At 38.9% G+C, this 1059860-nt stretch overlaps 4 protein-coding genes and 2 non-coding genes across 12 annotated transcripts; 2 read left to right on the forward strand and 4 right to left on the reverse strand.

The window, feature by feature from the left end:
• Positions 1-1318: 1318 nt before the first annotated feature.
• Mrpl3 (mitochondrial ribosomal protein L3) lies at positions 1319-36319 on the reverse strand. Its single transcript, XM_020185909.2, has 10 exons — positions 36073-36319; positions 34975-35159; positions 33914-34005; positions 33706-33804; positions 26379-26478; positions 25078-25138; positions 13578-13686; positions 9486-9563; positions 7052-7129; positions 1319-3201 (listed from the first exon to the last, which is right to left on the reverse strand). The coding sequence occupies exons 1-10, from the start codon at positions 36162-36164 to the stop codon at positions 3049-3051; spliced, it is 1047 nt and encodes a 348-aa protein (XP_020041498.1). The 5' UTR covers positions 36165-36319; the 3' UTR covers positions 1319-3048.
• Positions 36320-56283: 19964 nt separating this feature from the next.
• Cpne4 (copine 4) lies at positions 56284-717876 on the reverse strand. Of its 5 annotated transcripts, none has more exons than XM_074059820.1 (16): positions 717861-717876; positions 683794-683831; positions 419429-419609; positions 193820-193891; positions 190387-190461; positions 184280-184363; positions 181229-181318; positions 114023-114121; positions 109623-109709; positions 104980-105039; positions 94861-94994; positions 77666-77720; positions 74236-74287; positions 71802-71935; positions 63844-64080; positions 56284-58032 (listed from the first exon to the last, which is right to left on the reverse strand). In XM_074059820.1, the coding sequence occupies exons 2-16, from the start codon at positions 683829-683831 to the stop codon at positions 57898-57900; spliced, it is 1533 nt and encodes a 510-aa protein (XP_073915921.1). In that variant the 5' UTR covers positions 717861-717876; the 3' UTR covers positions 56284-57897. The 5 variants fall into 5 exon arrangements, with proteins under 5 accessions (XP_073915921.1, XP_073915917.1, XP_073915918.1 ...); XM_074059816.1 differs by lacking the exon at positions 717861-717876 and adding an exon at positions 216311-216487 and having other exon boundaries at positions 683794-683829; XM_074059817.1 differs by lacking the exons at positions 683794-683831; positions 717861-717876 and adding exons at positions 216311-216487; positions 541334-541463.
• Trnac-gca (transfer RNA cysteine (anticodon GCA)) lies at positions 716142-716213 on the reverse strand. Its single transcript has one exon. It is a non-coding gene; the product is annotated as a tRNA-Cys (tRNA).
• Positions 717877-719012: 1136 nt separating the features above from the next.
• Positions 719013-719084, reverse strand: Trnac-gca (transfer RNA cysteine (anticodon GCA)). The gene has a single exon. It is a non-coding gene; the product is annotated as a tRNA-Cys (tRNA).
• Positions 719085-777435: 58351 nt separating this feature from the next.
• Positions 777436-849905, forward strand: Acp3 (acid phosphatase 3). 2 transcript variants are annotated; one of them, XM_074059826.1, is made up of 11 exons: positions 777437-777643; positions 796913-797008; positions 799764-799850; positions 800669-800821; positions 804727-804825; positions 817781-817873; positions 820007-820139; positions 824447-824529; positions 826766-826869; positions 837142-837311; positions 847363-849905. In XM_074059826.1, the coding sequence occupies exons 1-11, from the start codon at positions 777530-777532 to the stop codon at positions 847479-847481; spliced, it is 1251 nt and encodes a 416-aa protein (XP_073915927.1). In that variant the 5' UTR covers positions 777437-777529; the 3' UTR covers positions 847482-849905. The 2 variants fall into 2 exon arrangements, with proteins under 2 accessions (XP_020020259.2, XP_073915927.1); XM_020164670.2 differs by lacking the exon at positions 837142-837311 and having other exon boundaries at positions 777436-777643.
• A 61659-nt stretch (positions 849906-911564) lies between these two features.
• Positions 911565-1030112, forward strand: Dnajc13 (DnaJ heat shock protein family (Hsp40) member C13). 2 transcript variants are annotated; one of them, XM_020172670.2, is made up of 56 exons: positions 911565-911729; positions 928160-928240; positions 936234-936309; positions 937073-937222; positions 937648-937689; positions 941150-941350; positions 943038-943244; positions 943344-943439; positions 943772-943863; positions 946354-946520; positions 946628-946707; positions 946792-946961; positions 947393-947492; positions 948760-948867; positions 949537-949692; positions 951031-951087; positions 952754-952875; positions 955392-955467; positions 955689-955784; positions 956552-956695; positions 959893-959975; positions 961318-961471; positions 964097-964200; positions 964285-964444; positions 965831-965893; positions 967102-967203; positions 969235-969339; positions 970465-970667; positions 971688-971772; positions 974395-974549; positions 975034-975079; positions 977198-977352; positions 981551-981752; positions 983669-983784; positions 984575-984653; positions 986043-986178; positions 989466-989650; positions 990095-990169; positions 991166-991285; positions 992207-992386; positions 993432-993599; positions 1000527-1000640; positions 1001898-1002014; positions 1003005-1003182; positions 1004265-1004356; positions 1006091-1006190; positions 1007948-1008022; positions 1008357-1008469; positions 1015301-1015470; positions 1015634-1015676; positions 1016014-1016187; positions 1018674-1018853; positions 1019150-1019290; positions 1020833-1020976; positions 1023249-1023348; positions 1029246-1030112. In XM_020172670.2, the coding sequence occupies exons 2-56, from the start codon at positions 928173-928175 to the stop codon at positions 1029350-1029352; spliced, it is 6732 nt and encodes a 2243-aa protein (XP_020028259.2). In that variant the 5' UTR covers positions 911565-911729; positions 928160-928172; the 3' UTR covers positions 1029353-1030112. The 2 variants fall into 2 exon arrangements, with proteins under 2 accessions (XP_020028259.2, XP_073915009.1); XM_074058908.1 differs by lacking the exon at positions 951031-951087.
• The last annotated feature ends 29748 nt before the right edge of the window (positions 1030113-1059860 follow it).

The following is a 1059860-nucleotide window of genomic DNA, read 5'->3' on the forward strand; positions in this document are numbered from 1 at the left end:
TTGTCACCTTGGCTCTTTCACTGATGTGACATTTTAGCAGCAGACTGGTGGTTATTAGTGACTTGTCAAACTCTCTGTTTGAGGAAGGGAGAAGACAAGCATACCAGCAAGGGAAGATAGCAGATTCAATGCTTTTGCAGTTAGCAGAAAAAAATGAACAGTCAGCCAATAGCTCTGATGCCATCTTTGCTTCATCATTTAAACTCATCGATATTCTAGGAAATTTATGTTGGATGCTCACAAAAGCCATTTATTATGTTCATTCTGACACAGTCCCATTAATATAGCCATCCATGTATCTTTGTGAAGACTTCTGTGATAGAGTTAGTTCCTTCCTAAATGAAGCAAATTCAGTGCCACATCAGAACTTGATGGATATCTTATTCTTTTTCTTTAAAACAACAAACTTTCTGACTTAAAACATTCTTGCTGCCCAGTCTTTTTTTTTTTTAAGAAATCAAGATTACAATAGCTGCTTTCACTCTCCCCGTGAAGTGCCAAAAAGGAACAATTACACACCTCCCATGCCAAGAAGGTTCTTTGGCCAGTTGAGTTAAAATCATTTATCGTTTTTATGGTGGTATGGACCATTCATTAAGATGAATTTGGCCTGTCTAACTTGAACAGACCACCTCATTAATCTAAAAAGAATGAAAACAATGCATGACAAGGACTGCTGTAAGTTCTTTGCAAACAGCATTTAAGAGCAGAAAAGCAAATGATGAAATTGAGGCTGACACTTAGAATTCTGGCTATTTTCCGAGGGGACAAGGACACTTTGAGTCCTCTCATTTCAGGGATTTCTAGGCAATTACTAGGGGCAGAATCTGAAAGGCAGGCATCATTTGTCTGGTAAGGCATGCTCTGAAAGACCACTGTCATTTCCTGGGCCAAGCTGGTAGAAGAGGCCTTAAAGCAGAGACAGCAACAAAAGTGGAAGATGAAGGGGAAGTGTCTGTTACAGTGTCAGTCTCATGGAAAATTCCTGAAGGCAGTAGAAACTGTATCTGACATTGTCAAGTAAGCTTTCATATGAAGAACTTCCTATGAAAAGGAGTAGCCATAAAATGACACACATGATTACCAAGCTCCTGAAGATGCCTGTCCACGATAGTCTCACAGCGTGGTGGTCTACCTCTGTCTGCCTATCTTATGCTTTCTTGGTTCAGCAGTTTAGCAAAACAAGTATCAGCCACATGCCCTACACCTCATCACTTAAGGGCTCCACCATAAATCTATTAAAAAGTCAAGATAAACAGCACAAGTGTGTTTTTCCTGACAAATTTCCTGCATAAGTATAGAGCACTTCCAGAACAGGTAATGATGGATATTTTTAATGCATATCCTACAAGGGAAAGGAATCAAACTATGGAAAAGAAGCTAGATGGCAGACGAACATCACATTGCAGGCTAGGAGACAATTTTGCAAGACTCAGTGCCACAAGAAGCAGATATTGTATTTCTACTTTGACAATGAGGACAGAGACACAGTTGCTCACAGTATTCACTGAAGAGCTCCAAACAGATTCAGTCAGTAATTTGAATGCTTTTCCTTCCCAGGGTGGGCTTTTCCTGAGACACTATGGGCTGCATCTCTGTGAGCAGTGACTTAGGATGAAGGTCCAGCCTTGCTGGAAATAGGAAAGGCTCTGATTTTGACACATTCTTTTTTCAAAGAGTGGTTCTTCTGACTGCTAAAACCATCAGGCAAGATAAGTTCCTGATGTAAAGGGACTATAACAAACTGGTGGAATTTGCTATGTAATATCAGGAACCCTTAATACTGATTTTACTTGCCTGTGTGTGTGTGTGTGTGTGTGTGAGACTGTATGTCATAATCTCCTCAAAGTGAAAAAAGAGAAAAAAGCATAGTTCCACATCTATTTCCATCACAAATTTACCTGTGGAAATAAGCTGTAAAAGTCATCCTTGTATTCTACTCTTGTTGAACCTCAGCATTAAAGGCTATAGGAAGCACTACTTTTAACTCTGAAATACTTGCTATTCTGCTAAATCACATACATGATTTGTCCTGTGCAAGAAATCCTTTCAATGATAGTTTGGCTTTTGTGACAACTGGCACCATCCAATCTACCCAGGCCAGGGCCATTGTGGAGACAAGGCTAACCAACATTTTAGCTTTGGCTACCGTAGCAGGTAGTGTAAGGGTTCTAGAAAAGAAGAAGGATGACTCATACTTAATGTAACTCTTAAAAGCAGATATCCCTGACCAGACGACTTTCTTTTTTGCTTCTGTTTTTTTTTGTGATAGGGTGTTGCTATGTAGCCAAGGCTGATCTGGAACTCAAGATCTTCCAGCCTCAAGACTACAGAGTGTTGGACTTAGAGCTGTCTGCCACTACACCCAGCTACCAGATGGCCTCCCCGAGGCCTGTAGAATTATAAAGGTTAAGTATTTCCTCTATTTTATTATATCTAGCATCAAGTATACTAGAACAAATGTCTAGGTTTGATTGAAGTTTAGTTACAAAATGTTTCCCCATTGCAAGACAAAATCTACAACAGTAAATCAGGTTCAAGCACAAATCAGAATCCAAGAGGGCCCCACTTCTGAGAAATGAATCAGCGCCATACTCTGCACTGCTCAGAGCAGGGATTTAGTACCGCCAGGGCTCCAGAGAGGTGCACAGAGGTGAGTAGGCCAGGGTTGGGACTATGCACTCCACATTCAGCTTTGATTTAGAATAGATGTGTTCCTATAACTTAAACAAAATCTAACTTTCTCTCTTTAAGGTTCTAAGCTCAGAGAATGAAAGAGAATGAATTCCACAAATTACAAAAATTTTGCTAATATGCAAACTGTCATTTTTAGCAAATCCAATCTATGTAAGTGGTTTATTTAATGTGGTAAATTTTCTAACAAAATTCAAATGAGGAAAAGTGATGTACTTATGCCCTTTGATAAAGGTGGGAGGTGCGGTACTGTGGCTGAGAAAGGAGAGTTCAATTCCTGCCTATATTATTGCTCTGGCTTGTCAAAGCTCACAGAACATGTGAGACCAGTGTGTTCTGTCATGTCCAGTGGTGTCAGGCAAACGTAATAGAAGGTGCACTGGGCTGCCACACATTCTCGTCATATAAATCTTCTGGTAGTTCCTCTTCATCTCCATCGGGAAAGTACGTAGGGAATGGGAGATCTTTACAGAGATCCTTATACGCAGGCAGGTTAGAATCTCTGACCTGGGGGGAAGAAGGCAAAAATCTTACTAATAAGTGCTACCAATTAAGTTATTCAGGGGTAGCCTATTTTGCTTAGCACTCAGAACCAAGTCATCTGTTCCTACCTTTTAAAACATGAATAACACAACTACTCCATACAGAAGGTAATAGGAACTCAGTCAACACATTCCTTTTAATTCTGATAAATCTGACTAATCCAATAAGAAACACAATCTTTCTGAAGTAACCAGCTACCTCTTAAGAATTAAATCACCAATTTTAACTTTATATTTTTTATAACTTATATCTTTCACTGTCCAATAGGACAAATCATATTTTAAAATTACTATTCAAATATCAGTTATGTCCAGATTCATCAATACCTAATAATTATCCATTTTATATTTCATATTGTCTATTTTAGTTATTTTATACTTTTTATAATGTAAAATTTTTGAGTTGAAACTGTTTAAAAACATAAAACTTCCTAGCATTTTTGTTAATATTAACTCAAAAGAGCACATGACCAAAAGCACCACCTGTTATTAAGGAAATTAGTTTACATTCAGTTAACAGCATTCTTATTGAGAAGTTAAAAGACAGAATAATATGGATCCAAAACAATAAACCTGTTAAGTCTTTATAATAGCTCAATTAACTCTTTAGGGTGTGAAAATTCTAATTATTTCTGTGAATTCACAGCCAAGGGAAATTTAGCACAGATGTGATCTAAAATGTTGGGTTTTAGTTTTGGGAAGCATTATTGGGGTCTTCAAAGCTTATGACTCATTCATATCCTTTATTCAAAGAGAAAAAAACAACACAAGTAATTATATACACAGAGCAAAATATGGCATATTCATTGTGGCAATAAGAAATGAGTAAGTTAGTTGAAATAACTATGCATCTGCTAGGAACAACTAAATATGGAAAATAGGTTCACTTTAATGTTTCTCATTGAAATTGTTCTAAGAAATTACCAGTAAGTTGCCCAGAAGAAAATGATCTTGTTTAATTTTTTCTAACTCACTAATCTTGGGTTGAACCTTAACAAGGAAAAATCCCAATAATGATAAAACTTTCTGTGCTAATTTGATAAAAATTGTCATAACTGATTCAAACAACCAATTCTCAGTTACCATTACACTTTTTTAGATCCATCATACCTGAGGAATATTTCAGACAACAAAAGCACTGATACTGTAAGTGCACATGCTCAGTACCATAATTTATTGATTTGAAACGTAAATGATGACATCTCATCTAAACCGCTGGACTTGGTAACACTAAGTTTTCAAAGTGTGAAGCCACCTTAACAGACATAAGACTGTATGGTGTGTGTTGCTGTGTCTTTGGTCTTACCCTGGCTTTATTACTTCCTTGCCTTCACCAAGACTCCTTCAGCTATCTACCTCATTCTTTTTATATTTATGTCTATTGATGACACAGTTCAAATTCTTTAAAATCAGGCACATCTGAAAGTAAACCTAAATTACACATTAGGACGTGGGACAAGTGCAAGTGACGGTGCTTCATGACATGTGCTAAACTATGCTGCTTTATACATCTGGTGAATTCAAACAGTAACTACAATTAAAAAAACTCATGCTAATCAAACAGGCTGGCCACCCCTCAGACTATCTTTAGTGACCAGCATTTTAGAAACAAGAGTTATGTGTAGTCCAGATAGTGAGGAAGCAAAAGCTCCAGAAAGGTGAAAGGATGTTAGGAAGTTGTCTCCCCACTAGGCCCAATCTCCAGGGCAAGGGAGCCCATTTATGTGCTTCCCATCACTGGGAGGATGGAAGCAATGAGGTAAAAAGACAAAGATATTCACAGTTAGAACACAAACCCACCAAACACAGCCCCATCTTACTGTATGCAACAGACCTTTGCTTAGTTACTAAAGACACTTATTACAAAAAGTCGAGAGTTACAAAGGATAATTATAAAGGGACCACACTTTAAAGTATGTACGCATGTACGCATTTTTAGGATGAATTTCTTTTCATTGAAACACATTTGTTGGTAATATATTCACTAGTGTGTTAAAGGTTCAAAGTGGATGACATTTTTCTGATGCTGTTTCTCAAAATCTACATGGACTCGTCTTTCAGAACCACTGTTAGTTTATCTTCCAAATATTGTCAGTGATAGCAGATTGTCATCAGTTACAAAAGTGGATAGTTTCTGGGAGCAGTCTTTTATTGAAGTGGGTGGTAAATCTGAGCAATGAATGTTCCTGGTTATAAAACATTTAAGGCAACCGGATCAAAATAGCTCTGTACATACTACAGATTTTTTAAGACAGTTGACTTATCCAACCCTGATGGTGCCATAGAAGATGCTGGTGTGGTCATAGCAGTGGTAAGTAAAGTTCAGTTACAAAGCCAGTCTAGAAGCCAGGCACTGGTGGCTCATGCCTGTAATCCTAGCTACTCAGGAAGCTGATATCAGGAGGATCACGGTTCAAAGCCAGCCCAGGCAAATTGTTCTGTGAGACCCTATCTCGAAAAACCATTCACAAAAATAGGGCTGGTAGAGTGGCTCAAGGTAAAGGCTCTGAGTTGAAGCCCCAGCACTAAAAAAAAAAAAAAGAAAGCCAGTCTAGAGCCAGTGTGCCGGGCTGGGGTGTGGCTCAAGCAGTAGAGCACCTGCCTAGCAAGCCTAGCAAGTGCAAAACCCTGGGTTCAATCCCCCGTGCTCCAAAAAATAAAACAGAAATAGAGCCAGTGTGCAGTAAAATGGGCAGAAAATGGAGGACTTAACAACATTTAATGATTTATCTGCTACCTAGCAGATAAGTATATTAGGTTGTGATATTTATAACCTATAATAAAACTGAATGTGGAATAGGGATACAACGAATTATGAAGTTAAAACATTATGTAAGACTGGGTCATTAGGGGATTAGAAACTTACTTAAAATTATAAAATTGCAAACAGCATCAAAAAACAATGTGCAAAATTCATAAAAAACATTTTTTTCTTTATGAAAAGAGTTATCTAGTCAAGAAGTGAAGTGTTTCAGAAAGGGAAGCCTATAAAGGAAAACTGAAGTACTGTTAATTTTTAAAAAGTTAAGACTATGCTAGTAATGGAACTACTTTAAGAAATGAGAAGTGGTAGGTATTACCTACCCCCAATTTTTAAAATCTGAGGTTTTAAATTTCAAATCTTTTTTGTTGTTCTTGTTAGAAAAAGTTAATGAAGAATGTACTTCTGGAACTGGCTGACATCCCTTCTACTATAAGCCTATTTTCAGAATGAAGGACTGAAAACTCAGAATTGACAGCATTTGTTTTATGCTGGCCCAAATCCCAGGCACAACCTGTATTTTATGTTACTTAATGGAAATAAATTTCTGAAAGCTTAAGAGTTTCACATCAAATCCATCTGCACAACACGTTTGCTTTCTTTTTGAATTTTCTAAAGTGAAAGTATGTATTTCAGGAAAACACTTAAAGGCATAGCAAGAGCAATACTGGCACTGATAATAAAAACGTCACATCCTAACATCCACTTTTCTGGATGGTCAGCTTCCACCTCCTCTGTCAAAGTAATTCAAAAAATGGAAACTGTTGTTTTTTTTTTGAAGGACCAAGAAATATTGATACATTGGCAATAGCTTTCCTAATACTGTCTTTCTCTTCTCGAAGATCGTTCTGCTCAGTGGCTCTCCCTCCTGCATGAGTTCTTGGTTTTATGGACCTAAGATTTAGCTTCTTTTGTAGTGTGTTACCCATCCCCTGCTCCACTCCCAACCCAGGTGCTACTAAAAAGAAAGAGCTGGTGGAGAACATGGTGAAAAGCAGCCACTTACATACATATCTATCTATGTGAACTGCAGAAGACAGAGAAGTATGCATACCTTTACTAAGCAGTTTTTATGTCCAGGAACAGAGCCATTCACATAGATTACGTTGTGCTTTGTGTTTATCCTCCACACCTAAAACATAAAATAAAGCCAACTTTTAAGAGTTAAAACTTTGAGAAGACTTTTATAGCAAAGCAAACAATTACAGTAAAGCAATTACTTGCTTTTTTCTTACTCAAAGCTAAGAAAATAGCCTAAAAAATTATCATATTGGCACTTCAAAATGTCAAATAAGAACAGAAAACTCCACATCCAATTCGATGACAACATAAGACCCTAACAGACACATCTTAACGGAAGTGGTAGAAAACATTCATTTTAAATATGACTTGACCAAGATTATTTGAATAACTCAATGGGGGTTATTATTAAGAATAACAAGTGGAAATTCAATTTTCAATTCAGTTAATAACAGCATGTTACAACTAGAAACTGAAACTCCATAATTCACTGGATCTGATTTCTAAAATAAGTAGGTTGAGCAGGTAGCCTTCAAAAAGATCTTCACATGGAAGGGAAAAAAAGATACAAATGGAAGAGAATGGTCAAGAAATGATACTGAGAAAATAAAATATTTGGGGAGGAAATCAAGTTTTACCCACAGCTGATATTTGACAATGTTATAAAGAAAAATGTGACAAATACTTGGTTTCTGCTGTGAATGAAAATAATAGAAGGGAAAACAGGTAATTACTCAATGTGTATCAACTTGACTAGATCAAGAAGTAAAGTAGTACTTCTGGGCGTGTCTGTTAGGGTGTTTTCAGGGATCAGAGTGTGAAGGATACACCCACAATACGGGTAAGCCCACCCAATTGGCTGGGGGTCTGGATAGAACAAAAAAACGCAGAGATTTCCTCTTTCCTGGAGCTAGAACCTTTTCTTCTCCTGCCATTGGACATGAGAACTCCAGGTTCTCCGGAATCTGGACCCAGGATTTATATCAGTACTCCCCTCCTATCCCCCTGGCCTGGTTCTCCTTGCCTTGGACTGAGAGTTATGCTATTATGTCCCTGGTTCTGTGGCTTTTGCACTGAGTCATGCTACTAGCACCCCATGTCTCTAGCTTTAAGACAGCCTGCTGTGGGATTTCTCAGCTTCCATGATGATGTGCACCAATACTCTTAATAAATATTCTTTCATGTATCTATCATATCATATCCATCCATCCATCTGGTTCTGTCTCTCTGGAGAATCTTAATACAATTATATAAAATTTGAAAACTTCTCATCAAAATCTATACATAAAATATGTATTTTATGTATGATACAATAGAGCCTGGAGAACACACACCAAAACACAACCAGTCTCTATCTTTGGGCATTGTTCCTAACAGGTAGTTTATTTTCTTTGTACTTTCTATGCTTTGAAATATACATGCATATATATATAGACATTAGTTGTTTGTTTTAATGAAAGTATAATTATACAGCACCCATTATTACAACTCATTTTCACTTAGATATTACATTTCTTAAATTAGTAGAGATTAAACTTTATATTATTATCCTTAAAATACATATATGTTTAGTAATAAAAATGAATGTATTATCCACCACCCACCCCCAACTCACACACACACCTTTTTTGGTGATACTAGGGATTGAACTCAAGGTTGAACTCAGGGCCTGAGTGTGCTAGGCAGGCTCTCTACCACTTGAGCAACACCCCCAGTTCTTTTGCTTTCAGTTTGTTTTTCAGATAGGGTCTTAACTTTGCCTGGGTTGGCCTCTGTCTTGAACTGGGATCATGCTATCTCTGACTCCTGAGTAGCTGGGATTAAAGTTGTATACCGTCATACCTAGCTCAATTTTGAGTTAGGGTCTCCAGAACTTTTAAAGGACTGGCCTTCAACAGTGATCTTCCTGTCTCTGCTGTTTCCCAAGTAGTTGAAATTATAGGCATGTGCCACCCTACTTGGCTCCAGAATCCTTTTTTAAGTGCTATCTTTTCCCTCTATTGTGGCTGTCTCCTTCTTACCTACCTCCCCTTTTACCTGTCCACAATTTGATATAAAAATCCAAGACCACCTGGTACACGATCTTCCACTTTTCTCTGTGACTATACATGTGATAACACACATGTGCAGAGAGCGCTCCTTTATTTCTTCATGAAAGGAGAGCAAGACCCTTAATACTCTGAATCATTTTTTTTCATGCACTATCTTGTGTAAATCTTCCAAGTAGAACACTAGAGCATTAATGCTTCATTTAGTGGGTGTACATTCCATGGCTTGGATGTTAAATGGATGCATTACCACTATTCCCACATGACTATGCTTCTACAATATCCCACTCCACCTGCACAGCCTCTACTCCTTAGCTGTAAAGCCTGTTAGAACAGAAGCACACAAGCACACATCAAATAGCTATTCTGATGCCTTTGCATTTAGACAACAGAACTTCCTAAAGTCACTTTACTACTCACCTTCAATCCATATGCTGTTCTATCTACATTTCCCATTTTTCCAGGCATTTTAGTTCCAGGCCAGACTCTGGCAACATCCTAGATGAGAGAACCAAAGTTAACACTTCTCAGTACTCTTGATTTCAAACAGTATCAACCAAATCACAATGCACACTAAAACCAGGCATTAACAAGTTTTATTTTTTCCCCTTCTTCTGCTAGGCCCAGTAAAGAACTGAATATGAATTTAGATGCATGTATTTCTAGAGGATTAGACTGACAAAACACATACAGACTAAGAAACAGACACAGGAGAAAACCACAGTAATGAGTACTAACCGATTTAATACTGGTTGAAAACTTAAGAAACAGCAACAATAGTAGTAAGTAAAGGTAATGCACACATGCTACACCAGCATTCAAAGACAAGTCGGGGCTGGGAAAGCTTCTCCTGCCATATATACTCTCAGCTACCCTACATCAACAGCTGGGATTCCCAGTGGAAGTGCCTCATCATAGTATCAGTGTGACCAACACTGCTCAAAGGACAATTCTGAGTACTAAAGACTGAGTATTACCTTTCTACATAACATATGCTAATAAGCACAGACCTTACATTACTAAAAAAGGACTAATTCAGCCTCCCTGGTCAAACTCACACTCTATAATTGGAATATACAACTATACTCCACTTCTAAAGCTTATGAAGGCACCAATTAGCAAATCTTAACAAATCTTAATAAACACAGAACAGTATATTTCAAGACAAATAACTAACTTCAGGAACAGGTTCTTTTATAGGCCTAATTTTTAAATTTATTAAGATACAATTCACATACCACATATTTCACCCTACTAAATGGCTTAAGTATATTCAAAGAGCTACTTATCAACCAAATCAATTTTAGAACATATCAACCCAAATCAGAAATTCAATAGATATTAGTGGTCACTCCCTCCATACCACAGTTACGAGATCACAAATCTAGTCTTGTCTCCATAGATTTGACTAGTTCGCGTATTTCATATAAATGGAATCATAAAAATCTGTGGTCTGGCTTCTTTCACCTAGCACAGTGTTCTCAAGGCTTGCTTATCTGTGTTGCAGTGTAAGTCAATTCCTCACTCCATTTCATTGCTAAATATTCTACTGCATGAACGTATCAACTTTAATTACCTATTCATGACTGATAACCATCTGAATTGTTTCTTTGTAGCTACTACGAGTACTGCTGCTACGAATGATGACACAAAAGTTTTTGTATGCATGTCTTCATTTTTTTTGGGTACATACCTAGGAGCAGAATTGCCAGGTCATACAGTAAAGTATTGATGCAAAGTGGCTGCATCAATTTACTTCTGGCCACCAATGTATGAAGGTTCCAATTTCTCCACATCCTTTGTTATCACAGACCTTTTTAACTACAGCCTTCCCAATGTGTGTGAAGTGTTATCTCATTGTGGGCTTTTTTTTTCTTTTTTGGGCAGTACTGGGATTTGAACCCAGGGCCCTGGGTTCAATCCCCAGCACTGAAAGAAGACAGAAAAAACAAAGCAAAAACCAAAAGCATCTACTTCAGAATTACAAACTGCACTTAGTAGTAATGTCTCCTTAAATCTGGAGTAGCTGCTCAGCTTTTCCTTGTCTTTCACAGCTAGCTACTTTAGCATATGGCTTGCTGGGATGGGTTCATTTTAGGTACTTTTTTTCCTTTTCCTCTTCTTTCTCTTTTTCTTTTGCTGCATTGGAGATTAAACCTGGGCCTCACACATGCTAGGCAAAGTGCTCTACGACTTGAGCAATGTCCACAGCCCTTTTGTTTTTGTATGTGGGGCTCGAATTCACAATCCTCCATCCTAGTGCTGAGACTGGAGGCATATGCTACCATGCCTGGTGTAGGCAATTTTGTTTTGAGACCATGCAGATATCTAGTCCCCCAAAAGCTTTACCATTGTCTTAGCAGTCACTGATAGATCCTGGTAAAATCAGACTCCTATGCATCATTCTATCATTCCTTCTCCATCCAGTAGCTGACATTATACTGTAAGGAAGAGCATTCCTCTTTATCCTACCTAAGACGCCATGGCTTCTAATTATACAATGAGTTCTGTTACTATCATTCTGTAGTCTTAAGCCTAAACTATCCCATTTTTGCCAAATGGGAGGCTGTTTACATTGGCTCTGTGTCCTTTTTATGTGTCTATCGTAGTTTAATCGCTTCCTTATTTTCTTGTACAAGATGCTTTGGGCTCATCTTGTGTTCTTCCAATTATTCAAGGAGCAATAATCCTTTCAGTGGAGCATGGTGTTTAGAAACCAAGCCCTGAGCTCTAGGTATGCTCATTGCAAGAGAATAGCCTTGTTTCTATGTCATTCCAGAAGAGGGAAAGACAAGATAAAATAACATACATCTACATCTATTTCCCTTCACACATGCACACACACACACACACACACACACACACAGTGAACAAATGCACACTGATACCTACAATTTGAATTCAACACTGTAAAATTCACCCTAATTTCCCTCTTTTCATATTTTAATGTCCTCTAATAGTGAAGAACTTCGCTCCAGTATCAATATATTTACTTTTCTGCTCAATCCTCCAAATCACAGAAAATTACTTCAGAATTGCTTACTGATAACAATGCAAAAAGCAAACTTAACTAGAATTTAACTTTTGTTCAGAGTACATTTTAAAATTTAGACTCACATTAAGTAACAAAAAAAAATTACTGCATTCAAAAGACACTTGAATTGATATCTTTCCTTCTTCAGAGTGGTTGTTACTCACTTGCTGTACTTATGTTCATTTTCCTGGTTGTTTTGTGATCCCCTATCATTGTTTTTATGTTGAGTAAGTGAAACATGAACATGGTTTGATTTCAGAAGTAAAAAGGATAACAAAAGAGTATATCTGGGGGAGTCCTGCTCCTGCCTTTCCTAAGCCTTCTAGTGTTCTGCCCATCTCTTGTAGGTAAATAATCTCAGCAGCTTCTGGTTTATCTTTCTGGACTTTCTTTTTGCAACGCCCCCCCCACCCCCCCCACCAAAAAAAAAAAAACCCATGATACATATATTCCCTGATATACTGCAAGTCATTTCATTTCTTTCATAATCATTTAATTCTTTTTTACAGCAGCATAGTAGTCTTTGGAGTAGATCTACCAGTTTATTAATCCAAACTTCCAGATATGGACGTTTATGCTTATTAATTACAAATAATGTTGCAATGACTAATTTTGTGTAAATGTATTATTTTCGGAAGAGTATCTTCAGGTTAAGTCCCCAGCAGATTTATTTGCTGCTTAGTTTTATTAGATACTGTGACATTCTCCTCCCTAAGGGCTACACTATTTTGTATTCCCATCAGTGATGGATTTCAGTGCTTGTCTCCTGGCATTCTTGCAAACACTCTTTTCACTTTTTGTTACATAACATGACCAAAATTAAGCAGCCTGATAATATAATCTGCTGGTGAGAACTCAATAACTCAGAGTAGCTTTAATCTGTATTTCTCTCAGGAAGAGAGAACTAGACAGTATTACTGACCTTTAGAGGTCAGTCGACCTTGCATTACTAAGGCTGCGCAGAGGAACAGAATCCTGGGCCCTCTATGCTGTGCTCTGGGAGAGAAAGACTGAATTAGTGATGCCAGGGTCTGTCCTCCATTTCTTATGTCTCTTTTGTTTATGTCTCCATTTACTCTTTGATGCTTTTTGCCTGCGCCCTGGTATTAGTCTTGACATTTTTACCCAACAAACAAGTACATGAAAAACCAGTGGACTCAGATAAAAAGGCAGGTAACCCCTCATTTCTAATTTTAGAATGGAAGATAGAGCAGGGATTTGGCAGGGGGTGAGGTGTTGAAAATACTGGCCATAAGCATGTGGGATAAAACTAAACAACTCAAGTCTGGCTCTGGAAAATGTGTGAGGTCAGGACCATGAAAGGGTGACAAGTGCTAGGACTAGTACCTGACAGCACCCTAGTACTAACCTAGTAGACAGTCAGATTAAAATTATGAGGGAGACCTCAAGGAAGGCTGAGCACTGTATTGCATAGGTGAATATTTATTATTAAAAGGAACATCACTAGTTATACTCACACCAGTTGAAATAGCTCCAGGTCTCCTATGGGTTTTCGTTTGTCCATGAGAAGCAGGCTGGCCTTTAAATCCCCATCTTTTCATGACGCCCTGAAAACCTTTACCGATACTGAACAAAACAAACGTTAGAATTTACATAATGACCCAAGTGTAAAATATTCCCAATTGCACTTTTCTTGATAGTACTGCAGAGTTTAACAAAGCTTCTTATCTAAATAACTAGAAATACCTATACAAGCCAGACTGCAAATTAACATTCCTTTATCTGTTTCCTGTTTTGCATCTCTTCCTGGAGTCTATTTCTACATAGAAGGATTAATTCAAGATGCTGAGACAAAAGCAAGCCACGCACTGGGAGTTTTATCTGAACAGGAAGTTGTACCACCATAATCCTGTGGAGATGACACAGTGAAAGCAACAAAGCTCTGTAAGTTCCAGAGCAAACACAGCAGCTGTGTCAGCAAGCCACTAAGATGGACCCTCCGGCTCCCTTGCTCGTGCTCATTCCTTGCTGGCTCTCTTGCAAGTCTGGGTGGACCTGGTGACTGGTTTCTGATGGATGAGCATGGCTGAATGAGGAGATGTGGCTCCACCTTGGTATCCTCCTGCTCAGAAGCTCTGAAGGAAGCAATTTTCACTGTGCAAGCTGTCCTCTGAGAGGTGCGTGGCAAAGATGGCTCCAGCCAACAACCAAGACCTGAGGTCCACCAGTGGCCATGGTAGTGAGCATGGGGACAGACTCTCCCCAAGTCGGACCCCAAGATGTTTGCAGCCCTGGCACAAACCTGTGACTGCAGCCTTGTGAGATCCCAGGCAGGGGGTATGACAATCTCTGACCACAGAAACTGTGAGGCACCAACAGATACTAATATAATAGAAGACTAAATAAGAAACAAATAATGCTGTAAATGCTGAACCAGTTTTATTTTAGAAGACAACAGGTGGATCTTCTCAGGGTTGAAGAGGAAATTAATGGAGAAGTAAAAACAGAAAAACAAGTTCTAAATAATCTGAAATCACTCTGCTTTCAAACTTTGTTAGCTAGAGAAACTCTGGCATAGGTGGAAAGCAAAGAATACTAAGGTTGACATGTCAGGAAAGTCTGAGAGCACACAGTACAAACATGACGCAAGGACTAGAAGGACCCACGACACTGTACTGGACATAGATGGATATTTCTTTTTTTTTTTTTTTTGTGGTGGCTCTGGAGTTTGAATTCAGGCCCTTGGGCTTGCTGGGCAAATCCCAACCACTTGAGCCATGCCCTCAGCCCTTTTTGCTTTTAGGTTTTTTTTTCCAATAGGGTCTCACTTTTTGCCCAGGGCTGGCCTCAGACTATAATCAACCTACCTACACCTCCCATGTAGCTGGGATTATAGCTGTGAACTACCATACCCAGCTTGTTTGTTCAGACAGGGTCTCACTAACTTTTTGTCCAGGCTGGCCTGGAACCATGACCTTCCTCAGTAGCTTAGATTATAGGCATATGCTACCATACTAGGCCTATATCCTCTTTTTTTTGATGTAATTGGTTTTCTTTTCTGTAAAGGCACCTTTTTATTATTATTATTTTAGATATATGCAGTAAAGTACACAAAAATGAACATTTTATTTCTTTTTTTCTATATCCTCTTAAGATAAGTATTTTTTTCATCTTCTGGTAGATGCCAACGTATTTTTAGTGTATTGCTGCCTAATCTCAACAAAGCTAGCTGTGATTACACAGTGCACTGTTCAAACTAATTAGGAAAAGAAAAAGATGAGGAGAACCCATGCTATTTTCATAAGGACTTTGCTATGCATTAGTTAACAAAGAATTAACTGACAGGAATGGATGGAAGAATGCCTATATAAATAAATTTAAGATAAATCAATATTCAATATAAAAATTATAAATTATATGTATGACCTAATGTAGGCATATATAATCAAATCATTATTTATTTATAAATAATTAAAATGTAGCTTACACTGCTTTCTTCATATTAATTGATTTTAACACTCTAATGATACTACATAATTCTTTTTCTTTGCCCCTAAACCTCAAAATAATGCTTATTCTTGATTAAAGAGCTAAAACAGAAATTCAACATATATTCAATAAAAAACTATAGTATGTTTTTAAAAAAAGGCTGACATCTAAGAAGAGAAGCTATGATAATCAAATGCTGACATTATGCTCCAGAAATTTAACAAATATTTCCACTTACCAATGAATTTTACAACATATTTGGAAAGCAAAAGGTTGGCAATGCAAAAATGAAAGAAACACTAAAGAGTCATTTGGATCTATTCTATCATTTGGCAAATAACCCTTAAAAGAAGAAAAAGGAGAGGACTGGCAACATTAATCTAAACCTTTAAAACATTCCAACACTGTTCACTCTTGATACAAAGTTTTACTAGTGCCTCTGAGTTCACAAACTCATTCTCTCTTCCTTAAAAAGACAAATGAGCCATGTACCAACAAAATGCATGCCAGGTAAATTACAGAAGACAAGGGAACTCATTGTAAGAGTAAATGATTATAAGATGAAAGTGGTATCCTGAAAGTGCTAATTATGTTGGCTAATTACAGATTGTTTTTCAATCTAGCTCCAGAACACATCACGCAGTTCCACTGTGTACAATGGGAATCTCTTCAATAAATAACCTTTAAACAAAAGGCTAAAGCACAAATGACCTGACAAATTACTGGCTTACTTCAGTGCAGGAAGAATAGAGGGCACCTGTTGATCCATGGGCGGCTCAGGTATCTATTCTATTACTTCCCTCAATTGCACCCAACTTGAGAACAGAAATAAACAAAAACAACAAATGAACTAGTAGTCTGTACTTAGCACACTGAGCGGGGCACATTTCAGAGCTCATAGAAAATACAATCATTTTACAGAAAATTATACACAACACATTGCACACATGCTTTATCTCCTCTACCCTTTTCCCACTGAAGCTTTTAATTAATTGCCACAGAAATAAATCAAATAATGAAAATTCAAATAAAAAAACACAATGATAGAAATCCCAGTTTTAGTGAGATTTATCTGACAATGAAGAAAGCATAAAAAGTATTTTACTTAGAGCAATTATAACTGTGAAGCTAAAACACATGTCGAGCACTCATCTGACTGAGAAGCCTGGATCATCTGTGCTTCCCAGCACACCCTGAGTGCACTGTGATGCAGAGGGGCAAGACTGTGCATGCCTCAGCCCACTGCCGAGCCTAGAAAAGTCGGCAAGTACCTGTCACTGCATCACTGGAACAAAGAGATTAGTTTCTGTCCCTTTGTCCTGGTCTCCAAATGTTGTATAGCTGGCATGCCTCTTAGTTCAGAGATGGAAGAAAAGGTATTATCTGTAAAAATCTTCTAGAAGGCAATGCATAATTTAATGTCTGCCAGTGCATTCTATAAATCTCCACAGAGAACACTACTTTGGGATCAAATTCCCTTGCCATCTTGTGACAAATGCCCAAATGCTGACGGTAAACACACAGGGTTTGTTTTTTCTTTGTTTTGGTGGTACAGGGGTTGGAACTCAGGACCTGGTGCTTGCCTAGCACTCTACCATTTGAGCCACACCATCTCCCACCCTTTTTGGCTTTAATTATTTTTCAAATAGGGTCTTGTACTATTTTGGCCAGGCTGCCTCAGGCCAAAATTCTACTACATATGAATCCCAAGTAGCTGGGATTATATGCAAGAACCAACAAGCCCATCTTGTTTTTTGAGATGAGAGTCTTGCTAACTATTTTTTGCCTGGGCTGTTCTTGAAATTGCAATCGTCCTTTCTCTGCCCCTTAAGTAGCTGGGATTATAGTACCGAGCCCAGCTCTACACACAGATTTTAAAACACATGCCACCACGTACTGTTTCTTTATTTTGTGAGACAATGTCTTTCAATGCATGATTGTGGATTATTCGTACCTGGGGACAAAATAAAGTGTCCACGAGCTGAGGAGAGATCATACATTGGCTCTAAAACTCATCTATTCTGAATCCCCTGAGAAATCCTTCCAACGTTCCCACCTGAGTCTCTTCCTTGCCATTGGCTTTTTCTACCTTCTCTCTCCTCTGTACAGCTCTTTCTTCCTCTTTGAGATGCCAACTGCTTCTCCTTTACCCACTATTCACCCTCTGTAATCTGTCTTCCTCTCCAATTACTCTTTGGAAATCACTCTGAGGTTAATCTCCTAATTCAAAACTCCTTTATTAAAATAATCTTTATTAGGGAGGTTTTCAGACATGTTGAAGAGCAGAGACTCATACAATCAATGCATCCATCACCCACTGTCAATTACTGACTCAAAGTCTGTCATATTTTATTTGTTCCTATTCCCCTGCAACTCTAGCAGGTTATTTTGAAGCAAACTCTAGGTATCCTATTCAGTTAATTAAAAAACATTTCAATTAGATCTCTCTCTAAAAGTTATCGCCCTTTAAAGAACAAAACCATAATACCATTATTAAAACCTAAAGAAAATTGGCAGTTTCTTAATGTCAGATATGCATTCAGTGTTCAAATTTCCCTGACCTCTTTTAAAATAGAATCTCTCCTAGGTTGTCCTCTATCCCTCTTTTCTTGTCCTCCCACACCTGCCATTATGAGCATTTCTGTTCAACTACCCAATTCAGTGTTCCTTGGTAAACCTACCTGATCAGTGATGAAACAGCTCCTGGGCCCACAAGTCAGTCATTGTGGAATTTTCCAGTTTCATTGTGTTCCACTCATATATGGTAGAAGCTGACGTGGCATGTCTGCCTGGCTGTAACTTTCTAAGACGGTATGTGACAACATGACCTGAAATGTAGGTGCTGGGTTTCTGTCTAAAAAACCATAAACCTCTTATGGACATCTGGGAATGCTTTTATTGCCCAGAGGCTGCTCTGAGTACACTGCTTATAACTCTTCTGGCAAAAAATCCGTCATTCAATGGTATAAAGAGCCAAGTGTGCAGTGATTCCTTCAATCTCCTGGCTATCCTGAATAAACTCAGAACACCACATCTGCTGTGCTGGGTGCAATCTGCTCTTCTCAAAAAAGGAAATTCAAATAGCCCATTCTGCAGTATCATGGAAGGATAGAACAATAATCTGAAGGGCTTCAGCCATTCAACGTTCTTCAGCAGATTAGACACCATATTGTCCCATGCTGTGAAACTATGGTCATGATTTCTTCACTAGTATAGATAAGGGTGAGCTACTTAGAAAACTTTGAAAACAGATTTTTAGAATTGAAAGAAACCTTAGAAACTATTTAGCTCCCTGCCCACATGTTAAAGATAATGAAATCTAAATGTAAACTAGTTAAGCCACTTGATCAAGGTCAAATCCCTGCAAATAAGCAACTGGCCATACTTTTAATTCAGGTCATATTGTCTCTTGAGAAACTGGCTAGAGCAAAATATAAAAATATCCAGCAAATCAGCCAGCCAAAGCTATTTCAAGGGCATCCTCATTATTCTATATATTCTATATGTAGTATACAGTATGTGATTTTAAAGTTAGCTAGACTCTTTTTTATAAAGATACAATTTTGCCATATAAAAGAAAGTCTAAAGCAAGAAGGGACTTGATGTATAGAAAATACCAGATTGAATTCCTAATAACTCCATGTTTCCTGTTAGTTCAAAACATATTTCTTATTGAGAAAAATATGGAACTTTCCTTTTCAAATTTAAACAAAAGCAGTGAGGTCTACCATAGTGACAGTAGCCAATACCTGAGCACTTATTACATGCCAGGCGTGAGCAAGAGCTGCCCATGAATCTCAATCAGTCTTTACAACATGACTAAAAGGCAGGTGCAGGACTTACTCTTATGTTAAAGATGAAGTGATAAAGAGATTTAGAAACGTGTCTAGGTCACAAGCAGTGACAGGCCCATTCTTTTAGCCACTACCCTAGACCACCTCTTATTTATTAGGACTTACTTTGCTCAAGTTGGGTAAAAAAGTTACATAGGGAGGCAATTATATATACCCACAATAAAAAGTTTTTAGGCAACAACAAAATGTAACCTTAACACAACACATTCTAAATCCCAGCTTCTTCTCAAGAAGAATCCCAGACATTCACTTTGGCTGACTGATTTAAGAGGGATTATTTTTCAGAGATGAGTTTCTCTACATTCTAAGCATTCATCATGAAAACTGTTTCACTGATGTTTACAATACTGCTCTGAATAGCTAGGAAATAAAAGTTACTTATTAAAAATGAAATAAAGTTGGTAATGGACAGGACAGGGCAGTCATCATGTCCTAAAGGCAGCACACACCTTGATTTGCTCTTGCAGAGTTTACAGAAGCACTCACCGTCAGGAGAGCCATGAGCCAGGGCAGAGTTCTGTGGTGTGCAGGCAGCCCTCACTCAGCACAGTGCAGGATGCATAGTGTCCTTGCTCTTCCTACCCAGCTTTAAGACTGATGGGTAACAATACTCCTTAGTCCACTTTCATGTTTTAATGAAAGTCCAAACTAACTGAATCACAATCAACATGCAAAGGTGCTCTATCACTTACCTAATGTCCCCCACCTACCTTTCTTAACTTTTACTACTAATGAGAACATTATCAAGAGAAATATTTTTCTTTTTCCTTTCTTTTAGCGGTATTGGGATTTGAACTCAAGGCCTTGCACTTGGTAGGCAGGAGCTCTACTTCAGCCTCTAGCCTCTTTTGTTTTTTAGCTATTTTTCGGGTAGGGTCTCTTCTCTTTGGCTGAGCCAGCCTCAGCTCTTACCTACGTCTCCTGAATAGCTGGGATCACAGGTGCTCATCACCACACCTGGCTTTAGTTGAGATAGGGTCTTGCTAACTTTTTGCCTGGGCTGGAAAAGAGATCCTCTGTATTTCTGTTTCTTGAGTAATTGGGATTTTAAGTATAAGCCACCATGCCTGGCCCTATTTTTCTGTTTTGGTATCAAACAGCAATGAGTATTTAAAGAGCACTGACAACTTTAAAGTAGTAAGATTATGCCTGAAAATATGTGGGCTGTTTCAATTAGTCCAGGCTTGTAGCCAAGATTTTTAGACTATTCTTCCAGAGAAAAAAGCAGTCTTTTAAGTAACTGAATAAATGGTCTTCTGATTTTAATATGAGCTTAAAATTTTAAATAATTAACAAATAAATAATTTTAGACAAGTGGAAAAAATTTACTTCAGGCATGCCACAGTTGAGAATTCAAAGTTCAGTAAGACACAGGGCAGGAAGTTCTCCGTGCCACTGTTATGGACACTGCACCACCACCTCTGTGCTTCAAGTCCTTTGAGACAGAGACCAGCATTTTCCCCTAAACACAGTAAAATGCATTTTAATAGTTTTATTTTTGTTTGTTCTTTGCTTCAACCTTTCTGCAGTTTCTTCTTTTTTTTTTTTCAATTACAAATTATAATAAGCACTGCTAGGATTCCACAGAAAAAGTGGACTAAACATCCTATGTTGAAGGAAGAACTGACAGTCATGCCTCATCTTACCCACTGCTTATAGTTATAAAGGATCTAGAGCTGTTTCCCTCTCAAAATTGAGACCAGAAGAAAGGGAAAATATCAGACCCCAAACCATCATTCTATTAGATGGAACAGAATCCCTGGCACAGAAAAGCCTCCAAAATATACTGAGTTGGGGGCAGGAACACGAGTCATCATTATATATGCTATTTTAGCATTTTTACTAAGACTGAATTACATTAAACCACCGTATTTCCAAGAATAGGCTTTATTATGTTAATAGTGTAATGAACTGTAAAGTTATTCTGCTAGATGGTTTTATGTATGAGATGTAGAACTCTTTCCCAGAGAATCTAAATTGAACCTGTGTTCTCAGACCCTTTAGGTAAAAAAACTATTTTGGGTATGAAAGCAAAAATTAAAATGAATATATATAGAGAGAGAGAGATATACTCATCTCAGACTCCAAAGTGACACTGGTAAATTTACCTGCTTATATAGAAAATTATAACCAAATTTAGTACAAGTCAATTCACTGTATCTTAACACAAACAGATTTTCTATTGTAAGTATCAGAAAATGAACATTTACAAGTTTTAAGAATGCTTCAAGAAGCCAATACTACCGGTCCTCTTTTTAAAAAGGTTTGCAATTTCATTCCCGAGGCGAACAGAGTCTACTAATACTGTATTTTCTTCAAGTAGACAGTGTTTTTCTTCTTTCAACATGTGTTATTAATTTAGATACTTATTTCTAAATCATGCTTAAATTAGCAATTAAAATGGAAGGCACAAGGTAAAAAATTATTTAAAATATAAGTATAGATTTACAATTATATTTTACTTTTGTTTCACAAAGAGACAATGAAACCTATTGCTAAGCAGACTGATTTTCAGTTTTGTAATAACTGAAATATGAATAATAAAGAGACCCACTTTGGCAATATTCTTTGACACTGGATTAACTTAACTTGCTTGCTTTAAATGATTAAAAATGTTCCAAGTTAATCAGAACTCAGGAAAGAAAGCATTCTGCATTCTGTACTAGGTGAAGGATGGTAAAGAAGAGCTGTTTAACTGTTTTCCAGTCCAGTGGTTCTCAAAGTGTGTTCCTGGGCCAGCATCCTCCACACACCTGGGAACTTGTTAGAACTGCTGGCAGCTCTGTGGATGGGGCCTGTCAATCTGTGCTTAACAAGCTCTTCAGGAGACTGTAAAGTGCACTCAGGTGTGAGAGTCACTGCTGCAGCCTGCAGACACAGGTTTTCCCAGCAGCCCCCAATCTGCACAATGGCACTGCACAAATTTTTCCTCCAGTTTGTTTGCACTTCTAATGAGATTAATAATCAAGAAGATAGAGCTGAGAAGTCTCAACATTTTAAAACAGGGGGCTCAGAATGGAGGAAAAAGTAGAAACTCTCTAACCCAAATCAGTCACAGTGTAAGGGACTGAGAGGGACACAGAACCTATACCCAAAACAAGATATTTATGGTTAATAAAAAGAACATTCTCATTGTCCGTGAAGGACTTAAACTCCAAGCAGAGGGAAATGTCCCCAAATGAGAATCACCAGGGGAGGGCCATTCAGTTTATAGAGGATAAAAGAAAAGCAGGCAAATGCAGAGACGTGCATGTGGCCCTTCACACACACTGCGGCCCAGGGACATTAGTGACAAGGCAGAGGCAGCAGCAACCAGGACTAGTATGCAGCTAAGGAGCCAGTGCTGCGCTCGGAGGAAATCAATTCAAGCCCCACAGGAAAAGAACAATAGTCCTATAAATTTACAAGCACTTAAAAGCTTCTTAACAGATATAATAGCAGGCCAGCTATAAGAGCTATAGTCACCAGAAACACTTAACACAAGTCTACATTAAAAAAAAAAATAGTCCAGTTCAATCTGGTCTTAGGTAACTCTACATGAAAGTATGTATACCCCCGGATGCAGCGCACCCCCGTGTGGGGTAACCCCCATACCCGTTACACAAAGTCAAACAAGACTATAGTGCAGTCTGTACGAAACAGTAGTGAGGATCTTCTCCAATGGGGCTCTCCCTTCTCCTCGAGTTAACTGTCAGTACTTTACGTCCCAAGATTACTCCCCCCGGCTTTTATGGCCTATTTAGTCTTGAGGCTGGCACATGGCTTTCCATGATCTTGTTTTCTAGGAATATGACCTTAAGATATAAGGAACTTTTCACTTTATATTCACAGGAAGGCTGAAGTTTTAAAAACAACTTTTTAAAAAGAAACCAAGGAAACTCACCAGTAGCATATGAGATGGAAGCATTTATTGAAAACAGGCATTTGAAAAGCTAAGCTCTAATTCAAGCGCATCACAAGCCAGACCACAAGACATCTGCTAACAAAAGCCACTGACTGCATTGCTTCTCAGAATATTCTGTACAGCTTGTAAAATATATAATGGAATTCACACAATATTGACTGTCTATAAACCAACAGAATGACTACAAGGTATTTTATTATATGTGATTAACTCAGAAATTAGAAAGTAAAAAAAAAAATCTGATTCACAACACACACACACACACACACACACACACACACACACACACACATACACACACACACCCCCTTCCTACCTAACCAAATCAATGAAAGCTCCAATATTTTGAGTTCTTGAAAAGAGAAGTAGAACAAGCATGGTTACCAAGACACAAGTGATTTTAGGGACCCTAGTAACTAGGGGCAAGTCCATGACAAATCCAAGGCAAGAAGGAAAAAAAGGGACAGCTTCATAATCTCCTTAAAAAAATCATCCTCCCTCCTGCCAACCTATGCCACTTCATTTCTAAATAGTCAAACAAAGCAGCAGCATCTGCAACAGTGAAAATTTCAAATTAGGTGACAATGATGAAGAAATGAGTATAATGGCCAGCATTAAGGAAACTGAGGCTGGCATTCACCTGGTTACTCTGGATTAGAAATTGATGTTTGAACCCTGGCACCTTAAAGTGAAGAAAGAAACAAAACCGACAAGACAAACCCTGCCCTGGCTCAGCTGCTATGATCATAAGGTTATCCCAGAGCGCCTATGGACCCATTTCATCCTAGTCAGAATTCTCCTGCAGATACTGTCAGGTGACAAAAAGGAGAAAACCGAGGCACAATGAGAAACGAAATGATCATCTAGGTCGTGAGAACAAGAATGGACAAGGATGAAGTTTCATTTACTCTAGGTCGAATGAAATCCAAACTCTTAGGCTGAACAAGTTGCTACACAAACATATACAAAAGGTTATTTTGTTCCAGTGAAGTAACCTAAACCAATTTTTGAAAGGCTACTTCCCTAAGATCTAAATGCTACAAGGGGTTCATCTAGCCAGTACTATGGCTTGTGGCACAAATGGCAAAGTATGAAAAGGCCATAGTGCTGAAAATACCACTGCTCAGTATATGACTCAGCATTTCTATTAGAGTGACAATTAAATGTTGGTCTCTACTACATTGAATCTTTTAAGTATAAAATACGTTTTGCCTCCATTTTCAACGGCTGCTACTGAAGAGACCTAAGGAGGAGTGCTATTATTTCTTCTTCCAGTTTCTGACTGGTTTTTAACATAGGTTCAAAAGTTGTTTATAGTTACTTTGAGAGAGCTTAAACATAACCACCACTTTCACCATAGTATAAAATGTTACTAATCTAAGTACTTCCTACAATTAGAAAGAACACCCCCAAACCAAATAACCTCAAAAATACTCCACTAGTATTGCTCATGTGTATTTCACCAAACTGTATGTCGTCTTTGGTCTTTAAAACAGAACTGGGTCCAACTCACAAAGAATCTAAATAATGTCACCTTCCTCTTAGCCCCATTTCCAGAAGCATACGTCTCAGTCTAGAAGCAGAAAGCTGATGTAAACTCTTCATATACAACTAGTCCAGTGCAATTTAAAAACCAGTAGTTAGACTAACAATTAGGACTATGAGAGTATCTGTCCTTTATTCACTGACCTGAGAGAGTTTACTTCTTTCAAGTCTGTTCTTTTCTAATACGAGAGGGAAAGAAAATGAAGAAAATGGCTGAGGACCTACGTGTTGGCTGTGACATCCACATATTGTCCTGGGCGAAAGTGAGCAGCATACAGAGGAGTGCCTTCATGAAAAGAAACGGAAAAAATCAGTAATTTGTCAACATAGAGACAACTATATTAGATAAAAAATACATCTACCTATTGGACTTCAGAAAATAGGAGATTCTTTTTGGCAATTAAAAATATTAGAAATGCCCAAACAATGAAATTATTCAACAAACATGTCTTTTAGTTGACTATGCACAGGCAGAAGAGCAAGGTGGCCTAGTACAAGGCTCACGGTGCTGGAGTGGGCCACCAGACACGACTGGCTCATGGGCTGGTGCCTGTGTAGGGGTCAAGGTGATGCTGGTCAAAAAATGATTCCCGTGACAACGCAAGTGCTGGTAAACACACAAGTTTGATCATTCTATGATTCTTGGCTGCTTTGTTAAAAAAAGTATACTCTTTCAATTAAAAATATTATCTATTTCACACAAGGCAACAAACACAAGAGAACTAAAAACATGCTGATCTTGAATCAAATCTTTTATCACTATTGAAAAAAAGCAGGAAATATAATTATTTGAACCCAACCCCTCATATGCTGGGTAATGATCATGGTATTTAGAACTACTGTTTTATATTTAAGGTAGAATATATGCCCATATAATCAGTCTCATATAGAACGATCCAGTATCTCGACTAATTTTCATCCTTGTTATAGTTTAATTCCATTTACTTCACCTTCAAGTTATTCTATCTTCTTGTTTAGAACTCAAGTTCAAGAGATCAGGGAGCTTTTCTGATGTTGCAATTGCATGAAAATGATGTATTTTAGTAACTTAACCAATGCAATTACATGCCGAATCTTGCTTTTTGACATTCTAGGGAGAGGTAAAATATTTTGGAATTTTTAGTTAAGAATCTTTACATCAAGTTGTACCTGATGTATTTTCTCACTCTCTAGGGAGAGTCTAGCTAGGCTTCACTTTAACAGAATGCCAGTCTGCAAATAATGAACCTCAAATTTTAAAGTTAAGAGTATTTATTTGGAGTGGCTTTTTAAAATGTGAAGCTTTCTACATTAAAAACAAAAGTGTTTCTCCCTTTCTCATGGAAAGCAAAGAGTTTCTTACAGTCTTTTCCACTTAGAAGAGACAAAGATTTGTTTGTTCCTAGTGATTAAATTAGATACGGTTCTGTATTTAAAAGTGTTTAGGACTTTGTATTTTTGGATTTAGCTTTATAGAAAGGGCTAACATTAAACAAATCATATATTTGGATATTTTTACCTCTCTCCTCTCCCCAACCTCAGATTACCTGGCTTAATTATAGCATTATCTGTTACATGAAAGATCTTAACTTTCTGTTTTGGCGGCAGTCCAAGTTCTCGGTAAAATTCCAATATAGATGTAGGTTTCTAGAGGAAAAGCAGTACATATAAGTAACACATTAAATAATAAATGTGGAGTTGAATGCATAGACAGCCAAACCAAGTTATTAACTCCCTGCCCCAAAGAACAATAAAGCACACAAAGAGCAACCAATTCCCTTTCTTTAAGGGAGGCGAGAATTACATCAACAACTCAACATACTCTGAACAAACAGCGTTGCAGCTCAGCTCAGGATCCTACCATGAACATAATATTTCAAAACCAGAACCCTGCAAAAGGCCTTTGTTTTATAGGAAAGGAAACAGTTGTGCTCTGCTCCTGTTTGAACTCTGCCTGTCCACTCCTAGTTCACATGAGATACACACGGGGAGCTTTTAGAAAATGCCAGTGCCATTGGCCCTCTGCTTGCAGATCGTAACTTCACCAGTCTAGGGTGGGACCCAGGCATCAGCACTTTTTAGAAGCACCTCAGTTGACTCTATGTCAAACACAGGCTGGAAATCATGTTGACAGAGGGTGAACTGTCCATGCTCTGCTGACATCATTGGCTCCCTCTCAGTTTCACCTCTTCGATGGCATCCCTCCTGAAAGTGTTTCCACTCTCTACTACATCAGTCTCTCCCTTTCTATGGGAACCTTCCCATCAGCATAGGAACATGTCACAACAACTCAGATTAGAACCTCTCCTGGACCGCATATTCTCTGGCTAATTTTTCTGTTCCCCCTTAAATCAATGCCCCTTGGCCTACTTTCTCTCCACTCCTTCTCTGGACCCATGTTAATCAGGTGCTTCCAGCCCCTAACACAATAAAAGCACCTTGGCAAGGCGACCAGCAAACTCCACACAGCCAAATACTCTCGTCAGTACTGGATCTTGCAGCAATGCAGGACCCAGGGGGCCCTTGAAAGACTTTCACTTGGCTCTGGGCACTGCTCTCAGTGCCCACATTCACAGCTGACTTCACATTTCTAATTTCAATTCCAAATTCACATGCCCAGTGGCCATCTCATCAGCTCCACCTCAACCTCACACAGCAACTCAAACCTGACACGTCTAAACTGACTCTACTTCTTCCCCAAGCCTGCTTTCCCCTGGGCAAATCTCAGTAACTGGCAACTTCTGTTGTTTAGGCCCAAAATCTGGTAGCTACCCTTGACTTTTCATGTCCTATGCTCCATTTACCAGTAATCACTGAAGATCCTATTAAAAATACAGCCCACACCAACCACTTCTCACAACAATTTTTTCCTTGATTGTTTCAGCAGCCTGTTCACTGATCCAAGTTTCCACACTCCTGACTCTGTGGTCCACTCACAACTCACAGGCTGCATGGTCAAACTATATCATATCTCTATAATGCCTTCTGCTTCAAGCAGAATCAAGTCCTACATTCATGGCTTACAAAGTTCTACACAATCTAACATCATCTACTCTCCTCCTAGCACATCTTACTTCACATGAAATGCACTCCCTTACTGGTCTGAAAACCTGACTGCAGGTCCTTTGCACATTCTATTCCCCCTGCCTACTGTGCTTTTCTGCCAGATTTTTGACAACTTGCTCCCTTACTCAGGCCCCATCTGAATACCAACTTACTTTTCTTGAATTTATCTAAAATAGCACCACTTTTGTCACTTGCCAATACCTCAGCCTATTCTTCAAAGCTTTTATCTCCTTATATCATGATACAGTTTTTATGGTCTGATCTTCTATACAACACTCTCCCAATCTCACCAAAATATAAGCTTCCTAAAGAATGAAACTTGTTTTAGTTATTTCCCAGTTTTTGCTAGTCTTGCTGCTGTCTTCTTTTCTCCTCCCCCCCCATAACCTCCCCCTTTGTCCTGCTACTATAAATACCACAATTAAGGTCCTTGAGAATAAAACTTCATAGACATCTTATTTTCTTACAACAATGCCTGGGTATACCAACTTTATCTTTTACAGTTTTGATAGAGATTGCTATAGGACTTGCCAAAAAGTTGTACCACTTTACATTTCCTGATGTGAAGAGTGCCTCTTCCATGACAATATAACCAACACAGGTGTACCTACCTCCCTGCTGTTTCCTCTCCCTCCACTTTTCCTCTAACCATAAGCAAAGCACCCACAGGCCCCCAATGTATATATGCACACCTGTGTCGTCTACACCATTCACGACTGTAAATTACAGGCCTAAAATACATGTCATGATTTACTCTGAGAATGAACAAATCTGTAAGAAACTATCATGAAACCAGACCAATAGTGGTTTGTAATCAAAAAGTAATAAAAACAACAATTGAAAAACCCTAAGCAGCTAAAGATATCACTGATTACAAAACACTCCACCCCAAATTGCAATGAAGCATCTACATAACCAGAATTACTTGTAGAATATATTTGTATCCTCAGCAAATTCAGTTACTTTTCAAATTTAAAATGTAAACTGGGCTGGGGGGGTGTAACTCATTGGAGAGTGCTTTACTGGTATGAGAGAGACCCTGGGTTTGATTCCCAGCACAATAAATACATAAATAAAGTCAGACAAAACATAAACTGTTAGCACTCCTTTAAAAGAACTTCATAATTTGTCTTTAGTTGACCTGAATTTGGGTGGCACTAGCCTGGAAGCCCAGAACATTCACCTCTGCATCAGTCTACTCCCCACTAGGAATCTCCCTGAAGCTCTCCAGTAGGGCTGAGAAGACTTGCCCTGGAGTCCGATGAAGGTTGTTTGGTACCTCATAGAATTTTCAAGAAGCTATCCAACCACCTCAAAGAGCAACAACACTAATTTGGTCCAGTTCCTCTCTACGACTTCACTTTTCTCATGCTGTAATTACCAAAATCCCTGTTCTTCATTTTCAACCAAACTCACTTCTACAATAAGAGCAAACAAAATTTTCATTTAAAAGGTGGGCTCCTCATGTATTAGATTTAAATTTATTAAATTTCAGAAGACATTTCAAACTTATTTTTGTATGCACATATTTTTGCCTGTTAAAAAAGCATATTTTATTAATATTTTTTGAGTATGATCAGGAAACGTCTGAGAAAAATCTTTTACTTTTTTGAACACAAAATAGTACAAGATGAACATCTTAAGTCAACTCTACACCAAAACATAAAAAAGAACTAAGGAAACATATATTTCTTACCTTTAAATTTTACTAAAACTGAAAATTTTTTTCCCTTAAAATTATTAATTTTATAAAAGTAATTAGGTCTCAGTCATGAGAAAAAACAAATGCTCAAGCTGAAACCAGAAGCAATGTTAACAGAGTTTCTTTTTTTCTTTCCTTTTTTAAATTTCCAAATAAATGACTTCAAAAGGCAATTTAAAAGACTGACAGCACTGTCACACTTGGGTAATCCCATCGATGAGGTTGCATTTTTCCCACTCTTCAAAGTTCTCTACAATTATCCTTCCCACAATGAAAATGCTTCTCTGCTCCTAAGATGAACTGATTTAATCAACTCATAAGGCCACTTAACTCCCTTATGCAAAAACACTATGTACCACATCAGTTTTTATTTATAAGATACAAAAATAGCAAAAGCATACTAGTCTAATTCCTTGGACAGATTAAAAAAAAAAAGTTCTAGGCTTAGTATAAATAAAACCGATTTAATTAATTTATTTTTGAGTGCTCAGCTATTTGATATTTTGTATTTTTAGGTCTTTTTTTGTAAAAAAGAAAAACCCACTATAATTAATCTATTTGCAGTTTTCCTGAGGGCTAAAATATGCAAGATAGAGTTTGTGTTCTTTCAGCTTGAAAAATCTCTTTTCAAATAAAAATGTCTTACTTATGAAGAATTCTTATAGTGCTTCCTACGATGGAGAAGAGAATACTTCTTTTTTGCTTTTTTTATTAGAGCACATTAATTATACAGAGTAATGGGTTTCACTGTGACAATTTCACACATGGCTTTAATGTATTTCCATCATGCCGCCCATCACCCTCTTTTGCCCTCCTGTTCACACCCCCCTTCTCTAACAGTCTACCAAGATGGGAATAGCTTTTAAAGTTTATTAAGCTGAGTGGTCAAAATCGACCACAATAGAATATAGTATCCAAATCTCCAAGTGGCACTAATGTGCTGTGTGTTCACTGTGATAAATCTATAAGAGTTAGCTTAAAAGAAAAAAAAAAATATTTGGATCACAGTTTGAATATAAAAGTGCTGTACTATCATTTTTGTAATATTCTAATCATTAATAAATACTGCTATTTATACTAACATTGTTAGCATTAATAAAGTTTTATCTATAATACATCTGCATCACTAAGCAAATTAGAGTACATTAAATTGAGCTCCCAAGTATACTTTTTTAACTTTTAGTTTCTTCTTAAGAACTAAAATATTCAGAGAACCAATGTGAGACTTTCAGAATCAGAAGAGAATTTAAAGGCCATCAAGCTTATTCCTTGTTTTTATGGGTAAGAAAATGGGGATGTTCAAAAGGTGAGTGAAAAGAGGTAACAGCAGCCTACACCTAAGGGTTTTCCCACTACCTCATATTTGAGGAAGAAAGTTCACAGATCTGTTGAAGCAGAGTAAGTTATCTCAACATAATTCTTGATTTATATATATTTGTATATATAAATATTTATACATATGAATACATATAAATATTTATACTTATACTCATAAGGTCATGAATTTACAAAATCGATAATGACAATAAAAAATTAAACTAGTTGTTACAAAAACAGCACTATGAATTAGAAAGCAGTGGCACCTGACAAGCCAATTATACAACGAGAGGCTGGTATGCACTGATGCAACTATGAAATTCAAACATTTGATACTTTTAAAAGATTCCATAAAAATCTTAATGTGTGTTTGTTTTCTCTCATGTGTGAGGACAGATCCAAAACATAAACATGATTATTTACAAACTTTTATGCAGAATATGTAAGAGTGGAACTATGCTACGGAACTCAGGGAAGAAAGGAAAGGAAAGAGAATGATACAGTGTCAACAATATCAGCATCAGAGTACATAACATCTGTGAAGGTAGAAAGTATACCAACAGGTACTGAAAGCTGTTAAATAAAGGGAGGTGGAAGGGAAGGAGTAAGGGAGAGTAAGGGAAGGGGTCGAACTGACCAAAGTAAAGTATACATACAGAGGGGATACACTGAGAAACCCCTTTGAACACTGACTCAGGAATTAATAACAAAATTAATAACTGGAAAATAGGTACAGTGTGTAGGAGGAACTTGTGGGAGGAGGGTGAATGGAGGAGATGAAGGTGAAGGAATATGGTTGATGTGCTTCATATACGAAATAGAGCAAATCAGACCTCTTATAATTACTTTAAGTGAGGCGAGAAGGGGGTTAAGGGGGAGAGATGGTGGGGGCAATCTAACCAACTTACAATGTAAACCTATTTAGAATTGTCACAATGAATCCCTCCTGTAAAACAAATGTACCCTAATAAAAAATCTCAATGCATTTCTAATTACTGTGGAATCACTTAGAATCTGAGTTTGTTAGTCAATTAACTGTCAAGAATAGGACCAGTATTACCACAAAACCTTACTGAAAAACAAATGGACTATGCTACCAGAACATAAAAATAGTTAATTTACTAACACTTTGGGAAATAGGCTGGCTTAATAAAACTTAATAAAATAAAAATGATTTCAACCACTATCTAGTGGAATAGTATTTCTCACTATCTACAGGGCAACTCCACATGGATTTCTGTGAAAACCTTTCCTACAAAGATTCCCTTTCCTGTCCCTGTCCCAGCTTAGACGTCAGCACTGACCCAGCTCCGAAATGCTTACTTGGAAACTGCCCTATGCCTGTGTCGCACCTCCCTCCTCCCCATCTTAGTTCTTTACAAATCTCTAATCCTTTCAATCCAAATACAACTCTCTTGGTTCAAAATGCTTAAGCCAAAACTTCCTGGAAGTATTCCCCCAAATCAGATTTTCTATATTTTAGTTAAGCAAAATAACAATTTGATTGGGTTACTGTCCTGGTTAAATAATCCAGAAAGCTCCTAGAAGTCCACAGGATGCAGCTAAACTTCTTCACACTCACCTAGAGAGCTGTACTCCCTCACTCTTGCCCACGGGCCCCACCCACACCAACACGCGGTCACATCACCTATCTCTTCCCAAGCACACAAGCTCTTCCACTCTTTCTGCAGAGACTACTCCCTCTGGCAGGCCTTTAACACACTTGTTCCTCTTTGGCTTCCTCTCTGTGAACCCTCCTGGGATTGCCCCAGAATTGGCTGACTCGAGTTCTGTGGTTGCTGGATTCACACTATTGTATTGGGATGGCTAATTTATTTGTTCATTTCTCTTACCAGCTTTAGAGTTCCCAGAGGATGAACTTAGGGCTGCTGAGTCTGTCACTATTCTTCTCAGGTGGTCCTGAGTGAGTTACTTGCTTGTTTTAGCCTTTGAGTTTAAAAGGTCACTTAAGGTAAAGAATGTAAAAGGCTCAATGCTTACGTGACTGGCAGGTAAAAAGTACTCAATACAAGTTAACTGTGATAAGGAACCAGCAACCATACAAAGAAACATTTGCTAGTTCTGACAGCCTGATAGTAGGGGTTGCATCCTAATTTTTTGTGCATCTTTGTTTCATAAACAATTTATAACAAAAGAAATGTTTGCTTAGAGATACACAATACATTCTAGTAAACCTAAAGATGTTGTGTTACCCAGAGTGAAAACTATCAATATTTCTAGAAAGGTTTTCTGCTTTTAATCAGAGGATATTAACTGGGTAGATTTTTCTAGCAAACTATAAATTTGGCATTTTATTAGTATTCAATGTAGGAAAAAAATCTGATATGGGTTCATATACAGCTTTCTCCCAAGTACTGAAAACTCCTTCTGAAACATACCAAATTAATCCTCACAGGCTATTGGTTTTAAGTGCTAAGATGATTTTCCACAGGAAGAAAGAATAAAGCAAATAACCAAATCTACTGAGTGTCTACTATATTCCAGGCACATCTAAAAACATTCATTTATCCTGTGACAAACCTATTAGGTAAGTAGTATTTTCATCTCCTTTTCATAGATGTGCAAACACTGTATCTTAGAGACGTAAAGTTACTTGTTCAGATAAAAACACTGCAACAAAGTTGGGCTCTGAACTCTTGGGAAAAACGGCTCTACTAGACTGACTCCCTTCTCTAACTTTGTGGCTATGGAATATTCTCAAAACATAAAGGCATTTAGATCTGAAACTAATGAAACATACAATTTTAGGAATGAAAATATATCCTTACATGGAAGCGTGAAACAGTTTTTCCTCCTACACTTAGGGCTGCCATTTTTCCATTATGCTTTTCCTTTGAAGTATATTTTAAGACATGACAGTCTTGAACCTGAAAGAACAAACAAAAAAAACACCCCAAAATTTGTGGTAAGATTCACAAAGTTTGCACAAATATATCATGGCACACATACAGATCACCTACATGTTCTGTTTCTTACCTGAAGTAATGTGACCACATGCTTCTTCCCATCCTTGGTCCATAATGGCATCATGCCCAGCTTCAGGGCAATAAGGCCAACTCTAGAGGAACCTGGAAATCAAAACCAAGTCAATACTAACTAAATCTTTTTTAACATCTGTCAACACAACGCAACAGTCTTTCCTAAAATTAGGTTTCAATATAAAGAACACACGTATAAGAAGTATGCAAATATATTCAAAGAGTAAAATAAGGTTGTTTTTTACAGATGTAAGGGCCTACAACTATGCCTGGCATAATATATTAGTGCTAAATAATCCTTTCAATTGAACAAATGTAAGAGAACTATACAAAGAATGTGGATAAACTAATATATTCCAGTTTTAAAAGTTTTAACACAGGGCATATAAATCCATCATAATACTTTTCTAGTATCAATTAAATTATTAATTAGAAAACACCTGCTACTCAAATTTTAAGACATAAGCTGGAACTTCAGAGATGCCACATATTGCTAAAATATGTCAGTCTCTTGGACTGGGATGTGATATTTAGATTTGTTGCATAAAATATCAAAGTTGCTCCACAAAGTTTTGCCAGGATATAATTTAACTGTTACAATAAACCCCAACCAAAGACCACAGCAGGAAAGGCCTTATTATTCTGGTCTAGCCTCACGTGGAATTTGTATCCCACCGGACACAAGGAACTGATTCTGGCAAACCTAAAATACTAGAGCATCTCAACTGAAGACAGCTGTGTAACTAACTACAATTTATATCATACTTTTCCAGCCTTTCTTTCCTGATTCATTTTACTTCTTTTTATTTGAAGAAAACAAGAGAATGGACACAGAATGATGCTCCTTTCACCAACAAAACAGCTTCTCAAGGTCTTTTACTAACAGTAACTTAGGAGGCTGGGAATAACTTGCAAACCAAATTTCAATGAAACAGACACACTTAATAGATGAAAATTAATTCAAGGGATGAAATATTTATCAAGCAGTCACTGTGATTTTGAATGTGTCCAGCCACATAGTAATGAAGGGATGAGAACTCATCAAACACAAAGAATCACCTGGTTCCCAAGGATGTATAGGCCAGGGTTCATCTTTCAGAGGACACAATTTACTTGCTAATTGGGCTTTATCTTCATCAGAGACCAACTGCTTAACAAATGAGGCATTTTCTTCAGAAAGATGCTCATCCCACCAACTACCACTCTTGCCATGGAGACTTCTAACAAAAAGCCAGATGTTTGATCTGAAAAATAAAAAATAAGCCAAACCGTTTAAGGTAGGGAGGGAGGCACATGTTAAGACAGTGTAGTCAAAGCCTTAGGAAAAGGTTTGAACTGTTTATAAGCTTCTTTCCTGACATTCCTTATGAATGACGCTCACATTTTAACTATGGAAGAAGAGTTCTTCATCTTCTACCATGTGATAAAAGGGGAGAAAACAGTCCTACCTAAATATAGGCGAGGCCATTAACCTATCTGAATGTGTAGCTTAATAGTTTTATATTCAGTGGAGGTGGCAGATCACTTGTTTTTCCTCATACTCACCTCCTTCCTGTAATAACATGCCCTAAGCTTGGAGAAGTAAAGAAACTGGGTGTGCAAAGTTAAAAAACCCACGGAAGACATGATCTCTGACCAACTAAACACACAAGGAAGACTTAAGTGGGCAGAGGTTGGGAGGGAGGTATGTCATTCTTGCAAGGAGGGGGTCAGAATCGAAGTAAAGTTCTCTGCAGTCTACTCTCCTTTAGAGTTCCGACTGATTTTCCAATTACTAGTTGAGAGGTTTGGGGCAAAAGACCTCCCCTCTCTAGCTTCCGTTTTATCTGTAAAACTAACATGATAGTAGCTTGATCACATGAGGCTACGTGATATAAGGCGCCTAATACACTTAACAGAGTATCTAGCACATGGAACATACTAATAGTAAGATTTTATTACTGATTATTGCTGTTGATAATGTTCGCAGCCAGCCGCCAATTCAAGCATTTAAAAAAATCACCTCTTCAATCCCCTACAGGACGCCTTCTTAATGTTCCTTATTTCGCTGCTCGGAGTCCCTTCTTTCTCCAGCAGCACCCCCCGCGCCAAGCCACGCTCGGGGCCACGGCTATGTAGGCTGCACTCCCCTACACCCCATTTCTGGCCGGTACCCACCGATTCCCCAAGCCCGGGGCAGCACCAAGGCCGCCGACGCCGCAGCCCAGCACCTGGGCCCCGGCCCGCGCCAGCTGCGTCCAGCCTGGCATGGAGTGGCCGGGGAGGCTCGGCTCACAACACCTCGGGGCGCCCCGCCGCGGTGCTTTCAGCACGTCCCCACTTTGGCAGCACGCGTTCGCAGGAGCCTTGAGACAGCAGTTGCAGCAGCTATCCGCCAATGCCCTCCAGGACGGAAAGAGAGTCGCCGAGCCACTTCCGGCCCGTGTCGCAAAAGAGTTCCGGGTACTAGCGTCAGATCCGGAACTAGAGTTCCGCCTCCAAAATGGTCCTGCTTTGTGTACAGGTTGGGATAGAAGGGCATGGATTGACTCACCTTTTCAGTGGTAAGAAAGGAAGGGATGTTCGGAGTTTAAATTTTAGAAGACTGAGAGGAACAAAAGACATCTTCCTAAGGAATTTAAGGGAAGATAAATGACCTTCTGATAGTGTCTTCTGTGGGGTGACTTATTATGCTAAGTAGCGCTTTGACAATCTTATATTGGTTAGTCCTCAAAACAGTCCTCCCTGAAAGGAGGTTGTAATTTTTATATTATAAGTGAGAGAAAACAGAATTAGAATTTAGGTGCAGGTCCGAAACAACACATACGGCAGATGGGCAGAGTTGACACTGCAGTAGGGCTGCTATGTACTGGACTAGAATGTGACCAAAGTGATGAAGTGTGGCTTTCCACAGCTGGGTCACAAAATTTTTTACTACTTCCATCTTAATCTCTTCAATTGCTTCCCCTTGGGAGAACAGTGGTCATGTCCTGCAGAGAGTCGTACAGCTCTGAAGAAAACCAGGCATGACTGAGCCATCTAGAAAGTGGATTCACTAGCCCCAAGCAACACTTCAGATGACTGAAACTCATGAAAGACCTTGAGCCTGAACAAGCCAGCCTATGAGGCAGCTCATAGGTTTCTGACCAGGCACAATTGTTAGAGAAAATAAATGACTAATGAGTTGTTACCAAGTACTGCAGTAATTTGTGATGCAGCAATAGATAGCTAATGTAACTGCTATTCAAATTCTTATCCTGTGATCCGGATCCTGCTTGATTACCATGTTTGTGCCTTGGACATTCAGTCTACTACTTCAAAAGTGCATTTCCTTGTTTTTCAGATGAGTGTTTGTAGAAATTCAGAAATAACTTTAAAGGTTTAGCTTTTTCATCCTACTCTTTTTTATTAAAGGTCTGGATAGCCTGTCTTACAAGGACCCTTAGAGGAAAGGGCCAATTTCTGGCTACTACTTGGACTTCAGTTAGACTCATTATCTTAGCTTTGCTTGCCCTTCCATTCTATGAATTGCTGTTGTACTTACCTTGGACACTTCTCCATAACACTTTGTTCCTTGGAGGATAGATTTCTTTTCTTCATCCCAGCCATGCTTCCTAGCTTCACAGTTACTTAAAAAAGCTCCTTCATTGAACAAACTTGATTTGAAGTGTGTTAAAGAAGCTGAGAATAAAAGGAATTCCTTTCTAATGCCAATAGATAACATCTCTCCTTTTCTTTCTCTCTTTCTCTCTCTCATACTGGGAGTTTGAACTCAGGGCCTAGCACTTGCTATACAATCACTCTAGCAGTTCAGCCACACTTTCCTTTTTGCTTTAGTTTATTTTTCAGATAGGGTCTTGCACTTTTTTTGCCAGAGGCCAGCCTCAGACAGCAATCCTCCTACCTCTGCTTGTGTATTTAGGATTGTAGGCATGAACCACCCTGCCCAGTTTGTTCTTTAAGATAGGATCTCTAACAATAAAGGAAATGAAAATTAAAACCACACTAAGATTCCACCTCACCCTCATTAGAATAGCCATCATTACCAACACGACTAACAACAGGTATTGGAGAGGATTTGGGGAAAAAGGAACCCTCTTACACTGTTGGTGGGAATGTAAACTAGTACAACCACTCTGGAAAAAAATTTGGAGGCTACTTAAAAAGCTAAACATTGATCTACCATATGATCCAGCAATACCACTCTTGGGGATATACCCAAAAGAATGCGACACAGGTTACTCCAGAGGCACTTGCACACCCATGTTTATTGCAACACTATTCACAATAGCCAAGTTATGGAAACAGCCAAGATGTCCCACTACTGATGAATGGATTAAGAAAATGTGGTATCTATACACAATGGAATTTTATGCAGTCATGAAGAAGAATGAAATCTTACAATTTGCAAATAAATGGATGGAATTGGAGAACATCATTCTGAGTGAGGTTAGCCTGGCCCAAAAGACCAAAAATCGTATGTTCTCCCTCATATGCGGACATTAGATCAAGGGCAAACACAACAAGGGGACTGGACTTTGAGCACATGATAAAAGCTTTAGCAAAAAGGGAGGGGTGAGGATAGGTAAGACACCTAAAAAATTAGCTAGCATTTGTTGCCCTCAACGCAGAGAAACTAAAGCAGATATCTTAAAAGCAACTGAGGCCAATAGGAGAAGGGGACCAGGAACTAGAGAAAAGGTTAGATCAAAAAGAATTAACCTAGAAGGTAACACACACGCACAGGAAATTAATGTGAGTCAACTCCCTGTATAGCTATCCTTATCTCAACTTGCAAAAACCCTTGTTCCTTCCTATTATTGCTTATACTCTCTCTTCAACAAAATTAGAGATACGGGCAAAATAGTTTCTGCTGGGTAGCGAGGGGAAAGGAGGGGTAAGGGAGAGACCAGGGGGAAGGGGGAGGGTGTAAGGGAGGGGATGGGGGAAGAGGGGAGAAATGACCCAAACATTGTATGCACATACGTATAAAATAAAATTAAAAAAAAAAGATAGAATCTCGCCAACTCCTCTGCCCAGGTTGGCCTTGAACTGTGATCCTCCTACCTCTACCTCACAATTAGCTGAGAGCTGAGAGACATCACATCCAGCTCTAGAATTTCTTGTACATATAGTGTGTGATAGTAAGTGCTCAGTATTGTTGTAGTCCAACAGCGAAAGACAGCCAGAAGAACGCCTGGACTCATATAAAGTTAAGTTTAATTAACTTGATGCAACAAGAAGGAACATATACCAGGGGGTGGCTCTATATGAATGAGTGGGGAGGGACTTATTATAAGATTTGGACTTACACTGGGTAATTTTAAAATACCATCAGGGAAATAGGGACTTGTTTTTAGAATGAATGCTATGAAGAAGCAAAGAGTTCAGCAATTAGACATTTCAGACTTTGTTCTGGAGATAGGAAGACCAAAGTGGGATTGAGAGTGATGTTGGAAAGAAAGCAGTAATCACACAGAAGATGGAATTATTTGTCATTTTGTAGCTGTGAAATAGCCTACAATAAGGTCTGTTAGAAATATTATGGTGGGGCCAGTGTGGTGGCTCATGCCTGTACTCCTACATTGGGAAGATTGTGGTTCAAGGCCAGCCCTGACAAAAATTCAACTCAACTAATAGCTGGGCATGGTGGTACATACTTGTCATCCCAGCTATGTAGGAAGTATATATAGGAGGATTGTGATTCAGGTCAGCCTGGGAAAAAGTGAGACTTTATTCCAAACATAACTAAAGCAAAAGGAACTGAAGGCATGGCTCAAGTGGTAGAGTACTTGCCTAGCAAGCACAAGGCCGTAAGTTCAGACCTTCGTACTGCTAAAAAAAATTAGGTTGATGCTCTCTTATAAATATTATAGTCTGTTTGCTAACAGAATTCATTTACACTCTCCCAGTGTATTTTCTCACTTAATCTTTGAAACAACTTTATGTGACAATACTATAATTATCTTAACTTTACGGTTGAGAAAATAGGCAGAAAGACTACATAAATTAAATAAATTAATTACCCACTAGCAAGTGGTAGAGCCAAGATTAAAGTAAGTAGAACTTGTACTCTTAGACATTTTGTTTATTTGTGTCGCTTTGGTAAATATGTTACTACCTTTGCCTTTGAAGTTCTGTAAGAACAGAGAGAGGAATACTGTTAAGTTATCTATCACACAGAATAGTCTATGAGGATCAATGAAGCAGCTATTCAGGTTAACTTTTGCCCCAGAACCAAATTTTTCCTGGTCCAGTATGAGTACCTTGAGTCAATGAAACCTACACCAGGCACCAGTGCTAAACTAAATTATAGCAAAACGTGATTTGTTTGCTGTCATGAAGCACATGTTTCCCGGTTGCCACCCAGGACTGAGAGGTGCCTTCATCCTTGCTTTAGTCAATATAGTATGCTGTTCATTGACAAGTACCAGGCCCAGTTCCTGAGGGTTTCCCTAGGGCACTCAGTCACTGATCTTAGGTTCACCATCACTTCTATGTTACTTTTCAGAAACTGCCTTAGATCCTGGGACCACTTTGCCTGTCTTGAACTTGAATTCTTCATTGGAACAAAGATAATCTCCCCAGTCTGTTTTTGGTTTTAGAACTCTATGATCCTTGCTCCACTAGTTCAGACCAGAAACTGATAAAATGAGCATTCTCTTTATTAAATTAAGCACTAAGAACATGTTCATTTCTGAATTACTGCAGCAATGTCTAATGAAAGAGAATCATCATAGATAGAGAAACTTTCAAACCTGCCATTTGGCTCTACTGTTAATTCTTACAATGTTTGTGATATGTCCTATATGGTTGGCTTATTGCAGAATAATAAAATTGTCATTATTGGATAATTTAAATATTAGTATTTATTTGTGCTGTTTCTTATTTCATAACATGAAATACTTGAAATTAAAAATCTTTTAAAAATGAGTTTAGACTTTTTAGTAAATTATCCTGAACCTTCTTCATTTTTCCCAAAGTGGTAGGAATTTGTCATATTTAAAAATTGGTGGAGATGTTATGAATTTGAATCAAATTATCTGATGGTAGAATAGATAAAACATACCTTAAGAAATGTTGATTTGAGATTCCATTACAAAAATGGAACCATATTTAAAAATCTATGGATTCTACCAAGGCAAGACCCCACTAAACAATGAACAGATGCTAGAACAATGAAGGACAGGAATGTAAAACAGATCATGGTAAGAAGAGGGTATTGAGGAGGGGGAGGGTAAATGAAGAAGGTAAAGGAGGGCGTGTATGGATGAGGGACTTTTTATACATGTATGAATGTGGGGCATTGAAACCTGTTGGAAGAATTTTGAGAGGATGCAGAAGGTAAGAAGGAGAATAATAGAGGGGATGAACCAAACCATATATGTATATGGAAGTGTCACAATGAAACCCCTTGTTTAAGTATTATATACTAATAAAAAGTTTTAAAAATCTACAGCTTTCAGTAAAAAAATGAATTTTGCTTCAATGTCCTCCATCAGACCCAAGTCACAATTTGCAATTTCAATATAATGCTTTTTAAAATACAATTTCTATTTGTAAATTTCTAGGTCAGCCTACAGACTTTAGGGTTTTAAGAAATTACCAAAATGGAAATACATTTGACTGAAAGAAAGCAAAACATGATACATAAAGGGCAGTGTGGCTGTGTAGTGACTTGGGCTCCACGTTTCTCAGCACCCCGTCCTTCTCCGTTGTCCTCAGCATGGTTCTGAGCCTTAGTGTAATCCTACCAATGAGGATGTCTTTGAAGTTTTTATTACTGAACAAAAATGTTGGCAGCAGACAATGGAGCATAACATGTCAGGGAGCTAAATACTTTCAGTTGAGTGCATCTTCTCCCCAGTCTTCCTTCTGATGCCCGTGCAGTTTTTGCTGCTCAACAATGTCTGTAGAGCAGCAAACATTCTGGTCATCTGGAGCCATAGTCAGGGTGTCCCCTCTGAGCCTAGCAGATAGGGAGTTTGGAGAAATTCCTAAAGACTGAGTTCATTTGGGAGTTTGAATCCACTTGGAGAGTGCCTAGGGGCCTCAAAAGAATGACAAATAATGAACACTCTCTTGCTCTTGCTAAATGGTGTGTAGTAGTCTAAGTGACTCACATAGAATAACTCATTTAATCTTCACCCATAAAGTGGGTTGTAGTATTGTCACCCTCATTTTACAGATGTGAACACTAAGGCAGGTGCAGGCTACCCTGGGCAAAAAGTGAGACCTTATCCCAAACTAAACCAAAAAGGACTGGAGGCGTGACTCAAGTGGTAGAGTGCCTGACTAGCAAGCACAAGGCCCTGCACTTACATGTCTTAGGTAAGTGGTGGAATCAGGAGCACTCCCCCCGCCCCTGCCAAAAGAAAGGAAGGAAGGAAGGAAGGAAGGAAGGAAGGAAGGAAGGAAGGAAGGAAGGAAGGAAGGAGTGAGTAACTTTTAGGTACTTGCAAGTACAAATGGCTGACTACCATGGCAGAGTGAAAAAGCTTCAGATTATGTTTGGCTGGTTTACAGGAGAGACAATAAGATTTATTCCATATTTTCTTTTGCTCTCCAGTGCAACTTCTGGATAAAGATCTAGTATCTGCCCCCTTTAGAGAGACAAAGGACAGGCCTGAAGGATTGTATATGCCAAAGGACCTAACTATGACCCAGCATGGAAACAAAATCTGGGACAGAAGGGGAAATTTACCATCAAACAGGGTGAACAGCTGCTTTAAGTTCCCCTCCAACTGTGCTTGTGCACTCCAGTGACAAGTTCTGAGCAGTTGAGGTGGGCTCAGGAGGAGGAACAGGCAATCTGCAAAGGACAGGGAGGGCACGCCAGACTGCTCAGGGGTCATGGAGTGACCGTGGTTCTTCCATCTGTGGTATTTAGACTCCAACCAGGCCTGGCAGGATTGTCATGGCAACTTGCCCGTCTGTACCGCTGAGCTGAGACAGGATTCCCTTAGAAACCGAGGAGCCCAGGAGATGATGCTTAAAATAATCTTTTATGTCCAGGCAGAAATGCCTTTGCAGTTTTATTAACCATGAAGCATCATGGGGCATGGCTTTCACAATCACTTTATTTCAAAATGGAACAAAATGGCTTTTTAAAGTAAGAATTTCCAATCAAGGCCTAAATACCATCCTCACTCCACACATCACACCGAAGCCAGTGAGCATCCTACCTGTGTTTCGGAGAGTTGCTTCTGGTCACTATTATATAAATTACCTTCAAATAGAACAGGCGATCTTTGACTGAAATCACCGGGCTTCATCTCATCTCTTTTCTATTTCCTATTGAAGTCCCAGCCGTCTCTCAGTAAGGAAAATAGTTACGCTTCACAAGAGTTTAACACTTGGGTCATTTAACCTGACAGCTCCTTGCATCTGAAGGCCCTGGCTGCTCACACCTCCTCTCCAATCTTCCCTCATCTGCAAGGCCTGACCCTGCATGATGACTCCCTCATAATTGATGACCTTGGCTATTAATTCCTCTTGTCTCTTAGCACTTATCACATGTGTATATATGTTCTTGTATGGCATCATTGTCTTTTATCACAAGCAGTGAGAAGATTCAAGTTCATAAACCATGTCTTCCTAGTAAAATCGTAAACTCTTTAAAGGCAGAGTCAGATATCCTCAGATCTCCCAGTAACTCCACATATAAAAGAGTTTCAGAGATACTTGGAAATCTTAGTGGTGAGTAAGGGTTGTCCAACTCTGAGAATTTGCTAGAAAAACTACTGAGCTGTGCATGTTGGAAGGATGACTTTCATGGTATGTGAATTATACATCCACAGCAGGAAAATCAGAAAAATGGGGACATATGATATGAAATCCTGAGTGTAGCCAGAATTAACATACCAACAGGAGTCGAGGTAACCCCAGAACCACAAGTAGAACCCAAGTTACTAAATGCCTACAAAAAAAAAAAGAGGAAAATGTTCTGTCTTGCCCCCTGAAGTGATCCTTCTGTCTTCTCATCCACCAACATGAGGAGAAGCAGAGGGCTTGCTATATTCATATAATGGGTAGGAGTAATCTTTCTTTTAGAAATGGGCAGTCTGGGTTCAGATCTTATGTCTGCCACTATTTCACTCAGTTTTTCTTAGCTTTCTGTTCTGTGAAATATGATAAAAAATACTTCTTTCACAAGGCAATGGTACAGGTTAAATGTGATGATACATATGAAGTGCTTAAACTTACTTGGCATATATTAAGAACAGAAAAAATGCTGACTACTATCACTAACAATATTTATATTCACTTTCTGTTAGATATTACAATAATTATTTAAAAATCTTCATTTATCCTTTTCTAACTTTCTAACAAGATGTTAGGAGACCTCTTTGTCATTCTTTCAAACCTCTATTGCTCTTTCCTCCACCTTTGCTGACTTCCTTTTAATACTATGGAGATACAACATATAAAAAGGAAATATTTTTATTGTTTAAGAATGGGATTCTTTTCTGGCCAAGATACAGAATGCTAAGCCTACCTCCCTTGCTTCCTACCATGTCTTTCTGTTTCCTTGGAATTCACAAACTCCAGTTCAGGAGCCTTGCAGAGAAGGCCAGTTGTGAGTCTGTAGACAGTGCCTTAAAAAAAGCTTCTGGCCAGCCATGGTGTCTCATTTCTATAATCTCAGCTACATGGGAGGTTGGTATCACAAGGATTGTGGTTTGAGATCAGCCCGGACAAAAAGCTAGTGAGACCCCCGACTCCACTTAATCAATAATCTGGGCATGGTGACACATGTCTCTTATCCTAGCCACAATGTGAGAGGAGGATCACAGTCTGAGGCCAACCCAGTCTGGGAAAAAATGTAAGACCCTACCTGAAAAATGCCTAAAGCAAAACAGGGCTCAAGTGGTAAAGCACCTGCCCAGCAACTTCAATGTCCTGAGTTCAAACCCCAGTATGGTATAAAACAAACAAATAAATGAAGACAGTTTCCCTCATGTGAGTCCTTCATTATGGGAACAGTAATTTGCTTGAGAGGATATGGGCTCTTTGGCAAAGAAACTTGTATTATACTGTAATGCAGTAATAAAAGCAATGAAGTACTCATAACAAAAATTTTTGAACTATGCATACAGTGTCTGGTCTTATTCCATCTTGCAAATATCATTTCACTTAATCTCCACAATCTATAAGGAAAGTTCTGCCTCTGAAAACTGTCCAAGACCACAAGTCTAGTAAAGCCCTATATGCAGGAAACCTGATTTAGAATCCAGGTCCTAATTCCCAATTCTATTTCAGATGATGATCTGTCTTTGATTTCGATGTTTTGGAAGTCTGAAAGTGAAAGTTATTTATAAAATGTCACCTTGCTGAAGCTATGGCCAGCCAGAATGGAGGAAATGATCTTTAAAATGAAATATCAACTAGATTGGAAATGTCTAAATGCAAAATGCCATTATCAGTCCTGCAAAAGGAAGCTTGGGACTTGGTCACAGAAGAAAATAAAATTTATCAGACATTGAGTCTTGGGAATATTGAGTTTATCACCTAAAGTAGGCATTTTCTCCTAGGGGCACAAGGGAAAGTCTCAGCACTGGACACTTGAGAGGTCACAAGCAATAAAATATTTCATCATGCGTACTTTCTTGGACTCTAAAACAGAGTGACTTTCCCTGAAGAGGAAAAAGAAGCCAGTCTGTGGAACAAGAAGTCACTTTCCCTCCAACTTCCCTCAGTGCCCACCCCTTTAAGTATCCTGCAAATTTAGAAAACACCTTAGTCACTATGTCTTTCTGTTTCTAAGAAAATGAGGTTCAATTTAATTGTCTCCGTTGTTTCATGTATGTAAGTGTGATTTATATTATTTTGGATACTGAAATAAGAAACTGTTATAGGCCATTATACAATGAATACCCAGGGGAAGAGTAGGGAGTAGTCAACAGAGAATAGTGGGGGAGGAGAACACAGTGGGTTTCCCAAAGGTGGAGGATAGGAGGACACTATATTGACCCATCCTTTTGCCAGTTCTCTATAGTAACAAGAGAATGATTTTATTCAGGCTACAATAGATTGTCTGTATCCCCTTTATTTCTTTTCTGGCTCAGTTGAGGGAGTGAGGTTGAGACTGGTGAATGGGCCACATGTTTGTTTTATGTAATAAATAGCCAAGCACATGCAGTGCTCCAATTCCTATGTACATCAGTTGCCTATCTATGTGTTTAATTCCATTGGGGGAAATAGACATGTACCTGTTCGCCAAGGTCCTAGGACAGAACACTCATCATAAAATATCATAGATAAGTAATATCATCATATTGACTCATACCTACAAGAGTTCAGGGACCAAAAAGAAAGCCAGAAAATGGGCTTCCTTTGTGACTGGTGGAGGTGGACCAAAAATGCCATGAGGAAAAGGCATGGAGGCAGAGACAGAATGGTCCTGCTTTCTTCTGCTCTCCATATTTCCTTTCTGTCCAGAGCCAAGTTGCATTAATCAGAAATCTTTGGTTGCAAGCAACACAAGTCTGGCTTCAACTGGATTAAACAAAATGAAAATTTATGGTCTTTGGTGTCTTAAAATTTCAGTGATAGATCCAGCTCTAGGCAAGGCAGGATACAGAGTCTGACTCAGCCATCAGGGTGCTTTCTTTCTCTTTGTGGTTTAGGCCTTGTTCCAATGAGGTGGCAGGATGGCATCCTGCACATGCAGGTTTGTGTCCTCCCCATGGAGTATTCACAAAGGAATTATCTTCTCTCAAGAGCTCCAGAAAAAGTTCTGGATTTGGATTCAGTGGTAACCACTGAGCTAGTCTCTGTGTTGAGAGTCATCCAATACTATAGATTTCCATTTTCCCAGTCTATTTATTGACTATTTGCCAGACTTTTGTCTTCTAGGCTATACCACTTTCTCATTGCTTTACAAAATTGACCTATAGACCTGTTACTATATGACATTTATTATTCTAAACACTTTTAAGTCTTCACAAGAGCTTCAAGAGCTTTACAGGTGGGAAAACTGAGGGTCTAAGAAGCTAACTAAATTTACATTCTCTGGGGAACATGTTTCTGCTTAACAAAAAAAATTGCTGGGCTCATAATGATTTTGTCCTCTTTTGGAGAGCCAGGCCTGCTTGTTATCCATTCTTGCTAGGAAGGATAAATGTACTTTTTAGGATGGACAGAGATCTACAGAATGGTAGTTTAGCTAAGCTCATTTTGATTTGAAGATATTAAATAAAGAGACAGACAGAACGTGATGGTAATTTCTGCACTGTGACTACATTTAATGATATTTTTAGTCACTTTCAATTCATTTGCTTCATGTTAAACCCTACATGAATTGGTTTAGATTGTGAAATTATTTCCTCAGCCTGGTTCAGTCCCTGTGAGCATACATTTTTAAATTTTATTCCACACTCCAGTCCACCTGGGTTTGACATTTGGTGCTCTGACTGCTTTTCATGATGCAGGGATTGCAATCCCTGCGGATCCTAGTGTTGCCAAGGATTTTCCTTTGTGCTTTTAATGAATGCAGAAAGTCCTTTTTAGCCTTGTTATGTTAGGTGGAAAAATTGTTCAATATGCAAGAGGGAAGGAGAGAGCTTCCTTCTGAAACAGACTAAACCTTCTAAGCATTAGGGAAAGAAAATTCTTTCTTAGAAACCTTTCCCTGACCATTATGATGGGAGCAATAATGGAGGAAATGGTGTCTACTTATCTTAGAGGGATGGATCTCTGACAAACAAGGTTCTGCTTTCAATTTTACAAAAGTGGAAGTCGATGTCATATGTGTACATATAAACATAAATGGACATTGTATACTAGAAGAAACCAACATATATATATGTACATATATATATGCATATATACACACCCACGAATTTTTTTTTTTGATACAGGGTATCACTATGTAGCTCAGGCTGCCTTTGAACTTGTAATCCTCTTGCCTCAGTCTCCCAAGTGCTGGGATTACAGACCTGAATTACTACATCCAATTTAAGAAACCAACATATTTTTGAATTGTCTTTTTTTCCCTTCATAAATTCCTGGGCAATACTTGAGAAATTATTCCAGAGCTTGAAGCCATATTTTTTTTTGTTCTGACAATGAGGCTACAGTTTTAGGACCCCACTCTGTTCTTAGAAGTCAAACAGATAAATATCAATTGGCAGCCTGATGTTTCTTTATGAACACACACCAGGGATTTAAAGTTAAAAAACCTCTATGAGTTTAATCAAATAAGATATACATACAAAACTTCAGTGTTGTTGGTGAGCTTTAGAATGTATTATCTATTGTAAAGACCAAAATAGGTCAGGGTCTCACACACAGTTAAAATCCAAGTAGGGTGTGTGTATGTGAGTGTGTGTGTGTGTGTGTGTGTGTGATGAGTAGCCTTGAGGCAAATGGCAAAAGAACCTTTAAAATCACAGTGGGAAGAACATTTAGACACTGAAGAAGAAAGGAGAATGCAAGTGTGGGGATAAATGGGTATTATTGGCAAATATTAGATTTTTGTAAATGTTTAATGAAGTGTTCCTTTTTTTCTAGGAGTTACTAAACTAGAGATAAATTTCGTTACCTTGACTATTACCTATGAGACCTGAATGAATTTCTGCCTTGTCCTTATCTTGTTTATCTTTGAGACTTTCCCAGGAATGCAGGGAAGGTCAGAATTTCCTCTTCAGGTGGGCTAGCTGAAACTGGTTAGATCTAAGATGGCTGCCAGAGTGACCTTCAGACAACCTCTAACTTCATTAGAATGCCATCTGCATCTAAATGATATGCCCCCCAGTGTTGACCATTGCCTTGGGAATAACTGGAAAGAGCCATAAAAGGAGCAAAAAGAAGTAGCACCTGTATTCCTGGAAAATCTCTGTATTCCCAAATACATAAACAGCCCTCTTTTAACTATTCTATCCCTTCCTCTCATTTCTTTCACCCGCTATCGGTACCCTCTGACCCCCAAGAGCTGAGAAGTTGATTTATGAGTTTATTTTTCCCACTTTTCTTCTTGGCCAAGAATAAAAGTCTCCTTCACTGCTCAATTGGTGATTCATCTTGATACTGACTCCACAATTTAAAGAGGGTAAAAGGGCCCAGTCTGGGGGCAGAAACTGGTAACAATTTTATAACCCATTACTTCTTATAGAAAGCACAGTATTCAGTTTTAAGTGTATCTATTTTCCATCATAATTTCCTTCGTTCACTCCAAGTTCTCAAGAAAGCTTTACTAAAAACTACTTAGTCTGACCTTGGATGTATTTGGGGGAATTAAGAAAGGAAACAATCCATGGTGAGTGGCAGGGATGGTGGGGGGTTATGATTGAAAGAAAACTGTCCAGTAATGTATTAATTATCTACCTGGGCAGGAGGTAATTAACAGAAGAAACTGGAGTGACATTCAGAGCCTGAGGAGGTGGGGATGTGTTTGGGAGGGGAAGTAGATGAGTGGCTGTATTGCCCGTTAATTGAATAAAATGGGGTGTGAGAACATTTTATTTTGTATGGGTTTTAATGAAGGTGAATTCACAGAATGTAACATAAGCAACATAGAATTACCTGTGATACACAGTGTTGTGAATCACTACCTCTTTATATTTTCAAAACATTTTCATCACCCTATTGGGGGTTTTTGTGGAGGGCTGGAGAAATTTGGGAGATATTAAAAGTATGTAATTGCATTACACAGACCTTGGAAACTGGTCGCATTCTCTTGTATTTTAAGCTTATTATACTTAATGTGTTTGCCTGGTAATCTTTGTGCTAAACTGAGAATTCTGGTAAAACAAGTTAACACACCAGGATTTAATTTGTGCTTAACAGTTTCATTTCTAAGACTGTGGTGTGGTTCTAGGGTACAGCTGGTTCCCATCCCACCAGAGGAACAATGCCTCTTTATTGATTTGTTCCTTCATACTCTGATCTGTACTGAGCACCAATGACAGGAATTGAGTATAAAGATAAGGCTTTTGGGGGAGTACATACATTCTAGCTGGAAGAGAGATTCTGACAAATGAAGGGGGAAATCACAGGAAGAATACTTGGCTAAGTCTGAAACAGAGAGGGTCAGGTTGGGAGGGTTTCTGAGAGGAGTTGACACTTGACATGAGACTTCAAAGAGAAGTAAAAGACTGGGTAAAGGAACGGCATGGGAAATCTTTAACAAATGCCATATTTAGAGGTTGTTAGATGGCGGGATTGGGTGGGCTAGCTGGTGATGGGCAGAGAAAAGTGGGCAAGGGCCAGATGAAAGTCAGATTGCTGTTGTGTTCAAGGTCATGTTCAAGCATTGGAATTTCATTCTAAAATTGGTGGAGAGTCACTGAAGGATTTTAAGCAGGCAGGGAGATGCTTGGATCTATTTTGTAACCACCACTAAGGCAGCAGTATAGATGAAGGCAATATCAATTACAGAAACCAACTAGGAGGCTTTGTTATATTCCCTGAAAAGAGCTGACAAGGATTAAACTAGAGTGATAAGGGGTAAACTAAGTCAGGGCCAGTGACTATAAAACGTGTAAAAATGATGATGATAATAATAAGTTTTACAATATATGGAATACTTGCCACATGTCAGATGGCATGGGTGTTATGCTGAAGGCTTGAAGGATTTATTTCTCCAGGTACTGAGCCCCACAGACAAACTCTTCTGAAATATCCTCTAGTGAAGAGAGACGCCTTGCTCCAAACCAGCCCTCTTTTTGAGGCATTTGCTGGCTAGGCTATCAGGGAGAGAGGGGTGCAAAGGCCTGACACCCTTTCTCCAAATTTGGATGACTTTGAAGGCCAACTCAGCTTCAAAGATCCTTATGGAGGCTGGGCACCTGTGGGTGATGCCTGTAATCCTAGCTACTTGGGAGGTTGAGATTGGGAGGATCACAGTTCAAGGCCAGCCTGGGCAAACAGTTCTCGAGACCTCATCTCCAAAACAGTCCAAGTAAAATGGACTGGAGGTTGGCTCAAAAGGTGGGACACTTGTTAGGGAAGCTCTGACTTCCAACTTGAGTCCCACAAAAAAAAATGGAGTTCATAGTTCCACATTCTTGCATTTGCATCAGAACATCATCCTCTCCTTTTCTGGGGGTAAGACGGTGGATTAGCAACTATCTCCATGAGACTCCATGAATTAGAATAGTAGGGTAACAAAGGAGAGACTATATCCCAAGGAGAGAAAGAGAGCAAGAGCATGAGGAACCAAGAAAGAGGTGACAGGACAGCCAAAAAGCAATGAGAAACAAAAAGGATACATAAAGAAAAGTAGGAAATAGTTTGCAACTCCAACCCTGGCCCTCCAGAAAGGAAGGGGAACAAGAAGCCCCTACTACAAAGTAAGTCAGGCAGTCCTGGTAACAACAGTCTTGAAGTTCTGTTTCAGGAGAAACCCATCATTTAGGTAAGCCTTAAGTCCATTGTGGGGATGTGGTATGACTGACTTCTCCAGGATGACAAGCCAGCATTGGAGAAGAAATTTATTTTGTCACTCCCTACATCTTATAGCCAGGTGTCATCTTGAAGGGGACTTGTTCAAGACTCAGCTACTCTGGGGACTCCAAAACAGAAAACAAATTCAAGCCAGGAAGTTGGGGGTTACCCCAGTGTAGTGCCTGGGTGGGAGACAGCCAGGAGACACAGTTGAGGAGAGAGGGAGGGTCAGGTACAGACCTGCTGAGAAGTTAAGGCAGCAGGAAGCGCAGGCCACGGAGGGTGCGGTAGTCACTGGCCCTCTGTGGTGAGAGCCCCTATCACCTGCAGATCACCATGGAGACTGAGAGCTCAGAGTGAACTGGTGGTTTCTCAATATCTTGGCCTCTGGAGCTGCCTTCCTGACTTGTGTGGTTTGCTGTTGGTTGGGACTAAGAGATCTGAGACCAGCTCCAGCCCCTTCCCTCCAGCCCTGCTGATCTCTTCTGGGATCTTAAGCAGAGGACTCTACTGAATCTTCTTGGACTTCTGACTCACAGAAACTGTGAGATAACAAGTGAGAGTTGTTTTAAGTCACTACATTATGGTCGTGTGCTATGCAGACCATAGTATAGAGCAAGCAGTTCTCAAAGTATGTTCCCTAAAGGTCCCTGAGACCCTTTCAGGGAATCTGTGAGAAAAGAGGTGTTTTCATAATAACATTAAGATGTTATTCACCTTTTTTTCTCACAGTATTGATATTTGCATCTTTGGTACAAAAGTATTGGTAGGTAAAAATGCTGAAATGTTCACTCAGAGAGAGCCATACCACACTGTACCAGGGTTCATTGTATTTTCAGTGTCTACACTTGCAGGATAGAATGTGTAGCTTCACTTAATAGCGTTATTATTGGTTTCTTTTGGTAGTACTTGGGTTTGAACTCAGGGCCTCACACTTGCTAGGCAGGCCCTCATTTAATAATGTTTTTGATGGTACAAGAAAAGCATTAATTTCAGTAAATCTTCACCCTGGAGTCCATATCTTTTTCATATGTTGGGTGATATATTATAAACACCTCTAAAGTGTACTTGCTGATTTCAACCTAAAATGGTTTTGCTGCCAGTTAAAGCACATGGGTCACTGTATTTTGAGCTGAACTAGCTGCTTTTTTCCCCCCACACAAAACCATTCTTTCTCAAAATAAGAAAAAAAAAAGCTTGACAGTTATTCAGATTTGGGCATTTAGGAGATGCTTTCTTGAAAATGAATGAAGTGAACCTGTCATTTAAAGAAAAGCATCTGACAATATTTGTTATTAATGATAACATTTGAGTTTTCTAGCGAAGATTAGAAAATTTGGAAAAGCTGAATCTGCCGCCTTTATTTGACAGATTCTCAATAGTTGAGAAGACTGGTGTGATTTAGCAGTGATACTACACAGTAGTAGGACGTGATTTTGTTGATGTTGTAAAATAAACTATGTAAGCATTTGGGATATTTTACACATCTGAGCAGACCAATATTTTCTAAATGACCAAAGAATGATGTTACAAAATTCTGCGTGGGTAAAGTACCCACTGAAATGCCATGAAAGCCAGGTGTGGTGGATTATACCTGAAATCTTAGGTACTTGAGATGTGGAGGATTGCTATTTCAGGCCGGCTGGTGAGACCCCCATCTCAATGGAAAAAAGCAAACTGGGTGTTGGGGAGCATGCCTGTCATCCCAGCAAAGGTGGAAAGCAAAGTGAGGAGGATCGAGGTCCAGGTCAGCGAGGGCATAAAGCAAGACCTATTTCAAGAATAAACCAGAGCAAAAAGGGCTGAGGGACTGGCTTAAGTAGAGCAGCTGTCCAGAAAGCACGAAACTCTATGTGAAAACCCCAGTATTTCTTCCCAAAGAAAGCGAAGAAAATGCTAGGAAAATGTTACTGGTATAATTTCATATTCACATTAAAGAAACTATTGCTGGTTAAAATTGGATGTGGCAAAAAGAATAATCTCGATTATCTAAAAGAGCTAAAAAATAGTCTTCACCTCTCCAACTGTATGTCCACGTGAGATCAGATTTTCAACGTAACTCCTTCCAAAACTTCATTTTGCCTGTTGACCAACAACTCCTCACCTCCCCGCTCTGTTACCTTCTTACCCTCTCCAGCCTCTGATGACCACTTTTCTACTCTCTACCTCTATCAGATCAGCTATTTTAGATCCCACATATGAGCAAGATTATTCGGTATTTGTCTTTCTGTGCCTGGTTTATTTCACTTTACACAATGTCCTCCAGGTTCACCCACATTGTCTGAGGACAGTTTTGTCTTCAGGGGCTGAAGTACTCTATCACAGACATGATAAACGCTGGGAGGAGTGGAAATGTGTTGCCCCAGTTTGATTAATACATAATGTGCACATTTATTGAAACATCACACGGTACTCCATAAATATGCATTATTATTATGTGCCAATTAAGCAATAAAACTTAAAAAATCATTTCACAACAGGTTGATCAAGAACAAATATGAGAATCTGTCTTTTATTGAGCAAGACACTAAAGGTTTGCAAAATTAAAAGGCAATGCTACTTCTATTTTTTAAATACAGTTTTTAGTAAAATATTTTATTTGTGTTAGCATATAATGGGTCTATTATGATTTTAATAAATATATTACATTTTCTGTTTCAATTTCTATATAACAAATAGCAAAAGTAGACATTAATCACAGAAATAAGATCTCCTTAGGGTCTTCAAGCTTTTTTTTTGGAAGTACTGGAGTGTGAACTCAGAGCCTTGTGCTTGCCAGACAGGTGCTCTACCACTTGAGCCATGCCTCCAGCCTTTTTTGACCTGGTTGTTTTTGGAGATGGGGACTTCCTTTATGCCCCATCTCTAGCCCTTTTTCTTTGTTATTTTTCAGATAGGTTCTCCTGTATTTTCCTAGGACTGTCTGTAGACCACAATCCTCTTACCTATCCCTCTTGTGTAGCTGGGATTGCAATTATGAACCACAGTGCCTGGCTTGTTTGTTGAAATAGAATTTCTACTCCGTTTTGCCCAGAGTCATCTTAAATTTTAATCCTCCTAATCTCTGCCTCCCAAGTAGCTAGGATTAGAGATGTAAACGACTGTGCCCAGCCAAGAATTTTAGTAAGTATATATTTTCTATTGATATCTGATGCAGAATAGGATATACACAGATATAACTCAGTATTTCCAAATTGGTACTTCAGGGTCAATGTAAACCCAGAGCTATTTTTCACTTAACTGTACAGCTTGGCCCTTGTGTTTTTAAAACTTGTCGAATGTTGAATGTTTTTAAGAGAGATGAAAAGGTTTCATGTGAAACAAAAGACTTTTCAATCACCTTGAAATTTTGGATGGCCTGGCTGTATTGGCCCACATTCTTTCATGAGCCCTGGATCTGTGTAATGGCTGCCCTCTTCTGCACACATGCTCTGCACGTTCCCTTTGTCCTCACCACTCTGCTCCTTGGGTCCCTTTGTTTAAACTGGTTCCTTCTGTGTGATCCACATATCTGGCTCAGCTCCTGGAAGGATCTAGATTTGTAATGTCTGGTCCATAGGGTCTCCTTGATGGCAAGAAGGAGGGAAGAGCAGGTTGTATCCTGAAGTTCTTCTACCACTTCCAGGTGAATGTTGTACATCATAAAACGCCCAAAGCCCACAACAGGAAGCATTATCAAATGAGACAGATGTTTTCAAATCTGGGGCAAAAGTATATTTTAAGGCTAAGTTCTCTCAATTTCCTAACCATAGTAACCTGATGCCTACTATGGCAAGTGAATGAATATACTGTCAAGAAAGTAGCTGAAATGGGAATTCTGCAATGAGTTTGGGGTTAGGAGCTGGAGTGTATATATTCAAATTCTGAGTCTGCCCTTTGACTGTAACAAGTTACCTAAACTATGTCCCAGTCTTCAAAGTGAGAATGATGAGTACTACCTATCTCAACAGGGATGTTAGGAAAATTGGATGAGATAGTACACAACAAGCACTTGGAGCAGAGTCTGGTACAGAGTATCTCCTTGTTGTACACTGGATGTTTGTGCTCCTCCAAAATTCATATATCGAAGCCCTAATACCAAATACAATGTCATTAGAAGGTATTATCTTGAGGGATAGATAATTAGGTAGTGAGGGTGGGGTCCTTGTGATGGGATTAGTGCTCTTATGAGAATAGACCAGAAAGCTTGCTTTTTCTCTCCATCATGGGAGGATAGAGCAAGAAGCTGGCCATTGGTAAGACAGAACACGAGCTCCCGCCAGGAACCAAAGGGCTGGCATCTTGGTCTTGGACTTTCCCAACTCCAGAACTGTGAGAAATAAATTTCTATTGTTTAAGTCATCCACTTTATGGTATTTTGTTACAGCAACTGGAGATAAGAAACCCTTCAATAATTGTTAAATACTATTCTTGTTATTCTTTTTAGTTGAACTTGAGACTATGAAGAGGGAAATAAACCTCCTTAATGTTTTGCCAAGCAAACTGGACTCTGTCCTTACTACCTCATATCACAGATCTCAGGGATTCTGACATGAGTGTAGAGATCCCCAACAAATATTTGAGAATTACACGGTGCATGTATCATGGTGCTTGTGGATATCCACAAACACTTAAACTACCATTCAAATCTACAGTGGATTAGAGATTGATCTTAAAACACATTAACAAGTCTCTTCATTTATTCACTCATTTTATTATTTATCCCTATTCATTAAACATCTATTGAGTACTTACTATGTGTCAAGTACATAGACATGAAAGTTTGTGTCCTGGTTTGGGGCTAGGAACAGCCACCAGACATTTCTGTACTACAGAACCTAAATATTCTAAATATTTTAGAATATTATAAATATCCTAAATATTTGAATGCCTGGCTTGTTAGAAGCAATTATCCACATGTTTCTATGAGACATGGAAGAGCTGTTTCTAAACCAAGACAACCTCACCTGCATGCAATGCATCATTGTTAGGAGAAGAGAAAGAAGACCATAGCTCTTAGGAAAAATTCTGTAAGTACCCAATTTATTCATAAAACAATACAGTTTAAATATTTATGTTTTTTTTCAGTCATACAATTTTTTTACCATCATTCCCAAAATATTATGCACTTAGTTGACATGTATTTGCAAGATTAGGATCTGTAATTATAACTCTGGAAACCATACAAGGCATTTGATTTGCTTATTAATATTGTTCTCCCTCAAACAAACAAAAAACACATTTATTCTACCTTATGATTTACTTTGCCATTTCTTTAAGCAAAAATAAGTTCTAGTTTATGCCTTTTATGCTTACAAAACACTTGTCCATTTCTCTGAAAGAAAATTATACAAGTGAAACATTCATTGTTTTCCTTTCTAGCCAACATATATTCAAGCAAAACACCTCCACCCTAAACAATTCCAGGCATTTCTGCTTACAGAGTTTGCACTCAGGAATGACAAAAGAAGCCCCACCACTAAGCTAAAAGATCAAGTTAGCAGAACAAATACCTAGGGAGCCATGTTTCTTGGGTCCATTTGCCATGGACAAAATTCCACTGTGGTGGTTCCAGTGAAAACTCTTGGAGGTCATTGCTAGAGATTGACATAAAAGTGGAACTATCCATGCAATGTTATGTGATGCTTCCTTTCAGAGAGCAGAAGCAAGCTAAGAGGAGCACTTCCTAGTCTTGTTTAAGGAAGAGGTGTGACTATAAAGCAGTGAGACTGATGTGAGGTGTGCAGCTTCTGGAATCAGTCTCAATACTTTCTATTCTCACCTCTGAGACAGGCGGGACCTTGATGCAATTGGCAGGGAAGAGGTGCCATTCTCAAGCAGAGTAGGAGCTGTCCTGTTTTAGATAGTCTCTATTATATGACACAGTAAAGTTGAGAACCTCACAGGTCTTAGTGCAGTCTAAGGAATACATTAACATCACCTGGAGCCTTGGTAGAGATGCGGAATCTTGAGCTGTATGGAGACTTACTACATTAAAATCTGAATTTTAGCAAGACTCTCAGATAGTCTGTGCTCACAGTTAAAGTGTGAGGGCTACTGGGCTAAATGCCCCGGACCCACTTCCAAAAGACGATCTCTAGGTGGATAGACTTCTTTAGTAGAGAGACCATTATAGCAGGGAGGAATTATAGATAACAACTGGAAAAACAGTGTGAGGTTATTTTTATTATTATTTTAAACATGCAAAATACAGTCCATGCATCTGCCATTTTGAAAGTCTCTCATCCTGTAGCAGATAAAACCAAATATGTTTTGGCTATCAACGTTCAATAAATGTTTCAAAATGCTTTACAGTGTAAAGATAATAAGAAATTTAGCAAAATTCAACAAACCTGTATAAAAAACGGATACATATCCATTTTATTTCAAGGTGACATGCTGTAAAGAGGAAGTTATTATTATTTGTATTTCTCTGTAAAAAGTCTTTAACAATACAAGGGTTTGACAGATCCAGGCCTTGGGTCTACACATGCAAAAAAAAAAAAATGATCAGTTAGTTAAAAATCACCAAAACGTGCTATTTTAAATGTATATTATTAGTTTTGAAGTACAGGAGTAGAAGTATTAAATATTATCAGGAGGAGTATTTCAGAACTCTGTAAAAGTGTGTGGAGTTCATGGTGCTAGAGTCCTGGAAGACTCATACACTTCTGACGAACATTTTGGTTTAATCCCTTTTCCATTGTAATAGTCCACGACTTGGTTTGGGACTTCAGCCAACACACTCTTTGCAAGGGCAGCTGGAGATGCCTGCAAGGGAAAAAAAATTACCATGACTTTGCTTCTAGGTCAAAGGAATATGATCCAGACTCAGCCTCAAGGATTAGAGTCCTGCTCTGAACAGCTGGCCTCCACCCATTCTTTCATTCATTTCATTTCATTTCTCTACTCTATTTTTCCATCTTGGTCTCAAAATATAAAACTATTTACATCTGAAGATGGGTGAAAGTTGGATGGCACAATGAATCATCCTGCATGTTTGTTTCTGACTTACATTCACCTCTAGACTCCTATTTGCTCTAGGCACTATGCTAGAGTTTCTGGTCTAAGATTGTTGCTATCAGGATGGTTATAATCCTGTCTTGCACAGCCAGATGAGGTAGTACATGCTATGTGCTACAGGTACTACAGACCAGCATCACATTACGTGGGTGTTTACCAGCAATGTAGACTCACAGACCCAATCCAGAGCTCCTGAATCAGAGTCTGCAGTTTAACATGATGCACTGGTGATTTCCAATAATTCACAAACACTGTGAGTCTAAGTTGTCCTGGAGGAAATACAGGAAATGGTATTTAACTCAGGCATATTTTTAAAATGTGGAGAAGGGGTAGGGGAGTAGCATTTGAGTTTGATCATTCTAGGGACAGTTAGTCCACTAATGAGGATGAAGAAAGAATGTATGTGTTGGGGGTGGTATTCGGGATTGGTGGGCATTTGGTTGGACAATGAGCTTTAGGCTACAGCTTTGAATACCACTATAATTAATCGATCCTAATTCTATCAGCATTATGGATCTGGTACCTGACTTGGGGGAGGGGGAATGGGATCACATGATCTACAGTGATGATTCTGCAACAAAGAAAGGTGAAGGTTAATAGAAAGTGTGGACTCTGGAGACATGAGAACTGGATTTCACTCCTGGCTCTGGCATTTAGTACTAATTACACAACCTCTGGGCAGGCAGCTTCAATTGGTGGAATCTCAATATGAGCTATTATGTTGCTTGATCCTTTCCCCCAGTTCTTTTTGCTTTTTTGTTTGTTTATTTCAGGTTGGGCCTTGTGCATTTTACCCAGGCCTTTCTTGGACTTCAATCTTCAACCTATGCCTCCTATGTAGCTAGGATAACAGGTGTATAGCACTATGCCTGGCTTGTTCTTCAAGATAAGGTCTCAATAACTTTTTTTTTGATCCAGTCTGGCCTTGAACTGTAGTCCTCCTATCTCTACCTCCAAGTAGCTGGGATTATAGGCATATACCATCATACTGTTTCTGAAGAGATTGGAAGCTTGCACAGGGTGATCAGTTAACGAGTGCTTGAGATTCCCAAGGAAAAAGAGGGCTGGTCTTAGTGAGTAACAGTATTTATAGTTCTTTCTTTCCTATGTGGCCTGCCACTCAGACATTCAATGTTGCTAAGCCCCAATGTTCTCAGAGGCAAAATAGGAAGAGAAAAAAGACTTCATTCTATCTAATGGAGTCTCAAAATAACAGACATGTATCCTTAAAAAAATCTGAAAGCACTCTGAAGAGTTTTTCTAAAGTGAACCCTCATAGTTTGAAGATGTGGTAGCATGTGGGAAATTTGACCTCCAGATTTTTTTTTTTACCTTATAAATGACTGCTCAGTATTATGTGTTAGACCATGGTCTGTGTGTACATGGGGGCAGATACAAAATCATTCCCAGCCTCTCCCTCCCATCTTTCATATAAAGGTTAGAAAGCCAAACACTTGATCTCCTAGCCTCCCCTACATCTACAGATTGCCATGTGATCTGATTTCACCCATTTTGAGATATAAGTGGAAGTTTCCTAGACAATGTCTCTTGAAACTCTTTTCCTGGTAAGGAGACAGACATGATTGGCTTTACTTCTCTTTCTCTGAACTAGAATATGATTTTTAGAGCTATAGCAGCTATTTTATCATCATAAGAGGCCATTAAAGGAAATCATAAAGGGCTGACCCTGTCACCCAGAAAAGGAACTGCCAGTAGCCATTAGTCCCTAACTGCTAGCTACCTAAGAAAAATACATCTGCTCAATCTTGGCACTGTTGGCATTTGGACTGGTTAATTCTTTGAGTGTGGGACTGTCCTGTATAGTGTACAATTGTTACCAGCATCCTTGACCTCTGCCCACTCAATGCAAGATTACATCACACATTGACCCACATTGGTCATCATCAAAAATGTCTCCAGATGTTGTCAAATGTCTCCTGGGTAGTAATGTTCCCCTGGATAAGAACAATCATTTAATCTACTGTAAAATGGATCTGCAGCCAAAATATTCCTGTAGAGAGTTATCAAATAGACCCCACTTTGATGATGGAAATATTCTGTCTCTGCTGTCTAATATGGATATCACTAGCAACAGACAACTAATGAACCCTTGAAATGTGACTACTGTGAGTGAGGAACTGAGTTTCCAGTTTTACTTAACTCTAATGAATTCAAATGTAAATATCCACATGTGACTAGTGACTACCCTATTGGAAAGCATAGGTCCTAAGTGAGTCTCCCACTCCCTTGCATATCTCTTCTGGTCATAAGCACCTTGGCTGTAGGGACGTGGGTGAGTTGGGAAAAGGTCAAGAATATGAAATTAATTGGTAATAACAATAGTAAAAACTGAACATATTAATTACCTACATGAACCAGGGACTGTGCTAAGCTTCACATAGACTCTATCTTTAATTTTCAATGGATGCAGCATTTCCATAATTTTACAGATGAAAATCTATGGCTTAGAGAGGTTAAATGACTTGCCCAGAGCCACACAGCTTGGAACCTGGACCCTATGGATTTTCAAGCTTTGAGTTATCATTCAGAGCAGAAAAAAGAGGCAACTCATGGGTTACTGGCTTAACGGAGATAATATCAGCTCCTCTCCTTCCCTGTTATTTATGGCTTATTGAATTTTGAGTAGATTAGCTTGGATAATGAAATGGTTTTCAAAATCTAATTTGAAATCTATGAAGATAATGCAGGTGAATATGCTCCTGGCATTCTAACTTAGTCCATCATCCCCAGAGTGGCTGGAGCCCCGAGACTGTGAGCAGCACCCCACTTCCTTGCCCTGCTTGGATCACCTCCCTTGTTGCCAATGTCCTTTAACTCCTGGCTTACCAAGTCTCTGTCCTTCCCCAAATACCCAGCTTAAGCTATAAGGTTTTCCTTGTGGCTATTTCTCTCTGGTCTGAAGTCCTGTAGAAATAATTTACTTCTCAACCACCCATAAGTTGCTTAGCATGTAGGTTTTCTGCTCATATCTTTATTCCAATCATACAATTCTTCAGTAAATTCCTTGAGGCATGCATTTTACTGTGGTCCCAGTACATGTCTTGGACAGCAGGCCCTCTGTGAGTGTTTGGGGAAGAGGAGGAGCCATGGGGTAGAACATTTCATGGCTCATACATTGTTCTTGCACGTGTGTGCAGGTACTTGCATGTGGCAAGCAGGAAGAGGGTGGAGAGTGGTCAGGTCAGTGGTGTGACTACGTCTTTTGCTGGGCTGACAAAAATGAGGCAGGGCATCAAAATCTAGAATATTCTCCCTCTGCCTTGGACACCTTGGGAGGTAACTAGCTTCATTAAGCATAACTACAGCAAATTTGGCCTGCTCTAGCAGTCATTCCTTGTAGAAAATGCGACTTCTTGATTCCAAGACAACTTGAGGGCTTGGTGAGCCTCTTTCATTTAGTGAATAGTTTTGTTATGATCCCTGATCCTTGGGAAAGTGGAAGGTGGGATACAGTAGCACAGTTACCCCTCATCCACATACACTGCCCTGAGGGCTGATGGGGAATTTGGCTCCTGCTGTTGCTATTTGAAAACTCCCTCTGCACTCAACTCTGCAGCCAGGGATTGATTTTCTGCCCCTTTAGTGATTTTAATTACATGCATCCATCCTTAAAAGGAGAACAGTAATTGTCTGAGCAAATCCCATCATTCAAGGAACCCTGGAGTGTGCAGTTCCTTCCCTGTGAGGTCATGCAATCTAGGGCTCAGCTGAGGTTGTCAGGCTGGTGATGTATTTGAATGCTCACTGGAAAGCCTGTCCCAAGAAAACAGCAGAACAAGCTGCATTTCTGGATAGCATATGCTAATGGCTCTACATTGGGACTGTCAGTACCAGTGTGTCTGGGGTCCCAGTGTGAGTCCAAACTGGATTCAGATGTGCCTAGACATATCTGATAAACTGGCTGTGAAGAATGTCAGGGACTCATACGAATGAGAGCCTTTGATGGGAGGAGAAAGGCTTTTCCAAATAAGTATCAGGCATGAGAGCTTGGAGTCTGCACAGCCGCATTCCTTCCTCCCCTTGACCTCAACAGCTGACAGAGCCCCAAGCTGAGAAGAGCTGCTATGGAAGCTAACAAAGGTGTTCCCAGCAGGGGTCCATGAGATGTGGGATCACAGACTTCCTTGCGACAGTGGTTAAGGTGACAGAGGAGACTCTTTTTTTTTTGCAGTACTGGGGTTTGAACTCAGGGCCTACACCTTGAGCCACTCCACCAGCCCTTTTTTATTTATTTATTTATTTTTGAGGTAGGGTCTCATGAACTATTTTGCCCAGGCTGGTTTTGAACTGTGATCCTCCTGATCTCTGCCTCCTGAGTAGCTAGGATTACACGTGTGAGCCACTGGTGCCCGAGTGGAGGAGACTCCTTTGTTTCCCAAGGCTACTGTGGAGCAATTTTAGGATACTGAGGACTTTCATGAGCCCTTCCTGCTGGGGCAGCTTGAATTTAGTCTCCAGCTCCTTGGGAGTAGTGATGATACTATGTGTCCCCACAGCAGAGCAGAAGACAGGGCTCCAGTGAGCAGTAGGGGTGGGGGTCATGCTCTCTCAGGGAGCTTTCGCAAAGGCTATAAACCAAAAGAATTCAGAGGATGATCTGTGGCCATCCACATTACTGACATGGACTCCTAGACAAGGCTGGGAGGCTCAAAGGAGGTGTCTGTCTGGGTGGTGGTAGTTCCATAGGGGTGGAGACTTCTGGGAATTTTAAATGTGTTCCTTTATCCAGGGACTTAATCATTATCTAAAATTTGGAAATACAGAAAAATTGTTACAATTGCAATATCATAATACAGCATTGTTTAACGGGTCTATTTCATCACCAATGGGAAATGTAATATTGCCTTACTACTTATTATTGAAAAGTCCAAGAATGTACAGTTAGATGTTAATTGGTGGAAAACTGACAGGATATAAATGCTTTCTGTCTAGTAGAGAAGGTAATTCAAAGATTATATATATTTTTTCTGCTGTTGGACATCAACCATCTAACTTATCCCATCATTTCCTCCTCACTGACCATATAAAGCTGTTTTACATATTCCTCTGAACTAGCTTGGTCATCTTGCTCATGAGTGAGTTAAATAAGTCTTTGGTGCTGCTTACTGTATATTTATGGAGGGTTTAGGTTTCTAATTTTGAAAACAATCTTTGCCAAAACTAAAACAGACTTATGCTAGGTCACGTAGCTTGACAAACAGGTCCCAAACTGAATTTCAGCTTATCCTTGCTACTTTGGTCAGGTGCCCTTGGGCAGGTAGCAAGTTGTCCAACTCTAAATGTTGACCTTGGGAGCACTAAACATTCTAGGTTATAAGAATGAGGGCAAGCATCAATAAAATTTTGGCATGATTTCTTACTTGTAACTCAACTTATACTCCTTTTTCCAAAGGGTCGTGCTCTACATATCCTTGTTGGAGAGACAGCCAGCCCAAGTAGACATGGCTGTGTTGTTTCAAGAATGGTAGGTCACTAAAAACATTGGTGGACATGAGTCTCTTCTCTCATAGAAAGTGCCCCCATGATGCATATGCTTACGTGTTTGAAGTTCCTGAAGGGCACAAACTGGACAATATCTCGAAGGACAGGCTCTCCTTTGGGTGACCTCAGAATCCCATCATCACCATCCAGCATCTGCATGTCACTGAAGTCAGCATTTCCCACTCCCACGATGATGACAGACATGGGGAGATGGGAGGCATGGACGATGGCCTCTCGGGTGTCAGCCATGTCTGTGATGACACCGTCTGTCAGGATCAGCAGGATGAAGTATTGCTGTGGTCAGATGTCAGGTGATGATGGGGGATGAGGAGGTGGGGGAGACAAGGACAACACAATATTAGTTAGGCACCTGAGTGGGCTTCCTTGCACAGTGACTGCAGCAACGGTGACAACACACATTTTTTGAGTGTCTTGTTGGGTTATGATAAATGGAGTTAAAGGTAGGAACAGTAATTGTATCTTAGTTATAATGATAACTTTATTAACAGTTACAAAGCACAATGTTGTAGAGAGAGGGAGAGACAGGGAGTTAGGAGAACTGGCTTTATTCTGTGGGACCCAAGAAGACCCTTAATGCCTCTGGGTCTACGCTTCTTCATTTCCCAAGTGAGGGGTGGGACAAGGTGATTTCTATGGCTCTCTTCAACTTGAAGATTTTTAAGAGTCTAAAACTGTGCGGTCCAACACAATAGTCACTAGCCCCATGAGAATACCGAGCTCTTGAAATGTTGGTCAGAGCCATGGTAGAACTGAATTTTTAGTTTTAATGAATTTAATTTTAACTTTAAAAATGGATACCCAATTCAGTTATGGGACACCTTTTAAGTATGCTTGGAACAAATCAAGTGCACGAATTGACATTTTCAACTATTAATTTATAGTGTCTGAATAAAGATTAAGTATTTGTGATATCTCAGCACCCAAATTGACACATGTTGAGCATAAAATACACATGGATTTTAAAACTTAATGCAAGAAAAGAATATAAAATATTTCATTGAGTTTTATACGTGTAGATGCTAAAATGACAGCATATTGGCTATTTTGGGTTTTAAGTAAAACACACTATTAAAATAGATTTCCATTTTTTACTTTTTTTAATGTGCCTACTGCACAAATTAAAATTATATCTAGCCAAAGTGCATTCTATATATGTATGAAAATAGCATAATGAAACCCACTAAAACTGTTAAAAAAGGTGGGTTAAGAAAGAGTAATATAGATGGGGTGAGTTTGATCAAAGTACATTATGTGTATGTATTTAAATATCACAATGAAACCTCTGTATACAATTAATTTATGCTAATAAAATTTATTTAAAAATAAAACTGTAACTTGATTCAGATTATATTTCTGTTAGCTTATACTGGTCCAAAGTCCAGTTAGGAGAAAGGGCTGCTGTCTCCCCCTGAAGGTCATGTGCCAGGGTGGCAGCCCTTCTCCAGGCACACATGCAGAAGACCACTGTGCTCCCATGGCTTCCTGCTGTAGGTTCTGCTTAAGTCCTGGCCTACATCTCTCTGACCCCTCTCTACCTGGAGAGGCTGGCTTTGGAGCACAGGGAAGATTTGGGAAGCATGTTAGAGTCTGGTGAAGGAAGTCTTTGTGAAAGTGAGCATCAATGTGTCAGGAGAGACACCTTGATACCCTTTACTGGTGAGAGGAGGGAAGATCAAGGAGATGTTGCTCAAGCCAAACTCAAAAGAACTTCCAAAATAATCTGGCCAATATGCCCAGCATCTGCAGGGAGTAAATGTAAGGAGATTCAAACACTCTGGGGTTGGCGTATAGCTCAGTGGTAGAGTGGTTTCCTAGCATGTGTGAAGTCCTGGGTTTGATCCCAAGCACTGAAAAAATATCTTGCTGTATTTCAAAGGAGAAAGGCTTATCTATATTGTGAAAACATCTCGTTTTGAGAATCATACACTTCACAAGTTGCAAATAGTCTGGCAGTGCTAAAGAATTTCCTCTTTTTTTCTGTAGTCTGAAAAAATGTTTTTAAACAAGAAAATATGAACTGGAGGGAAGTGAAACTTACTATGTGATGAGGATAGTCTCATATTCTGAATGCTTTCCATGTAGTTTCATGGAAAGATCAATTCTGTACTACATGCGTAAACTAACCACCCACCTCTAGTCCCACCTGACTCCTCAATTTGCAAATTCATTCGAGTTATATATTTGCACCCATATTTATGCTTTCTGATTCTAATTTATTCACAAAGAAGTTGTCCTGTAAGTTTCGAGGACTGTTTAAGTAGGATGAAGTAACGGAGAAGCTATGGAGGTACAGAAAGAAAGGACAGAAGGAGGCAGTTTTGGTGGTTTGGGGATGGTAAAAGGGGTACAGAATATACTGGAATCATTATTTACCCTTCCAAGGGTGTAACTTGGCAGGCCAGGGCAGATGCCACATCTGAAAGGAGACAGCTTCTGATTCCTTGTTCTACACCCTCCCCTCAATCTTGTCTTATCTGATCTTTATAGTTCAGAAGGTGGATTTCCCTTACCTGATCTATGCCTCAAGGAGCAAAAAAACCTGATAGTCACACCACTACATCAAGAAACTTTAATGTTGTAATGGTCTAGAGCAACAGCTGGAAAACTATTTTATGCAAAGGGATGTTAATAAATATTTTATGGATTTTGCAGGCCACAATGGTCTCTGTCATAGCTAGCTAACATCAGTGGCCACTGTTGTGTGAAGACAGCCCTAGACAAGATTTAAAATGAATGGGAGTGGTGTGTTCTAGCAAAACTTCATCTATGGACACTGAAATTTGAATGACATAATTTTCATGTGTCACAGAAATATTATTTTCTTTTGTTTTTTCAACAATTAAAAAACATAGAGACCATTCTTAGCCTGCAAGCTATCGAAAAAACAGGCTGTGGGGTATGGTTGGTGACCCTTCATCTAGAGTAGGGTCTCTTAACATGGATCTATGAACCACTGAAGGATTTCTATGAACTTGCAGCAAATTACATTTTTATCTTCACTAATCTCTGATGGAGATTTATCATTTTTTCAATTATAAGTAGCAAGTTGTACTTAAGATTTAGTTGTCAATAGAAATCACAATATTTTCCTATTATATTACAGTGGCAATAGATATTACTATTATGCCTATTAATGCCTAAACACCACTCAGGAATTACAGAATTATTAGGCTATCTAGTGGTTCTCATAATTTAATATGAAAATAAAAGAACCATTATATTATATTTATAATGCTTCCATGTCACATTTAAAATATTTTGCTAGTTACATTTCAATATAATTGTTTTACTTTTTATTTTATTTTGTGCTCTTAAAAATACTTCTGAGAAGGAGGCCTATGAGTTTTACCAGATGTTAAAGGAGTCTATGGGATAAAAAGATTAAGAACCCCTGGTTCTCAAGAGGTTATCAGGATCCTAGAATCTGATCCTTCCAGGTTTAATGTAGCTGAAGGAAATAAGCTGCAGACTGCTGTACTGAAACCCCGAAGGAAATTTCCAATAAAGCTAGCAGTATGACAGTTGCTTCCAAAGTCAGGTTGGGAAAACATTCATGGATGCATTACAGCCCAAGTTCCTATTTAGATCAGGGGAGGAGGCTTTTGTTTTGCTTCCAGAAGAGTTCCACAAAATCAAGGAGAGAATCCTATAGCAACAACACCCTAGACCAGTTTGCCTAAGAACTTTTAAATTCATGGCATTTAGCAATCTTAATAACAAGAGACCCTGGACCACAGACTGCTCAAATAACAGGAGAAATCTCTGAGGAGAAGCATTTATTCCTGGCCAAGAGTGGGTCCTTTATCTGGCGATCTGTGGATCGGATGCTTCTGTCATACGTTCCCATCTCTTGACCTGTGTTTTCAGAGAAGACCTGTTTGTCCCTAAAGGAGTGAGGGATGGCTAAAACTCATTCTGGCTTATATCAGCCCCAAATCCACACCTAGGTCAATCCTGTTCTCTTTACTCTTGTAGGCCTTGGTACTCCATAGGAGATAAGAGTATCTCTGGGATGCTTTGGGAAGCTCTAGGAATGCCTTAGCTACTCTTGTGAATAAAGAGGGTAAAGGGGAACAAATAAATTTTCACTTTATCTGCTGGCTGAGATCTGGCAAGAATAGTTTTTTTTTTCTTTTTAATTCTATTTTGTATGTTGGGTTTCTGAGGATTCAGTTTGTGATCAGAGGGAGATTCATGAAGAAAAGACTTGTAGGGCTCGTGCACTGCTAGAGAGGTCTGTTTTCATGGCTGAGACTTGGTGGTGGTTTCTCAAGAGAAGTGGAAAGATGAGCAGAGAGGAGCATGGTTTTCTTAGCCTCCATACCTGGGAGAAGCTTGGCCTGCATCAAGCCCTCAGCACCTCTGCTAGAGGAGATCATAGGTTACTAAAGCACCCCTGCCACAGTCTGAAAGGTCAACATGTTCATGTTATTTACCATTCTGAACACATATCCTAGGAAACCTCAGCTTCACAGAGGTCAGAGATCAACTGTGCAGGGTTTCAAGGGCCCTTTGTAGTCAAATCACTGGCTAATGATTCAAGAACATAATGTAATGAGCAGAGGAGGTAAGAGAAAATGCACACAGATCAGTCTCATTTGTTTCTCAAGGACAACTCTGATGGATGTTGGGTGGGAGACTGAAAATGTGGCCAACGATGTAAACAAAGGAACATTAAAAAAGTATTAGTCTATAATAAAAATTTGCTTTATACTAATCCACATTCATTAAGTGACACAAGCCTGGGAGAGCTAAAGATGCTACTGAGATGTTAGGATGAGAGTGGAACAAAATGAGGGTGGAACCAAAGGCATGCAGTCACTATCATCCCCTCCAGGAACCTTGGGAATTCTGACTTTTTCCAACAGGAGAGACTTCAAATTATCAGGAAATCAGGAGTACCATATTTTCTAGCATATGGATAATTTGCAATATTTAAGATATGAACTAATTTTACAAAGAAACATTTAAAGCACTTTCATCACATGCATATGAAAAGTAATTTTACTGTGTTTTCATATTCATTCTTTAAGTATTTATTGAGTGTGCACTCTATGTGGCATTGTTTGGTGGAACAGGGATATGCCAGTGAATGCAGTCTTCTCATTGTAGATTGATTTTCCATATAAAAGTACAGGAGACATAAAATACACAAGCAAGCAAATGCATCTAAAGTACTTTAGGTGGAGACAAGTGTTACAAACAAAAGTAGAACTGAGATATGCTGGGAGTGTGTGAGTTGACTATTCTAGATAAAATAACCAGGAACAAATTTCAGAGGAGTTGGTAGATGAGCAGAGACATAATGAAGGTAGAGAATGGACCATGTGGAAATTCAGGGAAAGAGAAACCTTAGCAGAGAACAGAAAGAAAAAAGGCTTGGAGGTGGGAAAATGTTTGGTATATTTGAGAAAAGCAAGAAGGCCAGTGTGGCTGGAATATAGGGTGCAAAAAAAAAAAAGTGATGGGAGTTAAGATCAGAGAGGTAGGCAGGGGATACGTCATATAGAATACAGAAACTTTTAGAACATATTTGGGAATTAGATTTTATTCTAAGCATGGTGAGAAGCCATAGGAGAATTTAGATGAAAAGAATGACATAATGCTAATTATGGTTTTAAAAGATCATTCTGGTTTGTGTGAAGCATAGATTGTAGTCAGACAAAAGATGAAGCAAAGAGTCCATTTAGAAGGTTTTGTTTTAGCCCAGATGAAAACAGTTGGTGAACTAACATAGATAGCACCCATGAAGATAGGAAGAAGGGGATAGGTTTTGAAAATAGAGTGCCACGACTTGCTGATAGATTGGATAACGTATACGGTAGCCAGATTTCAATGTGGCACCCAGTAATCCTCGCTCATAGGATAATATCCTTGGGTATCCTTTCCCATAACTAATTGGCACGGTCTGTGTAACAACAGGATATTGTAGAAATGACGGAAATGACAGTGTGCCACTTCTGAGGCTAAGTCATAAGTGACTTCTGCTTTGCTGCTTCTTAGGTCATGTATGGACCACTCAGGCTGCCATGCCATGAGGTACGTAAGCAGTTCTAGAGTAGTTCATGCATAAAGAACTGAAGCCTCTGGCCTGTTATACGGCAGGCACATGACTGAGCCGTCTTGATTGTAGACCTTTAGTGAGTTTCAGGCCATTCCTCAAAGAACTCCAGTCCTGGACAATACCTTGGCCACAATCTCAAAAGATACCTAAGTCAGAACCACTCAGGTAATCAGTGCCTGAATCTCTGGCCAACAGAAAATGTGTGGGATAACAAGTGTTTATTACTGTTTTAAACTTTTAAGTGTTGAGGCTATTTTATATGCAGCAAAAAGTAACTAATATAGGACATGAAGGAAAGAAAGGAATCTATTTCACAGTTTTGGCCTAAGCAATAAGGTGAATGATAGGATCATTGAGACTGGGAAGACAGAGAAAGGAGGTGATATGAGGGGGACAATAGGAGACCTGATTTAGTTATGCTACATTTGTATGATCAGATATCCAGATGGAAATGTTGACTAAACCAGTGAATGTAAACCTTCAGCGTTCAGGGATAGGTTGTACTGCAGATATACTTTTGGGAATTATAGCACACAAGTGGCATCTGACACCATTGTATGAACAAAATCACCACAGAAAGGTAATAGGTCCAAGGACTAAAGATTTCAGATTTAACTTCAGAAGTAAGAAGGAGAAGGAGGCAGAAAAATATACTGATAGAGTGGTGAGTGAGACAACAGGAAGCCCAGTTTCCACTGGTAGGTACTAGAAGCCAGCTGAGGAGGGTATTTCAAGAGGAATGTGAGTATCTGGATCAAAAGCCACTGATAGGTCAAGATAAAGACATGTTTGAGCATGGGTTTGGTAAGACAGAGGTACTTTTGACTATGACAAGTATATTTTTCAGTGAAATACTGGGGAAGAAAGCTTGATGGGTTAGGGAAGAGGAATTAACAGGAGGAGATATGGATATGGTGAGTACAGGCAACTCTTTTAATGAATTTGCTTTAGAGGGGGGGTAAAGTTAGGGACATCTGCTAAAAGGTAAAGTAGGGTCAAGGGGGAGATTTTAACTTAAACAGGAGATACTATGGAACATATTCTTGCTAATGGGAATGAGTCTTCAGCAAGAAAAACTAGATGATAAGGAGAAGGAGTGGGTCAATGTCTTTGGGAATTGAGAGTGGACATATTCCAGGGCACAAAAGTAAAGGTTGACATTAGGTGGAATTGTGGTCCTCAATCCTGTCTAACATGAGGGAAGGCTAGGAACATCAAGTAGGTTGGATAATTTAATGTAAGTAGATGAGGGAATAGAGTACTACTTTTCTTTATGTAAATGTACTATCTAGGTTCCAGGATCAAATTATGCAGAGAATTTCAGACATCATAATATTTTTGCTCAACTTGAAAAAAGTCATATAGCTAAAAAGAAATGTATTTCTACCACTAAATATAATACATCAGACAGTTATCATGGTAATGTATTTACTTTAAAAATATTAGGGAAAAGGTTCCAACTCTTTTTGGTCTTTTACGCTTAGTTTGTATTTTCTCATAAAAAAGAATCAGAAACAAATCTTTTCTGTGATTCTGTGATGTTTTACATTGTTGTATTTTATCTCCAGGAGGTAGAATTATCCATTATTTTATTTCTGTGGTGTGTCACTTCCACCTGTAGTATGGGGACATTGGAAAAGATGCTTATTTGGGGGCTTCATTTTTTTCCAGAGACAGGGTATGAGTGCAACATACCTCAGTGAATACAGTAGCTTCCATTGTTAAGTGTCAGCTCTAAGTCTCACATCCCAGCAGGAGTGGGCTTGATTTTCTCAATTTTTCAGATAAGGAAATTGAAGCTAGGGGAAGGTTAAGCCATTTTTCCAAAACCACATGGGTAGGAAATCTGGGGTTTATTGTCAGACTGGGAAGGGTGTCGTGGTGAGGAAGGGTAAACTCCCAGTAACAGGTGACCTGCCCTTCTCCTTACCGATGCCTCCTTGGTATTAGTCTCCTCTGATGCTGACTTGGCAACCTTCTGAATGATGGGAGCGATGTTGGTGGGACCATAGAGCTGGAGCTTAGGAAGACAGCTCTGATAAGCTTCTACAACTCCTTGAATTCCTAAGGTGAAATTGGCAAAGATCAACAGTTCCACAATCTCTTTGAATATATTTACAATTCAACATGCACAAAAATAAAATTACTTTCTCCAAAGAGTCCATTAAGAGTCCTTAAAAACATTATTTATGTTTTTAAGATAAATAAAGAAGACTACATTCTTACACTGCTGCCTGTTCCCCAACTGGAGTCATTCTCCTCTTTAAAGTCTTAAGTCAAAAGCAACCATTTTCACAAACTTTGCTCTGATAGCAAAGATTTTATTGGATCCTCATGGTATAATGAAATAGATGTTATATCCATTTTATAACTGAAGAGAGGCTTACAGAGACTAAACAATCTGTCCCAGGTGACATAGAAAATGAGTTGGAGACTTGGGACTAGTCCTAGGTCTGTATGACTCTAAGAGCCAATAATGAAATTGGCTTCAATGATACTATAGTTTCACACTACCTTATTGACTTTGTAGTATCTACCTAAGCCACCTATAAGACTTACGTGTACATATGACCACTTCTCCAGATGTTATACTCCTTATATGAAAGAATCATGATTTACTCATTTTTATATTACCCAAAAGAGCTTAACACAGTGTTGAGCACAAAACAAATGCTCACCAAGTGCATGGCAAATGAGCAAAGTGGTGGATATACTTATCTATGGAGACTGTGACATAGATGGGTGATGTCCATCATTATGGTCAACCTCTCATTTAAAAGGGAGTGTCCATCCTGAGGCCACATGAAGCAACCCTGCCTATGCAGCTTCTCCATACATGATGAGTACTGATGAGTTTCAACGTGATTGAGTGTCCTGCTATAATCCTGATCACAATAGCAAGAGTACCATTACAAATCATTTTTCTTCAAATGGTTCCTCTTGGTGAGTGGACCTGTGTTACTTCTTTCTTCCTATTTCAGCTCATCCTCCAATCCCTTCTATCTTGCTCCTGATTTTGGCCAGGGATCTATACAAGCCACTCTTGAGATTGTTCTCCAGTGCCACCATGCACTGCAAATCAGCTCTTGGTATTTTTGATGAGAAAGCTCTGTTCTGTTCTACCTTACACACGTTTCTGACTTCACTGTAAATGCCCCACATACTTTGCCCCTCTCAAAGTACAAATGCCTACAGTTTCATATGCCTGCAGATGTCAAATCATTATACAGTCAGGTTCTGAAGTTAAGTGATGCTGGATGGAAGCTCCTTATCTTTTTCAGTTCTTAAGTTTTTGCTTAAGATAAGCAAGTATGATTTCCCCTTTAAAAACATCAGGCAAATGAATTCAAAGAGTGTGAAATGGTAAATATTAGATTATGTATTCATTCTGCTTTGGATGAAAATCCCTCTTATACTTAAAGAATGAGTGTGGTTGGGGAAGGGGGACTCTAAACCATAATAAACTATGGGTGATGGATCAGAGGAGAGAATGATGGCAGAATGGGGATCCATCATAGAGGTTACTATGTTCAGACCCAATGATATTGATATATTCTTGGATGCTCAGTGTCAAATTTGTGAAAGAAATTGCAGAATCTTCTGCATACTCTACCAGATCTGAATTAACTCTGGTACAGCCCCCTTCCTCCTTGACAAGGAGGAGGAGGAAAATATGGACATGTTTACTTTAAAAATGTCTTAGGATTTTCATAGTGACCAATGCACTCAACTCTATTTTCTACTGAGAAAACAGGAAAAATAATTCTAGGACAAGATTTATCATTGTAATTATCTTCATTGTTTCAGCATCATTTTGTGGACTCATGTTGGGAAACTTCTGGCCGAAAATAATGAAACATGGACCAGACCAAGCCTTGAGAAAGCTCTTTCTTGCACAAAGTCATAGAGGTACTTGGTCAAAATCACTGAGGTCACATACTTTGCTGTCATGCTGAAAGTGAAAGTGGTTTCCTTATTTCTCCCTCTCTTTATACCTGCAGAGAGGAAGGTGTCAAAAATGAATACTTGATGAAAACTTGGAAAGCAGAAAGAGGATTATTTTATCATTCATCAGTTGAAATTCCTTTTTCTTTTTTTTGGCTAGTGGAATCCAGGATTGAGACCAATATACTTGCAATAAGCTTAAGATCCCTTCTGCATTCTTTTTTCCAACACTTATTCTTCTGCTCTGTTATTGTGGCTCTCTGCTGACTTTGGAGTAGCATGGTTTATTTGGATCCAGAAAGTCTCCTTCTCTGCTGTGGGCAGTCATAACAGATATGCTGCATTGGTGGAGAAAAACTAAGATGGGAAAAGTGCAAATGGAAAGGCTAGAAGATGCTAGCTTTTATACTGTGATTTACCTGCACATTCAGGATTGTCTTCATTAAAGTTGATTGCAAAGTCATGAGAGACCTAGACACCAATTAAAATTTAAAAAAGGGAGAAAGGAGAATTACAACTTTAATCCAGCAAGCAGGCACTAGGGTTTGGAGTTTGCAAACAAATGTTGTTACATTCATTATGTGTTAAGCAGCAGGAACCATTTTAAGCTCTTACACAATCAATCTGAGATGGAGGGTGAATTCTGAGCTCCCTGTGGAGTTGAGGTGACAGGAAGATTTTCTAGAATCAGATAAATGCTGGCAGGAGGGGAAAATAAAGCATATAAGAAATCCAAGAAAAGACTTCAGAAAAGAATATCACTCCAAATAATTTCTACATAGAACTGGCTACAGAGTGGAGTCTTAGATTTGGGTGAGCTCTATTTGGATCTGGTGATTTAAAAAATGATAACTCAATCACCCAAGCTATCTGTTCCACATGGTATTCTTATAGAGGCTCCAGCTAAACCGTTGACATTTAAGCCTCATTCTAATGTGGTATACAGAACTCCAGGGCAGGAAAACTTTTGCATACATCCTGGTAAAATATACTGCATTCTGTTTTTGAAAACCTAATATAAAGAGATATGCCCTATAATCTTCCAACACAAATCTCTCTACCTGGCAGGATCTATGAATAAGGTCAAATAATATTGTTTACTTTTTTTTTTCTTTCAAAAAACTTAATAAAAGAAATGGAATGTTCTGGCATCTGGGCACTTTTTATTGAATCATTTGGAGAATTACATTTTAGAGGCTATTTATGAGTACTGGCTCCCTCGGGTGATATAAATAGGCCACTATGTTGAAAGATACCTCTTTCTTAGTGGAAGGTCATAGGTAATGTGGTTGGTGCTTGTCTTGTATTCCTTTACTCTTAGCACTTTCAGGAAAGTCAGCTGAGTTCCAGCCATTTTTCCTGTTTTATTTACCTTAGATTTCTTCTGGTCTCCAGAGCTTGCCTTGTCCACCTAAGTGACAGACTACAAGTGTTGGGGGAAATGTCCCTTAGCAACAACACTTGACAGAAGATGATACATAAATACCCAAGCTCCCTTATCTCTTGGGGTCTGTGTGTGGTCCATGTCATGTTCCAGGGCACCCCAGCAGGATTAAGTGCCAGCTGCCCACAGTGGTAACTGGTTTGATGAAAAACCCTATATTGACTTTCTTCTTTTTTTCTCTCTTTGTTGAGATTCCTTCCACCTCTCAAATGCTTGCATCCAAATCCTTACCCCAAGTCTGTTCCTGGGGAAGTACAAACTAAGACAGGGTGCTTTTATCTCAGTTTTAACACAGAATCAGAGTCTGTCCTAAAGAAGTAAGTCATGGAAGCCTTGTGAACTCTCTAGGGGACACCTTAGCTGCTCACATCATTAGGGTAGAAATGGAGTATTTGAATGGCTTTTGGGGGTTATAAATGGAGAAACATTAGAAATTGGAGATACCTGTTGGGACAACAGGAAGAGCAAGTTAGCTGACAGACAGGATATTCAGAAAAAGAAGGGCTGGAACAAGGTGTGTTACACACTTGACAGTCCTGCTGAATCAAGTTAATGCTACCTAACATGGGTGTGTTAGAGGAAGCTCAACAATCACTCTCTTAGCTGTTGAGGTGTATTATGGTTTGGATATGAACTGCCCCACAAAAGGACGATGTATTGAAACCTGAACCCTAGCTGATGGAGTCAATCATTGAAAGGTGACTAGATCATGAAGTCTCTAACCTAATCAATGGACTAACCCATGGATGGAGTCATAATTTGATGGCATTATTTGGAGGAAGTGAGAGGTAGTCCTGATCAGAGAAAATAGGTCACTGGGGGCATGTCTTTGAAGGGTATCTTGTTCCTGGACCCTTACTCTCTCTGCTTCCCAACCACCATGACGCAAGCAGCTCTGCTCCACTATACCCTCTTTGCCACATGTCACCACAGGCCCACAGCAATGGGACCAAGTGACCACCATGGATTGAAACTTCTAAAGCTGTGAGCCAAAAATATATCTTTCTGCCTTTCAAGTTGTTCCTGTCAGGTATTTGTCACAGTGATGAAAAGTATGAGTAATATAAGATGCACACCAGTTTTGAGGCTCAGCAGTTCTGTGAAGTAGGTGGGTACCTGCCTACCTGCCCACATTCTGGAACTGATACTCTCATATGAAGGGGATTGTATCTCCTCAGCTGTGGCTAATTCTTATAGAGGTCAGCTGTTAAGTTTAGTGTTGCTGGAACTTTCAGTTTTTCAGAAGCCAGAGAGCTGTCATTTTATATAAAATTACCTAATTCCCTAATAAACAAGCATGTCAACTATGCTTTGTGGCCTGAATAATGTCTATAGGCTACCAATGAACAACTTCTATTCTACATTCTTCTTTTCTACATTCTTTACTTCTAACAAATGCTTCTAGGATTCTGTAGTTATGCCTAGCAGGGAGGCCATACAGTGTGGAATACAAAACAAGAAGGAGGACAGGTCAAGGACATATGCCACTCCATTTACTGCTCACACAGAAGTCACAGGGAGATGGACTATTTAAGAAAGGACACAGAATGGGAAGGCCTTTGGTCTGACAGCTCTGGTGAAGTAGAAAATGTTGACCTTTGCTCCTGCCCTGTGGCTCAGACACAGTCAGTAATAAAGATACTGATGAATGGGCAATGCTACTTGCTCATCACTTGGAGCTCAGCAGTATTAGTGAGGTGGAAGCTGGGACAGGATGCCTGCTGCCTCTTGGAGGTCCTGCCTGCCTAGTAGAGATGAATTATTGCGGAGTGTCCCACAAGAGCATTTGGTAGACCAGGATGCCTTAACTCCTTGCTAGTACATACATTTCTATGCATAATCTTTGCCTTCTTTGTGTCTTGAGAAATCATTTAAAACCATACAGAATTTCAATGTTTTCATGGGAAACTTCAGCTTTTTAATTCTCTAAGCCATAATGCTCCTTTCTTCAGTGCTTCCCCATGTCTCACATACAAGACTGGCACTCAGAGACTTGGAATGAGGGAGTCTGGAGACTTTGTCATCATGACCTTTCACAATTGACACTGTCAATAGGATTTTCCCTAGTGAGAGCTGAATGGATTGGTTTTGAGCTCCTGGAGGTAGACATTTTGAGTGCTTTCTCAGTCTCCAATCATATCTATAGGGAGTCAAACAATGGAAACCTTCAATTGAACTTTTAGGAGATTCACCAAAAAAAACCAAAAAAAAACAAAAACAGTAATTGGATTTCATCACAGAGAGGATCTGAAGAGCTAATTTTACTGGTTCTAAAGATCATTTCTGATTCTCTAGGTCTACTACTAGACTTACTTCAAGAACCAAAGGAGTGGAACTGCTGCATAGGAGTTCCAAATTACCCTGGGACTAGAGCAAAGTCAAAGATCCCATCTCTATTCACTCACCGTGTACTCTGGGGGTATCCTGGCACCAAACCCAAAGGCTGGGAACATTTTGTCACTGAAATTAAAAAAAAAAAAGAAGTTGTGAGAGTCATTGGAGGTCTACTGTTGCCTACCACATTATCCCACATTTGCCATGGGTCTGCTTGCTGGGAGAGTTCTCAGGCTACACAGCTCCAGCAGCTGTGTGAAATCTTCTGACTTCAGGACCATAGGGAGGTCACCAGGATCGTCAGAAGCGGAAATGGGTGCTATCCACTACTGAACCTTCAGTGCCTTCACATCATTGCCTGGTTTGAAAGATAATGCCTAAGGATCCAAAATGGCAGCTGGGACACAGATGCAGACTGGATGAACTCCGTGAAGCAGGGACCTTTATGAGACCCTGGAGATACACTTGACTGAGGTAAAGCACCAGGGAGAGCTGAAACTTCAGCACCCTTAACCCCTAGCCCATGGAAAGCTTCTCCACACCATGATACACTGAAAGACAGGTGGGCCACCACCCCCATGCTGCTGCCACCCGCCCACCAGGCTACCTCCCACTGGGGCCTCCACCCTGCAGACCCACCAGGTCACTGCCCACCAGCCTGCTGGCCACTGCCCACCTGCTGGCCTGCTGGCACACTGGCCACCAACCTGCCCACCCACTGACCCAGCAGCTGCTGCTACCTGCCTGCTGGCCCACCAGATGCCAGCTCCAAACGTGCTTGAGAGACCTTCAGCAAACCAAACAGAATACTTTTCTACTGGAGCCACATTTGGCAAAAAAAAAAAACCCCAAAAAACTCAAAAGAAGAAACAAAACTCTGAAACCCTGAACCCCAAGTCCGTAAAAAGCTTCTCTATGACACGTTGCACTGAGAAAACAGGAGGGCTCCAGCACCTCCAGATGATAGCTCCAACCTGCCTAGGAGACACAGACAAACAGGACTGGATGCTAAAGGAATAACACCAGAACTACTGAGACTGAAATTCTACTGTTCTTGAACTGGGAATTTTTTTTCTTTCCTTTAAGTGTTTGTTTGTCTTGTTCACTGTTTTATTGTCCACCATCTCTCCCTATTGATTTCTTGGTTCTCCATTTTTTTTCTTTTTCTCTTCTTTCTTGGTTTTATTAGTTTTACTATTGTAAGTTAGCTAATACTAAATTACACATCGACCAGGGACAGAAACAGTACCAAGTGGAATGATGGGAAAATGAAAAAGGGATGGAAAACATTCTCCCCCCCAAAATAAATTAGTATGGGATTCAGAGGGAAATATGGATACCCAGATCCAAACTTCAACAAAACAAAGATAAACTGTACCAAGGAACCCAATGAAGCCCACAAGAACATCCTCAAAAAAGAACTTCTGCAAGTAATCAATGAGAATTTCATGGAGCTATTATTAGTCATGGTAAACCAAAATGTACAGGAGGCACTCAAGAAATTCCAAGACAACAAAAATAAAGATTATGAGAAAACACAAAAACAAATAAATGAACTCATAGGAGCCAAAGTGAAACAGAAGACACCATAAATAGAGAGATAAATGAATTAAGGATGAAAAATGACAATATTAAAGAGGAAGTGACCCATGATATGCAAAACCTCAGAAAAAAGAATGAAACACAAATACAAAACAAAATGGAAGGCCACTCCAGCAGACTAAAACAAGCAGAGACAGACTCTCAGAACTTGAAGATGAAATAGAAATTAAAAGAAAAACGGAAGAACTATTAGTCAGATAACTCAGGATCTGCGAAAGGAATATGCAAGAACTCACTGACTCCATCAAAAGACCAAACCTGAGAATCATGGGCACTGAAGAAGAAGAGGTGCAAGCAAAAGGAATTTGTAATATATTCAACGAAATAATAACAGAAAATTTCCCAAATCTAGAGAAAACTGTGCCCATTCAGGTACAGGAAGCCTCTAGGACACCAAACAGACCTGACCAAAATAGAACTACCCCACGACATATTATTAAAACAACAAGCACAAAGAATAGAGGAAGAATATTGAAGTCTGTAAGAGAGAAAAAACAAATAACATACAAAGGTAAACCCATCAAAGTCACAGCAGATTTCTCAATGGAAATCTTAAAAGCAAGAAGAGCATGGAGTGAGGTCTTCTGGGCACTGAATGAAAATAACTTCAACCCTAAGATACTCTACCCAGCAAAACTATCATTCAAAATAGATGGAACAATAAAAGTCTTCCACGATAAGCAGAAACTAAAACAATTTATGACCACCAAGCCACTAATACAAAAGATTCTTCAAGGAATTCTGCACATAGAAAATGAAAGCAAACAAAACCATCAGAGCACTGGCAGTACCAAACCACAGGAGAAGGAAAGACAAGGAAACACAGTAACATTGATTCAGCTGCACACAATCAAACCCTTAAATAACAAAAACAACTAAATGACAGGAATCACCACATACCTATCAATACTAACACTGAATGTTAATGGACTTAATTTCCCCATCAAAAGACACCGCTTGGGAAACTGGATTAAAAAGGAAGATCCAACAATCTGCTGCCTACAGGAGACCCACCTCATCGACAGAAATAAGCACTAGCTGAGAGTGAAAGGCTGGAAGAAGATTTACCAAAACATTGGCCCATAAAAACAGGCAGGAATAGCAACACTTATCTCTGACAAAGTAGACTTCAAACTTACATTGATCAAATGAGATAAAGAAGGACACTCTATACTAATAAAAGGGGAAATAGACCAAAAGGAAATAACAATTTTCAACCTATATGCACCCAACATCAACGCACCCAATTTCATCAAACATACTCTGAAGGGCCTAAAAGTGTATATAGACTCCAACACAGTGGTAATGGGAGACTTTAATACCACCCCCCATTACCAATAGATAGGTCATCTAAACAAAATAATCAATAAAGAAATTCTAGAACTAAATTGCATCATAGATCAAATGGACTTAGCTGATGGCTACAGAATATTTCATCCAACTTCTGCACAACATACATTCTTCTCAGCAGCTCTGGAACCTTCTCCAAAATTGATCATATCTTAGGGCACAAAGCAAGCCTCAGCAAATATAAGAACATAGAAATAATCCCATGCAATCTATCTGATCACAATGCACTAAAACTAGAAATCAACAACAAAAACAATAGAAAAAAACATGCAAACAATTGGAAGCTGAACAACACATTGCTCAATGATCAATGGGTCACTGATGAAATAAAAGAGGAAATTAAAAGTTTCCTGGAAGTTAATGAAAATGAAAACATGACATACTGGAACCTATGGGAAAGAGCAAAGGCAGTCCTAAGAGGAAAGTTTATAGCCATGAGTGCATATATTAAAAGATCAGAAAGACCTCAAATCAATGACCTAATGCTGCATCCAAAACTCCTAGAAAAATAAGAACAAGCAAATCCCAAAACAAGCAGAAGGAGAGAAATAATAAAAATAAGGGCTGACACCTGCACACCCATGTTTATTGCAGCACTATTCACAATAGCCAAGTTATGGAAACAGCCAAGATGCCCCACTACTGATGAATGGATTAAGAAAATGTGGTATTTATACACAGTGGAATTTTATGCAGCTATGAAGAAGAATGAAATGTTATCATTTGCTGGTAAATGGATGGAATTGGAGAACATCATTCTGAGTGAGGTTAGCCTGGCCCAAAAGACCAAAAATCATATGTTCTCCCTCATATGCGGACATTAGATCAAGAGCAAACACAACAAGGGGATTGGACTTTGAGCACATGATAAAATCGAGAGCACACAAGGGAGGGGTGAGGATAGGTAAGACACCTAAAAAATTAGCTAGCATTTGTTGCCCTTAACGCAGAGAAACTAAAGCAGATACCTTAAAAGCAACTGAGGCCAATAGGAAAAGGGGACCAGGAACTAGAGAAAAGGTTAGATCAAAAAGAATTAACCGAGAAGGTAACACCCACGCACAGGAAATCAATGTGAGTCAATGCCCTGTATAGCTATCCTTATCTCAACCAGCAAAAACCCTTGTTCCTTCCTACTATTGCTTATACTCTCTCTTCAACAAAATTAGAGATAAGGGCAAAATAGTTTCTGCCGGGTATTGAGGGGGTGGGGGGGAGAGGGAGGGGGGAGAGTGGGTGGTAAGGGAGGGGGAGGGGGCAGGGGGGAGAAATGACCCAAGCATTGTATGCACATATGAATAATAAAACAATAAAAAAAAACACCTAAAAAAATAAAAAATAAAACTAAAAATAAGGGCTGAAATCAATGAAATAGAAACAAACAAACAAAAAGAAACCAAAGAATCAATGAAACAAAAAGCTGGTTCTTTGAAAAATTAAGTAAGATTGACATACCCCTGGCAAATCTGACTAAAATGAGGAGAGAAAAAACCCAAATCAGTAAAATCAGAAATGCAAAAGGGGAGATAACAACAAAAACCACGGAAATCCAGGAAATCATCAGAGACTACGCTGAAAACCTATAGTCTAATAAATTTGAAAATCTTAAAGAAATGGACAGATTTCTAGATACATATGATCATCCAAAACTGAACCAAGGGGAAATTAATCACCTAAATAGATCTATAACACAAAATGAAATTGAAGCAGCAACAAAGAGTCTCCCAAAAAAGAAAAGTCCAGGACCTGATGGATTCTCTGCTGAATTCTATCAGACCTTTAAAGAAGAACTGATACCAACCCTCCTTAAACTGATCCATGAAATAGAAAGGGAAGGAAAACTGCCTAACACATTTTATAGGGCCAATATAACTCTCATCCCAAAACCAGACAAAGACACCTCCAAAAGGAGAACTATTAGGCCAATTTCCTTAATGAACATCAATGCAAAAATCCTTGATAAAATAATGGCAAAATGAATCCAACAACACATCAGAAAGATCATTCACCATGACCAAGTCGGCTTCATCCCAGGAATGCAGGAGTGGTTCAAAATATGAAAATCAATGAATGTAATACAGAGCATTAATAGAAGCAAAGACAAAAACCACTTGATCATCTCAATAGATGCAGAAAAAGCCTTCAACAAGATCCAACGCCAATTCATGATAAAAGCTCTAAAAATCTAGGAATAGAAGGAAAGTACCTCAACACTGTAAAGGCTATTATGAGAAACCTACAGCCAACATCATACTTAATGTTGAAAAACTGAAACCATTTCCCCTAAAATCAGGAATGAGACAAGGGTGCCCACTATCCCCACTCCTATTCAACTTAGTCCTGGAATTCCTAGCCAGAGCAATTAGGCAAGAAGAAGAAATAAAAGGAATACAAATAGATAAAGAAACTGTTAAAATATCCCTATTTGCAGATGACATGATCCTATACTTTAAAGACCCAAAAAACTCTACCTAAAAACTCCTGGACACCATAAACAGCTATAGCAAGGTGGCAGGATACAAAATCAACTTACAAAAATCATTAGCTTTTCTCTACACCAACATTGAACAAACTGAGAAGGAATATATGGAAATGATTCCATTTATAATAGCCTCAAAAAAATCAAATACCTAGGAGTAAACTTAACAAAGGATGTGAATGACCTCTACAAGGAGAACTACAACCCCCCCGAAGAAAGAGATCGAGGAAGACTACAGAAGATGGAAAGATCTCCCAAGCTCATGGATTGGTAGAACCAACATAGTAAAAATGGCTATACAACCAACAGCAATCTACATGTTTAATGCAATTCCCATCAAAATCCCAATGACTTTCATCACAGAGATTGAAAAAATCTACTCTAAAGTTCATTTGGAAACACAAGAAACCTTGAATAGCCAAGGCAATACTCAGCAAAAAGAGCAATGCTGGAGGTATCACAATACCCGACTTCAAACCATATTACAAAGCAATAGCAATAAAAACAGCATGGTACTGGCACAAAAACAGACATAAGGGCCAGTGGAACAGAATAGAGGACCCGGATATGAATCCACACAAATATACCCACCTCATTTTTGACAAAGGTGCCAAAAACATATGATGGAGAACAGACAGCCTCTTCAACAAATGTTGCTGGGAAAAGTGGTTATCTGTCTGCAAGAAACTGAAACTAGATCCATATTTATCACCCTGTACTAGTATCAACTCAAAATGGATCAAGGACCTTAATATCAGACCTGAAACTCTGAAGTTAGTACAGGAAGGAGCAGAAAACACTCTGGAAGCAATAGGTACAGGCAAGGACTTCCTCAATAGAACCCCAGCAATTCAGCAACCAAGAGAAAAAAAGAACAAATGGGACTTCATAAAATTAAAAAGCTTCTGCACAACATAAGAAATGGTCTCCGAACTGAAGAGACCACTCACAGAGTGCAAGAAAATATTTGCCAGCTATACACCAGACAAAGGATGGATAACCAGAATATACAGGGAACTGAAGAAACTAAACTCTCCCCAAATCAATGAACCAATAACAAAATGGGGAACTGAACTAAACAGAGCTTTCTCAAAAGAAGAAATTCAAATGGCCAAGAAACACATGAAAAAATGCTCACCATCTCTACCCACAAAGGAAATGCAAATCAAAATCACACTAAGATTCCACCTCACCCCTGTTAGAATAGCTATCATTAAAAACATCACCAACAACAGGTGTTGGTGAGGATGTGGGGGAAAAAGGAACCCTTGTACACTGCTGGTGGGAATGCAAGCTAGTGTAACCACTCTGGAAAAAAATTTGGAGGCTTCTTAAAAATCTAAACATAGATATTCCATATGATCCAGCAATCTCACTCCTGGGGATATACCCAAAGGAATGTGACACAGGTTACTCCAGAGGCACCTGCACACCCATGTTTATTGCAGCACTATTTACAATAGCCAAGTTATGGAAACAACCAAGATGCCCCACCACTGACGAATGGATCAAAAACAAGTGGTACTTGTACACAATGGAATTTTACTGAGCCATGAGGAAGAATGAAATCTTATTATTTGCAGGTAAATGGATGGAACTAGAGAGCATCATTCTGAGTGAGTTCAGCCAGGCTCAGAAGACCAAAAATCATATGTTCTCCCTCATATGCAGACTTTAGATCTAGGGCAAATGCAGCAATGTTGTTGGACTTAGGTCACATGACAAGGGTAGAGCACATATGGGAGGTATAGGAATAGGTAGAAAACCCAAAACATGAAAGCGTTTGATGTCCCCACTCCAGAGGAACTAATGCAGAAACCTTAAAGCTACAGAGGTCAACACAAGAAGAGGATCAGGAACCAATGTAAAGATCAGTTAGAGATGAATCAACTTGGGTTGTAACACATGGGTACATGGAAGCAATGCTAGGAATCTGTGTAGCTAACCCTAACTCAACTAGCAAAAATGCTTTGTCTTTCTTATTATGCTTATGTCTTCTCTTCAAGAAAATTAGAGATAAGGGCAGAACAGGTTCTGCCTGGAAGTGAGGGGGTTTGGAGGGGAAACAGTGGGGGCGGGGGGGGAGAAATGACCCAAATAATGTATGCACATGTGAATAAATGGATAATAATTAAAAAAATAAGTTGTGAAGTTACTTCATTTGTTCATCTAAGGAGGAAGAGACAAATGACTTCACTAGGACATGTTGCCTTGCCAAATGCTGACTCGTGTGTCTTGATTATCTGTAGCAATGGGAGACAGAAATAGCATGGGTAAATAATATCAAGAGATATTAATTAGTATATAATATATAACTTAGGCATTAGTATTTAACTTCTTCCTTTAACTTTCTAGTAGATTTAATACCAAAGAATAAAATGGCTCCAGAATTTACACACATTCCTATCCCATCCTGACTTTGTTTCCTTTGAAAAGCGATCATGAATTAGGTAACTTCTACAGTTGATTGTGGTAAGTTCTTTCAGATACATAACCTTGCTGTTGTTTGTTTTCTTGTGGTGCTGGGGATTGAATCCAGGGCCTTGGGCATGGTAAGCAAGTGCTCTACACTGAGCTACGTCCACAGCCACAATCTTTAAAAAAATTTAAGGCAAGAGACTATTATTCACCTTTGGTGCATGGGTAAACCACCTTGAGAGGTAGCTTTCCCAACGTGACTTGCCCATGGTATGTAGTTAATTAGAGCTAGGGTAAAAATACAGATAAGCCAGAATCCAAGGGGATATTGAAAAGCAGTGAGAAACTTGTAAGGCATTTATCTGGTAAAGACTGGCTTCATCATGGATTCATTTTGTCTATCACCTTATCACAAATAAGCAGTGGTAAATTATCTACATGTCTTTACTTATTTCCCGAACTCAAAGGGACCTTTGTTTTCAATATAAATATCTTTACATCTCCACTGTTCTCTGCCCCCACCCAAATCATTTACTTACCACAGAGTATGCATTCAACAAGTAGTCAATGGCTGGATAATCCATGAATTTAAATCATTAAGATGTGACAATATAAAGGGGGGGAATGTTTGTGAAAAGTCATTAGAGTCACATATACACCCTTTGTCTTACTTTTGCACACTGGAGCTTACATTCTAATTTATTCATTCATGTGCATTATATCTTAACTTTAACTCTACTGTCCTAAAGGCAAGAGGATGAGGAAGAGAACAGGTAACATTTCACACATACAAGGTGCCAGAATTATGCTAGGTGATGTACTTATTTATCTAATTTTTATAGAACCCTGGAAGCTTCACTTAATTATCCCCATTTTACAGATGAACAAATGGAATCTCAGAAAGGCTGGGCAGGTGACCTAAAGTGAATACCAGAGAGGACTGTGTGATTCCAAAGTCTGTGCTTTTCCTATTACACCATTGTATGTACATATGTATGTATGTATATGTATGTAAGTGTGTATGTATATGCATGTATGCATATGTATGTGTATATGTATGTATGTATATGTATGTATGTATGTATGTATGTATGTATATGTATGTATTAAACATCATTTTCTATTGGCAAGTCCAGTAACCAGGCCCCTGACTAGGTAACAAACAAGATTCTCCTTGAAGAAATTTCATGCTGTCAGAGGTGTTGCATGGGGCTCTGGAATATTGATTTTGGCAGATAGCATGTTCTTCTTCTGCCATTTACCTTTTATTCCCTCTTCCAGTAAGAACACAACTGATATTTATTCTTGGAAGAATTCCTACATTTGTCAATTCTTGGTAGAGTAAGTCAAGGAGGAAAAAGAACTCAGGTAACAGCTCACTTCTGAGCACGGAGATGTTGCACCTCGGTGGACAATCGTCTTGGTTTGATTGACTTTGACAAAGTCAAAGCAGCAAAGCCAGATTCTGACTTATCACCTCCTAACTGATTTATAAGTTATTAGTAACAAATGATGGCTTTGACAAAACTTTACCAAAACACAACCAATTTGACAAATTTGGGGTTAGAGATACAGAAAAGTCGGAATTATTCAAAATCAAAGTCTGAATTCTCCAGACCATCACCAGCTCCCTTTTATCCTCATTGCTGTGTCAATCCAGGCTTTGTTGTGCATTGCATCTAGCATGTATTAAAGTATTATTGATGATACTCACAACAGCTTATAGAGGATTAGCCACAGCTCTGAGAAAATGTACTCTGGTCCTTGGAAATATTAAAGTACCTTGCCTCAGCAACTCCTCCTTAACCAAAACAAGGCCAGTGGGTGTGAGGAGAAACTTTTAAGCTAATTCTAGAAGAAGACTTTTCTGGGAAGAGGTAGAGGTTGGGTCCTGATTTTTCCAGTTCAAAGACAGCTCAGAAGTCAGAACCAAGGAACCTGGGAGGCTTCATATCCCATATTTTCTTCTTTGATGAGTTTATGAGGGGTGAGATCCAATATTCTATCTATTTCTAATCAATAAGCCAGTGTCCCAGTCTTAGTGATATTCCTTCTATACTTTTAAAGCCACCCTTGGGGATTTGAAGTTTGTTGAGTGTGATGCATGTTATATAATTGGGTTTCAAGAGTAGGAAGGTAGAGAAAAATATCTCACCTACAAGGGGAATAATTAATGAGTCAGGAGAGATAAATTCTCTGAAGTTAGCCACCACAAAACTTCTAACTAATGAAAATAGTAAAGAAAAAAATCCAAACCTAAGCACAATAGATTTAAATGTCCATTCTTCCTGTTTAAAAATAAAACCAGGCAGAAAAGGAATCTTATGCAAGAAGTAAGAGAAGGCACTTTGAGCACAAAAGAAAGCGTCAGTATGCCAACACTTCAAAGAACTCAGCATTGGATTCACTTGGTACTGAGCAAAATGGCCATTTAGGAACTGTTGGGAAAATGATTGGCAAAAACTGCCAATCAGAAAATTTCAGGGGTATATTACCACATTAGAAAAAGCAGTATTTCTTACCATCAGAATAAAATAGTGTTAAATACAATAAAAGAGCTCATGTTCTTCAGTGGTAATGAGTAAGCTGTCTGTCCTGAATGTCAGAGGAAATGACCATGGTCAAATGATCTTCAGATGGAAAATTCCTTTTCAATAACCATTTTTATCCTCACTATTAAGGAAAACCTTGAGATATAGCAAGAGGTTAATAAAAGAAAGACAAACTACTCTATCTGTAAGGAATTGGAGACTAACTCAGAGCTGGTTAGCATTTCAGAGCCCTTAGACATTTAATAAAGACAGTTCTTCCCAGTAGTCATCTTAAAACTATGGTACCTAGAAATGCAAAGCCCTTCTGGGGATATGAGAATATGGCTTTTTGGGAAGGGAAATTAGTATTCAGTTCTGCTTCCACATATACTCTCTACTGGGACTGATTTTCTGAGAATGTCTGTGATGGAGAGACCTGTTTTCCATGCATACCTTTTCCCTCACAATTACCCCCTTTTTGTCTATTCTGACTCACTAGTACCATGGTGTGCTGCTTAAGAGTATAAAAACTCAGCAGCATCAAATAAAGTGGCAATTCTATAGGTGAATGATTCACTAGGAAACACATCCTTTTGTAAGTCAAGTCATTGTAAATTTTTCACTTTAAACATTTTTAGGAAATGGTGTTGGAGGTATAACTCAATGGTTGAGCACTTGCTTACTATGTACAAGCCCCTGGGTTTGAACCCCAGCACCACACAAAAAAAATGAAGTGCTAATGTCAGCTGGCAGATTATGAAAAGTATATTTTGATGATTGATCATTATGTGATTGAGAGGTATATTACTCAGAATTGAAAGAATTAAATAATACTCCTGGTCAAACTCTTTCTACTTTTATATGATTGTTTATAACAACAAGTTTTCTTAGTATTTATATTGACAAAGAGAAAAAAATTGAATTAGAATTGATGCTAGCTCTCCCACTCTAGTAGTAAATGGCTCTCATCCACAGACATGTAAACTAATTGGGAGAAAATCCATGATCTGTTTCATTAAGAGCTGACTTCCAGTAAGTTCTTATTCTTTTAAGAAATAATTAAGTACTGAAATTCCACATATATATATATATACACACACACATATACACATGTTCTTTTGATCAATTATGCACTAATGATAAGTGTAATATTCAACTCAGAAGATATTTTATTACTTATTTACTTATTTATTGTGGTACTGGGGTTTGAATTCAGGGCCTATACCTTGAGCCACAACACCAGCCCTTTTTTGTGATAGGGTCTCACAAGCTGTTTGCCCAGGCTGGCTTCGAACCATGATCCTCTTGATCTCTGCTTCCTGAGTAGCTAGGATTACAGGCGTGAGCCATTGGAGCCTGGCAAGAAGATATTTTAAAGATACTTTGAATCTTTTCATCATAAAATATATTAGAAATTAAAAAGTTAACCCTATATGGCATTCATATTTTCATTATAGAAATGTGTTACACAGAGATTGATAAAATGATTTCAAACAAAATTTATTAGGATATATTAGAGTGAACTTTTTTGGAGGACGGGAATGAAAAATGAGTTGATAAAAAGAAGAAACAATCAAAATTCTTGTCAGGTGCTAGTGGCCCACACCTGTAATCCTAGCTACTCAGGAGACAGAGATCAGGAGGATCTTGGTTTGAAGCCAGAGCTGGGGCAAATAGTTTGAGAGACCCTATCTTGAAAAAACCCACAAAAAAAAAAAAAAAAAAAAAAGGACTTGTGGAGTGGCTCAAGGTAAAGGCCCTGAGTTCAAGCCCCAGTATCAAAAAAAATATCCTCCAAAACAAACAAATAAGCAAAAAGCAATCAAAATTCTCAACAGCAACTGAAGAACTCATGCAATTATTTTTAAAATGGATAATGGTGGATATCAAGTAGCTAGGACATGTAGATTCTACTGGATAGTTAGAAGAGTGCTAATAGTTTATTTTTAGATGTCCGTATTTATAATACTCCAGAATTTTCATTCTTCATTACTGTTTAAACTCAAGATAAAAACTGTTAGATTTCAATGGAAAAAATGTGTGAGAGCTACACATTTTTACAAAATCCTTTTCAGGGTAAAATGAGCAAAAAATATATTGATTCAAGATGACCTTTAGCTCTGGCACTATAATCCTTACTCCTTTTGTGTTCAGTTTATTTTTTCAAAAATAAATTTAGAGTCTTAAAGATAATGCCTTCCACCATTTATCATTGACCACAGGCAGAACCTGTGCTAGCTAGCCACTTTGTATCTAATCCTACCAACTGCTCTGCCAGGAAATTAGATACATCTTCAATTTGGAATAGAAGAAGTCAATACCCAGAGACTATATATTTCATGACAAAAAAGGTACCAAGCTGGGATTTGAATCCAAGTCTACCAGCCTTCAGGACCCCACACTTCCTTCTATTACCACTGTTGACTCTGTCCTCCATAGGAGGCTGGTCTGGTCCAGTGAATCAGAATAATAAGTCCATTCGTGTTTTAATAACAAAAAGGGCAGAATTCTGATTGGCTCAGAAATCACTGTCAGGCCTTTCTCCTTGGCCACCCCTCTTTTGGGAAGGCCAGAGTTAACCCCTCCCTCCTTTATGCACTTCCCATTCTTACACAGGGAAGGCTATCTTGGCCATGCTGGGCTGTGACTTATTTACATGTCCCTGTGAGCCACTTGGGGGACAATTGTGCCTTATTTTTTTCTGTCTTAACAGCCTGGTACTTAGATACAGATGGTGCAAAGTTCCTTAGCCATTCCACTTGACCCATCACTCCCAATTAACTCTAGTTTTCAACCCTAGATACCTAGTAGCATAAAACATCCAGATTCTTATGTGCACACCAAACAATTAAATATAGTCTCTGAGGTGGGGCCCAGGTATCAGCACATTTAAGTCTTTCCAAGAGGTTTCAGTGTGTAGCCAAAGCTGAGATCCCTTGTGTGGTGTTGGCAGAATGGAAAAGACAGCACTGTGATATGACCCCATGTTCTGATTCCTAGCCCAATGCTGCATCTTTCAGAATACCTGTCACCTTGGGCTTCAGCTCTAACTTTGTCTTCCAGATTAGTACCTAGCACACTGTGGAGGAAGATGCCTGCCTTGGTCTCCTTTGAGATGGCCACTTCCATAAATTGACAGTCTGTGCTTCCAAGCAGTGCAGTGTTTTTATACTCTTATGATAGCAAGAATTTTTTCAGTCATTTCACTAAAGGACATTTCAGGTGATCAGAGGCCCACATCCCTCCTGGTCACAAGAAAAGAATGTCACCTTGGCCTTGGGCAGTGTAAGAAAACCGTGATGCTTACAGGAACTGGGGACATGCTTATAACCAGTAGGGAGTGCATGACCCATGTGTGCACATGGACACACATACTCAGAGGTCCACATTAGTGTTTGTGCATGTATGCACAAGTGTTTGTGCTTGGGAAGGCAAGGCATTGGTGTCTCTTCCAGAGGCTGAGGGCCACCATGGGCTGACAGGATTGTCTTCTGGGCTTGGGACCAGCTATTTTGTGGTGGTGGTGGGGGAGCTTCCCTTTAAGGCCCTCTGAGAAGAGCCTTTTGCATCTCTCAAGCTGTTCTGCTTCATGGATCACCTCATAATGACCCAGTAGCAGTCACTGTACAAGACGGAAAGAAAACTCTCAGCTGTCAGAGGCAGGGAGGAATTTCTAAGGCTCCTGGGGATTAAAAACCTCTGTGTTGCTGCAGGAGGGGGATTGATGCCTTCTGTCAGTTTTTATTCAAGTGTTTCTTTTTAAGCACCAACTTCACTGACTTAGATGCGAGGATAAATTAATTCCAAAGCCCCGACTTGAAGTTTTCTGACTCTGTCTGTCTATTGTCCCTCCACCCACACAAAGGAGAAACTAAGGAACCTTGTCAGGGTTTAAGAGAGAAGCTTGCATTACACATCCTTCTAGGGAGTCTCTTAAAAGAGTGTTGAGTTTTTTCCAGTCCTCTTTTTCTTCTTTAGTATTTGCCCATCTTAGTGTTGAGCTGGCTTCTTCATACAAAATGAATAAATAAATAAATAAATAAATAAAATCACATGGCTCCTCTAAGACACAGAAAGTTGATTTTCTTGCCATTTGGAGGTGATAACTTCAGACTTACCCTATTAAAAATTTAGAAAGAATCATTTATGAAGATTCTTCATGTAACTCCTAAGGTGGTGTATCTTCTTTTCATATTGAATCTATACTTTTTGAGGGAATATGAAATACTCCTCAGACTTTGGTTCAAATTCCCAAGGGATGAAAGCTTTAAAAGAGGTGCATGTCACTCTGACTATAGTATTTACATTTTGCACTGGAGCTACCAGGAAAAGGAGTTGCTTACCAGGGGGTGTCTGATAAAAGCTCCCTGATAGTAGTGAGTCTCAGGTAGCCAGTAAGTCTGCTGCAGAATGACCATGAGTGCTCTGTGCCTTGGAAGCTCCATTTTTGGACAACATGCCAGTTTTCTCTTGGAATTAATTATCGAATGACTTTCTTCAATGTAGACTCAGAGACTTTTTTTTTTTCTATTATGATATCTACTGCATTATGTGTTGAGTGCTTTTACTTAATCTTTTAATTTTTTTTGAGACAGGGTCTTGTTATATTGCCCAGGCTGGCCTTGAATTCCTGGCCTTGAGGGACCCTCCTGCCTCAGTCTTCTGAGTAGATGGAACTATAGGGATGCACCACTGTACCACAAAAATTATTACTATTTTTTTCCTTAGCAGTACTGAGAATTGAACTTAAGACCTTGCATTTTTAGGCAGGTGCTTTGCCACTTGAGCCATGCTCCCAGCTCTTTTTGCTTCAGTTATTTTTCAGATAGGGTTTTGTGTTTTTGCTGGGGTTGTAATCCTCCTACCTTCACCTCCCAATTAGTCAGGGTTATAGACACGCACACATCTGGCTTGCTTGCTGAGATAGGGTCTTGATAACTTTTTGCTTGGGCTAGGTTCACACAATGATTCTTTTACTTCTACCTGCTCAGTAGCTGGGATTATAGGTATGTACCACCACTCCCACTCCCAAACTATCTTTTTATATGTATTTCAAGATTTAAAAATTAAGAATAATCCCTCCCTTCCTTCTTATCTCTTAATATGTGCACAAATGATTATACCATATTATCAATATGTATGTGTCTGTGTCTGAAGGTGAAGGGATGGAGATGATTGCTGTTTTGTGTCTTGGGGAAATCTGAAGAAGTTTTGACATAATATAGATGCAATTGGTCAGACTTTTTTTCTCCCCTAGTAGAAATCTTCATCTGATATGAACCGCTCTAGGAGTCCTCCTTATATTGGGACTGAAACTCAAGTTATCTTCAGAGTTAATATCTTAAGGTTAAGTATAAGAAGTGTCACTTCTTATATCCGCCCTAGATGTGCAGGAGGGGAAACGTCAGAAAGGTATTGAACATTTAAAGCTCTTACATCTTATTGGACTGGATAACTCATTGCCAAATTGCCCTCATGCCTTATTTGAGTTACTGGTGGTGACAAGGCTGAACCCAGAGATCCCAGTATGTAGGAGACCGATTGGGCCTTTCCCATAACCTGTCCTGTAGGTATCTCTGTGCACCAGGATGTCATTTCCTATGGTGTGTGAGTATCAGGTTTTGAAGTGGCCATTATCAATTATGAAATTAGAAAGAACAGAAATTATGCTGTCCTATGGAATTTCTGAAACCTAGAAGATGGTGTCTCCCCCCTCCCTCCCTCCCTCCCTCCCTCTCTTCCTCCCTTCCTTCCTTCTTCCTTAAATCTGGAGGATAGCCTTCCTTCCTTTCTTTTTGGTGGTTCTGGGGTTTGAACTCAGGGACTGGTGCTTGGTAGGCAGGAACTCTACCACTTGGACCATACTCCCAGCCCTGCTTTATTTTATTGGTTTAAATGGTCAATTAGTTGCTGTTAATTACTAACTAGACTTGTTTTACAATCACACCAGGGAGCCAACTGAGATTTATAGATGTTTATATTTATATTAGTAAAGCCTTCTTAAACAAATACCGGAGCTCCTTCACCTCTATCTGAAATACTGGAATGGCAGAATAAATCCAGTTTAATGTAATTTATGTAAATTACTTCTCGCAGGAAATACTCTTGGTGGGAAAGGTCAGTGTTTACCATTAAGAAGAAATAAATAATACTGATCTGATCTCAAAATCATGTTTATGTATGCACACACACACTTCCATGGACACACAGATGTACACCTGTTAAAGTTGCCAGTAGCTGTCAAAGTAGTAATTTTGAATTTTGAATTTAACCTATGGGATGAGAGATCCAGGTGTATATCCTGACTCCAGCTGCATATCATTACACAAATGACTTAACTTTCCGCTATAGTTTTCTGCCTTTAAAAAATAATACCTACTTTATATGAGTTCATGTCAGGTTTACATGCAATAATGTTCAAAAAACTCATGATTCTAAAACTCCAAGTACACACAAATTATCTGGGAATCTTATTATGATGCAAATGCCAGTTTAGTAGGTCTGGAATGATGCTAGTCCAGGATCAAATTGTGAATGGCAAGGTACATGCCTACACCTTAAAAAAAATGGGGACTAAAATTGGTATGCAGTGGTCCTGAGTGCCAACTAAAAGAAGAAAAAGGAGAAAACATTTTGTTTGGTAATTGAATTGAGAAAGGCAAACAGTTTCTCAGATGTGGAAATGATGAAAGGTTTGGGATAAGGATAAGGATGTATTATGTTCTCTAAGAACACACACACACACACACACACACACACACACACACACACACACACACACACACACACACCCACCCACCCACCCATACTCTTTTGCCAAGGATCAGCCAAGGGCTATCTGAATCCATTTGAGAGATAAGGCTACAGTTAACCTCAAGTCTCTTACCTGTCATAATCTTGGCAAATCTCCCCAACAGCCACCAAGGCCTTCAGGTATTCATTAGGCTGGTAAGGGTGGATATAGTGTAGGGAACAGCTGTTCCTGGGGTCCCCATTTGAGGCAGTGAAATCTATAGCTACCTGGGAGAGAAAAATAGAAGGGTGGGTTGATTTAAAATGAATGCATCACTTAGGAATCACAATCAACTATGAGAAAGACATGGCTTCAGGTGGAAAAAAAAAAACCACATTTTCTGCCATTAAGAAAAGTAAGAGAAGAAATTCATTAGCTTCCTGAAAAACTAGATATTAATTTGGTTGAGGCCATTTCTACAGTCTTTAATGCTCCTCTCCAAGGCGCTCCCCTCTCTCTGTCCAAAGTGGAACTTGAGATTGACATACAAGTCAGAAAGCCCAGGCACTGTTGATCCATGTCACCAGGCAGCAAGAGTAAGGACAGAGTATCTGTCTTCCAATTTCACAATTCACTAAGAAAAGACTTCTGTGCTCCCTGACTGAACAATTCCATCTATGAGGCATAGGTAAGATCCCCTAAAACCAAATTCTGTGTTGAAGTACAGTCTCCTAACAAAGCTACTGTCATATTTTCATGAGTGGCCAGTGCAGAGAGATGCACTGAAGTAGTTATAACAATTTTTCTGCAAGAAGAAACTATGCAAGGCACTCAACTTTTTGGTTTCCATTCATGCAAGAACTCCTGCCTGTAACATAGAAGATTCCTAAATATTTTGACATTGTGAGTGAGAAATGGAGAAGGGAAACTTGTCTTGCTACCAAGTAGTCATTATCCTTCAACTTTCTAATTTTTTCCTGACCCCCTCAACTCATAATCATCCAAATAAAAGTTAACTTACCAAATACTTAGCAACAAAAAAACCAATAAGACAAATGCTTAAGCCTGAGGGCTTTGGGATGAGAAGAAATATTTCTTCTAGTTTCCAACAGCACCACCATCTAAATTAAAGTCAACTGAGTTAAAAACCTCTCAAAATCTGCTTCAGCTTGGGGTGGGGGAGACTAAAATGAGAATTCAGAAGGAAGAAGGAATGCCCATGTTGCATCTTCTTCTTCTCTCCAGTGTAAAGTAGAATGCATTCACTGGCTTATGAATGACAGGAAGACTATTTTCTCATATGATCTTGAGAAATCATAAGATTTGGGAAGTCCCATTTGTGTTATCTTAGAAAATTCTATTAAAGCAAATAACTGCAATGTGTCATTGGATTTATTAAAATGGGGCATTACTTATGGAAGGACAGAGAAAAGATGTCATGTATTTATTTGTGCTTTTGTAAGGAGTACAGTTTATAGGAAAAATATTTCCCATGTCTAATATTGTAACCCCAACTCTGCAATCAAATCAAAGAGAACAGAAAAGAAAGGTAATAGACTAATTGTCATTCATTAATAACCTCTTTTTCTTTCTTTCATGAAGTTATTTTTTCATTACTAAATTCTTTTCCCTTTTCTTCCTCACCTCTCCATAAGACAATGTTGAAAATTAATTTAGGCAGGACTCAAACTCTTTTCAGTATACCCAGATGTTTTTGTAAGGGGTACTACTAGTAATAGGTGAGTACTAAGTGTATGAACAGAAAGATCTTGGGAAGGTACCTCCCTGGCCCTGAAATGCCCTGACTTTAGATGACAAAGGGAAGGGAGGAGTAGCTTTAGTTAAATTCTTCCCTTTGCCAGGCACTGAACTAATTGCTTTATAGGCATTATGCAATTTCATTTTCCCAAAAACTGCTAGGTAGACATCGCTTTTCCTTTTTATTGATGATAATGGTGATGCCCAAAGGTGATGAAATTCTCATAGGTAATACAGGGTGAAGTTGGATTTAAATCCAATTCTGTTGCCTTCAAGACATTGCTTCATAGTGTTATACACCAAAAGGAACATGTAAATCTGTGACCAGCACACTAAGAATTCTCATGGGTTTAACAATTCCCATAAAAAATGGAGGGGATTTGGTCTGTAGTTAGGAGACTAGCTAGGAGGGAACAATGGTAATTGAGGGAAGACTGGCCCTGAATCAAACAGCTCTTTGTGATGAAAACAGTTGTAAAGGGCAGGCAAAGGACATAAAAACGTGTGCGTATGTACGCACAATAGCGGGAAGGTATATAAATGAGGATGAATGGAGCTGACTCAAATGCCAATTAAATGCAATTTTTTTTTGAGATGGGCTTCATCTTGAAAGTGAAAGGCAATTCATTGGAAAGAGGGAGGAGACAATGGGCAAGCATCCTTTTAATCAAGGACTATGATGGAAAGGTAGTGATGGGGAGGAACCCACATGAATTATGTGTACAAGAAAGAGGTTCAAAACACCCTGGAATCTACCCATGAGACCTTGGGTAGACAGAGGTCAAATGCATACATTTCAGGAAAATGTCTCTAAGACGAAAGCTCAAGAGGTGCATGAGAGATGGTCTTTGAAGAAATCTTATTCTGGGGGCCTCCTTTGCTAAGTGCAACTCACAGAGCTACCATTCCCCACCTCTTTCTTCTGAAGAGATGCATGTACGGGATAATGGCACATCACACATGTATACATAGTATATACAATGTAAGGCAGAACTGGGAAGGCCAGGTATGAAGCCACTCCTTTCCCTCCTACTGAGGAAAGCACTTTGAAACTCTCAGAAATTCCAAGCTGGGCGCAGTGGCCCTCACTTGCAATCCCAGCACTCAAGAGGCTGAGGTAGGAGGATCATGAATTTGGGGCCATCCTGGGCAACACAGTGAGACTCTACCGCAAAAAAACCCAAAACCCAAAAAACAAACAAACAAAAAAACAAACCAGCCAACCAAAATCCCAGAACTCTGGGAAATTCTAAAGAGTATGAAGATGTTGCATGAGTATTACCTTGTTTCTATTCTAATTTATCTAAAAAAATAAATCATTGGGAACTGTTGATGCTTTGTTATTTATTATTTTTTTGGTGCTGGGAATTGAACCTAGGGCCTTATACATGCTAGACAAGTATTCTGTCATGGAGCTATGCCCCTGACCACAATACTGTAACATAAGTCTTATGGTTCACCTCACTTGTTCATGATGTCCCTAATCATAGATCACCATACTGCTTACCACGGAAACCATCACACCTGCGCCTCTTGATTCTTCAGCTGACATCCCATCCCATGTGCTGACTATCTGACTGAGACTCCTGCAGTACCAAGGTTATTATTTGTTGATAAAGACATGCTAGTGTCTTGATATGAAACTAGAGAATCAAGTCAGGTAATATAAACCAGAGAATAAGTCCATAAAGAAAAATGGCAACTAAAGAAAGAGAATTGTCACTGTTATTCTTCCCAGGCATGGGCAAGGTCCTCTAGGCATGCAGCCAGCAAAGACCAACATCTGGGCCTGGGTGTATCACCTGGGTGAGTACATTATGTATCCAGAGAAGTATGTTTCCTGTCTGGATGGGGCCACAATATGTTTCAAAATAACTTTAAAAACACATTACAAAGCCAGGGCTAGAGTAAGGGAAAGAGGTGCCTAGGATATAAACCGCAAGGATTCACCTGTCCTTAGCTGATGCTACACCTGCCCTGTCTGGAGAGTGAGTGAATGCCTCCTTAAATTTTGCACCCCAGTTGCTTCCCTTGCTTCATCCTCATCCTGACCCTGCTATGTCATTTCTATCAAATCTTCATGCTCAGGCTTGGAATAATTTCCTTATTTTTTAACAAATTAGGATGGGACAGAGATGATGGTGAAAAAGGGATTGTGACTGAACGCATAAAGGGTAGAAGTGGAATAGGATTTGGTGACATATTTGATGTGGAGTAGGATGTCAATCAGGGAAAGGCAGCGGCCATCTTTTGGGGGGGATAAAGAAGGATAATATATTCTGAGAATAATTAAACTGTGAAGTCAGGGTGAGAAGGTTAATTCTGGGCTGCCTGTTCTTGATGGTGCTGTATAAAATACAAACATGCTTGAAAGAAACTTTACTTTTTATAGACAGAACTCTGACTGTTTCTACTTTTCCTATGGGAATTATCTCTGTGTCTATGACACTCGGAGAGGCTATTTGAGTTCAGGAGACTCTGATGTAGGTATAGGGGAGGGTATAAATTAAAAAGAAAATGAATGTAAAAGGAAATAATCCAATAAACCAATCCTAGCCCTTTCTATAGTTCTGATGGCTTATAAAAATAATATATTTTCCCAAAATGTGACTAGATAGCAATGGACAGCCTAAGTACATGGCAGCCAAAAGATTTTTTTCTGTCAAATGACAGAAAAAGTCTCCTCATGAAGATGGAGATAAACTCTCTATCCTCGGGGGGTGGCCTTCTACTGGAAATTCTCTGTGCTCTTTCAAGTTAGCATTAGTGGAAGGAGAACAGAGCGAAAGGTTAGATTTATTTTAGAAAGCAACAGGGAGGCAGTGAAAGATGGGATTTAGTTGGAAATAAAAGCAAGAAAATGACTGAAAATGCCATTTTGTGGAGGTGGCTGCAGACACCGGATTCCCGAAGGCCAGGGAGCTAGCAGAACTACTGCGTTTTCATTTCCTGATATGAAGCATTTACGAAAACCTGTGGTTCTGGCATGTGCTCCAATCTTCTCAGTGGGAAGCCTGAGAACAGGTGCCCATTGCTTTTTCCTTCTGCCCAGGGGGCCACTCTCATTATTAGGCAGAACTGTAGAGCAGCTTTGCAAAATCTTATAGGGGAAAAAATGCAAAATGCTCTTTGGATGCCACTGAGTCCCCAGTGCATCTCGCTGCATCTGGGAAAAGGCTGGAAGTGAGTGAAGAGCATCTTTCTTTGGGCAGTTCTGGCTTCCTCCATGAAGCAACTCAGTTTTCCCTTCATGTGACTGATGGGCCATTTGAGAATCTTCTGATTTCTAAGGGAAGCCATTGTGAAGTAGCCTCTCTCTCTGTCTCTGTTTGTCTGTCTGTCTCTCTCTCTGGTGCTACTAGGGGTGGAACTTAAGGTCTTGTACTTGATAGGCAGATGCTGCACCATGTGAAAATACCTCCAGCCCTTCCTTTCTTCTTTACTTATTTTTCCAATAGGGTCTCATGGTTTTTGCGCAGGCCAGCCTGGATCATAATCCTCCTAATTATGCTCCCATGTCATTGAGAAGATAGGCATGCACTGCCACACCCAGCTTACTGATTGAGATGTGGTCTTGCTAACTCTGCCCCTCCCCTCCCCACTGAACTTGAACCGTGATCCTCCTGATAGCTTCCTGAGTAGCTGGGATTGCAGGTGTGATCCTTCACACCTTGCTCTGAATGTTATGTGAAGTCCATCTTTATGATATCACACTCTGAGGCAGCTTTAAAAATGTTTTGTATACAATTTGGACGTACATAATGAGCCTTGTATGGGAGAGATTGTTTACTCTGTACCATTTCTTAAATGATAGGCTAAATTTATATTCTACTCTGTTCCCACAAAACTCCCCAAGAGGGCTGTGAAATTGAAAAATAAGGAAAGACCCCTGAGTTCATCTGGCTTGTTCTCTGGAAATGGCAAAGGCTTTGCCTCTTCAACCAGGTATATCCTGGCTTTAGTCAGAGTTCAGCAGGTAGGACTCACTCTCATTTCTTAGAGTACAGCAGTATCCAGTCTGGGACATAAAATAAAGATTTAAAAACTAAGCTAGGAGAGATGGCGTGAGCAGTAAGATGCATGTATGTGTTAGGGTTAGAAAAGACTCCCCACGGGAAACTTTGATAGATAATGGAATTTTTAGTCTGGAGGATCAGTCTGAAAGAAGCCATACTCAGCTTATTATATCATCTAATATTAAATGTAGATTATAAAGTCAGCGGCAAGGGAAAGAGTATAAGCTTCAATTTTTAAATTACAAAGGAGACAAATGGTTATCTGAAAATAATAAAAATGTATCACATGAGATTCTTCTAGCCTAGTATGTACTTTTTATTTTCTTTTCTAGTTATTTTATAAAATATTGTCTTTATCAATTTTATGCTGCTATAGCAGAATACCATACACTGGGTAATTTATAATTGACAGAGGTTTGTCTGGCTCATGGTTCTGAAGGCTGGAATGGCCAAGAGAACAATGCTGCTATAAGGCTGCCTCATCCCATGGTGGAAGGCAGAAGAGCAAGAGATGGTGAGCATGAGCGAGAGACTGAATGTTCAGACTAGTGCACTTTATAACTGATATTAATCCATTCAAAAGGGTGGAACCTTCTACCTATGACCCTCCCACTGGACCCCACCTCCCCACACTTGCTGTGGAAATTAATTTCCCAATACATGCCTTTTTAGAATATGCTTAAACTACAGAGTGTGTCTGTCTGTCTATGTATCTCCACACATATACATATCATATATATACATGTATATGCAAGGTGTGTGTATATTTAGTGTATATTACATAGTTGTAATTATAGATTGGCTCTGCTTTATATTCCTTTCTATTTTAGTTTTTAGCCCAAGCTGGCCTTAAGTTCACTACATATTTCAGGCTGACCTCACACATGCAGTCCTCCTGCCTCCCATGTGCTTGGATTATAGATATGCCCCACTGAGTCTGGCTACCTTCTGGGTATTTTTTTTAATTTTTGCCATTTAACACCATGTCATAGACACAGCCTCATGTTATTACCTAACAATTCTACTTTTAATTTAAAATGGCTTTATCATAGTCCATTTAAAGGAAATTTTGTGATTTATATTTTATTGTTGGACATTTAAGTTGACCGCAGATTGTATCTGTGAAAAGCTGTGCTATAATGAACATTTTTGTGCTGCTGTAAAAGCAGCAGCTTTCAAAGGAAACTTTAATCTTTCTACCATCTTCTTTCTATATACCTTATGGTGTCTGTCTCTTCCGTGCTGTCTATAATTTTGTGTTTTGTGTGTAAGATTCTAGTATCTGGTTTTATTTTTAGTTCCAGAGCCATATGGTAAACCCAGTCTCTCTCCTTGTCTCTGTTCACCTCCACTTACCTCTTTCAACACTGTTACGTTGCAGTTGCTCTAGGATTCACATGAGATAGAAAGCTGGTCCTCGGGGGTGCCTGGAACCTCCCAAAATTGAGTGCAAAACTGAGTTTGTGTATTTTCTCGTGAGAGCATACAGGTCCATGTATCAGGATCTCAAGTGTTCAGGTGGCCAAATAAGAATACTTAACACCATTCATCTCTTTCCCTTCTCTTGTGCTAATGATCAGATTGTAGCTCAACACTTATCCTCTTAATCCTCAAATTGCCATCTTCTTTTTCCCTCTGGCTTTCCCTTTGCTGTCAACCTTTTTGAATGAAAACTATTGTTACCTGCTATGTTCACTTCATCACCTTCTGCTTACATACTAACTTCACGGTCTCACCTATTTCATTTTGCTAAAAGTGTGCTTTGGAAGATGATCTATGTCTGCTCATCAAACAATCTTGTCAATTCTAGTGATTCTTCTTCTTCCTGACCCTCTTTAGCAAGTGGAATCGTTGCCCTTCACCTTGTTACTTTTTGCATTACTATATCTCCCCAGACTTCTGCTCTCCTGGTATCTATTCTTTTACTGCCAGGTGGAGGTCCTCTATAATTTCTGTCATCAGGTGCCTTTTCTTTCTGCATTTTTCTCTTTGACTATCTCATCCAGATATGTCTAGCCCCACCCCTTTCCTGAAATCTAGGTCCATCTTTGTAAGAACCATCTTCATTTAAAAGTGCTTTCAACATGTCTAAATCCAAATTTGTCCTCTTTCCTACAGCTCCTCTTGACATGTATATTTCCATGAACAAGACTACCATGCTCTATCAGTCGGGCACAAAATCTTTGCGTCATCCTGGGCTCGTACTCCTGTGCTCAGGACGACCCACAGGGCATATTGTGTGCCAGTGGGAGATTTTGCCTTGAAAGGCTCAGAGGTGTAATTACTGCAGCAAAAATACTTTCCTCCCTCGATTTCCCTTTGTCTATCTCCATGCCAGGAAGTTCTCCTCTCCCCACGTCTCATCTTTCTGCTGTTCCCCTGTCAAATAAAATAAACACTTGTAGATCAAATAAAAAGGCATGTCAATTTTTATTAACTATTTGAATTTTAGCTTATTATTTATATTAAATTGTCCTGCTTGAACAATAAGATTTATAATGAGAAAGATGACTTAATTTGGGAAGCAAGTGACATTGAAGTGACTGGTGGGGTGGGTTTCTTTACTAGAACATGCAGAACTCCTAGCAATTCTCTTCTAAGTTTTCAACCTGAAACCTACAGGAGGAAGGGCTTTGTGGCAGGAACTATTGATGGTCTGGCCCCTGCTTCTCAGTGTTTATTAATACATTCCCCAACTCTTCTCCTTCCTTGCTATCCCCACTCACATCTCCCACGGGATCTTCAGAAGGCACTTGAGGGGATAAGAAGATGGAACAGGGGTGCTTTTGGTGATGAACACTGAGGTGGCACCTCATCAACTGGGGAAGGACAGAAGAGTGAGAGAAGAGAGGAAAACAAAGCAGGGAGGACAATTTTCCTGCATCCAGCAGGCCACAGGCATATGTGAGTCAGGGTGTGGAGCTGGGAAGGCTTTGGGGTTAAACTTCTGGGGCTTTGATTGAGGCTGATCCTTTGCAGCACAACTCCAAGGGCAAAGCAAGCCACTGAAGGTTGAATAGTTTCTGAAGAGTATAGAATCTACAGAATCTAAAACAAACTGAAATCAATAGAACTTTCCCTTGAAAATCTATAAATAGTTTCCTGAAATCATTCTTTTGTCTAATATCTTGGGAAACTATTTCCAGTAGCTCTCCTTTGTGACATTGCTTGCTTCCCTACTTCCCTGTGAATAGGCCCAGAAGAACAACTAGCCTAGAAGACAGCTGGGGTCAGGGGTGTGCGTCCGCAGTAAACACATTTGCTATGTTCTGTATGTACCAATGTGCATGGAGGAGGTCTGAGTGGCAGTCTTATTACAGAATGTTAGGCTTTAAAGAAGTGACCAAATAACTAGCTCCTGTCACTATTGGAGGGTAAGTGAGCAATGCCCTGAGTTTAGGCAGGGTCTACGTAAACTTTTCTAAGATTAGAGAGGTCTCTAGCTAGGGAGAAGCTGGCTTATCAAGTGACCATTTGTCTTATCCCCTTGGGAATCTCCCTTTTAGTCTTTTGAATACCATTCTCTGGGCCAGGAATACATTGGTTCTGTCAAATCTCTTTGACTCAGACCTGAACAAAAACATCAAACCCATTTTCCATGCTTTCCTCATGTGACTGAGCCAGTCTAGGTAATTAAAGAGGGCTTGGCTTCATGAGTACACTTCTGTAAGATGAGAAGCAAATACTGCACAATGTGTCTATTACTTTCCCATAGGTTTTAGCTCATCTACTTTTGCCATGTGGGCATTTTCTTTCTGCAGGTTACATCTGCTCAAACCCAGGAAGATTTTAAATATTAAGTGAATGAAAGCAAGCTGTTCCAGGGCAGATGCACTCAGAACCTTGACCTACCTGGGCACTTTAAGAAGACTCAGCCCATCCATCCAAAACACATATTAGGAGAATATCAATCCTATGGGCTAACAGGGTACATATAGAAAATGATCCTTAATCCACGGGCTGCAACGAGACACCTATTCTGTTTTCAACCTGATTTTAGTCTTGTTTCACAGTCTTTTTCATTGCCTGAGTAATCATTTGGATGGCATACCCTTGGAAATGACCCTTAGTTCTGACATTGGTAACTGTGTTGTGGTCCCATGAACACAAACAAGGCAACTGAGTTGGTTCAGTGGAATGTACTAGTATAGTTCACTTCCTACCCATCCTTCTCACCATGTGATGGAATCTGGCAATCTATTCACTTCTTCATGCCTGACAGTTACTGAAGGAATAGGAAGCAATAGGAGGGCTCCCCAAACCACCTGAGGATGAGTGAGATGAATTTTCTGATATGATGTTGAGTACCATACTGACTAAAAAAAATCCAGGAGTATGAACTCATTTTAAAAGTACAATTTCATTCAATATTTCAGCAATAAGTTTTGAATAAAGCTAACTCAGGGTTTTAATAGGTTTCTGTATCTCTAAGCCCCCAAACGCAATGCCATTCCCCACTCCTTACTCACTGAGTATGAACAAACATGAAACAACTTACTGTAAACTGGATCTGACATCCGCCCATGATATAATCCAAGAAAGAGTGCATCTTGTGGATCTGGATAGGAAGGAAAAGTGAGTTAGGAACAGCATGATCTGTTTCTTTACAGAAGGAAGGCCTAAACTTTGGGGATAGAGTGTTAACCAGAGAAAACAGCAGTGAGAGATCTGTGGAAGAATGGGTCAATCGATTTTGTTCCATTAAAAGAGAGAAATAAAGCAATGTCAATACAGACCAGCCCATGAGAGCTACAAATATCCATCCCCTACTCCTACTTCTTTTGGTTTATACATAGTTTTAATCATCTTTGCCTCTGGGGTGAGACCAAAACTATATTTTCAAGCATCACTACTGTTTTGAAATCAATAATGTCTCAACTTTCACTTTAGTGTTTCTTCACTGTGTCTAAGTCCTAGTCAAGGAAACATTCTTAATGTGGAGGTAATCTGGATTGATGGCGTTAAGATACATTTACCTGAGAAGGCTTTTATTGATAATGTCCAGTTAAAAACATCCCATGACATGAACAACAATGACTAGCATTTATTGAGCACTTACTCTATGTCAGGGACTTAATATCCTTTATCTCATTTAATTTTTAGAACATCCCTATGACAATGGTATTATTATTAGTAGTATTTATTATATCCATTTTAAAGATGAGGAAATCAAGGCTAAGATCACATAGCCAGTAAATGGTGAAGTTGGGATTCATATGGAAATATGGATGGTAAAATCCAACCTTTTGATGGATGTTGCCTTCTGTCAGTTGCCACCATCTGTTTTTTTCATGAAACTTATTGATTTCTGGACTCAATTTCTGCTTCTTTATGATTCTTCTACTTAGCTCCTAGTGATATTCATCTATTTGTTTATTCAACAAGTATGTATTTAGGACTCACTATGTACTAAATATTAGGGATTTAGTGATTAAAGAAACAGACACGGTAGCTGGAGTCATGGACCTTGCAGTCTGGTTCCTTCTACCTGCAGAACCAGTAACTGATTTTCTTCCCTTACTTCTAGGATTCCATCTGATGCTTAGGGGAAACTTCTCTGTTGATTTCTGGAGATCTCACCTCCAGGTGTATACATCTACTGGCAGATTTTCTCAAAGTGGTGTTCATTCACTTGGCCCTGTGAATAATGCCTGCTCGTGGAATACTTTGCCTGAAAGTATCAAGGAAGTAAGAACTTGGAAGTGAGTGAATAAGAGAGGTCACTGAGCACTTTCCTTAAGATCACCTTAAGGAAAATCAAAGCAGCTATTTGCACAGTCACTTTAAAGGGACAATTGAATTGGTTCATCCACATTTTTTTTCTCTTGCTTCTCTGAGCACAGAGATGATCATGTGGAGGTTTTGAACATACCTAAGATTTTTTTGTACAGGTATAATGAGTAAATGTGTACTACCCATAGGGCCAAATTAAGCAGCAGAGGGAAGAAGAGCCATATATTTGAGTGATGCACAAGTGCTCATTATCTTTGCAGAAGAGGAAATTGTGTTTCTAAAAAGAGTTTGTTATATACAGGACTCCAAAGGATGGAAGGCATGTCATGCCCCAAATGGGGTCAGTCAGGAGACAGAAGTGAGGGGAAAGTTTGGATTGTGATTTTCACAGAAAGCAATGGGTGAGGCAGGGTATCGAGTTAATCAGATAGTTTTAATTATTTCAGCAGTTTGGAGCTATTGGGATGGTCTCTAGTTGTGTGATATCTGGTCCTGGGGTGATGTAATGCAGGAGGAATGTTGACTTGGTGTGTGAGCATTCAGTAAGGAACTTAGTATGAGGATATGGACTCAGGATTGATGAATTTGTATACTAAAGACATGCTAGAAGGCATGTTATTTGCCATCTCTAGGAATTAAATAATCCCAAGTGAAGCAGTTCCTCCCCAGGTATACAAGGCCCCAAGATGTCAAAACATCAAAAAATATGGAAAATAAAATCTTGATTAATTCAATGACCTCAGATGGCCAATCACAATACAGTATCCCTTAATCTCAGTGATTGGTTCATGGGGTCAGCATGTGATCCAAGCCAGACCAATGAGCCTTTTCCTTTATTATCTTTTTATATAAGGATGTGGTCATACAGCTTTTGGCTGCCATAGAGAGACTAGTCTAGGAGAAGGAATCTGATCTACACACACACACACACACACACACACACACACACACCCCACAGAGTCTACACTTCAGAATAGTTTGGTGTGTGATTTCTTGTTTTGCTTTATGTTGGTCTGAAAGTGACATGAATTCAGTAGAAATCATAATTTTAATTTGAATATTTTCCCAGGCTAAGGATATGCAGTATGATACTCTCAGATGCTGTGTAGCACTAGAGAACCCCAATTTCCAGTTAACCAAATAATCATGAGGGTAAATAATCAATACTCTGTGTTGCTAAGTCAAATCTGGTAGCTCACATGTATTAAATACATTTGCAATTTACAACATTTGCAACTTCCTATGGGTTTATTGGGAGGTAACCCCATCATAAATTGAGGCTCCTCTCTCTCTCTCTCTCTCTCTCTCTCTCTCTGTGTTTAAAATCTGGATAGCATTTAAGTCCTATATGGTGGAATCAGACAGACACAAGTTAACATCTAAGTTCTTCACCTACAGAGCAGGAGAAAATATTTGCCAGCTATACATCAGACAAAGGACTGATAACCAGAATATATAGGGAACTTAAAAAACTAAATTCTCCAAAAACTAATGAACCAATAAAGAAATGGGCACGTGAACTAAACAGAACTTTCTCAAAAGAAGAAATTCAAATGGCCAAAAAAACACATGAAAAAATGCTCACCATCTCTAGCAATAAAGGAAATGCAAATTAAAACCACACTAAGATTCCACCTCACCCCTGTTAGAATAGCCATCATCAGCAACACCACCAACAACAGGTGTTGGCGAGGATGTGGGGGAAAAGGAACCCTCTTACACTGTTGGTGGGAATGTAAGCTAGTACCACCACTCTGGAAAAAAATTTGGAGGCTACTTAAAAAGCTAGACATCGATCTACCATATGATCCAGCAATACCACTCTTGGGGATATACCCAAAAGACTGTTACTCCAGAGGCACCTGCACATCCATGTTTATTGCGGCACTATTCACAATAGCCAAGTTATGGAAACAGCCAATATGCCCCACCACCGACGAATGGATTAAGAAAATGTGGTATCTATACACAATGGAATTTTATGCAGCCATGAAGAAGAATGAAATGTTATCATTCGCTGGTAAATGGATGGAATTGGAGAACATCATTCTGAGTGAGGTTAGCCTGGCCCAAAAGACCAAAAATCATATGTTCTCCCTCATCTGTGGACATTAGATCAAGGGCAAACACAACAAGTGGATTAGACTTTGAGCACATGATAAAAGCTTTAGCACACAAGGGAGGGGTGAGGATAGGTCAGACACCTAAAAAATTAGTTAGCATTTGTTGCCCTTAACGCAGAGAAACTAAAGCAGATACCTTAAAAGCAACTGAGGCCAATAGGAAAAGGGGACCAGGAACTAGAGAAAAGGTTTTGAAGGTTAATTCTTCAAAAAGAATTAACCTAGAAGGTAACACACATGCACAGGAAATTAATGTGAGTCAACTCCCTGTATAGCTATCCTTATCTCAACCAGCAAAAACCCTTGTTCCTTCCTATTATGGCTTATACTCTCTCTACAACAAAATTAGAAATAAGGGCAAAATAGTTTCTGCTGGGTATTGAGAGGGTAGGGGGGAGAGGGAGGGGGCAGAGTGGGTGATAAGGGAGGGGGTGGGGGCAGGGGGGAGAAATGACCCAAGCCTTGTATGCACTTATGAATAAAAAAAAAGCCTTCAAAAATATCACAGGTGAGTGACATATCCTCAGTTGTTCCATATTTTAATGTAATTATTGATAGGACAAGTAGTACTTTCTCAATTCCATACAGATCTATGCTGAATAAAACATTTGGCTTGATAAAAAAAAAATCTAAGTTCTTAAACTTATCACCTGTGTGACTCTGAGCTACCTATATTACCTCATTTGAAAGTAGAAATCTTGGGGTTGTGATAAAAAGTTAAATGGGATTTATTGTAGTTATTCTCAGATACCATTCAACTAGCACAGGAATTACTCTCACATACAATTTTAGAAGTTTAATAATTAGCATATGGAATTCTCTATAAGGCTGGAACTCCTTTGGGAGGAATTTCAAAGCTCTTTAATCTTCTTCCATTGTCTGATTTTCATGTTACCCTTTCAGCACTAGTAAGGTACCATATATGAAACTCTAAACACTGTGACAAGCAAGTAGTAGGTATTGCAGAAATTTTGGATGCCCATGTAGGGATTTTCCTACAACACTTTCCTGGGTACAGAATAGCTTGACCTTTGACCAGGACTCCCCTGTCTTTGGGGAAAGGACGGTCCTTGGGAAGGGGATAGTGGCAATGGGCTACCATAGCTCCAAGACCACCCATGATTACATTTCTGTTTGTATATCCATTAATATATTGCTTTTGTGTATTCTGTCTTTCAAAGATCAGTTCCTTATGATATTCTCTCCCTCTGACGACACCATCTGAACTCTTCCTCCTATGAAGTCATAGCTTCACAAGTCTTGGAAGAGAAGCCTACATACATACCTTGCACTGATTCAGAATCACCATGCCTGAATTTTTGTAATTTTTCTTCTTGGCTTTGTACTTGGGGTTGATGCATTCCCATTGTACCTGCAACAAGAAGAGTGATAGCATGAGAGCCTGCTCAGGAAGAAGTCGAGTCACTCAACGAGGCCAAACTCTTAGCTGTTGCTGTGAAAGCACTAGACTGGAGGACTGATGAGTGGTCTCTAGGTTGTAACCCTTGCATCTAGGGGAGCTGTACAGGGGAATGATTGAGAGTGAGACTCTGAAATCATACTACCCTGGTTTAAATTCCAGCACCTTCATTTCTCAGCTTTGGAAAATTAAAATAGAGCTTATAATGGTATCTATCTCATAGAACTACTGTGAGAATTAAATGATTAATCTATGTAATAAATTTTAAACCATAAAATGTGGACTATTCATAAGGTCAATTTACGAATGAGAAAATATCTGTAGACATAGGATTGAATGATGCACAAGTGCTAAAGTTTAGTACCTGAGAAATGACTTAAAATTGAAAAATTCAGGAATGCTGACTATAGGAAATTAACACTGTTGAGTTTCCACAGAACTTCAGTGATAACTAAAATGATGGACTGATACATGTCATAACAGTGACACTACAGATTAGAGCCTTGGGAGTGGCTGGGAACTGAGGAGCTAGCTGGGCGCTAAAGAACCATGTAGGTGAACAGCTCTCAGCCTTTCTGGCCTATGGAAGATTTCACAGGACAAAATAAATTGTGAGCCAAACATCCAAGAGTCACTGCATGTTCTTGCCCATGAACCTATGGGAACTGAATCCTGATGTTTCCATACAGCAGACAAAATTTCACTCCTTGACTATCGGAAGTGTCTGAAAATGGAACAATTTCGGAGGCAGATATGAATGGGGTAGACTGGCACATCAGTGAACTCCAATGAGCTATCTATTCATCTTAGTGTCCATGCCTTTGTATAATTCATTCCCATGTGGTGCTGAGCTTACTCATGTGACTTGTCTTGGCTTAGGGGACATTAGCAAATGTGATATGAACAGAGACTGGAAAAGTGCCACTGCACTGGGGCTTCCTTTTGCTTCTGGGAAGTTTTCACCACTATGCAAAAAACACTTATGTCAGAGGGTAAAAGAACACATGGAGAAATGTCCCAACCACCTCTGGTGCCCAGGCACAAATGCATGAGAGTTCAGTTGGCACTATGAGAAGCAGAGAGGAATTGTCCTGGGTGAACTCAGCCAAAATCATCAACCCATAACCCGATGAACACATAATTATTGCTGTTTTTAGCCAGGAAGTTTTGAGGTAATTTGTTACTTAGCAACAGATAACATAATAGTTTCTCATGGAGGAGGTTCTAGCAGGAACTGGACAATTGCATTCAGTGGTCTGGGATTCACATTCATATTAGCTTCACTTCAAATCCTGGCCTGTTGGCCACCATGCCTCACTCTAGTAGGGTCTCAGAAGCTCTTTTATTTAATCTTATAAATTTTCCCTTTGATCTTCTCAAACAAAAGATTTTTATGAAAGGACTCAAGAATTAATGAAGAATCGATGCTATACCTTCAGAACCATGACCTCCATAGGGGAAGGAAGCTTGAACAGTGGTGCCTCCTCTTTTCCCCTCTGATGCTACTACACACTGAGATTCCTCATGGTTCAAACCTCCACCATGAGATGAGATGAGGATAGTCCTCTCATCTATCCTATCTTCCTAGGTTATTCATACATTCTTTCCACTTTAACTATTGTTTCTTTGTTGATGGTTCCTAAAATACATTTACAGGTAAGTTCTTCCCAGTGCCATTTTTCTCAAAACCTAATTCTGTAATTTTCTTCACAAGTGGATCTCCCTGCTACAAAACTTCCTCATCTGAGGTTCTATCTTTCCTTGTATCATCCTTTTCTTCCCTCCCTTCCTTCTGACATCCAGTATCTCAACAAATCTTATAGATCCCATCACCAAAATGCATCTTAAATCTCTTCACCTTTCTCTGTCTCCATTACCATTTATTTATCCAGGTCAGTGTCACACTTTGTCTTATCCACAGCAGCAGTCTCCTCCTCATAGATCTCCCTCCTTCACTCCTTTGTTTCTAATTGACATTAATCTCCACAGTAGGCAAAGCAATCTTTCAAAACATTAAGACCAGTCATACCACTTCTTGCTTAAAACCCCTCAAAGGACTGCCCAACAGAACTGTCTCACTCTTGGGAATATTCTGTCCCTGTATGATCAAAAAGGTAGTCCCTGGCCACACAGAGCTGGTGAGCACTTGAAATGGGGCTAATATGACTGATGAACTAAATTCCTTTTACTTATTTTTATTTTAATTAATTTAAATTTAAATTGTCACATGTGGCTAGTGGCTACTGTATTAGAGTATACAACTTGGGTGTGCCTTCATCATGTTTAGAAGAATCTATCAGAATCTGCTTTCTCTGGCCTCTGCCCTGTCTTTAACCACATCCCATGCATGGCTTTATTGCTCTCTCTGCTCCAAGCGCTCAGTCACTAAGCTCTTTCTGCCTCAATACTTTGAAGTGCTATTCCCCTTGACTCCAGTGCTTTTCTCTCAATCATTGCCTGTTTGGCTTCTTTTAATCCTTAAAATGCCTCAATTTAAATGTCACATTTTTAGATCATCTCTTCTGACACACTGTTTTATAAATGAGTTCTGTTTTTTTATAGCATTTGTTATCATTTAAGTTTTTTGTCTACTTGATTTGTATGTATATTCTGCCCTGACTCCCACCAGTCTGTAAGCTTCAGGAGGGCAGAGACAATGTAGGCATAGTTAATCATGGCACACTTAGAGCCTGGCACAGTACCTAGAACTTTGATCCTCACTAAATATTGCAGAATCAATAAAGAAGAGAAGAGTTTCCACTGTGCAAGTGTGTCAGCAAGGGGCTGGTGATTTAGTTAAATGTTTCTGGCATCTCACTGACACAGAAAAGTGCAGTAGCATATGGTCCATGTCTTCCGTTGGACTTAAAGATTTATCTGTTTGTTTGAAAGCATTAGGCTTTGATGGTTTTCAATAATGACATATGTTATAATCCTACTTTTAATGCCCTCTTAGAAACAAAAAATGACATACTTCCTTTATTTATTGATTTGGCTATTTCTATTTGTAGAGGTGAATAAGATAAAACTTTGTAAGATACTATAGAACTCTAGCAGGTGGTGTTGATAAACCGTCATTGATTTATTAGCTCAATAGGGCCTGGTTGTGTACATTTAATAGAGTAACAATTTCTCTGGTCATGTTCCTTATTATCCTGGGAGTGATTTCACTTCTAATGTAGTGTCCATGAAACTCTGTATGCCTGCTTGTGGGAGACGGTCTCTGTGTGTTTGACAAGTTTCTTGCAATATTACATACATAAGTCATTCATGAATATATTGTGGGACATAAGTCAGTTACTACTGTGGGAAACTATGTTTATTTCTACTGGGAACTCTGGGAAACCACACCGAGCCCACAGCTCAGAGCTTTGCCACCTGAAGGGCAATGGAGCTGGGATATTTATACTTCATTTTCCGTTACTTCTTTGTTGACAGCTGCTTCCTGAAAGGTGTTAGATCTCCCCCAACATTTCCTGCTTGCTTTGGGCATCAGCAAAACAAGCTCCAGCAGCCAGACAGAGCCCTTAGAGAAGGAGACTCAGGTACTGAAGGTGGAAAAGGGGAGGCAAATACTGAACAGGTAAGAGGAAAAGGTGTGTGTGTGTGTGTAAGAAACACAGAAAGGGTTTAGCTTTCTGTGTATTGCAATGGGTCTCTGGTATGTGGTGGGATATGGATTCATGTCTCACTATCAAGTGTGTAAGAGTGAAATTGTGAAACTAGATGAAAACCTGGTGCCCATAATAAAGATTTGGAGAATTTCAATCATTTCTCCAAAGCATTACATGTATTATCAATGTCACGAAGTCACGAAAACGTAGAGCCAAAAAAATTACTACTGCTTACAGCAGGTGTTTTGGAAGTGCTAGCTGTGTGCTAAGGGCTCTGCTAGAACCTAACATGGATTGTCACATTTAATTTTCATGACACTGTATGAAGTAGGTACAATTACCACCCTCATTTTTAGGTGAGAAAAAATGAGAAAAGATTGAGTCACTTTCCCAAGACTATGTAGCTAAAGGAAATTAGAAAATTTCTCATTTAACCTCTCCATTTAACTGGTGGAGAAAACTGTAGGGACAGTGTCGTGACTGAAATTGCATAATTGCTTTGGATTAAGCTAGTTCTAGAATCAAATCCCACCACACTCACTTTCTATAGACCTGATCATGCCTTGATGCTTTGTCTCTAGCTGTTTCCTTTGGCATTAACCACACACCATAAAGAATGCCTGGAGCAATACCACAATGGTTCGCACATACCTGTTTCCCTTCCATTGCTCCTCTCATCTCCTTGAATGTCGAGGTGAATTCTCCAATGAAGTCATGCTTGCCATTGGAGTCCCAGTCCCATACTATGCACTGCGAGAGAAAAGAGTTATCTTTTTTCCTCCTTTAAATGAAGAATGCTGCCATAGCTACAAGCAGTGCGAACTTTATGAGGAAGAGTAGATGGAAGACACTGGGCTTGGAACAAAAGCCTAGCAGTTTGGGGTTGTGTCATGTGGGAGATGATAATCCTTTGGCTTTACAGCCTTTTATTTAGCCTTTTTGACCACAATCTACAAACAGATGCAACAGTGACTGCAATAATTTGAGTATTTTTTTCTGAAATGCCATACGACTCAAGTGAGACCCAAAGAAATGGCAACCTGGGACTTGAAGGCAGGTGTTTTGACTCCAGTTGGGTGTTATTTCCTTAGCATAAATAGACTCCCTGGTTTACAGCTGGAGCCAAATGTCTGAGTCCAAGCCTGTAGCTTCCACAATGGAAGCTTCTGTTAGGGATTTCAATGGGGTTGTATTAATCACATTTTTCCCTTCCTCCCTCCCTTCCTCCTTCCCTCCCTCTCTTCCTTCCTTCCATCCATCACTTTTACATTTACTTACATGTGTATACATTGTTTGGACCACCTCCCCCCTCCCCTGCTTCCGGGCAGAACCTGATCCACCCTCTTCTCCGATTTTGTTGAAGAGAAAACATAAGAGATAAGAGATAATAATATAAGAGATAATAAGAAAGACATTGCATTTTTGCTAGTTTGAGATAAAGATAGCTATACAGAGAGATTCCTAGCATTGCTTCCATGCACTTCTGTATTGCAACCCAGATTGGTTCATCTCTACCAGACCGCTTCACTACTTCCTAGTCCCCTTCCTATAGTGGCCTCCGCCAGTTCAAGATTATTATATTCGTTCTACAGTGAGCACATCAACCATATTCAAATTTTAGGTTTCCTTCCCTTTCCCTATTCCTCCCATGCACATTTTCCCCTTAGTGTGTGACCTATGTCCAATAATATTACTGCATTTGTTTTGGGTCTATAATCTGCATATGAGGGAGAACATGCGATTTTTTGGCCTTCTGAGTCTGGCTAACTTCGCTTAAGATGATGTTCTCTAGTTCCATCCATTTACTTGCGAATGTCAAAATTTCATTCTTCTTTGTAGCTGAGTAAAATTCTATTGTGTACAAATACCACATTTTCTTAATCCATTTGTCAGCAGTGGGGCATCTTGGCTGTTTCCATAGCTTGGCTATTGTGAATAGTGCCGCAGTAAACATGGGTGTGCAGGTGCCTCTGGAGAAACCTGAGTTGCATTCTTTTGGGTATAATCCCTAGGACTGGGATTGCTGGATCATATGGTAGATCTATGTTTAGTTTTTAAAGAAGCCTCCATATTTTTTTTCCAAAGTGGTTGTACTAGCTTACATTCCCACCAGCAGTGTATGAGGGTTCCTTTTTTCCCTGCATCCTCACCAACATTTGTTGAAGGTGGTGTTATTGATGCTAGCTATTCTAACAGGAGTGAAGTGGACTGTTAGTGTGGTTTTGATTTGCATTTCTTTTATGGCCAGGGATGTTGGGCATTTTTTCATGTATTTTTTGGCCATTTGGACTTTCTCCTTTGAAAAAGTTCTGTTTAGTTCAGTTGCCCACTTCTTTATGGGTTCATTAATTTTGGGGGGAGTTTAGTTTTTTGAGCTCCCTGTATATTCTGTTTATCAGTCCTTGGTCTGATGTATAGCCAGTGAATATTTTCTCCCACTCTGTGGGTGGTCTCTTCAGTTTAGAGACCATTTCTTTTTTTGTGAAGAGGCTTTTTAATTGCATTCAGTCCCTTTGTCCATCCTTTCTCTTAGTTGCTGGGATGCTGGAGTTCTACTGAGGGAGTCCTTACTATACCTATTGTTTCCAGGGTATTCCCTGCTCTTTCATGTACTAAATCCAAGGTTTCAGATCTGATATTAAGGTCATTAATCCACTTTGAGTTGATACTAGTGTAGGGTTTTAGGCATGGATCTAATTTCAGTTTTCTTCAGGTAGATAACACTTTTCCCAGCAACATTTGTTGAAGAGGCTGTCTTTTCTCCATTGTATGTTTTTGGCGCCTTTGTCAAAAATAAGGTGGGTGTAGGTGTATGGATTCATATCCTGTCCTCTATTCTGTTCCACTGGTCTTCATATCTGTTTTTGTGCCAGTACCATGCTGTTTTTATTGCTATGGCTCTGCAGTGTAGTTTGAAGTCGGGTATTGTGATACCTCCAGCATTGCTCTTTTTGCTCAGTATCGCCTTGGCTATTTGTGGTCTCTTGTGTTTCCAAATGAACTTTAGGGTAGATTTTTCAATGTCTGTGATGAATGTCATTGGGATTTTGATGGAAATTACATTAAACATGTAGATTGCTTTTGGTAGTGTAGCCATTTTTGCTATGTTGATTCTGCCAATCCATGAGCATGGGAGATCTTTCCATCTTCTGTAGTCTTCCTTGATTTCTTTCTTTAGTGGTTTGTAGTTCTCCTTGTAGAGGTCATTTACATCTTTTGTTAAGCTTATTCCTAGGTGTTTGTTTTTTTTGAGGCTACTGTAGATGGAATTGTTTTCCTATATTCTTTTGCAGTTTGTTCATTGTAAGTATACAGAAAGGCTACTGATTTTTGCAGGTTGACTTTGCATCCTGCTACATTGCTGAAGCTGTTTATGGTGTCTAGGAGTTTTGGGGTGGGGTCTTTTGGGTTTTTGCAGTACAGGATCATGTCATCCACAAATAGGGATACCTTGACTATTTCTTTACCTATTTGTATTCCTTTTATTTCTTCTTCTTGCCTTATTGCTATGGCTAGGAATTCCAGGACTATGTTGAATAGGAGTGGGGAATAGGCATCCTTGTCTCATTCCTGACTTTAGGGGAAATGGTTTCAGTTTTTCCCTATTGAGTATAACGTTGGCTATAGGTTTATCATAAATAGCCTTTATAATGTTGAGGTACATTCTTTCTATTCCTAGTTTTCTTAGAGCTTTTATCATGAAGTGGTGTTGAAACATTTTTCTTTTTCTTTCTCTCTCTTTTTTTTTTTTTGGTAAGACTGGGATTTGAACTCAGGTCTCTGCACTTGCAAATCAGGCACTCTACCGCTTGAGAGCCACACCTCCACTCCATTTTGGTCTGGTTATTTTGAAAATGGGGGTTTCACGAACTATTTTCCCAAGCTGGTCTTGAATCACAATCTCCCCAATCTCAGCCTCCCAAGTAGGTAGGGTTACAGGCGTGAGCCCCTGGTGTCTGGTTAACAAACTTTTCTTCTGTTTTCATGATGGCAAAAGAGTAATGCCAAAAGAAATGAGTAAGAACTAAAAACTGTGAGCCCTTCAAGGCATAAGGATAAGGCCCAGTGAAGAGCACCTGCCTACTATTTGGAAAGCCCTTGCTATGTTCCTCAGCACCGCCCCCTGACCAAAGTAAAACCCTTAATGGTGACCCACATGAACAATGGAAGATGGGGACCAATGAGTCACACTGGTAAATATTCATCCATCACATGGAAGCCACAACTGTTCACGTCCAACAAGAGAGCTCCTCCTAACACTTCTAAGACTAAATTTTAGCAACACTTTGTAGAGCAATTGGATTAAATCAGTTGCATAGCTTGGCTACATGGTTGGGTGTTGAGGAAGGTCCCTATTGTGTTCTTGGGTCCGGAGGGTGTACTCAAGTCTTAGAACTTTAGACATCACTTTTATATTTCAAGTCAATGGTGTGCAGCAAAGATGTCGCAAACCTTAAATAAGATCAAGAGCAAGAGCAAGGCTTAAGTGGTAGAGTGTCTGCCTAGCAATTGCATGGCCCTGAGTTCAAACCCCAGCACTACCTTAAAAAAAAAGAAAGAAAAAGATCAAGGTAGCAAGGGGGATGTTTTACTGGGAGATCTTCATCACAATACCAGGGTTCTAAATGACAGCCTGTTCTTCATTGAAGGGGCAGATTCCACTGACTAGTCCTGCCTGAAAATCTGATTTTAAATCAGTTCCCAGATCATGTGGGATCCCCATGTTTCTACAAGGAAATGGGTCCAAGCTGAAACAGAATTTCCCCCTTACATATATTCCTACTCATTTATTTTCCACCACAGTTAATTGCACCAACACCATCTAGTAGCTATAATCAGAAAGCAGGGCACCATTCTCAATATGCCCTTTTTCCCTCACCTTTCACATTGGGTCTTCTCCTCTCTGTCTTCTAAATATGGCTGGACTCTAGCACTTCTCTTCATTCCTACAGTTCCTTCTTAATCTGTTACTACAACAGCTTCCCAGACCATCTCCTTGCCTCCTTTGGATTTCCCTACCACTAGAATCCACTAATTATGTTCATTACCTGCTTCAAATAAAAATAAATACATGCTAACAGCTCTTCCAAAGTATTTCACAATCTGACTCCCTCGATATTCCCAAACTTACCTTTTGTAACTCATGCTTACATTGTTTTAATTTCCTAAAAAAAAATATGATGTTGGTAGTAATAAAAAGCATTTGCTAAGACTTTCCTTTGAGGCATATTAAAGAAAAACTAACTTTTCAGATTCTCCTCTCTCTCTAAACATAGAGAATTTGTTAGGTAATTCTTTTGCTTTAAAGACATTAATAAACCTTTCAGTGAGGAAAGAATGCCTTAGAATTAATTGTAATAGAAGAGGAGCTAAAGAAAGCTAAACAGTTCTGATGAAAAATGTAATGGTCAGGTTGAGTTTTTCTTTTGTAACTAGAGACACAGACCTGAGACCAAAGGTGTGGACTGAGGAAAAATTAGGGTAGGTTTCATCAGAGGTCTGAAGGATGATGATGGTTTGGATTTTGAGTGTCTCCAAAAGGCCCAGGTGTTGAAGGCTTGTCCCCTAGTCTGTGGCACTATTCAGAGGTGGTAGAACTTTTAGGAGGTGAGGCCTAATGGAAGGAAGCTATGATATCTAATTTTCCTCACTCGCACCACCTCCCCTTTCTCATTAACCATGAGACCCCAGTCAATACGTTACCCATAAGAGTATTATGCTGATGGTGAAGTGGAGAATGGAGGAGAGATACATGTTTGGGGATAAGCACATGAGAGGGCAATGTGAGGTGACCCAGAGAAGTAACTGAGAATTAAGTGGGAAGCCGGGCAGGTGAGTCCTAGGAGTAGAATTTTGCATAAATGCCGTAGAGATTGTTTTAGTAACATGGGACTAGAATTCAAGTTCTTTCACTTAGAGTTTAAAAGAAAATTTGATCATAGAAAATTGAACAATTACAATTAAAATTCAGTTAAAATCCTTATTCAATTCATACTTTTGGGGGGAGGGGTTGAACTTTGGGCCTTGCACTTGCTAGGCAGGCACTCTTCCACTTAGGCCATGCCCCCAGCCCTTTTTGCCTTTCAGACAGCATCTCACACTTTTAGCTGGACTGTCCTAGGACCATGGCCTTTCCACACTCACTCCTGGGTAACTGGGATTACAGATGTATACCACCACGCCCAGACTGTTCTTAAGATAGGGTCTGGCAAAATTTTTTCTTTTTGTCATGGGATGGCCTTGAAATGCGATCCTCCCATCTCTCTCTCCTATGTAACTGGGATTAAAGGTGTGAACTACTATGCTTGCTGCTCCCTTTTTGTCTGGTGCTGGGGGTTGAACCCAGGGCCTCCTGCATTGCTAGGCAAACACTGTACTACTTCATTATGTTCAAAACCTTTCATTATTTTTTTAAAATATGAGACAGGGTCTTGCTAAGTTGCTCAAGTTGAATTTGAACTTGCAGTCTACTTGCCTTAACTTCCCAAGTAGCTGAGATTCCAGGCATGAACCACCATGCCCAATTTACATTAATGTTTTAGTCATTATATGCTTACTCAATTGGCAGATGTTAAAAGTAAATTATTATCAGATGAAGGTCTGAAAATTCTTTGGATTAAAAAATTACCCTCTCACTTATATAGTGCTGTGACTGTATCTGGTTTTCTTTCCAGTAACATAGGATTAAATTTCTTTGTCCCCTTGGGTTTGGTAGTAGCCATATGACTTGTATTGGGTAGTGAAATATAAGGAACAGCTATTCAAGAACTTTCAGAAGGAAGCTTTAAGAGGTGGAGTGTGACTTACAGGTTTATTTCTTCGTGTGCTGTGGTGGTCAGTAACATTACTGTTATTGTCATCCTGTTTACCCATGATCTACATATATGTACATTAGAAATAAGTCCCTGTCACTTTCAGTCACTAAGAATACTATAGCACAAACTCATCTAAAAGCTCTTTAAATATTTAAAGCACAGTCATAGGAAAAAGTATCACAATTTACTTTAACTCTAAAGTGGGAAAAACAGAATTTTGAGAGGAAGTGAACAAAGAAAACATTTACCAATAATTAGACCTGCTAAAAACCAAAATAATATATTTCTGAAGGACTACACATTATTGCTGGAAATGTTCAAGCAGGAACTTCAGGACCACATGCAAACTATATAGTGGAGAAAGTCAAATAAAGTTATACAAGGAAGTTATAAAAGACTTCATGGGATGCTTTTGAACTTCCTTCTAACATAGAGATGCTAAGCTTAGTTCTAGTTGCAAAGAGTATTAAATAAAGTCAATGAAAGTCTTACTTTGTTGGGTTCAAATGCTAAGCAGTGCAATGTAGCTTTGGCAGGAATTTTGAGACTCTCTTTTTAATTCAAAGTAGAATGAATGGACCATTTGGAAAAAGTTGTAGAACACTGTGAATTGATGTGCTATAACAATAAGGTGTTTTTTTCTCTGTTTGCCAGCCCCTCCTTCCTGACCTTGACACTCATTTGTTATGTGGAACAAGAAACAGAAGAAAATTTGCAGGGCATAAAAGCAGCATGGTCCTGGGACCACATCGTTAAGCCTCATAACTGTGTGCAATAAACACAGCCCACCAAGTGGGTAAATATGACCCTTAAAGACTCACTCTTCTACCTTTGGGAGGAGCAAATAAAAAGGCAAAGGGGACAGAAGAAAATAAAGAGAAGTGGAAACAGCCTTTTTAACATTATCCTGAATTGGCAGAGAGCCGGTGAGGGGCCACATGTCACTCCTTTGTCCTGTCTTAGATTTCCCATCATGCTTGGGTTAGTTATTCTCCCTCCTTCACCTGCCAACATTGACATTCCAATGTTTGTGATATACTCTGGAGCTAGGGAAGAATGGGAGTGACCACAGAGTCCCCCTGAGATGGAGGATGAATTGGACTTGCAAGCTCTCCAGTTGGGGCCTCCCAGAGCTGCCACCATAGCTTCCACGGGCCCCACTTCTTCAGTTAGCTGGCATTTCTCATCAAGGCAGTTGCAGAATTTTGTTTTGACCTTCCTCAGAAGAAATCCCAAAGGAAGGAAGACATGGTTAAGCAGACGAATAAAAACACTGTCTTCCCTTTAGCCCTGCCATGGAGCTGGTTTATGACAGCTTTGATGTGGCTGACAGGGAAACGCATCTTGATGAAAAGTAAACAGATCAACTACCCTGCAGAAAAGCGGAGACAGGCAGAGGTCTGGGTGTGAATCCATAAGGAGTCCCTGACACATCTGTGAGAGCTCAGCATTGCAACGCTATCTGCAAGCCAGAAAATTCTCACAGCTCCCAAAGGAATTTAGGTAAAGAATCTTAAAATGGATATACTTGACAGATGGTCTAGTCAACTCTCTCCTTTTAAAAAAAGGAAACTGATGGCATAGGTATGACTTTTATAATTTTACCCAGAATAGTAGAGACTAAAACCCCAGTCTTCTGTCTCCCTGATTTCATCAATACCTCAGAAATAGTAAGTGATAACTGTTAAAAAGCATATGGTGCTTTCTGTGTGCCAGACACTGTTGTGAACACTTCATACATATCAGAAATGATATCCAAATGCAGAAGAATGAAGCTGGACCATCTCACACCAGAACAGAAATCAATTCATCATTGGTAAAAGATAAACATAAGACCTGTAACTATACAAGTCCAAGAAGAAAGCACATGGAAAATCTTGACATTGGTTTTAGCAATGATTCCTTGGATATGTCACCAAATAGCAAAGGTAAGAAGAGCAAGAATAGACAAATACAACCACAACAAACTAGAAAGAATATGCACAGCAAAGAAAATAATAAAATGAATGAAAAGGCACCCATGGAACAGGAGCAAATATTTGTAAGCCATTTATCTCATAAAGGTTTCACTTCCTAAGTAAATAATTTCAACTTTATAGCAAAACAAACAAATAAACAAAAACACAGCAAATAACTTTATTTTTTAAAATAGTCCAAGGACTTGAACAAGAATTTCTCTAAAGACACACAAATGAACAACTATGGACACAATAAGATGCTCAATATCATTAATTATCAAGGAAATGGAAATTAAACTACAATGAGCTATCACCTCATAAGTTCTTAGGGTGGCTATTCTAAACATACTCAACAGATAACAAGTATTCAGGAAGACATGGAGAACTTGAATCTTTTGTACATCATTGGTGGGAACATAAAATTGTGCACCAGTTATGGAAAATAATATGAGGATTCTCAAAAAATTTAAATAGGAATATCCTGTTTTATATGATGTAGCAATCTAACTTCTGGGTATATATCCAAATCAGGATATATATCCTTTGAAATCAGGATGTCAAAGAGATTGCTAATAGTCAAGACATGGAAACAACTTAAATATCCACTGATGGGTGAATGGACAAAGATGTCAAATATCTATGTCAAAGAATGCTATTTAGCCTTTAAAAAGATGGAAATCCTGTCAGTTTTTGACAACATAGATAAACTAGGGGGACGTTAAGTAAAATGAGCAGTCACAGGACAAATTCTCTATGACTCCACTTACACAAAGTGGGTAAAATAGACAAACCCAGAGATGCAGAGAAGACAATGGTGGTTATCAAGAGCTGGGTGGGGTGCAGAGGGCAGCTGGGGAATTGTTACTTAATGGTATAAAGCTTTGCTATGCTAGATGAGTAAGTTCTAGGGATCTACAGTGCCCGTACTTAACAATACAGTATTGCACATTTCAAGTTTAAGTGGGTAGGTCTCATGTTTAGTGGTTTTGAACTCAGGGTTAGGTAGGCATTCTACCACTTGGGCCACAAACCAGTCCTTTTTCTTTAGTTATTTTTGGAATAGAGTCTTGTGTTTTTGCCCTAGCTGGCTTGAGCCTGGATGATGATCCTTCTATTTATGTCCCATGTAGCTAGAATGATAAAAGTGAGACACCACACCCAGCTATTGACTGAGATCCGGTCTCACTAACTCTTTGCCCTGGCTGGTCTTGAACTACTATCCTCCTGATCTCAGCCTCCTGAGTAGCTAGGATTATAGGCACCAGTCACTGTACCTGGCTATGTTAAGTGTTTCTTACACATGGGCATGCATGCATGTGTGCACACCACACACACACACACACACACACACATGAAAACAACAACAAAAACCCAAAATAAAAGGACACAGGAAACTTTGGGAGGTGTTAGCTATGCCTATCATCATGATTGTGGTGTTGGTATAACAGTTGTTCTCATATATCCAAACTCATTAAATTGCATATATTAAAGAAGCACAGTTTATAGATTTTCATCAGTAGTCTGGGTGGGCCTGATACAACCCATTGTCTTAAGAGCAGAGCTTAGACTTCTCTGAGAAAATTCTGCCTGTGGACTGCAGTTTCTGCTCTTACCCTGAAACTTCCAGCCTGGCCATCCCGATGGTGGTATAGACTTCAGACTTGAGTCTAGCAAGCTCCCACAATTGCATTAACAAATTCCTTGCAGTAAATCTCTTAATACATGTACACCTCCTTCTGGGGTGGAGCCCTGACTGATCAAAGCTGCATCAACTTCTCATTTGCTGTCAGGTATCTACAATTAGAGTGAGCTTTCTTGACAGACAAGGGTCCTCTCATGCTAAGGTGGCAGCATTTACAGAACACTACTTTGTCTTAGGCACATCCTAAGCACTTGACCTGCTCTGACTCATTTAAGCCTCACAGTACCCCTACCTGATGTGCTCTTATTATCATCTCCCCTTAATGGATGAGAAAACTGAGACACAGAAAAGTTAATTAAGTCCTGTTGTCATAGAATACTCAGGGTGTTTAAGGTACTACTGAGTTTGACATCAAGTTCTAAGGATCCAAACCTGATCCAATTCATGGTGGGAAGATACAAGCTGCCCAAACTGTGATCATAACACAATGGAGCTGTTGCAGAATTTGCATAGCAAAAAGATGCCTGTTTTTCTTACTTGGCTTTTTTTTTTTTTTTTTTTTTGATGGTACTGGGGTCTGAACTCAGGGATTCATTTGTGCAAGGCAGGTGCTCTACCACTTTGGCCATGCCTCCAGTCCTTTTTGCTCTGGTTATTTTGGAGATAGGGTCTCACTTTTTGCACAAACCAACCTGGACCTCAATCTTCCCATTTGACATCTCCCACATAGCTGGATGACAGGCACAGGCTGTCATGCTCAGCTTTTTTGCATTAAGATGGGTCTCTTGAACTTTTGACCTAGGCTGGCATGGAACTGTAGTTCCCCCGATCTCAGCCTCTCACGTAGCTTGGGATGACAGGCACATGCTTTTGCACCCAGATATTGGTTCAGATGGGGTCTGGTGAACATTTTGCTCAGGATGGCTTTGAACCACCATCCTCCCAACTTCAGACTCCTAAGTAGCTAAGATTGCAGGTGTAAGCCTCCGGCACCTGGCTTTACTGGCTGTTAATATTGTAAATTGTTATTCATTCAGTTAAAGTAGGACTCTCTAATGTTTTTCTCCTAGCTCCTTAGTCACACGACCCCTAAGTTTCCATTGTATTCTATTTATAACAGCTTCTATGTATCTCCAGCAACCTGGTAACCATTGATTTAGGAATCTATAGCCACTACTTGAAAGAAACTTCTGAACACTGAGATTTCTATCAGGGTTTGACATAGTTCTGGGGCACAAATTATATATTCAATGAGTGGATAGAAAAGGCCTTTCACTCTGAGTTGAGTTGATGGCAGTTCTCTGAATATTTAACCTCTAGAAGGAAGGGAAGGCATTGCAATTATCTGGTTAAGTATTATTAAAGGAAGTGGGCCAGGAGGAGTGGTTCACAACTGCAATCCCAGCTACTCAGAAGGCAAAGATTGGGAGGATCATGGTTCGAGGCCAGCCAGGAAGAAGGTTAGCAAGACCCTATCTCAATCAATAAGCCAGGTGTGGTAGTGTGTACCTGTGGTCCCAGATATTCAGGAGGCAAGATTGTATCTGAAAACTAACTAAAGCAAAAAAGGACTATGGATGTGGCTCAAGTTGTAGAGCATCTGCCTACTAAGTGCAAGACTCTGAGATCGAACCCCATTGCCAACAAAACAAAACAAAATAAATAAGGAGGCAATCTCTCAGGACAACAAGCCTTAGCAGTTATAAAACAGGGGTTATTGGGTTATAGGCAGACATAGATTTCCTGAAGCTGGGAAGCAGGAGAACTGAGTTCTAGTCCTGGGTCTGAGGATAAAGCTGTGGGACCGTGGCACATTTTCAACTTCTTCATGCCTCAGTTTCCTCCTCCATAACATAGGAGTCTTGGAATGTACACTCTGTGAAGTCCTTTTCAAATCCCCAATTTTCTTTTCTGATGGAACTGGAGACCATCATCTTAAGTGAAGTTAGCCAGGTCCATAAAAGGCCAAAGGCTGCACGTTTTCTTTCATATGTGGAATATAGGCCCAATAAAAATACACCAATATGAAAAACAGGTCACACTAAGGGAGAAGGAAGTTAAGAAGGTGAATATAGTTGATGTACTTTCTATACAAGAATGAATATAGAATTTTTAAACCTGTTGAAATCACCATAAGAAGGGGACTAAGGTAGAAATTAGAAAAATAGAGGGGATGAACCAATTCGGGTTATAATACAGAGAGATATGGAAATGTCACAATGAAACTTCCTGTATAGATATCCTAAACAAATAAAAATGTCTTTAAAAAAAAAAAAACAGGGAACAGGAAGGTAAAACAGGTCCTGCCTGGAGGTTGTTACCAGTAGGAAGGGGGAGGATGTAATGAAAGGGTGTAGGAGGGAGAATATGGCAGAAATATTATGTACTCAAGTATGAAAATGGAAAAATGAGACCTGTTGAACCTGTTCCAGGAATGTGGGGAGGGGGGATAAAGGAGAATGATGGAGGGAGTGAATTCAACTATGACATATTATAAGAACCTTTGTAAATGTCACAATGTACCCCCCAATGCAACAGTAAGAAAAATAAAGAAAAAAATAATTCAACCATAAAATAGATAAATAAATAAATACTGTTCCTTTCCAAAGTCTGAGATTATCATGTTAAAGCAATAAAATTGTTAACTATCAATACCTGATCAATATAACACTATTTCCCTTGGTTTTCTTTTGTTAGAAATCTTTATATCCCTTGGATTATCTCATGGTAATCTTCACAAGAACTCCATGAGATGGGAAGCTCCATTTTTACAGATGAGGATCCCCAAACACAATAAAGAAATTGAAAGTCAAAACACAGAGCTAGCAAGTGTTGAATTGGGCTGGGAACCTGGCTCTGTTTCTTCATATTCAGGGTCCTTTCCATGATTCCTCACAGCTTCACCACTGACTTCTGCCAGGTACCTTTCTAGTAGCAGAATTTTCCTTCTTCTTTTTTAATAACCAACTCAAGACGTCTGACCTCTCACAGGATATGAATAAACTTACACGCACTTAAATTTTTTCTTGGATAATAAGAACTCTTTAAAATTGTCCAGAGTGATCAATTTGGGAAAAGCCTTACTGGGCTCCTTTAAAGATGGTATTACCCATCTGAAACATCAAAATTAAATGCTAATGAGGCGAGTCTTGTAAGAATCAAACTGTGTTCCCATATTGCTCAGTCTAGACCAGCCTCCTAACTGCAGACTTTGGTAAATCAAGTAACAGCCTATCATTTTATGAAGCGTTGAGGCTTTTGAAGCATCACATATATATATGATAATTTCATCCACAATATAGTATTTGGGATGATTTGTTTTTTTGTGTAAAAATTCAATGACAACCTTTCATAAAGAATTAGTCTCGTGGTTTGCATAAGAGTAAATATAAAATATATTCTATATATGAAAAGAAGGTATACTATATGTATATACATCTATGTATCTATGTATCATCTATTTACCAATCAATTATCTATCTATCAGGTTATTTGGAAGTTGGGATTTGGTTGGTTCAGAGTGGGGGAGGAGGACCCAAGCTTCCTTGATTACTTGTTTTTCATTTTATTGTTATGACTCACTGCAGACCTGGCAGTGGCCCTCTGACAGGAACCTAGCTGTGAGGATGGTAGTTAAAAGTAGCTCCTCTATTTGCAACATGAACCCTCTAATTTGGATTTCTAAGTTTGACAGAATGCCACATGAAATGAACATGGAAGATTTCAAAGCAGAGGGAAGACTCAAGCTGGACTCTGTGAAGTTCTATAGGAATTCACGTAGGAAATTCTGTAGCACTTGAAGGAGAGAAGAGCTTCCCAAGTCAAGATTATGTTGCTACAGTTCCCAAAATAGAGGCAGGCTGGAGCCTCAGTCATGTCCCTCGGTAGGATTTTCCCTCTGCTGATGGATGGACGGAACTGCTGGAACTGTCTGTACAAGAGCTGAGTATCTTCTGAGAGACTCAACCCAAGGTGAGGAGAAAGTAGGCTGATGCAAAGGGTCCAGAAGCAAAGAGTTGGATACTGGAGGAGTGGGATAAAGCTGACTACAGTCTGGTGACAATCACTCAGGCTTGTCCTCAGGCTCTATCCTAATAGACTCATGTCTCAGTTTAAGAAAGGATGCTATAAGCAAGAAGAGAGTTTTAAAAAGCAGTTTTCAGCTGGTGGAGTGGCTCAAGTGGTAGAGTGCCTGCCTAGTAAGTGTGAAGCCTTGAGTTCAAATCCCAGTACCACCAAAAAAAAAGAGTTTTCACAAAATGGTTGGTGTACTTTATATTCTTGTATAAGATAGAACAACAAAATCTTTTGTAATTGTTTTAAGTATGAGAAAGTGGGCGGGGGAGGGAGAGAGAGAGAGAGAGAGAGAGAGAGAGAGAGAGAGAGAGAGAGAGAGAGAGAGAGAGAGAGAGAGAGATATGGTGGAAGCAAACCTAACCTATATAAAATGTAAGCATACTCAGAAATGTCAAAATGAATCCCCCCTGTACAACTAACCAACTAACGTATGCTAATAAATATGCGTTGGATCAAGTGAACAGAGGGAGAGGTTTTGAGGCACAAGACTCTCAAAAAGCAGATCTGGGCATCCTGAGGGCTAAGGTGCATCTCCATGCAATGTGAACAGTGCTTGGAGGTTGAAGTGAAGGAGAGGGGCAGTGGCTTCAGGGATGTTTGGCAGCCACAGAAGGCACTGGCCTTCACACACTAAGGTATCCATGTACCAGGGCAGCATGAGAGAGAGAAAATGGAGCTGAAGTCTTTGGGATCCCTGTAATGTAACTTCCCTTGGCTTGAAAGTTAATGGTTCATGTGAGCTTACACTACAATGGAAGTGGAGAAGGAACCCCAGTTGACTTCAAGAGCCTTCAGAAGCAGGAGGCAATACACAAAAGAAGTGTGGGGGCACAGTCCATGCAACAAAATAGCTGAAGTGACTTGGGGATGAGCTTTGCAAGATTGTTTGAAATTTGCAAAGAATTAATTGAAGGGTTGACTTTAGTGGGTGCTATAGCTCTTGCTTCAGTTGATGGAGCAAGATCATCAAATGTAGGCTCTTCCACCAGCTTTTGTTTTAAGAGATACAGTAAACATACTGAGTATGCTACATTTTTTAATGCCAGGAGCAGATCTCATAGGTGTTTGTGCATGGTCATCCACCACCCATTTTCTGTGCCTGTCCTGCCTTCTGTAGATGAGCCCTGCCTCAAGAGAAAATAAGGAGAGTCTAGGTCATGAAATCCCAAGCTATGGAGGAGAGCTCTGTGCTACCTTGGGATTATATCACTTTTCTTATCAGCATTATGTGTCCAGACTGATGGAGCTTCTCTAATCCTGAAACTCAGAGCACAGTTCAGTGGGAGGGGCATCTCCAAGCTCAAGCTTTCTTTTTAGACTAGGGTCAGCATCATTTTCCTCAATCTGCTCCTTATACTTCCTCTTTTCATAGATTCGTCACTTTCTGGCTGTGGACTTTGCTACTTTTTCTGTTAAATGTGTTCTAAATTTAGATTTTGCACTTATCTCACTGCATTTTCATTAATGGGGTAAGGCTTCCCTTTCCAAAATGAGAGAGTTAGTAGACTCTCTAATTGGTCAGCACCTCCAGGAAAGAAAACATTTTGATGACCAGAGGATATTGGTAGTGGGCTGGTCTGGTGGAGACAGCAACTTTCATTCAGAATTCCAAGTTGCCTCCCTTTTACTGGGTTACTGTATATTGCTCCCAAGTCATTTTGTCTTTGTGTATTCAGTTTATTCATCCCTAAGGTAAGGTTGGGTTGACATTCCTTCCTACTCACTGGGATTTATTACACACACACACACACACACACACAGAGAGAGAGAGAGAGAGAGAGAGAGAGAGAGAGAGAGAGAGAGAGATCATCAATGGACCAAGTATTGTGCCAGCAATGGGGATAAACAAATGAAAGACTTAGTCCATTCCCATAAGATGCTTATGATAGAATTCAGGAAATGGACATGGAAATAAATAAGAGTGGTGTACAGTGGAAATGGCAAAAATGGGTTTGCAGCCAGGGGCCAGTGGCTCATGCCTGTAATTCTAGCTACTTGGGAGGCTGAGATTGGGTGGACTACAGCCTGAGTAAATAGTTCATGATACCCCCATCTCCACAGCAAAATGGACCACAGGTGTGGCTTAAGTGGTAGAGTGCCTGATTTACAAGCATGAAGTCCTGAGTTTGAACCTCTGTCTCACAAAAAAAAAAAAAAAAAAAGGAGTTTGCTCTAAAGGTGGTTTGAAAGTGCTTACTGCAGACAGTTAGGGAAAGCTTTCAAGAGCAAATAAGAAAGTAGTACCTGGCATATACAAGTAAGACATCTCTCTATCTCATTTACACAGAAGAACAAATGGCTAACATCAGATCCTTTCCTGAGCATAATGTGAGGATAGAGAGAGCAGAAGAGCATGCTGGGTGCCCAGAGAGACAACTGGGTTATTCACAGATATTTTCTCTTCTCTCTTGTTTACATGTGAGCCTGCACAGAACTAAAATGAAATTTGCCTGAGTGTCTCCTCTCCCCTCAAACTATGTGCCTCAGAGATGGCAAAGTATCTTAAAACTCCTCTACAGAACCTTGTGCTACGCCTCAGTGAATGTCCCAGAAGTCAAGGATGAGGATGCTGTGGTGAAACTGGTACAGATCTAGGAAGGCACAGAATTGGGTCTCCCTATGGCATTTGATGTTAATCAGCTGTGAGACATTGGGCAGGTCATCCCACCTCTCTGGAGGCTCTCATCTGCAAAATGACTATCTTGCATTGGAGGAACAGGAATTAAAAATTTTATGCCTAGGAATTTAGTATACCTAAGAAGTATTTGTTAAATTTCAGATTTCCAGGCTCTTCCTTCAGCAATTCTAATTCAGTTGTTTGGAATGGGGTCACAAGAAGTAAGCAACTTGCCACTTTAGATACATGAGGTTTCTAGACACACTGAGTAACACTGAGAAGAAAATCCAGAGGTCCATGGTCTGTGACTATGAAGGCAATAATTACAATTATATCTTGGTTCACCTGGTCCTCTTCGCTTCAACAAAAACCCAACCACCAAAAGAAAACAACATTCAAGTACCACCGTGGTTCCTTAATGATGATTCAATGAAGCATTGCTCTAAGTAGACGAACAAAATCCTAAAATATTACATTCATGAAGCCCAGACTGAGAGATGCTCAGGAAAGAAGAGCTATGGGGGTGTTAGCTTTATCTTGCTAGTTCACACATCAATGTTTTTCTGGATTGCAGCCAAGCATGGAAATATTCCAAAGGAAGTGTGTCGCTTTTGGAAGCTTTCCTTGGAGATTGATAGCCTTGGGAAGCTTGGCTAGTTCAGATAAGCTTCCAAGGCTACCAAATTCTTGTCTAAACCTTTTTAACTTCACACCTCACTACTCTTTAGGGAGATTGAAACCCCCGTGTTTGTGTGGGCAACGTGAGGAGGCAGGCTTTGACAGTGATTTATGCCTCAAGCGTCCAATGAGAGCTCTTTGTTATCAGTCACTTGGCACTGGTTCAATCTGTTTCACTCTCTTCTACCAAGTTTAAAGATGTAAAATCTATCTGAGAACCTGATATTTGATCTGGAGACTGATAGGAGGTCAGACTCAGAACACTTCCTTATATGAATTACAAGTATGAATGTAATCCCTAGTCAATGTGGAGATATTCAATAATACAAGTCAGTATAGTTGGTTGTGGGATTCATACTACTTTTAAAATATAATGAAACTCTTTTATGAGGAGCTCTGAAATTACAAGGGTCTCTGCTTTATCTTTAGTGTCCTTCTCTTTCTCTTCCTTTTCTGTCTCTCTTCTATTATTCTGTCTCTCTGTTTCCTAGAGCAGCTTTGAATGACTTTGGTCTAGTCTATAGTGGGAACCAGAAAAATTGATTGTGAATCCTTCTGCCCATTTTATGATTTTCTTTCATTCGTTATCAAACCTTTATTGAGTACCCATAGTACATCAGGAAATGACCTAGGAATGGTACACAGAGGAAGAAAAAAAGATACATAAGGATGGTACATAGATCAATAATGGAAAAGATAGGAAAGATAGATGGATTAACCTTGGATAAAGCTTATATAGTCCATTGGCAAAAGCAGACAATAATTACATAGAAAAATTAAAGTTAGGATATAACAGAGATTGAACAAGTGTATTATTTTGATAAATGAATGACTGAATGAAACCAATGAGTGAAGGGATCTTTTATGTAAAGATTTTGGAGCACTTTTCACAAATGTTAACTAATGAGTCTCTCCAAAAATTTTTTTAATTTCTATTTTTTAATTAACCAATATTAAAAAAAAAATCCCTATTTCATTCAGAATCTAGGTTAGGTATATAACTCATAACCACACAGCCTTTTAACCTCAGAGTTACAAGACAGAAACGTAGTTCCAGTTTTAGGGTCCTATAGTCTGAGACACAGTATCCACATATACGCTACCAAATGAAACAGGTGTTTCTCCACATCTCATACTGGACTCAGTGAAGATGGAGGTAATTTGGAGATAACAAGTCAGCATTTTGATTGAGTTACAAAAAATAAGTATTCTGTTAGTTCTCACTAGGAGCATTGGTTTTTACAATGGCCACTTCCTGGCTGAAGGCTCTCTTATGTAGAGATAGAAAGATTAGACACAATATCCCTCAAGTTTCTGTCTTTCTCTTAAAATGACTGAAAAATCACATGATTTCCTTTTCCATCACTAATGTTATTCCCAATTGTGAGAAGGATTCAGACCTGATCAACTCTGGGAATAATCATTACAGCACATTCCTTATTAATAGAACCACACGGTTCTACATTCTGCTTTTTCTGTGTCATTGAAGAATTTAGATAGTAAAGACTCACCAGATTCACAGTTATGCTAGACAGCAATATTGGAAGGCAAATTCTAAAACCATCCTATTTTGTTTCTACTTAATATAGATCTAACTCCTACAGGTGTTGAGCTTTCCTCTGGAAACATCGAATTAAACTTTAAAACTGCAAAATCTGATTTGATTTTAGCTAGAAAGGGAGGGAAAGATTTACCCAGTGAAGGAAAGATTTCTTAACCTTACTGAAAAAAGACAAACTCTAATTTAATGAGAAGCTCTTAGTGAAAGCTTTTTGGCTGACTAAATGTAGGTGGTGTGTGCAATGGAGGCTCCAAGTATTGGAGGTTAAGGTCACAACTCCCCAGTTGTCTTGTAAAGTAGCTTTTCTTGGTGATACCTAATAAATATATGTCTTTTGTCCTCCCCACTTACTTGTTGCTAATATAGTCAGTATTATTTCTGTGTACCAAGAAGTCACTGGCTAAATCCTCTAAGAACATCTTGTTTAATTCTCATGGTAGACTTGAGTCAGGGTTGGTAACCACATTTTGAAGGAAATTGAAGCCAAGGATATTAGCTAATGTGCATTACATTGCCATTATTGACCATCGAATGACTTCTTTTTCTTAGTATCTGCTATGTTTTATCTAATTTTCTGGGCATTTGTTTTTATGAATGAAGTCAAGCCACACTAATGTATTTACCAAGTCCCAAAGCATTCTATAGAATTCCTCCATCAGTAATTCAAAGATGTAAAATATTGTAAACAGAGGAATGACATAGTAATGAGATAGAAATTGAGAAAGATCTTCTGGCTGTTACATGAGTAAGGGGGTAAGGGAACAGAAGTCCAGTGAGGGCTTGAGAAAATCTGCACTACTGGAAAGAATGTGAAACTATTAAGGAAATGGAAGCTAGAGGTTTAAATCTCTAAGTAAATGAAGGAGAAGAAAAGCTGGAAGAAGAAATTTAGGATTTCCCTCAAACAACCAGCCTCGGTAATTGAACTGAGAGCATCACTCTTTTAGATAGGGATCACAGGAAGAACAGACGTAAGGGTGAAGGAGTAGTTAGCATTTGACCACAAAGAGTGACACATTCTTGACCTGTAATAAACACTATGATTCTCTAAACCCATGACAGGTAATCGTTGCTTCTTCTAGCAAAATGTCTATGTCTCTGTTTCTAAATGAGTCAGGCTGCTTGTAGTTTATTGACTGCTGTAATTTAATGCCTGGAAAAAACATCTCACTGGGTCCTTGAGGAGGAAAGGGTTTTTGAAGACAAGAAAAGAACAGATAATCCCATTTGTATGGCTTAATAAGTCTGGTCTGGAAACCACAAGCAGTCAGTGTGGATTCGCAGATAGTCGGGAGGAAATCTTGGCACAGCCAGGTACTTTGATTACTGTGTATTTCTAACATAAGCTGGTTCACTGGCTTCTCTTGTTTTAATTTTTGCCCAGTGTAACCATCATAGGTGTTTTGGGACTTGGAGGTATTTAAAAAGTGAACAAAACAGATCCTAAAAGCATGAGGAAATTAACGGCTCCTAACAAACCACCCAAAATTATCCACCTGAAACAGTTTTGTTGCTATGTCCAAGTCCATAATGGATGCTTAAATTGGACTGATCACCCATCCACCAGACAATATAAAAGAAACTCAGGCATTCCAGCCAGATTCACAAAAATTGTGGTAGACCCTCTTCGATTCATCACTGTTACTGATCTTGGACCCTGCCCTGGTCTAGCGGCCATGTTTCCTTGGCTTGCTTAGGCTGGACATTTCAGAACTTTGATGTTCAGGATTTTTGAGGGCCTGCCTAATTCATAGGATGCTCTTGCTGATGGTAATTTTTTGGGGTAACAATTACATCTGAACCAAGTGTGGATCTGGGTCCTCACTCAGAAATTGGTTTCTGACTAGAGCCTCATGTAGACTCACTCCAGCCATTCATTAAATAGAAATAAGTAGAAACCAAGTCTAGTATAATCCAACATTTCTTTTGTAATAAGTTCTATTTAGTTTAGTTTGTGTGTACGCCTGTACGTGTGTGTGTGATGGCTTCCCTGCATCTCTTAGCCTCTCTGCATAGATTCAACCACTTGTGGCTAACCTCATGGAGTTGTAATGCTTACTTACCTAATGTGTCTAAGACACTTTGGAAATTCCTGGACAAAATGAGAAAACAAAAATTGACCCTAAGTTGTTAGACTAAAATTGCTACCATTGACACCCTATTTGTAAAAAAAAGAATTCTCCTCTTCTAAACAATAATATTTGTAAACAGACATTTGGGTAGAACATGTTCCTGAGAGTTAAAAGGATTTTATTCTTAGAGTCTACCAGGAAGACATCTTGTTCTTTCATCTAGGTGGAGACAGACACACATTTGCAAGATGAATAAGCAGAGCACTGAGATTTTGACAGTGTAAGTAGGGTCACTGACCTAGCTTATCAGGCTTGTTACCCAGGTAATTGAACTTTTTCTTCTCATTCAGTTTCACCACTGGACACACCAATGGCTTTATCTGTCTTTGGGGAGATTAAACAGATCTTCTTTACCTTTAAGTGTACACCCATCCATTCTCTGATGGGAATGGCCCTCTTTGTAACAGCCTCATCAATAACTACATAGGGAGAACAGTAAAAAGATACTGGAACCTGATTAGACATTTATTCTGGATGTCATAACATTTAAAGTACTTTCAAAGATGGTATTTAATAAATGGACTCAAGTTTCCATCTAAATTTCATTCTCCATATTGAGGTTATCATTTAGAAAAGCAAAAATCTAAATTTATTAATCCATAGAGTAACAAAACATTTTAAAAACTCACTTTGTTGAGTACTTGTTCTAGGGTTTATTTTATAAAGCACTAGTTCTATGGGAGGTTAATAGGTATTGATGGAAAATTAAAAGGTCCTGGGTCCTCAGATAAGTTGGGGTTATCTTGGGATAATAGAAGTCAAACCATTTTCTATCTTGCAGGAACTCTGAGTCTTTGAAATGCCAATGTGCTGGGCACATTACTAGGGTGACATAAGTCAGCCAACAAAAGCACAAAATTTAAGGAGATATTCGTTCTAAGGGCCCTGTAAATACAAGCCTGGCACTTGCATGAAGCTGAGAGTAACAGCTTCCTTAAATTTTGTACCCTGTGCACCTGTTTGCTTTACCATGTGCACTGTGAATAATTTTTAAGATCTGGGCATAATATACAATTATCTCCAACTTATTTGGCCAAGGAACTTTGTGTGTGTGTGTGTGTGTGTGTGTGTGTGTGTGTACATTTAGGTAAGGCTGGTCATGATACTAGTGTCTTATAATAGGAAGTTTGAGGAATAAGTTTACTTTTTTGCACTTATTCAATTAATACTATGAGGTCCACTATGTACAAAATAATGGTAAGGCACTGAATATATGAAAAGGAAAGCAGTCCCTTTCTTGCAAATGTTCAAATATAGTAGGGAAAAAAATCAGCCCAAATAAATCAACCACACAATCTGGTAAGTGTTATGCTTTGAGGTGCATTTAATGTGGAGTTCTGTGGGATTGGAGTAGATGACATCTAGCTCAGCCAGGAGTCTTCCAGGTACAAGGAATAACAAGTGTATACCAGGCATGCTGTGGTATTTAGGATCCACAGAGTGCCAGGGGAATACCAAAATGTGCCAGGGGAACACCAAAAAGAGAGAGCAGTGAGGACTGAAGAGGATCAAAATTACACACACTCACACACACATACATATATATTTGGGCATATTACATATGTATATATGTATACATATGTATACCTATGAAGATAGCATAATGAAACCCACTGAACACTGAACAAGAGGGAAGGAGGGGGATAAGGGAATGTAAGGGAGGGGTGAACTTGTTCAAAGCACAGTGTGTGCCCTTATGGAATTATCACAATGAAACCTTCTTGTACTATTAATGATCCTAATTAAAATGTAAAAAAAATTAACAAAAAAGAATACTTACCAAACCAGGAACAGGAAGAAGACTAAACTCCTTACCCTGGCTCACAGAGCTTTGAAGGTCTCTCCTTCTGTCCCACTATTTCCTCCCTTTCTCTAGTCCTTCTCAGAACTTCAACCATGCAGGCATTGTTTCATACTCTTCTTGTGCCAGAGCTGTGCCTCATGCTCCTTTTTTGTACTTGGACTGTGTTTCTCTCCAACTTTCTCTAGGTATTAGTCCTCAAATTTCAGATAGCTGCTCAAATACCCCTTCCTCAAGTACTCAAGCTATATGTACCCTGTTATAAATGTTCCTCTCTCATATCCTTTCCCTTCAATGCATGTTTGGAACGAGATGTTATCATGATTACTTGATTTCTGTCTCCTCCAAAACTTGCAAGTTAGTTCCATGGGGCTGCAGCCACTTCTATTTTACTTTCCATTTTATTCCTAACAGTTAATAGAGAACTTTGTGTGTTCGGGATGCTTAATAACTATTTGTTGAATGACTGGCAGAGTTGGCTAGTTATACACAGATATCTGTGCTCCTCTTGGCTAGTTCAAGGTTGTTGTTAGATGGGCTACATGTCCTACCCATGTGACTAGTGACCATCAAGGAATGTTACATGTTTCATCTGTGGACTGCAATAGTTAAGAATGAGGTATGCTTTCTGCACTCTCTTTTCCTATCCATCAACATGATGGGATGATGAAACCATATGGCATTTGCAGGCTGGATCCCTAAATCACTGCCCAGGGGAAACCCAATTAGATTTTCCTTGACTGGGAAATAAATCTCCAATTTATTAAGCCTCTGAGAATTTAGTTTTAAAAATACATGCAAATAATGAATGTAAAAAATGAGTGAAAGACCAAGATATAATGTAGGTATTACTGGAACAAAATTGGTTTTTTAAAGATTTCAACAACATTTGGTGAAAAGGAACTGGGAATTAGTAGAAACTTTGGCACCATATTTGTGCTTTTGCAGGCTAACTGTGTACTAAAATGACTACAGCTTTAATTCCAAACCACAATTTTTAACTATTCTCCTCTCATCCAGTTGAATTAAGAGCCTCTACTAGTTTGTTACAAATGAATTCTTGGGCTAGATGGACAAAATTCAACTTTTAGAGCCAAGATTCTCATGCTCAGAGTGAGTGCAGTGAGGTCTGCATAATTCCTGTAGAAACAGTGGTTTACCAAGATTTATTTTTTGTTTTAGTGTGCAGCACATTGCACTAGTATATTCCTTTCATTAAATCAACTTCCTTCCCTCTTTTCCTTCTTTTCATTAATATTTTTTTGAAGCCTAATCATGGGCCAGGTACACTGCAACTGATGGATGATACCATGGTGAACAAGTCAGGACTTCTGCCATTCTATAACCTGCAATCTACAGGAATGACAATTAACTAAGCAGATAGAGTACAGCATGATAAATGTTATGTGTGCTATGGGAACACATTTCATGTGTTCTTCACTAAGAAGATACTGTTAATATGCCCCAGCCATGTGACATTGGATTCCTTTACCATTTTGGGGCACATCATCTCCTGATATCCTTCCTTTCTTAACTCTCAGCACATATGTCACTTTATTGGAAGACTGTCCCAGGGCTTCCAGATTGTTTTCACTGCATGTATAATACTTAAAGTGCTTGGGAGAAGACCTTTACCAGTGAGCAATACTCACTGGGGTTTAAATATCCATTTCTGAGATGTGACTATGTGGTCTTCAAATTTCCCTGGCAAGGTAGGAACAAAATTCCATTTCCTGGGATTTTTTGCTTACTACCCTGTCCTTTCTTTGCTTTAAATCCCTTCTTTGGTCCTTATATTCTACTCCCTTATCAGTTATTACTAGGAGCATTTCCACATGAATTCTTATCTCAGATTGGCTTCTAGAAGGTTCAACCTAAGATAGACATCTCACCCAGCTGAAAAGCCAGAGAAGACTTAGAAGAAACGTCACCCCAAATGATGTTAGACTGATGAGAAGAGACATTCCAGATGTATAAGGAGTGGTGGAAAAACAAGCGTTGTATGAAGTGGGCGGCATATTCAAAGTCTTCTCTTGGATAGGCTACAGCTGGGTGAGAGCGGCCTCCTAAATCCATCTTATTTTTCCATTTTGGCAAGCGTTATAGTGATCTTACATTTCCTTTAAGCTCTACATCAGTGATAAAAAATCTATATTTCCTTGCAACCAGCATTTATTATTAAACTATATTTATCCCTCCTCTATTGACAAATTCATTGCCTATATTGGCAAAAATAACGTCTTGGCAACAAAGGAGAATGGATAGTCCATTACACTTGGTGATATAAATTACCACTGATGGGAAAGCTTCATGTTCATCAATACTGATGTGGCTATGCCATCACTTTAATAGGTGAATGCTAAGGATCATTACATTGTGTATTGTTTGCCATACCATTATGTATAATAGTGCCCAAGAGTAACATGTAATTAACTCAGTGACTGATTGACAATGTAAACTGCAGGATAATCAATCATATTGTATAAATGCTTGTAATGGAGCTACATGTGGGCTGTGAAGGTTGACTTGTGATGTTTTAGTACTTTCCTGTCAGATAGTTGCTCTGGGCTTTTGAGAAGCCCAATGGCTAGAGGGACCTTAGTTTCAGATTTAGATTTAAAGCTGGTCACAGTATCTCAATATTCACTACAATCTTACTGTCTAGCTTGATCTTTTACTTATACTTTTGTAAAGGTGACCAAAAGGTAATCTTTCAGTTCCTCTTTGTCTGGAAAGGATTTCTCATTTTAGGTCTTCCCCATTCATGACTTTTTTCCTTTGATCACTAGTTCCTGCTTTCACTTATCTTTCTTTCTGCTATTTGCCTTTAAAACTAGCAATGTATACTCTTCGGTGATAGTTTCTTCGTACTAAGGCTATTGTATATAACTCTCCTCCTTGAGATGAGTGGGAACCAGAAATGCTTATTAATTAGCTTTGCCATGAGTAAGGGTAGATTAGACCAAAACAGATTTTACTCAAGTATAGACTGTTTTCTGGAGTTTACAGTGGCCTAGAAAGGCCATCTGCTGTATCTGTGATACTACTTTAGCAACTCCAACCTCTGTGTGGCCACAAGGAAAACAGAGACAACTGTTGTAACTCATCCCAGAGAGAAATACGGCTAATGAAAAATATAACTTCTTTATCAGTGTGAGTTTCTTCCATGTAATTATTGAGGCTACTAAGTAATATTCTAACTTATTTGCCTGTAGTTATTGGGACCATGGTTAGATGGGGGGCCATCTTTAAAGTGGGGAGGCATTATTTTAAGTATCCATCATGGGAGAGAAATCAAGTTCTTTGACTTGTGAAAGAGAGGATTCTGCATCTCTCTTTTGGCATCCCTTAGTAGATTTAGTCTAGGATGGCAAGTTCCTAGCATAGGCATTACCACTCATCCCCACAACATACATACTCTATCCTACCCATCCACTTATCTTTATCCATTGCAGGTATCATCAATCAAATATATACTTCCTTTGCTGATAGAACATCAGACTCCTCAACCTAGCACCCCAATCAGCTATAATCTATTGATCAGTGTTGGAGTAAAAAAAAAAAAAAAACCTATTTCCTACTGTTGGTCTCAAGTATGATGAGTCAGGATACCTGTGTATATAGGACACACTGTAGCATGGATGCTAGGAGAGAAAGAACTACTGGAATGCATCATCTCATACATTGGGGTAGAAAAGCAAGTGCTGGAGAGTGAGTCATACTTTGTAAATCAGCTCTACTAATTTACACTACTCTTGATTTTATTTCGTCTTTGTTCTCCATGGTCTTTCAGTGGTATTTGGCTTGAATGTTTTGGCCTTGTCACAGCTGGGCCTCAGAGTACTCAGAAGAGTCCATGGTTGGGTCAGAATTAAATGGGAAGTTGAGTTACCTTGAAAATAAAGCACACCTGAGACTGCTAATTAGGAAATTGAGGTCCTGCAGTTCAGCTGCTTTTTCTTGCTCTGAGATTCTTCCTCCTACTGACAACCTTAGTGATCTTGAGTGCTATTTTATTAACAAAGACAGCTTTCCTTTTTTTACTTTGTGAAGATTATCAAAAAGTCATAATGGGGTAGCAAGAAACTTCTTCATTCACAGAAATTGCTATCCATCTCTCTTCCTCCCTCTTTTTCAAGCAGTCATACATTTTTATGGCCATTTCTTCTAATCATTATATGTTACTAAAGCCACATGATCAGGAAGCAAATGCCAAGGTCTCCTAATGACTCAAGACTCCAATAAAACGATGATTTCAACAGTAAGAGTTTTCGAATGAGCACAGGAATTTTGCTGTCCACTTTCTGTCAGGTTTAGCTTTTAAGATGCTCTCTGGAGCTTTGATCTATGAAGAGGAGCAAATTGGAAAACATCGGCTTTGCAAAATGTTTATATTTGCAAACAGTCACCCTGTCAGGCAGGTATGTGCTCTGTAAACTAAGTGTGGTTTTGACATGTGACTCAAAAAGAATTTTAGGCTGCTTCTTTTGGCAAATGTAGTTTGGCATGCAATCTAGTTCAGCTGCAAAATTTGGACACATAATTGCTGCTAAATGGACCATTACTATTCTGTGGGGCTCTCTGGTCATGTACAAATCATTTATTTGGCAGATTCTTTGCAATCCTACTCATTGAAGGCATCCAACTGGTCCTTTTGACCCTGATTTGGATTCCTGTTCTTCTTTTTTAAAATAAAACCTTTTATTTTGAAATAATTCTAGGCCTGTCTATTACAATACCATCCTGAATGTGCCCAATCTTATCTGAAATAATTCTAGGCTTATAGAGGAGCTGCAAAGAAGAAAATTTGCATATACCTTCTCACCCAGCTTACCCTAATGTTAACAATATCCTATATAATCATGATATAATGATTAAAATCAGGAAATTAACATTAAAACAATATTGACAAAGCTATGGTCTTATTTAAATTTTCCCACAGGTGTTTCTTAAAAGCTCAACTATAACCCCAACTAAAAGCAAGGGGGTACTAAGGCAGACTGTTTAAGATTTATTCTTAACTAGAAATATAACTACCACCAATTACACTGCTGGGTACAAATCCAATGGGATTTAAATTTGTATGTTGAAGAGAATCTGCACTCCTATGGTTTTTACAACACTTTTTACAACTGCCAAGATATGGAATTAACCTATTGTCCATCATGAATGGATAAAAAAAATGAGGCACAAGTGTTCGGGGCATGGCTCAAGTAGTACAGTGCCTGCCTAGCAAGCATGAGGCCCTGAGATCAAACCCCAGTCCTGCCCCTCCAAAGAAAATGTGCCATATATTGTTATGGTTCAGATCTTAAGTGTCCCCCCAAAGCTCTAAAGCTTGGACCCCAACTGATGATGGGTAGGGCCAAGTTGGAGGAAGGTGGTCAATGAAGGCATGTTCTTAAAGTGGATATTGGGACCCCAGCCCTTTCCTCTCTTTCTTTGCTTCCTGGATGCCATGAGGTGAGCAGTTTCCTTTACCACGTGCTTCCACTGTGATGTACTGCCTCGCCTACAGGCAAAAGGGCGAAGATACCATAGATTGCAACCTCTGAAACCAGGAGCCAAAATAAATCTTTTCTCTTTTAAAACTTTCTCAGTTATTTTGTCACAATGGTGGAAAGCTGACTACAACATATAAACACAACAGAATATAGTACGGTGATAAAAAGAATGAAATTTTGTCATTCCCAATATGAATGAAGCCGGAGGACATGTTGAGTGAAATAAATCAGGCAAATAAAGGCATGCTGAAGCATCTTACTTCTATGTTGAAACTGAAAGGTTGCTCTCAAAGTAGAGAATGGAATAGTGGTTACCAGAACCTGGGAAGGGTCTGAAGAAAAGTGAGAGGATGGCTAACAGATACAAGAATGAAGCTGGGCAGGAGGAGTAACTTCTAATGTTTGCAGCATAGTAGGAAAACTATTGTTGATGACAATTAATTGAATATTTAAAAATAGTTAATTGAACAGATTTTGAATGTTCCCAACACAAAGAAATGATAAATATCTAAGGGACTGATATAGCAGAAAACCCTGATCTGATCATTACACATTACATACATGTACTGAAATATCACACTGTACCCCATAAATATGTACAGTGGCTATGTGTCGAATAAAAATAAAAATATATTTTAAAAAGTCAGATTGTAAATACTTTGTTTACTAAGATATCTATGGATTTGCATTTGATATGGTGGCTGGCCTCCACTTGGATTCTTCCTTAGCCCTGTCTGGAGAAACATACAACTACTTTTATTCAAAAGGGTTATCTCTGAGATTTTATTGGTTCTAGCTCAGGTCAGTGGGTAAAAGGATTGAAGGGAAGAGGAATAAAAGACAGATAAACTTACTGTGAAGGTATAGAATCCATTCTGTAGATGTCTACAGTATTAGCTTGTTCTTTCAACCCAACAACATACTCCCAACATATGTGTTTGGTAGGCCATCAGGAACCATGCTTCATACAAGTGAGTTTGAAGACATGGTTACTGCCCTCAAGAAACTTGCCATGTAGTGGGGAGAATAAAATATACTGGCAGTAACCTAAAAAGACCAAAGTGAAGTTGTGTGATAACTCACTAGGAATTGCAGAGAAATTTTGAGTGCATAGGAGAGCAAGGTCTCCTGTGTATCCTCATTAGATGTGAGGACCAGGACTATGCCTTGCTTGTCTCTAACTTGTCTTGGGAAAAATGTATGTGTTTAATGCATGCTTGACAAATGCTGTTGAGAAGGAATGCAGAATGGTTTCCTGGAGGAAGCCATTTTGGAAGTGGATCTGAAAGGAAGTGTGACAACTAGGTTTATAAGAAGTAGGAGAAAACTATATGTAGGAAAGTGAACAAGCTTAGAAATTCCATGTGTGTGTGTGTGTGTGTGTGGGTGCTGTTGGCCCACAACAGGACAGAAAACAGTCAAAGAGAACCATTGAGCCCTGATGGGCAGTGCTTCCTAGATTTGACTTCCACTCAGAAATAACTAGAAATGTAATTTTACTACCATTCAGATGTAACTACAGACACAATACAGATTCCTGTTCTTGGCCAGCTAAGTGGAGGGATGGAGGGAGGGAATGGGGGGGAGGGACTGTATTGCTTCCATAGGCCATGGAGAGTCTTTGTGTGTTCTACAGCTCACACAAGTATCTTAGATCAGTGTACTCAGACGTTAGTATGCATAAAAATCACCTGGAGGGCTTCTTCCAACACAGATTTCTGGGCTCCACTATAAAGTTTTAGATTTAGCAAGTTTGTGGTAAAGCCTGAGGATCTGCATATCAAGTAAGTTCTCGAGTGGTGCTGATGTCATTGTCCTGGGAAGGCAGTTTGACAACCACTGACTTTACACATAATTCCCATTCCCTCATATTTTTACCATTACTCAAGACATGGAGAGAACCAAAGGTCACAGGATAGCTGTGGTAAGCAAAGCTTTTAAGAATGTTTGCTGAATGCAGCTGTGTCAATGATGCTGGTGTTGGGAGATATAAGATTCCTGGAATAAAATTGCATCAATTTCCAATTTAAAAATCATTATACTCTGGATATTACTATCGTTAATGCTTGGAACTTAGAACATTTATTTTGGGCTAGAGGTGTGGCTCATGTGGTAGATTGCCTGCCTAGCAAGTACAAGGCTCTAAGTTCAAACCCCAATAACATACACACACAAATCAAAATCCAAAAACAGCAACAAAAAAAAACACATTTATTTTTCCGAGAGCAACAACATAAATTGGGTTTAGGTCTCCAGCTCAGCACAAAAGTACAGGTCAGCTGGAATACATCCAAAGTCTCAGTTCTGTGGCAATAGCACTAGTTAAATCAAATATAACCTTGAAATTGTGTGTTTCATTCTGTCCAGCAGATGATCCTTAAAATGTATGCGACTAGGCTGGGTACGGTGGCTCATGTTGGTAAACATAGTGATTCAGGAGACAGAGATTTGGAGGATTGTGGTGCAAAGCTAGCAGGGCAAAAAGTTAGCAAGATTCCATCTCAACAAGTAAACTGGGCATTTCAGCAAGCAAACTGAAGTATCAGCTGTTCAAGAGGCGTAGATAAGAGGATCATGGCCCATGCCAGCCCTGTGGGAGGGGGGGAAATGTGAGAGACTGTATGGAAAATAACTAAAGCAAAAAAGAGCTGGGTGTGTGACTGAAGTGATAGAGCACTTGACTAACAAGGATAAGGTCCTGACTTCAAATCCCAGTATTGCCAGAAAATAAAATAGAATTTATGTGACTAAAATATTTTGATAAATTAAGTTGTATTTTAACATATTAGGAAATTCAGTAATTAAAGGATGCTCAGTCAAAGAGTAGTAACATATACATAATTCCCTTATGTGTTTTCCAAGTTGAAATTTATTTTTAAAGTTTCTTATAGAAAAGGAATTTCAGTTTATATGGGCTCAGGCTCTGTTATGGAACTGACTTTGAACCCTTTACTGGACAGGCTAGGCTTTAGAATGGCTGCTACTTCGACAGCTCCCTTCTGAGGAATCTTCTCTATGTAAGGTTGACCAGGAGTCTCTGAGTATCATTCATCATGGACAATGGAGATTATCAGAACAAATCAGAACTTGAGACAGAGAAAAAGAATAAAGTAGTTGGTTCCAAGAGAAGAAGCTGAAGGACTCAGGGAGAATAGCTGAGTTGTCATAACATGGAGCATGAGAACCCCTGCTGCTCAGGAGGTTGACCAGATGACCCAGTTGCAAGGGCTGCTCTCAATTCTGAATGCTTTTTAGAGTTATGAAGTACTTAATAAACCCTGTTAATGACTGGCTGCTCAGCTTCCTGGAACCCTGGCAGTGTGGCAAAATTCACATCTTCAACTGTTTTCATGTGAATTTTTGCATAACCCTCCCAAACAGCTACAATTCCCTTTAACACAAAACAGCCCAACCAGCAAGAATGCTTACAGAAAGCTTCAGTGGTCGATCTGGCACAGAGCTGATACTGCTTAGTATCGGTCCTCTCCAATCTGCATTTTAGGACTCTGGGTTTAGGCTTTCTCCCTGCAGAATTAGGGTAGTATTTCTCTCCTCCCCGCTCCCCGCTCCTCACTCCCCGATCCCTCTCAACTGATGGATCAGTAAGGTGAAACCTGCACAGCTTTGAATTCATCAGCACTGAAGGCACATACAAATGCTAAGGAATTAAAGAACAGACACAACATAAAAGAGAAAAGGAGAGTGAGAGTCAGAGAGATCAGCCCTCACCACAAAGGAAAGCACACAAAGGATGAGCTCTAGCTAAAAATAATTAGCTTTGCCAACTTTTGTGAGGCTTTGGCCAAATTGTCCAGGTCCACCAGGGACAACAATCTCAGTGATAACACAAGCCAGAGGAAAATGTGCTGGAGATACTCACCTGTGCTGTGTATTGTAGATTTATAGGCACTATTGATGAGTGCAGGGAGGAAGCTGGTATTCTTTGATTCATTAAAAGGAACTTACTATGCCTTGTCTTGAGCTGGTCATAGAAATCTTAGTATCTTATGCTCAAAGACAAGATACTGTGGATCATTCCACTCTGAATCTCCTGAGTGCTGAGATTATAGGCATGCGACACCATGCCAGGGTCTGAATCTCTAATTTTATTTATCTTATTTTTAGTCATACTGGGGTTTGAACACAGAGCCTCACACTTGCTAGGCAGGTACTCTACCACTTGAACCATGCTACCAGCCCTTTTTCAATTTAGTTATTTTTTAGATAGGGTTTCACACTTTTTAAACAAAGCTGGCTTCAGACTGTGATCCTCTTATCTAAGCCTTCTGCATAGTTGGAATTACAGACATGTACCACCATACTCAGCTTATTGACTGAGATGGGGGGTCTTGCTAGCTTTTTGCCCAGGTTGGCCTTGAACCTTGACTCTCCCTATTTCTGCCTCCCAAGTGGCTGGGATTATAGGCATGTACCACCATGCCCTGGTAAATCTCTATTTTAAAAAACCCAATAGTCTAGAAAGACAAATCACTTAACCAACACCAGAAAATTTATTGAGGTTAGCATTTCTTTTAAATACTTGTTCTAACTGCTCTTATCTCAGAAATAGTTAAAAAAATCATCTTACTGACATATTTAATCACTTATTTTGTGGGGTCTTTTATAATAGCTTCAATGCTGTCACATATCTTGTCTCATCTGACCCTTTCAATGCCTTATCAATAATTCAGGCAGATGGAAAGACAAATTTCCATTTTACAGATGAAGAGGCTAAAGCTCAAAAAGTTGACACCACTGTTTCTGGAAAACCAGATACTCTGACTTCTAATCCAGATTCTTTTCCAATGGATAACATGCTTAAAAACAATGTGTAGACTAAAATTTGCAATAGAATCACTAGTTTTATCATAACTGTCACTGGCATTCCCTTGTCACACCCCCTGTGTAGTAGCAGAAGGTCCCTCTTAAGGATGTCTTTTTTTTTTTTTTTGGTGATAATGGGATTAAATTTAGCCTTGTACTTGCTTAGTGCTCTACCACTTGAACCATGCCCCCAGGCTTTTTTGCTTTACTTTTTTTTCAGGTAGGGTCTTGGGCTCTGGCCTGGGGTGGTCTTTTCCTTCTCCCTCTGTCCCCTGAGTAGCTGGGATTACAGGAGTAAACACCATGTCAGTGCATGAACAATGTGTTCTTTGTACCTTCAGTTCTCTGCACAACACTTTGTAATTTCAGGTCCTCAAATGAAATCAGAATTTCCACTGGGATATAAATAGGATAGTTTTGAATGGTGGTAACTTTGATTTCCAGCAAACCATTTCTCCAAGGAGTTAAAGGCTTTCATTCTAACTTTTTGCTTGATTTCTGGGATCACTTTCTTTTGAGGCTTCTGTTTGATACCAGCATCAACCCACCACCACTTGAGCTATTACTTTATTCATTTATTCAATCAAATGTGGACCATTTCTGGTGTAACTACTATGTGCCAGTTACTGTGTTATGCTAAAGATACAAAGATAATAAGGCATGGCACCTCTTTTTCAGGAGTGTAAAATTTAGTGTGTGTGTGTGTGTGTGTGTGTGTGTGTGTGTGTTTGGTGGGGAGAAATAGGGGCACAGGAAAAATAATGGAAATGGAAGGAATTTCTCAAAAGATCCATTATGGGAGGCTTTGGGTGACTAGCCAGGTGTGGGAGAGAGAGTATTAGCATGGTTTGGGAGGGAAAAGGAAGCACTTAATTAGACTGAAGACATTAACTCATTCCTAAAATTTATTTTTAATTCACAAATAATAATTGTGTATATTCATAAGACATAGTGTTATTCTTAAAATCTGTTTATACAGTGTAAGAAGATCCAATCAAACTAATTATCACACCAATCACCTTAGCAACTTAGGATTTTTCTGTGGTGAACATAATAAAAATATATTCCTTTAGCAATTTTGAGATATAAAATGCACTATGTTTTTAGTTTTCGGTGACAGGGTCTCACTTTGTAGCCCAGGTTCACCTCAAACTCATAATCCAACTACCTTTACCTCCTAAGTGCCAGCAGCACAGGCCTGTGCCACCATTCCTGGCTTACAATGCACTATTATAACTGTGGTCACCACGCACACGTGACACAGTTTTTGCTTGCTACCATTTGTGCTCCAGAGAACTGTAATTGTCGTTCAGTTTTCCATGTGTAGGCTGTACATTATCTGGCCCTTCTTACAGCATTTCTAAGATCATCTTGGGATAAAAGTGCAGTTATGGAAGAATATGTTCTCTCTGCATTTCCCCCAAGCTTCCAGAAACCTGTTCTATTTCTGCTCTGTATCCAAACCTGCAACATTTTTGTAAGACTTTTCCCAGGGCCTGAAAGTTCCAGCAAGTCCACATGTGTTCATGGAGTTTGGGGTGGGAGGAAGCAGAAGGAGTCCCTACGCCAAGGAGGAAGATAACATTGGTTTATGAGTACTGGTTCACTGGTCAACAGAGAGTGATTCATATCTAAACTCTGGTATAACGCAGAGTTTAAGGATCGTCCAGTCAGAGGGATGTTGAACACTGAAGAACATTTCGTGAGAAGCATCAGCATCCCCAAAAGATTGGGGAAATCCTAGAGTCCCCATAATGTGTACAAGACCCTAAACAATGTAACCCACTACTGACACCTGACCATGACACTTGGCATCCTCCCTCTCATTCATTCTGTTCTAAATACAGTGGCCTCCTTAATCTTCCTTATATTTGTCTAGAATGTACCTGTGACTTTGTACTTGCGATTGCTCTGACTAAAACATGTTTCTCCCAGATTTTGGCATAGCTCACTCTTTTCTCTTCTGGGTTGTGCTAATGTATCACCCTCTAAGGAGGCCTTCCAAGTACATCGTATTGACACAATTGCTTTCTACTCTACTTTCTTTAGCCTGCTTAATTTTTCTCCATAAGAATTACTGTCATCTGGGCTGGGTGTGGCTCACAAGTGTGAGGCCCTGAGTTCAGAACCCAGTACCATCAAAAGAAGAGTGATCACCATCTGTCATGCCATGTATTCTGTTTAGGTATTTATTTTTGGCATGTCTCCTTTACTAGAATTCAAAAACCACGAAAGGAATTAACTAATATATTCTCAGTGCTTATAAAAATGCCTGGTCTTAATAAATGTCCAACAGAAATTTGTTGATGAAAGGAAGGAAAGAGGAAAGAAAGAAACAAAGAGAGAGGGAACGAGGGAAGGAAGAAGAAAGAATGAAGAAATTCTAAGAAAAAGGATGTTCAGTTCATGTTGAGGGAACAACTGCCAAAAAGGAAAGGGAGTGGTCTTTAAAATCTAGTGACTCCCACAGCAAATGCTCAGTGAATTTATCATAACAGAATGCAGCACATGGCCTGTGCTATGTAACATGCAGTCCTGTGGTAACCCTGTGAAAGGAGATGCAAAACCTCAAACATGGCATCAGCAGCAGAGAGCCCCCATCCATGAGCCATTTGTAATCTCAGCCTTCTGGTAGTAAAACTGTCATTTTTATAAAACTTACTTATTTCCTGGAGGTGCTGCCTAAAACAATGGTTGACACAGCTGTGAGAGAAGATTAGCTTTCTTTGTGCAGCTGGGTGCTCTAAGAAAGGGAAACCTTTGTGGGCAGTTCCCAGTAAATGAGAGGAAGTTATGTGGCAGGGAAAACTCTGACAGTCCATGTAATTCCTAATGACATTGACAACTGAGTGGATAGGGAAGGTCCTGGCAGAGGGATTAGCCAAGTGTTTTTGCTTGTCATTCTATGACATTTGCAGAATTAGTCAACATTTCTCAGTTGTGAAAACCACAAAAGGGCAGGTATTGTGGGGAGAGACATGAAGGGCAGAGAAAGGGTAATTCATAATTATTGGACTCCAGGCTCTATATATACAATGAAATGTATACCTGTCCTATTCACTTCTTCAAACAGCCTGTGAACTCTTCAATGTACAGTCTCAGAATAGCTAAGAAACTTATCCAGCTTTACCAGCTTGAACTGTGCTCAAAGATATACCTAATTTTAAAGCCCAATACCTAAGCCCATCCTGTTTCATCATACCAGTCTTGCTCATCTTTGTCTGATAATAAGAATAACTTTGGGGGAACTTTGCAATGCATCACTCTGCCTTGACAAGTGGCTTTGAGGTTGGAGAGATGGGTGGGAGGGATGGAGAGATTGAGGAAGTAGAATTGACAGCCTTGGCTGTGTCTACAGGAGAAATAAAGTCTTCGATCTTTGATCAGCATTTTTGCCCAAAGTTCCATGGGTGATAAGCCCCTGCCTCACAACAAAATCCTCCTCTAGTACAAAAGCAGTGAATGGCTATTCTTCCATGATCCCTTGGGTGTGAGCATGCAGGAGAACTTTAGCCAGGACGCAGCTGTACTGCTCTGGTTGTATAATGTGTTGGAGATGACTTTTATAATACTTATCAGTGAAAAAATGCAAAAGGGTTTCTGGGAGATCAGCCAACTATCATGTCCCTGTTTTCAGAACACAAAAATTATTGTAATTGTTTGGTTGATGAAAAACATAACGATGATGCATTGCAAGAATATGATTTAAAAGAGCTTCTTGGAATAAGAAATTATGTAAAAGTTTTTAAATTGACAAAATTGTGGTAGGGTAAATAATTTTTCTTTTGACACAGTGGGACACTTTTTCCTGAACTTTTTGGCCCAAGTTAACCTGTTACTTCCAGGCCAGATATATGCTAACTTTTGGTCATCAGTAAAGATAGATTCAGTAATAGACAGAATAATGGTTCCTCAAATATATCCACATCTTAATCCCTGGAAGTGGTGAATATGTTACCTTACATGACAGATGTGATTAAGTATCTTATTATTATTATTATTATTATTATTGCTGGTGGTACTAGAGATGAACTCAGGGCTTCATGCTTGCTAGCAGGCACTCTACTACTGGAGCCACACTGCCAGCCCTTTTAAATTTGGTTATTTTTGAGGTAGGGTCCGACTTTATACCCAGGTCAGCCTGGATCACCATCCTCTTATTTGTGCATCCCCTCATAGCTGGGATGACAGGTGCACACCACTATGCCCAGCCATTTGTTGAGATGGGATATCAAGAACTTTTTGCCCAGGCTGGCCTGGAACCAAAATATTCCTGATCTCTGCCTCTCAAATAGCTAGGATTACGAGCTTGAGCTCTCGTGCCTGGCAAGTATCCTGAGATAGGAAGATTATCTTGGATTTTCCAAGTGGATCCAATATAATCACAATAGTCCTTATAAGTGGAAGGAAAAAGGGGGTAGAATCAGAGAAGGAGATGCTATCATAGAAGTGGAGGTCAGAATGATGTGACTGTTGGAAGAGGTCAGAAGGCAAGGAATGCAGGCAACCACTAGAATCTGGAAAAGGAAACAGATTGTCCCCTAGAAACTCCAGAAGGAATGCAGCTCTGTTGATACTTATTTTAGCCTAGACTCATTTTGGATACTGACCTCCAGGACTGTAAAATAAAACTTTTGTGTTGTTGGAAAGACCAACTTTGTGGTAATTTGTTACAGTAGCAATAGGAAATTAATGCACCAATATCAAGTGATCTTGACTGTCATTTTCATGTTGAGAAGGAAGGCTCTTGTGGTCAAGTGCGATGCACAGGAAAAGTCTCTATGAGGTCTAATTAAGACTCAAGGTCGAAATCTATGGTGTTGACAAGGGCTTAAATCCATCGCTGGGCAAATAAGCCCCTATTTCCTTCCCTTGACTGTGAGACCCATGGAGTTTCTGTTACTTATAATGGCCAGTGACAGGTGCTCCATTTCATTATTTTCCCTATGGTCATTTGCTCATACCTCTCTATTTTTTTTGGTGGTACCAGGGTTTGAACTCAGGACCTCATGTTTGCCAGGCAGATGCTCTATAGTTTGAGCCACTCAGCCAGCCCACTCGTACCTTGATGTTACCTACCACTTTAGGTATCCACTAAGCCAATGTTCCTAAGTATTTGCAGCTTTTGTGACTAGCTTTAGAGACTCTTCCCCATCAATCTTTCTAGTCTATAGATATTATTCTAAGGAAATTAACATAGGTATTTCACAGAAATGATGCAGTTAAATGGCACATGTCTGTGTGTCACATCCAATGTGTTCTTTTATAGTGACAATCAACATGCTTCTTGTGCTGAGACCCATGTCTCATGACTTTCTCTATACCTCAGAGAAAGATTTTCACTTGTAGGTACTGGGCTTTTTTCTAGTTTCACCACTCTCAGGAACCTTGTTCAACATCACTTCTTTACTCCCCATTTTTGCTTTAGAAAGTGTGCTCCGTGCCCTACTGGGAAGGTGATTCCACCTGCTGTGTACACTAGGAAGAGTGTCAACATGAATTTGTGAATTAGAATACTGATCACCTGCACATGTCCTTAAGATTATTGTATGGTGAAACTTATCATAGAGCTATTCTTAAAGTGTGCCTCATTTAAAAGTCAGGAAGGTCACCTCCTAGACCTACAGATATGAACAGATGTCAGCTGATAGACAATAGCTGAGGGAGACACAGCAAAGGACAAGTGACCAGTGCAAAACAGTGTAGGAAATAGAGATTCATCCTGCGTAACTTGTTTGATATGTAGGTTCCTACTTCTAGAAATATATATGGCAACACTTGCCCAAGGGAAAGGGAGTAGGTTGACTTGTGGGTGTAAATACAGCATGGGATAGTCCTATAACATAAGGAAAGGAGGATAATTGACAGGAGAGGCTGGGCAATTTCCAGGGCAGGTCAGAAGCAATTGTTCTCTGCACAGTGACAAGGGTGGGGATGGTCTGCAAGGCTCATATTGAAATTAATGGAATTTGCTTCTGTCCATATGCTGAAGGTGTTGGTCCTAGAACACAGAATCTCATCAGAACTCAAGTTGGGTTGCATTATGACCTTGGCCTGTTGCTTGATGGCCACAGATAGTTATCTGGAAGAGACAGAGTTATAGTCCAAATTTTATTTAAACCCAGATCACAGGCCACCCTTCATAGAGGAGAACAGATACAAGAATGGAGGAGGGAGTAGATAATTAACAGGAGTCTACAAAGAGTTAATGCAACAATTCTCTGTCTGCAATGTTATAGAGTTCCTATTTCTAAACTTTTGCCACATAATCAACTCTATTTTTATACCAGCTTTTTATGTCACTGAACTCTACTGTAGTGATATACTTGAACTAAAAAAATAAACCTGAACTTTTATTTTTATGCAACTAGACAGATGGAGTGTGCTGAAATGAAATCCCTTACTGGATGATGATTTTTGCTCAGGTTATGAAAAGTTGTGATGGCTACTGTGAATAAACACTAATTCTGCATACCCATACACACCAAAAAAATCACATATGCAATTCTGGGCCACTGAGGTCTTTTCTTACTGGGCATGGGGAAGCCAACAGAGCATGTCCCAAATCATTCCTTTTAAGAGCTGATACTGTTGCTCTGATTTTATCTCCTCACTCCTAGGAAGTGCTTTTAAACTTTTCATTTGCAGTCCTCCCTCTTCAAAGTGATTTATGCCTTAAAAAAGGTAAGATAGGGCTGGGATGTACTGCAATGGTAGAGTGCTTGCCTAGCATGCACAAGGCCCTGGGTTGATTCAAGCACCATGGAAAACAAAAACAAACAAACAAAAAACTGAAAAAGCAAACAAAAAAAAGGTAATATAATCTGCTGAGTTAAGATCCTTATTACTCAGATTGTGGCTGGAATGAGTGTGATCTGGCGATTGGCAGCATTGTGACCAGAAGTGTGTTTGAAATACTGTGTTAAGACCCCACTCCAGATCTACTGAACCGAAACCTTCCTTTGAAGAAGATCCCTGGGTGATCTGTATGCACACCGCAGCTTGAGAAGCACTGGTTTAGGCTATCAGTTGGCTGAATTAGAAAAACCCGTTTGCAGTGGCTCCACTGCTGAGCCTATTCATCTATGTAACAGGTAATGAGTATCTACTCTGTGTTAGGCACTGCCCTAGCTTCTATGGGTAAAAAGTACACAGGGTTTCACTCTTTTTCTTTCAGTTTTTAAGTGGTGTTTATTCACTACCTTGCCCTGATCTCTAACTCTGCCAGGCCTGCCCCTTTCTTACAACCCTCCTTAATTTGGGGTGCCTGGCTTTGCTTTGGCCTCTGCTATGGTACTCTTCCTTTTTTGGTGGTATTGGGGTGTGGGTCACCATGCCCGAAGCCATTTTTTGGATCTGGTTATTTTGGAATAGGGTCTCACATTTATGCTACAGTTGGCCTGGACTGTGATCCTATTTATACTTTCTGCCTGGCTGGGATGACAGATGCATGCCACCACACCCAGCTTTTACTGGTTGAGATTAGTGGCTCCTGAACTTTTTGCTCATGCTGGCCTCTGAACCATGATCCTCCCAATCTCTGCCTTCTGAGTTGCTATGCTACTCTTTCTGAGTTTTGTCTCTCAGTTTGGATATTGTTCCCTTTTATTCTGCCACCAATTCACTTGGATTTTCTGCCTGACTTGAGACATGTTTCTGACTGTTGCCCTGTGTCCTGTGAGTCAAGTGGGCAGAGGCTGCTCAGACCCTCTTTTCTATGGCCATGTTCCATTGCTATACTTGCCATGGGAATACATTTGACTCCAGCTGCTACTGAGATCTGGGTCCAGATTTCTGGGAGTTGTGGTCCCTAGAGACTTCCAGGGTCATTGCTCAGGGTCAAAAAAGGCAGGAAAGCAAAAGGTCTCATGTCCTCACTGTGCAAAACAGATCTCTTCTTCCAGAGCCTCTTTCTTCTCATTTTAACTGTTTCTCTTTAACAGCAGAGCAATGAACCCTAATCGCTTATGAGAATTTCAATCAAAGGTGGAACCCAAGGTCATGGCCTGAACTGAAAATCCCAGAGCAGCCCATGGAGCCCCAAGTTGAGAATTTAATGCTAAAGAATTTCAAGTTGGTTGTTATTCATGTGAGTGGAAGCAACAAATACAAGTCCTTCCCGGAAGAACTTGACTTGCACCTGTGTGGTCCAATATGACAGTCATTAGACATTTAAAACAATGAAAATTAAATAAAATTTAAAATGCACTTCTTTAGTTCCACCAGCCACATTCAGGTGCTCAAGAGCTATATGTGACTGGTGATGACCATGGTAGATCGTCATCAGAAAGTGTTCTTTGAATAACCTTGATTAACAGCAGGTCACATGGCATTGATTTTAAGATGTTGCCTGATTTCTAAACATAACAATATTAATAAAATGTGTGTCTTAGACTCAATAAAACACAACAGAGATAGAAGTAGGGAGGCAAGAACTTCTCTTGAAGACTAGGCAAGTGTAAGAATCAGGCTTAGGATGACCTGGATCTGAGTCAAGTCATCCAGAGGCTCAATCATTACTCTTTCCCCAGCTTCCTGAGCTTCCTGACCTGTCAGAAGCCATGTGGACTGAGAGTGTACTATGTGTGACTAACTGGGGAATTAGCACAAAATTTCATTACTTGGATGAACTTTGAGGCCCTTGTTCTGTGGAAATTAGAATTGAATGCAGAATGACACACTTTTTTGATATCTTTTTTTCCACAATATGGCTACCTTTAACCTTTTGAAATTAAATTCATTTTTTATAAAGCTACTGGGTAATCATTAGAGTAATATAATCATTTCCTGAGTCCTGAGGGAAGACAGAACCAGTAGGAAATTCCTGAGCAAAAGGTTTTAAAGAGTGGTTTTTCTACTCCTCTAGCCTTCCCCTAGCCTTCATCCTTTGATGTATCTCTCTGAGGATTTTGGGGTTGATTTGGTATAGAGTAGTTTTATGTGGGGAAATGTATACTCCTAGAAAATGTGGCTACTATTTTGAGTCTGCATAGTTTTAAAACTGTAGAATGACTTAACACATAATTCAATTTAACAATGGAAATATTTAATTTTATGAGAAATTACTTTGTGACTGTTTTTTTTTAAATTGCTACTTTTTCTCTCCCACTCCAGTGTATCACCATATACAGAAAACTAAACTTATTAACATTTTAAAATTCAGTTCATAATAAGGTATAACTGAAGAATGATCCCCATCTTAAAGTATGTTTTAATGAAAGCATTACCTCATATAACACAAAACAGTTCCTAGAGTGTAACAAAATATTTAAATAGTGGCTTTTATGTGTGTGAAAAGTATGGGGGTTGTTAAGGAAGCAAGAAGTTGCAAATTAATGGAAGACTTATGGAAGGAGATTCACTGTGTGCCTACCATGTGCCAGTTCTGTGCTAGGTGCCTTACATTGCTGACATTACCTCATGCAACTCTAAGAGGCAGATTATATCTTCATCATGAGTGAGGAAACTAAAACTAAAGGAGTTAAATACATTGCCCAAAGTGACTTATCAGGAAGTAACAGAGCCAGACTTTTGTCAACACCACTATACTGAAAGTACTCTTGTCAATGCAGAGGTCTGATCAATGACCTCACAATGATAAACCCAATGGACAATGTTCAGTCCCTCATCTTTGTTGGTCTACTAGCAGCATTTGATGTAGTTGACTCTCTCCTCCTTAACAGACTGTCTATGCCAGATTTCTAGGGCATAAACTATCTTGAATTTCTCCCATTACTACTAGACACACACATTTCTTTAATGGCTCCACCTCGCCTTAAACCTATAGTGAGAAATTCCCCAAAGCTGAGTCCTTGAATACCTTTTCTTCTCTGGTGGAGCACATGGCTTCTCTCAGGGTTTCTTAACTTCAACATTATTGACATTTTAGGGTAGTTAATCCTTTGATGTGTGGGGATATCCTGAATGTCATAGGGTGTTTAGCAGCGTCCCTGCCTTTACCCAGTGGATGCCAGTAGCTACCACCCCAGTCATACCAGTTAAGAACCATTGCCCTAGGTAGTCTCATCTAAGCCCCAAATCCCCAAATTTATATACCAAATATCTTCAATTCAGACCTTTCCCCAAAATGCTGCCTAGTGTCTCTCTCTGTTGGATATCTACCATTTGGACCTCCATCTGCGTCTTCTATCACAAACCTGCTCCTCTGCAGTCTTCCCATCTCAGTTGATGCCAACCCCATGTTCCAAATGCTCAGGCTGACTTCTCTTTCCCACACTCTACATCCAGGAAATCTTGTTAGTTTTAATATCAAATTATACCCAGAATTCCATCTAATTACACCCTGACATTTCTATCACCATGTCCCTGTTCCACTCCACTATTCACTGTTGCCTAATTATTTCCTTAGCCTCCTGTATGCTCTCTTTGCTTCCACTTTTGCCCCCATATAACTTTATTCATTTTCCTGCCCCTACTTCACTCCTGCCCACTATATTTTCCTTAGTGGATAGCTGGTCAAATGATGTTTGTGTGGAAGAAGGGGGCATAAGGGGAGATGATCACTGCAGCAATCCGTTCCGCCATCTTGTTCTACTCCTCTCCCAGGTACCCATTCTTCTCAAACAAAAAATCATTACAAAAATTATTTTCTGGTTAGGGTTAGTCTAAAAAAGCAAACCTAAGGAAAACCAAAGAAGTCATATAATGAAGACCATGTTCTATGACTAAATCTTCGTATATCTAAATATTTAGAGAAGTCTACCAATAGAAATAACTCATAGATTAAATATAAGTGAAAAAAGAGGTATAATAATGGAAACTGAAAACTATTTGGGACTAAATGACAATGAAAACACTAAATATTATAATTTGTGTTATATGACAGAAAATCCTTCAATGAAAATTTAAAGCCTCAAATATTTATATTAGTTACAAAAAAGCTAAAAATGTATAAGTGAAATGCTCAACTTAATTTTTTTCTAAGAAAAAGAACATAATAAGTTCAAAGAAAGCAGAAGAAACAAAAAAAATTGCCAGATATATTTTCACTTCCTCTGCTGTACTTAAAACATTATCTTAAAGGCTATAGAGGAGTCGATGCCACTGTTGTGGTTACTAGTCACCTAGGTTTGTCATTTCATTTGCAAATATGAAACTGCATAATTATTTCTATGAAAAAAATTAAAAATAGAATTGTGAGGCTAAAGAGCTTTTCTATGCTTATGGCCTTTAATATTTTGGGGGAAAGAGATGGCTAGCTATACTGACCTCGATTTATGTTGAGATTATATTCCAATGAAATTATACCTCAACTCTTGGTACAATCCACTCCTATTCTTAACCTTGTTCTTTGTGTGGGTATAACAATGAATTCTCGCTACCAGCATGCATGCACTGGAAATATATTTAGTAATCCCATGAACTTTGCATATGCTAAGCATTAATTATAGACTTTCTGCATTTGTAATATAGGAGTGTCAAGATTAGCCAACATTTTGCCAAAACTTTACCAATAGGAAATCTAGATTAGAAGAGTTCTTTACTTTGGACCATTTCCCCAGATGCACTGTCAGAATCAGTGAATAAAATAAATAATCAAAATAACTTATTATCATAATCTAGTTTTGCTTGCAAAACAATTCTAAGCATAGTTAAATCCGGATCTCTGGTTAAAGAGTCACTAATATTTGATACTTTCATATTTCATAGTTTGTTTGCTCACCTCCATTATTGTTTTGGTGTATTAAGAGTTTAAACTCAGGGCTATGCTTGCTAGGCAGGTACTCTACCACTTGATTCACATGCCCTGCTCTTTTCTGTTTTAGTTATTTTTCAGATAGGGTCTCACATTTTTGCCCATCCTCTGACCATGGACCAATAGTCTCCTGCATAGCTGGGATCACAGGCACATGTTGTCATATCCAGCTTGTTGGTTGAGAGGAAGTCTTGCTAACTTTTTTTCCAGGCTGGCCTCAAACCACAATCCTCATGATTTCCACCTCCCAAGTAGCTAGGATTACAGACGTAAGTCACTGTATTGGCCTCACCTCCCTTCTTTTTTGTTTGTTTTTAGATGTCTCTTCATTGTTTATTCTCTCTCACAACTGGAAGACATCATCAACCCTCCTCACTGCCTCTCTTCCATTCTTGAGGTGAATATTTCAGAATGAGTAAATATGATTTCTTTGGTGTTAAATCTACTCAGACCTTCAACACTGGTATTCTTGAGCCTGATGACATATTATATAACTAGAAGGATGAATAGAGAATAGGATGGCAAAGTCAAAGCAATGTTCTTTTTGAATTTGTGTGAGACACTGCCTGAGGTTTAAAGAATCTCTAGCTATGGTTTAAGAGAGACCATTCCCTGCTTTTTGTATCATTACTGCATAAGCTGAAATCATCTTAACTGAAATAAGGTGAGTTGGTATCCTTTCTCCTGGCCTGGGAAATTGCTGAACACTTAAAACTATCTGGAAAAATCAACTGACAACACATCAGATGCAATTACATATTAGCCTTTAAGGTTCAAATTCCTTTACTGATACCTTATCCTTTTGGAAAGCATGACAATGACAGCTCTGTAATGTGTGGCTTATTACTCAGTCATAAAGATCCAAAGTTAATGTTTATTTTTGGAAAACTTGTGTGATTTCTGTTGAGAAACTGTTGTTTGTAATTCTATGATTTCTCTCAAAATTTGTATCCAGTAACCTTTTCCCATTTAAAATAGGTTGTGAAAAGTTATAGGAAACCTCTGGTCCTAGAACGATTTAACACCCATTATGAACAGAGAGCTTCTAACTTTGTCAAGTTCTCCTAACAACTGATTTATACATAAACACTCTTGGATATAGGGTTGGCGGAGTAGCTCGAGTGGTAGAGTGTCTGCCTTATATACATGAGGCCCTGAGTTCAAACTCAATACTGCCAAAAAAGAAATATTTAAACTGTATATAAACACTTTTGGACTTACTCCAAAAGTGCCCCACAATTTTTATCAATGTAAGTTTTCTAATAGTCTTCAAAAGTGTAAAATTACCTTATCATTTAGTGGATTATTGTGTAAGATATTAGGTCAATGTGTCTAGCATTAAGAGTATTTAATGTAAACCCCCTCCTCTCTTGCCAGTAACCATATTTCAAGTACTTGATAGCAACATCTGTCTACTGGCAACCCTATTGGGCAGAACCAATACTGAACATCCCATCGAATGCACAACAGAACATTACAGAAGTCTTCGTGGCCATTGTTGTCTGGTATCATCAATCTAATATTCCACAAAAAGATAAACAGGATTTAATGTGGGTAGCAAACTCAAATATGTTCAGAGGACCAGGAAGGCAACATGTATGTACAAAGCTAAGTGATGTATGACTATAGAGACATTTGCTGCCTCTGCTGAATTGGACAGTACAGAGTGGCATAGTCTGTACCATTGATTCTCAAAGTTTAGCATGCATCAGAATTACTGGGACGCTTGAATTTTTGCTTTGGTTGGTCAAGGGTGGAACTTGAGATGTTACATTTCCTACAGGTTCCCATCAGGTGATGCTGATACTGCTTGTGAGAGTAGCAGTTCTTTTCAGCTTAGGTTATTTTCTGGGTCCAGTGTTTCGAAGTAAATTACATTTATGCTCCTAGGAGAACAGGCTATCCATATAAAGAAGTAAAAGATCCTAAAGTTAGGACTATCCTCTAGCCCTGGAAGAACAGAAAAGGTCTAAGGATGCTCTGAACTCCATACAAAATCAACAGGAATGTTAGAGGGGCAGGATCAAGGTAGGCAAGGACCATGGGTGTGATTGAAAGCCTTGATGTCTTTCAGTAATGGGCAGAAGCAAAGACAGCAGTTATCCCAGCTTCAGATAACACAACTTCAGCTCAATAAAAAAGTCTCAGATAAGGAAGAAGAGACCAAGAATAACGCCTAACTAACAAGAAAAAGCCTCTGATGAGCTGGGCCTGGGGACTGGTTCCCAAGAGAGATGCTGGATGTAACAAACCAATATTGCCTAGAGGAGGGAACTGGAAAACTAGAAGACTGAAATGCCCGGGGTTGAAGCTCTTCTAATTGAAACAACAAAGGATGTATTTAATTATTTTTCTGTTATTGTCAGTATCCATACATTAGTGATGTAGCCCCTACCCTGAAATGACATTAGAACTGGCTTGTTGTCTACCCAGAAGATCTCTTGATTACTAAATACAGATATATCTTTTAGGTATAGTCATTTTTTTCTTGGTAACTCTCACACCCTTTGTAGGAATGGCTGATGCTTCAGATAACCCACTTATGTTTCATTTCATTTGATGTCTGATGCACAAATCATCACTTTTGTCTTTTGTTTCTGGTTTTACTGGGGTTTGAGCTCAGGATCTTGAGCTTGCTAGGCAGATGCTCAACTACTTGAGCCACCCTCCCATCCCTGTTTTGCTTTATTTCATTTTCAGAGAGGGTCTCACATTTTTGCTGAGGGTCAGACTCAGACTGTTCCTTCTACCTATGCCTCCCAGTATCTGGCATTACAGGCTTGTACCACCACTCCCAGCTCTCCAAAAGCATCTTAATGAATGAGCCATCAAAATGTCTCATACCAGTAGTTTAGCTTATGCTTCTTGGCCACATGCCACATACTGTGTTTGTTGCTTGAATTTCTTCCTTTAATCTACTATGCTATGAGGTTGGTACTCTTTTGTATCCATTTTATTAATGATGGTGGCCCAGAAGTGTCTTATCTAGAGCTATATAAATTTTAAAAGATCCAAAGTTTCAGGATACAGTTTTGATAAAGTAAACAATGTGTTGTTTTTTCATTCTTTGAAGTCTCAATGTTGAGGCACCTGTTTGACCTTTACTATGTGGCCCTGACTGCTAAGAAGACACTTCTTAAAAAAAAAACAAACAGGCTCCTTAGAGAAATCCAAGAAGTGTTTTTAGACTTTCTTACTGACTAAAAAAAATGTCACTGAGAAGTGAGTGGGGACAGGTATTACCATCTTTGTTTTGTAGGTTATACAAGTTTAACACAGGATGGTTATTTCTCCAATGTCACATGGAGGAGTTTTTCAATTGTGAGCAGATCTCACATCTTGACCTTGGAGAAAGACTCAGAAAGCTTATGAACCTGCCCAGGAAAGACCTTTCTTTTCAACAGCTGAAGGGTATCCAGTTTCTGATGCAGAGGTTGCTTTGTGCAGAAAGTGGTTAGAGTCTCACTATTTGTGATTCACTCAGGACACAAACTCTGTGGGAAAAGGTGACAAACTATTGAACAGATAGAAGAAAAATAGCAGAATATCTGTCACTGCATATCAGTCCAGGGTACTGAAGGGTTCTACTTACATTTCTCTTAACACATACAATATCCCAATAATAAAGAGTCAAGCCAAAGAATTTTTCCCCTTTATGCCAACCTATTTCTTACTGCAATACAAATTAACAGGAAAGAAGAAATTGCTTTGTTTTTCATTAATTTTTACGGTAACCACCTATTCTACGAAAAAAGTAAAATTCTTTCTCTTACACATTACCATGGCAGACAAACTCACAAGGTCAAATTCTGTCCTTGGGAAAGCTAATGACAAAGCATCTCCCATGGCTCAAGGTCCAACAGATAACTCAGAGCTAAATTCAGAAACAGTGAGTCCTGCTGAAGATAACCACAGTGGATATAATACTAAGAAGCCATCTCTACTCTGAGCCATTAGTACTCTTTGAAATTCCCTTTAGAAATTTGGAGCAGAAATAAATGTTTAGATTAAAGAAAAAGACACATAAAAGTATGTCAGAATGAGGAGATGGCTGGGTACCAACTCTGGGCTCCACTGTAGCTTGGGAACATCTTTGCTACCTTGGAAATCATTGTAGATGATGCAGAACTTTGGTCCACAGGTGGCACCATTCTGTGATTTGAACCTCCACCCAGTGTTGAGGAGCAGAGCTCAAAGAAAAGATGGAGGAAAGAGGACTTTCTACGCCACCCATGGTGTACAGATTCAGAGGAAACTGTGAGGGGCAAAATAGCTCCTGTCTACTGGTAAGATGCTGCATTAACCACACAGGAGGTTCTACATTGCAAATGGCAATTGGAAGGAAGGATGGGGCCTGAAAAAAATGCTGCCAAGTAAACAAGAAACTAAGCTTTCCTGAAGGTCAACTCTTAAGTTTTTCCAGTCTTTCTTTTGGGAGCACATCAGATACATCCCAGCACATGGAGATGTCATGAGAAACCCCAGAAAATCTGATTGTCCAGGGTTGCTGCAGAGACTGCTTGTCTTGATTTGTACAGCAGGACCAGGTTATCAGTAAAACCCCAAGAATTGTGTACTTACCAGTGGAGAAAAATGGTAGGGAAGGGAAGTGAGAGGAGGAAAGCCTGGGTATCAGATAGCATGCTTTTCCTGCCCTCCCTAACTTCCAGTCCTCCCATGTCCCCTATGTTCCCTTACCCCATCTATGAGTCCAGGGAAGAGATTTTTGGATTTAAGAACAGGGCACTTAGTCAGATTAATACAAAGATATTGGAGGAGGATGGGAAAGCCTGGGCTTTAAACAAGTCAGGTGACCTGGTTTTGAATACCAACACTGACCTTACTGGTTACTTCTCTTGAGGCCTGACTGGAGCAAATGACAAAAACCAAATCTTACCCTGCAGGGCTGATGGGAGAAATTACTCAAGATAGAAACTGGAGAGGAGTCTTGATTCCCCCCACTTTCCTTTCTCCCCTTTCCCATCTGGTATCAAGGCAATTACCATTCCATGCAAAATTTATTGCCAAAATAGGTTTCCAAATGATTCCTTTCTTCTCATAGCCTTGATGTCATTGCACTTCAGGCCCTCATCATCTAATGTCTGGACCAGAGCAGCCCAATAACTGGTTTTTCTTTCTTTCCTTTGCTCCTCTTCAAGGCTATGCAACCAGGTTAATCATTAGAAATATATCTCTTCTCTTATACCTCAGGATGGGTGTCTTAAAGATTTTTCTTTTTCTAGTATTTCTGCCTTAAAAAAATCTGTCTTAATACACATGGAAATTAGGTTTCCCTATTATACTTTGACTGTTCTGATGGTAAAGACATTCATCTTTGTAAACCCAGAACCCAGCATGGTGCTTCACAGAGAGGAGATGACTGAAAAAATGATCACATATTCAATGTAGTTAGGAGAGTTGGTACTTAAAACATAGTCTGCAAACATTACCATTTTTAAGGAACATAAGTTTAAATATTTGAAATTGAGATGGTTCTGGAATTCTGAATTTGATATCTTTAACCATTAGTCTTTCATGTAGACTAGTCAGGTTCTCTTGGAATATAGTAGGCAGTCTAAGATTTGTTGAATGAATGGGTGAATAAATGAATAAATCAACCCTGTGAAATTAAGGCAAGTAGCATCTCTATTTGATTAAGTAAGAAGGTGAAGGTCAAGGAGTATGGTACTAAGCCATGAACCAATTACCTGTAAGAGGCTGGTGGAGCCAGAAGCCAGTGCTGTCTGTTTTCTAGCCACTCCCATTCAGTAAAAGTCTCTCTCACTACAGTAATATAGCAGGTAGTTTAGGAGGCAATGAAAACCAAGCATTTTTCTTCTTGACTTTGTGCTCATGGGTTTGATTACTAATGGGTTTTCAAGTCCTGGAATCTGGCAACAGATGGGTAACAGCTGCTAAGATAGCTGTGCCCAGGTGAAACACTGACTTGCAAAAAACAGCCGATTTTGGGACATTGTTCTGCAGTAGAATGAAAGGAAGTTCACCCCAAATTGCATCTTAGAACTCCAATGTTAATTAATGTTGAATTATTCAACTGTCTGAACTCTCTAGTCCAGTATCTCTACAACCCTGATAGATGGCTTTCCCACGGACACCTTCTCATGAATCACAACTATACACAGAACCTACTGTCATCCCTGAAGGGATGCAGACCTTCAAATACATCGGTGCTGTCTCAGAAGCATCAGAAGAGCGTGAATGGCACTAGTGGAAATCCAGCATCAAAAGCTGGATCAAAAGCCATTATGGGAGGCACTATCAGGAGAGAGTAGAGCATGCTAGAGTTCGTTTTATTTCCTGGTATACAATATGGTCAGTTGACTGCAAAAAGAAAGCTTTTCTTAAGTCCGGGCTGGGGTTCAAGTCCCTTACCTTTCATCTCTCTCTATGTGACCTGGGGAAAGTTGCTTAATCCTACTAAATCTTAATTCCTCACCCTCAAAAGATGTACGGCACCAATATTAATTCTTATGCGAAATGAGATCTTGCAGGTAAAGGGCTGAGTGCCTACATCCTTGTAGCTATTAAAATTCTTCCACTAAAAAATAAAGCATGTAAAACCAAGGGGATGCAAAGACCATCCACTGTGTATTTATTTCCTATTGTTATATAAGGATTTACCACAAAAGAACACCCACTTGTTACCCCACAATTTCTGTGGGCCAGAGTCCAGGCATACTTTCTTTAGGTGCTCTGGTCAACTGAAGCTGAAGTCTAGGTGTTGGCTTGGCCACATTTTCATTTGGATGCTTCAATCTGCTTTCACCCTCTTCAGGCTTTCAGTATTTGTGGTTCTGGAATTTACTGCAGCCTATTTCTGAAAAGCCAGCAAGAGAATCTGTTGCTTGGAGTCTCTAACTTCAGTAAAGCCTAGGTTCTCCTCATACATCTTACATGATTAGGGCAGGCTCTCCAATATAATCTCCCTTTGATTGAGTCAACTGGTTAGAAATCTCAATTACATTTTCACCTTTGCCATATAACTAACATAATCACAAGAATGATACCCGATCACTTTTGTCATTATCTACTGGTTAGAAAGTCACGGGTCCTGCCCATACCCATGGTGAGGGAACTGCACAGACATGAACACTAGAGGGTAACAATGATGAAGACAACCCCTGGATGTGGGTACCACATTGTGGTAAAGGAAGAAATATTTAATTTATATTTATTTTTACTATATCTTTAAAAAATTCTATTGGAGAAATTTGAGATATACAAGCTATATTTGTATATCTCAAATATAGAGATATCATTAATAAATATGCATATGTTGACGGGTATTTTTATTGATAGGAATATATAATAAAAATTATAAGCCATTGTAAACATCTCTTTTTCCCACTTTCTGTCCACCTTTGCTATCCTATGCAAATAACTTAATCTATGCCTCACTTTCTTTATCTGTAAAATGGGAAGAATAATTCCTGCTCTGCTCTGACTGCCTCATAGGTAAGGCTCTGAAGAGAAAATGTTGGGAAGGATTAGCAAATAGGCACAATCCATATAACACAGGCAGAATAACAAAAGGGTTTTTATCATCTCTGACTTGAGACTCAAAAAAGTATGAATGAATTGTTCAAGATACTTTCTAATTTTTGTCCTACCTCATTTCTCTCACCTATATGCAAGGTCTTCCTGAGATAGTTACAGCACTGCAAGGTTCCCACAGCTTTTTTAACAAGCTTAAGAACCACCCTTGAGGCTCCTGTTTCCTGATTGTTCAATGCTAAGAGCACTTCACCTGAAATGTGATGGGTGATAGTAAGTCACAGGAAGGTCACTGGCATTTTTCCTCTCCCCTTGTCCATCAGTCACACTCAGGGTGACTGATACATAAATTCTCCATTTTGTCTTTCTCTTGCCTAGGGATAAAGATTAAACCTGTTCCCTCATTTTAGTCCTTGTGCCACAGTGGTAGCTCTAAAAAAGAAAATATAGCCTGGAGAAGGACCATGGGGTTTTATGAAATGTTAGGAGGCTCTGAGTGGAATTGAGAGTCAACCAGACCCGGGCTTCAGGTTCTGTCCTTAAGAGGTCTGTGAAAATTTTAGAGGCCAGCTCAAACCTGCTCTTCAGTTTCTTTCTTTGTTAACCATGCAAGTTTGTTATGTGGATTAGAAAGAAATCTAGGAAAGTAGCTGGCATAGTTTCTGGAATGCAGCAGGGGAACATTAATGGCTTAATGATTGTTATCTGTCTGTAAGTTCAGATTCAAGATCTGTCTGACTTCCAATTAGCTGTGTGTCCTACAGCAAGTCATTTCTCTTTTTTTGGCCCACGGGACTTTTTTTTTGGCGGGGGGAGGGAGGTAAAGGGATTAGAATACCTTTTGGTTTCTAGCATATGATTCTAAGGAATCCTAGGCTTCAAATCCTAAGCACTACTGTACAGTGTTCCACCAGATCTGGGAGAACACTTTTAGGCTTTCCCTATGCCCTTTTCCTCACTTGAAGAGTGAGTATTTATGTTATCATTCTTAGCTCATTTTATTTGAAAAACAGCCTGTGAAATCACGCAAAGAAGTTAGGTGCTATAGCTAGTCTCAAACATATACTTAATTGCTGTGCAATGTAGCTTGTCATTGAAGAATGAGCAACATTACAATGTAGTATATGACAAACTAATTTTAGAAAACTAAGACAGATTTAAAAGGATGGCAGCCCTTCTGTTTGTTTGTGTTCATATCACTAAGCAATCCCTCCACTGCCAGGTTACTTTAAGCCTATGTAAACACTGGAATTTAAGAGAAAATAAGCCAAATTGATCCATAGTGTATTTCCTAACTTTGTATATTATCATTATACAAAAATAGAGTATGCTTGCCCATCACCAGGAAAACCCACTGGGACTTTAAAAATAGTAATTTCAATTTTGAATTTTCAAATAGGAACTAAAAAGGTCTAAGCAAATATAACAGATTGGCAGGTATATTAAAAATGTGTGTGTGAATTTTTAAAGTGTTTTCTTTTTCCTTGTTGCAAATGTGACACATTACTAAGGTAGAAAATTAAAAAATAGCATTATGCTTTAACCACTGAGAAACATATACTGTTATCATTTTGGTGTATTTGATTCTAGTCTCCCCACCCCCGCCCACACACATACACAAACACTTACATGCATGTTCAGACAGAGACACTCACAATTTATTTAGCACCTTTCACATTTATGACTTAGCTTAGCTCTTTTTTGGAAAGTCAAACTCAAGTAGCCAAGTGCTATGTTTTCAACTGTCCTGGTTTGCCCAAGACTGAGTGTCTTCCTGGGATATGGGACTTCCAGTGCCAAACTTAAGACAATCCTGGGTCAAGTGCCTGCCCACTATAAACAAAAACCTGAATTCTTCTTTCTCATCCCAAAGCCCCTATTCCTTAAGGTCTATCCATGTGACTATGTCAGGAATCAGGACTAATTCTTCAGTTTTTCATCATCTACTTTATATCCCATGGGTGATCTGGCACTGAGTTTCATTCATCCCTGTCTGGAAACTAACTCTTACTGCTATGACTTCCATCTGCTCTCCTACGTTAGCCTTACCGTCAGTCAATGCAAGCTGAATACAAAACATGTACAGCATTCAACATGCAAGAATGCAAACATCATCACATGACTCTTCTACATAGAACCTCTCCAGTCCCCCTCCCCATTGCTCTCAGCATAAAAATAAGTGGAAGTTCCACAACCATGACATACCTCACCAACTTTGTCTCTCTTATTCTTTCTGAACACATTAAAGCGATACATCATTGAGCCTATTAACCACAAACTTCTAGGCCTTTGTACAAACTTCCAGGACAGGAAGCCTACTCCAAGGAAGCCTACTCTGATCCTATAAATATTTCATACTCTTTCAAGAAAGTTTATGCACCTTACGTACCAACAGAATTTTGAGAACTACTTGGCTGAAAGAGTCTTAGGACACTTTCAGACTGGGTAGTTATCTTCCCCATATCCTTAAGAAAAAATATCCCAATGAGGAAGAATGGTGGTGCATGTTTGTATTACCAGCCACTTGGGAGTCTGAAGCAGAAATTGTGAGTTCAAGGCTAGTCTGAACAACACAGTGTGAAACTCAATCTCTAATAGGAAAACAAGTGGTCTATAAGTGTAGCTTACAGGTAGAGTGCATGCTCAAGGTTCTGGTTTAATCCCCAGCACCACCAAAACAAAACAACAATAACAACCCCTCTTCACAAAACCTCCAAAAAGGGATTACATTTTCTTAATCTATTAAATTATGCAGTGGTCCTTCATTTTAACTACACATTAGAATCACCTGGAAGCTTTAAAATTTTTCTGATACTTTGGCCCTCTGCCCAGAAATTCTGCTTAATTGTTCCAAGGGTCTAGGAATCAACAGTTTAAGGCTTCTCAGAAAATTTTAGTATATATTCAAGGCTGAGAAATACTACTATAGTTAGGCCACTATAGTCCCCTTGGTATTTACACAAATCTTTTCTTCCATCCTGGGATTAACTATGGGCTTCCTCACTTATTGTTAATCAAAACCCCCAAAATCTCCCAGGAGAAGCTTTCCTACCTGTGCATCAAGGGCTAATTTTAGTAGAAATGAAATGATATTTTCACAGCCACATTTCTCAATGAAGCCTATTTCTCAATTGGACCAAACTCAGGAAGGGTTGCAATGAATTTCACCCTTAAATCCCAACAAAGAGGGAAAGACTGAAGATACAAGTGAATATTATAGTGGTCTCAGCCAGGGACAATTTCATCCCCTGGGCATTTGGCAACATCTGGAGACATTTTTGGTTATAATGACTAGAGAATGCTACCCTCAAGAAGTAGACAGAAGCTCACTAAATGTCCTGCCACCCAGAGGAATGCTTAAATGAACTAAGATGCACAGTCAGCCCTCCTATGCAAAGAATTATCTAGTTCAAAATGTTAGTGTTGAGGTTGAGAAGCCCTGATGGAGAGTTGACTCTAAAGCGTCCTTCTAGCTTTAAAGTACTTATGCCAATGACTAACTGAGGAAGAGTCTTTGAGTAATATGAGGACCTAGAGTGAATGTTAGTTTCAGAAAGAAGGAAACAGTGGATGCACATGTGGAGTTAGATGAATTTAGGGAAACATGTTTTGGGGGTTATCTCTTAACTACGTCTTCTATGTTATTGGTTCTCTATACATGAACTCTGAACCAACAACATCAGCATCATCTGGGAATTTGTTACAAATGCAAAATCTCAGGCCCTTCCCCAGACCTACTGTATCAGAAACTCTAGAGTTGGGGCCCAGCAATCTGTGTTTTAACAAGCCCTCCAGGTGATTCTGATGTTGGTAGAGTTTGATGGCATTGCTGTGGATCCTATGCTGGCCTCTTTTAAGGTCTGTTGTGGATTAGTACATTCTATGCCTTCAGGAGTCAATTTCATTATTGGAAGTAGCAGGGTTGAGGTAATTGTAAGAGAGTTTATGAAGAGAGCCAGCTGGTCTGCAGGGGGAGATGAGCTGGAGGTAATGCTTCCTGACAAATCCATTTGGTGACTGTATTCTTTCATAGGGTCGCTGTCATAAAGTGTTTTAAATGCTAGTGCAATCAGGCATGCTGGGTGGTCAACAATTATAATGTTGCGTACAGGTTTAATTGCCAAGGAAAAGGAAAGGGAGGGGTAGAGGGAGATAAGTAAGTTGTAGAAAGTTCCAAGGATCACAATGTACAAGATTTGGCCCTTTATTTTCTCACTCACTTCAAGACTTAATTGAATCCTGTTTGTCTCACCCACCTCACTTCCCTCTCCTGATTTATTCTACTGAAAATCTTACAGCTTAAATGTAAGCCAGGATTTATCATTCTTAGCACTAGACTTGGTCCTTGCTATTTCAAAGACTGTTCAAAGGACGTAAAGTACAAACCCACGATGTATGCCAGTGAAATAAAAGGGACCTGACATTTGGAAAATCCACAAGGCTGCTTTTTTTCCCACTCTTTTTCTGAGAAGAATTTAGGACGCTTTGTTGTCCAAAAGCTATGCTGTGACAGCTATCTATGACCAAGATACGGTTTCTTCTTTTTATGACATTCTCTCCAGCCCTTCATTTCCAAAGGACAGTTTTCTCCTGTTAACTTCTTTCTCATCCAGACTCTTCCCTTCTTTCCTTTCCTTCTTGTAGCCTGGGGCTGGTGGAGGGAAAGATATGGTTAAATTTGAAGGGATAAAACTGTTAGGAGGGGCTGCAATGGGCTATTCTCCAAGATACAACAAGAAAAGAAAGTTCCCATAGTGAATTTAGACTTGCCTTAAATGAAAGGAAGCATTCCAGGCCAAAAGGGTCTGATGGAAATATTAGCCTAATAAGCAGGTCAATATATGCAAGGGTAAGCATGAGTAGAAGAGAGAGGTATTTTTCTAAGGATCTTTAAAAGAGCAGACAAAATAGCAAAACCTGGCTGGGATGTAACTATGAGCTTGCACATGTCCATCCATGCATTCACTCATTCATCCACTAAGCAGATAGGTATTAAGAATATGCTCAAAGTATATTATATGCATGTATAGAAATACCATAATAAAACCTCCTTATATAATTAATATATCATCATCATCATTGTCATCATCATAGAATTTACTACACATATGCCAAGTACTGTTTTAGGGCTGAGGATGTACAGGTTTCCCTTGGACCTTGACACTTGTATTCAGTAGAGGAGACAAGCCATAAACGTGTAAACAAATAAGCACGGTGATTACAGATGATGGTAAGAGCTATGAGGTAAGATAACAGAATGAAATGGGGAGAAACTGGAGAGAGAAATGTATGCATGAATGAGGTGGAGCAGCATCTCTGAGGTACTGAGTGTCAAGCTGACATCTGACAGTTAAGAATGTGCCTGCCATAGAGAGATGAGGATGAGGTATCAGGGGACATATAGGAATTTTAGGTTTACATTAGACTCTAGAAATATGAACTCAGAGGGTTACTTGAGCCTAAGAAAATTATCTGTCATCTGGGAATAAATCTAAAAGAGTGATTGCAAGTCCTTTCAATGACACACTGAAGCTTTGTTGGCTCTCTAAAGGATGATTTACTTCTCTACAAGAATGAACCACTCCTTGGTTTTGCTATAAAGAGTTCAGCCTCTGTAAAGTTATACATGTTGGACTACACACACACACACACATGCATGCATACTCACACATGCACGCACACACATGCACATGCACACATGTGCGATGTAGTGATTTCTGTCTGACAGCAAAGATGATCTTGCCTTTTATGGCTTATGGCCCTGAAGGACACTAACCAGTTTTGCATTGAGAAATCTTAGTCCTGCTTAAAGGAAGACTTTGTAAATAGAATTCTTCAAAATGTTCTTGGAGAAGAGTTTTATCATCATGTCATTGATTTTCTCATTAATTAATGAACTGAATAAATTTTTTGACAAATGTTCATTTGGTAGTCTAGTGAGAGTCATGCTTTTTAACTTTTTGAAAACTATACTTTGACATGACTTGCCATGGTACAACTCAAGGTTCTGGAGTCCACAAATTAGCTTTGATGAGGCCATAAAAGCCTAAAATTAACTACATTTCTAAGAGCAAGTATCTTATGAACTTAATCTGACTGTAGACTCTTGGGTTGTTGAGTCAAAACTTCAGGCTAGAGTAGACTGTCCCGAGGCTCCTTGTATGCTCTTGTCTTAAAATTTTCCACGCTCACTGAGTAATCTTCTGGTTACTAATTCTGCTTCTTAAGTGTTCATGTATCAGGGAAGAGGTCCCTTGGATAAAGCATAAGGGTTATGGTTCTGTCAAATCAATTTATTAATTAATTTTTTATAAATTAATATACTAGCCTCCTGACTTATGAATCTACCTCTTTCATGAGTCAGTTCTTCTACATTGAATCAAGTCTGGATGATGGGACAAATCTGGGTTTCTGTATCAGTAAAGAAGCTGGAGAATGGACCAGGTGAAAGGGGACCCCAGCTGGAAATATCCAGCAGCAGCAACCTCTGTATAGGCAACATGAGGAGGTGGCTCTCTATCTTTGGCCTATGTTTCTGTAACTCCATGGGGGCAGAGGTGGAGCTGATCATCACGCTAACTTTCTTCCTTTTGTTGGTGTGGTCCCAAAAGCATTTTGAAATGAGTTCAAGGTCACAAAGGAAGGAAATTCACATGCTCTCAGAAAGCAAATAATTCATTTCTTACGAAGTTAGTCAACTTGTCCTTTCTGACATTGATTCAAATTAAATTTTTGTTACAGGGATGCCCTTTATTATTGCAGAATTGTTTAACCTAGGAGAGTTATAAGGTTCAATGAGAAAATTTAAGCAAAGTGTCCAGTACAGTTCCTAGTACCTGTAAAATGTTCAGTGAATGTTAGTTGTTTTTTTTACAGTTCAGAGAGAGACAATACAGCATGGGAAACAGGTTTAAGCTTAGACAGCATGAATGTAACTGTGTAATCTTTAGCAATTTTGTCAAATGCAGAACCTTGAATCCCTCAGCTATAAAATAAGGGGATAATATTAATGAAAAGGAATAATTATTCAGATGAAGAGAATATATCAGTTTTCTCTCAATTCAGAAGCCTCCTTGATTCCTGCATTACTTAACACTCTTTAAGCTGGTCACTTCTTTCCCTGTGGCAATACAGATTACAGAGCTCAGGAAAGGAGCCTGCTGGGCTCAGGGGTGCCATTTACTTAAGTGAAATCAAGTATTACTGCACCATGGCTGATCCAATATAGAGACACTTCAATGAGTCTTCAGTCCTCTAGTAAATTCCTAGACATTTAGGCACAGTGAACTATTCACAGGTACAAGTACAGTAACCCTTCAATCCAGGAGACCATAAAGAAGCACTGGAATCTTAACAGATCTCAGGAAATTGAAAGACCATGAATTATCCAACTTTTTTTCTTTTACAATTATAAGGCAGAAGAGATGGAAATAAAACTGCTTTCAATTGCCTAAGGATATCAGGTTACTAATTATAGGTGTTTCTAACAATACTGGGCATAGTTATAGTTCTGGATACTCCTCCAGAGTTTTGCACCAAGAATCAGGAAATGTTGAAATAACCGATGGGTATTTAATTATTGAAGTCTCTGCTATTGGGGTATTTCAGGTCTCAACTGGGGCACTATCAAGAACTGAGACCTGGGGTGTTGGAATCTGAATGAGGTTGATTCCTTTTCAAGCAGTAAGAGACAGAGTATTTGTTAGAGAATATCAGGATGAAAGAAAAAGGAAACAAATGTGGCAGCTAAGGCTATAGAGTTAGAGGCAAAATTGTAGGCCCATAGGGATCCAGTAGTTAAGAGTCACATGGGGCTGGGAATGAAGGAGAAGGCCCAAGGCAAACTTCAAGAACACACTTGAAGAGTCAAATTCACTTGGTATAGAGAGTCCAAAACATAGTGAATTTGTGGAGAAAAAACAATTTCAATTCAAGATGGCCTGGACATACATGAGAAGAGAAAACATGGATAGTTGAATACAATTGAAGGACAAATGTAAAGGATTTTATACAGAGGTAAGAACAGAATGCACACATCCATATACACTAGGCTTTGCAGTAAGGTAGCAGAAAAAATGCCGATCTACCCAAGGGGGGGTACCAACGGCAAGTATGCTAGGTTTGCAGAATCTGTAAGAAGACACCACTTCTCAACGTGAGATTTGCCATGGCCTACACCAGCATTGTTTATTAGAGTTGTTAAAATGAAGATTCCAGGCCACTGGTTTGGGATTCTGATTCAACAAAGACCTTTTCTGATTGGCCAGGAGTCCAACTTTGAGAGTGTCAGAAGGCAACTTGTAAATGTGCCTCTTTTAGTTCAATCAGCATGACTGCCCAAGAGGGAGGTAGGCAGAAAGATAAGCAAGATGAATCATGGGTGAAAATGTCATTTGTTGGTGGCTTTAGATTTGAAATTCGGTTTCTTCTTATCCCTTCATGAGTTCTGGGTCTTCTACTTTGGCTTCAGGGAGATGCTTCGCCTTCCATTCTGCATCGTTGTGTTTTGTTTATGCCCAACTCATCATGACCTCGGTTAATAACTCAGGCCTTTCTCCTGCATCAGGCATGGGGGTAACTGGACAGAGACATAATGGTTCCCTATAACCTTTGTTCTCTCTTCAAGGCAACTGGTTTCCATAAACCCTACTCAGAGAATGCCAGATGAACTCTGTATAGGGGAGTCTTCAAGGTAACTATGTGGCTTAGATATTAGAGGAAGAGAGAGAAAATGACCCTTTAAATGATTAAATGGCCTCAGGGTGCAGACATGGTGTTTGTCAACATCGTTCTGGCATGTCATTGTCCCTCAATACTAGATACAATTAGGGTGTTAATAAATATTTGTTGATCGTGCCTTCTGACCCTCTTCTAAGACTCCTGTCTGGAAGAATCTATACTGAACACCACACTGATTCATAAAAAGTCTGCACTGAGTGTTAACAATGTGCTGATCAGATCAAAGGAAATGATTAATGCCATATTTCATTGACTCTAAGAAGTAAATATTTTCTTATTAATCAGTATTGATAAGAAAGCATTGTGTTAGTTTTATTGAGAGCATATTTTTCTTAATGGCACATCAAATAATTGATAGCATCTCAATTTTTCTATTAAATGTTAGAACAATAGTAAATAAAACACTTTTGTTGAAAAAGTTAAGGGATATGCTTATCAAGATGATTTATTCCTGGGTGCTGGTGGTTCACACCTGTAATCCTAGCTATTTAGGAGGCATAGATTAGAATTGCAGTTTGAAGCCAGCCCAGGCAAATAGTTTGTAAGACCCTATCTCCAAAAAACCCATTGCCACCCCTCCCCCCTCAAAAAAAGGGCTGGCAGAGTGGCTCAAATGGTAAGAGCACCTGCATAGCAGGCGTGAGGTTCTAAGTTCAAGCCCCAGTGTTGCAAAAAAAGAGATGATTTATTTTCTAATACATGAAATATAACAAAATAGAGGTAGCATAGCCAAATAAGAAGACCATTAAATTTGACATTTGCCAACATGACTTTTAAAACCTTAATTTCATCTGTAAAATGAAGGTTAATGGAATTTACTTCATGGTGTTTAGAAGTAAATGAAATTATGATTTTGCTAAGGGTTTCATTAACTCTAATATTCCATAGAAATCATAAATAATGCCATTAAATTACTAATATTAAATATAACACTAAATCTATTCAAGAAGAAGTTTAGTGTCTTTTATATAGTTTAGAAGATATTTTAGCATGTGGTGGTGTTGTTTCTAGGGGTTGCCATAGCAAACAAGAATCCTCTCTGAAAATTTGAGGTATTTAAGTGTTTTTAATATTCCAGGAATTTAAGATTCAATAGATATGACTGAGAAAGCACTGTGCTTGGGACAACTTCAAAGTTACTTCAGAAAATAAGCCAGGCGTGGTGGCTCATACCTGTAATCCCAGCACTAGGGAGACTGAGGCAAGAGGATTATGGGGTTCCAGGCTAGCTTGGGCTACACAGTGAGACCCTGTCTCAAAAAAATCATTCCATTCATTTGAACTGCAGCCATTGAGAATTAGATTTCTAAGGAATTTGTCTGTTGTTTATGGTCTTAGTGATAACTGGTAGGATAGCAGTTATAAGCATGTTTAATCCTTTTATATCTGGGTATATGCTAAGAACATTATAATAAAAATAATTTAAATATAAAAAAAAATCATTCCAGAAAGCAAGGAGACCATCAAACACTACTTAACTAGGTTATATCAAAAGAACTCTAGAGCCAACTTAAAGGAATTTTCATTGGTCAAATGTGGAACAATTCAATATTTCAAAGAAATAATAGTAATGGAAACACTAATAGAAAAAAACACACAAATTTTTCATAATACTAAGGACTTTCTTGCTAGAAAACAGACCCTGAATCTGGTCATATTTTAACTACCATTTACAGGAAATGGAGGATGTTAAATAAGAAATGCAAAAGAATGACCTGGTTTCTTCATTAAGGAAATTGCAAGCAAAAAAATAAAAAGAGGGAGGGACAATCAATCAATTAAAAGAGACTTCAGAGACATCTCATTCAAATGCACTGTGTGGACCTAAGAGTAACAGAGGTGTAAGTATGACCACGGTATATCATACACATAAAGGGAAATATCACAACAAAATGTACAATCAATGCACACTAAAGAAAACTTGGAGAAAAAACAACAACAAAACAAACAAAACCCAACTGTTTAATAAATGAGAGAATCGGGCAAATAAGAACGAATGTCAGAATATTGAATGGTATTAAGAGTGTGCAGGTTAAGTTCTTAGGAATGGCAGGAACACTGTGGTTGTGTTTATGGAAAGATTTCTTAGCCTATGTATTGAAGCGTTTTCAGATGAGATGAAATGATAATGATGTTTGGCCCGGGCACTTTTTTATTCGTGGTTCCCTTTTACCATAATGGGTTTTCATGGGCTCTGAAACTTACATCATTTTCTGATGTAATGATAACATAAAAAGCTTGCTTCTCCACTTTCTGATGTTTATAGAAATTGGAATAGTTTTGTATGCTTCTAAAAGTATTGATAGTCTGCTTGCTGTGCTTAATGGACGAGCTGACCCTGGTCTGGATTTGTTTTAAAATGATCCAGTGGTGGGAAGAGAGACAAGGAAAATGGGTGCCTGGGGACTGGCTGACATAAAATTTGCCATGATTAATAACTGCCAAAGCTGTGTGATAGTTGTGAGGGACACCTCATCATCTTTCACACGTGTTTGAACATTTCCATAAGTAAGTGAAAATTCAACTTTGGGAAAAAAATTTAAATGTTATTTTGATTTCTCCCATAGAAAAGAAATACAAATTAAATAAAACAAAAAGTTAGTTATTTAAACTTGGTGTTTGTATGCCTTTTGAATAAATGATAATTAGCGATAGCAAGCCTTTTTTGGGACAAAGACCTAGTTATTAAAATTTTGCTAAGATTTAAAAATCTAAACTGACAGAATTTTTAAAAAAATTCACTTCCTAACTTTTAAATTATCTGGGATTTTTGGTGGCATTGGGGTTTGAACTCAGGATTTCGCATTTGCTATGCAGGTACTCTATTACCTGAGCCACTTTTCCAGCCCCTCCCCCCTTTTTTCCTGGTTATTTTGAAGATGGGGTCTCTTTTTGCCTAGGCCAGCCTGAATGGTGATCCTCTATTTTAGGCTTCCTGCTCTAGCTGCCATGACAGTTATGCCCCCGTGCCTAACTTTTTTTGCCTGGGCTAGTCTGGATCCATGATCCTGCCAATCTTAGCCTCCTGCAAAGCTGACGTACAGACATGAGCCATGGGTGCCTGGTATCTAATTTCTGAGTGAAGGATGGTAAGAAAAAATAACAGCTACATGGATAGAGCTGCTTCCTGTCAATATGGTACCACTTTATTTGGAGGAGAAGGCTATATGAAAATTTCATGTCACCTTTGTAATAAAATACCCAAATAAAGGGTTATACAGCAAGTCCATTCTGTTTTCAAAAAAGCTACATTTGGTTATTGTGAGCAGGTGAGTGGCAATATAAAGCCAGTATACAGGGGTGTGTAGATGTACTCTCCCATAGTAAGGCTCAGACATGCCGTGCTGACCTCTCTGTGGCTCCCTTGCCTTGCCATACATTAATTCCAGAAATAGCTACTGGGTATTGACTTTGGGCCAAGCCCTGTGCTAGACGTTTGGATGGGCTATGAAAAAAATGGATCCTTCCAGTAAGGAGCAAACTGGAAAGAAGAGATGATCAGCTGGAGAGATGGAAAAATAGACAATTATCTTCAAAAAGGATGAAAAGTATTCCAATGGTTAGGTAAGTGAATTAGGCTGGAAAGCATCTCACACATGTTGCAGAAATCAGGAAGATTTTCTGGATATGGAAAGATATTTAAGAAACCCAAAAGGAAAGCAGCATTCTCCAGGAAAAGCAGAAGAATAAGGAAGGCATCCCAGGCAGAGAGTTAGCCCAAGCAGAACTCTGCAGGCTGTGGAGAGTGCTATATGGGTATGAGCACTGGTCAGAGGAAAGGTAGCAATGGAGAGATAGGAAGGGAAAGTGGGGTATGGCATTAGGTCATGGAAGGGTTGTAATGAAAGGAGCAAATGTTTACTTCAGGGTTTCTTGAAATGTGGTTCCCCCACTAGCAGAATCAGTATCACCTGAGAATTTGTTAGACATTCTGATTTTCAGGCCCACCTTACATCTATTGAATCAGCAAGTGGAGGTGTGGCCCAGCCATTGCTATTTTAAGAGGCCCTCCAGATAAAGTGGATGCACCGTAAGTTTAAAAAACATTTGTCTATACCAGTGATCCTTAATTAGAAGTGATTTTACCCTCTAGGGAACATTTAGCAAGGTCTGAATACGTTTTGGGTTGTCAAACTGATGGGGGCAGGAAGGAGTATGTGTAACAATGTGTGTTGGTGTGTGTGTGAAACACTGCTAAGCATCCTATAACGCTCAGGATAGCTCCCCACAGCAAAATCCAATCCTATATGTCAATAGTGCAGCTTTTGAGAAACTTTGACCCTTCCTCCCTTCATTCCTTCTTCCTGTTTATCTATACATCCATCCATCTCCTGTACTGTTACTTGTTCTATAGAGATCATAGAGCACTTAAAAGGCCACAAAGTGCTCCTTTTCTGCATTTTTATTCATCCAATTATAGAAAACCTTCTTTCATCCACTCACTAACTTCCCATGACAAAATGACCTATAGTTAAATGAGGTATTACTTTATTTCAGGCCAAAGGGGACTGTTGCTTCTCCTACAAATTGGATAGCATTGCTCAGAGCATAGGTGGCATTTGCTACACCAGGCCTGAAGCTATAGCTCTTGACCGTCTTGCTTAGGAATTTCCACATGCAGACCCAAACAGCCAGGAATTCTGATTTTGTCATGAGAGTTTCCAACAGGGTTTGAATTTTTGCACGTACAGGAGATATTAGGCACAACTCTGACATGCTCCTCAAAAATATGGAAGTAAGCATTAGTGGACATAATGGTTCAGTTGCAAAGTCTACACAGAATGGGTTTAAGCAAAGAATTAAAGTCACCTTAAAGGAGCTAGGACTAATGAACAAGATAGGATTCTAACCTAGTTGAGAACATTGACAAGCAGAAGAAATTTATGTATCAGAACAAGGTTTGAGGAATGAAAGGAGTAACGGAAATGTAAATTTACAAAGGCAAACATCATGAATGCCCATCTCACGCTTTCCGGGGAATAGGTGTCCTGAAAGATCAACATGAATGTTTACTCTGCATAAGGGACTGTTATTCCCATGTAGAGGTGGAGAATCTGAAAGCCTTTCTGAAGGCTGAAAGGCTGAAATCTGAAAGGCTTTCACAATCCCAACCCACTGACTGTCTCAATTATCTGGCATCAAGTTCTGATTTCAGGCCATAGCAGTCACTTTCTTGTGGTTTGCCCAAAATGCAAAAGGCCCTTGTGAAGCTGATGTAACTGCTAACTCTGCTTGATAGTTGTATTTCACAGTGAACATTAATCAATTGACTCTTTTGTTTACAGGCAACAGTGAATTCTTAAGTCATCTGAAATTGATGAAATCAATTAGCAACATGGAGCTTCTAGGTTTCCAAGGGGGTGTATCTCCTGGAGTCTGATTCTGGTATTGAGCTCAATGTCTTCCTTTGGTGATTCCTGACCTTCACAGTGACATTGTCTTCCAATGTTTACATTCCCATAGTGCTCAAAGTATTTGTGGTAGGTTCATAAAAATGGCCACTGTATTTTGCAGCTCCTCCATCAAGAAGTAGAGTCTACCTCCTCCCCCTTGAATATGGATTAGCCATGTGACTCGTTTTACCTTATAGACTATGGAGGAAGTAGCCTTATATGAACCTATGCCTCACAAAGGCCTTGCAGTCTCTTTTTTATTTCTTGGAACTCCAGGTCACTGTGTATATAAGTCCCTGGTAGCCTGTGTGTATGAATCCAAGGTGAGAGTCATATGGCTCAACCACCCCAATTAGTCCAGATGACAGCTAGCCAACCCCCATAAACAGGTCCACCCTGCTTATTGGCAGCTGTTAATGCCTGAAAGAGTCCAAGGAAAACCAATCTAGAATCACCTAGAGTCGCTCAGCCCCATTTGCCAATATACAGAATGAAAAGCTAAACAAATGGCTGCTGTTTTAAACTATTCACTTTTGGTGTAGTACATAACAATAGATAATCGATGCAGAAAAATTTCATTTTTTAGTAACTCCCAAATATACTCTGAGGTTATTACCACAGTTTTGTTTCTGAGAAGCCATGGCCTTTGTCTATTGACATAACAATCAGGATTTATTTTGGACATAATTAGGATTCATTTGGGCTATTGTGTGAGTTTCAATGGCTCTTGCAGATAATATAGCCTCTCCTTCTTCCATTAAAGGGTAAAAGATAAGAAGGTTGGATAAGTGGTACAGAAAAACTGGGTTTGCCAATTTTCACAAGAGGAGAATGAGTAGGGTTAAATACATTTTAAAAATCACATTTCTTGGATATGGATCTGACCTTCAGCCGGCGGTCTGGATCTCCACTGCATAGAGAATTTACTGATACTTTGAATGACTTCCAGGCTGGGCTTAAGTTATTCATCACAACCTGGGAAGAGAAAGAGAAGAGTGATGAGTGGAAGAAGAAATGCATGACATTTTCACATTTCAACATAAAAACTGCTTGAGAAGCCATTGTGATACTTATGAAAAGGACAGTTGTCTGGAACAGGTGCCTTAATGAAAACGTGGACTGGTAAATCTTTTAAAAGTGCCCAATAAGCAGATCATTATGGGCAGAACTCCTGTGGTCACTGGCCTGGCTGTTGTTTCGTAAGTAATGACAATAATGACCAGCATGTGGACAGTAAGAATGATCACTTCCATATCACAAGGGCTGAGATTAAGGAGGCTGCCTCTGGCTATAGATAAAGAACCCCTAGGTCTGCAGACCACTAGTCCTCTGGCAGGAATTTCCTTCACTTTGAGTCAGTAGAGGTAAAGACTTTTGGCAAAGGCGGAGGGTATGGGTGATATTCCATCATCTGTGACCTTGAGTCATATTGGATTATGAGCCAGAGAAGTTTGTAGAAGAAAAAATTACAGGAGCATCCTTATATTAGCTTATCACTATCAATTAGAATATCCTAGAAAGGCACAAAAGGGCTACTCTTCAGATTACAAAGTCTGTAACAACAAAACCCTTTGAAAAGCAGCTTACCATCATGAACTCAGCTAAATCCTGCACACGAATCCTTATGAACAAAGTCTTATCCTGGCATCACAATGATGTGAATAATTCAATTTAGCTCAGCATGTGTAAGTGGCTTTCTGTACATAGTATTATACTCAATTTTCTAAGCAGGAGCTCCCAAAGTATGTTTATTGAAACTTCAGACACTATAGCACCTGGAAACTTCTTAAAAACAGAAATTCTTGAGATTCACCCAGTTCTACTGGCAGACTCTATGGAGGTGAGACTCCTAGGTAATTCTGATGCATAAAGTCTGAGACCCACTGCTCTAGGGGACATACAAATAAGGTTAATTGTGTCACATTGATTTTTTTTCCTTCTGAAGTTATTAGGTAGTAGAAGTCTTAACGTCTTTTAAAAATTAATTCTCTATCCAAATGACATAATTATTTTGTCATTCCCTCTTCTACTGGATTCCTTAATCTAACTATGAATTGTTGATTAGATTGTGGGCTCATTATTATATTTATTTTAATGTGTTAAAGTACAGAAATAATGTTCCTGGATGAGTTTGTCTTGTCTCCTGATACCCTGAGGATGACTGAATCATAGCGAGAAGGAAAATTAGGCAATATGGCTTGGGTTAATTTTAATTTCTCACTGTCTTATGAACATGCTAAGAAGTGAAGATGTTTCATGGTAATAGTTTTGGGAAAGTTAATAGATCGATATTTCAGCTAGAATTTACCTCTGAAATTTCAAATTTGTGTTTGTACATGCTCATGTATGTGTACATGTGTGAGTTCCCCAAGGCAAAATACTGTTCTAGTAATGCCTGGTGTTTATTTCAATATCTACTAAGTAAGAGGAAAAATAAGTGTTACATTGCTTAATCCATTGGAAAGCTTTACAATCAACAATCTTATGAGATTCTAGGAACTCCTCAGCACTGGGGTAGGAAAGAAAGTTCTAGAGATTCTTGGGAATAGGAGAATTTACCAGTATTTATAATGAGGAGAGAATGCTGTCAGGAGCCAAGGAAAAGAGGATCTTCTTTCCTGATTAAAGTTCCCATTCACTGAGTACAGCAAAAAGATGAATTGATACCACTACTGATCCTCCCCAAAGTTTATGTACCTCTGCCCAAAGCTAATGTCTCCACAAGAATCTTTATGTATGAGGGAGACTTAATTTAATGGTGGTGACCGGCATCCACTCAGGGCAACTGTGCTAGCTATTCTTCAGTCTGTTCCTCAGGGATTAGGTTCCAGACAATCACAGTGTTCTATAGCATGAAGTGGACATACTATTTATACTCAACTCCATCCATTCACTCATTCTTTTATTAAGTCCATTTTATTAGATGCCATGTGCCAGATGATATCCACAACTACCCCATCCAAGACTATTTAATTATTGTCTATATTAGGAATGACAGGAAACATCCCTCTAACAACATTTGCAACTCTTGTTATTTCAGGAAAATAGGATCGGATGTATAGTGTGACCAGGTGGGAACATGGTACTCGCACCGTCCCTTGAAAATCATGGGGGTTTCTTCTTTCTTACTTGTCATTGATACCTACACAGAAAAGGATCTTCTCAGGGCTCTAAGTCATTCAACAGAGTTGTTCCATTTCCTACTTCAGAATGCACTACAGGATCCCTCTTGGACTGGCTTGTAAGTAAAATAAAATAAAAAATGGAGGTAGGGTTTGTTGCTGATTTTGTTTATGCAGTGGGTAACAGAAGTTAGAGTAGGGAGGGATATATTTGGGGCCACATGGAGAAAGAGGAGGGAGGGTCAAATGAATATAGTTTAACTAAATGGCTTTGTGACAGGGCAATGGCTCATGTGATAGGTCTGACATCAATCAATATATGTATTTTCCATGGGGAAACAGTTTGACTTCCAAAATTACAGTGAAGTTCAGAGTGAAACAAGCACAAAACAAACATTACTTCCACTCTTTGCCAACAGTGAGACCTGAGAAAATTATATAACCTCCCCAAAGTTCAGTTCCTTCAACTTTAAAGTAATAATAATACATGCAAATCACTTAGGACAATGCATGACACCTGATCATCCTCATTAAATGTTAGCCAGAATTTATATTTTGATCAGAAATAAGTTGTTGGCTATCTGTGCTGAAGGTAAAGAGCAATGGAAAATTGGATCTAGAAGGCATTTTTCTCTTCAAACATACAAACTAAGAATAAAAACCCAAGCCAAAAGACATAGTCACCTTGAGGTCAGTGAAGACTCCAGGTCTCTGCATATCTACAGACTTTAAGAAATATATAAAGTGCTTCTCAAAACAGATAAACTGATCATCTTAGGAGATGGAATGGCAGAATTGAAGTGATTCTTCTTACCTCAGTTCGGTGCACGAGCTGTTGAGTTGCATCATCATTCATGCGAAAAATTTCCAGAAATGGGTCAGATTTACTGAAGAAATCCTAAAATACAGAAATGGCAACATGTTGGATTGTTTTCTACTGTATTTGATCTTGTCCTGATAAAGTAGGGAGGTTTAATCTACAGAACTCTTCTCTCTGATTTTGCATTGTCTATATGTAGAATGGAAGCCAGGTCTGTCATATATTCCTAAATATCTGCCAGGTTTTACCCAAACTCTTCTCCTCTTGCCCTGTGAGAGTGAATACCACACTTTCTTGCTGTGTCTTCATTCTTCTGATCTATTCTTGGCCAGAATAAACTATATCTGAACTCTAAGTCCTTTGTGAAGTAAGTACTTGGTTAGTTGAAGTCTTCTTCAAAGATCAATTAAAATGCCAGTTCTTTGAGAAGTGATCTGCTGTCTTAAACATGCTAATTATAGTTATTATAGGGCCATGCTACTTTAGGAGCAGAGGTGAGTGGACAATCTATATAGAACATCTGAATCACCTTGGTGGCTTTCTCCTTTCTCCAGTTTCTTGGTCCCTTATCTTGATTGCTTGAGGACTCCCAAACAGATGTCTTTTGTATTTTTCCTACTGTCTATAGTTATTTGCAGTGGGATATTGATGCAAAATAAACAGGTGATTCATTATTGGAAGCAGAATCTATCTACATCTTCCTTGCAAATTTGTTTTTACCAAGTAGATAATAAATATTCAGAGAGGAGGGATTGTCTTATTTTCCTTTACATTTCTAATCAGCATCTTTCATAGTATCTAGATTCTAGTAGTATATAGTATATATTGAATGCACAAATAAATGAAAGAATGGCACAAACACTTGTAGGATAGGAGGCTATCTGTGTTATAGCTCTATTTATCACACTCCCCTGGTACTTCACTAGGTCAGTTTTATTTTCAGAAATCTCAACTGTAACAAAACAGAATTTGGTCTACATTTGTCTTAACAGTCATCTTTTATCCCCAAAAGGTAACAACCCAGAGTCAAACTCATTATTTCCCTTTGTGTACTGTTTGGTCTCTATCTCTAAATTTGCCCTGACCACCAAAGCCTTTACCAGCCAACCTAGTCTTGAGCTCTGCAAAATATTTGCAGGGCATATGCTGATCTTTTGTGCTTGATATTAATACACAAGGAGAGCAAGTGTCTGTTCTCACTCTCCAAATACCATTCACTTTGGTGTTTAGGACAAGTAAACAAATAAACATAATCCAGGGTTAAGAATGAATGGATAGAGAAACGAGCGAATGTATGAGGAATCTTTAGAGAAGGGGAAGAAATTGATGAATTTTGACTGGAAAAGATGAAGAGGGTGTGTCTAGGATGAGAACAGTCTGAGAGAAAATGTGAAAGAGTAAACAGAGAAAGAGATACACACAGGGGCTTAATTTGATGATAGCATTAAGAATGTGCAGGGGAAGAATTAGTGACAGTGCTAGCAAAGTCAGCTCTATGATGAGAGGAGCCTTAAATGCTATTTGGCCTATATGCTGGCCTGGGAGGAAGTAGGGAGCCATTGAAGGATTTTGAGGAGGAAAATAATATGATTGGCTATATAGTGGAGAATATCAGTGTAGAAGCTTTGTGGGGTACCCCCAGAGAGAAAAGACATGGTTGGTAAGGATAACTGTTTTATCCTTTGTTTTCCTCCCTACCCAACCAGGAACTAACCACTAGGTGTCACAACTCCCAGAGTCTGGAATGGCCCCTTCTGCTCTCCACCAGATTATGGTGACTTTCATCTTGTCAAGAACCCACGACATTTACTTTCATCACAAGCCTGCCCCAAAACTTGCCTCTTCCCCCAATTGCCCATTCCTCTCCCAGACATACTCCTAGCTGATTCCTTCCTCTGCAGTTGTCAACACATATTCCCCTCAGGCCTAGTTCTACTTCCATAGTCATCTTAAAAAATTGTTACCTCCCTCTCTTCTCCCTTCCCTAATAGATCCAGGCCATATTAGCTTGTTCTTATGTATGCTTAGGCTCCCTGCTTTGCCTCCATAAATAGATCATTGGTCCCTCAGGGGATGTATTTATGAATTGCACTTGAAAACTGCTGACCACAGTGAAAGAGCTCTGTCAAGTATTTTTCTTTTTATTGATAATTTAAAACTTTTATTAATATCACTTTTATTTAAATATGGAAAATGTAGAAAAATAGAAAGATGACAAAAATAAGAGGGGAAAAAAAACCTCCATAACACCACTCATAATTCTACAAAGATCAGTTGTATTTTGGGAAAATGTTTTCTACAAACTAGATATAATTTTCTTTTCTTTCTTCCTTTTGTGTATGTGTGTGTGTGTGTGTGTATATATATATATATATATGTACATACACACAATTAAGTTTTAAGTATACAAATTATATTTGTATAATTATACATATATAATTATACAAACATAATTTTCTTTTCATTGTACCTAAATAGTTAAATGAAATTTTACCTAGATTATGACTATATATGGACACTTAATATTTTATACAAATTTGTAGGGTACAGTATAACCTGATAGGTAATGAGCAAATAAGAGTGATTGCTATTTTCATCCCCCTAAGCATTTATTACTTCTATGTCTTCACATTCTTCTAGTTATTTTGAATATATCAAATTCTATAGCCACTATACTGTGCTATAGAACATCAAAACTAACTCTTCCTATCTGACTATATTTTTGTGCCTGTTTTTTAATCTCCCTTTATCCCTTCTCTTGTTCACAGTGACCACTATTCTACAATCTCACTTAATAAAATTTCTTATTGGAGGATAGGGACTATATTTTCTTTTCATATTATATGCATATATGTATATTCTATATGCAATTTATTGTTCTGTTTCTTTCATTTGATAATCTGCTAAAATTCTCTATTTCACATTTTTTAAAAATGTTATTTAGGGTTAGCATGGAGTTATAGTGAGAAGGGCATAGCATAAGTCAAGGAGAAATGGGCCTGATAGAGTATCTGTCTTTCTGTAACTGAAACTCTGATGTGAAGTCCCTTGGACTTTAGTCTTGCTCTTAAATCCTGACTCTACCACCTATAGCCTGGATGGTTGGGGGCAAGAGATTTAATTTCTCAATCTCAGTTTTCCATCCATCAGTGGAAAGAGTGGACTGTATTTACTAATATTACTACATTATAAAAATATTTTTAAAAATATTCATTTGTAAGATACCTCACTACTGATGAAATGGATCAAGAAAATGTGGTATTTATATACAATGGAATTTTATCCAGTCACAAAGAAGAATGAAGTTTTGTCATTTGCAAGTAAATGGATGGAACTGGAGAATAACATCTTAAGTGAAGTTAGCCAGGTACAGAAAGTCAAATGTCAGTCACATGATCTCTCTGATATGTGTAATATAGACCTAATACAAATACAGCAATACTATAAAACAGGTCATGCTAAGGGAGATCACATATGAGAGGGGGAGGGTAAAAGAAGGAAGTTTAGAAGGTGAATATGGTTGATTTTCTCTCTATATAAAAATAATATAAAATTTGTAAACCAGTTGAAACTACCATAAGAAAGGGACTAACTAAGGTATAAAGAAGAAAAATAGAAGAGATGAATCAAATTGGGCTATAGTACATATAAACATAGAAGTGCTACAAGGAAACTCCTTGTGTAGCTATCTTAAACAACCAAAAATGTCATTTTCTTCTTCTGCTGCTGCTTCTTCTTCTTCTCTTCTTATACAAAATTGGAGAACAGGAAAGCAAAACAGGTCTTGCCTGGGGAGGTTGGTAACAGTGGGAAAGGGGAGGAGATGGAGAAATGGTGAAGGAGGGTGAATACAGTGCAAATACTATGTACACTATGTACACATGTATGTAAATGGAAAAATGATATCTGTTGAAACTATTCCAGGAATGGGAGAAGGAGGGGATGAAGGAGAATGGTGGAGGGGGTGAATTCAAGTATGATATATTTGATATATTGTAGGAACTTTTGGAGATGCCACAATGCACCTCCAGCCAGCACAATAAAAAAATTAATTTGTCATATTATTTAAAAAAATAATAAAAATAAACGCACTACATAACAAAAATAGCATTTTAATGGAAAATAATTAATTTTGTGCATTCAGAAAATGTTGAGAATGACATTATTTGACATTTTTGCAAATCAATTTAATGACTGGCTTATCCAAGGAAGCAGAGCCTCTGTTTTGTTCTCTGAATCACTAAGGCATCCAGACAAGACACCATTACATCATGAAGGACCTTGGGTCTATAGCACTGGGCACACTGAGGCTCAGTAGTGACCAGGGTCCTGGGCAATCAGTGCAGTCTGTGATGGGAACGGCCATTTAGAACCATATGAAGTGCTACACAGGCTCTTTCAGTTTTGTGAGCACACTACATGGTAATCACTCCAACACTATAGCACCAATGGGTCCACTAAAAAATGCTGACGTCCCCTGGCACTGTAACATAAATCAGAGGACAAATTAGAGGTACTTAAGACACTACTAAATGGAGAGACACATTGTAAGCCATAAGTGAGCGGCTTAAAACTGTTACATGCTCACTTGATGGCTTATAATGGCACCAGGGAAGACAGTGCAGAGCAGTTTTGTGAACTCTGCTGAAACTTGGGGAGGTGGTGGAAGAGAAGGAGCATGGTAAGTTATGAAGAAGTGAAGGTTAAAAGTTCACCTGCACACCGCAGTTCAGCACCCCGCTTGTGCTGCCGTCAACAGATAGTAGTTTGCAAAGGTTTTACCCAGTCTACACAGGGTATTAAAAATATCAAAATGCAGTTCATTTATAAGGATAAAGTCTTTTCTGGAGTCCCTAGGCAAGATGAAGTACTCTTCCCAGGACAGTCTAACTATCCATCAATTATCAAATCCTATCATGGATATAGCATTAATTTGTTATTTGTTTTTTAAATTTCTGTTTTACTTAGATGAAGGATTCCAAATTATGGTGGACCAGTGGCATAACTGGGACACACCTTGTGCGTAACAGATATCCAGCACAATTTGGTAAATGAAGGATGAATGATTGGATAAGGTAACAAATAAAAGAGACAACCAGAAGATGCATAAATGGGCCAAGTATTTTTTTTTTGTAGTTGAAAAGTCAACGAGGTAGGCCATGATATAAACTGCTAAGACTTTAAACAGTTACCTAAGACCCTGCTTTAAAACCCGTAAGTCATTCTTTAAGCAAAGTGGTGTTACATCCAAAAAAATCCCAATTCTTATTCTAGGAAAATGGAGCCCTATGTGGATATATTCATTGACGTGTAGGGCTGCTCTTGGGGAGAAAGGGATATTAAGGCAGGGTTCTTCCTGGAAAACATTGGTCTCTCCAGTGGCTGACTTTGGCTCCAGAACTTGCCAATGGCCATATTAAATCTACCTTAGTCTATGTGACATTCCTGGAGACTTTCACCCACAGTTCACTTCTTCTCTCCTTCATGCAGGGCCAGACTTTCATTATAGTCTGTTGGTTTTCTCCAACTTTCTCTTTATGTCCCCACATGGGCATTTCTGCTAATAAAATCCTCCTGTATTTAATCTTGCCTTGGTGTTTATTACTCAGAGGCTCTGGACTAACATATGGAGTAACCCTTAAACAAGTTAATTCACCTTTGAATCCTTTTCCTCATCCTCAGAAGTGTTAATAATACCTGTTAAATGGGACTTGTACATGATATTAAATGTGATAATGCATGAAAAGTTTTTAACCCTGTACTTGGAAGGCTTGGATGTTTAATAAATGTCTTCTCTTTCACATTGTCTCCTTACCCTTACAATATCCCTAATGATGGGGTAAAATCATATTTTCCTGTGGCATTTGGAAACAAATGAAGCCTTGACATAATAAAATTGTCCTATTTTAATTACAGTCACTTCCCCTTCTCATTAACTGCTTCTCAATTTGGGGAAAGCCTTATTTTGAACACCTCTCTGAAATCTTTGATCTGTTTAATAATGTGGGTTGAAAGGGAAAAATAGCTGCAGGGAGAAATCTGATTAAATTGTGTGCTATCTTTATTACTTCCTTCAGTAAGGTTAATACCAAACATTTTACCTTATCATCCAATTTCCGTGCATTGAATGCAAGCTCTACGTAGTCATCGTTACCAGATAATTCCTCAGCAATCACCTAAAGGAAAAGCACATATCAGCTTCAGTGGAGGATGGATCCCTTAGCCCAGGAACCCTTGAGCAAATTTAGCTCATATTGTCTAAAAATCAACAAAACCAGATGTTAGGCAAGAGTCTTCTCATAACCCTAGTGAACAAACGTGGTACACCATTTCCAGGCATTAATGGGAACTGAGAAATACACAGCAGTAGACAGCTAGATTTCATTTGTGCTGAGTTTGACGATATGAGAGATGGGAATGCTGCTGGAGGAAAAGACAACAGGAGCAGCAGTTAGGAAGAGCTTTCTTTAGAGATTTCATGGAACACTGGATAGTTCTTCCATAAATAATTATAATTTTTCTCATTGGGAAGTTACAAAGAAGAAAGAACAGCCACACTTTTCTATTACTTTGAATGTGACCCAAAAGGGATCTGGGAATAAATTGGTCTCTGTGTCTGTTCCAGACCTATGGTTATATGGTGGCCAAATAAACTTTCTAATTCCTATTTTTTTCAAAAACTGTTCTGGGATCTCTGTGTTTCTCTGCCTCTGTCTCTTATACACACAAACACATATGGGGGGAAGGGAGGGAGCTAGGAAAGGAGGGAAAGAGAGGGAGAAGGAGGAAGAGATGGAGGGAGAGGTAGGAAGGGAGGGAGAGGAAAGAAGGGAGGGAGAGGGAGAGGAAGGAAGGGAGGAAGGGAGGGAGAGAGGGAGAGGAGGGAGAGAGACAGACAGACAGACACACAGAGAGATATGTCTAACCCTAAGAATTCTTGACAAACATTTTATATACGAGAAGAGATGATACTGTCCAAGAAGCTCTCTTATAAGAAATCACTTTCCAATGTTTGATAGCCAATGACTCTAAAACCTTGGAGGAGAACTTGGTGGAAAAAGTCAGGGTAAAGACAGAACCAACAAAAGTCCAGAGGCCATTCTAGTTGCATATAAACCACTGATAAATAATATTAGGATTTTATCATGTATTCAGGAACCACAGAATACAAACATCCTTATTTAATTGGTTATTTTAACACACTGATATTTAATTCATTTTTATCTCCACTCTATCTAAGCTCAACTTTTCCTTCATGAGCTGTTCTGAATACTCACTGGTAGCCACTGGAAAACATAAGTTATTTATATCTAATATTAAAGCTAAAAAGGCTATCTAAAGAGGGATAGACCCAACAAAGAATGAGTTACTGAGAGCTGGAAACATGAGTCCAGGGATATAGGAAAAACTCAAGAACTGCATGGTAATTCAAGAATTGTGTCTATATTTTTTATTTGGTTTTCTTTTGTCCCTTCCCACCTAAATGCCTCCTTTTATACTCCATTTGAATAATGTTTAAAGTTCAATGAATTATGTCTAGAAAAACAGTATAACTGAGTTACAATTCTAATTTTGTATCTTATAGTCCACCTAACTATTTTGTGGACACAGACACCTCTGGGAAGCTGATAAAAGTTTGGAGCTTTTCTATCTCCAGAGGCCTTGAAATTTTCACACACATTTTCAGATGTTTTTGGAAGCTGTTGAAGCCACTGTTTTGATCTGAGGGACCAGGATTGGGGAGAGGGGGGCAGTATGTTAATATTTAAAATTAAGATGAAGAGGAATGTGTAGAGGAATAAAATCTCCAACATGTCTTAGAGAGTAGGTAGCAAGACAAGATTTTGTTCTTTTGGGAAAGGACCATAGCAAATTTCATTCCTGGGTCCTTTGTGTTTGTGGCTTTGGAAGTACACCTTTGAATCCACGGCTTTTTAGAGCACTGTTGGGGTCTTCAAAAAACACTTGATTCGTCACTGAACATGTCAGTATTATTCAAAATATTGAAGCAACAGGGTGTATATTGAAGCTGGGTGTGTAACTTGGTGGTAGAGTATGTACTTAACATGTGAAGCCCTGGGTGCAATGAATCCCCTGAAACGGTAAATGAAGAAATAAATAAAACACCTACGCAACAAACTCAGGTAAGTTCTTATGCGAATGGTCACAACATTCACCACTGGGAATTTTTTCCTTTAAGAAATGATTTTAAGCCAGGATGGAGGTACACATTTATAATCCCAGAATTTAAGAGGCTAAGACAGGATGGTCATGAATTCAAGACCAGCCTGAGCTACATATCAAGACCATGTCTCAAACAAGCCAAGGGGGCTGGGATGTACTCAGTGGCAGAGTGCTTGACTAGCAGGTACAAGGCCTGGGTTAGAACCTCAGCACCACATGTGTGTGCTTTTCTTTCCTCTTCTCCTCCTTCACCTACCCCTTCCTCCTCCTCCTCCTCCTTCTTCCTTCTCTCTTTCTGTCTCTTCCGCTCCACCCCACAGAGCTAAATGGTAGCTCCACTTTCTCTACATTTCTCCAAGGTTATGTGTCAGACTTTCACCTATCAGAATTTCTACATGAAAATTAGGGCTCTAATTAGAAATACTTCCAGCATTTCCCAGCAGAACATAGCATGTTCTCTGCAGTCTCCGACATGGTAGCTGCTAGTCACATGTAACTGTTGAACATGCAACACTAGGCTAGTATGATGACTAGGGAACTGATTATTTGTTTTTATTGAATTTAAATACATTTATTTGCTTAAATGATCATGTGTGTCTAGTGGGCACAGAATCAGACAGCATAGCTCCAAATGATTACATCAAAGAGGAATGCTACATGCTGGACACTTTTTTCTTAGGCAACAAACCCTTGGACTAAATACTATTAAAATTTTAATCCTCAAAAAAAAAAAAAAAAAAGACCTAAGCCTAAGAGAGAGAGAGAGAGAAAGGGAGAGAGACGAGGGAGGGAAGAGGGGGAGGGGAAGGGGGGGAGGAGAGAGAGAAGAGGAGAGAAAAGAGGGGGAAGGGGAGAGAGAGAGGAGGAGAGGAGAGGGGAGGGGAGAGAGAGAAGGAGAGGAAGGAAAGAAGAGAGGGGGAGGGGAGAGAGAGAAGAGAGACCTAGACAATTCCATATTCTTTTTTTTTCTTTAATTATTCATTTATTCACATGTACATACATTGTTTGGGTCATTTCTCCCCCCTGCCCCCCTTCCATATTCTTAATGTGTTCAACATCAACTTTCTCCTCTACTAAAACCTATATTGTAATTACAGAAGTGCTTAGAAAAAGTGAGTAATCTCACTTTTAAATCCTTTTCCTCACCATTTTTTCTAAAGTAAGAGGATCAAAACTGTATTGTCAAGAAAGAGAAAGAGGGGAAACAGAAAGAGGTGCCTTGGACAAGGTCAGCATCTACAGCATCAACCCCAAGTAGGCAGAGGGTCTACCTGCCTTGTGGACGTGCTAGCCCATAGGTCACCACACGTGGGCAAGTGGGCTGCTCATGGGCAAGTGGGCAGGACTTACCGTGATGGAGGACTTCCCTGCTGTGTTCCCCTGCTTCAGCAAGGACTTGGACAGCTTTCTCTGGGAAACAATCTGCACAAAAGAAAATAAAAAGAGATACTATCATGTAATTGCAGGTTTATTTTTAAAATATTGTCCTCTACAAAATTCTGCATTTACAACTCTGCTTGAAATTATGATGTCAATTTCCATTTATATTCCCAGTTTCATCCAGGTTATTCCCTTTTCTTTCTTTTCTCCTATGGCCTGTGATGAAAGAAAGTGAGTGAGGAATTACAGATAATTAAGCTACAATTAAGGTAGCTTAATTGTTGCTGAAGCATTTAGATCAAAATTATATGGGTGATGTTGAACTCATACATTAAGGTAATGTAAATGACCCTTCAGGATGTTCTTACATTAGCACCAAACCTGTTTGCAAAGTGGGGGATAGGGTGCAGGGAGGAAAGGAGCCAAGTGTCTAAATATGCAGTTTCTTGTCTACATCCTCTAGAGCTCTATTTTAACATGTTAGTTGGAAGCTATAAAGTAAGTCATCAGGAAACTGATGCTCAGACAAGCCAACAGGAGTAACTGGGGTCCTCTTCACAATCCAGTGTCAGTGCATACTCACAAGAACAAAAATCACCATCATCATCATACTGGAAGTTATTCTTAGAAGAACCTGCCTGTTCTCTGATTTTCCTCTTTCTTCCTGTGTTGAAAGATAGGGTTGGTAGGACATTGAGGTCTGGGTGGATATGCAACCCATGATTCCCAAAGGAGAAAAGGATTCAAAGAATCAAGTTTAAGCCATGCTAATTATTAAGGAGAACCGTGTCACCTGTTATGGTGGGCAGTTCCTATTTAAGATGGTCCACTCTGATTCCTGAATCCTAGGGGTGGAATGGACCCAGTGACTTTCTTCTAATGAATGGAATACCAGAAAAATGATGAGATACAATTTCTGAGATTAGGTTACACAATTCCTGTGACTTTCATCTTGCTTGCCATGTCTTCCTTTCTGAGCCCTTGCTCTGGTAGAAACAAAGTGACAAGTTGTGAGTCAGCTCTGTAGAAAGCTCAAGTGGAAAGGAATTGAAGTCTTCAGCTAACAGTCCATGAGGACCTAAGACCTACCAACAGCCATGTGCATAAGCCCACACATCCACCCTTCAGCTGAGTCTAGGGATGACTGCATCCTGATGTGGAGGATCCAGAAAAGCCATACCCTGATCCCTATCACAAGAAATTGTGAGATGTTTGTTTTTTAAGCTGTCAAGTTTTGGGGTAACTTTAATGCAAAGATAACAATACATACATTCTTCACAGAATGATGGGAAAGAAAATCTCCATGAAAGGCAGGGAGAAATTCTCATACTGTATATTTTTGTCTGCGTGTTAGAATAATGGACATAAATACCAAGAGTGTTCTAGTGCCAAATGCAGAAAAGTCCAGAAAACTTCCCCAGGTCAAACAGACTTAAGGATCCTGATGCTCTGTCTGCTATAATCCAAAGAGGAAATTTCTGTAAAAAAATCACCTGGTGGTGATGATGATGATAACTGCAATGATGCCATCAATAAAACTCCATTTAAGATGTACATAATGCGTGGTATATGCTTTATTCAATTCTACAGATATTGATTTAGTCCTCATTGTATGCTAGACTTGGTGCTAGGTATGAAGAATAGAGTAAGCAAAATAAGATATCACATCTGACCTCACAATCCTCAGAGGATTGTGAAAGATTGGGGAAGATAAATGAATAAGTGACAAAACGAGGGTCACCTGGAAGCAGTAGCTCAGTCAACATATGATTTTTTTAAAAGGCCACCTATCCCATTTCCCAAATAAATGTGGTCTTAAATATATTTCTTTTGTGTGGGGGCTGGCACCAGTTGGAGGGGGAGGATATAAGGAAAGGAGGATATAAGGAAGAGTGAATGTGGTGGAAATTCATGTACTCATGTATGAAAATGGAAAAATGAGACCTGAAACTATTTCAGGAATGAGGGGAGGGGGGATAAAGGAGAATATTAGAGAGGGTGAATTCAACTATGATACATTGTCACAATATACCCTCAGAAAAACAATAATATAGTAAAAAAGTAAAAAGAAAGTATGATAATAAAAAGTAAAAAAAAAATATTCTTCTATTGTTTCTGTGTTTCATCAACATTAGTTACCCACCCCATGGCTTGGGTTGACTCCAATGTTCCCTCCCAGGACTATAATAACCAACTTGTTGGGTTACAGGTAAGGGCAGACTATCTTTACAGAGCACTCTTTCAATACCACCTTACCATTCCTCAAGGAAAAGCAAGGGAGACTTAACCCATGGAACCCATGGCCACAGTTTACTGTTCTCACTCTTATCTAGAAATACCACCAACATCTCCATTTGTAGGTATGCAAGTACACTACCATGTACTGGTTCCTGCCTTTTGTGCCTGCTAGGCAGAAAAGAGAGTTCCAGGAAACATGCCTTCTTAGGAAAAGGGCATTTGGGTATACAAGTGGTTAAACAAGCAGACAACGAAACAAACTTGTTCTATAGTCTCCAGGCCTCCATCTCAGCTCCAAAGAATAAGTAACAATTAGGGCTTCAAAGCTTTTATGGCAATAATGATGGACAAGCAATGAGCTGTCATTCATGTTGCCATTCTTAGGACTATTGGGCAAAAATAGCAGGGATGCCCAGCTGGAGTGGTGAGCTACAGAGGAAAGCCTATTTGTTGCAAATCCTACCTACCATGTATACTTAATTATTTCATAAGCAAGTGAACCAGGCTGAAAAGGACCTTCGGTCTTGTCAGAGAATGAGGAAGTCAGAGTGACAAGTACTCACCCTGGCCGCAGCTGACATTTGAGGCCAACAAATAGTAAGGTCTGCCTGGCATCAAGGCTAAGGGGGATGCACGTGTCAGAAGTCCTCTAATTTGATTTTTTCCACCCGATCATGGAGTCACAGCTGCAAACCTCAGTATTCATTAACAGGGTGAAGTGTAGAGGGAGGAAATAGGAGTTGAAACACTCTTTCTAGCAAGGTTGGACCTGAGGCACATCTATCCTATTAGGTTCCTGATCTGCATCCCGCACAGGGATCTAAGAGAAGAAAGCGCATGTTCTCCCATAAAGTGGATAAAACACAGGCCTTCATTTTTCAGGGAAGTCTGCACTTTCATTGAAATAAATGGGAACAAAGCCAGGCGAATACCCTACCCCTCCCTCTGTGTGTGTGAGTGTGTGTGTGAGTGTGTGTGTGTGTGTGTGTGTGTGAGTGTGTGTGTGTGTGTGTGTGTGTGTGTGTGTGTGTGTGTGTGTGTGTGTGTAGGGCTAGGGATCAAACCCAGGGCCTCACACATGCTAGGCAAGCTCTCTACCATTTGAGCTATACCCCTCACCCCCAGCCATTCAGCCACTATTTGAACAACTATATATTCAGGGAAATTTTCCCCCAAATTCTTCAAAACAGTCATTTTGGGGATTAGACAGTCTTTTTTTCATGAAACTGTGGTCAGTGAAAAAATCTTCAGAATTCTTTTTAAAATTGTTTTAAAATTGTTACAATAACAAATATTTATTGGACACCTCTATATGCAGGTGCTGGTTCATAGGCTACCAGGGTGTACAAGAAACAGATTGAACGCATCTTTACAATACAGTACAGTCATGTCTCTTATTAGCCTGAATTTATAATCCCCCAAAGCATATATTATAGAACTTTTGTTTCTTAAAAGTAAGCATGTATTAAATGAACAAAAGTCTTTGTGTAAATACATTTAGAAGCCACAGACATTTAACATCTCAACTACAGGACATCACAGAGCTGTGGTTGTGAATATCCTTGAGGACAAAGATGTGACATGTGTTCCTTACATGATTTGGGCCCCAGAATCCTTCTATCAAAAAGAATATCCAGTGTCCTGCAAACTACTGCTGTAATTACTAGGATCACTACTGCAGAGAACAGCCAAGGTGTCCTGATAGCTTGACAGAACTAGTCCTGCTTCTAACAGACACATCAGTCATTTTTTTACCTAAAGTTTTTTTTTTTTTTGGTTTTTTTTCCTTAAGTAGCCATACCTGCTGTCCAAAGGCGCAGCAAGCAGGAAGTGGTGAGGACTGACACCTCTTGAGGGGGCAGACCTAAATAGATGATTGATGGGCTTGATGCATAAATACTCCAGCTCCTTTGCCCCCAGAGTGAGGGGTGACTTTGATGTGTCTGTACTACACAGATGCCCAGATTTTCCAATTGCACCCAGTGGTAATTTGTTAGAGCATGCATCCTTATTTTATTGCCTGCTTTTTCTCTCCCGTTTTACTTCTCTGCTCTTCTCCCGGTGTGTCTTTCACCTTCCAAATCATCTACCTACTCTCCAGCATATAGGTGTGATTCCAGGGGAGCACAACCAAGACCAGTATTAGATAATTTGTGGAGCACTCCATACATGTTACCTCATTTCATGGCATTGAATGACCAAACTCTCTCTTGTCTTGGGATGAGGGAAGTGAGGCTTAGAGAAATAAAGGAGTTTGGCGAAGGTCATTCACTTAATGTCATGGTCTGAATTGTGTCATTCCCCAAAGGCACACATTGAAGCTCTAATCCCCAATGTAACTATCTGAAGATAGGACTTTTAAGGATATAATTAAGGTCAAATGAGGTCATATGGGTGGCGCCCTAATCTGATAGGACTAATGTCCTATAAAAAGAGGACGATGCAGGAGTGTACACATATACGTGATCTTCCTCTTTCTTCCTTCCCTTTTCTCCCCTTATTCATTCTTTCCATCTTCTTTCCTTTCGCTTCTCTTCTTCCCTCTTCCCCTTTCTTGCTGTCCTCCTCTCTCTCCCTCTTTGTTCTTCTCCCCCTCCAGAGGTGCTCACAAACAAAAGGTCTTGAGAAAAGGTGGCTGTCTGCAAGCTAGGAAGAGAGTTCCCAAAATAAACTATCCCTGATAGCACCTTAATCTTCAGTTTCTAACCTCCAGAACCATAAGAAAATAATTTTCTGTTGTTTAAACCACTCAGTCTATATTTTGATATGGCAGCCTCAATTGACAAACATAGCTTGCAAGACTTGGAGTCAAAATTCCTTCATCGCAGATTTTTATTGAATATTTATTATGTGCTGGATATTGAGAATAAAATAATGACACCATGCAGGGATACCACCTTCTCAGAGAATCACAAAAAGCACGTGTCAAATTCAACTTTGCAGAGTGGCTTGGGAGCTCCTTAGAAATGCAGACTCCCAGGCTCCAGCCTAGATCTGCTGAATCAGAATCATGTTTTGCATGCATATGAAAGTTGAGAAACTCTGAGCTGGAAAGTGAGAATGCATGCAGACAAACAATTTTAGTGCAAAATGATCAGATTTAAAAGATGCATTCCAAAGGGGGTTTTAAATTAATCTGTTCTGCTGTAGTTTTGCTATTGGAGAAAAGCTGCAGGGATTTAGAAAGACACAACAGTGAAACTCTCAGGCACGCAGGGGAGAGAATGAGCTATGGGCCTGTGTGCTTACATCTGATGTAAATTCAGTACAGTCCTTATTTCTCCGCTGGAGACACACAAAAGAACCACCCTAGGGAAAATGATTTGGAATGGATAACCCAGGTAATGAGATCAATGGGTAATCTATTGGTTTGGGCTTCTTATCTTAAGCTTTCTATTAAGCAGGGTTCTAATTACTTTGAATGTAATTACAGGCTTTTACCCTTTCTCTGACTTCATTAGCAAGAGATGAAGTAGAGGGAGAGTTTCAGAGAGGGAGAGAGGGATTTTAAGGACTGTTTGTGTATTAATTATCCACCTTTGCCTTACCTCTTGGGTAAGGCCCTATCACCATCACAAGTGAGCTGGCTCAGTTATTAGTCAGAGGCCAGCTGATACTGCACCTTAACCCACCCATGCCCTGTTCCCCAGCCATGCCAAAGGACAATCAGGAGGAAGAAGAAAGGGCAGTAGCCCAGTGTCCAGAGCAGATCATTCCATTAGGTCAAGGATACATGGCAGCTTTTCCCCTGTCACCTTTTGTAGGTTATGAGTTGTCTGCAGTGAGGCTTGCAACAGAATATCAGCAGCCCATAGAACCAAGGGGGACTAAATGCATTCTGTGACCTGTTTTAAGTGAAAGAAGCTGACTCCAGCTTTAAGTTTGACTAATTATATTCATTCTTACCAGTTAAAGGTCATATAACTGTCAGAGTCATAATAGGTAGTTCTTTGAGATCCCTTACTATGTGACAGCTGCTATAAAGTGCCTCACATGTACTGATTCATTTAGTTCTCATGGCAGCCCTACGAAGTAACCATTACCATATGCCCATATACAGATGAGAAAACTGAGGTACAGAGGTATATTAGTTTGCTAAGGGCACAATAACAAAACATCACAAACTTAGTGACTTAAAACAATAGAAATTCACTCTCTCTAGGCTCTGGAGGGTAGAAGTCTGGGATCAAAGTACTGGCAGTGTCATGCTCTCTTCAGAGCTCTAGGAGAGACCCTGAATCTTGTCCTTTCTAGTACTGGTGGCTGCTCTTGCACCTCTGCTGTGGCTGTTTCACTTGACCTCCTTCTTCACATGGCCCTTTCGTCTTCTGTGTCTCTCCTTTCTGCGTCTCTCGTAAGGACACTTATTACTGGATTTGGAATCTATTTAGCTAATCCAAAGTGATCTCATCTTTCACTTGGATCTATAAAGACTCTTTCTTTTTTTTTTTTAAGGGGCTACTACTTGCCCATACCAGAAAGGCTAGGTAACTCACTCAAGTTTCCATAGCCAGTAAGTAGCAGAGCTGGACTTCAAATCCAGACAGTCTATCCCAGAGTTCATGTTTTTAACTGAGACTCTCCTGTCTCCCATAAATGACAGAGGAAGGGCCGGGGCTAAGCCCTACCAGATATACAACAAAGTGATTCTCAATCACTTCTTGGCCTCAAGAAGCTTACCAAGGAGGAATGTTTCCTCTTGCTCAGGCCACTGAAAGTACCACCTAAATCAACCCCAAGCTTCACTCTCCTTAGATAACCCAGAACAAGAATCACACAAAAGGCTCTGATTGCTGGCCCTGGTGTGGGGCGCCTTACTCTCTGTGTACCTCAGTTTCCTTATCTGTGAACTGGTAATGAGATTATCATATGCATAATAAGTATTAATAAAAATCCCAGTATTAGACATACAGGTGCTTAGGAAATCTACTTTTCTCTGCTTTTCTCTCCCATCCAAGTAATCCCCAGTTAGAGATAATTATAGTCATCTATTGGCTCAGTATGGGTCCTGGCAGTGGAAGGGGTATTGAGATAATAGAGGCATTGAAGACACTGAACTGCTGGGGCTTCATGATTGATTGACAGATGGGTTAGCGAGTAAGAGGCAAGAGAAAAGGCTCCTGGGTCTCAGGCCTCTCACACTGGGAGGATAAAGTGTCATTCACCAAATGGGATACAGTGGAGGAGGGCAGGTAGAGGATTTCATGGAGAAAGCAAGAGGAAATACTGTGCTTGCTTTTGAGCTGTTAAATTAGATGTCTGTGACCCATTCTAGTAGACGGTGTGTAGAATACATGAGTCTTAGGTTCAAAGTCATGTCCTGACCTGAAGGTCCCTAATGCACAGATGGTCAATGGAAGGGCAGGAGTGGATAGAAAGTGTATGAAGGAAAAAAAAATGCAGAAGGGCTGAGAGTGAGGCAGCCTCCAAGAGAAGACTCTCAACAATACCTCCTCACTCCACTCTGCCCTTAGCCCCTGAACAAACCTTCTGTGGGGAGTCAACCTCCAGTGAAGTGACTGAGGCATGACATTCAGTACCCTGTATCCTCCTTGCTCAGCTTGGGCTAGAGAAAGCTGTGTGTGTGTGTGTGTGTGTGTGTTGGGGGAGGTGCAGATCCAGTTCAGGACAGGGACAGAATTCTTCTTTGTATGGGGACAGAAGCTTCAAAACAAAACAAGATGAAAAGTTGGAATTGTTACTAAGGATGCAAGAAAAAAAAAAAGAGTACTTTAATGCCTTGTATAGGACTGGGTAAATTGTTACAATGTTTCTATACAGGTCTTCAGCAATTTATAGCAAAGACCTTAAAATGTATGCCCAAATATTCCACTGCAATTTATTCTAAAAGAAATCAGTGTCCAGGGGGCAGAAAGGTATATATCTTATGATGCTCATAAAAATGTTGTTTATAATTCTGGCAAACTGGAATAGCCTTAGTGTCCACAACAGAGGATGCACTACACGAATTTTATTATTATAGGCTTCCTCATAGCCCTTAAAATAAATGATGCAAAAGTTTATGTACTAACATTGAAAGATGTTCATTATGCATTTTATACAAAAAAGGCAAGCAACAAAAAGCACGTATAAATGATCAAATGTTTGTTTTTTTAAAAGAACTGTATCTAGATACACCATTTTAAAAATCTGTAAGAATATGCACAACAATGCTTGCTTACTAGTTATCTCTCAGTTGTGGGATGAAGGGTGGCTTTATTTTTTCTGAGTAGTTTTTGCCACAAGCCAGTAAAGCCATTTCCTATAAATAATGAGATGGAGGGAGGGAAAATCTTGCATGGCTTAAACTGATGTCACGTGGAGGTTCTTGGGGATGTGACCCCTACAACCTCTCCCAGAGCTGAGAGAAGGTCTGGGGAGCAAGAGATTGCAGCAGCTGTCCAGAGTCCAGTATCTGATGACCTGCAGATATAAAAGCTTCATCCCATGGACCCACGGATGGTGCAGGCTTTGCAGATGCTGTTTCTCAGTGATCACCTGTCTCCTAGGTCTTGTGTTTAAAGTGCTGGTAAGGAGGCTAAACATTCTGGTCAAGGCACAGAAGTGCTTAGTAGTTGAGATGAGGATATTGTTTAAGAGTTAGAAGGCCTACTTGAAAACTGTGTGCACATAAGCAATCGCTTCAAGGTTCAGGTGCTTAGCAGAAAATGAGGACATAATGGTACTCACCCCTCAGGGGTTTTGTGGGGATTAAATGAGATAATTGGTGCAAAGCTTTCAGCATAGGGTCTCACAGCAGTGTTAACTTTTTATTTTTATTGTTAGCATTCAATAAATGCATTATTCATTGAGCAAATAAATGAATACATATTGACTTTTGCATTATTGTTATGCTTAATGACTGTATAAGCAAAATAAATCCACGCCAAGGGAAAAACAAGGCCTCAACACTCTACACTGCTTACATTCTGTGGCTTAGGAGTAGTTCAGCTAAATACCCCCGAGTGCGGTATCCATTTGCAGTTGGGGTGCCACAGATCAACATGAGCTGGGAGGGGACTTTTTAGATAGGAGTCAATTTGCCACCTTGTGGGGAAGGATGCTTCATGCTTGACCTCTGTGAGCAGTTTCACAATGACAGCATTCAGGAAGAATTGCTACTCCTTTTTTCAAACTTACAAAGGGTTGTAGAACTGAATGCAGTTGGATGAGCGATGCCCTATAATGGGGACACCAGGTGCTGAAATGAGATAAGTTAGGTTTGAATTTTAGCTCTGCCAATTGCCATTTATGTGATCTTGGGTAAATGAGTTGAACTCCAGGGGCTACATCTTAATCGATCAAGTAGAGACAACAGCGGCCCTATTTAACACAATACCTCTGATACAATAAGGCCCCCTGAAAATTGGTCTGTCTCTTCTACTGAACACTTATGAGGAAGTCAGTGGGAAGACTTGGGCGATTTTTTGAAGGGGTCTTTTTCTTATTGAGCATACCAAGCAGAAGCCCAGAGGTGGCATAGCTAAGGCTAAGGAAAGTTTAGTACTCTTGACTGTGAATCTAAAAGGCTGGGTTTGAATTTTTGCTGTGCCACTTTGAAGGTTTATAATCTTGGTCTAGTGATTATGATGATGGTAATTCTGACAACACCAAACTTAGGAATGCCTAACTTATGATTAGCTTTTTATAAATGTTAGTTATGAAAGTGATTTATTATCACAAATTGATCATAAAATATATTGTCCAAATGGGGACACTTGAAGTGAGAGGACATGGCGTTAATAATTAAAGCAAGACATAGGGTATAAATTCAGATAGCCTGGACACACTAAGTCATAGGCTGCCATATTGTTATGAGGATAGTCATATGAAAGGGTGAAATCTACCTCCCTGGAGGAGCAGGAAGACACTAGGAGCACTGGGGAGCAGTACAGAGACTCCTGTGATGGCAGGGTCAACCAAGTTACCAGAAAGCCAGTTCCTGGGATGCAATGCCAATTCACAAAAAAATGAGAGCAGGATTTTAAAGAAAAGGAAATAAGGTTTATTATTCGTTGGACAAAGAGGACAGGGAGAGTCAACTCATCAAAGGTCTGTCATCCCATTTCTGAGAGAAAATGCCTGCTTTTTAAAAATGAGTTGGGGGTGGGGCTCACTTTGTGTATGTAATAAAACACATGCCCTAGAATAGGTGCTGGCCTTGGTTCTTCAGGTTGTCTGGAACCACAACTCCAAAGCTGTATGTTTTGGCTGACAGGCTTACTGTTCTGGTGGTCAGAGAGAGATAAGAGATAGAAGACTGCCTGGCTTAATCAGGGGAAGAAATGACCCACACAACGTATGCACATTTGAATAAGTGAATAATAATAAAAGAAAGTGTAAAGGGAGTTAACCTTGGACTCTCCAGCATGTAAACAAAGAGGGAAAGAATGTCAATTTTTTTTCCTTTTATTCATATAAGAATGTCAATTTAATTAACAAGCACAGTAAACTGGCCAGCATGCAAGTTGGCTACACCAGAAGTTTTTCTTGTTTGTGGTCCTGGTTACATTTTCCTACTATCAATTTATTCTTTCCATTTCCATGGAAAAGAGGCATTGCAATCATCTAACTGCTTCCTGCCTTTAGTTAATTCATGGGCCCAAGTAAGGAGTCAATGCTCCTCAGCAAAAGCAGCTTTTAAGCACTGCTACAACTTCACCACTGCTCTTCTTCCAAAACCCAAGCAGCCCTGCTTCCACTGGAGCCCTATCAGCAAGTTAACTGCAATACCAGTTTTCCTGGATTGAATTTCAGCAAGAGAGACTTCTGCTCCTTTGTTTCTGATGATGGGCTAGGGAAAATGCCCAGATCTAAGCCTTCAGGTGGGCAGATGCTAAGGAAGCCAGAGTAAGGCCCAGTAATCAGCCCACTGGGGCCTCTGAAGAGCTGGGGCTCAGGAGTGTGCGCCTTTGCTGACTTGTGCAGGTGCAGTGATGCTCCAGAGGCCCATGTTCCATCCAAAACAAAGTTAATTAGTTCATATCCTGGCCTCATTTTGCCCTTGGATCTGAATCCAAGACTCTTGGGAATGACTTTGTAAACCAAGTAGGTATTATTTCTCTGTCTCTAAACTTTATTAGGTTAATTCAAAATACAAACATTCTCTTTCTCAAATTAGGCTTGAACTGGAGATTCTAGGCTTTGGGGGACTCCCAGAACCTCTTTGCAGATCTGGTGGTTTTTCTTTCACTTACTTGTGATTAGTGCTCCAAGTCCTCCAAGGTCTGTTTTGTAATCAGAACTAATATTGCAAGAGATCAAAGACAGATTAGCCAAGCCAACTCTCCTCCCTGAGGCCTCAGGGATCGGACCAAGGTTTTATCTCAAATATTTTCAGAATGATTTTTCAAAAACCTTAACAAATACCTCCCCCAAAAGTTTCCACCAATTTCCCACATTGGAATTCCTTACAGGTTTTCAAAGTTCTTCAAGAGTTTGCTTAAGAATCTACAATGTATGTGCCCTTTCCTTCATATGGATCTGAATGCTTTGAAGGCAGCACACAGATTGTACTATGATGGTTTTATTAACACTTATGGTGTCTTTTCTGATTAAAGATGTGATACACATTCCTTTTAGGAAAACACAAATGTGACATTACAAGTCACATATAATTTCACAGCCTAGATGTTATCACTATTAGCATTTAGAAAATAGTCTTCCAATAGTCAGCATGGTGGCACACAACTAGAATCCTAGCACCTGGGTGACAGAGGCAGATGAAACAGGAGTTCAAGGCCTGCCTGGGCTACATAGTAATACTCTGTCTCAAAAAATATGTATTCTTCCATGATTTTGAAGAAATGGGTACTTTAACTACTATTACCATATTTTTCTGCACTTTTGGGACAGAAGACTGGAGAGTTTAGTCTTCTTATAGGTCAATGTTTGATATGCAGAAAAGTTTATGATCATTAGTAACTTTATAGTTTAAACAAAATAATTCTGGGATCTTCAAAATTTTTAAGATAATTGTAGAAAACTTTGTAAATAGTTTCAAATCTTATTTTTCAATAAATACAAAGACTTGGCAGAAAATTGTTTGGGGGGGGAGCAAATGTATTATTTGGTGAATTGACTTTCCAGTTATTGGACTTCAGCAAATTGGCTGTTTGGCATATTGATAATTCATGGTGTTTATGGTGTTACAGTGTCTCGTGCTTAAGGGATGGGAGAAAGACAAGGTATTTTTTAATCTAAGACACTCAAAATGCTTTTGATTGAGCAGGTGCAGTAAGACAGTGTTTGTAGAGAAAAGGCAAAGGTTGAAAGGTAGAGAGTCGGCATAAGCACCAGAGACAGGGTTCCAGGCTGGATTTACAGCCAGTAGTTCTGAGCCAGGTAGATGTGACACTGGAATGAAATCTGATGGGAGCTGCAGAAGCATAAGCTGTGGTGGTTCCAGGCTGCTGCCTTCAAGAAAAGGTGGCATATATGTAGCTCCTTACCTGGATGGGGTAGACTGGGTCTGAGTGCCTTGAACCATCCTGGCTTAAGAGGAAGCAAAGAAATTTTCCTAGGATCTGAATGTAAGAAGTTTATTTGCCTGACAAAGGTATCAAAGAAAAAAGAAACATTAATTTTGTTCTTCTTGGAGAACTAGGGGCTTACTCACCCACAACCCCTCTTTTTTAATTCCACCTGCCTGTGGGCAGAACAGTCAGCACTAGGAAGAGGCAATACTTCCAAAGGTTCCTCAGCTAGTCCATGGGAGCTGAGATGATGTGGTTTACTTATGACATCCTTCATCACTCATGTGACTGCAGCTTGCAGTAATTCTGCAAAATTAGGGAAAGTGTTTCCTATGAGAAGCAGGGGGAAAATGAGTTGCCTGCTATAATGCACAAATTTGACTTCCTGGACCATCCATTTTTAGCCTTGAGGGTATCAGATGTTATACAAAAAACATTGCTAACCTGTGAAACTTGCTGTGGGCATTGCAATGAGCTTCAATAGCATATTTGTTGTCACCCTACCCTCTGTGTCCACCAACCAGACCATCCTAACCCCAGGCCAAATTTTCATTGATCATGATAGCTTGCAGTGGTTTGCCAGTTCTTCAAAGGTTCATGGATTGACATAATCCTAACATTCAATTGTGTCAGAAAAGACACCAACAGCCTAGCTAGTAGACCCATTGAATGATATTTAATGGATGGAAGAAACAAACTCTTGCAGTTAAAATCTCCATCAAGAACATAAATGCCAAGCCATGAATATGTTCTGTACGTGTAAACTTTAGGAAAATTTTTTTCTGCTTTCCAGATGTTTTCTTTGTCCTCCTTAACATTTCCAGATCACTTCCTAAGTCATTAATTCCTTTCATAATTTAAACTAGTAAAAGAGAGTCTAAGATTCATTAACAGGCACTGGTGTTCTCAAGGCATGGTCTCTGCTCTAGAAGAATTAGCATCACCTGGTATGATCTGAGAGTTAATATTACTAATTAAGATTGGAATAAAAGAACTTTTGCTTGTCAATGGCTCATGATTACCAAGTGAAATCAGTAGTACTTGACAAATTAAGGTCAATGAAACTGATGCTGTTTGTGAATTTATTATTATTCAACAAAGTCTGTCATTGTGGAAGGACAAGAATTGGCACCACCTGTGAACTTAAAAAATTCAAATTATGGGGTCTCTCACTAGCTCTTCTGAGTCAAAAACTCCAGGGGTAGGCCCATGAATCTGTATTCTAATAAGTTTCCAGGGGATTTTGATGCGTGAGTTTGAGACCACTTCTGTGAGGGTAGATGGTATGTGATCATCTCTCAGGAATAAATGTCAGAGCTCCCCATCCCCCCAGCCCCCAGACAGTCTAGGGCTCTTTCAAGGGGTTACAGATTTTCCTGTTTCACTTATGATAAGAGAAAGCAGGAAGTGCCTGGTTTTAACAGATGCCCTCAGAACTGTGGGGGAGAAAACACACTGAGGAACAGTCACACGGCAATGAAGAGAAGAGGATTTTATATAATTTTAAATGTCCTCTATGCTATGAAGAGAAAATATCTCCAAGTAAAACAATGGGGACCCCAGGGACAGCCACTGAATTTAGATCATGGGTTTGTTCAACATGAGGGTGAAAGGAAGGGACCGCTTTTGGGTGCTGAGTAGATTCTGGTTTGGGGAGGTTGACAGCCACACTGACACTTTTTAAGAAGGCATGTTATATTTTCAAATCAAATTCAGCATGCAAATCTCCTTGAGAGAAGGTAACCAAGGCTATCTTCTATAAGAGGATTTGTGGTTTGCCTTGATTAGGTCTATATAAAACAAATTTAAGGAAAAAAACCCCACTAAAATACTAGCAAGGTCATCTCCAACTTGGCTTTGCATTAATAGATACTATCATTGAATTTATACTAGTTAGGATGAGCTAGCTATTAGAATAAGTGGAAAAGATCACAAAAGGCTTTGGGGCTAAAAATCTGTATTCAAGTATCAGTTCCACTACTTTATAGCTGTGTGACTTTGGATAACTTACCTATGTTACGCAGTCTCAGTTTCCTCTTTTGTAAAATGGCAATAGTGAAAGAGCCTATGTCCCCAGGATGTTATGCTGACTAAATGAAGTGAGGTACAGCAAGTCCCTAGCCCACTACCTTGTAACCAGTATAGGCCTTGGGAAACTTATTATTTGTATTGCTCATGACCCAGGACCCAATGTCTTTGGTGGATGAAGTTTAAGATATGGGAATGAGTGAATGAGTTATAAGCAGTGAAAGGGAAAATGAAAGCAGCACAGGAAAGAGCAGCATGCTGTTCTAAATGGTGAGGGATCACATCTCTCCCTGGCATACCCTCTGTTGGATGTAGCAGAAGAGGGACTTAACTGCTATCTCCTTTTGACAAGAGAAATCCAAGGATTGTCTCCAAGCTCTCATAGAAGGACTACACAGCTTTCTGAGCACTGAGCGTCCCTGTGATTTGCAACTTTCTCCATCCATCTGCCAAGAACATACAGTTCTGTCTTGAGTCCTCTCTGAGGACATGAACCCTTATTTGTTTTGCTTGGCACTTTTGCTCAGTGTGAAGTCACTTGCTGTGCTTGTACCCCACTTCATGGCCAACACCAGTTTCTAGCATGCTGAGGGTTGATACTTTCCTTTCCTAAGCCAAGAGCCCTGCTGTCTCTCAAGGCAGAGTGAGACTCTGGCAAATGCAGATGGACAGAATAAGCCCTCATTAAAAGTTGGAGGAGACAGGCTGGAAAGTGTGAGTTCCTGGGAGCATGGGGACATTTACTCTATCTTTCCTTTGGGACCTTAGTTGTAGCAAGATAAAGATTGGAATATCTGCCCAAATTATTTCAGTGATCTGATTTAAAACCATTTTTTCATAAAAGTAGTATGAGGAGAGTAAATATTAGAGCACATACTTGCACAAGCAAACACATACACTTTGAGTCTTTTGACTAAATACTCAACAAACTTGAGGCAAAATTTTATGTTTAATTTTACTGATCGCCTGGGACATGGGTATGCTTTCATATTGCCACCTTTTAATTTCCACCTTCACTCACTCTTCCTACCATTTCCTAGATTCTTATCACATTAAAAACAGTTCCTACACAGTTTCCAATAACAGCTAAGTGCTCCCTGTATAAAACAGACTCTGCCATGCACTTTATATGCAAAATCCCACTTGGTCCTCAGTATTCTTTGAAGTCAGCACTAATGTCTCCATTTTGCAAATGAAGAATTTGATGCTTAAACATCAGCAGGAATTTGTCTCTGGATAAACAATCTGAGGAGGACAGTAGCTGGGATATGACCCTAGGATGCTGGGCTCCATAAATTTTACACTTGAGCATTATGAAACTGTGTCTCAGACCCTGACCCTTTCCCAAAGATGTTAACATCTGCATCTAGCCATTCCCTATCTACCTTACTTACATAAGACAAGAAATCTTATTTCCCTACTGCAGCTATGAAGAAGGAAAATGTTGATGATTTTTGTGTTTGCTTGATCATACTAGAGAAAACATGATTTGGAGAAAAGAGAAAATTTCCCATTCATGCCAAAGTATCAAGATTTGTGAAGCCATGAAAGGAATTCTGCCCACCCTTCTCAAAGCTCTCAGTGTAAATCCATCTGTCTGCTTTGTTATGCTATATGTAGAAACCACTCAACAAAGGTTTTTGCTGTTGATGCTAAGACAACATTGAGTTCACAGTTTTTTTTTTTTTTTGACAGTATTAGGATTTGAAGTCAGGGCTTTGTGCTTGTTAGGCAGGTACTCTACTGCTTGAACCACACTTCCAGCCCTTTTTGCTCTGGTTATTTTGGAGATTGGGTCTTGCTTTTTGCCCAACCATGATCCTCCCATTTTATGCTTCCTGCCATAGCTGGAATGACATCCGTGCACAAACACAACCAATTTTTTTTTCCCATTGAGATGGGGTATCACAGATGTTTTTTGCCCAGGCTGGCCTGGAACCACAATCTTCTTGATCTCAGCCTACCACATAGCTTGGGATGACAGGCACCACTGCACCCACCTGTTGGTTGAGATGGGATCTTGCTAACTTTTGACCAACTGGCCTCAAACCACATTCCTTCCACTCTCAGCCTCCCAAGTAGCTAGGATTATAGGTGTGAGTTCCCAGTGCCCAAAAAGTTCAGACTCTAATATGAAAGACAGTGAAGAAAGATGGCCTTACATACTAAATGTTTTTTTTTTTAAATCCATTGACTTGTTCACATGTGACATGTTCAATAGATTTTCTCCCCCAAATAAAAAGTAATACAGTCTCTTTACAGAATTGCACCCACTTTTGTGCTACTTATTATCATCTATTAGGAGTCATTTCCCAAATCCACATTATCTACTCTAGATCAAGGTGGTCATCTGCCATGGGCATCCTCCTCTGATTTCTCCACAAACATCCTGAGCTTAATTACCAGATAGGTATCACTTTCTACCCCACTCCATTCCTCAGGACAGCCAAAGGGCTCCTCCAGCTACCTAAAGCAAACACCTGCACACACCTCCTCCTTCACCTAGTCTCCCAGGTTGTTGACTCTGACCTTGAACAGAATCTCCCTCTTCTGGGTGTCCACTTCCATCGCTATGGCCCTCCTCACTCCTTTCCTATTGCACTACTTTTCCAAGCGGTTTTCCTGCCTCCACACCCACCCTCTCCCATCCACACTTCACGAGAATGTCAAAGGCCTTTTTCTAATATACACACACCAGGACCTCGGTACGTCAAGTCCAAACTCTCCAAATTTTCAAGAAAAGCACTTCAAAGCGTCATGGTCTTTGGCTAGAGGTGCAGCTCAAGTGGTACAGCACCTGCTTTGCAATCACGAAGCCCTGAGTTCAAATTCCAGTCCTACCACCGCCAACAATAAAGCCTCGTGAGGTGGCTCCTTTCCTGTGTAGCAACCTTCATCCTCTTCTCAACCTCACTTGACCTTCCAGCTAAGTTGGGTAACTTAAGAGTTCTCTGTCATTCCCCTTATGCCCCTGTACTTTGTATGTGTCAGTCATTTTGTCTAGAGGCCTATTTCTTTTCTCTACTGGTGAATTCCTATTCATGCTTCAAGATTCAAATACAGACTCATTGATCTTGTGGGAACTCCTTGGTTCCTGCTAGGTAGAGGTAAGACTTTCCCCTGTTGCTCCCTGAACACATTTCTATTCTAGTGCTTACTAGTGTGCCCTTTGATTATTCATTTACAGAGCTGTCTTTCCCAATTCATCATAAACTCCTCTGGGGCAGGGCCTCCATCTTTTTCATCTTTGTGTCTCTAGCACCTAGTGCAGTACTTGGTATGTCCAGGGAACCTGGTAAACGCTTATTGAAAAGATTGATCAAATGAATGAGTGAAATTTATCATGGTAAAAATGTTACATGTCCTTCTCTGAACCAATCACTGTAGCCATAAAAAATGGGAATGGGATCTTCAATTAGTGCCAAACACTAAAGTGTGGGAAAGGCCAGTCCCAACAATCACATAGCCAACAAAATGAGAAGGTGGTTACCAAGGAATATGAAAGGTGTCTAGGGCTGGGCATGGTGGTATACTTACTTCTATAATCCAAGCTACGTGGGTGGTAGAGATAGGGGAATTGTGGTCTGAGGCTAGCCCTGAGCAAAACTGAGACCCTATCTGAAAAATAACTTGAGTAAGCAAAAAGGAATGGAGGTGTGGCTCCAATGATAGAGCAAGTGCCTAGCAAGTGCAACATCCCAAGTTAAAACTCCAGTGTTGCCAAAAAAAAAAAAAAGATATCCAGCATGTCACCTGGAGGTGTCAAGTCTAGCTCACTGCTCATTTGCTTTGAATTAAGAATCAAAAGCTCCTGACTTTTGCTCTTGGCTTGTTAAGACACTGACTCATTCTGACTCTCAGTTTTCTTAACTATTTTTAACCTCACCTTCAGTACTCACTCTACATATTCCTCATCTTGAGAGATTAAGAAAGTTAAGTAGAAAGCTCAGTTTCCTTTTGTTTACCCCATTCCGTCCATCCCAGTCTTGTTTTAGCTCCTCATATTTGGTATACAGATTGTGATGTGTCTAGCTCAAGGAATGGAAAAACCACATCCCAAATGCCTTTAACATTCTCCCATACTACAGAGTCTACAGGTAGACTGCAGGAGGTGAGACCCATGCCTCCATGTCTTTTAGCTCTGACCTCCCTTGAGGGTTGTTCTCACCCTCAACCTTGCTTCAAGATGGCTACAGTGGTTCCAGAAACCACAGACCGAGGAGAACTCCCCCTTCTTGTGGTTCTATAGGCTAGGGACTTTCCAAGAAAAATCCTAGTGTTTTACTGGTAAAACACTGGATGCACCCCTCAGCCAATCTCTGGCAATGACAGGTATGTGACTTATGTGGTTGGCTGAGATCACTCAAGATTCACTTCTGAGCTAGGGATAGTGCTATTTTGTACATGGTCCCAAGGTAGAAAATAATGAAAATGACAAGAATCTAAGATAGCAGGTGATTGAGCACTGGATAGTACAAACAGGTGCTATCAGTGCCGTCCTACCACTGGGCCCCATCACCTGAGTGACCATTACTGACTTCTGACCTCCAGCCCCTCTACTTCTTTGCTTGCAAGTCCTTGCCTGCTTTTCTGCCCACACTAGAAACAGCCCTCAATCAATGAATGATGATAGCATTTATAGGCTCAAGTGTATAAATGCCACAATTTCTGCATCCTTAGGATGAGATAACTCTCTAGTGTTTTTTCTACCTTGGCTTCCAGAATGTCCCAAGCAGAATTAAGCTCCAACTGCCCACCATGGCAGCAGGCTTGACCACACAGTCTTACAGGCTGCCTTACTTTCCTTGGCTTGCCAAAGCATTGTGGTGTTTCCTTTACCATTTTTCACTTCCTATCTCAGAATTGGCATCTTGGGAAAATCAAATAAGATGCTTTGTACCATATGTCAAACTCCTTCCTGAGTCCAGAGGCTTTGTGTATAAGGTTTCCATCTGCTCAAATGTGCTCCCTCTTTCTTTTCCCTATTTCAGTGTAAATGTCATTTTCCTTGGGAAGCCTTCATTGACCTCCCACCTCCCCACCAACACACCTGATGACAGATAGCCAAAGCTCATTCTCTTATTTTGTGCTTTTTAAAAAAAAATTTTTTTAATTATTTATTTTTTTGTTAGCACTGGAGTTTGAACTCAGGTCTGTACGCTTGCTAGGCAGGTGGTCCTATTGTTTGAGCTACTCTGCCAGCCCTCTTATTTTGTACTTCTGCTTAATCTGCTTATAATGGTTGTAATATAATTAATTGTGTAACTACTTGCTTTTCATTTCTAATCCATTTAGACTGTGAGGTACTTGAGGACTGAGACTCACCACCGTATTGCTGGCAATTTACCATAATGGCTGGCACAAAATAAGGGTCAAAGACTTACTAGCTTTTGGATGGATGAGGCTTGTGAGGGGACTAAAGATATGAGTTTAGGGTCATTTTCATAGACAAAGTTATCAAAGCTTTCAGTTGGGGAATGTGGGGACTCACACCTGTAATCCCAGCTACTCAGAAAGTGGAGATCTGGGGGATCACAGTTCAAGGTCAGTCTGAGAAAAATGTTAGGGAGACACCATCTCACCCAACAAGCCAGACATGGTGGCAGGTGCGTGAGGCACAGGCAGAAGGTTCCTGGTGTGAGTGAGTCTAGCCCCAGGCAAAAATGGAAGACTGTACCTGAAAAATAACTAAAGCAAAAAAGGGCTGAGGATGTAGCTCAAGTGGGAGAGCCCTTGCCTAGCAAGGACAAGGCCCTGAGTTAAAACTCTAGTATTGCCAAATATATATACTTATATGCGAGCATATATAACTCAAAGCTTGAGATGAAAAAAGACCTTTTATCTGTATGACTCCTATATAGATCTACATTTTTTTCTTATAATAAAATATAGCTTATAACTTTTATGCAAAGGAGGGAGGCCCACTGTCTGAGGGAGAATCTTGGCATGATTTAATTATATATATAAAGGTAATTTTAATTATCTTTTAGGGGTTTTGGTAGACAATGGATTCTACCCTACATCCACGATTCATTCATTCAAATCCTACCTCATAGACACTATACAAAGCAAGACCCTAGAATTATTTGCCTTCAACCTTTTTCAAAAGTCACTAGACAGACTATATTAATGGAAAATATTCTAGGATTTCAGTTTCTCTCTGTCTCCCTTAGCTATATTTCTACATTGTGCTTTTGGCTTTCATTAAAGGAATAAGAAACAATCCTAGTTGGTATAGTGGTTCAAGCAGTAGAGTGTCTCCTGCCTAGCAGGAGGCCCTGAGTTCAAACTCCAGTACTGCCAAAAAAGAGAAAGAAACAATCCTATTAAATCAAACACTGTATATACTGGAAAAGAGAGACTGAGGACCTTGTCTATTTTGTCATTTGGTACTCCCATGGGAGAAATTTCCTTCAGTGATAAGTGGCATGAAAGAAGATTAAATATAAACAAACACACACATGAGTACATGGCTATCTCTTCGCTAGCACACTTTCACAAATCCCTTCCCTCCACAGAGGGTGAATCTGGGTTTTGTGGGGTTTTAGGCTTAAAGAATTTAGATTCCCTCTTTGAGAAAAAATTACAAAACTACAAATAAAAATGTAAAAGAGCCAGGGGCGAGACCTGAGTAAGGGTCCCTGAAATTTAATCCATGGTTTCACAATGGATCAGGATCTGACTTTGATCCAGTGATGCTGGTCTCTTCCTGTTTCATACTTTGGAAACATTCATTTGACCTCTGGGATTTGTTTACATTGCTTTCTTACTGGGAAAGCCTCCTTCCTTCTTCCTCTTTCATCCCTGGGCCATATTTTTTCAAGTTTGGTTCCATAATGCCTACTTTGATTCTCCCCACAGAAAAGATCTCTCTTCCCTGAAGTCTCACAATGCTAGGTTAGAGCCCGGGATATCTGTCATGAAAATCTATTGGATTGCATTTATCACCTCCTCCTCAGCTCAAATGCCCACTTTCTGGGCACAAAGACTGTTTTTGCCTTTAGATCCCTTTCAACACTTACAATGGTTCTGGGTAGAGCAAGAGAGGAGAATGGAAGGGAAAGGATTGCAGAAGCAAAACAATGGGGTCCAGGGTCAGGCAGGTCTGTCAAGGGTCCTGGCTCTGCCACTTCTGAAGGTGGGGTCTTCAGGATCTCACTTAGTCTCTCTAGATTTGATTTCTCACTGATTAAACAAACATATATTTATTTCACATTATTGTTAGAATTAAGTTAAAGACTCATTCATTTCCAAGTATTCATTTAGCTCCTCTCTTGGGCCATTTTTGGCAACAGAGACTTGGAATAACTGAATGAGAAATGCTCTCTGAGTGAGGGTTCTTGCAGTTGGGTTGGGAGTTGGAAATTTGTAACGGATAAGGATAAGGCTGTAATGGACACAAGGGCAGAGCATGGAGTCAGGTATGTGGAAAGTACCCAACAAAGAGTTGATCAATACATGACTGACACAATGAGGACATTCAGAAGAGATGATTAATTTTGCAAAAAGAAAAAAAGAAAGAAACTTCATAGATTTGTAGGATCATCCATATATAATAGATATGACAGTGTCAATGGTGTATAAATGGTACACATTAAAGAAAAGCAACAGGAAGAAGAAAGCAAAGATTATATGAGAGATTAGATGAGAGAAAGAAACAAAAGGGGAGGAAGAAGAACCCGAAGGAGGGAGAAACAAGAAGGGAAGTCTTTTGACTCGCCTGGCCGAGAGTGCACTCCATGCCCCCGAGGAAGTCAGCCTCCTTCAGTCCATTGTGGCTGCCAATATCATGAACTTCGAACCTCAGACGCTGAACCTCTTCAAAATAGAAGTCCACAGTAAAGAGTTTGGAGTACACTGGGTTTATGCAGGTACGAATCACCTCTGTCCTGTCCACCTGCAAGCACAAAGAGTAAACCTATGAGGAACAGGACATTTTGTTAGTATCCTGGAAGCAAGTTAATCTTGTGGTGTGTCCCATAAATGCCCTCTATAAAGACTTCGGGGCTGGCAATTTGAAATGCTTCCTTTAGGAAATGAGCCAAGCTTCAAGGTAAAAAATCTTAGAAGACATAATGAAGATTCTGAAGTTTTGTATTGGAAGGTTTGGAGTATGCTATGTTATTAGGGGATATGTATTAGGGAAAGATGGACAGCCTGGAGCCTTTGTGTAGGAGAGTCTGGAGGCACATTTGGGCTCAGGAGGAAAGCAATCTGTAATCAATTATTGATGTCTGATGGGCACAGTACTGAAAAAGTGGCAGGGTAGGTGTCTCATTTTACCCAACTCTACTCTACTTGGAGTTTCCTAACTCAAGATTCCCAGCATAATGAAATAAGCCAGACTGAGAAAGACAAACATTGCATGTTCTCTCTCATATGCAGAATCTAGATCTCAAAAAAGGAATGACATGAGTGTAAAGTGGAAGGATTGTTTGAGAGAACAGCAGGAGGTGAAAGGAGAGGATGAAAGGGGTAAATATGATTGACATACGTCATACACATGTATGAAAATAAAATAATGAAACTCTTTTTAAAATTGCTTCAAAGGGTGAATATGAAGGGGTACTAGAGGGAGTGAATTTGAAGTACACTATATATATGCGTGGAAATATCACAACAAAGCCCCTTTATTCAATTAGTATATGCTAACAAAAAAAGAGGATGTCAGTTGACCCCTATTTTAAGACCACTTTGGAAAACCAGTTATTCATTACAAAATTATTTGTTATATCTGGTTAAAATAAAATTAACTAGTCTCCGTCCAAAAAAAGAAAGACTAGCGGATGCAAAGTCACTTCTTGCTCTAACATTCCTTTGCATTCTCTGATAGTAATTCCCCATTTGTTCCCCTCTCCCAGATTCATATCTGCCACTTTCTGTCCTATTTGGTAACCCAGGATGGAATTTCTTGGGCTTTCTTACCCTCTGGGTTCTGAGTGGAGTCAGTCAGAGGGAGGCCTTGGCAGAAAATGAGGATGTGTGAGAGCAGAGAGGTGCAGCCCTGCATACGAATTCTGGTATAGACTCTTCCATCCAGATGGATTTTGCTGGGCTTTGGTAACCCAGGCCCTCTCTCCACTCTCTTGATTGAGGGATAAGTGATGGCTTCTTGCTGTTGCTACCCATGATGTCTCAGGTGCCTCACCTTCCTCCTGTGACTACCTTAACCCTTCGGGTTAAAGAGTTGACCTTTAACCCTCAGGTGATGTCAATTGTTTTCTACTGGGGTCCTTGTCACTACGTTTTTTTCTTCTGCATTGGTCACAAGTAAAAGTACGCAGAACCATTTATATTCTTTGAAGCCTTTGGGAGCCAGTGATTATGAATTCCAGATCCCACAGCACCTTTCAACATCAAGGATAGGAGATACTTATCCTTCATGGTTTACACATCAGCTGGAACCTATATATTCCTGATGGCTTTCACAAAGAAGCACAGTTTATCGTATACTTCCCAAGTATCATTTCTTAGCACACACTATAAAGACATTTCTTTTACTTTCATATAAATAAAGGGAAGGCAGTCCTCAACTTCCCACTTCTTTGACCCACAATGAAAGTCTGATCCTTACTCTAGCTTCCCCTGGCATCCCTCTTAGATGCAATGCTTGACCCTTCCATTCCTTTATACGGCCCTGTGTGAGAGAATGTCTTTTAAAGGACAATTTACTTGGGGGAAATGGACAATCCAGATCACAAGAAGGACAATAAAGTTCTTGTTATGTCTCTATCCATCAGATAAGCAGACAGAAAACCAATCTTCAGTCCACCGTTGGTTGGGATTTTACAAATTATTCTTTAAAACAATGGTTATTTGACTACTCTAGCTTCCCATGAAGACCTAGCTTCTATTTTAGCTGATATATATCCCCTCATTTTCCTCAATGTGCCTGCCTGGTACCTAAAAGCATGTTTTCAATGTTTGGTCCAATTGTATGGGATAATGAGTCATATAATCAGAGATTTAATTGTACTCATGTGGTGACTTTGGATAGAGGATTTCAAAATTATCCCCAAGAAATAAATTTTATATTCTTAGGACACAGAAAAAAAAATCTTCTTGTTGTTGGAAGAAGAGAACTCTAAGTAGCTTCAGATGATAAGAGATAGGAGATGGGAACTCTCAACTTTGTTTCTCTGTTTTAACAATTCCAAATGACACAAATGTGTTACTTCTTGACTTTCAGATGTAATTCCCATGTAGAAACAAAGTTCATGTTGGCATTAAGCCACATTCCTCAGACATGCTATCAAGGTGAGCTTCCAGAATATGTAACACTGACTAATTGGTATTTCTTGTTTCCTTTTGTGCGGTACTGGGGTTTGAACTCAGGACCTTGTGCTTGATAGGCAGGTGCTCTACCACTTGAGCCACACCCCTAGCCCTTTTCTCCTTCAGTTTACTTTTCCAATAGTCTCACTTTTTTTCCCCAGGGCTATCCTCAGACTATGATCCTCCTGCCCATGCCTCCATTGTGGCTGGAATAATAGCAGTGAATCACTACAGCTGGCTTGTTGGTTGAGATGGGTGTCTCCCAAACTTTTTGCCCAGGCTGGCCTTGAATTGCAGTCCTCCAGATCTTTGCCTCTAGAGTAGTTGGGATTATAGGCAAGAACCACCATGACCGGCTTATTTTTGAGGAAATGACAAGATGGAAAGAAATTAAGCAATACACATTTGACATACAAAATAGATAATTTCCAAGTATACTCTTGGGCCAATGAGAACCCCAAGAGTGGATGATAAGGAAACTGTTTGTCATGCTAAATGCATGTTAAAAGTAAAATATGTTCTAGAATGCTCTGCATTCCCAGTCATTACGACAGATGCATTATCTTTTCTGGTTTCACCTGAAACAGAGGCTCTGACAGTTCCTGTTTCCCATTGAGAGGTGGCAAGGTCAAGGTGGCTGCTTCCAAAAAACTCATCCTCTTTTACTGGTGCTACCAGATATGTCAGAGTCATCTGGGGGAGCTTTCTTTAAAATTCAGAGTCCTGTTCCTACCTTTGGTGATTTTGACCAACGAGTAGAGGACTGGAACCAGAAACCTGCCATTTAATGTGGTGGTTCAAGCTTGAAATCCTAGCTACTTGGGAGGAGGAGATTGAGGGGTTAGTTGTTCTAAGCCAGCCTGGGCAAAACTTTCATGAGACCTCATCACAACCAAAGGCTGGGCACGTAAGCATTTGCCTGTCGTTCCAGTTATGCAAAGAAACATAAATAGGAGGACTGAAGCTCAGGCCATCCTGGCCATAAAGCATGACCCTATCTCAAAAATGATCAATGCAAAAAGGGCTGGTGGTGTGACTTCAGTGGGAGAGCACAGGCCTAGTCAGCATAAGGCCTTGAGTTCCACCCCCAATACTGCAAAGAAAAAAAAATGTGTCCTAGGCAACACTTATGGGGAAATAATGGTCTAGGGGAGGTAAGGAGATGTAGGATCTGTCCTTAGATCCCATGTTTTTTAAGTTTATTTCAATCTTGCTGGCTCTCTGCTATCCACTCTATAAATCTATGAATACTTATCTCTGTCTTTCCTAGTCATATGCTCACCTTGCTTTACAGTTTACACAGCATGTTCATATCCACTTTAAAAATTTGATTCTTATACCAATCACATGATACAGCCTTTGTACATACTCTTTTACATATGAGGACATTCAAGGTCATATGGCACAAGGTACTAGGTGGGTACTTGAACTCAGCCTTCTGACCTCACAGTCTGTGCTGCTTCCCTTAGCTCATGTTTATTCATAGACCTCCCTAAGAAGAAAGGCAGAACTTAGCCAGGTTGTGGTCTGGTGGTGACAGATTCAATCATTGAATATTGTTTTTGGTGAGATGCTCTTTTAAAGATTTCATCTAAAATATTTCTTGGTGTGGCAATAGCTATACTAAGTTTTATAATGGCTAGTGCTTTCAGAAGCCAGCTCTGTCATAAGCATCAGTTAAAAACCAGCATTATTGCAGTATAAGTGAATCTAGTAAACCACATCTTTTAACGTGTGCAATTCGTTGTGTTTTGAAAGGTGTATATGCAGTAGGGTCTTGGTACTGGTGGGGCTATGGTTGCAAGGAGGCCGCCATTGAAGGAAAATCACACGTGCTCAGGATACACTGAGCTCAGTACTGTACTGTAGATGCTCAATTCATTTTCCCCGTAACGCCGCCCAACTCCCACTAAAGGCATACCGCCTTTCAACAAATCTCAAATTTTCACTTGTCACTTAAAGTAAGCACATGTGTACCTTTTGTGGCAGCCTGGGAGTATTACTGTAACATTTACCTTGCTTTTGGGTTCTGTTGGCTTTTGGGGAGGCATATGGTCACAAAAATAAGGGCAGGGAAACACTCAGATGATCACACAATGATTTCAACAACCAATAAAAACGCAGGACTGACTGAGGGCTTTTCAGCATCAACTGTGTAACGTGCACAGCTTAAAATTTTTTTACATTTCTTTACATTTTTCTTTCTTATTATTATTTGATTGTATTTGGTCAAAATCACACATAACAACTCCATGAATAAGGTGGGCTTATTGTACTTGCAAAGCCATCACTACAGTCAAGACACTAACACATGCACACCCCCAAAGTGTCCTTATTCCCCATTACAACCCTTTCTTGTCAACCATCTCCCCTCATTTTCAAGAAACTATCTTCTTTCTGTCCATATAGATTCATGTATCCCTGGAAATACTACATAAATGGTATATAGTATGTGACCTTTTTTTTGTCTTTTCTTTCATTTGGCATTCATATTTTGAGATTTATCTGCTATCATGTTAATGGTTTATCTTTTTGACTGCTGAATAGTATTCCACTGGTGGATATGTGGGGTGTTTCCAGTTTGGGGCTATTACACATGGAACTGACAAGTATCTTCAAGTACAAGCCTGGACATGGACATATATTCCCTCTTCTCTTGGATAAATCCTAGACGTGAAATAGGTATGTGTTTAACTTTTCAAGAGCTAAAAAGCATTATTGTGGTCTTAATTTGAATTTTCCTAAAGCTAACAGTGTTGAGAACCTTTCCATATGTGTATGTGCCATCTCAAAATCCTCTTCAGTGAAGTGGCTGCTCAAATCTTTTGACAAGCACTCATCTTTTATCTTTATGATCACACTATCAGGTAGGTGCCATTATGAACCTGTCTTACTAGGAAATAGGGAGATCCAATACCTTTTCCAATTTTACACAGCTTGCTAGTAGCACACATGGATTTGAACCTAGGAAGTTAAGCTCTAGTGCCTGTATGCTTAACCTCTGTGATATACAGCCATGCAAACATGAAGCTTCTCCTTATGAACCCTGCTGCTCAAAGTAACTCACAAAACAGACAGCAAACAAAATGTGTCACTATTGGAGACAGTCCATGAGCAGGGCTGTAGTTGTGTCTCTGGAGATCTGGTTTGTCTACTGGGCATGTCAAATATAAAATTGGGGCCCTGAACACTGCTCATAGAAACTGGATTGTGTCTGGGGCAATGTCAACGTGCCACCAATAGACAGTGTAAGACCATGCACACAATAGTCATCTACTTACTCTCTAGGACTCACAAGGGCTGGAACTGTGACAAGGTTGTTACTTCACTTATGTCCTGTTAAGTGAAGTAAGCCAGGCTCAGAAAGACAAAGGCCACACGTTTTCTCTCATATGTAGAAGATAGATCCAAAAGATAAACATTTATACAACATGATCATATAGAAAATCATATGTAGAACATGGTTGTAACAGTGGAACTACTCTATGGATCTTTGGGAAAGAGGGAAAGGAAGAGAGAATGACAGAGCATCAATAATATCATAAAACATAACATCTGTGAAGGCAGAGGATATAAGGACCTGTATTGGAAGCTGTTGAAAAATGGGGGGTGGGAAATAAAGAGGTAAGGAAGAGTAATGGAAGGGGTTAAATGGACCAAAGTAAAGTATATCCATAGTGGGCATACACTGAGATACCCCTTTGAACATCAACTTAAATATTAATAAAAAAGATAGGACTGTGAAATAGGTACAGTGTGTATGGGGGGTTACTTGTGGGAGGGGGAGGGTGAATGAAGGCGATTAAGATGAGGGAATATGGTTGATGGACCTCATGTATTTACATGAAATAGAACAAAGAAACCTCTTGCAATTGCTGTAAGTGAGGTGGGGATGGGGTTGAGGGGAAGAGATAATGGGGGTGATAAAACTAATGTATAATATAAGTCTAATCAAAATTGTCACCAAGAATCCCCCCTATATAAAGAATATATCCTAATTAAAAAAAAAGTGTGTGAGAGATAAGGGCTGAAAAAATCAATGTTAGCAGTAGGGAGGAGATGAAGGCAGAAGCCAGAAATGGATGTCAGTCATTCAGTGCTGAGGTGTCCTGGAGCTGTTCAGGGCCTTATGCCCAGGGTAACAACTCCTGCCGATAAATGACTTCATAGGCCAGAGAAATGCACCAGGGTCCTGGGCAGGTTTATAAAAACTGATTTCTTTAAATATTTCCTCCATATTTATTTAGGGAGGATAGAGAGAAACTAATTTTCTCTGAATAAAAGGATGGAGAACAGTTTCCATGTTCAAAAATTAAAGGATTTATTATAGGCAATTTTTCAAACCATGTAACTTTCAAGAGGATGCTTTAAACCACGTAAAATTTAGATAATAAAACAAATCACTACTCCATCAGAAATAACATCACTCAGTTTTAGGATTTCAGCTGCTTGTGGCCCTACTGACACTTGGATCTCAGATTTTTACTCTTTACAACTATGAGAGAACAAATTTCTATTGCTTACAACACATATTTGGTGGTTTTTAGTTACACCAGCCTTAATAAACTAATGTACCATTCTACCTCTCCCAAGAAACACCTATTCAGGCACCTCCTGTGGATTTATCTCCAAAAAAGGTCACTGGTGGGTGAACACCAAGCAGTAAAACCTTCAACTGCTCTAGATTGAAGTGAACAAGGGTTCTAAGTGACTTTCTCCCACTATCAATTCATTGAATCCTCCCTTTCTCCTCCTGCAGTGTGCTTGACCTGGTTCTCAATTACAGGAATCCTGGTTCTGTTTGTGGAGCCATGGGATCCACCTGCTGGAAGCTGGAGCTAGAAATTCCTTTCATCATTAGACATCACCCAGGGCTTGTGCTGTGCAAAGCAGATAGCAGAATTGGTCCACCTTGCCAGGGGTGTGGTTCAGAGGTTCATGAACTGAGCATTACCTGTTGATGATAAGGTCCCCAGTACCAGTGATGGCTCCTAGTTCTTCTCATCCTTTGATAGCCTTTTCATCCCTTTCTGGTAGCTGGCTTCATGCATACAAACTTGAGCTAATCCTGTCTGGGATGGCATGAAGCTCAAATATATCTTTAAGTACTGACTTCCTCACATCCTCCACAGCTGCTCCCTTTGCCCAAAGTGAGTGCTCAGTTTATGAGACTGAGTCTTTTGATTTCTGCTCCATGCCTCATTGCCTTGAGTCCAAATCCACTTAAGCGTGGGAGTCCTGCCACTGTATTAGTGCTGCCCAACAGAACATTCCATGGTGTTCTGCAAGATCCAAATGGAATAGCAGCAAAGCAGCCACATGTGGACAGTACTATTCTAGCCTGTATGAGCTCTATCTCCTGAAGACTAATGAACTCCTGTATCTCACACACACACACACACACACACACACACACACACACAAAACTAATTATTATGGAGAGTCCTAGCTGATTTCAATATGGGGATCTCAAGGTCAATTGACTTAAGAATCTTTGGGGGTGGTGAAACACAGACATCAACAGTTTAAAAATCTAACCAGGTGATCTCAGTAAGTAAAGTTTAGAACCAGTAATATTATTTACCAACAACTAATGGTCCAGTTCCAAAATGGATGAAGAACAGGAACCAGGGATGTTGTACAACCTACTCTGAGTACTAGATTATGTATACAAACACATTCCTATATTGTTGGAAGCTGCCATCTTGACTGCTGCTCACCTCACTATAGGGATTTCCCTAAAAGCTCTTTCCAAGACATAGCACCTCTCCTAAAGAAGACATATCTATTCAGCTAACATCTCACCATAAATATTTCAAACAAGGGCATTCTGAAACTCAATAGTCCAAATGCTCCTTAATAGAGAAAGATAATCTTCAATACAGTCAGCTGGGTAATGGATCCTGAAGATTCTTTTCAGTATGACTGTTAAGTGTCCAGCATAACATCTCCCCATCTGCAAACATTCTCTTCCTTCTCCTATAATATTTTGCCCCTCAAGTTCTTTCTACTTAGCTAGGGCCCCTGTCGAATGGCTCAGGAGAAATCTGGATGTTCCAGGCTAAGAGGACAAAAGAAGATTCTATAATAAAAAAGACAATTCTGTTTTTCTCTCTTATATCAACTGCCTTATGTTCCCTACTGCTAAAAAGCAGGCAAAGCCCACCATGAGCAAGAGCAGGAAGGTGTTGGGGTGCGGTTAGTTCAAGCTGCAGTCAGATTCTCAGCAGATGGAAGCTTGGAGGCTAATCCCACACAAGTGTAAAGCAATTTGCACTTTATTCAGATGTTGGTTATTAATAGGATGCTCCCACCATCTCATCTCTCTCCAGCTGCAGGGTCTTCCAGAGAGGTCATCCTGGCAGAAGAGCCTTGGTTTTCTTATTAATTGATGTTCAAAAATAGTGCAGAGAAACTCATCGGCAGGAATTGCATGTGCACTCCAAGTCCTGCCCATTAGACACAGGTTGTGAAGGTGAGCTTGCTAAGGCCTGCTTCACTCTCCTCACCACAGGCATCGCCATGCAGGGATAAAGTGATGGGAGGTGCCATGTAGCTTGGGATCAGCTGCCCTAGGTTCCAACTTGCCCTACCCCAACTCCTTTAGAATAATCAGTATCTATTCTGCTTATGAGTCAATTCCTAATTATCTAAATTGCAAATCAGTCATACGATACAAGTAGACCTTGACCAAATGCCATAGACTACCTGCTGCTGTTTCCCACAGCACTGTGTTATTAAGCAGGGGGCAGTTGTCTTTCCCTGATGCTTTGCTTCTACTATGACAAAGGCAGGGTCTCAGATGGATGTTAGCTGTAATTTTAGCTGTGGAATTTTTAGAGTTCACGAAGGCTGGGAACAGCATCAGGTTCTTCCTGCCTCTCAATTCTGAGTGGGAACACATATTTGGGACATATCTGTAACTGTCTCTGAACTAGTCTCTGAACAATCGTTCTCTGAAGAGAATGATTGCTTAGCAAAGCCTACCCTAGATATAGGAGGGGTGTAGATGGCTCCTGTGTCACATGTATGACATTCTTCAATGTTTAGTAGAGGAAACTGAAGTCCACCGATCTTAAAATGATGTTCTCAAGTTCTGGTAGCCACATGTTGGCCTTTTGGCTATAGATCTAGCTAGGTCTCCTGACTTCCAGAGCAGGTTCCCCATTTCGTGATCAAACTACTGATTCCATGACTTTCTATACGGGGTGCCTACAGGACCCAGGGTCCACATTTCAGTATCACGGTTTAAACATAAACACACACACACACACACACACACACACACTCAGACTTTTTGAGTGGTTTGTCAATGAAGCCTAATTTTTCACATCAACTGAAACAAATTCTAAAAACCAAAACATAAAAAGAGGTAATAGCCTGGAAGGAGGCCATCCTAGGAAATGGGGTAGCCCAGCCACCTTACTACAAAACCATCAGTGGAAGAAATTCTTAAACCAGGCCAGCCTGGGATTACTGGCTAACAGGGTAGGACATGATCAACCATCACTGTGTGTCCTTGGAGTAGGATGACTGACACTTTGAAGTAGCACTTCCTTAAGTTCATGAACACTAGCTCTCCAAGCAGCTCCTAGAAAGGTTCTGCAGTCAAACAGTTTTGAAAGCCCTTCTCATGGTACCCTTTTCTTAGAAAGTCATCATAGTATTTCTAATAGTTTCTAATTTTTTAGCCTTTTTTTTTCATTTTTAAGGAGTTTGCATTAAAGTGCAAAATGCAAAATTAGACATGTCCACTAAATGTCATAGAGGCATTTTCTCTGAGAGAAAAAAGTTAAAATACAAATGGGGCAAGTTAACTTGTATACCCCACACTTGGAAGAGTGCCTGCAAAATCACACTGCCTATTCTGTATTTATATATCAAAGTAGTAGATAAATGATTAGCTTGTGGACGCATAGGCTCTGCCTCTCTTTAGCCTGGGTGTCTTTCTTGACCAGCTTCTCTCTTCTTCCTCCTCACTGAAATGTTAAGCCTCTATCTGAAGCCAAACATAGATTACTACAAATTCTTCTTATCATGAAACTCTAGCTCAGAAGTTAGAAGACAGAGATACCTAAGTTTCTCTAGGGTGCCACAGTTCCCAAACTTCTTTTCATTTCAAGAGAGATCACACCGTTTTGTGAGATGCCTGTCACAGTATTTGCACAGTGACAAATCTAGGGTGGCACTCATGTGACATCCATAGCCGCACACCTGACTTTCTTCCCACAGTAACTCAGTAACCAACACCCACTCCTTTGGCCTCATTTCCATACAACACTTTTTATTTTGCTAGTTCCTGAAAGACTTCCCTTTGAAGTCAAACAATTTGACATTTTAGTGCAGTTGATAATTTAAAAGTTGAGAGAAAGCATGGTGGGGTGGATACCCAACACTTAGGAACATTTCTCTTTCTTGTATCCTGATTATCTGGACCTTGTGTCTACTCCCAGGCCAAGTAGTAGAATGTTCTAGACTATTATAGGTGATGATAACTCCCTCTTCATTCCAAAACCCACAGAGCTCTCCAAAGGCAGGTTTTCCCCATCCTATTTTTGTTCATTCCCATGTAAAGACCAGAAGGATTTCCTGATAAATGAAAAGGATTGGTAATCAGAAGAATAATCTCAAGGGATCTTTACTTCACAGTCAGCCACTCGGGTAGAATAAATCTTTATAAATGACCACAGGTCTGTCATAGATAATGTCTTTATTAGAAGAGGTAAAAATTCTTCTCTTTTTCTCCTTCCCACTCTTGAGTCTACTTCCCTTGTCTTTAGATATGCACATTCATCTGGCAATGGACCGCTTTTATGAAGTCCTTTTAGAGGCATCTCTCACTGACGTGTGGCACCATTCTTCCTCATTTGTCATTTTTTTTGACAGTTCTAGGGTTTGAAATCAGGGCTTTGTACATGTAGGCAGGAACCCTACCCCATCCATTTTTACTTTAGTTATTTTCAAATAGGGTCTTGTGCGTTTATGCCCGGCCAGCCTGGAGCATGATCTTACCATTTATGCTTCTTTGTAGTCGGGATCATGTCACCACAACCCAGCTTTTATCGGTTGATATGGGTTCTCAAAAACTTTGTGCCTGGGCTGGTCTTGAACCATGATCTTTGCAATCTTTTCCTCCTAAGTAGTCAGGATTACAGGTATGAGCCACTGTGTCCAGTTTGTCATTACTTTTGTGGTACACTGAAGAACTTATACTGCTAGGTTCTTCATAAGGTCAAAAAACCATTAGCAAGTCTGGCCAAATGTCGAAAATGGTAAAATTTCCCGTCATACTATCACCACCAACAGCATCATTAAAATGACCAACAAGCAATCAATATTTATTACATGGGTACATTCCACAAGCCTGGGTCTGAGCAAATCCATGATTACAAAGAAGCAACAGTAACAATAGTTGATTGCTTTAGAGCCTGTTATGGACTCTCTGCTAAATTCCTGACGTTCATTCTCTTTTTGAAGCTAAACAACAGGCTTCTAGGATGCCCCCTTGGTCAGTGATTAGAAGGTTCAGGAAATTCAATCCGAACTATGATTTTAAATGAAGAGTTAAATGAGGGTGAGTATGGGTTGATGTATTCCCTGGACGTGTATGAATATGGAACACTGAAACCTGCTGAAGTCATTGTAAGAAGGGGGAGGGGGAGAGGGAGAAGAGTGGAGGGAATGAACGAAACCAGGGAACACTGTATGCATACATGGAAACATCACAATGAAAACCCCTGTACAACTATGATATACTAATAAAAATATTTAAAATTATATGACTTTCTTATAATAACATCAATGGTTTCTTTTTTATTATTATTGCTTACTAGGGGTTCATTGTGACATTTACAAAAGTTCTTACAATGTATCATAGTTGAATTCACCCCCTCCATCATTCTCCTTTATTCCCCCTCCCCCTTTTCTTCTTTTTTATATAGTTAAAGTGAGTTCTTTGCAAAATGTTTCTGATTAGCAATTTGTACTAATTTCCATGTACTCATTCATGGAAGATTTAATGAGTGTGCATATGTGATCTTTCTAGAACTAGAGTAGGCACTAGAAGTCCAGAATTAAACTAGATATGTCACCATTCATCCCAGAGCACAGCCCGATGTATAATAGATGCCCTAGTCTAGGTTCCATTCATTCTATTGAAAATCTTGGACACACAAGAAAGACAAGCTGTGTGGCAGTGACTACTGGCAACATGGTGGTGCCTTGCAGTGGACACATGTCCACAGCGTCTTCAGGTGTACACTGTGCACTGCAGACACAAGTGCCTCTTCATTAGCCCATTGTATACAATTTTTCTGATATGGCAGCTATTTCAGGACTTGGGTTTTCCGGGGTTTTTTTGACTTGTTTGTCTGGTTTTTGTATTTGTTCAAGGCTTTTAGGAATTAATATACAGAGACCAGATTGAAATTGATTTTGGCCCCATAAAGAGAAGACCTTTCTTACAATTAGAAAAAGTGAAAAGAAAAAAAAGAAGGAACTGAAGAAAGAATAAAGACACCATGTAGTGGGCCTGAAGAAGAGATTTAAGCAACAGTTGAAGGAGAGAAGAGGAATGGACCAAAATTCTTAAGGATTTTTCCAGGCATGATTTTAATTCCATAACTGAATCCAAATTCAGGTTTTTGTTTTTGTTTTGGGCAGTGCAGGTGCTTGAACTTAGGACCTCACCCTTGCTAGGCTCCACCACTTGAGCTACTCCCCAGTTCTTTTTGCTTTTACTTATTTTTCAGATAGGGTCTGGCTTTTGCTTGGGCTGGCCTCAGAGGAAGATCTTCCTATCTATGCCTCCCTTCTAGCTGGGATTACAGGCTTAACCAACCACATCTGGCTTGCTTTTAGAAATGGGGTCTTGTTAACTTTTTGCCTGGGCTGGCCTTAAGCCTCAAACCTCCTAAGTAGCTGGGATTACAGATTTGTACCACTAGTTCTGGCCAATTTTTTTTTTTTTTTTTTTTTTTGCTGTCTCTGATAGCCAGAGAATGGATGGATTTTAATTATCTAGAGGTTATATTTAACGGTTATCAGTTGCCTGTGGTACATTTCCAGATCCCTGACTTTTTCTTGATCTAAGGTGAACTCATTTTTCTTGCTCTAACACATATGCACAAACATATACAAAAAAACAGAATGTGTGCATTAATCCTTCTTTTTTGGTTTTTATATTTTTTATGCTTTGACTTCTTGGGCCTTACTGACCCTGGCAGATTGCCCTTCCATGACAAGTCAATTCTTAGTGACAGAAAAGTTTACATTTGAGTTTGCCTTTCATTTGCAAACCAATCCAGGGCCCATTCCCCCACCGCCTCCTTTACTCAGCTCTTAACCTCCAGGTCCAGCATTTCTCTGTTCAATCATCCACAGCCAGGTATCAGACAGCTAGACAGTACTTCTGCCCTAGAGCCCTCTGAGATGGTGCACCTGAGCCCCTCCTAAACCCACTAATCCTGCCTTGCCTCTTTCTTCCCACAGTCTTTACCCCCACCCCCATTTTCCCTCCTCCCTCTGCCTCCTGATGACCCTGGTGATTCTCTGTGGCCCTGCATGGTGTTTCTAGGAAACTGAGAGTGAAAATTTCTTCCTCCATGACACTTTCATGTCTGCATGTCTTTCTATACCTGGTTAAAACAAACCTGGAGAATCCTTAAAATGATCTGAGAACAGGAAGGGAGATAGTTTGGAAATTTACAATTTAGAATGGAAATTTAGGTATTATTTTGTGGCTCCAAGTTGCTTTTCCCTGCCTCTATCGTTCATAAAGGAAAGAAGCTGATATTTATTGAGCACCTGTTACATGCATTTTAATTACCATACACTAGGTAGAGCACAACGCCATTGCAAAGTAGATAAGTCAGAATCTTCATTTTTAAAGTTAGGAAAATGACACTTTGGGAAGTTTAGAGACTGGTCAAGGTCACACGTTTAGCACCTGAAAGTACTGAACGTGAAGCCAGGTGTAAGTTTTTCTTTCTTTTCATAATACCCCAGTTACTTCTCTCCACACCAACTACGAAGCCTGCCCTGATTCTGCTTCAAGGTAGCAAATACAGTCAGATTGGGAAGGAATTCTTCTCATGTCCTCTCCACAGTGCTAAGTGGATTCATGAGACAAGGCAGAGGCTGGACTTGATGGATGGAAGAAGCAAGTTCATAGCCAAGCATTGGGGAGAGGATAAATTAATAAGGTGCTCAAGCTTAAACTGGAAATGTGCTTTCAGACAGAGTTTGCCTGTGGCTGACAGCACCAGGTGTTTCTGGCCCTGGTCTCTGGCAGCAACTCTGAATCTGTGGATAGCTAAACACACCTTTACTCAGCTCTCCATGTTTGAACCATATAAAGACTAATTCTTAGACTGCTTTTTTCTTTCTCTGAACTGTCTTCCTAGGTCATCTCATCCAATAACATGGTTTTAAATAAAATGTACCAATTGATGACTTCCAAACTCATATCTCAGGCTCAGCTTTCTCCCTTGAACATCAGCCACACATATATTAACAGAGATGTCCCCATTCTATTCTGTGCAGTGGCACAGAGGTTTTGCCCAAAGGGAGACCCAAGCCAAAGAGGAAAAGTCTGCCTGAGAGCAGTGATAACAGTTATAATAAAGCCTGGAGGAGTTCACATCAAAGATATTAATTAGGATCAATTAAGATCAAGAACGATTAAGAGAGGGCTGGTAGTTCCACAACACTCAGTGCAAAAAGTCAGGAATGTAACAGAGACCAAGAAAAGAAGCAGACTCTCCTCCCTGGAGTCAGAAGCTGTGTGCCTGCTCTGACCTCCACCCACTCAGGAAGTGAGCTTGATCTACCCTTGCTCTTTTGTCCTCCTGCTTTCTTGCCCTTCTGCCTTCCATCAGGGAGTGATTCAGCCCCAAAACCCTCAGTAGTGTCATGCTCTTGGACTTTTGGCCTCCGGAACTAATAGTCAACATCTATTCTTTTTAAACTATCCAGTCTCAGGCATTCTGCTATAGAAACAGACAATGGACCAAGACAAGACGAAGATCTGAGCTCCAAGTCTTTTCCTCATTGAATCCTTTCCTTAGTATTCCATCAGCAGTTCCTATCTCTATTTTCGGCTTTAATTTTTCTCAGCATTTATTACTATCTAACAAAACATAAATTCTATGTTTATATTTTTCTGCTTTCTTGCTTGTTTATCCTAATGAAATATAAAGTGCAGGAGGAAAATAACTAAAATACTTAACCACTGATTCAATATAGGTGTTAACCAATCAGAGTGGATAACTGATATGAATGACAGATATAAGTATACCTGTGGGAACTGGCTAAATATCAGATCCAAATTTATGTCATTAAAAATCTGACAGTTGGAATAAGTTCTCATATGGGGAAGAAGGAAAAAAAAATCAGAGAAATAAGTGTTCTGACAATTGCATGTTCTTGGGGCATTGGAAGTAGGGGACAAAGACAACACAGTGTCATAGAGAAAAGTCAGTATTTCAATTCCAAATGATAGAGGAACATGTAGAAATAGGAAAGCAAGAAAGATGGTTGGCAGCCAGTCTTGGTTGTTCTCCCATTCTTCTTCCTGCAGATCCAACTTCCCACTGCAGAGCCTGGACCATCCTGGCTTCCCTTATAGGCAGTGGCTGAGCACACAATCCTGTCTTGGCCAGGGGAACTGGAGGAGATAACTACTGCTGCTTCTGGGAATATATATTTCCTTCCTGATAAAAAAGATATGTGCAAGGGTGGATGGTTTTTGCCCTCCCTTACTTTGGACATTGTCATTTGTCATGTGAGGCTGTGATGCTTGAAGGAAAAGCTGTCATCTTGCAAACTTGAAGGGTGTGATGGTTAATTTTATGTGTTAATTTCACCAACTAGGCCATGGAGTATCCAGATATTTGGCTAAACATTTTTCTGGTGTGTCTCTGAAGGTATATCTGGGTGAGATTAATATTTCAATCTACAGACTAAATAAAGCAGTGTGGAGGGACTCAGCCAATCCATTGGAAGGCTGATTTCACTCCTTTTGTCTGTCTTTAAGCTGGGACAGACTTGGACTGAACTTACATCACAGGATCTCTAAGTTTACAGGTCTTTGGAATCTGACTGTTAATTATACCATGGACTCTCTTGATTCCCAGGTATTTATACATAAACTGGAAAATACCATCATCTCTCTTGGGTCTCTAGCTTCCAACCACAGATCTCGGGACTTCTCAGCCTCCATAATTTCATGAGGCAAATTCTTGTAATACATTTCTTTATGTGGGCCCACACACACACACACACACACACACACACAAACTCACAAAGATACATATGAATGTACACATACCTTATCCTCATTAAATAGGGATCTTTTTTCTTTATATTTAAGAAAATTTGTACAAATTAATAATTAGCTATTAGGTAAACCTTAATAAACTTCAATAGTGGAAATTCTACAGGATATATGCTCTGAACAAAATCCAATAAAATTAAAATAAGGAATTAAAAGTGACCTTAAAACTTACTTGTTTTGAAATTTTATTTTATGTTTTTGGTGGTACTGGAGTTTGAATTCAGGGCCTCACATTTGCTAAGCAGGTACTCTACCACTTGAGCCACTCCATCAGCCCATTACTTTGAAATTTTAAAACAAAGTTCCTTGATAAATGTAGTGTTAAAGAAGAAGGAAAAAGGGATATTTTCAACAATCTAGAAAACAACTGAAAGAATGGCTCTCATCAAAACCTACAGAACTTGGGGAAAATTCTACCTTAAATGTCTTTATTGCTAAGGGATATGAAATAAAAATACAGAAACATAATATTCAACATAAGAAACTAGAACAATAAAACAAGTCAGAAAAAACTATGACAAAGAATTAATAAAGATAAAAGCATTTACCGAAATAAAATACATATATTAGAAAGGGTAAGTAAATTCAGAAGGTGGCTCTTTGAAAAACAAAATAAAATACACCAACTCCTAGCAGTCTGATTACAGATAAAAGAGAAAGAGCAATCACAGATTCAGAAAGGATTAAAAGAATATTATATGCAAGTTATTTCCCAAAGGGAGATGATGTCTTAGGAAAATATAAATTACTCAAATTTATTTAAAATACAGAAAACTTGAATAGATCAGCTGTAAACAAGCCTGTGAAAGTGATAAGATCTACCACAGCAAAGGGCACCAGGATCAGATGGGTTCACAGCTGAGATTTATCTAACCTTTACAGAACAGATAATTATGGTGTTACTTCCACTGTTCCAGGCCAATGAGAAAGCTAGGCAGCTCACCAACTAATGTCATGGAACAAGTATAAATTTAATAGCAAAACTTGATAAAGAACAGTAGAAAAACAGAAAAGTACATGTCAATCTCATTGAGGAACATGGGTGCAAAATTCTAAGTAAAACATTGGCAAATGAATCTGGCAGTTTGTACAAAAATACACTCTGATCAAAAAGAGTTTATTACAGTCATGTAAAAAGAGTTAAATATCAGGGAATTTCCACTAGATTGTATGACCCTCCCCCCCAAAAAAAACTAACTAAAATAGGGATGTCTGGAAACCAACTTAAAGGAATCAAAATTGAGTCTAAATAGAATAAATGAAACTATTAAATTCAACAGAATAACAAAATTATTATAATTAAAATCAGTAATTAGAGAATAATGCCCATTATTATCATTCAATATTGTCTAGAATATGGTTTGAAAGCAATAAGACAAGAAAATTGAAAATTTGATAGATACTTAGAAAAATATCTAAAATGACTTTCTCTGTCTCTGTCTCACCCAGCCCCACCACTTATAGAATTAATATCTCTGAAGAACCAAGATACTCAAAAAAGTCAATATTAATAAAAGGATTTGAAAAGGAGCTTGAAAAGAACAAATAAGGATTAAATACAAAAATTTAAAAAGCTATTGGTGTTTAAAAAAATTAACAATAAGTGCATAGAACTGGAAATAGGGGAAATAGTGTGCTTATTAATAGCAATAAAAGATTTTTAAAATATTATAAATTTATCTTGTTTTCCATTTGAACTTACTTTATTTATAGATTTGCATTAGATTGTAAGAAACAATACAGACATCTTATTAATCCTTTACTCAGTGTTCCCCAACAGTAACAACCAATGTATATATCAAGACCAAAGTACACTATCACAACCATGCATTGACATCGATGCAGAAAATCACAGGGATCCCTTGGGCTGCTCTTCTATAGCCACACCCTTCCCTCACATCTCCACACCTTTCTTCACTGCTGCTATCCCCTGATTTGCTCTCCATTTCCCTTATTTTGTGAATTAAGGACGTTATTTACATGGATTCACATGGGATGCAAGCTTTTGGGATTGACTTTTTCCATGCAGCATAATCTTCTGGAGGTTCAACCAGGTTGATGCATGTATCCGAAGTTTGTTCTTCTTTATCACGGGAAACAATTCTGTAATATGCATGTACCATAGTTTGTTTAACCAGTCATCTGTTGAAGAACATCTGTTTCCAGTTTGGGGCTACATAAAGCAATATAAACACCTGTGTATAAGTTTTTGTCTGAACACAAATCTTAATTTCTCTGGGATAAATACCCAGGAGTGGAATTGCTGAGCTGTACGGTACTCGAATGTTAATTTTTACAGAAGTTGAAGTGTTTTCAAGAATGGCTGTTCTGTTATACATTAGCAAAGCAGGCAGCAGTTTCTCTAAATCCCACATAGTATTTATTGTGTCATAAATTTTTATTTTAACTATTCTGGTATGTGTGTAGTGTTACTCACTGTAGTTTTAATTTAATGCCTCTAATCCTTCATGTGCTCACTGCCACCTGCATGTCTTCTTTGGTGAAATGTCTCTTCATGCATTTTGTTCATTTTCTAATTGGATTGTTGTTTACCATTGAGTTTTGGAATTTTAAGTATATATATTCAGAGTCTTTTTCAGGCCAAAGTGTTTAATTTTGAGTAATTCCAGGTTATCAATATTATGCTTGTGTGGATTTTTCTTTTGGTGTCCAGTCTAAACTCTGCCTAGCTCTAAGTCCTAAAAATTTCCTGACTTTTTCCTAAGAGTTTTATGTTATGCATTATATATTTGTGCTTGTGCATAAAATCTGTGACTTATTACTATTTAATTTTTTAAGGTATAGGACTTAGGTCAAAGGTTTTGTTGTTGTAAATTTGTCCATGTATGTCCAATTGCTCCACAACACTGTTTGAATTGCTTTTCTACCTTTTTCAGCAATCAGTTGTGAACACTTCTGTGGGTATATTTTGGGTTCTCTGTTCTGTTCCATTGGCTGTTTGAGTACTTTGCCAGAGCTCCATGGTCCTGACTTCTGGACAAGTAAGTCTTGAATTTAGCTAGACTGGTTCCTCCCACCTTTTGAAATTGTTTTAGCTATCCTAGTTCTTTTACCATTTAGGACAATTCTTCACATATCTGTAAGAAAAATCTTGCAGACGTTTTGAAAGTAATTGTTGTAAACATGTTTATTGTTTTGGAAAAAACGGACATCTTCATTATGTTCAGATCTTTAATACACAAACATGGCATGTATTTCCACTTACTTAAACAATGGTACAAGGGGACTTAGGTCTTCAAAAGTCTCCCTGGACTGTTTTTACAGAGACATTCACATCATCTATAAATGAGAGAGTTTTATCTCTCCTTTCCCCATCTGTATTCCTATTTCCTTTTCTTGTCTACTGGACTGGCTAGATCCTCCAGCACTATGTTGACTGACAGTTGTGAGAGCAGACAGCCTTGTTCATATCTTCAGGGAAAGCATTCAGTCTTCCATCATTAAGAATAACATTATCTAGAGGACTTTGTAGATGTTTTTTATCAAGCTCAAGATGTCTTCCACTGCCTTGGCTTTCCAGACAGTTTTTGTCATGGATGGTGTTGAATTTTTGTCAATTTGATGGTGGTGGTGGGGATATTAAGTGATGTGATCAAGTGAATTCTGTACGTCAGCCATTTAATACAAAGTACAATGTTATGGTAATATAGATTGATTTTTAATTTTGAACCAATCTTGCATCCCTGGAATAAATCCCACTTGGGCATGCTGCACAATTCCTTTTATATAATAAATTCTATCTGCATAAGCTAAAGGTTTTGCATTGCTATCATGAGAATTATTGGTCTCCTTGTGCTTTCTTTGTCTGTTTTTGGTATTAGCACAAATATAAGCTTCGCAAAATAAATGGAAATGTGTTCCTTCTTCTTTTCTCTAGAAGAGATTGTGCAGAATGGAGTTAATTCTTCTTTAGATATATGGTAGAATTCTCCAGTAAAACCATATGGTATTGGAGATCCTTTCTGAGAGTGTTCATTTACAAATTATCTACTTCATTTTGGGTTCTTAGTTTAAGTTTGTTTTTGATAAAATGACCATTTTGTCTAAGTTATCAGATTTATATGTGTAAATTTATTTGTATTATCACCCAATTATCCTTTTTTATTTTTTATTGTTTATTCATTTATTCATATGGGTATACATTGTTTGGACCATTTTCTCCCCCTTCCCTCTTCCCCCTCCAATTCCAGGCAGATCCTGTTCTGTGCTCTTCTCTAATTTTGTTGAAGGGAAAATGTTAAGAGATAATAAGAAAGACATAGCATTTTTGCTAGTTTGAAATAAAGACAGCTATACAGAGAGATTCCTAGCATTGCTTCCATGCACTTCTGTATTACTATCCACATTGGTTCATCTCTACCAGACCTCTTTACTACTTCCCGGTCACCTTTCCATAGTGGCTTCTGTCAGTTCAAGATTACTTTGTTCACTCTTCTACAGTGGGCACATCAAACACTTTCAAGATTTAAGTTTTCTTCCTTTTCCCTATTCCTTCTTACATGTTCTCCCCTTAGTGTGTGACCCATGTCCAATAATATTACTGCATTTGTTTTAGGTCTAAAGTCCACATATGAGGGACAACATATGTTTTTTGGCCTTTCTGAGCCTGGCTAACTTCTCTTAAGATGATGTTCTCCAGTTCCATCCATTTACTTGCGAATGACAAAATTTCATTCTTCTTTGTGGCTGAGTAAAATTCCATTGTGTTTAAATACCACATTTTCTTAATCCATTAGTTGGTAGTGGGGCATCTTGGCTCTTTCCATAACTTGGCTATTGTGAACAGTGCTGCAATAAACATGGGTGTGCAGGTGACTTTGTAATAACCTGAGTCACATTCTTTCGGGTATATCCCTAGGAGTGGGATTGCTGGATCATACAGTAGATCTATCTTTAGTTCTTTAAGAAGCCTCCATATTGTTTTCCAAAGTGGTTGTACTAGCTTCCATTCCCATCAGCAGTGTATGAGGGTTCCTTTTTACCCACATCCTCACTAACATTTGTTGTTGTTGGTGTTTTTGATGATAGCTATTCTAACAGGAGTGAGGTGGAATCTTAGTGTGGTTTTGATTTGCATTTCCTTTATGGTCAGGGATGTTGAGCTTTTTTTCCTGTATTTTTTGGTCATCTGGAGTTCTTTCTTTGAGAAAGTTCTGTTTAGTTCAGTTGCCCACTTCTTAATTGGTTCATTGATTTTGGGGGAGTTTAGTTTTTTGAACTCCCTGTATATTCGGGTTATCAGTCCTTTGTCTGATGTATAGCCAGAGAATATTCTCTCCTACCCTGTGGGTGGTCTCTTCAGTTTAGAGACCATTTCTTTTGTTGTGCAGAAGTTTTTATTTTCATAAAGTCTCATTTGTCCATCCTTTCTCTTAGTTGCTGGGTTGCTGGAGTTATTCTGAGGGAGTCCTTGCCTATACCTATTGCTTCTAGAGTGTTTCCTGCTCTTTCCTGTACTAATGAAGGTCTGATATTAAGGTCCTTAGTCCACTTTAAGTTGATACTAGTATAGGGTGATAGGCATGGATCTAGGTTCAGTTTTCTGCAGGCAGATACTCACTTTTCCTAGCAACATTTGTTGAAAAGGCTGTTTATTCTCCATTGTATGTTTTTGGTGGCTTTGTCAAAAATAAGGTGGGCATAGCTGTGTGAATTCATATCCGGTCCTCTGTTCTGTTTCACTGGTCTTCATATCTGCTTTTGTGCCAGTACCATGCTATTTTTATTACTTGGGTAGGTAATATAGTTTGAAGTCAGGTGTTGTGATACCTACAGCATTGCTCTTTTGCTGAGTGATCCTTTGGCTATTCACGGTGTCTTGTGTTTGCAAATAAACTTTAGGGTAGATTTTTCAATCTCTGAGATGAGTGTCATTGGGATTTTGATGGGAATTGCACTGAATATGTAGATTGCTTTTGGTAGTATAGCCATTTTTACTGTGTTGATTCTATCAACCCATGATCACGGGAGATCTTTCCACCTTCTGTAGTATTCCTCAATCTTTTTCTTCAGAGGTTTGTAGTTCTCCTTGTAGAGTTCATTCACATCCTTTGTTAAGTTTACTCCTAGGTATTTGATTTTTTGGGGGGGTCTATTGTAAATGGAATTGTTTTCACGTATTCTTTCTCAATTTGTTCATTGTTGGTGTACAGAGAGGTCACTGCTTTTTATAAGTTGATTTTTATATCCCGCAACATTGCTGAAGCTGTTGATGGTGTCTACGAGTTTGTGGGTAGAGTTTTTTGGGCCTCTGAAGTATAGGATCATGTCATCTGCAAATAGGGATACTTTAACAATTTCTTTACCTATTTGTATTCCTTTTGTTTCTTCTTCTTGCCTTATTGCTCTGGCTAGGATTCCCAGGACTATGTTGAATAGGAGTAGGGAGAGTGGGCACCCTTGTCTCATTCCTGATTTAGGGGACATGGTTTGAGTTTTTCTCCATTAAGTATGATGTTGGCTATAGGTCTGTCATATCTAGCCTTTATAATGTTGAAGTACATTCCTTTTATTCCTAGTTTTCTTAAAGTTTTTATCATAAGTGGTGTTGAATCTTACCAAAGGCTTTTTTTCTGCAACTATTGAAATGATCAAGTGGTTTTTGTCTTTTTTCTATTAATGTGCTGTATTACATTTATTGATTTGCATATGTTGAACCACCTCTGCATCCCTGGGATGAAGTCAACTTGGTCATAGTGAATGATCTTTCTGCTGTGTTGTTGGGTTAGGTTTGCCATTATTTTATTGAGGATTTTTGCATCAGTAGTCATTAAGGAGACTGGCCTATAGTTCTCCTTTTTGGAGGTGTCTTTGTCTGGTTTTAGGATGAGTGTAATACTGGCTTCATAGAATGAGTTAGGCAGTGTTCCTTCCCTTTCTATTTCATAGAAAAGTTTAAGAAGAGTTGGTATCAGTTCTTCTTTAAAGGTCTGGTAGAATTCAACAGAGAATCCATCAGGTCCTGGACTTTTCTTTTTTGGGAGACTTTTTAATGCTGCATCAACTTCATTTTGTGTTATAGATCTGTTTAGGTGGTTAATATCCTCTTGTTTCATATCTTATCTAGAAATCTGTCCATTTCTTCAAGATTTTCAAATTTATTGGAACATCAGTTCTCAAAGTAGTCTCTGACGATTTCCTGGATTTCATTGGTATTTGTTGTCATCTCCTTTTTCGATCCTGATTTTATTGATTTGGGTCTTTTCCCTCCTCATTTTAGTCAGATTTGCCAGCAGTTTGTCAATCTTGTTTATTCTTTCAAAGAGCCAGCTTTTTGTTTCACTGATTCTTTGTATAGTTTTTTGGTCTCTATTTCATTAATTTTGGCCCTTATTTTTATTATTTCCCTTATTGTGCTTGATTTGGGTTTTGCTTGTTTTTGTTTTTCTAGTACTTTGAGATGTAGCATTAGGTCATTTATTTGAGATCTCTCTGTCCTTTTAATATATGTACTCATGGCAATAAACTTTCCTCTTAGGACTGCCTTTGCTGTGTCCCATAGGTTCTGGTAGGTTGTGTTTTCATTTTCATTAACTTCAGGAACCTTTTAATTTCCTCTTTTATTTCATCTATGACCCACTGATCATTGAGCAATGTGCTGTTCAGCTTCCAATTATTTGTGTATTTTCTGCTGTTGTTTTTGTTGAGTTCTAGTTTTAATGCATTGTGATCAGATAGAATGTAGGGGATTATTTCTATTTTCTTTTATTTGCTGAGGCTTGCTTTGTGCCCTAAGATATGATCAGTTCTGGAGAAGGTTCCATGGGCTGCTGAGAAGAATGTATATTGTGCAGCAGTTGGATGAAATATTCTGTAGACATCAGTTAGGTCCATTTGATCTATGGTGTGATTTATATCTAGAAATTCTTTATTGATTTTTTGTTTGGATGACCTAACTATTGGTGATAGGGGGGTATTAAAGTCTCTCACTACCACTGTGTTGGAATCTATATGTGCTTTTAAGTCCTTTAGAGTATGTTTGATGAAATGGGTGCACTGATATTAGGTGCATATAGGTTGATAATTGTGATTTCCTTTTGGTGTATTTCCCCTTTTATTAGTATGAAGTGTCCTTCTTTATCTTGTTTGATCAATGTAGGTTTGAAGTCTACTTTGTCAGAGATAAGTATTGCCATTCCTGCCTGTTTTCGGGGGCCATTGGCTTGATAAATCATCTTCCAGCCCTTCACCCTAAGACAATGTTTGTTTCTATCAATGAGATGGGTCTCCTGTAAACAACAGATTGTTGGATCTTCCTTTTTAATCCAGTTTACCAAATAGTGTCTTTTGATGGGGAAGTTGAGTCCATTGAGATTCAGTGTTAATATTGATAGGTTTGTGGTGATTCCTCCCATTTAGTTGTTTTTGTTGATTAAGGGCTTGATTGTGTGCAGCTGAATCAATGCTACTCTCTGATTCCTTGTCTTTTGTTCTCCTGTGGTTTGATACTACCTGTCCTCTCATGGTTTTGTTTGCTTTCATCTTCTGTGTGCAGAATTCCTTGAAGAATCTTTTGTAGTGGTGGCTTTGTGGTCATACACTATTTTAGTTTCTGCTTATTGTGGAAGATTTTAATTGCTTCATCTATTTTGAATGCTAGTTTTGCTGGGTAGAGTATCCTATGATTGAAGTTATTTTCATTCAGTGCCCAAAACACCTCACTCCATGCCCGTTTTGCTTTTAGGTTTCTGTTGAGAAATCTGCTGTGATTTTGATAGGTTTACTTTTATATGTTATTTGTTTGTTCTGTATAGTTGTACCAACATTTCTTCAGTTTTTTTTCTTTAATTTCTATTTCATCTTTGAATTCTGAGATTCTGTCTTCTACTTGTTCTAGTCTGCTGGAGTGTCCTTCACTGTGTTTTGTGTTTCTGTTTGATTCTTTTTTTTCTGAGGTTTTCCATATCTTGGGTACTTCCTCTTTAATATTTTTTATTTTCATCTTTATCTCTCTATTTATAGTGTCCTCCATTTCACTTTGGTGTTTATTTAGGGAGGCTCTAAGTTAATTTATTTGTTTTTGTGTCTCATGTTCTTTATTTTTGGTGTCTTGAAATTTCTTGAGTGCATCTTGTACATTTTGTTTAACCATGTCTAGTATCTTCTCCATGAAATTCTCAGTGATTTCTTGCAAGATTTCTTCTTTGAGTGTGTTTTTATGGGCATCACTGGGTTCCTTAATGTTTTTTATCATTGTTTTGTTGAGGTCAGGAAGTGGGTATCCATTTTCTTCATTTCCCTCTGAGTCCTGTGTTAAATTATTTTTTTAAAAGAGTGGTTTCCATCCCTTTTTCTTCTTCTTCCCATAGCTCCACTTGGTACTGTGCAACTATGTTCTTGATATGCTAGTTGGTGGTTTTGTTTGCCTGCTTTCTTTCCCTTGAGTTAATTTTTGTGTTGTAGCTGTATTTGTTGTTAGCTAGGTTGGTGTGCTATTTCTGTCCCTGGTCTGGAGGTGTAACTTAGCAATAACTAATTCAGAGGTTCAATACCCGAACAGTTGTTTACATATTATATAGAAGACCCCTTGGTGGTAATACCTATAAGCAGTAGAATTTCGGGGTTTAACATTTGGTAGGCCATAGAAATTTGGGGAACTGGTTAGGGTGCCACTAAAAGGGACAGTGGGAACTGGGGTGGGTGAGTGGGGGAAGCAGTGTGGGGGCTGCTGGGTTGTGGCCCTTGTGTGTGTTTAGGTGTATTTCTGTTGTGGTGTAGGGTGCTTGTGTCAGGGATTGCAGGGTGTTGGGGTTGTGTAAAGTTGGTACAGTAGGTTGGTCAGCAGGTGGTGAGTGTGTAGGAAGGAGGGGTAGTCTGGTGACAGGTTGGGAGAAAATGGGAGGGGAAGGCGAGGGCAGGGGGAGAGAGTGGATGAGAAGGGGCAGAAAGAGTAGTTGGGAAGGAGAGCAATGGATTTTATCATAGGAGAAAGAGGGAGAGTGAAGGGGGTGAGAGGGGATAAGAAGATGGTGATGGTAAAGTTGATAGTACAAAAATAAAAAAGAAAATAGGAATAAACATTTTAAAAAACACAATCATATAACAAACAAACAAAACAAAAACACCAGGTTCAGGAAATAGAATTTGAGTCTTAATTTAAGTTCTGCAGTTACTCCTCCAGCATCCAGTCCTGGTACTGGCATATAAGCCGAAGCTCTGATGTGGTCTCACCATGTGATTGGCTTGTGAGTAGTGTTTTTTTCCCTCTGTCTACCAGTTTAATTGAAATTGTGAGATGCGGTAGGTTTGCCAGATCATGCAGGGTGGTCAGAGCTATTGTTTTCCCCAGCTGATAGCTGTGTTATCCTTCAGCTGCAGCTGTTTGCTCAGCTCCTCCTCCAGCGAGGTGGGGCAGTTCAAGTTTGAATGCTGCCCTCTGGTTCAGGAGATCAGCTCTGCGATCCACTACTCGCCCTACTTTGGAGGTGGCATATTGCTGTGTTTGTTTACTGAGAGTTCAGCGCTGGGTGGTTATTTTTTTGTCCTGCCCCCTTTCTCCAGGGTAGGTTCAGTGTTCCACCCACCCCTTTTGCTGTCCATGTTTGATTATAGTGCACTTTTTTTTTTCAGTTTTGTTGGAGGGATCCACCTGCCCAGGCGCAGCACTGGTTTATGTTCCCCAGGCAGGGCTCGGGGGCTAGGGGATTCCCACGTGGTCTGTGATGCTCATCTGTTTGTTCTTTCAATTGAGGCACAGGCAGGTTTGCAGCTGGTGGTGGCAGCAGCAGTAAGAAATGGCACCAAATTTTCTCAGTGTGGCGTGGGGAGGCTTTCCATGGGCTAGGGGTTTGATTTTGAATGATTCTTTATTTCCGCTTAATGGAAGGAGACAAGAAGGAAAGAAAGAAAACAAATTGCATGGGGGAGGAGGGTTTCCCTGGGGCTGGACCCACCTTGCTGGCTGTGTTGTGGGTTACAGCCATTAGGTGCAATTAAAGGGTGATTTGAGGGTCAGTCTTTAGTTTTTTCCTGCACCTGATGGCAGTTATTATTTTGGCTAGAAGCAGTCAGAATTATCCAAATGTGGCTCCAACATCTCAGGGAGGTTTTTGGAGTCATGGAGCTTAGGCTTTCTGCTTCTGTATCCTAGTTGCCATCTTGGATCCTCCCAATTATTCTTTTGATGCTTGCAGGTTGTGGATGATATCTCTTCTTTCTTTTCCTAATATCAATAATTTGTGTCTTCACTCTTTTTTACCTGTCAATCTTTCTAGGATTTGTGGATTTTATTGATCCTATCAAAGAATCAACTCTGCCTCATTGGCTTTCTCTTTGTTTTTTTTAATTTTCAATTCATTTCTGCTCTTACCGCTACTATTACTTTGGCTTCATTTTGATATTCTTTTTCTAGGTTTTTGAGGTGGGAGCTGAGGCTATTGATTAGAGACTTTCCTTTTCCCTAATATATGCTTCAGTGGTATAAATGCCCAACTCAGCACTTCCTTAACTGTGTTCTGTATGCTTTCATGTTTTATTTTCATTCAGTTCAGTGTATTTTATTCCTTTCTTTGGAACTGCTTTATGTTCCAAGATAATACAATTTTCAGGCTATGGATAATTTATAAGTATATTTTCTACTTTTCCAGTGATTTTTTTCCTATTACCTTTCTCTTCCTGCTTTCTAGTTTGATTCTATTGTAGCTGGAGGTTATAGTATTATTTCAAATTTTAAAAATTTGTTTTGTGATCCAGAATATGGACCATCTCAGTATACGTTCTTTGGATGCTTATTAAGGAAGTATATTTTTCTCTTTTGGGGAGGAGAGTTCCTGAATGTCAATTAGATCCTGTTTGTTGATGGTGTTACTATGTTCTTCTCTTTGGTGGTTTTCTACCTAGTTATGCTATCAATCATTGAAAGAGGGTCTTGACGTCTCCATTTATAATTGAAGATTTGTGTATTATTACTTTCCATTCATTCTGATTTTGTTTATTGTAACCTGGAGTCTTTTTTTTAATGCACATTTAGAATTGTGTATTCTTGATTGATGTTTTATCACTTTATAATAGTTCTTTCTTTCTCTGGTAATTTTCTTACTCCGAAGTATATCTGATATTAATGAAGTCATTTCTGGTTTTCTTTGATTAATATTTGCTTGCTGTATCTTTTTCATCTTTTCACTTTTAAACTGTCTATATTGTTATATGTGAACAGAGTTTCTTGATCTGTCAAACTTTGTCTTTAAGTTGGTATATTTAAACCATTTACATTTATTTAAATTATTGATATATTAGATCTTAAGCTTGCTGATTTATGGGGTTTTTCCCTCTGTTTTATTTTTCCTGTGGGTTACTTGAATATTGGTGTCATTTTACCAGGTCAAGTGTAATAACAGAGACTTTCCTTCCCTGTATGTCCCCTTTCAGAATCCCTGTTTATAATAGAATTTTCCTAAATATTTGCTCTGCATACACTTATGAACCATGTTAGAGTATTGTAATTTTGCCTCAACTGTCAAACATGATTCAAGAGGACAGTCTATTGTATTTACTTACTTTTTGCTTAATGTAATATTTTCCTCTCCTTTCATTTCGTTCCCTTCTCTTCCCTTTCTTTTTTTTTTCTTTGTGGCAGTCTGGGGTCTGAACTCAGGGCCTCATACTTGGTAGGTAGGTGCTCTACCACTTGAACCACATCCTCAGTCCTTTTTTGGATAGGGTCTCACAATTTCGCCCAAGGCTGGTCTTGGACTGTGATCTTCCTACCTCCCTCATAGCTGGGATCACAGGCATATACCACCACACCCAGCTTGTTGGTTAAGATGAGGGTCTCATTAGCTTTTTGCCCAGACTGCCCTCAAATTGCAGTCCTCCTGATCTTTGCCTCCAGAGTAGCTGAGATTACAGACATGACTACCATGCCCTGCCCAGAAAAAGTCATTCTTAACAAAGTCTATAAACACCAAGGTTTATAGACAAATATAGACATATTTGACCATATAAAATATTTTTAAAATATATGAACCAAAAAATCATAAAGTTAGTACAATGAAACATTGAAAGGGTGTAGGAGGGTGAATATAGTGCAAATACTATGTACATATGTATGTAAATGGAAATGATACCTGTTGAAACTATTCCAGGAATGGGGGGGAAATAAAGGAGAATGATGGAGGAGTGAATTCAACTATGATATATTTGATATATTGTAAGAACTTTTGTAAATACCACAATGAACACTGACCCAGCACAACAAAAAAAATTAAAAAAAAAAGGACTGCAGGTGTCATATAATTCAGATGACCAAAGTTAATACTACTCATTTATAATGAAATATTGACATTGAGAGAATGTTAAATAATCCAGCAGAAAATAGAGTTGTGGAGATAAACAGATAATTCATAGAAATGAAAATCCAGGTGGCCAATGGATTTTAGAATGCTCAAATTCACAAGTGCACAAAATTCCAAACTGACATAACAATAAGATATCACTTGATTTCCACTATACTGGCTAAAATTCAAAGAGTGATCATACCTGTTATTCTTGAGGTAGAGTACCAAACAGCTTCCACACATTGGGGGCTGGGCATGTAGATATTATAGCTTTTGGGGGCCATAAGCTGTTCAGATACATTTAAAATTTTGAATGTATATATGCCTTCCAAGTTTTGTACCTGAGAATGTATGCATTGATATGTAGAAAATATGAAAAAATGTGTAGATTGTAGCACTATTTTCGGTACCAAAGTGAAAATGTTACGATTCCCACCAACAAGAGCATGGGAAAGAATGAATTATGGTTCATTCACACCATGTGACATTATGTAGCCATTTAAAACAAATTTATTAGTAACACAGCAAATGACTCGCAGTCATTTCCACAAGGTAGAAGTGATGCATGATATGCCTGTGTTATATAAATCAATGATCAGTATCCATGTCACTGGGCATATCGACATCTGCGTAAGATTATATGAACAAAGAGAAAAACCTAGAAGGTTATATTCCAAGATGTTTACACTGGAAATGAGAATATACCATGAGAATGAGGAAGATAAAAGAGGAATCAAAGAAATAAGTACAGCAAAGTGCTCTGAAAATAAGTGAAGATTAGGTCAGGCTTATATATTTATACATTATGTGTGTGAAAACTGTGTATTTGAAAAAGTCAAAAATTAAATATATACCTTAAGTTACCATCAAGTATAGATACAGTCCCAGTAAAACACTAACATAATCCATTGTGATTATTTGACTGAGAGTAAGCCCTCATTCAAGGGACCATGTTGTATTGAAAATGAGTGATTTTAATGACAAAAATAGCTTCCAGCAGCAAGAATGTAAGTGAACTCACATAAATTGGATGCTCCTGTGACATAAAGCTGTGGGCCGTGGCTCCAAACTGTATATGCAGTGACAACTCAGGGTGCAATACCAGATGCTTTCAAGGGAATATAAGAGATAATTGGCATCTTCTGGATACTTGGGTATATACTAGCTTGAAGTAATTTACATTTCAATATCAGATCACTGTACCTCATTCCTGTCAAAGTCCTAACATCTCTTTAAGACTAGAATTCTGGCGGTTCCTTAAGTGTGGAACAGGAAGTGATGTCAGGGTTTGAGAAGCTGTACAGTGACCAACAGTACACACCCCACAATCAAGTAAACATAATGATTAAAAAGTGAAATTAAGGCTATTTAAAAACAATTATTGTATAACTTTTTCAAATGGCTCGGTCAGTTATTTGATTAGTTAATAAATAGTTAAGGACTTTTTAAAGCTTGGATACATGTAAGAAAATTGCTGTGCAGCTAAGCGAGTTGAGAGCGTCAACTATCATGCAATGATACCCACTAAACCACTGGCTAAGGAAGAACAGGCAGCCAAACCTCTATGGAGGAAGAGGCAATTGTTGAAACTACTATGAAAACAGCTATGAGGATCTGTGACAGATGACCTTTGCTTAAGCAAAATAAATTCTTTCCTCTTTAAATCTCCAAAAAATCAAATTAAAATCCACCACTGCTACCACTGACTTCACTCATATTTACCCTAAGGAGTTAATTGATATTCCATCCACTGCTTCTGTTATAACCTGCAGGGATGAAGGAACACAAAACAATTACAAATCGATTACTGTTACATTGGCTTTTCAGGAGCCATAAATCTGAGAGTTGCTTTGCTAGGAGATACGATAACTTTGACAAGTTTCTTAATATACAGAAGCCAGACATCAGATGGAGTCACAATTTGTACATTCCAGTGTTGATTACTTCCTTTGTGTGATTTGCAATGGGAATTGTTAAATACAAAGGCCTCATGTCTACCTTGTTTTATTATTATTAAATAAGTCATATGAGGATCATCTGCCCCATTGCATTAGCCATTTTTATTCTGCAGATTGTCAGGGTTGCTAATATTTCAAAGCATTTCCCAGAGAGACTCTCCAATACAATTTCAAAATGTAAAACTTCCCTGGCAAAGCCAAGAGAAATTCTTGCTGTTCTGCTTCCAGAAAGTCTCCATTTCTTTCTGCGAGAATGACAATATCCTCATTTAAGTCCTGATCCAATTATCCTGCGATCAGTAGTGCATCCAAGGGCAGTGCACACCATGCCAAGTGTTATGCTAGGGTTTTATGGGTGACTACAGACTGTGGGTAAAAACATTACAAAAAGCTTTGGCATTTAAAACACTTGACATCTCACTTGCCAAACACAAGAAATGTTGATAGAGTCTTGGAAATTAGATCCTCAAATCTCCATTCATGCTAAAGTACTAATGAACTCATAAAATTAACACCTTTATATTTCACCTGCTCAATACCCCCTTAACTAAGAAAAGGCTAGTTTTTTTTTTCTCAAGAGCATTTGTTCTTCTTAGCCTAGGCTCCCATTTTCACTTTATGAATTCCAAAGCTTCAATGTTCACCATGCCCTCATAGGAGCCCACCTGGATGAAAACCTCACTCTCTAGAGCCAGAATCTGAGATTACAGAGTAGAGGGCAGAGCTGCTTTTACTTTGTCACCACTTAGTCATTCCAAGATTACCTTTGCCTAAAAAGGTAAATTCTATTATCATTCATCCAGCCTCTGATGGGAAAGACAAATGGTGCTAGGCAGCTGGTCTGCCTCAGTGGCTATATTTGGCCAAGAGATGGCAAGAGAGGGTTACCTCAGTAGGGATAGCTGCCTCTTAAGGGGCCCTCATTTGAGACTGGGCCATTGGTGAAAGTGTAATGCAATAGCAAAAGCCTGAGTGTAAGGCCCAGGATTAGGAACTGAAACATGACTAACTCAAAGGGAAAGTCAAACAGGCTGGGATTCCAGTGGACCTCTAGTCAGCTGTGGTCAAGAGATGGGGCTGGGGCTGGGTGTATGGAGCAGCGATAGAGTGCCTGCCTAGAAAGCACTGAGCCCTGTATTCAAATCCCAATGTCACCAAAAAAATAGTAATAAGGTTGGGGGGGTGGGCAAACAAAGAGGAAGAACAAAATTAGGAATGATAGTCCTAGCACTGGTTATCAGGCAGTAAGGAACAGGCCAGGTGGATGTTTTGGCTGCTGAGCTTGGTGGGGCCTGTGGGCAAGAAGTTGGTTTTGGAGTGATGGCCTAAGGCTACCATTTATGAATCAGGGTATATTTGATACCCTACAACTCTGCCAAGGTGGCCATCATTATAACTCTCACTACAAAGCCAGCCAACTTCATAAGTTTGTTACTGAAACCTAAGGAAGTAGAGTTCTTGAAATTTCCCTCTATTCTTTTATTTACTGTGGCCAAGCCAAAGTCACCAATTTCTCCTCTTTCTCCAAAGCTCAACTTCCATTTTATAAAGTAGAGATACGAATATTCATATAACGGTAGAGACAACTGCCCTTCCCTGACACAGACAAGTAAATGGAGCTCAAGACTCAAGCAAGAAGGAAGATAGATGAGACCTCTAAGAAGTTATTTTATAAGAGAAACAAAAACACGATGGGGGAGAAAAATGTGAAACTGCAATCAAGTATTGATATTGACTATGTCAACTGCTTCATTATTGCTAAGATAATGAGTACAATATTGCATAAGGGCTTAGGGAAATTTTATAAGTTCTTTAAAGCATCCTTTAGGGAAGATCTTTTAACGACATGATTAGCATTAATGAGAAATGAGAAAATTTCAGGACTATTCTGCAAATGAGAATAATTCTTTAAGACACCTCCTAAGCTGTTCTAAAGACAGCACTTTAATATCTTTCAAGTACTGTGGAGGGCAAAGGTCATCAGCATTATGATGTTATTAGTCCTCTATTTCACAGGACCAAGTCCAGACAGCTTTGCCACTTCTGGAATAGTACTTCCTTCATTGTAAGGAAAATGCCCTGGTCATTGAGACCTGCTATGATACCCACTTATCAAAAAACCTTATGACTATCTTTGATGCATCTTGGCCAGAGTAAAAATAGTGTGGATTTTTTTAAAGTGTCAACTGTATCAATATTGAAACCGCCACCATGGCTATTCACCCCAGAACAATGTTATTGAAATGAAATTCAAAACCTCAAGGCCTCCCTAAGTAATGATTGTAGGAGTTTGTCTGAATTATGAGAGGAAAGAGGACTAAAATTTTTTGAAACCTCATTAAATGTTTATGTAACTCAGTTCTCAGGTTATCTCCATGAAGTAGCCATCCTGTCACTATTTTCTTGTTAAGAAAAGGAGGCTCATGGAGGTTTGTAACAGGTTGAAGAATGTATAACCATTGATATATTTGGTATTGGAATTTGACCCCTTTCTATAAAGTAATTCGTTTGTAAAACAACAACAGACAAATAGATACTATTCCCAGTTTCCCATTCACTAATCAAACTCATCTGATGTGTGTATCTAGGTTATACTTTAGATAGGCACCTTAGCTTCAAATGTAGCAGAAGTCTGGCCCTCTCTCCAATTTATTTCCCCAAATCACCATCCACAAATACATGACATATGCTCATTTGCATAGTTCATGATATGGTATAAATCATTTTGCTTACAAGGATAATTTGTCAAGCAAAACTTTGGAAGTTCTCATCTGTACTCCACGAACACCCAGATGTTTCATTACCAGGAAAGCTTAAGTACATGGCAACTTTTATTTTTAAAAGGGAAATTTGGAAATGTAGCCTAAAAAAGAGCAGTCCTTTACAAACTGAGATGACCAGTTCTATCTGTTTTCATGTCTTAGGGTGGTCATTGGGTCAAAGGGATGGTGGGTGAGACTGGGAGATTGGCTTGGCCAAAGCAAGGACAGGAGATTCAAGATGATTTAACCTTCTTAGCAGTTGGATCAAGAATTCCCTAGGGAAAAAAATGTCTTCCTGGCTAAGAGGATATGCGTGATTTAACTCTCAGGTAAAAGTTGAGCCTTTCTGGCTTGAATGAGGATAGAACTATTTAGCCTGAGATTTGGGGTAAGACTTGCTTCTTTCTCCAAAGAAAGAAGAAATGGTAAGGTAGAAGAAGACAGAGTAAGAGGGCATAGAATATGAAGTAAGCAAAGGACTTTCCACCTCATTCCCCATCCCAAATTTATTTTATTTTTTTAAGTACTAGAGTTTGAACTCAGGGCATTGTGCTTGCTAGGCAGCTGCTATGCCACTTAAGCCACAGGTCTGGTTTTTTTTTACTCTGGTTATTTTGGAGATAGGGTCTCACTTTTTGCCTGGGCCAGCCTGGACCACAATCCTATTTTATTTTTCCTGCTGTAACTGGAATGACAGATGCATGACATACCACATCCAGTTTTTTTTTCTAATGAGATGGGATCTGGCAAAATTTTTTTCTTTTTCTTTTTTTTGCCAGGGCTGGCTTGGAACCATGATCCTCCCAATCTCAGCCTCCCACACAGCTTGAGATGACAGGCATGCTCCATTGCACCCACCTATTGGGTAAGATGGGAGGGGTCTTAATAACATTTTGCCTCGCCTGGCCTCGAGACATGATCCTCCTGATCTCAGCCTCCTAAGTAGCTAAGACTACAGGCATGAGCCACCAGTGCCCAGCTTCCTACCCTAATTTTTAATCAGGTTACCAAGACCACAAAACACTGGAGAAAAACAGAATTTTAAAAATGAAAATTTATGAAAAGTTGAGCTTATTCTGTGGAACAAGAGACTGGTAGTACCAGAAAAAGGTCAGGGTTAACAGAAGCAGAGATCATAAGAAAACATGTTTCTTAGCACTGTTACCAGTGGCAGGTGGTGAGGCCATAGGCCTCCTACAGGACACAGATCACAAAATAGCTTGGGTCATATTTAACCATGTACCTGCAGTAGCTGACACCTGCACTTGGTGCCCTCACAGTTTTGGGTTCTTGCTGTTTCTGATTCTATTTGCTTCTCTTGGGATCCTAGGATTGTTACCACCCTTAGTGATGACATAGGTTAACTGTCAAGAGAGAAAGAAGCAAAAACAGATGTGGAAATGGAATCAGGTAAGATGCCTAATGTTTCTCAAAAAAAACATGACTTTCTAGCTAAGGGGGGAAAGAAAACTATGTTAGTACTATTTCAATGCTGAAAATAACAAATTAGGAGATCTTTTGGAAATAAATGACTGGATTACTATTTATAGTCAATCAGAGAAGAAATGATAACACTCTAATGGAGTTTTCCTGCTTGGTGAAATATAATGAGTGATACATCATGGTATCCATCATATTAAGGATCTTTCTAGCAATTTTGATGTTCACTTAAGAAGGAAACTTATTTTTTAAAAAATAAATGTCTCCTGGACAGGATGATGCAAGAAAGAATAAGCCCTTTTGACCAGGCAGACCAGTAAACAAGGAATAGACAAAAAGCAAATGACAGAGGAATAAAAATGAGTGGAAATACCACACACCTCTCAATACTAACACTGAATGTCAATGGCCTTAATGCCCCAATTAAAAGACATAGATTAGCAAACTGGGTTAAAAACAAAAGCCAACCATATGTTGCTTACAAGAGACTCATGTCACAGAAAAAAATAAACACTTGCTTACAGTCAAAGCATGGAAAAAGGATTTCCAAGCAAATGGACCCCATAAACAGGCAGCAGTAGCTATAGACATAGCTGACAAAGTTGACTTTAGACTAAAATCAATCAGAAGAGACAATGAAGGTCACTTCATATTAGTTAAATGAACAATTTATCAGAGGAAATATCAATTCTTAACATATATTCACCAAACATAAGGGCACCCAACTACATTTTAAAAAAACACTAATGGATTTAAGAGCACAGGTAGACCCTAACATAGTGATAGTGGGAGACATGAATACCCCACTGTCACCAATAGATAGGTCATCTAGGGAAAAGATCAATAAAGAAACTTTAGAGCTACTGCACACATTAGACAAAATGCACATAGTAGATATCTACAGAGTATTTCACCCAACAACCATTCTTTTCTGCAGCTCAAGGAACTTTCTCCAGCCTAGTCATATTTTAGGACACAAAGAAAGTATCAACAATTCAAGAAAATTGAAATAACCTCCTGTATCATATCAGATCAGAACAGAATAAAACTAGACCTCAATAACAAAAGAAGCCACAGAAAATATCCAAACCCATGGAGATGAACAACACACAGCTGAATGACTGATGGGTGACTGAAGAAATAAGGGAGAAATCAAAAAGTTCCTAGAATGTAATGAAAATGAAAATACAATGCATCAGAATCTGTGGGACACAGCAAAGGCCATGCTAAGGGGAAAGTTTATAACTATAAGTGCCTACATTAAAAAACAAACTTCTCAAATAAACAACCTAATGATGCACCTTAATCTTCTAGAAAAACAAGAACAAACCAAACCCCAAACTACCAGATGGAGAGAAATAATAAATATCAGGGCCAAGGTGAATGAGATTGAGACCAAAAAAACTATACAAAGAATCAATGAAACAAAAAGTTGTGATTCTTTGACAAGATTAACAAGATCAACAAGTCCTTAGCCCATAAGACAAAACAGAGGAGGGAAAAGACCCAAATTAATAGAATCAAAGGCGAAAAAGGAGACATAAGCATAAACACTAATGAAGTCCAGAGGATCATTAGAAAATATTTTGAAAACTTATGTTCAAGTAAACTGGAAAATCTAGATGAAATGGATAAATTTCTAGATGCTAATAACCAACCAAAATTGACTCAAGAAGATATTGACTAACTAACTAAACCTATTATAAGCAACGATATTGAAGCAGTAATAAAGAGTCTCCCCACAAAGAATAGTTCAGAACCTGATGGATTCATGGCCAAATTTTACCAAACCTTTAAAGAAGAACTATCATCAATACTCCTCGAACTTTTCCAGGCAATAAAAAGGGAAGGAACACTACCAAACTCATTCTATGCATCCAGCATTACACTCATTCCAAAATTCAACAAAGATGCAACAACAACAAAAAAGAGAATGTAGACCAATATCTTTAATGAACATAGATACAAAGATTGTCAACAAAATACCGGCAAACAGAATTCAACAACTCATCAAAAAGATCATATACGATGACCAAGTTGACTTCATTCTAGGGATGGAAGGATGGTTCAACACATATAAATCTCTAAATGTAATATAGCATATAAATAGAACAAAGTACAAAAATCACATGAGCCTCTCAACAGATACAGAAAAAGCCTTTGACAAACTTCAACACTGTTTCATGATAAAAGCTCTGAAGAAACTAGGACTAGAAGGAATGTTCCCCAACATAGTAAAGGCTATGCACAACAAACCTATAGCCAACATTATACTAAATGGAGAACAGCTAAAACCAATCATGATAAAGTCAGGAATGAGACAGGGATGCCTGCTTTTCCCACTCCTATTCAATATAGTTTTGGAATTCCTAGCCAGAACATTAAGACAAGAGAAAAAAAATAAAAGGGATTCATACTGGGAAGGAAGAAATCAAGCTATCCCTATTTGCAGATGACATGATCCTATACATAAAAGACCCTAATAACTACTCTACCAAAAACTATTAGAAATCATAAACTCATTTGGCAAAAGAGCAGGACACAAAATTAACATACAGAAACCAGTAGCCTTACTATGTACCAACAACGAACGGACCGAGAAAGAAATCAGGGAAACAATCCCATTTACAATAGCCTCAAAAATAATAAAGTACCTCGGAATACATTTAATGAAGGAAACCAAAGACTTTTCAATGAAAACTATAAGCCACTGAATAGATAAACTGAAGAAGACATCAGAAGATGGAAAGATCTCCCATGCTCATGAATTGGTACAATCAACATTGTGAAAATGGCCATACTACCAAAAGCAATCTACCTGTTCAATGCAATCCCCATCAAAATTCCAATGACATTCTTCACAGAATTAGAAAAACCAATCCTAAAATACATATGGAAATACAAAAGACCTCAAATAGCCAAAGCAATTCTGAGCTTTTCTCAAATAGCCAAAGCAATTTTGGAGGGATCACAATACCTGGCTTCAAACTATACTACAGATCCATAACAATAACAACAGCATGGTATTGGCACAAAAACAGACAGGAAGACCAATGGATTCAAATAGAAGACCAAGACATGAATCCATGCTGCCACAACTAACTGATTTTCAAGAAAGGAGCTCAAAATACACAATGGAGAAAAGGCAGCCTCTTCAACAAATGCTGCTGGGAAACTGGATATCCACATCCTACCTCTTACCCTGCACCAAAATCAATTCAAAGTGATCAAAGACCTTAACATAAGGAATGAAACTTTGAAATAACTACAGGTAGTAGTAGGAAATACATTGGAACAGATAGGCACAGGGAGCAACTTCCTAAACAGAACTCAAAAGGCTCAACACCTAAGAGAAATAGTGAACAAGTGGAATTGCATCAAACTAAAACGCTTCTGTACAGCAAAAGAAACAGTCACTAGACTCAAGAGACTGCCCACAGCATGTGAGAAGATCTTTCAAAGAATCAACACCCCAATGAAGAAATGAGCACATGAATTAAACAGGAAATTTTCAAAGGAAGAGGTAAAATGGTCAGTAAATATATGAAGAAGTGTTCAACTTCCCTGGCTATAAAAGAGATGCAAATCAAAATTACACTAAGATTTCATCCCACCCCAGTTAGAATGGCCATATTCAAGGGCAATAACAACAACAAATGCTGGTGAGGATATGGTGAAATAGGAACCCTTACAAACTGTGGTGGGAACGCAAATTAGTACAACCATTGTGGAAAGCAGTTTTGAGATTCCTCAAAAAGCTAAAGATAGAACTGCCATATGATCCAGTGATAACACTTCTGAGCATCTTACCCAAAGGAATATAAGTCAGGATACAATAGAGACACCTGTACACCCATGTTCATTGCAGCACTATTCACAATAGCCAAGCTATGGACACAATCCAGATGCCCTACAATTGATGAATGGATCAAGAAAATGTGGTATATACAATGGAGCTTTACTCAGCCATAAGGAATGATGACATGTGGTTTGAAGGTAAATGGATGCAATTGGAGGACATCATGTTAAGTAAGCCAGGCTCAGAAAGACAAAGGCCACTTGTTTTCTCTCATACATGGAAGACAGTTCCAAAAGGTAAACACATATGCAAAAACAAACATGACCATATACAAACTCACATGTAGAACATGTTTGTAATAGTGGAACTACTCTATGGAACTCAGGAAAGGAGAGACAGGAAAAGAGAATAATAGAGCATTACCAATATCATAAAACATAACATCTGTGAAGGTAGAGGACATAAGGATATGCACTGAAAGCTATTGAAAAATGAGGGATGGCAGGTAAAAGGGTAAGGAAGAGCAATGGAAGGGGTTAAACAGACCAAAGTAGACTCAGCAGGGACACAATGAGAAACCCCTTGGAACATCAATCTAAATATTAATAATGAAAGACAGGCCTGTAAAATAGGTGCAGTGTATGTTGGGGTACTTGTAGGAGGGAGGAGGGTGAATGAAGGAGATTAAGGTGAGGGTATATGGTGGATGGACTTCATATACTTATATGAAATAGAACAAAGAAACCTCCTGCAATCACTTTAAGTGGAGTGGGGAGGGGGTCGAGGGGGAGAGATGTAGGAGTGATTTAACCAATGTACAATATAAGCCTATTTGGAACTGTCACGTGAATCCCCCCTGTACAATGAATATACCCTAATAAAATAAAATAAAAATCTCCTGCCCCTTCCATCAAATCCTTACTCTCTCTCTCTCTGGTTAAATTCACTAATCCCAGGTAATGAAATGATAATCTGCTTGAAGTTACCCTTTGCCTCTATATATTAGAATATTAAGGGATGCCAAGGAAGAGAGTGTCTTAATCTACTTTATAACCTTTCTGAAATCCACTCAAGTGCACCTACTGGACATTCAAGTTGATAGCTACTTATTACTCTCCAAGTTCCTTAATAAGCACTTTATATACCTGATACCAGCCATCACAAGATGAATACCTAGAAGGAAGGTGGAAACTTTATCTCCATTTTGCAGATGAAGAACTGGAGGTCATAGCCATTAACTTACCCATTTGTTCACTGATTAATGTTTTCAATAACTTTGCAGAGTGCCTACTATGTGTCATGCACCATTATTCTTGCTGAAGATACAACAGAGAATATAACTGAAAAAGTCCCTAGATTCATGGTATTTTTATTTGAGTGGGAGATGCAAATGACAAACTAAATTGTAAGTTATAAAACATGTTGAGTGATTATGTTATTACAGAGAAAATAAAACAAGAAGAAATGAAAGGAAGCATTTGGTGGGTGGAAATTTAAGATAGGGAAGTCGGGCATTGATGGCTCACTCCTCTAATTTTAGCTTCTTGGGAGGCTGAGATAGGGAGGATCACACTTTAGGACAGTGGAAGGGAAGGCAGGAAGGAAAAGGGAGGGAGGGAAGGTAGGGAGGAAGGAAAGGAGGGAAGGAAAGAAAGGAGGGAAGGAGGGAAGGAAAGAAGGAAGGGAGGAAGGGAGGGAGGGAAGGAGGGAAAGAAAATGGGAGACCCCATCTCAACAGAAAAAAGCTGGGCATGGTGGTGCATGCCTATCATCCCAGCAATGGTAGGAAGTATAAAATAGGAGGATTGATGTCCAGACCAGCCAGGGCAAAAAGCAAGACCCAATCTCCAAAATAACCAGAGCAAAAAGGGCTCTTGGTGCAACTCAAGCAGTAGAGCACCTGTCTAGCTAGCACAAAGCTCTGAGTTCAAACTCCAGCACAGCCAAAAAAGAAAAAAAAAGATAGGGAAGACCTTTATGAGACATGTTAAGTCTTCCAAACTTTTGACACTCCTATTAAGAAGGGGTCTATCTACACCCTTCTCCTTGAATCTGGGATGTTCTGTGTCTTCTTTAACTAGCAGCATTTGCAGAAGTTACGCTATGAATGGTTGTGGCCCTAGCTTTCAGGTGACTGGAAAGTTGCACTTTGATCTCTTGGCATGCTGAACTGCCGTGGAAAAGATTTAGTATGTTGAGAGTGCCATGCTGAGAGGAAGCCCACATTATGTGTAGCAAGAATTATGTGATGGGGGAGGGGAAAGAGGGAGAGGGAGAGGGAGAGGGAGAGAATGAATGAATGAGAATGAATATTCCAGCTGTTCCAACCCTCAGATCAGGTCATCCCAGCTATACCCCAGACCTCAGGGTATGGGAGACAACCTGTCATCTCAGTGTCTTGTCTGGTTTCCTGACCCAGAATCATAGTCATTATAAATTATAAATTTATAAATTACTATTCTTTACACCATTGATTTTTGAGGCTGTTCATTACACAGTGACAGATAACCAGAAAAGCAGGTAGTTTTTGACTAATGGCAGAGGAATAGGAAGTGAGCAATTATTATTTATTCATTTCTTTTTGAGAGGCGAGTGGGTCTCACTAGAACTCCTTAGTGTTCTACCTCAGCCTGGAGTAGCTGAGACTATAGGTGCATGTCACTGCACCCTGTTGAGAGGGCGCTATTTTAAATAGAGCACTCCAGAGACAGAAAATAGCATCTTTGGAGGCCTTGAAAGGGCCTACAAGTTTTATCAAATGGCAAGACGGCCAATGTGACTAGACCATATTGAGTAAAGAGGAGAGCAGAATGAAAGGGGGTCAGAAATATATAGCAAAAGGCTATAGACCTTGTAAATAGTTTCATATACTTTGAGTAAGATGAACAACGGGTATAGGAAAGCTCAAGTGGAAGAATAACATGACACCAAAAATACTTCACTAGTATTCCTTAAGGATCTGTAAGCCAACACATAACATGCCCTCGTTAAATTTAAAGAACCCAGAGGCTAAGTGACAAAGCCAGAACATGGTCAGCTGCCTGTCTTAACCAAGGCTGTGTCCTTAATCCCTGTACCATGTCTGCCTAAACCAGAGAGTGATAAACTACTCAGTGATGCCTCATTCCTTCACTTAGGTGTAGTAATTAAGATGTTTTGCTTAGGACAAACAAGGAGCTGCTTGCTTTTGTTACTCAAGTTGAGCATTAAACAACATGCAGTGGGGGAACAGAAATCAGTGGGATAAAACTTCATTAACCTTTGTCCATCTTGTGATGCATCTTTGATAAGGCAGTTCTATAACTGCACATGTTAAAATCAGCATTGGGTAGGGTAAACTGGAAAGAGACCTGGTCTGTGGTTATGTGTTTATGTTTTTGTTTGTTGTTTTGTTTTGTTTTTATGAAACATTAGCTGACAAGATACTCTGTTAACAACCACCACCACCACAATAAAGTATATCTGTGTGAATGTATGTGTATGGCCATAAATTGTATCAAAAAAGAGGTAAAATTATACATTTTATGTCACCTTCTTAAAGATCCACAATCAAGTTCTTTAATATACTTGGAGAATGCTTATCACTAAAAGCCTGTGATCTCAAAGGTATAGTTTATGATCTTTCAGAATATGTGCTTACTTCATTGTTTTGAGTTGAGGTAAACAATTTATCATAGAATCACTTATCAACCTATCATTTATCATATAGCTTTATCCTTTTAGCTTGTCTAGACTGTAGTTGGTGCTCGGTACATGAGTGTCTGCATTTTGTTTCATTCTTTCTCTTGCTGACCATAGTACAAACACAGTTTTCTGTGTCTTTGTTTTTTGATTAATAAGTAAGACTGAACAATCCTGGTTTTGAGCACTATAAATGACAAGCAAGTTTATTGTAGGTCTGCAGCCTTAGTGCTGCCTCTCCATCTGTGTCGGCAGTCAACATCAATAGTCACCTGTTGATCTGGGTGGTTCTGGGGAGGAAATGTATCAGAGACAGAGGTTACTCAATAACCTCATATGGACCAAGAGCTTCACCGCCTCTCTTCAAACATTTTTCCGAGCAACTTAAAACAGATCCTATAATGAGATCCATGCTGTAACTTTGTCTCAGAGAATAAAAATTCATAGGTATATGACTTAAAGGGGGTTAATAAGTTCTTATTAACAGGAGAGAGCTGATACTGGAACAATATTAATAAGACCTAGAAAATGACTTCTTGAAATAAAAAGATTTGATAAGTACAATTTCATTCTTTTTTAGGATAATATAAAAAATATCAAGTGAGTTCCCCTTTATGTTATAGATATGCATTATTTTTTCCTTGATCAAGTTTTAATAAAGCAAAGGTTTATTATGGTCTTTTTGTCTTGACAAAGCTTGTAGATGTCAAGACAGGAGAAAGAGTCACACACAAAAGTGACTAGAACAACCCCTGTGAGATTCCTATAAGGAAGGCGGTAAGGCATAAAAGAACATATATACTATAAGATGGTCTCCTTTAGGAAAAAAAAACCACACATGATCTTTTCAATATAGGACACGAATCACTTAGAATCCCCTTCAGAAAAATAACATAGATTTACCCAAGAAGTTCTGGATTGTTGCATGTGTCTTTAAGTATGATGAAGTAGCCAAAATTTGATTCACCAGTGCACAATGAGTTTCTCCTCCTTAAACTGAACAAGTAACAAAATAACATGATGAATGTGATTTGGCAACTGGCTTAATATGAGATAATATGGTCCAAAGCTGCCACATTCAAGCAGCCTGCAGGTAATGCTGCTGATCTGTGGTTCCTCCTTCCTAAGTACCTGCTATGGTAAACCTCATTGGGCTCACTGGGCTCATGTGTAGTTATAACAAATTAGATTGTTAGTCCCCCAAATCTTCCATTTATTTCTGAAGATATCTCCTTGTAGTTTAGCTCCAGTTAATGATAACCCTAAATGCAATATTCCCAGTTATTATTTCTCACTTTAAAACAGGGCCTAAGTGGCTAACGTTCCCTGGTATAGATAAAGTCCTAACCCTGCTAATGAGATCATGATGGAGAGAACAAAGAGGCCATAGGAAATTGTGCCTCTGGCTTTTTGATCAGATCATATTTGCCTCCCAGACTTCACCTGTCTCAGGCAGGTAAAAGATGTAAAGGAAATTAGCTGCCAACATTAAGGAAGGAATAACAGTATATCTCCTATACGGGATATATTTTTTGTCGGAAAATTTAGCAGTATGTAACAGAAGATTCAACTATGTAACAAAAGAACTATTCTTGTGTTCTTCAATTTAATATTAAGGAATTTATCTTAAGAAAGTATTCAAAGCGGAACATTTTCTATAATAGACTAATAAAGGAAGAAAAACAGAAACAACTGAAATGTCCAATAATGTGGGTTTAATTAAATAATTGTAGCACATGGAGCATTATATTTTCATGGTACATCCTGTGTATCAGGATCTCTAAGAATTATAGAGTTTAATTTATTTAATCTATGCAGCAACCCTATGAGGCAATGCTATTACAATCCCTGTTTTATAGATGGGTAAATAAGTCACAGCGATTCAATGTCTTGCCCAAGGTCACATGGTTACTAAGTGGCTGACCTGGCATTTGAACCCGCCAAGTGGACTCCATAGTTCGTATTCTTAATCTCTACTTCTGCTGTCTCACAGTGATGTTCAGTAAGTATAGTAGGAAAACATATTATCTCATGGAAAAATGTTCAAAATATGTGTGAGTGGAAAAAAAAAGCTATAAAATAGTTTGAACAGTAAGACTCTGGTTTTTATATAAAAAATAGATGCATTTATAAAAAGAAGCCTTAAAGGTCTACCAAGATCATATTCTTAGATGATATATGAATCTAATAACAGGCTATTTTGAGTAGTATCTTTGGATTCTTCTGAAATTGCTTTTGCTAATCTTTTAGTTTTAATCATTGTTAAAAAGACCATGTGCTGAAATTTTAAACCTCCTTAAACATCAAAGTGGAAATTTAAATATGAGGAATATAATTAAATTATATGTGTATACATATACACTCAGTATACATTTGGGAATCTAATGCTAGCCATATTGTGGTGAAAATGCTACATTTCTGCATTGCTACTGGCTGAATAACTTTTTACAACTCTCCATAGAAAATAATCTGCCAGCATAAATCAAGATCCAAGAAAATGTTCATTTCCTGTTACTCTGCAGTCCCACTTCTGAAAATTATCCTATGATCAAAATTCAAAAGAAGAAAACTGCCATATGTACTTAGCAAGAAATACATAACTGAAATACTTAATTTGTTATTCACTGGTAGAACTCTGAGAGCCTGGGCAGGCTACCAGGGGTCCTATTTGTACAGCCTCCCAGCAGACTCATGAGGAAGATGACTAGACACACCGAAGGGCTCTGAAATTGTTTAACAAAGGCCTCATGTCAGTGTGTCACTCCAGCCAGGAAATGTGCCCAGACATGCTTAGAATATATATAAATACAGGACACCAGTGCATTGTGGGAAGGGGAAACTCCTGAGTATGATACTATGTGTTGTCATTGTCTTCCCTTCAAGGGTCTTGCTTCAAGCTTCTAGTGGACCTGAGAGTAGTGGAAAGAATAAACCAAATAAGAGAGTATAATATAGGATCACTGTGGGAAACCAAGGGACCAAGGCTTCCTCCCTGTTTTGGAGTTTATGACCATTAGTGGAGAAAGAGCCCCTTCCTTCTGAGAACTAAAAATACACTTTTTTTCCTTTCTGCCATAAATAGTACTGGGAGCAAGCACTTTTTCCCCTTCTGAATAAACAGAAGTATTTTAGCTGATTGCTTTAGGACCACTTACATTTGGAAGATGGGATTCTAAACCATCAGAACAGCCTATTTACGAGGACTAAAGGCTTATCAAGAATTGCTTTGGGTCATTCACCATCCTGTGCCCACCGAAAAGGAGCTGTTACATCATAAACCCTCCCCAATCACAGCCAGTTTCCCTGCAATACCTATAGCAAGTTACCCAGCTCAGACCGTAACACCTTCTAGCAGTCCATCTCTTACCCACCCTACTACGTCCAGGTCACTGCTAGGACTCTGTCCAGGTGTTGTTCTGCCTCACTTCAGAAAATCTAAATAGCTTTACTTGATCTGTGGGTTTTCTGGAGGGCTAACAGTTGACTTCTCTCAGATGAAGGAACAAGAGAAGAGATTGAAAGAGGATCTCTGAGTTGCTGGAAGCAACCTTGCTAAGCACAACGCAAACCTAGAGCCCTGTGAAGGATGGTTACTTCATTAGAAAGTAAGCAAAGAACTCTGAACCAGAAGTGGTGAAGAGTGGTGAAGCTTCATCAACTTGCTGCCTGCTATGGCTTGGATATAGTTCATGCCCTCCAAAAAAGTTTCATGTGTTAAAAGCTTGGTCCCCAGTGTGGCTCTGGGAGGTAAAGTGGAACCTTTAAAAGGTGGGAACCTAGAGGGAGGCCTTTAGGAAACTGGTGATGTGGCCTTGGGAGGGGTGGTGGGACCCCAGCTTCCCTGCCTTTCTATTTGGTAACGTGATTTGTCCTTGTTGCATATGGATCCAACATTGCTCTCCACCATGAAGTGACGCAGACTGTGGGAAGGGAAAGAGTCCACGCCATACTGTTCAGACAGCATAGAGTAAAGTTACTGTTACACACATTAATACTGGTTGCCAAAAATAGATCTTATTTCATGCTCTTTATCTGTGTATGTTTGATTCATTTTCCCCATAACATCAACCAACTTCCACTTAAAGACTTACTGTTTTCAACAAATCTAAAATTTTCACTTTATCACTTCAGCTAAGTACATTCATTTTTCCCTTGCTTTGGGGTCAGGATTTGCTTTTTTGGAGGCATATTTTCATAACGTGAAGGGCATGGAGACACTCAGCAGATCACACAACTAATGATAATGTGGGACTGACTGAGAGGTTCTCTTCATCAAGTGAGCTGCACAGTGCACACATGGGAATGTAAAATTTTTCTTTTTGAAATTTCTTTTGACTTTTTGTTTTTCTCCGACCAGGCTTGGTCAAAGCCATGTGTAATAAATCTACAAATAAGGCAGGCTTACTGTACTCAAGTGTTCACCTTATTTCACTACCATTCATTATCATTCTTCCCATGGTAGAATTCTGCTAGGTGCCAAAACAGGGCAAAAATTGGGTAGCTTAATTAAAGATATTCATTATGATATTATTTATAACAGGAAAAAAGTAGAAGTAAGCAGTGGGGTGTTGGTAAATTTGTAACATTTGCCAGTTTTCATGGTGTAAATACACAAATCATAGCCAATTTCCAACTACCAGTATGAAGTCATTGAACTCACAAGTAGGGAAGAGATACACACATCTTTCAAGAGCTGGTATAACTAGCTCAAGCACAACACTGCTTGCCAAAGAAGAATGGCTTTGCAGGATCTCCCTTGTTAACATGATATGATGCCTTAAAAACTAGAATTATAAAGACTAGATACAGCTTTACAATGCTCATAACAGCAAATCTTATCTATGATGAGATGGCAAGACACAAGTTCCCTTTATTTTAAGATACATGGTTTTGCTCATTTTCTCTACCCATGATATCTTTACCATTGCATTTAATGCTGTTTCTTTTTTTGTCCTGAAAAGCTGTTAATAAGTCAATGATACTCATTATAAGCAATGCTGCTCTGAACTCAAGGATAAATTGCAGATAAAATGATGCCAACATTGGGATGGGGTAGTAAATGAACAAAGAGAAAACAGTTTGATTTCTTGCTGAAGCAGGGCTATAAGCAAAATGTTTCCTCTCATTGGATGTCTGTTTATGTTGCATGCATAATCAATCATAACGAAACATTAAATTAGAATCTAAACCTGGCCTAATTTTAATGCATGTGTATAAGGAAGGAGAAATGCCTGCCCACCTCCCCTCCTTCCACTTTGGTTTGTAACGTAACTGTAGCATTGTAATTATGGGGCAGTAAGGGCTCACAGATTAGAAGGTTCTAAGTATGTTAGAGAGAGAGAAGATGAAAAAAAGAGCAGGAGAAGGAAAGAGAGAAGAGGAGGAGGAGGGGAGAGAGACAGAAACGGAGAGAGAGAGAGAGAGAGAGAGAGAGAGAGAGATTGAGATTGTGAATACTTGTTTAGACATTAAGGAAAAGATCCTTTATCATTTGGTTTGCTCCCTCCATCTAGGAGTAGTAAACTATATTGCAACATGTATTTCAAACTGGCTCTTTAAAGAAAACTGAAGAAAAAAACAGTTCAGACTGGTTAAAACCAAGCAATACTCAAAAAAAAAAAAGGCTGGACCTGTCTGAGCCTTATGAATGGTATTCTTTCATACTGCCAGTCCATTTGGGTCTCTGGCTGGGACACTGATAGGGGACTGGGGGAGATAACTGTGACCCTTTCCACTTTGGGGCAAGGAGAGGACACTGTCCACACTTTTTCAAACATAAAAGGAAAACAAGTCACAGCCACAATTTTTGTCTCTGCTGCCTCATTGAATATTTCTTCAAAACAATAGGTTCAGAGCCAATTTGCCTACCAAATGGATAGTTCAGAGCCAGAAAAAGAATTATTTTCAATTCCCCAAACCCCCTCTCCCTAAACACTCACACTCAGATTTCATGGTATGCATATATGTTTCAGGAGAAACAGATTTTGAGTGTTTGCACATGGAAGATCAAGTGCCCTTACCAAATAGATTCTGCACCCTATTCTATCTGGAATCCAAGTGTCCAGTTAAGGGTTATCAGGGTCTCAGGTTTTTCTGGCATCTTGTTGCCTCATTTGTTCACTCAAGTCTAGTTAAGATGAACACAGAAAAAGGAAAGCAGCTCGATGCAAACATCAGCTGGGATGTTAGAGCTCTAAATGCTTGGTGGAAGAGGAGGCTGAGACTTACAACTATAATCAGGTTTAACCAATTTTTCATGTACCAGAAGTTTTGGTGCTCTCCTGCTCCTCCACAATTCCTGTAGAAAACCAAGAGGTGATTTTCAGGAACACAGACACTGACTCTTCTAGAACCTATTCTGACTTCTGGTTCATTGCTTCAGTCTCTAAGGATGCTCAGAAAGAGAAATTCTGTTGGATGTCAGGAATTTTAATTCCTCATGTTGTAAGGAGAGATGAAAATGAAAACAGATTCTTAGGGAAAACCGGTACACCAGAGATGGGAAAAAAATTCCTATCATCAGAGTAGTATCCCAAGCCCAGAATGAATCCATCCAAGGGGATAAAATTGAATCAGAAACCCTTCTTTGTTTAAATGCCCGTTCTTCATGTTGATCTTTTCTTTTCATCCAGTGCTGCTTTGGTATCAATCAGAATCTTTTTTTTCTTTTATTACTCATATGTGCATACAAGGCTTGGGTCATTTCTCCCCCCTGCCCCCAACCTCTCCCTTACCACCCACTCCACCCCCTCCCTCTCCCCTCTACCACCTCAATACCCAGCAGAAACTATTTTGCCCTTATTTCTAATTTTGTTGTAGAGAGAGTATAAGCAATAATAGGAAGGAACAAGGGTTTTTGCTAGTTGAGATAAGGATAGCTATACAGGGAGTTGACTCACATTGATTTCCTGTGCGTGTGTGTTACCTTTTAGGTTAATTCTTTTTGATCTCACCTTTTCTCTAGTTCCTGGTTCCCTTTTCCTATTGGCCTCAGTTGCTTTTAAGGTATCTGCTTTAGTTTCTCTGCGTTAAGGGCAACAAATGCTAACTAATTTTTTAGGTGTCTTAACTATCCTCACCCCTCCCTGTGTGCTAAAGCTTTTATCATGTGCTCAAAGTCCAATCCCATTGTTGTGTTTGCCCTTGATCTAATGTCCACATATGAGGGAGAACATACGATTTTTGGTCTTTTGGGCCAGGCTAACCTCACTCAGAATGATGTTCTCCAATTCCATCCATTTACCAGCAAATGATAACATTTCGTTCTTCTTCATGGCTGCATACAATTCCATTGTGTATAGATACCACATTTTCTTAATCCATTCGTCGGTGGTGGGGCATCTTGGCTGTTTCCATAACTTGGCTATTGTGAATAGTGCCGCAATAAACATGGGTGTGCAGGTGCCTCTGGAGTAACCTGTGTCACAGTCTTTTGGGTATATCCCCAAGAGTGGTATTGCTGGATCAAATGGTAGATCAATGTCTAGCTTTTTAAGTAGCCTCCAAATTTTTTTCCAGAGTGGTTGTACTAGTTTGCATTCCCACCAACAGTGTAAGAGGGTTCCTTTTTCCTCCCGCATCCTCACCAACACCTGTTGTTGGTGGTGTTGCTGATGATGGCTATTCTAACAGGGGTGAGGTGGAATCTTAGTGTGGTTTTAATTTGCATTTCCTTTATTGCTAGAGATGGTGAGCATTTTTTCATGTGTTTTTTGGCCATTTGAATTTCTTCTTTTGAAAAAGTTCTCAAACAGAATCTTTCAATTTTAATAAACCACAGTACTTAAAGGAACGTGTACTGGTTGAAATTCGGCCAATACCACGCAAAAACTGCTTTTATCAGAAGGGTCCAGAGAGATGTTTGCTGAACAACTTCATCTGAAACAGGTTGGGAACAACTCCCTCAGATAAACTCTTAGAAGGTCTGAGAAAAGGAGAATTGATTTCCTTCTGTCACTGTAAAGGGTTTTCTTTTCTATCCTCTGTAGCAAGAATTCAATGCCATTTCCTGCAGTACAACCAGACTGGACATGAACACTGAATGAGATCCCTGGATGGAAACTGAAGCCCCCAAATAGGCAAAGTTCATAGCAAGCCTACCTCTAACCCTCTCAAGCCAATTTGCTTATTCAAGGAAAATGCTAAATTGGTTGTATCTTCTAGACAGAGAGAGAGAGAGAGAGAGAGAGAGAGAGAGAGAGAGAGAGAGAGAGAGAGAGAGAGAGAGAGATATGTTTCAAATAAGCAAAAACGTTATTATAAATTATATTATAATCTTAAAATTATGGCTCAAGGGTCTGAATTTTCATCAGATGTTTGTAAGCCTTGATTTCATTCAAGTGTGTGTTCATCCATTAGTGCTACCAGAAATACACACATTCTGTTGCCTATGGAATTTTCCAGTGCTTATGGATTTTCTACTGGTAAGTGAGATAAGTTATTTATTTCAACAATCTACTCCTTAAATATGCATAATTACATAGCAAATTCAGGGACGAGACTTGGGGAACTCTAAAATCAATTTGCTACAGAAGTGAAAATGGAGAAATACTATAGTGTTTGTTTCCCTTAGGGTTGTGGGAAGATGTGAAGAAAATTCCAGTGCCAGGTTCCCTTCCTCTGACGATCTGTGAGACATGACCATCTGTAAGTGAGGATACCCATGTGTGTGAAGAATATGTATGCATTAAATCCAACAGTTAATTTTTGTAGACAAGATGGCTAACAGCTGATTGGTCTGCACTGCAAAGGAAAGATTCTTCAAGCTTTTTCTTCTCAGTAAGGAGCTTAGACCTGAGTTACAACTAAAGAGAAATGATGTGTTGAGACTCCAAGCCACAAGGATGTTAGCATATCTGAGGAAAATCCAGTGCTTAGGTGCTCATGGAGAAGCTGAAATAAAACCCAGGGCAGGCAAGGCTGTCCATATGCTCAAGAAAATTCTTAATTACGTTCTATCTGCTTACTTCTTCCTGCTCTTCTTGCAGTCTTGATGATCCCAGAATTTACATGACAACTACTAACAAGGGGAAACAAGGGGAATGGGGTTCTCTTTCTCCTCTATTTCGAGTTGAACTATGACCAGTTATTTGCCTGGTCATATGTTTGAAACAGCCCTCCACAAAAAGTCAAATAATTAAAATTGCATTATTAGCTGAGCATTGCTTGTTTGATCTCACCTACGTTTGAGGAGGGTGGTTAATAGAACCAATTATTCTCAGAATTAAACCATTCTCGGTCTGGTCTCCAAAATGCTCAGGAGGTATTTGCACAGTTCATGATATATTCACTTCAGTAAAAACACAAGAACCTTAAGCCTTAAGATGACTTCAAGTTATTTAGTGTCTATATATCTGGAGTGTGTTTACTTTTTGTTCACAGCACAAAATGCATTCTGTGCACTGACTATGATAGCATGTGAAGTCACAGCAGTTATTAAATTCCAAAGTTTGTATCAGTGTATTAAAAATGCTGAAAGGATTTTGAGTGGGGCCTTTCCTGTTGCCCTGGAGTTATCTAAAGCTGAGGATAAAAATATCAAGTGGCCAAAAATTTAAAGAGAGGAGTAAATTAAAAGACAGGTGCCCCCTTTGAGAACATACCCAAATCTGCAACTATATCTAAAGACTTGATAGAAAGGAAGGGAAGGTCAGGAGCACTGGAGCTATACTTTGTGACTGGTGGGGAGTTTGGAGCAGCAAGAGAACTGTTATCTGAGATTGGTGGCTAGCAGGAAGGGGAGACAAGTATCATGATCCTTGGTTGAACACCTGCTTATGCACTGGCTTCATATTTCCTTGGTGTCTGTTACTAATAGGAGAGAGTTGGAAGGAAGGTTTAGAGTATTGAGGAAATCTATCGTTGTACAGAGATGGTGGCCATGAGAGTGACTTTCCTATTGTTGCAGTGGCCATTCTGGTAGCAGACATTAAATTATTTTGTGTGTATTTTGCCCTTGAGAATGACACCTGGTAGAAGCTCCAGGTGGCTTACGGGGTTTAGAAGGGCACTATTCTATAGGCCAGAATGAAAGTTAGGTTCGTATGACTCGTGGGAAGCTGGGTTCCCATACCCAGGGTTTATGAACATCTGATTACCTGTAAGCATGGAAAGACAATTTCTAAAGCCAGTATCTAGACATTTCTGCTACCATAGGACAAGTTTAGGCTGTGCTCTTGCTACCAAAACTTCTCATCTTGGGAAACCTTCCTGATCTGCCTACCTAACTGTGTTGAAGTCATGACTTGGATTCCTGAATCTAAGCAGCTAAAGAACTCTCACCACTTAAAATCCATGTATTGGAGTTTATTGCCTGATAAAATATATAGTGATCACACATCTTTGCAGAAGTAGTATTTCATTTCTTTGACCAAACCACAACACATGAAAATCTATTTATTAATATTATGGCTAAAAGTAAAGCCTGATGTCCACTATAGTTATTATCTTGATTATGATTCCTTATTTAAATATTTCATGTGTGCAAGTTTTGCTCCCACGGGGGTATATAGCGGCATTTATCAAAGTTCTTACTCCCACCAAGCTTTAAGCTGTCTATGAAAATAAGAATCATGACTGATGTCTGTGACCTAATGCCTCTATCCCCAGTGTCTAGGGAAGAGTTTACCACAAAATAGATGCTTGATAAACATTTGTTGAAGAAAGATCAAAGAGATCTCTAAAATGCTAAAAATGGATGCACACATGTTAAAAAAAGGCATACAGTATGGATTTACTTATTTATAGCAAGGGATGAAGAAATTTGAATCTTGACTCTATACTGATTTTTCAAAATCTCCATCCTGAGTCTAGGTGATACTATATGGACATAATTTTACATGTACCTGATTCCATCTCAGACCCTTGCTGTGCAGTTACAGATAAGCACTGGGTTATTCTTTTCTTTCTTGTAACACACACATTTCCAGATAGAATCATTCTTGCCCATGGATCTACATTGAGTTCATTTGATTTTTAAGAAAGTCATGTCCCTTTTCTGAGCTACTACCAGCAGCACCCATCATTAATAAGCAAACAAGGAAGCAATGGATGAATGAGGCCAGAGTGAAATTCCTGGAGGGAAGCTCAGGAGGCTTAGCAGGGTTCTTATCCCCAAGAGCAGGTGTCCTTGTTCTGTACAGAAGTTGGACCACTACAAGTGGTAACATCACAAGAGTTGGCTGAACCATCTTCACCACCCACACCTATGTCATGCCAAGAAAGTGATCAGCATGATCTAAATGTTTAATAAGTGCATATTACATAAATTGGTATTAAAGGGAGTGACTGAGTGAGCTGTTAAGAGGCTTGTCCACTCAATGTGGTTGTAGAACTTTGGTCAGTGTCTGCAGAGTGTGTGATATAAAAGGTGACATCTCCTTGTTAGCCATTTGCAAAGAAATTTCTTTTAGGTCTGTGACAGCATTAGTATCAATGAATGAATCTCCTCCTCTAACAGACTTTTTGGGATAGACACAAGTGCCATAATGTACTCCTAAATAAAAATTATTGATGTGAAGTCACCTGGTTGTTCTATACAGATTTGTGAAACACAGATGGCCTGGTGATGCCCTGTCAGTTAAAAGGAATGAGCACACTGGGGAGGGATGCTTACCCCAGATTTTACTGTGTGTGATGTATTAGCATGTTTCTGCCATTTGTGTTCCTGTTGGCATCTTGTTCCTTTTGAGCACTTTTGATTTGCAGCCTACATCATTAATGTGTGTTGTGGGGAAAGCCTGGACTCAGAGGAGTCTAAGCACTGCTCACTGAGGGTGGAGCTGCTCCTGCACTCATATGTTCCTACATAAATTGTTAATAGATAACCAAGAGATTGTGTCACCTTAAGGACTAACCTCTAGAATGCATTCACTCTTTGGACTTAACTAAGAGACAGAATTATTTAAGCATCTTATTAAGTGTCTAGTACATCTTAGGCAATGCTGAATGTCATGGAATCTAGTGTAGGCAAAATATCCTTGACCTTCAATTTGGAATCTCATAGCCTGCCAGTGAGGCAGTATAGCAGTTAAGATCAAGCCAAGGTTTGTTAGCCCAGCATTTTAATCTTTGTCAAGAGAAACACAAGGAATTTTAAGGAAGATTCTCTAGCTATTGTCAGCAAGACTTATCTGTTCTCTTCTTACCAATGTATAAGTTATGTTTGTTTTTAAAAAGACAAATCAATGCTATTAATTAATTAATATTTGGAAAAGACTGAAATGTGATAAAAAAATCACCTAAAACCCAATCATATCATTACAGAATTGTGTTATATCTTATATCAACTATTTTGTTAATTATACAAAGAATGTTGTTTGGTCCTTGATTTTTAATAGTTATAAAACCTTGTATCCTGTTTTTCTACTTCATATGCTAATGTGAACATTTTAACTTGGTATGAAAACTCTTTATAAACATTTTAAATGTCTACCTAACATTCTATTAAGTAGCTTAACCAAACATATCAAACCACGTTCTATTGCTGGATATTTTCGGTTACTTCTAAATGTCTCCTCACTTAATATAACAGGATGATGCATATCCTCATGTCCAATATTTTTCCACAATGAATGATTCCCTGAAGCACAGTTATTGGCTCATAAACATGTAGTCAACCTACTTTCCAAATAATCACATGAGTGAACATGTTTATATCTCAGTGAGCAAAACATGGGAACTGAAGTGCTTCAACTTTCTATGGTTGCACAGAAAGGGAAAACTTCTAAGTATTAACCAGTTAAGCATCCCTGGATATTTCATCTCCAAATATGTGTTCTGAAGCATAGTTAATCTTTCAAATACCATTACTGAGATATCATGGATAGGTGGGGTAGAGAAGGGAATATCTTTGCTCAAATAGAGACTGCGTGCAGTAATGAAGTGTTGTAAATATAATAGCTTATATTGACTACTTCTTGGACTTTTTTCATGAAATAAAACTATGAATATTAGTAGAAATTCTGGCATAATATTACGGGAACTTTATATTTTTTTTACTTTTTTTTTTCAGCACTGGGGTTTGAACTCATGTGTGTTAGGCAGATGCTCTACCATTGGAGCCATACATCCAGCCCTTTTCTCTCTGGTTGTTTTGGAAATGAGGTCTTGATTTTTGTCTAGGCTGGCCTGGACCACAATCTTCCTATTTTATGCTTCCTGCATTAGCTGGGATGACAGGTGCATACCACCACACCCACCTATCTTTCATTAAGATGGAGGTCTGGTAAATGATTTTGCCTGGACTAACCTGAACTCCTGCAATCCCAGCCTCTCACATAGCTTGGGATGACAGACATCAACATTGTGAATAGCTATTGGTTGACTTGGAGTCTCTTGAACTATTTGCCCTGAAACCACAATCTATCCAATTTCAGCTTCCCAAGTAGCTAGGATTACAGACATGAGCTACTGATATCTGCCTTACATTTTTTACTTTTTAGGTTAATTCTGATTTCAGATGATTTCTAGTCTTTTCAGGAGAGAAGTTTGTCAATTTTTAACTAAAGGTGATTAAAAAAAAAACCAGTCATTCCAGAAATACAAAGAACTGAGTAATATATTGTCTGTCAAAGTAAATTTGTTACCCTGTGTCAACTTAAAATAGGAACACAGTGATGTGACAGGTGATCATAGCAGTATGCTGACCACAGCACTATTACCAAACTTGGCGCCTTATGCATGCTAGGTGAGTCTTCTATCACTGTGCTACATCAAGCCCTTAGGTTTTTTTCTTCTAGACAAGTAATTAACTTAAGTTGGAACTATACTGGACTCAATACCTTGGTAACCCAGTAAACTATACTTGAATCTACTGTCTTGAAAAGATGGGGAGGTGGTTTCATTGGAGTTTTGCTGGCAGAAGATCCCATTCCTAACACAAAAGAGGTAATTGAATTTCATGCATAAAAACACAAATCTATACTTAATCTTTTAGGTAATTCTAAACTTTACAAGGGAGATGATGTCTAAAACTATCTTCTCTGAGCATCTTTCTGACATTATCTTGTGTTGATCTTCACAGAAATCACATGGATAGGTTTTACTTTCCTATTGTACAAATGAGGAAACTGAGGCTCAGTCTCACCAGATACTAGATTTCTTGTCCAATAGCAAGTCTTCTCTTCTTCCTTGTCAACAGGGTTTCTGCTTTATCCAGTAGCTGGGGCTCTCATAGAAGGTGGCCCCCACTCAGAGGTAAACCATGATCAGTCAAAACTCAAAATGGTAATCTCATTCTCTTTTGCCAGTGGTTGACTCAGAGATGAGCTTCTATATATTTTTAGGGGGGGGTCAGTCCATTGAGGAATTTTGCCATATATTTTTCACCATGGAAAAAAAGATAAGCAGATGGAAAGGACCTCTTTTTATTTGGTGGACACAAGAGAGTGAGGACACAATGCCTTATGCTGTGGCTGCCATCTTGATACAACGTGGAACCAACCTGAACATGAAAGCTAGAACACTTTGGGTGAGAGGCAACTAGATGAAAGTACCTAAGTTCATAGGACTATTTTTAATTAATAATAATTAATAAATACTTGAATGTTGTCTTAATTGTAGTCAAAAGCATTCTAGCTGCTGGAAATAAGATTTAAACCCAAACCTGAACAACCAACAAGCCCATGAAATTACCAAGGCAAGGAGCCCTGGGATTTCTTCTCATTGGTGCTTGAGAGGTTGCTAGGAAGACTAAAAGAAAGCTAAGATGGAAAGACTCCATGCTACCCTATACTGCCACCACCACTGCCACCATCCCTGTTTCTACTCATAGAGATTCTGAATTAGATACTACACTTAAAATACTTTTTCTAATTAAAAATAATATAAAACCACAGTACTCTCGAAGTGGATTTTTTTCAGGCCAATTCTAAGCCAGTGGTTGTCTTTTGCTTAAGAGGACCTTTCTCAAAATCTTGGTTTAATTAATGTTCACCTCAATTATTTTTGTCTGATGAAGGGTGAGGCAAAAAGGAAGGAAAGATCCAACCCAAAGGATGTTTAGAAACTGTTCTTAACTTTACCTAGTCTAGTTTATTTTTTCTTGCTTAAATCTGTTTCCACATGTTATAAAATAAAGAGCCAAACAAGCTTGTTTCTATTCTAGCTTTCATTTTTTATTTTTTGTCTCTTCCTCTTTTCTTCTAGGGAAAGCCTTGATGAGGAATGGAATAGCCCAGGGTCCTACAGAAGAAGAGAAGAGAAAAGGGGTGGGGGGGGATACACTGGGGCTATGAGGCAATAGGATAGACTACAAGTTCTTTAAAGACTTGGATTCTGTGGTAGAAAAACGGAAAAATGAGACGTGTTGAAACTATTCCAGGAATGAGAGAGGGGGAATAAAGAAGAATGATGGCGGAGATGAATATAACTATGATATATTGTAAGAACTTTTATAAATGTCACAATGTACTCCCAGTATTTCAATAATATAAAAAGAAGAAGAAACAATTTGGATTCTTCTTCAAACAGGTTTCAATGATCATTTTCTTTTGTTCTAAGAAATTAACCATCTTTGGTGGGGAAGAATTTTAGTTCATGTAAAATAAATGTCTAAAGATGCTAGAGAATGAGAATAAGGAGAGAGAGAAGGGAGGAAGGGAGAAAGGGAGGAAGGGAGGAAGGGAGGGAGGGAGGGAGGGAGGGAGGAAGGGAGGAAGGGAGAAAGGGAGGGAGGGAGGAAGGGAGGGAAGGAGGAAGGGAGGAAGGGAGAAAGGGAGGAAGGGAGGAAGGGAGGGAGGGAGGGAGGGAGGAAGGGAGGAAGGGAGGGAGGGAGGGAAGGAGGAAGGGAGGAAGGGAGAAAGGGAGGGAGGAAGGGAGGAAGGGAGAAAGGGAGGGAGGGAGGAAGGGAGGAAGGGAGGGAAGGAGGAAGGGAGAAAGGGAGGGAGGGAGGAAGGGAGGGAGGGAGGAAGGGAGGGAGGGAGGGAGGGAGGAAGGGAGGGAAGGAGGAAGGGAGGAAGGGAGAAAGGGAGGGAGGGAGGAAGGGAGAAAGGGAGGGAGGGAGGAAGGGAGAAAGGGAGGAAGGGAGGGAGGGAGGGAGGAAGGGAGGAAGGGAGGGAGGGAGGGAGGGAGGGAGGGAGGGAGGAAGGGAGGGAGGGAGGGAGGAAGGGAGGGAGGGAGGGAGGAAGGGAGGGAGGGAGTATTGGAAGCATTCTTTCCTTCAATTTAAATGCCAGTGTACATTCTTCAGACTTCTCCACTGTGACAAAATACCTGACATAAATAACTTATGAGAGGAAGATTTATTTTGCTTTTGGTTTTGGGGGTTTCAGTTTATTATGGCAGGGAAGGCACGGTGGAACAGGGCTGTTCACCTCATGGAGGACAGGAAGCAAAGTGAAACAGTAACAGGAAGTGGACAGGGCAAGATATAGGCCCCAAAGATAGATCCTCACTAACTTATTTCCTCCAACCAAGCCATACCTTCCATAGTTTCACCACATCCTAATAGTCTATTCAATTTTGAATCCAGCAATGGATTAAACCATTCATTAGGTCAAAGCCTTCATGATCTAATCCTCTCTGAAAAGATCCTTACAGACACACCAGAAGTGTTTTACTAACCTCATATTTGGTTCTTTTTTGTTTTGTTTTTTTTTTGGGGGGGGTGGTACTGGGATTTGAACTCAGGGCCTCACACTTGCTAAGCAAATGCTGTTACTACTTGAGCCACTCTATCAGCCCTCCTAGTTATTTCTTAATCAAGTTGACAAGCAGGAATAACCATCACACATTAAATGCATTCTTCAATATTGAAGTATGGCAAGAGGTAACCTGGTTTCTATAGACTAGTACTTTTGGATGCAGGTGAAAGGGGGGGAGGGAGAGAGCAAGAGGGGGAGGGGGAGGGGAAGAGGGGGAGGGGGAGAGAGAGGAGGGAGTGGGGAGAGAGAGGAGGGAGGGGGAGAGAGAGAGAAAGAGAGAGAGAGAGAGAGGGAGACTGAAACTAAGGATTAAGGTTCGTGTTGGCAATTTGCATAGGGTACAGAGAAAGTCTAAAGAGAAATCCAGATATACTGCAGCTGAAAACCAAGGAGAGTTCAGAAATTTCCCTTTTCCTTTTTTCCTTTTCTTAATCTACAATCTCAGATTTCAGAACTAAAAGGAGGAAAAACCAGCATGATTAATCTCTCCCTGTATTTGGTAGAAGAACAGACTGTGCTGGTAAGAGAAGCTTTGGTGGGCAAATAAATACATAATAAGTACACCAGTCTAAACCGGCTATTAAACTTCCTGAACCTCATGCACAAGTGTGATCCAGAGGTGAATAATGTGAATCCAGTCTCTGGGTTCAGGTGTCCTCTTTTTGGCTTAAATATTCTTTTTTATCTCCTCCCTGGATTACCGTGGAATATCTTTTGACCTGGCCACTGTCTCACTCCCATCCAAACTTCTCACTGGCTGTCCAATAAGTTTAACAAACCAATGAAACTGATGATGATGGTAAATTGTCTCTTAATATATTTGTCAGGGAACTGATATCTATACTTCCTGCAATGAGACTGTCTTCTCATAGGTCAGGGATCCAAAGTTGAAAGACTTTAAGAAACTGATGAAAGACCAGGATTCCAGTTGGTGGAGTTCAGCAACTGTGCTCTTTTCATGACCTACACCTTTCAAAGTCCTGATCTGAGAGCATCTGACAGGAGAGGGTAGCAGAAGATAGCATCTTTACTCAACATTTACCTCAGCATCCTGTCATCACTCACAAGGGATACAGAGAGTGTGATAATGGGAACTTCATTTCAGATGAAACCATTCCAGTCAGCTTCAAATGGATGTATTGAAGCCAAGCAAGAGAAACACCCTTAGAGATAAAGCAGATGCCAATTTCAGAAAGGCCCTGAACAAAAGCACTTAGACTGGAAGCAATCAGAATTTCCAAAGCCAAGATTTTTTAGACAAACCATTGTAAAAACCATTACCTCCTGTAATACATCACATCTATTGCATCTTCTTGGACAATGGTCTTTTGTTCATCAGGAGCTGACAGTTCATTAAATGCCTTTCTTTGGGGAGAAAACACCTCCTCAGCCTCCACCTGCCACACAGATATTTAGGAAGACCTGTTAAACACTAAGAAACATATTGAGGTGAGTGTATAGACTGAATTAAGGAGTGACAGGGTAATTCATTGAGTTTTACATCAGTTAATGCTTACCCCTGTCTCCTGGTAGGTCAGGAAGGTTGGCTAGAAGCTGCTGTATTTTCCTATTTTCTGCCAAGGAATGCATGTTTTTTCTGTCTTCAGATATCCAGCCATTGGATTATAACCCAAAAACAGACTTGGCCTCATCCAAGATGCATTCTAAAATGCTCATATTAGTCTTCCAAAAATGGGGCTTATATTATAATTAAGGTACATTTTTAATGTTGAAGTGCTTCCTTTTTTACCCTGAAAGGTGGGTGGTGAGGTGACATTATAGTAACTCATGTGTCTTTTCTCTATAATGATTTGAACCTAACCTCTCCCTGGTACTCACGAAGTAGCAAAAGCTTTCAACATATTCTGGGTACAGCTAGGGCTATATGAGAAAGAAATGTCAGTGTTCGGCATTGAGTTTGTAAGTAGACTTTAAATCAGAGACAACAGCAGTTCAGGAGTTTTGGAATTTATTACTATTATTTTCAGTTTCAAGAGTCCAGGAATTTCAAGTAACAAAAGTAAAGTTTATTATAAACAGAACTAGGGAAGAAGAGCTAGAGAGTAGGAATATCTCCCCAAAGGATAGCTAAAGGCAGTGCTGCTAGGAGATGGATCACACTAGAGAGACAGGACAAGAGGGACCCAGGGAAGACTTAGTAACTTTATATTAGACCCTTTTCATCTGGAGGTATGGTGGCTTTCCTCCCTGAAAAAAACACCTCATTACTAATTGCTATAGAGACTTAATATTTATTCCAAAATTCTGTGCAAGCCCATTGGTCCTACCTTTATAGCAACACTGGAGAACCTCAGCCCTGAAAGACCAAGAGTGGCTCTTTGGGCATAGAGGGATGGTGAGGATATGGAATGGAAAGCACCCAATACCTATTTTCAGGTGAGGTCGGAAGCTACCACATAGAGATGTCCTCTTGAACAGCCTGGAAAGAAGCACTGCCCTTCATTGCAGCATTGAAGAATCACCAATGCACAATCAATGGGCCCATGACACACTGAGGGAATATCAAAACTGTGTCTTCAGGAAAGGTACTCACATTGACTCTGCATGACTTCCACCCAGTTCCCAAAACCAAGTCCTTAACCAAGACTTAGCTTTGCTTCCAAGTGACTGTGTTGTCCATCTTCACAAGTCACGCTTTGCATAGGGAATCTGTCCTGGTCTTGCCTTATTCTCTGGGGTCTGAATCAAAATCAGTCCTGTTCCCTGAGAATCAATGATAGCTTTGTCTTTGTCCACTGGAGGTTTTTGGGGTGCTTACTCCTGCCCTTCTTTCCTAGGGACACTGTGCTGCTTCATGCTGGATCTTCCTAGGCCAGCTCCTTGCCTCTTCTCCTATTGTATGTCCCTCCCAGGAGTAAATGGTAACTCAGGCCTTGTGAAAAGGGGACCTTCCTAGACAAAGTATGACTTTGGAGTAAAGTTAAAATACTAGTCTGGCTCCTATGAGTGATGTGATACTGGGCAAGTCATAAAACCTTGAACCTCAGTGTCTTTACCTGTAGGGCAGGCATTATAGTCATTACTGCCACAGGAAATACACAGAAAGTATAATTTAAGGCATGAATTAGAGGATGTAAATTCCATCCATAATCAGCTTCTCTGGTCCAACTTTACCGTGTGATAGATTAGAAAATTTGTTTCTTTCATAGAGTGTGTTAGCCATAGTTTCATCACTGTGACAAAACACTTGACAGAAACAACTCAGGAGAGAAAGAATTTTTTCTGGATCATGGTTTCAGAAGTTTCAGTCCATCATAATGGAAAGAACATGGAGGAGAAGAGTAGCTCATACCATGGCAGCCAGGAAGCAGAGAGAGAGAGGAAAGAACTGGGGACCAGGTATAACCTTCAAAAGCATGACCCAAAGACCTATTTCCTCCAGCTAGGCCTCACCTCCTAAAGTTTCCACTGCTCCCACAATAGTGCCACCAGCTGGAGACCAAGCCTTCAACACAAGAGCCATTGGGGCATTTCATATCTAAATTATAACAGTGTGCCTTGAAGCAAGCTGGACACTGTGCGGCATAGATAGTTTCTGTCCTTCCTTCCTTTCTCTCACAGGAGCCAGGGCACAGCACAGGGAGATGAGGTGTCAGGTTATAAAGCTGGAGGGTCATACAAAAACACAGGGAGGGCTTCATCCCAGGAATGCAGGGGTGGTTCAACATACGAAAATCAATAAACATAATAAACCACATTAACAGAAGCAAAGACAAAAACCACTTGGTTATCTCAATAGATGCAGAAAAAGCCTTTTATAACATCCAACACCATTTCATGATAAAAGCCCTAAGAAAACTAGGAATAGAAGGAAAGTTCCTCAACATTATAAAAGCTATATATGACAAACCTATAGCCAGCATTATACTTAATGGAGAAAAACTGAAACCACTCCCTTTAAAATTAGGAACTAGACAAGGATGCCCACTATCCCAACTCCTATTCAACATAGTACTGGAATTCCTAGCCAGAGCAATTAGGCAAGAAGAAGAAATAAAAGGAATACAAATAGGTAAAGAAACTGTCAAAATATCCCTATTTGCAGACGACATGATCCTATACCTTAAAGACCCAAAAACTCTACTCAAAAGCTGCTAGACACCATCAATAGCTACAGCAAGGTAGCAGGATATAAAATCAACATAGAAAAATCATTAGCATTTCTATACACTAATAATGAGCAAACTGAAAAAGAATGTATGAAAACAATTCCATTTACAATAGCCTCAAAAAAAATCAAATACCTAGGTGTAAACCTAACAAAGGATGTGAAAGACCTCTACAAGGAAAACTATACACTTCTGAAGAAAGAGATGGAGGAAGACTATAGAAAGTGGAGAGATCTCCCATGCTCATGGATTGGTAGAATCAACATAGTAAAAATGTCGATACTCCCAAAAGTAATCTACATGTTTAACGCAATTCCCATCAAAATTCCAATGACATTCATTAAAGAGATTGAAAAATCTACTGTGAAATTTATATGGAAACACAAGAGGCCACAAATCGCCAAGGCAATACTCAGTCAAAAGAACAATGCAGGAGGTATCACGATATCTGACTTCAAACTATATTACAAAACAATAACAATAAAAACAGCATGGTACTGGCATAAAAACAGACATGAAGACCAGTGGAACAGAATAGAGGACCCAGATATGAAGCCACACAACTATAACCAACTTGTCTTTGACAAAGGAGCTAAAAATATACAATGGAGAAAAGACAGCCTCTTCAACAAAAACTGCTGGGAAAACTGGTTAGCAGTCTGCAAAAAACTGAAACTAGATCCATGTATATCACCCTATACCAAGATTAACTCAAAATGGATCAAGGATCTTAATATCAGACCACAAACTCTTAAGTTGATACAGGAAAGAGTAGGAAATACTCTAGAGTTAGTAGGTATAGGTAAGAACTTTCTCAATGAAACCCCAGCAGGACAGCAACTAAGAGATAGCATAGATAAATGGGATTTCATAAAACTAAAAAGCTTCTGTTCATCAAAAGAAATGGTCTCTAAACTGAAGAGAACACCCACAGAGTGGGAGAAAATATTTGCCAGCTATACATCAGACAAAGGACTGATAACGAGAATATAGAGGGAACTGAAAAAACTAAATTCTCCCAAAACTAATGAACCAATAAAGAAATGGGCAAGTGAACTAAGCAGAACTTTCTCAAAAGAAGAAATTCAAATGGCCAAAAAACACATGAAAAAATGCTCACCATCTCTAGCAATAAAGGAAATGCAAATTAAAACCACACTAAGATTCCACCTCACCCCTGTTAGAATAGCCATCATCAGCAACACCACCAACAACAGGTGTTGGCGAGGATGCGGGGGAAAAAGGAACCCTCTTACACTGTTGGTGGGAATGTAGACTAGTACAACCACTCTGGAAAAAAATTTGGAGGCTACTTAAAAAGCTAGACATCGATCTACCATTTGATCCAGCAATACCACTCTTGGGGATATACCCAAAAGACTGTGACACAGGTTACTCCAGAGGCACCTGCACACCCATGTTTATTGTGGCACTATTCACAATAGCCAAGTTATGGAAACAGCCAAGATGCCCCACCACCGACGAATGGCTTAAGAAAATGTGGTATCTATACACAATGGAATTGTATGCAGCCATGAAGAAGAACGAAATGTTATCATTCGCTGGTAAATGGATGGAATTGGAGAACATCATTCTGAGTGAGGTTAGCCTGGCCCAAAAGACCAAAAATCATATGTTCTCCCTCATATGTGGACATTAGATCAAGGGCAAACACAACAAGGGGATTGGACTTTGAGCACATGATAAAAGCTTTAGCACACAAGGGAGGGGTGAGGATAGGTAAGACACGTAAAAAATTAGTTAGCATTTGTTGCCCTTAACGCAGAGAAACTAAAGCAGATACCTTAAAAGCAACTGAGGCCAATAGGAAAAGGGGAACAGGTACTAGAGAAAGGTTAGATCAAAAAGAATTAACCTAGAAGGTAACACCCATGCACAGGAAATCAATGTGAGTCAATGCCCTGTATAGCTATCCTTATCTCAACCAGCAAAAACCCTTGTCCCTTCCTGTTATTGCTTATACTCTCTCTACAACAAAATTAGAAATAAGGGCAAAATAGTTTCTGCTGGGTATTGAGGGGGGGGAAGAGGGAGGGGGCGGAGTGGGTGGTAAGGGAGGGGGTGGGGGCAGGGGGGAGAAATGAACCAAGCCTTGTATGCACATATGAATAATAAAAGAAAAAGGAAAAAAAAATCAAATACCTAGGTATAAACCTAACAAAGGATGTGAAAGACCTCTACAAGGAAAACTATACACTTCTGAAGAAAGAGATTGAGGAAGACTATAGAAAGTGGAGAGATCTCCCATGCTCATGGATTGGCAGAATCAACATAGTAAAAATGTCGATACTCCCAAAAGTAATCTACATGTTTAACGCAATTCCCATCAAAATTCCAATGACATTCATTAATGGATCAAGGATCTTAATATCAGACCACAAACTCTAAAGTTGATACAGGAAAGAGTAGGAAATACTCTGGAATTAGTAGGTATAGGTAAGACTTTCTAAATGGAATCCCAGCAGCACAGCAACTAAGAGATAGCATGGATAAATGGGACTTCATAAAACTAAAAAGCTTCTATACAACAAAAGAAATGGTCTCTAAACTGAAGAGAACACCCACAGAGTGGGAGAAAACATTTGCCAGCTACACATCAGACAAAGGACTGATAACCAGAATATATAGGGAACTTAAAAAACTAAATTCTCCCCAAATTAATGAACCAATAAAGAAATGGGCAAGTGAACTAAGCAGAACTTTCTCAAAAGAAGAAATTCAAATGGCCAAAAAAACACATGAAAAAATGCTCACAATCTCTAGCAATAAAGGAAATGCAAATTAAAACTACACTAAGATTCCACCTTACCCCTGTTAGAATAACCATCATTAGCAACACCACTAACAACAGGTGTTGGCGAGGATGTGGGGAAAAAGGAACCCTCTTACACTGTTGGTGGGAATGTAAACCAGTACAACCACTCTGGAAAAAAATTTGGAGGCTACTTAAAAAGCTAAACATTGATCTACCATATGATCCAGCAATACCACTCCTGGGGATATACCCAAAAGACTGTGACACAGGTTACTCCAGAGGCAACTGCACACTGATGTTTATTGCAGCACTATTCACAATAGCCAAGTTATGGAAACAGCCAAGATGTCCCACTATTGACAAATGGATTAAGACAATGTGGTATTTATGCACAATGGAATTTTATGCAGCCATGAAGAACAATGAAATCTTATAATTCACAAGTAAATGGATGGAATTGGAGAACATCATTCTGAGTGAGGTTAGCCTGGTCCAAAAGACCAAAATTCGAATGTACTCCCTCATATGCGGACATTAGATCAAGGGCAAACACAAGGGGATTGGACTTTGATTACATTATAAAGCGAGAGCACACAAGGGAGGTATAAGGATAGTTAAGACACCTAAAAAACTAGATAGCATTTGTTGCCCTCAGCGCAGAGAAACTAAAGCAGATACTTTAAATCAACTGAGGCCAATAGGAGAAGGGGACCACGAACTAGAGAAAAGGTTAGTTCAAGAAGAATTAACCTAGAAGGTAACACACATGCACAGGAAATTAATGTGAGTCAACTCCCTGTATAGCTATCCTTATCTCAACCCCCAAAACCCTTGGTCCTTCCTATTATTTCTTATACTCTCTTTTCAACAAAATTAGAGATAAGGGCAAAACAGTTTCTGCTGGGTAGCAAGGGAGTGTGGTGGAGAGGGAGGGGGCGTGGGAGGGGCGTAATGGAGGGGGTGGGGGAAGAGGGGAGAAATGACCCAAACGTTGTATGCACATATGAATAAAACAACAACAAAAAACACAGGGAGGCACACCAAGCAGGGGGCAAACCAGACTGAAGCGCATGGGGATAAACCGGAAGATTCCTGGGAGATCTGGAAAGCAGAGAGGGTCATGACTCTTGGCTGTAGTGAAAGCAAGTTTGCCCAGGGGTCTCCTAAAAGTTGCATGAACAAATCCAGCCAATGTTTTTCTGAAGTAGAAAGGGAGGAGAAAGAGAACAATTCACCCCTACTTGTTGGATAAAATGAAATTGGGTCTAATTTGGTTCCATTTTGACCAAGACCTCAAAGATTCTAAGTGAGCAGTAAAGACAACATTTTCCCCAGTGTTTTGCATAAATTGCCTACCTATGGCAGGAATCAGGCGGGTCTCAGAAAAATTATGCTAAAAGGACAGAAGATCTGTTGGAAGAGACATTTTGTCCTGATTCTACAGGATGATGATGTAATAAGTATGGACTTTTTTTTTTATTATTATTGTTGTACTGGGGATACATTGTGACATTTACAAAAGTTCTTATAATACATCATAGTTGAATTCAACCATTCCATCATTCTTCTTCATGTTTCCTCCCCCCATTCCTGGAATAGTTTCAACAGGTCTCATTTTTTCATTTACATACATGTGTATATAATATTGGCACCATATTCTTATAAACCTGGACTTTATCTTGGGTTTAACAGAGTTAAAGCTTCCAACTTTATCTCAGTTATTTAAATACTTTAAATGAAATAGGCCAGGAATGAAAAAATAACCAATGAAAAATAAAGAAGCAAAGGCCATTTGGAATGTTATGGCAGAGCAATGTACAGAATCCTTCTAAATAAAAGACTGAATGAATAAAAGTGGTTGGAACTTAAAGCATTTACAGCTAGGGTACACAGAGGAGTCCAAATTCAGGTTGAATGAAGCCAAAGAAACACATTCATTGGATGAGGATGCACAAGTGGAGACTCAATGCATGCTCTCCTTCCTAAAACTCCTCCTCTGGGTCAAAAAAGAATAGTATTTTGTGTTTACATGTCAAGTGAGACTCTTATTAAATGCACCATCTCAAAGACTTCTGGGCTTGTCATTTAAGCCAAGGAGCTTGGCAAAAGTTTCAACCATTTCAGACACTCATGTCTTGATCCTTGGGTAGCTGGCTTAAACTTTTTAAGTCATTTTCCTCATTGTTCATAGCACTCAAAAAGACCATGCCCTACTCTGGGAGCTTCTTGAAGCAGTGATGGGTTTTTTAGATCTCCTCCTTCAAGTGTCTACCATTATCTGTGACACAAAGATATGCTCAGAATTTTTCTATCAAATGACTGTGTGAATGAACGAATGGGTGAAGAGTAGGAATGTGCTCCTGAAGTGCTTTGAAATAGTTAGCTGTGTTAACAAAACACTACTACTTTTTACATTTCTGCCAGTTTTAATTTCTTCCCCTCATTGTGACTTCAAGCACCTTTGGAACTCTAATGATTTCAAACAGGAGCTCAAATAACTATGTAGTATGTAAAGGAAATAACAAATTTGGTCCATTCCAAAAGTTAGTTTATAAAATTCACAATAAAAATGCAATATATTACTGAAAGGAGACATCCAACTCCCAAATTTCTATATACTATTACTGTTTCAGGTCAGATTTAATATTATTTAAAACCTAATTTACAATTATTTCAAACTATATTGAAGTGTTTAATAATTTAATCTGTATCCTTTATATATGCAATGCAATTTGGACACATCTACATAAATTCAGCTCAGTTTATCTTACCTAGTTTATTTATGTCTCATACTTGCTAGGCAGGCACTCTACCCCTTGAGCCACCCTACCATCCCTGTTTTGTGTTGGATTTTTTGAGATAGGATTTTGTAAACTATTTGCCCAGGGCTGGCTTTGAACTTCAGTTCTCCTGATCTCTGCCTCCTGAGTAGATAGGATTACAGGCATGAGCCACTGGCACCCAGCTGATATCTTATCTAGTTTAAATAATACACATACACAGTAGAATTAATGGTTTTTATTTATTTTGAAAATACTCACTTTACTCTAAAGGTGTCACACATGTTTTCTGGAATTAGGCAACTAGACTTAAGACATTTACATGGTGAGAGACATGGCAGCTAGACGATGAAGATCCAAGGTTCCCTTGATCGAGAATAATGAATGGAAATGTAGATCCCTTCATAGTATTTGCTCTTGATAGTTTCTTTACAGCTGAAATTTTCCCCAAAAGGAAATGGCAAAACCCATCTCTCCTCAGTGAAGTGAGCCTTCACAGGTTTCATGAGTACCTCTTGGTTTGGAGGCTACAAGGTGTTTGGCCTCATGCTGCTGACCTTAGATAACTGGGCAGTAATAGGCAAGCACCTTGTAGCCAGTTCTGGGAGGGGCTCAACTCTGGTTGTCAAGGAGATGATCAGCTTATGGTCCAGGACTCCTCGGTGGGAGAGAAAACCATGTCACTGTACACTGCTTAGCTCCAGCCACCCTTGATGGTAGCATTGTCACTGATGTGAGGACCCATGAAACACTATGCTGATTGAAGGTAGAATGGCAAATGCAGGTTATAGAATTAAGACTTTTGGCTTCTCTAAGTTCTATATCCTGTGAAAATAAAACATGGACCTCTACTTACTAAAGTGCTAATTTCTAGTGCTTGAGCATCACATCTAATGTTCTCAGATACCCTTTGAGATAGACCTAGTAGTGGACAAGGGACATTCTTTTCGGCCACCCTATGTGTGCATTGCACACACTCCCTTTCTATGTTTAGCCACCTATAAATCTTGGTGTGAACTTTCCCAGCTTCCTTTGACAGTCAAAACAGGCATGGGACTTGTGTTCTGTCAATCAAATGACCTGGACATTATTTTGATTTACTCAGTAACCTGAATAAATCTCCCTTTCTCCCTTTTCTCTGGGAATGGTGGCAGTAGGAGTTATCACAGGATGGAATTCCCAGCACAGAACTGGCAATGGTGCAAAGTATAGTGTCTAATGCTGAGTGACTGATTTCTTTATGATTCCATTTCTGTATCCTGATTTCCAAAATTGCTGGGTGCCTGAAGTCTAGCTCCCTAGATATCCTGGGTTCTCTAAGGGCTACCAATACCTTTTAAATAAGTTTAAGTTTAAGCCAATACCATTTGACTTCATGGTCTGTGCTCTTAAACCTAGTTATGGGGCCAGGAAAGAGAGATAAAGCTGCGTCTAAGGCAAACTAATGCAGTTAAACAAGACATATGTTACTTTTGGCACACTGGCCAGACATTCTGGCCAAAGAACAAGAAAGCTAATTCTGGTGATCTCCTATCCCACAGAGATCCAACCAGGGAACAATAGAATTCATTCTCCATTTCAGATTGTCCAGCATGATTTATTTCTGTCTGTTCAACTAAAGTATGGTGAGAAGTCTTAGAGTCTAACATCATAAAAAAGAAATTGAACTTCCTAGAGAAAATTTGTTGGTGCTGATATTTTAGGGCAAGATTATGATATTTAGGGCAAGTATTTTAGGGCAAGTAATAAATACTTAAGGTCATAAACTCTCAGGACTGGAGTGTTCTTAAAAATGAGCTGGTCCATCCACCTGACCAACATTATTGAGCTCCTGCCCTCCTGCCTGACATTTTTCATGATGGAACCACATTACCTCTGGAACCACCTGTTCCATTTTCAAATGTTTCTGATTATCAGACAAGTTTGCCTTTGAATAAGTCAATACTGATCCCCCACAGGATTCCTTTTCATTGGTTCCTGTACTGATACTTTATAGAAAATTAAATCTCATTTTTAGCTTTAGAAGATTTTTGGGTGTCTCTGTTTATAGCATCTTTACCTCCTGTCCCAATCCACCTCTGATTTATGCTGTATCTATGTTACATAGCCTCAAACTCTGTTGAATCTGTCTGCTTTTCAGCCCATGAACTTTCTCTAAAGCTAGGAGAGTCCATGCAGAAGTCAATCAGAAAGGGCTGGTAGTTTATCACTCCTAGGGATAACTGTTAACCAGTGAGAGTCAGGAACTGATGGGTGAATGTCCTGATCTCCTAGGCTTTGGAGGGAAAATTCAGAGGGATATTCTACATAGCTGTTCAGAAAGTCTCCAGGGGCACTGGGCTCCAACTGACCATGGTAATGACAGCTTTTTGCTATCCTTTTTTTCTTCCCTATCTCATTCCTTCATTCCCATTTTTGGAATCACCTCCAACATAAAATATCTCCATTCAAATTTTTGACTTAGGATCTTCTTTATTTTTTTCTTTTATTTGTTCTAGGGGTGCCATTTTAAAAAATGCTTACAATATATCTTATATTTGCTCCGTCCATCTATCACCTCTTTCCCTTTCTTAGAAGAGTTTCAACACGTCTCATTGTTCCATTTTCATACATGAATACATAGTATGTCCACCATATTCATTCTTTTTCACTCTTTCCTTAATCACCTTATACCAGTGTGTTGGTGCCCACACACTGGTACCAACCCCTGGACAGGATTTGTTTTACCTTTCTGTCCTTCACTTTTTAAAAAACATTTTTGTTTGTATATGACAGTTATACAGGGAATTTCAATAAGATTTTTTTCATGTATATGAATATATACATGTGTATTATATTCTGAATTGGCTCAAAACTAAGCATTGATTACTGATATGTCTATTTGGGGTTAAGAAAAAAATGGAATTAGTAACTAATAACCTACTGTCCAACTATTGCTGCATTTGCTGTCTCACATGAAGACTGTGGAAAGAGATTGGGTTTTGGAGACAAAAAGGTCTGTGTTCAAATCCATGTTGTATCTCTTATCACCTTATGGTTAAAGTGTCTAACTTCTTAAAGCCTCAGTGTCCTCATCTGTAACATGAAGTTAGTAAGACCTAACTCAGAGACTTCTTTTGTTTTGTCAGCACTGGAGTTTAAACTCAGGGACTTGCACTTATTAGGCAAGTGTTGTTCTACCACTTGAGCCATACCTCTAACCCTTTTTGCTTTAGTCATTCTTCAGATAGGGTCTTGCTTTTATCTAGGCCAGCCTCAGACCACAATTCTACCTCTGCCATCGGCGTATTGGATTGTTTTTTTTTTTTTGAGATAGAATCTCACTAATATTACCCCGGCCCCCAGATGGTCTCAAACTGTGATCTTCCCATCTCTGCCTTCTGCACAGCTGGGATCACAGGAGTATACCACTATTGCCAGCTTCAGAGACTTCCTGTCATTGTGAGGATTAAATAGCAGACATAAAGGAAGCTTTCTTTTTAATGTTCAAAGCTCTGAGAAGGAGGTATTGCCCGTTCCTCAGTTGAGCAAACTGAGGTTTGGGGAGATTAAATAACCTTTCCCCTTTATCACCCTCTTCAGCTATACTGGCATTTTCTTTTTCAGTACTGGGGACTGAACCTAGGGTCACCTACATGCTATGCAAGTACTCTACCACTTGAGTCATGCCCCCAGCTCTTTTATTTTTTGTTTCTGAAATAGGGTCTTGCTGGCTTTGCCTAGCTGGTCTTGAACTCTGAATCTTCCTTCTCTGCCTCTTAGGTAGCTGAGGTAACAGGCATGTGCCATCATGCATGGTTTATATTAGCATCAAACACAGCAGCCTCAGTCCTGCCTGGCTTTGTCTGTTCCCAATACCTACAGTTGTCTTCTCCCTGAAACCCCCTTGAGTATCTCATTCATCTCCTTCCTGTTTCTGTTCACTTTTCACCTCTTCTATGATGCCTTTTCTGACCACTCTACTAGTTACATCCATGCCATGTCTCCCCCAATCTACAGCGCTTCTATTTCTATTCTGTCTTATTTTTGCCTATTGCTTCTCCCATTACTTTGGTACATGCTTTAAAATGCTTCTTTTAAGTTTCTTTCTCATTGTACATTACTTCCAGTTCTTTGGGTACAAATCTGACAGTTTGTTAACATTTGCCAAATCTCCTGCTGGCTTAATTCCCTATGTTTTGTAATTTTTACTATGAGCTCATCTTCATCAGGAATTGTGTTCCTTGTGAGTCTGGAGTTGTCTCTGGTAGACAGGTTTTGTGTTTGTTCTGCCAAGACCCTAAGAGAGCCATAAGTTCTAGACTACTTGTTTTAAATGTATATTCAGATAGTATAACTACTCTATTTTTACTTATGACTTTAGGTATATAAAAAGTTTCTGAACGCTTCTCTATGTCATCCCCTCCCTTTTTTTTTTTTTGGTGGTACTGGTGTTCGAACTCAGTGCTTCATGCTTGCTAGGCAGGGACTCTACCACTTGAGCCCTGCCTCCAGCCTGTTCTGCTCTGGTTATTTTGGAGATGGTCTCAGTTTTTGCCCAGGGTTGGCCTGGACCATGATTCTCCTATCTATGCTTCCTGCATTAGCTGGAGTGATGGCACATGTGCTCATCTTTTTCTGGTGAGGCAGGGTCTCACAAGCTTTGCCTGGGCTCACCTGGACTGCAATCCTCCTTATCTCACTCTCTCGTATAGCTGGGATGACAGCTACTGGTTGAGATGAGGTCTTGTGAACTTTTTGCCCAGTCTGGCCTAGAACAACAATCATCTTGAACTCTCCTTTTTTATTCTCTAATCAAGGTTCTTCTGGAGTTGCAAGGCCTGGAGCCTCTTCTTTTATGCTGAGTGGAGGGTTCAATACTAGCTCTCCAGTCTGCCAAGCTCCTAGTTATAGCCCACACCTTTATAAGCTGGTCAGCAGCAGCTTCTGCCCAACGCTGTCTTTTTTTTTTTCTCAAGATCAACTCTGCATTCACTTTATACTCTTATTAAATTTTGTTACCTGTGTTAGGAGAAGGGCAGGGTTCTTCCTACATCAGATCAGTTTGCCACAGTGACTGAAAGACTCTAAGTACTTTGCATATGCAATCCCTTATCAGATATGAAACAGCTTCAGACAACATGAAAATTCATGTACTATGGTTTGACTAAGACCCCTTCAGAATTCATGTGTTGGAGACTTAATCCCCAAAGCAACAGTGTTGGGAGGTGGGTGGTTTTTAGGTCATGAGGGCTCTGCCCTCAGGAATAGACTGATGCTACTGTAATGACTCTTAGGGGTAGGTTCATTCTTTTCTGCCATCCTCACCTTCTGCTATGTGAGGATGTAGTAAAAATGCCCACATCAGATGCCAGCCTCTCAATCCTGGACTTCCCAGTCTCCAAAAATATGAAAGAATGAATTTCTGTTCTTTAAAAATTACCCATTCTCAGGTAATGTGTTATAAACAGCACAAAATGGACTACGACATCATGTCAGACACTCAATAATAACAGACACTGATATTGACTACTGACATTTACAGAGGGATTCCTTTGTGACAGATAAAGTTAGAGGCTATTATATTATATTACCTAATTTAATTATCCAAACAACTATAAGATAGGCACTATTATACCCATGCTTGGAAAGTTAGAGTAACTTTCCAAGATTACACAGCTGGTTGTTGCTGAGGTACATGGAATAAAGCAGGGGCTAAGCTGCTGAGATACATATCCTGACTTCACCATTTTTGATGTGTCTTATTTTCATCAAGATACTTAAAACTTTTTAGGGAAAGTTTAATAATATTCAGTGTGAAAATTAATCCTTTGCAGTGTGAGACTATCTTTATAAAGTGCCTAGTACAGTGCTTAGAACACAGCGTACCCTGTAAATGTTAGATGTTATTACATAGCATGCATTTAGAGATTGTATTTCTTTTGTGCAGGGAACATAGAAAACCCTCCCTTGGGCATTACTTCCCGGGAACCAGCACATGCTCTGACTGCCAGGCGGATCCTTGCACACCTTCTGTGAGCACATCAGTTATTACCAACTTGAACTTCTTCCTCTCTATTTGTATCTTCACACATTTTAAATTCAAATGACTTGCTAATTGATGCACCCACCATGCTCCAACTCATTTCCTAGTACACCAAAGTCATTTGTAAGACTTCTCCTGGATCTCCAGAATTAAGCTCCTATAGACACCTTGGAAGGACTGATTTGCCACATTGGCCCAGACCAATACAAGGGAAGGGAGGATTGGGGGTTGGGGGAACATGTCATAGGTTGGGTTCTATAGAAGCAGGTGTTAAAACAGATTTAGGGGTACCGATGTTTATTGGAGATTAGTGTATGTGAGAGGAAAGGGAAAAGCAGGATTCAGGGAGGAAAAGATGAGCTTCAGTGAGGTGGATAAAATCTTGACCCACCTGGTAGATAGATGTGGATCAAATATGGCCATCAACGCTGCCCTGCATTAGGCCCCATAGCAAGGCTTTTGTATCTTAGCTGCACTCAGTCACTGGATGCTCCAGAAAAGGCCTGTGCTTTGGTGAGGTGTTGTGCAATCCAGGCTGACCTGGAAGGATTTGGCAACTGGAGGCTGTCCATGATATTCCTTCCCACAGGCGGGCAACAACCTTTCTTGAAAGAGAATCTGGGTAGTGCATCTATCTTTGTGTCTAACATAGAGGAGATGAAACTAGACACAAGAGTCCATGTCTTCTAATGGAAATGTGAGTGCATTACCAACATGACTGCTTTCCCTCTTCCTGCCATCATGTATTAGAGTTAACTTGGAAGTGTAATTTTCCCACACTTGGTCATGAATTCCCAGAAGCAGAAGTTGTGGATGATGTATCTATAGACTCCACTGCACATATCACAGTGTCCTTTGGATCGTGAAATTGGAGCAAGTAAGTTAAAAACTTTAAATGAGGGTAAAATTGTACTAAGGGCCACAGGAAAAGGGATTGTCCAATATAACATTTTTTAAACAATTGCTTGAGGAAAATAAATTACTAATTAGCACCTACATCACCCTATGCACTAATATGAATGGAAACTACTAAAAGTATAAATATAAAAATTGAAATCATAAACATCAGAAAATATAGGTAAATATGATTCTGATGTTCAGGTTTTCAAATTTTAGAAGGAAAGGAAAAATCCATGAACTAAATTCACAGTATACTTACATAACTTTTAAATTTCCACATGTTAATAAAAAATGTATTTCTTCTTTTTTTCTTTTGTTTTATTTTCTTTTGTTTTTTTTTCTTTGTATGTGTGACATGAGCTCAAACACACAAAGTAGCCCAGGCTGGCCTCAAACTCACCATCCTCCCAACTCAGAGTCATGAATGCCAGGATTATAGGCATGCATCAACTATACCAAACTTATAAGAAAATGTTTTAAAAATTTAAAGACAAATGAGCAAATGGAATTAAAAGGTGAAAGACAAATGAACAGCTGGGAAGATATTTGTAACAGACCAAATCTTATTAATGCATAAAGAATTTATATAAATTCATTAAATTAATAAAAACAGCATTATAGAAAAAAGGAAAAATGAATATACAATTTCAAAAAGTAAAAATGACTAAGAGCTACATAGAAAAAGTTTAAGCTCTTTAATAATCATTGGATTATAATTTTATAACTGAAGGGAAAGTTTTTCACATACCTAAGAGACATATTTTGAAAAGAAAATACTGTTGACAAAGGTTGGGGAGATGGAATTTACATCTAATATAAATTTGGTAATAGAATTACTTTATACAATTTTCTTAAGGACATTTTGGCCACATGCATACAAAGCCTTTGATGCAATGATTCTAATTTAAAACACTTTCCCTAAGGAAATCATCTGAGATGTAAACAGTGATAAAGTCAGCAATGGGGGAATTAGGATCAAATAAATTACAGTTTACTCACTTAATATGTAGCTATAAAAGTCACACTGCTGAGGAATATTAAATGAAATTAGAAAATTCTCAGGTCATAATGTAAAGTGTAAAAAAGTCAAATATAAACAATATAAGTCTAGATTTACTTATAATGTACATATACATTAATACCAGGTGAATATAAATTAGCAATCAGTATGTCAGAATGATGACAATTATGGTTTTTCTTATTTATTCTTTATTTCAAAATGTTCATACTGTGTGCACATATTCAGGTAACTCACACATTGTCTTTCTCTCTCTCCCTCTCCCTCTCCATCTCTATCTCTCCCTACTAACTTTCTTTGCTTTCTCAGCCCCCAGGCTTTTAAATAAGAGGTCAGTCATAGAGGAAAGTTTACCCTGATTCTGTCCTTGCCCTGGTCATAAATCTTGGGCTAGTCATCCTTGAAGAAAGGCTTCCCTAACCTCTGTCCTTCCTTGGTCAAAATACTTAAGAAACAACATAAATTTGGAACTACTGCATGTATATAATTTTAAATTCCAGGCCAAAAAATTACTAGATGGGTGTTTTTTTTTTTTTTTTTTGTGGTACTAGAGTTTAAAATCAGGGCCTCATGCTCACTAGGCTGGAACTCTGCAACTTGAGCCATGCCTCCAACCCTTTTTTGCTTTAGGTTATTTTTCAGATAGGGTCTTACATTTTCGTCTGGAGCCAGCCCTAGACCATGATCCTCCAACCTCCACATCCCACATAGTTGGGATTTCAGGTATGCACCACCCTACCCAGCTTATTTGTTGAGATGCAGTCTCACTAACTTTTTGCCTGGGCTGGCCTCAAACCAAAATCCTCCTGATCTTCACCCAGGCTTATAGACACGAGCCATCATACCTAGCCTCTTAGCTGGATGTCTTAGACAACTCCCTTGTACTCTTAGAGACTCACTCTCCTCCTTTTCAAAATGAGATTATAAATATCTACCTAGTAGTACTGTGGTAGGAACTGTGTAGTGTAATAGCTTGAAACACAAACTCAAGAGTTCAAAACGTGACTCTGCTACCACTAGCTGTGGAACCATGACCAAGTTATTTAGCCTTTAGGCAACTTAATAATTTTATTTAATGGGTATTACCCACTTTATAGGCTTTAGAAGAATGATGCAGGTTCATAAGTACTTTGAGCAATCCAAGTACCCAATCCTAGAACCTGCCACACACTGTGCTAGTGTTTGCTATGATTATTCAGTGAAGTATCTACCATAAAATCCACTGAAGAGAGGCAATTTGGTTAATCAAGCATTTGGGTGCTCCCTTTGTGCTAGGGGTCAGAATAAGAGAAACTTCTGCTTTGAAGAAAGTCATGGTTTTGAGGAAGAGGCATGGACATAAAGAAAAATATCCCAGGAGGACAGAATGAACTAAATTGTAATTCTGTACAGGGCACCTTAAGATCATAAAAAAGAAGAAGGTATCTTGCTTTGCACAGATACAGATATGTCCTATTCTTTAAACAAGGTTCAAAGAAGGAGAAGATACTGACTTGAACCTTAAAGCACATAGTAGGCACTCAATCCATGTCTGTTTTCTTCCTCTATCCTTTTCAACCTCCTTCCCTTGTCAAGTCCTGAAATGGAGACTGGGTGGCAAAAAAATAGTAGAGGAAGTAGGGAGGATCATGCTTGTTTTCTCCCCAATTCTACCTCTCCACTGCATCTTAAGCAGTCTGGCAGTACAATAGCAATTTTGTACTCATTTGTGCACATTTGTGACAATTCAAGGTCCTTTTTCTTTCTTACTGCCAGGCAGGTATAGGAATTATGTTTTTTTTTTTTTCTCCTTCATGAGTTGCTTTGACCTTTAGTGAAAAGCTATGCTAACCTCCATGGTCATAAAGAAGTAAACACTCATGTCTTGTTGTCACAGAGTTTTAGGAACACAGGAACATCTGAAAATTAGCTTAACCAAAGCTCACTGTACCCTGGGACTTTTCTGAGTTTTGCATGGATATATCTCACCCCAACATAGCCAGTTTCATTTACCATGCATTCCTTGCCTGGTTCTAAGTGACACCTTTCTTTGGATTCCAATTTAGAAGTTCAAATTTCTCCAATACAGGTCAAGAATAGACCTAGTGAGATCTATTTGTGGAAGCTCAATACTTCTCTGTCTGAAAATCCCACCTTTCTTTTCTTTATCTAAATCTTGCCTGTCTTCTGAGACACTGCTGTGGCATTGTCCTCTCTATATTTTTTTATGGCTCAAGTAGGTGCTCCTCAGCCATAATCATCAGAATTTACCCTACTGGTAACACAGAATAATAATAACACAGAAGATCATAAAAATTGTAGGGTAGTTATTAAGCCTTTTATCTGTGGCTCAGTTCTAGAATGGTGGTGATCTGGCATATAGGAGGTATCTAATCAATGTTTGAGAGTGAATGAATGAAAAAAAAAAAAAGAACTTCCCAAATAGGATGGGTACATAATGTAACATAAAGGTAGTAGAAGTCCTAGGACAAATATATCCCCACAGTGTGGACACCATCCTGGACTACATCCAGGATGCACGAATTCAAAGATGAGGCTTTAGTACTGAGAGTTGAAAATATTTATCACCCGCCTCATCAAAAGCATCCAAAATTCTCTTTTTAATTTATATTTAATTTATATTTCATTAGTTAAGGAGCAGACAATTATTTTTTTTTTCATTTTTCTTTTATTATTCATATGTGCATACAAGGCTTGGTTCATTTCTCCCCCCTGCCCCCACCCCCTCCCTTACCACCCACTCCGCCCCCTCCCGCTCCCCCCCTCAATACCCAGCAGAAACTATTTTGCCCTTATCTCTAATTTTGTTGTAGAGAGAGTATAAGCAATAATAGGAAGGAACAAGGGGTTTTGCTGGTTGAGATAAGGACAGCTATACAGGGCATTGACTCACATTGATTTCCTGTGCATGTGTGTTACCTTCTAGGTTAATTCTTTTTGATCTAACCTTTTCTCTAGTTCCTGGTCCCCTTCTCCTATTGGCCTCAGTTGCTTTTAAGGTATCTGCTTTAGTTTCTCTGCGTTAAGGGCAACAAATGCTAGCTAGTTTTTTAGGTGTCTTACCTATCCTCACCCCTCCCTTGTGTGCTCTCGCTTTTATCATGTGCTCAAAGTCCAATCCCCTTGTTGTGTTTGCCCTTGATCTAATGTCCACATATGAGGGAGAACATACGATTTTTGGTCTTTTGAGCCAGGCTAACCTCACTCAGAATGATGTTCTCCAATTCCATCCATTTACCAGCGAATGATAACATTTCATTCTTCTTCATGGCTGCATAAAATTCCATTGTGTATAGATACCACATTTTCTTAATCCATTCGTCAGTGCTGGGGCATCTTGGCTGTTTCCAAAACTTGGCTATTGTGAATAGTGCTGCAATAAACATGGATGTGCAGGTGCCTCTGGAGTAACAGTCTTTTGGGTATATCCCCAAGAGTGGTATTGCTGGATCAAATGGTAGATCGATGTCCAGCTTTTTAAGTAGCCTCCAAATTTTTTTCCAGAGTGGTTGTACTAGTCTACATTCCCACCAACAGTGTAAGAGGGTTCCTTTTTCCCCGCATCCTCGCCAACACCTGTTGTTGGTGGTGTTGCTGATGATGGCTATTCTAACAGGGGTGAGGTGGAATCTTAGTGTGGTTTTAATTTGCATTTCCTTTATTGCTAGAGATGGTGAGCATTTTTTCATGTGTTTTCTGGCCATTTGAATTTCTTCTTTTGAGAAAGTTCTGTTTAGTTCACCAGGAGCAGACAATTATTGCAGGTTTAAAAAAATAAGACAAATAGCCTGCTGACATTTAAAAACTCAAATTCTTTCTGAGACCTAAATGCTGGGAGGTATTTTTCACATGGGACTTACATGGTAGCACGGAGTAAACAAAAGTCTCAGAGTTATACAGAAAATAAGGCAAAAGTTTTCATATGTCGGTCTTTTCTAAGCAAGCATCAATAATTGTGACTCATCAATAACTGAGGAACTAAATTTTTAACAATAATTATTTCCATGGTGGTGATGGTTACATGACAATGTGAAGTTACTTATGCCACAGAAATATATGCTTTTAAATAGTTAAAATGGGAGGGGTTGTGGGATTAGATGGTGAAATAGAAGCTTCCTTCTGTGTGACTCTGTGAATTAGAAGAGTTGGAGTAAGGAAGGACAGAATTTATTCCAAAATGAGAAAGAGAGGAAGAACATCCAAAATCATGAATGAGGTGACAGAGCAGCTGAAAAGCAGGAAGTTGGAGAAAGGATACCTAGGGAGAAGAAGGAAACAGCCTCACAAACCATCCTGGGCTCACCAGAGCAGGGAGGAGCCCAAGGGCAATCACAAGGCAAGTCATGCAGTCCTAGGTACACTATCAGTCCTGGCTGCAGGAAAAGCCAATAGTTCTTGCAAGTCTTAAATCCAATGTGGGGATTTGGAGTGATGGTGACTTCTCCTGTTTGGCAGGTAAACAGTGGAGAGGAAATCCATTGTGTCACTTCCCATATCTTTGAGAGTTATGGCTGGGCACCATCTTGAGAGGGGGACTATTGTCTGAGAATGAACTACTCTGGGGACCTGAAAACAATAAGCAAATGCAACTCAGGAGGCCTGAGGGCACCCTGCCACCATGCCTGAATAGGAGATGGCTACAGAGGTAGTTGTGGATTTGGGTAAGGTCTGACATGGACTTACTGAGAAATTTAAGCAGCAAAGAGCTCAGGTAGTGAGGGGAACAGTTGTCAGTGGTTCTGGTCTCTGTAGCAAGAGATGAACCCCAGCACCTGAGGATCACTGTGATAAGAGAGTTCTGAGCCCACAGCTGGCAGATTGCTCAGCATCCAAATATCCAGGAGCTGCTTCCTGGTGGTTGCTGCATACAGTTGACTTCCTGGTGGGACTGAGAACTATAAGCCCAGATCCCAGAAATCACTCTATTTCTCCAGCCTCCTCCCTCCCACAGAGTGGTTAAGTGCTGGATGGGATCTGAAAACTCTGAGACAAACAGACATACTGCGGGGGGGGGGGGGGGGGGGGGGCGCGGGGAGGTGGTATGTTGGTTCTTCCCTTCTAGTGCAGAACTCAGTGCTCTGTTTGCTTCCCCTGCTACCACATGAATTCAGGGGACATCCCCAGGCTTGGATGCTTGCTACCTCTGGGAGTTGAGGGAGGGGGAGTGGGAGGTAGAGCAAGTGGGAACTTCCCTGGTTCACAGGCTTCAAAGCTCCTTGTGGCCAACAGTGGCTTCCAGTATACAAAGAAGGGAACCTTCTAAAGTGAATGCAGCTGAGAAGCGGACAAATGACCCTTAAGTGGCCCAGCCTTTCATCCATATACAACCAGACACAGTTGATGCTATTTCACTGATTTGCTTTCTTTTCTCTGAGTGGTATTAGACTGAGTCCTCAAGAGAAGACCGCTTACTAAGAAGTTAAATGAATAAACATGGAAGAGATATCCATCCCAACAGATGAGCAAATCACAACCTAGAAACACAAAAAGTATGAAAAAGTAGGGCAGTGTGACTCCCCCCAAAATCTCCTAGCTCCTCAATAACCAAATCCAAAGACAATGAAATGGCTGAAATGCCAAATAATTTAAAAAATTATCAATGACCTCATAGATGAGTCAAACAAATAGCTGAATGAATTAAGGAAGTTAATTAAGACCTGGATGAGAAAGTGACCAATACAGATAAGACATTCAACAAGGATATTGAGACCATGAAAATAAATAAATGAGAAAAACTGAGCGTGGTATAACTCCCAACTATTCAGAGGATGGAGATTGGGAGTCTCATGGTTCAAGGCCTGCCAGGGGGGGAAAAAAATCAGGTGAACAATCCCATTTACAATAACCTCAAAAAATACTCGGAAGTAAACTTAAGTAGTGAGGTGAAAGACCACTACAATGAAAATTTTAAAACACTGAAGAAATAAATTGAAGAAGATAGTTGAAAATGGAAAGACCTTTCATGTTCACGGATTAGCATATTACTGAAGGTAATCTACAGATTCAAAATGTCCATCAAAATACCAATGATATTCTTCATGGAAATAGAAAATCAATTCTAAAATTCATATGGAGGCACAAAATACTAAGATAACCACAGCAATCCTGAGCAAAAAAGAAAAATGCTGAGGGTGTCATAGCAGACTTTAAATTGTACTATAGAGGTACGGCAATAAAATCTGCATGGCATTGGCACTAAACAGGCATTGAGACCAGAGTACTAGAACAAAGACCCAGAAATAAGCCCATGCAGCTATAGACATCTGACTTTTTACAAAGATGCCAAAAACATACTTTGGAGAAAAGAAAGCCTTCTTAACAAACGGTGCTGGAAAGACCGGATCTCCCCATGTAAAAGACTAAAACTAGACCCCTGGCTCTCACCCTATATAAAAATCAACCCAAAATGTATTGAAAAACTTTACTGTGAAACTTGAAACTTTGAAACTACTAGATGAAAATATAGGAGTACACTTGAAGATACAAGCATAGGCAATGACTTTCTGAATAGGACTCCAACAGCTCAGGAAATTAGAGCAAGAATTAACAAGTGGAACTGTATTAAGTTAAAAAGTTTCTACATAGGAAAGGAAAGAATTATCAGAGTAAAGAGACAACCTACAGTCTGGTATGGTGGGCTATGCCTGTAATCCCACTTACTGGCAGAGACAGAAGGATGGCAAATTAGAGGCCAGCCCAGGCAAAGTTGGCTAGATCATCTCTCAAAAACAAAGTACACACAAAGGGCTGTAGTATGACTCAAGTGGGAGTGTGTTTGTCTAGCATGCAGAAGCCCTGAGTTCAATCCCAGAAGATGGAGAGGAGGAGAGGGAGAAGGAGAGGGAGAGAGAGAGGGGGATGGTGAGATGGGGAGGGTGAGATGGAGAGGGAGAAGGAGAGGGAGAGAGAGAAAAGGATAAGTTACAAATCTTTGCCTGCTGGCTATTCATCTGACAAGGAATTAATATGCATTATATAGAGTTCAAAAAGTTAAACACCAAAAAGAACAAACCATCCAATTAATAAAAATACAAATGAATTGAATGGACAGATCTCAAAAAAAAAATTCAAATGGCTATAAACACCTGAAGATATGTTCAGCTTTCTTAGCCATAAAGGAAATGCAAATCAAAACAACTTTGAAATTCCTTCTCACCCACCCCAGAGAGAATGGTAATCATCAAGAAAAGAACAACAAATGTTGGAAAGGATGTGCAGAAAATTTTTAAATTGTAGGAATTGCTATGGGTATGACTCAAGAGGTAGAGCCTGCCTAGCAAGTGCAAGGCCCTGAGTTCAAACCCCAGTACTAAAAAAAAAAAAAAAAAAAGGGGGAACAAAAGATTGTAGAAATGGCAAAAAAAGAAGGGGCTGAGGGGAGGAGGATGAGATGCATAAAGGAGGGGGTGAATAGGATCAAAATATACTGCATTTGTGTAGAGAAGTATCACAAGACTCCTCACTGTCTGTAATTAATATTTGGTAATAAAAATAATTTTAAAATGGTTAATGGTAATTTTAAAATTTATATACTTATAATTTCTAGTGATCACTTTGGAATTACTCTGAATACAGACTGCAGCACTCAGTGGCCCAAGAGTAGTTATTTAGAATGAAGTTTTGTGTACTTGGTGCACAAGGAGACGAAAATGCCCACAAGTACTGAGTCTTCTAACTTGCTTGTTTATATGCCCTTAAAAGATCTTTGAAAAGCTATAGGCTCCACTTAAATCTCCAAGCTGGTATCTAAAATCTTTCATCATAGGTTTCAACAACAATTTCTATAGTGGCTAGACTAGTTCACATTCTCACCAACAGTGTAGAAGGGTCATTTTGCCCAGCATTTTTTTCCCTGACAATAGTCTTTCTCTCTGGTTGAAATGGAATCTCAGTGTTGTTTTTATTTTTGTATAATATTTAGCACATTTTAATCCTATCATCTTTTTTTTGCCAGTACTGAACTCAGGGCCTCATGCTTGCTAGGCAGGCGCTCTTCCACTTGAGTCATGCCCCAGCCTAATTTTACCATCTCACGTCTATTTGGACTCTAAAGAGTATTAATTTGATGCAATAGTGATACAATGCTATGACTGATAGAAAAAAACACAGACAAGTTCTTCTTTAATGAGTTTTATAACTTTAATTTTCCTCTTTCAAATTATGCTTCCAAATTACCTTCTTCATAGAATTTTAGCCTAATAAAATATAATTTCATGCTTTTAAATGTTTCATTGATCAGTTTTTCCTACTTCTGCTACAAAAATACATCTATAAATATAAATCTTTGAAAACTCAGCTCTGTTACCCTAAGTGTTAATGATTTTCATTTGGATTGAGCTATCATTTACAATTATGAGTGCAAAATTGATCAAAATAATGAATTAAAATTTAAATAAGCCAGGTACTGATGGCTTATGCCTGTAACTCTAGCTACTTGACAGACTGATAAAGGGAGGATCTCAGTTTGAGGCCAGCCTGGGCAAATAGTTCTCAAGACCCCATTTCCATAATAACCAGAGCAAAACAGACTGAAGGTGTGGCTCAAGTGGTAGATTGCCTGCTTTGCAAGCACAAAGCCTTGAGTTCAAACTCCAGTCCCACCAAAAAATAAAGATAATTATTAGAGCTAAAATTATAATTCAAGATCCTTTCTTCATCATTTCTTAATAAGATGAAAGCTGACTGCTCCCACAATTACTTCATGTATTCCTGTATGAATATAACCAATAGCTAGACCAAATGAGATTCAACCTCAATTTCATTCCTATTTTTCATTTTTTATAAATGCTTAGAACTGAAAACCTTTCTTTTATAAATAAATCGATAGGAATGGAAGCTTTGCAATAGTGGTGTTAATCAATTTTTTTGCACTCCCTCTAAGTTGGGTTAAAAACCACATAGTGATTTATCATCAAAGAATATTTTAAATGATCCAGTAAGTGACAAGTTAATTAGCTCCACCTTCAATTTCACAGAAAGCAAAAAACTAGAGAACCCATCTTTCAGAAAGATTTGTTGATTACAGAGTTAGGCTAGTCACCCATTTTCTCATTGCCCACACTATGTTAAATGGCCCCTTATTCAGCATTTAGGAGTTTTTTGGTAAATCACAGAGTAATGTACCATAGACAGCATCTCAGAGATGACAAATTCCTATGTTCAATAAAGTGGGAAAAATGAACTGTTCGTAGTTCAATCCTAGGAAACAGTTCAGATAGATTTTGAATATCAGTAAATTAAGCCCTGAGCTACTCACTGGAAAATCTTCTCTTTCCCTAGAAATATATCTCCCCAAGATTGAAGACTGCTGCCCTAACTCAACCACTCAGCAGTCCGTGTAAGGTTGGAGGAGGAAGAAAATTTCTGACACATTTCTTGGATGGAGTAGTTCATGGGGATTTCTGGGGAGCCCCTCCCCTGGCACATGTGACCTGGGGCCATGTTGGTGGCTGATTTCATCTCTTGAGCCATCCACAGCAAGACTCATGTTTTCTCTGCTATTTCAGCCATTGATTATCAAACAGGACTCGTTTTTATTATAAGGAAAGATATTATCAGAGATAGCATTAACTTATTTGGCATGTTGGACTATAATTTTTTCAGTAAATATTGACCATTTTCTGCTTGAATCAGAATGAAAGGAACAAAGGGAAAGCAACTGCTAGGGAGGATTAGCCTGGGATGAGAGGTGGACAGGAGCTGATGATAATGATTTAGCTTTTGACTGTCAGAACATGGATTCAGCATTGTTGTTATTTAAAAGTTTATGCTTGCCTTATACCCTCACACCATTTCATATCTGTTTTCAATCAATTTTTTTCTTAGCACAAAAATCAAGGCAGGGAGCGATGGTTCATGCTTGTAATATCAGCTACTTGGGAGGTAGAAATAGGATTGTGCCAGCCAGGACAAAAAAGCTCAACCCTATTTCAAAGAACAAGGTAGTTATGATGGCTATAGTACCAGCTGTGGGGGAGGCTGGTCTGAGGTCAGCCTGGGCAAAAAGCATGAGACTTCTCTGAAAATTAACTAAAGCAAAAAATAAAAGAAACAAGCAAGGGGGAAGCATGACTCAAGTGGTAGAGCACTTGCCTAGCAAAGCCTCGAGTTTAAAACCAATCAGCAAGTTCATGTGTAATAAACTCAATAAACTCTGGTTTGATTTCTTCTCCCTTCTCAGGAAAGATATTTTAACATCAGAGTGTTCTGTACAGAACCATTATTCTCAATTTTAATTTACCCTCAAATCACCCACTTGCCTAGGATCCCCTACATGTTACTGTACCCCAAAACGGTATCCACATTTACTCTTGAGGAAATCTCAACCTATGGCTTGAAATACCAAGGCTATATTGAATAAACTCACAAATTTCTCTGCATAGTCCTGATCTCTCTTCTAAATTTAAAATGAGGATGCACAATTGCTAGCCAGACAACAAAACTTGGAAACTTCAAATGTATTTTCATCATAACATGCCAGAAACAGAATTTTTTTATCCTATCTTGCCCCCTTGCCCCTAAATACTTACTTATTCCCAGAGTCCCCTTTTTCCATAATTGTCACAATACATACTGAGTTGCAAGCAAAAATACATGAGTCACTCATCTTTTCCCATACGTTCAAATCCAATTCATCAGCAAGTGAACATCTTGGGTAATATGACAAACTCTTCATAGTTTTCTACCATTCTCCAAATAAAACCTAAACTTCTAAGCATGGCCTATAGGACTCTGTATCAGTGATTTTTAACCTGTAATTAAAATCACCTGAAGAACTTAAAATAACAAAAGCAGCAGCAGCAACAACAAAAGCCTATCATCAATGCCTGGGTTCTGCTTCAGACTCACTGAATTCAAATCTGTGCAAATGGAGCACCTGCATTTCTGATATGTAGTGGTGTTGACACCCACTGCCTTGACGTATGAACTTCGTCCACTGCTCTGACTCTGTTTCCAATCACTGTCTCACTCGTTGAACTCCAAACGTACTGATCTATTTCTTTTGTTTGTCTGGTTGTTTTTGATCACACTATGAGGTTGCCCCATGACTTTTGCACTAGTGGATTCCTCTTTCTGAAATGCTTTGCGCCTAGACTGCCACGTTCATTGAGCCCAGTTAAATCAGATTACTATATTGGCTGTCATCCAGGTCTCAGCTCAGACCTCACATCTTCAAAGGGTCACAGAGAAGAAGACAACAGATTTGTCAATCTTTATGTCTATGGATATGAGATCAGAGTCTCCCAGTTAAGAGTTACCCTCCTGCATTCACCAGCCACTTGAATTTCATTTTCTGTGATTTCTATGAGCTGGTTATTAGGGGACACCCTTCTAGTTCCTTGACTGTGGGATGCAGCCATCCTAAGAAGCAATAGGATTTCAGATTCTTAACACCAAAGCAGGAGCTACCTCTGATTGCCTCTGAGGAAAGACACTCCCTCCTGGGATATATCCAACAGACAGGTCTTTATCCTAAAGTGACTTTTCTCAAGAGTTAGTAGTCATTGAAAACCCAGCTCAGCTTTGGAAACTACTTGTTTAGGATGCATTTGATTTGGGTGTAGAGAATGAAAGTGAGAAGGAGTTTGAACTCAGATGTCCATCCACAGCTCTCTCTCTGTGGGCCAGTATTTCCAGTATCTTTTTCTCTTCTCCTCCTTCTTCAGTACTGAGGACTAAACTCAGGGCCTTGCACTTGCTGGGCAAGCACTCCACCACTTTAGTCAAACTCTTACTTCTTTTGTTTTTTAGTTTGCTTTTCAGATAGGGTGTCAAGCTAACTTTGCCAGGAGAGACCAGTCTGTGATCCTCCTACCTCTGCCTCTGAATAGTTGAGATAACAGGTGTGTATCACCACACCTGGCTTCCGATATCTTAATAGGACTTGCATTGATAAGGAGCACTATACCTTACAAAGTACTTGTACCAATAAATGTCCTCCTTTATGTTCACCCTTAACTCTTCGGGTCTTTAAGACTTGGGCCAGGGTCACTGCATTTGAGTGTTTGCTTGTGTCCTGTAAAAGCATGCCTGCAATGACAGTTCTGGGAATGAAATCCAGCCGGTTCCCAAACCCAGGGACAGTGATCCCAGTCAGCGGAAAGGTTATCATCTCAAATTCAAACAATAGAGGGGGTATTTTTTTCACTTCTGCAAAGGCACCATCTATGGTAGCAGTAGCCAGGATAGTACTGTACTATTATTTTTGTTTGCTTATTGCTTTATTTTGAAGTAACAGCACTGTAGTCCAGAGAGGTGAAGAACTGTATCCCAGTAGGAAACCTGTCAGGGAGTCAAAAATATGCTAGTGAGTATACATGCACACTCCTAGAGTTCTTCCATGGTCACTTGGAAATATTCTTACTCTTACTTGGGGAAGATTTCCAAACCTACATGGCAACAGAATTCCAGAATATTCCAGAGTGAGAGGCCTCATCCCCCAGCACACAGAGCAGAGTGTCAACACAGATTCCAATCCCACAGGAGTCTTTTAACCCATTAGGGTCCTTTCCCTCCCAAGCCCCTGGAAACTGAGAGGTCACCTCAGCACCAAGTCAGTTTCTTTTGGGCTCCAATGTCTTTGGCTTGAGGAAGTGATAAGAGATATTTTTTTATAAATACAACGTTTTCTTTTTTTCTTTCATCACAGCTGTATAAGGTTATTTGAATCAAAACCATCTTGTGAGATAATTTCTGCCACATTAAGCCATTGTGGAAGCTTCTTTAGCTTTATTAACTATGCAAGGAAGTTAGTTGGTCACTGTGACCTCTCTTTTTATCAAACTTGCTGTTGAATCAAATGCCTAACTTGGATGAAATCAGGTGTCCTATTCCCTAGGACTTGGTTACAGACACATGCACTGACTGGGCCTGCCCCTACTCAGGTCAAGAGCACACAACTAGCTCAGAGTTTTCTACAAAGAGGAAATGTTTTCCAAGCCTTAGGTCTGCTATCTCTGGAGGAAGTGATGAAGGTTGAAGGAAGGACACAATGGAAACATTTTCACTAAGTCAGTTCAAACTAGAATAAGTCACTGCCATACAACTGTGGTCTCTTCCTACCCAGGTTCCCCCGCCTTCTCCACCCCCAGACCCTCATCAGTAAATGGATTTAACCTCATTTGTGGCTCTCTAGGGAGAAAGCATTCAGTCACAAGCATCCCATGGTGCTTCCTGTTCCTGGTACAAAAAGCTGCAAATGTCGTCACCTTTGCAAATGAACAGAAGCCTCCCCTCTCACAGAGCATCAGTGCAATGGTGGCTCAAGGAAGCAGTGGCAGGAGCTTCCTCTGCTGCCTTTCCTGTGTTGTTGGAATAACACACACATATTCCTTTTATCTAAAGATGTTGGGCAAGTTTAACTTCCTTTGTAAAGATAATAACTTCTTGCCTCAACTAGAAGACGATTTTTTGATTCTTTGGAAAAGGGCAGAAGGGTTCCTATTGACTCCTTACCAGGTCAGTCACCTCTAACCTCTGGACATATCTTACTTCAGCTTCACTCCACATGGAATAATTCAACTCTCTAGGTCACCGTGGCACTGGTATTTTTAGCTACGGAAGTCTGGATTCTGGATGGAAATTCTTGTGGAGGACAGTCCTCTTAACTGAGGCATGGTGGGAACAAAACACAAAGAGACAGGTGGGATGAGGAAGTAATGGCTGAGCATGTAAAAATGTTCATTTAGATTGTAACCGTGTTCCCAGGCCCACTAGAAAGACAATCAATCAACAAAGCCCACGTAGACCAAGTAACTCCATAAAAGCCTGTCCCAATCCCCATATCAGGGCAGAAGCACCCTCTTGTTGTTCAACTGCCTACTGCTTTTGTTAGCAGTGTCTTAAAAATGTCAAAGGTGCTCAAGTTGCTTTTGCTGAAAAGCACTGACTCCTTACTTGAGCCCACAAATGAACCAAAACCAGGAAAAGCTTGGCATTTTTATCTCCATCTTGTATCTGTTTTTGCTCTAAGCCATTCTCTTTACAGTCAATTTACAATCACCTTGGATTCCAAAAGGACAAAACTAATAATATCTTTATGACTACCACCTGGAGCTGCCACCCTCCCAGTGAAGACAATTATCCCAAGAATCCTCTCAAACAGGAAGTTATCCAGGTGATAACTTCCAAAACTGGACCAGACCATCTGCCTGACTGGGACTGCAGTCTCTGCCAATCAAGAAACCACCAGACCACCTCCCTGACCAAGATTGTGTAATTAATCTCCTTTCTCTGCCTTCACCATGCCTCTTTATTTGGCATATGGAATTTCAGGAGTTTGGGCCTTGGGTTCAAAACTCCAGTTTCACCAACACTGGTCATTCCCCAGTGAAGTTAGAAGGTTTCCATTTCTTGGGTATCAGAGAACCAATACCCTTAGGGTAAAAGACCTAATAAATAAATGCTCATTGGAAAGGGTTCTCCCCACTGAGGAGACCTGGTGGGACCTAAAGATCGGGAAATAGAGGGCCTGCCCACTTCTGGCCTCCAAGGGCATGGGATCTGTCTCTACCATCTGCTTCAAGTCTCCACTTCCAACATATGGTACAGCAGGCAGTGGCAGCTTGTCTTGGGAAAATCTGTGTATATCATGGGTGACTCTTTCCTTCTGACTTCTCTGACACTATTTTCTTCTGATCTCCTCAGAGAACAAATTTTCAACCTTTGGAGGACAATCCAGTGCCTGTGGTGAGTCTCCTCTCTCCTATCCTTCTCAGATCAGGACCTGTGTACCCTGATGCTACCTCTGGAATACTCTCAACTCTGAGAGTTGCTCTCCATCACCTGAAGTCCTTCTCATAAAGTAGGATGTCCTGTTAGAGATTGTGCCTCAATGTTTTTCAGATTTCTTGGGTTCTTTTTCTTCCAGTGGGATGCCCTGATGAAACATTGGGTCATTGGTATGCCTTCCCTCTCCCCTCCCCAAGCTGCCTCAATCTATTCCCCAGACACTGGGCAAAGTTTGATCCTCAAACTCTCAAAACGAAATGCCTGTTCTTTCTTAACAATGTTGCCTAGTTGGCCACCACACAGCCAGACCAGGCAATTTGCCCCTAAATGGCACCTTCAATTATAATACCATCCTCCAACTTGATATTTTCTACTTCTGCCATAATTCCTCCAAGTTGTCAGAGGTTCCTTATGTCCAGGCTTTCATGTTCCTCTTGCAGGATCCACACATGTGGGAAGGATGTCAAATGTGTCTGGACTGTCTTCTAGAGCCTCTAGGTTCTTAGGGCATTTTAGATGACACCTAGTTCTCCTGTCCTACCCAGCCACTTGATATATCCCAATTCCTCTTCCCTTTTCTGCTCTTCAACGGCATCAGCACCTCCATCTTATTCAGATAACTCTGAGCCTCTGTGTCTTTCACATTACTAGGTCAGAACAAAAATTTAAGACTTAGAAGGGCCCTAGAGAAGGACTTTACTTCTTCCCAATGGTTGCCAATGAAGAAATGGGTACCATCAGAGTTCATGTCTCCTTTCCCAGGCTTAGCTCTCTTGGCCAGGAATCCTCCACTTTTATTAAAGAATTCAAGGCCCTCTCCTTTGACCTAACTTAGAATGATATATATTTTTTAAATGTGCTGGGTGGGAGTACACTGTGGCATTTATGAATGTTCTTATGATATATCAAATACATCATACTTCAATTCACCCTCTCCATCATTCTCCTTATTTTCTCTTCCCCCATTCTTAGAATAGTTTCAATAGTTCTCATTCTGCCATTTACATACATGTGCACACAGCATTTGCACTATATTCACTTTCCCATGCCCTTTCCCCACTTCTTCATCCATCCCACTGGTACCAATCCCCCAGGCAGGACCAGTTCCACACCCCTTCAATATTTGTAAATAAAGAAATGACATTTTTTTGTTTAAGATAGCTGTACAGGGAAGTTTTTTGTGACATTTCCATTTATATATGTATTATAATCCAAATTGGCTCATCTCCTCTTTTTCTACTTATGATGGCTTCTATAGGTTTAAAAATTTTATATTTATTCTTGTATATAGAGTACATCAACCATATTCATCTTCTTAACTTTCATCTTTTACCCTCTCATATGTGACCAAACTCTCCTTAGCATAATCTGTTTTCATAATATTGCTATATTTGTGTTAGGTCTATATTCCACATATGAGAGAAAACACGTGGCCTCTGGCTTTCTGAACCTGGCTAAGTTCACTTAAGATGATGTTCTCCAGTTCCATCCATGTACCTGCAAATGATAAAATTTCATTCTTCTTTGTGGCTGAATAAAATTCCATTGCATATAATCCCACATTTTCTTAATCCATTCATCAGTAGTGGGGCATCTTGGCTGTTGTCATAGCTTGGTTATTGTGAATAATGCTGCAATAAACATGGGCATGCAGGTGTCTTTTATTTTTTAATTTCTTTTATTCATATGTGCATACAATGTTTGGGTCATTTCTCCCCCCTTCCCCCTCCCCTCTCTCTTCCCCCCCCATCCCCACACTACCAGGCAGAAACTATTTTGCCCTTATCTCTAATTTTGTTGAAGAGAGAATATAAGCAATAATAGGAAGGACCAAGGGTTTTTGCTAGTTGAGATAAGGATAGCTATACAGGGAGTTGACTCGCACTGATTTCCTGTGCATGTGTGTTACCTTCTAAATTAATTCTTCTCAAACTAACATTTCCTCTAGTTCCTGGTCCCCTTCTCCTGTTGGCCTCTGTTGCTTTAAAGTTTCTGCATTAGTTCCTTTGCACTGAGGATATCAAATGCTATCTTGTGTTTTTTGGGGGTTTTCTTGCCTATCCTCATACCTCCCTTGTGAGCTCTCACTTCATCATGTGATCAAAGTCCAATCCCCTTGTTGTGTTTGCCCTTGATCTAATGTCCACATATGAGGGAGAACATACGATTTTTGGTCTTCTGGGCCTGCCTAACCTCACTAAGGATGATGTTCTCCAGTTCCATCCATGTACCATGCAGGTGTCTTTGTTGTAACCTGACTTACATTCCTTCAGGTATATTCCTAAGAGTGGAATTGCTGGATCATATGGCAGTTCTATTTTTAGTTTTTTGAGGAGCCTCCATACTGTTTTCCACAGTGGTTGCACTAATTTACATTCCCACCAGAAGTGTATGAGGGTTCCTTTTTCTCCATATCCTCCCCAACATTTGTTATTTGTGTTCTTGATGGTGGTGACTCTAACAGGAGTGAGGTGGAATCTTGTCGAGGTTTTGACTTGCATGTCCTTTATGGCCAGGGATGTTGAACATTTCATGTGTTTTTTAGTTAGAATGATTTCTTAATACCTGCTGAATTCACAAAGAGATTCTACATTTCATCCCTGGCTGAGGCATGTATAGATGAGGCTCATGTCTGCAATGTAAGTAATCCCCTTGGCTCTCCTGCTACCCTCAAGACCAACCCCCATTGGGTCTACCAGGAAGGGGCCTCTGGTAGGAAGCACCTAAATTACATGATCACTTGCCTTTTGGAAGGTAAGAAAAAGGTGGTAATCTAGTCAGTCAATTACAACAAATGGAAGAAAGTCACTCGCATCCCACTGAAAATCCAACCTTATTTCATTCTAGATGGTTTGAATCCTGAAAAACCAGGTGGCCTTATTGTCCTTGTCATGTATTTTACTGGTCATTCAAGGATGGCTCTCATGGCTCCTTCCCATCTTGGAATTTATAGTTTATCTATTACTTTTATTACTGGACCTTGCATCTTAATATTCTCACCAAGAATTTATCTCCTCTAGTCTCTCAGCCATAAAGCTACAGATAGTGTTACAACATGGGTTCCAGTTAATACCATCTTGTAACCTCATACTCCTCAGCTCTCTGGACTAGGATCCATAGGTTTTATTTTGTTATTCAACCAGATCCTTCTGTATCACTGTGGATTGCCCTATAACTCCCTGCAAATAGACAGGAACATCTCTATGACTCTGTCCAGCTTGAAGTAGTTCCAGAAAATGAGATCTCTGACCCACTTAAAACATGATTGATTTTGTTGTCCTGTCAGGGGATGGAGAAGAAGTGAAGGAAAATCCCCTTAAGGTAGCATGGCAGGAACAAAATACCAAGAGCCAGATGGAATGAGGAAGTAAGGGCCAAGTACATGCAATGTTCAGTTAGATTCAAACCATGTTATAAGGAAGAAACAACTAATCAATATTTAATATTTCCTGAGCAAGGGTCCCCAAGCTCAGGTAAAACAAAGCATCTGGGTAAGGCAGTACAGGATATCATCAATTTCCTGGGAACCAGCACATGACATCTTGAGCATGAATGATCCATGCTTGTGACATCTTGAGCATGAATGATCCGTGCTGGTGACTGGCTCATGTCACTGGCTAATCCAGGCTGATAGGTCATACTGTGATGGCCACCCCTCCTCGGTAGCCAAAGGTGTTCACTGGAGATTATAGTAGAAACTTTTTACTTGAATTGCATTACAAGCTTACCAAATGTATATCCTAGGAAGGTCTAAACTCAGGAATATCTATAACATGTTTTTGTCCTGTTCTTAGGATTCAGGAACAATGGAAATGAAGAAGCTCTAGATACAAACTTTACTGATACCTCAAATTCAATAGATACAGAAACTGTATCTATTTTATTCTAGTTGGGAATGATGAGAGAGTTGGTCATTATTCACTAATGATAGAAAAAATGTTTTGTCATCAACTATATTCATCATAGCACATCATCAATTCCTTTTACATCAAAACCCACTGAATGAACTATGTAGACAGGCCTGTCTACAAGCGTACTCAGTGAGTGAGTATTAGTCAGCTCAAGCTGCTGAAACAAAATACCACACTAGGGGTTTAAACAACAAAAATATTGTTTCCATAGTTTACAGGCTGGAAAATCCAATTTAGACTAAATCAGCTAATTTAGAGCCTGGCAAGTGCTCTTCCTGGTTTACAGAGAGCCAAGTTCTTGCTGTATTCTCAGAGAGTTAACAAAGAGAGCTCTGATGTCTCTTTCTCTTCTTATAAGGGCATCAGCCCAATTGGATTAGGGTTCCATCCTTATGGCTTCATTTAACTTTCATAACCTCCTCACAGGCATTATCTTTGAATTTAGTGATATTTAGGGTAAGGTATTCAACATATGAATTTTACAGAAATGTAAACATTTGATCTGTAACATCCAGTAAATGGCAAATTGTAGAAAATATGACCCCAGATGCTCTACCATTGGAATTATCATCATAATTATGAGAATAGTCTTCCAGGGCATCATTCCCAGAATTCTACCAACTAGGATATGTTTTCAGAGATGTAGACAGCTGCCAATGACCACCTACTCTGGTTTATAACCTAAAATAAATATGATTTCTGCCTCAAGAACATCACAGAATAAGAGAACTAAACATACAATAATAGATAATTATAGACACAATAAGTGCTCTAAGTCTGATGTTAAAATATGTATAGAATGACTTGAAAATTTTTGCCAGGAACATCATGTGACATTGCCTATAGGGGAGGGGGTCAGGACTAGTGAGAAGATGCTAATTGGCACTGACCTTTAAGGTACTTCGGGATAAATTGATCTTTCAATTATCTCCCAAGTAGACAAATGTTTGGAAGCAAGAAGGAAGTTACTTCTAATTCTCTTCTTGGCCTTATCTAATAGTTGGTTGAATTGGGACACATTCATGAACATTAAGTTGTAGAAAAGTAGTGATGTTTTGGTAATTTGGCATCAGTGCTACCAGCAACAGAAGTCAAATTTCACAAAAAAAAGTATTTGCTGAGAAGTTTTTATGTTTCCCTCTTATTTCTTTTTTAACCAAAAATCCAAAATAAAACCAATAAAATTGTGTAAAGTTTAAGATTACACTTTGGAATTTAAATTGAACCTTTGTGCCCCACAGTCAATTAAAGACACTTTTCTCTAAGCTCTCCTGACTAGGCATTTACAAAGACCTTCAGATATATTTATTCACTTTGTGGAGTTTTGAAAACTGGCTCTAAAAGAAGGAAATGTCACAAATGTTACTGTAGGTATGTTTTTAAACTTTTTATCTCTTGAGAGACTGGATATAGTTGAGTTAGAAAAGAAACAGAGGGCTGGATGGATCTCTTCCCAAAGTAAAAATAAACTCATTAATGGTTAAACAGTGTGTCTTTAAGGCCAAGGCAAGGAGCAGAGCTGGAATACCATCATAATAAACTCATCCAAGCAATGACACCCATAAAGTTAACTCAGGTTCAGGATTCTCCCACAATGCATCTTCCAGAGTCCATCCTTTAAGCAAGAGTGGCAGAATTAGGATTTATGCTGAAAAAGATCATTATTTTATACCTGCTCTAGCATATTGTTTTACTTTTAATTTTGTTTTAAAGATGTTTGTTTACTCCTCAGTCTCCAAATTTTATTATGAAATAAGTTGAAATAATTTTTTTTAGTAATGCCTTCCTCCAGTTCCCAAGACTGAGGCACCATCAATAACACCAAGGACACATCAATCACTGTTTTAAGTGGCAACATGGACTTACTTTACCTGGTGAACTCACCAGTCACACATACCCAGAGTGACAATCCAAAGGCATGCAATGTGCAGGTTACCCTGGGGTTAATAAAGAAGCAGCCAGTGCCAGCAGTTCTGGGTACTGCTTTCTCCTTACCACCAAACAACAACGCAAGGCTTAGGAGTGGAGCAGGCTTTGATTTCTAAGAGCCTAGGTGTGAGTTTTCAAGTAACTGTGTACTATTGGTGCGTTTATTCTGTTCATCTTCTCCTTCCAGGATCCTTTCCTAACTACCCTAACAGAGTTTGTGTTCTCATGTAACTATTTAGATTGTTATTTCAGTTCCTATTATATCACACATTTACAGACCTCTTTATAGGTTTCTAATTCTTTTACATAGCAAGCTGCTTCAGGACCACTTAAAAACCTGTATTTCATAAGCTCCTTATAAGTGCCTATCATAATGGTTGTTCAATAAAGATTTACTAATGATAGATGGATGGATATTCCAGAATGGGTGTTGTATGGGGGGGGTTGTTGTCTAACAATGAAAATGACAGAAAAAAAGTAGATTTTCATAAATAAATCTGACCACCTTGCTAATTCTGACACATTCTATTAATACATTACAAACGGAAAAGGAAACAGTACTCAGAATTCTGATCTTAAATGTATCAATATGTTAATTTCATAGGTGCCTAGAATGTCAGGGGTAGACTTGAGCTATTACTTGCCAAAATATTTAATGGGTAATAAAATAGGGTCTCTTTCAATTCTCATTAATATAATAAGTTTTCTGGAGTTATCAACTCCATATGAGACTTTTTCACTGTGTGCCGCCCACAAATGTCCACACACAAATCTGGAAGGAGGAGTTGGAGGTAATCCGAAAAGAGAACATTGAGGTTACATTGTGGAAGCTTTCAATGTCATTCCAAGGGTATGGCCATAATTCTATGATGGTTTTTGATTCCATGAGGAATGGAATAAGATATTTGCTCTTGGGGAGCTATGCTGGTAACAATGGAGGAAGGTCAAGACCAAAGGTAAACATGTGTATGAAGAAACTACTCAATCCTCTATGAGAAACATGAAGGTCTTTGTGAGAGTGGAAGGAGAAAAAAGCATGGAATTGTGAGTGATTTTAGGGATGAATATATCAGATCATCATAGCAAGGAATCATCTAGGAAGATTCCCAAAGAACTATACCATGTTAGTCTGTAAAAAAGTAAGTAGAGATGAGCAAAAGTACAGAGTTTAATACAACAGAAGGGGCTAATGACAATTATAGTAACTATCCAGAACCCTGTAATATAATGTGCTATATGAACATATATTTACTCAGTTAGCACTTGCTGATCATCTCCATCATTTGTTCCAAGGGCCTGGGAGAAATGACTTGTTTCCATTAGTAATGCCCACAGCAGGTCAATCAATCAGCACTCAGTCAGTGCTTGGAATTTTGTAAGGAGCTCCTGCTGCTTTCCTGATTGAAATGGGGTCAGGTTTATTTTTGTACTTTACTGCATTTTCCAATGAATTCCAGTCCAATCAATCCAGGCTTTATAACCACTGCCAAAGAGTTGAATCTGTAAAATCAAGGTGGAAAAAGTTGCCTTGTGACCCTAAACAGAAACATAAGTGAAATCAAACCCACAAGTCTCATTTGCTAAGGTGTCTGCCAAAGTCATGTCAACAAAAGACAAACTAGGAAGACCAGAGAATTCTGGGTCATTATTTTCACCATGGACAGGTGAGTCACTAGTCATGAGCTAGCTCTTTCAAGCACATGGCATCACAGAGCAAAGCATCCCAGGGCATAAATGTACTACAGTTAATTAACTTTTTCTCAAGAGTCTGTGTGCTAACAAGTGTGAGCATTTGCAAATGCTCAGTGTCAGGTCTTAGTCTGGGTACATTGCCTAGTGGTACTGACCATAAGCCATGCTAGGATTCAAAAAGAGCTAAGACTGAAGCCAACAAGAATTTAGAGAGACAGACATGGCTAGGATCCCCAGATGAGGCGGCAATAATAATCTATCTTACAGCTCATGCAAATAGGATGAGGGAAAAGACAAAAAGGAGGTCAATTTCATGCTAAACCAGGATATATATATACAAAGTGAGAGAGAAAAAGAGTAATGCAGAAAATAGGACTGGGGTGTGGCTCAAGCAGTAGAGTGCCTAGCAAGTGTGATGCCCCCGTTTCAACTCTAGTACCAACTACAACCAAAAAAGTCCCTTGAGGCTGGGTGTGCATTCTAGCTACTTGGGAGATAAAGATTATGAGGATCATGGTTCAAGGCCAGCATAGACAAAAAAAGTCTGTGAGACCTCATCTCAACCAATGGTGGTCACAAGTGGCATATGCCTTTCATCTCAGTTACGTCAGAAGCACAAATAGGACTGTGGTGCAGGCCAGCCCAGATATAAAGGGAGACCCTATCTCAAAAATAACCAAATGGGTGCCAGTGTCTCACACCTAAAATCCCAGTTTCTTGGGATATTGCAATCAGAAGGACTGTGGCTTGAGGCCAGCTCAGGCAAAAAATTGTTTGTACGCACCCAATGTCAACGCACCCAATTTCATCAAACATACCCTGAAAGACCTAAAAGCATATATAAACGCCAACACAGTGGTTGTGGGAGACTTTAACACCCCAATATCATCAATAGATAGGTCATCCAAACAAAAAATCAATAAAGAAATCCAAGATCTAAAATATGCAATAGATCAAATGGACCTAGTAGATGTCTACAGAACATTTCATCCAACCTCTACACAATATACATTCTTCTCAGCAGCCCATGGAACCTTCTCCAAAATAGATCATATCCTAGGGCACAAAGCAAGTCTCAGCAAATATAAGAAAATAGAAATAATACCGTGCATACTACCTGACCACAATGCAATAAAAGTAGAACTCAACAACAAAAGTAAAGACAAAAAACATGCAAACAGCTGGAAACTAAATAACTCATTACTTAATGAAGAATGTATCTTCGATGAAATAAAAGAGGAAATTAAAAAGTTCCTGGAAGTCAATGAAAATGAAAACACAACCTACTGGAACCTATGGGACACAGCTAAGGCAGTCTTGAGAGGAACGTTTATAGCAATGAGTGCATATATTAAAAAGACTGAAAGTTCCCAAATCAATGACCTAATGATACATCTCAAACTCCTAGAAAAACAAGAACAAGCAAATCCCAAAACAAATAGAAGGAGAGAAATAATAAAAATAAGAGCTGAAATCAACGAAATAGAAACCAAAAAAAACCATACAAAGAATTAATGAAACAAAAAGTTGGTTCTTTGAAAAAATAAACAAGATCGATAGACCCCTGGCAAACCTGACTAAAATGAGGACAGAAAAAAACCCAAATTAGTAGAATCAGGAATGCAAAAGGGGAGATAACAACAAACACCATGGAAGTCCAGGAAATCATCAGAGACTACTTTGAGAACCTTTATTCAAATAAATTTGAAAATCTAAAAGAAATGGACAGATTTCTAGATACATATGATCATCCAAAACTGAACCAAGAGGAAATTAATCACCTGAATAGACCTATAACACAAAATGAAATTGAAGCAGCAATCAAGAATCTCCCCAAAAAGAAAAGTCCAGGACCTGATGGATTCTCTGCTCAATTCTATCAGACCTTTAAAGAAGGTCTGATAGAATTATCCTAAACTCCTTAAACTCTACTCAGAAGCTTCTAGACATCATCAATAGCTATAGCAAGGTAGCAGGATATAAAATCAACATAGAAAAATCATTAGCATTTCTATACACTAACAATGAGCAAACGGAAAAAGAATGTATGAAAACAATTCCATTTACAATAGCCTCAAACAAAATCAAATACCTAGGTGTAAACCTAACAAAAGATGTGAACGACCTCTACAAGGAAAACTATACACTTCTGAAGAAAGAGATTGAGGAAGACTATAGAAAGTGGAGAGATCTCCCATGCTCATGGATTGATAGAATCAACATAGTAAAAATGTCGATACTCCCAAAAGTAATCTACATGTTTAATGCAATTCCCATCAAAATCCCAATAACATTCATTAAAGAGATTGAAAAATCTCCTGTAAAATTTATATGGAAACACAAGAGGCCACGAATAGCCAAGGCAATACTCAGTCAAAAGAACAATGCAGGAGGTATCACAACACCTGACTTCAAACTATATTACAAAGCAATAACAATAAAAACAGCATGGTACTGGCACAAAAACAGACATGAAGAGCAGTGGAACAGAATAGAAGACCCAGATATGAAGCCACACAACTATAACCAACTTATCTTTGACAACGGAGCTAGAAATATACGATGGAGAAATAGCAGCCTCTTCAACAAAAACTGCTGGGAAAACTGATTAGCAGTCTGCAAAAAACTGAAACTAGATCCATGTATATCACCCTATACCAAGATTAACTCAAAATGGATCAAGGATCTTAATATCAGACCCCAAACTCTTAAGTTGATACAGGAAAGAGTAGGAAATACTCTGGAGTTAGTAGGTATAAGTAAGAACTTTCTCAATGGAACCCCAGCAGGACAGCAACTAAGAGATAGCATAGATAAATGGGACCTCATAAAACTAAAAAGCTTCTGTTCATCAAAAAAATGGTCTCTAAACTGAAGAGAACACACACAGAGTGGGAGAAAATATTTGCCAACTATACATCAGATTTAAAACTGGGGTGAACACAGGACTGGAACTGAAAGATTTTCAGGTTACTTTGTTGGAGCATTTTCTCAGCTGTATGTCCAATTTGGTTTTGGGGGAGGTAGTAAGAGGGAAAAAAAGAGAAGTGTATTGAAGTCAGACAAATTTGAATTGAAACTCTGGCCTCACCATTAGCCATCTGGGTGACCTTGGGATTGAACGAGTTGCCTAATCTTCCAGAGGCTTGGATTTTCACTTGAGTATAGGCATAACTGTACCACTTCTTGACTGTTATGAAGATTACATGACATGATGTAAGCCTAACATAGTCCCTAGCACGTAGTAGGTGACAGGAAATGTTAACTCTTTTATCTTCCCCTCTTCAGTTTTCAAATCCAGTTAGTCCCACTGAATTTTAATTCATTGTTTCTTCTCAGAGAACAAAAGTAAAAGGAAATTTGACTGATTATCACCTCCATCAGGATTTTTACACTGAAGAAAATCTCTGCATCTAGATTTGTTTTTTCCTTAAAGGAACATTTACATCTATATCTACTTCTGTATCTATAGATAGAGATACCTATATCTATATGTGTGTGTGTATAGTCTAAATTCTGCATATGAGACAAACATGCTATATTTATATTCCTCACTCTGGTTTATTTCACTTTAACATGTTGGTCTCCTTTCCCATCAATTTTTTTTTACAAATGACATAACTTCATTCTTCTTTAGGACTGAATAATACTTCACTGTATTATTATATATATACCATTTTCTTTATCCATTCATTTCCTGATGGGCACCTAGACTGATACCATAACTTAGTTATTACAAATAGCACTGCAATAAGCATGGGTGTGCAGGTGTCTCTATTACGTACTATCCTGAATTCCTCCTGGTATATGCCCAAGAGAGGCATAACAGGATCATATGGCAGTTCTATTTTTAGTCTTTTGAGGGACCTCCATACTGATTTCCATAGTGGCTGCACTAATTTACATTCCTCACCAACAGTGTATAAGGAAGGGTTCCTTTTCCCCTGCGTCCTTGCCAGCATTTGTTACTTGTCTTTTTGTGGTTTGCCATTCTGACAACAGTAAGATAAAATGTCAATGTCAGTTGATTTTCAGTTTCTTTATGAGTAGGGATATTGAACATATTTTCATGTATTTATTGACCATTTGTACTTCTTCCTTTGAGAATCGTCATTCAATTCATTTGCCTATTTATTAATTAGATTATTTGTTGCTTTAATTTTAGTTTTTTGAGCTCTTTATATATTCTGATAATAAATCCCGTCAGATAAAAAGCAGGCAAAGATTTTCTCCCATTCTCTATGCTGTTTCCTTTATTGTGCAGAAGCTTTGTAAATTGATACAATCCCATTTATCAATCCTTATTCTTATTTCCTAAACTACTGGAGTCTTATTCAGGATATTCTTGATGGTGTCTGCATCTTCTAGTCTTTCCCCCATATTTTCCTCTATTCATTTCAAAATTTCAGGTCCTTACATCAGGGTCTTTTGTCTGTTTTGGATTAATTTTAGCACAGGGCTAGAAACAGGGTTCTAATTTCAGTCTTCTACAGGTGGATATCTAGCTTTTGCAGCACCATTTGTTCAAGAGGTTGTCTTCCCCAATGTCTGTATTTGATACCTTTGTTGAAAATCAGATGGCTGCAGCTGTGTGGGCTTCTCTGGACCTCCGATTCCATTGATCTATGTGTCTGTTTTTGTGCCAATACCACACTGTCTTTGTCACTGTGGCTCTGTATATTATGACACCCCTGGCTTTGTTCTTTTTCCTCAGGATTGCTTTGGCTATTTGAGATCTTCTATGATTTCATGTGAATTTTAGGACCGATAATTTTTTTATTTCTGTGGAGAATGTCATTGAGATTTTGATGGGGACAGCATTGAATCTGTTAACCACTTTTGGTAGTATAGCTATTTTCAAAATATTCATTCTACTGATACATGAACATGGGAGGTCTTTCCATGTTCCAGTATCTCTTTAATTTCCTTATTCAGTGTTTTATAGTTTTCATTCTGGAGGTGGTTCACCTCAAGTTTATTCTTAGGTATTTTATGTTTTGAGGCTATTGTGAATAGGATTGTTTTCTTGATTTCTTTCTCCGTCTTTCTGCTGTTGGTGTATAGAAAAGCTACTTTTTTGAATGTTGATTTTGTATCCTGCTCAAAATGTTTATGAGATTGAAGAGTGTTTTGCTCTTTTTCTTTTTTTTTTTTTGGTGGAGTCTTTTAAATATAGGATTATATCAAATGCCAATAGCTGTACTTTTACTTCCTCCTTTCCTATTTGTATCATACTTTACTTTTTTCTCTTCCCTTATTATTTTGGCCAAGAATTCAAGTACTATATTAAATAAAAATAGAAAAAGTGGACAGCCATGTCTCATTCCTGATTTTGGAGAGTATACTTTTAATTTTCCCCCATTTAGTATTACTTGGCTACAGGTTTGTCATATGTAGCCTTTCTTCATTATGTTAAGATACATTCCTTTTATACCTAGTTTCTTTAGAGATTTTTATCATGAAGGGATGTTGAATTCTGTCATAACCTTTTTTCTGCACCTACTGAGATGATCATGTGATTTTTCTCTTCATTCTCTTTATTACATTTATTGTTTGGTGTTTGTTGAGCTATCCTTGCATTCCTGAAATGAAATCAACTTAATCATGGTATCTGATCTTCTTATTGTGTTGTTGAATTCAGTTTGCAAGTATTTTATTGAGGATGTTTGCATCTATGTTCATCAGGGAAAATGGCCTACAACTTTGTTTTTTGTTGCATCCTTACCTGGTTTTGGCCTTAGTGTAATATTATCTTTATAGAGTGAGTCCGGAAGCATAATTTTTGGAATAGTTTCGGCAGCATTGGTGCTTTTAGTAGTGAATCTGTTTGGTCCTGGTCTTTTCTTTGCTGGGAGACTCTCTATTACTGTTTCAATCTCATTGTTCATTATAGATCTATTTCAGTTGTTTATATCCTCGTGGTTTAATTTTGGTAGGTCATATGTGTCTAGAAATTTATCCATATCATCTAGGTATTCCAGATTTTTGGAATATAAGTTTTCAAAATATTTGCTAATGGTCCTCTGAATTTCATTGTTATCTGCTATAATCTCTCCTTTTTCACCTCTACTTTTATGAATTTGGGTCTTCTCCTACCTTCCTTTGGTTAATTTAGCTAAGGGCTTGTGAATTTTGTTTATATTTTCAAAGAACTAACTGTTTGTTGATTTATTATATTGCCCCTTTAGTCTCCATTTCATTAATTTCTGCAATAATTTTTTATTATTTTTCCATCTTCAGATTTGGGGTATGACTAGTTTTTGTTTTTCTAAGAGCTTGTTGTACATCTTTAGGTTATTTGACATCTCTCTGATGTTCTAATGTAGGGACTAATACACACTGGATTTTATTGTTACCAACATTTATATTCTTTGGAACTCAATTGTATGCTATAAGCAGAACCAAAATGAAATTCTGACACTGGAAGAGAAATGTTAATGTCAAGAAACAGGAAAGTATTATAAAAATGCAAATTATAAATATCTGTGGAATATGTGATTTCAAGACTGCTCACAAACCTACTTATATCTCCCCCAAGGATAACTTCAGCCTTATGGATAAATGCCTAGCATCCAGATGCATTTACATCTTATCACACTTCCCTACACAACCTGACTCTCACAGCTAGAAAAATAGTCAACCAAGACCAGGACTAAGTGATCACAAAAATGCATTTTTTCTTTTTACCCTTCTCTGTGCCCAGTATCCTTTAGAGTGTGATTTTTTTGAAACTCATCTCATGAAAAGGTAGACTGTATTTCTCCATCCCTTGTATCTGGGCTGGACTGGAAACTTGCTTTAGCCATTGCAGTGTGGCAGAAGTGGCAGTGTGCCTGGTCTAAGTTTAGGCCGTGAGAGACATGAATGCTTCTGCTCTTTCTCTTGGAATGATGCCATTGTCATGTGATCAAGCCCAGGCTATCCTGCTGTAAAGGAAGAGACTCATGCCCTGGTCATCCCATTGCCCTTGTCATGTGCCACTGAGTACAGGCATGTGAAAAATCCTATCTGAGACCAGAAGAACTGCCCAAGTGAGTACAGCATGAATTGCTGACCTACACAATAGTGAGTTGCATAAGTATCTGTTCTTTTAAATCACTATGCTTTGGATGGTTTACTATTTAAGGAAAAGATCTAGAAACAGTCTAGATTCCAAAATGAGCAGAATCCTAAGTACTTCCCAGATTGATTTCCCTCAAATCCAGCCAGGAGAATTCTCATTGCCCATTCTATGATTTTTTTAATCATCATTGTCATCTAATAAATACATGGCCGCATTACAAACTACCTGCTGCACAAATGAAAAATGTGCATTTCCCTGGAAGGGCAGTTGCTTGTTTTCCTTGGTGCCTTGGGGAGAAACATTTTATGGATCGCTAATTTGAAGTAAAATCTTGCGAACATAACTTTAGTATGGAGCTCTCATGCTTTCCAAGTATTTGTGGCAAGATAAAAAGGTGGATGAAAACATAAGCCTCAACAAAACTATAAATGTAAACAACTTTACACTTCTAATTCTGAGTTGTTCTTGTCCCTGGACCAATGTGCTATTCTAGTTATCTATATATGTCCAAAAGATAAAAACCCTAAATTTAATGGTATAAAACACTGATATTTATTATTATCTCTCACCATTTTGGGCACGGGGGAGGCTTATGTAGATGATTCTTATTCAGGGTCTATCCTGCAGTTGCAGCCAGATGGTGGCAGGAGCTGAAGTCACCTTGGAGACTGCCTCAGTCACGTCTGATGGTTGATGCTGGCTGCCAGCCAGAACACCTACAAGTGGTTTCTTCACATGGCCCAGGATTCCTCACAGCATGGTCACTTAGAACCAGGAGCCAATGATCTAAGACAGATCTAGGCAGAAGCTGTAGTTACTTCATTGCTTCAAAAGGCACTTCCACTTTACTGCACTGGATCTGCCAGTCACAGTCACAAAGCTGTGCCCAGATACAAGGAAAGGGGATGGAGACGCTACCATTCATACCTATTGATGTAGAAAAGTCACACTTCATGAACAGCATGTGGAGTCTGGTGTAGTGGTTCACACTGCTTGGGAGGCAGAGATCAAAAGGATTATGGTTTGAGGTCAAGCTGGTCAAAAAGTTCTACCACCCCATCTCAATCGGTGATGGTGGCACACACCTGTCATCCTAGCTTTGTGGAAAACATAAACAGGAGAACTGCAGTACAGGCTGACCAGAGCATAAATTCAAGACCATATTTGAAAAATACCTTAAAGCAGAAATGGCTGGGGGTGTGTCTTAAGGGGTACAGTGCCCCTAACAAGCCCAAGGCTATGAGTTCAAACCCAAGTACTATCAAAAAAGGAAGGAAGGAAAGAAGGAAGGGAGGAAGGGAGAGAAGGAGGGAAAGAGGGAAGGAAGAAGGAAGGGTGAGCATGTAGGGTACAGCAAAAGTTTCTCTTCCCCAAGCCAAACACAAGCCTTACAAAGTCACGAGTCCTAGGCCATGTTGTTCAGGGAGAGGGACACCATGTGTTCTTGCAGGCCAGTGAATTTGTGGTAATTTGCTATAATAGCAATAGAAAACAAATATGCTTTCTCCCCTCATCCACAAAGCTTTAATCATTACCTAGAGAAGACTGTACCAGTATAGCCTCATTTGGAAAATAAAACTTGACAGATGTGCATATAAATGATGGGAAGTCATAAAATTCTAGAGTTCATTTTACCTTTATGAACATGCATCTGGAATTATGGTGGCTAATAATTTAGATATGAAATACTGTGTGACCATATCCAAGCAGGTCTTGGATATAATTAGACAGTTGAAACTTCATCTGAATCTTCCTAAGAGCACCTTGGAAGTAAATGAGAACCTTTCTGTTGGCTGGATGCCATCCTTCCACATGCAACTAAATGACATTTAATTTAAAATATGAATCTTCACCTTAAAATATTAATCAGAACATAGTAATTTTACAGTTGCCAGCCTGGAGCATGAAAACACAGCCAACCCAGTCAGCTGATATTAAGACTAGGTTTAAGAAAAAGGTGAAAAAATTTTAAATGCTTATCTCTTAGACACTTTAGAAGCCATAAAGTACAATAAAGTTATTCTGTCATTCTTCTGCTATTGTTTCTAGCAGTCTATGTACTTCATATCTGTTGCCTCTGAGGAAGGATATAAAATGATGAGGGGAGAAAGAATCACAGTCAAGTCTTCCAGGATTTCTTTCCCAAACCATGACATCTATTCAGGGAAATGGATCAGGAGTGAGAAAGCTTCTGGTTCTCAAAATTTGTTAACAGAAGCAAAAGGTAAAATGGGGGTTCCTCTTACACACACAGTTAGAAGAAGAGGGAAGAGAAAAGAAAGGTGTGCAAAACTCCAGAGCACAGGGACCTCATTGCTGGCAAGGTCATGGGTTGACAGCACATTCAGAGAGACACAGGAAGAATTCAGAGATCAGCAATCAGTGGTCCATGCTGTCAGTGGCCTAGGAGGCTGATGCCATAGTACACAAAGGGATGATGTCTGCAGTGGGTGTAGGTAGGAGGAGGTGGACACCTTGAGCAAAAATTTCTCTGCCCCAAGCCAAATACTGAAGCTTTTTAAAGTCACGAGTCCTAGGCCTTGTTGTTCAGGGCAAAGGATATTATGTATTGTTGCAGGCCAATGAATTTGTGGTAATTTGTTATAATAGCAATAGAAAACAAATATGATTTCTCCCTCATCCACAAAGCTTCAGTAAATATTTTGAGAAAAGTGAGAGATCAGAATATAAAGGGTCAAACCACAACTGTGTGGTAACAAAAACTGAGTGAAACTAAAATTAAAGACACCAGGGTTAATGAACAACCAACAGCATATGTGCTAATAAGAAATCAAATGTAGCCAAACAAATCATAAGCTGCAGTGTTTACTTATACAAGTGAGAACAGGTCACAATCACCCAATAGATATTATAAAAAAAGCAATAAACAACTTCAAATGGACTACCCTAAAAAAAAAAACCCAGCATTTTTAAGGGTCATTAGATTATTACTTTATGTTGGTCTAAGTAATCAGGATATTAGATTTCATTTCTGTATTGGTCTCAAATCTTCTTTTGTGATATACATATACACACACAATTATAAAAGAGTCATGGTAAGAGGAAGAAAAGGAGAGGAGAAGGAGGAAGTAAAGGAGGAAGAGCCAGGAGAAGGAGGAAAAGGTAACAGAAAGAGGAGATGAAAGTGGCAAAGACATAAAGTATCAAGACGGTAATACTCCAAGAGTAAGAACTGAAACCATAAAACTCCTAGAAGAAAATATACAGGAAAATCTTTAAATTTGTCTTGGCAATAATTTTTTGAATATGACACCAAAAGCATAGGCAAAAAAGCAAAAATGAACAAGTGGGGACCACAGAAAACTAAAAAGCTTCTGCACAGCAAAGAAGCGTTAAGAAAATTTGAAGATAACCTCCAGAATGAGAGAAAATATTTGTAAATTCTATATCTGAAAGGGATTAGATATCCAAAATATACAAGGAACTCATAACTCATATAACTCAACAGCGAAACAAAAAAACCCAACAGAATGAAATGTGATTGAAACATAGGCAACAGACATTTCTTCAAAGAATATATGAAAATGGCCAAAAGGTCTACGAAAATGTGGCTCACCATCAATAGTCATCAGAAAAATGCAAATTAAAATCACAATGAGATAGCATCTCACATCTGTTAGGATGGCTATTAGCAAAATAAAACAAACAAAAATACAAAAGTTAACAAATGTTAGTGAGGATGTAGAGAACAGGGAATTGTAAAGTTGGCGGGAACATTATGGAAAAGAATATGGAAGTTCTTCAAAAAAATAAAACTAGATCTACCATATGATTCAGCAAGTCCCCTTCTGGGTAAACTCTGGGTTTATATCCCAAGAAACTGAAATCAGGACCTGCCAAACAAGTCTGCTCTTCCATGTTTATGGCAGCATTACCCACTATTGTCAAGACATAGAAGTAACCTAAACACACATTCATCGAGGGGAATTGATAAAGAAATGTGATTATTCAGTTTAAAAAAGAATGAAATCCTGCCATTTCTAACAATAGAGATGTACCCAGAGAGCACTGAGCTAAGTGAAATAAGGCAGCCACAGAAAGACAAACACTGTATGATCTCACTTAATATGTGGAAGCTGCAATAGTAAAACTTAACAGAAGCAGAGAATAGAATGCTGGTTGCCAGGGAAAAGAAGAAGACAGTGGAGAGGTGATGATTATGATTAAAGGTAATTTATAAGATAAGTTCTTGAGATCTGCTATATAGCATAGTAACACAGTGCCTATAGCTAACACTACTATATCATATACTTTAAATTTGCTAAGAATGTAGATCTTATGTTGAGTGTTCTTAGCATATACACAAACTAGTAGTAATAATAGTAAGTAATAGGGGAAAACTCCAAGAGGTGATAGATATATTTATGCCATTGACAGTGGTGATGGTTTCACAGGTTTTACACTTTTTCCCACATTCACCAAGCTGAATGTGCACAGGGCTGGAGCTATAACTCAGAAGTAGAGTGCTTGCCTAGAATATTGATTGGTTGCCTAGCACAAGTAAGGCCCTAAATTTAATCCTTAACACTGCAAAATAAAATAAAGTAAAATAAAATAAACATGCACATCTTTTTATATGCAAGTCATACATTAATATTCTGGACTAAATATATACCAGGGTGTTCATATCTGGAAACATCTCATTGGAACTTTGGGTCATGGAAAGAGAAATGACAGAAAGACAACTCAGCAGGAAGACCTCCTTGAACAAGCTGAGTTGTCTATTCTATATTCAAAGCCACCTTTCAGAAAAGTCCACCTTTCCATGTTTTCCTTCTGACCCAATCCTGCCTCTCATTCTTTTCTCTGAAAATGTTATTCAAATTAGCCCTTATATAAAAGTTCTTAGTCCTCTGAGTGTTCCAGAGGGAGGCTATTATGTAGATTTTCTCAAGTTAACAATTAGTATAGTGAATCAAGATGAACACATTCCAAAATAAAGAGGACACCAAGACTTAATGAAGGGTTGGTGTCTTGTTAGGTACTGTGCTAACAAGTTAGCTGAGATCTCTGTTAAACCTCTCATCTTCATCTGATAGCTATAAATATCCTGAGCAGCAAACTGAGTCCCGAAAAGGTTAAGCATATTGTTGAAGGTCACACAAAAGTAGGAGCAAAGAGTAGGAGCATGACTTTTCAGAGAGGCAGTGCTGATATTCAAGCATGGGAGTGTGAGCTGTCCTTGGAGGAGGGCTTGGAAATCAATAGTGCTTATGAGGGATTTCACTGTGCTGCCTTCCTGGGTGTCTTTGGGTCAATAAAGAACAAATTGGAGAATTTTACTCCAATGACCTAACGTATGGTTAACGTATTATCTAAATCAGCCAGGAATGCAATTATGATCCAGTGTTTGTGGTTCCCCAAGAGGAAATAAAGAAGATGGAAATTAAGCTGGCTAAATTGAAGGGGAAAAAAAAAAAAAAAAACAAAAAACACACCACCACAAAGTCTGAAAAGTATAGTTCTATAAAAAGAATCAGTAAAGTTAGAGATATTAAGATGAAAGTAAAGGGACTTAACTTGGAGAGGGAAAGAGAGGTGCTACACAAATGCTCAGGAAAGGGAAAAAAAAAGTCAAAGGTAAATATTTTGCACATATTTACTGGATGCAAAGCAAGATGAATATCCAGTCAAGGCAGAAACCTGGGCTCAGGGACAAAAACAAAGACACAAGAGTTGGTCGTTTTGTCAATTAGTCTAAAGTACACCTTCTCCTTCTTCAAATAAAAAACAAAAGGATCTAGGCTTTTCTGAGCTCTGCATTGAGCCCATAGTCCTGGTGAGAAATATCAAATATCACGTGGAAATGTACACTTGAGAGTATGCACTGTATTTTAGTCATCCCATAACACACTGAGCACTTACTGAACTCCAAGCACTGTTGGCCACACTGGTGACCTACAGGAGAATAACATACAGTCCTTCCCCACCAGAACTCCCAAAACAGAGCATTTCAAGAGCTAGGCAAGAGTTTGGGCTCAAAATAGGCACAGCGATGCAAAGGAGCCTAGGTAAATACTGCATGTCTTTCTAAATTGGGAACCATTTGATTTAGATCTCACAGGATACCGGGGGTTTACCAGAGAGGGATAAAGGAGAAAATCAATATTTTAGGGAGTAATTCCACCTCAGAATATACTCTAAGAAAATAGAGTATTTCTTTTTTAAATAGATGCTTATGAATATTTAAAGCAAACTCATTCTGAGGTTAAAATCTTGAAACAATCAGTATGAACCTATTCTAATATCTTGACTTTGGTGGTAGCTACACAGATCTACACATTTATCAAAACTCATAAAGCTATACACTTTAAATGGATGTAGTTTGGCTTTTCTCTTAGTTACTCGTAGAAACCTGAAAATTAGAAAATTTCAGATCAGTTTAGATTTATCTTGATCTCAAGAGAGTTAATTCCTGGGTCACTCCCATAAAGAGGTAGAATTCTAATTCCCATTAATTTATGGGGAAAAAATCCTCATAAATTCTCTTTGAAAATGTGCTAAGAAAAAAGCAAAGATTAAACTCTTCTCATGTTAATAACTTCCAAAACATTTTTCACATAGCTTAACAGTGAGAGAGGGTTCTATTCACTGTCACTCAAGGTATCAGATTCACACAGCACTATCTCAAACATTGGTAACCACAGTTCCAGAGAGAAAAGAGCACTCAGCAGAGTCTTTCACTGGGGGGAAGTGATCCATTAGTCATAATTCACTTACCAGTGTTAGTCACAAAGGAAGCCCAACCAATCATGTGGGCCTAGGAAATGCAATCCTACTGTGTGTCCAGAGATATACATAGAACGGGAAATAATTGCAAACATCATTCATGACTGCCACAAGGGCTCTTCTTTCTCCGTTCTTTTTGAGACATGAAATACTGAGATAAGATTTTAACACTACCTTCAAATGCCCTCTCAGAAAGGCAGACTATCAGAGTATAGGGCATCAACAATCAGGAGATGGTATAAAGAAAAGCAACACAATTTTAAGAGACTAGTGGGTCTGGAAGATAAAGGAAGAGTTGGAGAATTAAATATGTATAGTTCGACTGAGCAGGCCCAGTAGGGAGCCACAGTGGGTGGCAGAGGGGGACTTGGTTGCAATCTAAAAATATCCATCAGCTATAAAGATCAGAAGAAAGAATTATTTAGCATGAAAATCAGAAAGAGTCATTAGACATTTTAGAAAAAGATATGAAGAATTAGGCTCTAGGAACATGAAACTGGACAAACAGATAATGCTATAAATAAAAGATAGAGAGGCATTCTTGAATACTTTTTACTTGAGAAGCCAGGAGGGAGGAATCCAATGGATGAGATTGGCAAAGGGGATGAATTTAGGGAGACATTCAAATATGGAGATGAAGAATCCTTCAAATAAACCTGACCTCCTTTGTTCATGCTAGAGACTCACAATGGTTAGCTGGATTCCAGATGGTGGGAGCAGGACTAGAGACTGTAATCCTCTTAATAACATTTTTGAGAGTTTAAAGCAAGTGCAGTTTAAACCATGGAGCACTGTTCAAGGAGCCCTCCCTCTACTCTAGTATTGGAAGAGTTCAGAATCTGATTATATAGAACACTTGGACAATGTTTGGATGAAGGATCAGAAATTCACTGTAAATTATAGCTACTTAAAGTGCTTCTATAAACATTTTAATAATTTTCCAAGTTTAGAGCTATAGGTTTTAATATGTTCACCACTAGCACAGATACTTAGGTACTGACAGCTCTTTTCAAACCTCCATGTGGTCAAGAGTGCTTCAGAGCTGGCAGAATCTAGAATTGTGTCTCCCCATTCCTACCATGTCTGTGTTACCTCCTATCAGAGACTTTTCTGATTCATTTGGAAAAGTTTAAAATTGAAAAATGTTTTGGAAGTTATTAACATGAGAAGAGTTCAATCCTTGCTTTTTTCTTAGCACATTTTCAAAGAGAATTTATGAGGGTTTTTTTCCCCATAAATTGATGGGATTTAGAATCCTACCTCTTTATGGGAGTGACCCTTGAGATCAAGATAAATCTAAGCTGATCTGAAATGTTCCAATCTTCGGGTTTCTATGAGTAACTAAGAGAAAAGTCGAACTACATCTATTTAAAGTGTATAGCTTTATGAGTTTTGATAAATGTGTAGACCTGTGTAGCCACCACCAAAGTCAAGATATTAGAATAGGTTCAACTTTCTTTTCAAAAGGATTCCTGTTGTTTCTGAAGACTTAGACTTGACTAATGTGGAGGGAAGGGTGTTTTCAGCCCAAATCAGTAATCTTGGGAAGGGGTGAGGAGATGAGAGCTGATTTACACTGCAACTGTAGTTCACTGCATCTGAACAGGTTGTAAGGCTGGCAGAAAAAAAGAAAAGACAAAGCAGGCTTAAGAGTGGGAGGTGGGGGGATCAGGAATGTGGGAGTGGGAGCAGCCATAACTTGCAGTTTGCAAAATTAAATGCAACTAAAGGCTTTACTTATGACTTACAAAGAGGAGAGAGTTGCCCAGGTTTATGGGGGGAAGAGAGGGAAAGGAAGAAGGGAGTGTTCAAGGCAAAGGGAATAGCCAGAGCAAAGTCCTTAACACAGAATGTGTTTGATGTTCTCAGGAACAGCAAAGAGACCTGTGTGGCTGGAGTACAGTTAGTGAGGGCAAACAAAAGGAGAAGAGGTCAGAGAGGTTATGGAGAAGTCAAATCATATTGAACTGAGGCAGCTACTGGAGCAATTTGATTGTCATTACTTCTCTACCATGTCACGTGTAGGTTACAAGACAGACAGCCCATGGCCAGCAAAGGTTAACAGCCAAGGGAAAAAAAAAATGTTAGGTAGATATTATCTTTGTCTGAGATTCAAAACAATGGAATAGCAAAAGCCAGCGAGAAATGAAAGATAGGCCAGAACACAGAAGTTCCAGGAAAGAAGCCAGGAGGCCCAGGAAACAAAATTGTGTTGCTGGTGTTCATCCCAGAAGCTGAAGAGAGAAACGCTGTCTTGAGCCACTGAAAACAGATGCAGAAAAGTCCTTTCTCAAATAAGAAGCATTTTACCACCTCCCCTAAATGAAAAGAATATAAATAATAGAAATGCTGCCTACCCACATCTGAAAAGTTGCCAAATCCTGTTTTGTAAGAATCCCAGGATCTCTTCAGCATTCTAATCTTAAAACGCGCCATGTCACTTGATGCAATTTCAACCAGTAGGTCTCCTTTGAGCCATAGCTCCATTTTCAAATGAACACCACAAATATAATTGTTTTTTAAAAAGAGTCATGTGATGAGTTGATAAAAAGGCATAAATTTCTCAATTCCATGCTGTCAGTGTCAAGAAATTGGTTTCTTTTCTATAATACACAAAACCGCTTTATTAGTTGAGTATATAAAAACGCTACAGGATTTATGTTCTTTCCCTAACACACGCGTGGGTAACTCCCATTAGTAGCAACAGGAATTGCAGGAGCCCACAGAAAGAAAAATTGAAACTTCATAGGGTAAGGTGACAAGAAGCAGCAGAGACATCCAGTGGAGTCATCTTCTTAACATTATAGGATTGCTTGCTTGTGCCTTAGTTTCTCCATCTGACTAATGGGGATGAAATTTTGTACTCTTCTGTCCACAAACTGTAGGATAAGGGCAGTTCAGGGTGCATACTTATCTCTACAAATGCACTGACCACATATAGACTCCCAGTGTCGTTTATAGTCTCACTACTCAAAGTGTGGTCCTTGAACCAATAGCATGCACATGAACTGGGAGCCTGTTAGAGAGGCAGAGCCTGGGTGGTGGTAGGTGAAGGTGGGGGTCTATGCCTAACTTGTTGAATTAGAATTTGTATTTTTACAAGAGCTCAATCTTCTACATTAAAGTGAGAGAAAAGAAGTGCAATCTAAGTCTATCTAAAACTGAATTTGTACTTTCCAACAACTCTATGTGGGAGATAACATCATCTCCATTTTATCGATTAAGTTCTTGAGGTTGAACCTTGACAGGACTTGCCACAAGTAGTAAAACCAGGACTCAAACTCCACAGACTTTGATTACAAAAGATACATACTATTTGCAGGCACACCTCATGATCCCATGATACATGTGCCTAAGAGAACAAGGCTGAAGGAAGAAATAGGAGAAATCTTACTTTATGCACCACCCCTACAATGTTCAAAATAAAAGAAACAGGCCACCATTAGCCTGGAGGAAGAACCATTTGCATGTATAAGAAGACTGTACGATCTCAACACAGGCAGATATAGTGGGAAAAATTGTAATTAAAGGGGAAAAGTAAGTATTCTGAGAGCCACAAACCAATACCCTGCCCCAGTTTGCTTTGTACAGTAAAAGGGGGCACATACATACACACTTTCCTTAAAGCCAAATCTTGCTCGGTGTGAATATGTATAATTAGATGTTCCCTGGGAGTGAGAAATAGTAATTAATTCAGTGTTAAACATCACAATCTATTACTTGAACTCCATGGCAACCATGGTTGCCAATAGAGAAAAAACAAAATTTTAGAGCCTATTTTTAAATAATTACCTTGAAATTTTTGAAAATGTGTAAAAGCTGACACTTTCTATTGTTAGGCTAAAACAATAGGCATTGACTCAGGGAGTAAAGAATAATGCTAAGGACAAAGGCAAAAGGAAAGGAACTCTCATCAGAACCAACCTCAATAATTATGTGGACAGTATGATTCTGTCCAAAGAGCCCAGCTGCTCACTGAGACAGAACACTGGACTTTAAAGCCAAGAAGACAACTTGAGAGACTTGATCTTTGCAATCAGTCTGAGCTAGGTCTGAACCAGCTTTGCTACTTGATGTATTTTCTTAGAGATAATTTTCTTAACTCCCCGATTCTCCATTACTTCATCTGTTAAGATGAGGGAAAATAGGTATCTCATAAAGTTCTTAACAGAATCAAATGTAAAACACTCAATACAGAGTGCTGGTGACTGGGTTCCCCTGGAAACAGATTCTGAGTTTAGCATTCAGCGTATTTATTGGGGAATGCCCTTGGGGTTAATATCTGTGGAAGGGAAAGGAAGAACGGAAGCAGATTTGGGCAGAAGTTGGTTATGATGAAAGCCCCATGACACCCTCATGGATGACTCTGTAGCTAACATGGCCTGATCTGTTTAACAATGGGCTGAGATATCCAGGGCATTTATCCTACCTCCATCAGCCCATCAGTAGACATGGGCTACCCATGACCTTGAACAGGGCCTGCAGTTGATGCAATCCTTGTAGGGACTGACAGCTGACAGCATTCTTAGCAGCTGTGCCATAAATCATTTGAAGAGGAATCTGAGGGCTGTACCTCAATATCCACCACATACAAGGCTTTATTTTCTTTGAATATGCAATCCTTACAAACATCTCTTACTTATAGAGATTCTGATGTCCAGGAAAAAAGCCATTATATTGAACATCACAACAACCTTCAATATTTTGTTAGAGTCTGGGCTCTGAAACCCATACTTACCTCAATGTTTCAATAATTCTAATTTCCTCACTTTACAGTTGAGGAAATATATACAGAAAGTAACTAGAAATAGCCAATTCTGGTGAGCAGTTGACGGTTCAGGGGCATTATACAGGACAGGTTTTTAATGTGCTTCTTGTCACACTATTCCTGTTTGTCTAACATTGATTCAATCCATCAACAATTGAACAACAGAGCACTCAGGGGAACTGTTTTCCCTTTCTTTCCATTTGTTGGGAAAGGTGATTCATATATCTTGCCAACTCACTTAAGCTTTATGCTACAATGTTTTCACATTTAAAAGTATAATCAAGAACTTTCTTATTCCCACCCCATCTCCCTCCCTGAGAACTGCACAAGAAAGAGGAGATTGCGATATAGGATCTACAGAGTCACTTTCTTCTTGAGAATTCTTCAGTGATAATTCAACCTATTAATTGAGTATAATATATAGTTGGAGATAAACTCAGAATAAAGATCTAGAACAGATACAGGATGCTATGTTATAGGTTGCTGGGTTAGAACAGTTAGGGATTCTTGGTTGCAAGTGACAAAATGAACTTTGACTAATTACAAAAGGGCATTTGTTGGAAAATACTGTAAACTTAGGGAATCCATGGAAGGCCAGTGGACTAGATTTGGGAACTGGCAGAATCACACGACCCTGGAGGGTGAGCAAACAGGAAGCCATCAATCTCCTTATTGTAATAAATCTGGACAAAGGCTCACCATTCTGCTGATGGAGCCAGAGTGATAAATAATCCCCAAATATGCCTTCCACACTTCATTTACTCAACATAGAGGGTCTGGAGAGAAATCTGTTTTGCTGTCCAAGGATAGTTCAAGACAGCAGGATCCTTTTGGTTTCCACTGTAGACAAGGGCACATGAATTTTTCTCCTACCAAGACTGCACAAATAGGGAGAGAATTTGTTCATAAAAGTTAATGGGAATGAGGAAGTATCTGTGACTACCAGATAAGTTTGCACACTATACCCACAGTTTACTCACTTATTCCTATGTCCACAGATCAAATCAACTTAACTTTTGGTATTCCTATGCTAAATTCTTATGTTAAATTCTATCAGTACCCTATTTCCCAGACTTTTGGATTTCCTTGTCTGTATATCTTCCATTTATATTTGATAAACTCACTTGGAAAATAGGAAAATTTGGCAAGCAACCATGAATAGCACTTCAAGAGATAGTAACAAAGGTGTAATGTTAAGTTCCATTTCCAGGAAGTAAGAAAGATTGGGTAAATATCACAAGGAAATTGGTATTTTTACATATACTCATAAAAACCTGTAGGGAAAGCAAATTAATTCCCAGTATCAGTGAATTTGGGCAAACTGGGTTTACAACATAGAGTAAAAGTTAATGGAGTTCATTTATAGAACCTAAGGAATAAAGCTAATTTTTTCAAGTTCTAAAGTAAATCCTGTAGACTTTTAATTTCTTGTCATACTACAGTAAAAGGTATTTTGGCTGCACCTTTGTAGGAGTGAAACATAAAGAGTCTTTTTGTAGGACTTGGAATTTGGTTCTTCATAAAAATTCCCAGGGTGGCTTTTATGTGTTCCTTAATCTGTTTGCCCAGTTGACTGGAAGAGTAGGCCAATGCTTAGCTCAAAGAGATGACTTCCCAAAATTATGAATGAATGAGGGCTGTAAAAAATTCCTTTTCTCCTTAAGTATTTACCCCTTTCCAAACCCCCATGAAATTGAGAATTCATTAATTCATTAAGGAAGTAAGAATTTCATCATGAGTTTGTTATTAAATTATCAAAATTGATGCCCTTACCTACCTTGGGGAGTTGACTGGATTTTGGACCTATGCAGGGAACTGAATGTTTGCCCCAGTACTATCTGACAGAATCTGAAGGCATTTAGGTTGCAGAGATGTAACACATATCCAGGTCATTGCCTCATTCTTGCAGTCCCAGAAAAATCCATCAACCTGGGGTCATTTGGAAAGTATCCCTGTTTCATATACTTAAACTTGTTATTTTTGTCCAGTACTAGATTTCCAAAATAATCTCCCTACTTCTACACATCACACATTTTCTTATACCGGAAAAAGTGGCAGGAAGTTAATATTTATTGGGAGCCTACTACATACCTTGTATTATGCTGGTGCTTCATAAGTTCTGACTGCAACTCTGCAGGATGCTATATAAGTCCTTGGCTTATTTCTACCAAAGGAATATTTAGAAAGGTCAGTAACCTGCCTGAGGTCCCACAGCCTGTAAGTGGCACTGCTGTATTTGACACTGACTCCAATGCCTGTGGGCCTTCCATAAGGCACTGCCAAAAAGCAACAAGTTGGACAGTGCTACAGTCCAGATTTGGACCTTTGTACTGTCACATCAATACAGACACTGCCACCATGAGTTGCTGGGATTGAAATGTATCATAAGTTCTCAATATAGACAAACTCAGGACTTTCATTTTCACTTATGTGGCAATTAGAAGCCTTCTTGAAAGCCAATGATAGAGGACAATCTTTGGAGCATCACTGAAGCAGTCCCTAATGAATACCAAAGAAGTAGATTTATAAAATCACATTGCATCCATACTCTCCTTAAAGGTTAGGGATCTGTCTTGAAATTCCTTAGCAGCTTTTAGTGTTAAAGTAATGAATTTTCCAAATGTTATGAAATTATTTAGAAATAGGGATCATTTGAGTAGTTATTGCTGCAGATTCTTAAAATGAGCCTCAGAAATGGCAGGTAAATGCTGGCAAAACCACTTTCACTGTTTTGAGAGCTGATGAACAAATAAAGTAGTAATTTCTGTGAGTTTCTAAGGCAGACCTTTATCTCGGAGATTGTGAGCACAAAGAAATATACAAGAAGATTTTCTTCTCTCACCAGTGTCAGTTGCTTCTGAACTCTTGAATACTGTAAACTGAGTATTAGCACAAGGTTCAAGGTAGGCTAGAGTACATGCATTCACTGGGTGGAGGCTGACGACGATGGATTCAGGTCACCAAAGAAAAGGCCCAACCAAGGTCCCTGGTCTTCCTAAAGGCCATGGCAGAGATCTCTTGGTCATCTCAGTCAATGTTGCCCAGTCTCCAGTGGCAAACCCAAGGTCACAGGTCATCTACATTAGCAGGGCAGTGAGAACCAAAGCATGACCCAGAGCCCAGACCCTATGCCCCAGGTTTCAGGTGGACACTGTGTCAAACCAAGAACAATCCAAAGAAAAATGAAAGAGACCCAGAAAACATGCCTATGAAAACAGAGAGCTTTATAAAAGGTTTTGTTTTTCATTCCTGAGAAAAAAATTACCTAAGTGAATATTTTCGGATGTTTAGATTTAAAAAAGATCTAAAATTTCCAGTATTGAGCTAGGTGCTCAATACGAGTCCTGGATTTGTATGAGTAATCAAGTGAAGTCAGTGGAAATTTTAGGGAGTTGGAAGAGGACAGAGGGAGGGAGGAGATCATGGACCCTGGAGTTCAGTTTGATTTATATAAGCTATGTCTTGAATAAGTTGCTTAACTTCCTTAAGTCTCTGTTTCTCCCCCTATTTTGCAGGGTTATGGGTGAAGATGAAATAATACTGAGTGTGTGGTGCCTGTGTGTGTATGTGTCTGTGTGTGCACATGTGAAAACTAGTAGGGAGTTCGGCCTGTGGAAGATAGCCAACAAACACATTTTTTGAGCTCTTCATGACCTGAGGAACTCTAGAGAATCTTCAAACAACACAAAGCATTAAAGGATACAGACTATGACACCTGAGGACAGGTGCACAGATTGGAAAAGAGATTTGAGGATCATTTTGTAATAGAAAGTTTTGAACCAGAGTCACAGAGAGGCAGAGTGGGCTTGAGGGAAGCTTAGAACAAAGCCTTATTTTTCTTTACAGATAAGGGCTGAGAGGACAAAGATGCATTTGCCTAAGATCATGCAGGGCAACTCCAGGTCTTCTAATTCTGTCCAATGACTTCTACCACCTTAAGCTGCATATCATTTCAAAGCTTTGGTGAGGTTGCTTTGCATCCATTCTTTTCCAATGTATAAGTCAGAATAAGAGGAAGCAGTTAAACCAGGTGTGGTGGTATACACCTGTAATCCCAGCACTCAGGAAGCAGAGGCAGGAGAATCTCAAGTCAAAGGCCAGTCTAGGCTACCTTGTTACAAACAAACAAAAATTTAAAAAGAGGGGCTTAGGAAGTGGAGGAAATGGAGCTGGGATCAGAGAAAATCTCTAAGCAGCTTTTAGATTCAATTTGTCCTGGGGTCCCCACATCTCCTTTGTGAGATGAGGTTTCTTGCAACAGATCACTCAGACTTGAGGAAAGTGAAATAAATAGAGAAAATTATGCATCTTGTTCATTAAGGCTTCTTCTCTAAGCCTCATTATAAATGCCTGTATTCTACAGAACCATTCTCTGAGCGTTTAATAGCTTCCCCACCTTATAAATGGAAACACACACATGTACCACATCTTTTATCACATCAGGACTTTTGAATGGCTTTTTCATAGTCACCAGAACCCAATGAGTTTTCTGTCTCCTCAGATAGCCTAAGTTTTCTTTCTTCATGCTAATTCTTTATCTTCACTGTTCTTTGAAGATTGCTGTAGGTAATCTGAAGTTTTAAAATGTTCTATCCCATTTTAAAAGGGAAGATTTTGAATTATCCTAGGAAATCATCTTACTGGATTAAAAAAAGATGCATCTAAAACTTTTGTCTGAGACAGCTATATGAAAGAAGAAAGAAAAATGTCTTTAAGGATGACCACTTTAAAGAAAGCACTATCACACTCTTCAGCTCAGACCCCAATTTCTTTTGTGCCCAACCCAACACAATGGAATACCTAAAATGTGTGCTAGCACAATCAGGCTTTGTATTGTAAAAGTGATCAATTAATTACAGAGTCTCATCAACTTCACCTGCTTTACTAAACACAACCTTGATTTGCACACTCTCAAGGTGAAATGCATCTGTGATAAACCCAGAGGACAAAGTAGTCAACACAGAGGATGACAGTCACATAGGCTTACCTACAGTACCAACCTCTCCCCTTATTTCATATCTATTTGTAGAAGAAAAGCAACAATGAACAAGTAGGACATAGCAGATAACATAGCAAGACAAATTTTATGATTTAAACATCATCAGCATAATGTCAGGCCACTGAAAAATAGAGAAGAGTAAATCAAATCCACTAGTTTATTTGTTTCTTATCTATCTATCCATCCATCCATCTATCCAATTTCAGTCTTGAGGCCTATTTAATTATATCCTAAGGAAGGAGCTGAACTGGGACTGAAACAAAGGAAAGTGTGATTTTCAAGTTAGAGTTGTAGAAATAAATGGGGAAACCAGTATGAAAAAAAGAAAGAATTTAGATAGACTGAGATAGAGTAAGGCATAAGTACAGAGTAATTCTAAATGAACTGCAGAGCTATGCTGTGTCATTGGTACTCTGTATGGTTTTCCTAGACTGATGACATAAGAGATTCAAAGAAAATTCTTTGAGGCATGCATGCGTTATGCTCTTCATGAAGATAAATAAGTGATTCTTTTCTCCAATGACCTCACATTTCAAGATACAGAATCAACAATTAAAGCAGTCTAACATGATAAGTCATAAATATGGTGATGGCGTCCCTATTAGGTCTGGAATAATCCAATATAGTATTGTACTGCATAGATACTAAATTTCCCTAACCTAATTTTCTGATTGCTTCTCAAATTTTATTCCCTTCACTGATCTTTTTGTAATCGAAGGCATAATTTGCCTACAATAAAACTCATACATTATAGGATCACAATGAATTTTGCAAATGGATATACGAATATAACTAACACCATAATGAAGATATAGAACATTTCCATCATTCAAGCAAGTTGTTTCCTGTATTAATTTATATTACCTTAGCTTAGTTTTGTTTGCTTTTGGTTCATGTAATTAGAATCACACAGCGTGTACTTTTTAATATTTGATTTCCTTTAGTCAAAAAATATCTGTGAGATTCATCCATGCTAATGTATGCATTATAGTTTGTCCTTTTGATTGCTGGGTGGTGTTTATTGTATGAATATACCACAATTTGTTTATCTACTCTCAGGTGAAGGCCATTTGGATTGTTTCCAGTTTGGACTATTATAAGAAAAAACTGTCATAAACATCCTTCTAGAAGTCCTTGTGTGGATATATTTCTTTCTCTGGGATGAATGTGAATGAAAGAATTGTTGGGTTCACATATTGTGTTCTTGAACTCTCATTTCAATTTATTTCTTGGTGCTCTTGATCATATCTTTGAATATTTTTGTTAAAAAAAAGTTTGGCTGGTGTAATATTTCTTAAGAAATGGTGTATTTCTTGAGAATATACAGAATATCTGTTTTTATGTACATGGATAATACACTTTTAAAACCAATCCCCTTGTCTCTCAGTCACTGTTAACATCATTGCTCTAGAACAGACCTCATCACCATTCACCTGGAATACTTCACCTGATACAGGAGGCAGTATGTGTTCACCATTATGATTCCAGTGTTGGGCACATGGCCAAAGATGCATAAATACTTGTCAAATGAAATGTTTGTTTCTGCTGAATCACCTAAATTGACATTACACTGGGTAGCTGAGTTACTCCCTGTTATCCACATCACAATCTCATCAGCGAGTTGCAAGATGAAAAGTTACAGACACCAGGACTTAACATTCAAATCCCAAATGCACATAACAAGGCAGTGAATGCAAGAAAAGATGTGCAGAATACTAACTATATAATCCTAGAAAATGGTACTGTAACTACATTATTAAAAACACAAGTTAAGGAGTAAAGAACCCAATGGAACACTGTTTAACAAATTCTGAAGATACTAAGAATAAATCAGAACTGACACCCCATCATAAGAGGATGGGGAGAAATTGGTTGGATTTATGTGTCATCTGTTGCTGGGACAACTTTACATACATCACTGCCATCAGATCTGTTTGCCAGCAGAATATGGTGTTCTTTTTAATCAACTTGGTAGGTTATAATTTTTAGGACTGAAAACTAACAAGATTCTATGTGCATGTAAACACACACACACACATACACACACTGTGGCAGACTCTAGCAAGAAATGGTGTTGGTGATGGTCATTTAGATTTACTTGGCTATACAAGTAAAACCCAAGTATTTCACAGACTTTTTCTCTTGAATTAACTTTAAATATTTATTAAAATATGGTTGCCCAACTGCCAAATACTTATTGTGAATTCATGCCTTTGGTACTGTGATTCCTTCCCAGGTTTTATCCTACCCTTTTTAAAATTTAATTTTGATTTATCATTCATTAATAATATGAGGGAATTTCACTGTGAGAATTCCATACATATGTACAGTGTATGTAGAACAAGTCCACCCCTCAACTATATTCACATTCTGCCTCTCCTTTTTTCCCCTACTTTACAGTGTTTGGTGGGTCTCCTTATGGTTGTCTTTATGCATATATAGGCAGTGTATAATTGTACAGAGTACTGGGACGTTTTCACACCTGCATAACATACTTTTATCCTATTTACCTCCTCTTGTCAAATTCACCTTCAATTTTTAAGGCATTATTTACTGGCACAATATATCCAGAATATGTCTACTTTTCTCCACCTCCACCCTGTTCCAAGCTGCCATCATCTCTTGCCTATATTACTAGGAAACACTTCTATCTGGCCTCCCAGCTTTCATCCTTACCTCTCAGCTTACTGTGAACCCAAATGATGATGTGGTACTTTTAAAAGAGAAGAGGGATTATAATTACTGCACTTCCTCTGGACTCTTTGCCTCCTATAATTGGGCTTCATTATGCCCTTACTCCACTCCCTGAGCCTCCCTGATGACTCTGAACACATTGGGGATGTTCTCCCTTTGGGACTGCGCTGGAAGTTCCCTCTCTTTACCCTTACTTACCACTTTCAAGTCTGCTCAAATGTCACCTTCTGAATGAAGTCCACCCTAACCATTGAACTCCAGCACCCTCCTGCTTTCCAGTTCTCTTTATCCTGAAACATCAATCCCATTCTATCTTTGTACTACTTATTGATTCTTTCTATTACTTACTAATTCCTAAAGGTAAGCTCTATGACTTTGTGTCTATTTTCTTTGCTGATTCATCGCACCTATCCAATGCTCAAAAAACAGTAGGAATAGACAATGGTTGAAGAAATGAGGAACCTCGCATGACATGTTCCTGGGAATGAAAGTCTCCCTTCAGGTTAACGTCAATATGGAAAGTTTAGAAAATTCATAGAAAGATATTGTTGGAATCATTGTTGGAGGTCAATTTGCAACTTCTATGTAGAACTCCACATAAAACTTATCTTATATGGAAGTAGAGGAGGGATTTTAAAGGGAGAAAACCTACAGTATCCTTGATAGCTCACTTAGTATATAACATTGCTAGAAATTATGCAAAATTGAGAATTTTTTAAAGTTTTTCTTTACAGGAAAAACATTGTAGTGTTCTGGTACTATTTTTCTTTTCTTTTTTTTTTTATTGTGCTGGGTGTGGTGCATTGTGGCATTTACAAAAGTCCTTACAATATTTAAAATAATAGTTTTTCAATGGTCTATGGCATGGGATGAAATGTTGAGAAATCCTAGAAGAGATTACACATCATATCATTCAAGCATTAACACTGTTTAAGAAGTTATACCACAATATTGAAAACAAAATATTTCTCTCAAATCAATCTTTCCTATATTACTAATAGTTGTATTTACATACTTTTCTTTAAACTCACACATTAAAAATTCAATTTATCTACGAGCTGAGAATGGCAGCCACTCTAATCTCAGCTACTTGGAAGGCAGAAATAAATAGGAGTTCAAAGACAACCCAGGAAAAAAGTTAGTGAGACTCTATCTAAAAAATAAGCTAGGAGTGGTGGTGCACATCTTTAATCCCAATTATTTGGGATGTGAAGCAGAAGGATCATGGTCTAAGGTCAGACTAGGCAAAAAGATAAGACCCTATCAAAAAAAAAATTAAAGCAAAATGGGGTGAGGGCATGTCCCAAGTGGTAGAGTGCTTGCCTAGCAAGTGTGGGGCCCTATACCAGTATTCAGCAACACCAAAAGAAAAAACTTAAATATATCTAAGCACTGACGTTTTGTTTCTTTGAATAATGAACATCTATATCACTTGCCATAAACAGAAGAAAAAAATTAAAATGCACCTAATAAAAAAAACGATTAAATTCTAGCTAGACATTGTTGTGAGTCCTGTGCTCTGAGTCTGAGGTCTTCTCTTGTTAAATATGAGGAACATACAATGTTTTAAAAGGAGCCAGGCATGATGTTACATGTCTGCAATTCTAGCAGAAGCCTCAAGAGTTAAAGGCCAGTCTTGACTACATAGTAGGTTCTATGCCAGCTTGGGCTACCTAGCGAGAACTTGTCTCAGAAATACAAAAACAAAACAAAAATGTCATAGGTATGAAAACATGTAACATGAACTTCCTTTTTTACATCATCAGGATGAAAGAAATTTAAAGAGATAACTGTCTCACTGTGATATTCATTATGTCCAGATTTCTACTAAAATCATCTCTTCTGATCTTAGTGACAGGGTGGTTTAGTATGGACCTTGCAATACATCACCTGCATTGAAATGACCCCACCACTTACTGCCTCTTGCCTAGAGACATTACCTCTACATGTTTCCTTTTCCTTCAACTATGACATGGCACAAACAATGCTTAGCTTATGGACAGATGTGACAATCATATAATATCATGTATAAAAGAACAAGTAGGGGTATTTTTTGAGGGGGTGGTTCTGGGGTTTGCTAGGCAGGCACTCTACCTCTTAAGCCATGCCTCCAGCCCTTTCTGCTCTAGTTAGTTTAGAAATATGTCTTGCTTTTTGCCAAGGCTGGCTTGGACCATGATATTCCTATTTCATGCCTTCCTCCACAGTTGGGACAACACTGAAATGGGGTCTCACAAACTTTTTTTTTTTTGCATAGGCTAGCCTAGAACTACAATCTTCGTGGTCTCAGCCTCCCATGAAGCTTGGCATGACAGGTGCATGCCACCATCCCCAGCTATTATTTGAGATGGGGTCTTGGGGACTTTTTGACTGAGCAAGTGCTGAACTGTGATCCTTCTGGTCTCAAGTTCCTAAGAAGCTAAGATTACAGGTGTAAGCCATCAGCATCTGGCTTAGATCAAATGTTTTAATATTAATCCCCTTTTTGGTCAAAAAAGATCCTTGGCCTAATTTCTGTGACCCATATCCTCTCTGATCATTCAGGCCACCATGAGTCCTCACTATGAAGAGAAAGCCCATACAGAGTTCAAAGTTTTATTTCACATGCTTATGGATTATATTTTATAATTGACATATACCAACAATGTCATTATAGTTTTAACTGTGTTTGTTATGGATTCTCTTACATGGAAAGTGTATGTGAATGTTGTGTCCTTCTCAACAATTTTGCATGTTGAATTCCTATCCATTAATGTTTCAGAGAATGGGAAAGAAAGACAGAAGACTGTTGAACTTGTTGGATTTTACAAGAAGACCATAAAGCTAGTGTGCTACTTTTCAAGATAAAGACAATGTAGAGATCACTATTTTGGATTTTAAATGGGGGGAACCATTGCCCTGGTTTTAACAGGACAGATGGTTTCTTTGCCTAGAGCTAAGGGAGCTTGCAGAGTTCTGGGGACACAAATGATGCCTGGGTGGACCAGAAGGGAAAGAATTGAGCCAAACAGGGCTATTCTATAGTCTTAAGATCTCATGGATTTTGCCTTGTGGTTTGGACTTACTTAGGATTTGTTACCCTTTCTTCTTCCTACTTCTTCCTTTGGAATAGAAATGTCCATCCTATGTCTGATTACTATATTTTGGAAGTATATAAGTAGGCCCTTGGTATCTGTGGTTCTAAGGAGACCACCATTGAGGAAAAATCATGAATGTTTGGGATGCATAGAGTTCGGAACTGTACTGTGGATGCTTAATTCATTCTTCCCACAATGCTGCAACTCCTTCTAAAGACATGTCACCTTTCAACAAATGTGAAATTTGCACTTTATCACTTATTAAACACATTGCATGCCCTTTGGGGTAGGGGAGGAGCATTATTACTTTTACCTTGCTGTACCATGGGTACCACTTTCTTTTGGCAAGGCAGGGTTTCAGAAAATTAAGGGCAGGGAAACCCTCAACAGATCACACAATGATTTAAACACAACTGATGATAACACAGGACTGACTGAGAGTTTCTCTACATCAACTGAGCTGTGTAAGGCATGTGAGAATTAAAAATTTTTGATTTTGAATTTTCTTCTGATTTTTTAATATCTTTCTTTGACTGTGCTTGGTCAAAACCACATGTAATGAATCCACAAATAAGGTAGCTGGCTATACTTTGATTTCATAGATTCAGGGCTGGATACAAATTTGCCTCACAATGAATTATTCCTGAGACTCACCCATATCTGATTTAGGTGATAATTACAGAAGACTCTGGACTTTAGACTTTAGAGTTGATACTGGAAAGAGTTAAGTCTTTTGAAGCTCTTCAGATGCAATGAATTTATTTTGCATGTGACAAAGATGTGAGTGTGGGAACAAGCAGGAACAAAATGGTATAGATTGAATGTTTGTCTCCCCTCAAAATTCATTTGCTGAAATCTTGACTCCTTAGATGATGGTACCAAGGAGTAGGGCCATTGGTTGTTGATTCATGAAAGCAGAGTACCCATGCATAGGATTACTATAAAAGAAACCTCAGAGAGCTGCCTTGTACCTTCTACCACGTGAAGACAGAGCAAAAAGGTACCATTTATGAATTGGCAAGTGGGCCTTCACAGACTTTTAACCTGCTTAAAAGTCTGGACTTTTACCTGGACTTCTCAATTCTCATAGCTGTAAGAAATCAATTTCCATTGTTTGTAAGCTACCTGGTTTATATTTTGTTAGAGACAGCAAACCTAGCCAGTTTAGAATAGAGAGTGACAATAAATGACAGGTGCTGAGTGAGATGCCTTTGGGAACCGATGAGCTCAGTCTCTGTAACCAAAACTCCCACCTGTACCAGAAGAGGTGACCCAGAGAATCATGACATACAACTTGTTTTGGCAATAATGGCACCAATACGTTTCAGTTCTTACAGCACCCTTAAGCTTCTGTTTCCCAGGGTCACAGTCCTGCCTCAAGTCTAGCTTGAATTCCCCTTCTACCCCAACCTCCAATCAGCATGAACCATAAGATCCTAACCAATCAGATCATGCCGAGTCTCACTGAGGGTATTTAAGCCCTTGCCCTTCTCTCTCTCTCTCTTTCTCTCTCTCTCTCTCTCTCTCTCTCTCTCTCTCTCTCGGCTCTCCCCCTCTCCCACCTGGCAATAAAGAATCTCTTGGCCAGATCACTCCTCTCCACGTGGTCACTTTGGGGCCTACATTTCCCTACATTTGGTGCCATGACTCGGATTGGGTCTCCCCACTAATCCTGGTGGGACTCTGATTCCGACTCACCCCACGACCACCCTTAGGATGTGACTGGCCAGGACTCATCTTCCTGATCACCCTTGCTCGCATCCAACACTGGACATCCTTTTGGTGAGTCCACATACCCTTCTTGGGCTCCCTTTGCGGTCTCTCCCTTCGGTGTCTCTAGGGTTTAGAACATTTCCCCTGTTTGGCTATCTCTGGGGCTCAGACAGTAGAGGGGTTCCCTTTGCTCTCAGGCTTGGGTCTATTTTTTGTCGTGGGTCTTGGAGACCCCTCGTCAAAAAGCCTGGCGCCAGGTAACCCATAGCCCTCAGGCCCTTTGGCCTTGCATGCCACTAGAACTCAGTGACGACTGATTCTCGTGCACCATGTACTGTTCTCAGGTATTTGAGTCACACGGGGATGCCCCACAATTCATAATATCCTCCCATTATAGCCGTCTGGGACCAGGTCCCACAGTGGGGGCCCGTCTGACTCCCCACTGACATGCCTCCTCAATAATCTGGACACCTTGGGTTTGACCCCAGATACAAAACCAAAAATTTGATCTGCTTTTGCACTCAGATCTGACCCACTTATCCTTTAGACAACCAAAGTCACTGGCCCCTTTTCAGGTCTTTAGATCCCAACCTTTTATGGGACATATAACTACTGTGAGCGATAGGGATGATGGGGAGAGATTCCATATATCCAAACTTTTCATACCTCCATTAAATCTGGCTCTCTGCACCACTTACAAACTGAAACATGTGCTTCTTGCCCTCAAACCCTCCCTCTATACTTTCTGTTCCGCTGCACAGATTCTATTAACCTGTAAACCAGTTTCTAAATCAGCCAATTCCTCTCTCAAACCTCCTCCTTCCCCATGTAAACAGACTTCTTGCACTACTTACCATACCCATCTCCTCCTATCCTCCTGAAAAACTTTCCCTGTCATGGAGTTAAGCAAACCACTCCTTGCCAATTCTGGCCTCAAGGCAGTTCCAGATCTGGGAGAGCTCATGCTCCCTTCCTGTGGGCTGAGACCAAGCCCCAGATTTATTTGGGTATGCCTCATGCTACATTGGTGGAGTCCTATTTGATTATGGCATCTGAAGACTGCTTCTCTTCTCCCCCCCACCCCCATCTAATGTCCCTTTATCCTGAGACAGTGACCGGAGAGTGGAGGTTTCACATTGTTGAAAGTGTTCCAGTACCAATCAATGGGAGCAACCTAGAGACACAGGTGATGGCTAATCCCATAGGTGTATGTCATGCCTCCAGGCTCTGCCTTCCCCTCCCTTACCTAAGATGTCAGCACACCTTTTCTGCCTCCTCCATGGTCTCACCATGTGTCTTTGTCTCTGTCTGCTTTCCCCTCCTTGGGCATACTGGGACCCTGCCTCCCATGAAAAACTTGTAGCATAAGTTATTCCAACTAGTTTGCCAGGCCTCTCAGTCTAAAGTAACTTTAAGTCAGCTGCTTTACAAAAGCACTTACAAAACTGCAGCTGCCACGCTCATGCCCTAACTCCGCCCCCACAAGGGGAGGAGGGAAAGCAAACAGGGGCACCTGTGCACAGGATGCCAGCTTCTGGACACAGCAAAAATGCCTGCCATAGCTAAGAAAATCCATAGAGAGGACCCAGTACATCTGGGGTCACCAGCCACACATGAAGATGGCTGTGGCCTGCTGCCACTTCCCCTAGAATAAACACATGCAGAGTACACAGGAAGGGGGGAAGGGCGACAGGCTGCAGGATCAGGCCTAGTCAGTCAGGGTCATTTGTTCCAGGTGTGTTTGGAGGGAGTGGTGCCTTGCACAAGTCCTGCTCCTAGCCCCTCCTCACACCTCAGGGCATCAGACCCAGCCCTTGTAAGCCAATTCTTAGCTCAAGGTTATAGTTCCAGAAATAACAAAATAGACATTACTTTGGTTTCTAAACTTCTCATTTACAATTTTCTATACCTTTGGCCTCAACATAAATTTTTCCCTCCATTCCAAGATGGCGGCTAGAGGTAGGACGCAGAAAGGAGCCTCCTATAGTGAAATCTTGGAGAGACACTGGAGACACACTTTGCAGGCATAATCACTGAGAAAAGGCATAACTTTGACCCCTCCACACCTCCAGCCGGCGCAGAGAATCTCCACTTCACGTTAAACGGAGAAACGAGGACGGCCCCCGGGGCCGCCAGTGGCCGGCACCCCTGGGAAGACAAGGACCAGGTGAGCTTCGTGGTACCATGGTTCTCCCACAGACAAGCCTGTGCCAGAGCAGCATAGCCCCCTGGACAGACTGACCTCCACCCAGGGAAAAAAAGAGAAACTGAGTAATAAGCAATAAGAACAATTAAGACACGCTGGAAGGAGGGTGGGGCTTCCTAAGCGCTGAAGATTGGGGGAAGGGAACCCTTCCCAGGACTGTAAATAAACAAGCCGGGCGGGCAGAGAGGCTCTGGCGGGAGTGGGGCACACACCCAGCAACCAGGAGCGGGGAAGCTTGTGAGAGTGGTGGAGGGAGGAAAACTCCACAGGAGAGGAGGGAAGACCCACTTCCCAAGTGAATTGTAAATAAACATGGCGGCCGGCAGGAGCAGCAGCACCGCCCAGTAATCAGGAGCAGGAAAGCTTGTGAAAGTGGCAGTGGGAGGAAAACTGCACAGGAGAGGGGGGAAGACCCACCTCCCACATGAACTGTAAATAAACACGCAGTCCTGACAACGCGGGGGCAGTGTCACCTTTCCCAGTGCTTGGAAAGGGGAAAGCCTGTAGCAGAGGCTCCCACACAGGAGAGCTCTGAACAAACAAAGCCTGTGGGACCAGGTGAGTGCTAAGTTCACCTCTGAGATCTGCATAAATAATGCTGCCAGCTACAGGCTGACAGGAGCGGGCAGGCAAGCCACAGTTGCAGATACCACTCTCAGAACGGTCTCCAGACTCTTTTTTTCTTTTTCTCCCTACTTACAGAACAACATCTGAGGCACCAACTCCAGGACTGGAGATTGAGACTGACACCCAAATTATTAAGACTGAAACTGCATTGCATATAAACTTGGAAGTTTTTTGTTTTTAATTTTCTGTTTTCCATTTTATTTTAATTCATTTTTATATATAGATATTTCTTTCATTTACTTATTTTTTATTGTTCTTATCTTTGATTTTCAATCCTCTCTCTGTCTCTCTAATGTCTGTTCAGCTTACTGTCGATTAGTACACTAACACTCCCTGTTTATACCTTTGAAACTCTCTTGTCTGATACCTTGTTCTGCTTTCTCCCTCTTGTCTGTATATTTGTTTTCCCCCTTTCTTTAACTTCTTGCTTTCCATCTCAGCTCACCCTTCCATTCGAAATATTACCATTGTTATTATTACAAGCTAGAAAATACTTAATTGCACACAGTACAGGGACAGTAACAACACCAAGGACAATGACGGGAAGACAGAAAAAACAGGGAAACCAGTTTCCCCACAGCAAAAAATTAGTACAGGAACCAGAGGGGAATGAAGAGAACAGAAACTCAGATCCAGACTCCAACAAAATGAAGATAAACTATGCCAAAGGACCCAATGAAGCCCACAAGAATAATTTAAAAGAAGACATACTACAAATACTCAATGAGAATTTTATAGAGATGATACTGGATAGGGTCAACCAAAATGTACAGGAGACACTCAAGAAATTCCAAGACAACAAAAATAGAGAATTTGAAAAAGCAAAAGAAGAAATAAAGGAAACCATAGAAGCACTGTATAAACACCAAAGTGAAAGAGAGAACATGATGAATAAACGGATAAATGAACTCAGGACAAAAATAGACAACATTAAAGAGGAAAACTGCCAGGATATGGAAAACCTCAGAAAAAAGAAAACAGAATTGCAAAACAAAACGGAAGGCCAATGCAGCAGAATAGAACAAACAGAAGACAGAATCTCAAAACTTGAAGATGAAATGGTAATTAAAGGAAAAACCGAAGAACTATTAATTAAACAACTCAAGACCTGTGAAAAGAAAATGCAAGAACTCACTGACTCCATCAAAAGACCAAACTTGAGAATCATGGGCATCGAAGAAGGAGAAGAGGTGCAAGCGAAGGGAATGCGTAATATATTCAACAAAATAATAACGGAAAATTTCCCAAATCTAGACAAAGATATTCCCATACAGATGCAAGAGGCCTCCAAGACACCAAACACACCAGATCAAAATAGAACTACTCCACGACATATCATCATTAAAACAACAAGTTCAGAAACTAAGGAAAGAATATTGAAGGCTGTAAGAGAGAAAAAACAAGTAACATACAAAGGTAAACCCATCAAAATCACAGCAGACTTCTCAACAGAAACATTAAAAGCAAGAAGAGCGTGGGGTGAGATCTTCCAGGCGCTGAATGAAAATAACTTCAACCCCAGGATACTCTACCCAGCAAAGCTATCATTCAAAATAGATGGAGCAATAAAAGTCTTCCATGATAAGCAGAAACTAAAACAATATGTGACCACAAAGCCACCACTACAAAAGATTCTGCAAGGGATTCTGCACACAGAAAGTGACACCCAACTACACCATGAAAAGGCAGGCAGCACCAAACCACAGGAAAAGAAAAAGCAAGACAGTAGAGAGTAACCTCAACTTAGGTACACACAATCAAACCTTCAAACAACTAAGACAACTAAATGGCAGGAATCACCACATACCTATCAGTACTAACGCTTAATGTTAATGGACTTAATTCACCCATCAAAAGACACCGTTTGACAAAATGGATTAAAAAAGAAGATCCAACAATTTGTTGCTTACAGGAGACTCATCTCATCAACAGAAATAAGCACATGCTTAGGATGAAAGGCTGGAAGAAGATTTACCAAGCCAATGGCCCCCGAAAACAGGCAGGAGTAGCAATACTTATCTCTGACAAAGTAGACTTCAAACCTACATTGATCAAACGAGATAAAGAAGGACATTCCATACTAATAAAAGGGGAAATAGACCAAAAGGAAATAATAATCATCAATCTGTATGCACCCAATGTCAACACACGCAATTTCATCAAACATACCCTGAAAGACCTAAAAGCATATATAAACGCCAACACAGTGGTTGTGGGAGACTTTAACACCCCAATATCATCAATAGATAGGTCATCCAAACAAAAAATCAATAAAGAAATCCAAGATCTAAAATATGCAATAGATCAAATGGACCTAGTAGATGTCTACAGAACATTTCATCCAACCTCTACACAATATACATTCTTCTCAGCAGCCCATGGAACCTTCTCCAAAATAGATCATATCCTAGGGCACAAAGCAAGCCTCAGCAAATATAAGAAAATAGAAATAATACCGTGCATACTACCTGACCACAATGCAATAAAAGTAGAACTCAACAACAAAAGTAAAGACAAAAAACATGCAAACAGCTGGAAACTAAATAACTCATTACTTAATGAAGAATGGATCTTCGATGAAATAAAAGAGGAAATTAAAAAGTTCCTGGAAGTCAATGAAAATGAAAACACAACCTACCGGAACCTATGGGACACAGCTAAGGCAGTCTTGAGAGGAACGTTTATAGCAATGAGTGCATATATTAAAAAGGCTGAAAGTTCCCAAATCAATGACCTAATGATACATCTCAAACTCCTAGAAAAACAAGAACAAGCAAATCCCAAAAGAAATAGAAGGAGAGAAATAATAAAAATAAGAGTTGAAATCAACGAAATAGAAACCAAAAAAACCATACAAAGAATTAATGAAACAAAAAGTTGGTTCTTTGAAAAAATAAACAAGATCGATAGACCCCTGGCAAACCTGACTAAAATGAGGAGAGAAAAAACCCAAATTAGTAGAATCAGGAATGCAAAAGGGGAGATAACAACAAACACCATGGAAGTCCAGGAAATCATCAGAGACTACTTTGAGAACCTTTATTCAAATAAATTTGAAAATCTAAAAGAAATGGACAGATTTCTAGATACATATGATCATCCAAAACTGAACCAAGAGGAAATTAATCACCTGAATAGACCTATAACACAAAATGAAATTGAAGCAGCAATCAAGAGTCTCCCCAAAAAGAAAAGTCCAGGACCTGATGGATTCTCTGCTGAATTCTATCAGACCTTTAAAGAAGGTCTGATAGAATTATCCTAAACTCCTTAAACTCTACTCAGAAGCTTCTAGACATCATCAATAGCTATAGCAAGGTAGCAGGATATAAAATCAACATAGAAAAATCATTAGCATTTCTATACACTAACAATGAGCAAACGGAAAAAGAATGTATGAAAACAATTCCATTTACAATAGCCTCAAACAAAATCAAATACCTAGGTGTAAACCTAACAAAAGATGTGAATGACCTCTACAAGGAAAACTATACACTTCTGAAGAAAGAGATTGAGGAAGACTATAGAAAGTGGAGAGATCTCCCATGCTCATGGATTGGTAGAATCAACATAGTAAAAATGTCGATACTCCCAAAAGTAATCTACATGTTTAATGCAATTCCCATCAAAATCCCAATAACATTCATTAAAGAGATTAAAAAATCTCCTGTAAAATTTATATGGAAACACAAGAGGCCACGAATAGCCAAGGCAATACTCAGTCAAAAGAACAATGCAGGAGGTATCACAACACCTGACTTCAAACTATATTACAAAGCAATAACAATAAAAACAGCATGGTACTGGCACAAAAACAGACATGAAGAGCAGTGGAACAGAATAGAAGACCCAGATATGAAGCCACACAACTATAACCAACTTATCTTTGACAACGGAGCTAAAAATATACGATGGAGAAATAGCAGCCTCTTCAACAAAAACTGCTGGGAAAACTGATTAGCAGTCTGCAAAAAACTGAAACTAGATCCATGTATATCACCCTATACCAAGATTAACTCAAAATGGATCAAGGATCTTAATATCAGACCCCAAAGTCTTAAGTTGATACAGGAAAGAATAGGAAATACTCTGGAGTTAGTAGGTATAGGTAAGAACTTTCTCAATGGAACCCCAGCAGGACAGCAACTAAGAGATAGCATAGATAAATGGGACCTCATAAAGCTAAAAAGCTTCTGTTCATCAAAAAAATGGTCTCTAAACTGAAGAGAACACACACAGAGTGGGAGAAAATATTTGCCAACTATACATCAGACAAAGGACTTATAACCAGAATATATAGGGAACTTAAAAAACTAAATTCTCCCAAAACTAATGAACCAATAAAGAAATGGGCAAGTGAACTAAGCAGAACTTTCTCAAAAGAAGAAATTCAAATGGCCAAAAAACACATGAAAAAATGCTCACCATCTCTAGCAATAAAGGAAATGCAAATTAAAATCACGCTAAGATTCCACCTCACCCCTGTTAGAATAGCCATCATCAGCAACACCACCAACAACAGGTGTTGGCGAGGATGCGGGGAAAAAGGAACCCTCTTACACTGTTGGTGGGAATGCAGACTAGTACAGCCACTCTGGAAAAAAATTTGGAGGCTACTTAAAAAGCTGGACATCGATCTACCATTTGATCCAGCAATACCACTCTTGGGGATATACCCAAAAGACTGTTACTCCAGAGGCACCTGCACACCCATGTTTATTGCGGCACTATTCACAATAGCCAAGTTATGGAAACAGCCAAGATGCCCCAGCACTGATGAATGGATTAAGAAAATGTGGTATCTATACACAATGGAATTTTATGCAGCCATGAAGAAGAACGAAATGTTATCATTCGCTGGTAAATGGATGGAAATGAAGAACATCATTCTGAGTGAGGTTAGCCTGGCCCAAAAGACCAAAAATCGTATGTTCTCCCTCATATGTGGACATTAGATCAAGGGCAAACACAACAAGGGGATTGGACTATGAGCACATGATAAAAGCGAGAGCACACAAGGGAGGGGTGAGGATAGGTAAGACACCTAAAAAATTAGGTAGCATTTGTTGCCCTCAACGCAGAGAAACTAAAGCAGATACCTTAAAAGCAACTGAGGCCAATAGGAAAAGGGGAACAGGAACTAGAGAAAAGGTTAGATCAAAAAGAATTAACCTAGAAGGTAACACACACGCACAGGAAATCAATGTGAGTCAATGCCCTGTATAGCTATCCTTATCTCAACCAGCAAAAACCCTTGTTCCTTCCTATTATTGCTTATACTCTCTCTACAACAAAATTAGAGATAAGGGCAAAATAGTTTCTGCGGGGTATTGGGGGGGGGAGAGGGAGGGGGCGGAGTGGGTAGTAAGGGAGGGGGTGGGGGCAGGGGGGAGAAATGAACCAAGCCTTGTATGCACATATGAATAATAAAAGAAAAATGAAAAAAAAATTTTTCCCTCTAAATATTAACACTAGTTGCCCCATATGGTACTGTTATTGGCCTGAAATGCCCTCTGAATGCCCTTCTCTAACTTTAACGTTTTGTTCTTTCTAGGTGGGACCTGCATCTTCCAGTCTTCTGGCTTGTAGATATTAAAAGCTTTGTACTGAGGCCTGGCCTTAATATGCCTTTGGTGACCAAGAGAAGTGGCCTTCACAGGGTTCCTTAAATTACAATACCACACTCCAATTAGACCTTTTCTATAAAAGTAAAAGTAAACTGAGGTCCCCTATACAAATTTCTACCTTCTAAGCCACTCCAATACTCAGATCCTCTTAACGAGTGCTTCCCTCTTCAACAGGCAATGGTAGGAAGAGGGCAAATCTATGTCCCGTCCAGTTATCAGATCTAAGGGAAATTTAAAAACATCTAAACAGCTGTACTGATGCCCAGACAAATACATTCAAGCCTTTATCTGCCTACATTTGCCTACAACTTGGCTGCTCTGTGCTGTTCAAGGACAGTTCGTCAAGATTGGAGAAATTGTCAAAGATCACTGGTGACTCATGAAGAACACCCAATGTTTCTAATCCTCCCCTGAAACACTCATTTCGTCATGCTTTCCTCTTCCACTGTGAGAGCCACAAACAGGCCAGCACGAAGAACTGACATTCGAAGTATATTTTCCCCCATCTGTACAAAAGCAGGGACAAGAGTAGGGCTAATGTATGTCTTTATTTCATATAACTATTAAAGTAGTCCATTAAAATTATTTGAATAATTCAAAGAATTCAGCAGATAAACAAGAATATCTGCAAACTGAGAAATACAATTAATTTATTTCTTCATGAAACACCAATTTTAATTCCACATTTAGAAAAGATAAGATGACAATAAATATTCATATGTGTTGCTTTTTTAAACAGAAGACCAAAACCAGAGAGAAAAATGCAAACTACAGTGAAAGCCTGTGGTTTGAGTACCCTTTTCAGATTTTATAATCACCTTTATCTTTCTGCATGTTCTCCCTTTATTAGGATCACAGGAAAGCCAGACTTAATTATTTCCTTTTAAATTATATTTCTTATTTCTTTTGTTTGGTTCATTTACTTGTTTATTCTTTTAAGATGTGGATTGATGAAGGAGAGGTAGAAGAGTAAAACCAAAGAAATTTTATGTCACCTTTTATGAGAGAAAGTTAGGTTTTATTTTCTGATTTAGATTCTAAGAGAGGGTTTGTTAGGCTTGAAGGTGTGGGCGGCAAAGAAATTCTCCTTCCAAGGAAAAAAAGAGCTTATTCATTCAGTAATTATATCTGTTAGTACAGAAAGAGAGGATCAGTAAATAAACAAGGGTGCTGGGACAATTAATTAACTCTTTGGAGGGGAAAAATCAAGTTATATCACTTCTCAGCATAGAATCAAAATAGATTCAAATGGACTATGATTTAAAAGTAAAATAAATGAAGTGGAAGAAGATATAATTGTCTATCTCAGTGTATAAAAAGAAGAAATCACAGCAGAAAAAACTACAGATTTATAAAAAAAAAAAGAAAACAAATGCTGGTGAAATGACTCAACAATAAAGACACTATAAACAAGTAATATATGTAAATATATAAAGAATCCATATTAAATAATATGAACATTTAGATCTCATTTGAAATTTGGCAAAGAGCATGAACAAGTCATCAAAAGAATAAAAATTAACAAGCATAGAAAACAACTTCTATCTTATTAGTAATAAAAGTATAATGGTGGGACTTGTGGAGTGGCTCAAGTGCTAAGAGTACTTGCCTAGCAAGCATGATGGCTTGAGTTCAAACTCAAGTGCTACCAAAAAAAAGAAAAAATTATAGTGATAGTAGTGATAGATTTTGGTTTTGATCAAGATGGTATATGCAGGCTCTATTCTACTTCTGCAAATTTCATCTAAACCTAATTATCCAGAAGAAAACATGGAATCAAGAAGTTGGTTGGGCCAGTGACAAAGGAAGACTTGGTGAGAGTTCCCATTACATTTTTTGCTACAAAAAAATAGTCCTAGGAAAAGCCTGCTCTCACTATACAAAGAACTGAGGGGCTCTGCAGAAAGCATCCCTTTAGCTCTTCCTGCCCTATTAACACCTCAAAAGAAGCAGCTCCCCCACCCCATACATCTTTGAGTATAGGTGATTCCCTTTTCTTCCCTCTCCCAAATAAATGTACTCTCCAATCCCTCTATCACTCTTCCCTTCATGCAGGATCAGACACCAGTGGAGAGGTGGTCACCCTGTGCCTCTCCTTGGCCTTGCTGCCGTAGATACAGCAGTGCTGTGGAGCTGGACAGGATGATTCAGTCCTTCACTAAGCCAATGTAACTTGAAGCAGTACCTTCTACCTCCCTCCCTACCAACCAGAGAGTTGCCCACTGAGAAGAGGGAGCAAGAAGAAAAGATCCCTTCAATTTGTGTCTGAACTCCCAGGCTCACCCTGAGTGGCCTATTCACGTAACTGCCCACAACCAACACAGCAAAAGCACTGAGAGCTGGATTATGGCATAAAATATTACCCGGGGGGTCAGCTTGACATCTGAGCAGTACACAAGTTAGGCAGATCACAAGAGCACTTTAAAGCTTTGAAAATAATATGAACATCGGAACCACACTCCCTATGATCACAAATACAGAAATTATCAACATATTGGGAAATACATAACAGGAATAATATACCATGACCAAGTGGAGTTTATTTCAGGATGCAAAGTTGGCTCAATACTCAAAAATCAATTGATGTAATCTGTGATACAACTGAAAGGAAAAAATCCATACAATCATATTTATTGAGACTGAAAAGACTCTGGCAAAATTTAATACCCATGCATGATGGAAAAAAAAAAAACCCCAAAAACCTGTCAACAAAGAAACAAAAGGGAACTTCCTCAACATAACAAAAGAAAATCCTCAGAACCACCAACAGCTAATGTAATGGTGCCAGACTAAATCTTTCCCTAAGATCAGAAACAAGGCATGATGTCTTCTCCCCACCACCCTATTCAATAGCACACAGGATGTTCTAATAGTGCAACAGAGCAAGCAAAAGAAATATCGTGGAGCTGAGTACAGAGGTTCACACCTGTAATCCTAGCTACACAGGAGATGTAGATAGGAGGATCACAGACCAGGACTGACCTTCAGATATACAAGATCCTATCTGAAAAAATAACTAAAGCAGAAAAGAGCTGGGAGTAGGGTTCACCAGGCAAGGTTCTGAGTTCAAACTCTAGTACTGGAAATAAAGAAGGGGTAGGGGGGTGGGGGAAAGGAGAGAGAGAAAGAGGGAGAGAGAAGAGAGAGAAAGAGAGAAAGGCAGAGAGGGAAGGAGGGAGGAAGAAAGGAAGGGAGAAAACCAAGAGGGAAAGTATATAGAAAACTCAGTGATATACAAGTATGTTAGGCTTGTACCAAAGTAAAATTTCAACTTGATAATTACACTAAAGTTATTTATATATGACATTATATTTGGGAAAATGGATATATGCACATATGAAAATGTCACAATGAAGTACATATTTTGTACAATATAAGCTTAAAAAGCCAGTGAAAAAAATTATTACTCTAAAAATCTTACCTTGAAACAACTATGAAAAATAAGCCTAATGATGCTAATAAGAACAAAAAAGGAGTGTGTGGGGTATACATGAATTCTCTGCACTACATTTTTAAGAGGTTTTTCTCCCCTCTTCTTCTGTAGTGCTGGGGACCAAACCCAGGGTCTTGTAGGTGCTAGGCAAGTGCTCTACCACTGAGCTATATCCCCAGACCCTTTTAAAAGCTTTATAGATGTTCTTAAAAGTCATTTAAAACCTGTAATTGAATGATTTTTTAGAAATTTACAGAAGTTACAAAACCATCATTATTATTTTTTAAACATTTTCATGGTCCCCAAAAGGCACCACCTGTTCATGCTCAGTCACCCTGTTCTCCTTGGTGCCACACTACTTTCTGTTTCTACAGATATGCCTTTTCTGTTTCTGTACCATTTTTGTAACTTCTACATTAATCCAAAATTACTTCAAAATTAAATGTTAAAAATAATTTAAAAACCTATGACCTTAAGATTTGTCTTACTAAGAAATTTAGCGAAATTATCAGATACTCATATCAATTTTCTCTAGAGCTAGGAATGTTTTAAAGACCTCATATACAATGCATGTTAGGAAAAAAAATACAAATGACAAGATTATTTTGTTTTCCTGTTAGTGCTTAGAAGCACTGGTTTTAAAAGAACACCCAAGATAATTCAACATAGAACAGAGAAAATTCAGCTATTACTGGTGACAAATTCACCCCATAGGGACCAGTAATAAGGAAACAGGGCATACAAGACATTTAACTATTTTTACAGTTGATATTACATGATATTTTAAAATAATTTCCATAAATTTTAAAAGTTAGATGGTAGTTTAAGGAAAACAAAATTAAAAATTCAGATTAAAGTTATAATAATCATATTGTTAAACACTACATGTTTAAAAACACTGTAGTGCAGGCCAAGTTGAAAATTGTAAGTCCACATAATGGTCTTTTAAAGGTAATCTTTAAAGATAAGATCAATGAACAAAATATAACACGGGAGATGCTGCAAACTGAATTTAAAAGCTAGGTATGAGATTATACATATATACATAATACATAACATTCATATTTTTAATTATGCTAATTAATGTTTAATTAATAAAATGATAGTAATTATATTTCATACAGATTATATATTTGTATATCCATGTTATTTTTATTTATAAATACTGAAATACATGAATGTTTGAAATATATTTTTATATACTTAATATGGTATTTTAATATATTTAATACAATATTGATAGTGGGAATATGGGAGACATTTCTTTCATGCTTTGTGTCACAGATGAGAGCAAATTTATGTGTAACATATATAAGCAAATAATAATTTTAAAATTTAAAAGAGACTATTGACTTGAGTGTAAGGAGAAGTGGCATTTGGCTATAGGGTTGATACTGCCACAGAACCTCAGGCAAATTAAAACCTCCTAGCTCTCAATTCTGTCACCTGTAATAGAGGCTTAAATTATGCCATTTCAAAGTTCCTTTACGGTTCTATTATTTTACATTTCAATTACCTAGCATGTTGAGATGTTATACAATGCAATGTAATACAGGTAAGGTAGATTTAACCTCAGGACCTAAATTGTAGTCAGGAAGAAATAATTCTAACAGGTACTTAGAAACTTTTTTTTTTTTTTTTTGTTAAAACGTTAACTGGAAGCAGGAGAAAAGCCTGGCATCCCTGCCTCCATTTTCTATCTGTCTCTTTACTCTGAGTCTCTTTCCCAATGTCACCTTGGATTGTAGGAAGGACAGTACTGACTGATAATATCTTTATGACAAGGGAAGGAAACTAACCCCAAGAAAAAGAACATCAGAGCCTCCTGGGACAGACCACCCCCAGAATGAGGGCAATTACTTACACCAATGAGGTCCAACCCTAGAGTAGAAGTAATCATCTCATGGGGACCAGATTGCTCCCCTCAAGTGATAACAGCAATAACTTTACTTGAACCCCTCGCAGTACCAGAAATGAGATAATAATCAGCCAGGCTACACTTTTAATTACACACACTTCTCTTCCCCTGACCCAATTCTTCCTTTATTTAAACCTAAAGCTTACGTCTGTACCCCAAAGATGGAATGAAATGCTTATTTTGCCTGTTCCCATGGCCCTGTAATAAACCTCCTTTCTCTACCTGTCACCACTGCTGTCTAATTATTTGGGGTATTGGGTGAGTGGGTAGAAATGGCAAGTTGGACCTCTGGCTTAGAACTCTGGTTATGAACTGGGTAAGTATTTAAATCCATTAAGTATGTGGAAGAATTCTGGTGCGTGCCATGAGGGGTTGGATTAGCAAAGGGAAAATACACATCTGGCAGGGTTTGTAGGAACATTTTCACGAAGGCGTTAACATAACCGGCCTTATCTCTTCCATTTCTAGTTCAGCTGATTTTTCTCTATAATTTTCTCAATTAATTTCCAGTTTCATTCCATGAGTTGTTTGTATCACTATTAGTTTTTATTTCAGTTTCCTCTGCAGTGAGCCCTGTCAACAGCCAAAGAATGACACAGAACTAGAGAATTGGAATCAAAAAGAACAAATCACAGCTCAGTTAACAAAAGTGTTGGCTAAATGCCGGCCTCAAGTAGGAAACAGTCAGCCAAAATATTTATCAACAGGATTTGAATTCTATAGTTTGATTTAAATTTATGCTCAGCTGAGTGTGTGGTATATCTAGCTGGTTAACTCTAGATTTTTAATCAAAAGGCTGACAAAGCAGCTAGACAAATATTTGTGTTAGTACTGCAGTTACTAACTCTTAGATATTACCCAAAGCCTTTGGTAGCCCTTCTTGTCCTTCAGGGTGTTTACTAACTAACTTTTTATGCCATTCCAGTTGACTATTCCTACATCTAGTTGGGCTTCTAGAACAAAAATTCTGACTTGTTAACAATCTAACTCTCTGTAGGAAATGCGCTTGGAGTTGTTTTTCAGGAACACTGACACAAGCAGGCATTCACATTATCCTAAAAGGGTCTTGGGTGTGTCATTTATCTAGTGTGGGACCTCCATCCCCTTGGAGAAACTTCTCCAGGCATGAGGTGGCTTCCTTTACCCTTTACTTCTCTCCCTCCTGCCTATGCCCACACATTTCTCCTGAACACAGTTCATGTCCAACCTAGCACTGCTCCCTAAGGAGGAGAAATGCTGCCCTTTGGTTCCTGAAACAAATATAGTGCCATTGCCATAGTGAAGTTAGAATGGTTAGATAGGAGCCCTTCAGTTACTGCAGAAAGAGAGGAGTCACATATTCAATATCAGGTTTTATGTTTCAACTGCTGGTTGGGGAGAAAAAAAGTAGGATATCAATTTTTGGTTTAGATTCCCATGAGGAAATGATTGTTCCCTTCCAAAGGCGTATTAGTGTCCCTCCTTCTCACTGCTATGGGGCAAAGAAATTCCTGAATAGGAAAAGAACATAAAGTATTTATATGTGAACACAGAGTACTCAGAGAATAAGACGAAATTACTAAGTAAGCATAGTGGTGAGAAACCATATTGTTGTGATGGACACAGAGATGGACCACTCAGATCTTCTGTCATGCTTATCACCCCAGCAGAAGGGAGTACTGTCAGTAGATAGTCCCTAACTGTCAGCCTCTTTGGGGATCACCCCCAAAGCATAGTTGGCTGTATATACAGAGAAGGAAATATGACATGAAGTTGAAGGTGGTTTCCTGCCACATTGGGAGGAATTGTAAGTTCTGCCTGGGGTAGAGATGCCTGGAGGTGGGTGGGGAATGTGGAAGATGGGTACTGAAACACAAGTTGAAGCCCAATCCCTACTTTCTTCTTTAGGAATATATGGAATAGAAAGGTGCTTGGGGCTTTGACAGAGTGGCTGTGCCAGCTTGTTCACCATAATAGAACAGAAATAGCAGAATTTCATCTTGAAGAGGATGAGAGAGATGAAAAAGCCTGTTTCAGTTTTCCAGTGGCATAATATGGTTGTCAGAAGTTTCCAAAAGGCCAATATGGTAAACAAAACCCATACTTGGAATGAGGAGGGCATAGAAAGAAAGTTGGCAGAGATCATGACACCAGCAGATCCTGGAGCTCCACCAACGACAAACTGGGTGCAATGACAAGACACAGTGGAGTCAGGCTTCTATTCCAGAGGGGATCAGCAAGAATCCAGTGACTATAGAAGAGCTGGAAACCCTCTAACATACAGGTATATAGAGCCCTTCTGAATCTAGGCACCATATTAGAAAGAGGAAAGAAGAGGTTCCTTGAAAGGGGACGATCCTTTGGGTAAGAAGTTTGCTGGGCACTTGTGCCTCGGCTACTGAGCAATCCTAGTTACTGAGGAGGCAGAGATCAGGAGGATCACGGTTCAAAGCCAGCCCCAGGCAGATAGTTCTGCAAGACCCTATCTTAAAAAAACCTATCCAAAAAAAGGGCTGGTGTAGTAGCTTAAGGTGAAGGCCTTAGTTCAAAAAAAAAAAAAGAAGTTGTTTGAAGTATGAATTGACTGCATTTAAAGCCTTCATTGATTATACCTAAATGATTGTACTAACGAGGAGGGTCAAGTAAGGTTACTTCCAATAGGAAAGTTAGTGTCTTTTTCACCACCATGCAGAACTAGGGGTTCAAAGCAAGTTATGAACTTCTGTAAACAAAACAAGTCATATCTTTTTACATCTGAATTGTTATATATATGTATGAAACATATGATTCTAATAGACATATATCTTCAAAGGGTCTCACAATGGGAAGGATCAGAGCTGCATAACATTCACCCATGGGACAAATAAGGCCCATAAGAAGAAAACACTACATGGGTGCTTGAATGGCTTATACCCAATCTCACCCCTTCTATCAATACATAAAGGAGCCACCATTAGCCACATCTGCCTCTTGATTTCCCTGTTGGCAAAAATAAGTAAATCCCATTGACATTCATCATAAAACACATTAAAATGCTAAATGTCAGTAATTAGATTCAGAGAAAACAAGTCTTATCTCTATCACTCTCATCTCCCTACATCATGTGTGATATGATTCTGAGAGATTTCTGGAAGGCGGTGGTAGAGGGGAAATATGGTTGGCAAAAGTCTAGAGAGTCTGCAAATTATTTATACAAAAACTGAGTGGGACAGGGCTTGCTATTTGAATTATGCATGCTTCTGTTTTATCAAATCCCTTCCACCCCCACACATATTCCAGGAGTTGTCGTCTCTTATTTACACACCGCAGGGTACATTGCTCAAATAAAGAGGGCAAAGTGATATGGGGCACACAGGAGGAGAAAAAAAAAAAGAGTATTTACCCAGAAAGTATGAGTATTTATTAATCAGTTCAGCACATTTTAGATACATTTTTAAAAGATGAAATAACGTGTGTTGACAATGTCCACAGTGAAAGGAGCTAGTTTCTTCCTTAGTACTCAGCAAGCTGTTTGGACAGGCAGCACAGTATTTCTACCCTACACAGTATTTCTACACTAGTTCAAATTTTGTACTAGTTCCAGTTTATTTCTTTGTGGTATTGAAATATGAACTCAGGACCTTGAACTTGCTAGACAAGTGTTCTACCCCTCGAGTCAGGACCCAGTCCTTTTTTAAATTCACTTTTTTAAAGTTGTTTTTTTGTACAGGGTGTCACTGTTTTGCCCTGGGCAGATCTTCCCACCATGCTGGTGAACTACAGGCAGGCACCACCATGCTTGGGTTATTTGTTGAGATGGGATTATCCTAGCTTTTAGCCTGACTGGCCTTAAACCATGATCCTCCTGATCTTTGTCTCCTGAGATTACAGGAGTGAGCCATCAGTTCCAGCTTTTTGATCTCACCAGCCTCAGTATTCTCACATGCAAAATGGGGATGATGAGACTTCCCTTCCAGCAGTGCTGTGACAGTGAAGTAACTCACCAGCCATAAAGCACACTGTCAGGCCTTTCCCCCATACCCCTGAGTCTGTTTTTCCAACTCTGTATTATTAGAGGAGACTGAGGGCACTTTTTCCATGAAGCCTGTACAAATAGCATTGATTTTTTTTTTTTTCCCCAACCTGGTCAGAACAGGGCCTTGACATACATCAATGAGTGTTCCTTGAATAGAGCAGTTGGAAGATACAGAAAACATGGGGTAAAATGAGCAGTGAGGAAACAGTATAAGGATATAGAAGAAAAATTAATTAAAGCAAAGATTTTTCCCTATATTCTCTTATACAGTTCCTCCATGACCCAATTTCATGTTCTAGCCACAGCATCTACAAATGCCTGTTCACTCTCTGAGAACTCTATTGTATTTTATTTGAGTTGCTTAGATACAAAAAGTAACTCTTCCCTTCATAAATGAACCCAAGAATCACTGTTTGTTCTCATTGTTTATTGAAAGTCATGCATTGTATGTATCAAACTGTGAGCTGATTGAAGTGAAAAACTGACATTGTGATATTTGTTAATATATTATTTCTGTTCACTCTATGCCAGTTTTAAAAGATATTATCTCATAAATACTCCCAAGACCATCAGTCTAGTTATTATTATCATTATTATTATTATCCCCTTCTTATAGACAGTTAATGTAGGCTCAGGAAAGAAAACTATATTGAAGGCCACAAGGAGCTGTGAAGGAACAGAACGGTGTTTGAAAACAGTGTCTGTTCAGTGACCTAAGCTGTAAGGGACTGAGCTGTGTAACCCATAACTCATGACTCGTTCCACACCAGAGTCCCTCATGATGCCTGGCATGGAGTAGATACCCTATTCATGTGGGTTGTTTGATTTCAACCTTTTTCTCCCATTTTTAAATTTTTAATGCAGAAGCTATTGGTATATTATAGTTTGGATCCAGAATGTCTCCCAAAGTCTCATGGGCTAAAAGCTTGGTCCTTGGCGTGGCAATTTTGAGAATGGAAAACTTTCAGAGATGGAGCTCTTATTGAAGATCACAGGCCATTGAGGGTGTGCTCTTGAAGGAGACTGTGGGACAGCAGTCTCTCTTTCTCTCTGACCTTGCTCCCTGGCTGCAATGATGTAAGCATCTTCCTCTGCCACATGCTCTTGCCATGGTGTCCTGCCTATGACAGGCTCAAAAGCAACAGTGCCAACTGACTTTGCACTGTAACCCTACAATTATAAGCCAAAATTAACATTCATACCTTTACAAGTTGATTATCTCAGGTATTTTGTTACAATAATGGAAAGCTGATCGTCAGTGTAAAATGCATCACATCTTTCTCAGCTTCCACCTTCTTTCTCTTTCAAAGTTCTTCAGAAATGGCTCCCATGTAACTTTAAAGCATACTTAGTGCACTGTACAAGCCACAGTCTCACAAAATCATAGTCTCTGTGAACTGTGAGTTTTATCTCTTCTGTTCCTCCCAGTTTAATACCTTCACTGTATAATAATAATCTCTCTCCTTACTAGTTCTTCCATAGTACGTTTCAACACTAGTAAGAGAAAAAGATGATTTGGGGAAACATCTAACAGAATAAAAAATAGACTTAGTATTTCAATTCTATGTATACTCACTGGATAGAAGATTTGCTGAAAGTCGATTTTAATTGATTTAAAATACTAACTCGTCATTACATATGACTGCAGCATTATTGTAACCTCCACTAACTTAAACGTTAATTCTATGCTAGGTGTCATGCTCAACCATTGAAACATATTTCCCCACTTAATCTTCACAATGACCTGTGAGGTGTCATTAACTCCATTTCACAATGAGGAAACGAAAGATTAAAAGAAATAAATATCTTACCAAGTTCATATCCAAGTAGCAGACCCAGAACTTGAACTCAGTTTTCTCTGATATCAGAGTTTCTGCTCTTTACTATGGAGTTCAGCCTTCCAGAGTTTTGCTACTCACTCATGAATCAAATCTTCTGATGCATAATTCCAGTAATCTACTTAACTTCAGCATAAGAAACATACCACATCTTTGAGAATCTGTAATAGTCAAGAGGCATAGGATGAAATGTGCTCCAACAGTATTTTTCTGCTATTGCCATGTACTGCCTTTAACATCATAGGTATGTAATAAATGTTAATTGTTTGGTTGAAAAATTCATGAACAATCAATGACACAGCAACTTTATCAGGAATAAAAATGTTGGCTCATACTCTTACTAGCCCCAAAGACTATGAAGATATTGTTCAGCTATCCTCTAGCATGTAGTGCTCAGAGAGTGGACACTAGCTTGATTCTACTTCCTTTTAGGATATTTAAAAAAAATTCCTGAGTATTTAGAGGCTTTATGTTGTGATAAAAATTTAGTGATAATGAATTGAGGACTGAATCTTTCTTCATTATTTTTTACTGAAATGGGATAAACCTTTCAGCATTATTGTCATCTCCACTAACTTATACTGAATGTTAATTATTAATTAGCATCAATTATTTAATTATCTAATTAATTAATCAATGTTATTAATTCTATCCTAAGTGTTGAAAAGTTAACTGATTAAGTACTTAAGCCTGACAGTATAGCGATCAAGATCACAGGAACTAAGAACCAAATCGCTTGAACTCTAATTTTTATAAGCTGTGTAATTTAGAGGAAGGTACTTAACCTTTCTGTGTGTATTTCCTAAATATAAAATAGGGAAAATCAAGTACTTAGCTCATGGAGTTATTGTAATAAGTTAACACATGTAGATTACTTAGAAATTTTTGACAATTAGTAACTATACAACCTTCAAGAACATTTAGTACCTTTTCTATGATGGCGTTTTCTATGATGACCTGTGAGGTGTCATTCCAGAGGTATAGGTCCTCTGGAATGAGCTGGTATCTTCTTCTCTCCTTATTACCTAGACTTCTGTCCCTTTTTTGTGCCCATACTGGTGATTGAGTGAGTTAAGGGCTTGAGTTCCAGTCCTCAGACTTCTATGACTCTTGAAGGAATAAACAGAAACCACCTGCATGTCTAATATCCTGGATTTTTCTCTATCTCTTTATTATACTTTGCCAGAGCCCTATCTGTAAAACCCATTGCATCACTCGAGTTTCCACAGCACAGTCTGCTCCTCCTCATACCCATTCTTTGCCTGCTGACAGAGGAAAACTCTCAGAATAGATGTAGAAAGAATGGTGCTAAGGGCTTGCCTTGTTCAGAAGATAGAAGAAGGTTATGAACTAGGTTAGATTTTATTAGAAATATTTAGAGGTAATGGCAAAGATGGGATAAACCAGCCACTTTGTGAACTAATATCTACACAATAAAGAGACAGATATTCCATTTTAGCGTTCAGAGCCTAGTAGGGAAATGAAAAAGTATTCCTTACATTTGTCACAGCAGTGAATGGCTTCAGATGGTAGGATGCTCATTGAGAGTCTTAATTCAGCTCTGCAAGCTGGACCTAATGCAGCCCCTCCATGTGGATACAGGGCTTCCTCACATGATGACAGCTGAATTCCAAGAGTAGGCACCCCCAAAAAGCCAGGCAGAGGCTGCACCTCCTTCCATGATCTTACTTGAGCAATCACAAAGTGTCACATTCACTATATTCACAACCCCACCCAGATCCCACACTTAGAAGTGAGGACATGAAGCCATACATTAGGAAGGATATGTGGGTGGCCATGCAATCTGCCACACTGTCCTCAGACTCAACTGACTCGGTCTAATGACCTCCCAGACATAATATCACAGCCTCACTGGCTCCTCAGGCATGCATTCCTGCCATTCCTCTTCTAGACGCACATGTCCTGGAGCTGTGGTCCCAGCTTCCCTCTGTGGCTATGCCCTGGTCCAGCTGCCTGCCTGCATTTGGCTTTACTCATCACCACTGTGGCCACTCAGCATCAGCTTTGTCTTATATAAATGTTATTATACATGTCCTCTATCTCCCTGTCTTTCCCTAGGAAACAAGCAAATTCTCTTTATTTCAATATATTTAGCCAAAACTGGTATAACTATTTCCAGAAGCTAATGTTCTCAATAATTTATCTTCTTGCAATTCCAGGCATATATGATTAAATATAACTGAATGCACTGCTGGCCCTGTGTATTAGAGAATAAATCTGATTATTTTTTGACTTGAGGCAGAACTGGAAAAAGAATGTGGAAGGCAGAAAGTAGTTGATTTCAGGGCTGCTGCTAGTCAGGTGTTACAGTGTCAAAACAATAGGGGCTCATTCAAATCCCACAGATACTGGGTCCATCCAGGTGCATGCAATGAGTGCCAAGAAGCAGCACAGGAACCTGGGCACTACATGTCCACTTGAGAGACTCAGTTTATTTGAAAACTGCTGCTGTTTCAAAAGAGTACCAAAAAACTCAAATAATAAGAGAAAACAGATGCTAACTGCAACAAATAAGCTATTGAACAAGTTGTAAGGAAGAAAATGATGATTACGATCTTAAAAAGGTAACTTCATTATTAAAAATCCTTGGATTATACCAACAAGAATAAAGAAGAAAATTAAAACTTTCCATTTGGTCATAACCTAGAGATACACTTACATACATTCAAGTGAACTTTTTTCCTGGCAATTTTGTGTATTCTACAGCATATTTTTTTTCCTAATGTTAACAGAAATGGGATATTACCCCTACAGGTAAGTATCTTTCTCTTTAAACAATGTCATTTCATGATCAGTGTCATTAAATAATGTTTGTAAATCACACTGTTACTGGCTGAACGCTGTGGAATTTTATGAACATAATTTATGTACGCTTCCCTATTGTTATATGTGTAGATTGTTTTCATATTTCCACTGTTGTAAATAGAATTATGGGGAGCAACCTTCTCTATACATAAGGTTTACATATTCATTAGTTCCTATTTCCACTGACAACCATAAGGGGTTTAGAGCATCCCTCCCCTGCACTCTCAACAATACTGGAAATTATCATTTGTAAAAACCTAAGCAATTATGATAATTGAAAATTGTATCTTTTAAAAAGCTACATTTATTGGATTATTAATATAGAATACTTTTAATGTATTTATTAGTCATTTAAGAGTCTGCTTTAGGAATTATCTGTGAAATTATCCATAGCCTCTGCACATGTGCCTATTGGAGTATAATAATATTTGAAGCATGGATTTTTATATCAGTCAGGGATTGTAATTATGAGAGGGAGGTAAGGGGGAGGGAAGAGAAGGGAAGGGAAAGGAAGGGAAGGGAAAAACAGGGAAGGAAAGGAAAGAAGGGAGAGGAGGGGAAGAGGACAGGAAAGGAGGAAAGGAAAGGGGAGAGGAAGAGAGGAGAGGGGAGAGGAGAGGAGAAGAGAAGAGAACAGAAAAGAGGAGATAAGGTGAGGAAGGACTATATTAAAAGAATTTGAAGTAGTTGATATGGTCTTTAAGAAGGCTTGGAAACCAATCTTGAGGCTAAGCAGTCAGGAAAAATAACTAAAGACTCCCTTTTCAACCAATTTTAGTGAAGAAATTGCTGTCCTTACAGCAACTGTCACTAGACAGAAAGAGCTATTTCTTTCCCCTGTCTCATTTAGCTATCATTTGAGCCAAATCCAGCTCTGGTATGACCAATCTAGAGAGTCTAAGACTAATGGGAAAGAAGAGGTGTGGTCCTCTCCCCAAACTCATAAGGTTTGGATTTCTCAAACACAGAGATGCCTGGAGAAACAGACACCTGTGATGATATGGCAATATGTGTGATAATCCAAAGGTAAAAACTATCTCTTGGTGACATCTGTAAGGATGATTTCATTTATTTAGCTCACTAAATGATTAGAAGTGAATCATGAGCAGGCCTCCCTCTATTCACCACAGCACCTGAATGGCACCTTATTTAAATTTGTGCAATTGATTAAGATGTCCAGATCCAAAGGGAATACAGTGTCATGAAATTCTCTTTTGAGAAAAGGCACCAGTGACTAAGTTTTCTCATCCACATAGGCCAGTAGGCTAGACCAAGTCAACCAGCAGATGTGCACAGGAGAGACCATATACTCATGCTATTGACAGTCATTTGTCTTGCCATTTATTTTATGTAAGGAGACAGGAGAGCCACTGGAAACAAAAACTTACAGCATAATCAATCACATACCTTTCTTTTTCTTTCATTTCACAGTTACCACTGCTGCCAAAAGCCTTTCTGCTATGGTCATGGGCTTTTCAGGCCTCGACCACCTTAAATTAAGCTTTTCATAACTTCAATGTTAAGGTAAGTGACATTTCTTGGGATCCTACCATGTCTATATCTACTTGAAAAACTCCAGGTCTTTCAAAATCTAGGTTGTTGCTAAGTATATTTTGTTTTAGTAACTTTTATGCTACTTAAAATGGTTCAAATACTTCTCCTTAAAGAACTCAAAATTGTGCTGGGAGATTTCCATTCTCCCTTCCTGAGACACTCTCTGTCAAACATCCATCTTGTTCTCTGTCAGGAAGGCTGACTTGCCTCCTGCTTCTAACTGGGTTTGGCCACAAATGGAGATACCAAAAGGGAATGGAGGAAAGGAGAAGGGTGAGGCCAGTATGTACTCTCCCAGTCCGTCCCTGTGTCTCCCTGTTCAGCAGTCCCTCCACATAACTGTCTGTCTCTAGTCCTATAAGTAGTCTCTTCCTTTGCCTCTCCAGGATCCACCAGGCCTTGGTATCCCACTCTCACTTCCCCTTGGGCACTGCACAATTCCCAACTCTGTGAACACTATACAAATCATGCAAGTGACATAGTACTTCTTTTTTGCCATGACCATCACTAATATAACAACTAATAACATAAGAGTATTCTGCTGCTCAAAGAGAGAAACATTTTTTATTTCTAAAATCCTATTACCATGTCTGTAATTCATTTTTTCATGAATCTAGATCCATTGGTAGATAGAAATGTGATAAAGCAAATAAAGTAAAATGAGCAAATAAAGTAGAATATTGGTGGCAAACACACAGTTGTTCATTCTAACTTTTTTTAATATTTTCTGAATGCTTGAAAATTTTCTCTGTAAAATGTTGGAAAAAATCCTAGCACCTAATTCTGGAAGAGCATTAAGACATCAAAAAGGAATGTGACAGGTTTGATGAAAATGATTATTGGTGAAAAAATATGAAGCATCATAACTGACCTAAGAAAAGTAGATAATCAATTACTGACTAATAACCATTTAAAGAAATTGAAGAAATTATCAAAGTATTACCCTGTAAAACAGGCTAGATCCTTATGGTCTTATGAGTGACTTATTTAAAGTGTTAAGAAAATTAATCAACCTGATAACTATATAAGCAGTATAATTTTTGTCTGTATTTATTCTTTGGGGAAGATCCCCAAAAGTGGAATGACTACTTTAAAGAGCAGGAAAATATTCATGTATCTCAGCTGTCACAATGATTTTAGTGGGGGAAGACTAGCACAGTATTATCATTTACACAGCTCACCCTTGCTCTTCCTGTCCTGTACCTCATCTATTTTCTCAGATTGCAGGTGGTGCCATGCCATCTCCTCTCAAGGTCCTCTTCTAAGAAAGACACTGGTACACATGTGTGACATCTATTGTTATACACTCATGATTTGAAAGAATGCACTGGAAAGAAAGGTAACTCATGAAGAACTAGTATGCCAATTGCAGTACTACCCTACAAAGCAGTGGTACAGAAATGATTTGTAGATCTCCTTCCTAAAATAGACAGGTTAAGGGAGTGAGGGGGGCGCTGTCTCTTCATTAGTCTATTGTTTAAAACTTTTGCTTCTATAGCCTAAGCATAATTTTCAAATTCTCTGAGGTCTGATAATTCTAGACACTCTTTCTAATAACTATCTTTTCCTCAATTACTGAATTCTCAGATGTTCCTACATCAATTTCCAGGATAGAGACAGCAGACAGGGAGAGGAAAGCATGTTCAGAGGTTGCACAATAAGAGGAGAAGTGCTATAGTTTTATAATAATAGGACTGGCCAGTCCATAGCTATTGCAAAAAATAGTAACTAGAGTCCAGAAGTATTTGGGTCTCACAGCACTTAGATATGACATGTCTGTACTAAGTTGTCACATACCATCAAACTCCAGATCAGCTAACTTGAGGATAGCTTCACAATATTGTCACCACTGCCATTTATCAATATGTACATGGGTGGTCCAAGGTCCTGGTAACAGTCATAGATGGCAGGGCAGGCAGGACTGTGTATCTGGGGAGTGATACGTAAGGACCACCGGACCCATTTGCCTCTCCCCTGCCATGGCTGAGGATGACTGACAAAGACCCATCAGACTAATAGGAGTCAGCCTGGGTCAGCACACGTGACATTAAAAAGCAGATGCACTGACAGCTAGGGAAAAATAGTCTCCATGCAACTATTAAAGGAACAAGGAAAGCAAGGGAGAATGGAAATTCAGGATCTCGAAGAGGAAGCAAACAAGCTAGGAAAATGCATATTGTAGCATCTTAACACACACACATATGTTTTGGGAAAGCATCAAGAATGGAATGTGAAAACATGTCAACTTTGGAGTCAAGTCTGGGTTGGATTAACAGTGTGGTCACTTGCTTGTTATTTTACTTGCAAGTTATTTGTACATAAACCTTTTTGAGCATCTGGTTTCCTATCTATGAACTGAAACACCTACCTAAACCACAGCCTTTTTTGTAATGGTTATTTTAAATAATATATTAGATGTCATACAATGGCTAGCATAAAAGATACTCAAATATTTGATGTCTACTGTCACTCAGATATCAGCTTGGGTCTCTCACTGCTCATAACAACTCAGAGTTCCAACTCCATAACTGTGGAATATGAAAGGTCCCTAGACATTTTTTAAATTCTCAGAAATGCATGTGCGTATTTGTGTGTGTTGTGGTACATGGACAGGAGGAAATTCATTCAAATCATCAAGGACTCCTATGTGGTTCAGGCTCATCTTAAAAGCCTGGGTTCAAGTGATCCTTTTACCTCAGTCTCCCGGTAGCTAGGACTGTTAGGCCATTTCTCTTTATCCTTAAGGTCTCTTTCCAACCCTCCTACCTTCCTACAAGTATGTCCGTGAGCAGGAGGATGCTCACATGCTCCTAGAAGCAGGTGCTGTGTCTGAATTCTTTCTAGTCCCTGTGGAACTCTACGTAGAGGGCAGCTATGCTCATCCAGGGTCACACAGTGGGCAGCTGGTCTAACTGCACCTGCTGCTTGCACAAGGTGGGTGTCACTTGTGGTACTTTAGACTTCTAAACTACCTCCTTCCTCACCCTTGCAAAAGACTTCCAAATCCACTTCCTGTCAGATCTGCCCCCCTATGTTTAGCCTCTGGGTCTTCTCCATTACCAAGGTAAAGAATGAAATTCTATGATCATTGCTAGACAGGCTTTAGTGTAAAGGAAGATTCTGCAATTTAGGAAATCCTTTTAGCTTTTAAGACCATACAAAATTGCACACTAACTCTTTCCTATTGCTTTATAGCTTTAATAATCCCAACTTTCCTTAAGGCAAAGGTTTCTTCTAGTCCAAAACTGAAGTCACAGTCAGATGCAAAAGTAGAAAATATATGAATATGTTCCAAAATATTCTCATTGTCTATTTTCTTGGGGTCTTTTATTCCATTCTTTCCCCCTTTCTCCCCATGTTATCAATGAATAATAATTGTCACTTAAGAGAACATTAGTCTTAAGATTACTTCCTTCAAGCCTACACCATGTGAGCAAAAATGGCAATTACAGAGGGTAGAACTTCTTCTTAAATATGAGAAAGGAAAGGAGGGATCAAACCAAGACAATGAGTTGGAGTTTGTCAAGGAGGCTTCTAAATTTGGTCTGCTATGAATTCAAACTGGGACACTGGGAGTTTCACATCTTGGCCACATTTTCAGGCAATCAGTAATTAAAAGTACATATATTTTTTAAAAAGCTCTGAAGATTTGTGCCCAACCCCTATTTGGCTCATCTGAACACAGCAGCACTTGTGATATGCAAAATTCTTTAATCACTCTAAATTGCCCAAGCACAAACCAAGCCAAGAGTGTCAATTGCTTCTAAAATAAGATGCAGGTGCTCTGAAAAATCTACAGGCAGTCGGCTCATTTAAAATTACTCTTCACTTTATGTGCCCATAGGGGAGGGAGAATTAAAAGAGACATTTTCCATCACAGCCTCACTAGATAGAGAAATGACAGAGGGAGGCGGAAAAGGAAGAAACAAACAGAAATACCATCCAGCTCTTCTTTGTTTAGCTGCCCAATCAGGAGGAGGATGAGAAATTCAGTCAATGGAGCAGCCCCAACCAACCAGAATGCAGAAGGAGCCTGGCCTGAACCATTTGGCTCTCTGTCAGCCACAGTCACCTGGGCTAAATAATGTCCATCCTATACCCATGCCATAGTTTCTGTGGTTAATTTGTTCCACAGCACTGTTGCAGCAACAGCAAACTGATACAGCACTAAACCCAAGCTTCCATGAAGTTGAAGTTCCATGGCCACTATTTTAAGTGTTTCACATGTCTTAACAATCCTGAGTCTTCTCTGTTCATTTTGTAGAGTGGTTAACCAGACCCAAATCATACATCTAGTAAATAGCAAAGCAAGAATTCAAACTTGGGTAGTCAAGTTTCAGAGTCCTTCTTAACTACTCTGCTATGAAGTTTCGGTTAAAGTTAAATATATACATGCCCCATGATGTAGAAGTTCTGCCTCCTCTACCTCTCCCTATACCTCTGTACAGGGTAACATAAGAACCTTTGCTCTAGAAGAACCATTTATGATGCTGGTGGGGATGTAGACTAGTACAACCGCTCTGGAAAAAAATTTGGAGGCTACTTAAAAAGCTAGACATCGATCTACCATTTGATCCAGCAATACCACTCTTGGGGATATACCCAAAAGACTGTGACACAGGTTACTCCAGAGGCACCTGCACACCCATGTTTATTGCGGCACTATTCACAATAGCCAAGTTATGGAAACAGCCAAGATGCCCCACCACTGACGAATGGATTAAGAAAATGTGGTATCTATACACAATGGAATTCTATGCAGCCATGAAGAATGAAATGTTATCATTCGCTGGTAAATGGATGGAATTGGAGAACATCATTCTGAGTGAGGTTAGCCTGGCCCAAAAGACCAAAAATCGTATGTTCTCTCTCATATGTGGACATTAGATCAAGGGCAAACACAACAATGGGATTAGACTATGAGCACATGATAAAAGCGAGAGCACACAAGGGAGGGGTGAGGATAGGTAAGACACCTAAAAAATTAGCTAGCATTTGTTGCCCTTAACGCAGAGAAACTAAAGCAGATACCTTAAAAGCAACTGAGACCAATAGGAAAAGGGGAACAGGTACTAGAGAAAAGGTTAGATCAAAAAGAATTAACCTAGAAGGTAACACCCACGCACAGGAAATCAATGTGAGTCAATGCCCTGTATAGCTATCCTTATCTCAACCAGCAAAAACCCTTGTTCCTTCCTATTATTGCTTATACTCTCTCTACAACAAAATTAGAAATAAGGGCAAAATAGTTTCTGCTGGGTATTGAGGGGGTGGGGGGGAGAGGGAGGGGGCAGAGGGGAGAAATGAACCAAGCCTTGTATGCACATATGAATAATAAAAGAAAAAGAAAAAAAATGATGTTGGTAAGTGGGAACAACAAATGAAAATGTATACTGCATGAGACCATTTATGTTATTATTTTGGATTCCTCCAGGTTCCAGTAAATATGTATGTATGTAAATATATAAGAAAAATCACCAATTGGGTAGCTACTTGGGAAGTGACCAGGAAAAGAGGCAATTCAGAAGGATTCAGGCATATTCAATAGTGTTAAAGCTTTAAAAATTAGATTGTATTTGTGTATTTCTCATTTAATTAAAAGTTAATATTTTCAGTCTCCCCTTAACAAAATAACACAATGGAAACTCCAAAGGCTGATTTACAGAATATCTTCCAAAAGTGGGCATTATGACAAATTGCTATAATCTTAACATGCAGGAGGCTGAGGCAGGAGGATTGTGAGTTTGAGGCCACCCTGGCTACATAGCAAGACCCTGCCTCCAAAAATCAAGGATTGAGGATGTAGCTCCATGGAAGAGCACTTTCCTAGCATGCATAAGGCCCTCAGTTTGATCCCCATCACACATCCACATGCACACACACGCAAATAAATAAAACTATTCCCTGAGCTTAACACTAGCTGTGTAACTGTTGGGAAGAGGAAATATAACAAGATGAAAAAATTAGACCTAGAAAAATCATCAAACAGATAGGACCACTACTCTCCAATTAAGTCATACACACATAAATGTTTTTAAGGGGAATATGTAAGCACACAAAGGTTTGATTTCTACTCTCTCATCAATATAGACTGTTATAAAAACTTTATATATCGTCATTTCATGAGAGTTGGTGATAGAAGACAGAAAAACACGTATTCCTGTGCTAATAATTTTAATGTCTCCAGACAACTCCCATGAAAGAGTGAGAATTAGAAAGAAGGCAGAGCAATCCAGCAGAAGAAACAGCCAGCAGGGCTTGAAGATAATCTGGTTTCTATTCCTGGCCTTCCTCAATTCAGTCACCACCTCTAGTCATAGAGAATTTTCTAAACAAAAGGGGTCTTCGCTGGGCACCCATGGCTGAGATCAGGAGGACTGTAGTCTCAGCCCAGGCCAGACAAATAGTTTGAGAGACCTCATCTCCAAAATAACTAGAGCAAAATGGACTGGAGGTGTGGCTCAAGGGGTAGAGTGCCTACATTGCAAGCATGAAGCCCTGAGTCCAAACCTCAGTCTAACAAAAAAAAAAGGGGGGGCGAGGGAAGGAGAGAGAGGTATCTTGTAGACCAGATAGCTTTGCTATTTTACACATAAGGAAGCAGAGACAGGCAGAGTGTGTTGTCCAAAATCTCTTGCTAGCAGGAGGTCCTGAACTAGGATTCTAGTCCTCTCCTGATCACTACATGGTCTGATGATGACTCCTTCATTCACAAGTCAATATGGAGATATGGTGACACCTGTCCTCACCATGGCAGTTGTAATGGCACATCTATACAGGGCACTCTGACCTATGCAAAGGGGAATTCTTTAAACCTTACTATTTCATTAAGCAAAACTTTCTTTTGAAAGACATTGAAGAAATAAGGCACATTAATTAATTTGCTTATTCATGAATTATTAAAATGTTCTCTATGTACTTATTGACTGATGATTCATTGATAGGCAGTTTTAGAGACCAAAAATAAATTCCCTTCTCAAAAGTTAAATCTACCAAAATAATATGATGTTTGTTTGTCCCTTAAATATTGGTGAACATGAGCAAGGTAAAGAAGCCAATAATATATAAAAAGTATCATACACTTATGACTATGTGGAGATCATAACAGGAATACAGAGTTGGTTTAATATTTGATGATGAATCAATTCACTGTATTTACCAAGCATGTGTGAGGCACTGAGCTCAAAACCCAGTAACATGCACATACACGATCACAAACACATACACACAAACACACAAGAATAAGAGAGGATAAAAACAGATCATTGTGAGAAATGCAGAAAAGGCATTGAACAAAATTTAAAAGACTATTTATGTTTAAAGCTCTCAGAATACTAGAAATAAAAAGGATCTTACTGAGCATAACAGAGCACATCTATGACAAATGAAGAGCTAACATATTTAATGGTGAAACACTGAGCACTTTTCCAAAGATCAGGAATTAAGCAAAACTTTCTAATCTCACAAAACCTATTCAGCAGTGTGTTGGCTGTTCTCATCAGTGCAACAAACAAAAAATTAAGTCAGAAAGAACAACTGTCATTACTCACATGCAGCATTATTGTATACTCAGAAAGTCATATGTAATTTAAAAAACAAACAAGCAAAAGTAATTAAGTAAATTGGTAAAGTAATGGACTATAGTGGCAATGTGTAATTTACTATATTTTCTATAACAAATAATTCAAAAATAGCATAATTTAAAATAACATGAAAACAAGACACAGGAATTAATTTAGCAAAACATGTATAACCTACCTAGTAAAAACTATAAAAATTATGTAGAAAAACTTTAAAATTTCTGAAGATAAAACATGTTAAACAATACATTTAAGGTGTCAATTTTCACTAAACTGGTAGATTCAAAGCAAACTCAATCAATGAGTTCATTTTTCAGATGGAATTGCTCAGTTGACCTTATATGTTCTATAAAAAAATATGTGATCTAGAAGAGTGAAAACAACTGTGAAAAATAAGAATGCTGGAGGGCTTGGGTAATCTGAATTCAAGATCTATCATGAAAAGTCAGTAATCAAGAAAGTGTGATACTTGTTTAAGGATATAAAACTACAAAAATGGTAAGGAAAAGAGTCCATAAATGAGTTTACACAAATACTTTAAACTGATTTTCCACAAAGGCAACAAAGCAATTCAATGTGAAAAAAAATAACCCCATGAAAAGTGACTGAGCATAATGTAGTCATGAGGAAATACAATTTAAACCAACATAAGATAATATTTCATGCCCCCTGGAATGACTAGAATATAAAAGATTGATAACACTAAATGCTGGCAAGGATGAAGAATGACTAGAATCTTCATTTCTGCTGGAGGTGTAAATGGTAGTTCTCACTTTAGAGAACTTAAAAAGTTAAAAATGCATTTAATATATGACTTTGCAATTTCATTTCTATATCTTTGCGCAAGAGAAGTAAAAATGTTTGCTCACTAAAACACCTGTATAAGAATTTTCAATAGCAGCTTTATTCATCATAGCTGTTAATTGGTTACAGTACAAATGTCTATAAACAGGGGAAGGAATTAAAATATTTTATATGCAAATAATGGAATACTACTTGAGATAAACTATAGATACACAAAATAACACAGATAACTATCTCCAAAGCATCATGTTTAGAGAGAAAGTAGCCAGATACAAAAAAAGCACGTTCATAAGAAAAACTAATCTGTGGAACCAGGAATTTGCACAGAGGTTGTCTTCATAAGGCGAGGGGATGGAGGACTTTCTGGGGGTGATGAAACTATTCTATACATCATTTAAGGTAGGTGTTACATAAGAGTACAGAATCATGAAAACAATATGCATTAAACTGAATAGATCTGTGCTCTGGATGAAAATTTTATATGTAAAATTACTTCCACTGGAAAAAAAAGGGTAAAAGAATGTTCCCCAAATCCCATTGAGGAAAGATAGCTATGCATTCCATTTCAGGGTGAAGATCCGATCTTGGCATGGCAACCCAATGCAAAACCTCTATATTTTTCCATTTCATTACCAAAATTAAGTATTCAACATCACTAAGTAGAAACTCTCTCCTCTTCCCTTCACTGTTTCCTTTCTCTGTCTCCTCTATTCTCCCTCCCTGCCTCCATCTCTTCTTTTCCAGTCTCTCTCCCAGAAAACATACCCAATGTCACATACCTAACAAATAGCAAAGATGGAATTTAAGCCATGCTGCGTTGCTGAGTCCATGTTCTCCTCCACAATGATAGATGATCACAGTCACTCAGTGGAATAAGATGACATGGGGTTTTTGTAGATTATTTCTGTTTACAACATATAGTACTGCAGGTATATGTATCAGCCTTCCCTGACTTCGACCACGTATACACATCACCTTAAAGTATATGTCACCTGCAAAGATTATGCAATGAAAGAAACAAAGATCGAAAGTCATAGTCTGGGCTGGCAGAGTGACTCAAGTGGTAGAGCGCCTGCCTAGCAAATGTGAGGCCCTGAGTTCAAGCCCCAATGCCACAAAAAAAAAAAAAAAACCCAAGTCACACTCTTCCATCCACTTGTTCCTTCTCATATTCTTTAAGCAAAAAGTTATTGAAACATATCTTTTGCTGATCCCAGTAACAGATTCTAGGGTTTCAAAACTGTATTCAAGGGACTTAAGGTCAATGGATATTGTATGTTTTCAGTACTAAATTTATTATGGTTTCTTTCTCACCCTGAAAACCTTAGGAGGAACCCTGCATATATATATAAAATAAAGGATGGGTCCTCCAGTAGCAATTTAACCATTTACCACCTGACGAAAAGAGTTCGTCATTTATAGTTTCCAAAAACAAGTCAGTGGAGTCTAGGATGGCCAACTCTCTGGCAATCAAAAGAATAATGGAAAATGGGAAACAGAAAACTGGATTACCTTGACTTTGGGAGCATTTCTCAGTTCCTCCTGAACCTTCCTTTCTTCATTTTAAACAAAGATTTGGTGTCTAGAGATCCTCTAAAGCCTCAGAGATGACATTCCACAGTTCTATAGAATTGGTGCTTGTTAGCTTCATGAGGGGATATTCTTTTTGGCCCCTACTTTCTGGGGGAGGGTCAGTGAAAGAAATGCTGTGGGACAGCAGAGGGAAGTCCTGTTATGGCCCCCTTCCTTCCCATGCTGAATCAATTATACTCCTACGTAACGATGTTGTAGAATCCACTGAGAAATCCAATATAACCCTCATTTCTCCTAACAACACAGCAATTTCCAGCAGGTGTTAGATGACTTAAAAAAATAAAAAACCTCACACCAGATGTAGCCCATATAAATACTACCACACAGGTGCTGGGAGGAGAGTAAGTTCTCCAAATTATGCAAATAAGTCTTTCTTGACAGCTCAACTTTTTTTTTTTTTAGGACAGCTGAACACATTTCTTTAGGGTTTTTAAAAATCAATTTAAAAATCTCCATTGTCTATGTTGGTGAGTTAAGTCACATCACACAATCATATCTTCAAATTTCTGTCAAATTCTTCAAGCCAAGAAAATTATAGGCTTGATCATGATTTGTACTCAGGCAACATAATAAATGGAAAAAAGATTAATTTCATGACACAGTTAATATGAAGGCATCATTTTGAACTCATTTTCATAATCTTCTCTCATTCAGCCCTATCAACAAATCCATTAATGGAAAAGGTCATTGAGTGTCTCCTTAGGTATACTGTTCTTTTCTAGATGGACTCCATGAATCACTGCTCAAAAGAAAAGCAACCAAGGAAAAAGAGAAGAGAACAGAAAAGCCAAGAGTATCTACATAGAGCTTTGGATCAGAGAAGTTGGCTGTGTTTACAAAGGCGTAGTGTTTGATATTTACTGAAAGCACCAAGGGAGATACTTTACTTTTACTTGTTATCCATGCAGAGTCTTTTTCAAATGAGCATGGAAGGCATCCTATAATCATATCACAGTATTCTACAGTTTTCTTAAAGGTATTTTAGACATTTTTTTCCTTCAGATGTCATCACATTAGTGAAACATTTAGCAACAATTACTGTCAAACTCTTCCCCTGGTTATAGCAACTTAAAATCATCAGCTTCTAAGCCATCATATAATCATCACAGCTTTAACAGCAAATGAGCAAAGCATATCTAGGAGTTGAGACTATAAAGCAGTAAATCTCAATACAGAAACCATTAAAACCAATCTTTATAACACTGCCATTTGCCATCAGTCAATTCTCCACAATGGGATGCAACTTTTTTGTATTTTCAGCAACCTTTCCCTCTTAAGAAGTGTTTCTCGCCCATGGAAACACTTAGAGAGCTTCAAAAGAAGAATAGTAATATCTGGAATCTACCTACCAAAATTGGAATCTCTTGAAGATGAGGACCAGATATTAGTGTTTTTTTTTTTCCAGAATCTCTAGGTGATTTGATATGTAACTACAATTAAGAATAATATCTAAAAAAAGATGGTGGAACATGAGGATTTTAGAAATCAAAAACATTAACTATTTACCACTTTCCTTGTAAGGACAAGTTTACACAAACCAACTGGTGATAGCACTAGAAGTCATAAATAAATTTCAAAAGAATCTTAAGCTAAGAGTGACCATACATTCTAGTCTGTCCAGGATAATCCTAGTGTTTGTGTGTTGGTTAGGGTAATTACTAATAGTACTCCTTTTCACTCTCAAAAATGTGTGTTGAGAATTATTTGGTGCTTATGAAGCTAGACACAAATCTCATCTGGGCTCCTTATCTTGCTCACCCTCAAATGACAGCATGTCAGTTGTCCTCAGGATGCTACTCATTTCCCAACGCTCATCATGTGAAACCACCCGCAGTTGACTTCCTTTTATCTGCCTTTGCAATTCAAGCTAGTCCTTGTCTTTTATCCGACTTTCCCTCAAACTTAGCATCTATCTCGGCTGTACATGAGAAACTCCTGGGAGAGAGGAGTTAAATATCTCTACACTCAGGCCACACTCAAGCTAATAAAAGTAGAATCTCTGGGGACAGAACTTATACTTCAGTAACTTTTAGAGGTCTGTAAGTAATTTGAATGTACAGCCAGGACGAGAAACCATGCTGTTCAGGTGACTCCAGTGAGCATCAATGAACCGTGTCCACCTCAGATAACACGGGTCCCTGGATTCAGGCCATGATTCTGCTGATAGATACACTTCTTCAGTTTATCAAGAACATATACTGGAAGACAGTCTTTGAGCAATTTCTAATGGAAAAGATTCAGAGAAACACTGACCCTGCTAAAGAAATCACAATGACACTGACTCAAGGGGCCTATATAAAAAAATGAAAAAACAGAAAATGTCAATGCAAATCCATCCACAGAATGACTCCATCATTCCACACTTTCTCACTCAGTAATGATTTCCCAAGTCCTTTTCCTTTATCTCAAACAAAACACTTTCTCCTGGGTTCTGGCTGTCTTCCATGTGAATAGAATTATGACAATCCCAAACTCATTATTTAGGCTAGATAAGGCACTGTTCACGTTCTTTGTCTGTAAAGTTATGCTGGTATATCACACAACACACAACAAAGCATGACAACAAATGCCTCAGATTCCACATTTGGGAGAGAATGGTGGTCATAATGAAGTCATAACTCCACCAGAGTTAACAGATTCTAAGGCTGTATACCTACAAAAGTCAAAGTGTTACTAAATTACAATGATAATGTTTTGGAAATAGTTCAGACATTAACTGGGATTACTGGTTGTATTGAACCCAAGAAGAAGAGAGATCACACATTCACACCCCAAAACGTAATTCAGCTCATTTTCATTATTGCGTTAAAAAAAACACATAAAAGAAATGTCAGGATTTCAAATGGGGAATTGTCAAGACAAAGACTTCATATTCCTCTGCATTTTCTGCCCCTGGGATGTGTATCACTTGGAATTAAGACATTTGAGAACTGTACTTACTTCCCCTTATTAAGGCTCTGCACACATTTTACTAAGGCTCTCAATGAAAAGAGTGTGGACAATGTTTGAAAGAATATAGAACTTTAGGTTAGGCAGACCTCAGCTTGAATCCTAGGCCTAGGTTATGTGGCTAAGTCAGGCTTTGAGTCTTGGTCTCTTTCTACATAGAGGTTGTAGTCTTATGGAACAGAAGATGCTAGAAGAGTAAAATAACTTGTATCTTCTGTGTGCCAAGCCATGCAAACAAATAACAACAACGTGAATAAGCCACAGTGCTTAGCACACATAAGATTCTAACAATTGACATGGGAATCTGATGGAATAAATAATGCCTATTTGGTTATTGTCTTTATCCCTGAGAAGAACCCTGCCCAATTTCTGGACATCACTATGAATACTACTCTCCCCAGCTGTTAAATTTTAATATTTGAATCTCATGTCTGGTATGCCCTACTTACTTTGTCATCACTTACTTTCTATCCACCTCATAAAAAAGGGTTTAATTCTTGAGTACAGTCACAAAAATTTGACATTTACCTCTAAGTTAGTATTTCTGAAACATACATGCACCTAACTCACCTTTGCAGAAAACCACACATTTGGAGTTAGGTAATCATTGTGAAACACCATTTAGTGAAGACATTTTTAGAGGCGTGGTTTACTTTTATTTGATTCAGTTCAACACAGTACAATTTAGTTGACACAAGGTTATTCAGTATTTACCCTTTGCCAAAAGTTGTTGCTTTCAAAGAGTGCATAGAATAAATGCTCAAGACTGAGTTTGATTCTTCTGCAGAAAACACTCCTGGTTCAAGGATTGAGTCAGTATTCAAAATTGCAAAATGCCTTTTACTTTCTGTGTAAGCCATCTTATGACTCTGAGTTTGGGACAGTTCATCTTTTTAAAAGAGAAATAAGATTTCAGAAATTGTTACACCTGAAAACATCACTGAAACATTGACTTTAAGATGATAACAAGGAGGTCCAAAAGCATAAAAAACAGGCAAGTTCTGACCCAAAATTTCAAAAAGTGATAAAGCAATAAAGCTATGCTAGAGTTTTCTAAAATAGTAAAAGAAGGAGTTATACTGCATACTAATGAAGAAAAGTGAGGACACTAATATTTAGACATCATCACACCACTCAGGATTAAGCAATATTTATCAAGTCAAATTCTTGACACAGATGTTTCCCAGTGGCTCTTTCCTTTGTAATTTGTTCTTGCATTCTACAATCCTCTACACATAAATGTATAGCTTCAAGTAGCATAAGCATTTTAGTACATTATAAATTTATATTTAAGGCCCTAAGCTATCTCTGCACTCTAGAAATCCACTTGTCTTCTTAATGTCTTTGGTATTTCAAGTTTCTCAAGATCTCTGACTCTTGAGAGTACCATGTCTCTATCTACTCCTACAAAATTCTCAGTCATTTTCAGCTCCTACCTTCTCCCTACTATACATGTCAAGATAGACTCCTAGGCTGTTAATTCTTCTGTAACTATAGTCCATTCTCTAATTCAGTCTCCTGTTTGTTGCCCAATTATCCTACCAGGCTCTTCAGTGGTCTCCTTACATGTAGTTTCTGCTCATCTTCCTACCTTTTATATGGCCAATAATTACTTATCAACAACTCTCAGCTTTCCATATAATTTTAATTCTTTCCAAACAAATATCAATGACATCTCAAAGACTTAAATAATGCCTTCCACCATCTGGCCTCAGTTCCCCTGTATAAGCTCATCTCCCCTCCTATCAGAAAATCATTTTTTTCCCAATCTTTCCATGCCCTTTCAAGCTCTTGAACTTTCTAAAAAATAATTCATGTTAATCCTTTTCAAAATGCCCTTCACCTCCTACTTTGTATGATTAAAAGCCATTGTATCCTTAAGACTCCCTCTCAATCCTCATCCTTTTTGATTCCTTCTCTGGTCTCTCAGGCAATTTTTCCATCTGTCCTTTATATTGTCATGCATAATTGGACTCATCACCCTAAATAACAATTGTTTTTTATAAGCCTGACTCCTCAGCAGTCACAGACTTATTCATCTTTGTGCTGCTGAACTCTACCAGCAGCAGCAGTCAAAGCATAGCAGAGAGCCTAGAACTGAGTAGAGATCCACTGCACTACACATCTGTAGATGAGAAAGCAAATAATCAGGTGTACAACTTGGGTTCTTCAAGAAGCACAGACAGATCCTAGCGCACAGGTGTTAATCAAGGTGTGTCTTTGGGATCAGTACTTGTGTAAGGGGAGGAGAGAAATCAGGAGTGGGTGACAGGAAAAGCCAAGTTGTGATGGGGGCACAATGACAAACCACTGACACTTCTATGAAGCATGCTAAATGGTCCTTTGGAGTTGTGCCAAGCTGGGCCAATATGGGTACTTATCTATGTTTCCATATTACTTCTTGAATGTGGGCCACTACCAGAAAAGGTGTGATCCTAGGTAACAAAGCTTTCTGAAGCAATTCTTGAAGTGGCTGGGAGCCAGCATTTTCTGCTGAGAGCATGTGAAATGCCAAGGCAACAAGTTCTTCTATATACAGGACCTGGTGGCACCACAGCATCCAGCATAGAGGCTGGGTTCACTTCATTACAAACAGATCTGTTAGGAATTGCAATTAGCTGACTGAGCATGGCAGAGTCCCCTGCAATAGTATGCAAACTCAGCAGAGGCATTATTGAGATAGGAGGTTACTGATAATAGTTAAGTGTCCAGAATTCTGGTTCTTTGGCCTCTACAATCCTCTAAGCTTTTCTCTCATGGTTGAAGAATGGCTGGGAAGGCTTCATCCATTGTGTCCACATTCTGGGGAGCAAGAAAAACTAAGAAGAAAAGGTTGGTATCTACGGGAAGCCAAACTTTTTCAGAAGCCTGCACTCAGATTTCTGTTTACATCTTACTGGAGGGAACACTATAGCATGACCAGCCTCACCAGCCTCAGAGACAAGGGAGGCTGAAGCTAATTTTTACAACTGGATGCAACTGGCCTTCTCTGACATGCTTCCAAAAGAGTTCTATTACTGAGAGAAGCAAGAATGGATATTATGTAAGCACTAGGAAATTCTGCCATACAAACACAGGTTTAAGAATCCAGGTTCAAAAGAAAAACAAGTGAGATATAATGGGACTGGATAATGTGGAGACAGAGAAGATTCACAAATTGCTGTTTTGTAAAGTGACTGTTCCTCACACAGCAGAGCAAAATTATATGAATTAGCAATGCTTGCCAGGGGAGATTAAGCAAAGAGAACGGTATACAACCTGGCACAGCAGAAAACAGATTTCTAGGACAAAGAATCAAAGTCATTTTAAAGAGGGCAAAGAAGAGAGTAACAAAGAAAAGGGCAAAATAGGAACAAGATATCACCTCACATTAAAACAAAACACCATGCATAAAACACAAAGCCCAAGGATTTCAGCGACACTCCTTAGAACTTCAAGTGAGACCTCGGAAAGACAGCTGGTGGTGCTGAGAGTGTGTTTAGAGCTTGTTGCCAGTGCTCATAAATGAAACTAAAGGTCACATTCTGAAGATAGAAATAGGCTTCCCTGATGTGAGGATGGAGCTGCAAAGAGGGTTGTGACACTCAGGAGGAGCTGACTCCCCCGAGTGTCTCCCCCCACCCCACACGCCACCACCTCCTTGGCAAGCTGTTACCAGAGTGGGTAAGAAAAGCTACCGTGATAAAAAGCACCAGGAGCTGGTAAACCTAGAATCTCTGAATGCAGAATGTCACAACCAAAGGGCAAGCAAAATGTCAAACAGATCTCAAGAACAAGTAAGAATGGAGCTATCATATAGCCGTGGGGTGGGCAACATCAACTGTACAACTAAGAAGAAAAGGATTCATAGGAACCTTGAATGAACCATCTGGATCCTGAGTTTTAATCCTGACTCTGCCAATAACCAGCTTTGTGACCTTGGAAAAATAACATCTATACTTATTTCCTCACCTATAAAATGAAAAAGATGGACCCTCTGTCTCTTTGTTCACTTCTTCCTCTATGTAGATGGATAATGAAGGCTGCATTTTCCTCATCATAGTTCTTCATAAAATCCTTTATAACTTTTCTCCAGAACAAACCACTACCTAACAATTGCCCTTTGAGAAACAGTCCCAATTCCTTTAGTCTTTATTTTTCTAGATTCCTACTCATAAAAATAGCATCAGTGATATTTTAATAATAAAATCTACCAAGAGCACCTGATTTAAAAGTGGGTAAAATGCATTTGTATAAATCATCTCACTTAATCCTGATGATATTCAGGTGCTGGAAGGCATCAAAGACTTGTGACTGGCCCCCAATCTCTATTCTTCTCTTCAGAGGAAAAAGTTCCTTATTTTTTACCTTGGTACCTGATCACCTGAGATAAAGGCTTTCTTTCCTACCCTCTCTCACTGCAGTTAGGCGTAACATCTTTTTAAGTTCTGGTGGAAACACTGCTATAGTTTCCAGAAAGATGGGCTCTTAAAGGGAGGCAGCCATAAGCTTCTTTCCTTTGCCTCATTCCTGCTGGTTAAAATACAGATTGGCAAGTGGTATTCAGGCAGATCTTGGATCACGTGGAGAACAGTGATTCCTAATGACTTCATAAATCTGCTCTAGCAGGCTCTGAACTTCCTTATCACATGGGGGAAATTCACTTTATGACTTCACTTGCAGCCCAAATAAATCCTAACAGATAGATACAAGGGTGGGAATTACTAGTTTGATATTACAGATTTTCAACTTCAGCTGAAAACTTCAATAGGGCTACCCTTTGAACACAGGACGACTTTGACACCTAAACCCAACACAGTTCCCACTTCTCCCTAAATAGATAAAAGACGTAAGATGAAAGACAAGCCTCTAACACAGGACTGGAACATCAGGAGCAGCTCATGTTGCCTCCTATGACAATGACAATTACCTCTCTAGAATTAAGGGAGATATTGAACATCATCTCTATGAAGGACTCTTATTCTCCTCAAAGTACCTAAGGAAGGACAAGTTGTATATGAGATCATAGCAGCAGAATTAAACAATAAAAACCCCACTAAAATATCTTCAAAGGCTTTTGAGAAGTAAACCAAAGCTTCAAGAGGATTTTTCAGGAAACAGAAAAAGACCATTCCTCCTCCTTCTCCCATGTCCTCAGCCCTTCAACACCAGCTCAAGTCTTGAAATAAATCACCTGGATAAACCCTATTAATTGCACACAATGCAGAGATATGTTGAGTGGGTTCATGAATTTCCCATTGTTGACCTGCCTTGTAGTGCTATGTCCTGAAAGCCCTCAGCAGCTGAAGCATAAAGAAGAGGAAATGTTATTCCAGGATGGTTTATATTAAGACTATTAATTTCTTTTGTCATTTTAGATAAAACTCCTATATTTCTAACAGTAATGATATTCTTTTCTGAGAAGTAGATAAATGGCACCTATAACACTCAAAATAGCCAGGATGGACTATTCACAATGAATAGCAGAAGCAGCCAAGGCGCATTAGTTAATTCAGTTTTCCATAATTTAAGGAAATCCTGCAGGTCATGTATTCTCAAATTCTGCATATTTTATAGCCAGGGAATATTTTTAGACAAAAACATAAATAAAAGATGTCCTTGGGTATTTGAACAATGCATTGTATGTGCTATATTTTATTGTGGTTTTTTTTATCTCTTCATAACACAATCATAACTACATAGATGATTATAGTTGTATCTTGAGAGAAGAAAGAAGGAAGAGAAGACAATTCCAAGATCCATTAGCAAGGACTCTGCCTTTATTAATCATTCATAAATACTTTTATTCATATTTATTGTGAGCCTGTGGCAGATAAGGCAATCTGTTTGAAACTGGAAGTATAGTGAAAGCAAGACACATATGGCTCTTTCTCTCAGGGGCCAGCAGTTTGAAGGTCAATGCAGATAACTAATAAACAAACAGTAAAATATGGTACTTTGTATGACATGCGAAGTATAAGAAAACAAATTCAGGACTCCTTAACTTGGTAAGGAGTAAAGGGAGGACAAAGTTTGGTAGGAAGGACTTAGAAATGGTTCCTCAAGGAAATGACAGCTAAGTTACCCTGGTGATGATGGAAACTGGGTCCTCACCAGGAGGGCAACAGTTCAGGAGCACCTTAGTGAAATGGGTACCATCTTAGGTCCTTCTTGGCCCTCTTACCTCAAATAGGCAAACCATCATCACTTACTAATTTGTTCATGAATTCAGTCATTAAATATTCACCAAGAATCTACTATGTGCCATGCACTATACTATAACTGTAGAGCTCTAAAGGATGAATGAGACATGGTCCTTACCTTCAAGGAGCAACCAGTCTTGTGAACAAAGACAGACCTTACAAAAATTCTTGCTATGAGGGCTTCAGCTGCTAATAATCAGGAATGAATGAGACATCATGTGGCCAATAAAAACAAGTAGTTATAATACTGAGAGAAGAGGACAAGAAAGAGTGCAAGGATCAAGGGATAGGGGAAGGCAGTCAAAGAGAATAGAAAAATCCAATAAACTCTGCATGAAAAGATCAACAGAAGGGGCTGTATTTTTCTTCTTTTTAAAACCAGCCAACTTCTAAACTACATTAGCTTTGTGGGGAGCACATTGTTCTCCCAACAAGCTTCTTTAGCTATTCTGGGAAAGGATGCTAATTAATGATGGCACTACCAGAAGGTTTCTATTTAGGAATCATTTGACTTAGGGTAGCAGACATCATCACATTCAACCATGTTAGAGAAGCATAAGGAGCCACCCTCTGGGAAGGTGGGATCATTTCACCTGGAGAAGAAAAGGTTGCAGGGGATTCAATAACTGCCTTCTAGGAGAAACCCAGCATTTGAAAAAAGCCCTCTGGGAAGAGATCCTATCAGTATTTAGTGTGGTAGGGGTTGAAAAGAGATAAGAGAGATCAATCATTAAACCACGTCAATAGTCTAGGAGAATGTTCCAAGAAACTAGAAGCAGGGCACAGAGCAAAGGAAATATGAAGGAATGAAAATAGGAAGAAATATTATGGAGATAGAAAGTGATCTATGGATAAGTAGGTAGAGCAAGAAAGAAAGACCCAGCAACATCCAAATACTTCTAATTGGTTCTTCCTATTGGATTGTGCCAACTACTCTAAGATTCCACCAAGGAAAAACAGCATTAAAGAATGTGCTTCCTGTATCCTAGGTGGTAATTTCTGTAGAAAATAAGACTGTTGGTATTAGACTCCCAGTAAGAAGAGCTGATGGCAACTAAAATCAGATATACCAAGGAAGGTAGAAGAGTCTCCTTTAAAAATAGGATTGTGTTATCAGATGCCAGAAGGGAGAATGATCTTCAGAATGCCAACAACAGCCAGATGAGGATGTCTGAAGCAGGTTGCTGATATCTTCACATTCTCTTCCCACCTTTTCCTACCCAGAACCTAGAAACATGCCCTATTATGGAGTCCCTTATTACCCAAAACACCTCAACACTTCCTGTGGGTCCAAATAGAACAGAAAGTAGGACACTGGGTAGAAGAGTCTCAAAATATCATTTCTCTCAAGACCCCATATCTGAAATATAACATCTTCAGTCTGACTGGCACAAACCATTGTTTCCTTGTGACAAAAGAGGAAGCTAAATGGAAATTTCAAAGATAATATATCTAAGACTTCTCACCTGAAATAACATTTTCTTCTTTATTAGCCAACTCCTTATAAGCACTCAGAATCCAGCAGAGACACTATCATCTCCAAGAACTGTTTTCTAACCATCCCGTACCTTAACCCCAGGCTAAGTTAAGATGCTATACCAGATTACATGTTCCAAGATGGCTCTACCAATATATACCCACCCCATATGCTCTTCTTATACTGTCATGTTGACACTTCTCTGACAAGAGATGGGATCTCCATTTCCCTACTTTGGGCTGTGTGCACTTTTGTAATTGCCTTAATCAATAACAGATGTTGGAAGTACATGATTTCTGAGGTGTATTATTCAGAATTCCTAAAACACAAAAAATAATAACAAAAACAGAAACCCTAGAACCAGTGGGGTGTGTATGTGCATGTGTGTGTTTGTTCTAAGGAATTAATTCATATGATTATGGAGTTTAGAAAGTAGCAAGATTTGTAAAACTGGAGAACAGGATTAACCAATAGTATCGCTCCAGTCTGAGGTCTAAGCACTTAGAAAGCTGATACAGGAATTCCAGACTGAAGGCCAGAAGGAAGAGCTGGTATTTCAAGTTCAAAGGCAGGAAAAACTTCATGTGTCAACTTGATGGAAGCCATGCTGTCAACTGATTAGATGAATCCCACCCACATTAAGAAGAGCAATTTGCTTTCCCTCAGTTTCCCTCAGTGTACTGTCTGTAATGTTAATCTCACACTAAACATCCTCATAGAAACACACAGAATGTTTGACCAAATATCTGGGTACCCTGTGGCTTAGTCAAGTTGACAAATAAAATTAACCATCATATAAGACTAGGTAATAAAGGTAATATAGTTTTGGTCTCATGCATGTTCACTCATGTTCTCTCTCTCTCTCCCCCTCCCACTACCTTGGGAACCAACATTGTGCAGTAGATGAGACCACATAAACAGATCACATGTAGGTATTTTAAGCAACAACACTAGTTAAGACCATATTACACACATGGGAGACCAGACAATTTCTTCTCTCACCTTTCAAATTATCTAGCAAATTTCCAGATATCACTGAGGAGGGATGAGCTATCTTTGACTTGCCTTGTCTTAATTATGGAACCCCAGAAAACATGAGAAATACAGAATTAACTTTTCTTTGGGGCACTAAGGTATGAGGTAAATCTCTGCACAACAACAGCAAATGAATAGAATCTACAGCCTTACCACCCTGAATGTGCCCAATCTCATGATCTCAAAAGCTAAGCAGGATCAGCCCTGGTTAGTAGTTGGATGGGAAAAAATGAATTGAGATGCTATCATATATGGTCCTATAATATAAATTTCTAATAAAATAATAGCTCTTATTACATTATGTTGTCATTCCATTTGCTTGTACTGTCACAAAATTGGGAACCCTCATATGGCTAGGACCATGACTTTTTGCCTTTATATCTCCAGGACTTGGGACAGAGCAATCAGTATATTTGTAGGTTAGATGAATTTTTCAACTCATTCTGGTCTATCCATCCTTGGCATTGTGCATTGCATGCACTGAGAGGTCAACATAAATAATATTTACTGAGCTTCTACTAACATGAGCAATGTTCTAAGGATTTTATGAGTATCAACTTATTTAATCACACCAGCCCTCATCATACAAGGAAGATGGTTTTACTAAAGAAACTGGAGGCACTGATATACCATGAGGGCAAAGAGTGTCTTGAACTCTAGTCAGTAGCAGAGTTAAGATGAAAACTTAAGAAGATCAAACTTTCAGATTCTGTGACAGCCTGAGGTTTTTTTTGGATTGTTTTTTTTTCCTTTTTTTCAAATAGGGTCTCACTATGTAGTTTAGACTTTCTTGATACTCACAATCCTGCTTCAGCCTCCCAAGTGGTGGGAATATAGGTATGTACCACCACCATACCCAGCCTCAGCCTGAGTTTTAACTACAATATTAGAGATCACAGAGTAAAATCCCAGAGAGTAAAAGAAATCTACCCTCTCCTGCCTAGGACTCCTTGTGGTATGAGTCTAAAATCTGATTCCTTAATTATTGGTGGCAGCAAACATTGAACACTTAGCTGACCTACTGAAAGGCTGCAGACAGCTCATGTCCATGGCAATCAGACAGCTTTGGGGAAGCAGATGAATATGACAATTCCTAAACTCTTATCTCTCAGTTCCAAACACATTCCTCTACATTACTTTGTGATGCTGGGGTTGGCAGCTCTGAAAATCTCTTTCTGCTTTGTAGCCATTGGCTCTGTCAACCAGGATCACTAGACATAGTGCAAGACTGAAGGAGGAAACTTGTTCTTCTCAGGTCCAGTGCTGCTTCCTTTCCCATGAGCATCAGCGATCTTCCTTCACCAACACTTCCTTCCTCACTCAGTGATGGCATTTCATTCCCTTGGCAGCTGCAGAATCTTCTTTACCATTTTCCAGCACTCAGAGATGACACAATCCCTTCTCAAAGGTCCAAGTTTTGGTTAATAATCCCAACTTTTCCTCTTTTTACTCTGTCTCACAGATGGAAGTTGCTTCCTCCAGTTGCCGTCTTTTTGATACCTTAGTGTCTTCCACTTCCCTTTTTGAATTTTTAAGATCCAGTTAAAAAAATTCTTTATATTAAATTTTCTCTCTTAAAATAGTGTGGTTGGTCAGGCGTGGGAAAGCATGCATGTGATCCCAGGTACTCAGGAAGTAGAGGTAGGAGGATCATATTTTGAGACCAGTGTCTGAAAAACAAACTAAAAGGACTGGGATGTTGTTCAAAGGGGAGAGCACTTGTCTAGCAAGTATAAGGCCCTGAGCTCAATACCTGGTATTGCACCAAAAATAAATAAATAAATACGAAAAAAGACAAATGTGTGGTTTCTGTCTTCTGACTGGACCTTGATTGATATGGTAAGGATGAAAATACTTACTGATAAAACAGTTCTGAGGCTCAGCCAGAGAAACCTATTTTTTAGGCCACTGTAATACTTGCACCCTTCTTAGAGCTGATGCCTTATCTGAACATTCTTATCTTTTTAGATTGAGCCTGAGAACCCACTGAGGTGCCTCTTGATCCTGGAACTTCACTGTTATAATACAAGATAACAGGTGTGATTGTGCCCTGGGGGCAGCAGGAAGGTGGTGGTGACCTTCTGTGTCTTCTCCCTGGCTCCTTAGCTTCCTCTTTCACTGCCTGTTCCCTTCCTGCCCTCTCAAGTCACTCTTAATGGAATGACTGGCCCAACAGACAGACCCTGGGAAGAGGAACAGAGAACCACGTCTCTACCCCTCCCCACTCAAATCATTTCTCTTTACTGAGGCTTTGGCATCCATAATACAGAGGGTGTCTCCTGTGGAATGTACCATTTGACCATTTAATTTTGACTTAAAATCACTTCAGTGGCTTATGGTCTAGGATCCTCTCTCTCTCCCTCCCTCTCTCTTTTTCCCTCCCTCCCTCCCTTCTGCATTTGGTAAATGTTTATTAAGCATCCACCACCAGATATCGAGCAAAACACTGGTAATAAATCAGGGGATAATGTACAGGTCCCAGTCCTCAAGATGCTCTGGCACATTTATAAATGGAGATCTTTAGAAATTACATCTTTCTCTTTCACAGTGCATACAGGCTGCTGAAGAATTGGAAGCAAGACCCCTTTGTTGACTGTGTAACCTTGGTAAACCACATGGTCTATGAGTTTTGGTTTCTTCAGCTATGAATGAAGGCAACAGCACAATGTAGCAGGGTTGTTGTGGAGATTAAATGAATATATGTTTATAAAAGCACTGCATGCAAATTGAACTGAATTTGAAAGAAAATAATGCCATTTCATTTCCCCTGCTATATTTAATATGCTCATTTAATTTACAAAGTTTTTCACTAAAATGATTAAATTGCATCTTTATGTTAAATAATTAGATTTAAAAATTCACATCTGGAGCTCCTTGCAACAATGGAAGAAGATGGAAAGATTTTGGCTTAAAGTCAAACAAAACAAAAAAGGAAAATTACATGCACGTTACCGATGACTATTTCTCACATACCCATCTTCACTGTCAGACCCACACTCCTACAGAATATATGGAATGATCCTGAAACTAACATTTAAAGCCTTCCTTGTTGGTCTTGACTAAGGAGATTTGACAACATGGTGCCACTGAATTGTGACAGCAAACGTATGAAGTAGACATTACTCCTATTGTATAAGTAAGGAAACTGGAGGCTGAGATGCCCACCAACTTGCCCAGGCTTGCTGAGCAAGTATTTAAAAGATTTGAGATTCCACCTTTAGACTGTCAAAACTCTGAAATCCAAGGATTTTCTTCACGGTATGTAGCATCTAACGCAGAAGCCACTAAAAGCATTTTATCACTAAAACTATTAAGTGAAAGATCCTATCTCTAGAGTGCTAAAAAAAAGATTAATGTATTTATGAAACATTAATTATGTTAATTAATGTATTTGCCTTTTGACATAAGAAATTTACTAGGCTTTTATATAGGCTTTTATTCTTAGCTTTTTGTTCATTGGTATTTTTCATTTTATTCATTAGTGAAGTTTAAAATAGAAATGAATTACCATTTAGGAGATAAACAAGGTCCTATATTTACTAATAAAGAGCAAAAAGCAAATATTTATCTGGTTATAAACAAAACAAAATTCCAAGTGCAACCAAATAGAAGGCATGCCCTTCATTTTTTTTGTGATGACTATTTATTGCTGTGAGACATTCTTTTCATTTTCTTCATTGATTGTGTGTATATGGTGTGCATTACCATCAATTTTACTAAAGGTTAATCTGTGTGGTAACTGACAGAAGGTGGTTGAGCCTAATGAAGCATGAGCCACATAGCACCAATCAGAAGGAACAGCAAGAGACAACCTAGCAAGTATTGCCTAAGCCTGTCCCCAAGGCTAAAATGAAGTTTATTGAGCCATGCCCTTTGCGAATTCTTTTCTGATGGTCTACAGCAGACACTGTATGTTTGTTCCCTTGCCACCAAGCCAACACCTTCTCCTTTGCCTTCCTTTTCTTTAGGAGTTTCAAACCCAAACAGTAATTCCTCAGCCTTTCTTTCAGCTAGTAGTAACTGATAACTCAGTGGCCATCTATCTGACCACTGAGATATAAGCAAAAATCAACCCTTCCTACAGAAGGATTCTGGAGACCAAATTGTGTTCATTAAAAAAGGGTTCCAGACATGGATAGTATAGCCTTCTTCCCACTTTCATTTTTTTCTTGATAGAATGTAGATATGATGTCTGGCAATTCAGCAACCATCTTGTGTTCAGGGACAACACCTATGAAGACAAAAAGGTGCCAGATTACTAAGAATGGGATAAAAATAAAGAAAAGGACTATGAGATCGTGATGGTGACATGGGATAGCAGACCTAATACCCAGAATTTCTTGTTACATGACAAAACTTGACCTTATTTAAGACCCTCTAGTTCACGCTCCTGCTATACACAGCTGTTACATGTTCTTGGCTGGTATACAGATATAGTTAGGTTTACTATGAACCTAGGACATAATATAGATGATGGTTGTAATAGTTATGATTCAAGAATAACACCCTGAGGCCAATATATCTGATGAAGTATTCAATATCCTTAGCCTTAAAGGAAATGCAAATCAAAATGACACCAAAATTCTATTTCAACCAAGTCAGAATGGGCTATCAAGAAACCAAGGAATAACAAATGGTAGCAAGGATGCGAGCAAATATGGTGGGAAGAGGGGAGAAGGGAGAAACCACTGTTAGTCTAGTCGCCATGGAAATCAGTATGGAGTTTCCCAAAGAAACCGAAAATACGACCAACATGATCCTGCGAGACCACTCTTGGGCATATTCCTGAAGGAAAGTAATTCTATACACAGTGGAGATAACTTCACACCCATGTGTGTAGCAGCACTATTCACAACAGCCCAAAGTACATAATCAGCCTAGGTGCCCATCAACCAGTGAATAGATAAAAAATGTGGGATATATAAACAATGGAGTATTAATCAGCTCAAAAGAACAATGAAATTGTGTCACTTGTAAAAAAATGGATGGATCATAATGTCAAACAAAGTAAGCCAGGCTCAGAAAGACAAATACTATGTTTTCTCTCAAATGCAAAATCTAGATCTTAAAAAAGGGAACATGAACATAAAAGGGGTTCTATTGGGAGGAATCAGTGGGAAATGGGAGGGGAAGAGAAAAGGAGGAAAATATGGTTGAAGTACATGCTAGGCGTGTATGAAAATGTCACAATAAACCCATGTTAAAAATTTGCAAGAAAGTTTAAAAGGGAGGAATGAGAGGGGTAAGAAAGTGTAATAGAGGGGGTGAGTTTGACCAAAGTATATTATATATGTGTACAGAATTAATCACAATGAATCTCTTCACTTTGTAAAATTAATTTATGCCAATAAAAAGAATAGCATTTTAATAATAATTATAATAGCACAAAGATTCATAGTAAAAGGATGATAGCAAAAATGAATGAAATAGCTAACAATTAACCAGTGTGCTGGTTATTATTACAATAGATCCAGGGCTGAAACAGATTAAAAAGAAAACCATTGGGGGCTGCATATTGTTCTATTCTATGGCTATATAATATTAATTTATCCATTCTATTGCTGATGAACATTTGGATTCTTTATGGTTTAGAGCTATTAAGAATAATTCTACTATGAACATTCCTGCAGGTCTTTTTTAAGGGTCTCAATGTAGCCCAGGATGGCCTCAAACTCACTGTGAAATGCAAGTGAAAAAAATCTTGAAGTAAAAATTTTATCATAAAGAGGTATGGCAAAAAATTCTCCATCTTCTTATTCATAAAGAATATGTGGATTAAAATCTGATTCAAGTAGTGACTTCTATACAACCTTCCCTGGCTCTTCTTCCCAATCTAGAGTTGAATATAATTCTGACTCCTCCACCCAAATTTTTAAAGAATATTTTAGTTCACATATCTCTTTTCCCTTGAAGAACATAACTTCATTTCCATACTGAGTGACAAGGAACGTGCACAAGGTATGGTAGGTATTGAATAATTGTCAGTGAGTACCTAATGTTTTTTAACTGGGAGTTTTGAAAATGATGACTTTCCCCAAAACATCAGCTTAAAAAATGAAAGAAATGAAGTCATCATTCCACCTAAAAAAATGGAGGAAACATTCGCCTGGCCAGAGTCCCTATAAACACACACACCCTTATTTTTTTAGTCTAAAAATATAAAGTAGCAGGCAGATATGTAAATAAACAAGTCTAGAGATCTAATTAATGTATAGCAATAAGACCACAGGCAATGAAGTTGTGCTGTGTTTAGAATTCATGTGAAATGAGCAGATTTTAACTGCTTTTGCTACCCAAACAGAAAAAAAATTGAGTAACTATGTAATATGATGGGTATAGCTTGTTTCACTATAGTAACCTTTTAATATCTATAGGTGTCTCTTAATATCAGGTCGTATATCCTAAATATGCATGACACATTTATTTTTAAAGAGTTGTTGGTAGAAGAGGTTAGCGGAAACTTGATGCCTTCCGAAGAATTCATAAGGGTTTTCACTCTGAAGATCAGTGGCACAGAGAGAGTAGAGAGGAGGCAATGGAACTAGGCAAAAGGAGAAAAATGACAGAATGTCATGTGCATAGAACATGAAAAACAACCATTCTTTGGATTAAAAAAACTGGGGAATAAAAGGTCACTTTACACACAAAACATATGATTGATTTTTTTTCCCCTTTCTTCTGAGCCAAGAATCTGGCTCATTATGTTTTTGAAGTATAACAACTTATCTTCTGGGTTGCATTCTGAGAAAGAGAAAAGCAGCCACTGACATCTGGGAGCTGCTTTGGTGCTGCCAACCTGACCCAGTGCAGCTTAGAGCTCACCTGGTACCCACACCTGAGTTTTTGTGTTGTCCTACTGGACAAAGAAGATTTTCACAGAACACCAACATAAAACAAGGTCATCCTGTGTCCAAAATGGAGCAAGACAAAAACTAGACTGCTTTGTAATCATACCTGAATCAAAGACATAAACCATGTCCAAACCACAAAAATGTCTAAACATCTCCCTATCTTGGTTAAGATGCATGAAATCTTCTCCTTTACCTTCAGCACTGGTCTATTCTTTTGTCCTTGATAATATTTCTTAAGATTCTCAATCATAAAATTATCCTGTCTTTTTAAACTTCCTTAACCTCTCCCTCAAACACCTAACACTGAGCCAAGTTCTATAAATCCATTGATACTCCCTTAACAAGATGCTTGACTGGGGTGTATTCTCCCCTGTGGCAACGAGCATTAAACTCAACATGTTGAGCTGCAGGTATATTCTTGGAGGTCTTTGGCTGAAAGATATAAGCAATTCTTTAATGTTCATGTTTTATTCCCTTTTTATTATTTATTTATTTTACCATTTCTACATGTACTTGCATGGGTATACATTATTTGGGCCACCTTAATGTTCATGTTTACGCATGTAAAGACTAGCTTTTCCAGGATGCTAAAATTTGCACAAAGGTATTAAGTTATTTTGATGAACACCACAGGTCTATATCCTAGTATTATAATAGCTTACCATTTTCTGTTCCACCTCAGGAATATTTTAGAAATCCCCAGAAGAAATGATGATGGAAGACATTATTGTTAAAGAATAAGAAAAAAAGGAAGAATGGCTAGGCATGGCGCCTCATGCTTATAAACCCAGCTATTTAGAAGGTGGAGATTGGGAGGATCACAGTTCAAGACCAGATCAGTCAAAAAGTCATCAAGACCTCATATTAAGAAACAAGCTGAGAGTGGGAGTGCATGCTTGTAGGCAGGACAGCCTGATCTGGGTAAAAGGTGAGACCCATCTGAAAAATAACTAAAGCCAGAAGGGTTGGGAACATGGCTCAAGTGTTAGAGCACTTAGTAAGTACAAGGCCCTGAATTCAAAGTCCTGTACTACGAGAGAAAGAGAGAATATGAATATGAGAGAGAGGAGGAAGAGAGAGAGAGAAGGAGAGAGGGAAGGGAAGAGGAGGGAAGAGAAAGGAAGGAAAAGAAGGAGGGAAGGAGGGAAGGAGAAAGGGAAGGAAAGAAAAAGGGACGGAACTATGAGGGTTTGTTTCCCTACTCTCCTGTGGGGAGAGAAATAACTGTCTTTATGGTAGAGGCTGTGCTGCAGTGGTCAGATTTTTTTCCATGGAAGCAACACATTTCCTGACACCCTAACTCAACCCCATCATTTCCACCAGTTCTCTCCATACAAAGATTTCTCCATGGAGCTGTCACAATATTTTTCTTCCCACTAAGAATACCAGAATGCTTTTTCTTCTCAAGTTCTTCTTATGTTGCATAATGTGACGGGTTATTAAATCAATTTCTCTTCCTCTCTTTAAATAAAGCACAGCATCAAACACAGCAATCCTTCAGAATTAAAGATGACAACTTAGAAACGTTTGGATTCATCCCTCAACTCCAGCACACACACACACGCACCCAACCCACATTGCTCATGTAAACTCACACATTCTGTGAATTAGAGTATGAATTCACTGTTTTAATTAGATTCCAATTTTATTATAATATCAATCTTATTATATTACTACATTAATAATTGATACACTCATTAACAGGATGACACTTTTGGAAGGAGGACAGAAATACTTAAGTGAGTTTAAGTCATACCACACCATGATATAATGCATTCCATGATGAAGGCAAGTTGGGGATGGCAAAGAGCTGGGGACCCTATGTATTATACTCAAAATATTCTAGTTATTTACTTTGAGAGGTAGTTTTGGGGGCTGGACTCAGGGTTTCATGCTTACTAAGCAAGTGCCATACCACTTGAGCTACATCCACAGCCATTTTCAAATTGATTATTTTTTAAGATAGGACCTCATTTTACTCCTGGGAGCTCTACACCATGATCCTTGTTTCCCTGTTAGCTGGGGATGACAGGCACACACCGTTGCAGCCAGCAATATTTGGGGGGGGGGTCTTACAAAGTTTTTGTCTGGGCTAGCTTTGAACCATGACCCTCCAGAGCTCTGTCTCCTGAGTAGCTAGGATTGCAGGTTTGAGCCACTACATCTGGCAAAATATTTTAAATCTTCTTTAAAGAATTGCCTCTATCCCATTTCATATTTTGCTGGCAGGAATAAACTGGTATGATCATTCCAGATAGGGACTTGGGTAATTTTTTTAAGTTTAAAAAAACGTGTATAGACTTTGACCCAACACTTTCCCAAAGAAAGCAATTATATGTTCACATAAATATATTAATATTGATGATAAAGCACGGTGCTAGACAGTATTTTGTGATTAATTTTCATAACTCTATAATGCATGCAATTTTTTATCTCCACTATATGGATTAATAAATGGAGGTAACTTATTTGCAGAAGATCTTATAGCTGGTAAATAACAGAGCTGGAATTGAAATAGAGACCATCTGTCATCATATCAGTACACTCTTTTCTCTTGTAACATTAGAAGCATGTTCACTGTAGAATTACTGATAACAACTCTCAGCCAGAAACAGCCTGCTCCTCCCACAGTCTTACCCACTATCATTTGCCTTCTTGTTCATAGCTATGGAATCATTAGTGACTCTTCCTTTTTTCTCATCCCTTCCTTCCAAACCATTAGCAAAGTATACAGGATCTATACTTCCGATGAAGTTCATTTATAATTTCTCTCATCTTCACCATGGTTATGTGATTGAGACTATCACATCCCTCATCAGGACAAATACAGTAGCCTCTTACACCCTCTTTAGCATCTAGAGTTCTCTCTGTATGCTGCCTGACACACACAGGCAGTGATGTCTCTTAAAATGTAAGCCACTTCTCTGTCATGAATGGCTTCACATCATATACAGAATAAAATCCACAATCTCTATCATTGCCTACAAAGCTCCACACGATCTGACCCTTAGCTGTCTTCCACAGTTCATTTCCTCTCATTCTTTTCTCTCTCTTTATAATTTGGCAGCAGAGTTTTGAATTCAGGGTCTTGCGCTCACTAGGCAAGCACTCTACCACTTTAGCTACACCCCAAGCCCTTTTTGCTTTAGTTATTTTTTCAGACAGAATCTCACATTGTGGTCCAGGCTAGCCTCAGAGCATGATTCTTCTACCTATGCCTCACGTGTAGCTCAGATTACAGATGTGCACCACAAGACCCTGCACTACCCTCCTATCTCCCTGCTCTTCTTTTTATTTTTATTTATTTATTTATTTTTTTCCTTCTGATTCCTCTTTCTTTTTTTTTTTTTTTTTTTCATTTTTCTTTTATTATTCATATGTGCATACAAGGCTTGGTTCATTTCTCCCCCCTGCCCCCACCCCCTCCCTTACCACCCACTCCACCCCCTCCCGCTCCCCCCCTCAATACCCAGCAGAAACTATTTTGCCCTTATCTCTAATTTTGTTGTAGAGAGAGTATAAGCAATAATAGGAAGGAACAAGGGGTTTTGCTGGTTGAGATAAGGATAGCTATACAGGGCATTGACTCACATTGATTTCCTGTGTGTGGGTGTTACCTTCTAGGTTAATTCTTTTTGATCTAACCTTTTCTCTAGTTCCTGGTCCCCTTTTCCTATTGGCCTCAGTTGCTTTAAGGTATCTGCTTTAGTTTCTCTGCGTTAAGGGCAACAAATGCTAGCTAGTTTTTTAGGTGTCTTACCTATCCTCACCCCTCCCTTGTGTGCTCTCGCTTTTATCATGTGCTCATAGTCCAATCCCCTTGTTGTGTTTGCCCTTGATCTAATGTCCACATATGAGGGAGAACATACGATTTTTGGTCTTTTGCCTGCTCTTCTTTTTAATTATTATTGTTACAAGAACACTTAATATGATATCTACTTTCTTAACAAACTTCTAAGTTCACAATATTGTACATCAGATCCCTAGAGTTTATTTATCTGGTAGAAATTAAACCTCATTCTTTAATTAGGTAAGCAAGAGCCTTGCTATGGCCTCTACCTATCCTTCTGTTGGAACACTCTTTTGTTCACCTGGCTCCCTCCTTACTCATTCAGGCTACTGTGCAAACAGTACTTACTCAGAGAAGTCTCCCTTGTCCACAATTTGAAAACTAGTCTCACCTATCATTTTCCACCCCTCTTCCCTGTTACAGTTTTCTTCATAGCACTGACTAATGTCTGACAGGATCATACATTTATTGTTTATTTTCTAGTCTTCCCACTAGCAACAAACTGACACCAAGCTGTATTCCCAGCCCTGAGAAAAGTGCCCGGCATATTGTGGAAAGTCAATGATTGCTGAATGAATCAAACAACAAACCATTTACACAGGTCCCCTTAGCAGACTGGCAAGTGAATTATGGCTCACCCTTAAGATGGCTCGCTTTGTACCACTGAGTTGTACTGGAAAATATGTAAAAGGTAGTTGGAAAAATCACAACACAGTAGATAGGGAGTGGGCAAGAAAAAGGCCAATTATCCAAAGAAAAGGAAACTACATTGTTGAGACCTGGTAGCTTGCAGATCCATGGGTATACCAGTCTCTAGGCAGGGAACAGGACTTACACAATGGGCACCTGCAAGAAAGAGCTACACATGTACTATTCTTTATTATGTCTAGTGGTAGTAACATATATTTGCATTTTCTTAAAACTGGTATTCAAAATACCAGAAGAGAGACTTCAATTCATCTTTTCTTTCTGCCATCCTTATTTAAGGTATGCATTTCCTAAGTTTAATCAGGAAGAAAATGTTTCCTTTCACAAACCCTTCATTTGTACCTTTCAAGGTTCTAAGAGCTTTTAAATGAAAATTGAGATTATGACTACAGGCCTCATACCCATATCCTTTAAGGGAATCATGGATCATATGATAATATGATGTGCTCCTTAGATAATTAATGTTTCCAAGTATATTCTATGGCTTAACTATTGGCAAAAACTGACATTCATCTACTGAGAGAGAGGGTCTACGTCCTTGCCTTGGGACTGCCATGTGTCCACGTGTGGTTGCTCTAATTATTAGTTCTAGACTTTCTGTGAGTGAAAGTGACTTCAGATGATTTGAAACCCTGGCAAATTACCTGAGCTTTTAGTGAAGTCCTAGGCATTGTGGAATAAGAATAAGCCATTCCAGTGTGCCCTTTTTCAAAGCCTGATACAAAAGCCATACTTATAATAAAATGGTTGCTTCAAGCTGCTACATTTCAAGGTAACTGTTACATAATGGCAGTAACTGGCTCAATCTGGATGAAGCAAATCTTCAATAGAGAGAGGCTTTAAGTTCCCCCACTACATATCCTTGTTTTTCAGAAGTTGGCTTGAAAAGAGTAGCCTTGACCAAAGGATGCGGGGTGGGGGTGGGGGGAGAAAGGTATCAAATCTTCTTCCTTTGATACACTGTTCTAAACTGTAATCTTTCAGTAAGAACTCATCTACTGAGTCAAGAAGAAAACATCTCAGGCTAAATTTTCAGATGAGAGGAAACTCTTGAAATACCAAGTATTTGAAAACAGACTTTCCAAGATATGTAGTTGAACATTTCTGAGCTTGAGTCAAGATAAAATATTTAATTAGCCTATAAACTGACCCCCAAAACATCTGGTGCTTCCAGAAGGAAAGGATTTTCTTGTCACTTTTCTTCTAAGTCAGCCAAACAGTAGAGACCAATGTTGGAACAGAAGCAAAAACGGAAAAGGAGGTTATCAGTGTGGCCTCTCTGAGATTCTGAGTTTATAGATTAGAGAACATGGACAAGTAGAATGAACTTGCTCAAAGTCTATTCATCTTCTTCAAAATGCAGAGAGTGGAAGGGATAAGGAGACCTAGATAATTCAGATCAATCAAAGTGGTTAGTCAGAGACTAGGTAGAAAGTTAGAGACCCATTAAATTTTCTTACTGTAAGATCTCTTATTTTACAAAAATAAATCAGATCAAGAATATCTGGGCTGGGCATCAAACCAAAACACTTACCTCTGGAATTAAACACACCTCAGTGTAGCCATGACATAATCATATTTCCATATACTGAGTACTAAGTGATCTGCCAGCTACATTAGTCTTGTATGCATTACCCCTTTAAACATAATAGCATTTAATATTAAGTGCTTACTGTGCACCAGGTCCTATGTTAAGTGATTCTTTAGCGTCACTTTATTTCATCTTCATAATGAACCTGCACAATAGGTCTTATTGTTTCCTTCATATTATAGATGATGTAAATGTAGGCACACAGAAATTGAGGCATATGTATAAGGCCATACAGATAACCAAAGCATTCTATCACCATAGCATATATCTCTAGCCACTTCATTATTCTTTTTTTTTAAATTAGGATATATTCATTTTATGGGGGGGGGGAATTCATTGTGACAATATCAAGTAAGCTTTATTGTACATTGGTTAGATCATCTCTACTGTCTCTCCCCCTCAATCCCCTCCCTCCCCCACTTAAAGCAATTGCAAGAGGTTTCTTTGTTATATTTCATTTAAGTGTATGTAGTCCATCAACTACATACCCTCACCTTTATCTCCTTCATTCACCCTCGCCCCTCCCACAAGTGCCCCTCCCACACACACTGTACCTATTTTACAGTCCTGTCACTCATTATTAATATTTAAGTCAATGTTCAAAGGGGTTTCTCAATTTATCCCTGCTGTGAGTATACTTTACTTTGATCCATTCAACCTCTTTCATTGCTCTGCCTTTTCCTTATACCTCCCAGCCCCCATTTTTCAACAGCTTTCAGTACACATCCTTATATCCTCTATCTTCACAGATGTTATGTTTTATGATATTGTTGATACTCTATTATTCTTTCCTTTCCTTCCTCCCCCAAGTTCCATAGAGTAGTTCCACTGTTACAAGCATGTTCTACATATGAGTTTATATACAATCATGCTCATTTTTGTGTATATATTTATCTTTGGATCTATCTTCCATATGTGAGAGAAAACATGCAGCCTTTGTCTTTCGGAGCCTGGCTTACTTCACTTAACACGATGTCCTCCAATTGCATCCACTTACCTTTAAAGCCAAGGCATTGTTATTCCTCATGTACAGCCTCTTCATTATCCTACCAGCCAATCATCCAATCTTTATAGCCACTCAGAGATAAGGCAGGATGAGAGGCTCAGAGAAGATAACTGACTTTTCCAAGGTCACATATTTAACCTGTGTTGAACCTCCGCCTTGTCCCAAACTAACCTCAGATTAAGCCAGGCTGCCATGATAGCTTCCTGAGTTTTCTGACAGAGTAATTTCAGGTTGAACTGAAGTCTAATGTGACACATCACAAATAGTTTAGTTTGGTTCTGAGACAAATCTGCTCAGGGTTTATATTTCTTCTTATGGTACTCTTTCTCTGAGTTCTCAATTTTATTTTTAGGAATGGAACAATAGAATTTCTTTAAACCAAAATCTTATCTAGAACCCTGATGTGCTAAATGGTTTAAAGTGACATTTTATTAATATAACGTGGAATTTCTGTCACTACAATGTTGATCAGTGGGAGTACATTCTGAGAGTTAGTGGTTTCCAAAGTACTGAAATTTAAGAATGTGTGCATCACATCGATGGCTAGTTAACCTTTGGCAAGAATATACATTGGAGAAAGAGTAGTCTCCTCAACAAATGATGTTGAGAAAACTGGACATTCACATGCAGAAAAATGAAATTGGGCCGTTATCTTACACCATCACAAAAATCAGCTCATATTGGATTAAACATAAGACCTGAAATTTTAAACTTCCAAAAGAAAACATAGGGGAAGAGCCTGTTGACGTGGATCTGGGGAATGATTTATTTTGGATGTGTCACCAGAAGCACAGGCAATCAAAGCAAAAATAGACAAGTGGGATTATATCAAACTTTTTAGTTTTCACACAACAAAGGAAAACAGCAGAGTGAAAAGGCAACCTACAGAATGGGAGAAAATATTACTAAATCATTTATCTGACAAAGAATTTCCAAAATATGTTAGGAACTACTAAACTCAGTGGCAAAAACAAGCTAAAACAAAACAAGTAAAACAATTAAAAACCTGATTTAAAAATGAGCAAAGTATCTGGGTATTTTTGCAAAGAAGGCTTAAAAATGGCCAACAGGTATATGAAAAGGTGCTCAATATCACTAATGATCAGAGGAAAACTAATCAAAACCACAATAAGATAACACCTCCCACCTGTTGATGGCTGTTATTTAAAAAAGATAGCAAGTGCTGGCAAGGTTATGGAGAAACTGAAATCCTTGTATACTGTTGATGGAAATGTAGAATGCTGTAGCTGTGGAAAACAGCTGGGAAGGTCCTCAAAATATTAAAAATAGAACTACCATATGACTCAGCAACCCCACTTCTGTGTATACATCCTAAAGAACTGAAATCCATATCTAGTAGAGATATCTACATTCCTGTATTCATTATAGCATTATTTACAGTAACCAAGATATGGAAACAACCTAAAGGTCCATTCATGGATGAAAGGAAAAAACATGGTACAAACATACAATAAAACATCACAAGTATCATAAAGGGCATTTTATCATTTGTGGCCTGGAAGATATTATGCTTAGTGAAATGAGTTTGTCACAAAAGAACTGGTATTAAATGAGGCTCTAAAATACATGAGGCTCTAAAATAGTCAAAGGTATAGAAGTAAATAACAGATAATGGTTGCCAAGGAGAGGATATGGGGAGTTGTTGGTCAATGTGTATAAAACTACAATGACATAAAATGGGTCATATCCAGAGGGGTATTATCCACGTAGTACCTGTCATTTCTAATAAGGCATTTATTTACAATTTTGTTAAGGGGATGGATCTCATGTTTAATATTATCACTACAATAAACAAACTAACAGACAAAACCTAAGAGAAATAAAGAAACTTTTGGAGGTGATAGATGTATTTATTACCTGGACTGTGGTGATATTAACATGAGTGTATATACATATCTAAACTCACCAGGGCATATACATTAATTGCAAGCAGTTCTGTATGACAATAATATGTCAATAAAGCTGGGGTTTGAACAAAGGAAAGTATGTGTATTGTTCTCTATTATATATTTTATGTATTAAAACATATTTAGGAAGTATCTTATATCTTGATTGGGATAATGGTAGTTAGGCTTCCCCCCAGCACACTATTTCCAAACCCTGAAATTCAAGCAAACATTTTGGCAACTCGGAATTGGAAGCTGAGAATTGTCTGTGTCATAAAGTGCAAATAAAGACATTGTAGAGTTCCAATTCTCCTTTCAGGAATTTCAATTGCTAAAAGCCCATATAATCTCAGAGCCAACAAGGAAAATTTGTGACCTTGTCTATATTCAATTGATTTTGAAGGAGGCATTGGTAAAAAACAAATGAAGGAAGCTAGGTTTTCAGCAAATAATTCACTATCTTTTTCTTATGGTCTCAGTGAGAAACCTAAAGAGGAAGATAAAGTGAGACAGGGCCAGAAACAGAAGAGAGACCATGACAGCCCCTTTCTTTCTGACACTGAACACAGCTACAGCATTCTTTTTGCCTCAGTCGCTCCATGTGAAGGAGGAGGGGGGGCAGGGAGAGGGAGGAAGAGAAGAGAGAGAAGAAAAGAGAGGAGATGAGACTAGACAAGATGAGAGGACGAGACAGGAAGGGGAAAGAAAGAAGAGAGGAGAGAGAGGAGAGAGGGATATATAGAAGTTTAAGACCAAAAATATTTAAGAAAGGAAAATTAAAGCCAGTAAGAGCTTGGTTAGGAACTACACCATAGTTGTCATCCCTGAATGGCAGGAAGTCGCCTTCAAACATTCTACAGTTTACATACAAACACTTAAACAAAAACATTTAAATCAAATTTCTTGCCTCAGATATCAATAATCCCAATTCCATATGAAATGGGAAAGTCTAACAGTATAACTGAGTGTTAATGAGTTGAGTTTTCTCTCTCCTAAATGAGACCAGGATGTCCTTGAGAGCTCAAGTCTCCTTGGAGGTGACATTGAAAAATGGACCAGGGAAATGATATCCATCTAACAAGTCAATTACAGCATCCACAGTGCCATGCACTGTGTTGAGCACTGGGATGCAAAATCAATAGTGTGGTCACAGCTTCAGTGTTCCAGAATTCACTTTCCTCGTGACCTCCAGATCTACCTCCATGTTCTACCTCTAACCATAGGACTCTTGTTTTAGTTCGCAGAAAAGTTGGGGATTGAGCAGCCCATCTTTATTTAAAATGCATTTTTCTAAAAAGAAATATGTTTAACAAGAATAGCACTTACTCTGTGCCAGGCACTCTTCTAACCAAAGTATGTGCACTGGCTCATTTAATCCTAATAAGGTAGGTACCATTATGATATTTTAACAAAATCAGGGGCCTGAACTATCAACACCAAAACCTTCATCTCATTATCTTAAGAAATTAAAAATAGCTTTTCTCTATAAAATGTTCAGGAATTCGCACTCTAAAATCCATGGCCAGGAAAATGAGTCTTTAACTTTTTAGGGAAGATGAAGAGTTAAGCCCAAAGATAGGCTCAATAGAAGTGAATGTTCTCCCAGAGGTGGTAGGGTTCTAAAGGGTGGGAACACCAATACCACCTGCTCCAGATCAGCACGTAGGGTGTGATTTAGTTGTGGAAGATGAGGAACAGAACAACCGCAGGTGCCTACCACTACAGGAGAAGAAAGCACATTAATTTTATAGACTAGAGGTATTATGTTGGGTTGTTTTTTCTCCACAGAGAACACAGTGAGACAATATGGACAGTGGAGACACAGAGATAGGAGTTCATCTCCTAGCACACTTCTCATTAGTCTGTGACCTTGGACATGGACTTTTCCTATGTAGCTATCACTTTCCTTACTTGAACAATGGGTAATCATGGTCTCTGGCTTATAACACTGTCATAAGGATTGTATATACATGAAAAGATTTTGCATGTACACATAAAATGGTACTAGATAGTCTCAGAGAAGGGTAGTGAAAGCTATGTTTCTATACTATATACAAGATTTATTTCCCAATTATACTTCAATAAAGATGGAAACAATAACACATATAAAGTGCTTAGAAGAGTGTCTGATATGCTGTGTAAATACTCCCAATATATTTAATTAATAAGTCACGATTGATATCATTATTAATAAATCATCATTCTCATTAATTTTAACGGTAAAATAGATTGAAAATTACAAAGGAAGAATGATTAAGGAGATGGTTTTCAATCATCCTGTGAGTCACACAGGAAGGGCATGAAAAACACCTCTTTTGAGATGTTAAAGGGTGATTAAAGCAAGAGGCAGAGGTACTCTAAGTCTTAGATGCTCCTGTAGTTTTTCCCTTAACCTGTAATTCCATCTTTCAAATGATCAGCATGGGCACATAATTAAATCAAGGTACAGTACAAAGGCCATTGGTGGCCAGAGCTCATTCTGAAAGCCCAGCATGTAGCTAGCCACTTCTTCAGGCCGAGGAGCAGTGGAACCAACATCCTGGTGCTTTTTCCTCTATAGGAGGCCAGACATTGTTACCCTTCCAGCTGATAAAGCTGTCTTCAGAACATGCAAGAGAACTGATAGCCAACATAAATTTCAATTCAAATACTTTTTTCTCATTGGCCTGAATTTCTCATCTTGTACAATTCTGCTTTCAGATACCATGACATTAATGATTTTGAGATTTTAATTATAGGAAAAGCAATTAGTCACATACTATGCAACCTGATAATCTTCTTTTCCTATATCCACGTACATGGTTTATAGATTGAACACTATGGACCTGTCAGTCTCTGGTCACAGGAACAAGAGTTTGCTGCAAAACCACAGTGGAAACTTGGCAAATAACTAAAGAAAACTGTTTTGGTTTTTTTTTTTTTTCATCATCTGTCATGCTAGGCGTTAACCACTGAAATGTTGCAAGTCAACAAAGTATGAACAGAAAACCTTTCGAGAAAGAAGCTTGTCAGTGATATCCAGAGGGGATGTTTTAATTGACTTAATTTTCATTTTTCAACTCTCTTCCGTGTCTAGAGCTAGAGTTTAACTGTCGTTGCAGGAGTGTATTCTAAATTCAGAAACCTCCAGGGTGCATTCAAGTAGGACAAGTGAGTGTAGAAGGCTGACCAGTGGGAAAAAGAGAAAACACACATTCTGTTAAGAGGGGAAGGTACTCACTATTGCTGGCTCTCTGTTACCAAAGGATTAAAGGTTCCATGTTACCAGATTTTCTAGGTACTCAAAACACCCAGAAATCTAGTTTTATGAAAAGCTCCCTAATCTTTTAAAGTGTCAGCAGCCAACAAAAAACTTGCTAGAACACCATTAAAACAGACAAATATATGCCTGTAGGATGGAGTTGGTAAAGTGAAAAGAGCATGAATGCTGGAATGAACCGGCCTTCGGCTTTACTACCTACTAGTTGTATGAGCTTGAGGAATTTCTTAATTCTGCCTAAGCTTCAGTTTCCTCATCTGGGGTAGTAAAGCATACACTGCAGAATATTTGCGAAGGTTAAAGAGAACGTATATAAAATGACTAATATATAAGGGTATCAACACATATAAATGGCTACTTTAAGTCTCTTCCACAATGTTCATCTTACCTGTCCCATTTTCATAGAAATTCTAGGCTTTGCAGGAATGGAAAATTGAGTATCTCAGGTACAAGTGAAATAATTCTTTTGAACTCTATCAGTTCACTAGTTCAATTCACTACTATCCTGAGCATCAAGGAGACATATTCTACAGAGCTTTCCCATGAATCCTCTAACAAAGGAAAGATTGCTAGAAAAGTTCACAGCCCATTTCTCTGGGAGTGGGCAAGCCCACACATGAACACATTCTTCGCCTTCTGTTCGTTAATGGGGAAGCTGTACCATATAGCAACCAAACCTTACATATGGATAAGTGGGAGTAGGAAGGAAGAAAAGAAGATGGAGAATAGGGGAGACATGGAAGAATAGCTGGTTTTCAGCCCCATCCCATATAAAGGTTTCCTAGACACCCTTAAGCCTAGACTATTCCTAAAGGATAAGGAGTATAAGAGATGAGAAGAGGCTTAAATCAAGGCTTTGTTTTGAACTCTCTTTCCCATTAATGGTCATCTGACTGTCTGAGCCTCCAGCCCTCTGTCTCTAAGATGGAATGAATTCTACTGGACATTGAGGTCTGTAAGGACACAAGCCATGCTTTTTTTATGGTGCTCAATACATGGTATGGTAAATTTCAATCAATGATACTTTTTCACAGGTCTCTATGGACGGCAAATGATATAATGTAAGAGTGAATATACTTTGTGAATATAAGGTGCTATCTGGATATTTTGTTATTATAAATAATATTTTATCAGAGTCCATTGATAATTAAAATGCTGCATGTTACCACACCAATAACTACTAGTAATTATCAACAACAATTCACCAAAGCCTATGATTCATCATAGGAATAAAACATTATACATGTTTTCATATAGTATGGATCCAAGGGTAATTAGTTTTCAAAATTACTCAGAGCTTTCCAGGAAGGAGCAAAATAATTGTGTATTAAAATTAACAAGGGAGGGGTGAGGATAGGTAAGACACCTAAAAAACTAGCTAGGATTTGATGCCCTTAATGCAGAGAAACTAAAGCAGATACCTTAAAGCAACTGAGGCCAATAGGAAAAGGGGACCAGGAACTAGAGAAAAGGTGAGATCAAAAAGAATTAACCTAGAAGGTAACACCCACGCACAGGAAATCAATGTGAGTCAATGCCCTGTATAGCTATCCTTATCTCAACCAGCAAAACCCCTTGTTCCTTCCTATTATTGCTTATACTCTCCTCAACAAAATTAGAAATAAGGGCAAAATAGTTTCTGCTGGGTATTGAGGGGGGGAGAGGGAGGGGACGGAGTGGGTGGTAAGGGAGGGGGTGGGGGCAGGGGGGAGAAATGAACCAAGCCTTGTATGCACATATGAATAATAAAAGAAAAATGAAATAAATAAATAAATAATAAAATTAAATGAAAAAATGAATTAATGTTGAATGGAGCAACATCCTAAAAGTCTGGAGTATAATTTGGGTTTTCTCAATTAGACAAGAATGTTACCATTCATGGGATCTGTGCCAATGGCCAGTGAATCATTAGCTTGACTCTATACCAGGGACAATACCCAACCATGCCCAGACAGACAGTATATGTGCTAGGGAATGGAATGAAAGACTTTAGTTCACAAGGGTCTTTGCCTTTTGAATCTGAGGAGTTTTCATTTATCCCACTTGGTTAAAATATTTAGCTTCAAGAGTTATTGGACATATCAGTACTCACCAGAGAGGAGGAAGAAGCCATTTCCACTCATGGGAAGATGAAAAGCAATCTAAATTATCTTTACACTTAACCATTTACTGCCATCATTATATCTCCAGTAGAAAGTGCAGTGGAGCAGTTAATAATAGGAGTGATCTTAAATTAGGGAAAGTAAAAGGGAGATTTGGAATGTATTTCCACTTGAAATGTATTTCCAAGTGGCAAATTTTCTGTTTTATCAGTAAAGATTATGGTCATTACTAAAGATTTGCTAAAAGTTTTCACCCAATAAAAACATAATTCATTTCCAAATTCTGGAAAGAAAACAAAAGCATCCTCTCTGAATTCTGAATCTTTAAACAGGTCCTAAAAACTGCTTATCTGCAAAAGCAACAACATGCTGTACATTTCAGAACAATTGATTTTCTATACTTCTAGGACACCCTGACTCATTCTCAATGGTCTTTACTACTATTAACAGCTCAGAAGGTCTGCTTGTAGGTTTATTTAAGTTTATAAATCACTCTTACACTTTTATTATCCACTTTAGAGGTCAAATGTTCTCTTCCTTTGCAAATAGATTATAGCCAATCAAAAGAGCAGATGTGTCTTCTTCCTGGAGACAACCCAACTGAAAGCAGTTATAAATGCTACAGCAATGATCTACGTTGAATACCAAGGCATCCCATTTTTAAGAACTACAGCCCAGAAATCACAAGCAACAAAAATGAAATGTCAAATTATAATTACACCCCCCCCCCGCCAAATTTCAACTTTTTCTCACACTAGTCAAATTCCGTAACACACTGAAAATCCTCTAGGAACACACTAGCTACTTACATTTATAAATGAATTTAAAATAAAGAATTAAGAAGTTAGCTCTTAGTTATACCAGCCAACTTCCAAGTGATCCATTACTGGATTTACAGCATTTCCAACATGGTGGGGAGTTGTACTGGACAGTACTGCTCTACATAGAGCCTATCTTTTGCCGAACTTTAAAATTTTCTCTGAAAGATAAGCTCACTTTGCTTTTATGTCTCTCTCACCCTGATAATCCTTAAAAATCTCTTCATTATATCATTGGCCATTTATCTCTTTGCTCTCAAATGTATTCTATAACCTACAAACCTTGCAAACTGGCTTCCAGCAAAATTTGCCAATGGATGGGAGATCAGAAAGCAACAAAAAGGGAGATACCAGAGTATCTCGAACTGCCTTCTAGGCAATATTTCCACCCTACCTACATCTCCTCCATCTGTCCAGCTCCCAGCAGATAGGCCCTCCTCCCACAGACCCAGGTTCTGCTAGGCAAAGTAGCTGCTTGGTTCTGGTACTGCTATCTCCTCTTTTGTCCAGCAGTGTGTTGATACATTTTTAACAACTGGCTCTCTGTGAGGGAAAGGTGGCCTGGTTTGAAATGTTCTGTGAATGTCTACGGTATAAATGCCAGTGAGAATGCAAGAAAAAGAAATTCTTAATACACTGCTGGTGGGAATGTAAATTAGTGCAGCCACTATGGAAATCATTATGAAAATTCTGCAAAAAACTAAAAGAAGAAGTACCATATGACCCTGCTATACCACTTCTGGGTATATACCTGAAGTCAGCTGACAATAGAGAAACCTGTATACCCATATATATTGCAGCACTATTCATAAAACCCAGGTCATGAAATCAGCCTAGGTGCCCATCAGCCAATGAATGGATAAAGAAATCTTGATATATATTATATATATGTATGTATATATGTGTGTACATATATATGTATGTGTATACATATGTATGTCTATATATACACATATGGATAATAATGGGTACTATTCTGCCATATAGAAGAAGAAATTATGTCATTTTTCAGGAAAACGGAGATCATGATATTAAGCAAAATAAGACTCTGGAAGATAAGCATTGTATGTTTTCTTTCACATGTGGAATTTAGATTTTTTAAAAGACATGAAAGTAGAAGGGGGACACTTGTGGGAGGTCAGAACCAGTGGGTGAAGGGAGTAAGAAAAGAGAGAGTAATGGTGAATGAATATGATTGAAGTACACAGAAATCAAGTATAAAAATGCTGTAATGAAACCCATTATTTTGTACAATCGGTAAGGAAAGACTTAGACTTTCTAGATAAAGAAAGCAGTGAATCAACTTACATAGTGGCACAAGTTTCTTATCTCACTGTGAAGTTTGTAGAGGCATAGCTGTATGGAGACCACACTGTAGGTAACACTGTCATAGTAACACTGTCATAGGGCACTTTGGAAAGATAATTTGGCAATGTGTGTCAACACCCTTAAAACTTTCCTGTCCTTCCTCTCAGAGTTCAACTTCAATAGAATCTCTTCTGGGAACACATCCAGAAAGGAAAGTCTTATACACAAAGATACTAATCCAAATATTACTTTTAAAAGGGCATTTTGTGCAGCAATTTCAAAGTTAAAAAATAGGAAAATGATGAAGTAAATCCATTTTATGAGATATCATGCAGCTTTAAAATTAAAATGATCAATATTATAGTAATATGGGGAAAAGCATATACTACTATACAATAAAATCAGGAAGTAAATATTTACATATATGATAAGAATAATGGAAGAATATGTATGACAAAAGAAAAAGACTGAAACTCAATATATATATATATAGAAAGAGAGAGAGAGAAAGAGTCAAATTATGTAAAAGAAGTATTAGGAGACAAATACCCTTCCCCGATTTTCAAAAGGTGACCTTTCTTTTCCTATTGTAAGCATTCCATTTAGTTTTACTAAATTAAAAACAATAAAAAATAAGACCCAGCACACATTAAGACACCAGTGAATCACAGCTTATTTTATAATATTAAGATTACATCAGCCCTGAGGTTAAATTAAGATGCCCAACCTGCCAGTCATTCATTCCTTCCGCATGTTGCCACCTTACCTGAATTTCATCAACTCATGAACAGCTATGAAACTTCCCTTTCAGAGGAGAGGCTCATATCACATGTTTCCTTCTACCATAGAGGGGAAGATGCTATAGGACCACCTTCCAGAATAACTAAGGGCTTGAAGAATTGGCCCCAAGGGATCCAAAACAGGTAGCCATCTCCTCTGGCTCTATTCATAAGGTATTCAAACACCTTCTCCAGGTTCCGCTGAGTGTGGGGTTCCCTTCAGAAGGGAACTGCTTCCTCAGCTACACCCTCTGCTCTCCTCTGTCCCCCAGGCCCCATCCACCTCAGACCAGACCTATAAAAGCATTGTTTACTTAGATCAGGTACCACGAAGCAACATCCAATTTGTTTTGATTTATAAACAAACAAACAAAAACAATCAGCAATGTTGCCACACAAGCCACCAAAGACTGACATTTGTGAAATAGCAACAAAAATCTCAGATCTGGAGTTTGCCTGAGTTTAAATATTGGATTTTCTACTTACAAGCTGAAATCTCTTGATTGGCACCCAACAGAGTTTAGCTAATATTGTTTTCAATTGCCATTCCTAAAAAAATAAATATCATGTAATGTGTCCCCTGTAAGGCAACCGTTTCTGTTCTCCCCTGCTCATGTCTACATGAGCATTAGCCAGAGAAACATCCAGCCAAGTGCAGCAAAGTTGACATAAAGAACCCCACTGTTTTCCCCACAGATTCTCTCTATTGGGTCCCAATGGATTAAAGTCTAACTAGAAAAAAAAAAAGTAAATTCTTCCCAAAATAAATTTGAAATAAAATACCAAGTCATCTCTTGACAATTTGTGAGCCCATTACTCTTTGGAGAATGATGCATAACACCATTATTCCCTTCACACCATTACCCAGTGAGCTGCTATGTGCCAGGACAGCAAGCAGTATGTGTTAGGACACAATTGGAGTGGAGACTCCACGTATGAGTTTTGAGGATATCTGGATATGGTGTCCTTTGGTACCCAGCTCCTTCCTCCTACTTCTGCCACCCTAATCTCTATTGCTCATAATTTTCAGCCTTCATCTCTCTCTAGTCCCCAACCAACTCAGACTGAGGTGACACACCCAACTCAGCCCCATCAACCCACGGAGGTTGGAATGTATCACTGGGTTCCATCACCACTGTAGGGTTCCCATGTGGACCTCTCAGACACCTGGTTATTAGATTCACAATGCTCCTTAGAACTTATGTTTCTCCAAAGACCTGTGATTTATCCTGTGCCAACTTTCCTCCCATGGTCTTGTTTTGGGCTTTGTCAGAAGATTGATCTCCATTTTTGGTCACTAGTCTTCATTTTGGCCAACCATCCTTGGCAATAAGCACCCCAGCCCAACTCTTAGGACCAGAGTTGCACCACCCCATCAACTGCAAACTAGTGGCCAAGGATTCCATAGGACTGACTTGCTCCTAGTTCCCTCTCTCAATCCAGGACCTATAGAAAAATCCTCACCCCTATGCTAATTCTGTATAAGTAGGTACTTCTCTCCTAATCCCCAAAATTTACTCTCTTGGAGCTGCCATTCCCAGAATTCTGATTACATCTAATCTGCATTCTACTTTGACCACAAGACTTTATTTCTGGAGCCCATTTTGTAACATCAACCTGTGATCTAGATACGTATCTGTTCCTGCCAATCTTGCTGCTTGTTGCCCTTTACCAATGACTAGGCAGGGGACAAACAGTGTATTATGGTTATTTCTTTGCAATTAGCAAAAACACTCTGAAAATTTTAGGCTCATGAATTAAAGGTAAATGTCAAAATATCCACAGTATCAAAACGGTCACATCAAAACATCATGATATAAATAGAAACATGATCAAATTTTCCATCTTATCAAAATAAACCACCTTAAGATAGAAAATGTCAAAAAAAATTGAGCCAATCATTTAGCCATGCTTCTGTTTGAGCCATGCCTACCTCAAACCACTGCCCATGGGACTGCATCTTGAGGATGACACAGGGGTCTGGTTTGGAAAGAGCATCTCTGTCAGAAATGCCTTTGCACGCCACACGCAGCTCAACTTTGGTCAGGCAGGGGCTGTTAAAGATTCCCAGTGTGTTGGCAGCTGACTCATAAATGTTGCTCATCTTCTTCATTCTGTTTTAGGCAAGAAAAGGCAGAAAAAAAGACATGCCAGTCACTGCAATATTTATCAAAGAAGAAAGCCTCCCAAGTGCCATTTAGGAAATTGTTCAACACACAGTCTCAAATATTGAAGATATTTATTATCTCACTTTTCATCCGAGTAGCACAGTTTCAGTGAAACAAATAAAAAAAAAATAAACAACAAAAAAACCCAAACAGATGCTGGTGCATTTGGCTAAGAGCACTATTTCCCTGTATGATTTGCATAGTAAAAATTTTTAGTCTGTGAAATAAAATTAATGAATTAGTGCAATAGACTGTATACTGTAATCCAATTCTACATTAAGTACATGGCTGGTGTGAATTTTTACAGAGTTGCTGGCTAATCAATTTAATCACATCTCAAGTTTTTACAAGTCCCTAAAAATCCAATTCTCTTCCTGTGTGATGAAACAGGGAAGTATATATCTTTCTACCTGAAAAAGCAGTCTGATTTTCTACCCCTAAACCCTGGCCCAACTTCTCAAGATACACTCAGCAAGCCAGCTTCAAGACAGGCCCAGGATCTGATTTTCTGCCCCAAGTGCCTAAGTCCACTCTCACCTTTTCCTTCTAGGTGCCCATCTACCACATCAGAACTCAGAGCAAAAGTGGGCAGTGAGAGGAGAAGAACAGCATGGAACTTTTGATTGCGAGCTCATGGAAAGAGCAGCCACAGAAAGCACTGCAGGCCCCTGGCCATCTCCACAGGAGACCCCTTACCCTAACACTCTGCATTCCACAGGCCCAGGGCTCTCCTCCCTCTCTGACAAGGACTAGACCTGCAAAGACATTGGAAGATTTTCTCAAGAGAGAAATTCATTCTCTTCCCCATAGAATTCTGTCTCCTTGTACATTCAATGGGGAAAACACCAATGAATTCTACCACCTCACAAGGCATTAGGGACTTAAAGTGAGATTTTTTTTCATGAATAAGATGGGGACACTCTTTCCCTATCTCTTTCCCTTCCCTCCAGAAGTACTTAGCTTCCCTCTGGTGCTCAGGCCTATAACAGTTCAAGTGAGTATACCATGCTACCTCTTTTATAGATGTGACACTGTGCCTTGGTGTCCCCCACACACATACACACAGACCCCAGTCAAGTTTTATTAGGACACAGGCATCCTCATTGATTTACATATTATTTGTGCTAGTTTTCATTACAATGGCTGACCTGAGTAGTTGAAATAGGATTGCATGGCCCAGAAAACCTAAAATATTTACTCTGGTCTAAAAATGCTTGCCAATTCCACTCCTAAAATATCAGGGAAGGTGAATTTGTGGCTGAGAGGAATTTCAATTCTATCTTAAAACTGCTGTGGAATTAGTTTGAGGATGAGAGGTGCTCTATCTTCTACATCTTCTACCAGGCTGAGTGTTAACAGGGACTTTGGGACATTTGTTTCTCACATATTAGAAAATTCAAGCTCAGAGGATTGGTGGCTCGCCCATGTCACATAATAGAGCTGGGGCTGGATCTCCCAGCCCCATGCTATTTTCACGACATGTAAAACCTTCAGCTGGAGAAAAGTTCAAATCTACCAAGGAACAATGGATGCAATAGTTCTCCTTACATTATTTCAATCTCTATACAGTGTCATACTTCTATTCTAAAATAAATTTTATTTAAATATAATATGCACAAATCATAATGTCACAGCTTAATATCTTGTTGCCCTTCTATTTTTAAGTGGTGAGAAGCACAGGAGACAAAGCATACATGAACTGATATTTACAACAAAGTAAAAGAAGGGAAGGAATCAGCTAAGAAGAAGGCACCTCTGTGTTCAACAGGTTTAGAAGTACGATGTAAACTCCCTTTGTCAACCTTTTATCTTTTTCATTAGAAATATAACTGTTGTACAGGGGGATATATTGTGAGATTTATATATGTATTTACAATATATCTAAGATTCACCCCCTCCATCATTCTCCCTCATTTCCCCCTTCTTAGAACAATTTCAGCAGATTTCATTGCTTTATTTTCATACATGAATACAAAATACAACCCACCATATTAGCCCTCCATTACCTTTTCCTTATGCCTTCTGTCTTCCCGCTGATACCCATCCCTGGACAGGACATGTTTTACCTTTCTAGGCTTCACTTTTTAAAGTGCATATTGATAGCTCAAAGGGGGTTGGCTTGGTATTTCAGATAAGTGTCAAGTTTAATCAGATTAACCTCTATTACTTTGTCTTCTTTGTTGCCCTACTTCCCTCTCCTACCCTCAGACAGACCCACTAATACAGTCATGTGTTCTCTCCCCTCCCCATGCTCTCCATATATGTATATGAAGATATCATAGATGTATTTATGTGTACATGTATTTATAGGTTTAGCTTTCATATAAGAGGGAAACACGTGACTGTTGACATTTTGAGCATGGCTTTCTTCACTTAGCATGATGTTCTCCAGTTCCATCCATTTACCTGCAAGTTTTTTAATAAGGATGGCTTATTCTTCAAGCAGTATCTTCCTAAACTCTGCTTTTCTCAATGTACTGTTTCCTTAGAATCCACATTGCTCTTCTACCATCTTAGTACCCCTCTCCTATCTCTTCTAACTATCCCTATGCCAGCTCCTGGCATGCCCAGTCCCTTCTAGATGCACTGACTCCACTCTAGAAAATAAACTCTGTAGAATGGGATGTGTTGTATAACACCAGTCTCAATCGCAAGGTAAAATGGCAAGAACGGCAGGTTTTTTTTTTTTTCCTCCCAGAAGATTTTTATTTTTTATTTATTCATATGTGCATACAATGTTTGGGTCATTTCTCCCCCCTTCCCCCTCCCCCTTCCTCCCTAACCCCACCGCCCGCTCCCTCTCCCCCCCATCCCCTCGCTACCTGGCAGAAACTATTTTGCCCTTATCTCCAATTTTGTTGAAGAGAGAGTATAAGCAATACTAGGAAGGACCAAGAGTTTTTGCTAGTTGAGATAAGGATAGCTATACAGGGAGATGACTCACATTGGTTTCCTGTGCATGCATGTTACCTTCTAGGTTAATTCTTCTTGATCTAACCTTTTCTCTAGTTCCTAGTCCCCTTCTCCTGTTGGCCTCAGTTGCTTTAAAGTATCTGCTTTAGTTTCTCTGCATTAAGGGCAACAAATGTTACCTAGTTTTTTAGGTGTCTTAGCTATCCTCACCCCTCCCTTGTGTGCTCTCCCTTTATCATGTGATCAAAGTCCAATCCCCTTGTTGTGTTTGCCCTTGATCTAATGTCTGCATGTGAGGGAGAATATATGATTTTTGGTCTTTTGGGCCAGGCTAACCTTACTCAGAATGATGTTCTCCAATTCTATCCATTTACCAGTGAATGACAACATTTCATTCTTCATGACTGCATAAAATTCCATTGTGTATAAATACCACATTTTCTTAATCCATTCGTCAGTAGTGGGGCATCTTGGCTCTTTCCATAACTTGGCTATTGTGAATAGTGCTGGAATAAACATGGGTGTGCAGGTGCCTCTGGAGTAACCTGTGTCACAGTCTTTTGGGTTTATCCCCAAGAGTGGTATTGCTGGATCATATGGTAGATCAATGTTTAGCTTTTTAAGTAGCCTCCAAATTTTTTTCCAGAGTGGTTGTACTAAGGAATGGCACTTTTAAGGAAACACATAGTTTCAGGTTCAAATCTTGATTCCTTCACTCACAAGCCATGTGATATTGAGCAGGGTACATATCTGATAGTAATACCTAGAGAACAATTGTGGTAGAGTATAAAAAATAAATTTGTAAGGTGATCTATACAATGTTTGGTATACAGTAGATGTTCTAAAACTGGCAGCTATTATTCTTATAATCTGATTTCTCTGAAGATGAAGTCATTCATCTCTCACTGCCAACTAGAAATCTCTTATATTTCTCCCTATTACTTTAAGACCAAAGTTCAACTCGCTTCTTTAAGATTTCTGCCTCTGAAGCTGTCACAATCTGGGAAGCCACCCTCTAAGAGTACACTGCCACTTCTCAAATCAGCAGTTTATCTGCAGATCCATATATATGAGCCAGTACTTCTCACAGGTTCACAAAACAGACCATAAAACAATGGTGCTTGCTCCATTACTGTTGTGAAGCAGCTTTATCGACTTCTGAAGACAGGTAATTTATATTTCAACCAGTGTTCTTTCCAAGACATCAGCCTACTCCCTGGTAATCACATATTCCATAGAAAGCCCTCTCTCTGTCCACATTACAGATAATAATGTCCTATGTGGTTCACTATGTGCCTGATGGGACTGCAGGAACCCCACAAGTGAATGGAGTCAATGGTCTCATGTTCCCTCAGTTATTCATTTACAGATGATTACAAAATTTTTGCTTTATATGTACCTGATTAAGATGACTTCAAATGAAATTTGAATCATTTTAACTATCCCACCTCCACAAATGGAATACTGCAAAGAAGTCTCTGATTGAGTATAATATAGCGATACAGATTTTAAAAACTCCATCAAATGCCAGAGGTGACACAGCTACAACTGGTATGAGGTTCTAATCATCCATCTTACCTATTTAAAAATAGTGGCAATATAATCACATGTGCCAAAAAATTCCCCCCAAAACAATTAAAACTTATCCAGGCTTCCTAAAATATGGATTAGCATACACAATCACTAATGGTATATCTTACATTAAGTATGTGCTATACTCAGAATATTAGTTAGCAATTTTAAATTTTAAATAATTTATGAACAAGTAAAGCAAAAAACCTGGTTGCACAATATTCAGAGATTCTTTTATATCAATGGAGTATACAATCCAGAAGTTCAATGGATCATTCCTTTAAACAGCGGGACGGACTTAGACAATTTGGCAGGGAAATGGAGATGACTGGATGAACATTTATTAAAGATCAGTCTGGTTTCAGTATGATGGTTGGTGTAGAGGAGAGAAAAACACCTGTGATTATCTAAGGCCATTATTTCTCCCTACTCTGTTGATTCTCTTTCCTTCCGTCTGCTCAGGGTCCTCAAAAGCTGACCTCCATCAATTGCCAGTATATTATAGGCACATTTGCACTTTGATTTCACTAAACGGATGTAAACGTGGGAAAGAGAGGAGAGACAACATTGTTTCTTCATGGTTCCTGCCTTGATTCATAACAGTGGCCAAGCTAACAACCATATCTCCAAGCCTTCAGCTCTCAGGAGGTCTTAATAACGTCCTGCCCTTTCTCCTTCAGGCTTATGGACAGCAATGAAATCTTGCCAGTCAAAGGGTGGACATCCAAAAGGCAAAGCCTGAAACTGGGACCCAGATGACTTGATTAATCAATCAGAGGAGAGAAGAGAAGTGAGAGAGGCAAGGGGGTGGTCTCAACTTGAGTCCAGATTCAGCCTTGTTTCATGAGGGCTCTGGAATGTCACTCAGGTTAACTCCATTTTAAGGAAAGGGGTTCAGCATCTTATAGCCCCATGTGAGTCTGTCATGATAGGGAAAATAGAAATTCAACTTTGGTACTCCTTTCCATGCTGAGAGCAATCAGGAATTCCCCAAGAAAATAAGAGCTATTAGCCATTAGGAGCCAAGATTCACTGCCACTGGGGAATGGATGCACAAAATAGATAAAGAGTATCTGAGCAGAGTATCAACAGGGTCTATTTTACCACAGTCATTGGTTTAGTTGCCTCCCTTTCCTTAACTCTGATCATTTGACTATAAATGACCTCTTCACTAAAAACTCTTAAATCAACAGAGATAAGTCTATTTCCTCTGTGGAAGAGAACTACACTACAGTAGTATAGCTGGAATGAAAATCAGGAGCAACAGGGAAGAAGCTAAGAGGACTACCTCCAGTTATTCAAGACCTGGGGAAACCCCTCTCCTTGAGTGTGGGTAGGATCTGCAGCTTGCTTTTAACCAATAAAATATGGCAAAAGTAAGAGAATGTTTGTTTGACAATTGGGATACTTTAGATAGTAACACCATCCTGCTAAAACCCTCTTTCCCTTGTTGGCTTTGAAAAAGTAGCCACGTTGGTAATGTGGACAACACCTAACAAGAAACAGTCTCAGTCCTCTAGGCTGGAAGAAAGTGAATTCTGCCAAATAACCTTATGAACTTGCAAGCACATTATTTCCCAGTCAAGCCTCATATGACATGGTTGCCCTGATTGATTTCGAGATTGAGGTCTGGAAGACCCTGAAACAGTGAATACAACTAACTGTGACCATACTCCTGATCCACTGACACTTGGGGTAATAACTATGTGCTCTTTTAAGCTACTTAGTTTCTGGCAATATTGCTATGTAACAACAAATAAATAATACAAACAGATTCATGAAGCATTCCCAGGGTGTGTGTTTATGAATGCATGTATGCATGTGTGTGTGCCAATATATACATACATGTTCTACTCTGGGCCAGGAATGATTTCTTATATCTCATTGCATCTCTAATTGTGCGCATCAATGAGAGATTAATATTTGTAAGTAGACTGGTGAAGAAACCATCCTAAACCTTCATCTCTGGGGGAAATGAGTACAAGAAAGAAATGTTGGGCTACTGAAGATAAAATTTCCAATTTCTCTCAATTATACTGAGGGCCTCTGGATTCTCCCTCTGACCATGCACAAATGAGAGCCCTGATCAGATAGACTAGAGTTCATGAATTCCTGAGCCTGCCCAGGGGAACAATCCTGACCTTGACTTTGGACGTGGTACTAGGCCAGTGAAGTCAAATTATTTGGTCTTGGTCCAGCTGAAGCTCACTGCTGAAAAGTGATCACAAAATATGGCTCTGTCAGTGAGTGATCAGCTGCCTCCATGGCCCCAGATAAGTGGAGTAAACAAGTAATTTCACACTCTGGTAGAGAACAGGATTAATATGACCAGATTATCAATACATTTTCCATGGCCTATTTAAATCCTCTTTGTTTCCTTTCATACAATACCCTGGTTTTACAGAGACTAATGTCTGCTGAGAATTATTTTTGATGAAACTGACTTTTGGCCAATTTTGGAAGTAAATTATAATTGTCCTTTCACTCAGATAATTTAAGTAAGTTATAAAAAACCACCACTTCAGCATCTTCACACTCTCTTACAGGACAAACTGATCCTGAAACTTAATTAGTTTTTGAATGAGTTGCAAACACCACCAAGACAATAGAGAACTCAAGAGGGAAGGAAATCAGCTTGAGTTCACAGGGGAACCAACTGAGCAGAGCTTGTCTTAAGACTGTTAAGAGTAAGTGCATAATCACTGTTCTGCTTGCCTTGGCATTATTCGGCCTTTTAAAATGCTGCAGTACATCCAGGGAAGGTGGATGTACTGGATGTCTATATAGCACAACATTTCCATCTCAATTCAAGAAATACATGGGAAGCATCTGCGAGGTGCCTGCTGAATAGTGGAGGCATTGAACATTCATTCACTCAACCAGACATAAGCCATGTTTTATCCCACTGAGTCCACTAATCCATTTCCTAATCAACATTCCTTAATAGTGTCTTAGACCAAGAGTAGATGTACTTTAGATTCATATGTTGCAAACACTGTGCTGGATATTATAAAGTATGGTGGTGTGGACAAGATGAGACAATCCATATACCTAAAAGTTTGTATTCTGGAACCTCTCAGAATATGAAAGGGTTTCTCAAATCATATGAGTTTCTTGTTAAACTGTAGTTTCTGTTCCAAGAGTTTGAAGCAGGGCCCAAGATGCTGCTCCCAGATGTTGTTGATCCTGCTAGGTGTAGACCACACCTTGGGTAGCAAGACCATGTAGAAACCAAACATCTATCCAACAAGCCAAACTGCCCCCAAGTTTGCTTCTTGTCAGATCTGTTACTCATATATAAGAGGCAGGAAGGTGCAAGAATGAGTATGGATCTAGCACTGGAGTGCCAGGGTTTGAATCCCAGCTCTACAACTCACTTGTTATACGACCTTGGACAATTTACTTGAATATGTGCCTTACCATCTTTAAAAGGGGATGATGTAGTTCCTCCTTTAAAGAGCTGTCTTCAGAATTTAATGAATTAATCCACATAAAGTCCTCAGCAGAGTGCCTGGACCATAGAGAGTATTCAGTAAGTACAAACTATTATTGTTGTTTCTAACTACACCACTAACTTCCTACAATGCTTACCAAGCCCTTACATATCTGCCAAACATTGGACATTAAGTCATCAGACCATCAGGATCATCCTATGGTAGGTTCTATTAGGATGTCCATTTCATAGACAAAGAACTACAGCTTAGTCAAGAACATTAACTTGTTCAAAGCACATTGTACACACATATGGAATTATCACAATGAAATCCCCTCATATTCTTAATATGTGCTAATTCAAAAATAAATGAAATTTAAAATAAGAAAAGTCCAACTGCACACAGCTATTCAGCCATAAAGTGATAAAACAAAACAAAGACATGCACTCATGTAATAAAAATGGAAAAATGAGACCTGTTGAAACTATTCTAAGAAAGGGAGGAGAGAGGATAAAGGAGAATGATGGAGAGGGTGGATTTAACTAAGATACTTTATAAGAACTTTTGTAAGTGACACAACATATCCTCAGTACAATAATATAATAAAAATAAATAAAGTAAAATAAAACAAAGACAGTAACTTCAAGGGCTAAATTTAAGTCTTTAACTGCTCTGGTGCACTCTCTCTGGAGAAGCTATTTCAAAAAGTCTCCATAAAAGGTAGCAAGTAGGGACTTAAACCACATACCTCCCAAAATTCTCTTGACTCACCTGGGCCCCCTAAATGTCACATGTCAACAGTTCTCCTCTCTCTCTCTCTCTTCCCCCAAACTTCCAGCACCCTTCTCTCTCAGTCCTCTGGACTTTTAAATTCTCTTATGCTACTTTCATAGAAAGTCCTTAATTTTTAGAATTAATCTGCCTTCTGGGTTTCTTTCTTCTTATAACTTTAATCTTTACTGACTCAGCTCAATCCCCTTCACCTCCTGGTTAGGTAGTACAAATACTTGTTCTTTCCAAGAGGGTCAGTGAACAAGAAAAGCTCTGAGTATTTTTGTTTTTTGGTATCATCAATCATACAATGCTCTTCTCATTTCTTTTAAAAATAAAGGAAGAACCAATACAGTAGATTAGAAGCAACAAGCATCTTCCAGATTCTCTGCAACTCAGAACGAAAAGAGCCAGAAAACAGCTTCTCAGTGAGGCAGGTGAATGAGGAAATGCACTACAGTTCAGTGCTGAACAGACAGCAAGTTATAGAGATTCAGAGACAGTGACTATTGGAACAGAGGGCGAAAAAGATTGTATCAGCACTGAGCAGATGAAGGTGTAGCAGAGGGGAGGGCTACCAGAAAGACAAAGGAGGAGACATGTAGTAGACAAAACTGATACAGAAACAGATGCAGAACAGAAAGCATTCTGCACTTAGCTGATCTGGAAGCTACAATAAATGGTCAGTGTTTGATTTCTTATATTGCAGAAGGATTGGCACTTGAGAAATGTCCTGTGTTTGTCAGTATAAAAGTGTAGGGCTGCAATTGGGAATAATTTTGAGAAGGTCATGCCCACATTTGCTGCTTCAGGAAACATAAGTTACTAAATTTTCTTTTCCCCTGGAATTCACAGCAAATATTGCCTTAATGTTCCAGCCAGCATCTATCTTGTGGTCCCATCAGAAGGCCACTAAAGCAAGCCCACCCAAAAAAATATACAGTGAGATTTGGGTTGACAACATGGAAGGGAGTGGAAGTCATTTCCCCTTTAAGACTAGCAGCTAACCGGACACCTGTGGCTCATGCCTGGAATTCTAACTACCCAGAAGGCAGAGATCAGGAGGACCATGGCTGGAAGCCAGCCTGAGCAAATAGTTTGCAAGACCCTATCTCACAAAAACCCAACAAAAGAAAAGGGCTGGTGGTGTGGCTCAAGGTGTAGGCCCTAAATTCAAGCCCCAGTACCACAAAAAAACAAAACAAAACAAAAAAACTGTAATACACCATTGAATATTGTTTGCAAAGATTTTTAAAAGAATTTATTAGCATAAATTAATTGTATAAGGGGTTTCACTGTGATATTTAGAACATGCATATAATGTGTTTTAATTGACTTCAATCCCATCTATATTACTCTTTCTGAACCTTCCTCCTTTCTCCCCTCCTTTTTAAAAGTTTTGATGGATTTCATTGTGCTATTTTTGCACATATGTAATGTACTTCTATACTATTTACCCCTGTCACCCTCTCCCTTCCCCCTCCTCTGAACCACTGCTTACCCCTCTCCCAGTAGACTCCCCATTTTCAAGGATTTTATTGAAGATTTTTGCATCTATAGTTGTCAGGGAAATTGGTTTATAGTTTGCACTCTCTCTTTCTTTTTGTTGTGCCCATATCTGATTTTGGTCAGTGTATACTGGGTTCATAGACTGAGTTTGGAAATGTTTCTCCCCTTTCTACCTTATGAAATAATTTGAGGAACATTGGTATTAGTTCTTCTTGAGCTACTCCATCAGCCCTTTTTTTGTGTGCTGGGTATTTCTGAGATAAGTTCTCTCGAACTATTTGCTCAGGCTGGCCTTGAACTGCAATCTTCCTGACCTCTGCCTCATGAGTAGCTAGGATTATAGACATGAGCCACCTGCTTCTGGCTTGACCATTTCTTATTAAAATGATTTATAATTTTCTAGGAATTTCTTTCTAGATCATACAAAGGCAACCTTTAACCTTCATGTTGTAGTTTTACTAAATTTCTAAGGTAAATTTCTAAGGTATATATAAATCTAGCAGTCCTTAAAAATTCTTATTTCTTTCATCCCTTTATTTCCCAGGCCACTCAATTCAATTCTGAACTACTATACTAGTTGGTACTACTACCAACTAGTAGTTGGTGAAGCTACTTTGCAAAGGTAACTTCACCAACAAGTTGACAAGTCTGGGAACTCTGTGTTCCTACTCTGATTATATCAAATGCTGAGTTTTTGATAAGCTTCAAATGGTGGAGCTATAACACCTAGCAAGCACAGAGGTACAAACCATGTGAATCACAAAAGGATATGGTTTTAATAAATAATATGACATTTGAACATGAATTGACAATACAAAAATTGTCATATGCATTCAAAATTGAAAATAAGCATACATAATTTTTTCTGGAATACACTACACCCAAATCATTCAAGTATAGAGAATTACTATTTCAGGCATTTTTTAAGCTTTCTAATTTGATACAACAGAGAAACCAAACAAGAAAAAAAAATCCAACAGAGATCCCATTTCCTGAAAAACATCATTCTTGGGAAAATGCACATAATGTATCAGATATATTGACATTCTTAGAAATTTCTGGGCTCATAACTTTGGCTCTAAGAGTGACTCATAAAGATGAGATTTTTCTAGAAAGCAATTATGCCCACTGCATCATATATTAACTTCATAGCATTCAAATGCCACCCATTTTTGGAAGAACTGCATGTATAAGTTTAACCAGATAATTATAAAGGCTGACATAAACTTTACAAGTGAAATTGAAACTAAATATCAAGGGAGATACTATGAATGACTGTCTCCTCCCTGTTGCACCAACCCCTCCTTTTCCTATTACATCGAAGGCAACTATAGTTCCTGAATGAGAGAGAAAAAGCAAAGGCAGATAATGGTTTATTATTTTGGCACTGAAAAAAATGTCCTCCTGTTTCTCTGGCAACTAAATTTACTCAGGAGAAAAATCAAATTCCAGTCTTATTTTGTTCAGTTATTTTCCCTTTTAAATGTAATCATCGGTTGGGTTTTTCCATTCATGTCATGTTAACAGGAAGCTGGGGGTTCAAAAAAAATGGATTTTGGGCTTCTGGTCTCATACATCTGACTACACTTAAAAGAATAAAAAGAGCAAGGTTATTTTTGTATTCAATAAGAGAAGCTACAGAGAGCATACAAAGCCAGAAGCCAATTTCCTTGAGAAACCACAATAACTGATCTACTTATAGGGTCTTCTTGCTCCTACACCGATTTAAGACTTGCTTCATCTGCTTTTAATTACATCCTAGCATTAACATGCTTTTGTTTAACTGGCAGAGGACAACATGGTATGTTTTGGGGAAGAAGAGGGGTTGGGTAGATAACAAAGTGTAAAAAGAAATACCTTTTCAGGATATGGAACACAATCTCTAGTTTGATGCTGCCTTATAGAAATATGTGTGGTGACCGAAACATTCCCAATCTATGCTGGTCAAGACAGTGATCACTAGCTACATGAACTGTGGCTAGGATGACTTTTAAATTTTATTTCATCCTAATTTAAATGTATATAGTCATCTGTATTAGACAAGCATTATTAATATCATATTGGACTACTGCCCACATTTTTTTTCTTCATTTTTCCAGAACAAAGCAATTCATGAAAACAAGACTCTTTTATGAGAAATCTGTCCCCATTATTTGGTGGAGACTGGTTGCAAAAGTTCTAAAAGTGCTTAGGTCCAAATTTGGCTCTTGGCTTTTCCTGGTCTGCCAGTTGATGGGTAGTCACTGTCTGAAGTCATGTGTGGAGACAGACAGCAGGAGAAAGAGTGACACGATTGGTTTACAAGGGCTGGAAAGATAATGGGACACTCATTAGGATTGAGCTTAGAGAAAACACTGGAGTAAAGCTCTCCTCACAACTTCCTAATATACCACTACCTCAATGCATAGTGTTTCTACCAAAAGTTTCAAAGTAGAATATAATAAGCTTTGTGTGAAATGCCTTCCTTTAGATGAAAAGAAGAGACCAGAATTTATGTAGCATTAGCATGTGAACTGGGTGTGTTTTGGGGACTGGAGAGAGGGGTGTTTGAAAGGGAGGACATGTTGGAAGAGAGCATCATGTCTTTCCCAATGATCGATCATGTGGTTAGCCATGGTGACATGAGCAAGATAGAAGCCACAGCAGATATGGAAGGAGCTGTGTATACCTGTGAGCATTCACACATAGAGACAGGACTTAAGGAGTACCAGGTGGAATCACTTTCATTGTAACAATGTGAGAAATGTATTTTTCTCCGCTTTGGTGGCACTGGAGTTTGAACTCAGGACTTCACACATGCAAAGGAGGCACTCTCACTTGAGCCAAACTTCCAGTACAGAAATGTATATTCATTGGCGGGATATGGTGGGAATGGATAGAAGAGAAAAGCAATAGTCTTCCCATTAGCACAGAGAAATTTTAGCAGCCTCTGGCAGCAGGAGAGGATATTAGCTGAATTGACCAAATCAGTACACCAGGGCAAGCCTTAGTGGGAGACACCATCAGAGGAAGAAGAAATTTAGACAATTTCACATGTGGCAGCTGAGAATTTTATGGATTTCTTATCCTTATCAAATGTGAGGAAAACTGGAGTACAAGAAAACCTGCAGCCTCCACTGTGGGTAGAGAGAGACTGGAAAAACAAATGCCAGATGATGAAAAATACTAATGGTGACAGAGATGCCAGTCATAGTGAGTGTTAGGATGTGATGTGTTCACCCCTGTACGAGAAGCTTCAGTTACACTGTCACGTTTAATCTTCTCAAGACTTATGGGAAGTAGCTGGTGATATTATTTCTAGTGTATAAATGAAAAAAATGGGGTTCGGGAACTCTCTGTAAATTGCCAGGTCACATAAATCAAAAAATGGAGAAAGCAGAGGTCACTAAGATTTTTAAACTGAAAAGTTCAGGATTTTGTCTGTAATGCCATTTGCCTCCTCTTGGGCTGCTTAAGATCTAGGTTCAGTATCTGTTTCTATTTGAGTCCCTTAATGCTGGAAGTCCCAGAGTGTTACATCTCATTCATTCATTCATAAAATATTTATTGACTGCTTCAAGTGTGTTCTGGGAATCACGCTGAGTACTAGGAGATACAAAGATGAAAAGACAGGGCTGCTACCTTCATGATGCTAACAGGCTGATGGGGAAAATGACAGACGAACAAATATTTATAATAGATTAACTTTGTTTGTTCTGCCATCTGCCATATTTCCATTAAAACAGACATAAAGACACTCAGGAACTGGCTCCAGCACTGGAAAGGAAAGACAAGCACGTAGAATTTCTTCTGTTTTCTACATAGCATTGTACTATGGAACTACTGTCTCTATGAAGTATTAATGAATATTCTCAAAGGAAGCAAATGGTAGATTTTCAAACATAAATCAGGTGTGTTTATACCAGGACATTTGGGAGTCATTAGTATGTGAATCTCTAAAAAGTAAGTATACCACATAATACTTTGTGAATTTATTTAATCACAGAAAAAATAATAGGACATATTAGAATATAAATGATTAATGGAACGGAGGGCGGGGGGAAACTTGGGAACAAGGTTGAGGCTAAAGGAGAGTAGGCATATTGTATTTGAGGGTATTTTGTTTCCCATGAAAAGCATTGTAAGAGGCTAAGATAAAATTCACCAGGAAGCACAGCAGTGTGGAGATGTCATCTTTCACTATAAGGAAGGTGAGTGCTGAGGTTCCAGTTAAGTCAGAGAGCTCTGGCCTCAGGTGGCAGACCTACTCTAGGCAAACTATGACTATAATTGTAATCACTATTACCTTGCATGTCTTCAAAGTCCTGGTGGGTAGATAGCAAGGTCTGCTGGGCTAAGAAGCTTAGACCAGGTACTTGATATCAAGGTCACTTTCAGAAAATCAACTGAGAGATGAAAAACTAAATGGCTAGTGAAGAGGATTGGTGGTACTTCCACTTTGCCTGTAAATTAGCAAATGCCAAGCTGAATAGATTTCTTCCCAATTCTGAGTAAGTTAATAGAAAATAACAACAGCAGCAATGTATGGCCTAAGAAAAGAACAAGGATAAACTAAAATGTGACCAACTCACATGATGGAAAGCCATATAGCAATAAAAAGAAAGTTGCCTCAAAAACACTCATTGTCATGGAGAAGTCTCTTTAAGATAATGTTGAATCAAATATGCCAGATACCAAGGTGTATGTGTTGTATGGCCCCAATTATATAAAGCTCAGAAACAGGTCAAAATTAATTAAAATCAGAATATGATTGAAATCAGAATAATGATATCTTTTATGGAGACAATGATGGGATGGATAGTAGAGAGGCTTCTTGAGTACAGAAAATTCTATATGTTGCTTGGGAGCACTCACCATGTAAAAATTCACCAAGCATTACACTTGTGATATGTGCACTCTTCTATGTGTGTGTTAAACTTGGATAAAATTTTACTACAAAAATAAATATGACAAATGTGATGGCACATGCCTGTGATCACAGGTACTCAGAAGGTGGAGGGAGGAGTATCACAGTTTAGCTCTGATAAAGCTAGTGCAAGATCCTATCTGAAAAACTAAAAGCAAAAAGGACTAGAAATGTGGCTCAAGTAATAGAGCACTTACCTAGAAAGCATGAGGATCTGAGATCAATCCCCAGTACTACAAAAATACATAAATGAATAGATAGATAGATAGATAGAACATAGAAAGTGGATGGCAGTAATAAGGCCAGTGTAATCAATAGATTCATAGTCATAAAGAAGGTAAATTCCCTTACTAAAGGACAAAGAACTTTTGTTTGTAGTATCTAAGTAGGTGAAACTTAATAAGGAAAACTATAATAAATGAATGAGTGAATGAATAGACACATAAAGAAAAATAGACAAACTCCAACTAAAAGAAATTAGGACTGGTAGTAGTGACATCAGACGAAATAGGAACTAAGGGAACATAAGAGTCATTTCTTTCATTTGCCCTAACTGGGATCCACTGGGTATTTATTCCTTATTGTAATCAGCATGCACTAAGTGTTCAGATATGTTTGCCAAATTATTAAATTCAAATCTGAGGAAGATTACTCTGTCCAATCCTACTTTGGGTATCTAAATACTACAGGCCAAAGTCCAATATTTCAGCCTAGAATCAACAAGTTTCCTTTATCAACTTCAGTCACTTTAAATTACTCTATTCACATTACTCTTTTTCACACTTTCTCTCCTGAAATGTCCATAGAAATATATGAAGTTTACTTCACATAAAATCTTACTCATTTATTCTTATTTGATGGCCCAATATTAATTTCCTGACAAACTTTTCATACTTCCCCCATATTCTTGATGGTCTCTGCTTAATTTGAGTTTCTCTGGTCCTTATTTATAGTCCTCCTACATTAGTTATCACACACATGCTATAACTACTAGTTTATGTGTCTGCAAAGTCCTGGTGAGTACACATCACGAACTATTCAACAAAGACTCAAAACAGAATAGACTGGAATCGGTGTCTCCTAAATCAACTGATGAAAGGCATTTTGAGTGTGGGTTACTTTAAAACCAGTAGCACTAATTGCTGATAAAGAAGAAAGTTCTAAAATCAGAAAGAAGAACTGGAATAAACAGCCAGGCCCTTAACATGTCAGGTGACTAAGAAATACAAGAAGTGTGATGTATGCTGTCATCTAAGAAACAAACTTTATGTCAGGATAAAACTCCAAACAGGAGGTTACTTTGCTTCCACTTTCCTTCCCTCTCTTCTCTGCATTATGCTTTGCCTTGATGCAGCCTCAAAGACAGATTTACATGGTAAATGGCTGAACAAAAGAGAACTTTTTGTGGTAAATGCCTACAGTGCAACTGAGTAATCGGGAGTTAAGTCAACAAACAGAACAGAGGCTTTCTGCTCCAACCTCATGGGCTGACATCAATGCTTCACAAAGTTGACACTATTGCCAAAGGGTGAGGATTTCAGCAGTGACATCTTGGTCTCTGCATCCCAGAAGCACAACTCCCCAAGAAGAAACAATGCCACTTCCAGTTAGAGATCCCCAATTCATTCCTACTTCCACAAACTACTGGGTTAGAAAACTTGGGCACATTCTCCCAGGTCCCTAAGACTAGTCTATCTATTTTGCTGGAAGCCAAAAGCCCTGGCAGCAAACAGGGCAAATTCTCATAATTTTAGACCATTAAAAGGAATGACTATGAATATGAGAATATTCATAGTCAGGAATATTCTCCTTTTATTCCTAAAACCATTAAAATTCAACTTGTCAAGTAATTATTGAGCTTATACTCTATTACATGCCATGAGGGGTGCTGAAATAATAACATGTGGTCATTGCCTTTGAAGAACTTTCAGTGTGACTGACTAAATAAAATATTATTCAAGGAAGGCACTAGAGTAAGACATTTAAATGGGTAGGCTTTTGAATCTGACACATGCAAGTTTGTGTTTGCATGTTGGATCTACAACTTCCCAAGTACAACTACAGGTAATATTTACTTTGGCTTCCTCTGCTGCAAAAATGGGACTAATAACTGGGCCTACTTTAGCATTGTTGTGAAGATGCAGTGAGTAAAAATGCATACACAGAGCACAGAATAAGTATTAAATAACCACGATGTGACTAGTGTTCATATGAAAGGAAGTTCTACAGGAGATATGTGATGAATTGTCAAAGTAATTAGCAAAGACCAATTAAGTGATCATAAGCTTAGGGAAGACAGAGATACTCTAGTCCACGGTATAGTGAAGAAAGAAGAAAGTCAGTTTTTGTCAAGCAGACTTCTTTATGCCAGAACTTGTCTTAGGAGTTATGCATTGAACCATCACCACCTCAACTGTAAGACAGAAGAGACACCTCTTAAGCTAAGCTCAGCAGCCTTATCTGAATTTGAAGAGGTAAAGATAGGAAATGCCAATCTGTATGATCACTCAGCAAAAAAGTGTCCTGAACAAAGAAGTAATATGCTGTGTTTAAAAGTTTATAAGATGCTAAAATTGAAGACCATCACTTAGATGGAGCAGGATAGAGTTAAGAGTGCCCTGGCAATCCACAGGCTTTAATTCCTAGTTGTTAAATAATTCCTCTGAGCTCCAGTTTTCTCATTCCAAAGAAGAAAATAACAACTACCTCTCAGAGGTATTGTGAGATAATAGACCAATAAAAGAACTAATTGAAATAACCAATACAGTAGATTCTCTAAAAACATTACTTGTTTCATTTCTCCTGTCTGTGCCCAGAATACATCAAATGCCAAATGATCACCATAATTTTAAGATCATTTAAGAGAACTTTGATTCAAGAAAAATAATTGTAAATAAGGGCTAAATTTAAATCTAGTCATGTTAAAAGTTATATATTTTGGTTTGGGCCAAATACTTTAGATCAAATAGGTTCAATTATAATTTAAACTGGTTCATTGACATGAAGGACATTTTGGCAAGTTTGGTAAAGAAATTTGCTTTGGGGGGGCAGATAAAAATAGCTTCATTCTTGCTTGAAAGTCAGAGTTTTGCTCAATTAAAAAGTCTATTATTAGCAATTTTTTGCTTTATTAGAGTCCTCTTTCATCCCTATAATAGAGCTAAAGCAGCACAGGTTAGAGAGAGAGAGAGAGAGTGTGTGTGTGTGTGTGTGTCTGTCTGTCTGTCTGTCTGTCAAATCTCAGCAAACATTCCATTTGCCTGCTCAATACACTTATAGTCAGGCAGAGCCACATGACTTGTTCTGAAAAGCAATGTACTTCAGAAAGAAGGATATGCTGCTCCATGCCAGCTTGACCAAGGAGGTAGTTGAGATAGTAAAGCCATAATATCAAATAATCTAGAGTCACTGAGTCACTACTGAGTAGTAGCTCTAGATAAATACCTGGACTTACAAAAGAATTTATATTAGTGAAAAATAAAAATCTGTGTGTCAGACCAAGGAGATTTGGACTTGTCTGTTACCACAGCATAATATAACTTATCCTGATCAAGACAATGTCTGTATCTATTTCTTTTTCTTAAATCAAATGAAATACATGTTTGTGGGGGAGTGAGCAAAAGAAAGTGAGAGAAAAAGAATGTGAAAGTATGTGCACTATCTGATAAAAGCACCACAGTGTGAGAATGTAGACATGATTTAGTACTCTGGTTGGTAAACCTAGCTCCTAGACTTGGGAGAAGGTCTTCTGATGTACATTATGTATAGTGACAACTAACACTCTATCAGTGGCTATTTCTAGAATGACTTTGAGGTAGAAGGGTCCTTGGAAATCCAATTCTTACTTTTTATTAATCCATGCCTCAAGTTTTTCTGTGATTTCTCTTATTGTTCCCCCAGAACCACCTAATGAGTACCTGTTACCATAGCATCACAAATGTACCATTTATTCAAGGATATTATCTCATGTGCCATATTTGGTTACTCAGATATTTAAGTACAATTTATATTTTTATAATATTTTTCAGAAATCAAATTAAGTGATGTTTGTGGCTTAAAACTGGAAAATATTAAGAAAGCATAGGGGAAATTAAACCATTTGTAATTTTACTATCCAGATAAAAGCTATAATTACTTTGGTATATTTTATTACAGCCTTTTTAATGCTTATACATTTTAAATAGAATCATGATCTGTACATAGTTTTTGTGCTGCTTTTTAACCTGGAAATATATGAAGAAGCATACCTCGGTATTATTTTTTATAAACATAGTCTTAATATGTTGACATATTATATTTATCCAACTAATATCTTTTCCTTATATATTCTGTTTGTTTCAAGTAGGTTGCTACTTAAATAAATTTCATTGGGCACACATATTATTTATATATATCAATGTCCCAAAACCCAGCTTCACTCCAGATATCAACTTTAAAATATTATTGCCAATTCTTTAAAGCAATTTGACACTCTTGCTTTGTATCATCAATGGAGATAAGGGTCCATATGGCCTGTGAGAAGCCAGGAGAAGTACAGAAAATCCAACAGGACTAAAGAAAGTTCTGCAGAAAAGATTCTTCACATAGCTGAGTGGCTTTTGCCAACTAAGCCTCCAACCCCAAGGAAAATGATTCCCATTTCTCAAGTTTATATTTTTCTAATCCTTTTCTCTCCACCAAGAATGACAAAGAGACCAAGGGGCCAATTGGCCTCTACTCATCTCTCAATTCAAAAGACTAAAAGGACCCTCCTGACTCTTATGTGGTCCAGCTCATTTCAACAGAGGAGTGTAGAGACAGATTTGAGTCTGTGATAATGTTTGCCTATGGTGTCTTTCCTGTATTTTATGTCTACTGGGGACCACCCAAGAACATCAAAGGAGCAAAAAGTCCAGAACCCATCCCATCAGAGACACAGCTAACAACATATTCACCTGATGCATCCTGTCACCCTTATGACTGCTAAATCCTCCTCTGCTCCCTTTCTTGGACAACCAGTTATCTTATCCTCTATCCCAATCTCCAACTTTAGCAGTGAATAGAGAGTAGGAGGAATAAGGCGAGAGAATGAAGACACTTGAGTTATACTACTTGATTTAACCATTAACTTAGCTCTAATACTTCACTAAGTATCAATGATATCACCACAAAAATGACCAAAAAGATTCAAAAGCAAAGGATCTAGAATGCAAAAAAAGGACCAAATTATCTTCAAATGTATAGAGCAGTGGTTCTAAAAATTTTGCTGCATCCAGGAATCTTTTGGAAATCTTTAGGAAAGTACTGTGCTTCCTCCAGACGTTCTCATTAATTGCAGTGACACTGGAGCATTTGGATTTCTAAAAAACGCCTTAGGTGTTTTTGAAGATGCATCAAAATTACGAAACCATTAGGACAGAGATTTGTTACAGAAGGATGCATTTAGACTAGTTATTTTCAGTCCCTGGAAAGGATAGGATGGGAATAATGATGTTATAAGCAATGCTTTTCGGATGTAAAGGAGACTGAATCCTTGAACAAACAATGCATGTAAGTGTGAGTGGTATCAACAGTTATGACAGAACAACTTGCTGGTTATGTGTCTCTGGGACTCAAACAGCAGGGTCATAGCTACAACCTCCCCTCGACTCCCCTTCAGCTCCTACGTATGGTCACCCTTCCCTGGCTCTTCAAACCATACCAAGACCTTGAAAGTGGCAATTATGAAGAACAGCTCATGCTTCCACAGACCTTGTTTTTCTGGCACAAGCAGCAATTACAAGATGTTCCTCTGCACAAGGGACTTTTCTATGAATTCAACTTCATAAAGAAGCTTTACTCTCAAAGCCTGAGGATTCCTTCTACTCATTTGTGGTTTGCAAGGAGTGTCTGTCTGTCTCTGTCTCTCTCCCCCTTCCCTTCTCCCCATAATTTTGCAAATTCCTTTGGCTCAGGATACCGTCCATTCCCCCTGACACACACCCACACAGCATATCATGCCACAGTTCAACTCAAATATAAGCTCCTCCCTGGAACCACCCAGAGCCATCCCTAGGCTGAGTTGACTGCCCCACCTCAAGTCTCCCATAGCCCCCTGGGTGACAGCAGTACAGTTAGCTCATTTGATCACAGCTACCAATCACCTTGTCATCTTCTTCCCCAAAACTGTAAGCTCTGTGAGGGTATGGCTCCTCCCCCAGCTTTTCATCTGTGAATCCCGATCAGTGGGTGCATGGCATAAAATAAACTTCTCATGCTACAGTGCCCATAGAGTTCTATTTGGGGAGAAAAACAAAATGAGCTTTTTACCTTTCTACTTGAATGACAAAACATACACTCTTGTTTTAGAGATAGGGGGAGAAAAATCCAAAAACATAACATGTATTTGTGGAGCATTTTCTTATGGCATACCTGACACTATTCTACTATTATAAAGTACACACATGCACAGGTAATGCCTTGAATCTTTGCATCAGTCCTCTGAAGGATGCAGCAACACATAGAGGATAACATCTCCTACTGGCCAACCTCTCCAAGGCCAAGTAGCAAATGAGCACTTGAGTGGAGAAACACACAGGCATTCTGAAGGATGCTGGAGTGCCTCAAGTAGGACAGCACTTGCCTAGCAAGTGACCTGAGTAGTTCAGTGGGAAGCTTAAAATGGTTCAGGCTGACCAGGGCATAAACCAAAACCCTATCTCAAAAATAACCAAAGCAAAAAGGACTGGGAGCATGGCTCAAATGGTAGAGCAGGAGGTACAACTACCAAGTCCCTTAGTTCAAACCCCACTGCTACAAAAATAAACAAACATAGGTATGACTTTTGGTGATCAATTACCATATCAGCACTCATTTTTTTTTCGTTTTTCTTTTATTATTCATATGTGCATACAAGGCTTGGTTCATTTCTCCCCCCTGCCCCCACCCCCTCCCTTACCACCCACTCTGCCCCCTCCCTCTCCCCTCCCCCAGTACCCAGCAGAAACTATTTTGCCCTTATTTCTAATTTTGTTGTAGAGAGAGTATAAGCAATAATAGGAAGGAATAATAATAGCACTCATTTATTGAGATTCTCATGGACGTTAGGGAAAGTGACCAATCTTCCACTTTCCTGAACAGGAAACAGAGGAAGTTAGAAATCAGATCAATTTTTTCCTATCTGCAGAAGGATCAAAAGAGAGAGCAGTAGAAATAATGGCCTCAGGCCTTGGGAAATTCATCTCTGAGAGATGGCCCAGAAGTAGGGAGATTTGCTCAGTTCTGGAGGTTTTAATATCAAGTAAGCCATTTTAGGGAAGAGGGAAAGAATTAGGTATCAGAGAGAGGTACATGGACTAGTAGAAAGCCTCTATGTAACTGAGTTCTTTAAACACACATAAACACACATATACCACGTACAGCTTATTATATCCAAGTTAAAATATGTTATTTTTTAAGGTAAATAATAAGATGGCCAACTAGAATGAGCTGTTGGGCTCTCTCACTATAATTAACCATAGAAAATTTACATAAACAAGAGGTGGGTGTGGGTCAGAGGGAATTATAGAAAAGTAGTGAGAAACCCCAAGAGGAGGGGGTGCTGGCAGTGAGGAGATAGGAGGGAGAAAAAAACTTGTATGTGTTTTTGCTGCCTTTCCTCCAAGTTAGCATGTGGCAGACACTATAAAAAAGACAATTAGCCAATAAACATTTGTTGATTAATAAAGTATTATTAAAACAACTGCACCACAAATTTTAAATGCATATAATTATAACTGGGTATGTAGCTCACACCTGCAATCCCAGCTACTTGGGAGGCAGACATCAGGAGAATTGTAGTTTCAGGCAGATCAGGGTAAAAAGTTAGCTAGATCCCATCTCAACAAACAAGCCAGGTATGACAGTGTATGCCTGAAATTCTAACTACAAGGGAGGCATATGTAGGAGGATCACAGTCTATGTTCAACCCCAGGCAAAAAGCACAAGACCCTACCTGAAAAATAAAGCAGAAAAGGGCTGGGAATGTGGCTCAAGTGGTAGAGTGCCTACTTAGTGTGAGGTCCTGAATTCAAACCCCAGTAATGCCAAAAATATGAATAAAATGAATAATACTTACAAGTACACCTGAACACAAAGATCTGAACACTATGAAATAAGATAATAATTACAATGACAAGACATAGGTAGACATATCAGAAGAAAAGGAGAGTAAAAATATCTGTAAATGAATGTTTTTGAGGAGCAAGAGTTGGAGAGCCTGCGGAAGGAAGCTGATATCCTGGGGTCATGTTCTTGCCAGATACTTTCTGGTAAAGGGGAACTCCACCTTGTAGGCTCAGCTATTATTTTAAAGTTTGTCTCTGCAAACCTCACTAGCAAAACGTCAGACTATTGATCCCATTCATTTAAACTCAAACTCTCAATTTTGAGTGAGACATTTTCCATTTCTGTCCTGTCTCTCCAATTCCTTGAATGTACTGGGTTATGTGGGTCAGAGTTCGGGAGCTTGAGCAAAGGGGTGGGGATCTGAGGATGGACAATGGCAGAAGAGGCCCAGTGCTGACTTATCTATGGGATTAGAAGGTAGAGTGGGAGAAGCAGAGGGAGTAAGCTGTACTGACAAGCTTTGCACACCTTGCAACTAACAATAGCTAGTGCCACAGAATGACTATCCAGAAACTTTATTTCAAAATTCTCTTTATCTCACTTAACTCTAACCACAACCTTATAGGTGGTTACCATCATTTATAGATGGATAAGTTGATATTCAGAGAGTCTTTTTTGATGTCACTGTCTTGTTTTGTTTTGAGATAGGGTCGGGCCTCAAACCCAGGATGCTTCTGCCTTAGCCTCCCAAGTGCTGGGATTACAGGTGTGGACCACCATACCTAGCTCTTTTTCGTTTGCCTGTTTGCTGGCTTGCTTTTGGGTTTTGTTTTGTCTTTCAGAGGGTTATGCAGCTGTCTGGTGTCAATGTCTTGTTTGCAACTCTGTTGGCCAAAACACAAATGTGATCATTTAATTCCCCTTTTTATAAACTCCTCAGTATGACCCATAGAGCCTTCTCCTATCACATCCTCCACAAGTGCCTTTCCTGTGGAAAACCAATCATTTTCTACACACTCGCAATGTCTCAAACACTCCTCTTATGACATCTCATCTGCTGTTATTGATCTGGTGTCTACCCCAGACTAGGTGTTGTTGGAGGGCAAGGGTGTGGAGTGTTTGTATTTTTATTACTTTATCAAGTATAGTACCTGGCTTAGAATGCGGCTCACTCAATGTTTGTTGAATGGAAAAATGAATGAAAGAAATCAAGTCAGGTATAGTGTTCCATGCCTATAATCACAGAACTCAGTTGGCCTAGGCAGGAGAATCACAAATTACAGGCAAGCCTAGGCTCTATAGAAAATTCAAGTCAAGCTTAAATTGCTTAGTGAGACCTTGTCTCATAAAACATACATTCAGCAGGGTAGCTTATCTTCTGATCTAGCTATTTCATTTTTCTTTACCTATCCCTGGTTGCCACCTCCCCACTATGGCTTTTTGGCTTTGTCTTTGTAGTAGGAACTAGAAGTCGTTGGGTTGAATGGAGAAAACAAAGGACATCCTTGCAAGCAGGCAAGAAAAATATTTTCATTTTCTTTCTTATTTGCATTCTTGATATCATTAGCTTTCTATATAAATATCATGCAAAAAACATATTAGATATCAGCAAAGGATAAAACCCTAAGAGAAAATGCACTGCAGTATCGATGTTAATTTACTTCAGAGTCATAAAGTTATAGGTGATGATTAATGTGCATTTTAGTATTTTCTAAATTATAGGTAATGAGCATGCATATATTGCTTTTGTAACAAAAAATCAGTAAAGATTATGTTTAAAGCATTCAGCAAACTCTGTAGAGACATGAGTTCTTGTATAATACTGGATGTTCAAAATCTAAAATAAGCATGTATTCATTATAGAAGACATATCATATCAATGATCGAAAGTGTAGATTATTTAAAATTCATAAGAGTGTGCTTTTCTAAAATAAATTGGCTGAAATAATTGGAGTTTGCATTTAACATAAACACTTTGTAATTCATTCTTTAAATCTGTTTGTCCATGAAATCTTAGAATTTCATCACGAAAGCAGTCCAAACCTATTCAATGGAGCAAGGCACCCTCAGTGCCTTTTTCTCTTGCCATTCAACAATGCAAGTCTCCCAACTACTACAGGCAGGAGTGTGAATGGGAAACCTCACCCTGCCTGGGACTGGTCATAAAAATCATTCCCAAGACCTGAGGCTGTGTCTTTGGGTATTGTCACCACAAGGAAGCAAGCCAATGTCTGGTGCATGTCTGCAGCTGGCTGTGCATAAAAATACAGACATTCTGGAGTGACCACTCTGTAGTCCACTCTCAGGTCAGACCAAGCTGGAACAGGTGTAGGAATATTACATCTCCAGGCATCAGCCAGGGAAGTTGTCAGAAACTTTTCTTTCTCTGACACTTCTGTCAGGATGAGGGGAAATTGAAGGGAATGAACAGCAGCTAGTTGTTCCTGCACCAAAGCCTGGCTTCTGGTACTGACAATGAGTGACAAGGCTCTGGATAAGGTTCAGAAGACAGGGCCAATCCTAGGAGTAGCTGGGGAAAGCAGAGCTGGATAGTCTTCAAGCAATGGCTGCAAAGAAAATCATCCCGATTTCTTGTGGGCCCAGGAGAGGAAGCCTTGAAGATAGAGGCAGTACCTCCAGCCCCTCAGATGGTTAAAATTTCTCAGTTTATCCAGATACAGACTTGATGTATCCTGCTAGACTCCCCCCTCCTTCACAATTGCTAGCCCCCAGCTGTCCTTACACACACACAAAGACTTGCTGTGCTCAGGGAGACACCAATGAGACAAAGACTGCTATTTATCTATCACTCACTCATTCATTCACTATGTCAGATAAGAAGCACAGTGGTCACCTTATTATAAACTCTAAGCCCACCATGGACCATAGGTCTTAGGTGAAGACCAGGACTCCAATGGCCTTTGGTACCATCTAAGTATCCAAGCTTCCTTACGTCATCATTCTGTCAGTCCACAGATGCTTGCTGAGACATGAGCAAAAGATACAAAGTTTCTGCCCTCATGGAACATTATAGCATCTGGTTTCCTGGTAAGAAGGATGTTCTCACTGAGTATTTATTGAATTAATAAAGTAACTATGACCTTGAGTCTCTTGTTCAAGGCATTGTTTTCTTCAAGTAATGGTTGGTTAGCATCAGCAAGTAGCCAACCTTGACATTCTAAGCCAAGCCAAGTTAAACTTCCATCCTCCTCCTCCTCCCTTCTCTCCATGTACCCTTAACACATACCATCTTGCCTTACAGTTTTCCATTCACCAGTCTGTCTTCCCACACTCCCAGGTAAACTGCATGAGAGGAATTTTGTTCCCTCTTCTAGACCAATATCTCCTTCAATGCTTAGGACGTTATAGACATTCCAGAAATATTTTTGAGTGGGTGAATGGCAAAGATAGTTTTGAGTCACACAACAGGACCAATTCCATCCAAACCAAGATTCAGTAAGGTTTGACTGGTACCCTTCCACGAACTGTTATATCTCCATCCTTCTATTTTGTATAATGAATAATAATAACTATCATGCCTAATACAGAGTGAGACTTAATATGAACCAAGAATTGTGTTAAGCACTTTAATTAACTTCTCTAACTCCCTGAGGTCTCAGGTGAAATCCAGGACTCTTAGATGGTCTTTGGTACCATCTAAGTATCCAAGCTTCTTCACATCACCATTCCATCAGTCCACAGATATTTGCTGAGACATGAGCAAAAGATATAATATCTCTGCCCTCATGGAACATTACAGCATCTGGTTTGAGGCCTGGTAGGAAGGAAGTTTTCACTGAATGTTTATTGGATTAATAAAGTAACTATGACCTTGAGTCTGTTGTTCAAGGCATTGTTCTCCTCAAGGTTAATATCAGCAAGTAGCCAACCTTGACATTCTAAGCCAAGTTAAATTCTCATCCTCCTTCTCTTCCCTTCTTTCCATGAACCCTTACCACATACCTGTGTATGCATGCGTGCATGTGATCATTATCAATTATCAATGAGGAATTGAAGATCAACTTAGTTGAGGCTTGCTTATGTAACTTAGTCACAGTTAGATGAATGCTAGTACCACAAGTTGACATCAGGGTTTGCTCTAACTGGCCTCCCTTCCATGGTCTTCTGCCCCACTGCATATCACTTGTCTCATTCCATTCCTCTCTTATTCCTACTTAACCCACAGCTGTGGAAATTGAGACAGGGATGACACCAATACAGGTTCCAGTGGCTTCTAGGTAGCTATCTCAACTCTGGGTCTAATTTAAGGATGGATTCACTCCCTCTAAAATTTTTCCAACTCCTCCTGTTCATGTTATCTCTTTCGTGTTTGATAGCCCTCTCCAGTTTGTAAACTTGCTTATGATAATCTGTCTGCTTGAAATTTCTGCTGGAAAACATACAGAAATTTAAAGCATCTTCTCATGATGAGATGAACAGATTAAATTCTGAGCCAAGAAGGTGCTTTGTAAGTGACATCCACGGCTTCTCAGGTAGGAAGGGATTTCAGGTTGGTCCTTTGTCTCATTTCTTCCCCTTCTCCAGGTCTGCAGATGTTGTTCTAATGCTCATTCTCTCTTCCTTATAACACTGAACCTTCTGTGTCTCATTCTCTCCTGTCTAGTTGTCTTTATTGGAAATCTCACTAACTAGACTTCCTATCAAAAATATGTATTTGCGACAGGAGTTTTCACCTTAACAGTCCTGAAGATGCAAGGCCTTGTGGTTATTGACTGAATCTACATTAAAATCATTGACTGCCAAATGAGGTTCTGGGAGACACTTTTTTTTTTTTTATAGTTTTTACATTTACTCATATACATTGTTTGGACCACCTCCCTCTCCCCACCACACCCCCCACCGCTAGCTGTCAGGCAGAACCTGTTCCACCCTCTTCTGATTTTGTTGAAGAGAAAACATAAGAGATAAGAGATTTTTTAAAAATAGCAATTTTGCTAGTTTGAGATAAAGATAGCTATACAGAGAGATTCCTAGTGTTGCCTGCATGTACATGTATATTATAACCCATGTTGGTTCATCTCTACCAGACCTCTTCACTACTTCCTGGTCACCTTCCCATAGTAGTCTCTTCCAGTTTAAAATTACTATATTCACTCTTCAACAGTGAGTACACCAACCACATTCAAGTTTTAGATTTCCTTCCCTTTCCCTATTTCTCCTATGCATGTTCTCCTCTTAGTGTGACCCATGTCCAATAATATTACTGCATTCGTTTTACGTCTATAATCACATATGAGAGAGAACATATGACTTTTGGCCTTCTGAGCCTAGCTAACTTCACTTAAGATTATATTCTCCAGTTTTAGGACACACATTTCATCCTACTGTGTTTCAATGGCCGTCACAAGAGCACCATCTACAAGATGCACACCCTATGCAGGTCCTCCTTGGCTACCAGTGCTACCGTAATGTGCTGTAGAGATTCTGTGTGTACACAGTGAACACGCATCATCAAGGAGGTTCTTGTCAGTGACATCATTTAACTTAACAGATAATCAATCATGTCAAAACATTAACTCTTTCAATGGGTGTTATGAGAGGTGGGGAAAGAACCTTAATATTCTAGTCAGAAAGACTAGAATTGACCTAGCCTGTGGAGTCAGAAAACAGATGACACACTCAAATTAGGGTAAGTGTGATGCAGGGAGACTTCAAGGAATATTATAGTAACCCTTAGGATTACAAGGTTTACTTTGTATTATCCTATTACAAAGGATAATACAAGGGAGAGAGCTATGTAGAAGAAGCTTCCTTGAGAAGATCAGTACACAGCCAGCCCAAGAATGACTTTGAAGGGAAAAGACCAGAGGAAAGACCCTGTGCTCATCCTTTCTTCTGATGTCTTGCTGTAGCTCCCTACTAAAAACCAACTGGAGGGCCAGATGCAGTGGCTCACACCTGCTATCCCAGCTACTAGAGAAGTGGAAATTTGGAGGCAGAATCAGGAGGCTCATGATTAGAGTCCAGCCCAGGCAAAAAGTTAGCAAGATGCCATCTCCACAAATGAGGTTGGTGTGGTGGCAGATGCCTATAATTGTAGCTATGTGGGAGGCATAAGGAGGAGGATCACAGTCTGAGGCAGGCCCAGGCAAAAAATGTGAGAACCTATCTGAAAACAACCTAAAGCTAAAAGGTTGGAGAAATGGCTCAAAGTGGTAGAACAGTAGCCTAGCAATCACAAACCCTAGCACTGTTACAAAACAAACAAACAAAAACAATTGGAAGTCAAAGGACTTATTTGTTGGTGGGATTATTTGTGGGGCAGTTGTATAAACTGTGAAAATAAATGTAAAGATAGCCCATTGCACGATTTTCAGTGGTACATTTTACACAGATGAGCGTGAATGATGCTCCCTGGATCACTACAATAGGGCAACCCTACAAAGCAGCTGGCCCTGTACTTGCTGCATAGTAAATGCTAAGTAAATACTCTTTCAACTGAGGCAGACTCCATTAACAGTGCCCAATTATATGTTGGGGGGGGGGTTGGACTCTCACATAAAGGAACCTAAGAAGTAGGGCTGCCACAACTTAGTGACCTCATTCCCTTAAGTAGCAAAGGACATACTGAAAGGTGGGAGGAATCTCAGACTTGACTCCTGTATTCATAGAATATTCTGAAATGGGTGCTTTCCAATTTTTTTGCTTCCTATCATATGCTTTTTTCTCTCCCAAGGTGAGATGAAGAGTGGAGGAACTGTTGCAAGGTGAGAAGGAATGAGCTCACACACAGAATCCTAAGAGTGTTGATTAGAAATATTTCCAATCAACACATAGGCCAATATTCCATACAGGAAATATCACTAACTGGTATTTTTGCAAAAGCTACTTACACTTACTCATTCCCTGTAATTTCAGCAAGGTTTCAGTCATGGTGGGAAGTACAGTCAATGAAATTCACTCTACATCAGGCTAGAAAGATCTTTTGCAATACGCTCTTGAAACCTCAACCACTACAGAACAAAGCTCAGATGTGGGATTAGAGTAGTGTAAAACATCTCAAGAAAGGAAATTTTACTGAAGAAGAAGTTGGTGAACCCATTTAATTAAAAAGTCAGGGAGGAGCTGAAATATTTTCAGGTGGAAAAGAGTTAACCTTATTGTCACTAGCAACAGTCTTTTTCAAAAGCAACTATATGCATGAGAGGTCAACCTTCGCCCCTAATTATCTCAATGGTGTGCATCCTATACATGCATTTTTGAGACTGTGTCTTATAACTCCCACATGAAGTTTACGCAGCTTCTGAGGACCCTGCCAACTCTGAGAAATGAAGAAATTGAATCTTTCCTCTAATCGTGAAGACCATTAATGTCCCCATCCCCATTTCACTCCTACCTCCATTTCTCTCTAACCATTTTGCAACTCAGAAAAAAATTCCAAGAAAAGCAATCTACAGTCAGCAGGCACATTCTGTCACTGAGACAAATGTAGAGAGTAGTGAAAAAATAGGTCACATAATTGTGCAATCCTAGAGAAATCACTTCACTTCTCTGGACTCCAAATTTCATATCTGTTCAATAGGGGGTTTGGATTAGTGCAATAAGGTATGGACCAATTCTGACATTCTATGATTCTAAGAAAGAAAAAATAATTCCCTTGGTACTTACATGTCAAAGCTTATTGGTTTTCAAAATACTACCTTTTTCTACTACTAGCTTGGTACCACCAATACAAGTAAGCACCAGTCAGATGTGGCTGTAGCCACCCCAATAAAAAGATAGCATCTCCAAATACACATAGCAGTCAGGGGACAGGAAAATGTCAAGAGACTTGCTAAATGATGATAATAACTTTGGACAGAAGAGGAAGTTTCCAAATGTGATCAGTGTAAACAGAAATATATACATGCTGATAATCTGAAAGCACTCTTTACCATAAAATCGCCTGGTTCAATTACAAGGTCACAGATTAGAACCCTGAAAAAAATCTGGTTAGCTGATATATAATGGATTAAGCTACTAAATATCTCTGTGTGAAAGCAAGGTCTAGTGTGGATCCCCTTTCAATATCGAGTCAATCAATATATAACGGGTTCCTGCTTTATGTTATGTTCTGTGAGAGGTATAGAGGTTAAATAGAAAGCATGACTGACTTGGATCCCATCCTCATGAAAGAGACAAACATTAAATACAGTTGTAAGAATACAAACACATATCTACACACTTGGATATAGGCTATGAAGAATGATAAATAGTGTAATGAAATACCATAAAAGGGATACTTTCTGAAGTCAAAGAAGAATTTTCCAAAGTAGGAATGTTGACTTGAACCTGGCAGCTGAGTAGGAGTCAGTCAAGAGTTGGTAAGAGCATTCAAAGCAGAAGGAAGAGTATATGTAAAGTCTCCAAGCTGGTATTTGAAGTTGGTCAACATGACTGAGACAAGGAGAACAGGAAGAAAATGAGGATTGAGAGGCAGTCAAGGGTCATACCATGTTTTGTAGATTATGTTGAAGGTCTTGAATTTTAAATGAAGGGCAAACGACTTGACACCATTCAGGCTCATAAGGAGTCACTCAGGAGCATAGAGAATGAGTGTAAAGAATGGATCAGGAAGGAGCAAGCATGGAAATGAACAGTGAGCAGGTCTCTAAAGCAATCAACTCAAGAAATGACAAAAGTTTGAATAGGAGCAGTAGCAGAAGAGGAGAGAAATAGGGATACTTGAGAAGTACTCAGCAGAAAAACTGGCAAGTTTGGTTGAAAAAAAAAAAAGAGAAGGGATCTATAGGTCATGTGTGGTGGTTCATGCCTATAATCCCAACACTTGGGAGGCTAAGGCAGGAGGATTGCAAGTTCAAAGTCAGCCTAGTCTACATAGTGAATTAGAGACCAGCCTGAGCCACACATCAAGATCCTGTCTCAAGAAAAGAGTAGAATATATGAACAAAAGATGAAGGCGATCACAAGAAAACACTTATATTCATGGCATTAGCAACTAGATGCATAGAAATGTCTTATTCTGAGAGATGAGACACTGGGAAGGAGAGACGTAGGAACCAGAGATGGAAATCAAGACTCTTGTTTCCATACAACTATGTACAATGCTGCTATGAAGTAATTTAAGATAAAGACTTAAAAGTAACAATTTCAATTTAGGAGGACTATTGGTGAATTTAACAAGATCAGTGTGAGTGGAGTAACAGGTACAGAAGCCAGATTGGAATAAATCAAAAAGTAAATAAGAGGTAAAGAGGTAGAATGAAGGTATACATGTTTTTAAAGGAAATTTGTTATAAAATGTTACAGAAAGATCAAAGATTAAGAAAAGGTATTCTGAAGATTAACTACACCATGACATGGATGAAAGCTGCTGGGACAAATCCACTTAGAGAGTAGAGACTAAGTTGCAAGAGCTGGAGGGAATGCCTGCTAAAGCAGGGGCAGAGAAGACACCTGGAGCGCCTGTGGAAGCACGGTAATCAGAAGAGGGATGCTCCTCCACTGAGCAGCAAGGAAGGAAATGCAGGTAGTTTTGTGGATATGATGGTGGGAAGAGGGAGTTTAAGGATGTTAGGAGACTGAAGGTGATATAAAATAAGTCTTTCACGATGAAGTTGAGTTTTTACTCAACAAAGAAACTCAACATGATATTTTGACACTGATGAGGGCTCATTTGGTGGTTGGCCTCATGAATTGCCAATGATACTATTATTCCTCAATGTTTGATTTTCTCAAGAGAACTTGAACCAGCTCTTTGAATGAAAGCATGTAATTGGGCTTGTTTGGGTAAGGTCAGGCAATTGATATGGGTAGACAGAAGGACAAGGCAGTTGAAAGTATTTGCAAACGACAGAGAGAGATGAAAATGATGGCTTGTGGTAAACAATCTGGATAAAATTGAAAGGACACAAGAATGGACTGAAAATGAATCAATGACTTGGACATCTTATCAAAGTCACAGAGTCATTGTTTAGAGACAATCAAGCAAGGGAGCTAAAATTGATTGAGCAATACTACAAATGAGGCATGTTAAACAGATGACCAAAGTCAAGAGCAGGAAAGACAGACAGGATAAATGAGACAGGAAAAAAGCAAGATAGATAGGAAACAGTTAAGCAAGTAGGAGTCCTTTTGGTGATGTCCAAGTAGGCATCAAATATTCTAGAAGGGTAGCAGAAGGTAAGTTGTTGAGGAAGACTTTGGTGATTGAAACAGTGTGAGCAGAAGCTAAAGGAAATGAGAGCAAGGCTTTATAATGGATATTTAAGAAATAGGCTCTGCTTTAGGAGGCTATAAGGGAGGTGCTAGCCTCAGGGGTCATTCTAGGAAAGATAGAAGAGGGTATATTTGCATAAATTAAAGATTTAAAGAAGCTCTTTGTTTGGAGAAGTCTGGGGAATACCAATCTGAAATGGATTGTTGTTGTTATTTGTTTTTTGGTTCTTTGAGAGAGATCAGAGTTTTTGCATCTTTAAGGGGGATATGTGTTAATAAAAAGGTATAAATTGCCCTTGATGCATTAAGAAAGCCTGGGAATGATTAAGGCTGGACAGCCAATGCACACTACAGGACTATGGGCTTTTGCTTTGCTTTGCTTTGCTTTGCTTTGTTTTGTTTTGCTAACAGAAATAATGTTTGGAGCTTCTGATATGATCATGACTGCATAAGTCAACATTTTTGTTCTTCTTCTCATGAAAATCATAGAAAAGTAACAGAGAATAAAGAGAAAACTGTCAAATTCCATTTTCAGTGAGTCCAGAAGATGTATTTAATTCTCAGAGCCACAAAATATACAAAAGAGCTACCAAAAGCAGCTGAAGAAAAGCAGAAGCTGTTCTGGGAAGAGGAAAAAAATGAATAAACAGAGTGATGGGAGAATTCAGCATTGACAGATTTCAGAAAGATTAGTAAAATTCATTTGAAAGTGATTGCTGTGTGATGTGCAAAAGATCTCTCTCCATTTTATCACACTGGATATGGGTAGGCTGAGCAAGGCCAGCAGCCAAGGTCCAGCTACATGAAGTCTGATTCAGAGAAGATGCTGAGGTTACACAGAAGCACTAGGATGAATCTCTCTGGGTAGCAACAGAAAAAGAGAGAACCATTGGGTTGGGATGCTTATAAGTCTACCCTGGATCCCTGCCACCACAATGAGAAATTTTCAGTGCATAACTAATTCAGGAAAATCTGCCTTGCTCATGGAAGAGTAAGAAAAAGTGAACCAGCATGAATATGATGCCAAGAAGATTATTTTTTAGTGTGGAAAAGAGCAGAAAAGACAAACTTACAAACATTGGTCATTAGAGAATGTCATGGGCACAAATTTTAAACATTTAATGAAATAATCCTATCTACCAAGGAAGAACATGTGGCAGAAATAGAAGATATCAGAAAAGAAGCAGATAACCATGAGAAGGAAAGAGTTTGCAGAATGTAGGAGGGAAAAAGTCACAAAGAAACAATTAGAATGAAGAGTCGAAGAGTAGACATCAAGAAAGCACAGTAAGGAAGGAGATTAAAAATGGGTAAGAAGGGGGAAAGCACATAAATACAAAGAAAGGTAAGGATTAGAGAGAGAATGAAAATAAAAGACCCAACCTAGTCATACTCAGCTTCCAATGAATAAAATTAAATGAACTAGGACCCGGGAGAGGCTTACGTGATAGAGCCCTTGCCTAGCAAGCATGAGGCCCTGAGTTCAAAGCCCAATACCATCAAAACAAAACAAAAAACTAAAATAACAAAAAACCCTAAATGAACCAAATAACATTATGAAACAGAATGACTAATTAAAAACACAACCAAGTAAACTTTCCTGAAACAAAAGCACTGAATATACTTGTTGAAAAGGTACTGTATACATGAGGAAACTTGCACAAATATAGTCAATTCTGAAACATTTCCTAGTAAAGTTTATCACACTCTAAAAACTTAATTTGGAGAATTATGCAAAACAATAGGATGGATACAAGTCAGACTGGCATCAGATTGTTCTGTATGAACAAATTCTATACCAGAAGACAGTAAGGCAACACTTACAAGGTTTTCAAAGAATGAAATAATGACCCAAAGATTTTAGATATAGGGAAATTGTCCTTCCAGTATAAACATCATTGACAAATGATTGTGAATTTATAGGAATTAAGGATATATTGTATTTACAAGCCTTTCTTGAGAAAATACTAAAGGACAAATTAGTCAATTATGAAATGATTGAAGAAGCTATGGCAAAGGAATAAGTACACTGAATGCATTTAAATTTCTAACTAACACTAAAATAAATGTGAGCACAAGAGTACTAGGACAGAATCCATATGTTCATAACTTAACCATATATGCAAATAACAGAAATTGGAGGGGGAAGGAGGAAAAGGGGTTTTGAGATGGAGAAAGATCACAGATTTCCCATACGAAGCGTCTAACAAGCATTGTATCATTTAAAATTCTCAAATCAGGTATTGAAAATATAGCCATATTTAAAAGTACAAAGTTAATCAGCACAACATATAACATATAATATTATTGATTAAGTCAAATAGTAAAAGAGAGAAAGAAGAGGGGAAAATATTGAATATGCTCCCTTTTTGCTACTAACTGATTTTGGTGAAATATTTAAGAGTGTTACATACCTGTACAATTATCAAGACAATATGAGAATTTTAAAAGATCTCTTAAATATCACCACTATAAGAGGAAAAAGGAAATGGTCACATTTGTAAGGGTGTTTTTCAAGACTTGATAAAATAGCAAACAATTAGAAGAATATGGAGGCTTAATTAAGAATAACTCAACCCAAAAGATAAAATCAAGATTAAGAGGAAAACTCAAGAGACATCTCAATAATGTCAGGAAACAGTGATGCTCACTGTCATGAGTGTTCTGTATACTTGTGAAATTTAAACTACACTAAAATACCTTTCAAGAGATCCCTTATTGGTATATGGGAACATAGGTCCTACCCTGCTCCACTAATGGAAGTGCAAAATTGATTTCAAGTTTAACCTGGGAGAGTTAGCAATACCATTCCAAATTGTAAAGTTATACACCCCTTGATGCAACAGTTCTACTTCACACCTCTGTTCAAAATTAATGCAGCATTATTTGAAGTAACACAAAGAATCTAAAAGTTCAACAATAGAGATTTGACTAAATAAGCCAATGACCTACCCAAATAATAGATTACTGTGCAGCTGTTAAAAGAAAAAAGAATAGTAATATTTGTTTGCACTGATATGCAGTGGTCCCCAGGATGTAATATTATTGTTAATTTTTTTAAAATAGTGTACAGAACTGCTATCTTTGGTGAAAAGAAGAAGAAAATTGTAAAATACGTATTTATATCTGGATGCAAATTCCAAAAGAAACTCTGGGAGAGTTTTAAAGAAATTATTAACAGTGTGTAAATTTGGGGAAGTGTTTGGGATTGCTGGGTGAGTGGGTAGAGTGGAACTAAGATTATCCTGGTCTACCCCCGAAAGTCCCAGTTACACTTGTTGTTACAGATACCTTCTATACTCTTAAAATGGTCTCAATCTGGGTAAGAAGTTATAGGTTATTAATTCATACAAGAACTGGTAGCCAGTGGTTGCAAGTTATGGGGAACTTACTCTGTGTCAGACACAGTTCTTAACACTTAACATGGATTTAATACCCTTGGCTCATCCTCTGACCAATGGTGGTGTGGTTGGTGGTTCATTCCATCCTTGTTTTGATCTGGTAAGATGAGACAAGTGAATTGTGAAAATAATAGTTAACTACGTTTCATAGGGCACTTACTGTATCCTATACACTTTACACGCTTCATCTCATCATCTAATCTGGTTATAATCCTTCTGGATAGTTAGTAATAGTGTTCCCAGTTTACATGTGAAGAAACTGAGGCACAAGGAGGGGAATAACATGGCCAAAGTGACACACCAGGCAATAACCCAGCTGGAGTTTGCACCCAGATTGTCCTGTGTTTAAGATGTGTATGTTTGTTTTCTAATCCCATCCTTGAAGTTTAATATAAGTAGTAATATTACTTTTAATTGACAAGCTTAATTCCTCATAACTAACTCATGAAAATAATGCATTGTATGGTCTTCTAGATTAATCATAGCTACCAAAAAGTACCCATGCTGCATACTAACCAGCATATACAGTATGGTGCTAATTATGTAACTCACACACACAGGGAAAAGAAAATTAGCAACTCACCAAAGAAATGTGGTTCTGATTTGCAGAATTATGAGGAACTTTGTTTTTGTCTTGATATTTTTCAGTATTATTCAATATGTTTTGTGTTGACCATGTATTATCTTTAATATTTTGAAAAGAACTTACTTTATATTTAAAGGAAAATATATGGACTCTGAGATTGGAACTGCTGGCTATGTGGCTTATAAATGGAAATAAAGAACAGCATGGCAAGACCAAAATTAATGGCATGTATATTGTTTGCAACGTGCAGTTAGAAACATCATTTCGAACTCTACCCCAAAGTTGAATGCAGTCACAATTTGATTCTCTTACAAGGCTGCTATCTCTTCTAGGCCAACTCTAGGATAAGGAAAATTGAAGAACTACTGACCCAGAGGAAAGGGCCACTGAATGCCAGGCATACAGTTTTGTGAAAAGGAACAGATATGCACAAGCACAGATGAAGACACAAAGGTCTTTCTTCCTCACATCCCAGCTGACCCGCCTCAGAAAACTGATGGAGAGCAAGTAAGTCATAATTCTCAAGTTCTCCTGAATATTCCGAATACAACGTCATGCTAATTTGTCTTAGGAAATGGTATTGAAACTACACATGTTGTCACAGACTATGAGGATCAGGATGGATCTGAATAAAAAAATGAAGAAAGAGGAGACCAAATTAAAATTTATGGAGACCTAGAATGTTTCAAGGCACTATTAAGCATTATTAAAGTTAATGACTTGTTTTTAATCTTCATAATACCTAGCGACTGGAATTCTGGACCTGGCTTGTGCTAGCTCCAAATACTGACTATTACATTTTCAGAAATTTTGCAAGTTGGTTGTTCAATAAAGACATTATTGAAAATTAAATTATATAAACTTTATGCTTCCTTAAAGTCTAGGATAACAAATATTCAGAGTTCCTCGCTTCCTAATAATTTTTGCTACATTTTACTATTATCTATGCTTTTAGGATGACTTACATCTACTATATACGTAATGAGGAACGAATACTCTATATTCATGCTATGATGTTCCATTGGTATCTTGAAGGCTGCCACAGTGGGAGTATTTGTGTGACAGTCCATCTGTTGCTATTTACTACTACTTTAATGCAAAATATCATAAAAAGTGATGTGATTAAAGGTTAAAGAAAGTTAAAACTTCAGGTTCAGAAGATACAATTTGTTCAAAGTCAAAATTGAGTCAATTTCTTTCTGAGTCTTCTTATCCTGGCACAAATTAGCTGTGCAATAAAAAAAATAACTATTTCCTCTTAATGTAGGTAAAACAGCATAATACCTTGCTTGGCAAGAAAAGACTTTTATTCTTTTATTAAAATCTAATACAGGCAAAATTAATTTATAGAAACTTTCAAAAGACTGCCTAAATTCTCTCAGGTTACTACAATGTTATACTAAATAATGCTTTATTTAGGGTATTTTTTATTCTTAAAATTTGTTATTGCTGTAGATGGGACAACTATAGCTAAAAATTGAAAAATATTTTAGAAAACATGAAATAATTCCAAGCATTTGACAAAAATTCTACTTGCAAACTTTACAATATTTATGAGCAAATGAGATAAGAGTCTGTCAACTGAGCAAACTAACACTTATTTAACGAACATTTCTTATTTACAATGTACTTGCTTTCTCTTACCTCAAAGTAGGTCATTTGCAACAGAAAAATGAAAAAGCATATTGCCTCAGTATAAAATTAAAAGTGACCATTGTGAACAATCTGGGAAGTTTTAGAAATCCAAACCAAAACTGTAAGGCTGGGTATGTAGCTCAGTGCAAAGTGCTTATCGAGCACGTGTGTGAGACCCTGGGTTTGAACCACAGCATTCCCAACAACAACATCTAGTCTTGCCACCCAAAGTCCACTGCTGCTAACACTTCGTCAGGGTTCCTTCCAGGCCAGTGGATGTGCAAATATGTGTGTTTATGTGTAGTATGGTACCTGTATATACATGTTTGTATATGTGCACATACATGCATGTGTGTATAAGTGTGTGTGCACCTGGACCATCATTTTGCTTTGCTGGGTTAAGAAGTGAAGACCAGGCTCTCATTCCAATCCATTTTACTGGAGCCCCATGACACTGAGCAGCTCTTAAATCTTTCTCCTCTACCTGATGAATCTTCCTAAGGCAGCAACCAATCTCCCTCCCCAGAAATTGCCTCCATCACCCTAGAGTCTTTCCTGTGGCCAAAAGATAAATTTGAGTAAACTTGGTGAGGAAACTATTTGTCTCTCTTAATGTCTATAAAACATTAGACATTTGCCTACCCAGAAGCCAGCTGAAAAGAAACATCAGTTACCTGGTCTACAAATGATCTCCAGGGTCTCTTTCTGCCAACCTCAACAGAGTGCAAAATTGAGGCTCAGTATGCAGGTTCTCAAGCCCAGAACACTAGATTCTCACCCTAGCTCTGCCCCCACTGAGTGGCGTGAACCCAAGACAAATTATTTAACCTCTCTGTGTCTCCATTTCTGTAGCTGTATGTGGGGACTACAGACACATAATCACTTAATCAAAACCCCTGGGGTCAGATGTGTTATGGAAATGTGGGGTTTGGGAATTTGCAAAGGTAATAAAGTAGACATAAAGCATAACCTGCAACACCACAGAGGGCATTATATCATCTATTGTATATGTGGTAATGTCCCCAGAAAGGTCTGAGCAGCACCATGAAATGAAATACATTTCTATTGCTGCAGTAAAATGTGTAGGTACTAGCCAGGCATGGTAGTACCCACTTGTAATGTTTGCTACTTGGGTGGCAGAGACAGGAGGATTGTGGCTTGAGTCCAACCTGGGCAGAGTTATCTGAAGACCCTATCTAAAAAACAAACTGAAAAGGAAAAAAAAAAAAAGTACTGGTGGCATAGTTCAAGTGGTAGAGTGCTTGCAAGTGCAAGGCCCTGAGTTCAATCCCCAGTATCCCCAGTGTGGATGTCTACACTTAGTAATGTAAATAAAGCCTATTTATTTACTGTTTAGTCTCCTGTCATTTCAGGTCAAAATTTTTCCATCAAGTGAGTTCAAAAGTCTTGTCAAATCTTACTACAAATGAGCTTGGAATTTGGGAGGAGGTGTTTCAGGGTGTTAGAAATTTTAGTCATGCATAAGGGTTTGTGGACCTGTCACACATCACAGTGTTGTAACTGAGAAGAGAAGAATGCTGACCCACTGCAGAGCCCCGTGCAGACGCATGTGCTGAGCTGTTACTCAGAAGCAACAACTGACTGTCTCCAATGTCGGCATCATTATTCTTACTTCTTATAGCTAGCTTTTCCTCTCTGTTGTCACCATAATTTCAATTATTTCTGATCTTCATCATTTTTCTTTGTTTTCAGATAGAGCCTGTATAAGCCTAGGATAACCTTGAACTCATGATCCCAGCCTCTGGAGTGCTGGGATTACAGGTGTATACCACCACATACAGTTTAACCTTCATTGTTTCTGACCTGGATTCTTCCTGCAGCCCATCAAGCCATCTTCCAGCCTCCAGGCCATCCACTGTCACCACAGGATCATTTGGAAAACACCAATGTGACCTAGTATTTCCCCTACTTACTTGCTACCCTCCACTGGTTTCCTGCCATGGACCTCAGGAAGTTTAAGATGTTTGGTATGATCTATACAACCATTTCTCACTCTGACCTAGACCTCCGATTCCTGCCATATTTCTTCCTGTATTTTACGCTCCAACAACCCTTCTGCCAGTCCCTCACAAGCACCACACTAATTCCTACTTCCTCTCTTTGCAGCCATGTTTTCTCCCCCTGTGGGGCTCATCTCTGTCAACCACTGATGAGCCCATCATTAGCAGTTGAAGTTTCCTCTGGGCAGCACCTCCTCCTAGCAGTCTTTCCTGATGCACTCAAATACTCAAATACCCTGCCACCATTTTCCTCTCTGTATGCTCTGCTACCTACACATTTTACTTCTACATTTACTACAGTGCATTGGAATGTCTCAGCTTCAACACCAAATCTTCATTATATAGCCATTGTCAGCATTCAAAATGTTTACAGAAGTGGCTGACATGGTGGTGCATACCACAGAAACCCCAGCTACTTGGGGTTGAAGGCCAGCCCCAGGCAAAAAGCATGAAATCCTACCTGAAAAAGTAACTAAAACAAAAAAGTCTAGGGACCTGGCTCAAATGATACAACACCTGCCAAGCAACCACAAGGCCCTGAGTTCAAACCCCAGTACCACCAAATTTTTTTTAAATAAAGAAGATAAAATGTTTAGAGAAGTCCAGATTTATCACTGTATTAGAAGGCTATCTGAGTACAAATGGCTAATTTACTAACATAGCAAAAGTTCGCTCTTTCTTCTCTTCCTCTTCCTTTCTCTCTCTCCCTCTTTTCCTCTCTCCCTTTCCCATCTTCCTTTATCTTCCTTTTTCTCCTCCTCTCTGTCCCTCTTTCTCTCTTCCTTTTTCCCTCTGTCACCCTGTCTGTCCCTCTCTCCCACCTCTCTCAAACCCAGAAAAGAATCTGTGCAGGGAAAGCCCAGACAGGTGGGTGTCATCCCTTCTACAGCAGAAGGTGACAAATGACTTCTTGACATGAGCATTTTGGGGAAGGATGGGCTGCTGTGTTCTCAAGTGATGTCCAGAAAAGCTGTTGAAGTGAGAAAAATGGTTGAGACACTGCAGGGTGCTGTGTGGCTTTAAGGTCTTCGCTGCCCATAGGTTGCTTCTGGCTATTACTGTTATTAATATTTTACTTTCCACAACAGCAGTATCAGCAGGGGAAGTGTAACGGCCAAGTCTCTCCTCAGGCCATCAGCTGGCTACCTGCCATGTCCCCAAAGCCCCAGACAATGAGCAGCTGCTGTTCGTCTGCCCCCTCCAGATAACACGGGAGGAAAGGAGCCACTTCCAGTCTGTCTGTGTCTACTTAGTGGGTTTGCGTGGTGAGATTTAAATGAAACCAATTTACATCTTAATTTTTTCCCTCCTAAGATAGAGTTTTTCAAAGATGAATATTTCAGTGCTAGAAATGTTACAATCCTTCCAAAAGCTCCAAACGCCAATGTGCATGGAATGATGAAAGAAGAGGCTTGGCAATAGAAAGTGAAGTGCCAATAGAAAGTAAGAAATGAGGAAATTAAGTAAAAGCCACATATTTGCACACCCAAGCTGGCAGATGTTTCTCCGTGGACAGCTTTAGCGAATATGGCATGTTCGTGCAGTGCCTCGCTCCAAGCGTGGGGAGTAAGTTCTTATGTAAGTGCTTGAATACAGCATGTGCATGATTTAGGGCCACTAGGTAGCCATGTGGCCTTTGGGAAGGTAGTTTACTCTCTCTGAGCCACAATTCACTCTATATTCCATACCAAATACTTTTTTTACTTTATATTTTTGCTTTTATTCTCTGATCTAGTACTCCCAAAAAAATGAGGTGATGAAGATTATATTAAATCCATGTTTGTACACGTGGTCCAGAGAGATTACAAAATATACCCTGCATCACACTGTAATGACCAGGTGTGCTGTTTCAGTTGCAAGAAGCATCATTGGACATCCTCCAGCTCCAGGGTTGTCAAATCCAAAGCAGCATTCATCACTAAGGACAGATGTTTTCAGTGCTATGAGTAGCCAGTGATGGAAAATGGACTGGGGGCTGGGCAGGGTGGCCCATGCCTATAATTCTTACTACTCAGGAGCTGAAGATCAGGAGGATCATGGTTTGAGACTAGCCAGGGCAAAAAGTTAACATGACCCCATCACAGACAACAAGCTAGGTGTGGTGGTGTGTGCCCCTGATCCCAGCTATGCTAGAGGCATAGGTAGAAGGATCATGGTCCTGGCTGGCCCCAGGCAAAAATTAGAGACCTTACCTAAAAAGTAACTAAAGGACTGAGTGCATGGCTTAAGCGGTACAGCACCTGCCTAGCAAGTGCAAGGCCCTGGGTTCAAATCCTAGTACTGTCAAAAAAAAAAAAAGGGAGGGAGGGAGGGAAAGGGGAAGGAAAGGGGAAAGGGAGGGAGGGTCCCACACAATGTGGACCCCTCTGCTGAGAAGCCTTTGCTCTGAAGTCCTTGGTACCCAGCTGAGACTTTCTCCTAGCTGCTCTGATGTCTGTGGCTCTTCCTGTTCATCTCCTCTCTCTTTTATAAGTGCCGGGCCAGCCAATCTGAAAGCTCTCTCCACCTACTCTGTTCTCTTCCCTGTTTATTCTTTGTAGTCATTTCCCTCAAATAAATCTGTCAAGACTATAATTCTAGCTTGGCATATGTTTTTGGAGGACCAAAACAGACACAGACATAATGAATATGACCACTGAGTAAAGTCCCATTAGGGTGAAATGAGGGTATAAATGGTATAATGAAATAAATCATATTTAGAGTGAAACATTAAAGACATTTAGCAAACATTAATTCATCACCTACAATTTACTAGGTTCTGAGTCATGAAAAAATCTGTTATTACAATTACAGTTCATTAAATTATAGAAGTTTTACCTTAGGAAGTAAGAGAAGATTGTGAGATTATTATTTTAGTTTTGCAAGGAAGCAGTCCCCGGCCAATAGATTTAAAATTTCAGAGCAGAAAGGGAAGGGTGAAGGGTGGGTGAATATTACTGAAGTATGTCATATGCATGATTGAAAGAAGAACAATGACACCCATTCAAATGTTTAAAATGAGAGGGGGATAAGAATGAGTAATAAAGGGGTGAATTTGATCTAAGTACATCAAGTACCTTATATGCATGTATGGAAATATCATAATGAAACTTTTGTACAATTAAAAGATGCTAATAAAAATAGAAAAATAAAAAATAAAGGCATATCAATTTGTTTTTAATTTCAAAGCAACCCATCCCCATGGCTTACTGCTACCATGTTCTTTTTCTCCTTGACTTTCCATACTGCTTACTATCTTTTGACATGGGATATAATGTAAACAGCTATTCTGTTTATTGAACGTCCTTCCTCTAAAAGGCCAGCACTACAAGGGAGCTCCGTTTAATGAGTGTACCACAATGTATTTGCTCTTCCCTCAGGAAGGACATTAGGGTTGTAAGCATGTTGCACCATTACAAACAACGAACACTTACACACATGCGTCCTTGGGCATATGCAAGGGTTTCTCTATGGCACACAGAGCTGATTCTTGTTATCTGCAGCAGCTACTTTCTATTAAGTCACTGTGACACTGAACTAGCTAACACCAAACCACCGCTGTCAGGAGAAACACAGGGTTAGGTGCTGGAAAACCTCTGGGATTTTAAGTGAAAATTCTATTGGAAATATTGTTAAAATTACATCGACACTATTGGTTAATTTGAGAAGAATTAACATTACTGAAGGATCAATCACTGCCTTCTTTTAAGGGTTTAGGAATTGTAATCTTCTCTGTAAGAATATAGTACATTTTGGGATTAAATTTATTCCTAGGTATTACATAATTTGTGATATTATAATTACATGCTTAACCATAATATATTCCAATTGATTACTGCTGGAATAAGGTTCACTACTGATTTGTGTGTGTGTTATGGGGGTTTCAACTTAGGGCTTTGCACTTGCTAAAAAGATGCTCTACTGCTTGAGCCACACCTCCAGCCCTTTTTGTTCTGGTTATTTTAGAGATAAGGTCTCACATTTTGCCCAGGATGGCCTCCTCCAGGATCCTCCTGTTTATGCTTCCCACAATAGGTGGGATGACAGGCATGTGCTGCCATACCTAGCTTATTTCCCTCATTGAGATGGGGTCTTGCAAACTTCATTTGCCTGAATTGACCTCAAACCATGATAATCCTGATCTCAGCCTCTCAAGTAGCTGTGATTACAGGTTTGAGCCACCATGCCTGGCTCATTTTTTATATTATTTTATCTTTAACACTCTGAACTCTCATTACTTTTCATTATCATTGACGTATTCTGAAGGTTGTTTCCAACATAGATTTGGCAGAAACTATATTCTCATTTTGAATAAGGACTCTCCTCCCCACCCTGGCCACTCCTCACATGCAACAATTTTAGCTGAGCACGTCACCAGCAGCTACAAACACTGCTACAACAGCAAAAACTACAAATACAAAATCCCATCTCCCTTATAGTCATGTGGCTAAGTCCTCTGTTTGTTGCTTTTCATTTATTTATTTGGTCCTGGGGATTCATCCCAGGACCTCATGCTGTTAAACAGGTGTTTTGACACTGAGCTACACCCCCAGACCCACTATTTTATTTTTAAGTGGTAAGCCCAGGATCCCCAGCACAAGGTGGAATGAGGCATTCTTGTCTTATACCTGACTCACTGGGACTATCTCTAAACTCTTATCAGTATGAAATTCATGATAGCTTTTAGATAGATTTATCTACTATGCTATATAATTTCCCTTTTTTTCTTAGTTGGCTAAGAGATCCTTTTTGCTTTGGTTTTATTTGTTTTCATCATAAATGTTACATTGCACCCAGTGCTTCCTCTATGCTTTATTACATACATTACCACCTGAAAGTTTGGTGTGACTTACTTTCCCTAAGATGCCTCTTTCTTCTCTCTCTTGGTTGCTACCTCAACTTCCCAAATCTCCCCTCCATTTCTGAGACTGGTTGGAGGGCTTGGAATCTGGCTTCATGAGCAGCAACTAAGTTGGAGATAAGTCTCTGTGGAGTGAACTTTGGTTGATATGAAGTAAGAGTCAGGAGGAAACCAGACAGGTAAATTTCACCTTCCTTTGCCCTTCTATGGTGCAGTCTCCTCTGACAAGCCTTTTGGAGATGTTCCCATTTGGTGAAGGAGTATGATTAAGGACCTGCAGCAGAATGTCACTGCAACTTGCTTAGAAGTGGTGGCCAGTACAGCAACACAACTATTTCACATCTTTTTATTTTTCTCATACTCACTGTTAGAACTTGTGCTTCTCAAAGTATCAACAGATTGGACATGGTGGCTCACACCTGTAATCCCAGCTTCTTGGGAGCCAGAGATCTAGAGCATCATAGCTTGAGGCCAGCCTGTACAAAGACGTTAGTAAGACCCCATCACAACAAACAAAGCTTGGCATATTGTTACACATCTGTAATCCTAACTATGTAAAAGGCACAGATAGGAAGATTTAGGTCTCAGGCCAGCCACGGCAAAAACAGAAGACCCTATTCAACACCATTCCCATGCCTCTGGCTCTATCTTCCAGTAGATTAAGCCCAGAATAAATTTTATTGTATCTGCTGAAACAAATGTTAACGTTTTTCTCTTTTAATCACTTTCAGATATTAATATGGTGATACATATTGGGACATAGATCTACCTTTCCCTCCTTCATTCCTGAGATAAACTGTGACATTTTTAATATACTAGAGATTTAAAATGCTAGTATCTTATTTAGGAATTATTCACTTATGATCCTAAGTGAAATTAGTCAGAATTCTTTTCTTTTACCATCAGTAACCAGTTGCAGTATCAAGGTAATACCTGTCTGTAAAATGAGTTAGTGACTTTTTTTTTCCATTTTGTGTCCTCTGAAACATGTGTAATTACCAGTTTCTTAAGGTTTGATAAAACTGTCATTCAAATATTATTGATTTTATATATTTTTTATATTTAAGAGATGTGGGATTGATTTTGACTACCAAGTCAAATTCATTAATGGATACTGGTTCTCTGAGGCTTCCTGTACCTCCTTTAGTCAATCAAATCTTAAGTATTAGAATGACTTACATTTAAAAATGTAGTTTGAAGAGCTGAGAGCATGGCTCAAGTGGTAGGCCCTGAGTGCAAACCCAGTATTCCCCCCCACCAAAAAAAAAGAAAAAACAAACCAAAAAGCACCTGAGTTTGGAATTTATGGAACAAGGCATACTCATGTCTTGTGATTCAGAGAAAATGCAATTGTATGTGATTTTTAAACTAGAATTATTATAAATGTTTGGAAAATTTATATATGTGGATGGAAGTTCAATACAGCATTGATTATAATACCAATAATCTAGAAACTACAAAAATATCCAGAAAATGGGATTGTTATTAAAAATATGTTAAATCCACCAAGTTGAATACCATGTAGTCAAGTTACCTTCTTGAAGAGTATTTCGAGATTATGAGGAAATACTTTGTGTCGGCAAGTGAAAAATATCAGGGGCCAAGTGTGGTGGTGGCACGCCAGTAATCTGAACTGCTCGGGAGGCAGAGATTAGAAGGATCACAGGTCTAGGCCAATCCTGGGGAAAAAGTCAGTAAGACCTTCATCTCAATAGATGAGCCAGGATGGTGGTGCACAGCAGCTATGCAGGAGGTGTAGGTAGGAGGATCACAGTCCAAGGCTGGCACCAGAGCCTTTCTGAAAAATAACTAAAGTGAAAAAGGAATGGTGTCATGGCTCATGCATTATAGCTCCACCCTAGCAAGCATGAGTCCCTGAGTTCAAACTCCAGTATCATCAAACAAAAACCCAACTTAGCATATTACTTAATTGTGTTTGCAAAGAGGGAGAGGGAGAGAGAGAGGAGGGAAGGAGAGAGAGAATGAGAATATTAGTCCTCAAAGTTTTAACTTGTTATAGTCTTCATTAAATTTTTATACATTTTAAACCCGCTGAAATCACCATAAGAAGGGGACTAAGGTAGAAAGGAGAAAAATAAAGGAGATGAATCAATTCGGGTTATAATACATATATATGTGGAAATGTCACAATGAAACTCTGTTTAGCTAGCTTATACAACTAAAATGTCTTTTAAAAAAAAAAAAAAGGAGACCAGGAAGGTAAAATAAGTCCTGTCTAAGTTGGTACCAATGGGAGGTGGGAGGAAAGGGTGTAGGAGGAGGGTGAATATGGTAGAAATGTTGTGTACTCATATATGAGTAATGAGACCTGTTGATACTATTCCAGGAGTGGGGGGAGGGGAGATAAAAGAGAATGACAGAGGGGTGAATTCAACTATGATACATTGTAAGAACTTTGATGAATGACACAATGTACCCCTAGTATAACAACAGTAAAAAAATAATAACAAATGTTTATACATTTATCTTACTATGAAACTAATGATACTTTCATCATCAGAAACAGAAGATGTTGAACCATTTTTAAGAATACCCATCGAATGTGTTACAGCCACACTTTGTTGGAGAAGAAGTCTTTTGCTCAGGAGAGTATGCAGCTGGTAACAGAAAAGGGAGATGTTTAAATTTTAAATGCAATGCAAGCCTTTCACAGGGAGGGGAACAAATCCTGAAACAGGAAGTAACCCACCCCAGGTGGCTCTTCTGACCTCACAAGTCCAAGCTCCCTCACTCACAGATGCTTGTCAGACTCCTGCTAACTGTGGGAGACATTTCTGCTGCACAGAGGAGCAAAGCTTGGTTGGCACAGCCCCTATCATCCAGAAGTGTGTTCTAGAAAGGGACTTTGGATTGCCAAATGATTCTTCCACATTCTTCTGGGCTGTGGACAAGACAGAGCCAGTTGGATATAAGGCTGAGTGGGCAGAATCACAAGGTGAGAAGATTGGAAGTTTTATCCTGTCCTGGGAAGTGGAGATTCTACACAGCGCACTTTGGGCTGGGGGAAGAAAAAATGTGAGGTAGGGAAAGTAATTGTTGAAGAAGGAGGGAAAGAATACCTCCAAGTTTGATAGGAAGTGACCTAGGTGGAATAAGCACAAAATAGGACTTCAGAAATAAAACACAGGATTTCTCAGGGAAAGACTACCAAAGGCCTGAAGTGTAACTAAGTAAAAATGATAAAGACAGGTCACTTTACAGAGTGACTTCTAGATTATACCCATGTTTATTGCAACACTATTCACAATATCCAAGCTATGGAACAGCCTAGGTGCCCAACAACCAAGAAATGGATAAAAAAAGTGTATGCATATATGGATATATTCAGTCATAAAGAACAAAATTATCTGTGTAGGAAAACAGATGGAACTAGAGAGAGGATCATGTTGAACATAAGTCAAACCAGAGTGATAAACATCACATTTTCTCTTATTTGTGGAATCTAGACCTCAATAATATTGGTATTAATATTTATTAATTAATGATATTATTAATAATACATGAATGGAAAGGGGGGGGCTGTTGGGGAGTAGGAGCCAGCAAGAGGAGAGAGGTAAGAGGAAAGGACAGGGTGATAGGAGCAAATATAATCAAAATACATTTTATATATATGCATGAACATAACATAATGAAGCCTATTGTAAAATAAAGGGGATGATGGGGCCAGGGGGATAAGAAAGAGTAGCAGAGGGGGTGAATTTACTCAAATTACAGCATAGCCATATAGGGAAATATCACAACAAAAGCCCTCTATGTAATTAATTTGCACTAATAAAATTTAACAAAAAAAATGCTAAAGAATTTTTAAAAATAAAAGAAACTCACAGATAAAGTTTCTTTTTTTTTTTTCCTAGTTCTGCTTTTGGTAAGAATGGAGCCAGCCTGGCCAGAAATCCACTTTTACATACCCCACAAAGGTCTCAGTGTGGTTCTCAGACTGTTGTGTCAACTCACAGGTGCGTTTGCCAGATACGCCCATTTCCAGGGCCCACACCAGACCTGCTGACTGAGAAATAGTGGTCACAGGGTTCTGGAAGCTCCATGGCAAGCCCTCCCACTGACCCAGGTGCACTTGAAGCTTCAGAAGTGCCACACCATTCCAGACTGTGATCAGGAGTGACATTCTAACTCCACTGTACCAGCTGTGTGACCTGGGCAATTTATGAATCTTTCTAAGGTAGAAAGTAGGGTTGATAATAAGAACCCTCAGTCTCCTTAATCTTAGAGGGTTTTATAACGAATAAGATGAGATAAATGCAAGAAAAGTGTCTAGTGCAATAAGGGATCCATAAATTATACCTGCAGCCTAATTTCCTGACTGCAAACTGACCATAGGCTGTGAATCAGGCAAACCTATTATCTCTGTGTTTTGGGTGGGCCAGGATGACCCCTCCCTGTTTTAACAGCCATCTCAGTCACCCAGATCCATTATCTTTGACCATGTGTTCCTCCAGCTCTCCAGTATAAGAGAGTGTAAGTCTTAGTATAAGACTAAGAGGTGGGGCCACCATTTTGAGTCTTTGCTCCCATTTCCTGCATGAGATACAGATTCCCTGTATCTCTCTCTTCTTCCCCTCCCCACCTTATCTATACTTTATCCTGTTATCCTTGCTAAAACTAGGAAAAAAAAAGTCCTCCACCCTAAACCAAAATCCAGTTTCAAATACAGGATTTGGAGTAATGAATCCAAAAGTCCAGAGGGACTGATCATTACTGATCAATGAAGACATCATAAACATCAAATAATGGGAAGATGAATCAGTGAAATATTATGACATTTAAGCAGTGAGGGAGAGGGAAGAGCAGGCTTCTTCTAATCAAAACCAGAGAGAAAAGCCGCAGCAACCTCAAATTCTAAGGATCAGGACTGAAGCAATGTATTTCCGAATAGTTGATCCATCATCCAGGCCAATGCACTCTCTTCACCCACGGAGTGCTAGGCATGACACCGAGGTAGAGACACTGGCTTCCCAAACACTCTCATCCAAGGACAGCTGTGGAGCTCTATCAAGACACCATCAGACTATGAAAAGTAGGAAAACTGAAAAATTTCATCTAAAACAATATACTTATCTTTCACTCAGTGCAGCTTACTTGTATAACTGCCTAAAATACAAAAGTCAATGTCTCTCTGGAAAATCACAGGTTGCAATTTCGGACAATCCCATATTATTACCCTTCTCCCGCCTTCCCCCAGCTGTCCACTCACACGCAAAGCCACATAACTGAAAACATAATACAGTCTCCTGAGTGACACTAAGCTATGAATATGAAGGTCAACAGAACTTTCTTTCTTTGGAATGACTAACCCCATTACTGTAAGAAATATATCATCTGAATATTTAAAACCTATCACAACTTCAAGTAATAAGTCATACTACTGGGTGCTTCTAAAGATTTGGGTCATTAAAATGACTCAAAAACAGTCTTGAAAAGAATTATGAGACTCTGACTGCACTGTTAGGCATATAAGGAAGAGGGAGATGGGGGAGAATTAAAAATGAGGGGAGAGAGCGACAGAGACAGGGAGACAGAGACAGTCATGCTAAATAGGACAAAATAGATATATAATCATATTATTTCATAAACCCTTATTGCTTGGAAAACGCTGATAATATCTTCTGACAGCATTTATTTTCATGATATATTTGACTTACTTTTCAATCCAGAGTTGATTTCAAATAGGTCAGTCTCATTACCATAATTTATACAAGAACAAGGAATGCAACTTATAGTCAGTACTTTGCAGACAGATGCGACAAACTCACAGAGGTACCACAGGAAACAGAAGTCCAGAAATATTCTATGACTACTGTAAGACCAGGGGGATAGCTAGGACTAAAGTCCTATTACCTGGGTTTTTGTTCTGGGTACTTTCCTTCTAACAAGAGGAAAAACAAACAGAAAAGGAAACTGAAGCAAAAACTCTTTAACTGTCTCATACAGAAACTCTTTGTATTGAAATTAAATCTTTTTATATCCTAGAAGATTGCTCTTCAGGAGCTCCTCCCTGGTGCTGTAGAGAATTTAATCACTCTGAGCCTCAGTTTCTTCAGTACTTAGACAGCAGGAACTCTGGTCACCTTCCAGAGATGCCATGAGAAGAAACCCTTGAGACGGTACCTGGCCTGGGAACCCACCCAAAGTTGTGTTCAGGAAAGATGCTTCATCTTAAGGCAGAAAGAAAGGCGTTAGGTCACATGCACAGTGCGTACGCTGGGTTGCAGCCTTTTTCAGTGAGTGGTCAGCCACATTCTCTCGAAAGGAAATGTCATTGAAATGAAGCAGGCTCTTCATGTATTACCCCATGACAAGCAAGCGTGTCATATTCCTCCAAAAGAATGCTCTTATCACTTCTCTGTCCTCTATCCTTACTTTCAAGACCCAAACCTAGAAGACTAAAGGCAGAATATGTAGGAGTGGTGGCACCTCACAGTCCCTTGTTATAGTCCTCACGATATGAGGATTAGGTCTTTCCAAAATAAAGGCCAGGAGGTGAAAGTGTAGAGACCTCTGTGATGATATCACCAACTCACACAAATTATCTCCAAACAATTTTCCATTTCTCTCTCTCTTTTCTCTCACCCTGACCCAGGGTGTGTCTAACATTTGAGGCATGATAGTTGTTATCAATGTTGGATGGATGGTTCGTTGAAAAACATAATTGGCTCCTGAGAAGATCCTCACTTTGGCTATCCCCTAACAGGTCTTATGGCACTATTTTCATCACTGTCACTTCTCCTTTATGGAGGGCATTTCTGAAAGTAAAAAAAGCACTAGCCTCCTTGAAGTTCTCAAAGTCCCCCTTTGATGAGAGCCATCTTCTTACCTAGACAACTCCTATGTATTCACATTTACACGCACAGCAAGTTTCTCATGATTCCATGATGATCAATTTCTATTTTCTCCATGCCTACCTGACAGGTGCACAGTCAAAAGTAGCTCAGACATCTTTCTCTCTCTCTGGAGTGTTACATGCTTCAACAACCACTCTAATGACCACTGGAATCTGATCATTGCTTTATTTTCATTCAGAATTTGGTCTTCTCTCAGCTCCTCTGGACCCATTTTACACACTATGATCAACAACAAAATACATGCTTCCATGCCCCAGATCAAAACAAAGACCATCCTTGTAAGTGACAGCCACAAAAGAAGAACACAGAATATCCCTCTTTCCTTTCCACTCAATCACCAATATTTGGGAGTGTCCCAGGAACTTAGGCATTTACAATTAAATGTCCACCTAAGCCATGAAATCTTAAATTAATAAATGGACCCGTGGTGGAGAATGTATCTCTGGAGTCCCCCACCCCGCCCAGCCCAGCCCCAAACTTTAAGAAAAAAATTCCCAGTGTGCAAATACATTTTCCTAGGAGAAAGAATAGCTTTCAGCATGTTTTCAAAGAGTCCCTGATTCAAAAAAAACTGTCATTTAAAACAGTTCCAAACCCTGCCTAAAATAATATATATTTATACCTGAACAAGTTCCAAGAGTTTGCTACTTGCTATATAGAAGTGTTTTTTATAAAGCACTCTTGATGTGCAAGCATCAAGAGTTGTGCCATGTGTTAATTTACAAGTAGACTCTTCAAATGTCTGTAAGCCTTTTCTTAAAAGGATGTGTCTCTTCTTTCTCAGTGCATAATGCACTCTACAAGGACACTGGAGGCTGTTTCTTGATTTTTTTTCTTTGTCCTTGCAGACAAAGAGTGATGCTCAGAACACAGTGGGAACTCTGTAACTTACTAATCATCTCAGTGTACTTCAGAGCCCAAGTCTAAGGGCAAGAAGTGCCTCCTCAAGATGAACGTGACCCCAAAATACAAATACGATTATTAAGCTCCCTTTACTTCCTTATGTCCTGGCTAGCTCTTAAATGACATACTTGCTAAGCAACATGTCAAAACAAAAAAGCATACACTTTGAAGTACACCTAAGGACATGAGTTCCAGGCTCTCTTCTCCAATTACTAGCTGTGTGACCATGGAAAATTGTTTGACTTCTATTCTACTGAATTCTACATACAAAATGGATTTTGGTTAGGGCTTGGGGATGTAGTTCAGTAGTAGAACACTTGCCTAGCATGTAGGAGGCCCTAGGTTTGGTCCTAACACCAAAAAAAGGGGGAGGGGATTTTCGTTAGAATTCAGTGAGCCTCACCTGGCAAAATGCCTGCCACATAATTGATGCTTCTGGTACTAACTGGAAATGTTCATGGAGGTTGTACAGCTTTTCCCCTTACAGGCAACACTCCTCCCGCCCTCTTCAAATTGAGTGTAGGTGCACAAGGCTCATTTTGGGCAGTGGAGTGGGAAGATAAGTCATCTGTTTCTCTTTGAATGAAGTTTTAAGAATCATCATATGATGGGTGTAAAGGGGGAGTGTTGGGGTGGGTGATCCATAGGAGGGGGAGGGTGAAAGGGGAGGGGTGGGGGAGGGTGGTACATACTTATAATTCTAGCACTCAAGAGGTTGAGGCAGGAGGATCTTGGATTCAAAGCCAGCCTGAGTTACAAAGGAGACCCTGTCTCAAAAAAAACTAAGGGTTGTGGATGTAGCCTAGTGGTAGAGTATGTGCCTAGCATGCAAAAGACCCTGGGTTAGATCCCCAGCATTGGGAAAAAAAAAAAAAAAAAAAAAGTTCTAACCTCAAAGTTTACTTTGACATGAATGCTTGTTTTCTTGATGAAGCATTTGGTTAAGGAGCATATAATTTGGTACGATTCCTTAAAACTGCATTTTTATGTAAAGACAAATTGAGGTAATAAACTACTATAATCTTCCCTCATGACACACTTTGTAGATTCTGCTCTCCACGTTTTTTTTTTCTACTTCCAGAAATCAAAAACCTCCAGAATTTGACAGTTTCACATTAGACTCAACTATATAGTAAGGTCATTTACCACAGATTTTTTATGTTAAAGTTGCCTATATGGGTTTTATGCATATAGGTGTTAAGAGAGAGCTGTTAAATAGAAACAATCAATTTGAGAAGGTTGGGGCATATTCTGATTATATATTGCTGTTTAACAATCTTCCTCCATAACTTAGTGGGAAAAAGCCAACCACTCTTTGGCTGGTAGAATGGCTCAAATGGTAGAGCACTTTCCTAGCAAGCATGAGGCCCTAAGTTCAAACCCCAATACCACACACACACACACACACACACACACAATTTTATTGCATCTTATCATTTTTTGTAAGTCAGAAGTTTGAGAAGGGCTTGCTGGATGATTCTTCTGCTCCCTGTGGCATAGATGAGGTCACTTAGTGATGTCTACCTGGAAGCTAGGCTGTTCTAAAGATTCAAGATGGTTTCTTTCACATGTCTGGCCTCTTGGTGGGGATACCTGGGAAGCAAGGCTCAGCTGTGTCTGCTAAACTAGAATGCCAAGATGGTAGTCTCAAGGTAGCTGGATTTCTTTCAGGGTGGATCAGTGTTCCCAGAGAAAGTGTCCTAAGTCATAATCGGCAAGGGTTCTTATGATGTAGTCTGGAATTCCTGGAACTGCACTTCTGGTGAATTTTATTGGTCAAAAAAGAGCAATTGGGCTTTTTCCAAGTCACATGCAAGAAAGAGTAATTACATGTCTCAATAGAAGGACTAGAAAAGCATTTGCAACTGTCTTTCTTATACCATGGAACAGCAACCTCTTGACTCCCTGAGATATCATTGGATCCAAAACCCACTAAATTAATCTTTAATTCCCTTATAAGTTTACCTGTCTTCTTTCAGTCACAGGTTATTTGAACTAATTTATAAAACCCTACTGTGCTGGGCATTTTCCTTGCCCCTCCAACTGTTTTCTATCCCCTTGCTCTGTTCCCTGGACATCTAACCAGTATGGGTTCTGTAAGTGCCTCCTTTGTCCTTGGGTTTGCAGCCAGATGCAGTCAATGACAGGCACTGGTTGAGAAGCAGAGAACAAGAAGAGCGTGTCAGGGGCAATCCCAACCCCAGCTTCTAGATCAGTGTGGTTTGTCACCATCCTCTAGGTAATCTAAAACCACAGATCCTGCCACACAGTCCTCTCTAAAGTGACAGGTATGTCCCCTTGTTACAATAACTTCTCACACTCCTTGTGACTTCAGACTTAGGTGTGCTTTGCATTTGTTCCTCTGCATTTAGCTCAGTGTCTAGCACTTGGTAGGAGTTTAATAAATGGATGGATGGATGAGAGAAGGGAAGAAGATACACATTTAAGAGAAGAGAACTGGGATTAAGGAAACTTCTTAAATTCCTATCCTAAGGATCAAAACAAAGAAAAACACAAAAAGCAATGCCTACCCTCTCAGAAGAAAGTAAATTCTGTTGTCTTAGAAACTTCAAAGCCAGGGAAACTACTAAGAGTTATACATCAACACATAGAAGTCTCTATACCACCACCAAGTACACACTCCAGTATGACTGATGAATTTCCTGAAGTCTATCTAAGAGTAAGTAGGATGGGGAGAAAGACAAGTTTTTACCCATCAAGAATCAATGTAACAATATTGATAGAAACAGTGATGGTGATAAGACATGATGTTTATGTCTGACATCATCCTAGTATGCATCAGGCATGAACTATTTATATGCATTAATTTATTCTTCAGTATAGCCCTACCTGAAAGACACTATATCACACTTATGAGCAGAGAAGGAGGATCAAAAAGACCAAGTAATTTTGTCAAGCTCTCCCAGAAGAGCTAGGGACAGGGCTCATATTCAAGCCTAGCCAATGTGAGTCCAGCATTTATACTTTCCACTCACTATCCTGAACAGCTTTCCCCACATGGGGATATACTGATTCTGAAGAAATCTAGAAGGGATTTTTTGAACAGTTTTAACAAGGGAGGAATGAACATGAATTTTTATCTCTAAGGTCAATTAATCTCAATATCTATTTAGCAATTACTAGGAAGAGGAGAGATGTCAAAAGCATTTATCTTGTCCAAAAAAAATTGCTTCAGCAATCATGGCACTTGGTTTTTTTTTTTACTCTAAGAATTGAGCACAGATTAGCAAAATGCTGAGTCATAAAGCCTATATTCCTCGTCACCCTACCCTGACTCTTCAAAATTCGCTCTTTCCAGCTGCAGGGCCGGCCACCTAATTTGAATCACCATGGCAACCAGAAGCAAACAGGATGCACCCATGTAAACAGGAAGGGCAAGAGCTATCATTAAAATCCTGTTATGTAGAAGGGGACCTTGGGAGAAAAACTGTCCTATTGAAGACTTTTCATTTTAAAAAGAGAAACATCCTTTCTTTTGCCAAAACATTCTGCTTGCAGGTCTTAATATACTTGTTTCTTTTTTTCTACCTGGAAAAGGCTTATAAAAGTCCTTTGCTTCTGCTTCCTTTCACAATTGTACATTGTAAAATCTATTGTGCACTTATATGTATACGTGTATTTATATATGTGTGTATATGTGTACATTTATACATGCATAGGTGCATGTATGTATACACATGTGTAAATGAACAGGGATATAAAAGATAACACATGCATACCTAAAACATACATAGACATATACAGCAATTTCATAACCTGTCTTCACCATAGGACTCTCGGCTGAAATGTTTCTGACAGATAACCTCCTCATCTGACAGATAAGGAGAGTTCCCTGGGAAAGAACAGCAAGCAGCATCTCTCTTCCCTTCCTCTAATGAGAAAATGGCCAACTCAGAGGTGATCTGACTCATTACAGTTAACACTGGTAGAAAAAGGTCTCTACTTGCTCCTCACCTTCCCCATGCTATGTTAACAGGGTCAGGCCTGTCTGCTCATTGTCTACTCTGTCACCTCAGACTGTTCAAAAGGAATGCAAGAAAGAAATAGAGAGGGAATGGTGATTTTTTCCCTAAAAAAGTTTGATCATTAATTTTTAGTTGTGGCTTTGAAACCACAGTCCAGTTGAAATTGGGGCCTTTGAGAAGTTGGCTGAATTTCTCCTGCAAGAAGGAACTGCCTGTCAAGTTTTAACTAGGCTCTGAGGCTTGAATGAGATGGCTTTTAAATGTCCCTTTGAACTCTGAGTACACAAGTCAAGAAAACCTAGCCAAGGTCATGAGGAGAAATAATAAACAAAGCAGTCAGCCTGTGGGAAATACAGAGATGAAAGCATGGTATTCATAGCATGGTAGCAATAAAGCCTGGGATATCAAGTCAGAAGGCTTTGCCCCTCACTCAGGCAAAGGCTATTGTTTGGATCTGCTATGTCCCCCAGTGGCCCATGTGTGAAAGGCTTAGTCCTCACCTTGGCACTATTAGAAGGTGATGGGATGGGGACCTTTTGGGAGGTATTCTGGTCAAGGGGGGCACACCCTTGAAGGAGACAGGACCACAGCCCCTCCCTTTATCTCTTTCTTGGTGCAACTATGAGGTGAATGGCATTGCTATGCCATGCTTTCTTGCCACATGCTGTCCCCAACCAGAGGCCCAAAAGCAATACCCCCAAATGAGCATGGACTAAAACCTCCAATGAGTCAAAACAAACCTTTCCTCTTATAAGTTGATTATATTGGGTACTTTGATACAGTAAGGAAAGCCGGCTAACACAGTGAATAACCTAGGTGTAAGACTGACTTCTCTCAGATGTCCAGTCCCTCCAGTTTGAGAATGATGGGTTAGATTCAGTTACCCAAGGTCTCTTCCATTGCTAACAGCCCAGGCTTCTGTGCAAACATTGTAAAACACTGACAATTGATGCATGTTGCTTCTGCAGGCCCTGAATGCCTACACTGCAGAAATAAACACCCTGAAAAGAATAGATGGCTTAGTACATTTCGCTATCCTAAATGACTGTAAAGTAAGGAAATCAAGATACAGATTGCAGGTTCTGAGTGACTGTATACACAGCGGGTATAAAGGAATTTCTGCATGCGTAGACATGCATGTCTAGTGTACATACTCATCCAACAAATACGACAGGCTATGAGGAAATAGCATGCAAAAAGGATAGCCAGATGCAAAAAAGCCTGAGACCCTATCTGAAACATAACTAAAGCAAAAAAGGGCTGGGGGCATGGCTCAAATGTAGAGCTTCTGCCTAGCAACCATGAATCCCTGAGTGCAAAGTGCAGTACTGCCAGGGAGGGAAGAAGGGGGGAGCAGTGAGAGTGAGAAGGAGAAGGAGAGGGAAAGAATGAAATGTCCACAGATAAAACAGGTAAAAAGGATTATAACATACCCAAACTATACAACTGTGAAGTAAATAATAGTAAGCAAAATAATAACAACAATCTACCATTATTAGTCCTTATTCTAAAAAGGAATATTCTCTCATTCTTTCCTCTGGGCCCCCTCCCTTTCCCATTCTATACCATTCAATCCTAGGAATGTGTCTCTAGGATCTTAATTAACTGCAATGAATGTTCACACTGGGAAAGAAGCCTGAACTAGGAGGAAGACTTACTGTTGTGAGTTTAATTTTTTTAATATTATAACCATGATTTACTTTTTCTTTTATTCATATGTGCATACAATGTTTGGGTCATTTCAATTGAACAAGAAGTTTAGTTCATATAAAAACAAACAAATAAATGAAAATCTAACAACAATGGAAGACTTTATTAAAGTTCACACAAGCTATTTTCCCTCTAAGAGTTCAATTAGCTGTGTGGCTAACTGGGTCTGAGATGACTCTATGAGAAGAAAAGGTTTTTGTTGCTGTTTGAGTTTTGCTGTTATTGTTTTTGGTTTTTTTAAGATAATGAAGGGGAAAAAACAGAAAGGGAAGGGAAGAGAGGGAGGGGGAAAAAACCTTCTCTAAAGAAGTCTTCTGAGGTAACTGTCAGAAAATTATGTCTACCATGAGGCTGTACAACACCCAAGAGAAAAAGCAATTAATGTGAGCTCAGGGAGGGAAATCATACAAATAATCAAGGAAATTACTTCTGATTTAGCGCCAAAGGAAATGATCTGGTTCTATAATGGCTGGGGAAGGATTTGGCAGTTGGCTTCCAAATATCTGAAAGGGATAAATGCTCAACACTTAAAAACATCAGATGTATCTAGAGTGGCATCCCATGCTGAACACCAAATAAATTCATATTCGACAACTCCCAAAGAAGAAGCTACCTGCCCTGTTCCGCAACCACCCCTCCACACACTGACAGAAGCCTCTCCTCAACCATCTCCTCTTTTAAAGAGCTAGAAAAAAGGATTTTGAATGTTTTCAGCATAAAGATATGATAACTGTTTGAGAAAAGAGGTATTTACTCTGATTTAAACATTGTGCAATGTCTACCTGTAGCAAAACATCATATGGTACCCCACATGTATGCATTGGTTAGATTTTTTTAAATTAAATGCTCCTTACATTATTACTGAAAACTTGTATCTGCCTCACTGGGTTCCACTTATCAGTGTAGGCTAGGAGATAAACTGCCTTACTACTAAAACTTTATCCATCCAGCTCTCATAACAGAGAGCCATTTTAAACTAGTTAAAAGTCTTAGCTATTTAATTTAATTTAGTAAAAACACAAAGATACAAGGAAAATTTTAATTTAACTGAAGTTAATGAAAACTTGGGAATTCATAAGAGTCTAATCGATCTTTAAGGATTCATTGCATACTTTCCAGAAAGCAGTTGCAAACATACTCAAATCTTTGAACTTGCAAGAATTGAGTGCTAGATTTAGAAACTGAAGGAGCAATTGGTTTTTTCAATGTAATTATTATTTGCTAAGTTATTGTAAACAACCTCTTCTCCCTTGTTATCCTTTTACCATGATTAGAATTCATGGCTAACAAAAGTTCATAACTTTATTACTTGTGTACTTTATTGCTGGGATCTCTGGCTGTACATTATCGGTATTTGCTTGTATGAATATTTTTTGTTTACATATTTAAAAGTATATATGGATAGAAAAAAGGGACAAAGTTTACTTTATTGTGTGTATAATACTTAAACTTTGAATTGACTCATAATAAAACTATTTCATATATATATATATATATGCATATACACTATCTAGACACATTCTGCTCATCTTTATGGATGCTCTGAAATGTATGCATTTGTTAAGGTGATAAGTAATGCTGACCTGAATAAAGAAAACCTTTCTTCAAAAAGAAAGAGATGAGACAATCATTTCCTAGTATGTATGTTTAATTGCCTCATCAGTTTTATTTTCCAAACCATCTCAAAAATTTTTTTGCTCAAACTAGAAAATACTGAAATCAACACATATTAATATTAAATAATTTTTGGTGAATTTTAGATTTTTGGATTAACAACCCTCAGCCTATAAATATATAAGTTCTCAGGTACTCGAGTTTAGAATGTTGGGTGTTAGCTTTGATTCTGGATCTGTCTAAATTTATATTTTTTAAAAATGCAGTTTTTTTTCTACTAGTAGGATCTTCCTAAGACATATACAATTTTGCACTGCAGTTTAAAACACAAAACCTGGTAGTACTAATTTACATTTACATCAAACTGAGAGTGTTTAATTGCTAGAATGCCACATTGCATCTTTAAAATATATACATATTATAAAATCCTTGGTCTGGTGTGAAGCTACAAAAAAAGACTTATGTTAGGTAGCCTAATTTATATTTTTTAAAGCTGCTCAAAGTTCACAATATGCATTAAATTCTTGGAATTCCAAAGTCTTCCACTTAAATATTTACCCAGTTATAATTAGTTCAACATTTCAAAATCAATACCTTATATATGAGTGGAACTTAATTTATAAGATGATAAATTAGGGAGGGCAAAAAACACCTTCGCCCCTGCAAAATTTGACATGATCATTCCTTGGATTTGAGAACAAAGAAGAATGATGTTTTATATAAGCATTTTCCACGGATTGCTTTCTTTCGTGGCTGAGGAGGCCAGGAAACACTCCAGGATATCAGGGGCTGGTATCAAGACTGTCTTCCAGGAAGACATCAAAACTAACTATGGCAGCCATGTTCTCCACTGAAAACAAGAACTTCATAGAAGCCCCAGAGTCAGCTGAACCACATCACTGAGTTTAAGGTGCCTATCTAGCAAGAGACACTGTGTCTTCAGACCACAAATTACTGCAGAGCTGAGGATACAGGAAAGGCGCTAGGTAATCATCAACCCTACAGTAAACACAGGAATCCTGCAAAAGAAACAAGAAGCCCCTACTCTGTCCTCTGGTAGAAGACTCAGCTGCTCCTATGGAGACCTCAGCTTCCAAGGCAATCCCTCTTCAAAGCACTGCTCCAGGCTTTCACCACAACAAAATCACTCAATGCAGACTCAGGGAGATTGTGCTGCTTTCAGAGACCATACAAATGGCTAAGACCCAACAAAGACCTCTAATACCTCATAGCATATGGTCTTTCTGCTGAGCTGTGTTGTCCCTAGATAAACCTATCTTTTATCATGGTAGAGTTAAATGACTACAACAATGCTGTTTCCCAAGACTAAAGGATGAAAAATAAAACTGCATAGGGTTCCTTGTGATTTTAATCCCCAAAAGCAGCAATGTTTGTGCACGCAGAAAAAGAAAAAAATGCCACAGACATTTGTGAACATTAGAACTGGGAGGAACCTTAGGTGCTAAAGAACTAATCTCTGTGCCTCTCTCACAGTAAACTCACTTCTGCTGTGGGAAACTCTTTCATACACAGTTATGACTTGTGTTTATTGAGCTACCATAGACATCAGTGTCCATGTCCCCTTGACTCTGAACTATTGCTATAAATGCCAGCCTTCCTTCCAAAAGCCATTATGTATATCTCTTCACTCAAGGACTTCCTCTCGTCACTGGATCCTGCTCTGCTTATACATGTGGAATGTTGCTGTGCCAGAAAATTAGGAACTAGTGACTAGGGCTGGCAGTGTAGCTCAATGGTAGAGCACTTGCCTAGCATGTGGAAGGCCCTGGGTTCATCCTTAGCACTGCATAAACAACCAAGTGATAAATAAGAAACAATGACTGACAAGAATTGGAGAACATCATTCTGAGTGAGGTTAGCCTGGCCCAAAAGACCAAAAATCGTATGTTCTCCCTCATATGTGGACATTAGATCAAGGGCAAACACAACAAGGGGATTGGACTTTGAGCACATGATAAAAGCGAGAGCTCACAAGGGAGGGGTGAGGATAGGTAAGGCACCTAAAAAATTAGTTAGCATTTGTTGCCCTTAACGCAGAGAAACTAAAGCAGATACCTTAAAAGCAACTGAGGCCAATAGGAAAAGGGGACCAGGAACTAGAGAAAAGGTTAGATCAAAAAGAATTAACCTAGAAGGTAACACACACGCGCAGGAAATTAATGTGAGTCAACTCCCTGTATAGCTATCCTTATCTCAACCAGCAAAAACCCTTGTTCCTTCCTATTATTGCTTATACTCTCTCCTCAACAAAATTAGAAATAAGGACAAAATAGTTTCTGCCGGGTATTGAGGGGGTGGGGGGGAGAGGGAGGGGGCTGAGGGGGTGGTAAGGGAGGGGGTGGGGGCAGGGGGGAGAAATGACCCAAGCATTGTATGCACATATGAGTAATAAAACAATAAAAAAAAAAAGTTGGTGGATAAATACATTAACCCCCCTCTATCTTCTAATGAAATAGCTTTGAGATCCATCTTTCCATATTGTTTCTGAGTTTCCCTGTGGGTCTAAGTTCTAATTGTTCACGGTGTATTTTTTTTCTAATCATGTCCCTTTTACTGGCTTTATTCCTTTTCCTGTTTCACTTCCCCACCCTCCCACCAGAATTTCCTGGGATGTCTTCTGTCTTAGTTTGGGCTGCTGTAACAAATTGTTAGAGAATGGTGGCTTATTAACAATAGAAATTTACTTCTTCAAAATTCTAGAAATGGAAAATACTGGAGACACAATGCTAGCATGGTTGGATTCAGGTGAGAGCCCTCTTCCGAGAGCTAGGCAACTCTCTGGGAAGTAAGGCACTAATCCCATTCATGGGGGCTCTACCCTCATGACTTAATTTATCTTCTGAAGGATCTACCTCGTAATAGCATCACATTGCAAGTTAGGATTTTAACATATGGATTAGGCGGAGCACAGACATTCAGTCCATAACAACCTCTCAAACTGCTTACACCCAAATTCTCATCTTAGGATCTGCTCCTGGGCCCAACCCAAGACACTATTACTGTGCATTAGATTTAAAGCTTACATCCTTTCCTCTTTTATCTTCATTAATCCTTGCAAAACCCCACAAGTATTTTTAATACACACTTTACAGGTAGGGAACAATAAACTTACATTATAACTTGCCCAGGGCTGCCCAAGTAGGAGTTCAAGAGACAGAGTTGAAAAACAGACCCGAATCCAAAGTTTCTCTTAACCACTAAGCATCCTTTAGCTGTGCTGCCTTAGAGGTTAAAATACAAAATGACTGCAAAATATCTTGGATGACTTTGTAATCAGTGGAATTCAATGATCAGTAAACACCCAATAAATCATCTGTCCATCAACTCCAAGAGAAGTCTCGAGTCAATGAAAAGCTTTACAGGAGATTGAGGCAGGATAGATCAGGGAAAATGAGGCATGGGAAACAACAGCCAGGAATTGAGAGATAAACACCATATTGATGAATAGCCTGATTAAAAGCACATGTGTGCAATTTTCTTTGCTTTAAGCCTTACGCTCCCTCAATAAGCTACAACTTTTAGTAAAAAGTGGGGTGGGAGGGGAGGAGGCGGTGGGAAGAAAGAAAAAAGAGCAGCTCTCTCCCTCTGACCTTGCCCACTTGCCCAAATAATTAGTGCACTCTGGGAACTGAGCAAAAATATTCTAAACAAAGACACTTATCCTTGGGGGAGGTGGGCAGGCAGGTAATACTTGGGAAAATGACTCCTTTGATCACAAAAGTGTTTGCAAAGGAAAATATTTATCTAAAGGAAAATATTTATCTAAATAGCTATCTTAAAAGGAGAATCTGGCAAAGCCCATTCTTTTTTTAAAGGGCTTATCAGACATCTATGTTATAATAACCCAAATGTAATAAATGGACCTACCTTGGTGCTCAGGGCCCGGTTGACAAAACAGTGTAATAGCAAGAATGTTTAAACAGGTGGTTCACATCTGTAATCCTAGCTACTCAGGAGGCAGCAGCAATCAGGAGGATCATGGTTTGACGTCAGCATGGGCAAAAAGTTCACATGACCCTATCCCGAAAACACCCAGTACAAAATTTAGGTCTGGGGAGTAGCTGAAGTGGTAGAGTGACTACATAGTAAACATGAAGCCCTGAGTTCAAACCCCAGTACCACCAAAATAAAATAAAGAATGATTAAATGTACCAACTGTCCAGAACAAAAGGGGGTACTTATTGTAGGGCAAATTTGAACCAAACCCCCCAACCTACTTTTTCACTATAAATATCCCTGATGTTAGAGCACTCATTGCACCTGTTATCAGGTGCGCCTATTTCCATGTCTGGGTTGTTAGTATCCTTTCTTTGCTTGGCTTTACTAATAAATTTTCTTGGAGTCTAGTTAGATATGTCCTAAAATTCTTTTTTGTGACAACATCACGAATTCCGTACCTAAGAACCAGGCAGAGATCTCTTCCCTTTTGGAGAACTGTTACCCTACTGTTTCTGGTAACAGGATGCAAATATACAAGCTATCACTTAGTGTTGCTTCTTGGTCTAGGTACAGCATTGTGTATGACGGCCTAACCAAGGTCAGATTTTAAAGATTATTGGCAACATAATTCTAAGGGTTTCCAACCAAGCTGGATGGAAGAAACATAATAGTCATGCTCACCTTTTTATAACCCACAAAGACTGGAAGCATTGCCAACATTACTTAATTAAACATTGTTATCCACCAAACAGTAAGTTAGAGGTCAGCATAAGTGCAATCTTGTAAGGATGACAGCAACAATAACTTTACAACTACTTTTGACTAGATCAAGCCCTCCTCCTCAACAGTATTTGCCTATAGGGAGTGTGTGATGGCAAACCAACTCTCTAGAAGAAGGTAAAGGAGGAAACAAAGCCTGATTGGTAGTATCTTCTGACTTCTGTTGTGTAAATACTCAACGATGATGGTCAAGTTCAAGCTGCCAACATGATGTCACTGAATGCACAGTTGGAGAAGAAGAAGAAAAAGTGGATACAATCTGCCCTCACAAGCTCCTATGAACCAGCCCAGTGCCTACGGGATGATGTTAACAGCTCTCCAAATGGCATAAGTTCTAGGGAAGGTGGAAGATGAGAAAAGAAGTAAACAAGATGCAACAAAATCTGCTCTAGGCAAGATCTGCTTCGTTCTGAGAGGTAATGACCATTCTTTCCTAGCTTGGACTAGAGAGACAGGGGGAACTAGGCAATGTAGAATTTAGGAGATACAGAGCATTGTTTTTCAATTTTTGCTGCATATTAGAATCCCTTGAGAGTTTTTAAATGCTAATGCCTAGAACTCACCTAAGTCACTTAATTAAGGCTAATTAAGTCAGAATCACTGAGAATGCTACCCAGGCACTGGTTGATATCAATGTGCAGCCAGGAGTAAGAATGAATGCTTCATAGCAACCTTTCTTAAATTTGGTGTACACACAAGTAACCTGGGTATTTTGTAAAATGCACACTGAAAATATAATGCAAAAGACGTTGGTACCATATAAGTTCCAGAACATGAAAAAGCTAATAGGCTAATAATAACAGAAGAAAGACTAGGTGATCACCTCTGGGAGAGTATTGACTGGAAAGAGGAAAAAGGAAGCCCTCTTGGGTGCTGGAAATGTTCTGCCTTTGATCTGGGAAGAGGTAACTTGGGTAACAAGGTACATGTAAGTTTATAACACTTAATACGTTTGTTGTATACACACTATATCTCAACAATAAAGCAGTGGTACTGAAGAGGAAGCTTATGGGTCCTGAGAGTCTAGACTTCTAACAGCCTCCAAGCAGTACTGTTGGTCTGACCCTACTTTGACTTTCAAGGCTCTAGGGTGAGGAATGCCATAGAAGTCAACTTCCTGTTTCTGTTCACTCAGTGCTGATCACATGCCAAACACTGCTGTGGACCCTGTAAGTATCAAACAGGGCCATGAATAAGTGCTAATATAACAGGTACTTAGAAACTGCTTTTGCTGAAAAGCACTGACCCCTTACTTGAGTCCACAAATTAACTAAAAACAGGAGGAAGAACTCGGCATCTCTGTCTCCATTTTGTCTCTGTCCTTGGTCTGAGCCATTTACCTTGCAGCCACTTGGAGTCCAGGAAGAATAAGACTGATTAATAACATCTTTGCAAGGAGGATGAAGGAAACTGCCCCTAAGGAAAACAACAGCAGAGCCTCTGCAGGACAGACCACCCACCAGGTAACAATGACCTCCTTATCCTGACCAGATTGCTCCCCTCAAGTGATGACAACAATAACAACTTTACAGGAACTCCTTCCAAAACCAGGACTGAGGTAATTTGTAATCAAACCATACTTTGACCAGAACTACTAAATAAATATACATACTTTACTCCTGCCCCAAATTCTTTTTCTATTTAAACCTAAATCTCATCTATACCCAGAGGCTGGACTGAGTGCTTACTTTGCCTTTCCCTGCAGCATGACCACGTCATATACTAAACCTCCTTTCTCTGCCCTTCACCATCACTTGTCTCTTTAATTGCCACGTAGGGGCACATGGCTGGACCTGACATGGAACCCTTGGAGTTGGGCCTGGGGCATAAAATTCTGGTTTCACTAAGGCCTGTGAAGAAGCATTAGGCATATGGTGTCTTTAAGGAAGTCACAGGCTACTGAAGTCGATCAATTAGTATAACAAATGCATTCACTGATTACAAATACCTCAGTGAGTGCCTGTCCTAATAAGCAGGTGATTAGACATGAACAAGTGAGGAAAGATGCCTGCTACCTAGCCATCCCTTCTTGGCTATATAGATATTAGATCATGACGTGTATATTTATTTATTCCCCCTAATGGAAATAAATGCTATAAGAGCAGAGTTAAGTTGAGTTGCTAAAAGGCCAGTGTGGTCAGAAAACGAGGAGTGATGGTAAGCACTAAGCAAAGAGGATGCTGATCCAAGCTGGGGCGAGAGAAAGGATGGCCTGGTGAGCCTCAGTAAGGATTCTGGACTCATCTTAAGAGCAATGGGAAGCCTTTGAAAGGTTTTAAGCAGGGGGGTGGCATAATCAGATTTGCATTTTTAAAAAGATCACTCCAACTGCAGTGTGGAAAACCTATTGGAGGGGGTCCAAAAAGAAGGCAAGTCTAGTAGACCAAAGGAGAGATGGTATTAGCTCGGACAAGGGTGGCATCTGTAGAGACAGAGATGGACCTAGTTTACATACGTTTATGAGGGAATATGGACAGATCTTCATTGCAACAAGGACTTAGAGGCTGCTTTTGCTAAAAGCAATGACTCTTTACTTAGGACTACAGGTGCCCATGGGGAACTAAAAGATGGATAAAGCTTAGCATCTCTGCCTTCATTTCATATCTGTCTCCTTTACTCTGGGTCAGATTCCTGCTTAATTTGCACATAGGCATGTTAATCATTTAGGAAGTATTCATATAAAGCTGGTAATCTACCCCTCCAAAGCCAAAGACATCAAGGTAAGAGTAACTAAAGTATTCTTGTAACGAATGCTAAAAAGCTGCTTTTGCTGAGGAACACTGACTCCTCACTTGGTTCCATGGATTAACTGAAAGCAGGATAAAAGCTAAGCACCCCACCCTTCATTTTGTATCTCTGTCCTTTGCTCTGAGCCATTCTCTCTGGTGGTCACTTTACAGCCATCTTGGAATCTAGGAAGGACCAGACAGGAGACAGGCCTGGTGTCAATTAGTCATGCCCCACCTGACCAGAGACCATGAGCTGCCGGAGCACCAATGACTGCCACTTGCCACCTATGACCACTGGAACACACCTGTGACTGGACCTATTTAATAATTGTGCATCCTTCTCCCCATGCTGGGAAGCCCGAGGTTAACACTTTTTTTTTTTTCCAATTAAACCAGGCAGTCTTCTCCCCACCCATTATCTCTCTCTGTCTGACCACTGGGAAGAAATAAACCTCTGTGAAAGAAGACATATAAAAAACTTCAGAGATGTGGAACCAGTTATCCAGAAGATTAGAACCAAGATCACCATCCAGTATGTGGTGTGTACTCTCAAATCTATCCCAGAACTGAGCTCCTGGGCTTTCCCTTAAAGTCCAGACATTCTCTCTTAGAAGTAGGAGGATAGAGCTTTGAGGTTTAGATCTTGCTGTCCTCCTCTTCGTCTGATGAATAATAACAATAAACCTTATTATTTTTCCTTCAAAACCCTGCTCTCATGATTTGTGAATTGGCATTGAGAGGCCAGGGGACCAAACTTTTAGCAACATTTTCAACAGACTGCCAGTTTTTACAATAGCCTGGTCCAGAAAACCTGGATGGCACCTGAAAGTCTCTAGTCATTGCCCCCAGCCTGCCAGGAACAGTGAAACTTAAAAGCAGAGCACACCATGATGAGGCTACCCCCCAAAGTAGGAGCCATCATCTCACAGTAGCAATCAAACTGCTCTCTCAAGCAGTAAGACTTCCCCACAGCCTGACACAGCTAGAACTGAGATAATGAGCAACCAAATGACAGTTTAACCAAGACTTCTTGAGAATGCATCCTTCTTGCCCCTCTTCCCTGTATAATATTGGAGCTCACGTCAGCACCCCAAAATACAAGGTGGAAGAAGACCCCCTTATCTTCCTTATGTAGCTAGAGTGAATAAATTAATTTCCTATCTGTCGCCATTTCTTTTTTCCTTTTGATTTCTGGGGTGAGTAGCAGGATCTAATTTGTTGGAACTTTCCGAAGTCAGGTCCTATATTGTGTAGGACTCTGGTAACATGATGATGGGCTGAATATAAGGATATTGAAGATAACTCTGAACCTCCTAATTTTCACTACTATAAAAATCCGTATGTCATTCAAAAAAGTGGGGAGGACACTTTTTCACATATCATTTTCACATTCCAGGCTTGCCAGAACAATCCCAATTTCTTTATTCTTTGGGTTATATAACTCGTCAAATATAAGGCTGTTCCTAGAAGTTAATCTAAAACCTTAAAAAAGTTTGACAGCAATGGTTACACCTTTTCTATAGTCAGCATAGCTGTATAGAAGAAGCAGATTGAGACAACCATGGATCACTACAATTCTAAGCCCATTCTAGCCATAAAAAACCCCCATAGCATAAATGTTAAACCCAAACCATCCTTCTTCCTATGCTTTCCCTCTATCTCCCCTCAGCACTCATAAACTAATTGCTAACTTACTATATATGGAGACGTGCTTAGGAGACTTATAATTCTGTGCTTGGCCAGCTTGCAAGGTGCTGACTTCCTGGAGTAGTGCATTTCAAAGGTGAGCTCAGAGCCCCCAGCCTGATGACTAGAGGAGCCTCACAAAAGGAGCTGATGGGGCAAGTGACCTGTAAGAGACAAGCCACAGACCTGGATCACGATTGTGCTTCCAGAGCAAATGAAGCCTTTTGAGCTCACTACCAAAACACGGGAGTTTAGAGTTGACTGGGGCCCAAAAAGTCCCTCAGGTAATGTAGGTTTTATAAGGCACAAGATGCCACTATGGAATATAAAATATTGAGCTCTTATCAAACACTGTGGGGAGGAGGTCACTAGAGGCTTTGATCACAAGTGCACTTATTAAGAAATAATAAACAACAACAACAAAAAACTAATGAGCATTAACAATGGCTAAAACACTGCTAGTTTGGGGATCCATCCATAAACCAACAATCCTACCTTCAAGTTGGCATAATTTACCAATGAAGTAGCTAAAGAACAAAAGAAAATCTAAAGCAGGAATGAAATTAGTACTAAAAAGAAAGAGGAGCAACTTGTGTGAAAGACAGAGAAATAACTTTTTTTTTTTAACTGGGGAGGCAAGAAAGATAAAGACAATGAAATTTAAAGTGGTGATAGCTAAGGAATAAAACAAATTTTTGAACATAGATAGAGCATCTTGTCCAAGACAAGACCATGTCAAAAGCATAAAGAAGCAAAATTACATTGAAACTTCAGGACGCAGGGAGTAGTGTAACATGGGCCCTAGGAATTAGGATCTTCGCATAAAATACCATGCTGGAGTAAAAATGGCCCACACCAAAAGTCCTGACGCAAGACGACTCATTTTTCAGGAGAGACTATCTCCCAATTCCAGTAACTGGAGCTCACAGCTAAATCTACATATAAGCATATTTTCTGGCTCTTGTTTCATTTTTTTTCTGTAAGTTGTAACATTGTTATGGGCAAGGGGAGTCAGATTCAGAAATCCACTGGCCTTAGTTTTGACCAAAACTATAAATAAATTTACTTTCCCATATATATGGAAATATATTCATATAAGTATGCATAATAAGTAAAAAAAATATAAGTAAGCAAATGGCCCTTTCCTCTGTCTGTGGTGAGCATGCAAGACCCAGAGCCAGGCTTCATGGCCTTGTACTCTGGTCACAATACTCTGGTGTGAGAAAATTCTGGTGGCACCAGGACGAAGAAGCTCGGAACCAACCATGGAGGGCTGAGAATCCTGGGCTACAGAGGATGAGATGGGCTCTGAGAAGCCACTGAAGGCTGTGTACTAGACCATGGGAATAATATAAATAGCATATTACTGTCAATTTTTAGTCAAAGCCTGTGTTTTCCCTATGTGAATTGTGATACTTATGGTTTCCCTGACAACTTTGTAAATCAAAGAGACATTTAAAATTGCATATCTTCATTTATCATTTTGCATTTTATCATGTCTCTATAGACTTACATGACAACATTCCTAAGAAATACAAACTTATAATATATTCATGTCTCTAAGTGAAAAGACCCAGTCAGTAGTTTTAGTTTTATGAAAGAATAATCTCAATCTCTAAATTCAGATTGTGCATACTAAGACTTTTTATTATCCTTTAACTTTTTTCCTTGGTTTAAGGACTGACTTGAGTTTTGACTTCTACCCAATTTTTCAGTGACTAAGACCAAACAGCTATTGTTACATAGAGGTGGAATAAATGTTTGCTGTGCTGGAAAGATTATTATTTCAGGTTCTTTTTCTCTTTAAAATCCTCCAACATACACAATAACAAGTGTATTGTAGGAAACTTCAAGGACATCTTCAATAAGACATATAACAGAAAGGCTACTTGACTTTATAACAACACAATGAAATACAGAATGGAAAATGAAGTGTGTTCATCTTTTATTTTTGATCTTTTATGAAAAAGTATCTGAATATCTGACTTGGAAATTCATTCTTCAAAACTTGATTTAAAGAGCTGAGGCAGGAGAATTTCAAGTTCAAGGCCAGCCTGGACTGAGATCCAGGTCATTCAACAATGATGTATCAATCATTATGTCCTTTTTCTCTTTCTGTCCCAGGGTGATTTGCCCAGGATGTCCACTGATAATTCCAGAAAAGGAGGATAATGGAGGCTGGAATGATGATAAATCAGATGACAGAGCTAGAAGAGGACCCATTGCACTAGACCTAGAGAGTAAAGAAATGCATCACCTTATAATAATAATGAGTAGGTCCGCACGGCAAATGCTGTTCTCTTCTACCTCACTGATGTGAAAAGTACTACAGGTGCTACTAATATTCTACAGGAAAAACATATTTGATATATTCCTTTGCTATGTGAAGTTAAGCAGACTGATAAATGCTACCTACATTCAAGACCTTAAAAAAGAGCACAGGACATGTGCAATTTGTATTTCACAAGAATGGTCACAGAGAAATATTGCTAAAGTTGTTACAGTGTGGGCTGCCTGAGCAGAAAACATCTGTTTTTATGCTGGAAGGAATGGGGGAAGCATGTTTTCAGAAACTAAAGCTCTTGCATTCCCTAAAATGACTTTGTGAAAGCAGGAGTGTAGGTAGGGACTCCAACATCCTGAGTGCATCAGAAGCAAAAAAACCCAAAAACCCTCACACTAAAAATGAACTCTGAAAAAACTTCTAACCTACAAAGAAAATTATCTTTTGCAGTACAGTAACTACGAAAATAAATACCCAAAGCTGTGTTAATAGGTAATAGGCCCTCACTTTAATATATTACCGCCATAGTTCTTAAATATTACTTGTGAGATAGTATTTCATGATTTAAAAAAAACACCTGTAAAGACTAGGTGTGGGGTTGCATGCCTGTTGTCTCAGCTACATGGAGGCAGAGGCAGAAGGAAGGATGATGGTAAGAGGCCTGCCAGGCAAAAGCTTGAGATCCTATCTGAAAACTAAAAGTAAAAGGACTAGAGGCATGGCTCAAAGGGTAGAGGGCGCTTGCCTAGCAAGTATGAGGCCATGAGTTCAATCCCTAGTACCACAAAATAAAGGAATAAATGGATAGTAGGTACTTAGGTAGGTAGGAAGAAAGATACATACATACATACATAGACAATCCTGAAAGTCTCCAGAAAAAGCCATTAGAGCTAACAGGTGAGTTTGGCAAATTGGCATGATACAAAGGCAATTTTTAAAATTATAAGCATTTCTACAGCCAGCCACAGAATGGGAAATTAAAAGCTTTAGAAGCATTATTTATGATGGCACTAAAAATACAAAGCCAAAATCTGAATGAAATCTAAATTTAGATGGTCTAAATCTAGCCAGATATGCCCAAGATTTGTGTCCTGAAAAGTAAAAAAATATGGAGAAAAATCAAAGACCTAAATGAGTGGTGGTAATGTGTAGCTCCCGTTCTGTGCATTGTTAAGATTTAATAATGGTGTGTGGCCTCGATGTGATGACCAAAAATACTAGTAAGGTGAGTTTTGTGGTCCTGTTTTGTAAAGTATAGCCTTACATTTCAAGAAATTAAAGATAACCCCAAGTTTTAGGTGCAAGGTGATTATTGTTTGAAATGTCAGTGCCTTGCTTCTTTCTCCAAGTGTGGCTCATAGACCATCACCAGGCAGCAACTCCCATCCTGCTAAGTCTGAATCTGCATTTTAACAAGGTCCTAGGCAATTCAATTCACATGCAGGATAAAGTTTAAGAAAAGAGATGGTATGATTTTGGCCTCCAGCCCTTCCCCAAACAAATTGCTATTATACACTTTCTCCTCATTTAAGCAGCAAAGTGCAGGTGAAGGAAAGTAATTAAATTCTTCTGAAGGTTTGTTTGTTTCTTGGAGGGGTCCCATACACTAGACCCTAAAGCCATCTGTAAGATCTGAATAAGCTAAAGCAAGTAATTAGCTTCATTAGCACTTACTCCTCCCAAAGGGCCTAAACTTTTAGAGTAACAGACTCCATGGTGTTGGGGTGGGGCATAAGACAGATTTTTAAAAGCCTTTTCAATAATGAAACTGCCATTTGTAATTTTAAAAACCAGTTGGAAATGACAAGAAGGCCTTAGCCAAAAGCACAGGCATATCATTCTTCCTTAACTGTCACCCCACAGTAATTTCTTCTAAAGCAGAACTAGTATTTTATATCTTCCTCAAAGCAGAATCCACACACACGTATGCATACCTGTTACTTTGAGGATGTTTCAACACACAGCTACTTCATGGGTTTAGCCATGATATTTGAGGCCACACTACCTTAGATATTGCTGTCAAATTATCACTATTTCTTTAAGTTAGTGTATTTATTTCTAAACCTAGGATCCCAACATTTTCTCCTCCTTTGTCCCTAAATGATGCCAACCCCTTCCAGATTTTGGACAGAACTTTTGCCTTCCCAAATAAATCTTCTGTTAACTTCATCCAGATTGACGATGTTTCTTGACTTTCCTCTAGAAAGTTCATTTGCAAAATGGGTCCAACGATGACATGGCATGTCTTGGTACCTCCACTTTATTGGACATTACCTAAGCAACCTACCTCAGTGTGAGACAAGATATCGTAAAATGAGACCACCCTGGAATGACACCAGCCAATCTTTGGTCAGCTGAAAAACACTGATAAAATGAGAAGAGCCAATGTGGAGCACCTAGCACCACAATGACCCAAGACCTTGGCATGGAAATCTTCAGCCTTCTTTGTGGATGAGCTAATCCTGAGACATCATCTAACAAGAAATATGCCCAACGCCTTCTTAGCATTTGCTATTCAGTGGTCTCAAAAATCCATCACTACGACATGGTGTGTAAGAGAATCTCAATTATCCAGTTCCACAACCAGATTATTTCTAATAAATGAATTACCCTGGAGGCACATTTAGCAAGCAATGGCTCAGAAATTTCAGTATGTCATTATGTAAAGGAAACATGATAAAGAAACAGCACCTCTGGTCAGTAAACTATCACAGTCACATGCGTGAAAGTTGGGACTCCAAGGTTCACGCTGCTGAATTTGCAATGCCTGACACTCCTCAGCACACTGTATTTTTTTTAATACGCTGTTGATTGAACCAAACCTCAGCTTTCTTCCCTCTCAGAGTAACTGGCTGTGACTCATCCATTTGCCCAGGACACCATAAAATGCTCTCTGTGTTTTGAAGACATTAAGTGCCTGATTTAATCCACGTGTCTTCCTTTAGAGTTTTAATTATTCATTTCTCCATGAGAGCAAAAGGTTGGATGCCGTGGGTTATTTATAGCTGGGAGATGGTGGAAGAACACAGAGAGGAGGAGGAGAGAGAAGAGAACCAGAGGAGAAATTCCATTAAAAATAAAATGAACTCAGGCAAGAAAACAGAGAGACTGGAGATGAAAGAGTCAACAAGTAGGAGGGAAAGGAATCATTGCATGTGGTCAAGGCAGAGAAAGACGAAGGCTAGAAGGAGAAACTTGATAATGACTGAGTGAAATAGAGAAAGTATATAAAGAGAGGAAAAGGAAGAAGAACCCATACACAGGCCGCACAGGAAAATCCTTATACCACAGAGCCTGGAGAACAGCGGTGTTTAATGCAGTGTGCTGACGCTTTAATCATACCTTTCAACTCAGATCTCATCTACTTTCAGAGCCCAAAAAGTGAGATGACCAGATTTGTCTGGTGGGTCACAACTGCAAGCAGATATCATACGTTTGTAGTGACTATGTAAATCCCCAGGCTCATGGGATTGCATTGTGACAGTTTGTAAGGAAGGAGCTGCTATTTGGGTTAGGAGCATGTAATGAAGGAGTGGTTACATCTTTTTGAAAAAAATGTCTTCCTGTCTAGAAAACAAAATGCCCAGAAACTCAGGAGACCTAGAAACTTTGTGCCAGCATTTCTGAAATATAAAAAAAATATATAAAGTATCTGCTTATAGAACTATGGGGACCTACATGTGGATGAAAATAACTGGGCTACCAAGAACTCTTATAGGGACACGATAATATATTGTTAGGCCTGGGGTAGAGGGGCCATAATAAATGCCAATACTAGCATTTTTACTGGAAACATCTCTCTCTGACCCAGGTATGGAAAGAATCCTTTTCTCCACCATGTTTTTTTGTTTGTTTGTTTTTGGATTTTGGGTTTTTTGTTTTGTTTTTTGCAGTGCTGGGATTTGAACTCAGGGCCTATACCTTAAGCCACTCTACCAGCCCATTTTTGTGATGGGTTTTTGAGATAGGGTCTCACAAACTATTTGCCTGGGCTGAGTTTGAACCTTGATCCTCCTGATCTCTGCCTTCGGAGTAGCTAGGATAACAGGGGTAAGCCACCAGCACCCAACTCCACTATGGCTTTGATATAACCTATTGTCATAGAAAGGCCTCTGGATTCTAGAATCCCTCCAACTTTTAATTTCCCAGGATATTAAAAGTCTATTTTTAATCCAACAGTGGAAAAGGCAGACCACTTAAGAATGAAATGTTCAGACATTCCAACAACTACTGTTATCCTAAACACAGAAACAAATTTTGCAGATCAGGTTTCAGCCCAAACAGCTCCCTCTCCTTCCCAATCCCACTGACTTGTCTTCACAGCTGAAGATACTCAACACTATGAGCATCAACAGGCAAGGAGACTCCTGGAAAACAGTCCACTTAGGGAATGCAGCATCTAATATTTAACTTCCCCCAGTACTTTCCCTCCAAGCTGCAAGCTATGTAGCACTGATCAAGTAAATGAAATTCCATATGCTTCATTTTTCTTTGCTTATATGAACAAAATGAAAGGACTAGCCTTTCATTTTTCAGGTAACATAACTGTTTCTTCAAGGACCTATAGGTAGAGTCAGTGGAACTAATATACAGTCCCTCATTTTTTTTTTAATTTTAAACATGGAGCCAGAGCTCTTTTTATGACATGGAATATGGAGACATTTTTATAGATGTGGAGGAGCCATAATAGCTGGAATGTCCAGTATGATGACAGATAGGAATATTTTTTAAAATGAGGTTGGTGGTAATAAGGTGGCCAGGTTTAACAGGGACTTGAATGTTAGACCACAGTGTTAACATGATCTTGCAAGCATCGGAGAAAGACAGAAGTTTTTTGAGAGGTGGTATAATGAGAGTGCTGTTTCCTGAAAGCAATTTGCATTTCTGGGATAACGTGCCGTCAGTGACAGAACATTAAGAAGACAGCCATTTGAAAGTGACACCGTGAGTTTCATTTGCTGCCTGTTGAGTTTAAAAGGTGGGCAAGCCATTCACAGAAAAGCACTTTTCTGTGAGTGCTTCAGATGCTGAAGTCAGAAGAAAAGGTCAGTCCTTGGTATATCAATTTAGTCATCATGTGAATTTGTGTCATAATGAAACTCAAGAGTAGCTGGACAGTAAATCTGTTAGTGTCCTTCAATTGCAAACAAGAGAAACCCACTGAATTTTACTTAATAAATAAATTTACTAGAAGAATGTAGAGTAGCTCACAGGATTAAAGGACCTCCGCAATCTGGTTGGAAGAAGCATTTGACTAGAAACTGCATCAGTGTTCCTGTCCTGGGTTTTCCATTCTTATGAAGCTTTGGTTAACTTACTATTTCTTAATTCCCTGGTCTTTAAAAAGGAGAAAGTGGAGCCAAAAGATACAGAAAACTCATTTAAAAATTTTGTTTTACTTTGCTAATATTATTTTTCTTTTTTAAAATTAGTGTACTTTAATTGTACAAAAGGGCTACACTGTGATATTTCACACGTGCATATATTGTACACACTGATCAGATTAATCCCCTCTACTGCTATCTCTTTTCCACATCCCTTCTCTCCCCTCCCTTTCATTCCCCCAAATAGTCCCTCAACTAGTCATTATTATGCTTAATGGATTAAGCATAATAGATGTAAAATGCAGTATATAAGTATAGATAGGTAGATAGAGGTATAGTTTAGATTCTGCCTCAGAGAGAACATGCAGCCTTTGCCCTTCTGAATCCAGCTTACTTAGCTTAATATGATGATCTCCATTTCCATCCATTTTCCTGTAAGCACCATAATTTCATTCTTGTTTATGCTGAATAATGCTCTATTGTATATAACTACAATATACAAAGGGCTCAAAAAACTAACCTTCAAAAGAATCAACAACCCAGTTAATAAATGGGTAAAGGACCTGAACAGACAATTCTCAAAAGAAGTAAGTAGTACAAACAACCAACAAACACATGAAGAAACGTTCAACATCCCTGGCCATCAAGGAAATGCAAACTAAAATGACACTGAGATTTCATCTCCCTCCAGTCAGAATGGCTATTATGAAGAGAACAAATGCTGGTAAGGATGTAAGGGACCCTTAGACACCGTTGGTGGGAGTTTAAATTAGTACATCCAATATAGAAAATGATATGGAAATTCTTGAAAAAAAAACCAATACAAATGGAATCAGAACATAATCCAGTGATGCCACTCCTGGGCATCTACCCAAAGGAATGTAAGTCAGCATACAAGAGAGACACTTGCACACTCATGCTTATTGCAGCACGATTCACAACAGCCAATGTTTGGAATCAACCTAGGTGCCCTTGAATTGATGACTGGATAAAGAATATATGGTGTATATACACAAAGGCGTATTATTAAATTTGTTATATTCAAATATTTCTATTATTACAAAATATTCCTATGACACTAGAAAGGAATTACAAAGAACATGGGGGAGACAAAATTCAATTAAAGGCCATTTTTTTGTAATACATCATACAATGGAAGTTATCAGTGAGGATATCCACTTGTCTTAAGAGTTATGTCTCAACTCACCAGTTAGCACTTCTAAACTGTGTAGTTTCAGACTAGGAATAATCTCATTTCATAGAAGTTAGCTCTAAACATAAAAATTCAAGTTTCCCAGAGATGTTATTTCCATTATGTTTTAGCTTCTAAAGTTGCAGCTGAGAAATCTAACCTCACAGTCTGATTCTCTTTCTTCTTTGGCAGTTACTTCATACCATTTGGAAGCTTTTGATAGTTTTATCCATATTTTGAACTTTAAAAGCCCAAGTATGTGTCTTTTTTTTCCTTTAAATCCTGCCCAGAATTCAGTAAAGACTTTTAATTTATAGATTTGAGTCCTACTTCAAAGTAAGGAATTTTTCTTTATTTTTTAAGTAACTGTCCCTCTGCATCTGTTGCTCTGTGGACCTTCTAGAATGCTTATGTTAGCATCCTAGGACTGTGTTCTGGGTAGTTTAGTATCCTTCATTATTTGCATTGTTAGTCCTTGCTCTGAAATATTTCTTGTCATCACCTTCTAGTCCACTCTTTTATTTCTTTATCACAATTATTCTCTTTCAGTTGAACTATTAAAGTTATTTCCAAAAGAATTCCAGCAAGTTCTTATGTTGTAAGCAAATCTTGCTAAATATTCTTATTATCATTGGTCATCTTGTATTTCTAGAAGCTTAATTTCACTAGGAGACAACGAAGTATTCTGTTTGATCCTTCTACCTGTGGTCCTATTACTATTTCCTCTGACTTATCATGACTGACAATCTTCCCATAATCCTCCTACTCTCCAGCAATCCAATTAGAGTTACCGTAGATAAAAGGAAACTTGCCAGTAATGGATTATGCAACCATCACTGTAGACCAGTGAAGACCTGAGAGCAATCACCTGTCTTTTCATTATCTTGGAGGAGGGCTCTCTGTTGCCAGCCTTCTGAGCTGCATGAATTAGTGATGCCCAGCCTCATGAATTTGGAGGGCTACATCCCACTTACTTAACTCCCTAGCAATTACTCAGGGTCCACAAAGATCCATCAGGCTCTCCAAAGATTACACTTGGACTCTTTCCTTTAAGTGGTCCTTTCTTCTTTCTTAGGTCCGTCTCTGGCTGTTCTTTACTGCTGGTCTCTCGGCCTCTGAATTTCCTAGAACCTGTCCAGCCCAAGGGGAGACAAAGTCTGGAGCTTGCTCTCTTATCCAGAAATTACAGGAAAACTGACCTCAGTTATGTCTCCACTGCCTACCAGTTTATCAGTCACTTGACCCAGTAGTAATAGTTAAATGGGAATCAAGAGGGGATAATATGGATCCACCTCTAGGCTGCCATCTTCCCAGAATTCTCCGCCTCATAGATGTGCTTTAATCTCAAATATTTAAAAATTAAAAGCAAACACATCAAAGTCCAAATTTCTAAAGGACATAATGTAGAATGGTTATTCACATCACAGGATAAACTCTGCTGCAAAATATTACATTGCAGAGAGGCTGACACTGCCTTAGAATTACAAAAGCCTGATATTCAAGAACATCACGAATGCTTCTTTTTTCATAGTTCTGCTTACCATAGAAAGAGTAGTTCACAGAAGTTTTCCTTCAAGTCTCATTCTTTTGCTCTAGATTGTCTTAATGCTAGTAATATATCTTTCTTTCAAACTAAGGAATTTGCTAGACAGGGTTTTGTTCAACTTGTGCACTGAACAAGGCCTTAAAAAATATGAGCCATTTCTTATTATGAGAAGACATGCAAGTGAAAAGCATGACGGAAGCGGCTGATTGAATTTGGTCTCCAACCAAGTTGAATTCTCCAGTGGGGCAAGATGAGGGGTGAAGGGTGCAGCATTAGCTTTGAGCTATGTAAAACTTCAATTATAATTTCTACCTTTCCTTTCTTTATAATTTTGATTCTAAGATTCAAGACCCATGCATACCAGTGGGTGATGCAAAGAGAAGTGGCTGCTGGGAAGATTGTCTTCCAGTGTTTCCATTGGTTGTCTATTCCATGAGGTGCCAGAAGATTCAAAGATTTCCTTCTCGATTCACATGATAGGAGAGTTCAATTTTTTATTCCTACATGACACATTAAAGTCAGTTAAGCTGAGAAAGGAAGATTCCAGATATAGATATTTTCAGGCATCCTTTCACTCTTGTCCCTCTCTACAACACTAAGAATTTTAAAAGCAAGGAAATGCTGACTTTTTCTGCCCTTTAACTTCAAAGATCTCCTGTTGCTGTGGCTGCAGGCACCCTGGATAACAATCCATGAGCAAGACAAGAAAACCATGTCCAATTGCAAACCCCACTGTGTGTACTAACTACCCTGTAATGTTAAGTGCTCCTTCCTTCATCCTTACCCCCATAATCCAAGTTTGGAAAGACACATTTTGGTACCATTAAAAGGCATATTAATAAGACAATCTGTTTCACAGGAGTTCACAAGTGTATTTTTCAGTTTACCATTAGCAAGTTCTCTCTGGATATCAAGACACATAGAACAGATGCCTCTCATCCCAGCTGCGATCCATTAATGCCTAGGTATTGAACTAGATTAAGTACCTTCATATGCCAAAGCACATGAAGTATGCATTCAGAGTAACATTTCCTTCCTTCCCTCTTTCTTTCCATCCCTTCATTCTCCTTCCTTCCTTCCTTTTCAGTGCTGGGGATCAAACTTCAAAATGCAGGGTCTCAGGCATGCTAGGCAAGCTCTCTATCACTGAACTACATCCCCAGCCCAAGAGTTGCACTTTCCTGAGATTTTCTGACCCACCAAGAAATGTACTCATTTATTCACTTACCAGATACACTATGAACACTTCATATGTGTTGGGTACTAATAATACAAAAATAAATTAGATGGATTAGGTTCTAGCAATTTAGGATTTCATTTATTCATTCCTAAATTCACTACTTTACCGAATATTTATTGAGTTATCTACTATATATCATGCTATTTGGACCACAGAACACTCTAAACTATTTAAAAGCTAAACTATTATAGAGAATTTTAGATTATGCAATGACAATAAACAAACCCAGACAGGCCCTATCCTGAGGTTATATTATAATGAGGGAAAATGAAATTATCAGATGGTGAGACATGCTGTACAGCTGCTAATTAAAATAAGGTTGTGTGCTAAAGAGGGATGGTGTGATTAATTTAAAATAGGTGGTAAGGAAAAAGGGTGAAGTACTGCATACACAGAGAATAGCATCTAGACAAAGAGCTTAGTGCAAATGCTTTAATGTAAGAAAAAGCTTGATAAGTCTGTTAGGGAAAGAAAGGAAGTGTGCTCTTTGACCTAGAAATCTCAATCCAAGGTATTTATCCAAGGTGAAAAAGATAGCCTTTGAACATGAACATCTATGAGCAGCAACCTTAGTCATGACACCCATCAAGTGGTACAAGGAAAAAGAACAGTTTTACAGCCACACAGTAGAACAGTATCAGTAATAAGAATGAATGAATGCAGAATCACATGGCTGCATGGCTCAGAACACTGGTGTATGATGTTGTAGAACAGGCAAAAGACTGCTGGGAAAAAAGTCAGAATGGTGGCTGCAATATTGGTCTCTAATTCAATATATGCTGATGTGATTAGGGGGAAATGTGCTAATGTCTGCAATTTACTTTGAAATGCACCAAAATAGAAGATGAATTAATAGATAAAATGGTGACACGTGGAGAGATGCAAAAATAAAAAATTAAAATTGTAACAGTAGAACTAAATTGTTACATACATTGGTGTTTGCTGTACAATTCTTTAAGCTTTCCTGATAATTGAAAATTTTCTCATTGTAAAACCTTGGTTAAGAAGAGAAGGCCAGTACACCAGGAGCACCCTAAAGTGATGGCAAAAAGTCTTGATCAAACAATTCACACAAGTAAATATATTTTACTCATGTGGTTTTGGGTTGAAAATATTTCTTTTCCTCAAATCCAATTGGTTGTATGACTTCTAATTAGTAAGCGATAGATCCTATAGTCACTTAGGATTTCCTCAATGCAGGCTGATACAGCAATAGCAGTCAATGAACACTGACTGTGATTACAGCACTATGTTGAAGAAATCTGGGAAAAAAAGTATGAATTATTTATTCCTGCTAACAAGAAGCTTGCAAAAAATATTTGGGAAGATTAGACTCACTCATGAAATAATCAGAGAACAAGATAAATCAGAAAAAAAAGATAACACTATCATAAAAATGGAATTTAAGGAAAAGACTTACAGAGAGGAATTTCTGAGTAGGTGCAGAAAGATATTTGTCTATTACATTCAGTTATGGAATTTAGGTAACAAGTGGCAAGAAGGCAGGGTGAGGTCTCCCAGTCACAAGGTGATGCTCATTAAGTGCCTGCTATGTGCTAAGCTGTCTAAGCACAGTATATTACCTTAACAAAGATTTATTTATCTCCAGGTATTAGAGATAAAACAGGGCACACAATTTCTTGGCCTCATGATCTACTAGTGGGGGAAGTGACAGCCGATAAACAAGATAAATAAGTAAAAATATTAGATAGTGATAAGAGCAAATAATATAACAGGAAGAAGGACATAAAGCGTTAAGAGAGGAGATAAATTTTTAGAAGAGAAATTCTCAGAATTTAGAAGGAAATTCTTGAGCAAAACTCTAAAGGAATTAGAAAGCTAGCAATTTGGGTGTCCAAACAAAAAACACTCCAGGCAGATAGAATACACAAGGGCAAAAGTCCTGAGGCAGCAGCACTTCAAATATGCTAAGCAAACATAAAAACAGATACATTATTACCTTGTTTAATCCCCACAATCCTCTGAGCTACATACTACAATCGCTCACATTTTACAGATGGGAAAACTAAGATATAGAACCTTACTTAGCTCTGCTTAAAACAAAGCCTGAGTAAAATTAGCCTTGGTAATCTCAAAAGAAACCTGCATAAATATACAGTTTTCGTCCTCTGCTCTTCACTTTGGTGATAAAGCCAAGTGTTATAGGCAGGTAAGGATCTGAACAGGATCACCTGATCATAAAAGCAAAGCAAATTCAATTAAATTTTGATTGCCAAATGACTTAGACTGCTAGAGAACAAGAAGGTCGACTAGGTTGACCCAAAGATTACTTGATTTGAACAGATGAGGGTTATGATTAATCTTAATTCAGAAAAACTAAACACTTTCACACAGGGGCAGAGGGGAAATCTTATCCAAGTATGATGAACAGATAATGTCAGAAATGTGGTTATTTTAATCAATATACCACAGATGAAATGATAAAGGCAATCTGGCTACAAATGAAAACTATAAATGCATCACAAATATGAATAGCAAGTATTTCCAGAAGAAACTCAAAGCTGTCCTGGACTACAAGAGATGCCTGAGACTTACCATTCTCAGAATTAAAAAGAAAAGAAAAAAAAAAAGAATTCCATCTGTACTGAGTACATGACTTAAAGCCATGATTCTTCCTGTCTTTTATCAGCCTATGCTAATTGTACAATGGGATTCCATTGCGATAAATCCATACATGCGTATAATAAGTTCTTTGGTCAAATCCACCCTCCCCTATCAAAGTACCCCATATGCATGTATGAAAATAATGAAGCTTGTCAAAAATTGTTTAAGAGTCAAAGCAATGATTCTTGCAAATGTCTTCGGTCTGTATGGTGGAGATGGAAGGTGGGTTTTAGGTCTTTCTCTTTCCATCCACTTTACAAATGAGACTCTCTCCAGACTCAAAGACTAACTGCATATCCAGGCGTCACACTTGAGTCCACTCAAGTTACAGGTTAGGGAGTTGTTGAAGGTTATTTAAGGTTTCCCCGGTGCAATAGTCAGTTGTACCAATATATAACTGGATCCATTTTTTTTTAACTTCCCAAGCTTAGCTGCTGCTAAATACAAGGTTTGATATTGTTGTTGTTTTTCTATTTGTGGACCTTTCCAAACACTTATTTTTCTTAACCACATTATGTTGTTCCCAGTGAATCTCAGCTCCTTTCTGAAGGATGAGATCATCACAGACACAGCCATGCCAGCTGATAAAAATCTATAAGGCTGACAATCTTGTTGTCACCTCTGTGGTAATGGCCCCCATGTCTGATTTCTTGGCTTCTCTTACTTTCTCCATCCATCGTTTCAATAGCACACCATGGCATTCATAGGAGAGTCTCAAGGTCAAGGACCAATTGCTGCAGAAATGGGGATATTAAATTAAACCTAAGCCTTGGCAGAAAGCCTCACAGGAAGAAAAGGCTAGTGACAGGGACCAAGGCTCTCATTAATGTGTGGCCAACTTGTCCCTTCCGTGAGAATCTTGAAAGGAATTGAACTCTGTTTTAAGCAGGAATATAAGGCAATGAAATTCCAGAGTAATTTCTTCAATTCTTCTCGCCACATCTTAACTCAAATGCATAATTGTTTCCAAGTTCATCCTAACAGATCAGTGGGGGGGAAATGGAGAGAATGACAAGAAGTCTTTATTAAGTACTTGCTTGCCTTGTCCCGCAGAAACTTACAGTCTATGAAATGCGATGTAGAATTTACAGGAACAAGTGTGTTTCTATTAAGCCTGTAGAAAATCAGCCAAAGGTATTCAGTTAATTGCTCCCAATTTTAAAACAAAAACAAGATGGGGTCAATGGTTCATGTCTGTAATCCTAGCTACTGCCCCGGGCAAAGTTAGTAGCAAAACACTGTCTTGAAAACAAAATAAAAGCAAAAACTCAAGTGGCAGAGCACATGTATAGCATGCAATGCCCTGGATTCAATCCCCAGCACCACAAAAAGGAAATAAAACAAAAAAACACCATTGATAAATCCCTTAAATAGGTATTTGTTGCTGGGCATAGTGACTCATTCCTGTACTCCCAGTTACTCAGGAGGCAGAGACCAGGAGGATCACAGTTTGAGGCCAAGCCAGACAAGAAGAAAGACTCCCATTTCACATGCAAAGTGGTCCGTGTCTGCAATCCAACTATGCAGGAGGCATAAGCTGGAGGATCATAGTCCAGGCTGGTCTGGACGAAAAGCACAAGACCCCATCTGAAAAAGTAATATAAAGCACAAAATATTGAAAGTGTGGCTCAAGTGGTGAGCACCTGCCTACCCCAATATCACAAAAAGAAAAAAGCTATTTGTATATCAAAGTGTATTTAAAACCAATATCCTTGGCAAGAAATTTGTGTAGAGGAACATATGAAGAAGCCAATCTTCCCCAATATTCTTTTGATGGACTGATGATCTTGATGAAGACAAGAGCTGTCAGTGAAATTCTCCCTTCTCATAGTGTAGTCCTCAGCAGGCTTGGTATCACCAGAAACATACAATCTTGAGCCCCACTCCAGCCATGAATCTGAACTTTAACAAGCTCACCGGGTGACTGGCACGCACCTTAGGGTTCAAGAAGCACCGAGTTAAATGAATTAACTATGGGTTCTGAATGGAACCTGCATATTCACCCATCCTTGGCAAATACACATTGCAATGGCTTCTATATGTGGTGACATCATGGATGGAAGTGCACACCACCCTCAGAAGTGCATGCATCCACATGCATAGTGCAGATGATGTCACAGCTCCTGAATTAGGGACACTTTGCAGTTCAGGGTGCAAGGGAGAACTGGGTCAGTTGTCCCAGAGAACAACTTAGTCTTTTTATCACATGGCCTTTGGGATGTCAGTCTAAACAGCCTTTTCATAGAGCCCCCATCACACAACTTATACTGTACAGATCCCAGAACCTTGCCTAGATAATTCGACCCTGAGAAAAGGTGAGTGAGGTTCAGCTTCCCTTTTCATGATTCAGACAGCAGGCATGTGATAATCTTCTCAGTTGAGGATCCCTCTTTCTCCTACTTCCACAGAAAGCAGCCATCCTCACTGCCTGATTCTGGGTGACAGGCCAGTCCTTCTGCTCGCCCAGAACACCCTACAGTAGGGTGAGGACTCAGTGGGAATCAGACCCCAATGGGTGCATCACCCTTGCAAAGCACAAGCCATTCTAAAGCCACCTCCTTAGTACATTTTCCAAGTGGCAAATGATTAAATTAAAATTCAAGTAATGTCTCTCTTCTCCATCCAAGTTTATTGGAATCTGGGAAAGTAAAAAGTTGCTTGATGGAAAGGAGAAATGCACATCCTGATTAAAAAGACACGGCTGCTGACAGCTGGGGCCATGGAAGCTGAGCTGCTAAAACTTGCCAGCACCGGCATTTTAATTGCAAGATGGCCTTCCTCAGAAGATGCTCTGAATTAACTAACCTGGGAGAGTGATGAGGCGGCTGGGTGACCCTAATTAAACGGGATGTTGTGATGGGAATGAAGGTCCCTTCATTTCTGAATGGCTTCCCCCTCCCTGCCTGCCTTCTACACCCTCCTTGAAGCATTTTGTTAAGTTCTAAATGGTTTCAGAAGGGAAACAGAGCAAGCAGACAGTTGATATGAGCATGACTTAACTCCCTTCTGTGATAATTATTTTAAAAGTACTCTTTAATATCCATTCTATATCTATAATTATATGAAATGTATCCTTTCTTATTGTACCATTCTAAGCAAACAAAAGCAAATGTTTTGGTATATGTCCTTTTTTCAAAAATTAAAAAAGTATCTAGAAAACAAAAGTAAACATTAAACTTAGAAATATTAGCTATTAATATTTTGATGTATTAGTTTTCAATCTTGGAAGTACATGTGGGGGAGGGGGATGGCGAGAGAGGAGAGAGATAAGGAGAGAAGAGGAGAAGGGAGAGACTGACTACTTTGGGATCATAATGTCTATGTAGTTTTATATTCTCGAAGTTCATTAAGCATTAGATTGTGAAGGATTTTAACATCTGGTGGAAAATATTTTTATAGTTATAAAAATATAAAAATGTCAGTTGACATTCAAAAACATCAAGAACTCAAGTTAAGCCACGTTTTGAGATAACATTAAGAAAACAGAACAATTTCTTGAACTAAAGCATTCCTGATGGTTTGTAAAAACTGTTTTGACGGGGGGGGGGGGGGGCGGGGGGGGGATGGGGGAAGAAGAAGGAAGGAAAAGAGAGAGGGAGGGACGAAAAAAAAGTGCAGTTAGTGGTATAACCAACATTGAGAAACTCCAAATAGTGAAAGCTGGACCTAAGTTACTAAGCTTAAGCGTATGAATTGAAATTAATATTTCATGCCTAATGGAGCTGCAAATCTATGAGACTATTCTGAAGCGATTTCATGGTATTATGACTATTACCTGAGATCCTTTCTATGACTTAGTGGTAGCATGAAGAACCAACACCACTGGCGTAGAGCCTTTGGAACTCATTTATATCCAACTTTCCTCTCCTTATCATGCAAGGGAGAATTCCTTTTGTCCACCTTCTCTGTAGCCTACTGGACCATATGACTAATATGGTATGACGTGAGGAGAAGAGATTTGTCTCTTCAATGGCTGATGAAGAATGGACGCAGAAAGTACCCAGCTGGCTTTGGTGACTATGAAGGAGGCTAGTGTTGAAATACCAGAACCAAAGACCAAGGCCGTTTCTTGGCTCACTGATAAGGAGGACAACTTCCCTGCAGAGCCACTCAGTTTTACTGAGCCATTTGGGTTATTTATCAAGTTGGTATGATCAATCTGTTCTGACGAGTCGCCCAAACAATGAAAGAAATGTTCATTTCCATCATATGCACATTATAACTGCATGCTACTGTGTCTTACAGAAGGAAGACAATAACCTACTCAAACATTCTTCTCCATCTGTTCACCTGACGAAACAGGGTTGGTGAGAAGGTGTGAAGAGTCCAAAATCACAGATCAGGGATGTCAGATGCCAGGGTCACTTGACATTCACCCATTCAATGTTTGCTAAGCAACTACTATGGAAAGCCCACTTTAAAGGTGGTTTGAGGGGTGAGGCAATTAACTAGGAACAGTTCTTTCCTTCTAGAAGTTCAAAATCTAACAGGGAAGAAAGCCATAAGAGTATAAAGATGGGGCACTTCTAACAGCCATGTGAATCTGGGAAAGCCATTTACTCCCTTGGTCCTCCCCGTGTGTCCAGTAGAGATAAAAACAGTACTTCCCTCACTGAAGTGATACAAGAATATAACATCTAGCATAATGCCTGACACACAGTAATTATTCATTAAATACTTACGTTTTTACTTGCCAGGAATATTAATATTACTAACACAGAGTTTATTCCTTCTTCTATTTAAGGAAATTGGTCTCTCACTGACAGGGAAAATACGTAGTATTACAGGAAAAATATGAGTTATGCAGGAGTTAGCCCAGGAATGCAAAACATGGACATAACACCCTGGGATACGAGATCTCTAAACATCTTAGTTCCCTCGTCAATACAATTGAGGTAATAATGTCTTCCCCTCATGGGATCCCTGAGAGGATTCAAGGAAATCAAGCATTTAACTTAGAAATGTAAATCGTTTCTTCACTTTTCTCCAGTTTCCTTAAGAAAGATGAAAAAGGTTAAGTGTGATAGTTTATGCCTATAACACCAGCTACGCAGAGGGGGAGATTGGAAGGATAATGGCTCTAGGCCAGCCTGGGCGAAAGTTAGTCAGACCCCATCTCTACCAATAAGATGGGTGTCATCCCAGTTACATGGGTGTAGGTAGGAGGATCATGACCCAAACTAGCCTGGACAAAAACATAAGACCCTATTCAAAAAATAACTTAAACAAAAGGACTGATGGAGTGGCTTAACTGGTCAAGTGCTTGCCTAGCAAGCATGAGACCCTGAATTCAAACCCTAGTACCTCCAAAAATAAATAAAAGAAAAAGATGAGCAGCACAGAAAGTATCTACAATTATAGGTAGATCAACACTAAGGATCTATAGTCTCTGAAATTCCAAGGGAAGCTTACAGCATAAGAGCCAAGATGCTTCCAACACAGGTGTCACAGTCTCTTCTGAAATCATCAAACTCAAAATTCTGTTTTCTGAAACTTCAAAAGTGTATTCATTGTTATGCATTGTTACCCATAACTTTTCTTTAACCTGACACAACCTTTCCTTCACTTACTGTGGCTCTGTGGGATGAGCTATTGTGTTGAAACATTAATTGAAAAATACATGGTCTTAACAAGGAACAAACAATGAGAAGGGACTGTGGCTTCCCCTGGTTACACTGGGGCATGACACAGCCAGACCTCACAGGGACAGTATAAAGCAGGACTTGGCATTTCACAGTCAACAAGACTTTAGAAGACACCAACCTGACATTGTATTACCCCATTTACTGCTGACTCCGAGATGGGGAGATATTAAAAATCAGTTATAAGAGACAGATGTGGTAGCTCCTGCCTGTAACCCCAGCTACTTGGGAGGGGGAGATCAGGAGGATCATGGTTCAAGGCCAGTCCAGATGAAAAGTTCATGAGATTCCATCTCAACATAAAATCTGGGTTCAGGGGCTCACACCTGTCATCCCAGCTCTGTGAGAAGCATAAGTAGGAAGACTGCAGTTCAGGCCAGCCTAGGCAAAAACACAAGACTCTATCTCAAAAGTAACCAAAGCAAAAAGGGCTGGAGGTGTGGCTCAAGTGATAGAACGCCTGCCTAGCAAGCATGAAGCCCTGAGTTCAAACCCCAGTACCACCAAAAAAAAAAAAAAAAGTTATAAAAGACACAGCACATCAGAGCTGGATATAATTTCCCCATGGAGAAAATGGTATCAGGCTATAACATCAGTCTCTCACTTCTGCTGCTACTCTTTATTTTTAAATAAGAGCTATGGTGTGCTCAGCACCTCTACCAGGTGGATTTTTCTAGGCTTTTTTTTTTTAAATCTTCTCTTCTTTTAAGGAGAGGAGAAAGAAATACCCAGAGGATGCTGTGTTTCAAGTGAGAGAAAACAGGACAAAGGTATATAGACCTTGTGATTTGAAACCCAAGAACTGGGAAATAATAATTTCAGTGTCTTTCTTCTCTTTTTTGGTCCCAGAAACCTAAGCATTTGATTCAGAGACAAGACTCCATCAAGTTAAATCTTTAAGGGATTGTTTTTCCCCATTCTCCAAGCAGAAGCTCTCAGTCACACATCCCTATACCAAGAGAGAGCCTCCTCAGTGACTGCCTTCATGAACCTGGGTAAGTAACAACCTAAGTCCTAAATTTCATGCCTGCAAGATAGAGAAGACACCATTTAAAGAGAAGAGTGCTGAAAGGATTGGGTGAGATTGCATACATGAAGTGCTGGGCAATGTTGCAATTGACGGTCTCCACAATTTGAATAGTATGTCCTGGAGTTGTGCAGTGTGACACCTACACAACCATACATGGCTGTACTTTCCTTCATTCAATAGTTCATTCATCCAAATCTTCACATACTGTGTTCCAGGCACCGTATTCTCAACTTCCCTTAATGAGCCTTAATGAATTATTCATCCATAAATTTATTCTAAAACAATTCTTGGAGTGTCATGACACCTGTCATGATTTTGTGTTTTCTGTCTCAGAGTCAATCACTCGTGTGCCAGTTACCCAGCACCCATCGTTATTGCCATACTCCAGGCCTTGTTCATCATCACATCTTGTTTCCCTAAGCATCCAGCACAGAGCAGGAAACAAAGTTTGTTCATGATGGACATATCCAATGCTGAAGGCCACACGTGTCTCCTGGAGGCAAGTGAAATCCATAAAGCACAGCTGTGTGTTTTCACTGATGAATCCCAGTCCCTAGATTACTGTCTTGCACAGGGTAGTTGCTTAGGAAATGTTTGTGAACTGAAGAATATGTTGGAGCCATTAAGGATATTATGTGAAAATAATGAAGATTGACGGCAAAATGGAAAACGTCAACACTCAGCCCCAAAGTAGAATACAGTGAATATATCAGTGAATATACCGGATATATTCAGTGCCTAACTACTGAAAGTAACCTTAAAAACTCGACTCTATTTTAGACTTGGTACTTGTTTTTCTTAAGATTTATAAGAGGGGACGGTAGTGGTAATAATATTACTCATCAAGAACCTTCTATGATTTGCAAATTCTAACACATGATCTCCAAACTTAACTACTCATTGTATTTTAAAGGTCAAGGGAATAGGCCCAGAGACATTTTACCTGTAGGAAGTGACTTAGCTGGAATTTAAACAGGTTCATCTGGCCTAAAACCCCATGATGCTTCATGTGGAGAAGAGGATTAACTCATGGACAGTGCACAATGTCAGTTTCGTTCAGGATATGCTCACATATGCTTCTCCAAAGAGCTCACTGAACTTGACTTCTGAAGATTCTCCCTGGACGCATGTATGCAAATATCATAATGAAACGCTTGCTAAATAAAAAATAAATTAATTAAAAAGGTTTTTTTTTCTGGGTGATTTTATTTATCTCCTAGACCTTATATTCTTAAAAGTAAATCCCACAAAAATTATCAATTATCAACATCCCTTGATGTTGACAGCACCCAGGAGGGAGATGTCTCACTCTGGACATGATTCTAAAAATTCACGTGCCATCTGCTTTTGGGGTACATTATGCACGTGACTTTGCATATCGTGGGATTATTAAACTGACCTACTAAGCAGCCTAGACACCTCTTCTCTGACCAATACACAGGCTGTTAGTTGCTTGTTAACCTAGAACTTTTCTTTTTTTTTTGGCAGTACTGGGGCTTAAACTCAGGGCCTAATGCTTGCTAGGCAAGTTCTCACCACTTGAGCCACATATCTAGTCCTTTTTGTTGTTAGTGTTTTTCAGATAGGGTCTTATGTTTTTGTCTAGGCTGGTTTTAGATTGTGATCCTCCTACCTTCACCTCCTAAGTAACTGAGCTTACAGGCATGCAACATCGCACACAGCCTGGCCTAGAACTCTTCAACTGATAGGTTCCACCTTCAGGGGACTGTGGACACAGAATGCAGTGGGTCACTGCTGAACTGACCAAGCCCTCTTACCTAATAGAAGGTACCTGACTGGAGTCAGAAGTAGGGGCTGATGCTGGGCCACATGGATGCTCCATGTCTGTCTCTGTGGCAGATGTCAGGGTCTGCAGGGTGTTTTGCTATAAGAATAAAATGCAATTGCTTTGAGGCACTAGCCCTGTTCCCCCAGAGCATTGAACTGTGTGGTAGCAAGATCTGCAAGGAAGCCCAACCCAGCTTCTCCTGGGGGAGGGAAGATCCTATCTGCTAAGCTTTCAGAGCTCTGCACAACCTGCCCCCTTCCCTCCATGCTTGTTAAGTGCCCAGCATGGCTTTCAGGAGTCATGTTGATGCCATATGTTCATACTACTGAAACATTTTACTGCCTGAGCAGACGCACTTAGCACTTCAAATCTGGTTGGCTCTTTTTTTTCTTTTATTATTCATATGTGCATACAAGGCTTGGTTCATTTCTCCCCCCTGCCCCCACCCCCTCCCTTACCACCCACTCCACCCCCCTTTCCCCCCCACCCCCTCAATACCCAGCAGAAACTATTTTGCCCTTATTTCTAATTTTGTTGTAGAGAGAGTAGAAGCAATAATAGGAAGGAACAAGGGTTCTTGCTGGTTGAGATAAGGATAGCTATGCAGGGCATTGACTCTCATTGATTTCCTGTGCGTGGGTGTTACCTTCTAGGTTAATTCTTTTTGATCTCACCTTTTCTCTAGTTCCTGTTCCCCTTTTCCTATTGGCCTCAGTTGCTTTTAAGGTTGGCTCTTAATACTTCCTTAGGAGCCTCCATGCTTCAAAGAGAGGGTGTCTAAGAAATTTGGGGAGATGCCAACAAGGCAAAAGGTTCCTAGTGACACACTCCAGGATGTCAGCCAGGCAGGGAGAAGGGCCCAATTCATTAATAACACTATTTTAGTGTGAAAGGAAGAAAACAGAAGACAGTAAGGAAATTTTATATGTAGAGACATTTTCTTTAATGGCAAATTAACATGTTGGTTGTATGAATGATTCTCACTTAACTAAGGCCAATTTTGCCCCTGATGTGTTTAGCAAAGTCTGGAGATATTTTGGGTTATTATAACTGAGTGCTGGAGCACTAAGTGGGCTGCTACTAGTACCAAATGGATTACAGGGGCCAGAGATTCTGCTAAACATTCTATAGTGCCCAGGATGGCCTCCTATAGCAAAATGTCAATAGTGCCAAGGATGAGAAACCCTGGGTAATGTTAACTTTGAAAGATGCAGAAGCATCCTTCTAACAATTAAATGAGCCACTTCCGAGGGATGTATGAGGAGAGGAAAATACTCTCATCTGAGTATAAGATCTGGGTTTGAATTTTAGGTGCAGGATGTCTAGCTCTATGACTTTGGGCTGGCTGGCTATCTATCTGCAGCAAACCTCAGTTTCCACTTTGGCCAAATGCATAGCTAACATTGTGTGAAGTTAAAATTACAAGCATTTGGCACCATGTGACACAGTGCCAAACCACAGCACTGATTATTAAGGCCTAACAAAGTGGGGGGAAAGGTACAAATGGTATTCTAGAGAAAAATACTAAGTCCTTGGACAGCTTGAGGGAACCAGGGCTTGAGTTTGCTCAGATCTGTTGCCTCTCTTCATAGACCATTCTTTGGCTCTAGCAAGGTGAATCTTAGCAGTGTGTACTCAAAGCCCACAGGGAACCTCCCTTTGCTCCACCCAAGAACCCAAACACTCATAAGTCCAGGTGTCCTATTTTTAGAGGCCAAATTTAACCTCAGTGATGGCTTGGTAAGGGAGAAAAGATTGTCAATATGTAGGATTTAGGCTGATGTCATTGTTCTAGAGCATGGAGCCAGAGGGGCTATGACTTCTCTTCATGGTTCTAGAGCTGAGCAAAACCAAGCCAGCCTCAGCCACACCTGCCTTTGGTCTGACATACACACACCTTTTTATAGCCACCATTTGCCTTAAATCTGTCATGTCCAACTCCCAGAACCCTGTCCTTAGAATAACCTGAGAGCTCCCTACTCTCTAAGCCCCATGGATTTCCTGAGCCATGTTTCTTCCTGCTGGCTTCAAAGGCACCCCAGGCAAGGGAAACCACAGAGCACTGCTTAGCCAGCCCACACAGATGGCCCCAGAAGGCCTCCAAATCAGAGAACTGGAAGATGCCTTGGGAATCATCTAGCTTGGTTTCTCTGAGCAAGCAGAATGGAAGCTCATAGAGAGGAAGGAGCAGGATGGTCACCAGCCCATAGGGTGTTCTCATGCAAATTAGCAATGTTACCTTGTCTGGTTGGGATCAATCCTGAGTCAAGGGAAATTGCTTGTTGACTGTAAGTGGTCCAGACCTCAGGCCAACACAAAAGGCATCTCATAAGCGTTTTGCTCAAAATCACAAAATCGAGCTGGCACAGAGTTGGGCTCACCCTGATAACCTCTAAGAAGAGATAACATTAGGCACACGTGGAAAATAAGTAGCTCTTAGACTCTGTCTTGTTGTTGTTGTTGTTGGTTTGTTTTGGCAGTACTAGGATTGAATTCAGGACCTTGACTTGCTAGGCAGGTACTCTGCCACTTAAGCCTCACCTCCAGGCCTTTTTGCTTTGGTTATTCTTGAGATAGCATTTCACATTTATGCTCAGGCCAGCTTGGGCTGCATCCTTCTATTTATGATTCCCATCTAGCTGGAATGACAGGCGCATACACCATGCCACGCCCAACTTTTATTGGTTGAGATGGGGTCTCTCCAACTTTTTAACCCAGGCAGGTGTTAAACAGCGATCCTCCTGATTTCTGCCTCCTGAGTACCACCACACCAAGCTGACTCTTATTATCTTTGCAAAGAAATTCATTGGCTCAAAGTGTGAATTTCAGACTTCATTGTTAATAGTCTTCCTCCCTTTAATGATAGAAGGGGTGGGGGGGGTGCAGATTCTTTAAGGACATTCTACATTTTGCTGGTGGCCCAGAAAGGTAGAGAAGGGTTCTGGAAGCTGGGGAGGAGGACTCTAGTCATCTAGTTCAAAATCAGTGCTTAAAAATGCAAGGTCAAATCCCAAAGGATGGCTTTGTTCTGAAATTGTAGAAAGCCAGCATGGCATAGCTTTGGGAGAACAGAGCCTCATTTCAAAGACATACATTCAATATCCCATCATCAGAGTATTTTCTACTTTTGTGATGAGAAAAATATGGCACATTTTTTATGGGAAACTTCAGTCGGAACTAGAGCAGTCATCACATACTAAAGCTTAGGCAACAAAAGCCTGTGTCAAAAGTATGCTAATGCATTGCTCCTTTTTTCTACAGGTAACTGTATTACTCCCACCCTTTCATATCCTGAATTTCCCTGTCATGCCGTGCCTTCTGCCCCCACCACATTACCTTAGGAGGGTTTCTCCCTTTTCTTTGTGGGATTGACGTGCTTAATTTTTAGGTCAAGTGTTAACAAAATTTTTCTATAAAGGACTAGATGGTACACTTTTGGGCTTTGTGGGCCATATGGTCTCTATTCCAAGTACTCAACCTTAACATTGTAATACAAAAGCTGCCACAGACGATGCATAAATCCAAGGTTATAGCTGTGTTCCAATCAAGCTTTATTAATAGGGACAGGCAATAGACTGCCACCTAAAAAGAGGCAGTAAGTTAGATTTGGTTCCTTGGCCTTAGCGAACCCCTACTCTAAGTGGTGCAGGACATGCGTGAGCAGAATCTGAACTCAGCTTTTAGAAGCAGGCTGGGAAAGCCACCAAGAAATCATATTCCTGGACAAACAGGAATTTGGAGCAAAGGTGGCCATTGTGAGGATTGCTCCTCTAATTCTACCCTTCAGCATCGTAAGTGGGAAGTACCATGTAGCAAAAGGAGAGACTTATCTACAGCATGGGTAGGACATTCTAAGATATATCTCCTCGACATGTGTGTCAGCACTCTGACATTAATAAATTGATAAGATTCCACTAGTCAGCCTGATCTCTTCTCTCCATTTTCCCAGGACACTATAGGAATGATCACCAAAAAGAGGGTCTCAGTAACAGTAGTATATTAAGAATTTTTATTTGTTGTGTTTATTTAGGCAATTACATGGAATTATGCCTAAATAACTAGAAAGGTTTTTTGGTTTTTTTTTAAGTGAATGGAACTCAACAGGATTTCTCTGAGACCTAGGGTTTGGAAGACATTAAATTGACTAGATGTTTTACCCTTTATTTGGAAACATGGCATCTCTGCAACATCTATACCCAACAGACAGTCGGTATCATAATTCAGACATCATAATTAATTCTTTGCTAGATACCAGACCACAATTTCCTTCCTTATATTTGAAAAATGTCCAGTTTCCTGGGTTAGACTATAATTCCTCCATGATAGCAATGATATTTTGAACTTCTGAGTGTTATTATACCTGCAATGTCCCTGCAGTCTAAAATACAGTTGCTGAAATACAGAGAACAGTTATTCCATGCCAGGCACTATTCAAAGGTGTTTTATAGCCCTTCTAATTTAATGTACATAGAACAACCTATGAGTTAGGAACTATTTTTATTATTATCCCCTCTTGATAAATAATGGCACTGGGACACAAAGAGGTTGAATAATTTGTCCCCAAATCACACAGCTACAAGTGTGAAGCCAGGATTTGAATCTAGGTATCCCAGCTCCAGAGCCTGCATTCTTAACTTGTGTGTGGTACTGCTTCCACCAATATGGGTGATCAATAAATGGGGTTGAGGTCAGTATTGACTCTGAGAGGTGGGAAATGAAGAACAAGGTCTGAGTTGAAGCTGAGGCAGACTGTACACAATTGCCAGTCATTCTGTGCTGCTCTCTCCCAAGATGAGAATGTTATACTGTCCCTAAAGGGAAGCTGGGCTCTAGGGATGCTGACTGCCATAGGAAGAACCACACAAAGACATGTCTGCAAGCCCCTTCTTGCTGGCCGTGATGTTCATGCCTGTAATCCTGACACTTGGAGGATGAGGCAGGAGAATTACAAGTTTAAGGCCTACTTTGGCTACATAGTAATTTGAAGTCCAGCCTAGGTTACATAGTGAGACCCTGTCTTGAAAGCAAGGGAAGGGAAGGGGAGGGGAGCATAAGAGGGGGGGAAAGGATAGAAGGAAAGAAGGAAGGAAGGGAGGAAGGGAGGGAAAGGATAGAAGGAAAGAAGGAAGGAAGGGAGGGAGAGAGGGAGGGAGCAAGGAGAGAGAGAAGAGAGAGAGGAAGGATGGAAGGAAGGAAGGAGAGAAAAAAAGGAAAGTAAGGGGAAAAAAAAGAAAGCCCTTCTTCAATTGCTTATGTTGGAAGACCCTGGGAATATGCCTACAACTGGTAATAATGCATCCTCTCAGAGCCCTCCCTTGGGGACATGAGTCTAGCCCTCTCTATGGAGATATGGGTCAAGCAAATAGCCCCTGAGCCAGCCTTTTCCTCCCCAGCTCTCTATGTGCATCTCTCCTTCTCTCCAAAAGCCTGCCTCTGGGAAGTACAGTGATCAGCACCTTGAATTTCCTAGTGGTTAGGATGAGGGCGAGGAGCTGCTGAGAGGGAAGAGGAGGCTCCCAATGATGGCTGTGTGCCTTAGATCACCGGACTTTTCCTTCCTCAATTCCCAGATTGTGTCACTTTTGCTGAAAATACATTTGATTCATAAACTATTTTAATCTCTTTTTTATTTTCTAACTTGACATTTGGGAGTAGGAAGTGTACTTTAGTTACAGTTTTGCTTGAATTCCATGGTATATGGAAAGAATTATACTTTTATTGTCTTTTAATGCACTGTGTTCTTGGCCTTTGTCATTCACAAAACAGTTTTTGAGCTAGTGGATAGCTTTTAATTATTTTACCATTATACACCTCCAAAGTCATTAGATCATGTTACAATAATAAAGTGTTCAAGAAGTCTCACTGTGTTTGACCAAGAATATTTGTAAACATTCTACAAAACTTTTTATGAAAACTCTCTGTATTCTTGAAAACAATTTTATCCCGCTTTAAAATATTTCTTCAAAATTCAGTTATATCACTCCTAATGGAATATGGGACAACACTGATTTGCTCTTTATCCTTACATTCTTTGCCTAACATGTTTTCATAATAGAGTGCAAAGATTCTCCACTACTAATTATTTCAAGGAGTTAGTGTCTATACCAGGATTCTGATGTATCTTTAATCTACTATATTACCTTGGCCCAAATCACTTCACATTCTGGGCTTAGGTTTTCTTTGTTTTTAACACAGGGAGTTGAATAAAATAATCCCCAAATTGTATCTTGTCAATAGCATTTAAGGAGCGCTCACAGTGTAATGTATAGTTATCATCAGGGACATCTTCCCCCTTTCTTTCTCTACAAGGTGACTCTTTTGACCCAGTTTCACCTGATAAAGGAAGAGAAGGAAAGCTCAAATAGACTATAGGAATCACCTGATTGCCTTAGAAGGAAAAGAAATCTTTTATTCCATCCCCAATGCACAAACTCACACCTAGCACACACATCATATGTGATTTGATGTTGAAATATGAACTTTTCAATAATCACTTGAAATGCACCAATGAGAACATTTGTATTCTAAGCATCTATCAAATATTTAATAAAAAGATTATTTCCTTTACTTAAGGGCAAAAATCGAAAGGTCATGAGCAGAGGGGACCTCAGCCACTCTGCCTCCCAAACAAGGCTTCCAATAGGGCTGAGCAGTCCAAGGATCAGATGGAACAATCACAGAGAAATGCCAGCCTCACAGGGAATAAACTTAGAATCTTCAACCAGCTAATTGACAACACAGTCAACATGGATTTCATGCAAATCACTTCCACAAAAGACCCAGACATAGGGCTAAGACCAGAGATTATTAGGCACTGGGTATTGGTCTTTCTGGGTGCACAATTGCATTCTGATATATCTATAAATGCTGTCTTCACTATTACAGGATGATGTGTACATTGATTCCACTATTTTCAGGTTATGCACTCGACTCAGCCTGCGCAAAAATTCATTTGACAATTACATTTGTAGATGTCAATTAAAATTTCTTCCCATAACATTTTCTTGTGTTATTAGGCATGTCACAACAATATTCTGATTATTTAGATGCATTCACAATATGAGATACTGTCTCATCTATAAACCCACTTATCTGACTTATAAATGTCTTAGTAATAAGAAGATATTCCCCTGTAGGTTATATATTTTGAAACTATGTAATTTGAATTGGTTTCAGTTTACATATTTTTAATGAAAGCCTCAAGAATACAGGCTAAATGTATACATCAATGAGTAGGTAAAATGGGAGACTTTTTTGGAACTATAGAATTGGATAGTGTAAAAGACAAGAAAATCTAAAATCTTTTCAATTTTAAATTGCTGTAATAAAGAGAAAGCAAGGAACTGGAGGAGTGGCTCAGTGGTACAGTACTTGCCTAAGAGTGTGAGAGGTCCTGGGTTCGATTTCCAGAACTACAAAAAAACCAAACAAACAAAAAACTGAAAACATAAACAAAAAAAAAAATCCAATGACAATCAGGTATGGACCATCCAAAGTATAAATTCCAACCAAAATCCTTGACCTCCAGGCTGTCTGCGTTCTCTGGTTGGTCAGACCATTAGCTTTGAGTGTTTTGGCTCACCCAAGAGCTGACAAAAATTAAAAGTTAGAATTTCAAACACCAGCCTAAGAATCCTGTTCAATGCTCTCTTTCCAACTTAGTCTTCTATTGCAAGCAGCTTTTTTACTTAAAGGAACCAATCTACTGATTAATGTAGAGCCTTGAAGGGATTGGATGATTCCCCCAGCTGGAGAGAACGTGGGGGAAACTATAAAAGAGAGAACAGTGCCTAGTATTAGAGGAAAATTCCATCATGGAGCCCTCAGAGAGGAAAATACCTTCCCCTGAAAAATGAAGGTGACAAAAATAAAGACCAGTACCACAGAGTTTTATTTATATCAGTTCCCCTTCCTGGATTGGAATATTCACTTCTCTGAATATTAAAATCTAATTTGGAAACTTTGTTTAAAGTCTTTCTCTATGAGACTTTCCCAGTTCATACACCTCACCCATTCTTAATACTCAAAAGGCTTATCCCACTCCTCTAGCAAAAATGCTTACCCTGTCCTGCATTATCGCACATTATTGTTTTGTGACATCATGCAATTCTTACACTATTATTTAGCTTTTCACATACTTGTACTGTGATTGCAAAATGTAATTTTAACCTTTCTGAGAGTGAAGTCCACCAATATTTTAGCTTTCTTCTCTAACACAATAAATAACGCATAGTAGGTGTTTGATATATGCCAGCTGATTATAACATTAAGGAAGAAAGCAAGGGGGAAAAAAGGAGATGGAGAAGGTAACACAGGGGAAAAAATGTCCCTCAGTAGCATGCAGATAGACCTGTTGTGAAGGATAAGGTATTAAAATTCCATGCAGCTAAGAACAATCATCACCTAGTAGACAAGTGAGAATTCCTGTGAATTGAAGGAAGGAGTTAAGGGAAGAAAGAATGGATGGAAGGAAAAGAAATGATAAAAGGAAAGAAAGTGAAAAAGAAAAGGATGGAAGAAAGGAAGGAAAAAAAGAGAAGAATGGAAGAAAAGAAGGAAGGATGGAATGAAAACAGAAAGATAGAAAAAAAACAGGTAGAAGGAAAGATGAAAAAGAGAGGGTAAAAGGAGTGAAATGAAGTAATAGAGGAAAAGTCTTACCCTTGCCCTTCTGGGTCTTCCATTTTTATTCTTATTCCTTTTCTATTTCCAGAAACAGCTCTTGGTGCCTTATGGATGCCCGGCACCTAGTTGCAGGCTCGTTGGTGCACCTGCATATAGCTGTGTGTGAATCACCTCCAATACCAATTTGTTGTTCACTAGCCAGAACCCACCATCTCCTGTGTGTACAGAGCCACAGATCCTTGGAAGTCAGCCCCAAGAAAGCTGTGTTTCATGGCCCAGGGAAAAGAGCACTGTAGGGCATATGGGCAAAAGTGTGGGCACCACTGGCCTTCCACCAGGAGCTGCAGGGGAAGGGCTTCTCCTCTTATTAGTCCCAAGGCATCACATGACATGCTCAGTCCAGTAGCTTCCCAGGCAGCCCATCAGGGAATCTGGGCTCAGAGACTCCATGGGGGTAGAGAAGTGCCTTTGAGGATTTTCACTGGCATGGAGCCATGGCCCCCTCACTGCCAATTCTAGAGGCCCTGCCATCACTCCTTTACCCACCCCTGATAACCCAAATACCCAACACAGGGTGTGCCCCAGACAACACAGGAAGATGGGTCACCCATCTCTTTCAAATATACAGCTCTTTCATTAACTTAAAAAAAAAAAAAAGCTTTGGCTTCCCAAAATGTCCCCATCCCTACTCTTCCTTTTTCCCTCTATCAGAAGTGCAATGACATGGTGATTGTAAAAAGGAAGTTTGTTATAGAGAGTACATCCACTGCCAAGACAAGGAAGGGGCTCCTGATGGGAGAAGGAGAAGGTGTCCACTTCAGGGAGGAAATTGGATGCACACTTGTGTGTACAAGTATGTTTGATTTTTAGATGAGAGAGTTGATAGTTTTGAGCAGATTCTCCTCAGGAATTGTGACCCAAACAAGATTTAAAAACTTCCGCTCTATGCTCTGAGGGGGAGCAAAGCAAGTTGTCGGGGGCTTCTTAACCAGGAAAAGAGTGCTTGGTTAGTTTGCCAACAAAAATGCATTTCATAAAAATGTATTTTCTAGAATTAACCTATTTTGCTAAAAGGACAAGTAAAATTTTAAAGTAGGAACTTTCTTCCCTAGCACCCCTCATCTCAGAGATGAACCCATCTTTCCATGTATCTGTGCCCAGCATCTGCTAGGGAAGGCCATTTCAACTTGTGACACTTCATTAAGCACATCCCAGATCCCTAAATTAAAGTAACCAATTCTGAAAGGAAAAGCCTAGGAAACAGGATCACTGCTAAACCAGATTCATGCTGCAGAAACAAGATAAGCAGTTGCAGAAGAAATTGTGGTTTTAATCTACCACGTCATTGTCATGAACTTAAAGTATCACTGGAAAAATAACCAGGAATATCTGCCTAGTATTTAAGTAAGCCCTACTACAGCACTGTGGGGACATGAAGAGTGATTCAATTCCTACAGAGGAAAACGAAGCCCGCAAGAATCAGGGCGATGCACTTGAGCAAGCACAAAAACATGAAATAATGGGAAAATCTGCTTTACCACTTTATTTTGAAAAAGCAGTTTGCAGGCTCCGCAGCTGTTAATCACTGTTCGCATATGGCATGGCTGTCACCTTTTTGAATCGTGTTTTATCTTGAAAAGATTTTCCTTTATTACCCTTCCTTTTGCACATTCCTGAGGAGTTGTGAAACAAGAAAATAAGAAAGACTCTGAGGTTCACAATGCCAGGATCAACATTTACAAATAAGGCAAGCAAGAGAGTGTGTGAACATTTTAAATTATGTCCAGTTTTGAGAGAACAATTCTAGCATCTTCATTTCCAAGCTGCAGAAACGGTCTTCTCTCTCACAAAAAAAAAAAAGAGGAGCTTCTATTCTTAACTTTACCTTGAATACACATGACATTGTCTAAGCCCTTCATAGAAAGTAACATAAATACTCATATAGATGTTGTTTTGGGTCAAAAACTTAAATTTGATTCAAAGGTATGAGGTTTGATACCGCATACCTTTGAAAAATAAATTTGATGGATGTAGATATACATTCTAGGACATCTATGTAACTCAGAAAAGATTAATAATCATATACTTAAGATATTTCCATTTACTTTTTAAAACAGAATGATAAAAGCAACCAATAGGAAACTCAGGTTTCAGAAAAATTTGTCACAATGATTCCCCCTTACTGTACTATAACATTCCCCTTACTTATCATTGATGAACTGAACAAAAAAAGCAACACCCCTCTGCCTCTAGTTCCATGGCTAATGGTTTTCAAAAGTTCTAAGAAGGATTAGTAGTTCTCAGAAACAAAAAACACAGAAACAAACAAATGCTATTCCTCAGCCAGGAGGACCAAGCAAGGTCTATTTATGGAACATGCCTTGGTGTCTGTCTGTCGGTCGATCAGTCCTATAGCTTATATCTGCTGGGGAAAGCCATTCAGATTTGTGATACTTCATTAAACCCATCTGCATCACTATCATGGCTTTCTAAAGTAAAACTTAAAGTACAAGAGCCAGAAGGCAGCACAAACTGCAACACTCCAGTGTGAGCCCCACCCTATCCCTCCTACTCCTCCCTTCCCAAATGGGAAAATGTGACATGGGTCCTGCATGTGAATCCAAGAGCTTAGGAGAAGGGTTTCCTACCTCACCCCAGGCTCTTCCTAGCCTGTCTGCTCTCAGTCATCCATCCTGCCACAGCAAGTGAGTCACTTACCAAGGATGGAAGGCAAGGCTGCTGTCTGAACTCCAGTGCTCTGGAGGCTGGGATGTTTGACAGGAAAACCCTGCAGCCTGCGATTCTGATACAGAGGCTGGGATTCTACTCTGCCTCTCAGCAGAGACTGCATGTTTCCCTCCCAAATGTCTGAATTAATAAATGATAATCCCATGGTCAAATCTATGAAGCTAAGCAGATGGACACCCTTGCTATCTCCTCAGAAAATGGGGCGGTGGGAACTCCAGTTCCTAAGGGGCATAGCGTATGCTTTGAGTTGGGAGGTGGTTGTCCAAATCACACTACAGAGCACAAGCCTCACTCCCAAGATGACAAGTTTCATTTTCCTCTGAGGGTAGAGGGCAATAAGAGCCAGGTGATTGCCATCACTTCTGTCCCCTTCATCCACCAACAAGTAATCAATTTATAGCTCTCCTCCACCTGCAATTTTGGAAACTAGTAGAAGTGTGATTTCCACCTGTGATTTTGGTACATGAAAGAAGGCACCTTAGGCACCAGCAGTAGGTGATTACAGGGTGCTGTAACCCAAGCCTTGACCATCTGGATTGTGCCCACACACATTGAAAGCAATCTCAAGAGCTGCTGAACATAAACAATAAATATATTCTTTGACCCCAGCTCCATAAACCAACTCAGAACAACCATCAAATATAATTTTGATGCTCTTAATTCCTAAATCCCGTTGTTTCTCTCCAGGTAAAACAATTGTTAACACAGTAGCAGCAGATGGTCATGCTCTTTGTATCTGCGTAACAATTCCAGCTGATGCTAACTGAATTTGACTGATGGCAACTCAGGAGACCATGGCTGTCACTTTGGCACACTAGGGCTCAGAGATACCAAGGGTGTCTTCTGTTTCCCTCCCCTTCCCTCTTATTAACATTATGTAGAATGGTCATGCAAGAAGGATTTTTAGCGAGTAAATAAGATACCTTGATTTTATAAGTGGGGACAGAGAACCTAGGCCATACATCATTCATCGAGAACTACACAATCATTCAGGTCATAAACCCCTACTGTGTGTACCATCCTCACAATGCACAACAAAGCTCTATCACTTAGCTATTTGGCCCATTGTCTATATTTTAAAATAATATCCCCTTGGATATTTTGAAGCCTATGTATATTTCCTATCTGGAGATGGCCAAATAGAAATATACTCCAAATGCAGGACTTAATAAAAAAAATTTTTAAAAAACTAGATAGTAGGCTTTGCAGGCAATTTGTTCTTATTGCAATTATTTGGTTCTGCAACTACAGTGTGAAAGAAACTATATCAACACCAGGTATGACTATATTCCTACATAATTTTATTAACAAAAAACAAAAGGCCAAAAGCAAAACACAAACTAAAAAATTATGTACACTAAATTGACTGTAATTTGTGGATTGTGACTCTTATGGATTGCATTTGACAATGACCTTTTAGGGCTGCAGATCTCAAATTTACCTTAATCAATATTATTTCACCTCAAACCTTCCTTAGATTCATAAAAGTTGATGTATATGTATAGAGGAAAAAAATCACAGAAAAAAGTGCCTAAAGAGTTACATTGTTAGTAGTTATTGGAATTGTTCATAAAACACAGGAAGGGACTGAGAATCATAAAAAGAACTGTCCTGGACCATTCAAGCAAAGGAGACAGAGGTTTCCACCTAAGTAATGAAGCTCTGAGCCTCCCTAATTGAGCATCTCTTCATCCCAGTTTAGGGAAGATGAAGTTCCCATGATATTATACAAAAGAATGCAAGTTCTCATCATCTCATTCCTACAGAAAAAAAACTCTTGTCCATTCCTGCCACAGGCACCAAGTCCACTTCTGGGCTGCTCGGTGTGGTCAGCAAGTCAAATACAGAGCAATACATAGAGTCAAGAAGCAGGTCTGAGTTTCCCTGAGCCCTGTCCTGGGTAGGAGTGAATGGATAAGGAGCAGGGGGACCAGGCTACCTTCCTTTTTTGTGCCTGCTTTAGAGAAAAGGGCTTCTCAAAAGCAGCTCTAGCAATCTGAAAAGCCAACAGTGTTCATCATTTAAAGTGAGAACATGTATCCCTTGCCTGAGCCCACTGAGTCAGAATTTATAGAATTCTCAGCAAGTACCCAACTTAAAAACAACACAAGAAACTCAGCTAAAAGATTTCTCAGGAGGTGACTCCTTATGGGATACATCCCAGACTCCTACTTGATGTGACATGAAAAGGATATGTGACTTGCCAGTATGATCACTTGTGTTTGGATATCCCTACAAGTGTTCCTCTCCAAACTGTATTTTAGAAACACACAGGTGTCATTGCCAAGGGATCCATGATACCTGAGGTCAACTTCATGGTGAATTCCAGCTTCTGCAGAAAGTGACAAATGGTCATCTAGCTTTAGACTTTGGGGGGGGGGTTGTTTTGATGATGGGTTGTGACTGTGACATAAAACATCTAGACAAACATTTTAAAGTTGTCCAGTGAGCCAGATGTTTGCCGTCAAAAAGATCACAGTCAGATAACTATCTTATTCCCTCTTTTCTAACTGCCTCATCCAAAGAGCTTTTTCATCTAAGTAAACACAGTAATCTTGCTGCAGTATCCCCCTTCCTTCATTTGTTTCTATAAAATTAAAAGGACATTTGAATTCATTGATCATCAATTGAGAACCATATTGAATTATGTCAACTCCGATTTGGTTGATTTTACTCAGTAAAACTTAATGACACCATAAAGCATTCAGAGCCAGCCGGAGCATCAACGTGTCTGAACAACCACAGACCATTACACACCGAAGGAAAATATCTACTAGAACTCCTCATCCATTCCCACTAGATAACGAATAAAAATGATGAGAAAAGGAAGTATTTCAATCATTAACCCACTATTAAACACAATTCAGCTGTCAGCATTACAGAAGAGCCTCTGGTAGTGGTTTGAGTTCTATCATTCATCTGTCTCTCTTACTGAAATAAAGCAACAGAAGTGGCACCTGCTACCTAGGCTTCCTGGCAGTGAAATCTACCCCAAGGAGCCAGGATGTATTGCTCAGCACAAACTTCTATAAGCTGTTATCTTTCAAAATGCCCTCACCCAGGATAGAAATACTGAAATGGGCAATAAAGCCACATCTTAGTTTGTTCCAAGACTGGTCCTTTAGTTGCTGCTTTTCCTTTAAGCAAATAAATAAATTATATTTAAATATTTAAAAGGCCAATCCAAAGCAGGGCAGCCTTTTCCTTAGAAAGTTACCATCACTAGCAAATGCAGGATAAGGTTTAAGAGAGACCCCTGTGTTTGAAAGATGTAATATTTAGGGGATAAGAAGTTTATCACCTTTGATGGCTACAAAAGTCATCAAAACAGTTAGGGCTCAGCATTAACACATGACGTTCTCATTGGAACAATGCTTACTACGAGTTCTTAAAGAACAAAATGGCTTTAATTTGTCATACAGTAAATACTGATATCTTAATACACACGCAAAAAGTTCTTTGGGATCTTTAATGATTTTTAAGATGGAAAGGAGCCCTGATAGCAAAATGTTTGAGTACCTTTGTTTTAGTAGAAGGATTGTACAGTGTGGAAAAAATTGGTTTTTTTTGTTTTTAAATTTTATTGTTTCTACATTTATTTACATGTGTAAACATTATTTTGGCCACCTCCCTCCTCTCCTGCCTCCGGGCAAAACCTGTTCCACCTTCTTGTTCTCCAATTTTGAAGAAAAAACATATAAGATAAAAAGAAAAACATAGTGTTTTTGCAGTTTGAGATGAAGATAGCTATACAGAGAGATTCCTTGTGTTGTTTCCACACACATGTGTATTACAGCCTGAATTGGTTCATCTCTACCAGACCTCTTCACTGTCCAAGTCCCTTCCCATAGTGTCCTCTGCCAGTTTGTTACTATTTTTGCTCCTATACAGTAAGCATATCAACAACATTCAAATTTTTGGTTTCCTTCCCTTTCCCTATTCCTCCTGTGCACATTCTCCCCTTAGTGTGTGACCCATGTCCAGTAAGATTACTGCATTTGTTTTAGGTCTATAATCCACATATGAGGGAGAACATGCAATTTGGGGGTTTTGTCTTTTCTCCTCTGTCTTCCATTTGCTGTGTAACCACAGCCAAACTACTTAGCCTCTCTGATCTTTCTTTTTCTATAGATCAGACTAATCACCCTTATAACTATTTGCTCACTCATGTCTTACCTGAAGAAATATAGCAACCAGAGGTCAGAATTACATCCATCTTGTTCATTCCATATACAAAGAGACTACTACAGCACACTGCATGATACATGATATGGTCCTAACAGATAATGGTGAATTGATTGACAGAGTGGCACTGAGGATTAAATAGGACAATGTGTGTAAAGTACCCAGTGAGGCACCTGGCACACAGCAAATGTCATAGGTGCTTAGTAAATGTCAGATTCCTTTCTTCACCACTAAGGCTACTCTCAGATGTACCACACAGGAGAAAAATGCACAGCTTATCTACAAACATAAACACACAAGGCATTGGCTCTCAAAGTGTGGTTGCCAAACCAGCAGGATGGGCATCACCTGGGAAGTGATTAGAAATACACACTATTGAACTCCTCTCCTAGACCCACTGAATTTCAAGGGAGGGCATTGCTCTTCTTCAGCAAGCCCTCCAGAAGATTCTGATTCCTGCTCAAGTGTTAGATCTGTGGCTTGAAGACATGCAAGGCATTTCTAACCCCCTGAAATGAGAGTATACTATTCTGGTAACAATTCAGATATTCACAGCAGAAAAAGAAAATGCCCAATGTGTTGTCAGAGGATGGCAGCCTAGGATCCTTTCCGGAGATACTCAATGTCAAATACAATAAATGCTGTTGCTGGACTGGCAGAGTGCAGCGATTGATTTTATATTCAGGCTGTGAACCTGGGGCCAGTGCTAAACATACCTTACATTTGAAATAAAACTGAAAGCAGCAGGAAAAGAGGAAGTTATATCTTACAACTCAGCATAAGCCTTGAGTCATCGTTTGTGGCTAGGTGTGGGAACAGAAAGAGGAGTAAGGAGGGAAGAGAAGGAAGGAAAATGGTTGTGTCCAAAACTGTAAATGCTAAAGATTCCTACCTAACATAGCTTCACAAACACGTTCCTAGCTTCTACAACACCCCCGAAACACAGCAAACCACTACCATTAGGGCAATTAATTACTCAAAACTAACTTTTGAGAGATGCCACAAGCCAAAAATAGTTGCAATATGAGTCATTCCCAGGTGTCAGAAAGCTACACCCATGTGTTACCAAGGGCATAAGTACTATCATTATTTCGATTTAACTTCTCTAGAAACTAAGTTTCCAAAGAGTAAGAACTGGGATTTAAATGCAGGAATGTTTAACTCAAAATTTATACCCTTCATGAATTTAAAAAAAAAGATCCTATCTGCCAATATGTAACAGAGTGCAGTCTTGCAAATATAGTGCAGCACAGTTGAGGTAACATCTATGATCCAAAGTCAACACATAAAAGAAAACACGCATATAGTTACAATAGTCCTTGAAAATATGCCACAAATTCTTAAGTTCAATATATATTGTATTATAGATATAACTGTGTGCATTATGTATGTGTATAACTTCATACGCTCATTTAGATATCATTCAGGACAAGCAAGCAAAATGTAAAAGGATCTTTAGCAAATGACAGGGGAGGTAGAATAGATCTTGAGTAAGTCCACACTTGGCCAGAGCGCAGTGTTTGCTGGGAAATGCACATGGACACAGGGTAGCAAGTGAATACAGCTGGCCCTCTGATCTGTAGATGAAACCAACTGCAGGTAGAAGTTTAAAAAAAATGTGTCTATACTGAACATATACAGACCTTTTCACCATTATTCCTTAATCAATACAATACGTGAACTATTTATATAGCCTTTACATGTATTAGATAGTATAAGTAACCTAGTGATGATTTAAAGCATACAGGAGGCTATGTGTAGATAGATACAAACACTACACCATTTTATGTAAGAGACTGAGCACATTAGTATCCACAGCGGGTCCTGGACCAATCCTCCATGGATACCAAGGGATGACTGCACTCTATGCCCCAAATGGAGTCATGTCAAGAAATGAAATGTACAGCTGCTACCCAGAAGAGCATGCAATATGACAGGGAGTGAGCACATGCCCCCATGTCCATGTTATAAGGCAATGATGCAGGGTTGGCTCAGCATAGCCAGGTCATGGGAAGCTATGAAAAAAGGAATTAAGTTCAACTTAGAGGATCTGAGCCTAAGTAACAGCACTAGTCTTGGGACTGGGAGTGCCCTAGATCTGCTTTGACATTGAATCATTTATAAAACCACACTATTCATATCTAACCCACTATGTACTTTTAGTGACCATATTTGTGTTTAGGTTTAAATATTTGAATAATTTTATCCTTTTTTTTTTTCTTTGGTGGTACTGAGGTTTAAACTCAGGGCTGCACACTTGCTAGGCAGACACTTAACCATTTGAGCCACTCTGCCATCTCCTTGAAATTGCTTTTCAAAAAGTACTATCACCCCTCTCCTTAAATTTTTAACTCAGAAAGAGCAGACAGCAGGAGTGGGAAAGTAGGAAAAGCCAACACAGTTCCTACTTATGATGGGCCAGGTCCTCTTCTACCTTTTATACTTTCTTCCCCATTTTTACAGATGAGGAAGTAAGATACAAAGAATTATGTAATTTACACAAAGCAAATTAAATGGCAGGGCTAGGGTTTAAGCCAAGTCTGTTTACTTTGAAAGCCTAATCCTTTATCATAATAAAAACTCCACAAATATTTACTTGTCTTTATCAAACTGCATGCCAATCCAGTGATTGCTTGGTACATTTCCTGAAGAAGAGTAGAAAAGACAGCCGAGATCATTCATTTCGCCAAAATATTTTGAGGAATTACTAAGCACCTGGCACTGTGTGGAATTTGGTTATTAATCAGGGAGAGTCCTGCCCCCATGCAATGTGTACAATGAGAGGGGTGGGATGGGGTGAGGTGCGGGTCAGGAGAAAACCACAGGCCACGGTAAGAATCTTCTACTGGACCTCCAACCAGGACCACCAAAATTGACTCTGCTGTTACTTCACCTTTCTGGGTCTTTGTTTCCTGATGTGGAAAAAGGGAGGTGTGGCCCTATTCTTATGTATTCATTTTTTTCCTGTCTCTTTAAAATTAAATCAGGCCAGTAGCTATGATGAGTGGTATTAGCAGCCCCTCGAATCAACTGTTTCCACCTTTTCCTTTGGTGTCCCTTTTCTCCAATTTTCTTGATTGGCAATCAATAAAATCACAGAATTTAAGGAGCACCATGGAAAAGTCTAACCATAGCTTCTCTGGGCCTCTGAATCTTCCTGGACAGATAACAGTAACACAGATAATCCAAAGTGCCTCTCCCTGATTTTACATCAGCACAATATCAGATGCAAACCTCTTTGATTTTTTTCCATTCTGTAGCTGGAATTTTTGTGTTTAAGTTACCTGTTGAATTAATATCACAAGAGATAACAAAGACATCAAAGCAGGCATCTTGCAGCTCTAGTGCCTGCTAACAAAAACCTTTTTAGTCATTTTAATAATGATAAAACATTTCTTTTGCATTCTACTGCCCTTATTACTTTTTATTGGCATTTGTATTAAGTATACTTCTCAGTATTTAAAAAATAGAATTTTTATTGAGATTGTTTCAGATCCACAATATAATGATAAGGTGTCTTGGGGGGGGGGTTACATTTCAGTTGCATTTCATTCAAAATTATTTTCTCATATAAATTTGCACTAACTTTAGACATATGATGCTGATGAAATTAATACATAGAGGGCAGAGGTACAAATTGATTGGATTTATGAAGGTCTATTTTCAGTGTTAAATATATATGTGTATATGCACACACACACAAATACACTAAAATGCCTGATGAATGACTACCACTCTTCTTTCCTCTCCCTCAGAATTTACTCTCCATCGACCTGGTTCCTTGAGCTACAGGTTGGTGAAGAAACACCTGAGTGTAACAGGACTTGTAAGGACCATTCTTCAGGTTCTTTGAGACAAAGCAAATGGTTCTCTTACCTCTTACCCCAAATCATTCTTTTTTTTTTCTTTTATTATTCATATGTGCATACAAGGCTTGGGTCATTTCTCCCCTCTGCCCCCACCCCCTCCCTTACCACCCACTCCACCCCCCTCCCTTTCTCCCCCACCCCCTCAATACCCAGCAGAAACTATTTTGCCCTTATTTCTAATTTTGTTGTAGAGAGAGTATAAGCAATAATAGGAAGGAACAAGGGTTTTTGCTGGTTGAGATAAGGATAGCTATACAGGGCATTGACTCACATTGATTTCCTGTGCGTGTGTGTTACCTTCTATGTTAATTCTTCTTGATCTAACCTTTTCTCTAGTTCCTGGTCCCCTTTTCCTATTGGCCTCAGTTGCTTTTAAGGTATCTGCTTTAGTTTCTCTGCGTTAAGGGCAACAAATGCTAGCTAACTTTTTAGGTGTCTTACCTATCCTCACCCCTCCCTTGTGTGCTCTCGCTTTTATCATGTGCTCATAGTCCAATCCCCTTGTTGTGTTTGCCCTTGATCTAATGTCCACATATGAGGGAGAACATACGATCTTTGGTCTTACCCCAAATCATTCTTTCACCTCTCTCCTCACACTTACAACAACAAGTTTTAACACTTCTTCTCGAATGCCTGACTGCTCCTCAAGCCTGTGACTTTGAAACTTAAGAACTCCATGTTAAGCTGGGCACCATGGGTTCATGTCTATAATCCTAGCTACTTGGGAGGCTGAGATTGGAAAGATCTCAATTCAAGGTCAGCCTGGGCAAAAAAGTTTGTGAGACCCCATCTCAACAGAAAAAAAGTTGGATGTGCCTGCCATCCAAAGAGAAGCATAAAATAGGAGGACTGTGGTCAGGCTGGCCTGGGCAAAAAGCAAGACCCTATCTCCAAAATAAGCAGAGCACAAATGGCTAGAGTCATGACTCAATCAGTACAGTGCCTGCCTTACCAGCACAAGGTATTGAGTTCAACTCCCAGTACTGCTGAAAGAAAGAGAATGAGAATGAATAAAAGAAAGAAGGAAAGAAAAGAATGTCACATTTATCTGAAGTGCCATCATTTGGCATAAATGCAATTATTCAACAGATGAATGAATGAAACCTTTCTGCTGAAGGAGAGGGAGTCTGGAGCCTGGAGGAAGAGGCACAGAGCAAAAGGAAGGGATGGAATTTCAGGGAGGATGCCCAAGAGAATGAGCAGAGCATTTCCCTGCTGCTAACATGGTAGGCAACTTTAAACACTTCACAGTTGCAGCCATTACTAGCCCCATTTTCCAGATGCTAACACCCATCCAGGGGAAGTGATTCATGCAAAGACCAATAGCTCAAAAGCTATTGATCAAACCAGAAGTTTCTGGATCCACAGTTCTCCTTATAACAACAGTCTAGGTACAAGGAAACAAAGGGCAGTCAGTTAACAAATAGGTTTGACAGTTCTGAGAGCAGTCAGCCCCTCCTGACACCGAGAAACCTACCAGGCACTAAAAGAGACCCACCAGGAGTGGAAGGCAAAATCTTTGGTTCCCTCTCAACAGTGGGGCAATCCAGGCTGGTGTCAGAGGTGCCAGGAAAACCAATATCTCATACCTGGGCACAATTCTGTGCTTCCATCAAACCCCTTCCTGAGCCTAGAAGCCCAGCTCATGGTCCCCACCCCCGACACCACCACCAAAGTGGACAGTGCTAGTGCTCCAGCGCCCTCTGGCGACAGCATATTCAAATGCTACCTAGGTCTCCAGCCTGTCCTAGACTCACTGGTACCTAGGCCTGGCCCTGCCTTGTGTCCCAGTCAGCCTCCTTCTTTCTGCTCCCTCTCTCCTTCAAGAAGCAATGAATTCCCAGTAGAGATTTGGATCTTCAGATAAGGAAGGTCTTTTGATTGATGCATCTTAAACCTGAAAAGGTTTGTAGAGTTAAACTGAAATACTGTATTTCCCCTGATGTTTCCAAGGAGAAATTTCTATAGTTTTCTAGTAAGAAAAATGAAATTAGATATATTATGTTCTGAGTCAGAGATGTAATAGCAACATTGGAGAAACTTTGGGTTTTTTTTTTTTTAAAAAAAACCAGATCTTTAATTTAAAACAGAGTAAAGATCCCCTGTGGATTCCTAGAACTATAAACATTTATCAAATCTATTTGCTTACTTTATTGACCCAATTGTGACATTTAAAACAAATCTACATGGTGCATGGGTAATTCTTTACAAAATATGCACATTAACAGAGAAGGCTGCAGACAACTTCGTACAAATTTAATCACATCTATTGGGTAAATATTGCACTGGCTCCAAGAGGTGGAATGTAATAAGTACCAAGCCTGCTCCTCTAAACACTTCAATGGAGGTGGGAGCCCCCCCCCACCATCATCTCCAACTCCATGACGACGACCAGTACTCATGGCGCCAGACATTGGCACCACCACGGTAATTATCCCAGAGTAACAGTCTCTCATGAAAGGAATAATCAAGAGGGTTGTTGAAAGTCTCCTGATCTTCAGCAAGTCACTTCTCTGAGTTTCAGTTTCCACATCTGTCAAATTAAACATTCAGATAACAGATTGTCCTCAAGCTTTCATCCAGTTCTGAGAGTCATGGATTCAAAGTGATAAAGTTGCTCTTCACAGTTTAGAAATGAATCCACCACAGATCAGCTTAAATTGGCTCCCCCAATCCCTTGGTGCATACCAAAATCACAGGGCTGGAATAAACTTCCCTAAAGAAGACATCCTTATCACTCTTCTTTTCCAGACCTGCCTCCAGGCCTTCAATATTTTCTGAGCTAAAAGCTAGTGGTCCTTAGGAGCCTTTCAAACAATGTAGCAGCAGACAAATGAAGGATTTCCCAATTCTGTGAAAATATGTACTATATATCATAGATTTAATAGTTCATAGAACAAACAGAAAGCACCCACATAAAAGAAATTTCTAGTTTAGGAAAGGATGAAAGCATATGTAGGTACTATTAAGTTTTAATTATGCAGTCATAAGTGTTAGCAGATATTCACTGGGTACTATAGACTATATATTTCAAATAGCATACAAAAGACAGTGCATCTCACCTGACCCAGTTATTGAGCTTGATATTGAACTCGGCACCGACCACCACATAAATACATTATCCAAAGAATGAATTTATAATCCCAACCTAAAAACATGCTCTCATCAAAAGAAAGAAATACTCTTGGATGTTTAGGACATTGGAGAAGAATTTAAATCTATTATCAGTTTTTACCATCTATTTTCAATCTGGAGAAAGGCAAAATCTCAGTCATTATATGTTGGAAAGTCAGCGTTAATACACCAAAGGATGGTCTTGAATCATATGGCATTTTATTTGGAATGCATTTACAATGTTCTGTCTTGATATTTTGTAACTCTAGTGTACTGGCTACAGTTGCCAAGGAAATACGACTTTGGGTTACTGTGCAGATCCAAACTGGGGGGGGGGTTGTTTTGTTTTAAAATAGTAACAAGAATGGAAACATCAAATATAGGGAACAAATCTCCATCCTTTTCCTCTTCAAAATGCATGAAATACAGATCTTCTTGTCACCTGTCTGATTAAAAAGTACAAAGACTCAGTAAATGATTTTTCCTAACTATGTGAGAGTCCTGTACCCAGTCATTATGTGGGTATCCTTACAGTGTGCTTTTCATTCCTTGTTCTAATTCAAACCCCTCTGAAAGTGTGGGGCCCTGATTATGTGCAATACAGGTTGCTCACTTCCAACATGTTTACCTTTAAATGGGCAAGCTCTTTCTTTGGGTGGCCATAATGGTTCATGGTGTTATATTTAAAGAAAATTTACCAAGTGAAGCCAGAAAAAAGCAAGGAGCAAACATTACAAACACATTCATTTGAGTTCCAAGAGATTCTAATGCAGATGTGAATAAAGATTCCACCACTGACCCAATTTTCCATCCCTCATAGTCAGCTGTTAAGGTGTTCAGTCACGATGATGGACTCAATCTGATGAATGTGAAGAATCAAAGCCTTCTACTGCTTCTTGAAATACCATATAAAACTCCTCCAGAAACATTTAACATCTCTGCTCCCTAGTAACTAAACTGAGATACTTTTAACTGACAATCCACACACAAGTCAAGAAATACTTTAGAATAAGACACCTTTTAATTAAAACCTCCAAAAGCAGGATCCCCTTAAGGCAAACCCGATAATTCAAACAAAATGCCATGTTGCTACTAAACAACCAGAGATAAACAGAAAGTCTCTTTCATCTCTAATTACAATTAAGAAACAACTCACAAACCTTGGAGCAAGTATTCTAAATAAATATTTAGAAATTCTACTAAAGTGGTTGTCTCACGTTGGGAAACTCATTGTGCCTGTTCCCAGTGATGTATGCTAGTCCTGTGTCAAGAAGAATAAAAGGAGGCCGACAGCTCCCAGGAAAGGCCCAGGTTTGATGGCCATTAGAGTTCTCCCATGAGAACCCTTGGTTCCATCATAGGCAACTTTTTCACACAACCACTGAAAACTGGATTCAACATCCACTCCTGTTAGGGACCAATGTATTCTTTTATGCAATGCTCTGGGGGAATCACCCCTGTTCTGATGTGGCTTGAGTTTGAAACTGTGAAACTGTCAGAGTCTTCCTGTCAGAGATAAATGAGGAAATCTGGTACTTTATTGGGAAGCACTACTAACACAGGCATCCTGTCTGTATTTCGCAGTGCTCCCTCTATTTTTATCTGCTTCTCTGTGTGTGAAAACCTTTGACCAACTCTGAGCTCAGAACCCTCATCTGCTAGCTTCACTTTGGCAGCCCCTCTTTGAAATTGGGCTGGCAAATCAAATGAGTTCAACCCAGAGCAGCAGCTCAGTAAGAGAATTGGAAACATCAGAAGTTATCTAATCACAGCCAAAGTCATCCTGAGCTCTGTCTTATCTTCTGGTTAATAAAAAAGAAATGGGACCTTCCTAAACTTGAAGGGCATGGAATAAAGTTGTCTCTTGTCTTTGGCTTTTGAGTGGCTGTGCTAAGCAGTTTAACAAGTGAATACAAACTACAAAACATTGTCCGTGAACTCACAACACTTATATTCTAGGAATGTTGGGGCGAGGGGTTGCTTTTTAGTTTGTTTTAAGAAAAGCAAAAAACAAAAGTCTTTGAAGATAGAAATTGTTAAGAAGGTAATAGAGATGAAGAGTAAGGATAAAAATATCTGAAGCTAAGGTAGATTTTGGTTTTTAAAATAAAGGCAGGGTGTAGTCTCAGTTTAAGAACACTTAAGTATCTTGTAACAGCTCAAAATGCTGTTCAGGAAACAGAAAACCAAGTAAGCCGAGAGAAACCAGGATAGTGCTTTTTAAATTCCTACAAAGCAGCAAGAAGGTGAAGAGTTTTTTTGCATAGCTTTGAACACCAGTGTAAAGGTGCTTAGGCAGCTCCTCCCAGGAGGCACTGAGCAACTATGGAATCAGCAGCAAGCATGGTGGGGGCGGCTTTTATATTTCTTTGCAAAGTTTCCCACAGTATGCCCCTCCTCCCTACACACACACACACACACAACACGCAATTCTGCTCACCCTTCCTGCCTCCACCTCTCAACCCCCCCACAGGGAGTCCTTCCTAACTTCCTACCCACGGATCATCTCTGTAATCTGTGAGCTTTTTTCTTCTGGAATTTGGCAAGTTCTGGAACTACAAGCCAGTCCTGGATTACTCCCCCCACCCCCAAGTGGGATCTAGAAGGCAGAATAATGGGACCTAGGGCCTTAAAGTCCACGTCCTGTAACAGAAAAACAGGATCTCATTTCCCTAAGAGTATTCCTCAGGATTCAGCACCCTCCCGACCTGAAGGCAATCCACACTCTTCATTTGGAGTAGACCACCTCCTGTCTGCACTGCATTCAGTCCTAACAATTCTTGGGCATAATACCACGCAGAGTCCCGAGCAATTTAGTCAGCTCTGGCTTGGCTTCAGTGGTCTCTCTAATATCGGCCCCCACCGCCATTTGCCTCTTGCTACTTATCTAACAGAAGAAGTGCTAAGGGATTAAGCTGAATCAAGGCACTTGCAAGCCTATTGATTAGTTTTAAGCTTGAGAGCCACGGACGCAATTAAACATTATTGGGATCTCATGGTAAGAGGTTTGGGGAAAGCTCGAGAAGCTGAATCCAAACGGCAGATAGGTTAAAACATTTAAATAGCATAACACCTTTCTCGCTGTCGGAAGGGGAAGCTGCAACTTGAACCAACTCTAATCCCCTCCCCATTTTCTAAAACAGGCAATCCCTCCCCCACCCGCGCAGGGCTTCCCTGACCTGGCCCTCACCCTGGTGCGCTATGGTCCCTCTTGGCGGTCTTCCTCTCCACTCCACCCGCTCCACCCCACCTGGACGAGTTAAGGTCTGAAGGCAGGACGAACGGAATCAAAGTTCCTCTGGATGAACAATTGCTTAGAGCTGCTTCTTAAAACAACAGCAATGATAAAGAAGAAAATCTGAGCGAAACCCAGCGCATCCTAAAAGTTGGTCTTGCTACGCAGCAGCTCTAACAGACTTGGTAAATCACAGCGCCCCAAAGAACGCAGGAATCAAGAGTTGGCATTTACTCACCTGGGTGTGCCAATCTCGAATAGGAGAGAGAGAATTCAGCCCGGGACAATGTCCGTCCCGTCTCCAGGATGCAAAATCCGGCTTTGGGGTGGAGGTGGTGGTGAAGTGGGATAAGAAGGGTCTGACTTCCCTGCCTCCCTTGTCCTCTGAGGCCAGTTCAGCAAGAGCGGATGGAAGGGACGCTGAGAGCGGAGTTTGATCTCTCTGGAAACCCTGACTCCATGCTCGGCGATGGGGGCGGGGAAGGGGGGCGGCAATGTGGAGGACTAGCAGCGCGGCTCTGCTAACTCTAGAGAAGAGAGGAAGGAACTGGGAAAAGAGGGAGGGAGAGGCAGGAGCGAAGGAGGAGGGGAAAAAGGGAAGGAAGAGAGGGGGGAATGAGAGCGGGTGGCGGGGAGATGGCAGCTTCTCACTGAGATTTCCACCTTCTGACGAAACCCATGCGCCCAGCAACCCCGCAAGACACTAGTTTGGAAACCTCCGCGCGAGCGCCCCCTGGAGGTTGCGGCGGATGCGCGCAATGCCCGGGGACCCGGAGTCCGCGGCCCCACCCTGCACGTGGCGTTGGCGCTCTCCAAGGTCCTGCCGCGCCCACGGTGCGCGCTTCCTGCTCAGCTTTGTAGCGCATGCCGGGGCTCTAGGGACAAACACTTAAGTCCTCTCACTGCTTGGTTTCATAGATTCCACCATGAAGGGGTTAAAAAAAACCTCAGGGGCAGGGAGAAGAGAAGGGGAGTTACACTTTAAATTTTTTTTAAATTTTCACCCATTCAAGGAAACTTCCTGGATGGATGCTCCATTGTCAGAATGGAGGTATTGTTCGCTTTGTGTCTGCAATAATGCCTGGTATATGACAGGAGCCTGGTCGCTTTTAGTGAACAAATGTGTGAAAAAACGAACTGGCAACTGGTGCTTTCTGCATCCCATAACGTCTGCCTGAATGCATTATTAACCTCGCAAATAAAGAAATGATTAGGTATTACCTATGTTTAAAAATAGATAAAAACGTATAAAGGGTAACACTGCCACATATTATGAAGCACTTTAGGAAGAAATGGTGCTGTCCTATTCTAAACTTATGAACAGTGAACAAGCAAATGAACAGTGAAGGGGCCTATTGTGCCTTGTTTCTGATTGTTTCTGCAACCATAGATAAGCTACACAACCAAATTCCCCTAGCATATAGGTATTGTCAGATACACAAACTGGACTTCAGACTCCATAAGGTAAAATCCTTAAAAGACTCTCTCTGACTTTGAGATGGCATAAAGGGGGCTACAATCTAACATGGACAAGTATACAGAGAGATGGGAGGGTCTTTCTCCCCCACCACGTTAAAGCACTGCCAAGGCCTCTTCTCAAGTGATGTCGTTATCAGCCAGGAACTTTTTGCTAACTACCATGTTCCCAATTTCAAAGAAATAATAAGAGAAGGAATAGGAGCCCCATTGGTGGTTCTGTAAAAGCAATTGGGAAGTCTTTGAGAAGCAGAGGAATAGCTTCAGAAAGGAAAAAATCCTATTTCTCTTCCTCCATTCACCTCTAAAGCCCTTCTGAAATAGTGTAATACTAAATTTGAACCAGAAAGAATCTTTAGGACTGAAGCTCCCACATAAATCTGTGAATTTGCTTTGATTGGAAAAACTTGGGTTGTGTGGCTATGCACAAGCCAGCCACTGAAGCTTTTGGATATGAGATTACAATAATGGATAAGACCTTCCACAAGGTCTGTAATATGCAATGTGCTTACAACACTCCGGAGCTAGGGTTGAGCCCCACCTGAACCATGTGCACTGCAAGAAAGGAATAAGGATTGTTCTCCAAGTAATACTCGTTTTCCTGCTAGGAAAAGGATAGGTGCTGGGAAGGCAAAAATCAATGTATGTTTGCCAATGTCTTCCAGGTTTTATTAAGAGGTAACCTTGGGGATCAACTTGAAGCTTGTATTGGACTGAACTAGCAAAAATTTAAAAAGGGAACATTTCCTTGCATGTTGGTTGTGAACTCTAACATCTAAGTTCCATGAAGGTAGGTGATTTGTCTGCTTTGTTGCCGTGTTCATGATTACAACTCCATTGCCAAGAAAAGTATCTGCCACTTAGCATGCCATCAATAAATATTTGTCAAATTAGAAATGCTTTGAATATCTTAGAGATCATTTACCATAAATGTCTTATTTTATAGGTGAGATTAAAAAATTGAAGATATGTTGAGAATGCACTGTTTCCAGGAATCAGCTAGGCAGCCTACTTACCATCCCATTTAACTTTTACAACAACCTGCCCAAGTAAGTTTTATCATATCTATCCAAGAAAACAAAAAGAAAAAAAAACCTCTGGCATTTGAATGGCTGGAATGACCAGACTGGGACACAATTAGTTTTGGAAGGACAGCACATGTTAACTCAAGCAGGCTCTGAAGGGGTAACTAAGAATGACTAACGTATAGACCATAGAGTAGAATTAGAGTCAAAGCCCACAGAGAAAAATCCACTACAGTTATTTTTGCCCTTCCCCCCATGTGAAAAGCATAGACATGCAAACTAAAGACAACACCACAACTTATGACAAAAATGGTTTCCGCTGCCAGCAGGCTTCAGCTCCCTAATTAGAAACAAACAGTTGCCTGCAAGCAAGTGTGCAGAACACACGTGCATATTTATGCCAGATTTTTTTCTCAAGACATGACACTGAAGGTAAATTCAAAGAGGTTCTTCGCAGGGTACATAAGGAGAATTTACTCATACCTCTCATCTAAAATCAACAACTCATCTGTACAAATGAAGATTTATAACCAACTAATAAAATTCTGTTCTCAATTACTGCTCCCATGGTAAGTTTCCCACACCTTCCAGAGTCCCCTCATCATTGTAAAATAAAAAATAAAAAATATCCTTGTATCACTCACCTCCTCCCAACTCTCCTTTTTGTGGATTCTGAACTGCTGGGTTCTACAGCCATGGCCAAAGTTATCTAAAGCCAAGTCACAGAGCCACCATGGTACTGGCGTTCCCAAGCTCCAGCTCTGGGTAGATTGGGTGTCTGAAAACATAAGGGGAGGCATCCGCTCAGTGTCCTGTGCCAAGATGAAAGGCATCTCACCCATCAGGGTGACAAGTAGAATACTGGAATGGAGCCAGGGAACAAAAGGGAAGAAATGTGGATTCTTACCATTGCAGTCAATACCATTTCTTTTTAAGGATAGCAGATGATGAAGGGGAAGAACAGGCAAAGAGTCATTGCCCTGCATCTAAAACCTTGGATCTTTCTCTGAATGAGTCAGGGTGAGCATTTTGTTTTGAAATTGAGTTTGTTTTCTTTTTTCCTCTCTTTCTTTTGAGCAGTAGGATGGTTACATACTCAGCTAGTCAAGAGGACTGCTGCAAATAACAGGATTTATTTTTGAGACTGTGGATCAAATAAGAACCCCGAATCTCACCCCAGTGTATTTTATAGCTCAAAAATGTGTTCTTTTTTTCTATTCCATGTGATCTTGAGAAATGACTGATATATCTTTCTCTGAAATTTCTGGATACTCCTGAGGTGGGTTGCTTTTCTGGAAAGCAGAAAGGAACACTGCAAGAAAACCCTTGTAAGACACTAAGGGTCAAGGGAGAACTAACACACATGTTCCAAGCAAAGGCAGGGCTCCCATATTCTACTTTCTGTCATTCCTTTACATGGGAACCTTTATGACACATGGTACCTCTAACAGTAAACCTTATACTTTTGTCTGCCAATAGGTGGCATCAAAATCTCTCCAGCTTTTTGTTTTCTTTTCCTTTCCTTTTCCCTTTTCTTCTTCTTCTTCTTTTTCCTCCTCTTCTTCCTCCTCTTCCTCCTGTTCTTCCTCTTCTTCTTCTTTCTCTTCCTTCCTTATTCTCCTCTTCTCCTCCTCCTCCTTTCTCTCTCTCTCTCTCTCTCTCTCTCTCTCTCTCTCTCTCTCTCTCTCTCTCTTGGCTTCTGTCTCTCTCTCTTTGTCTCTGTCTCTCTCTGCTTCTCCTTCCCCATTCCCTTCCTCCTCTCTCTCCCTCCCCCCTCTCAGAGGCCTTGCTATGTAGCCCAGGCTGGCCTCAAACTCAAGATCCTCCTGTGTCAGTCTCCTCAGTGCTGGGATTATAGACATGAGCCATGGTGCCTGGTTCTTTAGTTTTTCTTTCTTTCATTTTAAAAACTGTAAGCAGAAGACGTATTCTTTCTGAGGTTTTCCAGATAATCCCACCTATCTATTAATGAAGCTTCTCATTCACCCCTCCTAGCCTCAGTTTCCACATTGTATAAGTAAGGTACTTGGGTTGAACTCTGCTGTTCAGCTACATCAAATCTTCCCAGACACACCAATTCTCATGCCTGTGAGAATTCCATAGGACTCCACTCCGCTAGACTTCAGAGATACTAGCATGTAACTATCCTTCTGTTGCAGACCTATTATTTGCCCTGTCTATATTCATTCCTGTTTGGTTTTCTTACCAGTTTTAGCAATGTGCTAAACCACAAGCCTGCATTTCCCTGCCTTTATTGCAGATGGGATAGTCACGAGACCAAGGTCTAGTCCTTTGCTTTTCAATATGGCAGCTACTGGATATGTGTATCAATTTAAATTTATTAAAGTTAAGTACAATTAGAAATTCATTTCTTCAGTTGCCCTAGTCACATTATTTCATCACTTTTTTATTTACTAGGGTGTTTTGTGACATTTACCAATGTTCTTGCAACATATCATAGTTGAATTCACCCCCTCCATTGTTCTTCTTTATCTCCCCTTTCCCCATTCCTGGAATAGTTTTGACAGGTCTTATTTTTCCATTTTCATACATGAGTACATAATATTTCTACCATATTACCCTCTGACACCCTTTCTTTATATCCTCCTCCTTCCCACTGGTACCAACCCCCCAGATAGGACCTGTTTTACCTTCCTGTTCTCTGTTTTTGAAAAAAGACTTTTCTGTTTAAGATAGCTATACAAGGAATTTCATTGTGACACTTCCATCTATATATGTATTATAACCCAAATTTGTTCATTGGCTCATCCCCTCTATTTTTCTCCTTTCTACCTTAGTCCCCTTCTTATGGTGATTTCAACAGGTTTAAAAATTCTATGTTCATTCTTGTATAGAAAATACATCAGCCATATTCACCTTCTTAACTTCCTTCTTTTACCCTTTCTCCTGTTAGTGATCTATCCTTAGTGTAACCTGTTTTTCATAATATTGCTTGTATTTGTATTGGGCCTATAGTCCACATATGAGAGAAAACATGTGGCCTTTGGCTTTCTGAACCTGGATAACTTCAATTAAGATGATGTTCTCCAGTTCCATCCATTTATCTGTGAATGACAAAATTTCATTCTTCTTTGTGGCTGAATAAAATTCCATTGTGTATAAATACCACATTTTCTTAACCCATTTGTTGGTAGTGGGGCATCTTGGCTGTTTCCATAGCTTGGCTATTATGAATAATGCTGCAATAAACATGGGTGTGCAGGTTTCTTTATTGTAACCTGACTCACATTCCTTCAGGTATATCCCGAGGAGTGGTATTGCTGGATGTTATGGCAGATCTATGTTTGGTTTTTAAAGAAGCCTCCATATTGTTTTCCATAGTGGTTGTATTAATTTACATTCCCACCAACAGTATGAGGGTTCCCTTTTCCCCACATCCTTGCTAATATTTGTTGTTGTTTGTGTTCTTGATGATAGCCATTCTAACAGGAGTGAGGTGGAATCTTAATGTGGTTTGTATTTGCATTTCCTTTATATCCAGGGATGTTGAACATTTCTTCATGTGTTTTTGGCCATTTGGATTTCTTCCTTTGAAAAAGCTCTGTTCAGTTAATTTGCCCATCTCTTCATTTGGGTCATGCATTTTTTTGGGGAGTTTAGTTTTTTGAGCTTCCTGTATATTCTGGTTGTTAATCCCTTGTCAGATGTATAGCTGGCAAAGATTTTTCTCCCACTCTGTGGGCTGTCTCTTCAATCTGGTGACCATTTCTTTGGTGGTGCAGAAGCTTTTTAGTTTCATGTAGTCCTATTTGCCAATCCTTTCTCTTAGTTGCTGAATTTCTATTTAGGAGGTAATTGCCTATGCCTATAAGTTCCAGTGTATTCCTTGCTCTTTCCTGTACTAGCATCAAAGTTTCAAATCTTATACTAACATTCTTATTCCACTTTGAGTTGATACTTGTACAGGGTGACAGATAGGGATCTAGTTTTGATCTTCTACATGTGGATATCCAGTTTTCCCAGCAATGTTTTTGAAGAGGCTGTTTTTTCTCCATCATATGTTTTCTATCCACATTTTAAATGCTAAATAGGCATGTGACTAGTAGCTAATATGTTGGAGAGTTCAGATATAGAACATTTCCATCATTGCAGAAGGTTCCACTGTATAGTGCTCATTGGAGTAGTTTTGATGAGAATTTCAGAAAGGAGGGAGACAACCGATGCAGCTACACACCTTTATAACTTTACCTCCTTCCATCTCTCCACTGGAGGTGAAGGTAGGGTATCCATCACATGACCACAAACAGTACTTACCAAGGAAGACTAAGTAGGAAGATAAAAAAGGACCGGGTCTTTGATATTATGAAAGCAACCTTATTATCACCAGTCTTATGAGAAAAATTAACTGAGAAAATCCACACTTGATTCAAGTCACCATTTTTAGCCAAGTAAACAGCCAAATATGACTTTTAATTGCTACATCCTCAGAAAGTTACTTGGACAATTTTCTATTAATAGCTTTGGATAAACAGGTTTCTTGGGTGGGGACAGGGGGTGGCCCTGAAATGATAGAGTGCCTACCTAGAAAGTACGAGGCCCTGAGTTCAAACCCCAGTGCTGAAAAAAAAATGTTTCTTTCCAGTTACCTTTACTTTGGTCAGAGTTGAGGACAAGACTCTAACAACAAGAAATTAATGTATGTGCCACTAGAGATGAATTTTCAATCATTCATTTCATTGTGTCAAATGGGTCAAAAGGAGTGCAGGTTGGCACCAATGATATCCAATTTTTCTAATATTTTGTACTGTGGCCGAAGATCAGCTATGTATTTTCCTGGAGAGAAGGTTGGTGTGCATGAAGAGAGAAGTAAAACTATTTAAGTTTCTACTAGGTGCTAGAAACTTGGCTGAATGACTTGACAACATTGTCATGTTCAACTCACAGGACAATCAAATAATGTAAGTATTCAGATTTCTTCTTTTTGCAGATAAACTGAAACTTACAGAAATTATCTTAGCAAAATCAACAAAGCTAGTTAGCTATAGAAGTGAGTTTCAAATCCAGATCTACTTGATTTCATGATGAAAATTACAATTAGCCATGATTTCATAATGAAATTCCACTGGTAAGTGTTATCAGATTCTGGTCCATACTTAACTTATTTTGAGGCTGTGAGTCCAGTTACCCTATGAGACTTAACTCTTTTCTAACACAGAAACAATATATTTATCTTCATCTTCATGAACTTGGGGATACTCTCAATATCTATGAAATCCAGTCTTCTCTGGCAACTTTGGAGACCCTTAAAGCTTTTCTTACTTCCAGAAACAGGGGTCTTGGATGGAAATTACCCTCTATTTTAACACAACTTAGATGCCATTCCTACTGCAGTCTGGAACAGGAGCAGAGAACAACTTGGAGGACAGAAAAATATGAAAATTGGAGAGATATTTTTAAATTACAAGTGAACTTAAATGGTTTCTTCTTTTGCCATTCATAGAAGGAAGCAAGTCAATTATGTTGTTTAGGACTTTATTACAATTTGTGAGATAATTCTAAAATAATAAGAAAGTCATGTAAGACCCCCCCCAAAAAAAAACTCTACTCAGAAGCTTCTAGACATCATCAATAGCTATAGCAAGGTAGCAGGATATAAAATCAACATAGAAAAATCATTAGCATTTCTATACACTAACAATGAGCAAACTGAAAAAGAATGTATGAAAACAATTCCATTTACAATAGCCTCAAAAAAAGTCAAATACCTAGGTGTAAACCTAACAACAGATGTGAAAGATCTCTACAAGGAAAACTATACACTTCTGAAGAAAGAGATTGAGGAAGACTATAGAAAGTGGAGAGATCTCCCATGCTCATGGATTGGTAGAATCAACATAGTAAAAATGTCGATACTCCCAAAAGCAATCTACATGTTTAATGCAATTCCCATCAAAATTCCAATGACATTCATTAAAGACATCGAAAAGTCTACGGTGAAATTTATACGGAAACACAGGAAGCCACGAATAGCCAAGGCAATACTCGGTCAAAAGAACAATGCAGGAGGTATCACAACACCTGACTTCAAACTATATTACAAAGCAATAACAATAAAAACAGCATGGTACTGGCACAAAAACAGACACGAAGAGCAGTGGAACAGAATAGAAGACCCAGATATGAAGCCACACAACTATAACCAACTTGTCTTTGACAAAGGAACTAAAAATATATGATTGAGAAATAGCAGCCTCTTCAACAAAAACTGCTGGGAAAACTGGTTAGCAGTCTGCAAAAAACTGAAACTAGATCCATGTATTTCACCCTATACCAAGATTAACTCAAAATGGATCAAGGATCTTAATATCAGACCCCAAACTCTAAGTTGATAGAGGAAAGAGTAGGAAATGCTCTGGAATTAGTAGGTATAAGTAAGAACTTTCTCAACGAAACCCCAGCAGCACAGCAACTAAGAGATAGCATAGATAAATGGGACCTCATAAAACTAAAAAGCTTCTGTTCATCAAAAGAAATGGTCTCTAAACTGAAGAGAACACCCACAGAGTGGGAGAAAATATTTGCCAACTATACATCAGACAAAGGACTGATATCCAGAATATATAGGGAACTTAAAAAACTAAATTCTCCCAAAACTAATGAACCAATAAAGAAATGGGCAAGTGAACTAAACAGAACTTTCTCAAAAGAAGAAATTCAAATGGCCAAAAAACACATGAAAAAATGCTCACCATCTCTAGCAATAAAGGAAATGCAAATTAAAACCACACTAAGATTCCACCTCACCCCTGTTAGAACAGCCAGCATCAGCAACACCACCAACAACAGGTGTTGGCGAGGATGCGGGGAAATAGGAACCCTCTTACACTGTTGGTGGGAATGTAAACTAGTACAACCACTCTGGAAAAAAATTTGGAGGCTACTTAAAAAGCTAGACATCAATCTACCATTTGATCCAGCAATACCACTCTTGGGGATAAACCCAAAAGACTGTGACACAGGTTACTCCAGAGGCACCTGCACACCCATGTTTATTGTGGCACTATTCACAATAGCCAAGTTATGGAAACAGTGAAGATACCCCACTATCGATGAATGGATTAAGAAAATGTGGTATCTATACACAATGGAATTTTGTGCAGCCATGAAGAAGAACGAAATGTTATCATTCGCTGGTAAATGGATGGAATTGGAGAACATCATTCTGAGTGAGGTTAGCCTGGCCCAAAAGACCAAAAATCATTCTCCCTCATATGTGGACATTAGATCAAGGGCAAACACAACAAGGGGATTGGACTTTGAGCACATGATAAAAGCTTTAGCACACAAGGGAGGGGTGAGGATAGGTAAGACACCTAAAAAATTAGTTAGCATTTGTTGCCCTTAATGCAGAGAAACTAAAGCAGATACCTTAAAAGCAACTGAGGCCAATAGGAAAAGGGGACCAGGAACTAGAGAAAAGGTTAGATCAAAAAGAATTAACCTAGAAGGTAACACACATGCACAGGAAATTAATGTGAGTCAATGCCCTGTATAGATATCCTTATCTCAACCAGCAAAAACCCTTGTTCCTTCCTATTATTGCTTATACTCTCTCCACAACAAAATTAGAAATAAGGGCAAAATAGTTTCTGCTGGGTATTGAGGGGGTGGGGGGGAGAGGGAGGGGGTGGAGTGGGTGGTAAGGGAGGGGGTGGGGGCAGGGGGGAGAAATGACCCAAGCCTTGTATGCACATATGAATAATAATAATAAAAAAGAAAGTCATGTAAAGGAAAAATATAGAATTTAAAGGAGAAAATTAGAGGAAAACAATGCCATTGCAGAACTTAAATTCACATTCTGCAAAAAGCAGAATTGACAGGGTGAAGAACACAGATCAGTGACAAAGTAGGTGATGTTTATGATTACCTGGATTGTAACAGAGAAGGTCTGAGCATTTTTAATCATTTATTAAGAAAGCAAGAATGTCTTTTATCAATACATTGCATAAAACGTAAGTTATTATTTAACCAATATTGTTTAACCTGGTGACCAAAATAAGCATAAAATCAAGGGGAGAAAACATCAGTCCCACCCCTTCATGAATGCAGTGAAAATATTTTCAGACCTATTTGAAAACCACCATACCTTCAGTCCTACAAATGTTCAATCCCATCCAGGTACCTATTTCTTATATACCCTCAGTATATCAAAAGTAGATGAGAAGTATATGAAAAGAGAATGTTCTAGACACATGTATATACCCCCAACAGTAGCTGGGAGTCAGCTCAAATATCTATCTGGTCTCTTTTACTAGCCAACTGAGTCCCAAGTTTTCACTGTGGCCCATCAGTGTAAGTACAGGTTCCTATACCACCTTTTCTCCCACATCTGAACATTCACTGCCTCACTCAAGAGTACCTCTCTATCAGCAAGAAGAAGGTAAAGTGTCCATCTCCAGAAGGCTTTAATCAAAGGGGCCGTGCAGAGTGCATGTTCAATTCTATTTCCTCCTTTCTCTCCCTGTGAATTTCACCAGAAACAGGAGGCCCTCCCCAGCCTCCTTCAATGTCCTCAGTCACCTAAGATGGCAGAAAGAAATCTAGACCACACAAAATTCTCTTCTGTGCTTTCCTGGATTATTGTCTCTAGCTATGTCCACTTTTTTGTTGCTATAACAAAATACTACAGGCTTGGCAAATAATAGAAATTTATCCTTCAGAGTTTTGGAGACTGGGAAATCTAGAAAAGAACAAGGCACCAGCAGTTCTCTGTTGTCTAGAGAAGTCTGTGTCTATCTGCTTTCAAACTAGCACCTTGTTGCTGCATCCCTGGAAAGGAAAGAATGCTACTTCCTCATCTGATGGAAGAGAAGAAAGGGTAAAAAAGATTAAAGAACCTCAACAAACTATTGTCAACTTACCTGAAGCCTCTTCTAAAAAGGCCTTCATCCCATTCATGGGGAGGAGCTCTCATGACTTAATCACCTTCCAAATTCCCACCTTTTGAGATCATTGTATCCCTGATAGGCAATACAGGTAACACTTGTATTGCCTGACTTATCAGATAAGTCAGAGGAAAAGAAAATGAACAAGGAAATAGAGACAAAGTAATTGGGCATCATGAAGAAAGGAAAAAGAGAATAAATATCTCTATTTTATAATGTCCTGTGAAGGAAATAAAAAGGGTCATAAGAATACAGGGAGTTTGTTAGTTTTTTATTATGGTGACAAAATATTGAAGACAAATAACTTAAAGGATGAAGTATTTGCTCCAGTTCATGGTTTTAAGGTGTTTCAATCCATGGTTAGCTTGTTCCATTGCTGGGGGCAATGTGGGCAGGAAGAGCAACATGGATGCAAAGGCCTGTGGTGGAGCAAAATTGCTAACCTCATGGTGGTCAGAAAGCAGAGAAAGAAAATGCCTGTGCACTTGTGCAAGAGGGTTTTCTCCCTTCTTCCTCTTTACTCCATACAGACACCCAGCCTATTGGGCAGTGATGCCCAGATTCAGGATGGGTCTCCCACCTTAGTTAATCCTGTCTGGAAATGCTCTCAGCCTTACACAGAGGTGTGTGTCACAATTCTCCCAGGTGCTTCTCAATCCAATCAAGTTGACAATCAAGATTAACCATCACAAGGAATAACTGCGAAATGCCTCTTCAGAGGATGTTCAAAAGGCTTCTTGGAAGACAGAGCATTTGAGCTGACAACTAAAAAAATCAGAATGACCCAACATATAAATACCAGAGGGAAGAATAGACCTGGCAGAAGAAACAGCAAGTACAAAGGCCCAGAGGAAGGAAAAGGCCTTAAAGGTGAGTTTTGTTGTTTTTTGCAGTTCTGGGGTTTGAACTCAGGACCTACATCTGGGGCCACTCTACGAGACCTTTTTTGGTGATGAGTGGTTCAAGATATGGTCTCCCAACTATTTGCCAACGGCTGGCTTTGAACCACTACCCTCCTGATCTCTGCCTCCTGAGTAGCTAAGATTATAGGAATGAGCCACCAGCACCTGGCAATGGTCAGTTTTAATAGTATGGAGAAAAGATAATGAGGGAGTTATGCCATGTCAGACTCCTTAAAGGATAAAAGGAGAAGGAAGGGTGAAAGGGGTGTGGAGCCTTCAATAGTATGGAAGACTTGTTCATTAAACACATTTCGTGCATCATGTCTGAACCAAACACCACCCTAGATATTTGGGTAGACCAAATATTTCCCTCAATCATCAGGGTATTACAGTCTAGTACAAAACATATGACAGAAAAAGAACCCCAGAAGGGTCATCAATGGGAGCCCCCTGATTGAGAATTGACTTCCATCCATAGACTAGAGACAAGATCAGCTTCTATTGACATCAGTAGAAAGGAAGGACTCTGGGCTGTGAGCCCAGGCAACCAACACGCAGAAGGTTATTTCTGGAGGAGGGAGTCCATATGTGCACAAAGAGATTAAAGAAAGAACAGGCTTTGCCTCTGCAGACTCCCTTCCTCCATATGACCTGCTCTTCACATCACTTCTGTTTGCTTGACGATTCTTCAAGTTTGGACAGCATCTATAGTTACCTTTTGAAATCCATTCATATATGTTATTTGGTTATATATTATTTATTCCTTGCAATAAATTTAGGAGGCATTAGGCCAGGCATGGTGGTACACATCAGTAATCCAAGCCAACTGGGAAGTGGAAATAGGAGGATTGCTGGCCTGGATAAAAATGTGTAAGACCCTATCTGAAAACTAACCATAGTAAAAAGAGCTGGACGCATGGCTCAAGTGAATAGTGCTTGCCTATCAAAGACAAGGTCCTGAATTTGATCTACAGTACTGCCAAATAAAAAAATTAGGAGTCATCATTAACCTCATTATGTAGAACATGCCTTTAAAAACCATGCAGCCCTCCTATCAGGAATAGATCTATAGGAATAGATTGCCCCAGAAAGAGTATACTGTTTCCTGGGTCACAGGGTCAACCTTTATGTAGCAATGAACACTGGATCCTATGGAAACAGGGTAGTCTGATAAATCAGCAGGGGCCAGGCCATGAGGCAGTCAGGACAGGCCGTGGGGTGGTGTGGGGAGTGCATTATGAGAAGCCTAGGCAAGATGCAGCACAGCTGCTTCTCCTAAATTGCTTACGTTCAGAGAAGGAGGAACACAGGTTTCCCTTGTTACAATGTCACGCCCCTCCCCAAGAACTGTTGCTCCATCTCCTTGTTTACCACTGGATATAAAGACTTGCAGAAGGAGGATGCAGGTTTTTTTGGTTTTTTTGTTTGACTGGTGGGCTGCTTCAAGAATGATGCTGCTACTGCAGCTGAGTTATGCTAGAGATTAAAGGGAACATGGGACAGTGCAGGTTTGCACTGAGAACTTTAATACAGCGGCTTTAGAAAAGCTAAGCTAAAGAAAAGCTAAAGTGAATATGGGACAGTGCAGGTCTAAGGACCTGGACTTTAAGAGTTATGCTAATGCAGGTTTTAGATGCAGCTGCTGTTGTTTGTCTGCAAGTCTGAGGACAAAGACTTTGAGATTAAAGGGAACATGGGACAGTGCAAGTCTGAGCACTGAGACTTTAAGAAAGCAAAAGAGAAAACATGGGACAGTGCAAGACTAAGGAAAAAGACTAAAGAATAGAAAAGAATACTTTAGAAGGAAGGTTTTAAAGAAAGACTTTAGAAGCAAGACCTTAAAGAATAAGAGAAAAGAAGCAAAGTAAATGAAGAGAATAATAGAGAAAAGAAGCAATGAGGCTGTTGTGTGTCTCCATCCGAGCACCCAACACACCTGACCCCAACTTCCTGCACGTCTATTTGTCTATCTTTGGTCCTTTCTGCATCTCCCATCACCCCCAGTTAGGTTCAGCAGTAACAGGAGCAAGAGAAAGCTCACTCCAGGCTGGAAATATCTTCTTCACAGGATTGAGGTCAGGTGGTATTCAGAGATTTTATATCACATGTACATACAGATATTTTTAATTATTAAATGAAACCTTATCCTATATCACGTTTTGCAGTCTGCCTTTTTATGTCTGTATAATTTAGAATGGCTAGAAAATATCCCAACATATGGGTATAACAAAATAGAGACTAAAGTGGAGTATTTGTACTAGACACAATGATTTCATTAGCATGCTTTTATATCATGTGCCCCTGATAGAATGTGACAAGAATGCCAGGACGGGTTTAGGGGTAGAGGCTCCTGTCTTTCATCCTAGCTACTTGAGGTTAAGATCAGGAGGATCATAGTAGAAGGCCAGCCCTAGCAAAAAGTTCACAAGACTTGAGTTCAACCAATAAAAACTGAACAAAGAGGTACATGTCTGTCATCCTAGCTACATGGGAAGCACAAATGGGAGCCATCTCAGCTGCCCTGGGTATAAATGTAAGACCCTATTTGAAAAATAACTAAAGCTAAAAAGGGCTGGGGGCATGGCCCAAGTGGTAAAGCACCTGTGTAGCAAGTGTAAGGCCCTGAATTCAAACCCCGGTACCTCAAAAAAAAAAAAAAAAAAGGCAAGGAAAGCACGTCTGAGGTATTCATTCTAAAAATCCATGACTCCAGTCTAATTACAAGAAAACATCAACCAAACACAATTGAGAGGCATCCTATAAAATATCTCACCAGTTCTCCTCAAAGCTGTCTACATCATTAAAGACAATGAAAGAATGAGAAACTGTCACAGTGCAGCTGATACCAAGGAGACAAGGATAATTAAATGCAATGTGATGCCCTAAATTGGATACTGGACGAAAAAGAGGACAATCAGGAAAACTAGTGAAATTCAGATGAAGTCTGGATTTTGCTTAGTAGAAATGTTCCAATGTTGGTCCCTTAGTTATTACAAATGTTCTATGGTAATCTGTTAACACAGGGGAAAACGGGTAATAAATACATAGGAACTCTCTGTACTAGCTTCAGAACTTTCCCATAAATCTGAAATTACCATAAATTAAAAGTTTATTTTTTCAAAGAACAACTTTTTTGCCTGTTTCCATAGAATAATAAAATTTGGGTAGTTGAGTTGAAAGCACTGCATAAATTTCAGATTTTCAATGCATTTTGTGAAATTACCAGGATGATAATTGAATTTAATGCATCATTTTTGCCTACTTTTTAAATAAAGACCTTCCTTTAGCTGCTTGGCATCTTTAAATTAAATGTCTTCTTGGCAGATTATGCAGGAATACACTCCCCAGTTAACTCCTGGCAGAACTCAGAATATTGGTGAGAACTGCCAGAGAAAGAGGACCCAGCCTACCCTTCTCAGTCTGGCTGGTTCTTAGTAGGCAAAGGAATTAAGAAATGGCTCAAAAGAAAAAAAAAAAAAACTTCCAGAAACAAGGCCAGAAAGACAGAGGGAGTCATTTTTACATAGTCATTTTTCTGATTGCAACTCTGCTTCCTGTGCTGTTCCAGCAGTGCTGCCTTTAAAGTGAATCACCGGTGATCAAAGCCAGACCAAAATAACGCATTGTTCCTCTAAAGAAGAGAGAGGTGAAGTCCTATCATTCCGAGGGTATTCTTGGAGGAAAAAAAAAAAAAGAAAGAAGAGCAAGAGAGAGACCACATTGCCTACTGTTTTTTAAAAGCAAGGCCTATAATTTTGCTCTTTTGAAAATCTTTTTTAAAAACACTTGCCTATTGAAAAAGGCATAAGTAATGCTGACGCATGTATTAAAAAGTTTATCTGTTTTGTTTCTACAACCTTCTCTATTGCAGTGTTCAGTGGATGACATTGTGTCTGGTCTTGTTAGTATTTACAGGAAGGGAGAAATTGACAGGTGTTTGGCCTCTGTACATCAAGCACTGGTAGGCACCTTTGAGTACTTTATCAAATTCCCCCAACGATGTAGGATAACAGGATAGAACATTCTAAAAATGATCATTCTTTTTTCTCCCCCTACTATCCCAAAATCCATGCCCTCTGCAATGTGCTTCTGCAGCCCTTTCCACCCAGTAGGGAAGTCTGTTTCTCTACCCTCTTGAATCTGGACTGGCTTTGTGATTTGCTTTGGTCAAGAGAATATAGTAGAAGTGATGTTGTGCCAGTTCTGTGCCTAAACTTGCAAGAGGTCTGGCATAATTCCACCCAGCCACCACGATAACCCTCCATGAGAAGAACATTATCTTATTAGAGAGTAAGTGAGTGATGGGCCAGAGAGGAACCATTGCAGCTGAAACCCAAATGTGTGAGACAGCCTGGACAAGATCAACAAACCAGCTCCAAGCCAGCTCTCACCTGGCCATAATCACACAAGTCAGCCATGTCCTAAACACCAGAGCTCAAGCAGATTGATGAGTTAATAAATGCTTGTTATTTTAAGCCACTTAATTTTGAAAGTGGTTTGTTACAACAACAAAGCTAATTGATACAAAATAGTGATTTCTTTTTAAGATAGAAAATTGAGACATAAAGACATTAAATAATTTTGCCAGGGGTGTACAGCTAGTAAATCAGGATAGCCAGGATTTGATTCAAGGACTATATAAAGCTATGGGCTCCACTCTTACTGCTGCTGTAGCAGGAAAGGGGAGGTGAGCAGAAAAGAAACAGATAGACTGTGTTCTGACCATGAGACAAGGGGAGGGGATGGCAAAGCAGAGAGAAAAAACTTAAGTAATTGAAACATGAAGGTCACACAGCACTGGGGAAATGAAATAGCCAATGAAGTCACATGCAGCCATATGTGGGTTGAGCTTTGCTTTTTGCTTCTGTAACATACTTGCAAGGGTCTATAAGGTGAGACCACTTTATTCTTGGAGCTCAGCCTTTGGACATGAGTCAGCTGGATCTGTGTTGGCACAATAAACGTTGCTTCCTGCTAATCTGCCTCAGTGCCACCACTCATAGAATACAAACAAGAAGAAAAACTAACACATGCAGGTGTCATAGCTATTTAAATAAGCTAAAGTTACTTGTCTAGCAGTCTTCTAGTTTGTGTATGTATACACATATGTATATATTTGTAAAGAATTATCTATTTAATGGACAGAATGAGGTAGGGAAGTGAAAGTTAAATTTTTAATCTCAATAACATAGTATAAATCAAATACATTCATCTTGGTGTAACTGGCTTATGATGACAACTGGCTTGCTTTTGACAATCTAATTTGTTTTTCCCTTAAAAGCAAAGTCACTGTCACCCTGGAGTCACCACTTAGCACTCCTTTCCTCCTCCCTCTGAGGAACTGCCCAACTCTTCCATACTTCCTTAGTGCTGCTATCTCTCCAGTTTCCTTTAAGCTCCTATGCTCATTCTCTGACTTGGTCAAAACCCATTTAATAACAGTTTAGTTAATCCCTGACAGCCCTGTTCTTCTGACTTCTGTATTTTTTTGATAACTTCCTTTCCTGGTCTTGAATTTGTCACTTCTCTAGTTAATTACTTTCAAATTGTCTTTTTCTTTAATCAATAATATGGTGAATTTGATCATGTCATTCTTCTGCTTGCTAACTTTCACGTTGTTCCTTTTGTGTAAAAGATAGTCTGAACCCCTTAACCTGGTTCAAGGTCCTGTGGGATCCAGTCCTTTCTACTTTTCCTGCTTGGTCTCACACTCTGACCCCCTCCAGCTCTCCAACATTTACACAGTTTTCTCCTATTAAGAAGAAATTGCCATCTTGTATCAAGTAGGTATTCACTGTGCAACAAACCACCTTCAAAACTCAGTGGGGAGAAAAGACCCAAATAATGTATGCACATGTAAATAAATGAATAATAAAAAACCCTCAGTGGCTTAAAGTCATAAGCATTTATTAGCTCACAGACTGCATTTCCTCTAGTACTTCAACTCCTGTCTCCAAGTGTTCCCTCTGCTGGGAATCTCATTTATGTGAAGGTACACATGCATGCACACACCCTTGTACACACACACACACACACACACACACTTTTAGGCTCATTTTTTAAGGCGCAGAGGAAATTTCTCTCCTGCTGGAAGCCTCTCCTGAATATCCTAAACAAAGTAATAGGATACTCTTCTTATGTCCCCATAAGTAACCTAAACTTCCCCTGCTACAGCATTTCCCATTCTATACTGTACTTGTTGGCTTAATTATCTGCATCCTTTAATTAATTTAGTATCTATCTCATTTGCAATTCTATACCCAAGACTAGAAGGGAGCCCAGTAGATAGTAGCCTCTCAATAAATATTTATTGAATGAATCCTGTATGTATACTTTAGATTCTGTATGTGTACTTCAGATTATTATAAATTTTAATACTCCGCACATAAAAAAGAAAATTTTAATATATTTGATAATAAATTACAGAACAATGAGCACAGACTAGCTTAAGTAATAAGGAATTGACTGGCTTTTATAGTTGGAAGAGTCCAGAGGCTCAAGAATAATTTAAGGTGGTTTTATCTAGTAACTCTGGTTCTGTCAGAGAACACAGAATGGGACAAAAATGTCCCACTGACATTCACCTTAAGCCACAGGAAGAAAGAGACACATTTTCAGTGGATATTAGAGAGGATAGTTAAGGTGAAAAGGGGAACAGGACATAGGCCAGGAAAGTCAGCACGAGAGGGAACAGTAGAAAGTAAATATGCTACTTTTTCAGGGATACTATTACAAAGTACCACAGACCAGGGGACATAAACAACAGAAATTTCTTGCCTCACAGATCTGAAGGCTGGAAGTCTGAGATCAGGGTGCAAGGCAAAGTTTGTTCTTTCTTAGGGCTGTGAGGCAAGACTCCATTCCAGGACTCCCTCCTTGCTTTGTAAATGGCTGTCCTCTCCCTTGGTGTCTTCTTATCATCTTCATCCTATACATATACTCCTATCTTCACCTTTCCTCATTTTATAGAGATGGCAATTGTATTGAATTAGGACCCAACTTAATCTCATTTAATTACTTATTTAAAGACCCTATCTCTAAAATACATCCATATTCTGTGGTACTAGGGGTTAGGATTCCCACATATGAATCATGGAAGACACATGCAACCCACACATAAGGTAGACAAAATATTTCTAAGGGCATGTTCTGAACTCAATGCAGCTTCCTCTAATCCTTGGTGCCTTTATTGAACTCAATGCTGAGAATTAAGAACCAAGTCATTACCAAAAATGTCATGTTCAGAGTTGTATATTTATGGACCTACAAAGATGTAATTTATACAGAATAAAAACACATTCTGTGTATACAATCAATCTTTGAAAGAAAATTGGGTTATCTGGTGACTCATTGGTTAATTAGGTAGCAGTCATCTCTGTTAATGAACACTTCAGTTTGCCGCGGCTCACTGTTACAGGTGCCTAGCTGTTCTCCTGCAATCTCCTAGTTGTTCCTGTAGGAAAGGCCAAAAGTGCATATGCAGAGCCTGAACATTTTATCCATGACTGATCCAATTTCTTCATCTTCCAAAGAGAGGGGCAGTGACATTCCTAAAGTAACCATCTTGAATCAGCAACATAGCCATAAACTGCACATCATGGCAGCTTGAAGCCTTTCAAACAATTCCTCCACTGCAGATGTTGTCACGGTCAGATCTATTTTGGCACATGTGTCAAGAGGCAGCAGTGTTATATTCTAGGCTGGCCATACCCTTCCCCTCTTGGGCAATGCCTCTAAGTCCAGCTCTTTGTTTGACTTTCCCTTTTTCTCATGAGCTGATCTGAAAGAAGAAAATAAAAATCTCATGCATTTTCCACAACACCCTTTGACTTCAAGCCATTTTTTACTATTTCATGTGGCTATTCCCCAGAGGAAGAGAAAACTTTTTCTGGCAGAACTTTCAGTCAGGGCATTTCCTAGCACCTGAGCAATCCCAAAGGAGACTGTATTAATAATAGTACTGTTAACCCCTTACCTTCTCTCAACCACTGACTGCTACCACGTTAATAAACTATCACTGTTTATTACAAAATAAATGAAAATTAATGAAAGAAACATTTTTAGCAGGAGAAGTGCCCTAGCTGGTAAAGAGGCAGGTCCTGGTATCTCTCCATCCTCCAAGATATAACAATATCAATATTAATATCTTATTCAAGAAGCAAAAATGAACCATTACAACTAACATTAAAATGGCAGCTGAGCCATGGGAATGAAGGACAAAAAGATTCTAGAGCCTAGAAGAATCTTTGTGAGGTAAAGAAAATGAATTGACAAATTTGAGCATTATCACTAACAGCCCCCAAATGTGCCCAGAGTAGAGAAAGCTGTGGAAAGTTTCTTAGCTTCTGTGCATACACCACAGGAAGTCTAAGAGATGGCGGGAATTCCTAGCACTGCACCTGGGCATCCTCAGACTGAGAGAAACAGGAAAAAGGAAGGATAAATGGCCAGATCCAGGCAGACCTAACCATCCCCAACCACAATAGTGACTTAGAACAGGACAAAACTTGTGCTCTCAGGGTATAGTGGGCATACTGAGAACCTCAGAAGAAGATTCATTTTTTCTTCAGAAAAAGAGCAGTGTTTCCAGATACTGTTTGATTTTTCTTCTTTTCTTGAGAAGAATAAATATAGTTATAGGGAAGTGGGAATGGTGAGATGAGACAACAAGGGTTACCTTCCTAATGTATGATCCATGCTGACTTGAAGGACAAATCCAAAGAAAAATGACATCCCTGTTCTCACTCCCCTCTGCAAGAAAAGAAAATCGCTCCAAGTGCCATACTGGATAGTTGGAAAAGCCCCAGAAAAAAAAGAAGTCCTAGGTACTTTAAAGGCCATATACCACCCATGCAGATCTCTCCAAAATCTCTCTCTGGGCATCAAGCTGTTTTTTTAAGTGGGTAGAATTCACATAAAACACAGCTCAGAAGAGGAAGACAAAGACATCACTTTTAGGGTATGAAACAAATCAAGGAGAATCTGTCCACAATATTAGAACAAATAGGAACTCTGGTTAGGTCCACATAAAGTACTGAATATGAAAAGAAATGGTGTGGTATTAAGAGAATATACCATGGGCAAGTGAGAAAAGGAGAGAAAAAAAGAAATACTCAAAATGGTTCAAAACCTAACCTAGAAGAAAATTTTCTAATAGTTCTCATGCTGTAATCCTTCAATAGGCTTCCATAGGAAATGATGTCAGAAAGATTATAAACACAAGACAACAAAACAATAGGATGAGATATTGAGATTTCAAAGATAAAGAAATAAACCAAAGACCTATGGAACATGGAGTATAATAGGCACAGCTGAAAACAATTACAAATATATAAGGAGAACTAAATGACAGTGAACACAGAAGGAAAAAGAGACTAAGAGCCTAAAACAATAAGAAAAAAGATAATAGATTTTGAGAACAGGGAAAATATACACAACAGCCCAGCATGAGGCATATTATTGTTACAGAAATAGAAAATTTAGTAAATGGGAAAGAAAAGATATTAAATTTATAGTAGAAGAGATTTTCTTTGAAATATAGAAAAATGTCCTACATGTGAAAAAGACACAGAATGTTCCAGGAAAAAAATTAATAATTTTGAAAGAATTATTGCAATCAAAGTTAGGTTTTTGAACCCTGAAACTAAAAGAAAATTTCATAGGTATTTAGTAGGAAAGAAAGCAAGTCATAAAGACAAAAATTAGAGGTTGGCTTTGTAATTGCCGCAGAAAATTTAATGATAGTAGTCAACAACCAATGTATACAAAATCTTGAGTTCAAGAAACTGAGTCAAGACTGACTTGCAAGACCACAGTGTCGTGCAAGTATAGTGGAAACAAAAACCACTTTCACCATGAAAAAGGTAAGAGATTATAACATCTGAAAGCCCTCAGTGAAAAACTTCAAGTTCTTTTTTAAACTCTGGAATAAGCCTATGAAATATTTTTACAAAAAAGTAAGATCATTAACAGAAATAACTATAAACTACAAACTCACAAACATGATTTGTCAATCAAGATTTCAGTTTCTCAGAATGACTCCCAAGAAATGTGTTTTGAAGCTATGATGGTCTCCAATGATGTCAGCCATATGAGGTCAACCAGTTGTCTCAAATGCCCCAATAACTCTGAATGGAGCTTCTACTTGTGGATATATCTGTTTCCTTGCAGAGAAAGTATTTCAGCTCTACTACTTCTCATTAGAAATCTCACCTGTTTACTGTAAGCTGCATAATACCTTACCTGTTTTTTTTTTCTTTTTAAGGTGATCCTGGAATTGGTTCTTGCCATTTAATTTTTGTTTCTGTTTTGTACTCTCTTATTTATTTATTTGTTTATTTTTATTATTTTTATTTCTATTATTCGTATGTGCATACAGTGTTTGGGTCATTTCTTCCCCCATTCCCCCCCGCCCCCTCCCTTTCCCCGTCCCCTTTCGCTCCTCCCCACCCCCTCAATACCCGGCAGAAACTATTTTGCCCTATCTCTAATTTTGTTGAAGAGAGAGTATAAGCAATAAGAGCAAGGAACAAGGGTTTTTGCTAGTTGAGATAATGATAGCTATACAGGGAGTTTACTCACATTGCTTTCCTGTACATATGTGTTATGTTCTAAATTAATTCTTCTTGAGCTAACCTTTTCTCTAGTTCCTGGTCCCCTTCTCCTGTTGGAGAAGGTTCTTCATTAGTTCGTTTGCATTGAGGACATCAAATGCTATCTTGTTTTTTGCTGGGGGGGTGGTTTCTTGCCTATCTTACCTCCCTTGTGTGCTCTCATCTCATCATGTGATCAAAGTCCAATTCCTTTGTTGTGTTTGCCCATGATCTAAAGTCCACATATGAGGGAGAACATACAATTTTTGGTTTTCTGGGCCTGGCTAACCTCGCTCAGGATGATGTTCTCCAGTTCCATCCATTTACTTGTAAATAAGATTTCATTCTTCTTCATGGCTGAGTAGTATTCCATTGTGTATAAATACCATATTTTCTTAATCCATTCATTGATAGTGGGGTATCTTCACTGTTTCCATAACTTGGCTATTGTGAATAGTGCTGCAATAAACATGGGTATGCAAGTGCCTTTGGAGTAACCTGTGTCACAGTCTTTTGGGTATATCCCCAAGAATGGTATTGCTGGATCATATGGCAGATCTATGTTTAGATTTTTAAGAAGCCTCCAAATTTTGTTTCAGAGTGGTTGTACTAGTTCGCATTCCCACCAGCACTGTATAAGGGTTCCTTTTTCCCCACATCCTCGCCAACACCTGTTGTTGGTGGTGTTGCTGATGATGGCTATTCTAACAGGGGTGAGGTGGAATCTTAGTGTGGTTTTGATTTGCATTTCCTTAATGGCTAGAGTTGGTGAGCATTTTTTCATGTGTTTTTTGGCCATTTGAATTTCTTCTTTTGAGAAAGTTCTGTTTAGTTCACTTGCCCATTTCTTTATTGATTCATTAATTTTGGGAGAGTTTAGTTTTTTGAGTTCCCTATGTATTCTGGTTATCAGTCCTTTGTCTGATGTATAGTTGGCAAATATTTTCTCCCACTCTGTGGGTGTTCTCTTCAGTTTAGAGACCATTTCTTTTGATGAACAGAAGCTTTTTAGTTTTATGAAGCCCCATTTGTCTATGCTATCTCTTAGTTGCTGAGCTGCTGGGGTTCTATTGAGAAAGTCCTTGCCTATACCTATTAGTTCCAAAGTATTTCCTACTCTTTCCTGTACCAACTTTAGAGTTTGGTGTCTGATATTAAAGTCCTTGATCCATTTTGAGTTAATTCTGGTATGGGGTGATAAACATGGATCTAGTTTCAGTTTTTTGCAGATTGCTAACCAGTTTTCCCAGCAGTTTTTGTTGAAGATGCTGCTTTTTCTCCATCATATATTTTTAGCTCCTTTGTCAAAGACAAGTTGGTTATAGTTGTGTGGCTTCATATCTGGGTCCTCTATTCTGTTCCACTGGTCTTCATGACTGTTTTTGTGCCAGTACCGTGTTGTTTTTATTGCTACTGCTTTGTAATATAGTTTGAAGTCAGGTATTGTGATACCTCCAGCATTGTTCTTTTGACTGAGTATTGCCTTGGCTATTTGTGGCCTTTTGTGTTTCCATATAAATTTAACAGTAGATTTTTCAAACTCTTTAATGAATGTCATTGGGATTTTGATGGGATTTGCATTAAACATGTAGATTGCTTTTGGGAGTATAGACATTTTTACTATGTTGATTCTACCAATCCATGAGCATGGGAGATCTCTCCACTTTCTATAGTCTTCCTCAATCTCTTTCTTCAGAAGTTTATAGTTTTCCTTGTAGAGGTCGTTCACATACTTTGTTAAGTTTAATCCTAGATATTTGATTTTTTGAGGCTTTTGTAAATGGAATTGTTTTCATATATTCTTTCTCAGTTTGTTCATTATTAGTGTATAGAAATGCTAATGATTTTTCTATGTTGATTTTATATCCTGCTACCTTGCTATTGCTGTTGATGGTGTCTAGGAGCTTTTGAGTAGAGTTTTTTGGGTCTTTAAGGGATAGGATCATGTCATCTGCAAATAGGGATATTTTGACAGTTTCTTTACCTATTTGTATTCCTTTTATTCCTTCTTCTTGCCTAATTGCTCTGGCTAGGAATTCCAGTAAATAGGAGTGGGGATAGTGAGCATCCTGTCTCGTTCCTGATTTTAGAGGGAATGGCTTCAGTTTTTCACCATTAAGTATAATGCTGGCTGTAGGTTTGTCATATATAGCTTTTATAATGTTGAGGTACTTTCTTTCTTGCACTGTCTTTTTTAAACAGGGTCTCACTTTGTAGCCCAGGCTGGCCTCAGACTATCAATCCTTCTAGCTCAACATCCTAAGGGTTGGGATTATAGGTGTATACCACCATACTTGACTGGCTCTTCCCATTTCTTAGAGGATTTGTTGAACAAATTCATACTAAGATTTTTCCATATCCTTTGAGATTTTACAGGCCCCATTCTTATCGTATCTCAACCTTCAAGAGATTCTTTACTATTTTTTTAAAGTTCCTGATCTGAGACCTGATCTTGTCTGAGTCCCTGATCTGATTCATTTTAACTCTCCTCTGCATATATTTTGCAACACTGCTACCTTATATTATTGGAGACAGCATTAAGTAAGGAAAAAATCATCTACCAAAAACCAATGAATACTTCATAGGTTGTTCCAGGGCAAAAAAATGAGAAAAATAAAACATTGCCAATTATCAAACTGTTAATCATCTCAGGGCCAGATATAGTGATTCATACCTGTAATCACAGCTACGTGAGAGGCAGAAATTAGGAGGACTGAGATTCAAAGCCAGCCTAGGCAAAAAAGTTAGCAAGACTCCACCTCAACAAACAAGCAGGGTTTAATAGCACACACCTGTGATCCCAACCACTACAAAGGTGTAGTTAGGAGAATTGAGGTCCAAGCTGGCCCAGGAAAAAACACTACAACCTATCGAAAGAATAATTAAAGCATAAAAGAACTGGGGGTGTGACTCAAGTGGTAGAATACCTGCTTAGCAAGCATGAGGCCTTGAATTCAAACCCCCGTGCTGCCAAAAAAATTGGTAATCATCTCAACTTCAGAATCATCTTTCATCAGTTAACAAAATAAGGACAGTGTAGCCACCACTGAAATAAGAGGAAAGAAAAACACCATCATTTAGTCTGTTGGAGTGGCTCAAAAGGTAGAGTGCCTACCTAGCAAGCATGAAGCCCTGAGTTCAAACCCCAGTACTGAAAAAAAAAAACCCTAGAGAACAATAAAGCAAAACAGGTCCTGTCTGGGAGGTTGGCACCAGTGGGAGCAGGTAGCATATAAGGGTGTGAATATGGTGGAAATAATATGTACACAGGCATGAAATGGAAAAATGAGACCTGTTGAGACTATTCCAGGAATGGGGGGAAGGAGGATAAAGAAGAATGGTGGAGGGGGTGAATTCAACTATGACATATTGTAAAAAGAAACTTTTGTAAATGTCACAGTGAACCCCCAGTACAATAATTAAAAGAAAAAAGAAAAGCACCACCACAAGTCACAATGGCCAACCTTGGTGGATAAAAGTTTGCAATGGAATATGAGAACTGGATTGGAACTCCTTTGTGGGTGTGGGGGGATGAAATATGAGTGGACGAGCTACTGGGATTTTTAAATAAGGATTCATGATGCCCGCACATAGTCAAAGAAACTTTAAAAGGGAAAGATCTGGGCTTTGATGGCTCAGACCCATAATCCTAGCTACTTGGGAGGCTGAGACCTGGAGATCTCATGGCCAGCCTGGGAAAATAGTTTGCAAGACTTCATCTCCAAAATAACTAGAGCAAGATGGACTGAAGATGTAGCTCAAGCAGTAGAGTGCCTGCTTTGTGAGCATGAAGCTCAGAGTTCAAACCCCACTCCCACCAAAAAGTGTGTGTGAGGGGGAGAAGCAGGAGTATTTATAACTTGGTTTCCTATAATCTGATTATGATATGGTTCTCAGTTTGACCCCTTGGGTGTGAATCAAGGTGAGGTGTGACCTCATCATTAATATGCACGACTAAATCTTAATATCCTGCGGGTCCTCCCAACTTGGATGTTTTCTGAGTCTGATTCTGCATTCCTTCTTCTCCCTGGATAACAAGGTGTCCGAGGACATTCTCTGCCAGGATCTGCAGCTGTCCTTCTTGGCCACATTCATCATGACCTCAAGCTTGTTCTCACTTGGACATTGGTTCCCATTGAGGAGTGTGAGGATGAGACAGCTGTATCTGATAGAACCTACTCCTTTTGTTCTAAGTTTTCCTAAAATCCAACACAGCATTTTTAGCATTCACTTTTTTTTCTGGCTCTGGGGTTTCTGATCTTAACAAAGTAACCAGTCTTCCAAAATTATCCTTACCTTTTGCCTAATCTCCTCTAGGTCAGAAGAGCTGACTGTTCTTTCCATGTGCCTATTGCATCAACCCGATCACCTATTATAACTTGATGCTAGAAGCTTCACTCTGCCTTTCCCTAACTCATCTGTTTATGTGATACCCTGGTCAAGTCTGGTCTGCTATCCCCAGATAGGTTACAAATGGAGACCTGGGTAGAAGCAGTATGTAGACCCCAACTCACTTCTTCAACCTCTTTGGAGCATCCTTTCTCATAGACATTTTGCCTCTTAAGATACTTTCCTACCAAAGCTATGAGCCTTGATAAACCAAAGGAGGTGTAAACAGTATTTTCAAATGGTATAAAGAACCCTTATACACTGTTGGTAGGAATGTGAACTAGTGCAGCCTTTATGGGAAGTTCCTCAAAAACTAAAACTATCATCGATCCTGCTGTTACACTCCTGGACATATATACAAAGGAATTAAGTCTGAATATGATAGATACTCACACACCCATGTGTATAGTAGCACTATTTCCAACAGGGAAATCTGTGGAATCAACCTAGTTGACCATGAGTTGATGAACAGATAAAGAAAATGTGACATCTATACACAATAAATTATTACTTCACCGTAAAGAAGAATGAAATCATGTCATTTGTAGGAAAATGGATGAAATTGGAAACCATCTGTTAAGTGAAATAAGCCAGAGAAAGACAAAAAATCATGTTTTCTCTCATATATGAAATCTAGAACTAATAATAAAAGAGGAATGACATGAGTGCAAAATGGGGGGACTATTTGGGGATTGGACCCAGAAAGAAGGGGGAAAGACAAAAAGAGAGGGTAAAGGGGGAGGGAATGTGATCACATTACTTCATACACATGCAAGAAATTAGAATAATGAAACCTGTTACAAATTGTTTTTAAAAGGATAATAAAAAAGAGCAATGGAAGTGATAAATTTGATCCAAGTATATCATATGGATGTGTGGAAAATCATAATCAAAATCTTTTGTACAATTAATATACACTAATAAAAAAAAGAAAAAGTCAATTTTTTTCTAAGATATTCAAAATCAAAGCAGCAAGATACATCCTGGGTTTAGAATTGCAAGACTTGATTTCCAGTTATGTTTTCCACATCTAACTTGTTCTTTAACCTTAGGTATACAGATATAACCCAAGTAAAATTTAGCTTCCATACCTGTTAAATGCTGACAAGAGTATTCAAACAATGCTTTCACAGCACAGTAGATTCAGAGTAAGGCGATGAATGTAGAAGCACTCCCGTATCATAAATTCCTCTGGAAATAAAAAATTCATGCTATGGTTGTGAACTAAAATAGTTTGTTAATAAACTCTATTCTCCCTCATCTGCCTTTTGGACTCTTTATATCAAAGTTAGGAAGTTGGGAGGGAAATAAGTAAGGGAAGGGCTGTGATAACAAACTACTATAGGTTGAGTGGCTGATAAACAATGAAACTTTATTTCTCGTAATTCCGAAGGCTGGGAAGTCCAAGACCAAGGCACTGGTAGACCCTGTGTATGATCAGGACTCACTTCTCGCTGTGTCTGCACATAGTGGAATTAGCAAGGGGGTTATCTGGTGTCTCCAACTCATAAGGTTCTGCTCTAGTGACCTACTCAAATACTGTGACTAGAGATTAGGATTTCAATTTTGAAAGACACAAACATTCGGTCCATAGCATGTTGTGTATATATTGTTAAGTACAGGAGATTCATACATAATTAAGATTTTGATCTGCTCTCAAAAGTCTGAAAATTTAGTGAAAGACACAGATGGGAAAACAGGCAAGGAGAATACAGTGTGATAAGTGCCATGATCCTCACATGCATGAGGCTGGAGGATTGGCTCAAGCATTAAAAGCACCTGCCTAGCAAACATGAGGACCTGAGTTCAAACCCCAGTGCATGTGTGAACTCTACTGAAAGGTTAGACCTCACCTGAGAGGTGGTATAAAATGTTGCTCAGAGGTGTTAACCTGAGGCAAGTTTTGCTTCTCAGCAAAGACCTGTATACATCTGCTATCCCTGTGTAATTATTAAAGCAGCCACTTTCACTGTCAAGAGACTCCCAGTTTGAACAATATGGTTGTGGGTATATACCTCTTTGTCCTATGCAGACAGAAGCTGGGGTAATGTGATCATTCCAGAGCTTTTTTGATAGTTAGGAATTTTATTTATGAAGCAAAATAAAGTTTTATTAAGTGCCTAATCTATTAATCTTATACAAAGTACCCAAAGTAGGATTAGATATCTCATAGCATTCTCCACTCTTTTATACCTATGGCAGGCAACCTTTGCTGACTGTGATAGTTCATTGCTGAACCAGTTCAAATACACAGCCCCATCATTTTTCTCAATGCACTACTCCAGGTTGCTACTACCAGTAGCAAGATGAAATCTCTGTCTTCCCAGTGTAAATAGGGCTCCTTTTCAGTCAAACCCTGACTTGGAAAGATCAAGTTGCAATATATATAATTTTAAAGTTAGTCTGCCTGTGATGAGTAATGCCAATGATAGATAAGAGTTCTTTTCGGAAAAATTTCATTTTCCAAGCCTCCCATGAAATAATTATTTATTTCCCTTAAAAGCACAAGAACTTGCCACATAGATGCATCCTTTAGTATTTTATGGTCTCTCTCTATTTTTTTTAGAAGTTGAGGAGATTGAAAAAATGAGGACAGAATAATTGAGTTTAAAGATTTGGCTAGTGAACAAGTGTATTCTGAAGGCATCTTATGCAAGGAGCCTGAATTAAGATTTGTTGAGAGACACCAACTTCTGTGCTGAGTGAGTGGACTGACGTCAGTTCCCCCATTCCAACCAGGTGTTCTCTTGAAGTACACACACACACACACACACACACACACACACACACACACACAATCCTAGTCTACAGCAGCCTGCAAAGGAATCTATAGCACAGTTGTAGGATGAAAAGTAGAATGTAATTGATCCTTTTTCATAAAATGATCCTACATTTATCTACAAGATTAGTTTGCCTCTGTCCTGACATACTTATTGCTCTTGTGGATTGCCTCTAATTTGGCAATATGGGGCAGTTCACTGCATTGTAGCTCAGAACAGAATACCCAAAGTATGGCACCTCAGCTTGCTGAGTACTTCAAACTGAAGGACCTTGGAAAGACCTCAGAAGTAAGCCATTCTGACCTTCTCTGGTCCTCTTGTCTCCCACCCCTCTTTCTCCCACGAAGAGAGTCATAGCAATTAGATCGTATAAACTAGAACCCCCCTCTTCCAAAGCAAGTCATGAATCCTAGAAAGTTCACTATCGCTCTTCTCTCTTGAAGATTCTCAATCAGAGAGTTCCTGCCCCATATGCAAGAGGAGGGAATGGTACACAGAAAGGCCAAGAAGAATCAACAGACAGGTCATACTGGGTTTTTCTCTTTGGTCTACTATCATGAGGTTATTCTCTATTACATATTTTTTCCAGTACTGGGGATTGAATGCAGGGCCTCAGACTTGCTAAGCAAGCATTCTGTCACTTGAGCCATGCCACCAATCCTTTTGATTTTAGTATCTTTTTGAGATAGACTCTTGTGCTGTGCTTTTGCCTCAGATCACAATCCTCCTGCTTCCACCTCCCAAGTAGCTGGGATGACAAGTGTGCACCATCACATCTTACTAAATTATACAATTTTGTACAATCTATTTTCTATATACATATCCATTTCTTTGAACTTAAGTGTAAAACAGGTAGTTTGACCTGGGTCTTTGGGTCCCATGTCACATCAAACTTCTTTGTTTAGCACATGTATTTGTTATGCTGTTTTCTTGATAATATGTCTTTTGTTACAGGGATGTCAGCATGACCCTTATGATTGGTGAGGAAAGATATCACATACTTCTACCCCTACAACTATCAAGAACCACACCTCAAGGATTTGGGGCATTCTTTTAGTCCTATGACTTAAGCAATATAGCTCTCTCAAATGTGAAGCACGGTGCATATAAAAGGTGTTAGGATTTGTTGATAGTTGTCTCCTAAGTATCACCACCCCCATATACAAATCAGCTGCCTCTGGTGGACCCACAACTTCAAGCATTTTAAGAATCATTTATTCTTTAATCTCCAACCAGAACTGTGAGCCCCTGTCCTACTTTGGGAAGTCCAACACCCACACCTTCCTCTTCTCACTGTCCCCTGCAATCTCTCTGAGGTCCCCATAGAGTTTAATAGAGTCCCTTGGTCGTCTCATCTTATGATACTTCTTCTGCTAAGTCCCCAATGGCCACTTTGCATCCTTCCTCCTGCGATGCTCTGTCTTCTTGTATATCACCAGCCTGCCGGGGATCCACCCAGTCCTTCATCCTACACAGCAGCATGTTTGTGTAACCAAACATCACTTGAGATTCGAAACCACAGACTGGAGACTACAATAACTTACCTTAAAATGGAAAAAAGTTGCTCAGAAATGTGTCCTTTACTCTCAAAATCTCTTGCTGGCTGAGATTCTTCTCTTAGACATTGGTTTCCTACCAACTTAGGACCCTATGGTTCTCTGGAGCTCCCCTCAGCTGTCTATCTTCTCTTAGTTCACCTACAGAATCCCTTTCTGGGTTACCCTTAGAAATTCAAAATTCTCTATAATATATTAGGTTTATTATGTACATGAACACTGCTGTCCACTGTCTACTCTTCTCTCTATTGAAATGATGCCCTGGAAGGAAGCAAGCTCAATTCTACCCTCAAAGAAGCCATCAAGATAGATTCCAAATGTCCCACCTCCTTTAATGCAAAATAACACTCTCCTTACTCTGGAAAGTGGCTACATTCAATTCTCTTGCCATTTAAGTGGTACTTTTCTTCCTATAATGCAAAAAAATGGAGAGAAATTTGTTTCCTTATTAATATGGCATGCTTCTAGTCTTTACACAATAAATTTAGGGAATATCCAGAAAAAAAAGCATTTATAAATAAAATTCTCTTGTTTAATGGACCAGTTCTATACACAACTGAAAATAGCCACATCCTTCTTATGCTACAAACACAATTATGGATACAGACTTTGTCTACATCTTTATTAGCATTCTTATTTATTCTGTTCTCCTGAGATTAGAAAAAGCTCAGTCCCAAGAATATTAGTAAACAAAGAAAATAAGAGCATGAAGAATTGGCACCTAGAGCTGTAATTTGGAATTGGGTGCTGTCTATAGATTACTGTAGATGTGTTGGGGCTTTTCATTATGTCCTGAAAGTAGACCCCAAAAGAGGACAAAATTAGGTACTAATTCCTCCCATAGCGAAGGGAGGATTTCCAGACACTGCCTTTTAACTTTTATCTTACCACTGTCCTGCCTCCTTACCAGACCCATCCTTAAGTTCACAAAGTCCAGAAAAAAACAAGAGCAAGCCACACACAAAATTTTGGGAAACATTGCCCAGCCTACCCTTGGGGAATAGTCTCAACAGATCCAACTGTGACAGTAAAGCCAAGAATGCTAGAACAGAGACAAGGTTCTAGTTGACTGCAGAATTTTCTGTAGTGTCAGGTCACTGGGATGGTGGCAATGTCTGGAGGACTTACTGAAGGGAATGATTCATACCCAGAATTTCTGAATTGTGCATAGTACATTACTAAGGAAATGATTATGGATGGGTTACATTTGGGGCTCAAGGACATTCTTTTCATTTCTTCTTCCCTCATTAGATGAGTAACACATTTTAGATAATGTATATCTACCTACTACTAACTAAGCTCTATGCTTGTAATACATCATTTATCCTTGGCAATGAACCTATGAGATATGTACCATTAGGTACTATATCCCCAATTGAAGACAATTGAACAAATTGAGTGACTTGTAAACAATCTAGACTTCAACAACAGTTGTGGATGGAAGAAGTTGTTTGGAAAACTCAACAAGGGGAGTAAGAAGTAGGAAGAGAAACAGGAAGACCTCAGTGCTAGTAAGCACCTATTCCATCTCAGGAAACTCTCAAATTTGTTCTGTAAGAATCCAAGAGGTTTATGATTTTCAACATTCTAAAGATGAAGAAGCCAACCTCACAGAGCCTAGTCACCAATGCCCATGATCTCAGAACAAGTTCATGGGACTCAAATCAATAATTGCCTAGTACTATTGCACCAAATGTCTGGAAATAGAGATGAATGACAATGACAATCAACAGCTAGTTTCTCTAAGTCCTATTATGGACAAAAACCTGAGAGTCACCTAATGAAAAGCCAAATAATTTTGGAACTCCTACTACATACTTGTACCTGGTTTGAACTATACAGGTGTATACTATTAAGTGTCCAGGTCAGAGCCTTTCACCCACAGTGCCTTGATTTCCATTTTCTGAACAGAAAGACTGCTGAATCTATCCTGCTCTGGTTCCTGCCTCTATTGGAATAAATAGAACAGTCTAAGAGTTCTGTCTGATGAGACCTCACTGTTGTCTCAATCATCCCCATAAGATAACCATGGAGGTAGAAACAAAGCTAAATGATTGGTCCCCAGAAAGTCTATCCCTGGATGATAACAGAGCCATTTGAAGTCCTAACCCTGATTTCTACTGCAAAGTGACCCTTTCTGTGATGGTGTCCTGTTCTCCCTTTTGACGTCACAGTTGCCATGAACTCCTGAGCCAGCATGTAGGAACCAGCTCTTAAGTCACTAACACTGCTTTTCCAGGTGGCACTATAAACAGCTGAGGGCAAACCAAACAGATTTGTTTCATCACAAAATTTAAAGAAGTCATACCCCTGATATTTACTGGGGAGCGAAGTATGTGTGTGTGTGTGTGTGTGTGTGTGTGTGTGTGTGTACATTCACATAAGCATGTGCGTGTGAAGATCTGTGCACATATATGTGTTTGTCCCTTGAATTTCTGCTCTCTTTTGAACAGCTCTCAGGACTCAGTTAGCATGTGGTCTGCCAAGAGCCTGATAGAGCCTAACCTCCCACATGGAAAGTTTTATGAAGCTGTTGATCAAGGGTGATGAGCAGGGGGTGGGGGAAGGGGGGAGAAATGACCCAAACATTGTATGCACATATGAATAAAAAATAAAATAATTATTCAAAAAATAAAAGGGGGATGAGCAAATGTAAGATGGACTCAAGAGACTTCAGGAAACTATCAAGCTCTTTGTATTTGAAATATCAACTAAGAACTTTTAGTTTTAGTACTTTATAATTGACAAAATGCTTTCACATGCACCATTACACTTAACTTTCTCAACCACCTTTTCATATATGTATTTATTTCAATTTTATACATAGGCAAGTGAAGACTCAAACAATGGCCCAAAGACACATGCTCCCTAGGTAGAAAAGAGTCTCCTCAGATCTTGATTGTCTCACTTCAGGCTTCATATCTTTTTCCCATCTCCCCACATCATCCTGCCCTTCAAAGAGTCATAATGAGAATAATGAAAAGGGGCCTCCAGTCATCCAAAATAGGACTCTTTACTCTCCAAAGCTTTCAAGGCACATAAAAATTAAAGTCAAGTAGCGTTCTTTCCATCTTCCCACGTGCCAACATTTTGTCACTCTCAAACTTCTTTTTTAAATAACTAAGACACCTATAATAGAACAAATCCACAGAAGCAGAACAGGAAATAACATTAAAAGGGTTTAGCAATGTCACTCTTCCCACATCCAGATACAGCAGAAAGTTAAATATCACAGAGGAAAATCTTAAAGAAGACTCTCCTACTAAGTCAAGAAACTTTTACCTGTGTGAGTGCTGAAGACCAGAAAATAATTTATGCATGTGTAGATGTTTTATTATATTTATAACTATTTATTTTGCAGAGTTTTACACTTCTCCATGAATGTCATGAAAGAAGAGTGGTGACAAGAATCTCTAAGTAAGCCAGCTAGACCTAAGAAATGTAGTATCTATTCTAAGAAGAGAAAAGTGGACTGGAGGTGTAGCTCAAGTGATAGAGCACCCACTTTGCAAGTATAAATCCCTGAGTTCAAATCCCAGCCCCATCAAAAACAAAAAGTAAGAAGAGAAAGGAGAATCTACATGAAGATTACACAAAGTATCCAGATGGAAACAGGGTGTACCAGAATCCTATAAGACAGTGGATTAAGTAGCAGTCTCAAGAGGAAGGCTGACTTCAATGACTCTGGAAGATCATCTCATTCTCAATGCTACTGTGACCTAATGAAGGAATAAGTGTACACAGAACATCTGATGATCAAAGGCTGATGGATCTGATACTGAGAGGTAGGTGTTGGGGAAGCAGTCAGGAGTAGGGAAAAGGCTGAGGGAAGAAGGAGTCCATATAATTTGATTGTGGAGAAGCATGACTCCCTTCTGTGCCATGGAGTCATGCCTAGGCTAACACTGCATTAGTGCACATGTGAACTCTGGAAGAGAATAATGAGTAAACAGTTCACATTTTGAGGGCCCCAACACATTTTTAAGGAAAGTATATTAAATAATACAAAGGATTAGCTTGTCAAATCAGATCAACACAAATCAGAGGTTTGTTCATGATGAAACTCCTAGACTCCTGCTAGAAGCGTTCTATTGATAAAGACTAAGCTTGTTTTCTAAGAAGCCTCCCATTTACATATTTACCAGGATGTTAGACCAGGTGTCTTGGCTTCTTTCTTTTCCAGGAGGATTGCCCTCAGGTAACAGAGATTGGACTGAAGGCCTCTTTCCTTGTGAACACATGACTACATGTGAGATGGCCGTAAATGGTCCTTTCAGTTGACCTTGACTTAGTTCTGGGATTTGGTACATTAAAGCATTTGTTTGCATCCAAATTCTGTACAAGGTAGGCATTAGAGGTGGAAGGTCAACTTAGAGGACTGATAACCCATTATCTCAACTGCTCTTTTTCACTCAATAACCATAATCTTTGTGTAACATTTTCACTCTGCAAAGCATTTCCACTTGTATTATTCCAACAATATGCAGAGAAATTCTGGAAGACAAGTAAACAAGATATTGGTTTAAAAATAGGAAACCAAGATGTTTATACTGACAAGTGGTGGAGTTGGGATTCAAGTCTTGGTCTCTCCAAGTCCATGTTCACTGCACAACACTGCAAGTGCTTTGAAGAGCAGATAGTTTGTTTGACCAGGCTAAGGAGAAAAATAATGGTTTCCATGGGTTTTTTTGCAGCAGTGGGATTTGAATTCAAAGCCTGTATTTCTTCTATGGTCTTTCTTATGCAGTTGAGACCACCGGCATGCACCATCATGCCCAGTCTGTTTGTTGAGATGAAGGGGAGGATCTCACTATTTTTGCCCAGGCACACCTTGATCCATGATCCTCCTGTCTCTGCCTCCTGAGTAGCTGGGATTACGGCATGATCTATCATGCCTGGTTTCCAAGTTACTCTTAAATTCAGAGCTTTCCCCCAAACTCTGCTTTTCTAAATTTGTCATGGACCTGATAAGTGCTAAATGTGCCATAATAGAGGACTGCTCTGGTATCATGAATCATTTTGTTAAGAATATCCTAATGTAAAAAGATGTACGGGCTATTTCTACAGTCTTCAACTATCTTCTGAAAGGCACAACATTGGTAAGGGGAGTCTGATGGGCTTTCCTTCTTAGGCCTCTCTCTTCACCTTCCTCAACCGGGGGTTGATGACTGGTTACTGGAAGATAGATGATAACAGGGAAAATATGAGTTAGATGTATAGTTGTCTTCATAATCAGTCTGTACATGGAAGAGACAAGATATTATGCTAATGCCAAACAGGGACAAAAGCTATGCTGTCCTTATGATCTAGACCTGGGCCTGCCTGGTACATTACCTGTGTTGTCTTTATGATCTAGAGCCAAGGCAGCTTAATGCATTATCTGTGCTGTCCTCATGATCTAGAGCTGGGCCAGCCTGGCTTCCAATCCCAGCAGAATTATATCACCTGACAGCAGGGCCTCTAAGATCCCTCAATTGTCAGCTTGCCCTAGGACCAGACTAGTTCTGAACCAGGAGGTTATTTATAGCTCTTGTCCCCAACATTCTATTACCTACTTTGTCATTTGAGTAGTCAAATAGCTCTGACCTTGAACTCTGTTCAGGTTATAGAGCTCCTCTTTTCTAAGTCAAGTGACAACTCATGACCTGCTCTGGTTAACTGACCCTCTGTTTCTTTGCCTGCCTAAGATCCCAATCAATAAAGGTCTTTAACCACCTTATTCTCCTATTTCCATGTTCATAACATCTAGACCTGTACAATTTTCAGATTGCCTCCTAGGGAGGATGACTGCATCATTATAGTTACCTGTTTACACAGTATATTGCACTCCCCTATTAGAACATCACCATTTTTATCTGATAAAACCCACCTCTGATACCAACCAATATTTTCATACTGTCTAGTATTTGTTGCCACATTATTTGGTTACCACATTGTATTCCCCAGCCACACTTTTTTTCCACCTTCCATGATTAGTTCTGATCTATAAACTGCCAACTCATCCCAACAATCAGATAATCCCAACTGAGGTCCTGATCCAGTCAACCTTACCTCTCTGTCCTCAGTCCAAACATGCATGGCTGGGTAAGACCATTCAGAATGGAAGAAAATCCTTTGCCATTAAAGAAACATTTGTCTATCCTAAAGATACTGAGAAATCCTACTTCATGGACTTTTTTAAAAGTGGTATTCCCTTCTCCAAAAAAAGCCTTTTGAAGCCCAGCACTGGTGGTTCATACCTGTAATCCTAGCTATTTAGAAGGCTGAGATCAGGAGGATCCTGGTTCTGGGCCAGCACAGGCAGGGAGTTTGCAAGGTCCCCCTCTCAAACAATCAAGGTCCAGACTGGCCTAGGCAAAAACCGAGACCCTATCTCTAAAATAACCAGGGCAAAATGGGCTAGAGGTATGGCTCAAGTGGTAAAATGCCTGTCTAGAAAGTGCAAAGCCCCAAGTTCAAACCCCAGTACCACCAAGAAAAAAATTCATTTTCAAATTAAATTATATTTGATTGCTTTTGAAAAAGCTCTCATGACATCCCAGGATATAACTGATAACATCTGGAGGAATTACAGAACTGCACTCCTAACCTCTTCTTAAAGCCCATTTTGAGTCAGGATCCAAGAGATGAGTGGATAAGAAAGTTGTAAAAACTTCTCTTTTCCAAGTCATAATAAGTAGCTCCAAGTCACGTCATACCCTCAAGTACATTTTGACTTTTTTTTATCATCCACAAGGAGCAGTGAGACATCATCATGCCATCAAGACAAGTGTTCTGATGGGATGAGGGTGAAGAAGAACACAGATCATTTATAATGACTCTTGGCAGCAAGGTGAAGTCACATCAGGGAACACAGAAGGTAATGATGTCTTTCTGAACACTAACTTTTTTCCTCTTTCTCTATAAAATATTCAGGAATGGGTAACAAACATTCCAAATTAACAAGATGCTCTCTCCAGCCTTCAACAGATAATTCAATGACTAATCAATAGTATAATGTTGGCAAGTACAATTTGTCAATCACTTATCTGCATTCTGCACTGTGATAATGTACCTGGACAAAAAAGAAGAAAACTTTGCAATGTGGATCAAAAACCATAAAAAGTCAAACCTCCTAAATCCAGTAGTTTCTCTAAGAATCTATCTAAAGGATAGGGTGTGCCTTGGAGGTAGAGGGCTTTGCCTAGCATGTGTGAGATCCTGGGTTTGATCCCCAGCACTGCAAGAAAGAGAGAGAAAATCTAGCCAAGAGAATAATCAGAGATGCAAAGAATATTCATACAACCAGCAATTATAGGGAATAAAAATGATTAAATAAGTTGACATCCCTAAAATACATTGCATATAGCCATTTAAATCCTATTCTAAAAATATTTAATTCCATAGGGAAAATTTCAAGACACAGTGTTAGTGCAAAAAACCTAGTACAAACAGTGTAACTATACATAGTATTATATATATTTATATAACATATACTACAAGTATTATATATTTATATAATATATACTACAAATATTATATACATATATATATAATCTCATTTTGTAGACAAGTTATTCCTTAGACTTTTTGGTATTTTCTGAATGTAGAGAATGGCTCAGACACTGGCCAAGTCGCGAGTCAGACTCCCTGCTCTGTAACCATCTTGTCTTTTCAGCAGGAAACTCCTTTCACATGCATCCCACCCAAATGCTTCTGTCGTCTCCACTAGAGCTCAGATTGCACTGTACAGCTGGCTGTTGGGACAAGAAAGCAAATCTAATTGTCCTGGTAATTTCTCAGCTACCAGCACAGCTTGAAAATGAAGCCTTCCTTTTCATACCCTTGGCCTCACATCTGGCCACACTGTGCCATGCTTATTTTTGGAAACAGAATGGCTGAAGAATTTCATGGAAGTAGGAGAGATTTGTTAGACTGGGATCCAGGCACATGGCAGGTAGGTATAAACAGGAGAAAAAAATGACTGAACTAAGCAATCAATCAATTTGTCAGTAACATGAGATTCCTGCTATACACCTAAGTTATTCAGGGAACCAGGATAAAGTTCTCACCTGCCAAGCTTCTCTCCTGTTATTGGATCTCCAATGATGGGGAGCATTCACTAGCTATCATGAGCTACAGAACCCTGGCTTCATTTAAATTTGGCCCCCCTCCTTCCATTCCAGTCCTTTTCAGACATGAGCTCACATATAAGTTGTTCTACTCAGTGACTATTTGCTCCACCAGCATGGATGTTGAAAATGTACTTCGGGAGGATGTCAGGATGCCTCTCCCCCTTGTGAAGGACAATAAATGTCCCAGCTGCAGCCAAAGACCTTCAGGCAGTGGGGTGATCAGAAGTGCTGCAGAAAATTCTGAATGGGGAAAAGCAAGGTTTAGCCCTGGAGAGTCTTGCTACAAAACCTTTTTTTCTGAAGACTATAAGTGAGGTGAAGTTTATGGTCCTAGAACCAAGCAACCAGAGTATGGAGATAAGGAATTTTAAAATATCAAGAACAGGAAATAATGGTAAAGAACTGAGGATGGAAAGATGTTAAAGGCTAGTAGCTACAGCCAAATATGGTTGATTTGTTTTTATTTAATTTTAACTTAATTTAACTTATTTATTTATTTGGTGGTAACTGGGGTTTGAACTCAGGGTCTTGTGCTTGCTAGGAAAGCACTGTACCATTTGAGTCATATCCCCCAGCCCTGTTTCCCTGCTTTGTTTTCAAAATATTTGGTTGTACTGTCCCAGAATTAAGGGCAATGGGCTCTTTTCTTCTTCTTTTCTTTTCTTCTTTTCTTTCTTCTTCTCCTTCTTCTTCTTCTTCTTCTTCTTCTTCTTCTTCTTTCTTCTTCTTCTTCTTCTTCTTCTTCTTCTTCTTCTTCTTCTTCTTTCTTCTTTCTTCTTTCTTCTTTCTTCTCCTCCTTCTCCTCCTTCTCCTCCTCCTCCTCCTCCTCCTCCTCCTCCTCCTCCTCCTCCTCCTCCTCCTCCTCCTTCTTCTTCTTCTTCTTCTTCTTCTTCTTCTTCTTCTTCTTCTTCTTCTTCTTCTTTCTTCTTCTTTCTTCTTTCCTCCTCCTCCTCCTCCTCCTCCTCTTCTTCTTCTTCTTCTTCTTCTTCTTCTTCTTCTTCTTCTTCTTCTTCTTCTTCTTCCTCCTCCTCCTCCTCCTCCTCCTCCTCCTCCTCCTCTTCTTCTTCTTCCTCCTTCTTCTTCTCCTTCTTCTTTCTTCCTCCTCTTCCTCCTCCTCCTTCTTCTTCTTCTTTCTTCTTTTCTCTCTCTCTCTCTCTCTCTCTCTCTCTCTCTCTCTCTCTCTCTCTCTCTCTCTCTCTCTCTCTCTCCTTATTCTGAGAGGTACAGCTCACCTTCAGCATCTGGGCCACATAATAGGTCACTGGCAAGACTATGCATTAGCTAACAAGGAGGCAAGCTAATATCTTCCTTGATGGGCCATTGAAAGGATAAGACAAGGTGAAAATGTGTCAATGTACCTAACATATGCTGGACATATACACACTTGAAAAGTTGCTTTCTCTTTTCTTTCCTTCTTCCTACAAAACTAAATTTTAAGTCTTAATTTCCCTCAGAGCATAGTTCTTAGTACTTAGCTATTTGGTGGTGTCCACCTCAGTTGCTGTTGTCTTCGTCATCACTCTGTAGGTGAAATTGCCTATTTAAAGCCCACAAGATCCCTCTTCACATTTTCATCGCTATTTGAGCAATTATTTCTTTAAATATTTTTTTCAGCACTCACTCTTCCTTCTGAAACAAGGATGTTCAGATTTGATCATTTCTGCTAATCTATCTTTAGCCCATAGATTCTTTTCTCACTATTACCCTTCTGTTAATGAGCCCAGTTATCTTTTCAAATTTTAAATATTGCATTTTTCAGTTATAGAATTTCAGTTTGTTTCCTCTTTATCTTCTGTTTCTTTCCTGAACTTTCTAATTTGGGATTTATGTCAAGAGAATTTAAAACTTATAATTATAATATTTGGAGCATTTTTATGACTACTTTAAAATTACTGTCTAACAGGTTGGTGGTATAGTTCAGTGGATAGAGCTCTTGCCTAGCATGTGAGAGGCCCTGGGCTGGATCCCCAGTAACAGAAAAAAGTTATTGTCAAATAAATTTAATATGTACATCAACTCAGTATTTGCACCTGTTGATGATTTTATATTTGAAGTTGAGATTTTCCTTGTACCTTGGTATAACAATTGTACTTTGGAGTGTATAATAGACACCTTTAGTATTACATTATAAGACTATTGTTCCTATTTAAGTCATCTTAATACCTTAAGGTAAGAATGGAACCTATAAACTGAACCAAAATAAACTTTCTCTCTCTTTAAGTTGATTACCTTAAGTATTTGTTGTAATATTGGGAAGCTGATTATCACACTAGGAATGAAGTGTTTGAGAAACAACAGTAATTAAGATAACTACAGAAATTTCTAAATAAATTTTTCTCTAAAATTGCTCTTGCCTTCATTCAGTAGTATGGCTAAAAGTGCCCTTTTGCTCTACTTTTTTGCATCTATGTCATAGTCTTCCCTTAAGGATAATGACTTTGGCAGGCTATGTGTTAGATATAATTTATAAGAGTTGCAAGAAGATCAGAAGCAAAAAACTCCAAAATGATCACAGCTCAGATGACTAGATTAGGCATGATTTCCATCCTCTATGTTTTAAAATTTATATGAAATGATATTGCCCATGTAATTTTAAAACATACATATTTAAACGTGGTTAAGGGGGAATTGGGGATGATTTAAAAAATTTTTGCTTTATGTTGTTCATGTGCACTTCCCTACAGTGAACATATATATTGCCTCTGTAAAAATAAAAACATTAATAAAATACATTAAACAGAAAAAAGAATGCCTATCCATGCCTTTTTTCAGTGTTGTCATTTCTATTGCTGTTGTTTGATTATTATTAAATGAAAAGCTGATCACTTTACTTAGGAAATATGCACTCATGTACATACACACACACACTTAGCACCATGTGTGGTGACAGCAGGAAAGTGTTCATCCAGAAGGCACTGTTGGCACAGAGGACAGAACCACTGACACACCATGTCAACACTGGTGTGCATGGATGTATGAAGGGGTAGAATATCTTGACCTTTATACTACTTCCCAGTCTCCTTCCATTGCCTTTTTTATACAAATAATCACAGAAGCTTTATTTATAATAGTGAAAAGTAAACCAACCCAGATGTTCATCCTTCCAATGCGAGGCACATTCAGCCGTGGACAGATGTCCATGCTTCAGTGGATGAATAGTCAATGTCATTGTCCACCCATACTGTGAAATACTCTACAGCAACAAGAAAGGGACAAAATATTGATACATGCAACAACCAGATGAGTTTCTTTTTATAACGAAGGGGAAAAGCCAACTCCAAAAGGTTACTCCTTATATTATTACATCTGTTTAACTATTTATGATTTGTGGCAAAAATGAATTAAATAAAAGTTAACAACATAACCATTTCTAAGTATGCAGTTCAATAGCATTAATTATATTTCTATTGTTGAGCAACCAATCTCCAGAGCTTTTTCAACTTGCACAATTGGCACTCTGAACTGCCTGGTAGAGTGGCTTGAGTGGTAGAGCACCTACTTAGCAAGCATGAGGCCCTGAGTTCAAACCCCAGTCCCATGAAAAAATTCCCTGATATTCCATACTCATTAAATTCATCATTTCCCTGTCTCCCATAGCCCCTGGAAACCATCATTCTTTTTCTGTTTCTAGGAATTGAACTACTCTAGACACCTCACATAAGTTGTGTCATACACTATCTTTTTGTGACTAGCTTATTTTCCTCAGCATAATGTCCTCAAGGTTCATTCTTACAGAAGCATATGTCAAAATGACATTCCTCTTTAAGGCTGAATTATATTTCACTATGTGTCTGTATCATATTTTTCTGGGCTACAATTTGAATGTCAGTTAACATCTCAAAGTTTTTGCAGTTATTCTAGCCTGTCCTTTTTTTGTGCTATCCAGAGGCCATTTTGAAACTTGGAAATATTCTACACTGTAGTTAGGTATTTAAAACTCATGATGAATTGATTTTGTCAGTTTCACTAACAAGTCACTCAGTAGTGTGGCCAGGACTTCATACAGAGACTTGAAGAGTCCCTTCCTCATGTCTTTCCACACACCGCACCCTCTACTTGGGAGGGACAGAGTACTGACTCTTTGCTGGCCTTCACTTAATGATGTCAGTGATTATCATCAGGGTTCCACCAGCTGTGAAGGTGGAGGGAGGGTTTTCTACTGGTTCCATAGCTACATTGTTCATAATAGCAAACACCAGAAACAAGCAAAGTATTATTGAATAGGTAAATAGAAAAATAAATTTAGTTGGAAGCATACAATAGAAAATTGTAATATTTAAAATGAATGGGACTTCTAGGGTAAAATGATAGGATAGAAACTTTCTCCATTTTGCTCCATGAATAAGAGGAGTCAGGGTAGCTAAGACAGATTTATTCCAAAGAGAGAAAGAGCAGGAGAGCATCAAGAATCATGAGAGGGGTCACAGAACAGCTGAAAAGCAATGGACAAACAGACAAAAGAGAGAAGTAGGAAACAGCCAGCACCAACCCCACTCCCTGTGATGGGAGCAGTCAAAGCCAAAACCACAAGGTGAGCCAAGCAGCCCTAGTGACAGACTGGTAGTCCTAGCCACAGGACAAGCCGACAGTCTCCCGAGTCTTAAATCCAGCACAGGGATTTGGTGTGACAGTGACTCCTTCTGCATGGCAGGCCAGCATTGGGGAAGAAATCCATTTTATCATTCCCCATATCTCAGAGAGCTATAACTAGGTGCCATCTTGAGGGGGGCCTATTGTCTGAGACTGAGCTACTCTGGGGAATCAATAAACAAGAAACAATTGCAAGTCAGGGAGACTAAGGACGTCCCCCACACAGTGTTTGTGTGGTACAAAGCCAGAGAAGGCAGTCGTGTGAAGAGGGGAGAGTTAGATTAAGACCCTCAGAGACGTCTGGGCAGTAGGGAGTGTGTGCTGTGCAGGACATAGGGGTTAGTGGCTCCACCCTCAGTGGTAGTGAGCCCATTACCTGTGCATCACTGCAGAAACTGAGTGATCCAGTCCCAAGCATATGGCCAAGAACTGCAAACCTGGTAAATGTGATTGCTGCCAAATGGGAACAAGAGCTCTGACCACAAGTCCAGTGGACCATACTATTTCTACAGTTTCTTCCCTTATGTATTCTGATTTACTGTCAAAGATCTGAAAGCTCTGAGACAAGCAAAGAGATCACAGTATTTTCCCAGGTCTCCCCTTCCAGTGCAGATCTCAGGACTCTGTTTGCTCTCCTATTCTCCTATGCACATTTGGGAAACCATTAGGCTTGGACATTTGCCACCTCCAGGTGCACAATCTGGGAGTTTGGAGTGAAAAACTAGCCACCTGATTCACAGGTTGCAATACTCATTGGGCCAGCAGCAGCTCCAGGTATGCAAAAAAGGGAAGCTTCTAAAGTGAATGCAGCCCCGATGCTGACAACTGACCCTTGACTAACCTGGCCCTCAGCTCACATACAGCACCTGTTGGACATAGTTGTTGCTGTTATAGTGACTTCTTTTCTCCACTTTCAGTGGCACTGGAGATTTAGCCCTCAAGAGAAGACTTTTCACTAAGAAGTCATCCAAATAAAATTGGAAGAGATGCCCATCCCAACTGATGTGGAAATCACAATCTACAAAAACAAAAAATATGAAACCATAAGGCAATATGACTCCTCCAAAAGGTCATAACTCCTCAAGAAAAAAACAAATCCAATGATACAGAAATGACTGAAACACCAAAGAACTCAAAAGTCAACCTTGAAAAACAATCAATTACTTGAAACAGTATTAATACAAATAGGTGAAGGAAGAAAGTCAATTCAAGATCTGAATGAGACAGTATTACTACAAATAGGTGAAGGAAGTAAGAAAGTCAATTCAAGATCTGAATGAGGAGTTCAGCAACATGGATGAGAAAATCAGTAAGAATATTCAGATTCTGAAAAAAAAAAGGAATTTAAAAGTCAATATAGTTGAGGGAGTGGTTCAAGTGGTAAGAGATTCTGCCTAGCAAGTGTGAGGCCCTGAGTTCAAACTCCAGTACTGCCAAAATAAATAAATAAATAAATAAATAAATATGGTGACATTTGTTGGTGAAGTAGCTCAAGTGGTAGAGTGCTTGCCTAGCATGCATGACAGAGACCCTGAATTCAAACCACAGTACTGCCAAAAAAAATGATAAAAGTCAATAAATCAAATAAAAACACATTTGAAAACATTCCCAAGAGACTAAACCAAGCAGAAGAAAGAATATCAGGAATGAAGATAGAACAGAGGAAATATGACCACCAGACAGCAACAAAGAAAATATAAGTGAACATGACCACATCAAAGAACTCTAGGATATGATCAAGAGACCAAACCTAACAGTCATGGAGTAGAACAAAGAGCTGAAACACAAACTAACATTAGAGAAAAGCTACTCAAGGAAATTATAGAAGAAAATTTCCCAAATCTAGGGAAAGATATGGATATCCAAATACAGGAGGCAGACAAAACCACAAATAGGCATGACCAGAAAATAACCTCTCTACATTATAGTCAAAACAGTCAAAACTACAGAACAAAGAAGGAATATCAAAAGCTGTAAAAGACAAGGATCAACTTACTTACAAAGGAAATCATTCAGAATCACATCAGATTTCTAAGCAGAAACCCTAAAATTTGTGAAAGCATGGAATAATACATTTCAAGCTCTGAAAGTAAAAAACTACCAACTGAGTTATTGTTTAAAAATGATGGAGAAATAAGCAACTTCCAAAATAAGCACAAACAAAAGCAATTCATGATCACTAAGCTAACACTGTAGAAGATACACAGAGGAATCCTACACACAGGTAAAGAATCAAGATAGTCACCAATATGACTATCAGAAAAGTATCAACTTTAGGAGAGGAAGAGATTAACACATGGGAATAAGGACAGAATCAAACATACTTAACTCAGTAAGCCAGGAAACTCCCATGAGGAATAAGGGAAAAAGAAAAGAACAAACAGTACTTGAATCAGCTAGGAAAAAAAAATCACAGAATTACAGGAATAATCAAACAACTCACAATAATAACCTTAAATGTAAATGGTCTTAACTCACCAATTAAAAGATGCAGACTAGATGACTGTATTAAAAAACAATATCCACTTATTTGTTGTCGGCAAGATACATGCTTCCCTGTCAAAGATATACACAAGACGAAAGTGAAAGGATGGAAAATGATAAAGCAAGAAAATGGAAACTGGAAGCAAGCAGGAATAGCTACACTCACATCTGACAAAGTACATTTCAAGCCAATATTAGTCATTAGAAATGAAGAAGCTCATTAAATATTAGAAGAAATAAAGAAGGTCATTCTATATTAGTAAATGTAATAATCAATCAAGAGAATGTAACAAGTATAAAATTACATGCACCAAATATTGGTGATAGTGGTGCACCCAATTTTATTTAAAAAACACCACTGATATAAAAGGACAGATAGTACAGACACATAATAATGTATGTATCAATACTCCACTTCCTCAACAGATAGATCATCCAGATAAAAAAAATCACCAAAGATACTTCAGAGTTAAACGACACCACAGAGCAAATGGACTTAACAAATGCCTACAGAATCTGTTAAGCCAACAGAAGAAAAGTACACATTTTCCTCAAGAGCCAATAGAACTTTCTCTAAAATAGATCATGTGTTAAGCCATAAAGCATAAATTAATAGCAAGAGAAACCATAGAACCTATGTAACTACATTGAGATTAAACAAAACATTTTTGATGATCAGTGGATCATTTAGGAAATTTAAAAAATACCTAGATTCAAATGAAAATGAAAATACAACATACCATATCCTCTGAGATGCAGCAAAGGCAGTTCTAAGAGGGAAGTTTATAGCTATTACTATCTACATTAAAAATCACAGATATCTCATAGAAAGAACCTAATGACACACTTCAGCCTCTTAGAAAAGGAAGAATAAGCAAAATCCAAAATTAGTCAATGGAAAGGAATAGTAAAGATCAGAGTATAAGTTAATGAGATGGATACTAAAAGAACAATGCAAAGAATCAATGATTCAGTTTAGCTTTAAAAGATAAACAAGATTGGCAAACCCTTCACCAAATTAACCAAAAGAAAGATAAGACTCAAATTCATAAAAGTAGGGATGAAAATGACAATACTACAACAGATATCAATGAAATTCAGAGGATCATCAGGGAATAGTTTTAAAACATTCCAATAAATTGGAAAATCTAGAAAAAATGGATAAATTTCTAGACACATACAACCTACCAAAATTGAACCAAAAGGATGTGAATAACTTAAACAGATCTATAATAAGCAATGAGGTTGAGCAATAATGGAGTCTCCCAAGAAAGAAGAGCATAGAACTGGATGAATTCACTGCTGAATTCTATAAGGAAAACTAACACCAATGTTCCTCAAATTACTACATAGAATAGAAATGTAAGCAACACTTCCAAACTTGTTCTATAAGCCAGTATTATCCTGACAACAAATCTGGATAAGAACAGAGAGAGAGAGAGAGAGAGAGAGAGAGAGAGAGAGAGAGAGAACAAGAAGAAAAAGGAGGGGAAAGTATACACCAATTCCCTTGATTAACGTATATACAAACATTCTCAATACTTGCAAACTGAACTCAGAAAAATACTAAAATGATCATACACCATATCAAGTTGGTTTCATTTCGGGGATGCAGGGATGGGTCAACATACACAGATCAATTAACACAATACAACACATAAAGAGAATAAAGGGGGAAACTACATGATCATCTTGATAGATGCAGAAAAGAACTTTGGTACAGTTCAACCCCCTTCAGGAAAAAAGACCCAAAGAAACTAGGAATATAAAAGACATATCACAACATAATAAAGGCTAGATACAACAATCTATAGCCAGCATTGTGCTAAATGGGGAAAAAGTGAAAGCATTTCCTCTAAAATCAGGAATAAGACAAGTGTTTCCACTCTCTTCAGTCTTATTCATTATAGTGCTTGACTTCTTAGCAAGAGCAATAAAACAAGAGAAAGAAATAAAAGGGATACAAACAGTAAATGAAGAAGTCAAATTATCCCATGTGCAGGTGATATGGTCCTATATTAAAATATCCTAAAGATTCCACCTAAAAACTCTTAGTTCTAATAAACATTTTCAGTATAGTTGCAGAATACAAAATAATCATACAAAAATAAGTAGTCCTCCTATGAACCAGTAACAAACATACTGAGAAAGCAATCAGGAAAATAATCCCATTAACAGCCTCAAAAAATAAAATACCTATGAATAAAGTTGACTAAAGTAAAAGACCTCTACAATGAAAACTATAAAACATTGAAGAAAGAAATGAAAGAAGATACTAGAAGATGAAAAACTTTCCATGTTCATGGATTGGCCAGATTCATGCTGTAAGAATGACTACATTACCAAAAGTGATCTACAGATTAAATGCAATTCCCATCAAAATCCCAATGGCATTCTTCACAGAAATAGAAAAAATCCAAAATTTCATATGGAAGCCTGAAAGACCTCAAATAGCCAAGGCAATCCTGAGCAGAAAGAAAAATGCTAGAAGTATCACAATATTTGACTTTAAATTATACTACAGAGGCATAGTAACAAAGATAGTATGGTACTGGCACAAAACAGACATGAAAACCGGTGGATATATTACGCGAAGGGAAAAAGCGAGAGCACACAAGTAAGGGGTGAGGATAGGTAAGACACCTAAAAAACTAGCTAGCATTTGTTGCCCTTAACCCAGAGAAACTAAAGCACATACCTTAAAGCAACTGAGGCCAATAGGAAAAGCGGAACAGGTACTAGAGAAAAGGTGATATCAAAAAGAATTAACCTAGAAGGTAACACCCACGCACAGGAAATCAATGTGAGTCAATGCCCTGTATAGCTATCCTTATCTCAACCAGCAAAAACCCTTGTTCGTTCCTATTATTGCTTATACTCTCTCTACAACAAAATTAGAAATAAGGGCAAAATAGTTTCTGCTGGGTATTGAGTGGGGGGGAGAGGGAGGGGGCGGAGTGGGTGGTAAGGGAGGGGGTGGGGGCAGGGGGGAGAAATGAACCAAGCCTTGTATGCACATATGAATAATAAAAGAAAAATAAAAAAAAAACTGGTGGAATAGAATAGAAGACTCAGAAATAAATCTACACAGTTTTAGCCATCTGATTCTTGATAAAAGTACCTAAACATATTTTGGAGACAAGACAACCTCTTCAACAAATGATGCTGGGAAAACTGGATATCCACATGCAGAGGAGTGAAACTAGAGCTGGGATCATGTCTTAAGTGGTAGAACGTCTGCTTAGAAAAACAGAAGTCTTGAGTTCAAACCCCAGTCAAAAAAAAAAAAGACTGAAACTAGATCTCTGTCTTTCATCCTGTAGAAAAATCAATTTGAAGTGGATCAAAGACCTTGACATAAGACTTGAAACTTAGAAACTACTTAGAGAAAAATCACAGGGACAACACTTCTAGATATGGGGACAGGTGATGACTTTCTGACTAGGACTCCAATTGCTGAGGAATTAAGAGTAAGTGTTGATAAAATGGGATTATATCATATTAAAAAGCTTCTGCATACCAAAAAACCCCCAACAATTTTAAGAGTAAAAACACAGTCCATAAAATGGGAGAAAATATTTGCCGGCCATTCATCTGACAAGGGCTTAGTATCCAGAATATTTAAGGAGCTCGAATATGAAACTCCAGAAGAACAGATAATCTATTTAATAAATGGAAAAATAAACTTAACAGTTTTCAAAAGAGAAGTACAAATATCCAGTAAATACATGAAGAAATATTCAACACCCTTAGCCAAAGGGAAGGCAAGTCAATACTACATTGAGATTCCATCTCATCCCAGTCAAAATGGCAATCATCAAGTAAAAAAAACAACAAATGCTGGTGAGGATATAGGAAAAAGGAACCCTCACACAGTGGTGGTGGGAGTGTAAATTAGTGACCCCACTATGGAAATCACTGTGGAGTTTCCTCAAAACTAAAACTGGAACCAGCCTATGATCCTGCCATACCATTCTTAGGCATATAAGTGAAAGGATGTAAATCAATGACAAGGTTTACAGTAGCCAAGGTATGGAATTAACCTACGTGCCTATCAACAGATGAATGGATAAAGGAAACGTGGTATATATGCACTATGTAGTATTATTCAGCCATAAAAAAGAGTGGGATTATATCATTTTCATGAAAAAGGACGGGACTAGAGATCATGATGTTAAGAAAAATAATCCAGACTCAGAAAGATGAATTCTTATATGCAGAATCTAGATCTAAGGTAAAAGAGACATGAACATGAAAGTGGGACTGCTTGGGGTGGGAACAGTTGGGGGTAGAAGGAGGAAAAGAGAGGGTGAAGGGAAATAATGATTGAAGTACATTGTATGCACATATGAAAATGTTGTAATGAGGCACATATTTTAATTTTTCAAGAAATTTTTAAAAAGGTGTTTAGAGGAAGACTGATAAGAAAGAATAATAGAGGGAGAAATATAATCAAGGTATATTATATGTATGTATGGAAATATCACAGCAAAACCCACACTTTGTACAGTTAAAATACCCTAATAACAATAACTTTTAAATAATGTGTGAACTATGTCTAACTCTCTCTCTATATATATATTACATACATTGTTGAGTAATAGCAAGTCACAGGATCCATGTATAGAAGATCTCATTTTTATGATACTCAAAAACAGATAAAAGATAGACTCTAGCTGGGTGTCAGGGGCTGGTGTCTGTAATCAATAGAGTCAAGGTTTGAGGACAGCCTTGGAAAATAGTTTGTAAAACCACATCTCCAAAATAACCAGAACAAAATGAACTGGAAGTGAGAGTCAAGCAGTAAAGCAACTGCTTTGCAAGTGTAAAGCCTTGAGTTTAAACCCCTATCCCACGCCTCCCCCACAAAAAAAAACTAGACTGTATCATTCAGGATAACATACACATACTTGTAAAAACACTAGTTGATAAAAAGTGAGAGAAATCACAAATTTAGGGTAGTAGTTCTCTCTAGGGAAGAGACGGGGGTGGAATGAAGGAGGGCTACACAGGAAACTTCATAACTTCATACAACTGATAACATCCTACTTCCCAGATCTGGTGGTGGAAAATTCACAGACTTCACTTTATTATGCTCACTAACTACATATATATTACATACTTTATTAAATATTATCTATCTTACTGAGATAAATTATGTATAGTCAGCCCTTCATATCTATGGGTTCTGCCCCCTTGGATTCCATCAACAACGGGTGAAAAATGTCCAGAAAAAGTCACATCTATACTGAACATGTACAGACTTTTTTCTTCTTGTCATCATTTCCTAGACAGTGGACTATAACAACTATTTACAAGGCATTTACCTTATGTTAGGCACTATAAGCAATATAGAGATGATGTAAAGTATACAGAAGGATGTACGTAGGTTGTATGCAAATGTTATGACATTTTATATAAGGACTTGAGCATTTGTAGATTTGGGTATATGTGGGGTGTTCAGGAATCAATCCTTCATGAATACCAAGGAGTGACTATATATTCTTAAATGAAAGAATCTAGAAGGCATGTTCTACAGGAACAAGGCGATATAATGTTATGTATAGAATAGTCACTTTTAAATATGCTATGTTATGTTTACTTTCACATACTCATGCAGAAAGTCATAGAGAAACTTTGCAAGGCTATATCAAATTCTTGAGTGGTTCAGTTTAGAGGGTAGAACAAAGTAAAGGTAAACTTTCCCTAATAATTTTTATTAACCATTATCATTTTTCATTTTGTAATGACAGGTTAATATTTTTATTTTAAAATTTTAAATAGGAAAATAAAATCAACATCCATCACAAAAGACTGCTAAGTCTAAAGCATCTGGGATATTAAAACGTAGCATTGGTTTATTTCACTCACATGGTTTTTCTCTTCCTGGAGACATGTAAACTTCACTCCACAGCCTGGGGAGGAGCCACGGGTGCTCTGATTACTGAGGCTGAGCCACGATCTCTGAATCTGGATTTGCTTCTCAACCTGAAGACCATGGTGCTTATGACCTGCCCCACCTTTTCACAAAGAATTTAAAGTGCATTGAGACACAGGGTGGAAACTGGCAGCCTGTGGCAGCAATAGCCTGCAGATTCTACTCCACATACACAGGGAGAACTTGCATGATATTTAGTTTGTTGCTAACATTAAATAATTTTCTTCATGAGCCCAGACCCATGGCACATGTCTGCAATCCTAGCTACTCAGGAGGCTGGAATCTGGAGGATTGCAGCTCAAGGCCAGGCCAGGCAAAAAAGTTCCCAACACCCCACCTCAACAGAAGAGCTAGGTGTGGTGCATGTACCTGTCATCCCAGCTATGGCAGGAAACATAAAATAGGACCATGGTTCAGGCTGGCTCAGGCAAAAATTGAGGCTCTATCTCCAAGATAATCAGAGCAAAAAGGACTAGAAGTGTGGCTCAAGTGTTAGAGCTCCTGTTTAGCCAGTGCAAAGCCCTGAGTTCAAATCCCATTACCAAATCGTTTTCACTTAAAAACCTTCATTTCCACTTATTTTGAAAACCATCAAAATATGGCAATACTGAGCCCATGCTCTCACCTGGCAGAAAACTGCTCAAGCCATGACACAGCTGCCCTTTTAAACAGGGCACACATGTTTTTTAGTTATCACAGTCCCTACCCTTCTCCTTCACCTCCCTTACCTGAGAGATTGGGTACCAGTTTCTCTTTATCATCACAATGTGAGGCTGTCTTTTATTTTATTTTACCATTTGATGTGGTACTGGGAATTGGACTCAGGGCCTCATGCTTGGACAAGTGCTCTATCACTTGTCCTTTTTCTTTTCGTTTGTTTTTAAGACAGGGTCTTATGCTAACATTGTCAGACCTTGATCCTCCTAATTCTGCCTCCTGGGCAACTAGGACTGCAGGAGTGTACCGCCATGCCCACCCTGTTTTTGAATAGGGTTTTAGTAACTTTTGTCCCATTTGACCTCAAATTGTGATCTTCCTTTTCCACCTCCCAAGCAGCTGGGATGACAGGTATACAGCACCATGCTGAACTCCCACCATTTTTATTAAAGAAGAGTTAAAGTGAATTATTTCTTGACTCCATAGCTCTAACATAAATTGGAAGAGTAAAAAAAAGAAACAGGTCCATGTGTTATAAAAGAATAAGAGGCCATTTTTCCTTGTTGGAGTGGTTTCTTTCCTTATTGGTTTGATATTTTTTAAAGTGAACTGGAGTTAAAGAAATGCGTTTTAAGGTGGTCCAATGAAGCAACTGACAACAAGTACTCATATCTAAATAACTTCAGGTGTTTGAGTTTGTGACTGTGGATTAAGAGTCTTTGAACACTTCCCTCTAATAGTAATACTCACAATCATTTCCAACTCCATTCCTTAATGGTTTCTGTGTTTACCTAATCCCAAAGTCCTTTTACAAACTCTTTCCTGCTATGACTCACATGGCTGGGCTAAGAAAATACACCAAATATTCCTAGTCACCCCTCCGATATACCTTTGTAATTCTCATATGGAAATGGCAAAGAATGGCAATTACCTATTTTCTCAAGATTTTTATGTTTTGTTCTAGTCCTGATCCCTTAGAATTCTGAGCATATAAAAATATTAATGTATCTAGGCCTTATATGCTACATTTAAGACTCCTGTGAAATACTTTTGTGAGTGTTCAGAAATGTTTTTGTCAAACTTACTAAAATTATGCCCTTTCAGAAGACTGTTGGGAGTTTATTCCCACCCATCCCCCCAAAAAATATCTACTTGTGAGATTGATTGCACTCTACAAATCACCCATGATTTGATTATGTTCCTAGAATATTCCAAATGGATATAGAAAAAGAACAAGAGAATAGGAAATGAATTTTGGCAAAATTCCAGGCACTGGTGTGCCGGCAGTAATTAACCATAGGAAATACAGTGCCATTTTATGGGTGAAGAAGTCACGGTTTAAATAAGTTGCCCCCAAATCACACAAACAGGAAATGGCAGAACCGGAATTTAAACCCATGTCTGTGCACAACCTCAGCTGTATCCACTGCCAAGGGCTTAGGAGTCTGGGATGCAGACTAGACATATCAGCATGTCCTGGGGACTTGTTAGAAATGCAGACTCTTGGTCCTACCCGGACCTTCTAAAACAGAAACCCAGGGGTTGGGACCCAGAAACCTAGGTGACTCTAGTGCACACTCAAATCTAGAACCACTGCAACACACTAGACCAGTTCACAAAAAAAAAAAAGGGGGACACAGGTTTAATGTTTCAAAGAGATGTGAAATGGAGCAAGGCAGGCATTTATGAAAAGAGGTCTAACACACAGCATGGTGACTATACTGTAGTGTACACTTGAAATTTGCTAGGAAGACAGATCTTAAGCATTCTTGTCAGACACTCACAAAAGGCAACTCTGTTGGGTAATGGATGTGTTCATTAGTTTGAGTAGTAATAATTTCACAATGCATGCATTTATCAAAATATCACTTGTACACCTTGAATATGTACAATTCTTTACTTGTTAATTAGATCTCAATAAAGCTGGAGAGAGAAAGAGAGACAGAGAGAGAGAGAGAGAAAGACACTGGGTGGTCTTGATTGTGAACATGAGAATAGCCTGAACGGTAATTCTCACTTATAAATATACTTTGGGAATGAGACTTGGAGGATAATAAAGCAGGCACTGTCAATGCCCTAGAGAGAGATGGAATAATTTAGCTAGCTTCTTTCTTAGCATTTTAAGCATGAAAAGAGACTGGAAACTAGACCAGAAAGGTAAAGCTGATAAGTTCCAAGTCGTACGACAAATTGATTTGAAGTAAAACCAGAAACAGAGCACAGGTTTCCTGTATCTACTCTGTGCTTGTTCTCTTGGACCTCCAATTCTTTTCTTCTTCCATTTCTTCCTAGTCCGTTCTTCACAGTGACTATTAAGTAGAGCATAGCATTTATCTCTTTCAAGCCACAACTTGGAATCTGAGATGATTTTCATTTTTTTGGCAGTACTGGGAGTTGAACTCAGGACTTTATGCTTGCTAGATGGGCGCTCTGCCACTTGAGCCACTCTGCCAACCCAAGAGTTCTATTTTAATTCAACCTATCTACCTCCTGGCTTGGCCCAAGGAAGTTGCCACATGTTCTCAATCCATTCTTCTCAGCTGGAAATAACTAAGTGAGAGATGCCAACAGAAACCTTGTCCAGAAATAGGGCCTGGGACCTCTTGTTAAGGAAGCTACAGTAGGCGGGGAAATTGTAGGGACAGCTGGCAGGCAGAGACGGAATCAATAATGAAGACACAGCTAGTGCATGCTGTTATCTGGAATTCTTTTCCTTCCTAGGTTTTCTACTTCATTATTATACAGCTTTGTTAAAAGAGACAAAGTAGAGAAAATTAAATCAGATAAGAAGGACCAGGAATGACATTGCTAGTGACAGAAACATACAGGACAGGGATAGAAAAAAGATCCAAGGTAGTGGGAGATAATTAACTAAAACTCTGATCAGCTAAGCCCCTGGCAGAGAAGGGTGGGAGGACAGAAATCACATGACCACAGAGATTTGCAGAAAAGAAAGGGATGGAGACCACGGGACAGAGTTCCTGCCAATCTGAACTATAAAGACTTATGAAGAGGGGAGAAAGTTATTTGTGCAATTACAAAGCAAATGAACCTGTTTTTGATTTGGAACTGTAGGAGGTGATATGGGGGACCAATAACAAGCTGAATGTAAGAGTCAGTGTCACACCAAGCTAGCCTTTGCCTCAGATAATTAAAAGTTGGAATGGAAACAGTATTATGGTTATGGTTTTATTCTAAACAATTGCATTGTTGTTTGCAAGATTGTACAACAGACTGACCTTATTTGCAGATTTATTACACATGACTTTGACCAAGCATAGTCAAAAAAACAAGTAAAAAAAAAAAGAAATTTCCAAAAACAAATTCTAATTGCCACACATGTATTATCATTCCTCTGTTATTGTTGGTTGTGTTTAAATTGTTGTGTGATCTGCTGAGTGTTTCCCTGTCCTTAATTTTATGAAAACCTGCCTCCCAAAAAAGCAAATGATGGCCAAAAAGCAAAGCAAAAGTTATAGTAATCTTCCCAAGCCACAAAAGGCATGTAATGTGCTTAATTTGAGTGATAAAGTGAAAGTTTTAGATTTGGTGAAAGGCAGCATGTCCTTAGTGGAAGCCGGACAGTATTATGGGGAAAAATGAATCAAGCATCTGCAGTACACTGCTGAACTCTGCATTCATGGTTTTTTTCTCAATGGTGGTCTCCTTGGTACCATATGCCCACAGATACCAGGGGTCTACTTATAACCATGAGGAGGCTGTGAGTCAAGTGCTAGAGAGCTGGCCTACCAAGTGCAAGGCCCTGTGTTCCAGTCCAAGATCACACACACATACCACACACCACACACACAAACATACACAACACACACACCACATATCACACACCACACAAACACACACACACACACAACACACACACAACGTACACATCACACACACAAACATGCACACCACATACACAAATAAACACAAACGCACACACACCACACACCACACACACACACACACACACACCACACACACACACACACACACACCACACACCACACACACACACCACACAAACACACACACACACAACACACACACACACACACACACACACACACCACACACAAACACACACACACACACAGATGAGGAGGCAAGTTGATACAAAGGCGGCAGGGTGACTTGTTTCCCCTTAAGGAGTCATGCAAGGTGATCTGGGGCAAGGCCCTATGAGTGGGAAGGAGTCCACCTGGCCAATGAGCAGCTTACCAAACCAGCAATTATGTTGGAATCTGGTATAAGATTAAGAAGAGAACTGAGAATATTCCACAATATAGAAAGATGTGCAGAATGACAAGTAGAGACTCAGAAAAGGTGAACAAGCAGAAGGTGAGCAACAAATCACCAACAATGTCAGCTGCATTTGTCTTTCTAAATTAAGCAGCAGCTGGCTCCATAAGTGATTTTCCTGGTTTCATGGGCTGGGACCAGAAGTTGGGCAAGTTGGGCAAGTGGTCTTAACTGAGCTCTACTCTTTCAGCACAAGTCACTTATATACAAAGATAAAAACTGAAACTTGGTCCTTCCCGGTGTGCACCCTACTTCCCTCCAAGTGATTTTGGAAATCAAATTAAAAAGTAATATATGTTGCAAGGCACAGTAGTGCTTACCTGTAATCCTAGTACTCAGGAAGAAGAGGCACAAGGGTTGCAAGTTGGAGCCTAGCCTAGGCTACATAACAAGACATTGTCTTAAAAAAAAAGTAATGTATATAAAGAAGGCTATAAAGAGGGGGCTCTTCAAATGCAAGGTGATGCTGTCATGATGCCATCATTTCACTATTTTGTTATTTTGGTCTGATGAGAGGGTAGCATGCTTGTGAGCTGTGCGGTTACAAGGGGAACAATAACTCAGGAATGATACTCACAGGACAGAGGTTAAGTCAGGCCAACAACAGCGAGAGCTCTCCTCCTGGCCAGGTTTATACTCCCCCTATCAAAGCTACCAGCATTAGACTAGTCATTCTCTTTATTTTCTCCCACTGCAGCAACAGGAGGGCCCTCTCTTGCAAGATGGAGCATGCACCCCAATTATTGTCTCTGACACTACTGCAAAACAGAAATTTCATACTCAAGCACTCTATCATCTTGCTTTGGTTTTTGGTGGATTTTTAACTCAGAGCTTTGTGCTTGCTCAGCAAGTGCTCTACCATGTGAACCATGCTCCCAGCCCTTTATGGTTTAGTTGTTTTTCAGATAGGGTGTGGAACTTTTGCCTTTGCTGATCTCAGACTGTGATCTTCTACCTACACCTCCTGCATAGCTGGATTACAGGTCTGTGTCACCATGTTCTTTGACATAGGGTTTCACTAAATTTTTCCTAGGCTGGCCTTGACCCACAATCCTCCTATCTCACCTCCCAAGTAGCTGAGATTATAGACATGAGCCTCTGTACCTGGTCCACTATTGGTTTTTTTTAAGAGAGATAAAAGATAATTAAAAAGTACAGCTCACTGTACTACCCCACTGGGTTATAATCCTAAGAACAGGAACTGGACGTATTTTATTCATGTCTGTATCTACATAAGGCAGGGTAGTCTGGAATATGTCTAAGCAATATATACCCCAAAACTCAGCCACAGAGGCAATAGTAGAGTACACATCTATTCTACTCTTTTGGAAACTTCCATCTATTGTTACTCAATATGGAAACAAACTTGAAATCGAAGCAAAAATAGAAATGCTATTGCTAAAATTACATGACAAATAATTGCTGACATTCACTCTATAAATTGCTTACCCTTCATCTCCATCCCTCTGTCCACTCCCCACCTACACTTTGTCTTTACTAATCTGATTTTTTCATGTTAGCCACACAGCTGACTAAAAATATATAACTTCCCAACCTCCCTTGTAGACAATGGTAAGCCAATGTCACATGTCTGACCAATGAAATACAGGGCAACACCCCTGAGGCAGTGTCTCTGCCTGGGTAAAAAAGCTAAATCTTGCTAAAACAATAGCCCTCCGTGATTCACCATTCTTTTTTCTCATAATGCAATCAAGAAGCCTAGAGGGCAGTCATCGTCTTTGACCATGGAGTGACAAGCATCAAATAGAGGGCTAGTCAGTAAGAATGGAAAACGGAAAGACAGAGCCAAGTTCCCAGGGGGCACCCAGGGCAGCTGCACCAGCCTTGCACTGCCTGCCTCTGTGCTTACTATTAATGAAGGGAGAAAGACAAACCTCTTGCTTGAACCTCTCTCAGTTGGCCTTTCTTTTTGTTTTCAGATGAACATATTCCTAATTGGCAAAAAAAAATTTCTCAGGGATAGCAGAATTTACAAGCCATCATGGTTCATGTGAGCCTTTTAATGGGCGGAATGGGCCTGAAGCTGGGTTATAACCCAGCATAGAAGAATGAGAAGGCGATTATAGAAATGATGCAGCATGGAGGGGATGATATTTACTGGATACATCAATTTGACATTAGTAGAAAAGGCTAATGACATTTGAAAGGCAGCAAACTGTGGACATGACTCCTGTGGGTTTATTCAATCTATTAACCTATGAATATTTACTGAGCACTCTTCTGTGTCCAGTGTCTTCTTACTCATCCTTTTTTTTTTCTTATTATCATTCTTTGGAACTCCAAGATTCTCTACTGGTATAAAAGGAACTCTCCTCTAGAGATCTTAAAATACTCCAGCAATGTCTATAGAGAGAAGTGTCCTACCCTGATTTACTGAGAATTCAGCGTAGTTAGTAAGAGGTTTCCCACCAAATCACACTTTTTTTTTGGAGGTGGTGGTTCTGGGAATTAAACCCAGAGCCTTGTACATGCTAGGCAAATGCTCTACCACTGAGCTACATCCCACCTAGGTAATAACAGAATACATGTCTATTTTATTTTTTGAATCTTCTATTGACTGCCATCCAATATGGACAACTTTCATTTGAAGACTGAATGAAAATGAGGTGTGTTCTTAACCCTAATAAAATATGCATCTAAACACAACTAGTGTTAAGTAGATGGGCCTTTTCCTGTCAAAAGGAGAGCATCCCTTGCTCTTGCTTTGCCCTCCTATGGCCCTGCCCATTTGCTGATCCCCCAGGGCTGGTCTTCTCCCACTGACCCATACACCAGAATCCTTTCAAACAGACCTCTCCTCTATATTCTTCAAGGCTATTTAAACATCAAAGCTATATGTCACAGATTCTAGAGAGTTTAAAAAAGGAAGACTCCCATACCATTTGAGTAAAAAAATACTACCTCTCTAGTGCTTATTATATGCCCAGCATTCTTCTAAGTGTTTCATATACATTCACTCATTTAATCTCCATAAAACAACCCCACAAGATAGATACTATTATCTTGTAAGGCAAGAATGGAAGTATGGATAGGATTAGTAAGTAGTAACACAACTTGTGAATGGCAGAGCAGGGGTTGGACCTGGGTAGTCTGGCTGTAGACTCCAAGTCCTCTGTGCTATGCTGTATAATCTCCCTTTACAGGACTAGCGTGAAATCCCTGCTGGACCTCAGACTGAGAACATTGCTGAGTACTCTCTGTCTCCTCCTCTACCCTGGGACCCAGTTTTCACTCTTCTCTGCTCTGCTCTGTGTCCAGGAAGGTAACTGAAACATGCATTGTTCATTCCTCAGGATCCCCTGCCTTTTAGTGTCAGGTTGGATTTAGCCAATGGAAACCGAGATAAGAGGGATATTCCTTCCCTACTTCAGTCTTTTACCTCGCTGGCTTCCCACAGTTCTAATCATGATCACTTCCTCAACAACTGCAGCTCCTGCTCTCCAAGGACCCAGTAATATGATGTCTCCCCCTTCCCTTTTTTGGCCTAGAGGAGTCAATCCTTACCCGCTATTGTCAACCTCTCATTGTTTCCCAATGTTGGTTGGTCACATAAATTTTGCCCCCACTCTGTAAGTAGTTTCTTATTTAAACCTTATGCACCTAAAACTTTAAAGTATGTCTTCTATTTTCTTCCTGGATTCTGACCCATAAAAAGTTCATATAAGAAAGACATCCTCTTTGGTACAGTAGAAAGGACACACCACCGTGACACCAAGCCAGCATCATCTCAGTTGCAGTTCAGAAAAGTTTAAAGGACTTGAGGCTCTTTAAATTAATAAAGGAGCCAACATGTCAGGAATATACAAAAATTATATTTGCATCTAGTAACGAAAATTTAGATAGATGAATAAAAATTGACAGAACTAAAGGCAAATATACAAGTTGCTCTTTAAAATTATAGCTGGAGATTTTAACATAGCTCTTTCAAAAATGACAGAATAAGCAGATAAAAGAATTAATGAAAATAAAGATCTAAAGAACTGCTCCATCCTCCTGTCACAGCATAGCCTATAATATCAATACCAGAGGACATAACTGCTGTTGGTATTTAGAGACAGAATAATGTTTAAATGCGTGTACACTGGTGTCTATCAATCAAAGTCCCAATGAGGTATGAAATCCTTAAACAGGGAGGATGTGAATAGCAGAGGACACTTGGAAAGGAATAGGATGGGGAAACTTCTGATACTGCAGAAGCCACAGAAAGAAGAGGCTCTATGCTCAAAGACAGAGTCTGATATGTGATTAGTTCATTTACAAAAAGTTGTAAATTTCATCAAGAGTATCAAAACCAGGATGGTGCCTACCATTGGGAGGTAATGACTAGAGGGTGGTGTAGAATAAATTTCTGAGAGAGTGGTTAAATTTCGTCAACTAATCTTGACACTGGTTATAATCCTTGCCCAATTTGTGAAAATTCAGTAAGCTAATAATTACCTTAATAATTTGAGCACTCTTTTGGAATGCATATTGTTCTTCAACAACAGACATTTTATTATATTTTGGGGGGGGGATATTAATGTAGATTTTTTTTTATTCATATTTGCATACAATGTTTGGGTCATTTCTCCCCCCACCCCCACCCCCTCCCTTACCCCCCATACCCTCAATACCCGGCAGAAACTATTTTGCCCTTATCTCTAATTTTGTTGAAGAGAGAGTATAAGCAATAATAGGAAGGAACAAGGGTTTTTGCTACTTGAGCTAAGGATAGCTATATGGGGAGTTGACTCGCATTGATTTCCTGTGCATGTGAGTTACCTTCTAGGTTAATTCTTTTTGAACTAACCTTTTCTCTACTTCCTGGTCCCCTTTTCCTATTGGCCTCAGTTGCTTTAAAGTATCTACTTTAGTTTCTCTGCATTGAGGGCAACAAATGCTATCTAGTTTTTTAGGTGTCTTACCTATCCTCACCCCTCCCTTGTGTGCTCTCCCTTTATCATGTGATCAAAGTCCAATCCCCTTGTTGTGTTTGCCCTTGATCTAATGTCCACATATGAGGGAGAACATATGATTTTTGGTCTTTTGGGCCAGGCTAACCTCACTCAGAATGATGTTCTCCAATTCCATCCATTTACCAGCGAATGGTAACATTTCGTTCTTCTTCATGGCTGCATAAAATTCCATTGTGCATAGATACCACATTTTCTTAATCCATTCGTCAGTGGTGGGGCATCTTGGCTGTTTCCATAACTTGGCTGTTGTGAATAGTGCCGCAATAAACATGGGTGTGCAGGTGCCTCTGGAGTAATCTGTGTCACAGTCTTTTGGGTATATCCCCAAGAGTGGTATTACTGGATCAAATGGTAGATCAATGTCTAGCTTTTTAAGTAGCCTCCAAATTTTTTTCCAGAGTGGTTGTACTAGTTTACATTCCCACCAACAGTGTAAGAGGGTTCCTTTTTCCCAGCATCCTCGCCAACACCTGAACAGCAGACATTTTAAAAGACAAATTCTATATTTAATTTTGGTCTTATCTTTATGAATGCTAGTTAAATCAGGGAAATAACACAGGCAAGGATATTTCACACTCCGCCGTGCGGGACCACGTGCAAATTTGAGGGAAACATCAGCCCTCAAGGTGGTACAGCAAATCACAAAGTGGACTGCAGAGAAAACTAATAGGAATGACATTTAATAAAATAAAACTTTCACAAATTGAGGTTCTTCTTGTTAATTCCTGGCTAGGATTTTTGCCCCAATTCTTAGGCCTTCTCCATATCTCAGAGCCCTACGCTCTGAGACTTTGAAAAAAGAAATTTCCTCCCAACTCCATCAATGTAGCACATTTCCTCAACCCTTGCCTTTGGGCACAATCATGTGACTTTCTTTGGCCAATGGTGTATGGGCAGGAGAGGTAGTGTGTGAGTTCTCAGCCCAGGCTTTCAGAGGTCTCACATGTTTCTGCTTCTTCTTTAACGTTTGTTTTGCCTTGACAAAGAATATTCTTCAGGTAGTTTCTGTCCTCTCATCCTCAACCTCAGAATGAAACACATGTAATAGACTTGAGCACCTGCACCCTCATCTTAAAGTGGAGACACCCCACAAACCACAGACATAGGAGCTAAGCAAATACTTATTTATACAACTGAGATTTTTATAGTTGTTTTTTACACAGCAATTGCTAACCAACACACAACCCAAGATCCTGACATATGAATTGTATAATATGCATTAGACAAGCAAGTTGGACAATACTGCTTCGTTGCTTCAAGCTATGTGACTTATAAAATGTATCCTTTACCAGACTTTTAAATAAAAGTCATAACAATAACTTATAATTGTAGTGGTCAACTTTATGAGTCAATTTGACTAGGCTAAGGAATGCTCAGATAGCTAATTACACATTACTTCTAGTTGTCTGTGAGAGTTCTTGTGGAAGAGATTAGCTTTTGCATCAGTAGACCCAGTAAAGATCTGCCATCATCAATGTGGGTGCGAATCAGCAATTTTCTTCTCTTTTCTTGATCTGGGATATCCATCTTTTCCTACCCTCAGACACTGGAGCACCTGGTTGTCAGGCCTTTCAGGTTCAGATTGGGACTTTCATCATTGGTTCATCTCAGACTGAATTATACCACTGACTTTCCTGGTTCTCTAGCTTCCGATGGCAGATGGTGGGATTCTCATCCTCCATAATTGTATGAGCAAATTCTCAGAATAATGTATATACACATTGACTGTAATGTACTAATGTACATGTACACATATTCTCTCTCTCCCTCTGTCTCTCTCTCTCTCTGTCTCTCTCTTTCCCTCTCTCTCTCTCTCTTTCCCTCTCTCTCTCTCTCTCTCTCTCTCTCTCTCTCTCTCTCTATATATATATATATATATATATATATACTGACTGAACTCAGGACCTCATGCTTGATAGGCAGGTGCTCTACCACTTGAACCATGCACCCATTCCTTTTTGCTTTAGTTATTTTTCAGGTAGGACCTTGTGCTTTTGCCTGGAACCAGTCTCAGACTATGATTCTCCTACCTATGCCTCCCACATAGCTGAAGTTATAGGTGTGCACCACCACAACCAGCTTGGTTTTGACATAGGGTCTCACTAACTTCCCCACCCCCAGGCCATCCTCAAGCTGTGATCTTCCCATCTCTCCCTCCTGTGTAGTTGGGATTACAGGTATGTTCCACCACATCCAAACTCCGTAATGTCTTATTAGTTCTGTGTCTTCTGATGTTCCTGCCTAGGAAAGAACAGAAGTCTTTGAACAACCAAGGGCAATGCCCAGGTCAAAGCTAGAAAATAGTGCTGGATGTTAGATAAGGAATTCAAAGGACATTTGTAAATAGACCACAGAGTTCCTGAGTTTTCCATATTCTGGTTTTGTGGTCTATTTAAAGATTTTTGCCTTCTGAACTCATGAGTAAAACATTCTACTGTCCAGCCAATCCTTCTTTGCCATATTTCTTAAACAGGCCTAAACTTCTTTCCACCCTTGAACTCTACCCTCGCTGTGGATACTCTGTTCTGGAGAATGGATTGTAGGCACAGTGATCAGAAAGAGCCCCTCAATACTGGCAAAGTAGGTCATTTTCACATTATGCCAATGAAGGAACTAATACAGCCGTCCCCCTTTCCGAGTTGCTGTTGATTCTCCTCTCTAAAAACCGTTGTAGTCCCAGTGTATTAGAACCCAGCCAGGGTTCTGCTTCCCAGAGCCCTTGAGTGAATCACTCAACCTCTTATCAATCCATCCTCCATCATCTCTCTCAAGCTGCAATGGAAATTGGCTCCGCCTGGGCAAGCCCTGGAAGTTCTTTGGTTTTAAAATCTTAAAAAGGTACCCTGGAAAGCTTAAGGGGCAGTGGCATCAAGAGTCTTTGGTGGAGGTACTGTCTTCCCGCATTAGGCAGCTTGGAAGGCTTCATTTGCATATCTGTCACCCAGCTAGGCCTTGCAAATAGAGTCTAGCATCTGTCAAAATAAGAATGCAGTTTCGAGAACCTGATAGGAATCTGAGAGGGATGCCCAATTTGGAATCAGATGCTGACACATGAGGCTTTCCACCTTCAGAGCAACCCACTTTTCCTTGTGAATCGAAAAGGAGATAAAATCTACTAAGGACCTACAATGTAACTGATAAAGTGCTTGGGATTGACGTGCATTACCTCATTTAATCCTTATAAAGGCACTGCAAAGCCACTGTGTTTGTGTGTGTGTGTGTGTGTGTGTGTGTGTGTGTGTGTATTACAGGCTTCTACCTGTGTTGTCTCATTCATCTCCCTTGCCAACAACCCTGTGAATGGGCATCATTGTTGCCTGAGAAAACTGAGGCTCACAGCTGTCAAATGTCTTGTGACAGTGGTACACAAACAACAGCAGCAAACTGGATTTGAACTTGATGCTCCTAAAGATGAATTCAGAATTCTTAGTGAATCTGTTGGTCTGTCCTAAAGATCCTTAAATACAGGAAAAAACACTCTAGGTTTTGGGAAGAGTTTTGTTCTCGTTCCTTTTAGAGAATTAGATCTATGATTAAAAAGTAGATTCCTAAGAGCTCTCAGTGGCATGCATCAATGTTCCATCCTCAAACATTTAAAAAGATTAATAGAAATGCTATGTTTACCATGATGTGGCCGAACAGATATACAAGATCATTCTGGCTGGAATTTTATTAACTCATTGATTGGAAGAGCTGGTAGAAAGCCATGGCCAGCAAGTAGAGAGATGGGTACAGATATAGGCACACTAAAGTAGGAAAATAATTAATTATTACCCATTAATATAAATTTTCCAAAAAATACAATTTGATGGAAAAGGCAAAAAAAAAGAAAGAAAAATTGAGACAAAAATATGAATAGGCAATTCACAAAAGGAGAAATCCAAAGGCTAACATTATTAATAATCAGAAAATTCAAGTCAAAATAAAGACCACCTCATACTCATCAAATTGGTAAAAAAAATAAAGTCAGATAATAACAGGTATTGGCAAGACTGCTAGAACTGTGAATCTGTACAGCCATTTTGGAGAAAGATCTGATTGAAGATAGTGAAAATAAGAGCATCAGTCCTAACAATTCCTGCAATTCCATTCCTAGGTGTATCCCCTGAAAATATCTTTGTCCAGGTCCAAAAGTACTACCTATCAGAGTTCTACTTATAGAAGCAAAGAAGTGGATGCAGGCTGGTTTATCACTAGGAAAATGGAAAAATAAAATAAATTCTAGAGTCAAACTGTAGAATAGTCTGCTGGAATTTGAAGCAGTGAGCTACATATGCATAGAACATTTAGTTCTCAAAAACTGTTGAGTGATAAAAGTAAAAATCAGAATGAAGATTGTAGAGCAACACCGTATGTATTCACTCAACACCCACCCACCCACCACACACACACACACGCGCACACACACACACACACACACACGCTGTTTTCCAAGAACCTGAATGTACTCAAGGTCATATATGTGATATGTTAGAGCAGTGTCTGAGGAGGTATAGGACCATGGATACAGAATGAGTGAGGATGAGGCATGAAAGAAGAAATAAAAATAAGAAGGAACTGTGGTGATAGTGTACCATGAACTAAAAAGAATGGCAGCCATAACTCTGTGTACTGAGGTCCAAGTAAATAAAGTATACATTGCATGGGATCTGGGGGGAAGGGCATGATAAAAGGGGTAACAGAAAAGCACTGAGTTTATTAATGATGGTCAGAATCTTCCAGTGGAGATCTCACCACTGTCAATTGGATAAAATGTCAAGGGCCACAGGAAGCCTTGTACTTGTGCCAATCAGCCTAATTTCTCCACTGTGACTTTGCTGAAGAATTCCAAATCACACCAGGTCCTAGTGGGACCTGATGTCATCACCAGCTCCCAGAAAAAAGGGTCACCAATACAATTTATTATCGTAGATACACTGAACTTGTACCCCAATTTAATGTATAATAAATTGCTTTTGTATAGACTGAAAGGAGAAACAGAAACCCTAGTTAGTTTTGTGTAAGAAAATACATTTAGCTGTGGCTTCCACATTATCCTAAGCACAGGCTAAGAAGAGACACAGGTCCTCGGAAAGACTATTGGAGATAATTAGCCTGTTGTATCACCATCCAGACTGCAGCTCTCCTTTGCTCTTAATAAACAAGCAAAAAAGAAGCAAATAAATAAATCAGATGTAGTTATAAATGCTACTAGCAAGCAACAAGAAGAAAAAAAACCTGGATAAATGGACAATATATTCTAAAATGTGAGGCAAAATAACAGTGGGAGGAATTTTGTTGAGGTGTGCAAATATTTGTTTTAAAATGCTACTAGAAAGCACAGAAATTCAAGTTTATTAAGAAATACGTTATAACAAGAACTTCAAAGGTTAAAAATTTCCTAGTTTCCACGTTCAGATTTAACATGAAGCACCAGACATTCATTTAGTTAACAAACACATCGAGTTACATGGCAGCCAAAAAGAAAACCTAGTTGCTATAGATAGAGCACTTGCCAATGTCAAATGAGAGGGTCATTTTCAGGCAACATGAACAGTTAAAAATATATTTAAAAGTGAGGTATGGAGTTACACAAAATTAAAGCAAATGAACAATCAGTCAATGCTCAAAGATATTGTCATAGGGTAAACAGTTTTAAGAAAGTTTAAGATCTCTAGGATTAAGAGGGAGGGGAAGATAAACAATTTCTAAATAATCTAGAAGTTTAGGGGGCTCTATACTATACATGTGACTTAATGAACTATTTTTGTGGTACTGGGGTTTGAACTCAAGACCTTGTGAGACAGGTACTCTATCACTTGAGCCACATCTTTGGCTCGTTTTTGCTTTAGGTTATTTTTCAGATAGGGTATCATGCTTTTTTCCCAGGAAGGCTCAGACCTTGATCCTCCTACCTACATCTCCCACATATGTAGGATTACAGATGTGCACCACCATTCCCCAATTTTTTGTGGAGATGGAGTCTCGTTAACTTTTTTGCCCAGAAGCTTGATTCTCCCAATCTCCACTTCCTGAGTAGTTGTAATTATAGGTGTGAGCCAGGGTGCCTGGCAGAAACCTTCTTAAATAACTCCCCATTCCCAAACCTAACCAAACCAGCTCATCTTTGCCTCGTTTAACTACCCCCAAAATCGGAAATATTTTTATATTCCTTCCTAATGTATTTTCATCCTTTAGATGGAAGTAGACTTTAACCTTTTGCAAGCAGTCTTCTCTAATCTCGTTTTAGTGAACTTCAATGTGATACCATAAATAATCATTAGATCTTTTCAGTTTTCTAGGTGAACTGGAGCCAGAGTGAAATCTACATAAGTTCCTTACTCCTGACAGGGACAAAAAAAAATCCTATAACATTGACTTAAACTCCAACAGGGATGAAGCTGAGAAAAGAAGAGAAGGAAATACAACACAGTGGGATAAATAATATGGTGGTGATAATTACAGGATTTTTATGGGAGAATAGACGCCAGATTGAAAAAGAGGGAGAAGGAAGATCTCAGATAGCTGCCTGGAGGATATGATGTCTAAAGTCAAAACTAGAAAAGTATGCCAGAGGTAGGTAAAGAAACAACAATACACACAGTCATCTCAATTTTTTATACCCTATGTTTCACTGTTCTAGAAGGCTTAATATCTGCATGAATGTAAGTAGAACTTTATAAGAGCAGGCCAACCACTTGAAAGCTTTAAAATTGCATGAATTCTCAGCCAAGACCCTTCTACTTATTCCACAACTCATAAGGTGATGCCACCTTGGTCATTACTGACTTTTAGATTTGCCCTTCTGGAAATCTCACCCATCGCTGGTTTGCTCTATGAAGCTTCAGTGTGTCCCTGAACCCTGGATTAACAGTCACTTCCCTCCTCTAGAATCTAGAAAAGCTAACATAGGCAATCAATGGAAATTATAGTATTTTCTTTATCTACCTCCAGACACAGCTTTATTGTATAGAAAGAAGTGCACATGAATAGAAATACTCAAAACTGAGTTATGGAGGTAGTTGCACAATTGCACAAATTAACTAAAATCATGATGTTTACCCTTACAAAATGTGAAATTTCTTTTCACTTTTTTGGTTTTGGCAGTACTGGTGTTTGAACTCATGGCCTCACACTTGCTAGGCAAGTGCTCTACCACTTGTGCTATTTAACCTGCACAAAAGATTAATTTTAAGATTAAAAATTATTTTAAATAAAATGTGAAAATTATAAATTTTATTTTAATAAATGGTAACTTACAAAGTACATCTAAATATGATACTTTTTAATGAATAGATTACTTCATTTTTCAAAATCTTGGGCCAGAAGATTCCATTTCTATTTACATAATTTACATAAAGGCATCAGCCTTGCTTCCAAATCCTGGTTCCCTCTTCAACCAGCTCTGTGGCCTCAGCAAGCAGCATAAACTCTCTGAAATTCACTTTACTTGCACTTTGATATGAGTTTTCATATAATTTACACATCTACCTCCTAGGGTAGGTTAGAGAATAAATGAGAACATGCAACTTCAATGACAACAAGGGTCCTAGTGTTTAATAAAAGCTCCATATATATTAGTGTCCTTCCTTCTCTTCCTTGAAGTATAACATTTGTTAGACAATTTTCTCTTTGCAACAGTAACACCTCTACCCAGATCTTTTCATCCCTGCCTGAGAAGCTATTAGTATTTATTCCACAGCATGACTCACCCTGCACAGCCTTAGGCAGGATGCAGCCCAACACCTCTGGGGTCAATAGCCTGCCTGGCCTGTGGCTCCCAGCTTCCTGAGTGGTACTAGGTCTTCCCATTCTTCCTCCTTGCCTGTGGCCTTCTGAAAGTGAGGCCATTTGGTTTTCCCCCTTTATTTAAGATACAAAAAGCTGGTTCTAGCAATAGAAGTGTCTAGCGGATTGTTAGTAGGTCATGAAACAGAAGTGCCACAGAAAAGAATCAGCTAGCGTAAATAGGTAAAGAAACTGTCACAAAAATCCCTGTTTGCAGACGACATGATCCTATACCTTAAAGACCCAAAAAACTCTACTCAGAAACTTCTAAAAACCATCAATAGCTATAGCAAGGTAGCAGGATATAAAATCAACATAGAAAAATCATTAGCATTTCTATACACTAATAATGAACAAACTGAAAAAGAATGTATGAAAACAATTCCATTTACAATAGCCTCAAAAAAAATCAAATACTTAGGTGTAAACCTAACAACAGATGTGAAAGACCTCTACAAGGAAAACTATACACTTCTGAAGAAAGAGATTGAGGAAGACTATAGAAAGTGGAGAGAGCTCCCATGCTCATGGATTGGTAGAATCAACATAGTAAAAATGTTGATACTCCCAAAAGTAATCTACATGTTTAATGCAATTCCCATCAAAATTCCAATGACATCATTAAAGAGATTGAAAAATCTACTGTTAAATTTATATGGAAACACAAGAGGCCACAAATAGCCAAGGCAATACTCAGTCAAAAGAACAATGAGGAGGTATCACAATACCTGACTTCAAACTCTATTACAAAGCAATAACAATAAAAACAGCATGGTACTGGCACAAAAACAGACATGAAGACCAGTGGAACAGAATAGAGAACCCAGATATGAAGCCACACAACTATAACCAACTTGTCTTTGACAAAGGAACTAAAAATATATGATGGAGAAATAGCAGCCTCTTCAACAAAAACTGCTGGGAAAAACTGGTTAGCAGTCTGCAAAAAACTGAAACTAGATCCATGTATATCACCCTATACCAAGATTAACTCAAAATGGATCAAGGATCTTAATATCAGACCCCAAACTCTAAAGTTGATACAGGAAAGAGTAGGAAATACTCTGGAATTAATAGGTATAGATAAGAACTTTCTCAATGAAACCCCAGCAGCACAGAAACTAAGAGATAGCATAGATAAATGGGACCTCATAAAGCTAAAAAGCTTCTGTTCATCAAAAGAAATGGTCTCTAAACTGAAGAGAACACCCACAGAGTGGGAGAAAATATTTGCCAACTATACATCAGACAAAGGACTGATATCCAGAATATATAGGGAACTTAAAAAACTAAATTCTCCCAAAACTAATGAACCAATAAAGAAATGGGCAAGTGAACTAAACAGAACTTTCTCAAAAGAAGAAATTCAAATGGCCAAAAAACACATGAAAAAATGCTCACCATCTCTAGCAATAAAGGAAATGCAAATTAAAACCACACTAAGATTCCACCTCACCCCTGTTAGAATAGCCATCATTAGCAACACCACCAACAACAGGTGTTGGTGAGGATGCGGGGAAAAAGGAACCCTCTTACACTGTTGGTGGGAATGTAGACTAGTACAACCACTCTGGAAAAAAATTTGGAGGCTACTTAAAAAGCTGGACATCGATCTACCATTTGATCCAGCAATACCACTCTTGGGGATATACCCAAAAGACTGTGACACAGGTTACTCCAGAGGCACCTGCACACCCATGTTATTGCGGCACTATTCACAATAGCCAAGTTAGGGAAACAGCCAAGATGCCCCACCACTGACGAATGGATTAAGAAAATGTGGTATCTGTACACAATGGAATTTTATGCAGCCATGAAGAAGAACGAAATGTTATCATTCGCTGGTAAATGGATGGAATTGGAGAACATCATTCTGAGTGAGGTTAGCCTGGCCCAAAAGACCAAAAATCGTATGTTCTCCCTCATATGTGGACATTAGATCAAGGGCAAACACAACAAGGGGATTGGACTATGAGCACATGATAAAAGCGAGAGCACACAAGGGAGGGGTGAGGATAGGTAAGACACCTAAAAAATTAGCTAGCATTTGTTGCCCTTAATGCAGAGAAACTAAAGCAGATACCTTAAAGCAACTGAGGCCAATAGGAAAAGGGGAACAGGTACTAGAGAAAAGGTGAGATCAAAAAGAATTAACCTAGAAGGTAACACCCACGCACAGGAAATCAATGTGAGTCAATGCCCTGTATAGCTATCCTTATCTCAACCAGCAAAAACCCTTGTTCCTTCCTATTATTGCTTATACTCTCTCTACAACAAAATTAGAAATAAGGGCAAAATAGTTTCTGCTGGGTATTGAGGGGGCGGAGTGGGTGGTAAGGGAGGGGGTGGGGGCAGGGGGGAGAAATGACCCAAGCCTTGTATGCACATATGAATAATAAAAGAAAAATGAAAAAAAAACATTCTTATGCTAATAGTCAATAAAAAGAGCATGACAAAAGTTATGTAGCAAACCTAATCAAAACAATGAAAATACTCACTTCCCACATAATATTATGCACAGAGAAAACTCTGGTAGAAAACACTCAAAAATATTGAGTGTTTTTTTCCAGGTGGTGGGACAATGAGTGAGTTTTTTAAAAATGCCTACTGTTCTATTTATTTGTCTTTTATTGAGCATATGTTACTTTTCTAATGAAAATAAAAGACTTCAAAACACATTGATGATACATGAAATAGAGCAATGAAACCTCTTGCAATTGCTTTCAGTGGGATGAGGTGGGGGTTGTGGAGAGGTACTGAGGGCAATCCAACCAATGAGCGATGTAAGGCTATTGGGAATTGGCTCAATGGATCCCTCCTGTACAATGAGTATACGCTAATAAAAATAATAAAAAACTGATGAAACTTCCACAACACTCTGGGAAAGAGCACTTTGCAGTCTTTGTTCTTGCCAGGGTCTCCGGGTGTCATTTATACCCAAGCCATGTCAATTTCAGATCTTCTAGGGGAGCAAGTCCTGGTAGAGAGTAGACTTGGGCATTGAGTCGTGATTGTTGAGTGTGAGAGAATAGGAGGTACAGTGTGGGTGGTCTGGGAGTGTGACTGGAGGTGAACTCATCGTGCAACATCCGAACTCATATTGTCCCTTCTCAGAAACCTGTAAACCTCCAGTGATAAGAAAATTGCATATAGACAACACGGTGCCATGCAGCATAGTGTAGAAGAAGAGAATTGGATTAGAAGAACCCAGATCTTTCAAAAGACAATAACTGCCCCTGACAGCTGCCACGTGGCCGCTGAATGCCATGCACAGGTAGACCTTAGTATTCTGTAGTTTAAAATTTTACAGAGCATCAATATCAGACACAATCATTCTGTAAATGTGATTGAGAAAGAGAAAGACAAAAGCTCTCAAGAAAAGTGCAAAAACCTGTAAAAATAATCAGCTATCCCTTTATCCTGGCTAAAAAGAGTGGCTGCTACTTTTTTATGAGTTACATCTTTATTTTCCCTCCATTGCTCCTGCATCATAAATAAATATTACTAAGACAAACCATTATAGAACTGCTGTTTCCTAATAGGACTCAATCCCAAATAAAAGCATGCATCCTCAAAGTCTCCCCCAAACCACCCAAACCAAGCCCAATCCTGTAAGCAACCTCTACAGAAATGTCCCATGGTTGCCTTATAACAAATATAATAAATGTGCGCTTGTGTGTGTGTGTGTGTGTATGTGTGTGTTTGTGTGTGTGTGTGTGTGTGTGTGTGTAGAGAGAGAGAGAGAGAGAGAGAGAGAGAAGGACTATGTTTGTGTAAAGTTCATTAATTTTGATTTCTCACTTCTTCAACTTGGTAGACGTCCAACAAATATTTTTAAAATGAGATGTGAATGAATTGCACTGAGAATTCTTTTATTCAAGGAATGCAAAATTCAAGCACTAACTACATGACATACTGTGTTCCACAACCTGGAGGAATCTCTTTCAGTCTAGGGAGAAAGGTAGACATTAAACAAACACAGAAATAAACTACAATGCAAGTTGCAATGCATGTTAGAGCAGTGTCCCTCAGCCTCGGCACTATTAACATTTTGGGCTGGACAATGCTTTGTCTTAAGAGGCTGTCCTGTGCACTGTAGCATCCCTGACCTCTAGCCACTAGATGCCAGAGCATCCTTCCCCTCGAGTTGTTATGACCAGAAATGTCTCCAAACATGGCCAGATGTTCTCTGAGGGGAAAACAACCCCCTTTCTACTTCATATTAAGAACCACAGCTATACAGGAGAAGGTTCTCTGAGAAAGCTGAGTTAAGGGAACAAATGTAGGCTTCAAGTTCAGAGAAAACCTGTTTGATGAGCAAATCCTAAAGTTGAGACCAAATTATGGTCAGGAAATAGGTTAGCAAATAGAAGGCTGCAGGGTCATGAGCTGGGGTGCTAGAGGAATTAAAAGTCCTCTAGAGACCTTGTGGAAGATCAGATGGAAGAAGGAAGGCCATCCTTGTGATCTGCAAAACAGGAGTGACTTTTTCTTTTTTTTTGCCATATGCAAACATTTTACCTCCATTTGGTTTTCATTTCACCATCTCTGTAAGGAATTGTGGAACCTGAAATTAAAGGGACAGTGTGAGAAATTGCAAGTTGTGTGTCAAAATAGGAGCTCTTCCTATTTTGTAGCTAAACTGCCTCTCCTGTAGCAGGCATGATGGGATGGCTGAGTTCTGTCCAATGGGATGTGAACAGAAGTGATCTACACAACTTTCCAAGCCCATGAGACCTATGTGTGATCTTCCAAGTTCTTATCTTTCTTCTGGCTAGGAAATAATGGAAAGATCACATTGATGATGGCAATTCCTCTTTTGGCTGGGTCCTTCAGTGACCACATGGACTTCATGGAGTAGACTCTCACTAATCCACTCACCTCCCAATCAGAAAGAGCCACACTGGATTCCTACATAAGACAGAAATAAGCATCTGTGTCAAATGCTAAAATTTGGAAGTTTACTTGTGAGTGAAATTGATACTATCCTAGCAAATATAAGCAATATATCAGGAAACAACTTTCTCTTTGAAAGATAGCTCTCTCCCTTGGCCAGCTATGTAATGCAAAAAAGAAAGTAGTACATCCTCTAGCCTTGTCAACATCTTGGATCAAGGATCTTAATATCAGACCCCAAACTCTTAAGTTGATACAAGAAAGAGTAGGAAATACTCTGGAGTTAGTAGGTATAGGTAAGAACTTTCTCAATGAAACCCCAGCAGCACAGCAACTAAGAGATAGCATAGATAAATGGGACCTCATAAAACTAAAAAGCTTCTGTTCATCAAAAGAAATGGTCTCTAAACTGAAGAGAACACCCACAGAGTGGGAGAAAATATTTGCCAACTATACATCAGACAAAGGACTGATAACCAGAATATACAGGGAACTTAAAAAACTAAATTCTCCCAAAACTAATGAACCAATAAAGAAATGGGCAGGTGAACTAAACAGAACTTTCTCAAAAGAAGAAATTCAAATGGCCAGAAAACACATGAAAAAATGCTCACCATCTCTAGCAATAAAGGAAATGCAAATTAAAACCACACTAAGATTCCACCTCACCCCTGTTAGAATAGCCATCATCAGCAACACCACCAACAACAGGTGTTGGCGAGGATGCGGGGAAAAAGGAACCCTCTTACACTGTTGGTGGGAATGTAGACTAGTACAACCACTCTGGAAAAAAATTTGGAGGCTACTTAAAAAGCTGGACATCGATCTACCATTTGATCCAGCAATACCACTCTTGGGGATATACCCAAAAGACTGTTACTCCAGAGGCACCTGCACATCCATGTTTATTGCGGCACTATTCACAATAGCCAAGTTAGGGAAACAGCCAAGATGCCCCAGCACTGACGAATGGATTAAGAAAATGTGGTATCTATACACAATGGAATTTTATGCAGCCATGAAGAAGAACGAAATGTTATCATTCGCTGGTAAATGGATGGAATTGGAGAACATCATTCTGAGTGAGGTTAGCCTGGCTCAAAAGACCAAAAATCGTATGTTCTCCCTCACATGTGGACATTAGATCAAGGGCAAACACAACAAGGGGATTGGACTATGAGCACATGATAAAAGCGAGAGCACACAAGGGAGGGGTGAGGATAGGTAAGACACCTAAAAAACTAGCTAGCATTTGTTGCCCTTAATGCAGAGAAACTAAAGCAGATACCTTAAAGCAACTGAGGCCAATAGGAAAAGGGGACCAGGAACTAGAGAAAAGGTTAGATTAAAAAGAATTAACCTAGAAGGTAACACCCACGCACAGGAAATCAATGTGAGTCAATGCCCTGTATAGCTATCCTTATCTCAACCAGCAAAACCCCTTGTTCCTTCCTATTATTGCTTATACTCTCTCTACAACAAAATTAGAGATAAGGGCAAAATAGTTTCTGCTGGGTATTGAGGGGGGGAGCGGGAGGGGGTGGAGTGGGTGGTAAGGGAGGGGGTGGAGTGGGTGGTAAGGGAGGGGGTGGGGGCAGGGGGGAGAAATAAACCAAGCCTTGTATGCACATATGAATAATAAAAGAAAAATGAAAAAAAAAACATCTTGGATCATTCAGGGAGCAGCAAACTCTTGAACAACACAGAAACATAAATCCATTAAGCTTCGGATGTGAATGTGGAGAAGTTCTGAAAATGAACACAGGCGTCTTCTTTTCAAAATGTCATGTGAAGAATTTCTTTTGCAGACATTTTAACACTGTAACTATTCAAAGGGGAAAAAGTCCCCAAACAGTACGAAGTTCAAAAACAAAAAACAGTATTGCTAATAAACTCTAAAAACCTTCTGGAAAGCTGCAATACTACTATCAAATCAAAAATTAATTGATTGCAAATCAACAAAAGGGCATAAATCTAAATTTTGAGGGTGCATAAAAATAAAATTGCCGACACTCCTACTTGAAAGGTCTTTTATGTCATGCATACCACTTTTTTTATACCAGAGTTTTTCATCTAAGCTTATGAATCCAAATGTCAATAGCTAGAGATGATTTCCACTTTTCAGCAATCAAACACTTAGCAATCAACCAGGTAAGACCAACAATCTGCCATATCTTTATTCAAACGCACAGCTCTAAATCTATGTATAATAATGTATAGAATGGAATGCAAAGAGGTTTCCCAGGGAAGAAGTCTAGAAGCATAAGAAGAAAAACAAATGCTTTCAGCTGCCAGTAATAGAAAACCTGACCTGACTTTTGATGGGTTTAAAATATAAAGGGGGATATTTTACAACTAAGAAATCTGATGTTATAATAAATGTGCTTTATGTTGCAACACAGTATAAGTTTATGTGTGTATATTCATACGCAGGTGCATATTCATAGAGTTATGTGTATATATTAAAATAAAAGTTTGATGAGACACAATATCATAGGTGCAATATACTCTGATTTTACTGTTGTCATATTTTGTATCATTTTTTGGCAGTACTGGGATTTGAACTGAGGGCTTTGTGCTTGCTAGGCAGGCACCCTACCACTTGAGGTACACCACCAGCCCTTTTTGCTCTAATTACTTTTGGAGATAGGGTCTTTCTTCTTGCCCAGGCCAACCTGGAATGTGATCCCGCTGTTTTAGGATCTCCCTGTCACTGAAATGCCAGGTAAGCACCACAATGTCCAGCTTTTTTCCTAAAGAGATTGGGTCTTGAACTTTTTTTGTCCAGGCTGGCCAGGACACACGATCCTCCCCATCTCAGCCTCTGACACAGCTATGATACTAGATGTGAGCCAACTTGGCTAGCATCATTTTAAAAAGCTATCAATGACAAACAAAACAAAAATGGGTAAAACTTGTGGACAAACATGTGACAACAGAAGATATCCAAATGATCAATAAGCATATAAAATATATTCTTGAAAAGATATTAGAGAAGAGAAAATGCAATCCGCAATGAGTCGCTAATACACATTAGAATGTTTAAAGTTTTAAAACACTGACAAATGCTATGTGTTGGACAGGATGTGGAACAATTAGAACTCTTGTACATTGCAGATGAAAATGAAAAATGGTACAGGTGTTTTGGGAAACAGCTTGGCAGATTTTTATTAAATCAAATACAAAGTTACCATTAGACCTGGCAGTTTGTAGTATTTACTCAAGACAAATACAAACACGAGACTTGCAAACAAACATTCCTAACAGTTTTCCTCACAATCACCTCTCCAAATGGGAAACAACCCACTCTGCCCATCATCTATAGGTTAGTGGATAAGCAAATTATGGTATTAAGAAAGGAACACTCCCAGCAACAACAAAAAAAAGAACTATTCATACACACAGAAGTGACCCTCAACTTTAGATCAAGGGCAAACAGAACAAGGGGATTGGACTTTGATCACATGATGAGGTGAGAGCACACAAGGGAGGGGTGAGGATAGGTAAGACACCTAAAAAACTAGATAGCATTTGTTGCCCTCAATGCAAAGGAACTAATGCAGATACTTTAAAGCGACAGAGGCCAATAGGAGAAGGGGACCAGAAACTAGAGAAAAGGTTAGTTCGAGAAGAATTAATTTAGAAGGTAACACACATGCACAGGAAATCAATGTGAGTCAACTCCCTGTATAGCTATCCTTATCTCAACTATCAAAAACCCTTGGTCCTTTCTATTATTGCTTATACTCTGTCTTCAACAAAATTAGAGATAAGGGCAAAATAGTTTCTGCCTGGTAGCAAGGTGGTAGAGGGGGAGAGGGAGGGGATGGGGGAAAGAGAGGGGGTGGGGGAAGGGAGGAGAAATGATCCAAACATTGTATGCACATATGAATAAAAGAAATTTTAAAAACTTAAAATTAAAAAAAAAGAATTCCCATCTCTAAAAAAAAAGAAGTCACAGACATGACACTAGGTGAAGGAAATCAGACTCAAATAGTGCATACTGTATGATTTCATTTACATGAAATTCTATGTAAGAGACAAAAAAAATCCCATGGTGCCTAGATCTGGATGAAGGAACTGACTACAAAAAAGCACAAGAAACTTCTTGGGTTGATGGATATATTCTCTATACATTATGGTGGTGGTTATATGGATGTCTACTTTTGTCAACACTCATGGAACTATACACTTAAAATTAGTAAAATTACCTTGGAATCCTCCAATAAGTAATGACTTACTTGAAAAAGTTTATAATTTTATTACTCAAATTATTAAGACTGAAACTGTATTAAAGTTCCATTTAGGATATAGATTATTGGCAAAATAATTCAGTCAGCTGTAGTGCTACTCATGACTAGATTAAACATGGTGTGACAACTAGACACGAGACCTAACACCCAATAATTCTAATTTGTCCAGGTCTTCTGAAGTCTATTTTCATCTTAACTTATTTTAAGACTTTTAAAGTACTTTAGTGGAAATCACTTTACTTCCACACCTAGCAAGACATATAGTTTAACTCCTTTACAGTTGAAGAAACGAAGTTGATAGTTACAGAGATAATAAATATGGATTAAAATCCACTTGAATCTGAGTCTGTTTTCATTACATCATAGACACCTTTCAGAGTACTGAATCTTAGGCTTTTGACTTTCAGTTTTAATTTTATTGTTATTTGGACAGCCAAAAACTAGAAGACATATTTGGTACATCTTATTTGCTTTCAAAAAATAGAGTTGAGCTCCATTGCTATCATTCCAACCCTCAGATCTATACTTCATGGATTCTATAGGATCAAATGGAAGTCACCAAAAAATGCAGCTTTAAAAAAAGATGTCCTTTACCTATGTATTTCCATTTTTCTTCCTATAAAGGAAAGAGCATTTAATTCTTTCCTCAACAGATTTGGCTAATTAATCAAAAAGAAAAGGCCATCTAGGAGGGGAATCTATGACCTCACTGTCAAGGGAAGTCAGACTATTCATTGCCAAGAAAGGATATTTTTACTTTCATCTGATGGTACATGGGGCTTTTTAAAGGTGAACGTCATGGAAGTAAAAGGAGCACTGTATATGAGGAGTTCCCACAAATCTCTTCTCTTCACAGCCTTAACCTATCCCTATGTTTTTGGTAGCCAGTTAGCATGGGTCGTTAGAACTTGGTGCTATAATGGGAATTATGGACTAACTCTGCTTCTGGGGAAGCCACAGAAGTAGCTTTGACATGTTTTAAAGAACACCAAACTCTCCCTTGACAATGGCAGCCATAGCGGGGTCCAGAAAGTGTGGGTGGATCTCCCTCAGCACAGGCTACTGGAAACTCAGGCCAGCAGCAGCCTCTGAGCATCTAAAGAAAGACAGAGGATGTGATTGCTTGCTTTATTCTTACAGCATAACGATGAAGACCAGGTCTCAGGACGTTAGGAGGATGAAACGTGCAGCTGACATAATGCAATCACTCTACTCTGTAGCAATGAAGATCTTACACAAGTACTCATTAATTCTAGCCAAATCAAGTTGTTTCTCTCAGTCTCAGTTACTTCGCCTAGAAAATGAGGGTGGTCATTCCCTACCTTAGCACTTTGTTGAGTAATTTAAATGGGACAAATAGGAAAGAGGAGAAGGAATTATGAAGAGCTGTATAAGCATTCTTGGTCTTTCTATTATTTATCCCAATGTGGTTTTTTGTTAGAGGAAAATGGTTTTTGCTCAGTAGTTCTGTTAATTCAAAAAAGGTTTGTTGAGTATATTCTGCATGCCAGACAATAGTCTGTGTAGGAAATATAGAGAAAACGTAATGAGATCCTGACAACAAAGTCTCCAGTGTGTGGGGGAAGGGTGGGGAGTGCAGGTGTAGGAAGGGCAACAGAAAGGGAAGGTTAGGTGTGGTCGATGCTGTGGTGTGCCACTCAGACCCCCCTTCGGTGTGAAAGGACTTACTCTCCCTTTGCTAGAAGTGCTATTAGCCTCTTAGAGGGAATGCCTCAGCTGAAGAATCATATTGCCCAAGGTCATGCCCCCTTCCTGGGTGTTCAACCCAATAAGTGATTGAGTTGAACATATGAAGGCCCAGCCTTTGCTACAAACTTCACAGTTCTTAAAAGACCTTCCTCTTCAGAGTTCCCCGTGGGCTGGCTGACATTGGGATAATATCACTGTTCAGCTTCTCCCTCTGCTCAACCCTGCTCCCTTCCTTTCCATAAGTATTGGCCTGGAAGAACTCCTTTTAAAAGCTTCCCGTACATTGATATCCATTCCTGACTCTACTGTTGGGATGGTTAATTTTATGTGTCAACTTGGCTAGGCTAACATACCCAGTTTTCCAGTCAAACATCAATATAAATGTTGCTATGAGAGTATTTTTTAAAATATGGTCAACATTTAAATCTGTGGAGTTTGAATAAAGCATATTCCCCTCTATAATGTAAGTGAGGCTCACCCAACCAGTCCAAAGCTTTAGGGAAAAAAGACTGAGATCCTCCAGAAAAGGAGGAATTCTACCTCTAGGTTGCCTTCAGATACAAGACCGTACTACCAGCTCTTCCTGAGTCTCCAGCCTGCTGTCCTGCCTTGCAGACTTCACACTTGACAACCCCATACCCCACGAGTCAATTCCTTAAAATAACTCTGTGTGTGTGTCCCACTCATTCAGTTTCTCTGGAGAACCTTGACTGATACAACTTCCCAGGCAATTCAACTATAACTTGGCACTTATGATACAGTGATAAATGACCTGAGTTAGCACCAGGGCTTGCCTCATGGGCATGTGGCCTGGAGAGTCAAATGGTTCTGCACTCAAAAAGGCCCTGTTTATGTGCTCTGCAGTCACTATCTTGAATGCCTTTATAACTTTATCTTGTGTTTTGTAGCAGAGCATATGTGTAAGGAGAGGAGATATGTGTAATACCCATGCTTAGTGTTTATAGCCACCCAATTTGCATATTTTTGTAGTTTGTACTCACCCAATCTCTAGATGACTTAAAGTCAGATAGGAGCAGAAAGCAGATGATAGTCTTTAGCAGTCAGGGAAAGCACTGGAAGAACAAAAGGGAAGAAACCACAGACAGTTGCCAGAGAGAGAGAGTACAAAGGGGTATGAAAAGAACTGGGAGGAGATTACAAATATACTCATTATTTTGACTGTGTTGACAGCTTTACAATTGTGTGTCTGTCCAAACTTTTCAAATTACACACTTTAAGTACGTGTAAGTAATTATACATCAGTGAAGCTTTCAAACATTGTCATCTGAGGATCCATTTGCACTATTCTGTCCACTTTTGTGTATTTAATATATTCCAGAATGAAAAGTTGAAAAGAAACCCCTTTGTCTTTTTTTGGTGCAATATAATCGGTTATCCAACTACAAGTGACCTGGAGGGAACATGTGATCTATTCTCCTCCCACACTGGGAAGGTGCACAGTAATTTCTATGCTTATGCATGTTATAACTAGGTTGTGCTGCTAGAGTTTCAGGAGCATGATGGGCTTGCACAAATTTAATTTGACCCCTAGAATGATCCTCTTCTATTCCCCTCCACTCTCATTGCTTTCTGAATCACAGCAATAACCACACTGTCAGTTATTGCTGGCAGCAAAGATTTCCCTATAGATTCTGACTCCCATGAGAACACACAGAGGTATGCAGAAAAGTGGTGAAAATATATATATTTGATTGCTCAATCAGCTGCTGTCTTTCTCTCTGGTATCCCTGGATGATTTAAAGTCAGGCAGAGGCTGAGATGACCATCAGACCTGATTTTTCATCCCAGCTCTACTGTTGACTAATATACAACCTTGTGCAAGTCACTTCCCCTCTCAGCACCCACTTCCCTTCTCTGCAATGTCAGGGGCTTCATCTCCCCAAGGTCTCTTCCATGGTCAATATTTACCACCTTCCTCCTTGTCTTTTCTATATCCTCAAAGAGTAATAAATTATAGAATGACACTTATCAAGGATCTTACAGTATAGGCACAAGACTGTGATGGGGAGGGTAGACAGGGTGACTGTTCTGAGATGACTGGGTTTCATCTGGCTTATAATGTCAAGTTCATTATATGTAAGGTGGGGACATGCATCTTGGTCAGGTATGGTTTGTTGAAAAGGATGTTATCTAGGTCAGTACTTCTTAAGCAAATAGGAAATTTTCCAGAAAGTGCAGGGTCTTTTTAGGACCTCAGCACAGCTAGGTGTTACAAGAGGCTGAAAGTAGGGATCATAAAATCATGAATAATGTTACTTAGCTCAGCTACCCTTCTCTCTCTCTCTCTCTCTCTCTCTCTCTCTCTCTCTCTCTCACACACACACACACACACACACACACACACATATTCCTCTATCTCCACAAAGATCTTACTCCTGTCTTTATGCAAAGCAGCCTTCTCTGCTTCCACAGCATAGGGTAAGTAATGGCTCAACATAAAACCCCAACTCCAACATCCAGCATCATCTAATTGGTCTCTCATTTTCAATTCCACAGTTCCGGGAGAGGACTCCAGCAGAGCCGACTTACATTAGGTACAAATAGCTATACTGAGGGTGTGCATCGTGTGGTTCACAGCACTGCCCTTTCTGGGTCTTGGGCAAAGGAGATGTTCTTTTAGAAAGAGGTCATGAATGATTGACATGAGAAGAAATCACCTTCAATGAGGTTTAAGAATTCAACTTGATGCTCAAGGACCAAGTTTCATTCCTTAATAACTTAAGAGCAGTGGTCCTCACATCTTTGACTTCTAAAACTTTATCAATGAGGGGCTGAGGTTCATCTGGTTGTGACAGAGATGAACATGGAATTGTGGCCATTCATTTTCCAGGATAAGTTCTGTCAGAGTCTTGGTCCAAGATTAGCCCATGCAGAAAGAGTCTAGTGCCAGAAAGGATGCTGGTTATGATGATTCTAGCCATTAAGCAGTAAAAAAGGAATGACCATTTGTGGCAAGTTGTTTTTTTCCAAATATGACCCAATACTGTCCCTTGTCTAATCTACTCCTCTTATGCCATTACGTGATATTCTATGTCCCTTCCACTTAAACTTTGGCAGAACTTTGTGGATTCCTCAACCAATAGAGCAGGAGGAATGCTATGTGGCTTCTGAGATATATAAAATTCTCTTGGGACGCAAAATTTTCTTAGGACACTTACTCTTGGAACCTAGCCACCATACCTCAGAGAAAGCCCAGACTTGAATGCATAGAGAGATCCTAAGGAGATGTTCAAGCTCAGAGCTCAGCTGAAGTCCCAGCTAACATCCAAGATCAAGTGACAGATGTGAGTGAAGACTCCTCCAGATGATCCCAGCCCCCAAGGCAATGAGAAACCCCAGAGTATCAAGGGGCCGTCTCTGATGATTTCCGTCTGGATTCCTGACCCACAGAATCTGCAAGTATGGTAAGATTTTTGAGCCACTGAGTTTGGAACTATTTTATTATACAACAGAAATAACTGGAACCACACTAGCAAATTATCTTACATCACTGAACAGTATAACCTTTGGGTCTTGTTTTTATTCTATTTATTATTTTAAGAAGAAATCCTTCCATTGTATTACTACTGGTTGCTCGATTTATAAAAACAACCACAATAGTATCAACACATGCATTAAACCCAAAAGCCTATATGTGTAGACTCCATCACCTGTTACTCTTACCAATTAATGTCCTCTGTCTGGTATTTGTGATAAGGCAAGATTCCCTCAAGACCCAAAGAAACCTAAAGATTATCTCAATTCCCTCTACTTCACTTCATGTTTAGAATCTTTCTCATTTTTATTTATTGCTGGTTTTCCTCCCTGCTTTGGCAAAGCAGTGAGAATCTCAGTCCATGAGAAAAGATTTAGTACTGGATTTTTTAGCAACCTCTAGAGTATCTGAGTGTCTGATTCCATTGGGTTAGAAAAGTCGTGAACCAGCAGCACACTCCATGCCAGATCCCCTTCTGGTTGCCATGGAACTCCCTGCTTTGGCATTTACTGGCATTTTCCTATGGCCCCAGCCACACCTCACTTTCTTCCAGTTGCTCCATGGTACGGTCTGAATGTGTCCCCAAAATTTATGGTTTGGAGATTTATTCTCCAACATAATAGTGTTGGGTAGCATGGCCTTTGGGGAAGTGTTTAGGTCAGAAAGTCTCCACCCTCATGAATGGATTAATGCAGCTATAAAGAGGACATGTGAGAATGGGTTTGCTCTCTCTTGCCCTCCTCCCTTCTGCCACATAAGGATGCAGCAAGAAGACTCACACCAGATGCCAGCTTCTTGGTCTTGAAGTTCCCAGACCCCAGAACTGTGAGGTAAATTTCTGTTCTTTACAAATTACCCATCTGTGGCATTCTGTTAGAATAGGATAAATATTCAAAGATGCTCACCATCATTTCTGTGATGCTCTGATGACACATTGACAGAGCCCCAGCATGAGTTCAGAATAATGCATGTCTAACATGACTATTTATCCTGTACCAGGCATATGCTGAGTAGTTGGGATATGAAGGTGAAGGAGATGCAGGACAGGTCTTTAAGAGGCTGACAATCACCATCACAATCAAACAGGACTTGAATTTCCTCCCTCATTGGATGCCTAGGCTCATTTGTTACTATCCCTTCTCTGTTTGCCACACTCCAACCACTGACTTTCAAGGATAAAGAAACAACAGCAAAGCTACTACCAACTAACCTGTGAGGCTTGGGAACATTACTTAATATTATTGTGTCCCCATTTCCTCATCTCTAAAATGGTAAATCATCTACTAGCAAAATTTTGGGTCTTAGACATAATTTTACCTAGATAACTTTATCCTACTTATCATTTTAAGAAGAAAGCCTTCCATTGCATTCTACCTGGTACATAGGTTATGATGAAAGTGAAATACAATGTAAGATGCAGAGTTCAAAGCTTAGCACATCAGAGAAACTCAGTAAATGATGCTTTTCTATCTTCACTCTCTAGCTTCATGCTACCATCCCCAACAGATAAATTTTACACTTGTGTCCCTTTTGGACCCCATTCTTCTGACTTCTCCCTTCCATGATTTTGCAGGAATTTCTTTAAAAGGGAAATGGTAGAGTAAATAATAAAGACTATGAGTTTGAAATTCAATATATACCATCTTCAAGATATTTTAAGAGTCATCCAATCCTATCTCCTCATTTCCCAGAGGTACCTCCATCCCCATCTTTGTCCCTTTCACTTATTTATTTAAAGCATCCTCCTCATACATACAGTAAATCTAACCATTATGTCTCCTGTTTAGCTGAGTGAAAAGTCACTCGTCTTTGAATTCTCTTCAACTTCTAAGATAGCTCTCCAAAGGCAGTGGCTCTCCTCCAGGAAAGGTGCATGGCGTGTGCAGGAAGGGAGGTATTCTAGTCATACATGCAGGAAAGAAGCAGGTGTAATGCAAAACATAGTATTGTAATGGAAGGCCATATTTTGAAAAATTAAGGTGTTTCTTTTTTAAGCATGTGATGAATGTTTTGCCAAAATGCACACAATTCCTTAACTTTCCCTGTATCCACATCTTGTGCAATGCAGCTTTACAGCATCTCACTCCTTGAGTCTGGATTGGTTCTGATGTTCTTCCAGTTCCAAGTTCAGATCTTCAGAGGTTTGTACATATCTGCTCATTCTCTTGTACCCCTCTTGCTCCCATGTGAACAAACCTGGGATAGCCTGCTGGAGACCCAAACACCACATGGAGCAGGGTTCAGTGTCCCACATGAGGCCATTCTAGACCAGCTTACAGCCAGCTAACACCCAAACACATAAGCAAAACCAGTCATGATCAACTAAGTGGCCAACTAGTCCACCACTGAACACAACTGCACAAGTTCATTTGAGGCCAGGAAAAAAAAGACACTCAGCCAAACCACAGATTTGTGAGCAAAACCAAATGCTTGTTTCTTGAAGCTGCTAAGATTTAAAGTATTTTTTTGCCACAATAAGTAACAGAAACAAACCTTGTAGAAAAATAACACTAAGCAAAATATTCTCCATTGGTGGTGGATCTCAAAGCAGTGGGTGATATAGAGTGTTCATATTTCTGGGAGTTAGAAGGATTGAGGGCTTGACATTCATTTTCTTTTCAAAAATATTTTTATTAACATATATTAGTTTACAGGAGGTTTACTGTAACATTTCCATATATGCTTACAATGTAAGTTGATTAGTTTCATCCCCACCATCATTCCCCCTCATTCCTCTCCCTCCTACTTAAAACGATTTCTACAGGTTTCAAAGTTCTATTTTCAAACAAGTATATAAAGTACATCGACCATATTCACCCTCTCTCACCCTCTTCATTCACCTTCCTCCTCTCAGTAGTACCTCCCCCTAACGTGGCCTGTTTTACATTCCTGTCCTTCATTATTCAAGTGTATGTTCATTGTTCAAAGAGGGTCTGCCATGGTATTTCTATTGTGAACATATTATACTTTAATCACTCTTATGCCCTCTATTACTCTTCCTTACCCTTACCCCCGCCCCGTTATTCACCTGCTTTCAGTGCATTTCATTATGCCTTTTTCCTATACAGATGCAATGGTTTTTGATATTTTTCACTCTGTTATCATCCTCCTTTCTTTCCCTCTCCCCCCTAGTATTTCAAAGGTAACCCACGTAAAAGGGCTGAGAGACAATGCTCTTAAGTTATAAAGCCTTAAGTAACCCAAATAGTATACAAAGAGCCTGATTAAAATTGAGTGTTCACAGGTTACTCCAGAAGCACTTGCACACCCATGTTATTGCGGCACTATTCACAATAGCCAAGTTAGGGAAACAGCCAAGATGCCCCACCACTGATGAATGGATTAAGAAAATGTGGTATCTGTACACAATGGAATTTTATGCAGCCATGAAGAAGAATGAAATGTTATCATTCGCTGGTAAATGGATGGAACAGGAGAACATAATTCTGAGTGAGGTTAGCCTGGCCCAAAAGACCAAAAATCATATGTTCTCCCTCATATGTGGACATTATATCCAGGGCAAACACAACAAGGGGACTGGACTTTGATCACATGATAAAGCGAGAGCACACTAGGGAGGTGTGAGGATAGGTAAGACACCCAAAAAACTAGATAGTATTTGTTGCCCTCAATGCAGAGAAACTAATGCAGATACTTTAAAGTGATGGAGGCCAATAGGAGAAGGGAACCAGGAACTAGAAAAAAAGGTTAGTTCGAGAAGAATTAATTTGGATGGTAACACACATGCACAGGAAAGCAATGCAAGTCAACTCCCTGTATAGCTATCCTTAGCTCAACTAGCAAAAACCCTTGTTCCTTCCTATTATTGCTTATACTCTCTCTTCAACAAAATTAGAGATAAGGGCAAAATAGTTTCTGCCTGGTAGCGAGGGGGTGGGGTGAAGGGGGGAGAAATGACCCAAACATTGTATGCACATATGAATAAAAGAAAAAATAAATTAAAAAATTGAGTGTTCATAAACTGACATCTGTTTTTGGAAACAAGTAGAAAATGAAGCTAAGACTAATGGAGAAAAGGGAGATTAGGATATGCATCAATTTGCATTGCCTTTCCACCCCATTCCTGCTTCTAAGGATTGCTCTTTTGGATCACATATTTTAAAATGGGCATTACAGTGTCCTATCTTGACTCCTTGGCATTACTGATTGATCCAGAAATGGGCACACAATCCCAATGTAATCCCTCCCTGAGATTTTAAATACTAAGCAGAGAGAAAAACCATTTTTCTTCTCCTCACTTGGCAGGAGTAGAGAGAGTAAGAGGCTGTGGCAGTGGTGGAACCACCTGAGTTTCTGGTTTGGGTTATTTCTGGCCTTCCCATCCTATGTTGACATGAGCAATAAATCCCCCTTTTCTCCTGAGCACATTCAGCTTGCTCTCAAATTCTTACAACCAAGAATACTCTATGAATGCAATCAACTGCACAGATTGTCTTGCTTTTGCAAGGCATCTTTGAAAAAATATTTCTATTGAGAAATTTGTTACATGTGGTACACGTGTGCACTCACACACTCCACTCAGCTTCTGCTTCCACAAAGAACTTGCCACCCAGCTAGGAAGAATATTATTAGCTGACAGCTTCTAGCTGTAAACACCTTCCTGCTCTGCCTTCACTTTCAGGCCAAGGTCACTCTATTCTCGGGGCATCCCTGAGCCAATGACCCACCAAGGCAATGGAGTTGAGGTCGTGCTGTTCTGGGGCCAACTTTCAGCCAATGGTACAAGAACTACCTATTTCTACCCAATTCAGGACTCCTCTAGCAATCAACATTCCCCACCCAACCCCAAATACACACACACACACACACACACACACACACACACACACACAATTCACCTTTTGGCTGACAACAGACTTTTTCAGCTTAGCACCACAGTCTAGACTCTTTCTACTCAATATTACTCCCTTCTTTTTTCTTTCAGAGCTGTTTCTCCTCAATAAAACTTGTCTTTTAACTCAGGATTCCAGCATTTGGGGAGGCCTTATATTTGGTGTTTAATGGCCAATTCTCACAAAATTTAAAGTAATACAGCAAAGACCAAGAATGTTTTAAAAGAAAAGGTTCTTTCTAGCAACTATGACAGGTGGAGATGAAAAAGTATGTCCCTCTTCCACCTGTAACCCAAACTGTCCCTGGTTCCTATTTCTTCCCACCATTCCCAGAGTCACATTGCAATAGTGGAGCTAAATCAAGACCAAAAATCAGGAAAGGCTTCCTGATCCAGCTGTTATACTTGTGATATCTGTGGACTTGTACCCAACCCCATGCCCTCCCCTCCTGCAACAACTGGTTGACCTGCCTCACCTCCTACCCCATTTCTGGAGCAGTTTGCTAATTAATGAACTGTCGCTTGGAACACTTGCACACTTCTGAATCATTTATTTTGAATGTTTCTCCCCACATCTTACCTTGAAGCTCCCAAATACATGATAGATAGCTGGAAAAGAGACTGAACCGGATTCTTCACTTTATTTTCTACTGTTATAGTTAGAAAGATTTATAATGGGAATAAAGTCCAATTTGTTCACATTTTTAAATAGGTTGTCACAGGTAGAACAATTTGCCTTCAGGCCGATAGAATCTTTTTGCCCCAACCTGATTTGCATGGAGCACATTCACTTGATAGTCAAGAATCACTTTAAGCTTCACTTGTTTATTAGAAGTTTTAAACTTTATCTAAACTCAAAAATATAATTATTATTTTTATAATGTACGGCACTCATATAGTCTTTAACCAACAATTTCTGACTCCTTTTGTCCTACCCTTTAAACTCACCTGGCCTTGTGATGATTTGACCTTTACATTACTGGGAAAGCAGTGTTCTAGGAGTTCAGGGTCCACATCTTAAGTGTATTGGCAGCTTCTGCTTCCTCTCTAGGAACCCTCCTGCTTTTCTGTGAAAAATCCACATGGAGGGAACAGCCAGCACCAACCAACAGGACTCATGAATGAGCCATCTCAGTCTCTTGAACCCAACTCAGCTCCCCAATATCTGTAGCTCCTGCCTATATCACAAGGAGTAGGAGACTCCCCCAATCAGAGTTAAATGAAGCTATAGAATCATGAGAGATAAAAATGGTGGTTGTTGACCAGGTGCTGGTGGCTCACGTCTATAATCTTAAACATTTAGGAGGCTGAGACTGGCAGGATCACGCTTTGAGGCCAGCCTCAGCAAATAGTTCATGAGACCCCCACCATCTCCAAAATAACCAGAGAAAAGAGAAAAATGGACTTGAGCCACTGAGGGTGTGGCTCAAGTGGTAGACTGCCTGATTTGCAAGCACAAAGTCCTGAGTTCAAATCCCAGTTCCACCAAAAAAAATGGTGGTTGTTTCTAAGCACTATATTTTAAGGTGGTTCATTATACACCAATACATACATTAAAATTATTTTTACATAGTCCTACTTAAGAAGTAAAATGGAGGTGTGGGCAATGGATACTCTAATAATGTGTTGGTGGGAGTACAAATTCATATAGCTAATATAGAGAGAAATTTGGCAGTATTTATTTATTTTATTTGTTTGTTTGTTTTGTTTTTTCCATGGGCTTGTCTGTAAATGGTATTTTTTTTCTTTTATTCATATGTGCATACAGTGTTTGGATCATTTTCCCCCCTTCCTCCCACCCCCTCCTTTCCTCCCCACCCCCTCCCTCTCCCCCCCCTACTCCCCTTGCTACCAGGCAGAAACTATTTTGCCTTTATTGGCAGCATTTATTTAATTGGAAATACATATGTCTCATAACTCAGCAATTTTACTTCTCAGTATCTATTCTTAAATTTCACCCACACATGTGCCAAGGGACAGGTACAAATATACCTATTTCAGTTTATTAAAGAAAGAAAATAGGGGAAGGATCCAAGATGATGGTTAAGGCAGTGAATCAGAAATCCTAAGCTCCATGACTACAGAAACCACCTTGAGACATCAGAGCTACACTTGGATAATTCTGATTGCTTCTAGACAAAATAATACTACCATCACATTGGGTGCACATAAAATTGAAAGACTGACCATTAAATCAGCCTTTAATTGCACTTAACAGCTGCAAAAATCCTGGGCAGCACAGCCAGCAAGGCATGTCCAGCGCTGGGAAAAAAGCCCCCTAATCATCTCTCTCTCTCTCTCTCTCTCTCTTTATTTCTCGCAATAAGAAGACAGAGCATCAATCAGAATCAAACTTTGTGACATCCTGGACCCCTATGTCATGCCATTTCTCCCCACCAGCCAGTTTCAAAGCTGCTTGTATGAATCTGCAGAATGAACAGGTAAGCATCATGCCTCATGTCTGACTCCCCTGCCTACTCACCCCCAGAAACATAATCCAGTGCAGCCCCTGGGCAGACTGAACACCCCCGCAACAAAACTGAACAGCATAAACAGCAAACTGTAATCTAACACTGATAGAAGAGGTGGGGTGGAATGCTGAACCTAACCCAGAGAACAGGGGTGGGGCAAGGAGCCAAATTCTCAGTGCCAAACTCTCTGAGAGATGGGGTAAGGTGACAAGCCAACCTCCCAGAGAAGCTGCTAGCACCCAGCAGAGGTTAGGAGAGGCACAAAGTCTGAGGGCAGCCTGGGGTGACAAGCCAACCTCCCAAAGCAGAGCAGGTGGTGGATCCCAGAGTTGATCTCATGGGACAGAGGAGGGCAGTATTCAAAACCAAACTGCCCCATCTTGCTGTGGGGAGGAGCTGACCAAACAGAGTTGCAACTGAAGGACAACGCAGCTGCCACCTGGTGAAAACAACAACAGTTCTGACAACCCTGCACAAACTGGCAGGCTTACCTTGCCTCCCAATTGCAACTAACCCTGTGGACAGAAGGAACCAAATCCTACTCACAGCTAGTCACCTGGTGAAACCACATCAGAGTTCCCACTTATAGGCCAATACCAGGGTTGGATGCCTAAGAAATAACCCTAAAACTTTTACCAAAAGACTGAACTTTTTGTTGTTCCTGTACCTGGTGGTTTTTGTGGGGTTTTTTATGGGGTTTTTTTCTGTATTATTAACTTCACCATCACTATTCTCTCATCCTTATTCTTACCCCTTACTTTCCCTCCTTTTCCTGTGCTACAATCCATTGTTCTCCCTTCCAACTAGTCTTTCTGCCCCTTCTCATCACTCTTTCCTCATCTTTGCCTCTTCCTCCTATCCTCCCCCAAGCTGTCACCACCCTATCCCTCCCTCCTACAAACTCACCAGCTGCTGACCAACCTACTGTACACCACCCCAAATCCCTACAACCCCTGACATAAGCACCCTCCACTACAACAGAAATACACCCAAACACGCACAAGGGCCACAAAACCCAGCAGCCACCAAAACTCTTCCCTCACCCACCCACCCCTTTTCCTGGCCCCCCTTTTCAGTGCCACCTTCACCAATTACCCACATTTCTATACCTAGCCTCATAACCATTATCCCATAAGTCCCACTGTTTATAGACATTATCACCAAGGTAACATGTAAACACTGGTCTGGCATTGAACCTGTGAATTTGTTATTGCTAAGTTGACCTCCAGGCCAGGGACAGAAAGAGCACATCAACCTAGCTAACAACCAAGTCAGTCACAACACAAAATTAAATCAAGGGGAAGAAAATGGGAAATTAAAACCACCAACTAGCCTATCAAGAACATAGTTGCACAGCACCAAGTGGAGTGATGGGAAGAAGAAGAATGGATGGAAACCACTGTCCTAAAAAAATAATAATTCAGTACAGGATTCAATGGGAAATAAAGAAAATGGATACCAAGTTCCTGACCCCAACAAAATAATGATAAATGTCACTAAGGAGCCCAGTCATGCCCACAAAAAAAAACCCTCAATGAGGAAATCTTGGATGAAAACACTGAGAAATTCATGAAGATACTAGACATGGGTAACCAAAATGTATAAGATGCACTCAAGAAATTTCAAAGAACATGAGAAGACATGGAAACAAACAAATGAACTCAGAGGTGACTTCAACAAAGAACAAAGTGAAACAAAGGACACTATAAAAAAAGATATAGTTGAATTAAAGATGACATCACAAAATATATAAGAGGAGTTGAATAAGGATATGGAAAACCTCAAAAAAAAAAAGAATCAAACAGAAATCCTGGAAATAAAAAAATCCCTTTAGTCAATCAAAAAATACAGTGGAAGGCCACTCCAACAGACTAGAACAAGAGGAAGACAGAATCTCAGAGCTCAAAGATAAAATAGAAATTAAAGAAACAAACTGAAGAAATCTTAGTCAAACAACTCAAGAACTATGAAAGGAATATGCAAGAATTCAGCAACTCCATCAAAAGACCAAACCTGAGAATCGTGGACATTGAAGAAGAAGGAGAAGATGTGCAACCCAAAGGGATACATAATATATTCAATAAAATAACAGAAAAATTCTCAAATCTTCAGAAAGTTTTGCCCATTCAAGTACAGAAATCCTCCAGGACATCAAACAGATTTGACCAAAATAGAACCTCCCAAGGGCAAATTATCATTAAAACAACAAGTACAGAAAACAGAAAAAGAATATTGAAGTCTGGAAGAGAGGAAAAACAAATAATGTATAAAAGTAAATCCAGCAAAATAGCAGTGGATTTCTTAATGGAAACCTTAAAGGCAAGAAGGGCATGGAGTAAGGTATTTTAGGGACTGAATGAAAATAACTTCAGCCCTTGATACTATACTCAGCAAAACTATCATCCAAAATTGACAGAGCAGTAAAAATCTTCCACGATAATCAGAAACTAAACAATATATGACCACCAAGCCACCACTACAGAAGATTCTACAATGAATTCTGCACATAGAAGATGAAAGCAAACAAAACCACAGGAGGATGAGAAGTATCAAACCACAGGAGAAGAAAAGACGAGTAATCAGAGAGTAGCATTGATTCAGCTGCACACAATCAAATCCTTAAACAACAAAAACAACTAAATGGCAGGAATCACCACATACCTATCAATATTAACACTGAATGACAAATGGTGTCCCTCATCAAAAGACACCATTTGGCAAACTGGACTTAAAAGGAAGACCTGACAACCTGTTGTTTAGAAGAGACCCATCTTATTGACAGAAGTAAACACTGGCTTAGGGTGAAAGGCTGGAAGATGATTTACTAAGCCAATGGCCCCTGAAAACAGGCAGGAGTGGCAATACTTACATCAGACAAAGTAGGCTTCAAATCTACATTGGTCAAATGAAACAAAAAGGGACACATCATACAAATAAAAGGGGCAGTACATCAAAAGGGAATAACAGTTATCAACCTATATGTACCCAATATCAGTGCAATATCAGTGCAATTTTATCAAACAGGCACTAAAGGACTATATAGACTCCAACACAGTGATAGTGGGAGACTTTAATACCACCCCCCATCACCAATAGATAGAACATACAAATAAAAAATTAACAAAGAAATCCTAGAACTAAATGAAACCACAGATCAAATGGACCTAACTGAAGTCTTCAGAATATTTCATCCTGCAACAGCACAATATATATTCTTCTCAGCAGTCCATGAAACTTTCCCCAAAATAGATCATATCATAAGGCACAAAGCAAGCCTCAGAAAATATAAGAAAAAATAACCCTGCATTCTATCTGATTTCAATGCAATAAAACTAGAACTCAAAAACAAGAACAACAGCAGAAAATATGCAAATGATTGGAGACTGAATAAAACATTGCTCTGTGATCAGTGGGTCATAGAAGAAATAAGAGAGGAAATCAAAAGTTTCCTGGATGTTAAAGAAAATGAAAACACCACCTACCAGCAAAAGCAATCCTAAGAGGAAAGTTTATAGCCATGAAAGCATATATTAAAAGGACAGAACAATCATAAATAAATGACCTAATGCTACATCTCAAACTCCTAAAAAAAACAAGAACAAGCAAAACCCAAAACAAGCAGGAGAGAAATAATAAAAATAAAGGCCAAAATTAATGAAATAGAGACAAAAAATACAAAGAATCAATGAAACAAAAAGCTGGTTCTTTGAAAAACTAAACAAGATTGACAAGCCCCTGGCAAATCTGACTAAAATGAGGAGGGAAAAGACCCAAATTAATGGAATCAGAAACGAAAAAGGGGAGAGAACAACAAACACCAAGGAAATCCAGGGAATCATCAGAGACTACTTTGAGAACTTATATTCCAATAAATTGGAAATTCTTGAGGAAATGGACAAATTTCTAGATACTTATGACCATCCAAAACTGAACCAAGAAGATATTAACCGCATAAATAGATCTAGAATGCATAATGAAATTTAAGCAGCAATAAAGAGTCTCTCAAAAAAAGACAAGTCAAGGGCCTGATGAATTCCCTGCTGAATTCTATCAGACATTTGAAGATGAGCTAATAACAACACTACTTAAACTTTTCCACAAAATCGAAAGGGAAGGAAAACTGCCTAACTCATTCTATGAAGCCTGTATTACACTCATCCCAAAACAAGACAAGGACACATCCAAAAAGGAGAACTATAGGCCAATCTCCATAATGAACACTCATGCAAAAATCCCCAGTAACATATGGCAAACTGAATCTAACAACTTATCAGAAAGATTATTCACCATGACCAAGTTGGCTTCATCCCAGAGATGCAGGGATGGTTCTACATATGCAAATCTATAAATGCAATACAGCACATTAATAGAAGCAAAAAAAAAAAAAACACTTGATCATTTCAATAGATGCAGAAAAGGCCTTTGATGAGATTCAACATCATTTTATGTTAAACGCTCTAAAAAAACTAGGAATAGAAGGAATGTACTTCAACATTATAAATGCTATATGTGACAAACCTATAGCCAACATCATACTTAATGGGGAAAAAACTAAAACCATTTCCCTTAAAGACAGGAATGAGACAAGATGCCCACTCTCCCCACTCCTATTCAACATAGTCCTGGAGTTTCTAACCAGAGCAATAAGGTAAGAAGAAGAAATAAAAGAAATATAAATACATAAAGAAATAGTCAAAGTATCTCTATCTGCAGATGACATGATCCTATACTTCAAAGACCAAAAAAAGCCTCCACTCAAAAACTCCTAGCCCCCTTAAACAGCTTCAGCAAATAGCAGGATACAAAATCAACTTACAAAACTCAGTAGCCTTTCTATACACCAACAATGAATAAATTGAGAACAAATATAGGAAAACAATTCTATTTACAATAGCCTCAAAAAAATAAAAAACCTACAAGTAAACTTAACAAAGAATATGAATGACCTCTACAAGAACTACAAACCATTGAAGAAAGAGATCGAAGAAGAATACAGAAGATGGAAAGATCTTCCGTGCTCATGATGGGCAGAATCAACATAGTAAAAATGGCTATACTACCAAAAGCAATCTACATGTTCAACACAATTCCCATCAAAATCCCAATGACATTCATCACAGAGATTGAAAAATGTATCCTATGGTTAATTTGAAACACAAAAGAGCACAAAAAGCCACGGCAATACTGAACAAAATGAGCAACACTGGAGATATCACAATACCGAACTTGAAACTATACTATGCTTACCCCTCGTATTAGTATCAACTCAAAGTGGATTACGAACCTTAATATCAGACCCAAAACCTTGCAGTTAGTACAGGAAAGAGAAAGGAATACACTAGAAGCAACAGGTATAGGCAAGGACTTCCTCAGTAGAACTCCATCAGCCCAGCAACTAAGAGAAAGGATGGACAAATGGGACTACATGAAATTTAAAAGTTTCTGCACAACAAAAGAAATGGTCTCTAAATTGAAGAGATCACCCACAGAGTGGGAGAAAATATTTGCTAGTTATAAATCAGACAAAGGACTGATAACCAGAATATACAGGGAGCTCAAAAAACTTAAACTCCCCCAAAATCGATGAACCAATAAAGATGTGGGCAACTGAAGTAAACAGAACTTTTTCAAAAGAAGAAATCCAAATGGCCAAAAAAACACACGAAAAACTTCTCACCACCCTTGGCCATAAAGGAAATGCAAATCAAAACTTCACTAAGATTCCACCTCACCTGTTAGAATGGCTATCATCAGAAACACCACGAACAACAAATGTTGGCGAGGATGGTGGGGGTGGGAGGGAGGAACCCTCTTACACTGCTGGTGGGAATGCAAGCTAGTATAACCACTATGGAAAACAATATGGGGGCCTCTTAAAAAACTAAACATAGATCTGCCATATGATCCAGCAGTCCCACTCCTGGGGATATACCCAAAGGAATGCAACTCAGGTTATTACAAAGGCACCTGCACACCCATGTTCATTGCAGCACTGTTCACAATAGCCAATCTATGGAAACAGCCAAGATGCCCCACTACCAACAAATGAATTAAGAAAATTTGGTACTTATACACAATGTAATTTTATTCAACCATAAAGAAGAATGAACTTTTGTCATTTGCAAGTAATGGATGGAACTGGAGAACTTCATCTTAAGCGAAATTAGCCAGGCACAGAAGGCCAAAAATCGCATGTTCTCTCTCATATGCAGATTATAGACCTAAAATAAATGCATTAATGCTATTGGACAGAGGTCACACAGTAAGGGGAGAATGCATGTGGGCTGAATAGGGGATGGGAAGAAAAACTAAAACTTGAATGTGGTTGATGTGCTCACTGTAGAGGAACGAATATAGTAGTCTTAAACTGGCTGAGGCCACTATGGGAAGGGGACCAGGAAGTAGGGAAGAGGTCTAGTAGAGATGAACCAATGTGGGTTCCAATACACATGTGCATGGAAGCAATGCTAGGAATCTCTCTGTATAGCTATCTTTACCTTAAACTAGCAAAAACGCTATGTCTCTTATATTTTCTCTTCAACAAAATTGGAGAACAAGGGGGCAGAACAGGTTCTGCCTGGAAGCAGGGCGGGAGGGGGCGGCAAACAATGTATACACATGTAAGTAAATGTAAAAATAATAAGATAAAAAAAAGAAAGAAAGAAAATAGAGTGAAAAAAATAGAATATCCATCAATGTAGGAATGGCCATATGCCTAACACTGAATATTTTATACCTGCTTAAAGAATAAGGTATATCTACATGAACCAATATAAAATTTACCTCTAATATATTTTCAACTGAAAGTAAAAAGTTGTACCATAGTGGTTACAATAAGAGTGGCAAAGTACATGACAATACTATACATTTGTTATTGCCTATACATCAAAATGTGTTGAAAATCTGAATAAGTTAACTATATTCATAGTCATGAGACTCCAAATGAACTTTGTGATGTGCTAGGTTCAGTTCTCTTTCCAGGGGAGAAATGCCAATCAGCTTCCTGATTGAATCTTTTAGGCTCGCCCCAGTGCAGGTAATAAAAGGAATTTAGCCAGAGAATAGGTAAGGAATTTTAAGACATAAAAGAAGTAACTGTTTCAAGAATCTGGGTCAGAGTGATTTTGAAAAATGTTTGTTTCCATGTCTGACTTCTTGATGAGAATGTGGCTCTTTAAATTAGATTGGGCCACATTCACCCCTGTAATCTCAATGTCTGGCACCTAACCATGTCAAACACTAGATAAAATATTTATTGGGTAGAGGGATAGATGGATGGTTGGTTGGACGAATGGATAGATGGATGGATAGGTGATGACAAAGTTATGCTTTCTGTACACTCTATGATAAAATCATAGTTTTTTAAAATAAATCTAGACCCTTGCTATTCAAATGCAGTCCCTGAAGCAACAAAGTCAGCATTATCAGGAACTTGTTAGAAATGAATCTCAGACCTCATTCCTGGTCTTCTAAATTAAAATCTTCATTTTAATAATACCCCAAGATGAACTGTAAGCACTTTAAAGTTTCAATAACCCATGATAGTGGTCTAGAGTTAGCACTTCTTACTGAATAGAGTGGACGTTCCATAGATCATTGACAGTCTCCAATGCCCTAAGACTTGGGTGCAAGACAAGCTAGAAACACAGTCCCACCCCTTTGACCTTATTCATTTGGTGTTTCTTTCACCAGGCCCTCTTCTCAACATAAAAGAAATGTACAATATACAGCATTTATTTAAATTCAATGCACTTAGTGTCTGTGCAGGGTGGGTCGAGGGACATGTTGTTTAATAATAAAGCTAGTACATTTCTATACTTGTAGAGAGGGCAGGAAGCAGCACTCTAGACATGTAAATCTTCCTGTTCTCACCTGCTCTAGCATCCCCTTTCCTTCTCTAGGACCTCCTCCCCATTGGCTGGTCCTGGTACTCATGGTTTAACCATCATTGCGTGAAGTCGTGCAGGGAAGAACATGGTAAAGACAGTGCCGCAGTGTACACCACAGAAGGAAAAGAAACTAAGATTGCCTCAGACATTTTCACAAAGCTGATCTCCTATAATTTGTATACAAATCAATGAGGTTGATATTTTGTATATATCACAGAGAGAGAAAACTAAGCTCAAAGAAGGTAAGAAACTTAGCTAAGTCACTCTATAGGTTCAGAATCATTGTTCGCAAATCTAAGATGCCCTGATATGAACCCTCCTAGATTGACTTAGATGAAAAATAATCATCATGACCAGCAATATCCATTCTTCCAGTTTAGGATGATGCAATAGGGGTAGAGGTCTACTGACTTTAGGATGATAGTGTGTCTGGCTCCTTTAAAAGTATTGGTAGGAGTAACTGGAGAAAGGCCTGATTCTAAGTCTTCTGGCCACACTCCAGTCATATTCAGAGCTCCAGGGCTCTGAAAAGTCTGCCCTGAACTCTTTTGAAACTGCAGATAGCTTTTCTCCTGCCATGGAGACATGATGCTCCGCACAAGATCAATTCAGAGCAAGCATCACCTTGGTTCCACATTGTCATCCCAGAGTACAAAGGTTGCCAGGCAGCTAGATGCCTCTAATTAGTGCTCTGCGATTCTAGCTGTATTTAGACCAAGCAAGATTTTCCAAACACTGCATCTCCAGCATTTCTGACCCTTGATACACAAAGCTGATTGAGATTATTTTAAACAAGAACATGTGGAGATCAAGGAACTTTGTTCTTCCCAGTGGAAGTGACTCATGATTTGATAAACAATCACTGCTCAAATCAGAGGCTATCCTGATGGGTTTTTATGATCTCTCAAAATCAGGGAACTGAGAAATAAAGATATAAAGGACAAAGCCAAGGCTACATGGCTAATAAGGCACAAGAAAGAATTTAGAACCTGGATCTAATTCATTGTTTTCCCATTCTATGAGGTTATCTTTGCCATGTTTATACCCACTTGATTGTTCTGTCCTCCTTTTCATTAATATTATTTCCCTATGTGATTCCTTCCAGCCCTGTGGCCATAAAAATACCTGTATGTCACAGATTTCAAAATTCCAATCTGATACCACTCATTAGTGTCAAAACTATGTATCCAACAGCTTATCTGACAGGCATCTCAAACTCAGTTTGTCTAAACAGAACTCTATCCAAATCTCCACCCTATCTGAAAGTCCACCCTCAGTCTTCTTCAGTTAGATAAATGTCACCCTTCACTCACTTGCTCATTTCATAGTTAAACGGCAATATTTAATACTCTTTTTCCTTCATGCCACACATCTAATCCATGAGCATGTACCAAAATGTGTCTAGACCAATCTACTGCTCATCATTGCTGATATTACTAACCTCTCTCGCTTGGATTTCTCTGAATCAATTTCCTTGCTTCCTCTCTTGCTTACCTCCAACCCATTTTCTCACACCCAGAATGATACTTGAAAGAATACCTCAGGTCATATCACTAGCCTGCTTTAAACACTCCAAGGTCTTCTAGAATAAATCCAGATTCTGAATCATGGTACATAAAGCCCCATTGACCCAACTCCCGGACTGTCTGTTTAGCTTCATCTCCTATTACTTTTCCTCTCACTGCTTCTACTTCAAACGGATCTTTGCTCTGTACCTTGGATATGCCAGCCTAATTCCAGAGTAGGCCCTTGCTCTTGGTGTTCCTTAGCTTCAAGATCTCCTAATGCACATCCCCTCCCTCAGACGTACTTATTCATATGAAATTGCCTCAGGAGGGCCTTCCTGACCACAGTCTCAAGTAGCTTTTCCAGTCCCTGTCCATTCTCCAGTACATCATTCTGTTTTATTCCTTAGAGCACTTAAAAAACTGTTAGTTCATTAAAATAATGGACCAGAGTTTCTCAATTATTGACAACAGAGGTCCACTAACTATTCCTTTAAAAGGCATGTCAAGTTACATAGCCTCTGTTGCAACTCTGCCATTATAGAATAAGAAAAATCTGCTACATGTCATGTAAGTACATGAACATGGCTGTGTTCCAATAAAACTTTATTTACAAAAACAAGTGGTTGGCTAGATTGGGCCCACAGGCCTCTTATATAGATGAGTATTTGGCCTATAGATGATGTTCAGTAAATATATATCAAGTGCATAAATAAGTGTAAGATCTAAGCAGAACAATCTGTGGAAGGAAACGCTAAATAAAATACAATGGAAAATAAATACTTGACAGGATGACTCTTGTACACAACCAGCAATCACTTATTATTTAAAAAGCCTTATTGTCTCTTACATACTTACTACTAAAATTTAATGTTTTTGTCCATCTGAGAATTAGAAAAGAATTAAGAACATGCTTTGTCCTGAGATCAGTTTCATCAGCTAGACCCTAAGGTCTTAGGATATACTTCAGACCCAACCTGAAGATTCCTTCCCTGCTTAAACCAGCAGAGTCTGAACATAGAAAGGATGGCAAGTCCTATCAGCCAATGATACAAATGACTTCATGGTTTGTAAATAATTTTTTGGAAATAATTCACTGCCAGTGTTTTCTTCTGATTCTGCTACATCTGAACTAGCTCTTGTCTACATCAAGGCCCCCCACCAAATTATCCTTTATACAGGATAAAAATTGTGATTAGAGCACTATAGTTTATCATGGCACTGCACCTGCCAAAGATAGAATTACTCAAATTGCTGAAAGAAGGTATTTGTACAACCAGAGATTTAGGTTTGAAGGAAATAACTTTGTGTTTTGAAAATAGAGTATTCCCAAAGCCCTAGATAGGGAGAAAATTGAAGGTTGCCCTAGGAAGGTAAATGCCCCTCTTTGCCCACTTAAGAGTGGTCAGAAGAGCATTAGGGCTTATGAGATATCCCTCCATAATCTAGGGTAACAGTTAGATGACTTACTGGGACCAAAGGAACTGATGCAGCCCCTGAAGCTCACCAAGGACAGAAAGATTCAGAATTCATTCTGTATAGAAACAATTATATAGATGCTACCTAGATTTTTATTGAAATCATTCTGAGACTCTAACATCAGACACATCAGGGATTCCCATTTCAAGGAGAAGGCAACTTTAAGTTACAAACAAATGACCTCCAAATAAAAAACTCAGGGCACATTGCATTCAGAAAGGAAGGGAATGCATTCAGATCCTCTAAGTTGGAACAAAACCAAAATCAGGACAGTGGAAAAAGAATCCGTCTCTGATTGATTACCAACACCCTCCCCTTCTGCCATAGAAGATTCTAGAGCTTTGAAAAAAACCTGCAAACTAGACAAACTTTATAACCTAAAGGAAAGCAGCTTTCCCTTGGGCCTTTTGAATTCTGATTTCTGAAAAAATGGGTGATAAATATAAATGTATCCATTACAAAATTCCAGTCTCCCAAAAGTCTCTAAACAAATAAAACCTTTTGAGGTCATTTTTGTAAAAGCTCAAGCTATAGCTTTTCCAAAAGGCTGTTGATGAGCACCATCTACTGGGTATTACCCAAACTCTGTCTTTGGGGAAATTTTGATGTACTTAGGAATGAAATTCAGGACTCTCTTGCACAATTTCCTGGGAAACCAGGTAGCTGTTTGGATTCATCTGGAAATATTCTTACCTTGGTTCTTCTTGTAGGTATTGAGATACAGTAGGAGATTCAATTTCCAGGGGGAAAGATAGGAAATGGGGGCTCTTCCAGAAATGAAGGCTCCAAGAACATCTGCACAAAAGGCCTAGGGCTTAGGAGTGGAAAGCAAATGGCGCGATGGATACTATCCAGACAACCCTTCCATCTCTTCTTACTACTTCCAGGTGGCTGGAAAGAAAGGTTCAGTCATCTGGGAGAATATCACATCATTCTTAAAAATCTTGTCTTCTCTTCTAACAAAACAGGATCATGGGTATTTGGTCTAAAATACATCCTCCATTTGGCAAAGACTGTTATTGTCTGGCTAATAAAATAATACAAACATATAGATGTGAAACCACAATGGCTGAGCTTTCAGTCTTCATACAGTATGTTCTGGTTGTATCCGCTGAGTTAAAATGCCACAGTCCTAGGAGGTAAACAAAATGTTCATCTCTGGATTTCCTTACCTCAGACTTAAGCATCTTCCATCCATGAGGTACTGGAGATTTTGCACCATCACTTCTGTTTTCCTCATGAATACTTTATGATGCTATTAGTCTCTGGGGTGCTCTTCTAAGTCAGAAGAAAATCTGACTCACACAAAAAAGTTTTCACATGAGAAGACAGTAACAGAGTCATCCTACCAAGGGAGGATGAAGTTTCACTAAGAATGAGATCTCAATATGGGGCAAGAATGTGGGTTTGAATTACAGCTCTCCCACTTCCTAGAGGGATTATTTCAAACAAGCCTTCATCCCTAATGTTCCATTTCTTGCTCTGTAATGTGGGCTAATATTACTTCATTGGTTGTTGTGATATTTGAAATGAGATCTTGTTTTATATGTTGCCCAGTATAGGTTAAGCATAAATCTCTTTTTTTCATAAATAGTACATATGAAAGTTCCTCCCAAGACATCTCATCAGAATTTGGAGGAGTTACCTTTGCTGTTTGTTCCAGGAACATCTGCAGTGTATTACCGCAGAGTCAGCTTGTAAAGTATGCATGGACTCTCTTTAAATTGGTGTTTTTCACCCAAGAAATAAACCATCCACTGTAAGTGTCTATAAATAAACAGGGAAGGTTTCCAATCACATTTTTGCATATATTTGTGCTTAATATATACACCCACATTTCTTGACAGAATTGCTGAAAAGATTTTAAGAGATAAACTTACCTTTGCAGATAAGTCAAAATTCACCCAATGCTACCCTAACAAAATCAATTTATATGAAAAGTTTAAGAAGAAAAACTTTTATTTCTACCATTGCTTTCTTGCTCCCAATTCATAAACTTCAATGAACTGTATTTCAAACCAGCAAGCACACATAAAAAAGTTCCTATCATATTGATTGATAGATAGTTGGTAAAAGGTATCTGAAAATAATCTTAGCTTTTAGTATCAACATGTTGAAATTTCAATAGCAATGAAAAACCTTCCATTATTCATTTATTTATTGGGTCTTAAAATACTTATTGAATGCCTAGCTTAAGTCAGTCAGTGTTTTAGATTCTGGTAATAAAACAGATAATCAAAACATTCCTACACTCACACATCTTAACGTGCTTATGAGAAGAAAGGTAATAAATGTGAAAACAGCTAAATAAATGATATAATTTCAGAGAATAAGTATTATGTGAAAAATATAACAGGAGAATGTAGTTCCCTAGAAGTCAACACTCATAGACTCCCTGAGATAATGCTGCTCAAACCCTAAATGACAAAACACAGCCATGGAAACACGGAGGGACAGTCAGGCAGGAGAGACAGCAGATGCACAGGCACCGAGACAGAAACCAGACAGGCATGTTGAGGAGGCAAAAACACAGTTGCCATAGAGAACAGTAATGTTAGGTTGTGGGCTGTGCTTCTTAAACAGGAAGGTGAGCAAAAATCCCCTGGGGGTCTCATTAAATGTAAGGAGTCCCATTCCATAGGTTCAGGGCGGGGCCTGAAAGTCTACATTTCTAATGAGCACCAAGGTGATGCTGATACTGCAGGACCACAAAGCCCACGTTGAGCAGCAAACATATGGGCCTCGTACGCCATAGGAAATGATTTTCCTGCTACTTACAATAGAAAACCACACTAACCTGATGGTCTTACACTTCTAGAGTCCTTCTCAGCTACACAAAGGCCTCCTATCCTTCAGTGTTTCCACACACCCCACACAAAGCTAAGTAATTGATAGATGCTCTATAAATACCTGAGTTCAATGATAAGGATGATTATCTAGACCTTATGCTGTGGTTTGCCTGGGGTTAGAAAGAATAACAAAAATAATGCTGGAGTGGGATGGAACAAGAAATGGTAAGTGGAAAACATAGGCTTTTAATCATGTATTTTTGGGTTCAAATCTTACAATAGCTTCTACAAGACTTTCAGCAAATTGTTCTACTTCTCTGGGCCTTGATTTTTTTTTTTCATGAAAAAATAAGAACAGGCCAGGCATGGTGGCTCAAACCTATAATCCTAGTTACTCAGAAGGCAGAGCATGAGGCCAGCCCAGGCAAAAAGTTCATGAGAACTCCATCTCAGCCAATAAAAAGCTCAGTGTGATGCCACATGCATGTCATCCCAGCTACCTTGGAAGTGTAAGTAGGAGGATCACAGCCCAGGTTAGCCAAGGCATAAAAGCAAGACCCTATTTGAAGTATAACTAAAAACAAAAAGGGCTGGCACTATGGCTCAAGGCTCAAGTGGTAGAGTGTCTGCCTACCACATGTAAGAACCTGAGTTCAAACCTCATTACTGACCCCCCAAAAATAGAAACAATATCTACCTTATTAGGGAGATGTGAAAATTACATGCAATAGTAAATAATAAGTTCTTTGGAGCCAGGTGTGGTGGCTCATGCCTATAATCCTAGCTATTCAGGAGATGAAGTAGGAGGACAACTGACCAAGGAAGCACAGGGAAAAGCATGAGACCCTAGCTGAAAAACAAATTAAAAGCAAAAGGATTGGGGCAAAGCTCAAGTGTAGAGTGCTTGCCTGGCAAGGGCAAAACTAGTACCACCAAAATAATAAGTTCCTTTCATTAGTAGGTGCTCAATAAATGTTCACTCTCTTTTCCTCTCCTCCAAATTCCCCTGGCTGGCAACACCTTGGCATTTATATTAAACAGCATCATAAATTTTGTAGAGCACACTGACTTTCAAATTAGAAACTCAAGATGTACACCCATGTAAAATAGATGACTGCTCTTATAACATTTTCTTGATGATGCTTTAAAGACAGTCAGACCTAGCTTCTGGTCCTTGCTCGCTCCAAACTTTCAAGACAATCTTTAGCAAGGCCCTTGTTCCTTGAGCCCCTTTCAGTTCATCTGTTGAACAAAAAGCATTGTAGTAGATTGTCCCACTCAATGCTGGCATCTTCCAACCATAGTTGATTACCCAGGATGGAGAGAGTTGACTTCTCTCCTAAGAGACATGGGTTGGAGGCCTTCAGGGAAGGCATTTGGGTGATGAAATCCAAGTTCACTGAGAAGATGGGATGAAGTCCTTTTGCATTAACCTTAGCCAACAAACAATCTTATCTTCTTGCTTTTAATCCCATTATTCAAGAGACTAGTGTGCCAGAAATACTATTTCGTCTCAATTCCATCTTTAATATTTTTAAAAGCAAATGATAGCACATAGAAAACTGGAGAACAAGATGTAACCCAATCAAATATGTGCACATATTCTTTTTTGTCACATAAAAATGTTATAACCCTTTATTTACAAAATATTTTGAGACTGAAATTAATCTGCAAAGGTGCTAGTATTTTAAGACTTGAAATTTTTCTGGAGGATGTTTAAGGATTTATTTCTGTTCTGTCTTCACCATCTAATCCTCTTTCATCCCATCTTGGAATTCTTGCTGGCTTTTATTTGTTTATCTACTTGGATTTTATTGTTGATGTTTTCATAATGAAACACAATAAAAGTTAAAACACGCCACAGCAAAAGCCTCAGACACTAGAGGATTACAACTACTGTGAGGGGCTTAAGCTGCAAAAGAACTTATGCATATCATCTAAAAGTGTATATTTCAGAGGAACAGTTTTTGAGTGAAGATTTAGAGATGAGCAAAAACTATTTCTTAAAAGGTCAGAGGGCCACACGGCAGTGGTTCACACCTGCAATCCCAGCTACTCAGGAGGCAGAGATCATAGTCTGAGGTCAGCTAGGGCTAAGATGTGAGACCTTATCTGAAAAATAACTATAACATAAAGGGGGTTGGAGGAGTGGCTCAAGTGGTAGAGTGCCTGCCTGGCAAGTGCAACGCCCTGAGTTCAAACCCCAGTATCATCAAAAAAAAAAAAAAAAAAAAAAAGAGGTCAGATACTTCATTCCAAAGATTGTTTTATTCCACATCTTTCTGAGGAAACCAGGTACTTTCAGATATGACAACTAAGATTTATGTGAAAAGGAAGAATCTCTTTAGTCTGATTTATCCTCTACCTCAGAGACTTTTGTTGTTTACTGTTTTATCCTGATAGTTTGAAGACTTGGAATGTTCAAAATACAGAGCAAAGATCTAAGTACCAAGTTATAGTGAGTTATAATTTAGGGAGCTCTCGCCAGCCACAGATCACACAATGATTAAGGGATTAAATTATGTGTACCAAAGGTAGGCATTAAATATTCCAAATTATATGTTTTTTTTCTCAGATCTACAGGTCTACAGGGCAGGCAAAAGAGCAGGTGCTGCTTGCCCAAAACACAGGCTCCATTAGCATCATCTCTGCTCTTTCCTGGCCAAGGGCACCCATAATTACCTCTCGTAAACTAAACCTCAGCCCCACCATGCTCCACATGCACCCACTGCTGCGAATTGTATTGGCAATTAATTTGTCAGGAAAATGCTAGGGGATGTGAACACTGGTAATTTTATACCGTAGATACTCAAATTAAACCTCAAGCCTGAGTATTTTCAGTGTCAAGTGTAGAATGGTTACAGAAGAAGAGAGACACAAGCTTCCTCCTGCTATCTCCTGGTGAGAGGCGAAAAAGAATGTTCCAAGTGGCTTGTAACAACCTTGGCTCCATCTGTAGGCTCGACTTGGGAACATTAAGAACAGAAACGCACTAATTATGGGTGACACTCCTTGTGTTCCTCTCCGAGTGAAAGGAGACGGGCTGGTTGTTTGTTCTGTAGCATTCCTCGAGTGCTGAGAAGCTTTTTAATGAAAAACAATAGTGTCAGATAGTGATAACTTATAGGAACCCACTCTGATTCTGCACATTTTTTTCCCAGGATTACTGGGGTCAATTGATAGTCATAAAAGAAGCAGAGGACAAGGGCATCAGCCAGCACCCATGGAAAGTCCCCCAACCATTCTCAGTGGAGAAGAAAAGCTTCCAGACCCACAAACTGAATCAAAGGGAAAGGCACAATGTCTCAGTTTCTTCTCTTGGGCTTGTGATTTTAAAACATGCTTAATTAGGTCTTCTAAGAAAGGAAAAAAATGAATGTTGATTATCTGCTTCTGGTCAAGAAGTATGTATATATTGTATCCCTTAATCTTTACATCAAACCCACTGGGAATATATTGATCATAATCATTTGAAAGGTGAAGAAATGAGACTTATGAGTTAATAACCACACAATGCAGTCAGTATGTATCCTTTGTGGACTTTAAACCTCAACTTCTGTATTGTTCTCTATTCCAAGAGATTCAAATTTCTGTGTCAAGAGCCGCATAGGGTAGGGTAGGGTACACAGGGTTCATTCATGGAATTCTTTCATAGGGTTTCATAATCTATCATACACAGATTAAATAAATAATGTGTTGTGCAAAAAAAGTTAATCAAAAGTATAAGAACCAGTGAAAACTGGTATCAGGAAATAAATGTTGACTCAACTGTACAATACCACCTCTAACTAAAACTCAAGGGATTACCACAAATGTATATAGGATGTAAGGCCTGTTGTCCCTGGAAAACAGACTCCGAATTGCTAACATGTTATTAACCAAGAAGAGTATTTTACCCAATACTGAGATGTGAGGCTGCATTTCCAGAACTTTTTCTTACTCCCTAGCTCTCCTACTTCACACAGACATCATTAATTAATACTGATAAAGCCTCGGTCTTTCCTCTTATGTTTGTTCATTTCATTTCTTTTCACATTCAACCATCTTTTCCTTGATATATAGTGAAAATTGGAGATGGGACTTTACCCCAGTGAGTCTGTTTTAAGGTACCTGTTGTCAGAATAACCCATTAGCTTCGGGAGCTGTTAGGAAAAATGGAAACCCTGATTGAGGTATGGAGCTTTGAATTCTCATGGTCTAGGATGGCAAGAAGGTTCTCTTTAAGATCGGCTTCAACTGATGGGCATGTTATGGGATCTGCGCTGAGAAAGATTCTAAGGCCACACCTGGCTCAAAAGGAAAAGAAGATTGGGGTTGAGGATGGGAAGTATGGCAGCAAAGTGCAATCATGTGCAATCCCTACTCTTAGTGATTCCGTATTTGCAGTGGATATGCCTTCCAAGTTACACAGCACTCAAAGTCAGAGAATTCTGGAAACTTCCCCTCTTCCCTATCCCACATTCAATATAAGGGAAGCAGTATCCAGAAAGGATAAATTCCTAAAGATTCATAACTACCTGGTAATTAAGGCCAAAACCAGAAGTACTTTTTCTTTTCTCCCCCTCCCATTCTCCTTCATGTTATAGATATGTCCCACAATGAGACAAGTCCCCTTTAAACCTTGGCCATAACTGTTACCCAGCTTCTGGAAACAAAGTTGAAAAAAATCTTTACTCTGCCAGGTCAATGGACAGTTCTCCTGTCCCAACAACATACTACATTGACCTACAAAACCACCAAGACATAACCTGGAATACTCCAATTCTAGAAGAACCAAATCAGTTAATGATTGGGTCTGCTCTCCTAAGCAAGAAGACATCTCCAGGAAAGTTATAGGAAAGGAGAGTTGTCAGGGATACAGTCAGTTCTGTGAAACAAGAATGACAAGAGTGAATACTGCACGTTTGATGTGCATTTCTTGTCTGGAACCCACTGGGTTGAGGGATAGAGTCTACATCTGCAGGGATATAGCAATTGATCCTCCTTCCCAAATACACTTTGGAATGCATCCTGTTAGAATCAATAATTAGAGGTCTGCATTCCTCCTGAAAGACTCTCATACTCCAACTTTATAGATCTTACAGTTAGATACAATTCTACTAGTCCAGACAACTGGTCCTAAATAGAAAAATTAGCATTTCAGCACTTACTTCTCTTGGAACCACTATATAGCTCCATTTTATTTCTTTGTTCTTTCCTTTTAATGGTCTTAAATGACTTTCTTTTAAAAAAGAATTCCTATAAAGAATGTTCCTCCCATTTCTAGAGCCATGTACAATAAAGAAACTGGTTCTTGAACTAGAGAAAAGTTTAGATCAAAAAAGAATTAACCTAGAAGGTAACACACATGCACAGGAAATTAATGTGAGTCAACTCCCTGTATAGCTATCCTTATCTCAACTAGCAAAAACCCTTGTTCCTTCCTATTATAGCTTATACTCTCTCTTCAACAAAATTAGAGATAAGGGCAAAATAGTTTCTGCCAGGTATCGAGGGGGTGGGGGGGAAAGGGAGGGGGCGGGGTGGGTGGTAAGGGAGGGGGTGGGGGCAGGGGGGAGAAATGACCCAAGCATTGTATGCACATATGAATAATAAAAAAAAAAAGAAACTGGTTCTCCATATAAGGAGCCTTAATCAGAATTGTCCTAGAATGCAGGTGAATTACAGAAAGTAAGAGAATGAGACCAGAATGCAAGGACTGAGGCAAAGCTGGGAGGTAGTCCCTGAAGCTGTTATCCTGTGATGCCTGGCAACAGGAAATGAGTTGAAAAAGAAATGCATTTCATTCCCCAAGTGTGAGGCTTTTCTTGTTTATCACATCTTCTCAAAACCTGGCCAGGCTGATTAACTATAAGGATAAGGGCGAAGAGGAGAGAGGCAGAAAAGTGCAACTAGACTCTCTGCAGTTGGACTCTACTGGCAACCAGGTGATCTCTTATTTGGAGACTTTGTGACAAGCTAGGAAAAGGTGTCCCTTGCTCCAAACATTGTACTGCCATCTGCTGGGACGTTATCAATATATCTATTCACACCTAGGGTGATATGTGTGAGTGTACCCTCTGTGGCTGCATACTCCACACAATTTTAATGTGGAATTGCCTTGGGAGGAAATCAAATATGGCAGGAGGAACAGGGAATCCCAAGACTAACTGTGCAAACATAATTGTGGGTCAGAAATTATTCTACACCACTAGACTACATTATATAAATCAAGGAAAGGAATAATAAAAGATGCAGCATTCCAGTGGGAGGCTCAGAAAGCCAGTGGGCCATGACCTCTGGAAGGAAGCTGGTCATACAAGCACAAGATAGGCCCAAACCTCAGCCAGAATGAGGGAGTAGGACAGACCCTTGGTCATAGAACCAAACCCAGATCAATCAAGGGAGAAGCTGAGGCTCAGGTAGAACCATTCAGCCTCAGTTGTGAAGACAGAAAAGCCACAATGTCTGGAGCTGTGACAGAATTCAATAGTCATTTAACAAACAGTCATTAAATGCCTATTATATGTGTAGCATATGCTAATTGAAGAGCACACAGAGATTAATTTTGTTCCTAGGATAATAGTCCTGATCTCTATCCTCAAGGAACTTATGATCTGATAAAAATCTCCCCAAACACCTTTTTAAAGGAGAAAACAGATTTGTTACACAATTAAAAGAGGAGATAAGGGTGAGAAACTACGCAAAGAGGCATAGTGCACCTCTAAACACCTTTTTTGAATTTATAAATCCATCAAATTTGTAAAATCATCAAAAAGATTACTAAATATTTAATGAATAATTGCAATATGTGCAGCCCTGTAAAATGCACAGGATACAAATCAGTGAGCTAGAAACAGTCCTTCCCTGCTAGGAACTTATAGACAGGTAAATGAGTAGTCACAATATAGGGTGTACAAGTAACCCACTGTAACAATTAGCTCTGGACTCTAGAAGTGCCTAAGAGTGGCACTGAATTCAGTTTTGGGGAACCTAGAAAGGGTTCCAAAACCAAGTAATAAACAAGGTGAGACCTGAACAGAACACAAGGGGTTTAGAGTATAGGCCTGAGCTGCTCACATATGATTACTGAGCATTTGAAATGTGTCCAGTACATGGCCAGGCATACAGTGGCCCACACCTATAATCCCAGCTACTCAGAAGGCAGAAGTCAGGAGGGTCACAGTCTGAGGCCATCCTCAGCAAAACGTTAGTGAGAGCCCCATCTCAACCAAGAAGACATGCATGGTGGTTCACCCCTGTTGTCCCAGCTACATGGGAGGGATTGTAGTCTGAGGCTGGCCCCAGGCAAAAATGCAAGACCCTATCTGAAAAGCAAGTAAAGAAAAAAGGGGCTGGAGGCATAGATGAAGTAGTAGAGCACCTGCTTTGCAAGTACAAGACCCTAAACTTAAAACCCCCAATAGTTCCAAAAAAGAAAGGAAATGAAAAGAAATATGACCAGGATAATGGAGAAGCTAAATTTTAATGAATTTACATTTTAAAACTGAAACAATGCAAAATATTTTTCCATTAAGCATAAATATTGTTGACAGAATTACATTTCACTCTAACCATGGCACTGACCACAATACTGCTGTTGTAATATGCATGCACTTTTTGCCTTTTAAAAATGTCAAATTTTATATGTGACACTCATTTCTTTTCTATTATTACACAGCTCTAGGCCAACGAGATAATCATGCAATTAGAAAAGTAAAACTAAATATTTATTAGTGTGCTAGGAGAGAAATAGACTCTCCTTCTACCTAATGTTGCCTGGAAATAGTAAAACAAAATGTTCTTGGAAGAAGAAAAGGATACAGCATACATGAAAATGAAAGCAAGCTGCATCTGTGAAGAAATAGGTGGCATGTGCTTGGGTAGAGAAGAAATAATGTATTTTAGAGGAACATCTCCTCATCTAGACAGAGACTGCCCTCTGCATGGAGTAGAATCCCTGGCTGTTGCCAATGTGGAAAATGATGTTCACCTGTATTACATCATCAGTTAGTGTGTGTTAGGCTGCAAGTAACAAAAAGCAACATACACTATCTTAAACTTTAAAAGGCACTTACTGTTTGCTTAATAAAACACAAAGTAGGAGTGTATAGCTTGTTAATCAGCCACAATATGTCCTCAAATATCAAGCAATCATTATTCCTTCCACCACCAACCTAAGGATTTAGTCTTTTTCCTTAGGCTTGTCACTTGAAGGTCCCAAGCAAACAGGCTGGAAAAGCCAAGATAGAGAATCTTTCCTTTAGCTCACTGGCAATAAGATTTCTACCCCTTACTTCCAGGGAGGCAGGGAAAGCAACTGTCTGGCAAAAGAGTGTCAGAAAGCCATGATGCATTTACGTCACTCACAACTATCCTGGGGGGGCTGCTCATATTGCCACCGGGAATTAGATTTAGGTTTTGTTAACAAGGACTAAGGGAGGGGAACTCATAATGTCTATTATCACATATACTGTACCAACTCTGTGACACACTTTTCATAATAAGCATTATATCATAATACCTCAATGTCCCATAGCCTGATTCTCAGCAAGTCATTGGCTAAAAGACACTCCCTAAAATGAAAAACACAGGTAATTCTTATAACCATATGTGAAGGAAGAAAAATCTGAATGCTGTAGCCAAAACAAACCCATAGTGACCCAATGGCAACATGCCTGCAATTCTTGATTCTCATCTAGGAAAAGAAGTATCATCTCAGATCACTGTCTTCACTGAGAAGGATCAGTGTGCAATTCACAATGACTGAAGAACTTGCTTTAACTGGGAAAATAAATTGTTTTTATAGTGTTGTCATAAAGAGATGGGAAAACTGCAAATTGTCTAGCATTCTTGTGCCAAGTTATTTTCAAATTTCTCTAATAAAGACCCTTAACAGTTCCTATTAAGATTGGGGAGCAACAACAAATAGCAGTGATGCTGGCCATTTAAGAAAGGGGATCTCTATCTGGAGTCACATGGAAATTAAAAAGGACCTTTGTGATGTACTTTATGGTACACCAAAAGTCACTCACATGGAATCCCCTGCCACCCAGGAGAGGCCAAAGAACTCACTTTCTGCAAGGACTTGTTAGTCCACTGAAAGAACAACACATTCATAAATCAAACGAAATTGAATTATGGGCCTGGCACAATGGCTGATGCCTGTAATCCTAGATACTCAGGAGGTGGAGATCAAGGGGATCATGGTACCAGGTCAACCTGGGCAAAAAGTTCACAAGACCCCATCTCAACCAATAAAAAGCTGAGTGCAGTAGTTCATGCCTGTTATCACAGCTATGAGGGAAGCATATGGTGCAAGACTGTCTGAGCAATAACAAGACCCTATCTCAAAAATAAGTAAAGCAAAAAGGACCAAGGGTGAGGTTGTGAATTCAAACCCTAGTACTGCCAAAAAAACCTTTTAATTTAATTATGGTTTAGAAGTAGGAATACATGTGGGCCTTTTGAGTATTTGTTTAGTTCCTGCTCCATTCTCAGTGCTGTGGGAGGTCCTGGCAATACAAAAGCAAGGAGTACTAGAGCCTATCCACTGTCTGTTCGAAAATCAATGGAAGCGACAGACAAACAGGCAAGCAGGCCCTTTCCTGTAATCCCAACTACTCAGAAGATGGAGGTAGGAGGATAATGGTCCAAGGCTGGCTATGGCCAAAAAGCACGAGAACCTAACTAAAAAATAAACCAAAGCAAAAAGTCCTGCAGGCATGGTTCAAGTGCTAGGCAAGTGCAAGATTCTGAGTTCAAACCCCAGCAACACCACCAAAAAAAAAAAAAAAGAAGAAGAAGAAGAAGAAGAATGGATCTGGAAGAACAGCAAGAAAAAAAAAGACATGCAAAGAGCTTTGTAGTGAATAAATACAATGAATAACAGAGCTTTAGAGTTGGCTTTGTGTTCTAGCACATTCACCACAGCTGTGTGATTTTTCAATAAGATAGTTCCCAAGCCTTGTATGCACATATGAATAATAAAAGAAAAAATAAAATAAAATAATAAAAAAAAACAATAAGATGGTTCCATTGTCTGACACCCAACTCTTCCCTTTGACTACAAAATGCAAGGAATAAGTATTTCCCATGGTTCTTGTGTGGATGAAATATGATAACAATTATAAAAGTACTTGGGGAACGGCAGGATATCAACATCTGTGATTGTATTTATCATGCATTGTTGTTAAGCTGATATAAAAGCAGGGCAAGTTGCATTTACTTTACCATCTGGGAAAAATAATGCCACTGTTTCCCAGTGAAATAGTGGAGGAAAAGGAAGCACCAACCCAGCCTCAAGTATAAAACTCATGGATTACTGAGACCAAGCTACTTAAATACACTGTGATTTCAGTGGCAAAGAACTGCTAAAGACCACTGCAGAGATTACTGAAAGCCTAATAGGTGGGTTGCTGGTATAATTCAGTGGGGACTTAGAGGAACTTTGAGATAAATTGTTTCATATCCATCTGGACCTGTTAGCTGCTAGGCTTGCCTTGGTCCTTTCCCATGGAACAAGAGGGCAGCCACGATGTTGGAGGCGAGGTCAGTTATACTGGTTACAGCTTTACCATCACTACCAATATCCCAATTGTGCCAAGCTAGCACAGCAACCATTTGCAATTCCTCCAAAGGGTTTTTTCTAAGACAGCTGTGCTGGGATGTGAGGAGGGTGACCAAAGCCAAGGCTGGCTCACATATGTAAATCTAAACTCTAGCCTCAGCTGTGTCACTAAATATGCCTAAGGGTTGAAAAATAACCTCAGCTCATCAGGATATGACTGCCCCTTGCATGGAGAAAAAAGTCTAGTGTGCTCTGTCTTATTTTTATAAGGCTATGTGAGCACTTTCCTTCAGATGAACACTTTCGAGGGTCCACAACATGCCAGGTACTACCAGGAACTTGAGTGAACATTAAGTTTTTGTCTACATGGGGTTTTTCATGGTTTCCTTCAGTTCTTCTTCTCTTTCCTGATCCATTCAAGTGAATTTCTCCACCAAGGTTAAGCCTTTCTGAAAGATGAACTTCCAAAAACTTGTATCATCATAAATAAATGACAACACCTTGGTAATAGTTCCAAAAGAGTGAATGTGGCTGACTTTCCAAAGAACTCTGATACAGAACTTACTAGACCACAGCCCAGGGAGCCAACATGCTGATATCCCTAAAACCCAACATCAATTATTGGTGCATTAAGGTGGGGAGAAGATGGACTTTGAACAGGAAGATTTAGGTTTAAAGTTCTAATCTATTCATTTGTCATCTGTATAGTCTTGGGTAAGTCATTTATTTTCTCATCTGCTATTATCACATCTGAAAATATTAAGACTTACCTCTCAAGGTTGGTGTTAGAGTCAAATAAGGTACAATTTATGTGAAAATTCTTTAAGGGCTATATATTGTTACTTTCTCATATACCAACCCTTCCTCTTACAAATTGATAACATGAGTGATATCAAGAAAGGTATGAGAAAAGGCATTTGTCAGATAGCCAGGACCATATACGGAAAGATAAAAGAAAATAAAAATGACTACTCAGGGGCCAGGCACAGTGCACACAACTATAATTCCAGCTACTTATCAGCGGGAGATAGGAGGATAACTGCCTGAGGCTAAGCCTGGGCAAAAAGTAAAAGGCCATATCTGAAAAATAACTAAAGGAAAAGGACTAGGGGTATGGTTTGAGTGGCACAGTGCTTACCTAGCAAGCTTGAGGCCCTAAGCTTCAACTCATAGTGCTACAAAAAAAATTACTCTGAAAAAATAGATGATTCATGATCAGTATTTAAAAAGGGACAAAGTGGACTATGGGGAAGGCATGAGGAAACTGTGATGTTTAGAATATAGAATTATCTGACTGAGAAACAGTGTAGTAATATGGATAATAGTTTAGGCTTTGAGATAAGAACTAGACTCAAATCTAAGTTCTGTCACTCTTTCTGGATGATCTCAGGCAAGTTACTTAAATTTTGTAAGTCCTTTCACCATTACATGGAGTTAATAGTCATCCCTGCCTTATAGGGTTGTTGTAAGAATTAAGTAAGGTGAGGGATATGGAGGGCTTAGCAAAGCCAATGGCTTATCGAATTTTTTCTATAAATATTAGCTATGGTGATTCATGATAAGAGGTGAAAGAGGAAGAAAAAGACAGAGGAGGAGGAGGTAGAGGAGGGGGAGGGGGAGGGGGAGAAGGAGAAGGCAGACAAAGACTAATAGGAGAGAAGTATTGCCACGGATAACAATGGAGATTGCCATCCAACAATGGAGAAGGTGTACTGCTCCTGCCCAGTTCCTTTTCCCACACAGCAGGAGCCCTGGATGCTGCCTTGAGTCAGTGGTCTTTACCCACACAGTATGGGCTTACACTGAAGTAGTGCCCAACTTTATTTGAGAGCTTGGATATGTGAAGCCAGGGGAAAATTAAGGAGGCACTGGTGCCTTGGGAAATAGTTAATTCAAAAGTCAGAGAAGACTTTGCAAATATATTGCAAAATTTTAGGGGGCTGGACAAAGAAGGAGGATCCCAGCAAGAAGCCAACAAGAAAAGGACAAAACACTGCAGAGTTACTCCTCAGCAACAATGAGCAACTGCTGGGATGCTTTCATTTGTGCTCAAGGCTAAGCAGTGGGGATTACTGAACCAAATGAAGACTGACCCATCCAGATTTAGGTGCCCTCTGAGACACTAGATTCCCAATCACTGTTTTCCTAGGGAGGTAGGGGCCATCTGAAAAGAAACCTACAGATAATGTCCATCACTAGAAGAAAACTTGGTCAACATGGATGACTTCTCCTTACAAATTTCCATGGGTTAAAAGGCCACACTCAATTATTCGCTATCTACTTACCTTCTTTCCTCCATCCTCCTTCATAACTTCAGTCATCTCAAATTTATTGAGTACCTGCTATGTTGCAGACATTGTGCTAGTTACTGAGGAAACATGGTTGCTGTCTTCAGGAAGCTTATAGTCTAGTAGTGTTATCCATCAACTGTCTAATGTGTCATTTTACATTTTCTAGTAACCACAGTAAAGAAAACAGATATGTAACTTAATCTTTCAGGGTCTTGCTATGTAGCTTATGCAGGTATCGAATTCATGATCCTCCTACCTCAGCCTCCCAAGTGCTGAGATTACAGGTGTGTACCACCACACTGAGTGAGGAACTTAATCTTCATGACACATTTTATTTAACCAAGTATATTCAGAATATTATCATCTCATGATGTAATCCACATTTTTTAAATTATTGAGATATTTTGTGCTATTTTCTCATATTAAGTCTTTGAAAAAACCAACATGTATTTTACATTTACAGCACACCTCAATTGAGATTACCTACATTTTGAGTGTTCAACAGACACTTAATGCTCCCCTATCAGACAGCATAGATTTAGTAGAGAAAACAATTCTTTTACAAAGTAATAATTACCTAGATTGACAGTGGAGGGAAGGCTGTCTTGTGGAATTAGCAATGGTACACTGATAATTATTTAATAACTTCCATGAAGAAGGGTGCCTAATTTGTAATACTTGTCAGTTTCCATTGTGACTTGATCAAATCTTAGGCTGAATAACAATGACACTTTCTTTTAGGATCATGAAATTGTCTTCAAGTGCTGAAGAAATAAACTTTCCTTTCCATAAAGTGCCCACAAAAGTCAATTAGAGCCATTGATAGCATATGACCTGGTCTTATAGTCAGATGATCCAATCCTAGATTAAAGACCTAAAGAAGTCCTCAGATTTATGTTCATCTGTAAAACAGGAGTGGTAGCAACTGCTGTGAAGCCACAAAAAGATGAAAATGTATTCAGGAACCTTGCTAGGACCACTACAAATGCAAAACTCATTACTGAGGTTTGCAAACTTCAATAAGATTTTTTTAATATTTGCTTTTTAATTGACAAATAAAAATTATATACATTTGTAGCATTCATTGTATATATTTATGTTTTGATACACATCTGTATTGTAAAATGGCTAAATCAAGCTAATTAACATAGGCATTACTTCACACACATTTTGCAATGAGAATATTTAATAACTACATTCTTAGCAATTTTCAAGTATTCAATGCATTGTTCTTCACTGTAGTCACTGTGTTGTACCATAAGTCTCTTGGTCTTAGGAACTAGAGAAAAGGTTAGTTCGAGAAGAATTAATTTAGAAGGTAACACACATGTACAGGAAAGCAATGCAAGTCAACTCCCTGTATAGCTATCCTTATCTCAACTAGCAAAAACCCTTGGTCCTTCCTATTATTACTTATATTCTCTCTTCAACAAAATTAGAGATAAGGGCAAAATAGTTTCTGCCTGGAAGCGAGGAGGTGGGGGGAGAGGGAAGGGGTGGGGTGTTAAGGGAGGGGATGGGGGGAAAGGGGGAGAAATGATCCAAACATTGTATGTATGAATGAAAAAATAAAAATAAATAAACTACAAAAAAAGTCTCTTGGTCTTATTCCTCTTAAGTGAAATTGTGTGCCCTTTGGTCAATATCTCCCAATATGTCCTCCTGCTCCATAAATTTTTATTAATAATTCCTGCTTCTCCACATAGTCAGGAGAGACAGTTGCTATGGGAAGGCAGGTGGCTATGTAAAGATCCTCAGGAAGCTCCAAACCTTCATCTTCCTCTTCATCTTCCTATCAGCCTCTTCCAAAAATGGTGCCAGCCAGCCAGGAAACGTTGCTTCCTAGAAATATGACTAATACACAGTAGCAATCTCTACATGTCTCTGTGACTCTAATTATAAATAAAGAGGAGGAATAGGATTTACTCTGGTTCTGTAATAATTACAAAGTAATGCAGTTTTCCAAAGAAATACTGTCAACTAATTGCCATCAATCATACTCCCCAGTTGTGATTAATGGGCCTTTCCATCAAAGCTTCTCACACAGTGGACCTGGAACAGATGGTATCTGGTGATTAGCAGATCCAGATGATATAGGGGAAAATACTAATAACTACCATCACTTATTGAATGTTTCTGTTAGCTGGATTTGGTCACAGAAGCCAGCATATTTTGAGCTGTCCATTTAAGTGGTAAGGATTTGAACCAGGTAAAAGCCCTCCGGCCAGCATCTCCACATCTATTAAGGAATGGAGGGTTCAAATGGTAGACTGCCTGCCTCACAAGCACAAGGCCCTCAGTTCAAACCTCAGTACTGCAAATAATAACATAACAGTAATGAGAGCAGGCTCACTGTAACCCACACTCCTGCATTTAGTTTTAGAAGGATTTTCCTTATCACACTATAATAACTCTATAATTCAGATTAATTGTTTCTGATCTTTGATGAGAACATGGAAGACACACCCACCACCAAAGTGTCTGGGAAAATATCCAGTAGAGAATGTCACATAGTGTAACAGGTGGAGGTAGAAGGGTTAGAGCTCCATGTAACATTTGGGGGAATGCTTACATTAACAAACTATTTCTTGCTTACATAAAATGTAAATTTAACTTGGTGTTCTTATTTTTATTTCTATATCTGGCAACCCTAAGAAGGATTGCCCACAGGTTAAAGCTATAGCAACTAGCTAATGTGTTCTGCCTTGTCTAGTGATATCCTCCTCCCATCCCTTGTACAAGAAAAGGGATTTCATGGAATATATATTAATTTGAGGCCAAAATTCTATACTTTGTGAGATTCTTGAGGTTACCCATTTTCTGCCTTTCCTTTGGTTTCACAAAAGTTATACATTTCCCCCTTATTACATGGACTAGAAGTGTCTTTGTCTTTTTTTGAGTTAATTCAAGACCTCAAGGTCCATGATAACTAAAGACTGGTCTTGCCACTGTCATGTCATTACAAACCACAGTTATTAATTTTAACACTTCAATTAGTGCTTGCAATCACCCCACAAAGGTGTCTTTAATCTGTACTCAGCCCATAAGTAAATCAAATTTCATAGAACATAAGCACCTTGTTCAGGTTGCACAGGTAAAAAATGGGAGAGATCGGATTCAAGCCCAGATGAGACTCTAGAGCCCATGTTGGGATGTGTCTGGTATAAAATCAACTCAAAAACTGCTTGGGAATCTTCCTCTTAAAAATTGAATGGATCTTCTGGAAATAGGGCCCATCACTCCTTGAAAGGTGGTCCTTGTTCAAAAAAAATAGGCAGATCTTATTGAGTTTGAGTTTTTAAATTAATTAATTGCCAATTTGGGCTTCATTAACAGAGCAGCAGGAGTCTGAGAATAGTCTCAAGCTGTGTTAACCAGGGGATTTTTGGTTGTCAGGGCAAGTTTGAAGAATATGAGGGCCCAGAAGAGGGAGGCAGGGAAAATGTGATTCAAGGGCAGGAGTCCATGCTCCGGGGATAGAGATGCCTGTGAGAACAGAGTGTCATTTTCCCTCGGACTGCTGCCTGACCTGTTTAGACTAAGTCTGAATTATACAGAAAGAGAACTGCAATAAACAAGCGAATAGACATAGCTTTGTTTGTAACCTCCTAGGGCCATGAAGAGGGAACTGTAGGCTGGGTGTGCTGGTGGATTCCTGTAATACCACAAAGAAGTGGAAATGGAATCGTGGTCCAAGGCTGGCCCTGGGCAAAAGTGGACCCTACCTGAAAAAAAAAAAAAAACTAAAGCAGAAAGGGTTGTGGCATGGCTCGTGTATAGAGCACTTGAATAGCAAACACAAGACCCTGAGTTCAAACCCAAGTAGCACAAAAAGGGGCATTAGCAAGCAGCAGGTTCTGTGGTGGCAGAGCACCTGGCTTAGTGCCAGCAGCCTGGGTCCAGAGAGGCTTAGTCTATACTTCTCATGCTATCTTAAAAGGAAACCATCTCACATGATCTGACTCCATGAACAAATCCCAACATCTATATCCTTCAATGAATGTGTTTGCCTGTCTTTACTTGTGCTACCACAATTCTACTTTTGCCTTCAGAACAAGTGCAACCACTAAATATCAACAAAGGTAAGTTCTGAGTTGTATCAAACACAGAACAATTATAGGGATAAAATGGGGTACCCTAATGCATGTCCCAAGCAGAATTTGTACATCTAATAATCCCATTTTTCACAATGCTGCATGAGGAAATTTCATAAAATTATAGAATCATACTGACCCTGGCCAAAGATCCCACTCACCCTTTTCTAAATATGAGTCTGAATCAAATAAACCCTTTGAGGTTCAGGATATCCAACTGTAAGATAAGGATAAAAATACCTTTCTTATATCATATACTATATGAGCATGACATGATTTGGATATGGAGTACCCCCAAAAGGCTCATGTGTTGAAGACTTGGTCCCAATTTGTGGATCTAATAATCATTGAGAAGTTATTAGTTCTTGAGGGCTCTGACCTAATCAATGGATTAAGCCCTTAATGGATTTATAATATGGTGGCATTGTAATAAGGTGGGGCCTAAGTAGAGGAAGTAGGTCAGTTTGGATGTGCTCTGGAAAGAAACATCTTCTCTCTCTCTCTCTTCTCTTCTCCTCTTTCTTTCTGCCCCTCTCTCCTTTCTGAATGTCACACCCTTCCACCATTATGCTGTGCCTCACCACAGACCCAAAAACAACAAAGCTGGTCAACCATGGACTGAAACCTCTGAAACCCTGATCCAAAATAAATATTTCCACCTTTTAAATTGTTTCTCTCAGGAATTTGTCACAGCAACAAAAAACTGACTAATACAGGTATAAACTAACGTCACTAACTATAAAATCCTATGTGAAGCAAGTAGTTGTTTTATATTTCAGAGGACCACTCCCTCAACTTTGGCCAATCCAATGACACACTCTACCAATCCAATGATAACTAAACAATAATTCACTAAGGGTGAGAGGAAAGGAATTTCCAATCAACTGAACTTCTATGGGGGAGAAAACATTAAATGTGTCCTGAGCTTCCAACCTTTTATTGTGCTCAAAAAAAAAGGAAAAGAATCCTTCAAAACATACCCCTCCTATTTCAGAGTGAATTGTATTACTAATTACCAACAGTAAAATCAAGTTCAATGGGAAGAATGCTTGGTTATTTTTTTTCAGCATTTGAAAGATGAAGGACTTAATTATGCATTCTGTAATTAGTTTGTAATTCTCACAAAAGGCACATGGGAACTGTTAATAGTGGCTGCGTGCCATGTAAGGAGGAAGCAGCATATTTGATATTCAAAGGCCATCACACAGAAGGGGTTCACTGAGCACATTGGGATCACCATCTTGTACCTCTACAAGAAATCCTAAAGGCAGCTCCCATCAGAACACTGACGGTGAAGGAGGAAGGCAAAATTCTTTACAAGTTAAGGTCTGCCAAGGCAATCAGCTAGGGAGTTAACTACTTAATTATCTTGGTTTTGTGAAACTGTTGGTCATCTCCTGAGAAGGAGATGGAGGGGTAGTGTTGAGATGACATTTTTATGTTGGACATAGTCAGAAGTCATGGGGCTTGACTGCTTCTTTTGTATTGTTCATTTCTTCTGGTGTTAGACATTCCTCCCAGAAATGGTTCCCTTGGGTGACAAGCAATTACCAAAAGCATTTCAGATATGAAGGATGAGAGAGTATATTCAAGGTAATCAGGACCAAGAAGCCTGCTCTCCCCGGTGTAATACCAAACAGTGGGGAAGTAATCACTGTGCTGCCACCAATTCACTCAGTGGTGCCTAGACAGATATGTCTCCTTAGAAAGAGAAGATTTTCTGTACAAAATATAAGGTGTGACTTCCCCTGATCATAGAAGCAGAAGGGCAAATGGGTAGATTATTTGCAAAAGTGGCCCAATCATCCCCCATAGATCTGCACCTGTTTGCAATACAATTTTGTAGTTCTACATATTAAAATCTATTTCACAACCTCTTGAGTCTGACCCAGTTTCACGATTTTCTTTACCAATAGAATTCAGTGGCAGTGACATGGTGCCAGTTTCAAACCTACACCTGAAGAGCCTTGCATTCTTCCTCAGAATGCCACCCAGTCACCATGTAAACATGAACAAGCCCAGGCTAGTCTGTTGGCTAATGAGACATATATGGCTTAGTCACCCCCATTATCTCAGCCAATGTCCAGCCAAACCCCACAGCCTCCTAGATGAACAATGGCTGGCCACAAACGTATACATGAGCCTAGACCTACCCATTCAGCCCACAGCATTCTGAGTTAAATTAATAGTGGTGGGCTCTAAGCCGCTAAATTTCAACATGGTTTCTTGTTCAGCAAAAGCTCCATAAAAACATTATATTTCATAGCCCATTCTGGTAGTGAACACAGGGCAAGAAGATGCTAGAGAAACAAAGTATTTGGCTTGTAAGAGATGAGTGCAGATGCAAAGGTCAATCCTAGAAAGAATCTGTATCAGAGTCATCTATGGAGGATTCCAAGATGGTGGCTAGAGGGAGGAAGCAGAAAGCGTGCCTCCTAAAGTAAAATCTTGGAGAGATGCTGGAGATACACCTTACAGAAAAACCACTGAGAAGAGGCAAAACTTTGCTCCTCCACACCTCCAGCCTGCACAGAGCATCTCCACTTCACATTAAATGGAGAAACCAGGAGGGCTCCCGTGCCAATGCCAGACAGCAGTGCCCAGATAACTTGGGAAGACACAGACCACCAGGTGAGCTAAGCGGCACTCAGTACTCCCACAGACAATCCTGGGCCAGATCAGCACAGCCCCCTGGACAGACTGATCTCCACCCAGGGGAAAAAAAAGAGAAAAAAACTAAATAATAAGCAATAACAACAAAAAAGACACATAGCAAAGAGGGCAGGGTGCCCTGAGTGCTGAAGGAGGGAGAGGGGAAATCCCTCACAACAAGCCAGCTGGAGAAGGCAGGAGTGGCAGCACATGCCCAGCAACCAGGGGCAGAAAAGCTTGTAAAAGTGGCAGTGTCACACAGGAAATCAATGTGAGTCAATGCCCTGTATAGCTATCCTTATCTCAACCAGCAAAAACCCTTGTTCCTTCCTATTATTGCTTATACTCTCTCTACAACAAAATTAGAAATAAGGGCAAAATAGTTTCTGCTGGGTATTGAGGGGGTTGAGGGGAGAGGGAGGGGGCGGAGTGGGTGGTAAAGGAGGGGGTGGGGGCAGGGGGGAGAAATGAACCAAGTCTTGTATGCACATATGAATAAAAAAAAAAGTGGCAGTGGGAGGAAAACTCCACAGGAGAGGTGGGAAGACCCACTTCTCATGTGAACTGTAAATAAACATGCAGGCCTGAGAAAGCAGGTGCAGTGTCACCTCCCCCAGCGTGCTTGGAAAGGGGAAAGCTTATAGTAGAGGGGTCTCACCCAGGGGAACTCTGAGTAGACAAAGACTGAGGGGCCAGGTGAGTGTTCAGCTCACTCCTGAGATCTGCATAAATAAAGCCTCCAGCAACAGCAGGCTGACAGCAGTGGGCAGGTGAACCACAGCCTCGAAGAGCCATTCACAGAACTGTCTCCAGACTTTTTTTTTTCTCCCTACCATTGATGAGACAAAAACCAAACTACAATTGCAGGCTGAAAAACTTACTGAAACTGTATTGCATTTCAACTTGGGACATTTTGTGGGGTTTTTTTGTTTGTTTGTTTGTTTGTTTTGCATTGTTTTGTTTGGTTTGGTTTGGTTTTAGTTTTTTTCCCCTTTGATGAGACAATGACAGAACTACTTCTAAGACACCATCTCCAGGATTGGAGGCTGAGGAACTAACAACAAAATTTTTACGACTGAAACTTTCTTGCATTTGAACTTGGAGATTTTTTCTTTCATGTATTTATTTTTTTTCTATTTTTAATTTTCAGTCCTCTCTCTGTCTCTCTAATGTCTGTTCAGCTTACTGTTGATCAGTACACTATCTCTCCCTGTTTATATCTTTGAAACTTTTTTGTTTGTTTGTTTGTTTTGTTTTTTCTACCTGTTTGTTTTTCCCTTTTTCTTTAACTTCTTTGCTTTCCATCTCCTCTCACCCTTCCATTCTAAATATCACCATTGTTATCATTACAAGCTAGAAAACACTTAATTGCACACAGTACAGGGACAATAACAACACTAAGGGCAATGACAGAAAGACAGAAAAAACAGGGAAACCAGTTTCCCCACAGCAAAAATTAGTACAGGAAACAGAGGGAAATGAAGAAAACAGATACTCAGATCCAGACTCCAACAAAGTGAAGATAAACTATGCCAAAGAACCCAATGAAGCCCACAAGAATAATTTAAAAGAACATACTACAGATACTCAATGAGAATTTTATAGAGATGATACTGGATAGGGTCAACCAAAATGTACAGGAGACACTCAAGAAATTCCAAGACAACAAAAATAGAGAATTTGAAAAAGCAAAAGAAGAAATAAAGGAAACCATAGAAGCACTGTATAAACACCAAAGTGAAACAGAGAACACGATTAAAAAACAGATAAATGAACTCAGGACAAAAATAGACAACATTAAAGAGGAAACCACCCAGGATATGGAAAACCTCAGAAAAAAGACGAAACAGAACTGCAAAACAAAATGGAAGGCCAATCCAGCAGAATAGAGCAAACAGAAAACAGAATCTCAGACTCGAAGATGAAATGGTAGTTAAAGGAAAAACTGAAGAACTATTAGTAAAACAACTCAAGACCTGTGAAAAGAAAATGCAAGAACTCACCAACTCCATCAAAAGACCAAACCTGAGAATCATGGGCATTGAAGAAGGAGACGAGGTGCAAGCAAAGGGAATGCGAAATATATTCAACAAAATAATAACAGAAAATTTCCCAAATCTACAGAAATCTATTCCCATACAGATGCAAGAGGCCTCCAGAACACCAAACAGACCAGATCAAAATAGAACTACCCCACGGCATATCATCATTAAAACAACAAGTTCAGAAACTAGGGAAAGAATATTGAAGGCTATAAGAGAAAAAAAAACAAGTAACATACAAAGGTAAACCCATCAAAATCACAGCAGACTTCACAACAGAAACATTAAAAGCAAGAAGAGCTTGGGGTGAGATCTTCTGGACACTGAATAAAAATAACTTCAACCCCAGGATACTCTACCCAGCAAAACTATCATTCAGAATAGATGGAACAATAAAAGTCTTCCATTATAAGCAGAAACTAAAGCAATATGTGACAACAAAGCCACCACTACAAAACATTCTTCAAGGGATTCTGCACACAGAAAGTGAAATTCAACGTAACCATGAAAGGACAGGCAGCACCAAACTACAGGAAAAGAAAAAGCAAGAAAGTAGAGAGTAACCTCAACTTAGGTACACACAATCAAATCTTCAAACAACTAAGACAACTAAATGACAGGAATCACCACATACCTATCAGTACTAACACTTAATGTTAATGGACTTAATTCCCCCATCAAAAGACACCATTAAAAAGGAAGATCCAACAATTTGTTGCTTACAGGAGACCCATCTCACTGGCAGAAATAAGCATGGGCTTAGGATGAAAGGCTGGAAGAAGATTTACCAAGCCAATGGCCCCCAAAAACAGGCAGGAGTAGCAATACTTATCTCTGACAAAGTAGACTTCAAACCTACATTGATCAAATGAGATAAAGAAGTACATTCCATACTAATAAAAGGAGAAACAGACCAAAAGGAAATAACAATTATCAACTTATATGCACCCAATGTCAGCACACCCAATTTCATCAAACATACCCTGAAGGACCTAAAAGCATATATTAAATCCAACAAGTGGTTGTGGGAGACTTTAACACTCCATTATCATTAATAGATAGGTCATCCAAACAAAAACTCAATAAAGAAATCCTAGATCTAAAATATACAATAGATCAAATGGACCTACTTGATGTCTATAGAACATTCCATCCAACTTCTACACAATATACATTCTTCTCAGCAGCCCATGGAACCTTCTCCAAAATAGATCATATCCTAGGGCACAAAGCAAGCCTCAGAAAATATAAGAAAATAGAAATTATACCATGCATACTATCTGATCACAATGCAATAAAGCTAGAACTCAACAACAAAAGTAAAGACAAAAAAACATGCAAACAGCTGGAAACTGAATAACTCATTGCTTAATGAACAATGGGTCATTGATGAAATAAAAGAGGAAATTAAAAAGTTCCTGGAAGTCAATGAAAATGAAAACACAACCTACCAGAACCTGTGAAAAACAGCAAAGGCAGTCCTGAGAGGAAAGTTTATAGTCATGAGTGCATATATTAAAAAAAATGAAATATCCAAAATCAATGACCTAATGATACATCTAAAACTCATAGAAAAAAAAAGAACAAGCAAATCCCAAAACAAATAGAACAGAGAAATAATAAAAATAAGAGCTGAAATCAATGAAATAGACAGGACAGAAAAAACCCAAATTAGTAGATCAGGAATGCAAAAGGGGAGATAACAACAAACACCATGGAAGTCCAGGAAATCATCAGAGACTACTTCAAGAACCTATATTCAAATAAATTCAAAAATCTTAAAGAAATGGACAGATTTCTAGATACATATGATCATCCAAAACTGAACCAAGAGGATATTAATCACCTGAATAGATCTATAACACAAAATGAAATTGAAGCAGCAATCAAGAGTCTCCCCAAAAAGAAAAGTCCAGGACCTGATGGATTCTCTGCTGAATTCTATCAGACCTTTAAAGAAGAACTGATACCAACCCTCCTTAAACTGTTCCATGAAATAGAAAGGGAAGGAAAACTGCCTAACACATTTTATGAAGCCAGTATTACACTTATCCCAAAACCAGGCAAAGATACCCCCAGAAAGGAGAAGTATAGGCCAATCTCCTTAATGAACATTGATGCAAAATTCTCAATAAAATAATGGCAAACTGAATCCAACAACACATCAAAAAGATCATTCACCATGACCAAGTAGGCTTCATCCCAGGAATGCAGGGGTGGTTCAACATACGAAAATTAATAAACCACATTAAAAGAAGCAAAGACAAGAACGACTTGATCATCTCAATAGATGCAGAAAAAGCCTTTGATAAGATCCAACACCATTTCATGATAAAAGCTCTAAGAAAACTAGAAATAGAAGGAAAGTACCTCAACATTATAAAAGCTATATATGACAAACCTACAGCCAGCATTATACTTGACGGAGAAAAACTGAAACCATTCCCTCTAAAATCAGGGACTGGACAAGGATGCCCACTATCTCCACTCCTATTCAACATAGTACTGGAATTCCTAGCCAGAGCAATTAGGTAAGAAGAAGGAATAAATGGAATACAAATAGGTAAAGAAACTGTCAAAATATCCCTATTTGCAGATGACATGATCCTATACCTTAAAGACCCAAAAAACTCTACTCAAAAGCTCCTAGACACCATTAATAGCTATAGCAAGGTAGCAGGATATAAAATCAACATAGAAAAATCATTAGCATTTCTATACACTAATAATGAACAAACTGAGAAGGAATATATAAAAACAATTCCATTTACAGTAGCCTCAAAAAAATTAAATACCTAGGTGTAAACCTAACAAAAGATGTGAACGACCTCTACAAGAAAACTATAAACTTCTGAAGAAAGAGATTGAGGAAGACTATAGAAAGTGGAGAGAGCTCCCATGCTCATGGATTAGTAGAATCAACATAGTAAAAATGTCTATACTACCAAAAGTAATCTACATGTTTAATGCAATTCCCATCAAAATTCCAATGACATTCATTAAAGAGATTGAAAAATCTACCATTAAATTTATATGGAAACACAAGAGGCCATGAATAGCCAAGGCAATACTCAGTCAAAAGAACAATGCAGGAGGTATCACAATACCTGACTTCAAACTATATTACAAAGCAATAACAATGTGAGTCAACTCCCTGTATAGCTATCCTTAGCTCAACCAGCAAAAAACCTTGTTCCTTCCTATTATTGCTTATACTCTCTCTACAACAAAATTAGAAATAAGGGCAAAATAGTTTCTGCTGGGTATTGAGGGGGTGGGGGGGAGAGGGAGGGGGCGGAGTGGGTGGTAAGGGAGGGGGTGCGGGCAGAGGGGAGAAATGACCCAAGCCTTGTATGCACATATGAATAATAAAAGAAAAAACAAACAAACAAAAAAAACCAAAGCAATAACAATAAAAACAGCATGGTACTGGCACAAAAACAGACATGAAGACCAGTGGAACAGAATAGAGGACCCAGATATGAAGCCACACAACTATAACCAACTTGTCTTTGACAAAGGTGCTAAAAATATATGATGGAGAAAAGATAGCCTCTTCAACAAAAACTGCTGGGAAAACTGGTTAGCAGTCTGCAAAAAACTTAAACTAGATCTATGCATATCACTCTATACCAATATTAACTCAAAATGGATCAAGGATCTTAATATCAGACCCCAAACTCTAAAGTTGATACAGGAAAGAGTAGGAAATACTCTGGAGTTAGTAGGTATAGGTAAGAACTTTCTCAATGGAACCCCAGCAGCACAGCAACTAAGAGATAGCATAGATAAATGGGATCTCATAAAACTAAAAAGCTTCTGTTCAACAAAAGAAATGGTTTCTGAACTGAAGAGAACACCCACAGAGTGGGAGAAAATATTTGCCAGCTACACATCAGACAAAGGACTGATAACCAGAATATATAGGGAACTTAAAAAACTAAATTCTCCCAAAATTAATGAACCAATAAAGAAATGGACAAGTGGACTAAACAGAAATTTCTCAAAAGAAGAAATTCAAATGGCCAAAAAACACATGAAAAAAATGCTCACCATCTCTAGCAATAAAGGAAATGCAAATTAAAACCACACTAAGATTCCACCTCACCCCTGTTAGAATAGCCATCATCAGCAACACCACGAACAACAGGTGTTGGCAAGGATGCGGGGAAAAAGGGACCCTCTTACACTGTTGGTGGGAATGTAAACTAGTACAACCACTCTGGAAAAAAATTTGGAGGCTACTTAAAAAGCTAGACATTGATCTACCATTTGATCCAGCAATACCACTCTTGGGGATATACCCAAAAGACTGTGACACAGGTTACTCCAGAGGCACCTGCACACCTATGTTTATTGCAGCGCTATTCACAATAGCCAAGTTATGGAAACAGCCAAGATGCCCCACTACTGACGTATGGATCAAGAAAATGTGGTATCTATACACAATGGAATTTTATGCAGCCATGAAGAAGAACGAAATGTTATCATTCACTGGTAAATGGATGGAATTGGAGAAGATCATTCTGAGTGAGGTTAGCCTGGCCTAGTAAACCAAAAATCATATATTCTCCCTCATATGCGGACATTAGATCAAGGGCAAACACAACAAAGGGATTGGACTTTGATCATATGATAAAGCAAGAGCACACAAGGGAGGTGTGAGGATAGGTAAGACACCTAAAAAACTCGACAGCATTTGTTGCCCTCAACGCAGAGAAACTAAAGCAGATACCTTAAAGCAACTGAGGCCAGGAACTAGAGAAAAGGTTAGATCAAGAAGAATTAACCTAGAAGGTGACACACATGCACAGGAAATCAATGTGAGTCAACTCCCTGTATAGCTATTCTTATCTCAGCTAGGTCCTTCCTATTATTACTTATACTCTGTCTTCAACAAAATTAGAGATAAGGGCAAAATAGCTTCTGCCGGGTATCGAGGGGGTGGGGGGGGAGAGGGAGGGGTGGGGGAAGGGGGGAGAAATGACCCAAACATTGTATGCACATATGAATAAAAAACAAAAAGATCTGATGGAGAGAAAAAAAAGAGTCATCTATGCACCCCACCCTCTGTATCAAGGCTTGATCTGCCTTCTTGGATGACTATGAACACCAGCCTCTGAGTTTATAGAAATCACTTCTGCATCTATGGAAATAACCCCACTCCAGCTCTAACCCACTCCTCCTTATGCTCAACTTGTCTGTTTCTTTGGCCTGCTTTTGCTTGCTACCTCACTTACCACCATTTACCTGCTCCCATTTGTCTTCATGATCTGACTAAGAAGCTTGATTCTCCCATTCCTCCCCCAGATCCTTTTCACTTTCCTTCTTTCTGACTTCTGTCCATACCACAGAACAGAAAGGGATCACCCCAGGGTTGCTAATGGCCTTCTAAGTCCCACATTGAATGGCCTTATATCCACTTCTCTTTGGCTCAACATTGCTGTACGATTTGTCACTGTTCTCCTTAAGACATGCTTAATACAGCTTACTTGTGAAAGTTTCTAAAGCAATCTCATTTTAAAGACTCCTTTTATTCAAAAAAAAGTCCCAAGATTCAAACACGATTATAGTAAGAAATGATTTCCAAAGGCAGGCAGTATGTCCTATTCTAAAGAGATGGTTACAACATTAAAAAGGTGGAAAAGATACATAGGGAATGAGTCTTCATGTTCTTAGCACATTCCAAGTCAAATCTATTTTGTTTTTGCAGACTTCGAAAGAACCGTATTTTTTTGCATAAATTAATTTTAAAACAAATTAAAATTTTAACATATTAAGTCTACAGACTTTGAAACAAAATCCAAGAAAATAAAGTCATTAATATCAATAATAATCACTTCAATCTGAGTGACTGTTAGCTGAAAACAATTCAACTTATCATAAGGAAATATTTTATCTTGGTCCAAGAAACTCAGTAGTTAAACTCCACATGGAATCAAGTCTATTTTTTAAAGGGACTCATTACATCTCAAAACATAGAAGGTAGACTCGAAAAGGACACTGGGCTAGGAGTCAGGATCTGAACGTAACAACTGTCCATTTTTGTTTGCTATTTAATATCTTTGAACCATAGTCTAGCATCCATGTAACGGGATAAAACATGCCAGACTATAACTATTTGCAGGTAGAAATTCTTTGTATGCTTCCTGGTACACACAGCGCCTCATACATTGCCTACAATATAGTAAGTGCCTGATAAGTATTTGTTTGTTGAATAAATTTTGAAAGACCTACAGTCTACATACATAAAATCATAATTTCTAAATGGTATCACTACCGTATTTCTAAATTGACAAATCTACCAGAATCCAAACCCCTCATTGTGATTTTATCCCTCCCAGAATTCTTCTTGATGACCATTTTAAACATCTTTCCCCCTGAACAGGGTTGACAACATATAGAGCAAAAGATGAAACAAATCATTGATCCTCAGACCTGTATGTGTCACAGTCACCTAAGGAGCTGGTTTTACAAAGCCCAGATTCCTGTGTCCTGCTCTCATAGAATCTAATTTGGAAGGATTGAGTTGGAGCCCAGGAGCCTTTTTTAAAGATCAAGTTTTCCAAGTGACTCTGACACACATAGTCTTTTGTCCTGATTCAAAAACTGCTGCCCTCACCTTTCAAGATGTTTACATTTCATATTGTGAACCTCCCAGCCCACTCCCTATTAAAGGACTCGTGGATGGCCATCCATCCCTGGAGTGTCTTGTCTTTTTAACTCTCTAACCCAGATCCAAGATTTCAAATACATTTAATTATACTGCTGCATGCAGGGGAGTGAGTGGTCTCCAGAGGAGACTAGATTCTACCCCAAAATAATAATTCAGAGCTCATGGAAAGTGATCTCAGTGAGACAGTCTCAATCCCCTATGAAGTTATGAGTCAGAATACCTTTTTCAGACTTGAAAGTGATTAACAAAGCCGAACAGAGTCTTTGAAACACTGTTTTCCTCCATGACAAAGAGATGAGCATGCATCTATTTAAGTTAGGGCTGTTGTTATAGAAACTACCTATTTTAAGTGAATCATAAAGCACCACATACTCTACCGTAATGAACAGGCTCTTAGTAGAGGTCTTGTTGGTCTTTGTTCTAAATGCACATCTTGGCTGACTAACTGGTAATGTAGATGTGTTTGACTCTCACCATGGAGACTTTGAACAATGGGTCCTCTGGACCTCTCTCCTTCTCTCTAACATAGGATTCCAGGATATCCCAAATCCTTCATTTCATAGATCCTGTTTAAACATAGGAGAGACTGAGTTGATCACTCAAGTGAGTTTAACAGTATGAAAACTGCAAGCCTCTCTCATGAATTGTATCACCTCATGATCATCAGATGAGTCTTCTTTGACCCTGGCATGTAAAGGAAAGATAAAACCCCTGAGCCAGACTGTAAGTCCTGTCAAAAGCTGGCCTCCTTATGTCTTAATGACCTGGGACAAATTTTCCAATGAGACCTCCTGCCTCACCATGATGTTTCTCTTACTGCTCGCATTTCCTCCTCCTTTCTCCCCTTCCCATACAAGAAGAGTGCCACAAAAACCCGTTGAGAAAGATCCTTGGGGTTGCGCTGATTCTACACCTGACATCCATGGGAAGAAAATTGTTGAAGAGTCAGAGAGTAAGTATTTTAGGCACAACTATTCAACTCTGCTACTATAGCAAGAAAGCAGCCATAGCCCATATGAAAGCAAATGAACATGAAGCTGTCCCAACAAAACTGTATCTACTAAAACATGTGGAAGGCTACCTTTGGTCCATGGGCCATAGTTTGCCAAGCACTACTACTATAGATGATGTTGAGCAGCTCTTCAGGACTAAAGCACTCATCTCTCTAGGTACTGGAAATTGTGGAGGCTGAAGGCTCTCTGTTAGGTACCTCCATGGGGGCTGCTGTTGGCTTAAGAGAGCCACCTTGACTGAGGCATATTGTGTCTTCTCAAGGGTACCCCAAATCCACTGGCTGGTGATGGGGACTATGAAGGCCTAGTGCATTTGGCCCCATCCAGGACAACTGTAAAAGGCAATTCAGGTAGGCACTTTACCACTTGAGCCACTCCACCAGCCCTGTTTGTAAAAGGCAATTCAGATCCACCAGTCCCCATAGATACTGAGGTATTGTTTTGGTGACCAGACTACATGTCAACTTCCCAGCCTTTTGTCCTTCATTCCCCCACAGGAATTGATCTGGAGTGCAGCATGCTGCATTTATTTTTTTTTTTAATATGAAAATTCTTGGGCAGAGATTTTTCTTTTTTTTTTTTTTTTTTCATTTTTCTTTTATTATTCATATGTGCATACAAGGCTTGGTTCATTTCTCCCCCCTGCCCCCACCCCCTCCCTTACCACCCACTCCACCCCCTCCCGCTCCCCCCCTCAATACCCAGCAGAAACTATTTTGCCCTTATCTCTAATATTGTTGTAGAGAGAGTATAAGCAATAATAGGAAGGAACAAGGGGTTTTGCTGGTTGAGATAAGGATAGCTATACAGGGCATTGACTCACATTGATTTCCTGTGAGTGGGTGTTACCTTCTAGGTTAATTCTTTTTGATCTAACCTTTTCTCTAGTTCCTGGTTCCCTTTTCCTACTGGCCTCAGTTGCTTTAAGGTATCTGCTTTAGTTTCTCTGCATTAAGGGCAACAAATGCTAGCTAGTTTTTTAGGTGTCTTACCTATCCTCACCCCTCCCTTGTGTGCTCTCGCTTTTATCATGTGCTCATAGTCCAATCCCCTTGTTGTGTTTGCCCTTGATCTAATGTCCACATATGAGGGAGAACATATGATTTTTGGTCTTTTGAGCCAGGCTAACCTCACTCAGAATGATGTTCTCCAATTCCATCCATTTACCAGCGAATGATAACATTTCGTTCTTCTTCATGGCTGCATAAAATTCCATTGTGTATAGATACCACATTTTCTTAATCCATTCGTCAGTGCTGGGACATCTTGGCTGTTTCCATAACTTGGCTATTGTGAATAGTGCCGCAATAAACATGGATGTGCAGGTGCCTCTGGAGTAACAGTCTTTTGGGTATATCCCCAAGAGTGGTATTGCTGGATCAAATGGTAGATCGATGTCCATCTTTTTAAGTAGCCTCCAAATTTTTTTCCAGAGTGGTTGTACTAGTCTACATTCCCACCAACAGTGTAAAAGGGTTCCTTTTTCCCCGCATCCTCGCCAACACCTGTTGTTGGTGGTGTTGCTGATGATGGCTATTCTAACAGGGGTGAGGTGGAATCTTAGTGTGGTTTTAATTTGCATTTCCTTTATTGCTAGAGATGGTGAGCATTTTTTCATGTGTTTTCTGGCCATTTGAATTTCTTCTTTTGAGAAAGTTCTGTTTAGTTCACATGCCCATTTCTTTATTGGTTCATTAGTTTTGGGAGAATTTAGTTTTTTAAGTTCCCTGTATATTCTGGTTATCAGTCCTTTGTCTGATGTATAATTGGCAAATATTTTCTCCCACTCTGTGGGTGTTCTCTTCAGTTTAGAGACCATTTCTTTTGATGAACAGAAGCTTTTTAGTTTTATGAGGTCCCATTTATCTATGCTATCTCTTAGTTGCTGTGCTGCTGGGGTTTCATTGAGAAAGTTCTTACCTATACCTACTAACTCCAGAGTATTTCCTACTCTTTCTTGTATCAACTTAAGAGTTTGGGGTCTGATATTAAGATCCTTGATCCATTTTGAGTTAATCTTGGTATAGGGTGATATACATGGATCTAGTTTCAGTTTTTTGCAGACTGCTAACCAGTTTTCCCAGCAGTTTTTGTTGAAGAGGCTGCTATATATGACAAACCTACAGCCAGCATTATACTTAACGGAGAAAAATTAAACCCGTTCCCTCTAAAATTAGGAACCAGACAAGGATGCCCACTATCTCTACTCCTATTCAACATAGTACTGGAATTCCTAGCCAGAGCAATTAGGCAAGAAGAAGGAATAAAAGGAATACAAATAGGTAAAGAAACTGTCAAAATATCCCTATTTGCAGACGACATGATCCTATACCTTAAAGACCCAAAAAACTCTACTCAGAAGCTTCTAGACATCATCAATAGCTATAGCAAAGTAGCAGGATATAAAATCAACATAGAAAAATCATTAGCATTTCTATACACTAACAATGAGCAAACGGAAAAAGAATGTATGAAAACAATTCCATTTACAATAGCCTCAAAAAAAATCAAATACCTAGGTGTAAACCTAACAAAAGATGTGAAAGACCTCTACAAGGAAAACTATACACTTCTGAAGAAAGAGATTGAGGAAGACTATAGAAAGTGGAGAGATCTCCCATGCTCATGGATTGGTAGAATCAACATAGTAAAAATGTCGATACTCCCCAAAGTAATCTACATGTTTAATGCAATTCCCATCAAAATTCCAATGACATTCATTAAAGAGATTGAAAAATCTACTGTGAAATTTATATGGAAACACAAGAGGCCACGAATAGCCAAGGCAATACTCAGTCAAAAGAACAGTGCAGGAGGTATCACAATACCTGACTTCAAACTATATTACAAAGCAATAACAATAAAAACAGCATGGTACTGGCACAAAAACAGACATGAAGACCAGTGGAACAGAATAGAGGATCCAGATATGAAGCCACACAACTATGAGCAACTTATCTTTGACAAAGGAGCTAAAAATATACGATGGAGAAATAGCAGCCTCTTCAGCATGCTGCATTTAAATCTCTGAGTTTGACTCCCAGAGACTCTACCTGAGATACCCACTGTGCTTCTCCTTCCAACCCAGCTCCCCATTAACCCTGGCCACAATGACAGCCGCTATCTGTCACTCTGTGTGCACCACTGTGCACAACGCTGGCCAACAGAAATTCTTTTTTCTTTTGCTCATTTATTCATATGTGCATATATTGTTTGGGCCATTTCTCCCCCCTACCCCTTGCCCCCTCCCTCTTCACCCAGACCACCCTCACTTTCAGGCAGAATTTGTTCTGCCCTTATCTCTAATTATGTTGAAGAGAGAGTATAAACAATAAGAAAGACAAAGCATTTTTGCTAGTTGAGATAAGGATAGCTATACAGGGAGATTCCTAGCATTGCTTCCACGTATAAATGTATTACAACCCAAGTTGATTCATCTCTAACTGACCTTTTCTCTAGTTCCTTTAAAGTGACTTCTGTCACTTTAAAGTTTCTGTATTAGTTCCTCTGCAGTGAGGACCTCAAATACTATCATGTTTTTTGGGTTTCTTACCTATCCCCATACCTCGTGTGTGCTCTCACCTTATCATGTGATCCAAGTCCAGTCCCCTTGTTGTGTTTGCCCTTGATCTAATGTCCGCACATGAGGGAGAACATATGATTTTTGGTCTTCTGGGCCTGGCTAACCTCTCTCAGAATGACGTTCTCCAGTTCCATCCATTTACTTGCGAATGATAAGATTTCATTCTTCTTCATGGTTGAGCAGAATTCCATTGTGTATAAATACCACATTTTCTTAATCCATTCGTCAGTGCTGTGACATCTTGGTTGTTTCCATAACTTGGCTGTTGTGAATAGTGCTGCAATAAACATGGGTGTGCAGGTGCCTCTGGAGTAACTTGGATTGCATTCCTTTGGGTATATCACCAGGAATGGGATTCTGAATCATTGGCCAACAGCAATTCTAGGTGAAGTTTCTTATGGAACATATTTTCATCACTATGCACAGGCCACAGCCATTGCCATTGCCAGCCAGTAGTGTGGGTGCTACCACCATTGCCCACTCAGGCAAGCTACTCACAGGTGAATTTCAACTTGTAAAATGTGTAGACTACAAGGCCTCCCAAGATATATAGTAGCTCTAGGGTGGAGCACAGGAATCCTCATATTTAATACAATTCACAACCAACATGGGTAGTTCTAAAACGGGTGGTATATTGATTGAATTAAGAAGCTCTGCACTATGCTTTATAAGCTACTTCATCAATATTAATTCAAGAGCAAATGCCATGCTGCTTTAGACAGTTTTCCATGACTACAACAGAATACTACAAACCTGGTAATTTATAAAGAAAAGAAGTCTATGTTTTACAATTCTAGGGGCTGTGAATGCCAAGGGCATGGTAACAGCATCTAGCCAGGGCCTCGTGTTGATTCATCTCTTGGCAGAAAAGCAGAGGGATGAACGAGCATGTACAAAAGAGAAAGGCATGTGTGACACACTTGTTCTATAACCCACTCTCTAGACAAGGAAATCACTTGCATCCATGAGAATGACCTTAACCATCATGAGTGCTTCACTTTTATGCCCCAAACACTTTTTTTTTCCTTTCTTTTGTTTTATCATTTTTACATTTACTTACATGTGTATACATTGTTTGGGCCACCTCCTCCCACCTCCCACCCTCTCCCCCAGCAGAACCTGTTCTGCCCTCTTGTCCAAACACCTCTTAAAGACCCCACCTCCCAATACTGCCACTTTGGCAATTAAATTTTAACAAGAGTTTTGCAGGGCAAAAGTTTGCAATGCATTATTCAAACCATAGCTCATGCTAAAGGACTTACAGTCCAATCATCTTAAGGGAAGTTAGCCAGGTTCAGAAAGCCAAAGGCCACATGTTTTCTCTCATATGTGGAATACAGACCCAACACAAATTCAGCAATATTATGAAAAACAGGTCATACTAAGAGGAGGTCACATACAAAAGGAAGAGGATAAAAAAAGGAAGTTAAGGAGGTGAATATGGCTGATGTACTCTCTATACAAGAATGAATATAGAAATTTTAAATCTGTTGAAACCACCATAAGAAGGGGACTAAAGTAGAAAGAAGAAAAATGAGGAGATGAACCAATTCGGGTTATAATACATAGAAATGTCATAAGGAAACTCTCTGTGTAGCTATCTTAAACAAACAAAAATGCTGAGGGGGGGGGGGGCTGCCGGGTTTTTTTTTCCCTTTATAAAACTGGAGAACAGGGGGGCAGAACAGATCCTGCCTCGGGGGGTTGGTACCAGTAGGAGGGGAGAGTAGATGGGGAAAGGGTGTGGGAGGGTGAATATAGTGCAAACACTGTGTACACATGTGAGTATATGGAAAAATGATACCTGTTGAAAATATTACAGGAATGAGGGGGGGATAAAGGAGAATGGTGGAGGGGGGTGAATTCAAGTATGATATATTTGATATATTGTAAAAACTTTTGTAAATCCCACATTGTAATCCCACCCAGCATTACAATAAAAGAAAAAGAAAAGACACGATTTATAGTTCAAAACATATTGGGATATATGTACAGGATATACAGCCAACAAACTAAGAACAACGAAACCAATATATGAACAATCTGAATTATATCTAGAACTTCAAAAATGTATCTACCTGGAGGATGAGATATTCACGTACAAAATTGTGATGAGAGCAAAATAGTTGGCCTTGGGAAGAGATTGCAAACTCAAATAAAAGTGGCACACCAACCACATTCAAGTTTTAGGTTTCCTTCCCTTTCCCTATTCCTCCTGTGGGTGGTCTCCCCTTAGGGTGTGACCCATGTCCAATAACATTACTGCACTTGTTTTGGGTCTATAATACACATATGAGGGAGAACATGTGATTTTTGGCCTTCTGAGCCTGGCTAACTTCACTTAAGATGAAGTTCTCCAGTTCCATCCATTTACTTGAGAATGATAAAATTTCATTCCCTTTGTGGCTGAGTAAAATTCCATTGTGTATAAATACCACATTTTCGTGATCCATTCGTCTGTTGAGCAGCGAATAAAGTAATCTTAAATTAGCAGAGGCCACTATGGGAAGGGGACCAAGAAGTAGCGAAGAGGTCTGGTAGAAATGAACCAATGTGGGTTGCAAGACACAAGTGCGTGGAAGCAACGCTAGGAATCTGGAGAGCTATCTTTATCCCAAACTAGCAAAAATGCTATATCCTTCTTATTATGTCTTAAGTTTTTCTCTTCAAAAAATCGGAGAAGAAGAGGATGGAACAGGTTCTGCCTGTGGGGGTGGGGAAGGTGGCACACACAATGTATACACATGTAAGTAAATGTAAAAATGATAAAATAAAAAGAGAGAAAAAAAGAAGTGGTGTATGCTCTCCAAAGGAGGTTGGAGAAACATCGAGGATAGGAAACCAGTATTGGCAGATCAATTAATTTTCAAAGTAGCCTAAGATTAAATACTTATAACATAAAATCTATTGGCTCACACTTGTACATCCATGTCTATTGCAGCACTATTCACAATAGCCAAGCTTTAGAAACAGCCCAGATGCCCCACAACTGCTGAATGGGTTAAGAAAATGTGGTATATACACACAATGGAGTTTTATAGTCATAAAGAAGAATGAAATTATGTTGTTTGCAGGTAAATGAATGGAACTGGAAAACATGTTAACAAAGTAAGTCAGGCTTAAAAAGTCAAAGTTCACATGTTTTCCCTCATATATGGTTAGACCTAGAAGTTAAATGTACACATAAATACATATATGAAAGAACAAGATCCTATTACTGAGTCTGTCTGAGGGGACTACAGGAGGCCAGAGAGGAAACAAAATGTTAGAGAATGAAAAATATTGAAACAACCCATCTACATATGAATATAATGTTCTGTACTGTAGGTTGTTGAATATTAGGGAAACATGGTGATAAGAGAATGAGTAAGTAACGGGGGGGGGTTAATTTGATTAAAGGCAAAACCCACTTGGACTATCAATATACACTTAATTTAAAAAATGAAGGACAAGAGGGTAAAATATGTCTTTTCCAGGAGTAGGTACAAGTGAAAGGGGTGGGCATAAAGGAAAGGGTGAATATGTGGATTATATTTTGTATTCATACACGAAAATACAACAATGAAACCTATTGAAATTGTTCTAAGAAAGAGGGAATAGGGGAGGAGGGAGAATGGTGAAGGGAGTAAATCTAACTAAGACATGTTGTAAACACATATGTAAATATCACAATGTATTCCCCTGTACAACTATCATATGCTAATAAAAAATCTATTGGCTCAAATTTGGTTTTCTATAGGCTCAAAGCCTGTAATTCAATTAGGTCTTCAGGATTTCAGTAGTAGCTAAAGTGTTCTGGTAGTAGCAAATAGGGTAAATGTTCTATTTGTGAAAAAGAAATATTCCAGAATTCTCAGAGTATGGTCTTTGAGGTCTCAAAAAGTATGGTGAAAGAAGACTCCTGGGACCATGTTTGCAGGAAAACACCAAAGATGTCCTTTAATGAGGCAGATGGCATCAGAAACAGAGCTTTAAAAGGAAAAGCATAGTTCAAACCATGTTCAGAGTCCTGAGATGAGAGTTCAAGGAAGGGTGGAAGGAAATAGTGGCTGGACACTGCACTTTGCATCAACTCTGGGGAGGTCCAGGGTATAACCCAAAGCAGGAAAGGAGGCTGTCTGAACAGAGCCAACTCCAGGAGAGGTAGGATGGGGACTCAGCTCCACAGGTCCCAGAACTTGGGCAGGTTAGAAGTCACTATGGGAGTTGGGGTCAAAGTCAAGTTATCTGACACCAGTATGGAGGATGCACCCACATTTGAGACAGCAGAAGCCAGGATCCTATATCCCCCCCAGGAGATATTAAAGTTCCAAACAGGCCATGAGCCTATAACTGTTTTTTTATTTGTTTGTTTGTTTGTTTTGTGGGAATGGGGTTTGTGAGTGCTTTGCACTTATAAAATAGGGACTCACAAAGCAGGTAATCCACTGCTTGAACCACACCTCTAGTCTATTTTGCTCTAGTTATTTTGGAGATGGGGGTCTCGTGAACTATTTGCCCTGCTGGCCTTGAAATGCCATCTTCCTGATCTCAGCCTCCCAAGTAGCTAGGATTACAGGTATAAGCTACCAGCACCTGCCTGTGACTATAACCCTTATGTTTGTTTTAGTTGGCAAGCCAGTTGCAATTTTATTCTAGAAAACAAAACTAAGAATTTATTGAAATATTGAAGGAAATAAAATTTTAAAATTAAGCAACTTCTTTCTAATGGTGAATATAGTCTTAATTAAGCCAAGAAAGGAAGGAGACCACCAGCAGACCATGTAATAGGCTCCAAGTCAATGGCCCACCCTAGTTCGCTTGTTCTGTAAATGGGATGTTGGAGGAGATCATGTCTCTGGCTATTTTCAGCATGAACAGTAGTTATCTAGATCTGAGTAGTAAGGGCTAGTTGGCTTGCAAGTAACGGAAAACATTAACCCTAACTGGCTTAAACAAGAAGAGAATCTATTGTCCTATGTAACTGAAAACTCTATGGAGGGATTCAGATATAAGTTTTCAGGGTTCCAAGGACATTCCCAGAAGCCTTTCTTCCTGTTGATTTCTTGGCTCTGCCTTCTAGGTATTGACCCCAGTCTTAACATCCATGTAACAGCAACATAGCCACAACAGGGCAAAGATCTACATTTTCTTTAATTAAGCCCAATGGGATGAACACTACTATTCATCCCCATGAGAGCCCAAAGACATTTCACTGGTTTGATAATGAACTTATGTTCTAATCAGAACTTATCTTGGTGACCAGAAGGTATGCAATGAATTGATTGACTTGGGTAATGTTCCACTCTAGAGAAAAGAAGTTACCAATAGAGTCCCCGGTATTGGTACTAAAAGTGAGATGGGCAGACAGATGCCAAAACAAATGCAAATAAGTCTGAATTTGTGAATTTATTACATCTAATATGTTATAGACAAACTGCTTTTAAAAAACACATTCTTGCTAATGGGCTCATATAAGGAATTATTCCTAAAGATGCAATCAAGGAAGCATTATAATAATCTTCTTTTTATATGTGTTTGGGTCATTTCCAAAGCTTTTAATATATTCAACAGACTCCATCTTTCTGGGTTTTTTTAAAGCCTCTCTGTAGTAGATATTAAATGTAAGAACTAATCAAAACCAAACAAAAGAAATGGCCCTAGCTTCTGCTTTGGGTGCTTTTAGAAGAAAGACGCTTTCTCCCAATTGGGACTGTTGCCTGTGATCTTTTTCACTCTGGGAATGGATTTGTAGACCTCAAGAACACTGGCTGATAAGCATTAACCTAATCTCCCTCATTAGGCATCGAATGAGAAGATTCAAAGGCACATGCAATCTGGGGAGAAAACCAGACAGAAATTTATCCAATTATATTTCAGAGTTCAGCCAATAGGATAAAATTTAAGAGAGATTTTAAAATTAGCAGCTAGAATTCTCTGCTTGCATTCTTCATACTTCCCAAGTCTGTGGAGAAACTGCTCACTATGGAACTAAGAATCAAGGTTCCCAGGGCCTCTTTGCAAGTCTGAAAATAAAGCCACTGGAAAAGCAGAAAAATGCCATCACCTTCTGCCAACAATCATATCTCTCCCCTCATTCACCGTTTGTTTAGGAAAGTTTTGGTGTGGGTTGGTGATGTGGCTCAAGTGCTAACAGCACTTGCCTAGCAAGTGTGAATCACTGAGTTCAAACCCCGGTGCCACCAAAAAAAAAAAAAAAGAAAAGAAAAAAAGTTTTGGGGTTACCTGATGGATGGTCTAACAAAGTCACCAAAGAAGTGCTTCCAGAACAGCAAGACTTCTTATGTAACTCTATTTCAGCTTCCTTAAACACACTGCCTACAGTTGGCCTATAAGAAATGAGATGGCACAGAACTTTGGAGATTCACAGAAAGGAAGAAATCTGGGCCATGTTTTGAGGTAGTGTCATTAAGTGTTCAAATGCACAGAAATGCAGGAAGGCTACTGTGTGGGTTTCAAGGGTGCAAGTTGGAGTCACAGTTATCCCTACTGCCCTACTACAAGCTAAATACATGGAATGCCCTTCTAAGGCACGAGCAGCATACTAACTAGCGTCTTGTGTCTCAGCAATAAAATTTAACCTCTTTTTTTGCAATTAATCGAGTTGTAAGATTTGATTTGCTGCAAATTTATTCTGCTCACTTTTGTAGAAAATTCAAAACTAACCAGGTATGCCTGTAATTCAGCTACTCCAGAGGTAGAGGCAGGAGGATCATGAGTTCCAGGACAACCCGAACAAAGCTATGGACAACCTGTCTCAAAAACAAAAGGGCTGGGGACATGGCTCAAGTGGTACAGTGCTTGCTTAGCAAGCACAAGGCCCTGGGTTCAATCCCCAGTACTTAGTTACTAAATAAATAAATGTACAGCATACACAAAACAGGGGCAAAACTCCTATGGGTCCATCTTACCTCATGAAAACATCACAAAATATTTGGTTTTGTCCCATCTGTAAAAAAAAAGAGAAAGAGACTGAGAAAGATAAAATACATCCATGATCTGAAAATTCAATATTTTGTGCCACGGGATCATGAGCAAGATATATAGAGGGGATGGCTATGGGGATGGCTCAAGTGGTAGAGCACCTGCCTAGCAAGTGCAGGATCTGAGTTTAAAACCCCAGTACTGCCAAGAAAAAAAAGATACACAGAGGGGAAATCTCAGAATGCATTTCATTTACAATATTAAGGCATGATGATATGTTAACTGTAAAAAATCTTTTGCCAGAGCAACAAACTTTGACCCAGTACAGATCACTGCTTAGTTCATAACTGAAGTTTTATTGGAACCTAGCCTTACTCATATATTTAAATTTTACCTATGACTTCTTTCACATTACATTGATTGACTAGTTGTGACAGAGACTGTATGGTCTCAAAGCCTACTAAAATATTTGCTATCTGGCCCTGGAGAAACAGCTTTCCCAACCTCTGTCCCAAAAACTAGAAGCTAATGGCCTCTTTAGGATCCTTATCTTATTGTCTGGGTTTCATTATCCCCAATGACAAGACCAAGCAAGAAAAGAGAAATCCAAGAGGAAAGTAGAGCATTGCTCCTTGATACCTCTAGCAAAGCAGTTCAGAGTCACCCATCCTAGGCCTTCCCAAGGGAGGAGACTCCTCCCAACATGGGGACAGCTTCATTCCAGGCCTCATAAGAGAAGGCAATACACTACATAAACTTTGGCAGGAAACATAGTCCTAAGACCAGTAGACATGGTAACTAGTTGGATTACTTTATTATCACACCTCATATCTCCATTCTTTTATTCCTCCCAGCTGGGTATCTTCCCCCACCTTAGACTATGTATTTTTCCCTTTGCATCCACTCCCAAAGAATAAATATTTGTTAAAGATAGATGAATATCTATGTGAATGAAGGACAAATATGGAACAATCAAATTTTCCACCTTTCCCCTCCCCACACCCAAAACTAGTCTTCTTAACATTGGGACCCAATAACTATCTGAATTATAATCCATTATGTTAACATTCTTCTCAGGTTGAACTTCTCTGTGTGTACTGCATTGGTAGAGCAGGGAGAAAGAGAGGATTGATTAATTACCTTCCTTAGTGAGGTCAGTCTCTAAACAGATATTATCTCTCTCTCTCTCTCTGCATTGGTATCATACAGTGTTCTGAATAATAAGGGTCAATGGGAAATGCTATTCACTCTGACCTGCCCTGTGCTCAGCAGATTAAGGTCTCTGAAAATAATGCAGTAGATAAAACTATTTAACACAGTGCATTAGGTACAATTGACACAATGGTGTTGCCTAACAACCAACCAAATTCCATGGCTTATGATAGCAAGCTTTTGTTCTCATACTCAGAAATCTGCAGGTTGGCTACAATATGGCTGATTTCTAATGGGCTCTGCCAGGCACCATGTTGGGCTGAGCTTAGATTTAGGCTATTCATTGAGCTGATATCCATTTAAGCTGTCCAAGAGCTTCCTGGGGAGGCTTTTGCACAAACATGTTTCAAGCCTACTAATCTGAAACATGTTTCAGATCTACTAATATTCCATTGGACAAAGCAAGACACATGGCCAAACCCAAGTCCAAGAGCAAGCAAATGCATTCCACCCACAAGACATGGCATGAGCACAGGCATTGTGGGAGAATGAGGCAGTGAAAGTAGGCCTTGACATGAGGATGGCTCTGTCAAGGGCTCTTGGCTGATAAGTACAGACCCAGCCAAGGGGAGGCAAGGTTCAGCAAGTCTGCCTCACAAGAAAAACAGGACATGCTGACCTGGTCAGGATAGTCTGTACTAAATAACAACATACCACAGCTTCTCTGTTTCTGCCACCTATGAGACTGGACCCATGCAAACTCAACCTGCACTTCAGCCCGCTTTCTCATACATGCTGTATAAATAAATACGCTTGGAGGCAGAGGGGGTCACTGGCATCTCTCATCAAGAGTGCTGGACCCACCAGCACTCTTTTTTCTACCACAGGCAGGATTCTCTTCAGACTAGTTTCTATCAACACTAGTTCCATGGAATACACTTCATGTTGTTCTATACACAATTGTTGTGTGCATAACCATGGAATGAAGCCTGATTTTTCAAACACAGCACCCACAAGGATCTTTACACTGAAAAAAAAAAGTGGAAAGCACCTCACAGATATTATGCTCTCTATACAACATGAAATGAAAATGTCTGGAATTGTAGGATTGTCCTCACACAGAAGTTGAAATTTTTCCCATGACTATACCATGAAATTGCAAAACTATGTGTCTGACTCTTACGATTCTCATCAAATGACCACTGCCAACTCATTAGGGTAGTTCAATGAATAATTGTCCAACCCTCCTTCTAGTCAGCAAAAGTCTAAACTGGGTTATAGTGAGAGATGCTGGCTTCTTTATCAGCCACTTGGTTCTAAATATCAAGATCTAGGAAGTAGCATCTGGGGTGAAAGCAAGTTAAGAGGCAAGCAGATAGTATCTTCAACTAAATTGGCTGTCAGATAGACAGAAAACAAATACTGGATACAAAACATTGAATACACCCCACCCACATCAGCAGGGTCCAGGACAGGAGCAGGGGAAGGCATTTCCTAGGGAGAATTCTGTAGAGCCTACAGCCCTTGACCTCACCAGTCCATGAAACAAACCATGGGTCAATTTGGACTAGCCACCAGTGGAGTGGCTCAACAATTATACATATTTAATACAAGGTTTATTGTACATTAGAATATTCTAAAACATGCTCCAGAGAACACAAGTCCTGTGGAATACTAGTGGATATCATGAAACAGAGCTCCATGATCAAGTGAGTTGTGATAACTCTGTGTAGATAAGGTTAGAGGGGTTTCTTGGCAGGACTTTGCAACCCTTCCTTACAATAATGTCTATCATAAGTATCCAAGAGGAATATATAGTTCACAACATTTTCCAAACAATTTGTTGATGAAATTCCCTCTTTCAGAATATTTTTAAACACACTTTAATAAGAATGGAAATAGTGACACAAATAAATTAACTTGGCATCCTACTTATAAACCTCACAGTACCAGAATGAAGATACACAAGAGAAAAGTTAAGTATATGGGGGGAGAGGGGATAGGAGAGAATGAAGGAGGGGGTGAATTCAACCATGATATAGTATAAGAACTTTTGTAAATGTCACCTTGTACCCCCAGTACAACAATAAAAAAAAACTTAAGTATAAACAAACTATATTGTGACCAACTTAACTATTTACTAACTCCTTCCACAATTTCTTCTCTTTTTTCAAACTGCAAAAGGAAGAATTTTCAATATGATTAAGCAGCTTTCCTTTTTGTATTTCCTCATACTGAACTTCCCATAGTCAATCAGAAGCATCTATTTCCCTTGAGAAGGTTAACACAGTAAGCCTGCCTTATTCACAGATTCATTTCATGTGGTTTTGAGTAAGCACAGTCAAAAAATAATAAATCACAAAAAATCAAAAGAATTTCAAAAAACAAAAATTTTTAATTCCCATGTGCTCATCACACAGCCCGGTGAATGCATAAAAGCTCTCCGTCAGTCCTGTGCTATTGTTATTTGTGCTTAAATTGTTGTGTGATCTGCTGAGTGTTTCCCTGCCCTTAGTTTTTTTGAAAATCTGCCTCTCCAAACGCAAATGGTACCCAAAAAAGCCAGGTAAAACTTATGGTAATCCTCCCAAGCCCAAAAGGGCACATAATGTGATTAATTTAAGTGATAAAATGAAAATTTTAGATTTGTTGAAAGGTGGCATGTCTTTAGTGGAAGTTGGGCTGTGTTGTGGGAAATATGAATCAGATATCCACAATACAATGCTAAACTCTATGCATCCTGAGCATTCGTGGTTTTTCCTCAATGGCAGTCTTCCTGGAACCATATACTTGCAGATACCAAGGGTCTACTATAATTATTATACAAAGAAGACAAAAAGAAAAACAGCTATTATTCAGCTTCATAATTTCAAACTAAGATTCTGTAGCAACTTAAATGGCTTATAAAAACAAGCATTTTCAGGAGAAAAAGGATTTCCTAAATCTCTTTAACTCCCTTAACTTAATAAGGGCTAAGCTTAAATTAGCTAAGCATACAGTTTCTTCTCCAACTGTGCCTCTCAAATCTTTTTTTTGAGGGGGGGTTGCTTACTGGGGCTTCAACTCAGGACATACACCTTGAGCCACTCCACTAGCCCTTTATTGTGAAGACTTCTTTTCAAGATAGGGTCTCACATGAACTATTTGCCTGGGCTGGCTTCGAACCTCAATCCTCTTGATCTCCACCTCCTAGGAGCTAGGATTACAGGCATGAGCCACCGGCGCCTGGCAATACTTCTCAAATTGATGTGCGCTTCTACAAGTCACCTAGTGATCTTGCTTAAAAATGCAGATTCTGATCCTTTAGGACCAGGTAGAGCCTAAGACTCTGCATTTCTCTTAAGTTCCCAGGTGACACTACTGCTGGTCCAGGGACCACACATTGAATGAAGAGATACCATAGGGAGGCAACCCTTATATAACTGATAGCTCACTATGAATATAGAAAAAATAGAAAGCCCAAGCTCTTCCACCCCAAACTGTGGGATGGTGGAATTAACAAAAGAAGCAGAGGACAATAAGAGGTACCTCAATCTTCCCTCCTTGGATTAGAGTCCCAGATATCACCAGTGTTAAGAAAGAGTTGAGGGGGTTGGGTGCATGACTCAGTGGTAGAGGGCTGGCCAAACAAGCTCAAGGTCCTGGGTTCAAACGTCAGTACTACCAGAAAAAAAAAAAAGGCATTGAAGGAATTTCCAGAAAGGAAAAGATTTCTATCCACCTGCAACTGCCAATGCTGGAATGGAAATACTCCTTAGTGTACCCTTGCACCAATTTGAATCTTTGGCCCCAAATCAAATTTGATGATGAGAAACAATTAGACAGAGAAAAGGCCTCTGTTAACTCTCCAAAGCTGCCTTCTGATCCTGTGGATGGCCCCAGAAGCTTCCCAAAGCTTCTGAAAGTCAACCTGTAGAGTCTTACAGAGAGATCACAATAATGGAGCACAACCAGACTACAGAGGTAGTCTGCCCAGAGAGAACCTAGGTCAGGGCTAAGTTAGCAGGGAAAGCTAGCGTAGTCAGAGAGGCTAAACCTGAGAGTACATAAACAGAAGACCACTAGCAGCAAATATCATCTAAACATCCCTCTGATGGAAATAGCCGACCATGGTCTTTTCCAAGCCAGGAAACAGCCCAGCTACAGAGATCAAGTATGTCCAGAAAACTATTCACCACACAAGAATCCCATACCCACCCCACCAGGCAAGGTCACATCTTCAAATGCAGCCCCCACTTTGAAGAGGCACACTGGGTGTGGACAGGAAGAGAGTGTCTATTTTATTTTTTAAAAAGCACAAATCTATAAAAATTATTTTAATGTCTGGCATGTGGGCTCACTAAAGCCAGTTTCACATGTTATTTCTTTTTTTTTTTTTTTGTCTTGCAGTGCTAGGGATTGAACTCAGGGCCTCATGCATGCTAATCAAGCACTCTACCACTGAGCTGCACTCCCAGCCTTCTAACCGCAATTTCAGATTCATTAATTAAGTCTAATAATTCTCAACCATTTGGAGGTATTAAGTGCCTCCAAGTTATTAATTTCTTCCCCCCACCCCAAGTCATTCCTCTTATTTCAAGGAGCTTCAAACAATTAAACTAACTTCTCTTTCCTTTCATTCAAACAGTATTTTACATATGCCCTGACACCATGGGAATGTCCTCAAGGGAAATACCTTGAAATAGCACATGTCACAATATCTAAATGATTTAAATGATACTGTCTCTGAGCTTCCTGTAAACTTGTGCTGTCAGGAAGAAATGTAGATGTATTGGCCAAGAACATCATGGTACAAACAGGACCTCAACAAACAGCAGAAAGAGGAATAATTAATACAAACACCTACACGCAGAGACACACACCTACCCCTAACCTGAATTCTGAAATTATACCCATATCTCTCAGCTACAAGCACCTCATCGAGTAGAGAGGAGGATGTCTCAGGAGCTCTGTGACATTTCCCACAGTGATAGGGCTGTCCTTTTCGACTCTATCTTCAACCTCATTTCCATTCCCATGAGAATCACTACCAGAGAGAGCTGCTGTTACCAAAAAGAAAATGTTTTATCCTTTAAGTTACTCACAACAGGATAAATTAATTAATAATATTGATGAAGATGACAATTATGATGATGATGGTGAGGATGAAAAACACTACATTGGGAAAACAAGAGCTGCTGTGTTCCCAACCCAAATACAAGCTAATGTTTTGCAGACTGTCTTAGAAAAACATGAAGGCCATTATAAAAATTACTGAAAAAGACATGTTTTAGACAAATATATAAACAAAGCCAAAAAAAAAAAAAACCACTTACTGGTGATTAGGAATAAAAAGCAAGAAGCTAGTAGCCAGGAGAGATAGGGTATACAAAGGAAGTCTATGCACTGAGTTATAACTTCTCTTTGGACCATGATTATAAGGCATAATTACCAGCCCCATTAGTGGGCAGAAAATGTACCTCTTGTGTCCTTCATTGTGTAAGTGTTTAGTTAACTATACCCGGTCCTTATTACAGAATTCTCAACAATACCTTTTATCATCTTCATAAAAATCTAATCCAGACAGGAACTGAGCAGATTCCCCAATTCAGTCAACATTAAGGTGCCCCAGCTAGAAGGAATCAGTATCATCTCTTCTCTCAGCAAACTGTCTCATTGGTAAACCATTTGTTTTAGATTCATTTGGCACGGATGATTATGTCTTCTAAGTGAATGAAACACTATCGTTCTTAAAGCAGCTGAACTCTGTTCCTTCAGCACACGCTGGGAACCATCCAAACACAACACAATTTACCAAAGATCAAACAAGCAGGTTTGTGCCCCAGCCCATTACATAGTCCAGGCCTGAGCAGCCTCCTCACAGGCCTGCAAACAGCCTGAGCTGCCCACTGGGCTCACTTTGTGTTCTCCTATACTTTCAATATCATACTCACCCATGAAGGCTCAGATCAAATTTCACTTCCTTAAAGAAGCCTTCCTTGGCCACTCAAACCTTCATTGATCTCCCCTTTCACTGAAACTTCTTGAGCAGGTATTGATTGTACCATAATTATACTGTTTAATCTTGTACTGTCTTGTATTTCTCAAGGTTTTTTTTAAATACAAGGGCATTTTCCAAAAAGAATTTGAAGATCTCTCTACCAAAGGGTTTCTCAATAAAGGATTAGAGTCCAGGTTTTTAATTAATCATAATTAACTTAATTATAGTTTAAATGATAGGGTTCTTTGTTGAAAGTCCTACTGTTTCCTGATCTTACCAGGGCAATGAATACTGAGTCAAGATACCTATCTCAAAAGAGGCTGCTACTCCCTCACAGCTCATTAGCTTTCTGATGACCCCTCTCTGACGCACTCACTACTTACCCCACACTCCTGACTCACCAGCTTGCTTTCCTGACTTCAGTTCTTCTTTTCTACCCGCTAGCCTGGGCATTGCCTTCCATGAGGACAACCACCTCTACTTCAGGCTCATCTCTCCTTGTTTAGAACTTTTTCTGCCTGCCTGGAGTAGCCAGCTCTAGGCTGCTATTCCAATATCCTCCTAATTGATAATCTTGGTTCACCTGGCCTTCTAGGAGCCATTTGGCAACTCTCTGCTACCCCCTCCTGGCAATTTGTGGCATTGTGTCAGATCTTTTCAAGGAAACCAGCCAGTAGCCTTAACTCTTTAAATTCTAGTTAAATCCTGTGGATTTGACATGCCTGGTGAGAAATGGCCACTTAATATCACATAAGAGATGTTTGAAGTTTATCTACTGTTCGTTAACTCTGACTTGCTTATCCCGCATTCAGCTATTCATAATCAACTAGCCCTGCCTTTATGTCAATAGACCTAATAGAGCTAAAAGGCTGCCCTAAAAATCTAGACATCTAGACCAAATGCCAGACTTATTGTCTGGGGGAGGGGGGATGTGTACATGTGCATGTGTAAAATAAGAGGAAATGTGAACTGTATATGTGGAGCACTGGCATTTTAAACAAATCATCTTATGACCCTCTCTTTCTGTTTCCTTATCCACACAACAACAGGGGTTAAATTCTGATGGGACCCAGTGATAATTCACAAAGATTAGTTTATATAATTGCCTGGTAAGATTGCTAAAATTAAAATTTATCAGTATCACCCCTAGAGATTCTAATTTTCCAGGTGGAGCCCAGAGATCTGTTTTTGTTGTTATTGTTGTTGTTGTACTTTTTAATTAGCCTATATTGATAGTGTGAGAGGAGAGCTACATTTTTTTAACCATTACAAGGTAATTCTAGTGCAAGTGGTCCATAGGAAACATTAGTCCACTAGCCATCTTCTAACCTATTACTCCATTCCTTGATTTAGCAAAAACCATGCACTCTGAGTGCCAGCCTAAAAAAGACCTAGGGGGAAAAAAGGCTTCTGTGAATAAGCATCTTTTATAAGCACAGTCATCATGAAAGATTTTCTCTACTTGCAGCAGAGATTATGCTACCAAAATATGCCTAACACCAGCATCTGATGCAAGGGAGAGTGTTGTAATTTAATAACCCTCTCCTCCATAATTTATTACACAGGACCTTGCAGCATACAGACATAATAAATAACTGAGTCAGCAAATATTTTAGCACCCAAGAGACAAGCAACTACTAAAAATACACTGTGGTATCCTTCATTAGGCCTGGAGGCGTGAACTTGGAGAAGCATTTTTTAATTGTTAACTGTTTAACTGAATGAAGACTTACCAGACTAACTTGTCATTCTAATATTGCTTAACCAAAAAAGAAGTTGTTTCAGACAGTTTCCACAGCTACTCAAAGTATAGTTATACTGCATTCCAAGGGCAGGGCTTGGTGTCTCAAACTTTAATATGCATTTGGATTAATGGGGCTCTGTTTAAAACATAGATTCTGTTTCAGGAGTTCTAGGGTGCAGACTGAGATTGTGCATTTTGAACAAGTCCTTGGTGAAACTGAGGGAAACCCTGAATAAACCCTCTAGCTTGCTTCTTGCTACTTGCTTTTATCACCAGTTTTAGAAGTCATCTAAAGGATGTGCTTCCATTAGAGCTGCTATCAAATAACACCTCTGATATATTGGGTTAGAATGGTAAGGGTTGACTAAGTTGGTTATCAGGAATTTGTAGGTGGCTCAGATCTTTTGATGTCAGAGGACCAAAACTCCACCCTCAGAGCACAATAGTGCTGCCATTTTCTGAACATGGATCCTATGAAGAGTCATGGGGTTTGATTAAGCATGCACAGACCACCAATTACTTCCCTTTTCCCTTCCTCTAATCCCCTTCCCCACACCTCAGACTACCCTGCTTCTTTATCCTATAAATAATCCTAATGTCCATCCTCAGGGAGGCAGATTGAGGCTAGTGCTTTCAACTCCACATGACTGACTGCTTTCGTGAATAAACTCTTTCCTTTTTGCAAAATTCATGGCTTCGATGATTGGCATACTGCCTGGTGGCAAAGCAGGCCTGGTTGGGTACCACTGGGTGATATACAATGCTGCTGGTCTGCCAGTCAAACTTTGAGTGGCAAGGCTTTCTTTAGGTTTCTGTTCTGGAACAGTCCTGCCTGCCTGCCTGATAATCCCAGTGTTACCTCTTATTATTAATCATCTAATTTAGGGCAAGTTTGTGAGAATTAGAGGAAGAATGGCTGGCTGTAAAACACCTGGCACCTTATTCAATCCCTTCATGAAACACCTGTAGCAGATTATTTTTCAACATTCTTCCCATCTTTCCTGGTTCATCTTCTACCCTGTGTCTTCAGTCTTCACTGTCCCAAACTATCTTCCCTTCTTTGCACAATAGAAGAAAGAGAAGACTATGCAATGGAAGCAGGCTCCATGCTGCTGGCATCTGTATAGTCACAGCTGAAATAAGAGGTAAGGAAGACCATTTGAACACTTGAGCATTTGTTGAAACACTTGTTCCAATAAAAGCATTTGTTGAAACAATGAAGAAGCTAGAAGTTCCAGGAACTTATAATGCAACTACCCCATGACTTTAGTTAGGATAATTGCTACAGTCAGTCTCACTTGTAGGTTCCAGAATGTTAACACGATAACTCATAAACCCTAGAAAAGATAAATCCCCATATTCTCATATTTAGCATTGCCAGACTTTTCTTTCTGATGCTGGGAATCAAATTCAGAACCTTGTATCTGCTAGCCAAATGCTCTGCTACTGAGCTACATCCCAGCCAACCATACAATTTTAAATGGATATACTTATACTAAAACTTATTCATATGTATCCAAAGTTGAGATTTAACTGGGTATCCTGTACTTTTGTTTGCCAGATCTGGCACCCCTACCAATATTCTATTACCCAACCAAAATTTGACACCATGGCCATGGGCTGATCCAAATTTATTTTCTACCTCTTATTTTATTTTCACTTCTCTTCTGTTCATCCTTTATCTCTCTTCTTCCTTCCCAATATAGTTTTGCTTCTCTTTCCTTTCCTGGATTTTATAGTTAACAGGTATTGGCATTTTCTGAATAACTGCATTTTTTTTTCAGTAATGGAAACCCACAATTGAAATTTAGGAAGTCCCTAAAGGTAAAAGAACAGAAGAAAGAGCCAGTCCAACTCTGAGTCTTCCAACTCCCACCAGAAAGGTGTTAACACTTGAGAAGTGAATTTAGACAATTAGTCATTTTTTTAAAGAGAAGATAAGTATTATTTTTGCAAAAAGGAGTTTTTTAAAGCCAGGAGAATCAAGAATAACAGATATTAAGGAATAGAGCTCTTTTGCTAACATTTTATAAAAAACAAAGATTTTCACTTTCTAACCCTCAACCCCCAAGTGGTGGGTGGCATGACTTATTATCAGATATTTACAAGCTCAACAGGGTTGCTATAGTTTGGACAAGTCTCTGCCAAAGGCCCATGAGTTAAAGGCTTGGTCACCAGCCTGTGGTGCTATTAGGAGTTGGTAGAGGTATTAGGAGGTAGGGCCAGTGGAAGGAAGTTAGGTCATGGAGTGCATTCCTTGAAGAGGATACTAAGACTCCAGCTTCTCCTCGTCCTCTTTACTTGCTTCACAGCCACCAAAAGGTGGCTCCTACCATGATGTACTGTGCCACCATAGGCCCAAAGTTATAGGGAATAGTAACCATGGGCCAAAGCCTCTGAAACCATGAGCCACAATAATTCTTTTCTCTCAGATATTTTTTTCACAGTGACACAAATTTGACTAACACAAGGGTGAAGAGACTTAAGTGTAAGAAAACAAAACTGAGCTTTGGGTACTAAGCCTAGGACCCACACCTTGCTGAACCTTTGTGATCATGGAGCTGTGTGAGGTCAGAATGTGTCAGCTATGAATCTTTTGTCTGCAGGTAACAGAAAACATGACAAACAGGGAATTTCCTGGGTGTCATAACTGCAAAGCCCAGGTGTTGTCTAGCTTCCCACATGACTTGCTCCAAAGGCCAAAACCATGTTCTTGGTTCTTGGGGAGTTTTCCTCTCTGTTTCTCAGCACTAGCATCCTCTATACTGGCAGCTCCATTCTCAGAACAAATTGCTTTTTGTGGATTTCATGGGAGACAAGAAAAATTCTTTAGCTTCTCATACTTTCAAGGTAAGGGAGGCAGGAAGTAAACAGACAAGAAAGGAATCCTATTTCCAAAACCCCAGAAAAAAACTATTTGGGAAGCATTGGCCATGCCTGGATTGTGACTCTATCCCCTACTTAACTACTATGGAAAGAGAAATGCAATTATCTGATTGACTTAGGGCTCTGAACCAAATATGAACCACCCCAAAGCATACAGCCTGAAACAGGGCACACTCCTCCAGTGACTATGTCCTGTCTTGTCATCAAACTTTTGGGTTCTGAGAGGTTGTGCAACCAACTGAAATTCCTTAGACCCACAGATACCTGAGCTCTCTCCTGGTCTTTTCCCAGGTAGGTCAACCTATTTTCTACTCATAATAAGAATACTCATTGGACTCCCTACCCAAAACTCAGCCTCCTTCTGCAGCTATTCTCTTAGGAGTGGCCACATCAGAGTGCGAATCCAATGAGTGACTGGATTCCAGATGTGGATTGTTTTTTATCCAGCCAAGATTTATTTCCCCTATTTTCTGGTAAAAGCATCATGTTTGCTTAGTTAACCACCCTCTCCTAGTCTTAATATGGTTTGAATGGGGTGGAACCAACTTTCCAGCTCTAGAAATGAGCAAAGAATGAAGGCCAAGTTGAACAGAAAATCCCATGGTCTTTGCCATAGTGGTTGGTTCAGAAACAAGCCAATGACACTTCATCACAGGACTGCTCTGGACGTATCCAGAAAACAAACTTCCTTTGTTATTAGAGAGAAAAGTAAATTTGATCAACTTGCCACCATTTTTGGAAAGTCTTCCTGACAATAATGTTAACACAGGGAAAGGCAGGTCCAAGAGAAGAGATGGGTTAGATGGATCTAGTCATGTTTAAAGTCAGTACAAAACCTCAGTTTTTCAGTTAAGTTGCTTCTTTTTCTAAAACCAGTTTAGGTTAGGTTTCTGTCATGTGCAACAAAAGAGCTATTGCTAGGGCCATTGCCAGTCTATACACATCTATGTGAGAGTTAGAAAAATACCCAGCCTGAGTGGGCTCAGTGCTGTACATTTAAGGCAGAGCACATTAATTAGAAAAAGGCTCACTTCCGCTACAAACATAGAGACCAAGCCAGGAAGTTGTACAGTTTGTAGAGTTGGATTCAATTTAGACTCTACTCATGCTCTCAGCTCAACAGCTTTGCATACGCCCTGGCTGTGTGCATTTATACGGCATCCTTAAGCCTGGTTGAACCTAGTTACGATAAGTTCAAAATTATTAACTCAAGTGAATCTTTCATTGACAAAGGTGTTGGTTATAGTAGGCCATGTCAGAATCTCCAGGTAAAAATGGGTAATAGGAGGACCAAAGTTACCAGTTGTCGATCCACACAGAATATACTCAATAAATGACTGACTATCAATACCAACATGGATGAACTGCTGGAAATAGATAAGAAGGGCTCTCCATCTGGTGGATGATGCAGGGCATTTGAACAGAGACCAACATCTAGAACTTGCCAGAATGGGCCAGCAGAGTACAGCAGCTGAAGAATTCCTTGGTATGTGGCAGGAAGCTTTTGCCAAAGACTGGCTGTGGTGTTTATTCATCTTTTTATTTTTTGAAATTAGTAAATATTAATTGTACAAAGGGGTTTCATTGTGATTATTCCATACATGCACATAATGTAATCAAATTTACCCTCTCTATTACTCTCTCTTATCTCTATCTCCCTGTCCCTCTTTTAAAAACAATTTAAGCTCTTGGCTCTCTGCTCTCTCCCTCTCCCACCTGGCAATAAAGAATCTCTTGGCCAGATCACTCCTCTCCACGTGGTCACTTTTGGGGCCCATATTTCCTTACATTTGGTGCCATGACTCAGGGCAGGGCTCCCCACTAATACTGGTGGGACCCCGATTCTGACTCACCCCACAACCACCCTGAGGACGTGACTGGCTAGGACTCATCCTCCCGATCGCCCTTGCTTACATCCAACACCGGACATCTTGGTGAGTCCACACACCCCTATTGGGCTCCCACTGCGGTCTCTCCCTTCGGTGTCTCTGGGTTTTCAACATTTCCCCTTTCTGATCATCCCTGGGACTCAGACGGTGGGGAAAGCTCTCCCTATCTGCCACGGGCTTGGGTCTATTCTTGTCGTCCTCGGCCCTCGCAGACTGCCCTCCAAGAAAAGCCTGGCACCGGGTGACCCATAGCCTCTACAGGCCTTTTTGGCCTGCAAACCACCTGAACTCAGCGACGGCTGGTTCTCGTGCGCTTTGTGTTTTCTCGGATATTTGTGCTGCGCGAGGACGCCCCACAGTACATAATATCCTCCTCTCCCATTCCAGGACCGGGTCCCTCATAATGGGTGCCTCTACATCTTCTCTGCTGTCTGACTCCCCATTGAGATGCCTCCTCAATAATTTAGACACCTTGGGTTTGACCCCAGATATAAAACCAAAAATTTGATCCGCTTTTGCACTCAAATCTGGCCCACTTATCCTTTAGACAACCAAAGTCACTGGCCCCTTTTCGGGTCTTTAAATCCCAACCTTTTATGGGACATATAACTACTATGAGCGATCAGGACGATGGGGAGAGATTCCATTATGTCCAAGCCTTTTCATACCTCCATCTAAATCCGGCTCTCTGACTTCAAACCCTCCCTCTGTACTTTCTGTTCCCCTGCGCAGATTCTGTCAGCCTGTAAACCAGTTTCTAAATCAGCCAATTCCTCTCCAAACCTCCTCCTTCCCCATGTAAACAGACTTCTTGCACTACTTACCATACTTATCTCCTCCTATCTTCCTGAAAAACTTTCCCTGTCATGGAGTTAGGCAAGCCACTCCTTGCCAATTCTGGCCTCAAGGTGATTCCAGCTCTGAGACAGCTCATGCTTTATTTGGTGACCAGAGAGTGGAGGTTTCGTTTTGCTGAAAGCCTGCCAATACCAATCAATGGGAGCAACCTGGAGACACAGGTGATGGCTAATCCCTCAGGCGTGTGTCATGCCTCCAGGCTCTGCCTTCCCCTCCCTTACCTAAGATGTCAGCTCACCTTTTCTGCCTCCTCCATGGTCTCACTGCGTGTCCTTTGTCTCTGTCTGCTTTCCCCTCCCTGGGCTTACTGGGACCCTGTCTCCCATGAAAAACCTGTAGCATGGTACCTTATGACTTAAGTTATTCCAACTAGTTTGCCAGGCCTCAGTCTAACGTGACTTTAAATCAGCTGCTTTACAAAAAGCGCTTACAAAAAACTGCGGCTGCCACGCTCACACTCTAATTCCGCCCCCACAAGTGGAGAAGGGAAAGCAAACAGGCGCACCTGTGCACAGGATGCCGGCTTCTGGACACAGCAAAAACGCCTGCCATAGCTAAGAAAATCCATAGAGAGGACCCAGCACATCCTGGGCCGCCAGCCACACGTGACGATGGCTGTGGCCCGCCACCACTTCCCCTAGAATAAATGCGAGCAGAGTACACAGGAAGGGGGGAGGGGCGACAGGCCACAGGATCAGGCCTAGGCAGTCAGGGTCATTTGTCCCAGCTGGGTGTGGAGGGAGTGGCGCCTTGTAGAAGCTCTGCTCCTAGCCCCTCCTCACACCTCAGGGCATCAGACCCAACCCTTGTAAGTCAATTGTTAGCTCAAGGTTATAGTTCCAGAAATAACAAAATACACATTACTGTGGTCTCTAAACTTCTCATTTAGAATTTTCTATACCTTTGGCCTCAGCATAAATTTTTCCCTCCAAATATTAACACTAGTTGTCCCATATGGCACTGTTACTGGCCTGAGAGGCCCTCTGAATGCCCTTCTCTAACTTTAACATTTTGTTCTTTCTAGGTGGGACCTGCACCTTCCAGTCTTTGGCTGGTAGATGTTGGAAGCTTTGTACTGAGGTCGGCCTCAGTGTGCCTTGGGTGACCAAGAGAAGTGGCCTTCACAGGGTTCCTTAAATTACAATACCACACTCCAATTAGACCTTTTCTATAAAAGTAAAAGTAAACTGAGGTCCCCTATACAAATTTCTCTCATTTTTCTCTCATTAGAAAAGCAATGGGTTCTGGCCCAGGCCACTCAGGTTGGAAATGATTATATGGCTCAAGCAGTAGAGTGCCGCTTACAAGCATAAAGTCCTGAGTTCAAGCCCAGTACAGCCAAAGTAAGAAATAATAATAATAACATTTGGGGCTGTGGAAGTAGCTCAATGGGAGAATGTCTACCCAGTATGTGCAAAGCCCTGGTTCAATTCCCCAGCATTACTAAAAAACAAAAATGGTAAAGAAGATAAGTGCCATCTCATAGTAGAAAAATGTAGTTTAACCTAGACCAGATCCCTCATTCTTCAAGCAAGGAAACTGAGGCCCAGAACAGTTCAAAGATTTGCTCTCCAGAGTGTCAGGTGTCAATGTAAAATAACAACTTTACTTTACATCAACAACCTATCAGAAAGCATACCACGGTGGACTCAGAGTCACAGGTGAGAGAGGTTCTCCTCAAAGATAAATTTCTAACAGTCAGCCCCAGATATTCGTAAAAAACTCAGACTGTGGCTAAAGGGAAAAAGTCATTGAACCAAGTAACACAGCTAGCCATGTCTGTATTTACGGCTATGTCTGTATGTCCAGGACCTTTCTAACAGGAGAGAAAAAGATAAGAGACACCAATGGCTGCTCTCAGAGAGGGCCCCACCCTACTGAAGCCTGTATCCTGAACTTGCTACTATGGTGGACAGGAGGGGCACTTCTGAAGAGAATGCTTAAGGGGGGACAGCCCGGGAGACAGCCCCGCCCCCAACCAGGACCCTGCCCTCTGCAAGGGTAACCACTGGATGTCTAAGTGCCCCCCGTCACCAGATAGAAGGTGAGGTGCCACCTTCCTATGGATTGATGGGTCCAAGCCTCCTGGCCACACTCCACTTCTTGGCATCAATGTTGAGGAGCCATAATGGCAGAAAAACAAAAGGTCATTTTCCTCCTAGACAGTGGAGCCCGTTTCTCTGTTTTACCTTTTTCTCCTGGTCCCTGGTCCAATGACAAAAGTTATCGTTCGGGGCAAATCTGGCTAGCCCCTAGAGCGCTAGTTTACCTGGCCTCTGGCCTGCTCTTGGGGAGACCTCCTCTTCTGTCACTCTTTCCCCATAGTACCTGAAACTCCAGTGTCCCTGCTGGGACGGGATTTACTATCTCAACTAAAAGCTCAAATTCTCCTCCCCCACAGGCAGCTATCTCTGCTGCCTCCTCCTTCAGGAACAAAGAAGATTACACAGTGTGGACTGATGAGATGAGTATAGGGTGAGCCAGGATAGCCCTCCCTATTCAAATAAAACTCAAAAATCCCTCACAGTTTCCACACCTAAAACAATATCCCCTAAAGCCTGAGGGATCATGAGGCCTCATGCGTATCATAAATTCCTTAAAACAACAAGGGCTACTAATTAGTTGCTCCAGCCCCTATAATAAATTTAAAATTCTTATAAAAGTTAATTTTAAAATACAAGTTACAAAGTAAACAACTGGAAAGGATATAGATAGGTAATAAATGTATTTTTTGAGAAGTTAAAGGAAAAAGGAATGGTTTTTAGATGAGAAGGGATTTTGTAAAGAAGGGGTTTGTCCTAAAAATTGTTTCAAATAGGAAGGATAAGGACAAACCATCGAAGGGTTTAGTATGTTGTATGAAGGTCTGAGTAAGTTTGAAAAGTGCATAATAAAAGCTTCGGTGTGTGATAAAGTTGAATGCAATCTAAGAGTCGCCTAAAAGATTTTTAGGGTCATGTCAAACTAAATCAAATCCTCTATGAAATAACAAGGTTATCTTAATATTGTTCTGCTCTGAGTAACATCTACAAAAAACCATTACAGAGAAAGATTTTATCAAAGAAATTATTTGTGTTTTCTGCTGATCTTGTCAAGCTTTAAGTACTACTAAATCAGAGTTCATTTACGTATTTGCTTATGTGTCTTAAATGACCACCTTGTAACAGTGTTATCTGAATATGGTACAAACATTTAAAAGGTTAAAAGTGTCAATTTATATAAAATAATGAGCTAAAGCTTTCTTTTATCCAAGAGTGTTACATTTAAATCCTGACAGCCCCTGCCTCCCACAGGTCAACTACCTAGGTGTGGCCTTAAAGGGACAGACTCACTCCGAGTCATAAATGCATCAACCCAATCTTCCGTTTCCCAACCCCCATACCATAAGACAGCTTACAGCTTTCCTGGCAGTTATAGGATTTTGCAGAATTTAGATCCCTAGGTTTGTAGTCCCTGAGCAGACACATTTTTATGCTCCTCCTAATATTCCTATTTGGGTCTTAGATAATGTATGGCCACCCATTTCTCTTAGAAAAATTTGCCTCCAACAGATTCTGCTGCTCTGGCTGACTACCTGCCTTTCAGGGAACTTCTCAGAGAGCATGCAAACCAGATCCTGCCCCACCCTATAACAATTTCTGTTAAACCAGGGCATCTTGTTCTCCAAAAAGGATCTTCTACCCTCTCCATTGGGACTTCGGTGGACCAGCCCTCATCTGGTCATTCTCATGACACCCACTGCTGTCAAGCTCAATGGGTTCCCCAATGGCGTCACCTCTCAAGAAACAATTAGAAAAATGGAGAAGGGAAGTGGAGGACTCTTGACATTGTCTAGGGAACAACATTTCACAGTGGTTCTCTTGGCCAATGCCCATCCTAATGCCTACGTTTCTTGCTCTCCTATTCTTAAGCTCCCTCCATTGTATCACACTACATGTCTGCTCTTGCTAACCAAAACTTTAACCAGTTGTACCTCCAGGGATACCAACCTCTCCAAAACGCCAGGATGGTTGGCTGATACCCACCATGCGGAGGTCGGAGGATTGGCTCGAGACTCTTTATGACCTATGGCTACAAGGGACCTTCATCAACTTCAGGGAAGAGGAAATTTTCATTTTCGGAGCCTGAGTGTACACTGTCATGAGGCTCAGATCCCAACATTGTTTGCCAACTAACCCTCCCTTCCCCTATGCCACCCCTTGCCAGCTCGAAGAAGCCAGAGCAAACACAACACCCCCCTTCCTTAACAAACAAAAAAGGGAGGAATGTTGGCAATAATGGCGCCGATAGGTTTCAGTTCTTACTGCACTCTTAAGTTTCTGTTTTCCAGGGTCACGGTCCTGCCTCCCAGGTCACAGTCCTGCCTCAAGTCTAGCTTGAATCCTCCTTCTGCCCCAACCTCCAATCAGCATGAACCATAAGATCCTAACCAATCAGATCATGCCGAGTCTCACTGAGGGGTATTTAAGCCCCTGCCCCTCTCTCCCTCTCTCTCTTGGCTCTCTGCTCTCTCCCTTTCCCACCCGGCAATAAAGAATCTCTTGGCCAGATCACTCCTCTCCACATGGTCACTTTTGGGGCCTATATTTCCTTACAACTATAATTACAACAAACTGAATTTTCCCAACAAACAGGAACAGTTTCCCATAGGGATAAAAGGGAGATTACTCTAATAGTTTTAGGGATAACTGCATTAATTGCAGCCCTAGCTGGAATCAGCTATGGGGTAATTGCCAATCATGTAACTGCAAAAAACCTAACCAAAGTGGTAGAGGACACCTCAGACCAGGTAGGCCTTGACATTAAGGACATGCAAAGGTCTTTGTCGTCCCTTGCCTATATGGTAATGGACCACCGCCTGGCCCTAGATTTTCTTTTGGCCAAGCAAGGGGGGGTATGTGCAATTGCCAATACCTCCTGTTGCACATCTATAAACACTTCAGGCATCGTAGAGGAACGTGCAGATCACATTCTCCAACAGGCTAAATGGCTCTGGGAGCAATCTCTTGAAACTCAGTTTTCTACTCAGGTATGGGAACAAATAAAATCCTGCCTCCCCTCCAGGACTTGGTTCCTACCCTTTCTGGAGCCTATAGTTGCCATTATTCTCTTGCTTGTGTTTGGGCCTTGCATTTTAAACTTACTTGTCAAGTTTGTTTCTTCTCGCCTAGAATCCATCAAACTACAAATGCCTCTGATGGCGATAAAAATGACCTACTACCCTGGTCCCCTTGACAACCCCTCTAGTGGTCAGCCCTGATGCTGCAGGCCCCTTCATTGCCCCCTGTCAGCAGGAAGCAGTTACTGAACAGACTTCTTCGTCCTTATCCCTAACAGCAGTTAGGGTGACCATTGAGAGGGGGGAATGAAGGACTGAAGGGCGGACTGCAGGAGGCCCCAAAAGGCGATAAGTGGTCAAAGAGAAACTTCTCCTCCCTAGGAAATGCCTGTTTGCATCTGAAAGGCACCTCCTCCCTCAGGCAATGAAAAATAGGCTATAAAACCCACTCCCCACCCTGACCCACTGGATCACCGGTTTCCGGGTCCCCCTGCATTCTCCAATATGCAGTCTTTCTCTTCTCTTTTCTCCAACTAAATTCTCTACAAATAAAATCTTTCCAACCTCTGCAAAAAAAAAATTAAAATTAAAAAAAAATAAAAACAATTTAATAGGTTTCAGTCTACTTTCATACATATATATGAAGTACTTTGATCATATTATTCACCACCCATGTTCATCTCCCTTCACCCACCCCCCAAACTGCTTGGTCCCACCTGAAAACACACCCCCCACTTTATACTCATGTCATACTTTTAAAAATATTTTTAGTTCTAGACTCCACATATGAAAGAGAGTATGTGATATATGTCTGTCTCAGTCTGGCTTATTTCACTTAACAGAATGATTTCCAATTCTATCCATTTTCTGCAAATGACATAATTTCATTCTTCTTTATGGCTGAATAATATGCCATTGTGTATATATGCCACATTTTCTTTATCCATTCATTGTTGTTGGGCACCTTGGCTGATTCCATAGTTTAGCTATTGTGAATAGTACTTCAATAAACATGGGTGTGCAGGTCTCTTTATTATGTGCTGACTTGCAGTCCTTTAGATATATGGCCAATCATGATATGGCAAGGATATAGTTGTATTTTTAGTTTTTTAAGACCCTCCATATTGATTTCCATGGTGGCTAAACTAACACAATTCCTACCAACAGTGGATAAGTGTTCATTTTTCCCCATATCTTTGCCAGGATTTGTTGTCATTGTATTGAGAATTTTTGCATCCATGTTTACCAAGGAAATTGCTCTATAATTTATTTTTTCCATGTCTTCATCCAGTTTTGATATCAGGGTTCGTATAATGAGTTTGGTAGCATTCCTGCACTTTCTATTTTATAGAGTAGTTTGAGGAGCATTGCTTTAGTTCTGGTAGAATTCAGCAGTGATTCCATCCAGTCCTGTGCATTCATTAGCTAGGAGACTCTTTCTTAGTAGTTCAATTTTATTGAGTTATAGATCTATGTAAGTGGTTTATATTACAAAAATGTTGGTTTCATTTTGGTAGATCAAATGCATCTAGAAATTTATCTATTTCTTCTAGATTTCCCAGTTAGTGAGAGTACAAGTTTTTGAAGTATTCCCTAAAGATCCTCTGGATTTCATTGGTATTTGTTGTAATAGTCCATTTCTCATTTCTAATTTTAACATTTGAATCCTCTTCCTTTTTCTTCTGGTTAGTTTGGCTAGGTTTGTCAATTATGTTTATCTTTTCAAAGTACCAACATTTTGTTTTACTTATTCTTTTTTTGTTCTTAGTCCCCATTTCATTAATTTCTACCATGGTCTTTATTATTTCTTTCTGTCTATAGCTTTTGGTTTTGGCTTGTTCTTGATTTTTTAAGAGCTTATGGTGCATCATTTGGTTATGTATTTGATTTTTTTAATGAAGGTCCTCTGAGCTATAAATTTTTCCTTAGCACTACCATAGCTGAATCCCAAATGTTCTGGTAAGTTGTGTTTTTATTTTTGTTTGATTCTAGGAATATTTTTTTTCAGTACTGGGGCTCGAACTCAGGGCCTACACACCTTGTAACACTCCACCAGCTCTTTGTGTGTGTGTGTGTGTGTGTGTGTGTGTGTGTGTGTGTGTGTGTGTGTAATGGATATTCTCGAGATAGGGGCTTGTGAACTATTTGCCTAGGGCTGGCTTTGAACCGCAATCCTCTTGATCTCTGCCTCCTGAGTAGCTAGGATTACAGGCGTGAGCCATCAGAGCCAGACTGATTCTAGGAATTTTTCTTTATTTCTACCTTTATTTCCTTGATGTTCACTGATCACTCAAAAGCAAATTGTTCAATCTCTGTATGTTTGGATATTTTCTGTAGTTTCTCTTGTTATTGCTTTCTAGTTTTATTCCATTGTGGTCTAATAAAATACAAGAAATTATTTCAGTTTTCTTGTATTTCTTTTTTTAATTGTCCAATTTTTTTTATTGTTGTGCTGGGTGGGGGTACATTGAGGCATTTACAAAAGTTCTGACAAAATGTCAATTATATCATACTTGAATTCACCCCTTCCACCATTCTCCTTCATCTCCCCTTCCCCGTTCCTGGAATAGTTTCAATGGGTCTCATTTTTCCAATTACATACATGTGTACATAGTATTCACACTATATTCACCCCGCACACACATCCTTTCTCCACTGGCAAGATTTGCTTCATGACCTAAGATATTATCTATTTTGAAGAATGTTCCATGGGCTACTGAGAAGAATGTGCTCTGTAGCATTTGGGTAAAATTCTCTGTAGATGTCTGTTAAGTCCACTGGATGCACAGTCACTTCATTCTGAAGTTTCTTTGTTGATTTTTCGGTGTGGATGATCTATCTTTTAGTGAAAGTGGGGTATTAAAGTCACCCACTATCTTTGTGTTGGAATCTGTGTTTTTAGGCTCAGTAGTATGTGCTTTCTGAAATTGAGTGTGCCGATGTTTGGTATTTATATGTTTGCAATTGTTACATCTTTCTAATGGGTTGCTCCCTTCATCAGTAGGAAGTGACACTAATTTTGATTTGAAGTCTAACTTGTTAGATATAGCTACTCGTGCTTGCATTCAGGCTCCATTTGCTTGGGAAATATTTTTCAATCCTTTTCACTCTAAATCTATGTTTATCTTCACCAGCAAAGAACTTTCTTATAGGCAACAAGTAGTCGGGTCTTGTTTTTAATCTAATCCACCAGTCTATGTCTTTTGATTGGACAATTGAGTCCATTAATATTGAGTTATTATTGAAAGGTATTTAGTAATTCCTGCCATTTTGTTAGTTTTGTGGTGTTTGATTCTTCGTTATTCTTCATTTGCTAGTCTATTAATCTATTGAGATTTATTCTTTCCCATATTTTTGTGGTTGCATTTATCTTCCTCTTCTGTGTGGAGGATTCATTTAAATATCTTCTGCAGCTCTGGTTTAATGATTATGAATTGTTTCAGTTTTTGTTCATCATGCAGTTTTCTTCTTCTATTATGGAGGATAGCTTTTCTGAGTATAGTAATCTAGGTTGGCAGTTTTTTCTTTCGGGATTGAAATATGTCATTCCATGCCCTCCTTACTTTTAAAGTCTCTGTCAAGAAACTGATGGGTTTGCTTTTATAGGCAACTTGGCATCTTTGTCTTGCAGCTTTCAATATTCTTTCCTTATTCTGTCTGCCTAATGTTTTAACTATAATATGACATAGGGAGCTTCTTTTCTGGTCTTGTCTGTATAGAGTCCTAAAAACCTGGATGACCATCTCTTTCTAGAGATTTGGGACTTTTCTACTATTGTTTTGCTGGACATGTTTTCAGTTCTTGTACTTCTGTTGACTTTGTACCTTTGACTTGTACTTCTGTTTCTTCTCTGCACATGATTTGTAAGTTTGGTCTTTCGATGGTGTATTTCTTTTTTGTTTGTTTTGTTTTAGTGGTAATGGGGCTTGAACTCAGGGCCTACACCTTGAGCCACTCCACCAGCCCATTTTCATGATGGGTTTTTTTCGAGATAGGGTCTCACAAACAACTTGGCTGGGACAGCTTTGAACCATAATCCTCCTGACCATTGCCTCCTGAGTAGCTAGGATTATCAATGGTGTATTTCAATGGATGTTTTGTTTGTATTTCTTTTTCATTCTCCATCTTCATCTGCTTGTTGTAATGGAACTACCTTGTCATCAAGCCCTGATATTCTGTCTTCAATTTGATCCAGTCTAATGGAGAGACTTTCAAATAAGCTTTTGTTTTGTTTTGTTTTACTTATTGAACTTTTAATTTCCAGAATTTCAATTTGATTTTTTTCAGAATTCCTTTATCTTTACTAATTCAATAAAGATACAGAAATGTCCTTCATTTGTCTTCATCATTTTGTTCAGCTCTTTATTTAGTTTGGAATTTATTTATTTATTCATGTTCTCTTTAATTTCATTGATCATTCTCATGATTACTTTTTTTGGCAGTACTGGGTTTTGAACTCAGGACTTTGTGGTTTGCAAGGAAGGCATTCTACCACTTGATCCATGCCTCTAGCCCTCACCAATCATTCTTATAATCATTTTTAAATAATTTGAGATTTCATCCAGTTCACTATTAGTGTTTGTTACAGTGGAGTCGTTGAGTTTGGAGGAGTTGTGTTGCCTTACTTGTTCATGTTTTTTGTGTTTCTGTGTTGAGATTTGCTTATCTGAGACCAAGTCATTGGTTGGACATTTAATAGCCTGTAGTCTTTCAGCTGAAATACTCCCAGTGTTTAGGGAGGATAATCTAGTAACTGGGGTGAAGTGCTATTTCTCATCACTAGACCTGGGGGTGGGGGTTGTGGCTCAATAGTCAAGCCTTCCCCTTTGTGCTGATCCTCAGCACTGCTCAGATTGAGGAAAACTAGATAGAGTCTTTTGTAGAAGGGTTGGTTGTCCACTTCTGTGCTGCCTTCACTATAGAGGTTTCCCTTCTCTGTGTACTGAGAGCTGTTGCTGGCTGCAGTGGGCTTTACAGCTGTGGGCTGGGAATATGGTCATTGGCTCCACAATCACTATGCCCCTCCCCGCCCCAGTTGTGTCCCCAGGAGAAGCAAGTGTTTAAGACTAGAGGTGATCTACAAATATTTCATAGAGCAGGGGAAAGAAGCAGAGCACTGACTTCTGCACTGGCTGGAGGAGAACTGAGGGAGCTAGGCACTCTACTTCCTGACCTCAATGCTCACAGACCCTGTCTAGCAATTTACATCCTATCAGGATGCAGTTCTGGAGGTGGGTCTCAGTGCTTTAGAATCTGCCCAGCAGTTCACCTCCCTGTGTGGGGCAGAAGGCTATGGTATCACACAATCTGGGGGTTCTGGACTCAGGTCCCTTAGACCCACCTAGCAACCAACACATGCACCCAGGAAGCAGGCTCTGAAGTTCAAATACTATGGCAGCCAAGGGCTTGGTACTTTGTTTCCACCATGACCCTCAGGCTATGGGACTTGCTCCTCACTAACCAGTATGGGTCCTCTGACCACAATGCCCTTCACTGCCAGACCTCCCCCTGCTTGAACTTCTCTGGAGACCACATAGACCCTTCCCCTCTCTATGACCACCTCTCATGGCCATTTCCCACCCAGACACTGTGGCAAAGTGTCCAAAGATTTCCCAAAACAGGATTGTTCCTTGTTTTAAAGACTCCAGATTATCTCAGTCCAAACAATTGCCCTCTCTCCAGAGGGCATCTTGCTATAGCTCTCAGGTATAAAAGGTCACCAAGGCTAACCTTCTATACTGGAAAAGCCCCTGTCTTACCAAATCCCTGCACTGTGTTGAAGGCTTGCAGGAAGTGTGGGATTATCCCACAGCTAGAATTGCCAGTCTGTCACTAAGACCATCTGGTTTATCTGGGTATTGCACCTTCAATTTCCCCTCCCCTGACTGGGGAGCCAGGGATTGGGTTTGGAACTGCTTGCTACTTTTCTTTGTGGCCTCTGTTTCTCCATGCTTTTATGCTGTCCTGTTACCACTGATATAATTCCTGATGTTCTTCTTCTCTTTCCCTCTTCAGAATATAGTCTCTTCTGTGTTACCTGACACTTCTCATTCACAGAGTCAAAACAGTGGAAGTTTCTTATCCACCCTCTGTGCACTTTTTAAATATGTTCATAAATTCTTTGATTCTCCTCCCTTGAAAAGCTAGTCTAATTTCTATCACTGTGAATGTGGACTGCTCTTAGTGATTTGCTTCTAACAAAATGTTACAGAAATGAGGATTATGACTTTGGTAGACTAGATCTTTAAAAGTATGTCTTTCTCTCTCCTAGTTTGCTCACTATCAGGATATCTACATGCATGTCATGAGGACACTTAAGCAGTCCTGCAGGGACATGTAGATGACAAAGAGCTGAGTCCTCTCACCAACAGCCAGTATAGCTTGCCAACTGTGTGAGTGAGATGTTTAGAAGAAGCACACCCATCCCTAGCCAAGTCTTCATCCCTTTCATAGCTTGACTGCAAGGTCATGAGAGAGTCTTGAGCCACAGACACCTAACACAGCTATTCCTGAATGCCTGACCCTCAGAAACTATGTGATATCATAAATATCACTATTGTTTTAAGCTTTAAGTCTTCTGGCAATTTTTAATACAGCAGTAGATAACTAATACACTGACTAAAGAGCAAAACTCTAACTGCTAAGAGTACTGAGAGTCAAGCGGAATCTGAGCCCCAAAAGAAATGGGCCACTGAGCTAGAAACAAAGGCAAAAACTCAAAGATGAAAATTAGGGTAAAGCAAGAGAAACTACCCCTTTAGTTAAGTCTTACAAGCAGAGCTACACTTTCAGAGATTCCTATTATTTCCTCTGACATACAGTCCTATTGCTGCAGAGCCAGGGGTAGGGCTGAGCCTGGAAGTTGGCTGGTAATGGCCTGTCCCTCCTTAAGGGTTTGCAATCTTGTAGAAGTTTTGGATTACTAATTTGGCTCCAGGGATACTGGGGGCCCAAATGCTAAACTGAACAAATCTGAGCTATCCAGAACTGCCACACAGACACCATAGAATAAGTAGAAAGCACATTATACCAAGAAGGATCAAAGCACTTAGAATGAGGTTAAGGATGAGCAATTAAAATGAGAACTGGAGAGAAGTGCATAATTGAGACAAAACAGCAACAGTTCAAGATAAGGGGGAAACTGAGTCAGGTAGGACCCTAGGGGCTGGCTATGTGGGGAGTTGCTGAGAATGCCAGGTTGAAGGCTTAAGTTAGGTTAGTGGTTCCCAAACTTTAATGTGGGTTAGTAGCACCTGGAAGGCTTTGTAAAGCAGACTACTGGGCTCCACCCCCACAGTTTCTGATTCAATACGACTAGAGTGGGGTCGACCTAGCAATTAGCATTTGTAACCAGCTCTCTGGTGTGCTGTTGCTACTGCTACTCTTGGAGAAGCACTGAGTGACACACTAGTGAAACTCAAGCAGAAGGGCTGGGATTAGGTCGGGGTGTGTGACCACATCTGTTACTGCAGGAAGACTTGTAGAGGAGGTATCTTTGAGCAAAGAACTATTTGTGTCCTTTGAATCTCATTAGACATCCACATGTTCCACCTCTGTGATCCCCTTCACATTTCTTAGGTCCCACTCTTTGCTCTATGCTATTCCTTATGCCTATGTGAAAATGAAGTCACAGTGAAATAAGTATTGCTATCACTTATGGGCTATGCACTCTATCAACATAATATTTAAATCGGACATCAAGCGTAGTAAGGAGGGAACTATTAGGTATCTCTTATGTACACATAAAAGAATTCAGAGCTCAGAGAACTTAGTTAACCAGTCTCAAATCATTTCAGAGAGCTGGAATAAAACTGTAAAACTCTTCCTAATTGCATTACAATGAAAAAGGAACAGAAACTGGGTGTGGTGGCCTGTAATCCCAGTTCTTTGGAGGCTGAAGTAGGAGAATCATGAGTTCAAGGCTAGCCTGGGTTACATGACAAGCCTGTGTCTCAAACTTTTTTAAAAAAACAGAATTTTAAAAATTAAAAAAGGAAAAGAAAGAGGAACAGTCCATTCAAAGCAAGAAGCCCAATTTACCCCAGAGTAAAACAAAATCCACCAAGCACTACATGATCAGTCTTCATTGTCATTTCTTTTCAAAGAAAGATGAAACAGGGATGTACCTTGTATAATGAAAGCTTGAGTGCAATTCATTTTCTTTTAGAGTAGAATATAATCAAGAGTCTTTTGATTTTTCTGTAAGGACCCCTGAGATATGGCAACCTTCAAAAAACATCCAATAGAAGCCAGGAGAAATCTCCATGTGGACCACTTCCTGCCCTTTACATGCACAAATGACCCATCTATGGTTCATTAATTTGTAACTCTGACCCAAGGAATAAAGCCTGTCTAGCTCTATTGTGAATTTGAGGTCAGTAACAGTTGGACAGGAAAGGTGACCGTAGAAATGCCCAACATGATATTTACGAGAATTTTGATCATCTCTATAACAAGCACCATGCAGCATTTACAACTGGTGTATTTTAGAAAATCCTTAGAATATTTAATGTCATGAGCAGGATATGCTGTTAAAAGAAAAAAATCAATTTATAACTGTTTTTTAAAAGGCTGGCTGATGTCTTGATTTGGGCAGACCCTGAGTCAAGAATTCAAATATAGCCCCAGAAAGCATGTCTCAAGTGGTAGAGCCCTTGCCTAGTATGCACTTATGGTGCTGGGTTTGAGCCCCAGAACTGTGAAGAAAAAAGAAATTCAAGTGCAAATTTATGTGAGTGTTGATCAAAAGACATAGGATAGAGGAGAGAGCAGTAGAACAGGAAAGGGAAGACAAAATTAAAAGTTATGCTATCATGCAAGTTTCTACTATAGGAAAACAAACTTCCTTCCACTGGGGAATTCTGGAGCCAATCTAGCAGATACAGCAGCTCAGAGTTATCCCACAAAAGAATAAGAATCTGGGCCATTCAAATAGCAACTTCTGTCAGTCATTGCTCCAGTGCTGCTCCAAAAAGGCCCTTAATTCTTTGGCACTTTCACTTTTGTGTGCAGAGTCAGCTCTGCCTGCCAGAATGCTAAGCAGTTGTAATCACGCCAGTGTGAACTATTGTGCTGAAGGCTAAACGGAAAACTGGTACAGCATCCACAGCGTCTGCTATGCCTGAGTACCCCAGACCTAGAGCTTGAGGCTGAAGCCTGTGTGCTATCATACTTTCAAAGGGTGCAATCCCAGGTAGCAGGAGTGAGGCAGAAAGAGAAAGTTAAGTCAGCTTAAACATATATTTCTAAACTGGCCATCACAGGGAACAAGCGCTACTGATTGTTTGATCTCATAAAGCTGTCTGTCAAGAGGATGTGTGAACCACTATATCCCAGGAAAATCTGGGATATAGGAGAAAAATGTTCCCCTCAACTTCTGTATCTCATTGGTGACAGGTTTTCTGCATGGTACTTGAACTCTCAACACTTCCAAGTTCTGCTTGAGGGGTACCACAAGTGGGTCTTGGGATCTCTCAGATCTAAAAGCAAGAAGGAAGCCAAGAGTGAGAGTGAGAGGTATCCAGCCTGGGCTGGAGATAAGGGACTGTAGGCCTTTGCTTGTGTGAAGCTGGTAGAAGCCATATATATTTGTTATCCCTTTAGTAGTCAGGGTAGAATAAGTGGCTAAAGCCCTCGGAAAAAGTCAAGGCCCAAAGAATTTGAGGTGCTGCCTAAGAGAGTCCTGTTACATATTTCTTCCAACTTTTGTTTAACAAATGTTTATAGGCATACATAAAACACACATTCACATGTATGAACATAATTACATTTCAAAAAGACAACAGGATTTTAAAAAAATAATAATCCCAGCTACTTGGGAGGTGGAGGTAGGAGGATCCTGATTTGAGGTCAGCTGAGGCAAAATCATGAGACCCTATCTGAAAAACAAGTGAAAACAAAGTGGGCAGGGGCAGTTTAAGTGGCAAAGCAAATATGAAGTCTTGAGTTCAATCCCCAGTCCTACCACCAAAAAATAAATAAATAAATAAAGCAGTAATGATCCAGTCAAATTTTATCTCCTCTTTTATTCTTTGACATATGTTTGAAATTGAAGACATTTTTAATTAATAGTGGGAAATTATCACATGATCAGTTTTAGAAAGGGAGGCAGAGCAGTAGATTTTTTTCTAAGTAAAAAAAAATGGTACAAAAATGATACTGTGTTTTATTTGACAGGTGATAGAACTGTTTCTTTGATAAAAGGTTCAAATTTTTGTAGTAAAAATAATACTGAAGTTTATTAGGAAAGGAATTTAGTATAACAGGGTAAGAATGGGGAGAAATGGGAAACAAAGAGAGAAAATTTCCTGCTCCCTTTGCAAGACTCAAAATGGTGGCCCCTGTCTCTTGGTCTTATACTTTTGGAGCGCTAAGGGAATATATGTTGTCAAAGATAGTGAATCTAGGTGGCTGAAATGGCTACTAAAACAGGGAGGTGTCATCCAGACCTACAGAAAACACAGGGACAATCAGTGTGCTTTAAAACTTCCAAAAGTTTCAGTCTTTTAACAGATTGTCTAGAATAGCAACAATAAGTCAGTTTCTAAATGGGAGAAGTCTAACTCTTGCCTTATAACACAATTAGTCTCTAAATAATTTTACAATATACTTTGTTTAGATAACATCCGTTTATCCATTCATTCAGATAGTCAATAGCTGTTACTACCAACAAATGATGAAAACAAGAAGAATCAGAAAAGATTACAACTATCAAACCAGGCATGGTGGCATGTATCTATAATCCCAACTATTTAGGAGGTTACAGTAAGAAGACTACTTGTGCCCCATGTTGGAACCAGACTGGGAAACCCAGCAAAACCCCATGTCTTAAAAAAAAAAAAAAAGGAAGAATTGCTACTATCTAGGGGAAGTGGCTACTAAGATGAAACACGGTAGAAAAAAACTAATACTCACAAAGCAATGAGATGCTGTTTTATTTACTTAATTGCCAGGCTCCACTGGAATTAAGTTTGAGGCCATATGACTGACTCAGTCCAGTGAATTGTGAGCAGAGGTGACATGTGTCAATGCTGGACTAACATTGCTATGAACTAGTGTGACTCCTCCAACTCTATCTATCTCTAGAGCAAATGGTCTTAGAAGCCGCATTTGCTTGATGAAATAGCTAAACAAGTGGATTTGGACATACATCAGATCTTGCATTAAATAAAATATAAATACTTGTTAAGCTACTGAGATTTCAAGATTGTTGACACAACATAAACAAACTTAGCCTGACTGATGCACAGACATAAAAATTGCAGTGATTTCAAATAAATCTTTCTTCCTTTAAAAAAAGATTGCAACATATCATGCCATAACTGACAAAAGACAGGTGAGTTTAATGTGCTAAGTAAAGAGAAAAAGGTGAATTATGGAGTTGTCACATATGCTTCCTTTATTACTATTGACAATTAAAAACCGTACATATTTAAGATATGCAACATGGTGTTTTGAAATATGTACACCCTGTGGAATGGTTCACTCAAGCTAATTAAATTATATTTTACCTCACATACCATTTTTGTCAAGTGAGAGCCCCCAAAATCTACTCTCTTAGCATTTTTTCAAATATACAATTACATTGCTATTAATTATAAGTACTATATTGTACAACAGAGTTGTTGAACATATTCCTCCTGTCTTACTGAAATGTGTAACCTTTGAGCAAAATCTCCTTACTATGTCCCCTCCCAATCTACTCTTTGTGTTTAGCCAGGCACACCCTCGATACTTCATCAATACCCAAGTGGAAGACCAGCTTTCACCATAACCTGCACTTGTGCCGGCACTTTTCTTGCTCTGGGATAGGTTATTGTTATCTACTAAATATACCAGAAAAGCATGTCAAAGTACATTGACACCAAAATCCCAAAAGTTCCACCAAGTGGTGTGCCTCACTCTGCGTGGTGAGAGCCTCAAGATATAGCCATATGGCAGTCACTTTAGAAGGAACTTCCTGACGTGTCCCTGCCACTGGACCCCTAAAAATATTTCCAATCCTTAAATTGTTGTAGCTCATCCTATACCCATGATAGGATATAATGAAAAGGGCACATGACAGTTAGGACATTTTCCCTAGTATAATCATGAGAAAATATCAAACAAACCCAAGGTAAGTCGCAGCGTCAATGTTAAAAAAAAAAGAAAAGAAAGAAAGATTGAGAAACTATCAGAGTTTGAAGACTAGAAACATTAAAACTAAATGCAACATGGTATCCACGATTGTATCTCAGGTTGGGTGTTGGAATAACAAAAAGGCATAAGCAGAAAAAAATGATGACAAGATGAATAAAGTCTTTGGCTTGATTAATGTTCATTTTATAGTTTCATAAATATGTAGTGATTATGTAAGAGGTTACCTGTGGGGAAGGCAGCAGGAGAAGAGTATCCAGGACTTCTTTGTATTATCTTTATAACTCTTCTGTAAATCTAAAGTTCACAGAACTCACAAACTTCTGCAAAATCGAAAAGTGTATTAAAAGCTTGAAGAAAAGGAACGAGAAAGGGCCTGGCTAATAAGACTGACCATACAGAAAAGGAGAAACATAAGTACATATAAGAAGTGCACTGTGTGTGTGTGTGTGTGTGTGTGTGTTAGAAGAAGGTTTACTTTATGTGAACCAGTAGTTCTGGTGCTAGGGAATAATGAGTTTTCATGAACCTCGGAGTTAGTGACTCATTAAATTTTGAGTCCTAGACACGTATTTACCTTATTCTAGTTCAGGACTTTTAATGAAGCTGCCAAGAGGAACAAAATTTATTACAGGGGGCACCTGGATTTGAACCAGGGACCTCTTGATCTGCAGTCAAATGCTCTACCACTGAGCTATACCCCCGTGACAATGACAAGCTTCATAAAAACATTTATTCCATTTTTATGATCTACATCACACCTCATAAATACCTTTTATGCCTGATATCCCTTGAGGATTTAAATTCATCCCCAATTCTCTCCTAGCCACACCATCTCCTGCTTTTCTTAGACCATGCTTATTTATTTTCTTCCCGGCACCCAAAGCTCAGTGCTGTATCTTTAATCTAATTTTCCAGCTTTTAAAATATGCCACTGTCTGCCCACAGATCTCTCAGCAAATCAATAATACTTTGAACCTTAGGAGCTACCAAAAAATATTGGTTAAGGAGAGGAGCTTAAGTGAGCATTCACCAAAGGACTTCAGAAGTTCATGTTCAACTCTGAAATTAGAAGCAAATGTTGCATATGTGCATGTATTGCACATTGTGTATGTTTTCATCAGATTTTCAAAGGCAACCTCAAGTTGGGAATGTGCCTAGTGGTAGAATACTTGCCTAGCACGCACATGGCCCTGGATTCAATCTCTAGCACCACACACACACACACACACACACACACACACACACACACAAATGAAAAGGAACGACAGCCTTATTTTATGGTTAAAATAAAACAAAAAACTTAGATGTTCTGAATCCCAAAATTAGCACTTGAACACTTCAGATCCTATTTCCTTGAGTTCCAATCTGACAATTTTTTTTTGGTGGTGCTAGAGTTTGAACTCTGGGCCTCACACTTGCTAGAAGACACTCTACCACTTAAGCCACTCCACCAATCCCCAATCTGAGAATTTTTAATCTGTATAGCTTTAAGATTGAGCAAAAAGGTCAAGGAAATCTCTATCACTGTAACAAATTCTCCCTGACAAGGCCTGCAGGCCACCGTGGAATCAGGGAGTGAACCGTAGCCAGGACCCAGGCTCATTCTCTCCAAGATCCCCAGTTGCCCAGTCCCAGCCTCTCTACTCTGATGTCCAATGGAAATCTCAGATTTCAAACCCAGAATGCCCCAAACTAGCCTTGTTATCTTCTTGTCCTAACCTAATCTTCACCTGTTTCCTCTTTGTTATAATAATCACAGCTTAAATGTGTTGGGCAGTGTGCCCAGCATGGTACTCAAACTTTTATCTACAACTTCCCATATAATCATCATGAAAATCACATATCAGTGATACTACACTGATTTTTCAGGTTGGAAACTGAGGCACAAAGAGGTTGAAATATCTAGATCAAGGTCACAGAGCTAGGTGACGGGGCCTGGATTCCAGTATAGGCTCAGGGATGAGTTCTGGGACTGGCTCCTCAACTATACAATCAAATTCTTCCTCCTCTGTGTTGGTTGGTGACATCACTGTGTACTGAGTCATCTAAGCCAAAACACTTAAGGTAACTCTGGGATCCTTCAACTGCTTTCCTCCAGCTCAGTAAATGGCAGGGTGTTGTCAGTTTTACCTTTGAGGTTTGCTGTACTCCACCCCCACTCTTGCCCCTTCAGTGCTGCTGCCTTCTAAAGAGCCTCCCAGCCTCCCCACTGCCCCAGCCATCCCCATGGCTCCCAGAGCAGCGTATTGGAAAACCAAGTCTATCTAGATCACTCCCTTGTAAATGCCTTCACAATAAGCTCCCAGTCTCCTAGCACATCATGCAACGTTCTTCCATTTGATCTCTACCTGCCTCTGCAGTTTCAACTCCATCTTCTGGCTCTCCCCATGTCACATTTTGTGTTCTAGCTGCCTTCAGCTGCATCCACCTGGCTCCAGCCTCTGTCTCTGTTACTTCTTCTGCCTGGAACTGGAACCACCTTCTCCACCACCCCCACCTCCATTACTCCCTCCATCTGTGAGATATTATTCATCTCTGAAACCCTGATTGGCCATCAGCTCCTCTCCGAAGCCTCCCTTAACCTCCTCTCCACTAGACAGAAGCAATCACTACCTCTTCTGCTTTACTGAACCTGGCTCATCCCAGCACAGCTCATGCCACTGTTTTGTTATTGTGTACACCTGGGTCCTGATGGAAATCAGGTGGAGGGCAAGGGCTACGTCTCATTCACCTCTGGGTCCACACTTTGCATGGTTCTAGTGCACAGTATGTGCTCATTGTATGCTGTTCAATGTGTCCTAAAGACACAGCATCGCCAATACTGTGGGTGGGAGTTACACCTACACTTGAGTCCAAAGTTGGCCATATGCTTTGGTCCTAAGTGAAGGTACCCCGTGTGGGGGTGCTTGGATACAACAAACAAATGAAGAATGGCAGGTAATAGAAATTTCTAAAGCTTTAGAGAGAGAAAAGTGTGCAATTCCCTGGTTTTCAGGCCAATCCATGTATACCCCCAGCAATGTTTTGTGGATAAAGATTCTCGTCCTTGATCTTCCCCAGGGCACAGTGATGTATGGGCACAGTCACTAAATTGCTGGGATGTCCTGGGTTCTAAAGCTAGATGGACAATCTGAGGACTTTTGAACATTGCTTAGTAGAATTTTGTCATAAAGCTGTTAACATTTGGAGAACAGTATGGGTAGTATGCCGAAGTCATTGAGAGTATGTGCTCTGAGTTCAAATCCTAAGCCTGCCTTTTATAGCTTTTTAACCTGAGTATCTTTGAGTCTCAGTCTCCTTATATAACATGAATACACCAATAGTATAGATCTTATAAAAGTTTGGCAAGAAATGTAAGTAATAATAAATGTAAAGAGAGACTAGACTGGTGTTTGTCATATGCTAAGAATGCTATTATTCAATCACCCACGAACCACAGAAGATAATATGTAAAAGACAAAGTCAATCCATATCTTTCTAAAGCAAAAATAAGAGTGCATAGGGGGCACCTGGATTTGAACCAGGGACCTCTTGATCTGCAGTCAAATGCTCTACCCCTGAGCTATACCCCCAGTGAAATAAATTTGTTTTTATAGTGTATCTGTCTCTCAGCATTCTGCTTCTAAAAGCCTCCGATGACTCAGAGGAGCTATAATTAGAGAGAATGCTGCCTGGAGGGAGTTGAGCCTTACAAGAAGAGATTTATAATGAAAAAAGGTCTCCTAAAAACTACATTTTGAAACCAAGAAATCCTTCTTAGACTTGCCAGTACCCGATGTCTCATTCCTGTCCACCATCTTTCACTCAAAGAAAACCTCAGTTCCAGGTGAAAACCACCACACTCTCCACAAACAGCATCAATATAATGTGGATGATTAGATTTTTGCCCTGATTTCCTTAGCCAAGGCTCCTAGCAACTAAGATCCTTACTCCTCTCCATGACCTCACAGAACTGAGCTCAGAACCAGCACGCAATAGGTATTTGTTGCATTAAGTGACTATGGGAGGGGTTGGAGGGAGGGAATTGTGTCTAAATAACAATTTGCATGAGATAGTTTTCCAATCCATAACTGTAAGATGATTTTGGTCAGATGAAAACAGATGGTCAGTGTGATACACGCTTATGTAATATAACTTTCCTGAAACTTGGAATATTGTCAACTCTGAAAGGTCATTTGATGAAAAGAAACAAGTCTCCAGCTATCTAATGATTTACCCCACTCCCACTACCAGGTCTTTTTTTTTTTTCTTTTCATTGTTGGTGCTGGGGTCAAACCCAGGATCTCACACATGCTAGGCAAGCCCTCTACCACCAAGCTACATCCCAGCCCTAGTCCCACTACTAAGGATTCGCTTTCAACTTCCAAACAAAACCACAATTACAATGACCTGTATTTCTGGACCTCATAAACATCTCCTCTCACCCTAATAAACTGTGCAGGTGCTTCCCATGGGAATCTCGCGTGGTTGGGCCTATTGGGAAATCTCTCTGCTGCCAACTTCCCAGGCCACATACATTATTTAGGCCTTTTCAAAGGATCCAAAGTTTGGAGTGGTCATTTTGTGTCATAGTTGTGGTTGGTTGGGAGCCTAGGACAGGGGAGGGACTTCATTCCATTCTTCTACTCCTCCACATCTGGTAGGAAAATGACAGCTAAGAGAAAAATCACCATGCACACTTTGCTCCTTGTTCTTTTCTCATTCTGGACATGAGTGGGAGCTGAGATTTTTAGCAGTAACAGATGTGCTATGTGAAGAAGCCCAGTGCTGGCAGGGACTTAGAGATCACTATTCCAACCACTTCTGCAGACTAACAAGCTCAGACTGAGAGACTGAAAAGCCTTGCTTAAAATCACCAGCCTATCAATCAGTACTGGGATCTGGGCTGGGGTCCACTCTGCCTTAGGTTCTTTAGAGGCACTTTACAAACCTCCACTGCTGGGCACAATGTCCGTACTCAAAAGATATTTGTGGAGACATGGGGAGAAGGTGTGGGAGGGTGAACATGGTGCCATCATTGTATACAAATACAATATGTGTGCGTGTTTGTAAATGGAAAAATAAGACCTGTTGAAACCTTTCCAGGAATGGAGATGGGGAGATAAAGAAGAATAATGGAGGGGATGAATTCAATTATGATATATTATAAGAACTTTTGTAAGTGTTAAAATGTACCCCCAGTACAACAATAATTTAAAAAAATGAAAAATAAAAAGGATGTCCTTGCACAAGGAAAAAAATATTTGTGGGATAAATAGCAGACTGTGGTGGCCAATCATCCTGATTTTCTGTGGACTCGAGTCCCAAGTTTTAACAGTGAAAGTCTCTTGCATCCCAGAAATCTCTCTGAAAGTCTGGGTCAGTCAAACCCTACATAGTATCTCCATTCTTCTTTTTCTTTTTCTTTTTGTCTTCCTTCCTTCCTTCCTTTCTTGCTCGCTTCTTTTTCCCACTACTAGAATGACAACTCTGGGCCTTGTGCTTGCTAGGCAGGCACCCTACCATTTGAGTTATGCCCTTTTTTGCTTTAGTTTTTTTTTTTAATAGGATCTTGTGCTTTTTGACTAGGACCAGCCTCAGACCAGGAGCCTCCTAACTCTGCCTCCCACATAGCTGGAATGACAGGCATATACCACCATGCCTGGCTTGTTTGTTGAGATGGGATCTTGCTAACTGTTTGCCTGTGCTGTCTTCGAAACTCAATCCTTCTCATCTCTACCTCCCCAGAATTACTGGCACAAGCCATTGTGCTCACACTTCACTTTTTCCTATCCGCAGTATTTACCATAGCAAATCACTCACTTTTCCCTGTCACAATTTTTACTATTTATGCATATCTCCTCTACTACTATTTACTTAATATTTGTTTTAAAATCAACCCACTGTGTTTTTACTTAACCTCATTCTAATAAAAAAAATCCTTGAAATTATGCCAATTTTATTTCTTTCTATTGTACACCAAAAAAAATCAAAACTATTGAAATATGTTAAAATTGTATTTAACATGTGTTGGACTTACAACTTGCCATGGATATGTCTAAACAGTTTACAAATGCCAATTCATTTAATACTCAAAACAATCCAATGAAGGAAGAACTATTTTTATCTTTATTTTATAGATGATGAAACGGAATGAGACACAATGGCATTAAGTAGCTTTCCCCAGCATGTATCTGAAGGAATGTGTAGTCTTACTACAGAAGAGACAGCTTCACGCCAATGTTTATTACAGTGCTATTCACATTAACCAAGCTATGGAACCAGTCTAGGTGCCCTTCATCAATGAGTGGATAAAGAAAATGTAGTATATATACACAATGGAGTATAATCCAGCAATAAAGAAAAATGAAATTCTGTAATTTGTAGAAAAATGGATGGAACTGAAGATCATTATGTTGAGTGAGGTAAGCTACACTGAGAAAGACAAGTATTGCATGTTCTTTCTCGTGCAGAATCTAGATCTAAAACAATGAATGACAGGAGTGTAAATGGGCAGGGACTGCTTGAGGGTGGAGCCAGTGTGGGGGAGGTGAAAGGAGAGAGTGTGGGGGTGGGAGGAGGGGAAGGAGTGGCTATGATTGATGTATTTCATGTGCATATATGAAGATAGAGCAATGAAGCCCATTAGAAATTGTTTTGAAAGGAGAGGGATAGAAAAGTAATAAAGAGGGTGAATTAGATCAAGGCCCATTATATGCATGTATGGAAATGACAAAATGAAACTCCTTTGTACAATTAATATATGCTAATAAAAAAAGAGAGAAAAAATAGTCACTTGCCCAAGGTATCACTGCTAGTAAGTTTATCCACACGTCCCCAAAGTCATCTTAGAAGCTCTCAGGAGTAACCACGGTGCAATGGTTAATTTTCCGTCTCAACTTGGCTGGGCCACAGGGAGCCAGGTCTTTGGCTAAACACCATTCTGGGTGTGACTGTGAAGGTGTTTATACATGAAAATTCAGAGACCAGAGAAAGCAGATTGCCCTGCCTACTGTGGGGCTTCATCCAATCAATTTAAGATCCAAATAGAATAAAAATGCTGAGTAAGAGAAAACTTGCTAAAAGCAGACTTGACAACTTTGACCTGGGACTTTGCTGGCCTCCAGACTCAAATAAGCATTGCCTCAGCAATGCTTGGGTCTGGAGCCTGCCAGCTTTCAGATTGGAAGCACATCCGCAGTTCTCCAGGATCTCCATCCAGCTTACTAGCTACAGAGATGCGCGTTTCAGTGCCCATAGCCATATGAGTCACTCATCACAGTATATCTATTTCTACATGTATACACATATGCACACCAATAACAGACATCTTATTAGCTCTGATTTTCTGGAGAACCCTAAGACACATGGCATATCCAGAAAGAATATTCAGGTCTACACTAACCTTGAGGATTCTGCACATATTTGTTGAGATTCTTTTATATTCCACGAAGCCTAGAACATCACTTGCTACAAGATGGGAGTTGAACAAAATGGCTCTCACATCCCTAACACTCTGCCATCATATTGTCACACATGTGAACCTGAGACAGGGTACTTAGGACTAGGTGACAGGGAAATCACAAAACATCTGAAAATAAGCCAGAGTCAGGAACTAAGACTAAAAGAAATCACTAGAGCAGCAAAAGTTAATCATTTTAAGAAAGTATATGTATGCATTTCTTCCATCACACTCTTTTCTTTTACATGTTAAGTGAGTTACAATTTCCTGGCTTAGTGATTCTTTGACCAGAAAGAAATGCTCAAGACCACAGGAAGCAGACACCCATGTCACAAGATCTTTGATTGTGAAGCCACTCTAGACTCATTTTATCTCCATGTTTGGATGATAACATCAAAACAGGAACTTAAAAAAAATGACTGAAGGTCACCAGGTGACCACTTGCCTGGAGAAAGTTTAAACTAAAGGTAAGGAAGTAACTGAAATATTCTAGTAAATCTGAAAGGAAAGATGTCAGGGTAAAACACTTTTATAATGACACCTGGGAGCAGCAAGTTTCTGCGTTACATTAGTGTTGCTGGAAAGAATTTAGCTTTCGAGGGCCTTGGTTTGATTCTAGGAAATGAATTAGGCCTGGGGAAAAAGCAAGCATAAAGTTTTTTGTTATTTGCCTAAGCTCAAGTTTAAGTTACAACTGATAGGTTAAGATTGTACCCGACCTGAGCTAATGAATAACTCAGTGCAGGTTCCTAATTTGTATGATGGGTATTAGACACTTATGTCTGTCCTTCTACAAGGACCAGGGCTGTATGTCATATATCACAATTCTCTCTGCCCAGATCTCAGAGGCCATGGCACCACTCTTTATGGACACGTGGAGTAGGTACTGGCTGTCTGTCATCCCAAATCTCTTGGGATTAACTTGTTCACATTCTGAGGACAAAGAAGAGAAACTAAGAGGTTACAACTAAAAGTCCAGGGGGCAGAATAAAGAGCCGTGGAGAGTCATTCTCAGATACTGGCTCTGAGCCCCAGACAGGAATTAGATACATGTGTGTTTCTGTATTTCAGAATTGTGGACCTGTGGCCACCGTGGACCTCCTTTTTGAACTACAGATATCATGCACTGGCCCCACCATTGTGGAACAGATAGTCAGTTTCTAATTCACAGATCTTCAGACTGAAAAGGATAGTTCTCAAGGAGATTTTCAGATTAGAGAAATCATACCCAAACAGCCTCATTAGCACTAGGACCTCGAGTCTGAGCTTGATTTCGTAACGAGAGAGATTTTTATAGGGTCTTTGGAGGAGTGGATGTATCTTGTATGTGGGAAGAATGCAAAAAAAGTGGGTATTTGTAGACTTGTGTCCATGTGTTCCTAATTGTAACAAGGAGAGATTGATGGTGTTGAGATGATGCTGTCAATCATAATTATTGTCCTAAAATGCTATAGAAAAGGAAATTTTAACCACAGGTATTCTATGTTTTTTCCTTGTCTTTTTTCTCCTTTTTTTTTTGTTCTCGCCTGGAGAATTTGCAGTCAGGGTCATAGAGAATAATTCCTATACATACTTATTTGTCAAATGAGTTAGCTTTTAAAATATTTGCTTTTGTTGGTTTTACTTTGTATTTTCCTTGAAAATAAATTTGCAACTGTTGTCTGTTGACAATCTACAAAAGTACAATTTCTAACAATAGCAAACTACCCACATTTTTTAAATACTGGGACATCACCTATGAAGTAGCAGAACTAAATTTAATGGACCCAGGTAAGCCAAACTAAGGGCTATTCCTTCTCAACCTCTTAGTTGCTTAAATTTGGCCAAAAGGGTCTTATTGGCATCAACTCCCACCTTACCTGTCTGTCACTTCCTCTCAGACATGGGATCAGATCAGACTTCTAAATAGAAGTTCATCCTGGTGATGAGGAACAATTAAATCCAAACCACAGGGTGATAAGTCAGCAGTTATCTTCAGAAAACAATTGGAAAAAAGCCCAGAAAATAGGGGAAGTTATCAGAATCCACATGGAGTCACTTGTGTCAACCCTTCTAAAAGTAACTAACACTGAGAGATTATGTAGAAAGAGTTCATAAGGATGGCTACCTCATGCTAAGCCCAAACCCTTACAGATCTGCAAGGGCAGATTGACTGTTGAGTAGCCATGGTCCTACAAAAGAGAAGGTCCTTACATAAACTTACTGCTGTTTAATGACGTACTTGCACAATGCTCAGAGGAGATTGTTGTTTAGGGGGCTCAATAGATTGGAACCAATTCAAATCAACATTCATGAATTAACTGACCAGTCTCCCATCTTAGAGAATGGGTCACACAAGGATGGCTTTCATGGGAAAAAACTTGGTGTGGCATTCCTGGCTTCTCTCCTTTAGAGGGCCCCTAGTCTCCATATTGATCCTCTTCCTTATTGGACCTTGTATTATTAATGTTTTAATTAATCCCCTCCCATCACCAGGCTATAAAACTGTGAATGATACAGTTCAAAGGCTGGCTCTACTAAACTCTGAGGTAATGATGATGACACAGGTCGTACTTCAAAACAGGATAGTCCTCAATATCTTAACCACAACCCACAGCATATGACTCCTCCGCCTTGAATACAACTGTTGCTGGTTACAATCTCCAAAGGATATACCCCCTCCTACAGGGACACCCCTGAATCATCCATGACCTGGGATCCCACAGAACCCCATTGATAGAGAGCAAGGACAAGAGACTCCTGACCCAGGCCCTATGCCCCACACTAGGAAGCAGTCAATGGCTGACCTCAACTTTCCATTCCTTTAAAGACTTCAGAATCTCAAATCCTTGAGGGGGGAATTATATGCAGAAGTCAGACATGAGCAATGGGGATATGTAAATCGAATCTATAATAGAGAATCTTTGGCCCAGTGTATACATAGTGAGAGTTCCAGTCTCTCTCTCCTTCATTCCTACTTGCATACTGCAAGTTAAACTTTACTTTACCTAGGCTTTTGGCTCCACAGCCTTGTAAAATACCTGCAAAATATAAGAAACTCTGATATGGCCAATGGGGAGCAGGCCTGGTATGGCTAGACCCTCCTCATGGTCAATGGGGAGGAGGTCTGGCATGACCCTTCTCAAGATTAATTTGCTCTGGAATATATGCACGGCATCATTCTCCTTGCATCTGGTTCCAAAGGAGGAACAAATTCTGGTCTAAATCAGTTAAAGCAGGCTACTTTGATGAAGACTTGCCTTTTGCCCATTACCATGTCATTATAGTCTCATTGTACTTTTAAATTTTCTTCCCTCACTCCCCATGTGCTTTCCTTAGGTAGTCATAGATAACCATGTGCACAGAATAATTCTTGAGATATGTCACAACTCTTTCACAACTTTCAAGTCAATCACCCTCCATATGATGGTTCTCGGGAGAGACTTGATGCTCCAAGCCCCTTAAACTCCAATAAAAGCTTGAGCTGCTGTGGATTGAGTATAGTTCTTTACCTCTCAGATATGACTCACTTTCACCTCTGAGAGAGCCTTTCTATTCTCTTCTTAATAAACTTTGTTATTACTTTCACTAAAAAAATGTGGACAGAGGGCAGATTGTGTTTCTGAAACATGGCCCCAAATATCTTTAACACTTTTCTCATCACAAAACTAGTGTCTATGTCCTTTCCATATGATTCTGGCCAGGGTCTTGGGACTTTATACCAGTAGAAATGGCAGGAGCAATGTTGAGGGACTTCTGAGGCTAGATCAGAAAGGCATATGCAGTTGCTATCTGCTTCTTCTGGTACCTTGGCTCTTGGATTCTACCTGTCATTCCATGGGAAGCCTAAGCTACTACATGAAGAGGCAGGGTGGTCACAAAGTATCCTGAGTACCTGCAGCCGCACATTTCACTATTACCAGTCTCTATGTAGATATTCAGGCTAACAGTTCTGACTCAGGTGCAACAAGAAGACATGTGAGTAGCTGTTAATTTACCCCCAGTCTTCAGTTTTCCAAGCTGGAGCCCCAGACAATGTGGAGCAGAGGCAGGCCATCCCACTGCTCTCTTTCCAAATTTCTGGCATACCGAATTCATGAGCATAATAAATAACTGTTGTTTTACACCACTAATTTTGGGCTGATTTATGTAGTAATACATAACTGGGAACCATCTGGCTGTATTCCTTGTCATCTAGCCATACCTTTTGGAGTCTTATACTACTTTATGCCTCAAACCCTCAAACAGGACTAGTATGTAGGTTTTTGGACCCTAGTCCTTTTCTAGTTTGACTACCCAATACTATGCTAAGATCCAGACCCTGTCCCTTCCCTCCCCTGCTCTGATTTGCATGATAAACTGCACTGCCTTATGGATTAATCCCAAAATATCACACACAATAGTGAGTTACATGACTATGATTAGGTAGCACGTGAGGAAAAGGAAACCATGTTCAAATACTTGACACAAGCCTAAGACTTATGGGTTTTGTGTTGTCCTCATTTGTCCTGGCACCTCCATCTAGCACATTGCCTTATATCTCCAGCTTCCTGTCAGTCTAGGACAGGGACCAATGACCAATGGATGACAAGCTACTGGCAGATTCCTAGCTTTGTTTGGTAGAACTCCAAGCTAACATTGCATCAAACTCCTCCCTAGACAAGCCAGTATTCCTTATAAGAAAGGGAGTGTACCAGCAACAAAGCAACAGTACCTTCTCATCCACTTAAACTTCCTGGTCAACACCTACCACTCCTCCTATATACCCAGTCCTCTTTGGGACTGAAGTCTCAAGGCTTCAAAGAAGTAAGATGTTCTCCCTCTCCCAAAATGTCATCTGGCACATAGCCCCTGTGTGCCTCATTCTTTCAGCCAGTGCCCCTTGCTGAAAAGCCATGTATTGTACGGTACTTTAATAATCTTCTAAATAGCAATGCCAAGTAGAAGACAGAGGGGTAGGGAACTAAACAAAATAACCACCTGATTGTCAGCTGGCAAGGGAGGTGGCAACCAATCCTTTTCACTGGCCTGAGATCTTCCATGTCATATTTTAGAATCCAGTGATATGACATCTGTGGAGGACAATGTGGCAACCCTGGCAGTGGGTGGTGAGATCAGGAAGAAAAAATGGAAACTCACAGATGGCAGGTCCTGCAGCTGAGAACTGATTCTTCAGTTGACACGATGTGGTTGGCATGCAAATTTGAAATGGAGCTTGGTGAAGGATCAGGTTACTTTACCATTGACCAAGCTTCTGGAATTTCTTATATTTTCATTTGCTTTGCTTTCCCTAATGTTTTTTTACTTTTCAGGAACCTCAGAAAAAGCTCTGGGAGGAGGGTAGAGGAAGGAAGCAGCAGATCAACAAGTCTAAATCCTAGCTCTAAACTTTGAAATCCTAAATAAAGTATTTTCAGTTATAAAAAGATGTCCCACTTTCAGAACCTGGTTCTATAAATAGTTTTCAGAATTCAAGGGACTTGTAGAGATTTAGTTTGCCTGACAAAATTTTCATTGGCCTCTTCCATATTTCCTAGTGCTACTCTCTATGATTTTCAGTCTCTAAAATTCTAAATGAATGTGGACATCTGCTTCTAGCAAATATAGTCAGAGCTTCTCTGCCACCACTAATTTGCATCAGAAACCAAGGAAGAAAAAAAAAAAGAACTTTAAAAAAACATGGCATAGCTTCCAGGAGCCAGTGCCTTTCTCAACACATCCCCCCTCTCCAACTGCCCAATCCTGCCCCTCCCACCATGTCCCAATCTAATGTCACCATTCAACCACCAAATGTACTTAATAGGAAACATAAGATACAATTCTCTGTTATGTAATCATTCAAACATCACCATTTTTTCTCAGGGTAGACAAACGAAAACCATTCAAGGGTTTCATGTACCCCCAACCAATTCAGCCACAAGCTTATAATGAGATTCTGGGTAGGCTGGCACCTGGTTTCTGGCCTGATGGTCATTAGGTTTCCTGAACTTGGCTCCTGCTGTAGGCCAGTGTCATCTAATGCAAATGGTAATGTGGACTATGAATGTAAACTACATATATCATTCTAAATTGTCTAGTAGTCATATTCAAAAGGGAAAAAAAATACAGGTTAAATGAATTTTAACAATACTTTTTAATCTGGTATATCCAAAATCATTTCAGTACATAACCAACATGCAAAAAAAATATTAATGAGATATCTTACATTCTCTGATTTATACTACATCTTCAAAGTCAACCATGTATTTATATAATTCAGACTAGTTCCATTTCAGGAGCTCAGTGTGGCTAGTGGCTACCTCAATACATAGCACAAGGTATGCAGATAAGCCTGTTCTTATTTTTGTGACTAAGTATGTTCCATTCTAAAAGAGAGTGAATCTCTTAAATTAGGCAACTAAAATGGGAAACCCTGTTGCTGAAAGGAAGCTTGCCAGATAAAATACAAGATACCTGGTGGGTCTGGTGGTACATACCTGTAATCCTAGTACTCAGGAGGCAGAGTCAGGAGGATGAGGAGTTCAAGGCCAGCTTGGACTACATAGTAAAAAATAGATAGATAGATAGATAGATAGATAGATAGATAGATAGATAGATAGATAGATTCTCACTATATATATATTCTCACTATGTATATATGTGTATATGTATATACATCTATATGTGTATATATATATATACATATATGCTATATATATGAGAGAGAGAAGGTGATAACTGTGTCTCAATATAGCATGGAACAAACTGATACTATAAAAATTACTCATTGTTTATCTGAAATTCAAATTTAACTGGGTCATCTGTATTATTTTTGTTTGGCAAATCTAGCCACCCTACCCAAACTGAACTCAGTAGAATTGAGTCTTCAGTTAAAGAGAATATATAGGTGGTAAGTGAATGCAGGTGAGACTCACCAGAAAGTCAGTAGAGGAAGGAAAGGCCAAGATGTTACTCTACCATGGTCTAGCAGAAGTAGTGATACACTGGCAATCCTGCCAAAGAAAGAAGTGGGAAAAGGAGAGGGAGGGAGAAAATCTAGTACAGGAGAAGGTGCAGGAGGAAGTCAGAGGCAGACCTGGGAGCGGCAGTGTGTTCAGAGCAAGGACCACCATGGCTAAGGGTGAGTAAGGAGGGCTCCTGCCAGGAAGGCCACAGGCTGAGCAGCCTGTGCCTACCCACCCTATTTCCATCTTCCCTTTCCATGAATTTTAGCGTAATATACATACTTCCTTTAAGTATATCCTTTTTTTTCTTTTTGAGACAGGGTCTCACTATGCTTTCCAGTCTGGCCTCAAACTCAAGACCCTCCTGGCTCTGCTAACTGTCCCAGGTGATACATTTCTCTAGGCCTTGATATTCCTGTGGCATCTACGGCTTTCCAATTTACCATGGATTCTCTATGCCAATAAAAATATCTTAGCTGAGTGTGGTGGTACACACCTATAGTCCAGCACTTGGGAGGCAGGGGCGGGAGAATCATGAGTTTGAGGCCACCTGGACTGCACAGCAAGACCTTGTCTCAAAAACTAAAAAGATTTTATTTCTTTATATTTTTTGAACTACAAGCTCTTGCAATGGGTGAAGAGAGAGAAGCATCGAGTTCACTCAATTTTTCAGATATTCCTTTGGGTGCTCCAAGTGAGAGGGAGAGGCATATTCCCCAAATTTCCTAAACTTCCCCCAAATTCCAAAACTATAACACAGTTAGAGCATGGCACAGGGATTATAGAACCTTGGGGAATTTATTTATTTATTTTGGTCTCTTGGTATTTTTTTTTCCAAATGGCTAAGGTTCTGGATAAGGTTCAGTTTCTGATCCCATAGATCAAGGGAGGAGCCAGAAAATTTGAATTTCTCACAAGTCCTTAGGTGATACTGATGATACTCATCCAGGGACTACACTTTGAGATCCATTGACTTTAGACAATGGGACTTCTCATGGGGCTATTAAATAGCTCAGATGTTTGCTCTGTCCTGGAGTATAGATAGTGTTTCCTCAAATTAGAAAGCCAGAGAACATAAACTGCAGTGCTCAGGCAGGGCCAGTTGCTTCTGTTCTTAATGTTGACTATGCTCTGGAGTGACACAGGTTTTCACATCACAAGTCAGATGGTTTATTTGCAACTCTGGGGGTTTGTGGAAGAAGTGACTCAAAGGTGATGCTTTGAGAACAGGTATGCCAAGGTAGACTTTTCCCCACTCCCTGGTTACTCCTGCCCACATCTACCCTCCATTCATTGTGCTTCCTTCTAAGCATTCCTGAATTTCCCTAGTCTTTCCTCTGCCTCAACCCTCCAATGCTAGCCTTGGTCACAGGAGTCTAATTTACTGTATGTGTGAAATCTTCCATGTTCTCTTCCTAACTGGCTTAGAGTTAGGAGACCCATTTGGCAGCAATGTCTTCAGTTCCCTAGAGTTACTGTCCTGTCCAGAAGGACAGAGCTCAGAGATATGGGTCCCAGGCAAATGAGAAAGATGGAGTTCTATATCAGAGCAATAATGATTAGACTTGGTGAGATTTGCAGCATTTCACAAAGGCATTCCCCCTTGTTAACCTCTCCTGAGACAATTCTTCCATCTCCAGGCCCTCTCCACCAGCCTTCCTTTCCAGCAGACTTCTGGAGAGAAGTTTGTGGCCCACTCCTCCTCAGGACTTTCTCCAAGACTTTCTGCCTTCCCAGGGCTTCCTTGCCCATGCCATTTCCCAATAAGGATGAGTCATTATTCATTTAAGGACTTTATGGCTAAATTAAATGGAGCTACAGGGGCTGTCCAAGATCAAACTTAAGGAAAACCCAGAGGTCCAAAACACCTCACTTCCTCCTATGCTTTGTCTCTGCTCTCTTCTATCCCTAAGGATACAAAACATCAAACTCCACCAACTACCTCCTGCTCTTCTCTTGACCAGAAGAGCCTCTCTTCCATGAAGATCTCTTGAAGCAGAGCCCTTCATTTTGGTGTAAAGAAAGTTTAGGACAGATTAGTAATGGTAGACTAGGATAACATTAAGCTGCCTTCTCATCTACACTGGGAAACATTCCTCAAGGAAACTTGAAAAGGCTCTTTGAAGGCAGCATGTTGGCTGCAGCAAAGACCTTGACTTCTACTCAGTCTCTATTTTGCATTGCACCCAAAGCTATGGCTGGCTAGACAAGCCTCACCCTTGTCTCCAATTTGTAGAAACTCACCAATTATTGCTAATAAATGCATGTTGCAAATTAAATAAATCTCAAAATGCAAGCAATTATTTCCCTCAGTATTCTTCGTGAGGTCAGCCTATTTCCAAGTACAATGGCTAATTTCTTGGCTCCATTAGCCATTTGCTTTAGATGCACATTTCCCCAGAAGTCAAAATTAATATTCACTTTACATATGCTTTTTCTTCTTTTGAAAGGGAAGTGTCCAGGAAGTCTTCTAGTGGCCTGACGTCTTTCTCCACTTTATTGTTATAATAACCTAGTATTTCCAGACTGTGATGAGTGGATCCATTTGAATAAGAAATATTTGTGATGCTTGTGAAAAATACAAATTCTTGGCATCACTCCAAACCTATTAAAGTGGAGTGGGGACTTGGTCAGAGAACCTATTTCTAATAAGTTCCTGAGGTGATTCTTTTTCTCACTAAATTTTAAGAACCACTATAATAAGTGTAGTACGCTTCCTTATAAGTATTCTATAGGTGCCAATTTCCCTATAAGACAGGTAGGGGGTTGAAATCACTGCCCCCTTCTAGGGCTCTAGTTACTCTACTGGCTTAATTATGGCAAAAATATGCACGTTTTCTAGATAAGATTTGACTCTGGGTCAAAGAAGTGTTCTTCTTTTTTTCCTACTATATTTTGCCCTTTATTGTCTCTTCTCCACTTTCCAATTTTAGGATGCCATTATCTTCAATATTTCCTTACTTTTTCATATCTTTATTCAATATTCACATCACCATTTTCTTTCTTGTTACCACACTTATATTTTCTCTAAACAATGACTTATGAAAAAATCCACAGATTCCGTGACATTGACTCTGCTTGACATTCCTACCTAACCTGCCAACCTAACTCATCTTCCAATTTAAAAACATCATGCTTGAAGTACCTGAGTATGGCATTCACCTCTTTTCTTTAGGATTGGAAACTGTCTTGTAAATTTCTTTTTATAAGTGCCTGTGATAAATTGATCCTTGTTAAATCATCCTAAGTATTTCTCCAGTTAAATGACTATATTGTCTTTTCTTACACATACTTCAAATACCAACTTCTATCTTGAAGATAGAAACAGCTTAAATCTTCCTTTGTACTAACATTATTCTAAACACACTTCAGTTATTATGCTTACTACACTGCAATATAATATTTGTCTACCTCTCTGTTTCCTCTGCTGGGTAACAAATTCCTAGATACCTAAGCAGGTATCTGATCAATTACTTTGTCTCCAGTACTTATTAGCACATGGTGGGCATTCAATCATATTTATGCCTGAGAATAGAAAGTTCTTAGACTTTTATGGGTAGAAACATTATCTTAAGATTTTTTTATGACACTGTTCATTCTCACAAAATGCTATTATATATGTAATTAATACATGTATAACAATGTTTAATATGTAAATCAAATCTGAGCAGTACAATGAATATATGTTTTTCTTATAGTCAGGGTGCTGTCTAATAGAATTGTCTGTAATGATGGAAATATTCTATTCTACACTGTCCAAAACGGCAGCCACTACTAACATGGAGCTAATGAACTCTTGAGAAGGAAGTAAAATTTTAATGTTCTTTAATTTTCACTGATTTAAATGTAAATAACGTCATGTGGCTAAGACCTGCTCCCTATTAGACAATGCAGGCCTACCGTATGCTAATTTAATGCACTCACCAAGAAGGTGAGAAGGCACTGATGCTCCAAGCTGTGCTTCTTCACCGTTGCCAGAGTTTGGCCACCTGGTGTTTGCTGGGCAGTGTTGTTCCGAGTGGAAAAGAGGGTAGGAGTTGTCAACTGAGGAACCAAGATGACTTTTATCACAGATGTTGTTCGGAATTGCTGTTGATAAGAAAATGCAGGCTGGTTTTGAGTTTGATTATTGTTTTCAAACTCTTTACAAACAATACACCCACATGTTTTCTGCACCCACAGACATTGACTCCCACCACCACTCTTGTTAGGCCACAGTCTTCGGTTATTGTGTCTCTTCCTGCCCTCATGTTATGTTCCAGTGAACATTTTTGACCCACAATGGATAATGAAAGGTTGGCGAGTGATTGTGCTGCAAGAGGCCCAAAAGGGCAGGGAAGGTCATTGTATTGAGTATTAAAATGGAGTTTTAAAGCAGCTCAAGAGGCCTTCAGGGAGGAGGTGGGAAGAACAGGATAGCAGCCTAAAGGAATTCTGAGCTAAGGAACGTCCTAACCTTATGAAATTCACAAAGAACCCCAGGCAGTTACCAAAGCAACTGCAGGAAAGTGTCTCCAGAGAGGTTGTCCCACTTGATCCCCACATCCTGCTCCTCTTGCTCATGTGGTTGGCCCCCCAGTTCCAGAAACTCATCTCATACCTTAACAGGGTACACCCGCACTTCTCTGTCAATCAGCTGCTTAGACCCTGAACCCATCAAGAAATGGAAAACTATAAAGTGAATTAAACTAAATGTATAGCATCCATGAACATTGCTGAATAGAAATTCATTACTAATGTGGGTGTCATTTTCTGGAGTAGACTATATATATACTTATGAATTGGGCTTGAGAAGATGGCACTGTTTAATGTATATGTCTATTTGTTGCCACAGAAATAAATTCATTATATGTTAAAATGGAAAAGAATAATTTATAATATAATATATACAATATGCAAAATATATACAATATATAATATACAATAAATTCCTGAACCCCTGTGTGTCTATGACTGTGTGTATTGGCCACTAAATACATGGTATGTGTGTACATGAACATGCATGGTACACATGTGAGTCTGTTTGCCTATACCCATGCAGAGAGTAAGAAATGGAGAGAATGGTAGATCATGCAACCAAAAAGTAGCAGTGGTTATGTCCCCACAGTAATAAGTAGTTTTGTTACCCAATTCTATAATATACACTAGTAAGAAATATTCCATAAAATCAACATAAAGAAAATAAGAAAAATTTGTTGTTGGGTTTTTGGGGTTTTTTTTTGTCAGTACTGGGGTTTGAACTCAGGGCCTCACACCTACTAGGCAGATATCATTTGAGCCACTCTTCCAAGAGGAATAGTTATTTTTAAATGTCAGCATATTCAGATTGTTCAGGTGTCAGGTATATCTTCCAGGGTTCCACCTTCTTGACAGCTCTCAAATTCTCAGATTTAGGTACTGGTTTTACCTTTATTTGGCTTGATTTCATTTCAATCCTTTCTTATATTTGCTATGAACATATATAAATGGTTTGCTGTGGCCAGTATAAAGATTCATGCTCATTTTCTCCTAAACAACTTTTGGTCATTAAACTCTTGTTTAATGATGCCATGGATTACATTTGTTTCCTTTTTACACAACTGTTCTTAAATTTTGCATTTTGTTTAGGGTGGCCTACAATTATGGCTTTCAAATCTTTTTGAACTCAGGAACAAAGACAAAGTCTCCACAGACACCTCCTCACCTATTTCACTTTTAAAAACTAAACGCTCAGCATTGCTATCAACTAGATACCAAAAAAGGTGTAAAGTTTATTTTAAAATTAGGTACAAAAGTGGATTCTTGTTTTATTCCCCAAACCAAGCATAGAAACTTTCATAATGCTCAATGTAATGAAAAGTTGCCTAAGACAGCCAGCTCAGTGAGCTTCAGGCATCAGACACCACTGACAAATCCAATCATCTGGGGAAAACCTCTATTACAGAAGGGGATGGTGAGATCAGATGCATCCTACATTATAGATTGAGATTTAATGCAAATAAAAACAGACCACTGAATTTTAAATCAAATATTAAGTGGTTTCACCATACAAACAATTTTAAGGTAATTACAATCTAAGCCTGCCCACTTGGATGGATGCACTTGCACAACAAAGTGACCTTAACAAGCTAGAGCGCTGAGTGAGGTAATTCTGGCCACTGGGTTGGGGAAGCAACTCTTACACCTTGGACCAGCTAGTTGAATTCTGTGGACTTAGCTTCCTTATCTAAAATGTAGACATCACTACCTACCTCCCAGATTTGTTTTGAATATTAGGTGAACATATATGAAAAAACATATACTATTATGCTTACTTTTTATGTTTCTTCACTCATTCTAATGGAATTTGAAAAGGAGGAGGGGTAAATGTTTATGCTCTATCAGTCATCTTGAATAGGAGCATGATTAATATTATTATTGTCAGGTAATAAGCCATTTCCTGTTCTGGGAAGACTGATAAAGATGGGAGCTACCTATTGGGATTTCCCCTAAGATATAAATTACCACATGGGAGTCTTTCTGAATTGCCTGGTGATTCACCATTGATGGTCTGCTCCAAGTGAGCAGTGTCAGAAATTACACTAGGATTTTTATGATCCTCCAAATTGTTTGTTTGCTAAGATTGCTCAAGAAAAAAAACTATGTATGCTTTTTGTCCTATAGATAAATAAATCTTAACTTTTGAACAATATGAACTAGTATGGCTGAATCAATACTTTGGAATCCAGACCCCGTGAGCTTGGCAATCCGACCCATTTCTGCAAAACCTGCTGCGTTGCCCAGGGAATCACTCATTCTTTCATTCATTAGTACTTAGTGAGTAGCAACCACAGTCCAGATCTTTCTCAACTCTGGGTTATGAAAAATTCATACTTAATACTATTCCCAAACCTCTAGCTCCAGAAGCAGGAGCAAGTTGTCCCAAGCGTAATCTCTCGACTGGTAGAGTGGCTTGAGTGATAAGAACACCTTCCTAGCAAATGAGAGGCTCTGAGTTCAAACCCCAGTACCACCAAAAGTAAAAAACAGTAATTAAAAAAAAAATACCACGGTAATCCCTCAAAGTACTGAGCTGCCAAGTGTCTCCCTTCTAAGTTACCCTGTGGAGGATTTTTACCAGTTGTCCTGTGTTAAAGAACAGTTCCATGGATGACCCATAGATGGTGGTCTTAGGCCATATGAAACATTTTCTTTAAAAGAAAAAAATGTACTGTGGAAATTTTCTCTTTTTCATGGTTTTTGTTTTTGTTCTTTGGGTTTTTTTCTGATAGCATAAGTTAGTTGTACAAAATGGTTTCACTGTGATACTTCCATACACATGGAATTTGTACTTTGATCAAATTCACCCCAAAAATTTTCAAATAAATACAAAACTAGAGCAAATAGTATAAGGAATCTACAAGTACCCATCATGCAGTATGAAGTTATCAAGGAAACAGTCATGCTTACCTTCCCTAGCACTTACCCACTGGATTTAAAATTTTTTATTGACATATTTGCACATATTTGTGGATACAACTTGATGCATGTGTACATTGTAAAATGATCAAATTAATTAGTAGACCCATCTGGTTAAACACATCACTTTTTTGTTGTGAGAGCATTCAAAATCCTCTTGCTATTTGAAATATACGATGCACTACCATTAAGCTGTCATCACCCTACTGTGCAACAGAGTTCTATGACTTAGTCCTCCTATTTAACTGCACCATTGTCTCCACAGACCAACCTCTCTATCTTCCCTTCCCCCCAGGCTAACCGGCCTCTGGTAACCATTATTATTATTATTACCAATTTTTGTAAGATTATTGTTTAGATTCCTTAAATGAGTGAGATCATATAGTTTTTATCTTTCTATGCCTGGCTTATGTCACTTAACATAATGATATAATTTTTTTAAGGTACTGCTTATAGTTTTCTCAAAGTTTCATTATCTTTTGTTTATTATATTTAGCTTACTATCTTTTGTTTTATTATATTTATTTTTTGGTGGTACTGGGGTTTGAACTCAGGGCCTCGTGCTTGCTAGGCAGGCGCTCTACCCCTTGAATATTGGTTATTTCATATGCAGCTCAGTGAGAAACAAGTAAGTTGAATGACTAACGCTTCAAACTAAAACTATAGATTTTGATATGGAAAGTTTTTAGGGGACTCTTGTGTTTAAAAACAACACCAGTCCTCATAATTTTCCATCCTGAGGGCTTTGCAATTGCTCTCCACAGGGTTCTGACTCAATTTCACACTCACCGCAAGCCCTGACCATGCACACAGTCAGACTGGAGAAGAAGGTCTGGAAAAGACTAGATTTTAAAGAGCAGCAGAGGGGAGGAAGAAACACTTGGAGAAGATGTGGACCAGAGCCTTAAGTCACACAGGACCTTGAGCAAGCCACTCAGCCACTCTGTACCTCAGTTTCCTCTTCTGGAGTATGAATGATCAAACTCCGTCAACCTAACACAACTATAGCGGAGATGGAGGGAGACAGATGTGCCACTGCTTTTCCGTAGATAAGATGCCGCACACACTCCTGAAGGTAGGCAGCATGGTGGCTGCTTCAGAGCCCACTCAGATCTACTCAGATGTGTGATCTCAGGAAGGTGGCTTTAGCTTTCTGAACCTCAAGTTTTGTTTTGTTTGCTTTTGGCCTTGGCTGTTGGAGACAGGGTCTCACTATGTAGCCCAGGCTGGCCTCAAACTCATCCTTCTGCATCAGCTTCCTGAGAACTGGGATTACAGGAACACACCACCACACCCAGCCTCAAAATTCAGTTTTAACACCCATAAAATAACGACAGAACCTACATCATACAGGCATGAAAAGCCTCTAGTATAGTGTTGAACATGTTTCTAGGCTGAAGGACCCCAAAATCATATAAGCCAATATACTCCTAAGAGAACACTTACTCATTCAGGCTCACATCTCTGTCCTGAAATCAAATTCACCCCAGAGCCTCCATAACCTTTACAACTGGTCTCTTGGCCAGTGTGGCTTTTCTAGGTCCCTTTAGATGAGACCTCACCTCCTTGAGAGATGCCGTAGTCAGAACTGTACTTCTGGGCCTAAAATAAAGGGAAATTGAGCTCCGGGTTGAAGATGGGGGATTTCTTGGCCTTCTTTTCATCCCATGGGCAACGTCAGCGGTCACGTTCAGGTGTTGTTTAAAGAACATAAGGATTGCTGATCTGTCACAGGTGGTACTGAGTTATGACATCAACATGCAGTGACTCACTTGCTCCTAACACTTTCTCTGATTTGCTCACCCCTGAGCGTTATTCTGTCCATCTCTAGGAAGCCTAAGCTGCCTGACTCAGGTTTCCCCCAAGCAATTTGCCTCTTTGCTCTCAAGTGGGAGGGCTGTGGGAAGGAGCAGTTGCCACAGAATAGACTGGATATGATTGTCAGAAACTTTTGTGGGACTGGCAGTAAGGGAATTAACATCAATCTGATCTGTGCTCACCCCTGTTGCTTTAAAATCAATGTCCCATCCATGAGTGGCATTGTATACTACGGATGCTCTCAAAATTGGGATCTCAGCAAAAAAAGGGCTTGCAACAGACTCATGATTACCGCTCAAGTCATCATCGAGGCACTTGGAGACCCAGAAAAGTTTTTGTGTTTAGCTTGCTAGTATTTCTAAGAGCAGTACAATGAAAGGAGAGTGGGTTCATCACAAATTTCCTCTAAAGCTTCCTGTATACAAATTCACAGCAATAAATAGAGCCACCTTCACCCCTTGTGTGGCAGCACAGCCAGGGCTTTTGCCATTCATACAAAACCTAAGTGAGACAGATCTAAGCACGGATGAAATGTGCAATGTAAATAGGAGGTGGGAGAGAGAGAGGTAATTACCCTGTTCTAAGTAGAGAAAGACAAAGCCAGGCATGATGGTGCAAGGCTGTAACTTGAGTGCTCTAGAAGTCAAGGCAGGAGGAACTTCATTTCAAGGTCAGTTTGGGTTACACAGTGAGACACCATCAGAAGAAAAAAGAAAGGAGAAAGAAGAAGGGGAGGGGGAGGAATAGGGAGGAAGGGGAGTAAAGGAGGAAGAGAAAGGGTACAGAGAAAGAGAGAAGAGGGAGGAGGGGGGAGAGGAGGAGCAGGGGGAGAAGGAGCAGGGGGAGGAGGAGGAGGAGTGGGAAGGGGAGAGGAAGGAAGAAGAGGAGGAGGAGGGGGATAAAGAAAGGGAGGGGGAGGAGGAAAAAAGTGAACACAAATGGCATCTCATCTCAGCCACAGAAGACAGTCCAGTATTTCCCAAACATATTTGACCAAATGATGTAGTATGTTAATAAATTATATAGTATGTTAGTAATTACTATGCAAAAAGATGAGACTCCTTTGTAAAAATAAGTTCAAGACATCCTGGATTAAATAAAATTAAAGAGGTCACTTCACTACAAGATTTCCCTGAGCTTTTATCACTGTACTGTACAACATCCCAAAACAATTAAGAGGTCCAGAAGGCAAGGCTTCTCAAATACATTTCACCACGGAACTCTTTATTCACAGATTAGGTAAGAAACTAGGAAAACTTCCATGGACATTTTCTTTCTTTCTTTTTTCTCTTCTCTTTTTTCTTTCTTTCACAGCATCTCAAGCCTTCCCTCAAGCTTGCAATCCTCCTGCCTCAGTCTCCACAATGCTGGGATTGCAGGTGTGTACCACCATGCCCAGCCAACTTCATTTTTTAAATCCTGTTTGTTCAAAGTGTTACAATATTCCACAGAAGACAAAAGGTAAACATTCCAATATAGAAAGAAGCAAGCCTCTTCTTTGTGAAAGTCTTACTATTCTGGATCTACCTCTTGCCAGATGACTTTCCTATACTTCTCTCTTTAAAACACACACAACATCATGAACTCACCACCCCTCCCAACCTCTAACTCCAGTCACCCCTAGAGGGTGACTATGTGAGTTGACTTTTGTCCTAACCCCAATACCCAGAATGTGACTCTATTTGGAGATAGTGTCTTTACAAAGGCAAATTTAAATGTATTCAGGGTGAGGACTAATCCCTGACTTGTCCTTACTAAAAAGGGAAATCCGGATATACAGAAACATGCCTAGAGGAAAGTCAGCCATCTAGAACCAAGGAGAGAGACCTGAAACAGATCCTTCCCTAAAAGGACCCAAGCTTACCAACACCTTGATCCTAGACTTCCAGCTTCCAGAACTGTGGGATAATACAATTCTCTAGTTTAAGCCCCCACTCTGTGGCATGTTGTTACCCTCAACCCAAGCAAATTGTATTTTTATAATATTAGCTTTCACTCTGTCTATCTATAACTTGTCAAATTCCTTTTGAGAGCCTCCCTAATTTCCAAGATGATACTAGGAGCTAGGGACCCAATGGTGAACTTGATGACTTTCCTGCCACGTACCTCACTGTTCAGTGAGGGACACAGACGTGAAATCAAATAATCCTTTGAACACACAAAGTTACAAGAAGAAATGAACATGAAAATAAGCAAAGAGATAATGAAAATGCTAAATCACCTACCAGCCTAGCTTGACCTGGGGTGTCAAGAAGGCTCCTTGAGGAAGTGACATTTAACTTGAGACTGATAAAAGAGGAAGGAGGCTGTGACAGCAGTGTTCCTACCAGAGGGAGCAGCATGTTCAAAGATTAAAAGGCAAGTTCAAGGAGGCCAGAAAATTTGACATGGTCAAGACCAGATCACGCAGTCTAATTTTAGAATTTAGATATTTATGCCAAAAACATTGGACACCCTTATATGACCTCATGTGATTCCATATGAGTAAGTAATTCCACTTCTAGGAATATACCCAAGAGAACTGAAGACAGATAACCACACAAAATGTACACAAATGTTTATAGCAGCATTATGCATTTGTAATAGACAAAAAGTAGAAAAATCCCAACTGTTCACCAACTGATAAATAGATAAACAAAATGTGGTATACCCATGCTATACCAAAAAAACCAAAAAGAATGAAGTACGGATACATGCTATAATGTAGATAAACTGTAAAAACAGTATGCCAAGGGGAAAGTCAGTCATAAAAGCTCACATATCGTGTTATTCCATTTATATAAAATGTCCAGAATAGTAAAAACCACAAAAGCATTTTCTAAGGAGTAGGGGAGAAGGAAGGGACAGTATTTCTTTTAAAGATGATGAAAATATTTTGGATTTAGTTAATGGTGATAGTTATACAACCTTGTGTGTACTAAAAAAACCACTAGACTATACATTTCAAGAGGGTGAATTATATTCTAGGTGAAGTATATCCCAAAGATGTATAGGAAGAAAAGAGCAATGAGGTACTTGGCTTTTGGCAGTGTGTCAGACTGAACTCATTAACTAATACTCCCAAATGAAAACTAAATATTCAAAAACATCTTTTAAATACATTGATAAGCTTGCAAGAAGCCAAGGAATATCCATAGGTCAAAGAAACAAAAACAAAAAGAAATAAATTGAATATTAATGTTAGCTCTTATTTTGAAGTCATGGCCTAGCCAAATTACTGATGGTTTTCATAGCCTCACAGGGCGGGGAGGATGGTAGCAAAAGCCATAGCCCTGCCAAGGTCTCCATCTACTAGCGAGCCCCTCTTCTACAGCTGAGCCACCTGGCGGCACCTGATTTGAACATAAGGGTAAACAATTAGGTTGAATCATAAGAAACTGTCAATACTTGACTATCTTTGGCGTATCAAATAATCAGTCTCGTATAGTTCAACCTACAAAAATTAACCTTCACTGATATCTCTATGGAATCCCTCAGGGACTGTAAACAAAATTTCCATTTTCAATGTTGGTGATGAGGAGAAAAGAAAATATTCCCTTGAGGAATACATGTTCACCTCAAATTATATACTTAGGAAAAATATTTTTTGAAGGACAAGAACAAACATTTAACAGATGGATTCAAACATTTAACAGATGGATTTGCAGATTGTGACTAAAAAAGAAATTGAAAAAAAATGTTCCTCCTTCACGAGGAAAGTAATTACAGACAAAAGGATTAAGCTGAAAGAATAAAAAAGCCAAGTGTGGTGATGTATGCATGTAATCCCAGTTACATAGGAGGTAGAGATAGGAATATCACCATCTGAGGCTCACCCCAAGCAAAAAGCATGAGATCTTACCTGAAAAATAACTAAAGCGAAAAGGGCTAGGGCATGACTCAGGTGGTAGAGCACTTGTGTAGTAAGCCCAAGTTCCTGAGTTCAAATCCCAGTACCACCCAAAAGAAAATGAGCATTATATCAACTACAAGAAGGCTAACAGAACTTTATTATTGCTTTTCAAAATAGACTTTTAGGCAGAGGGAAACAGAAGACAAACTGGTCAGTACATGTTGCAGAGTTGAATTCTCCAGGAAGAAATAGTAACTGTAAATTCTTTCCAATAAAATATTTTACAAGGTCTTAGCAAAAGTTGACAGAAGGCAAAAGAAATAGGAAAAAAATCTACCATTATAATGACAGATATTTTTTCTTTTGTCTTTTGTTTTTTGCAGTACTGGGGCTTGAACTCAGGGCCTTCACCTTGAATCACTCCACCAGCCCTATTTTTGTGAAGGGTCTTGCTGAACTATTTGCTGGGCCTGGCTTCAAACCATGATCCTCCTGATCTCTGCCTCCTGAGTAGCTAGGATTACAGGAGCCACCAACACACAGTAGGGGTTTTAATAGATTGATCAAAAGACGAAAATCAGTAAGGACATAGAATATTTGAATAATTAAGCAGCTTGATGCAATGAGAGCTAATAGTCATATTTAGAATACCACGATCAAGCACTTCAGAATACACAGTCTTCCCAAATACAAGAGAACATTGTGGACTAGTCCAGAAGGCCAGTCTGGAAAACTTCAGAGATATTGTCAAAGGGATCACTAGGATGATAATATGATTACAACAGAAATCCATACAAAAAGATAACCACAAACCCCCCTATGTTTGAAATAAACATACATCTAAGTGATTCAGAGGCTATAGAACTCTTCATGGAATTTAAAAAGTATTTAACAATGAACAATTACTTCATTTTATAATTATTTTTGGCAGTTCTAGGTTTGTACTTGCTAGGCAGAGCTCTATTTCTTGTCCCACACCCCCAGTCTTTCTTTCTTTCTGAATTTCTCAGGGAGAGTCACAGGTTTGTGCGTGGGGTGGGCCTCAGACCATAATCCCCTTACCTACAGTCTCCTGAGTAGCTGGTACCACAGGCATGTGCCTCCATGCCCAGCTGTATTGGGTAAGATGGGGGTCTGAGTATCTTTTTGCCCAAGTTGGCTTTGAACTGGAATCCTTCTGATCTCTGATCTCCACCTCATAAATAACTGGGATTACAAGTGTGTACCACCTTGCCCTACTAATTTTATAATTTTTGAGATGCAGATAAAATAGTACTTAGGGAAAACTATTGGCCCCAACATATAAGTTGGGGTGGGAGAGAATGAAAACAAATGATCTAAGTTTCTCTGTTGGTTACTTCCACTATGCTCCTCTAGATCTATATGTTTTCATTCTCTTCCTTGTCCTGTGTCCAGAAAAGACTGACCTGGAAGGTCCCAGCTACTTTCCAACTGCTTTCTGGTTGGGTTTATTCAATGGGCAACACTAATAAGACACCAGAGGGTAGGAAAAGAGATAAGGTTATTTGTTTGGTTGGTTTTTTTGGTGGTACTGGGGTTTGAATTCAGGGCCTCATGCTTCAAGAACTCTGCCACTTGAGCACCCCCTGCCGCCAGACCTTTTGGCTTTAGTTTATTTTTGAGATAGGATCCCTTGCTTTTTGCCCAGAGCCAGCCTCAGACCAAGATCCTCCTGCCTCCATCCTCTGAGTGGGTGGGATTACAGATGTGGGCCACCACCAGTAAGGTTTTTTTAATTCTCTGCTCCCTGTTTACAGAGTCATGCCTTCCTCAGAGTTATCCGAAGCAGCCTCTCTCCCAAGGCTCCAGCTCTTATCAGGGGGAGAAAAATCTACCTTCCCCTCACAATGTAAATGTAACAATGACTTCTACTGTAGCTGCTTCTGGCAATTAATCACTTGTAGGTCTCTTTAGCCCTCACAAATCTTTGTCAATACTCTGCTCAACAAACGCTCTTTAACACTTCCGTTCAGTATGCCATTCCTTCCAGCACCCTGGCAAATAGAGCATTCAATGTGAGAAGTTAAAGAAAGAGTAACAGGGCTGCGTGTAGTGGCATGGCCTGTAATCTCAGCTACTCAGGAGGTGGAGGGAGGAACATTGCAGTCTAAGACCAGCTTGGCAAAAGCGAGACCCTATCTGAACAATAAGGCACAAAGGGGTGGAGGTGTGGCTCAAATGGTGGAGTGCCTGCTTAGCAAGTGCCTGTCTGAGGTCAACCCCCAGTACCATGGCGGGGGCGGGGTGGGGGGGAACGACACACTAAAAAGGTAACAGAGTAAACCTAGAAAAGTTAGATGGAAGAAAAAATAGAAATAAATAGATATTATTACAAAATAAAACATATAGTAAAGAGAACCAACAAAGAAAAAAAGTTGAAAAAGTATTAACATGATTGATCAAGGAAAAAAATCATTCTCCCAAAATAATAATAAGAATGAAAATAACATGGCTAAATTTGGTATAGAGATTTAAAGGGTAGTATGAATAATTTTATGACAATAAATTTTTAAAAAAAGATGAAATAGGCAAATTTCTAGGAAAAAAAAATCATGCAATTCCAATAAAAATCACAGAAGATAGAGCCCTATAAATGGATGCCCCAAAAAACTCTCAGACCGGAATCCAGGAATCAATTGTTAAGTAGCATGAATTTCTGTGAGCTGATTCTTAAAAATGACAGTAATTTGATACTGAGTGCAGTGGGAGTGTTTACATTACAGAAGTCACTGAAGACTACAACCCTTATGGAATTAAAATCATTAAATAAAAATCTACCAACAATGAAATCCTTAGGCTTCAAGGGTTTAGCCAGTAAACTCTATCAAAGAGTCATGAAACTCACAATCCCAGTCTCATGCAAACTCTTACAGGTAAACAGAGAATCATTTAATGAGTTTAGCATAATTTTGATGCCCCATCTGATAAAGCCTGAGTAAGAAAAATTACAGGATAATCTCACTCATTAGCAAAACTGATGAACAAAATATCAGCAAAGCAAATCCACTAATGTGTATAAAATATGACAGGAGCAAAATGGATTTTTCCAGAAATGTAAGAATGATTTAACATGATGATTTTTAGTGTAATCTTTTACCTTAATAAATCTCTGTGATCATCTCAACCAATTAAAAAAAGAACTTTGATGAACATTAATAACAAATAGTCTTAATTTTAAAGCAGAAGAAAAACTCAACATAGCAAGAACAAAAGAGAATTTTTTAACCTTATAAAGACTATCCACACCCCCATCTTCACTCCCAACCCCTAAGAGTAAACATGATAACGCATTTTTTTATAAAGTCAGAAACAGCTCAAGGGCACTTCAATCACTGTCACTACTTCTATGCAAGTAGAAGCTAGGGGGCCCTAGCTAGCATTTTAAGGCATGGAAAAGAAAATAATATGTATGAAATACCAAGACTTGTTGCAAAATATAGCGTAGGAGGAGGTAGCTGGCGCCACTCTCCAGGGGGGTAATTTACAGCCAGTATCTATATTACAGTAAGCCTTCAAGGCAGGGAGAGATTTGCAGAGGAAGACACGGAAGTTAGGTAAACAATTTTGCTCCTTGCTCCTGCATAATGATTTGGCAGACAGGTGAGTCATCTCCACCAAGCAACCATTAGGGGTCCCTGCGACCCAGCCACCTCAAGACCTGGAGGCACAAGGAGTGGGAAATCTCATTCCTAAGGTCCACTCCAGCCACCTGCAGGCAGCGCAGGGTGAAGTAATTGCTCTTTCCCTCCCTGGGCACTGAATCCCCAGGTCTCTGTCCACCTTGCCTAGCTGATGGCTTCAGATTTGAGTGCCGTCAGCTGCTTGGAGTGCCATCTGTGGGCTGTTGCAGGTTTACTGTTTGTTACTGGTCCTCAAAAAGAAAAACATACGACAGGTACTTTGAAACTGATTTTGCCAAAAGCACAGTCTTCATTTGGGCTTGCAAATGTCCAAAGGATCACGAAAAGCAGAAGAAATGCTTGACATCTCTGCCTCCATCTTGCATCTGTCTCCTTTGCTCTGAGTCATTCTCTCTTGTTGTCATTTTGGGTTCTAGAACAGGACTGATGGATAAACAGCGTGTGACAACAGCCAAATCTACACTCAGGCAACAATGACTTTCCTATCATGACAAGGCCAGGCCTGTTCAATCCTGAGATAATAACCAACCAGACCACAGTGTGACCAAGACTGCTGAGTTATACACACGACTTGCCCCGGTCCCGATTCTCTCTCTATTTAAACCTAAAGCTCATGTCGCTACCCAGAAGATGAGCCAAAATGCTTCCTTCCATCTTCCCAGCATGGGCTATGTTGCATAAATTCTGACTTTTTGGTATTACTTCATTTGTTTTCTTTAGCATGAGTGGCTGGACCTGACATTTTGGAATCACCAGTTGGGTCTCCAGCCCAGGACTCCAGTTACAAGTACAGAAATGAGGAGTTGTCTAACAGAACCTGAAGAGCAACTTGACCTAGTCACTTCATGTCCGTGGAATCTAATAATAACTCTTTTTAAATTAGGGCTTTTAATTGCATGCCTTTTTCCCCTCAATTTTCTTTTTCTACTAAAGTATCTTATGTCGTTTTTAAAGTATCAAGGAATTGAAAATTTTTAAAACAAACAAAACGAAAAAATATGGTCCTTTATCTGGGGCACTTTTAAAATTCTCAGTACCAAAGCCACACCTTACACCTACACCCATTTCTTCAGACTCTCTGGGGTGGTACAAGATATCAATGTAAAAAATATGTACACAAGAACTCAACAGACAAAACCAACTGGTCCAGCATGTCATGGGGAAGTGAAGGCAGGAGGATTGTGAATTTGAGGCCAGCCTGGACTACATAGTGAGACCCTGTCTCAAAAAAACAAAACAGTGTGCAAACAAGTAGGAGGCTTGCTCCTTTGAGTGTGCCTGAGAACCCTATCATCGGCCACTTGCGATTCTTGAAAACTACAGAGACTTGGCCTTAATCCAGACCACGTTTCAACAAGATCTGTGTGCCCCATCAAGTCTGACTAGGTTGAATTTAGGGAAACAGACCATAAATATCGGTCTTTTTGTTGGGTCCCCAAGGGCACAGAGATTTTTCTGGTGAGGCAGGTGGAGCTGGGTTATCACCGGCTCTAGTATTACCCAAGTGTCTCTCTGCTCTGTTTATCCTTCCCGTTGCCCTCAGACTGACTGTTTAAACTCAAATTTGTCACTGCTGTGCTATAGCCTGCAAGGTGAGGTTCAAACTCCTGAAATGGGATACATTTACTACCCCTGTCCCCCTTCCACATTTTTCCCCTTGGTATCTGCCCAGTCTCCTTCTGTGCCCCTCAACACACACACATACACACACATGCACTACACACACCATACCACACACATACACCATATCAAATACCCCACCCGCCTCGCCACACACACCACACTACACACCAGACCACATACCACGCCACACACACGCACACACTGGACGTACCATCGAGCTGCTGCTAATTCTCCCCCAACCCCCCTGTGACTCTACTACCTCTCAGCTCCTCAGTTAACGATACACTCTTGCCGGCCTCAGGAACTCACTTTCCTACTTCAAGACTCAACCTCTGTTGACAAGAGGGAGGATGTCGCGGTCAGTTGTAATTTTGCCTTTACAAGACAACTGAGGTGAGGGTGGAGGGGACAGGGCTCCTTGACATTTTGTTCAAGTTACAGATTCAGTGGAACTATGTCTTGTTTTAAGTTGCTTTAATGCCTCGTGTTAGATCTTCAAACACAATAAAGGATGTTTTGAAATGTAACAAAATGACTCAACCTAAATATCTTCTCCATGAAACTTCCTGGAAAAGCTGGTTAGTTTCCCCTCCCACTTCCCACAGCTCTTCCTATGACAGTTCAAATATAGCTGTGGTTAAAGGGTAGGAGTTATTGTTTATGCGTCTGTCTTGCTCGCGTCTCTGACCTCTTGAGGGCAGAGACCATGTTCTCCTAATTATTATCTACTTCTGGATCTCACATCCACTCTGGAGCAAAGGAAGGGTGAAATTTTCAAGGACCATTGGCCAGGGCTCTAACTCCATCCCTTAATGAGCTGCATCCCTGGCTCACTATGACCACCTACGTGAACCTGCTCCTCTGGATGAGGCACAATCAATCAACCACACACAGGAAACACTTCATAAAGGCTGCTTTGTGGAGGCAGGGCAGTGTATATGTGCCATAAATGTATGTCTGCATCATTTGATGGTTCCCTCCTCCATTCCTCACCAATAAATGCTTTGAAACTGTCGCAATCTGAGGGAAAAACCAGGTGATGGCCTTCCTTATATTTTCAGCACAGCTTTCAAGAGTAGAGAATTGGATTAAAAGATTTTTATAAACCATGATCTACAGACATTCAATTCTCATTATTCACAGTAGTTAGACTTTATAAATTACCCTCAGACTCTGAATTACCAAATACTCAACCATTACTCCTAGGGAAAATACAGGTTTATGTTCCTGCAGGCCTCTGGTAACAATATTCTCAACATTGGGGAGAGTCAGGGGTGCTAATCTTTATTAAACTAACTTCTTTCTATTCTTGGTATGTTAAGACGTTCTCTTCTTTCTATAAAGTAGAAATATTACTGAGGTTCATCAAAGTTTCTTTTTTATCTATAGAGATGAACACAATTTATTAAGGTGGAGAATTATAGAAAATATTTTCTAATACTAACCTATCTTTTTATTTCTGGAAAAATTCATTTTGCCCTTGTTACATTTTATACTCATTACTGAATTTGCTTTGCTAACTTTTTGTTTAGTACTTTTGCTTGTATAGGAATGGATAGTAAGGGATGGGATTGTTCTGTGATTTTCTTTCTTATATTTTATCGTATTAGACAGCAAAGTTAAGCTAAATACATCAAATGATTCTCTGTTTACCTGAAAAAGTTTAAGATTGGAATTGTTCATGACTATTTAATAGAGCTTGCTCATTAAACTCTTGTAGTTTGTGACCATGTGTGCTGAATAGTTTATATTTTTCTTCACTTTACACCTGTCCAAAAATGATGGTAGAAGCACCACAGATATTGATTGAGAGGGTTACAAGTAAATTTTATCAAGTAAGCACATTTACAAATGTGGAATCTGTGACTAGCAAGGACTGACTATATCTAACAGAGGATAGGGTTGGAGCACTGGCAAATCAGAAGAGATATAGACTACATCATTTAAGGCCCTAGGTAGGGGACCAGGCAAGAGTACTGCTATCACTGCTGGGTGCTAAGTCATGGAAAGCTGTAGGGACAGTCCAAAGGAAGAGTGGGGCAGCCAGAGTGGCACAAAGACAACAGGTATTCACCTGATTCATCACTTTGGCTGTACTGGTCCTTCTTGATGCCAAGGTAATGTCAGGCTGATAAATCCCAAATTTCTCCCCTTACTTATTTTGTAAATCTGTTTGACTCAGGTATGTTGGAAATTTGATTACTTCTCCTTCAGAGAAAAAAATTAATGATACCTTAAGAAAGGAGAATCTCCTAACAAACATTTCAATAGCAATCTCTTGCTACTGAAAAACTGATTAGGTTTAAATGTCACCACTCACAGTCTTCAAAGACAAGAAGAGAACCAGTCCTGCAAGAAACTTTGGTGCTGTCCAACTTTGCAAAATGTCTGCTGGTGCTGGAGTCACACAAGTGCAGAGGGATGTGGCCTGGAGTAGCCTGTCCACATACTCAGTGCCTTGTTGACTGAAATAGGAGGAGCCATCAACCAGCCCTGGTTCAAGACTCTACAAGGCACAGTAAGCCAGAAGCAACACTTCAGGAAGTGAATACTGATTCAGTAGGTCTCGGTGGGGTCTGAGACTACATTTCTAATGAACTCCTGGGAGCTGTTTTTGCTACTGATCCAAAGACCATACTGGAAATATCAAGGGTCTAGACTGAGCAGTAGTTCTCAACCATAAGTGGGAGTGCAACAGAGATAGTCTCCTAAAACCTAGATTGCTGACTCATAACCAGTGATGCTCCAGAGAGGAGGTCTCGAAAGTAAGGAGGCCTTCACCTGGGCCTTGGATTATGAGAGGGTAATATTGTCACAAAAAAGAATTTTAGGACATATCAAGGTAGAGACCCAGAAAGTTTATTAGTAAAGCAGAGGAGAGGAAAGACAGAAATATAGTACACACTCCAGACATGGGTGTGAGTACATCTGAAAACAGGTGCAATGAGTGCCCTAATATCAAGGGTATTTATTGTGAAAAAGTGGATTGCGGGAGGTCTGACCCTAATTTACCCTGGGGTGAATGCCCCCTTTGTTTTTGGACATATTCCATCATTCTTACTGTCTTATCAATTGGGCCTAGAGATTTCAAGATTGGTCCACTTATTAAATCTTGGACATTATGACAAAGATGTTTGACATAGATGGAGTCTGCCAGATTGTCCCTTTAAGAAAGGTTCCCGTCATCGAGATAAATATTTTCCTTTGCAAACACTTTTTATACCCAGAGGAGTCATTTTCCCAAGTGGGTTTTTCCTCATGATAAGTATCTTCCTTTAAGATATCCTTGCTTGGTTTCTAGAGCTCACTAATTATTTGGGCAAGTGGGTAAGGCCAGAGGGAGAGAGCTGTTCTCCTATTTTTTCTTTTTTCTTGTCTATTACTAATCTTGGAGCTTGCTGAGTGTGCATAGGGCTTAAAGCAAGTGTAAGGGCATGTTCATCTTAGAGTCTGTGTGCTTTAAATCAAGCTACTCATCAGTACAGTGCTTGCCTCTGAATGCCTGGCTGCTGCTTCCTGTGCTTCCTTTTCCCTGATCTATCCTGCCTCAGCGCCCCCCCCCCCCCCAGAGTTTCAGATTCAGTAGCTCTGGGTAAGGGCATTAAAATGTGCCTTTTAAACAAGCTCCCAAGTGACAATAATGTGGTTAATGTGGGGGCCATACTTTGGGAATTATTGGTCTAGACTAGCAAGTCAGACTCTTAGAAACCCGTTTTTTGTTTGTTTTTTTTTAGCATATCTATAGAGAGAATAATGACAGCCTTTCATCATGTTGGCAGAGAACTTGGAAGATAGAGTTCCAGTGATGAAATTCTCAAGGGCAGGGACCCACACCTTATATTCATTTGATATAACGAACATAAGAACAATTAATATAATCTGGATTTATGAATACTAAATAATAAATTTTATCACCTGCTGGAAACTTTTACCCTTCTAAGTGCTTTCTGTCTCAACTGGCTCAAAGGTAATCAGCTGCCAACTCTTGGTATCATTTTTGCAAATTCTAAAGGCCCTCTTGTGTCTTTCCCTTTTTTCAAATGACAAATCCTAGAAAGAAAGCAATCGGTGGACAAGGGGCTATGGCTCCTTCACTTTATATCTCTTATGTTTAAAACAGAACCCATCAAAATGAAAGTGCTCAAATGGAAGGGGTTGAATGGAACAAATAAAGTACACTCACAGCAGGAATACATTAAGAAACCCCTTTGAACATTAACTTAAATATGAATAACGAAAGACAGGACTGTAAAACAGTACAATGTGGGCGGGTACTTGTGGGAAGCGGGGAGGGTGAATGAAGGAGATTAAGGTAAGGGTATAAGGTAAATGGACTTCATTTACGTACACAAAATAGAATAAAGAAACCTCTGACAATTGCTTTAAGTGGGACGGGGAGGAGTCAAGAAGGTGGGGGTAGTGTAACCAATGTACAATATAAGCCTACTTAGAATTGTCACAATGAATCCCCCCTGTGCAACGAATATATCTTAATAAAAAACAGCAAAAAAACATGTAAGTGCTCAATAAATATTTGAGGAAAAGGAAGGAAGGGATGGAAAGGAAGGAAACTCATACCCTAACGTATAGTTTGCTACTGGTATGTCTTCAAAGTGGCTAAACTGAATGCCTTTCCAAAGACAGAATTTTGTTTGCTTTTATATGGGTCCTTATTCCAAATGAAGTCCTTCTAGTGATAAAAATTCAAATGATTTCTTAATAATAATAATGGGAATAAAATTTTAAAGCCAGTGAGTTACAATGCTACTGACTTACCTGAGGCATTGATGACTACATCACTGTTTGGGAGGGGTCTGACTATGGACTTTCATCAAGAAACGCTATCCTTCTTCTAGCCAGGCTGCTTTATCAGCAAATCAAGCTCTCTTACACAAAGAGAGTAGCTAGCAACCAGTTACAGTTTGTTTATCTAGCTCACCCATTTGCCAGCAGCAAGTCAACTGCTCCTTCATCCAATAACTGGCAACCGGGGCTTCCTCTCATGGTGATAAAATCAATGACTGCAAACATTTACAGATGCCTACTGCATGCTGGGGATCTCTTGGAGGTCGGGGGGGGGAGATTAAGGGAGAATCAGATGCAATCTATACCTAGTTTACTTGGAAAACAGCAGGAAAATAAGAGGCTTTATGTTATAATAGAGGTAAGTATGCAGGCTGTGGGCAGAGGATGTAAAAACAGAATTACTCTTTGGGAGATCCAGGAAAGACTGAGAAGGGGAGATGTTTGTATTGACTTGAAAAGGATGTGAAAGTAAACTTAGCGCAGGAACGCAGGACACAGCACATTCTAGGCAGAGAACAGAATGTGCAGACACATCATGAAGTTCACTGATACAGAAAAGCAAACAATGTCAAGCCAGTGGAAATAAGGGGGTTATCTGGCATGCCTGCTTTGAGTACCTCTCTCCTTGTCCACCTAGTACAAATAGCTATTTATTATTATAAGTGCTTCAATTTGATGATATAAAAAAACAGGCAAAAATGCTTGCCTCTGTGGGCTCCATGATGCCCCTGGAGTTGTTTAAACCCCAACCTTTAACCATTCTGTGACAACCATCACAGAGACTACAAGAGATGCACAGAAATACAGTCCAGGAGCTACAGAAAATCATGTCTGTTATTTATACACATCTCACACCTAACGCAAGTGCCTGGAATTTACCATTTTACTAAACAAACATTTGACCTGGTTCCTCCTGATCTCAGTCTCCTAACTAGCTAGGATGACAGGCATGAGCCCCCAGAACTCGGCTTTACAGAGCGTATATTTAGCACATCTCAGATGTGGCTCAGTTTTGGCATGCAGGTGAAATGGAGATCTCTGATATCCACCACATAGCTCAGCTGATTTATTTATTCTTTAAATTCAAAGTCTAGCCTCCCAAACCTGCAGAGCCTGTTGAGTGACTGCTACACTTCTACAAGGACAGCTGAGATCAAATTCCCACTGCTCTTCTAGGGTAACAAAATTTAACGAGCTCATTGATGAGTGTAACCCATGTAAAAGCAGACCCCCACAAGGTCCAGTCTTGAACCACAGTTGTCCTCAAAGAAATAAGGTCCATCAGGAAACATAAAATGGAGATATTAAATATTTTCCTCTCTTTCTACATCAGCTTCCCTCCACATTTACTCAAAAGCTAGGCTCTTCTCTCAGAAAATCCCTTCCTTTATTATATTCTTTTACCTTTTTTTTTTTGTTTGGGGGGTTTTTCTTTTTTTTTTTCTTTACCCCTTCCTTTATTTACATCTCTGTTCAATATTCAACTGTTCAAGAGACCTCCCCAATGCCTTCATCTGTTAACATCTCATTCCCTTCCCTTTATCCTCAATTTTCCTTTATAGAATTTATTGATAGGGTTGAAGGTATTCTCAAGTGGTATAACTCTTGCATATAGCAAATTTAAGGTCCTGAGTTCAAGTACCAGAAAAAGAAAGAAAGAGCTTATTGCTAACTGAAGGTATATCATAGATTTATGTGTATTTGAGTGCTGTCTGCTTCTTGGATTCTCTTTGTTACGACTGTTATAATTCACGGCTCTATACTTAGCACTTCAAACTGGTCTAGGCATGTTCAGTGAAGTTTTAACTGAATGTTGAAAGATCAGTGTTCTAGGACAATGACACAGCTTATTTATTGAATCAGGTGCCACAGAATTCTATGACTTAAGAACTACTGTCATCAGTCCCGTTCTGTGGGTGAGAAAAGAAGGTGTCATGAGTTCAAGGAGTTTTCCCCTGACACAGAGGCAGCAAATGGTGGGGTCAGGAGTGAACTTGCACCTGTGCCTTGTCCTGTACCACAACCCCCTCCGGAAAGTTGAGTGGACAAGTTGATTAGATCAAAGACTCCTTAAGGTCACCTCCAAATCTGTGTGCCATCAATTGACATGGAAGTACTCCATGATCATACAAGTTAAAAACTAAAGGATATTAACGCTTAGGAAGTAAGTTTTCTAGCCTCTTGCTGGAGTCTCAGAAAGAAATGGATGTATAACTCAAGAAGAGTGAAGAGACATATTCTAGAAAAGATTACCACTGGAGCCAACATTGATGGCTTATAAGAGCCTCTTTGGGAACATCAGAAACATCCTCTACTCCAAAGCAGTTGCTCTCCTCCTGTCCAAAAGGTACACAGCAAATTATAGTTGAGAAGCAAGTGGTTTCATACTGAGAAGAGGGAGAAGAAGCAGGTGGCTGGCACTTGCACAAAGGCTAGTAGTCATGGGAGGAGGGTGAGCTCCAGTTCCAGTGGGAGGTTTGCTTAAGATTGATGTAGGTTTTCAGAGAAAAAGGGAAGAATGTCTACAAGGTCCAGAGTAAGACAATACACAAAGGCAAAAACTCTGTTTTCTGAGCACTTTGGCCATGCTACCTGTTAGGTAATTGGTTTATGTGATTTTACTTGCCTCACTCTGAAATGTTTCCCAAGAGTGACTGTGCCTTGTTTTTCTCCTTTTCACCAGCACCTACCACAGTGCTCATTATATTTCAGATTTAAATCAATGCTGGAAATAACTTTCAGGTTGTCATGAGGATATTGTCACAGTGTCCGATAAAAGAAAGCTTTCAATAAATACTATGTATTACATGTGGAAAATGTTTTCACTTAATTGTCTAAGTTTAACCTCCTCCCGCTGAACCTTGTTGAAGCTCTAGTAAATAATTGACTAAATATTTTCCAAGGTTAAACAAGTTTGAATTTAATAATTGATATGACTGTATAAGCATTAAATATTTTAGCATTCTAAAATTACTATCAACAAACTGAGACAAAAGCTAGAAAAAATATTTGCAATAAATAAAAAAGATTTAATAAAGAGTTCAAAGAGTTAATATGAAAATTGTTTGAACACTATAAAAAAAGGCAAATACTATTAACAGTCAATTTACCAATTAAATTGAGAAACCAGACATTTAAACTAGATTTCATACTTGTGAAATATCTAAAGAAACAATAGACTGCTTTTTGTATGTCAAATTATTGAGAACAAGAAAAATGGGGAAGGGAGAGAGAAAGGGAGAAGAAGGAGGAGGAGGAAGGGAAAAAGGAGGAGAAGGAAAAAAAGAAGGATGAAAAGGAGGAGGAAGAGGAGGAAGAAGAGGAAGAAGAAGAAGAATGTGGAAAAGGAGGGAGGAAAGGAAAAAATATTAGACAGTATGAAAATTATACACTTCCAATGGTAATCTATATTAAAATAAGTATCCTAAAAAACAATTTCCTACAAACAATTTGGTAACATTATGAAGACTTTTTAAAAAATTTTTTTCTTTTATTCATATGTGCATACAATATTTGGGTCATTTCTCCCCCCTGCCCCCACCCCCTCCCTTACCACCCTCTCCCCCCTACCCCCTCAATACCTAGCAGAAACTATTTTGCCCTTATCTCTAATTTTGTTGAAGAGAGACGATAAGCAATAATAAGAAGGACCAAGGGTTTTTGCTAGTTGAGATAAGGATAGCTATACAGGGAGTTGACTTGCATTGCTTTCATGTGCATGTGTGTTACCTTCTAAATTAATTCTTCTCGCACTAACCTTTTCTCTAGTTCCTGGTCCCCTTCTCCTATTGGCCTCAGTTGCTTTAAAGCATCTGCATTAGTTTCTCTGCATTGAGGGCAACAAATGCTATCTAGTTTTTTGGGTGTCTTACCTATCCTCATATCTCCCTAGTGTACTCTAGCTTTTATCTTGTGATCAAAGTCCAATCCCCTTGTTGTGTTTGCCCTTGATCTAATGTCCACATATGAGAGAGAACATACAATTTTTGGTCTTTTGGGCCAGGCTAACCTCACTCAGAATGATGTTCTCCAGTTCCGTCCATTTACTTGCGAATGATAATATTTCATTCTTCTTCATGGCTGCATAAAATTCCATTGTGTATAGATACCACATTTTCTTGATCCATTGGTCAGTAGTGGGGCATCTTGGTTGTTTCCATAACTTGGCTATTGTGAATAATGCTGCAATAAACATGGGTGTGCAGGTGCCTCTGGAGTAACCTGTGTCACAGTCTTTTGGGTATATCCCCAAGAGTGGTATTGCTGGATCATATAGTAGATCTATGTTTAGATTTTTCAGAAGTCCAGAGTGGTTGTACTAGTTTACATTCCCACCAACAGTGTAAGAGGGTTCCTTTTTCCCCGCATCCTCGCCAACACCTGTTGTTAGTGGTGTTGCTGATGATGGCTATTCTAACAGGGGTGAGGTGGAATCTTTAATTTGCATTTCCTTTATTGCTAGAGATGGTGAGCATTTTTTCATGTGTTTTTTGGCCATATGAATTTCTTCTTTTGAGAAAGTTCTTATGAAGACTTTTTAAAATGTATATCCTTTGATTCAGTAGCTATGGTTCTAACTAAAATCTATCCTAAAAAACAATCTAGGATTATGTAAGATTTATGTACAATGACATTCATATTTATGTTCAGTGGTATTCATTTCAGCATAATTTGGAATAGCAAAAAATGGAATATGCACAAATTTTAAATTTTACACTGAAAGAAATACTTAGAAAAAGTGAGAAAATAAAAATGTGTTTGGAATTTGCAATATTTTCATGGAATTTTGTGATACCAATTCTGTTTCACTAGTTCATTGATTCCAAAGTATAAATTTTTCACAGTTTGGAACTGGCATCTTTCCAAGTCAACAATGTCTTAGACACAGTGGAGTGCTGATCATTACTACACTCGTGTCTTACCTACTTGGTGGTATTGAGTATCTTTTATCTTCTACTTTATAGTTTTTTGTCTTCATAAATTCACAATCATTATACTGTTATAACGAGGTTAGAAAATAAATGAAAGTAAATAACTGACGGGCAGTTTGACCACCTTATGAAAGAAGTGCTGGTGTATGAGATCCAAAACCAAGTAAAAAAGAGAGAAAAGAGGTCTATAGTAAGCCTGGCAGTAACAGCGATTGGAAGCATTAGTTATTTATCCAAAAGGAGGAGGGTTGTAGATTGAATTGTGACATCTCCCCACTCCAAAAGATGTTGAAGTCTTAATTCCAAGTAACTGTGAATGTGACCTCATTTGGAAAGAGGTTTTGCAGATCAAATTAAGATAGAGCTCTTAAGATGATCTCTAATCCAATATGACTGTATCTATAAAAAGAAAGAATTTAGACAAGGGCAGACACACACATTGGGAGAATACCAACTGAAGACCATGCCAAAAATTTGACTGATGCATTTAAAAGCTAAGAATGCCAAAGATTGCTGGCAAACCACCAGAAACTAGGAGAAGGGCACAGAATAGACTCTTCATAATGGCCCCCAGAAGGAACCAACCTAACAATGTTTTGACCTCGGACTTCTAGTCTCCAGTACCATGAAACACTAAATTTCTGTCTTAGTAGCCAGTTTGTGGTACTTTTTTGCAGCAGTTCTGGAAAATTAATGCAAGGGGCAAGACCAAAGGGGAAAAGAAGAGAAAACAGCGTCTCTTGTCAGTCTAGTCAAACTCAGAGTCTCTGGAAGAAAAACAAAACAAAACAAGTATGTGTGGAAGGGGATATCCATCTAAAGCTGGTTGGTTATGTTCAAATAGTCAACATTTTTTTAAATTTTTGTGCTGGGTGGATTACATTGTGGGATTTACAAAAGTTCTTATAATGTATCAAATATATCATACTTGAATTCACTCTCTCCACTGTTCTCCTTTATCCCCCCACCCCACACTCCTGGAATAGTTTCGACAGGTATCATTTTTACTTACATACAAAGTATTTGCACCATAATCACTCTCCTACCTTTCCCTGCCACCTCCCCCCGCCACTGGTACCAACCCTCTCCCCTGGGCAGGACCTGTTCTACCCTCCTGTTATCCGATTTTGTAGAAGAAAATGAAACAAAAATGACATTTTTGCTTGTTTAAAATAGCTACACAGGGAGTTTCCTTGTGACATTTCCATGTAAATATATATTATAACCCCAATTGGTTTATCTCCTCTGTTTTTCTTTTTCTACCTTAATCCCTTTTCTATGGTGGCTTCAACCGGCTTAAAATTCTATGTTCATTCTGCATAGAGAGTACATCAACCATATTCACCTTCTTATTTTCATTTTTTACCCTATCTCTCTAGTATGTGACCTCCCCTTAGTGTGAGCTGTTTTTTATAATATTGCTTGTATTTGTATTGGGCCTATTTTCCACATATGAGAGAAAACATGCAGCCTTTGGCTTTCTCAACCTGGCTAACTTCACTTAAGATGACATTCTCCAGTTCCATCCATTTACCTGCAAATGACAAAATTTCTTTCTTCTTTGTGGCCAAATAAAATTCCACTGTATATAAATGCCACATATTCTTAATCCATTTTTCAGTAGTGGGGCGACTTTAGCCAACATTTTCAAAAAATAATTAATACGTACTATCGCTGTGCTTCATTCAGGAGGAGGTAGCGGGTCAGCATAAAAAACGCTCTTTCCTTTCCTCTGCATTAGAGCTACATGTCAATGGTGAGGTGCGGGATAAGGTAGTGGTATTTCAAAGACTGACTTGAGAAAAACAAAAGAATGCTAAGCATTTGCAAAGGGCAAAAGCAGATCTGAAATCAAAGTATGAATAGCCATGGCATTGCCTCCTGGTTGCTCCTTGCAGAGATGTCTTGTAGAGAAAGGACCCCTGGTTTCCAGCTCACGATCCCTGGAGAGGCCAGCTGCTCAAAGTGTGCCCGCAGTATAAGGCAGATGATTTTTATAATTCTCCAGGATTTCTGCATTTATTATTTAGTCAGGGCCCTTCCCTACAGCTACGTTTTCTAACAAAGGCTCACAGCCCATCTTTAGCAACATCCCCTCAAGTATTTACTGGAAATTCCCACCTCTTCCCCTACCTGCCACTCTGCATTTTGAGAATCAGGATCTCTGGGAACAGAGTCAGAAACCTAATTTTTTAACCAGTTTTGGAAGTGATTCCTTAAGAACAACTCTAGGGCCTAGACACCTCTTTCGGCTCCCTCTGTTGCTTAAGTCACACGTTTGTGTGTTTGATTGGTTGTTTTTATGGGGGAATATAATCCTCCATGGTCTACATTTTTCTTTATGCTAAGAAAGGAACAGGGGCCATCTGGAACCCCAGCAGTGTAATAGAAGCTATGAATCAAAATTTAGACATTCATTATGAATCCATCTGGTTGTTTATTATGGGTTGCAAGTTGTTCTGACGATGGATAGGGTCAAAATGGGAGAAAAATTGCAATGTATGTTGTAATATGAATGAAAGACTTACTATGTAATGATTGCAGAAAGTTTGCCATTTTGTTAGAAAAATATATGAAGATCACCATTTATCAAGATACATAGTACAATTCACAATGAGGATCGAATTATCATGCATTTTTTGAACAAACAAATAACATAGCTAGGATCTGAACTCAGGGCTCACACTTTCGCAAAACAGGTGCTCTATCACTTGAGCCACACCTCCAGTCCACAAGATAGTAATGTTTAAAAATGAAATTGTGGGAGACTTTAGCTTACCTTTGAAAATTAATAATAGCAAAAACCAAAGTGCTCTGCCACTAAGACAAACTTTGAAACTCTCTCTTAATTTGATCAATAAAGAATTGAAATCAAAGAATTGTAACTAATTTAGAAAATAAAAATTAAATCACAATACATCAGAAACTATGGGAAACATCAAAAGCCATGAGGAAAATCATAACTTTAAACATCTTTATTATTAAATCAAGAAAGAGTAAGTTTTCAAATCAAGACATTTTAGAAGAAGAAAGCAAAGGTAAAAACGCAAAAGAAAGACTTTTAGAAAGCAATGGATTAGAAAGAAAAGTAAAGAACTAATAAACCTACCTGAGAATTAAATCTTGGAAAAACAACAATGAAATAGGTAGATTTATTGGCTAATATAAGTTTCTAAAGGGAAGCACAAAAAAATGTGCAAATTTAGAAGAAAAATACAAATAAATACAAAGGAAATTTAAAAACATTGTGAGAAATCTGGATGAAATGGATTATATTCATGTTATGAAATTTATATTATGTATCAATTATATATTCGTATCAATGACTGTAACTGACAGAAAAACAAGATTTGGAAAAACAAAGAAGCCAAATACCATAAAGAAACTAAGAACATTCTTTCTTTTTTCCTTCCTTCCTTCCTTTCTGTCTCTCTCTCTGTTTTTCCTTCTTTCCCTCCTTCCCTCCCTCCCTCCCTCCCTCCTTCCCTCCCTCCTTCCCTCCCTCTTTCCCTCCTTCCTTCCATTTCTCTGACAGTACTGGGGTTTGAACTTAGAGCCTCAAGAATTCCTAGACATGCACTCTATCACTGGAGCCACACTCCCAGACCCTCAGTGACCCTTTAAAAACATCTGAACAATTTCACATGGAAACTTCAACTTATGCCAAACCTACCAGGAACAAAGATTTCCAATGGTATTGAAATTGTCCCAAAGCATGAAGAAAAGAGGAGGACATCTACACTGTATTTACAAAACCAGTGTAACTTTGAATACCAAAATCCAAAAACAATAGAAAACTCCAGACCAACAGTTCATAAATACTATTTTAAAAATCAAAAATAAAATGATAGGAATAGAATCTAGCCATGAATTAAAAGTACAACATAAAGAGGGATTCACTAAGCAAATTAAAAGTTAAAACTCAATACATTAAAAAAATCAAAGGAGAAAAACATAATTATTTCCATGGATGCTAGAAAGGAATTTATAAAAGTTCCAATATTTATTCAACATATGTTTTTAGAGGTCTAGAGGGATGTTTTTAATTCTAAAAACATGGCAGGCGGGGTAGAAGGGAGGGGCAGGACTGCCTGCATCTGTGTGTGAACAGTAAATAAAACATAACAAAACTACAACTTCATCCTTAACAGTGAAACACAAGAAGTATCTCTTTTATGTCAGAAATAGATTTAAAATATCCCTGTGTCGTAACTATGACGACAAATTACTTTTACAGTACTATCACAGTTGAAAAGAGAAATAAGAGGTCTAAAAACTGGAGACTTCTTAACCATCTTGTGCTAGATAAAGATCAACAGATAAGTCACTCAAAAGAAGGAATGCCACCATATTAAAGCTCAGATCTCAAATGGGCCTCCCACTGAACTGGCTTTCCATTGCAAGTTCACTTTCCTGTGTATTTCCCAACACCTCCATCCTGAAATGCTTAAACCATTCTCCACTCTCTTTGATTGCATTTCCTCAAATGACATTGCTTTTCATTTTTTACTGAGAATATCAATGTCCTCAGAATAACACTTGATCCTCCTGTGCCTCCACCTTCTCGTCCATTAAAATGGCTGACTTGACCACTTCCTCTCCAAGGCCAACACTCCGGCATGTTCTGGATCCCACTCCCTCTCCCTATTCAAGGGCTTTCCTCTGTACTCTTTACCTCATCATTACCCAAACTCAACACTTACACAGAATTTCACATCTCCTCCACCTTCCTCCCCATTTTCAGCGCCATTGATACCTAAATTTTCCTGGGTAGTTGCTACATCTACATTCTTACCTCTTCCAGCCCCTTCTGAATTGGTTCTTAGTTTACTTTCATCTCTGCCACTCCATAAGCACAGCTTCCATCAAAATCCATGTGATCTCATCTTGCCAAATCTAGTGGCCATTTCCCTGCCTTCACCTTTCTTCTGAAAATACTCAAGGCTTTCAAATCGGCTGACCACTTCCTCCTTGAAATACTCTCTTCCCTCAACTTCTGTAAACCCATACTCTTCTGTTTCCCTGCTAGCCCTCATTACCTGTTTCCAGATCCCTCCTCTGCTGCTTGAAGTCTAAGTATTCGAGTGCCGCAAAGCTCTGTTCTCGTTCTTCTTATTTTTATTTTTATTTTTTTGGGGAGTAGTACTTAGCACTGAATTCAGGTCCCTTTACTTGCTAGGCAAGTGCTTTACCACCTGAGCCATGCCCCCAAATCCTTTTGGTTTTAGTTTGTTTTTCAGATAGAGTCTCATGCTTTTGCCCAGCCTGGCCTTGGACTACAGTCTTCCCACCTTTAACTCCAGTGTAGTTAGGATTCAGGCTTATGTCACCATTCTGGCTTTTTGCCCAGCTGGCCTCAAACTGCAATTCTCCTATCTCCATCTTGATTTTAAAAACATTACTACAATATGATTTACATACCATAAAATTCACCGTTTTAGGTGTACAATTTAATAATTTTTAATAAGTTTATGAAGTTGTACAACCATCACCACAATCCAGTTTTAGACTATTTCTCTTACCCCAATAAGATCCCTGTTGCTTACTTACAGCTAATTTTAGTTCCCACACGTAGGCCCAAGTACCTGCAAATCAACCTTCTGGATATACAGATTTGCTTTTCCTTTTCTCTTCTGGCATCCTCTTTATAGATGGTTTCATACAGTCCTGTGGCTTTATATACTATCTATACGTACAGGTGAACCAGATTTATGTCAATCGCCTCAACCTCTCTCTTAAACTCTAGACTCACATATCCAATGGCCGTTCCACATCCCTACCTGGAATTCAAAGAGTGCAAAACAGAACTACAGCTTAACTACTTCCCATAGTCCAGTTAAGAACATGGGCTTAGTCTTCAGGGCTTGAATCTTGACTCTCATTTATTGGGTTATTTAAGATAAGTAACTTATTCTTTCCAGAATGTTCTCAACTATTGAATAGGAGTTAAGAAAAAAGGTACTCCTCAATTTACAGTGAGATTACACCCTGAAAAACCCATCATAAGTCAAAAATATTTTTGAAAGTTAAAAATGCATTTGATAACCCAACCTATGATACGTCATAGCTTAGACTTGTCTGCATTAAACATGCTCAAGACACTTATTAGACTAATCTACATATTATATAATTGTTGAATATCTTATATGATTTATTGAATTCCTATATTCTCAACATAAGTTGAGACAGTCTATAATAACTATCTTACAAGATTGTTACAAGAATTTAAAAAATTAACATCTGAATTTAAAACAGAACCAACCATATAACAACTCAATGGTTCTACATTTTGCAGCACATTAGATTAAAATTACTTTGAATGACATTTTAAAGTCTGGCTGCCCAGCCTATACCCCCATAGCAATTAACTTAGAATCTCTGAAATATCACCTAAAACATAATCAGACATACGTATATATTTTTCATTCTCACTTTTAATTTCAGTGTGAGGCTAGAGTTGAGGACTAGGGTAGGAAGAACTATATCATGGTATATTAAATAAGCAAAGTTACCCTGTGCCCCTATGAAGCTTCACCCACTTCTTGAATTAGTCCACATTTTTTTTTTTTGCAAATAATCTAAATTTTATTCTGGTACCAGACAATCACGTGCTTCATGGACCGGCCCTTCCCATCCACAAGGATGAATCATGGGTGAGTCTATGTGTCACAGAGACCCTACATCCTTCAGGGATTTTAGATGAGTATTCGTGATATGATTTTGGGGGGGAAGGTTGGCAGCACTGGGATTTGAACTCAGGGCCTTATGCTTGCTAGGCAGACACTCTTACCACTTGAGCCACACAGTCAGTCCTTTGTGATGTGATTTGGGTTAAATATGAGAAGACAGTAGAGGCTTCTAGAAAGGTCTTCTTCACTGACTAAAGGAGCCAGACAGAAGGAAACATTTTCCTTTTCTTCCTCTTGCTATTGCCACCCACATGGTGTAGTGTTGCAGCCATAACGAGGCATAGCAGCTGCGGTTTTGTGATATAGTAAAAAATATATTCTTGGTCTCTCAACCAGTTCCTGAGCCAAAGCTCCTAAAACCCTTGTAAAATCTACCTTTGTAGATTCTCTAGCAGAATCTTTTGTTCTAATATTTGGTCTTTGACCCCAGTATCTAACATGGAGCTCCTAAGACCTTTGTAATTTGCTGAATGATAAGCGGGCTGACACAGAGCTCCTACCTTCCTTGGAATTTCCTAGGAGATAGGAGCATCTTTTGTTCTAATGAGGCAACCCTTGGCCTGCCCCTCAACAGCTTCAAGATGGAGGTTAACTACCCAGGAGGACTAATGGGATCACAACGTTGGAGCTTTCAGCTTCTCATTCTGCAAGCCTTTGGGCAAGAGAGAGGTGCTGAAGGTTGAGTTGATCACCAATGGCCAGTGCTGAAATCAAGCTACCTGAAGCTTCCATAAAAACCTAAAAGACAGGGTTTGGAGAACTCTGGATGGCAGAACACATATAGGCACCTGGAGGGTAGTACACCCACTGGTGAATGGAAGCACTACACTCTTCACTCATATTTACATATCACCTCCATCTGGCTATTCACCTGTATCTTTTGTAATATCCTTCATAACAAGTGGGTAAACATAAGTATCTCCCCAAATTTTCGCTGAGCCACACTAGAAAATTAATTGAACCCCAGGAAGGGCTTTGGGGAACAACTCTGGATTTATAACTGGTTGGTCAGAAGTATAAATCATAAACCGAGGCTGTGATTGGCACCTGGAGTGGGGACGCAGCCTTAAGAGACTGGGTCTGACACTATCTCTATGTAGATAAGGAGCAGAAAAAAACAGCTTTTTCTCTATTTTCACACTACAACAAACACAGACAATTTCTGTTAGCTCAAGAGTTAATAGAGATTTCTTACAGACAAGCAGCTGCCTCTTACTGGACACCAGCTAAGTGACCTTTAATTCAATACTGACATTATCTACCTGGAGATAGCTTCAGACCTTACAATTTGGGGGTCTCAATTTTAAGGACTCTCCCCCCACTTCAGCGTGTTTGTGGGGGGGATTCGTTGCAAGCTCCTGGTTGTTTTACCTGTGCTTCTAACTGATCAGATATAAATAAAGGTTTCCACAATCCCCTTCTCTGCTTCAATTACTTTGCTCAAGCAGCTCACAGAACTCAGGGAAATACTTACTTCCATTTTCCTCTTTATTATAAGAAATATTACAAAGGATCAGATGAAAAGATGCACAGGGATAGAATGGGGGAAGGGATGTGGATCTTCCATGCCCCATGTACGATGCGCCACTCTCAAGAAACACAAAGAACTCGTTTCTTTGTGTGTTTACAAAAACTTCATTGCTTATCTAATGCTAATACACTGAGTGGGGAGACCCAGCTCTGCTCTGCCTGCTCTGATTCCTCTTGGTCTCTGTGGGCAGCATTCCATCTCAATGACATTCCTCTAGACTGGCTATTTGTTTCTTTAATTTCTGCACTCAGAAACCCCTCTCCCACTCTCTTGTAAACTTTCTAGCCTTGCTAGGAAAAACGAAAAGCATAAGGATTTTAGAGTTAAATAAACCTGAGTTTATGGTCTTACACTGTGCTAATTAACTGTCTGTCTTTCAAGTATGTAGTTGGACTTAAATGAAATACAATATTTCTGTGACTGGCACATTCACGACATAAAATAGGCACTCCTTAAATCTTAGTACCCTCTCTTCCTTCCTTTCCTCTCTAAGCGGAAACATCTGGTGTTTACTCTCTGATCTTATCTTCATGATTTCCATTCTCTATACTTCTGTCTGAGCTCTTGTACAATACATTCCCTCTTCCCATCCTGTATTCTCACACTCTGCCTCCCATAGCCACACCCATAACTGGAGTTTCACAATTCCCTAGAACACGTCATGTTCTCTCAACCAGGATGTCCCATATTCTTCTCCATCAGAAATGAGGAAAATGGAGTAACACTGTAATTAAGAAAATTAATGACCCACTGGATCCAGGGTGTGCTGCAGCCTAGTTACACTGGCTTGCAGGAATCCATTGTTAAATTTTCAGGAATTTTGCTGGCTGGTTGTTAAACGGAGTCATTAAAAAATTAAACATATAAACTTAAAATTAAATACATTGTATTAAAAACAAAGGTTAAAAAGACTCAAAATTCACCACTGCCAAAACTATTTCACTACATTTTGTTATTATCTGTGCTCGTAGGGTTATTTATCCTTATAAATGTATGACATAACTTCTGTATAATAGAGCATAAAATAGTGTGCTCATCTCTTTCCAAATCCAGGTAAAGTGGCATTCATTATGTCCTCAGTTTGAAATCAGTCATGGTAGGGGTATTCACACCATGGAAATTGACAAATACTGCAAATTAGAACTTCCATTTTTTTTCAGAAACAGTTGTTAAACATTCATAACACAGTACTTGATGGATCCTTATGAGTATGATCCAATTATAATTCCAAATTTGCAAAAGTAGCAAAGGAATCAGGATGTGTTTTAAAGAGATTATTCACCCTCAAGATATCCCAATCCAACTGCTTGTAGTTCCCTAGAACACGCTGTGTTCTCTGATTCCTTCAATCCTTTCCTTTCATCTAAATACTCAGTTAACAAATAATTAAAACATTCCTCTTTTGACCAACCATAATATTCTGTGCTTGCTTCTTTGGGTTCATCACATTGTGAGTGTTTATCTTTCCCCACAAGATGGTTTGCTTCTTCAGGCAGGAACTATGTCTCTCAAGTTTGGTGTCCCCAAGGGTGCTCATGATAGAAAATCAACATTTTTTGTTGAATGAATAAAACATTTGAATCATTAACTTACCTCTAGCAATGTTTCTCAATTATTTAGTCTCAGGACTCCTTTTCACTCTTAAAAATTGACTCTCCTTTAAAAGCTTTTGTGTGTATAGGTTATAGATATTGATATTTATTGTCTTCAAAACAAAACTGAGAAAAATTTGAAACAAAGAATATGCAAGCACACATTCAATTTGCCATTAGGGCAATTACACATCGCTTTTGTGTAGTCTCTGAAAAACTTCAGTGCATACCCTTGAGAATGAGAATTTTAGCATTGTTATGAAATTGGTTTTGACCCCATAGCCCTCTGAGTAGATCTCAGCAATCCCTGAGGAGTTTCAGGGACCCTCTTAAGGGTAGCCCCCAAGCTACACTTTGTGCCTTATAGTAATTCTTCATCGGAAAAGACTGACTCAGAAGAAAATATTCTGACCTGTGTTAGGTACAGTGAATTTGAGAGAAAGGATGACAGGTTAAGACTGACCATAGCAACTATTGATCATAGTAACCATGTGCCAGTGGGGTCTTTGAGAAAGGTGGAGTGATAACCATTGGCTGTGAATCAGTGCTTTGAAGATTTAAAATTTTAATTTTGTAAAGTGATAAAATGTTAAGCATATTAATTAAGTACATGTTCTGATAGGACTTCTCTATTCTGAGGTACTTTTTCAATGTAAGTAATTACATTTTGAGCAACTGACATAGTAGAATACATTTTATGAATTGCATACCTTACTTACCTTACCTTTTCACAATGCTAGTAGTAGCACTTACTTTCAAATCCTCCAGCCAAGAGCCCTTGTCCTCTGTGGATTTCTGAGGCCACGGAGAGTTCCAGCAGCAGTGATTCCTATATAACTACTTTTCATTCAAAAGGAAACCATGCAGCCTTATCATCTGTCCCAATCCATTGATAGTGGCACAATAATTTTCCTGAAGAGTTTGGTTTCACACAGAAGAGAACAGAAAGCTACTAGTTCATTGTCCAAAATTGGGACTATTAAAAATCCTTTTCTTTCCTGTATCTATATGATATCCAAAGTTATGTCACATTAGAAAAGTGTTTATTTTTCTCATGCTAAGAATTCTATTTCTGTATTCAACATTATTTCTAATAAGCAATATCAGATAAAGAGTATAAAAGACAGATTACTTAATTTCCATTCTGGTTATCAGGCTGTAATAAATTTATTGAAAAGTAAAGAAGAATGAATGGGATAAAATGATGCATTTAGAATGTGTTAGGAAACCAACTCTCACCCTCAACCATGACATGGCAGGGATCCCTCTGTCATCCTTATCACAAAGCTTTTCCCATTAAGTATCACAAAGGGTCCCCTTTGAGGATGGTACAATGCCACATGTCCAAAAAGAGAGCTAATTATCTTGACGGATGCATTCAGCAATATGTATGTATGGGGAGGGGGTCACATCATCATGGAGAAGTACCCCATAATAAGCAATTTAAATATTATTTCATTTTAAAAAGCACAGATACATGATCACATAAAATAATGTTATACTAATTTTTCAGATTAAATATGGGACTCAAAATTTTCTCTCCTTCAGCAGATTTATTTTACCAGAATATAACAACAGATGGGAGTGAGGAGGGAACCTAGGGACAGCCGGCAAGGTACTGGGGATGAAGACTCAGAAAATCTCAAGGAAGGTCTCAGGATCAATAGGTAGAGACCAGTGTTGTGGCTTGGATGTGAAGTGTTGCCAAACAGGCTCATGTGTTGAAGGCTTGGCCCACAGATATGGATTCCATCTTTGAGAGGTGATTGAATTGTGAGAGTTCTGACCTAATCAATGTATTAATCCACTAATGGATTTGAAATATTGCCATGATATTGGAGGTGGGGCTTAGTGGGAGGAAGTCAGTCACTGGGGGCGTATCCTAGAAAAGACATACCTTGTCCCAGCTTCTCCTTTTCCTCTCTCCCTCCCTCCCTCTCTCTCTCTCTCTCTCTCTCTCTCTCATTCTTTCTCTCCTTCCTTCCCTCCCTCTTTTCCTCTTTTCCTCCCTCCCTCATTTTTCCCGCTCTACTCTCTCTCACTGTCCTTACTGATAACCATAAAGTGAGAGACTTTGCTCTACCACACTCCCTTCACCATGATATTCTCCCTCACCCCAGGCCCAAAATAGTAAATTCAGATGACCTTAGACTGATACTTCTGAAGCCATGAGCCAAAATTAATCCTTCCTCACTTTATCTCAAGGATTTGTCACAGGGATGAAAATTCTGACTAACACAACTGGCATGACTTCATTCATCCAAAGTAAACTGCCCAGAGGGTAAAAGTACCCATCCTTCTAGTAATGGGAGAAATAGAAAACCAGTTTATATATATTACAAGAAAAAAAAGCTATCATGAGATTATATATATATTTATGTGTGTGTATACATACATGTTTTATATGTATGTGTTAGATACATAATCCATTAGTAAGGATGCCCAGACTGAAAATTTATTGTCAATAAATATAAATATATATATTGATACATGTACATGTATATATAAATGCATACATACATATTACAAGGTAATATAAGGTAAGTGATCTTACCACTTGAGTCATGCCTCCAACCCTTTTTTGCCTTAGTTATTGTTCAAATAGGGTCTTGTGTTTTTGTCCAGACCAGCCTGGACCTCATTCTTCCTATTTATGCCCTAGTGTAGTTGGGATGATAAGACGTGGACCACTATGCCCAGATTATTTGTTGAGATGGGTCTTTTTAATTTTTTGTCAGACTGACCACAAATCCTGATCCCCCTGATTTCTACCTCCCAAGTAGCTGGGATCACAAGAGTGAGAAACTGTGCCCAGCCCCTAGTCAACAGATGTTCATTAAGTCCCTAGTATGTGACACACACTGCTCTGTATACTGTTCTACATATAATGAAACAAAGCCTTTGCTCTATGTAGTTTGTATTCTAATGGGGGATACAGACAATAAATAAATAATAAATATATAGCAGATTGTCATGTGCAGAAAGTGCTAGACAAGAAATAAAACAGGCTGATATAATTGGGACTGCTGTGGAAGTTTTTCATTTAACTGAGGCTGTCAAAGTGAGGTGAGACAATCAGTCTGACAGAAGAGTGTTGTGGACAGAGGGAACAGTCAGCGCAAAGTTCATGAAGTGAGAACATGTGTGCCCTGTTCAGTACTTGAACAATGGAAGCTTGTTCCTGGGTGACAGTTTCAGAATTATATAACCCTATCCCTGTCCTCCTGGGACTTGGTCTGATGATGTCACCACATGCTCTATTCTCTCAGGTGAGTTGGTCCTGACTGTGAGAGAAGTAGTTTTATTATACACCAGAAGGTTTATGAGTGGGGCTGATCCTCAGCAAGTAATGAAAGCCCAAGGGCAGGCAGGAAACTGGCTCTGTTCAGTCTAACAGATCAAAGCACTTGTTCCTTTCACTTCTGTGGCCTCAGTGCAGCCAACTAGTGTCAGCCTCGTCTCACCAAACCTGCATTTCCTTATAGAGAGAAATCAGAGAAAGCTGGATTATTTCATCTCAAAAGGAAACAGAACTAGTTCTGTCCAGTCCACCAATTCTTGGAGTCATGGCTGGGAATCAGAGTAAGGTGAGTGAGGTATTCACTTTGAGCACAAAATTCAAGGGGTGCCAAAAAACTGTGTCACCAAGATAAACAACATTTAATGCAATATTTATAGAAATAAAAAACAATGTTAACCCATGATTAACAAAATATCAAAAATTTAAGTAAAGATAGGATGATATTGCTGATTTTTTTCCTTTTGCCTTATGTGCCATTAAGTCTTGGCAGGGCACTGTTACCTTTTGGAGGGGGTGTTATTTTTTTTGGTGGTGGTATTGGAGTTTGAACACTGGGCCTTGCACAGTCTAGTTAAGTGTTCTACCACTTGAGTTACACCCCAGCCCTGTTTGCTTTAGTTTGTATTTCAGTTAGGGTATATGCTTTTGCCCAGTTGGACCTCAGAACAGGATCCTCCTATGTTATCTGAACCAACTAAACCAGAATTTCTGAGAGTGAGGCCCAAGAGTCTATATTTTATTAAACTTTCCAGATGATTTTACACAGGGTAAAGCTTTAAGGATTACTAAAAAGATGAGTCCTGATGGTTCTTTGCTGCTTTCTCTGCTTATAATCTTTGGGGAATCAAGGAGGGACCCAGATATCAAGGAAATGAGGGCAGCCTTCAAGTAATACTCATCAGCTCAGGAACTGAGACCCTCAATTCAACAGCTTGCAAGGAACTAAATCCTGCCAACTGTCACATGAATGAGGAAATAACTCCGGGCCCGGCTGACTTTGAAAGGCAGCCTGTGAGAGACCTTGGGCAGAGACCCCTTTACCTGGACTCCTGATACAGGAATAATGTAAGCTGATAAAGGCAAGTTCTTTTAAGCCACTGAGTTTGTGTTTATTTGTCTCAAAGCAATATAACTTTAATAATCTAGGTTTTTATGTATTAATGTACATTATTATTTTCCAAACTTGTTCAATCATGATCTCTACCAGTGTTAACATACATATAATAAATGAGTTTATTTATTTATCTTCTGTCATTATCCTCTTAACATTAAATATTGGAATATTGATTGTGTATTAAATTATTTTCATAATGGCTTTATTGAGATACAACACACATGCCATACAATTTATCCAGTTAAAGTGCCCAATTCAGAGTTGTACAAGTAGCAACACAATTTTAGAGTATTTTTAGCAGACCCTCCAAAGAGATCCCATGTCCTTTAGCCATCACCCCTAATCTGCTTGCTGTCCTGAGATTTTCCTATTCTAAATATCTAATACAAATAGAATCATATAACATGTGGTCTTTTGTGACTGACTTTCTACACTTAACATAATATTCTCAAGGTTTTTCCATTTTGTAACATGTATTAGTTCTTTGTTCCTTTTTATGGTTAAATAGTCCTTTGTAAAGCAGAATTCTATTGAGCACATGATAGAAGCGAGAGCACACAAGGGAGGGGTGAGGATAGGTAAGACACCAGAAAAATTAGCTGGCATTTGTTGCCCTTGATGCAGAGAAACTGGGGCAGATACCTTAAAAGCAACTGAGGCCAATAGGAGAAGGGGACCAGGAACTGGAGAAAGGGTGAGATCAAGAAGAATTGACCTAGAAGGTAGAACACACGCAAAGGAAATTAATGTGAGTCAACTCCCTGTGTGGCTGTCCTTATCTCAGCCAGTAAAGACCCTTGTTCCTTCCTAAAAAATAAATAAATAAATAAATAAATAAAAATATTAGTTCTGGGGAGGAGGGAGACAGATTAAGAAAGAGTAACACAGATGAGGTAAATTTGATGAAAGTGCATTGTATGCACAAATGTAAATATCACAATGAAATCCCTTTGTGCAATTAATTTATGCTACTAAAAACAAAAAAAGAACTGCCAGGTTTGCTGATGCTATCAACTCAGATATGAGGAAAGCATAGTAGGAGGTTCACATTCCAGGCTGGCATGAGCATAAATGCAAGACCATTTTTAAAAAATAACTAAAGGAAAAAGGGCTGAGGATGTGGCTTAAGTAGTAGAGCACCTGCCTAACAAGTATGAAGCCTTGAATTCAAACGCCTGCCAAAAAGAGAAAGAACAATTAAGTTCTAACACTTTGTACACCTCTGAAAGTGTTGATTCATTTTATGAATCCCTAAGCTATCCACTTCTCATCTTAATGACATTGCAGTGACATGCTTTTGTGGGGGAAATATTTGTCTAAATATTAAACAATAAAGTAGTTATGCCATGGGCACACCCTGAAGGATTAAAGGGAGAACATTTATTTTAAACCCCTGCTATATTAAATTCTGCCGCCAAGCAGCTCACGCTATAACAAGGCTCTGATGTAACAATTTACCTTTTCATCATGGTTGTTCAGTGAACACTATGACTGTGCTAAAGTCCATCAGGCACCAAAAGTCAGCTAATACAATTGAATTACAGCCATAAGAATTCAGACAGGTTAAGTACCACCTTCCTACTTGGTGAACATACCTCCTGATGGTTCTTAGCTCCAACCCAGACTCTCCCTACCAGAGGCACATTTAGAGCTTCCATAGCCTTGATCTAAGTTGCTCATTGTCATGGATTCTGTGACACCAAACCCAACACCCTCTCATGTACAGAAGGATTAATTGACCCAGAGTTTAGAGAGTGGTTGTTTGACATCACTGGACTACCAACCCATATGAGACCTGCCATGTCAGAAGAGAGCCACCTTCAATGAACGCTGGTCATCTTCCCCTACCAGGGCATATTGCACCCAATGACTAGCTAGTGGAGGTGTCAAAAGGTTTGGTTCCCTTACTCCAATTCAGGACAACTCCAGAAGTTCATCTCATCTTTAGAACATCCAGCAGGGTCGGCTAAGGCCTTCACTAACGTTGAATTGCCACCCAACTTCTTCTGCTTATTTTTCTTTGCCCTACTAGAGAGGCAAATTAGAAAGTAAGAAAAGGAAGTCATTGGGTAACAGGTGCCATGTGACATTTCCTGGTGACAGAGCTCTTTTCAATTGTAAATCCCTTGCTAAAAACATGAATATTGATCACACCCCATGACAGTCATTAAAATACCTACAAGCTAGTTTAAGTGCATGTATTGAGTAAATCAAAACTGTCAATCACCCTAGTCCAACCCACAGGAACCACCCACATTTCTTCCCACTATAGGTTATTGACCAAAACACTTTGAAACCAAGAGCTCTGTCTGTCTTCCTCACCACTTCTGCTAAATGAATTCCTTCCTCACAGAATGCAAGAATTTAGGTGTCTTCTGACCAGAGTTTTTAGGGATTACACAATCCTACAACACAAGTGTTGGTCCTCAGAACACTCCTTAAGAACTTTTCTGCAAGGAGATCTTTATCTGGGAGTCTGCTTTCCAAAAAGCCTAACCTGCTCCAATTAGGGAACATTGTTAATTAGAGGTTGAACACTTGTCATACGAAGAAGGAAGTACAAAGGAACACAGATGATTCAACTGGTAAACTCTACTAAACACAAATAATTATTGGCACCCTTCACTCACATAATAACATCCCAATGTTTTTTCAATTCTCAATTTTGACATTATTATATTCATATCTTTATCCCAGATAGGGCTTACTTCTTTTCAAATACTTTATGAGTACAAGGCTCAAAGACACAGACTATTCTAAACTGGGTTTTGTCTGAGTTGAGTATCTTTCAGACTGACTTTCAGGTTTTTCAAGACTACATGAATTATTTTGATCCTTCTCTCCCTCCTCCCATTATAATTTGATGAACGAAGTAGAAGCTGAATGGTAACTAAGATACAAATGTAAACCACCCACTTCATTCAGCTGAAATTATCTGTATTTAATTCAAGCAGCCTTTTTCCAGTCCTCTCTCCAAGAAAACTTTTGTTACTATTGTTACTGTTTTTACTTAGAGGGCTAGAAGAGCCCAAAGAAAGTACCACAGGGTAAGTAGGGTTTGGGTCAGAAAGAAAGGTTATTCAACTCATGCACCATCACACAGGTAAAGTAGGCAACCAGAGAAATTATCAGACAGTATTAGGCTATAATAGCTAAAATAGTTCCAAGCATCAATCCAAAGTGAAACAAAGAAGCAGATAGGAGAACAGAGAATCAGGCTGAAAACTGAGAAAATAGGACAGTCAACGAAATCAGGAATCTGCACAATTTAAGACTGTGCATCAGAATTAAGCTTGTGAACTATAAGTAGCAGATAGAGCTTCCTTTCTTAGGTCACCTGATGCACACAGCAGTGATTAATATAGCATTATGGCTGCCCTGGACTGGATAATCTCTCAATCTTCATTCCCTTTCCTCATTCCTTTTCCTATTGAAAATGGCAGGAGGCCCAGGTGTGGAGGCACACATCTGTAAATCCCAGCATTTGTGAATGGAGGAGCTTCATGAGTTTGAGGTCTGCCTGGGTTACATAATGAGACCCTGACTAAAAAAGAAAAAGGAAGGAAATAAGGAAGGGAGAGAAGGAAGAAGGGAGGGAGGGAGATAGAGAGGGAAGAAGGGAGAGAGAGGGGAAGAGAGGAAGGGACAGAGGGAGGGAGAGAGGAAAGGAGGCAGGGAGGAACATAGGAAGGGAAGGTAAAAGAAAAAAGAAAAGAACAGTGGGGACTGTCAGGTAGAGAATATGATAGCAAAGAGGTCACAAGTTCCCAAAAGTGTGTAACCTTACCACACATACACTAATTCCTCATTCTAATTTCCCCATACCAGAAGCGCCGCAGGTCTCCCACATGCCACATTCCAGGGCATCCTATGACCACATAACACAGAAGCCAGCTGTCACGGATAAGGATAATGCACCTTGGAAAGGCTGTGGGGAAAACCATTGTTCTCCCTCTGCCTTTGGGTGGAAGTATTGGAGCAGGCAGCTCTGCCCAGATCTCTTATGAAATCTCAAAGCCACCTCCAATCTGTGATGTTTTAGTTTGATGGTGTTGACAGAATGGGGAAAATGGAAAGGAAAATCCCACCAATCCCAGGCATCTTCTTTTGAGTCCCCAGTGAGATCATGGCTGGAGAGGCAAGAGTGTGGTTCTCCCAGAATGAAAGCCTGGTAGCCACAGTGGAGGACTAAAAACAAAGCACTGTAGGCTTGTGTGTGTATGTGTTTTTCTTCTCAAACTGTGTCAGATTTGGAAAAGGACTTCTAATCCTAATTTTGAGATGCCACAAGTGATCTCCAATGTCTTAAGGTATGACTAAAAATTTTCAACAAACTTGTTCTTACTTTCCTTTGATTTTTAAACATGCCTATTGCCTACATGAGAGTTTAAGACCAGACATCTTGTTTGGCATTAAAATAGGCCCAAACATGTCCATTCAAGTCAATTCCTTCCAAATTTCTCTTCCTACAATTGTGGATTCCCAAATACTAAAAATTTCATGAGTGTAGAAGGGGGACTGTCTGGCTGGTTGCAGGGGACACTGGGAAAGGATCAGCACAGGACGGGGAGGGGGAAAGGAGGGAGTACTGGGATGGGGGGTGAAGAGAATCCAAGTACATTTTATGTATACATGAAGATTGTGTAATGAAACCCACCAAACATTGTTCGAAAAAGAGGGCAGGAGGAAAGAGAGTTAAGAGAATATGGTAGGGGTTGGGGATTTAGCTCAGTGGAAGAGCGCTTGCCTGGCAAGTGTAAGGCCCTGAGTTCGGTCCCCAGCACCGAAAAAAAAAAAAAAGGAAAAAATAAAAAAGAGAATATGGTAGAGGGGATGAATTTGTTCACAGCACACTGTATGCATCTACAGAATTATCACAATGAACTGCCTTGTACTATTTAACATATGCTAATAAAAAATATACCATGTGATGAGTTTGAAAAAAAAATTGCTAAACCAAGGCTTCTAAAGCCAGAGTAGATCCCTTTCATAAGTGACAGTCACAAAGCGAACACTGTCACCCCATCTAAAGAAAAGATAAAGGTCCACTGGAATTTTTTTTTTTTTAATGCAAGCTTTGTGAGATTGAGCAACAGCTTCTTTCTCTGGCCCTCAGGTCCTAACTTAAGTGGAGACTGAGCTCTTAAACTCAAAAATTACACGACATTTACATGCCAAACCCCACCCCTAGCTTCCTGAAATTTTACTGTTGATGAGTGTGGCTCCTCCTTCCCTGTCAATCCCTTGATTAAATAGCTTCCCTTCTGAAGGAGAGGAGCAGCACCTCTGAATCCTGCCAGAAACAGTGCTCCCCACCATGACTGCTGCCCCCCTTGGCGTGGCCAGGGCAGCCAGGCTTGGCTTCCTGCTTCTGCTCTCCCTCAGGCTAGACAGAGGTGCACTAGGCAAGGAGTTGAAGTTCGTGACACTGGTAAGTACATTCTTCTTATTGCTTTCCCTTTTAAAACTGTATTACCAGAGGGGTCTGAAAAACCAGTGTCAGGTTTCACTTTACCCTCTGTCGTCTACCAGAGACCAGGCTCTGTTCAAACTCAGAAAGTGAATAATCAAGTTTTACAAGTTCCTCTTAATGAAGACATAACGTGTCCGGACAAAAAAAAAATTGTGCTGATTTTTTTTATTTGCCTTTGCCGATGTTATTTATTTACTTCCTTAGAACTGCCTTGGATTCTGATTCCTTTTGACAGCCACGCTAGTCCAGGAGAAGCCACTGCTGGTTCTGTATATATACCAGGAACTAATCTGGCTTCTTTCAATTCAATGATTATTTGTTTGCAAACCAAAAACAGTCATTTTCTGAATTAAGTAGCCCTTTCCTTTTATGTTTATCAGGAAATTGAAACATATATCTGAAAACAGCCCTTGTACCATCAAAGAGAAACTAAACTCAAAGTTTTAATACGACTTCCTGATATCTAGTTGTAGCTGACTATTAAAATCAAGTTTTTCCCCTACTCATGGTATGTGTGATAAGTTACGCACAAAGGGGGTGGGGCAACCAATGCCTGGGTTCAGGGAAAGAAAATACATAGGTGACACTATTTAGAAATATATGGAAAGAGGGTTTCAAAGGTAAGGGACTTTACTGTGTTACATGGGAGTCTGATTTTCTGTCTGTGTATCTCTGATTATTTTTTCTGTTTCACTCTCTCTCTTTGCCTCTAAGCACCTCCTTTTCTTTCACAAATTCTCTCTCTGGTTTGCTTTCTCTCCCCTACATTTTTTAGTCAATGTGTGAAAGTGGATTTATGCATAAGTAAATTTTCTTTCTGTAAGCATACATGAAAACTATTTTCATAATTTAGAAGAAGGCCATTTTTTACTTAAAACTTGAACATGAAGGTCCCATTCTCTCAGTGTGGGATAGTCAGAACTGTCTTGTTTCCTTTCTATAGAAAATCTGATAACCATGTGCTTATGTAAATCACGACTCTTAGTCCAGTAAATCTTGACTAGTTCATGAGTCAACAATGATAGACAGAAACCACAGAAACGTATCATCAGCTTACATACAAAAAATTTGCCAGCTGTCAGATTCTGTGCAGAAAAATAGTATAGTGTGTGTACCGTGTGAGCAAGACTTTTCCTTGTATTGTTGGTTTCCTGGCCAACATGGGTATTTAAAAAGTATAGGTACTGTGGAAACTGTGCTGTGTGTTCTGCTCTTCTGACTACACCATGCCTGGGACAAGCTGTTTAAGTGACTATCTTCTTTGAGACATTACAATGAACTCTGGATAGCTGCATGTGGAAGGTTCTCTCTTCCGTGTTTCATCCCTAGCCCAGGGTAACTTCTCTTGGCTTTTAAATGGTTATGGGTTTCCTTCCTCTTTTTCCACTCTCAGTTCAAGAATTAACTGCAACTTAATTCTTCCCTAAGGAAAACCAAAATATAAAGGTAGCTCTCCTGGAACTTAAAAAATTAACAAACATCAGGCTAGGTGTGTGGCTCAAGTAGTAGAGCATCTGCCTCACAAGTTCAAAGCCCTGGATCCAAACCCCAGTTCCACCAAATAAACAAACATTGAATGATGGGAATGTTAACTGCTTTCCTAACATGGTTTCCTTCTGTCAGCTGCAAATGAAGGACAATTTAATATGCCGCCTCCCTTAGCCCTTAACAAAACAATTTCTCTCTAATGGCTTAAACCAGAAGATATCACTTTCTTCTTTTTGATGATTAGAGAGAATATATGACTCTAAATGGTTAAGTTGGATACTTAGGAAAATCCTTAGAAAATTATTAGGAGAACCAGAAATTTTAAAAAAGGTGCCAATGACCAAAGTAGCAATATTAATGATAACAATAAATAGTTCATTAAGGACTTACTATGTGGGTTATGTCATATAATTGTCTCAATGCTTCTATAAATAAATTAAAATTGCTAGACAAAAAAAAAAAACAGGATGACCAGTAGCATTTGAACTTCAAATAAACAGAATAATTTTTAGTATGAGTATGTTCCATGCAATATTTGGACACCCTGACATTTTATTTGCCAAATCTGGCAACCATTCTATAAGGGTTAATAAAAAAACTTATTATTCCTATTTTATAGATGAAGAAATGAAACACAAAGAGTTAAGCAACTTGTTCATGGTCACAGAACTGGAGTGGTAAAGACAGGTTTGAACTAAGGCTGGTGACCCTATTGGCCATGCCCTGTGCATATCATCCAGCACACAGAACTGGTATGAGTTCCTATAAAGTTTGCTGTGTTGTCATACAATGAATAGTTGATTTCCTTGCTTTTCTTCTGTGAGCCAAGAAAAATAAGTCTTCTCCAATTCTGAAAAGCTGATCTTGGCAGAAAGAGCAGGAACCTGTCCTTGACTCGTATTGCCCATCAACAGTCACAACGTGATCTTTTAAAACAGATTTTCCAAAGTGTGCCCCCCATGGAATGTTAGCCATTATTAACAGGTGTTGCATAAGGGAAAAAATGGATTTCCAAAGTCAAATCTGAATGTGGGTTAAAGTATGGTGAAGGTTGCTTCAATGCAGTGTTTCCCAGTCACTAGCCTGTACCGTGGCTTTCAAGGAAAGGATGTAGAAAATTGTTTTCTAAAGTGACTGTGGCATTTACCTCCACCTTTTCCTCCCCCAGAATATCCTTAGAGAATTACTAATTTTAACTTTATATAGAGAAAATATTAAGTATGGATACGTTCTGAGGTATGCATCTACCAACTTCAGTAATTATCACTCAAAGCCAATCTTGCTTCGTCTCTGTGCTCACTCATACCGACCTGGCTTTTTAAAAGTAATTCCATGCATTGTATTATTCCATAATCATCTCTCCCTTGAACCAGAGAAAAACCACGTTAGGTTATCTCAGACAGAGGATGAAATTCCATTTCATTCCACTGAGCTTTTGCAAAGAAAAAGATGATGAATCACAGGTATACACGCTTTTAATTCTTCATGGTTAACCATCTTCATACAGGATTCTTACCCAAGTTGTAAGATATAGTAAGTGGAGAGTCTCCAAACCCTGATACATTGTCTTTTCACTGGGATGAGAAACTTCTAATTTTAGTTGGGCAAATTCAAATGATGCCATCTATTCCATTTCCAGCCCCAGAGTCCCTCATAATTCTTCCTCACTTCCACTCCTCAGGCTGGCAATCCAATCCTGTTACTAATTTCTAATGCTACTTTCTACAAAAGGTGTGGACATTGAAGGCCACACCTGCGGAAGCATGGGGTTTTCATTAATTCAAGTCTCACCATCTTACGGGCCAGGCTTGGGACCATAGACAGGTCACTTAGTGAAACAGCTGAGTTTCAAGCTCTCCAAACTTAAAGTGGGGGTATTGAATGTAACTAGACTTAGAATGTAGCTAAGAGTTGTCTTTAAATTAAATGACATGATATACACGTGGAAGGGTGAACCGTGACTCACATAAGCTTTTGCTGGGAGTCATCAGTCTAAAATGAAAGATTTCCACCTGTTTGGATAAACTCTAGATGATCCTTAATTACTCTTTTTTAAAAACTGTGGTAAAATACACATAACGTAAAATTACCATCTTAACCATTTTAACTGCACAGGTCAATGCCACCACGTACATTTACATGTTGTGCTGCTTCCACCACCATCCATCTCCAGAAATCTTTCCATCTTGCAAAAGCAAAAACTCCAAACCCAGTAAACAATAGCTCTCCCTTCCCATATCCCTAGACTCTGGCAACCATCCTTCCACTTTGTCTCAGAGCTGGAATACTGCAAGTGCCTCATGTATGTAGAATCAAACTGTACTTGTCCTTTTGTGACCCATTTATTTTATTTACCATAATGTCCTCAAGACTCTAGATAAGGATCCTTTATCAGGATAGAACTTGAAATTCGATAGGAACACGTGTGATTTGAAGGAACCAAAGAGAACAGAGGTATTTGATAACTTATCTCTACTAGAATCTTAGCTAACTATTAACTTGTTTGTACTTTTGTCTTCTCCACCTATGAATTCCAGCTTGACTTTTTAGGGGGACACAGAGTTCTGTGTGTCCAGTATGACTTGAGGGGGAGGCTGGAGGTGAGAAGAGAGAGGGGCTACCATCACAGTTCAGACAAAGAAAGCATCGTGAAGATCCAAGTCGGATCACACAACAAGAGAACTGGAAAGAATGGATTTTTTTTTCTTTTGGTGGGACTGAGGTTTAAACTCAGGGCTTTGCAAGTGCAAAGCATGTGCTCTACCTCTTGAGCCACACCTCCAGTCCATTTTGCTCTGGTTATTTTGGAGATTGGGTCTCTTGAACTAACAGAACTGTGTTCCTCCCTATCTCAACCTTCCAAGTAGCTAGGATTATAGGTGTGATAATTTTTTAAATTGTAATAGAATCTGTGTGGGTTGAGTATGAATATTAAGGAAAATGAAGAAACTAAAATGATCCTGTATTTTCTAACTTGAGTTACTGGAGGATAATGATGCATGGAGATAGACTAAATAGAAGCTGCTAAACATTTGAAATTTTAATAAAGGGGGCTAGGGCCATGGCTCAAGTCATAAAGTACCTGCCTAGCAAGTGTGAAACCCTGAGTTCAAACCCCAGTACCACCAAAAAAAAAAAAGCCAAAAACCTGAAAGGAATGCAAGGCGTAAATACCAAAGAAACTTATAATATTCTGGACTACACAATATAATACAGCACAGTAATTAAGACCAAGATCCAAAAATCAGTCCACCTGAGTTTGAATGCCCATCCAACCTCTTATTAGCTATGTGATTTTTAAATGAGTAACTTGACTTGTCTAGGCCTCAGTTTCATCATCAGTAAAATGGGGGTAATAGCACCTCATGGAGTTGTTATAAGGCTTGACTTAACTCTTATTAATATGCATACACTAACACAGTTTCCCTGTGTGTATTTTATAATGTTCACATAACCAATTAATTAAAATGCCAGCCAGTTTTCCTAGTTATTCTCTTTATTTTCAAAAGGATATTTATGTCTTTTAAGTTCCATCAGTTTTCTTCCCAACTTTGGGCCTCTTGGCCCAATAAAAACTAGAGAAACATGCATTCAAAGGTGACACACAGAGTCACAAAATCTAATTACATTTTACTTTTCAACTTACTGATCCATTGAGTTCCTTTACAACTTTTGGCTGGAACAGACTATTTGCCTTCCTTTTCATTGCTTAGGGTCAAACAATACCTTTGTCTACAGTTATGAACTTTTTTGGGGGGCAGTACTGGGGCTTGAACTCAGGTCCTCATGCTTCCTAGGCAGACATTCTACCACTTGAGCCACTCCACCAGCCCTATTTTATGTTGAGTATTTTTGAGATGGCATCTCACAAACTCTTTGCCCAGTCTGGCTTTTAACTGCAATTATCCTGATCTCTGTCTCCTGAGTAGCTAGGATTATAGGAATGAGCCACCAGCCCCCGGCTAGGCATGAAGTTCTTAGGATCTGCAAAACTTTTTTTTTTTCACTTGTATTAAAATAGAATCGCAGTTATAGATAACAGGTTGTGAGTGTCTACCAGATGCCAGGCACTTTACTTTTTGTATTTTAATCTTCCAAACTATTCATAAGACATATAATATTATCTTAGCATTATGTAAAAGTAATTTAAAAAGAGCTAAAACTTATCTTTAATGGGCTGGGATATAACTGTGCTGGTGGCATGTCTATAACTTCCGACTTGGCTTATAAAGAAGTGTACCACACAAACTCTCCACTGGGAAACCAAACTCAGGTCTTCTGCCCCAGCTCACAAACAGCCCTGGACTTTTTCTCTTGCTGTGTGTCTCTAATCACCACGCCAAGTTGCAGCAGCTATCCTTGGACACCTGCAGGTTCTTTAGAGATGCTTCTGGGAAGAGCATGGTGGCTCAGTTTGCTTATGGGAGTTTCTCCTGTTTTCTGCCCATGTATTCTGCAAATTTTTAGAGCAGCGGCTGTGCAGAGAAAATGTATTGACTCACGACATTTCAGACAACCAGGTCACACTATAGGCACTTGAAGATTTCACAGTGCCCTGAATCCTCGGGGATGGTTACCTTGTTCTTAGGTGAGTGAAAGCAGGGGAAGGGTATTATAAAGAGGTGTTTCTTGAAGGAGAAGACTTTGTTCCTCTTTGAAAACAGAAACCAATAATGGTCCTTTCCCATATATCCTGCAAACTCTTGCTAGCAGGAAACGAAATACATTGGGCAGCTAAGTTAAACGGTGAATAATATGATAGCAATAACAAAAATAATAGTAATAAAAATAATAATAAACCCTGGCTATTGAATTATCCTGCACTCTCAGTACTATATTACACATTGAATTCCCATGTTGCTCCTGCATGGTAAATGATGATTTTCTTGTTACACAGAAAGGGAAACTGAGGCATACAAAACTTTAAGTCATTTTCCCAGGGTCACCCAACTAGTGTTTGACAAAGCAGGGGTTTGAAATGTAGCCCAAGTGACTAGAAAGCCAGACCTTGTCTGATATATTGATAGCTTGCACAGAGTATAATGCACAGTTTGCACCTTTTCTTTTTCCTATGGCTTCTTGTTCTTCCTGGTCCCTGGACAAGAGTCTCTTTAGTCTTGACCCACCTTCCTTATGGAAAGTGCAGGATATACTTGAGAACTGATTCCTTCATAGCTGGCCGGCTTTCCTTCTCACTTCTAGAGTGGTGTTCATCTACATGACTCATCCTTGTCTTGTTTACCAATGGTTTTATTTTTCAGTTCCTTAAAAGAAGAAAAATAAGCTTTTATTCATGGTAACCTTTGTGCATCGAGAGGTTTTCCCCAACTTAGAGGGCACCCTAATTGGACAGGGAGAAGAGTTTCATATCAAGAACCAAGGTTCCTTTCAGGATTTCCAGTCATCCCAAAGTTGATGGTGTATCTTGAGTTCCAAAGCTGAGAGGACAATACGATGGTTTGTGAGACTCCAGGCTAGTTCAGGGGCAGATTCACTGTTTCAGAAACAGACAGAAATGGAAGGGATAGAAAGGAAAAATAGAGGAAGGAGAGGAGGGAGGAAAAAAATGAGTACACACAGCACACCTGGCTAATGAGTAAAGATGAAAGCCAAAAGTCCTGGTGACATGGGAAGCTAGAAAGAAGGTCATCATGAACCTGGAGGAACTAGACCCACTCCAGCATTCATTGGTTCATCCAAACAGGCTTTTATGTGTATCACTATGTTCCAGGCACCATTTGGGGGATATGATAGTGACAGCAAGAAATCTGCTTTCAAGGACCTCATAGGAAAAGGGGGAATCAGATTGCTTTCAAACTTTAATTTAAAATTTGAAAAACAAGGAAATACACAGGGTTGAAAACAAAACAGTGAGACAAGATAGAGATTGAGCAGACTTACTTCATAATGGATGATCAAGGAAGACTTCTCACATTTCTTTGGACAGACCTGAATGTAGAGAGTGAGTGTGTGTGCCAGGGGAAGAAGTTAAAGTAGAATATTCAAAGCAGACACAACACCAAGGACAAGGAAACTGGGACTGAACCAGCAGGAAGGCCCGTGGCTGAGCATGTATAGGAGAGAGAAGTAGAACATGATATAATGTCTGAAAGAAATTAGGATATAAAACAAACAAGACTACATACCGGTTAATGATTGTTGGAGGCAGTAGTGGGCTAAGAGGGTCATTTTTATTAAAATCTCTACTTTTTGTTTTTTCTTGGTGGAACTGGAGTTTGAACTCAGGACCCCAAGCTTGCTACACAGGTGCTCTACCACTTGAGCTACACTGCCACACTTTCTGCTTTAGTTATTTTTTCAGATAGTGTCTTGTATTTTTGTGTGTGTGTTTGGTTGGTTGGTTGGTTTTTTTCTTTGCCTAAGGCTGGCCTCAAACTTCAATCTTCCTTCTTATGCCACCTTCATAGCTGGGATTTCAGGCCTGTACTGACACGCATACCAGCTACATAAAATCTCTACTTTTAAAAACTCAGTGTACTGGTAAATACCTGTAATCCCAGCTGCTCTGGAGACTGAGGCAGAAGGATCACAAGTTCAAGGCCTGCCTGAGCTACAGAGTAGACCCTGTCTCAAAAAAATTCTCTACTTCTGTATATCTTTAAATTTTTCCAGGAAAGAATGAAGAACATGAGGGAGTTCTAAGCAATTAAATAACTTTTTTTTGAGACAAGGTCTCCCTAAGTATCCCAGGCTGGACTTTCTCTGTAGCTCAGGCTGACCTCAAACTCATGATCCTCTGGCCTCGGCCTCCTAAGTGCTGGGATTATAGAAAGGAACCACTATGCCCAGTTCAAGTAACATTCCGATTGACGTTTTGGAAGCAAGCACGTGACTTGCTTCCTGAAGAGAGGACTTGACTCGTCCCGACAGTACTCACGAGGGCCTCACACCCTAAGCCGTGTGCCAGATCTGTTTAACAGACACAGTGCAGCAGGGTCACTCATGGGGAACCAAACCCCAGCTCTTAAAAAATAGTTTCTGTAGAGTAGAGGATGAACTGAACATAATGTTGTGGGGGAAACAGTGAACTACCAATCATGCAAATCAGGAGATCTGGACAGCTCACTGAGTCGCTCCAAGCCTCAGTTTCCTGAGTTGCTCAGTCCCCAAAAGCACCAACCTCTCCTCACAAGGCATTGTAAGAATGACAAGAGATAGCAGGGGAGAGGATTCTATAAACCAGGAAGCAATTATGTATGCTTTCCAGACTCCCCAGGAAGGATGGTTTATTGGGAGTTTCTGTGGGACATCCCTTGTAAACAGTGCCTAGTGTGTTTCAGCCACTACCTCAGAAACCCCTAAAACCTACTGATATGTGGCAGAATCCAATTACTTCTGCATATAGGTCAGAATGAGAAAGCTGTCCCCATCTCATGGTTATGCTCCAGTGCTCTGCTGTTGAAAACGCACTCTGCTTAGGAGTCCACTCTTGCTCTTTGTCTCAGGCCATTCAGCCACTTAGGTGCATAACCTCAGTTTTGGTTTTTATTTTATTTTTTTTTTTTTTTATTTTTAAAAAATTTTTATTTTATTCATATGTGCATAATTTGTTCGGGTCATTTCTGCCCCCTTCCCCCCACCCCCTCCCTTGCCCCCCGCCCCCTCCCTCTCCCCCCCTACCCTGTTGCTACCCAGCAGAAACTATTTTGCCCTTATCTCTAATTCTGTTGAAGAGAGAGTATAAGCAATAATAGGAAGGAACAAGGGTTTTGCTAGTTGAGATAAGGATAGCTATACAGGGAGTTGACTTGCATTGATTTCCTGTGTATGTGTGTTACCTTCTAAGTTAATTCTTCTCGAACTAACCTTTTCTCTAGTTCCTGGTCCCCTTCTCCTATTGGCCTCAGTTGCTTTAAATTATCTGCTTTAGTTTCTCTGCATTGAGGGCAACAAATGCTATCTAGTTTTTTAGGTGTCTTACCTATCCTCCTACCTCCCTTGTGTGCTCTCGCTTTATCATGTGATGAAAGTCCAATCCCCTTGTTGTGTTTGCCCTTGATCTAATGTCCACATATGAGGGGGAACATACGATTTTTGGTCTTTTGGGCCAGGCTAACCTCACTCAGAATGATGTTCTCCAATTCCATCCATTTACCAGCAAATGATAAAATTTCATTCTTCTTCATGGCTGTATGAAATTCCATTGTATATAAATATCACATTTTCTTGATCCATTCATCAACAGGCATCTTGGCTGTTTCCATAACTTGGCTATTGTGAATAGTGCTGCAATAAACATGGGTGTGCAGGTGCCTCTGGAGTAACCTGTGTCACATTCTTTTGGTTATATCCCCAAGAGTGGTATTGCTGGATCATATGGTAGATCAATGTTTAGCTTTTTTTTTTTTTTTTCATTCTTCTTTTATTATTCATATGTGCATACAAGGCTTGGTTCATTTCTCCCCCCTGCCCCCACCCCCTCCCTTACCACCCAATCCACCCCCTCCCGCTCCCCCCCTCAATACCCAGCAGAAACTATTTTGCCCTTATCTCTAATTTTGTTGTAGAGAGAGTATAAGCAATAATAGGAAGGAACAAGGGGTTTTGCTGGTTGAGATAAGGATAGCTATACAGGGCATTGACTCACATTGATTTCCTGTGTGTGGGTGTTACCTTCTAGGTTAATTCTTTTTGATCTAACCTTTTCTCTAGTTCCTGGTCCCCTTTTCCTATTGGCCTCAGTTGCTTTAAGGTATCTGTTTTAGTTTCTCTGCGTTAAGGGCAACAAATGCTAGCTAGTTTTTTAGGTGTCTTACCTATCCTCACCCCTCCCTTGTGTGCTTTCGCTTTTATCATGTGCTTATAGTCCAATCCCCTTGTTGTGTTTGCCCTTGATCTAATGTCCACATATGAGGGAGAACATACGATTTTTGGTCTTTTGAGCCAGGCTAACCTCACTCAGAATGATGTTCTCCAATTCCATCCATTTACCAGCGAATGATAACATTTCGTTCTTCTTCATGGCTGCATAAAATTCCATTGTGTATAGATACCACATTTTCTTAATCCATTCGTCAGTGCTGGGACATCTTGGCTGTTTCCATAACTTGGCTATTGTGAATAGTGCCGCAATAAACATGGATGTGCAGGTGCCTCTGGAGTAACAGTCTTTTGGGTATATCCCCAAGAGTGGTATTGCTGGATCAAATGGTAGATCGATGTCCATCTTTTTAAGTAGCCTCCAAATTTTTTTCCAGAGTGGTTGTACTAGTCTACATTCCCACCAACAGTGTAAAAGGGTTCCTTTTTCCCCACATCCTCGCCAACACCTGTTGTTGGTGGTGTTGCTGATGATGGCTATTCTAACAGGGGTGAGGTGGAATCTTAGTGTGGTTTTAATTTGCATTTCCTTTATTGCTAGAGATGGTGAGCATTTTTTCATGTGTTTTCTGGCCATTTGAATTTCTTCTTTTGAGAAAGTTCTGTTTAGTTCACATGCCCATTTCTTTATTGGTTCATTAGTTTTGGGAGAATTTAGTTTTTTAAGTTCCCTGTATATTCTGGTTATCAGTCCTTTGTCTGATGTATAATTGGCAAATATTTTCTCCCACTCTGTGGGTGTTCTCTTCAGTTTAGAGACCATTTCTTTTGATGAACAGAAGCTTTTTAGTTTTATGAGGTCCCATTTATCTATGCTATCTCTTAGTTGCTGTGCTGCTGGGGTTTCATTGAGAAAGTTTTTACCTATACCTACTAACTCCAGAGTATTTCCTACTCTTTCTTGTATCAACTTAAGAGTTTGGGGTCTGATATTAAGATCCTTGATCCATTTTGAGTTAATCTTGGTATAGGGTGATATACATGGATCTAGTTTCAGTTTTTTGCAGACTGCTAACCAGTTTTCCCAGCAGTTTTTGTTGAAGAGGCTGCTATTTCTCCATCGTATATTTTTAGCTCCTTTGTCAAAGATAAGTTGCTCATAGTTGTGTGGCTTCATATCTGGATCCTCTATTCTGTTCCACTGGTCTTCATGTCTGTTTTTGTGCCAGTACCATGCTGTTTTTATTGTTATTGCTTTGTAATATAGTTTGAAGTCAGGTATTGTGATACCTCCTGCATTGTTCTTTTGACTGAGTATTGCCTTGGCTATTCGTGGCCTCTTGTGTTTCCATATAAATTTCACAGTAGATTTTTCAATCTCTTTAATGAATGTCATTGGAATTTTGATGGGAATTGCATTAAACATGTAGATTACTTTGGGGAGTATCGACATTTTTACTATGTTGATTCTACCAATCCATGAGCATGGGAGATCTCTCCACTTTCTATAGTCTTCCTCAATCTCTTTCTTCAGAAGTGTATAGTTTTCCTTGTAGAGGTCTTTCACATCTTTTGTTAGGTTTACACCTAGGTATTTGATTTTTTTTGAGGCTATTGTAAATGGAATTGTTTTCATACATTCTTTTTCCGTTTGCTCATTGTTAGTGTATAGAAATGCTAATGATTTTTCTATGTTGATTTTATATCCTGCTACTTTGCTATAGCTATTGATGATGTCTAGAAGCTTCTGAGTAGAGTTTTTTGGGTCTTTAAGGTATAGGATCATGTCGTCTGCAAATAGGGATATTTTGACAGTTTCTTTACCTATTTGTATTCCTTTTATTCCTTCTTCTTGCCTAATTGCTCTGGCTAGGAATTCCAGTACTATGTTGAATAGGAGTGGAGATAGTGGGCATCCTTGTCTGGTTCCTGATTTTAGAGGGAACGGTTTTAATTTTTCTCCGTTAAGTATAATGCTGGCTGTAGGTTTGTCATATATAGCTTTTATAATGTTGAGGAACTTTCCTTCTATTCCTAGTTTTCTTAGAGCTTTTATCATGAAATGATGTTGGATCTTATCAAAGGCTTTTTCTGCGTCTATTGAGATGATCAAGTGGTTTTTGTCTTTGCTTCTGTTAATGTGGTTTATTACGTTTATTGATTTTCGTATGTTGAACCACCCCTGCATCCCTGGGATGAAGCCTACCTGGTCGTGGTGGATAATCTTTTTGATGTGTTGCTGAATTCGATTTGCCATTATTTTGTTGAGGATTTTTGCATCAATGTTCATTAAGGAGATTGGCCTATAGTTCTCCTTTTTGGAGGTGTCTTTGCCTGGTTTTGGGATAAGTGTAATAGTGGCTTCATAAAATGTGTTTGGCAGTTTTCCTTCCCTTTCTATTTCATGGAACAGTTTAAGGAGGGTTGGTATCAGTTCTTCTTTAAAGGTCTGATAGAATTCAGCAGAGAATCCATCAGGTCCTGGACTTTTCTTTTTGGGGAGACTCTTGATTGCTGCTTCAATTTCATTTTGTGTTATAGGTCTATTCAGGTGATTAATTTCCTCTTGGTTCAGTTTTGGATGATCATATGTATCTAGAAATCTGTCCATTTCTTTTAGATTTTCAAATTTATTTGAATATAGGTTCTCAAAGTAGTCTCTGATGATTTCCTGGATTTCCATGGTGTTTGTTGTTATCTCCCCTTTTGCATTCCTGATTCTACTAATTTGGGTTTTTTCTCTCCTCATTTTAGTCAGGTTTGCCAGGGGTCTATCGATCTTGTTTATTTTTTCAAAGAACCAACTTTTTGTTTCATTAATTCTTTGTATGGTTTTTTTGGTTTCTATTTCGTTGATTTCAGCTCTTATTTTTATTATTTCTCTCCTTCTATTTGTTTTGGGATTTGCTTGTTCTTGTTTTTCTAGGAGTTTGAGATGTATCATTAGGTCATTGATTTGGGATCTTTCAATCTTTTTAATATATGCACTCATGGCTATAAACTTTCCTCTCAAGACTGCCTTAGCTGTGTCCCATAGGTTCCGGTAGGTTGTGTTTTCATTTTCATTGACTTCTAGGAACTTTTTAATTTCCTCTTTTATTGCATCGATGATCCATTCTTCATTAAGTAATGAGTTATTTAGTTTCCAGCTGTTTGCATGTTTTTTGTCTTTACTTTTGTTGTTGAGTTCTACTTTTACTGCATTGTGTTCAGATAGTATGCATGGTATAATTTCTATTTTCTTATATTTGCTGAGGCTTGCTTTGTGCCCTAGGATATGATCTATTTTGGAGAAGGTTCCATGGGCTGCTGAGAAGAATGTATATTGTGTAGAGGTTGGATGAAATGTTCTATAGACATCTACTAGGTCCACTTGATCTATTGCATATTTTAGATCTTGGATTTCTTTATTGAGTTTTTGTTTGGATGACCTATCTATTGATGATAATGGAGTGTTAAAGTCTCCCACAACCACAGTGTTGGCGTTTATATATGCTTTTAGGTCTTTTAGGGTATGTTTGATGAAATTGGGTGCGTTGACATTGGGTGCGTACAGATTGATGATTATTATTTCCTTTTGGTCTATTTCCCCTTTTATTAGTATGGAATGTCCTTCTTTGTCTCGTTTGATCAATGTAGGTTTGAAGTCTACTTTGTCAGAGATAAGTATTGCTACTCCTGCTTGTTTTCGGGGGCCATTAGCTTGGTAAATCTTCTTCCAGCCTTTCATCCTAAGCATATGCTTATTTCTGTCGGTGAGATGAGTCTCCTGTAAGCAACAAATTGTTGGATCTTCTTTTTTAATCCATTTTGTCAAACGGTGTCTTTTGATGGGTGAATTAAGTCCATTGACATTAAGTGTTAGTACTGATAGGTATGTGGTGATTCCTGCCATTTAGTTATCTTAGTTGTTTGAAGGTTTGATTGTGTGTACCTAACTTGATGTTACTCTCTACTGTCTTGCTTTTTCTTATCCTGTGGTTTGGTGCTGCCTGCCTTTTCATGGTTAAGTTGGGTGTCACTTTCTGTGTGCAGGATCCCTTGCAGAATCTTTTGTAATGGTGGCTTTGTGGTCACATATTGTTTTAGTTTCTGCTTATCATGGAAGACTTTTATTGCTCCATCTATTTTGAATGATAGCTTTGCTGGGTAGAGTATCCTGGGGTTGAAGTTATTTTCATTCAGTGCCCGGAAGATCTCACCCCACGCTCTTCTTGCTTTTAATGTTTCTGTTGAGAAGTCTGCTGTGATTTTGATGGGTTTACCTTTGTATGTTACTTGTTTTTTCTCTCTTGCAGCCTTCAATATTCTTTCCTTAGTTTCTGAACTTGTTGTTTTAATGATGATATGTCGTGGAGTAGTTCTATTTTGATCTGGTCTGTTTGGTGTCCTGGAGGCCTCTTGCATCTGTATGGGAATATCTTTCTCTAGATTTGGGAAATTTTCCATTATTATTTTGTTGAATATATTACGCATTCCCTTCGCTTGCACCTCTTCTCCTTCTTCGATGCCCATGATTCTCAAGTTTGGTCTTTTGATGGAGTCGGTGAGTTCTTGCATTTTCTTTTCACAGGTCTTGAGTTGTTTAATTAATAGTTCTTCGGTTTTTCCTTTAATTACCATTTCATCTTCAAGTTCTGAGATTCTGTCTTCTGTTTGTTCTATTCTGCTGGATTGGCTTTCCGTTTTGTTTTGCAGTTCTGTTTCGTTCTTTTTTCTGAGGTTTTCCATATCCTGGCTGTTTTCTTCTTTATTGTTGTCTATTTTTGTCCTGAGTTCATTTATCCATTTATTCATTGTGTTCTCTCTTTCACTTTGGTGTTTATACAGTGCTTCTATGGTTTCCTTTATTTCTTCTTTTGCTTTTTCAAATTCTCTATTTTTATTGTCTTGGAATTTCTTGAGTGTCTCCTGTACATTTTGGTTGACCCTATCCAGTATCATCTCTATAAAATTCTCATTGAGTACTTGTAGTATGTCTTCTTTTAAATTATTCTTGTAGGCTTCATTGGGTCCTTTGGCATAGTTTATCTTCATTTTGTTGGAGTCTGGCTCTGAGTTTCTGTTCTCTTCATTCCCCTCTGGTTCCTGTACTAATTTTTTGCTGTGGGGAAACTGGTTTCCTTGTTTTTTCTGTCTTCCTGTCATTGTCCTTGGTGTTGTTACTGTCCCTGTACTGTGTGTAATTAAGTATTTTCTAGCTTGTAATAATAACAATGGTAATATTGAGAATGGAAGAGTGAGCTGAGATGGAAAGCAAGAAGTTAAAGAAAAGGGGAAAACAAATATACAGACAAGAGGGAGAAAGCAGAACAAGGTATCAGACAAGAGAGTTTCAAAGGTATAAACAGGGAGTGTTAGTGTACTAATCGACAGTAAGCTGAACAGACAATAGAGAGACAGAGAGAGGATTGAAAATCAAAGATAAAAAAAATAAAAAATAAGTATATGAAAGTAATATCTATTTATAAAAATGAATTAAAATAAAATGGAAAATAGGAAATTAAAAAAAAAAAAACCAAAAAACTTCCAAGTTTATATGCAATGCAATTTCAGTCTTAATAATTTGGATGTCCGTCTTAATCTCCAGTCCTGGAGTTGGTGCCTCAGATGTTGTTCTGTAGTTGTCTCATCAAAGGGGATGCATAAAGTAGAACAAAACTACACTCACACACACACAGAAGAAAAAATAAAAAAAAAAAGCCCCACCAAGTGTCCCCAGTTCAAATGCAATAGTTTCAGTAAGTTTTTCGGCTTGCAGGTGTAATTTGGTTGTTCTCTCATCAAAGGTAGGGAGAAAAAGAAAAAAAAAGCGTCTGGAGGCAGTTCTGAGAGTGGTATCTGCAACTGTGGCTTGCCTGCCTGCTGCTCTCAGCCTGTAGCTGGCGGTGTTATTTATGCAGATCTCTGGGGTGAGCTTAGCACTCACCTGGTCCCACAGGCTTTGTTTGCTCAGAGTTCTCCTGTGCGGGGGAGGGGGGCCTCTGCTACAGGCTTTTCCCTTTCCAAGCACTGGGAAAGGTGACACTGCCCCGCGTTGTCAGGCCTGCGTGTTTATTTACAGTTCACGTGGGAAGTGGGTCTTCCCTCCTCTCACAAGCGTCCCCGCTCCTGGTTGCTGGCGCGCCCCGCTCCCTCCAGAGCCTCTCCGGCCCGCCCGGCTCGTTTATTTACAGTCCCGGGAAGGATTCCCTTCCCCCAATCTTCAGCGTTCAGGGCGCCCCACCCTCTTTCCAGCGTGTCTTAACTGTTCTTATTGCTTAGTACTCAGTTTCTCTTTTTTTCCCGGGTGGAGGTCAGTCTGTCCAGGGGGCTATGCTGCTCTGGCCCAGGCTTGTCTGTGGGGGAACCGCGGTACCGCGAAGCTCACCTGGTCCGCGTCTTCCCAAGCCGTATGGGCGCCGGCCACTGGCGGCCCCGGGGGCCTCCTCGGTTCTCCGTTTAACGTGAAGTGGAGATTCTCTGCGCCGGCTGGAGATGTGGAGGAGTCAAAGTTATGCCTTTTCTCGGTGATTATGCCTGCAAAGTGTGTCTCCAGCGTCTCTCCAAGATTTCACTATAGGAGGCTCGCTTTCTGCTTCCTACCTCTAGCCGCCATCTTGGAATCTCTCAGTTTTGGTTTTTAAACACTGTACATAGTTCTTGGGGCCTTTGGGAGATTGTTTCTATGTCAGGGTTTTGGTTTCTCTGGTGCAGTGCCCACACACACACAAGTTTTAGTCTTAGAGGAAAAAAGTATACTGAAGAGTTTATAAAAAATATCCAGGTCTCAGATCATCCAGACTTAGCTCAGGGAGGTCTGAGGAGTGAACCTGGAGAAATGCACCTCTTACCAGTGAATGGTTAAGAAAGCTGAGGGCTGGAGGCATGGCTCAGGTAAAGCATGTGTTTAGCCTGTGCAAGGCGCTGTGTTCAATCCCCAGCATACATTTAAAAAAAATTGCTGGTATGGAAGACACACAACCTGCTAACTCTCTACCAGTTATATGCTGAGCTTGAGCAGGTGACCTTAACTAAGGTCATTTATGAAATGAGAATAACAAGAGTAACTGCTTTGTAGAATTGATGAGAGGGTTAAGTGTGTGACGTATACCTAGGCAGCTCTAAGAAGAAGCAAGTGTTCAAAAACTGTTGAACAATTATTTTTGTATACTAGCAGGGAGCAATGTAAAATTATTTTAGTAGAATTCTGCCCATCTGACTTCACTTGGGCTAACTTAGTGGCCCTCAGATGGGGGGGGGTTGATTTTGCCCCCCAGTGGTTGTTTGGCCTTTTCAATTGTCATAATGGAAGAATGTTACTGGTATCTAGTGAATAGAAGCCAGGGACACTGCTCAACTTCCTCCAATGCAAAGGACAGTTTCCTACAACAGAATTATCCAGCCTGAGGCCTGGAAGCATGACTCAACTGGCAGAGCGTTTTCCTAGTGAGTGTGAGGTCCTGAGTTTGAACCTTAGAACAACCAAAAACAAGTAAAATAAATACTTTCCAGAGAATTATCCAGCCCCAAAATGTCAATAGTGCTAAGGTTGAGAAAATAAACAATATAGGGTTAGTAATCTATTAAACCTATATAACGACTTTAGCCAATCAGATCTGGGAAAGTACATTGCACAATTACTTGGGATCTAAAAAGTCTAAAATTTGTGTTTTGATTATAGAAAGAGAAGCACTAATGGTTAACCTTGGTAATTCCTCATCATGATCAAGTCACCCATAGAAATTAGTAACCACAGGTGCTCAGGGGAGAATTTGCAGCTGTTCTTTGTGCCAGGAAGTGACCATTCACCACATTTCCTTATCTGTCCCAAATGGCTTACCATCACTGCATCATTGCCCCTCTGTTTTCTGTAGACTGTCCTACTGAGCCTTTAATTTCTCACTGGTTCAGGGGGCCAAAAGATCAATTTTCTTCAATTCCATAGACACAATCCAGGTCTTAGAAGCCTCCCCCACTGTCCTGGAATTTCTTTTAAAGATAACTAAAGTTTAAGACAGTCCCTTATTCCATGTCTACATGTCTACAGAATTGCTTTTGCAGGATTTTGAAAAAACATTTAAAAAGCAGCCTCTTGGCTTCCTTTACAATGGAACATCTTAGCCAGACAATGTCACATAAAACAAGGAAGTAAGCAACCCTCCTGTATATTAGTTGACATCAGTGTCGACTTCATCTTCTGCTTTCTATGTATTCCTCTCTTTCTATTTTGCTTGTAAAATGCCTTTGTGTTCTGCCTGGCATCCTACTCTAAAAGTATTTTAGAATTATACATCCAAGATTTCAAAAGTCCAAACTACTCTCCCCGCAATAAAAATGTGCAATCAAAATAGCATGGGGTACATACAACAGAAATATGTTGTTAAAATATTAAGAATTAACTCTTCTAATCTCCCCACCTGCAATTCTCATACCCATCAACCCCATAAAAACTAACCATTGGCTCAAAATGGTCACAAACTGAATGTATCAGTTAAAGTCCACAGCTTTAATCATATGTAAAATTTTACACACCATTACTGTGGTCATAATTAAGACGGGAATATTTCTCATCTGTCTATCCACAATAAAGTGGTCTTGTAAGCTTTGCATTCCTTACCACCCTCCCCAATATGCAAACCTTCATGTATGTATTGTCTACCTTCTAGTGGCTAATCATTTTGATTCTAATATTACCTTAAACACTTAAAATCATTAGTAAGCTTAGAATAAGAGTTCTTACTGAGATTTATTTGGAGAGATTTAAAAAATACTGATGCCCAAGTAACACCCTAGACTAATTAAACTAAAATCATTAGAGTGGAAGCTAGTCTTTAGAATTTTTCAAGAACTCCCCAGGTGATTCCAGTGGGCAGTCAAAGATGGCGAGCCATAATTTAGACGAAAATCTATTATGATGAGTAGAAGCAAAACATCCAAGTGAAATTTGTAGCATTACTATCTCACATCTATTTTCAGGTGTTTCGGCATGGAGACCGAAGTCCCATCGAAACCTTTCCTAACGATCCCATAAAGGAGTCCTCATGGCCACAAGGATTTGGCCAACTCACACAGGTTGGTTGGAAGATCAGCTAAATGTTGTTGACAAGTCTCCAGTGGAAATGTTCATAGAATTGACTATTTTGATGGATTGGTTTTAGCCAGGTGGATTAATTTAAGCATGGGAGCTGTATATAGACAACAGAAGAATATGAGCTTAGAAAGATACTTTCAAGCCAAAAAATACAAGCAAACCCCAAGGGTTTTAGGCTCCACCTGAGAAAATTAAACAAAGCAAGGAACAAACAAAAAGACTTGTAATCAATAAGTGTCAGCCACTTCCTTTCCTCAGGAAGTGATCATACCAGAATTTGATTCCTGTCAGCTGTATTCATGGGGATTAACATTGGGAGAGGGGCGAGTATGTTATAGTACGAGAGGTTGAATTCAGAGCCTCTAAGAAGATGCTCCACTACTTAAGCCACACCCCCGTCCTTTAGTTTTCAGATAAGTTTGCATGCTTTTGCCCAGGCCAGCCTCTGATTATGATCCTTTTTCTCTGCCTCCCAAGTAGCTGGGATTACAGGTTTGAGCCCTCATACCCAGTCTGGGTTGAGCATTCTTTATAAATGGTAGGTTAAATACAAGGAACCATGCTTCCTAAAGTGCATCTAAAGAGATAGTGAACTATGACAAAGTAATCTGTAGTCACTGTTCCAGGGCCCACCCCCCACCTTTGAAAGACCAGATGGCTCTTCTATTTGGAATCACAGACCTGGTGCATTACTTCTTTCCTGACCAAAGCACTGCTTAAATACATTAAGAATATATTACAGAATATTTAGGGTTGAATGTCTCCAAAACTAATGGTCTTGTTCTTGCCTAAACATTGAAATTATCTAGAGAAGTTTTTAAAATATTGATGTCTGCCTGGGAGGTTATTATTTAATTGGTATACGATATAGCCTGGGCATTGGGTTTTGGGGAAGTTCCTTGATTGATCAGTTCACTCTAATGTGTGGCCAAGCCTTGCACTAACCAACCATTAGATTTTGTAAAGGAGAAATGTGAGATCAGCATCATCCCACCATAGCCTACCCGTCTCCTTGCTCTTGAGTGAGAAAAGGCTTATAAAAATTCACATATGCTTCTTAATAGTTACGGCTCTAGTTCTCTTGCTGTGCTTTCCTAGGAAGACCAAAAGATTCTTTTAGACGGTGGGACGTGGGTTATTCTGGGAATGCTTGGACTAGCCATTAGACTCCCATATAGCACTGTTTCTCAAACTTTGATATGCAAAGGACCACTTGGGGATCTTGTTAAAATGCAGATTCTAATGCACAGGCCTCCTGTATGACCTGAGGTTCTGCATGTCCCAGAAGCTTCAAGATTATGCCAATGGTACTAGAACATGGAAGACTCTTAAAGCAAAACCAAAGGTCTAGAGTTCAAATTCCCGCCCTTGACTACTTCTAATTGGCATATTGATGAAGTGATGAATCTCTAGATCAATGGTTCTCAAAGTGTGGTCCCTGAAACAGCAGTTTCACTATCATCCGAGAACTTGCCAGAAATATAAATTCTCTGGCCCTATCCTATACACAGTGAATCAGGGTCTCTGGAATTAAAGTCCAGAAATCTATATTTTCATAAGTCCTCCAGGTGATCCTGTGTGCCATGCTAAAGTTGGAAAACCACTGCTCTTTACCTAATATGCACACTTCCCCAAAAGTCAGCTGTAAGTTAGAACATAATTAGACTCAAAGTTCAAAGTCCCCGGGTCATGGTACATTATTCCTTTCCCACATTCACCCTCATCTTAGCTAGGAGGTGATAATAGTGATGACCAAGAGTGGCAAGCAAATGAGTAGATGTGACCAAACAGCAGCCCTTTGGTGAGGCTCTGAATTAAAGACAAATCTGAATGCAATGTTTCTCAAAGCCTGGTACTTTGCTACCTGCATCTGAATCACTGGGGCAGGCACTTGTTAAAATGCAGATTCCAGCATCCAACCAAGGATATCATGAGTTGGAATCTCTGTGGGAGATGCTGAGGAATCTGCATTTCAAAAGCATCTCTAGATAATTTTGTTTCTGATTTGCAGTCATGCTTAAGGGCCATTGAGCTAATGCAATAAGTCTTAAGGATTATTGTCCATCAACTCCCTGATCTCCACCCTCAAAGATTCTAGTTCCATAGGTCAAGAGTGGAGCCCAAGAATTTGACTTCTTTCCTGGAATGGGGGGAGGTGGAGTACGGGAGAATGTTGGAGGGGGTGAATTCAGTTACAATATATTATAAGAAGTTTTGTAAGTGTACCCCCCAGTCAACAATAATTAAAAAAAAAATTTGATTTCTACAATGACCCAAATGATGCCAATACTGCTGATCCACAGACAACACTTTGAGAATCTATAATTTTTTTATGAACCAGCCATAAACTGTGAAGATAATAAATTGTTCAGAACACCCAAGGGTTGAAAGGGAACGTCAGATTCATCAATCCTAACTTCACCAGATGCTTGAATTTCATCCACAAAATCCCTACCAAACCATCAATCAGTGCTTTTAAATGCTTTTCCTACAAGGATCCCACTACCACACCAGAGATGAACCATAGGCTTAGATCAATCACCAACTATCAACTAAACACCATGAGATAATGAAGACGAATGAGTATTCTCAGGGAACCTGGGAGTCAGCTCTCTTTTCTGTGTTCATTTAAATACGTGTTTTTATTGTGGAACTATGAATCTCACCTTTTTCACTCTACATATACAATAATGTGATTCACACTTTACCTAATTTTTACTTTGATTTTTCCCATAGTTGGGCATGGAACAGCATTATGAACTTGGACAGTATATAAGGAAAAGATATGGAAAATTCTTGAATGAGTCCTATAAACGTGAACAGGCAAGTTGGGGGCCAAGACTGGGAACCTTGACCCTTAAAGAATTAAAATAATTCTACATATGTAAAAATGCTTTTCCTGCTTTCCACAGAGCTTAGATAAGTCAGAGATGTTGTTTATAAATGTGCATCTCTTTATAGAATTTTTTTCCATAAGAATGAATGTATACTAGTATGCTCAAATTTTTATGGACACCTGTGTAAATACTTTGGCTTGGCAAGTAGCCGCTCTTTAATTTCAACTATTGGCCTGCCAGTTTGCTTTGTCTCGTGGTATGCTTATAATATTACTCAGAGATACCATAACAGATGCTCTGATTATGATGCTCCCCTATTGTTAACAGTGCTATTTCAGTCTGTGATCAGAAGACTTCCAATTCTTTGTCCCTTATGGACGAATCTATGGCAGGACATGGGGTTATAAATGGAATTTATTAAAAGTTAGGGAACAGAAATATGAAGGAAAGCATGGTGGAGCCCAGGTAGAAGCCAGAAGCCAAGAACGTGTATTTCTGCTCTTCAAGTGTTTTTAAAACCTATGATAACCTATGGGATAGGAGAGTCCTATCCAATAATCACTGGATAGGGAGGAGCATGGGTGTTCCCGGCCAGGTGAAGGTGGTTCCTAAGCCAAAGCATCATTAATCTAAAATGGAATCTTTTTTCCTATGAGTCCCAAACGTTCTCTAATTTAACCTGCCTCAATATGTCTGCTTATTTATTATGGATGCCCTGCCCTTTATCTAATAACCCTATCAGCTCCACAGAAAGAAAACCTCATTTCCTCTAATTTGGCTTCTCCTTTGACTCTTTCTCTCTAGGTTTACATTCGCAGCACAGATGTTGACCGGACTCTGATGAGTGCTATGACAAACCTTGCAGCCCTGTTTCCCCCAGAGGGCGTCAGCATCTGGAATCCAAGGCTACCCTGGCAGCCCATCCCAGTGCACACAGTGTCTCTCTCTGCAGATCGGGTCAGTATACTGAGACAGCCAGGAGTTTCCACATGGTCCTAGAAGGAGGAAGGCAGGTTGCCTGGGGACCTGTGGATTTGCAAGTCCAGATATGCCATGAGTTGTGCAACCTTAATTTTTTCGTAAGTAAAGGTATGAGAGACAATATAGGACGTGGAAAGAAAAAGGAAGATTTAATTTTTCTTTGAATCTCTACCATTCACTTGGTTTTACCACCATTTCAACTTTTTGTGATTTGTTCCTGTTTGTCTTTAGATGCACACACACCTCCCAGTGGACTCCCTTCAATTTCCAGGCTTTTGGTGCTCAATACAAGTTTCTCCTCTTCCCAGAATATCCAAAGATCTCCCTGCTTACCAAACACTCCTGAAAAATCTGCATTCCTTGGTGGAGGAAAAAAGAGAGATTGACTTCAAAATAGGAGTTTAATCAATACTTTATATATGTCATTGTATTTTCCTTTCACAGCAGCCTTCAATAGATAAGAGTAGTGTTTTATAGCATGGAAACAAAAGTGCTCAGAGAGGTAAAATAACAAAAGTGATCCAAAGCCACATCAGGATGGGTTAATGGATTTTTAAGCATTATTTTCAGGATCAAAATTAGGCTCAACTCTTCCAGAACAATCTTCTAGTGGTTCTGTAACTTAGTCGCATATCTGAACCACCTGGAGAGTTTTCAAAACTCCTCACAGTCTCTGAGGATGGGACCCAGGTACCAATATTTTAAAAATAATCTCCCTTGAAAATTCCATAGGTAGCCAAATTTGAGAACCACTACTATACATGAAGCTGCCTGAATGGGGCTGTTTGAGAGAAACTCTCAATTTCATTTATATAGGGTGGGACTGAACAGGAACTTTAACTTTCTCAGATGAATTGAATTCCTATTTTTTAAATAGTGATAAATAAATCTAATCTTCCAGTGTAGAACTTAAGGCTATATGAAGGAAGCGGTTTAGGACAAGAAATGCTTCCCTAGTTTCCCTGCAGTCACATCACAGGTGTGACCATTTCCTGTTTCTATAAGGGATCACACAGATTGAGTACTCTATACAGAATAGAGATTCAAATTCTGGATGCCAGGAAACCCAAGAGCATGGTACCACTCAGCATCTGATGAGAACCTTCTTAGTGGGTCATGACATGGTAGACATCTTTGCAAGGCAAGGCAAAGTAAGTGTGTCAGAGAAGGCTCCATTTCATAATGAGGCCACTCTGAACCCATAATAAGCCATTAATCCATTTATCCACAAATGGATTAATCCATTCATAAGGGCTCAGTCCTCATGGACTAAACAACTTCCACCTCTCAGTACATTGGAGACCAACTTTCCAACACATAAATCCCTATGATATTCAAATGATAGCACCACCTCATTTCTCTACGGCTGAGGCATGGACCCCACTTTTCACCCAGGGACCTCTGGAAATATGTTACTATTCTCTTTGCCCCACCTATACTCCCAGAAATTTGACTTAATTGCTTTAAGAATGCTTCCCAAATGCTTTGTAGAAACAGTCCTCCCTTGCTAGCCCCACTCAAGATAAATCTACTCTAGCCATTTTTCTGGTATTTCCTAAAAAGTCAAGATGACTTGTTTATCCCTTTTCTGTCACAGAATCAGGAGTTAAGTATTATATTATATGTGTTCTTAAAAATATTTTTTTTCTGAAAATAAAAAAAAAATCAATTTCACTGCAGGCTTTTCTGCAGAGATAAAGACTGGACAGCAGAACTAAATTTAGCTATTTAACCTATAATCCAGAATGACAGTGATTACATTACACAATAAAAAGAATGCAGGTGCTATTAGAAGGGGAAAAGAGAAGCAGCATAAGGAGAGAAGCAAGCAATATTATCTACCTTTGACTTCCAACTACCTACTCACTAAAACAAACAAAATTCTGTATTAATTAAGAAGTATAACAAAACCTGTCAATTAGTACCCAGCTATGCTGGGTGCAATGAAGGTACAGAAAATGAGGCTAAGTTTCTTCTCTAATTATTATATATTTTGATGAAAGAAACTTAGCTTGTGTGAAACACACAGAACACAGTACAAGATAGTGGGCAATAGTTTCAAGTGCAAATTGTGCATGCTGGAGGAATTCAGAAAATAAGACATTCTGGGCCTATGACAGGACAGTGATTCAAGTTTTCATAGAGAGTGAGAACTTGAACCAGACCTCAGAGGTAGGAAAGGAGAGGAATGAATGCCTTATTCAGTATTATGTACATGTGATGAGTGGTGCCTTGAGGCATTTGCCTGATAATGACTTAAAAGGAAAATACACCTCAGAGATGCAGTTCAGGGCACCAGGGATAGCAGCACACTTCTGTACTCCCAGCTATTTGGGAGGTGTAGATCTGGAGTATTGAGGCTTGAGACCAGCTCAGGCAAAAATAAGTAAGACCATTTCTGCATCTCAACAGACAACTGGGTGTGGTGGTTTCAGGCCTGTAATCTCACCTATGCAGATGGTGTAAATAGGAGGATTTTGGGTCTAAGGCTAGCCCCAAGCAAAAAGCACAAGACTCTACCAGAAAAATAACTAAAGCACAAAGGGGATGGGGGGTAGAGCACATGTCTAGTAATCCTAAAGCCCTGTGTTCAAATTCTAGTACTACAATAAATAAATAAAATTAAATTAAAAGGAAAAGGAATAGTGGAGCTGCTGTGTGGAGAAGAAATTGTGAAGGCAGAAGGAATGGACATCAACTGACCCCAGAGGGAGTGCTCACAATGATTCAAACGCAGATTATGGTAGCTTGGTCTGGTAGAGGCAGTGAAGATAAAGGAGTCTATCTTAAATATATTTTGAAAGTAGACAAATAATAGTGGCTAGTGATTATCAGGTTTACAAGTTTTGCCATTGGCAAAAGTAGAGAAATTACTAAGAGGAAATGGTTAGAAAAATGAAGAAGTTTAATTCAGTTTTGTACATGTTAAATTTGAGGTCTTCAAATAAAGGAGGTTGATGGAGGGAGTGAATTTAACTAAAACATATTGTCAGTATATCGTAAATGTCATGATGTATGACCAGTACAACAGTAATATAATTTAAAAAAGAAAAGGGTGGAACGAGGGAGGGGGTTAAAGGAATATAACAGAGGAGTGAACTTGTTCAAAATACATTGGATGCATAGATGGAATTTTCACATGGAACCCCCTTGTAGTATTAATGAATCCTAAACTTAAAAAATAGTTTTCATAAAAAAGAGCAGAAATACTCAAATAGTATTCTCCTCCAAGGGCTGGAAATACAGTACAGATGAGAAGTGAGAACACCAAAATAAACTTAAGAGTCATCAACATGTAGACTATAGTTAAAACTACAAGAGATTGTGAAATTTAAACTCATTTTAGGATGATCATTTTGTCCTCCTAATAGGTTTTTAATTATATTTTCCATGCATTTAATATATACCCTGATTTTAATAGCCTGCAAATTTGCAAGAGCTGAAGCCAGTGGATGGTTAGTTGACCTCTTAAGATTCTTTTCAAAACCTCTAATTTATTTCTCCATACTCCTGTGGGAGAGAGATACACAATTGTGCACTTAGTGCTGGAAATGAAAGGGGTTGGCAGGGAAACAAGATAACAGTCATTCACTGGGAAAGCAGCAAGAGTGAAAGCTTACCAGTAGCACATTCCTCATCAAGCAAGGTCATGAAAGGAAAAAAAAAAAAGTTTTTCAGGTCTGGGTACAGATCTACCATTTTAAGACCTCCAGGCCATTTACCTTTTCTTTCTGATTTTAGAATTTCCACTCTGCTTGATGCACATTTGAATTTTTTATTAAGGTATCTCTAGACCTAACGAAACTTAAAATCTTGGCACAGGTTCTTTGGCAAAGCTCTTCTGACTAATCAAAGTCTTATGCTTTTTCTTTTGTCTTCAGTTGCTCTACCTGCCTTTCAGAAACTGCCCTCGTTTTCAAGAACTAGAGAGTGAGACTTTGAAGTCCGAAGAATTCCAGAAGAGGCTTCAACCATTCAAGGTTAAAAATAGTATGACTTAGTGGTGTGCATGAGAGCGAGGACTGAGACAAAAGATGAAAGTTTGGCTTCTGAAAATTGTGGACTGAGGATGTCTGTGGTGGCTGATTACAGCAACGGGTTAGAATAGTTCATGAGGGAATTCACCACTATCTGGACCCCTTCCCTGGGCTTCCTTTTCAAATCCTGTGCCCATGACCCCAAAGTGAATAACAGGTGAGTGAGAATGAATGCAAGTCTGAAGTCACCTTCTGTCATACAACACTGTACTCTCGTGCTTTTTTCTTATGATATAGGCTGGGGTATCTTAATTCAGTTAAATACCATTTGTATTTACTTATTTTTCTATTCCTATCCCCTGACTTTTTCTTTTGGATTACTGCTTTTCTTTATCATATAAAAATTTAGGAGCTGTCTCTACAACAGTCGTGTTGTGATATGGATGACATTTTATTATTACCATGTTTGCCTATTGACTTAACATCTCCATATATATTTAATATACATATTGGCAGCACTGGGGGTTAAACTTGGCCTCGTACTCGCTAGTCAGGTGCTCTACCACTTGAAACACTCCTTTAGTTATTGTTCAGATAGGGTCTTGAGTTTTTGTTTGGGGGACCAGCCTCAGACCATGATCCTACTTATGCCTCCTCGTAGCTGGGATGACAGGAATGCACCACTATGCCCAGGTTATTGATTGGATTTTGCTAACTTTTTTTTTTTTTTTTTGCCCAGGCTAATCTCTAATCACAATTCTACCAATCTTTGCCTCCTGAGTAGCTTGGATTATAGGTGTAAGTACTGCACCTGGCCATCTCCACTCATTCTTATGTGGCTTCTATATTTTGAGTTCTATTTAGAATAGCTGTTCTCACTCCTAGGTTATGATGGAATTCTGTAAGACTTTATCCTAATTTTACTAGGGCTTCCTTTCTACACTTATATATTTGTCATGTTCACTATTTTGGCCAATGGTGCTGGAGTGGGTCTGGTGGAAAATTAAAAGAATGTACCCAGAACAGGAGGCAATTGTGTGTATAGATAGGCAGCTTTATTTCAAGCAACAACACAGCAGACTGTAGGAGGGAAGGAAAGATGAGGGCAACCTGTCATCCCTGTCTTCTAAAACCCCCAAAAGCCAGTTATACAGCCTGGGCTCATAAACACATACTCTGTTACATAAGTGCACTTTGGCATCAAGCCAGGGCCTAGTGGCCCAAGGTTATGTTTCCATGGTTACCCTTCAAGGTTGTGTTGGTCCCAGGATAGCATTCGTTCCCAGGGCTGCACCCCACCCCCCAAGGTCGCACCTGTGTGATTGACAATATGGTCTCCACACACTTTACCCACCCCATGCAGTTTCATCCTTGTATGGTTTTCGGGCCCCTAAGGAAGATTCTTGAATTTAGAAGTCACAACAACATTTTCTATGGCAAGGTGGACCCTAGGTTACGCCATCATTTTTGTAAAGGGTCACAAGTAAGGGCATCTATTTGTATTATTTTTCCCTTGGTCCTGTGTTATCTATGGTGTACAGTATCCCAGTTGGCAGGGGCCTATTTTAAAGTAGCCAGAATGGTCCCATGTATATGCAGATGGCCCCAAGTATAACACCCTAGCCAATGTCCTGGAAGATAGGGCCATCCGTGATGTCCACATACTCACATATACCCAGGTAGGGTCCAGATGACTGGTTTAGTGCTGGCACAAAAATGATTATCCCACCAATGTCCAGGCAAAGGATAAATAATAGTATTACAGAATTTTCTGGGTAGCCAACCAGCTACTCACTTAGAGTCTCCTTTGGTTTGTTCTATACATAGGGGTGCCTGTACTTGTAATTCCACTTATTCTGTTGATATCCACCCCCACCCATTCCATATGGCATAGCCAATAGGGGGTGGCACATTGTCATGTTTCTGTCCTAACGAAGTCTTAATCAGCTGTTGTTGATGATCCTAGTCCCATTCTGTATGGTTGCACTGGAACAGATGATTTCAGTCTTCTTGGGTAGCTGGGTGTATAGTGTAGGGCAGTCCTCCAACTACATCCATCGGTAAGTCTGTGTATACCCAGCAGTGGGAGACATTGTGCACAGCAGCATATATGTGTGCCCAGGACAGCAGAGAGTTACTGGTCACCTGGGAAAGATGATAACAAAGCAGAAGAAACTACTGCTGGTAAATACCATCCATCAGGCAAATACATGTTGTATGAGGTGTCCTAGTCAATACTGTAGCCATTACAGGCAACAACCCAGGCACCACTACCACTCCCTCTGGAGGAGTCCAGATTGCACGGTTGTGGGCAACACTGAAAGAAGGCTCCAGTAAAAAACATAAGAGCCTCTTGAAATAGCAGTAGCAGTCTGTAAAATGGAGACAACAATGGGTCAGAGCCACAGACCCACAGGAGTTTCAATTACTAATTGATGTTCCTGTCCCAAAGCAGTAGGCCATACCATCGCCATCCATGGTGAGGAAGAACCATGTGTCATCCATGGCCAAAAGCAATCCTGTGTTTGCCCTTTTGAAATTGTAATTGGAGCAGGCAGCATTAGCAATCCTCGATCTACCTGTGGGGCTGGTAGAGAAGTACCTTTCCAGACCTCTTTTAAATGCATCTTGCCTGACATCAACAGCCTATCTAATGGAGAATGGCCATCTCTCCTGGGCTACTCAATTAATGAGCATACAACATTAGGGAGTCGATTAGCCCATCTATTCTAAGAGGGGGGACGAGGTGCCGTTACATGCAAACAGCACTTTAACATCTCATTATATCATCCAATCATTTCAGTAGCCTGTGGCTGATATGGCACATGTAATTTTTATTGAATGCCCTTTTCCTGAGCTCATGTCTGTACCTTGTGTCCACCAAAATGAGTGCCCTGATCACTGTGTATAGTCACGGGTGTGCCAGAGGCTGACATAAGTTGTTTTAGGCCTCGGATAGTCGTATCCTGGAAAGCATGCATAGCAGCAGATGCAAACAAAAGGCCAGAGGCACTAGCCACCACAGTCAAAGTATAATTGCCTAGTGATCTCAGTAGAGGCCCAATATAGCCAATCTGCCAATCCTGTGGGGTTTCCGCCCTCTATCAACATTCCCTAAGGAAACAGCGTCATGCTGCTCCTCGGCATTCTTGGAGCAAGCATTGCACACTTTCATACTGGTAGTAGTAACTCCTAATTGTGGTCCCATGGCTGCTATAGTTTGTGCCCCCACATGACCAAGTGCCTCGTGGAGCCACGTTACTCCCAAGGGATGAATTTCCCCAGTTCTAATGTTGGACAATACATCTGCTGATGGTGTCTCCAGTCCCATAAGTCTCGTCACAATTGTATACCCCATAGGGTGCTTGTCCCATTTGCCAGTCTTGGCTTTTTCATGGTAGCAGCCAATAGTTAAGCCCTTATACACAGCCCCACTGTCCATAGTTATATGTATAGGGGAGTGTTCCTCCTTTACAATATGTCATACAGCCTGTAGCTCAGCCCACACTGAGCACTTTGTCCATAGCCTTGTTTATGTCATAGGTTTTTGGATCTACCTGGTATCCCATGGTTACCACTAAGGTAGGCCCTCCCTGACAGCTGCCATCGGTATATCAAGTAGTGGCATCATTCCTTCCTCATATGGACTATGGACCATCCTATATCTGGGACATAAACTTCACCAGAAGTAAATTCAAAAGGTGCTAAAACAGCTGCCAGCTGTTCTCCTAACAGACTGGACTGCAAATTAGCATGTTGTTCCTAATAGGCTCCCCCCCTTGGCCAATATGGGAATTTGAGTTATTCCCGTCCTGGGGAACTTGAAGTTACTCCTGTCCTGAGAGACTTTGACCAAAATTGTACCCATCCTGCCATGGGATGCTTAGTATAGATCTTAAATCTTGTTTCCCTGTTAGGGGTCCTGTAGCTATTGGAATGGCATACCTTGACTCTAGCTTTTTCTCAAAGTGTAGTGGAGTTTAGCTCCTTTTCACAATTGGGACCAAAAGCCAGTAGGCATTTTTGTGTCATCCTGTCTTTCCCAGAGACCCCAAACACATCCTGTTGGCTCTACAGTAACATCCAGTTTAAATGGTTTGCTGTTCCTAATAACAGTAAGGGCTTGCATTTAAGCCACTAACTGTTTTTGCCTTAACGGAGGCAGTCTGCATCAAGTCAGTCTAATCCTATGTCATGCCCTTTCATGTTGTGGCATGTGGGGGAGCTACAGTTTAAGCCATGTGTGGGACAAATGCCTCCAGTATTCCAACAGATGTAAGAAGGCGTGTAGCTGTACTTTGACCTGGAGTATCAGGAATCCCTCTAGTTTGTCAACAACAGTGTTGGGAGTCACCTGAGTCTTACCCAAACTTACCACATTCAAGAATTTGACAGAGCACTCAGGTCCTTACCCTTTGGCTTGGTTGACTTCCCAACTCCATCATGATAGAGCCAGTTGCAGAGATGCCACTGCTGCCTTTACTGTTGTAAGAGAATGAGAGGTGAATAAAATGTCATCAACACAATGAGCCAAGTATACACCGGGACGTGTCCAAGTAGCCAAGTCCTTGGCAACCAAATTATGGCATAGTGTCGGACTATGCATATATTTTTGAGCAACACCAAAAATGTCCATTGGCAACCTTGCCAGGTAAAGGCAAAGTGAGCTTGACTTCCTGGCACCAAATCTATAGAGAAGAAAGCATTAGCCATGTCCACCAAAGTCAATTGGTCCAAAATGTCCTTAGCTGAGGGCATTGTAACATGCTCTATTGAGCTCCTGATTGTCCACAGTCATGTGTCAAGTTTCATCCTCTTCCCCTATATGCCATATGGGAGAATTATAAGTGCTGTGTGCTGGGAAGGTAATTTTGGCCTTTTTCGATGCTACAGTAGTGCCTGTTATCTCTTCATGGCCTCCTGGCAGCTTATATTGTTTCACATGCTCCACCCATGCAGGTGCTGGCACACATACAGGAGGGTGATGTGAATGCCCAGACCACCGTTTTACTGTTCATATGTGTAGCTGAGATTTTCCCACAGTAGTGACTAGCCATAATCCTGGGAGAACATCCACCCCCAGGATATATTTTTGCACTGGGAATATGTACATCTTCTATAGCTGAGGTGCCTATTGTCTAATTCCCAGTGTCATTTGTGCCTTTACAATATGGATGGGGCACCCACCATAACAACCCATTACTGCTGTGGGTCATTGGAATTTTGTAGGGTTGCTGAATAACAAAGTCCATTCAGCCCCAGTATCCACCAATGCAAGTACATGCTGTACATGGTGGGGGGGCGGCCAATATGTATGTAGTTCCATATGAGGCCGTAGGTCATGCAGTTCCTCCGCTACCTGTATATCCTGCCCATCCCATTAGTCCTTGTTTAACAGGTCTTGTAAGGTCAACACCTGGGTCTTTACCTTTCCATTTGTTTGTCCTTCCTTGCATTTGGTGTTCTTCTGTTCAGTGGAAAAGTCCTTCTACAGGGCAAACAGCATAACTGTAGATTGCCTGTTTACATCTGCAGGATCCACCCCAGCTGCAATTGAGGCAGTCCATATGGTGTGATGGGACACCTTTAGTTGACCTGTCAAGGTCCGTTTTTTTTTTTTAAGTTCCTGGCTTTTCCTTGCCTCCCTTTCCCACTTTTGCACCAGCAAACTGCACATTATGTACTCCCTTGTTTACCTGTTTCATCTCCATTTCGCCCAAGCCTGAGTGACATCATAAATGTGTGGTCCCACAGCACCTGCGCCAGTTCAGCATATGAAGTCTATTTTGTGGGTGTAACTGGTATCTCCCCATCATTTGCCCTACACATCCCGGGAAATGGCCATTAATCAGCTCAATATGGAGTTCCCACCTTATCCCATAAACGCAGAACCATGCCACAATAGACGCCCCGGGCTTTTGCAGAGACTGTTTTGTTGCAGGAAACAGCAAGGGAAACAAGGTCACCGAGACCACTTTTCAGGAAGCAGGAATTTTTATTACGCTAGTGGACTCAGGGAAGATAATTTCTCAAAGCCCTGAGCCCTGATCAGAGTCAGGAGATGAGTTATATACCCCCAGGTGGGTTATGTAACCAAGGGGTTTTGCAATAGATGGTTCACAGGTGGTCAGAAAGACAAGCCAGTTACAGAGAAACAAATTGGTTAGAGAGTTTTCCCTCAACCCCCTACAGAATGTGGTCACAGTCACAGGAAACCTTGCAGAGCCTAGCTGTGACACTTTTGAGCTTGCAGAAAGCTGCTTGTAGTCCCCAGAATAGGGAATTCAAGGCAAATTCTAGACACACAGTAAATCCCAGAAAAATAGCCATCTGGCTCCAACATTCCCCGATTTGATGCTTTGACACTTTGTCAAAATGCATCATCTTTTTCATCCTCAGGGATGAGATTTACTTTTTGGTAACCTTGTAACAGATATAATTGTGCACCTCTTTTTCATTCCACCATGGCTTTCAACCGGATCAATATGGACCGCATGACCAGTGGCAGCACACATGGGCATATAAGAACCCAAACACCATAATTACTACAGCCCCAAACATTGTTTTAAATCTTTCTCTTGTAGAGAACCATCATGGGGGTTTAGGTTTGTAGGAGGAACACAGAATAGAAGCAACCAAAAACAATACCACATCCTGTTAGCAGGAGAGAAAAAGAAAACTGCCAGAGAAAGCCTCTTGATTCTGCTCCATCCTACTGGGGAAGTTACTATTATTGCTACTGGTTAAAATAAAGTTACAGTACCAAAAAGAGAGGTGTGTAAGGGACGGCAGAACTCAAACACCACCATATATCATTGCCCATGAGAAACAACAGTCCAATAACCATCTGTCCAGTTGATTCTTCAAGCTTCTGCCATGCGTAGACTAGTCAGCTTCTGGTTTGTGACTAGGGTAGGGCTGAAGGTCCCCCCCTCAGGGTCAGCTTGAGCAGATCACTGGAGTCCAGTTGAGTCTTCCACTCAGGAGTTGCCTCCTTCACTCCTTGATTGCTGTGGGAGTGGTTAGGATCACCAAATAGGGCCTTCTCCACCGAGGCTGGAGAGGCTGAAGATTGCATTCCTTTATCGCCTGGCTTAAAGGAATGTACATCAGTGGTTAAGCTAATAGGGAGTCCTTCTCAAACATGGTGGTGTAAGTCATTGAGCACCTTTCCCAAGCCATGCATCTGTTGGAGCAAAGTTAGATTTCCTATCTCTTTAAGATCTCCTTTAATGTCCTTTATTAGTGGGGGTGGACTTTCGTAGAGAATCTCATAGGGCAAGAACCCAGTCTGCTTGGTGGGACTACACCTGACCCTAAGTAGGACCAATGGCAAGACCTGTTCCCATGTCAGGTGTGTTTCCTGACAGAGTTTACTCATCTGAGTTTTCAGTGTCTGATTCATTCTTTCAACTTTGCCTGAAGTTTGAGGCCGGTACGCTGTGTGAAGGTTCCAGGTTATTTTTAGTCCCTTTGCCAGTTATTTAAGAACTTCTGCCACAAAAGCTGGTCCATTGTCTGACCCAATGGAGATGGGAATCCCAAAACTGGGAATTATTTCCTTTATTAGTAAGGCACGGACCACTTCTTGGGCCTTGTCTGTTCAGGTGGGGAAAGCCTCTACCCATCCAGAGAATGTGCACACAATCACCAGAAGGTACTTGATTCGGGGCAGTTCAGCGAAGTCTACTTCTAAGTCTTTAAAAGGGGAACTATGCACATGTTGGATTCCTGGTGTAGGGAGGGACCCCTGCTTGGGGTTATTTTTGGCACATGTTTCACATTGCTTACAAATATTGCTGGCTAGACTGGTGAGGCAGGGGATCAGCAATTGCTCAATGGCAGACTTTCCCATATGAGAGTCCCGATGGGCATTCTTTACAAAGGTGGGGGCTAATGTCTCTGGACTCACTATCCACCCATCTGCAAGCTGATACCATCCGCTTCTACAATATTTTCCTTCCTCTTGAGTAAACCACTCACATTCATGACAAGAGTAATGTGGAACACATTCTGTCAGTGGGATTGAGAGGAATGCAGCAGTTACAGCCACAGGCAGGGCAGGTGACACCCGGAGAGCTGCTGCATGAGCTTCCTGATCTGCTCTCCAGTTTCCCAATGCCACTGCAGACTTGCCCTTCTGATGACCTGAACAATGCATAATAGCGACCTTTTGGGGGGCCTACACTGCCTCCAGGAGTTCAAGAATCTCCAGCACATATTTGATGTCTTTTCCTCCTGAGGTAGTTAATCCTCTTTCTTTGTATATAGTCCCATGAACATGAAGAGTGGGAAAAGCATATTTAGAGTCTGGGTATATGTTAACAGTCTTTTCAGCTGCCAGGAAGAGGGCGTGCATCAGTTCAGCTTTTTGCGCTGAGGTGCCTGGAGTTAGAGCCCGAGCTTCCAGGACTGAATCCAGAGATACCACTGCATACCCAGCATATCTTGTTCCCTCTTTAAGGAAGCTGCTCCCATCTGTGAATAGTTCAAGGTCAGGCTGAGCTAGGGGCTGGTTGCTGAGATCAGGGCAGCTCGAGAAGACCTCATTAATCACCTCAACACAGTCATGGTCTGGAGGCCATGGTCCAGCTGATGGGAGGAGGGTCGCGGGATTTAAAGTCCGGACAACTTCTAGCTTCACTTGTGGATTTTCACAGAGCATACTCTGGTATCTGACCATCCTGGCATTTGTCAGCCAATAGTGTCCCTTGTATTCCATTAGAGTCACTACAGAATGGGGTTAACAGTTATTTCCCCTCCCAGTGTTAACTTTTCTGCCTCTGATACCAGCAAGGCTGTGGCTGCTAGAGCTCACAAGCAGAGAGGCCATCCCTTTGTCACTGAATCCAACTGCTTGGAGAGATAAGCCACCAGACGGTGCCATGAGCCTAGGAATTGGGTCAGGACTCCAGTGCCATGCCACTTCTCTCATGCACATAGAGGAAGAAAGGCTTTCTCACATCTGGGAGTCCCAGAGCAGGGGCACTGATTAATGCCTTCTTGATGGCATGAAAAGCCTGTTGCTGGTCAGATTCCCAGATTAGGGGCTCCCTTTCACTCCCCCTTTGTGGCTTCATACAAAGGCTTTGCTAGCAAGAAGTTAGTTTTCCAAATCCGGCAGAACCCAGCCACACCCAAGAACTCATGGATCTGTCTTCTTGAAGTTGGGGTCGGGATTGAACAAACAGCTTGTTTTCTTTCTGCAACAAGCTTCCGTTGGCCTTGGGAGATGTGAAACCCCAAATATTTGACCTGGTCTTGACAGATCTGGGCCTTCTTTCTAGATACCTTGTAACCAGCTTCCCATAAGAAACGGTGTAGGAACTCTGTCCCTTTAAGACAGTCTTGGTGGTTAGCCACTGCAAGGAGGAGGTGGTCCACATATTGTAAGAGTGTGCAGCCAGCTTTCTCTGCTGGGTATGCTCAGAAATCTTATGCCAGAGCAGTTTTAAACATGGTTGGGGAGTTTTTGAAACCCTGTGGGGGACGGGTCCAGGTCCTCCCATTGGAAAACATAGATGGGTTGGCTCACAGGTGCCAATTGAATGCAGAAGAATGCATCTTTTAAGTCCAAGCACGAGAAGCAGGTTGCCTCTGCTGGTATCAGGGCCAGCAGTGTCCTTTTTGGCAACAGAAAGCACATTGATTTTTCTTTAGGGGCTCTGATCCCTGGGGACATACTTGTGGGGAGTTTCCTGGGGGCCCCTCTTTGCCTCTTCTTCAGCTTCTACCCCGACTGGAACTGTGTCCTCCCTGTCCATTTAATGCTGCTGCCAGGAAATCTACTTTCTTTTTCATCTTTCATTTTATTTCCTTTTGAGCTTTCTTGTCTCAGTTAACAAACACCTCGGTTGCCACTTTCAGAAGCTATGATGCATTCATGTTTGTAAAGCCTTCTAGTTTTTGTGACTTTCTACTAATGTCCCCTGTAAAGGTGACATTGATCATCTGCTGATTTTTCAGGAACCTCAGGATTGAAGGGAGAGTATAGACTCTATACTTCACATAGTCTCTCATAGAACTGTGCTGGGCTCTCATCAGACTTCTGTAAGATCTCTGTGACTTTGTTCACGTTTATGGCCTTTTTTCCCCTTCTCTTACACCTGCCATCAGAGCCTCTGAAGGTCTGTGACACTTTTGAGCTTGCAGAAAGCTGTTTATAGCCCCGAGAGTAAGGAATTCAAGGCAAATTCTAGACACACAGTAAATCTCAGAAAAATAACCACTTTGGCTCCAACAGTTTAGCCAATTCTCTTAAGTCCTCTAGAGTATACTGTACATACGTAATAGGCTCCATAATTTCTGGCATTCCCATTTGTTGGCTACATTCTTCCAATTGCCACTCATGCCTTAATTGGTATTTAGCAATAGGCCAGGTTCTCAGCATTACCGGGGTAGGAGAGAGTAAGTCTTTCAAACTAGAGTCTGCTGACCCAAGCTTGGTTACCTTGGCTTCCAGTGCAGTCTGTGATGTCCTCATACAGCATAACTGAGCTTGCCAAGCCTGTTCCTCTGCATGTTGCAGCCCACAACCATGCAACCTGGCAGGCTGATTTACAATGCTCCTCCGGGAGTGAGTCCAACATAGGTGAGATGTCACAGGGCAGCTGGGGTCATCACTGGGTTCTCCCAAACCTCCATGGGAGTCCATTCCAATAATAAAGTCACCATTAGAGACCACAAATTAATTGCGGACCATAGCTCAGGCCCTTTGTCCAAATCTGCTGGGGGAATGGATGGCTCCACGCCAGACTTACTGACAGATCCTGCTGACTACACCAGTTTGTCATGCTCACCGTTTTGACCAACAGTGCCGGAGTGGGTCGGGTGGGAAACTGAAAGAATGTACGTGAAACAGGAGGCAATTGCATGTATTAGACAGGCAGCTTTATTCCAAGCAACAACACAGCAGACTGTAGGAGGGAAGGAGAGAGGGGGCAACCTGTCCTGCCTGTCTCCTAAAACCCCCAAAAAGTAGTTACACGGCAGCCGCAGCCTGGGCTCAAAAACACATACATTGTTACGTAAGTGCGCTTTGGCATCCAGCGCCCGGGGCCTAGTGTTTCAAGGTTATGTTTCCATGGTTACCCTTCAAGGTTGTGTTGGTTCCCAGGACTGCATCCCCCATTCCAATGCTGAACCTGCATGACTGAAAATACGGTCTCCACATATTGCGTCTTTTTTCAGTTTTTACTGATTAGGTATAACACTTACTATCTTCCTAAAGTTCTTTCTTAAGAAGATTGTCTAATTGCCCTCCATCTCTATTTATTGAATAGTTCTTTTCCCACTAATTTGAGCGATTATATGTATGGAGTCTATTTCTGGAATCTTTATTCTTTTCACTTGGTCTTCTTAGCCAAACCATGGTTTTAATTATTACGACTTCATAACATGTTTTAATATCTAAATGGCTGGTCATCTGTCATTGTCCTATGTTTTCTCAATTTTCATGTCTAGCTTTTTATTTCTTTGTGAACTATAAAATCAGCCTGTCTAGTTCCAAAAATATTTAACTTTTTATTGTTTTATTGGGACCATATTAAATTTATTTTAACTTAGGGAGAACTTGCAAATTTTCAATGTGACTCTTCCTTTTAAAAAATATGGTATATTTTTCCACTCATTCTTAAAACTCATTTTAGCTGTTAACATTTTTATAAGATTGTTTCAGGTTTACAATATCTGCAAATAGCAATGCTTTAGCTCTAGTTCTCTAACATTTACACCTCTGATTACTTTCTTTTGTCTATTTTCATTGGCCAGTACTTACACCACAATGTTACAATGGCAGGTGGATAGCATGCATCATGGCATCACCCCTGATTTAGATGCTTTTCCTACTAAGTATGCTGGTTCTTGAACCAAAATATAGATGGATACATTCTTAAGGATGTATCCATCTTTCCCATTTTCTTGAGTGTTTTTTAAATCAGTATTGATTGTTTAGTCTTTTGAAAGTCTTTTTCATGTTTTTAATATAGTCAAGTTATCGAGTTTTTCCTCTTGGATCAATTTCCTTGATTAATTACATTCACAGACTTACTGAGCCATCTTTACATTACTCAAATCAAACCCTTTCTTTTAAAGTGACATTGAATCATTTGCTAATATTTTATGCTTTGCATTGATATTTACAAGTCACAGCCAACTATAGTTCTTATTTTCTGGGCATTTTTGTCAGTATTAATATTATACATTCTTCATAAACACATTTTGAAAATTGTCTTTCTTTTCTATGTTCCAGAGCAGTTAAAATAACATTAGAATAACTTCCTCTTGAAAAGCTTTGCAGAATTTACCTGTGAAATCATATAACCCTGGAGCTTTTGTGTTTTGTAGGTTTGGGGGAGTGGGGAGCTCTTTAACAATTATTCATATTGATTTTATGGAAATCTGTTGGAGTTAAAACTGGCACATTATAGTTTCCTAGAAAATGTATTCATTAGAAATCTGTCTCTTCCAAAGACTTTTCAGAAATTGCTGCGGATTTCAACAGTTACCTGAACACAGATCTCAATATGACTATCCAGGAATAATACAGAACCTAGTGAACTGTCTACCCTTCATCCACATTTCACATTTATAGCCAGAGACCAGGCCCTGCTTCTGTTGTGTTTTCCAGCAATGCTTTGACCTCAGATACGCTTTCTTCTCTCATCCGCAACTTTCATTTAGAAGTGGATGAGTTATAATTCACCTTACTTCTAAAAAGATTCTGAAGAAGAGCTAGAATCAGTTTGGTTCCAGCACAAACCAGGAACACATGGCAGGAAGCCAGTATTTATCTGCAATGTTCCTGCACTAATGAGAAATGATATATAAGTGTATGTAAAATTCTTTAGTTGGCATTGTCATAGCCAATATTACTGGTTGCGCTTTTCTATGAAGAATACCAAAATATTTTGAGGTTAAGAAACTAATGTAGATATCTTTTTTTCTCTCCATGTTCCAGGATTTTATAGAAACCTTGCCAACACTGTCAGGATTTCATGGCCAGGACCTTTTCGGAATTTGGAGTAAAGTCTACGACCCTTTATATTGTGAGGTAAAAGGAAAAAAAGATTAATTTTCAATCTGATTTTATGGTTTATGTCTACTTTAAACAGATAAGTATTTTCTCTTTTTTATAGTTATAAATATAGTATAAGTATAGTTATACTTATACTTCCTTGGGCACGGAACCACAATTCAGATTGCCTTATATATAATCTTGAAAATCTTTACTTTTCTATCCATTATTTATGTTTTCATCCTTTAGAAAATTGCAAACAAGATAGCTTTTCTTTTAGACATTGTCACTCATTTATTTTGCAGTTCTCTGGGAATGCTGGGTCCTGTCATGAGTTTTAATTTAAAAAAAAAAAGCAACATTCTTATTACAAAAAAAGGGGAGAAAATTTCTAGATTTTGTGCATAATTTCTACATACAGAAATGAACCAGTCAACAGTAAGATAGGATGTCAAAATTGGCTTACCAGGAAAGAGCTTCTCTGTGTGATGTATTCGAATAATCTTTGTAGCTAGGTAAATTATTACTGTGTTTTTCTAGTCTGCAGGGTGTACTCGCCTCCACTATGGTCAAAAGGAGCACTTTCTATTCCCCTTTTCCCAACCAGTTCACTAATCCTGGGATAAAATTCTGGCCAGTCAACTGCCTCATGTCCATGTCTGATGTTGAGGTCATCATGAGTGTGTAGGAGAAGTAATTATTTTCATAGTCCATCTCAAAAGCAGATGACACAGTCTGCCCCCTCCATGAGTCAATTGATCCAGCCACATGCTACTTTCCCAGTATTTTCACTTTATCATCAGCACCTGTTTCAATGAAAATTTGTTAGCCTTATAAAAAAAGGCTCTCCAGTGGAGATAAGAACCCACCTTTTAGTTACAGGCTTTTATTCCCTACTACAGTTTTGGATTTTTGGTTGGTTTTGTTGATTTTTGTTTGTCCTGGGTATAGACCCAGGCAGGGCCTCAAGCATGCTATGCATACATTCTACCTCTGAGCTACACTCCCAGCTCCTTACTATTCCTGAGCCATTCCACGAGGGGACCATTGTGTGTGGTATCTTTTTCATGTCTCTCTCACTTATTTCTTCTGTATCACTTTGCCTTGCTTTCTCCTCCCCCTCCTCTTCCTCCTCCTTCCTTTTCTTCCTCCTCCACCTCCCCCATCACTGTCCTCCCCCCTCCTCCTTCTCATCTCCCTCCTCCTTCTGATCTCCCTCCTCCTCCATCCTTCTCCTCCTCCTTCCTCCTCCCTCCTCCTCCTCCTCCATCCTTCTCTTCCCCCCACTTTACTTCCCCTTCTACCTCCCCCTCACCATCCTCCCCCTCACCATCCTTCCCACTCCTCCTCATCTCCCTCCTCCTCCTTCCCTTTGTTTTCCACCTCCTCCTCCTTCCTCCCTCCTCCTTCATACTTCTCCTCCTCCCTCCTCTACCTCCCCCTCAACATCTTCCCCCTCACCATCCTTCCCCTTCCTCCTTCTCATCTCCCTCCCTCTTTCTCTCTCTTTTTCTCTCCTTCCCTCTTTCTCTCCCCCTCCTTCTCTCTCTCCCTCCTTCACTATCTCTCCTTTGAAACTCTCCTAATCGATTCTTCCTAATAGTTAATAAATATTGGCACAAGGTCTCTACCTGCCCTGCATACAACTTGCTCATCCATTTAACAAGCATTTGCCTAGTCCTCACTGTGCACAAGGTACACACTTTTCCTGAGTCAGTAAACTAGAAGTTCAGAAGGGTTGGGGTACATTATTGAAGGCTCCAGACATACCTGACCTTTCCTGACCGGCCTCACGAGCATCTCATTCAGATTTGAAGAAACATCATTTAAACCTGTAAGTTTTTACCTTCTCCAGAGGCTCATAAAAAGATTTCTAAACCTTTCATAAATGAATGACATTTATCCTTGTTCTGTACAACATGACTCATGCATTGCCCAGAGTTAAGCCAAAGGCTATAGACTTGGTAAGAAAGGACAAATCAGTTTCTAAAACTTTTCTTCGGAAAATTGATATCACTATCTATCCTAACTTCTTAGAAAGAAGTTAGCAAGGCAAGAAAGGTTTTCCCTAACAGTGCTTGTAGGGTGGAAGAAGATAAGGAAATCAATAAAGTGGATGGTCATAAATAGAAAACACACCTACATTTTCCTCCTTTTTCATTCCTCCAGGGTGTTCACAATTTCACTTTACCCTCCTGGGCCACCAAGGACACCATAACTAAGTTGAGAAAATTATCAGAATTATCCCTCCTGTCCCTCTATGGAATTCATAAACAGAAAGAGAAATCTAGACTTCAGGGGGGTAAGTATTGAGAGAGGTGGGAGAGGTGTATTAGATTTGTGATTGAATAATCTGGTTCTGAATCCTATTACTAGTCCATTGAGAGGCTTCAGAAAGGTCACTCAATCACTCTTGCACCCATTTCCACTCTACAAAATGGGGGTTTTGGTACCTACTTTATAGATAGTGAAGATTACAATGAATGTATGCATTCCAAGACTTACAACAAACACCATCTGGCACATAACACACTGTCAATAAACATCAGTATTGCTTACCTAGTCCTCAGTCTTTTCCATCTGGAAAATGAAAGATTTGGCCTAAAGCCTAAGTGGTCCTTTCATCTCTTCCAGATGAAGAAATCAAGGTTTTATGCCTGTATCACAAGAAAATCTATTGTATCTGGTATAGGATGAATTTTTCAAGTGAGAGGCTTGACAAAAGTGGTTGGCTTTCCTGAGCCTCTGAGTGGTGGCCAGTAATAAAGCTAATAGAACATATTTTACAAGCCAATGATGCACTATAAATTAATATTGATTTTGGACAGTTTATGACATAGCTTTATTTTTCCATTCATGTTGTGATTTATTTATTAGTGATTCCTCTTCTTGGTTAGAATTGGCCCTTTGTAGCATGGGACACTCTTCTATCATGAAGGCAGACCCAGGCAGGAGAATTCTAGGTCCTTGCAATCAGGATAGGTGAGTAGAAGAAAGAGTCCAGGACCATGCAAGGTGGGGCCTATGAGGGCAGCTGGGTGGACAGACCAAGATACCAAATGGGGAGTCAGGTTCAGATGAGGTTAATAAAGGCATTAAAAGTAAGGATAGACAGCAAGAGAAGGCCCATTGTGTGAAAAGTGACATAACAAAGAAAATCCAGACCACAAGGAAGGGTCTAAATTGGTCTGACACATAGATTCTAGACATTTTGAGGAAACTAACACAACCACATTAGGATTCCAGCCATTGCCAGACACTATCCACAGGTTCATGAGAATCCCAAGAAAATGCATATGGGAAAGTTTTCTAGGGTCTGGATCAGACTGTGAGGATGCTCGCTCAGGTCTGTATAGCTGAGAAAGAATACAAATTACAAACCAGAAGAGGAGGCAATTATAGCTAGAAATGCAAGCCTGTACATTGGGTGTAGCGTGAAGCAAACTGTAACCAGGAGAACAGCTAATGAGGTATGAAACCAGTCTAGCTAGGAGCAAATTTATGTAAGACCAAAGTAGATTGGGGCTAATGACTCAGAACAGTGATCACTAATGACATCAGAATGTTACAGAAGTCCTGAGTACATGGCACAGAGACAGATGTGATAGAAGCATCTAAATCCTTGCTCCACACTAAGGTCATGAGCAACATGACCCAGACCTAGAGGAAGGGAGTGCAGCCAGAGAGGAACCTTAGATGGAACCTCGTGTGTTGGGGACAATTACCAGGCAAGATACAAGCTATGTGTAGGAGCAAAGCCTTGGAAGTAGGTTCAATCTTATGAGATTTACAAGAGGGCCTCATTTCTGGCCCAGCAGGCACCAGCAATATGGCTCAGTCCCCAGCCCCATCGGATGGTGATGGAGGAGCTCTTGATTCATTTCCCCCAATGTCATCATGATAAATTCAGGGAGGCAGCCCCTCTTAACTTGAACAGTAGCTCATTATCCTGCAACATCAGCATCACTGAGCAAATGCCTAGAGATGCAGAATCTCAGGCCCCACCCCACACCTGTGGAATTAAAATCTGTATTTTAATAAAATCCCAGAATCCTTTGTACCAAACAGGAGCTGATGGTATTCCAAAACTAGATGCAGGGGTTTGCATATATGAATAAGAAATGGGGTTTATCTTAGTAGTTTGTTCATCTTTCCTAAGTTGTCTCCCCTGTGGCTAATAGAGGGTTGCACTTTGATAGAGAAAGAAGCTACTTCCTCTCTCTGGGTGTCAGTTTCCCCATCTGATGAGGAGATTAAACTAGATTCTGTCTGGAAGAGTCTTTCCCTGAGATGTTCTCTGGTCTTGGATTCTAAAGGCTGGCACGCACATGAACCTGCCTGCCTTGCTTTCTGGAGAAAGTCCAGTGCCATTGACAAGCACTGCAGGAAACAACTTCCTTCCAAAACACAATTTCAGCCTATTGTTCTGATCTGGCTAGGTAAGAGAGATTTGTCAACCGCATGCTAATTGGGTGATGCAGTGGCTGAACACCATCCTGCACAAAGAATATGCATTGTCTGGGTGACTCAGAGTCACACAAGAACATCAGGACTATGACCAACGTCCACTGACTCCTGCCAAAACTGTTGTTCCATCAGTTGATTTCAGGGGTCACACTGTTTGAAAAGATGTACACATTCACACCCCAAATATTCCCAAGACTCATTTAGGGATACATATCCACTCTTGCTGTAGACTAAGGGCTGGCAAACTATAACAAGTACGCTAAATCCAACCCACTTCCTGCTTTTGTAAATAAAGTTTTATTGAAAAAGTCACAGTCATAATGTATTGTCTGTGTATGGCTGCTTTCCTGGTACCACTGCAAAGTTGAGGAGACACCGCAGGTCTATAGCCACAAACTCTAAAACATTTCCCATCTGGCCTATTACAGAGAAAAGTTTGCCAATCTTTTCTGTAGCCCAAGTAAAGGGTGTAAAGACTGTCTTCTGGTCAATGGTGTTTTATCTAATTTATATAGACTTAATAAAGGATGTTACAGGGAACCTAGAAGCTAGCTTTATATTACATTGTGGCAATGATTATGACCAAAGATTTTGACATGCTGGGTTCAAAGTCCAGCTTTTATGCTTGTAAGTGTGTAATCTTGGACAAGTTGCTGAGCCTTCCTGAGCCCCAGTTTTCCCACCTATTCAGTGGGATAGTGACATGCCAGAGATTGGGGATAATTGTGACAGTTACCTCGAGTTACTCTTGGGAAAAGAGAATAATCACCCCAGAACTAAGAACTGGTACCATATTTGTTACCAAAGCTGCAGTTTACCCAAAAAGCATTTAAGGGCAAGTTACTGATTGCAGATGATTTTCAGGATTACCAGAAACTTAGCAACCAAGTTTAGTGTCAATGTGGTGTGACAATAAAGCCAGTCCCTAAAGTATTCCAGAGAACAGCCTTATTTGGGACAGAGAATTAGACATGTTAGAGATACAGCATCCAGTTTCTTCTACTTACAGAGAAATTCCATTATCTGCAGAAAGAGCAGATTACCTACCTCATTAATTGACTCTTTATTGTACTTATTGGTATACAGCCCTACTACACCTTCTCATACTTCATGAGCTTTTTGGTGCAGGGACTATATCTAATTCACCCAGCACAGTGTCTGACCCATTATAGCTGCTCAGTGTGAGTTTGCTGAGTGGGCTACTGGGATTCTGATCAGACTGTTGATATCAATGTTGTTCACAGCCCCAAACAAGCAAACACCATGGTCACTCTGAGCCAGGAGACACATGCATGGTAGAGAGACCAAAAGAGACACGAGGACTGTCTTTTGAGACTCCTCAATAGAGAAGGCTGTGAAAGTCTCTGAGGCAACATGGCCTCAAAACAGAATCTGGCAATACAAGGGACCCCACAACCTTCAGTGTCTACAAACAGCATGGAGGCTGCAGTTGTAAGTATACCTTTCAACATCTCAGGAGCAGCAAGGGTTAGGCCTTTGGCTGTGAAAGGCAAAAGCATCCCTTCTACAAATGACAGAGACACTATGTGAAAGCTAAACATGCTGGTTGCCCCTCCAATAGTGACCCCCAGAGCAACCTGAAGAAATGATTCACAGAAAAACAGTCCATGGTCTGTGCACATATATGAAGAATTGCTTTTTCCATGACCTCCTAAAGGTCTAAGTGCCAGAGATGGAAGTCAGAGGTAAAGATAGAGAAGTAAGTATGTGCCATGCTGTCACTTCTGGTCTTCTCTGGAGAAGACCATTAGCTAATAACTGTGAAAAGAACCTGAAATTCCTTCCCAGTTCACCAACCTCCTAATTTGAGCTTTAACAAAGCCTGGTATAGGATAGGAGAGCCCTAGAATGCCAATCTAATTTTTCTTTCCCAGCTGTGTGAGTCACTTAAGGTCTCTGGGCTTCCACTTCCTCAACTATAAATGAGGGACAAAACTAAGGAATCAGTAAAATCATGCATGTAAATTGTGCTACCAAGCACACAGCAGATGCTCAACCAAAATTAGGTCTTTGTCTCTCTTGTCAAGGGAGAATCCCCAATTATGACTAGACAAAAAGCTCATAAACTAAAATATAAGACTGTGATTGATTCAGCAATTTTGTTGATCTATCTCCTTTAAGGTGTCCTGGTCAATGAAATCCTCAATCACATGAAAAGTGCAACTCAGCCGCAAAACCACAGAAAACTTGTCATGTATTCTGCAGTAAGTACTTTTGTCTTCATTTAATATCTATGTGTTCAGGTGTGTGATCTCTTAGAACGTGGGACCTCATCTTCATGTCCCCATTGCCCAAAGGACAGTAGGCACTTGCACAAACACTTTTGGAATTAAGTGCATCATTTTGGTCCTTGAGAAATTTACAATTCAACACTAAGACTAACAAGAAGCCAACCTAACATATAAACACTGCACCAAGCATTATAGAAATGCCATACAAGTAAGTGCTTTGGAGCCTCAAAAAAGGTAGCCATCTTTCTGCAGTAGGAGGATGGGGAAAAGAAAGAGGAGATGTCCTGGACTGAGCAACCCATCAAAAGCATCAAGGTGGAAGAAGTTACTAAGTGGCTCCTTACCCATGTGTGAGGGACATGAAGGGAAATACTAGGGCACACACGGAACGTCAGAAACATTAAGTGGACAAGCTGGTACCAAATTAGTTGATGTTAACTGTGCTGCCCAATATGAAACCTCGCAAGCACATGCAACTCTTTAAATAGCAATGAATTATTATTCTGTAGAATGAAAAATTAAGTGACTCAATTGCCCTAGTCACATTTCAAGTGCTCAATAGCCACGTGTAGCTGAATTACTCGGCACAGACATCATTATAGAAAAGTTTATTAGCATCAGAAAGTTAGAGATGAAAGGCAACTTAGTAGCCATCTTGTCCTGCATGCTTCTTGGGGTAAAGTATCAGAAGATCATTGAAATGAAGGAGAAACCGTGAAGATGTTTGCTCAGGGAAGGCAGGGCAGGGGGACGGGATAGGAGCAGTATTTCAAAAATCAATCCTCTTGTAGAATAACTAGAAATTAAGAACAGGATATGATGTAGAAACTTCTGTAATATCTAGAAAAAAATAGGGATGAGATCTAAAAGTAGGGTGGCCACAGGAGAGAACAAGAGGCTAGCTGGGTTACAAGCAAAGCCATGATTTGGCTCCAGAAAGTCATATTTCTATTCATGCAGGTTGAAGAGGTGACTGAAGACATAGGGCAGTCTGTTTATTGTCAGGAGCTCTAAATGGAATACTCTGGAGAAATAGCCCAAGGAGGAAGCAGAGGGGGGTGATTCCTAGAGAATGATGGACCTGAAAGTAGATGATTCTGCCAGGTCTTTTAAATTTCTAAGCTCATGATAGCAAGCAAGTAAGCAGTCAGTTACTGCCACTGCTACACAGTTTGGTTTTACTTAATACCAAAGAGAGATGACTAGTCAACCTGTGCAAGCTGCTTTAAAAAAAATTCAAAATTCATTTCCAGTTCTTGTCGTATCTTTTACAGGTCATCTTTAACTCCTTTTCTTTCTCATTAGATTGGTTCTTACTCCTTTTGAATACATGTACACTGCCATCCAGTTCAGGTGGCCACAGGTTTCCCCCCACTTTATAGATGTGGAAGATGAAAGAGATTAAGATTAAATAGCTAATCCATGCCAAAAATGGAACCGAAAGTCATTCCCTATACCTTCCAGCCATTTTGAGGCAAACGTTTGCCTTTGCTATTATCTTTATCAATTATTTTTAAGCCATACTATCTAACTCCTTATATTTTAACCTCCCTAAACAGTTATTGCTTCATATACTCTTACATGACATTAAAATTAAAAAATGAGCATGGTGGCACATGCCTGTTATCCCAGCTATGTAGAAGGTAGAGATGGGAAGATGGAAGTCCAAGGCTGGCCCCAGGCAAAAAGCATGAGACCCTACCTGAAAAATAAACTAAAGTTAAAAGACTGGAAGTGTGGCTCAAATGGCAGAATGCTAGTACAAGTTCCTGAGTTCAAGCCCCAGTACTACAAAAACTAATGACGCTACTCTGTTGGAAAATGTGATTTGGCATTCATCTGTTCCAAACTATCCTAAAATTTAATGAAACAAGCAAAAGCAGAGATGTGCTTTACTGGGATAAGGCACAGACTTAAAATCAGGAGAGCTGACTCACGCTCACTTTATTCTATTTTAGAATTCTATGACATTAAACAAGTTACCTGATTTTTCCGGTCTCAGAATCTGTGTCTTTTTAAATGGAGATAATATGCATGTAAATCTTACTGCCTAGCGTAAGCAAAATTGGTTTTTAACCCTCTGAAATGGGAGCAGTGAGACTGTAATTGAACTGGAAGCCACTGTGGTGGTCTACAAGTGCAAATACTATTTTAACACAAATCTGAACCAAGGTGAAGATCAAAACTGATTTGCTTCAACTCTCTGTAGCATGACACTACTGTGAGTGGCCTACAGATGGCGCTAGACGTCTACAATGGAATCCTTCCTCCCTACGCTGCTTGTCACATAATGGAATTGCGCCTTGAGGAGGGGTAAGTGTCTGAGAACTCCTTTTGAAAATCGGTGCCCTTGGCCTCCAGTGCTGTTATTGTTGGCTTAAGGGTTGTGTGTCTGTCCATCTTTGGTTTGGGTTCGTGTTCATGGGGAAGAATGGTGGTGAGTAACACTACCTGGGTTCTTTTTTCTTTGTTCTCATTGAAGTCTTTTATTGGGAAATAGTGCACATACCCCAAAAATGAAAAATTTGAGGAAATCATCCTAAGTGATAAAAATTGCACTTTTTAAATAAAATGAAGGAATTCTAAGGAGTAAGCGGACATTGTATTGTTCTCTTGGGAAGAAAAACATACGGTCTAGCAGAAAATGTCAGGAGAAAATAAAGTAGCTTGATGTTTACATGGTAATAGTTTCTCAACCAAAGACTTCAAACATACCCATGAACTCCTGTTGACTCACACTCACCAGTCGAGATTCTTAAAGCACAACTTCTGACTGATGGTTACCTCTTTGTGGCCTGGAGTGGGCCTCCTCCAATGACTAGCTTGACCCTACTGGAAAGGTCAAAGTTTGAGAGGCCAAACGTTACCACTTTATCAGAATCTCTACCCCCACCCCCTTTCTTTCTCTCTCTCTCTCTCTCCTCTGTCTTGTACTAGGCCTTGAAGTCAGGGTCTTCCTTAGACTTGAACCATGACTCCATTCCCCAAAAGCTCTCTTAATAACAAGTCAGTTCCCTTAAAGGCCAATCTGGGCACAGTTAATAAATCCAGACTTAATTCCGGGATCAGCTCTTAAAGCCAATAAGATGAAATCTTCTGGGATAAGATGAAAAGCTACAGTCTCTTCGGTTTGTAAATCCTGTGATCCTGAGCTTGATTTATGGGGTGCTGCAACATTTTTTTCCCACTGAAACATTTTGTCTTACAACTTTGAAAAAAAAATCCTTCTTATTAAATAAGTGTGGGGTATTTTTTTCAATGGGGGGAAGAAAAAAAAAAAAAACAACCTGTGACCAAACACAGGTCAAATTTGTTGTTGTACTAGGATTTTTTTTTTGGAACTTGGATACTAACTCAGGACCTCCACACTTGCTAGGTAAGTACTTTACCACCTTTGGGGCTTGACTTATTTTTTGGATAGGGTCTCACATTTTTGCCCAAGCTGGCCTGGAACCAGGATCCTCCTACCTACAGCCTCCTGCAAAACGAGAGCTACAGTTATAAACCACCATGCTTGGCATATATCAGGACTTCTTTTTAATTCATATGTGCCTTCAATGCTTGGGTCATTTCTCCCCCCTACCCCCACCGCCTCCCTTACCAACCATTCCGCCCCCTCCCTCTCCTCCCCACCCCCTCAATACCCAGCAGAAACTATTTTGCCCTTATCTCTAATTTTGTTGAAGAGAGAGTATAAGCAATAATAGGAAGGACCAAGGGTTTTTGCTGGTTGAGATGAGGATAGCTATACAGGGAGTTGACTCACATTGCTTTCCTGTGCATGGGTGTTACCTTCTAGGTTAATTCTTCTTGATCTAACCTTTTCTCTAGTTTCTGTTCCCCTTTTCCTATTGGCCTCAGTTGCTTTAAGGTATCTGCTTTAGTTTCTCTGCGTTAAGGGCAACAAATGCTAGCTAATTTTTTAGGTGTCTTACCTATCCTCACCCCTCCCTTGTGTGCTCTCACTTTTATCATGTGCTCAAAGTCCAATCCCCTTGTGTTTGCCCTTGATCTAATGTCCACATATGAGGGAGAACATACGATTTTTGGTCTTTTGGGCCAGGCTAACCTCACTCAGAATGATGTTCTCCGATTCCATCCATTTACCAGCGAATGATAACATTTCGTTCTTCTTCGTGGCTGCATAAAATTCCATTGTGTATAGATACCACATTTTCTTGATCCATTCTTCAGTAGTGGGGCATCTTGGCTGTTTCCATAACTTGGCTATTGTGAATAGTGCCGCAATAAACATGGGTGTGCAGGTGCCTCTGGAGTAACCTGTGTCACAGTCTTTTGGGTATATCCCCAAGAGTGGTATTGCTGGATCAAATGGTAGATCAATCTTTAGCTTTTTAAGTAGCCTCCAAATTTTTTTCCAGAGTGGTTGTACTAGTTTGCATTCCCACCAGCAGTGTAAGAGGGTTCCTTTTTCTCCACATCCTCACCAACACCTGTTGGTGGTGGTGTTGCTAATGATGGCTGTTCTAACAGGGGTGAGGTGGAATCTTAGCGTGGTTTTAATTTGCATTTCCTTTATTGCTAGAGATGGTGAGCATTTTTTCATGTGTTTTTTGGCCATTTGAATTTCTTCTTTTGAGAAAGTTCTGTTTAGTTCACTTGCCCATTTCTTTATTGGTTCATTAGTTTTGGGAGAATTTAGTTTTTTAAGTTCCCTCTATATTCTGGTTATCAGTCCTTTGTCTGATGTATAGTTGGCAAATATTTTCTCCCACTCTGTGGGTGTTCTCTTCAGTTCAGAAACCATTTCTTTTGATGAGCAGAAGCTTTTTAGTTTTATGAGGTCCCATTTATCTATGCTATCTCTTAGTTGCTGTGCTGCTGGGGTTCCGTTGAGAAAGTTCTTACCTATACCTACTAACTCCAGAGTATTTCCTACTCTTTCCTGTATCAACTTTAGAGTTTGGGGTCTGATATTAAGATCCGTGATCCATTTTGAGTTAATATTGGTATAGGGTGATATACATGGATCTAGTTTCAGTTTTTTGCAGACTGCTAACCACTTTTCCCAGCAGTTTTTGTTGAAGAGGCTGCTATTTCTCCATCGTATATTTTTAGCTCCTTTGTCAAAGACAAGTTGGTTATAGTTGTGTGGCTTCATATCTGGGTTTCTATTCTGTTCCATTGGTCTTCATGTCTGTTTTTGTGCCAGTACCATGCTGTTTTTATTGTTATTGCTTTGTAATATAGTTTGAAGTCAGGTATTGTGATACCTCCTGCATTGTTCTTTTGACTGAGTATTGCCTTGGCTATTCGTGGCCTCTTGTGTTTCCATATAAATTTTACGGTAGATTTTTCAATCTCTTTGATGAATGTCATTGGGATTTTGATGGGAATTGCATTAAACATGTAGATTACTTTTGGGAGTATAGACATTTTTACTATGTTGATTCTGCCAATCCATGAGCATGGGAGATCTCTCCACTTTCTATAGTCTTCCTCAATCATTTCTTCAAAAGTTTATAGTTTTCCTTGTAGTGGTCGTTCACCTCCTTTGTTAGGTTTACACCTAGGTATTTGATTTTTTTGAGGCTATTGTAAATGGAATTGTTTTCATATATTCTTTTTCAGTTTGTTCATTATTAGTGTATAGAAATGCTAATGATTTTCTATGTTGATTTTATATCCTGCTACCTTGCTATAGCTATTGATGGTTTCTAGGAGCTTCTGAGTAGAGTTTCTTGGGTCTTTAAGGTATAGGATCATGTCATCTGCAAATAGGGATATTTTGACAGTTTCTTTACCTATTTGTATTCCTTTTATTCCTTCTTCTTGCCTAATTGCTCTGGCTAGGAATTCCAGTACTATGATGAATAGGAGTGGAGATAGTGGGCATCCTTGTCTGGTTCCTGATTTTAGAAGGAGTGGTTTCAGTTTTTCTCCGTTAAGTGTAATGCTGGCTGTAGGTCTGTCATATATAGCTTTTATAATGTTGAGGTACTTTCCTTCTATTCCTAGTTTTCTTAGAGCTTTTATCATGAAATGGTGTTGGATCTTATCAAAGGCTTTTTCTGCAACTGTTGAGATGATCAAGTGGTTTTTGTCTTTGCTTCTGTTAATGTGGTTTATTACGTTTATTGATTTTCGTATGTTGAACCACCCCTGCATCCCTGGGATGAAGCCTACTTGGTTGTGGTGAATAATCTTTTTGATGTGTTGTTGAATTCGGTTTGCCATTATTTTGTTGAGGATTTTTGCGTCAATGTTCATTAAAGGAGATTGGCCTATAGTTCTCCTTTTTGGAGGTGTCTTTGCCTGGTTTTGGGATAAGTTAATACTGGCTTCATAAAATGTGTTTTGCAGTTTTCCTTCCCTTTCTATTTCGTGGAACAGTTTAAGGAGGGTTGGTGTCAGTTCTTCTTTAAAGGTCTGGTAGAATTCAGCGGAGAATCCATCAGGTCCTGGACTTTTCTTTTTGGGGAGACTCTTGATTGCTGCTTCAATTTCATTTTGTGTTATAGATCTATTCAGGTGATTAATATCCTCTTGGTTCAGTTTTGGATGATCATATGTATCTAGAAATCTGTCCATTTCTTTAAGATTTTCGAATTTATTTGAATATAGGTTCTTGAAGTAGTCTCTGATGATTTCCTGGACTTCCATGGTGTTTGTTGTTATCTCCCCTTTTGCATTCCTGATTCTACTAATTTGGGTTTTTTCTGTCCTCATTTTAGTCAGGTTTGCCAGGGGTCTGTCGATCTTGTTTATTTTTTCAAAGAACCAACTTTTTGTTTCATTAATTCTTTGTATGGTTTTTGCGGTTTCTATTTCATTGATTTCGGGTCTTATTTTTATTATTTCTCTCCTTCTATTTGTTTTGGGATTTGCCTGTTCTTGTTTTTCTAGGAGTTTGAGATGTATCATTAGGTCATTGATTTGGGATCTTTCAATCTTTTTAATATATGCACTCATGGCTATAAACTTTCCTCTCAAGACTGCCTTAGCTGTGTCCCATAGGTTCTGGTAGGTTGTGTTTTCATTTTCATTGACTTCCAGGAACTTTTTAATTTCCTCTTTTATTGCATCGATGATCCATTCTTCATTAAGTAATGAGTTATTTAGTTTCCAGCTGTTTGCATGTTTTTTGTCTTTACTTTTGTTGTTGAGTTCTACTTTTACTGCATTGTGGTCAGATAGTATGCACGGTATTATTTCTATTTTCTTATATTTGCTGAGGCTTGTTTTGTGCCCTAGGATATGATCTATTTTGGAGAAGGTTCCATGGGCTGCTGAGAAGAATGTATATTGTGTAGAGGTTGGATGAAATGTTCTGTAGACATAAACTAGGTCCATTTGATCTATTGCATATTTTAGATCTTGAATTTCTTTATTGAGTTTTTGTTTGAATGACCTATCTATTGATGATAATGGGGTGTTAAAGTCTCCCACAACCACTGTGTTGGCGTTTATATATGCTTTTAGGTCTTTCAGGGTATGTGTGATGAAATTGGGTGCATTGACATTGGGTGCATATAGGTTGATAATTGTTATTTCCTTATGATCTATTTCCCCTTTTATTAGTATAGAATATCCTTCTTTATCTCTTTTGATCAATGTAGGTTTGAAGTCTACTTTGTCAGAGATAAGTATTGCTACTCCTGCCTGTTTTTGGAGGCCATTGGCTTGGTAAATTTTCCAGCCTTTCACTCTAAGCCTATGCTTATTTCTGTTGGTGAGATGGGTCTCCTGTAAGCAACAAATTGTTGGATCTTCCTTTTTAGTCCATTTTGTCAAACAGTGTCTGTTGATGGGGGAATTAAGTCCATTAACATTAAGTGTTAGTACTGATAGGTATGTGGTGATTCCTGTCATTTAGTTGTCTTGTTTGAAGGTTTGATTGTGTGTACCTAAGTTGAGGTTACTGTCTACTGTCTTGCTTTTTCTTTTCCTGTAGTTTGGTTCTGCCTGTCCTTTCATGGTTATGTTAGGTTTCACTTTCTGTATGCAGAATCCCTTGAAGAATCTTTTGTAGTGGTGGTTTTGTGGTCACATATTGTTTTAGTTTCTGCTTATCATGGAAGACTTTTATTGCTCCATCTATTTTGAATGATAGTTTTGCTGGGTAGAGTATCCTAGGATTGAAGTTATTTTCATTCAGTGCCCAGAAGATCTCACCCCAAGCTCTTCTTGCTTTTAATGTTTCTATTGAGAAGTTACTGTGATTTTGATGGGTTTACCTTTGTATGTTACTTGTTTTTTCTCTTATAGCCTTCAATATTCTTTCTCTAGTTTCTGAACTTGTTGTTTTAATGATGATATGCCGTGGGCTAGTTCTATTGATCTGGTCTGTTTGGTGTTCTGGAGGCCTCTTGCATCTGTATGGGAATATCTTTCTCTAGATTTGGGAAATTTTCCATTATTATGTTGTTGAATATATTACACATTCCCTTTGCTTGCACCTCTTCTTCTTCAATGCCCATGGTTCTCAGGTTTGGTCTTTTGATGGAGTTGGTGAGTTCTTGCATTTTTCTTTTCACAGGTCTTGAGTTGTTTAACTAATAGTTCTTCAGTTTTTCTTTTAATTACCATTTCATCTTCGAGTTCTGAGATTCTGTCTTCTGTTTGTTCTACTCTGCTGGATTGGCCTTCCATTTTGTTTTGCAATTCTGTTTCATTCTTTTTTCTGAGGATTTCCATATCCTGGGTTGTTTCCTCTTTAATGTTGTCTATTTTTGTCCTGAGTTCATTTATCTCTTTATTAATCATGTTCTTTGTTTCACTTTGTGTTTATACAGAGCTTCTGTGGTTTCCTTTACTTCTTCTTTTGCTTTTTCAAATTCTCTATTTTTGTTGTCTTGGAATTTCTTGAGTGTCTCCTGTATATTTTGGTTGACCATATCCAGTATCATCTCTATAAAATTCTCATTGAGTACCTGTAGTATTTCTTCTTTTAGATTATTCTTGTGGACTTCATTGGGTTCTTTGGCATAGTTTATCTTCATTTTGTTGGAGTCTGGATCTGAGTATCTGTTTTCTTCATTTCCTTCTGGTTCCTAATTTTTTGCTGTGGGGAAATTGGTTTCCCTGTTTTTTCTGTATTCCTGTCATTGCCATTGTGTTGTTATTGTCCCTGTACTGTGTGCAATTAAGTATTTTCTAGCTTGTAGTAATAACAATGGTGATATTTAGAATGGAAGGGTGAGAGGAGATGGAAAGCAAAGAAGTTAAAGGAAAAGGGAAAAACAAAACAAGTAGAAAAAAACAAAGAAACAAACAAAAAATGTTTCAAAGATATAAACATGGAGAGACAGTGTTCTAATCAACCATAAGCTGAAAAGGCATTAGAGAGACAGAAAAGATTGAAAATAAAAAATAAAAAAATTAAAATTAAGAAATAAATGAAAAAAAAAATATATATATATATATAAAACTCCAAGTTCAAATGCAATAAAGTTTCAGTCTTAATAATTTTGGTGTTCATCCCTCAGCCTCCAATCCTGGAGATGGTGCCTCAGAAGTAGTTCTGTGGTTATCTTATCAAAGGGGAAAAATAATATAAAACCACATAAAACAAAAAAAAAACCCCACAAAGTGTCCCAAGTTCAAATGCAATACAGTTTCAGTAAGTTTTTCAGCATTCCAGTGTAGTTTGGTTGTTGTCTTAACAAAGGTAGGGAGAGAGAAAAGAAAAAAAAAAAAAGAGTCTGGAGACAGTTCTGTGAATGGCTATCTGAGGCTGCAGCTCACCTGCGTGCTGCTGTCAGCCTGCTGTTGCTGGCGGCGTTATTTATGCAGATCTCTGGGGTGAGCTTAGCACTCACCTGGACCTGCAGGCTTTTTTACTCAGAGTTCTCCCGTGTGCAAGCCGCTGCTACAAGCTTTCCCTTTTCCAAGCACAGTGGGGGAGGTGACACTGCACCTGCTTTCTCAGGCCTGCGTGTTTATTTACAGTTCACATAGGAAGTGGGTCTTCTCCCCTCTCCTGTGGAGTTTTCCTCCCACCGCCACTTTTACAAGCTTTCCCACTCCTGGTTGCTGGGTGTGTGCCGCTGCTCCTGCCTTCTCCAGCCCAGTTTGTTTATTTACAGTTCTGTGAGGGATTCCCCTTTCCACCTTCGGTGCTCAGGGTGCTGCACCCTCTTTGCTATGTGTCTTTTTTCTGTTGTTATTGCTTATTACTCAGTTTCTCTTTTTTTCTCTGGGTGGCGGTCAGTCTGACCAGGGGGCTGTGCTGATCTGGCCCAGGGTTGTCTGTGGGAGTACCGTGTACCACTTAGCTCACCTTGTGGTCGCATCTTCCCAAGCCGTCTGGGCACTGGCGTGTGACAGCGGTGCGGGAGCCCTCCTGGTTTCTCCGTTTAACGTGAAGTGGAGATGCTCTGTGCGGCTGGAGGTGTGGAGGAGTCAAAGTTTTTCCTCTTCTCGGTGGTTTTTCCTGTAAGGTGTATCTTCAGCATCTCTCCAAGATTTTACTTTAGGAGGCACGCTTTCTGCTTCCTCCCTCTAGCTGCCATCTTGGAATCTCCCCAGGATTTTTTTTTAATTGGCATTCCAGAGAAGTATCAAACATTAAATTTGTTGCTTTAAGTTAGGATCCAAGTTAACAAATGCTGCAGATTCCTGCTTATCTGGCAATCCTGACTGTAGAATGATTCCCCATTTTCTCTCTGAGAAATAAAGGAAAAAGACAGGAAGGGAGAAAATTTTAGATTTCCAGTCATTTTAAATATATAAACTATTAAGATTGTAGCTTAGGTAGTTAAATATATACTTAAAGGATTTAATCTTTAGTAATCTTTGAAAATCATAGATTGTATAAAATAATTCATTATTATGTTAAAATATTACTTTTTCCACTTTTATTATTTATGAAACAATTTTATCAAACTCTCTGTGCACATCTTTAGCTTGTATCTTCACTACCAGAGCCAAATTTGGGTCCCCTGAAGCTATTTTTCCAGATATATTCATTAATAAGGTAACTTTTCCTTCTGTACAAATGAACCTCTGGTTCTCATGGGAAATAATCTCTCACATTAGCTAACAGTTCCAGTGCATGTGTTGCTGGTCGCTAGGTAAATGTGGGTGTGATTCCCACCTGGTGGCCAGGCACCTGGGGTTCTCTCCTTTGAACCTAAAGTTTCAAGAGTGCTGTGCCTACCTGCAGGCAGCTTGTGGAAAGGAATGAGATGAGAGAGAAGCCAACCTGCTTGTCAGCCACTTCAGCCCAAATGGAGCATGTGTCTTTTCTGCTCATATCCTGCTGGTCACACCAAGGTGCAAAGGAGTCTGGGAAATGCAATCACTTTTGAGTCACAACTCTACTCTGTAGAAAGAGAATCATGACATTTATTGGTCATCTAGGCCATATCATCTTGATATTAAAAATGTCACTTGAAAAGTATTGATTTGTATAACATTAGGAAAGCATTTTTAAATCATCTTATAAGTGAATATTTGCAGTTACTATCTTGATGTGGTTTTCTTAAAATGATGCTTTAAAAGACTTGTTTATCACAACATCTAGAAGTTGACATTGTGAGTTTAATACACCTAAAAAGATCTAAATCCTGCCTGAATGTCTCTCCCGTTTCTTTGACTAGCAAATGACTTCCACAAGTAAATCATACTAGTTTTCCCAACGTTGGTTTAGGCCATTTGACCTTCCCCAAATAGCACTTTGTTTTTTGAAATAAAGTTTATGATTGTGTTTTTTTTTATAGCACTGGAATTTGAACTCAGGGCCTTGCACTTGCTAGGCAAGTGCTCTATCTCTTGAGCCACACTCCCATCCCTATTTGCCTTAGTTATTTTTCAGATAGGGTCTTGAGCTTTTTGCTTGGGCCAGCCTCAGACCTTGATCCTCCTACCTATGGCTCCCTCCTAGCTGGGATTACAGACATTTAACATTATGTCAGAGATGGAAGGAACTCATTAACTTTTTGCATGGACTGGCTTTGAACCATGATCTTCCTGATCTCTACCTCCTGAATAGCACAATTACAAGTGTGAGCCACCATGACCAGCCTGAAACAAAGTTTTGAGAAAGCCTTCCTTCATATGACCCAGGAGTTCACACACACACACACACACACACACACACACACACACACACACATCTCTACCTCCTCTTTCTAAGGAATAACGTTTTATAAAGGCATGTCACATATTCAACACATGCTGACTATATAACATATGTCGGTTCCATGTTTATGGCCTGATGAAGGAGAGGGAAGATTCATTCAGGGGAAAGACTAAAAGAAATATAAAGAGAGGAAAAAAGTAAAAAGAAAGGAGAAAATGAGAAGCATGAAAAGGATAGAACAAGAGAGGCAACTCTAGCATCCCCACTAGACCTTTACTTCTTGTTCAATAACCCTTCAAAGTCAGCTCCTCTGATTAGACGTCCAGGTCCCCACCTCCTATGCCCCTGTTTACCTTACAAACCAGCCCTCCCATTTCCACCCTCCAAATCTGTCCCACCATCCCCAACCTCCCTATTCCCACACAGAAATTAGCCAAAATGTCCTTGTTCCCAAAATTTCTCCACAAGTCCTTCAGTTGGCATGTTATAGCCCAGTCACTGTAGAACTTACAGCTCACTCCTCTGCTTGTCCCTTCCAGGAAGTACTTCGTGGAGATGTACTACCGGAATGAGACACAGCACGCACCACACCCCCTCACACTGCCAGGCTGCACCCCCAGCTGTCCTCTGGAGAAGTTTGCAGAGCTGGTTGCCCCTGTGATCCCCCAAGACTGGTCCACGGAATGTATGATCACAAGCGACCACCAAGGTACTAAGGACTTTTCAGATTAAATGTGCACACAGAGCTCTACAGAAAGAGCAGAGGGGGCTTTGAGAGTGTATTTTGGCCATGACCTCTATCTTAGAAGAGAATGGGTTTGGGGTGATGATTGTATCTTTCAGGGATCCCCAACTTTAAGCAACTCCTTACCTCTCCACCTAGCCCTGCTCCTGCTTGCCATAAACCTTATCATGGTTTGTTTTTCAGTGTTAATATGAAGGAGCATCAGTGCCCAAATATAATTAGGGATAAAACTTAGGTCAAAGTTTATGGGGCTTCCAGAAGCTATATATGACTGGCCACACAGGACTCTTTATTGTTTAAAGATGCTCAGATTTTGCTTGAACATGATTAGTTGGTACTGTACTTGAAATGTTGAAGTGGAACAGATTCCAAGCAACACTCACAATCTCACAGGCCAGCCAGTGACAGATGGTTTTAGTTCTAGCCTAGTGGGAAAGGAACAACTTAGCCATCAGTCCCTACCTTCTGTCAAGGAAAGGCAAAAGGATAAGATAGAGTGAAAAGAACTGGAGAAGTCTTCTACACTGGGAACCTGGTACTGTCTGCTTTTATATTTATGTTGAAACAATAGGGGTGGTGGAACTGAAAACTAAAAGCCTCTTTGTGTCCCTTGGCCCTGAAATATTTATGTTCCTTTTGAAGAAACCAAAATCCAGAAAGTTTTGATGTGTGCCATACATACAGCAGCTCCTGGAATATATGCATCATAGCAAATAAGTAGTGTGACAAGAGCAAGATCTTAAGGTGTAACACATCAGAGGTGAACGGGGCACAGAGTTTCTCTTGAAGCTCAAATAGTAAGAAATTTTGAATCTACAGTTCATTCAAGGAAGGACTATGATGACACATACTGACACTGGGACAAAATTACAAAGGCACAGTGGCTCAGCTACTCAGATAGCAGAGGTCAGGAGAATCAAAGTTCAAGGACAGCCTGGGCAAAAGTTAGCAAGACCCCCATGTCAACCAACAAGCCACTTGTGGTGGCACGTGTCTGTGATCCCAGCTACACAGAAGGCTGTAGGTGAGATCACAGTCTGAGGCCAGATCTGGGCAAAAATTTATTAGACACCATCTGAAAAATAACTAAAGCAAACAGGGCTGGAGACATAGCTCAACTGGTAGAGCACCTGCCTAGCAAGTCCCAGGCCCTGAGTTCAAACCCCTGTACCAACAAAAAAAAATAGATATGCAAAATGTTTGAAGTGCCTCCAAGTTGAAAACATATTGGAATGTTGAGAATGTGGTTGTTAAATCTGTTCAGTAGACAAAAGGAATGTTGAAGGCTTTGATTCTGGTATGTTCGAAGACCCTAAGCAAACTCACGGTTCTACTGAAATTGTTCACTGTACAAGCAGAAATCATGTCTGAAAGGCATTTAGAGTCCTGTAGATTTGCCATGCTGCAGGTGCAATACGTCTAGAGAACTCAATGCTATCTTTCCATCATGTATAAAGATGAGGTGGTTTTTCTACTGGTTGCCAGAATCTAGAGCAAAACCATTCCCTCTCCTGGTTGGTCACCAATTGACTGCTGGAAGACATGGATTGACAGGCCTCTTTGTGTTATTTCTGTCCCAAATGAATATTTGTTGTTGAGGCCATTGTCTATGCTTGTAATTTTCTTCTAGCAATGAACCAAATGTAAAATAGTGAATAAAGTCAATATTAGGAAGTTCAAATACATCACTTTTATAATGAGTTTTGAAAAGGTTATCTCTGTCTGTGTGTGTTTCATTAGAATAAAATTCCTACAGGTAGGTTTCAGGGTCTCTCTCTCTCTCTATCATTTTGTTGTAACAGGAGGCAATGTATTAATATAAAGCAAAATGACTTGACTGGATTAAATGAATAAATGAACACTTTACATTGAAAACATAGATTGGACTTCACAACTTCAGATGAACTAAGCTGTGGATGGCTCTACCTCATCTGTTTAAGATGGAACTTGCTAATAAAATACCCTCAGGAAGTCCACAATGTGGTAAAGAAGTAAAGAGAGATGTATTACACAGAGTAACAAGGGTTATATCTTATGACTACAAAAGGTTGTATGGGAAAAAGAGTTTCCTTGATTTGGAGGGAAGGGTCAAAAAAGTAAGGAAGGCTTTCTGTGTGAAATCAGATTGAATAAAGGTTTATAACAGTGGCTTGAAGTGGAAAGGATAGGGGAGTTACTTGGCAGAGGACCACACCTCCAAAAGATTTCCACAAGTTGCATTCAAGGGTCCATTTCTAATAAGATAAAATATCAGTCTCACAAGAGTAAGGATTTCATCTGCTGTGTTCTCAGCTATATAAGGCAAAGAAGTGCCTGTGCAAGGCATCAGTTGGTGCTCAATAAACATTTGCTCAATGTATATCTTTCTTCCTTGAACCTACTCCTCTCTATCTTGTTTAGCAGCAAAAGCCAGTAAACTTGGGAGTCATTTCCCCCTTTCCTTTATTCCTCAGTTACTCACCTCCTCTTGTTAAATCTACTTATAGTATGTTTGCACAATTCTTTTCCTTAAAAACCCAGTATCAGCGACTCAGCATCCAAGTGGAGTAAAATATTATTAAGCAGCAAAATAGATTAAGGATAAGAAAATGTGGGGCTGCCTTGCTACAGCTAGCTCATAGAGATTTCAAGGGAGGAATATGTGCAGATCTTCCCAACTCTTGAGTCCAGCAGCTTCTTCTGGTTGCTTCAAGTTGGTCATGGTGGTAGCACTTTCTCCACAGAAATCAGCAAGTACTGTAAATCAGAGAATTTTTTTGAAATTCAGCTTATAGCACACCACTGGTTTTAGCTCATACGAAGCTTCTTAAGGGTCTATGATATGAAGTGGCCCCAAATGAAATGAGTTCTATATTTGAACTTCTTAAAGGAAAAAGGACTAGATTTGTTCCAAGTAATTAATGTTGGATACAGCAGGTAAAAGCTTTCAGGAAGACAGACTGCCAGTGTTGGGAAATAGGATGACTATTATGCTGGGCAACCACTTACCTTAGCATAGACACTATAGAGCAAGCTAAGGCATAGAAGGTATGGGATTGAAAGACTTTTTGTGAGGGCCACCAAAAGTACCAAATATAAGTACAGGAGTCCCAGATAAATTTGTGAAATAGTTCTAACTGCTGAGTTGCTGTAAATTATTGAAATGAACATAGAACACTTAGTGTGTTCTGAGAAAGCTAATACAAGAAACATGACAAAAAATCACTGAATATAGAGCATGTCCTGTGTATTCAAGATGCCTGGTGACCTGCCCTTTAGGGAATTTTCAACCATGTAATTCTACTCACAACCATAATCAGCATCTTCATCTAATGCTGGAAGACCCTATTAACCAGATCATATCAATTAAATTAATCTGTCTTTGCTAGAAAATTGTGACAAGTGTAAGTTCTATACTATGTTTATTGAAAACAATAAAATTCTTTTTTAAAAAAGGCTTCTTTAATTTCAAAGTTTTACTAACACGGTCAGACTTTCTGCACTAATTCTCTCCCATCCCCTAACTCAATATCCAACTCCAGTTATCTCACGGAGGGAGATTTACTAGTGAGAAGTTCCAGTTCCCCGCCCCCAATCTTTGTGAGTGAAAACCTAGAGTACATATCCTCACGCCCAAGATTCAAAAATGAGATGCTTAAAAGCAGGAACCATACCTTTTCCTCTCTCTCTCTCTCCCTCTCTCTCTATCTCTCTCTCTCTCTCTTTCCCCCTCCCCCCTCCCCAGACTTCCTTGTGGCTGGGTCTACTGTCAGAAACCTGGAACTTAGTCAATAAATAGGACAGAAGCTATGAATGAGCTTAAAGTGAGTGCTCTGTAAAGACCCCGTCACTAGCTATATATACATATATGCATCCCCAACATGTCTGTGTTACATAACATCTATTTACAGTGTAGTCATCTTGGCTTTGTCTTATTCTCCCATTTCTGTTAAGAGCCCCAGCTCACTGAAGATGTCTCTTGGTGGTAGAGCACTTGCCTAGAGAGTACAAGACCCTGGGTTCAACCCTAGCAACACACACACACACACACACAAGCCTCTGATCAAAAACATCCCTTCTAGTATCATTTCTCCCTTAAAGAAGAGGCCATCCAATTGCAGCACCTTTTCATACCCTTATTGCCACTAGTTTCATTTTTCTGGGACATATCTCATAATTCATTGAAGATGCTGAAGCTTACTTTGGTTTGCCCTAATTCACTTCTCATTCCCACACCTGCCCTCAATTGATGCAAGTCTGACATTCATAACAATGACCCAGCCCGTGCCCTGCCCACCACACAAATACTGAACCCAAGATCAAATCAATCACATGATTTTTTCCTGTTGACCTGCCAAGTAGAACCAAAGAAAACAAAAGGCCTCGCCTTTTGATAAGTGTATTCCCCCTTACTGGACCCTTTTCTTTCACTCTGTAGGAAGGCCTTTTCATTGTTCCCAAACTTCAAATTCCATTCTGTCATCTTTATTCTAATAAACAAGATAATCTATTGATAACCTTTTTTAAGGTTCTCTTCTCACTACCTCAAAATACACCAGTAGCTTTAGCCTTCGTCTTCTGCTATCCCTCAGGAAAATACACATCTTTTCCTTCTTTCTCATTCATTCTTTTCCCAAGTGCTAGGATTATGGGTATGTACCAACATGCCCAGCTATGTTCCTCTGTAAGTACACTCTGCTCTTCTCGGTGTGCTTGTGATCCATCCTTACAACCTCCTCAGGGCCCCAGTGAGTCACATATTTAGTTTCATTTTCTTCACCTGCACTGGCTTCTTCTCTTCTATTATGAAAGCACCCAATGTCCTATCATCAAAACACCCTGAAGTGTCTGTTCCATCTCACTCTCTTCAGTCCTAATTTTCTTGAATGAATGATTTATCCTCTCTAACATTGTTTCCTCATCTCCTCCTCAATTCTTACTTATTCTGTAAACTAATGTCTACTCGTCCCTCATTTCTTTTAAAAAATTTACCCATCAAAAGTCATCCATACCTAATATAGTGTTCTCTCCTCCTTTCTTTGTGAATCAGGTATCAACATGCCCATTTTACTGAAGCTCAGAGAATAACATGCAAGAACACAAGTAGTAGTCAAGCTTAACACTCCCCAACACCTATTTCCACTACCTCATATTCCCTTTGTATCCCACACTTCTCTTAGGGAAATTTTCCAAAATATGATTGGTGGGTCAAGGTATACAAACATTTAATAACCAATCTATATTCATCAAACACCTCTTGTCTAGTCAACATATACCCATGCCCAGAAGCATTATGTTTGCTTAGGAAACAGTAGCAGACAAGTAGATTGTCCTCCATGTGGCTTGTAGACCTCAGGGGACAAAGGAGGGCAGGATGAGCAAAAAGGTCAAGGATCTCAAGAGTTAAGCCCTACATGTAAAGTATGAGCACTATGATGAAGTACGTATGGGCAACGATGATGGTATGTGGCAGGGGAAACTAGTCTGCCTAAGGGTCAGAGCTTTTCATTTGCATGATGTTTAAATAGAAAGTTGAAGGAGAAGAGGAACTAGAAAGGTAAATGGAGGTGAGAAGAAAGGAGAATGTTATGGACTAAACAGAATATGTGAAGGCCAGGAAATTAAAGATAACATGGAGCATTCCAGGGAGAGACAGATGCTAAGTGCTTCATAGGTCAAGTTGAGTAGTTCTGGTCATTGAAATGTTTTAGGCAGAGGACAAATGCTGAAGCTCTTTTAGGAGAACTTGTCTGGCTTCAATTGCAAAAGTGGATTGGAGAGGAGGGAGGCTGAGAAGAGGAAGAACAATTAGGAGACTGAACCCAAAGACTAGGGCAAGTGAAAGAGAAAAGCAGACAAGAAGCAGGGCAAGCAGGACTTAAGGATTAATGGCAAGAGGGAGAGGCCTTTGGTGCATATTGCCAAGGTGGTTTTCAGAAGAGGTGTACCAGTCACACTGCATTGAGAAGCTTTTGTGTGTTCCCATGTAGTGGGATGTCTTCTTAGCCATTACCTACACCAAACCTCTTTGCAGTAAGATACAACTGATCTCAGCTTTTCTCAGATTCTAGAACATTACTCAGCCAAACTAAAGTTTTTTACAATACAGGGGAGCATATAATTTTAAAGTTAATTAATATGAGAGAGAGAGAGAGAGATCCTTGACCAGCTTCTCTTGGAAAGATACCTACCACCAAACTCCTAGATGATCATGTCCCACAATCCTGTTCTTGATTTCCTCATTCCACATTCATCATGAGCCACTATACCCAGGCTTTTGTCTTCTACATCTACAATCTATATTTCCAAATCTAAGTATAAAATTATAGACCTGTTTTTTTTCCAGCTACTTATTGATTATCTCTATTAGGATCATGATCAATCTCAATCCCAGTTGAAACCAGACTTCATTATCACTACTCCAACCAATCCTTTTATTTTTGGTGGCCCCAATTTCAATTTACAACTTAATCCTTTTCTCATTTACCATCAATCTGTCATCAATGCCTGTCAATTCTGCTGCAGGAGTAGCTCTTAAATTCCTTCATCTGTGTTCTCAGATCCATAACTACAGTTCCGAGCCCTCAATATCTTATTTAAAATATTTCAATAACTGCCTACCAAGCTTACCATTCCTCTGCCATCTTATCTTTTCTGCAGCTATTTTTTAAAACACAGAACATGCCGTGTCACTTCCCTATATAATAATTGTCAATCACTTTCATTTGCACCATGGAAACCAGAAGCCAACAAACTGGGCCCCAACCCACATATCAACTCCTACCTCCCTGAAACTTAAGTTTCAACCGTGTGTAACTTCTCATTATTTCAAAAACATTCCCTTGTGCAACTCCTTCTGTGTCATGGCAAAATCCTACTCACCTAACCGGTAAACTCAAATCTCAGAAGACAACCTAAACTCTTTCTCTTCCAAATAGAATATGGTCTGTTCATATTCAACTTTCTCTATATTCCAGTTTCCTATGTTTTCCACCTCCATTCCAGTATCTGTCACATTATCTCATACTGTCTATCTGGTCCTCCCACTACACAATGAAGTCTTCAAGAACAGATGTTATGGAAACTCAGCACCTAGCACAGTCTGCTGTCACATGATGTGTGCTCACTGCTAGTCCAGGAGAAAAGAAGGAAGGATGAGTGGGAAGGAAAATTCCATGAAACTGCTATGATAACATAACCATTGAAAAATAAATTTCTAAATTCAGAAACCCAGCCATGAAAATAGATTTTTAAGAATCATTAGTACCTGTTTCTCTCTCTCATTTCCATTTAGTCCTTTCTTTCCATCATTAATTCTATTTAGTTCCTTACAACTTTGTATTAATTCCATCTGTGGTTCTAATGACGCTGTTACTAGGGTCTAACTTTATTTATATTTATCTTGTCATGAAACTGAGGAGAATCCTGGCATCATAAGAAAAACAGTGGACTGAGAGTTGGCAACCTATGCCTTCTAGCTCACACCTACTCTGTTCCAGGTACTGTTCTAAGTGCTTGGATACATCAATGAACAAAAAATACAACAGGTGTAGATAATTAAAAATTAAATGTAACAAATAAATACTTTGGAAAATAAAATTCTCAACTCCAGCTTGGGGATAATGGAGGAGGGTATACAAATGCACTTTTAAATGGGCATATCTCATTGAGAAGATGAGATTTAAGCAAAGACAGTAAGGCAGTGCCCAATCTAGGGATGTGTGGGAAGAACATTTGAACTATGGTAATAGCTAAAGCACTCAGGGACAGTGTATGGGGCATGTTTGAAGAATAGCAAGGAGGACCGTGTGGTCAGAAGAGAATGACTGAGGGAGGGTGGTAAGAGAGAGAATCTTAGGAATTGATAGGGGCCAGATGATATAGAGCCTCATAAGCTGTCATCATCAGGACTTCATCTCTTATTCTGATTCAGATGAGCAACATTGCAGACTTTGTTGTAAGCACAAGAGTGGCACAATTGGACTTGAAGTTATTTGGCTGCTGTGTTTAAGACAGTTTGTGAAGAAAAAAGGGCGGAAGTTAGGGAACAAGTCAGGAGGCCATTGTAGTGGTTCTGAAAAATGATAGTAGTTCAAACAGAGTGGTGGCACAGATGGGGAGAAGTCAATGATTTCTGGATATATTTTTTGGTAGAACCAACAGGTTATCCTGACAGATCATGTATATGATGTGAAAGAAATAAAGACTCCAAGAGTTGTGTCCTGTGCCAACAGAAGAAAAGAGTTTCTGTAAACAGAGAAGAAAACTGTGGGAAGACCAGATGTGATGTGGGGGAGGAAGATGAGGGTTTGGGAATTCAGTTTTGGATTTGTTGAGGTTGAAATGCCTACTAGATGTCCAAGGGAATACAATAGTCTCCTTTGTCCATGGGGGATACATTCCAAGAACCCACTGGATACCTGAAGTCATTGATAGCACAGAACCCTAAATATACAATGCTTTTTCCTGTACATGCATAACTATGATAAAGTTTAATTTATAAATTAGGCATAGGAAAATATTAGCAATGTTACTTAATAATACAATGGAATAATTATAACAATATACTACACTAAAAGTTACGGGTTCTCTCTCTCTCTTCCTCTCTCTCTCTCTCTTTCTCTATCTATCTATCTCTCTCCCTACCTTATTTATTTTCACTCTTTGCAGCTTCTCTTTGCCATATCCACATTGCCAGCATTACCTTGGGACCATTATTAAATAAAATAAGGATTACTTGAACATAATCACTGAGAAACCATGACAGTCCATCTGATAACCAAGATGGTCACCAAAGTGACATGGATGCACTGGACAAAGGGATGACTCATGTCCTGGTGAGATGGAGTGGTAGGGCATAAGATTTCTTTACGTGGCTCAGAACAGTGTATAATTTAAAACACAACTTTTTTTATTTCTGGAATTTTCCATTTAATATTTTCAGATAGTGGTTGACCATCATGGGTAATTGAAACCACAGAAAGTGAGCACAGATAAGCAGGGACTACTCTATGCCAGGAACGCAGTCGGTAAGAATCCTGTACTTGAGAGAGGTCAGGGCTGCAGATTTAAATCTGGAAGTCATTAGTGAATGGATAATATTTTGAATGTAATTTATTTATTTTTTATTATCATATTATTGTACTGGGGGTACACTGTGACATTTTTAATCATAGAGTGAATGGATGGATAATTTTTGAAGTCATTCATCTGTGTTCCTTAGCACTGTGGTTCTTTAGGAAAGAGCTATTGGGATCAGAGCTTTTTGTTCTCCCATTGCCTACCCCAACAAGTAGCCCTATATTTTTTTATGATGAAAAGGCATACATTTAGAAATAGTATTTATGATGTGTTCACTAGGATAGACTATGGTGTGTGTAGATTAGAGTAATGTCTCATTTAAAAATGACCCATATACCTTCTCATGACTCATATATCAAAGTAAAGGTATAGAGTAACAATAGTACACGGTTATGCTAAAAATACTCAACATATGCTCGAAGTTTTCTTTCTAAAACATTATCTACCGAAAATCAGATTCAAAAATGAAAATATTCCAGTTCTTTTAGATTCAATTGATTATAGCTGATTATTCAGAATTTCCATTGCTTATGACCAGGAACAATTGGTAAATTAACTGTAGGAAAGTGCATAAAGTTCACTTAGGAGGCTGAGGCAGTAGGATCATGAGTTTGGAGCCAGCCTGGAATATACAAGGTGTTCAAGGCCAGCCTAGCTACATTGTGAGACTGTCTCAAAAAAAAAAGAAGCATAAAGTTAGTATATGAGAGGACCGTGGAAATTCTTCAATTACCCTCTCTTTATAGTGAGGAGCTGAGGCTCAAAGGTCAAAGGTTATGCTAGGACTGGTGCCCGGGTCATCCTCTGTGCTCCTTTCACCACACTCTCCTGACTTTAAGGCTGCTTTACAAATTCTTCTGGACTCTACAATTAAGGCAGAAATCCGCAGTGATATGTAATCTTCATATCTCTTGATGGACTAATTTTACATTAATTCTTTTCCTATCTTCCACAGTTCTAAGGGTGATCCTTGCTGTTGCCTTTTGCCTGGTATCTGGCGTCCTGGTGGTGCTGTTGTTTATCCTCATTCGCCATGGACCCTGTTGGCAGAGAGAAACCTATCGGAACATCTGAGCAGATGGCTGAAGAGCAAACAAGCAGGGCCAACTCCTGTGATATACCATCTCCCAGTGGTGTAGCATTTGAAGGACAGTCTTTTGCCATGTGGGCATCACCCTGCCCATACCCTTCCTTTTGAACCTGCCCCGAGCGTGGTATGAGTTCATAGCCATGAGGGACAGCTGCTGGACTAACAGGTTACTTAGTTAGATCTTCTCACCACTGAGTGAGCAGCAGTACAAGCTGATCGTGCTGCTCTAATGAGGCTCTTCTGCAGAGGACAGTTGTATTCTCTGATGCAGATGTCCAGAGAGAAGCAAGAAACCAAATTCCAATCCATCTTTTGCCTGCAAAGGGTGAGAAAGAAGAATGAAGACAGATTAACAGGAAATGTTAACCTAGAAGTAGCATTATGTAAGGTTATTCTTAAGAAAAAGATCTAATGAGTTGGGTGTGTGGCTTATGGCTTAAGTAATAGACCCTGTCTAGCAAGACCAGTGCAAGGCCCTGAGTTCAAAGCCCAGTACCACCAGAAAAATGAAAAACTATTAGTAAACTTTTTCTTTAGCTATTCAGTAGGTTTAATACACACACACAGAGAAGCAACTTCTACCCAGTGTTTGATAGTCAACAGATTTCTACATGTGTGTCTAACACACATACATATGTATACTTATATTTAAAATGCCTTCCGGAGAGGTATTTAACTGTCCAACACTGTAATATCAACTCCTTTAGGTATAGCTCAGACTGTTTTCCTACAAATTCTATACTAGGAAATAACTAGAAAAAGCATGTGGCCATGGTTTGTTTTTACCTTCACTATCAGAGCTGGATTTTTGTACAGATTGGATTACTTTTTTTCATTTTAAAATTTTGAGATCTTATATTGATAAATTCTTTTCATGACCATGATGAAACGACAATGTATTTTAATTACCACAAACATATCTAATTTTTTTTTGTGTGTGTAGTGGTAGGGCTCAAACCCAGGGTCTTGTACTTATTAGGCAAATGCTCTATCACTGAGCTACACTCCCAGACCTATCTGAATTTTGTAAGTGGTGAGGTAGAAAGAAAAGTTGACTGGGTGTTGACAAGTCACTGCCTCAACTCTGCATTTATTTTGGGTCAAAACCTGGAACAAGTTTTTATACCTTAAACTTTGGTTTCTTAACCTAAAAAAAAAGAAGAATCTAGACAAGATGAAATAGACAACCATCCAGTTGTCATGGTCTATGAACAATTTTTTTCATGTTACACCATGGATGGGTCATTGTCCAAGCAAGCACTTTCATAGATGGCACTTTAGCTTACTACAAGGAAACTTACTAAGGTTTGTTCTAAACAATTTTATTCTGCTCTAAACACTCAACCATTCTGTTGATAGAAAATTCAATTTCATTCCTTAGTAGGATTATCTACTTCCTCAGGTGTGACTAAAAATCCCATAGTGTACCCTGGTGAGAGAAGTCAGAGAAGGGTCCTCTAGGCTTCTGCCCACATTGGTCTCCAACAAGTTCACTGTCCATGTTCTTCTGAAGGTAGAAGATCCATGTGTACCAAGACTACACTCTTAGAATTCATCATCCTGGGACTGTTTAGAACCATACCTGGGATCTTTGCCAAGCACAGAACTCCATATCTACCCTTATGTCCCCACCCCAACTCAGTCTCAGAAATCTTCCTCTGTCCTTGAGTCTTACAGCTTCTACTTGTTAAACACCCACACTTACCTCCACAATGTTACTTTTTACATAATTCTTATTGAGCCAAAGCTATTGCAAAGAAAAGCCTGAAAAGATGTTTTTGGCTTTGTTTTTGCTGCAGTGGGGATGGAACCCAGGGCCTCATGTATGCTTGGCAAGAATTTTTACCATCAAGCCACATCCTCAGCCCCAGGAGTTGTTTTCTATTGCCTGACAATTTCTGATTGCTACAATTCAAAAACCATCAGAAGGGAAGGGGGAGAAAAAGCAAGATCTGGCTATATTCTTAGCTTAGGAGTGGAAAAAACATCTACATCAACAAAAACAAAGGGAAAGTTGCTGTCTTAATAAAGTAGCCAGCCATATTAGTAATTAACCTGTATCTCATGTTAAGAAGTAATGAAACTTAAAAATGGAAATATAAATAGAACCACAAGTCATGGATTTTCTTATTCATTCAACAGATCAGTTAACTTACTATTTGCTTTTCACTACATAAGATGCTAAATTGTCTATCCTATGTATTATTTAGATGTTTGACTCCAAGGACAATCACATACAAGGTTGGTAGACTGTAAAAGCAAAAGCTAGAACTGGAAGTGTGGCTCAAGTGGCAGAGCACTGCATGGCATGTGTGAAACCCTGAATTCAAACCCCCATGTCACAAAAAATGTAAAAGCTTTCCTAACCTTTCCTCCAGATCATCTTTGAATAAAGTGGCTAAAATTAAGCCCTCCACTGTCCATTCTGAGGGATTTTTTCCCTAATCCCCATTTCTCTTCCTTCTACCGGATCTATCAATTATTGGAAAGAAAGCTCTCAGACTCCATTCAGTTATTTCTTCCACCTTCTCCAGAGCTCTTCTGTTGATAAATACCAAAATTGTTTTTCATACTTCATGGCAGAATGAAGAATCACAAGTGGCAAAAGACCTATAGTGATAAAGCAGAAAGCACAAATGTACTGTATAGTTTCTCGGGAAATAAGCTAATTATCCAACTTCAACTAGAGAGGATGTAAACTCTCTCTACACTTGATCGTAGCCAAAAGGCCAAGAAGCGATGTAAACTCTCTCTGTTGATAAAAGTTACTTTGTTACATAGCTCAAATATGAGCAGTCATTGCCAGGATGATAAACAGTGTTTGAAAGACAATCACTAGTGCTAAAGTCACCTCTGGTTTGAAATGTGTTCCTTACTGTTTGAAACACAAATAGTGGACAGAATTCAAATGCAGCAATAATTATCATATAAATGACAATTACATAAAATGTCAGCAACATATACATATCTATATGTATATGTTTATATACATATATATTTATATATGTATATATTATTTGCAGGAAGGCACAAAGGAAGAGTTTTAGGTGAAATATCCCTAGATAGAATGGCTGTTAATGCAAAGAAAGTATTAAAAGAATACAGTTAAGAAAAGACTAGTTGGTGCTTTAGAAGAGAAAGTATGAGAAGCAATCAAGCATTTTATGACAGGTCATTCAAGTAACAACCTTTCTATATTAGAGCCAGCATTTCTCTTCTCTGAATTCAACCATGTTTCATATTTTCCTAGCTTCCTGTACTGGTTCTGTCCTGTCTTGCTCTAATATTGTCAGCAGTGGTTTTCTTATCATAGCCAGAGAGGGTTCTTGGTAAATGAAAGCCACAGTGTTAATTGTTTTTGCTTTTAAAAACTCTCTTTGCAGAAACCCATTTGAGCAATAATGGGTATATATAACATTTTGGTGTATCAGATCAGTGCTGTTTAATAATAGAATGTGTTCACAAATATGATTTTAAAAGATGAGATTAAAAAGATAAAATGAATTCTAGCAATAAAAAGTATTTAACCCAATGCATCTAAAATATCATTTCAACGTGTAATTGGTATTCAAAAAGTGTTAATAGGATATTTTATGGGTTTTTAAAACATTTTTATTAGTTGTGCAGGGGAGTTACATTGTCTCATTTCCATATAGGCTTAAAATGTACGTTGGTTCTGTTCATCTCCTCCATCATTCTCCTCACCTCCTCACCCCTCCTACTTAAAATAGTTTCAAGAGGTTTCATTGTTCTATTTTCATACAAGTATATAAAGCACATTGACCATCTCTGCAGACAGCTTTTTCATAGGTATTTAAAATCTGACATGTATTTTTCCCTTTCAGCATCTCAGTTCAGACTAGCCACCTTTCAAGTCTCATTAGCTATATGTGTCTAATGGTTGCCATACTGAGTAATTCTGCTTTAGACCCTTAGACCATCATTAGATGGTTAGCTTATTTTTTTGGCAGTACTATGGTTTGAACTCGGGGCCTTGTGCTTGTTATTTAGGCACTCTGCCCCTTGAACTACTTCCAGCCCCCTTGGCTTTTGTTATTTTTCAAAAGGAGTCTTACAGTTTATGCCCCAGGCCATCCTGGTCCCCAATCCTCCTATTTATGCTTCCTACATAGCTGGGATGACAGGTGCAAGCCACCATGCCCAGCTGAGATGGGGTCTTGCTAACTTTTTTCCTCTGGCTAGCCTTGAACCACCATCCTCCAGATCTCTGCCTTCCAAGCAGCTAGGATCACAAGCATGAGCCACCACACACAGCTTAGATAATAACCTTTTTAAAGTAGAGAAAACAAATGCTTTTATATTTGTAAAATACAGTTTCAGGTTATTGTGAAGAAATAAAAATCATCTTTATTATGTGTCCTCTTTTTATTTTTGTGTGTGGCTGAATTGATAAAAGATTTTTCTGAAATGTTTTATTTGTAAATCTATCTTACCAGTACCAGCCCAGACCTTTTTTCCAGAATTCTCCTAAACTAAATGGACTACTTCCTCTTCTTAGTAAATGTCTTAAGAAGGAATTTGATAACAAACTTTGAAAATAAGTACTGCTAGATTTGGAGGGGATGCCTTTTAAAAGTTTAACTAGAAGGGAAAAAACCTCCTTGAGAAGCTGGAGCCACACTTGGGTAATTGTGATTGCTCCTAGCCAAAATAATAACTACCACTACATTAGGTGCAGATAAAATTCAAAGACTGACCCTTAAATCAGCCTTTAACTGCACCTAACAGCTGCGAAAATCCCACCTGGCACAGCCAGCTAGGCATGTCTGGCTCCGGCCCTTGCAAAAAAGCCTCTGGCCACTTCTCTTTTCATTCTTCTTGCAACAAGCAGAAAGCAGAGCTTCAATCAGAATCAAACCCTGCGACATGCTGGACCTCTAGCCATGGAAAGCCTCCCTATGGCGTGCCAAACAACGCCATTTCTCCCCAACAGTGGCTCCAAAGCTGCCTGTGTGAAACTGCAGAAGATATGGGTGAGCATCATGCACCCTGCACAACTAACCCTACCCACCCCACCACCCCAGGAAAATAATCCAGAACAGCCACTGGGCAGATTGACCCCCCCCCCCCCCGCCCCCAGCAAAGCTGAAATCCATAAACAGCGAATTGCAATCTAACACCGACAATGGGGAGGGGGGCGTGGAACACTGAACCCGCCCTGGAGAGTGGAGGAGGGGCAAAGATCTGACTTCTCACTGCTGAACTGTCAGGGGTGTGGCAAGGAACTGAGCTCCCAGCGCGGAACTCTCAATGACACACCATAAAGCAGCAAAGGCTGAAAGCAGGGCGGGCTGACAAGCCAACTGCCCAGAGAAGCCGCTGGCACCCAGCAGAGATCAAGCGAGTCCTAAAGGCTAAAAGAGGGAAACTAACCTCCCTAAGCATGCCAGGATGTGGATCCCAGAGCCAATATCCAAGACAGGGGGTAGCACTCAAAACTGAATTGCCTCACCTTGCTGGGGAAAGAGCTGACCAAACAGAGCTGCAGCTGAAAAACACCCCAGCCACCACCTGCTGAAAACAGCTCTGACTACACTGTATGAGCTGGCAATCTTACCTCACCTCCACAACTCCAACTAATCTGCCAGACAGAAGGTCCAAATACTACTCACAAGCCAGTCACCTGGTGACACCATATCAGAGCTTCCACTTTAACACCAATACCAGGATTGAACGCCTAAGGAATAACTCCAGAACTTTTATTAATAGACTGAACTGAACCAGGTTCCCAAACTTGGTTTTTTTCTTGGTTTCTTTCTTTTTCTTTGTTTCTTTCTTTCTCTTTTTTTATTCCTGTATTATTAACTCCATCATCACTATTTTCTTATCCCTATTCTCATCCTCTTCACTCTCTCTCCTTCTCCTGCACTACAATCCATTGTTCTCTCTCCCAACTACTCTTTCTGCCCCTTCTCATCCACTCTTTCCCCTGTCTTCACCTTCCCCTCCTATCCTCCCCAAACCTGTCACCACACTACCCCTTCCTTCTACACACTCACCACCTGCTAACTAGCCTACTCTACCAACTGCACACAACCACCACCCCTTGCAATCTCTGACACAAACACCTTCCACTACAACAACAGAAATACACCCAAACACATACACAAGAGCCACAAAACACAGAAACCTCCATAACTCTCAACCCAACCACCCACTGCTTTTCCCACCCTCCCTTTTTAGTGCCACCAATTCCCCATACTCTATAACTAGCCTAGTAATCATTACCTCCCCCAACTCTGACTGTTTGGAGAGATTCTCATCAAGGGATTTTCTATAGAATACATTAACAACTGATTAGGCACTGAACCTGTGAACTTGTTAATGCTAAATTACACCACCAGACCAGGGCCAGATAGAGCACATCAACCTAGCTAAAAACTAAGTCAGCCACAACACAAAAATTAAATCAGGGAAAGAAATCAGGCAATCAAATCCACCAACTAGCGTACCAAAAATATAGTGGCACAGCACCAAGTGGAGTGGTGGGAAAATGAAGAAGGGATGGAAACCACTCTCCTCAAAAAAAAATTTACTACAGAATTCAGTGGGAAATGAAAAAAATGGATACCAGTCCCTGACCTCAACAAAACAATGATAAATGTAACTAAGGAACTCAGCAATGGCCACCAAAAAAAAAAAAAAAAAAAAAAAAAAAAAAAACCTCAAATAAGAAAACTAGGAAGAAATCTCTGAGAAATTCATGGAGAAGATATTAGACATGGTCAACCAGAATGTACAAGATGCACTCAAGAAATTTCAAGATACCAAAAACAAAGAACATGAGATGATACAGAAACAAATAAAGGAACTAAGAGAGGACCTCAACAAACACCAAAGTGAAATAAAGGACACTATAAAAAAAGAGATACATGAATTAAAGATGACCACACAAATTACAAAAGAAGAGTTAATCACAGATTTGGAAAACCTCAGAAGAAAGAATCAAACAGAGATCCTGGAAATTAAAAGTCCCTACAGTCAAACAAAAAACACACTGGAAGCCACTCCAGCAAACTAGAACAAGTGGAAGACTCTCAGAACAAGAATCCAAGAGCTCAAAGATAAAATAGAAATTAAAGAAAAAACAGAAGAAATCTTATTCAAATAACTCAAGAGCTGGGAAAGGAATATGCAAGAACTCAGCAACTCCATCAAAAGACCAAACCTGAGAATCATGGGCACTGAAGGAGTAAGGGATGCATACATATTTGGGCAAACCAAAGGAATACATAACATATTCAACAAAATAATAACAGAAAATTTCCCAAATCTCAAGAAAGTTTGCCCAGTCAGGTATAGGAAGCCTCTAGGACACCAAACAGACTTGACAAAAATAGAACCTCCCCATGGCATATCATCATCAAAACAAGCATAGAGAACAGAGAAAAAATATTGAAGGCTGTAAGAGAGAAAAAACAAATAACATACAAAGTGAATCCATCAAAATAACAGCAGATTTCTCAACAGAAACCTTAAAAGGAAGAAGGACATGGAGAGAGGTATTTCGGACACTGAATAAAAATAACTTCAACCCTAGGATACTCTACCCAGCAAAACTATCATTCAAAATTGACACAACAATAAAAATCTTTCACAATAAATAGAAACTAAAACAGTATATGACTGCCAAGCCACCACTACAGAAGATTCTACAAGGAATTCAGCACGTAGAAGATGAGAGCAAACAAAACCACAAGAGGATGGGACGGGAAGCATCAAACCACAGAAGAAAAGACAAGCAATCATAGAGTAGCATTGATTTGACTGCACTCAATCAAACCCTTAAACAACAAAAACAACTAAATGGCAGAAATCACCACATACCTATCAATATTAACACTGAATGTTAACAGAATCAAATCCCCCATCAAAAGGCACTGTTTGGCAAACTGATTAAGAGGAAAGATCTGACGATCTGTTGTTTATAAGAGACACATCTTATTGACAAAAATTAACACTGGCTTAGGGTGAAAGGCTAGCAGATTTACCAAGCCAGTAGTCCCCCAAAACAGGCAGAAGTAACAATACTTATATGAAACAAAGTAGACTTAAACTTACATTGGTCAAACAAGACAAAAAAGGGCACTTTATACTAATAAAAGGGGCAATGCATCAAAAGGAAATAACAATTATCAACCTATATGCACCCAAAGTCAGTGCACCCAATTTCATCAAACATACATTAAAGGGCTTAACAGCACATAAAGACTCCAACACAGTGGTAGTGGGAAACTTTAATATCCCTCTATCACCAACAGACAGGTCACCCAAACAAAAAAAATCAACAAAGAAATCTTAGAACTAAATGACACCATAAATCAAATGGACCAAATTGATGTCTACAAAATATTCCATCCAACAACAAAACAATATACGTTCTTCTCAGCAGCCCATGGAACTTTCTCCAAAACAGATCATATCTCAGGACACAAACCAAGCCTCAGCAAATATAAAAAAGTAGAAATAACTCCCTGCATTCTGTCTGATCACAATGCATTAAAACTAGAACTTAACAACAAAACAACAGCAGAAAATATGCAAATAATTGGAGGCTGACTAATACATTACTCAATGATCAGTAGGTCATAAGAGAGGAAATAAAAAGTTTCCTGGAAGCTAATGAAAATCAAAACACAACTTACCAGAACCTGTGGGACACAGCAAAGGCAGTCCTAAGAGGAAAGTTTTTAACCATGAAAGCATATATTAAAAAGATAGAAAGAGCTCGAATAAATGAGCTAATGCTATATTTCAAACTCCTAGAAAAGCAAGAGCAAGCAAAACCCAAAACAACCAGAAGGAAAGAAATAATAAAAATAAGGGATAAAATTAATGAAATAGAGCCCCCCCAAAAAATACAAAGAATCACTGAAACAAAAAGCTTGTTCTTTGAAAAAATAAATAAGATTGACAAGTCCCTGGCAAATCTGACTAAAATGAGGAGGGAAAACACCCAAATTAGTAAAATCCCGAAATGAAAAAGGGGAAGATAACAAACACCATAGAAATCCAGGGAATCATCAGAGACTATTTTGAGAACCTATGTTCCAATAAATTGGAAAATCTTGAAGAAATGGACAAATTTCTAGATACTTAAGACCATCCAAAACTGAACCAAGAAGATATTAACCACCTAAACAGATCTGTAACATGTAATGAAATTTAAGCAGCAATAAAGAATCTCCCAAAAAAAGAAAAGTCCAGGACCTGACGGATTCTCAGCTGAATTCTACAAGCCCTTCAAAGAACTAATACCAACACTCCTTAAACTTTTCCATGAAATAGAAAGTACTATAAAGCCAGTATTATACTCATCCCAAAGCTGGACAAGGACATATCCAAAAAAGAGAACTACAGGCCAATCTCCTTAATGAACATCAATGCAAAAATCCTCAATAGAATAATGACAAGTTGAATCCAACAATATATCAGAAAGATCATTCACCGTGATCAAGTCAGCTTCATCCCAGGGATGCAGGGGTGGTTCAACATATGCAAATCAATGTAATACAGCATATTAATAGAAGCAAAGACAAAAATCACATGATTATCTCAATAGATACAGAAAAGCCTTTGATAAGATCCAACACCATTTAATGATAAAAGCTCTAAGAAAACTAGGAATATAAGGAATGTATCTTAACATTACAAGGCTATATACAACAAACCTATAGCCAACATCATACTGAATGGGGAAAAACTGAAGCCATTACCCTAAAATCAGGAATGAAACAAGGGTGCTCACTTTCCCCACTCCTATTCAGCATAGTCCTGGAATTCCTAGCCAGAGCAATTAGGCAAGAAGAAGAAATAAAAGGAATACAAATAGGTAAAGAAACTGTCAAAATATCCCTATTTGCAGACGACACGATCCTATACCTTAAAGACCCAAAAAATTCCACCCAAAAACTTCTAGACACCATAAACAGCTTCAGCAATGTAGCAGGATCCAAAATCAACTTACAAAAATCAGTAGCCTTTCTATACACCAACAATGAACAAATTGAGAAAGAATACAGGAAAGCAATTCCATTTACAATAGACTCAAAACAAGTAAATTCCTAGGAGGAAACTTAATGAAGGATGTGAATAACTTCTACAAGGAGAAGTACAAATCACTGAAGCAAGAGATCGAGAAAGACTACAGCCTCTTCAACAAATTATGCTGGGAAAAGTGGCTATCTGCCTGCAGAAAACTGAAACTAGATCCATGCCTGTCACCCTGTACTAGTATCAACTGAACGTGGATTAAGGACTTTAATATCAGGCTGGAAACTTTACAGTTAGTACAGGAAAGAGCAGGGAATACACTGGAAACAATAGGAATAGGCAAGGACTTCCTCAGTAGAACTCCATCAGCCCAGCAATTAAGAAAAAGGATGGACAAATGGGACTACATGAAATTAAAAAGCTTCTGCACAACAAAAGAAATGGTCTCTAAATTGAAGAGACCACTCACAGAGTGGGAGAAAAATTTTAGCTAGCTATATATCAGACAAAGGACTGATAACCAGAATATACAGGGAGCTCAAAAAGCTAAACCCCCCCCAAAATCAATGAACCAATAAAGAAGTGGGCAACTGAATAAATAGAACTTTTTCAAAGGAAGAAGTCCAAATGGCCAAAAAACACATGAAAAAATGCTCACCATCCCCAGCCATAAAGGAAATGCAAATCAAAACCACACTAAGATTCTACCTCACCCCTGTTAAAGAGCTATTATTAAAAACACCACCAACAACAAGTGTTGGCAAGGATGCGGGGGAAAAGGGACCCTCACATGCTGCTGGAAATGTAAGTTAGTACAACCACTATGGAAAACAATATGGAGGCTCCTTAAAAAACTAAACATAGATCTGCCATATGATCCAGCAATACCACTCCTAGGGATATACCCAAAGGAATGCGACAGGTTATTACAAAGGCATCTGCACACCCATGTTTATTGCAGCACTATTTATAATAGTCAAGCTCTGGAAACAGTCAAGATGCCCCACTACTGATGAATGGATTAAGAAAATGTGGTATTTATACACAATGGAATTTTACTCAACCACAAAGAAGAATGAAATTTTATCGTTCACAAGTAAATGGATGGAACTAGAGAACATCATTTTAAGCGAAGTTGGCCAGGCTCAGAAGGCCAAAAATTGCATGTTCTCCCTCATATGCATATTGTGCACCCAAAACAAATGCAGTAATATTATTGGACATAGGTCACACACTAAGGGAAGACTATGCATGGGAAAAATAGGGAAAAGAAGGAAACCTAAAACTTAAATGTGTTTGATGTGCTCCCTGTTGAGGAGCAAATAAAGTAATCTTAAATTAGCAGAGGCCACTATGGGAAGGTGACCAGGAAGTACTGAAGAGGTCAGTTAGAGATGAACCAACGTGGGTTGTAATACACTTGTACATGGAAGCAATGCTAGGACTCTCTCTGTATAGCTATCTTTATCTCAAACTAGCAAAAATGCTGTCTTTCTTATTATCTCTTATGTTTTCTCTTCAACAAAATCAGAGAAGAGGATGGAACAGGTTCTGCCTGGAAGCAGGGGGGTTTGGGGAGTGGGGGGAGAGGTGGCACAAACAATGTATACACATGTAAGTGAATGAAAAAATGATAAAAAAAATTTAACTAGAGATGAGGCAAATTTGATCAAAGAATATTATATACATGGTGTAATTTAACAATGAACCCTCTTTATACAATTAACTTATGTTAAAACAAATGAAAATTTAAAAATTTTAATTGAAATTTTGATAGCAAATAATCTATAACCAAAATAAAAATAAATGCAAATGGGAGGGAAGAGTATAAAGTAAAAAGTAAAAGTCCTTCCTACCCACTTAGAATCCAGTCACAATGCTGTCTGTAACATTTAGTTTGAGTTCTATTGAGTAGCATTAATTTTATGAAACAGATTTTTTTTTGTGATACTATGGTGTGGACTAAGGACTTTGTAATTGTTATGCAGGTGCTCTACCACTTAAAAAGGCTCCAGTCCTTTTTTCTCTGGTCATTTTGGAAATAGGGTTTTGTATTTTGCAGAGGCTGACACGGACTGTAATTGTCCTATTTTATACTTCCCTCCAAAGCTGAGATGAGAGGTGTGTGCCCCATGGCCAACTTTTTTCAGTTGAGAAGAGGTCTCATGAAAGTTTTTCAGTTGAGATGGGGTCTCATGAACTTTGTGCAGTTGGGATGGGGTCTCATGAACTTTTTTGAGCTGAGATGGGTCTCGTGAACTTTTTTCACTTGGGATGCGGTCTCATGAACGTTATCAGTTGGGAAGGGTCTCATGAACTTTTTTCAGTTGAGATGGATTTCATCAACTGTTGGAGCCAACAATGAGACCTTGCCTGTGTGAGCTGGTATCTGGCCTTGTGAGAAAGTGCCAAGGAACTGGGGCAAAAGCCTCAGGACCAGACTGTGCCTGTGTACCCCCCATTCTTTTTACGGCTTCAGTCACCCAGGTTCCACCGGTAAACAGCATTACAATCAATTTTTTGCCCAGTTGAGATGGGGTCTCATGTACTTTTTTCAGCTGAGATGGGGTCCCAACTTTTTTGCCCACATATTTCTCTAATTTTAAAATCTATAATGTCCCCTTCTTTTATTCTTTTTTTCTTTCATTTTTTTAAGTAATTTTTAAAGGAAGCATGAACAGTAAGACTTCTGATTTTAAATGTCCAAATGTGTCTACATTTTCCCTCTTACTTACCAATCAGTTGGCTGGGAATATTCAGGTTGAAATGATTCCCACCCTGAACTTTAAAGCAATATTCTCTTGTCTTCTAGCATACAGGGTTGCTGGTGAGAGAGATATCTGTCATCATTCTGATTCTCATTGCACTGTAAGCAATCTGATTTGCTTTTTTTCCCTGAATCTTTTAAGATAGTCTCTTTATTCTTGAAGTTCTGAAATTTCACACATACAGGCCTGGGTACTTGGTTTTTTGTTTGCTTGTTCTGTCTTGAATCTTATATGGCTTACATGAGTCTTTTCAGTCTCAAGATACTTGTCTTTCCTCAACTCAAGGTAATTCTGGGGAGCAGAGATAAAGGAGAATGATGGAGGATGTGAATTCAACTATGATATAGTGTAAGAACTTTTGTAAATGTCACAATGTACTCTCTATCACAATAATAATAGTAATAAAAAAGGAAAATATGTTCTGGAACTTGAATTTCTTTGACATGTTCCCCATGCCTCAATTTTTCTCTTGTATTTTCTACCTTTTTATTTTATTTCTCTACATTCTAGGAAATGTCACTTCCCAGAATATCAACTTGGTCTTCAGCAAATCCACTATTTTTTATTTCCAGAAATTCCTTCCTATTCAAGGTAGCCTCTTACTATTCCATTAGTGCAATCACTTCTTGAATATCTTTAAGGATACTAAAAATTTGTTTCAAGTTCCCCTCTATGTCCTAAATTATTTTTTTCTCTAGGACTACTTAGATATTCTCTTTCATGCTCTAGGTTTAAGTTCTTGTGAGTCATAATTCACAAATGAAGATTAATAGAGGTGGATGGTATTGTTTCATTTTTAGTCATGAATGACTATTTCTCCAATAAACATCTTCTTGAATAGTACTTTAAAACTCTCATTTGATAACTCCAATACATTAGTCATTTCAAGACCCATCTTTGTTGATTGACTTTTTTCTTAAATGGGTTGCTTTCCTATTTCTTTTTCCATAGAGTGAAAAGATTGCATCTTAGACATGGTGAACAATATCTTGTAGTGACTCTGGATTTTATTACGTTTCTCTAGAAATTTAGTTTTTAAAGTATTTAGTTAAATTATCAGGAAAACTGCAAACTGTCTCCCCTGAAGTAGGCAGTAGCTCAAATCTCAGTCTAGATTTTTAAGTCTTCATTGGGCTGACTGGAGTCTTCTTGTGTATAGTTAATTTAAGATGTGGTGTCAGCTACAGAGTTGGGGCAAAGTTTATATATGGAGTTGGGGGATTCCTCTTTTTGGCTTTCAATGTTTTGTGATTCCCTCCTCACTTTTCAGATGCTCAGGATTCCCCCAAACTCTTCCTCTGGTACTTCAAGCCAGCAAGAGCATGGATTTTTTTTTTATTCATTTATTCACATGTGCATACATTGCTTGGGTCATTTCTGCCCCCTGCCCTCCGCCCGCACCCTCTTTCCTCCTCCCCCCCACCTCGCTTCCAGGCAGAACATGTTCTACTCTTACCTCTAATTTTGTTGAAGAGAAGACATAAACATAGTAAGAAAGACAAAGTGGTTTTGCTAGTTGAGTTAAGGACAGCTATACAGAGAGACTCCTAGCATTGCTTCCATGTACAAATGTGTTACAACCTAAGTTGATTCATCTCTAACTGATCTTTACACTGGTTCCTGATCCCCTTCTGGTGGTGACCTCTGTCGCTTTAAGGTTTCTGTATTAGTTCCTCTGCAATGGGGACTTCAAACTTTCATGTTTTGGGTTTACTACCTATCCCCATACATCCCGTATGTGCTCTCCTCTTGTCATGTGACCCAAGTCCAACAAAATTGTTGTATTTGCCCTAGGTCTAAAGTCCGCATATGAGGGACAATATACGATTTTTGATCTTCTGAGCCTGGCTGAACTCACTCAGAATGATGTTCTCCAGTTCCATCCATTTACTTGTGAATGATAACATTTCATTCTTCTTCATGGCTGAATAAAATTCCATTGTGTATAAACACCACATTTTCTTGATCCATTCATCAGTAGTGGGGCATCTTGGCTGTATCCATAACTTGGATATTGTGAATAGCATTGCAAAAAACATGGATGTGCAGGTGCCTTTGGAGTAAGCTGTGTTGCATTCCTTTGGGTATATAGCCAGAGTGGGATTGCTGGATCATATGGCAGATCTATGTTTCAATTTTTTTTTTAATTTTTATTTTCTTCTTATGTGCATACATGATTGGGTAATTTCTCCCCCCTTCCCCCTGCCCCCTCCCTAACCCTCCCTTCCTTCCCTTACCCCCTCCTTACCCCTCACTACCTGGCAGAAACTATTTTGCCCTTATCTCTAATTTTGTTGAAGAGAGAGTATAAGCAATAATAGGAAGGACCAAGGGTTTTTGCTACTTGAGCTAAGGATAGCTATATGGGGAGTTGACTTGCATTGCTTTCCTGTGCATGTGTGTTACCTTCTAAATTAATTCTTCTTGATCTCACCTTTTCTCTAGTTTCTGGTCCCCTTCTCCTATTGGCCTCTGTCGCTTTAAAGTACTGCATTAGTTTCTCTCTATATTGAGGGCAACAAATGCTATCTAGTTTTTTAGGTGTCTTACCTATCCTCATACCTCCCTTGTGAGCTCTCGCTTTATCATGTGATCAAAGCCAAATCCCCTTGTTGTGTTTGCCCTTGATCTAATGTCCACATATGAGGGAGAACATATGATTTTTGGTCTTTTGGGCCAGGCTAACCTTGCACAGAATTATGTTCTCTAGTTCCATCCATTTCCTTGCAAATGATAAGATTTCATTCTTCTTCATGGATGAGTAAAATTCCATTGTGTGTAAATACCACATTTTCTTAATCCATTCATCAGTAGTGGGGCATCTTGACTGTTTCCATAACTTGGCTATTGTGAATAATGCCACAATAAACATGGGTGTGCAGGTGCCTCTGGAGTAACCTGTGTCACAGTATTTTGGGTATATCCCCACGAGTGGTATTGCTGGGTCATATGGCAGATCTATGTTTAGATTTTTCAGAAGCCTCCAAATTTTTTTCCAGAGTGGTTGCACTAGCTTGCATTCCCACCAGCAGTGTACAAGGGTTCCTTTTTCTTCACATCCTTGCCAACACCTGTTGGTGGTGGTGTTTCAAATGATGGCTATTCTAACGGGGTGAGGTGGAATCTTAGTGTGGTTTTGATTTGCATTTCTTTTGTGGCTAGAGATGGTGAGCATTTTTTCATGTGTTTTTTGGCCATTTGAGTTTCTTCTTTTGAGAAAGTTCTGTTTAGTTCACTTGCCCATTTACTGATTCATTAATTTTGGGAGAGTTTAGTTTTTTGAGTTCCCTATATATTCTGGTTTTCAGTCCTTTGTCTGATGTATAGCTGGCAAATATTTTCTCCCACTCTCTGGGTGGTCTCTTCAGTTTAGAGACCATTTCTTTGGTTGAGCAGAAGCTTTTTAGTTTTATGAAGTCCCATTTATCTATGCTATCTCTTAGTTGCTGAGCTGCTGGGGTTCCATTGAGAAAGTCCTTGCCTGTACCTATTAGTTCCAAAGTATTTCCTACTCTTTCCTGTACCAACTTTAGAGTTTGGGGTCTGATATTAAGGTCCTTGATCCATTTTGAGTTAATACTGGTATAGCGTGATAAACATGTATGTAGTTTCAGTTTTTTGCAGACTGCTAACCAGTTTTCCCAGCAGTTTTTGTTGAAGAGGCTGCTATTTCTCCATCGTATATTTTTAGCGCATTTGTCAAAGATAAGTTCGTTATAGTTGTGTGGCTTCATATCCAGATCCACTATTCTGTTCCACTGGTCTTCATGTCTGTTTTTGTGCCAGTACCATGCTGTTTTTATTGTTATTGCTTGCTTTGTAATATAGTTTGAAGTCAGATATTGTGATACCTCCAGCATTGTTCTTTTTGCTGAGTATTGCCTTGGCTATTCGTGGTCTCTTGTGTTTCCAAATAAATTTAACGGTAGATTTTTTAGTCTCTTTGATGAATGTCATTGGGATTTTGTTTTGGGAATTGCATTAAACATGCAGATTGCTTTTGGGAGAATAGACATTTTTACTATGTTGATTCTACCAATCCATGAGCATGGGAGATCTCCACTTTCTGTAGTCTTCCTTAATCTCTTTCTTTAGGAGTTTATAGTTTTCCTTGTAGAGGTCATTCACATCCATTGTTAAATTTAATCCTAGGTATTTGATTTTTTTTTTGAGGCTATGGTAAATGGAATTGTTTTCATATATTCTTTCTCAGTTTGTTCATTATTAGTGTATAGAAATGCTAATGATTTTTCTATGTTGAATTTATATCCTGCTACCTTGCTATAGCTGTTGATGGTGTCTATGAGCTTTTGAGTAGAGATTTTTGGGTCTTTAAGGTATAGGATCAAATCATCTGCAAATAGGGATATTTTGACAGCTTCTTTACCTATTTGTATTCCTTTCATTCCTTCGTCTTGCCTAATTGCTCAGGCTAGGAATTCCAGTACTATGTTGAATAGGAGTGGGGATAGTGGGCATCCTTGTCTAGTTCCTGATTTTAGAAGGAGTGGTTTCAGTTTTTCTCCGTTAAGTATAATGCTGGCTGTAGGTTTGTCATATATAGCTTTTATAATGTTGAGGTACTTTCCTTCTATTCCTAGTTTTCTTAGAGCTTTTATCATGAAATGGTGTTGGATCTTATCAAAGGCTTTTTCTGCATCTATTGAGGTGATGAAGTGGTTTTTGTCTCTGCTTTTGTTAATGTGGTTTATTACATTTATTGATTTGCATATGTTGAACCACCCCTGCATTCCTGGGATGAAGCCTACTTGGGCGTGGCGAATGATCTTTTTGATGTGTTGTTGAATTCGGTTTGCTATTATTTTATTGAGGATTTTTGCATCAATGTTCATTAAGGAGATTGGCCCATCGTTATCCTTTTTGGAGGTGTCTTTGCCTGGTTTTAGGATAAGTGTAATACTGGCTTCATAAAATGTGTTAGGCAGTTTTCTTTCCCTTTCTATTTCATGGAACAGTTTAAGTAGGGTTGGTATTAGTTCTTCTTTAAACAGCTGATAGAATTCAGCAGAGACTCTTGATTGCTGCTTCAATTTCATTTTGTGTTATAGATCTATTCAGGTGATTAATGTCCTCTTGGTTCAGTTTTGGATGATCATAAGTATCTAGAAATCTGTCCATTTCTTCAAGATTTTCAAATTTATTTGAATATAGGTTCTTGAAGTAGTCTCTGATGATTTCCTGGACTTCCATGGTGTTTGTTGTTATCTCCCCTTTTGCATTCCTGATTCTACTAATTTGGGTTTTTTCTGTCCTCATTTTAGTCAGGTTTGCCAGGGGTCTGTTGATCTTGTTTATTTTTTCAAAGAACCAACTTTTTGTTTCATTAATTCTTTGTATGGTTTTTTGGTTTCTATTTCATTGATTTCAGCTCTTATTTTTATTATTTCTCTCCTATTTTTTTGGGATATTCTTGTTCTTGTTTTTCTAGGAGTTTGAGATGTATCATTAGGGCATTGATTTGAGATCTTTCAGTCTTTTTAATATATGCACTCATGGCTATAAACTTACCTCTCAGGACTGCCTTTGCTGTGTCCCATAGGTTCTGGTAGGTTGTGTTTTCATTTTCATTGGCTTCCAGGAACTTTTTAATTTCCTGTTTTATTTCATCAATGACCCATTGTTCATTAAGCAATGAGTTATTCAGTTTCCAGCTGTTTGCATGTTTTTGTCTTTATTTTTGTTGTTGAGTTCTAGTTTTAATACATTGTGATCTGATAGAATGCATGATATAATTTCTACTTTCTTATATTTGCTGAGGCTTGCTTTGTGCCCTAGGATATGATCTATTTTGGAGAAGGTTCCATGGGCTGCTGAGAAGAATGTATATTGTGTAGAAGTTGGATGGAATGTTCTGTAGACATCAACTAGGCCCATTTGATCTATGGTATGTTTTAGATCTAGGATTTCTTTACTGATTTTTTGTTTGGATGACCTATCTATTGACGATAATGGGGTCTTGAAGTCTCCCATGACCACTGGGGACACATTCTTTAATTAGCTACCCTGACCAAGACTACATAGTTCCCAAATGCTTTGTCTGATAAGCCAAGTTTTGAACATCTGTGACTTTCTAGAAGAACTGTATTCATGTCTGATGGGTTTGACTAGTTTCCCTCTCTTATCTGCTTGAATTCAATCATATCTGTTTATCTTTTGAGGGATTTCTCAAAATACCTGAGCTTCTGATGTCACTCTCTTTAGCACTGTAGTGATTTTGTTCTTATTTTTGATATCTTTTTATTCAGTAAAATGCTGGGAAGAAGGGAAGTTAGTTGTAATAGGTCTTTTTTCTCTAAATAGAAAATCCTGACTTTGTTTTTCTAGCAAATGGGTCTACAATTTTGTCTGTGAAGGTTAAGAAAAATAGCTGAGCCATTTGGTGAAGGGAAAAAACAGACATGATACTATGTAACCAATTTAACTTAATCTCATAAACATTAACTCAGTGCCTGCCTTTAGCCTTCAGTAGGATCCTTGGTTTCCCTGTTTTTCAAAAAAGAATACTATCTGAAGAAGTGTCATTATTAAGCATATACAGTGAAGACCTGAACTATACATAGTTCCTGCCTTCATGGTGTCACAACTAAATAAATTCTTTAAATGGAGTTTAGATTTTATTTTTCTTTCAGAGTGCTTCAAGGACTTAGCTCATCCTCTCTACAATACCACCAAATGTTGCCTTCAGCACATGTTTCTGGTTCTAAATCACATGATCTCCCTCTTTTTCCAAGTCAATTTTGTGTCATGTTCCTAGGACTAATTTCTGAGCTTTGTTCAAGATTATACATTGGACAGACTCAAACAGACCCTCTACAGTTACCTACCTGCTGATTGTCCTAACTAATATACTGCTGGAATTAACCATACCAAGTTTGGTCAGTTTCAAGCCATATGTTTCACTGTGGGTGATTGTGGACCTTGCCTTGTGAAGCCCTGCTGTAAACCATGCAACAAACCTGAGGCAAGTAGAATACACAGGTTTGAGCACCTCACCAAGATTTTGTGAAGTGACTCAGAGGTATTAAACTACTGTAAATATGTAAGCAGTAGAAATTTTTGTTTTGTTTTTGAATCAAAGAAGCTGTAAACAAGCTCAAAACATTAACTTAGTGAGTCTAATTGGAGAAAAAACTGAGTTCTGGTAAAAATGATTTTGAGAAAAAAGGAACAATGACTTCTCAAGAACACCAACCATTCACAAGTCATGATTCCTCCAAACGACTCATTTCATTATTAGATGAATAGAAATACACATGCCAGGGTCATATTTTCAAGCCCACATACAGAAAAAAATAATCTTACACATTCTAAAGTATTTGAAACAATAACTGCCCTGAAAAATCTAAAGCAGACAGCAACTTTAGCATACCATAGAAAATTAAAAGTCAAACTTTAACAGGTGAACTTTTGTTGCTACATCTTCTAAACTATTTGCTATTGCCACATTTTCCTGCCTATCTTCCATCTCTCTTACAAAAACTGTACAGAGTAACTCATCCTTGATATAAATAAAACAAAGGGGGGGAATAAAACTTGTATATTTCCTTCCATCTTTAAAAATGTATTCTTGGACCTTTTCCCCCCATTTTTGAATGTGTCTTTTCGTACATGTGTCTGTTCTACCTAAATTAAATGTGGGGTCAAGTCTTTTAAGGCAAAGTTTTTTGCCAAATACTTCTGTGTTAGAAGTCATTGTTCTTAGTGAAGTAGAAGGTAAAAAATTTTATTCAACACCATGATCTCTGTGTTTGGGTCATTACCTATTTTTATTGCCATGACTTGAATGATTTGTCACCACCAAAACTCATGTTGAGACTCAGTTTCCAAGAACAGTGCTGACAGGTGTTGGAACTTGTAAGAGTTGACTAAGTCACAAAAGGAATTAATCCTTTTTTCTTGAGAGTGACTTCCAACTCTTGAAGGTTGGATTAGCAACCCATGACATTGGATTATTATAAAATAGCCTGGCACCTCCTCTCTCTCTCTCTCTCTCTCTCTCTCTTTCTCTCTCCCCTTCTCTCCCTCCCTCCTTTCTCCCACTCTCTCTCCCACCCTCCTCCCACCTCTCTCCACTCTATATACTCTTGAAAGTGTTTTTTTCCCTAATCTTCTTATACCACATCTCAAATGACAACTATTATTAAAATGATGGAAGTTTCATTTGCTGGAGCAACAAGAAGACTGGTGATCTTATTAAAACTGTTGCTTTGATTGAAGATTTGTTTTGGGAGAGCATGTGCTTAACATTGTGCTTAAAAAAAATAGAAAAACACTGGATTTCGGCACAAAGTCAACTGTAGCAGAATGCTTAAAACTGAAATCCATTAAAATGGAAAGTCAGAGTCTACAGTGGAGCCAGCTCAAGTTAAAACCAGTGAAATGTGAAGGTAGATGTTAGAGAAAGAATAAAAAACTGAAATACTGGTTTTATAAAGACCTGATAGAGTGATTTTGAAAAGAATATTAAGTGTAGGTGGTATATATCTTTCTGGCTTTCTTTGGTGCCTTGCTATATCTCAACTTCTTTCTTACAAGTCTAGAAGTAAATTGCCACCTTTGGGCCCAGGTTTCATGGATATCAATGAGAATGACATAGCAATGTTTCTGAAATTGAACTGGCTGCTGGTGAACAAGTGATCTTCAGAAATTGGATGATTTCAAGTAAAGTGTGTCCATCTCCATGGGGTCAGAATACAAAACAGATTTTCCAAAATGGGAAATATGCATTTTCCTCCCACACACCAGTAGAAAATGTGCATGGCCCTTCCTCAGTCACGTTCATCTCCTTTCTCTTCTTACACGTATTCTCTTCCTGGCCTCTACAGGGTGATATTTGATTTAGGGCATTCATAATGCACAAGACCACTGCCCCCCTAACACACACACATCGTGGTCCTCTGAAAGATCAACATAGATTGAGGTGAGGAAGACATTCATAATCTTTTAATGCAATGAAGTTCCAAAGCACAAGTCCTTAACTATTATTTTCAAATTTTAAGCACTCTGCATACATATAGATAATCCCTAAGAAGTTTTTCTTTATTAAAACATGAAAAAAGTACCTATATGGATGGAATTTGCCAACTTGAAACACCCTGGTTTCATTAATGAAAACAGGCAATTAATGAAACATTGCTGCAGTTCACAAATAAATTTTATATATTTTGTTCATTTAACAAACACTTTAACAGTCACATAGCTGAATGTTGACAGGAATGGCAAGTGAATTCTGCACTTTAAAACTACCAAATCGTCCTGCCTTCCTTTGTTGTGAAGTACTTTGAAATTAGAAATTACTTTGAAGTTAAATCATGTCTCATTTTTATTTTATTTTGTTGGGTTTTTTTCCTGTTTCAAAGTATTTCTCACTTGTGTGGTAGTACTGCCTTGAGGGCTACACATATACACAAAGACAGCATAATGAAACCCACCAAATACCATTGAAAAGGGGGAGAGGAAGGATGGGAGTCAGAGGAATATAATGGAGGGGGTGAATTTCTTCAAATACACTGTACACATCTGTGGAATTATCATAGTGAAACCCCCATGTATTATTAATGTATGGTAATAAAAATGTCTAAATAAATAAATTTGAAACGTGCCTACCTAAAATGGTTTTTACTAAATAGAAAAACTGAGGTTAGTGGTTGGCACAGAGTTACCAATCAATAAATGTGAGTTAAGTGCAGATTTTTAAAAAATGGCTGCTCTGATGACATGAGTCCCAACTGGAATATCATTTTCTTTGGGTAATTTCAGCCTCTCTTACTGAAAGTGGACTGCTGTCCTGTACTTTATTCAGGTAAATGACATTTTTATTTGGCTGTTTCAAAGTCATTTATAACAGAAAGATCTAGTAAGTAGTGCTACATGCACAAAACATCTAATTAAATTTGAACTGCCAAAATTAGACATGACCTCATGCTTGTGGTTCCCATGTGAAGGTAAGAATTTGATACTCTCATACTTTTTGTGAATGACATTTCGTGGCTAAGGTTTCCAGGTTAACAAGCTAATATGCTAGTAAACTAATTAGATACTTGTTAAGGACTTGCATCTTTCCTTATCCCCATAAAGCAAAAAGTTAATGCTGAACTCCTACAGAGGTGCCAGGTTTCATCTCATTTCTGTGCTGGGAAGTCACAGCAAAATCCTGTAATCATAATTGACAGTGTTGAAAGTTGTTCAAGCTTTGACCTTGACATCAGAAAAAAAAAGATCCAGAAAACAGAGCACAAGGCAATAAATTCTTAATGAGAGCTTACTTTTACCAAATGAACCCAACAATTCGTAGACTAAGTTTTGTAGACCACAATTAATGACCCTTTCCAGGGAAACACATTGAAATGAAGATACACACTGCCCTTCTAGAAGGAAGATACAATTTTAAATAGCATTGTCCATTTTAGGGTGGTCAAATGTAAAATAAAATTGATTGAGGCAAATACCTGCTATAATTTGACACTGGCTCTGTGAAAATAAACTGCTCCACCTGTCTGTTCTCTCCTTTGCAAATTCCTAGATTTGTGGCTCTTAAATGCCAGTTTCAAACATTTTTGATTCATTTTCACCAGTTGACTCTAGCTATACTATTTATGGACTGACATTTTTAATTAATCTCTTTTTAAAATTTACCTTTCTTATATGTGAACTCAGAAATACTGGTTATATATTTTCTTCCCTCCCTCCCTTCTTCTTTCCTTCCTTCCTGTCCCGTACTAGTGTTTGAAATCAGGACCTCTGCTTGCTACTACCTGAGCTACACTCACAGCCCCTTTTGCTTTACTTTATTTTTCAATAGGGTCTCTCTTTAGCTACTTGGGAGACTAAGATCAAGAGGATCACGGTTTGAGGCCAGCCCAGGCAAGGAGTTCCTGAGACCTCCATCTTAACCCATAGCTGGGTGCAGTGGTGTAATCTGTCATCCCAAATTACTTGGGACTGAGATTGGGAAGATTGCGGTTACAGGTTAGCACAAACAAAAACGTTTACAAGATCCAATCTCACTTGACATGTGTCTGCCATCCCACAGCAGGAGGCTGAAAACAGGAGAGTCATGGTTCAAGCCAGCCTGTGCAAAAAAGCAAAACCCTACTTCTAAAATAACTAGAGCAAAAAGGGATAGAGGTATCGCTCAAGCTATAGAGCACTGCCTAGCAAGAGTGAAGCCCGGAGTTCAAACCTTAGTATCGCCAAAGAAACAACAACAACGAAAACCCAAAAAAACAAAAAAGAGAGCATTATTCTGAAATAATGGCTGCACTGGAAAACCACAGCCTTTCTTGGACCAAAAGAATTCCTGCTTTGGATTACTATCAAAACATTAAGTATATATGAATACATAAAACAATTACAGAAATAATTATACATAATGGTATAATCTAACATTGAATGCTATAGTACAGGGTGTAAGCTTTGGAAATGAAGAACATCCTATGAGATTCCAGAGATGGAAAAATATGACCCACAAAGGAGAAGGAATATAATTTCTTTTTTTTTTCATTTTTCTTTTATTATTCATATGTGCATACAAGGCTTGGTTCATTTCTCCCCCCTGCCCCCACCCCCTCCCTTACCACCCACTCTGCCCCCTCCCTCTCCACCCCCTCAATACCCAGCAGAAACTATTTTGCCCTTATTTCTAATTTTGTTGTAGAGAGAGTATAAGCAATAATAGGAAGGAACAAGGGGTTTTGCTGGTTGAGATAAGGATAGCTATACAGGGCATTGACTCACATTGATTTCCTGTGCGTGGGTGTTACCTTCTAGGTTAATTCTTTTTGATCTAACCTTTTCTCTAGTACCTGTTCCCCTTTTCCTATTGGCCTCAGTTGCTTTAAGGTATCTGCTTTAGTTTCTCTGCATTAAGGGCAACAAATGCTAGCTAGTTTTTTAGGTGTCTTACCTATCCTCACCCCTCCCTTGTGTGCTCTCGCTTTTATCATGTGCTCATAGTCCAATCCCCTTGTGTTTGCCCTTGATCTAATGTCCACATATGAGGGAGAACATACGATTTTTGGTCTTTTGGGCCAGGCTAACCTCACTCAGAATGATGTTCTCCAATTCCATCCATTTACCAGCGAATGATAACATTTCGTTCTTCTTCATGGCTGCATAAAATTCCATTGTGTATAGATACCACATTTTCTTAATCCATTCATCAGTGCTGGGGCATCTTGGCTGTTTCCATAACTTGGCTATTGTGAATAGTGCCGCAATAAACATGGATGTGCAGGTGCCTCTGGAGTAACAGTTTTTTGGGTATATCTCCAAGAGTGGTATTGCTGGATCAAATGGTAGACCGATGTCCAGCTTTTTAAGTAGCCTCCAATTTTTTTTCCAGAGTGGTTGTACTAGTTTGCATTCCCACCAGCAGTGTAAGAGGGTTCCTTTTTCCCCGCATCCTCGCCAACACCTGTTGTTGGTGGTGTTGCTGATGATGGCTATTCTAACAGGGGTGAGGTGGAATCTTAGTGTGGTTTTAATTTGCATTTCCTTTATTGCTAGAGATGGTGAGCATTTTTTCATGTGTTTTCTGGCCATTTGAATTTCTTCTTTTGAGAAAGTTCTGTTTAGTTCACATGCCCATTTCTTTATTGGTTCATTAGTTTTGGGAGAATTTAGTTTTTTAAGTTCCCTGTATATTCTGGTTATCAGTCCTTTGTCTGATGTATAGTTGGCAAATATTTTCTCCCACTCTGTGGGTGTTCTCTTCAGTTTAGAGACCATTTCTTTTGATGAACAGAAGCTTTTTAGTTTTATGAGGTCCCATTTATCTATGCTATCTCTTAGTTGCTGTGCTGCTGGGGTTTCATTGAGAAAGTTCTTACCTATACCTACTAACTCCAGAGTATTTCCTACTCTTTCTTGTATCAACTTAAGAGTTTGGGGTCTGATATTAAGATCCTTGATCCATTTTGAGTTAATCTTGGTATAGGGTGATATACATGGATCTAGTTTCAGTTTTTTACAGACTGCTAACCAGTTTTCCCAGCAGTTTTTGTTGAAGAGGCTGCTATTTCTCCATCGTATATTTTTAGCTCCTTTGTCAAAGATAAGTTGCTTATAGTTGTGTGGCTTCATATCTGGATCCTCTATTCTGTTCCACTGGTCTTCATGTCTGTTTTTGTGCCAGTACCATGCTGTTTTTATTGTTATTGCTTTGTAATATAGTTTGAAGTCAGATATCGTGATACCTCCTGCATTGTTCTTTTGACTGAGTATTGCCTTGGCTATTCGTGGCCTCTTGTGTTTCCATATAAATTTAACAGTAGATTTCTCAATCTCTTTAATGAATGTCATTGGAATTTTGATGGGAATTGCATTAAACATGTAGATTACTTTTGGGAGTATCGACATTTTTACTATGTTGATTCTACCAATCCATGAGCATGGGAGCTCTCTCCACTTTCCATAGTCTTCCTCAATCTCTTTCTTCAGAAGTGTATAGTTTTCCTTGTAGAGGTCTTTCACATCTTTTGTTAGGTTTACACCTAGGTATTTGATTTTTTTTGAGGCTATTGTAAATGGAATTGTTTTCATACATTCCTTTTCAGTTTGCTCATTATTAGTGTATAGAAATGCTAATGATTTTTCTATGTTGATTTTATATCCTGCTACTTTGCTATAGCTATTGATGATGTCTAGAAACTTCTGAGTAGAGTTTTTTGGGTCTTTAAGGTATAGGATCATGTCATCTGCAAATAGGGATATTTTGACAGTTTCTTTACCTATTTGTATTCCTTTTATTCCTTCTTCTTGCCTAATTGCTCTGGCTAGGAATTCCAGTGCTATGTTGGATAGGAGTGGAGATAGTGGGCATCCTTGTCTGGTTCCTGATTTTAGAGGGAATTGTTTCAGTTTTTCTCCATTAAATATAATGCTGGCTGTAGGTTTGTCATATATAGCTTTTATAATGTTGAGGAACTTTCCTTCTATTCCTAGTTTTCTTAGAGCTTTTATCATGAAATGATGTTGGATCTTATCAAAGGCTTTTTCTGCATCTATTGAAATGATCAAGTGGTTTTTGTCTTTGCTTCTGTTAATGTGGTTTATTACGTTTATTGATTTTTGTATGTTGAACCACCCCTGCATCCCTGGGATGAAGCCTTCTTGGTCGTGGTGAATAATCTTTTTGATGTGTTGTTGAATTCTATTATTTTGTTGAGGATTTTTGCATCAATGTTCATTAAGGATATTGGCCTATAGTTCTCCTTTTTGGAGGTATCTTTGCCTGGTTTTGGGATAAGTGTAATACTGGCTTCATAAAAAGTGTTTGGCAGCTTTCCTTCCCTTTCTATTTCGTGGAACAATTTAAGGAGGGTTGGTATCAGTTCTTCTTTAAAGGTCTGATAGAATTCAGCAGATAATCCATCAGGTCCTGGACTTTTCTTTTTGGGGAGACTCTTGATTGCTGCTTCAATTTCATTTTGTGTTATAGATCTATTCAGGTGATTAATATCCTCTTGGTTCAGTTTTGGATGATCATATGTATCTAGATATCTGTCCATTTCTTTTAGATTTTCGAATTTATTTGAATATAGGTTCTCAAAGTAGTCTCTGATGATTTCCTGGTCTTCCATGGTGTTTGTTGTTATCTCCCCTTTTGCATTCCTGATTCTACTAATTTGGGTTTTTTCTCTCTTCATTTTAGTCAGGTTTGCCAGGGGTCTGTCGATCTTGTTTATTTTTTCAAAGAACCAACTTCTTGTTTCATTATTTCTTTGTATGGTTTTTTTGGTTTCTATTTCGTTGACTTCAGCTCTTATTTTTATTATTTCTCTCCTTCTATTTGTTTTGGGATTTGCTTGTTCTTGTTTTTCTAGGAGTTTGAGATGTATCATTAGGTCATTGATTTGGGATCTTTCAGTCTTTTTAATATATGCACTCATGGCTATAAACTTTCCTCTCAAGACTGCCTTAGCTGTGTCCCATAGGTTCTGGTAGGTTGTGTTTTCATTTTCATTGACTTCCAGGAACTTTTTAATTTCCTCTTTTATTTCATCGATGATCCATTCTTCATTAGTAATGAGTTATTCAGTTTCCAGCTGTTTGCATGTTTTTTTGTCTTTACTTTTGTTGTTGAGTTCTACTTTTACTGCATTGTGGTCAGATAGTATGCACGGTATAATTTCTATTTTCTTATATTAGCTGAGACTTGCTTTGTGCCCTAGGATATGATCTATTTTGGAGAAGGTTCCATGGGCTGCTGAGAAGAATGTATATTGTGTAGAGGTTGGATGAAATGTTCTGTAGACATCAACTAGGTCCACTTGATCTATTGCATATTTTAGATCTTGGATTTCTTTATTGAGTTTTTGTTTGGATGACCTATCTATTGATGATAATGGGGTGTTAAAGTCTCCCACAACACTGTGTTGGCGTTTATATATGCTTTTAGGTCTTTCAGGTTATGTTTGATGAAATTGGGTGCGTTGACATTGGGTTCATACAGATTGATGATTATTATTTCCTTTTGGTCTATTTCCCCTTTTATTAGTATGGAATGTCCTTCTTTATCTCGTTTGATCAATGTAGGTTTGAAGTCTACTTTGTCAGAGATAAGTATTGCTACTCCTGCCTGTTTTTGGGGGCCATTGGCTTGGTAAATCTTCTTCCAGCCTTTCATCCTAAGCCTATGCTTATTTCTGTCAGTGAGATGGGTCTCCTGTAAGCAACAAATTAAATACACATAAAACTCTTAAAAATCATATTTATATGCTATAAACAATATTTATTTATTATCCTTCATCACAGGAATATTGAAGTCTAAGAGATAAGGACATTCCATACTAATAAAAGGGGAAATAGACCAAAAGGAAATAATAATCATCAATCTGTATGCACCCAATGTCAACGCACCCAATTTCATCAAACATACCCTGAAAGACCTAAAAGCATATATAAACGTCAACACAGTGTTGTGGGAGACTTTAACACCCCATTATCATCAATAGATAGGTCATCCAAACAAAAACTCAATAAAGAAATCCAAGATCTAAAATATGCAATAGATCAAGTGGACCTAGTAGATGTCTACAGAACATTTCATCCAACCTCTACACAATATACATTCTTCTCAGCAGCCCATGGAACCTTCTCCAAAATAGATCATATCCTAGGGCACAAAGCAAGCCTCAGCAAATATAAGAAAATAGAAATAATACCATGCATACTATCTGACCACAATGCAGTAAAAGTAGAACTCAACAACAAAAGTAAAGACAAAAAACATGCAAACAGCTGGAAACTAAATAACTCATTACTTAATGAAGAATGGATCATTGATGCAATAAAAGAGGAAATTAAAAAGTTCCTGGAAGTCAATGAAAATGAAAACACAACCTACCAGAACCTATGGGACACAGCTAAGGCAGTCTTGAGAGGAAAGTTTATAGCCATGAGTGCATATATTAAAAAGACTGAAAGATCCCAAATCAATGACCTAATGATACATCTCAAACTCCTAGAAAAACAAGAACAAGCAAATCCCAAAACAAATAGAAGGAGAGAAATAATAAAATTAAGAGCTGAAATCAATGAAATAGAAACCAAAAAAACCATACAAAGAATTAATGAAACAAAAAGTTGGTTCTTTGAAAAAATAAACAAGATCGACAGACCCCTGGCAAACCTAACTAAAATGAGGAGAGAAAAAACCCAAATTAGTAGAATCAGGAATACAAAAGGGGAGATAACAACAAACACCATGGAAGTCCAGGAAATCATCAGAGACTACTTTGAGAACCTATATTCAAATAAATTCGAAAATCTAAAAGAAATGGACAGATTTCTAGATACATATGATCATCCAAAACTGAACCAAGAGGATATTAATCACCTGAACAGATCTATAACACAAAATGAAATTGAAGCAGCAATCAAGAGTCTCCCCAAAAAGAAAAGTCCAGGACCTGATGGATTCTCTGCTGAATTCTATCAGACCTTTATGGAAGAACTGACACCAACCCTCCTTAAACTGTTCCACGAAATAGAAAGGGAAGGAAAACTGCCAAACACATTTTATGAAGCCAGTATTACACTTATCCCAAAACCAGGCAAAGACACCTCCAAAAAGGAGAACTATAGGCCAATCTCCTTAATGAACATTGATGCAAAAATCCTCAACAAAATAATGGCAAACCGAATTCTGCAACACATCAAAAAGATTATTCACCACGACCAAGTAGGCTTCATCCCAGGGATGCAGGGGTGGTTCAACATAACGAAAATCAATAAACGTAATAAACCACATTAACAGAAACAAAGACAAAAACCACTTGATCATCTCAATAGATGCAGAAAAAGCCTTTGATAAGATCCAACATCATTTCATGATAAAAGCTCTAAGAAAACTAGGAATAGAAGGAAAGTTCCTCAACATCATAAAAGCTATATATGACAAACCTACAGCCAGCATTATACTTAATGGAGAAGGAATATAATTTCTTAATAGAGTGCCTAGATGTTATCACTTCAATTTTCTGACAAAAACAATTATGAAGGCTAAATTCTATACCCAATTAAAATGACAATCAAATAAAAGGGAAAAGATAAAGCCACTTGAAAAAGTTTAAAAATTTAGAAAGATTATTTCTTTTGCACCCTTTGAAGAAATTACTTAAAGATGCTGGAGTCTCCAGCCAAAATAAGATTCAAGAAAGGTAAAGATTTGAGATTCAAGAACACTGGCTCCAACCCAAGAATAGGGAGAAAGGAAGTCAGGATGACAAGTTTGGCATCCAGCCCAGAGAACAGCTGGTCCAGAAGCAATTAGAAGTCAGATGGTTCCTGGAAACACATCCTCAATAATTACATTGCATCCTTTACTGTGCATAGAATATGTGTATGGAAGATAGACAATCTTAGTGCCTTGATGAAGGCATCGGTAAAAAATAAACATACTTTGAAATCTTCAGATAGTGAATAATGTTAACACAGTCATAATAATGGGAATATTATGTATTGATATGTTAAATTTTAGATTTAACCAGTGGACAAAAATGCAAGGACTAATTATGGTTATGGGAAAAGTAATGAAACTGCCAAAAGTTGGACTGGAGGGAGGGGCTGTTCTTAGAAAAGTGGAAAAGGGGGGTAGAGGGAAGGACAAGAGTCCCAATTTACTCACCTTACTAATAATAGCTAACACTGAGTACTTAACAGTTGCTCATTCTGAGAGATAAGAATGAATTACTCTTCTAATCTCCTCAGATAAGGAAACTGAGACACAGTTTCCTTGTAATACCTTATAATATATTGCTTCTTCATGGAAAGCTGAAGAGATGGAGAAATATTTTGTGGTACATCAAATGTATATTTTATAATGTATATATATATTTGGCAGTACTGGGATTTGAACTCAGGTCCTTGTGCTTGCTAAGCAGGAGCTCTACAACTTGAGCCATTCCACCAGCACTATTCTTTCTAAAAATCATCAATGGACTAAAACAGGTATATTACCTTGGTATTATAGCTTGAATTTGAAATGTCCCCCACAGGTTCACATGCAGAATGATTAGTTGCTAGGTGGTGACACTATTTGGGGAGTGGTGGACACTTTAGGGGGTAGGGCCTAGCTGGAGGAAGTAAGTCACTGGGGTGTGTGTCCTTGGGGCTATATCCTGCCCTGGCCTCTTCCTGTATGAGATGAACAGCTTCCTCCTCTACAGGCTCTTCCACCATGATGTTCTGCCTCACTATGGGCCTGGAAGCACAGAGTCAAGTGACAGGGACTGAACACACAGAAACTGCATGCCAAAATTAACCTTTCTTTGTTGTTTCTGCCAGTCATTCCGTCACAGCAATGAAAAAACTGATTTTTATAATTCTACAGGAATTAAATCAGTTTTGTACAGGTTCATAAGTAGACAGACCAATGAGGGGAAAAGAATAGAAATTTCATGAATGTAATTAAATACATATAAAAATGCTATAAAGGTGATATTTCAGTGAAGAAAAGGAGCTAAGTCCCCAAAGATGGGGCTATCTATTTAGAAAGATAAACCTAGGTCTTTACCAAAATAATTTTTAAATAAATTATATATTTACATTATAAAATGAAATCACATATACCAAACCAAGAAAATACCTAAGATTATAAATAGATGTGCATGTATATGTACATGTGTATGTATGTACACCTATAATTTTGGAATAGGAAAATATTTTAAGAACTTTTTAAAACTTAAAAGTTATAATTGATGAGGTTAACAAATAAAAATTAGAGCATGGAACAAACTTACCATAAACAAAGTCAACAAACAAATGACACCTAAGTACAACCAAAATGACAGTGGGCTCTTTTTCTTTCCTTTACAGATCAGGAGGTATTAGAAATTAAGAAAAAGGCCAACAAGTCAATAGCAAAACTGGCAATGGACAGTACACAGAAAAGTAAATACAAATGACTTCTGATTGAAAGCCTCCCTAAATGACCTGTAGTTTGAAACACAGAACTACCCAGGGAATTAAGAACTTTTTGTGTTAGATTTGGCAGTTGAAACAACATTGATAACTCTCTTGAAAGCACTTTTAGTGGTTTGAAAAGACAAAGCAAGGATCAGTGGGATGATGAATTAACAGATGTAGAAAAGTAGCAATGAAGACTGCAAAGAGGAACAAGGGGATTGACCTGCAGGATGAGTAGTCATGAGGCCAGGGCAGAAGGAGGGAACTTGAGAAAGAAAGGGGACAATACCAAAAGGTGAAGTTGGTATAAAGAAAGTCAAGTGGTTAATTGCAAGTTCAAAGCTAGCTAAGGAGAAAAGAGAGGTGGAATGAAATAGAACTGATACAAAGTGGAAGTTGGAGATATCAAAGAGATCAGAGGGTTTTATGAGGTTAAATGGATTTGGGAATAAAAGAGCTAAAAGACTGGAGGGTTTTGTCAGTAACTGGAATTTTAGACTTTGATATCTAAGATGGATCAAACTCAAAATTACAAAGTACAATCCAATAAACAGGTAACTGAGTTGGAGTGAGAATAAAATCATTGGAGTTGAATTCAAGCAAGGGTAATAGTTTAGATGAATCCTCTACAGAATCATCAAAATCTAAAGGATAATGACAAGACCTAAGGAGTTTATGGGACTAAGACTCAACAGCTGACAGTAGAGAGGCCAGATGACACAGAGAAGCTGGCTGTTAGCAAGCTGGCATGGAGCAGAGAATGGATGAGGATGCTGGGTTTTGTAAGGTCATGGTGTTTAGGGCGTCAGAGCTGAACTTTAACTGCAGAATTTCAAATTTCTTGTAGTTAAATTTCTACTTATGATATCTACTTAATTGGTCTATTGTGACAATTCAGTAAGATGACAGATATAAATAGCCTAGTGCTGTGGTAGGTAGTATTATATTTAGTATAATTCGCCTTGTTGTATACTCCTGACAGCAGAGAAGAAACACATGTAATAATCTATCCACATTTTCATTAGTGAGATAGGATACTGGAAAACAGACTAAGGGACCTACTGAATCATGTCACTATCCTGTGACAGAAGTCCTTTTGCAACTGGCTCCTTGTTTTCAATGCTGAATTTAGTTTATTCTGAATAATACAATTGCATTAAAAAAGAAAACAAACCTCTAAATGCACATGAACAAAGCAAAATCAGTTTTCTGGTTTACCTGGGCAACCGAAAATATCTTAACAAACACAATGAATTAAAAAAAAATGAGTGCTTGGATGATTTTAGAGAAATACATAACTGCTATAAAATAGGAAGAATTCAACTTGAGTTGTTTCACTGGTCAGTCTTATCTTTTTTTTTTCTTTATTCATTTATTCATATGTGCATACATTGTTTGGGTCATTTCTTCCCCCGCCCCCTGTCACCCCCTTCCCTCCACCCACCTCACTTCCAGGCAGAACCTGTTCTGCCCTTTTCTCCAGTTTTGTTGAGAAATAGACATAAGCAATAATAAGAAAGACATAGTGTTGTTGCAAGTTGAGGTAAAGATAGCTATACAGAGAGATTCCTAGCATTGTTTCTATACGCATGTATATTAGAACCTGAATTGATTCATCTCCACCTGACCTCTTCACTATTTCCCGGTCACCTTCTCATATTGACCTCTGTCATTTTAAGTTTACTGTATTAGTTCCTCTGCAGTGGGGACATCAGACACTTTCAAGTTTTGGTTTTCCTACCTATCCCCATTCCTCCCTTATATGCTCTCCCCTTAGTGTGTGACCCAAGTCCAACAACATTACTGCATTTGCCCTAGATCTAAAGTCCACTTATGAGGGAGAACATACAATTTTTGGTCTTCTGAGCCTGGCTAACCTCACTCAAGTTGATGTTCTCCGGTTCCATCCACTTACTTGCGAATGATAAGATTTCATTCTTCTTCATGGATGAGTAAAATTCCATTGTGTATAAATACCACATTTTCTTAATCCATTCATCAGTAGTGGGGCATCTTGGCTGTTTCCATAACTTGGCTATTGTGAATAGCACTGCAATAAACATGGGTGTGCAAATGCCTTTGGAGTAACCTGTGTCGCATTCCTATGGGTATATCCCCAGGAGTGGGATTGCTGGATATATGGCAGATCAATGTTTAGTTTTTTAAGAACCCTCCACTGTTTTCCATAGTGGTTGCACTATCTTGAATTCCCACCAGCAGTGTACAAGGGTTTCTTTTTCCCCACATCCTCGCTAACACCTGTTGTTGGTGGTGTTTATGATGATGGCTATTCTAACAGGGGTGAGGTAGAACCTTAGTGTGGTTTTGATTTGCATTTCCTTTATGGTCAGAGATGCTGAATATTTTTTCATGTGTTTTTTGGCCATTTGAATTTCTTCTTTTGAAAAAGTTCTGTTTAGTTCAGTTGCCTGCTTCTTTATTGATTCATTGATTTTGGGGGAGTTTAGCTTTTTGAGCTCCCTATATATTCTGGTTATCAGTCCTTTGTCTGATCTATAGCTAGCAAAAATTTTCTCCCACTCTATGGGTGGTCCCTTCAGTTTAGAGACCATTTCTTTTGTTGTGCAGAAGCATTTTAATTTTATGTAGTCCCATTTGTCCATCTTTTCTATTAATTGCTGGGCTACTGAGGTTCTATTGAGAAAGTCCTTGCCTTTACCTATTGCTGCCAGAGTATGCTGTGCTCTTTCCTGTACTAACTTCAGAGTTTTGGGTCTGATATTAAGGTCCTTGATCCATTTTGAGTTGATACTAGTACAAGGTGATACATATGGATCTAATTTCAGTTTTTTGCAGAATGCTAACCAGTTTTCCCAGCAACATTTGTTGAAGAGGCTGTCTTTTCTCCCTCGTATGTTTTTGGCGCCTTTGTCAAAAATAAATCAGACGTGGTGACTCACATATGTAACCCAACTCTGCAGGAGGGATGGGGAAGAGGATCATGGTCCAAGGCCAGACATGGGCAAAAATGTGAGACCCTATAGGAAAAATAAAATTTAAAAAGGTCTGGGGCCACTGCCAAGGTGGTGGAGTGCCTCTAGATAACTAGAAGAACAGCGTACACAGATCGGCATTTTGGAAAGATGACTGGCAAGAGAAGCTGGTGAGAGTCATGAGGAAATGTACAAATTAATCACAGTATCACACAGCATACTTTCTGCTTATCATGGAAGATTTGTATTGCTCCATCTATTTGAATGATAGTTTTGCTGTGTAACTTCAACCAATCCTATTTGAAGTTATTTTCATTCACTGCCAAGAATACCTCACTCCATGCTCTTCTTGCTTTTAATGTTTCTGTTGAGAAGTTGCTGTGATTTTGGTGGGTTTACCTTTGTATGTTATTTTTTTCTCTCTCTTACAGCCTTCAGTATTCTTTCTCTATTCTCTGTTCTTGTTGTTTTAATGATGATATGCCATATAGTTCTATCTTGGTCAAGTCTGTTTAGTGTCTGGGAGGCTTCCTGTACCTGAATGGGCATAACTTTCTCTAGATTTGGGAAATTTTCTGTTATTATTTTATTGAATACATTACAAATCCCTTTTGCTTTCACCACTTCTCCTTCTTCAATGCCCATGATTCTCAGGATTGGTCTTTTGATGGAGTCAGTGAGTTCTTGTATATTCCTTTCAGAAGGACTTGAGTTGTTTGACTAATAGCTCCTCAGTTTTTCCTTTAATTTCCATTTTATCTTCAAGTTCTGAGATTCTGTCTTCTGCTTAGTTGAGGCTGTGGGAGTGGCCTTCCACTGTGTTTTATGTTTCTGTTTCATTCTTTTTTCTGAGGTTTTCCATATCATGGGTCACGTCCTCTTTAATATTGTCTTTTCATCTTTAGTTCATTTATTTCTCTATTTATAGTGCTCTCTCTTTCACTTTGGTGTTCATTTAAGGCTCCTATGAGTTCATTTATTTGTTTCTGTGTCTTTTGTATTCTTTATTTTTGGTGTCTTGGAATTTCTTGAGTTCTTCTTGTACGTTTTGGTTAATCGTGTAGTATCATCTCCATGAAATTATCAGTGATTACTTGCAGGATTTCTTCTTACAGTGTATTCTTGTGGGCTTCATTGGGTTCCTTGGCATTGTTCACTCTAGTGAAAATAGGCCTATACTGCTGAATTGAAGAGATACATGTATATGCTCCAGGCTTATCTTGATACAAAAATGTGCTAATGGAAGTTTACAAAAAGCAAATTTTTTTTTGAGGTACTGGATCTTGAACTCAGGGTTTTCACCTTGAGCCACTCCACCAGCCCAATTTTTTGTGATTGGTTTTTTGAGATAGGCTCTCAAAGCCCAGGCTGGCTTCAAACTGCAGTCCTCCTGATCTCTGCCTCCCGAGTAGCTAGATTTTTTGCCTGGCAAAAAAGTAACTCTTTTGGATTTTAAAGAATGTCAGTGAAATTTAGTTACAGATTGAAGTAAAATCAAACTGGGTTGGCAGAACACAAGTTATGTGGAATACTCATTATATGTCCATTAATTAAGCTGTTCACTATTTCCTTGATTTGTTAATTAACTTTTTGAAGAATTGCAATTACAGCTTTTCATTTTTATGTGGTAGACCTAGTTCCTGATCCCAATTGTATATGATACAGATGGATACTAATTTGTAGCTCAACAACTATAACTCCTTTTTTCTTATTTTGTGGTACTGGGGTTTGAACTCAGGGCCTATCCCTCAAGCCACTCCACCAGCCTTTTCTTTTGTGTGTGTGTGATGGGTTTTTCAAGATAGGGTCTCAAAAACAATTTGCCCAGGCTAGCTTTGAACCACGATCCTCCTGATCTCCACCTCCTGAGTATTAGAGTTATAGACATGAGCCACCAGCACCCAGCTATCATTCATTTGTTAAAGCATAAAGTTGTATTATTCAACTATGTGTATATGGGAAAGCAAAATTTTTATAATGATGAAGTTCACTTTGTCAAATTTATTTTTTAAGGAATTTACTTTTGGTTCCACATCTGAGAATTCATCACTACATCCAAGGCCTCCTGGTTTCTTCTAGAAATTTTGTAATTTTACATTTTTTATGTATACCTGTAATCTATTTTAAATTAATTTTTTCAAATTTTCTGAGATTTCAGTTGAAGTTCTGGTTGTTTGTTTGTTTTTTTAACTTAAGTATAGCCCATCATTCTACCACTACTTGTGAAAAGATTACTCTTAATATTTCAACTTCATTTTGTTCCCTTGTCAAAATAATAAGTTGGCAATATATGGGTATCTACTTCTAATAAGTGTATTCTGTTCCATTGATGTAGCTGTCTCTTCAATAATATCATACTCTGTCTTGATAACTGTAATTTTATTTTATTTTTTTGCTGCTTTATAAAAGTTTGCATTTTTAAAACATTTTTCATGTTTTTATTGGCTATTTATTCTTCATTTGAAAAGTTTATGTTCAGTTTATTTGCCCCCTTTATTGACTGGATTATTTGCTATTTTGGTTGGGTTTGGTTTTTTTCAGTTCTTTATATATTCCAGATATTAAGCCCCTGATAGATGAATAGCTGGGAAAGATACCCCCCCACACCATTTGTAGGCTATCTCTCCACTCTGTTGATTATTTCTGCTGCTCTGCAGAAGCTTTGTAATTTGATCCAATCCCATTTGTTAATTTTTACTCTTTTTCCTGAGCAATTGGAGTCCTACTCAGAAATTCCTTTCCTGCACCTATATATTGAAGTGTTACTCCTATGCTTTCCTCTAGTAGTTTCAAAGTTCTTTGATATGTTTCAAGTTAATTTTTGAACAAGCCGAAAGATATGAATCTAGTTTCAGTCTTCTACATGTGGGTATCTGGTTTTCCCAACACCATTTGTTAAAAAAAGAAGCCTTTTTTTCTAATATATGATTCTTGCAGCTTTTTCAAGAATCAGATGGCATACCTGGTTGGACTTATTTCTGGATATTTTATTCTATCCCATGCTGCTTTTGTTACTCTGGCTCTGTAGTATAGTTTGGAATCAAGTATTGTAATACCTCAAGCATTGCTATTTTTGCTCAGGTTTGCTTTGGCTACTCAGGATGTTTTTGTGTTTCCATGCAAATTTTAGGATTGATTTTCTATTTCTGTGAAGAATGTCATTGGAATTTTAATAGGGATTGCATTCAATTTGTGTATTGTTTTTGGTAGTATGACCATTTTAACAATATTGATTCTACAGATTTGGGAACATGATAGGTCTTTTCATCTTCTTCTAGTATCTTCTATAATTTCTTTCTTTGGTGTTTTATAGTTTTCATTGTAGAGGTCTTTAACATCTTTCATTAAGTTTATGTCTATTTATTGCATTTTTTGAGGCTATTTTGAATGGGATGGCTTTCCAAACTTCTTTTTTAGCACGTCTGTTGTTGGCATATAGAAAAGCTACTATTTTTGTATATTGGTTTTGTATCCTGATACTTTGATGAAAGTGTGTATCAGATCTAAAAGTATTCTAGTGGAATCTTTAGGGCCTTTTAAGTATACAATCATATCATTGCAAATAGAGGTACTTTGAATTCTTTCTTTGCTATTTGCATCCCTTTTCTTTCTTTCTCTTGACTCATTGCTTTTACTAAGAATTTAAGTACTATATTTAATAAGAGTGGTGATAGTGGACACCCTTGTCTTATTCCTGAATTTAGAGGAAATTCTTTCAATTTTTCCCCATTATGCATAATGTTGGCTATAAGTCTGTCATGGTCTTTATTATGATGAGTTATGAACCTTCTATTCCTAGTTTCTTCAAGGATTTTATCATGAAGAGATGTTGGATTTTGTCAATGGCTTTTCCTGCATCCATTGGACTGGTTATAATTCTTTTCCTGGCTTTTATGTGCTGTATATTTATTGATTTGTGTATGTTGAACAATCCTTTTTTTCCTGGAATGAAGCTAACTTAGTCATGATGTGTGATCTTTTTAATACATTGTTGAATTTTGTTTGCTAGTGTTTTGTTGAGAACTTTTGTATCTATGCTCATCAAGGAAATTGGCCTGCACTTTTCCTTTTTTGTTGTGTCCTTATCCAGTTTTGGTATTGGGATAATACTGGCTTCATACAATGAGTCTAGAAGTGTTGCTTCCTTTTATATTTTATGGAATAGTTTGGGAAGCCTTTGTGTTAATTCTTCTTTAAATTTCCAGTAGAACTCAGCAGTCAGTTTCTCTAGTCCTTGGCTTTCCTTTGTTGGGAGTATTTTTATTATTGTTTTAATCTCTTTGCTTGTTATTGATCAATTTGTTATTTGTGTTTTCTTAGTTCAGTTTTGGTAGGTCAAATATGTCTAGAAATTTATCCATTTTTTCCATATTTTCCAATTTATTGAAGTGTAACTTTTCAAAATATTCCCTAATGATCCTCTAGATTTCAGTTGTATCTATTGTAATATCTTCTTTTTCATTTCTAATGTTGTTAATTTGGGTCTTCTTTCTTTTGGTTAGTTTGGCGAAGGGTTTGTCAATCTTGTATATTTTTTCGAAGAACCAACTCTTTGTTTTGCTCTTTTAGTTTCCACTTCATTAATTTCATCCCTGATCTTTTTTATTTCTTTCCTTCTATTAATTTTGAGATTGGTTTGTTCTTGCTTTTCCAAGAGCTTCACTACATCATTAGGTTACTTATTTGAGATCTCTCTAGTTTTTTAAATGTAGGCATTTACACTAAAACCACTTTTGCTCTCTTTTGGTTAGCATCTACATGGTACGTTTTTCTATTCATTTACATTTAACCTACATATATCATCATATTTGAACTTAATTTCTTAGAGATGGCAGAGTTGGGTCATGTATTTGAATCTGTGTTTTAAATTAGTGTATTTAAATCATTTACATCAATATTTTGGCTGATATATTTGGATTTAGATTGATGCTACTACAAATTCTGGTGTCCTTCCCCAAACTACTATCGTTTTCAGAACTTTCAAATAGTTGTTCTTGCATTCTATCTGGGTTTTATGGTTGTAATCAGTGACAGACCACATGTGAAGCATGCCCCATTTCACCTACAACTGGAACTCTGGGAAAAATTATTGGTAGAGTTTTCCTTAAGTCTAGGGATCAAAGTCTACATGTTCGGCTGTCTCATTAATATTTCTATCAGATCACAGTATCTCAAATTTACTATGAATTCAACAAATTTACATAAATATTTTTCTTAAGTGATTAGAAAAATATTCTCACACATTGCCAGGATGGGCTTCTCAGAAAACTTACAGTTATAGACTCAGAAGTTCCCCCACATTTCAATGATGTTTGGAGTCAGCATTCATAATATTATAGATTTTTCTAACTCAACCAAACCAAAACTCTGGGCTAGCATATAGCAGATCTCACAAAACCATACCACTTATAAAAATTCCACCTTTGAATGTTTTACTCCCTTTTCTTACTACACTGTTTATGTGCACAAAGTACTGTCTTTCAATATACAAAGTGAAAGGACTCCAAAGACCCCCCCAACCTGATCTGCTTTCTTTCTATTATCACAGAACAAGTGTCAGTGTCTGTAAGATCAACATATGATAGTTTTCATTAGGCAGGATTGAGTCTGGGATGTTTTAGTTACAAAAATATTGTTCCATTTAAATGTCTAGTTACTGTGAAGGGTAACTTTGGTGCTATCAGTATATGGAACTTCCAGGCATTCCAACAATGAAATTCCCTTCTCTTACCCTTTGGATGATCTAATCTATCTCTTTTCTCAAATACAGCATGTACTCCATAAGAATGTTTTGGTCAATGATGGATGAGTATATTAATGTGGTCTAATAAGATCATAACAGAGCTGAAAAATTCCTATTGCCTAGTAATGTAGCCATCACAACATCATAGTGCAACTTATTTCTCAATGAGTACATAATACTTGATGATTGTAATAAATGACTATGCCATTGGTTTATGTATTTACTATAGTAAATTTTATTGTTGTTTTAGAGTGCACTCCTATTGATTTTTTTAAAGTTTACTGTAAAATAGTATGCTGTGTTACACAGGCAGCAGCCTCAACCATCTCAGGATTACTTCCTCTCTTGATTGCATCATTTTCTCTTGTGTTTAACTTAATCTTGTGTTGTTTATTCATCATGGCCCCTAAGCACATAAAATCCACTGCTAATATTGCCAGTAAGAGGATACCTTGAGTGACACAGAAATGAAGTTTCTACAAAGATAGAAAATTGGTGATGGTCATTGCCCCCCCAATCAGGTGTGCCCCATTCCACCATAGCTATGATCTTGAAATCTTGAAGAACAAGATAGAAGCTTTTTCTTTTTTCAGTACTGGGACTTGAACTCAGAGCCTACAACTTGAGACACTTTCTAATGGGTCTTTTCTGAGATAGAGTCTCATGGACTATTTGCCTGGGCTGGCTTCAAACCACAATCTTCCTGTTCTCTGCCTCCTGAGTAGCTAGGATTACAGGCATGAGCCACCAGCACCCAGCTGATAGAGGTTTTTAATGGACCTGCTTCTTTGATGGCAATGAAAATTCAAGAAAAGCCTATGAAGTATGGAGACATTGATAATGGGTTGGACTGAAGATGAGACACAGAAGTGTTCGATTGTCAGCACCATGAGGATCATGGCCAAGTCAAAAATGTTGTTGGCAATGGTGAAAGGAAAGGCTATATCTGAGTACAGTGGTGAATTTACTTCAATGCTCCAATAGTTTAAATGACTCAAGATACACTGTTCATTACATAATCAGGAAGTGAGACTGCAAGTGCTGATGTGAAAGCAGTTGAAGAATTTTGGAAAACTCTAGATTAGATGACTGTGGAGGAAAATTACTTGCCAGAGCAAATCATCAATATGGATATCTCCCTGGTCTGGAAATGGATGCCTGAATGACCTTTCATACTTGAGGCCAAATCAATGACAGATTTCCATGTTTTTACCAGTAACGGGTTTTTTTTGGGGGGGGGTGCGTGGAGAGGAGTGTTGCAGTAGTGATCTGGTATAGTGAAAACTACAGAGTCTTCAAATATATAAACAAGCTCCCACTGCCATTACTCTACAGAAGCATAGATGACCCAGCTCCTCTTCCAAGATGTCCTCCTGAAATGCCAGACCAGCAAATTGGAGAAATACTGTTTAGAGAATAACATAATTTTCAAGGTTTTGCTTGTTGTTGATAATGTTTTTACCATACCCTTTTTGCTGGTGACCTTAATCCCAATATCAAAGTAATGTTTCTTTCTCTTTGATCCAACCAGTAGACCAAGGAGTCACAATAGATTTTTAAAGCCTACAACCTGAGGAGGGCCTTTGCCCAGACTGCTACAATTGAGAAAGACACCAAGGAGACTCTGATGCAATTCTGGAAGACTACAATATCTAAGATCACATAAAGAATATTGTGGGGGCTTGGGGTGTTGTCAAAAAGGAGTATATGAATGACATCTGGAAGAAAATGCTAGGAGGTTAGTATATGACGTCCAAGGTTTTGCCAAGAATGAGGAGGTTAGAAAAATCAACAAGGCTGTAGCTGAGATGGAAAGTGATTTTAACTTGGGTGTGGATTAGGATGACAATAAAGAGATCCTAAAGGTGGTTCCTGAGTTATTGACTGAAGAGTCATTGGAAATAGAACAAGAATGCAAAACTACAGGAGAGACAAGAGAAAAGGAATCTGCATGGGAAGAAGATTCACAGTGAAGGGTTTAGCAGAAGCCTTTGCAGACCTCAACAGGCTCCTTAAAAAGTTTGAGGGTTGGCAGACTGATTCAAGTGGCAGAGCACCTGCCTAGGAAGTATAAGACCCTGAGTTCAAACCCCAGTACCACCAAAAAAAAAAAGTTGTTTTGTTTTTAATGAGAAATAAAAAAGCTTATAGAATTAGGACATAGAGGAAGAAAAACATTCTTTTACAAATTATATATTTGTGTTTTAAACTGTGTTATTACAAGAGTAGAAAAGTTTTTCAAAAATTAAAAAGTTTGTAAATAGAAAAGTTAGTCAGCTAAGGTTGATTTATTATTGAAGAAAAATATTTGATATAAACCTGGTTTAGCCTAAGTTTATAAGTCTGTGGTTAGGTACAATAATGACCCTGGGCCTTCCCATTCACTCACCACTCACTTACTGACTCATGTAGGTCAAATCCAGTTCTGTAAGCTCCATTCATCCCCAGTGCCCTATACAGATGCACCATCGATCTTTTATAGTGTATTTTCACTGTGCCTTTTCTACAGTGGGACAAGTTTAGATACACAAATATTTACCACTGCATTGGAATCACCTACAGTACTCCATACTATATAGGGTCATGGTCTAGAAGCAATAGGCTACACTATAGAATCCAGGACAGTAGTAGGCTACCAGGTAGGTTTGTGTAAGTACACCCTAAGGTTTTTCCCAATAGGTTGAAATCACCTAGAGATGCACTTCTCAGAATACATGCTGGTCATTAAGCTTTGCATGACTGTATTTGTCGGGCTGCACCAAGACTTCAGTCACTCATTTGTGGGTATGATCTGCCATCTATAGTCCATAAATGCTGTGTGCAGGCTTGCTCTCTGGGTAGTTTAAAAATTTGATTCAAAATGAAAATACATTATGGTTTTTTTAAAAAGGGGAAACTGATTCTTGCTTTAATATAGTTTTTTAATCTACTTTTACCCATATTCCTCAATATATTTAAGTTTCTTATTAATGGGAGGTTTGAAAATAGAGATTTCTTATCCACAGTGTGATGACCTGACTCCTTCATTCTAAACATTATATAGAGCTAAAATTCACCACTAAAATCCCCTTAATATTGACCCAGAATTTGGGGTTTTGTTGATTTACAAAAAAGAAATTTTAATGGCAAAGTGGGTTATATCAGTCTAAATCTAGTATAGCTTACTACCTCTGCAGAGTTAGAGATTGGATTAAAGTACCCAGCTGTTGGGGAGAAACCTTTTTCCTCATTCAGTTTTAAATTCTGTGGACAGAATTGTAGAAGAGAAAGTAGAAAAGACATAGACCAAGCCTTTGTAATTGTATTTCTCTTTTCCTGGAAGTTTCCTATGTCTTCTTGAATTCCCTCCTTTATCAACATTCAGATCTTATTATTGTTTATACTCTCTCTTCAACAAAATTAGAGATAAGGGCAAAACAGTTTCTGCCTGGAAGTGAGGGGATGGAGGAGAGAGAGAAGGGACGGGGGAAGGGAGGAGAAATGACCCAAACATTGTATGCACACATGAATAAAAGATAAAAAAAATTCACATCTCAACTCAGGTGTCATCTCCTACTGAGGCTTTCTCCAACCACCAGGGTTAAGCACCCATACTGCCCTCGCCACTCAATCATTGTCTATCTCATTATCCAGTTTTCATTTCTTCATAGCACTTATCACTAGCTGAAACTATTTGATTCACTTCTCAGTCTCTCTGTTCATTGCCTCACTCTCTTCCTCTCTCTCCCACTTGAGGTAAGGGCATTTTTCTTGTTCACTGCTACATCCCCAATACTTTGAACAGTACCTGACTCATAATAAATGCTTTAAAGATATTTGTGGTCTGGTGGAGTGGTTCAAGTGGTAGAGTACCTGCCTAGTAAGCGTGAGACCCTGAGTTCAAACCCCAGTACTGCCAAAAAAATAAAATTACCTAAACTCTGTATATGATAAGAAAATATGTAGTGCTGGGCATCAGTGGCTCACACCTGTAATCCTAGATATTCAGGAAGCAGAGATCAGAGGCAGAGATCAGGAGAAGCATGGTTCAAAGCCAGCCTGGGCAAATAGTTTTCGAGACCCTATCTCAAAAAAAAAAAAATCACAAAAATAGGGCTGGTAGAGTAGCTCAAGGTACTGAGTTTAAACCCCTGTACCACCAAAAAAAAAAATTGCAATTATTTGATGACATCAGCCATCTGTTGGCTGATTTGGTTGGAAAAGCCTACAATATGAAAGCTGACCCCAAAGCACCTTTGAACCTATAGCAGTCAGCTCAGAATTTTCTAAGCAGCCCATCCTGGAGATTCTTGTGAGTACTTTTGTCATGGTGGAAGGACAATACTTATGTAAGTGTGTTGGATTAGTAACAAATTTGAGGTGCTGTGCTCTGACAGGGACATTAATGTGACAGCCAGAAACCTGGAGTCTGATCCCCAGACACAGGGGGAACTCTGATATGATTACGCCCAGAGTTCCACTTGCAGATGAGATGGAGTAAGCATGCATTGAGTCCATTCATTATTACTATCATACCTGGACAAAACTCAAGACTAACTGTTTGAAAACTGCTCTGAAATAGCAGCAGGCAGACTGGAAAAGAGCACCAGGCTGGAGCAGCATCAGCTGAAATCCAAGCCTATCAACCAGAATATTAATGTAAGCAATGTGAACATACTAATTTAAAAACTGCAACTGCAGTTTAGTCCCTAAACTCATCAAGTTGTTTCCATTTGATGAGTGAAATTTATTCAGCTGATTTTGCTCTATTTGTTTCATTTCCACTTAGCTACCTCACCTGAACTCACGATTAACATGTTGGATCTCTGCCTTTATGGATCAAAAGCTATTTCAAGTTTTGCGTATGTCATATCCTTTATTGGGTTGTGTACCTCTCTTTAAATAATGTTTGAGGCAGAGCAAGGTAGCTCATGCCTGTAATCCCAGCTATTTCGTGAGGAATTAAGGAAGATTGTGGCTCAAAGCTGGAGGGGAGAAGGGAAAAGAATGAGACCCCATCTCAACCAATAAAAGTTGAGCTTGGTGATGTGTACTTGTCATCCCAGACACACAGGAAGGTGAAGCATCCTCCTACATAGGAGGATGGAGGTCAGGCCAGTCCAGGCAAAAATGGAAACAAAAAAGCCTGGGGATATGACTTAAGTGGCAGAGCACCTGCCTAGCAAAGGTGAGGCCCTGAATTCAAATCCCAGTACAACCAAAATAAACGAATAAATAATTATGTTGACAAAACTGGAGTAGACTATACTAGAGTAATTATTCCACCATTGTTACATGAAAAATAGTATAATTAGGAGAGAAGTTAAGACAAGGCTAGGAATCCTCAGTGATGGGGAATATTATGGGTATTTTCTCAGATATTTTTCTTTAATGCAGGGATTTGGTTTCTCACCATTTCTACCATTCCATTCTGATTCAAGTACCATCATTAGGGCTCTAATTCACTCTGAAACATCTCAAGATTATAAATTAGGGCCAGGCACAGTGGCTCATGTTTGTAATCCCAGCTACTGGGAGACAGAGTCAGGTTGTAACTTGAGGCCAGCCTAAGCAAAATGTTAGTATTTCAACAGACAGGCCAGGTGTGGTGGATCACACACCTATGATCCAGCTATGCGGAAGTTATAGGGAAGGAGATCAAATCCAGCCCTGAGCAAAAAGGGAGTTCTTATCTGAAAAATAACTCAAGTAAGAAAAAGGGACTGAAAGTATGGCTCAAATGGTAAAGTGCTTGCCTAGCAAGTACAAAGCCCTGAATTCAAGCCCCAGTACACCCCGCCCCACAAAAAAGATTTTAAGCTAAAAATGTGAAGAGCATAACATAATGCCCTAAACTTAGATTTTCAATAATTATTTGAGGAATGACATGATACTTGTTTGGTATACAATACACATTATTCTCCTACTGGGAGTTGAGGAGCCCAGAAAAGTTATTTCTACCCTCCTTAGAGGATAATAACAGGAAATACTTTCAGAGCATTTGCCATGTGCCAGACACTGCTTGTTCTGAGTTACTCACAAATATTAACTGGTTTAGTCTGAAACATATGAAAAGGGTAGTAATATTGCTAGCTTCATTTCTCAGACAAGGACTCTGAGGCAAAGAGAGTTTTAATAATGAATTTTTTTGGGGGGGAGCAGTACAAGAGTTTGAACTCAGGGCCTTGCACTTGCTAGACAGGCGCTCTCCCACTTGAGTCACACCTCCATCTTAAAAAACTAGTACAAGGGATTCAAATCCATGTCCTCAGGTTCTGAAACTCACGGTCTGTGTGCATCCCAGTATCATCTAGTGAGCATTAGAATCAACTTGGAAAGCTTGTCAGACCAGATTTGTCTAATAGCCCTGGAGACTCTGATTCCAAAGATCATCAGTTACACTGGAGAACTTGGCGCCCTAACAAAGTCCCAGGTGGTGCTGATTCTTTAGATTTGAGGTGCTGGAGTACATTTCAGAAAGAAACAAATGTTGCCTAAGAGTGTTTCTCTACCTAATCTACTCTAGCTGAAAAGAAACCTTCCTGATTCTGACTGGAGTTATTCAAACTTCTGAGGCAAACTGTGAGATGGGAGGGCCTGGTGGATTTGGGGGTAAACTGAAGTATAATGTAGTGCTCCTTGTTCTTACTATTTGGTCCTACAAAGTATTTTCTTCTTTATGGTGAAAACAAAGTCATGCCTAGACTCTGGGCCTTATCCTCAAATGAAATGATAGTATGGGCAGACCCACTTCATTATGCATCCCATTGTATTTTATCTAAGAAACTAGAAGATGATAACATTCTGAAAAATATTTCTTGCCATTTCATCTTCTTTAAGATCAAAAGTTTGGGGCTGGCAGAGTGGCTCAAGTGGAAGAGCATATGCACAGCAAGAAAAATTTGAAAATAAAAAGCACAATGAAATTTATCAAGTGTTAACTGTGGGAAAGATTTTGATGTATTTCTACTCTTCTTTTTTTTCTTCTTTTGGTGTTTGAACTTGGGGCCTCACACTTGCTAGGCAGGCACTCCACCGCTTGAGTCATACCCTCAATCCCTTTTTTCCACTCATATTTTTTTGCCAAAAGAAAATCAAAAATTTATTCACATTAAAGAGTGCAAATGATGTTTGGAAAGACTCTCTGGAGACCAGGGCAAGCTAGTCCACAGTTGCCCTGTGCTGGACTAGGGTCCCTTCACAAATTGCATCATTCAGGATATGTCTGTTCAGAGGCCCATTTTCACAAGAAACTGATGCAACCCCTAGCAACAAAAGCTCGAGCTGTTTTAATGTAACTTTATGAACTTGCTCCTTGTTAGGCAGTTATGCTGATATACTTTGTTTTCAGCCACAAAGAATTTCTCCCACTTCCAATGCTCAGATTATATCACTAATCAAAAAGTGAAACAAAACACGCTAAGTGGAAATATGCAGGTTCCTACTAAAATGTGCCTAATACCTAGGTTGTTTTATTAATATAAACACTCGAACTGGGGTCTTGTTTACCTAAGGTTGCTTTCTGTAGTGATTGACTTAAGAGCCAAATTTCCTATGTCACAACAAGTAGAAAGGATAAATTCTTGTGACACACCAGTCAGGATCCATATTCGTCAAAGCTTTCTCACTGTACTTGGTGTAGTTCATGAAAATTACTTTCTAGTTGTCTAAGTCTGTAATCTCAGGTCCTTTATCTGTAAAATGGGAGTGACAGTATTCATTTCATAAAAGTATTGACTACGAAAGAATCAATGCATGCAAAGAACTCAGTATAATACCTGACAGAGAGTAGACAATTAATAGTGACCAACATTTGTCCTCGGCAACAGTGATTACAACGCCTGCACTGTTCTCAGACAATGTCCGAGGAGGAACAAGGTTAAAGTCTGCAATTGGGTGATAGATTCGGAGATAGGTAAAAATGATGAAGGAAATGCGCATGAAGAAACATGTTTGATTAAGAAGAACACAAACACATGCAGAACCCTGGATCACTTCCTTTTCCAGAGTATTAGCTCTATGCCTGGGTCCTCTATCTTTAAAAATCCTGGAATAACTTGGAGAAGGTATGAAGAGGTAATAAATCATAATTTATGAATGGTGTGTATATAAATCATATGTAATTAATATGTGCATAATATGCAAAAGTTAGGTTGATAAAAATAATTTTGGGCAATTTGCTGTACGACTGAGCAATTCCACACTTAGGTACCTACCCAGAAAGTGAAAAAAATGTCCAACTGAAGATTGTACATGAATGTTCATCACAGCCTTAATGATGATTCACAATCACTAAAAACTGGAAGCATTCCCAGTGCTTATCAACTAATAAAAGTGGAATAGTTCCCATAAGAGTCGACTCAGCATTAGAAATAACCTTGAACTCATATGTTTCAGTTCACTCTTCACCACCTCCAATGGTTGAGTTCAGAAACAGTTGTATTCAAGGAAGTAAAAAGGCCAGTAATTGAATTTTTTTAATTAAAAATGTATTTTCTGCTGGGCACTGGTAGCTCACAGTTGTAATCCTAGCTACTTGGGAGGCTGAGATCAGAGGATCATGATTTAAGGCCAGCCCAGGCACAAAGTTCATAAGACCCCATCTCAACCAATAGCTGGAGGGGCAGTGGTGCACATCTGTCATCCCAAGTTATGTAGGAGGCTGAGATCGGAAGGATTGTGGTTCCAGACCAGCCTGGGCAAAAGTTTGCAAGACTACACCTCACTGGAAAAAAGTTGGGTGTGGTGGTACATGCCTATCATCCCAGTGATGGCGGGAAGCATAAAATAGGGGGCTCATGGTTCAGGCTGGCCTATGCAAAAAGTAAGACCCTACCTCCAAAATAACCAGAGCAAAAAGGTCTGGTTCAAGCAGTGAACCTAGCAAGCATGAGTCCCTGAGATCAAACCTCTAGACAACCGAAAATAAAATTTAAAAATTATTTTCTTTATTAAGTGAAGTGGTTAGAAGTTGTGGAATAAAACACTGTTTTGATTCCTAGCTCTATCTATACATATGACTTGAAGCAAGTTTCCTTATTTGTGAATTAATAATATAATTTCTCTCACAGTTATTGTGGGGATTAATGAAAGTAATGCGTGTACAGTGTTATCAGTGCAGGGCCTGGAAAACATGAGCACTCAGCCAGCATCCACTGCTCTTACTCGGATTGCTTGATGGTCAGGTGTAAAATCAATGCTTAGTGACACCTGTTATGTACCTAACGCCTACCATGGAACTTAATGCTACTTCTTAGCCTGCATCATGCTTTCTTCCTATGAGCTTAAATGTTTGTATTTTTCAACAGTGGATATTTATATTGTATATAGTTGTTGGGAATTCCTTGGTCTTCCAAATGTTTATAACAACTTCCCTGCTTTTTAAAGACAGTTTAATGCGGGGGGAAAAAAATCCTCATTTCTGGAGCATATACCTAAAGGAATGAAAAGTAGCATACAACAGAGATAGCTGCATACCTGTGTTTATTGCAGCACTATTCATAAGAGACAAGTCATGAATCAGCCTATATGGCCATCAATGGATGGGTGGATAAAGAAAATGTGGCATATATACACAATGCACTTTAATTCAGCCATAAAGGACAAAACTATGTTATTTGCACATATTTTTTCTCATATACATGATCTTACAACAACAAAAAAAGCCATGAAGGTAGAAGTGGGAGTATTTGAGAAGAGAAAGGGAGCCAGTGGGAGGGGGAAGGGGCAAGAGAGGGTAATTGGGGGTGAATATGATCAAAATACTTTGTATACATGTACAAAAAGGTAATAATGAACCCTACTATTTTATACAATATACACTAATGAAAACTAAAAACAATAAAATGTAATATATGAGAGATGGTCCAGGGATATAGCACAGAGAACCAGGATAAGGTGAATGAAAACTACAGTTATTAAAGGGACATGACATGACAATTAGATCAGAGGATTAAAATGAAAGAGAACATCAAAACTCAGCTGAGTTGTTTACTGGAAACTTTTGCAGACATGATGCATGCATTCATGCCCTTTATGCTGCATATTGGAATATGTCATATGTAACAAATCACACATTACATATACTGCATCCATATATTACACAATTTCAATAACTGCATGAAAACTCTACCAAGTGGAGTAATAAAAAGTTAGGAGATAATCTTGCATGATATTTGAAATGACCTGTCTCCAAGGCTGCTCATTTCAGCCTTGTTTGTAAGAGCAAAAGATTAGCAATAGCCTAAATGTTTACAAATAGGAAAGAAGTTAAATTATGGTTCATGTCCACAGTGGAATAACTTTTATCCTTCACAAATAATGAAACAAATTATAAATTATATAGACTAATCTTGAAGATTAATGAAAGATACTGAACCACAAGTATAATTTGCTACCATTTGTATAAAACTATATATACACATTTTAGAAAAACATAGTCAAAGAAAAATTTAAATGGTATCAGTGAACACATCATTTTTAAAGTTTAACCTCATTGGTACCTCACACAAATCACAATAGAGCTAGTAATACTGCAGCAATTACTGAGCTCATGGTATGGTCCAGGTACCCCTGTGCACTTTAGATGTCCATAGAAATCCTCATAATAACTCCCTGAGGTATATGTTATATTTATATATCTATACCTATATCTACATATCTATATCTATATCTATATATACAGTGCTGGGATTTGAACTAAAGGCACTGCACTCACTAGGCAGATACTCTATCACTTAAGCCACACCTCCAGCCCTTTTTGCTTTAGTTATTTTTTGAATAGGGTCTTGTACTTATGCCCAGGCTGGCCTATTTATAAATCCTATTTATGCTGGGATGACAGATATATTCCACCACATCTGCCTTGTTCCTGGTTGAGATGGGGTGGTCTCATGAAAAAAAAAGAGAAAAGAGAGATTGGGTAATTTGAAACCTTCTGTCACTCTTGTAAGTGAAGTACAGACTGCTCATCCAGGGTGACTGACAATAATTACCACGGTTACCGTCAAAGTTCTGGTCTGATTTCAGCTTGCACTCTGTCAAGATTAATTTCTCGGTCACTGTGACTGAACATAGCACTGAAAATGCCTGCCTTTTCCTAACTTAGACAGCTTTAATGAGCTACGAGAGATGAAATGTTTTCACCTCTTTTATCAAGAAAAATCACAATATACTATGATTCTGATAAGAAGATGAGTGTGGCCTTTAAAAGCTCAATACAGGCAATCTTGTCATTTATTCAGCTGGTAATTTCTATAAAAGTAAAAAAGTCCCTTTTCTCTTTGACTATCATGCATTTTAGGATAGCTATTTTGCATTTTAAATAAGTCTAAAGAAACTTTAATTGATGGAAAAGAGTAGTAGAAACTCTTAATAGAGACATCAGAGATGATAAGGAACAAGTAAAGAAACCTAAAAAGATGTAATTAAAAAAAAAACATATCTATCCCAGGCAAGCAGTTTCATAGCGCTCTACTTTAAATAACATCATAGTCGACTCAGAACAGGAATAGTTGCAAAACATGGTAATAATGACATTGTGTCTATTATCAAAACCTTTTAACCCCAAAGAGTAAATTGAAGACCTCTACTCTCTAAAGCAACCCTCCAGAGTATTAGAGACGTTCCCATAAATAGTGCAGAAGCACAGGGAGACCTCTGCTCTTTGATTTTGAACTTCAACTCTCTTCCCTAAAGAAAACTGGCTTATGAAAAATGTAGCAAGAAAATTGTAGGCTATATTGTGAAAGGGTAATGTGACTTGCTCCTTGAAGGCCTTTACTCAGCAATATCAGCTTTGAACTGCGAGCTACAACACTGTTGATGGCTGTATAAAGGATACAAAGCAGTGAATCTTTTTCCTCTCTAAATGGACTAGTTCATAAAGAGAATAGTTTTATTGAGCAGATATCAATGTGGAGCATAGTGGGAAGAGAAAAGGGTCTAGGGTCAGAATGGGAAGAGAAGGACTGGGAGAAAAACAAAAAACAAGTACCTATTATCTGTCTACCCATCTATTCATTCTTTTTTTTTTTTTTTGGTGGGACTGAGGTTGGAATTTAGGACTTTTTGTACTTGCAAAATAGGCACTCTACTGTTTGAGCCACACCTTTAGTCAATTTTGCTCTTGTTATTTTGAAGGTGGGGTCTCATGAACTACTTATCCGGGCTGGCCTTGAGCCACAATCCTCCTGATCTCAGCCTCCCAAGTATGCAGGATTACAGGTGTGAGCCACCAGTGCTTGGCGCCATCCATCTCTCTATCTATATATGTATGTGGATTTAGTTTTAAGCTTCCACTATCAGAGATATGGACCTGTTCTCAGTCTGGCTACTTAAGACTCCCTGATGCCAGACAAGGGAGAAACTACCTCCTCTGTTTTATTATTGGAAATAAAAATGCCAGCAAAGGGTATTGGTTTGTGTTCTTTGTTCATTTTTGTCAGCAAAGTCAGTGTGCTACTGTTGTTTGCTGGCCTAACAAAAAATGAAAACAGGGCTTTTACTGAACAAACTCCCATTCTCCGGCCAAATGCTGAATCGACAGCCCAGCTTCTGCAATGGCTTGCTTTAATGATGTTAGACAGTTTCTGTTGGAGCATACACTGGGTCACAAGGAGGAAAGAGCCATAACAGAAAGCAGGGTGGAACAGAAATTAGATCTGTGCTGTGAAGACTAGTTGGGCTGGTATCAAATTATTTCCTCTCTGAGGCAGGATTGGAATTACTAACTTCCTACTAAAAATGTCTTATATTTTTTGTGTGTTATGGTAAAAATGAACACTTTGCAAAGCCTGCATCCTGCCAATTCAATAGAGTGCATTCAACTATTCTCAGTAAATCCTTCTATGATCTTCACAACTTCTCTGAGAATTCTAATACTCAAAACTGTGGTGACTCTGACAAATGCAATCAAGTTTTGCTGCAAAATCCAATAAGCATCCTCTCATTCAGAGGTTTTTCAAGGCCTAGGGTTCTGTGTGGTTCACTCTGGCCCCTCAACAGGTAGATCTAAAGTTTAGTAGCTCTCTGAGTGCTAGAGACTTGAGTGAAACCCCAGGACACAGTCATGAGTTAATAGTAAATGACCTGTAATGATGGTCATGCGGTCCCAGCTGGTCAGTGGTGAACCAAATAGAGTCAAGCTTTCTTTGGGACATTCAAGCCACCACCCACTCCCATCTTGTTTGTGGCATTGGATCTGCCATCTTCCAGGGAACCTAGTGAAAGATGTTCAAGAGAGTAATCATGATGGGACAAGCAGTAAGGAATGGCTGGCTGCTTTTCTCACTGAAAACCACTCTAATGATATGAAATTGTACAACCAAAATGCCACTGATGTCAGCAGACCCTTAAGAACATATTAACCTTAACCACTCAGTAGTAAGTATTGACTGAGTGGTATACTGCCTCTGCAGGGGGTCTCTTTAACTCTGCCGATGGCTGAGTGCTTTTGGTCAAAGTCCCTTTGAATGAGGTTGGGGGAATAAAAGCGAGACAAAAAGAAAGCTGGATAGAAAGAAAAAAAGAGACAGAGATCAGTTAAATCCTTTTGGAGATAAAACCAGCAATCCTTCTCCATACCTTATATAGGCCATCTCCACTATTAACTGCCTATGTAGTAATACATCCATTTGCGTCCTTAAAGCATTGGGAAATTGTTCCCAATGTTGAGCTAGATTTCTCCCAAACATCATTTATCAAAGGAAATAAGATGAGTTAGGAGGTGAGGGTTGGGCAGGGTGGCACACACCAGTAATCCAAGCTACATAAGAGGTGGAGGTAGGAGGATTGTACTTTGAAGTCAGCCCCTGGCAAAAGCGCAAGACTTTATCTGAAAAATAAACTAACGATAAAGGGGTTAGGGGTATGGTTCAAGTGGTAGAGGTCTTGTAGCAAGTGTGAAGCCATGAGTACACACACACACACACATAAGCATAGATGAGTTAAGAAGTAAAGGTAAGGGAAACTAAGGAAAAGCCAACAGGACCTGGTCTCTTAATCTACCTGATAGACTTGGACTCCTGGTTCACATTAACTGATAATGTACAAATTAACTCAAACAATAAGATACAACCACTTTAAAAAAAAATATGAAAATCTCGTCTTTGGTCCACCACCTTCGCCCCCAGTTCTTAATTTCAGTTGATTTTAGATTATTTTGAATTTTTACTTCCCCCTTGTCATTTATTTGATTTCACTAGAAACAGACTATTTCCTTTCCATTTCTTTTGTTCCTAATTTAGGTTACAGTAGGATGGAACTAAGGAAGGCAGTGAATGTGGACAAGCCCTGTTTTCTATTACTTAAAGTTCTGTACTCTTAGACACTTGGTATTACTGAAAAGTCAATTTATCTCTATTCCATATTTTAATGAAACAATAAAATAGTATTATAAAACTTTATGTTGATAAGAATAAAATACATGTTATAGGCTTTGCATGTTATTCTGAGAAAATATACTAAGAACAAAGCATGAAAGAGATGCATTATTGTTTTCCCTCATTCATAAATCTCTAATGTATTCAGTAAAATGATACCCAGTGGTAACACCTGAATGGTCAAGGAAGGAGCTTGTGCAATACATGAAGCATAACGAGGTAGAACACGGATTTTGAAATCTAAGAATTCTGGTTTGAAAGGTACTACCTCTTTCCAGGTGACACACATCGGGAAAGCTCTCTACCCTCTCTAAAGTCTAGGGTTCCTATACATAAAATGGGACTAGCAGCAGTATCTTTCTGACCATTATGAAAACTCAGTGAGATGATGCATTAAAGTCCTCAGCATAGTATAAAGTAACTACTCAGTTGATGATAGGATCAGGGCTGGGGGTCTGGCTCAAGTGGTACAGGCCCTGCCTAGCAAGCACAAGGCCCTGAGTTCAAACCCCAGTACTGCCAAAAAAAGAAAAAAGGGTGATATAAAAATTGGTTAAAAATTAACCAGAATTTTGGGTTAATTGGAAGTTCTTTTCCTTGACATGTGAGACAGAAATTAATAACTTACTTGGAAGGATAAGGATTTACCTCATTGCACTGTTTCAGAGGTTAAGCACCATGGATCTGTTATCTATTTGAGTGCCTCACTGTATTATTGGCTAGACACTTTTGTAAAACCCGGACTTCTTCATGTTTAGTACCAACTTGGTTGTTCAATGAGATTTACATTCAGAATTAATTTAAAGTCATTTCACTTTAGTATTTGTAAATAATCTTAAATTGCTTAACATATAGAAATATAGGAAATACAGTTTTCTAATAGCTATATATTACTAGGGTCTGAATGCTTATGTCCCCCCCGCCCAAAACTCACCTATTGAAATCCAACCCCTGATGCTACGGTAATAGGAGAGAGGGTCTTTGGGAGTATTAGTCCTTTATAACAGAAGCCTGAGAGAGACCCCTCTTCTCTCATGCTGTGAGGACACGGGGAGGAGATGGTATCCATGAACCAGAACAAGAGCCCTCTCTAGACACCAAGTCTGCTGGTGCATTGATCTTGGAATTCCCAGCTCCACAACTGGGAGATAAATTTTTGAAATTTTTGTGTTGTAAGTTTATGGTATTTTGTTATAGAAGCTCAAGTGATCTGGGAGACTTAAGTCTCATTAACTCTCTGAACCTTGGGGAGTGTCCTCATCTGTACAAATGAAGTTAGCAACAGGAAACAACAGGTTGTAACACAGAGTGTTAGGCACGGCAGACTCAACAAACAGCACGGTCCCCCTTGGAACTCCTCTTTGAGCTCTTGCTGATCTTCAGCTCCCATTTTGAACATAATTATGTATGCTTGCCCATGAATATGTATTCACAGATTAAACAAACAAGCAAACCCTAATTCAGAGCTGAATTTAGTTGTCTAGAAGTCCTCAAACCTACACTCAGGAAATATGTAAAGAAAGCTCAAACCCTGATGTTCCCATGATTATCATTATAACACAGTGATTAGCAAATTATTTTCAACTTTTTCATCTTGGGGGGGTGCTGCTTTGCTGGTGCTCTAAGTACTTGCTGAAACTGCCTAGCATGTAATACAGCTTCCAGAAATGTGCTTCCTGCTTCTGAAGTACAGAGAAAGAGAACACGAGCAATACAGGAAGGGAGGAGACAGCACTTAGGGACAATGAGTGCTTCTTACTTAGTCATCTGTAGAAGTCTCTTTCTGCTCTTCCTTTTTTTGTTTTGGCAGTATGGGGTTTTGAACTCAGGGCCTTTTATTGGGTAGGCAAGCACTCTACCACTTCAGCCATACCCCCAGCCTTTGGATTTTAAAATTTACAAAGTATTAATTTACTTCCTGTTATGAATATAAGGACTTGTCACATATAGGCCATCTCCTCCCTTATCCCATTTTTGAGAGTTTGTTTTATTCTTCTAATATGTACATTTATAATGTTAAGTAACATTAGACCATCAATATTAGGTGGCATAAATTAATTCTACGTATTATTATTGTCATCTCATTGAAAATTGAAGTTCAAAGGTTAAGTACTAAGGGGAAACTGGATTTTGATAACTTTCAAAGGAGAGGAAGATAAAAGATATACTTTGTCTCCAAGTGAAATACATTGTCATGAAATAGTTATAAATCAGAAAAAAGGGATATCTTATTTGCTGTAACTAAACCTATGTTTCTTTCTAGTATAGTATATTGTTTTCAACCTTCAAAGGTTATCTACCTTTGATCTAGAACTGTAACAGTTTTTGAAATTGGGTAGCTGCAAAGACGAGGACAGTGTATGTGGACTATTTTTATGTTAGTAAGTTTTTTTCAAATTGTATTTACTAGAAGGAGCCTTTTGGGAGTTTATATTGATTTACTATTCATTTAGTTTTCTGAAAAATCTACAGTATGGATTTGGAACCAATAACTATAAGCTAACTAGCTGAGCTTGAACAACTACTTCCTTTACACGTTTTATTTTCCTTTATGCTACATAGGTCACTGTCATCTTACTGCTGCTCACAAGGACAAAAAAGATGGTCAGATGTTTCTTGGCAAAAGAAAACAGCAGTCACATCATCTTTTTCTTTAATGTGGGATTGGAGTTTGAACTCAATGCTTCACACTTGCAAAGCAGGCACTGTACTGCTTGAATCATACCACCAGTCCATGTTTGGAGATGGGGTCTCTCCACCTATTTCCCTGGGCTGGCCTTGAACTGGGATTTTCCTGATTTCAGCCTCCCAAGTAGCTAAGACTACAGGCATGAGTCATTGGTGTCCGGCTATATCATCTTTATATGTTCAAAGCCAGCAACACATTGTATGATGAAGTTTTATGTTCTCAGAGTATTGTAACATGAATAAATTATTACCCAAGACCAACTGATAGGCAGCCTTTCCTTCTAGTTACAATGAGCTTTAACAAAACAATCGGGGAGTAAAAGCTTCTGTTGAACCTCATTATCTTGATTTAGGTGTGAATGAACCATTGACATCCTTCCTGTCAATGTGAGAGGTGAAATCAAATTGTGGTAAGTGAAACTACACGCACCTAGTCTTTTATGTATTGTCACATTCACTGTGGTTTTTGTTCTCTGATAAATTAAAAAGAATAACACTTTTCGGCATCAACTGTTTTATAATTTTCTTTTTTTTTAACAATGTTCATAAAAGTATTTAGATATAGTTGACAAGAACAAATACTTGGTAGGAGTTGGGAGGACATAAGGAAAGGGTGTAGGAGGGAGAATATGGTAGAAATATTATGTACTCATGTATGAAAATGGAAAAATGAGACCCGTTGAAACCATTCCAAGAAAGAAGAATGATGGAGGGGGTGAATTTAGCTAAGATGTATTGTAAGCACTTTTGTAAATGTCACAATGTATCCCAGTACACTAATAATAAAAAATTTAAAAAAGAAAAGCACTCGAACTTCCCCAATTTTGCTAATAACACAGTCTATCTGTTTATCATATCATAGTTACCAATCTGATTATAAGAACCACAGCAAATTTGTCTTTTTTAAAGAGAAGTCAAGCACAAAGATTATATAACCAAGCTGGAGGCTCTGATATAAGCAATGGGGAGGGAACTAAATTACTGAGTTCTCAGTGATTATGTGCTCTCTGTAAGTTATTTCACTTAACTTGTGCAAATATCTCAGGGCAAGAATCAATAGCCCAAGTTTACAAACAAGGGAACTAAGGTCAAAGAGGATAGGGGCTTGCCTGTGGTATTTTCACCACATTATATTTTCATTAAATGCTGATGACAAAAAATGCCTGAGTATAATAATTTCATAGTAGAGCACAAGTCTTGCTTACTTTGAAATCCTTTATGGAAAAAATACACAAAGGCTCCAGAGTTTTCTCAGATGCATTAATATTGGAAGTAAGAACATTTTAATTTAAAAATCTCAACAATGTATATATTACAAAGGAACTCTTGGGGTTCATTTTAATAAGAGAAAGGAATACAAGCCTTTGCCTCAGCCAATTAAAATCTTACTAATAGCTTAAAAATTGTTAGGCCACAGAAAAACTCCTGAGGAGAAACAAAAAATGACCAGATAAAGACTAAAAGATGATCCTGTAGGTGCCTCAAGTTCATCAACCAAGCTGAAGTGATTTCCTACCCTCCCTGTGTCTCTGCACAAAACTCTCTGACAAAAGAGCTGAAAGAAGTATAATGGGAGGTACATACAGAATTTAATGCTTTCTAACAGTTACTTTTTAAAAAGAAACAAGTGAAATTAATTTTAATAATGTATTTTATTCAACCAAGAATACATCCCTGATATTATTATTTCAATATGGAACAAATATTCCTTGCTGGTCCCAACTTTGACCAGGCTCTTACAACTTCTTCTGGGCCCATCTGTGTACTTTCTTGTAAAATCCAATTTTAGCAAAAAAAATGAAGTTAAGTCAGTATCTGATCATCTTTGTTGTAAGAAAAACCATCTTCTCTATCAAAGTATATGTCACCCTCTTAGATTACTTAAAATTATTCAGGTCGCCATCTTAGGTGACTTGCATTGTTTAAAGGGTTCCCGTTTCTTTTTCTGGATTCTTGTATAGCCCCATTGCCTGCAAAAATTGCCTGCCAAGGTATGTGCCCTAACCAATCCCCCAAGCCTTTTAGCCAATCGAGATAGATTGTGAACCTTTGACCTGGACAAATCCCAGGTGAGGGGCAGGTATAAGAAGAAGCCACTGTCGGCCATTGTGTGTTCACATAGCTGCTCAACTGGAGTGAATACATGCTTACACCCTTTTCATCGAAGGAAATTGCCTTGTCAAGATTTTCTCTGTCTCTCGTGTGTCTGTTTTCAACACCAGAGAGTCTTTAATTCCAACACTGTTATCTGAACAGGTTCCTTATCCTCTACCTTCTCCTAGGTGATATATGATCACCCTGGCTTGCTTTAAGCAAGACTCCTTGTTAGGGGGGTTTAGGCAGAATCTCCCTTAGCCCTGATGTTTCCTCTTAGTAATTTTTCCATCCACTGATCCCTACAGTTATAAATCCTTGGGTTATAAATTCTCACTTGCCCATACAGTATTTTGGAGTTTTCGCTACAAAAACCTATTGCAATGGTCCTGAATGAAGTCTTGCTACAGTAACAAGTACAGGTTAAGTATCCTTTACCTGAAATGTTTTGACCAGGAGTATTTTGGATTTTGGCTTAGATTTTGCATATTTTATGATTTGGAAAAATCTGTATAGATAATATCAGTTCAGCATTCCTAATCCAAAATCCAAAATCTGCAATAAATCTGATATAAATTTCAGATTTTGGAGCATTTTGGATTTCAGGTTTGGGGATCAGAAATACTCAATTTGTTTCATTGCATTGTTTGTTGTTTAACTCATGTGTTAATCAGACTTTTTGTTGCTATGACAAATTCTTGGGAGAAACAGTTTAAAGGAGGATAGATTTATTTCGGCTCACAATTTCAGAGGTTTCAGTCCAAGGTCTACTGGATCCATTGCTTTGAGCCTGAGGCAAGGCAGAACAACAAGGCGGAAGTGCATGGCAGAGAAAATTTGCTCGCCTCATAGCAACCAGGAATCAGAGAGAGTAACAGGAAGGAGCCAGGACCAAGATATTCTCTTCAAATGCACACCTGCAGGAGCCCACTTCCTCCAACTAGGCCCCACCTTCCACAGTTCTATTACTTCCCAAGAGTTTATTGTAATTTTGAATCTATCAATGGATTAAACCATTGATTAGGTCAGAGTGTTCATGATCTAATTGTCTCTGGAAAAGTCCTCAGAGATATGCCCAGAGGTGTGCTTTATTTATCTCCTAGGTGTTGTCTCAATCCAATCAAGTTGCCAATCAAGATTAATTATCACAACATATAACCAAGTTTGTTAATGCAGTATTTTATATTTTTCATATTAATTTCAATTGTTCGGTATACACATAGGACTACTGGTTCCTGTATTAAAAGCATTTCAAATATTGTTGAGTGAGATAGAGGTCTTAAGAGATTTTATTTTTTGATAGTACTAAGGTTTGAACTCAGGGCCTTGTGCTTGAGGCAGGGGTGCTGCCACTTGAGCCTTGCCCCCAGACCCTTTAGGGATTTATTTTGAATTTGGATATTAATACAGTTAGGAAAGCCATTTTAGCAGCCAAAGGGAGTTCAATAAGCAGATGTTTGTCTTGTGGAGTTTCTAAAAATCTTGGACCTCCTCTGTCTTGAATGCTAAGTTAGACACTGTTAAAGTTATTTTCGTGTAAAAGCTGTGAAATATGAATTTTTAAAAGTGATGAAATATGGTATGTGTATACCATATAATTTGGATTGTAAATTTGATATGTCTTCACTATTAAAGTGTCAGAAATACTATTTGCAAACTTGAAGGTTTTCTTTGAATTTGTCATTTTGAAAAAGAGCAGGAGGTGGGGACAGACTAACAGAAGACTAGAGAAAGTTGAGCCAAGTCCTCCTACTCTCCCTGACTCTTGTGTATGGTTCTAGTGACTTAAAGAAATATTGACAAACTTGTGCAAATCCAGTTAAGAGGAACAAGGGGAGTTGTAAAAAGGACTGAATAGATCTTGTGAACAATAGATGAATGCACTAAGAATTCTCTATCTTCTTATTCCTCTGTGTAGTTAGAGGAACAAGTAGAAGAGAAGGATGGGATAGGATGGATAGCGCTATTGGTATATACTCAAAGGGTTGCCACATAAAAGGGGGGAAAAAAAGCAAGAAACACCCAAAACTACTTAGAGGAGAGGGCAAGTTGGATGAATACAAGGAAATTAATTTCTAAAAATGCAATGAAAAAAGATGTCTTGGGCAGCAGGGAATTTTCCATTACAGGGGATGGGGCAGTTCATGTTTCCTAAGGCTCCCCCTACTTTGAGAATGGATCTTTATTGGTTCCAAACATGGAACAGAGAGGAAATGTGTGGAGATTTAGTAGTTTACTGGTCTTGATATTACAAGTCCTGAGACTAAATCTTGGCTCAACCTTTAGGAGGAAGGTCACCTTGAGCAAGTCTCTTAGACACTCTGGGTCTGCTTTCTCTGCAAAATAGAAACAATACAGCCCACATATACTTCTGGCATTACTGGAAGGTTTATAAAAAGCTACAGAAACACAAGCTTCTGTTTCCATGGGATAAGCCCCAAAGGCCCCTTGACTCAGACCTTCTGTTTCTTTTTTCTTCTCCCTTCCTACTCTATTTCAAGTCCTGTCTTCCCACACCCAGCTATTCTTGGTACCTCCCCTCATCAGGCACCTTATCTTACTCAGCAATACAGGAAAGTCTACTCTAAGTAGAAATGAAGTCTTTTTCTGCCCTAAGGTAGAGCAATGCATCAACAGAATTGAGAAACAAAGTCTGTAAGGCTTTTTTTTACATCATGCAACTCCAATCTATAAAACGAGTCAACCACTAAAACCCAAGAAATCATGATTTCAGGATTGCCATAGAGAAAGAATACTAAACTCCTCATTGGAGATCTTTAACCCTCATAAAATAATGTAGCCATAAAAGCCAGCCTACACTGTCTTTTAAAAGTTTCGTAGATTTTTTTTTTTTTGACAGTGTCTTGCTAAGTAGTCCAGGCTGGCCTGGAACTTGCTTTGTAGATCAGTCTGGTTTGAATTCTCCAGCCTCCTGCCTCAGTACTGGGATTACAGACCGGCACTACCATGCCCACCTTATATCACTAATTTTTAACTGTGGTCTTGACAGCTCAAGTCTGGGAGAGAACGTTGACCTTCCTTCATTAAACCACTGCCCACAGAGAACATGTAATTTCCAACAGAACCCTTGATTAATTACAATAACTAATATTTTTGCTTTGAGGCCACTCCTCCAGCTTTCATATAGTTTTAGAGAGCAGACATCAAAAGCACAGGTTCTGGAGCCAAGTTACCTGATTTTAGACTGTTCAATTTCTAAGAGTTGAGGATTAAGTAGTCTACTCCTAGACACGTGATCAGCGGACAATCAATGGGAGCTATGAGTATTACCTGCCCAGCATTCCCACCAGCAAAGGCCACTGGCATCTCTGAGGCTTTAATCTTCATCACCTTGCAGGCCACCCCAAATTTAAACACTGCTCAGATGTGGTTCTGGGTGTTTCTATATCAATTAAGACTGCTGGCTCCCAATCCAGCCAAACGGGGAAGTAGGCACACGCTTCCTTCTGCCTCTGCACCAAAGTACGTAAACTCAACTATTAGGCTGGAAAAAAGGCCTCAAACCAAGATCGCAGGGCACTAAAAGAACAAATCCCAGGTTACAGGAGCTACTGCCCGCCGGACACAAGCCGAGGGGCGTGACTCTAGGAGAACATGCCGAGAGGCGTGGCCTTCCTGCGCGCGTTCGGGGGCGTGACCATCGCGCGCGCGTTCGGGGCGTGGCCTCAGCTCGCGCCGAGGGGCGGGGCTCCTCACGGGCTGCGTGGATTCCCGATCCCACGGCCGGCCTCGTCACTCTGCGCATGTGCATGTGCTGGGAGGCGGGACAAAGGGCCGGCGAAATGCAGTATTTCCCGGAAGGGAGCGAATGGGACAACGGGAAGGGCGGGGGTAAAGGCGGAAGTGCTGAAGTCAGCTGACTGGTCTCGTGACAGCCTGGGCGGCGGCGACGCAAGCGCATTGGGGCGCGGCGCTCTAAGTCTGGATGAAGATGGCGGCCTCCAGAGTGAGCCTCTGAGAGGTTGAGGGAGGAGGCGGAGGGGGGCGGGGAGGCAGCGTCGCGGCGGCATCAGAAACCCGCGGTAGCGGAGCTACAGGGCCGGGGCGAGGGAAAGGGGAAGTGGTGAGGGCAGAAGGCCGGAGGGTGCCTCATCCCACTCTGGACGCGGAGCGGCGGCGGGAGGAGCTCGGGCTGGAGTCTGTCCAGCCTCCCGCGAAGGTAAAGCCCACTCCGGGCACTAGACTCTGGGGTTCTGCCTTACCCCACGCCTCGGGACCTGGGGGAGCCCAGCGCAGGGAAAAGGAGGGGTGGTGCTCTGGCCGCAGCTAAGGAATCTGCTAAGGAAGGCAGATTGACCTCACCGCGCCCCCCGGCTGCCGGGTCTGGTTCCTTCCGTCGGACCCGGACCATTCCCTCCCCTCCTGGCCGAGTAACATCTGCCCAGGGCACTGCCCTCTTCATCCCCGCGGCTCTTGTCTTGGGTTCAGCCCATCCTTGTCCCCCTCTCTCTCAGCACATCCTTCCCCACACACCCCCGTGTCCCCAGGGGCTCCGCCCTCGGGATTCCCTTCCTCCTGGATGCCGCAGCTCCTGTTTCCTGTGGTCAGCGTTCCTCCTTCCCCCGCGCCGGGCTTAGACTTCGACTTTTCTTTGCTTAGCTTTGCTTCGTTTTGCTAGGAAACGAGCAGCTGGCGCCGTCTCTTCTCCAGCCAGTCCCTCGCTTCTCCAAAATCGAGTTTCTCCCCAGGGCTTCTCCTTTCTGCGAAGGTTGCAGTGGCCTTCCATGGCTTTAATGACTTCAGCTCTGAGTGCGGCCTGCGGAGTAGGTGAAGTAGGACTGATGTCTTAACCGGCTCTCAAACGTGTGTGTTTGAGACTTACAACACTTAAGAAGAGTGCCTCCTTTTAAACTGCCCTTTTGTTGTAGGGTGTTGAGTGGACCGCTCTTTTTTTTTTTTTTTAAGATGGTTTTCTTTATCAGTTGCTGGCAGGAAGCGGAGGGTGAAGATTTCTCCACAATATAGCGGTTGGTGGTCTCCTAAGGAATGATTTCTTGCTTTTCCCTCATCTTGCTTCCTCAAGGAAAGCCTTTACCTGGTGCTTTTGCCCCCTCCACGAAGGACTTTACACTCTAGAATTGCTTCGAGCCCTTTCGAGTAAAATGTCTTGGAAAAGAGACAAAAATTCGAGGGTATTTCTTCAGGGCCTCCTCCCAGTGGTATTTTTTTTTTTTACAGTGTTTTCTCTCTCACTTTATAAACTTGATAGGTTTCTAGGCTTGAAAGGACTGTCCACAGGGTTTGAGGAAATTGCTCACAGTGGTCAGGTTTTACAGTAATCTATGAGAATGCAAAACAGGACTTGATTTTTTTTTTTTAATAAAAAAAGGAAATTCATAGAAATTACTTGTTAGAAGTTCAGTCTCCTGAAAAAATTAGCTTTAACAGTTCTTTGGGTTCTGGGAAGTTCTTCGTTGTTTGACTTAATTTAGCTTACAACATAAAATCTTGTTAATTTTTAAAATATAATGTGATACAACAGTGTTTAAGCTGTTGTATCTCAGACGTGGCTTGGGTTATTTAATATGGTGAAAACGTTGCATTTGTACACGTTTGAAAACAGGAAGTAGATACAACACATTAAGGGAGGAAAAGAGCGTTATTAAGAAATAGGAATGTGAAGAACCTTAAAGCTAGATTTCAATTCATGGAAAATACCAGTGTTTCTATTTCACTGAGAGGCCATGGATATTCCTCTTTTTCTAAAGCGGTGATAATAAAAAGCCAACACATGAACATCATATAGTGTTAACAAGCGTAGTTACAAAGAAAACGAAGTATTTAAGCTGAAGAGTAAATTAATAAAATATGTGAATATCATCAGTTAAAAAAACCTATTAGGGAATCCCGGAAAGCTGGAATTGTTTAAAAGAATTTAATTTTTTTCACATATGAACAGAAACTGGTTGCCCAGGTAGACTGCAATAATATACCAGCTTTATTAAATTTGTAAAAAGGTGGGGTCTGGTTCTTAATAGGTACTAAATTGGAGTTGAAATGAAAAGGGTATGTTTTAACTAATTGGCTCCCTTCCTCAACCAGTTGTATTTGCACAGGAGAATTTGAGGCTTCTGTTGCACATACTGTTCCCCTGCTTCTCTGATTGAGGTACTAAAATTTTGCAAATGTGGTACTTTTTAAATTTAGTAAAGTAGAAAAAAGGCTGTGCAGGTAAATTGCAGCCCAATTTTGGTTGTTACTAATAAATTTTGGCCTAAATGTTCATTGTTATGTTAGGTGCTGGTTAAAGGGCATTTGTTTTGAGCTATCTTTTTGACTTACTGTTTCTCAACTTTATCATATCCAGTAAGGGCTTCTTTTCTTATACCAAATAATTATAACACCTCCTTTACTATCCTGAAATAATTCATACATAATATAACCATCTTTTTTCTTTGGCTGTGGGACAAAAAGAAGTTTTGCTTTGCTTTAACAAAATCATGAATTTAGAATTCATGACTTTTTTGAGACCGTTTAAAAAACTAAGGCCAGAGAGCAAACCACTAGCTCAAAGTTTAAGACAGTACTTGCAGAGAGAGAGTGAGTGTAGATGGGAATGTAAATTTACCTTCAGCAGACGCTGTTGGACACTGGTAAAAAGAGTTGAGGTAGAACAGCTGTCAAACTAATGAAGGCTGAGTGCATCATCTTGCAAGCTCTTTATCCACAAGCTTAATAGGTATAATATTAGAAAATGTTGGAAAAGCCCTGGGGAGTATCTGCTCTGTATGTATACCCAGTGGATGGGAACAGCAATAGAGCTTTTGAAAGGGTCAAGAAATCTCTCAGATTCTTCCCTTCTGTCTCCTTGTAAAATAAAAGCTTCAGTCTGCTGAGAGGTAAGGGGGCATCCTTCTGGACCTGTTGGTGAACATTCACTGTACTGGGGGTGGGGAGAAAAAGGCAAGAATGTTAATGTCTGGGGGAAGGGCACCTAACCTCATCTTGTGGTCAGGGGAGGGCCAGGAGAATGGAGAATGCCATACCTCTGAGATCTAGGGACATGTGTGACTTAGACTGAACCTTAATTTAAGAAAAACAAAACAAAAACAAAAACAATTGACTGCATCTCCCATCCCGTTACCATACTAAGAAGCTTTGAATAAGTATCCACAACCATAGAATAGTCTAGGGAAAGACACAGGATTATGCAAAGAGGCACAGTACAAAAATCAGGCAGACATTGCTCTAGTTAAACCATCCTTACCGTATATAAAAGCTATTCTACAGAAAAATGAAGTCTGATGTACCAAGAATAACCATAGCAACATGATAAACTCATCCTAGCTCCAAACTAGTTTAACATAATCTGTGCAACTGAAAGCCTTACAAAGAAAAGGTGTAGTCATTTCTAGTCATAAACATTACTTGCCTCAGTCTCTACTGTGCTACACAACACATCCAGCCTTTAGTGAAAAACTAGAGGCATATGAAAATATTAAAAAAGAAACTTCCTAGAGAAGGAGCAGTTTCAAAAGCGTCCTCAGATTGAGGTAGATTCTATTATCCAACAGGGAAATTTAAAATGACTGTGTGTTATGGACAAAATGAAGGATAAGATGGATGATTTCAACCAACAGATCAGAGGCTAAGAATCAAAAGGAAATGCTGGAAATGAAAAACACCAGGGATGTAGAATGCCTTTGAGGTCATCAGAAGATTTGTCACAGCTGAGGAAAAATCAGTGCATTTGTAGATATGTCAAGAGTAATTACCCAACTGCATCACAAAAACAAAAACATTGAAGAGCTTGGAAATAGCAACCATTTTAACATATGCATAATTGGAATCCCAGAAGAGAGGGCAGAAGAAATAGTTCAGTAAATGGTAGTTTTCCAAAATTAATGGCAGATATCAAATCATAGATACAAGAAGCTTAGCATCAAGCAGGATAAATATTCTGCCTGTTCCTCCCCACCCCCCCCAGAAAAAAACCTTACGTAAAACACATCTAGACATATATTCAAACTTAAGTAAAAAAAGGGTGAAACCAAAATAATCTTGAAGGTAATCAAGAAGGAAAGAAAAACACTACTTACAGAGGTACAAAAAGTTACAGCAGAGACTTCAAGAAGACAGTTAACTTTTAAAATACTGAAAGGGGCTGGGTGTGGTGGGATGTGTCTGTAATCCCAGCTACCCAGGAGGTAGAAATCAGAGGGTGGACGTTTGAGGCCAGTTTGGACAAGAGTGGTGGCACATGACCTCAGTCCTACCTGCATGGGAGGCATAGGTAGAAGGATTGTGGTCTAAGATTGGCCTGGGGCCAAAAGACCAAGACCCTATCTAAAAAATAACTGGAGCAAGAAGGGCTGGGGGTGCTGCTCAAGTGGTAAGAGCACCACCTAGCAAATGTGAAGCCTTGTGTTCAAACCCCAGCACCACTGAAATAAATAAATACATAAATAAAATACTAAAAGACAGAACTTCAGACCCAGTACTTAGGAGGCTAAGAAGGGAGGGTCATGAGTTTGAGGCCAGCCTGGGGTACATACTGATTTCTAGGCCAGCATCAGTTACATATCAATAACCCAATAACAAAAAAATGAAAAAAATGATACGAAGATGTACTGAAACAAAAGCTGAAAGGACTTGCCAGTAAATCTGTTCTATAAGGAATATTAAATTGTTCACTCAGATAGATGAAACTTGGACCTACAGAAATAAGAGTACTGAAAATGTAAAATAAAAATTTTCTTATTTTTATCTTATTTTTAATTGTTCTAGAAGATGTTACAAAGGAAACATAGGAGTATGTTGTATTTGTATCATGTAAAATCAGAAATAAGATAATACAAAGGATAGGAGGGTATTGAATATATTCTTTATAAGATAAATATTACACATAAGACAATATATTTGAAGGTAGAATGGTTAAATAAAGATGTATATTGTGACCATAGGGCAGCAACTAAAAAAAAAAAGATAAGTCAGAGAAGCTAGAGCTACTAAAAATGCTCATTTAGCTAGGCACTGGTGGCTCATGTCTATAATCCTAGCTACTTAAGAAGCAGACATCATGAGAATTGCAGTTCAAAGCCAGCCTGGGCAAATAGTTTGAGAGACACTATCTCGAAAATTTCCAACACAAAAATAGGGCTGGTGGAGTGACTCAAGTGGTAGAGCACCTGCCTAGTAAGCCTGAGTCCTTGAGTTCAAATGCCTTCACCCCACCCCTTGCTCATTTAACATGAGAGGAAAGGACACAATGAGAAACAATAGATGGAACAAATAGAAACAACTAGTAAATTCCAGTTCACTGCATCAATAATCACTTTAAATGTGACCATACTAGTTCAAAGAAAATGTCATTTTGACTAAAAAAGCAAGATATGGCTATATATTGCCTGCAAAAAGCAGGATGTTGGATGGAGAAAGACACCATGAAACACTAATCAAATGGTAGCTGTATTAATGATATTCATAGACAAAAGCAATCTTTAAATTGTATTATGTAGTGACAAGTGATTCTCTAAGAAGACAGACCTAAGTAAAAAGCAAAACTAGAATTTCCAGAAAACAGGAGAAAATCTGTTTGAACTTTGGTCTTTAGATATGACACCAAAAATACTAATGAAAAGAAATAATGGATTGATTCAGTTATTAAAATAAATGGTATAAACACTATACATTTAAAATACCATGCCATTCTACCTGTATATAAAGTTGAGAAGAAGGGGATTTATATTAAAATACACTCAGTTCTATAACAAGATGCAGTCCTAAGAATCACTGCTATGCAAAATTGAGCAATTAAAAACAGTAAAACTTATAGGAGAAATAAATTAGGACCATAAAATTCAAAAACTTCATAGTGACACATTAAAAAAGAAGCTTACAACTGTTTTGCACACATTGAGAGGTTAAATGCTATGATAATTATGGTATTTTGTCTTGAAAAAATTTGCTTGTGGAAGCCAGCAGTGGAAGGAGTATGTTGAGTTACTAGAAGAAGTAAAGGTCTTTGGAAAGTTGTAACAATGTAGATGTGAATATGTAGTTCATTGGTTTCTTTAGGTGTGTGCATGCATGTTTTGTGAATTGCTGAATTCCTCAGAGGGTCAGTTTAGCTAGGTGTAGTTTTCTGCATTTACCTAGTGATTCCTACTGATTTATGAAATCACAAATAAGCAAATGTGAAGTTACATCATGCTGAAATACTTACATGTGTAAAGTCATAGATTGAAGACCCTTTCATTCATGGGACTGTTTGTACATTGAGGAGCATCTAGCCCCATCCACTAAATGCTGGTAGAGCTCTCAGTCATAGTGCCTCTAGTGGGGGCATCCCACCCCAACCATTACTTCAGTTCAAAATATTAATCAATGGTTTTCAACATATCTTAGTGCTGAAGCAGTGTTCACATGCTCAGCACATGGCCATGATTAGTACCTCTTGTTACATGGACTGATTTGTAGTCTTGGGAACTCCTTTGAGAGTCACTGATTCAGAGAATACTCTTTGAACAAATACCGTAGGCCAATATGGTTGTGAGCTTCTTGGCTGACTTATGATACATTACCTGTGAAAATGTGCATTTACCTGGTTCAGGTAATAAAGATAAGCAGATAACTTGTGAGTAGTTCTTTCAGATCCTTTTTATCCAATAACTCACATTTATTTTATTTGTACCTTTATGAATTACTTATAAAGTGATTTCTAACGGTTAAAAAGCTGTGGGATTTTATAATTGAGACTCTTATGTTGTCCTTAGTAGACCACACTGCCTGTTCACATGTTTAGTACCTGACCAGTGTTAACATCTCTTCGCATTTGATCAGTGTTTGATCTTTTGATTAACAGATAAATAGAAAACAACCCCCCTACAGCAATCTATAATAATTGTTTTAGTACTCTGATGTTGTTAATTATAGCAGCCAGAACCTACTTAATGTTAAGGATTACTAAAGTTATGAATGTAGGAGACATTCTCTAATGGTTTTTAAATTCTACACTAATTATACTTAAAGTTAAGCTCTTTCGCAGGGATTTCTTTTATTAAGTCATTTGGTGCTATAGAATATTTCTCCTCAAACTTTTAGTCAAGATACTGAATGTATTCCCCCCAAAACTTCTAACTGCTTGGTATACTTTGAAAGTGAAAATTTCCTTTTTTTTAAAGGTGATTTGGAAGTATTATGTAAGGTGGCCTAATAGGGATATTTCAGAAACAAACTAGAAACCAATGATATGCTATTTAATATTGGGTGAAAGGGAAACTCCTTTCTTTTAATAGTACAAAGGCACGTGTATCTAGATGTTAGGATGCTTGATGTAAAAGTTTGTTCAAATTGTATTTGCTGCAGGCTAAAGTTCAGTCCCATGTAATGCATTAACTGGTTACAGGGAAAACACATTAAAACATGGCTGCTGGCAATCTCTTGCCATAGGGCCTGTTTACCTCGTAGAGCTAGATTATTCACAGCCTGCTTTTGAGGTAAAGAAGAGCTTTTTGAACTGGTGCACGCAACTTGGAAAAGCCAAATTATACTTCAGGGATAAAATGAAAGAGAAATTAGGTCTAGAAAGTTTTAAGACTGTAGAAACTTAAAATTTGTGAATCACCAGCAACAATATAAAAAAGTTGAATACATGTCTGAAAAAAACCTTTCTATTTCAAGACACTTCTAAGTTTTGGAAAGGAAGGAGTCAATGCATTTTTCAGAAAAAATGTTAACTTTTAAATAATAAATTTTAAAATAATACATAAAAGTATTTTGTCAGAAGCTAGAGGTGTTCCCTCAAAATCAGCATAAATATGATTAAAAGAGAGGCGATAGATATCTTTTTCAGTATTGGTTTATACTGCTGACCAGGAAAGACCGACAAAATTCACTGCTGTGGTGTGTATGCATACCCCTCCTTCCCACTGAGATAACGCTGAATGTGCTTTTTCAGATATAGGGTTGCTTTCTCATTTCTTTTGCCTTTTTATTTCATGACTGTATTCCCACTTTCTAGTTGAAAAGGAGTAACGTTTTAAAAAAGAATGGAGGAGATTTTGGATTATTTTGTCTTCTCTATGGTGGTAGAAGTATTTGAAGGTTCATTTTGATCATGCAGACAATACAAAGGCTTCAGTGTTATAACTTCTGGGCAATTATTTGGAGATAATGATTGTCAGGCTGAAAGTTGCTATTATCACTGGCTTTCTTATTCTCTAACAATTTTCTCTGGAGGAATCCAGCTCTTCAAGTGAGAGAGGCTAAGATGGGATTTATTAAAACTTTAATTTGTGATCAGTTTATGGCTGTTATAAGATCGTTTTAGATATTGTACACATTACACATACTAATTTGTTCATTTAGAAGGAAATAGTTTACCTGTATTTGCATCATATATTAAAATGAAGGGCTGGCAGAGAAGCTTGATAGTAGAATGCTTGCCTATAAGTGCGAGGCCCTGAGTTCAAGCCCTAGTACTGCAAAACAAACAAAAACAAAATTAAACTAAAGTTAAAAGTTAAAAATGCACACCTGTAGTGCCAGTTACTCAGGAGGCCAAGACAGGTGGATCATTTGTGCCCTAGAGTTGGAGCCAGCTTTAGTAAGACGCTGTCTCAAAACAACAACAAAAGGGTTAACATTCATTTGAAGGTTTTCTCCGTATGTAACACATTTAGTCTAAAACAGCCTAGTTACAGCTTCTTAATCTAGGCAAAAATTAATATTCTGTTAGTCATCTATGTTTTATTTGAAACAGTACTAACCTAGTAATATGATTTATTCAGATTTTAAATCCATTTACAAAGTTAGATTATTAAGAAGCCAGTAGAAGATAATCTTCTTCCTTCAGTTAGTTTTTACCTTAGCAATAGCTCTCATTCACTCTACATGAAATAAGAACTATAAGGAAATATTACATTCATAAATTTTTCCTATCATGTGAAATCTATCCTATTTTAGATGTTGCCTCACAGTGTAGTAGGTAAACAGTGTTTCCATTTAAGAGAGTTGGATCAGAAGAGAGAGGCAGACTTGAGTGGGGCATGGTGGCACAGGGCTGTAATCCCCAGCTACTTTGAAGAGAGAGACAGGAGGATCAGAGTTTGAGGCCATCCTTGGCAAAAGTTAGTGACACCCTATCTCAGAAACAATCTGGGATGGTGTTGAATGCCTACATCCCTTGGGAGGCAGAAGTAGGAGGATTGTGGTCCAATGCCAAATTGGCCTTGGCCCCTACCTGAAAAACAAACTTTTTTTTTTCTTTTAAAAGAACTGTGGTGTGCCTGAAGTGGTACAACACTTGCCTAGCAAGACCGTGGACCTGAGTTCAATCCCCAGTACTGCCCCTCCCCACCCAAAAAAGGCAAACTCAACATACTATAAACACTTGTATCTAATAATAACGATGAGCAGAGTAGATTCTGTTCTTATACTTTACAGACTCAGAGTGAGAAGTCAGTATTTTACCTGATCTCTTCAATTTGTCATTTTTGTGGAAAAATTACTTCCAGATGGTCATGCAAAATGCATGCTTTAAACAGGCGAGTAGCCTTAATTAAGCCAGTTCCTTTATTCATTAATTGTATTATTTTTCTGAGTGTATTTATTCAATCTTGGCTAAATGAGTCCTCTGAATTTATTTAACACAAGCCATGCACAAATGCTTAATTTTGCTGTGTGTGCAAATTCTTCTGCTCATAACCATACTGTGACTTGCCTCAGGCTGTGTTGCAGTGTAAGTTGCTTCATTCTGCAACCTACAGGCTCAGTGGATTCTCAAATCTGTGTCCTCTTCATTCATAAATGATTGCAAATGCATGCCAGCATCACTGCCAGTAATAAATTAGGGAATGCAAGAACACCGCGGTACTCGAAAGCATGAAGCAGTGGAATGCATTGAAAAAGGTCACTCTAGCCAAAATACCTGTGTTGTCCTGAATTTACTTCTTTCCTCCCCTCTCTTCTTTTTCCCTTTCCTCTGTCTCCTTCTCTCCCCTCCCTTCCATGATCCTCCCGATCTCTGCCTCCTGAGTAGCTAGGATTATGGGCATAAGCCACCAGTTCCCAGCTGAAACACTGTACTTTTGAAGATGGAAAATCTAGGTGATAATATAGTAGTTCCTCTTATCCAGAGGGAATGTGTTTCCAGGCCCCCAATGAGTATGTGAACCTACTGATAGTCGTGAACCCTATACATACTTTGTTTGTTCCTGGACATACACATTTAATGCCTTTTCCATCTTCACTAATCACTTATCACTGTGGTCATAACTTTTGCAGTTTGATATGCAGCAACAAAACTAGCAAGAATTTCCTTTTCCTCCTTTACAATTTCATGCATGGAAGTTTGAGTCTTACAGTAAACGTTATATGATTGTTTTCTTTATTAAGTTGTGAACTCTTATCCATTCACTTGAAGGAAGCACTTTAGGGCTTCTCTTTGGCATTCCAAATTGTCATCATCACTACTCTTGTACTTTGGGTCCATTATTAAGTAAAGTAAGAGGCTGAGGACTTGGCTTGAGTGGTAGAATGCCTGTCTAGCAAAGCATGAAGCCCTGAGTTCAAATCTCAGTACTACCAAAAAAGAAAAATAAGGGAAATATGAACAGAAGCACTGCTGAACTGTAACAATCAACCTGACAATGGAGAGGGTTACTGAGTGACTAATGGGGCCAGTACATATCACTATGGATGCATCAGACATCATGTCCAACAGGCAAGACAGAGGAGATAGTGATTTCATCACACTACTTGGAACAGTATGCAATTTAAAACTTGTAAGTTGTCTGTTTCCAGGATTTTTCATTTATTACTTTTGGACCATGGTTGACCACAGGTAACAAAAATGGGACAATTAGGGCAAAACAGAAGATAGGCTGTGTTGCTGTACATTGAATAGCAGAAGGGTTGAAATTAATAAAGGATTTACAGAGAATCAAGAAATTTACTATAACTTTCCCCCAAAAATGCCTTAAAAGGTATAGGTGTCTGTGGATACTTGAAAAGAAACGAGATAATAGAAATACTCAAAATAATTGTTGCTTATCTGGGGTGATATGTTTAAAATACTTTAATTACTATTAATTAGTATTATTTAATGTTTTTGAGTATTTATTCTGAGTCAGGTACCTTACTCCTTATTTTGATTTGTCTCATTCCTCACCACATCCCTTTGGAACAATTACTACCATCCCTATTTTATACATGGCTGTGATTCAGAGAAGTTAAGACTTATTCAGAGTCATATAGCCAATACATGACAGTTATTACTAGTCTAACTTTGGCCATCAGTAATATTTTTGAAGTTTACTCCCCTTCCCTTGATGATAGCTTTAACTATTAAAACCACTTGCGTGTGCATGTTAATGTAGTCACTTGTGCTAGTCATCAGTTAACATAGAGTGTGTGGGTAGCAGTTCTGAGATGTGTGCCATCAAAGTCTTCCCAAGTTGAACCACTTGACCGTTGTACTCAGAGACCCTAGACTTCCTTCACTCATTTTCCAGGGGTTCTTGTGAAATTGTTCTAGTGCTCATTTTGAATGATACACAGTCAGGACCTACTTTTTATGCATTTTCCTGCTCTTTGGGAATTTGCCATTACCCTCTTTCCTGAGTTCTTTGTGTATCTCAAAGTATCCTCATGATCTGAAAGTTAGTGCAGTTTCCAGACCAATTGCCATTTATTGACAGTGACTTTATTAAAAAGTATTTGAGATTTTCCTAAAAACATAAATAGATTTAGTTGAAAACTTGAAGAGATTAATATTATACTGCTAGGAAATAGGTTCCACTTTCAGACCTCCTTACTCTGGTTATTTTTAAAAGCACAATGTTAATTAAAATAGAGATTTTCTGTTGTTGAACTCTTCTTAAAAAGTGTGCTGAAATCCTATGTTAATAACAAATGTCTGTCATGGTATGTATTATTTGAACACTTTTTAAAAATTAAGCTGTAGCTATGGATGGAAGTTTTTAAGAGGTTTATTTATGGATAGAGAGCATGTCACCTTTTATTTATTTACTTACCCTGGATTGAGTTATGGTCATTCGTTCTCTGCTTGAAATTGTGAGTTTCAAATTATTTCCAATAGGTGCCTAATTGTCTTTCTGGATAAAGATACATATTGAAACTAGTTCAAATTTATTCTAGTAATGTTCTGTCAAATGATGAATCTGTAATTGTATGGTGAGAATGGATTTAGTTTGATTTCCTAAAGTTGAGAGAATGTGTTAAAGCTTAGATTGATTAAGTATGGAGTTGAGCAGGCTGATCCAAAGCCTCATCAACCACTTAACTAGCTGTTTAGTTTTGGAGAAACAATTTCTCTTTGTTTTCGTGCCATAAAATGGGAATCATCATACCTGTATCCATGCTGTTAGTGGGGACAAAATGAAATAAATACAACACATGAGCACTCAAAAGTTAGTTGTGTAATTTTAGGACATGTCAAAAAGATTTAGATTATAATGAGCTTGCCTCCCCCAATGTTAGAATAGCTCTTAATGAAGGTTCAAAATGGAAATGTAGTATCATAATTTCCATCGGGAGCCTATGCAGCCACTAACAATATCATTGAATTATTTCATTTATAGGAGTGACTTGGCCACTTAGGTGGTGTCTCCTGCCTCTCTTTCAAACATACCTTTACCTAAATACAGCTTGTTGAAGGTGAGCTTTTCAGAGAACCAATTTTGGTCCACAAAGAGCTTTTCCACTTTACTAGCCTGTTTTTTTTTTTTTTAACATTAGATGTTTTTAAATTAGAGTTAGATGCAGATTAGCATTATCACATTTTATCTCCCAAAATATTAGAGGCAGTGAAAATTGTCAGGTGTGCTGATAGGTGGTCATAGGAACTCCTTATGTCCCTAATTGAAGTACTACTTCAATCCTATTTGTATTTTTCTGTCAGCATTCTAACCTGCATCAGGAATCCAGTATTTCTTTTAACAAGCCAGTTAACTTTTTTTTTTTTTTTAATTACTGTGTTGTATCTTCTCTCCCTTTCCCTTTTTATAGTGAACAGAGAACTCTCTGGAATCTGAGATTTCATCCTCACCAGTGTTCATAGGTCTCTAAAAGGTGTGGATAAACCTTCTTGATGAAAACTTGTTTTAATTTCCCTCCCAAAAGGTCTGTTTGAGTTGTTTGATATCCCCCAAGTCAGTGATACCCATGAGTTTATTCTTTAGGTGTTTTCTTTAAAAAATTCTTGAATTTGCTTTGTTATTAATAGCAATGTTATTTTGCCTTTATTCTCCCTGAATTAGCTTTGTTCTTTCTGGATTATGCCTTAAGTTCTTTATGCTTGTCATTTAAAAAAAATTTTTTTTTTCATTTGGTTTTGTTTTTGAGACAGGGTCTCGCTATATAGACCAGACTGGTCTCAAACTCATGATCCTCCTGCCTCAGCTTCCCATTGTTGAGATTATGGCATGTACCACCATGCACTTTTCAATCTTTACTGTTTTTTTTCTGCCTTTCATTTTAGTTATTAAGTCTCTTAATTATACCAGTCTCTACTCATAAACATTTTCTCTCCTTTCAGTTTGCCCTACATAGGCCCATGGTATATACGGACTCAGTGATTCTGGTGTCTTAAGGTTTGGACTAGGTAATCCAAACCCCACTCTTCAATGTTGGGCATTCACCTCTTCTGTCCATCTTTTTCCTTTATTTCTCAACCTTCAGTTGTATATAAGGGAAAAGTATCATCTATACACACCTATATATTTATAGTCACTTTTTTTTAGGTCACTCTTAAAGATGTTACTTACCCAGATTTCTTTTCAACAGTATAATATAGTGCAAATAATTCAGAGGGAAAGGGTTTAATAAATTTTATTTTTCTATCTGTGGCATACCAGATACAAAATCCAGAAATAAATCAAGCATCACACCAGCTCAAACACAGTGCCACACTGTCAGGACTGTATTTGGCTGTCCCTCTACTTAGTAGTAGGAAGGGGTCAGTTGACTGTAAGATGAACTTCTTCTTTCTTATAACAATAGAGCTTTCTCTAAACTTGGTGTTACTTGTGGTTGTTATTTCTCATAGCATGAATTAATAATGCTTTCCCAGAGATTTGACAAAACTTTATTTGGGTATTCCTATTAGAGTCAAGCTTGAAGTAGACATCAGAATTGCCTGTGTGATTACAGTACTTCATTCATTCACTCAGATACTGAGTGTGTCTGCCTGTTTTGTGTTGGCACCTTTGCAAGCTAAATAGACAAACCACCTTTTTCTGGATATTCTAATAGGATTAAATGAATAATAAATGTAATAAATTATTACATTTTACATTAGAACACAGAAGGTGCTGTGGGGAAAAAGCAGAGGCAAAAGGCTGTGCAGAATGAGTAGGGTAGTTGAAATGAAAACACCACGGTTAGGGTAGGACTCATTGTATTTGAGCATTGATTTGAAGGAGAGGAAGGTGTAAGCACTGAACATCTGGGGGTTGAGCATTCTGTGTAGAGAATACAAAGTTCTCAGTGATTGACAGTCCAAAAACAAGTAGGAGGAATGAAGAAAGCAATTTCCAAATAGAGCTTTCTTTCAAAATGTTTTTGCCATTCAGGTATATACCCAAGAAAAACATGGATATACATGTTCTAAAAGTAGACCACCACAAATGCCTATCAACTGGTTAATGGGTAAAATGTGGTTATGTCCACACAATGGAATACTATTTGGCAACATGCCAAGGATAGGCAACTCTGTGTGACAGAAAGTAAATTAATGACTGCCAGGTGCTGGGGTGAGGACAGTTGGGGAGTGACTGTTAACTGGTTTCTTACTGGAGTGATGATTGTAGAATTCATATATACTAAAAGCCACTGAATTGTACACTTTAAAATTTGTGGTATATGAATTGTGTTTCAAAAGCTGTTCATGTGTTTTTAAATGAAAAAGTTTTATAACTGTGAGAAGATCCTTGATATTAAAAAAGTCACAGTATATGAAGGTGTAAACTAAATTTAAGTGAGCCATAATCCCAACCATTCTGTTTGAACTATTAACACCTGGGGTATAATATTTTTTAGAGTACATTTTTAATAAGGCCGGGAAGATGTATCAGGCACAAATGAAAAAAAAAAACTTGTTTTTAACTTTCAAACAAAATGAAGTTTTATTTTCAAAACTTATCAGTCTTTCATTAGGAGTCATCCTAGCAATTTGTCATGTAAAATTTGTCAAATTGAGTTTTTTTCATGAAGTAAATGGATTCTTGATTATACACTTCTGGGTTTCAGTTAACAAGTACTGCATATATGTTGTCTAGCCTTATGTGATTGTAGGAGGCTTATTCTATCTGTGATTTGTCATACAAGTACAGTCGTATTCTGCTCTGTATCTTGTTCAACCAGAGGAGTCCACCAGTCATGCTGCTATCAAAGTTTCTGAATTCTTTTTCTTTTTGGCCGTACTGGGGATTGAATTCCGGGCCTGTCCTTTGCCAGGCAAGTGCCCTACCACTTGAGACACATACCCAGTCCTTTTGTTTTTAGTTTGTTTTTCAGAGAGTGTCTCACACTTTTGCTCCTGGGCCAGCATCAGACTGTGAGCCTCCTACCTTCGTCTCCTGGGCAGCTGATATGATAGGCCTATACCACCACACCCTAATTGTTTTTGAGATAAGGTCTCATTTTGTCTGGGCTGGCATCGAACCATGATCCTTCCATCTCTACCTCCTGAGAAGTTGGGAAAGTCACTGAATTTTTCATCTCAGTTTTCTTTACTTACTTTGATATGACCTGGTAATAAACAGTTTACAGCTACTATGAGTAGTGCGGTCATAGTGGAATATCACGTAGCCTTAAAGATAATTTTCTCAAGGAATATTTAATTCTGTGGAGAAAAGTTTCTCTGTGAAAGCAGACTAAGCAGAACAATGGTAGTTTCAGGTTTTGGGGGTGGGTTTGGTACTTGAACTCAGGGCCTACACCTTGAGCCACTCTTCCAGCCCTTTTTTGTGAAGGATTTTTTTTTTTTTTTTTTTTTTTTTTTTTTGAGATAGGGTCTCGCAGAACTAGGCTGGCTTTGAACTGCGAACCTCCTGATCAGCTAAGATTACAGGCATGAGCCACCAGTGCCCGGCCTTTATTTTTATTTTTTTTAAACGATTTTTCTAAATATATGAAAGGCTAGAGTGATTATCTTTGGATGCTAGAATAAGAGCTGTTTTATGAACATTAGATTTGCTATGGACATGCATTACTTTTATGATGAGAAAATTATTTATAAATTCTTACTTATGAAAGATCCTCTAATATGGAATTAGTTTCACACTTGACATTTTTAGGTGCCTCATCATATGCGAAGAAGTGTTTGGCAGTATGAGATGTGGAGTCATGATCTTTATCTGACATTTCTTACTAGATTCCTTGCATTCAGGATATTGATCAAGCGCAGTTCTTGTCCTCAGGCAACCCATCTGGTGGGAAAGAGACTCTGACACAGTATGTGGTGAAGACTGAGAGCAGTGAACTGACTACAGTCCTTAAAAATCCTGTGGTCTCACAGACCTAAGAAACTGAGAAAGATAGCTGACGTACCTTTGGTATGGGAGATTCAGGAAGAATTCAGGAAATCTAACACTGTCTAAGTATGCCCATATTTTTATTTTCCAGGTTTCAGCACAAAATGAACATAATTAGGGAAAATAAGGATTTGGCATGTTTCTATACAACAAAACATTCATGGAGGGGAAAGTAAGTATTCTTGCTGGCTTTATTTTTCTGTGCTTCTATATTATATCTTAAACATTGTTCTGTTTCAGTATCTTGCGTAATACATCACAACTCAGTAATGTGATCAGTCTTTCTTTCTGAAAAGCATATATGCACATTTTAAATGTAAATGCTACTTTTAGAATAATTTTTTTCTTTTTTTTTTTCACATTTCTAGTTTCTGTATCTGCCTGGGGAGGAGTTTTCTAAGAATTGAAAAGTAACAAAAGGAAAGTAAAGCAACTGGACATCTCTGCTGTTGCCAGTCAATTTTGAGGTTATGCAGTAGTGACACAGTGTTAGCTCTGCAGCTTCTTTACCCAGAGGTTAACCTGTGTGTAATTGACACATTGTCATACACATTTGACTCAGAGGAAACATGCCATTAATTCCAGAGAAGTTTGTAACCTTTTTTAATCCTGAAATGAAATTTTAAAATTGGGTTTATTTTTCTTGAGAAAGAATGGTAATGGGTTGTTTTTTTGGTTTTTTTTTTTTTTTTTGATAGCTTTCCTAGTCAGACCAAGGTGTAAATGTTTGTGTCTGCTCTCTGTATCTCTATAAAGTGGATGGTGATTCCTTTCCTCTAGATTATTACGCAGTTTAAGTGAATGATCAGGAATGAATGAAAGTTTTTAAATTATGCCATAGGTACACTGATTGTTCAGTGAATGGCATCCATGTGCCTAAAAAAGGTTAGTCTCTGGTCCCTTTGAGTGGTAATGAGTAAAATGAGCATGTCACAGTGAGACAAATAGGTGAGCACATTATTCTAAAACAGGCCATAAGGTGAAATGTGTGTTATTCTTTTTCACTTTTTAGTTGATAATGTACTTACTTTTTAGGGTGGTACAGTAGTGTTTCTGATTTGCATTATTAGCAAACTGACTAGTTTTGAAATATTTTAGAGTTTGATTGTTTTTTGAAACTAAACTGTATAAACTCCTAAATTAGCATAATTGTTGCCCTTGTAGAATACTTATCTCTGATTTTTCCCCCAGATAGTTTCATTGAATAATGTTAGAAAATTGGCATATCCAAGGAAGTATGAATCTTTTTTTTAAACTTGAATCAAGTTTAAAAGTAAATTATATATTCAAACTTATTTTTTCTGAAGTGGTAGATCATCATACGATAACTTCTGTATATAGCATACTGATGCATTAATTCTAAAGAACAAACTTTCTACTTTGTGAGCTTGTCAGTAATTGTGATCATCTGGAAACTTTAAAAAAATACATTCTTAGAGAATAGTGACCAATGCTTAAAGAAATCCTTTTATTTCCCCTTTTTAAAATAACAGTTTGGAGCAGAGCTCTCTGTGTTTTTAGCTGAATTCCTTCCTTCCATTCATACCTTGAATCTTCTTTTTGTTTTTACAACAGCTTTAAGATGTAATTTAAAATGTACCCTTCACAGTATATAATTCCATGATTTTAGTATATCCATGAACCATCACCACTGTTTTTAGAACATTTTCATCACCCCCCAGAAATACTTCTAAAAACTTCTTAAAAATTTGGCAGTTAGTTACTCCTTTTCTCCTCCTCTTCCTAGCATCTGGTGGGCACTAATCCACTTCCTGCCTCTGGATTTGCCTATTTGGAACAGAAATGAATGAATAGAAAATTTGTTCTTTGTAACTACTTCTTCCACTTAATGTTTCATGGTTTATCCATGTTGTAACATGTGTCAGTACTTCTTTTTACTGTCAGGTAGTATTCTACTCTGAATATACCAAATTTCGTTTATCAGTTAATGGATGTTTGTGTGGTTACAAGTTCTTTATTCCAAATACAAATCCCTTATCAGATGTGTGATTTGCAAATTTTTTTTCCAATTCCATGGGTTGTTTTCACTGTCTTGATGATATTCTGTGAAGCACAACATTTTTGAATTTTGAAGAAATCCAATTTATCTTGCTTTGCCACTTGTTCTTTTGGTCATATCTAAGGTCACAAAGATTTGACTTTACTTTTGTGTTTGCTTCTATGAGTTTTAGAACTTTAATTTTGAGTTGATTTCTATATATGGCATGAACCAAGGATCCAAATTTATTTCTTTGCATACGGATATCCTTGTACTTGCATCATTTGTTGAAAAGACTATTCTTTCCCTATTGAACCGTTTTGACACCCTTGTCAAAAATCATTTCACCATAAATGTGGACTCTTAATTTAATTCCATTGATTCCTAAATGCCTTACCAATCCTTACACCACTAACATACTGCTTTGATAGCTGTAGCTTTATACCGTTTTGAAACTGGGAAATATGAGTCTGCAACTTTGTTCAAAATCATTTTAAATATTTTTCTATCCAATATATTTCTTATATTTCATATGAATTTCTGAGCAAATTATTAATTTTATAAAAATAGCAGCTGGGATTTTAATAGGGATTATAGTGGGTATATAGATGAACTAGGGGAGTATTGCTTTCTTAACAGTATTAACTTTTCTGATGCATGAACATGGGATCTTTACCCTTATTTGGATATTTTAAAATTTCTTTCAGCAGTGTTTTCTTATTTTCAGTTTACACACCTTGAATCTTTTAACTTCTTCCTGATTCTCTGTTTTCCAGATAGTAATGGTTATTTCATTGCTCTGTATATGACAAAACTTTTATTATACTATGTGGCACTGAAACTTTGATTATTCTTGTTTTCTTTTTGTTTTTGGCAATACTGGATTTGAACTAAGGGCCTTACACTTGGTAGGCAGGTGCTCTACCACTTAAGCCTAGACTCCAACCCTGAAACTGATTATTCTTAACCTGTTTCATAGGGTGAATTCTAATCTAGGTTTAAAGTACTACTCAATAGTGTTAATGTAAAAAATTAAAACATCAGCATTAAAATTTGATTATGACAGAGTTGCTGTTTGAACCTTCTTTCTAAAAACATGTATATATAACAAATTTTGCCTGTGATTTTGGGAACTTTGGGTTTAAGAGATTCTGCCTGTATGCATGCTATTGACCCAGTCCTAATATTTTGGAAAATGTTACTGATGGTGGCAATAAAGGTGAATACTTACTTTTCTTTGTCTGCGTCTGCCTGACTTAAAGATAACCTTTCCAAATATTTCCCTCAAAGATGTTTATAGAGTGATGCGTTCTTTTGCTTCTGTTATGGTTTTCAGTATGCCTCACAGCGGAGCTGCCACATACTCTTCTTAATGTAGGTCTTTTCTTAAGTATAGACTCCTTGGCTGACAAAGCAGCTTCTGTGCTTGTTTTTTCCACTTGCGAACTCCATACATAATTGAATTATGTGTTTGTTTTGGGAGGAGTAAGAAAGGTAAATAGATTTCAGGATGGAAAAACACTTTTCTTTCATGAAAGCAAAATTTCCTTTTTGGCCTAAGCAAGCCATTTCAGGCAGGAAGGAAGGTGCAGATGTTTCAGTTAAAGCAGAAGTACAGATTCGCTGAGGAAAACTTCAAAGTAATATGAGTTCCTGCTTTCTCTAGATGGACTTTCAAGTCAAATCTGCTTATGGATTGCTGTAATGTTTGTATACATTAGTGGTACTGAATGGTATTTTAGTGTCTGGACAAGATTTTAATCAGAATACATTAGGATAAATGGTGGTGTGTGAAATTCAGTGACATGATTACTGCATTACAGTATGGAAATTGAGAGGATAGTTGAGGGAAAGTGAAGCTGTTAACTCTGATACTATAGACAGAGAGAGAGTTGAACAAGAGAAGAGACACCCTTCTCTTTGGATGCCTTACCAATTCTAATAACCCTCAAATCCTGAATGATTTTTTCAACCTTGTTTTATCCTAGCTGTGACAGTGCCACCCTCTAAACCTCCTAGGAGTTCATCCTGAATTCTTTTTGCGTTTTCTCTGTTTATGTCTTTTTTTGACTACTATCAGGCAATCTGGAATTTAAACATCTTCCATCCAGAAGTGCCAGCCATCTTTACAGGAGTCTTAACATTTTACACACAATTTGTATTAAAATCTACCTCCATCTAAGCTGAAAGAAGTAGCAACATTGCATCCCAGAATTTAAGTTCTTAACACACTACGCTTCTTGGGATATCCTGTATTTCCTATGAGAGAATTGGAGCATCTTTCTCACTGATTAGGTATATATTTGTGGAGTATGTCCTGTATCTGTCCCTTCTTTTTCTTTTCTGAAGAGGATAGCTTCTGATGAGCCCTCTTACATGCAAGTGGATTTTTAACCCAGAATCAGAGTATCTTGGTGATATAGCCCAGATGAATGACAGTTTGCCCATTCATTTGGTTCTATTTTAAATATGAATTGCTAGAGCAATTATGAACATTATGCTTATAATTAACATACATGATCTAAGTATAATTAATATACTTTACTGAAGTTTTGGGATCTCCCCTCCCCACTATTATTTAACTCCTAGGATAATAGCATAGGATTAGCTAACATTTATTGACTGTTTACTTATGTGCTTGGCACCTAAGCCCCTTACATGGATTTCTTCATTGAAAGAATTGAGGATTTTGAACTTTAAAAGTAATACACAAAGGTCTTATGACCTTAAGAATTTGAGAACCATTGTTTTTATAGTAAACATGAACTTTTTCCTTACTGTTTACCAACAGAAAGTAATGTTGAATTTTTTGTTAAAGAAAAAACTTAAATGATAATGAATTTTCTGTGCAAAAGAGTATGATAATGTGATGGTTACTTAATATTTTTGTAACAAACTAGTTGATGTCTAGATCTGAAATTAACTTTTAGACAAGACTAACAAGAATCTTGGTTCCTAGTACTTTGAAATTTATTTCAGATGTCTGAAATAAATACTAATGAAAATGTTGAGAGTAGACTCTACTAAAGGACTGTCCCTGTCATTCACTGCCATATCATTGAATCCAGCACAGTGTTAGGTGCTTATTTAATATTGTGTCAGTCTACGGTAATACCTAATGCAGTATTGATCTAACATGTTAGTTTTTCCCCTATGGGGGAACAAAAAAGTGGCCATATGAAAAAAAAATCATGCTATAAAAATTATTTTGAAGGAAAAAGATTCATACAGACTAGAAAATTAGAGGATGTTGTAATATTTTTATTTGCTGTAATAAAAATAATACAGGAGTGTTTGTTTCAAAAAATCTTAAGTACATTAAAATGCATAACACCATTAATTATCAGGGAAATGTAAATCAAAATTACATGATACTACCTCACTTCAGTAAGAATGGCTATAATCAAAAAGACTAAAGATCACAAGTACTGGTTAAGGACATGGAGAAAAGGGAATCCTTATATACCATTAGTAGAAATGTAAATTAGTACACTCATTATGGAAATCTGAATGGAGGGTCTTCAAAACATTAAAAATAGAACTACCATACGATCCAGCCTTCCCACTATTTGGTATATATCCAAAGGAAATAAAATAAAAAGATACCACACTCTTGGGTTTATTGTAGAAGTATTCAGCAGTAACGAGGAAACGGAAACATTCTAAATGTCCATCAACTGGTGGATGTATAAAGAAAATGTGGTACATATACCCAGTGGAGTACTCTTCAGCCATAAAAAGAATGAAATTCTGCATTTATGGCATGGATGGAACTGAAGATTAAATCAGGCACAGAAATACAAGTACTGCATGAACTCATAGGAGGAATCGAAAAAGGTTAAGCTTACAGAAGTTGAAAGTAGAATAGTGGTGAGCACAGGCTGATGAGGGGAGGGATGGGGGAAAGTGGAAGGGTGTCAGTGGGCACTTACTGTTAGTAAGAAGTTCTGGAGGCCAGGGGCATAGTTCAATGGTAGAACACTTGCCTAACATGCATGAAACCCTGGGTTTGACCTCTACCACTTCCTCCTCCCCTCCTTGAGAAAAATGTCTGGTAAATGTTTGAGGAGATGGATCTGTTTAGCTTGATTTGAACTTTACACAGTGTATAATGTACTGAAACATCACAGAATACTGACTAATATGTACAATTTTAATGTGTCAGTTAAATTTAATAAAAAGATTTCAGCAGGTCCTTAGATATGTTGAAAATTAGAAAAAAGGGACATAGAACTGAAAAGATTATTTTCTTAATGATTCTCTAAGACTGCACATACAGCAGCTAACATTTGGGACATTTTATTTTTTACTCTTAGAATAGAACAGTTTGTGTAGTTTTATTTTAGAATTGTGACTTCTAATTTTTGACTCTCAAGGTGATTCAGGAAGAATTTGTGAATTCATATTTCTGTTGGACATTCAATTTCATTGTGTAATGTTTTAAGTCAAAATTGGTTTAAGGGAGATCTTATTGTTTTGTTTTTGTTCTTATTAATTAGTTAAGACTTTGAAGGCTGATGACTTTTTAGCTCCTGAGATAAGTCCTAGCCTACTTCACAATCCTCTAACCCTCACCTCTTCAGAAAGAAATGAATGTTTTTAATGTTAGAAGGAAGTGCTCTCATTCTTCTCTAGACATGTAAAATTAGGAAAAAACTATTTCTAGCATAGCAACAATTTGGATCAATACGTGATAAAATTCTTATTATTTTCTTTTTGTGCAAATGGAAGTGACTTTTTGACATTTTTATTATGTAATGCACTGATTAGAAAAAATGGACAATAAAAAACAAAGACGTTTAAGATTTCTTGGTGTTATGGGACCTCTTCTAGAGTGTTACCCTGGCGCTTGCCAATGGCTGTTGGAGTAAGATAATGTATATCTTTTTAGCATTTAAGTAGTTCAAAGCAGAAAAAAACAGAGGTCAGAAAGACATTTGGTTGAATTTAACATCCATTTTTGATAACTAAAACAACGCTTACTAAAATATAAATAGATATTTCAATATCAGTTACAGTTTTCTAATACCGAACTGTTTTTCCTAAAATAACCTTCTTTTTTGGTCTTAATGTATTACTATTTTAATGTTACTTGATTTCTATTGCTAATACTTATTTAAAACTAGATTGGTGGGTTTTTTTTGTGTTACCAGATTTTACTATCAGTAAAAGAATTGAGAAACAGTCTTTATTCTGTTTTCTGGAACAGTTAAGAACCATGGGTCTTCTCCTTTGAAATTGTTAGAGCTTGGTGCTTTTGGAGAATGTAATTCTTTGCAGTTTTCTTAAGTTTTTCTATCTAGTAGTTGATTTATTCTTAGTTTTTAAATTTATCAGCATAGTCACACTATCATTTTTCAAATTTTTCTGCATCTAAGGCTGTGAATATTTTTATTCTTAATTTTTTTTGTTTTTGCTCATACTAGCTAATGTTTTTACCTGTTATAATATTTTATATTTAAAAACTCATTCTTCAGTTTTAAATTTTTTAATTCAGTTTTCACTTTTATCCTTATTAAGTCTTCTCTTCTAAAGGATCACTCATAATTCAGATTTTTTTTCTTATTCAGATGTTACTTGAAATGAAGGAAGTAAGAAGTGAAAATTGCTTGTTTGTGGTATACGCTTTCTACTTATATTAAATCGCAGCACTTAAATGAGATAGGTAGTTGCTTGAGTAGAAATTAAGATTGTAGGGTATGACTGTGTCTGACTAGTTGCAGGCCATAACTTTTCCTTCCTATCTATGCTGGTTTTATTGAAAGAATATTTTGAAAGAATTCGTGGTATGCAACATCTTTTGTTAAAATAAAAATTCCCATTTAGAATCTTTTTAGTGTCCTAGGCTGGTGCTTTGCCATCTTCATCTGTATGTACCGACTGCACAAACTTGCTTGTATACGTCATATTTTTCTATGTAGGAATCTAATAGGTAAAAGTAAAATGAATGGTAGGTGGATTTTAATTCTAATAACATTTTAGAACATTAAAAATGAAAATTGAAAGACTAAGCTATATTTAGTCACCATTAATCAGTTAACACGTTTCTATTTACTGCAATGTTTTCTGGTGGTGTCATGTATTTTTTTTTTTTTTAGAAGAGTTTTTTCTTGCAAGGATTTGTTGTTGTTGACATGTAAATATAAGTACTTGTCTTCCTTTGTAGGTATAAGCGTGTCTTTTCAGTTGGAACCCATGCGATTACTACATATAATCCCAATACCTTAGAAGTAACAAATCAGGTAATTAATGTTAGAAACTGATAAGAGTTTCTATAAACTCATCTTGAATTTTAAAAGCCAAGGTGTATTCCATTACCCCTGGCCTAAAATCAGTACTAAGGATAGAAATGTCAAATCTGAAAGAGACTGATTTGCTTATATATAATGCTCTATGTTTGGGACCAAAATAAATGAATAGGGAACAAGGGAATGTGCTTATTTCTAGGCTCTTTTGATCTATTACTATCAAATGTAGCTGTCTCTCTCATATGAAAGGTAATTTTTTATAATTTTTAAATGCTATTACTGTTATACAGGGATATACTAGTTATGTCACAAGTGTAATTGGTGTAAAATACCTTGTCAAAGCACTAGGATTGCTTGTTTATAGGCAAGACTAACTGAACCTGCATAAGTGAACAGACAAAGATATCCTAGCTTATCTTGTAAATTAGACATGTTTATAGATTCTTTTTTCTTCCTTAGTGGACTTATAAGTAATCATAAAGTGTTACTTCCTAATTCTTTTCACTTTTATTGTAATTGCTTTATATTTAAGTCTGAAATACAGATTTTTGTCGTTGTTTCTGCTAACTAAATCTTTTAAGAGAATTTGAGTTTTAGAATTGTTATGAGACATAATTTCTTATGTACCTATAGTATTTTGTTGAATTTTGTTCATTTAATCAGTGGGTATGAAATTAGAGTAATAATGTGGTAAAAATAAACATTGCATTTTTCTAGATCATAGCAGCATTTGAAAGAATTCCTTTCTTTTTTTTAGTGGCCTTATGGAGACATCTGTAGTATCAGCCCTGTTGGAAAAGGACAGGGAACGGAATTCAACCTCACATTTCGTAAAGGCAGTGGGAAAAAGTCAGAAACTTTAAAATTTTCCACAGAGCACAGAACAGAACTTCTTACAGAAGCATTGGTAAGGAAGGTTCTGTGTTCATGAACTAAGTCTCTCTTCTTTTGTAAGTTAAATAGGTATAGTCATTTAGATATAGATACTAATGCTCTCAGCTCCTATACCTCCTATGCTTATTTTTTTCTTAGTAACCTTTAACTTGACACTGTGAAACTTCTTTTTTCTAAAAGAAGGACTAGAAAAGCTTTTATATTTGATAGTTTATTAGCCTTTTTAAATGCATACATAGAACAAACCATTGTATGTTTAGTCTGTTTATCCATAAAGTTCTACATTCTTTTTATTGAATATACCTAACCACAGCTTTTATAACAGTTTTTAGTATCAAGGTTACTAAGTTGTGATTTTCACCTGTTTGGGTAGAAAGAGCTGAGCCGTGCTTTTTCTTACCAGTCTGTTCTTATAACTGTGGCTGTTTTCTCTTTCAGAGATTTAGAACTGATTTTTCAGAGGGAAAAATCACAGGAAGAGTAAGTATTTAACATTTATTAATATACATTTTATTTATATGTATTTCTATTTGTATATTTATTTGCCCCTTATTGTAGAAATCATTCCATAACCTGTGTATGCTTTTTGTGATAAAGCCAAAAGGAAAAAAAGGAAAGATTACTATTACCTTTTTTTTTTTTTTTGGTGGGACTGGGGTTTGAACTCAAGGCTTCTTGTTTGCTAGACAGGTGCTTTCCTGCTTGACCCACACCTCCAGTCCATTTTGCTCTGGTTATTTTGAAGATAGGGTCTCACAAACTATTTGCCTGGGCTGGCCTCAAACCTCAGTCCTTCTAATCTCACCTTCCCAAATAGTTAGGATTACAGATGTGAGACATTGGCAGCTAAGGAAAGATAATTTTAATGTCTTTCAATACCATATGATAGTTGACTATAGCCTAACAGGAAACTCCGATGTCAAGAAATAGATTTAAGACTTTCAATTTTGGAAATAGGAAAAAACCAAAAATCATCCTTTAAAAAAGCCCAAGCCCAGGCCCGGGTATAGTGATGCACATCTGTAATCCCAGGCGGGGTGTATGGGTAAAGAGGGGTTGCTATCTGAGGCTGGCCCAGGCAAAAGTGGAAGACTGTATCTGGAAAATGAACTAAAACCAAAAAAGGACCAGAGGCATGGCTTAAATGGTAGAACACTTGCAAGCACAATGGCCTGTGTTCAAACCCCAGTACTGCCAAGCAAGCAAATAAAAAATTCTGTGAAACATTAAAAATGCTGTACCCATTCAGGTATTCCTTAGTCAGTATTCTACACAGCACTAAGCACCATAGAGGTGATGATGCCTGTTGGAACATGCAGTAATTGTTTGGTGTAGGAGTTTCTTATTTCAGAAGTATTAAGGCTTTATGGTTTGAGGATATCAAACCTGTCTTATTACATGTTCCTGAAGCTTGGCATGTGCACCCACGGCATGGTGCTCATCAGATCCTAACTTTCCCAGGCCAGGCCCTTTCTACTCATGCTTACAGCAGCCTTTACACTAACCTGGACACTTCTGGGTAGAAGGAATGGGAATTGATACTTTTTTTCCCCTTCCTTGAAATAAGAAATTTCTTACAATGAGCAAGTATTACTTTTATTATTTTTTTTATTAAATTTTTTTGGTACTCCTGGGGTTTGAACTCAAGGCCTTAGGCTTGCTAGGCAGGTGCTCTACTACTTGAGCCATACCACAAGCCCTTGGTATTACTTTTACAATGGGGAAAAATGATGCTGAAAGTTATAGCACTATTCAAAACCATAGATTCTGGCAAAAAGATAGGAATTGAATTCTAATCTGAGGGCTTTGCTAATTTCAACTCTTAACAGTTGGCCGGTTGCCCAGCAGCCATTTGAAATATCTTTATGTCAGCTGCTAAACTGTTCATTGTTCCTGATGGACCACTGTCACACTTCTACAAATCATAACTTGATGTGCTCATTTTAATTTTATGTTAGCAGCTGAGTTATCTGTATATCTCATTTATTTGGAAAGAAACTGCTTCTAGAAACATGCTTAGAGATTTTGTTTATAAGCTTCCCTTTGTATCAGTTAGCTTCAGTCACTTAATACTTCTGAAAACTTTGAGGTAGAAACAGTTATCACTAGAAGATTGACTGAAGGATACATCAAGAGTGAGGAACTCAAAATGACACCTATACATTCCCCTCCAAAAGTTTAGGCTTCACCCCCAAATGCTATGCTAGCTGAGCAGCTCTCTTACATAAGGTGAATTTGGCTATAAGGCCTTCTGATGTCCTGGATAGTCTCTAAGTCAGGATATCTCAATGTCCTCCAGGCTTGGCCTTTACTACAGGCCTTGGGATAATGATATGTTTCTATTAGCATAGCTCATCAGTGGCAGTTGATTATCAGCTGAGAGGAATGGAGAATAGCCTGTGGGGTGGCTTTGGGTCATGTCAACCAGCCTAGCTTGAAAAACACCACCTTTTTTATTTTGTGGCCTCTCTGCCGTCCCCAATCTTGTTGGGGAAATGTGTGGCATTGATTTGTCCTTTAGTTCAAAATCAAGGCTCTAAATATATCTTGGGTTAATGCAGGCCTTCTGTCTTTCTGCAGAATTCTTTTTATGGAACTCTGCTGTGCATGAAGCCATAGATGAGCAATGTTGAGGTCACTTGATATGGTCCTGTGAAAGTCATTGCTGAGTTTACTATAGGGATGTTAGTGGAGGTGTTCATTTCTTAATGTCTTACTCTTCTGAAAACCTACCAGAGATTTTTTTTTTTTCAGTATCAAAAATAGTTGTACTCCTGAGCAACCAGTTAATTTTTTTCCTTAAGAATAGTGTGTTGCTCTTCATGTGGATTGGTAAAAAACTTTGTGGTATTTGAGTGTAGGAGCCGATACTCACTTCACATCTAACACTTTATTACCCTTATTTTCATTGACTCACTTTTCCTTTAAATTGATTTTCTTCTCTTCTACATCATTTTCTTAGAACCTGGATTAAACCTTCCCCCTAGCCCCCATTTTAAGAATAAAGCTAGAGGGCTGGGGATGCACCTCAGTGGTAAAGTTTTTCTCTAACATGTACATGGTCCTGAATTTGATCCCCAGCATTGCAGAAAACTAATAAATAAATAAACACACACATTAAGTGGATATTGATCATTCTAAGCATTTGATACTCAGCTACTTTAATTTGCAAAGGAATGTTATCATCTACATGAAATTTTACTTAGTAATATGATCAGAACTCAAAGATAACTCTCCTGTGTTCTTAGAAAAGCCTAAGTCAAATTTGTGTGTGCAGAAAGAAAATGTACATTAATGAACAGAGCCAGGCCAGATTGTTTAAATTTATGTTAGAAATTCTCCTGAAATGTGACTTATCTCTTTCCAGTATCTAGGGTGGATTAAAAGAACACATCATCGTCAGACTTTTCCTCATAAGACTCATTCAAAGCCCTTTCAGTCTTTCAGAATACATTAGGATTTCCTTCACTTATGGGTGTGTGTGTGTTGTTTTGATTTGGTTTTGTTTTCCTTTGTTCTTTTTTTTACTTTTTTGAGACAGATTCTGGCTATGTTGTCCAGACTGGTCTGGAATTCCTGGGTTCCAGTGATCTTGTCACCTCAACCTCTCAAGAGCTGGGACAAATGCCACCATGCCCAGCTGGATTTCCCTTCTTATCTCTCTCTCTCTCTTGATTTATGTAAGAGTAGCTTAAAGTTGTTTTACAAAATATTGTAATCATAAACCTTTGCTAATTAAGAAGGAACATGGTGTCTTTAGTTAGAGTGAATTTTCTTAATGAAGTAAACAATCCCCCTCAGCTAAAATTGTTTTAACAATTTGGATAGTAGCTGTAAATATTTATAATGTTATTTGGATTTTTTGGTTGTTTCAGTGGTGACTTATACATTAAATGTAACTATTTCATGGTAAGTTAAAAGTAATACTGTTTCTCTCTAGAGATACAATTGCTATAAGCATCACTGGAGTGATACAAGAAAACCTGTAATTCTGGAAGTAACTCCTGGAGGCTTTGACCAAATAAATCCTGCAACCAACAGAGTACTGTGTTCCTATGACTATAGAAATATTGAAGGGTTTGTAGATCTCTCTGATTATCAAGGAGGATTTTGCATACTTTATGGAGGATTTAGTAGATTGGTAAGTAGTATTTTTAAAAAGACTTTTAAAAAGAGATACAACTATTTGAAAGGAACCAGTGTTTTCACACTTCATTTTAATATTTCATGTGAATCTTCTGGAAGTGTGGTATTAAGAGTGTACTTACAGAAATGTGTAATAGAGCGACATCCAGCCACCTACAATATTGCAACATTGAAACCTTTGGAAGAAGTTTCAGTGTTGTTAGCTTAACTGAGATTTCTTTTGTTGATAAATTTGACTAATTTTATTTCACTAAACATAAAGCCCCGCCCCCCCCCACAAAAATACTTGTTTCCTCTCCCACTTAAAGGAGCCTAAAGCCTGTTGTCCTGGTGTTACTCAAAGGCTGGCTCTTCCCTATGCAGTGGAAATTTGCATTGATTAAACCCTTTTGTGGAAAATATGGCAAATTACAGGAATACAGCCTGTCAGGCCCTAACAGCATAGCTATATCACAGTAATTTCACCGAGTCATACAATGGAATAGTAAGGTGAGCAGTGTTTGATAATCTTTTTTTCTTTTTGGCAAACAATTTTTATTGCTTGACGCCAATAAGAAGCTCTCCTTTGAATTATCCATTTTCTAAATGCAGTTAGCCTTCCGTATACATGGGTTCTACACCCATGGATTCAACCAAGTATGGATCTAAAATATTCAGGAAAAATTTGTACCTGTACTGAACATCTGTAGATTTTTTTTCTTTTTGTCATCATTCCCTAAACAATGCAAGAACTAGCTGCATAGCATTTATATCTTAGGTATTATAAGTAATCCAGAGATGATTTAAAGTATGCATAGGCTATATGCAAGTACTGTGCCATTTTATGTCAGGTACTTGAGCATCTGCAGATTTCGGTATCCGTGGTGGGACCTGGAGCCAATCTCCACGTATACTGAGGATCATACATGTATTGTATGTTCTCTGTCCTTTAAAAGACCATGAAGCAGTTCACTGCAAATATGATACCATTAGAGATTCATTCAAAAAATCACTGATTAATACCTTCTTCATCTAAGGTGTCTGATAAATTCCTTGGAATACAGTCAGGTTCTTAAACATGATGTGATCCTGTGCTTCTCAGCAGAGGAGCTATTGGCGTTCTGGCTAGGACAAATCTTTCATGTATGGAACACTTCATGCCCTTTGCATGGCATTTAATAGATTTCTGGCCTCCAGGTACCAAATACAAATTGCATCTTTTCTTTATCTTTTGAAATAAATCCCTGAAAGTTGGCTTGCAGCATCAATAAGCTAATGACTGGTAAACACATAAACATTGCTTAACATAATCCTGTGAGGAAACCCACTATCCAAGACAGGTTAAATCAGTACTATCTTGATTAAAACAGGAAATGCTACCCACATGGTACCCTAACTTCTCATTGGCTTGAGGCCCATCTTTGGAGGCCTGAGCCTGCTGTTTTGAACTAGTGATGAGAACCTGAGCCTGTGAGATAATTCCCATTCAGTGAGTTAGTTGTAAGGCTCCATATCCCAAACATTAATTTTAATTTAGTAACAGTCTTTCAGCTTAATAACACACTGCTTATTTACCTCTGACAAGTTCTAGTGCATCTTTTTTCCTCTGGGATTGCTACTTTAATCTCTTTTCTGAGTTGATTAAATGTAGTCACATTTTAGTTGTTTCAACCCTGACTTGTTAAATTTTAAAATTTGCGCAGCATTTATTTGCATCAGAGCAAAGAGAAGAGATTATCAAAAGTGCAATAGACCATGCTGGCAACTACATAGGTATTTCATTGAGGATCAGGAAAGAACCTTTAGAATTTGAGCAGTATTTGAATCTTCGCTTTGGAAAATACAGCACTGATGAATCCATCACGTCTTTAGCAGAGTTTGTAGTCCAAAAAATATCTCCTAGACATTCAGTAAGTAATATCTATGTGTTGAAAATAAAAACTTGTTCTTCTGTTTTGAAATTTTTCTTTAAATAACTTTTTAATATGTTTCAATTTTATTGTTTATAGGAACCCGTAAAAAGAGTGCTAGCACTTACAGAAACATGTTTAGTAGAGCGAGATCCAGCCACCTACAATATTGCAACATTGAAACCTTTGGGAGAAGTAAGTTTCAGCATTGTTAGCTTAACTGAGATTTAGTCTGTTGATAAATTTGACTAATTTTATTTCTATTTTAATACTTGTTACTGCAGAATCTGTATTTCTTAACATACTTACTGATCTTAGAACTAAGAAGATTACAAAAGTTACTTTCTAAGTATATAAACAGAACTTTTTATTCAAAAATTGGAAAGAACATTTGAATGACACTTAAACTCTGATGTAAACAAGTTAAATCTTGAAATACTGATTTTTGTAAGCTAAATGATACTTTTTTTTGTTATGAAATACTACAAAATTAAACATTTTTATTGAACTTTTTTTGTTTTCATTAGGTATTTGCTTTAGTATGTGACTCAGAAAACCCACAATTTTTCACCATTGAATTTATAAAAGGGCAAGTTCGGAAGTACTCTTCAACTGAAAGGTATTTTTTTCTTTTTTTAAATTCATCAGTCTTTCGAGATCTTAGCTATGTGCCAGGCACATTCTCCATCAAAGAGAAAACAGGGCTGGGGGTATGGCTCAAGTGGTAGAGTGCATGCTAAGACCCTGAGTTCAAACTCTAGTATTGGAAAGAGAAAACAGAAAAAAACAAGCAAACAAAAAGCCCCACAGATTTATAATCTGGAACTAGAACTTTGAAATTATTTAATTTGAGAAGGCATATCTAAAATGACCAGTTTTCAAATTCCTAAAGATAGTAAAAATGGTGGTTTAGCTTAAATAAATTGTATGTCTATAACTGTTTTTAAAGCATTTCAGAATGCCACTTCTTCTGTTGTTGAATTGTTTGTATAATAGCTGAAAGTTACTTTAATTACACTTGAAGTTATGTATATGTTAATATTATCAGCTAGTTTCCAATCTTCCAATGGAACATGCTGGTGAATTTTTATTCTGCTATAATTTGGCCATTTCTTTGAATACCTGTTTGAGCTGCTATTGTTACAAAGCTGCTATAAGATTAGCAGATAAGTAATGCTGCTCTGATCTCCCTTTATGTCCTAAGCTGTGACTGTGAGATGGACAGTTCTTGTTCTTTTATACTTTGTAAATAGACAAGGAGTCTATAAAGTTAGACCAGACAGTTCTGGTGCATTTGGTCTCTATGTACAATGCAGCCTTATTGAGGGCTTTTTTACCTCCTACCTATAGTACAGCTAGTAACTGTTTCTTATCCTAGAAAGCTTTCAGTCTAAGGTCGACAAGACTGGAAACCCAAGCACAAGGTTTATGTTTTCTTTTTTTTTTTTTTTTTTTCATTTTTCTTTTATTATTCATATGTGCATACAAGGCTTGGTTCATTTCTCCCCCCCGCCCTTATGTTTTCTTGATCTGAAATCAAGGGAAGAGAATATCTGAAAAAAATGATGCAAATGTTTTAGTCAGAAGAAGGACAGCAACACTCAGTTGTTAAGTGCTTTATGTACTTAACATGTCAACCTGTTCAGTCCTGATGGCAGCCCTAGGAAGAAAGTGCCATGGTTGCCAGCAGTGAAATGTAAAACAAAAGCTTTATGACATGGGTTAGGAAAAGATTGCTTAAGTATAATCCAAAACCACAATTCAGGAAAGGAAAAAAGTTGATTAACTAAACTTCATCAGAAGTTTGACACTATTTTGAAAAATAAAAGGCAGACCATAGATAGGAAGAAAGTATTTGCAAAACATATAGCTGATAAAGTACTGGTATCTAGAATAGCAATAGTTAAAAAAAAAAAATCAACCTGACTGTAAGTGGGCAAAAGATTCAAAATATCTTCTCATTGGAGAAGACATAAGGCTGGTAAATGATGCATGAAAAGATGGCAAATCATGAGGGAAAAGAAAGTCGAAACTCCTGCAGAGTCACTGCAATGGCTAACATCAAAAAGACTGTCAATGCCAATCATGGGCGGGGATGTGGAGAAGTTGCAGCTCTTATATATTGCTGGTGAAATGGGAAAATGATAAAACCACTTTGAAAAACAGTTTGGAAATTTCTTAAAAGATTCAACATGTACTTACCACATTACCTTGTAAGCCCTTTACATGGTATTTAATATCCAAGAGAAATGTATGCATATGTCCACAGAAAGATTTGCATGTGAATGCTCATAGTAACATTTTATAATACCTCCAAAATAGAAACAATCCATATATATGCTGGTTTGTGAGTGGATAGACAAAATGTTGAGTATCTGTATAACGTATACAGTAGAATACTATTCAACAAAAGCATTGGTGCAACAATCCAACAATTTGGATGAATGTCTGGGCTTCATGCTTGCTAGTCAGGTGCTCTACCACTTGAGCCACTTCACCAGCCCTGTTTTCTGTTGGGTACTTTTGAGATAGGGTCTTGTAAAGTATTTGCCTGGGCTGGCTTTGAACTGCGAAATTCCTGATCTCTGCCTCCTGAATAGCTAGGATTATAGGCATGAGCTACCAATGATTCTGTTTTTATGAATTTTTTTTAAAAGCAGACTTACAGAGACAGTAGATCAGTGCTTGTCTGGGGCTAAGGAGTTTTTTTGCAAATGGGCACAAGGAGACTTTATAGAGATGGAAGTGTATAAAAATGGATTGTGATGATTGTAATACTGTGTAAATTTATTAAAAATTGTGAAACATTTTAATTGGGTGAGTTTTGTGATTTGTAAGTTAGACCCATGTAAAGCTGTTAAAAGATGATCTTGAAACATAGAAATATTAAAAGTATCGTGCTAAAAGTGACCTACACAAGGTCATGTAGCAGCCAGGTGAACTGCTAGTACTAGAACTTGACTCCATCCTAAAGCTCCGCCCTTTGTAACTATAGTGCATTCCTGAGCAGGTTACTTGCTAAAATGCCTCTGTTGAGTTCTGAATCAAAATTCCTTGTGACTATCAATCCTAAAACCTTTGTGGGTTTTTTCCTTTTAACCTTGCTTAGAGATTCCTTGTTAGCAAGTTTGCTGGATGGAGTAAGAGCCTCTGGTAACAGAGATGTTTGTGTAAAAATGACAGCAACCCATAAAGGGCAGCGGTGGGGATTACTCAGCATGCCTGTGGATGAGGAAGTAGAGAGTCTTCATCTCAGATTCTTAGCTACACCTCCAAGTAAGTACTGGTTTCAATGTAGTTGTGTTTCCACTCATCTACTTGATAATAGTTTAAGAATTAGGAATGCAGGGGGAAATTTTTTGAATGTTTTCATCTCCTTACAGATGGCAACTTTGCAGATGCTGTGTTCAGGTTCAATGCTAATATTTCATACAGTGGAGTTCTACATGCTGTAACACAGGATGTAAGATAAATTGTATCATAAATTTGCTCATTGTCATTCACTTTTCATATGGAAACATTGCTGAAACACTCTTCCTTCACCTAGGGTCTCTTCTCAGAAAACAAAGAAAAACTGATCAATAATGCCATAACAGCATTGTTGTCTCAGGAGGGGGATGTGGTTGCTTCAAACGCAGAGCTGGAAAGTCAATTCCAAGCTGTGAGGAGGCTTGTTGCTTCCAAAGCTGGGTTCTTAGCCTTCACTCAGCTTCCAAAGTAAGTTGTCTTTAGAACTAAGCTTCTTAGGGATTTTTGAACAACTCAAATGAGAGAATATCAAATAATTTATTTCTTTTTGTCTTGATACCTTTTATATGGTGACATATTTTTTATTCATCAGAAATGAAGAGGAAGATGATTGGGACTGATGTGAAATACTGGTCCCATACTCACTAGTAACATTACTGAGCTTAATTGGAATGGAAAATTACTTGCCTTATGGTTGTGGTTAACCTTAAAAAAAAATCTTTGTCAAGGAAAAAAATAATTATGAGAACCTATATTTATATTTATTTTATACTAATTTGGAAGTTCAAAATTAGTAACTGCTGCTATATTGCAATGGAAACTTAGGAAGATCTAATATATTTTACTGCTGACAGATGTTCTGATATTGATAGGATATGCTTGTTTTTTTGTTTCAATAGGTTTCGGGAGCGTCTGGGAGTGAAGGTGGTAAAAGCTCTCAAGAGGAGCAACAATGGAGTAATCCATGCAGCAGTTGATATGCTTTGTGCCCTTATGTGTGTAAGTAGTACTTTTATGAGGGAAATTGGCTTTTCTTACGTTGACCAGAGGTTTTACTTTATATAAACTCAGATTAATCTTTCAGTGTATCAATAAGGTCTATGCCTTTACATTTCCTAAGTTCTCGTAGTCATTTGTGTAACATTGTTTAGTGCATCCTACATACCAGGAAATGTTCTGTGTGCTAGAAATATAAAGATGTTAAGACACAGTTCCTGCCGTCCTTCAGATTTCTTGCAGTCTGATAAGGTATGCACAGGTGTACAGTATGAAGAAGTGAGCCCCTCAGATCACTGAAAGATAGCACGTAATATTTTTGCTTGGTGGTGAGAAGAAGGTGAATAATACTCAGTCTTTCTGGAGACATTTGATTTGAGACTGACAAACTGAAGAGGGACACATTTGAAAGCAGTTTGAGCAATAACTTGGTGACAGATTGTATGGAGAGAGAGACAATTGTTCAATATAAACTTTAAGTTTTTGGTTTATCTCTTTTGTGTACTGTTTAGGACTTTCACTTATATAAGGTGTTTTAGGCAAACTTAGTGACGTAGAACAGACATAGGTAATCACTTGTGTAAAACCTTGCATTTATTCTCAAAGCAAATTAAATTTTGTTTTATTTACTGTTCCAAATGATTTAAGAGTTAAACTAGAACATGAAAAATAATGCAAAACAAGTACACTGAGTGCTGATCATGTGTTAGCTGTGGGTAGTTCTGTTTCACAGCTGAGGAGCTGAGGCTCTGAGAAGTAACCACTACCTGGCTGAAGGCTCCTAGTTGTCCTTAAGTCAGGATCTGGACTTGGCTTCTCGCTATCATGCTGGAGTGCTTTTTCCCCTGTTTTCCCCAACAGCCACAAGTCAAGCACCTCCAAACAAAGAAGCATAGGCTACTTTGCCAACTCATTTTAACACTTGTGCTTACATGCTAAGGTTTATCATTTTAAATTTAAACTATAAAGTTCTGGGGAGCAGGGCTGTTGTTTGCCTTTTAATAAAGAGATCTGTGACTTTTTGAGAAAGTTGCTTGTCTGGTAATAGGTTCAGTTACTTGTTAGACAAATGATCTGTGAAGCCCGATCAAACACAAGAGAAACCCATCAGTTCTGTCTGCTTATCTTATCACGAGTTTCCTTTTTGCCTTACACTTTAAAGCCTGAGTTTAATTCTCTCCGTGTGTAGCAGATGCTCTTTATAAATTACTTTTTTTGTGATGCTATCATATGGAACTACTTATTAATTATCACTGTTTTTAATCAATAGCCCATGCATGATGACTATGACTTAAGACAAGAACAGCTAAATAAAGCTTCTCTTCTCTCTTCAAAGAAGTTTCTGGAAAACTTACTGGAGAAATTTAACTCCCATGTGGTAAGTTGTAACTAGCCTTGTCTTCATGGGAAGTACTGTACTGTTATTGAAAGGTATTCTTGGAATGCAGTGTGCACATAGTTTTGTTGGCTCCCCTGAATTTGGTCAGTACTGGTCATAGTTCAGCTCAGTCACTATTAATTCAGTATTCCTTGTCAGTAAAATATTCACTTACCTGTGAAGGATGCATAGCTAAACCATTAGATTTATGTAATGATATTTTTGTTTCTTTTTCTTTAAAAATGTCATCCTGAAGAAAACTATTCCAAAAATAAATCACATTTCTACTTTTATTGACAACCTGTTCCTCAGTCACTGGTAACAATTTTGGAGATGAAAATTGTAGAACATCTAATGAGGGAACATTGATAAATTGCCACGTTTTTGCAGTATTGTCAAAGATAGTTTTTCATTCAAATACACATTATCTTTAGTTAATACACACATTTGGGAAATCTTAGCTATGTTCTTAGGATTTGAATGTTTGGACAATGGATTTGCTTCAATGATGAAGGAAGTTCTAAAGGGTCATTAAAATTTGAACCATGTTAAGAAATTAAAATCCATGTTTATGTTGACATTTAGAATTAAAAGACTGAAACACATTTTTATTGTTTTAACTGAAGCCCTCTGTCTGAGTCTTTTAAAACACTGTTTGCTTTGTTTCAGGATCATGGGACTGGTGCCCTAGTTATTAGTTCACTCTTGGACTTCCTTACCTTTGCCCTCTGTGCTCCATATAGCGAGACAACAGAAGGGCAGCAGTTTGATATGCTTTTAGAGATGGTAGCCTCCAATGGAAGAACCCTCTTTAAGCTCTTTCAGGTGAGATCTTGTATTTTTCTTATCAGATGACAACTAATTTAAGAGAACCATTTTTGGGGTCGTTCCCCTGCTGCCTCCTTTCTTTTGCAGTTTTGGTTAACAACCGAGGGCCTTGCACATGCCTGGCAAATACTCAGCCACTGAGCTCCACCCCTGGTGGGTCAGATTGTCTTTTAAAGACTATGCTTATGCTTCATTGTGATGACAGTGCAGCTAGTACACAACCGGGCAGGGCACTGTAGCCCTGGCTTCCATATGCTTCATTTGGAGCCCTGCTCATGGCTCTTGACCCTGTTTGTCTCCTTTGCCCATCTTCTCCATCCTAGATGTAGTGAAAAACTTACTTTGTTCTGGGGTATGTCAAAACTTCCTTTTCTTTACAAATTCCCAAATAGAGTTTAAGCAGTGCTGTTCATGACACTGGAAAACATTTAACTGTGGTGTTTATTGTGCACATATAAGGTTTATATTTTTGTGTCATCACTATTTGGTATGTAACATTTGAATAAGGATAGTTGAATAATTATGCATTCATATTGTAACTAAAGTTCTAGGCCAGTGCACAGCTTTCCTGGGTTCTACATGTCAGTTCTGGCCACTTACCCCACTATACCAAATAACAAGACCAGGTAGTGGTGCAGGGCGGAGGAGGAGATTTATTAATGTAGCAGGGGCCCACCACAAAAAGAGGCAAATTAAGCACTTCAGTCCATCTTTGGGGTGCATATATGAGCCTTAGGTCTAAATAGAGGAAGAATTGGGGGCAGAGGTTGAGAAGTATACATAATAAACAGTTGTGATCACAGAGGTAGCATTGTTGTCTGGTTGTTCATTATCTCAGAATTGGTCAGGCTGGGCCTTGTTGTGGTAAGAAAGTCACTCTTGCCTGGCAGCGGGCACTTCATCTCCTGCTTCAGGATGTTTGTCCACCATTCCTATCTTTCCTGGAATCCAAGATGGCTGCAAAGTGACTGTAAGAGAGAATAGCTCAAACCAAAGGACACATATGCAAAATGGAGATAGAAGTGACAAACTTCTTTCCTGCTTTTAGTTACCCTTTGGACATTTGCAGGTCCAACCTAGGAGTCAGTGCTTTTGAGCAAAAGCAGTTTCTAAGTACCTGTTATAATGTGCCACATGTTTCTTACTACTGTAAACTACAATAAAGTTGTATTGTAGGAACAACTAAAGTATTAAAACCAAACATGGTCTGACTTTTATGTGTATCTTTTCCTAGTTTTATGACACATAATCTGGCATAAAGCTGTTTATCCTTAAGAGCAGCAACTAAAAGTTTTAGGATAAATTATTCACTGATACATTTTCTCCATTTTAAAGCATCCTTCTATGGCCATTATAAAAGGAGCTGGATTGGTTATGAAGGCAATAATAGAGGTGAGAGAACAATTTTGAAATTTAAAACTACTTGAAAGTTGGTTGACTATATTAATTGAAGCTGACAAAATTGCCATTCGGTCTTACGTGGGAAGCATGCGATTCTCTGGGGAAGAAAAATAGTTTAAAATCTTCATTCAGAATTTAGCTTTAAACTAGTTTTAAACTTGAAAATGAGTTTAAAGTTCTCGAGTAAGTATAGAAGAAATAATTTTGTTCCTGCCTTGTTTTTAAAAGACATAGAATTTAGCTTTTTTTTTTTTTCTCGCTCTTTCATTGAGGGATGATGATGAAGGTACTGAAATCTTGAGGTACTTAGATTACATAGAAATGTATTAATGGAGTTCGTTCATAGCAAAGTGATATCAGATAAGGATGGCAATAAGTTCCTCATTCTAAAGTACATTTGTAGTTAAATTCTTATCAGGATGTTGTAAGTCATGAGGCATTGTTTTCCAAGATAGTTGCTTTAGCAGTCTATATTTTTCTAAAAGATAAGATCCTCATTATTAATATCATCTGTACATTGTGATGTTTAAAGTGATATCACTCTAAATTTCAAATTTTTATTTTGTAGTCTTAGTAGCAATTTGGGTAAGATATAAGAATCTTCTGTTTATCAATAAACTTAGCTAATGTGTGTATAAATATATCTCATGACTAAAACATAAGCACAGAATTAGTGTGCCCTAAGATTTGTAGAAAAAAAAAAGAGATACAGACATTGAAATTTTGACTTCAGGTACAAACCACACATGTTAGATGTATAGTCACCAATAGTGCTGATGTCTGTGAAAGACTATATCCTACTGAGTTTCTCAAAAAATTTTATCCAATTGTAAAAACAATGTATACTAGAAGAAAAAAATGGGATATGCAGGAAAAACATAAGGAATAAACAAAAATAATTCATGTGTATTTTATCATCCAGAAATAACTTCTGTTAGCATTTTTGGTGAATTTCATCTCAGACTGTATACTATTCAAAATCGCACACACATACTATCTATGCATGTTCCAATGCATGCTGTGTATTCATGTAGCTGTGCTGTAGACTTGTTATTTTATCACTGGCATAAGTAGTTTTGCTTTTTCACTTGTCTTGAGTATCACATTGCTTGTTTCATAGTTGTTTGATCACCTTTAGTAATAAGTAGTCCTGTTTATCTTACTGGTTGCCAAAGTGAGTTCCTATAAGCAAAGTAAAATCAATAAAAAGAACTACCCTTTAAAAAGAACTGTCACATCATCCTTTAATAAATAATTTTGTGCATCATGAAAATGAATATATTGTTAATAATAAAAGCAAGCCATCTTTGCCAGGTGTCTTTGGTAAGAATTGCTAATTTTCCTGAATCACTCCTCTCCCATTTTTTTGGCTGATATATACTTAGGAAATGAACATAATTTTAGTATTCAGCAAATCATAATTCATAAAGTAAATTCATCTGCAAACATTAAACCTTATTCCAAAGGCAAATAGTATCTTAAAAATTTCTTGTACTACTACCCTCTGTGTTACTTTTCTGTTACTAAAAGTTGGTTTTGAAATTTTTGTTTTTTGCTGGATAATTATTTTGCTTAAAAATGGAAAATCATTTTTTTAAAGTTGGGCTAGCTTGTTCTAGATTGCTGCTTTAGGGATCATCTTACCCTTTTTCCAAAGGAAGGTGACAAAGAAATTGCTACAAAAATGCAGGAGCTTGCCCTCAGTGAAGGTGCCTTACCTCGACACTTGCATACTGCGATGTTTACAATAAGTTCAGATCAGAGGATGCTTACAAATAGGTAGGTTATTTAATTTGCTATAAATTAACTTTCTGTTTAGAGATTGGATTTAGATACTGCATAAAGCAAACAAGTGTTTGGATTATACAAATGTTCCATTTTCTTTTGAATCACGTGCTTTTTTTCCATAAAGAAGGATTATGCTCTAATGATCATTGTCCCTGCTGGTGGATAACTTGGGGGATAGAGGGAGGAACTGGTTCCTTTGTTTTCCCCTGATACCTTATCAGGCTCTTAACCCTCTAAAACGTGGAAGAGTTCCTAAGAAAGCTTATGGAAATATAGTAACATGCCCAGGTTTTTCCCCTTCTGTTTCCCATGACCATCTTGCATGCACATGACTCCATGTGGAAACTTTGCATAGTTAGTTTTAAATAACTTTGGTCAGTTAGGTACTCTCCTTTGAAAAGAAAAAAAAAAAGAAGAAGAAGAAAGAAAAAAAGGAGAAAAGCTTAAATATATTTCCATCCTAAACTAGTCTTAACCTATATCTCTTGTAGGTAAACAGTTTCCCCTCTGGTGAATCGTCTTTCCTCCAGTAGTCATTCACACACAGATTGCTCATTTACTCCAGGCTGCATGAATTCCAGGCCTTTTAACTTTGTGGTTCCTGATAGGTAACCCTGTCAGCTATCCTGTGCCCACCAGATGATGCCATTAGTAAAAACAGCGGGTATCATCATAAATATATTTAATCAAAGTTTTGGCTTTGTAAATAATAGCATAAGTTGCTGACTAGGTCTATTTTGTTTTAATACAAGAACTTCTATTTTGTCACCTAGGTCTAGTTGATGTTTGCTACAGTATACTCCCTTGCTAATAGTTTTTTATTTATACTTTTGGGGGGGATGGTACTGGAGTTTGAACTTGGCAGTACTGGGATTGGTAGGCAGGCATTCTACCAGGTTGAGTCACGCCCTCAGCCCTTTTTTGCTTTAGTTATTTTTCAGATAGAGTTTTGTGTCTTTGCCATGGCAGGCCTCAAACTGATTTCCTGCTTACTCCTCTGTACACCTGGCATCACAGGCATGCACCACCATACCCTGCTTGCTAGTTGAGATGGGTCTTGCTAACTTTTTGCCTGAGCTAACCTCAAACTGAGCCTCTTGGTCTCCACCTCCCAAGTAGCTGAGATTACAGGTGTGCATGACCATGCCCATCCTTACTTCTGTGATTATAAAATGCCGTCTTGTTACAGACATCTGTATCAGAATATCACAAAAGTGATATTTAGAGATACTAGGAGACTAGGAGGGTTATTTCCTTAGTACTGTCTTACTAGCAATGCTAGATCCTGTCTTTCATTAAGGTGGAGACTATTTGTTATCTTATTCCATTCAACCCCCATGTTAGATGTTACTTTTGTTCCATTTTATCATGGTTTTAAGTTAAAATACCCAACTGTGATCAGTTAGTGTATTTGTCAAGGAAGCATTTTAATTTGGAGAAAATTGCAGAATGTTAATAACATTTGAATTTCAGTGTTAAAAAGCTTTGAGTTTATAATAGAAATACCACTTATGTCATCTCTTTTATCACTAAGTAAAGCCTTTCTAGGAGTCACTGATAGGAGAGCTTTAAGATAACAGTGAGGAAATTACAAGTGCAATGGCTTTGATATGTTAGCTTCCAGAGAGTCACAGGAGTGTGCTTTTAGTAGTGTTCACTTTTTGACGACAAAGTACAGTTTTTACAATTGGAGTTTTTCTATTAAATATTCTTCTTCTGGGAATGTAGCATGTATAAATGTGTACATCTGTAGGTGGTTCTTGGGTTGCTTACAGATTTTGTGACCATTCCTTCAGCAAGTGTCCAGAATTTACCCAAGTCTAGAAGGATCCTTGGCGAGTAAAACAGGGTTCTTGCTCATGGGGAGTTTCCTTCCAAGTTAGGGGACGATGTTGTTCTGGGGATTCAGATTAATACACAACTAAGTCATAGATTTAACATGGATCTTAGGTTTTCACTTTGAAGCAGAATTTACTTTTAGCTTCAAAGGAGAATAAGTAGAATAATTTGATGTAAGTACTTTAATCTTTGTCCATATTCCAAAACTGAAAATATTTTCTACCTCTGACTTTGCCAAAAATGTTTTCTTAAAATGTATTTGTTGGTTTTTGCTTATGTTCAGAATTCCTACAAAGAATGTCACCATGCTATTCCCAGTACAACAGGACTTGTTATACAAACTTGTATCATCAAGTTTGTTACTATTTTCTTGAAGTTTTGCTTTCTTCAAATGAGTAACAACCTACCTTCTTATGTTCCAGTCCACTGAAAGTTAGTGTAGCTATCAGGAAAATAATTTGGGGGGAAAAAATCCTAAAATACTAATATTTGAATTACTATCTTAACACTTCTCCACATTAAAATAATTTTTTTGATAATTTTTAATATCAGAATGATTTTTTTTACTGTAGCTGTATTATAATTCTATGATATTTTGTTCTTAAAAATTCCTTTCTGTTCTAGCTGAGATAAAGCAGCAAACCTTTCTCAACGTCTGCTTTTTTCAGACAGCTAAGTAGACATTTAGTGGGACTCTGGACAGCTGATAACACAACTGCAACAAACTTGTTGAAACGCATTTTGGTGAGTGAGAATTTTGCACTCTTCAATGAAATTTGATTATTTATGTTGTTAAAGGGACTTTGTAATTGAAAAGGAATTCATCATAAGACTTACTGTATAGTGTTACCCTTAATGGCTAAATTAAATTTTAGTGTTAGTTTATTTGAGCTTTGAATTCAAATTCTTTTGTGCTGTTGTTTTGAAAGTGGATTTTGTGCTTTGTTTTTGTTTGTTGTTTTTAGCCACCAGGTCTGTTGGCGTACTTGGACAGCACAGATGCAGTTCCTGAGAAGGATGCTGACCGAATGCATGTTAGAGATAATGTGAAAATAGCAATGGTAAATACTACTGTACTCAGTGTCTTTTCAGGATTAAGGGTACTGCTATAGACTTCTGAAAGAATGAACATTATACAAATAAATCAAAAGCTTACTGCATCGTTTTTTATTAACAACAGCTTTTTTGAAGTAAAATTTACATCCCCCCTCAAATTAACCTGAGTTAACAAATCATTAATTTCTAATATAAATGAATTCATAATATAAACAAAGTCTATCAGTGAGTTGTGCACCTATCAACACAATCTAATTTTATGACTAGTAATTTTATTTGATGTTTTATTTCTCTCACCCAACTCATTGGCACATTCAGGAATGGATTTCTTATTTTAAATTTCAAATGTGTAATGTATTTTGCACATGATATTGCTAAATGTTGGCGAAAGAGACAAAACTAAGACAGTTACTTAGGACTCTGTTTATAAGGTCTGTATTCATTATTAGGTTGACCTGTCTTTGAGAAACTCATTTGAACATGCTATTTCTTATGGTGCACTTCTTATGATGATTCCTTATATGTATGCTTTTCCTGTCCTCCCTCTTCCTGCTCTATTGGCACTCATCTGCCACGTGTATCTGGTCACTCCTCAAAAAGGAATCATTGTGAACCTTAAATAGACAAGTAACATCTCTTATCAGAAAGTGTAATTTATTGTTGAAATTTCAGTTTGTTTCTTGATATTTGAAATAGTGTGACTAAGCTGTACATAGAGTTTTGAAGTGAATTTGCAAATAGCTGTGTAATGGGTTTCAACATTATTTTTCAGGATCAGTATGGAAAATTTAATAAAGTTCCAGAGTGGCAAAGACTAGCTGGAAAAGCTGCTAAAGAAGTTGAAAAATTTGCCAAAGAAAAAGTAGATCTTGTATTGATGCATTGGAGGGATAGGATGGGCATTGCTCAAAAAGAGGTAAAAGTAAACTTTTCTTATAGACTTCTAGCAGTTCTTTGTGTCTTCAATCTGGCCTTAGTTGCTGCTGTTCACAGAGGTGGTATTCAGGTATTTCTGACTGAATACTTGAAGGTTAAAAATGAGTGTCATCTAACTCCGGTTCATATTTTATGTTTATTTTCATCAGTAGCTAGTTTGTGAAGTAATGATTAGGATTTTAGTTAGGTATTTAACATAGAATTATTCTCTTAAATTTTCTTCCATACATTCCTGTTTTTGTATTTTTTTTATATTTTCCCTCCCTTGTTGTGACTTTGTTTTGAACCTCTAAAAATAAGATGCCCTTTTTGTTTAGGTTTTTTATTTGGAACTAGCCAGACAAGTGTTTTGAAAATAAGAGTCACATTTTAAAATTAAATTCACTAAGTATCTTTAACTTTTATAATATTCTCAAATCAAGGTCAGATCTAAAGCAATTTGAGTCTCATTCTTCATGTGGTTTTGCTAAACAGAACCTAATTCAGTAGTGCATATTTTTCTGTCTAGGATGGATGGTGCAGTGGTTAAAAATGAATTAAGGTGTTGGGTTGGGAATGTAGCTCAGTGGTGGAGTGCTTGCCTAGCATGTGCAAGGCCCTGTTTCTGAAACAAATGGGTTTGTTATAAATTGCCAGAATATCTAAATATGTCAGAACAAATGTTTTGGCCTTGCGTATCTGTGGAGAGTGGATTATGAGAAGCCTAAGAGAAGTGGACATAAGCAAGGTTAGATAAAAGCTCGCTCCACATATCTATTTGAAATTTGGAACCATCTTCAGCCAAATTTCACTTAAAGCTCACTATGTAAATGATAGGCGCAGTATAAAGGATCGTTTAAAAAGCTTCCAAGTAACTAGGAGAGTAAGGAGAAGACCAAACTTTGAACTAGTTAACCAATATCTGAGTCTGGTTCCATCACTTATTAACTCAAATTATGGATTTTTCAGAAGCTTACTATCTTGTTTTCTAAAATCAAACAGTGCCACCCTTCTCTGTCTTACAGGGTTGCTTTGATGTGCAATCAAGAAAATAATAAAAGCAGTATATACATACTTGATAATGATAATACTGCTATAGCTATGAATGCTTTTCACAGTTTTAAAAACTGTAAGTTCCTGGCTTCAAGTAGTTCAACCCATTTGTAATGTCACATGGTTCAAGCTACATAAATAGGTTTTTAGTTTCAGATTTCATGTAGCATTTATGCATAAGCTTGAATTGAATACACAGCTATTTAGCTAGAAATAGGAATGTCTGTTATTAAAAGATAATTCAGGGCAAAAATAATGTATGTTTAATATCAAAAATGTTTTACTGATTTGTTGATATCGTTTACATGTAGTATTAATTCTGAGCATAATAATGTCAGATAGTGCTGGTGAGGAAGGTCTTTGTGTAGCATCAGCTGATCATCATTTCCACCTGGGTGCTGTATTTGACATAATTTCTGTAGGAAACTGAGTGGTCTTTGTGTCTGTCTTATTCACAGAAACGTTAACATCAAAATATTGAGTGATCTTATGCTTTAGTTATCTGAAAGTAACTGTTGTCAAGATGAACTGGCTAATCTTTGAAGTGAGCTGCATTTCTTACACAATCACAGCGTATGAAGTCTGCTCTGTGTTGTAGCTGATGCTCTGTGGTGAATTAATAATACCTTTTGCTAATGTGTAAAATTGGTTTTAGTACATACTTTTTTTTTTTTTTTTTTCAGTTCAGGAATTTGTTTAGCCATTAATGACCTTTAGCCTATTCCTCTTGTTCAGTTATACACAGTTTATGGGCAGTTGGTTGTTCTTTTTCTGTATGGCATTTACATTTTCATTGTTCTAGAATGCCAGCCTTTTTGTCCTGAGGCAGGAGGAAAACTGAAGAAAGGGTTTTTTCATTTATATTTGTATTTGTTTGGGTATGTATGTATTTATTTGTTGGCAGTGTCTCACTACACAGCCCAGGCTGACCTCACAGACTCTCCACTTACCCATCTCAGCCTTCCAAGTGCAGGGATTACAGACATATACCACCATGCCTGGCAAAAGTGCTCCTTATTTAGAAATTTTAAAGAAAGATTTGTTGTAAAAACCCAAAATGCTGTGGAAACATTTCCTTGTATAACCAGTAGGTTTGTAGGTTTATAGTCCAAGCAGCATTTACTTTTTCAAAGTTATTCCTCATTTTACCTTGTCCTTTCTGTAGCATCTAGTCTGATTTCCTGCTTTTGTTATATAGTTTCCCTTGGAATGTTTAGACTTTCATGTTTTATGCTTTGTTTCTGTCACACTGAGGATTACAATTCTCATGTCTGAAATACCTATAGTCGCACCTGGAGCAGATACTTCTCCTGTTCATGTAGAGAGTTCAAGCACTGTTTGAAATCTTCTCTACTTGCAAGCCTTGTATATATGCCTACCTCTGGTACAGAGGCCATATAACTTTATTTGAATTCTGAAAAGGTTTGTGACTGTCTAAAAGTTGAGTCATAGGTTTAGAGAAGTAAGTAGATCTTTTTCTGTCTTAAAGAAATGGAATTTATATGGATGGCATCCTTGTGAAATTTGTATAATAGATGCAGTTTAGCAGATTTAGGCTTGTACTCTCTTTTTTTATTTTATTTAAAAAGTTTTCATTTTTTTTTCCTTTTTACATTTAAATTCAGGACAGAAACAATATGGTGAGTTAAGTCTGCTACATGTGTGAAATATGTTAAATTGGCATGTGGAGTCATCTTTGACATTATTTACTAAAGTCTTCATATGTGTATGAGTGTAGGTGCTTATTTCTTCATTAGCTTTTAACTTGTATTTGCTCTGCTTGGCTTTGGTAGGAGTTTATCTGCAGTGTTTTGCATCGATTCTTTTTTCACGACTTTGTATTAACTGCATGTAAATGTTTGAAGCAAGTGATCATTATAAACTTTGTAAGATTCAGTGTGGAAACAGTAACTGGGTTATATGAAAATATTTGAAAAACTCCAGAGAGATACATGCTTGCAGATTATAACATATGGTATAATTTAGTATCTTACATTCATATTTTACAAATTTTGTTTCATTAATTTTGTTACTGTCAAATTTTGATGAAAGTAGTGTTTCTCATCACTTGTGAAGATGATCTGCTTACAGCCAATTTGGTGGCCCAGGTTGAGCACTATGTAGTTTTTTTTTTTTTCCTTCCAGAATATGAATCAGAAACCAGTAGTTCTTCGAAAGAGAAGACAAAGGATAAAAATAGAAGCAAATTGGGACCTCTTCTATTATAGGTAAACTTAGGCCTCTAACAACATAGGTTAAAGTTGATCTTGCCATTAGAGGAGTCATGATGGATTTTTCTTCTCTAGAAACAGTGCTTTATGCCACAGGTATTTTTGTACTGTCAAATTTAAGATGTATAGTTGTTAAAACTGGTTTGATTATAAATCCTTCTGTAAAATTAAGAACTTTCATGGTACTGATTGTCTGAGAAGCTAAAATTTCTTTAAGGACTTTATTGAGTCGTAGAGATAATTACCCAAGGTACTTATTATCGCTTAGTTACAAATAATTGCATACTTACTCTGAGTCTGAAAAAAGATGAATGATGAAAGCATAAGGAAACTTGTGGGAAATGAGTGTCCAAGTTAGAAGACCTCATATAGGTTTTCAGTCTTCCACACATTCTAGCCCTCTTCCTCTCCTGTTTCCACCCTCATTCCTAATGTATACAGGAAGACATTGGCACAAACAGTTTTGGGATTTTGCAAAACTTCTTAAAGTAACTCAAGAGTACTTAGTCTGGAAACAACATGTTAATTATACCTTTGGTCATGAAGGAAAATATTTGGTTTAAAAACTTCCCACACTACTTTTTAAAGTATATAAGAGTGTGTATATATATCCTTAAATATATTGCTTTGCGTTTCTTTCTCAGGAATCCTTAATAACATTCTCCTCCTAGAATTTCTTTGAAACTCTGAAGTGAGACTTTCTAAGAGGATTGCAGGCTGATAGTAAGCACATGTAAGCCCATCCACTCCCAGTTCAGACTTTTGCCCAGGTTTATTATAATAGTTCGGTTATTCCAAGAGTGCAAGGAAGATGATTTGAAAATGGTTCGTCATGGTTCATTATGCCCTGCAATTCTGTAGTATTATTCTATTGGGTGCTCTATGAGGTTCATATTTAGTGTTGCTCATCTCACATACTTCACACCCAATACTCCAAAAATTCTTAGCCCCAATCTGAAATTTGATATATGATAATAGAATTATTCTCTAGCTTGAATTTGTGATAGCAAACAAATCATTAAAATTGAAATGTCAGTTTTACTTTTTTGAAATTAATACCAAATTGTTTTATAGTTTAAGTTCATTTTTTTCCACAACATTGTATTATGAAAATTTTCAAGCAAAGAGGAAAGGTGAGAATTTTACAGAGAGTAAATATGTATTTATTACTAAACGTCTACTATTAACATTTTTCTGTACTTTACACAGATTTTAGTTTATTTCTGATAGTTTAATAATTCCACCATTTTCTTGGTTATTATAAGATGTTGTAAGGGTTGATGGTAGTTTTCTTAATGTTTATTGCTTCATAGTATTTTCTGATTATATGTATATCTAGGTTTAGTCAAGACCATGCCAGATCAAATCTTATTTGGAATTTTAAAACACGAGAAGAACTGAAAGATGCTCTGGAATCTGAAATGAGAACATTTAATATTGATAGAGAGCTTGGTAGTGCTAATGTTATCTCTTGGAACCACCATGAATTTGAGGTACAGTTTAGTTTTTACAGTATGTTAATTTAAAAAAAAAAAAGTACCTACTATTTTGGGGGTGATTTTTAAAATGTTTACGATTATATAACTTGTCTCCTTTCCTCTGTATGGAAGAAATAATTGGAATTTTTAATCTTTGGTTGAGACAGAAATAATTTTAAGAAACTCTACTTTATACCTGAGAATTGTGTAGGACATTTAATAAATTTGATCCTATACATTCCAAATCTGTCCTTTGCGTGTTCTCCCTGTTCATCCACCCGCATTTCTGGGACTTTAGATTCTTCCTTGAAATATAGATGGTTGCCTTGTTCTGTACAGCTTATTTGATTAGTTTTTTTGTGATAATTGGATTCTGAATGTGACTTTTGCTGGTCTATTAAAATATTGATGTGAAGAACATGGAAAGCTAGAACACTCAGGATGGATAATTTTATATGTGTGTATAATTAAGTGTTTATAGCTGTGTGTAACATAAGTAGTCATGTGCTACATAATGTTTTTGTCGACTACAGACTGTGTACTGGTGGTCCCCTGAGATTCCATCTCCTAGTGACATTGTAGCCGTCTGTCTTGCTTGGTGTTAAGCATGCTCTGTTGATGTTTGCCCAAGGTTGAAGTTACTTCTCAGAACATAACCCCTGCATAGCGCAGTGCATGACTGTATAATTTGAACTGTTCTAACAGACATAGATCTGAGCTTGCAGGTGATCCTGCAGGCTTTGATCTTTAACTCAGTTGCATTTCTAATGCATGTAATAACTTGAAAGTATTCATTCTGTCCTCCTTGAAAACATTTTCTTTGACTTTGGGAGTCTGTTATTTCTTCCTTCTTTACTGTCCACTCTCAGTCATCTGTTCATTTCTCCTTATCTCCCTGACCACTAAATGTTTTCTGGCGTCAGAGGATCAGTTCTCAGATCTCTTTTCATTTATATTCTTTGCCTCAATAATCTCATCAAGTCTCATGACCAATGTTTTTTATTTGCTGATGGCTTTTTATCTCCTGCTTAGGCTTTCTTTCCTAGGCTATATACTTTTATCTCCTCATTGGATAAATGATAATTGTCTAGAGATCTCCAAAATTGGGCTTGTTTTTTCCTAAGCTGACTTATCTTGCAGACTTTCTGATCCGAGATAATAAATACTTCTTATGTTCTACTCAAATGACTTGAGATAATCTTTTCTTTTCAACCCCAAATCCAGTTTGTCAGCAAATCTTGTTGAGTGACCTTTAGAATTTATGCAGAACTCAACCCTTCTACTGTTGGGTTGTATCTGTATCACCACTTCTGCCCTCACCTCCCTGTGATCTGTTAATTGACAAAGCAGCAGGACTATCTTGTTAAAATGTAACAGCTTATTTTTCCACTCAGAACCCTTCTTGCTCCTGTGGTTTCCCATGTCACTTAGTGAAAGTGTGAGTTCTTGAAATGACTTATAAGGCAGGGTCTGTGAAACCCTGAACCTTAAGCATTGTCTTTGATCTAATTTCATACTACATTGTGCTACATACATATTGGCTCTCCCGAAACACCATGTGTTCTTGCCTCAAGGGTTAGTCTCTGCCTAAAATAATGTTTTCCCTGGACAGCCTCCTGATTTGCTTTCTCATCTCCTGCGGTTTTCTTGAATGTCATCTGATGGGTCTTCTCTGGCTGCCCACACAACCCCCTTTATATTTATACACATAAGTACCTGTGCTTTCCCTATCTCATTTCTCTGCTTTATTTCACTCCACAGCCATTCCTCTTACCCAAATTTTTCAGAATTTTTTTGTTTGTTCACTGTTAAATCTTCAGACCCTGGAACAGTGCATGATCACATAATAGTTTCTTAGTAAATGAATGAATCCAGTGCTCAGAATTTATAGGAGGAAAGCAAAACAAGAGATAAGATATTTATGCATATATATTTTATGTTTTGGTATTTTTAGAAATATTTATTATGGGCTTTGGAGAAAGAATTTTGATAATATGGTCAGGGAGTTGCTTTTTGTAGCTATCTGTAAGTCTTTTCCTGAATGCAGGGGTCATAGTGCTGCTCCAACAGCTGATCTTGGACTTGCCCCTCACACACCACCTTAATTAGTAGCCTGGGGTTATTTGACATATGATAAGGGTACTGTACAAAAACATAAAATGTAATCAATGTGTTGCTTTTAAGTCTCGGCATATCAGCAAGGGGTAGACGTGGGGGTGCGGTAAGACCTGGAGTGACCATATGTCTTGTGCAAACTGTTGCAGGACCATCTACTCTGTACTTGGTTGTGGCAAACCGAAACACTCTTGAAGAAGGTTCCATTGACACTCTGTAGTGCTTTACATTCATAAAATGTGTGCAATTTCAACTCAGCATTTAACTGAAATAGCAAGTCATATTAATAATAGTGAATTACCAGTTATTTTTTAAAGAAATGGTAAACTTTTTATTTATTTATTTTGTTTCTCAGTACTGGGGTTGAACTCAGGGCCTCTTGCTTGCAAGGGAGACGCTTTACCACTTGAGCTACTCCACTAGCCCAGAAGTGATAACTCTGAACAGAAAGAATTATAAGAAAGATTTTGGCAGAAATTGCTAAAAATCTGTTGTAACCTAAAAAATGTGTTTTTATTAATAAAGGTTAAATATGAGTGCCTGGCAGAAGAAATCAAAATAGGAGACTATTACCTGAGATTGCTATTGGAGGAAGATGAAAATGAAGAAAGTGGATCAATTAAGAGATCGTGAGCGCCTCTTCATTCCTGTTACTTTTGTTTTTACTGTTTGCTTCATGGTTACTTGTTATTGAACTTTGTTCTTTAATCTAGGTATGAATTTTTTAATGAGCTCTATCATCGCTTTCTGCTCACTCCAAAAGTAAACATGAAGTGTTTATGTTTACAAGCCCTTGCTATTGTTTACGGCAGATGTCATGAAGAAATAGGACCCTTTACAGATACAAGATACATCATTGGAATGTTAGAGAGGGTAAGGATATCATTTAAGGAGACTGCTATTTGATAGTGTCACTAGGGTATGTATTAAATTTTCAAAGTTAATTAAAAATTTTATTTTATCGCATTATCACTAAACTTTCTGTGTTTTCCTGTAGTTTATCTTTATACGTATCTAAATTAGGTGAATAGGAAACTCATTAATGGGTTAATATTTGTCCATGCCAGTTTGTTTTTTTTTCAGTTTCTGCTTTTTAACACCTTTGTTTACCTATTTGCCAATCCGTATGCCATAAAAACACAGCCCCCTGTACCCGCACACATATGTACCCAGAGTGGATGCTGAGCTGGGCAGGCATTAAATGAAATAGTTACTTCTAAAGTTGTGTGTATCTTTGGTTTTTCCATCTGGAAAAAAAAAACCTAAATGATATTGTCATCATTTTAATTTAGTGTTAAAAAGGGATTGCTAAGGTAGTAAAAGTTTTTTAGAACTAGTTTGTCATTTAACATTTGAGCATGGTGGGGGACAAATTCATTCATTGTATAGCACATTTCTCTGTTACCTGTTTACTGCAGAGTAGATGCTTATTCTTTGATTTGTGTTTATATTCCTCTTAGTTTGGCAATTTCAATTTTAGAGCTGTAGAGACAACCATTTTACCCATATTTAAAATAGCTACCTGTGCTTTATTATAGTTGTAAAAGTGTGACTCATTCTTTGTGGAAAACTAATTCTGGGTAAATTCACAAAGCATACCTAAAAAGTACTAAAACCAGGACAGAAATCCTTATTGTTTGTTGTTAAGCTAAATTGCACTATTGAATTTTTTTTGTCTTTTTTTTTTTAAGACAGGGTTTCACTATGTAGTATAGGCTGGCCTCTAGCTTGTTATGTAGCTCAGGCTAGCCTTGAACTTTCATTCTTTCTGCCCCAGTCTCTCCTGTGCTGGGATGACGAGCATGCACCACCACACCCAGCTTTGCACTATTGACTTCTAGCTCTTACTCAATTAACTGGAGGATTTTGGGCATACTGTTTGTATTTTAAGCAAATATATTTTTCCTTCTTGTTGATGTTCATAACATTTATGTGAAACATCATTTGCCAATTCTTCACAAATTTTACTAATTCAAGAACATCATTTATTTTAATTTTTATATAGCTCCTTAAAGCTGTATATTAATCTGCTTAATGACTTAAAAATATCTGCCTGTCAAGAGAAATTATATCAGTTATATAAAAGTAGAGACAGTAAGATATTGAGGAATTGGAATAATTGACAGACATCTGTGATTTTCTCCTTAATGTTTAAAAGATAACATTATCCTGAACTGTCAGTTGATTTTGTGAAGTGGTGGTAATGTCTTAATTGGTCTTTCTATTTGCTTTTGACTAAATTCTCACTTATTTCAATAGTGCACAGATAAACTTGAACGAGATAGGTTGATCCTCTTCCTGAACAAGTTGATCCTTAACAAGGTACAGTATTCTTGCAAAAATTGTGCTGTCCTTTCCAAGTACTAGAACTATGTAGAGATAATCATCCAGAGATGGTCCTTTTATCTTCTTTTTAGATAAGAAAACTATGAGTGCTTTAAACTGCTTGACAGAACATGTCTTTGCCAAAATTCTCTGAATATTCTGCCCTAATATTGCAGGTGCCAAATAATTAATCATAAAATTTTGAATGGAGAATAATGAGGACTGACATAATTAGCTGACTTTAGGACAGAACACAGAATTAAATTCTAAGTAAAAAATGTCTGACTAAAAAAAGTTTTTAATTTATTAGTATACTTTTTGTGTGTGTGTGAAAGGTCTCATTGTGTAGCCTGGAACTTGATTCCTGTGGGACCCAGGCTGTCTTTGAATTTGTGATCCTCCTGCCTCAACTTCCCAAGTGCTGGGAGTATAGGCATGTGTCACCACAGTGGGAATCAGTATTCACTTTGTTAAAAAACAATTTAAGGATATAAAATGAAGAGTCACTTTACTTTTCTTGTTTTCTTTTTAAAGGTATTTCGTTAGGTTCATGCTGGTTTTTAATCAGAAGAATTCATAGTTGTAATGTATCATATTAGTTCTCATTGTATGATGTTGAAGTACAGTTTAAGCAGATTTTTATTTCTCACAGTTTTGATGCTAATACCTACTTAGTTTTTTCCCTCACTTTTAGTAATATAAAAGTTTTAAAATAAGGTATAATGAATAAGTGCTAGGAAATTTTAATTTAAGTTAATTGTCTCTTCCTAACAAAAAAGACAATCAGTTTTTACTTTCAACTTGCAAAACAAACTGGAACATTGAAAGATTTTTTAATATAACATTTCTATTTTAGAAAAACCTGTTTATTAACAGAAAGACCTTGATAAGATACTTGTGTAATCAGAATTTATCATGCTAGTTTCTGATTTGTTCTTGTTTTTATGTTTTGTGAGTTTTTTTTGCTCAATGTATATTTAAGTGATCCCTTTAAGTGGTATATTTATGTGATCCCTTTAAAATACAGTTTTTCCCTTTAAATTCTTGTTCCGTGTAGTCAAAATCCTGGGTGTAAAGTAAAACCAGTTGTATGCCAATCATTTCCAAAGAAATTCCAGATATTGTGCTCTTTGAGGATCTTTTAGGTAATGGTACCTATTGAAGAGAAAAATTTCAGATTATGTAAAAATGTTTTTGTCTTCCAGAAAAATGTTAAAGATCTCATGGATTCAAATGGAATTAGAATCCTTGTGGACTTGCTTACCCTTGCACATCTCCATGTGAGCCGAGCAACAGTGCCTCTGCAAGTACGTACACTTGTCTCAGTTTTACAAGCTTCACAAGAATCATAGAAATCTAAAAATATTTTAGTATATCTGGTCAATTAAGTGTAGCACTAAATCCAGGAGATTAGTTCATAAAACAAGGAAAATCTCTCTTACTTAAGAACAATCCAAAATGAACTGTAATGATTCAGTTTTATTTTTCCAATATCTTTGTGTTTTAAAGTAACTGCATCTCTAATTTGGATTATTTTGAGGCTGTGTGACCTTTAGGATTTAAAAAGAAATTCACCAGATACATAAGTAGAACATTTAGTATTGAAAAGCATCAAGAATACACTTTGCTTTAAGGATTCTGGAAGTCTTACTGGAGGTAGCTATGAAGATCAGGCCTCCAGTATATGGAAAGGCCATGTCTGATACCTCACTTACAAAGGGGGTCTGCACTTAACTCATGTGATTTTTGATTAAAAATGCTTTTTGAGTATTTAGACTGTGTTTTTTCTGTCCTTAGGTATGTATAATGTAATCATGGTGGTTAATATACCATTATAGTGCACCAGGTGCCACTCTGCTGCACATTAATATACTTACATTTTAAATCCCCTGATAGCCCTGTGAGGGGTTACCATCATCTTCTCATTTTACAATAGAGAAACTGAGGAACACAGCACTATGTCATTGAAGGTCACCCCCAAAGTGGCAGAGATAGTTAGATCCCAGAAGGCTGTGCCCTAGCCGTAAAATGTGTCTTAACTGAAAGCTGATAGCTGTGGGAGTATTAGAAACCATACTACAATAAAATACACTAAAACTATACAAAAATTCTAGCCTCATACAACACTGATGGAGAAAAATTAGAAGAATTTTCTGTAGCATTAAAAGAAAATTTTAACATAGTTTTGCTTACTAGCTTTTTTTGTGATTCTGGAATTGAGCAGCAGTCTGTACTAAATGATTCACAGTCCCCTGTCTCACCACATAGGCAGTCTATATTTGTAGCCAGAGAAAAGGAAGTGGCACACAACAGAATGGAGGAAGGGTACAGAGCTCAGTTGGTTGCAGGTTGCATCTGTCTTATTTGAATTTGTTTGCGCAGTCACTAAATCTGTGGTTGTCTAAGACTCAGCTACTTGTTACAAGAGTTAGAGTAGGTTATCAAATCAAATGAGGTTTTAGTTCACTATGTATGGAGAAATCTGTAGGCCAAATTTAAAATATTTATGTAAACAGCTTGAGGCCAAACTTAATTCAATTTAAAGGTAGTGTGGGTAATAGATTGAAACTTAAGTATTTAAAACTGTCCCGTTAGCATCTCAACTCTCTGATCTCACATGCTCTCTGAAACTCCTGTTGGGGCCAGTTTTTTTTTCCCCCAGGGAACTTTAGTATTTTGAGCACCGTGGTTTAAAGTTTATCTATATAACTATTTGCAGTATTCTTTGCCAGACTTTTAGTGCTCTAAGAATTTACAGGAAATGTAGAAGTCTTGGAATTTAGCTTAGCTTACTGAGTGAATTTAGGAAATGTATACTAATAAGGATACAATTTTTCTAAACTATTCATTAGGCATCTAATCCATAACTTTTTGTGTGTGTGGTACTGGGGTTTAAACCCAGGGCCTCTGCTTGCTAGCCAAGTGCTCTGCCACTTGAGCATTTTACTGCCCCCCTTAACCCCGCTTTTATTTGCTTTACTTATGCTTCAGATAGGGTCTCTCATGTTTTTTTCCCAGGCCACACTGGACTACAGTTCTTCTACCTATGTCTCCTGCATAGCTGGGAGCACTGGCACAAGACACTGTTCTCAGCTTATTGTCTGAGATGAGGTCTTGCTAACTTTGTGCTTTGGCTGGCCTCCAATCTCTACCTCCCAGGTAGCTGGAATTACAGGCATGAGCCTCTTAATATTACACTCTTAAATAAGGTCACTTAAAATTTCAGTTGATTTTCTATAGGGTTACAAACGCCTAACTTGTACTGTATAACTCGTTTTGTGACAACTGCTCCATAGCTTTGTGGTTTGGAAAAATAACTAAATCTTTTTGAAACTTAGAGCAATGTAATTGAAGCTGCTCCAGATATGAAAAGAGAAAGTGAAAAGGAATGGTATTTTGGCAATGCAGACAAAGAAAGGAGTGGCCCATATGGATTTCATGAGGTATGTGTCATAGAAAACCTTTTTGTGGTCTTCAGCTTTTTGTTTTACTGTTGTTGTGTTTTTGAGACAGGCTTTCGCTATATACCTGAGGCAGGTCTCAAACTTGTGATCCTTCTGCCTCAGCCTCTGAAGTGCTGGGATTATAGGCCTGTGCCATCATGTCAGGCAGGTCCCCACCCATCTTAACACTCATAGAGATGTATAACATTTTAAAACTGATTTTAATTCTGTCATTGGCAACAAGGGCCCTCCAATCCTACTTCTACCTGAAGGGAGCAGATGGCTTGCACTTACAGAGAACTACACATATGTACAAAATCATGCTTCAAACCTTATTTAAGAGCTATTACTGTCCAGGGGCCCATAGCTCACACCTGTAACCTTTGCTACTTTTGAGAGAGAGGAAGATCGTGATTTGAGGCCAGCCAGGCAAATAGTTCATGAGACCTCATCTCTAAACTAGAGTAAAATGGACTGGAGGTATGACTCAAGTGGTAGAGCGCCTGCTTTGCAAGTTTAAAGCCCTGAGCTCAAACCTCAGTCCCACTACCAACAAAGAAAGCTGTTATAGAGGTGACAATAAGGTTTTTAATGGATTTTTAATAACTATTGCTATCTTAATAATTATTTCAAACTAATGTTTCCATATGGTATGAACAAGCAAGTTATAATATGCACTCTAAAGTTCATTGACTCTTGCCTGTTTGTCAGGTGAACTAAGGGTAGTTTCCCTCTTCCCCTGCAGTATTTGATCCTACCTTCCCATCCTCAACCTCTGAGGCTGACTTTGAAAGACAGTTTTATGGAGAACCAAGCCTTATGTAATTTGCTCACTTTTCACTTTGCCTACCATTTTTATTCTCTCCAGTATTTCTTAAATTATGCAATTTATCAAATAAATGATTTTTTTTTGTACTGTCAGCCAAATTTGGGCTCCTGAAAGCCTATCAATAAAACTTGGTTTCTTAACAGTGAACTTCCATGTTTATTTCAGTGTCTTACTATGCTGTGCTTTATTAATTCATAGTGTATTATTATTTCATACGTATTTACTAGAATATAGAAAACATTGGCAAATTTTTCATTGTATTTTGTCCGTAATAATGATGCCTTCCATCAATTAAGATGCAAGAATTATGGATCAAAGGAATGTTGAATGCAAAAACCAGATGCTGGGCTCAAGGAATGGATGGATGGCGACCACTTCAGGCAATACCCCAGCTTAAGTGGTGTCTGTTAGCCAGTGGACAGGCTGTACTGAATGAAACTGACCTCGCTACCCTTATATTGAACATGTTGATCACAATGTGTGGATATTATCCAAGCAGGTAAAATGTAATTAATGTTTTCATGATGGACAGAGGACTATAAAATATCTTGTTTGCCCTGTTTATATGTACACATCCTCAGTAATATCATGGAATTATCTGGTGGTTTAAAACACATGTCCTATGTGTGGCCCTGGGGGAGTTCTGCTTTGGTTATTAAATATAACAGAATAACTTGACAATTACATTGATACAGTAGCTGAAAAGCAACTTTTACTGGGAAATTTCAAGACTTTAGCAATGGTAATAATTAGAATACTTCTGTGAATCTGATATGAATGTTTTGCAACAGATATCCACAGTCCATACTCAGTGATAAGTAAGTGTCAGCTTCCAATCTGCCAGGTTAGTACTCCTGGTGTAGAAAGGAATTCTAGTCTCAATTTTGTCCCACTGAACTAGTGAAGGTGAAGGTTTGCTCTCCTTGTGACAGTCATAATTTGTGTGGAACTTTTTAATCTTTATAAAACATTTAAATACTTATGTTTTATTGTACCATAAATACCTCGTGATGGAAATTACTGAGAAAATGGCACATTTTATGACACTACACGTGTTTCAGTTCCAGGTGTCCTAAAAAGTCAGATTAGAGTCAGAACTATGCAATAAGCATTTAGAAATAATATAACATTAAAATTAAAGCTATCTTTGGAGAGTGCTGACTGTAGTTAAAGTAAGGTTTAAATTGACATGACAAAGTTTGACAGCCCTTTGGGGGGACTATCCACTGACAGTGTGCTGGACAACACAAAGTTTAATCAATTAAATAATAAATAAGAGTCTTTGGCTCTTCTAGGGTACTGTTTTTCAAGGAAATCTTATGGAAGGAAATGAAGTCATATTAAGCAGCCAAGTAGATTTAAACCAAAATACCTAATCATGTTCCCAGCTGTATGAGAGCTTAGTCTTCATTAACAAAAAAGTAAGGTAACCTGCTTCATGCCTAGTAGAATGTCATATACTCTGAACATACAAATTTAATAAGTATATTAAATGTTGACCTTAGAAAATATTTTCTAGGGATCAAGATAATGCCATCATTCGGCCTTTACCTAGAGTGAAAAGACTGCTATCAGACAGCACTTGCCTTCCCCATATTATTCAGGTGAGTGACTTCTGTGTTATTAATTAGGGACAATATTAACGAAGTATTTTCCCTTGTTTAAATTTATTATGAGCCCTTATCTTTGTTTTTTTGTAATCTGTTCCATTTTCAAGAAAACTCCAAACCCCGAATCACTTTATTTCACTCACTGTTAATTGAGTTGATAATCTGAATATACTGTGGAAGATTGTGTATTCAGGAGCCTACACATGGGAAGTCTTCAGATTCCACGATTATCCTAAAGGGTTTATTTATTATCCATCTTTCAAGTCACACCATTGTAATAACTGAAAAGTGATTTACTGTAGCTTGTGTGCAGATCGATGTTAGGGCTGCTTGGAAGCACACTAGCAGGCCACAGATGTGAACATGGTAGTTTATTTCTTGACAGATAACCACAGAAGTCTCACTAGCAAGTGCCTCAGAGTTTGACTTGTCCTAGTTGCATGTTTTCATGCATAGCAACTGATTCAAAACATTGTGTTGGAATTACATACAATACACTTATGTTTCTTTTCTTTTTCTGCATTGTTCTATTTGATCTAAAACCCAGTTTAGCATAAAACCAAGTAGTCAGGTTCCAGAAATTTCAGGTAAACACTTTCCTCCTGCTTCCTGATTATTCTGTTGTCAGGTATGTATTTTTTGTCATTTGTTTCTATCATTTGTACATTGGTGTGGAAAGATGGGAAAGCAACTCTGATTATAAATTTTTACACTCGTATTACTAGCTAAGGGCTTATGGAAGTTACTGATAATGAAAAAGACTTATGAATATGCAAACACAGTTACCACTTTTTTTTGTCAACTGTTACTCTTTAAGCATACCAGTACTTAAAAAGTTGTATGCTTTTTTGTTGTGGACATTTCTGTTCAGACTGTTAAATGAAAGAGTGCTGTAATTATAATTTTTTTTTAAACCACTGTCACCCCACCCCAGAGGATCATGTGTGGGGCGATACAAAGAGAGACACATATAGATAAGATGTCATTTCCAGAGTCAATATCTTCCAATTTTCCAAAATTTAAGAAATTTAAAGGAAGAAAGGATATGAAAATTGCATTCCATTTCAGACCATGTGGACATGGGAAGGATAATTAGAAAAATTTTTAAGAAATGTAGTCAGTATTGCTGATCATGGTGGTGTATATGTGTAATCCCAGCACTTGGGAGGAGGAGGCAGGAGGATCATGAGTTTGAGGTCAGCCTGAGCTACATTTCCAGACCTGGTCTCAGAAGATCCAGGGCTGAGGCTCAGAATATCAATGGCAGAGCCCTTACCTTGGTTGCACAATATTGTCACATAGTGTGCGTGGGGGAGATGAGAGAGGTATACCTTTTAATTAATCAAAAATTTTTAATACCTGAACAAGATGATTGAAGAGAATTTTCTTGATAAATCTAGTTGCTTTTAATAACCTATGTCTCCCAAATTTCTTATACTGAGTTCAAAAAATACTTCTTAGAAAATTTTTACATTATTCCATTGATTGGAAAGGGCATTCTGTATTTCATTTGGCTTTGGAACTGATAGTTTCCTGAAGTTTTAGAGTAGGCTAAGATACAGTGAATGTATGTCCCAGGTTTTCTGATATACTGTCAACTGGAAATACTTCAGTTGTTTGCTTGGTAATTTCCATAATATCAAATATCAGACTACAGTGGCCCTTTATACTAGGGAAAATCCTGGGTGACTGTTTCTCATTTTTCCTTTCTAAAATATGTCATAATAATAAACAATCTAAATGCCTTTTTGAACAGATAAGATACCAAACCAAAGTGCAGAAAAAATGCTTTAAAAAACACAGAAAATTATAAGTTAGTTAGAAGACATATAGCTCTTAATTCTTACCTAAGGCTAGATGCATGATATCTGAGTCTAGACACTGATATCATTCTTTCAAAGCAAGTATTTAAAGAAATTGAAAATCCATCTTTAAAGAAAATCGAAATACTTCCTTTATTATGAGATGATATATATTTTTATTAAATATCTTTGTCAAATATTTAATCATAGCAATTCTACATGGTTTTTGTTAGCCACATTCCTAACAGTGGTCTCAGATTTTCCTTTCAGTATTTCTGATTCTGATTCCTAGAGGCCATATCTTTTTGTACTTTTGTGGTTTATAGAAGTAGCACTTAGTGCTACTTCTGGTACTTGTTTAGCCCTGGCCTCTAAGCTGCACTTGTCAATACACTTTCAGGGCCATTCCATTGACAGCCATTTCTTGCTTTGCTGCTGGATTTCTTAAGTAGCCCTCATGTCAAGTTCTTCACATCAGCTCAACTGTGAGCTAACTCAACATCGAACTGATTTTTTTTTTCTTTGTCATTAACAGAAAAGTCCATTTAGGAAGATTTCATACTAGAAGCAATTTTGCCTGTACCCTCATGGAAAAACTACCTTTGACATATTTGGGCTTTTTCTGACCATGTTTTGATCAATTTTCAACTGATATTTTACTGTCTGCATTAAATATTACGGAATGAATCATTTTTAAAATCCATTTTGAATCTGGTAGACAGACTGAATCCCACAGATTTTATTTTATAATTTGCAAAAGAAATTATAACCTCAGAATAACTCATTAACTAAAATGTTGTATTCCCTTTTTCAGCTACTGCTGACCTTTGACCCTATCCTAGTTGAGAAGGTTGCTATTTTGTTATACCATATCGTGCAAGATAACCCACAGTTACCTCGTCTCTATCTAAGTGGAGTGTTTTTCTTTATCATGATGTACACAGGTTCCAATGTGCTTCCTGTTGCTCGGTAAGAACTTTAAGGGTAATATTAAAATTATTACTTGAATTATATGTGGTCATTTTATTTTATTAGAATTTTGTGAGTAGATCATTGCTTTCATATAATTTTTCATCATAACAGCTACCTATGTATCTGAAAATTTGGAAAGTAGAAGAACAGGAAAAATTACTCAGAATCATAGCACTTTACCAATTTTAATATTCAAATGTTATCTAGTATTTTAATATAACTATATTTATAGTATACAAACAGTTTTACATTGGCTTTTAAAAAAAATTTTCATATTGTTACATAGCCTTCTATTACCATGGTTTAAAAATCTTCCTAGCACATTCAAGTTACTAACCTTCATCAGAAGTTAATAATCTGCGAACATGGATTCATGAGTTACTGTTTTGACTTTTTTAATCCATAAAAGATCTATTCTTTAGAAACCTAAGGTTACTAAAATCAATTCCTCTATCAAATACATACTTGTTTTTCTCTCTAGGTTTTTGAAATATACACATACCAAACAGGCATTCAAGTCAGAGGAGGTAAGCCAAATTAATCTTCTGAATACTAAGCACTAAGTGAGCTGTTTTTGCACTGTGTTTTCTAGATTATAAGTGCTTAGGGGGCAGGTATTGCTTTATCCATTTTTTTTTTTTTTTTGCATTCTTTATGGTACCTTGCACATAAAGTCTAAGCTAAATTTTTTAATGAAAATAAATGTTGCCCATTAGACTTTCTGAAATTGTAGCTATAAGTTACATTGATAGCTCTGTGAATGTTACTGTCTTTGAACAAGCTTCAGATTAGTAATTTTTGTAAAGGTTTCATTATTTGCTTCACCCTCATAATAGGTTAAGATTCAGTAATTCTTCATCTTTAGCCTTCTTTTTGTCAGATTCCCAGTTAGAAGACATTCTAGGTTTCTCTGATGAAACTATGCAATTTTTCACAGTGCTTTCAGGTGTTGTTGCCATTTACTGAGCAGGAAAGCTTGGAATCAAAAGAATCAGAAGAGAGATGGATTTATCTAAGAAGCTTAACAACCTAAAACCTTATTACCTAGATTTTGCAAAAAGACTTTCATTTTCAAAACATACCTGGAGAGTGTTTCAGAGTTCGTTAAGCTTTCAATTGAGCTTTTTTTTTTTTTTTTTGTCCAAAGCAGACTATTACACCCAAGCCAGACCACTGTTTAGAAGCCTAAGGATCGTTGGACTGCTTTGGCAGTAGATACTCAAAACAAGCTGTAGGTTTCGTACAGTAACAGTTGAAGCCCTAGAAAGTAACCCATTTGCCTAATAAAATTATAGTGATACCCATACTAGCATAATTTCCATAGATTTTTATAAATAGAAAATGAGAATATAAAAAGTGATCTCTAATGGTAATCCTAATTTATTAGGCATTTGGGGCATTCTTTCTTTTTCCTTTATTTCTGTGCAGTAATATGTATGTATCCTTTTTTTGAAATTTTTATATTAGATATGGTATCATTTCACCTAAATATTTTAAATAATTTATAGCAAAACTATTTATAGCAGAAGTTTTGAATGCCAGAATTGCCAAATAGAATTCTAAAGAACTAAACAAGACTTTTTTCACCTAAAAGTTTGGTACTAAATTTATTTTTTGTCTTTGCATCAAGTGGTAAAACCATGTTTGAGTTTTTTTTATTTTCCATTGTTTTGTCCTTTTGTAGAGAAGTAAACCATTTTAAACCTGCCTGTAAAGATATAAGAAAGGCATTTGTAGTCATTAGGTTTCTATTTCCATCAGGTAAAGAAATAAGTTTAAATTTTTAGTATGATAAATTATGATCATTACCCAGCCAGAAATTACGGACTTCTCAATACTTAATTATAATTACTTGAGTAGAAAATCTCCATCTAAATCCTACTCACATTTCATGAGGGCAACCTCTTTGAGATCTTTATGATCTCTTAGACATGTTTTGAAAACAAACACATACAGGTGGGAACTGTAGCCAGTGATATAATGTAAGATCTCCAGGGTATCTCCTTTTGTTGTCCGTTACACATGGCCAGAAGCCAGTGTCCTGAATAACATGAGCAGAACACGTAACCTGCAAAAATGGTAAGGCTGCCAGTTCTGCCTTGGAGCTTATGTCAAGCCAGTTTGTACCAGACACCACCGAATATACGTTTTTCTGTTTCCACTCAACTTCCTAAAGAATATGGGCAATTGTTACAGTTATGCTCTTTTCTTAAAATGTTCTCTGATTCATTTATCAAAAAATTGAAAGGAGCTGGGCACCAACGTCTTATGCCTGTGATTCATGCTACTTGCAAGGCTGAGATTGGGAGGACTGCTGTCCCAGGCTAGCCCAGGCAAAAAAAAAAAAAAAAAAAATATATATATATATATATATATATATAAATAAGTTTACGAGAACCCCCCCCCATCTCAATAGAAAAAAGCTGGGTGTGGTGGTACCTGCCTATCATCCCAGCTACAAAAGCCTAAAATAGGCCTGCTTAAGGAAAAGCAATACCCTATCTCCAAAATAAGTATAGCAAAAAGAACTGGAAGCATGGTTCAAGCTGTAGAGTGTCTACCTAGCAAATGTGAAACCCCAAAACTGTCAAAAGAAATTGAAAGGTAATTTTAGTGCTTCCCACTATATTTCTTTTGTTTTAAAGACAAAAGGACAAGATATCTCTCAGAGAAGTATTCTCGGACACATCCTACCTGAAGCAATGGTTTGTTATTTAGAAAATTATGAACCTGAAAAGTTTTCTGAGATTTTTCTAGGAGAATTTGACACTCCAGAAGCAATCTGGAGCAGTGAAATGAGGTAAGTAACCAATCAACTGTATTTTATGCTCAGAATTTTTGCTGCTTGCCATCTGGTTTGACTTCTATTTAAAAAAATATATTTTTACTAGTTTCATAATCTAAAGTGACAGTAGCTGTTGGCTTCAAATGAAATGATGGATTTTGACAAGACCTTAAGCTTTTTTCTATTCTGACATGATTTGACAAAATTAGTTGCTTTAATAGAGCTTTATGTAAGAGTATGGCCTACTACCACTAGTGCTTTTAAATCAATTATAGAGTGGGTACAATGATATAGATAGAATTTGATTCAACCATACCACTCTTGGGGATATACCCAAAAGACTGTGACACAGGTTACTGCAGAGGCACCTGCACACCCATGTTTATTGCAGCACTATTCACAATAGCCAAGTTATGGAAACAGCCAAGATGCCCCACCACTGATGAATGGATTAAGAAAATGTGGTATCTATACACAATGGAATTTTATGCAGCCATGAAGAAGAACAAAATGTTATCATTCGCTGGTAAATGGATGGAATTGGAGAACATCATTCTGAGTGAGGTTAGCCTGGCCCAAAAGACCAAAAATCGTATGTTCTCCCTCAGATGCAGACATTAGATCAAGGGCAAACACAACAAGGGGATTGGACTTTGAGCACATGATAAAAGCGAGAGCACACAAGGGAGGGGTGAGGATAGGTAAGACACCTAAAAAATTGGCTAGCATTTGTTGCCCTTAACGCAGAGAAACTAAAGCAGATACCTTAAAAGCAACTGAGGGCAATAGGAAAAGGGGACCAGAAACTAGAGAAAAGGTTAGATCAAGAAGAATTAACCTAGAAGGTAACACACACGCACAGGAAATTAATGTGAGTCAACGCCCTGTATAGCTATCCTTATCTCAACCAGCAAAATCCCTTGTTCCTTCCTATTATTTCTTATACTCTCTCTTCAACAAAATTAGAGATAAGGGCAAAATAGTTTCTGCCGGGTATTGAGGGAGTGGGGGGAAGAGGGAGGGGGTGGAGGGGGTGGTAAGGGAGGGGGTGGGGGCAGGGGGGAGAAATGACCCAAGCCTTGTATGCACATATGAATAATAAAACAATAAAAAAAAAACACAATGATATAGGTAGGGACTATATAGTCATAAAACGAAGACACACTTTTTTTCTTTTCTCTTTTAATTTTATTGTTTTTACATTTACTTATGTGTGTATACATTGTGCCACCTCCCCCAACCCCTCCAGGCAGAACCTGTTCCGCCCTCTTGTTCTCCAGTTTTGTTGGAGAAAACATAGGCGATAATAAGAAAGACACAATGTTTTTGCTAGTTTGAGATACAGATAGCTATACAGAGAGATTCCTAGAGTTGCTTCCATGCACTTGTGTATTGCAAACCAGACCTCTTCACTACTTCCCATAGTGGCCTCTGCCAATTTAAGATTAATTTATTCACTCCTCAACAGGGAGCACATCAATCACATTCAAGTTTTAGGTTTCCTTTCCTTTTCCTATTTCTCCCCTCCATGTTCTCTTAGTGTGTCCAGTAATAATACTGCATTTGAATCCATATATGAGGGAGAACGTGATTTTTGACCCTCTGAGCCTGGCTAACTTCACTTAAAATGATGTTCTCTAGTTCTATCCGTTTACTTGTGAGTGACAAAATTTCATTCTTTGTAGCTGTGTAAAATTCCATTGTGTATAAATACCACATTTTCTTGATCCATTCATTGGTTGTGGGGCACCTGGGCTGTTTCATAGCTTGGCTATTGTAAATAGTGCTACAATAAACATGGGTGTGTAGGTGCTTTTGTAATAACTTGAGTCACATTCCTTCGGGTATATCCCTAGGAGTGGTATTGCTGGATCATGTGGCAGATTTATGTTTAGTTTTTTAAGGAGCCTCCATATTGTTTTCCTTAGTAGCAGTACTAGCTTATATTCCCACCAGCAGTGTATGAGGGTTCCTTTTTCCCCTCATCCTCACCAGCATTTGTTGTTGTAGTGTTTTTGATGATAGCCATTCTAACAGGAGTGAGTTGGAATCTTAGTGTAGTTTTGATTTGCATTTCCTTTACGGCCGGGGATATTGAGCATTTTTTCATGTGTATTTTGGCCATTTGGATTTCTTCCTTAGGAAACATTCTGTTTATTTCAGTTGCCCACTCCTTTATTGGTTCATTGATTTGGGGGGAGTTTAGTTTTTAGAGCTGCCTATATATTCTGGTTCTCAGTCCTTTGTCTGATGTATAGCTAGCAAAAACCTTCTCACTCTGTGGGTGGTTTCTTCAGTTTAGAGACCATTTCTTTTGTTGTGCAGAAGCTTTTTAGTTTCATGTAGTCCTTTTTGTCCATCCTTTCTCTTAGTTGCTGGGCTGCTGGAGTTCTACTGAGGAAGTCCTTACCTATACCTATTGTTTCCAGGGTATTTCCTGCTCTTTCATGTACTAACGGCAAGCTTTCGGTCTGATACTAAGGTCCTTAATCCACTTTGAGTTGATACTAGTAAGGGTAATAGGCATGGATCTAGTTTTAGTTTTCTGCAGGTAGTTACCCACTTTTCCCAGCAATATTTGCTGAAGAGGCTGTTTTTTCTCCATCATACGTTTTTGTCCCTTTGTCAAAAATAAGGTGGGCCATATCTGTATGGATTCATATTCAGGTCCTCTATTCTGTTGCACTGGTCTTCATATCTGTTTTTGTGCCAGTACATGCTGTTTTTATTGCGATGGCTCTGTAGTGTAGTTTGAAGTCAGGTATTGTGATAACCTCCAGCATTGCTTTTTTTGCTCAGTATTGCTTGTCTATTCACTCCATTTGGTGCTGTGCAGCTATGTTTTTGGTAGACTTATTGGTGGATTTGATTGCCTGATTTCTTTCCCAGATTTAATTTTTGCGTTGTGGCTGACTTGGTTGTTAGCTAAGTTGATGTGCTATATCTGACCCTGGTCTGGAGGTGTAATTTAGCAACAGTAAATTCAAAGGTTCAATGCCAGAACAGTTGTTAATGTGTTATGTAGAAAACCCCTTGATAATATCTGTAAACATTCAGAGCTGAGGCGGGTAATGGTTATTAGACCAGTTACAGGTCTTGGGGATTGGGTAAAGGTGGCACTCAAAGAGGGGAGGAAAGGGTAGGTGGGTATGTGAAGAGGTATGGGGGCTGCTGGATTTTGTGGCCCTTGTGTGTGTTTGGGTGTATTTCTGTTGTTGTAGTGGAGGGTGCTATTTCAGGGATTGTGGGGGCTGGGGTTGTAAGACATACCTTTTTGTTGTTGGGAAATATTTTCAATATTTGGTCTGTACTCCACTAATTAAAAACTATGCCCATATAGCATGGATCAGACTAGAGGTGCCAATAATAACTTAACCTGCGTTTCAACCTTCATTAAGCAGTTTGTTCTTACTAAGAAGGGAATGCCATAGTAGAAGCCTATGGAACCACAGAGGCTTAGAAGTGGATGGCAGTGCCCAGCCAGACTGTCCAGGAAAGACTTGACTGTTCATACATGGTTACATTGTCAAGGCTGCCTTTATGTGGAGAAGCACTTAGGTCTCTTTGCCAGTGCAATTTCACCTTTTGAGTCACCCTCTCCTCAGGTTGACTTGACATCCCCATGCCACCTGCTGGTTATTGGGCACCTGGAGCAGGTTGATCTATAGGCTTGTCCTGTGAGCCACCAATTTTTAACATATTCTTTGACAGTCATATTTTTCATTGAAAAAATGTGTAGGAATATTATTATTCTTAGATTGGCTGAATTTGTACCTAAAACATGTATCTCTCTGTGCTGACCAAATCAGATTTCTGCTCAGTTCAGCACCAAACCCTAGACTGTAATGAATTAACTAAAATAAATACCACCTACTGGGCTTCTTTGGGTTGACAGCAAGGTTGAGTTCTCACCTATACCCTGATGTATGCAGACACTATACAATTTGATCTTGTAGTGGGTGATTTTTTTTTTTAAATAGGAAGGACCGAGCACATCAGTCCTTTTTTTTTTCTTTTTCCCTCCGATCTTGTTACAGATAAGTATTATGGATAAATTTCCACTGAGTACTTTGACACAGTAAAACTCGAATCCTTTGTGTAACATTCAGGCTCTCATTTTAGGCCAGTAATTGAGTTATTCTAAGGAATAACTAAGGAAGACCCATGTTTTCCTCTCCATCAGAATGCTTGAATGAAGGTCTTGTCTTTGTAGGCGGCTCATGATAGAGAAGATCGCTGCTCACCTTGCTGACTTTACACCTCGTCTTCAGAGTAATACAAGAGCACTCTACCAGTACTGTCCCATCCCAGTCATCAGCTATCCACAGCTGGAAAACGAACTCTTTTGTAATATTTATTACCTCAAGCAGCTTTGTGATACACTCCGGTTTCCAGATTGGCCTATTAAAGACCCCGTAAGTTCAATTTGTGTCTTCTTAAGCCATAAAAACAGTCTCTAAACACTTCTAGCTATTTTTCCCTCCTGTGATAAGAAGGGTGATAGCTTCTTTAAGTACTTTTTCAGCCAAGTGCAGTGGTGCATGCCTGTAGTCCTGACTACTTGGGGATTCAGGCAAGAGGATTGCTTGACCCTGGGTTTGAGGCCAGCCTGGACAATATAGAAAGACACCATCTCCAAAAAAAAGAGAAAGTATTCCCTTTCTTTCTTAAGTAATATGTACCTCTGTTTATGTAGCTCTGGTTACATTCAGTACATTGCCTGGTTTCTCTGAGCCTCCCTTTCATTTCTAAATTGATAGTAATAGTAAAAACAGTCACTGTCTCCAGTGGTGGTTGTGAAGATAAAGTGAGAATTCACTTGAGTCCAATTCCTGGCACACACAAAAGGCAGTTAAGTATAACCTTTTTTGCAAAACAGTGTATGCCCTCTGCCTGTGTGTGGTGTCCTTTGAATCCTTTTAACTTAAACCCTTACTTAATCTGTGGGAGCTGGAATGAAGTAGACACGTGGGCGTGGATGCCCATTTTTTTCTTTTCCTATGGCAGAGCTTATATCATTATAATCTAAGAGATTTCAGAATAGTTGCCATTTGAACAAATCAATTTATTTATTTTTTGCAACAGGATATCACTGTGTAGTTCAGGTTGGCCTAGAACTCTATAACCCAGGCTACCCCTGAACACACAATCCTCCTGCTTCAGCTTTCCCAGTGTGGGAATATAGTTATGTTCTACCATGCCTGACCTAGTCACTGTTTCTTTATAGTATGACCAATGAAAGACAAACTCTGTACTTGTTCAGGATTCAACATGAGATAGTAGAAAATGTGTGGGCTTTTTAGTCAGACCTAGATTTGGGTTCAGCTCTATCATTTGTGAACTGTGGGAGACATGAATTAGAATGTCAAGGTATTCTTAAGATTTTAATGAAGAATCAAATTTGTTATGGTCTGTCAAACACCAACGAGCTCCTTGGCATATGGACACGCAATATATATTAGCTTTCATCTTCCCACTCACAACTCAGCTCCTTTGAGTTCACTATCCCTTACATTTGTTTGAATATCAGTATATCAATAATGGTAGATAACTGTCTGTCAGACTTTTTGCTGCTGTGACAAAAACCTGAGAGAACAACTTAAAAGGAGTGATTTATTTGGGCTAATTTGAGATGTTTCAGTCTGTAGTCTGCTAGCCCCATTGTCTTGACTGTGGTAAGGCAGAACATCATAATAGGAGGGTTGCTCACTTTTTGGTATCCAGGAATTGAGGGAGAATAGTCAGGGACAAGGTAGATCTCCAGATATGACCCTAGTGACCCACTTGCTCCAAGTAGACCCTACCTTCCATATCCCAATAGCCTTACTTAAATTTTGAATGCATCAGTGTATTGATCCATTAATGAAGGCAGAGCTCTATGATCCATTCACTTCCCAAAAGCTCCACCTCTGAACACTGCTTACATCAGGGACCAAGCCTTCAAGTCTGGAGAGGTGGTCACTTCATCTCCAAACCATGACAATAATAAGAAGCATGCCATAATTTACTGCTTTTTTTCATACCACAGAGCACCTTCTAATTTCAGAGTTTTCCAAGTTTTCTGAACATTTTTTTTAAATGAAGGGTAGAGACACAAATTTGTAGAGAATAAAAAACATCACTTAAAAATAGAGGGAATAATATTACAACAAATACTTTTTGCTGTGTAACTATACAAAAGTGTTAAGGTGGGTTGGTTGCTTGTATTTCAGAAAGCTGTTAATTGGACAGTCAAGAAATGCTAATTTAACTGAATGCAGGAAAATATTTTATCTTAAAAATTCTGAATAATTTTGCTTTGGTAGATACAAACTGTAATCCTGTCTTTAAGGTTAAGCTACTAAAAGATACCCTTGATGCCTGGAAGAAGGAAGTAGAAAAGAAGCCACCAACAATGTCAATAGATGATGCTTATGAAGTACTGAATCTGCCTCGAGAACAGGGGCTGTGAGTTGTTTTCAGTGTTTCACAGTAAACATCTGCCTTTCCTTCAAATACGAATAGTATTTAAGTCACCATTTTAGTTTTTGTGTGTTTTTGGTATGTCCCTGTGAGATAAAAATAGAACCATATCATGTGACTTCCATGCCTTACAGCTTTCCTAGCCAAATTGCATCGTTTGTTCTTCCTGGTATATTACAGTTTATTAACTGAGGTCTTACAGAGCATGGCATCATTTACCTGATGCATAGAACTCACATATTTGTTTTTTCCTTCCTCTTAGGATTCATTTTATGCACGAGGAAGTGATTTGGTAGCAGTATGTCCAGGACACTAAATGACAGATTTGGAAAGAAAGCGAATTTACTTAGTAATTTATCAGTGAAGTTTCATAATAGACTATATATGTTAGAGAAAAGTAGTTTAAAAGACATTTTTTTAAGTACAGACTAAAAGTTTTTTGTACAGTTTTTTTGTAGTACTGACATATAGTAACTTAGAATTCTAGGGTTTAAATTGGTTTTTTTGGACATTTTGAAAGTTAGTGGGTTTCAAAAGATATTTGTTAGTTTCTTCAAGCCCCACATATTGTTTTATAATTAAAAGATAACCTTGCAGTAGGGAACTTTTAGTTTATATCTTTCACCTGTAAAGGTAGCACATAAAAAATAATCTTACTGGCTTAATGTATATCACGTACAGTTCCTCATGCAGGAATCATCATCATTTTTGAGGATTGTGTAAATATTTTGTTTATACCTCACTGTATTCATAAAATAATTTTCCTACTCAACAGGCATGATGAGAGCAAGATTAGAAAGGCTTACTTCAGACTTGCACAAAAGTACCACCCTGATAAGAATCCAGAAGGGAGGGTATGTACTGCTTTCAGAATTAGGGCTTTTGGGTAATTTCCTTTTGTTTGGTTGTTACTTACAAAGAGAAAAGATCTTACCTTCTGTGCTACAGCCTACCTCATCTATATACTCATTGTGTGTTTAATCAGCTTCTAGCCACATGCTCATGTGTTCTTCATGTCAGTTTACTAGAAAGGCTGTCCTTGCCACTTAAGGACAAATTTATTCTCTCCTTACTCATGTCTGTGTCAGAGCTATAATCGACAGCCACAAGAATAATTACAAGTTAGAACTCTGGGTGAATTTAATTAATCCAAAAGGCAGTGATGCCACTGCCTTACAGTTGGCTTTAGTAACTTAACTATTTTTCTTTCTCATGACATCTCATATCATTCATTCTAACTGAAGAAGTAGAAAAATCCTTTTCTGTCAACATTTAGGGAATGTTCTGCCTTGTCTAATGAAAATTCATAAAAGATGAACTCACACAAGAACCCACTGAAACTAGGAATAATGATCTGCTGCTAGAAACATGGAATCATTTCCACTGATTTCAAGTCAGTGGTTTCCAGTGGGAATAGACACAATCTTCCTGAATAGGAAAACTTAACATTGAAAAGATGCCACTTATACATGTGTAAAGTAGTTTATCAAAATCCTGGGGGAGGGGGGTGCTTTGAGTTTTGTGTTTTTTAGAGCCTTAGAGCAATTAAAATTTATCTGAGAGAAAAAATAATCAAGATAGAAAGTTTGAAGTAAGTCATTAAATTGCTGGACTTAATCTACCAGATATTAAAACACTCCATAAAGCTACAATAGAAGAACAATGTTAGACAGACACAAGAATCTACATATAGACCAATGGAGAGTGTAGAAGTTGAAGAACATGGACTGAAGAGTGAGACCAAAGTGCAAGCCTTAACTGACTTACTGACTGTTTCTAAGCAAGTTACTGAGTAATCTGAGTCACAATGTCCTCATGTAAAAAACGAGGACAGTAATGGTAGGTACACGCCTATTGTATATCTATTTTGACAATTAAATATGATGACATTTAGAACAGTGCTTAAAATAGTAGCTCATACTTCAACTTTTCTGTATTGAGTCGGAAACTCTAGTATACAAGAATTTAATGAGATATACTTAAAAATACATTAAAAATTCTTACTTGAAGAATTTTTCAGGGAATAGGAATGATCTTTGCTTAGCTATTTGGGAAAAAAACCAAACAAAACCAGCTTTACCTTAACAGTATACCAGCTAGATGGCAGGTGGAATGAACTTCTCAATGTAAAAAGTAAAATGATCACTAAAATAGTTATTGTTAAATTATAAACCAACTGTATCTTATTTAAGTTGTAATTTTAGTGTCACAAATAACATGTAATTGTCCTTGATTATATACAGGATATGTTTGAAAAAGTTAATAAAGCATATGAATTTTTATGTACCAAATCAACAAAAATCATTGATGGACCAGATCCAGAGAATATAATTTTAATTCTGAAAACACAGAGCATCCTCTTCAACCGTCATAAAGAAGGTGAGGTCTGTTATTCAGATTGTAATTTATCTTCTAGCTAATCCTAACAGTGCTACTTGTTTCTATAGCAAGTTCTAGTAGATTTAGAATTATTACTGCAAAAGGTTCTTGGAATCATATTTTTGATACAGGAAAAGTTATTTTCCAAGCTAAGGCCCCAAAATGTTTACTTTATACCTTCCCCTTCTTACCTATATTTATCAATACTTTGTATTTCCAAGATTTCATTATTTCTTCCTATATGACATTTCCATTCTATGGAATTACATAATTAGTTTTTGTGTTTAGCTGTTTAGCAGCAAACATATTAAATGAAATCTAAACTGTTAAATGGAATCAGGAATTTAAAGATCATTTAATATTCTTAAATTACATATAAAAGAGTGTCCTAATTTCAAAAGCTTCAGAAGGTTTTGAAAACACCAAGAAACTTTTCAGAAGATCGTGTACTTCTCTCACATCTCCATTTCCTGTTGTAGCTCTCAGCACCCTCTGGTCTTGTGGGACAGTTGGAAAATCACTGATACCAATGAAATAAATGTGATTTCAGGGTACAGGGTTGCCTGGCATGTTTTCAGGGCCATTGTGGCAGCCCCAGCAGTAGCAACCCAGAAGTCCAGGAGTATCTTGAAACCATGTAATGCTTCATGGCAAGCATCGAGGTTGGGTTCAGTATAGCAGATGTCCATCTGGCTTGAGAGCTGAACTTGGCTTACAGCACAAAATGTGAGACCAATTTGCTGTATGTAGGATGATATTAAGAGAAAGAAAAGGGCATGTTGGGAATTTGAGATAAGCAGGGGGAGTGTTGAGTAATTGAGATGCAATTTTATTAGAACAGCTGAGATTCTAGCAATGCGATCGTTAAGGAGAACTGTGCTTAATCGATTGACTTTTGTATGTGAATTGAGCAGAAAATACGTAAAACATTTTAGCTTTATGGCACTCACTATTCAGAGTAAGTTTAGAAATTTTTTTCAAAAGGCTTGGTTATTCTCAGTGACTGATAACTTGACCACAGGAATTGTAAAGGCTCAATACTAGTTGCTAGCCACCTCCCACTCTTCCCAATGGGGATTTGAACCCAGTAAGCTCTGGGCTGAGGTCCTGATCTGATAGGACTTAAAATTAACTCGCCCTTCTTTCTTACCACATACATGCATCAAGTTAGGAACTGTTTGCCTTTTTATCTTCCTTTTTTTAAGCCATTGTTAATGACCATGGTATAATCTGTGATCCAGAGACTTCCACATTCTTTGTGACCCACGTGGAAGAATCAATGGCAGGACATATGGATGTAAATGGAGTTTATTAAAAATTAAGGAAGGGAATTACAAAAGGGAACATGGTGGGCCCAGGTGGAAGCCAGAAGCAGAGACCCTATGCTTCCCCTTTCCAGGTGCTTTTAAAAGTTATACTAACCTATGGGAAGAACCTGGTGATTCCCAACCACTAGGTATGAGTGGGGAAGGGCATTGGCAGTCTCCAGGTCAGGTGAGGGCAGTGTGAGCTGTCCCTGAGCCAGAGTGTAGACAGCGTGCAAGCACATGTGTAACTAAATAGAAGGCTCAGAGAAACAGGAATGCTCAATCTGAAATACAGTATTCAATCATGTATTTTCTAGGAGTCCTGAACTTTCCTAACTCTAGCCTGCCTCAGTCTTAGAAATGAGTTTTAATTTAAGGCAGATTTTGCAAAAGGCTGCAAAAGTGGGCAAAAGGCTTTATGCTGACTTCAAATAGAATTACAGAGATACTTAATAATATCCTGGCCAGTTAATTTGTATATTCCCGCCTGATTAATTTTTTTAAACACAGGAGGAAAAGATAGTAACTGTGTACCTGTGTATGACAGCTTTTGCCTTAAATTGGCTTATCAAAACGTGGAATTAGCTACATACAGTTAAGAAATCAACTTTCTCATGAGGAATTGCCCATTAGAGCCATGCAAAAGTTCAGAAGGAGATGAAAGGCACCATGTAGAGATAAGCACCCATTCCTGCCTTTCTTTGTCTTTACTTGTAAATAAACTTCCCAAAGCAGGTCTCCCCTGCTGACCTTATCTAAGCAACATTAGGTCTTTAAACTCCCTGTATAGCTATCCTTATCTCAACTAGCAAAAACCCTTGGTCCTTCCTGTTGTTGCTTATACTCTCTCTTCAACAAAATTAGAGATAAGGGCAAAATAGTTTCTGCCTGGTAGCGAGGGGGTAGGAGGAGAGAGGGAGGAGGCAGGGGAAAAGGGAGGGGGTCGGGGGAAGTGGGGAGAAATGACCCAAGCATTGTAGGCACATATGAAAAAACAAAACAAAACAACAAAAAATACCATTAGGTCCCTAGCTCACTACCAGCCCAATTAACCTATACAATCTTAGGTCTCTAACTCACTGGTTAGAGCACCATAACCTCAGCACATTTTTGTACCCCGATGCCCTGCACTGCCTTTTAAATATACTGTGAATCCTTTGTTCAGGGCTTAGACACAGGTACATGTCTGAACCTGATGGTGTAAAAAATAAAATCTGAGTTCTCCACTCCTCCAAAAAAAAAAAAAAAAAGAAATCAACTTTCTGTTTTGCATTTGTAGGAACAAATTATATTCAGTATCTTTTAATGTTTAAGATAACTAATAAAACAGAGAAGTATACCTATTACCCAGAAAGCTGAATATGAATTATTTTATCTTCATTTAAATAAAATGGCCTGCCAGGCTTGGTGCTACACACCTATAATTCCAGCACTAGGGAGGTAGAGAGGCAGGAGGATTGCAAATTCAAGGCCAACTTTGGCTACAGAACAAGACCATGTCTCATAAATGAATAAGTTGGTTTTTGTTTTTTTTTTTAAACATGTCGTTTCACAATCTCTTAAGGTATGTCTCATGAGTGTTAATATAATTTCTGATGCATTTGCTGTATCTTGCTGACTATGGTGAGGTGAAAAGTTACAAAGATCATATGGATATCAGAAAGTAGGTATTCTTTAAAGGATCAAAATAGATACATACCAAATATAATTAATTTATCACAAAATACCATTGTTCTATTGAAAACATTTTCAGAAATCCACCAATTTTGCTAAAAAGGAAAGAGCCAAAGCATTTTATGCAGTTGAATATCTTTTTTTTAATAAAATGAAGTTAGGAAACATTTAACATGTGTGAATATTACATCATTTTTATTTTTTAAAACATATAACTGAACATGGTGTCGAAATTAACTTAAAACTATAGCATGGTCACTTTTTGTTACGTTTTTGTTTTCTAAACACTAGCCTTGGTTATTTCAGATTTACAGCCTTATAAATATGCGGGATACCCTATGCTAATTAGGACTATAACAATGGAGACTTCAGATGACCTCCTTTTCTCAAAAGAATCACCATTGTTGCCTGCTGCTGCGGAGCTGGCTTTCCACACAGTCAACTGTTCAGCCCTCAATGCTGAAGAGCTCAGAAGGGAGAATGGAATAGAGGTAATAGGAATGACCTTTGTGCATACCTTTAAGTTAGTTTAAGCACGTGAAATGACTCTTGACAGTAGAGAATTCACCCAGTATACAGGCAGTTGACAGTTTCTCCCTTTAATTTACTCCAGCAGAGAGCACAATACCATATTCTTTCTATTCTAGCACCAAAACTAAAGGTGATAATGGAGCGTGATTTCATGTTGTTAATTAGAGAGTATTGGATTCAAAATTGGTAATGATAATGTTGCTGATAAAGTACCTTATTGGGAATGCTTTTTTTAAAAAAGAGACAAAACTTTTTACTTGTTTATATAACAAAATTATTTGAGCAAACATTTAGTTAACAAATAGCTAACATTATAAGGTTATTCATATCTTACTCCTGCTAGATAAGGCCTTTCAGACTTCACCTCAAAATGGAGAGTTCATTGCTTACTTCTTTCTCTACAGGTATTACAGGAGGCATTTAGTCGCTGTGTGGCTGTCTTGAATCGCTCTAGTAAACCAAGTGACATGTCAGTACAGGTGAGGCCAAGCTCTATGGCTCCAAAAAAGGTTATGCTAGACCAGTGGTTCAAACTTTAACATGTACAAGTATCATGCATGTTGTGAGGGCTCATGAAACATGAAGTACCTGCCTTCCTCCTCCCACTCCACTGTGAGTTTCTGGTTTGGCAGGTCTGATATGGGGAGGACAAAATGCTTTTGAGACATGTTTTCGGGGTAGAGGCTAATGCTGCTAGACTGCAGATCACACTTTTCAAGAACCCTGCACTCAGTCACCTGTGGCATATTGACTTCATTTCTCTTTCTTAGTCCCAAGAGTACTACACTGAACACTATGTCTCCATCACCAATTTCAAACATTTATCTATCATTTTACCTGTCTTCTACCCCTTTCCCTGATTAACTCTGCTGCCTTACTCCCCTCTCCTAATACTTAACTTGGCTACGTTTTATTAAGGTTATAGTAGTTAAGTTCTTTAATAGAAAATTCATCAGGAATTCATTGAGGTTACCGAGCATGTATTTTTATGTGACTGTATGCTAGCAAAACTTGGAATATAGAACAGCTGAGTGCTGGTTTTTGCATTTCAGGCTCCATTTGCAAGTGCATTGTATAATGGAATTACGATACTCTGCCATGTGGAAAAGCTGGACAGAAACACCTCAATCAAACATAACGTTCTTTGTAAAGGTCCAGAGAGTTAATACTTGAGGCCTTCAGGCTTTATATCATCTCTCTTATGTAATCTTTTGTGCGTGTTTTTGTAATAGTACATTAAAAATACATAAAAATCATTTTTAGCTTGCTATTGGTACAAATACAGGCAATAGTTGATTTGATCCATAGACAGTAGAGCCATGGTTTGCTCTTCCCAGCATCTGTAAAAATCTTAAGGAGAAAGACTAGTGATCTCATAGAAATCTTCAGTTTAATTTTGAATTGTCATATTTTTTAGGCATTATTTACGAATCTCTGCTGATTTGATTCCACCCCTCTGTTGGTGTTGTCTGCAGGTGTGTGGACACATAAGTAAATGCTACAGTGTGGCAGCTCAGTTTGAAGAATGCCGAGAGAAGCTCACAGAAATGCCCGGCATCATCAAGGATCTCTGTCGGGTGCTTTATTTTGGCAAGGTAGAGTTCATCTTAATCCTTCTGGATACAGTCAGCAGGGGATTTTCTCATCAAATAGTTCCCAAGTTATAACCAGGCCATTTTGCCCAAAATTATTTCTAAGTAAATTATTTGAATCTTAACGTATTCTTCACAGAAACCATTATAAATGAAGGCTTTGTTCCTAGGCTGGCCCACAAAAAATAAGACTAGAGCGACATAGCTGAAGGAAATGAGTCTTACCTAATTTCTAAGGAAGAAAGGCAGGGAGAAAAGAGAAAGGGCCGGATGAAGTAAAACCTGAAGTTAGAGGTCAGTCACCACCTGGTGGGAAAGGCTTTTGGGATCTGAGAGCATACTGTTCTCTCCCAATCCAAACTGCTAAGGGAAGTTGTCTGTGAGTGGGTTCCTGGAAAGGAGAGAGGCAGTCAGCTTCTTAGGTAACTGGGCAGAGTGAGTTGTGTTGAATAGAACAGGATGGAGGTATTAATCCTGGACCAAGGTATCTAGAATTAAGGAATATGATGAAAATACCTCCTAAATTATATCTACTTAATGTCCTTTGAAGTAGTTAGTAAGAATACAGATTCTCATGTTAAATCCTACACCTGCACAACAGGATCATTGATGTACTTATCATTAATGGTGAGTTACTATTGATGCCTTACCACTATTTTTAAAAATTAAAAATACTAGATAAGGAAGCCTGTTATTTTCAAATCTCTGGACACTGGTCTCAGAGTGAATAGCTCTGATATCTCATCATAAGGTCACTTTATTTTAGACTTTAAAGGATATAGGGTTCAGATTTAAATTGGGATTGAAAGTATAAGAAGAGGCATGTATTTCACAAAGTAAGATCAGTGGCTTGACATACATTGACAACCAATTCTCTTGGGAGTTTTTTTGTAACCCTATAATTTAATTTTGTTATTCTCTCAGAGTATTCCACGGGTGGCTGCTCTCGGGGTAGAATGTGTCAGTTCTTTTGCTGTGGATTTCTGGCTGCAAACACACCTGTTTCAGGCTGGAATTTTGTGGCATCTGCTTGGTTATCTGTTTAATTATGACTATACACTAGAAGAGAGTGGCATTCAGAAAAGTGAAGAAACAAACCAGCAGGTAACTTTTCATTGCTGTAATATTGAACTTGAACCTAAGCCACTTAGGTTGATGCTAAATATATGGGAAGCAAAGCTTCAGCTGAGCCTCCGAGGGGATAAACTGTTTTCAAGATGACTGTTTATTGCTCTTTAATCCCCAACACTGCTTCTGTTTGTTTGTTTTGGGGGTTTTTTGTTTTGTTTTGTTGTTTGAGACAGAGTCTCTGTTTAGCCCAGGTTGGCCTCGAACTCACTGTGTATTCCATGCTGGCCTTGAACTCTTGATTCTCCTGCATTAACCTTTCAAGTGCTGGGATTATAAGCATGTACCACTGTGCCTGGCTGATACTTATTTTAGTGAGACTGGGGTTTGAACTCAGGGCTTTGCACTTGGAAAAGAACATGTTCTACTGCTTGAGCCATGCCTCAAGTCCATTTTGCTCTGGTTATTTTGGAGATGGAGCCTGGCTGGCCTTGAACCAGGCAATCCTCCAGATTTCAGCCTCTCAAGTAGCTAGAATCTCAGGCATGTGCCCCTGGCTCTGGCTAAAACCTTTTATCTTGACCACCTATTACTTGAAGGATTCAATTTGCAGTGGCATATGCTGGACATAATTTAGTATTTTCTTAGTTTCCCAGAGTCAACTTTGTTTTCAAAATTATGTTTATGTAATGGGAAAATATAATAATCCACCAATCTGTTAGGACTAGTACCAGCAAAAACTTGAGTAACTTTTAACTAACTTTCTAGATATTTTTTCTGTCTAATTTCTTACTTGTTATTCAGAGCTCATATTGTCAGCATGTGCTTTTAGCACACAACTCTTCCTACCTATCCCTTCTCTACTTCCAAATGTGATTTTGTAAGGTACTACATTGAAAATAAGTGAGTGCATAGATCCTGTGGACCTTTCTTATAAATAAAATAAACTGTAATGCATAACCTGATTTTAATGGCGGGACTATATGCCCTTTTTTTATTTGCTTTCTGCTTCTTAAGAATGTTCAATACAGTTTTGATTTCATGAAGTTGTTGTGTAACCTATTAACTTTTTTAATAACAGGAAGTAGCCAACAGTCTTGCCAAACTGAGTGTCCATGCTCTAAGTCGCCTCGGAGGGTACTTGCCTGAAGAACAAGCAACCCCAGAAAATCCAACTGTAAGGAAAAGTTTAGCTGGCATGTTGACACCCTATGTTGCTAGAAAGCTTGCTGTGGTTAGTGCTACTGAGGTACGTACTGCAGAATTAACCTGGCTGTTGGTGAATAGCACAAGGTCCTTTAGTAAACGAACATGATTGATTGCTCTGGGAAACCTGAAAATTGAAAATGGTCACATTTGTTCTCTCAGCCAAGAAATTCAGTTTTTGTGGATTGATGGCAAAAGTAAATGAACTTCATGTTTCTCAGCTGTGGAGCTCTCCATAATTCTTACCAACCTTGAGTAACAAAAGAACATGGCAAAAGTGAACTCGGAATGATGTTTCATAGTGGGCAGAGTACTGGAAGGCAGGGAGCCAAGTCTGTTTCTAGCGACTTCTCACAGGTCATAGCTTATTCCAACTCAAGGTTGAAATGCTGAAAGTAAACACACGTACATTTATATATGCATTAATAAGTCTGACTTTAGCAGATCTCCCAGCCTCTTTGTCCTCTTTTGTGAGGGTCATGGAGAAATAGTCTAAGAATATGACATTAAAGGATTAGATAAACTGTAAAAATCCACACAAGACACTATGTACCTACTAAGTGAAAGAAATTGGACTGGTAGATCTGTACCAAGTGTTAGCTGTAGTTATTCTTGCATAGGAAAATAGTAGCTCATTTTTCTTTTGTTTTCTCTAATGATTATCTATTACTTTCGTAAGGAAAATGTACTCAGATTTCCAAATTTTAAAGTGAGAATTTCAGCAGCTTTTTGCCATTTTTTTTTAAATTCATACGTGCATACAATGTTTGTGTCATTTCTTCCCCCTTCCCTCCACTCCCTCCCTTACCCACCCTTACCCCTCGAACCCAGCAGAAACTATTTTGCCCTTATCTCTAATTTTGTTGAAGAGAGAGGATAAGCAATAATAGGAAGGACCAAGGGTTTTTGCTAGTTGAGATAAGGATAGCTATACAGGGAGTTGACTCGCATTGATTTCCTGTGCATGTGTGTTACCTTCTAAGTTAATTCTTCTTGAACTAACTTTTTCTCTAGTTCCTGATCTCCTCTCCTATTGGTCTCAGTGGCTTTAAAGTAGCTGCTTTAGTTTCTCTGTGTTGAGGGCAACAAATGCTATCTAGTTTTTTAGGTCTTACCTATCCTCATACCTGCCTTGTGTGCTCTCGCTTTGTCATGTGCTCAAAGTCCAATCCCATTGTTGTGTTTGCCCTTGATCTAATGTCCGCATATGAGGGAGTACATACGATTGTTGGTCTTTTGGGCCAGGCTAACCTCACTCAGATTGATGTTCTCCGCTTTCATCCATTTACCAGCGAATGATAACATTTCGTTCTTCTTCATGGCTGCATAAAATTCTATTGTGTATAAATAAATACTGCATTTTCTTAACTCATTCGTCAGTAGTGGGGCATCTTGGCTGTTTCCATAACTTGGCTATTGTGAATGGTGCTGCAGTAAACATGGGTGTGCAGGTGCCTCTGGAGTAACCTGTGTCAGTCTTTTGGGTATATCCCCAAGAGTGGTATTGCTGGATCATATGGTAGATCAATGTTTAACTTTTTAAGTAGCCTCCAAATTTTTTTCCAGAGTAGTTGTACTAGTTTACATTCCCACCAGCAGCGTAAGAGGGTTCCTTATTCCCCGCATCCTTGCCAACACCTGTTGATTTTCGTATGTTGAACCACCCCTGCATTCCTGGGATGAAGCCTACTTGGTCATGGTGAATGATTTTTTGATGTGTTGTTGAATTTGGTTTGACATTATTTCATTGAGGATTTTTGCATCAATGTTCATTAAGGAGATTGGCCTATAGTTCTCCTTTTTGGAGGTGTCTTTGCCTGGTTTGGGGATAAGTGTAATACTGGCTTCATAAAATGCGTTAGGCAGTTTTCCTTCCCTTTCTATTTTGTGGAACAGTTTAAGGAGGGTTGATGTCAGTTCTTCTTTAAAGGTCTGATAGAATTCAGCAGAGAATCCATCAGGTCCTGGATTTTTCTTTCTGGGGAGACTCTTGATTGCTGTTTCAATTTCATTTTGTGTTATAGATCTATTCAGTTTATTAATATCCTCTTGGTTCAGTTTTCGATGATCATATGTATCTATAAATCTGTCCATTTCTTTAAGATTTTTGAATTTATTTGAATATAGGTTCTTGAAGTAGTCTCTGATGATTTCCTTGGACTTCCATGGTGTTTGTTGTTATCTCCCCTTTTGCACTCCTGATTCTACTAATTTGGTTTTTTTCTCTCCTCATTTTAGTCAGGTTTGCCAGGGGTCTGTCAATCTTGTTTATTTTTTCAAAAAACCAACTTTTTGTTTCATTAATTCTTTGTATGGTTTTTTGGTTTCTATTTCATTGATTTCAGGTCTTATTTTTATTATTTCTCTCCTTCTATTTGTTTTGGGATTTGCTTGTTCTTGTTTTTCTAGGAGTTTGAGATGTATCATTAGGTCACTGATTTGGGATAGTTAATTTTTTTTAATATATGCACTTATGACTATAAACTTTCCTGTCAGGACTGCCTTTGCTGTTTCCCTTAGGTTCCGGTAGGTTGTGTTTTCATTTTCATTGACTTCCAGGAACTTTTTTTTTTTTTTTCTGTTAAATAATTTTATTTTTTATTTATTTATTTATTTATTTATTTTATTTTTATTTTATTATTCATATGTGCATACAAGGCTTGATTCATTTCTCCCCCCTGCCCCCACCCCCTCCCTTACCACCCACTCCGCCCCCTTCCTCTCCCCACCGCCCAATACCCAGCAGAAACTATTTTGCCCTTATTTCTAATTTTGTTGTAGAGAGAGTATAAGCAATAATAGGAAGGAACAAGGGTTTTTGCTGGTTGAGATAAGGATAGCTACACAGGGCATTGACCACATTGATTTTCCCAGGAACTTTTTAATTTCCTCTTTTATTTCACCAATGACCCATTGTTCATTAAGCAATGAATTATTCAGTTTCCAGCTATTTGCATGTTTTTTGTCTTTACTTTTGTTGTTGAGTTGTAGTTTTATTGCATTGTGATCAGATAGAATGCATGGTATAATTTCTATTTTCTATATTTGCTGAGGCTTGCTTTGTGCCCTAGGATATGATCTATTTTGGAGAAGGTTCCATGGGCTGCTGAGAAGAATGTATACTGTGTAGAAGTTGGATGAAATGTTCTGTAGACATAAAGTAGGACCATTTGATCTATTGTATATTTTTGATCTAGGATTTCTTTATTGATTTTTTTGTTTGGATGACCTATCTTGATGATAATGGGGTGTTAAAGTCTCCCATGCCCACTGTGTTGGAGTTAATATATGCTTTTAGGTCCTTCAGGGTATGTTTGGTGAAATTGGGTGCGTTGACATTGGGTGCATATAGGTTGATAATTGTTATTTCCTTTTGATCTATTTCCCCTTTTATTATTGTGGAATGTCCTTCTTTATCTCGTTTGATCAATGTAGGTTTGAAGTCTACTTTGTCAGAGATAAGTACTGCTACTCCTGCCTGTTTTCAGGGGCCATTGGCTTGGTAAATCTTCTTCCAGCCTTTCATCCTAAGCCTATGCTTATGTCTGTTGGCGAGATGGGTCTCCTGTAAGCTACAAATTATTGGATCTTTCTTTTTAATCCATTTTGTCAAACGGTGTCTTTTGATGGGTGAATTAAGTCCTTTAACATTAAGTGTTAGTACTGGTAGGTATGTGGTGATTCCTGTCATTTAGTTGTCTTAGTTGTTTGAAGGTTTGATTGTGTGTACCTAAGTTGAGGTTACTCTCTACGTTCTTGCTTTTTTTCTTGTAGTTTGGTGCTGCCTGCCCTCTCATGGTTAGGTTAGGTTTCACTTTCTGTGTGCAGAATCCAAGGAAGAATCTTTTGTAGTGGTGGTTTTGTGGTCACATATTGTTTTAGTTTCTGCTTATCATGGAAGACTTTTATTGCTCCATCTATTTTGAATGATAGTTTTGCTGGGTAGAGTATCCTGGGGTTGAAGTTATTTTCATTCAGTGCCCAGAAGATCTCTCCCCAAGCTCTTCTTGCTTTTAATGTTTCTGTGGAGAAGTCTGCTGTGATTTTGATGGGTTTACCTTTGTATGTTACTTGTTTTTTCTCTCTTAAAGCCTTCAATATTCTTTCTCGGGTCTCTGTACTTGATATTTTAATGATAATATGCCGTGGGTTTGTTCTATTTCGGTCTTGTCTGTTTGGTGTTCTGGAGGCTTCTTATATCTGTGTGGTAATAAATTTCTCTAGATTTGGGAAATTTTCCTTTTATTTTATTGAATATATTATGCATTCCCTTTGCTCGCACCTCTTCTCCTTCTTCAATGCCCATGATGGTGTCAGTGAGTTGTTGCATTTTCTTTTCACAGGTCTTGAGTTGTTTAACTAATAGTTCTTCGGTTTTTCCTTTAATTACCATTTCATCTTTGAGTTCTGAGATTCTGTCTTCTGTTTGTTCTATTCTGCTGGATTGGCCTTCCGTTTTGTTTTGCAGTTCTGTTTCGTTATTTTTTCTGAAGTTTTCCATATCATGAGTCACTTCCTCTTTAATGTTGTCTATTTTTGTCCTGAGTTCATTTATGTCTTTATTAATCGTGTTCTTTGTTTCACTTTGGTGTTTATACAGTACTTCTATGTTTTCTTCTTGTGCTTTTTCAAATTCTCTATTTTTGTGGTCTTGGAATTTCTTGAGTGTGTCCTGTGCATTTTGGTTGACCCTATCCAGTATCATCTCTACAAAATTCTCATTGATTACCTGTAGGATTTCTTCTTTTAGATTATTCTTGTGGACTTCATTGGGTCCTTTGGCATAGTTTATCTCCATTTTGTTGGAGTCTGGATCTGAGTATCTGTTTTCTTCATTTCCCTCTGGTTCCTGTACTAATTTTTTGTTGTGGGGAACTGGTTTCCCTGTTTTTTCTGTCTTCCTGTCATTGCCCTTGGTGTTGTTGTTATCCCTGTACTGTGCACAATTATGTATTTTCTAGCTTGTAATAATAACAATGGTGATATTTAGAATGGAAGGGTGAGCCGAGAGGGAAAGCAAAGAAGGTAAAGAAAAAGGGAAAAACAAATAAGTAAAAAAACAAAACAAAGTTTCAAAGATATAAACAGGGAGACAGTGTACTAATCAACAGTAAGCTAAACAGAGAGAGGATTGAAAAAAAAAAAACTCCTAGTTCAAATGCAATAGTTTCAGTCTTAATAATTTTGGTGTTTGTCCCTCAGCCTCCAATCCTGGAGATGGTGTCTCAGAAGCAGTTCTGTCATTGTCTCATCAAAGGGGAAAAAAACCAAACAAAACAACACAAAACAAAACCAAAAAAGACCCCCATAAATTGTCCCAAGTTCAAATGCAATACAGTTTCAGTAAGTTTTTCAGCATGCAGGTGTAGTTCAGTTGTTGTCTCATCAAAGGAAGATAGAAAAAAAAGTGTCTGGAGACAGTTCTGAGAATGGTATCTGTGGCTGTGGTTCACCTGCCCGCTGCTGTCAGCCTGCTGTTGCTGGAGGCTTTGTTCATGCAGATCTGAGGAGTTTCTCACCTAACCCCTCAGGCTTTGTTTACTTAGAGTTCTGCTGGGCACGACCACCACTGCTGACAGCTTTCCCCTTTCCAAGCACACTTGGGGAGGTGACACTGCACCCACTTTCTCAGGCCAGCATGTTTATTTACAGTTCACGTGGGAAGTGGGCCTTCCCCCTCTCCTGTGGAGTTTTCCTCCCTCTGCCTCAGCAGCTTTTACAAGCTTTCCCGCACCTGGTTGCTGGGCATGTTCCACAGCTCCTGCCTTCTCCAGCCAACTTGTTTATTTACAGTTCCGTGAGGGATTGCCCCTCCCCCCCTCTTCAGCTCTCAGGGCACCCTGCCCTCTTTGCTACATGTCTTTTTTGTTGTTATTGCTTATTATTCAGTTTTTTTTTTTTCTTTTTTCCCTGGGTCGCGGTCGGTTTGTCCAGGGGGCTATGCTGGTCTGCGTCTTCCCAAGCAGTCTGGGAGCTGGTGTCTCCTTTTTCCCATTTTGTCCCATGTATTTGAGTCTGTTCTAGTGTAGGTCGTTTTCCAGTGCCACTCTAGCTCTGTTGTTTCCTGGACCTTGTGCCCACCAGCATCATACTTTATTGCTGACTGAAAACAAGCTCCAGAAATACCAGCAAGTTGACTAATAACTTCTTTCTATAGACCTAAAATATTTTGTAGCGTTTCAAAGTCAAATCTTGGCACAAACTGTATCTGAACTTATAATGTGCTTATTTTCACCTGTCAGGTTTCAAAGTTTTAGAATTTCTTAGCCGTTTGTTTTTTGTAATACTACTAGTAGGAGGAAAGAGGGATCACATGTGTTCTTATATACTATGGAAAGCTCTGCTTTCCTCCTGGCATGGAGCTCCATAAATGGAAGATAGAAAAGATTTTCACTCAGACATTTCAGGATGTGTCAGATGTCTAAGTTAACACTTGAGAGCCAAACAAAAGAAATGCGTCATCTGCCCTTAGCACTTCTTCGTGAAGCCTTGAGTCAGGGTACAGCCAAGAAATCAGAACTGACTGCCCCTGTAAATTTTGTCTGTTCACAAGATTAGACTTCATAGAGAATTAGATTTTGTTTTTAAGTATATGTATATAAAGGCAGTATTGTGATTCTTAAGTATTTACTGAGTGTTTTAAATACTTTAACACAAAATAGAGTTTTTGCCACAGCAGGACAATTAATAAGGATGTTGAAATCAGATTCAAATTAGAATACCAATTTCACCACTTACTGGTTGTCAGACCTGTGACAAATAATTTGATGTTTATAGCCTTGTTTTTTTTTTCCTCATCTGTAAAATGGATAATATCAACAGGCTTGTTAGAACTGTTGAGACATTTACTGAAATGCATTATACTTAAGGCACCTGTGACAGTGCTTGGTGTGTACTAAACATTTAAAACAAATGATAGTTCTAATCATTTCTTCTCTACATGTTGTAACAGTGATGTTCTGTATCCTAGATTTTGAAGATGCTTAACAGCAACACAGAGAACCCCTATTTGATATGGAACAATTCTACAAGAGCAGAACTGCTTGAATTTCTTGAATCACAACAAGAAAACATGATTAAAAAGGTATGTTATTTTATAAATTCTTGAGTAACTTACTCTGATGGAATCTCTGAAAATATAGTAATATTGATGAAACAGAGTTGCACTGTTTATCAATTTGGTGTTAAGCCAATAGTTTTTTTCCATGTGATATTGGACCCATTTAAGAACAGTATGTTACTGTGTAATGTGATTCATTAGGAGTTTTTTTCTGGTTAGCACTTAAATACACAGCTATCTTCTACTTTCTTCAGTTTTATACCCCGAAAGTATTCACTTGAGCCTCTTTTGTCCAGTAAGTCAAAGTTGCTTTCTAATATCAAAACTGAAAATTTTCTCCTACCTTCCCACCTTCAGTGGAGAAGCTAGTAAGCCATGGAGAGGCAAGGGGTGAGGGAATAAATAAAGACAGTAGGATCGGAAATGTGAAAACCTGGATTAGCAAATATTAGATGATTGAGTATTGATGGCTTGAAGACAATTGTATTGGTTTCTTTGGAATTTATTGCAGTAATTATTACTGTTACATCCTGAATTGTTCAGAATTTAACATGCTATGAGAGTGACTCAGAACTCTTTATGGATAACATTTCTGAGGATTATAGAGATAAAGAGAACATATCTCATATTTTCCATTTTTTTATCATATTAGAATTAATAACATCTTCTCTGTTTACTTTACAATTTATACTTTTACGTAAAAAGTGTCTTTTTTATTTTGGAGCAGCCTAAATACTTTGTGATTTCAGCCTAAATCTTCGTGGAAGCTGTTTTTCTCCATTCTTCTTTAATAGAAAATTGCTCTTGATTTTTCATGCTGTGTAATACTACCATTTCTTTTTACTCAGAGACTGTATACCACCATCTTCCTTCAATATATTACTTTTTAAAACGCCATCCAGATGTGTTCATTTCTCAGCTCTGTACCTCTATACCTTGCTAGGGGGACAATTCAAATGACTGTTGAGTGGAGTGATAAAAGCAAAGTGTCAAACTTGCTTTATACTCTCTAGCTGTAATTCCAAATTTCAAAATGAATTATATAGTATTTCTTTAAGAAAAAATTATAATCCGCCTTCTGTGTATTCCAGTCATAGAGCTGGGTGTAAACATTAACATTGAATTGAGTACTGTGATGTGTACATGCTACATTTTTCCTCTCTGAAAAATGAATGGGTTTCTGGAGTTAATTATCTGATATTATTAAGTGGAACAGAGGTAGATTTTTGAAGTAGACAATGATTTATTTACATCTAACAGTCTGTCTTTTTTTCTTTTAAGGGTGATTGTGACAAAACTTATGGATCAGAATTTGTCTACAGTGATCATGCCAAAGAACTTATTGTGGGGGAAATTTTTGTTAGAGTATATAATGAAGTCCCTACTTTCCAACTAGAGGTAAGCTCTCTGCTTTTAATTTTGTCTGATGCTTTTAGTAATTTGTTACTGAAAGCTGCTGGTTTATTCAAATTTTGTATTGTGAATACAATAATTCTTCTTTGCCAAACTCTAGAAATGAACCTGGGTAAGTATATGATGGGGCGACCACTGACAGCCTAGGAGCCTCTTTGTCTTGTTGTTATGAAGTTCATGAGTAAGAAGTTACTCCTTGCCTGGCTGCCCCTTACATTTTATGCATAATGCTTCTTCATGTACACATGCTTCCAGCTCCCTTGTGGAAGTACAAAGCCAGTTGCATGCTCGCTCCATTATATAGAATATCGGACCACCAGGTAGAAGGCTTTTTGTGACCAGTTATTAAAAGAAATTTCGGCTTGAAAACAGAGATTTTTAAGAAAACATGATGATCCCTAATTATTTCCAGAAGCAAACAAAGGATCTTAATGCCTTAAGATCATTTACACAATTTTTGTGTTTTGTTCAAACAAAATGGAAATGGGAGGGAAGATTTGGTAGTCCATTAATTCGTAAAGAAAGAAGTGAGGCTTTGTTTTATAGTCTGCTCTTAGGGAGAAAACAAACTTACTAAACCATAATCTATATATTTTTTCTCAGAATACCTTATATAACTAGGTATTAAATGAGTTAAATGATTTGTGAAGACCTCTTGAGAGTGGTCCTTTGAACTTATATTCTAAGTACACAGAGTTTTTATTATAAAAATATAAGGTAATTACAGAAGTCACACGTCATTCTCTCAGTGACTTTGGTAAAGGCACTCTCATGTTAGAATTGTTGAGTAAGGTACTAAGTGCATGCAATCTCTGAGTGCTAATCCTTTTTAATTGGGTTTGTTCCCCCACCATGTGTTCATATGCATATATGATTTCATCATGTTAATATTCACTTTCATAGTTGCTACGTGCTCTTCATAAGAAGTTATTTAGGAGTGTACACATGCTTTGCATATTTGTCTACTTGTCTTAGGTTCCAAAAGCATTTGCTGCAAGTCTCTTGGATTATATAGGCTCTCAGGCCCAGTACCTGCACACATTTATGGCCATCACACATGCTGCAAAAGTGGAGTCAGAGCAACATGGAGACCGCTTACCAAGGGTGGAAATGGCTTTGGAAGCCCTGAGAAATGTCATAAAATATAATCCAGGTGTGTGATTGTACCCTTGATCAGTAACACCCCTATGATAGAAAAATCCTAAAAATTCCAATTCTCAGTCTTATTGTGGGACTTGGAAAATTATGCACGTTTATAATACTATACCTACTGTAATTTTGTTTTTCTTGTGGTGCTGGGAATTGAGCACAGGTCTTTGCACACTAGGTAAGTGCTTTACCACCTAAGCCATGCCCCAGCCCTTTTGTTTTCATTTTTTTGTTTTTGAGACAGGATCTTGCTTCTACCTTTGCATAGACTAGCTTCAAACTCAGGCTCCTCCTGTCTCCTCCTCCGTCTAAGCAGCTGGGATTATAGGCATGCACATTCACGCTTCTATACTTGATAAAATATTAAGTGGAATTAACCCATAATATTTTCTGTCTATAAATGATAGACTAGGAGAAAGATTAAGGCTTCATGTTTAGAATAATGTATATCTTTATGAGCAAATGAATCTAATTGAGTTGAAAAGACATAATTAGTGTAAAATTTCATTTTAATGCCTAAGTTGTCATATTAAGTATAAATGCTCGAATGAGATTTATTAGGTGACCTTATTTTTACCTCTTCTCTGGTCCTTACCACAGTGCTGTATACATATGAGCAATCATTTTTAAAAACTAGCTGAAAGTTCTTGGTGTTTAAAAATGTAAATAATAGCGTTCTTTCTCTTAAACATAAGCGTTTAAGAGGGCATTTCCAGAAATACTGTCACCCTAGCCTGACTTGAGAGGGAGGCATCAGTGAAAATAGGAGGTATGGAGGACAAGAGTAAAATCACCTCCTTACATTTTAGATTTTTGAGCTGTATTTGGATTGATTATTTCAGAAATTTCTTGGTTTTAGCCTAGGGGTGGCTAGAGGTAGGGGTGGAAATTTAAAACATTTTACTATTTGCCTTTTCAGGCTTAGTGCTGCTTAAAAATACTCCACTCATTTTGTCATAAATGTTTTGAGTGATCAGAGACACAATTGACAGTAAGCAACAATGTGCATCAGTTTTCTGAAGGTCTCTAATTTAAATATCTCTTGAACTAAAAATAAATGAATAACCATATTTTCTTGTTCCCTAGGCTCTGAAAGTGAATGCATTGGGCATTTCAAGTTAATATTTTCTCTTCTCCGAGTTCATGGAGCTGGTCAAGTGCAGCAATTGGCTTTGGAGGTAAAAGTACTCTGTACTCGGGCATGTTGTTTCCTACCACTTACAGTTTATGATTTGAGCCATGATTAATCATTAGTTAAAGTTGAATGAAAGTATGCATGTGTTTTCATTTTGCCATTAAGCCAAATTCATTGTTGTTTTTTTCTTTTGGCTGTACTGGGGTTTGAACTCAGGACCTCACATTTGCTAGGCAGACGCTCTACCACTTGAGCCACTCTGCCCTTCCTTTTGTTACATTTCTTTAAATTGAATTAACATAATTTTGAAGTGCAAACGTTGCACAGTGTCATTCATGGTAGTTCCCATTGTGGTCATTGTCTGCTGTGCATCAGAGCTTGGGATATATTGTCTAGTGCCATGTGGTGTGGGTTAAGGAACAGGCTTCACTAAAGAAGCTTAGTAGCCACAGATCAATAAGAAGAGACAAGGGTTCCCTGATCTGCTCTGCTGGCTGTACCCTGTGGGTTTGCTGCCCCTCAGTGGTACCCACTTCTTTATTTTAGCACAGAAGTAACCTTTTTAGTGAGGGTTACAGACACCTGGCTATGCCATTTATAGGAGTTATTTAGGAAAACCCACCGCTCCAAATGGATGGGTTTTAAGGGTCCAAGAGAAGTGGGAGGCACTCCTTCAGTGAATGAAGCCCCTGGTCCTGTGGGACGCTATTTGGGTGCAGCTTTTCCTCTGACAGAAGCAAGAAGATCCTGGTCATAGGTAGCTCTTTGTCCAGACAACCCAGAGTGAGCTCTCAGGGTGGTTCTTCAAGTGAGTCTGGCCATTGTAACACATAAAATTTATTATAAAGAAAATCACATTCAACCCTGCAGGAGCAGTTGTAGGAATGAATTATGAATAATTTGATGTGTTCTAAGGCTTAAAGCAGATTTTTAATAGGCTGGTAATAGTTGAATTGGTCAAGAAGCTTTGTGTGTTCTTTTAATTGAAAAACATGCTACCCTACTTAATTCCTTTAAGTTTCTTATGGCTTTTTAAGTAAACATGAAATTAAGAGTACGTTGCTCTGAGATGCTGAACGTGGCTCAAATTCAGTGACATTGACCTTTAGATGTATACTATAAATGCTAGACTTTAGACATCATCCTCTTTGAAAGAAAACACCTATTTGTTTATAGTGGAAAGATTATAGCCACCCAGACTTTCTTGCTAGGTGCTAAAGATACTTACTTTCTCCCTCTAAAAGAAAGTCTCAGTGGTAAAGCTCATTATCATCCTAACCACCCTCCATTCCAAATCTGTGATTGGATACTATAGTATCTGTCACAGTTCTAGAACATGTCCTGCCATAGGATTGAAGGCTTCTTAAACTTCACCGTATTATTTCCCAAAAGATCAGTCTCGGGGGTGGGGGGGACAAGAAAGACTAGTAGAGGTCAGTGAAGTGGCTCAAGTGGTAGAGTGCCTGCCTAGCAAACATGAGGCTCTGAGTTCAAACTCTAGTCCCACCAAAAAAGAAAAAAGAAAAAACTAGTAGAAGGAGTGAATTTGGTCAAAGCATGTTATGTGCATGTATGGACATAATATAGTGAAACCCCTTTGTATAGTTTATATAATAATTAAAGGAAAAGATCAAAGTAATAAAAGCCAGTTTTTTTAAATTAAACCCTTCTAAAGATTAGGCATTTTGTCCTCCACTTTTCTCACCTTTGTAAACTCTATGACATTTAGGTCCAGATTTATTTCTGAAACTTTAATATCTTGTTGATTAATTTTCAGGTTGTGAATATAGTGACATCTAACCAAGATTGTGTCAACAATATTGCAGAATCAATGGTTTTGTCCAATTTATTGGCTCTTCTGCACTCATTGCCATCAAGTAGGTATATTTACAAATGGAATTTTGGAAACCACAGCATAACCAGCTCATAGTGTGGAGCAGCTACAAAACCTGAAATACATCACCCATGTTTAGTGTTGAAGTATTTAAAGCAGTATTTATTACACTACATTTGTCTTGCATAAATTAACAAAATGATCTTGCATTTGATGAGAAAATTGTAGGTGAGAGAAGTCCAAAAGCAAAGAAAGTCACCTGGAATTTTCAGTTTGTTGAGCATTATATACTCATGCCTAACTGAGAATTAACCAGTGCTCTGTGATTTATTGAAAAAAAATTAGTGTTGGATGCTAAAAAAAAAAAAAAAAAATGCTTAAAGTGAAGATTGCCTTATATTTAATCTTGCATGCTGTCTTTTACTGTAGAGTCTTACCACCAAGGTGATTAAAACACACATCAGCCTGATTACTTGAAATACAGCTTGAATACAAGGCCTTCAGAAATAGAACAATTTGTCTTGCGCAGTAGTTTGTCTTTGTGCTTATGTTGACCTTGAGATTGCTTTTCAAAAACATGATTGTTGAGATTTTTTTAGACGTGTGCAATGCAACTTCATCCTCACCTCAGACCATCAGAATACATTGATTGCTTCATCGACTTTGCTAAACTCTTGGTGTTGCGTTAATATTTGCTTCATGTTATTCACCTCTTTGAGAGCAGGACCCTGGTTCATCATTTAGTGCCGTGCATGTTAAATACTTGTTTTATATTTAGTGAATTGAGTGGACTTGAGTTTTTATTAAACAATTTTTTTCTCTGAACATGCTTAAATGCTTAAGATAGTTCTTTAAAATGGCACCTAAGTCATTTATAGATTATTACTGTCATAACCTTAGTTGTTTTTTCCTTTTTCTTTATTGTCAGTAGCTTTGTGAGACTTGAAACAATGCAAAACTAAACTGATTGGTAAAGCAAAAAATGTTACAGAAATTATAGTTTGAGAGTGAAAATTTATAATTTATTATAGTTTGAGAGTGCAAATACTGATGTAGAACAGTCAGTATTTTATTCTTATAAGTAAGTAAAATACCTGACATTGAGTATTTCAGCCTACTCTAGACTAAATTACCTCTCTTACACTGTTTGCTAAGGGAAATTGTTGTTTTAGTCTCAGCCCAGTACTTTGCATCCTCTACTGTCTTTGCCTACTGTTTATTCTTTGGGCTTCCCATCTGTCATCCCCATTTGACTCTAAAAGAGCAGAGTCCAACAGCCCAGTGTACTTATGTATCAAATGTTAATGGCTGGGTAAGAGACATGTAGGCCAGATCCAGAAAGGATGCTATTCTATATTAGAGTAAAATGCACTGTCTTAAAACTGCTATTTATTCCTTGTTTCCTTGAGACAGTAGTGCCAGGTAAAAATTTTAGGTGCGTGGTAGGGTTATTGCCTAAATATTAAATGTGTAGGAAGTGAGTTGATTGGGGTGAGTAGAGAACAATGAGATAGGAAGACAGTACGGCATAGTGGCTATAAGTGTGGACTTTGGAACCAGACAGATCTGGACAGGAAACCCAGTTATACCACTCACCAGCTATGAAACCCTGGGCTGGATAAAATGAGCCTCAGCTTCCTCATAACACAACCATAATTATACTTGTCTTGCTGGTTATTGTGGAGATTAAATATGTTACCCTGTGCAGAACATCTGATTAAGAACCTTGCCTCAGAGTTAGGCCCAGTAAATGTCAGCTAAGTGGTTGATGGATTCCTTCAAATGTCTTTTACTTTGCAGGTCGTCAGCTTGTTCTGGAAACTCTTTATGCTTTGGTGTCAAGTACTAAAATAATCAAAGAAGCGATGGCAAAGGGTAATGTATAGAGTTCTTTCTCATCCACTTATGCTCAGTACTGTAGGGTTTACTTTAAACTGCTTTGTGTAGTCTGATAAAGTTGAAGAATGCTTTGTAAGTCCTAATAGTTTTTTAAAAAAAACTGATGGCTGAACTTGGTGGCATGCCTTTAATCTCAGTTACTTGGGAGGCTGAGGCAGGAATATCACTTGCACCCAGGAGCTCAAGGCAGCATAATGAGTCCCTGTCTCAAAAAATATTGCTTTGGGTCAAAATTGAATTCTATTGATTAGAAAAGTCATATTCTAGCATATAATATAAACACAAATCCGGTTTTTTTTTCCCTTTATAGGAGCTCTGATATATTTATTGGATATGTTCTGCAATTCAACACATCCACAGGTTCGAGCCCAAACAGCAGAACTTTTTGCTAAAATGACAGCAGATAAACTGATTGGTCCAAAGGTGAGCACAAATAAGTTGTTGGAAGGAAATTAATTGCAAAGGTTTTGTTACTTACAATGATTCATGAAGCTTACATTCTAATGTTTGGTACTGTTTTCATGAAATTTATCTGAGATGGTGAGGATAAGGAAACGATTTCATGTACAAGTTGGAAGGTTGACATATCTGAAATTGTTGCAAATATTACTGTTTGAAAAAAACTAACAGGGAAGCCTGTGTGTCCGAATTAAGAAGTCTTAAGAGTGAGTGTGGAATATGATGATAAGCTATTTGTCTCTGTGAAGAGAGGAAAATATGTTTTCGTTATGACAGAGATAGGTTAGACACCCACACTCCAAAGAATGGCCTGTGGAAATATAGCTAATGAAGGAGGTAGTGGTTTATGTCTTATGTTCTGCATCTAATTTAGTAAGGCCTGCTGTCTGCAGGAGGGAAGGGAGGGTATATGAGGCAAATGGCACCTCTCCCTCCCCACTCTGCAGGGAAGTATTTAATTCCAAATACGGAGATGGCCAAATGATCTCTGGACCCATGGTCCAGTTTGGAAAGCAGAAACCTATTAAAGTAATTACTTCTGAATAGGATTTCATTCAGATACTGTTGTAATCAAAGGGCCCCAATTCTGTAATTAAATCAGGTTCACAAGATTTAGTGTGTTCACAAAAGCACTCTGGATAGGCCTATCAGGCAGCACCTCAGAGATATTGGCAGGAGAGGCATGAAATAAAGGCTCCCGGGCCCCACTACCAGAGTCTGATTCAGTAAATCTGTGTGTGGCCCAGGAATTTGCATTCTTAGTCCATTTTCCAGGTAATTCTTTTGGAGTCTGCCAGAACTGATGGTTCAGAGTCATTGTTTAAAAGGGTCTGCAAAAATACCATGGGTAAGGAAGAGGCTACGTGTAACTGTGTAACCACCTCTATATTAAACCAGGGTGGTTCCCTGTACATGTTGTACCTCCCTATAAAGTTGTTTGAAAAAAATTGTTCAGGGTTAATAAACATTTTTAACAAGAATAAAACAAGCTGAATTCAGTTTCTCTCTTTTTCTTTCTTTCTTTCTTCTTTCTCTTTCTTTATTTCTTTCTTTCTTGAACTCTCAGTCTAGATACTGTCATTGGACCTAAAACAATTTTACTGTAAGAATAACTAATAATTTTTTGTTACCAAGGTTGATGAAGTGGGTGAGTTTCATTTGGATGCCTCCAGAAGGGTCCATAGAAGAATGAATACTGATAATGTGGTTTTGAGATTTCTTAAAGAACTGGGTACACATTACTATGATATCTATTATTGGATGCTTTAAAAAACACTTCAGATGTTTAAATATGTATTGGAATTAAGCTCTTCAGTAGTTACTTTTGACCTTTGAAATACATGAGGGATTACACTTTAAATTTTCTGTGTAGGAAAATGAAAGTGTCAACTCTTAAATGACTTGCAAGAGGTTCTAGAGCGGGGTCAGTAATTTTTTCTTTCCTTTTTGTTAATAGCTTTCTTGGGATATAATTGCTTTACCATACAGCTCATTAACTTTTAGTGTATTCACAGATGAAACAACCATACTAATTTTAGAACATTTTCATTAGTGCCAAATGAAACCACATACCTTTTAGCAATCACTCTCCATTCCTCCTCCTCCAAGAAACTAGTCCATTTCTCTCTGTGCAGATTTGCCTATCCTAACATTTCATGTAAGTGGAATCATACAATACGATCTTACGTGACTGGCTTCTGTTACTTAGCATGTTTTCAGGACTCATCCATGTCATGTATCGTATTAGTATTTTATTCCTTTTGTTGCCAAATAACTATATTCCACATTTCACTATGTTACATATGTGATCTCAAACTCCTGGGCTCAAGAGATCCTCCTGCCTCAGCCTCTTATGTAGCTGGGGGTACATCTGTGCCCACCATGCCCAGACTCTTCATCCACTTACCTTGATGGGCATTGGATTGTTTCTACTTCTTGGATATTCAGATAATACTGCTCAGAACATTTGTATACAAGTTTTTATGTGGTCATGGGTTTTTATTTCATTAGGTATGGAATTTCTGGGCAGGAGATGGTGCACCTTCAACCTTCTCGAGGAATTGTCAGACTGGTTTTCAAAGTGACTGTAAGGGTTCTAATTTCTCTTCATCTTCTAACATTTGTCATTATGACTTTAAAAAAAAATTATAGCTATTCTAGTGAGGGGTTATCTCATGGTTTTGATTCATGTTTCCCCAGTGGCTAATGATGCTGAATATGAACAGGGCGCTCATTGGCTATTTGTACAACTCTGTCAGAGAAATATCTATTTGCATCCTTTGCTAATTTTTAAATTGGGTTATAGTTCTTTGTATATTTTAGATATGAGCTCCTTATCAAATATATTACTTGCAACTCTTTTCTCATTATATTGGTTGCTTTTCTATCCGTTGTGCTCCTTGGAGCACAAAAGTGGTCTTTGCTGTTGTTTTTTATGATGCTGGGTTTGAATTCAGGGCCTTCTACCGGCTAGTCAGGCACTCTAGCATTAGAGCCACTCCTTCAGACCAGAAGTTTCAAATTTTGATGAAGTCCAGTTTATCTATTTTTTTGTTGTTTTAGCTTATGCTTTTGATTGCATAAGCCAAGGTTATGGGTTTTATCCCTCGGTTTTCTCCCAGGAGTTTTATAATTTTAGCTCTTAGATTTATGTCTTTGATCGCTTTAAGTAATTTTTGTACGTGGTGTAAGATATGGTAAGGGTTGATCACTTTTTTCTATGAAAGGTCATATGGGCTATGTGATCTTTGTCACAGATATTCAACTCTTTCGTTGTAACAGGAAAGTAGCCAAGACCGTAAATGAGAAAGATTCATGAGCACTGTATGGAAAATAGATGGCAGGCTAGATTAGCCCCTCATTTGCCAACCCCTGTTCTGAGTTCTGTTCACAAGGTTATATTCTGGAGGTTTATGGTAAAAGAATTTCTTCTATGTAAACTTTTTACTTGAATGTTTAATAGTTTATACACCATTGCGTGATCAAATTACTTAGAGCTGTACACTTGAAATGCTTTAAACATCTTGGTAAGCTTTTAATACCACTTTTTTTTTTCTTTTTTTTTTTACAAATGAATAGACTTGGATCATTAATAACCAAATAAGCATTCTCAGAAATCACATAGGAAGAGATTAATATTCATAAATATAGCTCTTAAATCTTATAAATACAGCTTATTTTTAGTATATACAGCTGAGGATGTAGCTCAGTTATAGAGTGCTTGCCTAGTATGGTCAAGGCCCTATGTTCAATCCCATTTAAAAAATAGCAAAAAAAAAAAAAGTTACATATGTATACACATATATGTGTATGTATATGTAAATTATTAAATGCTAGCAGTGAAGCTGTTAAAACATACCAGCTATTTCTGTTCTAAAGTTCATGTAGAATGCGTTCAACAGTGTTAAGATTGTTGAGTCTTGAACAGTAGTGAAAAGGACTGAATTGGGTCTAATTAAGTAGTATCTTTCAGAGCTGGTTTTGTTAAAATTCTAAGAAAACAAGTGACTGCATTTGCAGTGAAGTAATCGCCTGGCATGCGAGGTATGGTGGCAGCAGAGCTCATTTTGTGAGGCAGAGTTCCAGGCTACTACCTCAGCTTCATGACTCTGCACAACTTGTCTCTGAACCTAAGCTTCTTTAGAGTCATCGCGTGAAAGTAAATGGCTTTTAAATCCTGCTTCAACTTGTAGTGCTTCTTTTTTTTTTTTAATTTTTATTTTATTCATATGTGCATAATGCTTGGGTCATTTCTCCCCCCTGCCCCAACTCCCTCCCACCCCCCAACCCCCTCGCTACCCGGCGGAAACTATTTTGCCCTTAACTCTAATTTTGTTGTAGAGAGAGTATAAGCAATAATAGGGAGGAACAAGGGTTTTTGCTAGTTGAGATAAGGATAGCTATACAGGGTGTTGACTTGCATTGATTTCCTGTATGTGTGTGTTACCTTCTAAGTAATTCTTCTTGAACTAACCTTTTCTCTAGTTCCTGGTCCCCTTCTCCTGTTGGTCTTAGTTGCTTTAAAGTATCTGCTTTAGTTTCTCTGTGTTGAGGGCAACAAATGCTAGCTAGCTTTTTAGGTGTCTTACCTATCCTCACCCCTCCTTTGTGTGCGCTCGCTTTTATCATGTGCTCAAAGTCCAATCCCCTTGTTGTGTTTGCCCATGATCTAATGTCCACATATGAGGGAGAACATACGATGTTTGGTCTTTTGGGCCAGGCTAACCTCACTCAGAATGATGTTCTCCAATTCCATCCATTTACCAGCGAATGATAACATTTCGTTCTTCTTCATGGCTGCATAAAATTCCATTGTGTATAAATACCACATTTTCTTAACCCATTTGTCAGTGGTGGGGCATCTTGGCTGTTTCCATAACTTGGCTATTGTGAATAGTGCTGCAATAAACATGGGTGTGCAGGTGCCTCTGGAGTAACCTGTGTCACATTCTTTTGGGTATATCCTGAAGAGTGGTATTGCTGGATCATATGGTAGATCAATGTTTAGCTTTTTAAGTAGCCTCCAAATTTTTTTCCAGAGTGGTTGTACTAGTTTACATTCCCACCAGCAGTGTAAGAGGGTTCCTTTTTCCCCGCATCCTCGCCAACACCTGTTGTTAGTGGTGTTGTTAATGATGGCTATTCTAACAGGGGTGAGGTGGAATCTTAGCGTGGTTTTAATTTGCATTTCCTTTATTGCTAGAGATGGTGAGCATTTTTTCATATGTTTTTTTGGCCATTTGAATTTCTTCTTTTGAGGAATTTCTGTTTAGTTCACTTGCCCATTTCTTTATTGGTTCATTAGTTTTGGGAGAATTTAGTTTTTTAAGTTCCCTATATATTCTGGTTATCAGTCCTTTGTCTGATGTGTAGCTGGCAAATATTTTCTCCCATTCTGTGGGTGTTCTCTTTAGAGACCATTTCTTTTGTTGAGCAGAAGCTTTTTAGTTTTATGAAGTCCCATTTATCTAGCTATCTCTTAGTTGCTGTGCTGCTGGGTTTCCATTGAGAAAGTTCTTACCTATACCTACTAATTCCAGATTATTTCCTACTCTTTCCTGTACCAACTTTAGAGTTTGGGGTCTGATATTAAGATCCTTGATCCATTTTGAGTTAATATTGCTATAGGGTGATAAACATGGATCTAGTTTTAGTTTTTTTGCAGACTGCTAACCAGTTTTCCCAGCAGTTTTTGTTGAAGAGGCTGTCTTTTCTCCATTATATATTTTTAGTGCCTTTGTCAAAGACAAGTTGGTTATAGTTGTGTGGCTTCATATCTGGGTCCTCTATTCTGTTCCGCTGGTCTTCATGTCTGTTTTTGTGCCAGTACCATGCTGTTTTTATTGTTACTGCTTTTGTAGTGCTTCTTGGATGAATATTTCTCTAGCTTTATGGGAATGTGCTACCAAGGGCAAAGAAGGTCAGGCATGGGTTTTGTTTTTATTGTTACTGCTTTTGTAGTGCTTCTTGGATGAATATTTCTCTAGCTTTATGGGAATGTGCTACCAAGGGCAAGAAGGTCAGGCATGGGTTTTGTTTCAGGAGGCTTAACGGCCACTTTTCATACCTGGCTTTTGTCCTCTGAAGAACTGAATTATATTTGGCATGGCATTCTCAACCTATACAGGGAATATAAGAAGAAATAAGTGTATGAAAGTTGTGATATCACCCTGATGCTATTTCATATATGAGAAATGCCCTTCTATGGAAGCCTCAGGAGAAACTGGTTTTTCCCCCTCCAGAAACAGTTGGGTGCCTGTGAAGTAGTTGACATGATTGTATTTTGTGCATGCCTCTGTCATGTAACCAACAATGCTTACTTAAGTTGTTGGCTACTCAAGTTGTAGTAAAGCACCAGCAATATACAGAGCTTGTGATTTTTTTGTGTGCTGACATCATGTTAGTCTTCATTCAAATGAGCGTCTGCTGTGTGTCAGGGGCTGAGAATAGAAACAAGGAGAAAGGCAGATCAGATATGGGAAGGTTTTCATAAGCTGAGATTTGAGCAGAATTTGGCATAGACAGTCATGTGATTATCCGAAGGAAAATACCTAACTTCCAAATCTTCATTTCCCTTTTCCTTGTACCTGATACTGATTTCAATTTGTATGTAGTATGTGTTGAAGAGTGGTGGTATGTCTTTGTTGTGATGCTAGAGATTGAACCCAGGACCTCATCTACCATAGAACTACATTCCCAGCCCCTATTACTGTTTTGGTTTTTTGAGATAAGGTCTTGCTGTGTAGCCTAGACTGGCCTGAAACTCACTATGTACCCCAGTTTGACCTTGAATTCACAATCTACTTGCCTCAGCCTCTGGGTGCTGGGATTATAGGCATGTACTACTGTGCCCTTATTTTTGTAATGCTACTTTTTAAGTCCTTCTTGAAAAAAAGCACACTATTGTATAAATCAGAGTAAAAGAAAATAAATGCACTGAAAATACTTATAAAAGAGAAAGGTAGAATGAAAAAAATTACTTTGTGAGGATAAGAAGGTGTGAGGACAAGTTAGAGGGACAGACACAACTGAGGCATTCTCAAGACAAGAAGTACACATGTGACCTGGGGGGTGGGTCCTCTGGGCACTTTACACACCTTGGCTCCTAAATTTCTTTGTGTGTCTTAAATTTGAGGCAGGGGATTGCCGTGAAACTTGATAGGTAAATCAGACCAGGTCACAGTGAGTCTCATTAGTTACCTTTTACATAAACCAAATTGCAAAACTGTAAAAACAAGCCAAATATTGAGATGTTTCCAATAGGTCTTGTTTTCTTTTTCAAACCTCCTCCCATAGGTTCGAATTACATTAATGAAATTTCTGCCTAGTGTATTCATGGATGCTATGAGAGACAACCCTGAAGCTGCTGTGCATATTTTTGAAGGAACTCATGAAAATCCTGAGTTGATTTGGAATGATAGCTCCAGAGATAAAGTGTCCACCACAGTGAGAGAAATGATGCTAGAGTAAGTAAAGATGAAGACAGTAACTGAAAGCCTTCAGGTGAATTCATCAGGAGGGTGTTTTCCACACTAACTAGTGCCCTCCAAGACTTACTCTGAAGGTTAATACAAGTGTTACTTGTGATTAAAGCTTGGTATCTTCCCCCACCCTTTTTTTCTCCCCAAGGCACTTTAAAAATCAGCGGGACAACCCTGATACAAACTGGAAGGTAAAATACACTTTTATTTTTTTATTCTGGCTGAATGAGTTTGATGCCAGTCTGTAGTTTTATCACAAAGACATTTGGGCACCACCTCTGGAAAATAAGGCTTCCAATACAGGTTCCACATTTGGAGTAAGGAACTGATAAAGGCATCCTTTCTGAACTTTACTAAGAGAAAATGAAACTCATAATTATTGTAATTTGGAAATACTGTGGCTATTTGTGGACTAGATCATTGTATAAAGATTTCTTTAATAGAACCTGGCATTTCTTGCTTCATGTATATGTATGTATAAGTAATGCTTTTTAAGTGACTTAACTGTGATTCTGTCTCCATTCAAAGTTGCCTGAAGATTTTGCTGTGGTGTTTGGAGAAGCAGAGGGTGAACTTGCCGTTGGAGGAGTTTTCTTGAGAATCTTTATTGCACAACCAGCCTGGGTTCTAAGAAAGCCTAGAGAGTTTCTTATTGCACTATTAGAAAAATTAACTGAGCTCCTGGAGAAGAACAGTCCTCATGTAAGCCTCAGTCATCTACAAGACATTTCAAAGAATTTGCTAAATATACTGTGATCATATTTCTCTTTAAGGCTCATCCTCACTGAGCATGCAGTAAGACTTGGCTACCTCTTCAAACTATAGCACATTTAGGCTGGGGGCATGGCACAAGTGGTGAAGAACTTGCCTAGCATGCCTAAGGCCCTGGCTTCAATCTGGGGGGAGGGGGGAAGAAAATTTAAAAAAACGCAGCCACATTTAAATGAAAGTCCATTGAATTCTTTGGTCATTTTCAGTAGTGAAACTCCAGTAAAATGGTTCTTTATGAACCAAAGTTAGAGATACTTACATTGAGAGACACTATTTTAGCATTAGAGACTCTAAAGGAAGGTTTTTGCCATTCCATTTCCAAAGCCTGTCTAACTAAGGAGAAACCTAAATAGTCATTGTTTCTCTGGAAGTTATCTGTGTTCTTCATCACATTTTGTATGTATGGCAAGGATGATGCTAGATACAGAAGCTGACAGCATAGTGACAGGAGAACAGTGTGAATGAACCCTGTACCTGGTACCTGTGCTCACAACCAGAGGCTACCAGGAAAGCCACAGTGAGTGAAGGTGGTCCTGGTTTAGTAAGTCAGAAACCCTGACAGTGTGTAAGATTTTGTTATCTGAATGCTTATATTGAAAAATAGAAATACATGATTATTGTTGAATTGAACAGGACACCTGCAGAGCAAGGTGATTGAGCCTAGGCTATGTGGATAGAGATCCTGTGCCTCTCCAGTCCCAGCTCCACCACCAGCTCATCCTGTGTTGTCACGGGGCTGACTTAATTGCTGCATGTGTAGGATGACCACTGCTCCTGTCTCTGAGTTTGAGGTCTCAGTGAGTTAAGATATGAGGAGTATGTCTGCCATATTTCAAATGCTTAGAAATTATTAGTTACTATCATTAGCTTAGCAAAACTTTTTTGGGGGGGGTGGTGGTACTGGGGTTCTAACTCAGGACCTTGTGCTTGCTAGGTACTTGTTCAAATACTTAAGCCATGCCCCTGGCCCATCTGCTTTTAGTTATTTTTTAGGTAGGGTCTCACACTTTTTTTTTTTTTTTTTTTTTTTGTCTTTTCTTTTTTGGTGCTGGGATCGAACCCAGGGCCTCACGCATGCTAGGCAAGCGCTGTACCACCGAGCTACATCCCAGCCCGGGTCTCACACTTTTTGCCTGAGCCAGCCTCGGACTGCAATCCTCCTACTACATCTCCCTATAACTGGGATTACAGATGTGTGCACCCATACCCACCTTGTTGAGATGAGTCACATAAACCTTTTTTGTTCAAGTCGGTTGAAACCGCAGTTCTCCCAATCTTTGCCGCCCTAGTAACTGGTATTACAGGGGTGCACCACCATACTCAGTCCCCTTGCAAATTTTTTTAAAAATAGGATTAGTGTGCCATGTATTTACCAGTGTCACTTTGTCTAGTTATATTTCTTTTGAACTAAGAATTTTACTATACATTTTTACTATATAGTTTGCTTACAAAACAAAATTCTCAAAAGCTGAAACTTAGACGGAAACACACAATAATTTCTTCCTGTGTCACCTTTCTTTTTGGGCACATCCCATTTTCCATGTTCATTCAGAAAGCGTTTTTGTTGTGTGCATAAATGTGTGCCTCTAATGAGTAAGCTGCAGTTCTCTGCAGTCCACTATCCAGTGGTAGGATCACTATGGCAGCCAGACACACTAAATACAGGTTGAGCATCCTTAATCTAAAATCTGCAGTACTCAAAAATGAGAAACCTTTTGAATATCCTAATGGTGTCCAAAGTTTCAAATTTCAGAGCATTTCAGTTTTTGTTTCATTTTTATACTTAATTTGTTTTAAATTTTTATTTTGAGACAGGGTCTTGCTGTTTCCCAAACTGGCCTCAAACTTTCCATCAGGCTGCCTCAGCCCACCACGTGCAAGGATCATAGGCCTCAGCCACCACACTCTACTAGGAGTGCTCCAAAATCAGAACTCTTGAGTGGTGCTCAAATTTTTTTAATTCAGAGCATTTCAGGTTCGGGATTTTAGGGTAGGGATATTCAGCTGGCAAAATCTATGCAGTTATTTCAGAATGTGAAACACTGCTGAATCCAAGCATTTGTGATAAGGGATACTCAGGCTGTCATAGGAGTTGAAGTAGAACAGGGAAAAACCTTTCACTAGTTGTGCATTCATTAATGTAGCTATAACAGTGTCTGAAAATTTCTAGTAGTGTCTTTTGGGAGATGACCTCTTAATACCTGCAATAGAAATCAATGTACCTGGCCCAGAGAAGGGCTGCTTAGATGATGATGGCACATTGTAAGTCCTTTGGATTTGTGTCAGTCAGTTTTCAAGTGTCGGTACTTAGAAATTTTGAATCCTCAGTTTTAAACACCACATATATTGCCAAGGATATTGAGGACTTTTTCAGGATTTTGTATTTTATTTGTTTTGCTCTGTTTAATACTTTCCAGGGGGAAACTCTGGAAACTTTGACAATGGCAACAGTGTGTCTCTTCAATGCTCAGCCTCAGTTGGCAGATCAAGTCCCACCTTTGGGCCATCTTCCCAAAGTTATCCAGGCGATGAATCACAGGAACAATGCCATTCCTAAGAGTGCCATTCGGGTTATCCATGCTCTGTCTGACAATGAGGTATTAATGAATCCATTCAATAGCTTAGAGCTCTGGAATTTATCTGTGCTCTTTCTTCTGGACTAAGAGCACCATTGTAGTGTAAATCCCCTTTCTACCATGTGTCTTTGCACATACGAACCTAATGGCTTTTTATTGATTCTTAAACTTGTTTAAATGGTATAATTAGTAAGACACAGAATTTGACTCATTTCATTATTTAACTTCAAAGTAGATTTTTTAAGTTTCTGTTACTCTGGTGTTTACTTTGCTGTATAAAGTATTGCTGCTCTACAAGTAACCTTTTGGGCTCTTAGCTGTGTGTTCGAGCTATGGCATCCTTAGAGACCATTGGTCCACTGATGAATGGAATGAAGAAGCGAGCAGATACTGTTGGTCTGGCCTGTGAAGCAATTCATCGAATGTTCCAGAAGGAGCAGACTGAATTAGTAGCACAAGTAAGTGACTTTCTGGAGTCAGCATTCTTTTAGAAAACAAAGACACTAAATACTGTGACTGAGGTTTGGTGAGAGGTGAGTTAAGAGTTTTGTGCATGCACAGCTTTTTATATTTACACACAGGAAAGTGTGAGGACCAACTACCAAAACTAGTTGGTCCAACTTTAAAGTCTGGATCATTTTTTTGAGCATTTACCTTTAGCTTATTTTGTAATATTCACTTTACCTTCTTTGGAAAAGATGCATTACTTATTCCTTCCTTTATTTCTCAAGTCATTTTTTAGAATTTCACCAATTTTTTATTGTCCTTTTCTAGGAGACTGTTCACCTAATGAAAGTAGAACTTGGTGGGTATAGATGTAGAGTACACAGAGATTGAAAAACAAAAACTATACATTTAAAAGCCATTGCAGAAGTGTTCTTTCTTACTTACAGCTTTCAGAACAAATACCACATGATCTCATCTATAAATGGAATCCAAAATAGTCAAACTCATAGAAGCAGAGACTAGACTGGTGGGAGGTGGGGAGAAGGTAACGAATGGTATGGAGTTTCAGTTAGGAGGAATTTTTTTTTTTTTGCTCACTATAGTTAATAATAGTATGTTGTATATTTCAAAACAGCTGAGTAAAATTTAAATGTTTTCATTTCACCATAAAAATAAATAAGTATAGTGGTGGACATGCTAATTCACTCTGTTTACTCATTCCACATGTATACACATAACATCACTTTGTATCACATGCATGTATGCAATAAGAATTAAAAAGTAATGAAATACAATTCAGTCACTCATCACCGTAAAATTCTTTGGTTTCCTATGACCTGCCAGTTCACAAAGTAACATCAGACATTCTTCCTCTGCAGATAAGGCCCTGCATCTATCATATCTGGACCTCCTGTTCTCCCACCCCCTTTTCCTGCTACACTTCTCCCCAGTCCCATCCTCCAGCCTGTGTTTCAAAGAGGTCAGAGTATTGGGTAGCTCTCATGAAGACAGCAGATGCTCTGAGTTCACACTTGTGGTTGACCAGGACTTGATTGAATTGAAAAGAACATGACCTAGTATTGCCAGTTGCCTAGTATGGCCCTGTGGCCTCAGGCATGATGTTTAGCCTTTAGTGCTCAGATTGCTCATCTGAAACGAAGTTACAAATTAAATTACTTCATTGGGTTGTTATGGGGGGCAGGGGGGAAGGTACACACACTAAATGTCCAGATGCAGATTCCATTACTGCCCAGCTCTGTGGTTATACTTGTGTTTCTTCACCCTCTGGGTACTGATTGTACAATCTGTAATAACGATAGTGTGTTATGTGTTAAGAAGATTAAGTAATTGATACATAGCATTTGGAACAGTTGATGGCACAAAATAAAATTTCATTAAATAAAAATGCCATTATCATTAGAAAGTAAAATAAAAATCTGTACCTGGCATTAAAATATTATGAAAACAGGTTGCTTTTTATTCAAGTATGGTCTTGTGAGTGGATGTTTTACATTTTTTTCAACATACTTATGTAGGCTTAATATTCCTTCTAGGCCCTGAAAGCAGATTTGGTCCCATACCTCTTGAAGTTGCTTGAAGGCATAGGTCTTGAAAGTCTGGACAGCCCAGCTGCCACTAAGGCTCAGATTGTTAAAGCTCTCAAGGCAATGACTCGAAGCCTGCAGTATGGAGAGCAGGTGAGTCTGCAGTAAGCAGCTTTGATCTGTTGATTTCAGAGTATGCTAAACTTGGATTCAGGTCTACTTACAGTGTAAGTAAGCCAAGCGTGGGCTTGCATAACTGCCTCAAACTCAGTGAAAAAGCACAGTGCTTATGCCCAGTGGTCACTCAGGATTCTTCTGGACAATGGTGGTGTGTTGTGCATTTCAAGAAGAAAAATGCTGAAATTCTGTAGTGTAGAAGAATATTCAACATTTAGTACTGGTTAAGATCAGCTTTTGGATCTAGGAGTTATCGATGAGTGGTGATACGTACATTTTATTAACTTTCTCATACACCTTTTTAAAAGCTACGGAACATTATTTTGGTTTTCGTCTTTATTAGTCCTTGTAAAGTATTGGCTTCATTTTTTTTTATGAGTTAGATATGTATTAATGTATTTCAGCTGCATGCACATGCTGATTTCAGGTCTGTTCAATAATTTAATATCCCTCTAGTTTTATTGTTGCTCTGAGGAGTTCTCCCTTAAATTTATTGCATAGACTTATTTTCTAATGTTCTTTTTATTGAGTTGAAATTTACATACCATAAAATTATTATATGATGAACAATTAATTGCCGTTGAGCACAATATTCTTTTATAAATACCACTTTATTTAGTTCCAAAATATCTTCATTACCCTGTATCTCATAAACAGCTACTCTCCATTTCCTCTTCCCCCTGGCCCTAGCAGCCACTGATCTGTTTTCTGCTTATGGATTTACCTGTTCTGGGTGTTATCTAAGTAGTATCTGTCTTCTGTTACTGCACATGTTTTTGTGGTTTCAGTATGTATTAACGGTTCCTTCCTTTTTATGTCTAAATATTCCATCATATGTCATGCCACAATTTATCTGTTCTTCCATTTGATGGACATTTGAGCTGTTTCTACATCCTAGTGTTCTTTCACAGATTTAAATGTATTTCAACTAAGGCTTCCCCCTCGTGAATCCACTAGGTTTGTATGTTTCACGAAAAGAAGCATTTTTGATGCCATTGTCCCTTCTATCAGTATCATCTTGAATGATTTTAAAATTATATTAAAGAAGATAGGCCACATACACTGCTGCAATTAGTAGCTACTTAGCTAGTTTTTTGGGTTTTTTTGGTTTTTTGGGGGGGTGGGGGGATTGTTTTGTTTTTGGTTGTTTTTTGAATTTTACCTGTGGAAAACCTACCAAGAAAATGCACTCCTATTTACCACTTGCAAGCAGTTGCCTTCTTTTGACCTGCCTCAGGAATCCTGGTGGCAAAATTAGCAAAGTAACCCTGACACCCACCTACTGCTCCCAAGGAAGGGGAGAAAAGAGGTATAGTACTTTCCAAAATAGAAATCCTCTGCCACCTTCACAATTAATCTCTTCCCTATTGTTTCTTTCCAAGTTGGACAGGTACCCATTCTTGGACTCCCATGATCCCCGTGTTCATTGCTATTTAGTGTCTACCATTAAGTTTTCTGGCACTCTCTCTTTCTAGACTATAAGCTTTCCATCTAAGTTGAGAGACAGAGATTGTCTTCCTTATCATTGTGTCTGCTGTGCGTCCCACATCAGAGGTGCTCAATAAATTCTTTATCTGAATGTTGACTTGGAAAAGATACTCTCTTAAGTTGGTGTTTCCTAATCATCTTTATCTAACCCACAAAGAAAGAAGTGTCATTCATCTTTCTCTAGTACATATTCACACACACATATATTAATTGCACTCATACATTTATTTATTTATATATTTATTTCACAGAATATTTACCCATTTCATACATGATATTCTGATCCTTTCTCTATTCACTTATTTTATTTTCTCAAGCATACTGTTCACACCCTTTTTTGAAACTTCTAACAGGTCACCATCCGTAAGTTTGAAAGACTGCTTTAAAGTTTTAGCTACAGTTTCCAGCAAGTTCTACCAAAACTCTTCCTTAGTAATAATTTATTGGCCTATATCACACTATCTACTGTCCATTACTGTCACAAGAAAATACTCTGTTTAGGAATCTTCTGCCTCAATTATGAGTCCAGTTGTAGAGGGAAGACTAACTTGAACAGTTTGGGTCTGAGTGAGTGAGACATGCCTAACACAGGGCCTGGTATAAACTGTTTGAAAAATACTCGTTCTTAGTCTGTCTGAGGGTCCTTCCTCAATGGCCTTTTTTCCTGTTGATTTGTAAGTTGTTTTTTCTCTTTAGTTCAGGCTTCCAGCATCTAGTCCTTAATTTATTTCTGCTAAAAGGGCTTTGTTTACTTCCTTAGGTGAATGAAATCCTGTCTCGTTCTTCAGTCTGGAGTGCCTTCAAAGATCAGAAACACGATTTGTTCATTTCTGACTCACAAACAGCAGGATACCTCACAGGTAAGTCATACCTAGTTGGTTACCCTGAGACAGGCCAGATGCCACTTGGACCTTCCTTTTGCACTGAATAGACTTAAAATACCATGGAGAATGTTTACGTAGGTGCTGGTGGTGTGGGAATGTAGTAAACTCTGTTTTTAGCATCAGACAGCATACGAGGTATTGTGTTGAATGTGTCATGATAAAAACATGCTCTCTGCTTAGTTTTGATCCAGTTAATTAGTGTCATAGGTTATGTCTGGAGCATGTCTATATTAAATGTTTATCTCAAACATGTAAAAAGGATGGAGAAATACCTACTGAGGACTGCCAGTATCGGGAACATGGCAGCATCATGTCATTCCTCTCAGAATAAGAGTGAAGCTCCAAATATGTTATCAGACGTAAACTATTTTTCTTCCAAGTTTCCAGTGATTACTCTGTAGTTTTGCCTCATATTTAGGGTTTGTTCTCCCACGGGGGAAATACGTAGATATCAGAAACAAAAGCAGGGTTGACTGCTTAGGGTTCAAAGGATAGTACATGTTTGAAGCACAGGACATGTATCCATTTGGTACCCTAATTTCTCAAGTTTTAGAAAAGTTTTCATATTGGCTTCTGTCTAAGAAGAAAGCCACATTATTTAATTGCTGTATGCTAAAGATAAAATAGAACTTTCAGTTTGAAAAATTAACCTTAAGAACATGAGGTAGTTCTCCCATCCGTGAGAAGTTGTATATATGTAGATGTCAGCCCTACATCCTCACCCAACCAGAAGTAGTATAGGTAATTTAAGAGGAAAATTCCCAGTGTTTCTCACGCTGGTGCAATTGTTTTAATCCTGATTGGTAGTACTGATGTTTATAAAATTGTGAAGAATGAATCCTGAAGATTCAAAAACTGGAACTTTGGAGAAATTTTCAGCTGGTATAATTTTAGACTTGGTTGTGACACTGAATATTATTTATTTCCTTCACTGTGGCCACTTTAACATTAATCCATTTCTAATATCAGGAGCAGAAACCTAAAATTTATAAATGTGATACTTTGGCTGTTGGTCCTGTGTGTTTGTTAAGAGCAGTGATTTCTGTGGAGAGAAGTACCTAGAATACAGTCTTAATCTCTCCCACATCTTTCTCATTCAAATTTGGGGTGAAGCCATAGTGTCAAAGTAGGAGAATGTTCTTACAGGCTCACTAAACTACTTCTTGATAGTTTCCAAAAATTTTTATACCACATTTCCATGGCATTAGATTCTTTATGTATAAGCATGGTATGATTGGGAAAATGTGCCTTATTTTTCTCAGCTGAGAAAAAACTAAGAAGTTGGCCCCAAGAATAGTATTGTGTTGATTATAAGCTTCTCTACAGGAAGGCTTCCTGTAACGCTTTTTGTGAAAAGCATTCATTTATTCATTTATTATTCGTATTTAGCATTCATTGACTTGAAATAGAAAATTGCAGGTATCAAAGTTTTCTGTCAGCATCTTAACACCTTATTGCTACATGGGTCAAGGGTTATATCCACCATACAATCTTAATAATTAAGCCTGTCTTGGAATTCCAGCTTAGTGCTTGGATTTACCTCCTGATAAATAGAAAAGGGAGAGCTAGCAGAGTGGCCCAAGTGGTTGAGCACCTGCCTAGCAAGCATGAGGCCCTGAGTTCAAACCCCAGTACTGCCAAAAAAGAACATCTGCCACCCCAGCTCTGAGAAAAAACAGCTGTTATTCAACCATGTAAATGACAGCCAACTTGACAGTCTTGATACTAATTTTACAAAGCAGTTTTATAAATTTTTGTAAAGGATGAGATTTTTAGAGTATGTTTTTGTCTCCAATCAACAAAAGTTTAAATGGGTCACTAATAGTCTTAAAAAGTTTCCAGAGATAATCTGCATGAAGGAATACAAAATGGAAATACTGTTTTTGATAAGTAAGAGATATTTGGGAAAATGCCTCAACTTTTTAAAGTGAAAGAAACACTTTGGTGTGTAAATCTCTAATGAGGAATGATGATACAGTTTGGATTAAATATTTTAGACTGGTTTTAATTAGAGCTTTGTATTGTATTTGCCAAAGCATCTGTCCAAGTTGTTATCCTGTGAAAGTCTTTATTTTCTTGGTAGATGTTCTTAGAGTGTTGTCTTTAAAATCAGATTGCCTCTTCTGTACTATATGCAGTTTTATGTTTTCTAATTTAAAAATTAATATTTTCTTATAGATACTGTGTAATGAAGTTGAAGTAGGAAAAAAAATTTCCTGCGGGTGTCCTTGACTTATTGACAGCTGCAGGCCAAGGGGTCTGTGATTTGTATACAGAAGAGATTAACATTATCTTTAGAGACCTGGACTTCATTTGATTCTTACCCCCATCCAAAGCCCATAATAATTTTGAGGGTGGGGATTATGGAAGCTTCCTATCTATGCCTTTCCTTTTACTTGCATGCCTGGGGAGCTTCTGAATGAGGTATGAGGAGCGCTGTGATAAACCATAAGAGTTGGGAGGTGGTTAGCGGGGAAAGAAGAGCTTACAAATTTCTTTCTATCCTTGGTCCAACTCAAAGGGTAGTAAGTTCTGTGCAAGCCCAGACAAGAAAAAGAGGGTATAAATCCCACCACTGTGTGGTTCTGAAGGCCACTTCTGAAGCCTGCAGTTGTGTGTCTAGCTGTGAGTTGTATTGGCCTCAGAACTGACCTATTCTTGGCACATTATCAATCTGGAATTTTTTTTTTAAGATTTTAGTTGCTTGAGAAGATTTTTCCACCAGCTTTGGTCTATCCTATTTGAAAAGATGATGTCTTTCAAGAGTTAAGCTTAAGTTAATTTACAGTTGAATTGGTTCACGCTCATTTCTTAGGTTGCCAAATGGATTATTGTGTTTGAGCTTTTCCATTGGTGTGTGACATGAGTTTAAGGAAAGGGGCAAGTACTTCTAATAATTGTAAAATCTCATTTTGTGGAACTCCATGGAATTTATTCAGTGTTATGTTGAATCAGAATTTTATTTAATTAAAATGCCCCCCGCAAAGAACCCCTAATTTTCAGAAGATGCAGGTTGTATACAGTGCCCCTCTGATAAGTTTACAAATGAACTAAGGTACTGTAAGATACTTCTGACTGATGTCTTTGGGGGCATTTGACGAGTTGAGTGAATTTTGTTTAGGAGGTTGGGAAAGAAGAGTCTTTAGTTTAAGAGGAAAGTTAATTACTATTTCAGAGTAAGATGAGAATGACCAAAGATAAGAGTTAAGATTTTCTTCTCCCTGCCACTGAACAAATGTCATTTAGTGACATACTAAATGATTCGAAATAATAAATTTTAAAGTCATAGATAAAATTACTCAAGGGTGATAAAGTACAGTAAGACCCAGTTCCATAGGTTCTGTACCTGCCATACTGTTTTCTTTTATGATAAATATTTAAGTGTGCCTCAGTGGGTTTTACTGTGATGTAGACACATTGTGGTTGCTCATTATCCAGGACCCATAATTAGCCAATTATTAGGTTCTAGAATTACTAGTTCCAGTAAGTTCAGAGCCCTCCAAAAATAATGTCAGCTATAAAAATTTTCCACTTACCTCACCTAAAAAGTCAGTAGCAAAAGGAGGAGCAATGTGTTTGGGGGGAAGAGGCTGAGGTAAATAAATACTTTTAGGAGCTGGAAATGAAGATTGAGGAACTTTTGTGTGTACATATATAAAATTATGGCAGCCAGTTCTGTTTTGTAGCCTTCTTTGTTAATTTTCCATCTTTTCTCATTCCTCTAAAATCTGACATACAATGTTTCCACATGACTTGGCACCTCTCCTTTTTCTTCTACTTTCTCAGGAGAAAAAGTAATTCTAGAACCTGCTCTGCCCCATTCTGATGATGGAGCAGCAGGAAGCCTAGTGCATCCTTCAGGAGAGGCCTGGGCATGGAGGCAGGGAGCTTCTTAGACTACTCAGGAATTGATTTGCCTTTCCTAAAGGGCTTTCTTCTGTCTAGGCCCCTCATTTCACAATGCAGATTTTTAGCTTAGAAGTTCACAAATTTTCTCAGTCCACAGTGCCCTTAGTGTCTTAGTAATATTTTTGCCTAGGCTAAAAGAAATATCAGGAATTAGGTTTATAAAGTTGTATGTTCAAATATCTGGAAAGTAGTTGTTTGTATGACTTTGGTGGTAAAATGTCACTGTTTTTCAAATTTGAAATACCCAGAAGTATCCCTGTGAGGATACTCCAGCAGAGTTTGGAAACCACAACACTAGTCTCCTTTCCATGTGTAGCATTCATGTTTTGGTCTCATATCCCACTCCTTTGGTATGAACTTAGTTGAACCGACAGTCAGGATTGCTCAGGAACCATGTCAGTCTGGACAGTTTGAGGTTTTGTTCATAAAGATTTCCTCTTTGGTGAGACCTACATGATAGCTTTGTAGTAATTCTCCGCCCCGCCCCCCCCACCCCGAAACTTCAGAGCATGATAATTTGGTGGAAAATAGTGTCACCATATGGTGCTGCAGCTCTGAAACACACTGTCAAAGGACTTTGTCTACCTCGTAGTCTTTTTACCCAGCAGTCTGTGGAAGGCCTGGTGTGCTGACTGCAGATGATGGGAGTTTAGAGATGCATCCCCCCCTGGTACCTTAAAAAGGGGAAATCCTTTTCATAAGTGTTTCAAGGACAAGGCGCCAAGTCCCTGGACACTGTAGTTGGCTTTGGTCCCAGCTCATGCAGGCCAGATCGTCTGGCCATGTAACCACCTGCACAGTATCCATACAGGCCATTTCAGATCCTCAGTACAGATGCTCGCAAGGTGAGAGACAAGATGAGTCTGAGTCATGGCCTTTGTCCTGCGTCAGTCCTGTTATGCCTTAGCCCCATCATACTGCTCTGCTGTTTGCACCTCCTCACAACCTCCCTTGCTGCTTATATTTCTTTTCTCCCCTCAGGTGTCTCTCCTTCCCTTCTAACTGGCAGCAGCCCCCTTCACCTCAGGAGTGGGCTTTAGATCCGCTCTGCCAGGCAGCTTGCTAACTTCTGTGTAGCTCTCTGAAGCAGGTAGAGAAACATTTTGCTAAATGCATGTTGCTTCCACTGCCTTTCTTGTCCTAACGCTTCAATATTCTATAGTCATTTGCCTTGTTTCCTACAATCTGAGCTAAAAATATTGCAGCATTGTGCTAATTTCTCTTGCAAGTACTTGTCACAGTTTGTCCAGTGCTTCTGAGATATAATTAAATGTCTATGTGATGTTTAAACTCCAGAGGTCCAAAGCCACTGATAAGCTCATAGGACACATCTTGGTTAATGCTGGCATGTATAGCTTTTTCATGCAGTAGAGACTGTAAGAGTCAAACATGTAAAACTAAAATACTGATTCCTTTTTCTGGAACATTCTTGTTTTGACCTATGACAAATGGATGTCCAGAGCCTTCTTTCTCAGAAACCTTGGTATAGCAGCCTCTGTTCATTTGGTGTTACTTGTTAGAATAGCATTTCTTTGCACCAAATGAAAATAGGCTAACTTGAATGTTTCAAAATTGTTTATATTGAGAGTTTTGTCGTGTGTGATTTTTGGGTGGGCTGGTATAGTTTCTTTTGTCTGTCTGTTTCCATTTTCTCCATGTGACATAGCTCTTTCTGTACCCAGGGTTTTTTTTGAAAGATTGAATATCTCAGATGTGAGAATTTCCCTATTTCCACACCAGCATTACTGTCCAGCATAAATAATGAAATCATTTTTAAGTGTGTTATATAGTAAAAGCAAATCATGAAAATGGTGCTGTGTAGCTGTCTGCTAAGGTGCAGTTGTACATCTCAGTGATGCTTAGTTTCTCACGCTGGTGCATCTGACCAACTGACCATTTGTAAAGCTCAGTGTTTCCACATGACTGCTTTCTAGAAGATGCATGCTTTCCTTTCTTTCTTGCAGGACCTGGAGTTGCTGGCTACCTTACCGCTGGTACATCCTCATCAGTCATGTCTAACCTGCCACCTCCTGTAGACCATGAGGCAGGTGACCTTGGCTATCAAACTTGAAATTCAAGAGAGATAATAAATGCTGAAAGGCCAGTCCTGAGTCCACATTCCTCCAGCTGATACATTGAAGCAAACTCTTACTGCCTTTCTCCTGGTTTCATGACAGTGTTATTCCTTTTTCTATAAATATATTTTTATTTAGGAAAATGTCAGTGATTCTAATAGTATCACGTTGTGAAAAAGCACTCTGGATCAACCTAAGTGGGTACACAAGAATTTTTTTTCTTGATGTATGTAAGCACATTTTGTTCCTTTATATCTGTTTACAAGACTGTGAATCAAAAAGACAAAACTTTCTTCCTAGTTTTTATAATGTTTTTTTGAATTAGTATGACTGTGGGATTAAGCTGCAGTCTACAGAAATTGGGCTGAGTCACTCATCCCCAGCAAAAGGGAGTATTTCCCTCTCCTGCATCAAGTCTACATGGCTGTCTTCCTCCCTCCATCGAACACTATTAGGTTTTTGTCCCTGTACCTGTTCACCGGTGTCCTCAATCATTAACCTTTTGAGAGCTCACAATACACATCTGTATGTATAGCTGGCTTCACCAAATTAAATGAAGAGGAGCTTGTGCAAAAACAATTTAAAAAATTACAAATGGATGTCAAGATGTTATGTAAGAGATTAGTGTAATTGTGAAATGTTCTATACATTATCAAATATATAAAACTTTCTATATTGAATGTACATTATACAGATCGTTCATATGTGTACATAAAATTTTAAAAATAAAGGGAATTGACTGCTTTGTTAATGAGATATGTTTGTTCAAGTTTAATTTTTCCCTCTGAAAATCACCTGTATATCTTTTTTTCTAAGACAGATGCAGTAATAATGAACAGAGACTTTATCTCACATTCATAACTCTTCATAGATGGCTACACTGTTCATTTCTAATGCCACTAGTATTTCAGCCACATCTAAATTTCCAAAAACAGCATGTGTCAGATTGTTAATGAGTACCTTAGTGTGTGTGTGATATTAATTATATTAATTGTGATATTCTTAATACTAATATTTTTTTGTTTTCGTTTCTGGTTTTGTTTGGTTTTTTTTGGTGGGGGGCAGTACTGGGGCTTGACGTTAGGCACTCTACCACTTGAGCCAATCTGCCAGCCCTTTTTTGTGTTGGATATTTTAAGAGCTAGAAGATATTTTCAGACAAGATTGGGCAATTCAGGGTGGTATGGCCATAGACTAGAAGATATTTTCAAATAACAGATACCAGCCCATAGATCTTCTAATGTGACCACAGTTTGCAAGAAAATACAAACATGGAAATTTATACAAACACTTCTTAAAGAATGGGAAAATGCCCAAACTTCAAGTTGCTCTTCACATTTTTGCTTGTTCATTTTTTTGGTGGTGCTGGAGATCCCTGGGCCTTAGTATATGAGTCAAGTATTCTACCACTGAGCTACATCCCAGCCCTTCAAGTTCTTTCAAAGCAAAGAACCAAGTTGATGTATAAGAATATCTAGAATAGAAATTTATTCCTATTACAAATCATAAATTCAAGCTTTTGTGTCAGATTTACCACTCAAAGATTATGAAACAATAGCATAAATCAATATAGCATTTTCCCCTAAATACTAAAAAAATATATATATTAATAATGTCTAAAGGCCTATGTACTTACAATCTTTGATGTTTAAATACCAATACTAGCTGATTTTTTTTTGAATGACAAGCATTATGTAGTCTAATTCAATCCTTAGAGCAAACCTTGTGGCTTAGTACTGATGCAGTTCCTGTCTTCCAGGTGAAAAATGAGATTCAGAAAAGAAAGCAACTTTCAAAAAGTCACAGAGTAATAAACTAAAACTACTTTTCCCAAAACAATGATATCTGTTTCTTGAGCCACTATCCAAAGACAGCTATAATCTCAGAAGTGTTTGTGACTAAGAAAACTGAATTTTTCAGTCTTTAGGGTGGAAGCTTCATCTGAAATTTGAACATGAACTGGTTTGTCTCAGTCTTGGGGCATAAATTGACATAGCAGGAGCAAGGTAACAGGAAAGTAAAGATAGGACATGTGGAGGGGCAGAGGTGTTTGGTTTGGTTGGCAGTTAATGATCCAGAGAGAGAACCCTATCCTAGGCCCAGGGCAGGATGGTTGGGCAGTGTGTAGAGTGCGGGCAAGGGAGGGTGGGAGAGAAAAAAAACTCACAAGGCAAACAAGTAGCACACAGTCCTATCTGAGGAGCAGTGCAGAGCAAGAGCACTGGACACAGGCAACGAGAGTGCTCTGGGACTTTGTTGTGAACCTAAGGACAACCAGCTCAAGAATCTCTTTCAGTCCAGAAATCCTAGGATCCCTCTCGTGACACTTAAATTGTCCATTGTGTGATGAAAACAATTAACTAAAATAACAAAGTTTGTTAGTATTTGGGAAAGAACACTTTGTGAAAATATAAAATCAGTTGGGACTTTACCTACTTGAGTATCTAAGAATGCATGGCCTTTTAGACAGTAGTTTTGCCTTACCCACAGTTTCAGTTACCCGAGTCAGTTGTGGTCCAGAAATAGTAAATGGAAAATTACAGGAATAATCCATCAGTTTTACACTGCGTACCATTCTGAGTTGTGTGATGAGGTCTCACGGCCCCCTAATCTGCCCTGCTCCTGAATGTGACTCATCCCTTGTGTAGCTGTATTCACTTTGTGCACTACCCACCCATTAGTCCTTTAGTCACTGTCTGGGAAATCAGGTGACTGTTAACACAGTTGTTTGTGTTCATGTAGACCCTATTTTCCTTAATAATGGCCCCAAAGCACAAAAGTAGTGATGCTGGCAACCTGGATAAACCAAAGAGAAGTGGTAAAAGTACTTCCTGGAAGTAAAAAGATGAAAGTATAGTAAGATGTTCTGAGGGAGAAACCATGTTCACATGCTTGCATTACAGTGTATTGTTACAGTTGTTCTATGTTACTAGTAGCTACTATTAAATCTCTTACTGTGTTTAATTTATAAATTAAGCTATCATAGGTGTGTATGTACAGGAAAAAAACATTGAATAGATAGTTTGGTATTATCCAAGGTTTCGGGAATCCACCGGGACTCTAAGGAAGGGTTCCCTGCAGATAAGGGGATATTAGTGTGTAAGTTTTGTAAGAGCCTTTTATTGGTCAGAGGGTATGTGACCAAGGAATGCATGTCTTTTTTTGAGTTTATTTCCTTATCTGTAACTTAAGATTGATAATATTTAATTATCCCTCACAGGATTGCTATGAAGATTAAATATAGTTATTAAAGGTTTTTGGCAACTCTGAAGCAAAGCAATAACATGGTACACTGTGTAAGGTGTAGCAGTTATCAAAACAGTAGATTAAAGATCCTTGAAATGTCATTAAGTCACATAAAGCCCAACTTTTTGGGCTAGCAATATAGCTCAGTGCTGGAGCTCTTGCCTAGCGTGCCCTGGGTTTGATCCCCAGCATTGCAAAACAAAGGGAAGAAAAAAAAAATCTTTTAAAGTAGTCATGTCACTCTGTAATTTATTAACTAAAAAGCAATTATGTTCGCTCCAGATTCACAGCTGGGTATAGTCTTTAGTCTGCAAGACCATCTGGCAAGACCATCTGTTTCCTATGCTACAACATCTTTTCCCTTGAGCTGCTGCCTGTTAGCAGATGAGGTACATGCGGCAAAACCCAGAAAATGACAAATTAGCTTCCAGAATATGCCTGACAATTGAGTTGAATAAGGAGTTCCATCCATACACTAAAACTGTTCACACTGTCAAACCAGTTTCTCCTTGTTGGGACAAATGGAGAATTCAGAGTTTGGAGCGTGTGGGTTAGAAAAGCCTAGACAGTGCAAAATTCTCAGGAAACTTGATTACCACCAGGGCTGACTAAACAGCAACAGCTTCTGTTCTTAGATGAGGAGACCAGGCCTGCCAGGGCCAAACAGCAGAGGTGAATAACGGTGACCAGAAGGGGGCCATGCCAGTCAGAGGGGCAGCCTTTGCTTGACTACGACAGTCCTAGCAGAAGAGTAGTTGCAGTTGCCAAAATGCTGTCATGCTCAAGAGAAGCTGGAGGCTGAATTTCCAAGTGAAATCAGATTTTTAAATACAGGCAACCCATTCAAAGTCTTGGAAACCAAGTGGGCAAACAAAATGTGCCTACAGATTACAGCTAAGGGGTTGCCAGTTTGCTACTTCTGTGGGCAGAAAATCTGAAATTCAGTTCCACTAGAAATTAAGATAGAAAACCAGTGCTAGGAGGAATTGGATGGATGTGCTTTCTGTTCAGTGAGTTTCTAACTCAGTTGTATTTTTTTTAATGAACTCCTTTTCATAATCAGGTGTGCTCAGGCCACTTTTGCAAAGGGAGAAAAAAGGGCAAGGAATTCAGAGAAGTCAGTTGTTATGGAATGAATGATGGTGTGTCCTTTCCCACCTCTCCCAAATTTATACCTTGAAGCCCTAACCCCCCGAATGCAATCTGGATATTTAGGAGGTAATCAGAGTTAGATGAATGTGTCTGAAGCCCATGAGGTGAGTCCCTCATAATGTGATTAATGTTTTATAATAGGCACCAAAGAACTAACTGCTCTCTACCCCCACTTCCTGCCCCCACACACAAAGGTCATATGAGCACACCTCAAGATGGCAGCTGCCTACCAGCCAGGAGACGAGGCCTCATAATGAAACCTACCTTCAAGCCTCCCAAACTATGAACTTAATTTCTGTTGTTTAAACCACTCCATCTGTGGTATTTTGCTGTAGCAGCTCGAGCTGACTGATACTCTAGTATGGGCTGGAGGATCAGAAGCATAATGAGGGGAGCTTACTCCTACACTAGGACAGAGGACTGGTTGGAATCAGAGCCACATCAGCATTGGTTAGACGTTATCAGCTCAGCTCCAGCAACTTCAGAAACAGCCCACAGCCTGTCCTGAAGTTGGAGAAGTGCATTCTCCAAAGCTGATCTCCAGCACCCTCCAAAACCTTGGATTAGACACTGGGTTAGATTTAGGTAATTGGCTGGTTTCTGAGAATGTTTCCAGTCTTGTTGCTGTTTTGAGATGTTTTGGGTATCTGGATTATATCGGAATCACTACTGGATGCTCTGGTGTTAATTCTAAATAATCCACCCTCATTCATTCCAACCCCAAGTGGTTGTGTGGGTTTTATGTGAAATTCAGTGTCCTGTGTTTCCAAGTCTGGTGATATGAGGACAGGAAAAGGGGAGTAAGTTGTGCTAGAGCCAACATGGGCTGCAACTTGGATCTTCACTAGGTAACCTTGGAACTCTCTAAATATTGGTCATTACCACCTGCCTCACAGCAAGTAATTCAGTGATAATGCATTCACACACCTAAGACTCCACTTGTGGGTGGAGTGCCAGGTAATGATGATCTGCGCTTGGGGAGAGAGGAATAATGCTGGCTTATCAGGCAGAGTCTGCTCAGTCTAGGTTTCTGACCTTGGCCATCCATTTTTTCCTCAACAAGGTCCCTGTGTTGGTCTGGTCAGGAAATCTTACTTCATTGTTAAGAATCTAATGAAAGTTATATAATCCCTCTAGGCAAAAAATACACAAAAGTACACACTTCAAAAATCTTTTAACAATTTTGTCCCACTCTTGCCACAGGTAAAAACCCCAGAACTAGTTAACTGTTCCCAAATTATGATACTGTTTTCCTTAAAAGCTGAGCTATTCATGGAATGGAATCTCTGCCTCCTTCATTATAGAGAAAGCATCCAGGAATCTATTCTGTTCACTAGTGCTTCCCTCTTACTAGTTTTCACTGTCTGTGTTTAACATGTTATTTAGTATTCAAAGCAAAGAACTTCACTTCTGGATTTTTGACTGTTCATTAACTTTCAGCTTCAGGGAGTACAGGATAGTCCAGGGCACTGTGGGCTCCAAGGTCCATGAACAAAGGAAGTGAAGGGCCAGTGTAAAATGTTAGTTTTGTCATCAAACTTATAAAAGATGGGTATATTGCCACTCTATAAATCCCCAATATACATAAATAATAAAAGGAAGGCCCCCAGAAATGTTAAAGGAAAGTCTCTGTTATCTACACAAATAAGAATTGCTTATTCTTACTTTTTATTGGCACATATTGTATAATAAATTTTGTTAAGATATTTTCATACATGCATACAATGTATCACACTCCCCCATCACCTTCTCTTGTCCCCCTCCACATCCCACTGATTCCCTCCTCCCCCAAATCTCCCTTCTACGTTCATGGTTTGTTTTTTTCCTCAATCTAGATTTCACCTATGAGAGCAAATGTGATATTTGTCCTGAGTCTGTCTTGTTTTGCTTAACATGACGACTTCAAGATCCATCTATTTTCCTCCAAATGACAATTTAAAGAAATCACGTTTTCTTTCATGTGGAAGCTAGACCTATAAGTTAAATGTATATGTAGAAACATACGCACACACATAACATAGTGACAGAACAAAATAGTCTGAGGGGGTACAAGAGGTGGGAGAAAGTAAATGTTAGTAAATGAAAAATATTGAAGCAACCCATCTATATATGAATATAATATTATGCACTGAACAGCAAACTGATGAATATTAGGGGAACATGGTGATAGAGAATGAGTAAGTAATGGAGAGAAGGGGATTAATTTGCTAAAAGCATGATATGTACAGACTGGAAGTACTAAGGAAAAATCCCCTTGGACTATCAATATGCACTTAATTTTTAAAAAGTGAAAGACAAGAGGGAAAAATAAACCTTTTTGCGGGGCGGGGGGAGGTAACCAGTGGGAGGTGGGTGGGCATAAGGAGAGGGAGAATGAGGGTGAATATGGTGGATGTGCTTTTTATCCATATGTGAAAATAGAAGGATGAAACCTGTTGAAATTGTTCTAGGAAGGGGGAGAGGGAAAGAGGGAGAATGGTCAATGGAGGGGGTCAATCTAAGATATATTATAAGCATATATGTAAATATCACAGTGTTTTCCCTGTACAACTATTACATGCTAATAAAATTACAGAAAAGTAAAACTGTGTACTTAACACTTTTAACATTGAAAAGGTACATGGTTTATTTAACAGGTTATGTAGTTAATGTGTATACGAGTCTTCAGTTATTTTTTACTGCCAATAGATATAAAATCTAATGTTTGCATTCCCTGACCCCTGCACAGTGTCTATGAGCAAGAAAAAAGGAACCTCACGCCCTTGGTCTCTATGTTTATGAAGATGTGGCTTGAGTCAGTGAAGGAATGAGTCATTTGTCTTCAAAAGGAAAGGTCATATGGAAGTAATTCTATAAATATTTAGTTTTGCATAATTTCAGAAAAGTTGCTTCAACTAGAATTTAAGCTCAAATCCCAGTCTCACGTCTTGTTTTTCGTAAGAGCAGCCCTCTGAACGTGTCTGTCAGGTTCCTGGCACACCAAGGCAGGAAATGGAATGTAGTTATGACATTCAATGCAAGAATGGACCCAAGTCTATCTCCCAAGCCCTAAAAGGATCAAGGTGAGTTCAGGTATCTAAGCACATCTAGGGTTGGGAGCAGAAGACGTTTATCAGTTGACGCAGAGCTGGATGACACCACACCCTTCCTGCGACGGGGACTTTCCTAGCACCACTGAGCGTGATGGGAACCCCTTGAAGTCAGACCTTCCTGTGAATGCAGGTGTATTCTTCCAGGTCTGAATGTGGGAGCAGGAACAAGGCCAAAGGAAAGGGGGGCTGGGAGCAATTTGGAGAAGACAGACAATGAAGGGAGAAAAAAACATTGGAAAAGAAACCTATCATGAACACTCGTTAAGTGTGTCATCGAGACACATTATCTCTGCAAAACAACAGGAAGCCACTTTGAAAAAATCTTTTGAGAGAATTAAATCAGGGCTTATAAGTTTTTAAAGCAATAGAAATAGCAGAAGTGGATATTGAGAAATAAGTTCTGGAAATTTTGCGAAAAAGCAGAGGAAAAAGATGAGCTGGGCCTGACGGCTCACAACCATAATCATATCTCTCAGGAGGCTGAGGCAGGACGATCATTAGTTTGAAGCCAGCCTGGGCTACATATAGTGAGACCCTTCTCAAAAAAAAAAAAAAAATGGGGTGGTAACAAAGGTAAACAACATGGAGGCCCAGTCCAGGAGACCTTTTACCCAAAAGAAAAGAAAGAAATTAGATCAAGAAAGATGCTAGTTTTGATAGAAGATGGAAAAAAAATACCCAGAAAAATACACCTGGCCTAGTGGATGCAATAAACTCTTAGAAACGTACATCATTTGGAAGCCAGAAGATCCTCTAAGCTTCTGGGGAATGGCAGGAGAGGAAAACAATTCTGAGAAAGGGAAAAGAGAACCATGGATTGCTCAATAGAAGACAGAAGTGATGCCTTAAAAAATTCCAATGTCCAGCCTGTGTGAATTCAGATTCCTTTCATTTGGAAATGCAAAAGGGTATAAACTGGTGGATATGAGGTTCTAGTTAGGATCCTCTGAAACCTAAGAGATACAGAGTCTGGGGAAGGGAGCTTTCATGTTGCTCAACTGGATCCACACTCTATGTCAACTAAGCAGCTGTTTCGACAGTTAGATTTCAACTGGGCAAAGAATCTAAATTCTCCAGTGTTGACAACATCTGGTGCCTAACAGCTCTGAGGCAGAAAACCTGTGGCCTAATGTCCCAGGTTAGAGACCCTGCTATTCGTACCCTCAGTGTTGCTGGCCACCCTGCAACACTTTCAGGGTCACTGACAGAGGCAGTGGCCAGTCTATCCTCCTGGTGTTTGTTTGTTTTTGGTGGTACTGGGGTTTGATCTCAGGGCCTCAAGCTTGCTAGGCAGGCACTCTACTACTTGAGCCACTCCACCAGCCCTATCCCAGTGTTCTTATGGAGAAATGCAAACCCAACTGAGTACTTCTCCCAATGTCTTTGTCAGATGATGAATTGGGTGTACTCTGCAGACCAGAGAGATGGTGTGTACTAAGAGGTTCCGGAGCATTAAGCACTCCTAGAGTGGAAAAGGAATAAACTCTGCCTCTTCCAGATTCTGTCCCCTGTGTTGACTTCTCCCTTCCTGGATACAGTAGATGCCTAGGGAGCCAGACATGGCCACAACTGGGACCCAATGACCAACATTCACAGGAAGGAGGATTGTAGTTCAATCAGAAGAAGGAACCCCAGACAGGATGAGATCATCCACCACTCTTCCTGGCATATGAGCCCATGTGCCCCTGACAGATGGGCTAGGGATTGTACAGGGTCTTAGACCATAGCCTATAACTCTGAGAGCTGATTAAGGAGGAGAGGCAGATCGTAGATCTCCAGAGGAAATCGCCTGGGCCTTTCCACAGCTCTCTATGGCCACCTTGACCCAGTGCTCTGTTACCCTGGCCTTGGCCCCAACCTTCATGCATTAAAGCAGGTTGTGGCGACATAGTTAAGCATAATTGTTGAGCTTAGTAAAGCTGGCAGAGACAATGGGCCACCATCTCAAAAATGAGAGATAGTGAGACACCATCTCAAAAATAAATAAGTAAACAAAAACCAAGTTTAAAAAAAACTTATTCTAGAGACATGGTGGCACAGCTACTGAGGAGGCTGTGGCAAGAGGGTCACTTGAGCCTGAGAGTTCAAAGCCAGCCTTGGCAACATATGAGACCCCAGCTCAAAAATAAATGGGAAATTTAAAATTAATACAACAAACTTTTTTAAAAGGAGCCTTTGTACTTGCAAATAATGTGTGAGGGATGTGATAGGAAAAAAATACTGCATATAACAAAAAGAAAGTACTTAGGAATAGCCTAACATAAAATGTGCAAGATTTATATGAAGACTGGCCCTCCAGTGAAGAACATAAAACCCAGAATGGAGAGACATGTTTTATTCATAGTTAGGATGATTCAATATTGTAGTGGTGTCAGTTGTCCAAAAAGTAAAAAAATCTCAAGATGACTTTATGACTTGTTTGTGAAGATGCTATGATAGTGTGGGGGGGGGAGGGAATGGAAAAGAAATTGCCAAACCAGATTTTAAATTGTATTGAAATGCTGTATAAAATTAAAACAGTGTCATAGGCAGAACAAGACGGCAGATTAGAAGCATCTACCATTTTGACACTGTGAATGAGAAGACTCAGTAACATACAGGAGACTATATTCTGTATCCCCAGTTTCCTGGGAGGGGAAGGGGAAACTGAAGACACAATCAATACATGCCAGATGACCTTAATGACAGACCTGCAATACTTAGCTGCAAGGTAAGTTCACTCCTCCTGCAGACCTCAAACCCAGTGCAGAAATTTGGTGAGACAATGGCTGCTCTAGTGTGGAAGGTTAGCCTCAGTGAAAAAAGTTATTCCATCACTCTCCTCAACTCTAAGAGCCACAGCAAGATGCCATCTTGAGAAAGGGCAGATTATTTGAGACTGAACTATTCTGGGGACTTGAAAGCAAGCAATCTTGTGACACTGCACCACAGTGTCTGGGTGGAAGGTGCTACAAGAGGTGGTTGTGGAGAAGGAGAAGTTGTGATACGGTCCTGTAAAAACGTTCAAGCAATGGAGCGCTGTGACAGCAGAGGGTGATCAGAAGCCCTACTGTCAGTGGGAGGGCCCATTGCTTGAGGTTCATGACAGAATCAAAAACACTGAGTCTGTGACTGGAATAGTATTCAACCTCCAGGGCCACTTCTTGGTTGTGTGTATTGGCTGAGAGGTGGGTCAGAGAGCCCAGAGCCCAGACCCTCAAAATCATGTGATATCCACAACCTCCTCCCATCCCCCTACACCCCCCCCCCACCCCGCCACAGGAAGGTGAACTGCTGGACAGGCTCTGAAAGCACTAAGGTCCACCTCCAGGAGCTGCTTCCTAGTGAGTGCTTGCTGCCAGAGGGGTGTGAGGGCCCCAAGTCCAGATCTTCTGAATCAGGAAACATCAATAGCTGCCTCCTCCCCAAACCCCACAAAGGTAAGTGAACTGCTGGACAGGATCTATAAACCCTGAGACCAGCAGGAAGAGTGCCTAGATCCTCAGTTCTCCCCCAGCCAGAGCAGAACTCAGTGCTCTGTTTGCTCCCCCCACTCATTGAATCATTTGGAGGTCATCCCTAGGCTTAGAGGCTTGCTTCCTCTGGGAACACACATTGGGGGATTTGTGAGGCATGTTAGAACCTGCCTGGTCCACAGGCTGTGAAGCTTCCTGCTGCCAGCAACAGCTCCCAGTACCCAAAGGAGGCAAGCTTCTATAGTGAGACCAGTCCAGAAGTATACAACCAAACCTATTACAAGAGTCTCCAGCTAGTTTACCTTGATCTGAGCAGTGCTGGGGATCAGCTTTGTGTCCAAGCATGTGGGCAAATGCTTTACTACTGAATCATTCTCCCAGTCCATTGGTGAGAAATAACACCTTAACCCCACCTCTACACTATCCTGTCTAAACACTGAGAATATTTCAACTGAAATACTATAGGTGATTAAAACTTCCACCCAGCAAGTTGGCCTCAGACATGCAAATCCAACACAGAAACACAAAAATCATGAAAAAACAAAACAATGAGATCCCAATACAGAGACATAAAAAATATGAAAAGTAAGGTAACATAATGCCTCTAAAATTCAACTCCACAGTAACAGACACTAATGGTAGTGAAGTAGATGAAATCTCAGGCAAAGAACTGAAAAAAGTGATTGTAAGAATTAGCAATGAAATTAAAGAGGACACAAATGCCTGAAAGAATTCTAAGAAAATTCTAAAATCTGAATGAAATAAAGAAGGCAGTGCAGACAGGCACTGGTGACTCATGTCTATAATCCTAGGTATTTGAAAGGCTGAGATTGGGAGGACTGTAGTTCCAGACCAGCCCAGGTAAATAGTTCACAAGACTCCATTCATCTCCAAAGCATAACCACAGTAAAATGGATTGGAGGCATGGCTCAAGCAGTAGAGTGCCTATATTTGCAAATGTGAAGTCCTGAGTTAAAAACCTATCCCACCAGAAAAGAAAGGCAATGGAGGACATGAAAAAATAATGCAATAAGGATACAGAAATTTTAAAAAATCAAATAGAAATTCTGGAAATAAAAAGTTAAATTTAAAAACCCAGTCTCTCCAGCAGACTGGATGAAATTGAGGACAGACTAGCAGGGCTTGATGACAAAGTAGATGTGTTAGAACATACAGTGAAGTTAAAGAAAATGGATCATGAAAGACCTCTAGGGCACCATTAAAAAAAAAAAAAACTACAAATCACGGGCATGGAAGAAGAAGAGTTGCAAACTAACAGCAAAGAAAAACATATCCAATAAAACAATAGCAGAAAACTTCCCAAATCATGAGGAAGAGGAGGTCATCCTTATATAGGAGGGTTATAGGACTCCAAACAGATAAGATCAGAAAAGAACCTTGACCATGTCATTAGGCAGCAGAACAAGGAAAATATTGAAAGCTGCAAGAGAGAAGCTCTAAGTCACCTTTACAGGCAAACTTAACAGTAATAGTAGATTTCTCAACAGAAACTTGAAAGGCAACAAGGGCATGGAATGATGTATTTCAAGATACTAAATGCCAACTTAGATTACCGTACCCACAAAGCTACGCTTCATAATTGAAGGATAAATAAAAACCTTCCATGATAAACTAAACAATTCATGATCACTAAACTGGCACTGCAGAAGATACTCAAAGAAATCCTACACACATAAGAGGAAGATAAATGCATGAAAACAGTACAGAAAAAAATCTCAGTAGATGAGCGGGTAAGAAACAGGCTTAAGAGTGAAGAGGGAAAATACTTTCCAAACAAATGGAGCTTGAATGCAAGCAGGAGTAGCTATACTCATATCTAACAAGTCAGACTTCACACCAAAATTAGTCAGGAAAGATAGGTGACTTAATATTGAGAAAATGAACAATTCATTAGGAGGATATAATGACTGCACACCTACAGAATGTGTACCCAATTTCATAAAGCAGACACTACTGGACATAAAAACACAGATACCAAATGATAACAGGGTGAATTTAATACCACTCTCTCACTAAACAGCAGGTCATGGAGATAAAAAATCAGCTATAGATTAGAGTTAACAGACATCTACCGAATATTCTACCAAATAGTTGCAAAATATATATTCTCAATGGTCCACAGAACTGTCTCCAAAATAGCTCATATCTTAGAAAGGAAATCTTAACACATATAGGAAAATTGAAATAATTTCCTCTATTTTACTGAACCAAAATGGAACAAAACTAGAAATCATTAATGAGAGAAACTACAGAAAATATCTAACCACATGGAGAATGAACAGTTCCTAAACCTGCACACCCACGTTTATAGTCACGACAGCCAAACTATGGACTCACCCTAGGTGTCCATCAGCTGATGAGTGGATTGTGAAAATATTACACACACACACACAAAGGGGTATTATTCAGCCCTAAAGCAGAATGAAAAGATGCCATTTACAAGAAAATGGAAGGAAATGGAGATTATCATGTTAAGCAAAATAAGCTAGACTCAGTAAGACAGTAAGACAAATGTCACACATTCTCCTACAGAATCTAGACCTGAAAAAAAAAAAAAGAATGACACTAGTATAAAATAGGAAGCTATTTGTGGGTGGGAACTAGTAGGAGTGGGCAAGGTGTAAGGAAAGGGTCAAAGGGGAAAACATGATCAACACACTTGATTTCCATGTATGAAAATAGAACACTGAGACGTGTTTAAATTGTTTTTAAAAGGGGGGAGCAGGGAGAAGAAAGAGTAAAGGAGGGGCTGAGTTTAATCAAAGTACATTACAGGCCACCAAGGGAAGTACACCCCTTCTGGCCTGAGCTAAACCCTCTGGCACTAGCTCTTTCCAACGGTCATGGCTAGAAGTATCTTCTGCAGCCAGAGTGTTACCTTGGCAATAAGCAGCTGTGGTTGCAGTGCAGTTTCCTCAAGGCATGTGGAGCTTTCAAAGCATCTGGGCTGCCATGGAGACAGACTGGCCAGCTGCCAAAGAGAGGCTACTTGGCTAACAGTCCTCTGCCCAAGGCAGCCAGGTATAAAAGTAAAAGGAAAGGCCTGTCAGTTTTAATCATTCACAGAAAGCATTAAGGGTGTTTACAATAAAGACAAGGAGGTGTCAACACCGAACTAACAATTCTAATAGTATTTAAAGTGCTTTATAGTATTTAACAATTCTTAATCATGCTTAATTCCTGCCCCAGTACCACAGGGAGATGGGGACTCTTTGATCTGTCTCAAAGTCAAGTATATGACAAATAGCCGTGTGACAAAAATGGCCTTCCCACTAAATATGTGTATGTATGTTTGGGTGAGAGAGAAGAAATGAGTTCATCGGGTTGTTGGGGCAACTATCCAGCCACTTCTAAAACTACCCTGTAAAGAAAAAGACCTGTATCGTGGTTCTCTGCTTCATTTCTTTTTAAATTTTTATAGAGATAAATGTCCATCTTTATGGAGAATTTTTGGTAATTCAATGCAATTATTTAATAAGGAGTAATAATAATAAACATTTCCGTTTCTTTAAACATTATGCATTTTTATGTGTTGGGGATGTTGTCGTTTTGTAATATAAGATTTTTTAAAATCAATATTAACCTTACAACATTAGGGAAAACCTAATATATATCACATTTTCTTCATCCATTCATCTACTTGATAGGCCTCTAGGTTAATTTTTGCCAAGTATAGCAAATAAACTTGGGAGTACAAGTATCTTTTTTGGTAAAATGATTTCAACTCTATTGGACATATTCTCAGCAGTGCAATTGCTAGACCACATGGAAGTTCTTTTTTTTTTTGCAGTACTAGGGCGTGAACTCAGGGCCTATGCTTTGAGGCACTCCGCCAGCCCAGCCCAATTTTTTGTGATGGGATTTTTCAAGATAAGTTCTCATGAACTATTTGTCTGGGCTGGCTTTGAACCATGATCCTCCTGATCTCTGCCTATGAAGTAGCTAGGATTACAGGCGTGAGCCACTGGCACCCAGTTTCTACATTTAACTTTGTGAGGAGCCTCCAATGTGCTTTCCATAGTGGCCATGCTAATTTACCTTGCCACCAACAAGTGTATAAGAATTCCTTTTTCCCCACATCCTTTTCAACATTTTTTATTTTTGTTGGGTTTTGATAAAGGGCATCCTGATTGGGTGAGATGGATTGTCATTGTGATTTTTATTTGTAGCTCTATTTAGAAATGTCTCTTTAGAACTTTGGCCCATTTTGGATTATTTGGTGTTCAGCTTTTTGAGTTCCTTGTATGTTCTGGATGTTAATCACTTGTAGAAGAATAGTTTGCAACTGTTTACTCCCCTTTGTAGGTCATCTTTTAGCTCAATTATTTCCTTCACAGTGGAAGATCCTTAGTTTGATATAATCCCATTTGTCTATCTTTACTTTTGTTATCTCTATCTTTGGAGTCATGTCTAAAATGTGTTGGTTACACCAATGCCTTGAAATGTTTTCCCTATGTTTTCTGGTATTAATTTCACTTCTCGGGTTTTACATTTAGGTCTTTTGTCCATTTTAAGTTGATTTTTGGGTATGGTCAGAAGAAGAGATCTAGTTTCATTCTTCTGCCTATGTACATCCAGTTTTGTCAGCACCATTTATTGAAGAGACTATCCTTTCTCCACTGTATTTCCCTTTTGCCTTTGTTAAAAGTCAGCCTGCTGTACACACATGGATTAAAGCCTGGGTTTCTGTTCTGTTCAACTGATCTGTTTCTGTTTTTGTGCCAGAGACATGCTGTCTTGGTCATTAAACCTTAGTAACATGTTAAAGTCAGGTATTGGATGCCTTCAGCTTTATTTTCTTTGTTCATGATTAGTTATTCTGGTCTTTTGTGGTGCCATATGAATTTTAGGATTTTCCCCCTCTATCCATAAAGAAAATTATTGGTATTTTGATGGGATTTGCATTGCATCTACAGATTGCTTTAGGTAGTTTGGTTATTTTAGCAACATTAATGCTTCTGATCCCTAAACACAGAATATCTTTCTACTTCTTAATCTCATCTGTAATTTCTTCCATCAGTGTTTTATAGTTTGAATGATACTGCTTTCTTGATTTTTTTCACTGAATTCATTATTGTTACATAAAAGTACTGCTGGGTTTTTTGTAGGTCGGTTTTATATCCTCTAGTGAATTCATTCATCAGTTCTAATGACTTTTTGATGCAGCACTTAGGTTTTTCCATGTATAGAATTATGCTATCTGAAAACATGGGTAAATTATCTTCTTTTTTTCCAATCTGGATACACTTTATTGCTTTCTCTTGCCTTCCTGCTCTTGCTCAGACTTACTGTACCATATGAATTAAAAGTGGTGACAGTGGAAATTCTTGTGAAACACTTTCAGCTTCTCTGTGTTAAGTATGATATTGGCTGTGGGTTTTTTCCCCCATAAGGTGCCTTTAGTATTTTGAAGTTCTATCATGAAAGGAAGTTGAATCTTATCAAGTGCTTTTTCTGCATCTATTGAGGTGATCACTTCATCTCTACCCTTCATTCTTTTGAGGTGTTGTATCATGTTTATTAATTTGCATATGTTGAACCATCCTTGCATGCCTGGGATGAATTCCATGTGATCATGGTATGTAATCTTTGTGATGTGCTATTGCATTTGGTTGGCTACTATTTAATGAGAATTTTTGCATATATATTCACCAAGGATATGGGTCTTTAATTTTGTTGTTATATTGTCTGGTTTTTGTATCAGGGTAATACTGGCCTCATAAAAAAAAAGAGTTTGGCAGAGCTCCTTCCATTTTTATTTTAGTTTTAGTTCTTGGAATAGTTTAAGAAGAATTAGTTCTTCTTTCAATGTTTCGTAGAAGCCAGCAGCAAAGCCATCAGGTTCTGGTCTTTTCTTAAATGGGAGGTTTTTAATTATTGTACGGATCTTATTACCCACTATTGGTCTATTTAGATTTCCATCTCTTCCTCATTCATGGATAGGTTGTATGCCAACTTGCCTTCCAGGTTTTCCAGGGTTTTTTTTTAGTACTTAATTGCTCATAATAGTCTCTTATGATCTCTTCATTTTGGGGGTACAATTATAATGTCTTTTTCATATTTGACTTTGTTTTAGTCTTCTCTGTTAGTCTAGCTAAAGGTTTATCAATTTTGTTAATATTTCAAAATATCAACTCTTTCCTTCATTGTTTTCATTTTTAGTTTCAATTTTATTTATCCTCTGATCCTTGTTTTTTTTTTTTGCAGTTTTAGGTTTGAACTCAAGATCTCAAACTTGCTAAGAAGATGCTCTACCACTTGAATCACTCTGCCAGTCCGTTTTTTGGTTGGGTATTTTTTCAAGACAGGGTCTCCCAAACTCTTTGCCTGGGCTGGCTTCAAATGACCGTCCTCCTGATCTCTGCCTCTCAAGTAGCTAGGATTGCAGGTGTGAGCCACTGGCATCTGGCCTTGTTTTTTCTTTCCTTCTAGTAATTTATGCTTGGTTTTGTTCTTCCTTTTCTAATTCCTTGAGTTTCATGGTTAATTCACTTTCTATCTTTCTATTTTAAATGTATTCATATTTTGCTAAAAACCTCCTTACCAGTACTGCTTTTGCTGTGTCCCACAAAGTTTAACATACTTTTTTGTCATTTTCATTTGTTTCTCAAATTTTTTTTATTATCTCTTTAATTTCTTCAATTACCTGTTGGTCATTTAGGAGCATATTATTCAGTGTCCATTTATTTATATATTTTCCCTTTCTTCTTCTAATTGTTGTTCTGTAGTTTTATCACATTGTGGTCTGAGAAAAATCTGTGATGATTTTAGTTTTATAAAATGTATTGTGGTTTGACTTGTGGCCTACCAAATAATCTATTCTGGACACTGTGTCCATGTGCTGATGAGAAGAATGTATATTCTGCTGCTGTTGGATGTTTTATAAATGTCTGTTCTACAGTATGATCTAATCACACTTTTTAAATTGATTTTCTGTCTGGAGGGTCTGTCTATTGAGGAAAGTGCATATGCCCAACTATAATTCTATTGGAGTCTATCTTTCCCTTTAGATCTAATAATATTTATTTTATATATTTGAGTGATTCTGTCTTGGGTACATATATACTTATCTTCATATTGAATTGATCATTTTATCTATGAATAATAACGTTCTTTGTCTCTTTTTACAGTTTTTAAAGTCTGCTTTTTTGATATGAGTAGAGATACTCCTACTTATTTTTCATTTGCATAATATATCTTTTTTCTAAGCCTTCACTTTTAGTCTAGATGCATTTTTACCAGGAAGTGATTTTGTTATAGGCAGTGTATATTTGGGTCCTTTTTTCTAAATCAAGTCAGCAGGCTTTTGTTTTGTACTGGTTGGGGGGGGTGTTGAATTCAGGGCCTTGCACTTGCTAGGCAGGTGCTCTCTACCACTTGAGCCTTGCCCTCAGCCCTTTTAGCTTTGGTTATTTTTAGAATGGGGTCTTGTGTTTTTCCCCAGGCCAACTGGACTGAAATCTTCCCAGTAATACCTTGCACATAGCTAGGTGATAGGCATGTGCCACCACATCCATCTTTATTGGTTAAAATGAGGTCTCAGTAACTTTTTTGCATGGGCTGTCCTCAAACCTTGATCCTCCCAATTTCCTCATTCCAAGATTCTGGCCAGTTTGTCTTTTCATTCGAAAACTTAATCCATTTACTTTTACAGTTATTATTCATGAACTTTCTCCTGAAATTTTGTTAATTTTATTCTGCTTGTTTTGTGTATTATTTACTCCTTTCTACATCTCATAATTTATTTCTGTGATTTGGTAGCTTTCTGATTCTTCTCTCTCATGTTCTTGTAGATTATTGTACATGTGTGTGTGTTTTAATCCTGGTGGCTATCTTCCTCTTGTTTCTAACATAGGGCTCCCTTAAATGTTTCTTGTAGGATTGGCATGGTGCTGTTGAAATCCCTCAGTTTTTGCTTATATTTCATTTCCGAATGATAATTTTGCTGGTTCTTCTCTTTCAAGATTTTGAATATTTCATACTGTTTCCTTCTGGCATGTAAAGTTTCTGCTGAGAAATCTGCTGTAGATCTACTGGCCCTTCCCTTATATGTAACTTGATGCTTTCTCCTGCTATTTTTTCAGTCATCTTTGTCTTATACTTTTGACATCTTGACTATATGTTCATTTTTTGGTTAAATTTAGTTGGGGTCCTTTGAGCTTCTTGTATCTGGATATCCATATCTCTGAAAATTTAGGAAATTTGGGGCTATTATGTCATGAACTAGGTTTTTAATGCCTTTCTTCCTTTTTTTCATCTTCTGGAATTACCATAATGTGAGTATTTGCTTAATAGTTTCCCATAAGTCTTATAGGCTTTCTTTGTTCTTTAAAATTATTTTTTCTTTCTTAATTTTTAATCTGAGTGAGTTATTTCAAAATCCTGTCCTCAAGTTTAGAAATTCTCTACTCTGCTTCTTGTAGTGTGTTTTGGCACCTCTTACTGTATTTTTTTATTTCATCAATTGAAGTTTTTAGCTTCAAGATTTCTGATTGATTCTTTTTGATGATTTCTGCCTCTTTGGTGAAGTTCTCATTCATATCCTGACTTGTTTTTCTCATTTATTTGTGTTGCCCATCTGTGTTCTCTTGAATATCAGGGAGTTTCCTTAGAATCATTCTTTGAATTCTTTTTCAGGCATTCCATAGAGTTCCTTCAAATTAGGATCTATTTCTGGAGAATTATTGTGTTTTTTTGAGTAAGACATGTACTGGGGTTTGAACTCATGGCTTCATGCAGGTGGTCTTCTGCTTGAGCCATGCTCTCAGCCCTGTTTTCTCTGGTTATTTTGGAGATAGGGTCTGGCTTTTGCCCCGCCCTAGACTGGCCTACACTGCAATCTTCCTTTTTTACACTTCCCACCATTGCTGGGATGAAAGGCCACAATGTCCAGCTTTGGAAAGCACATCCCTTGGGGCAAGCATATGTGACACCAAGTGTTGGGGTACCAGTAGTCATGGCCCCTGATCACATTATATAAAGAGGATCTTCTGTAAAACGTTCAGGATGAGTGTGGGAGACATCCGAGTCTGTGGCACCAGTAGCCACAGTTCTGAAAGCACAGGATGGATGGCGCCTTCCTAAGGGATGATCACCGGTGATGCTGGGGTCTGTGGCACTTGTAGCTATGAGCTCAAGATTGTGGAATGCAACAGGGACCTTTCCTAGGTCCTATGAGGAGGTCCTTAGCAGGTGGTGCTAAGACTTGTAGCACTGGTAACTGCTTTTCTGGAGCTGTGGAACCCAGAGAGTACCTTTTCCAGGTCCCCAGGTAGATAAATACAAGTGATACCTTGGCTTTTGACACCAGAAGCGGTGGTCCCAAATCCATGGGCTATGGAGAAGAACTTTCCTAGGACTCCTGAGGTGGGTGCAGGTAGTATTTGACTTTGTGGTGCTGGAATCCATGCTCCTGGGAGTGCAGACTGTGGCGGAGACCTTCCCTAGGCCCAACGGGTCGAGGACCAGGGATACTGGGGCTTGTTCCTTTGGTATCTGCAGTCCTGGAGCTGTATGACATGGAGAGGAATGACCTTAGGTCACGTGGGAGAACAAGACTTGTACTGTTGGCAGCTTTAGTCCCAGATGGGACCTTTCCCTGGTCCTGATAGATAAGCTTAGGTAATGCTGGGGTTTCTCACACCAGAAGCTGCAGTCCAAAGCCATGGGCTGAAAAGGAGATCTTCTTTACTTTCTGCATGTTATGTACAGGTTGTGTTGAGTTTAGGGGCACTGGTAGCTGTTATCCTGGAGTTGCAGTGCCTGAACCCGTAAGACAGACAATATGGAGCTTTTGGCACAGTAGCCATAGTCCTTGGGCCATGGGTTGGAGAGTAGACCTACTCTAGTTCCCATGGGGGGAGTTCAGGTGATGTTGGGGTTGAGGCCTCTGGTAGCTATGTTCCTGGAGCTATAGGATGTGGCTGGGATCTTTCCCATCTCCCAATAGACAGTTGTTAATGAAGCTGAGGATTTGCACCAGTAGCTGCAATCTCAAGGTCATGTGTGAGGGAGGAGACTTTCCCTAGTTCCTGCAGGGCAAGCATGGGTGGGATTAGGTTACATATTTCCTTCCTCTTCAGTATCTTTGCTAACTCATGATTCTTTAAAATGTAGTAAATCAAACGTATTTATCACTTCTCTCTCATTGAAGTAACACAACACTAGAACAAATGGAACAAAAGAACAGGAGATTAATTTAGAGCAGGGACTGAGGAAACCTGCAATCTAGGAAATTCAATAAATCCTTGAGGCCTGTGGAAGAGGGACAAGTGACAAAGCCCCTATTGTCCTTGTCATCAGAGGGGAATTCATCTAGCAGACAAGTCACTTAATCTAATAACCCCACCCTTCCTTTACCTGGATAGGGCTTATTTTCCTCAACCATATAGCCTTGGGAAAATAAGCAGGTTCTACATAGAAAACAAAGGAAATACATGTACAAAATGTATCTTTTAACATCCTATTTCCACTGCAAAGCTTGAGGACAGTGTGCAAATGCAGTCCAAAGTAATTTCAACTACTAGCAGCACAAAGCACAAAAAGACAATAGGTGACATCTCTTCTCATTTGGGAAGTCCAGTTCCACCCCCAAATGGCTGAGAAGCTGGCATTGTTGAAAATATTTCAAAGTCAGAGAAGGCTGGCCTGGAGCAGGGATTTTGGATTTTGGAAAACAGCCCACAGAGCACTGAGATACAGCCCCTGACTCTATGAATGTAAATTGGTAAAAGTTACTGTTTCCTGTTATAGCTGACTTGTACCGTGTGAATTTGGACTGTATATATATTAATCAGGCATAGTTTAATTCATTCATCAAATATCTAATGGGTGCTTATTATGTACAGGTATATGTACTATATATAGATATTTTATATAGGTATAAGTATTTGTACATATATTATATATAGGTATGTATATTATGTGTATATTTATTATGTATAGATATATGTATTGTATAGGATATGTATTTTGTATAATGATAAATTCTGGGGTAGCTAAAGATGAACAAGACATTTGTGACCTGTGCACTCATTTCCTGTGAGGAGATGATTGGTTAAGCCAAGCATTCCAATAAGGAGTCCATGATATAAGGGAGCCAGGAAAGGGTCCCATAGCCTGGACTAACAACATAACAGGCCACACCCTGAATCAAGGATTAATAAATGGCCCTATGCCCTCCTATGGAACACATGCCCCATATCAAAGTCAGGAGTGTGCCCTAATGCCTGCAATATGACCTTCCACTGGCACACACTAAACCAAGGGCAAAAAGGATTAAATGCACAGTGCTTGCCCTCATCCTCTCAAAAGCACAGAACTGTGACTTCCCACACCCAGGCAGTGACTGTAGTCACTAAACCATCAGGGGAACGCCCTGATTTTATGCCATTTAACAGCCCCACTTTATTTGATAGTTAAACCCCAGCCCCTGACAATTTCTACACAGTTGAGGTTTACCCAGATTCCTACCTCAGGTCTGCAGCTTTCTTTCGCTTTGCTAACAAATTCCTACTCTGTGTGGTTCTCTTGCTGCACCTATGTAGCGGCATAATCTTAGGTGTTGTAACCAAGAACTGGGGGACATCTGGAACACCCCATCCATCGGTAACAGCAGCAGGGAAAGCAGGCCACGGAAGGATGGATGCTTGCTTGCTTCCCAGCACTCCTGACAAAGGGAACCTGCTATTCTGCATCTGATGAGTAGCCACCCCTTCAGCCTTATTTCATGGCTTAGACTCTTAATACTAGAAAGTTTATTTAGTATCTTGGAGACAGAGATGATAGTTATGATGGCCCAAACCAGATGAAATATAGCAAGTAAGCCATCTGGGGACCAGTTCCCCTTAAGACAGAAACCTCATTATAAGCAGTTTTCCAGAGAGTGAATTAGGAAACAATGATTGTATTTTTGACTTTTATAAAAAGCTTTCCTACATTTCCATGACAAGACCATTATTAATTTTCACTGAGCCAGGAGGACTCTGGTTAATGTTAAGTGTGTAATCTTTAAAACACTGAGTTCACACACTTCAATTTCTAAGTATTGGAGCCAACCTTTTTTTCTAGTTGGAAATCCTTATCACCATGAGCAAACATCAGTTTCCCCTCAAAGATCTTTTTAAAAAAAACTGAATTTGAGGTTTTTATTATTTGTTTTCTTAAATATAGGAGATGGACTGTAGTTAAATGTATTCCTTCACCAGACTGAAGCATAAGAGATATATAACATCGCTCTCCTTCCTTAGTGATAATAGTGGACTGTTGTTTTTGGCTGATCAGCCTTCATTCTCCATTTCTAATGTCCCAAGTCCTTTTCCTTCACCAAGTGTGATTTCAGTGAGAGCTGGCCCTCATGACCTCTCAATCTGCAAAAGCCAAGGGAGAAAGCTGAGCTGTCCACTGGCCAGATGTGACTCATAAGCACTTAAAATGCATCTAAACAAATTTCTAATTTAATTCTAATTCATTTACGTAAATTTAAAACCTGATAGTTTAGGTTTTAGAAAACTTTTCAGAATGCTTAGAACAACTTGAATATATGAGCCTACTGTTTTTACTGTAAATTTTATGTAATCTAAAGTTAACTTTTTACCAAAGAAGTATTCCCATTTGATATTCAACTTCCCAATTGAGAGGTACTGTAAATGTAAAATATACTAAAGTTGGAGAGGGAAAAGGGTAAAATATCTTACTGGTATTTTATTATACTGATTATATATTTAAATGGTATTTGGATATTTTAGGTTAAAAAAATACATTGAACTAATTTTGCATTTTTCTTTTTCCATTTTGAATATGGTACGAGATAATTTTTTAAAGTGTAGCAATCGGTAGTTTACTTTTATTGACATTAGTTGTACATATTAATGGAGTTCAGTGTGATATTTCCATACATGCAGACATTGTGCACTGATCTATTTAACTACCCTTTCTCTACTCTACGCCCTACCCTCTTCCCATTGCCTGATAATCACTATTTTACATTCAGGTTGAATTTCTTTTGGCTTCCACAGGTGAGAGACAATAGGTGGTGCTTGTTTTTCTGTATCTGGTTTATTTCATGTAACATAATGTCCTATAGTTCATCCCTTTTGTAGCAAATGATAGGATTTCATTTTTCTTCATGATGAAGATTGTGTATATATAGCACATTTTCTTATCCATTTATCTGTTGATGGGCACCTAGGCTAAATATATATCTTAGCTACAATGAATAAACATGGACATGCAGTATCTCTATAGTATGGTGTTTAATTTCATTTAGATATATACCCAAAAGAGGCATAGATAGATCATATACAAAGCCCAGGGAAGAAAAGTAGATCTATTTTTAGTTTTTTGAGGAACCTCTATACTGTTCCTGTAGAAGAGTGACTATACTAATTACATTCCAACAGTATCTAAGAGTTCTTTTTTTTTCTACATCATTACTAGTATTTGTCCTTTTTTATTTTTTTTTGATATCCATATTAACCGGGGTAAGATGGTTTCTCATTGTAGTTTTGATTTGCATTTCTCTTATGGCTAACAATAATGAATATTTTTTCGTATACTTGTTGGCTGTCTATATTGTTTTGAGAAATGTCTACTTAGATCATTTGCCAATTTAAAAAACTGGGTACTTGGTTTTTGTTAAGTTTTTTTGAATTCATATATATATGAATCATATATATATGAATTCAAAAAATTCATATATATATGAATTATATATATTACATATAATATATATATATACATATATATTATATATAATATATATATATAAAATCTGATAGCCTTCTGTCAGATGAATAGTCAAGAATTTTCTCCCACTCTGTAGGTTGTATCTTTACTCCATTGATTGTTTCCTTTGCTGGGCAGAAGATTTTTCATCTAATTTCATTTGTCAATGTTTACTTTTCTTCTCTGGGCTTTGGGGGTCCTATCCAGAAAATTATTGCCTTCACCAACATCTTGAAGTGTCTGCTCTGTTTTCTTCTAGTATTTTCAGGTTTTACATTTAGGTCTTTGATCCATTTGGGGTTTTTTGTAACTAGTGAGAGGTAGGGATCAAATTTCAATTTTCTGCATGTGGCTGTCCAATTTCTCCAGCACCATTTATTTAAGAGTCTGTCTTTTCTCTGATGTATTTTTTGTGCTTTTGTCAATAATCAGTTGTCTGTAGGTACATGGGTTTATTTCTCAGATATCTGGTCTGTCCCAATGGTTTATGTGTCTGTTTTTATGCCAGTACTATGCTGTGGTGTGTAGTATTTGCAGTATCTTGAAATCAGGTACTGTGATGCCTCTGGCTTTGTTTTTATGATCAAGATTGCTTTGACTTTGGCTGCTCAGAAGTAGTGGAGATCAGGAAGATTGCAGTTCGAGGCCAGCCCAGACCCCATCTCAACCAATGACTGGGTGTGGTGGTGTGTGCCTGTCGTCCCCATCTACAGGGGAAAGCAAAAGCACAAATAGGAGGGTAGCAGTCCAGGCTGGCCCAGCATAAAGTGAGACCATGTCTCAAAAATAACCAAAGCAGAAAGGACTGGCAGCATAGCTCAAATGATAAAATGCCTGCCTAGCAAGCACAAGGCAGAGTTCAATCCCCAGTACCATAGCAAACAATTGCTTTGTTTTTTCAGGGTATTTTTTACTTCCATTATGAGTTTTAGGATTTTTTCATAGTTCTATGAAGGATGTCATTGGTATTTTATTGCTTTAGGTAGTATGGATGTTTTAAGTGTTAACTCTTCCAACCCATAAAAATGGGAGGTCTTTCTTATCTTCTTCAGTATCTTTCATCCAATGATTGAAATTATATTAATTTTCATTATAGAGGGCTTTTACTTTTTTGGTTAAGCTTATTCCTAGGTTATTTATTTATTTATATTTGTAGCTATTGTGAATGGGATTGTTCTTATGATTTTATTCTTGGCAAATTTGTTAGTGTAGCAAAGCTACCTATTTGTATATTGGTTTTGTATTCTTTATTTTACTAAATTTTTTATCAGCTCTAATAGTCTTTTGGTGGAGTCTTTAAGTTTTTTTTATATAGAGAACCATATCACATGCAAACAGAATTTCATTTCCTGCCTAATTTTCCTTTTCTTTCTCTTATTTGCTCTGGCTTAAATTTCTAGTACTATATAGGAGTGATGAGAGTGGACACCTTTTACTGTTCCTGATCTTAGAGGAGATGCTGTCAGATAAACTCCACTTAGTATGATGTTGCCAGTGGGTTTGTCATATGGAACCTTTTATTATGTTTTGATACAATCATACTAACCTAATATGTGCAGAGCTTTTATCATGAAAGGATACTAAATTTTATCAAGTGCTTTTTTTGCATCTATTGAGATGATCATGATTTTTATCCTTCATTATATTCATTGATTTGCATATGTTGAACCATCTTTGCATCCTTGGGATGAAACCAACTTGGTCATGGTGAATAACTTTTTTCCTATGCTTTTTAATTGGATTTGCTAGTATTTTATTGAAAATAATTGCATCTATATTCATCAGGAATATTTGCCTATAGTTTTCTGTTGTATCCTTGTGTGATTTTGACAACAGAGTAATGTTAGCCTCACAAAATGAGTTTGGAAGTGTTCTTTCCCTACAATTCTTTGAAATAGTTTTGAGAAGAATTGACATTAGTTATTCTTTAAAGGTCTGATTAAAATTCAGCAGTGAAACCATCCACTTCTGGGTGTTTCTTTGTTAGGAGACTCTTTTATTGTTATATTTGGGATACATTGTGATATTTATAAAAGTTCTTACAATGTATCATAGTTGAATTCACCTCCATCATTCTCCTCCACCCATTCCTGTAATAGTTTGAACATGTCGCCTTTTTCCATTTACATACGTTCATACATCGTATTTCCTTTTTATTGATGATTCAATATTATTTGATTGGTACCTTCAGAATTTTATGTACTCATGGCTCAATTTTGGTAGGTCATATGTGCCCAGAATTTTGTCTGTTTTTCCTAGATATTCTAATTGGTTAGAATACAGTTTTTCATAATAATCCCAATGATCCTTTGTATTTCTGTTGTACAGGTTGTAGTGTCTCCTTTTTCATCTATAATTTTATTCACTAGGGTTCCAGTCTCTCTCTTGCTGATTTCTAGTTCTCTCTCAAGGTTACTTACCTCAAAATGTACCTATACACATGTTGTTTTGGTTATTTTTGAAGAAGTTGGTGAGTTCTGGGCATCTTTATCAGCTATCTTAGATTCTCCTGTTCTCTGTTTGATCTCCAACTCTCTTGTCCTCTTCTGGAATTCTAAATTACATAGCTACTCACTTTATATTTCTATTTGTGGCAGTGGAAGAGCTTTCTTCTTTCTTGAAGCTTGAGGTCAGGACTGTAACCTGAGTATGTCCAATCACACTTTCCTCATGGTCAAGCAAGCCAAATAAGGACAGAAGAACTAATGGACTAGCCTGATGCATGTCACCATCTCAGAGGTAGCTCTCTCACTGGTCTGGTCTAGTGACTCTGGTCCCTGCTCCAAATACCTGTGTTCCTGCCTGTGTCTTTTTCTTCCCCTCCCACACGCATCCAGCAGATTCTTTTTGCTCACATTGTCCACTCTATACCCAGCAACTGAGGAAAAACACCGTCCTCAATACGACTGAGACTTGTCAAGATGCAAGTCTACACCCTCAGCCCTCATTTCACTGGAATCCTAGTGAATTTTGTTACTACTGAAGTCACAGATACCAAGACTGGGGCTGAAGCAGCTGTGTCTATGTAGAGCTTGCCAAGCGATTATGATACTCAGCTAGTGTAAGAACCTCTTTAGGTCTCCTTAAAGTGTCTGCAACGTCCGGTGGGTACACATGAGCCAATGCTACTGTTGTAGGCAGTGAAGGCTGGAGGTTTTAGAGATGCACAAATAGTGACCTTTAATATGTGTTTCCAGGTTCTTGTCATCATCAGAGAGAGAATTCAGAGATGAGATGAAGTAATGAACCAGGAGGAATTTTTATTACAGAGTGAAAGTACACACTCAAGAGGGAATGTGGGCTTCTCAAAAGAGTCACATCACCCAGGATTTTGGATAGTGTCTTATGGGCAAACTTTAATTGAAAAGAGGATTATTAATAAACGAAGGTGGGGAAAAGGTGGGGGAGGATTTTCCTAGAATAGGGCTTTCTCCCCTTGTCTGTCTTTATATGGGTATTTTGGATGTGTTGTGATGTCAGATGCAAGACGGGAGCAGGCAATTTTGCAAGGATAATGATATGGAGATGCCATTATAAGGAAGTAAAGGATATTAGGGTTGTCTCAGTTGGCCACGTTGGTCCCAGTCAGTTTTACGTAGTCTTGTTTTTTCACATTTGAGTGGCATATGATGTCCTGTTGTACTCCAGCGCTTCCACTGTAGCAGCCTCAGGCCACCATGCAGTTTACCTCTTTTTCCCTACGGCTGTCTGGCTCACCTCACAGAGGTGAGGTGAGGAATCCCTGCCTCCCTGCAACTGGTGTGCATGCATGCATTCGAGACATATTGACAAGGACCTACTCTGCATGGTCTAGGCATTGTTCCAGCTACTAGGGAGTTGATCAAAATCTGCCAAATTAGATTTTTCTCTTTTTTTGGTGATACTGAGGATTGAACTGTGAGGCCTCATGCTTGTTAGGCAAGCATTCTACCACTTGAGCCATGCCTCCAGCCAGCCTCAGACAGGAATCCTCCCGCCTCTACATCCTGTGTATGTGAAATTATAGACATGTACCACCACACTCGGCTTATTCTTTGAAACAGGGTCTTGCTAACTTTTTTCATGGGCTAGCCTTGAACCATGATCTTCCTATGTCCACCTCCAAAGTTTGTAGATTACAGGTATGAGTTACCGTGCCTGGCTTAAAGTAGACTTTTTATTTGGGAGGCTAAGGTACAAGGATTGCAAGTTCAAGGTCAGCCTGGGCTACATAGCAAGACCCTGTCTCAAAAAAAGAAATGTGTACTTTTTAGTAGGAGGAGTGGAAAAAATATATAGCATGTCTAAGATGAAAAGTTCTAAGAAAACCAAAGCAGAGAAAGAAGAATAAGGGTGTACGTGGTGAGAGTTTAGAAATGTAGATGGGATGGTCACAGAAAGAATCCCTGGAAGGTTCCATTTTCAGGAAAGGAGCAAGCCTTGCAGGCATGGAGTGGGAGTTAGAACTTTCTAGATGAACAGAAACAGCTGTGCAAAGACCTCAAGGTGAGCGAACATCTGCGATACTGGAGGAAAAGCAGATGCCAGTGGAGCTGGTGTGGAGTAAGGAAAAGGAAGAGGAGAAATTAAAGTCAGAGATGGAAGGAGGTTGAAGGGAAGGGTTGTTTGCAATCTCCACTTTCTCCCATTTAAAACTGTGAAACAAAAGAATCATCAGAGTGTATTAACCGCCAACCCAGTGGGTGAAGGAAGGCTGGCAAAGCTGCCTTCCCTGGAGCAGTTCTCCATTTGACCAGTGATTATTTAGGGTGTTCTCAGAGTGGGGCTTCTCCAGGACAGGTCAGAAACTTTTCCTTCTGCTCACAGGTAAGGGTAAAGTCAAGGCAGGAAACCGTTTCCCATCATTTCTCACAACCACCCTCATACAACAATGTGTGTAAGTACATAATCACCACCATGAGAAAGACGTGCAAAAGAGAGAATATCTTAGTTGGATCATAAATCCTAAATGTTCTTTGTCCACCCTGAACTAAGGGGGAACACATCCCAAATCCTGCTTATTTGGGAAATTGGAAAATTCTAACGATCCCCAGAAGTGGTTTTGTTTCTCTTAGCTGCCCTGGCTCCCCTCTGTACCTAGAACTGATCCCAGGCCTCTGGCTAATGAGAATGGATTACATACCACGAGAACAAATTTAAATGTGCATTTCCCTCGATTGTTAAATATTTACTAAGCATCTAATTCATTAAGGGACTTATCCAGATTTCTGGGTGCCACCATGGCAAGGGCAAGGGCACTGATACCATTTCTCAGGCCTAGCTTTTCTTCAGCTACCCATAACCCATTCTGGGTCTGCTTCCGTTCATGGGGCTGGGGTTCAGGCTTCAGTTCTGTTCTCTTTGTAGCTCTTAAATGAATGCCTTGCCATGTCACCAACCAGGAATCAGGAGAGCATCTGTACACACTCATTCAGTCACTTATTTACTCTCTTTTTGAATGCCTTCAAAAACAAGGCATTCAAAAATAAGGGCTTTTCTCTCTGCCTTACCTTCACTCCCAAATATGAGTAAAAGTAAATGGTGATTGTATCAGGCATGGTTCCAGGAACCAAGGAGACACTAAGTACACACAAAGTGAGATCAGTGAATTTGAAGGGAAAAGCATGGGGGCTTGCACTCTAGTGAGCAGATCATAAAATGTGCAGTGACAGGTGCTAAGAAAAGAAAAGTAAATAAAGAGGTTGGGGATGACAAAGCTTGTGATACTAGTTTAGGACAATGGTCAAGAAAGGACAGGCAAAAGGGGGTAAAGGAAGAATGAGAATATAATGGAGGGGGTGAACTTGTTCAAGGTACAATGCACACTTGTATGG

The sequence above is a fragment of the Castor canadensis genome, chromosome 17 (assembly GCF_047511655.1).
Source record: "Castor canadensis chromosome 17, mCasCan1.hap1v2, whole genome shotgun sequence".
Classification (NCBI taxonomy): Eukaryota; Metazoa; Chordata; class Mammalia; order Rodentia; family Castoridae; genus Castor; species Castor canadensis.

Excerpts from the sequence above, each read along its gene's own strand:
- Mrpl3 (XM_020185909.2), bottom strand. The coding sequence starts at position 36,164 with ATGCCAGGCTGGACGCAGCTGGCGCGGGCCGGGGCCCAGGTGCTGGGC. Across the intron at positions 33,805-33,913 it reads ATGTGGTCACATTACTTCAG|GTTCAAGACTGTCATGTCTT; the intron begins GTAAGAAACAGA and ends TTGTTCTTTCAG. Across the intron at positions 25,139-26,378 it reads TAATGCTATAATTAAGCCAG|GCACTCCTCTGTATGCTGCT; the intron begins GTAATCTGAGGT and ends CTTTTCATGAAG.
- Cpne4 (XM_074059817.1), bottom strand. The coding sequence starts at position 541,386 with ATGGCTGTAGAACCCAGCAGTTCAGAATCCACAAAAAGGAGAGTTGGG. Across the intron at positions 181,319-184,279 it reads AGCTCGTGCACCGAACTGAG|GTTGTGATGAATAACTTAAG; the intron begins GTAAGAAGAATC and ends TTCTCTTCCCAG. Across the intron at positions 114,122-181,228 it reads ATCCAGACCGCCGGCTGAAG|TGCATAGTATGGGACTGGGA; the intron begins GTCAGATCCATA and ends TTTCTCTCGCAG.
- Acp3 (XM_074059826.1), top strand. The coding sequence starts at position 777,530 with ATGACTGCTGCCCCCCTTGGCGTGGCCAGGGCAGCCAGGCTTGGCTTC. Across the intron at positions 800,822-804,726 it reads TGTCTCTCTCTGCAGATCGG|TTGCTCTACCTGCCTTTCAG; the intron begins GTCAGTATACTG and ends TTTTGTCTTCAG. Across the intron at positions 804,826-817,780 it reads AGAGGCTTCAACCATTCAAG|GATTTTATAGAAACCTTGCC; the intron begins GTTAAAAATAGT and ends TCCATGTTCCAG.
- Dnajc13 (XM_020172670.2), top strand. The coding sequence starts at position 928,173 with ATGAACATAATTAGGGAAAATAAGGATTTGGCATGTTTCTATACAACA. Across the intron at positions 964,201-964,284 it reads AGTGGATCAATTAAGAGATC|GTATGAATTTTTTAATGAGC; the intron begins GTGAGCGCCTCT and ends TCTTTAATCTAG. Across the intron at positions 983,785-984,574 it reads CTGCCTCGAGAACAGGGGCT|GCATGATGAGAGCAAGATTA; the intron begins GTGAGTTGTTTT and ends CCTACTCAACAG.